Source organism: Triturus cristatus, chromosome 10 (assembly GCF_964204655.1).
Source record: "Triturus cristatus chromosome 10, aTriCri1.1, whole genome shotgun sequence".
Classification (NCBI taxonomy): domain Eukaryota; kingdom Metazoa; phylum Chordata; class Amphibia; order Caudata; family Salamandridae; genus Triturus; species Triturus cristatus.
In genome coordinates this window covers 537,263,560-538,099,575 of record NC_140593.1, presented here as the reverse complement: position 1 = coordinate 538,099,575, position 836,016 = coordinate 537,263,560, and the positions used below count along the sequence as shown (strand labels likewise).

At 45.1% G+C, this 836,016-nt stretch overlaps 1 protein-coding gene across 1 annotated transcript; it reads right to left on the bottom strand.

Annotated features, from left to right (window-relative positions):
• Positions 1–739: 739 nt before the first annotated feature.
• LOC146789691 (5'-AMP-activated protein kinase subunit gamma-2-like) lies at positions 740–695,582 on the bottom strand. Its single transcript, XM_085632018.1, has 4 exons — positions 694,306–695,582; positions 168,510–168,581; positions 98,951–99,233; positions 740–896 (listed from the first exon to the last, which is right to left on the bottom strand). Exons 1-4 carry the CDS (start codon positions 694,396–694,398, stop codon positions 874–876), a joined length of 471 nt encoding a protein of 156 aa, XP_085488144.1. The 5' UTR covers positions 694,399–695,582; the 3' UTR covers positions 740–873.
• Positions 695,583–836,016: the final 140,434 nt, after the last annotated feature.

Genomic DNA, 836,016 nt, shown 5'->3' with positions numbered 1-836,016 from the left:
TACAATATACATTTAAAATTACTAATACCTGCCTCCCCAGCTATTCCTTTAGCTTTGGGGACCTGGAATAATCTGGACGGTCGTACTTGCAGGCGAGAGAGATGGTCAGTAGTTGCTTTGGCAGCGATGACAGCGGCGAAGGGTGATACATGCGGCAGTAACCTCTGGCACTTATTATTTTACACATTAAGCACTGCGCCAAGTAAATACCAAAATCTAGCTAAAAAGAGTTGTGCTTCATAATGCACAATCTCAAAATGTAAGTGTAATATGGGGGTACACAAACCAGACAAAATTACACCTCCCCTCAAAGAAAAACACAATACTATCTTGCTTTGCTTCTGCCCAAACTTTGCCAGACTGGGACCCTTTCCTTTGTCCTCTAGCCAAACCATGTCTAGGGTTCTTGGAAAGAACCAGTGGCGTAGCTAGGCACTTTGCCGCCCATGGCGATCCGTACCTTGGCCACACTGAAAAGCGGGGGGTGGGTGGGTGTGTGCTGGCGATTACTCCTGCGTTTGTTTGCCGCCCCTGCGTCAAACTCATGTAAGAGTGGGGGGCCGCTGCCACCAATACTCGTGCCGCCCGGGGGACCACCTCCCCCACCCTCCTCTTGCTACGCCACTGGAAATAATCTGGAGTCATTAGCTGGCCACAAGTTGCAGTCGGTGTTTCCTCATTCTGCCAAATGCCAGCATTGTGAAATACCAAGGCTTCCTAGTTTTTTTTTGTATTGCACCTCATACCTGTTTCTTCCACCACCCTATGCTTCCTGTCTCTTTATTTCACAATTGCAGGTTATTTTTCCCCCATGTTTTCCAGATTGTTCTTCTATTATTTTATTCCTCTTTCGTTCACTGTTTACTGCCTTCCTCACTCTTGCACTGGTTGAAAGTCTGAGGATAAAACATAAGTCATCATCATCATATCTCCTTTATTTCAGTTGAATAAAACCATAAAAGGTACAGTATAAACATTTAAACAAGAAGTGTAATAAAACGGGTAAATTCATTGTGAGAACATATTTCTAAGTAAAACTATGTTGTGTGGGAAATTTCGGTCCAACAATACAGATTTCATCATAGATTTTTTAAGATCCATAATATTATAGTACAATATATGATAAAAGAAGCTCAGATAAAACATCCCAAAGCCAAAATGATTTACAAAGAGGATTTGCATAGAGGACAAGTGAACTCCTAAATAAAAGGGTATGGATTAAAAAACAGTCAGAACAAATCTATAGCATTATTGCAATTTCTTGTAATCATTCCTTTGCACCACTTCAGGATTTGGAGGATTGTGGTCCTATAATTAAGCTAATCCTTGTGCACCAGAGGTTGCAAAGAGACATACATTTACTATTTCCTTTAATAATCTTAAACGCAAACTCAGTTCCCGTAAAGTGTGGGAGTTGTGGATCTAGTACACAAACCCTCAAGTAAGATTGATCTGTTCGAGGGAAATCGTAAGCATATTTTAGGAGCAGTTATGGGGTTTCTTCTGTTACAAACATTATGATGTCAAGTAATAATAGGGTCCCTATTCGTACACTGATGAAAAGCACCAGAATTGAAAGCAAAATCTGCCCTTGGATAAATGCTCAAACAAGCCCTATCATGCAGAATGCAGCAGCTAGTATGACACCGGGTGTGCTTTCATTCTTCTACCATGGCAGCCCATCCATTTCTGAAATCAGCAGTGATTATCTAGTAAAACAAAATAGATGCCAGGGCCCTCCTCAGGAGGCCAATGAGGCTTGCACCACCCATTGCCACGGCCAGCGCTGCCAGTAACAGTGAAAACACACCTAGTAACCATCAGACTCCTACAAGTGTGACAATTCAGACTATTCCAGGGCCCAAAGCTATTAGAAGGGTTTGGGTGTCATGTATTAGTCATTTTGAATGTATATTGAATTAATAAACAACTGAATGTCTAAAGAAAATAAACAGCACCGCCATGTGGCAGACTAATATAAGAGCCGGTGTTGGCAATTAAGAGCCGGTGCCAAGCACCGGAAACCAAAAGCTCAAATTAAGCACGGGAAATCAGCCTCATATCTTTCAGCATATTGTGGAACAAAGCCGTAGAGGTACAATGGCCAGTCCTGCCCTACTGATAAATATTCCAGAGAAAGACCCGAGCCTTTCTACTTGAGCGAATTTGCAAAGACTAAGGAGGTTACTGATCCGTTTCCCAAAACTTGCTTTCACCCTATTGTCCTTTAGAGAAATATATCATGTTTAAATGCACCTCACAAGGCGTCATTTCTTTTGTTGACTCGTGCAGCTTTTCGAGCTCCAGTTGCTCAGGTACTGAATATCCTCTTCCAACAGGTCTTTTAATCCACAGGACATTTTCTCCTCTGGAGGCTGGAGCCCTTGGTGGTGGGTTTTGAGAGTCCAGGGCCACCCCTAATGCTCTGTCACTTTCCCCAGCTTCCCAGGGTCAATTGCAGAAGGCACAGGGAGACCACAAGAGAAGAAAGAATGGGAGGGAGAAGGGAAGGTAGAGAGAAAGTGATCAGAGAAGGAAAAGAAACAGAGGAGTGGAGAGAAGAGAAGAGAAGGAAAGAGAGGGAATGGATGGATCAAAAGAGAGAGATTATGCGGGGAGACCAAGAGAGGGGGGCAGGTTTGAGGATTTTTACCAGGACAGCTTTGGTTCCCCAGCATGGCCCTGCCTTCCAAGACATAGTTTCCCCATTCTAGACAATGATCTAAAGAAAGGGAGATTTTGGTGTATATAATTGAAGTTCCTTAACCACTTCAGACACATTTTAATATAAGGAGTCCCTCATCAATATATTATTTTTGCATGAGGAACACGAGCCATTGTTTTGCCAAAATACAATCTGATCTAAGAGGTGCTATAAGGATTTCCTCCAGTTTTCATGGTCTTAGAGCTATTTGTGGTGCGATTTAATACTAACAGCATGGCAGTTCAAATGAGCTGCCAAACAAAAATAAGGGGTGTCAATTAGCTCTTCCTTTTCTAATTTAGAAACAAATGACTGACAACCTAGCCTGGTCCCAGTGCAATTTACTGTGGTAACTGAGACTGTTGCGTTTAGTGATATTTCACCCGTGATTACTAATAACCTGCTTCCTCACTTTGTTGTTTTATCCTGAAATTTTGCAGGTCTTGGACAGAAGATGTAGGACCCTGGTAGAACCTTTGTATTACTAAGACTGCTATTTGTACGTTCTAAGAGACTTGGGCATTTTTCCAGAGGGCTGCTAACTTACAACTTATAATTTCTGCAATCAATTACTCTTGAAACTGAAGAATACATCTTCCTCTTATTTAATCATCTATGCTGTCTACCCTCATTCCTACAATTTTACACTTTGCTAAAGCTTTTACTTTGCCAATTGTAGAAAATCACCTTTTAAAATATTTACTCCTACTGTCTTTTGGTAACCGTGCTATCTAAGTGGTGTTAAGTATTTATATCACCTGGTTCAAATTAGACCTTTAGTCTTTTGGATAGATTATGAACTACTAATGAATTGATATTTTATTTGAATGTGTTGAAAGAAGTGCTTTCCATGACAAATTTTCTTGATCTGCCATGGTGAAAACATGTGAGTCTGTTGGTAGAATATTTAGTAAGGGAGATTGTTCGCATTCCCTGCATTCTATGAGCAAAGGCTCAATTGATCTTAATAAAGATGATTTTTAGAAGTATGTAGTAATGAAGACCTGGAGTCATTCTAGACATTGTAAAATAACTGGTTCTTATTTGAGTGTAAAATGCTATGGTTCATTAGAAATGTATTTGGATAGGGTTATATCAAATTATCAAGAATATGTCACTTTATATTGCCTGGGACACACTCATAAGATTACTATTTTGCACAAAGACAGAAGAAAATGAAATAATGTTCTATTCTTTTGCCATGTCTACCAGATCTAGAGGAAAAGATGGTTGATTCCCATGTTAAAAACCTCTTGGCACTTCAGAGTATCTTGTAGCTTATCACAGTTATAAATGTAATACCTCGTTTCCCATGCTGTACTTTTTTTGGCACATACATGAAAGACAGCTTAATTTAGTTTCCATGAGAAAAAAGTTAATTTAATTTCTCCTTAATGTGATTGCTGAAGAACTATGAGTGGATGATGGTTTATTTTTTATATATTTGTGGGCCATGTCTTTGGAATTTGATTCTGTTAATGAACAAATGATCATTTGAAAAAGTGTTATGGTACTTCTAAATGGTAGGAGAAAATATTATTTCATTTGAGTGTAAATTATTTACATGATTTTATTTTATTTATTTATATTGATGTGTTTGGATTGCATTTGTATTTTTGAATCTGTATTTGTATTGGTATGATGTACTGTTTTTATATGTACATTATCCAAAATAAACCTATTTACTACTCCCACATTGTGTTTGAGAGATTCCTTCTTCAATAAAATAAGGTTCTTTGGAATGTCCTCTGGTCTTCCTTGGAGGCAAGTGCCAGCTATATACAATGCCATAAATAAAAAAAAAATAGATGCTGCAACCCCGTGCTTGGATGCCGTAATCAGCTAAATGTCAGCGGTAGCACAAGTAAGCTCACACCTCCTTTGAACCCTGCTATCACGTGGTTGACTGCTTATACAGCCCTTAATCCTTGAGCAGGCTTCCATTTGCAGCTGAGAGGTTAAGGGAGGGAGAAAAGTGCAAATTAATTACATATGGCTCTTATAACCATATTTACTTTCTTTTTTTGTTGTTGTTTTCATAGACCCTGAGACCAGGGATAGCTCAAAGTGCAAGCCAGAGCAGCTTCAAATCCTGGATACCACTACTTGACATCTATATGAACACAACTAACTGTACTGCTGATCAGTCTTCAACTGTAGATAATAGAATTCCCATAATGTTCTGAGCTATATTATTGGTAGGCTCTACAGAAAATTCCATTCCTTTATATTGGGTATTCAACAATAGAAATAAGACACAAGCACAATCCTTCTTCAACACTTCTTAACTAATAAAACAAATGGTATCTTAATTAATGCCAACCTTTCCAATACACTTCTTCCTAAATCAATAAGTAGGTCTTCATAGACAATTATTTCAGAGCAACAACTGAACGAAGTTTACAAGAAACAATTGGGCGATAGGCGGGCTTTTGTGTCTAGTGTACAGGTGCTCTTCAAGGTGGTAGTTGCCTCCCTATCACCTGGCAGATTATAAAATATTAAACATAATTGTAAGAGGCACCCAAATTTACACTCCAAAATAAAATGCTAATTCTTATTTTCTGATTACATGTATTTATTTTTCATAATATCTTGTACTAATATGTATGGTGTACATTTAGACAGTTAGGTGCCGATCACGATCCGGTAAAAAATTCCCCCGTGCGACTCGTATCGGGTCTTTTTACCGTACGAATCGTCCAAGTGCCGTACGAACTGGCAATCACGATTCGCATGGTAAAAAGTCCATACGACCCGCACCGGGAATCAATCCCCACACGTCCTCGGGACGGAAAATGTGTCCGACACGTCCTCGGACGATTTACCTTACAAACGTAAAAATCCAAGTCCGACCGAGGAATCACGATCCATCCCGTGCGTCCGAGCCTACAACCGTATGGAAAAAACACCGTCCGCACCGAATACCAATAGCAACCATGGAGACATGTGCCCGCATACGCGCCCAACACTCCCCCCAGCCCCCGTACGTCCGACACGTACCCCCCGTATATGTATACCCCCACCCGTCCATGTACACCCCAGTACGTTCCAGTCGTACCCCCACCCCAGTACGTGTCGTACCACCGTCTAGGTACACCCCCCCACCCCTGTACGTGTCGTACCACCGTCTATGTACACCCCCCCACCCCTGTACGTGTCGTACCACCGTCTATGAACACCCCAGTACGTTCCAGTCGTACCCCCACCCCAGTACGTGTCGTACCACCGTCAATGTACACCCCCCACCCCTGTACGTGTCGTACCACCGTCTATGTACACCCCCCCACCTCTGTACGTGTCGTACCACCGCCCATGTACACCCCAGTACGTTCCAGTCGTACCCCCACCCCAGTACGTGTCGTACCACCGTCAATGTACACCCCCCACCCCTGTACGTGTCGTACCACCGTCTATGTACACCCCCCCACCCCTGTACGTGTCGAACCACCGCCCATGTACACCCCAGTACGTTCCAGTCGTACCCCCACCCCAGTACGTGTCGTACCACCGTCTATGTACACCCCCCACCCCTGTACGTGTCGTACCACCGTCTATGTACACCCCCCCACCCCTGTACGTGTCGTACCACCGCCCATGTACACCCCAGTACGTTCCAGTCGTACCCCCACCCCAGTACGTGTCGTACCACCGTCTATGTACACCCCCCACCCCTGTACGTGTCGTACCACCGTCTATGAACACCCCAGTACGTTCCAGTCGTACCCCCACCCCAGTACGTGTCGTACCACCGTCTATGTACACCCCCCCACCCCTGTACGTGTCGTACCACCGTCTATGTACACCCCCCCACCCCTGTACATGTCGTACCACCGCCCATGTACACCCCCCCACCCCTGTACGTGTCGTACCACCGCCCATGTACACCCCAGTACGTTCCAGTCGTACCCCCACCCCAGTACGTGTCGTACCACCGTCTATGTACACCCCCCCACCCCTGTACGTGTCGTACCACCGTCTATGTACACCCCCCCACCCCTGTACGTGTCGTACCACCGTCTATGAACACCCCAGTACGTTCCAGTCGTACCCCCACCCCAGTACGTGTCGTACCACCGTCAATGTACACCCCCCACCCCTGTACGTGTCGTACCACCGTCTATGTACACCCCCCCACCCCTGTACGTGTCGTACCACCGCCCATGTACACCCCCCCACCCCTGTACGTGTCGTACCACCGCCCATGTACACCCCAGTACGTTCCAGTCGTACCCCCACCCCAGTACGTGTCGTACCACCGTCTATGTACACCCCCCCACCCCTGTACGTGTCGTACCACCGTCTATGTACACCCCCCCACCCCTGTACGTGTCGTACCACCGTCTATGTACACCCCCCCACCCCTGTACGTGTCGTACCACCGTCTATGAACACCCCAGTACGTTCCAGTCGTACCCCCACCCCAGTACGTGTCGTACCACCGTCAATGTACACCCCCCACCCCTGTACGTGTCGTACCACCGTCTATGTACACCCCCCCACCCCTGTACGTGTCGTACCACCGTCTATGAACACCCCAGTACGTTCCAGTCGTACCCCCACCCCAGTACGTGTCGTACCACCGTCTATGAACACCCCAGTACGTTCCAGTCGTACCCCCACCCCAGTACGTTCCTGGCGCACCCCCAACACAACCTTCTAAGTACGGAGCGCACCCCATGCCCCAACATCACAACCGCATGTACGAGTCGTACAAAGCCACACACAAGGACCAAATCGTACAACCAAATGGCCCATGTACACACCGTACACACGCTCAAAACGCACGTACACAACAAGGACAAAACAAAACAACTCAACAATACACCATTCGCAAGGCACACAGCCACTAAACATGGCCAACAACCACTAAAATAACACAATCACTGACCTGCAACTGTCAAAAACAAACAGAGGCCCAATACACCACCACTCCTTATAACACACCCACCCAAAATTCAAACACTGCCACACCCACCCATGGACCAATAAAAAGGGCCCACACACACAAACCATGAGCCTTTGCAACAGACCCACTGCTGCCAGACACCACAGAACCAGACTACAAGCGACACCACATCTTACACTTGCACACCTTCACACGACCACCCTCACAAACACCCTCTCATCACATTCACACACACACACAACCATCCACACCCCCCCCCAACATCCACACACCCCCCACACCCACACCATCCCCACCCACACCCCTCACCATGCCCACTACCAAGAATCCAAAGTTCAGTCACCGAGAGTTGGAGGTCCTTGTTGATCAAATCCTCAGAGTCGAGCCACAGATCTTTGGAACATTGGTCAGAAGCACCAGCCAGGCAGCCAAAACAGCCATGTGGCAGACCATCGTCGATGCTGTGAATGCTGTTGCGGACACCAGGAGGACCAAGCAGGATTGCCAGAACAGGTGGTACGATCTGCGGAGGAGGGTCAGAGCCAAGAGACAGGAGGAACACGACCAGGCCAACGCCACCGGAGGAGGGCCCTCCCGCAGACCCGTACAGTACCATCCCTGGGAGGAGAGGGTGATGGCCATACTGCCGGTGGAGGCAGTTGAAGGAGTAGAAGGACTCCGAGACCCGGGTGAGTACACAAACAACGCACCTCACATGGGGGGAACTGCAACCACAACCAAAATTAATAACAGGCACGCAAACACCACAAGCCATCGCATTACTCAACCACACTCCATGAGCAGGCACATGCCACTGCTGCCACCATGCCCCATGCACCCAGCTGGACAATGTCAAGTCACAGGCCACAGAAGACAACAACACATGACACGGTAACCCGGATGGCGGGAGGCTGGGCACCAAGAATCACATAGTGCGACTCCAAAGCAGACAACAATGCCCTCTGCCCATATGGCCTAGGTCACAGCCAGACAAACACTGTGTCCCAACACAGGAATGACTTGCCAGCAAATGGCGGATGCCTTGCATCAACACATGGGGGTGAAGGCACTGTTTTGCACATGCCAGCAGCTAATGAACAGCCAACAGTGTGAAAGAGTGGCAGCACACACCACCACAGCAGCAGCGCACAGACACACAGCAGACAAAATGGGTGCCTGGAGATCAGAAACAAACTCACATCAACAGGCCAAGGGCCACTCAAAGATCTGCTAACAGTGTGTGCCCAGGAAGCTGGGCCAAGGTGACAGAGGGTGACACACGGAGGGAGGGAGAGGGGGACACAGAGGGAGGGAGAGGGGGACAGAGAGGGAGGGAGACACAGGAAGATGGACAGAGGGAGGAGGCTGACACACAGAGGGAGGGAGAGGGGGACAGAGAGGGAGGGAGAGGGGGACACAGAGGGAGGGAGAGGGGGACACAGAGGGAGGGAGAGGGGGACAGAGAGGGAGGGAGAGGGGGACAGAGAAGGAGGGAGACACAGGGAGAGCAAATCAGTCCTTTGGTGTGTGGGAATGTCTGCTCGTCAGCAGGTGGACTGCGTGCATGTAGACAAGGGTGCCCAGTGCCAGAACCCCCCCTCTTCATCATGGCAAAACGCAGGGCCATGTCACAACCTGTACACGAGCACAAGGACAGCCACCTGCATCATATGAGTGTGTGGATCCACTCCATGTGCACATGTACAGTGCTACAAGGAAGGCGCAAACGCATAGCTCGGCACACATGCACACTCCACTGCTGACTGCAGTCACACTTGACGCAGCAAGTAAGACTGTGCCACACATAGTTAAAGGGGCCAAATTGGTGCCCAAGGGACACACACATGCACAAGTGCACTGTGAGTGGAATGCAAGACAGATCCTAATTCCAAGAGGAAATGTGCCAACTTTGTAACGGATGCAACATGGATGTTGCATGGATCCAAAGTAACATTGTCTCTCTCACACACAGGTCAACGTCGTGCTGCACCCCCCAACACTGGGGGGGAACACTCACAGGACCCGGATCTGCAGGAGACCGATCCCACCGGCAGCGACCACTCTCACCACTCTGCGGACGACCCCGACCGACCTGGCCCCTCTGGTGTCCAACCACCTGCAGCACCTGCGTCAGGTACAACCGTGCCAACCACCACCCCCACTCCTGCCACATCCCAGGAGACACCCAGGATCCCTGCCCCAACACCACAATGCAGCCAGGCTCGCCAGGAGGGACACGGTGTCCCGGGCACCCAGGAGGAGGCAGGCGACAACGCCAATGCCACCCCTCAGGGGTCCCGGAGACCCCATGTGCCCACAAGTGCAGGCCAGACGCAAGTGGGCAGGGGTGGTGGGAGTGGAGAGCGGCGGAGGCGCGAGCCTGACCAGTTGGCTGGGGATCCGGTATTTTCACATGTCCGTAACATCCTGGACTCATACCGGCAGGACACCACGGGCATGGCCCAGGTTGTGTCCGTCCTCGAGGGGATCAAGGTCCAGCAGGCCCAGCAACATGCGGAGCTAATAGCCTGTCTACAGCTACACCAACGGAGGATGGAGGACAGACAGGCTGAGCAAGTGACGGCGTCCCAGGGGATTCACGCTGAACTCCGTCGGATGGCCGACACCATGGCCGACCCTCCCTGTGCCAGAAGGCGGAGAACATCACCACCCACAGGGAGGGATCATGAGGAGGAGGAGGAAACATCCGACGGAGCATCCCAGACGTCGTCACGGCCTGCTGCTGAGGTTCCCCGCAGGAAGCCGGGTCGTCCACGGAAAGGACCGTGAGGGTGGCTGCTACATCACCATCTCCCAGGACACCTGGCCTGGCACCTGGCCCACTGGAGCAACAGCATCACAGCATCAAGAGACATTCTCTGCCACATGGCCCTGCTGGTCACTGGCTGACCAATGTTGACAAAGACTGTGGCATGGACTCTGAGGATTTCCAATGGCAAGGACACCAACTCCCCTACTGAACTTTGGATTCCCTAATCCCGGAAAGGCCCTCACTTGGCCCCCCCCCCAATAATAAATCACACTATTATGAGTTGATGCCTGCTGGTAGCATTATTACCTAACATGTGTCTTGTACAGTCTAAACATGCCTGAGTCATCTGTTCACTTCAACCATCCACACCCTGGGGCCTGAGTCTGGCACAGGACACATGGGTCACAGTTTTCTAGGCAAGACAGACATGGAGCACCATACACACCCGTGATGGTCAGAACCAGCTGAGGGGGTGGCCGAACAACCGTGCTGACAGACACATTGAGTACAGCAACAGTCATGCGCAGAGGTCAGGGATCCTGGCCCGTGTCCTGGGGGGCACCCAGGTACGTGTAGACAGGTGGCAGAACCATGTCCTGCAAGCTTGAGTCCGGTGGATGCAGAGAATGGGGTCATGGACAACGTTGGATGCATGGGGATGGCACATGTCACAATACCCACACAGTCATGGACATCATGCCCATTACACAGTCTCAGCACACACACACAGCTTGCATCTTGCCACTCGACACATTGACACATAGCCACAATCAGGGAATACCATGCCAGACATGCAGGATGCACCGTGCCAACACACCAGCATTGACTGAGAAGAGGCACCTTGGAGGCATAGGGACATCTTTAATAGTCATGTGTTTGGGATTGCAGAGGCAACTTGAAGTACACATGAACACATCATGTGGAGTAACATGTGGCTCCAACACTGGCACCCCACTCTGCAGCACAAATGCGTGATAGCCATGGAACTGGCACACAAGTGTCGGATAATAGCTAAATACCCACAGCTGCTCACGGAGAGCCTGCCATACACCATACATCCGCTGATGTGGAAGTCCCACGCCATGTCAAGACAATGTTAACCGTATGTGTCCGAGGGCAGTGTCACACACATTGATGCCTTCATCACAATCCACCATCCCATCACTGATGACTGACAACCAGGCAGCCCATCTATTCAGGTGTACCCAGCTGCATGTCGTGTCCCATGGGGATGCCACATGTCTGCAGAGGACCCAAACCCCGACCGGGGCAGTGTGCACACATCGTGAACAACTGCCACACCCAATACACCCCAGATGCATCCCTTACCCCATGGAGACTTCCAAACGTGTCCGTGCCTGTAACGCTGAGTCAGCCCACGATGCCATGTCCATGAGGAATAGCAGTGCCACAACAATGCAACCAGCAAACGGCATGCGCAGGTACCTGGGGAAGAGAGACACACAAGAAGTCAGCCACAAGAAGCACAGCCACTTGCATGTGCATGTACTCGACACATGTATGTATGACAACATGCTAGGTCACAATTATGTCTGGGGAAATACTACCATCACTGCCACCATCACTCCAGTGACACACCCACACACACCTCTGACCCACGTGCCATACATGCAGGTGGAGACACACATCACAACGCATGCCACACGTGGACCAATGCGTGCACACTCAGACCCTGGTACTCACCACTAAGCAAAGAAGTCGCGTATGAGCCGAGTCCGGATGTCCTCTTGAGGCTCCACATCCTCCACATCACTAGCCCCATTGCCAAGCCCTTCGTCCTCCACGGGTGGATGGTCCTCGTCATCTTGATCCAGGATGAGGGGCACAGCTCTTTCAACTGCCATGTTGTGCAGCATGCAGCAGACCATGAAGATCTTGCAGACCTTCGCCGGGGCATATGGGAGTGCGCCGCCGGTCTTGTGGAGGCACCGGAATCGGCTCTTCAGCATGCCAAACGTCCTCTCTATCACTCGCCTTGTCCGGCCATGGGCGGTGTTGTAGCGGAGCTGGGCCGGCGTGATGGGGTTGCGGAGAGGTGTCAGCAGCCAAGGCATGTTGGGATAGCCAGCGTCCCCTAAATGGAAAGCACATGGATATCGTTAGAACTGGCGAAGCGGTAGTGCTGCTCGGCCAAACAGAATACAGGACAGACAGACTGTACCCACCAACAACACATGCACGTTCGTTGCGCAGCTGCATCATCATATCAGGCATCCCGCTACGCCTCATGATGTAGGCATCGTGTGCTGATCCTGGAAAACGAGCACAGACATGTGAAATCACCATGTTGGACAGACACACCACAAGGGCATTGATGGAGTGGTAGTGCTTCCGATTGCGGTACGCCACCTCCCGTGCGTGTGGTGGTACCAAACCTACATGTGTCCCATCTATGGACCCAATGACATGGGGCATCCCTCCCAGGGCATAGAAACCACGTTTGACCTCAGTCATCTGTTCAGGGGTTGGGAACTTGATGAAGTCATCCAGGTGAATCAACATGGCCTCCAAGAAATCATGCAGCACACCGCTGAACATGCTCTGGGACATGCCACCAACATGGGCTATGGTATATTGGAAGGTACCCGTGGCAAGGAAATGTAGGGCAGCCATTACCTTCAGCTGGGGTGTCAGTGCCGTAGGATACCTGTGCTGCGGTTGCAGGTGTGGTGCCAGTCTCGCCGTCAGCTCCAGAATCAACGGTTGGGTGAAGCGGTAGAGCCGGATCCTGTCATTCTCCTGCATGGTGGCCAAGTCTGGAATTCTTCGGGCAACAGGAGGCGCTCTGCAGTAATTTGGAAGTGACAAGGAAGAGTGAGTGCACTACGAGAACAACTCATGTCTACTGAGCACATGTAAATCTGCCAATACACACATGCCACATAGGGAGTCAGGCATGTGCTACATGCCCAGGACACGTATGGATGCAAGGTGACACTCCTTCCAAGACCCAGCTACACACGGTGATTGAGAACCTCCCCATGCCACGCCATGGGAATAGCTGTGTCCCAGTGCAAGTGAACAGCCCGACGCAAGACAGAAGTGACATACACACACACATCAGCAGAAGTAGGATGCCGATTGTAGAGACTGGTAGCGGAACACCGGAGCCACAGGTCACATGACATTACACTAGGCCTGCCCACACACCTTGCCATGAAGGTGCACATGTCATGACTCACCACACATTCCTTGTGAGGATGCTGACATGGCCTTGTCACGCTACTCCGTGTCCCATGCATACATGTGCAGCTCACATCAGATACCACATGTGGCATGGTGTGCGGAACAGTGTGCAATGACAATCTACACACAGACACATGTTGGTTGCTGCAACGGCTGCACCTTTTGAGGGTGCTACAACATCAACCTGATGTAAATCCCGGACACATAAATGACATAGTCACATTGTGCACTGTGGGTAGTGACAAGTCAGGTGTCATGACCCCTGTACCGGGCATCATGGGACACTTCCGTGTGTTGGTGTCCGTGCCATGCCAGTGACGCTCACCCCAAGTGCGCAGTACGACATGCACACATGTCAAAGGAGTCAAGGGCATGCCTGGCACACATTGCACCCTCACACAGTACACCTGTACACATCTCATCATACATCTGGTGCCTCCTCCACTCAGGAGGCATGTTCCACATCACAGCCTGTCACACCTGTGCCCCACACATGTAGTAATGCACAGACGATGCCTTGATGTCCATTCCTGGACAAGTATGTCCATCCATGGACAAGTATGTCCGCCCTATTCCTACCTGTGTGTCGACTATCACCACAGTGATGTGTACAAACCGGCGTACTGCTGCTAAGAGGGCCTGTGTATGTTCCCCAATCACTGTGGGAGTGCTGCCGTATGTGTACCCATCGTGATGGCGAGCGTACAGGCATTTGTACGGTCCGTACCACAACGAGTACGCATACGCGTGCAGACCCATAGTGATAGTGAGCGTACAGGCATTTGTACGGTCCGTACCACTACGTGTACGCATACGCGTGCAGACCCATAGTGATAGTGAGCGTACAGGCATTTGTACGGTCCGTACCACTACGTGTACGCATACGCGTGCAGACCCATAGTGATAGTGAGCGTAGATGCGAGTGTACGGTCCGTACCACAACGAGTACGCATACGCGTGCAGACCCATAGTGATAGTGAGCGTACATGCGAGTGTACGGCCCTCTCACTATGGGTCTGCACGCGTATGCGTACTCGTTGTGGTACGGACCGTACAAATGCCTGTACGCTCACTATCACTATGGTTCTGCACGCGTATGCGTACTCGTTGTGGTACGGACCGTACACTCGCATCTACGCTCACTATCACTATGGGTCTGCACGCGTATGCGTACACGTAGTGGTACGGACCGTACAAATGCCTGTACGCTCACTATCACTATGGTTCTGCACGCGTATGCGTACACGTAGTGGTACGGACCGTACACTCGCATCTACGCTCACTATCACTATGGTTCTGCACGCGTATGCGTACTCGTTGTGGTACGGACCGTACACTCGCATCTACGCTCACTATCACTATGGGTCTGCACGCGTATGCGTACACGTAGTGGTACGGACCGTACAAATGCCTGTGCGCTCACTATCACTATGGGTCTGCACGCGTATGCGTACTCGTTGTGGTACGGACCGTACACTCGCATGTACGCTCACTATCACTACGGGTACACAGACCCATAGTGATAGTGAGCGTACAGGCATTTGTACGGTCCGTACCACGACGAGTACGCATACGCGTGCAGAACCATAGTGATAGTGAGCGTACAGGCATTTGTACGGTCCGTACCACTACGTGTACGCATACGCGTGCAGACCCATAGTGATAGTGAGCGTACATGCGTGTGTACGGTCCGTACCACTACGTGTACGCATACGCGTGCAGACCCATAGTGATTTTGAACGTCGGCATGCATGTACGGGCCGTTGCCATGCATTTGGGGTGCCCTAGGGCCCGGAAACGCACCGTACCTGTGTGTGATTCTCCTAATTACATAGGGGACAAGTATTAAGGCCTACATGCATGCTGGTTGTCATGGCGACCAGGTTCAAATTTCGATTTTGTTCTGGAAGGTGCACAGCAGAAGTCAGTTGGAATTTTTCTACTTTGTTGCAATGTGTTTGTGGGGCTGACATCATGCAGGAGAATGAAACCGATAGAGAACCCACAGACTGCTAGGTTTGAAGGGATTGGTGGAAACATAGGATGCAAATGTGAGTGACCAATCACTCTGTACTCCTGTGCATGAGACTGGGCAGAAGGCCACATATAAGGCAGCCAGGTCCCATGAGGGATTACTTGCCTGCACATCTTTGCATTTGTCGACCAAGCTGCTGCTACTGATTCCCTGGAACCATGTCAAGGGCTGTGGAGAGGACACAGCCATTCACCCTGGAGGAGAACATGGCTCTGCTGGATGTGATCCTCCCACAGTACCCCATGCTGTATGGGCGACCAGGGTATCAGGTGAGTGCATAGGCCACTGCCACAGACTGTCCCTATGTTGTGACTGTGTCTTCAGGCATTGTGACCCGGTGTGACACACATGCCATGTACTGTCGGGGGGGTACCAGGGGGGGGGTGCCTGATGTCTCCCAGCAGTGCCCTGAGACAGGAGGGGTGTGTGCAGAGTCCTCCCAGCAGTGCCCTGAGACAGGAGGGGTGGGTGTGGAGTCCTCCCAGCAGTGCCCTGAGACAGGAGGGGTGGGGACCTATCACTAACAGCAGTGCCCTGAGACAGGAGGGGTGGGTGTGGAGTCCTCCCAGCAGTGCCCTGAGACAGGAGGGGTGGGTGTGGAGTCCTCCCAGCAGTGCCCTGAGACAGGAGGGGTGGGGACCTATCACTAACAGCAGTGCCCTGAGACAGGAGGGGTGGGTGTGGAGTCCTCCCAGCAGTGCCCTGAGACAGGAGGGGTGGGGACCTATCACTAACAGCAGTGCCCTGAGACAGGAGGGGTGGGTGTGGAGTCCTCCCAGCAGTGCCCTGAGACAGGAGGGGTGGGGACCTATCACTAACAGCAGTGCCCTGAGACAGGAGGGGTGGGTGTGGAGTCCTCCCAGCAGTGCCCTGAGACAGGAGGGGTGGGTGTGATGCACAGTGTGAGCCTTGATCATTGATTGTGACATTGCCATCATTCCACCTGAGTACCCACTATGGCACGTACTGCCTTTTCCCTCACCAGAGGATGATGTCCCTATGACAGAGGTGCAATGCGTTGTCTGCATTACATGCCATGTAGTAACCAGCTATTATGTTCACATATGTCTCTCTGTGACATGTGGCTGGTGTATTGATGTGGTGTCACTTGTACTTCCTCACAGGTAGGCGCCTCTGCCAAGGAGCAGATCTGGCTGACCGCCGTCAGTGCCGTGAGGCGTGTGGATGGTCGGAGGCGGAGCCTGTCCCAGGTGAGGAAACGCTGGCAGGATATCCGGTGCTGGACGCGGAGGATTGCACGGCTCCTGCTGGGGGACTCACCTGAGAGCCACAAGAACCGCGGCCGCCGCCGTCTGACCCACCTCCACAGGCGTGTGCTGCCGGTGGTCTTTCCAGACCTGGAGAGGCGCTTACAGGCGATGCAGCAGGCGGAAGGGGGTAGGTACATGTGCGTTTGTTGTGTGTCACCGGCATTTGTAAGGGCACAGTGGCATTAATTCACTGGCAGGGTTTAAAGGTGCTGTGCCCATCCAGTTTGCCCAAGTGTAGCGCTGCGCCCCTGCCACCCTTCCCCTCCTTGCAATGTGTTCCCTGGTCTGTGTGTAGTCACTCCTTCACAAGGTAATGTAGGCTGGCGCTTTGTCCACGAGAACAATGACTGTAGCATCATGGGTGGTGGTGGTGGGTAACAGGTTGTGGGACCTTGCCTGTGAACTGTCAAGTTCACTGCATGTGGGTTCCATGTCAGTTGGCACTGATGCTGGCTCCAGACATGGGAGTTGGTCTCTCATGTGTCATGCCTTACAGCGCGCATGTCCTATGTAGTGGCCTGTGACATGATGTGCATGAGTGTGCGCTACGCATAGTGCAGGGATGGTGACGTGTGTAGCAGTCATTCCCATTCAGCCATTCAGTAGCATGTAGTTGCGTGCCCAATACTGTCCCCTGGGGCACCTTATCCTCAGTGTTGTTTGTGTCATCATCAACGTGGACACTCTCACTGTCTACAGCGTAGGTTGTGCTCTGTGCCATTGTCCCCTGTCACCATGTATATAGACGTGCTATTATGTACAGGTGTCCACTGTGCAGCCTGACCTGATTGTCCCTCTTCATACTCACAGTTGCCAGTGCCTGTGTGTCTTGTTATACTCATCTGAGGATGGGCACTGGTACCTCATTATTTGTACAGGCGCACCTTTGCTGTTTTGCGTCCAATCTAGCCTTTTGCCTGCCACTGTGTTTATCACCCAGACTATGAGATGTTGGTGCCACCTGTGTCTCAGCAATTAGCATCGTGTGGGGGTTGCTTGGGGCGGGCAATGCCTATGTGTCAAATCCTGATTCCTAATTGCTGGGTCTGGACAGTGTGTGATGTTACTGGACACACACGCAAGGTGCAGTGACCGAGTTATGTTGGGCATGTTTGCAGCATTACCTATGCAGCATGTGTCTCAAGTTCATGGATATTGTCCCTGGTCATAGGTATTTTCACAAACGCTGTGTGGTGCAGAGGCAGTGCAGGATTGTCCCCAGGGCCTGGGTGCTATGTCAGACTCCGTTTCCTGTCATCAGCTATTGTCTCATGCTCTCCATGGTATTTCAGTGGCATGGTGGCTCAACCAACTGTGTTTCATGCCCTACATCGGTACCTTGTTTTGCAGATGTTAGGGATCTGCCTCTTCAGGCTATGCAATGTTGACTATGTAGATTGGACTCATGTGACAGATGTGTACAGGTGTCTGATTAATTTCTGTCTCTCCACCCTGCCCACAGCATCGTCGGGGGACACAGAGGGAGACATGGACACGGACCAGGCGGAGGGACCGAGCACCAGTGGCAGCCGTGACATCGGGGCTGGCACATCGAGTGGGACAGAGGCGGAGGATAGTGTGGCCGAGGACCTGTCGACTGGCACATCAGACTACGAAGCTGACAGGTCCGAGGAGGATGTCTCAGGGTTGGCGGAGGCTGCACCAGCAGCTGACAGTGGAACAACACCTGCCACCGCCCCCTCAGTTCCCACCAACCGCCTCCCACTTGCTCGTGTCCCTTCCCAGCGTGCCCGGTCACCGCATGTCTCCTTCCTGCCAGGCACCGCACCCCCTGCCCCTGTCTCCACTGCTGCCGCCAATGCTGAGTCTATGGACATCCAGCGGCAAATGCAGGTTGGTCAGGCTGCGATCCTGAATGTCCTCCATTCCCACGGGAAAACCCTCACCAACATCGAGGCATTCTTGGAGGGCATTCATTCTTTGCAGGCTGACCAACGCAACTTGCTGAGGTCCCTAGACTCCACACTGACTGCAGCAGTGGGTCTCCTGCAGCGCGACCTCCCCCCACCTACCCCTGCCCCATCCACACTTCCCACTTCCATGCCTGTCCCACGTACACCCAGACGTCGGCATGCACCCACCACAACAGACACAGGCACCACACCAGCAGGGAAGGTCCACCGCACTCCTCCTGACACGCACACACAGGGTGAGATAGGCACACCCACTGGGTCGGGGGGCAAACGTGTGACACGCAGCCAGAGTGGGAGTCCGCATTCCACACAATCCACTCCCTCCAAATCCCCTCCCCTCAGCTCTCCTGGCCACATCTCCCCCAAGGACTCCTTCATGGCCGCTCTGTCCCTGAGCCCCACAGTGACGCCACCACGCAAGCGGTCAAGGAAGTCCTCGGTCAGGGTGGTTGAGTCTCCCCCCCTGTCTCCACCCTCCCCCGGTGGCGCTGCAACCCATCCCTCTGAACCCCCCCCCTCCTTGGGGCCTGAGGTCACTTCGGGTGCAGGGGACTCCCTGGAGGACCTTGCTAAGGTGTGTAGTGCCATCCTGGCCTCCGCCTTTGGCCATGACACACCCCCTGTGGTTGAGTCCTCCATCCCTGCACCCACAACGCCGCCCCTTTGCCCTGATGTCCCTGCGGTGCCTGTTGCTTCCCCCCCCCCCTGATGCCCTCACCAGTATGGAAGACGATGGCATTTGACTGTGCAGGCAAGGTAGGGGACACACATCCCACTGTGTCCCCCATGCAGCTGGGAATAATTGACTGCCCTTTGGCCTTTGTTGACTTTGAACTGCCGTTGATCCACGGACATTGTGCTCATGCTGATTAAAGCTTATTTTTTTTTTCATTATCACACTCCTGCTATGGTGGTATTGGTGTTGGTGGGGCTGCTACATTGTTTTGGGTGGTGTTTAAGGCTTTGGGTGTGTGGGATTTGTAGTAGTGTTCTGCTCTTTGGGGCCACCCTAGGATCTGTGTGCCATCACAAGGTGTTGGCTAACTTTCTTTGTTCATGTAAGCAGTTACTGCATGGTGCACTTGTCCCAGGGTGTATTCCTTCCTCTGTGTACCCAGCTTTCTTCCCTGCAGGGTGATCCCAATGTTTAGCGCGGAGCTGTGTCTACATGAGCTGTGTGTGTGACGGAGCCCTTCTACTTTGGCCATGCATGCATGGCCATGTCTCCACCTGCAACAATCGTGGCATCCTTGGTGATCACTGTACTTGTGTGTGGAGTCAGTTGACATGAGTTCATGGGGACATGTTCCCTTGTAGGCAGTATGGATGTGGGTAATTGTGGCATCACACACATGTGTTACACCCCTCCTGGGTGTGGACACTGCTGGGAGGACTCTGCACCCACCCCTCCTGGGTCTGGACACTGCTGGGAGGACTCTGCACACACCCCTCCTGTCTCTGGGCACTGCTGGGAGGTGTCTGCACCCACCCCTCCTGGGTCTGGACACTGCTGGGAGGACTCTGCACCCACCCCTCCTGTCTCTGGGCACTGCTGGGAGGACTCACCACCCACCCCTCCTGGGTCTGGACACTGCTGGGAGGACTCTGCACACACCCCTCCTGTCTCAGGGCACTGCTGGGAGGTCTCTGCACCCACCCCTCCTGTCTCTGGGCACTGCTGGGAGGACTCACCACCCACCCCTCCTGGGTCTGGACACTGCTGGGAGGACTCTGCACCCACCCCTCCTGTCTCAGGGCACTGCTGGGTGGACTCTGCACACACACCTCCGATTTCTGGATATGTGCGCTTGGCACATACACGGTGGGGTTACACACACTGCATTAGAGGTGAGGGTACGTGTCTACTGACACTGGTGTGGTGGGGGTACGCTCCGTACGTCCGCGGGTGTGGGTACGGGTCGTACTTACACTGTTGGGCAGGGGGGTACGCTCCTTGCATTCGTGGGTGGGGGTTCGAGTCGTACTTACACTGTTGGCATGGGGGGTACGCTCCGTACGTCCGCGGGTGGGGGTACGGGTCGTACTTACACTGTTGGGCAGGGGGGTACGCTCCTTGCATTCGTGGGTGGGGGTTCGAGTCGTACTTACACTGTTGGCATGGGGGGTACGCTCCGTACGTCCGCGGGTGGGGGTACGGGTCGTACTTACACTGTTGGGCTGGGGGTACGCTCCGTACGTCCGCGGGTGTGGGTACGGGTCGTACTTACACTGTTGGGCAGGGGGGTACGCTCCTTGCATTCGTGGGTGGGGGTTCGAGTCGTACTTACACTGTTGGCATGGGGGGTACGCTCCATGCATACGCGGGTGGGGGTACGGGTCGTACTTACACTGTTGGGCAGGGGGGTACGCTCCTTGCATTCGCGGGTGGGGGTACGGGTCGTACTTACACTGTTGGGCAGGGGGGTCCGCTCCTTGCATTCGCGGGTGGGGGTACGGGTCGTACTTACACTGTTGGGCTGGGGGTACGGTCCGTACGTCCGCGGGTGGGGGTACGGGTCGTACTTACACTGTTGGGCTGGGGGTACGCTCCGTACGTCCGCGGGTGGGGGTACGGGTCGTACTTACACTGTTGGGCTGGGGGTACGCTCCGTACGTCCGCGGGTGGGGGTACGGGTCGTACTTACACTGTTGGGCTGGGGGTACGCTCCGTACGTCCGCGGGTGGGGGTACGGGTCGTACTTACACTGTTGGGCTGGGGGTACGCTCCGTACGTCCGCGGGTGGGGGTACGGGTCGTACTTACACTGTTGGGCTGGGGGTACGCTCCGTACGTCCGCGGGTGGGGGTACGGGTCGTACTTACACTGTTGGGCTGGGGGTACGCTCCGTACGTCCGCTCGTGGGGGTACGGGTCGTACTTACACTGTTGGGCTGGGGGTACGCTCCGTACGTCCGCGGGTGGGGGTACGGGTCGTACTTACACTGTTGGGCTGGGGGTACGCTCCGTACGTCCGCGGGTGGGGGTACGGGTCGTACTTACACTGTTGGGCTGGGGGTACGCTCCGTACGTCCGCGGGTGGGGGTACGGGTCGTACTTACACTGTTGGGCTGGGGGTACGCTCCGTACGTCCGCGGGTGTGGGTACGGGTCGTACTTACACTGTTGGGCAGGGGGGTACGCTCCTTGCATTCGTGGGTGGGGGTTCGAGTCGTACTTACACTGTTGGCATGGGGGGTACGCTCCATGCATACGCGGGTGGGGGTACGGGTCGTACTTACACTGTTGGGCAGGGGGGTCCGCTCCTTGCATTCGCGGGTGGGGGTACGGGTCGTACTTACACTGTTGGGCTGGGGGTACGCTCCGTACGTCCGCGGGTGGGGGTACGGGTCGTACTTACACTGTTGGGCTGGGGGTACGCTCCGTACGTCCGCGGGTGGGGGTACGGGTCGTACTTACACTGTTGGGCTGGGGGTACGCTCCGTACGTCCGCGGGTGTGGGTACGGGTCGTACTTACACTGTTGGGCAGGGGGGTACGCTCCTTGCATTCGTGGGTGGGGGTTCGAGTCGTACTTACACTGTTGGCATGGGGGGTACGCTCCATGCATACGCGGGTGGGGGTACGGGTCGTACTTACACTGTTGGGCAGGGGGGTCCGCTCCTTGCATTCGCGGGTGGGGGTACGGGTCGTACTTACACTGTTGGGCTGGGGGTACGCTCCGTACGTCCGCGGGTGGGGGTACGGGTCGTACTTACACTGTTGGGCTGGGGGTACGCTCCGTACGTCCGCGGGTGGGGGTACGGGTCGTACTTACACTGTTGGGCTGGGGGTACGCTCCGTACGTCCGCGGGTGGGGGTACGGGTCGTACTTACACTGTTGGGCTGGGGGTACGCTCCGTACGTCCGCGGGTGGGGGTACGGGTCGTACTTACACTGTTGGGCAGGGGGGTACGCTCCTTGCATTCGTGGGTGGGGGTTCGAGTCGTACTTACACTGTTTGCATGGGGGGTACGCTCCATGCATACGCGGGTGGGGGTACGGGTCGTACTTACACTGTTGGGCAGGGGGGTCCGCTCCTTGCATTCGCGGGTGGGGGTACGGGTCGTACTTACACTGTTGGGCTGGGGGTACGGTCCGTACGTCCGCGGGTGGGGGTACGGGTCGTACTTACACTGTTGGGCTGGGGGTACGCTCCGTACGTCCGCGGGTGGGGGTACGGGTCGTACTTACACTGTTGGGCAGGGGGGTACGCTCCTTGCATTCGTGGGTGGGGGTTCGAGTCGTACTTACACTGTTGGCATGGGGGTACGCTCCATGCATACGCGGGTGGGGGTACGGGTCGTACTTACACTGTTGGGCAGGGGGGTACGCTCCTTGCATTCGCGGGTGGGGGTACGGGTCGTACTTACACTGTTGGGCAGGGGGGTCCGCTCCTTGCATTCGCGGGTGGGGGTACGGGTCGTACTTACACTGTTGGGCTGGGGGTACGGTCCGTACGTCCGCGGGTGGGGGTACGGGTCGTACTTACACTGTTGGGCTGGGGGTACGCTCCGTACGTCCGCGGGTGGGGGTACGGGTCGTACTTACACTGTTGGGCTGGGGGTACGCTCCGTACGTCCGCGGGTGGGGGTACGGGTCGTACTTACACTGTTGGGCTGGGGGTACGCTCCGTACGTCCGCGGGTGGGGGTACGGGTCGTACTTACACTGTTGGGCTGGGGGTACGCTCCGTACGTCCGCGGGTGGGGGTACGGGTCGTACTTACACTGTTGGGCTGGGGGTACGCTCCGTACGTCCGCGGGTGGGGGTACGGGTCGTACTTACACTGTTGGGCTGGGGGTACGCTCCGTACGTCCGCGGGTGGGGGTACGGGTCGTACTTACACTGTTGGGCTGGGGGTACGCTCCGTACGTCCGCGGGTGGGGGTACGGGTCGTACTTACACTGTTGGGCTGGGGGTACGCTCCGTACGTCCGCGGGTGGGGGTACGGGTCGTACTTACACTGTTGGGCTGGGGGTACGCTCCGTACGTCCGCGGGTGTGGGTACGGGTCGTACTTACACTGTTGGGCAGGGGGGTACGCTCCTTGCATTCGTGGGTGGGGGTTCGAGTCGTACTTACACTGTTGGCATGGGGGGTACGCTCCATGCATACGCGGGTGGGGGTACGGGTCGTACTTACACTGTTGGGCAGGGGGGTCCGCTCCTTGCATTCGCGGGTGGGGGTACGGGTCGTACTTACACTGTTGGGCTGGGGGTACGCTCCGTACGTCCGCGGGTGGGGGTACGGGTCGTACTTACACTGTTGGGCTGGGGGTACGCTCCGTACGTCCGCGGGTGGGGGTACGGGTCGTACTTACACTGTTGGGCTGGGGGTACGCTCCGTACGTCCGCGGGTGTGGGTACGGGTCGTACTTACACTGTTGGGCAGGGGGGTACGCTCCTTGCATTCGTGGGTGGGGGTTCGAGTCGTACTTACACTGTTGGCATGGGGGGTACGCTCCATGCATACGCGGGTGGGGGTACGGGTCGTACTTACACTGTTGGGCAGGGGGGTACGCTCCTTGCATACGGGGTGGGGGTAGGGTCCGTACATATCCGTCCCCACGCTATGTGATGTTTGTGCGGCCCGTACCCAGGCCTTTGCCACGTGGGTGCGATCCGTCCCGCCATTGTTGGGGTGACGTGTGTGGGCGTGGTCCGACTCGTACCCACGCTCTTCAGGCGTGGGTACGGGACGTACCTGTCTGGTTGTGTTGCCGGTTCGCGTGGTGACGGACTTCCGTTGTGGCGGTCGCTGGATTATCAGGTCACGCCCCCACCCCCTCGTGGTGACCAGGGCATGGGAGTCAGGTATGTCCAGGCCATGTGTAGTGTGTCACTCATGTGGTTGTTTTGTGGCCTGCCCTGGTAGTGCCACCCCCACCCCACCCCACTTTCCCCCCTCCCTTAGTTATTCTGACCTTCTGCGGCGTCTGCGTCGTAACCTGTAGAGGAGGTGTACTGCTATGAGGGCAGGGATGACTCGTAGGTTCGGGTCCATGTCTGTCCGTCGCGTACTGGTACTCCTTGCTCGCGTCGTCCTGTCGCGTACGGGTCCTCCTTGATCGCGTCGTCCTGTCGCGTACGGGTCCTCCTTGGTGGCGTCGTCCTGTGTGTCCGTCACGTACTGGTCCTCCTTGTTCGCGTCGCCGTCTGTCCGTCGCGTACTGGTGGTCCTTGTTCGCGTCGTCCTGATTTCCCGGCAGTTTTTGGGTGCCGCAAAATATTCACCGTGCGGGGTGACGTCGGTGCGAATCGTGATTCCTGGGTCGTGAATGGCTGGCTGCGTGCGTCCCGACGTCAGGTCGGCGCTTTCCCGGATCGCATTGGTAGGTGTTTTTTGTTCGGTCGGTCTTTTTTACGATTCGTACGGTAATGGTGTACCCGTACGAATCGTAATTCCATGTTTGTATATTTTGACGACCGGGTACGCGTCGGACGGAGAATATGCTCCGTCCGACGGTTCGTACCCGGTTTTTACCGGATTGTGATCGGCACCCAAGTCTGTTGCAGGTAGAAGGAGGCTGTAACAACCCACCCGTCCCTAGTTTCTATGAGGATGGCTTGGCCTGTGCACATATCGGACACTGTTTAACATAGCCATCAATGTCTTTTCCTAGAGAAGCCTTTCAAAAATGATGAGTTATCAAGTCTTAAATCTTTCTCATCCCCAAATGCCCTGTACAGAGGAAACATGACCACTCTTAATAATTGTTTGTTGAAAATCTTGGTCAGGGATGAAAATTCTCTAATCATTCCCCAATAGATCGTCCTGTTCTCTTGTGAGGGGATGCTCGGAAATCAATTTATTTTTTAAAACAGTTTCTGAAAACTTTATAAACCTTTTTGAAAAAATCCTTGACCAGTTTGCATACATTGTTATGAGAGACTAAAATATCTGGAGGGCTGCTGATAGACTAAAGTCCTTCCTCTTGTCTGGATGGAGCCTCTGCTTTCCCATGCCGATTTTCTAGTCTGTAACTGACCTCATAGTCAAACCTAGAAAAGAATAGGGAAAACCTGGCTTGTCTAGGATAGCTTTTCAGAACTGTGTGGTACTACGAACGGTGCTACTAAGACGCTATAACCTTATCATGGGTGTTTAAGGACTGTTTATAATATTATCATCATGCAAGGGAAGCAAATACAAGTTTTTCTTGGGAACCGCAAACTACCTCATCAGTCTGCCGATCTGTGTCATGATCTGTTGATTAAAATCAGGCAATCTGTAATTGTGAAAGTAGATTAAGGTAACTACCTAATCGCACGTGAATTCTCTGGAAAGTAATATAATCGGGCAAATAGTACAAACTAATATAACATTATAAGACAGTCTCCTACAAGAACAAAACTCTAATTTAGGCCTTGAAAAAGAGACAGATGTCATAAAACACGTGTGGGTTCTTCTGGCATTCAAAATATCAGTAGTGAATAAAATATGGAATTATGTTAATGTTATTTTCTTGAAATTACATTTTAACTGTCTTAAACCATATATGATAATAACATGCTGATAATTAAACTTATGGAACTTATTTAGTTCAATATTGTAAAAGTCTAAGGTGCCGATCACAATCCGGTAAAAACCGGGTACGAACCGTCGGACGGAGCATATTCTCCGTCCGACGCGTACCCGGTCGTCAAAATATACAAACATGGAATTACGATTCGCACGGGTACACCATTACCGTACGAATCGTAAAAAAGACCGACCGAACAAAAAACACCTACCAATGCGATCCGGGAAAGCGCCGACCTGACGTCGGGACGCACGCAGCCAGCCATTCACGACCCAGGAATCACGATTCGCACCGACGTCACCCCGCACGGTGAATATTTTGCGGCACCCAAAAACTGCCGGGAAATCAGGACGACGCGAACAAGGACCACCAGTACGCGACGGACAGACGGCGACGCGAACAAGGAGGACCAGTACGTGACGGACACACAGGACGACGCCACCAAGGAGGACCCGTACGCGACAGGACGACGCGATCAAGGAGGACCCATACGCGACAGGACGACGCGAGCAAGGAGTACCAGTACGCGACGGACAGACATGGACCCGAACCTACGAGTCATCCCTGCCCTCATAGCAGTACACCTCCTCTACAGGTTACGACGCAGACGCCGCAGAAGGTCAGAATAACTAAGGGAGGGGGGAAAGTGGGGTGGGGTGGGGGTGGCACTACCAGGGCAGGCCACAAAACAACCACATGAGTGACACACTACACATGGCCTGGACATACCTGACTCCCATGCCCTGGTCACCACGAGGGGGTGGGGGCGTGACCTGATAATCCAGCGACCGCCACAACGGAAGTCCGTCACCACGCGAACCGGCAACACAACCAGACAGGTACGTCCCGTACCCACGCCTGAAGAGCGTGGGTACGAGTCGGACCACGCCCACACACGTCACCCCAACAATGGCGGGACGGATCGCACCCACGTGGCAAAGGCCTGGGTACGGGCCGCACAAACATCACATAGCGTGGGGACGGATATGTACGGACCCTACCCCCACCCCGTATGCAAGGAGCGTACCCCCCTGCCCAACAGTGTAAGTACGACCCGTACCCCCACCCGCGTATGCATGGAGCGTACCCCCCATGCCAACAGTGTAAGTACGACTCGAACCCCCACCCACGAATGCAAGGAGCGTACCCCCCTGCCCAACAGTGTAAGTACGACCCGTACCCACACCCGCGGACGTACGGAGCGTACCCCCAGCCCAACAGTGTAAGTACGACCCGTACCCCCACCCGCGGACGTACGGAGCGTACCCCCAGCCCAACAGTGTAAGTACGACCCGTACCCCCACCCGCGGACGTACGGAGCGTACCCCCAGCCCAACAGTGTAAGTACGACCCGTACCCCCACCCGCGAATGCAAGGAGCGGACCCCCCTGCCCAACAGTGTAAGTACGACCCGTACCCCCACCCGCGTATGCATGGAGCGTACCCCCCATGCCAACAGTGTAAGTACGACTCGAACCCCCACCCACGAATGCAAGGAGCGTACCCCCCTGCCCAACAGTGTAAGTACGACCCGTACCCACACCCGCGGACGTACGGAGCGTACCCCCAGCCCAACAGTGTAAGTACGACCCGTACCCCCACCCGCGGACGTACGGAGCGTACCCCCAGCCCAACAGTGTAAGTACGACCCGTACCCCCACCCGCGGACGTACGGAGCGTACCCCCAGCCCAACAGTGTAAGTACGACCCGTACCCCCACCCGCGGACGTACGGAGCGTACCCCCAGCCCAACAGTGTAAGTACGACCCGTACCCCCACCCGCGGACGTACGGAGCGTACCCCCAGCCCAACAGTGTAAGTACGACCCGTACCCCCACCCGCGGACGTACGGAGCGTACCCCCAGCCCAACAGTGTAAGTACGACCCGTACCCCCACCCGCGGACGTACGGAGCGTACCCCCAGCCCAACAGTGTAAGTACGACCCGTACCCCCACCCGCGGACGTACGGAGCGTACCCCCAGCCCAACAGTGTAAGTACGACCCGTACCCCCACCCGCGGACGTACGGAGCGTACCCCCAGCCCAACAGTGTAAGTACGACCCGTACCCCCACCCGCGGACGTACGGAGCGTACCCCCAGCCCAACAGTGTAAGTACGACCCGTACCCCCACCCGCGGACGTACGGACCGTACCCCCAGCCCAACAGTGTAAGTACGACCCGTACCCCCACCCGCTAATGCAATGAGCGGACCCCCCTGCCCAACAGTGTAAGTACGACCCGTACCCCCACCCGCGAATGCAAGGAGCGTACCCCCCTGCCCAACAGTGTAAGTACGACCCGTACCCCCACCCGCGTATGCATGGAGCGTACCCCCCATGCCAACAGTGTAAGTACGACTCGAACCCTCACCCACGAATGCAAGGAGCGTACCCCCCTGCCCAACAGTGTAAGTACGACCCGTACCCACACCCGCGGACGTACGGAGCGTACCCCCAGCCCAACAGTGTAAGTACGACCCGTACCCCCACCCGCGGACGTACGGAGCGTACCCCCCATGCCAACAGTGTAAGTACGACTCGAACCCCCACCCACGAATGCAAGGAGCGTACCCCCCTGCCCAACAGTGTAAGTACGACCCGTACCCCCACCCGCGGACGTACGGAGCGTACCCCCCATGCCAACAGTGTAAGTACGACTCGAACCCCCACCCACGAATGCAAGGAGCGTACCCCCCTGCCCAACAGTGTAAGTACGACCCGTACCCACACCCGCGGACGTACGGAGCGTACCCCCACCACACCAGTGTCAGTAGACACGTACCCTCACCTCTAATGCAGTGTGCGTAACCCCACCGTGTATGTGCCAAGCGCACATATCCAGAAATCGGAGGTGTGTGTGCAGAGTCCACCCAGCAGTGCCCTGAGACAGGAGGGGTGGGTGCAGAGTCCTCCCAGCAGTGTCCAGACCCAGGAGGGGTGGGTGGTGAGTCCTCCCAGCAGTGCCCAGAGACAGGAGGGGTGGGTGCAGAGACCTCCCAGCAGTGCCCTGAGACAGGAGGGGTGTGTGCAGAGTCCTCCCAGCAGTGTCCAGACCCAGGAGGGGTGGGTGGTGAGTCCTCCCAGCAGTGCCCAGAGACAGGAGGGGTGGGTGCAGAGTCCTCCCAGCAGTGTCCAGACCCAGGAGGGGTGGGTGCAGACACCTCCCAGCAGTGCCCAGAGACAGGAGGGGTGTGTGCAGAGTCCTCCCAGCAGTGTCCAGACCCAGGAGGGGTGGGTGCAGAGTCCTCCCAGCAGTGTCCACACCCAGGAGGGGTGTAACACATGTGTGTGATGCCACAATTACCCACATCCATACTGCCTACAAGGGAACATGTCCCCATGAACTCATGTCAACTGACTCCACACACAAGTACAGTGATCACCAAGGATGCCACGATTGTTGCAGGTGGAGACATGGCCATGCATGCATGGCCAAAGTAGAAGGGCTCCGTCACACACACAGCTCATGTAGACACGGCTCTGCGCTAAACATTGGGATCACCCTGCAGGGAAGAAAGCTGGGTACACAGAGGAAGGAATACACCCTGGGACAAGTGCACCATGCAGTAACTGCTTACATGAACAAAGAAAGTTAGCCAACACCTTGTGATGGCACACAGATCCTAGGGTGGCCCCAAAGAGCAGAACACTACTACAAATCCCACACACCCAAAGCCTTAAACACCACCCAAAACAATGTAGCAGCCCCACCAACACCAATACCACCATAGCAGGAGTGTGATAATGAAAAAAAAAATAAGCTTTAATCAGCATGAGCACAATGTCCGTGGATCAACGGCAGTTCAAAGTCAACAAAGGCCATAGGGCAGTCAATTATTCCCAGCTGCATGGGGGACACAGTGGGATGTGTGTCCCCTACCTTGCCTGCACAGTCAAATGCCATCGTCTTCCATACTGGTGAGGGCATCAGGGGGGGGGGAAGCAACAGGCACCGCAGGGACATCAGGGCAAAGGGGCGGCGTTGTGGGTGCAGGGATGGAGGACTCAACCACAGGGGGTGTGTCATGGCCAAAGGCGGAGGCCAGGATGGCACTACACACCTTAGCAAGGTCCTCCAGGGAGTCCCCTGCACCCGAAGTGACCTCAGGCCCCAAGGAGGGGGGGGGGTTCAGAGGGATGGGTTGCAGCGCCACCGGGGGAGGGTGGAGACAGGGGGGGAGACTCAACCACCCTGACCGAGGACTTCCTTGACCGCTTGCGTGGTGGCGTCACTGTGGGGCTCAGGGACAGAGCGGCCATGAAGGAGTCCTTGGGGGAGATGTGGCCAGGAGAGCTGAGGGGAGGGGATTTGGAGGGAGTGGATTGTGTGGAATGCGGACTCCCACTCTGGCTGCGTGTCACACGTTTGCCCCCCGACCCAGTGGGTGTGCCTATCTCACCCTGTGTGTGCGTGTCAGGAGGAGTGCGGTGGACCTTCCCTGCTGGTGTGGTGCCTGTGTCTGTTGTGGTGGGTGCATGCCGACGTCTGGGTGTACGTGGGACAGGCATGGAAGTGGGAAGTGTGGATGGGGCAGGGGTAGGTGGGGGGAGGTCGCGCTGCAGGAGACCCACTGCTGCAGTCAGTGTGGAGTCTAGGGACCTCAGCAAGTTGCGTTGGTCAGCCTGCAAAGAATGAATGCCCTCCAAGAATGCCTCGATGTTGGTGAGGGTTTTCCCGTGGGAATGGAGGACATTCAGGATCGCAGCCTGACCAACCTGCATTTGCCGCTGGATGTCCATAGACTCAGCATTGGCGGCAGCAGTGGAGACAGGGGCAGGGGGTGCGGTGCCTGGCAGGAAGGAGACATGCGGTGACCGGGCACGCTGGGAAGGGACACGAGCAAGTGGGAGGCGGTTGGTGGGAACTGAGGGGGCGGTGGCAGGTGTTGTTCCACTGTCAGCTGCTGGTGCAGCCTCCGCCAACCCTGAGACATCCTCCTCGGACCTGTCAGCTTCGTAGTCTGATGTGCCAGTCGACAGGTCCTCGGCCACACTATCCTCCGCCTCTGTCCCACTCGATGTGCCAGCCCCGATGTCACGGCTGCCACTGGTGCTCGGTCCCTCCGCCTGGTCCGTGTCCATGTCTCCCTCTGTGTCCCCCGACGATGCTGTGGGCAGGGTGGAGAGACAGAAATTAATCAGACACCTGTACACATCTGTCACATGAGTCCAATCTACATAGTCAACATTGCATAGCCTGAAGAGGCAGATCCCTAACATCTGCAAAACAAGGTACCGATGTAGGGCATGAAACACAGTTGGTTGAGCCACCATGCCACTGAAATACCATGGAGAGCATGAGACAATAGCTGATGACAGGAAACGGAGTCTGACATAGCACCCAGGCCCTGGGGACAATCCTGCACTGCCTCTGCACCACACAGCGTTTGTGAAAATACCTATGACCAGGGACAATATCCATGAACTTGAGACACATGCTGCATAGGTAATGCTGCAAACATGCCCAACATAACTCGGTCACTGCACCTTGCGTGTGTGTCCAGTAACATCACACACTGTCCAGACCCAGCAATTAGGAATCAGGATTTGACACATAGGCATTGCCCGCCCCAAGCAACCCCCACACGATGCTAATTGCTGAGACACAGGTGGCACCAACATCTCATAGTCTGGGTGATAAACACAGTGGCAGGCAAAAGGCTAGATTGGACGCAAAACAGCAAAGGTGCGCCTGTACAAATAATGAGGTACCAGTGCCCATCCTCAGATGAGTATAACAAGACACACAGGCACTGGCAACTGTGAGTATGAAGAGGGACAATCAGGTCAGGCTGCACAGTGGACACCTGTACATAATAGCACGTCTATATACATGGTGACAGGGGACAATGGCACAGAGCACAACCTACGCTGTAGACAGTGAGAGTGTCCACGTTGATGATGACACAAACAACACTGAGGATAAGGTGCCCCAGGGGACAGTATTGGGCACGCAACTACATGCTACTGAATGGCTGAATGGGAATGACTGCTACACACGTCACCATCCCTGCACTATGCGTAGCGCACACTCATGCACATCATGTCACAGGCCACTACATAGGACATGCGCGCTGTAAGGCATGACACATGAGAGACCAACTCCCATGTCTGGAGCCAGCATCAGTGCCAACTGACATGGAACCCACATGCAGTGAACTTGACAGTTCACAGGCAAGGTCCCACAACCTGTTACCCACCACCACCACCCATGATGCTACAGTCATTGTTCTCGTGGACAAAGCGCCAGCCTACATTACCTTGTGAAGGAGTGACTACACACAGACCAGGGAACACATTGCAAGGAGGGGAAGGGTGGCAGGGGCGCAGCGCTACACTTGGGCAAACTGGATGGGCACAGCACCTTTAAACCCTGCCAGTGAATTAATGCCACTGTGCCCTTACAAATGCCGGTGACACACAACAAACGCACATGTACCTACCCCCTTCCGCCTGCTGCATCGCCTGTAAGCGCCTCTCCAGGTCTGGAAAGACCACCGGCAGCACACGCCTGTGGAGGTGGGTCAGACGGCGGCGGCCGCGGTTCTTGTGGCTCTCAGGTGAGTCCCCCAGCAGGAGCCGTGCAATCCTCCGCGTCCAGCACCGGATATCCTGCCAGCGTTTCCTCACCTGGGACAGGCTCCGCCTCCGACCATCCACACGCCTCACGGCACTGACGGCGGTCAGCCAGATCTGCTCCTTGGCAGAGGCGCCTACCTGTGAGGAAGTACAAGTGACACCACATCAATACACCAGCCACATGTCACAGAGAGACATATGTGAACATAATAGCTGGTTACTACATGGCATGTAATGCAGACAACGCATTGCACCTCTGTCATAGGGACATCATCCTCTGGTGAGGGAAAAGGCAGTACGTGCCATAGTGGGTACTCAGGTGGAATGATGGCAATGTCACAATCAATGATCAAGGCTCACACTGTGCATCACACCCACCCCTCCTGTCTCAGGGCACTGCTGGGAGGACTCCACACCCACCCCTCCTGTCTCAGGGCACTGCTGTTAGTGATAGGTCCCCACCCCTCCTGTCTCAGGGCACTGCTGGGAGGACTCCACACCCACCCCTCCTGTCTCAGGGCACTGCTGTTAGTGATAGGTCCCCACCCCTCCTGTCTCAGGGCACTGCTGGGAGGACTCCACACCCACCCCTCCTGTCTCAGGGCACTGCTGTTAGTGATAGGTCCCCACCCCTCCTGTCTCAGGGCACTGCTGGGAGGACTCCACACCCACCCCTCCTGTCTCAGGGCACTGCTGGGAGGACTCCACACCCACCCCTCCTGTCTCAGGGCACTGCTGTTAGTGATAGGTCCCCACCCCTCCTGTCTCAGGGCACTGCTGGGAGGACTCCACACCCACCCCTCCTGTCTCAGGGCACTGCTGGGAGGACTCTGCACACACCCCTCCTGTCTCAGGGCACTGCTGGGAGACATCAGGCACCCCCCCCTGGTACCCCCCCGACAGTACATGGCATGTGTGTCACACCGGGTCACAATGCCTGAAGACACAGTCACAACATAGGGACAGTCTGTGGCAGTGGCCTATGCACTCACCTGATACCCTGGTCGCCCATACAGCATGGGGTACTGTGGGAGGATCACATCCAGCAGAGCCATGTTCTCCTCCAGGGTGAATGGCTGTGTCCTCTCCACAGCCCTTGACATGGTTCCAGGGAATCAGTAGCAGCAGCTTGGTCGACAAATGCAAAGATGTGCAGGCAAGTAATCCCTCATGGGACCTGGCTGCCTTATATGTGGCCTTCTGCCCAGTCTCATGCACAGGAGTACAGAGTGATTGGTCACTCACATTTGCATCCTATGTTTCCACCAATCCCTTCAAACCTAGCAGTCTGTGGGTTCTCTATCGGTTTCATTCTCCTGCATGATGTCAGCCCCACAAACACATTGCAACAAAGTAGAAGAATTCCAACTGACTTCTGCTGTGCACCTTCCAGAACAAAATCGAAATTTGAACCTGGTCGCCATGACAACCAGCATGCATGTAGGCCTTAATACTTGTCCCCTATGTAATTAGGAGAATCACACACAGGTACGGTGCGTTTCCGGGCCCTAGGGCACCCCAAATGCATGGCAACGGCCCGTACATGCATGCCGACGTTCAAAATCACTATGGGTCTGCACGCGTATGCGTACACGTAGTGGTACGGACCGTACACACGCATGTACGCTCACTATCACTATGGGTCTGCACGCGTATGCGTACACGTAGTGGTACGGACCGTACAAATGCCTGTACGCTCACTATCACTATGGTTCTGCACGCGTATGCGTACTCGTCGTGGTACGGACCGTACAAATGCCTGTACGCTCACTAACACTATGGGTCTGTGTACCCGTAGTGATAGTGAGCGTACATGCGAGTGTACGGTCCGTACCACAACGAGTACGCATACGCGTGCAGACCCATAGTGATAGTGAGCGCACAGGCATTTGTACGGTCCGTACCACTACGTGTACGCATACGCGTGCAGACCCATAGTGATAGTGAGCGTAGATGCGAGTGTACGGTCCGTACCACAACGAGTACGCATACGCGTGCAGAACCATAGTGATAGTGAGCGTAGATGCGAGTGTACGGTCCGTACCACTACGTGTACGCATACGCGTGCAGAACCATAGTGATAGTGAGCGTACAGGCATTTGTACGGTCCGTACCACTACGTGTACGCATACGCGTGCAGACCCATAGTGATAGTGAGCGTAGATGCGAGTGTACGGTCCGTACCACAACGAGTACGCATACGCGTGCAGAACCATAGTGATAGTGAGCGTACAGGCATTTGTACGGTCCGTACTACAACGAGTACGCATACGCGTGCAGACCCATAGTGAGAGGGCCGTACACTCGCATGTACGCTCACTATCACTATGGGTCTGCACGCGTATGCGTACTCGTTGTGGTACGGACCGTACACTCGCATCTACGCTCACTATCACTATGGGTCTGCACGCGTATGCGTACACGTAGTGGTACGGACCGTACAAATGCCTGTACGCTCACTATCACTATGGGTCTGCACGCGTATGCGTACACGTAGTGGTACGGACCGTACAAATGCCTGTACGCTCACTATCACTATGGGTCTGCACGCGTATGCGTACTCGTTGTGGTACGGACCGTACAAATGCCTGTACGCTCGCCATCACGATGGGTACACATACGGCAGCACTCCCACAGTGATTGGGGAACATACACAGGCCCTCTTAGCAGCAGTACGCCGGTTTGTACACATCACTGTGGTGATAGTCGACACACAGGTAGGAATAGGGCGGACATACTTGTCCATGGATGGACATACTTGTCCAGGAATGGACATCAAGGCATCGTCTGTGCATTACTACATGTGTGGGGCACAGGTGTGACAGGCTGTGATGTGGAACATGCCTCCTGAGTGGAGGAGGCACCAGATGTATGATGAGATGTGTACAGGTGTACTGTGTGAGGGTGCAATGTGTGCCAGGCATGCCCTTGACTCCTTTGACATGTGTGCATGTCGTACTGCGCACTTGGGGTGAGCGTCACTGGCATGGCACGGACACCAACACACGGAAGTGTCCCATGATGCCCGGTACAGGGGTCATGACACCTGACTTGTCACTACCCACAGTGCACAATGTGACTATGTCATTTATGTGTCCGGGATTTACATCAGGTTGATGTTGTAGCACCCTCAAAAGCTGCAGCCGTTGCAGCAACCAACATGTGTCTGTGTGTAGATTGTCATTGCACACTGTTCCGCACACCATGCCACATGTGGTATCTGATGTGAGCTGCACATGTATGCATGGGACACGGAGTAGCGTGACAAGGCCATGTCAGCATCCTCACAAGGAATGTGTGGTGAGTCATGACATGTGCACCTTCATGGCAAGGTGTGTGGGCAGGCCTAGTGTAATGTCATGTGACCTGTGGCTCCGGTGTTCCGCTACCAGTCTCTACAATCGGCATCCTACTTCTGCTGATGTGTGTGTGTATGTCACTTCTGTCTTGCGTCGGGCTGTTCACTTGCACTGGGACACAGCTATTCCCATGGCGTGGCATGGGGAGGTTCTCAATCACCGTGTGTAGCTGGGTCTTGGAAGGAGTGTCACCTTGCATCCATACGTGTCCTGGGCATGTAGCACATGCCTGACTCCCTATGTGGCATGTGTGTATTGGCAGATTTACATGTGCTCAGTAGACATGAGTTGTTCTCGTAGTGCACTCACTCTTCCTTGTCACTTCCAAATTACTGCAGAGCGCCTCCTGTTGCCCGAAGAATTCCAGACTTGGCCACCATGCAGGAGAATGACAGGATCCGGCTCTACCGCTTCACCCAACCGTTGATTCTGGAGCTGACGGCGAGACTGGCACCACACCTGCAACCGCAGCACAGGTATCCTACGGCACTGACACCCCAGCTGAAGGTAATGGCTGCCCTACATTTCCTTGCCACGGGTACCTTCCAATATACCATAGCCCATGTTGGTGGCATGTCCCAGAGCATGTTCAGCGGTGTGCTGCATGATTTCTTGGAGGCCATGTTGATTCACCTGGATGACTTCATCAAGTTCCCAACCCCTGAACAGATGACTGAGGTCAAACGTGGTTTCTATGCCCTGGGAGGGATGCCCCATGTCATTGGGTCCATAGATGGGACACATGTAGGTTTGGTACCACCACACGCACGGGAGGTGGCGTACCGCAATCGGAAGCACTACCACTCCATCAATGCCCTTGTGGTGTGTCTGTCCAACATGGTGATTTCACATGTCTGTGCTCGTTTTCCAGGATCAGCACACGATGCCTACATCATGAGGCGTAGCGGGATGCCTGATATGATGATGCAGCTGCGCAACGAACGTGCATGTGTTGTTGGTGGGTACAGTCTGTCTGTCCTGTATTCTGTTTGGCCGAGCAGCACTACCGCTTCGCCAGTTCTAACGATATCCATGTGCTTTCCATTTAGGGGACGCTGGCTATCCCAACATGCCTTGGCTGCTGACACCTCTCCGCAACCCCATCACGCCGGCCCAGCTCCGCTACAACACCGCCCATGGCCGGACAAGGCGAGTGATAGAGAGGACGTTTGGCATGCTGAAGAGCCGATTCCGGTGCCTCCACAAGACCGGCGGCGCACTCCCATATGCCCCGGCGAAGGTCTGCAAGATCTTCATGGTCTGCTGCATGCTGCACAACATGGCAGTTGAAAGAGCTGTGCCCCTCATCCTGGATCAAGATGACGAGGACCATCCACCCGTGGAGGACGAAGGGCTTGGCAATGGGGCTAGTGATGTGGAGGATGTGGAGCCTCAAGAGGACATCCGGACTCGGCTCATACGCGACTTCTTTGCTTAGTGGTGAGTACCAGGGTCTGAGTGTGCACGCATTGGTCCACGTGTGGCATGCGTTGTGATGTGTGTCTCCACCTGCATGTATGGCACGTGGGTCAGAGGTGTGTGTGGGTGTGTCACTGGAGTGATGGTGGCAGTGATGGTAGTATTTCCCCAGACATAATTGTGACCTAGCATGTTGTCATACATACATGTGTCGAGTACATGCACATGCAAGTGGCTGTGCTTCTTGTGGCTGACTTCTTGTGTGTCTCTCTTCCCCAGGTACCTGCGCATGCCGTTTGCTGGTTGCATTGTTGTGGCACTGCTATTCCTCATGGACATGGCATCGTGGGCTGACTCAGCGTTACAGGCACGGACACGTTTGGAAGTCTCCATGGGGTAAGGGATGCATCTGGGGTGTATTGGGTGTGGCAGTTGTTCACGATGTGTGCACACTGCCCCGGTCGGGGTTTGGGTCCTCTGCAGACATGTGGCATCCCCATGGGACACGACATGCAGCTGGGTACACCTGAATAGATGGGCTGCCTGGTTGTCAGTCATCAGTGATGGGATGGTGGATTGTGATGAAGGCATCAATGTGTGTGACACTGCCCTCGGACACATACGGTTAACATTGTCTTGACATGGCGTGGGACTTCCACATCAGCGGATGTATGGTGTATGGCAGGCTCTCCGTGAGCAGCTGTGGGTATTTAGCTATTATCCGACACTTGTGTGCCAGTTCCATGGCTATCACGCATTTGTGCTGCAGAGTGGGGTGCCAGTGTTGGAGCCACATGTTACTCCACATGATGTGTTCATGTGTACTTCAAGTTGCCTCTGCAATCCCAAACACATGACTATTAAAGATGTCCCTATGCCTCCAAGGTGCCTCTTCTCAGTCAATGCTGGTGTGTTGGCACGGTGCATCCTGCATGTCTGGCATGGTATTCCCTGATTGTGGCTATGTGTCAATGTGTCGAGTGGCAAGATGCAAGCTGTGTGTGTGTGCTGAGACTGTGTAATGGGCATGATGTCCATGACTGTGTGGGTATTGTGACATGTGCCATCCCCATGCATCCAACGTTGTCCATGACCCCATTCTCTGCATCCACCGGACTCAAGCTTGCAGGACATGGTTCTGCCACCTGTCTACACGTACCTGGGTGCCCCCCAGGACACGGGCCAGGATCCCTGACCTCTGCGCATGACTGTTGCTGTACTCAATGTGTCTGTCAGCACGGTTGTTCGGCCACCCCCTCAGCTGGTTCTGACCATCACGGGTGTGTATGGTGCTCCATGTCTGTCTTGCCTAGAAAACTGTGACCCATGTGTCCTGTGCCAGACTCAGGCCCCAGGGTGTGGATGGTTGAAGTGAACAGATGACTCAGGCATGTTTAGACTGTACAAGACACATGTTAGGTAATAATTCTACCAGCAGGCATCAACTCATAATAGTGTGATTTATTATTGGGGGGGGGGCCAAGTGAGGGCCTTTCCGGGATTAGGGAATCCAAAGTTCAGTAGGGGAGTTGGTGTCCTTGCCATTGGAAATCCTCAGAGTCCATGCCACAGTCTTTGTCAACATTGGTCAGCCAGTGACCAGCAGGGCCATGTGGCAGAGAATGTCTCTTGATGCTGTGATGCTGTTGCTCCAGTGGGCCAGGTGCCAGGCCAGGTGTCCTGGGAGATGGTGATGTAGCAGCCACCCTCACGGTCCTTTCCGTGGACGACCCGGCTTCCTGCGGGGAACCTCAGCAGCAGGCCGTGACGACGTCTGGGATGCTCCGTCGGATGTTTCCTCCTCCTCCTCATGATCCCTCCCTGTGGGTGGTGATGTTCTCCGCCTTCTGGCACAGGGAGGGTCGGCCATGGTGTCGGCCATCCGACGGAGTTCAGCGTGAATCCCCTGGGACGCCGTCACTTGCTCAGCCTGTCTGTCCTCCATCCTCCGTTGGTGTAGCTGTAGACAGGCTATTAGCTCCGCATGTTGCTGGGCCTGCTGGACCTTGATCCCCTCGAGGACGGACACAACCTGGGCCATGCCCGTGGTGTCCTGCCGGTATGAGTCCAGGATGTTACGGACATGTGAAAATACCGGATCCCCAGCCAACTGGTCAGGCTCGCGCCTCCGCCGCTCTCCACTCCCACCACCCCTGCCCACTTGCGTCTGGCCTGCACTTGTGGGCACATGGGGTCTCCGGGACCCCTGAGGGGTGGCATTGGCGTTGTCGCCTGCCTCCTCCTGGGTGCCCGGGACACCGTGTCCCTCCTGGCGAGCCTGGCTGCATTGTGGTGTTGGGGCAGGGATCCTGGGTGTCTCCTGGGATGTGGCAGGAGTGGGGGTGGTGGTTGGCACGGTTGTACCTGACGCAGGTGCTGCAGGTGGTTGGACACCAGAGGGGCCAGGTCGGTCGGGGTCGTCCGCAGAGTGGTGAGAGTGGTCGCTGCCGGTGGGATCGGTCTCCTGCAGATCCGGGTCCTGTGAGTGTTCCCCCCCAGTGTTGGGGGGTGCAGCACGACGTTGACCTGTGTGTGAGAGAGACAATGTTACTTTGGATCCATGCAACATCCATGTTGCATCCGTTACAAAGTTGGCACATTTCCTCTTGGAATTAGGATCTGTCTTGCATTCCACTCACAGTGCACTTGTGCATGTGTGTGTCCCTTGGGCACCAATTTGGCCCCTTTAACTATGTGTGGCACAGTCTTACTTGCTGCGTCAAGTGTGACTGCAGTCAGCAGTGGAGTGTGCATGTGTGCCGAGCTATGCGTTTGCGCCTTCCTTGTAGCACTGTACATGTGCACATGGAGTGGATCCACACACTCATATGATGCAGGTGGCTGTCCTTGTGCTCGTGTACAGGTTGTGACATGGCCCTGCGTTTTGCCATGATGAAGAGGGGGGGTTCTGGCACTGGGCACCCTTGTCTACATGCACGCAGTCCACCTGCTGACGAGCAGACATTCCCACACACCAAAGGACTGATTTGCTCTCCCTGTGTCTCCCTCCTTCTCTGTCCCCCTCTCCCTCCCTCTCTGTCCCCCTCTCCCTCCCTCTGTGTCCCCCTCTCCCTCCCTCTGTGTCCCCCTCTCCCTCCCTCTCTGTCCCCCTCTCCCTCCCTCTGTGTGTCAGCCTCCTCCCTCTGTCCATCTTCCTGTGTCTCCCTCCCTCTCTGTCCCCCTCTCCCTCCCTCTGTGTCCCCCTCTCCCTCCCTCCGTGTGTCACCCTCTGTCACCTTGGCCCAGCTTCCTGGGCACACACTGTTAGCAGATCTTTGAGTGGCCCTTGGCCTGTTGATGTGAGTTTGTTTCTGATCTCCAGGCACCCATTTTGTCTGCTGTGTGTCTGTGCGCTGCTGCTGTGGTGGTGTGTGCTGCCACTCTTTCACACTGTTGGCTGTTCATTAGCTGCTGGCATGTGCAAAACAGTGCCTTCACCCCCATGTGTTGATGCAAGGCATCCGCCATTTGCTGGCAAGTCATTCCTGTGTTGGGACACAGTGTTTGTCTGGCTGTGACCTAGGCCATATGGGCAGAGGGCATTGTTGTCTGCTTTGGAGTCGCACTATGTGATTCTTGGTGCCCAGCCTCCCGCCATCCGGGTTACCGTGTCATGTGTTGTTGTCTTCTGTGGCCTGTGACTTGACATTGTCCAGCTGGGTGCATGGGGCATGGTGGCAGCAGTGGCATGTGCCTGCTCATGGAGTGTGGTTGAGTAATGCGATGGCTTGTGGTGTTTGCGTGCCTGTTATTAATTTTGGTTGTGGTTGCAGTTCCCCCCATGTGAGGTGCGTTGTTTGTGTACTCACCCGGGTCTCGGAGTCCTTCTACTCCTTCAACTGCCTCCACCGGCAGTATGGCCATCACCCTCTCCTCCCAGGGATGGTACTGTACGGGTCTGCGGGAGGGCCCTCCTCCGGTGGCGTTGGCCTGGTCGTGTTCCTCCTGTCTCTTGGCTCTGACCCTCCTCCGCAGATCGTACCACCTGTTCTGGCAATCCTGCTTGGTCCTCCTGGTGTCCGCAACAGCATTCACAGCATCGACGATGGTCTGCCACATGGCTGTTTTGGCTGCCTGGCTGGTGCTTCTGACCAATGTTCCAAAGATCTGTGGCTCGACTCTGAGGATTTGATCAACAAGGACCTCCAACTCTCGGTGACTGAACTTTGGATTCTTGGTAGTGGGCATGGTGAGGGGTGTGGGTGGGGATGGTGTGGGTGTGGGGGGTGTGTGGATGTTGGGGGGGGTGTGGATGGTTGTGTGTGTGTGTGAATGTGATGAGAGGGTGTTTGTGAGGGTGGTCGTGTGAAGGTGTGCAAGTGTAAGATGTGGTGTCGCTTGTAGTCTGGTTCTGTGGTGTCTGGCAGCAGTGGGTCTGTTGCAAAGGCTCATGGTTTGTGTGTGTGGGCCCTTTTTATTGGTCCATGGGTGGGTGTGGCAGTGTTTGAATTTTGGGTGGGTGTGTTATAAGGAGTGGTGGTGTATTGGGCCTCTGTTTGTTTTTGACAGTTGCAGGTCAGTGATTGTGTTATTTTAGTGGTTGTTGGCCATGTTTAGTGGCTGTGTGCCTTGCGAATGGTGTATTGTTGAGTTGTTTTGTTTTGTCCTTGTTGTGTACGTGCGTTTTGAGCGTGTGTACGGTGTGTACATGGGCCATTTGGTTGTACGATTTGGTCCTTGTGTGTGGCTTTGTACGACTCGTACATGCGGTTGTGATGTTGGGGCATGGGGTGCGCTCCGTACTTAGAAGGTTGTGTTGGGGGTGCGCCAGGAACGTACTGGGGTGGGGGTACGACTGGAACGTACTGGGGTGTTCATAGACGGTGGTACGACACGTACTGGGGTGGGGGTACGACTGGAACGTACTGGGGTGTTCATAGACGGTGGTACGACACGTACAGGGGTGGGGGGGTGTACATAGACGGTGGTACGACACGTACAGGGGTGGGGGGTGTACATTGACGGTGGTACGACACGTACTGGGGTGGGGGTACGACTGGAACGTACTGGGGTGTTCATAGACGGTGGTACGACACGTACAGGGGTGGGGGGGTGTACATAGACGGTGGTACGACACGTACAGGGGTGGGGGGGTGTACATAGACGGTGGTACGACACGTACAGGGGTGGGGGGGTGTACATAGACGGTGGTACGACACGTACTGGGGTGGGGGTACGACTGGAACGTACTGGGGTGTACATGGGCGGTGGTACGACACGTACAGGGGTGGGGGGGTGTACATGGGCGGTGGTACGACACGTACAGGGGTGGGGGGGTGTACATAGACGGTGGTACGACACGTACAGGGGTGGGGGGTGTACATTGACGGTGGTACGACACGTACTGGGGTGGGGGTACGACTGGAACGTACTGGGGTGTACATGGGCGGTGGTACGACACGTACAGGGGTGGGGGGGTGTACATAGACGGTGGTACGACACGTACAGGGGTGGGGGGTGTACATAGACGGTGGTACGACACGTACTGGGGTGGGGGTACGACTGGAACGTACTGGGGTGTACATGGGCGGTGGTTCGACACGTACAGGGGTGGGGGGGTGTACATAGACGGTGGTACGACACGTACAGGGGTGGGGGGTGTACATTGACGGTGGTACGACACGTACTGGGGTGGGGGTACGACTGGAACGTACTGGGGTGTACATGGGCGGTGGTACGACACGTACAGGGGTGGGGGGGTGTACATAGACGGTGGTACGACACGTACAGGGGTGGGGGGTGTACATTGACGGTGGTACGACACGTACTGGGGTGGGGGTACGACTGGAACGTACTGGGGTGTTCATAGACGGTGGTACGACACGTACAGGGGTGGGGGGGTGTACATAGACGGTGGTACGACACGTACAGGGGTGGGGGGGTGTACATAGACGGTGGTACGACACGTACTGGGGTGGGGGTACGACTGGAACGTACTGGGGTGTACATGGACGGGTGGGGGTATACATATACGGGGGGTACGTGTCGGACGTACGGGGGCTGGGGGGAGTGTTGGGCGCGTATGCGGGCACATGTCTCCATGGTTGCTATTGGTGTTCGGTGCGGACGGTGTTTTTTCCATACGGTTGTAGGCTCGGACGCACGGGATGGATCGTGATTCCTCGGTCGGACTTGGATTTTTACGTTTGTAAGGTAAATCGTCCGAGGACGTGTCGGACACATTTTCCGTCCCGAGGACGTGTGGGGATTGATTCCCGGTGCGGGTCGTATGGACTTTTTACCATGCGAATCGTGATTGCCAGTTCGTACGGCACTTGGACGATTCGTACGGTAAAAAGACCCGATACGAGTCGCACGGGGGAATTTTTTACCGGATCGTGATCGGCACCTTTGTCTCTAATTTCCATGGAATTTCTTACAAATTCCCTTCCTTTAGAAGGGAAAATTGTGCTTCTAGTTGTGGCAGACTATTTTATTAAACATGGCCATTTCTTTCTCCTTAATAGGATGCTCACTGCCCCTGTTTTGGCCATATTATTTCTGAGAGAAATATATATGCTGGTGGAATAATGACTGCTTTTATAACAGATGAGGTGTCGTTTATTGCCGAATTCTGGAAGGCTTAATTGAAACATTTAGGGGTAATTCATTACATGTTAACAAGCATTCATCCTCAGACTGATGGGCAGGTTGAGAGGCTGAATCATCATAGGAGCAACAGTTAAAATGCTTCCTAATGAATAATGCAGAACAATGGGCACATTGGATACCAATAGCTGATTTCCCATACAGTAGCGCACTGCATACATCAATAGGATATTTTTCTTTTTTTTGTTCCACTGGGGTTCGCTCTTACATTTGGCCACCTAGGTTGCCCACGTCTACAGTTCCGTAAGTACATGCTTTCCTACAGGTGATATGTAAGGTACAAATCTAAGACTGGGCAAACCAAGATATAGAAAGTTTGCTGATAGACATATATGAATGAATGAATGAATGAACGAACGAATGAATGAATGAATGGGGTATTTCTAAAGCTCACTGCCACTCGGACATGAGCACCCTCGCACTGTACAAGGCAGCAGTGTGAACCATGTCCAAGGCCTGAATGGAACAATTTAGATGAGGGTATGACAAAGTGTGTCAGAGGCTTGGAAAAACCACGTCTTCAGAGATATTGCACCCCTCGTGCCAACTAAACATTTATTGAAAAGGTTTGGCTATCCATAGATTACCTTTACTTCCTGGGGATACATTCTTAGTTTGTTTGCAAGTTTGTTGGTCCGTTTCCTGGTCACTGGAAGATTCACACAGCTTTTCATGTGTCTCGGGTCAAGAAAGCCCTTCAGCTACTTTGCAACTTCTCTCCCCACTTTGATTGACGGAACACCTGAATATAAGGTAACCTGAATATGAGGTAGAGGCCATTTTGGACTCTCTTTGGGGCAGAGGTCCATTGCACTACTTGGTATTTTTAAAGGATATGAATTGTCTGATAATACACAAAGCAAAAGATATTTTGAAAAAAGCTTTTCTAAGGTTCAGAAATCCACTCATACCAATTAGTAACCTTCTTTCACCAGATATTTGAATCCCTCTGTTTCCTATGTCACTCTGGTTTTAAAAGGTCAATCTATTATTAGTAGTAAAGTGATGTTCTCATCCAACTATGTTTAAGAATATAATACACCAGCAATAATATTTTTCTGAGTCAATAATCTATTTTAACATCAATCAATTCAATATATATATACACAAGTATAATTATCCATACTTCACTGAAAATACAAAGGATAAGATGAACTTATGGTTATCTTTGGTTATTACACATTAGCATATGTTTAAAAAAACCTTATAAATTCACTGAAAAACACAATTAAAGTGGAGTTATGATTGTAAATTAAAAACCAAAAACCACTGATATTCGCAAGTTACGGTTAGGATACATAATCCATAACTTTCTTAACAAACATGCAAGCCATAACTTGCATACCAGATGTAACCCTCTTGACCCCACTTTGAGGAGACAGACGCTAATACAAATGTCATAAACAATCTTACAGATGAGATCACATTTCATTTTACCCGTAACACTATGGAACACACAACAATGAAAGTAGTTTGTATATTTAGGGGTTTGTCTGACGAACAAGCTGAATTGGTCTGTGTATATTAGCAAGAAACACCCTGGAACTTAAACGTGATTAATGCCACTTTAGTGCAAATATGCTTTGTTTACTGTATTTTTTAAATCTTGTTTACTATTTCAGTCAGCTTAGCTAATGTTTGGATTGCTTTATTGTGGTTTTATGGACTTTATATCTGAAATGAACTAATTAACTAAAACAAAAAAAACTACAAGAATGTAGTAGTATTTATTGATTGGAGTAGCATTGTGTTTTTAGGTGTTTTTGCTTATTGTAATAAATATTGGGAGGTTATAACCATTGTATTTGGTGTGCAAGTTATGGTTTGACTATTTGTTGTGCAAATCCCTCCTAACTCCAAATCCACATAATGGGGGCATTTTCCCTGGTGTGCGGCCATCGTGTTAAAGTAGAACACCAAACAAGCAAGTTCTAACAGCACCCCTGTGAGTTGTTGAAATTTACAGCTATTTAATGCTTATTTAATAATTATTTGACCGGAAATCAAGATTTTTTAAAAACTTTTTATTATGCGTTTACTTAACTTACAGAGTTCACACGTAATGTAATATGTAATCATACATGCTTCACACCTCGAGTCGCTCCATCTGGAGGATTATATACTCGTTTGTTGTACATTAGAATCAATAAATAACATAGATCCGTCTCTTATTATTCACTTGTATCTGGCACTGATTCAATATGGGGTGGATCACAAATGTTCCCTCTAAAGTTGTTCCACCTTCCCCACACCCTCTTCCACTATTTGGGGCATTCTCTGTGTACGTAGACTGCCTTCTCTGCCACCATAGCTCCATCCATATCCCTACACCACTCTCGATAAGTTGGTGTGTCTTGTGCTCCCCAGTGTTTGGCAATGTTGCGTTTAGCTAGTATCATACCCAGCGTTGCCCAGTCTTGACCTGTCTGATTGAGATCCGTGGGTTCCCAGATGTTAAGGAGGCATCTCTTGGGTTCAGGCGACACAGTGACTCTGCTAACCTGCGTAATTGTGCACATAATTGTTTCCCAATATGATGCTATTGATGGGCAGGCCCGGTATGTGTGATAAAATGTACCATGTGCCCCGCAGCCCCTTTCCTATGGTATGCAGGGTTGTCCTCGTGTAGTATATGCGATAGAGTATTTTTAATTGTATTAATCTCAATTTAGAGGGTATCCCTACCTCTCGTGGTGATGCGAGAGCCTCCTGCCAGTCCGCCTCGTCTAGCTCTCACACCTCGGCCTGCCATTTTTCTGTGTGTGGGGTCTAATTGGTTGTTGATAATCTTGCGGTAGGTTAGGGAGATGGCTTTCTTGTCCAGATAGTCTGTTAGAAGTCTATCTTCCAATGGAGAGGCCTCTGGCAGCACGGTGCCTGCTGGAATGACCGTCTTGAGCGCATGTTTGATCTTATTGTATGAGACTTTTGGAGTTGATCAAAGGTGATGACCTCCCCTTTACTCCACATATCCCCAACTCTTGAGATACCGATTAAATCCCACTGTTTGAAGCCTTTACTTCCACAGAGCCTACCCAGCCTTTGGGTCTCACACAATGGGGTCATTTGAGTTATTATATTGTCCCAGCGAGCTTCTTGAGAGCAATATACCATATATGTACCGTATGTGCTGTGGGTCCTGTAAGGGCGCTCCGCCGGGATTTGTTGTAGAGCACCCTCATGATCCCTCCCTCACCCAAGACATGTCTATCCATGCGGAAAGCTGGGTAATCCTGTGAAGCATGGAGCCATCGATTGAGCACAATCAGTTGCGAGGCCAAGTAATACACCTGGACGTTTAGAGGGGCGATACCGCCTTCATACTATCCCCTAACCAATTTGGGCATGGTTATGCGGGCAGGCTTACCTTCCCAGAGGAGGCTGCTAACCTCCTCCTCAATTGCTTTGACATATTTAGGGGGGACTAGAAATGGGGTATTCTGCAGTGCGTAAAGAAACCTAGGTTGCGCCATTATCTTGAAGAGCGCTGCTCTACCCAGCAGTGTCAATAGTAGGGATTGTCAATGTTTGGTATCACGGCGTAGCCGCTTCAGGGGCTCCATACGTTTTTTTCCCCATTAATTCTGTCTGGTGCGGCGTGATATATATTCCAAGATATTTGAAGCAACCCTCCACTATTTGTACTGCACAGCCCGCCGGCAGTCGCGGTGGGGGACCGCTTCGGACATACAGATTAGATTTAGACCAATTAATAGTGTAACTGGAGAACCTGCTGTATGATTCGCATATGTCCAACAACCTGCTGATCGAGCACCCGGGAGATGCCATATATAGGAGGACATCATCTGCATATAGGGAAATGCGGTCCTCCCGCCCTTTTGTCCAGCGCAGCCTGCGAATGATCGGGTCCCTCCTTGTCCAGGCTGCCAGTGGCTCCAGCACTAGGGTGAACAACTGCGGCAGGGGACAGCCCTGTCGTGTCCCGTGTCCCAAGGGAAAGTCAGCCGAGATGCGGCCGTTTGCCACTACCTGCTCCAAGGGTTTTGTGTATAACAACTGGACCCAGGCACAGAATCTGGGTCCGAACCCCATGTGTTGGAGGACCGCAAATAGGAAAGGCCATTATACCATGTCAAACGCCATACGTGCGTCTAAGGATAAGATGACCGCATCCTCTTGGATGGTGGGTATACGGGCCATCACACTATGTGGGCGTCTCAGATTTAATGCCATATTTCTACCTGGCATAAAGCCGGATTGGTCGGAATGTACCAGTTTTGTGAGATGGGGTTGCAATCTAGTGGCTAATATTTTGGCCAGTATCTTGGCCTCCGGTATGACGCGCAGTCCTGTGGTGGCTTACCTGGTTTAATAATAGAGACGATTGTTGCTAGTAGCTGGTCTCCAGGGAGTTCTCCAGCCTCCTGGCTGGCCTCATACATATTGAGCAGGTGTGGTGTTAGTGTACTCGCTACTCTTTTATAGAGTTCAATGAGTATACCATTAGGTCCGAGAGCTTTCCCTGCCTGTACAGAACCTATGGCTGTTTCAATTTCATCGGGCGTTAGAACTGCTTTGAGCTGCTGAATCTCTTCTGGTGCTAGCAAGGGCATATGGATGTCTTTAAGGGAGGCCTGTGCTTCCTCAAGCGTTGTCGTTGCTGTTGGAGTATATACTTTTTCATAGTGCAGTGCCAATGTGTTTACTATTTGTTGCGGGTCTGTTGTGGTGTACCCATTGTCTAGTTGAAGCTGTGTTACCCACCGACTTGCTAGTTCTCGTTCATCCAACCAGGCCAACAGCTTGCCTGACTTATCCCCGACCTCATAGACCTTATACTGAGTAGCTGTGAGCTTGGCTTTTGCTGCTTCCCACATATAATCCTTATATTCCTGTTTTTCAAGGTTAACTTGTGTGCGTTAGTGTCAGTGGGATTTTGGGAGTGCATAGCTTCGGCCTGTCCCACCTCGTGTTCCAATGTCTTTACTTCTTTCTGTTGTTCTTTTTTATAGCCCACTATTAATGAGATTGCCTGTCCTCGCAAAACTGACTTGTACGCTTCCCACAAAGTTATAGGGGAGGTCACTGAGTGCTCATTCTCGGTAAAGGACTGTTTTGTTGTTTTTGCTAACCCTTTCCAGATTTTGGTTTTTTTAATATATCCTGGGAAATCAAGATTTTAGTGTGTAAAACTGCTGGAATTGCATAGGATGAAGATTAAGTTCTGGTTACAATGGATGTTTGGAACCTATATATGATTATAAATCATGAACTGCGTCTGCAAAAGGAGGAGATTTTTGGAAACAGGAGCAGCCTCTTTTTTTAAACCATACTAACATGATTATTGGAATGATTAAAGTTATTTTGTACCCTTTTCTTTCTATTTCAGAAATAGATATAGCAATATAAAGGCACTGAATTTGGGCCACAGTTTGTGCCATCATATGGAAATATTTTTATTGATGCCTCTGAGCAAGAGATACTAACTTATACAAAAAAGTGATGGATAAAATGCTTGAATTATTCTCAACCACTGGAAATTACTCAGGTCGCTTCCCATCACACTGTTATTTTTCACACCATGCCACCTCAGTTTGGATCCAACCATATGCAAATTAGCTTTGACTCTGCTCCAATGGGAACAGTCCAGCCCAAATGGCCAGTTACAACCTAACCTGCTACACAAGAAACCCAGGGCAAGTTTCATCCTAATTGGGGCTCATCAGCCAGGTAGAGCTTGGTTCCTGTGACACAATGTGCATGGGAACCACATCAATGCATACACATCTCAATTAGAGCAACACACTAAAGTGTACAAAAAGTGATCAATGGAATGCTTGAATTAGTCTCAGCCACTGGTAATTAATCGAAGCTGCATCCAATTCCATTGTTATTTTGCACACCATGCCACCTCAGTTTATAGTCGCCCTATGCTGGATATGAGGAAACTCATGCCTATGGCTCAGTTACTGTCAAAGTGGTGTGTGGTGATGCAGAGAATGAGCACACATTCACTCAGATTTAAACATGCATAACTAACTTAATTCACTGAAATGGTTGAGAATTAAACAGCTATAAGTCATTTTGCTAGACCCAAAGATTTGTGGGACCCTCTTTGTGCATATCTGATGGAGCGGGGAGACATATCAGAGGTTTATGTGTAATAATCAAATGTTAGGAATTGTGAACAAAAAATAACTGAAGTTTCATGCTCAAGTTTGCTAATATACTAATACATATCTGTATTTTTAGACAAGTTTACTACAAAATGTCAAGATGCATTGAATTTCAAATGTGAATTTTGCATTAATATAGTAATCTGTATCTGTGGTATATTGTTTATTGGATCTTCCATAAAATCACTGAAAACAGGTGGGGAGGCAAATATTAGGGCAATTAAGAATAAATGCAAAAAATATCCTATAAAAGCCCCCTTCAATGAGTAGCATATGATGGAGATATACCAATCTAAGATTTTTAGGTATTGATCATATACCACCATAGAGAAAAGGAGGTAACAGAGAAAATATGCTACAAAATAGGGACGCTGTTTGGATAAACAGATTCCAAGGTGCTGCAAGAGGTTTGAAACTTGATAACGAATACCATAATTTTCTGTAAGAGAGAATATACCAGTTGAAATACATCACTGATAGAGCTATCGTAATGAAGATTGAATAGCTGAAGGGTTACTACGATGAAAGCCTGCTAGAACATCTTTCATTTGGGGTCAATTACCCACTCATACCTCTAGTTAGAAGTAAATAGCTACACATTTTGGCACATTGCAACGTTCAATTCCTCAGTTTACCTGTGTATATATTAATAATTAATACCATAAGTTAATTGAAATTCTGTATGCTTTTGGGTGATATTATTTCTCACCCTTCTCTTTGAAATTTAGAATTTGGAAACATATGGGGATTTTCTTTATGTTATTTAAAATATTTGAATTAATAACTAATTAACAATATATAAGGTTGATAATATTCAGCCTTAATCATTAATCCCAATCTCAAATGATGTCTAACTTTGTTTTGCCTAGGAGTTTTACTCAAGAAACAATTTGGTGTTGCTATTATGCAAAGTTTTTTTCTTGGCAAGCACTCAAAGATGGTTTTAATAATGTTCTTTTGAGCTGCTTTAATGGATAAGTCTGTTATGTAAATCTGAGCGTGCATTGAGTTGGTACAAAAGTGTAAGTAAGAAACAATAAGTGTATAATTCCAACATGGTGTCAGGTCTGAATTATGAGAAAAGGACAAGCGGTCCAACATGTGAAAACAAGCAGGAATCCAAAACATGAATTATTATGTTCTAATGTTGGAGACATTCACTGAGTCAATGTTCGGAAATTCAGAGTCTCTAGGGAGGAATATTCATTGCTCTTAGGTTTGTACAATAAATCAGTAAATACTAAGGAAATGCCAAGAAAACAATTTCTCTATTTATTTGCTTTAGATTAAATCATGAATTTGAATCTACTAGCACTTATATGTTTAATTATAGGTGTTTTATCATGAACCAATGAAACATTATATACATGTCTGCCTAAATGTTTTCGAGACTCTGATTGAGGTAAACATCCCGATATGAATGAGAAAAATTAAGTGATAACTGTCTCACCCAAAGAGAGGAGGAATTTTCAGACATTTTAGTGTGAATTAAGAAAATCAAATTAAGGAATCTTTGATTAAATGGTGTATACAATATGTGATAGATTGATTATGTTAGAAACTACTAAGAATGGTACAGATTCTTGATTAATTCCCATCTTGAAATTAAAATTTGCACAGTATAATACTTTCTTAGCCCTCTTGCAAAGCAGATCTAGTCATAGTCATTTTTGAAGCTTGATTTGCTCTGCAGTTAAACTAAAATAAAAAGGTAGATTTTGCTCGTTTTGTTTCCTGAATTTTTTTCCGACCAATCCCGGATATGTGTTTTAACTTTATCAGGTTACTTTTTGCATGTCAAAATACTTTCATTTCTAATTTATGCTCATGCAGAGCTAGGAAGGGTAGCAAAAGCAGCTCTGGTAAAAATGTTCAAACCAGCCCGCTTTATTCTCGTTTCTCTTTTCACTTTTCTCTCTCTTTCACATTTATTTTTCTCTTTGTCAGTTAACAACCCCACTGTGTCTCTTTCAATAAGCCCTGGGAGCTAGAGAGTGTGACAAAGGTGGCTGTGGGCCTTCAAAGACTGGCCTCCAATAGCTCCAACCATCTGGAGCAAATGGGTTGCCCTGTCCTGGCTCAAGCCCTTAGGGATCCCAGAATTCACCTGGAAACACATTTCCAGACAGAACTATTGCACTTCCCCCAATGTATTCAGCATAATTGTGAAGCATTTACCAGTTGTCTCATCCTCCTCCTCCCTATTATCAGCATACTTCTCACAGATATTCTAATTCCTTTATGCTCCTCTCTTATACTGCCTAACAGGGCTCTTCACAAAACATTCCCCATCAATTCAGCCTCTCTGTATCACCAAGGGGCCCTACACAAATTATCATCCTACATCCTGACTGGTTGTGTGCATGCCTGGGCCGTCTTAACAACATTATAGGCCCACTGGTAAAGTAGTGCACTGGGCCATGCCTACACAACCACTCACAGGAAAAAAATGTTTAATGGAAAATTGGTGTTAAATTCTGGTCTGCATGGGGCCCCTATGCTCGTAGGGCCCCTGGGCAAATACCCAGCGTACCCATGCTTTAAGACAGCACTGGTGGTGTGCCTCTGCTATAGTAATAAGGGCTGAACCGGCTTGTCCCTTACCACCCAAGGGACTCGTACCAAATCCACCAGTAACGAGTTCAGTTTTGTACTGTTACCAGAACAGCCATAACTCTCATTGAAGTGTGTAACAACTTCCTTTACCCCTTCTCCCTCTTCTATGCCAATTTTATCCCTGCAGAACTTCATATAAGCATGGGCCCATGGGATACATGCAGACCAGCTTCACACAATCAACATTCTCACAGTAGGCATTCATCTATTGGGATAATGCCTATTGAGGGAATATTGGTTGGGTTAACTTGGTCTGAATAAGTACCATGGGACCATTGGTACATGAACCTCTGTTTAATGCCCCTGTTCCCAAGTGTCCATATTGGATTGTCCTTGATTTCTATCCAATTCCCTATTAAGCACTCAAAATGATATATCCAGTAAGACTGATGGTCTGTTCAATTGTGTCGTATTATCTTAGAGGTTGTTCTGTGTTTGTAGACGTCTTCTTCCTTGTGATAGAATGTTTTTGTAGTTATTTGAACAGGCTTGTGAGTAGCTTGGAGAACTTGTTAGACATTTGTGTATTTGTCATTAAACAAACCTCTTATACTGAAATCTACTACATTTTGGAAGTGGGGATGGGCCTTTAGCACTATCACCTCCTTTTACTGTGCCAGTGTTCCTGATATCCTTCTTATGGGTATTCTAATGGAAGTTTGTTTCATTTTTAATTTTATAAAGAAAAGCATCTTTAATATAGTTAGTGAGACGCCAAATTCAACAAAAAGTGAATTTCTGCTGTTTTGCTTTTGTCTTTTTTCAGTTCTTTTCTTGACATAATTATAGATATATTGTTGAAAGAGCATCTTCTCAATTGACAGCATCATTCAGGTGTCTGGGGACTCATGTTTAAGTCACATGATTGATGAGCCAGAAGATGGTGGTGTGCAGCAACAGATCACTGCCATCTTCTAAGGTAAGTCTCTCGTCCTTGAGGCAACCAAAATTCTAAAAAACAGGTTCAGACGAGGTCATACGTTAGCGAATAACTTTAAAAAATATATTCAATGTGAGTTCCCCTTTAACTGTAATGCAACATAGTTCAAAGGGAAAAACCTGAATAATGGTGTGTACATTGTCACTGTCTGGAACCCTATCATGTTAATGCTTGCATGCACTTCAAATTTCAAAGATTACTTCCTAAGATCTGATAGATCCCATGAACTGAAGCATACATTATTTTTATGGTCAAGGTAAACCAAAGTGTTCAAAACTGGTTAAACAGAATATTGTGCAATCATTACGATTTATGGTTTGCTTGATAAAGGGAACAGACCGTCCAGATTAAGACTGAAAAGTCAGTTGTGACCAACAAATTCTTATTTATCTTTATGTATTAAGGTCATTGCTATATTTATAATAGGAAAGACAACCTTCCCGGTTCCACCAGGGTCACTGTCAAATGGAGGACACTCTCAAGAACATCTATGACAGAACCTTGGATTCTTAACAGTGACACTGCAATAATGAGCAGAGATTTCAAAGTGGAAGGTTGCTTCGACCAATTCCATGAATATTGTCACATGACTCAATTCACTTAATCAAACAACAGCAGATATATTCTGACTGCCTTCAGATGCATCGCCGAAGTTTGGCAGCCATCTTGGCTGGTCCCATGAGTCTGTTTTCAATAGCAACATTAATATGAAGGAGAGAGCTTTGATGGCAATCTAAAATTGGAGGAATATATTCTATGGCTAATTAGTTCATTATGGTACAAGGAGACCATAGAATGAATGAATGAAATAAAATTTATATTGTGCGACTAAAACCCGAAGGCATCAAGGCGCCTACAAAACAGATCAAAAACAGAAGGCAGAACACAACTACAGGTATGACCTCGCAAAAAGACGGGTTTTCAAAGCATTTCTAAATAGCTGTAGAGTGGGCAGGGACCTAAGTTCCAGTGGAAGAGCATTCCACCACTTAGGTGCCAGAATGGAAAAGGCTTTGCCCCCCCATTTAGTTCTCCGGATACGAGGGACTAATAAAAGAAGTCTATTGGAAGAGCGCAAATTCCTGGAGGGGCTGTAGAAAGATAGAATAGATCCGATTCCCATAGAGCTACCATTAGCTAGGGCCCTATAGGTCATGCACATGGTCTTAAAAAGTATCCGGTCCTCTATAGGAAGCCAGTGTAACAGTTTTCTGGCAGAGGTAGCTGAGGCACGCCTGGGCAAATCCAGGACAAACCTAGCTGCTGCGTTCTGGATCATTTGCAGGCGCTGCAGCAGACTTTTATTCAGTCCCGCATATAGCGCATTGCAGTAGTCCAGCCGGGAGCCAATGAGAGCAACAGCAACTTGTTTCCTTGCCTGCTGCGAGAGATAGTGCCTGATCTTCCTCAGTATGTGTATAATGCCCCAGCAAGTAGAGACAGTTCTATTGACTTGTTGACACATGCTGAGGGTGGGGTCGATCAAAACTCCTAGGTTCTTGGCCGAAGAGGCGGGGACAGGACCCGCTCCCAATGAGTCCGGCCACCAGTCAGTTGACCATACCTCTTCCTTTCCTCCGAACACCATCACCTCCGTCTTCTCCCCATTCAGTTTCAATGAATTATGAATCATCCATTGGCCGACTGCCTCCATACATGATCTAAAATTGGAGGCATTCGAGCTAACTGACTGGGAGAGAGAGACGAGGATCTGCATGTCATCTGCATAGGAAACTACCTCCATCCCAAAAGATCTAATCAGTCTGGCAAGATGGGTCACGTATATGTTAAAAAGGGTCGGACTTAATGCCGACCCCTGAGGGACCCCACATTGCACAGACATGGATGGAGATAGGAACTCCCCCAGCTTCACTCTTTGCTCTCTTTGATCGAGGAAAGAGGTCAATAGACACAGGGCTGCTCCCTCAACCCCGATTTCCCTCAGGCGAGATGTTAAAACTGAGGGAGAAAGGGTGTCAAAGGCTGCCGTGAGATCTAGCAGGATCAGGAGGGTGGTCTGACCCCCATCCGCACGTGTACGGATATTATCCAGCACTATGGTGAGGGCCGACTCGGTGCTATGTTCCCTCCTGAAACCATGGTGGGAATAATCAAGGCAACCCGAACTTTCCACGAAAGCTGCAAGATGTTTATTCAGATGAGTTTCTAACATCTTCGCAGGGGCAGGGAGCAGTGAAATGGGGCAAAAGTTCTTTAGAACCCCAGGATCAAGAGATGGTTTCTTGAGTAAAGGTTTCACTACCGCCCTTTTCCATTGAGGGGGAAAAATGCCATCCCTCATGGCCCTATTCATGATGTCAACGAGAGGGGGCAGGAGGGATTCCCTGCACTGCTTGAGGATCTTAAGCGGGCAGGTATCCAATGGCGAGCCTGACTTGGTATGATTCAGGAGGTTCTCTAAATCCTGCAAAGAGAGGGGAGGGAAAGATTCCAAACGTCCCTGAGAGGGTTTCTCAGTAAGAGCAGTGAGAACAGGAGCCGCATCTGCAGATACAAGGGGCTCAATGGTTAAAGTCCTCTGCAGCTCTAAAGCGGAATAAATGTCAGAGATCTTCATCTGGAAAAAGACAGCTATGCTGTTACAGAGCTGCTGCGAGGAAATAACAGGGTCCGAGTTTGAAGGGACATAAGAGAGTCGACTATCCTGAAAAGCTCCTTCGGGGAGGAGAGTGAGGTGGTAAGGGCCGTAAAATGTTCCTGTTTAGCCCTTATCACTTCCATCTTGTATTTCCTCATCAGGGTTTTGTGGGCCTCCTTGTCACCCCGATCCCAGCTAGTATGCCATAACCGCTCCCGTCTCCTGACTTCTTGTCTAAGAAATCTTAAATGCTCCGAAAACCAAGGGGCAGATGGCTTTTTTCTCGCTGAGTAACGCGCCCGGATAGGAGCCAACTCATCCAGTGCCTCAGTGACAGCCTTTTCGAATTGCGCGACCGCCACCTGGACATTATCCTCCTGGAAGATGGACAGGCTAGAAGTCCAGGGAGCAAAGGAACTATGAGTGATATTCTTAAAATCCCTACGTAGTTCCATTTTGCTCAGAACTTTTCATGCCTGTTGACGGTCGAGCAGGACACCTCAAACGGTACGGCCAGGTGATCAGACCATGAGAGGAAGAAGGGGTCCTTTACCACCAACCTCCCATCATTGGAAAATATCCCGTCAAGCGTATGACCCGCTCGATGGGTAGCACCTCTGACCCGTTGAGTCAGTCCACAGGCTGACGTAACATCCAGCAGGGAAAGAGTATCATTGGCCTCCAACAACTCCAGGTGATAATTTAAGTCTCCCAGAACAGTTAAATTTTCGCGACCAAAATAAGGTTCTAAAATATGGAGCAGCTGTTGTCCAAAGTCCACTCTAGAACCGGGAGACGATAAATCAAGATCCCATTAAAAGGGGTCTCATGAACACTTTTTAGAGAGAAGTACAAGGCTTGGAAGTTGTCCTTGGGGTCTGATAGAGGTAGGGTATGGCAATAAAAGCTATCTTCATACAGAATCGCTAGCCCTCCTCCCACACGGCCCATTCTATCCTGCCGGGACAGGCAGTAGCCCACAGGGACCGCTTCAACAAGATCTGGACCAGAGGAGTCCTTCGCCCACGTTTCCGTGACAAAGACCCACGAGGGTTTCCTATCCAGTACGAGCTCCTTAAAAGCAATATTATTCTTTATCAGCGATGCCGCCCATGTTGTGAAAATCCCCCCGGGAGGAATTCTAAAGCCTGAAAATCACGCAAGGGGACGCAAATTCTCACTTGCCAACTCAACATTGGTCAGCCATGTGCGAGACAAAACTTCGCCATGTGGCGCTTGGAGTTTTGCCGTAACTCCACAATACTCGGGTAGCACTGAGTGGGCAAAACTCTGTAAACTCCGCCGGCAAAGCGGAATTTTCTGCCCACCGCTACCCAGGATGCTGATGTAAACTCACCTCTAGGTGATATTTTTGGCTTCCCCACTACACCCATAGGCCCGCTGGATACAATCAACTGTGGAAATGGGTGGAGAATACCACTATATTTCATAGGTGAGAAAAAACAAAGTAGTTTTGCCACAATAAAGAAACTAAAAGGTATATGTGCTAATAAAGAAATGTACATCGTTTAGTTTTGAAAAATTTGTAACCTGGTGACAATTTCATGCCTTATTTCTGCCTGTTGAAATACCCGAGGTAACTTTCAAGTGGACGGTTGATGGGATGTTAATGCGCTACTCGTGTGATCCTTTGCCAATTCCTAAACAGATGGAAATCTTTTCCAACACTGGAGCTACCCTGCAGGAGCAGATTTCTGACTTGTCTCCTTAGGATCCTGCTACTTGCAGCTACAGAGATGACATTATGCTGTGCAGCAGGAGGAAAAACAACAGGAATCAGGGACCAGATGTACTAAGGCTTTTTGCAGTTGCAAAGGGTCTAATTTGCAAAATTAGATAATTTACAACTACAAAATATCCTTTTTGATTGCAACAAACCCAAATTGTGATTCAGTAACAACTACAATTTGGTTTTACGATTAAATCCCGATTCAGAATTTGGAAGAGGCATTTTTAGGGTGTCCCTTCCAAATAGCGATTCAGAATTGGATGTTTTAATGTTTTTGCAACCAAAATCTGGTGGCCAAACATTAATATTTTACCGGCTACTGAAATATATTGGTAAAGCATTAGCAAACAGGATACCTTGGCCTTTGTGAATGTTGACAAAAACATGTTTTAACAGTATGCAGTCGTTCCATGGACCAGCGCCTTGTCTTAAAAAATGTTTGTTAACCATTGAATTTTTTAAAAATACATCCTGTTTTCCTGTAAGGAGAATGGGATGCTAATAAAAAAAAAGACTGCGTTGTTTAAATGCAATCACAAACATGGCAGTCTTCTCGCCCCAACAGGTCACCATCCCTGTGAAGGCAACGAATCATAGTGGGTTGCAATTTGCAAACTCATTAAGATCTATGAGGTAGGTCATATTGTGAACCACTACGATTCGGTATTTTGCAAACTGACCTACTAGTACATTGGTCGGTCCCCAAAATACCAAACTGGTTGCAAAAATACTGGCTACAAATAGTGAACAATATTTTGCAAGATGTTTTACATACAAATAGCCCCAGACCATTGAAATGCAGGATCGAAAGTTAAGCAATGTTTGTGAGCGATATTCTGTTACAACTGTGACCAGGAAAACAAAATGCTTTAAAGGAACAAGGGCCCATATACCACACATGCGTATGTTTTTCTGGGGGAAACAACTATGCCCACACGGATTATCCATTAAACAAATTAAAATCACATTTTTTTAACAAATAAATCAAATCGGTGGGTGGAGACATACTTTTTTTGTATTTTTGAAAATTCGTGGAGAGCATTATATCCAAAGGTGTCAAAGCGCTAGCAGAGCATAAGAGGGACTACAAGAGAGGTGACCAGAACTATCCATCATGGAAGGGAGAAAAGCAAGGTTTTTAAATGTTTACGAAAAGCAACATGGGAAGAAAGACTTGCAATGTGAGTGGGTAGGGTGTTCCACAGTTTGGCAGCAGTGACCCGAAAGGACCACCCCCCACCTGGCCTTTCAAAATCTCAGTACCTCCACCTTCTTAAGAGAGACAGACCTCAGCTGTTAATTGGGAGTATACCAGTGGAAGTCAGCAGCCCCTGGTAATGGAGAGCAGTGTGAGCTAGACAGAGGGCTTCAAAAGTCACGCGCTTCCTGACCGGCGGCCATTGCAGGGAGCAGATGACCTATCAGACTAACAGATGTTTTGGAACGTCCAAGATAAGATGGGCAGCTGCTTTCTGGATAATCTGTAGTCTATTTAGGGTTGTTTTATTGATATTTAAGTAAAGGGCATTGCAGCAGTCAAGACGCGATGTAATGAGCGTGATGACCACTGCAACTCTGAGCTCAGCTGGAATGAGAGGTACTTTATTAGAGGTTTGATAATGTAAAAGCAGGAGCACAGTACTCTTCGCCTTGGTATCAAAGGAGAGGGAGGTGCTGAAAAACACCAAATACCTTTTAGCCCCAGTGACTGATAGAGGTAGGGGAATATAAAACTCTGGCCACTACAGTTCAGACCATACCGACTTTTGCTCTCCAAAAATCAGGATCTCTGGGTTGTCGGCATTCATTTTCAGCCGATTCTCTTTCATCCAGTTGTTTATACCAGTCAAACAGCATTTGAAACTTTCAGCCATCGGATAGTGATACAATGATTTGCACATCATAAGCATAAGAGAGTACTTGGAAGTCAAAGGACCTAATCAGCTTGGCCACAGGGGAAATATATATATTAAACAGAGTTGGGCTGACAGAGGAGCCATGTGGCACCCCATAGGGTAACTGGAAGGAACTTGCCCTAAAGTGACCACAACTCACAGTGTGGGATCTGTTGGTAAGAAAGGACTCCATCAGGGCCAGGGCAGTGTCCCTCAGTCCTGCCTGGCACAATCTGTGAACCAGGCGGGAGGGAGACACCGTATCAAACGCCGCTATAAGGTTCAGCAGTACCAAGATGGCAGACCCTCCTAGGTCAGCCTGATGACGTTTGGCATCAGTAGCAACCACCAGAATGGATTCCATGCTGTGGCCACTCTGAACCTCATTCTGTGAAGGCTCCAAAAGTTCCTGGGAGGCCATGAATGCTACCAGTTCCTGATTCTGTTATTTTTCCACTATCTTAGCTGGCGCAGGTAAGAGAGATATAGAGCACAGCTCCCTTAAATCTTCAGGGTCACCATTAGGCTTTTTTTATTTAGTGCGACCATTATAGCCTTCTTCCAGAATTGGGGAAAGATTGGGGAAAGATACCTGTTGAAAGGATTTTATCGTAGACTTTTTCGAGAAAAATGGTGCTCTGATCCAGCACTAACTGCAAGATTCTGTCAGGACATGGATCGTCCGGAGAGTTGGATCTCAAGTTTAGAAGAAACTGCTTAACTTTCATAGGTGAAACAGAGGGAAAGGCAGATAGTGTAGCAGAGGGGGGCAGTGCTCATTCAAATTAAAACAGGTCTATTCTAGTTAGGAATGCTGGATCACACAATCATTGGACAAGCTGGCCCCTAAAACGACTACTAAACCAAAAACTACGTTTAAAAGGGCACCATGGTTCAACGTACAACTAGCATCCCCAAGAAAAAACTGCAAAAAGATTGGAAGGGAATGGAGGAAGAACTATGATATACGACCTAAAGCCAGGTATAAGGCAGCCATCGGATTTTACCACAACAATATAAAAGACGCTCAGGCAAAAATGTTTGAACAAGATTAGCCAGGCTCAGAATTCACTTAAGGAACTATTTAAAGTGGTCAAATCTTTAACCTCCCTAACTCCTGATAACTACATCGTTCAGGCTACGGAGGAAAGATGTAAGGATCTAGCCACCTACTCCCTAAAAAATGTTATGGATATCTATACCTCCTTTCAGATGGGGAGTGAAATAGTCATAAGCCAGGAAAGTGACCAGTTGTGGATCCGCCCACGCCTGTACTGACTCGCTTCCCACCAACTAATTTAAATGATGTGAGATCTCTGATAGATAAGGTCAAATCAGGTTCACCACCAGATCCTGCTGAGCCCAATGTCCTTAGTAAGGTCACTGAGGTTCTGCTTCTGGCACTTTTCAAACTTACTAATTTTTCATTAGAGATTGGTGAAGTTCCAGGAGCCTGGAAACATGCTATTATCAGACCATTATTAAATAAATCCAATCTAGACCATGGTCCTGTAACGCCCTGAACGTCTCAGGATCGTTTAACAGACACGATAATGAGAACGCAACCACTTGTGAAGGTTTAGTTATTTTAATGAAGGCAAAAATAATACAAGGAATAAACAAAGGTTATAGTCACTGGAATCCTCCAGGCTAAGTACGTTACCAGCCCACAGCACGGATGGTCCTAACCGTCCTCTGCATATACGCCGATCCCGGCGTATGCCAACAGAGGGCAGAAATGAAATGGCCGCCAATGCCAATCGGTAGGCTGCGAGGGGCACGAAGAGTGTTGGGGAGAATCGAGGAGTCAGGGAAACACCCAGCCGGGGTCTCTACCTGAAGGGAGCAGCCGCTCAACCTCTTCCTCAGACTGCACCGGGACGCGGAGTCACCTCCTGGTGATGCGTCACCGATACCCCAATCACAAGCAAAGAAGAATGAACCGAGAGCAGCCGCTCGATCGATCCTGTGGACTTCCGAGTCTGTAACGCGGCAAACACCTCCTGGTGTGCGTTACAGCTGGCAGTCCCTGTATCTCTGGTCGGGCTGGGAGTTACGACTCCAACCAGCAAAAGCGCCACTGCGCTTTGACTCAGCCGAGTCAAAAGGCGAAGCTCAATGGTTATCCGGTAGAGCTTCCGGGTCCTTCACAGGTGACGATGGGGCAAGACACGGCCCAGGGAGTAACGACTCGACCTACCTCCGTTCTTGCCTTACTGGAGCACCACTCCGGAACACTGCTCTTCACTAAGCAGGTACGTCGGTGTAAACACAATATCCGACAGCGTTGTACCTCCCGGTTCCTCCCTTTATAGGGCGTGTTTTCCTTGAGTTATGTAACAGCTCTCCTGTTTACATAAGGGCGTGTTTTCCTTGAGTTATGTAACAGCTCTCCTGTTTACATAAGGGCGTGTTTTCCTTGAGTTATGTAACAGCTCTCCTGTTTACATAAGGGCGTGTTTTCCTTGAGTTATGTAACAGCTCTCCTGTTTACATAACCTCTCAACCGCTAAGCATCCTGGGAGATGTAGTCCGTTTTCGCTGGTTACCGTTTTCCTCCCCTCGCATGACAGGAATTCTTGACAGTACATCCTCCCTCTCAGCGGCTCCCCACGGGTCCAGCGCTGGCAGGAAAACGCCGATGGAACAAGGAGACCAAGCGCGGAGCATGAACCCCTTCAGCCGGTTCCCATGACTGCTCCTCCGGGCCATAGCCTTTCCACGCAACCAGGTACCACAGCTTCCCCCTGCGCCATTTGGACGCCCGTATGCCCGACACTTCATACTCCACCTCCGACTCCACGCATACCGGCCTAGGTGTCCCAGACGGCTTGGAGGGTGCTGGTTTGAGCAATGATACATGAAAGACAGGGTGTATCCGCAATGACTGGGGCAAGCACACCTTCACGTTCACGGGACCCATACACTTGGTAATTCGATAGGGGCCCATGTACTTGGGATGGAACACACTGTTCTTTCGAAACCTCATGTTTCTTGTGGATATCCAGACGTAGTCTCCAGTGCGGTACAGTAGCCCGGGCCTTCTCTTCCTGTCTGCCGCAGCCTTGTATCTTCTCTTGGCCTCTATTAGGACAGCCCTTGAGCGCATCAACGTGTCTTTTATGTGTGCCACCCTGTCCGCTGTGGCGGGAATCCTGTCCTCTCTGAACGGATGTAGAAATGGCAAGAACCTGGGATGTTGGCCATAGTTGCTATAGAACAGAGATGACGGTGTGGAGCTGTGAGTGGCGTTGTTATAGGCTATCTCTGCAACCCATAGCAAGTCGACCCATTCTTCCCTGCCCTGGTCCACAAAACATCGCAGATACTGTTTGAGCGTTTGGTTCAGGCGCTCGGTTTGGCCGTTCATTTGAGGGTGGTAGCTGGTGGACAGGGCGGTCTTAACATGCAGCGCAGTGCACCAAGTCTTCCAGAATTGCGCAGTAAACTGCGACCCCCGGTCCGACACGATCACCCCAGGTAATCCATGCAGTCGTACCACATTCTTTAGGAGTAGTGACGCCAATTCCCCGGCCGTAGGGACTCTCTTGCAGGGGATGAAGTGCCCCATTTTCGTCAAGTAATCCACCACCACCAGTATTGCCGTCATCCCCTGGTCTACCGGTAGGCCCACCACGAAGTCCAGTGATATGCTATCCCATGGTCTATCCGGGGTCGGAAGTGGATGTAAGAGCCCTTGGGTTCGGCCATGGTCGGCCTTCATGGTAGCACACGTAGGACACTCCTGTCCCCACCTCCTGACATCCACTCTCATGGTTGGCCACCAGAAATGCCGTCCCATGCTAGCCACCGTTTTTTCAAAGCCCAAATGACCTGCGCATGGAGAGTCATGGCACCAGACGAATGCTTGTTTCCTTAGCCTAGGCGTGGGTATCAATAGGCACCTGCCCTTCAGGGGTATCCCGTCCTTCAGCTGCCATTCTCTGTGACTGAGGAGCCACCTCCGCCATGCGAATGACCTGATCCCTCTCTTTATTCCCCTCAGGAAAGTATCCGGTTGGATAACCCCCAATACCATCCTCGGGGAAATGATGGAATGCTCGGTCGCAGGCAATGGTTCCTTAACTGCAGATTGACGGGACAGGGCGTCCGCCTTCCGGTTTTCCGTCCCCGGCCGATATGTGATGCGGAAGTTGAACCCCGCAAAGAAGATCATCCACCGCAGCTGTCTGGGAGAAAGGTGTCTTGTGGCCATCATGAACTGTAGGTTCCGATGGTCCGTGTACACCGATACCACATGTCTTGCCCCCATCAACCAATGCTTCCATTCGGTGAAGGCGTCCTTGATTGCGAGAAGCTCCTTCTGCGCAATATGGTAGTTGCGTTCGGCGTCGTTGAGTTTGCGGGACATGTACGCAACGGGATGAAGCACCCCTGTGTCGTGGTTGCGTTGGGACAAGATAGCCCCCAGCGCCACATCCGATGCGTCCGCTTCCACCACGTAGGGGAGATCCGGATCGGGGTGAGCCAACACCGGCGCCTTACCAAAGGCGCTTTTCAGGGCCTCAAAGGCTTTGTTCGCTTCAGGGGACCAGACAAACTCCTTGGACTTCCTCAGTAGCTGTGTGATTGGGGCCACCAATCCTAAAAATCCATCTATAAACCGCCTGTAAAAGTTGGCGAAGCCAATGAAACTTTGGACGTCCTTCACGCTTTGGGGCACCGGCCATTCTTTCACCGCCTTGATCTTTCGTTCTGCCATCTCCTGTCCCTCTGGACTCAGCATCACTCCGAGGAATTCCACGGATGTGACGTGGAAGTCACACTTGCTGAGTTTACAAAACAGCATGTTTTCCCTCAGCTTTTGGAGCACAGCTTTGACGTGGTGTACGTGCTCCTCCACACTGGACGAATAGCTGAGGATGTCGTCGATATATACGACCACGTAGATATCCAACTCCTCTCTGAATACCTCATTCAAAAAGTACTGAAAGGCTGCCGGGGCGTTGCACAGACCGAACGGCATGACGAGGTACTCAAAAAGGCCGAACCTGGTCTTAAAGGCGGTCTTCCACTCGTCTCCGTCCCTCATGCGCACCAGATGTTATGCCCCTTTCAAATCCAACTTGGTGTAGATACGAGCTTTCTTGACCTGTTCCAGAAGTACACTGATGAGAGGCAAGGGGTACCGATTCTTTACGGTTATCGCATTCAATGCCCTAAAGTCCACACAGGCTCTCAGCTCCCCATTAGCCTTCGGGATGAAGAAGAGTGGCGAGGCGGCCGGAGACTTGGACGGGCGGATGAATCCTAGCTTGAGGAGTTTATCCAGGTACCCCCGGAGATGCACGTTTTCAGGCTCCGTCAGGGCATACAGCCTGCCGCTGGGAACGCTGGCCCCTGGCACCAGGTCGATCTGGCAGTCAAACTGTCTATGTGGTGGTAGCACTTCCGCCTTCACCTCATCAAATACATCCTCAAAACTGTGATAAGCCTGGGGGAGAGCCACATCTTTTTCTGCCGCTGTAGCCACCGTCTGACTCCCGCTCTCATCTGCGTCAAGGGATTCCGTTCTTATTCCACAATGCAGGATGCAATACGGTGACGTCAGTTCGATGTGATGTGTTGGCCAATCCACAGAGGGGTTGTGTTTCTGTAGTCACGGCAATCCCAATATGACGCCATATTGGGGTGCTCGGATGATGTTAAAATCGATTTGTTCCAAATGGTTCCTCCCACATCTCATCGGAAGGACCCCCGTGTGCTGCCCGATGGGCCCCGTCACCAATCGCCTTCCGTCTACAGCATAGACGTCTTCGGGTACAGCTTTGGGAAGAAGCACTAGCCCTAGCCTGCATGCCTCGTTGTGGTCCATAAACATGCCAGTGGTCCCTGAATCCACCATGGCCACAACGGGTATCCACTGGTCATGCACTCCCACGTGCACCGTGAGAAACAGGTGTCGTTGTCCCTTAGAGACCGAGTTGGAAAGTGAAGGGATGGATGAGTGACTCCGAGATGCCCCTTCTTTGGTCTGGGAGTCCTCTAGTTTTCCGCCGGTACGTCCACCACGGCTGTTACCGACCGGTTGGCCCGATAACGTGACGTCTTCGGTTTGGCAGGGCATTCACGTACGTAGTGGCCTTTTTTGCCACAATATAGGCACAATCCTTGTTTACGGCGTGACTCTTTCTCCGTGGCTGTGAGGTTCGCTTGTATTGCGCCGATGTCCATGGGTTCTCCCTTGGATGCGGTGGAAGTTTCAGGACTTCCCACTGTCACATAGGATGGAAGGGAGTTTCCTTTTCTCCCATGATCCCCCTTTCTTTCACTTAGCCTATGTTCCAGCCGTAATACCAGGTTGATAAGGCCCTCACATGTCTTGGGTTGTGGGTCAATATGAGCCACGGCGTCCTTGAGCTCATCGCACAGCCCGTGATGGAAGAGCGCCGTCTGTTTAGCAACAGGCCACTTGGTTTCCGCAACCAGCCTTCGGAACGCGTTGAGATACTGCACCAGGTCGTTGGATCCCTGTCTCAACTCAAGCATTTCACGGTCCGCCGTGTACGAGTCAGCCCGTCTGTCGAAGACTTTCAGGAATTCCTCGCGAAAAGCACCCCAATCACATAAGATGGGGTCGTCCCTGCTCACCAGAGGTACGGCCCATTGTGCCGCGTTTCCAGCCAAATAGGATATAAGGAAAGCCACACGAGCCTGACTTGTGGGGAACGCCCTTGGTTTGCACGATAAATGTAGCGCCACTTGTGTGAGGAATACCTGCACTGTGTTAGGATCCCCACTGTACCTCTCTGGTGTTGCCAAGGGGACGGCTACCGGCATTTCCACTACTACCGCAGGGGTCTGGTTCGTGAGGGAGGTGCTGGGCGTGAGCGGGTCCAATTGGATAGCATCCAGTCTGGCTTTTACATCGGCTGTTTCTTGCCTGGAGGCAGCCAATTCCATTTGCACGGTCGCTAAAGCAGCCAGCACATCATCAAGTGTTGCCATGTCTGTTATCGACCGGGAGACAGTTAGTGTTATTAAGGTCGGATATTTTGTAACGCCCTGAACGTCTCAGGATCGTTTAACAGACACGATAATGAGAACGCAACCACTTGTGAAGGTTTAGTTATTTTAATGAAGGCAAAAATAATACAAGGAATAAACAAAGGTTATAGTCACTGGAATCCTCCAGGCTAAGTACGTTACCAGCCCACAGCACGGATGGTCCTAACCGTCCTCTGCATATACGCCGATCCCGGCGTATGCCAACAGAGGGCAGAAATGAAATGGCCGCCAATGCCAATCGGTAGGCTGCGAGGGGCACGAAGAGTGTTGGGGAGAATCGAGGAGTCAGGGAAACACCCAGCCGGGGTCTCTACCTGAAGGGAGCAGCCGCTCAACCTCTTCCTCAGACTGCACCGGGACGCGGAGTCACCTCCTGGTGATGCGTCACCGATACCCCAATCACAAGCAAAGAAGAGTGAACCGAGAGCAGCCGCTCGATCGATCCTGTGGACTTCCGAGTCTGTAACGCGGCAAACACCTCCTGGTGTGCGTTACAGCTGGCAGTCCCTGTATCTCTGGTCGGGCTGGGAGTTACGACTCCAACCAGCAAAAGCGCCACTGCGCTTTGACTCAGCCGAGTCAAAAGGCGAAGCTCAATGGTTATCCGGTAGAGCTTCCGGGTCCTTCACAGGTGACGATGGGGCAAGACACGGCCCAGGGAGTAACGACTCGACCTACCTCCGTTCTTGCCTTACTGGAGCACCACTCCGGAACACTGCTCTTCACTAAGCAGGTACGTTGGTGTAAACACAATATCCAACAGCGTTGTACCTCCCGGTTCCTCCCTTTATAGGGCGTGTTTTCCTTGAGTTATGTAACAGCTCTCCTGTTTACATAAGGGCGTGTTTTCCTTGAGTTATGTAACAGCTCTCCTGTTTACATAAGGGCGTGTTTTCCTTGAGTTATGTAACAGCTCTCCTGTTTACATAAGGGCGTGTTTTCCTTGAGTTATGTAACAGCTCTCCTGTTTACATAAGGGCGTGTTTTCCTTGAGTTATGTAACAGCTCTCCTGTTTACATAACCTCTCAACCGCTAAGCATCCTGGGAGATGTAGTCCGTTTTCGCTGGTTACCGTTTTCCTCCCCTCGCATGACAGGAATTCTTGACAGGTCCACTCAGGAACTATTGTCCGATATCACTTCTGCCATTTATTGGTTAAGTGATAGAGAAACATGTAAATGGAGCACTTACAGAGTTTCTGGAAACTAACCAATGCCTCTATCCCACTCAGAGGGGCTTTCGTGCACAGCAAGGATTCAGCACTCTTAACAGTGACTGAAGAATTAAAAATGAGTCTGGACCAAGGCAGTTTAGCCGCTATACTACATCTTGACCTCAGCATTCGATACTGTGGATCATTCTATTCTACAAAACAGATTGCTGGATATCGGTATCCAAGATAAAGCCTTGAAATGGCTTTTATCTTTCCTGAAGGACAGAACTTTTCAAGTCATGCAAGCTAACCTATTCTCGACTATCAGGCCACTGACTTGCAGGGTGCCACAGGGCTCATCGCTTAGCCCCATACTGTTTAACATATACCTGGTACCACTCGTTTGGATAGTCCAAGAGTATGGTATCTCTATGATATTATATGCAGATGACACTCAGCAGGTGGTATTTCTGGACCCCAGAACCAAGGGCTAATCAGATAGGTTAGCACCCTGCCTGGATAGAGTTGTGGAATGGATGGCAAGCAGTTGTCTGAAGCTGAACGGGGACAAGACAGAGCTGATGATCCTCGGAAACAATACGGTCCCCAGGCCTCTGCTCAGCTGGCCTAATTGTCTGGGTAGTCCACCTGTCCTGAGCATAACCATTAGAAATCTGGGCTTCTGGCTCAACAGAGAATTAACTATGGAAACCCAAGCTAAGAAACTCGCAGGCACCTGTTTTGGGTTACTTAAAATGCTACGAAAAATCTTGGACCGTATCCCCAGTCAGCTCAGACAGACAGTAATCCATTCTCTGGTTATGTCACGTCTGGACTATGGAAACTCCCTCTTTTTGGGAGCACCAAAATATGTCATCAAAAGACTTCAGGTTGTCCAGAATGCTGCAGTAAGACTGCTGTGTAAGATCCCAAACAGTAATCCACTGGGAAACATATAAAAGCTCTACACTGGCTCCCGGCAAGAGTTAAATTCAAAGCACTTTGTGTGACACACAGAGCCATACACAACAGGGGCCCCAGTAAAATTAGTAGCTTGGTGAGCCTTTATGTCCCTAACAGAAGCCTCAGAGCCTGCTCTGATTGCTTATTAAAAACAACCAAAATCAAGGAAGCTAGATGGGGTGGCAGATCCCTTGCGTATCTGGCACCCAAGCTGTGGAATTCCCTTCCACATGAATTTAGGCTACTGGAATCCAAATCAATTTTCCGAAAAAAGAGTAAAACCTGGCTCTTCCAGCAGCACCACTAATCCCCTCCAACTTTTGTGTTTTATCTGATGCTCAGCACTGGGAATCCCTTGGGCAGCTATGCGCTCCATAAATCCTGTAAATATAAACATTAACAATCTTCAGAATATTGTACTCAAAGTAAGCTGTAATGCTATTTCAGAAGACTTGGGAACTTTTGGTTGGCTTGCTGAGCTGGCGGAATGGAAATATTCTTAATCACATTAAAAAGTTATTTAGCAGTATTAGTGGCCAACCTTATTTTCATAGTGAAGTAGGAGGATTTACCACGTTTGTAACTATGCATGTTTTTTGTGCTTTTCTTTTTCTTCAATAGAGGAAGTAAGGTATTAACTTTATGAGCAGCCTTGACGACAAATTTTTCCAAGTCTCACGTTATGAAATTTGACCCTCCTAACACTAAAATGATGAAATACGTAGTTGAAGGCCAACACATTAGTCAGGTAATGTGTCAGTAATTAGTCAGAGCTGAAGTGGCACTCACTTATATCCCAGAATGCTTTGTCCTTTAACATAGTGACATTCAGTATTAAAGATTTTTCCCGTAGGTTCGGACGCACCCACATCCAAACGGTCCTGGAAATTTCACAGGTTCAAGTGCATCCCCTTAGTGAGCTACAGCAGTGGAATATGGGGATATGGACCGGTTTGCCCTCTCCAAGTAGCTGAATTTTTTAAACAGGTCTTTTAGGGGTTCCCCAAAGTGTACCCTCTGAAATTGGCCATGAGGAGATAGGCATAGACTTCCTTATTGACCAGCTACGCCTTGGTCCCTTAAAGCTCTGGAATTCGATCTGGTCAAAGGAGGAACTCAGTGTTAATAGATTAATTCTGCAGGATTGTTTATTCCTGGAAAAATCCTCCCTGATACCATGGCTGGCGTATGTGGCAAGTAACCTGCGGGCCCTAGGGTGGTCAGATTTGTTTGAAAATCCTTCTGTTTTTACTCGATCTGTGGGCAAAAAAGTCGAAACAGCAATCAGGGACAAGTTGGCATTAGAGCGCGAGGACCTTGCACTAACGAAACAATCTATGCGACATGCAATTTCAGTGTAAACGGTCCGTAATATAGAACCATATCTAACCTGGAAAATGACACGCCATCAACGTAGTCTGTTGACCCATTGCAGGTTGAATTTATTTCCCCGCCTCATGCCCTCTAATTACGTTATTACTCAAACTCGGACCTGTCCCTCTGTGAATGTGACAATACAACGATTAACAATACTTTACATATCACTATGCTTTGCCAAAAATACAATAACAATGAATTTTACCCATGTGAGGCCTGCTCTACTGTTTTTACAATTCTTAAACTCTCCTTCTGTTTGCTTTTTCCTTGTACGCTTTGAGATTGGGGTTTTAAAACATGAATGAGTTCGACTATGATAACCTGTATGTTCATCTTAATGATATCTTATGTCTGTTATGGTTTTATCTGTAAAATTGAATAAAGAAATAAATAAATTTGACTGACTGACTGACAATAGTGGAAGTAAGCCCCCACCCCTCCGTTCTTGCCTCCTGCATAGACGTCTGAGCTCTTTAAGGGCCTTTGAGAACCAAGGAGCAGATGCTCTGGTTCTAGTCCCTGTCTTAGAGGTAGGAGGAGCAATTTGATCAATGGTGGTCTCCACCCACAAGTGAAAATCATCTGCAGTATGTTCCAGTTGACTATCATGCTGTTCTAAGGAATCCCACAGTGCCACTTCTAAGTTTTCAGCAGAGATTTTATTCCACCTCCTAAACATGATGACTTTGCTCAGCAGCTGACCTCTGGCCTCCTGTATAGTTGTTATTTTAAAACGTACTGCATGATGGTGACTCCAGCAGAGAGGCAGGATCTCCCATTCCCAAAGCCCAATGATTGACAAAAATACGATCTAAGTTATGCCCTGCCATGTGAGTGGGTGAGTCCACCAATTGCCTTTTGCAATTTGCAATTTGCAATTTGTGTCTTTCAAGTAAAAAATGAAAATCCCCCAAATGGTAAAATTGGGGCCGGCAATATGGGGTTCCAGTGCTAGGCTCCAAGCCTTGATGAACTTAGTGTGAGAGCCCGGGGGGGGTGATGGACCAAAAGCCCTGAGAACGTGGAATTATTATTAACTTTTTTTTTTTTTTGTTAAATAATTTTTATTGAAGATAGAGAAACACAGAAATACAGTATAATATATCGTTCAAATGAAACTAAAAGTATACACTTATACAATAATAACATTTGTAATCAAATAAGCTAAAGACATATGAGCATTAAAAGGCCAACAAAATTGGTAACACTTTTGTTAAAAATCATTGAAAAATAGTAGAAATACAATATAAAACTGAGCCCTGAGTGAAAAGAATACTGCATATCTGTGAAACCACGAGATAAGAAATTATGCTTCAGAAATTTTATATAGAGACGAAAAGGGGAAGGGAAGAGAGAGGAATAAAAGAGGGAAGAACTAGGAAGAAAAGTAAGAAAGAAAGAAAAGAAAAAAGAAAAAAAGGGAAAGAGCAAATTTTAAGAAAAAATCAAAGAGAAGAAGAAGTCGAAGACAGATAAGTGGTGAATGGTAACCATAATAGATCAGATTTAATCTGTAAGTGAATTGAAGCATGAGAATTATTATTAACTTTAATTCTGAAGCATGCCATCTCATAAATATTAGATGGAGACGAGCATGCAGGCTCAAGAGTCATGGCCATCATCTCCTCCTCTGCACAGGAGTTGTTCTAGCCTAGTAATAGCATAACCTAGGGGTACGGCTGCTACAAGCTTAGGACCAGAATCATCTCTCGCCCAGGTCTCTGTAATAAACAGGCAGTCCAAGCCCCGGGACAGAATCAACTCATTGATTTCAATGCTGTGCTTAACCATGTGACCGAGCATTAATCAAGGCCCAGGGATCACCTGTGAACCGCCGATTTCATGGGCCATGCCACATTTTTTAAAGTTAAGTGTGGGGATCCAACATCCAACGTTAACACAGAGTGCCAGTTGCAGTGCGAGCAATACCCCATGGGAGTGTAGACACACTTCCCACGTCATTTTAGAACTCCAGCCCATGAGCTTGGTGCATGAAGATTAATAGTTCTTACCTTTCAGATTACGTTGGACATCATTCCTAGCCCCTTGCGGCATCCAGGGGCAGACGGGCTTGCCTTTGGTGCGCCCACTGTGCGTCCGTGCACCTTTTATCCCACAACGCACATAGAAAAAGGAAGCTAGAGTGGTCCCTCCCTCCTCGCCACGGCACGAGAAATATGGCCTAAATTAAGAGCCTTCTTGTTTTTGATCACTTCTTTTTACTCCATGCAAGGTTTCAGTCCACAGGTAATGGCTAAAGATAAATAGTTACTTTGAACCTAAAAGAAGCTCAACCTTCTGTTGATATTTAGGACAGAAAGCATTACAGTAGAGGTCTACCAAATTAAAATTAGATGCAATCTTATTTACATACAAGTGACCAAGTGAGGGTTTTCAGGCATGATGACTTTCAAAAGAGACTATAAAGGTATTCCTAAAGGGGGATAAAGATCTTAAACACGTTTTTAAACCAATTATTCCCCACACAACTAACCATTTGGTAAACGTATTTCAAATCTAACGATAAACTTTCAAGCCTTTCAGAAGAAATCCACACAATGGCAGTATTCATTCGAGAACCATCCTTTAGAATGAAGAAAGAGTCACGCTGTGCCTTTACTGCGCTGGCAATAAAACAAATGCGCCATTACCATGCATTCCTTCAGCACGCAAGTCGTTACAAAGACTTGCTTTAGGGGGGCGCATTGGTGGAACGGTGTTGGATTTTAAAGTCCAACACCTTCCCTACTGTTGCGCAGACTGGAGTTGGAATAGCAAATGATATTATTCCAAAGTCCAGCGCCCCCCTATGACAAGTCGTTATAATGACTTGCGTGCTAAAAGAACGCGTCATAACAACACGCTCATTCTAATGACGGCATTGTAAAGGCATTCGTGTTAAATGCACGCGGGATTCTGTCATACATTTTATTCATTGCTGTGCACTACACCAAAACACGCCATTTAAAAATTAAATCACAAAAGCATTCACTGTTGCTCTGGAAAATGTTTCTCACGTGCTGGAGTGACACATATTAACAATAGCTGTGTTTTGCACATTGATGGCTGAAAGGAAATTTCGAGCCTTAAAAAGGGTGTATAATTGAACATAGAATGATAGATAGGTAGTGAGTGGAGACAATTATGCTGTAACTCGTTTTATAATTGCATTTCTTCTTCAAAATCCCCAAACCAAGTCTCTGTTTTCTCATTTAAAATACATTCCTAATCGAAAGCCCTGGCCTTATTAGGTTCCATTTGGGAAAATACCATGTGAGAGAAATTGTACTGACATGTCTGATTCATGTGGAGTAGCTGGTATTTTTCAAGCTGTGCTTGATGAGCAAATACATATATTTGCATACTTTAAATAGTGTAAGTCACGTTTCCAATCAACTTGAATGCTTCATAGAAAACAGCAGTGCTCAAAAATATTCTAGCCTCTGGGTCCTAAATGCTTCTGTTGAAAGCTGCAGTCCTTTTCTATTAAAATTCAAGGGGGGTGAAGTGAAGGAGGACTCTATCACATCACCGATCTGTCCCTTTAAGCAGCAAGCTAGGTGAGCAAATGTGTAACTACAAATGTGCAGCTTGAATTAATGTATTTGTATTGGAAGAGTGTAAATGTAGGACATCTGAGAAATATTTAGGAAAACATCCCCTATAAACTATTGAAATCATCATAAGAATCCAGTATAGGCCTAGGATTCAAGTTCTGATTCAAGTTTATTGTAACCCATGCAAAGTCAATGAAGACCGCTACATGTATTTAAAAGACAGATAAAAGAAAGTAAGATAACAAAATAAATATGAATCTATTTCAATAATTAGCTCAAGATAAGAATTCGACAAGGATAAAAATGGAACAGGATTAAAATGGCAGTGGAAGCTGACCCTTTTAGTTTTCATAATATTTGATTGCCACTGTTCCTTTTATTATCTCATTACTCTGTATATTTCATTCTCAGCAATGGTGGACGGTAAGTTTTGGGGGGAGGGGGCGGATGGGACACACACATGCACACGCACACATTACACTCACAGCCATGCATTCAGACGTGCACGCACACACGCAAACACATCCATTCACAACACTCTTTACTAAACATTCATACATGCACGCATGCACCAAACATTAATATAAAACAAAACAAAACACACACTTACCTGCAGCTAGCTCTGCCTCGGAGGTTCCAGGAGGCTTGGGACTGCTGCCTTCCCTCATTGGCTGAGTTAAGATCAGCCAATGAGGGAAGGCAGCAGTCCCAACGTCATCACAGAGTGAGATTGGGTCAGTGAGTCTGCTGATCCCACCCTACTCTGTGATGAAGTGTCACAAATTGACACTCAACCCTGGGAGCTTCAGGGCTTAAAACTGAAGCGCCCAGGTGCGAGGCAATCAGTGACGCTACCCCTCGTCACTGAGGGGAATGCCTCAGGGACCTTGGCTGAGCTGAGGACGTCACGCCCACTGGAGGTGTGACTTCCTCAGCCCAGCAAAGTTCAGCTCAGGCAGCCAGGAGCCGGCGCATTTTGCGCATCTCTGGCTCCTGACTGCCTGAACTGAAAGTGAACAGTGTCTGTCAGGCCGACCTTTGTGCAGCCTGACAAACACTGTCCCTGAGGGGCAAAAGGTGGAGGGGCGTGGTCCCTCAGCCCCAATGGACCGGCCACACCTGGTTTTCAGTTCAGATATTGTAGTGCACCGTGACATGTTTAGATCGCAAGATATTAGTATGTGCCCTCCTGAGAGGGTTGACATATGAAAAGTATATAGTTATGTACATTTCCCAATTGAAATATAACATTATTGGGCATTGCAAACTCTAGAAATCTTTTCAAAATGCTAATTTCTGGTGAATGTGACAGAGAATAGGAGGAAGCCCCTATAAACATCACTTTAAACAAGTCAAACTCCATTTTTTCAAAAGGATTGGAGTTCAGGGGCGGCTCGTCCTAATGGCGGAGGAGCATTGCATCACCTGCTGTGAGCGCAGCAGGCACACACTTTAATAAAATGGTAATAATTACCATTTTATTATGTGTCGCAGGCTCGCGCTGTTACAGCGCAGGGGCGGGCATGATTAATGCAATTGCACTATTACTTCAGCCCATGCCAGTGCGCAGGTCAGATTGGCCGGCTGTCTACAACCGGACAATCTGACGTGCGCACTTCAGAGCCTGCATTCCCAGGGCTGAGAAGCAGCCGAGGGATTGCAGCCGCAGGCCCCAAGCCTCAAGATGAGCGCTGGGTTAGCCTGCTCCAGCCAATCCTGGAGCTTGTTGGTTTCGGGTTGTACAAGGGAGGGAGTCCTACCCTTTCCGCCCAAGTCAGCGCCGAGAAGAGAGAGACAGTCACCAGACCCTCCAGAAAACGCAACATTTAAATGGTGAGGTTTTTGGGCACTGCGCCCCACCATATTTAAATGTTACCTGCCACAACTGGTGGAGTTACAAAATCAGTTCATATTCATGTTAATGCTTTAGCATCTCATATGGGAACCTACACATATTTCAAGGCTGAGCCAAGCTTGCTTGCAGTTTAATTAATCCCAGGGCTGAACCCTAAGCAAAAGAAGTATTGAACACATAAATACATGGGAGAGAAAGGATGTAGTCTCTCTTTCTGAAACTCGCAAACAAAAAAGACCTTTCTGGTTCACAACAGGAACTTTTCCATGCAATTGAACTTCTGCCCACTACAGAACCGTTTCACACCTGACTCCGGAACAGGATGGAGGGACAAACAACAGAACTCTCTCTGAAAAACTCCAAACTATTAAGCGGGAGGTTCCTGATTTAAAAACTGCATTTCGAGCACAAGCCTGAGCAGGAATAACTAGCAGTTCCAATTTGTACTGTGAAAACACCAATCTACACTTCAGTTTTCTGTGCTTCTGTTCTCTTTCTGATGTCTTAATTGGAAAACCATGAGTTTAGTGGCGGCTGGTAGGGAACGGTGGGGGGTGAAACTAGAAAAAAAGTAATAATAAAAAAGAATACTTAACTGCTGGTCACCAGCTGCCGCCTCTCTTCTGTCCCACACAGGAAACAGGAAGCACCTAGGCTCCCAGACTCCCCTAGCCAATCAGGACGCTGCTGTCACCAGCATGACAGCGGCGCCGTAATTGTTCTGAGCACCATGGATCGGCACTCAGACAGGGAGTTGGAGGCTGTGCATGGTCTCCAACCAGGATGTGCAATGCAGCTGGTGAAGTGCGCATGACGGTTTAGCCGGCCCAAGATGGCTGGCCAAACCGTAATGCGCACTCGAGGTGCAGCAACCACTCCTCAACCCTCTAGCATCATGGGAGCCCAGCCTCGCCCTACCCCGCCCTACCCTGGCTGCCACCTCAATACTAAAAATAAAATGATAATAATGTTCTGTTTTTATCATTTTATTTTTCCTTTCCACTGATCTTGAAGCAGTAGGGCAAAGCTCCCCTGCCTTAGCAGATGAGCGGCCGCAGCTTTGGTCCATTTTGGATATTATCAACTTCTGGCATCTGTGAGTACTATTAGCCGAGACTCGTTCACTGCAGAAAGCAGGCGGAATTTATCACTTTGGTTCACCCCTGCAGGAGGCCAGCACCCCTATCCTGGGAGAGAACAGAGAATACTGCTCACAGTAATTCACAGTAAGATGCACTGACACAGAGATCACAGCCTTAACTAATCAATCTAATGTCTCCCTGTCAACAATTGTTTTTATCAAAGTTTGAATTTTATTTCTGACAGCTAAATTAGACTACAGATAGCCCACTTACATTTTAGGTGAGGCCTACATACATAACTGAAAGTAATTTGAGAAGTAAAAATTCTGAATTTGCTGTTTAAAATTCAACACAGACTGTAGCCCTTTGTCAATGTGCCCTATTGCTACTTCAGCTTCAATTATCTTACCATTTTACCATCATTTCATCCCAAAGTAAGCATTTTTACCATCACCCTTTCATTTGATAAATACTGCATGTGTGTGTGTTTCCGCAAAGAGCATAGTGAAGTTATTTCATTTTACCTGCTTATCTCTGTTCTGCTGAACTAAAACAACTTTTGCCTGTTGTTATATGCTGGTGGGATTATCTGAAAATTGATTTGAAACTCTGTGCGGGACTATAAATTATTCTCGCTGACATTTTGCATGGATAGTGATTGAAATGGTCAAATAAAATACATTGCATGTCATTATAACCATACTTTAGGACTAGGCCCTACTAAGGAATGGATTTGTATTGCTCACGCGCTTTTGTTAATCACAATACAGTAATCATTGTGAAATTATAGCATTTTACACCTGACAAAATAGTTTAGGTGAATAATTGGTTGTTTGTAGTACAAATAAACATGGATTTTCATAATTCTTTAGTTGTTTTTTATCGGTGCTGGCTGTGGCAGTTTCTGAATATTGTGAGGGGTCTGTGTTCTGCTAAGGGAAATGTTTGGACCATAATGTACACTAGACCTAATTACATTTCTGTGCACAGGACTGGATAGGATTTTTTTTTTAAAACAGCAACACGGCTTTGTTCACCCAAACATGTCTCCAAAGTGAATCATCATATCGTGCAAACATTTTTTAGAGGTTTTAGGTAGCGGTCCCAAGTTTCAACACCATAAATCAATGTTGAACTATTTTTTCTATGTAGCACTTTATCAGGAGATGCAAATAAAGATCACATATCAAATGAAATTGCTTCATACCTGTCAGTAAAATTAAGTTGGTTCAAACCTATCAGTCTTTATTTTACTAATTCATGATTTTAAATTTGCTTACAAGATGCACTGTGTGAAAAAATGAGTCCTGCATGTTTAAAGTATATAATCTTCAATGATCCTAGCGACCTGTCAAATTTCCTAGACGGCGCGGTCACACAGGACATGGAGCAAGTTTACTCCTTCACTAACAAAAGAAAATCATAATATCCTTTTTTCCTTCTGCACAACCTCTGAGTTTTGTCTACTGGATGAAAATTTCCATTCCATAGCTCTGAGCCTATGCGATCTGTTTTCACAGCTCATATTTACTCAGATTTATGTTTGCCTACTTAATATGCATAGTTTGGCTTATTGTTATCTCGCTCTAGGGGGTTCAGTTGCACTATCTGGATATAATAGTTATTGTCAGATCTTTAACATAAGACCAGAAGCTTACAAAGGCTGGTTCCCCCCGCTAAGCATGGTCACTGTAAATTCTCACACAGAAATGTTTTTAGCTTTCATTTTACAATATCAAGTTTTTGGTTAGGCCTTCGAACACATACTTGTCATTTACATTTTAGAAGGTTATCTAATGTTTAATCAATGTCTTTCTCCAAGTTGACGGATTGCCGCTCCTGCCGTCGCACCTCCGACACTTGATGTCCTCAGGGATAGGGTGGAGCGGGGGGGAGGGGGTCTCGGGGGTTCTGGTGTTTTTGTTTATGTTATCTGTTTTTTCATTTTTTTCATTTTATTTCCACTCTCTTTTCTATTGTCATTTTTGGCCTGCTCTTCTGCTCACTTTCCCGCACAAGTGATATCTTCAGTTCTCCGCCTAAACACACGAAGAGATACCTGCTTTTTCACATTCCCCATTAAGAACTTTCTCACGCTTGTCACTAATCCGGAGACACTTCTCCAATCGAGCATTGGTATCATCGTAATCTCATGTCAAATCACCAATTCATGCATATACAATGACACATAACATTACTGACAACCTCAATATCGTTTCACTGAATGTGAAGGACCTTAACCACCCGATTAAATATTGGAAAATTATAGAATATATAGCAAAGACTAAAAGTGACATCATATTGTTACAGGAGACAAAATTATCTAGCAAAGATTCAGAATTCATCAAACATAACTGGATATCGCATGTTTCATGCTCACCAGCAGAACATAAAAAGAAAGGTGTAATCACCCTAATAGCAAAAAAATACAACATAACCCTTGAAACATACTCTCATGATGAGGACGGCAGACACCTAATTATCCACCTGCGCAGAGGTGATGATCTCATACATGTCGTAAACATATATGGACCAAACACTGACGAGCCTGTTTTTTGGGAAAACGTATCCAAAAAAATAGAGTGCATCCCCCAAGACGCCCTAATCACAGTAGGCGGCGACTTTAATCTCCCACTAGACCTTATAATTGATCGCCAATCCACTTGCAAGTACCACCATACAAAATCTCATGACGTTGTACAGAAAATCTGCTCTAAATTTAACCTCAAGGACTCTTGGTGCCTTCAACATCCCGACTCCAGGGACTACACATTTTATTCAGCACCTAACTCGTACACGAGAATTGACTATATACTTATATTGGGCTCATTCACATACCTAATTGACCAGACTAACATTTCACCTAAACTTGTGTCTGATCACTCATGCATTAACACCATGTTAACTGGCAGACACTCTAAACCTCCACTTAAAAGATGGTGTTTTAACAATGATATTGTAACAGATCCCAATGACAAAAATAAAATCGAAGACGTGATCACAGATTATCGCAAAAATAATGATCTCCCGGAGACAAATGTGAACACTCTCTGGGATGCATTGAAAGCGACACTGAGGGGGGGTTCTCATTGAAATCAAAACAAAAATCAATAAAGGTTATAATGCAAGACTAATTAAGTTAGAACAGGAGATTAAACAACTGGAATGATTGCATACCAACTCTCTAAACAATAGTATTCTCAACCAATTTACACAAAAGAAGTATGAATACAACAAAATTCTAAGTGAACGTGCGGGGGTATGGATAAACAAATTTAAGGCTCTCAAACTCTGCGAAGCTAACAAAGTGGGTAAGGTGCTTGCTTCATATCTCAAGCTCAAACAAAACCAACATAAAATCACATCAATCAAAGATACAAGCAACCAAACACACACTAAACCTAAGGATATTTTAAACTGTTTTAAAAAAAATTATGAAGCCCTATATCATAACGATCAGGATATTAATCTGCATAAGTGTTCACAATACCTGGAAAGGTTGAATCTCCACAAACTAACCAAGTCTGATAGACTCGCACTTGGAAAACCAATAAGTGATTCGGAAGTGTCCAAGTTCATTAAATCCCTGAAGGATAACAAGGCACCGGGGACAGACAGCTTCACAGCCAAATTCTACAAAACATTCACAGATCTACTACAACAAACCATGTTAACAGATTTAATGGCAGAGGCCAACATTATAGTTATCCCCAAAGAAGGGAAAGACCCCTTACTTCTAAAAAATTATAGACTGATATCCCTCATTAATCAACTAATAAGCAACTCCCAAGTAGGCTTTATTAAACACCATATGTCAAACGATAACACCTGTCTTCTATGCCATTTCCTCGAAAACGCGCTCTACAACCCCACTCCATCTATAGCTATAACTCTAGACGCAGAGAAAGCGTTTGATAGAGTATCTTGGTCATTTTTAAACCAATGCATGCACTTGTTTGATCTAAGTGATTTCTTTCTAAAAATGGTCATGGCACTATACGCGAAACCTGCCGCACGGATTGCGATCAATGGTTCCATCTCCGAGTCTCTAACCCTTCAACAAGGCACAAGGCAAAGTTGCCCACTTTCACCTTCCCTCTTTCTGTTAGCACTAGAACCCCTTCTGCAGGACATTAAACAAAACACAGGAACCGCTGGGAAAGGTTTTAATAACATTCAGGTTAAACTAGCTGCATATGCAGACGACATCCTGATAGTCACAGAAAATCCTGACTCCTCAATTAAGGCCCTGATGCACACAATTGAAAATTACTTGATACACTCTGGCTATAAACTGGACAGAGATAAGTCTGAAGTAAAACTCTTGAATATTCACTGCACAAAAGAGATTTTAGGTAATTCAGGTCTAGCATGGCAACCCGGTTATATAAAATACTTGGGTATCGAGTTTGGAAGCAATATCATAGACGCACTACAACACAATGAAAACACTACCCTAGACAAAATGAAAAAAACTACTAGATATGTCGTCCCCCCAAGTCATTACTTGGTGGGGCATAATCGAAATGTTAAAGATGATGATCACCCACTAGTCAATTATCTCATCGACATGTTACCCCTCGTATTAAAAGAAGACTTCCATCACAAACTAGATAACCTCATCTCAAAATTCATTTGGCCAGGTAAGAAGCCTAGAATAGCACTCAAAAAACTCAGGCTAGATAAATCTCTGGGGGGTGTTAACCTGGCCGATTTTAAAAAATACCAAACTACCTTCCTAGCAAAACAGGGCTCCTATTGGCTTTCTCCTCCTAACAACTACATCCCAGTATGGTTGGAAATAGAAAAGGCTGTTTTAAATAATCTAAACCCTCTTGCCTTGCTAACCACCAACTCCACAAAACTAGATCTAAATATATATTCAAAAACACAAAATCGTCAATCCTAAAACTAGACAAGAAACTTAATTCAAGCCTAAGATTCTCAAACATGGAATCTCTATGGCATAACCGTAACATTAAGTACAAAGGTAAACCCTTACACTTTGAGACTTGGATAAGTGGGGGTATCTTCTTCCCCCAACAACTGGAACGTGCATCATATCCTTTAACTTTTACGGAAATCCAAAGTACTTGCGGTTTAGATAATATGCAATTTTATAACTTTCTTAAAATCAAAGCAGCCTTATCGAAATCTAAGACACTTAAAACTACCCTATCTCTCCCTAGCTTCATCTCTCAAATTAACAAGTTGAGATATCAAGTCTCCCAAATTTACAAACTCCTACGTCCTAAATCCTCAAACTTAAATAAAAATCTAATTACGTTCTGGGAACAACACTCCTCTAGCCCCTTGTCTGAAGAGCAGTGGAACCAAATAGGGAAATCGATAACCTATAATAAAATCTCCCCTGTTTTATCCCAAACAAAACTATGGCTTATCCACAAAGCTTACTGGACTCCAGCACGATTGCATACACAACATCTCCGGCCAGACGCCATCTGCTGGAATTGCAAAGAAGAAGTAGGCGACTTAGCTCATCTCATTCTTCATTGCAAAGCACTAACAGTTTTCTGGGACAAGGTATTCACGTTTTTATCCAACTCATTTGATTGCTAATTTAAAAAAAGAAATGGCCTCCCTAATTGCTGGCTTTCTTAACACTGACATGGTGAACCAAGCAGACAAAGCATTATTGAATCTCTTATTCACGTCCGCAATAAAAATTGTCCTGAACAATTGGAAAGACTCACACAATCATACATATTAGAGGCGCAGGTAATATCGCTCTCTCCCTGAAAAACGTTAGTCAGACATATCTGGGACAGTTTAGAAAACTACTTCGCCACAAACAGACCACCCCGACATATTCATAGATACACTCTTTCTTAGTGAGTCCCCCTCACAATACTTCCATTACACTTACTTACACAAGTAGGTGGTTTCATCTCCTATTTCTTATTACGTGTCATTGATGAACTAATGCTTAACTTAAAACTTAAAACTTAAAGCACTGAGTACATGCTCTAAATTAGATCTACCCCTCTTTACTTCCGAATATATCATCGAATCTCAACCAGCATACATAACCTCAGGCCACCTATCGTTTCGTTTTGTATTGCTTTGTATTATGATCAACCTGTAGATGTATCATATGTACACTGATTTACATCGGCGATACCTTTCTGTACTTCACTATCGTTGTGTAATATCTCCAATTATAAGCAAATCTGTAACTTATATGTTCTTCTCTTTTTGTACAATGCTTATTTTCTGAAAATTAATCAAATCTTTTGAAATAAACTATATAATCTGCCCAAGTTTTAGATTCTTAAAATATCAATGACAAAATCTCTTCTTTTTAGCCTTTACTTAAAGCAAATCATTTTAAGTTGTAATACTGCATACGTGCAAGCTATTCCTGTTAGTATATACTTCCAGAGCCCGCAAATGATGCTGCTAGCCCATATATGTCAAAAAGAATGACAACTTTATTTTCATACTAAAGTTAATGAATATATAAATTATATATTTATATGATTGTGTTGTGGCCAAAAGGTCAGGCAGGCAAGTTTAGCAATAATCCTATTTTCAATTTGATCTTGTTGGACAGTGGGCTGCGGGTGGAGGGTATCAGACTAGCAGCACTTTGAGCTGATGGCTGCTCGGAGTTGGGAACCATGACGTGGGATAATTTGGGAGCCCTGAATCAGAACCATTTACTGGTTTGTTGATGGCTAAGATTGCTTTGCCTCTGTTGGTCATCCAGGGCTCTCTTTTACCATCAGTGTCTCCATTGTTCACTCCCTGATCTTGACTTTTATATATTGTTCCTGTAATCCTTGGGGAAGGACTAAGACAACTTGTGCCTTTGATTTCTATGGGCATTCGTTTTCTTGTCCTGGGCTGCTTTTTGAGCTGGAGATTTGAGACTGCGTATTTAGGGTTGCAGACAGTAGATAACCGCAAATTTTTATGTTGGCACTGTACAATTACGCCATTTGTCCTTCCCTTCCTTTTTAAGGGTAGATACAAGACTGTATGTTATTATTGTATGCATTTCTTAATACAATACCCAAATTGTTATTTTAGTTTTTCTCTTGGTAAAATGTGTTGCTTTTTCAAACTGTTTTCTCAATTACCTTTTCCTTCTAGACATTTATAATCTTTATGCATGCTGGTCTATTGTAACATTTTGCAAATGGATAGCTGCCACCTCCACGCCAACACTGATCCAGTTGCTCTCTGACTCTGCATTGTACTAATCCACTAAAGTCCACCACCTGACAAGTAGGTCAAGAAGGCGAGACTGCTGCAAAACTCTCGCACAACCTCAAGAATGCATTCAATGTAGCTACCTCAGGACTCATCTACTACCTCATAAATCCAGAGCACTTGTTGACTCCCGAACTCTATGTTTAAGACTCCTCTACTATGTAATTCTTAAGTCTCACTGTTGTAAAGCGCTCCGATATCCTCGGGTCAGGTCAGCGCTATATAAAACTCCTAAAATAAATAAAATAAAATAAATAATGCATGTTGGATTAAAGCTCTTTAATAAATCTTATAAGTACAAATGCAACACAGGATATGTACTTAAGAAGCTAGCGCACACCTCTCTGAAAGAAACCTCTAGAGCTAGAAACATAAAGGGACATTGCTCAGATTGCTACGCCATTATTAACGAACCCAGGGCGACATTTTATATAGAAAATGTGAAGTAGACAGGCTGTACCTAAAACGTATAGTTATTGCTAGGAATAAATGTCCAACTGGTCTTTGCATATTCCAGTGTGTTTATTGTGATCATCGGGATTTGGGTTTCAGCGGCAATGGAGGGGTAGGACTTCAATGCAGAATTACGCTATCTATATTTAAGATAGATTGCACCATTTATTTTGATTATTGCCTTGAGAAAGCCCTAGTCGTGCCAGCAATACAAGCAAAACACATGTTGGCTTTATCATTTACATCAGGCCCAAATCCTGATGATCTGGAGCTACCTGGCTTGCATTTCAAAGGCACATCGCCTTTGAAGTTTCCCGCCTCAGAAGGCCATCCTGTCCTGGAGGAGGTACAAAGCACCTCCACCCAAAGGAGGCTTTATACCTGGCCTCTGAGCATGCTGGCCCTCACCCCATGAGGTCAGAAACATGTCTGGTGGTGGGTGGCAGGCTGCCTAAAACTAGTCAGCGTCCACACCAGTGCTTGGTAGGTTTTCAGGGGACCCTCTAAAGGGTCTCCTGTGTGCATTTATTAATAAATCCAACACTGGCATCAGTGAGGATTTATTAAGATGAGATGTTTGATACCAAACATCTTAGGGTACAATCAAGCCATCATGAAGCTCGGAAACTCGCAATGACAACTATCCAGCCCATGTACTCTCTATGGCTTCCCTTCGCACTTACTATATCTAAGAATGGGTTTGATACTGTAGGGTTACAACTGCTCATGCAGATACGTCCACACATGGGGTATAGTGCACCCTGCCTTAGGGCTATAAGGTCTGTAGTAGGGGTGACCCACCTAAGCCTCATGTAGTGTATAGGGGCATTACACACACACAACTGTATGCAATGTCGACTCTTCGGTTTTCTCTGCACCAAAACAGGCAGCCTGGAATGGCAGTGTACTTGGCCTTGGTGAGGGGTCTCTGAGGTGGCACAATTGGTGCTGCAGCCTCAGTGGACTCTCTTCAGTACCCATGCCCTAGGTACCAGGGTTACCATGTATTAGGGACTTACAGGGGTGGCTGAAGTTGTGCCAATCGTGGTACAGTTTTGGGAAAGAGGTCTGGCACTGGGAACCTGGTTTGCAGGGACCCAGTGCACTTACAGTTCGAAATCACAACAGGCATCAGGCAAAAAGTGGGGGCTATCCATGCCCAACAGAGGCCCTTCCCTACAATGCAGCAGGGTTACTTATTGTATTGTTTTATTCTTATTTTGTTGTGTTCTTATTGTGGTCTAGGCCACATTAGGGCTGACAAACGGAATGGACAATTAGACCAACTGAGGCCATTCCAGACGCTACTTCTCACCACCCACATGACAAGATAATATATACATACAAACAATATCTACAGATGAAGAATACCCGACCATGTACTCTGATCATACCTCGAATACGGATCTACCTACAGGCATTTAAAAAGCCTCAGGCCCGAGCATAGCGGAGGAAACACGTTTTTACTGCTGCTCTTTGAACACTCCACGATGCAAAGCCATTTTACACTTCTTTTTAGTGCCAAATGTATTCTGCAATGAAGCATTGATCACTGCTGTTAATTTGCAACATTGTGCAAAAGCATAGAGAACCTAAAATGATGAAATATATTTCCTTCTTTACAAATTTAGTTTAATTTTAATTCCACCAGGGTCTTGGCAGGCAGCAAAGTACCTACCAATGTTTACATAACAAAGATAACCATGACCCGCAAATAATAAATATATACATCAAAATATAGCAAATTAAAATGTCCTTTAAATATTTTGATGCATAAAGTAATTGCTTAATTTGTGCCAGTGTTTGTCGGTGCTTGACACCGGGACCTCTTTCTAAACACCTGCACCTATTTATTCACCACATGGTAGCGCTGTGTGTCTATTTTTTAGTGGAATTCCTCAGTAGCGATTTAATATCCTTTAAATAAGCAATGGAATTTGGCAGCAGTGGCAGGTGTTGAGTCCGTGCCAGCAGAAGGGGACTACCGAGAAATACTTTGGGCCCTGGCACTTAATTTTTTACAAGTTAAGTACTGCATAAAGTAGCAATTACACAAAACCTTTGTTCAGTTGTAGACAGCTAAGATGGAAAACTTAATTCTAGCCAGGACTTACGATGCTACATATTTCTTGGCATTGAACATTTTACCCTATATTACATGTAGATAGTTCTCAGGCCTCAATGCAGTGGTGCCTTAACTCATGGGCACCCTGGGCAGTTGCCTGGAGGCCCCACGAGCATAGGGTCCACTTGCAGAACAGAATTTAACACTAATGTTCCATCAAACATTTTTATTCCTGTGAATGGTTGTGTAGGCAGGGCCCAGTGCACTGCTTTGTCCGCAGTCTTATAATGTTGTTGAGATGGCCCTGCCTCAATGAGACTCAATTTGCTCAATAATCTAAAAGGCGTCTGGTGGAAATGTACTGTGGTCTCTTCTGGTTTGCTAGTGTGTTTTTCACTTGGTTGCATTCCTTTGTTGACCCCATCTGGGAGCTTGTGCATATACGAGGGGGCAAACAGTCATATGTTCAGTGACGTTAATAACGCTACACGTAGAAGCAGCTTGGTATCAATCATGAAAGAACTTTAGGCTACCGGGCCAAAGCAGGCAGTCAGATACGTTACTTGTGGCTTGCCATAAGTGTGTGCTTAGTTGTATCCAAACCAGTAGTCGAGGTGCATTGAAAACAGTAAGGGAACTGTGATGCTGTGCGCAATGGAGGCGGTGTCAAAAGCATGGCTAAAAAACGAAATATTCTGTACCTTTTTTGAGGCTTTCACCTTCAGGTATGCAAATATAAAATAACACACAGTTTAAATATAAAATACATTACAAGTACCTGTTTGTGCAAACTAAGTTAATCAGTGGGAAATGCACTCTCTTACTTTATGAAAGCTCTATTAGTTAATGCACTGTAAAGGTCTGTGTCTGTAACCAGAGAGCCACGGAATTGAATCCTGCTTGGACCAATGGAGAATAGTAAGGAATGTAACACAGGCCCCTGCAGCCCCTTTTTTCGCAGGGGACTGTGTTACGCCCACTTTAAAAAGCACACACTTCACAGATCAGTTGGTAAAAAGAATAAATCTGGCTCATTAGGAAGTGTTAAGTGATTCCATTAATTAAAGCCAATAAAGGCTTCCGAGCTCCCTTTACATTTGCAGATTGACCCATTGTACACTTTTACACTTCATTCAAGCAAGAAGGCACCCTGGGAAGAAGGAATATTTACCAGTCTGTACATCTTCGATTTCACAACACAGGAGACTCCCTGCCTTCACTTCAGCTGAAGCATTTCAGCTCTCAGAATTAACCTTTCCGGAACGGTTATCTTTTCACAGAAAGTCGTGGAACTGTTCTTTTTCAATTAAAAAAGTATGGACACGTCGTGCCCCTTTGATCCCACCCATTTCGACCACTGGTCCTAACCATAATGTTGTTATCATTTGTACGCATTGTAGCATCCTTGTTTTTAAAAGTGTATCTAGCTGTCCATCAAAGTGCCAGGATTTGAAGCTGCTGAGTGCGGATTTTTAATACTATGAGGTTTGAATCATTCTGAGAATCAAGGTGTTTTTTTTTCTCCAGATGACTGATGAGCAACTATTCATTGCCTGTAGTTGGAGACTTTCTGTGCCGTCCAAATATTGTACCTGGTTGCGAGGGGTGCACGAGGTCTACTTTTTCTAACTTTCCCATTCTCAGAGCAGGGCCGTTTCTAGGTGTTCTGCCGCCCTAGGCGATAATTGAAAAATGCCGCCCCCTCCCTTTTACGACTATCACTCTCTCCCCTTGTCATCCAGGCTAGAAGAATTAATGCATTAGATATTCCCAAACTCATGTTTTTTGCCGCCCTCCCCCTTTTGCCGCCCTAGGCGGCCGCCTAGTCTTACCTAATGGTAGAAAAGGTCCTGTCTCAGAGTATATGGACTTCGCAACATTTCTAAAAACCAAACATGCAGACACACATACACATATAACAGATAAATACTGCTCACCTTCAGGCATGTCAGCAATGTTTTTGGGTTCTGAAGCAAAAACACAATGTCCAGCCCAAATGTCAGTATTTGGCATCATCTATTGGTTTAAGCCATTTTAGCTGCCAGGAATAAGGACTGTCTTGCTTCAAAATCTATGTATGGATTTTGCAGCACAAGCGCACAGCCCTGAAAAAGCACAGATATGAGGAATAAGGCCCTGTGCGACACCCCTTTTTGACAAACCTGCTCACCTTGGTTGATAGCTTTAAACACTTTACTCAGGCTCTCTTGTTTATGAAACAGGATCATAATCCACATTTTAGTTTTAGGATGTATAATTATCAAATTGTCATTTAATTGATCATGTGATGAAATTTACCACGGTCTATTTTGTATACGGTTTAGGCACCTGACCCCCGTTATCTATAAGTGTCCATTGTTTTGTGAGTCACCCTTTATCTATCATCTACTTATGGCTGTATAGTTTGTTAAAGAAGTAAAAGAAAAGAAAGTACTCCAAATGTTGAACTGGAGTTGGACTGTAGGGTCACCTCCAATCTTTTTACCATCACCCCTCCTGTTTTCTGAACCCGTTTTACTGGCTTTCAGCATTCTGTGCACTTTACTACTGCTAACCAGTGTTAAAGTGCCTGTACTCCCCCCTAAAATATGGTACAATTGGCTTATACCTCATTAGTACATTTAAATTACTTGTAAATCCCTCTTATATGGTACCACTGGTACCCAGGGCCAGTTAATTAAATGCTATTAGTGGGCAGCAGCACTCATTGTGCGACCCACTAAAAGTAGCCTTTTATAACATGTCTCAGGCCTGCCATTGCAGCCTGTAGTGCAGTGGCAAACTGCCAATTCGACTTGGCAAAATAAAACCTTTGCTAGGCCTAAACTATGTTTTTTTTAATACATTTTAGCCACCCCTAAAGTAGGCTCCACACAGCTCACAGGGCAGGGTTAATTGTATTTATAAAGTAGGATATACTTTTAAGTTTTACATGTCTTGGTGGTGAAAAACTCCTATATGTATTTTTCACTACTGTAATTCCTACCTCTCCCAATGAATAACATTGGGTTATCTTATTACATTTAATAAGTGCTAACTTTTGATTAGGAGCAGGTAGAAATCTCCTTTTTGAACTCAAATTAATTGTAGTTCAAAATCCTCTTTAATGGTAAAGTCAGATTTTAAATTACAATTTTGAAAACAACACTTTTAGAAAGTTTGCATTTTTCTGCCCTAAATGTTCTGAGGCCTTATAGGAGTTTCCAGCTGTCCAGGCTTGTTAATTACTCCTCCGTCAGGAATGCATATTGGGCCCATACAGTGAACAATTGTGCCTAGATGTGGCTGAGAGAGGGCCATCCTGTCAGAAAGGGAGGGGGCTCTGTACCCTGCTCCACTTACACTTCAAAGGGCTGCCCCCAGAACACTCACTAAGGAACTTGACACCAGCCTTTCACCACCGTAGACCTCTTGAAGCCTGGGCAAGGGAAGCAAAGGTAAGGAAGGAACTTTCCAGAAACAGATGTAGGAGTGGACTAGAAGTTCCCTCCACTTCAAAGGGCAGCACTAGGTATACATATTGAACCTCCTCAGCTACTCATCAGTACACTCCTGGACCTGTGGACATTACAGAAGAAGGACTGCCTTGTTTCCCAGAGGACTGCCCTGCTGCTTGAGGCCTGCCTTGCTATCTGTGAAGGAAGACTGGACCCTGCTCCCTTCTTCCAAGGCTAACCTGAATGAATCCAAGGGTCATTTGGCTTACCTCCTGTTCTGAGCTACAAGGACACAACAAGATCCAGAGGCCTCCCTGCAACTGCCCAGCTGATCTGCTGCAACTGGCCCTGCCTGGACCTGCTGGACTTGCCTGGACCTGTAAATGGATCTGTCTAAACCCTGCTGGCCTCTGCTGAAGTGCGTTACTGATCCCCAAGAGATGCCTCCCCAGGTCGTGGCCCTTGTCTGGCATCACTTGAGCTGCTTCTGTGAAGTCCTTAAGTTTTGAAGTCTGAGTCACACTTTGAGAAGGTAACTTTTTCAACCGGACTAACCTGATATCCATGTATCTGGCCCGCACTCCATTGAGGTAGGCCTGAACTTGTGACTTTGTTCTGGTCTGGATCTGTCTAAACCCTGCTGGCCTCTGCTGAAGTGTGTTACTGATCCCCAAGAGATGCCTCCCCAGGTCGTGGCCCTTGTCTGGCATCACTTGAGCTGCTTCTGTGAAGTTCTTAAGTTTTGAAGTCTGAGTCACACTTTGAGAAGGTAACTTTTTCAACAGGACTAACCTGATATCCATGTATCTGGCCCGCACTCCATCGAGGTAGGCCTGAACTTGTGACTTTGTTCTGGTCTAGAGTGAACAGATACACACAGTTAGAGCTTTCTGCTTCTTGGCGCTGATTTTACTTGCACCTCTAAAATTACATATCTCCGGTTCTACTGTTTGTTGTTTTGGTCTCATTTTATTTATTCCATTTTACTCTATTTTTCTAAATTGGTGCAGGATATCTCTTGTGTTGTGTTATCACTTTATTACTGTTTGTCTGCTACATAATTACTTAACACATTGCCTCTGAGTTAAGCCTATTTTTGGGCCAAGCTACTAGGAGGTTAAGCATAGGTTAATTTAGTGAATTTTGTGGTTCACCCTGCCAAGGACTGTGGTTGTTGCTTAAGAAGGATTTTCACTCTCCTCAATCAAAAATCCAATTTCCTACAACTGGTAAATACATACATTAGCCGTAATGACTGCTTCCTGCAACAGCATCATTGTTGTTTTAACAAAGGCAGTGATGAAAATGTTAAAGCCAGTTGGTCTTAGGTCTGCAACATGGCTGGTAACTTCATCCTCAGAAGTTCTAAGCAATGCTTAACGTCTGTAAATCTTTGAAAGGTTGGCTCTGCCTAGAAACGTTTTAAAAGTTAATAAACCTTTACAAAAAAATCCATCTGAGTAGAGCAACATATGTATTGCAGTAAATGAAAAGATAATTTTCTGAAAAGTTGGCTGTATATTTCAAAAGGTGACATCGTTAGAATCATGAGATTTACCATATCATCTATTAAACATAAGAAGTTATCTTGTGTTGAGCGCCAATATTACAATGTAGAATACAGTAAAGTCCGGCTAATGTATATTTTGCATAAAGCAATGTACCTGTAAAACAACATAAATCCACATCATACACAAGAAAAAAACAAAGCAATTAAAGCAATAAACACATATTTAAATCTATCATGTCTTACTTTTAAAGGAGGTCTATGCTCTGGAAACAGCCTTGCATAATAGAAACTGCAAGTGTAACATGCCCAAAGACTTAGCATAAATGAATAAATATGATTGCTAATATTTAGACAGCAAGAACAGAAACAGGAGCAACAAACCTACCCCACTAGGTCAAATTATTTTTCTGCACCCTTCAAGTCTGTCAATTGAAGTTGGCAGTAGAGAATTCAATGTTATCTTTATTTTGGTATTTTCGAGGCCATCTTTTATTTTCCTAGTTTTATACTCCAGCAGAAAAAGTTACAACCATTTTTTTCAGCAGAGAAATCCAGCTAGCAGTGTTTTACTGATTTAAAAACTTTTATCAAACAAGTATCTTGCACATTATTGTGTCATCCAAGGAGCTGTGACCATCTAAGTCAGCTCACAGCCAGCAGAATTGATAAAATGATTGACTGTATACTAGATTCCCCAAACTTTCAAAAGATAAATAAGGTTCCATTAGAGAAAAGAATCCCCCCTTTCATTTGGTTTCTCATCTAAAAACATGTATTGATGTTTACTAAAAGCCCACTAACATGTTGGGAGGGACATCTCAGCGACCATGCACACTGTGGATGCCACATAAGTGAAATCAGTATCATTTTAACAATGAAAGACGAAGGGCAACAATTTGTGTGTCCAGGCCAAGGCAACTTCCTCTTGAGTTCAAGTAACTTTAAGGAAGAGGTGACCTGATATTGTTATTAGAGAAAAGTCGTTTTCATGAAGCCTTTTATTTGCCATCTTGACTACATAGTACCTCCGGTACGAAATTTGCAGGTGCCACCAATGAACTCCCATGAGTGATTTATACGGTCAATAATGTATTGAAAGGTGGGAGGGCAAAGGGGTAAAATGCATTCACCATTTGTTGGTGACCACAAAAGAAACATGCATGAATCAAAGTAATATTTTCCCCTATAATACCAGCCGTTATTCCAGTGGTTTAACTATAGCTTCCGTGGCCCCAGTGGTGTGCTGGGGCCTGAGCTGAAGGGGGGCCTCTCTGGCACTGAGCACGAGCGATGGGCCCCTGGCCTGAGAGCTCCTGCCTGGGTCCTGAGCATGGGGGGTGCCCTCCATGTACTTTGTAGCCCCCCCCCTCAAGTTTTGCTATGCAGCTGCTTTATTCCCCTAAAAGTGTAACGTCTTGTACATCCTGTTCCTCTGCCACAGAGAAAACGTGCTGAGTTTGCAGTGTTCTTGAGAGAACCGAAACATGTTGAGGATTGGAAAGGGCACAATTCTGGGAGTTTTTCTGGCCTATTGTGAACGTCTGCATTGTTGATGCAACCCTTGGTCTGCCTTACTGTTGTGGGGAGAGGAGTTGGCCTAATGCTAGGGTGGTCGTCCTTGAATCTGGGGAACTGGGTTCGAGTCTCGGCAACGACGCTGAACATCCTGTGATTCTGGGCAAATCACTTAATCTCCCGGTGCCTAACAAATAATGAATGTGTCCTCATGTAATGCAACTGGTGCTATGTAAAGCGTTCTGATACCCGATCCAGGTCAAGTTTGCGCTATATAAAACTCCGTAAAAAAAACAACAAAAAAACTGAGGTGCCTGTAAGCAAAGTAAAGAAGTACCTAATAACTCTAGGGTTTGGTCCCTCAAAAGCAGAATTGACAGACACTTTGGTCACATCAAGCTACAACATCACTTCATATTTCACCAATATAGCAAGTGCTTCAGTAAAGAGAGTCAGAGGAAATTGTACATATGAAAAACTTCACATTTATGTATCACGGACTGATTTTTAAAACCTGGAAAACATTGTTTATAGAAACAGACTAATCAAAGGTATCAGTGTATGACTTCATCTTTGCAAGAACATTTCGGGAGAGACTGCTGCCATGGTTTTGTGAAGGAATACATGTCTTAGCTCCATATAAATGGCCTGGTTGAACATATTTACCACTGACTGAACCATAACAAGCTGAAAAGATCTACATTCAGAGAAATCCACATTTTGGGAACCGATTGGATAAGACCATCCACGTGGCACTGTCGACGAGGTAGCCAGTTTCTACCACTGGAGAAATGTTTCTCTTCCTGGACATTTAGGTTCACACTAACTTGTTTTCACTGACGCCTCCTGCTAGCTGATTAAACACATCAAAACTCCCATGTCACCAGCTCCTGCTAGATGTTTTTTTCTTTGATCCAGACTTTCTTGTAAGACCCAAGGGAGCTTTCCTCACCAGACCCAATGTTCAGCTTGAGTTTGATTTATTCTTCTCACACCACACTTGCCCCTTGATCCCAGTCTCAAAGAAAGAGGTTAATAAGTATTGCCTCATGCTCACTTGCTCTAAGGAACCTTAAAATGGTTATGAAAGAATTCCCACGTGTAAAGGCAAAAGTGGCTGAATGTCGGAAACAGTATAATAGGGTGTTAAAGGAGCGTAAGAGTCAAATTCAGCGTGCGGCCTGGGAAGACTTAACAGAGGCTGCAGAATCACATGATACTACACGCTTCTGGCAGGTGATAAATAGTCCCTGTTTTGCAGATCCAAATAAGCCAGACATCTCAACAGTAATTTTACCGGATGATTGGCAGGTGTACTTTAAAGGGCTTTATAACCACCCCACAGATCAAGGGGCCTTTTTGGCCCCAGTAGTCTCTATGGATTCCACACAGTCACTATTTTTCTCTATGGAGGAAGTCAGTGTAGGTATTGCCGCCCTAAGCCATAATAAGACCCCGGGTCCTAACTGTATTACGCCAGATCTTTATCACAGCAATCTTGAAGTGTGGATCCCACTTCTGACTAGAGTTTTAAACGCTGCTATTACAAGTAAAATGCCAGCCTCATGGTCCTCTGCAATAATTGTCCCGATATATAAAAAGGGGGATAGGGACAGTCCCCACTGTTATCGTCCTATTTCGTTAATAGACGCCACCATGAAGGTTTTGGGTGGGGTGATTTTAAATAGATTGGAGGACTGGGCAGAACTCAAGTGGGTGATTACCGACACCCAGTATGGGTTTCGGAAGGGAAAGTCCACAGTGGATCAATGTCCCAACCTATATTTAATTAGTGCCAAATACACCATAGCCAAAAAGGGATCATTATTCCTGGCCTTTATGGACCTCTCAGCTGCGTTCGATCGTGTGAATCGCAGCAAATTGTGGGCACTGCTTGGCGATATGGGGATTGACCAACCACTTATAGGCATACTGCATACTCTTCACTCCGACACATCAGCCGTAGTTAGGTACTCGCCCGCGGGGCATCTAACCAAAAGTTTTGAATGCTCAAGTGGGGTGCGCCGGGGTTGTTTTCTTGCACCTTTTTTTTGTGTTATATATAAATGGGTTGGACTCCACTCTTAGCAGCATTGCAACAGATGTCCCTAGGATAGGCTCACGTAAAGTTCCAGTCCTATTATACGCAGATGATGCTGTTCTCCTTGCCCGCACTCCCTCTGCACTACAAATTTTAATAGATGGTTTTACAATTTTTATGACAAATCTGGACATGTTACTAATCTCACTAAATCATATGTGATGACGGTAGGGGAGAAACCACGAAGACAACAGAATTTTACAATTGTCACACATGTACTAGGAAACGTACCCATATTCACTCATTTAGGCATAACCTTTGATGTAAAGCTGAATTTTAAAAATTTAATAGATGAAAAATATCTTAATATGTCCAGGATTACAGGGTCCATCAAGGGATATGCCGCACGGCTGGGGTACTGGACGCCCGGTCTAATTTTAAAATTGTATAATTCCATCTGCTGTTCAGCGGTTTTATATGGTAGCGAAGTTTGGGGCTTCATAGAAACGTCTAAACTTCAAACTGTGGAAAATAAATATTTGAAAAGCTTGTTGAGAGTCCCGCCTAGCTCAGCCACTTTTAGCATACACGAGGAGTTGGGGGTCAGCTATCTCTCTGACTTGGTGGCCGTTAGACCTCTTCTTTGCTGGCTTAAAATTTGGCTCAATGAAGATTCTGGACTAACAAAATCTGTTTTATTGGACTGCTTGAACCTGGATCATAGCAGCAGAATCCCGTGGCTGTGATACATCAAAACCACTTTTATGAAGTTGGGACGTGAGGATCTGTACAGTGCACCCGAGATAATTAGGTCCAGCGACAAGGGAAGTATAAAGATCTTGCATTCTAATTTTCTGGTTACCACTCGTGAAAAGGCGGAACTCTTAAAGCGGACTGTGAGAGAACACATCAGGGTCAAAACAACCACTGGTATAGAACCCTATCTGTCTTTTGTACTTAACTCACATGAAGATTTTTAATGACCCGTTTTAGATTTGGTCTTATTTACTTTTTATTAGCAGTGCCAGAGGGTTTTACTGATAAACTTAGTGATAAAGGGCCCTGTGGCTGCGATCGTAGATCTCCACAGGACACCCTTCACTTTATATTTCTATGCTCTTTTTATGCTGGGCCAAGGAGACAGTATCTGAAAGATCTGCTTAAGAAACTTACGTTTAAACATGTAAGGGTGGCATTACTGTTTTTAAAAATGTCTACTGATCACTTTACATTATTCTGTGTTTTAAACTTTTTGAAGGTAGCAATGAGATTACGTAAAACCAGAGGAGTTGTATATTAATCCATTATAATGAACTTGAAGATTGTGTACTGTATTGATTGGTTATGAGGTTTCTCTTTTAAATGTATTGCTTTTATGATTTCATTTTAAATCGAAATAAAGCTTATTGAATTGAAATTGATTTTGAAGTATTGCCTTTAATTGGAACATTTCATACTTTTCAATTGTGTTATTCTTTCAATCCATCTCCAGCTTTCAGTCCGACGTGTTTAGTGAATTTTTGCTAAGAAAAATGTGCTAATTCAATACATGTTCTGTAGGTGAGAGAAGAGTCTGAGGGGAAAGGGGGGTCTCACTGAATGTATCTGCCACAGTGCACACAATGCGGGGCAAATACCCCCCCCCCCCCATTTCCTTGCACAAATGGCATTTGTGTCAATTTGGTCAGTAGTGGATGTCACACCAAAGCAATTACCATATTTGTACTATTCAGTTGCTTTGTTTTACCTGAAAACGATTGAACAAGAAACACAGCTAAATGCCACAGGTTAAGGCTGTGCTGTTCTCGATTCAGAAAATATCTGTGTTACTACACACTCTGACTTAATGTCCACCAAAGAAACGAAACTTCACTGCAGGAAACTTCACAGTGTATAGAGATCACATTGGATTAAAAGCTCATACATTTCAGAAGACAACTGACAATTATAAATGATTAATCCACCACAAAAGCATTTCAGCTTAGTTTGTATTGGGTAACTTTTTAAAAATGTAGACACTTCTAAATAATCCAAAACCATTACCAGCAGAGGCCAACACATGCAGATGTCAAATGCATATTGCAGCTTATTTAGTAATGGACAGCAGTGGAGTCTCCACACAAAAATCAGCACATAAAAAGATAGGATCGCCAGTGGCGGCTCCTCCACAATGACAGTGAAGCGTCGCCCCACTAAGAAGGAAAAATAAAACGATAATATAACAATTTTATTATCGTTTTTTTTTTCCACTGGCAGCTGATGCTGCCGAATCTAGGGCGGGGACAGGCAATCCTCTCGTGACACTAGCCAGGGACTAGGATGAGGAGTGGAGGGCACCTGTAAGTGCACATGTCAGCAGTGGCGTAGCTAGGCCATAGACCGCCCGGGTGGCCGAATCTAAGAGCGGGAGGGGGGTGCTGCCGATTCCAGCGCCCGCCGGCCATCGACCGCCGCAGATAAGAGAGGGGGGGCGCAGACTGCCGCCCCCAAATTCGTCCCGCCCCCCCCTTGCTATGCCACTGCATGTCAGTTTGGCTAGCCATCTTAGGCCGGCCAAGCAGACATATGCACTTAGAATTTCTCCACCCAGCTGTATAGTACAGCTGAGTGGAGAAACGGCACAGGCTCCCAGTCCTTTCTTGAGCCCCTAACCAGGCAACTCAGACCAATCCAGGCGCTGTTCTCACAGAATGAGAGCAGTATATGGATTGGGTGGGGAGTCAAGGAGCCTATGCTGGCCCAGGGACCTCCAGAAGGAAGGAGCACCGAGGTGGCAGGTATACGGAGCAGCAGTGGGAGAAGAAGATAAGTGGGCTTTTTTTATTATTTGCCCCTGTTCTGCCAAATCACTTTATTTTGGCAACAGCTTCTGCTGGGATTGTCCTTTCTTTTTATGTGCTCAGACTTCAAAGTCGTAAAATACCACTAGTAAAACAACTTTGAGAATTGCAAATAATCGTAAACTTATACAAAACAAAAGTGTAAATTTACCTTTCGGTATATTTTTTCAAAGTGAAAACCTTTAAAGCTTATACAACCTCAGTGTACTGAATAGCCTATGACGTCCCACTAAGAGTACAAAGCAGTGACAACAATAAAAGCAATTTGTTTTTAATTGAATTATTGATTATGAGTAATCTGTGCTATTTAATTATCCTCTAAAGAAAGTGATTGATGTGAACAAGTTGTTCTAACAATGACACTGCAAACCTTATTTTCTGCTGTTTGTGTACATTGTTTCCAAAGAATACATATCTCTCATATTTGTATCATTTACTTAGATGAAAGTTCAGGGAAGCCAATGATCTGGCATTTCTAGTACTCATGAGTAGACAGAAAATCCAAAATAAGCGCAAACATACAAGCATAAATTTTATGTTTGAGGACAGTGTAGAACTTGCTTTCGGCTTATGTTGCCTTACCTTTTCTTGATCTCGTGAAGAATTTGATGCCGCTAGGTGAGGTAGATGGGTTGGAGCTGGGGGACGATGACTCTTTGGATGAGGACCTGAAGATCCCACTGAAGCTCATTCTTCTGGGGGTGCGTGGGGGGGACTCTTGGTACGGGAAGGGAAATACTGTTTTTGGGGAGCCCGGGCTTTGCCTCGATCTCACCGGGGCTGACACGGGGCTGGAAGGGCGATTCTGAAGTCCTTTTGAAAAAAAGCCTTTGGAAGGGCTTCCAGCGTGGCATGGCTCATCTGTCTGGAGAGAGACGAAACAAATTTAAGATGCATTTTCATTTTTTTGTAGGCTTCCAACACAAAAAAACATGTTTCCCTTAGACAATACAAGGATATGTCAATTAGCAACCATTAGGAATTGGCCTTACATTGATGTTTGCAACCCCTGCTATTTTTAACATTTTTACATTATTTTTACACAAACGCTTTCAACAAAGGATTTTAGCATTTTACCATTTAGATAGTTCTATTTTGGCTTGTAATTCCTGAGGTGGTCTGCCTGTTCTTCCATGTGGGATGCGATTAGGTAGCGGGGCAAGGATGGAGTCTTGACTAGAGCTGATTGGAGGTCACTGACACACACTCAGCTATGGGTCAATCCGATAGGCTGCATGATCTTCATGAGGGCGTCCATTTGCACCCATTTCGTATACGAATAGGGTCAGAATGCAAGCTGTCGAACAAAGTCAACATATAGACCCATTTACATAATATTGGTAATATTTAGGTCTTCTTATGTAGGTGCAAGGAGATCCATGAAAGGGTGGGGTTGAAAGAATGACGAGGAGGGCTGCGTATCATGCAGGTGGATGCAGCCGGTGGCAGGTAGTACTGGACTTTCTGTACATTCTACATAATGCATATCTTCTGCAATATTTGCAGAAGTCAACTAAAAAATATATTTTTAGTTCAAACTGCTCAAAAGTAACTAAAACATTGCACATTGGATGCAACGAAGTGACAGACATTTTGGAAAAGTCAAGAGGTTACATTTCTCCTGTTGATCTCTGTGTTCAGGCAATAAATCTAGTGTTAAAACCTCCCCAGCTGATGTACTATGGGAAGAGTTGTTGTCTGCAGCATAGAACGAAAACCTTCCTTATTTCCATTGAATTGTCAAAGCAGCTGTTATTTCAAGAGGGCATTCAAAGCCAGGAAGAATGCCAAAATATATCATCCTTTTTATGGTCTGGAGTCTTGAATCTTAAAGTGCCTGCAACTGAGACACCTGCAGAATTAATGTGTGACGTGGAGCACTGTTTACAGGGCTGTTTCCTAATGGAAAGACATTACATGGAAATGGAAAGAGAAAACATAAAGGGCTCCATTAGATTCCCTGCAGTAACTGGAGGGGCGGTCCTCTATCACGCGTTGTCGTCTACAATATTGTCGAGAGAATATCGAGTGGTGACAATATCGTAACCAAAATTTCAAAAATTGAAACATCGAGGAGGTACGAGAACATAGCAAGCTATATAATTATTATTTTTAACTCTGCATGTGCGTACCTTGAAGAAAAAAAAAATATATATATATATATCTCTATATATATGTATATTTATCGTCAAGGTATTTAGATGTGGGGTTAGGTATAGAACTATACATACTTACCAGTCGATATTCTGGTGACGATATTGTGACCATTCGATATTCCTTCTACAGTATTCAAGATCCACACCTGTATCACAGATACTGCAGGTACTGTTAATTCTGGGTGGCGTGGTAAAGGGGGATTTGCAGTTATCACCTACAGACCAGTGCAGAAAGGGGAATTACAGGTAGAAATCGGTGCCATAGCACTGATTTCCTCATGTGCTCCAGTTGTTTTCTTTGGTCAAATTCCTTTAGGTTTTACCTGGAGGATATGTCCCAGAAAAACTGTGCAGTAGTAGTGTAAGACTCAAAATCCAAAATTGGACAGAATCTCTTGTTTCCACCCAAATCAGTACTAAGCAGTCACATACAATGTGGGGCAAAGTAAACACCAAGTCTGAGCATGGAAACTCGATTCATAACTAAACTGGGATATTATGAATAAAAAAGTACCGCCTTTTATCATAAGAAGTGTGTATAGGGAGTCTAATTTCCTCTTGTGTGCAGCAGGTATAGGTTTTACGCCAACTATTTTCTCTGAAAGGGAGAAAAGATGGTGCCAATAAAATGGCCTGATGTAGTGAGTATTGATTGCAGTTTTGGGCTGTGAGTGATTTACAAACCAGTTACAGTGTAAGATCACAATTTGCAAGATTTGCAAGAACGTTCAAGAACTCCCGCCTCTTTAACATGTATGAGGCTGGGTTTATGTTGGGACTCATGATTGGTTGCTAATGCAGGGATAGACCCCTGTTTGAGACAGCAGACCACCACCCCCGCATTCACTAACACAGGATGCTGACGATTCTTTGTAAAGTAGTCTCTGGTCCTTTATGGTGGTACAGGGGCTGCTTTCCTCATAAAGGCATAGGGCCTGCTTAAAAAACAAAATTATGTGGCATTGGGGAGAGCAACCAGTTGCCCGGATGACTGTCTGCTCCACCCGATGTCAAAATAAAAGTCCAAATTCACAAGGTGTAAACTGTTCCCCAGAGACAGCTTATACATTGTATATGGATCCCATCACCTTGAGGGAGTTGATATCTGACCAATGGCTTGTAATCACAATTGTATTTGCAAACCATTGATATACTTCATAGGGTGCCTAAAGTCTGGGGGCGCCCCTGTCTTGCAGCCTTTACGATGTGATTTTTTATGGAAAGCCTTTATAATTCGCAATTTAGTACATTACAGTTTGCTTTTTTGGAGCCACAAATCCTGTGATTTTGCAATCTGCATGCTTTGCAATCAGAAAAAAGCTTGATAATGTAGGCCCACATTAATAAATTATTGGTGATTAGTCTTTTAAATAGGATTTGATGTGCATAGCTTTATTTCTTAAACAACCAATGCATTTACTTCAACTTTGGAATCACTTTTGCATTAAGGTATATTAAAATGTCAAAACGGTAAGGGAGGGTGAAGTGATGGGCGGATATATGTAAGGCCTCAGGCACACAGAACTCCCAGCACTGACGTAATATGTCAATGTTTTGCCCCAAGAAACATTGAAGCAAAAATTGAAGCTGCCTGGAGAGCCCTGTGACTGGTGTGGAGGAGGAGGGCTTGAATCAGAGTTTGGGTTTGGGTTCATCTCTGTGTTGGGCGCACACATGCAAAACAGGGAGGAGTACTTGACTTTCACAGTTAGCGATCACTGATTTGTTTGGGGCTGCCCATGACATGCCAGTGTCACGAGAAGGACAGAGGCGGCTCCTCCGCTAAGGCGGCGGAGCGTTGTCCCACTGCTTTGTAGCAGTGTGAATAAAGGAAAAATAAAATGACAATAACTCAATGGTATTATCATTTTCTTTATTCTTGCTGTGGCAGTTTTGTGGACGGGGCGAGCTGTTCTGCTCTCAGAGCAGGGGGATTAGTGATGGCACTGTAAGTGCGCATGAATGTTTGGCCAGCCGTCTTGGGCCTGCCAAACAGTCATGCGCACTTTGCATGTTCTCCACCCAGGTTGCATTACAGCCTGGGTGGAGAACATGCGTAGGCTCCCAGTCCCTGCCTGAGTGCTGAACTATGGCGCTCAGACCAATTACAACGCTGCTTTGCAGTATTGTGATTGGATTTGGGGAGCCTGGGTGATTTCTGGGTGCTCTGTTCCTGTTCCTTTGCCGGGAGAAACGACGTTGGATAGACGCGGCAAGGAGGTACATTGATTTTTTTTTCTTTACCCCCTCTACCGCCCTCCACCCTCCGCCCTGCAGATTCGCAGCAAACCAATTTTGTCAGCACATGGTACCCTGGTTCTGCACCCTGGTCATCATTTGTTCTTCCTTGCCAAAGTGATAAGCAAGAAATGCTGTACACAAGATGAATCGTCAACGATCCGTTTAAGATTACATTCCTACACTTCTCTAAATTCAGCATTTCTTTGCAAACAACCAGAAGATAAGTTCAAGAAGCAAAGTGAATTCTTAAAGAAAAAAATATACCATATGCATTGATCTTACCTGCCCAAAATTCAAAATGACCAGAGATGACTAGGCACTTTTTATCATGAAACCCCATTTTTATACCATCCACATTGCCCTATCCCGCTAACACCAAAGAGTGACAAGGGTTATGATGACGTACCTGATACAGTCAGCTCACAGATTTGTTCTGGCATTGCAGAAATTCCTACCCACTCTGATGCAACGTTTCCATGAGCAAAATACATAAAGTGTGATAGTATGACTCGCAAACACACAAGAATTAACTAATAACTTGGGGATCAATAGCCTGTCTGAGATATGGCACTGGCTGTGCAAGGCTGGTGCTCTTAATCACATGACCAGCTCCATCTCATAGCTGTATGTCCTTGTAGGTACTCCTTCTTGGGAATAAAGGGACAATACTGTGCTTTGTGGCCTTACACAAGTGTGTGTGTTTAAGGACAGGTAACGTTTATTTATAGTGGTGTGATTGATCATGAGAGAACAATACGGGCTCAGGAGATGAAGAAGTGGAAATTAAGAAGTTAGAGGTTCTAGGCATCCCCAAAAGGTTCTTGAAATGGTTTCGTGAGTTTTTGAATATCATATTATTCATATATATGATTCGTAGAGTACCATATGGAAAATAGAAGCCCCAATACTATCAAGAGATTTCAAGGTCTTGGCTTGGTTCTGATGGCGCGTTGGCATGCGGTTACCATTGACAGACCTTTGTGGTTGACTGAGAGGTAAAGGAGTTAGCATTCAATAAAATAATTTACAAATCGTGTTAACCATGTGACCACACAATCAGGACCAGGAATCAGTAATTAAAGCGAAGGGGGTTTATTACAAATTATTAATACGTTCAAATCAATGCAAATTAAGTGCAACCACATAGCTACAAATGGTAAAAATCATGAAGTCATGTAAACAGGGCTTCAAGTTGGATTGGGGATGGTTCAGAATAGGAAATCTTGAACTCAAGGAGAGGGGGCTCTTAAATCCAAAGGGATGGAGCACCCAATAACTGTGAGGTTAAAAGAAATTTTCCCTTTGAATAAACCTCATGGTCAAAACTTTGCACTCATACAGCCGCCATACTTATAGTCTCCACATCCCACACTTATTAATGATTAAAGCACTTATAAGTCGATTACAACTTTTTATCAAAATAATAATATATTTTAATCAGTATAAAAATGTACAAATATATATTGCATACAAAGATTTGATCACATCAAGAAAACACATAAATTCATATACATAATGAGCACAATGATTTAAAATACACAATTTAAAAAAGGAGAATTAAAAAGACAATTCACTATGTCTTCTAGATGTTAATTTGGGTATCTGCATAGACAGCATAAAGCATGGGTCTAAATTCCCTGTCTGTAATTTGTTGCTGACTTATCCAAATTTAACATAGCATATACTCTGGGCGTAGACGCGTTTCGGTGGTATATTCACAATAGGGCCACCTTCTTCAGGACAGAATTTTTTTTCTCCTCTTAGTTAAAAAACCGGGTCCTATATTGACCAATGCAACTGCACTCAGTTTCTGATAAATAATTTCATTCAAATCACTACAATTGGAAGGGCGAAGTGGGTAACAGATTTCATGATATCTTATTCAATGCAAATTCAATTATTCGATGCAGAGAATTTGATGTGGTTTTAGGCACTTCCCCTCTGTTTTGGCCCAGATCGTTAAAAATCATTATATAGTTTGTACAAACTTGTACAAACTTGGACTATGGTCGTAGAAAGCACATAGGCGAAGCGGTTACGTTCTATTAAAAGCCACGAACAAGCGAGCCTATTGTAAAAGTGACAGGTAAACATTGAGACCCGTCACATGTATATGAAGCACGATCGGATGACGAGCTGTCTATATAATAATTTTTAACGATCTGGATTGAAGTTTTGATCTGAAGGGGCCAAAACAGAGGGGAAGTGCCTAAAACTACATTAAATTCTCTGCATCGCAGAATTGAATTTGCATTGAATAAGATATCATGAAATCTGTTACCCAGTATGGCGGCTGTATGAATGCAAAGTTTGGACCATAAGGTTTATTCAAAGAGGAAATTTCTTTTAACCTCTCAGAATAGGAAATCTCAGTGAAAATTAAGAAACTGGAAGGTGAAGCAGGAAGGTGTAAGCATTGTGAGGATCAAGTGTTTAGCATATGGCTTTAGACTCTCAAGAATAGGGCAAGCAAAGAGTTCTGCACCTCTCAGGGTCCAAAAGAGATCGGCTCTAACCTCTAACAGTGTATACATTATTTAAAACACACAGACACATTCTCATGATTAGATTCTCACACCACCCATCCAGGAGCCTATAGAATTGCACTTCACATGCACAGTTGCAACAGCTCCATATTTTCTCATCCCACGAAACCTGGACATTCACACAACCTTGGGTAGTACACTGTTACTGATACGCCATGAATCAAAACCTCAACCTTATTTGTTCTTCGCGTTTCTGTCAAGATTTTCTTCTCAGGCCTCACTATCTCTAACACATAGTACTCCTTTCTCTAGTTAATGAAGCCTTGAAACTGCATCTGCACCGGAAAGAACATGCAAGGGAACCAAATGCATTTATCAAATTCAGGCCTACTTAAATTAGCTGTGTTAAACACTAAAATTTGCAATTTGAGTACATGATTATAGGTGCACGTAAAACTTCAAAATAAATGCAGCAATATAAATGCAACTTAGGTAAATGATGCAATGCACTTTCAAATAAACGTAACATAACTTGAGACGTGTAAATATGTATGCGAACTACATTTCATTCATGGTTAAGCTAAACATTAATGTGCACACCTTTATGAATCTCTAGTTTCTACAGTGCATGCAGTACAGTAATACATTTGAATATTTCACTTCTCTTTAATAAAGTTAAGGCACACAGAGTATATGGTGAAAAGTGCACATATATATTGGATTTCTGTGTAGCTAGACCTTTAGCTGCCAGCGGTGGTTCCTGCGTTTGCCACCCACATGGAAGAGCGGGGGCAGGTGGTGCTGGCGATTCCTGCCTTTGCCACCCTGTGACGGCCACAAGTAAGAGCGCAGGGGGAAGGCCGCTGCACCAAAAACTTGTGCCGCTACGCTATTGCCCTACAGGGAGGTCATGCTCTGCTGTAAGAACCAGATACAAATATACATATACAAGTTACCTTTTATATACCTGTTAATATTACAGATGTTATCGAATTTGGTTCTAATTGGTTTGAATGTGAATTGGGATCAATTGGAGCTATTTTATCTGAACCTAGTTGTGTCCATTTGACAAACAACTACAAAAAGCAGGCCAGTGTCTATGCTTTTCTCTGAAAGGCCATTTTTCCTATAACAGTGTTTTTGTGTCCTAGTGTCACGCTCCAGGTCTCCCTTCCCATGTGGATGTGTTTCGGTGACCCAAAGTCTGTCTTTCTTTCCAGTGTCCATGCCTTCCTCTATAACAGTGTTTTTGTGTCCTAGTGTCACGTTCCAGGTCTCCCTTCCCATGTGGATGTGGTTCGGTGACCCAAAGTCTATGTCTTTCCAGTGTCCGTGCCTTCCTCTATAACAGTGTTTTTGTGTCCTAGTGTCATGCTCCAGGTCTCCCTTCCCATGTGGATGTGGTTCGGTGACCCAAAGTCTGTGTCTTTCCAGCGTCCGTGCCTTCCTCTATAACAGTGTTTTTGTGTCCTAGTGTCACGCTCCAGGTCTCCCTTCCCATGTGGATGTGTTTCGGTGACCCAAAGTCTATGTCTTTCTTTCCAGTGTCCGTGCCTTCCTCTATAACAGTGTTTTTGTGTCCTAGTGTCACGCTCCAGGTCTCCCTTCCCATGTGGATGTGGTTCGGTGACCCAAAGTCTGTGTCTTTCCAGTGTCCGTGCCTTCCTCTATAACAGTGTTTTTGTGTCCTAGTGTCACGCTCCAGGTCTCCCTTCCCATGTGGATGTGTTTCGATGACCCAAAGTCTATGTCTTTCTTTCCAGTGTCCTTGCCTTCCTCTATAACAGTGTTTTTGTGTCCTAGTGTCATGCTCCAGGTCTCCCTTCCCATGTGGATGTGGTTCGGTGACCCAAAGTCTATGTCTTTCCAGTGTCCGTGCCTTCCTCTATAACAGTGTTTTTGTGTCCTAGTGTCACGCTCCAGGTCTCCCTTCCCATGTGGATGTGTTTCGGTGACCCAAAGTCTGTCTTTCTTTCCAGTGTCCGTGCCTTCCTCTATAACAGTGTTTTTGTGTCCTAGTGTCACGCTCCAGGTCTCCCTTCCCATGTGGATGTGGTTCGGTGACCCAAAGTCTGTGTCTTTCCAGTGTCCGTACCTTCCTCTATAACAGTGTTTTTGTGTCCTAGTGTCACGCTCCAGGTCTCCCTTCCCATGTGGATGTGTTTCGGTGACCCAAAGTCTATGTCTTTCTTTCCAGTGTCCGTGCCTTCCTCTATAACAGTGTTTTTGTGTCCTAGTGTCACGCTCCAGGTCTCCCTTCCCATGTGGATGTGTTTCAGTGACCCAAAGTCTATGTCTTTCCAGTGTCCGTGCCTTCCTCTATAACAGTGTTTTTGTGTCCTAGTGTCACGCTCCAGGTCTCCCTTCCCATGTGGATGTGTTTCGGTGACCCAAAGTCTGTCTTTCTTTCCAGTGTCCGTGCCTTCCTCTATAACAGTGTTTTTGTGTCCTAGTGTCACGCTCCAGGTCTCCCTTCCCATGTGGATGTGGTTCGGTGACCCAAAGTCTATGTCTTTCCAGTGTCCGTGCCTTCCTCTATAACAGTGTTTTTGTGTCCTAGTGTCACGCTCCAGGTCTCCCTTCCCATGTGGATGTGGTTCGGTGACCCAAAGTCTGTGTCTTTCCAGTGTCCGTGCCTTCCTCTATAACAGTGTTTTTGTGTCCTAGTGTCACGCTCCAGGTCTCCCTTCCCATGTGGATGTGTTTCGGTGACCCAAAGACTATGTTTTTCTTTCCAGTGTCCGTGCCTTCCTCTATAACAGTGTTTTTGTGTCCTAGTGTCACGCTCCAGGTCTCCCTTCCCATGTGGATGTGGTTCGGTGACCCAAAGTCTGTGTCTTTCCAGTGTCCGTGCCTTCCTCTATAACAGTGTTTTTGTGTCCTAGTGTCACGCTCCAGGTGTCCCTTCCCATGTGGATGTGTTTCGGTGACCCAAAGTCTATGTCTTTCTTTCCAGTGTCCGTGCCTTCCTCTATAACAGTGTTTTTGTGTCCTAGTGTCACGCTCCAGGTCTCCCTTCCCATGTGGATGTGTTTCGGTGACCCAAAGTCTATGTCTTTCTTTCCAGTGTCCGTGCCTTCCTCTTTAACAGTGTTTTTGTGTCCTAGTGTCACGCTCCAGATCTCCCTTCCCATGTGGATGTGTTTCGGTGACCCAAAGTCTGTGTCTTTCCAGTGTCCGTGCCTTCCTCTATAACAGTGTTTTTGTGTCCTAGTGTCACGCTCCAGGTCTCCCTTCCCATGTGGATGTGTTTCGGTGACCCAAAGTCTATGTCTTTCTTTCCAGTGTCCGTGCCTTCCTCTATAACAGTGTTTTTGTGTCCTAGTGTCACGCTCCAGGTCTCCCTTCCCATGTGGATGTGTTTCGGTGACCCAAAGTCTGTGTCTTTCCAGTGTCCGTGCCTTCCTCTATAACAGTGTTTTTGTGTCCTAGTGTCACGCTCCAGGTCTCACTTCCCATGTGGATGTGTTTCGGTGACCCAAAGTCTATGTCTTTCTTTCTAGTGTCCGTGCCTTCCTCTATAACAGTGTTTTTGTGTCCTAGTGTCACGCTCCAGGTCTCCCTTCCCATGTGGATGTGTTTCGGTGACCCAAAGTCTATGTCTTTCTTTCCAGTGTCCGTGCCTTCCTCTATAACAGTGTTTTTGTGTCCTAGTGTCACGCTCCAGGTCTCCCTTCCCATGTGGATGTGTTTCGGTGACCCAAAGTCTATGTCTTTCTTTCCAGTGTCCGTGCCTTCCAGTATCTGTGTCTCAGTCTCACTGCAACAGTATTTACTAAGTAGTGCCTATAGTAGGACAATTGTTAACAACTAATTTCTGATTGACAAAATGTAGGTTTTGGAATTGCAACAAAAGCACTGAAGCACTGCTACTCTTATCTCTTCAGGGGCCTCACAGACCAGGGCCAAAGTGTAGCAGACTCAAGATTAGAAGAATATTTGACACTGAGGAGAAGGCCAGTTACAAGGCAAGTTAAATGCGCATGTATATCTAAGTGCGCAAATGTCCTTGTGACCCGAACACTGGGAACAGGCAGCTAATAACGAGCATCTCTCTTCTCTCAAAAATCCTGGGGTAAAACAGCCAAGATCTGTACCTTGAACCCTCTGTCACATGTTGCTGTCATTCCAATGCAGGCTCAGCCCTGGTTGGGTAAAAATCTGGTTTGGCCTAGACAACTGATGGCTCACTGACAATGCTTAATTTGTAAAGTTTTGGGGCTAAATGTTTTGAAAAGAACCCTGTGGCTGGTGCTATCAAAGGTCGGGTCCCGAATACCAAGGCTGGGTAGTCTTAATTCCACTTTATGCCTCTGAAATCCAGAAACAGGCACTCTCTGCAAATTTGTCTCCCTTTGTCACTGTTTTTCGTCTTTCTCTTCTCCCTTTATTCTTCCTTTTGTGTTTTTCTCTCTCTCCTGCTCTGGATCAAAGTCTGTTGAGAAAAAATAAGTGCAGGTCCCCAGAAACGAATGTCAGTGAGCCCCAGCTGTACCCACCAGCTCGAATTTAGTAAGCCCTGATCACTGGCGAACTTTTATTCAAAGTAGCATGACTGCAGGTGCACCGCTGTGTCAGACTTTTACATATAAACTATTTCTTTGTCCAATTTATTTAATCATGTCACAGCCCATCAGACTTTTGATGTAAAATATTTTTTGTTGTTCAAAATGTTAATTATCATTATTTTTGTGGACATTTTGGCTATGATATGATTACCAGACACATCAAATAAATAGTTTACACTTAGTGGTATGGTGAAGCCAAAATGGTTCACCAGGGGTCATGCTGCGCTTAGAAGCAGAGCTTCATGCAAAACTCATTGTAGAATAGAATCGGACATAGACCTGTGACAGTCTAAGTCTTTGTGCCCTGGAATTGCAGAGTGCCAAGAACTTTTCTTTAACAACCCGATGATAGACTATGGGGCATATTAACAAGCCCCTATTGGCACTGGAGCGTCACTTTTTCGGACACTCTGGTGTCATAGCGGCATTCCCCAAATTTACAAGGTGGCGCTAACTCACTTAACATGGCTTAACGCCACCATTTAAATATGCCCCTTTCCGCTGCAGTCCTCTGCTGCACCTGAAACTGCTGGAAGAGGAACCCAGCTTTAGGAAAAATCTCAAGGCAGGGCTATTCCCCGAGTAGCCTCTGAGCCGATCCATTCATCCCTGCGGGCAGCACTCTCAATCTGCGCTGGGAAGCCCTAGGACAGCCATGCGCTTTACAAAAACCTAAACATAAATGGGTGTTGCAGTGGGCAATCCACCGCAACACCTGTCGCTTTTTGACACTGCCCCAGATTTACAAGGCTGGGGCAGCGTCGCTAAGCCTGTGAATATGGCGCATCGCTGTGTTTTGGAAATGATGGAGCGTGGCGCTGCAAAATTTGCCACAACTCCGCGTGCCTTCATTTCCCTGTAGATATACCCCTATGTCTCACTTGTCACAGAACTATTGCTCACTTGCCCTAGATATCATAACTATCCCTCACATTTGTCTTATCTCGCCTGCCTGATAACTTATTATCTCTCCAGGGAGTTTTAGAACTAAGACTCTCAGGGACAAGTACTCTTGTGGGGCAGCAAACAAGGGAAACCGGGGACGCTGGATAGAGAAACCGAAGAAACAACTTGTGGAGGAAGAGAAACTCAAAGATGACTCTGGGATGGGAGGACAAGAAAAACAAGAGCAGCAAAGATAGACAAGAGTATTGTGCACCCAGTGATTTCTGGTAACTCGCTCAAAGTAAAGAACAGAGGTTTCTCTCACTTGCCATAGGCAGCAGGATTATCCCTCCCTTGTCATAGTCAATCAAGCTATTGCTCACTCGCCACAGACAACAAAGCCATCCCTCACTTTTGGTACATCTTGCTGGCAGTTTATTTTTACTGTTCAATTCACTGGTTTATTCACATAAAATCTCATAAAACCATTATAAAAACGTACATTAATCTGTGAACCAAAAAATTAAAGTTACAAACATTAACAATAACATTACAATGTGAAATGTACTGTCATTGTAACAATGAACGAAATGTTAATACAGATTATTATTTTTTTTTAAACGAAAAAAAAAACATTATACTCTAAAAGACTAGTTACAGAGTGCATAAAATATTTCCAGTTAATTGCCACAGCTTATTACAGTTTCTGTAGTTTCCATCTAGTTTGCCAAAAAGAACGTAAACACTTCAAAAGTATAAAGAACAAAGAGATGATTCAGTGCAAGTGGACAGTGCACACACACCCCTTACCAATCTTATATTACAACCCCTAATCAAAGGAAAAGGCAGGTGCCTTCTGATTTTATCGTAAAGGAAACAAAGTATTTAAAAGTGCAAGCAAGTTGCAATCACATCTTCTCGGCAAACACAAATTCCAGACTGAGATGAGGCAATATTCCATTCCTGTGTCACATTGCCAAGTATCTTGTTATCTTGAAAACCTGCTATCTATGCAGGGAGTTGGGAACTAAGTGTCTCAAGGACGAGGACGCTTGAGGAACAGCAAACAAGGGACCCGGGGGCAGGGCCGGCTTAACAGCACTACAGGCCCCCAGGCAAAGCGGTGCACTTGGCCCTGCCTATACCACCACTCACAGGAATAAAAATGTTTAGCGGAAAATTTGTTCTATTTTGTGGCCTGCATGGGGCCACTCTGCTTGTGGGACCCTCGTGCAACTGCCCAGCATGCCCATGCGTTAAGACGGCACTGCCCGAGGGCGTTCACCGTGCGCTTACATCAGGACTAACCCAAGATGAGAATGGAAGAACCAAAATCACTGCACTAGGAAGGTTTTGATTCTCAACCTCCTAGGTCATTTAGGAGGGCAGAACATCCCTTGCCCCTGCCCGAAAACACTGCGATTGGTGACTCTGGTTGAGAAGGGGACAGCAAGACCCCAACCCCACTTTGGAAAGCAAAGAAGACAACCCATCACTCACAAAACATTTATACGGAGTAGGTTGGCAGGTAGCAAGCCCCACTTCCCCTAATGGAGCTCACACCCTCCAAACCAAATCCAAACACACCAATATATTACAAATGCCCCCTGTGGGCAAGCCTCCATAGAGAATCACAATTCACAGGTTGCTCGGTCTTCACAAAAGATAGAAAGTCAAGGTATTGGCAAATGCTGCACTGTACCAATACTCAGCAGTAGCGGCTGGCATGGATCAGGAGTGGCGAGGCGGGGGGAAAGAGAGGGCAATGGTGGTGTTAGAAATGGGGGTCTCTAGTTGGCAATGACTGGCCACTGTCCAAGTAGGGACCCTTCTTCCTAAGTCAGAGTAAGCGGGCTACACCCTTTGATAACCCCTGCTCAACCCTGTGGTAACGTAGCATGAGCAGTTAGGCTTATCTCAGAGGCAGTGTGTGAAGCATTTATGACCATACACAGTAACACAGTGAGGAACACTACAAAGGGACGCCACACAAGTAGTTATACAAAATAATTATCATTATATATAGACTTAACACAAGACCAATAACAGTAAAAAGCCACAATACTAGAAAAATAGGGTTACTCTTGAAATGCTGCAAAAAATAGTTCAAAGTGTGCAAAAAGGAGTTCAGTTCAAGGCAGGGGTCTCTGCGACCCTTTTACTTACAAAGTACCTGGATTCTGTAGCAAAGCAACCAAAATGTCGCTAAGGAGTTGTAGCGATGATTTTCCTCACGCGTGACCAGCAATGCGTTGAATCCTTGCCGCAAGGGAGGATGATGCGCTGATCTAGGTGCAGGACAAAGCGACAAACTTCTCCACGCTAAGCCGGCGATGCGTTGAAATCCTTGCCGCGAGGGAGGATGATGCGCTGAGCCTGTTGCGTGTGTGATCTTGTTGCGATGAAAAGAAATGGCGCTCCACGAGGGAGCGACGATCCTGGTGCGATGAAAATGGCAGACGCTCGGCGTCCGCGCTGCGATTTCGTGAAGCGATGAACTCGATGCGATGATCTTTGGTTAGCGAGTACTTGGAGGCCCGCAAACATGCGATGCAATAATCTTTGGGTTAGCGAGCCTTTGGCAGCCCGCAAACGTGTGATGCAATGATCTTCGGTAGTGAGCACTCAGCGGCAGCAGCGCAATGATTTTTTGCACGCTCTTCAGCTGCGGCGGCTCGCAAACGGGCGTCAGCGACGATTTTCAGCACTCTCTTCTCTGTAGTAGAACTAGAGGCCCTGGAACTGACAGGAGCCTCACCTGCAGAAAAAAATCCTCGCTGGGAGAAAACAGGAGGCTGGTGGTGAAGTCTGATGTGCCTGAGGCTTCAAGAGGAGGCTAGCTCTCTTCTAGCCCTTGGGTGATTGCTGTAACAAGATAAATCAAAGTTCCTTCAAAGTCCTTTTCCTCTTCTTCCAAGTCCAGTAGTAACCACTGCAGGCCAATCCAAGAAACAGCACACAAGCACAAGGACAGTCACCTCCTGCAGATTCCTTCAGTTACACGGACAGAGGTTCCTCTTGTTGTCCAGGAGCAATACAAATTGTAGGGGTTTCAGCACAGATATTTATACCCCAAAAGTCTTTGTTCTCAGAAGCTACAAGTCACTGAATCCAGCCAGAACCAGTTCTGCCCAGTCCTGGAGCACTTTGTTTACCAGGCTAGATCCTTCCTTTCAGAAAGAGGGGGTCTGCCATCAGACGCACAGTGGGAGGTGGAGCCAGCATTCACCTTGCCAGACACAGCCCTATTCAGGTCAAGGAGCTACCCCTCCCCATACTCCAATGCAGATCTCTCTATGCAACCCAGGTCTGACTCAGCCTGCCCTGTCCCTCCAAAACCAGACAGCCAATACACATAACAGCAGAGCACACTGGAAGGCTTAGGCAAGAAAATACCTACTTTCTAAAAGTGGTATTTTCAAACACAGAATATAAAAATAAACTTTACTAAAAGATGTATTTTAATATTCTGAGCTCAGGCATACTAAATTCGTTTTTCCACCATTTTCTTTGGGTCAGTTAGGACTATAGAATGTAATAGCCAAACCTCCCATTCTGGCCTATGGAGAACAGGTAGCCTTACAGTAGTGAAAAACGAAATTGGGTGTAATTCACTACCAGGACATGCTACACACCTCAGAGCATGTCCTACCTTACACATACAATGCACCCTAAATGTTGTAAATGTTGTAGACTTGTAAAGCGCACAACTGCCCCAGCAACGGGGCGTCCCGGCGCTGTAGACCGCTGGGGAACCCGTCCTGGCTATCCCTGTGAGATGGTCCCTTTCTGGGTATCTCCAAGGTGAAACCAGGCATCCCTGGCGTCTGTGGGGGGCCGTTGTAGAGATGAGGCAAGCTTAATGCCCAGAGTTACCGAGTGTGTTCCTGGTTAGAGTAGGTACCGAGGCGAGAATTATCGAGTCCGTTTTGACCCTGGTCCACGACCCTGCCGCGTCGGGAATTGAACCCTGGTCCCTGGCCAATTCTCTGCTTACGGGTCTGCCGCCTCTAACTAGTGAGCCACACCTCTCCACATAGGGGTGACTCACATAATTATCTTCCCATTTGACCCTTCTGTATACATGTTTGTTAGTGACTCACATGATGTCAAGGGAAGGTTTAGGGGCTGGGAAGTGGGTGCGCTTCACAGCCAAGATGGCAGTTCTGGACTGCACACAGACTCTGCAGTGGCAGGTCTGAGACACACTTTACAAGCTGCTTCTGTGGGTGGCAAACCAGCGCTGCAGGACCACCAGCAGCATTTGGTTTACCAGCCCTGGGCACACACAGGCCACGGTACTAGGGACTAACAGGCAAACCAAATAAGCCAATCATGGATATACCAATTCACAAGTCATATTTACACAGGGAGCATTCGCGCTGTCGCACTGAATGGCAGTGGCACAGCGCCCAGAGCATCTATTACCAGCAAAAACAGAGGAGACAACAGCGAAAAATGGAAGGGAGACCCACGCCAATGGTGCCAGGTCTAACAGGTGGGTAAGGGGATATTTTAAAAAAGAAAAAAAACTTACCTTACTGCCACGTCTCTCCGTCGTCTCTCCTCGTGTCAGAAATGAAACAGGAAGCAGGCAGCTAGGTTCCCCTGACCAACCACAACGCTGCAATGCAGTATTGTGATTGGTCTGAGAGCCATGGTTCGGCGCTCAGCTAGGGACTGAGGGCCTGGGCATGTTCTCAATGCAGGCTGTAATGCAGCCTGCATGTAGAACAGGGAAAGTGTGCATAATTGTTTTGGGCGGCCTGGGAGGACCTGCCAAACAGTCATTGCTCACTTAGGAGGGTGCTACCACTCCTCCCCTGTTCTGCAGCTCCGCCCCATCACGCAAAGCTGCCGCAGCAGGAGGACAATATCAAATGATAATACCATTACGTTATGATCATTTTATTTTTTCCTTTCTTTTACTGATTCAAGGCAGTGGGGCGACACTCCTCCGCATTAGGAGCCGACACTGATACTTAGTAACATAACATAATATAACATAACATAACAACATAACAAAACATAATGTAATGTAACATAATCTAACATAACATAACGTAACATTACCGCACAAATTAGACATTTTATTGCAGTATAAGCACACCCAGCAGTATTTGCCTGTCCTATATGGTCATCTTGCAATAAACTGCCAATGTTCATTTTTGGGAGATAAGTGTTCACCAACTCTTGTTTAGTGTTTTTCAGAAACGTGTAACACGTATTATGAATGTTGACTACTGAGAGGAAAACTTTGGAACAACTGATTTTCCAGAACAACACAGAACTGCCTTCCTTTCCCAAGGGTCTGTTTGGACACATGTCAGAAAAATGAATGTGGTGTTAGCCATCTCTCAACCAGAGTAGGAGAAACCAATGCTTTATTATATGATGATGCCACGAGCCAAAAGGGAATTAAGGGAGAGTGAAGGGGAATGAAGGGAGAGTGATTACTGAGGAACGAGGACATATGGCTGATGTTCTGTATTGTTGTCCATTTTTGTGTTTAAAGCTCAAATGCCAGTGGAATTCAGAGGTGAATGTTGGATTTGGTCCTTTCTGCAGGTGCACCCAAGATTTTTGCCTTCCTATATTGAGCCTGTTTTTGTTGGCTTTTAGGACTCTGCACATTTTCCTTGCTAATCAGTGGTAAAGTCACGGTGGTTTCTTGAAAACATGGTCAAAATGGTCTACACCTGAATGGTACATTTCATTTACTCGTAAGTCCCATGTATATGGTACTACATGCACTCCGGGCCAGTAAATTAAATGCTACTAGCGGGCAGAAGCATTCATTGTGCCACCCAATAAAGTAGCCTTTAAAAACATATCTCAAGCCTGACACTGCAGCCTGAAGCGCAGATTTAAACTGCCATTTAAGTTTAAAACGTTTTTTATTGAGACAAAACAAACCATGGGGGAGGGGGATAGGAGGCAGGATACATGGAATACAGTCAAAGAAGAAGGGATGCATCTCCAGAGGGTTGGCAATAGGTGGCGCGGTGGCTCAGAGGGAAGAACACAGTAACTGAACGCTAGAATTACAAGCTGTGGAGTCCCACGCGCGTATCCGACACCCCAAAGCTGAGCAAGAGCATCCCCCCCCATCAACACCTTAACAGAACACAATCCCCCCCCTCCCATCCCCCCTCCTCTCAGTAACAAAACAACAACACTCCCCCCTCCCCCCCGTCCTATGGTCCCGCATCAAAGTAGCCCTAACCAGGAAGCCCCGCTCCCCCCCCCTCCCCGGGGGTCCCCATCTCACATGTAAGCTAGTCCGCCGGGGTCACCGGCGGCCTCAGCCTGAGAAGCCTAAGGTACCTCGGGCAGGTGAGCTCCCGGAATTCAGTGGACAGCAGCGCTAGAAAGGGTTGCCATAGCTCTTCAAATTGGTCTATCTCCCCCGCAACCGCAAGCGACAGCTTCTCCATCCCCAGCACATGCCAGAGCCTATGCAGCCAACCGGTGATGGAGGGGACGGTGGATGTGCGCCAGTGGATCAGAATGTTCTGAACCGCAGACCCCAGCGCTATTGCAATCTGCCTACCCCTGCGGGACTTCAGTGGGTACATTAGGTCATTGGGGAGGCCCAGCAGGACATACGCCGGGAGTCGCGGCAGCTCTATCCCAAAGTGCTCATCCACCTCGTCCAAGACTTCTTTCCAGTAGGCGGTCAGCACTGGGCAATCCCATAGAATGTGTGTAAGGGTACCTTCCTGCCCGCAGCTCCGCCAGCACCCCTTGTCAGTGTGTTTATGCATTTCATACAGTCTCTCCGGGGTGTAGTACCAGTATGTGGACACCTTAGTGAATGTCTCCGTAAGGCCCGTGTGATATGCAGAGTGCCGAGCCCGATACGCAATTTTGTCCCATTCCCTGTGGCTGAGTGTCCTACCCAATTCCCTGTGCCAGCGCTCCCTCCCCGGGTTGTAGTAGTGAAACGGCGGGGGTTGTAGGTGTTTGTACAGATCAGTGATCAGTTTAGCGTCGGAGGTCCGAGTAGCCAACCACCGCTCGTACGGTGTAATTGGACGGGCAGCGGTGGCACGCACCTGAGGCTGGAGGGCCCAATGCCGAACTTGCATGTAGCGCAATCTGTCCAGCTCCGTCAGGCCGAACTCCTGGCGGAGTTGCTGAAAAGGAACCACGCCTTCCGGGCCATAGATCTGGAAGAGTGCCCTGCAGCCCGCCCGTACCCAGTGGGAGAAAACCCCCGGCTCCATCCCTGGGGAGAAGTCCGGGTTGCCCGTAATGGGCGTGAGCGGCGAAGGGAAGGTGGTGAGGCCCCGGGTCTCGCAGACCGCGTCCCACACACGCAGGGGGACCCGCGTAACAAAGGAAGCGTAAAGATTAGGGGGGCGATGCGTGCGGCGCAAGAATGGAACCTCTTGTAAGGTGCGGCCCGCCACTGCCTGGTCTTGGAAGAGCCAATGTTTGTCGGACTCCCACCTGCTCCACTCCACCAGATAGCGAAGCTGTGCCGCCTGAAAGTACTTACGGAGGTCCGGAATGCCGAGACCCCCCGCTTCCGGAGCAAGCGTGGAGAGGACCCTCTTCATGCGTGGCCTGCGGCCCTGCCAGACAAAGCGGGAGATGTCAGCCTGCATTTGTCGGATCCAGCCCACCGGGGGTTGGAGCGGAAGGGCTCGGAAAAGATATAGTATCTGGGGCAGCACCGTCATTTTGACCGCCGCGATTCGCCCCAGCCAGGACAGCAAGCCTTTGTTCCATCGGCCGAGCTCGTCCTTGATCTTCCTGCTGAGGGAGGCATAATTGGCCGTAACCATCTCCGATAATGTAGGCGCCAGCAGAATCCCCAGATACGGCACCGTGGACGAGGACCACTGCATGGGGAAGAGCCGTTGAAGATCCCTCCTGGTTTCCGCAGCCAGGGATACGTCTAATGCCATCGACTTGCTCATATTCATTTTGAAGCCGGCCACCCCCGCAAAGGCGTCCAACTCTCGGAGGCAAGCAGGCAGCGACCTCCTAGGGTCGTCCAAAGTCAGCAGGACATCATCCGCGTAGAGACTGACGGTGTGGACGTACTGGCCCATCCGGACCCCGACAGCATCCGGATTATTACGGATCCTCTGAGCAAACGGCTCCATGTAGAGGGCAAACAGGAGCGGCGAGAGAGGGCAGCCCTGCCGCGTGCCGCGCTCGATGGCGAAGCCACCAGAGCTACACCCGTTTACCCGCACCGACGCTGAAGGATGCTTATAGCAATTAAATACCATGGTGCGGAACTTATCGCCGATTCCCAGTTTTTTGAGGACCCGCTCAAGATACGGCCAGTGAACTCTGTCGAAGGCCTTCTCCGCATCAACGGACAACAACATCCGCTCCCCCGAGATCCTTGAGGCCTTCTCCAGAACATGCGTCACCCTCTTGGTGTTGTCAACCGTCTGTCTACCGGGCACAAAACCAGCCTGGTCCGCCTCCACCAGGTCGGGGAGGTGTGGACCCAGCCTGGATGCGAGAATCCCCGTGTACAACTTGAGGTCGACATTTAGGAGCGAGATGGGCCGGTACGAGCCGCAGAGGGCCCGGTCCTTCCCAGGCTTCGGGATTACCGCGACCGTCGCCCTCAGGAGATCCGGAGGGATGGCTCCCGGTTCGGAGAAAGAGTTAAACAGCCGCGTAAGAACAGGGGCCACGGTCGTGCAAAAAGTCTTGTAGAATAGCGACGTGTACCCGTCCGGGCCCGGGGCCTTGCCATGTTTCAGCCGCGCGATAGCCGAAACCACTTCCTCCACATGGATGTCCCGCTCCAGGTGGTCAGCCTGAGCCGGGTCCAGCACCGGGAGGGTCACCGACTCCAAATAGCTATCGGCATCCCGTGGCGAGGAGGGCTCCTCAGCATACAGCGCCTCGTAGAAGCCGCGGAAAGTCTCCGCTACCTCCGCGTCCCCGGAGACAACCCCCCCATCCGCACCCACCAGTTCTTTCACCACGCTGCGCTGTTGCGCGACCCGGAGCCGGTGTTCTAGGAGCTTGCCACATCTGTCCCCCCCAGTGTAGTAGGCATGTTTCAAGCGTAAGGCGGCGTACTCCGCCCTATCAAGATCCAGAGCGGAGAGGAGCTTCCTCGCTGCCTTCAACTGCCTCCATACTCTCGGCGCTCCCGTACGGCGGTGGACCTGCTCAAGCTCCCGGACTTGAGCTGTCAACTCATCCCTCTTCAGTTGCCGCTCCTTATTCTCGGCTGCAGAGATAGAGATGAATTCCCCCCGTAGGACGGCCTTCAGTGCCGCCCACTGTGTCGCCTGCGAAGTGTCAGTGTTGCTGTTGTGAGTGAGATAGTCCTGTATGACCTCCCCGACGCGTTGTACCACCGATTTTTTGTGTAGAAGTGTGTCCCGGAGGCGCCACGCCCCCCGAGAGGGGGAGGCCGCCGGCCACCGGAAAACGCCGGTGACTGGAGAGTGGTCAGACAGGGTCAGGACCCCGATGTCCGCCGCCGTGGCAGCGGCACGCATCGGTCCACTCACCAGGAGGTAGTCCAGCCGTGAGTAGGTGCGGTGTGCGTGCGAGAAGAAAGAGTAGTCCCTATCCGTGGGGTGCAGGGAGCGCCAGAGATCGTGCAAGTCCATTTCCGCAATCCGGGCCCTCCCAGCCTGGGACAGTTCCCCCGTCTGCGGAAAGCGTTGCGCCGATCTGTCCATCCCAGAGTCAAAGACAATGTTGAGGTCTCCGCCCAAGATAACGTGTCGGTCTGGGGAAGCAGTGACATCCACCAGCGCGGAATCTAGGAAGCGCTCTTGATGCTCGTTTGGGCTATAAACGGAGCCAACCGTAAATGCTATGCCTCCCAGGCGCATGCGATACGCAAGGAGCCTCCCCTTCTGTTCAGCACACTTATGCAACACCTCCCCCCGAAAGGAGCTCGCTAGGAGAATGGCCACCCCCGCCGTCTTGTTCGCTGCCGAGGAAAAGAACTGGGTGGGGAACTTAGCAGAGCGCATCCTATGGCAGTCTCGGGGCAATAAGTGTGTCTCCTGCAAAAGGCAAATGTCCGCCTGCGTCCCCTCCAGCAACGACAGGATCGCTCTGCGCTTCACCGGGTTATTCAGACCCTGAACATTAAGGGTCACTACCTTTAGGCCCGGCATTCCTCGCAGGGATCGGGAGCGCCATGCAATGGGTAGGGAATCAGCGGGTGGGGCGCGCGGGGCCGCAGCGCGGGACAAGCCAAAACAAAGCGGGCGTAGACAACATCGGACGGGACCTTCCCAACCCCAAAACAACCCCCTCCCCCACCCAAAACCCAACCTCGGCAACTAGCCATCCCCAAACTCAAACACCCCATAGTCTCAGTCAAGCCCCAAAACGGGCAAGTCCGTAGAAAAGAGCAAAGTGGACGTCCAGCCACTCACCTCCCCCCGCTCCCCCCAACCCCCCCGCCCCGTGCCAAGCATGTTAAGAAGCTAAAGACATCTCCCCCCGGAGTGTGTATTAGGCCGTCAAGGCCACGCTAGAGGAGCCGGTCGAGTCCCCGGCCGCCGCCCTCAGGGCGTCAGCCCTGTCCGCCCTAATGGTAGGGGAGTCCGGGCGCCCTGCGCTGGTCGCTGAGCGCCGCCTCGTTGACCTCCGCCGATTCCGTCCCTCCGAGGACCTCCACGACGGCGTAGCTCCCTCCTCCTCCGCTGCCGTGAGCCCCAGGACACCACAAATGTCTTGCAAGGAGCGTAGCTGGTGTAATACTCCGTTCCACCGAAAAATCAGGCGGAAGGGGTGACCCCAAGAGTACGGCGTCTCATGCTCGCGCAAAAAGTCAGTGGCAATCCTAAAGGACCTGCGTTTCTGCAGAGTGATGGCGGAGAGGTCCTGGTAAAGCGCCACCGGCCGATCCCGAAAGGTCAGGGCCTGTTTCCTGCGGGCTTCAGCCATGATACGCTCCTTTAATGGAAAGTCGGGCAGGAAGGCCAGAATGTCCGGTGGGGGTGCCGATGGCTGGCGCTGACGGCCAACCCTATGCGCCCTGTCGATGCTGATGGGAAAGTCCGCGGCCTCCCCCAGGATCTCTCGGAACAGGGCCCGCAGGTAGTCCCCCAGATCGGACCCCTCATCCGCAGTCGGCACGCCGCGCACTCGGATGTTGTTCCTCCGAGATCTGTTCTCAAGGTCCTCAGAGTGGGCCTGGAGCTCCACACACTGTTCCCGGAGGCGAAGAACGTCCTGCTGGAGATGGACTATCTCCTCCGCTCGCTGGTGGCCCTCCGTCTCCGCCGCTTCCACACGCTCACCTAGGCCCTCCACTTCTCTGCGCACTTCTCGGACCTCGCTGGCCACCTCCCGCTTCAGTGTCTGGAAGTCCTCCCTGAGGGAGCTAAACAGTTCCTCCATAAAGGCCCTCGTGACAGGTGGCTCCCCTCCAGTCACATCTGCCGGAGCCCGGGAGGGCCCCGGTGAGGGCTGTGTCCTGTCCCGCAGGTGTTGGGCCCTGCCAAGCATGTCCGGCAGAGTACGGTCCCCTTTCTTCGGGCCTCCTTTTCCAGACATCGCCAGCGCCGCAGTCGGGCACCGATCCAGGCGCCCCAGGGATGCTCAGCCGCCGGCAAGCACTCGGCCCGGGTATCCCCCACAAGTGAGGTCGCTGCGTCACAGGTGACAAAATGGCGGCCTAGTCCGGTCACCGTCAGCCGCAAGAGCTAGCGTGAGACAACCAAGGGGGCCGCAGCGGAGGGGTCCCAACAGCTCATCCCTCCGGTAGTCAATCCAGCAATAGCGGGAGGTCGCCCGCAGCCAGCAGCCAGGACTCCAGCGGAGGCCGCCACCACTGCTCCTTCGGGGACAAAATGGCGGCCGGGCGGAGCAAGCCAAAACGACTAGGCCCGGCGACACCTCCGGGGCCTCCGAGGCACCCCGCAGTAAAATAAGTGCCACCACCGGCCCCCGATTGTCACGCACAGGGGGCCAGATGATCCGACCCCATCAGAGAGTCCGCCGTACCTCGGCTAGGGGTCAGGGCTTCCGCAATGCAAGGTGTCGCCATCACCAGTCCGAGTGCCGGGGCACCCGTCCCAAGCCTTCCACACCGTCGGGCCCCTTCCCGCCAGGCTCCTTCAGTCACCGTCGAGCGGCGGGCCAGGTCCCCTCCAGACCGCAACTTTCAGCACCAGGCCCAACCGAGGCGTCCGGACAGCTCTCCAATACGCTCCGCCCCTCGGGCTCGCCGCCGTCGTCCTGTGATCTCGGGCGAACTTTTGGGGGGGTTCCCCCGGGGCGATCCGAACCAAAACAGCACCGGTGTATGCCCCTGATGTTCCGCCACGCTCCTCTCCCGCGCTGAGCCTCAGCGGGGGGAGAGAAGCATAAGAAAAGGGCTTTAGCTTGGCCGGGCCGGAGGAGCTACGGGAGGAAGCGTCCGCTCACCCCGCCATCTTGGCCACGCCCCCTAAACTGCCATTTAGACCTGACAAAATAAACCTTTTGCCAGGCTTAAACCTTCCTTTGAATAATTATAAGTTACATAACGGCTCATATGCTAGGGCTCACAGTATTTAAAAAGTTGGACACGTGGGTTTAAATTTTACATGTCCTTACAGTGAAAAACTTTAGTTGTTTTCAACTGCTGTAAGGCTATCTCACCCATAGACTAACATTGGGTTGCCTTATTACATTTAATAAGTGCTGACTTCAGTTTGGGACCAGGAACAGAAATGCTGTTTATACCAATGGTGGCTGGTGGAATTTGAAAGGGGTGGGGCGCCTCATGTTTGCATGCTTTTAACTTGTGGGAGCGTTTCACTTTAGCACATCAGTTTATATCACAATATTGAAAGGCATTTATTAAAACTGTTAATAAATGGCTTTTAATATATTGATATAAACTGATGTACTAAAATAAAATCCTCCAGGATGTTGAAAGCACACAAGGGACTACAGCAATTTTAAATATGTGAGTTCAGGATTCACACATCCTGTACTCACAAATTTAACAGTGCTCTCTTGTATGCTTTTAAAATGCGGAAGAGTTTCACTTTAGTACATCAGTTTATATTACTATATCGAGAGGCATTTATTAACAGTTTTAATAAATGCCTCTAAATATAGTGATAAAACCTGATGTACTAAAGCAAAACGTCCCCTCATGATAAAAACACACAAAGGGAACACTATTAAATTAGTGAGCTCTGGGTGTGTGCTCTGCTGTGCCAGCCTGCGGTTTGTTTTCATTGTTTAAAAAACAGTAAAAATGAACCATAGGCTGGCAGGCATGATGGAAGGCCTCTGTCCCCCCTAAGCCCCTCTTACCTGCAAATCCTGCTCTGGAACACACACGGCGGCTCGAACCAGGGTGTGCTGCTGCTGTTCCAGTCCAGGATGGCTGGCTTGAGAGTGGCAAGCGTGCCTTCTCAGCCTCCAATGGCTCAAGGTCACAAAGTCTCATGGCTCTGTTACCTCTAGTCACATGCCTGCAATCCTTCACAAGCTGCAAGCAACATCCTTTCCTAACACGTCACAGGTGACGAGATGGGAAAGGGTGCTGCTTGCAGCCTGTGAAAGTGATTGACATGCAGTTCCGAGAGTACAGGGCTAATGTCCTAGACGCCCGGACTGCTTGTAAACTTGGCGCTGCTGGTGTCGTGAATGGGGGGTCTCTTCAGACCCCCAAACATTGCGGGACAGGGCTGGGGTTAGGTCCGCCCTTAGCCTGCACTGGGATTCATTTTTAAAACGAAAGCGCTGAGGGACACATGCTCACTAAAGCATGTGTCCCACTCGAAAGTGCCTGGCTGCCTGACTCATCAAAACAAGTGCGAAAGGCAGCCAGGCACTTAAGCAGCACCCTGCATGGGCTTAAAGCCCTTATTTAATTGCAAAAAGTAAACTTATGTGGATGGTAATTGTTCTTTGCAATTACCAACCACATAACTTGAAAAACGATGTGGGCAGTGCCCTGTCGCCCTCTAGTGACAGCTGCTGCTGGTTTATACTCAAATTAATTGTAATTTAAAATCCTTTTTAATTATAAAGTAGGATTTAAGGTTACTATTCTGAAAATACCACTTTTAGAAGATCGTAATTTTTCTGCCCTAAACCAAAAGTGCCTTTCTGGCTGTGTCCAGGGTCACATGACTGTGAATGGCTTTCTATGGTGTTTTGTGTATTGATTCCAGACAGAGGGACACAATTGATCTAGGTGTGGAGGGAGAAGGTCTTCCTGACAGGAAGGCTGGGGAGGAGTTATATCCTGCCCTGATTGATCGTCAAAGGATCCTGCCTGCAACACACATAAAGGAACCTGACACCAGACCTGCCCTTGCTTTATCACCCTAGACTGACCAGAACTAGTTTTGAGGGTAGGTCAGAGGATTTACCTCACAAAAGCTGGCATCAGGTATAAAAGTGGCACCTTTAAAACCTCTCATCAGAACACTCTTGGACCTGTGAAACATTCCAAAGAAGGACTGCACTGCTATCTGAAGAAGAAAGACTGGACCTGCTTGCCTTGAACCAAGGCACCCCAGAGGTATCTCCAAGGGTCAGGTGGCTGACCTTCTGTTTGAGCTACAGGGACATAACAAGCTTCCAGAGGCCTGCCCAGCAACTGCCCAGCTGACCAACACCAACTGACCGGCTCACATCTGCCTGAGCCCTGTTTCTGGCCTCTGTTGGAGTCAGTCCTGATCCCCAAGAGGTGCCCCCAGGCCCTGAAACCTTGGCTGGCATCAGAATGTATTTCTCCTGAAGAAAAGGTGAAAATACAGATGTTTTGGGTTCCCCACGACCACAGAGTGACCTCTTCGTGCTGAGAATCAAACTTGTGTGACGACCACTAACGAAAAGCTTCACCAGGATCTGCTATTCGCTCGGACCGGCTGAGATGACAGCCAACGCGAGGATCCGGTAAGACCTGACCTTTCCACTGACAGTAACAGCCCACGTTGAAAAATCAATGAGAACCTTCAGTGACAACCAGCTCTTTGCACTGCAGCAGCAACCGTCTGCTCCCCTAAAAATGTCCTCCTCAAGAACTCTACCAACACAAACGGCACTCTTCAGGTGAATGTGAGAAGGTAAGACTTCAACGGAATGAACATAGTCTTTTATCCAACCTGTGCTCCATTGTGGTTGACCTAAACCTGTGACTTTCCACCGGTCCAGTGCTACCAGATAACTGCAAGTGGCGCTTTGAGCTATTTGGCAGAATTTTCACCTAGAACTTTAAAAAACTCATATCTCCAGTGTGACTGACTGGATTCTTGTTGTTTTGGTGTCATTATATTTATTAAAATGTCATCTATGTTTTTTAAATTGGTTTGGAATTTTTCATGTGTTGTCTTTTCACTTCATTACTATTTGAGTGCTCCATAAATATTTTTCACATTGCCTCTAAGTTAAGCCTGACTACTGATGTGCCAAGCTACCAGAGGGTTATCCACAGGCTTATATAGTGACTTTTGTGGGTCACCGAAACAAGGACTGCGTTTATTATTTAAATGGGGCTTCCACCTCTCCCAGCTAATAACCCAGTTTCTCACACTGAGTAGTAAATGTTGATCAGTAGAAGTCCTACTGATGTTCTCTTCTGGAGTGTACCTTTATGTTTAATCATTTTGAGTACAAATAATGGCCATCTATGTAAAGTGGTTTCATGCTGCCTTAAGGTCGGGCTTGTGACAGGATAATCTATAAGACTAAGGGTCTGATTATGACGGTGCAGCGGCTGGGAGTATACCAAGCCGGCGGCATCCCAACTGCCATATTATGAGAACGCTGCTGGGCTGGTGTCGTTGTGTCCGTGGTTCCACAGCGGTGGCATGCCTCAGCTCATAGAGAGCCTGCAGCATATACTGCCACTGTGGCAGCACCGCTTGCACGTCGTTGCACTGTGTACCAAGCACCATGTCGTGCATGGCACACAATGCACACACAACAGTGCAAGTGGAGGGGTTAAAATATGTGCCCTCATGCACCCCTCCATGGGCTAAAACAACCAGGGCCCTGTTTGAGCCCCCTTTACCTGCCTTTCCACTGACCTTGATTTGGTGGGGTCCGCGCCATGAAAAGCTCCTCAGAAAGGCAGGTAATAATCTGCACAGCGGTGTCAGCATCGGCACCGCCTCCGCAGATCACCGCTTTCCCCACAACTGCCCCATCAGGAGTCAGGATACTGGCGGTGGCGACGGTCTTGTGTCGGGCTGGTAGCGACTGCCAAACTCGTAATTGGGTAGTCAGACGCCTAGGTTGCAGTGGTCGGACTGCTACTGCGGGTACAGCAGTCTTGGGATCGCCAAACTCATAATAAGGCCCTGAGAGTCCAGGGTATATTATGAGACGCTGGCCTCCACCATCCAGGCCACTTCATAGGAACACGGTACGTATTTTCGCTACACAATGTGATTTCTCCTCCATTTCACATGCCCCAAGCGTTTAAAAAAACATTGGGTTGTAGGACATTCCTACAGATTTTAGATTTTGTAAGCCTTCATAAATGTAAAATAAACAACCTGTTTTGTCATGTTACAATTAAGTAAAAATAATCAATGAGATCAACATTTGAGGTGATATATCAGAAAAAGATCTTGGGTTTATAATTTTATTGTGGGCAGCAACTATTGCATTTATTGTTTACTTTTCAAACAGCTATCATTATACTTAGCTAAGAGATACAAAAATAGTTGAAGAAACTCTATTAGAAAAGTTTATAAACAGCTGGAAAACTGTTCCCTTGTTGGAACTGTAAAGAAGAAGCTGTAAATGAGTCATCAGAATAAAGTCTACTTCATTTTATGAGCTCCAGTTTCACCCTGCAGTAATGGCTGCATATTCCAGCTGTAGTATTAGTACATTCAACATTAAAATCAATGACTTTATTTTCTTGCTGTGTGGTTAAGAAATCGAAGAGGTAGAAGACGCTGGCAAACAATATGCTAGTAAAATCAGCTCTTTGTGCTCTAGAAGTGGTTACCATAGAATAGTAAGATAGAAAGATAGTTCAGATCATCTCTTACAAAGAAAGACTCACTGTGTGCCAGGTTATCTATGTAAACGAGGAAATTGTATTCTCTGTTTATACACAAAGGGCCCCATTCGGAGTTCCCCATTATCTGCTTGGTGGACATACCAGGGCCAGAATTACCAAAACCGGTTCGTATCTCTCCGTGAGATAATGGGATTCCAAGTTATTATATCTGGAATAAAGAATAACATGCAAAACTGGTAATACCAGGTTGACTTCTGCATATTTTCTTCCTTCCAGTTGAAACAACAGTTCCAAATCTGCAAACATTTACCACCTACCTGCTTCAGGAGATAAATGTTACAGGGTTTGTTTCTTTCAGGGGCTACCTCTCCAGGCGACTCATAATCTTCTAGGTAAAAATTCTATGGTGTTTTCTTCCTTCAGGGAATACCGCTCTAGGGAATTTATAATCTTCTAGCTAAAAACGCAAACAAGATACAACCAATTTAGGCAAAAGATAACCTCAATTTGTATTTGTCGTATGTAGTGACCATAAAAGTGATTATCTCAGAAGATATGATTGGTAGAGTTTGTCAAATACAAAGGAGGAAAAGAGGTCTCTAAACTCACTTCCTACTCTCTACCTCTGCACATCCTTATTAGTGATGCTAAAGTGCAATCTAGGAATTATGGAATTAAACGGATTGATAGACCAGCGGGAGAGCTGTCAGGCTTGAGAGATACAATTACTCAGAAGCAGCAGCGCTAGGCGTGGTGCCCAGTCACTTAGGGCCTCATGTAGGTAAATAAATTTTACCGTTTCTTAAATACCGAGCCGTACCGAATCGGTAAATTAGAATCGGTAAGTTATATGTAGGTAAAAATTCGGTAACAGTTACCGATTCGGTAACATTCGGTAATCACGAATCGGAATTCACCGAATCGGTAAATACCGAGGTGGTATTTACCGAATCGGAAAATACCGAGGTGGTATTTACCGAATCGGAAAATACCGAATCGGTATGTACGGAATCGGTAAATAAAATCACATGACTTGACAAAACAGCTAATCCCGTGCAACCACAGCCCACCCAACCAGGAAGTGGCCACACCCAGGCAGGTGTACATAATTAGCCGACCCTGGAGAGGCTTGGAGTGCAGAGGAGAGGCAGGGAGCCGGTGCCTGTGCGAGCGGGAAAACGAACATCATGTCCAGCCAGAGAACACAGAGAGACGGAGGGGAAAGGAGGAGGAAGCTGAAATTTAGCCCCAAGGAACTCCAGGTGCTGGTGGAGGAGGTGGTGAAGCAGCACCAGAAGCTGTTTGGAAGGCAATCCCTGCAAGTGCCTGAGGCTGAAAAGCGCAACATATGGCTGGCCATCCAGGCCCATGTGAATGCCGTGGGAGTGACCCACAGGGACATAGAGGTCCTAAAGAATCGCTGGTATGACCTGAGGATTGTAACCAAGAGGAAGATGGGCGACATCCAGAAGGAGGCCAGCCAGACTGGAGGTGGAACCAACAGGGCACCTGCCCTCACCGAACTGGAGGAGCTGGTGGGGGCCACAATCGAGCAAGAGAGCGTCGTGGGTCTTGGGGACGCCGACAGCTCTGCCAGAGCCGCCACACAACAAGGTAAGACGAAAGCACAGCAATGTAGCACCCCCTATCCCTATCCCACATCCCCCAATGTGAAACGAGAATCACACTGCAGTCCACACGTGTCAGTGCAGACAGGCAATGCATTCCGGGAGATGTAGTCAGGGAAACACCAACCATGACGTAAATGTTACAGGGCAACAAGGCATGTCACGCACTCGAGGCACAAGGAGACAGAGGACATTTTGGAATGTGAAATTATTTATTGTGACGCTTTCAATGCAGCCCTTCGGGGACACTGAGCCAATGTTGTATTTCTGTCCACAGATGTGACATCATGCAGGACAGGGCATGCTGCAGGAGAGACGGCACACCGGCCACAAATATCACCTCTAGCCAGCACAAGTTCAGACCAGGGAGCAGGCCCACTGGCAGCCGCACCACCAACACAGGCAGCCTCGCCGCAGCCAGAGCCAGCATCACCTCACCCAGAGCCAGCATCACCTCACCCAGAGCCAGCATCACCTCACCCAGAGCCAGCATCGCCACTCATGTTTGAATCACCGGCCACATCTCCGCATGCAGGTGTGGGAATGAGGAGGCGTCCAGCAGCCAGGCTACGAGCCTTAGACACCTCGTCAGACGACAGCATGGGCCCTGAAGAACTCACCGGGCCCCAGGAAGGGAGCCATGCCACTGTGCCCCACACCTCACAGGCAGCACAGACGGGAGCAAGAGGGCGCCGCAGGTCGCGTGTCCAGAGTCCACCAGCACCCATTGACGGCCATGGTGTCTTCTTGGGTCTCGAGGGCCAAATGTTGAAACAACAGCGCCTGCAAACAAAGGCAGTCATGACAGTCCAGAGGCACATGCGGGTGATGAAAACTACATTACTCAACATGGACAATAACATCAGCGGCATGGCTGCGGGCATTCGGGACATGTCCCAGTCAGTCCAGCAGTTGTGCAGCAAATTGGATGCTGACATCGAGGCACGGCGCCGGGAACGGCAGAGAAGGGACACTACCAACAGGGCACTCAACCGTCTGGCAACTGCGACTTCTCTACTGTGCCGGCGCTCTGTGACGATGCAGGAGGGCCTAACACACTGCTGTAGTGACCTGTCTCGGGGGATGGTGCAGGTGACAAGTGCACTAGGGGTGCTATTGACTAGTCAGGCGTCGACAACTGCTGCAGGGGATGCTGCGGAGAGCATCGACACCAGCAGCAGGAGCAGCATCACACCCCCCATCCCAGAAGCACGCAGGAGCAGCAGGCGGCTTGGGGTTGGCTCTAGTGAGGATGCACAGGCCGTGCCATCCACCACTGCAGCGCGTATGCGCAAACATTGATGTGGCCCTGCTTAGCCACTTCCCAATGGGTGACGTAACCCTGGACATACTCCTTGTATAGATGTTATATTGCCAGATTGGCTTGTTCATGTGTTCATGGCGTGGTGCCACATTAAAACCACGTCATGACTAATCACAACTGGCTGTGTCCCCTTACTTACTCAGAAATAGTTGCATGTGATCTCTGCCCGTCTCTCTCTCCCATCGATTGCAGTTGGCACTCTAGCTGCGTTGCCCTGTGGCTGGCCTGACTCATCCTCGTTGTCCTCAAAATATGTTAGTTCCACATCTGTACCTTTTTTCGTGGCAAGGTTGTGCAGCATTGCACAAGTGGCAATAATCTTGCAGCAGGTGATGGGTGTGTACTGGCGTGCGCCTCCGCTCTTGTGGAGGCAGCGGAACCTGATCTTCAGTAGTCCAAACGTGCGCTCCACCACATTGCGTGTTGTTTTGTGTGCCACGTTGTATCGTCTCTCGCTCTGGGTTGCTGGGTGTAGGTAGGGAGTGAGGATGAATGACCGGCATGCATATGCACTGTCGCCTATATGAGTTGAAGGGAAACATCAGTCACATGCCTCTTTACACTATGATTTGCAGGTTGCAAGGGGCGTCACTGTTACTCACCTAGCAGGTATCCCTCTCCAAATTCTCCGGCACTCGTGTGTAGATCCCACTATTCTGGAAGATGTACGAGTCGTGGGTGCTCCCAGGAAACTTTGCAACAATATCTGTGATGATGTTCCCTGCATCACAGATCACCTGCACATTGATGGAGTGGGTGGACTTCCTGTTCCTGTAGATGTGCTCTGTGTCAGCTGGTGGACAGATTGGGATGTGTGTACCATCAATACAGCCGATGACATGGGGGAACTGTGCCATGTGATAAAAGTCTGTTTTTGTTTTCTGCAGTGCAGCCTGTGTGTTGGGGAAGCTGATGTAGTGGTGCATTCTCTGCATCATGGCATCCAGGAACTTCCTGAAGAAACGTGACAGGCAACTCTGGGATACACCACCCACCGCAGCTATCACCACCTGATAACTGCCGGATGCCAGCAGATGTAGGCTGCAGAGCACCTGCACATGTGGGGGTATGGCGTGCGCCCTTCTTATTGGCTGGTCCAGGAGTGGGTGAAGGTCCCTGATTAAGTCCATGATGGTTTCGGGGTGTAGCCTGTACCTCTCATGTATCTCTGCATCAGTCAGGTGGAATAGTGTGATGCGCTGTCTGTAGATGCGTTCCTCCCGTCGCCAAACCCTCAGTCCTGCTGCCTGTAGACGTAGGCGCCTTGCAATGACATACATAGCGGCCATGTTGTCCACGCTGTTGCATTTTGGGATTGCTAATATGCACTGTTGATGGTTACCACCTGCTTTCAATCCGTGTTAATTACCGACTCTTATTTACCGATTTTCTTGGATTTCTTAATTACCGAGTGCTCCTACATGTCATTATGATTTTTACCACTTCATATTTACCACTTCATATTTACCGATTCGTTAAGTATGTATTCGGTAACTCTGATTCGGTATTTTAGAATTCGGTAAATATGATTCGGTATTTACCGCCTCATATTTACCGAAAAGTCGTTTTTGGACTCCTACATCTCACTTGTCTGAATACCGGTCGGTAACGGCATATTTACCGGAAATCGGCCGTTACCGACCGGTATTTGGCTACCTACATGAGGCCCTTAGAGAGAAAATACTGAATATGAAGAAAGGCAAACTTTCCTGACCATCAATTGTTCTGAGAAGGGAGTTGTTCTTATTCTTCTGCCAACGGCATCAGTTTAAGAGTTTTTCATAACAGTCTTGGAAGCGATTAGTGGAGGAACTGAGACATCAAGAGAGTGCCTAGAAGTCTTGATTGGACATGAGAAACAAGAGAACGTGTGTTTTAGTGACCATTCCTAACATTGAAGAGAAACCTCAGTCTTACAATTTCCTAATGTTGAATGTGTATGGGTTTGCACGGATAGACAATAATTTTAGCTTTCTAAGTTTGATTAATGACCATGAAACATTGATGGTGGATAGCTGTTTTTACCCTGCTGATTACATGCTGATATACAAACAATCGTTAACATCTTACTGGGTATTTATTAAGTTTGATTGTTTCGAAGACTGCTAAATCTCTTACAGATATTGGTATGTCTTATGTATGGGCATGGGCTGTATTGGTAGAAATATGAGCTGGCAATGATGAATGTAGGTTGCTAATTACAGTTAATAATTTTGTTAACTTTAGATCCTTGTCTTGCTTTTTCAGCACCTTAGCCTGGAACAAGATGTGCAATCTTTGCATAAAAAGTATCCAGCATCTTCAATTGTGATCAAAGGCAACTTCAATTTGAAACTCGTTCCAGGTGAATACCACATATTTTCACAACCTTTGTTGAAAGTTTACAATGTCCCCTACGGGGCTATTATAAGAGATTATAGAGAGATGCGCATAAATTCAGCAAAACTCTCACTGTGAAACACCAGGTGAAACGTGGGGATTGCTGTGGAGACACCAATTCCTTCATGTTTCTTCTTAAAAACGTACAAATCACTGTTATTCCCAAACCCTCCAACAAAATCACTGACACCTCTGGTAATGGTAATTCTGGGGGACAGGCGTTACAGGGATTATTCTGGGCAACGAGTAATAAAGTTCTAAATGGTTGTATATGTATCATACTTAGTTACACTATATCTAAATTGTAAAAGCCATTTTTAGACATTTTCTGAAGTTTAAGAGACTTTAACAAGATCTCAAGAGTAAGACAACAGGGAAAGATCAACAGGGAATCTGCTTCATCCATTATTGTGAATGAGACGAACAGTTTAGTGCATGTTACATGCTTATTTTATGGCACAGATTTGTCACTGGATTGGGCTAATCCCCCAATTATAAGCAAATGCTGGCTCTATAAATCCGAAGTGTTCACTCACATATTTCTAACCTATTCAGTTCTGAATATTGAGCATAGGATGTGGATGTGTAATCCCCTCAACCAAGTACATTTTTGCTGATGCAGCAACTGGCAAGTTGTAACTGGATTAAAAAAAATGGAAATTGCTGCTACATTATTAAAAGAGAAAGACAAATAACAGGTGTAGGACTTTTTGCCCCTGGATTTTTATAAAAAATTTACTTTCTGTAATGGCTGGTCTAGAGTGGCTGTTTTTCTCTCACTCCTTTAAAAAAACTGATGTGTGGTTTTCTTAATTTGTAATATCGTTTGTACATTGTCTCTTTACAGGATAAGTCATTATATTGCCAACTTGCATTTGGAAATCTTGTGGTTGCTTGTAGTGACATACTATTTTACCACTCATATATAATAGAATAACACAATATTGTTGTGTGCCACAGATAAGAATCTGTTGTTTTTATCTTGTCCTTGTTTTGTTCTATTTATTGATCTGGTTTTGCAATGGTTATAGTGAACTGTGCAGATAAAGTATACAGCATTTTATTGTTTTATTGCGAACTTTTATTACAAGATTTTACAATGAATGATTCACTCTCCAAGTAGGAGATATGATCTCCTATAATTACTTTATAACCCCTATCTTCCTGCAGGTTATTGTTTTCTTTCTGATTGGGTGATGTTTTTTTGTGGGGAGGAAATGCCAATGAAATACAGTAATGAGTTTTGCTTTTCTTGATGGTCTCTCTTGGTTTCTTCAACAGGAACTGACAGTACTTAAAAAAAACGTTTTTACATAGAAGTGGAACGTTTTGCCTCCCTTGTTGAAGATGGCTTCTAAGTAACAATCAGGGGCGTAACACAGGCCTCCGCATACCCCTGCGGTGCGGGGGGGCCCCCGAGCTGCAAGGGGCCCCCTCGGCACAGTACTTATGCCTGAGCGCTCCAGAATAAATCCGGAGCGGGGGCCCCTCCGTGTATATTGCAGGGGGGGCCCTTGAACTTTCGTTACGCCACTGGTAACAATGTTTGAAGATATTTTAGTTCTGAATATAAACATTATAGAAGCCAGCAGGCAAGATCTGTGGAGTGCACTAAAACAATATTTCAGTTGTAGTTCCTTTTAATTTTAAATAATTCAGTAACATCAATGTATTAAAGAATCAGGGAACTTGTTGGCAAGAGCCTAGTTAGATGTAAGAGGAAAGATTATTGTAATCCCATTAAAAGAATGCTCACTGTACAAATGCTAAAATTATATTAAAATTGCTCAAATGTTTGTTTGTTATGTTAGTATTTATTTATTTATGTGAGAGTTTTTTTATGGCCTCCACCATTTGCTTTTCAGCTGCTCTTCAGCATTTGAAATGATAGGTGGTACAGTTTGATGCGATGATGAATCATGCAGTATAGGCAGATGTATTCAGTTCTCATATTGCTGATGCTAAAATGCACAAGATGAGCCCTCAATCGTTGCCCTTGGTTGTTGATATTGGGCCACAGCCCATTCATAAAATGTCTTAGAAGCCTAAAGTCTCCTTGAATGTCTGTTTTTGTGCCTTACCTGTTTCTTGAAGTCTCTAAGGCTGGATAGGTTTTTTAGGGAGGATTTGAACTTGACATGGGTTTTTCAACCATGCTTATATTGGTTGAAGAGACCTGTCACAATATTCCTGGAGCTGCACTATGTAATGATTTCCTCTAATTAAGGCTTATGCTGACTGCTTGATTTGAGCTCTTCTCTAATTTTGTATTTCTTTTTTAAGGTGTGCCTGCACATATGATATTGTAATAGTACAGCCGGAATAGATCTACGACAATTGAAGGTTCAATTAGCTGCTTTCAAAGAGAGGGAGAACCTTTCTCAGCATCATCAGCTTGAAATTGGTGCTTTAAGTGATAACTAGGGGTCCTAAGTACTGTGATTCCATTCTCAAAAAGTGGTTGCAAATTCACACAGACTTTTGCAAATGGAATAGTATTTTGTAAACCAACCTATGTACTGATAGATCGGTTCACTAAACACCAAACCACAGGTGTCTCAAAACGACCAGCATAAATAATATTTAATAAGCATGTCACAATTTGTGACCCCTGTGATTGGCTTCCATGACAGGAATGGCAGCATGCAAGGAACAGCAGACCACATGATTGCATTCTAAAACTGAAAACTTTAAAGCAGCCATTGTTTCTTAAAGGAACCATTGCTACTTTGTAAACAAAACGTTTTCCTTTTTTGAAAACTTAAGTGGGGCAGGAAGTGGTCCCCTGGACCATTGCCCTCTCCCTCTGAAGCTGTCAACATGATTCCCAAAAGGGAAGCTACCACTCTAATTAGGGATCGGTAAGTCATCAATGGTTTGCAACTGCAATTACTGTAGTAAACTATTGATACACTCTTTCCCGAATCAGAAATGGAAGGTAGAACACCCCTTTCATGCCATCTCCTATTTGTGTGTCCAAAAGCATCACAAAATAACTTTTACGAGTTGAAAATAATCTTCTGACTCTTAAAGAGACTTTTGTATGTAAAGAAATGCCCTTTTGCGTTTGCAAATCCTATGATATTGTTAATTGCAGCATTTGCACTCACAAAAGGTGCAGGAAGGTGTCCCTTTCTGCACATAAACAATCCAGAATGGCGATATGAGGACGCCAGTCTGCACATCGGCACGCCAGCATTCTACACGGGGCTAGGACTTACCGCCCCAGGCTGCACCGTGCCCCCACGCATGCCCAGTGTCATCGGCAACGCCAGGAGGCGTGAGTTTAAAATACGGAAAGGGTCTCCCGCAGCGTGGGCTGCCCGTCTGCACATCGGTACGCCAGCATTCTACACGGGACAAGGGGGCCAGGACTTACTGCCCCAGGCTGCACCGCGCCCCCAGGAGGCGTGAGTTTAAAATCCGAAGCGGGCTCCCGCAGCGTGGGATGCCCGTCTGCACATGGGCATGCCAGCATTCTACACGGGACCAAGGGGCCAGGACTTACCGCCCCAGGCTGCACCGCACCCTCACGCGCACCCAGTGTCATCGGCAGCGCCAGGAGGCGTGAGTTTAAAATCTGAATGGGGCTCCCACAGGGCAGGACTCCCGTCTGCACATCAGCACACCAGCATTCTACACGGGACAAGGGGGCCAGAACTTACTGCCCCAGGCTGCACTGCGCCCCCATGTGCGCCCAGTGTCATCGGCAGCGCCAGGAGGCGTGAGTTTAAAATCCGAAGCGCTGGACGCGCGTGGGCAGTGCCCGGGCCAAGGGTGGGCCCGTCATCGCCAGAAAGAGGCAGGGCAGGGCCACCCCCCTGTCATCCAGTTTCCCTGGTCTAAGCTGCCGCACCTGAAAGGTACTGTTTTCATTGCTCTGGTCATTAACAGCTAAAACTATCCATTTCTACGGTAACTCTATTCATAGTGACTGCCCGGACGCTTATGGACGATATCTGGGTAGCTCGCTAGTCCCTTATAGGTCATTGGTCTCCTTGTTAGTTTGGACCGCTGTACCTTAATTATATTACTTACTTTGTTTTGTCTTGCTGCTTTTGCTATTGCGATCTTGCCCTTCAGTGTGTTCCTAGTGTGTCCTTAGTAGTATTTTATCATAGTAGTATTTTTTGCCTTTTATTATTATACTTGAGGGGGAGTCGCGATATTTCAATTATCCCACATAGCTTTGTTGACTGTGTGCGCACCCTCTTATGTTTGCTGTTCTAATTTGTGAACAAACGGCTTTGGGTTTAGTATAAGGAGCCCGTCTTCCTATTGTATTTGGGAGGCATGGGAACAAAGAAAGCCGTTGATGTCCTGGGAGGAGGAACAGTGGGGAAGAGTAAAAAGGCCAAAAAGATGACTAAACAGTCAACGTATAAAAGCAGCAATTGTGTTATGGGCCGCATTGACAATCTAATTAGTGACAGTGAGGAGATTTTAGCAGCCCCTTTGGGCTCTGATTGTGGCCCTACTGATGTGCAACTCAGCCCCAGCTCCACTACCCCAAGTGGACCTTTATCCATCCCAGAAATGTTTAAAAGACCACCAACTAAGGGGGCCCCTCTGATTAAGTTAACACACCTCACTTAGTGAGAATTCATTCTCCACCCCCAAGTTTCAACTCAGATAATATAAATCAATTCAAATCTGTACTAGAGTGCAAGCATAGATTTGCCCCTTTATTGAAACTGAATGAGGATGTTTTGGACCACCAGTCTATAGATGGGATAGGGAGATACTCCACACGCTCCAGCCTCCCCTTATTTGTGCAAAAAATCGTGTTCGTACCAGCTCTCTAGTCATATTGTGGACCTAAAGGCCCAAACAAGAAAACTCACGGAGGAAGTCAGTACACTTAAGGGTATGATCGGCACATTAACTGAATCACTGAAATTAATAATTCAAAATACATCCTGTGCCGCAGAAAGACCATCTCTGTTATAGCAGCCCAAGACTAGTGAACTAACTATAGCTAGTACAGATAGAACAAATAGTGATTTAAACATCAATTCGGCAGCCTATCACGTACCTAGTAAACATCAAACTACGTCATATAAAGGCTTGGTTAACTGTCTGCCATTAACTCACTATACCCAAGATAGGCAGCGTGGTCTAGGACCACAGAGTATGAGAACTCGAGCCGACCACTGCACATCTTTTAAAACTAATCACTGTTTGGGATCATCGTCAAAAGAGGAATACCGCAGCTATGAGAAGCCATTGACTCGCATTCCAAAATGCCAAATCTTTTTGACTAATGTTCCCAAGCAATCTCCTAGTTTAATAAAAGAAGACAAACAATCTTTGATTAATAAAAGCACCCAATGGCTCAGACATGTGAGAAAGTGTAGATCTGTAATTAGGGAAGATGTACTCTCCGCCAAAAGGTACTCATCTATAGGCTCTAACCCCGATTATGTTTGTCTTACATTGGCTAATGCAGATTTGGTGGATAATTTAGTGCCTTTTGACATTAGGACATCACACTTGATTACAACTAAAATTAGGATGAAGTACAATCCTCCAGTTTCACAAAACAACCGGAATTCCAGTAATCCTGTTCCAGTATATAGTGAGGGATCCACTTTATATAACATAGATTGAAGTTTATGGAACCTCCCTCACTCACCCCGACTGAAGGAAGCTGCACATCCAGGTGGTGTAGCCAAAAGCCGCCTCATAGTATCCACCCATAGTAGTAGTGGTGGCCTGGGAACTGCTGTTAAGCTTACCGGGCTAAAGGAAAGTGCTCAGGCTGGCCTTAATTGTTCCCCTAAACATCAAGACCCCGTTCAATCGGTATATGCCTTGAAGGAAGGTACCCAGGTTGACCCCTACAGTCCATCTAAACGTCAGGACCCCACCCAGTTGGCATATGTCTCCTGGAACATAGCGGGACTGCAATCTAAAACATCATCTATGGATTGGTCAGCATTTATAGAAGCACAGGATATATGTGTCTTTCAAGGAACAAGGTCACTCAATCCAATTTACCACCCAAGTTATTTAATTTGTTATAAACCCGCAGTTGGTGGACAGAAAGGTAGATCCTCAGGCGGGCTTACCATCTGGGTTAGGCAGTGCTCCTGTTATAAGATAAGTACAGATCGATAGTCCTGATATCATGGCAATCCTTTCACGATCAAAATACCTTCCACATTTAATGGTGATCAATGTGTACGCGAGATGTCTTATGGGTGGTAGATCATCTACCACAATATCCTTACTCGATAGCTTCTTAGATAATAATAGCGGCCCAAGTAATCTCGTGATTGTAGGTGATTTTAATTCAACCTTTGAGCCCCTTTACCAAGAGGACAGCAATCTAAGTGTTGAAGAAGATGCTCAATGGAACATCCCCTCATTAGAGTTGCCCCCAATAAGGAAATGGACAGAGGTAGCCCTCCAATTAAAAGCACTATGTTTAGAGAGGGGAATTAGGGCAGTGAATGGGAGAACTCCTTCAAATAGATTAGACTCCCATACATATTGTAATGGCCAGAGAAATAGTCGCATTGACTACATCCTTATTAACCTTGAGCACTGGTCGTTTCTTGTCGACGTGGAGGTACGCGAGAGAAATGAAAGCGATCACAATCCACTCCTGTGAAAGATGCTAGCCCCAGGTTTCGCAATGGCCCAGTCACAGACAATAGAGAGGGTGACAGCAGACCCCCTTATTTGTAATGACATGAGGCGGGTCAAATGGGACAGGATCATAGATAATAAAAGCTCGCTTATACAAATGAGGGCCGCCGCTGCTATTACTCTAGCAGTCCTTCAAAAAGCCACCACATAGGGCGAAATTAACGTCATTATTACCCAAGTTCATGACGATTTGTTTGTCAAAATAAAGTCTTTCTTTGTCAAACCCCAGAAACAAAGTAGTAGGGCTACCACTAAGCATGAAAATTGGTTCAACAAGGCATGCAGAGAAGCCTATAAGCAGCTATCCCTAGCAATCAAAACTAAAGTAATGTGTAATATTAAAATTGCACGAAAGTCATATAAAGCCATTCAATTTGCAGCTAAGAAGGAATGGGATGAGCAAAGATGGCAAGAGCTCCTTCAGGCCAGTAAGGAAAGAAATATGCAGAAATGTTGGCATTTATTTAAATGGGGTAGGGGTGGGCATGGGCAAACTCCCCAAAACCATGTAGCGCCGGACCAGTGGGTCTAATTCTTTGAGGCGCAATTTGCAACTGAAGCTAAGGGAGGCATAGATGATCATTTCTAAACACCCAAGCCCGATTCAGCTCTGTTCTTTGATAGAGGGGAGGTTGAATCGGCTCTGAATGCAGTACCAAGAGGAAGAGTGTCAGGCCCAGACTGCATACCAGCAGACCTGTTCTTACACAATAGAGATAATTGGTTACAGTATATTCAGTAGCTAGCAAATGCAATAGCCAGTGGAGCCCCTACACCTGAATCCTGGCATGGTGCTGAAATCCTACCTATCTACAAAAGGGGGATCAATCCTGCCCTAGCAACTATAGGCCAATCAGTCTAATCGACTCAATTCAAAAAATTTTGGCAAGACTAGTGCTGAGCAGAATCTAGTCTTGTATAATAGCAAATGACATATTAACCCCCCTACAAGCAGGATTTCGAGCACATGTAAGCACCATTGACCAGGTTTTCCATTTTATCTTAATACACTGGCGGGTTTTAACAATTGCAGGAGGCACCATTTATGCCGCCTTCATCGACATCAAGTCGGCATTCGACATGGTCCCACGCAATAAGTTATGGGTAGTCTTGAAAGACTTAGGGATGCCACCAGAGCTATTATCAGTTGTTGTGAGATTGCACGAGGCTAATTATGCACAAGTTCGCTGGGGTGCACAGGGCAATACTACTACTCGGATCCTAGTTTCTAAAGGGGTTCGCCAGGGGTGTGTTATGGCTCCAACCTTATTTTCGCTATTTTTAAATGGGGACGTCAATTACTTTTCCACACACCCTACAGACGCTCCCTCCCTTGCGGGTACAAAGGTACCAATACTTATGTTCGCCGATGATACTCTTACCATCTCGAAAACACAAGTAGGGCTGCAGAGAGCGTAGAGGCATTTTGAGGATTTTTTTAAAGAACATGAACTGGTGATGAATGTGAATAAAACAAAATTCATGGTCCTCCACAAACACTAAGCCCTTAGGGTAGGGTTTCTATGAACATGGAGCAACTTGAGCAAACTGACGTCTTCACTTATCTTGGGATAACACTAGGCAGAAAGCTAAACTGGAAGCCCCAGATTGAACTTATGGCTCTTAAACACAGTCAATTGGCAGGAGTACTACTAAAAGAACACAGGCTCTCGCAAACTTAACCGATAGGCCCAGTATTAAAGATCTATTACACCAAAGTTAGGGCCTCGACTCTATATGGAGCAGAACTCTTGGGCTTTTGATAATTTTTCTCCGGTAGTTATAGCACAGAACAAATTTGTGAAAGGCCTACCGGTCTCCCGTTAAACACTCCACTCAAGCCCCTATATTTTGACCTGGGATGTAGCACCCTGGATGAGGCAGCAAGATTCAAACCAATTGCATTTTGGTGTAGATTATGGTCAACTCCCGAGTAATCGCACTACGTAAATGCGTTAAAGGATGTTAGAGCCGCTGATACATCTTGTAAGATTACATGGCTACAAAAGGTGAAGTGCAAACTGGTGAATATGGGCATGAGCCATCTGTGGGAAGATCCAGACGGCGATTAGTTCCCCTCTAAAAAAGATTACAAGGAGGCTTATTGGACCATGGTTAAAGCAAATAGTATATATACCATTAAGAGCACCTCACTGACCGGTATTTTCTTAGAGCACAAGCCAAACCCTATGTATGAAAACTTTTGGGATATTATAACTAAGCCCAGTGATAGGAGATTTTTCTATCAATTTCGGGTAGGCATACTTTCGGTCAAATCCTTCACCAAAAAATGGCATTTTATCTCTGATAGTAAATGCTTATTTTGTGCCAAGCAGGATGAGACAGTACTACGCATCCTATTTGCATGTCCCGCTTATAAGGCTCCTCGGGACAAATGGTTAAAACCAATTTGTATTAACATGGGTACCAGGTCATGTGCCATAGCTCTACGAATATTGAAGACTAACACTAATGAGTCTATTGTGATAGCTATTGTTAAATTTTTAAGCTGGATGTGGAGAATTTGTACCAATTTTACAAAGCAGCGGGTGTTGACGTCCAATGGCAATATTTAGTATGAGGTATTTGCCACCGGCCCGGCAGCTTAATGTCTATTATGGGTCCTTCCTTTTATCTAATAAACAGATATACCCACATCTAGATCAATTTTAGTATTTGGCTACTATTGTGACCAAGTGAAAGTTAAGTACACCATCCAGTCTTATGTTTTGAAACAGTTTTTAGCAAACTGTTTTAGCAATTTATTAATGACTGGATTTTATTTATTCTTCGATCATGCACTGTAAATATGTTTTATGTTACTGTCTAATGTCAAGCGATGATACAGTTGTACCATTGCTTAGCCTCTTAAAATCATGTCTCTATTTTTAGCTTTTTTACGAAGATACTGTGAATATCATGCTTGTCTTTTATGATCAGTGCGATCGAAATAAAGATTGAATTGATTGAATTGAAAATATGCAACTCCTATGTGTGCTGCATTGTGCAGAACACATAGAAGTTGTAAATCGTCATTTTATAATGATTGTTTATGTGCAGGACGGAACACCTTCCTGCACATAAACAATCATTCATGACAATTTGCTGTGTCTTTGTGTGCTGCCCAATGCAGCACACATAAAAACAGCAAAAACGAGGAGAAATAAAGCATTTCTCCCCGTTTTGCCATGTTAAGACCAGATTTTCCCTTGTAAATAAGGCAAAGCCCAATGGCCACTGGAACCTCGCAAAAAGTGATGTTCCTGTGGCGATAGGGGCTTGTAAATATGCTCCAAAATCTTATTTGTTTATCCAGCCATGTAATGCATGTTAATTTGAAGATCACTGCAAAAGTGACTTCACCCTGAGTCCTGCTTAATTTACTATTCTAACTCCAGTCCGAGCATATATCTAAGCAAATGCTTCATGGTGGGACAAGCCAGTCGTTTTCATGCAGACATTTTGGGAAGGTAATATGAAGCATGAGTCACAAAACAAACTTTTGCTTGGAGATTTACTCTTCTGCTTGAAAGAGAATTTACCTTTTTTAATATTTTACAAAGTAGTCCAAGAAAGGAAATGTCTATCGTAGGTTTCCCGGTATCCTCCTGGGTAAATGATGTGACTTTCTAGTGCTGTAACATTTGTACCATTTCTTCTAAGTGGAATTGAATGCACAGCACAATCCTACATTACAAACAGGTAGCGTTGCTGTGAAATTGCAAATTTTTCTTTGTGGTCTATTTTCCCTCATGGTAAACATTTTCCCCATGAGGAGAAACCTTTTATGCCCTAGAGGTTTATGGGTTTTCTGTTGGCCTCATAACCCTGAAAAAGGATTTGCACCAGGGTGGGAGTGAAGTTTATCAATGCCCCAAACTGATGTGTTTGTTGGCGTTCACAACCTACCAGACATGTATTGAATCACCTTCTCCCTATCCATCACAAAGGATTTACTACTGTAGTGCAATATCACGCGAAGTAAAGACAAAGTAAATGGATTTATGACTGCTAGATACCCTTTTCTTAATACCTACCAGTTATAAATCCAGCTTTTTTCAGTCATTAAATACTTTTACCACCAGCAATTGCTTTGTGAATAAGGCTTCCTAACATCTAGTAGACATGTTTTTGCCGACATATGTGTAGCAAACATATAGTGCAGAAATAATGACTCAATGCCAACAGAACATTCTTTATAAGATGAAGGAGAGGTGTAAGAATATGTGGAATAGGATACAAAAAGAGGGGGGGGGGTAAAGGATTGTTAGATGCTCGGTTCTGGTCTGTCTGGCTCAAACACCCTTCAGAGAACCCTAATAACCCTGACATTCCATGACATCATTGGGTGACGTGACAAGCAGGATACCCCAAGGATCTTACAGCAATCTCTGATAGCTGTCACCCTGGTTCCACTCAGTCCTTTTGATTGCTGCAGAACCAAGCCAATCAAGCCCTGTCCCTCTCAGATAGACTGGAGGGTGAGCTGTGACAGTTCATTAGGGCGGGTTAGCCATCCATGGCGAATTTTGCTGACAAATATTTCGCTATTGATGGGAAAAATAAATTGTTGACTTTATTCATTTTAAGCATAATAGCTGTGCTATGAGTTCTGCTGTACACAGCTGCACCAAAGCACCTCTTTTTAAGATCTCCATGTCAAGCAGAGCACATACTTACAGTTGAAAAATGAGATTAGTAGATCTGGCTTTAGGCAGAGGGGAGGTGACAGGTAACAAAATCAACGAGGTCACAGAAAGCCCCTTTCAGTGGTGGTAAACTTCCTGGGGTCGTATTAAAGGAAGTGCCCCGGGGGGCAACTGGTGTTTGCCCCCGCTTTGCGTGTCCTGGAGCACTTTGGTATTACAGAAGGGACCGCAGGTGCTTGTGCGTCCCCTTCTGTAATACTGATGGCGCTGACGCCCATAAAGCACCAGCGCTATCATCCCAGGGCATTCCCTCATTTGCATGGGGGCGTGGCCCCATGCAACTAAGGGAATCTTTTTGCTTCTGTGCCGTATTATAGACGTGGGTGCAGAGGCAGAGAAGCTGTCAGGTAGCGCACTGACAGTGCACCACCTAAAAGGCGGCGTACTGTCAGTGTGCCCCCTGATGGCAGCCCTCTGGAGGGAGCACATGGGGACCCCAGACATCCCCTTGCAGGTGAGTGCAGTCATTCATGCAAGGAGATCTCTAATCCCCCTCCAAAGTGCAGTCAGGTTCCCACCTGCACTGCGAAAAACAGTGCGGCTTCAAAGCAGCAACTCTGTTTTTCACATGAATGCGCTGTCCCTAGTGACAGCGTGTGTTCCCTCCCGCCTTACCTGGGTGCAGCACATTCATCCCGATACAGCAGATTTTCCTGGTTTGAGTCGGGCGTACCGTTTAAAAGGTGTGCCCGGCGCCAGTAGCGGCTGCTACCAGACGGGAGTGGTGTGGTGAGGAGAAAATGAAAAAAAAACACTTACCTGGGCCACCCGGCTGCCGTCTCTCTTCTGCCCTCTCCTTCCTGTCTCCACAGCAACAGGAAACACCCGGGCTCCCCATAGCCAATCCCAACGCTGCACTGAAGCGTTGTGATTGGTCTGAGCACCGTAGATCAGCGCTCAGACGGGGAATGGGAGGCTTTGCATGTTCCTCACCAGGCTGTGTAAAGCAAGCCTGGTGGGGAAGATGCAAAGTGCATGGGACTGTTTGGCCGGCCCAAGAGGGCCAGCTAAGTAGTCATGCGCACTTAACGAGTGTAAACCACTCCTCTTCCTGCTCTGGCTAGCACAGCCCCATGAGCCACTGACTTCAATAGGAAAAATAAAATGATAATAACCATACCTTATTATCATTTTATTTTTCCTTTTGAGCAGCGGGGCGACGTTCCTCCACCTTAGCGGAGGAGCCACTACTGCCCAGTGGAAACAAGGAAAATGCGTTGTATCTGTGATACGGTCCCTGGTGTTTGCCGGACCTCCATTATTTGCTGAATTGGTGCAGGTGCATCCATTTGGTGGTGGAGGTGCATGCATTTGATGGCCACCTGCATCTGTGTTTTTGTGGACCAGAACTTATTTTTCATTAGACTTTCATCCAGAACAAAAAAAACAATGAAAGGGAGAGAAAAGGAGGAAGAGAAAGATAGGAAAACAGTGAAAAGTGGAGGAAGCAAGGATGAAAAAGAACTTGCAAACTGAAATAATGAGACGGGAAGCGTAGGGTGGTAGACGGAAGAGGAATGGGGTGAAATCAAGGGTAGGTAACCTCTGAATGTAGCATCCCCAGAGCTGGCCTTTGCTTGGATTCTGCCCTGGGTGATGGAGCTGCTCACCCACACCATGGGTTGGCGCTGAGCACTCCCTTACTCTATGGCTGAATTCCTCCGCACCTTTTTTCCTAACTTAGAGACGAAATATGCATTTTACAGCACTTGATGAAACTTGAAAACAACCTTTTCATAACGATGAGAGATTTCATCTGAAGTGTTTTCACTCCTGGCTGTCAGCACGTTCTTTGAATTTCTCTGTAGTTTTTCCAAGCAGGATAAAACATATTCGCTCAATGGTACCAGGTGAGGCGGCTTGCTGAGATATTTCAATGGCAGACAATACCTTTTTTGGAAATGAGCGATGATCTTTTTACGATTTAGCCCTTTGGTTGCAGAAAAAACTTCAGGGCCTTAGTCCTACGCATATCTCTGTTGAATGCTTAACAAGCCGTGTGAATCAGCCGACTACCTTTTTATTTGAAAATGTGCTTTTTACTACACAATGTAGCAGAGCTTCGACAGCAACTCTTTATTTCACACCGTATGTGGTACCCAGAGCAGCGAGGTGAAGGAACGCTCTTTTGCACAGTTGTCATTAAACCATTATTTGTGCCTTGTAGAGTATTGATAACATAACATAACGTGTATTTGTAAAGCGCACGTATCACCCAAGGGTCTCAAGGCGCTGAATAACAGATGTATATTGTTACCCAACTCAATGGCGCTCATTTTATCGACCTCAGATGGATGAAAGGCTGAGTGGACCCACCGGGATTAGAACCTGTGACCATGCGGTCGAACACAGGCCCCTACAGTGGATGCATTAGTCCACTGCGCCTCCAGACCCGGTATCCACGTATCAAGCACACAGTATCGGACACACTTTCTATGTATCTGTGGGCAAGGGACTTGGCGTAACCCCTACTTGAAGCCTTTGTGATGAAGGCCATCTCAGACATTTGAGGAGCGGGGTGAGAGTAGTTTACTCAGTCCAAAGTATTTTTCAGTGACGGATGGTGAGCGACAAAAATTGTGGGGCGATTGGGTGACATAAACACAATAATAAAACATACAATTAAACTAAAACATTTAGAAATGAAAAAAGAAAAAGTTTGCTTCCGTTAGCCCCCATCACGTCACCCATGTTCTTCAGTCCCCAGCTCCAGACTCCTCCGACTGCGAGGTCCCACAGCTGCCACAGGTCCTTATCAAATCCAGATGCTGCTCTCTCTCATGATGTTCAGCAGCATGAGTGAAGCGTCTGGATTGGCTGGACCAGGCTGCCTCATCTTTCCGAAGGGCACTGTTCTCCAGCCCAGATGTCTAAGACAGTGGGTTGGAAAGTTTCAAGTGCGCATGTCGGTTTGGCAGTAGCAAGGTAGCTGGCCAAACCAACATGTGCACTTAAAACTGAAGGGGCCACTCGTCATTGGTGCCAATCAGCAGCAATGATGCACTGGCCCCGCCCTGCCCTCTCGGTTTGGCAGAAAGCAAAAAAAATTACATGATAATAAAATAGAACTGCAATTTCTTTCCTACCCCGTGTATTTCAACAGCTGTGTACCTGCTTCACGCACTTTTGCATAGAATCACATTTGCAGTTGGCACACCTGACCACTGCGGTGAGCACCCTACAAAGTGCCCATGTATCCTTAACACTTTTTTGACCCACTGATGGGCACGGAGAGAAATTTGCTCTATCTTCTGCCTGAACTACAGAGCTCTCAGTCGAGCAACCCACCCAGACCCGGACCTCACACAAATATAGGGCATATCTTTTGACATTATGCCCTATACATGAGGAATATGTTGCATGAAAAAAAACGACACAAGCACAACAGTCTGGAAAAACTAAAACTGTTAGGGAACGCAAGAGTAAGTAAAATGTGAACCATAAACATGAACAATGCGAGTGTAGTGTCTGTTGTTGAGATGATGCAGCTGTCAAGGGCCGGACAGGCCGTAGTGTGCACAGGTAATTTCCCTGGTGGGCAGGAGGGATGGGGCCAGTTTTGTACCCGCGGGGGCTGCTTTTCTTACTGGGGGCCGGTGTTGCAGCAGCGCTGCAATATCGGCCCCCTGTAAGAAAATCTTGTTTTTGCAGTGCTTTTTTTCTGCCAGGGCTGTTTGCTGTTCTCAGTCCAGCCCTGCAGCTGTCGGTCATTGATGGGGCATACGATGGTGGAATCGGGACAATGTTTCATGGGCCACAGGCCCCACCTTGTCCCCTTGCTAACTAATGCCACTATCACTGGGTTGACCCACTGTCCCACCCTAAATCCCTCAACAGCCTCGTAAATGCCAGATGGTGAGGAGTGGAAACTGGAACATTAACAGCCTTCTGAGAGCTCTTTCTATTATGATAAGCTTATCTCCCTATGCATGGAAAGTAACTGTCAGCAATTTTGCAATCTTTTTTATTGAGGCAATCCAACTCCTTAATTGGAATTACCTTGTCCATTTCCGCCTTCTAGTTTTTCTATTATGAGACAGACATCAAGTTCATTTCCATTTGGCTATGAGTATTAATGTAATTATTGCGAAATTTAGGCTCGGACAAATCTGCTTTTGTTGCATGACCATGGCTAATTTAGGAATGTAAAAACATCCATGATAGAGCAATTCAAGCAATTGTGTGGCTCATTAAATCATACAATAAAACACAATGGTCTCTAAGAGCAAAATAATTCAACTAATAACTACATGAAAGAATACATTGTGGAACATGTTCTTTTTTTTTTACATTTTATTTGCTAGCCAACTGGCCTCACCCTTGGGCCAGAGGTTGATTGACACCTGGTGTTCATTGTTTTTCATCACATTGTTCCTTCCCATGCTGCCTTGCCGAAGTGGCCGAAGGGAGTTTGGCACTTGAATTACAGGGAATCTGACTGCTGCCATGGTGTCTTAATGCAATGTGAACAGAATGTCAGGGCAACTGTCAGCTTCCCCAGTCATAGAAAGCAGACTGGCACAAATGTACCCTGGTGTACTTGGGCAAATAATAATGTTTTTGTGATAAGCAAGTCCCATGCATAGAAGTGACACAGCAGACTTAGCCAAGTAGTGTCTTTAAGTTATTTATTATGTTCTTAACATCTAAGATAGCAGCCCCACCAGGAGCAGCCTGCTAGCTGCTCAGCCCATCTTCCAACTGTCTACACTCACACCAGGCACCCAAGCATCCCACTCATGTCCATCACAACTAGGAACCAGATTAAAAGGTAACATTATAAATACAACAGGAAAATACTACATTATCTTCTCCCTATAAAATTGAAAAACAATAACACCATACTAAAATGAAATACAACTATACACACAATGTACAAATGAAGGCAATAGTCTATAACCCAGGGATAAATGGAAAAAACCACACCACGAGAGGGAACACAGACTAAGCAAAGGAGAGAGGAAGAATGAAGAATTACAAACAAATCACCACCATCCTCCTCCTTAAAAACTTTTAAAACAAAGAGAAAATCCAAAGAACGTTGAGCTCACAAACAAATAGTGAGACTAAATGACAAGACAATACACGTCAACCAATGTGCAGAGAAACATGGTAGAAACAGACTCCGAGAACTCTAACACTGTGACGAGACACATGGGAGTAAAACACCCCCAGAACTCAAACACACCCATGTACGTACTACTTAAATCTGAAACAGATACTATGGGTGGACCGCACCCATGTACGTACTCCTTACTATTGTCACAAACACTATGGGTGGACAGCACCCATGTACATACTTACTTACTATGGGTGGACCGCACCCTTGTACGTATGCCTAAGTATGGAACACAACCAAGAAAAATGTGGAGAAGGGACTAAAACCCAACTTGCCACCCCTCATGTAAGGGACCAAACCTGCTAAAATGGGACTCCAAACCATAATGCAGACTGTAAAAGGGACTGACACCCATTACTAATTACATAGATGGGACTAAAACCCCCTATAAAGTGAGTAAATGGGACTAACAGCCATTACTAATACCGTAGGTGGGACTAACACCCCCTAAAAGCTGAGTAGATGGGACTAACACCCACTACGACACACACAAAAATAAAGCACAAAGTGACTAACACACACACTGGAAGACCAATGGCCACACACATAAGACAGCAAAAACTGTGGCATCATAAAACATTACTAAAAATTATACTTAAGTCATGGTAACTCTTATAGAATACCACTTATAATTTATTTTAAAACTAATGACCTTCGCCGGAGAGTGACCTCTCACCCGCGTAATATTACACTGGGCACACACACTTGACAAGATAAAATACCCTCACATGAATTACATGTATCAGACCTTGTCAAATTGCCCTACAATGTGGTAACTTAGCTGTATGACAACGTAAGCAGTCCACTGTCAACATTAGGAGAAAAACAAACAGTGACACCAAAACACTCCAGCTTTACGAAATTGTTACACTGCTATAAGCTGCCGGGATCAAGTTCCACCAAACTGTGTACCCCATGTGGAATACAGCCTCCACTCCAGGATGAAGGAGAAACAAAAACAGGGTTCTCCTGCTCGAATTATGCTTCCAGCAGTCTACAAAACTCGAAGACTGGCATCCAAAGGAGCTGCATCGCTTGTGTTACGGGAATAACCAAGTGGCTGCCCAACGACTGTGCACAGTGTACTGAGATGCACAATGCCAAGAAAAAATAAAGGAGAGAGAGTACCTGTGGCTTTCCAGTGCTCCACAAAACTACCCACCAACAGGAAAGACAAAATGCAGGTGAAGCGGATCTGGACACAGCGACGTTACCCTTCATGTGGAAATGTTCTATTAACTTAATTGAAAAGCACAGAAAGTGTTTGGCATTAAACGTGCAGAAAAGCTGTCAACCACAGGACACTACTTGGCTTCGATGCTTCGTTGGTGCCTCCAAACACAAGATGGCGGCACGTACGTGATGCTGAGCCAGATCGCTCACTGCGTGTCCGTGCATGAAAGCGTCCAGAATCAGCCCTGTATAATGTAGAAGCAACGACAATTCCTGAAGAGATGCAGGTGAGCTTACGCGCGCTGAAGAAGTCAAGCGTATAATTTTCAAATTTAAACGCTGCGGACCAACTGCCAAATGTCATGGGGCTGCCAGAGACAACAAAATTTACAAACATGGTTTCACCCCATGAAAGTCCACACCAACACCAGGAACAGGGCTCCTCTGCAAATAACATCCACATGACAAGTAGATCTCTGGTACCGCGATCAGGTTCCCAAAAGTACCCAAAGCATTCCCCAAACAGTGTAAGCAGGAAGACACAGTGTCCAGAGATTTGCTATAGCACAACACTCACATGGGAAAGCCAAGAGCAATACCATAGGAAGGTTTCCTTTACAAATGACCCAAATGGCTTGCATTTCCAATCACCAGCTACAAAAGTTCACTTTGTAATCCAGATCGCTGTGGCTGGTATTCCCTTGTTTAAAACGTTTATGCTTGTGATCAATACAAAACCAGTAGATTCAAAGAGAAGTAGATCAAAGTCATCTTTTCCATACTGAAGTAGAAAAAGGTCAACACTTTTTTTATATGAGCAATGGAGCTTGGCCAGGCTGGGGCTGTCCGTTGGAAAGGACACTGGTGGGGCTGGCTTGCCTGTCGCTCCATACTTGCTTCTTGTAGCTACTCTTGTTTCCTTTAGTAAAATTAGAATCCTTTTGAACGCTTGAGTTCAAGTCCAATCGTCGCCAAATGTAATAGGCAAGTCCCATGTGTAGAAGTGACACAGCAGACGTTGCTGAGTAGTGTCTTTAAGTTATTTATTAAGTTCTTAACATCTAAGATAGCAGCCCCACCAGGAGCAGCCTGCTAGCTGCTCAGCCCATCTTCAACTGTCAACACTCACACCAGGCACCCAAGCATTCCACTCATGTCCATCACACCAACATTCCATTCAGAACACACACACTGGCTGAGCAGCTAGGAACAAGGTAAAAGGGAACATAAATACAACAGGAAGATGCTACAGTTTTTTACTGGCTGGGGCATTTGTTGTTTATTCATTATGGTGTTTGATACCGGAGATTTTGATGCCCATTCATTTCCTACTGTCACTGAAGCTTTTTAGTGCCTGGACCATTTATACTCCTCAATACTATGGGCATTGAGGCTCATTACAGCTTGGGGTCATTGATGATAAATAATGCCTAAGGCTATTTAGGCTCCTTCCTGCCTGTGGCTACTGATGCTCTTTCTTGCTTATTAACATTGAGGGTCATAGCTGCACATGTCATTGATGATCAGAATTATCTCGGGTCATTCAGCCCTATTTCTGACTGAGGCCAACAATACCATTATCTTAAACCCACGACTGTGTGTGGAGGGGAGGTAGGTTTTATGCATATAATTTTATTTAGGGAAAATCAGGATACTTCCTTCCTCTCTATAAGTCACTATTCCATTCATGTGTCAATAATAGCAGTGGCGGCTCCTCTGCTCGCGGAGCAGTGTAAAAGAAAAAATAAAATTATAACATAAGTTATTATAATTTTATTTTTAGTATCGCCAAGTTAGGGTGGGGTTTGGCTCCTGTCACGTCCAGGAGGAGGAGTGGTTGCTGCACTCTAAAGTGTGCATGATGGTTTGGCCGTCCGTCTCGGCCCGGCTCACCGCCATGAACACTTTGCATGTTCTCCACCCAGGCTGCATTAAAGGCTGGGTGGAGAACATGCCCATGATCCCATTCTCCATCTGAGCCCCGAACCACGGTGCTCAGATCAATCACAAAGCTGCATGGCAGCGCTGTGATTGGCTATGGGGAGCCTGGGTGCATCCTTGTTGAGGAGCGGAGGAGAGACTAAGTGGGAGAGATAGAGGAGAGATGTGGCGTTCAGGTAAGTGAATTTCAATTTGTTTTCCTCTGCCATTGCTGTCTGGGCATGGTCCTCAGACATTTTTTCTGATTCTCACTAATCATTAATTCCTAATGGGAATTTCGATGGAAATTGAACCTTGACCAATCTCAGTTTAAATGTCCAAGACTAAATTTAAATGGACATATTCCACCCTGGTTAAGTTATATGCAGATGTTTTACTAGAGAGACAAAATCATAACCAATCCCCCCAAACATTTATTCTATGGTGGTGGGCAAAGTCAGTATGTAGCAGTACAAGCTATGCATACTAAAATTATTTATTACTCTGGCCATATTCTGAATGTGATTAATACATTTAAGAAACACTCTGAAACTAGGATTTAAAGAATTTGACAGCATTTCCCAATGGATATTATACCCTCTCAAAAGTACTACAACTTACAAGCAAGTTAGTTCCTGAACAAATCCTAAGAACTTCAAGAACTACTAGCATCCATGGCTGCTTCAGCCCACCTCTCAGAAGAAACTCATATGGGACTTGTTCAGAGTGCAGTTCCTCCTTCGACTCATTCACTACTTGCTAATCCAGGCCTTCTGGAGCCTGTATTAACCAGAAGCAAATTCAGGATTGCCACTTAACTTATTGCAATCCAAATTATGAGACAGTAAAAATACCAATGTACAGTTGCCCTATCATTGTTTTTCATTTCTTGCAGAGAGAATAGAGATGCTCTCCTTTGCCTATTATACCTCTCCTACAATGCAAATCCATTCAGGTGCACTGTATGGCTATACAATAGCACACCTCCTCTTAACACCTACACAAGACCATTTTCTAGTGTAATTAGATCATTCAGTCTCCTGTGCTATACATTTAAAAACACAAATTATTTTAAACTAGTAAAACTTACACCGTAACGACATTATTATGGGACTTTGTCTCTTGCCAACTGATATCCACAAGAGCCAAAAAAAAAACTTACAAACAAAGATCCAATTATGTGTGAAATGAACCACACAAGAACTTTTTTACCAGGACTCAGGAATTGAGCTAAACACACAACATTTAGCAATGTCAAATTCTGGGAGTTATACAAATAATCTTTCCTTGGCATAGCAGGTGAAGATAGAAGTCTATTCTTTCTTCCACATGCTGAGACTTCTCTGACGTGCCTCAATTTAGGTGACCATGGCCCTCCTGCTGTTACGTCTGGGCTATACTAACATATTTTACCTTGGAGTATACACAAATTTCAACAATACAAAACTAAGGAACAATTGTAGTCCTCCATTTGTGTTTTCAGATCTATGTATCACCAGCGTAACAAACACTACACCGGCTCCCAATCATCACAAACATATCCTTCAAAGCTCTTTGCAACTACCACAGGACAATATATGGTGAGTCTATGGTTTCAGACCCAAAAAGGGCCTTCAATTCACATTCACAGTGCAAGTTGATAACCCAACCTACATGAAACTACACCCAGTATGCTTGTCATTTTTTATGCAATCGACTAAACATTGGAATTTATTACCATTATTCATTGTGCAACCTTATTGGGTAACCTGGCTCTTTCTCACACTTTAACAACATGACTGGGCTTCACCCATTGTTTGTTAGCCTTTACACCCACAACACCAAATGGATACACTCCACTAATGATACTTGTTGTGTGTGAAGAGTGTTAAGGTGATGTGTATCAAAGAATATTATACAAGTATGTTAAGTTTCTGAAAATCTGAAGGGCTATAATAGACTCTGGTGAAATTTAGGAGTTGTTATCATGCAGTCTACAGATAAGCAGACACTATAAGATTACTCATAATTGACCAACTCTTATAAATAGAGAGAGAGAGAGAGAGAGGGGGAGAGAGAAAGAGATAGAGAAGTTGTAGGGACACCAAATATTGGCACCACTATGGTTTGACAAGGATGTAAGATTGGTTAGGCAGGAACACTTGTGAGTGCTATGCTGGTTTAGGAGGGCAAGCTTGCTAAATAATACATAGAACGTTTATGAGGTAATTTGACTCAAACAGCTGTATCAAGATAAATAGTTTTTAGAAGCTCAAAATGGTGGGTAAGGCCTAGGAAAGGCTACATGTCTCAGCGATGCATCAGAATCCAAACACGTTTAAAAACTAGTTGCTTCTGAATACCCGAATGTAGTTATTGTTTTATGATTTGAGGTGGGCAACTACCAACCTCAAGGAATAATCACAACCCTTGTCCATGTGAATCTTCAAAGTCACTAAATTAACCCAAGCTCCACCCCCTGGTAGCTATGGCACAGAGAAGAGAGGGTCAACTTAGAGCAAGGTATAAAGTATTATATACAATGCCAAATCAAAAACAAAGTCAAAATTCAAAATAATAAAAAATCCCAAACCGAATTTGAAAATTAGAGTAAAGTTTAATAAACAAATTTACACCAAAATTTCAAAAATCGATAAGGGGAACCAGAGATATTAATTTAAAAAAAAATTACGTAGAAATAGCACCAAGAAGCACAAAGTGCCATTGATGGTCAATGGTCATGGTAGACCATCTTTGACTAGGATGAACATGTGGTGTATGTGCCCGCACAGCATCACAGCCAGTCTCAAATTGTGCATATGTCCTATATGCACAATTTGAGACTGGCTGTGATGCTGTGCGGGCACATACACCACATGTTCATCCTAGTCAAAGATTTTACCTTCTGACCTAAGTCTCTTTAGTCCCAGTCGTCCATCACAGGAATACACTTCTAAAGCCTCCCAGGAACATCTAAGTAGGCACTTGGGGACTCACATGGTGTCAGGCAGAGGCCAACAGCAGTGTCTAGTCCAAGTTCAGATTTCACTGGTCAGCTGGGCCATTGTAGAAAAGGACACTTATAGCTTGTTGTTTCCCTACAGCTTGAACAGGAGGTCAGCCTTATGACTCTTTGAGGCCACTCCTCTGTCCTGTATGCAAAAGGGAGCAGGTCCAGTCCTTTAGGGCACTCTCAGGTCACAGATAGCAGGTCTAGTCCTCTCTGTTCTTCCTCAGATCCAGTAGTGTTTTGAAGTGTGTGCCTGAGATGGAACGTTATGCCTGCTATGATGTAGTAGGTGGGAATGACTCCTTGAAATGCTCTAAGCAATGGGGTTAAAGTTTCTGGATAGCAAAAGTCTTTGGCCACACTATTTATTTATTTAATTATTCAGTGTTTTATATAGTGTGAACAAGACCCCATTGGGTATCAGAGCGCTTAACAATATTCACTTAATTCGTTAGTACCTTTCGATAGCAAGCATTACACATACTGGAAAGCATGAAACTAACTTCTCAGAGCTGCAAAGAGGGTTGCAAATTAGCAAGTAATCGAAATTTAACAGATACATTGGGCCAGTGAGTCTGGCTGGTTATGAGGATATACTCACAGAGGTAAGTAGGATACGTTATAAATAAAGTGATTGTTCGCTAATGGTTAAGGTAGGAATTTGCTCATTAGAAAGATTTTGGCTTCCTTCTTGAAACTTAAGGTGGTCAGGATCCTTCGGATGTTTGGACGTGGTGCATTCCAGATTCTAAGCGCAGCTCCCGAGGACGGTCTGTCATGGGTTTTCTTCTCCTGGAAGAACGGTGGTCTCAGCACTCGATCTCTTGCACGCCTAGAATATCTGCTTCCACTGGATAGCTCCATTTTCTGAGCTAGATATGTCAGTGTTTTGAAGTGTATCGCTTTGTGTGTGATACAGGCCATTTTGAGTTGAATTTGGCTTCGAATGGTAGTCAATTCAGCACCTTCAGGTGTTGAGAGATGTGGTTGAATATTTTTAAATCTGTTATGAGTCTAGCGGCAGCGTTGAGGCAGGCTTATGGAGGAGCTGTTGAGATCTTGGGCAGACCTGCTAGTGTTGTGCATCCGTATTCAATCCTCATGATGACTAATGCTTGGACTGGCAATTTGAGGTCTGCTGTTTCAAGGAATGGTTTTTGTTTTCTAACATACCTCAGGTGAACTAGGGCACTTTTAGCCAACTAGTGGATGTGGGTTTGCATGTTCAGGCTCTTATCTTGCATGATCCCTAGTGATTTGGTTGAGTCCACTATATTTGGGGTGCAGTTTAGTGCGGTGATTGTCTTGATCCATTCTTTTTTTTTTCGGACCAGCTTTTCGTGGGGGATATAAGTAGGAATTCAGTTCTTTTTGTGTTTAGTTTAAGCTAATTGCTTTTTAACCATTGAACTGTCGCCTTTAATGCCTTGTTCATTGACTTGCTCTCCTCCAATGATGAAATTTTAATGTAAATCTGAGTGTCATCTGCGTACATGTGGAAGGAGATATTGGCGTGTAGTAGTATTTCCATTAGAGGTTTCAAATATAAGTTAAATAGTGAAGGGCAAAAGAGTTGAGCCTTGTGGTACACCGATCAGATTGGGGGAAAGTGCTGAGAGTTTTTGATTCACCCAGAATCTTGGCTTTCTGTTCTGCAAGAAGGACTTAAACATTTCTAGAATGGTTCCCGAAAAACCCATCCTAATTTCGAGCCGTTCTAGCAATTTCACATGATTTACTGTGTTAAAAGCTGTCGATTGGTCAAGAAGAATTAAAAGACAAGCATTGTCTAGGTCTAGTGCGAGTAGGGCATCGTCCACCATATGAAGTATTGCAGTTTCTGCACTATGATCTGGTCTGAACCCAGATTAGCAGTCGTCTAGTAGTTTAAATTTTGTGATGTGTTGGCTCACTTGTTGATGTACACACTTTTCTAAAACTTTACCTAATAAGGGAATATTGGACACCGGAGAAAATTATTTGGGTCGGCTGGGCTCTCTGTCAACTTTTTTATGATGAGTATGCCTTGACCCAATTTTAGGAGTCTGGTGAGGATACTTGCGACAGAGGAGCGTTGACTATCGCCAAAATGGGGATGAGAAGCTGGTTGATTCTCATCACAAATTCTGAAGGGAGTGGGTCATTGTAACGGTTGCTTGGTTTTATGGACGATAAGGTTTTGTAGATATCGTTGTCATCGTCTAACTTGAAGGTTGACCATTGTGCTTCATTTTTGGGTACTGACAGATTGTGGTGTACTGATTCACCGATTTGTGAAGCCTCCTGGCTAGAGAGGTTAACAGCAGCTGCCTTGAGCTCAATTTTCAAGGAATTGGCTTTTGCTGTAAAGAAGGATGAGAATTCTTCTTAGCTAATTTGAGATTTTGTTGTTTCTAGGTGGATTTGGCCATTTTATTTGACTGTTTTACCATTTCAAAGATTTCACGTGTTCTGTTTTAAGCATTCTCCAGTTCCATTCTGATGAAATTCTTTTTGATTTGAGGATTTTTTTTTAAGGCATTTCTGGTCTTCCTTAGTAATTTTTAGCTGGGAGGATAAAGGCTGTTGTCTCCATTTCCGTTAGTCTCAACGACGCCTTTCTTCATTTAGGGCTCAATTGAACCAAGGATTTTTATCTTTATACGGGATTCTTTTCAGTTTTAACTGAGCTATCGAATCCATTATATCTGACATAGTAGATTTATAGTGGTCCGTAAGTTTGCTAATGTTTGTCATATTGATGGGGGAAGATCCTTTGTTGCCAGTTTCACACTGTCTCAGCCTTTCGTGACCCATATCCATTGTTTGGGTTTTACTGGTTGTGTGGGTCTTTTCTTTATTAAGTCTGGTATTTGAAAGGCAATAATATGATGATCTGACCAGTCACAAGGAACAATCAAAATTATGTTCACAGCCTTTTCTTTGGAGATGATCAAGTCTAGCATAGAGCCTTTTGTTTGAGTTGGAAGAGTGCAGGCTTGAGACAGGGTTTGGTCAGCTACGAAGTCTTTAAAGGTGTTGACTTGACTACCATTAAGATCATCCCAATGAAGAATGAAGTCCCCCAGGAATATATCGTTGGCGTGAGGGGAGAAGTTTGCTTTAATTATTTCCATTAGGTGGTCTATAAAAGGGTCATTCTTACCAGGTGGATGATAAAATGCATGAAATTTTCATATTTGATTCTCTCAATTACTTATGGAGAGTGTGAGATATTTGCATGAGTCAAGTGGGTCTGGATGTATTGTAGTTATGTTATGTTATTAGGGTATATGTAGAGCGTGCAGCTACTCTACAGAGTGGCCCGGCGCTAGTTTAGTGTGGCAGCTGAAGTGAGAGCGAATGCACAAAGGCTACTGCTGGAACAGCCAGGTTCTCAGAGACTTCCTAAAAGGGAGAAGGTCTTGCATCTGTCTTAAATTAGGTGGCATACAGTTCCACAGTTTGGCGACTTGAACCTGATAAGATCGACCTCCTATTCGAGATCGGCGGAACACAGGGGTCTGTGCCAGCGACAGGGAAGCGGATCGTAGGGAACGCAGAGGAAGATAGAATTTAACTCTCTTCCTTAGATAAGGAGCTCGAGTATCATGAAGTGCCTTGAAGGCCAGAACGAGGGCCTTGAAAAAGAACCTCTTGCAGATCGGGAGCCAGTGGAGAGATTTAAGGTAGTAACAAAGAGATCTGAGCGATGAATGCATGCAATAGCTCCTCCTTTTTTTGTCCGTCTAGTCTCACGATATTGTAGTTTGGGGGAACCAGTAGATCCAAACATGGCGAAGATGACTCAGTAAGCCATGATTCAGTTAGGATCGCAACATCTATTTCATGGCTCAAGATGAGGACAGCAATGTCGGATGCATGTTTCACTGCCGAGTGGCAGTTGAGTTGTAGGCCTAAGAGCGGTTTCCGTACTTCCAGGTTTATATCTTGATTAATGGTGGTTAAAGTTACTCTCTTCAAATTATTCAGGCTTGGCTTTCTGTTCTTGGGCAAAGACCGATCATATTATATTTTCATCTCCATTGCTGGGAAGATTGGATAAGTTGTGTGTAGATTCGTAGGATAGTAGTAGGGCTAGTATTTCCTATTCAGATAGATAATTGAGTTGTTAATGTGGCCAATGATGCCTATTTGAATGAGACATCAGTGTGGATTTTATCTTGCTTTGCAGCGTGAGTACTGACTCTTAAATAATCTTGATTTTAGAGAGAGAGTTTCCTGGGAGGAGTAAGATATTCTTCAATTAGAGAATAGAAATAGTAATGATTTGAGATAAGCTGCCAGTTTGCAGTTTAAGTGTATCTAGATCCACTATTGGTGAAGGAGATATTTGAGATGTGCTTGTGAGTCTTGAGCTGGGCATACTTGATATTTCGGCGCCCAAGCACTTAGGACTAACTTTAGTTCCACCTGTAGTATTTTTCCTTTTTGGTGGGAAGATAAGTGACCGGTGATAGGATTATATGATGAGCTCTGACTGTAATGCGAACTGGATGTCGAGAATGAGGTATGTGGAAATTGAATGGTTGAAGAAGAAGACAATGGTTTGTTGTGCAGTTTAGCAGGCTCACTAACCATTCCTCTGTTTGTTTCTCAGTGGTTGTTACTATGTGCTCCGTACATAGAGCCTATCTTGCTTGGGAATATAGGGAGTGGCCGTTCAATGAAGGTTGAAAATAAGGGGAGTTTGGAGAATGGTGACAAGTTGTCTTCTAAGTGTGGAGAGCCCCTGTTCTGAGGTGCTAGGTTTGTTGAGGAAGGATTCGCCTGCTGGGGTTCTTGTCATATCCTAGAGTCAGCCCTAGTTGAGAGTTTGCTGAGTTGTGCATTTGTTTGCGTACTGGGTCGTTGGAGCTGTCTCGAGTGAGAGAGTGTTGTTATAAACGTGATCTTTTAGGGTGTCAAAGTATTAGTCGAATTTATTTAGATCCTTGTCCACTGCTTGAAAAAGTATGGTGCCATTTTTATAGATTGTTATATTTAGATCAGCTCCCAGACTTTGTGAGAGAACGATCAATATCTTAGTGCCATAGGGGATGATTCTTATCTCTTGTGTGTTCAATAACTTTGATATAGTTGAACTCCATTTAGCCGTTTTTCTTGTGAAGGATATTAGGTCGTTTACAATGAAGCTGTTGTTTAAGTTAAAGTACGGGTCTGAAATCAGTGTCTCTGTGTTAATTTTCAGTAAATTGTGTTTAAAGGTTTTGGTTAAATTCCTGGAGATGTTAGGGGGGTAAACTATATGGTAGGAGTTCTTCCTGCAGATATCAAATCTCCTGCCATATTTGAGTATTTTTGTTTTTTATTGCATAGACCGACTCTCCCAACTTCATCTTCTTTACATAATGTAAGGCGGAGACTCAATCACTGGGCTCGCTGGTGAATATGCTTAAGAGATTAAATGGACTTTAAAACTTGGCTAAAATCACTATATTGGGCAACTTTTTGATTATTAAGTCTTTAAAAATTTCAGGCAGGTTAGGGTTGTTATAAATCGGTGTATAATAATTCAAGCGACCCAGCCCTAACATTTTACGGGCCAATTTCATGGTTTTGAACCCAGCAGCCAATGTCTTGAAACGTACCTTCTTATAATGGGAATCATTCAGGAACCTCCAGATCCAACCCCATGCATCTTTGCCCATTATGAGTTCTAGAGGTGTAGGCATATCTTCCAATCGGTTATCTATTGGCTTATCGGAAAAAAGAGTGAGGTTATACAGAAGAGTGGTTGCCCAATAATAAAGTCTTATATTTGGAAGAGCCAGCCCACACCTTTCCTTTGGTAGGGAAATATACTTATGAGCTCTTCTGGGTTTTTCATAAGCCCATATAAATCGAGAGAACAGGTCTTCGATCCATTTCAAACAAATAGTACTAAATTCTACCGGGATAGCTCTTATAAGGTACAAAAATGTAGGGAAAAAAGCATTTTAATTATATTGCGTCTACCAATTATCAAAAGATGCAAATTATGTAATCGAGTTAATTTGTGTTTAATTTTATCGATCAGGGGGTCAATATTACAGTCACCTATCTTTTCGACGCTGGCCAGAACATCTACTCCAAGATACTGAGCCTTTTCTACCTGTCTAGTGTTGTCGCCCATACTGACATTCTTACAAATGATCTGGGTTTTATATCTGTTAAGGGAGTATCCTAATAAAAGTCCAAATCTAGCCGCCTCTGCTTCAACTTCAGCCATAGATGTTCCAGGATTAGCATTTACCAGAGCAATGTCGTCAGCATAGACCAGTACTTTCGTTTCCCAGCCGTAAGAAATAATGGGGCTAATTTTTCGATTAGCTTCCAGAAATCGTAAAAAGGGGTCTATATATAGTGCAAACAAGAGAAGTGAACTCGGGCATCCCTGGCGGGTACCTCTAGTTATTTTAAAAGTGTCAGTTAGTGAGCCATTTAAAAATAATTTTGTGGTGGGCTGAAAATATAGCATCTTAAATGCCTGTATATGTCCCTGGCCTATCCCGATCCTCGACAGTGTCAACCATAAAAAAGGCCAGGAAACCCTGTCAAAGGCCTTCTTGGCGTCAAGCAGAATAAGTGCTATTGGGTCTCTAGAAATATGGGCGGCGTCGAACAGTGAAATAGTTCTCCTAATATGATCTACGGTACCACGTCCAGGGATAAATCCATGTTGCCTAGGTGATATTACTTTATGTATTACCTCTGCTAATCGAACTGCTAATATTTTAGAATAGATTTTGCTGTCCGCATTTATCAGGGTTATAGGGCGGTAAGAGGCAGGGTCTAGTGCAGATTTATGCTTTTTCAAGAAAACAATAATTTTGGCTTGCGACCATGATGCAGGTGGTCCCCCCCCCCCCCTCGAACGCATGTACGAATAGGTGGAACATAACCTCTTTTAATTCAGTGGATTTTTTAAAATAAAATTCAGCTGTAATATTGTTTAACCCGGTGGCTTTACCATTAGGAAGGCTATTATTGCAAAGCAGAGCATCTATCCATTGAGGGGGCTCGTCAAGTTGAGCCTAGTCATCTTGAGATAATTGCACCGCTGGAATTTGGTTAAGATAAGTAGTAATAGCATTTAAATGAGCAGTGGAAGTGTCATGATATAAATCTTCATAATAGGCAAGAAACTCCTTACGAATGCCCGCTGGATCTGAAATAATTTCTTGTGTGGGGTCTTTAATTGCAGTAATGATGTTCCTTGTAGCTTTTTGTCTTGCCCTAATACGAGGTGATGTCCAACCTGCTCGCTACATTCATATGCTTCCTTCCTCCAAATTGCTAATCTATCTGCAGCTCTTTTGGCAATTAGATCCATGCCGGCTGATTTTGCTGACATTATTTTTGCGAGCGCATCCACTGGGTAATCGCCATCCCTGAGAACAGTAATTAAGTTTTCTTCTGCAACAGCCAATCGGGTTTGCAGATTATCTAGCAGTTGACGCTTTTCTCTGTTTAAGGAAAGCGAAAAGCTCCGTGTCTCTCCTCTTATTGCTGCTTTTAGTGCATCCCAAACCACGTCAATCCCTGTGCTGCCCAAATTATCCTTAATAAATTGTGGAATCCAATGCCTCATATGTTTACAATATTCATCATTTAAAAGTAGAGATCGTTCAAAAGTCCAGCTAGCCAAATCTCTATTAACCACTGTTACTCCTCTTGCGCATCTCCCTGTACTTTTAGGGAGGAAACGTCTTTTTCCAGATTCTTGGTGCGCACTTCAACTGACGACATTCTGTCAGCAATTTCAGCACAAGTTCGACCCACTTTCCTTATTGCGCCTTGTAACTTCTGTGTAGCTTGTCGTTTTTTTTGATTATCCAATTTAACCTCTTCTTGAAAGCTCTTGATTGAGTGCAGGACTTCGGCGAGGGTTGGTTCTTCCTTGCTTCTGGAGATTCCGGAGTTTCCACTCCCCAAATCTCCCATAGCTGAAGGGTTGCCGTCTGAGCATACAGTACAAACTGATGGAGTCACAAACTGAGAGGATGAGTAGTCCCATCTGAGCTCGGCGTTACTTCCTTGATCCATGGTCCCCCCACTCTTCTGTCCACTTTGTCTTTTTTTCTTTTTCTTTTTCTTTTCCGGCTTCTTCTTTTGTGCAGCAGTTTTCCATGAGGCCTCTGAGTCCGTACTGCTTCCCTAGACATGTCTCTCTCCATCACTGGATGTGGATATACCAGTCTCATACATCTCTGATTCATCCGTGACAGAATAGAGTTTTTCCATATTGTCAGGGGTTTCTAACTGGTGGTTTACTATGTCTGCTGGATTTGCTGGATTCCTTTGTGGAATGGCTCCAGTATTTGCAATATTTACAATCTCCTTAGCACTGGGCTCAGTCCCGGATACTCTTATATCCAGATTTGGAAGAGCTGCTGGGGGGGAATTCTTTGTTTGCTCACATCCTACGTTTGTACCTGGCTCAGCGGCTACCCCTGAATTTTCTAGCGGTGCAGAGGTTGTTAAGACCGGTATTGCTGGGATCACCGGCGAGGAGGCCACGAGGTCTTGAGGTGTGTCCCCGACGTCTGCAAGGGGTACACCTGGAGCGATTAGGATAGACTGGCCCTCCGGTGCTGCCCCCTCAACTAACTCGTCATGTGTTTTTCCCTCTATTGGGCCAAACATATTGGAAATTAGGGGCTGAGAGTTATGCATTTGGGTGTTATCCATGAGCTTAGCGTTTTTTACTTGCAATCTTTTTGCTTGATTAGCCGTCCGCTCGGTCTTGTCTGCGGAGTTCACCCTTTCAGCTTGCTCCCTGTTTTTCAGCCCCCGTGTTTCCGGGCGCCTCTATGGGATTTTTGAATGGTTTTGCTGTGCAGCTTTGGTTATCGCGGGGGCTGGTAGATGGTTATTTTTAGCTTTTGTATTTTTTCCCCCTCGCCCGTCATCCTTACTTGCTTTCCTTCATTATCCTGGAAATCCTGGAAACAAAGTATCCTCCGCTTTCGGCTTCTAAGCTGGGAGCCGCTGCAGTGATTAACTCCTCTCTCCGTGTCTGACGGAGCCAGCAGGAATTCATGGAGGGCCGAAAGTGGCAAAACAAAGGCCTGTCCAAACTCGGCGATTTTTATTCCCTATCCGATATAGCTTCTTTCGAAAATCTCAAAGAAAGATATGAATTGGATTGGAGAGATTTCTATAAGTACCTGCAAGTACGTGATTTTTTAACGAAAAAATGGGGCGGCCCATCAGGATTTATTAATAACTCTATTCTAGACAACTTGAGAAAGAACCATCCATCTATTGGAACCGTGTATAACTCTTTTAACTCATTAATGCCAGATGATTTGGCAACGCGGGCTAGGAAGTGGAAAGAGGAAATTGATATCTCCGAAGACTTATTCTTCCACTCAACTGAGCTAGCACAAAGTTTGTTAATTCTGGCGCGGCTTCAAGCCCATTATTATAAATCTTGCTTTTCGCTTTATTATACTCCGAAAAAGATTGCGAAATGGGGGACAGGGAGAGGGACTCTATGCCCCCGATGCTCTGTATCAGGCAGATCTCAATCACATGTTTCCCTCTTGTGACACATTAAACAACTTAAAACTAGAGATCGCAAACTTTTTAAAAGAAGTGCTAGGGAGGGATGTTCTTCTTTCTCCTTCCCTGATTTGTCTTTAAAATATATAAAATTGTGCATGAGGAAAAGTTGCTGATTCAATATAAACTTCTGTTTCACAACCGGGTATTTGAGTAGTCGTCATGTGTAACTAGCATTCGCTGATTTAAAATATGTATGTTTTGTACTTGTAAGCTGATTGAAATTCGAAGCGTTATTTGCAACATTGTAATCATGCCCTAAATAAAAACATTTTAAAAAAAATCACTATATTCGGGGACGTTCCAATATGGTCGCTTAATTGCATTATGTAGAAGTCTTAGTCTTGTAGTCCTGTATTTGGTTTCTTGGTTTAGGAGGTGTTGGTCCTATTTCCCTTTCCGATATTTGTGGGGCTTACTCAGGCATCGGCCATTTTTCACAAATGCTGGACGGTAATGGAGGAAATAAAAACAGGAGCTAGGGAAATGAGCCGGGCTATAGGACAAAAACGGCCACCGTGATTGTAGATGAGACCTTAGATGTGTGGGGAGGGGGAGTCCTCCTCTGTCCCACGTGAACTAACTACTGGAGTGCAGCCTCACTCCGACAGTTCTATCCCCCGGTCATCAACACTCCTCGTGGAGAACCAGAGGGAGCACCGCCCATCCTTCTCTCACTGTCGGGTCCCTCCTAATTGCATGCGATGTCTAGCCTGTCACACGCCATGATAATAGTCTATTGTGAGTACTGGGATCAATATTCTTCTAGGGTGTTTCAAGAAATATTGTCATGTAGAATAGTGCTGGAGCCCAGTTAGCATATTGGTGCCACTTTATAACAAGGATTGGCAAAACCTATAGGTCTGATATTGGCTGCCAGCCTTTTGACTTTGTCAATTCTTTTTTTGTTATTTGCAAAACTTTATAGTGCCCTCATCAATTAAAAAAAAACATTGGCAAAGGCAAAAATATATTTTCGTCTCAAAAAAGCAACACTAGCATCATAATCCCTTGGACTGAAGGGAACTACTTTGTGAGTGAATGTGATCCTGGAGAAAAGGGCAACACTCTGAAACCAATACTGAAGTCAGCCAATGTCTGAAGTGGACTGACCCTTTCCCCACGATGCATGCTGGAATGGGTGGAAAAAAAATGTGAATGACACAACAAACTAATGGATCAAGTCTGGCTGAAACCTCCTAAAAATAACTATGTTATGCACATCATTTTAGTACAATCAAAAAGTCTTGGCTAATACGAGGCCTAGAAAAGCCATATAGTCTGGTGTTGGCTGCAAGCGTTTTGCCTTTCCTAATGCTTTTTGTGAATCATTAATACAAATAGACATAGATGGTTGAAAAGATAAATATATAGAGAGGGTTATAAAGAAATATAGGTAAAGAGGGTTGCATAGATAGTTGGATAGATAGATAGATAGATAGATAGATAGATAGATAGATAGATAGATAGATAGATAGATAGATAGATAGATAGATAGATAGATAGATAGATAGATAGATAGATAGATAGATAGATAGATAGATAGATAGATAGATAGATAGATAGACAGATATGGTTGGATGAATAGATAGCTAGATAGAGAGGGCTGCATACATAGAGACAGCTGCATAAAAAGACATAGATAGATAGATAGATAGATAGATAGATAGATAGATAGATAGATAGATAGATAGATAGATAGATAGATAGATAGATAGATAGATAGATAGATAGATAGATAGATAGATAGATAGATAGATAGATAGATAGATAGATAGATAGATAGATAGATAGATAGATAGATGGATAGATAGATAGATAGATAGATAATTGGAATAAATAGCACAGCTTTAATTAGTAATGTAATAGTAATATTTCTGCATAAGCATTGAAAGGAAACTTGTAAGCCATACAAGCAGTATACTGATCAAAGTCCTCAATTAAAACACATACCAGCATGACAAACAGAAGTGAAGTTATAAATGCACTAAATTGCGTGCATACTAAAAAGAGGATAACTTTATAAAGAACATTTTCAAATGGAAACAATCTACAATGCTGTGCAGTAGCAGCAGTCAGATAAACAAAGGCCACTCCAAATGAATTTACAACACCAATAACTGGAGACATGAACTAACAAAGGAGGAATATACCCTGTGCTCACATCATAGTCATCATAAAGGGTGGTAGAAAGTGTCTTGCTATCACACCAGGCTTTATATACAAAGGCAAGACTAAAGTAATATTAAAATAAAACCAAACACACTGGGCTTGTGTGTGAATGTGCTCCTTGTGAAAGAGCAAAATTCAGTAATGCAAAGTGAAGTTAGCCAGTGATTGAAACAGGCTGTCCCACTGCCCTAAGCTCTATGCTATAGTTGGCAGAATCAAAATGTGACTGACACAACAACAGGCAATTGGATAAAGAGAACTGTCTGAAAGCCCCTTTTAATAAGTATATTATACGTATAACTTTAGTCAAATCAGGCAAGCCTATTCATAGCTGTAATTCTGAAGTCATGTTTGGACAATCAGTTTAATAAACTTAATGTCCATCTAACGTGTAAATGCATGAGGCTGAGCTGTGTCAGGACACTTTACTCTGAAAGAACAACCCTCCTTCCCATTGGCCACTGAGTGGAAAATTATTTAAGGACGCAACACACATTTGATGGTCCCCTCCCACGAGTTAGGGATTCCTCATCTGAACAATTCAGTTACTTTCAGTTACACCCTGAGCCCAACAAACACAAATAACTATATGTGAAATAGTAGTGTACTGTAGACAGAATTTAGCAGCAGACATTCCCAAGGCTTGCAATGTTACACATCCTTTTCAGATCATTTTAAGATATTAGGAGCTGTGTGTAAAGTGCACCACTCCGCCCCCCTCAGATCCAAGCCATTGGCAGCCTGTTAAGAGAAGTAGTTTATAGCTGTTGGATCTGAAGACCTTCTTTTTAGTTTTCAAGCCTGATTCTCTATCTTGGGGTTGTTGTTTAGCAGTTTGCGGCTCTGTCCGGGGCCGGGAGACCCTGTTGGGTAGCCACACGCTTTATAAATCCCCAATACAATACAATACAATACAATCTAACCCAACGACACTGGGTTCACAGTCAGAACAAGTGTATTTCCATTTTGATATTCCAAGGAAAGCAACAGTTGCCTCCCTCTCCCCTTGCATGCCCAACCCCCTGACAGCAGCACTACCGGATGACGGTTGGGGCAATATGGTGCCCCCATGCTAGGAGTGCCATGGAAGAAGGCCCAATCTTGCCTTGCCCATAAACACTGACACTCATGAGTAAACATCAGAATATCTGTTACTGAAAACAAAAGGATACAAGGTGTCTCAACAAGGTATTTAGTAGCAACCATTTATATGGAAATTCAAACATAAGGTTTTTGGTTATTCCTACCTTTCGAGAGGCATTTTTATCTGAAGCATCCAAGTCCCCATCGAGGAATGGCATGGCAAAGGAACTGAGATCCTAGAAGGAAGATGAGAAAACCATGAATTATTGCATGAACTGAATTTCAGTCAACCTATCGTGCTGTTGGCACCCCTATTTGTTTGGTCAGACCTATAACTGAAGAATATTTTACTGGATTCAACATGAGGCAGTCAGGAGTGGTTGCAAGCATGTTTCTAAAATAAAGTATTTGCTAGCAGAGAAGAGACTTAAGTATCACCATCTTGGCATTTCCATGCCTCCCCATAACCCAAAAAGCATACACAGTGTCCGTATGTGCTCCTCATTAAAAGTGGACACCATGAGTTCGGTGTTGATAGCAGCAGAGAACTTTCCCAGTAAAGATATATTTTGTCGGCCATTGACTAGCATGATCAGTGAACAACAGGGAATCCTATACTCTAAGGCAAGAGTGCCCAATGTTTTCATTTATTATTATTTTTCTTTATTTATTGAATAACTTATTTAAAGTGGACCTAGCTGCAGGGGCGGCATAGTGCAATAGTATAACTATATAACAATAGGAACAGTTAATATCCGATATCATTAGAGGAAAGATATATAGATGGTACCATGACAGAATAAAGTTAGAAAGGCATAGATAATCTAAGCAGTAGCGACACAAAGGATGAGCGTTTAATTCAATTCTAAATGCCCAGAGGTCTAGTTTCAGGTTAGAATGATAAGGTAGCTTGTTCCAACATCTTGGAGGGAAAGAAGAAAAAGCTTGATTGAAAGGTTTAGTGTCTTAATTGTCTATATCATCAATAGTACGCATATTTCGTACTTCGTTGATCTTAACTTCCAGTAGTATTACATTTTTCTTTTGGATAAGAAGGGGTCTGGCAGAAAAGTCTTTGAATGTGATGTAGGTTTTTTCAGGGGAGCAGGATCCATTCAGGATTTCCACAATAACCACTCAATGGTTGTATGACAGAATAATGAGTTCCACAACCCAGCATACCTAAACAACGTGGTCTCTATAAGGACTGTGTCTTAACCACGCAGTGCTTTACCACGCATGCCTTTACCACCAATTTTCAAGGTGAAGGCATGCATGGTAAAGGGGTATGCGTGGCTAAGGTTACCAACCCCCTCCCCACCGCCCTAAGGTACAAACTCCCCCCACTCTCCTCCCGCTCTGAAGTGCAAATACCCCTACCCCCTCCCAACCTCCATGCTGTGTCCTCCAGGGCCGGACTGGGAACCAAAACCGGCCCTGGCAAAGTGCTCGGCGGCCCCACTCCCCCCTCCCGCAGAGGGGGGGGGGGGGGGGTTAGTGGTGCCACCGAGCTCTTAGCCAGAGCCGGTTTTCGGACAATTTTGTTGCAGGGCCAATTTTGCAGCTATGCTGCAAAAACGGCCCTGTAACAAAAACGGCCCCCAGGGGCCCAAAACCGGCCCTCCCCAATCCCTAAAAAATACTCCATCCCCCTCCCTGAGCCCTAAAACAACCCCTAAAAATGCCTGGAGCCCCCCTGAAAACTACAACCAACCCCCCACCCCTGAAAACAATCACGAACCTCCCACCCCTGAAAACTACCCTAAATCCCTCTCCAAACATGAAAACTACCCTGAATCCTCACCACCCCAGGCAACTACCCCGAACCCTCCTCCACCCCTGAAAACTACCCTGAACCCCCACGCCTGAAAACTACCCCAAACCCCCACCATGCCTGAAAACTCATCCGAACCCCCACCACGCCTGAACACTACCTCTATTCCCCACCATGCCTGAAAACTACCCCGAACTCCCACCACCCCTGAAAACTACACCGAACCCCCACCACCCCTTAAAACTACCCTGAGCCCCCACCACTCCTGAAAACTACCCCGAACCCCCACCACCCCTTAAAACTACCCCGAACCCCCACCACCCCTTAAAACTACCCTGAACCCCCACCACCCCTTAAAACTACCCCAAACCCCCACCATCCCTTAAAACTAGCCCCAAAACTTCACCACCCCATAAAACTATCCCGAACCCACCCCTGAAAATTACCGCAACCCTCCCCCCAGACCCGGCCCCAGCCCCACTTACTTGTCCTTGTCCACTTCCCGACGCTCCTCTTTCCCCACCCATTCCAAACATTAGAGCGCATTTGCCTTAACCACGAATGTGCGTGTTTAAGGCAAATTCGTTGTTCGGGCAACCTTGGTTACGCTTGTGGGTTTCCAGAACTCGTGGCTCTGGCCTCGTAGTTCCGGATGTTTCCCCCACTCAATATGTGAGTTCCATTCCTATTCATTGTGTCATGTTTTCTTCTTCAAAGATCCTGAAATTCTGGAATGGATCCAGCCGCCCTCAATCCATGGTAGATATCCGGGTTGTAAATTGGTACTTCTGGTGTTCAGTAAAATGGCTGCTTCATTGAAGCTTTATACCCCAAGATGATACAAAATGCTTCCTTAATACCAGATTTTATCAAATGAGTAAATATGGTTCTCCTTCCACCCTCCTACGCCTTGCCCTTAGCCTCTTCTTACTAAGTGTATATGCTGTTAAAAATGTTTTATGAGAAGAAGCAATACAGGTAATGGCGAAAATCAAATGTATAGTTGCTGAGTGAAGTACCACACCTTGCTTTTCTGTACGATATTCATTATTCACGTCCAAACTACTTTACAGTAACTGTGTGTAATAAGGTTTACTTCTATGATGTTTTATAGATATCCCCAAACAACACTTGCTTTGGGCGTCTAAATTTAAGCTTGTAACCGCATGTGGCTTTTCTTGTAGGCTTGTCCTGGATGTGTGTTTATTTTCGTGTCCCGTAATAGTCTTGATTGTTTGTTTTGTTTATTTAATGTTCAATTAATTTGAATTGGCCTGGGAAAAGGTTAATTGTACTTTAGTTCTTCTGTGTTCGCCATTTCCTTCTCTTTTTGTCTTTTGTCTCAGTCCACTCAAATCCCTGAAGCCCCACTAAGGTCCAAAACAAAATATTTGCTCACCCATTTATATATTTTCAGGTATAACCTTTCAAAAAGTTCTTCTCATTATCTAGAGCAGAGAAACGGTTTGCAAACCACAAGTAAAGGTGCTCATCAATTATAATGAAATTCTAACAGTAATTGTGTTAGCAACCAGAGGATGGCCAGGATTCATTAAATATTCACTTTGGTATGAGGTGCTTTTAAGGTGCATTCCATCACAATAAGCAGGTTCATGGCTTCCATCTAATGTTACCTCACTGGACAGCCAGCAGCATTATTCTACCTGCCCACCCAGAGCCTCCTATAGGAGCAAGCCACCTGGATCCAACCGATGCCAGGTCATCCAAAACCCTTCCCGCTGCTATTCTGGTGGGAACCAAACCTTTTAGTAGGTGTCGAGAATGTGCTCCCAATTAATTTCCCCCATCAACAGAGTAACACTGCATAAAAGGTAGGAATACATTCAGCACATGAACCGCAGAGAACCTGGAGACCTTTAAGAAGTAGAAGTTAAGACTGGAAACTACACAGAATCTTACTTTTAAAGATAGAAGTCACTTAAAAGCCAACTATTAAGAACGGACACCATGAGTCACCTAGATATTACAGATGGAAACCATGATTCATCCAGATAGTAAGGACCCGGAACATGCAGCACTTGGATGTTAATGATGAAGACCATGTGAGACCCAGATAATAAGGATGGTAAAATTATGTGACCGGAATGAACCCAAATAGGATCCTAATAATTAGGATTAAAACCATGTGAGGTACAGAAAATTAGGATGGAGACCCCGCTCGACTTATGTTTTAAGGATGTAGACCATGAAGGAGTTAAGTAAGTAACAACGATGGAGACCACATAGGACCTACGATTTAAGGGCTGGGACGATATCATACCTAAGTAATGAAGATGGAAACCATGTAGGACGTCAGCATTAAGTGTGGAGACCAAGTACGTCCTCAGTGTCAAGGGTGGAGACTAGGCAGGACCTAGGTTGAGACTATGTAACACCTACGTTTTAAATATGGAAACTATGTAGGGGACAGATTTTAAGGCTAGAAACCCTGCAAGATGGCGGTACAGAGGATGAGATGGTCATGAACTAAATGCATCAGTGGGGGCAGCTTTTGTTTTCACTCTGTGTGTCCCTTATGTAGCCCAAAAGAAGGTAAAACTCGGACTCACAAGTGGGCTAGTCAACGACCTTCCAATGGTGCACTGAAGTTCTTTTGTACTTAGTATAGCTTTCAGCTATCAGGCCCTGTCTTTTTAGGTCTCACCTGAGCCAGCGTATGCGCTGCTCTGGGGAGACATTTAGTTAGTGGGCTTTTAAAAGTCCTACCACAGCTTTTTGTGTGGCATTCTGCGTGCGGTTACGCACACAGCACGAGCAGAGGAGCCATCTGGCTTTCCTCTCGCTCTCCCACGCGCGCACCTCGCTCTGCCTCTCTGTCTTGCTCGCCCCTCCCCACCACAGAGCGCGCGATCGCGATCGCGATCACTTTCACTTTCGTGGCCGCGCGGCCGCGTCACTTTCATGGCCGCGCGGCCAATGCTTGTTTTTGTGAAGCTCTTCTTCTTCAGACCAAATTTATGGACAGTGCCGCTTCGCACACTTGTGCTCAGCTGAAGTTCGAGCGTTGTTCCCAGGCTTTCAAGAGTCTACAGAGCAGGAGGAAATAGGCCAATAGTACCGGGTTGACCGGTACCAGCCCCTGCAGTTGTTCAGGTACCGTGTTTGGCTCTGTAACGCCTACAGAATCTGTTCTTGCCGTATATGTCTAGGGTTTGGCTCAGCATCACGCTAGTAGTCGTGTGAAATATGATATCACGCATGGCCGTAGGACACAAAATATACCCAAGACCTTGATGGAGACCAACACCTATCTCCATGGGAACAGAAGTTGTTGACCAATAGGTGTTGGGCTTTGCGCCTTGATCTCGACAATGTCTAGAACTGCCTTGCACTGCTTCCAGCTGCTTCTGTTCCTGCGCTGTCCCTGCTCTGCTTCTGTTCCTGCCCTGCTTCCAGCTGCTTCTGTTCCTGCGCTTTCCCTGCCCGGCTTCTGTCCCTGCCCTGCTTTCAACTGCTTCTGTTCCTGCGCTGTCCCTGCCCTGCTTCAAGCTGCTTCTGTTCATGCGCTGTCCATGCCCTGCTTCCAGCTACTTCTGTTCCTGCGCTGTCCCTGCCCTGCTTCCAGATGCTTCTGTTACTGCGCTGTCCCTGTCCTGCTTCTGTCCCTGTCCTGCTTCCAGCTGCTTCTGTTCCTGCGCTGTCCTGCCCTGCTTCCAGCTGCTTCTGTTCCTGCGCTGTCCCTGCCCTGCTTCTGTCCCTGCCCTGCTTCCAGCTGCTTCTGTTCCTGCGCAGTCCCTGCCCTGCTTCCGTCCCTGCCCTGCTTCCAGCTGTTCCTGCACTGTCCCTGCCCTACTTCTGTCCCTGCCCTCTTTCCACCTGCTCCTTTTCCTGCCCTGTCACGCTGTCAGTGACAGATGAGGCTCCTGTCACTTGCTCGGCAGACTCCACTGTGTGTACATCTGCCTCTGGTCCTGGGGCTGTGATGATGTCTTCATGGGGCTGCTGTGTCCATAGTTCTGGTAACACACCCTGTGCTTCATTGTGTGAAGCGCTTTTAAAGAAAGGGGTGCTGGTAGCACAGAGCTTCACACAGTTTTCAGACTCTACCCGGGTCATGCAGCCACTGCCATGGCTGCAATAAATCCCTAGTCTCCACGGACCCTGGGTTTATTCGGCTGCTGCGGCCATGTTTGTAAGTGATTTGATACTCGAGTCTCAGAGGTATGTTTTATTTCGTAAACAACAATAATCTGTCCATCACCCACTCTCATTTCTCCTTGCCCAGCAGGCTCTGGGCACACCCTGCACTGTCGACCCTGTCCCCAAGACCTGCAGGGCACGGCCTTTGACCCTGCCAAAGGACTCCAGGATCGGGGATCCCACCCCACATCCAATCCTGTGGCCCAAAAAACATTCTAGGCACAGCCTTCAGCCAGGCCCAACGAGCTCTGGGCCCTGAGCATGCCTTACAGCCATGCAGGGTGCCCAGCCCTCACACTTCCAGAACCTGCTGGCCATGATCCTAGCTATGAACCCAGCCATGCCCAGCAGTGTCTGGGCATAGGGTGTGGCCTACTGAGTCTCCCTCTGCGAAGGACCTGGAGAGCAGGACTGGCTGTTCCTAGTCTGGGCCCTTCCTTGCGGGCACTGTGCAAGGCGCAGGGCTCTTGCCCATATACTGTGACCAGCACAACTGTCTGACCCCTTGTTGCTTACCTAGAGTCTCCCATAAGTGACTCAATGACAGATAAAATGTGTGATCGACCCTCGCTGACCTCCTCCATTGACCAGCCTCCATGCGGCGTGCCAAGAATGAACTTGGGCAGATCTAGGGACAGATCATCCAGTGCTTAATTTGTACAAAGCAAAAGTGCTGGGCCCTGGTCGGGAGGCCACCAAGCTTGCACCGCCCAGTGCCACTGACAAGTGTGAGAATTCAGACTGTTCAAAGCCCCCAAAGCTGGAAGAATAGTTTGGGCAGCTGGTATTAATTATGTATATTGAATTAATGAAGAACTGTGGTTCTGCTCATCTCTAAATTACACAAGCGGTGCCACCATCTGTCAGCTGTCTTAAGTGCCAGTGCTGACGATTAAGTGCTGGCGCCAAGCCCCGGAAACTGACGGCTCAAATTAAGCACTAGATTTATCATTCTTTCACGCAGCACAATTCTGCAAACAACGTTGCCGTGCTGGCGCTATGTGAAAGGGAAAGGACAGGAATGCGCCATATTTACCACTATACGGCGCATTCCTGTAATTTCCTAGTGTTGGGCGCATGTTTGGCTGCCTTTAGCCAACGCAGGCACCCTTATGGTGCAAGGGGCCTGCTTTGTAGGTAGGATATTTTTTGTACAGGAAGGGTCACCTTTGGGGCCTTATAAGTGTTTAACCATGCAACAGTTAATGGTGTTGCACCAAGGATATTGTGCTGCATAACTAAATACTTATAAGGTCCCAAAAGCGAGACCTATTAGCTATGCCAATGCTTGTTTTTAATGGATGTTTTGTTTGTAATATAGAAAAGAACCGGGCAACATGCCAGCGAGATCCCAATCTGAATGTATTTAGTTTCACAATACAAACATCAGCACTGCGGCATTGCCGGAAGTCCCTTTCATCAAGCGAGCTTTGTGATCTGTGGCAGAAAGCCCTTCCTCTATTCAGGCAGTGGCGCTCAGTCCAGCCCAGTCTCATTGTGCGCGCTCACAATGCACAGAGACGAACAATCAATGCTCCGATTGGCGGACACAACCCACTTTAAGTGCCATTAGCCAGCGGATGGAAAATGGAGCCTGGAAATAGAAACCTTTTGCAGAAGGTGGTTCATACATTTGGATCCAAACTTCTTTTTGATTGGCTAATGGAATGGAATTGTGTTCTGCACATTCTCTTATGTGGTTGCTTTGCATTTCGGGACTTTTCATTTTAATTATAGATTTTCCCATCTGCCTCGTCCTCTTACCTACTGCAGCACTTCCATATATTAGTGTAGGGCAGACCTCTCGTCACCCTTAATCGTACTGTAGTATTTCCAGTGGAATTAAAAACTGCCTATGGGTTTTCTCAGGTCAAATGTTACCACTGTGTCAATAGGCAAACAATCACTCTCCTCTAAAGCAGTGGGCACCTGCTAAAAGCCTATCTGCCCTTCACGATAAGAGTCCCCCAATGAGTGAAGTTCCTATGACAAGGAAACCTCCAACGGCGTCTCTGTTATGGATCCAAGCTTGCGTGCACTTTCAAGTGCTCCCCCTTCAACACTGGACATGATGATACATGTGCAGCAGGTGCGTCACGGTGAGTTTGACGGTGTTGCCCCTCCTCAGCGGAACCCCTCTGCTGAAAATATTGGTGGGGCCCAGGGCCGGACTGGCCATAGCGGGCATCGGGCGCTTGCCCAAGAGACTGGAAGGGTGGGGGCCAGTTTTGGAGTGGCGGGGCCGGTTTTGGAGCGATGTTGCAATATCGGCCCCCAGTAACAAAAGCAGCAGTGCTGGGGCCCGGTTTTGTAAAGCAGCAGTGCCTCACGCTTACAAGCCCCTCCTCCTCTCCCCTGTGGGGCTGGTCAGACAAACTTGCCACGGCTGCTTTGGATCCACAGTCCGGCCCTGGTGGGGCCATAGGCTCAGTGCCCCATAAAACTTGGGCCCCGGGTATGTGCACATACACAGGTTCATGGATGTTATAAACATGAACACATTTGAAATTGCTTGTTCATATCCTGTTCTCATGCATTTATCATTTTCTTATCACCTTTCCCTCCTTTTTAGGTCTCGCCTAGCAGCCGCATGTGCTGCTCTGTGAGACTTATAGTAAGGGGGCTTCAAAAAGCTTACCACACGCTCGTGCGTGTGTGGCCTATTGCTTGCGGTTACCCTCACGGGCACCATATGTTTAGAATTATCGGGCCCAGACACGGGCGCGATAATTCAAAACATATGGCCTGGGGCTCGCTCTCGCACGCACGGGCTTGTTCAGTTTCACGCACGGGCTTGTTCAGCTTCGTGCTCAGAAAGGAATTCCATTTTTTTTTTGCTCGCGCTTCTTGTTAATATAAAGTTTGTGTCTTTCTCTAAAACAAGGGACGTGGAGTGCATACATGTTCTGTGTACACGGCGCAGACGCCTCCACCGGTGCCAGCCTGGGCCAGAGTCCCTAATTCCCGGGCCCTCTCCCTTCACCCTCTGATGCCCAGAGCGGCGTCCGCGGCTGTCTCGGAGATAACTGGGTCCCGGCAGCAGACAGGGCGGCCGGAGAGCAGAGCCGGCTCTCCCGGGCTCGCTGCGAGACAAGGCGGCAACATGTGTGCAGTTTGTGTCCCCTGCGCAGACTGTTCGACAGCAGACATAATCTTCAATGGATGACAGCCCAGCTTTCACCTCTCCCCACACACAGGCTGACACACACACATTCCATCTGCAGCACACAGACCAGTACACCGTCAATGAGACACCCAGACGCGCGCGCACACACATGCTCCGGTAGACATACATCACAAGAGTCTCTGACAAGCAGACCAAAAAAAAAAAACACGCCCATGATAACACAAAGATACTATTATTACATGCACACAGACACAAACACGCAGACTCTGTCAGTCAAACTCACTAAGAATGGCACACATGTGCACACACTGAAGCACACAGGAATATAACAACATTCACAAAACCCACAGTCAGTTGTGGAGATACGCACATGCATACAGGAACGCAAATCAAGCACAGACACACACCAGTACTCACAGTCTCACACACATACACAATGTTAGTCATAACTAAGAGAAAACACAGGCACATGCGCCCAATCAGATTCAGAGGTAGTCAAATAGTCGTGCATACATGCGCGCACAGAAACAAGCAAACATGCACACATCCAGTAGGACATCCACATGCACACTCTCACCTCTCGCTCCGCTCACAAACCCACTCACACACAGACACACAGACTCACCAACACACAAATGTGGACCTCAAAGAGGTGGGAAGAGTAATCTTTGTTGGGCAGAGAAAGTATTCCGGCACAAAATATGGACTGGGACTCTTGCAATTTGGTGACAACTTCTTAAACAAAAAACATAGTTGCCACCTGCATCTGCCAGGGTGCTCTAAATGTCCCTGCGCTGCTTTCAGTTCGTCATTAATACGTCACTGCGAAAGCGCGCGGTGCACGCTGCAGCCAAACGCCATACACACCATCGTACAGGCAATGGATCAGAGCGGAGTCCACGCCTCATCTCCAGTCACAGGAGCACAGGCATTGTAATAGGGGCGAGGCAGTCCTTAATAACTTTAGAGATGGGTAGATAGACGGGTAAATGTCTGAGTAGGTAAACAGACCAATGGACAGAGAAGAAGACAGAAAAACTCTGAGGGATGGATGGATACTGGTGTAGACAGAAAAGAAGGTTTGAGAGGCAGATTGACTGACGAATAGACATATGGTCTGTGAAATGGCAGACATTCAAAGGTTTAGTCCACTCTAATGTACCACTCCAGTAATACCTTCTTTGTGCTCTGGCAGATCTTGAAAGAGTCCGAACTTCCTGAGCAACAATGCGCACAGCATAGCGTGGGACATATTTGTGCCTGTGATTGGTTTATATTTTATTTTTTTCCGAATTTTTTCCTGTAGCATGAACCTTGTCCCAGAGGACGTCACAGCGCTTTACAGTCTAAGAGATTGACATTCCATTCAAGATGTACATATAGTGTGGCCAGGGCTTTAAGTGGGATGAAAAAACTGGGGGGGGGGGGGGTCTCTCAATGGGGCGTGGTCGATGTAATTAAGGGCGTGGCTTAAAATCACTTTAACTAAAAATCTGTGCTTAGCATAGTGTGCCGCCCGACTTGTATTTTGCTGTTTCTGTCATTGCATCCAGATATATGATACAACAAGTAACATCATACCTTCAACAAGTCAGGACTATTGGCTTTATCAATGGTTGTTAGATGCATAGGATAAATAAGCAGCAGCTATGGCTTGTATTTAATATTGAAAAAGCTTCCACTTAAAGCCCTGGTGACACCACGGCAATGTTGTTGCTCCAGAGTTTTAAACAGAGAAGGGAAATCCAGAGAGAAAATGACTCTCTTTAAAGGATTCCCTTTACCCTACAACACTCTCTTGGCATGACGTCATGCTGTAACTTCTCCACTAGTGAGCAGTGTGAGCACGCGCACATCGATGTGCCTGCTGTTACTGCATTCCAGTGACAGCAGGCACAAAACAGAGCGCGATAGAGTCCCGTTTCGAGACCCCTTTTAAAACAAGCATTGGCATAGCCAATAGGTCTCACTTTTGGGACCTTATAAGTATTTAGTTATGCAGCACAATATCCTTGGTGCAACAACATCAACTGTTGCATGGCTAAGCGCTTATAAGGTCCCAAAGGCGAGACCTGTTGGCTATGCCAATGCTTTTTATTTTTTCCAAACTCCATTTTTTTTTACCTGCTCTTTTAATCTATTCCAAACGTTATGGGACTCATTTCATTTGTTTACTCTTTGTTTTGTATGCAAAGGTCAACAGGCGGGATGCTTCAATAAATGAAACAAAATCAAGAGCTAATTGACCTGCAAACGTGGAAGATAAAATATGATGGCAACTGATTGTTCAATGTGATTTCTTTACATTTGGCCACCTTCTTTAGGCATTGAAGAGCCAAAGAGTGAGGGTAATGCTGCCTAAGCTATTCCTAATATTTTAGAATTGCTGACCAAAGCATCATGCATCCTGTTTTGTTTCTCTGTGGAGTCTCTGAAAGCAAGCCTTGATGCTCATATTTTGATCCTTGATGTGACGAAAGACTCAAGCAACACTTCAATCACTTGTATGAGGAGTCATGAGGCACAGGGGGTCACAGGTTGTATTATGTAGACTGGATATGGCCTGGAAGGTCAAGCCAGGCTGATCCTTTAGCAACTGTGTTTCTTTGATTTGGCTGCTAGGGCTAGGGCTGTGATTGGTTGTAAGGGCCTGGTCTCCTATTGGTCCTAGGGCTTAGGACTAGTGTTCAGACTGGTTAGGGTTTGGGTTCCCATGGGCCAAAGGGTCCCTGACCTAGGGCTATTTAAGCTTATGGATCCGGCTGTCTTAGCCCGGGCGAAAAGGACAAGGGCAGTTGTCTGTTTTGGACTGTTCAGAATTAGGACCAGAAATGCTGCCATTTTTGCCATTCACCAGCAACCACCTTAACCCATACACATTCACAAACATATTAACACACTCACAGCAAATGCACTCTACTCATTTACTATAAACAAACCCTAACTACAATGCAATGTCTCAACAACCACTACAAAACCCCACAAACCCTTGCACCTAAGCAGGTAGTGACAAATCTTGGAGTGAAGCTAAATCAATCACTATCCATCAAGGAAAAAATTAATGCCACATGTGGCACCTGTTTTGCCACCAAAAAGCTCTCTGTGGCTTCCAAGCTCCTATAATCAGTTGCCTGGATTACAGGATCACTCTGCTAGTATCAGTAAACAACACCTTGTTGTCACTGCTGCAGGTGGTCCAGAATACTGCTGCACGGCTGATTTGCAATCTTCTCAACACAAAACTCTTTCAAGGAAGGAGGGTCCAAGGGATATATTTAAAGACCATAAACAGTATGAAATCCCCAAATCAACATATAATATACATAAATACTGTAGGTCTGCTGTTCAATATGACTCCAAACACTGATGCATCAGAAAAAGTGAAGAAAACCAAAGTAAATGAATGTGACCTCAAGGGAAGATTCTTCCAAAAGAGGTTGAGTTCCCATCACCCACCAAAGGTGGCTTGTTTCATCATCTGGGAACCCTGGACAGTACCATGAGTACCAACCACTTAAGTGATTCTGGTGGTTACACAGTTGTCCCAGACGTGAATGTAAGTGTACTTACAATCTCTGTAATGATAGATACAGGTAAGGTGATGGTTGCAGTGCAAGAAATAATGTAGTGATCAAGTCCACTCAGTTGTGATGGTTTATGTAGATTTATTGGAGATGGTACAAGATCACAGGGAGACCATAAGTAGGCCAGATAAGGAACAAGGTAAGACCAGAGGGAGACCCCACCAGGAGCAGCCAGCAGGCAGCTCAGCCCAGTCAACTGTCATAACTCACTGCAGATTCCCAACATTCTGACAGCATCATAACATGAACATTCCACTGGTGGTAGATTGGCATTGCATCAGCATAAGCAGGAGGTAAGTGTAAAGTGCTGATAAAAATGGCTAACAAGACACTAATAATTTTATTCTGGCGCTGCCTTGGTGCCACTTTAAAAACTAGTGCATAGACAGCTTTCACAAATAACTGTCAGATTGTTAGGTCAACAATCTGACAGTTATTTGTGAAAGCTAACACCTACAACTTCTTGCACTGCAACCATCACCTTACCTGTATCTATCATTACAGAGATTGTAAGTACACTTACATTCACGTCTGGGACAACTGTGTAACCACCACAATCACTTAAGTGGTTGGTACTCATGGTACTGTCCAGGGTTCCCAGATGATGAAACAAGCCACCTTTGGTGGGTGATGGGAACTCAACCTCTTTTGGAAGAATCTTCCCTTGAGGTCACATTCATTTACTTTGGTTTTCTTCACTTTTTCTGATGCATCAATGTTTAAAGTCATACTGATTTGCAATCTTACCTCTCGCTCGCCCTCCTCCCCGAGCCTTACGATTGGGTGCCTAATCGAAAGCGTGTCATTTTATGCTGCCTGACACACAAGGCACTCCACAAGGCCCGCCCAGCCTATCTGTCCACACGACTCTATCTGTACCTGCCTACTAGATGTCTTAGATCCTCGGATAAGGCGCTTCTGGTGACTCCATGCAGCCGTACCCTAAGACATGGGTGCAGATCTTCCTTTTGTGCAGCACCATATCACTGGAACAAACTTCCTCTTCATCTTCATTCCCGCCCAGATTTCACTACCTTTAAGAAGAGTTTAAAGACTGGGGGGCATATTATCAATGCATAGTTTTCATATGTTATTTAATTCGATTCTCATAGTTCTCCATCTATTTATTTATCATAATAGGTAAATATTATCATAACTATTTATTTACAATTGCTTCACTGTTGAAATATTGAAAAAATATTTAATAAAAAAAGTAAAAAAATACACAAATAAATTAGCTTACAGTACAGCAACACTTTAAAGTCTGAGTTTATTAAATACAAATTAAATCTTGATATAGTACCTTACTTATACATGTATACCTTCCATGTACTTATGTATCTATATATTTAGTTCTTTACTCTGGCTATAAAAAAACCCCACAATAAATACATTTAAGTCTCTCCAATACACAACCCTATGTTTCACCCTATACCTCTCTCAATGTATCCTCTACCTCCACTCTCTGACTCATCCCAAACCTCACTCTACTACTATAATCTCCAAAATAACCCAATCTAGATTCTGCCCTCCTCTATCCCTCCTTGAATCACCCAAACCTCATTTTACTACTATGATCTCCCAAACACCCCTTTCTAAATTCTTCCCTCATATATCCCTCCTTGGAATCATCCGAAAACTCATTTTACTACTATGATCTCCATAATCTATTCCTAGAGACTCTTCCCTCCTCTATCTCTCCTATACTTATCCCAAACCTCAACTTACTACTATGATCTCCCAATAAACTCCTTCTAGACTTTTCCCTCTTCTATCCCTCCATTATCCTTTTCAGTCCAACTAACTGACTCACATGTCCACCTTTCAAATTAACCCATATTTCCCTATACTAATTCACCACTAATCCTTTTTGGGTTTTGAGAAGCATGCTACTTGTTAAAAAGCACTTTGACGCCTCGTCAAGGGAAGTAGTTGCTATATAAATACAATTACAATATTTTCAGTAAAGCGAGAAACAAGCTAATAGTGTTGTTAAGATGGTGATCATAATATTATGAAGTTAAGTATGTATAGGCAAGTATAGATTTGCTATACCTAATTTCTCTTATATATGCACACCTTGATGATATATATGTATTCAAGGTATATTGCTGTTGAGGTAAGAATAGTACATCTATACATATCTATATATACTTACCTTCACAATATTATAGTTGTCGATATTATGGTCACAATATTCTGGCTGGACAATATTTTGTCACCCAAAATTGTAATATTCATCTGCCACAAGGCATTCCAAGTGGTTGAGAAACACTAGTTGAAGAAGTTCCAAGACATCTTGCTCTTGAATGGGCACGGATATCAAATGCTACTTTCTATTAGACTGGGGTGTACATGCTTTGACATACTGCTGTTGCTTGTACTAAGCTATAAAGCCCAGCATTGCTATTGCCTCTACAGAGGGCTTGTATGTATAATTCTGAGACAATAACTTTGGGGATTATGTTCAGTTAACTGACGTGGCATTCTGAGACAAACATCGACAAAGCCAATTGGTCTCATCTATGCAAGAGCTTTTGGCTTTGACAATGATTTTAGCCATGTTGTACACCAGCGTGGCTGCTGTGCATCATCGCTAAAAGTATGTGGCATAGAGGAGAGTGGTGTGGAGTGTCGTAGAGTGGAATGGTAAAGAGTGTAGTAGAGTGTTGTAGAGTGGAATGGCATAGAGTGTTGTGTATTGGAGTGTCACAGAGTGAAGTTGCGTACAGTGGCATACGGTGGAGTGATGTAGAGTAGAGTGGACTGGTGTAGAGGGAATTGGGATAGAGTGTTGCAAAATATAGTGGTGTAGAGTACAGAGGCATAGAATTGAGCAGCATAAATGCAGCATCATAGAATACAGTGGCGTAGATTAGAGTGGTGCATAGTACAGTGGAGTGGCGTAGAGTGGGGTGGTATAGAGTAGAATGCCATAGAGTGGTGAAGCATAGGTTGGAATAGAGTAGAGTGGGTTAGAGTGGCGTAGGGTAGAGTGGCATAGAGTAGAGTGATGCAGAGCAGAGTGGAGTGGAGTTCAGGGGTGTAGAATACATTGGCTTAGAATGCAGTGTTGCAGAGTAGAGTGTAATAGAGTGCATTGGCTTAGAGTGCAATGGCGTATGGTAGAGTGATGTTGGGTAGAGTGGTATTGAGTAGAGTGGTTTTGAGTAGGATGGCGTTGAGTACAGTGGTGGAGAATGAAGTGGAACAGAGTGCATTGGTGTAAAGTGCAGTGGCGTGGAGTGGCATAGAGTGGACTGGTTTAGAGGGCATTGGCGTAGTGTGTTACAGAGTATAGTGACACAGAGTGCAGTGATCTAGAGTGCAGTGGCATAGATTTCAGTGTTGTACAATGCAACGTCAAAAAACGCAGTGGCATACATAAGAGTGGTGCATAGCAGAGTGCAGAGACGTGCTGGGTAGAAGCAATGATGCAAAGTGGAGTGGTGTAGAGCAGAGTGGCACAGAGTGGTGCAGAATAGAATATAGTGCCATAGAGTGCAGTGAAGTGGAGTGCTGTAGAGTGGAGTGGTATAGAGTGGAGTGATGCAGTGTAGAGTGGCATAGAGTGCAGTGGCGTAGAGTGTAGTGGTGTGGAATAGAGTGGCATAGAGTGTAGTGGTGTGGAGTGGTGTAGAGTAGAGTGGAATAGAGTAGCAGAGAGTGCAGTTTTGCGGAGTGGAGTGATGCATAGTGCTGTGGCGTAGGGTGCAGCGATGCAGAGTAGAGTGCTGTAGAGTGCAGTGTGGACTTTGAGTGCAGTAGGGCATAGTAGAGTGTCAGAGAGTGCAGTGGTGTTGAGTGCAGTGGTATAGAGTGCAGTGGATTCGAGTGTAGTGGTGTAGATTGCAGTTGTGTAGAGTGCACTGATGTAGAGAGGAGTGCAGTGGCATAGAGTGGAATGTGCAGTGTAGAGTGCAGTGGCATAGAGTAAAGTGGTGTAAAGTGCAGTGGCATAGAGTGCAGTGGTGCAGAGTAGATTAGAGTGGATTGGTGTAGAGTGCAGGGGCATAGAGTTGAGTGTTACAAAGTAAAATGCATTGGCTTAGAGTGTATTGGAATAGAGTGCAGTGGCCTGGAGTGCAGTGTTGCAGAGTGGAGATTTGTAGAGGAGATTAGAGTGGCTTAGACTGAAGTGCTGTAGAGTGCATTGGCATAGAGTACAGTGGTGTAGAGTAGAGTAGAGAGGCGTAGAGTGAAGTGGCATAGAGTGCAGTGGCGTACAGTGTGGTAATGCAGAGTGGAGCAGAGTGCAGTGCTGCAGAGTGCAGTGACGTTGAATGGAGTAAAGTGGTGTGGTACAGAGTAGAGTGCAATGGCATGGAGTGGGGAAAAGTAAAGTGGAGAGGCGTAGAGCAGAGTATTCATGGTATGGTAGCGCACTGCCATTACAGACAACACATTTTAAATTGAAATGACCATTACATTTGCACAGACATAGTTTTACTAACAAAACACACGAAAATGTGTGGAAATGGCATCACCTGATGTATTGATTTGTTTTGATCATATTAACGTATTTGCTTCCAGCACACTTCAGTATTAACAAAAAATGTGCTTCATTTGTGTTCCTAATTCTGAAATACTTGCACAGTTCATTTAAATGTTGTGTGCTAGAAAAAAAAGCTTTCCCTACCCCCAGTATGCAGGAATATTGTCATATGAATCCTCTCACTTTGAAGTTAGAGAAAGAAAAGTAAACCCTAACCTCCCTCAGAAGAAAGAGCCTGACATTTTACCCCTGTCTTTGAATGCTCAGCAAATGTACCGAGATAAGAACAAGATGTGCAGGCCTGTTTACAGAAAGGCGCACTTATGGAAGAAGACATGGGGAGATAGTGTGAAAAAGCTGTGCTCCTTAGGAGGGACGAACTCACCCTGGACAGCCTAAAACAAATAAAGCCAGAAAATAGAAAGCCCGAAGCTGTGAGTTACAAACCACAAAGCCAATGGTAAGCAACGGGCAGAAAGTATTTCCAGGGACGTTTTCGGAAAGTTGCCAAGATGTCTTTAGCAAACCAGATGGCTTCAACCTAAAAAGGACATTTGGGTTCTGACTCTCCTCTTTGTAAACATAATAGAACATTTCTCCCCGGCACCAGAGGTTGTACTATACACCTGACCTTACCCAGGCCAAATTACTGTGTTCTGTTTTATGATATGATGTGCATGGATCAAGCAAATCTATATGATTGTAAGCAAGTGACCAGTTTTATGCCTAACCTTCCCCACTGCTAACAGTCACCAGACCAAATACAATATGTTTAGATGATATTCCTATGGATCTGTGATTTGGTTTCAATTGCTGTACATGGTTAGTAGTGGTTTGGTAAATGTCCAGTGCAATTATTGTTTGTATTGAGAGGTCAATGTTTATAGTAGGGCGCTACATTGGCTCAGGGACTTCCTTGTCAATCGAACGCACCAAGTCTGACTTGGACCTTTTCAAGTCACGACTGAAGCCAATAAACAAGGGAGTGCCCCAGGGATCGTGCCTGAGCCTAACTCTGTTTAAGATCTATGCAGCTCCACTAGACCAAATTGTGAATGCATGCAGGTGGAGACTGTCATACGCCGATGATACTCAACTTCTCCTCTCCTTCGGGCCTGACCCAGACAAGGAGTAAGGCAAATTCGTAAATTGCATGAGGGAAATCACTTTTTGGATGAATAACAACTGTCTCCAATTAAAAAGCAACAAGCCGGAGATCATGCTATATCGCAATATCACAGAGTTATGATCAGCTGACTGGTGGCCCCCAGAACCTGGTCCAGTCCTTGCACCTAAGCAAAGTAAAAATCTTGGACTGAAGCTAGATCAATAACTATGAATGAAGGACTAAATTAATGCCATATGTGGCACCTGTTTTGCCACCAAAAAGCTCTCCTGTGGCTTCCAGACACCGCCAGGAAAACTCTTGTCCAAGCTCTTATAATCATTTGCCTGGACTATGGGATCACTCTGCTATTTATCACTAAACAACACCTTGTTGTCTCTGCTGAAGGTGGTCCAGAATACTGCTGCATGGCTGATTTGCAATCTTACCTCTCGCTCGTCCTCCTCCCCGATCCTTACGAAGCTTCATTGGGTGCCTAATCGAAAGCGTGTCATTTTAAAACTATGCTGCCTGACACACAAGGCACTCCACAAGGCCCGCCCAGCCTATCTGTACCTGCCTACTAGATGTCTTAGATCCTCGGATAAGGCGCTTCTGGTGACTCCATGCAGCCGTACCCTAAGACATGGGTGCAGAGCTTCCTTTTGTGCAGCATCATATCACTTGAACAAACTTCCTCTTCATCTTCATTCCCGCCCAGATTTCACTACCTTTAAGAAGAGTTTAAAGACTGGGGGGCATATTATCAACGGCCAGCGATAATTATCGCTAAGCGCACTTAGCGCGAGTTTATTTATCGCCGGCTATCGCTGGATTACATCGCTGACATAGCGCTTAATTCTCAACGTTTATCTCCACGGCAATAAAAAATCCAGCGATAGCGGCGAAATGGAGGAATATTGCGGAAAATCCAGCGATATTCCTGCAGCGATAGGAAAAACCTTGATGATAGGGAGATGTGGATTCAGCCATAGAATCCACCTCCCATTATATGTATAGCTAAGTCTGGATTTTTGCAGACGTTAGTTTACGGCGATAATCGCGGTTAGCGCGACTTTTTTATCGCAACTCGGGCATTGATAATAGGGAGAACTTGTCTTGGTGACTGTTTCCATTTACTTTTAGTGAGGAACGCCTACTTTGCATGTCATTAGCGAAAAATATCGCTGACATGCAAAGAGGCAAAAACCACGGGCGCTATTGCCAGTAAACTGTCGCTAACAGCTGTTAGCGACAGCTTGCTAATAGGGCGATAAAAATATCGCCGCTTTAGCGGCAAAAAGTGCAGCTAAAGCGGCGATATTGTCCTTGATAATAGGCCCCTTAGTTGTTTTAGAATGCATATCCTTTCCATGAGCAGTGCCCAGAAACTCCTCTGGGAGTGTGTCGTGCGCTATACCAATTGTCCAAAATAAATACATTAAATAATGTTTAAAATTGATCTATATTATACTGCAGTACACAATGCTTATATCATCATACAATACGTGTGTTTATGTACAAAGGAAAGCAGCTAGTCGTTACTACATTATTTCAGTCACAGATGTGAAAGGATCTCTGTATCTCAGTACTGAATATCACACTGACTAAGCAGAAGGGATTTCATTCCATCCGTGCAGGTAATCGGTTATTTCTTGAAGCGTCCACATTATTGTCATCAGGAAAATATCTGCCTACCTACTTCAGTCAACATACGTCAGTGCTTAATTTGTGAGGGAGCTGCAGATGGAGGGCACCGGAACTCACTTTTTCATCAACGCACTTTGACTCAAAGCAAGAGAGAAAGGAATATGGAGAAAGACTGAGTGAGAATAAGATGAAAACTGAAAAAGGAGAGAGCAGGGATGAAAAAAACCCACAAGAGTGAAACAAGAAAACAGTAACAGTAGGGGTGTAGAGACATGAGGTGAAATCAAGACTGGACACCCTTGATATCTGGCAATCAGACTACTTTGCAGTACACACTCCTATGAAATATTTTAGGCTCCTGTGCCTACTTTTATTTTTTCCTAATGAAACTCTGGACCTAATGTATTTATCAGGTCTAGAAAAATTCACACTGCTGTGCAACATATACCACATACACTGTTGCTAGTGACGTCAGTTGTGAACCTTACGAAAGTGAAAGCCCTACTTGACTATTGGTATTGAACTAACAAACCTCTGTGGCATCAATGTACGCGGATGCACTATCTGCTTAAGAAGTTCCTGTTATTGTTATAAAAATACATTACTCATTGCATAGTTCCAATACAATGTGCAATGCATAGGATATGGAGCTTAACTGGTGAATTTAAAAATTGTCGCAAAGAAATGAGGTTTAAAGTTCGACAGTATTTTTTCTGTGAAAGTTACTGTGGGTTCAGAACACCCACACACCCGTCTTATAACAGTTTAGTTCTACTGTTCTTATTGGTCAATCTCAGTAACATAGCAACTGAGCACTGGGCTGCAAGCAAGCATGGGCATAGTGGCTTCCCGCCTCCCCTGGGGAGCAGGAAAGAACAGATTTATTAGGTGATCCATCACTGCTGGTGCTACTGCACCTGCTGCACTAATGAAAGTGACGTATTTGCTCAATTACTTCAATAAATATGCAGGCATAAGCATACCAGTGTAATGCATTTTTATGCCAAATTTATTGAACATCATTGAATCTGCGTGTGTTCTCTCATTCCACAAAAGGGTGCCAGCACTGGCTCTCTCGTTCCGCAACAGAATTCCAATTTAGTTCTGTAATCCCGGAATAGAAACCCTTCATTAGTGTTTTCACTCTATACTGTTTTCCATGGTTGTATGACAGAGGCACGCGCGGCTAAACCATGCGTGCCTCTACTACGCAGCCCCAACAACAAATGTGACTAAACAACGCATTCCTTTACCACCCATGCCTTTACCACGCAATTTCGTGGTAAAGACATGACTGTTAAAGGGATGTGTGGTAAAGATCACACCCTGACCCCCCTGACCCGAATCCTAAAGACTACCCTGACCTCCCCGAGACCTAAATACTACCCCGACCCCCCTGAACCCTAAACATTAACCCGATCCCCCGAGCCCTAAACACTACCCTGATCCCCCCCTCCCAGAGCACTAAAAACTACCCCGACCCCCAGAGCCCTAAAAAATACCCCCACCCCCCCAAAACCTGGCTCCACCCCCCACTTACCAGGCCGTTTCCCATTTTCCATAGTTACGAACTGAATGTGATAGGTTATATAATGAGAGCACTAATGCTGGACAGCAAGTATATTAATCAGAATGGCGTTTTTTGTCCCCAATGAAAGATTTAATTCCATATTAGGAAAGAATGGTACCAAGCTGGACCGCGCAACCAAATGGGTGCAAGACAGACACATAGACAGAAACAGTGAAATACCTGCAAGACGCAGAATTAAAAAAAATTCTAGAGCCATTACCCTTTGTTTACTGCACCTGAAGTGAAGCAGGAATTTAAGGGCCAGTGATTAAAAAACATAAATAAATCTCAAAACGAAAATAGCTGAGATTCTTTCTGTAAAACTATTTTATTTTCTTCAAAGATCCTATGATAACTTACATGAGTCATAATTTCAAAATCCATTCTAACAACCACTTACAAAACTGTAAATATGCTAAACTCAATATGAGACACGCTTGATTTAGTTGTGGACACACTGAAAGACTGGCTTAAAAACACTGCAGGGTCAGTTTTTGCAGTGTGCACAAACAACAGCAAATTACTCTTTCTCATCACTTTGACCTCCATCGGCCCAGAGTGATAATTGGATAAAAACTGTAAGTGAATATATCTGTAGTCCCTAAATGTTAGCCTTGTGTTTATTTACCTTTGAAAAAAATGTAACAAGTTGCTGTGGTAAAGAAACGCCTCGCTTTAAGTAATAGTTATTTAATGCCGCAAGATATCTTGCACTGACCAGTGATTCTCTTCTGAACAAAAACCTTTGTCAAGTCAAACTATGTTGTAGAATCCATTTATCTGCTGTACTTCTTATAGAATGTTCATCTGTGGGTTAAGTGGGAAAATGTGGCGTGACCTTTGGAACTAAAGGTGCAAACAACGCACTACAGTATTGTGATTAAGAGAATAACATGTATGCTTGCGTTTATCTTGAAATATTTGTAGTTTAAATCATGAGTTATCAAATGCAGTTTTAGCCTATACCATGGCTTTAGTCGGCGACGCTGTGTTACTGAGCATGTGCGGCAGCCCTCTTGGCTTTTCTAGACAATGCAAGACCCATCACCCCTTATATGGTACTTGTTAAACTGTTTTTTTTACCTGAAAGAAGCTACTGGTTCTTGGTTTGGGTTCTCCTGCAGTGGAGAAGTCTTTTTTTTCTGGCAGTCCCATAGGAGAGTGCCAGTAACAGTGAGAAGGGACCAATAATGTGACCCTGAACGTCACAAAATCGTGAGGGGTTAATATGAGATATGTCTTTAGCTGACCTGAGGAAGTCAGATAGAAGGTTAGCAATCTCTCTTTACCATATAGCAAATCATGGATTTTGACCAGTGAATGTAAAAAAATAGGATTGCCAGCTTATTAACAGTTACAGAAAGGTTGCCTCATAAATTAAGGACTATTCACTTGATCTAAACAACGAGATCTCTTAAACATACATCACGAGACCTTCAAGTGAATGTGTCTGGAGTGATTAAAAACGTGTAGGATAACCTAGTGGAATAACCCCAAGAGGAAACACATTTATGATAATCTTTACTCCCCAGTGGGTATTGAAAAGGTGAAATAACTATGAACTATTAGAAGCTTCATTTCAGGCAAACGCCATCTTCATTAAACATTACTTTTAAAACCTTTTCGATTTGGAAACTTGCTCGTGATCTAAGCTTTGCTGTTTTCCATTCTCGAAGACCATTTTTTCCCCTCCTTTATTGTACCTATCCAACAGAATTCTCTTTAAGCCTCTGCTCTTCTGCACTGTTTCGACGTCTGAGCTGTATTTTAACGTCACCACAGAGACTGCAGATGACCTGAAGTGCAGCCTCTTTGATGCCTCGTGGGTGACATTCAACCTTGATAGCTGTGACATGCTCAGTGTGCGTTGCACATCAGTCAGTTTTATGTGCCTGTCTGCAGGATCAGCTGAGGTGGCCAGACTACAGCCAGCTGTGAGCTCTCTGAAGGTGGAGGCTGTTTTTCACGTTATCTCTTGCCTGTGACTCTCCCTGTGAAATGTATTTGGATGTGTTAGGATTACATGGCTTGGAAAGGGTGATTTGCTCCTTAATGCAAAACTATTGCAGCTCACGCCAGCATTCGAATCTAGACGTTCCCGAGAATGCAATGGAAAAGTGCTTAAACCTGGGTTGTGTTGCTGGGTTAGCAGAAAGTGTTTTGTTAAATGTTTGTCAATAAAGTTTATTAGGGCAGTAAACAAATATGGAAAACCAGAGATTTTTTTAATGTATTCTTTTTTGTGTGTGTTTGGTGTGTTTTTTATTAAGGCTATCTGAAGGCAGGCAAGCTCAGGATAAGAAACAACAAATAAACTAGGTGTATGAGCACACATCCTCACATGTGCCAGGCACACGGTGCATGGATGTGTGAGGGGCACTACATGTGCCCCCAGGCCACTTAGCAGTGGCCCACGGAGGACGCCCCCCCCCCCAAAGTCTGTTTCAGTCTGTCTTTTCATGGCAGTGGGACCACCATGAAAAGGCAGTCAGAAAGGGACATCCTAATCCCTACGGCGGTGCCTGCGTAGGCACCTCCTCCTTGTAGAGATAGGATTCTGACCGCCGTCCTGATGGATTTTGGATCCTGTCAGAGGCGGCGGTCTTTACCCCCGACCCCTGCCCTCCGACCTCCGGTATTGTAATCCGGCAGTCCGCCCACCATTGTAATGAGGCCCATAGAGTTCTTGGCAAACATTTCTGGGTGCTTTCAGTTGCCTTTGATTTGACTTGTGAAATTGCGATCTTCAGAATATTTCTCCAGCGGTGTCTCCGGTGACTTCAATAATTGTTTCGAGCTTCAGCACCCGTGACATTGCTCTTTCACTTACTAGTCTGACTTGAACTGTTGCCTGAGCCTCTGCCTTCATGTGTCGATGGTGACTTGTTTGTCCACAGGGCTGTCTGTTTCTGCCTGGTACTGGACTCCGAAATGATGCTCTTGAACTGGTACTCCTGCAGCTGGAGGATGCATTTCTCAACCCTCAAGGAGGATGAGGCACTGGGCACCAGGCAGTTCAAATAAGGCACACTGCATACTGGCTTGCCCCTTATTGGGTGATTTAGTCCAATTTACCATTGCAAAACGTGGAGCAAACAGTATTTGTGCCTGGTTTTGCAGTTGTGCCTGTTTGGAGTTGGTACTTGCACGTGCCAAATCATGGTGTAAGCAGTAATAATGAGTGCAACTCGGTGCAATTATTCCCCATTTTTAGACACAATCTGTAAATTAAGAGCAGAAACTCACAGCACCCACCACAAAAACAATGTGCGCCAGATTGTTTGGGAACCCCTGTTTATGAGTTGAGCAGTAGTGGATGCTACCGATCGGGAGTGGTGGGGCGGGGGAGAATGGGAGGTGGGGCTTGGGAAGGAAATGAAAACAAAAATAAGAACACTTACCTTGGCCGGCGGCCGTCACCTCTCCATTGGCAGCAGGAAGCAACGGGAAGCACCCGGCTCCCAGGCTCCCCATAGCCAATCACAACACTGCGATGAGGGGTTGTGATTGGTCTGAGCGCCAAACCACAGCGATCAGAGGGGGACTGGGAGGGTTCTGTAAAGCAAGCCTGGTGGGAAAGATGAAAGTACGCAGGACTGTTTGGCCAGCCCGAGAGGTCCGGCCAAGCAGTCATGCGCACTTAAGGAGTGCAAACCACTCCTCTCCCTGCGCTGCCCAGCTCCGCCCACGAGCCACTGACTCAATAGGAAAAATACAATGATAATAACGATACGTTATTACCATTGTATTTTCCCTTTTGAGTCAGCAGGGCGACGCTCCTCCGCCTTAGCGGAGGAGCTGACACTGGAGCTGAGTTTAAATTACCCTCTTAATTCTTACATAAAGTTGTTTTCATTCAACAGCACTGAGGCACCTTAGCAAGACTGATGGACAAACAATTGTTCCAGGATCCGCAACTGTAAACCAAGATTTAGACAAAGTCCTATGGAGGAGGCACTCAACCCACTGCATTGGGACAATCCCCATTGGGACTTAGCTACTCGCCAATTAGATACCATGATGACTGCCCTGAGGTTTAAACAACTTGTGGAAGTTCCCACTCATATTAAAGGTCACACCCTTGACCTTGTGTGGACCACAGGTACAACTGTCACGCTTAAAGATGTTGTCCCATGTATATGGTCAGATCATCATCTAGTGTCCTGTGAGATACGTATTCATGGCCATATACATAATTTATCGTCGGAAATCAGGAGAACCCGCAAATGGGCAGAGGTTGATTTAATAAATTTGACCGAGGCGCTACCCCCAATTGTCCAGTCCTTTGATCCGGAACGCAGTCTAGATCGGGAATATGCGGATCTAACGCAGAACTTAACTCAGGCCATCGACCAGATAGCGCCAGTAAGATCTCAACTGATAAAGGGACTGGGTAAAGGGGCTCCCTGGTTTACATCAGCACTTAGGGAGCATAAAAGGAAGCTTAGAGCCTTTGAAAGAGGTTGGAGGAAAACTAAGCAGGATACTGCCAGGAATCTTTATAAAGCCTCCCTCCACCTATATAAAAAGGCTATTGCCCTAGCCAAAGCAGATTACTATGAGTCGCGCTTGAGCAGAGCAGTCAACGTTCAGAAAGAGACATTTAAAATTCTGTCCGAACTGAGCAGTAAGCCCGAAAACACCAAGCCCCTTATTGACTGTAATTCCTTTCAAGGTTATTTCTTAGAGAAAGTGAAGAACATCATTAAGGAAATAAGGGGTGGGATGGTTACTGGGACGGCTATAACTCTGGCTCCTTTCGGACCAGTTGACTGCTCGATTACAGTATTTCCAGAGCTGGATACGTTCAGCCTGGAGAAACTGATGGATAAAATTAAATCTGGCTCTCCAGCGGATCCGTGCCCACCCAGTGTCTTTCGGGTAGCCCGTCCGGTACTGGAGGAATGCATCATCTCCCTCCTCAATAGGTCCTTGGAAACAGGGTATTTACCGCTAGAACTCAAGGAGGCTCGTGTAAGGCCTTTGTTGAAGAAACCTGGTCTGGATCCTGCAATACTGAAAAACTACAGGCCCATCTCTCAGCTGCCTTTTTTCTCAAAAATATTGGAACAGCATGTACTAAAGTCCCTGTCTTTGTACCTGGAGTCTCATCAACTACTCCATGAGCGACAGGCAGGGTTCAGAGCTCATCACAGCACCGAGTTGGTGATGCTCTCGGTGCTGGATGAATTAAGAGGCATGGCTGACTGTAAGACACCGAGCGCCCTGATCTTGCTAGATCTATCAGCGGCGTTCGATACGGTCAGTCATGCTCTTCTCCTGGACAGGCTGAGCGATTTTGGGATCAAGGGCTTAGCATTTAAATGGCTGCAATCCTTCCTTTCGGGTAGGACACAAAAGATACAACTAGGGGATGAAACATCTGAGGTGGGGTTTTTAGAATGTGGGGTGCCACAGGGCTCCGCCCTGTCCCCACTCCTCTTCAACCTCTACCTACAACCTCTAATTGCATCATTGGCCTGCATGGGCTGTAGAGTTTTTAATTATGCGGACGACACGCAGCTGTTACTGAGTGTCGACAACACAAGGACTGCACAACTTAATGCCCAGAACATCTTGAGGCATACTGTTCAATGGATGACTGAAAATCTGCTGAAGATTAACCCAGACAAGACTGAGGTATTGGTGATTCCATCTACCGCCTCACCTTGGAATGACCTCTACTGGCCAGCAGAGTTAGGTCTTGCTCCAAAACCAAGTTTGAATGTAAAGAGTCTGGGGATTAAACTGGACTGTGATCTCTCAATGTCCAGTCAAATCTCCTCTGTGGTGGGAAGCTGCATAAATGTGATCCGTCAACTGCGGAAGCTAGCCCCTGTCCTCTCTCAATCAATGATGCGCTCAATCGTAGCAGCAACTGTTATCTCAAGGCTAGATTATGGGAATGCCCTCTATCTGGGACTCCCCAAAACCCTGACAAATAGACTACAGGTCGTGTTGAATGACGCCGCACGACTGATTTTTAGACTCCCACGGAGAACTAAGGCCTCCCCTCTGCTTCATAGCCTGCACTGGCTCCCCATTAAAGAGCGTGTGGAATTTAAGAGCCTATGTACGGCCCATAAGGCAATTTATGGCCAGGCTCCCGCCTATATTGCAGATCGTTTGGTTGTGTACAGCCCAGTGAGAACACTTAGATCTTCAGATTCTCAGCTACTGGTCTGCCCCCGTTACAAATTAGTAACCAAGGGAGGCAGAGCCTTCTCTGTGTTAGTCCCTCAGCTATGGAACACGCTGCCTGAGATGCTGCGCAGGGAAGGGAACCTCCTGCGGTTTAGGAAGATGCTAAAAACACTGATGTTTAGAAGGATTCTGAGTGTCAGCTAGACCAGGGAGTGTTTTCTTGCAATGTCTGCCAAGCTTATTGTTGTAACTAGAGATTTCGAGCGCCTAGAGACCTGCAGGTGATTGGGCGCGATATAAATCCAAAATAACAATAACAATAACAATAACTGCACTATCATAGCAGCTTCCTTACTTGGCCTGCTAACTCATACAGCGCAATGCTTTTCCATTTCATTGCTTCAGCAGATTGATGTAACACAATTTTAAGCACACAGGTTAAACATAAGCACTTCCGCTTCTGGTTTGATCAGAACACTCGGGGCCCGCGTGCCTGCCCTGCGCGAGGCTTGTCTCCTGCTAAAGCTATTAATCCCTCACCCTTCTAAGCCTTTCAACTCTCCGGGTTCATCCAGTTAATAATGCCGCAAATCCCCCTCTTGGTATCGGAGTTGAAAAGCTGGCGCGCATTGTCCTTGGGCAGGGGATGTAACACCGCGTTCTTCATGCTGCATTTACAATTTCAGGTTCAAGTGAAAACAAGGTCATGAGCGGTACAGGAACATACTTGGAATATTTGTTACTCTGGTGTGAACCGAAAAAAAACAAGGATGTTGGTGGGAAAAAGGCTTGAGTCCTATCTGGGGAAACTTCCCACACTCGTAAACAGGTTGAGTTTTTTTTTTTTTTTAAAAAAGCGCTGTCACACAGCAATCCTTTGAGGTTTCATTTTTCTGTCAAAACACTTTAAGTGCATCATATCCGGGGACACTTGTAATAAGGCAGAAGGAGCGACCCTTCTGCCAAACTCTAAGTCACCCCAAGATGCTAAATACATGATTTGAAAATAAATATATAGACACAATCAGCATTTACTTATTCAGTGCTTAATTTGAGCCAGTGGTTGCCGGTGGGGGCCACCAGCATTAATTTTGGGGGGCAGCACTTATTTTTCTGCTTCAGACATTCACTACAGCAAGGGAGGGAAAAACACACAAATTGTAAACACAGAGGAAGAAAACACGAATGATTGTCACAAAAGAAGAAAATAGGAACCTGCCAGAGTGAGATAATGGGTCAGGGGGCGTCGGGTAGAGAAGTAAAGAGGCATGAGCTGGATTTAAGACTAGGCAGCCGTGGTATTACACGCATGCTGGAATGTAATTTTACGGGCCGTGGGCATCTAAGCACAGCTTTGGGAACCGGCACTCATTCATTTACAAATCAAGCACTGCTCATCCCTTGTAGGTAAAAACAATAATATCAATACAAACATTACTTCCACCTCCGTTAGCTTCATCTGAGTTTTTTTATTTATAACCGGCATTAACTCCGTCAGCCCACTGGTGTCCATTGCTGTACATCAGAATATATCCATTGTTGCACTCCAAAGGCTCCCATTACTGCAACGCAGAACACATTTATAATTGTACTACAGACTATACCCAACGTTGTGGTACAGAAGGAACGCCTCTGCGCGCATGATCCTCGACGTCCTTCGCCGCAGCCACATCACACCCCACCTGAGAGACCTGCACTGGCTCCCCATCAACAAGAGGATCACCTTCAAGCTCCTCACCCACGCACACAAGGCACTCCACAACACCGGACCAGCTTACCTCAACAGACGACTCACCTTCTACACCCTCAACCACCAGCTCCGCTCCGCCGCCCTCGCCACCGTCCCCCGCATCCGAAGAGCAACCTCGGCGGCAGATCATTTTCTCGCCTCGCCGCCATGACCTGGAACACCCTCCCCATCCTCCTACAGCAGACCCAGGACCTGCTAACCTTCAGAAGACTTCTCAAGACCTGTCTATTCGAGCAGTAGCAGCATCCCCCCCCCCCAGCGCCATGAGACCCCCACGGGTGAGTAGTGCACTTTACAAATGTTCTGATTGATTGATTGATTAATTACTAAAGAATATACCTGTGGTTGTTACTACTAGCCTTGCAGTGGGCAGTTTAACATCACCTCTGGTAAAGTTGGGCAACTTTGGGAACTTTGCCCTGACTTTTCTGGTGATACTAAACATTCTCCAACCCATTGAGAAGAAACAGCTGTTGATTACCTTAACTAGGAAAGAAATGTCTAAGATGTGACCAACGCAGTGCTTAATTTGAGCTGGTGGTTTCGGGAGCTGGGCACTGGCACTAAATTGTCAACTCTGGTACATTTGACTGCCAGACACATGGTGGCACTGTTTGCCCAATTGAGTGATGAACACAACAACAGTTGTTTAATAATTCTATGTACAATAAAAAATTACTCATACCTGTCACCCAAAGTTATAAAATTTGCTTGGGTGGAAGGTATTAGTCATTTTTAATGTATAAAAAGTCTGAATTGTCATTAGTAACACAATGGGTGTTGCAAGCTGATGTGGTCCCCTGACAAAGGCCCTGGCACTTATTTCTTTACAAATTAAGTGTAGGACCAAAGCCGATCAGATCATTCAGGTCGATGAAGGTTTTCTTTTTTAATGCAGTGACCTGGTCTAGTCTTTTTGATGAAGAAACGTGTTCTTATTTTTAACCCGCCTTGGAGGTGTTTACTGTGTGACCATTTTAGCAAGGGAAGCTAGGACAGGTTTTACTGATCAGCAGGAGGGTTTTAGAACATTAGATTGTGGAGGCCAACTAATTTAATTAGAGTAAACTCCTGTAAGTCAGCACTGTGGTGGCATCACTTTTGTTTGGTATTCATATAACTATAATGCTTGGGCTAATTTGCTTATTTTAAAAAAAAATCTAAAATTATATGTATGATATGCTTACTTATTGGGGCTTTCAATCATCTTTCTTCCACCTTCAGTCTGTTATTGTTAATTTTATCCACTACAGCATAGAGTGGTGAGTCAGCCCACTTCAGCTAATGGCTAACTTCATTGTGAGTGATGGCATTCTCCCATTTCACAAGCAGTACACCTGCACACAAAGTAGTTCCCTCCAACGTGTGCTTTTTAAGATTAAAAAAATATATTTTCGAAGCTTGCCATTTTCATTTTAGTTTCACGAGGGCCCAGCAGCTTCCCCAACAATAAAATGTTGCAAAAAACATGAGAAAACAAAACAAACATTAACAAAGGCAAACGGCTGGGGACCAACGCCAACCTATTGGCTTTGCTATTGCTTGTTATGATAAATTATTCAGTAAAGCCTTTTCATTTCTTTGATGAATTAATGCAAGGAGATAGATACCAGGCCTGGAGAGGCTGTTGTTTTCCACCGGGCATTTCCCAGGTGGGCTGGAGCCTTTAGAGGCTGGGTTTTTAGAACAGGGGACTGCTGCTGGCACCTCACTTTCTCCAGGTAATTACAGCAGGAACTAGGGGGCTTTAGGAGAAAGAGAGAGAAGGGAAGAGAGAGGAGACCAAGAGAATGAGAGAGATAAAAACAGTGTTTAATTTTAGCCGGTGTTTTCATGTGCTCGGCACCTGCACTTCATTGTAAGCACCGGAGCTTGTGACAGCCTGCCACAGGGTGGCACTGCCTAGCTAATTTAGGGATGACCACAACAACAGTTAATTATTAATGCTATATTTATTAAAAATAACTATTACCTGCCGGCAAAGCCATTACTATAGCTTTGGGGGTCTGAAATAGTACGAATTGTTACACTTGCAGGAGTGTGAGGGTTAGCAGCTGAGTTGTTACTATCATTGGCAGTGCTAGCAGGGGCAAAGCGTGGTGGAAGCTGAAGGCCTCCTGACGAGAGCCCAGGCACTTATGTGTTTTTTTTTTACAAATAAAGCACTGGATAAGTGAGCGAATCAGGAGGGGTCAGGACAGGTTTGATAATTGTTGCCAGGGCTGCTCTTGCTTCCCACTCCGGCCCTGATGGAGTCTTTCATAAATTTTAAACAATGTTTACTTCCACTTTTAACTAAGTTGCTCTAGCTTGACTGGTTCCGTTTTTGTTGCCTTTCTACATTCGGTAGAGCTTGTCTAGAATTTCAAGGGGTGGTTCTAGACACCAGCATCTTGCTTGGGATTTTATGTTTTTCTTCCTTCTGTAAGTGTCTTGGAGAGGCAAAAGGGACTATGCTTCTTGTGTCATTTTATCGAGTGAGTAAATGGATATACATTGGGTTACTTTTGCTGAGGTATATTGATTGATGTTGGTTTTTCACTCTTGGCTGTGTTGAGGGCAGAATTTGGTTCAGTTGTTTTCCTGTAGAGAGTTAGCAAAGTTCACCACTGTCACATCTAGCCATATTAACCACACACCTCATTTCCTCCTCTAACAACCTATACCTCCTTTATGAGTGAAAAATCCCTGTTTTCATTTCCTTCAATAATGTTGAAATGGCAAAACACAACACATTATGTTTTATAGTTTAAAAGCAGAGAACACAAGGACATTAAAAAAAAATTGGCGCCAAACTAGATCATTTTCCAGCATATGGCTGTTCTCCTACCACACACAATCTTTTATTGCAAATCTTTCGTGGAAAGCATAATAACAGCAAATAAAAGCTAAAATTAAAAAAACAGCATTACAAATACGGCTCAACTCTACACTATTAAACCTTATAAAACAAGATTGCAACAGAAAATTAAATGTTTTGGTGCGACATGAAATTGCATATCACTGGACACAGACCCCTTCCCAGATCTACAACCAAAGACATTGAAAGGCACATTTACTTTTTATAGCCCATGCCTTGAGACCCTCACAGGTGAGTAGCGCGCTTTACAATACCCCTGATTGACTGATTAGACCAGTGTTACTTGCATCCTTTCTACATCACACTTTCTGCTACCTTGTCTTGTTCTTTTGAACCCAACCCTTTTTCAGCTTCTCTCTCATCACTGTGACGGAAGCTTGTACTGCTTATGCCTGTGCTGTACTTGTTCTGTGTATGACAAAAGCTTGTACGGCTGCTGCTGTACCATACATCTTCTGTGTGTGAGGGAAGTTTGGACTTCAGCTACCTATGTTGTGCCCTCCTTGCTCTATGAGAATTACAGATGTGTTGTAGATTATACAACAGGCATAGTGATAGAATGTTGCTTGGATATTATGAAATTACTTTAATCCCTTGGATTTTGCTTTAAATACAGAAAGGTGACCAGTTTATTTCGAATTGGGTATTCTAAACCCAGAATGCCTTATTAGGAACGTAAAACAAAATTGAAACAAGTCAGATGGAAATGTAAAAACAGATTTACAGGGTCAACACTGTTATAGCCTATTTTCAACACATATGGTAAATAGCACCAATTAAGCAACTCTTTGCTTGAAGCGCCCACGACAAACTAGACAAGAAAATATTAATGAAGCAAAAAACCAACATGATCAGTATGCCTTAATCAGGGAGCATCTATGTGACTCATGGGCGGCAGAAAGTTAGTTGTTAAAAAGGAAATTGCAGGGTATTCATGAAATCTGTGACATTTTAATTCCTTCCAGTTCTTGGAAGAAGAGGCTTCTAGGCAAATGGAAACAGAGGCAAACAATTTCATGAGTTCAAGAAAAGGGGGCGTGGTTTAAAATTGATTCTACCATGCATAATCCGTCCCACTGTAAGTGGGCCAATTAATAGGGCGACCAGATTTCCATTTAGTAAAAACTGGGCATAGACATAGAAGCAGGACTAAATGTCCTATTATGACATCTCAGGGCTCTTCATATATATATATATATATATATATATATATATATATCCTGATGGTGGTCGCCAGTAGGTAGTTATAGTTAGTACCTTGTTTATATTCAAAGAGCGTTTTTTCCTTTGCCAAATTCTTTGGCGCTGGTTGACGAATCTTCGCGAAATTTTCAAAACTAAGCCAGCTCCTGTCTTGGAAGTTTCTGGGTGATTCGTCAAGCAGGGCTGAGAAAAAAAGGGGGCTCCTAAAACACGTTTTCTCCAAGTTAATTTCCTTAGGAAACTTTAGACAAAGCTACAGCTCGAACTGCTGAGCAGAATTACACTAAATTTGGCAAAAAGGTAGGTCTTGGTCTAGAAAGCATGCTTTAAATGGTGTATATCCATTCAGTAGTTGCAGAGAAATTAAAAAAATAAGAGTATCGATATCTGAGCACCGAGGAGGGTTCGCGAACCCTCCCAGGCACGAGCTTCACTCTTATTGGCTGCCAACACTCTAAATCAGAATGTGTTGGCAGGTAAAAAGGTTAAAAAAAACAAAAAAGGGGGCAGGGTAGAAACACCCTGACCACTTACCTAGGCCTGCTCAGGGGGTCCCACAAGGATCCCCAGGCCCAAAGACAACATATTTTTTTTATAATTTCAGCCGAATTTGCGCTGGATGCGTGAATCCGGACGAAATGATATTAAAAAAAAAAGAAGCGCGGTCTCCCGCGCTTCATTTGTTAAAAAGCCCTTGGGTGGACCAGGTCCTGGGGCAATTCGAAATTATGGTGTGAGGGCCCCCACAGCCCCGGGGACCGCCACCTCCCCGGGGCTTTATTAAAATTGTGTGGAGGGGCCGCCACCTCCCAGAGGCTATAACTAATAATTAGTGAGTAGGGGCATCCCCGAGGCTATTTACATGTATGGATGGGGGCCGCGTGACTCTCCTCATGGAGCCCTTTAGGGCCTTGGGGACCGCCACCCCCCCAGGGCCGGTTCTTGCAATGTCCTGGGGTCCCCACCCCGGGACATTGCTGTTTGCTATGACAGGGCGGGAGGACGGCTCCCGCCCTGTCATAGCAAACCCTGCTTTGCTTCGTTGAAGTGAGAGCAGGAAACCTGGTCTCACTTCAATGAAGCAAAGCAGATTGCTTTTGGACAAGGGGAGCTGCATGTCAGCAGCTCCCCTTGTCCAAAAGCAATGCCGGCTCCCGCAGAAGGAGGGGAGCCGGCTGGGATTGTGGGGGCATTGGGGCTCCCCCTGCGGTTCCCAACACTGAGGGCCAGCCCTGGGGGATGGGGTCCCCGGGGCCAGAAGTGGCCCGGGAGAGGGGCCACTCGGCCCCCCTCCCCTTTAATTTTTTTTTTTTAAAGTGTTCATGCCCTGGGGGATGGGGTCCCCAATGCCAATAGTGGCCAAGGGAATAAATTTTTTTTTTAAAAGAGGCCATGCCCCGGTGGATGGGGTTCCAGGGGCCAAAAGTGGCCCAGGGAAGGGCCCCCCTTCCCTATTAATATATTTAAAAAAAGGAGGCCATGCCCCGGGGATGGGGTCCCCGGGGCACACGAAATTGGCCTCGGGAGGGGGGGCGCGCGGCCCCCTTCCCCTATTTTTCTTTTTCTTTTCAAGGGTCAGGCCCTGGGGGATGGGGTCCCCAGGGCCCTAAAAATACTAAAAGAACGTGGGCCACACAGTCCCCTTTCTAAAAATATATATAAAAATAAAGCCGGCATCTCGGCGGAGGCCTAGCCACCTCCCTGCAACACTCTGCAAACGCGCCCCCTGGCGCGTTCTAAGTTGAGGAATTAAGTCCCCTTGAATACCGAGGGTCCCTGGGGGCCAACTAGCACACCAGGTACCTCCAGTAAGCGACACACAGCTGGATTGCAGAGAGGTGGTCTGAAGCCACGCCCCTTTTTACACCACTCTGCAAATGCGCCTCTTGGCGCACTGCTGGTGGGACGATGAGGTCCTCTTGTGTCCTGAGGACTTCAGAACACAAGTGGACTTCATCCCGAGCAGCAGTGCACCAGGAGCAGCGTTTGCAGAGTGATGTGAAAAGGGGGCATGGCCTCGGACCACTCTCAGCAATCCAGCTGTGTGGGGCATACTGGAGGTACCTGGTGGCCCAACCAAGAGTGCGCCGGGAAGCGCGTTTGCAGAGTGGTGGAGAAAGGGGGTGTGGCCTCTGTCCACCTCTCAGCAATCCCACTGTGTGGGGCTTGCTGGAGGTAAGAGTTAAGCTAGTTGGCCCCTAAGGACCCCCAGCAGTGAAGGGGACTTCAATCCCCATCAAAGAGTGCGCCAGAGAGCGCGTTTTCAGAGTGGTGGGCAAAGGGGGCGTGGCCTGTTATGAGAATTCAGCAATCCTGCTGTGTGGTACTTACTGGAGGTAATAGGAGGGGTAGTTGGCATCCAAAGATGTCCTTGGGGGCCAAGTACCCCTCTTGTTACCTCCAGTAAGTCCCACACAGTAGGATTGCTATGACGTCTTTGGAGGCCATGCCCCCTTTCTCCACCACTCTGCAAATGCGCCTCCTGGCAGACTACAGGATGGGGGATAAAGTCCACTTTACTCCTGAGGGACTTTGGGGGCCAAAAAACCCTCCTGGTACCTCCTGTAAGTCCTACGCAGCTTAATTCCTAAGCGATGGTCGGAAGCCGATCACCCTTTCTATTCCACTCTGCAAACACGACTACTAGTTAAAGAAGCATGTTTCTGCACCTCTGACTTAAAAGTAGTTTTAATCCCCCTGCCCTATTATGTACTAGGGCCTTACAGGGGAGGTCATGCCAATCACAGGAGTACCCCAACCCATAGTGTACCCTAGTGTATGTAGGTGTTTTCACTGTATTCTAAGTGTCTTTCAGCATAGCACTGGCTCTAGGCCTGGTTAGGCAGAGTCAGTTACCACCAGTATCCTTCAACAAAAAGTTGGGGGCACAGGATGACTTTGCAACAAGGCCTCTTTCTGCACCTCTGTTGGTTCTTTCTCAATTTCTCTTGCTTCTTTCTGCACATTTCTTCCTCTTTCTGCACATGTCCTACCTCTGTAGGCATAGTTAGAAATTAGCATTTAAAAAACCTTTGAAATTCACTGAAAAAAACATTAGTTTCAGGGACGTTATAGTTAGAAATGATCATTTAAAAAAAACCTTTGAAATTCACTAAAAAAACCATAGGTTTCAGGGACGTTATAGTTAGAAATAAGCATTTGAAAAAACCTTAGAAATTCACTGAAAAAACCACAGGGACGTCATTCATAAAAAAACTGAGAAATTCGTCCGTTATAGTTAGTTGAGCTAACTATAACTCGCACCCCCGCAATGCCCCGCTGATGATGTCACATATTACATCATTCATGACATGGTCAGTGATATCACTGATGACATCATATATATATATGGGTTTGTGTGAGTGTGTGTATATATATGTATATATATATATATATACATCCAAAATCCAAGAACACCCATATGGAAGAGCCGCCAAGTAGAAGGTAAGTGCATAAATCTTTATTGGGAAACTGCAGCGCATCCAAAGAAAAACGTGCTTTAAAATCCATAGCGCCTTCAGCCAGACGCGTTTCGAATATCTTCTTAATCATTGGCCTGTCAGCGCAGCAATGAAACCGGGCAAAGCAAGCATGCTACTAATTATATCCCTGGAACCGCCCTGTTAGGCGTGGCCGTACCTGCGGCATTCTGGTTCCTGTAGTAGCATGTAGTATTCCTCAAGTGAGTGATAAGCCCAGAGTCCTGCAATAACACTTTTAAATCTCCAGTGAGTCAAAGTCAAGTTTTCTTCCGAAATGCCATGCAAAATTCTGTGACCCAATAAGCTCTACCTCCTGCAAAACAGTTACCTCGAACCTCGAAGTTACAGCAGGTCCGCATAGCAGAGTGGCTGCTTCCGCGACCGGGTCAGCCGCAACATATCCAAAATCCAAGAACACCCATATGGAAGAGCCGCCAAGTAGAAGGTAAGTGCATAAATCTTTATTGGGAAACTGCAGCGCATCCAAAGAAAAACGTGCTTTAAAATCCATAGCGCCTTCAGCCAGACGCGTTTCGAATATCTTCTTAATCATTGGCCTGTCAGCGCAGCAATGAAACCGGGCAAAGCAAGCATGCTACTAATTATATCCCTGGAACCGCCCTGTTAGGCGTGGCCGTACCTGCGGCATTCTGGTTCCTGTAGTAGCATGTAGTATTCCTCAAGTGAGTGATAAGCCCAGAGTCCTGCAATAACACTTTTAAATCTCCAGTGAGTCAAAGTCAAGTTTTCTTCCGAAATGCCATGCAAAATTCTGTGACCCAATAAGCTCTACCTCCTGCAAAACAGTTACCTCGAACCTCGAAGTTACAGCAGGTCCGCATAGCAGAGTGGCTGCTTCCGCGACCGGGTCAGCCGCAACATATCCAAAATCCAAGAACACCCATATGGAAGAGCCGCCAAGTAGAAGGTAAGTGCATAAATCTTTATTGGGAAACTGCAGCGCATCCAAAGAAAAACGTGCTTTAAAATCCATAGCGCCTTCAGCCAGACGCGTTTCGAATATCTTCTTAATCATTGGCCTGTCAGCGCAGCAATGAAACCGGGCAAAGCAAGCATGCTACTAATTATATCCCTGGAACCGCCCTGTTAGGCGTGGCCGTACCTGCGGCATTCTGGTTCCTGTAGTAGCATGTAGTATTCCTCAAGTGAGTGATAAGCCCAGAGTCCTGCAATAACACTTTTAAATCTCCAGTGAGTCAAAGTCAAGTTTTCTTCCGAAATGCCATGCAAAATTCTGTGACCCAATAAGCTCTACCTCCTGCAAAACAGTTACCTCGAACCTCGAAGTTACAGCAGGTCCGCATAGCAGAGTGGCTGCTTCCGCGACCGGGTCAGCCGCAACATATCCAAAATCCAAGAACACCCATATGGAAGAGCCGCCAAGTAGAAGGTAAGTGCATAAATCTTTATTGGGAAACTGCAGCGCATCCAAAGAAAAACGTGCTTTAAAATCCATAGCGCCTTCAGCCAGACGCGTTTCGAATATCTTCTTAATCATTGGCCTGTCAGCGCAGCAATGAAACCGGGCAAAGCAAGCATGCTACTAATTATATCCCTGGAACCGCCCTGTTAGGCGTGGCCGTACCTGCGGCATTCTGGTTCCTGTAGTAGCATGTAGTATTCCTCAAGTGAGTGATAAGCCCAGAGTCCTGCAATAACACTTTTAAATCTCCAGTGAGTCAAAGTCAAGTTTTCTTCCGAAATGCCATGCAAAATTCTGTGACCCAATAAGCTCTACCTCCTGCAAAACAGTTACCTCGAACCTCGAAGTTACAGCAGGTCCGCATAGCAGAGTGGCTGCTTCCGCGACCGGGTCAGCCGCAACATATCCAAAATCCAAGAACACCCATATGGAAGAGCCGCCAAGTAGAAGGTAAGTGCATAAATCTTTATTGGGAAACTGCAGCGCATCCAAAGAAAAACGTGCTTTAAAATCCATAGCGCCTTCAGCCAGACGCGTTTCGAATATCTTCTTAATCATTGGCCTGTCAGCGCAGCAATGAAACCGGGCAAAGCAAGCATGCTACTAATTATATCCCTGGAACCGCCCTGTTAGGCGTGGCCGTACCTGCGGCATTCTGGTTCCTGTAGTAGCATGTAGTATTCCTCAAGTGAGTGATAAGCCCAGAGTCCTGCAATAACACTTTTAAATCTCCAGTGAGTCAAAGTCAAGTTTTCTTCCGAAATGCCATGCAAAATTCTGTGACCCAATAAGCTCTACCTCCTGCAAAACAGTTACCTCGAACCTCGAAGTTACAGCAGGTCCGCATAGCAGAGTGGCTGCTTCCGCGACCGGGTCAGCCGCAACATATCCAAAATCCAAGAACACCCATATGGAAGAGCCGCCAAGTAGAAGGTAAGTGCATAAATCTTTATTGGGAAACTGCAGCGCATCCAAAGAAAAACGTGCTTTAAAATCCATAGCGCCTTCAGCCAGACGCGTTTCGAATATCTTCTTAATCATTGGCCTGTCAGCGCAGCAATGAAACCGGGCAAAGCAAGCATGCTACTAATTATATCCCTGGAACCGCCCTGTTAGGCGTGGCCGTACCTGCGGCATTCTGGTTCCTGTAGTAGCATGTAGTATTCCTCAAGTGAGTGATAAGCCCAGAGTCCTGCAATAACACTTTTAAATCTCCAGTGAGTCAAAGTCAAGTTTTCTTCCGAAATGCCATGCAAAATTCTGTGACCCAATAAGCTCTACCTCCTGCAAAACAGTTACCTCGAACCTCGAAGTTACAGCAGGTCCGCATAGCAGAGTGGCTGCTTCCGCGACCGGGTCAGCCGCATATATATATATATATATTCACTGAAAAAAACATAGGTTTCAGGCCTGATATAGTTAGGAATTAGCATTTAAAAAACCTTAGAAATTCACTGAAAAAACAATAGGTTTTAGGGGTGTTATAGCTAGCTGGACATTTCACTCGAACAAAACCATTGAAATTCATCCGATATAGTTAGTTGTACTAACTACATCTCGGGCGCCCGCAATCCACTGCTGATGATGTCACATATTACATCATTCATGACATGGTCAGTGACATCACTGATGTCATCTCAAATGACATCACTGATGGCATCATCCAGTGAATGTGGTTTGGTTCGTTATTTAAATATGTATTATATATATAGCAATTTGCATGAAGAATGAGTGGAGATATAAATATAAATATCTGGATGGAGGATTTAGTAGCAGTGTGATTGACTGTTTACTTGACTAATTTATAGTGTCTCACTAAATATATTGGATGGTGACTAAACTGTGGGAATATCTGTTTCACTTTGTAAGTTGTTGTGTAAACTGCTGCACCAGTTGGTTACTAGCTACGTGAAAGTCTATATTATTGATTGATTAGTTAACTGAGTATTTGTATGGGAGAGTGAATGTGTGTGTGGTTCGGTGGGGGGTGTGTGACTGCCCAAAGATGTGTGAATAGTTGATTCAGTAGGTATATGAAGTTAAAACTACATGTTATAACAGTTATTTGGGTGAGTGAATATCTTTATGGGTGTGGTGATGAGCCAATACATGTCTCAATGGTACATATCCAACAAACTAGGAAAATAAAAGCCAGTGTATGTGTCAGTTGTTGTATATAAATAAGTATATATATGACTCAGTGATTGTATGAGTGACTGTATGGATAACTGTATACTTGTAATAGTGTTTTTATAACACACTAAGTATGATTTATTATCTATATGAATAGATGAAGTGGTGTTTTTATAAGTGTATAGGTAAGTAAAAGTAACGATGATCCATTGTTTGCATAAGTGAGTAGGATGACTTCATAAGTGATTAGGATGTGTGCTGGTGTGTAATGTCGATATAGGTGTATAAGTGATAGTGGTCTATCGGTCATTGACAGCATGTATGAGTGAATCTATAGGTAAGTGATTAGATGTGTGTATAGATCTTGGAATCACTGAGTGGGTGTTTAGAAACTTGTATTGGTGTGTCAATGGTTTTACATCTGGCACTCTGTATTTTACAGTGAGTGATGAAAGGTTATACTAGTGTATGATGAGGTGTATCTGCTTGTCACGTGGATGATGCCATCAGTGATGTCATCAGTGATGTCATTTGAGATGTCATCAGTGATGTCACTGACCATGTCATGAATGATGTAATATGTGACATCATCAGCAGTGGATTGCGGGCGCGCGAGATGTAGTTAGTACAACTAACTATATCGGAGGAATTTCAATGGTTTTGTTCGAGTGAAATGTCCAGCTAGCTATAACACCCCTAAAACCTTTGTTTTTTCAGTGAATTTCTAAGGTTTTTTAAATGCTAATTCCTAACTATATCAGGCCTGAAACCTATGGTTTTTTCAGTGAATTTCAAAGGTTTTTTAAATGCTAATTCCTAACTATATCAGGCCTGAAACCTATGGTTTTTTCAGTGAATTTCAAAGGTTTTTTAAATGCTAATTCCTAACTATATCAGGCCTGAAACCTATGGTTGTTTCAGTGAATTTCAAAGGTTTTGTAAATGACAATTTTTAATGTATTAATTGTTATACTGATTTTTTTGATACTGATTTACTACATTTTTAAAACTATTTATTTTTAGATATATTTTTTTTAATTACATTATAATTACATTATACATTACAATACAAAATATACTTTCTCAGAATGAATTACTTTAGTTTAAATACTTGGCAAACAGGCAACAGACTTTTAAGTACAGTAGTTACAGTTGTTGCAATGAGCAACACAATTTCAAACACAAAGCAACATTAAGCTCAATGTGAATTTCTAGTTAAATGCAATTAGTTACTTTATGGATTACTTTTCTAACCACAGGACTGGATCCTAGATTCAGTCCTTGGACATCTCCTGTAAACAGTTGAGTAAAAGCGCTTTGGTTATAGTAGTAATTTTTAAGGAATATTATTGTATTTTAAAAGTTGACACTTAGAAACTTTTTCCCATAGAATCACCAATGTCATCCTATGGCAGAAAATTCACTTAGCAGGTAAGTAGTGTTATCGTTACTTTTTCATACTCAGTGGTGGATCCTGGATCCAGCACTGGCCAACCTCCTGTAAACAGTTGAAAGAATGTGTTTAAGTCATACAGACGATTTTTTAGGAATATTTTTAGTTTGTGAAAATAGACACTTAGAAACTTTTCTGCTGAAAACCACACAATTGATTCCTATGGAAGGAAATACAAGTTACTGGTAAGTACGCTTAGAATTACTTTTCAGGGTCAGTGCTGGGCTAAAAGATGCAGCCCTGGGTTCTCTCCTGATAACAGGTGAGTAAATCGGAATTCGTAGTTCGGCTGATTTTAGAGGATTATTTGTACAATGGTGAAGGAAGGGGGCGGGGCCTGAGGTGATGTGTGCAAACACGCCCTGTGGTGCGTTATAAGTTGGGGAATTCATTCCTCTTCAATCCTGAGGTCTCCTGGGGGCCAACTAGCCCACCAGGTACCTCCAGTATGCGCCAGGGAGCTGCATTGCAGAGAGGTGTTCAGAGGCCACGCCCCTTTTTACATAACTCTGCAACGCAGATCCGTGGCGCTTACTGGAGGTACCTGGTGGGCTAGTTGGTCCCCAGGGACCCTCAAGATTGAAGAGGAATTAATTCCCCAACTTAAAACGCGCCACATTTCACCTCAGGCCCCATGGGGTGTTTTAAGTTGTGGGATTAAGTCCCTTTGAATCCTGAGGTCCCCTGGCGGCTAACTAGCCCACCAGGTACCTCCAGTATGCGCCAGGGAGCTGCGTTGCAGAGAGGTGTTCAGAGGCCACGCCCCTTTTTACAACACTCTGCAACGCAGCTCCGTGGCGCTTAGTGGAGGTACCTGGTGGGCTAGTTGTCCCGTAGGGGACCTCTGGATTGAAGAGGAATGAATTCCCCAACTTAAAACGCGCCACAGGGCGTGTTTTCACAGTATCACCTCAGGCCCCGCCCCCTACCTTCACCACTGTGCAAACGCGCCCGTGACGTGTTTTAAGTTGGGAGATTGAGGCCCCTTGAATCCTGAGGTCCCCTGGCGGCCAACTAGCCCACCAGGTACCTCCAGTAAGCGCCACGGAGCTGCGTTGCAGAGAGGTGTAATAAAGGGGCGTGGCCTCATTACACCTTTCTGCAACGCAGCCCCCCGGTGCATACTGGAGGTTCCTGGGTGGCTAGTTGGCCCCCAGGGACCCCCAGTATTCAAGGGGAATTAGATCCCCCTCTGCAAACGCGCCAGGGGGCACGTTTGCAGAGTGGTGCAAGGAGGGGGCGTGGCCTCAGGCCTGATCCCTTCTTTTTTTTTTTCTTTTTTTAGAAGGGGGGGGCCGCGTGGCCCCCCTCCCGAGGCCATTACTGGCCCCGGGGACCCCATCCCCCAGGGCCTGGCCACCTTGTTGGGGACCGTGGGGGGGTCCCAATCCCCCCACGGTCCCAGCCGGCTCCCGCTTCCTGCGGGAGCCGGCATTGCTTTTCCACATGGGGAGCAGTTAACATGCTGCTCCCCATATGGAAAAGCAATCTGCTTTGCTTCATTGAAGCGAGAGCAGGTTTCCCTGCTCTCGCTTCAATGAAGCAAAGCAGTTTGCAATGGCAGGGTGGGAGCCGCGAGGCTCCCGCCCTGCCATTGCAAACAGCAGTGTCCCGGGGGTGGGCACCCCGGGACACTGCAGGAGCCTGCCCTGGGGGGTGGCGGTCCCCAGGGCCATCATTGGCTCCAGGAGGGGAGCCGCGTGGCCCCCCTCCCACATAATTTAAAGCCCCGGGGGTGGTGGACCCCGGGGCTTGGGGGTCCGTAACTGACCCCCTATTTTAAATAATTAGTGCTCCGGGGTGGTGGCGGTCCCCGGGGCGTGTGGGGGGGGGGCTCGAGCCCCCCCCCACACAGGGTTTTTTTTTTATTAAAAAAAACAAGCCCTGGGGGGTGGCGGTCCACGGGGCTGCGGGGGGGCCATGAGCCCCCCCGCATACATTGAAATAGAGCCCCGGGGGTGGCGGTCCTTGGGGCTTGGGGGGGCCTTTGAGCCCCCCCACACATATCATATAAAGCTCCGGGGGTGGCGGTCCCCGGGGCTGGGGGGGCTGAGAGCCCCCCCCATAATTCTGATAAGCCCCGGGGGTGGCGGTCCCCGGGGCTGGGGTCCCCTCTGGGCCCCCCATTATGACAAAGATATTGCCCCCGGGACTTGGCCCCCCCGGGGGCTAAATAAAAACGAAGCGCGGGAGTCCGCGCTTAGATTTTTTTTTCGTCAGCGTGATGCGCATCCCGTGATTTAAAAAAAATTATAATAATTTGGGGGCCTTGGGGGTCCTTGTGGGACCCCCTGAGCAGGCCTAGGTGGTCAGGGTGTTTCTACCCTGCCCCCTTGTCGCGTTTTGCGCCTTTTTTCGGTTTTCTTGTGCCTCAGTTCTACCGAGACACAAGATGGCTGCCAACACTTCCTGATTCAGAGTGTTGGCAGCCAATTAGCATTCAGCTCGTGCTTGGGAGGGTTCGGGGAGGGTGCGGGGAGGGTGCGCGGATCCTCTGAGGCCATAGATATATATGTACTTTTAACTCTAATTTTCTCAGGAACTACTGAACGGGTTTACACCATTTAAGCAAAAGGCACGAGTCTGAACTGAGGACTACCTCTTTGCCAAATTTGGTGTAATTCCGTTCAGCAGTTCGGGCTGCAGCTGCGTCAACAGGTCCTATGGGAAAATGCATGGGGAAAATGCGTTTTGGGACCCCCCTTTTTTCTCGGCCCCCGCTTGACGAATCACCGTGAAATTTTCAGGATAGGAGCGGACCGGAGCTGGCCAAAAGTTTGGAAAATTTCGCAAAGATTCGTCAATCGGCGCCAACGTTATTCCAAATAGAATGTTGCGGATTTCCTATGGAAAATAGGTCCTAACTATATCTACCTACTAGCGACCGCCAGTAGGTAATATATATATGTATGAATATCTATAAATAAATATATACATACATATATATATATATATTTATATATATAAATATATACACACATATATATATATCTATCCACCAAACGAAGAGTTACCCTTTCAGAAGAGCCACACACAGGTAGGTACATTTCTTCGTATTTATTTCAGGAAGCTGCAACTTGGAGTTATGGCCATCTTGCATCAATACAAATGCAGACGCGTTTCGTGAACACCTTCACTTCTTCACATGCATGATGATAAAAACGACCGCAAAGCATTCTTTTATCTTCAAGGTACCCGCCTAGTGGCTACGGGCAAAGCCTCATGGTACCTGTAGTGTCAGTATTCCCTCAGTGGGGTGCTGTGCGCTGTCCTCATTACACCAATTAAAAACCCCATTGTGTTTGCAAACAATGTCCATGCACTACCAGGCTGCTGCATAAAACTTCCAATATGACCTCCTGTCCTACTGAATGCTAATTAGCATCAATTCCGGGCCGCTGCTGTGCGACGAGGCTCAATCCACGACTGGGTCAGCCGTACTTAATCCACTAAACGAAGAGTTACCCTTTCAGAAGAGCCACACACAGGCAGGTAAATGTCTTCGTATTTATTTCAGGAAGCTGCAACTTGGAGTTATGGCCATCTTGCATCAATACAAATGCCGAAACGTTTCGTGAACACCTTTACTTCTTCACAGGCATAATGGTAAAAATAACTGCAAAGCATTCTTTTATCTTTAAGGTACCCGCCCAGTGGCGGGTACCTTCTCTTCTAGGAGATGTTAGTTGATCCCAAGAATATTTTAAGATTATGCTTTGCTTACTTTGTTTCAGTCACGAGGGAAGAGGTGTGTTCTATTGCCTTGAGCTGCTGACTTTGGGACGTAGAGAAACAGGTTTGAATCCTGGCTTCGGGCTAAACATCCTATGATTCTGGGGTAATCACTTGGGGACCTTATTTATGAGCCCCTCGCCACACTTTTCCGCCGCCGTTGTGTCACTTTTGGTGACACAGCAGCAGTGTAAATAATGCGCCACTTTGTGCCATATTTACAAAGAGACGCATCTAGGCAGATGCTTCACTTTATAAACCCCTGCGCCACATTACACCTGCGTCAGGTCTAATGTATGCAGGGTGGGCATTCTCCCGCAAGAAAGCCTCATAGAAGTGGCGCAGTGAAATCTATTAGATTTCACTGCACCCCTTCTAGGATGCCACTGCGTCAAAACCTTACGCCTGCCTCATAGCAGAATTAAGGGTGACGCAGTGCAATAGGTATAGTCCTCCCCCATGCATTGCTGGAGTTGCATCATGCTTACAACACAACTCCAGCAATGCGTGAGTTTTGTGCGGACAGGTATATCAGGATTCCTTACGCATCTGTCAATCCTTGCTACAGGGAGCACTGTACAGTAAATACGGTAAATCCATGGTGTCGTAAAGAGGGCGCAGTGAAGTGTTGCATCATTGTTTTATCGTAGAGATGCAACACTTTTCATAAAGGAGGCCCTTAATCTTTCTGTACTTAAAAAGGAAAAAAGAGTATAACATAGTTTGCTGATGTAGTAAAGCCCTCTAATGCCCTTGGGCCCGGCTTGCACTATAAAAAACACAGCAACTAGGAGAACTAGTATTTTCTAACACACTCCAGCATTTGGTGAGATCTTCTTCAGATGCAAGTATCGAAAAACAGCGACAAGAAACGTCTCACATAAATGGTGGTTCTGTAAGGCAACCTCAAACTGGTTTGCTCTTGATGTTTCATAAAAATTGGTTCGTAAATAGTGCTTACTTTTTGCTAGTAGTTGACAGTGGTCAGTGGTTAGCACTGGTACTCAATTTGTGGCCTGGGACTTATTTTTCATGATCAGATTGTCAACCAGAGCAAAAGAGAGAGAATGGCAAATAAAGAGGAAAGGAGGCAGAAGAGAAATATAGGAAAACAGTGACAAAAGAACAGAGCAGGGATGAAACCGAATGTGCAAAAATTACCTAAACAGAGAGGCAAAAAGAGGAATGAGCACTTTGGTAACCCTGGTATTCGGCAGTAGGTTCCCAAGAAAAACTTGGTCCACCGGCACTTATTTCTTCACAAGATAAGCTCTGTTTGTATAGAATTTCACTCCAGGACGTTGTGTTTCTTAAAATGAAACAAGGATCTCTGAGACACTCGAGCCAGGCACAAAAGCCCCCTTTACTTTGCTGAACTCCAGTGTGGTCATTCGGACCCATATGTTAGAACAGTGGCGGCTCCACGCAAAGGCAGAGGAGCGCCACCCCACTGCATTTTTTGCAGTGGAAAAAGGAAAAAGAAAATGATGATAACACTATGTATTATCATTTTATTTTCCAGTTGTCATGCTGCTTTACGAGGGGGGCAGGGCAGGGTGGGACTTGGCTGTCGTCACGGCCAGCAAGAGGAAGAACGGTGGGCAATTAAGTGAGCGTGACAGTTTTGCCGCCCCCTTAGGCCAACCAAACAGTCATGTGCACTTTGCACGTTCCCCACCAGGCTGCATTACACAGCTTGTGAGGAACGTGCACAGGCTCCCTGTCTCCGTCTGAGCGCGGATGCATGGCGCTCAGACCAATCACAATGCTGCATTGCAGCGTTGTGATTGGCTTAGGGGAGCCTGTGCTTCCTGCTTTAGAGGACGATGTGAGGTTGCGGTCCAGTGGTCGGAAGCAAGGTAAGAAACTTTTTAATTCATTTTTATACCCCCCCGCCCTCCCACCCCGCCACACCTGTGTTACTTGGTGGCAGCCGCCACTGAGTTAGAGAACTAAAAATGTGAGCAGACCTAAACTTGGTGCAAACTGCAATTGCGCTTGTTTTAGTACTAGTTAAGATTAATAGTTTAGAGCAATTTACGCACAATATGGCATTCGAATATTGTATTATCACCAGATTGGACCTGGTGGCGTTTATCTATTCGAATAATTGCACAATCGATAAAACCATGAGTAAACTACACTGTTTCCATGCTCTGCTCCACATTGATTTACATAAAGGTGTATATCAAGCCCCAACATTATTTGCTCCAAGGTCCAGTGGTGGTTGTTATTTGCACCTCTGTATTAATAAATGCCAAATGTGGCCTTGGTAAGTATGAACCCCCAAAACCTTCAAGGCAAAATAAAGAATGGAAATCCTGGCATGCATTGTGTATAAATATATTAATTTGTTTATTTATTTCAAGATGGTAATGGCCTTACAAGGAACGACTAGAAAAATCAGCCATGGCAAACCAGTCCCGCTCCACAGGAGGCGGTGACTAGGATGGGGTAATGTAGGCTTGGTTGTGTCATGGAGGCCCATCCTCCTCTGAAAGCAGCCCACTAGCCAGCAGCCTGCTGGGAAAAGGCCAGCATGGCGGAATGTCCAGTCTGGCTCTGAACCTTACCTCCTAATTGAACACACTTTCTTGACTTCTTCTTCCAGTGTGTGTAACACCTCTTCCCCGAAGCAGAGTTATGCCCATAGCACAAGAGAAGCAAGTGGCTGCACTGTATCCATGGAGAAATCCTTCTGCACGATTGCCTTAATTTTATATTTGTCTTTCTGTTGCAGCACTTACGTAATACATTGTCACCTACTATTCACTTAACGTGATTGCTGTCACAAAAAAAAGCTTTTATCTGCCCAGCTGGCAGTGATCAGCTCAGATGGCTGAGATACAGACAAAAAATAAAGGTGATCAATTTCCACATTTTATAATAATTGAAACAAATGAGATAAACGTCGTAACTAGCTGCAGCATATTAAGTGTAAGTTGTAAGGGGAGTGGCTCAGTCACCGTGAAATTCTGCAATGGGACCTGTTTGTGTAGCACTAGATTTAGATCTATCTAAGGTCTTTGAATAGGGACTACAATGGAAGAAAATATGGGACACACCAACATTGTTTGCTCTCCATGCATCCTAAAGAACTTAATGAAGCACAGCAGTCCTTCTGGTGGTGTAACACACCGTAGGACCATAACTCCGGTCAACGATATCTGGAAAGATAGCTTAACTGTAGAAGAGGGTTGGAGTCAATGGGCAACCTGACCACTTTTTATTGTCACTGCTCAAACTCCGATCAATTATATATCCGGTTAATGATATCTGACTCAACAATTTGACCTAGAAAGAAGGTTGGAGTTGCTGGACACCCTGACCACTTTTCTTCGCCTCTAGTTTCTGCCTTTGCCAGATTCTTGCTTCTTTTTCTGTAATGCATCAACATCCAGTTTCCCGAATGTCATTGCTTGTTTCTCTAAGTCTGAATTTCCAGTATTCATTTTTATCATGTGCTAGAGGAAGTGGAGAATTGAGATAGTTTAGTTCTTGTTTTAACTAAGACCTTTTGATTTTACTATAATTACATGTGTAATATAGTTCAAGGGCTTTCAGCCATTGCTGTTCCTCCATTAGTATTTTTTTATTGCGTTATTCACATGTTTCTTCCACCCAGTGGAGCAATGGGTCAGCCACTTCAGTCATTGGATAACTTCACTGAGAGTAATTGCATTCTGCTCTTTCACCAGGAGCTCATCCGTCCACAAAGTAGTTGCCTTCAGAGCCCAGGGCTACTATAACAATGTGTGATATTTTAGGCCAAAAAATCTTTTTCCCTTTTAGCCAAGTTTTTTTTAATACTGACGAGTAATCGGCAGCTTTCCTAACAATAACGTTTTACACAAACCATGACAAAACAAAACAAACATTGTCGAAGCCAAAAGGCTTCTGCCAACGCCAGATCTTTGCCAATACTTGTTTAGCTCTTACCTCTTCGGACCTAGAAAACTGAATACCACATTGTGTCCACTTTCCTGATGCAAAGCAGTTCTAGAAATCTATCTTCATAATAGTTTACTTTACTGCAAGTGCACGGGCAACAGTTCTAGAACTGCAGTCTTTTACCAGAAATGCAATCAAACAGTGCCTCCTTGTTTGTTTTGTCTGGATGGCGCACAGCGTGTCACACTTATGCATTGCTTGAAATGGAAATATAGAATTGCAAGTATTCTTTGTCCCACTTTACCTGTTTGATGCTGAGAAGTGCTGGTATTCTTATATTAAAACTATTAGAGAAGTGCTGAGAAGTGCTGGTAATATCCCTTCCGAATTAAAACATTTGCAGGTACTTAGTGCCAGATTGTACCTGCCTATTTAAAACACTGCACTTATGTGATAAAATGAAGGCACTTTTCAACAGTCAAGGAGTGCTTCTTGAATTGTTCGGCCAGGTTGTTGCATTTTATCAGAATTTTTTCAAACCAGTAGATTCCTTTCAGTCGAGGCTGCGCTGAGTGTAACTCAAAGATAATATTCTACTCACACTGAACTGCACAGTGAAGTGGCAAGGCTGCCAGGGGCCCCGGTGTAAGTAATGAGGTAATGAGAATGCCTTATGCCACATACAGGGCACTTGACGCCACATGTCCCACTACCTCACTTCTCCTCTGACCCTCTCCCCTTTCTCTCCCATTCCTGTCCATGCAACTCTCATTTGCTTCTACAGCAATCCTGCTCTTTTCCCACTCACTCCTCCCACACTTCTCCCCCCTTCCCTGCATCATTCTACCTCTCATCATGTTTACTGCTTGCCTCCTGCCCTACCCTAAGGTATGCTCCGCCCTGATGCTTGTCTTTTCTTTTTTTTTAAACTCTCTCCTTTTTTCCCCCTCAAATTCTCCTGTTTATCTTTGCTGTCACTTTCCCATTTCTTTCTGGCTTTCTTCCCTCTTTCCGCCTGCCTCTATTTCTCCCATCCACACTACCAATCGAGCATTCAGTATGGGATGGTTCGGTTCTAACAAACTGCCTTGAACAATGCATTTGATGCCAGTGTAAGGACACTTGTTAATGTGGTACAAATTCCTGTAGGCTATAATTTTGTAATGGCGTCTTGTTAAATCTTCTTCTCAATAATAATGCGTGATAGATAAGAGGAGTTTCGAAACATTCCATTGTTAGCTCTCAGGACTGGACTGTGTGACAGAAACACGAGATCCCCACAGCTGAGAGCACGCAGGGCGCCGACCATTGCTAATGACGCATCTGCCCGCAGGCGCGCGAGGTCACGCGCGAGGTCAGGAAACGTTAGCAACGGGCCCCTCGCCTTCTCTGACGTGGACCGAAATATGCATTCGCCATCATTATTTTCCTCCCACGGCTTTACCTCCCGTATCTGAGGTTTACAGTGCACCTCGAATCTTGTTTCAAGCTGTATTTGTGGATGTGGAATATCTCATGAAATAACCCGGCGCCGAAAACCTCCGTTTTTACTTTAACTGTTCCAAGCTGAAGTATCAAACAATTCCACGAAGACGCAATTTAAAATCACCTTTGTCAGCCAGGTAAATAGTATTCTCAACAAATTCACCAAAATCACAGCCACTTTTCGTTCATTCTTGGTTTTTTGACTGTGAGATTAATTGTAGAAAAAAGTTAAAGTGAGTAAATTATTATGTCTATTTTAAACAGTGGGCTAATGCTTCATATTTTACGGCGATATGAAGGATTTCTGCTCTCTCTTTGCGCAGGCATAATTTGTACTGCCTACTGCCAACGCAGGCCCCCTTGCACATTAGCGTAAGGGTGCCTCGGTTACAGGTAGGATGTTTATGTGCAGGAAGGGACACCTTCCTGTGCACAACAATCCTTAGATGCATTCTGCAGCAGACACAGAAAAAGGTAACGAGGAGAAATAAAGAAATTTCTCCTTTTACGCCTCAACGGAGAAGGCATAGCATTTTGACGCAGCTTTAGATAATCTAGGAATGAGCCAAAAACCATGGGTTGATGCCTGGGAACACCCATACTCCACCCTTGGAACGCCCTTGAAGATGAAATGTAACATAATGCAGCTCAAGCAGCGGCATTGCATTACATTTCTTCGGAAAGCAACATAAGACCACACAAATTAGGGCTTGGTGGCTTTGCAAATTTTAAATAAGCCTTTGCTTTGCGCTACATTGCCATGCGAGACGCAAGCGAGATGCAAAGACTTAGGGGCTGATTACGAGTTTGGATCGCCATGCCGGCGGTCTGGGTTTCAGACTGCACAACTCATAATAGGGCCGTTGGTAGGGTGCCGGAGCAGCAGGGGCGTGGACGGGGCAGCCATAGTTCTCTGGCAGTTGGACCACCAAACTCGTAATCAGGTTCTTAGCAAATCTAGGCCTCAGTGTGCTACATTCATTGCTTTCTCTCTGCCCTGATCGTAGGGTAGGGCGTGGGAATCTGCCACTGGTAAATGAGGGGTCGATTCATGTCAGACTATCAAAAGATCCACATGGGATATAGGCCCATGAGATCAATCTAAACATGAATAACTTGTATAATTACTGATTATCCTGAAAATCTGTCACAGACTGGCCCTCATTGAACCATATTGACCTTCTTCGCTATAAAGGTCTACGGATCCATGACAGAGCTGCGTGCTAAAACCATGACTACGAGTGGGGTGGTAAAATCCAATATGTTCAGTAACGCCCATTTCCACACATATCGGAAATCTGAAAAATGTAGTAATGTACCTCTCACAATTTTCCCCTGGTAAAAACTGCTGAACTTTACCCAAAAAGTCCAGCAAATACTGATATTTGGGGATTTTGGTGCGGTATGCCAAATGAATGTGAGAATAGGATATATTTACCAGCTCCCGTGGTGTCAGTAGTTACAAGGTGTGGTAATACCGCATGTCCATCTGGGTCACTCTTAATAGGAGCCAATAGGGTTAGCACAGGTATAACAAAAAAGTGTTTTTTAATGTCCCTATCCGTAAACAAAATTTACTAACGAGGAATGGAGAAACAGTCAGAGTCCCATTGGCTCATTTGGGATTCCCTGCTGCTCCAGGAATCGAGAGCCTCTCTTGCAAACTATTCTGAGGTCTTGGAAACCAGAGAATCCTCCCTTTTTCAGAGGTCAAGAGTTCACGACTTGCTGGACACAGCATAAAGGTCAGCGGCCAGCAGGTTCAAAAGCATGTTAGAGCGAACGTCTGCACCGGCCTCTTTAAAAATAAAATTTGACGCCTCATACAGTGAGCAGGCAGCGTAGTTTTTGATTTTTTAATTCGTTCCTATCTTTAAAAAAAAGTTGAACAGGAACTTACATGAAGCCGACATTTATGTGGAGTTGGCTTAAAGAACACAATGTATCATGGTTTATCCACGTGCTCAGAAAGGGAATACATTGCTAGGTTTACCATCACAGTGGTAAAAGCAAACCTGCCACCTCACATGGTGCCTCTGTGTGTCACAAGTTATCTTCATACTTCACATGGGTCTCATTGTGAAGAGAGTCTGTCACACGATAAACACTAAGGTGAGCTGAAACCTTTACAGGGTGTAGGTTTCTAGCTTGTGGCTGCGTAATTTTATTCTATTATGGGGTGTGCACCTCCCAGAACATGGGAGGTGACTTCAAGTGCCTATGTGTTGTTGGGAAGGGTAAATGTGGTTACTCAGCTGTTCTCCAGTGCCAGAACTCTGAACCTCCACCCCATCCAGGCAGAGGAGTGTCACCCCACTACTCTGCAGCAGCAAAAGAAAGGAAAAAATAAAATGATAATAACTAATGTTATTATAATATTATTTTGTCCTCCTGCTGCGGTACCTTGCGTGAGGGGGCGGGCCTGCAGAGCAGGGGGAGTGGTACAACCCTCTTGGGCTGCCCAAAACATTCATGCGCACGTTGCCCGTTCTCCATGCAGGTTGAATTACAACCTACGTGGAGAACATGCCCACCCCCAACCAGCCTCTGGTTGAGCGCCGTGTCTCGGCGCTCAGACCAATCACAGCACTGCATTGCAGCGTTGTGATTGGTCAGGGGAGCCTGTCTGTGCTTCCTGTTCCTGGAGTCGGTCACAGGAGAGCAGGAGCAGATACGCGGGACCCAGCGGCGAGGTAAGTTTAATTAGTTATTTTTTGTTGCGACCTCCCCCGCGCCTGACTGCCCTGCCACCCGCGAGCCGTGTCGCCCGCCACTGACCCCATCTCTAGGGCCCCACCGTCTCTCAGGCCTCTCTTCCTCCCACATTACAGTACATGGTTGAAATTATTCAAAAATTAATAGGTTTGTAATCAGGGGCATAGTTTCAAGGGGGTGTTTGGGGTTGTTACACCCCCCTATAAATGTTTTCTGTTGTAAATAGTTGGGTACATGAGCTTTCAATCGGGTATGGTGAAGTGTCTGTCAGATTTCACCTAGGATTTTCACATGCCCACACTGACAGACAAACACACACACACACACTCTCTCTCTCTCATCTCTGCTTTGAAGGTCTTAAAAAATGTTGATTAGTTTGAAAATAATTGTGTTTTAAGTATCCCTCACAATTCACCCTCCGTCTTTCCACTGCCTCCTAAGCTCCACTTATGTCCTGCTTCATATACAAGATGTTTTAACAGGATATCCCAGCGTGGTTGTTGGGGAATCTGAACTCACACCACACCAATATTATTGACCAAGCCACACCCCTGTCTTTAATGGGTATTGCTGTATTACGACAAGATCTTTGCGCATCTCAGCACAGAACATCTTTGATGCTTTTTCCAAAAGTGCATAGTACTCAGAGGCAAAACCTCTCACAAACACATTTGAAAAATAGGGGCCAACGGATGAATTGGTAACACAGAGTATATCACTAGAGCATTCTTCTTAAGCAAAAGCAAAACCAGCATATATGGTAGCAGACCACTAGGAATCTATTTTTCATGTTGTATTTTTTATCTGTTTTGCTTCCTTACTGTCTTCCTACTATGCAATGCAATTTCCTTCGGTTTTTTCAGTGTGTATGTAAAGCGCTCTGATACCTGCGGGTCTAGCTAGCGCTATATAAAACTTTTAAAATAAATAAATATAACATTAACAACTCGTCCTTAAAAATTCACCTTACCCCCTAACTTTCAAACTGAGTAATACAATACTTAAGCATAAAGATGTAACCTGGAGACTTTATTCTGCCAGTTCTTGCATCTAAGGGGCTAGATACAGATGGACAATAATGTGTCCAGGGTCACACAGTGTGGTATAGTGGGTAAAATAGGATACGTCAACAGGTCTCCTGCTTGCATAGCTTACATCTTCTCCACCAGGCCACTTATTTGGAATAAATCTCACACAACTTCATATTTCCACATAAGCACACAGGCAAAAATGTATTGGTATAAATAATATTGACAAGATTTACACAGTTTTTTTATCTATTAAACACAGTGAAAAGCAAGCTCTAGAGAGCCCTGGGGCTCTTCAACAGCGAATCTTTTGATGTAGCAGTAGTATTTAGAATATGAGGTGCTACATAAGGAGTAGGACAGTTGATGGGGTATAACTGAGACGCGAGTAAGCATGGTAGGGCTGGCAAGTAGGCAACATGTAAGTGGGGCAGTGCTACACAGCACATACTATTTTTTGCATATTTACATTACACATATTTGCAGTTAGAGAAAGCAAATGAAAGGTGCAAAGGCTGGTGACACTTTGTAAATACAGGGTCCTTTGGGGTTGATATCCTATCTGAAAGTTACATTTTTAGGTGTGATCTTAAGACAGCTGCAGTCGTGCAAGCCTAATTTAATAAAAACAAATTTACAAAATACGTAAACGTATGCTTGCATAAAGGGTCAGTCCTCTTCATCTATCCGTTAGTCCAATAATCATTCATATTTTGCTTCCTCCTACGCCAGGATACATGCATCAGCCAACTTCTCTTGCTCTGTGAGTGACTGCATTTTGCCTTAACACATGTGCATATCAGGTTAAAAATAAAAGCGCACTTTCGTGCTGGGGTTGATGCACCAGGACTTTGCTTTGCCAATGCTTTTTCTTTCATTATTTATCCTTTTTATTTTCTAGTCAATCTACTGTGTTTAAACAATCTTTGAGTTTATAGTAGTTCAAAGCTGAAAGCACCTTTTCTTAGCACCCTAAGAAGCATAGTTTCCTATGATGTGCATTGAAACTAAAAAGGGGTTCTCTACCTGTTTGAAGTATGCATACCAATAAGAAGCACCTGGACTGTTCTATGTAAATTAAATACAAAGGGTGTTATTTTTTTATTTAAACTTTTCATCAGAATAATATATTCGCCACATTTAGGTGTTAGCATGTTTTCTTTTTGTCTTTTCTTTTTTGTTGCCATATGCTTGCAATAAGTATGTGTGTTAATTACCTATACTTGAAAGCACTTTTTGCACTTTATGATAGATAACGTATTTTAACTAATGTATTTTATCAAATGTTTTTATCTATTTTTATGAATATGTACGCTTTTGTGATTTTAAACGACTAAAATCGAATAAAGCTTATTTTGAATTGAAGTATGTGTGTATATGTGGTAGTTATATAGCTAGAAGCTAACCAAATGGCAGCGGAGCGCTGCCAAGTGTCACAGGCAAGTTAAATAAAACAACTCCCCCACCAGCTTTCAAAGACCGGACATATTGGCTTTTCCATCGCTTATTTGCTTGATGATGAATTAAAAAGCCGAGATGTTTTGTCCACCATAAACTGATGTAAACAGTCTCAGGGCTATGGTGTTTCGTGTGCGCCACGTCAGATTATTTCGATTTTCAGTTGTATATTCCAAATTTAGAAGTATCTCTTTTAGTAGGAGCAATGAGACTAAAAACATCACCACCCTCCCACATATAGAAAGCTCTGAACAGTGTGGTAAACGAGGACAGATCTCTAGAGTGACTTTTAATTACTGCTGCCTACCTGCGTTGCTAGGGTTTACACCAAAGCACCTATTCTCTCGGCTTGTTTGTGCTCACACAAGGCTACAAGAGGGACACGCCCTGTCTCTGGACACGTGGCAACATTCCCGCTACAGAGAATTCAATATGATAACAGGAAACACAATAAAGCAATGTCATTTTAAAGCCTGTTTTGTACTTTTATTGTTTCTTTCCCCGCGATATTTATTGAGAGATATGCAAATGATACCTTATCTTTGGCCATCTAAAGTGAAAATCTGAACTGTTGTTTGATTTTAAGAATTGTGTTATGTTTCAAAGAATGCATGCTCTATTTTACCATATGGACACTGTTCAGTGCTTTCTCTATTCGCCATTGAAACATTCCCTTGCCTTGTGACAAATCATGTCTGACGTAAATGGGCTCCAATTCCTGCAACTCATAAACTGAAATGTGGGCAGCCGTCATTACTCAGGGCCTGTTGGCTCCGTAGCACATTTAGTAGACAGTGGCACTCAATAAATTCTTAATGCCCTCTTCATCACTGAAACATGGCTCACAACCTCATATTTGATGAGCTGATCACTGATGGGTATTCCCTACTTGATGAACAGATCACAATCTGTTAAATCTTCTCAGGCACAAGATACAGCATTGAAGTATGGAACACACACTGGCGTAACACAGGCCGCTGTAGCCCCCGCGTTGCAGGGTGGGTGTGGGGGGGAGTTCCAGGGGGATCCCTCAGCACAGTACTCTGCCTGGAGAGCTCCTTAATGGGTCCAAATGGGGTCCCTCCACTTACTTTGCAGGAGGCCCCCTCAATTTCATTGCGCCAGTGAGAACACGACCCAGATTAGTTAAAAAAACCTCAAAGCATTGAGGTACTCTTGTGGCCGTAAAAAAACCCCATTAAGAACGCCTAAACGCATCACATGAGGAGGCCACCACATCAAAAAACTGGCACTGTGGTGAGAAGCGAGCCCGATTTAAAGCCTGTCACTTGAGTACGTGAGCGCTCAACATCCTTTTGTCAACAAATTTGAGTACATGTCCCATATTATTTCTTAATAGGTGCAAACATTAGTTGCAATGACAGGACCTCGTGTGCCTCAATTTCTGAGCCTCCCATAGCCTGTGTTGTTTATGTATACATAGGAGGATGCACAGAAGGCGTTAAAGTTAATTCTTCTCATTACTTTCTTTGTTGATTGTATTCTGCCACTGAGGGACTGATTTAGAGTTGGGAGGGTTACTCAGCCACAAACGTGCTGTACAGGATGTCCCATATGCCCCTTAATACAAGTTTCATAGGCTATAATGCACTTGTAATTAGGTGGACAAGATATCTGTCAGTTTCATAGGCTATAATGCACTTGTAATTAGGTGGACAAGATATCTGTCACATTGGCGATGGAGTAAAATTTCACCAAATTCTAAATCAAACCCTTATAAAATAAAAGAAGCCTACCTTGTGATGATCCAACACCAGACCTCGTACAGCACGAAACAGAGTCTTGCTACGTCAAATGCTGCTCCATCAGACACTCATGCGATCCCTTTCTCCCTTTCCCGCATCAAACCAGCACAAATGACCAGTCCAACCACATAGGTAGTAATCACACAACTATTTCAAAAGTCTCATTCATGTGGGTAGCGCTTTGCATCCATTTGATGAACCCACTGATGGACAACAATCATATGTAAATTACTCTGTTTATTAATTAATCTTGGGTCTCAATGAGTGCTTAATTTGAGCCAGTGGTTTCGGTGCTTGGTACAAGCACTTAATTGTCAACACTGGCACTTATATCAATCAGCCAGATGGTGGTGCTGTTTGTCTAATTTAGAAATCAGCACAACAATTGTTGTTTATTATTTCAATATAGATAAAAAATGTCAAATGCATACTACCCAGTCCATTCTTATAGGTTTGGGGCCTGGAATAGTCTAAATTGTCACAGTGCAATGGTTGGTAGTTCTATTAGTACTGTCAATGGCAGCGTTGTCAGGGACAATGGGTGGTGCTAGCTACCCTGGCCTCCTGACGAGGGTCCTTGAAATTATTCTTTTACATATAAAGCATTGGTCTCAACTCTCAGCTCTTCTCAACTCTGTGCCACCACCAAAGTTGGATCGTTCTTTATCTCCCTTGACTTTGATCCTCTGCTGTTCTGTAGAACAGAATTTGCACAGACCTTATCTTAGAATTGAAGAGAAATTTGCCATATGCCTGCAATCCTCCTATTTAGTTTGGACCTTCTAACAGTTGATCACTCATACGACATTCCAGCTTTGCTGTGGAAATTGTGGCTAAGGTAAGGCGATTGCCTGAGTGTTCACAGATCTGACCTGATCCAGTGATACATCCTCATCAAAGAGCCATAATGTTGCTGCACCAAAAAAGTACATATTACACCCTATACTACATCCATTATGAACTTAACGGTTTACAATTTGATTGATTCTTACGACCTATAACCTATATCTGTGATGACTTATCCCTAACTAGATCCTGGCAAAAAGGCTGACTCCTCATCTGTTTATACCTATTAACAGTGTATAGCTATCTCTTTGGAATTCAACATTTTGACCTAGGATTTAGGTTCAAACCCACATGGAAGACTGCTCCACATTATCACACTTACTAATCATTTCACTAGAGATAAGAGTGCAGGCACTTGTGCTACACATACTATATTTGCAGGCCACCTGTTTACAAAAATCAACTGGAGCATTGGTGGAGGCCGCCCATGCAGCACAACACTATGAGGACCGCCCCCCTTATGGAAAAATGCATGCAACCACCATATTCTCTTGCTGCCTGAACCCACGTATGTGTCTGGACTGAAGATTTTTTGCTGAGAAATATGCTGCTGTCCCTGAGGAGACAAAACCCAACTCCACATTGCATGCCTTTAAGTTTAATTCCTCTGAGTTTCCAGTGCTCCAGCCGTGAGATTTCTTCACATTGAGACAGGCAGAGATGGTTTCCATGAGTCAGCGCTCATAGAGCAACAGAGAAATAATACCTCATCTGTGCTAAACCTACCAAAAGGGTTGTATATTTGGGCAACAGCCCTAGAAAACAGCCCAGGCCTATGCTGGTACTTCCATGAAATCAATGTGTTCCTCTCTTTTGCAAGCAAGGAGGAAGGTATAAAATGATGGGAGTGCAGCCCACAGTATATTTGAATAGACAATTATTGGCAAAATTGCAAGAATACCTATTACAGTTTTTGAGATCTGAAAGCTCTAATCTCACTATCAGTTTCTTTGTGGAGCAGAGCATGTGGAACTTTCTACTGGATTTTACATCTGGAACTTGACCTTACTTTTTTTCCTTCCTGCTCTCCAAGAGATGTTTGTTGATTTGTGGTTCTCTTTATTTCTTATCTTCTTCAATCAAGATTCATAAGATTGCCATGGTGTTTTTTCCAAAATGCAAAAACAGTACTGAGCATTGGTGGGTGTAGACGCCTACTGGTAGGATACCTTTGTTACCCACGTGTAAATTTCATCAGAGGCTTGTTCAGAGTTTACTTACTTGTTATGGGTGTAAATTAGCCTCCCAGAATAGAAATAACAAGTGGCTAGTGTCAGGTCAAGTTTACAAGGCTAATCACATCACCACCCTGAGGCTAGGAGAAGCCCAGGAGTAATGACTGATGCTGGAGCATGATAGCTCTGCGGCACAGATAATCACAGCAAAGGCCGCATTGCATGCCTGATCATTTTCTCATGTTCTTCGTTCACATTGGAGAAACGTAAGTTTTGTGGTTGAGAGAGATCAATGACTAGAGGTGAGTCAACTCTTGTAGATCCACATGTGTAGCTAGGACGCCTGAGTGAAGACTAACTAGTCAGTCAGTCAAATCACTTTATTCGATTAATTTAAAATCATAAAAGTACAGTACACAGCTAACATACACAATAAATACAAACATTCAGACAAAATATGTAAACAATCCTTCCTATAAAATTAATTATAGCTAAAATCACAGGCTTTTGGATTTACATAATAACAATTGGATATCTAGGCAATATTCAATGACAAATGTCTATTTTTCTTAAGCCTCATAGCAGCAACCAAGAAACACACAATATTAAAAGTATCCCATGGAGTATTCAATGTCTGGAGATAAAGTAACGCTGGTCTGACCTGCAGGAAACCCCTTCCTCTCAGGATAGGAATTAAATAACTAAGTGTTACCTGTTGCAAGCTCATTATTACACCTTCATCAATAACACGGTACAGGATGTCCCTCAGTTAACCCAGTGAGTGATTACAACCAGTTTCTCTAATGATCAATAGGCAAAGTGGCGCTTTAATCAAATTCACTTTTGTGGCTGGTGGAAAATGTAGGTAAAGGATCTTCCGCTGATGCTGGAAATGGAGTCTGTGTTTGAGGGAGGGGAAAATCTTACAGATCTTTTACAGTGTGTATAGTTATGTTTGCCTACTTTGCTGTGGATAATTTTGGTGCAGGGTATGTTGTTACATTGAGAGTGATGCATCTATTTGTATTTTCTAACATGAAGTTAATAAATCAATGTCAACATTTACAAGTGGCTAATATTACTGTTGAACCACAAATCAGTTTGGTATGTACTGCAAAACAGTAACATGCTCTTGTTTTACAGAATCTTATGCTTTAGAAAGTACCACTGTACAAATATTAGCGTGTCGTAAGGCCAACATGTCCCTGTCTATTCTTATACTTTTTCCATATTCTGATGTAGTCAACATTGTGGCCCGGAGGGGAAATCCTTTTGCACTCAATGATGACAAATAAACAAGATCTGCTTACCACGCTCCCATATTTAGATATTTAATTTGCTTGTTTAGCATTTTTAGATTTATTTTTATATGGGTAGGGAATGCATAATTCACTTTGGTCACATACATTGGTGGTAAACAACTTTCATTACACGGGAACAAGGCGTGTTGCTCCACCATCCTGATCATACTGCTGCCATGTTTGATATATGCAAATTTTAGTATGTTAAAGTTTCTGTACATGTTGCTGTGTCACACATAGTGAACTGCGTCATTTCATGAAAAGTACAAGAGTGGGCTTAAAAATGTGCTGCTAAGATAATGACTGCATTACGTGATTTTATTAGGATTTGCACTGTAACATTAATTTAAGTTTTTAAATAAATGAATAGATGCATTTCTTTACAAAAATGCAGCATTCTCATTGGCTGAAAATCTTTAAAGTAAATAAATTATCTAAAATCCCCAAACTACAGACCATAATTTATAGGTGTAACATAATTACCAGTGGTAACTGGTTTTGAAAACAGTGCTCTTTCTGAAAACCAATAGTTAAACATAGAGGTTCTGGTTACACAATACACCACATAGCTGAAATTCAGGTAGGGGCAATGTCTTAACAGACATTGCCCATTGACTATATATGCCAAAGACTGGGTGTTTGGACAGTTTGTTAAATCTTTTCTAGACCACCCAAAAAATGGTGACTCGTCTCAGTAGCCACTGTGCCATTCTTCACAGAACAGTATACGTGAAAGGTGTCAAGGATCTCCCTAAGACAGTCCCAAATCAGAAGGAAAACTGTAAAGGGGTAAAAACCTTCTTGGTAAAGCACCATCTTTCCCTGAAGAAGTAGATGGAGAAAATAACAAGGCCAAATTCATGAGGTAGAATCCAGTAGAAAAGTTCAGATTTTTTATTTGTTTTTAAAAAAAAATTTATTGAGCAGAGCAGGAGAGCAACAAAACCAGTACACAGCAAACACAGTAAACAAAGTCCATGAGCGGTAGATCAAAATAATTATAAAACAGAAAGTTTTAGACAAAGGTATACATATCCATAATTTCAGTTATGCAGATAGTGCAAAATGTGCAAAAAAGCAAGGTAACCAGAGGCCTATAACAGTTATATTATTCGACCTGGCCTCCCAATACTTAAGACATTAATTACCTATATACATAATCGATATACTTTACAAAAGTCCCTACAACGCTGCAATCTCAGCTTCACATGGCCTCAGGCCTAAAAAAAAAAAAGTGCTTAGTGCTTGCTACAATCGCTAATTCAATAAGGTGCTAACAGATTTTTTAGGTGCTAAAAATACCTGTGTTAGAGATGTATCTAATTAAAAACAATAATAAAAACCAAGTGCTATGTGACATACATAGCTAGATCACTATCCCAAAATTTCCAGGTATTAGTAAACCTTTTTATTGTCCCGACTCTTTTGGCATAGGCCTTTTCATACCTTTTTATCTTTTGCATTTTATTCACCCATTTTGAGTATGATGGTACATCCTCAGATTTCCAATTTTGGGGAATTAAGGAGCGGGCTACTAACGAACAAATCGCCACGTAAGACTCTTTGGCGTTAGACAAATCCGTTCTTTTCTCAACAAGCCAAAAAGAGGCACCTCAGTTTCAGGTTCAAGCTCTTTTCTAATTACTAAGCTCATTGCTGCGAAAATCTCACGCCAAAAAACTTCAAGCTTCGGGCATGTATAAAATATATGAAGCCAATCTCCCCCATTTTGAAGCTGGCAACGAAAATATTTATTATCCACTTCCGAAAAGCGTCTGTTAAGACCCTTCGGAGTGTAGTAAGCCAGCCAGCGAGATAAAAAAGACATCCTTTTAAAATTGTCTGCTCTAAGAGCCTTACTTCCTAACTGAGCGATCAGTTGCAAGGAGCATAAATCAAAGGCAAATATACAATCAAGGGGGCGACGCACCTGATGAAAAATAAGGGAATAACTGTGTTGTGATGCACCATTTACTACAAATTGCCTCCTTATATATGATTCTAACAGGAACTGACAACACAGGAAAAAGTATCTTGCTTGATCTTGGATTGGGACCCTAAAATCACATCTTATGAATAGACCACCATCTTGGAACGGTCAAACTATAAGGGCTGACCAAGCGCTCACCCTGGAAATCATGGCAAGAAGAAGCCTATATTTTACACCTTCTACCCACTGCAGCATTCCGTGATCCCTCTGCTGTGCAAACCTAAGGAGATCCTGGAAGCATTGGCACCGAGTAACGTTATGTGCCTGGGTGGTATCTCAGAATGTGCAACGTGATAATGTGAACAAAGCACCTTCCTCTTGAGCCCGAAACAGGCTTCCATGATGCTTTAAACTCCATTCTCAGCACCGATGTAACAATCACTTATTATCTCACGTCAAAAAAAAACTATACATTCCCTTGTTTTAGTTCAGTGGAAAATCTTTGCCTTAAGTGAATGCCATTTCTCCAGTAAGTTGCATGTTTTGCAAAGATCTGTGATTACTGTTAAGAGGGGTCAGCAAGAAAAGAGGGGAGGAGGAGGTGAAACTAATTGAAACACAAAAAGGAAAACAGAATACAGGAAAATATGGCAAGAATGAATTCAATTCAAAGCAATTTGTAGGGCATACAGCTACCTCCGTAGAGGTGCCCCAGCGCTGGCGGATGGCTCTGACACTAGGAAGAGAAAAACTGCTGGTCTAAATACCACTTAGGCAGGGGTAAAAAAGAAGGTTTTCAGACTGTGCCAAAAAGCAGAATCCGAGGGACTGAACCTCAGGCTGAGTGGCAAAGCATTCCAAAGTTTGGCTGACAGGTACGTAAGGGTTATCCCATCTCTTCTTTATGGTTGAGGGCCCTGAAGCCCTTGGTGAGAGCCTTAAATTGGATCCTCTTAATGACAGGGAGCTAGTGCAGATGGCGAAGGTGATGGGACACAGGCAAACTCAGGGAAATCTTCAGCATAAGGCTGAAGCTTGAAGTCCCTGTTCACCTTCAAGGCCAAGCAACAACGATGCCACGTAAATGATATAGACTAAGCGATTCAATGAAAAAATAAAAAATATATTTGCAGTATTTAAGACAGCATAGGTCCTGCCAACAGCCACATATAGTGCACCAACCCAAACAATGTGATCACTAGAACAACCTTGAAATCCAGCCTACGTTCTGCAGTAGCAAACACGATTGAAACAGCTAAGATATTGGCAAAGAAGGGAGGTCATGGATAATCAAAACCTAATGCAGGAGCGGAATCAAGGAATCATATCAAAATCAATTATTATCTCTGCTTTCTTTAGTAAAAGATTGCACCAACCTGCATCTGAGATGTTTGGCCCTTTTTGGCCCACACTGGCCACTGAAGTATTTTTATCTCTGCATGACTTCAATTCTGAGTAATCACAGCATACAAAACTGTTCTAACTTAAAATTTTATGTGTCAAGTCTATGTTTTTTTTAGGGGGGGTTTAAGATTTATCTAATTCCTTGGATTCTCATCTGTGACCAGAAGTGAAGATCTTCGCAATTCTAAATTAAGATTTATCCATCGTAGGATTACTGCACTTTCACCAGATGTAATGAAAACTCGACTGTGAGGAGGCGAAAGTCCCCTGAAGAGATTCCCCGTTGAAGATTTGCTCATGACATTGTAATTACCCTCTCCTGGGCTTCTTGTGATCTCCAATCACTCATTTTCCTGATGTTAGAAAGTACGGATAAAGTTGTTTCTGCTGGAATGGTACCATCTCTCCAATCCACCCATAGAGGCCACGTGGTGTCAGTTGAAGGGACAAAGGAATGCCCTATGCTTCTCCATGGCTTCTTTTCCTAAGGTCATATACTTGATATCCCAGACAATTTAATGTCCACTGGCCGCCGAACGATGCTGCTTTCTGACTCTGTAGTTGATGACTTTAGATGCCCCATTTTATGTTCAATTGTGCTTGATGTTTTGGAGACAAGCCAATCCCTTTCTTCTCTACAACAAATCTCCTTTAGCCTTCCAGTTCAACACATCTTAGAACCCTTAACACACAGAGGCCCACATTTTCTAAGATTCATGCAATGAGATGTGAAAATCTACAGTGCTGAATTGCAAGATGGATAAAAAATGTGTGGAAGCCCACATCTATGTATAATTGTGCACTGATGATAAGCATGTTTTACACAACATTAAGTGTTGCGTTCTGGTGCAATGGCAAGGAATGTCTAATGTGAGATATGTACTCAAGATACGCTCACCAGTACCAGTTTCAAAGGACAAGCAGTGGCGGCGCCTCCGCTAAGCCGGAGGAGCGCGGCCCCACTATTTTTAAGCAGTGTAACTAAATGAATAAAAAACTGATAATAACTCAACGTTATTATCATTTTATTTTTTCCTGCTGCTTTGCGGCTCAGGCAGGTGGGCCTGCTCTGCTCTCAGAGCAAGACATGGAAGGGAAGAGTGGTTTGCCCTCTCCAAGTGCGCATGACATTTTAGCCGGCCCTTTGGGGCCGGCTAGTCATGCACACTTTGCATGTCCTCCATATAGGCTGCATTACAGCCTGGGTGAAGAACATGTCCAGGCCCCCAGTTTCCGTCTGAGCACCGAACCACGGCGCTCAGACTAATCACAATGCTGCATTGCAGCGTTGTGATTGGTCAGGGGAGCCTGGGTGCTTCCTACTTCCTGCTTCCTGGTCCAGCCTGAGTCTGACATGGAGGAGAGACAGAGAAACACAGCGATAAGGTATGTTTTTTAAAATTTTTTTACATTCCCCCCCTTTGCCTCTGCACCCCACCCGCCACCCCCGATCTGTGCCGGCCGCCACTGAGGACAAGGGCAAGCTATCTATAATGTTTGATTTTCCAGTAATCACATCTGTTCCATGTCATAATATCACACAGTATTCCTCTTCTTTATACCTGGTTTCATCTTGGCGATTTGATGTAAAGCCATGTATTGTTTAGTAGCTCTGTATCTGAGTCAAATCCACGGGTGTTTGAGCAGTTCTGCTCACTTTGCATAATTTGTTGAGGATTCGTAGGCAAAGCAATTTTGGTGTTGCTTTTGTGTCAATTTTCAACACCAAATCTCTTTACCTACTGAAACATGATTGCTACTTTGTATCCTGAAGTGCTGGTAAGTGTTGCTTGAGGGCTCCATGGTAAAAGTTCTGTAATGTTCAAATATGTTTACAAGGGATCCCTGCATACACATTGTTGCAGAAATCTAAACAGGATAGCACCAAAGCTCTTGGGATCTTCATCCGATATATAGTATTTGGGGGTGCAGATCTCTCCCAAGCATTACCAGTTGTAAATTTGCAAGGGAAAATATGGTTGCCAGTTTATTGAATGAGTGAGTGACTGAAATGGGTCAAGTATTTCTGTTATTATTGTGTTGTTATGAATCCATCACAGATGCTAAGTTATCTTAGTGTACGCATGCATGTCCATTAGACCAAGAAACTTATTTACCAGCCCCTTACGCCACCGGTACGTCACTTTTTCCCATATTAAAAGTGAACTACCGGCGGCGCAAGGGGCTTGTATATCAGCCCCTAGAAATGTGGTGATGGAAGACTACAGCTTCAGTCGATAGAGGGCTGACAGATGCAGAAATTGCGCTCCAGAATGACAAGGAGAGGTCAGCGACGTGACGCACAGTCTCGTAGGGATCTAGACATGTGTGCGTGACTCTGCGTGTGCGTATAGATGTCATTCATTCCGCAAATACATTATGGTGCAAAGCATGGAAGTGACGTGGGAGCAGAAAGAAAATTCATGCTGCTGCTTGTTATACAGATCGAAAAGGACTGTGCCTGGAGAGTGAGATTCAAACATTTTGAGCTGTGAAAGGTTATGGTCATGCTGCGATGAAAATATCCAGGTAGAAACAAAATTACTTCCAAATACTTGGGGGTCTGGTTTGAAGAGGACCTGCGGTTCACGGAGCAAATTAAGAAACTCACTGGAGTATGCTTTGGCACCCTTAAGTCTCTTAGAAGGTTTTTCCCTTTGCTTCCGAGGTCGGCTAAGTAAATGGTCGTTCGTGCTCTCATTCTCTCCCGTCTTGACTATGCCAATGCTCTGTATGTGGGGATTCCTGGATACCTACTAAAAAAAACTACAAACTATACAGAATGCCGCGGCTAGACTTCTGTTCAACATCTCTGGAAGATCTAGCGTAAAACAGCACTTACGCGAGTTGCATTGGCTGCCTGTGGCTCAGAGAGTGCAATTTAAAGCTCTTACTCTGGCTCACAGAGCATTGCATGATCTTGGACCTATGTATATCAGGAAGCATTTGGCTTTCTATGTCCCGAACAGATCGTTGCGCTCAGCCACTCACCGACGGATGGTGATCCCACGTTTCTGCAGAACACGGCTGGAGGGGCCTGTCTCTGTCTGTCAAAGCAACTATGGCATGGAACTCCTTGCCCCAGGAACTACGGAACACTCAGGATCTCAGACTTTTTAAAAAGCAACTGAAAACCTTCCTCTTCCAGTAGTCGTGTTAAAGTTTTGTCCCACTGTTATTTTGAGCGCCAGGACACCCTTGAGTATTTGTGCGCGGTATAAGTCCATTATAACATAACATACAATATTTCCAGTTCATCATTCATTCGTTGACAAGAGTGACATTTACGGTAAATATGGTGCAGAATTGTTCAAAACATTTTCGAGGTGTAACCTCTGACCACTTCGAAAGGTTTGCACTAGGAGGACATAGCTGCCCAATGTTGATCCATGCCTTATTTTCTGGCTTACTACGGACTATGTAAATAATTCACAGTTACATTTGTTCTCTTTGTTATCCTGAAAATTTGGTATGGACCAGGCCCCGTGGATCAAGGTTGGAATTCCCTGCAGTAACAGCTGCAAATCCGTAAGCAGCTATGAGCTGCGCTGTTTGAGAAAGCCTTTAAAATACTTAAAGAAGACTTCGATGTTAGGGGCCTATAGCATAATGTTCACCTCTTAGGTCATCTTGACACTATATTACAGCTGTTTAGCAAAATATCATTGGCAAAGCAAATTATCTCGCTTTGGCAATGCTTTTTGGTAGCCTCTATTGGCTTTGCCGATGTTTTCATACTTACACCGGTATTGACAAAGCCAATAGCAATGACTGGCCATCTCAAAAGTATATTTGGTGTGCCAACAAGATAGCCCCAATCCTGGTCATGGCGGATAACATAAAACTATAGAAAATATTTTTATACTTTAACGATGGCTGCCACGTAGTGTGTCTTTTACATTCCATCATGTCATTTTGCTTCATCCAACAGCATGGCCTTCTATAAGTACAAAATGTGATATAAAACTATTATTTGCTATACTTTTGATATGGCCTTCACATTGTGTCATGCCACCTTGTTACAAAGCAGCCAGCATTAAGTGGGAGAGTGGAAGCTGGGAGGAAGAGAAAGCCGGATGTAGGAGAAAACCGAGGGAGTGGAGCGGATGGCAGAGCAGGAGTTCGAGGGAGGTTGACACCGAGCCAAACCAGCCCTTGGAGGCAGGGTGGGCATAGAGAGATGCTTCGGGGAGTACAGAAAAGGATACAAACGTTCTCTAAACACAGAGACAGTGAGAGCACAAGCGCTCCCATAGAGTTCTACATGGAAAAGTAAAAATAATAACAAAATACAAAAATGATTTCATTGAATCAGCAGTGGAAGGAGGTGACTGAGCCAGACTCATGCAAGAGTAAGAAAAAAATTTACTAGAGTAGGACAAACACAAGATGAGGAAATATAACCATCCAAAGATGACTATTGAAGAATGGAAAGCAAAAACACTTCAAACAGTAACACAGTGAAAACACCACAAAAAGACTTCACACCAGTTTAGAAAAATAGCTTATATTTTTATGAGTAAAACAAGACAAAGACGACAAAAATTCAAATAGTAGAGTCAAGATATGATTTTTTTAAGAATAAACTCTATCATATTAGGAACAAATAGAGCCAACGAGGGCTATCTGGTCGCTCTTGACTTAGTCAAATCCAAAAGTTCTGGCCAATCTGGATGGAGTGCGGGTGAGAAAGAGGGACCAGCCTTGACCTGTTGAAACAGTCCCTTGGAATACGTTGACGCCGAAAATTATGGGGGAGTAGCGGAGGCAATGAAAGCCGATGCACCAGTTCTGAGCTGCGCAGCATCGACGATGCATCGAGGGCGAAAAGCACTGAAGTGGTGTGTCGAAGTCGAACCGCTGTGTTGAAAGTGATGCATCAGTGCCGAGCCGCATAACGTCAAAGATGGATTGCAGCCTCAAGGCGATACAAAGTTTGTGGTCCATGCAGTATCAGTGATACGTTGGTATCAAGGGAGTTGTGCAGGTTCCGATCAGCGCAACACTGTCGATGCATGGATTTCACAGTTGCAGCATTTTATACTAATTTAAGGATCCAGGACTAAATTAACACCACTTGGCAGAGCTGGTCTCACAGCAGACAGAGTTCAGGTGCTGTTTGCAGGTTGAAGAGAAGTCCTTGATATCCCCGACCTTCAGAAACCAGGAGGAAAGCCAACATGTCCTTGGAGACACTTAGGATTCAGGTGCAGTCCTTCTCACTCCCAGGCAAGAGAGAGCAGACAGCAGGCCAACACAACAAAGCAGTTCAGTAAAGTGGCAGTCCCTCCAGCAGCACAGCAGTCCTTCGTCCTGGTAGAATGTCCTCAGTTCCAGAAGTGTTCTAAGTTGGTGATGTCAGAGGTCCAGGACTTATGCCCAGTTGGGCCTTTGAAGTGGGAAAGACTGCAAAGAGGTGCCTTTGTAGTGTGCAAGTCTCTTTCCTGCCCAGGCTCCAGACTCACCATAGGGGAGTATGCAAGCCTTTGTGTGGGAACAGGACACAGCTCTTTCAGGTATAAGTGTCAGCTCCTCCCTCCAATCCTGCCCAGGATGGCCCATCAGTCACACCAAAGCTCCCTTTGTGTGTGACTGTTTAGAGGAAATGCACAAAGCCATGCTGTCACCCAACCCAGACATGTATTCAGATACAGGCAGAAGGCACCAAATGGCTAAAGTTAAAAAATGCCAACTTTCTAAAAGTAACATCTAACTTCACCATATGTTGGGGTTTGAAATTGTGATTCCAGAAACACCAAACTTGGGGGTACCATCTCTTCCCAATTGGAAATTACACTTATAAAATTTAGTAAGGTAAATCCCAATGTTATCCTGTAGGAGAGATAGGCCTTGCAGTAGGTAAAAACGAATGTAAAGGTTTTTCACTACCAGGACAGGTAAACATTAAAAGTCCATGTTCTACTTTTTACATACACTGCACTCTGCCCTTGGGCTGTCCAGAGCCTACCTTAGGGGTGACATATATATATTAAAAAGGAAGGTTTGGACCTGGCAATAGGGTTAACTTTCCAAGTTGACATGGCAGTTTAAAATTGCACACACAGGCTCTGCAGTCACAGGCCTTAGACATGTTTAAAGGGCTACTTAAGTGGGTGGCACAATCAGTGCTACAGGCTAACTAGTAGCATTTAATTAACAGGCCCTGGGCACAAGTAGTGCACATTACTAGGGACGCATAAGTAAATTAAATGTGCTAATTGTGGATAAATCAATGTTACCATGTTTTATGGAACCAATCTTTTATTTGTTTTAAACGACAATCCTGCAGTAGTAGTGCTACACAGCTGTACGCCTACAACCACAGGGGCCGGCAGCAAGAGTCTCAGATATAATACATGAACACAGCTTCTTCGCCTACAACCCTGGGGCCATCAGCGTATTTAGATTGTATGTACAAAAAAAAAAAACACCCTCCCCTCCCAAAAAGAGAAAGAAAGAAGGGTACCTGCACCGGCCTGTGTTCACCTCATTGCGGTAGCGAGCCCCGAAGCCAGGGAACCATAGCTCAAAAACTGACCCTTCATTTGTGGGATGTCATTGCGTGTTGCTCGGCAGGAAGCAGATGTAGTATTTGGCGAAATTTTGGGCATATTACCTCCCGGAATTCTTTGGACAGTATCCGTATGAATGGGGCCCATAACTCAGCATATGTTTCCCCCTTGTGTTCCTGAACCAATGAGAGGCGTTCCATGGCGAGGGTAAGCCAAAGCCTGTGTAGCCATGCAGTGTGTCAGACGTGCCGTCAATATTGCCAGCGCCATCTGCCTACCCCTCAGTGATCACAGGGGAAATGTCAGCGTGTTTGGGAGACCCAGTAAAGTGTATGCCGGCAATCGTGGGATCTCCGTATCAAAGGCGGTGTCGATGTCGTTCAGCACCCCCTCCCAGAATCGTTCCAAATGCGGGCAATGCCAAAGCAAGTGTGCTAAAGAACCAGTGAGACCGCAGCCCCTCCAACACTTCTCTGTGTGATTTTTGTCCCAACTAGGGATACGCGCCGGTGTTAGATACCAATAGTATATGACTTTGAAAGCCGATTTGGTGCCGGCAGTATTATGTGCTGTGTGGTGAGCCCTATAATGGATCTTTTCCCATTCTTTGTCAGTCAACGCCCTACCCAGCTCTTCCTCCCAGCGGAGTTGCCCCTTTGACTGCCCTTCTCCCTGCCCAGTGGCCAACATAGAAAATAGGTCGGAGATGAGGTGCTTGTCGTCCGTTTTACCCACCAACCATTTCTCAAAAGGAGTAAGCCGTTGGGAAGCCTGCGCAATGTACGATGGGGAGGTAACCCAGTGTCTGAGTTGGAGGTCGTGGAATTCATCGGCTTTGGGCAAATCATAGTCTTGTCTTAATTGCTCATAAGGAATGATACCATGGGTATCAGACAACGAACCAACCCGCTTACACCCCGCCTCGCCCCACCTCTGGAACACCTCAGATTAACATCCTGGGGGGAAGGCCGGGTTGTCGACTATGGGGGACATTGGGGATGGGAAAGTCGTCAGACCCATTCTAAGCGCCACTGTGTCCCATACCGCCATCGTGGCCGCTGTGACAGGGAACAAGTAAAGGCCCCAGGCCCTCAGCTTGCGTGGCAACTAGGCCTCTCTCCAAATATTTATCTCCACTACTGCCTGGTCCATGAAGGACCAGCGTTTTTCAGAGCGTGGCCGATTCCTCTCCACAATATATTGGAGGTGAGAGGCTTGCACGTATCTCTGTATTACATGGAGGGCCACACCTCCATCAAGCTTAGATTTTGACATTTGAGAAAAGGGCAGACGTGTCTTCTTCCCTCCACAAACAAATTTATGTTACCATGTTTTAAGTAGAGAGCACAGACACTTTAGCACTGGTTAGCAGTGGTAAAGTGCCCAGAGTCTTAAGAGCAACAAAAATGAGTTCAGCAAACAGGGGAGTAGGAAGGCAAAAGGTTTGGAATGACCTGCAGAATGGATGGATCCATTTTGTATCACACAAACAACAATGTATATCTTATATGAACAAAAGACAATCCACCCTTCACTTATGTGCACTACACTGTGTAAACACTGAACTCTGTTTCATGAAAAAATGTATAGTTTATTCAAAATAATCAAACCTTCACTTTAATCAAACTATATACAATATTTCATCAAGATAATTTAATATCACACAAAAAAATTGAATATTTTAAAAACCAATATTCATGCTGAATGCAAAATATCAACACAGGAATATCTCGATATTATATAAAACAAATTTGATATACAAAATAAATGACTGTGGTCTATACAGTCACAGAGCTGACTATGACCATAATATCCCTAAAGAAAAAGATCTAATCAGAAATTGTTGACGCGGTATTTCAGTGGTATTACATTGATTCAATCCACCTTCTTTAGGAAATAATAATTTTAAAACATGTTTATCTTAAAACCAGGGATTTCTCCCCTAACTCTTTCCTTCAATGGTTCTTACACCCGTTATATGGAGAATTCACTGTTTTTGTCTTCCAAGTGAACTTTTATTTATTCTAGTTTAGTTAGGTAACAATCTCAATTGTCATGAGCGTGATGTCCTTCTCACTCTCTTAGCTGCCCACTTGTCGTCGGAACACACCTCTCTCTTTATTAATACTAGGTTACATTGAATACAAAGTCCTCTCTACTGCCTTTACTCTTCTATTGGGGTTAACCTCCCTCTTTTCTTTCAATGTATTTTCCTGTTGATAATGCGCGGGCTCCTCAATCAGAATCTTGTAAAGCGCAAGTACTCACCAGTGAGAGTATCAAAGTGCTACTTTACATTCTCCCTCATGTTATATTGTTAGCTTAATCCTGTCTCCTCAATAGGGTGCCTCAAGCAATACATGGTGGGAATGGTTGAGATACATTCGGGGGGCACATTTTACCCTCTCCACTCAATATCCTTAGATTTCAGCTAACAAAGCTTTGTGGAATAATTTAGACTGGTACCTAGAACTATTCAACCCTCCTTGAAATACTAGCCGTAAAACATTACAACACATACCCCCCTTTCTAACACTCATGCCACAAGTTCCTAACACAAAATCTGTCTAAAGCAGTTGCATCAGCCTACTCTCTCTTGACCAGTCAGGACCATAACTCCCAATCCGTTGGACTAGGATCATCCTCTGTATATAGCCCCTTCCCCTCCTATGACTATCTCGCCTACTCTTATCCACCTCTTTTCTTTCTTCCTTTCTTCTCCACCACACAGTTGTGTTCAGCCGACAGTCATTTTACACTCTAACTGGAAGACTTTATATACCTACTTACTGCCGCAAGAATTGTAATATATCTAATTCACGTACATTTGCCAACCACCTGTTTTGCCCTAAAATCTCTAATTAAAATTTCTGAAATAAAATAATATGATAATGCTTATTTGGTCACACTCATATAACTGAATTCTTAAGCAGGTACAAGGATCAAGTATGCATACACACAGCCATGATGATTTAGTGTTCAACATAGGTACCTGAGGGACAGTTCAATGTCAGATACTTAAGATATCAACGTAACATACAATTAAATACAGTGTGTCTAGTGGTGTATCCGTTACATAGTCTATGGTTATTCCAACAATGTGGCATTGATCAGCCCTTCCCAACCTAAGTTGGTTTCCGGGGTCTTACACCAAGTCTACCTCAAATTTCTGCTGACCTTCATGCCATTGTAGTTGGGACGCTTTTCATGAGTAAATGAAGAAAAGCCGTATTCCCAGAACAATGTGTTCATTGGATGATCATATCCTCCTGTAGCTTGACCCTCTACCTTTAGGCGTCGGGGATAGGCGTTTCTGGTGTGATGCTCAGTGGGCAGGACATTTACCTTGGATATCATGTAAAGCCTATCATTAGTTACTCTTAATACTCCTTCGCCTGATATCATGTTAAAGTATGTACCAAAGGCCACTTTATATTCTAGACTGACAACCCCATATTTAAAAACTTTTAGGGCATACCTTAACACTGATAGCGCTGGGTGGTTGATATGGGTGCTTAGCAGCAGCATCTTTTGTTGTTTATTCATTTTCTCTCTTTATAAAGAGGGAGAACTAGAGCAAAACATATGTTTATAAGAACTAGAGATAATAAGGATTACACATTACCTTCCCAGCACACACCTTCTTCAAGTGTTTTAAGGTATTTTAAAATCTCCCCTTTTTAGTAAATATTTGCTCAGTGCATTTTATCACTTCTACAAATGCGTTTTTTCAGGCAAAACAATGCATGCTGAGACTATCAAGTGTTGTGCTGATCTTGACCTTGTCAATAGTACATTTGATAATGCTTCGTAACAAAATATTCTCCACAAAAATGTCTAATAATAGTGAAGTTATACTTGATAGAGTTAACATGGAGAGGCGTGCTACTTGCAATCATTACATTGGCTTCAAAGATCTTGACAGTGTAAGGCATTTGAAAAACAAGTTTTATTGATTTTGACAGAATAGTAGAAATAAATCAACATATCATAAACAAAAATAAGGTTCCTCATTCTCAGTCCCAGTCCCACTCTCAACACCCTCTGTCCCCCCACCCCCCCCCCCCACCACCATCACCCACCGCATATCCGATGTAAGACATTTGTCCCTACTTTCATTACTGGTTTTCTTGATTTAATCAAAATCTCTTTTCTCACCTACCTACTATGGTCCACTGTTTATGGACAGACTAGATTTGTTTTCTCAAATGCTGTTAGCCGTGTTAGCAAATAAGACTTCATAATGTATGTCCATTAGACGGGCTCGCTATAAGACATTAGAAACAGTGCTTAATTTGTGCTGGTATATCCCGGTTGTAAACATTGGCACCAGAACTCATTTTTGGAGAGAGGAACGTATTTTTCTTCGTCAGATGCTGAACAACAGCAAGAGCTAGAAAGAAAAGGGAGGAGAAAGATAGGAACATAGTGACCAACGGAGCAAGCAGGAATGAAAAAGAAACTACTAGCATGAGATAGAGACAGGATGTGTAGGGTGATGGGAAAAAAAGTGTATGGAGGATCCAGAACTAAGGGGCTGATTACGATGGCAGTGAACTCGCCATCGTGAGGCCTTTTCTCACCCGCCATATTATAATGGCGGGCGGGTCCGTGGCAGGCGTAAAATCCAACCGCCACGCCTCTGACAGGCTCCTTGAGCCCGCCGGTGCGGCAGAGGCCTTCCCATCCCCAAGAGGTAGGCACCGCCGTAGGGATTTTGATGTGCCTCCCTGCCAGCCTTTCCATGGCAGTTCACCCCGGGCCATTTCTTTTGGGGATGGGGGGCACATATGGTGCCCCTCAACATAAGCATATGGTGCCTGCCACGTAGTACAGGGAAATGTGAACAGTGCTTTTTTTACATTGCGGCGGCCAGCAGCACACGCCCCAATTCAAAGTATGGCAAGTGTATCCACCACAGTGGCGGTCGCATCCAAATACCCCTGAGGGACCGCTGCCTTGTAGGCGGGCGGTCCCACTCCCCGAGACAATGGCGGAGGGACTGGAGACCGTCTGCCATTGTAATCAGCCCATAAGCAGCCATGACATTTGGCGACCCAGCAAGAGGCAGTGATGCTGGCGGACTTCTCAAGAAATACTGTGGGACTCTGCAATGATTTCATTTTACAAATTAAGCACAGATTGGAAGTAAATAAATCTGCTGTATTTATAAAATTGCTTTTTATATTTTAGCAACTAGCTGCAGACACGTCTTTTTATTTGGTAGCTGGTAAAAGTGTTGCCTTCTTCAGTGCCTACATTTGTACTTTTTACAATATTTTTTAATAGTTTGAATTACTACTGACTACATGCCCCATCAGCAGAATTATTTGGAAACCTTTTGGAAACCTCCGAAATATTTATATTTTTTGCAATAAAGGATGTCCTCATGATCATGGTCAGTGATAATTAGGCAGTTCCTAAGTAAAAGAGAATACCTCTTTGTTTTAGTTATGGTGATGCCTCACAAGCCATAACATTCTTTAGTCAGCATAGTGTGTTTGCTTTTTAAACAGTATACATGTAAAATTAGCTGTGCAGTGGATTCATCAATGGACTCTGTAGTATACCTAACCGGGACGCAACATAGCTATAATTTATGCAGTACGTGCAGTAGCACCAGGGCCCAGGGTTTCATGGGACCCACTGCACCCCAATTACGCCTGCCCGGAAATACTCTCTCGTTTAGGGGCCAAAGAACCCTTGCTACTCCACTGTGCGTAGGATGGGAAACAATCATTACATCGCGATCAATTCAATGCAGTTATCACAACGCAGATACCATTACAACGCATTACCATTACAACGCAAACTTTTACCACGCATATGCCTTTACAATGCATGCCTTTACAACAAATTTCGCTGTAAAGGCATAAATGATAAAGGCAATTATGTTTTAAATGTAAGTATTAGATAATTATGGGGTTTTAGGGTTAAGTGTGGGTATGGGGTTTTGGGTGGCAAGGGCACTTTTAGGGTTTAGGGTGGGTATTGATTTTTAGGGTTTAGGGTGGGTATGGATTGAGTGGTTGAGGGGTTTAATGGATATTTATATATATTCTTAATAATGTGTGTGAAAATATATATAAAAATATAAATAAATACATTTGTGTGTGTGTGCATATATATATTTATCAATAACTAAGCAGGCGTGGAGCACTCACAGGACACTGGAGGCTTTAATGAGTAAATGCATTTCGGCGCAATGCCTTCTTCCATACTCAACAAGTGTGCACCATAGGTTACATATGTTTAAATTGCATTCTGGGGCAATTTCATTGGATGATAAAAACATAGCCAGCAACAAAGGAATGTCTCTACTTTTTGTCCAAATGCCAATATTACTGGTCGCCAAATTAGCCTTCCCTTTCCCTGCTTGAAATCAAATGGCAGGCATTTCATTCTTCAGCTGCTTAAAAATTCATCTGGTCTCAAATGAAGTTCTTTAGCATTCAGTCTCACATAGACAGAAAAAAGAAATTGTCCAATCTAACTTACATTTACAAAAAATAATGGGGTGACCCGGTGTCCCTCAGAACCTGGGTATACGTATTATATAAATACAATGGTTCTGTCGGGGAAGTTTCAATTGCTTTAGGGTGTTCACAGTATAAATACATTACATGTAACACATATCCATAAGTAAATATAACAAAACACACCCAAGCTGAATTTTTTAATCGGTATTATTTTTAGAAAAAAGGAAATAACAAATAAACAAGGCTACAGTTATACAATTGACAGATTTGTGAAGAAAGAGTGACATGTAGTGGTAAGTGCAGACGATACACTGTAGTATGACAGATAGAGAAATCACAAAAAGGTTATTTTAGGGAAGATACAAATTTTGATTATGTCCATATGATTGTTCACATATGCTTCATCATCATGTGTAAGTTAATTTTTGAGCTGAAGCATTGTGTAGACTCATAGTATGCGTCGACGTTTCGACCCTATGTAAAGCGCAATATTTAATACGCGTCACGGCGGGTCTTCCTCGGGACAGGGGGGGTAGGTGTGTAGCCCTGCGCAGAGGGTCATGAATCACTGCGCATGCGGTGGGTTTCTTAGTCCAGCAAAAAACGATTTAGACTTCAAAAGATATAAGAATCTTGGAGGTCTGGGAATAATTTCCAAGGGTTAATCTTTGTGAGCCAGTCGGATGATTTACACGATCTGGTGGATGCACGTCTCTCCATTTCTCAGTCCGATGCAGTAGAACTGGAGAGACGTGCATCCACCAGATCGTGTAAATCATCCGACTGGCTCACAAAGATTAACCCTTGGAAATTATTCCCAGGCCTCCAAGATTCTTATATCTTTTGAGGTCTAAATCGTTTTTTGCTGGACTAAGAAACCCACCGCATGCACAGTGATTCATGACCCTCTGCGCAGGGCTACACACCTACCCCCCTGTCCCGAGGAAGACCCACCGTGACGCGTATTAAATATTGCGCTTTACATAGGGTCGAAACGTCGACACATACTATGAGTCTACACAATGCTTCAGTTCAAAAATTAACTTACACATGATGATGAAGCATATGTGAACAATCATATGGACATAATCAAAATTTGTATCTTCCCTAAAATAACCTTTTTGTGATTTCTCTATCTGTCATACTACAGTGTATCGTCTGTACTTACCACTACATGTCACTCTTTCTTCACAAATCTGTCAATTGTATAACTGTAGCCTTGTTTATTTGTTATTTCCTTTTTTCTAAAAATAATACCGATTGAAAAATTCAGCTTGGGTGTGTTTTGTTATATTTACTTATGGATATGTGTTACATGTAATGTATTTATACTGTGAACACCCTAAAGCAATTGAAACTTCCCCGACAGAACCATTGTATTTATATAATACAATCTAACTTACAGGCATGCTGATTTAAAATATATATAAAAAGGTGAGTTTACTTACCTGTAATTGTAAAACAAAACATATGCGGTTACCATGCATTCCTTAATCACAAATATGTAAATATTGTACATTCTTCAATCGTATATAGAAACGGCACTCCTTGTAATGTTTATTCAAATTTTATTAGCACAGCAGATCACAAATAGTCCAGCGTCAGGCCCGTTTCGGCTACTTACATTTACAAACGCAACCTTGATCACGCATATGCCTTTACCAATCATGCTATTACAACAAAATTCGTTGTAAAGGCATATGTGTGGTAAAGGTTTGTGTTGTAATGGTATATGCGCTGTGATAACCATGTTGTAATGGCATGCGTTGTAATAGCATGCGATGTAACGTCATACAACCACATAGGATAGCATCTCTGCAAATTAAACACTCAGGGGCACCCATCTCTTTTTATAAAAAAGCCACCAGATTCCGGTATAAAAACAATTGTCTCATTTAAACTGCAGAGCATTGCTGGAGCTCACAGCTAACACCCAGTGGGCGGGCCGGCCTCTTGTGTTGCAGCTGGTTCTTTCATGAGTGAGAAAGGAATGTATTCAGATTATAGGACTTGTAAATATTCAACCGGATGGCCTTCAGGCGAGCATTCAGAGGAGAGCTGCTGACAGAAGCTCACAACGAATGAGGGATTAGCACCGAAGCAAAACAAGCCTTTGCAATGCAATCGGTCTTGCATTGTGTAAGTTAGAGCTATTGCGTTGTAAATGATATTGTTTTTTACTTATGTTTTCTGTTTGTAGTGGAGTGGATGTATGTTGTTTGCAGTGGAATTATGTGGTTTGAATTGGAATTGTTAGTTGTGGAATGTGTGGGACGGAATTATGTGGTGTGTAGTGTATTTGTGTATTGGAAATATGTGGTAGGGTGAATAGATAGGGGTGAGAGCTGTATAAAATAGATAGAAAGTAAGATTGAGAATGATAGGTAGTTTGTGTATGAAGTGGTGAATGAACTGTAGATCGAGTAGAAGAAAGAGTGTGTGAGAGAGAATGAAGGGGAGAAAAGGTTATAGACACATAAAGAGGCTGCGTTTGTGTACGCAGCAGAAAATGAAAGAAGAGGTGCGAGTGTGTTTGTGGTTTGGATGTTTTGAAAAGTTATGGTAAAGAAACTGTGCTAAAAGCCCTGAAGTGGACCAATATGAGAAATGCTGGATCAGTGTGTGTGTGTGTGCAATGGAATTATGTGGATAGTAATTATGTGGTATGAAGTGTAGTGTACTTATGTATAGTGGTATTGCCACTGGAATCAAGCTAGCCTGACTGATGAAGGGTAATACCCAGAAACCGGTCACAGGATGCTTGTTTCCAGTCCAGGGAGGACCTGGCTTGGCAGTTCGGTCTGAACTGTTCCCATGGGGCACAGGGTCAAAACTGATTTGCATATAGCTGGGTCTAAACTGGGGTGACATGGTGAGCATAAGAACAATGGATTTTACCCAGATCTCTTGACTGGGGGTGAATGTATGATTTATTCAGCATTCCGTCCATCATTTGTTTGCGTAGCACTTTTCACCCTAAGTGGGATGGGTATGCCCGGACTTGGGTCCCTTTCTCACTGTGGGCCCGATTCACAGAACTAACTTAAGACAAATTCCTAAACTTACTACCATTTACTCATTTTGGTATTCATAGAAGGCACTTACTCATTTTGGTATTCACAGAAGACACTTACTCATTGATGAGTAAGCAGGGCCGGACTGGCCGTAGCGGGCACCGGGCAATCCCCCGGTGCGCCGCACGGGTGGGGGCCGGTTTTGGGCCCCTGAGGGCCGTTTTTGTTACAGGGCCGTTTTTGCAGCATAGCTGCAAAATCGGCCCTGTAACAAAAACGGCCGAAAACCGGCCCTGGCAAAGAGCTCGGCAGCACCCCCAACCCCCTGGAGGGGCCGGCCGAGCACTTTGCCAGGGCCAGTTTTGGTTCCCAGTCCGGCCCTGTGAGTAAGTGCCTTCTGTGAATACCAAAATGAGTAAATGCCTTCTGTGAACACCAAAATGGTAGTAAGTTTAGGATTTTGTCTTAAGTTAGTTCTGTGAATTGGGCCCTGTGCCACTGAAATCAAGCTAGCTTGGCTGATGAAGGGTAATACCCAGAAACCAGTGCCAGGATGCTTGTTTCCGGTCCATGGAGGACCTGGCTTTGCAGTTCGGTCTGGACTGTTCCCATGAGGCCAGGAGCGTAACACAGGCCCTGCAGCCCCCGTGGTGCGGGGGGGGCCCAAGCTCCAGGGGGCCCCCTCCACACAGCACTCGGTCTGCAGAGCTCCTGAATGAGCCCGGAGGGGGTCCCTCCATGTGCCTTGCAGGGAGGCCCCCTCGAGTTTCGTTACCCCAGTGCATGAGGCACAGGTTCAAGACTGATTTGCATATGGCTGGGTCTAAACTGGGGTGACATGGTGAGCAAAAGAACAATGGATATAATCCAGATCTCTTGACTGAGGGTGAATGTATGATTTATTCAGCATTCCGTCCATCATTTGTTTGTGTCCTGGAATGGCATGCATTGAGTGGAATTCTGGTATTGAATTATGTGGCATGACGTGAAATTCTGTGGCGTGGATTGGATGTATGTGGTGTGTAGTGGAATTGTGTGTTGTGGAGTGGAATTTTGTTTGACACCCTGTCAGTCAGGTGCACACAGCAGCCCTACATTGCAAAGAGTGTGGCTGCTTTGAGTTGATTGTCCATCCTGGGAAACCTTGTTTCGAGTCTCTGGATTTCATTGAATAAATCAGAGCATTTTAGAAGTTGCTTAAATGAGCAAATTCGACTAACTAATACACCTGAAAACAATGACTTGTTGAACGAGGACAGAGGATCGCAAGCGTCTTGATGACATGGGGCGATTTGGTACTTCTGTAGCTGAGCACCACCCTCATGACACTCACTGGTAAGTTGTGTAACAGTTACGGTTCCTGGCTACATATTGAGCTGTTCAATTCATTAACTACACTTCGATTTTAATGTTGTCGCTCCTAGGTAGGTAAAAAAACAAAAACTCTTTTACTTAATAAGACATGCTGCTCTCAGCACTTAAAAACCCAAAGCACAGCCGCGTTAAGTACTAAACAAAAATCAAACTGTTACAAACATAATAAGTACATCAGTCATTTGGGTGCGTCATTTTTTTTCACCTAGCAGAAATAATTGTAGCGACAATCCGACAGCAACACAATAACTCCCAAACCACTAATAAAATAATGTTTGCAGACAGCAAACACGATTATCGCTAAGTGGCCAAGTCACATGTGACATCTTCAGTCAATCCGGTTCTTTTTTAAGGCCGCTGCTTTCGTGGACTTGTAGTGCAATGGTCAATGTTGTAAGTGTGCTAGCGGCGTTTAATATACAATTCAGCCTATTCCTCAGTGTTCTGTGTGCAGAGCCAGCAGACACATACTCACTCCCATGGAAGCTCGTTTTAGTTGCGTTGCAAAAATGCTTCATGTTTGTGTGAAAACTGCACCAATAACTTTAACATGAGTTCAGGCAGGCGTGCATTACATGTCAGCAAATCTGAAAGTTCATAAACCTGAGTGGTCCTTACACCTATTTGTGGCAACACCTCTTCCCGGGAAATTATTGAGTCACTTTTTACAGTGTACAAAGCAAAACTGCATTTCCCAAAATATAACTTTATATTGCCTCAAAGACCAGGACTGAAGCTGTGGCAGGACAGTCCAGGCCTCTTAAATTTCACAGGTCTCTATGGGAGGTGCAGGAAGAGGCACCTTCCTGCACAAAAACAATCCTGAGAGGCATATTCCTCTTTCTATGTATGCTACAGAATGCAAGCATTCATAACTCACATAGAAGGGTTATGTCACGCTTGCACCATGTTGCGTGCTGCAAGAGCGATGCAAACTGTCTCATAAATAGGCCCCTGTGTCCAGTTAGAGTGGACAGCTTTGGCCTACTGTGTCCGGTGCTGGCTTCCCGTCTTGTAGAGGATGCCCCATCTTGAGTGCTGTATTCAGTTCTGGAGATTACAATAGAACAAAGATTCCGAGTGGACTCATTTCCTAAACATAAAGGATCACTCGATAATCAATATCTAACCAGTAATTTTACAGTAAATGTGAAAGGTCAAACAAATTATTTTTCAATGTACAATCAATCACAAAAATATAGTTCAATAAATAAATCTAATTCATTCAATACAGAGAAAAAATCTAAAATATTTTTGTGGTCAAATGGTGCTCAGGTGAAAAAAAATGACAATATGGTCTATATGCAATTAAAAACAGCCGATTCGGGGACTATGAGAAGAATGAATTAGAAAATGGGTCCATCAAGAACGAAAATGATCCCAGTAAAAAAGAAGGTACCACATTTGAAGATCCAAAGACCTGGCTGTGTGACTGCAGATGACGTTACAGCAACAAAACCTTCATCACCACGGAAGAAGGAAGGTGAAAACACATGAGGGGTGGTCAATGGTCCGCGGGTCTGGTGAAAAGCACAAACACTACAAAGAGCAAAATAACAGGGAAGTCCTATTTAAGAGGAGTGGCATGCTTCATCATCTGGGATATCCTCTTGGCTGCAAACCTAGTGCAGCCAAGGAGCTACAACTCCTTCACTATGATGGAGGAGCTCGCAGATGTTTTATTACGATCAAATAGCTAGATCTCCTAGGATCAATGGAACATGACAAAGTATAAGTGAATGTATATAATGCAGTGTACAATGTGATTTAAAATTGCCTACCAGGAGAAAAAAGTTTTATTAAGTATCTCTTGGTGTCAAAAGTTAAAAACAGTGCAAGCGCGGTCTGATAGAATTTGCGAGCGCGCTGGTCAGTATAGAGGGTCTACATGTTTCAGCCAATCATGATCATTATGAGATTGTGGCCTTCCTCAGGACCTAGATGATACTACTACTGCAAAAAATCAAGTGTGAATAAACAAGTGTGAGAAACCAAAACCAGTAAATTTAAAACTGGATAAAGGGAGTGATACAACCTACAATCACCTGAGTAATACTTTTTAGAAGAGATTACAGGGATGTTGTTAATACCTGTGAAAAAAACCCAACAAGAATGACCATGTATCATGATCCAAACAAAATAGTATTTTGTATAGTATTACCTGACAACAGGACTTCCTGCTGCAGACCTCGTTGCGCTGCAGCCCATCCACCAGGAAACTCCCTTGACTAATCAGGGCACTGTGCTCACCTGCATGAGAGCAGCACCCCGATTGGAGGGAGCGGTCTGCCTCGGCATTCCACAGCGCTATGGAGGCCTGCAGTTGCTCTAACCTAGTTCTCTTAAGACAGCTGAGTTAGAAGTTTCAAATCCATGCGCACTTTGAAAAGTGCACATAAAACCCACCCTTCTCTCAGTCCCTGCTGCTGTCATTCAGCAGAGGCCCCGCCCCCTTTCTAACGTTCATTCAGGATGGGAGGATGTCAGGATGAAAAATAAAATAGTAATGATGAATTACCATTTCATTCTTCATCTCTGGGGCATTTAAGTGGGGCATCGCTCCTCCGCTCCAATGGGGGAGCCACCCATGGTGGCATGCACAGGAGTGCAATGTCCCGATAGGATCAAGTTCTTTTAATTGCCATTTACAGAATTAATTAATTCAATTTCTTTATTGCCCTATGATTATGTGACGGATTGATTATTGAAGAATAATTTGCTGAATCTTTTACATTTACTGTATTAATGGTTAGTTACTGGTCATCCGGTTATCATTTATGTTTAGGAAATGAGTACACTCTGAACTGTATTCTGCCCTAATTGCCTCACTTGCCCGTAGTTCAGAAGTGGCACTGCATACTGGGCAGCCCTTGTGCTTTGTAATGTGTCCAGTTGTGGTGCCTCATCTGCAGTGTTCAGTATCATTATTGAGACACCAGATAAAGCACTGATGTTTATATGCAAATAATGTGTGTGGGAAAGTGGATGAAGGGACCAGAATTCCGAACACACGAAATGTTATCAACTTGATTATATATATCATCATACCGTTCTGCAAAAGAGCTGAAACAACAGATATCCTATCCTCAAATTTAATGGCACTTAATTTTCAGACCAAGGAATGATAGGTGACTGAGATGCATTTGCTGGGATTCCTTCTCATGGCTTGCAGATTGCTCTAGATTTCACTGACAAGTGTTTAGTTCACTGAGCCATGTTCCCAGCTAGGGAACTATTGGCACTACAAATAGGGTCGGATCCTCCATTTAAGCAGAGGAACGGCACCCCACAAGCCCCAAAGCTGAAAAACCAAATGGTAATAAAGTTTATTTATTACCATTTTATTTTTAACCAACTCGTCCCGAACTAAGTGTTAGGATGGGGTGAGGCCAGTACTGTCGAATGGCAGCAGCAGGCAGCTGTGCGCTTTATAGTGTACATTTCTTGGGACGGCCAGCCAGACATGGGCATTTTAAAGTTTTCTAACCTAGCTGTCTTAGGCAGCTGGGTTAAAGAAAGCGCTGAGTGAGACTTCTCCCTCCAATCCTGGCGCTACTCTCATGCTGTGAGAGCAGTGCTACTATTGGGTAGTGTAGTTTCCTGGGTCCGGAGCTTCAAGAAGACACCCGAGGGAGGAGAACGTAACGTTGCAAGCCAGGAAGGTAAGTCTATTTTATTTATTATTTATTTTTTTGTGCCCGCTGCCCTCACCACCCTCTGTACATTCCAGCCGCCACTGACTACAAAGCTGATTCAGCCTCGCATGGCAAGCACATGCTTATTTTCAGCCCAGTCTGTGCAAATATACCAGCTGCCTTACTCTTGGTATCCATGGTAAAAGGGACATCTGCTAATTGGCGATCTTGATACATACAGAGACTGTGGAAAATGACTATATCCCTTAGGTGGCTGTTCTGAAGAATGATGAAAAAATCAAAGCATCCATAAATTTAAAACAGGGATTTATCAAGCAAGATAACTCGTGGAAACAATAGAAACACAGAGAAGAGATAGTGGATTCATATTTTATGATCCTCACCTGAATCTGTAAATGTTAATAGCCATGATTATGTTGTGGAAGGGATAGTTAGATTAAGAGAGGGAGGTGAAGAAAAGGTGATACTGGGTGAGGGAGAGAGATAGGAGTCAACCATAGAGATATAAGAAGGGTTGAGGTTAGGCTCAGGTGAGTTTCGGATAGGGTTGAGGTGTGGAAAAGGGTGCGCTATAGGTGGGACATTGTAGTAATGATTATGGCTTCAGATAAATCTTGACTAAGGAATTTTACAAGAGTGGGCTATTTCTCTTAAACTTCCCTGTTTTGTAAGTAGAAGATGAATTTTTATTACCCGAATGTTGGTCCATTTTCAGCAATAACCGCAGGGTTTTGAGCTTTAACCACCTGGGGCCACACCTTGGTTTGAGCTCACACAGTACTCTTGAGACTTGTCATGAGCTTAGGCCTGGGTGCAGGACTGGCAGAGTCTAAGGCAACATATGGAAGTGCTAGAAAAGTCCTCCCTTGAGCTGCAGAAATTAGCTTGAACCGCGTCACAGCAAAGCCTACTTCAGTGATAAGAACACCGTACGGTTACTCTTACTGCAGTTTTTACCATTTCTATCATGCAAATTAAAGTTGTTACTTTTACCCAATGTAATGGTTCTCAATTTATCAACATTAGAAGGATGAACGTTTGAGTTGACCTATCCATGATTTAAACTTGGGATCTAGAGGAGGAGCCTAGCGCGCAACCAAGATGGCCGCGTAGGTGCGAGGCTCCCGAGGACCTCCGCGACCTCCTGAATTAATCCTGGCGATATCCTGTCCTTGTTGAGGGGACTGTGTCGGGGAACCAGAGCTGAGGCGCTACCCGTTTTTTGGGCTCGAATCGGACCCCGAACACCGGTGGGAGCATCGATCGAAGGTTGCGGCCTTCTCCTCGCCGGCCCCCCGGATTGGAGTGGTGGGGCGACCCGGGGACAAAGTGAATAACAGCGGCGAGCGGGGCTGGGCGACTCGCGTACCCCGCACTTTCACTTTCGCTTTTGCGCCCTCCTTGCTTTGAGCGGGGTCGGGCTGCGGAGCGGGGTGCGGTGGTGTGGTCTTGTCCAGGTGCCCGGCTGCCCCGCCGGCGGTGGGTTGACCTGCGGCCCGGTGGTCGCCCCCGCCCCCCCCCCCTGACACCCGTGATTTGGTGTGGCGGCCCGTTTGGAGATCTTGGCACGACGGTGGAAGGGCCAGCATGTCCACCAAACAAGATGGCGACCGGGCGAAGATGAAGACAACTCGCCGTGGCACGGCGCACCAGGCCAATAGTATGGATCGCTACACGCTCCAGAAGGGTTCTCCGGAGACATCGCGGACATCCCCGGTGGGCCCGACGGAGGCACCCGCCCATCCGGTGGATCCGACCCTCCGGGACGTCATGGGCGCCATCGCGGAGATGAAGGCCTCAGTGGACCAGCGTTTCGATACCTTGGCGCAAAAAATTGACTCGGTCCTGGTGGATGTGGGCCTTGTGAGGGCAGACTTGTCAAAAACAAACGACCGAGTCGACTCCCTGGCCCACACCACGACGAGCCTCACGACGGACGTGGTGGCCCTCCAGAAGGAGGTGCGCCGGCTTGGCCAGGTGAGCGCCCTGATGGACCGGCGACTAGAGGATTCCGAGGGTCGGGCCCGGAGGAATAATGTCCGTATTATTGGTGTGCCGGAGGGCCGAGAGGCGGAGGCGGCGGATCTCTTCGTGGAAGAATTGATCCTGACCCATCTCCAGCCCCGGGGGCTGAGTAAGCTTTTTGCGGTGGAGCGTGCCCACCGGGTCCCCGGGGGCCGCCCTAAGACCGGTGCCCCGCCGCGGCCTCTTATTGCCCGGATTTTTAATTTTCGGGACAGAGATGCCATCCTCCAGACCTCCAGGCAACGGGGACCGGTCAGGCTTGACAACATGGATGTACACTTCTACCCAGACTTTACTCCGGCGGTCCAGAAGCAGCGACAGAGTTTCCTTGGTATCAAACGTCGCCTAAGGGACCTAAACCTCAAGTACTCGATGCTCTTTCCGGCTAAGCTGAGGGTGGAGGTGGATGGCCGTACGCACTTCTTCGACCGGCCCGAGGCGGCTGGGGACTGGTTAGACACTTTGCCTGGAGATCGGGGTGGGGGGGGCGCGGCTGGCGAGGAGGGCCCGCCGGATCAGAATTGAGGGGTGACTGTATAGGCCCTGCTCTGGATGTTGTTCCTTTACCATATATTGCTTTCGTATGTTCCCCTCCCAGGGAGGTCGGGTGGGGTCTGCTGGGGGCTTCCCTCCTCCTCTGGGGGACTAGTTAGTATTTAGCTATGGGGCGACAGGCACACTGCACTTTGGGGGGGCTGTCTGGGCTCATGCAGGGGTGCAGGGAGGGGGGAGTTCTGTTGGGACCGGGGGGTGGGGGGGGTGTGTTGTTTGTTAGCACCGCAAGGCAAACCCGCAACTGTTTAGTCGTTTTTAAGATGCTCGGTGGGGGACGACCGATTGTCTCGACGTATGATGGGGGGTAGGGATTTGACTGTGTTGTCATGGAATGTTAACGGCCTGGGGGATAGGATTAAGCGTGGTGTGGTCCTGCAGTATTTAAAACGTATTTCACCAGATGTTGTCTTCCTGCAGGAGACGCACCTTATAGGTAACACCTTTCATGCAATGAATCGGCGGGGATACCGTTTGGCGGCCCACTCCGGCTTCACTTCGGGCTCGCGGGGGGTGGGTGTTATGGTCAAGAACTCGCTCCCGTTGGAGATTGACGAGGTGCGCCATGATGAGAGGGGACGCTACACTGCTCTGGTGGGACGAATGGAGGGTAGAGTGTTTATCTTTATATCAGTGTACGTCCCGCCTGGGTTACAAGCCACTACATTTGCGGACCTGGGGCGCCTCCTTCTGGACCTTCCGAGTGGCCTGTTGGTGGTTGGAGGGGACTTTAATGCGGTTGTCTCTGGGTCTATGGATCGCCATCCCCCTAGGGACCTCCCCCGGGCACAGGCGTGGCTGCCCGGCCTTTTAGACACGCTGGGCCTGGTGGACTGCTGGCGCTTAAAGCATCCTGGATTGCAACAGTACACCTTCCACTCGGGGGCCCATGGTAGCCTCTCGCGGCTTGATTACATCCTTGTCCCGGCGGCCCATGCAGGGAGGGTGGGGGAGGTGCGCCATTTGGCACGGGGCATCTCAGACCACTCCCCATTGTTGTTGCATTTCGCTGTCTTCCCGAGGGGGGATGGCAGGGTGGCTCCGATTAATGCATGGTATTTGCGCGACCCCACCATTCGTGCCGACTTGATCAAATCCTTACAGCGCTATTTCGATGAGAATGTGGGGTCGGTCCCGTCTGCCATCTCCCTGTGGGAGGCTTTCAAGGTGGTTCTCAGAGGGGAGGCTCTCTCCTTTATTTCCAATGCCCGGCGGCGCGAGCGGGAGGAGGTGACCCGGGTTGAGGCCGAGATTGCAGAACTGGAGGGTGACCTGGGGAGCGGGGTAACAGACGCCAAGTTGCATGTTTTGCATTTAAAGCAGGCGGCCTATCGGGCCCTCGTCACGGAGGCGGCCAGGGGCCTCGGTAGAGAGCAGCAGGGGCGATTGTATGATGTGGGTGACAAGGCCGGCAAATTGATTGCGTGGTTGGATAAGAGGGAGAGAGCGAGCCGCGTGGTGCCTTTGATTGAGAGCGTGGATGGTGTGTGTGTCACTGAGCCGGAAGCCATTGTCTCCTGCTTCGCGGACTATTTCCGCGAAGTCTACTCCCCGGTTTCTCCCTGCTCGGAGGAAGATTCTCATGCCTTGCTTCGGGACATCGCACTGCCCTCCCTTACGGTGGAGGACAGGGATTCGCTGGACGCCCCGCCCACCTCGGACGAAATTGCCTCGGCTATTCGCTCGATTGCATCCGGCAAGGCCATGGGCCCCAATGGTATTCCCATTGAGCTATACAAACTACGCCCGGATGTGTTGGCACCCCACCTGCGCGCGATGTTCCTTGCGGCCCACTCGCGGGGCTCCCTCCCGCCGGACCAGCGTCTGGCTACAATTGTGGTGATCCATAAGGAGGGGAAGCCCCGTGAACGGGTCACATCCTATCGGCCGATCTCGCTTTTGAACGCGGAGCCCAAAATCCTCGCCAAGGTGTTGGCCAACCGGTTGGTTGGCGTGGTGGGTGATTTGGTCCACCAAGACCAATCGGGCTTTATACCACACCGCAACACGGCGCTTAATCTGCGGCGCTTACACGGGGTGCTCGCGCGTGTCCCATTTGTGCGGGAGCCGGCCATCTTGGCGTCCTTGGACGCCACCATGGCGTTTGATACGCTCGAATGGCCATATATTTGGGCGATGCTGGCGAAGTTTGGGTTCGGCCCGGGTTTCGTCAGCTGGGTCAAATTGCTATATTCGGGCCCATTGGCGCAGGTGGTGGTGAATGGGCGAGTATCAGCCCCATTCGCGCTGGGGCGGGGCACGCGACAGGGTTGTCCCCTGTCGCCTCTCCTGTTCGCCCTGGCCATGGAGCCCCTGGCGGAGTGGCTGCGGTGGCACCCTTCTATCCGTGGTCTCCGCTGGACCCCCGAGCATGAGGACCGTGTGTCCCTCTATGCTGACGATATCCTTTTGTACCTCGCCTCCCCGCGCAAATCACTGATCGTCCTGGTTGATGTTCTGCGCTCCTTCGGTCGCAACTCAGGCCTGGTCATCAACTGGGCGAAATCCTGTGTCTATGTGCTTTCCGGGGAGGCTCCGGTCCTGCCACGGGACTGTCCGATCCAGATTGCCTCCCAGGGTTTCCGGTACCTGGGTATATATATCACTCTTGACCCGGAGGCCCGCTATGAGCGGAACTTGCTGCCCCCCCTCCAGCGTTTGAAGGAGGACGTGGTGCGCTGGCGGCGGCTGCCGCTCTCGCCGCTCGGCCGAGCGGCCTTATTTAAGATGATGTCCCTGCCGCGCTTCCTCTACGCCCTCCAGAATACCATGGACTTGGTCCCGGCACGCTACTTTCGTGAAGTGGAGGGCCTCCAGCGGCGCCTGTTCTGGGACGGGAGGCCGCGTATTGCTCTGGCTAAATTGACGCTCCCGTGGTACGATGGAGGGGTCGCCCTCCCGGACATTAAACGGTATTACTGGGCCTCCCAACTAGCTGCAATTAACCATGGCCTTTACGGACCCGCCTTGAACCCGGCATTTGAGATGGACAAGATGCTCCTGCCCGGTGGCGACTATAATCGAGCGCTCTACTCTGGCGCGCCCGACTCCCGTCTGACGGGACCGACGCGTGTCATGGTGCGTGTCTGGCACGCGGCTAATGCAGCTATGGGGTGGAAGGACCGTTTGACCCGAGCGTCTCCGCTGTATGCATCTGAGAGGTTGGGCTCCCTGTGGACGTCGAAGGGCTTCGAGAAGTGGGACACGATCGGAATCAGCACGGTGGGAGATCTCTGGACGAGGGGGGGATTCAAAACTTTTGAGACGCTGCAGGCGGAGTTTCAGCTGCAGGGCAGTGAGTACTTTCGGTACCTACAGGTCCGCCATGCGCTGGGCTCCGTCTTCCCGGATGTTGCATCCATTCCGGAGTCTTCCCCCCTGGAGGACAGAGTGCTAGATGGCCATGTTCCGGACAGCACGATCTCCCTCATATACAAAAAATTGATCAACGATAGATCATGCCTGCTGACTAGTCTCCGCGAGGCTTGGGTTGCCGACGGGCTGGAGCTGGACGACGAGGATTGGGTTTCCGCGGTGGCCTCTCCGAAAGAGGTGGCCATCCCGGCTCGCCTTCGTTTCGTCCAGCTCAAGATCCTTCACCGGGTCTACGTGACGGGGCCAAGGCTTCTACGTATGGGTTTTGCCGGTGATGGAATGTGCAAGCGTGGCTGTGGTGCGTTGGCGACTTTCATACATATACTGTGGGAGTGCCCGAAGGTGGAGCGATTCTGGCGTGGTGTGCATGAGGTTCTACGAGTGGTTACGCGTGTCGCGCTGCTGCCTGAAGCGAGGAGATGCTTGCTGAATGTATGGGAACCTAATGATTATTCGGTCCCGCAGACGCGGTGGGTGACTCTGGGATACATGATAGCTAAGCGTGATATTGCTCAATTGTGGGGATCCCAGAGGCCCCCTACGGTGTCGGCCTGGAAAGAGCATATGGATTGGTGTATGTTCCGTGAAAAGGTGGTGTATGTGGCGAGGGGTAAGCCTGGGGCGTGGATGAAACTCTGGGGCCCCTGGAACGCCTATCGCGGGGGTATTTGTGAGCCGCCCCTGCTGCCGGCTGCCTCGCCTGCTCCGTCTCCTTAGATGGCCCCCCTCCCTCGGCCGCGGGCGCGTGGTCCCCCAGTCCCTGACTCACTCCCGTCCCCCTCTTCAGAGTTTTGCCGCTGTTTGGATCCCCCACTTATGGAGCACGTGTTGTCACTTTGGATCGAGGGTTGCCTTGCGGTTGTGGTTTGTTGATGTTGTTTTGTTTTAAGAAAATGGAACCGTACTGTGGGCATGGAGCTATGAGGCCTGCACCATAGATTACCCCTGTTTTCCTACGGTGCACCGCTGAGAGACTTCCTGCTGTATGTATGTACTATGCTTTTGATGCTCTAGCGGCCGGCCGTGTGGTTGTAGGCCCATACCTGTAACTTTTATAAACTGTAATAAACGGTTTCAAAAAAAAAAAAAATAATAAATAAATAAACTTGGGATCTATACACCACACAACATGCCAGCAGTGATGTTTAACTCAATGAGCAGCATGCTTGCTATAGATATTATTGAGTGTGGACTGGCTCCAACATCATGTTCACTGCCACACTGCTCTCCCGCCTTATCCTACTGAGTCATACTTTTAAACTCAACTATGCTGGAAACTAAACGCTCACTGCTGACATCAATGTGATCTGGAAACCATGAGTTAGAAATCCAAAACTATCAGCTCAGCTCGGCCTTCTGCCCTCGTGGGTTTGGCAAATATCAAAAGTGCTGTAAATAACACATCATTTTTAGAAATGGAAGAAGGGCTACATAATGCGTTAGCCCTGGGCAGGAGGGAGAAGGTAAAACGAGCCACAGAAATAATGTAAGTCAAACCTTACCCCAAACATATTTACAGCCTCTGTGCAGTCTTTTCCTAGACATTAATTTGCAATCTGCATTCTTGGACTTGTAGCATTGCAAATGAAAAACTATAAGTAATAGATTTGAAAGAATAAAACCTGGACAAGGAAAGCTCTTTATTTCTGAACGGAACCCCTTTCCCTTTTAATACCTTGCTGTGTTTCAGTTTTTCTCCTTTGACTATGCTTAACATTTAGCCTCTTACAAATGTCTGCATATATTTTATTTTCAGAGAAAGAAACCAACAGGGAGTAGGATGTATGGACATGAACCTCTCTTCACAGGCATTAAATGCTTCATTAATGCCTGACATCTATCCATAAAAGGACCCCTGTTAGGTGTAAGTGGTTTTACTATTGTGTAATTGTTTAAAGTACATAGAATTAGGCATAAATAAACCCCATACAAGGGGTGGTGAGTGGGTGTATTGGTTTCCCTTGTCAGGTTGAGCAAGCCCACAAAATTTAAAAGAAAATACATATGTACCACCACAGAGTTTTGAAACAAAAAATGTAGTTTCCTCATTGCAAGCAGTCGAAGGATTCAACTCCACCAATCAGAAAAACTACTAAATAGCTATGCTTCGGGGGAAGGACAGACAGAAGAGGACAAAAAGCCGTCTAATAAGAAGCAAGCAAATACAATTGACTATAAAGCCAACCAATGGGGAGCAACGGTCTGACCAAAAGCCTGCTCTTTAAATTTGTATGGTTCCTAACAGGTCTTTCGACAACAGTGACCTAAAAATCACATAGCTCACTCAGTACTATACCTGGAAAGCTTTGTGTGTCGTAGCCTTCTATGCACACTACTGCTGAGATTTCTGAATAACTGACAGCCGCGGTCCGTGCAGGTAACAGCGGTGGGGCGTTGGGGCCGTGTGGGAGGGGATTTCAAGCGTCATTGCAGAGGGAAAATTGAATAAATAATTGATTTTCCCTCAGCGTCGTCCCTCGAACCCCCACTCACGCGGCCCCACCGCCCCACCACTGTTACCTGCACGGACCACGGCTGATAACTGAAATGGTTAATCAGCAACAGGGAGGCGAACTACAGCTAAAACCCTCTATATGAATAGGGACCCATCTGTTAGTGTTCTCCACTTTAATCACACTCAATTTACCAGCCTCAGAGGATGGATGGTTGAGTCATACTTGCCAGGAATTAAACTCAGTACCTGCAAATTACTGCTTGTTGCTGCAGCTGCATATCTCTTGGAGCCATCCTGCCCGCAGTATGAGAACTAAATGATGCTCAGGGACAAGCGAGGCTTTCATCATAGCTCCCTTTGCTGTGCGTTCTCTGTGAGCAGGAGAATCATGCACTGTTTCTGCGGTCACTGTAACTGTTCTGTTTATTTGAGGGATGTTTCACTGCTGCGCATGGATGGCGGTGGTTGTGCTTTGTGCTAGGTTGGACCAGTGCTTGATTTGTAAAATAATAAGCGCCAGGGCCCTGACCAGGAGCCCACTGCAGATTGCACTACTCAGTGCCCCTGACATCGCTGGCAATGGCGGTACTAAAAAAACTACCAACCATCTCTCTCACCTGCAAGTGCGACAGTTAAGATTATTCCAGGTCCCCAAAGCTAAAGGAATTGCTGGGTAGGCAGGTATTAGTCATTTTTTGATGTATATTGTATTCATAAACAACCGTTGTCATCGAGAAAGCCATCAACAGCCAACTCGCCACATTCATCGAAGAGCACAACATCCTCGACTCCTCCCAATCCGGCTTCAGAAAAACCACAGTATGAAAACCGCCCTCCTCGCCGCAACAGACGACATCCGTACCTTACTGGACAAAGGAGAAACAGCAGCCCTCATCCTCCCCGACCTCTCAGCGGCAGTCGACACAGTCTCTCACCACACCCTAATACGCAGACTCCATGACGCAGGGATCCAAGACAAGACCCTCAACTGGATCCGCTCCTTCCTCTCCGGCAGAACACAGCGGGTCAGACTCCCCCCTTTTCTCTCGGACCCTACACCTACCACCTGCGGAGTCCCCCAGGGGTCCTCCCTCAGCCCTACGCTATTCAACATCTACATGGCCCCGCCTGCCCCCATCGTCAGAACCTACGGACTCAACATTGTGTCATACGCAGACGACACCCAACTCATCCTCTCCCTATCCAATGAATCCAACACCGCCAGACACAACTTTCGAGAAGGCATGGAAGCTGTCGCCAAATGGATGAAAAACAGCTGCTTACAACTAAACACCAACAAAACAGAAGTACTCATAATGGGCCCAAACCCAGATGCCTGGAATGACACCTGGTGGCCCCCCGCCCTCAGAAGCCCGCGCACCCCCACGGACCATGCACACAACCTGGGAATCATACTGGACTCAGAGCTCAAAATAGACCGCCAGATCAACTCCGTCTCGTCCTCCTGCTTCCACACCCTTCGCCTCCTACGTAAGACCTTCAAATGGATCCCCCTCAAACACAGAAAGACCGTCACTCACGCCCTGGTCACCAGCAGGCTCGACTACGGCAACGCACTCTATGCCGGAATAAACAAAAACCTCACCCGCAAGCTACAGAACATCCAAAACGCCGCTGCAAGACTGGTCCTCAACCTGCCAAGACACTGCCATATCTCCCAGCACCTGCACAAGCTAGAGTCACCTTCAAGATGCTAACACACGCTCACAAGGCCCTCCACGACACCGGACCAGCATACCTGAATGGCCGACTCAAATTCCACGCACCCCAAAGGACCCTACGATCAGCCCAACTCTCCTCCGCCGTGGTCCCCTGCACCAGAAGACCATATTGGGAGGCCGCTCCTTCTCCTTCCATGCGGCCAGAGCCTGAAATGACCTTCCGCTCCACCTCAGACAGATAACATCACTCCCATCTTCGCAAGAAACCTCAAAACCTGGCTCTTCGACAGACCCCCTCCTTGATGTACTGGAACCTGCGAAACCCCCCCCCCCCCCCACACCCCCAGCGCCTTGAGACCCTTACGGGTGAGTAGTCGCACTTAAAAAACACCTGATTTGATTTGTTCTGCTCCTCTCCAAATTAGATGAGCAGCACCACCATGTGGCAGACTGTCATATGTGTGGTGTAGACAATTAAATGCCGGTGCCGAGCACCAGAAATCAATTAAGTGCCTGTGCTGAGCACTGGAAACCACCAGCTCAAATTAAGCACTGGGTTGGACTAGCCATTCTTTCCTTCTGTCACTTAACCAGCAGGCTGGATGCTAGTGGCCTGCTTAGAGAGTAAGATGGACCACCATGACCCAACCATGAAAGTCCCATTTTACTTGCAACCTATTCTAGCGTGACGGTAGCTTGAACATTTTTGCCTGTGTTTCATTTTTTTCTCCTCCTCTGGCTCTGTATGTGTTTGGAAGGAAGTGATCACATCAGCTCCTGCTTCCTGTTCTGTTACTGGTTAGTTCTATGCAACTGCGCCGCTTGAACTGCTATTGCCTGTACATGTGCTGTTTGTATTAGTGAAGCTTATAAAACACTTTAATCACTGTACTTAAGCTAAAATGACTGGCTGTGTTATTGCGTGTTCCACTCGGGGGCAGGTACTGCACACTGTAGCAAACACTGTTTCAGCAGTCTGGTACAAATTTGTATCTGGGGTGGATCAAATAGTGATTTATTGGGTGCAGAACATTCTGATCGCTACATGCAACATTTCCGGCTGAAGTTACTTTTTGCCCACTCTATATCCTTGCTTGGTTATGGAAATTTACGTCAGAACTTTACCGAAAAATTGTGATTTTTTAATTCTCTTCTTGCGCTACTTGAGAGAGAAAGCATTTGACTACTTTTTTCCCACTAATCAGTCCAGTTTATCCTTCAAGGGGTCAGCTCAAAGCTTTCTGATGCCGACATACAATTTGCTGCTGTAGTCAGTGATCTGCACAGTTTAAATCGTTAATGTTTAGGTATGAAGCGTCAAATTAAAGTAACCCTTGTCAGAACCCCTTTCAGAGGGCTACGAGGCACGCAGGGGCTGCTGGGCCCAACTGTGGTGATTGAGGCGTTTTAATATTGATGTCCCGGGGTCCAACCTACCATGGATTCTGAGGGCCAAGTACCCCTTCTGCACGCGACTCTCAGGATAGCGGGGTCCGGGCAGTCCAAGGCTAAAACCCAAAATGAGTGCAGCAGCAGCAGTAAATCATTGTCCAGCCAAATACTCACTTTTATGGAAAAAGAGAAGTATTATATTTCTAATGCCTATCACATTAAGGACAAATATAACATTCAATAACTGTTATCTAGCCCCTCCCTTGAGGTCAAGGCTCTAGTGTTTCTGCAGCGATTCTCTGTCCCACCCCCATCTCGTGTTAACGATAGTGGTTATTCCCCATTCACTATTGGCAACATTTAATGTATAGCAGTCTGAGTCTCAAAGAGTCCACTTTGACTATAAGTTAAATTCAACAGTGTTCCAGCGCCTCAGTGCTACTAGCAGCAAGCTCCCCTAGGGCTGACAGGCCCGAACCCAGTCTTATGTACACTGGCAGGCGTGAAGAGTCTGGAGCTCCTGAGTGAGCCCCGCCCTTGGGCACTCACAGCTGCTGCAGCAGAGTTCAGATGAGCGGGCTGCTCGCGGCCTGGGTGACTGCACTCAGTGGGTGCAGAGCCTCTCAATCGTTGCCCAGAAGGTAAAATGGGTCGGAGACTGCATCGAAATAGATGATGAAGAGTGGCAGGAAGCGGTTTCCTCCCCTAGAACAGTCGCAATCTCAGCACGTCTCTGTTTAATACAACTCAAAATCCTCCATAGAATCTATGTCACAGGTCCTCAATTGCTACACATGGGGATGTCCGGTGAAGGAAACTGTAGAAGGGGGTGTACTCAGCTAGGTACTTTCATCCATATAATCTGGCACTGTGAACCTATTCAACGTTATTGGCAGGAGGTGCATGAAGTGATCAGTGAGGTTCTGGCAGTTGTTCTCCGCCCAGAAGTGCGCAGGTGCCTTTTAAACATCTGGGAACCCACTGACCTCAACACTTACACAACACAATGGGCTACACTTGGACTTATGGTGGCCAAGAGGAATATCGCACAACTCTGGGGAGCTTCGCATACACCCACAATAGCAGATTGGAAGAGAGACCTCGACTGGTGTATGCACAGGGAAAAGACAGTCTACATAGCCCGAGGTTGCCCCCATAAATGGTCTAAGATTTGGGACTCCTGGAACTCGTATCGTGGGAATATTTGTCTCCCACCCCGTAATATCGACTGCGACAATGTCCCTTCTCCATGACACCCAATGTAATATCCTACTGTCCTTGTGATTGTAATTGGTCTCCACTGTGTTTTCAAATGTCTTATCCACTGCACTGTAAGTTTATGTCGATACATGTTAATAAAAAGATATGTAAAAAAAAAATGAAGTATCTCCTTGCAAAGTACCCCTCAGACAGAAGCTGTAGGGTGCCGCGCCTGGGGCAGGGGGCGGGAGGGGGAACGAGCGGTGTCTCCTGTCCAGATTTGTGGGGATTTGTTGGTCATTTGAAAAAACGTAACAAATGGAAAAAATATTATGTAAAAAAAGGGAAATTAAATGAGAGCTTGGCTCACCAGCTGTGCTGAAGTTGACTACTTTTTAGTCGAATGAGTAGATTATCAAGAAAATGCTGTCCCAGCGCCAGAGTGAAAGGGCTCTGACCAGTTGTAGCAAGCGGTATATTGCAATGGTGTAAGCAAAATGTGATTGACAAACCAATTGATGAAAAGGGCTGACCCAAAGCTCCTCAATGTATGCATTTTTGTTGATAAATTTGTTGAGTACATGAGCTGGCAAGCAAGCTAAAACTGTCTCTTTGCCAAATCTAATAAAAAGTAACATTTACAACGACTTTTTAGAAATTTTGAATAGTCATATTCAGTCAAGTTGCTTTTCACTGTCCGTTATGAGCCTTTCTGCTCTGCTGGCAATTTTATTGGATGTGATATGGTTGCTTAGGGCAACTCCACAAGGTGTCTCCAAGTTAAAAGAACAAACCTCAAAACTGAATTCATACTGAGGCTTTCATTCTGAGCAGCCTGTTAACTGCGACATGGGGCAGTAGGCTGAAGCAACTGGCCCCACTAGACATCTATGTTGTGGTGTTTCATATGGAGATCTAAGCTCTGGAAATAAGCTAAAACCCCCATCAGAACTCTGGAATGTTGAGAGCTCCACTGAAGACAATGGAGCAGCAGCGGCCTATATAAACTGGTATAGGCCCCCTGCTCTCAACTTTACAATGTCCTAATAAACAGCCTTTGCCTCTCTTTTTCCCCCGCCTCGACAAAATATATAAATTGGTCATGGGAAAGGAAAATGCAGAGCCCCTGCAGCAGGGCATACAGGAGCCTTGCCCCTCCCTTCTCCCGTTGCTCAGTGTCACTGAAGCTTTAGAAGGAGGGGAGAGTAATTCAACAACAGCTGTAATAGAAATACTTTGGAGCCACAAGGAAGGAGGGTTTCAACCCACCCCGCCCCCCCCCCCCGGGCTTCGAGAGGCCTTTGTGATTTTTAATTAGAACATTCATGCCCTCATAGGGCAAAATAGTCTAATAGCCTTATAGACCGCCATAGCGGGCTATACCTGCCATTAATGGCACGTTCTATTGTTAAAAGCCCTCGTCATTAGCTCGGGCCTTTAACGCTTGAGCAGGCCTTTAATTACTTTTATAGCCCGCTACAGTGGGCTATAACGCTATATTGCAGTGATACTCAAAGTACCGCCCGGTGCCACATGTGGCTCTCCTGACCTTTACATGCGCTCCCCACCCCAGGCAACAGCAGCACTGGGCTGTTGTTAACTCGACTCAGTACTAACATTAAAAATATGTTAAATAACAGGGAAAGCATGTATTTAAAGATTTATTGCAGTTAAAGAAAGGATATAACTAGGTTGTCCTGTACAGCTTAACTTTAGGAACACCTTCATTTATAAAGATATCATGCAGCAAATGCGTAAAAAAAATGATAAATCTCTTCAAAAATATTTTTTTTTTGTTTCTTTAACATGCAGAACTGTTTCAACTTAGTACAACAGATTAGATCAGTGCATTGAAAAGTATTGAGAAAGGGATAGTTTTCTAACATGAATTTCCCCAACTCCCCCAACCCTGATAGTAATACCAAAGGTGAACTAAGAAGCAAATCAGTTATGTGCACTCTTCGGGTGGCCGGGGTTGACATTATACATGTACAGGATTATAGCTCATTATATTAACCACAGGAGACGTTTTTGTGCAGAGCACATCCTAAAGTCATGTATTACGAGGTCCTCTTATACGTGATAATGAAGAAAAAGGAGGGAAAGTGAAATAAAGCAATTGCCACGCATCACAAGTTTGTTCAAATGGGGAAGCAGGGGCTGATTCCAGGTTTTCTGGTGCCACATTGTGCAATTCAATTCAACCACTAGATGTACCTGCTTCACTTCCTCTACACCCACCTTACCCCCTCCCCCATCTTTTGGCATCAGTCCGGCCCTCGGTTACACCACCCACCAAACCATTTAGCCCCTATAGTGAAACATGAGAGACACCATACGAGAATTATCACCATGCCAAATCCTGCATGTTATTCCACAAAATCCCATAAGCAGGAGTATTTTGGCGCTCTGGAGTTGATGATGCCCCCTGGTATCGGTAAATCTATTGCACCGAATTTGAGATGGAGCCCTAGGGTGCGAGCAGGCACCTCAACTGAAACATTTTATTTTGCTTAAATCTTCAAACATCCTTGCACATTTCCTGCTAGAACAGGTTGCTTTCGCCTGCCTCAGATTCACTTGTTTGATAAGTGTTGTATCGGATGAACGAATGTAAAGGCAGGAAAGTCCATAAGCTATTTAAATCCCAAATCGAGCACTGTGCATTTTGCTGAATGAGGTCTTGCAGGTCATTCGTTCCACACTGTATTCTTTCCGTTGCAGCCTATACTTTTTAATACTTCCGATTTACATCTTAAGTCATGACACAGGAAGCAGTTTCAGCCAGAGATCTAAACAGGAAACATTAGACGGAGGTTGAAACAATACATATATAAATCATATCATGTACATGTTGGGATTGTAATCACGATGAAAGGGACTCAATTAGGCAACTGGTGGGACCAGAATTGAGTAGTGATGTCACCAACTGATGCTTCGGGGAGACTTACTGAGACAAGGAAATTAAAGTGGGGGTTAGGAACAGAACATTTTTTTTTTTGTTTAGGAGTTTATTTCAGAGGATGCATAACGTCTACGCATACGCTTTGCATTTTCACTCGGGCAAACTTTTACAGAGCCTGCTGCTTCGATGTCAATGCAAACAAATACCAAGTTTTCATTGTAAAGAAAATCAAAGTTTAGGTTTATTTGTTCTGATAGCGATTGCATGAGGGCATTCTTTGCAGAAGCACAGCAGGCCTGGGTGGAGTCCACGGGGTTCTGTTACGCAGAACTCCGAAAAGTGACCAAAAAACTCCACCGCACTAGGTGGAGTTCTGCAAGTGGTGGAGTGTGTTATGTCGTGCCGTTCGCGCTGATTTTTAGCTCCGGGTGTTTGTCAAGCGCTGTTAAATCAACATGAACGCCCCCAGGCGCAGTGCAAGAGGGCGTTGCATTTTTCTGACGCTCGAGTGCAAACGGAAGGTTTCTCAACGCGAGCCGTAGCAACCATCCGCAACAGCCCGTGTTGAAAAATCTCGCCGGGAGTTGGTCTGGAGTAAGATTTTCCTCACTCATGCTCGCCAATTTAACGTTGGCGAGCAAGGAAAAAACTCTGCCAACTCCTCGAGCACCCAAGCCTATCCACATTTGCACGTCCTAGAAGAAGTACACTGATTTATCTTTGGGTAGCAAGGATGAATGAGGTAATCCAGTGGGCCTAAAGCACAGTCCAGCATGATTGGCAGGGCCAGCAGTACTGTGATTGTAGAGTTCCCACTACTACTGATTAGTTCCTTGGGCACAAGTATCCAAGGCATGTTTGCGGAGCTGTTGAGGTATATTTCCCTATCTTAGAATAAGGTGCTCCCTGAAAACTATCCACTAGTCAGACCTGTATGGCCTTGGTCCTTCCAAGTTCACCATGGATGGTAGGGAGCAGAGATTTCATTTTGGGGAGGATCCCCATCTGGAGAGATGTCCCTTCCTTTCTAAAGCAAGAACCAAACTCCTAAAGGCCTGTGGCTGGACAGTTTGGCACTAGGCCATGTCCACGCCACTGGTGTGCAGATTTTCCAAGGACCATCAACAGTCATGAGGAATGGAAGAGTGGTTGCTGCTAGCAAGAGCAGCTGATGATTGTGTAGGCAGTAAAAGGGTGACGTGCCAGGGCTGCCAACCCAGACGGATGAATTTAGGGCACCAGATAGATCCTGCTTCAAACTGGCAAGGTGTAGGACCTTCTTGCAACACTGTTCCACAATGGTTGCCAGATGCCTCATACTTTCCGTAAGACAATTCAGGCATAGCCCAAAGTTTAAGTGGACTAGTTGGACATTTTTATGTATTTGCTGCTGTCACAAAATGTGTTGTGTTTTTATTGGGACTCGAGCACATTTGGGACATTACCAGCACTTCATATTGATACGTCACTTGTGTGTATGGCCACAAAGGGCTTACTGGTGGTATCACAAATTATTTTGTACCTTACCCAGAGGAATATGTATGCTTTGTGGTTTTCTGGGGAGCCACAGAGAAACAAATACTCACTTGTATAAGCTGTTATGACAGGTGTGCATGTAAGTAACCTTACAGAGTAGGGCACCCAGCCTAAAATGCAGGGTTTCCTGCTCCACAATGATCAAGTCGGAGGCACTAAGATGGTTCGCGTATAAGAATTTTTTGTGTCTCTGCAATGCACATTGCTCAGCCTGATCTTGAATTTGGGTCAAGCCCTTTGCTGGTTAGTACCAAACCCCAGATATGCAGCCTGAGGCAGTAGTTTTCATTGGTATGGCAACTCCAAAACAAACGAACATGGGCAGGTTGAAATGCAATGTGCCGGCATTAGTCTAAACCTGATATTTACCACAACACACACTTTACATGCAAATGCATTAGGTTTTCAGTGGCAGCATAATACCGGTACTATATGATTGGTATGGTTATTGAAATCTGTGATATAACTTGATTTCAGCAGATGTTTTTAAAAAACACTTGCAAAAGAGGAAATATTCAATTTACCATTGTTCTTTGCATCCGGACAGTAAACTCTGAGTGGGTCAAGCATAATGCCAGCAGAAGACCAACAGGCATCACTTAACTGGAAAACCAGACTCCTTGGCAGGCAGAAAATGTTCCTCCCCTACAAAGTAATTCAGTTAATCTGGGTGGATCCAGCCCCTTATTGTGCTTTCTGGTATCTCAGATTGATTACTAGCTTGAATAAAGGCATATTAACTCTCAAGTATGTGTGAATATGTTTGTACTTGAGGAATGGGTTCAAGTCATAAGTTCTATAATTCTCATTAGGAACTAGAAGAAACTGCAACACACTTGTAGGTTGGGACGTTTTGTTGAATTATTTTGGCTATAATTATTTCGGCTACCAACTTCATGAAAAACTCTGATCCATTCCAGTGAGTTTTGATTGGTCAAAGTGACAAGAAAGCATCATCAATCAGAAAGTTATATTTTATTATAAAATGTGTTGGTGTGGGCCTTGAACTGGTAGTAATCTTGGGTTAGCTGCTGCCACCTGCAAAATGACATTGCAATAAACATTGGAAGAGCTGAGAAAAATGCATGAGAAGATTATTTTGTCCTTGGAACTGGCTAACTGAACAACCTCACTTTCCAGTATTAGTGGATAGCTTGTGTCTAGTTGCTGAGAGTGCCAAGAACCAGCACTTTGCTCAGTGAGCCTCAATCACCTGTCTGATCATTGCTTAACAGGGCAAAGTCTGGGCTCTGAGGAGCTTGCAGAAGCAAGGACTTAGATCCACAAGTTCTACAGATCCTAGAAGTAGCTCGGATAAGCAATGCCCAGGAAGCTGAGAGAGGAACCAAAACTATCCGCCACACACCAATAGTAAGGTAAGATACATAGACAGATTACAAATTATATCTTCAAAACAAATGATAGAGGGACTATCTTGCTAGGAGTATTTTATCTTCTTTTTAGCCTAAACATTTTGTGGGCTGTTCTCTTGTCCTTGATTTTTATTGTTCTGATTCGCTTTCACTTTTCCTGAATTTTTGCTACTCTGGGTGTCAAGCTAATTCTATATTTATATAGAGGACAGCATTTTGATCTTCATTATCAACACAATTGTTGCCTATATTATTATTCTGGATTGTTTTATGTGTGGTTTGCAGAAGGTTTCATGGAACTATTGATAAAATATCCATCTTCAAAATTAATCTTTGGATTGCTAGGGATTTTGATGATCCCACAAAAAGGCACAACCATAATACTTTTTCAAACATAATTTAATTCTTCTACAAGACATGGTTACTACAAATATTGAATCCCTAAAACCTAGAATTCAGTGGGTTGGAAAGCTTTTCTTTGATGGAAGTAGGAAAGACATCGAATTTTTTTTCAGAAATCTCTCCCAAATGAATTTTAGATCAAACAAGTATCATATCGAATGATGATGGCCTTGAATGATGATGGTCTGGTTTTGATGAATTCCATTCAACGTTGCACACTGAATATTTATGACCCAGTAAAACATAAACCTACTTTCTGGGATGATGTAAAGATAATTAAATGGAACGAAGAGAGCCCTATTGCGGCTGATGACTGTAACCCGATTGTAAAGAATATCCAAATAGAAACTCATAATTTAAGTATAGCCCGGACAATGGTCAGTTTTTAGTCCTGATATTAGGGAGTTTACTTTCTGTTCTACCCTGCACGTCTATTAATCTAGAATAGTTTATATATTTATCCATAGGTATTTCCTTGAAAACTTGATAAAATATGAGACTGGTTCATGCATCTAGGTTTGTACTCCTGTCATCTTCGTCTTAGACCAATATATTATTAAGAAAGACTTGGAGATAGAAATTCAATAATTCCCTTCTTTTTGATAAAAGATTAAGGGCTAATTTAGGGGTTGTCTAGAGGCCCAGGGGAGGCATTGGCCTTCGCTTGCCTGGTAGAAGACTCCCCAGCACAGTTTGAGAATGCCAGGCAGGGCACTCCGTGCCGTCTTCTCTGCATCTGCTGGTTTAGTAGGGGCACAAAAAACAGAGAACTCTACTGTGCGGGCACGAAGCTTGTTTTGCCTGCATGGCATAAGTTTTATTATTCAATCAAAAACTCTGCCATTTAAAGTTGTTTTTTATGAAACACAAAAACATCAATGGCATGTTGGGTATGTTTCACCAGCACTGGAGAGGAGAGGGGGAAAGGATCATTTGTGTTTTTTCCTCTTTGGGACTACCAGGCCATTTCTGGCAATAGGCAGAAATAGTGATGCAAAGTACAAATGTTGCTGTGTAAAGGTTTCATGCGTATGTTTGCAAAACCAAAGTGAAAAATGAGTCTTGAAATAAACAGAACTAATTATGAAATGGAAGCAGGTGTGAAAGCAGAGATTGCCTTACCAGCCTTGGCACTAAAGTAGGCTATTTTTTAAGTGGATCTATACGTGTGGAGAAGCAAAATGCCATCAATGAGTGCAGAGAGCCAATGGCTTAAGTGACCCCCAATGCTGAAGTGACCCACTGCCCCATGCTGTGTGCTGTCAAGATGGCGGCACAGCATATGAATGGCACTTGAACAGACCAATGGGCGAAAAGTCCTGACTGAAAGCCCTTATATAAATAAAGGGCAGCTATAATTGCAGAACAGAGTATGCAGTGTATGTTCTGACATGCACCTGTGGCTTAACATACGTTGGGGGTACTAAGCTACAGGTGCATGTCAGAATCCTGCAACACTTAAGGGCAATCATAAACAACAATCCCTCTTACCCTGTGGGACGACATTTCAAGAACATGCACAACAACGATGTCAACTGTCTGACATACTATGTGGTTGATGCCATTCCCATCCTCCGAAGAGGAGGGAACAGGGAACGACTTTTAAGGCAGTTGGAAACTCGCATGATTCTAGAATTTGATAGCAAAGCACCAAACGGGCTGAACACCACTGAGGACATGCATAATTTTTGTAAAAGCTCAATTTTCTTTGTAGTAGCCACTTTTTGTAAAAACCTATTTTTTTACACCACCAGCATGAAGAGTAGTATTCTTAACATTGTAGCAGGGCTGTGATTACAACACAAAAACTATCAGTCTTGTACCTGCTGCCACCCAAATGTAAATATGGTTTCAACATCCCAAATGTTATTCTTAGAGTTAAGGTTTTAGTATAGACACTAGCACTGTTTAAATATGTATTTACACAGCACTTGGCACTTTACTTTGACAGCATTTTTTGCACAAAATTGTAGAAGCTGCTAGGCACGGAAGCACTTTTGATGAGTGCGATAACAATATAGATATACAGCAAATATGGATATCATTAAAGTAGAAAAAAGAACTCTCAGAACCATATATCCAAGTATACTATAGAAATGTGGTTATCATACTATTGAGTGTGAGAGGAAAGAAACAGCATTCAGGCTGATATGAGATACCGCAATGATCACAATAACAGCATGGAAATTATAGAAATCGGCATTTATGCTGCAATATTTCCACAAATGTGTGTACATATTCATCTATGTTATAGTATGTATATATTTATCTATTTATGCATATTTATGAATATTTATATTTTATTTTATTCACACACATGCATTATAGTGATACCAATTATTTTTACGATGTTTCAGCAGTTAAAAATATATTTTAAGCAACATTGTAACATGCGTATACATATAAACAACAGACGGTGCTTTGAGTAAAATTGAAACTCATAGTGTTTCCTCTATGTTAACTATCACGTGACTGTAGGGGGTGTGCACAAAACATCTAAAAAAGTATGGCGGAACGTGCTCTGTATGTGATCAAGGGCACTAGTTGCTCAAAACGCGTCATCAGAGGAGTGAGAAAAAATAAATAACAACTTGCCAGTCTATCGCCCCACTCACTGCAAAAAAGGAAAACTAAAATGATAATAACGTGATGTTATTAGCATTTTATTTTTCCATGCTGAGGCAGTTTTATGGAGCGGGCTGGGCTGGGCTAAAAGTGGGGAGAGTAGTGGCACTCTCTAAGTGCGCATGACTGTTTAGCCGGTCGTCTTGGGCCGGCCAAACAGTCATGAGCACTTTGCATGTTCTCTACAGGCTGTATTGTACAGCCTAGGTGGAGAACATTCCCAGGCTACCAGTTCCTGTCTGAGCGCCAAACCATGGCGCTCAGACCAATCACAATGCTGCATTGCAGCGTTGTGATTGGCTTAGATGCAGCCTGGGTGCTTCCTGCTTCTACAGCAGGAAGAGGACAGAGAGGACAGAGGAGAGGCGGCGGCTGGCCAGCCGGCCGCCAGATAACTGTTCTTTTTTTTTTAAACATCCCCACTACTGCTTCCTGGGAGCAGCCGCCACTGTCTATACTTCATTACCTGTGAAATACTTTTTGATGCCTAGTTACTCCTGATGATTTGGCCTTGGCAACACTTCACACTTTTTATACATATATGTCTATCCTGCAAAAGGTATGGGAACATAATTTTGGCTTGTCAATCAGACCACTCCAGAAGACATGGTGGAATGTAAAAGTGAATATGACTACTGTTGGATTGTGTACTCTGCATCACTAGGGGGGAAGGCTATGGAACCAGTATGAATGTGCGTTAATCAAACCACTGAGCATTTCTGCAATTATCATAGTCTTAAATCAGTGAATGTATTATTGAAGCAATTCTGTCACTGATTGCTGCCAGCAAAAGGCTGGTGGTAAAGAACAGGGAAAACATCTTTTGCAAGTCAGAGATGAGCATAGCACTGTGAGGTATCCGTCACCCTTTCTGCCAGAAAGTTTAACCCGCCGGCAGTAAGTGGTAACTTCACTTTCACTGCTGTGAATGGCCACTGGAATTTCCATCACTCACACACTCCTCCAACCAAGTATATAGGCTCCGCCCAACAACTAACTGGAGTTGACAAAGAGTGCAGAAAACTCTGTGACAGTATCCTGGAGACCTGGGTGCTAAACTATTCAAACCCAACAGGTCTGCAAGGCCATACTAATAACAACAGAGTGCTACACAAATTCCTGTTAACATAACATGTATGTTCTAGCCTACAATTAACTCATTGAAGACAATAGGGTAAACCCTGTGTCCCTACAATTAACTCAGGCAAGATATTCAAATTTCTGTCACACAACCACTCGGGTCACTAAAGTTCAGTGAGATCACACCAGTTGCAGATAGATTCACAGTGTATAAATAATAGGTAACAATAACATCTCCCTAAACCTCAGTTTCACTACCTGCTGAACATTGGAGTGTTTAGGAATAGTCTGAAAATTAGTGTTAGGGGTCATATTACAAGGTTCTCTGGATCTCTGCTATGGCAGTGCAGGGAATCCGCCTTTTCTCTGAGGTCGGATCATATTTTTTAACTTTTTTATGAGCCTTCTTTTTTGCTGCTTGTATTATGATTCTGTGCACTGTGACATAGGCATTACGTGCCAGTATATGTGCTCTGTCCCTAAAAATATGTACTGTTACATTAGTTTCAACAATTGGGTTATTTAGCTTTTCAGTACAACCCTGGAGTGTTGTGGCAAAAATTGCAAGCGTGGCATGGAAGTTAAATGTTAGGTAATGGCTGCAGTGGGAAGTTATGCCACTAATGTACAGGACTAAAATGTATAGCTCCAGAGAGCAACTTTGTGTGGTAGCTTGGCTGTAGTTTAAAAATACACATGTACAAGTGCCTTTGCCATATAGAAAAATCTAATTTTATATATCAGCCAAGTCACCCCTGATGTATGTCCTGTAAAGCAAATAGGCTGGGTGTTAACAATAGAAAATGTGGGCATGCTAGATAGTTTGAAATATAGGCTCTCACAATGAACTGTTCCAAAATGTTGTCAGTCACTGTGAAGGTAAAACTAAATTTTTCATGAACAGGCCTAGTTATGATTCAAATGACTTTCCCTGTCTTCATGAGGGTAATCCTAAAGCAACTGTTCAAAGCTAATTTCTCTTTAGTTTTACAAATATAAATCAGTGATCAAAGTAGATGTTTAATATCTTTAGATGAAAAGTACCTTAAGAAACGTGTACTTTGTGCTTCCTGTGAGTAAATTGGTTTAGGGCTGGTTGCCTCGTGGCCTGGTTGCCTCGTGGCCTGGTTGCCTTGTGGCCTGGTTGCCTCGTGGCCTGGTTGCCTCGTGGCCTGGTTGCCTCGTGGCATGGTTGCCTCGTGGCCTGGTTGCCTCGTGGCCTGGTTGCCTCGTGGCCTGGTTGCCTCGTGGCCCTGCTCCACAGACTGTAGACACTGCTCTGTCTAGCTGATAAGGACCCTCCTCCTTGACGACAGTGGTTTGGCTCCTGGCAGTAGGAAGTAAGCAGTGCTGTTTTCAGTGGCCACTTAGCAGGCATTAGTCATCTTGGGCAGCTTTCACAAGTCCTCATTGTGAGGTGGAGATCTAAATGAGGCTGTCGTGAACAACAACAATTTATTGCAGAGGCACTATACACTTTCTGGCTGTGTCCTCCACAGGAGGGGAAGCTAGTTCTGGGACTGTCAGAGGAGTAGGTACCTCATCTCCATAGGGTAGATGGCTAGCGGAAGGATTAGGCTCCTGCAGCTAGCGGACACCTAGCTCCATTTTGGTTAAGGGACTCTGGGAACATTTGCAATGAACAGAGAGAAGTACTGACAAATGAGACGGGAATTCTGCAAGTAGGTTGCCAGGATGGTGTGTAGGGAATCGTACAATCACTGGCTGGTGCACAGGATAAGACTAGCACCTCACCACCACATCCTCAGAACATTTCTGGACCAGTGAAGACATCACCTAATGAGAGAAGATTTTGCCTGAAAGCTGGAAGAAAGAAGGCCCAAGGAGTTCTGAGTTCTGATACCTGCTGGCGCCCAGGCACTGAGGTTGCCCTTCAAGCGTCAAATATTTGGTCTCCTATTTCCTGCTATAGGAACAGAAAAGGCCGAAAGATGTACCTTGACAATATATATATCGTCAAGGTACATAGATATTAAGTTAAGAATAATAAATCTATACTTACCTATTTGCACGTACCTTCTCGATATTTTGGTTCTTGATATTTTTGATACAATTTTCTGTCCACACAATATTTTTGCTTCCAATATTCTGCCAGTGATCCCTGAGCTCCTGAGGACTGCAGGAGTGACCAGGAGGAAAGATTTCAACAATTGAAGAAATGGGCTTAGGCATTTTTCCACCTTTAGAGGATAGGGACAAGGTGCTGAGGCATCCCTAAGGGGTGCCCCATCTGAGGGCAACATAACCAGGCTTCTCCTGTTCGAAGCATTTTGCTAAAAAACAATAAAGGTTTCAGCAAGAACTCCATAACTATGTATCAGATCTCGGGGGTGCCCCATAGACTTTAGCTTCTTGTACTGTCACGCTAAAGCACTCAGAACACCAGAAAATAGTCTAAGTCAGAAGGTAAAAAATGTGACTGGTGTGACCTGTTTGACCGACCTGAATTGCGCTCCCTCGTGATTTGCCTAAAATTATACTTAGGTTCGAGCCAACTGCACACTAGGGCTATGCATTAGTGCTTTTTGGTTTTGTGGGATTTTTGCATCAAAACGTTAAAAATGCATATCCCTGGTATACTTTAGCTAATTTTGGTGCTTTGATGTCTTTTTGCATCTCAATGTTTTTTTGTTTTTTTTTTTTAATTGTTTTAGGAATTTTATTGTGTTGTTTTCTTGACTTTAATATGGTTAGGTACTGTTTCAGCTTAAATCATTTCCCAAGGAAACTGCCTGCTGCTTGTGCAAAACAGACTATATTTATTAAGTTGGTATGGGTACAATCTCCTAAATGAATAATGCAATTTCTAACTGGCAGTAACTGGAGTCCTGAGATTTACAATAAAACTGCAGACCCAGTAACATACCTGCCAACTTGAACAAAATCTTGCTGTGTGAATGGGGGAGGGGGGGCTTGGAAGGGCCAGGGCCTCATGCTGAGAAGTACCTAAGAGGCACTTTTTACCCCACCCTTTCCCCAAGCCCCTCCTCCAAAAACAAAAAGGATTTCTAAGGCAGGTGCTGATGTCCTGGGGTGTTTTCACACTCCTTAATGGACATCGGCAATTCAAAGTCTCAGAAAATGAGCTGTAAATCCACTATTTACAGTGGTTTTCAGCCCGTTTTCCCTGCGACCGTGTGATATCAGCTCCTTGCTGGGTGACAGTGTGAAGGAAGCCGAAATCGTGTGACACACGGTGGGACCGTGTGAGTTGGCAGGTCTGCAGTAATATTCATCTAGGTATTTCTGTCGCTTAAAGCAGATGAAGTCCCAATGGAAATTACAGAGCAGAATTTGAGGAATAGAGAATTCCTCAGTGGAAATCTTGGTACTTCTTTCTGCACTGCTGAAGTTAACTATATCTCTGGTATAGTTCACTCCTGTGATGAAATAATGCCATCCCCAAAACCGGAATGACAAATGCAGAAAGAACAGTTGATGGACGGAATGCTGAACAATGACAAAACACTCACCCCCAGTTAGAGATCTGGGCCTAAATCCATTGTGTTTTTTGCCCACCACTCCATTCCAGTTTGGACTCAGCCATATGCAAATCAGTCATGACCCAGCTCCCCATGGGAACAGTCCAGCCCGAACTGCCAGGTCAGGTTCTCCCCGGACCGGAACGAAGCATCCTGGGACCGGCTGCCACCTAATGGCAGGCTCTTTGCCAAAAATTAAGTGATGTGTCACCTCTCCGTTGCTGAATGTTGTATTTAGGTTATACGCATACACTAAATACATAAACCCCCTGCCTCAGTAGTAACTGGGGGGAAATACAAAAAGTGTTCTTTCTTTGAGCAAGAGTTTCTTACTACTGGAAACTGAAAAGTAGGCAGGGATTTAAGTGGGCCGGGTCTCACCGGTGCTGAGCAGCAGCAGTTTTCTAAAGGGGGGCTCGAAACGGGTCTCTATTGGGCTCTGTTTTGTGCCCTGGCACAGGCGGTCCGTTTTTTTCCGGACTGCAGTGATAGCAGGCACATGGATGGTCACTTCTCACTAGTGGAGAAGTTACGGCATGACGTCATGTCAGGTGAGCGTTGTAGGGGAAGTGAAATCCTTTAAAGAGAGTCATTTTCTCTCTGGATTTCCCTTCTCTTTCTGAAACTCAAGAGCAGCAACTTTGTCGTGGTGTCACCAGTGGAAGGTTTTTTTCAATATTATATGTAACAAGTCTTAGTTGCTGCTGTTTTATCTTATTCAACTAACAACCATTGACAAAGCCAATAGTTCTGACTTCTTGTAGGTATGATGTTTCTTGTTGTGTCATATATCTGGATGCAAAGGCAGAAACAGCAATATACAAGTCAGGCAGCACACTATGCTAACCACTGATTTTTGGCTTACGTGTTTTAAAGCCACGCCCTTAATTACATTTGCCACGCCCCTTTGAGAGACATCCCCCCCCCTAGTTTTTTCATCCCACTTAAAGACCTGAGAGTAGGTTAAACAGACACTTAGAGGAAGCTCTTCCTGAAACAGGCCCGAGGTCCCTCTGTAACTGCAGACACACACCCGGAACCGACGCAGCACATCTTCACAGCAAAATCAAATGATTTGCTATAAAGTAACGATTAAAACAACTGAAACCCGGAGAGAGTGATTTTCGGTGCAATAACAAGCGACGGGCTTTAAAAGGAATTTGTCTCCGGTGCAGAACACGACTCATGTCAGCATTGTTTTTGCCTCAGGATCAAAACAAAGAGATTGCTCAGTCATGTGCGATTACGGGAGAGCAGGAGTCAACAGACTCTGTCATCCTCTGAATACGTGAATAATGCCGAGCAGTCTGCCAGCACAAATAAAGGGAAGCACTCCGGGCACCCCAGGCCTACCTCAATTACCGAGCGCGCGGCGACGTCGCTAACTCCACACTCTGGCAATTACAAGGCCTGTGCGCTCGAGATCTGCCTCGCTGCGATTTTCCAGTGCTCCTACAAACACGTTCCACGCAGTATTTAAACGCCCTCACCTCAGTGCTATTATAAAAATTAAATCCGATGTCTAGAGTCTGACACAACCAGCTCCCCGCTCCGCTAGCAGAAAAGAAATCCATGTGCCTCAGAAAGGCAATCTTTCAGCCAGTGGTTTCAAGATCCAGCATAGACAAAAGCTGCCCCTTTCTCTTTCCCAGGGGCAGCTTCCTCACCTACCTCACTCACCGAATTTTATCTCTGTGTGTGACACTACTTGCACAAACAGATATTTGTCCCTCAGATACTACTGAAGCAGAGAGTATGCCTCTTTAGTATAAATGTAATCATTTCCCAAAGATGCAGGTTTAAACAACTGCCTTGGAGTATTGTAACAGGGTATGCTATAGTCACATACATCGGGGCATATTTATGAGAATGTGGCGCAGGGCAGCAAGTCACCTTGCTGCGCGGTGTCACAAGAAGAGGGTAGGAATGTGCCGTATTTATAAGAATATGCTGCATTCCTGTTGGAAGTGGCTGGGAAGCAAACAGACAATGGAAGGCAGGTGGGATGGGGGAGCAAATGGACAAGGGGCTCGTGGGGAAGCAAGAATGGAAAGAGAAGGTGGTTGTGGGGAAGCAAGAATGTCAACTCAATGGTGTCAAGAAAGAGGAACACGGTGGAGAGGTACATGAGGGAGACACCTGGAAAACACATGCACACTCATGGAGTGCTTAAGAAAAAGAAAGAACAGTAGTGCCTGAAAAATGAGAAGTGGAAAGACAAGTAATGCATCCATGTTCCTGGTTGCATTCCTGACAAACACTAGAAAAGGAAGAAAAGCCTACAGAAGTTGATGTATAAGAAGCTAACAACATGTCTTGCAACAGACAGCGCATGCACAGTCTTAGGCGAGACCGAAAAAGCACTGTGAATTCATATTCAACTAATCCTTTTCATGAAGTAACCACACTCATTCTATGTAACCTTCTACCCAGATGTACTGTAAACCTCAAGCTCTGTAAACACCACGCTCCAGACAGCATTCCTTCAAGTGCTTCGACAGACTTAAATCTCTTTAATTCCACTTCTGTCTAACAATACAGATTTCTACATCCACTGCCATATGCCAGACATGGTGCATAGACAGAATATCGAGCTTTAAATATCGATATACACAAATATTGAGTTGGAAATATCGTGATACAGAAATATCGACAGCAAGAATATCGTGGTCAAGAATATCGACTTTAAGGTAAGAAATACTGTTTTTGAAAATATCAAGTTAGTAATATCATTTGCAAAAATATAGTTGTTTAAAATATCGATTTTTAAATTAGTGTTATGTATTTTAGTACGTATTTTAAAAGTTAGAGATTTATTTTTTGTAGAAGTATTGCTTTTTTTAAATATATGTGTTACATTTTTTGTAGTTATTCATTTTATGTTAATTACATTTTGCGTCTTTTAGCTCTGTAGCGGGTTGTGGGTTTATAGGGGAATAGGGTCGGAAGTAATTAAATTGTAATAAATTAATTAATATTTTGTATTTATTTGTATTTATTTAATTTAGATTTTATAAAGTTTATTGTGGAAATACATTTATTTTTAGTTAATTATTCATTGGTTGTTAATTTTTATTAATTAATTCGTAATTATGTGAATTGTGTTATTTTTTGTAGGAGCAGATTGTGGGTTTATAGGGGAATAGGGTGGGAAGTAATTTAATTATAATAACATTATTAATATTTTTAATTTATGTTTATTCATATTTTATAATGTTCATTGTGGGAATTAATTTATTATTTAATATTCATTAATTGGTTGTAATTATTTGGTAATTATGTTAATTGTGTCAGTTTTGTAGGAGGGGTTGTGGGTTTATAGGGGAATAGGGTGGGAAGAAATGTATTTATAATTAATTAATTGTTAATTTTTTTTTTTTTAATTCTTTTTATTTGCATTTTTAAACAACAGAAAACAATACAATCCACTGCTGTGTACATATAACATGTTATGGACGAGACTGCCGCCCACTACTTCACCGCTAGTAATACTATAGATATGCTCCCTCACAAAGTGTTCGAACCCCATGCGCTTGACCCAACCATACGCCCATCCCCTCCCGCCGTACTGTCTCCCGACCCATCTATGTAGTCCAGCGTGCCCTACATTCCATCCGACCCGCATCCGTCCCCCAGCAATAGCAGGGAATGAACTTGAAAATTACAGTTCTTGAAGCGTTGTCTGCGCCAACCAGTGAGTAAAGGGTTCCCAGATATCCTTTGGCCTGGAACGCATCGGCGTCATCTCCCAATATAGCGCTAGCTGCGACTGGCAATATACTACGCTTCGCACCCAGTCCCTGATATTAGGCGCTGTAGCCACCCCCCAGTGCATCGCAACTTGGCGTTTGGCTAGTAGGATAAGCATCGCTGGCAACTTCCGGTGTTTGGGCTTGACCATAGGCAATATACCTAGCAGTGTAGCCTGCGGGGTGCATGGGATCTGCAGACCAGTGATCGTTCCCACTATGTTTAACACTTTGACCCAGAAAGCCGCCAGCGGGGGACAGTCCCACGCCATATGTATGAAGGTCGCCCCGCCCGCGCGACACCGCCAGCAAGCATCGGAATCTCTCAGTCCCATGCGGTGGAGCCGGTGAGGGGTACGATATATCATATGAATATATTTAAAGTGTATCAGGCGAAGTCGGTAATTAGGGGATAGGACCCCCAGGAGCCTGCAGCATAGATCCCAGTGTTCATCAGAAATGTCGGAACCCAATTCCGCAGACCACAGCTCACGGGCCGCCGGGATCACTACAGGATGGCTAGCTTGCATACGTTGGTACAATCTGGATATAAGCTTGCGTCCTGATTCCACCGCCAGCACGTTCTCCAGGGCTGGTAAATCTGGCGGAGGAGCCGGAAACGTGGGAAACAGTTTTTGACCTGTGTGGCGTAACTGGCAGTAAAGTAGCGTGTCTAACAGCGTCGGAGCCTCCTCGCCACACATCTGCTCCAGCGTGATGAAGGAACCCCCCGGGAACAAGTCACCCACTGTGCGAAGGCCGTGTGCCGCAGCCCGCTCGCCAGTGCGCATATTCTGCAGCGGGGACCACATCGGGTTATGTCGCAGCGGCATCGATCCGGCATACAAGAGGTCCAGTCCAGCCCTGCGTCGCAGCCCATCCCAGGCCCATCTAAGTGCGTGCACCGGGTCTATGTCAGCGCATCTCCGTTTGTGCGGCGCATATAGGGCCACGGCGAGTGGCAACGGTGCCGCTCTATCCGTTTCTATCGCCACATGTGGCTGGAACGGCGTTGGGTGGACCCAGTGGTGTAAAAACTGTGCCTGCGCGCAGTAGGCGTAGAGCGGGAAATCCGGCGCCGCCAGGCCTCCCTGTCGCTGCGGGAGAGTGAGGGTCTCCCACGCCACCCTCGGCTGCCTACCGCCCCACGCCAGCTCCACCATCTGCGAGCGCAATTGGCGCAGAAAACTAGCAGTCAGGGGCAGCGGAATGTTCCCGAAGAGATATAAGAACTTCGGCAGGATGACCATCTTGGCCACCGCAATCCTGCCCGCCAGCGAAAGGGGCAAATGCTTCCAGCGGCCGACCCGCTCCTCGACCCAGCCCAGTGTACGCCCATAATTCTCCGACCATATTTGCTGCATATCAGTGCTGATCCAGACCCCCAAGCATCGCACCGGTCCGTCCGCCCATTTCAGCGGGCAATTCGGGGAAAAGCGAGTCGTCCCGGCCGTCAAAGGTAGAATAACCGACTTCTCCCAATTTATGGTTACACCTGATAGCAAGCCATACTCTATCAATTCTCCTGTCATGGGCGAAAGGTTTTCCCGCGGGTCGGTTACATACAAGGTAATATCATCCGCGTACAGAGACACGGTCAGTGCCCTCGACGAAAAGCCTATGCCCCGGTTTGCGTGGTGCTGTCGGATGCGAGCCGCCAAGGGCTCTGTTGCGATGGCAAATAGCAGGGGCGATAAGGGGCAGCCCTGTCTCGTACCCCTCCCGATGGCAAAGGGCGCAGAGACTAGCCCGTTAACCCGTACCCGGGCAGTGATGTTGGTATACAACAAGCGAATATAGCCAATGAATGCCTCACTCATACCCATTCGCTGCAGCAAGGGAAACAGGAATCCCCACTCCAGGGAGTCGAACGCTTTTGTTGCGTCCAACAGCACCGCTACGGCTTGTACATGCGGGGCTAAGTAGTGTAGCACCCCAAATAAAGTTCGAAGATTGTGAGACGTAGAGCGGCCCGGCACAAAGCCCGATTGGTCAGGCCGTATCATGAGTGGCAGTACCGGTTGCAACCGCAATGCTAGCATTTTCGCGAAAATCTTTGCATCCGTATTGATTAAGGACAGCGGCCTATAGGAATCGCAGTGTTGCGCGTCTTTATCCGGTTTTAAGAGGGCGATAATGATCGCCTCTCTCATCGATTCCGGGAGCACACCCGCTTCAACGGCCTCAGTATATACTGCCAGTAGTTTGGGGGCCAGCAGATCCACATATTCCTTATAGAATTGTGCCGGTAACCCGTCCGGTCCCGGCGCTTTCCCGGCCGCCAATGCGCCTATCGCCTCTTTAACGTCGTCTATCTCAAAGGGGCGATCAAAGTACCCCTTTTGGTGTGCATTGAACCAAATGAGCTGGATCGTATCAAAGTATCCCGACAGCTCCGACAGCGGCGGCGCACCCCGGGATTCGGTACAATTCTTTATAAAAAGTCCGAAACGTATCTAGAATTGTTGGAGGAGTATACGCATGCCCACCCTCCGGTGTCGCCACTGAGGAGATGAAGGGGGATGGCCGCTGCGAGCGCAGCAGCAGAGCTAGCGTCTTGCCCGGTCGGTCCCCCTCGCCATATCTGCAGGCCACCGCCTGTTTAGTCAGAAACTTAAGCTCCCTATCGGCTTCAGCCTGGTATTCCGTGAGCTTGGTGCGTGTTTCCGCCAGAGTTGACGCCGATAGGTCCGAACAGTACTGCACCTCCAGAGCATGCAGGCTGTCTTCCAGCCGCTTCAGCGTTCCCCTGATGGTCTTCAGCACCGCGGCCTGTCCCGCGATGCAGTGACCTCGTATTACCACTTTGAAAGCGTCCCACAGGGTGCCTTCCGACGTAACAGAGCCAGTGTTCTGTTCAAAATATTCCGTAACGCGTTGGTATATATCTTCCCGAAACACCGGATCGGTCAGGGCCTGTGCTGGTAAGCGCCACGCGAAGGGCGTCACATATGGCTGTGGCACGCGTAGCATCAGTTCCACTGGCGAGTGGTCAGAAAGGGTGCGCGCCCTGTGCGCGACGTCCGACACCCATGCATGTACCTGTGGGGTTAAAAGCCAAAAACCCAACCTGGACCAAGCTCCCCTGTGTGGGGTGAAGCAGGTGCCCTCCCGCAGCTCGGGGTGCAGAACGCGCCACGAATCTAATAGCTGATAGTCCGTCATTAGGCCACGGAGGAGGTCAGCCACATGCGGGTGATGCACGCGGGCCGCTCCCTCCCTGTCTAGTTCCTGCGAGATTACCGCATTGAAATCGCCGCCCCACATGCATGCGCCCTCTCCCAGCGACTGTGTCTTGTGCCAGACGTGTCGGAAGAAATCAGGGTCGTCCGAGTTTGGGCCATATATGTTGACTAGTGTCATTGGCATGTGAAAAAGCTTCCCCTGCAATATTATGTAGCGCCCCTCAGTGTCGGCATGCACCCGATATGTTTGCCAGGGTAGGCCTCGCCGTATTAAAATGGCCACTCCCCGGGAGTAGCTGGAGTAGCCGGACGTGTGTATTTCGCCCCATCTAGCATGTCGAAGCCTCACCCCGGCTACTTGGGGCAAATGCGTTTCCTGAAGGAAACAGATGTCAACTTGGTGTCGTGTCAGATATGCATGGGTCAATCTGATCTTGCGATGGTCATTCAGACCACGAATATTCCAAGTAAAACAACGCAGCGCGGTCAGGTATGTGTGCGGTGGTGTTTCCTACGCAGCAATGGGTTCAGTAGCGGCAGCGCGCATGTGGTCCGCAGGAAGAGCTCTCGCTCTGAATTTTGTAACAGCAAGAAGAACATGGCAGCGGTCAGCGGCAGGGCCACATCATCCTGTAGTATTACATTCAAATAGTGCGGTGTAAGAAAACCAAACAACATTAACCAAATCCCCTCACCACCCACACCAACCCCCCAATCAGGTTGAGACACTCGTCCCCCCCCACCCCACCCAACAACTATATTGCATCAGTGAAATTACGGGAATCATCCCTGTGAGGGCGTGGGTCACCGGCATACTCCCCTGTCCAAAAGGCGACAGGGTGGCCGAACATTACCGCCCATTAACATATACACTATCTGCCTGCGGCGGGGTAAGCCCAACACCGATCCCCTCACAAGTTCTCAGTCAATGTTCAAGAGTAGTCCCCGAACCTCGTAGCCCTTGACCTCTCCGTTCCCCACGGCAGCCACGACACTCTATAAGTTCAGAGTCTCCGTAATAGAGCAATAAGTGATACGGTACAACCAAGCTGTCCGGCGTCTTTATACGTTCCAGTTCAACGAGTACATAAAATGTAGGCCTAGTTACTCAACGTCACTAAGCTGGTCGTGCGGCGGTGTCCCCTGCCCGGAACGTTTGTCTCTCAGCGTCCGCTCCGCCTGCCTCGCAAATTTGAGTGCTTCCGTCGCAGCCGTGAAGACCATCGGTTTCCCCCCGTGGTGGACCCTTAACTTAGCAGGATATAACATCGCATATTTTGTCCCCACTTTCTGGAAGATCCGCTTCGCCGGGAGGAATTCACGCCTGGCGGCCTGCACAGCCTGAGTGAAGTCGGGAAACAGTGATATTGCCATGTTTTGGAATGTTAGCTCACCTCTTTCACGTGCCAGCCGTAGGATCGTGTCCCTGTCTCGATAGTTGAGGATCCTGGCAAGGATCGGGCGCGGCGGCGCCCCCGGCACCGGCCGCGGCCCCAGAGTGCGATGTGCCCTCTCAACCAGGAACATGGCCGACAGGGCCTCACGAAACAGGTCGCGGAACATCCCTTCAACGAAGTGCTCCATAGTGCCAATGTTCATGGATTCCGCAATACCAATAATTCTCACGTTATTTCTGCGAGAGCGGGCTTCCAAATCTTCGTTGCGACTCTTTATCACCTCCAGGACCTTGTCCATGCGCAACAGCTGCTCCCGGGTATCACCGCTACTCTCTTCACAGTCGGCAACCCGCGCCTCTACCGCCGCCAGTTGTTCTTCGTGTTGATCCACCTTGTGCGATATTCCGTCCAGTCGCCTGGCCATGGAGTCCAACTTGCCGTCTATCTCCTTTAGGCAGCCCTTCAACTCCCGAAACATGCTCTTGACATCTTCGGCGTCCTGCGTCGGCTCCAGCTGCGTTTCAGGGACCACCGTCTGGGACGCTGGGACAGTTTCAGTGTCCTGAGCCATGTGCTTCCCAAACTGGAGCTTCCTCTGCTTAGCATCCGTCTTCCCCATGGCGCAGCAAAGGGGTCACACCATCAGAGTCTCAGTGGGAGGGTGGGTAGGAAAAATGGGCCCAACAGAGTATGCACAGGCCTTCGAGTCCGGACAAAGTCACGGGCCCACCATGCCCAATCTGCTCCCTCCCAAGGCCGCCCGGCCGTCTGCGCCGCCAGCGGGAATCTACAACGCACAGCCGGGCCCAGCAGGCCTGCAGCTCTCACCACGTGCGGGTCCGAGGCCGGGACAGGCCCTCCAAATGGGCACAACGCTAGTGACCAGCAGTTGGGGCGGCCGTACAGCGGGCACACACTCCGCAGTCCCTGGATCCTCCGTAGTTCGATAGTTATGCACCGGGCGGAGGCTGAAGGAAGGCGCACTCCACCACCCGGGTCATCGTCGAGGGTAGCAGGATTGGCGTCGCTCTCGTAGCCCCAGGGCCGTCCCGTCAGTGCTCACGTAGAGTGTCAGGAGGCGGGGAGATCGCCGCAGATTAGGGCCCCCCGGGCCGTCCGGGGCGCCAGGGACAGCAGGATTCGTCCCCCTTCCGGCAGCCGCGGCCTTTGCACGTCGTGTTCTGGCCCGCGACACGGGACTTGCGTAGCTGGGATCCCCGGCCGGGAGTCAGGAGAGCCACCGCCTGGGCTTCAAGGGAGCACCGCTCCAGATCGCCGCCACCGATTTCGGTCCGGATTGCAGGGATCGATGCCTCTACGTCCGGGCACCCTCCGCCTCAGCTTTGTCGGGACAGGATGTCGGCGTAAAACGGATGAACTGACGGATTTAGGCGTTCGGCCGGCAGAGCCCCGTTACACGGCGGCCATCTTGCAGCTCGGCTCGGCCACGCCCCCCCAATTAATTGTTAATTTATGGTAATTTTTACCCCTCCGCTTTCCAACACTTTCCTTACTGTTGCAGTAATTGGAGTGGGAATAGTAATTTTCACCCCTCCATTATCCAACACTTTCCCTACTGTTGCACTCATGGAGTGGTAATAGTAATTTTTACCCCTCCGCTATCCAACACTTTCCCTACTGTTGCAGTAATTGGAGTGGAAATAGTACTTTTTACCTCTCCGCTATCCAACACTTACCCTACTGTTGCACTCACTGGAGTGGGAATAGTAATTTTTACTCCTCCGCTATCCAACACTTCCCTACTGTTGCACTCAATGGAGTGCAAAATGTAAGTTTAAAAATTATTAAATATTGTAATGTTTTAATTGATAATTTACTGTTTTTATTGGATTTTATGTTATAGTTGGATGTATATATATATATATATTTTTTTTTTATTTGTAAATTGTTATGTATTTATAACATAAAATAAATTAAAATGATAAGTTTATTAATTGTTTTAAAGTAAATATACATATATAAATTGCATTTTATATATGTATGTTTCCGTTTTTTAAATTAAATGTATTTATTATATTTGTTGAAATGTACATTACATCTAAATATTTTATTAAGTTAATTATATTATTTAATTTATTTTACCATTATTTTTTATATATAAATAAACAATATTTTGTACATCGATATTTTTTACATTGATATTATTTTTTCGATATGTTTGTACTTTACATTATAAAGATAGGATGTCGATATTTTTGACATCAATATTTATGTGTCAATATTTGTGTATGGGGATATTTTTGTAATCAATATTATGTCAGTGATCCACCAGACATTCAACTATTAATGCCAATCTACACTTTCCAGAAGGGAGTCCCTAGAACGACCATGGGCTGTACGCTTGTAATAAACTTGATTAAGTTCAAACTCCTCTGCTCTGCAGTGCACTGACAGCCAAGTCTAAGTCTGATGTGACCTACCGACTGGGTTGTTTGTAGAACTGGGGTGGGATTTAGGGCAACGGAGTACCCTCTTTGCAAAACACTTGGTCTGCCCACCCAGTTTTGAGTCTGTGGACCACCACTTTACGCTGACAGCGTAAAATTTACTCCATCAATGTAAACATTCCTCTGAAGGCCTGAGTGAGTAAGGGCCGTAGGAAAACAGACATCTGACTGCTGGTTCTATTTAGAGTGGGCGGTCAGATGATTTATTTTTTGATGGTTAATCATTGCTAAAAATGTCCTGGTGGTGAGGGACAGTAAAAATTAAAAAAATAACCCCCACACCAGAGGAGAAACCTCCCATGGAGTAGGGCCATTAAGTTTTCCTTTTCTGCAAAAGAAAACTACTGCTTTGGGTGTTTGTTTTTGGAAAAGTAAAAATGTGTATAAGCTTGGTGTAAGCGTCCATCACCAATGACGGATGCTCACCAAACTTTTAAATGCCTATGTATGAACTGGTAAGATGACAGGTCATACAAACCCATAAAGATCACAGCGGGCTGGCATAATCATCTAAATTTGTCGAGCAGAGTCTTCTCCCACCCTGACTGTCTTTACTACATCCATCAAACTCTAAATCAGGCCCTAAGTTTGGTCCAATGTAATTTGCCATCAACACCTACTGTCTCCTTTCAGAGCTGTGATGCCTCCAGGTGTAGGCCTGGTTTGTACATTTCCAATGCAAAACAGGACAGTGCTAGGCTGGGTCCCAGTGGCCCTACTATGCTATCCCTTTTGCGTCCTCTTCTTAGTTAGGATTAGGATACACAAACTCATGCTTCCTTTCTTACACACATTCATACCATCCACACGAGCGATACATTCCCTGCTGGCACACTAGGTGAAATGTTTCTCTTTGCAAAAACCGTACCCCTGTCAATGAGAGAGAAGGCAACTCAGGGATCACTGACCCACAGGAGGGACATCATCTCTGTCTTGAGGTCTGTCCAGGAACATTTTCAAGTCTGGTATCCGGTTCCAAGCATGTCCTCTCCTATGGGAAGAAGGCACTATGAGTAGGAAAAAACCTACACAACCACTCAGATGAAGTTCATTTCTATCTTCAAGTGAAACAATTTTGAAGATTTAGCTTAATGATCAACTCTATCACACCTGGAAGAAGAAAATCCCTTTTATATGTTCTGGGAAGCATCCCCAATTATGTGTCCAATGATGCCTTATTAATGTTATACCAATTAAGGATTGTTGCTTGAGGTGCTGCCACATTTCCAGATCCCAAAGCCCTTGCTCAATCTGATGCCTTAAAGTGGGATGGAATTACGTAGGTTGAAGGTTTCTCTCCAGAGCAGATCCTCAATATTAGTCCTGGCCCATTGATATACCCCCGTGAAAAAAATGTTGTCCAGAGATTTTTGGTATCAAAACATAGGGTTTGGGAGTCAAGTAATCTTATAGAGACAGAAAATAACTCCCCAGAGAAACCCTGCAGCTATTTTCCAAAATGGCAGCTCTATAAAGATGTGTTTTGTAGCCATCATATTGATATTTTATTTTAATATTGTTTTTGTTTCAGGTTTTCAGTTGATTCAAATTCGTAAACATGAGCAAAGCAGGTGGTAGCAGAGGATCTTTACCTCCTGACAGTGTTGCTAACTACAAAATCCAAGGACTCCTTCATCAAAGAAAAATGTGTTGTATGCAAAACTAATCCAAAAGAAAAGCTAACATCAACTGCGACTGGACAGAAGAGAGTTTGAGATGCTGCAGAAATACAGCAATACAAAGTTCACAAAAGATTTAAACTGATGGGTGAAGAGGATCAAATATTTTATTATTGTAACAACTAGTGCTAAAAGTCGTATACAGTGGAAAAAAGCCTGGAAAAAAATTGACAAAAAATAGCAGAAACTAGTGAATCACAAGTCTTCTGAGAAAGCAACGACAACAAAAACCAGTGCTGATCCACTTAGATCACCAATGGCTAATCCTTGTCCACCTCCAACAACTGAGCAGAAAGCAGAGGATCTTCAATGTGCGAACTGTGGTTCAGCCAGAACAAGGGCCAAAGGGATTGATGAAAGAACAAAGTACAGAGTATGTGAGTCTCAAAGGGCAAACATGTTTTTATCTGCAGCTAGTTTCTTCCAAGATGACGTTTTAAGCCATGTAGCTGATCTAAACAGTGAGATAAATGAATTTGCAGTGGATCTGTATGCCCACCCAAACTGCATGTGTGCATACATCCCAGCAGCACGTAACTGACAGCCTTCAGTTAAGTTTGCACTCTTTGAAAAAGCAAATTAAGTTTTAAACCCACTCTTGAGTTCTGGCTGCGGGATCACACTCAGTGAGATCAAAGAAATAATGGTCAACATTGATGAAGCTGCATTGATCCATAATAATAAAATTAAGATTTTTCTGGTGAGAATGTACAATGATAGATTTCATTTTTGTCACTCTAACAAAAAGAATGAGCCACTTATGGTGTTCTCAGCTGATTTGACTCCTGAAGTTCTTGCTGCAAAAATAAGATCACAAGATGCAGTAAAATCAGCAGGAACCTTTTTAGGAAACATCCTGAAAGATTTAGATTTTGGACTTAATGGCAAATTTTGTGATGCCCTAGAGCTCTGCAAATCATGGGAGTCAACAAGAATGCCTGATGTTGTCTTAACATTTTTTACATCACTGTTTAATATCAGCAAAGCAATAATGCTACAAACAAAAATTCTTGAGTTCGGAACAGAAGCCAACAACATTGGTTATGGCTTTGAAGATATAAGCGAAGAAAAGGAAGACAATCCCATGAACCAACAGGCTTATGCTGTGCAAATGTACTGTCTTTTCCAAATCATTTCTTATGAATTACATGAAAGCACAAATAAAACTCTGCAACACATAATGACTGCCCACGAAATCTATGACAAGTGCAAAAGTATAGAGCTATTCACTTCAAGGAATAGGATAGGTGTATCAAGTAGTTATAATGCCATAGTACAGAGCAGGAACTTGTTAGCAGCTCATGCAGTAAAATCTTGTGAATCCAACAGCACAACACTTCCAAGTCACTTTACCAGGATAGGATTTACAATTGCTGCTCTTGATAATTTGGATTTTGAAGACAGCTCTTCTTTGTCTGGATCATCAAGCACACATGATACTGCCATGGTGCTTTTTCAAGACTGTACCAATGAAATAGCTGCTGGATAACAAGTGGTGTCAGCTGTAGGCATAAACAAACAAAGCTTCAAATTTATGACCCAACTGCCTTGCTAATTTGTGCAAAATCACTAGAGGCCATGACCACGCCCCAGTTTACCAAAAAGTTTCAAAGTGACTGAGCACATGAATCTTCTTCTACCTGATGCTGCGGTCCACAAAGCTGATCTAACTGAATTTATTATATTGCTTATTCAGTGTGGACTGAAGGATGAAGAAAAGCCAGTTCCTCTGTGGGCTGGAATTCATGCTCTGATCTCTCAGCATACCGTCCCACTGAAGAAGGTTGAGTTTTTGTGAGCAATGCCATATCCAGTCACAAACTACGCAACAATATACACAGCTCTACAAAATTTCCAAAATGTGCGTGCTCAGCTTGAAGACCAGCCTATCCTGCCAATTCTCCATGAGAAAGGGGTTTTCCGTATTGTAGCTGACATTTTTATGTGTAATCCTGTAGCATTTGATGATCTTTATCCAATGATTGTCGTTTTCCATATGACAAAAGTTGCGTTGCGGTGTGCAGGAAGTTATTTCAGTGGATGTGGCATGGACGATGCACTTATTGAGGCTGAAATCTTTGGAAGCAAACTGTCAAGTCAGTATTGAGCGGAACGCATTATGTTCGTTCGTTACAAGGTATGCTCATCATATCTGAGGCTATAGAAACATTGCGTTGGAATGCTTTCTGGAACAAGAATGATAAATTAGGTTTTGCATATCTCAGCTCAGACGTGAACAGGGCACAGGGTGCACTTCATTCAAAAGACATAATGCAAAGCCTGGCAATGTTCAATACACTCAGTTCAAAATCTGAACACCTGAAAACCAAGTTCTTAGAGTTTGTCAAAGAATGTGAAGAAAAATCAGAACTTTGCAAGCACTGAGGAATAGTTTTACACAGGATAGCTCTAGTGAAAAACGTGATAAATGCAGATTAGGAAGGTGATTGGGGGCTGCAAGTGAAGACTGTGGGGTCACTGATTGCTGTGTTTTGCAAATTCGATTGTATAAACTACCTGAGATATGGGTCCTGGTATTTGGAAAGAGTGAAAAAGCTAGAGCTGTAAAAAGCATACCTCTACAGAACATTCATCCAAAGACATTTTGTGGTGAAAGACAGAGAGGGAAGGTTCAATGATGTGGCTCCAGATATGAAACTGGAACAGACGATATAGAGATCACAGAAAAGCTCCAAGGGTATTGTTGGTCAGACACGTAAAAGTGAATATGTTGCTCAATGGCAGCTAGTTTACCATGAAGCCCTTTCTATTTCTAATGACTTCAGAGAGATGCCAAATTCAAACCTAATGGACCATCGTGAAACTGTTCCTCACCATGAACTTGTGGGAAAGAGTGGGGAATGTTTTAATAAATATGTTGACAGCCTTCTTCATTTCCTGCAGCAGAAAGGAAACCCCTTTGAAATGACTGAGCCTCTGCGACTACACAACTTTGTGACCAAACAATATGTGGATAACAATATAAAGGCACATCTACTGGATGTCCTGGGACATGGATTGAACCTATATGCAAAACTGAAGCAGGAGATATTTGTATTGAAAGAGAAAAACTTGTTTGACATAATCACTAAAGCTAAACTTCCATGCTTTAATTGCCATAGTAACAGTTTCGTCCAACCAGCCACTACAAAACAGGTTACAAAAAATCAACCCTCACAAGCACATAGAGAGATGGATGTAGCAAAAGAAAGGGGTGAATGTATTAAGGACACTCTGGGGCATATTTACAAGCCCCTATCGCCACCACAACGTCACTTTTCAAGACGTTGTGATGGCGATAGGGGCTTCGCCTTATTTACAAGGCAGCGTTAAGCCACTTAACGCTGCCTTGTAAATAAGGCACTCTTTCACGCTACACTTAAGAGTGAAAGGGAAGGGCAATGGGTGTTGCATTGGGCGTTCCACTGCAACACCCATTGATTTTGACGCAGCCTCATATTTACAAGGGCAGTGTAAATATGGGGCAGTGCGAAAATTAAGACGAGGTTTTTCCTGGTCTTACCCTGGCGAAACCAGGAGGAATTTTTATTTTCTCCTCGTTTTTGCTGTTTCCATGTTCACTGCGCTGTGCAGCACACATGGAAACAGCAAAAAGACAATGATTGTTTATGCGCAGGAAGGTGTCCCTTCCTGCACATAAACAGTCTTTTTTTTTTTAAAGGGCGTTTTGCATTGCATTGAGCAGTACACATAGAAGTTACAAAACAGCATTTAAAGATTGTTTATGTGCAGGAAGGGACACCTTCCTGCTCATAAACAATCTTCCCCAGCAACGCAGGAACCCTTGCACTATGATTGTCAATGAGGAATTTGTGGGCAGGGGTACAGGGAAAAGCAAATAATCAAATCAAAACAAAAACCCACTGCCTGAATTATTTAGAATATCTGCAACATGTCGGTAATAAAGAGACAAAGCAGACTGTCAATCCAGTCCCCTGGGAGTAGATGAGGAGTTTGTGCCTGCAGAGAAACATTCAAAAGGTATGGGCCATTTTATTAAAAAACTTCACAGCTACCTGGAGGAAACGGTCCTTTGTGTTGTGCCACAATATTGAGTGGTCTGTTTAAAATAGTTCCCATCAAGTCATTGTACTGTCAAATGACTTAGATGTTATTAAAGGAGTCTAAAGTGGTGAATTTGAGACAAGTGACTGATTGGGCGCTCACGGTATATCGTGTCTATATTTACTTTCACAGTGTATTCTTGAGGTGCTCAAAAGGAGGAGGTAATCACCCTTCAACCCCCAAACCGGACCTAAACACAGAGTCCTAATAATATTCACCTTAACCTTGAGCACACATTTTCTGTACAAAAAAACATTAATTAGGCTATTTCAATACAAATGCAATTAGTATTTGATGTTTTCTTTTCTTTTCAATCTTCATTAAATCTTTTAGCCAACACGTGTTTCGTTGTCTAAGGATTAACCCACGACTTCTTCGGGGCTTTCTCCCTTCTTAACAAAAACGAGTCCGCTTCAGATGATAGGAGGCCGGTTGGAACACGCAGAAGTTTAACCGTGCAAGCGCACTCGCCTGCAGACATTATTTTACGGAAACTCTGAGATTACAAAGGGACATAAATAGAATAAAAAACTCGATTTGGAATTGAAATGAACTACAGGGACACGGATACATTTCTAAAAAATATGGAATAGAAAATTAAACAGAGATACCACCGGGACGGTAGTAGAAACTGCAGTAAGGTTTTTCTGTACTTTTCGTTAAGAAGGGAGAAAGCCTTGAAGAAGTCGTGAGTTAATCCTTATACGTCGAAACACGTGTTGGCTAAAGACTTAATGAAGATTGAAAATAAAGAAAAATATCAAATACTAATTGCATTTGTATTGAAATGCCCTAATTAATGTTTTTTTGTAAAGAAAATGTGTGCTCAGGTTAAGGTTGAATAGATGTCATTATTGTGCTGCTTAGATTTGTTGTGATGTTCATAAGCCAAGGATTGTCAGAGTTATGGATATGATATGGAACAGGCGAGAAAAGACACTTATCTCGTTTCACATTCTGTACAAGAAACTTGTTTTAAAATACTTTTTATTAGCATTTTCACAGTTAACAACATCTTGTTACATAGCACTGTAGAATGAGCACAATACAGCTAATTCATACCTCAGAGAGGAGTACAAATTAATGTTGACCTTCACAACTCACACCTTATTAGTTACAGTTTGTACCCAAGTGGTACTGCCGCTGTTGTAAAAACTATATGATACCCATAATTAAAGTATGGGGGTAGCTATGCAGCAATGTCCTGATATAGTGTGGGGGGTTCCTGTCAAGCATCTGGTGAAATCAGCAGTAAGTATGCTTTTAGGGGCTCCCATATATCTAGGGGTCTGGAGCTAATCAGTAATAATTCTGAATATGTGATTAGTTGTTCCTGGCAGTATACCAGATCATGCAGCCTTTCCTTGAATTTGGGGGCCCTTCCATGTCTCCATCGACATGCCACCCTGCGTTTGGCCAGCAGTAGCCCAAGGGCCACAAATCTTCTAACAGATGCTTCTACGTTCTCGGTATATCCTTGTATCGTTATGAGCAGGGTGAGGCGTAGCTGCTTTCCCACCATCTCAGATAATGCCTCCCAATCTCCTCCCAGTATTTAAAAAGTAGCCTGCATGTCCAGGCTAGTTGAAGGAAGTCTGCCCCCTCTGCCCCACACCTTTTCACATCTATCAGTGGACCTTAGCTTATACCTATATAACTATGCTGGCAGGAACTTAAAATGGATAATCCGCAGTCTACTGCTAGCAGTAATCCTTTCAGTCTGTTGGCAGCAGCACATCCACTGTTTGTCCTCCAGTGAGTGGCCTAATTCTGTTTCCATCCCTTCCTCGTCTCATTATTGTTCTCCGCTTAAAGTGTGAGGGTGCTTCGATATATTCTTGACACTACATGTGAAGGGTTGGTAGCTTGAAGCATGTTGTATGGTGGGATTAGGGTAGGTGGTTTCTCTGGTAATGCTGGGGTGGCTACCCTGACCTCTTGCCTTAGCCTTATGTATAAGAAAAGCTCTACGGGTGAAGGGGTGTGCCCGCCAAAGAATTCTTCCCTATTTTGGAACAGCCCTTCGACATACAGCTCCCCCCATGTGCGTATATTATAGTGATGCAGCATACAGCAACATATTCCTTCATGGGTTACTGGGATAGTGTGCTGGTAATCCAGCTGCAGTGCGGGGGAGTACGCTATGGGGGCTTGTAGTCGCTTTGTGATACTTTTCCATGTTGCGTTTGTACACGCGACAGTAGAATCCCCACCTCCAGCCTCCTCTTGGTCAACTCCAAAAAAGCCAGTCAGCGGTATGGGTCTCATGTACCCCTGCTCCACCGCAAGGTGTGGCATGAAGGGCGAGGGGCGAAACCATTATAGCGCATTGTGTGCTTGTGCGTTTAATTAATATAGATTTGGTTCTGGTGCTTCAAATCCCCCCTTGGAGAAGGGTAAAGTGAGGTTATCCCACTTTATTCTAGGCTGTTTGCCCCCCCATGCAAGATGGGTCAGCTGGCTTCTGAGGCTCTTGAAAAAGTGGCGCCCCGGGGAATAGGGTATATTTATGAATAGGTACAGCAAGCGAGGCAGGATCACCATTTTCATTAACGCTATGCGCCCTGCCAGTGACAGAGGCATAGCAATCCAACGGGGAATGGAGTCAGTTAGGGAGTCCAACACACGGCCATAATTGCCTCTTAGTAGTTCCTCCCTATTTCTGGTGATGACTATGCCTAGATATTTAAGTTCTGATCCACACCATTTCAGCGGATATTCGGGCACAAGGAGGGGGGTGTTGGGATTGAGAGGGAAGATATGACTTTTCTCCCAATTGAGTGTTAATCCAGAGGGTTCTCCAAATCTAATGAGTTCCCAGAGTATTTCATTTAGACTGGTCTGGGGGTCTCTGATGTATAGCGTGATGTCATCCGCATAGAGTGACACCAGCACATGTCTCAGTGGGCGTCTCAACGCATTTTCCCGGTGGTGCTGCCTAAGGATGACTGCTAATGGCGCCATCACAAGGGCGAACAGGAGGGGGGAGTGTTCTGTACAAGAAACTTGACCCAGAGATGCTCAGTGTTCTTATCAAGGCACGTATTCTTACGGGTAATGACACTATGAGGAAATTTGGAACAAAGCTTGGAGCTTTAACTGCTGAACCTGGGAACTTTCTAAGAGGTTTTGCTGATACAGAAGAAGGATGAGACTTTAAAGGTGTAGAAAAATACCTTGTGTGTGTGAAAAATGACTTCTGACTGTCACACATTTGACAATCTTCGGTACAGTGATTTCAAGAGATCAGTCCCGCAAAATGACCTTCCACCGATGTCATATTCTGACGCGGACACATTAAAAGAGCATTCTACTTGATCAGAAGATGTGTAAATGTTTTAAATCATGCATATATAGAGAAAGATCTGTGTGAATTTGTTAGGGAAGATATTGATGGGGTGCTAAAACCTACAAAATTTCTTAAGCCTCTACCCACAGAACGTATACGTACATGAACTTGCAAAACCTGTGCTACAAAAAGATGTCCCTGTCGATATACTCTTTTCAAATGTTCAACATTCTGCAAATATACCATGGGCAATTGCCAAAACAAGTAAATTAAGTGAACTATGCAAATGTGTCTAAACAAAGGAGTGATAAACATTAATTCTTTTAATATTCTGATCATAAACATTGTTTGGTGTATACATAAAAGGATTGAAAACCATTACTATTAGTTTCATTTCTATATAAGTCTCGTCTTTCTCTATTATAGCTGCCATTTTGGAAAATGGAAGAAGGGTTGTTCTGGGGAGTTATTTTCTGTCTCTATAAGACTACTTAACCCCAGAAACGTATGTTTTGACACCAAAATGAACTATATAGGTCTTATGGTTCCTGAAATTTTCCATCATCACTGCAACAAATCTGCCATTTTAAAAAATGTCTCCCTGAAAAATTCGGCCTAGGTCAGCAATGTCTACCCAAGCTAAATGACTTTTCTAATGATCCAAAAACAGAAATCAAAAATGAAAATCTCTGGAAAACATTTTTATTTACGGAGGTATATCAGGGGGCCAGGAATTATAACATCCAAGTTGTGGACCTTTTCGTCTCATCAGATTGGGGGCCGAACCATACGAACCATAGCACATGATTGGCATAATTTTTGCCATGTGAGCTTGCTTTAGTGGTATAGTAGATATGCCACCAAATATCGGAATAAAGTAGTTCACGCTCTTTATTTAGCCAACAATCCATTTTCAGACATCAGAGGCTTCCAAAATAATTGATCATAAACTATCAAACTTAAATAACGGTACTCCTGTACTAAGTCTAATTGTTTATCCTACAGCCACCTAGTTTTCCAAGTATATATCCCCGAAAATGACATACATTTCGATTTATCATGATTTTTCACTAAATTATTGGCTTTACAATAGTTTTGTAAGCATATTCGGCTATGCTGCATTCAAACACGAATGGGTGATAAGAGCTCTATGTCTTTCACATAAAATATTTGTACCGAATGTCTGGGGTGATTGCTTAAATCTTTAGATGCTGGACTAAAACAGGCTAAAACACTCAGAGGCTATTCCACACCCCTGCTTTACCCTGCATTGGAATTTTCCTAGTGGGTCTATTAAATGTTTTACCCAGGTAAAGTGATGCAGTATTTTTAGCCATGTCGTTAAAGGTCCTGGTGTATGCAATGCTTCGAGTTTAGACCAAAGTAGGAACCTATCAATAGTATCAGTTGCTGATTTTAAATCTATGGGTGTACAATAAAGGGGCAGTGTTATTTCCCCAGAAAGGCAAGTCTGACCCACACTGTGAGAGCTAGGCAGTTATGCGTAGTTTGATTTTTATGAGCCAAAGGGATAAGATTTTCTTAGCCTCAGCCCTTCCCCACTTTCTTCAAATTTCTTCCTGTGGCGCCCATAAGACAAGGGAGTTCAGAACTCTATGGACTTGACCACTCCTTCAACTAAACATCCCCTAAGTATTTCATCAGGGGCCTCAACTGTAACTGAGATTTTGAAACAAAATTTCTCCTACTTCTTTAGAAAATAGACATACTTATTAAGTTAGAAACAAATACACTCTGAGTAGATGCCATTGAAAATGTTATCAACAAACAATCAAAGATTCTGTCACACGAGGAAGCACGACAAAAAACATATAAGTACACTGTTCTTTCTCCCTCCCACAGTAAAATAGTTTGTTTATAATGTATACAATATGGTACGCAGCATAAAGGAACCCTACATGTACACACTTTTTCTATGATCACCTCTTCATAAAGGGGGGCCTATCGAGCGTTGAGGGGGCCCAGAACAAGGACAAACAAGAGACTTGCAACACTTTTTGAGGTTAGAGATAACATCTCCGTCTGTATTTATCATAAAGTAAAACATCATTTTTACAAAACTTTTCAACAAACAGTAAATAACAACAAATATAAAATATTTAAAGTGGCCACTAGTCATAGAAATTCATAACCATCATACTGCATAATTGGTAGACCCATGGTTGGCCCTCAAGAGGTCTTCCCCGCACCGCAAAATTCAACCCCTTGTATAAACCAAAGGGCCCTGCCAAACTCACTGAGAACACTGAGTTATCCCTATCGAAAAGTAAGGCTTGGTCAGATGCATACCTGAATAACCATAACAGAGGCATCACCATGAGGCCCCGGTGGCACCACTCTGAGATGTATGCCTGGGCAATCGAGTCATAACTCGATCCCCTGCCATAGGCCTCAGTCCACTCCAACCCATGGGCCATAAAATGGAACGTGGAAATAGCAGTGCACGCGTCACCCCAACCCCCATCACAAATGTGAGAAAAAAGGCTTCAGAAGGCATTACCCACCTCAGCAAGATCCACAAGCCATCACTGGCTGTAAATAATATGAGTGGAAGTCACTTGCTATACTATGGGTATGATGAGTGAGAAATAAATACCCAAACCCACAGCCATAACGTGAAGTAGGAGGCTGCTCTTGGTCAAGGTGAAGAAAGAGCTCACCTGCTATTTGTCCAGCCACTTTAAGGGGTGAACAGGGCCTATTCCCAATCTCCTCTGGTCCCATGAGCCCCAGTACCACCTCTTTTGCCGGAAGTCCCTTTTTGCTGGCTCCAAGACCCCCGCCACAAGAAAAGCAAGAACTACCCTAATAGCCATTACTATGCTGCCCACCTACCACCGCCAAGCCCGCTCCTAAACGCAGCACTCCTCAAGTAGGGCAGTGTTTGAGTACAACAGTTCACAAGTGAAACTGATTATTTACCTTTTGTAAAGTCGAGGAGCTAAAACAAATGTCTATCATGTAGAGTTTTACAGATTTTCATTTTCAAAATAATTTTATTGGGATTTTATAAAACATATATATCAAAAAGAATACAAATTAAGTTGCAATGCATCAGAAAATATTTTTCGCATTACATTTTACGAATGGGTAAGTGCACATTTTTTTGAATGAATGAATAAATTCTTTATTGCTTGATTAACAAAAATCATTGCAATTAAAACTTTAAAACAGAACACATAAAAGAAACACTATTCCAGTTTCTTTAGACATTAAGTGCCTGTACAAAAGAATGTATCTATGGTTACATGTCATACTAGAACATTGAAACCACTTGTAAGCTTCTTTTATAACGAACACAATAAAATCTATTAACAAATTATAGTTACACTCAAGAATGTACGATAAAAAACAATGAAGCTTATAGAACATTATGCAAATATGCTATAAGATACATATGAACACAATCTGTATCATTACAGTTCAAAGTGCAAGTGAGCGGTAAGGTGTTTCTGTATATTATAAAAACCTATTATCTAAGGTTTTCCTAGTGCATAAAACTTTATTCGCAATGAGTTCCATTGTGCAAACAAGCTATGAAAGTGCATCAGTGTTATCATAATTTCTATTGGGTCAAATTACCATAGCAGCATAGGTACTAAAGCGTGCAGAATGTACGCTTTGTGCAAATAAGCTGTGAAAGTGCATCAGTGTTTACATAATTTCTATTGTGACTAGTTTCCATGGTGGCTTAGGCACTAAATCGTACAGAATGTCAGTGACCTTAACAAACTCAATGATTCATGATTCATTAAAGAACCCCTTAAATAGCAGAAACCAGTAATTTTCAGCAATAGCAAAAAACTTTGTCCATTGACATAGCAGTGGAATCGACTCACCCGGTAAGTGCACATGTACCTAGGAGAAGACATACGCCAGAGGAAAGGAGCATAGCAAAGAGACTCAAATGAAGAAGGGAGATGGAGATGGGGGAAGAAGGGGTTTGGTGGGCGAGGGAGGAGGTGAGTGAGCATTGGCGAGGAATCAAAGTAAGAACGAATGTTAAATAGAGAAAAGTAAACGGATGTGGTGAGGGTAATGTCAGATTGGAATCTAGAGGTGCATGGTAATGCTGAATTATGTGGCCGGTGAAGCAAACTCATAATTATATGGAAATCACTTTAGCTGTGGTATAACACAATTCCAGTGGGCCTGGGCTTAAGCCAAACCTTGAACTTTGCTCCGGCTAAAACGTGTTAACTGCATCACTCCAGGGAACTCCACCCTGCATGAAATGTGTCTGTGATTGCCGGATTTCTTTGAAGTCTGCCTGCCTGAGTCTAACTTACAAGGTCACATTCAAAGTGGCAAAGCCCACAAATCACAATATTAAGCTGAGCTATTTTCTTGTAATCAGCACAGCAAACACAGATCAAATATTTCCTCTAAAACTTTCCAGGTCCACAGTTTCTCCCCTTGTGATTCTGGGCTGGGAAGTCTCGATCAGGAGCGTAATGCCACAGGTGCAGTGGCACTGGGGCCCAAGGGCTGAGGCCCCCACTGTACCCCAAATACGGCTGCATTGTACTACTCAACCAGTGGAAAGGTGGGGCCTGTATTTCTTGGTTGCACCAAGGCCCAAAAAAAACCTTGCTGCGCCACTGGTCTTGGGGCGTGGGCGATGTAATTAAGGGCGTGGCTTAAAAACATGTGAGCAAAAAATCTGTGCTTAGCATAGTGTGTCGCCCAACTTGTATTTTGCTGTTTCTGTCATTGCATCCAGATATATGATACAACAAGTAACATCATACCTACAAGTCAGGACTATTGGCTTTGTCAATGGTTGTTAGTTGCATAAGATAAATAAGCAGCAACTATGGCTTGTTGTATATAATACTGAAAAACTTCCACGTAAAGCCCTGGTGACACCATGACGATGTTGCTGCTCCTGAGTTTCAAAAAGAGAAGGGAATTCCAGAGGGAAAATGACTATCTTTAAAGGATTTCCCTTCCCCTACAATGTTCACCTGGCATGACCTCATGCCGTAACTTCTCCACTAGTGAGAAGTGAGCAGTGTGAGCTGGCACACATCAATGTACCTGCTGTCACTGCAGTCTGGAAAAAAACAGACCGCCTGTGCCAGGGCACAAAACAGAGCCCGATAGCCGGGCACAAGCCGGGGGAACATGCTGGTGGACAGCATCCACCCACTTTTTTCACAGGTTGAACGTTGTCCACCCTGCCAAGAATTTAGCCCCACTGAATAATGTGCTGAACTCGTCCTTGTGTAATTTCCAAACACCGGGACACTTTCAGCAGCACCTGCATGTTGTTGCTTTCCATCTGCAACGAGCAACAACGTGCAGGCAGGGACGGGGCTTTCTTATTTAAGACTCCTGCTGGGCCCATAACAAAGGCTGAATCTGAGGGGTCATCAGGCCTTCTTTTGTTCGAGTCTCTTGGCTGGGAGCAGTCAGGAGCCTCAAACCTGATGCAAATGAAGCTATGGGGAAACAAAGGCTCACACCTTGTTAGCACTTCACACATACTTAAGAGAGGCGCGTTTTCCCTTTGTTCAGTCCCTATTTAGGAGATATGCATGCACAGGAAGAATATCAGATGTGCTGGTCTTTACCAGTATTTAAACAAAGCAAATTGCATTTATATCGGGCTTACTTCCCCTGACGAGGCACTGAAATAATTTAAGTACTATTATTTTTTCTTGTATAGCCCTACTTATTCCAACGCAGGGTGTCAGAGCGCTTTATATCAACACGTGCATATCACATGTACAATAAATGATAGAAGTCTGTTAATGAATGTACAGGATGTGTTACATAAAACTGGGGGATTGCAAGGTGTAGAAGTCACATATCATCTTTCATAGCTCACTGTGCTATTATTCTCGCAATGCGCTCAAACGTACACATGATAGACCTGCTAAACATATATGTGAGAGCTTTAGATCTGATGTCACTTCTTGTGATGCCACCTCCTGTAAAGTCCTGTGATGACACTTTCTATGATGTCAATTCCTGTGATGCCATGTGTGATGTCATGCGCCGTGATGTCGCGTGCCGTGATGTCGTGCGCCGTGATGTCACTTGAATACTGCCTAACTAGGTTAGTCCCCCCACTTCTTTTTTTAGGACTTGTGCCCTTAGGGTGAGCAATCGTCCGTAAATTTCACGGACTGCCCGTTATTTGGGCCTCTTGTCCGTTGTCCGTGAGGAATTCCTTTACAGACGCCTTTTGTCCGGAATTTGGGACATCAGAGTGATCTGGCTTCCCCCCTGCAAGCAGCCTTAGAGTTCTGTAACTCACTGCAGGGGCCAGCTTGCGCTCCTGCAGTGATCAGTGGCCTGCAGCACCCCCTCGCCAACCTGACACAGATTACTATCGGCCCATTACCATTCTGTATGTCGGCCTAATTATCACATACAGAATAATAATGAGACTCTCTGCAGTGATGCATTTGCTGTGTCTCCTCCTGCCCCAGCCGAGGGCATGGCATTTTTCTTTTGTTTAGTGGCTGGTGTCAATTGAAAATCCATTTGAATTAAAAAAAGCCATACTTTATAAATCCTGTTGAAAATGGGTAAAGAAACATTTTAAAATAAAGTGGATAAGTGAAAAACAATTTAATTAAAAAAAAGGGGAATATTTTAGCAACATTTTATGAAACAGCGCAAGCTGTAGAAGCCTTTTGAAATGATAAAACAGGCACATGTCGGTTGTAAGAGGTGTGTTAGGTATATCACACCGCCTGCTTGTGTTTTGTGCATTAGTATGCCCTTAATACACCTTGGTCCGTGCCGAAGAGGGAAGTTTAAGGAAGAGTTTGTTTAGTGAAAGTAATTTCAAATCGGCTTTTCACAAACCTCCTGGATGTTTCGAGTGACAGGTTGAAAACAGCCCAGTGGGAAAGAGATTTTTTTCTTGGCATGCTGCTGTATAAGCGTAAAAATTCCGAAACCAAACATTGTTAAAGCAATACAGCATGTCAAACAAAGCATAAAAAGGCAATAAATGCAGCAATTAAAATGAGTGTTGGAAGTCCATTTCCTACAATCTTTGGCATCTTCTACATTCAGAGTTCACAGACCTCTTTGCAATGCTGAATTTGAGAATCTCCCACAGTTCGGCACCTGTTCTTCAAAGAAAAATATGCCTTCATGATTGCCCTGATGCTTGTGAAAGGCCATACAGTCATACATGTTGCATGAAAGGACTGCTGCAGGCAGCAGTATTGCTTATTGTGAGTGCTACTTAAGTGTATTTCAAGAATGTCACTATTACTACAGTAAAGGTGCAACAACAATGCCACATGAGCCATCCCCTGGCGCCCCACACTCGCAAGCAGGAAGAGACACTAATTCTCTATTGGCTGATTTCAATCAGGGTGGGCTAGGTCAGCACTCTCCTAGCCGCACACTTTTTGCTGAACCATTCTGACTGACTGGCATTGATTGGTGTGCAGGGTCAAACTGGGGCAATCTGGCAGTGGAGAAGGGCTGGCCTGACAGGTTAGTGTTTATGTCTGCTTTTTGGCCTGTTTTAATGTCTGGTGGGCATGTTGTTCTTCTGATGTGTCTTCAGAAGATCAAAACTGTCCCGCTTTGTAAATATAGACCACTGTTTTTTGGCTATCTGCTTTGCTGATGGGAACCACTTTTATTCTTGATGCCTGGGCCTATTTTCTGTCCCAGTGCAGCCCTGTTGATGTGGCCAGATATAGATTTAGAACTACAGTGAAAACCAAAGGGACTACTCAAGATAAACCAGGGCAGGCAAGTAAACAATCCATTTATACATGTTTTCATTTAAATCTGATATTTGGGATTTATTTTCTATTATGAATGGTGAACTACAGATACCAGGATGTAAAGAAAAACAAGCATTGGCATAGCCAATAGGTCTCACCTTTGGGACCGTATAGGAATTTAGCCATGCAACACTTGATGTTGTTGCACCAAGGATATTGTGCTGGATAACTAAACACGTATAAGGTCCCAAAGGCGAGACATATTGGCTATGCCAATATGTATTGTTGATACATACCACCATCCAGTGTCCAAGAGTAGAGGGTTTTAATAGCATGTCAGCACTTCGAACGAGGGCTGCACCCCAAACGAAAGTACTTTACTTCCCTGGGAGTCAGGGGTACAACTCTGAGAGGGGAAATTTACCACCCAGTAGATCCCCGCAGGGGGCTGTAACACAAACCAAGACGGTCGCAATACACCCCAGAACTGCACTGCCCGCTGCCCCTTTAAACTTATTATAAATAAGGCCGCCGAATGATCTACGAGGCACTTCTTCGCCAATCACAGCCCACTTCATGTGTGCCTAGAGCACGCCGTCAAGGCACTTTGGCAGCCCAGGCAAGGACAAGTTTTTGTACCCCACCCGTGCTTGTGCACACGGATACAACAATGCTGTGCTCCAGGGCAGCTGTGTCTCTGATCCCGCAAGGGGGTGCCATTCACATCCCGTGCGTCCTACATGTAGAAACGGACCAGTGTTGCACACGGTATGACGTGGGCTCACACTTGAGCCTCAAATTGAGAAGCAAACTATTCAGCGATATAGCTCAGTAGATTAGGTGCCTGTCGCGAGGATGTATCGCATTCTGGTGCCTCGGCCTGTCATCCTCCCAAGGTCGAGAACATGACACGGCTTATGTTATAAATTCCCATTTAGTCTCTAGGGGTGTTAAGTAAGGTGGACCCGTGAGCCGAAGGGAGGCGGGGCCTGCACACAGGCGACGCCAACCCAGCTTCAACTTCTGGCATTTTTCGAGAGGATAGTATTGTAATTGCATTTTTTAGCGCTTACTACCTCTGACAAGGTGTTGTAGTGCTTTATGCCAGGAGCGAAGCTCATGAACCCATGTTTAGTGGTGTGTTTTCCCACTGACTTTTATTGGCCCTACATGACTTCATTAGGGGAGCACAGGCTGATTCAGTGGTCGTCGTCTGACGGTATCTGCGTCGGCAACAGAAGGGTTAAAAGAACCGCGAACACGGCTCATGAAATAGCGCGTCTGGCGAATGTTTCAAACGCGGTTCTTTTACAGAAAAAAGCATTGCTCATATTATAATATGCCCATGCAAGTAAAGCACGTCCAGCCAGGGCCCTCTGTTCCTTCTGCCTATCTGTAGGTATTCAAGTTGCTCAAGTCGGACGTTGAAAACAATTCAGAGATTTGCACACGCAGTCTGCTCATTTTAAAACACTGCACTAGTGCTTGTGGCGCACCGCTGCGCGCTCCCGCAAGGTGGATGCCGCCACAAGCATGAGTGCAGTGCTTGAAAATGAGCAGAGCGACGGCTAAAGGCCTTCCTATGCAACGCATGCGCGCTGCGTAGGCGAGACCTAAACAGCAAAGACATTAAGACCCAGGTTTTCAGCTTCTTGCGGAACACAAGAATTGAAGAGGAGGCTCCGATGTGGAAAGGGAGGTTGTTCCATGCTTTGCAGGTTACATGGGAGAAGGCAAGGCCTCCGGCTTGCTAGTGAGAGTCTGGCTGAGTGGAGGTTTCTGGGAGGTGTGTAGAAGTGTATGTTGATATTCAGGTATGCAGAACTGTTTTTGTGAAGTGCTTTGAATATGTGTGTGAGCAGTTTGAATCAGGTTCGTTTGTTGATTGAGAGCCAGTGAAGTTTCCAGAGGTGAAAGTTGGTGTGGGTGTGGCTAGAGAGGTTGATTGTTTTAGAACTTAAAATTATCGTGTCTGTGCTTCTTCAGGCGGACCTCCATGTGCAGCTGGGTGAAGGTGCTGCACAGCATCTGTGCACTACCGTAGACTGCACTCATCAAGTGATGACATAGAGCAGGCGGACACATTTATGTTCAACTGTGGACAAAAAGGGAAGGTAGTTTATAGCTGTTATTGACCTTAAGCCATGACTGTAGTGAAAGAACACAGGTACTGGGAACCTGGACAGCAGGGACCCAGTACACCTGCATCAAAAGCCAGGCAAAATGGGGGGGGGGGGGAGGGGGGGGTTACTGCACCATAAACCCAGTTTCTTTCGGCTTGCCACTTGGAGAACTGCACTCTAGTCCACCACTACCGGTCCCAATTAGCTATATTCTATGCATACTGCTTTACATCTCACAATGGCACTCAGATATGAGATGCTAGTAACTAAGTCCAACCGAGCCGATCTTCCTGACCACTTCTCTCACCAAACATGCCTGCTCAGGACCATGAACTGTAAACAAAATATCAGACTGGACAACCCAGTGCAGTAACCATATAAATGGATCATGATCATATGAAATACCACAAAAAGAGCGGCACAGTTGATCAAAGCTGCATGCCTACCAAAAAAACATGAAATGCACGATTGTCTCCAACCTAATATAAACTATTTTTGACTTTTACTTGTGTTGGTTGTCTATTTACTTATGCAATATTGCGCGACCTCCTCTGATGAGTCTGTAAAACTTACCTTTTGTCTTGAATTTTTGTCCTGAATTTTGACCTTCAGTCCTGAATTTTTGTCCTGAATTTTGACACTTTGTCCTGAATTTTTACATTCACTGTCCTGAATTTGCAACCATGCCAGTTGGTCACCCTATGTACCCTGCCCAATGGGGAACCGTTTCTCGGTCGCCTTTTAAAAACGACTGGTGCTCAGCATCGGCAGGACCCGGCCCACTTAAAGCCCTGTTGATACCCGATTGCAGCACGGAAGTGGTATCAATAACAAAGCATTTTTTTAAAGTAAAACTAAAGACACAGGCAGTCCAGCCTACAGACACACAGGATGTCAGGCATTGACTACTAGGTTGACTATGCGATGACTACTAGAGCGTCTATGAGACCTAACTGTGAACAGCTTTCCAGCGGTCTGAGGCTACACACACCTACGGTACACGGTTTACCACCGGAGTCAGGGTTGCCAGAGCTGCAGCAACTCTGCAGAGCCTCGGTGTGAAATATCAGAAACATTGCGGGTTACCAGGGGATTTGGAGCTAGAATGAACGATTCCCAGGGTAATTCCTTATTTCTATGGGGTCACTGAGGGTCTCAGTTGTCATCCCTGGTAACAGAGGGAGCGTAGTTACCCTTGGGAGATAACTAGGACCTCGTAACGAGGGGCTTGAGTTAGCCATTACTGACACTTGTTATGTAAAGCACTAACTGGAAACTGCTGATGTTACAAGTACTAATTTTTAATAAAAGGACACTGTTATTAATATCGTACAAGTATCAAAAGAGTTCAGTTGAACACCATTTTTATGTTAAGAAAAAACGGGAAAAGTTTTTTGTTGTTGTAATAGTGGCGACCACTGCGGTCCTTGCAAATAAAACGCAGCCGCTGGGATAGCGCTTCCGTGGGCGTCACCGCCTGTGTCAGAACATGTGCTAATGTATTTTACACTGTGTTTCTTATTTCAGTGGTGCGCACAGGGAGTCCAGTGACACTTGTGCCTAATACCTATGTAAAGAGGCGCGACAGTAACTTTCTCGGTGCAGGTTTCCGGCTGTCCGTTGGTCTGGCCGGTGGATTCTCTCGACACAAGGGATCTTCTTTCCCAGTGAGCCTGCGGCTACTCTGAGCGTAGGAGCCTCGTGAAACCCTAACTATATGTTTATATAAGCGCAACACATTACGATCATTAGCGCGTGCCAATATTGCAGGTTTAAGCCCGGGGCAGCAGTCGTCACGCGGGAGGGGGTGGCTTCTGTGAAGAACAAACTCCACACCTGGTGTGCCCGGCTATCGCAGCCCGCGCGCTGACAGATGGCGCGAGGCTCCCGCCGCTGAGGGAGCCGAGGAGGGCTTCCGCTGAATCAGCACCGAGAATAAACAGTGCTCTCACACGGCGAGATCAGCAAGGACATCAGCAAAGGACTGAGAATGTGTGATAAACCGCGAAAGCGCTCACCCGGAGGGCCTCAGCTGCTCTCCCCCAGACACCTCAGCAGGGCCAGCAAGCAGTAGAGAATGGGTATTCAAGCATATATTGATTGACGACACACGGGTTATGTTTTTTGCAGCCTCAAACCCACTTCAAAGTGGAACCTTGGTTAAGTGTCCGATGGATAGACCAGAACTCTACTGCAGCAACTTACTTAACAAGGCAGGGGCAACTGCATGGGGCCTCGGGTTCATTCCAAACAAGCTGTGGCATAGTCAATAGGTCAGATATTTTCTGGCAGACTTTAGGCTTTTTGTATGCTTGTTTTATTTTGTTATGCTTTTGTGAAACATTATCGTTTGGGGACCTGCTGGCACACCACCACTATAAAATAAAACAGCTAAAAGCAAAAATATTGCTCTTGTCTCAAAGAGCACACATGTCACACGCTCCTTTTTGAAAGAATAGGATGCCATCACTCACAGTGAAGTTAGCCAATGGCTGAACTGGGCTGACTCACTGCCCAATGCTGTATGCTCTATGCTGTAGTAGGTGGAAGAAAAATGTGAGTGTCACAATAACAGACCAATGGCTGAAGAGGGTTAGCTGAATGCCTGTGTAAAGTATGTATATCAGAGGTGGGCTCGAAACAGATGCCTGATTGTGGCTAAGCTTGAAGCTCTCGGACCCTCAAGACTAAAACGAGGCGAGCTTTCATTGAGCTACTGAATGCCACCCACACTCTAATGTCTTGCACCCAGAATTAAAGATAAAGCTTTAACCATTGATGTAAAATAAGCATGTTAAAGAGATACCCATCTAGTGGCTGTATTGAACAATGCAAAACCAGAAAACTGAAGTAAATGAAGACGTCAGGGACACGCTGGTCGTCTACAGGTAAGCAGGTGTGGATTTATTCGGTACAACAGCAAACAGCAACCACTCTCAAGCTGACCAGACACATAACTGCCAAGCATGGAATACACCTTGATAGATAAACACTCTAAGAACACACTAAAGCTTCTAGAGCGATAGGAGGGAAAGGACACAAAGGAAGGGCTAACGTAATACAGCCTAGTAAGTATTTACAACACATCTTCTCCCTTACACATGACATTTAAGAAAGATTACAGCACAGAATAGAAACGATAAAATCAAACAAGAATAAACCTCTATAACTATAATAATGTTTCAGCCATTAATAATGTTTCAGCCATTAATATTAACACAAATAGTCATTCAAATACGCAGGAGGTCTGCGAAATCTAGCATTTCTGGGTTCTACCGACGTAGAACATTCTTGATGACTTTCACTTTGAAAAGCATCTCCACCACCTTCCTCCCTCAGAGAAATTGAGGAAGAAGATGGAGTGATGTCGCAGGGAATAGATAGCATATAACCAGAGTTAGACATAGAATCCAAGTCACCCCTAATAGAAGTGTTGTCAGAGATAGACTTTTGATCTAAGAACACACTAAAGCTTCTAGAGCGATAGGAGGGCAAGGACACAAAGGAAGGGCTAACGTAATACAGCCTAGTAAGTATTTACAACAAAAACCTGGTTTCAATCCTGCTTCCCCGCTTGACCAAATTGTGTGGTCCTAGGCAAATATTTTACTTCACCATGCCTCCTTTTTCTTCATTATTTCATGTGGAAGCACCTTGAAATAAGTGAATTCAAGATGTGCGCTTTACAGTACCATCTCTTGTGTTTGATTTAATAGACTATATGTACCTCAATGTCTAATTGGAATCTAGGCACATATAAGATGCAGATGGCAACTGACTTGCCTATTTAGGGCCATATGTAGGTAAAACGGTTTTTGCGATTCACAAATTGCGCTTTTTAGGGAATCACAATTAGAGAATCGCAAAACCCAATGTAGGTAGGATTTGTACAATTTTTTGCGAATCCTACATATTCCTTCTTTGTGAATCACAAATTGAGATTCGCAAATAAGGAATACCTTGCCATTCATTCCTATGGGCTAGAAGGCCCATAGGATGAATGGGAAGACATTCTCAATTTGTGATTCCCAATTAGAGAATCGCAAATTGAGAATGCAATTTCAAGGTTACAAGGGTGTCAATAGGACACCCTGTTACACCCCTGAAATAAGCATGCGTGCACATGTGGCGCACATACATGCGCTAAGGGCATGTATGTGCGCCACATGGCACTTTGAAAAATGAAAAAAAGTGCATTTTTCAAAGAAATCGCAAATTACCACCATCCTGAAGTTGGTGGTAATTTGCGATTCCTTAAGCCAAAATCACACAACTTGGGTGCTTCCTACATTGCATTTAAGGAATCGCAAGTTGGGATTCCTTAAATGCATTCGCAAAATAGGGAATTGCAAATTTTGCGATTCCTTATTTTGCGAGTGGGTTTTTGTCTGCTACATAGCACACTGCCCAAATTGCGATCGCAAATGCTGAAATTCTGCAAATTTCAGCATTTGCGATCTCAATTTGGCTTCCTACATATGGCCCTTAGTTCTTTAATGGCATTGCTATCAGGGCAGTAGTAGGCAAGAAAGTTTCTATCTTCGTGTTTAAAAATTCACATTTAATAAATGCCTCTCAATGCAGCAATATAATTTGATTTACAAAGGGGAAAAGGTTCTGTCTGCTAAAGAAATACACATTTTTTTAATTTGAAGAGATTTTATCATATATTTATGTGATGTTTGTTGCATGATTGATAGGTCAAACATTTCAGTGGCTCAGCTTGGGCATGGGCTTTTAGAGGGCTCTGCTACTCAGTTAATTTGTTGGCTTGCCCACTTCAACATTAAATATATATCATTTTAGCAAAATGAAAAGGTCTTGGCTTAAGCCATACCTAACAAGTGGCCACCAACATTGAAAGCAGCAAAGGCCTGGAACCACAGGACACAGTGCAGACTGTTGCCTTTTGAGGGTTCTACCAGCACCGTCTCATAATATTTTTTATTACATAAAACGCTTACTAGAACAACCTTTTTTGCCATCCATGGCCCTAAACACTGTTGGCTGGACATAGCAGATAAAAGTTTCCCATCAGCCTGCCTGGTGCCACTGAAGCTCAATGACAGTGCAGTACTACCCTGAGGGAGCACAGCTGACAGGGCTGCAGGCCAATGCATCACCTCATGATGTCAAGACATAACCCAGTAGACCCAAATCCTTTGGACCTAAGCCCTTGTTCAAATTGCGGATAGAGGCTAGACTCACCTTGAAATGTCCACCTTTTGACATGGTGAACTCCAAGTCCCTAGTACTCTCTATGATGTCAGAAGGACTGTCATAACACATTACAACTTCTTAGAAGATTATCCAATCAGGGGTGTTTATATGTCAGTATAACAATGACTCACAAGCACCCAAGAAAAGGCTGTAGGTTGTCAGGGAGTAAATATTCAGCTGGTCATTAACTAAAGTTACATAGGGCATGCCCCATAGAAATCTCACAGGTTTCACTCCGTGTTACCACTGCATGAACCTTACCACAGTAGTGTGGCAACACAGGGGAACCACGTTTTTGCCATAATAATGCTGCATATAATATGTGAACTGCAACTAGGCCCCTGTGGTCTAGACAGGCTATGCACTACCTAATTCACTCATGAAAGAGTATATTACATGCTTCAAAACATTCTTAACATAAGTTTGACTAGTTTAAACTCATTATAACCAGTTGATGAACAACAAATTGCAGAAGCGAAATCGTTACAAGAGTTAATCCGAAAATAATACGAAGAGTCCAAAGTAGAAGTGCTTCAATGAATGTTTCTTTAGGATGTGTAATCATTTATTACCACATCTGTAAACGTAAATCCAAAAAGTTTCTTCACAGAAAATCAAATTAATCCCAATGCATTTCGGGTGTAACAATCACCCTTCTTCAGGGGAACTACGAATAACAAAAATACATATTAACAATATAGTACATGCTTGTTTGAATACATTTAGAAAGAATTAGAGTGAAATTTAAGTTAACAGCTTAGTTATATAGAGGAGATGAATGGTGTGACATCTACCAGGAGGAAAATCAATTGTGTTCAGTTGTTTGTTAAATATCCAAAAGTGTTCACGAAATAGCTTGTGACAGTCGATAGTAAAGAACCAGAAGGCCCACAAAGCACCAATATGCCGCGTATCTGATTGTGTGAAAAAACGCTGTGTAAAACAACAAGTTGACTACCTTAAAATGAATCTGTGATGTGAGAAACTACCGGTGATTAAAACGATGAAAAAGTATGCCACACAACCTGAAAATAAACATGGGTGTCAATGTAAACTAATGCTATATTGATGAGATAGCATTCTGAGTTGTGAGGTCTGACCAATAAAACTTCACTAATAAATACCTCATGTGAATTCAAACGAATTCGAAAAGGGATGTGGAGGAAAACCAAAACAGCGTACTGTTTTCTTGGACTGGACTCCTTAGAAGGAGTAGACAGCTTCCGTGGAATGCACTCGTGCTGAGTTTAGTAGCTGTGCCCGATGCGGTCAATTTCACGGATATCACTAGAAGTAAAGTAAAATGCGCAAACTAAGATGTTGAAACCTCGTGGAAAAAACGACAGCGTGAGAGGTTTACGGGACTCGGAACGAAGTTCCTTACCTAAATCCTAGAAGACGATACGGTGTGGACTGGAACTGTGCTCCGGTAAGGAAAGGATCCCAGGTGTGTTAAGCAGTCAGTCAACTCCCGTATATACTAGCGTGAAATATCGTTCACGTGTTGGTTAGTGGAAAGAGGTGATGGACTCGGACACCAAAAGAAAGAAGTGCAATGTCGGCCATATTGGACTGGTGTCTATAACGTAGTTTGTGTGGACTATGAAAGGAAATGATGTATCAAGACGAAAGATTGAGGGTACATTCGCTGAATATACAAACAATAAAAATACATAATAATGTTAGTCATGCGTGCTGGGTACAAACGTCCTCATTTGTATTGACGGTCATCAGTTTTAGAATAAATTGTGACTCGATAAACATCTCGAGTATCTTGCGCTCCTTAATGGTAATCAAAGTTAAAACAAAACATATTTGCATGACGAATATCAATCTTACTGCTTCTTTGATGCATTAAGTGCATCTGATGATTTCAAACAATAAAAATGAACAGTGAAAAATAAACAGACATAAGAACAATAAGACGATCACCTGACCATACATAACACGCTAATGTAATGTTTTGGTTATATAAACAAAATGAACCCCTGCCTTACAGTAATATAACTAGAATGTTTCCGAATACAGTGTACCTTTGCAATCTTAGCCTCAAACTACAAGTCAGTTCAAGTTTAACCTTGATGTGCAGAAATTAAATTGAACCCACGGTAACACGTAAATTGTACATGTAGTCAAACATAAACATTCTGTGTAGAAAACCATCTAACATAGAGACTTGTGTAAGTAAGCCTGTGTGGTAACGGCTGTGCTTATAAACGTGCAGGGGAATTTTATATGTGAAAACATAATGAACGCGGCTGGAGGAAGTTGGAGTGGGCCTAAGCTCTGAGATCATTTGAGACGATGCTAACCCTAGCTGACTCGTGAACTGGTACTCATAAGAAACAAGAGAATTCTATGCGGTCATTAAGACCCTTTGGATGCATGGTGTTCAGGGTCCTGATCCAAAATGTTTCTCGTTGGGTGATGTATTTTGATATGTCCTTGTCTTTGCTGTCATGTACTACTTCCAAAACACAAAATTTCAGTTGTGCTATGGTATGATGTGAATCTACCCAATGGTTAGCCAGAGGTGAGTTGGGATTCTTGGTGCGAATTCTGCTCTTGTGTTCCGTGATGCGTATGCGCAAACTTCTTTCGGTCTTGCCCACATAATATAAGCCACATGGGCATCGTATTATGTAAACCACATTTTGAGTGTTACAATTAGCTGTAAAATTGAGCTTGATGGGTTTACCCGACCATGGGTGTGCAATGTGGGTACCTGAAATTACGTTATTGCAATGTGAACAATTATAGCACCGTGTCATCCCTCTGTTGTGTTGGCCTGAATCACATGTGTCCTGCCTTTTAAGTAATTCTTTTAGATTGCGTGAGCGTTTGTAGGCAAAAATTGGACGATCTCGAAAAAGTTCACCGAAGTCTGGTTCAGTTTGCAATAATTCCCATCTGTTGAGAATTATTTTCTTAATGGCCGTCGAGTGGGTTGAGAAAGTGGAGACAAAAACCTCCTTATGTTTAGAAGATTTGGTTCTCTTCTTCAAAAGTTCTGATCTAGGGAATTCTTGTGTCCTAGCTACTGCATCACACACTGTTTGTTCTGGGTAACCACGTACCAAAAAGTCTCTTTTGGTTTCTTCAAAAGTCCTGGATAACTGAGTGGGATCTGAAGTGATGCGTTTAATTCTCAAAAATTGGGAGAGTGGTAGGTGCCTTTTCAGAGATTCCGGATGGAAACTGGTATATAGTAGGGTGTTGTTACGGTCTGTGGATTTTTTGAAAACTTTGGTTATGATAATGGAATCCTGTAATATACTCTTTCATGAGTGAATTAGGTAGTGCATAGCCTGTCTAGACCACAGGGGCCTAGTTGCAGTTCTCATTCACAGGTGGCAGGGTAGAACCACCTCAGGCATTGCACACACAACCAGAATATTGTGTATACGTTTTGATTAATAGTTTCTCTTCACGAGTGCGCGCTTAGCTGTTTCATCTCGCATATAATATGTGACACAGAGAAACAACCCCAGCTGTAGTGTCTGTTATGTAAAAGCCCTCCACCCCATAATTTCTGCTCCTTTTTTGTTAACATTGTAAAGGAATGGTGGTACGAGTCACCATAGGAGGGATACTCAGTTGGAGGAAAAACAATTGAGTCTCTTATATCATACTGTCTCCTATACACCCTGCCTGGAAATGTATCTCACAGTAAGGGTATTGCCATGTGACTTGCAGTGATTTAACAATTTTAGAGGTCTGTTTACGAAGGTAAACTTAAATATGGGCTATTAACAAAGATAAACTTACGTATGAATACATCTACATTTGTAAGTTTACTCTTACACGTTTGAGTAACGTAACTCCTTTGTTTATCCACCATTTCTGATTGTAAAGTTACTTTAAAGTGAGACATACATGTTTACATCTACTTAAATCTGGCGAGGGGAGAAAGTCAGTAAAAACATCAAATATGACCATAATGTTACTACTATTGAGTATTTGCGACCTTATTTGACGTTCCACACATTTGGCAGAGATCCCTGCAATCCTACTGGACCTTTCTGCAGCCTTTGACATCATCTCCTGCCCAATTCTTATCCAACCATTGCACAACGCTGGCATCCAAAGGCACACACTTTGCCAGATTTGCTCATTTATAATAGGACGCAGCTAGTTGGTCAACCTGGCCCCCTTCAACTCGAACGTCGTCAACGTCACCTGTGGACTTCCACAAGGATCCTCAATGAGCCCCACCGTGTTTAGTGCCTACATGACCCCGCCCACCAGCATCATCCACACCCATGGAATCAACATAGTGTCCAGACCATACAAAACTAAGTGGCCAGGCTCACCCTCAGATTCACACCTCACACTCACAACACCCCACATCTCAAAGAGCTCCACGGGCTCCCAATCCACAAACAAGCACTCTTCAAACTCCTCACACACACATACAAAGCCTTACACAACCTTGGCCCCATGTACCTCAACAACCACATAAACTTCAAGACATCTGCAAATCAATGCTGCTCAGCTGGACCCCTACATCGCCAGGATACCCTGCCAGGTGAGTCATGACATGACATAATATAACCTGGGCAGACACTTCAGTATAGTAAAGTATGGGGAACGGTTTAAAAGGGTAATAAACTTTTAAAAAACATTAGATGCACATTTTTAAATTAAATATTAATGTTAATTAATTGTATATATTAGAATCCTATAATAAGATGTTTAAACATTAATAATTAGATTTTAAATTACAATTGTAATTATTTTGAATATATTAAATTAAAATTCCATTATTTTTCCAAGGTTATGTGAAAATAAACAAATCGAACTTAAAGTGAAAAAAATATTTTTATGTATTTTAAATGATTAACGCTGATGCATATAATTAATTAATAGTATTATAATAATGTTATTAAATATTAATGTTACCCTAATTCATACATTTAAAAAGGTTAATAAAATAGTTTAAAATAAATGAATAATACTGTTTTATGTTTAACATTTGTTAAACATTAAATAACATTTATTTATATTTTAACACATTAACTTAATATACTTTTAGATTAGTTTCTGTGGGTATTCATTTTATATTGATACCTCATTATTTTCTATGAGAAGCTGATGCAGTACCAGTGGTTGGCCATGTGTGGTGCTGAGCTTTGAGATGGAGTACACTTATGACTATTTTGGGTCCCTTTTAGGATAAGCCTACCAAACAGTGCATGTGCTCTCTGTTGCAAGACATATTGTGGATTACCATGAACGTAGAAGAGTTGTAGCTCGCTCATTGTTTACCATTGGTTAACTCTCTTTGTCACTCTCATTTGCCTGCTTCTTACCCCTTGTCAGCCTTGTCCCTCCAGTGAAGCATTGCATTTATTCAGCCTCTTTGATTGGCTGCAATCTATGCTTCTACTGCTTGCCTTTCAAGCACCTCATTTTTCTTTTCTGTTAAGCACCCCACGGAAGTGCATGCATTTTTAACCAGTTTCACTCATGTACATCTCTCCCCATGCACTCCGTGTTGCCTCTCCCCGCCCCTCCCTCTAGTGCTCACCTGTGTGCTTCTCCCCATTGCTTCCCTACACCCATGCCCTCTGTGTTGCTTACCAAAACCCCCGTATTGCATTTGGGTTCCTCAACCACCACTGTGTTGCTTTAGCATCCCTTCCAGCCGTTCCTTGTTGCTTTTGCATCCCCTCTGTGTTGCTTCTGCATTCCACGCCCACCCCACCCTGTGTGCTTCTGCAATTCCCCAATTTCCCCATGTTGTTTCTGGGTTCCCCACCTTAGCTCATGTTGCTTCCACATTCCCTCCAACTTCCCCCATATTGGTTTGCCCACTTGGTTTAAAAAATGCATTTGCACGTATTGTTTTCTTTTTAGTTACAGATTCAACTCGGATAGGTAACTGAGCAGGAAAAAAAAGCACCCGCATCATTTTGTAGGGGCGTGCATGAGTGGAGCGTGTGCCTACAAAATTATGCAGCAGATGCGTCAGTTGCTTTAAAGGTTTTTCAGGCTTTGTTTTTTTTTTTTAACTGAAGCCACCCTGCACAGTATCCTGGATGCTGAGCAGGATTGCTAAATTTCTTTGGTAATGCCAATAGGTCATTAAGGCAAGACATATTGGCTTAGACAGTGCTTGTTGGCTGCAATAACAATAGAATGGCAATTTGTTAGGAGCAATGAGCTTACTCTTTTATGGGCGGGTGAATGGTGCTCCCTTAATCCCTCCCTACCTCTCCATTAACCCCTCCCCTTCAGTAGTATGCATTCCCAATTTTCGAGCCACTTCCCTCTGTCCCTCTCACTCTCACATTTACTACTAAACATAAACTTACACGTGCAGAGATGACTGCGGTCGGGTGGAGGTCTCCACACACAGAAAACAAGAGAGGCGAAGTGTAAACCTCCTCATGTAGGTACGTAAATAGCATTTTGTAGTACATTAAAAGCAGCCTCAGCCCGTGCAGGTAAGAGTGATGGGGCCGGGTGTGGTTGGGGAGGGGGGGGGGGGGGGATTTCGACATATGACCACGAGAGAAAATTATTTACTTAATGTTCCCTCATGGTTGTCTGTCGGAATACCCCCCCCCCCCAAACCCAGCCCCACCGCTATCACCTGCACGGGCCGCGGCTGATTAGAAGTACTATTGTAGTAATACTAAACACAAAAAGCAGTTTGTGAACAGGCCCCTCAGTGTTTACTTGATTCTAAAAAACATAACACCTGTGTCGGTGTCAATCAAAGCATCAGGATGGCATCTGGAGTATGGGTTATTTCAGTGTTGCACTTTGACGGGCATAGGAAGGAACTGCGGTGTTCTCTGCTACTGTCAATACTTGCAGTTAGGAAATATTGCATAGGGTGTATTTATTACCCTATGCAATATTTCCTAACTAAAAGTATTGACAGTTTCTTTTACAGTACAATACAGTATTAAGAAGCCTTCTAAGCACCTTTAGTAACACTGCCTGCTAACAAAACGTCCTCCACAGAGAGGAAGGCTGACCTGCAAGAAATTGGAAAAAACAAGAGAGACAGACACATTTTCCGACAGTGTTGCCCCTAATAGGCTGGTGTGGCTGAGGCAACGTCATCCAGGTGTGCGGCGCGCCTGAGTGGCTGCCTTCAATATATGTGCCTGAAGGGAATTCAGCTGCTCTACCCTTGAGATCAGTTTACAGGCGCCAGTCAGAGCCCTCCTGCGCATTCCCCTCAACACTCCCCTGCTTGTACACATAACATGAACTACACCTCAAACAAAACCTTAAACTCCACTCTGGACTCCTCCTGAGCCTTGGTCACAAGAGTCAAAGGACCAGATGCATCAAAGGGTTTTGCCCATTCTGCGTCTATGGGAAAATGTGTTGATGCATATGGCCCAAAATCCCTTAATTTTAAGTAGGCGTCAGTCTCGCGGTATCACATCTCTCAGGGCTCTGCAGACAGAAGGATCGTAGATTACATGAAAAGCAACACCTAATCTTTCACTGGACTTCTCCCAATAAACAACAACAAGCAACAAACACGCTGGAAGAATTACGCAGGGTGAAAATCGTGTCAAATTTTGGCCAAGGAAGTCACGCCTTCCACAGTCTCAAACATGTGCGCGCGGCCAACACCCCAAACACCACCCTGCCGGGCACACCCGCGGTCAGAATTTGCAGATAGATGCTGGCGGGAAGTACCGCGCCTGCCAAAACCGTCAAGTGACATTTCACAGAGGAGGAAGGACTCACATCTCGGAGACATCCAGCCGGGGGAGTGGGGAGCTCCATGGAGGCAGCATTAAGAGCGGCGCCGGCGCCGAGGCATGCCAGCCCGTCCCCCTGCCGATCGATGCTGCGGTTGTTGTCGCTGCAACAGATGGGGACTCACTGCTGGGTGTGTTCCTGCGCGGCTCGGCGACAGCAAGGCGCAGCGAGCAGCCTGGGGACCCGGGGTGTCACAGGCAGCGGCTTCTTGTCACAGGGCCGCATGCCAAGCCCGGAGCGGATCCGTTTACAAGAATGCGGCAACCTGTCGCGTTAACGCTTGGCGGGCTAAGAATACGGGGCGCTCGGTTTACAGATTCCGAGCGCAAAAGCAGGCACGTGCTTTTATAGTAAGAAAGAATGTCTTTTTAAGAGTTCTAAAATCAATGCCTATCAATCGCCCGTTTTCGAGAATTAAATAAATTAAGCAGGGATGCTACTTAACTCTTTAACTTGGCGAGTCATGCTGCTTGGACGGGGTATCGCTGGTTCCCACCATCTGTTACAGCCAGGGCTTTAAGTGGGATGAAAAAACGGGGGGGGGGGGGGGGGGGGGGCTCTCATAGGGGCGTGGCCAATGTAATTAAGGGCGTCGCTTAAAAACACATAAGCTAAAAATCTGTGTTTAGCATAGTGTTCCACCCGACTTGTATTTTACTGTTTCTGTCATTGCATCCAGATATATGAAACAACAAGTATCATCATACCTACAAGTCAGGACTATTGGCTTTGTCAATGGTTGTTAGTTGCATAAGATAAATAAGCAGCAACTATGGCTTGTATATTATATTGAAAAAGCTTCCACTTAAAGCCCTGGTGACACCACCACAATGTTGCTGCTCCTGCGTTTCAAAAAGAGAAGGGAAATCCAGAGAGAAAATGACTCTCTTTAAAGGATTTCCCTTCCCTTCCCCTACACCGCTCACCTGCATGAAGTCATGACGTAACTTCTCCACTAGTGAGAAGTGAGCAGTGTGAGCACGCGCACAACGATGTTGCTGCTGTTACTACAGTCTGGAAAAAACACGGACCGCCTGTGCCAGGGCCCAAAACAGAGCCCTATAGAGATCAGTTTCAAGGCCCCCTTTAAAAAAACCGGCCCACTTATAGCCCTGGTTACAGCACATTTGAGTAAAATCAAATTATTTATGTAAGGTGTTTTAGCTTAATTCATTCAGTGGAAGCAAAAGAAGACGACAAGACTCCAGATGCATTAAGCTAGCATATAAATGTCCGAGACTGGAAACAATGTCTCTAATGACGTCCAGGGAGGTGTTCAACTTACCCCTTAGTGCCTCATTATATATGTTTTTGATGCTGATGAAGTCCATCAGTGAAGTCATTCTGTGCCGCTCAGTTAATGCAAAATTATAGTTCCATGTTTATGGAATGTCCTGGTTTCTGCTTTTTAAAATCTGGTCACCCTACCCTAAACCTTTAATAGAATTAGAAATTCAAAGTCACCAACAGCACTAATACAAACCATTGTGGCTGGCCTACTACCTGGCAGCACAACTCCAATGGCTGGTCAGGTGGCTTGCAGGTAAAGGGTTGGACACACGCTCATTGTCGGCCAGTACTGTACAGACGGCCCTGTTCCCTAGACTACTTAACCATCGCCACAAGCTTAAACACATGGGGACGTTACTTTCTGTGGTGGTGGCGTGCTGGGATCGATGTGTGGCGCGATCCAAAGATAGATCGTCGTATGCACCCAGTATTCCCCTTACGGGACTCCCGCAGGCAGGGAGGGGGCCCCCTCTTACACAACGACAATTGTCGGGATGGGAGGATGCGGGAGTGTAGAGATGGTGCGTTGCTCCTAATGGCGGATTTCTTGGAATATCATGAATTGCCACAAGGACAATTCTTGAATTACCACAAGATTCGGGGGGCGATGGCTGAACTATAAGGGGGAGTCGTGACAGAACCTACCACTCATGCGGTCCTCCAGGCACTAGTGACGTTGGGAGACCTAGTAAAATGGCTCTATCTGGCAAAAATGGAGACGACTCACAGGCCTTTGCCTCGTGTGCAAGAGAGATGGGAGGGTACCCTGAACAGACGGATAAATGAGAAGGAGTGGAAGAAGGTTCTGGGAAGTCCGAAAAGGGTGTCTCGAAATGCAGCATTTAACTTGCTACAATTTAAGGTTCTTCATAGAACGTACCCTACGCCACATAGGTTAAATGTAGTATATAAAAGAGATGACCAGGTGTGCGCTAGGTGTTCATTGATAGATGCCAATTTTGATCATATGGTGTGGACATGTCCAGGACTTCAAGATTATTGGACCAAGATAGTAGACACCATCATCAAGGTCTTGGGGCGGAACTTAGTGCGCTCACCGGAAGTATGTCTTCTGGGCCTATTCCCGAGACCCAAAACCCCAAAAATGGGACACAGATTTATAGATTTGGCCTTCTCCTATCCAAACGAAGAATAGCCCTTAGATGGAAGACGAAACAAGGTCCCTTGGTGGTAGATTGGGAAACAGATGTTTCTTGTTGGGCAAGAGCGGAGGAGAAAGCACTGCTTCGAGAAGATAAGATTACGAAGCGGAGTAAGCCTTTAGCAGAGCCATGGGCGGCTATATTAAGAGCATGGGATATGCGCAATATGCCTGATCAGGAATCACAGGGGAATGCAACTGACTCTGAGGGATCGGGAGAGCTACAAACCCCTGATCAGTAGAGGACTACTGTACTCTAGATGTGTGAATGAAGGAGTGAACCCAGGGACACGGGTTGGATAACCCCCCTACATTAGGTCGTTCTTGGGGTACCCCCCGGATGAGTTCATTGCTGCTCATTGTTCTGGTTTGTTGAGGGCTCATTGGGTATTCCACATCTATCCCCTGACCCCCCTTCCCCCTAGAGGCCCCCTAGACCTCATAGTAGCACTGCTCACATTGTTCTTAATACCGGTATAGATTGTGGACCCCTGCCAGTTTTATGATTGTTCCTTGTGCATTCAGTTTAAAGATGCACAAAGTTTATTTACTTTTTTTGTTTTTGTTTTTTTAATCTTTTATTTTCCTTTCCTTTTGTCTTTCTCTCTTATTTTGATTTCTTTTGATTGAACTTTATTGGGGTATTAATGTATGCATTCAAATATATGTTTGTATACGATTGATCAGACTATGTATGATCCAGCCACTCCCTCCTACTTATTGTACAGTGACAAGAATATATTACCTCTCGAATATAGAATTGTGTGGTGTACCTAATTGAAAATAAATAACATTCTCTATGATAAGCCGAAAATATACCTTGTCACAGCACTATATATATAATGTGTTGCTGAGAGAACGGGATAGGAAAGCTTTAACAGCTAATATTCTTGCTGTAGATGTGTAACTGTACTGCCAATGATGATGTTTATTTTTCTTTTTTACAAATGCCAATAAAAAAGATATTTAAAAAAAACATTGTGGTAGATGTGAGTGTGAAACTTTTTTGTGTAACTGTGGGTGATTCCTCATTTGCCCATTAGATGTTCCTAGTGCAGATTCAAAATTCCACAACATAACTTTTAAAGGTGCTGTCTCAGATGACCCGCCTTATTATGTTGGATAGAAGGGCAAAGAATGGGAGGGGCTTGTGGTAGCCTGTTGTGCTTGTATGTGTGCGGGGACACACACACACATGCCTGCACATGCACTATATTTATGGGAAAAATGTATCAAACATGTGATCAGTTCACATAATCAATGCTCAGTAAAGAATACACTCTCAGTTGCCTGTCCCTCGATGCTTCAGCAGAGGTGGTGAAAGACTTGCAAACAATGGCACTCACAGGTCATAATGATGGAGCCTTCACTGGTCCTTGGTTCAAGAACCTACCCAGATCCTCTCCCTTGGTGGTATGTCATTTTATTCGTTTTTTTCATTTGGGGGACTGTAAGTTTGTGCTTTTCACTCAAAGGTCATTATTTCAAAGTTATATGTGGTACCTAAAAAATAATTATTTGGATGCTTTTAAAGCAGGTCCCGGAGCCCTAAAATCTTCTCACCATCCTTTCACGCTACCAATCCCTGAATCCTAAACCTCCCACCACCATAAGCTACACTCATCGCTTATTCCTAAAACCCCTCCCAGTCCCTAAACTCCATCCTCTCCTGAACCATTAAACTCCTTCATCAGACATACACTCCAATAAGTCCCAACCTGGAAAAGTCTCACTACCACTACAGTTCATCCATTCCTACTCCCTAAATGCCCCTATTCACCCCTAAACTCCACACACCCCTAACCCCCAAACCCTTTCTTCACCACTAAAACCCACCCAATCCAGAACCCTAAAAATCCCTCACCATCACTAAACTCCACCCATCAGTGAACCCCAAAGATTCTCACCACCACTTAGTTCCACCTATCTCTGAACCCTAAAAACCCTAACACCTCAAAGTCCACCCATCCATCACCTCTAAACCCCCTCTAGAACCCCTCACTGTCTCTTAGCTCCACTAATCCCTAAATCCCCCAAGGAGTATGCATATCAACCTAAACTCCACCATTCCATTTAACATGTCAGGAGTGATGTAATATGTGGGGTCGTAAGCAGTGTATGATGGGGGTGCAGGTTATAGTTAGTTCACTGGACTATAACTGGTGAATTTCAGTGCTTTTGGGGTTTTTAAAGAAAGCTCATGTGACATTCAAACACCTAACTATAACGTCACTTTAATCATTGTGTTTTTTTAGTGAACATCTGTTTTTTTAAACATAATTTAAGGTTTTAGCACATAATCTAACTATAGTGACACTTTAACCTTTGCTTTTTCTGCAGAAAATATACATATATATTGTCTTATGCAGACATCTCTCTCTTTCACTATTTTTAGCCCCTTTAAAAATACATTATGCCTCAAACTGCTAAAAACCAATAACTCCCCTCCCATTTGTAAGCCATTGTTTCATACCTGCATTAACATTTAAATGTTCATTTATTTCAGCTTGCTTCTTGAGAATGGCTTTGAATTAGCTTAATAACACTTTCAAAATAAATAAATAAACAAGTCTTGTTTCAACAAAATACAAATACAAATTCTTAGTGCTTTAGTTGCTCGTTAGAATTCTGTGGTGAAGTTCATCAATAGGGATCTCCAGGGACCTAAATGAGAGACAGCCGCTGGTGCTGGAAGTAAATATATCACTCTGCATATCAGAATGTTTTACTGACATGGATGTGAAAGATAATTGAGAACTCATAAAAAATATATTCTGATTTTAAATTTCTAGAACACTAATCAAAATTTCTGTGACAAAAAGAACCCCCTCTTTTTGTTCATCACTGCAGTATCCTGTCTAGAAATGCTTTCAGTTTTACAGCTTTGATTCCATCAAGATGGCATTCAGGTGGTACACATGTTTGTCACGAATGCACAATTCTACTATGGTAGTTGTTAATTATAACACTGTGGTGAAGCTGAGATAAAACATTGGGGAATCAACTGATAGGTTTCTACAGGTGTTCGAAGTATGTGTTTCACTCAGCTTGCCAGACTTTTTTTTTACTGACATTGATGAGGATGATATTTAGGATTATAAGAAAATGTGACCTCATATCAGCTTTTACCATAATTTCAATGACAAAATGAGCCCCCTCATTCTGTAAATCTCTAAAGAAAATGCTTTACGTTTTACAGCTCTGTTTCCATCAAGATGGAAATCAAGTGTATCACACATTTATCATAAATACAGGACGTCGGCACTCTAGTTGTTTATTAGAACAGTATGGGAAGCTGTATTAGAACACCGGGGGATCAAATGAATCAAATTAAAGTTCCTTTTTTACTCAGAATATCAGATTCTGTTCTCACATTGCAGAGGAAGATAGTTTGAGCTTGTAGAAAATTTACCCTTATTGTAGCTCCTGGACCACCTTCCGTAACCTCCATGAGAAAATCACGAGAGAAAATAATTTTCATTCACACATGGTTCATCAAATCCCAGCATAGGGTCAGCATTTTTTACACAGTAAAATCACATGATATTTCACCAGAGTTCCTAAAATGAATATAACACCACAAACTGTGTTCCTTTTTGAGACCCTAAAAACCTTGTCATCATTAGAATGCATTTCAAGGGGACCATGTCCTCGCGTCTTTTTATGACGGGTACATAACGCTATCAATGTTGTGTCTATTCAAGCAGGAGGGTCATGACACTAGGGGTCAGGGTGTGCTGAATTTAATTTCAGGTTGCAGGGAGCATGACCCTGATCCTGAAATGGCTGCCACAACATAGTGTTCATGTTGTGGAAAGCTAATCAGGATTGACAAGTCCACTTTAAATTAGTCGATCAGAGCATATCTGGACACCAAGAGTCCAAACATTTGACCCGAAATAGCGCTTTTTAAAAAAAATGTAAGACATATTGCCCTTGTGTTGCTTAACCTTCTATCTCCCCCGTGCTGATTTTTCACATATTGCACAGCAGCATATGCTGCTGTGCAACATGTATTAAAAGGAAAAAAACACAAGGAGGTGATGGACGGAGCGCTGAAACTTTTCAGACACTCACCCCCAGTCACAGATCTGGGTTGAATTCACCATCGTTCTTTATCTCACTTCGCCACCTCAGTTCAAATGGACAGAGGAAATGGACAGCATGGGGAAACGGTGTGGGGGCTGTAGGTGGGGAAAACAGACAACAGGGGTAAACATGTGGCGGGAATGAGCTGTGGACCCATAAAGTCTTATAGAGTGCATAGGCAAGATTTTTTTTAAAAAGTACCTTCAGGAGAGTGCGGCTAGTGGAAGAACAGTGGCCGCAAACCAGAAGCTGTGATAGGTCCATGCTCCGTGGCACAAACAGAAGTCTGCAGTAAGTGATAAGCAGCCAACAGGAGGCAAGACCAGTGAGAAGCAAGGAAACATGAGTGAAGTGGAAGCCAACTAATGGTAGGTATTGCTAAGTAATAAGCAGGCTCTAAGCTAATTAAAACATTTTTTTAAATAGCAATAGCTTTCGCTGACAGCGCAAGTGCGCTGTAGGTGAAACCTAATAAGACACATTTTCAGTATAGGTTTAACTTTTTACCAAGTTTAGTGAAATTTGGTTCAGCTATTTTTCTGTATCAGAAAGCAAATATCTATATGTCTAATCTGTTTGTCTATGCGTACCTGTTTTAATTCAATGGACCCAATGGCAACCATCTGAAGTCAATGGATCCGAAGTGAAAGTAAGACAAACAAAAAACTCCAAGAAAATAGTAGCACACACTCTACCTATGGTTGATGACGTTCTCCAACAAGTGCCATGGCAGCCATCAGCATGATCATTCCAGGAGATGAGCACATGGGTTAAGTTGTGGGATTGGAGTTCATGAAGGATCATTACACGAGAAACACCGGGGCACCGGAGAATTTCTGTCCACACCAGGGAGGACAGCAAGGTCATCAATATAAGACACAACAATGCATGCGTGAGATGCACTTATATCAAGTGAGATGAAGAGCCTGTAAAAAACAACCATTCTATGGGCAAGGGGGGCTTTTTGTTGGGATAGGTATGTGCTTGTAAAATGATATTTATACATGGTTTGTCTTCAAGAGAAATACATAAATCATCTATTTTTTTGTAGGAAAATCGGCTTGGGTCAGCCACTCTCTACCTGTGTGCTAAACTAGGAGTTGACGGAACAGCAAGACAATCAAGTGTAAATTATTTTCACCAGGGAGGACAGCTCTCCACCGATGGATAGTGACACAATTAAAAAAGCATTGTCAAAGCCAATAGGTCTCGCCTATGGGAGAGTTTTTGGTTTTGTCAATCGGGTGGGGGTGGGCAACGAGAGGGAACTGGACAGTAAAAAAACAGCCATGTCATAGCCCTTTTTATCCTTAAGGCAGTTGGGGGGAGTGCAAAAATCAACCAGGACAACAAGTGAATGGGAGGGGAATAGGTAAGACAGTAGGGGGCAGCGGCAGGGTAATAAGTAACATCGAGGAGGGTGGTAGAGGAATAGACAACAGGACAGATGGGTGAGAGGGGAATAAGCAACACGGATGGGGTGGGAGGGGAATAAGTAACATGGTTGGGGAGTGGGAGCGGAATAAGAAACAGACGGAGAGGGGAATAAGTAACATGGACAAGAGTGGGAGGGATAAAGTAACACAGGCGGGATGGGAGAGGAACAAACAAGATGGATGGCAGGAGTGGGAGAGGAATAAGTAACAGAGGGAGGTGGGAGAGGAATAGAAAACAGAGACAAGGGTGTGTGGGCGTGGGAAGTAGCAACATGGGTGGTGATGGGAGGGGAAGAAGCAACATGGACAGAAAAGTCAGAGGAAAGTAGCCCGATAGATAAGGTTGGCATGGTAAGATAGAAGAAAAAAAATAGTTTGTCAATCACAGTGCCAGGTGTGGAAGGACCCTAATCCAGATGAAGCAATCAGTACTTGGTCCGTGCTCCAACCGAAAGAAAAGGAAGGGAAGTAGGCTTGCGCTGCCCAATTAGAAAACCTGAAATGAGAGTGATAATGAAACTCACAAATGATATGCAACATGTGGGCTCCAAGTTCCTTGTGGAGCACAAAATCTCTCACAAGCATGAGCACAGAAGCTAGCGCATGCGCTGCCACAGGCGATAACTAAAAAAGAAATGCATGAGACAGATACATGGAGCAATGGTTGTGTGTGAACAAAGTCAGAGATGTAGAATAAGTACCCTGTGTGTTATTATATAAGTAGATAAATGGATTGAACTGTATGGACAGGTCTAGTGGCTAGCACTAAACCCAAACTCGCATGAGTACATTTCGCCTGCATTTGCCTTGCTGCACTGGCTTTCTTTAAATCCGCATATAAGCTTTAAGACTTTTTGTTTTGACAGAGCAGTTTACAATCAAAGTTTTCCCTTTATTGAAGAACATTTTGGCTCTTTCACGTATGCACAATCTTTGTTTGTCTGGACTCAGTGTATGACGTACTCTTGTTTTTTGTGTTTGTATGGCCTGTGTTGTGCAATAGTGTAGGCTTACAATTACAAAGACCAAACATGCAATATACTAACAGTAATTTACGAGTTGCAAATGGATTCGCAACTTGAGTTGAGCAATTGGCAAGGAAGGAGGAGCATGAAAGGAGAATCCCGCATTTCCTTACGAACTGCAAGAATATGCATCTATGCACTGTGCACTGCTCCATCTAATAGGATTGCAAACCCTTTAAAAAATACTGACACCCACCACCAGCCGCGGTCGGTAGTAGGAGTAACTGCAGGGCGGTGACGTGGCGAGGGGGAGGGCCAGGTGGGGGGTAGTAAACTATGGATTACGGAGGTGTACAGGTAAGTTAACATATAAATTAATAAAACGAATTTCGTTGCGTGCACTGCATCGCATTTGGGGATGCAGTGCACGCAGCTAAATTTGTTTTATTAATTTATATGTTAACTTACCTGTAAACCTCCGTAATCCATAGTTTACTACCCCCCACCCTGCCCTTCCCCCTCCCCACGTCACCGCCCTGCAGTTACTCCTACTACCGACCGCGGCTGCCCACCACATAGAGGGTAGATTGAATTCTCAAATTGGAAGCTGCAGGTGAGGGCATATTCCACTTTGTGAATACCACGTACCGGTTATGATGAAAGCAGACACCAGTCCAGCAGATTGCTGCATACTCGCCCAACTCGCAATTTGCCAATTTTGTTTAAACACTGAAGCTCACCTTCTGATACTTTGCTAGAAAGAGGCTGGGCTGTGGGCGTTCAGCCAATGCAAATGCAGCGGGTGAGGTCTTATGTCTCTTGCAGGTCTCCATCCTGCATTTGCAGGTATTTGGATGTTGGTGCAAATGAAATCCTGCCTCATTAAAATCAATGGGACAAGAAGTCTTTTATTCCTTCGAAACTTCATGTTTTCACTGTATCAGATTAGATTATCTGTCGCAGTGCAAAAACACAGCAGATGATGTGCAAAAATTGTGCATGTGGTGATAATACATCATGTCCTAGGCTTTCTCACAGCGGAGGTAGGGGGTAGCTTCATGGGGGGTGTTTGGGGTGTTACACCCCCCCTAATAAATGTAGTTTCTGCTTAATAGTTGGGTACAGGTGCTTTGAGTCGAGTAAGGTGAGGTGTCTGTCAGATTACACCAGCAATTTTTATTCACAGACAAAAAAACACACACTCTCTCTTTCTGTTTTGAGACTTCAAAAATGTTGGTTATTTTACAAAATATTGTGTTTTCTCTCACTTAATGCCCCTATGAATCAGCATTTGTCTCCCGTTTACTGCCCCTATAGTCCCTTTCATGCGGTAAACATAATTTACAACGCATGCTTTTACCACGCATGCCATTACAACGCATTAACCATTACAAGGCACATTTTTACAACGCATGCTATTACACCCTGCTTGTAGTATAATGTATTCTAACATAAAGTACCAGTGTGATTGTCGGAAACTCTGAAGCTCACCACCCCCCCATCTTACTGACCAAACTACGCCCCCTGAGTTGAGGAGCCTCATAAGCTGAGATGCAGATGGTCGTCTGCTGTCCAAGTGGAAATCTGCTGAAATGACCTCTCAACAAAGCTCTGGTTGGAGCCGACCATTCATTTTTCAATACTAAAAGCCAATATTGAAAATGGAAACAAATTATTCTGGGATCCCATAAATTGGGGGTGAAGGCGTGACAGAAGAAAGGGGTGCAAGAGGTGAAAGATGAGGAATGGAGTCCGACAGCTAACTTACCCATTCATTATTAAAAGCTGTGCCCTGAAGAAATTGTCAACAAGGACAACAGTACTAGTAAATCTGTTTTGACATACTTAATTAGTCCACACAGATTGCATTTTAAAATATCTTACAGTTTAAATATCTTCTGGGGAGATCTTTATTTAGCCAGCAATGTGCAGAGTACAAATAAAATAAGTTAAGCCTGGTAGTTAATGCATGTGCTAGAGAAATCTGTGTGCAGACTAGCAACAAGTTTAACCCACCCTAAAATAGCATAGACGGTTAACGTGCCTGCTGCAAAGCACAAAGTGTGACATACAGGTCACAGATTGTATCTTATCTAGACAGGTCAGAGGGCTACTGATGATTTTGTACCTGCAGGTCAAATGTTATGAACCTTGAAATGTAGCTCAGTAAGTTATAAACTGCCATCAAGGAGCTGTGTGTCATCTGCAAAGCATAAGTGCAAAACTTTACAGATTTTTGAAAATCTTTCGTTTTTATAAGGTTGCTAAAAATAGTTATTTTGGGTAGCAGTAAAGACATTATTTAGTGCTATTTAAATGGCATTAGAGTAATTACTTATATAGACAGACAGACCTTGTGGTGCATGCACATTGCTTACACGCCGAACTTGGAAAATCCAAATCATGGTTTAGATCTAGGACTTGTGAAGTGACACTGTGACTCAATCTGTTAAACCTTCACCAAGCCCTCGGACAGGATGAGGCTAGAACAGAGTAATGATGGTCTCTTAAGCGAGGCATTTGTGTTGGGTCCACTTGGAAGTGACAGTAGGACACCATGTAGCCCTTTTCATGCCAATTGTGAAGCCTAAAGCACTTTCTGGGTTGTTGATTCAGCAGCCACTCCTTGTATATAATTCTATAATACACTTCTTGACCCTGCTAGGGTAGCAGGTAGGTTTTTAATGTTTACTACTAGTCAGAAAGTAAAGTGACTACCTCCTTTCAGAGGGCTGGCTTGAGCACTGGTGGCTCCCTGTGCGACAATGTTTGTTGGCGTCCCCCACGGACTCCCTCACTACCACCCTTTCACAGTGGCCCCTCAAGTCTCCATTACCACTCTCTCTATCAGATGTATTTGAATAGTTATATAGCACCACCTATACCAGTGTAGGGTGTGGACTCACTTTAAATCACACACACATTACACAGAAACACTCAATCATATGTGTGTAAATCAGTCAATAGGAAATGTTACATAAGCCAGAAGACTACAAGGTGAGTCACATGTCATCCATACTGATAGGCAGTATAGTTTAAGAGTGCTTGGTCTGGAGAAGCACAAACTCTGAACTTAAAATGTAACCCTATGGTTGGGGGTTAAATATAATAATAAGGATTATTTTTTACCAAAATGAACCCTTTTTGATACATAAGAATAATGAAAGACGGAGGAAAAAAATCATAATGCTCTAATCTATACCTTGCAGTTTTCATGCAGCTCTTTGATGACAGTTATTAGTTCACTGTTCCATGTTAGGATTTTAACATCTATATTGCTAGTAACAAACGGATCTCTGTGACAAAAGCACTGATCTATTTAAACTATATGCACTTCGTGATCTGCATGCATTCTTTGCAGCAGGGATATTAACCCTCTGTGCTACCATAAAATGAGTTAAAACTTCCACTAGACAAAACTCCTCTCTCCAGGAAGAACATTAATCACTGGAGCTAGCTTTACGTTTTTATTGTTGTATGAAAATTGCTGGAGGCCAGCAATGCAGCAGCACGTGCTTTTAAAACCATAAAATACTTTCAAATATGGCGGCCCCTCGAAGAGTCAGCACCCGGTGCGTTGGCACCAGTTGCACCGCCCTAGAGCCGGCCCTGTCCTTTCAGAACTGGTGACAGCGCCTGTGGTGGCCTGGAGGGAGGTGGAGATGACTGATCATGAGGTCAAAGCATAATTCAGTATAGCCCAAGACCTTCTTCTCAATTCGAGTTAAACAAATTAAAGCAAATCACCTTTCTGCCAGAAGTCGGTAATGGTGATATTTACCGTTTGATGTGTTCCTGAATTGTTAAAACCGGTGGGAGTGTTTCTGATGTCAAATCTCGGTTCTCTTGGACTATAGTAAATGCTACAGTATTGCCATTGAGAGCCTTTCAATAACACTTTGTTTCACTTTCATGGGGCTGTGGTTTGGTAAGTCCATGCACAAGATCTTTGTATACGTCATGACTCGTTAAAGATGGTTGATGACTTTGCACCTGTGCATCCAGGAGCTCACGAAAGCTGTAAACCACTGCTTTTATCCAGCCTAGAATGTCTGCACAGTTCTATTGCCTCTGATCGCGTGATATATTTCAACATTTATCTGGTATGTGGTGTAGTTTGAATTTTGTGTCAGTCAACATAACCCAAAAATATGTGAGGCTAATAGATGGATACCGGCAGACTGTTTTATAAATCTACAAGGTACTTCCAACTAACAGGCTCTCTGACTCATCCCAAACCTCTTCTACTACTATGCACTCCCAAATAATCCTTTCTAAACTCTTCCCTCCTCTATCCCGCCTTTATCCTACTCATCCAACTAACAGACTTACATGTCTACCACTTCCACGGCTCCCAATAACAATATATATTTCCCTCTACTAATCCACCCTTGGGCTCCGTAGTAGCGTGCTCCTCGCCAAAAAGCGTGTCAATGCCTCGTCAGGGGTAGTAAGTGCTATATAAATACAATCACAGTTACACATTGGACTGGGACAAAGCACGCTTCGCTGAGGCTGGCCCGGAGCTGCTGGATCTGTGATCCGATTGGTTCCACTTCATTTCCAGTGCTGCTAAAAAAGTTCTTTTTCTTCTTCCACCTGCGGAGCATGCTGATTCCACTGACAGGCTTGCATTGAGTTTAGTGAAGTGATTGGCAGCAAGAGGCCGCCAGTGGGGAATAAGCGGGTAAAAAAATCTAATTATCCCAGCTGTTAACATTAACATATTTGCTGACAATTTCTGTGTTGCTATCTCGTAACACAATTGTTAGCATCACGAGATAATTAAAGCAGTAATGTGCACTTTACAGGGTATCGCTATTATCACTACAAATTAAGGTAGTGCTTCTCATTAAAATAAAGAAGAATGTAATGTGAACAAAGATGCCTGCAGAGGAGTCAGCTAAATATTTTAGAACATCAACATCCGCACTTCCTTACCACATTGACACTCTCGCAAGGGTAACACTCCTTTCAAATTGATGCCGCTTAATTACTTAGAAGCCCACGCCCATCACACTTGTCAGTTGTGGCAGCCATGCCATGGTATGCTATTCATGTCTATTGCACACACCTTCTCATCCTGGTTTCGTGGATACCATAGGAGATTCAGCGGCGGCCGACGCAGGTAAGCGCGGTGAGGCGGGGTGGGAGTGGGGGGAGACAACAGACGACGGAATAGGTAAAAATAAATAAATAGATAAAACCTATTCTGTCGCCTGTTGACTTTCCACCCGCCACGCCCCGCCCCGCACTACTGCCCCAATGCGCTTACCTGCACCGGCTGCAACTGCAGAAATTGCAGTCGTTTGTTGTTTTTTGAGTTGTAGCAAGTACTAGGCAGAGCCATATAATTTATGTTTTGCCTTCGGATAATTAGATGTCTCGTAAGTTTTTTTGGTGTGACTGGAGGTCTAGTCAGGGTACTTACTGCTAACAAGGCTATACGGCCTACATGTTGTCCAGCAGGTACATGTTTGTGTGAGCTAATGGTGTTACTAGAGAGCTGATTCACAGCCTTGAATTCAGGAACATAGTACAGAGCATAGTATTAAAAGTAGTTGGGCATTTCAGCAGCTACGGGGGCTAGGGATTAACATTTTTGCAGGGCCTCTCTTTAATGTGTGATGGAAGGAACAGCTCGAAACTAAAAAGACCAGTTCTCTGGGGCAGTGGCAGCTCCTCCGCTATGGAGGAGGAGCATCGCCCCACTGCTTTTAAGCAGTGCAACGTATAGGAACCATAAAATTATAACTTTAAGTCATCATTTTATGTTTCTGTGCTGCTTAGTTTGCGGGCGGGGCTGCTCTGCTCTCTGAGGAGAAAATGCAAAAAGAATAATTGATGGATAGAATGCAGAACAATGTCATACATTCACCCCAGTACAGAGATCTGGGCCTAAATCCATCGTTTTTTCGCTCCCCATGCCATTCCAGTTTGAACCCAGCCATGTGCAAATCAGTCTAGACCCTGCACCCAATGGGAACAGTCCAGCCCAAACTGCCAGGCCAGGTCCTCCCTGGACTGGAAACAAGCATCCTAGGACCAGTTTCGGGGTTTCACCCCTCAGCAGCCAGGATAGCTTGACTCTAGTGGCATGGAAAGCACAGAGGAGGGCAGGGGAAGAGTGCACATGACTGTTTGGCCAGTCCTCTCGGGCCACCCAAACCAGTCATGCACACTTTCCCCATTCTCCATGCATTACAGTCTGCATGGAGAACATGCCCAGGCCCCCATTCCCTGGCTGAGCGTCAAACCAGGACACTCAGACCAATCACATTGCTGCATTGCAGCTTTGTGATTGGTCAGGGGAGCCTGGCTGTGCTTCCTGTTCCTCAAGTCAAGACGAGGAGAGCAGGAGCAGAGAAGCAGGACCAGGGGGCAAGGTAAGTGTTTATTTATTTTTTTACATTGCCCACGGCCCACCACATGCGAGCCATTCCAGCCGCCAGTGCTCTGGCCACTGCTCTAGGGGGAAAAACAGTATTTGGTGTCATCTAATGGTTATACTGCATTAGGAGCATTAAGGAGGAGCAGGCTGGTCTTTCTGTTTCTTCAGCATTAAAATGTTTTTTGTAACAGGTGCATGGGGCCTCAAAATGCTTGGGCCTGCAGCAGAAACCTCGGCTGCCTGGCCAGTGTGACGAACCTGATGGGAGAGCCCATAGAGCGGGGATGGACTGGCCTATAGAGCAATCAGGCAGTATCTGACGGGTTGCTCTGAAAGGTAAGTCTTTGGGCCGGTTTATGGTTGTTTTTGGGCCCGTTTACTTGTCTGCTGGGCCGGTTTTTACCGTTAATTTCTCTAATATTAAAACAAACATTACTTGCAGTAAACTCAGTTTTCCATACCTTGCAAAACACTCATACAGCATGTCTCTACAAATTCAAAACTGCACCAATTGCAAAAATGGGCCACTCTTCAAGCAATCCAATTCACTATTAGGGGCTGCTTTTATTTTGGTATCAGGGCCCCATTTGCTGTTCCAGTCCAACCCTTTCAATGAGTAGTACTAGAGATTGAACATTTCATTGACTTCTTGAATCTGCTTTTCTCTCTTCAGACCGACAATTATGGATGCACTGCCCTCTGCTGGCAAAAGCCCAGAACCCTTTTTAGACAAAATAATATGCTTGTGGTAGATAAGCCCCTCCTGCCCTCACCATATATGACAAACAGCATGCATTAATTATACCTCTCAAAATTTGCCTGCACATTTAAAGGTGCTTTTATAATTCTGCTTTAAACTGATTTTGTCAGAATAAATTAATTATGTTTAGCTTATTGGACGGAAATAAATTGTAATGGAGGGCCTCAAATCTTTAGATTCAGTGTAACTTACAAGGGTTCACTTCACATGCCAGTGAAATAATTCTTAAATCTAACCATCTGAAAAAGTGAAGTATTAGCACACTGCTACAATTGAATAATGACACAAAGGTAATACTTGACCTTTTAGGGTATAGTTCTGTTGCTAAAACTAATGTTGGTGCAAAATTGTTTGAGAAACAATTCACACATCAAGCAAGTGAGATAGTGCAGGGAGTTTGTCATAAAAATGTTTTGCTTTACGGTTTACGCACATTCAAATTTACACTACAGTGTTCTTTCAACATGCTGTCTCTCTTTTTAGGGTATGATGTCCTGAATTTTAATTGGTTATTAGTAGGATGCTTTTAGGGTAAATAAGTAATGCGCAGTACGGTTCCATGGACAGTGGCAGCGGGTGACATTTAAAAGTGGTGGTAGCGAACGAAGTAAGCAAGCTTAATGGACAAACACGGGGTCCAGGGTGGGTACTCCTCCAGAGAAAACATTGAAAAAAATTGGAAAATGGTGCATTTAAAAGCAAATGAATTTAGAGAGAAAGCAAGGTTTAAAAGGCAATGGAAACGGATAGTCTTGAAATATCAAACACATAAAATACTGCCCCATATTTTACTGCTTTAATATGTTCAACAGTTACTTTAATGTGCAAATTGTACAGTGCAACAACTTCAGGCCCTTTAAAGTGTGTGCTTGTCATTATGGATTGTTTATGTGCAGGAAGGGATTTCTTTTGTAGTACTTAGTTATATTGCTTTAGTGAACTCTTTTGTGCAAGGATTTTTCATTCACTTGCCAATTAATTTCTTTTCAGAACTTTTTGTAACCTAATCATGTATTTATACAATTTGCGATTCTTTATAGATGATAAGAATCCATGACCAAATCATAACAAAAAATATACATAAATATACACAAAGCACAAGGGTGTTTAACCCCTTGTATGCCCATGACGAGCTGGACTCGCGCTGTGGCCATGACGAGTCCAGCTTGTCATGAGGCATTCCCTGGGGAATCCCTCTGGTGCGGGCACCAGAGGGATTCCCTTTTAGTGAAAATAGCCTCGGGAGCTGGGGAAGAGCTTCCCCAGCTCCCGAGCCCCCCCCCCCTTTCACTGTAATGACGATCGGCGCGCACGTCGCGCCGACGTCATTACAGTGAAAGTGAAACTGAAATGAGCCAAGAGGCTCATTTCAGTTTCACTTTCTACGTGCTCAGGGGGCTATCTCAGCCCCCTGAGCACATAGAAAGACGGGAGAGGTATCGTTGGAAAGGGGAGAAACTCCCCAGTGGATCCCTGCTTGGGGATCGCCACAGGAGGGCGATCCCCAATCAGGGATCCACCCACTAGACACCAGGGAGGGGGGAGCGGCCCCTTGGGCAAGGGCCTTTGCTCCCCACAAATAATTTTGGCCAAATTTAGTCTTTTTGCCCCCCCTGGGGGGCAGATGGGGCATTAGCCCCCAATCTGCCCCCCCGGGGGGGTAAAAAGCCCACTAGACACCAGGGAATTTTTTATAAAATAAAAATAGGGGTGGGGGCTGCCCAAAGCGGGCAGGCCCATGCCCCCCCAATTACTACAGTCTTTCTGCCCCCCCGGGGGGCAGATGGGGCATTGGCTCCTAATCTGCCCCTTCGGGGGGCAGAAAGCCCACTAAACACCAGGGATTAGTTTTTAGTTTTTTTTTTAGGGTGGGGGCTTCCCGCAATGGGCCCGCCAATGCCCCCACCCACCCGCCAATATTACAGCCTTTCTGCCCCCCCTGGGGGGCAGATGGGGCATCAGCCCCCAATCTGCCCCCCCCCCCCCGGGGGGCAAAAAGCCCACTAGACACCAGGGAATTGTAAAAAAAATAAAAATAGGGGTGGGGGCTGCCCAAAACGGGCAGGCCCATGCCCCCACCCCCCAATTATCACAGTCATTCTGCCCCCCGGGGGGGCATATGGGGCATTGGCCCCTAATCTGCCCCTTCGGGGGGCAGAAAGCCCACTAAACACCAGGGATTTGCTTTCAGTTTGTTTTAGGGTGGGGGCTGCCCGACACGGGCACGCCAATGCCCCCACCCACCCGCCACCATTACAGCCTTTCTGCCCCCCCGGGGGGGCAAAAAGTCCACTAGACACCAGGGAATTTTACAAAAAATAAAAATAGGGGTGGGGGCTTCCCGAAACGGGCAGGCCCATACCCCCACCCCACCCCCCCCCCCAATTATTACATTATTTCTACCCCCCCTGGGGGGCAGATGGGGCATTGGCCCCTAATCTGCCCCTTCGGGGGGGGGCAGAAAGCCCACTAAACACCAGGGATTTTTTTTGCGCAATTGTTATTAGGGTGTGGGCTGCCTGAAACGGGCACGCCAATGCCCCCACCCTCCCCCCCACAAAAATTAGAGTCTTTCTGCCCCCCAGGAGGCAGATGGGAGCTGTAGCCCCCAATCTGGCCCCCCCTGGGGGCGCAGAATGCCCACTAGGAACCATGGATTTTTTTGTTTTATTAGTGTAGGGGCAGGGGCTCCCCAAAATGGGCATGACAATACCCCACCCCCAGAGAAATTCCAGTCTTTCTGCCCCCCCGGGAGGGCAGATGGTGGCAGTGGCCCCTGATCTGCCCCCTGGGGGGGCAGAAAGCCCACTAGGCGCCAGCGAGTACGCAGGCTTTTTTTATGCGTGGGGGCTGCCCAAAATGGTCATACCAATGCCCACACCCCCACAAAAAATAGCCACAGTCTTTCTGCCCCTTTAGGGGCATATCAGGATGAAACCCCCTTCCCCGATTCCCCCCCAGGGCGGCAGAAAGCCCACTGGGCTCCGAATTGTTTTAGCAATGTGCATACCTGTGGATTTTGGGCCCTAGCGCAGTTGGCACGTAGGCAAACCTAGCAAACCTGTACATTTTTTTAAACTAGACACCAAGGGGAATCATGGATGGGGTTACTTCACTGGCTCTCAACAGGTTCTGTTACCCAGAATCCATTGCAAACCTAAAAATGTGTCCAAAATAACACATTTTCCTCACATTTCTGTGGTGGAAAGTTCTGGAATCTGCGTGGGTCCACAAAATTCCACCCACCCTGCGTTCCCCAAAGTCTTCAGAGAAAAATGGTGCCTCACTCATGTGGGAGGCCCAAGTACCCACGACAGGCAAGGGCCCAAAACGTATTGAGGCGACATGAAAATTGCCTACATCAAAACGACCTGGTTTTGCAAGGGGGGTCACCTGGGTTTTTGGCACAGTGCTCGGCGGCCACCTAGGGGAACCTACCAAACCCACACATTTCTGAAAACTAGACACACGGGGGATTCCAGGGAGGTATGGCTTGCGTGGATCCCCCAACATTTCCTTACCCAGAATGCCCTGCAAACCTCAAATTTAGCTGAAAAAAATCACCCTTTTCACACATTTTTGTGTGGGAAAGTTGTGGCATCACCGGGCTGACACAAATTTCCTACCACCCAGCGTTCCCCCGGGTCTCCCGATAGAAACGGTGCCTCACGTGTGTGGGAGGCCCAAGTACCCGCGACAGGCAAGGGCCCAAAACGTAGTGAGGCGACATGAAAATTGCCTACCTCAAAACGACCTGGTTTTGCAAGGGGGGGTCACCTGGGTTTTTGGCCCGGTGCTCGGCGGCCACCTAGCGGAACCTACCAAACCCACACATTTCTGAAAACTAGACACCCGGGGGATTCCAGGGAGGTATGGCTTGCGTGGATCCCCCAACGTTTCCTTACCCAGAATGCCCTGCAAACCTCAAATTTAGCTGAAAAAATCACCTTTTTCACACATTTTTGTGTGGGAAAGTTGTGGCATCACCGGGCTGACACAAATTTCCTACCACCCAGCGATCCCCCGGGTCTCCCGATAAAAACGGTGCCTCACTCGTGTGGGAGGCCCAAGTACCCACGACAGGCAAGGGCCCAAAACGTATTGAGGCGACATGAAAATTGCCTACATCAAAACGACCTGGTTTCGCAAGGGGGGTCAACTGGGTTTTTGGCCCGGTGCTCGGTGGCCACCTAGGGGAACCTACCAAACCCACACATTTCTGAAAACTAGACAACCGGGGGATTCCAGGGAGGTATGGCTTGCATGTATCCCCCAAAGTTTCCTTACCCAGAATGCCCTGCAAACCTCAAATTTAGCTGAAAAAATCACCTTTTTCACACATTTTTGTGTGGGAAAGTTGTGGCATCACCGGGCTGACACAAATTTCCTACCACCCAGAGTTCCCCCGGGTCTCCCAATAAAAACGGTGCTTCACTCATGTGGGAGGCCTAAGGACCCGCCACGGGCAAGGGCCCAAAACGTAGTGAGGCGCACTACGTTTAGGACCCTTGCCTGTTGAGGCGCACTACGTTTTGGACCCTTGCCTGTCGCGGGTACTTGGGCCTCCCACACGAGTGAGGCACCGATTTATCGGGAGACCCGGGGGAACGCTGGGTGGTAAGAAATTTGTGTCAGCCCGGTGATGCCACAACTTTCCCACACAAAAATGTGTGAAAAAGGTGATTTTTTCAGCTAAATTTGAGGTTTGCAGGGCATTCTGGGTAAGGAAACGTTGGGGGATCCACGCAAGCCATAACTCCCTGGAATCCCCCGGGTGTCTAGTTTTCGGAAATGTGTGGGTTTGGTAGGTCCCCCTAGGTGGCCGCCGAGCACCGGGCCAAAAACCCAGGTGACCCCCCTTGCAAAACCAGGTTGTTTTGAGGTAGGCAATTTTCATGTCGCCTCAATACGTTTTGGGCCCTTGCCTGTCGCGGGTACTTGGGCCTCCCACACGAGTGAGGCACCGTTTTTATCGGGAGACCCGGGGGAACGCTGGGTGGTAGGAAATTTGTGTCAGCCCGGTGATGCCACAGCTTTCGCACACAAAAATGTGTGAAAAAGGTGATTTTTTCAGCTAAATTAGAGGTTTGCAGGGCATTCTGGGTAAGGAAACGTTGGGGGATCCACGCAAGCCATACCTCCCTGGAATCCCCTGGGTGTCTAGTTTTCAGAAATGTGTGGGTTTGGTAGGTTCCGCTAGGTGGCCGCCGAGCACCGGGCCAAAAACCCAGGTGACCCCCCTTGCAAAACCAGGTCGTTTTGAGGTAGGCAATTTTCATGTCGCCTCACTACGTTTTGGGCCCTTGCCTGTCGCGGGAACTTGGGCCTCCCACACGAGTGAGGCACCATTTTTATCGGGAGACCCGGGGGAACGCTGGGTGGTAGGAAATTTGTGTCAGCCCGGTGATGACATAACTTTCCCACACAAAAATGTGTGAAAAAGGTAATTTTTTCAGCTAAATTTGAGGTTTGCAGGGCATTCTGGGTAAGGAAACGTTGGGGGATCCACGCGAGCCATACCTCCATGGAATCCCCCGGGTGTCTAGTTTTCAGAAATGTGTGGGTTTGGTAGGTTTCCCTAGGTTCCGGCAGAGCTAGGGTTAAAAACCTACAGCTAGGCACTTTGCCAAAAAAGGTTCATTTTTGACAGCGAAATTGAGGTGTGTCCACGATGCGTTTTGCGCCGTTTCCTGTCACGGGCACTAGGCCGACCCACACAAGTGAGGTACCATTTTTATCGGAAGACTTTGGGGAATACGGGGTGGGTGGAAATTTGTGGATCCACGCAGATTCCAGAACTTCTACCACAGAAATGTGGGGAAAATGTGGTTTTTTGGGCAATTTTTTAGGTGTGCAAGGGATTCTGGGTAACAGAACCTGGCGGGAGGCAGTCAAGTTACCCCATCCTGGATTCCCCTGGGTGTCTAGTTTTCAAAAATGTATAGGTTTGCTAGGTTTCCCTAGGTGCCGGCAGAGCCATGGTTCAAAAACTACAGCTAGGCACTTTGCCAAAAAGGGTCATTTTTCACAGCGAAATTGAGGTGTGTCCACGTTGCGTTTTGCGCCGTTTCCTGTCGCGGGCACTAGGCCGACCCACACAAGTGAGGTACCATTTTTCCAGGAAGACTTTGGGGAATGCGGGGTGGGTGGAAATTTGTGGATCCACGCAGATTCCAGAACTTTCCACCATAGAAATGTGGGGAAAATGTGTTTTTTTGGGCAATTTTTTAGGTTTGCAAGGGATTCTGGGTAACAGAACCTGGTGGGAGGCAGTCAAGTCACCCCATCCTGGATTTCCCTGGGTGTCTAGTTTTCAAAAATGTATAGGTTTGCTAGGTTTCCCTAGGTGCCGGCAGAGCTATGGTTCAAAAACTACAGCTAGGCACTTTGCCTTAAAAGGGTCATTTTTCGCAACAAAATTGAGGTGTGTTCACGTTACGTTTTGCGCCGTTTCCTGTCGCGGGCACTAGGCTGACCCACACAAGTGAGGTACCATTTTTCTCGGAAGACTTTGGGGAACACGGGGTGGGTGAAAATTTGTGGATACACGCACATTCCAGAACTTCCCACCAGATAAATGTGGGGAAAAAGTGTTTTTTTACTATTTTTTAGGTTTGCAAGGGATTCTGGGTAACAGAACCTGGTGGGAGGCAGTCAAGTCACCCCATCTTAGATTCCCCTGAGTGTCTAGTTTTCAAAATTGTATAGATTTGCTAGGTTTCCCTAGGTGCCCGGCAGAGCTAGGGTTAAAAACTACAGCTAGGCACTTTTCTAAAAAAGGGTAATTTTGCATTGTGAAAATGTGGTGTGTTCACGTTGGGTTTTGAGCCATTTCCTGTCGTGGGCACTATGCCTACCCCTACAAGTGAGGTACCATTTTTATCGGGAGACTTAGGGTAATTCAGATTTGTAAAGGAACTGTTATTACCTATTGACTTTCGATGCATTTCTGCCTTCCAAATGAAAGACATTGTGTAAAAAAAAAGTCATTCTAAAAAATGACTGATAATTCTCATGCTAGTATGAGTATTCCAAATTTCGGAAATGTGCAAATATCTACTGTTTCTAAACTCTATATTTTGTTCCCATTTCAGAAATACATAGGTGTCTTTCATACCAATTTTTCCATGTACACATTTTTACAGAATAATTACTATATACCCGGTACATAATAAAAAACCATTGCAAGTTGCTGCTCAGTTTTTGGACCTGGGTTCGTCGGGTTCTTGGTGAACCTACAAGTCCTATATATCCCCACAACCAGTAATGTCCAGCGGATGTAACGATATATTGCTTTCAAAGAGCTGTCATAATTAGAAGAAGTTACAGGTGAAAACGTTGACACAAGAGTCTTTTTTATTCAACAAACTTTCAATTTATCCTATATTTAACTGTTAGTTTCTATAAAAGAAACCTTGATGGATCTACACAAATGACCCCTTGCTGAATTCAGAATTTTGTCTACTTCTCTAAAATGTATAGCTTTCCAGGATCCATTATTGCTTTTGTACCCATTTCTACCATTAACTGGAAGGAGGTCGAAAGCACAAAAAATAGCAAAAATAGGCTATGTCCCAGAAAAATGCCAAAACTGTGTAAAATATTTTGGGTTTCTGACAAAAGTCTGGTATCCCCTAAAAGCTGGAAAAATGGTGATTTCAGCCCCACAAACCCTTTTTTGATAACACTTGCAGGGGAAAACTCAGAAGCTTTCATTTGCAGCACGTTTTTCCCATTTTCCCAAAAAAAACCTACATTTTGCTGTATTTTGGCTCATTTCTGTGACCCCCCCAGGGGAATCCACAAACCCTGAGTACCTTCAGAATCCCCATGATGTTGGATGAAAAGGACGCAAATTTGGCGTGGATACCTTATGTGGTCAAAACGTTGCAGGGGCCTCAGCGCGCACTACCTCAAATAGCCAAAATAGGCGTGGCACAGGAGGGAAAAAGGCCTGGCAGCGAAGGGGATATAAAGAGGAAGAATTTAACTTTTAAAGTTTATATAGGGCACTTCAACAAAACACAAAATGTCACATGAGGAAAACAGTTACAAATATTGAATCCTGCAATGTCACAGTTTTATACACTTTTTCTATATCTTAGATTGTTATCCAGAAAGAAGTGTAAAAAGTCGACGTTTCGGTCTCTAGGCATACGTCGATGAGACCATCTTCAAGACTACAGTGTATAAAAACAGTTGACTCCTAATAAAACATGGAACAGATAATAATTACTACCATGCATGTAAAAATACATTTTTTATATAAGAATAATAATAACACCTGTGCACATACATTCAAATTTTTTGTTTGTATATAAATTCAAAACATATTTATCACAACCGGCATCTCTAAAGGAGCCTGTATATCAATTGTAATTGGAACATTACTTTCTTTCTCCAAGTGATATTTAAAAAAATACATAGAAAAATAAATTCGTGATTATGTTGAGCAGATAGAGTAATACAGAACCAGCCTGATATTCAAGGGTTGTGGAATCTACTCACTTCTATCTAAATACATAGCAGCAAGTTATTTTTATATCATCAGATAAACTAATCTGATTTTATCTTTAACAAAAAGTCTTATTCATCAACCCAATTATATCATATATTGGAGGGGAAGTTATTTGAATATCAAAGTCATTATCCCAACTCTGCATAACTTGAGTCATGGTTATCGAGAAAAACGGGAAGAAAAGGGGGTTCTCGTTTTCAAAGAGACCACATTTATTGATAAACTTGCCTTTGTTACACAGTTTTAGTTTGACGCACTAGCGTGTTGTTATAGAACTTATTGTCTAAGTCCACTTTTGTCAAATTATTTAACCGATGAAAACATCGACAGAGCACATTTATGCAACCTGCATCAGGCAATCTAATTTAAGGATACATATGGAGACCTCCTTCGTTTTTTATTTAAAAAAATAATAATAACAATCTCAAGTACCTGGTATATATTTCTCCAAAAGTCCTGAAACCCAACACAATTTATGTTGTTAAATTCGGTTATATGGGAAATAGCAATCACTATTCAGTTGCTCTGTTCGCAGAAAAAAGGAAAAATTTAGATTTTATACTTATAGCTACATGGATTTTATAACATTAAGTAAATCACATTCTTAGCTTATTATTTAAAATACCTGTTCGTATTTATAGAGATAGTTTCCAAGGGAAGGATATCTAAATCTTGAGTCCGTCTCTGATGGAACCTCTCAGTTAGCCCTCCTAGAGGAGTACTTTGTTATTTTTATTCAATCGATAAGAGATATAAAATAAATCCTTAAGTCTATATGATTCTTATATGTGATTATGCAGTTATTCAGACCTTCAATTCTATGGTGCATACCTGATATTTCGTCATGTGCGCAGAAAATTGGCAATCATTCGTCGGATCTGCATCAACTTCGTGCAGGGCCGAACACGTACTTATACTCGATTAGAAGCGTGAAAAATAACTAAGATTACGCGCGTCACAAGTGGACCTAAGAGTGGCGGCCATCTTAGAGTGGTGTTGTGATAATTTTCAGCTTTTTTTTTTTAATTTAACTTTATTTAACAATGTGCTATGCTGTTCCCGCATAAAGTAAATATTTGGGCAATTGTAAATATTATTTACGTCTGCGACACGGAAGACCTAGTTTACGTGCATAACCAGCAATAACGCAAGTGATGGCCAACTTGAAACAATAGTCATTATACATTTCAGCGGCCATCTTAAAATGGTGGTTGTGTATATTTACCTCATATATATTATCGTTGACACATACATAATATGTACCTCATATATTATTGATGACACATACATAATTGTACTAATGCAATAATTGTTCAATACATCTTTCCTATACAATATTTGTATTAAAATAGCCACAATAAACAGAGTTTAGTATTTATCGATGATACATTCTTATCGAACAATAAAATACTCATATCAGTAGAACACATCCAACCGAAATTTTACAGTCACATTTCAGACATATATAGACATTTTCATAGTGTTTATCATTGTTGAAAATAATCTCACAGATATCCTAGTGTTTTACATGTAGCATCATGTTACCACCCTCCTAATGGTGTTTGTGAAGATAACAACTTTGAGTATGTAGTTCAGTCATATATAGTACACTGGTCTTGCAAAATATATGATCTGTATAGTATCCTCCCTTTGTATTAGTCCCTGCGTGATCCCACATAGTTTAAAGGTCTCATATATGTCAACTTTTAACGCAGAGATGCTAAAGCCTGCCATTCCGAAGCGGAATTGGGGCCTCTATGTGTGATCCCACACAGTTGAAAGGTCTCATATATGTAAACTTTTAACGCAGACATGCTAAAACCTGCCATTCGGAAGCAGAATTGAGGCCTCTATTAACCAAATCAGTACGGCAAATCCATTTGCCTTCTTTTAGTGATAGTGTTTGCTCAACGTTGTTTTGTCTTTTTGTAGGTTTTATCACTTCAATTACCCACCAACGCATCTCTTTTTCAGTGTGTCCCAATCTACGATAATGTTCCACAAGTGGGGCATTCTCAACCCTACATCTAATGCGTGACTGATGTTGTAGGATCTGTTTCTTAACGGCTTGGACTGTTTTACCAATATAATGTAGTTCACATGGACATTGGATGCAGTAGATTACATTTTGTGTATTGCAATTGGAAAATATTTTGAGAGTGATTGAAATATCATTGATCACACATGCTTTGGTGGTTTGTGTGGTATTACATGCTAGACACATATTACATTTATGGTGTCCTATCAGAGGTACCAGTTGCCTCATACTGTCTACTGTATTATTTTTGTTCTCATTGTAGGCATGGACTAGACAATCCTGCAAATTTGTGCCCCTTTTGAATGAAAACATTGGTTTTTCCTCAAGTCCAGACACACCTTTTAACAGGCTTCAATGTTTATTGACAATCTTTTTTATGGAATTGACATGGGTACCAAAATTAGATACACATACCAATTGTGGTTCTTTAGGGCGATCTTTTACAGATAGAAGTGCCTCACGGTTGTTGTACCATGCACGTTTCATTGATTTTTTTCAATAGTTTAGAGGGATAGCCACGTGCTTTAAGCATATTCTTTCATTTTTTTTATTCTAAAAAGTTGTCGTCTTTGTAGGTGCAGTTCCTGCGAAGACGCAGGAACTGACCAAATGGCAGTCCATCTTTTAGTGCCTGTGGGTGATGACTTTTGTAGTTTAAAAGAGTATTTCTAGATGTTGGCTTGGTGTAACGGTATGAAGCGGAGCCTACAACATCAGTCACGCATTAGATGTAGGGTTGAGAATGCCCCACTTGTGGAACATTATCGTAGATTGGGACACAATGAAAAAGAGATGCGTCGGTGGGTAATTGAAGTGATAAAACCTACTAAAAGACAAAACAATGTTGAGCAAACACTATCACTAAAAGAAGGCAAATGGATCTGCCGTACTGATTTGGTTAATAGAGGCCTCAATTCCGCTTCCGAATGGCAGGATTTAGCATGTCTGCATTAAAAGTTTACATATATGAGACCTTTAAACTGTGTGGGATCACACATAGAGGCCCCAATTCCACTTCGGAATGGCAGGCTTTAGCATCTCTGCGTTAAAAGTTGACATATATGAGACCTTTAAACTATGTGGGATCACGCAGGGACTAATACAAAGGGAGGATACTATACAGATAATATATTTTGCGAGACCAGTGTACTATATATGACTGAACTACATACTCAATGTTGTTATCTTCACAAAAACCATTAGGAGGGTGGTAACATGATGCTACATGTAAAACACTAGGATATCTGTGAGATTATTTTCAACAATGATAAACACTATGAAAATGTCTATATATGTCTGAAATGTGACTGTAAAATTTCGTTTGATTGTGTTCTACTGATATGAGTATTTTATTGTTCGATAAGAATGTATCATCGATAAATACTAAACTCTGTTTATTGCGACTATTTTGATACAAATATTGTATATGAAAGATGTATTGAACAATTATTTCATTAATACAATTATATATGTTTCAACGATAATATATATGAGGTACATATTATGTATGTGTCAACGATAATATATATGAGGTAAATAAACACAAAAACCACCATTTTAAGATGGCCGGTGAAATGTATAATGACTATTGTTTCAAGTTGGCAGTCACATGCGTTTTTGCTGGTTATGCACGTAAACTAGGTCTTCCGTGTCGCAGACGTATATAATATTTATAATTGCCCAAATATTAACTTTATGCGAGAACAGCATAGCAGATTGTTAAATAAAGTTTAATCCCAAAAACAAAAACCTGAAAATTATCACAACACCACTCTAAGATGGCCGCCACTCTTAGGTCCACTTGTGATGTGCGTAATCTTAGTTGTTTTTCGTGTTTCTAATGGAGTATAAATACGTGTTCGACCCTGCACGAAGTTGATGCAGATACGATGAATGATTGCCAATTTTTTGCTCACATGACGAAATATCAGGTATGGACCATAGAACTGAAGGTCTGATTAACTGCATAATCACATATAAAAATCATATAGACTTAAGGATTTATTTTATATCTCTTATAGATTGAATACAAATAACAAAGTACTCCTCTAGGAGAGCTAACTGAGAGGTTCCATCAGAGACGGACTCAAGATTTAGATATCCTTCCCTTGGAAACTATCTCTATAAATACGAACAGGTATTAAATAATAAGCTAAGAATGTGATTTACTTAATGTTATACAATCCATGTAGATATAAGTATAAAATCTATTTTTTTCCTTTTTTCTGCAAACAGAGCAACTGAATAGTGATTGCTATTACCCATATAACCGAATTCAACAACATAAATTGTGTTGGGTTTCAGGACTTTTGGAGAAATATATACCAGGTACTTGAGATTGTTATTATTATTTTTTTAAATAAAAAACAAAGGAGGTCTCCATATGAATCTTTAAATTAGATTGCCTGATGCAGGTTGCATAAATGTGCTCTGTCGATGTTTTCATCGGTTAAATAATTTGACAAAAGTGAACTTAGATAATAAGTTATAAAACAACACGCTAGTGCGTCAAACTAAAACTGTGTAACAAAGGCAAGTTTATCAATAAATGTGGTCTCTTTGAAAACGAGAACCCCCTTTTCTTCCCGTTTTTCTCGATAACGATGACTCAAGTTATGCAGAGTTGCGATAATGACTTTGATATTCAAATAATTTCCCACCCCAATATATGATATGGTTGGGTTAATGAATAAGACTTTTTGGTAAAGATAAAATCAGATTAGTTTATCTGATGATATAAAAATTACTTGCTGCTATGTATTTAGATAGAAGTGAGTAGATTCCACAACCCTTGAATATCAGGCTGGTTCTGTATCACTCTATCTGCTCAACATAATCACAAATTTATTTTTCTATGTATTTTTTTAAATATCACTTGGACAAAGAAAGTAATGTTCCAATTACAATTAATATACAGCCTTCTTTAGAGATGCCGGTTGTGATAGATATGTTTTGAATGTATATACAAACAAAATTTTTTGAATGTATGTGCACGGGTGTTATTATTATTCTTATATAAAAATTGAGGTTTTTTGTATATGCATGGTAATTATTATCTGTTCCATGTTTTATTAGGGGTCAACTGTTTTTATACACTGTAGTCCTGAAGATGGTCTCATCGACGTATTCCTAGAGACTGAAACGTTGACTTTGTACACTTCTTTCTGATAACAACCTAAGATATAGAAAAAGTGTATTCAACTGTGACATTGCAGAATTCAATATTTGTAACTGTTTTCCTCATGAGACATTGTGTGTTTTGTTGAAGTACCCTATATGAACTTTAAAAGATAAAATTCTTCTTTTTTATATACACCTTTGTGCTTTGTATATTTTTTGTATATTTTTTGTTATGATTTGGTCATGGATTCTTATCATCAATAAAGAATCGCAAATTGTATAAATACATGATTAGGTTGCAAAAAGTTCTGAAAAGAAATTAATTGGCAAGTGAATGAAAAATCCTCGCACAAAAGAGTTCACTAAAGCAATATAACTAAGTACTGCAAAAAAAAATCCCTTGAAGGCACTTTTACCCGTTCATTCACGTTTACCCAAGCCCTCAAGGGTAGATTGGGTTTTACATTATCTTCAACTACTACTACTAGCTTTGGAGATAGGCAGCTAATCTTAGACCCAGCACTAGGGAAAACACAGGATCCCTGCGTTTTGGATTGTTGGAGCATGGCGCTGCCAAATTTGGTGCAGCTCCACACTACCTTTTGTAGTAAATATGCCCCTAACTATGGACTATGCAAGAGTAATAAGATGCACGAAAAAAATATAGAAACACAACATGATGAAATAGTTAACTCTTTTGGGGAATGCAAGATTAAGTAAACATGAAATAAGAGAGGAACTAAATCGTTAGCATGTTTCCAACATTCATTATTAGTTAGTCAATCCATGTTTTTGGCATTAATGTTAAGGGCATGAAGACAGGCCCAGTTGTAAAGACATATAGCAGATAACTGTCTTTACTGCAAGGAAATATTTCTTGCTTTGCTCTTGACTCAGATATTTGGTTCAACTTCACAAGGGAACAAGAACCCTGCTCTGCTTTTGGATCAATTTCGTGGGGGAACAAATACCAGAGCTCCAGTTCTAATGGGGCCAGCAACCTGCAGCCAGGGACTGGAATGTCAAGGTGGGGGAAGTTAGTGTGAGAAGGGGTTTCAGCACAATACAGATAACTGAAGATTAGCATTCTAACACTTACAATTACCAAGAACAAGGCAGCAAAACACACGTGCTTGCTTCCACTCTTGCGTGTGATGAATGGAAAATGGTGGGATCTATGCCTGTGAATGTCGGACATCTGGCATTACAAAGGGATGCAGACTCCTATGCCGAAATCGTGACACTAATTGCTTCACTGGCCTACAGTGGATACCACCATTGACCACAATGCCAATGAAGGGCTTTAGAAAGGCAAGCTCTGCGTTGTGCGCCACAGTGCAGAAAGTGAATTTACTGCCTGGCTTCCGTCTCCTGCTTCAGAGCAAGGCAGCGCAAGCAGCCTGGGACGGACAGCCCAAACTTAAATGCATCGATTTGTTTAGAGATGCGATTGTAAATGTGTAGGTCCAGAGCCCTAAAACACCGCTGTCCACAGAGCTCTTTCTCATTCGAAATAAGAGCATAGAGAGGCCATGTGTTGGGAACACACAGTAAATCAGAAAACTTGAACCAAGTTTAAAAACAGCTGGTATCTGCAGAAGCAAGACATCTACACATGTAGGCCTATTTACTTCTGAGAATCCCATTGTTCATCTTTGCATGCTTTTGGAAGAAGGAAAAAGTTCTTTTTTTTAAATACAAACCTGGCCCAAAGACATCAGAACTAGATTAGAGGTTACGTGAGCTTCCCCAGAAGCACATGATGATGAGCCACAGTCAGGATTTGAACCTGGTTCCTCACGTTCCAAGGTGGGCAACTCCTGCCACTGGGGACTAGGTGTATCTCCAGAGGTAAACAAATGATGTTTCTGCGTTTTCAGGCAAAATAAATGCATAATTTTGATTGTTAATAATATTTTGAACAGTATCAGCTGTTTGCTCAGTATCCTTTCTTAACAAACCTATATATTGTGTACAACATTAAGACCCCTTTTGAATTAATATTTGTTCAAATGTGAAAATTGCTACCTAATAAAGCCACAGAATGCGCCACCTAATTTGCCATTTAATGCAAAAAATGCTGCATAAATTACCTTTCCTCGCCGCACAATTTGCCTGCCCTTGCTGCATAATCTAGTCAGCTTTGCCACATAATTTGGTACTCCATTGCGGCATAGTTACAGTGTACTTGATTGGAGCCATTATTATTAACTAAACTCTGAAAGGGACAATCATTCAGAACAGGACTGACTCTAGGGCAGTGTGACCGCTGCCATCGCCCTGGGCACTGACTTCAAGGGTGGCACCAATTTCTCAAGATATTATGGAATTTAAAGCACCTGCTGCAGCGTTCCTTGCCTCTGGCAACATTAAAAATGTCAAGATAACTCTCGTGACTAATGGAGCTGCTGGAGAGAGATGGTGTTTTGTTTATTGGAAGTTTTGACTCATCATAAGGTGGCACAGAGGGTTTAGCTGCAAGGTACGTGTACCATGCAGATTACAACGTGTATATAGCATACATATTTCAGTGGTTTACTGTTTTTGTCAGAGAGATCCTTTTGTTACTTGCAGTTTCTAAGTTACAACCCTAATATAGAGAGGTGAGCTTTACCTGTCAACAAAGAGCTGAATGCAGAAATGCATGTGAGAGGGCGTGGTTATGAAGACTTGAGGGGCACTGTTAAAGAGTACTAGTGAGGGAATCCGTGGAGAAGGAGATCATTTGGGGCGGCAACAAGCATTGTCGCACCCAGTGCCACCAGCACTAAAGCCGGCCTTGATTCAGTAGTGCTTCAGATGACCATGACGCAACAGCTGGAACCAGTCTTTCTGCAGCTGCAGCTCAGCTCACCGTTACATCAATCCGTCTTGCTCAAATAACGTTATTGATCTCAAAGTCTGAAGGCCTGGTATGCCCAAGGGAGGCATGATGGATCAGAAGGATTACTAAACCGGAAACTAAATTGTAGAATTTGAGCAATCTGTGCTTCCAGATTCATGGTTGGCCTGCGTGGTCTCCAAAGGCTTGATGCCTCAGTGCCTACAGACACAGTGCACTGAATCCTCACGGTTTCAAGGTGCAGTTGTTTTGTAGCTGAGCAGGACTTGTGCATGCCAAAAGGTCTAACGCCGTTTGAGTTCTAATGATGGCTCAGCGCTGCTAACATCTGGATTGATGTGGAAGACTGAAGTTTGAATTCCAGTCAGATAGACTGAGCCTTACATCTTTCATAAATTAGTACATTCAGGATCATTAAATTGGACAACAGTAACATAATTTACTCACAGCACAGTGGCAGAAGTGTGGTACGAAGAATTATAAAAAGTATTTGTTGCAAGATGTATTGCAAATTTACAGTGAGCTTAGAGTGCCTATTGCTTGTCATTGATTGGCCTCATTGTCACTCTCATTTGCTTGCTTCTTAATAATTAGCTTTACTTCCTCTTCTTCCTTATGTCCCTCCCCTGGAGCATGGATATGTTACTTGTGTCCTTCCACAGCTCACTTTGCAGGTGCTAATTTTGTCTTTTGTTTAAGAACTCAACAAGAGTGCATGTGTTTTCCTGCTGTCTCCGTCGTATACTTTTCCCCTCTGCCTCAAGCTTGTGTTGCTCTTTCTTTGCCCACCCCAACCGTGATGCACTCGCCCTCGTGTGCGTCTCTACCTGGGTTTCTTTCTGGCTGTGTGCTTCTCCCTTCATACAACGGTATGGGAGGCCCTGTGATGTGGACGTGCCTACCAGGAGGGAGGGGAGATCTTTTTTAGATGAAGGAAAAAAGGGATACGTTCTCCCAGAACATGGCGACAAAACAAATGAGGGTATCCCTCTGCCTAAACAAAACTAGATTGCACCTCATGGATATACACCACCTTTGATAACAAAGAAAAATAAGTATTTTGCTTTGTATGTAACAATGAGGCCATTCCTCAGAAACATGGTCTTGTGGGCTCAAAAAACAACAATGCAGCATTCGCTGCCTGGGACTATTGTTCCTTTACTCACGTCTTCAAGGGTCCCAAAACCGCCTGTATACCTGCTTGGCTCTGCACTTACTCCAGTTTCTGTACAAAGAAAGCAGCTCGGGGAGTTTTAATCCTCCCCGACCGTGGGGTCTGACAATATACAGGTAAGGGTAAGTTACAATGACTACTTATGATGAGTGTATGCCTAACTTGTCAAATATGCCATCGGCGCTACCAAGGCTCACTTTGATTGTTTTTAAATCAAATGGTTTGCATTGACCACTCAGAACACTACCATTACAGAATGACTGTGTGAATGTTCTTCCACAGGTTTTGTTTCATCGCACTAAGTGTCACAAAGCATAGCCCGCACTTAAATAAACGACATGGGCAATCGCTAACATGAATTAAGAAAATGAAGTGAAACACGCATTGGTATTTTTTCGCATGTGCACTACGAGATCTCCACTTATGCACCTTGATAACATATGTATCTATGTGTCTCCATTTACAGGTACCACTTATCAGTCGATCAGGTACCATACATTGATGAGATTAATACTCCCCTCGCATGCTAATTAGAATTGCATGCTGCAGTGAAAGACTTGTCGTCACCGGGGTACTGACAGCATACAGAAACTGTCCTGACAACTGCCCCGGACCATTATTCGCCATACAGTAGGGCAGATACATGTTGAAGCAATTAGGGTCAAAGGACCATTATATCATCCATTGTCCCTCTATAATGATAATATTCAAAGCCCTCCCTTTAACATGGTCGAGCCCATTGTGGCTTTTAGGAGAAGGGATGAACCCGATGGTGAAGCATGTCACTACTAAGTTGGTGAGGGTAAATAAAAAGAGTTATTCCATAAGTGGATGAGGGTTATACATTAAAAGAAAAAGATGGTGTATATCTGTAAGGTGCACTCTAGTTTTGTTTAGGAAAAGGGATACCCTCCTTTGTTTTGTGTGCTTCTACCCCCAACTCTACGTAGCGCTCTCTCACCTGTTTGTTTCTCCTGCTCAATGTTCCCCTTTTCATTCACTTCCCTCTCTGTACTCTCCACGTTTCTTCCCCACCGCACACTCCGTGCTGCTTCCCCTCATCCAAGGTCCTGTGTGCTTTAGCCTGCCCCTGTGTTGCTCCCCCCACCCCAGGTTGCTTTCACACCCCTGTCCTCCATGAATACAACCAACCCTCCATGTTGCTTTCCCTCACCAAATTGTGCTACTTTTTTCTTTCTGTTTACCTATCCAACTCAGATTGGTAAACAAAAAAAACCTTGCATCATTTTGTAGGAGCATGAGTGCACGCTTGGTGCTTGTGCCTACAAAATGATGCTTCTGGCTGTGTCATAGGCTTTATTTTCTAATTTTTGTTTTAGCCATGCTGCACAGCATCAGGGTTTGGTACAGCATGCCTAAACCATTAGCAAAGCCAACCGGTCACAAAGGTGATACGTATTTGCCTTACCAATGCTTGTTCAATTTCCTGTGCCTGGTAGATTTGCTTTAAAGACATGATAATACCGGGACTGCCTCCCCTTCATCGCCTGTCTTGTGGAAGCATTAAAAATGTGAGGTTTTCTGTTCATTTGAAGTCCAAGTACTGACAGCAAATGCAATTTCACCACCAAAGTCGATAAATGTTTCGGGCCCATGCTGATAGAATCTGTCTTCCAATCTCTAAGTACGCAGCTCCACAGGGAACGGGATATCTGACTGGGAAGTAGCCCCCCCACACACACACAAGATATAATGAGCCTCGTTAAAGCCTGACACACGGCAAGACAGTAATGATACACCAAAAAAAAGCTGACATTTATTTAAAGCCAGACAGCATTCACAAGGGCACATAGAGCCCAGCGCCATCCTAGGAACCCAAAGCAGCCCTGGCAAATTTTGTCAGACCAGCCCCCACATGGTACATAGCGAGAAAGTGCAGCGATCGAGCCCAACCACTACAAGGGGGGTTTGAGGAGGTCCTCCAAGCAAGATAATTTGGGAAACAAATGTCAAAAATGGTGCATTCTACAACACATTTTTAGATTGAGCAAAGGCAGCGCATGCGCTCAGGGCCGGCTTTAGGGCGGTGCGACCGGTGCCACCGCACTGGGTGCTGGCTTCCTGGGGGCGCCGTATTTGAAAGTTAATTAGGCTTTTGAAGCACCTGCTGCAGCATTTCTTTCAGCAATTACCAGGCCTCCCATAAATGTCAAGATAACTGGTGTGATTAATTATCTTCCTGGAGAGAGATCAGCATTTTGTATAGTTGAGGTTTTGACTTGGGTGAAGTTAGTGCAGAGGGTTAATATGCCTGCTGCAAAGAATGTGTACCAAGTAGATTACAGAGTGCGTATGATGTAAACAGATCAGCAGGTTACTGCTTTCAAAAGAGACATCCTTTTGTTACTTGCAATTTATAACTTAAAGTCCTAATATAGAATAGTGAGCTATTAACTTTTATCTTTGAACTGCATACACACTGCAAAGTATACATTATTAGAACATTGATTAATGTTGCAAAAAGGGTTAATTTGGCTAGAAATCAATTCTTATTATTAAAGAAAACTCCCAACTATGCTGTTTCTTTTTCGACTCCGAGCACAATTTTGTTTAATAGTTATCGCATGCCTGCTGTTGCACGCAGGACACGCTCTCTGACAACAGCTTTATGTTTTTTTTTAATATAGCACACCACAGCACGCTGATAGTGACGGCCGTGCCTTTGCTTTACTTGCCGCGCCAAAGGTGGTCGCATGTTTTTTTTAAGCTATTTAATTTTTTTTAATTGCCCCATGCCACACTTACACTTTAATGTCTGCTGCACCCCTTTCCTTGAACGAGCAGAGTCTAAGGAATGGGGCGTGGCCGCCATTAAAGTGAAAGTGCGGTATGGGCCACTTTTTCTAAACAAAAGCATTTGGTTGTCAACTTGACTAACAAATGCTTTTTTTGTAAAAGTTCCCCATACCACGCTTTCACTTTAATGGCGACCATGCCCCTTTCTTTAGGCATGGCTCAGCTAAAGAAAGGGGTGCGGCCTATATTAATGTTAAAGCGCCGAATGGGCATTTTTACAAACTAGCATTTATAATGCAATAAGTGTTGCATTTCCGAAACACACGTAAATCCGAGACCTATTGCATTGCAAATGCTTGTTCATTATATATTCAATTATATTAGCTTTTAAAGCATAGTAAATGGTGACTTTACAGTGTACCAGGATGCAACAGTCCTTTTTGGGGCTTTACAAGGGTTTCCTCACTATCACCCTCAAACAGTGCCCCTCATTCACATGTATTGTATTTGTTTTATCACACTTCTCATACCAGTGTATGGTGTCAGAGCACCTTATATCACACACATTTACAGAGATGATGTATCATACGTGTGTAAATCAATGCATAGAGAATGTTACATAAGATAGACAGGACTACAAGGTGTAGGAATTTTATGTCATCCATTTTGATAGCGATATATTAAAAGTGTCTGGCCTGGAGAAGCACAAACTCAGGATTTAGAATGAAACACAGTGGTTATGGTTGACTTTAATAACACAAATTCATTTCAACCCTAAGAAAACCCTGTTTAGCACCATAAGGATAATTAAAGACTAGAAAAAAAATAATTCTAACCTGTATCAGGCTGTCGGATAGCTCTTTGATGGCAGTTCATAGCTCATTGTGCTAGATTATGATTGTAACTTATGAACTGCATAGTAACAAAAGGATCTCTGGGATGGAAGCAATAACCCACAGAGCTATGCACACAAAATACTGTTCCATAATCTGCATGGTACACGTTCTTTGCAGCAGGCATAGTAACCCTCTGAGCTAACTTAGATGACTCAAAGTTGCCACTAAACAAATCTCTGATCTCTCTCCAGCTGGTGCCTTAATCACAAGTCATCTTGACACTTTTAATGCTACCTGAAAACTGATCCATATACAAGGAACTATGCAACAGGTGCTTTTTTTAACACTGCTGCACTGCTACAAAATAGGCCCACAGTAACAAAACAGACCCCCCTACCCTTACTGCCTCCCAGGGAGAAATGCCCGATGCCTTGTACTGCCAGTCCAGCCTTGATAGGGCCAGTCCTGAGTCACGTGAAGTGGTATATGCACAAGATACCATTCTGCAAAATTCCTTTATTATTTAGGTGCGGGAACTAACCCAGTAAAGATATATGCTTTTCTGCACACATTCTCTTCCTCACAAAAGCAGGTGGAAAATGAGAGCAGAAATGGGCCAGGAATCAAACACTGCATGATGTAATAGACCAAGTAATTTTGGATACTGTTGGTTATTTACCATATCAGAAACAGAACATCACACACATGTTTAATGAAACCAGACATCCCATATGGCCAGCACCGGCTAGCACGGTCTTTCTTCTGGGTGCTGTATAGAATCAGATGCAACAAACATTGTCAAAGCCACTAGGTCTCACCTAAGAGACAACAGCTATTGGCTTTGTCAGTGTTTAGCCATGTTGTACAGCAGTGTGGATGACAAGCAGCATAGCTGAAAGTAATTAAAAAAAGCCCCAAGACGTGGCCAGTGGTGGCAGTATCACAGTACTTTCTTAATGCATGTAGGAGAGAAAGCAGGGTGGGAGCCAACACTGAGTGAGGTGGGAGGCAACATTGAGGATGGTGGAGGCAACACAGAAAAAGAGGAGGAAAAGCAAATGGGTAGGGACGTTGGGCAGTTGTGGGCAAGTAACAACACAAGGAGAGATGGAGGGATAGAGGGATGGCAAACAGTAACACAGGGATGGAAGCAGGCGGGCAACTAGAGCCAAATTTCGGGGGGGCTGAAAAAGATTTCGGGGGGGGGGGCTGAAAAAGATTTCGGGGGTGCTAAGTCTTCCAGCCATAGGCAGAGTGGATGTAAGAAGGGCTGACAACACAACAAAAGCCTCATTAACGAGTAAATGGTCTTTTAAAGACCTGTGAAGTACTCGGGTGCGGCTGCAATTAGACGGACGCCAGCCCGCGAGGCTGTCTCAGCCGGGCTGACACACATGACGGGGGGGGGGGCTGAAGCCCGGTAAGCCCAATGGGTGTTGCGCGCCTGGATGGAAGGGTAGGTGGTGGCAAGCAGCAACACGGACGATAGAGGAAGGAAGTGGTACACAAGGGAGCCAGCTGAAAGAGACACACTCTGGTAGAGTGTTTAAACACAATGAAAAAGAAGCACCCAAAAGAATAAACAGTGGAAGGACACAAGTAATGAGTCCCTGCTGCATATGAGGGTCAAGCACACAAATAGGAAAGAAGCCTATGACAGCTGACCAATAAGAAGCAAGCAAAGGGCAGTGAAGCCAACCAATGGTAAGCAATAGGTGGTCTCTAAGCCTACTGATAGAATACAAAAGGTCTTGAAGAGACAGTACATGAACTGTCTAGGCAAGACCTAAAAATGCCAGGAGAAATACAGTTTACAATTGTGTGTGCAAAATGAAACCCCTAAGGTGCACTGAGTGTAAAACTGGGCAACACCACTGTGCCCGATTTAACACCTAGGCTCTTGTTAAAAGTGGCCTGTTACTTCCGAAGGTACTTGTAACTACAGGTACCGAACCCATCAGAATGATAAATTGTGTTGTTGCTGTCGGAGATTTCCCCTGCCTGCATGCTTTTCCCCCAAAAATATAATCTGCCCTATTTCCCAGCCCTGGATTTACTAGGCGCAGTAACGGTAATTCCAGCGGCGGAGATGGGCCAATCCAGATGAGGACCTCAGTGGGCCATTCGGAATGAGGCTGTAAATTTACCTCTAAGCACCATTCGGAGAGATTCTGTCTTTAGCAAATGATGAAGCAAAGACCTCCTTCCATATGTTTCTGACATCAAAATCATCTACTCACACCAAAATGCTTAACAGTCCAATCTTGCAATCGAGACTACAGAGTCATGTGGACTCAGTACCAGAATATATATCTTTACAGATGACTCAGACTGCAGAGCTATGAGCGAACATGTATTCCAGGCTGTCTGCAGCTCCTAAAGGTCTTACTAAAGGTGGGTGTGCGCTATACATATACTGATAAAATAGTAGATTTCCAGGCACCTCCAGACCATAATACTATGATCATTGTATGGTCATTTCTGTAATTTTACGTACAATAATTATTTTTTATTACACTTACAATATCTTTATATGTCCCTAAGTAGTGAAAAATATGAGTACTAAAAACATTTTGGATTTCTCCTTTATTAGAATTGAAATTTTTCCAATCCAAAATGCCTTAATAGAATTCAAGCCAAACGTACTAACCCATTATGCCCCTGCAAATTTCCTAAAATAGGAGTGCGAATCTGTGTCATACTGGATGTGAATTACTCCTGATGATCGGTACAAGCTACATATGACATCTCTATATTCTGATTAAGGATTTCAAAAGTATGCTTTGGGATTGATGTCCATCTAAGACCATAGGAAGGTACTTCATTGACTGTGCCTTACCAAAACGTGGATCCTAAATATCCCTTTGTCCTGATGAAGGTCCAGATCATTCGATGTACCCGGAGGACCAAAACAGTGCAGTATAGCTGATATTGTTTAAATTTCTTGAATGCTTAAAACACTGCAGATGGAATAGATGGCATCCTTCCTTGTGCACTGTTACAAGAAGCTACACCCTTTAAAGTGTTTATGCTTAGTTTTAGATTATTTGCATACCTTCAGTGATAGGCGCTACATTTTATTTGTGTCTTTGTTTATCCTGTTGAAATAATATGCAGAAATTCTACACATTTCTGTTTTCTTTTCAATTGTAAATACATTAATTGCTCTGTGAACGATTCAGAATTACTTTTGATTATAAATCGGAGAATGGAACATGGCAGAAATAGTGCGATTGTATGAAAATGTAGATGCAAATGAAGCAGGAGAGAAGAGAAAAAGTTTGCATTGTGCGTTCTATTATATTTCGCATCACCCTTAGGTCCAGTTCGAGATATTCTGGAGCCATTTGGGTGCTCAATTTGACCCAACAAGAAACTGATTTCATTTGAATTTTATTAACTGTTCGATTAGTTAAAATCATTACAGCAAAAGAAAAGTATCCATTACTCCCTCAACCCGTACAGTTTAAAAATAGGGCAAACCAGTAAGCAGATCAACGGCTCAATCCATATTTGTACAAGCTTTTTAACATACTCTATCCTCCTTGTGGTGGGTGCCCTCCTTGCAGTTATAAGCCAGTGAGGACTGTCTCTTAGGGATCCCTAGGTGTTGTAGTGATGAAACCTCAATATACGCCTACTAAGACCCCCGATGTTAAAAGGGGGTGACAGCCCTTTAGGGTTACCCTACACCAGCTAGTATCAGACCTTACCAAGATTGAATCTGCTCAAAAACGGACCTTAAGTGTTGTGGGTACCCTCAGAAAAGGTTCTGTACCCTTCAATCTCGCTAACTGCGCAGCCCTTTTTGCCTATCAACGCTTTCCTGGCTGGAGGTCCGATCAGGTCATATTATGAAAGATCTCTTATTCCATGTTCCTTTGTTTTCCAGGATCTGTGTCGGTGTGGCTCATGTAGTTTTGTTCGGCTGCCACTGCTCTCATATACCATTTGAAGCGGCTTGAAAGCTGGCTTCATTCACCCTTTAAGCAGCAACTGATGGCACTCCTGCAGGATCGGATATTTACAATGAAAAACATTGGTCGCAGCCAGGGTCTCCTCAATGTGATTATGCTCTCACAAAACACATGCATTAGTGTATTTTCTGATTTGTTACACAATCTGCATTGTTTGTTTGTTTCTCCATTTCATAGTCATTTCATCTTAGTGGCAGACACCCATCTCATGAGGTTACATTTACTCTGCTGGGCAGTGACGAGCACAGATATGTAGGGAAGCAGCCTGAAGAATATAACTATGTCGCCCAACTGGCATGCTTTTTTCCCCCTTAGGTCTTTTAGATCTTCCACCAGGGATAAGCCATTTGTATTCTTCATTGCACATTTGGCAATAGTTTTTTTATCAGGAAACTGGAGTTAACAATGTTCTCTAATTCCAGAACTTGGATGGCCTTCTTTAAGCATGCCCCCCCCCCCCCCCCATTCTGAGTTCGGCGTCTGGATTTTCCTCAATGGTAGCTGCTTTAAAGTGTTGGGTGAGTCTGGTTGAAATATTAAGCAATACGCTACCCATTTCACCTGCAGGACCAAGGTTTGCTTCGAGATGTTGAATTCCAGTCTGATTTGAGATTGGCTGGTGAACTCTGGCAGAGCAAATCATTTTCCGGATTGCATGATTTGCAATTTGTCTAATAGCAAGAATAGATGATCTTTAAAAATTATGGCACCATAAGACAGGGTAGGCATCACTTTGGTAGCAAACGCAATCAGGCTGCCCCATTGCTTGTACTGAATACATGGCTAAGGTGTTTGCTGCCTCCTCTTAAGCCCTTTTGATGTTACAATATTAGCCCAGGGCATTGAGAGGGCTTTGCTGGCCTACTTGAGTGTGGTCTAAAATAATCATATTAGCAGTGTATTATAATATTAAGAATTTCCAGGAAAACTGGGCGCGGGGGCAGCATGATCTGGCGTTAATCAAATTGCTTTACAGATCTGCCATGAAAAGGTTAAATAATAGGTCAGCGAGGATTCATCCTTGTTTGAGGCCTTCATTTGTAGAGATATTTTCAGAGGCCGACCAGTTTGTTGTCAGTTTAATTTTAACCCAAGTCTCGCTATATAGGGAATCCAAGGCTATAAATATGCATTTTGGAATTCCCCAGCCATTCAACTTGGCCCAAAGCCTTGCTCTTGATACATTGTCGAAGCCATTGGTGAAGCCAATAAACGCCGCATAGAAGGGTGGGGCATTTGGTCAGGTTGAGTCCTCTATCAAACATGACAGGGTTAACAAGTTGTCCTCTAAGTGGCAATTTAAAAAAAATCCCATTTGAGACCAGGGGGTTAGTTGTTTTGCACTTGCCCATGCCTAAAGGTCTTCATTTAGGAGTCGGGCATATCCTTTACCCTCTGCATCCAAAAATATCCTTCTGTAGTTTCTTTGCACTTGTCGGCAACTATTCTCATATATTTGGACCAAAATGGCTCCCCTCCCGCTGCTGCAGGTGGCATAGGCAGATGTCAATATGTGGGCCCACAGAGAGACGGCTGATTTTAGGAAGGCTGAAGACAAACCGTTTGGGCCCATGGCAATTGACCCTCTTAGTCTGGTGAATATTTGTTTGACGTTTTTACACTGGGCCATTGGCAGCTGCCATCTGGAAGCTTATTTTCACCAGAGAGGTGTTGCCTCTTCCCCCATTCCCCACTGTGGTATCCCAGGTTTTGCCTGCCATCATGCTTGCATCGTCTTTCGATATAGCTAGCCAGAACATGCTCATTTTCGCCAGAGTCACTTAGGGGCTTCTTTATGAGGGCCCTGAGTCACATTTGCACCACTTAAAGCGGTACATGCCTGATGCAAGCCTCCCATGAAAATTTATGAAGCCACGCAAAGCCAGCCTCATAAATCATGAGTAAAGCGATGCAATGCAAATCCCTGCGCCACCATACTCTGCACCCAAGAGGCGCTGCGGTGGGTTTTCCCATGCATCACCCTTCAGAATTTGAAGCTGCCACAGATTTACAAAAATAGGTAAACATGGGGAAGCACCAAATCAGTACGCGTAACGGCGATTCTCCTAATTTTTTCCTCTTTCCATGTGTGCTGCAGCACACTTAGAAAGAGAAAAACGCCTTCCTGCACAAAAACAATCCTGCCAGTAACAAAGGCACCATTACACCAAGGTGCAAAGTTGCCTACATTGGCGCTAGGTTGCCGAAATGGCAGCAGCGCAAGCAGGAAGTACAGGAATGTACCTTATTGCTTAAATACGGTGCATTCCTGCCCTTTCACTTTGGAGTAGGGCAGCGCAGCAAGCTGCCTTGCTGCGCTGCCCTACACCAAATTGACATAAATTAGGCCCTTGATTTCTTGCCATCGCCTGCTTGCTCTAATTTCCTGACCGTAATGTACTTGAGGTCAGGAGTTGTTGTATAATATATTTGTTGTAAGAATCTCCCCCACTCTTTGGCGTGATATTACAATTTGTTTTGTTTTTTCTCTTTCCCGAGTAAGATACCTAACAAGAAAACTTTCAAAGGCATTTCTTTTGGGGGAGATGAGAAGCAGCTGCCTATAATGATTTTAATGTTGCGGCAGATATTGCTTCTGAGTCTTAAATATATCTAGCTCCTAAATATTTATGGGTCTATGTCAATTAAAAGTGGATTCAAAAAGGGAGGTGTAATCTGCGTATAAACAACAAATAAAACGTTGGACATTTAAATTTGGCATATCAGACCCACGATAATAAACTTATGATCAAAGTGTATTATAAATACAACACATATATATTATGTATATATATAAAATTCACTTAAAAAACCATAGGTTTCACACATGTTATAGTTAGCTGGACATTTCCCTCGGAAAAAAACAATGAAATTCCCCCGTTATAGTTAGTGCAGGCAACTATAACTCACGCGACCGCAATCCTCTGCTGATGACATCAGATATTACATCACTGTATTTAGACACCTATTTACCCATGTCTTCTTCCATTAATCTTTAGCTATACATATATTACAAATATTTATTTTTCAGAAAGACACATATTTAATCAGTGATGTAATATCTGACGTCATCAGCAGAGGATTGCGGTCGCGTGAGTTATAGTTGCCTGCACTAACTATAACGGGGGAATTTCATTGTTTTTTTCCGAGGGAAATGTCCAGCTAACTATAACATGTGTGAAACCTATGGTTTTTTAAGTGAATTTGCAAGGTTTTTTAAATGCTAATTCCTAACTATAACGTGTGTGAAACCTATGGTTTTTTAAGTGAATTTGTACGTTTTTTTAAATGCTAAGTTATGTATTTATTAATATTTTTTTTTCAGGTTCTTCACCATGCGCGCACCGTGCGCGCGCTGTGGGCAAACGGTGCGCTACGCGCACCGAGCCCCCACCATGCGTTGTGCGTGCCGTGCGCGCACCCCGCGCTTTTTCGAAAAAAAAAAATGTTTTTTTCATCCTTGGGGGTCCTTCAGTGACCCCCTGACAAAGGCTAGGGGGTCAGGAACTGTCCACCCTGCCCCCTTTTCACATTCTCCACCTTTGTTTTTCACTGCCTCAGACTGCGAGAGACAAAATGGCGGCCGACACTTCCTGATTTCGATCGACTGGAATGTTTACTGTCATGTAACCACCAATCAGAATTACGCTCGCACACGGCAGCGTGCGCGTACGGTATGCTTACCGTACGCGCACGGTGCGCGCCTATAGATATATATGTACTTTCAACTGAAATTTTCTCAGGAACTACTGAACAGATTGACTCCGGATATTCAAAAGGCACATCCCTGACCTGAGGACTTTCTCTTTGCCAAATTTCAAATAATTCTGTTCAGCCGTTCGGGCTGTACCTTGGACTAAAAGTCCCTATGGAAAAATGCATAGGGAAAACGCATTTTGGGACCCCCCTTTTTTCTCGGCCCCCGCTTGACTAATCACCCCGAGACTTTCAGGGTAGGAGCGGAGCGGAGCGCCCCACCTATTTTGAAAAATTCGCAAGGATTCGTCAACCGGCGCCAAAGTTATTCAAAATAGAATTTTCAGATTTCCTATGGAAACACGGTCCTAACTATAACTATATATATTATACATATATAGAGAGAGAGAGAGTGAGAGGAGAGAGAGAGAGAGATGTAGGAGGGAAGAGATGGAGGAGAGAGAGAAAGAGAGAGAGAGAGATGGAGGAGAGAGAGAGAGAGATGGAGGAGAGAGAGAGAGAGAGAGCACACACATTGTAAATGGTCTTTTTGTCCGTGGCTCTAAGAATCCTTGCACCAAACTTTTCCAGACATGGAAAAAAAAACTGGCTGTTAAAGTGGACCATTGTGAGTCGAATTACACTCCATACCCTATCACCACTTAGTGCAGGGAATTTCCCAGTCTGAACTGTAATAATTGTGTAAATACTATTAGAGATGCTGTCAAAATGGATCCACACACCTGCAAGTATGGTAGGCTAAGAATCTTTGTGACACTTGACTGTAATTGAGTCACATATACAATGTATTGCTCTTGTGGTTACTTTCTATGGCCATAGACCACAGAAAGTAAAAAAGAAACAAATTGCAAGTTATGTGTCATCAAACAGCGAAGCCTTATTAGCAATCAGGAGCCTGTTGAGAGGCTAAGGGTGGAACACGGGTCACGCATCTAATGCAATGGGATTGGTCAGGGAAGGGGTCAAAGGCTGTCAGTCGGGTCATAGGTTGAATGATCTCTAATACCACTCTTTTACCCCTATCATTTTGGTTAATCGAGTTATGTTTAAAGCGAATGTGTGGAAGTCTGAGTGGCTCTTAAATTAGTTGGTATTGCTTTATCTTTTGAACTTTATCAGATGCTGAGGGCCAAAAGACCACTAACAGGCCCAGGCAGATCCATGCTAATTAGACTACAGGTCAGAGGTAATTACCCAGGGATTCTAGTATGCATTTCTGTTTGAAAAGGCTTCTTCCTGTAGAGACACACAAACATACACAGCTACAATGTTGTATCACAACACCACAGTAACTACTCAAATCGTGTTCCATGACCAAGAAAAAAAGTTACCGTCAAGATTTCAGGAAGGTTATGTTTATTTATTTATTTGTAAGTTTTATATAGCGCAAACTTGCCTGAAACGTATCAGAGCGCTTTACCAAATAAGTACAACAACAATAACATGCAATACATAGAGAGTAGATAGAGATATTTAGTAACGGTTAAAATGTTTTATGGTAAACAATGGGATAAGTAAACACAATAGCAGCAAGAACCCTTGTTACAAAAATGACAGTAAAGATACATAGCAAAATTGTCACAAGAAGAATCCAAAAGACAGTAGGATAAATGAATGCAGCAAGTTCTGAAGTAGTTATGGTAGGAAGTCGCCAGGGTGGGAGAGTAGAGACTCAGAATTTTGCCGAGGTAGTGAACGTACATGGCTCACGTTAATGACTGACAGCTTAGCACATTTCAGAGCAAGTACAACATTGATAACACAGGGAACATAGACAGCAAATACAAATATATAATAACAGTAAACAGAAAGAGTAAACAATATACAGTGAGATATGTACACTAAATAGCAGCAGTATCCAAGTTACACAGGCGTAAATATCCATGATTAGCGATAATTAATCAAAGAAGAGTACAATGGATAGTGTATATAAAGATCTGAGGTAGTTGAGGAGGGGAGATGCAAGGGTGAGGAGAGTAGATGCACAGTTTTCCTCGAGGTAGTGATGCATAGATTAACATGGGGGGGGGGGGTGAAGTGTGACTTAGTTCCAAGACTCAGGCATGTTACAGCGAGACAGTAGACAGGGAACAGGGTGTGGCCAGGTCCTCAGTGAGAGAGGAATTTGTTTCATACATTTTTTTTACATTTTTCCTGAAGAAAGATGTGGATGGGTCGCACCTGATCTCAGTGTAGAGAGAGTTTCAGATATTTGGGGCCATGCCAAAGAAGGAACGGTAGTAGGTTTTCTTTTTCTTGAATTTGTGTGGCTTGGGCAGTAGGGAGCTTGTACTCCTGGTGTTTATTTTCCACCCGAAAGGGTCAGTTTCTAGGACAGGTAGGAAGGGGTGTTGTGGTGCAGCCCTTTATGAGTCATGCAAGCAATTTTAAAATGCATCCTGGCCTCAACTGGTAGGCAATTCAGAGCTCGAAGGTCAGGGGTGATGTAATCACTTTTATTATATCCCGCAATGAGCGTAGCTGCTGCATTAAGAGTAGCCTTAAGAGGAGCAAGTACGTTTTTCGGGAGGCCAGCAAGGGTAGTGCTACCATAGTCTAGTTTCGGAAGCACAAGAGAATGAGTCTCAGTTGTGAGGTCAGCAGTGGGTAGGAAACGTTTTAGTTTCCCAAGAATATGCAGCTGATGGTTAGCTCCTCTAGTGATGGCACTGATGTGTTTTTGCATAGAGAGGTCTTTGTCAAGATTAGTACCTAGGGATTTGGCGGAGTCTACAATGTGTGGGGCGCAATTCAAGGCAGAGAGAAGGGGGAGCCATTCTTTGATGTTAGAGGTGAAAGTGGGAGGTGCGATCAGAAGGAATTTAGTTATAAGGGCATTGCGTTTGAGGTGATTGCCAGTCAGCCATTGTTGCATTATTGTTAGGGTGTTGTTGAGGGTGTGGATGTCCTCAAGATAGGTTATTCTCATGTAGAGTTGGATGTCGTCAGCACACATATGGTAGGACATGTGGGAGTATTTGAGGATATCGATTAGGGGCTCCATTTAGAGGTTGAACAATGTTGGGGAGAGGATAGAGCCGTGAGGGATGCCCAGTGAGAGTGGAACCTTCTCAGATAGAGTGTGATTAGTAAGGAAGCATCGTGACCTGTTGTATAGAAAAGAGGAGAACCATGTAAGTACAGTGCTGGAGAGGCCTATTCTCTGTTCTAGAATGACGAGCAAGATAGCATGGTTGATGGTGTCAAAGGCTGCTGACAGATCCAGCAGGATGACAATGTGGACCATGGCTATTTCAGTGCTGTGAACCGATCGGAAGCCAAATTGGCAATGGTCTAAGAGTAGGAATTGTTCAATGTGATTGTCAAATTGTAAATGCGCACATTTTTCTAGGAGTTTGGCCAGAGTAGGGATGTTGGAGATAGGGCGGTAGTTATTGGAGTCAGACTGGTCAGAGTTTTTTTTTTTAGAATAAGGCTAACCTGACCAACTTTGAGACAGTTGAGCAGGGATCTTTGGGAGAGAGATGCATTGATTATCTTAGTCCCTAGTGGAAGTAGGAGATAAATGACTCATTTAGGAGTTTGGAGGGGAGGGGATCAATGAAGTGGTTAGAATATTTCAAGGAGGTCAGAAGATTTTGAGTGCCAATCTCATCAAGGGATAAGAAGCAAGACCAGGTGGCGTCATTTTTGGGCGAGGTGAGACAGTTATACCTAGTGGCATTGGCTCCTAGTTAACAAGTTATAAAAACCTATAAAACTGGCCCTTAATTACTTTAGAATATTAAAGGCAAAAACATGATCGAGGGCAAATAATGACTTACACAGTCCTTTGACTATTGACTATGCAATGAAAGACTACTTTGAAAGTTTTTGGATTCGTCAGTACCATTTAGATGTGTTCCAGTATTTGTAATTTCTGGCATACAGGATATTTTAAAAATCTGTAATTTGCCATTTTTAACATTGTCAATGGTTTCTCTTGGCGAAGCAGGCTGATCAGACTCAAAATGTTTGAAAATGACTTTCAATAATTATAGCTAAATTTTGAGCTCTTGCTGTAAATAAGATAAGAATGCATACTGTGAGCTTCTGCTGAAATCGCAAGTGAAAAGAATAAGCAGTCCCGGTTTAATCAATGAGAGTACTGAGGTCTACAATAAAATATAATGGAATAACTGCATTACATCTAGGTCCCTTGTACTAGTTCAAGTCATCAGTTAGGAGGTGATCCACCTCCCCAAAATATCAACAAAACTTCATGAAAATTCTTAGATATAGGTCCTACCTATCACCTTCTAAATGCTCTAAACGCAACTTACAATCCCATCCTCCTCCTGTTTTTCACTATTTCTAACTAGGAAAGGGGATTATGCTGTGATATGGCACTCAATTCATTTTAAGATATGGGTCTTTGCAGGGCTTGAACTCCTGACATTAGCCTGTCCAGAACTTCCACTGCTGGACTTGGAAAGCTTGGCAGCAGGGTTTAATTACTCAAAAGCTTCAATAAATAAATATATTACGTGGAAGACTTATTGAATATGACTGCTGTCTTATCCTTCCACATGAGTGTTTTTGTCCAACAAGTGCAAGAAACTCAGAATATATTGGTGCACTAATGGCCTTTTCCTAATCCACGAAGACCCAGTGTCTGATTGGTGAGAAGAGCAATCAGGATTTGGCCTTCTGTTTTCACCTGGTAGTGGAGTGATCATCAGGAGAATAACAAAAGCCAAAGTGAGATGTTTTCTAAGACTGTTGGCTGTTTATTGCTGTCATGGTGTCTTTATCCGCATCTAGAACAACCTGTCCCTACAAAAACAGGGCAAAGAGGGAGGAAGAAAAGGAGGAAACAGTAAAAAGGATTTTCAGGGAGGCTGTTGCACCTCAGAGAATGGAGAGACTCAGATATAGTTATACCTCCTTCTATAACAGGGCTTTATCCTATGAAAGACGTAGAGGATAAACTACTGGATTCAGTGCCGGTGGACTCCACGGTGGCCAGCTTAGTGGGCAGAACATCTATGTCTGAAGATTCTATACTGTAAAGATCCAACAGATAAGAAAAATACTCCTCCCTGGAGAAGCTATATGCTGGCTGTCACCTGGATTTAAGGGCAGAAAATATGTTTTCTATACCACTCATCTCTTATTTCAGAGTTAAAATAGCTATTTAAAACTATAGAAAATGTGCACGACTGGAAGAAAGATATGGATTGGTGCATGTTCAGGGAGAAAATAGTATACGTGTCCAGGGGGTGACCGAAAAAATTGATGCAAGTATGGGATAAATGGAACACATACTGGGGGGGATATCTGTGCTCCACTTAGATTACCATTGCACTTTTCCCCCGAGTAATCGGAAGCCTGAAAGCTGGAATCGACCTAACCTATGGGAGTGTTCTTAATAGAAGTTGCCCAAGTGTACTACGTAATTGTTTATTGTGATTTACAATTTGCATTGCTTGTGCAATGTCATTGATGATTGTTCTTGTCAATAAAAATACTTTTTTTTAAACTATAGAAAATGTTTCTGAGTACTAGGCTTTGGTGGAAGGCATGGAACTGCAAGTTGAGTACCTTTCAAATATTTATTTTAATGTAGTAACAGCTACAGCACTTACCAGTGATGCCTCCATTGCAGTTCAGAGAAATCTACTTCTTAACCACTGGCTCAGAAGACAATTTCTCTTCATATAACATTTCAAAGTACTCGTTTCATTGGAATAAAGTTAGAAGAAATGATGAAAAAACGAATTCAAGAACAGGTTACTCTCCTTCATTCAGTCAACAACAGTCTTTGGCTACAAACCCCAGGAAAGGTGTTTCTCAACCATCAACAAGACAACAGTCATCATCAATGGCCACATAATCTTGAGATTTCATGAAAAAAGATAACAGAAAGAAAGTTCATCAAATAAAAATCAGAGATCCTGACTATACTGATGATGGTCAAGAACCTCAAGAGGGAGGATAAATTGATCTTACACGAAGACATAGGAACATTCTACTTCAGACAGATGAGTTCTTAGAGTGGTGAAGAAAGGTTATTCCATGGAGTTTCAATCAGTCCCTCCAGACTCAGGACTCAGACAAACTCCTTGGCCTCAATGTCCACACATGAGACTGTTGTGTGCAGGATCACTGCAATCTCTCCTTCAGACATGAGCCATTATTTCTGTTCCAGACCTGGAGAGCACTCTGGGGGTCTATTCCATCATTTTGCTAGTTCCCAGAATTTCAGGGAGCTTCAGGATGGCGATTAACCTGAAATCACTGAATCAATGTCTGTCTCTTCAAAGATATTCAAAATGGAAACACTACAGAGAATAATTCCCCTCATCTCTTATACGGTGAAAATCTATCTTCAAAGTGACTACTTTAACATGCAAATAGAGGAGAAACATCAATGACAGGTCAGATTTTGCATTCAGAGCAATAAATACCAATGACAACTGTTTCCTTTCAGGCTAAAATCTGCACCTTGTGTATTCACCAAAATGGAATCTCCAACAGTGGTGAAGATTCACTTTTAGGGATGGGCACTTTACCTTTTTCTACACAACTGGCTCCTCATGCCCCAACAACACAAAGAACGATGGAGGGTCTGAGTGTTGTTCAGGATTGTGTAGGCCCTCATGAATATCTACAGAATCTGTCAAAATTGCAGTTTAGTCCAACATGGCCGCTCATTTCAGGCTAGATTTGCAGATTGTCTTTCTTCCAATGGACACAACTCTACGACTGTGACAGTTGTTGTGATTTGTATTGGAAGAAGAGCTCGATCCAGGTAATATATGGTTAAAGACTCATGACCACATGGCTTCTTATGTATTTACCGTACATTGGGCTTGTTTGCATTTATGCCCTCTTTTGAGACAACTGGGATATTGCAATCCATCATCACATGAATTCAGTGCCATGATTCTTGTCACTCAGTCAATAAGGTAATCAATGGAATGTTGGCTTAATCCAGTATTTTTTGCAACGGGTATCCCACTTCAATCTGACCCGGCAGTGACTACCACAACAGATGCCAGTGCAGTATGTGGAGAGCAACATTGAAAGACCTATCAACACAGGCCCAGTGGTCTCCGGAAGACATCAGGAACTTATGGAGGGAACTGATGGAAGTTTACAGAGCGTTAGTGTTTTTTGTTCGTCAGAGCAAAGTAAAAGATGTTAGAGTGATACTGGAGAACATGGTGAAATACTCATCATAAGTCGCTGGGGCAACTTGTTTCAGTTCGGTAAACCAAGTAATGATGCAGATCCTTTTTATTTAAGAGCAGTGCATGTGAAATGGTTAGACAATGTCAGTGCAGATGCACCGAGCAGGAACATTCACCTCCTCCCAGAAGTTATCTCCATCAATTCTGTTTTTTGCAGCAGATACATCAGAAATTTTGTATTTCATTTCTAGATCTGTTTACGTCTTCAATTGTCACTCAGCTTTCTCAGTTTTCGTTTTTCCATTGATGGAGGAAGTATATGGGATGGATGCCTTGACAACTGCATGGCCTCAGAAACTGTTGTGCGCTTTCTTGTTCTTTCTGTTAATCCCAAAGCCACTAAGGTGGTTGATGGATATTTGGTGGAAATGATTGTTGTAGTTCTATTTTAGTTGGGGAGGTTATGGTTTCCTCTTCTTCAAAGGATGTCAGTATCCCAGTGTTAGCCAGACAGACTCTCTCTTTCGATTTGGAAATGAGAGGAGGTGATTTGAGAATAAAGGTCTACCTCACCACCTACCTGAGATGATTCAAAAATCTAGTAGACTTCTTGTTAAAGTCTTATGCTCATCATTGGAATTTATCTGAAAAAGGATGTCAAAAAAATCTATTTCCCCGGTGCATTGTTGATTTTTCTCATTTTTACAATTTATTTTGGGTGGTTTTCCCAAAAATGTGGCAATTGATATCTCAAATATTCAGTGGGAAGTCATATGTCCTTATAGTGAGCCATGGTTTAAGCTAGGGGAAGGGGACGTTTTTACACCTAACATATAAAAAAAGCTTGTTCTTGATTTGTTCCTTATCTCATCCTCTGGCTTTCCCATGGGACCTTCTTCTGGTTTTAAAGGACTCAAGCCTTTAGAGTCAGTAGATGTGAAATTCCTGACTAAGGCCCTCATTACTAGTGTCTGGAAAAAATTTCCGGATTTTCCTCACCCTCAGAATTATAAATACATGGAGCGTTGGTTACTTGGGGGTGTGAGGAAAATTCAGGCCATTACAAGTATGACCTTGAGGGTCTCCTTAGAAAGGAAGAATTATCAGGGAATTGATAATTGTGGGTCTAATTCCCCCAGTAATTAGTCATTTAACCTTCATTTTCACAGAGATTTCAGCTACTCTCAGCAGGTAAAATCTCTGTGCGAAAGGTGACAGATCTATGGAAACATTGCGGAATTCCAATAGGGCCGGTAATTGCTATTACTGGTGCTACCTGAAATAAGAGGCCTCTCGTAATGAAGGCCTATGAAGGTTGTTTTCTTGGTTGCCATTACTTCAGACAGGAGGATTGAAGAGTTGGCTGCTCTCCTCTACAAACTATGATATTTGTCTGTTTTAGAAGAAGTAATTTTAAGAACTGACCCAACCTTTGAACCTAAAGTTTTAACCAATACTTCCCTAGCAGTTGTTTTACTTGCATTTCTGACCTACCCTTTATTCCTTGAGGAAGGGAATCCTAAACCAGTGAGTATGTCAGGGCAATGGTGGATTTAAGATGTTAAACGGAAGAAGACTTTCTTCATTGACCCTGCTGAACCAAAAGTAGTAAACGGATTATCTGAAACCTGAAAACATTGTGATTTATCCAAATAAAGACATCTTTTGTCACTGCTAGCGAGTGCAGTAACTCTTCCTCCAGTTACTGCACTCGCTAGCAGTGACAAAAGATGTCTTTATTTGGATAAATCACAATGTTTTCAGGTTTCAGATAATCCGTTTACTACTTTTGGTTCAGCAGGGTCAATGAAGAAAGTCTTCTTCCGTTTAACATCTTAAATCCACCATTGCCCTGACATACTCACTGGTTTAGGATTCCCTTCCTCAAGGAATAAAGGGTAGGTCAACAAGGAATCTTGCTGCATCTTGGGGGGAGGTTCAAGGGGTTGCTGTTCCAAAAATGTGTAGTACTGCAACATGGGCACCTATGAATACTTCTGCTCATCATTATAGACTACAAGTTTTGGGTTTGGATAGGAAGAACTTTGGTTCTGGGGTTCTCACTTCCGTTTGCTCAGAAGTTAAATGTTTGCTTGTTTTCTTTTAGAAATAAATCCCTTAGTGTTGCAGAAAGGTGACTTAGTACACTTGAATTTTCTTGTTCATTTTTGGATTAATGAAGGTGTGGGGAGCATGGGTATTTCTCATACGCACTGAGTGGTACTACGACAAGAGATGTAGGAGTAATGCCCTGAGTACTTACCGGTAATCTTCATTGCTCCCAGTCCAAGTTAACCTCATCACAGTCATTACGACCCAGCCACCCTTAACTTTACTCGACACAGTCTTCGAAGACAAGGTTGGAAGCTGACATTATAATCCCCATTTATAGCTCCTTTGAGGTGATGGGTGGGAACTGTATCTTAGCACCTTCCTAAAACTTTTCTTGCCTTGGGGAGGTGGCTCACCTTAGAAGAAAGGACTGCAAGATTAACGAGGAATAGGATTAAGATCAGAGGTAAGTGATCGGAACATTATGCAAATATAACTGTTTTCATTACTTTAGGAATGCAAGATTCTAATTTACTGATCTAATGTTGTTGTGTGACTCTCTGCAACAGTGAGCATGAATAAATATTTGTGATATTTATTTAACAAGTTTAAATGTTCACATTGCAGAATATATAGCTAGTGATGTAGTACAAATACAATTTACAAGTAATTATGGCAAATCAGTAATGTATGTTAATTTTATGCAGTACAGGCACTTTACTGAAACATAAATAAAGTCCTAAAAATGACAGATCTGCATAATTAAGTGGGACACTGCAATGGATGTTCATGCTTCCCATAAAGGAACACAATAGGCTGTTCATAAGCACAACATATCTGTGTTCTGCAATAACTCACTCACCAATTAAATATTCCAGCTGTTAGGGCAAATATGACAGTTCTGCGTTTTTTCACTTTATTATATTATAGGTTCTGTATCTCATGTTTATATTTTCCATCCAATTGTAAATGACTGATGGGCGTGTGCATCTCTGGCTCCCTTAACCTCAGAGTTTGGTGTGAATTGAATTCGGGAGCATCACCCGCACGCACACCACAAGGCAACGCAACGCAAGTGAAGGATTATTTAAAGATTATTTAGCGTAAAGTGAGAAAGGGAATAGGGGACGATGAACGTACCTCCTCCCGACTTTTTCTGGTTGTTGGCGTTCTTTATATATTTTTGGACAGTGTTGTGCCACTGAATAGTCATATGTGTGATTCGATTACATTGGATGAAGAACTTTGAACCAGACTGTCTTTTTGAAGCCAATATGTACAAGTGCACAATGAAATAAATTGGACCATCAACTGCAGCATTTGGGACACTATTCAGTTTTATTTACATTTATACTGCGGTTCTGTGACAAACATTATATTTGCAGTGCATTATGGGAATTGAAGGCACATTCAATCAAGTCATGTGACAGCCTGACGCTACAAATGCACGATCACCATGTGTCGGAAATGGACTTACTTGTGACCAAGGCTCTTCTGAGCCAAAATGCTTCAGGAAAAAGGGAAAGCAGAAAGATGGCAAACTGCTTGGATTCATTGAGGAATACAATGCTTGGTTCATCACAGAAACTGGGCTTCGTCGTTTTCTTTGTGTGTGTTTATTGATGGGCTGCTCCGTTCCCCCATTGCCATAGCCGCCCTGCGTGGTCGGGGGCTCCCTTATCCTCGGAGCTTAGTGTGTGTGTGTGTGTGTGTATATATATATATTAATATATAAATAAATAAATATGTATATATGTATATATATATATATATATATATATCTACTGGCGGTCGCCAGTAGATAGTTATAGTTAGGACCGTGTTTCCATAGGAAATCTCAAAATTCTATTTTGAATAACTTTGGCGCCGGTTGACGAATCCTCGCGAAACTTTCAAAACTAATGGGGCGCTCCGCTCAGCTCCTACCCTGAAAGTCTCCGGGTGATTTGTCAAGCGGGGGCCGAGAAAAAAGGGGGTCTCAAAACGCGTTTTCCCCATGCATTTTCCCATAGGACCTTTAGTCGAAGGTACAGCCCGAACGGCTGAACAGAATTACTTGAAATTTGGCAAAGAGGTAGTCCTCAGGTCAGGGATGTGCCTTTTGCATCTATGGTGTCAATATGTTCAGTAGTTCCTGAGAAAATCGCAGTTAAAAGCACATAAATATCTATAGCCGCGCACACCGTCATTTGAGATGTCATCAGTGATGTCATGAGTGATGTCACTGACCATGTCATGAGTGATGTAATATGTGACGTCATCAGCAGTAGATTGCGGGCGCGCGAGTTATAGTTAGCTGAACTAACTATAACGGGGGAATTTCATTGTTTTTTAACGAGTGAAATGTCCAGCTAATTAAAACATGTGTGAAACCTATGGTTTTTTCAGTGAATTTGCAAGGTTTTTTAAATGCTAATTCCTAACTATAACGTGTGTGAAACCTATGTTTTTTCAGTGAATATATATATATATATATATATATATATATATATATATATATATATATATATATATATAAAAAAATATTACTTCCGACCTTCGTTTTATAGCAATCCTGCTTTCTGTAGAAATGACGAAATGCAAACTCCAAGTTTCCTGGTGCAGTTAAGTATTTATTGTCGCCCTTACACCACCGCCATGACGCGTTTCGGCCTGAGCAGGCCTTGACCACAAGACATATACATATATGTGTGCGTCTGTGTTAGAAATGGGGTTTCTGGCTAGCTAACGTAAATACCCAAGCCAGGCAGAATCCACCACTCTAGGGGAAGCTAGATACACAACGAATATAACCTGTGCCCACCCTCTGATGGCTTGGCGCAGGCCAGGCAGGCTTATCAGCAGAGGCAATGTGTAAAGTATTTGTTACACGAGACATGACGACCTCCACAATGAGCGAGAATTTAGGACTCGGCTTCGGCGACGACATCATGGCCAAGATCCTTAGAACCCCCTCACTACTGGACAGCGAGAGCAATATGGCAAGCATAAGCCTACAAGGCGACTGGAACTCACTAGCCTCATTGAAAAAACTATAGGTCAAAATAGCAGTACACGGGTCGATCATAACAGAATACTTGAGAGTTAACGCGGCCCCGAACGGCCTAATAATACGAACGGCACCAAAGATCTTCCTAGACGATCTAGTCTTCAGACGGGAATGGAGCCAGATCATGTGGAAATGCACCTGCGACTGGCTCATTCTGATCATTGGCACAGTCAAACGTCTCTCGGAGGTCTTGATTATTAAAATCAATATTGCGGAGAACGGCCTCAAGATGGGCATTAGCATCTCCGCCTTTAAAACCCGGCTGGCCGAGATTAATGCAGAAATGTCAGACCACCGGGATTACCTTCTGCAACAAAAGGTCACCAAGTTGCAGAAGGACTTAAAGAAGTTTGAGAGGGAGAAGATTTGCCCCTACACAATGGAGGATTTTCGACCATCTGACACCGAGGTCTCATCTGATGATGACTCATCAACCCCAGCCCATTCGGGACGTTCCTCTTACAGCAACTCAAGCAACAGCAGCTGGGGAAGAAACCAAAATAAACAAGGGCTTCTCCCACCTCCCCCTATGCCACCGATGTATGGGTACCCCCACCAACCGTACCACCACCAACCCTACCCTCCACAAGGACCCATGTGGTACCCGGCGTTCCCTGGGGCCCATCAGGGATTCCAGCAACCTTTTTTCCAAAACCCACCACCTCCTTTTCAGAACAGAGGCAGGGGGCGAGGCAGAGGAAAAAGAAGAGGGCACAAACAGGTTCAATGGCAGGATACGGAGGCACAACAGAGAACGACGAGGAGCATGACGCACCCAAGACCCTGATTGTAAACCTATCGGAGAGACAACTGTGCACCGATGAGGTCACAGTCCTGGAGATGGGCAAAGGAGGATAATTTTCGGATGAATGAAGAACTTCACCAACTGTTCCGCAAGATAAGACTGAAGTCTTTCTTCAATAACAACCTGACACCGGAGCGTCAGGACACAGGCCTAAGACCGCCTTCTAGATTCACACCCACAGCAGAAATGGTACCCAGCGAGGTGCTCACGTTCAAAAAAGCAGTACTGAAGGAGGCCGACTGCCTGAGAGGTCAACCCTCATATGAAATATGCCCAAAAAGCTACGCCACGCGGTCAACTCACTCAAAGATGATGAATCTATAATCATCAAACCCTCGGACAACGGGGGTGCCTCCATTATCCTCAACATCGAGGACTTTGAAAAACGGAATGTACTCGGCAACTTAACAGCACCCAGTACTTTCAAAAACTGGAGGTGGACCCAACGGACAGACTACTGTCCTGCATACAGATCATGGTGAATGAGGCAGCAACCGAGGGTTGGATTTCACCCCAGGACACACCAAATTCCTAAATCTGGATAACTTCATATGGGAACAGCGTAGACACGCCAACTGTAACACTAGGAACTATGTCTACCTGATCACCTGCCCTTGTTCACTGAGGTACGTGGGAATGACGACACGACCAGTCAAAATTAGGATGAGCGAACATAAGAGCACTATCAGACGTGGCCGCATGGCCAATAAAATGATTAACCACTACATCGAGAAAGGCCACACCTGTGATGACATACAATGGACGATATTAGAGTCAAATCAGATGTGGAGCTGCGCCTCTCTTTTACGCCGCGAACAACGATGGTTACACCGTCTTCGCACACAAAAACAGGTTCTCAACGATAAGATTCCCTGGGTGGAACTCAAATTTACTCAGCACACTAAGGGTGGAACTATATCGCCCATTGACTTCACCACAACATGAATACCCCCTACCTAGATGCAGGGGACATTCGGACCCACGACGTCTCAGACATGGGGACATAATGTTGGGCCAGGACATAAGCTAACCTCTTTTTCTTCGTTCCCCTTTTCCCCCTCACACTGCCCATCAACACATCAGTGTAAACCTCCCTTACTAGAAGTGGGCCCGCCATGCTTTGACGACATCATGACCCCTAATGGCTATTAGGTGTAAACTACCTCACTCTGGGGCTTAAGGTGTGTATAAGAATAACCTCGCACTTTCATCGGATGACACAAGCAATTTGCCCCCTTTTAGCGGTCTCTTTCCGCCGTATGTGAGAAAGCACTCAGGTATAGACTTGCGCTCCGCACGCCAGGCGTCATCAATCACCATGGCGACCGGGCTCTGCGCGGTACGCTGTGCGCAGTCCATCAGGAGTAGGATCGATCTAATGCACATGCGCATGACCACTACTCCCTCCACACATGCACAGTAGCCATCAACATGACTGGGCATACCGGAAGAGGTACCCTTTCTGTTTACCAATGAGCCACAGTATTTGAAGCAGGCTCCACCGGGGCCACTCATTTCAGGCAGAAGTATGGACGGGGCAGGTGAGACTGAGCCGGCACCCCAGCACATTTGTAAGTAGTAACGATACGATGGGGACCACAGAGACCACACAGTAAGTTCTGTGTATCGCATTGCTGTATTTGAACCATGGGTACTATTTGATGTCTGGGTCTCATGTTTTCTTGTTTTCTTCAGCCCAGTAAGGTGCGGGCATCCTACATATCTAGTCTATGGAGTAACTCTCCTTTGAATTATAGGTAAGGATACAGTATATCGCTAAACTCCTCAACGGGGGCTGTGTTTTATTCCCACATTGGCTCGTTTTACTCAGACAATTGTGATTATGCATGGCAATCATCAACAGTCACATAAGCTTAAAACCTCCCGCTGCCTGCCCACATGTCTCTGAGGTTTTCCACCTTATTTCCCTTATAACGTGAGATGCAACATGCAAGTAATAGCCCATAACACTGGGCCACTTCCTTTGACGTAACGTTCAGCGCAGGTGACTCCTTGGACACCGGCGGGGCCACACACGCAACGGCCATGCTTCCAGGCTCTGTGTGTGCCCGGTCCACCAGGCTGTCGGAGTTGAGACACCGCATGGCGGTTTGTACGTCATTGGCGTTATTCTGAGCCCTGTGTCTCTTGTTTCTCTCTATGTTCTTCTACACGTTTCCTTCATGTTTTACTATGGGGTGTGCACAGTGCGACCATCCAATGTTGGGACACAGCATGATGCCACAGAGGCTGTTCTGACGCATGTCCTGTTTGTTTTTGTTGTTTCTTCTCCTAGGGTTTGTTCAGGAGCGGTCATGACTATTTAGTCTGTAGCCACACTGTAGGGAACACAGTTCTTTGGCCCTTGGGACCAGACAGGCGACCTTCTTACCATTCTAGTTACCTGGGCACATTAAGCCTACGGTGGAAACACACAACTTACGTTTTTTTTTTACTCTATCAAGGGTACCGCCACAATAAACATTTTCTGGTAACCCTTAGACAGTTTTAATTCACGTTGCACACATTACACCACCCTCCAAGAGGACCCACCACACACACCAACATGCATCAAACGGCTGTTCTCTAAAAGATCTCCGCCAAGGTGACCCTTTGGGGGAACCGTAGGGCATTGCAGCACCGGCCCAACGAGGAGCAAACGCCTAATGATGAAGCATGACATTCTTCGGGGTGTGTGAGGGCAACAAGAGGCAACAATAACTCCCCCCTCTCATAAGCGGGTGCTACCACCTAGGAGTCTCTACACTGTTTGTATCTCCCCCTCTTCCTTACTCCCCCTTTTTTCCTTGTGGCGAGTGGGTGACATACTGTACCCCTCTGCCGAAACAGTGCCCCTCTTTTGATTACATAAAGCATTTGTGCAACACACACACACACAGTAACACAATGAATACAACACAGAAAGACTGTAGACAGGGTTTATAAAAGTATCTTTGTATTTTATAAACACATTAAGGCCAAAATGATATAAATGAAATATATGCTTTACAAGATATCACATTTATAGATAGTACTCATTATCCTGAAGAAGGCAAGAGTAAAACGATAAAAATCCACAGAGTATTTCTCGAGTTATGAGCATTTTCACATGCAGGCAAAATACCATGCTTAAGGGGCTGAGTGTTGGAAGAACACTCACGTTCTACAGGTTATTTATGGTCACTTTGACCGGGTTACAGTGCAGGAGACCCTTGTGATACAAAATCCAATAAGTGCTGAGACTTAACCAAGGTCCCCCAGGCACTACACGAGAGCTTGGTACAGGTCCCTCATGACAGTGAAAGCTCTGCACAGCTGAATCGTCCGCGAGTGCGCAGGCCGGTGATCGGAACCTCGGAGGTCCAATTTGTGAGAAAAATACCTTTCTTTCTGCCTGAAACTGCTGGATGACTAAAAGCGGGCACAGCACAAAAGTAGCACGCAGCAGGCCAGGACATCAAAGAAGGTCGCACAGTGGCAGTCCCTCCTGCAGCTCAACAAGCAGCAGGCCAACACAGCAGAGCAGTTAGCAGAGTGGCAGTACCTCCTGGCAGCAAAGCAGTTCCTTCTGGCAATGTGAAGATGTAGAGCCAGCGATGTCTGGTTATAGGTCAAAAAAGTGTTCACTTTGGTGGGGCCAGAGCCCCAACACTTATACCCAAAAGTGCCTTCAATGTAGTGGGTGACTTCAAAAGAACTCTCTGAAGTGCACAAGGATCCCTTTCAGCTCAGTCCTGTCTACCAGGCTAACCTTGGGTGGTAAATCAGTGCTTTTTGTGAGGACAGGACACAGACTATTCAGATGTAAGTGTGAGTCACCTCTCCCCTTCCTGCCCAGAAAGGCTATCAGAATGCTGATGAGTGCTCAGAAGACAGATGGGCCTCCCCTTCCTGTGATTGTGGCTGTCTAGCGGGAATGCACAAAGTGTAGGTGTCACCCAACCCAGACGTGTATTGGAGACAGACTGTCAGGCACAATGAGCAATACGTCTAGCTACGTCTAGCGAAAGGTCCACTTTCCAAAAGTGGCATTTTTAAATCAGTAATGTAAAATCCAACTTCACCATTAAGGAAGATTTAGCATTACCATTCCAAACATATCAAATATGAAAAAGCTACTCCTCTCTGATCAGGAATTACATCTTAAAAGTGTATTAAGGAATTCCCAATGCAGGCCTATGAGAGGGGTAGGCCATACAGTAGTGAAAAACGAAATAGGCTGTTTGTCACAACCAGGACATGAAAAACATAAAGGTACATTTCCTACCTTTTACTTTTATAGCCCACACCCTTAGGGTTACTTAGGGCCTACCTTAGGCCGACTTATATGTAATAAAAGGGGAGTTTAAGGCTGGGCAAGTAGTTTTAAATGCCAAGTGGAAGTGGCAGTAAACTGCACACATAGGCATTGCAGTGTCAGGCCTTAGACAGGTCTGAAAGGCTACTTTTGTGGGTGGCACAATGAGTGCTACAGGCCTACTAGTAGCATTTGAAGTACAGGTCCTGGGTATGTAGTATACCACTTTACCAGGGACTTACCAATCCAACAAATTTACCAATCAGGTATACACCAATGTCAGTATGCTTAGTCGAAAAGCGCATGCACTTTATCACTGGTTAGCAGTGGTAGAGTGCTCAGAGTCTTACGGCCAACAAAAAGAATCAGCAAAAAAATGAGGCAAAAGGCGAAAAGTCTGGGGAAACACCACCCTAAGGATGGCAGGTTTCACAATCGGTAAGATACATTTATGGGTAGTTAAGTACACTTAACTATATCAACCTAACTTCTCTATAATTGTGCAGTCCTTAGTAAGGCCATGATATTTGTGTGTAGCTATATTCTGGCCACAATATTTTGGTAGAAAACCAGTTTAGATGTGAACCAATCTAATTTGGAGATTTTTAAACTAATACAACTAGAAGACAGCATTACAAACATAAGGCACATGAAGCTTACTAGCTCACAAGGGGATTGTTAAACTATTGTACTTTGTCTGGGACATACACCGAGTCTCAAATTAAATCATATATGAAAACATTTGACTGTGGATTCAATAACAAATGCAGCCTTTACTAAAAGGCTAAAACATGTCAAGATGACTGTATGAATGTTTAAGAATGAAACAAAGCATGCTTGCAAGCTTCTCAATGGATGGAGATGGAAGATTTAGCCCATTGAAGATGTAGCGCATGTTATGATATAATTTGTCATGTTAAATAGTATTTGTGGATCACACGCACACCATAAGGTTTCTTGGCCTCTGGGAATAGTAGAAATTGCATGGCCAAATGGAGGCTAATATGCAAGTTATATTAACTGATAGGCTGGCCTAAACAGTCAAGTCTTGAATTATTGCCTGAACCGCAAGTAATCTTTTGAAAGATGTATTGTGGAGGGCAATGAATTCCAGATCAAAGGGGCTTGTATGGAGAACCTAATGCTGCCCATTCTTTTCTAATTACATTTAGGGATGACCAATAGGTTATAAGAAGAAGAGAGAAGTTTCTGGGAAGGGGTATATTTCTCAATTCTAGTTTTAAGGAATTGATGTCCCTCATCCGATAAGGCCTTGAAGGTGATACAGCAGATTTTGAAGATGATCCTTCGTTCCAGCAGAAGCCAGTGAAGAATTCTAAATTATGGGGTGATGTGGGAGTTCGTAGGTTGTTTGAAGATGAATCTGGCTGCTTGGTTTAAAATAGTTTGTAATCTACGCAATTGGTTTTTACGAAGGCCAATGTATGAGGAATTGGCATAATCAAGTAGGGAGGTTACTAATGCCATGACTTCCAAGATTAGGGCCTCACAAGTTAGAAACCTAGAGATCTTTTTAATTCACCTGAGATTCAGGAAGCAAGACAAAATCACAAATAATAAGGGGACTCTACAGAGAGAGTGCTATCTGTGCTATGCAGGGAGTGAACTATGACTACATTTCCAAATTCAATATTTACATAAAAAAACAGATATTATGGCACTTGACAAGAATCCTGGCATGATGTCAGTCAGTGAAACATATATGAAAGATAGTACACTCAGTGGAATTCACAACTTTTATGGTGCTGCTGTACTGTTTGGAAAGAGAATGAAAAGACCATCAAAAGAGGAGGTTAGGGCTCCGTAGAAACCTGATGCAAAGATTCAAAAGATACAAAAATAAAAGTTTCAAGAAACCAGGTAAACTTAAAGTCCTCAACAATACGAGGTGCTAGAGGAGATGGGACCTCCACCAGCTATTAAATTAAGGGTTGATTATATAAGGACCTTGGGTGTTCGTGAATTAAATTAATTATAAAAACACTAAGAATGGAAATAGGGTCAATGAGAGTGAGCCAAATTCAGGAAAACTTGAATTGGTTGACTTTGCCAGGTTGAATTTAATTTCCAAGTAAGAATTGATTCTATTTGTTTATTTATGTATTAGTTTTATTGGCTTCTGACAACTTCCTAACAACAGTCTAAACAAACTAAAAAAATAATAAACCACTTCTTTCAATTATTTAAGTATATGCCCAAAGTGAATTTAACTTTGGAGCAATCTTCATGCCCCAACAATGTGATGAAATCCAGGCAGGTATATATCTCAAATTTAAGTAACCTCAGCCTCAAATATAATCGACGAGGAAATATCCACGTATTAATCCGCACAGTGCTGGAATTTCCAAGTTTAATGTCACCCAGAAAAACTAGGTCTATGTGGTTATTCCACACTCAATGGGAATTAACTCAGAAATGCTATATTTAGGGAGAGGGAGTATTTCCAAGATGGTCGCCGCCAAAATGCCTCAGGGAAAAAATTGGCGGCGTCCCAGCAGTCTGGTAACCAGTGCCTAATTTGTAAAATATTAAGTGCCAGGGCTCTGACCAGGAGGCTACTGCAGCTCACACCACCCTTCGCCCTTGTCATCACTGCCAAAACAACTATTAACCATCTCTCTAGCATGTAAATGCGACAGTTCAAATTATTCCAGGTCCCCAAAGCTAAAGGAATGACTGAGGAGGCATGATATTAATGTATATTGTATCCCTAAACAACCATTGTTCTGCTCATCTCTAAATTAGATGAGCAGCGCCACCATGAGGTGGACTGTTCTAAGTATGGTGTTGACAATTAGGTGCCGAGCAATGGAAACCAATTAAGTGCCAGTGCTGAGCACCGGAAAGCACTGGCTCAAATTAAGCACTGTCGGGAACATGTGATTGCGTCTACCACAGAAATGCTCTGGAGGCGAGGAGCGGGTGCGGAGATAGGAGACGAGAAGCAGAAAGGGGAGAACATCAGGAGAAAGGAGGCGGACGTTTCAGAGGACCGTGTATTAGACGGCCCAACAAAGGATCGGTCCACACTGAATGCCGTCGGAAACCCAGAGGAGAGGAAAGGAGATACTACGCCCTGCGGAGCGGAATCCAGGGAGAAACCGCCTAGAGGCACCTTGAGCCAGTCCAGCCGTCCCTAAAGGAAGGAGGATGGTATGACTCCTCTGCCACGACCCCAGAGGGCCATGGCCCCAGGTAAGTGCCTTTCTTTCAATTCTTTTCAATAGGGAAGTGGTGGGCAGGACAGGAGTGACACCCGTTCACATTACCACAATTTGCACACAAACACCCTGGGTGATTAGGTGACGGCAGGGCCAGACTGGGAACCAAAACCGGCCCTGGCAAAGTGCTCGGCCGTCCCCCGGGTGCTTGGGGGTACCGACGAGCTCTTTGCCAGGGCCGGTTTTCGGCTGATGTTGTTACAGGGCCGATTTTGCAGCTATGCTGCAAAAACGGCCCAGTAACAAAAACAGCCCCCAGGGTTCCAAAACTGGCCGCAACCAGTGCGGCGCACCGGGGGATTGCCCGGTGCCCGCTACGGCCAGTCCGGCCCTGGATGACGGTATGCCTAGAGTATTCATATCTTCCTACCAACCTTACGTTCTTGTTACTGTTGTTCTGTTTTGAGGGACACCCCCTTCTATCAGGTGGGACCTGGGCACGAAGGCAAACCCTGTACAGGGTCAAGTATTCCAGGAAGGAAGAAAACTGACGGAAACCACAGTGAAAAGACTGTCGATATTCCTGTTGCCCGCCCCTGCCCCTGCCCCTTGTCTTTTCTTTTCTTGTCTTTTCTTTTCTTGTCTTTTCTTTTCTTTCCTTCTGGGATCTCACTGAGACAGTGCCTCTTCGCATTAATTAAAGATAAATATATATACCAACCTCCCGGCCTGAGCCTCTTCCATATACTAGTGACCACAGGGATACTGCCCGGAATCTTTACATCCGCCCACACGGTGTCCACCAAACATAAATCCGACTCACTCATAATGGGGGGCTTTCGCAGTTACTCCCTCCCTAACCTCGTGAATGCTAGAAAAGAATTAGGAGGAAGAGAATTCAGCACGAGGATCAATGAGAGTTGTGGGATGCGTAAATGCTGTCTTCCAGGTTTTTTACTAAGTCTCTTATACTGGGGATAGCCAGTTGGAAAATATTTTCTGTTTTTCTACACCAGAGAACCAAGGTAAAGAATGATAACACCATTTTTCCAGGACTGAACAATGCTGTCACGTGGAGAAGCCAGGATTAGAATTCATGTCACCTACAACTGCAGAGAGCGTACGCATTCAAACCCACGGCAGAAGAGTGGAGCTTTTAAGCAAATGACTAGGTGAATAACCAAAATGTTTCATTCATGCAAATGGATCTTCAAAGACAGGTGCAAAGTAATGTTAAGTGTGTGGAGCACTGTCATACATGAGTAGTGATTCAGAGAAACAGGATGGACTGCCACTTTGCTCCCAAATGCAGCATGGAGACAGCTCAGTGGGTTGAGCTTGTACTCAAGAGAATAATGCTGTACCCTGCAGTTCTCAGATATAATTCCAGAGGATGGCTAGTCCAACTTTTCAGCCGAGAGAGCTTGATAACACAGACTTCCTTTAGGTAAGTGCCCAGAGAAAATTCAGTTTTGGGTGTGATCAAGACCAACAAAGTGTTAACAAAAGCACTGACAAAGTATTACCACAATCTGTAAAACATATTAAACATAGCTCTGATGAAAGCTAGACAAACCCAGGGTAAATCACACAGGATATATTAAAATACAGAATTGTGGATGTCAATGTGATACACAGTGAATAATGCCCAGTTGTACCTGCTATTGTACACCCTCCAGCTCTCACGATACTACCAGGGGGCCTAGTGCTCAAGAATGTGTGTGTGTTGTATGAAAAACAGCTCATGATTTGAGCCCTCAGTTCACGATTTTATTTAAAAACAGTCAGCCCTTTTCAGAAGCACTTCCCCAATCAGATTTTACAAACTATGACATAGAGAACAGATGTCGGGATGTGGCAAAGTCCAATAGAGCGTCTTAGAGACACGAAGACGCTTTAGGGCCGCCCAGAGAGCATTACAATGTCCATGTACTTAATAGCCAGGGGCATACACACACAAAGGCCCTCTTGAATTATGTGGTAAAGAAGGAACTAATTGTATGGCAGGATTAACCAAATTAATCAGCAAGAATATGTGGTATACGAGCACATTCTGGGGCAATATTATTTTGTTATTTTACCACACATTGATACTCTCTGGGCAAAACAAGCATTTCGTTATTACTAGTTTATAACCTGAATACTGAAGCCAGCAGCTGAACAAAAAGGTTAACCTTTCCATGAATTCTGCCACTGTGCGGCACCACATGCGGTACTTTTTTAGTGACTCTCGGTCAGCCTGAGCTAGAACAAAAAAATGTTTCTTTGTTGAAATCTTCAAATTATGCCACAGTTGATGAGTCATGCGACGAGTGTGGTAAATTGATAATTACGCTGAGAATTGAACAACCGCGAAATTACATAACTCCAGTGGCCTTGATTATAGCCCATCCTTCGACTATAAGTGCATCAGCAAACATTTGCGCAATCGGCCTGCTGCAACTGTCTACATTTTCTGAATTATCTGTCACCAGCCTGCCCACTAAATCCCCTTTTCACTTTTCATCAACTCCCTGCAGGTACAGAGTCATTTGTTGGCTCCTACTGATCTGCGCACTGCCTTTTGAATGTTGAGAAGAAGTTTGCAGAATGGCTGTGTGTTTTTTAATTGTTTGCTATGCAATTAAAAGGAGCCGCCAAACCTACAGGTTTGCATGTGCCTTATATGAAGAACATACCACCCTTTCTGCCTTTTATTCCCCACACAATTCAAATGCGGTGGTGTTAAACTGCCAACCTACTTATGTGCTTTTTGTATAGCGACTGCATCCAGTTTTGGCAATCCTTAGAGAGTGGTGCAGAAAGGGTACTTTGAGCCCTAGTACAAGGAAAGAAAATAAGACACCATCCGTTGGATTGGTAGTAAACAACAGCTATAGTAGGGGCGTTTAGGGATCCCTCAGGCCGATAGAACCTGGTGCCACTGCAGCTGCTGCACTATTGATAGCTACACTCCTTTTCCGAGACCAAAAACATTTCATGTTCCTATTTTCACCCCATTGCTTCTCATGTCATGTTTTATATCGTTGGAATGGAATTGCTAAATCCTCTTTAATGGTAAAGTTGGATTTAACATGACTATTTTAGAAATGCCACTTTTAGGAAGTAGATATTTCACTGCTCTTACGTTGCAGCCTGTCTCCAATACACGTCTGGGATGGGTGACGGCTACACTTTGTGCATTCCCTCTAGACCGCCACAAACACAGGAAGGGTTGGGTGTGGCAAAGAACTCATCTGCATTCTGATAGCCCTTCCTCTGCATAAAGGGGGGGGTCTGATACTTACACATGAATAGGCAGTGTCCCGTTTCCCACACAAAGGGCTGATTACCCCCTACAGAGACAGGGCTGAGAAGAAACGACGCTCCTTTGAAGTCTACCCACTTCAATGGCATATCAGGGCATAAGTACTGGAGCTCTGACCCGACCAAGACAGTACACTGCTGGACATGTGAAGAGCTCTACCATGAGTAAAGATCGATGTTCTACAAGAATTGCCACTCTGCTTGACTGCTGCTCTGGAAGAACTGCTTTTCTGCTTTGCTGTGCTGCCTTTCTGCCTCCTGATCTCTGCCCTGCTCAGGACAAGGACTGGGACCATCTCAATTGAAACCAGAGTGACTGAAAGAGCTTGCCGGCTTGCCCCCTGTTCTGAAGTCCCAGAGCCATTAAAGACTTCCTTCTACCCTGCAACCGCACCTGGACTCTGCTGTCTGTGCGTGCTACCCTGCCAAGTGGTGGCAATCCAGTCCTGGGCCCTTTAAAGGGGATTTCTGCTGTGCAGAACCATTAGAATCGACTCAGTTACGACTTTGCGCTGATTGGAACGGACACATTGCCCTTCGAGGTCGACGCAGGAGCTGATCGTCGACATCGCTTTGACAGACTGCACGGCTTGACGATGACGAACAACGCAGCTTGACGATGATGCATCGTTTGCATCATCAACGAAGCCTTCATCGCCTGCATGGATCGAAACCGCCACATTGAGTCTTCGACATCAACGCTTCCTCCATCCAAGGTACTTTTTCAGCGGGACCTGCGTGAGTCCTGTAGCCGGCCTGCCCTCTATTGTGCCCAGCCTGAGCTTTGGATTTACCCTGGTTCAGCGCGACGTCAAGCAACCCTTAAGCGCTATTTGCTTCTAAGCACTACTTTTTGAATTATTCTTTAAAAATTCATAACTCCGGTTCTACTTATTGGATGTTTGTTGCTTTGGTCTTATTTTACTCATAAAAATATAATCTACTGTTATAACCCAGAGTGGAGTATTTTTGTAGAGTTAAATTGTGTTACTCTGTGTGAGTGTGTGTGTGTTGCAAAAATACTTTACACATTGCCTCTTTAGATAAGCCCAACTGCTCTTTGCCAAGTCACCAGATGGTGAGCACAGGATATCTTTTAGTGTGTATCTAGTTTACCCTGACTAGAGCGGTGGTTCCTGCTTGTACAGGTTGCTTACTCTGACATCCAGAAACCCCATGTCTAACAATGAGTTTACGATGCTAACTATTTTTAGAACACACCCCACTATCCCCTTCCACAGTTTAGAGGGAGCTGAACTGACCTGGTGATCCTTGAAAACACAGACAGACATCTATGGTAAGCTGGTCCAATTCGGTCTGGTAAAGGACTGGCCTCATCACTGTCCATTTCTATTAGGTGGTATAACACCTGGCAAGACATTGAAAAAGAACCCAAATCCAAGGCCTAGGGCCTGGCCCCTATTCACAAAAATAACTTTGGCAATTTTCACCAGTGGACCTGCTCCTGTACTGAAGTGAACATTTACTAGTTTTAGGACTCGCATATATTCCCTGTAGCACTCCTGGAAAGTGGCATCAGTGGCAGATGTTACCTGAAATTCCCAGTAGGACATTTTCATACCCCAAGGGAGATTCAGCTAGCACAACCAATTTCAAGATATGGCAGACATCAGCGGTGATGGAAAAATACTTTTGTCTGAATCACATGATGATTTTTGACAAAGCCTCTCTTAGATTTTGGTTTCCTAGAAACATTCCCCTGGTTGCTTACATATTTGTATTCTACTTCCAAAGACAAAGCGCAATACAAACGGATAATCCCTTTTAGGTAGAGGAAAAAGGCAACGATTTTCCTTACTTTCTGTTATATTTAACCTGCATGACACAATCAGCGTATGGTTTGCATGTCAAGGATGGCAAAACACATGGAACAGATGGTTCCATAACACTACACCTCATTTGCAACATGGCTAGCCCTGATCTACACCCCTAGTCAATCATTCAATCAATCTGTAGACAGCTACTTGTCACCCGTGGGGGTACCCAGGCGCGGCACTACAACACCTTCAGCATCCCTACGTGCACATCTACTATCATTTCATTGCTTTCAGTGTTCTATGCTCAGGTATATGTAATTTTTGGGTGAATGCATTCTCTACTCTTTAAATAAGGTGCTTTGAGGGAAACACAAAGCCGTTATATGTAAAGGACGCTTTCTATATGATAATACTGTCTTGGCCCTCCTCTCAGACCCAGTAAGATTCGTGGAGTCTCTTCTTGGTGTTACTGATAAGAACAGTGATGTCTTTGGTTACAAGCATAATCCTGCAAAATCTGATGTATGTCAATGAAAAGGCATGCTTTAACGGTTACTTGTTGAATCAAGGCTTAAAAGGTCACACCCATGGGTGAAATACATTGGGATTAATATCGTAAGAGAGATAGCAGGAACCTTGCCGAGGGATGTGAGGAAGTGGACTGTCAGGATAAATGAAGATTGTGAAATGCGCTGTCTGGCCACTTTCTGTAAAAATGTTTCTGACATAGGCTTCAAATGATGCTTTCAGATGCAACACACAGCAAAATGCATATTTTTCCCAAAGTCTTAATTTAAACAGCCACTGTGCCTCCTCTTTCTCGCCAGTATCTCTTCTGTTTTTTCCTCTCCCTATTCCAAGTGCTTGTTATTTGTTCCTTTTCGGGCCAGTTCTAGGCTATTCTCTACAGTGCCTGTGTACTTTAGTAGACTGAGGTGGTTGCGAAACTTCGCGAAGCGACAAAAAAACTCTGCGGAGTTCCGCAAGTGGCAGAGTGCAGTGTGAACTGCCATTCGCACTGATCTTCCTGCAACTCGGTAGAAATTCTACCCGAGCAGCAGCTCGCGCTCGCCAACTAACCGTTCGAGAGCGGGGAAAAAACTCTGCTGCGCCACGCAGAAAACTCCGCGAACGGAACAGAGTTCACTACCCAGGCCTAGTCGTAGGGAGGTGCTTCACAACAGCCTCTAACGCATAAGTAACTGAATAAGATATATAAGAGCTGCATGCACTACAAATTGCTCCAAGTGGCCCTATTTCTGCCTGATTTAGATTTTGGGGGAGGTATTCGAAGAATATAGCCCCAACCCTTCATTTATTTTAAACCTCCTGCAATGCTAATCCATGCACACATAGTTACCACTCTGTCAAAGGGGAAGAAAAAGGGAGTTTTGTTATGTCTCTTGCCTGCAAACAAGCGGCACTAAAACAAACTTAATCTGACCACAGAAGACTGGGTGTTTAACAAGTAACTAATTGTTTATGGAAAAGAATGTGTTTAGGGAAAGCAAAATTGAGAAGTACAGGAGGAAACTGAATGAAATATATGATGCTATATATTACACAGCTGAATAAATGACCGTCTTGTTCAATCTTAACTATTGTAATCCACTTCTGTTTATATGACGCTCTGGTTCCTCCGTTGTGCCACTGAAAAGAGGAACAAATGACAACAAAGATGTGGGTGTTTTGCATTAGAAGCATGTGTTCTAGGATGCTTTCATCAAAGTGGGCTCCAGAGCTGCAAATTCTCAAAGTCACATCATAAACAAACTAGGTACAAATGCCAAATGATGAGGCCCTAAAACGTATTTTTTCCCTTTCTAGCGTTAGATTTGATATTAGAAGTGAAGGCCTGCCGGCACCAATCGACAGGTCATTAGAGATAGAGACAGAGATTGAAAATTAGCAAAGATTAATCAATAGTACCGAAGGCCATTGTCTTGAATCTTGAATTTTGCACTTTCATCTGAAGAGAGAGCAGATACAACATAGAATGAATCATACTTCTTATCACAACTTGTGTATGTTATTCTTACAGATATAAATGGCTTTGAACCATAAGTACAAATTATCTTTTAAACCTATAAATCAATTTATTCACGCATAAAACAACATCATTAATGAGTAATATAATGTAAGTGAAAAATATGCTCTCGGGTGGTTAGTGGAAGATGCAGGGTTAAAATGGCCAGGAACCTTTGTACACACCAACATTCCTTCTTGGGTGTTCAAAATGCTTTTTGTAGGCCTGGGTGGTGAACTCCGCTCCGTTGGCGGAGTTTTCACCACTCCGTGCTCTGCGGAGCATGCAGAGTTCTGCAAAAAACTCAAGTTTTTTCCTCACTCGAGAAAAATCTAACACTAGACCACCTCCCAGCGAGATTTCTCAACGCGGAAAGTCATGGGTGGTCGCTATCCCTCATGTTGAGAAACCTTCCATTCGCGTTGAGGAAGCTGCTGCTCGAGTAGAACTTCTACTCGAGCTGAAGAAAGAAGCAGTGGCCTTCTGCACTGTGCGTGGTGCCCTTGGGGCGGATTTTACAGTATGAGACAAACACCCATCACTAAAAATCAGCACAAATGGTGCGATGTAACGCACTCCGCCGCTTGCGGAACCCCGCGTAGCACATAAGGAGTTTTATGGCACTTTGCGGAGTTCCGCAGAGCAGAACTCCACTAACTCCGCCCAGGCCTAATTTTTTGGCCCATTGCCACTCTAGAAATGTGAAGAAATTTAGTTCACCAAAGAGCTGGTGTATGTTTTTCCTGTTGGGAATGGGCAAATATCACACAAATAGTGTCAGGAGTGTAGAGAATGTTGTTTCTACAAGGAGAAAAGGTTTCTCAAGATAATGCAAAACGAAACAAAAGTTAGAAAGTGCATATGCACCTGCTCAGATTTTTCACAGTGTGGATGGTGGAGCCACGCGCCCTATTATTAATTCAAGTCAGTCTATGCAGTGCTGTTAAATTAATAGATTAACATATATAGGTATGGGGTACTACAGAAAAATTTACATATTTTACTTGATAAAACTAAAATCCGAAATTGACCCAATAACCAATTAGTAGTGTCACTCATTCGCTCTATTTGCTGATTTCGAATACACAATGCAAATAGAGTGTGTAAGAGGGTCAACAGAACATCACCAGCACCTGCAGAAGAGAGGAAAACAGTTGTTGAAACTGTAATCCAAGAAACTAGCAACAGTCGTCCTAGAGAAAAACAAGTGCCGTCGTACCACGTAAGTGATAACACTACGGAAACAAGTACCGCACTAAGGGAAAACTGAAAACAAATCATGGAAATCGCAGGGGAAACTGAAGCAAAATAGGGAAAACATCACTAACTAACCAAATCTCTCCCAAATACCAGAACCACAAATGAAGAAAAACGTTAAAAAGACTAAGGCTGTTAAGCCCTGACGCCAAACAACATCTTCTTCTGCTAAAACAACTCCCTGACTGCTCTATGTACATAATGGACAATACGCCTGCCCAACACGCAATCATATGAGGGCATATTTTAGTCCTAAAACGTTCATCAGATGTGGCAATGCTCCAACATGTGAGCATTGAGACTCCAGGGCATCCCTCAGGGAATCTGGCCTAAATGAAGGCCTGGGATAAGTGTAAACCGATACCAGCCATTTCTCAGGTACCATCCCACGACATCGCCAGAGACTTCCAGAAATAAACCCTTTGCCCTATAGCAACTTGGCCATCCTAATGGAAATTAAGCATCTCATACAGGACCTCAGTACCCAAAGTCATCACGTATTCACATCTTCTAAATTATTATCCTCGTTCAATAGCTACCATCTCAAACCCTAATTCAGGTGCAACATCAAATATATCATTCTTAATCTCATAATTTTTAGCCTCATTCACGAAGCCGCATTTTATAATTACTAGCCTCATTCCGGAGCCAGCATCTCAGAGTTACTGGTCACACTCAAAATCCATCATCTCATAGGTTTTGGCCTTGTTCAACAGCTAGAATCTCACCGTTACTAGCCTTATTCAGGCCCTAGCACCATATCATTATAGGTTCATTCAAGAGCCAGCGTCACATAGTTATAATCTCACTTGAGAGCCAGAATCTCAGAGTAACCAGCATCATTTTAAAATCAGCCTGTTAGCATACTTGCATCATTCGAAAGTTGACTTTTCCGAGTATCTAGTCTCTCTCAAGACCTAATATATAAAATGTATTAGCCACATTCGTAATCTGGAACCTCGTATTTATAGCCCCACACAGGAGCCAGCGTATCAGAGTTACTGGCCACTTTCAAGAGCCAGCATATCATTCAAGAGGTAGCATTTCAGAGTTAGTAGCAACTTTTAGGAGCCAACGCCTCTCAATTATAGTCTCATTCAGGAGACAGCAACTTAAGAGTCAGAATCTGAAAGTAACTAGCCTCATTTGGAAGGTAGCATCTCAAAGTCACTAGTATCAGTGAAGAGTCGTTTGCGTCTTCTGAGACTTTCAGTCTGTGTCTCCATTCTAGTCCATGGAGCTGTGATAGGGTACAAATTGAAAGGTTGGGAGCATAAGTAGTCCCTGTGGCCATCCTCCTAAAGAGTCAGCCCCAACAATGCCTAGCCATTCTTAGTAGCCTCGTCAGATTTCCTGTTGGGCTATTTGATTTAAAAACCAAAAGCATCAGCTCTCCTTTGGGGAAACCTGCACTGACATAATCAGCATAATGGAAGTTGGATCGGATGCCATCTGGCCACCCTTTGCAGTCGCATGGCTCTATAGTAAAGTTCATATTCAAGGACTCCCAACTCACTCTCTGACAGATGTAATGAGTTTGAGTGTGCCCAGGGGTTCCCTTCATCAGTCATACCTTCAAATGAATGCAAGGAGCGTACAATCGCATTCCTATTATTGCTTTGCTGCTCCAGCAGGTTAGCCAAGATATCTAAGAGTTGTACCAGTGCCGCCCTTTTCGCCAATGCTTTTCTATGCATCATTGACAGATTTAGAGTTTTCTAAAAATCCCACAGTACCGCTTAAAGCTATCAGGACTGGCCATACCAATGTTGCCATCAATAATTTCAGAATTAAGATGGTAAACTGGCATTCATGAGTAACAAAAGGTATGCATGTCCCATTTAAGTAAGCAGTGGGTGGCAGAGCTGGTGCTTCCTGGGATTTGTCTAATCAGGTATATTAGTTTAAACCGCAACTTACTCCAAAATATTTATGATATAGCTATTAGGGGTGTTTGTGTAACTCCGGTGTCCTGTGTAACCAATAATAATAATATATCATCTGCGTATAACACTATAGCATGTATCACGCTTGAGATGGATATGCCAAGTTCTCATTCTCCAAGACTTACCTTCTTTGCAAGGGGCTACATGGCCTGAGGGAAATTCAATGGAAATAGATGGCAATAGATGGCATTCCTCTTGTGTACACCCCAACCAATCCAAGCCTGAGATTACAAGAGCTGGTCGGACTCTAGCAGTATATAACAATGTGATCCATTTCAACATGCCTTCCTCAAAAGCAGTTTTTTTCCCCAAATATTTCAAAAACGGACCTCCAGCGCATTCTATCTTTTAAGACCGTCTGACGTCCTGAGCCTGGGGTCATTTCAAGTACAAGGAAAAGTTGTCTTATGTTTGATTAGGTATTGCATCTCTGTCCAAAGCCCCTTTAGGCTGTGTGGGTGACTGTGAGTAATAATCACAGCATTCGGTTTGTAATGGCTCTGAATGTTCACCATTAACAGAGGTCTATAGAAGACCACATTCTGCTCGTCCCTGCCCCGCTTGGAAAGGAAATTACTACCGATTGCATAGTGCAGGAAGGGAGAATTAACTTTTTGAATCTGTGAGTTAGCACAATGCCTCTTGCAGAAGTGGAACTCACTCACAGTGAGCTGTGATGGATTACCCATGATTAGACATTTAACTAATATGTACTTAGCAGTGTACTAGGAAGGCATACTCTCTCCCACATATAGGGATGTCACTATAGTGCTATTATTGAAGGCATTAATGCGACCACCTGGATGTGAGATCATACTTTCCGCTCTGCATACTAAACCTTGATTCTAGAATCCTAGGCAAATTGGTGGTGAATGGAGGTCTTCAAGTTCTCCCACACCTGGTCCACACAGACCAAAGTGGGTTTATACCTGGAAGAAACACTACACCCAATATCAGGTGACTATTTCATGCCCTTACTGATTTCACCGCACAGTTGCCTGGGGTTGTGGTGGTCTCCATAGAGATGGAAAAAGCTTTTGATACACTTGAATGGAAAATATCTCTGTGCAATGCTTGACACATATTCATGAGATAGGTCAGCTTGCAATCGACAACGATTGGAGGCCATTCAGGGATGGTGGCATCCTGGGGTCAGCAGACCACCATGTCTGTGATTACTTAAAAATAAGGTTTTTCTAAAGGAAATCTACCAGTGTTTAAAAACAGTTTTTTATGTGAAAGTTTGTTTAAGAGTTGGCAGTGGCATTATCAATCTGAGCAAAAGCAGAGAAAGTGCTGGACTTTGGAGGGGTTAGACTAAATATTCCAACTCCATTCTGAGCAACAGCAGGGAAAGTTCTGGACTTTGGGGGGGTTAGACTAAATATTCCAACTCCATTCTGAGCAACAGCAGGGAAAGTTCTGGACTTTGAGGGGGGGGAGGGGGTTAGACTAAATATTCCAACTCCACTCTGAGCAGCAGCAGGAAAATTATTGGACTTTGGAGGGGTTAGATATACTATTCCAGCTCCTAAACTTTCAAATACATTTACATGATAAACACAATCAAATTATTTAAACATATTTAAAACAGATCATTAAAGATGAATGAAACTTAATTAAGTTAAAAAAATAGATTCCAATTAAAAAAAAATATATATATAAAAAACAAAAATGTTTCAAATAAATAAGATGTCCTCCCACTACCCAAAAAACACCAACAAAGATGTGAATGTGGTGGTGGACGTGGTGGTGGATGTGGACATGCTGGTGGACGTGGTGGTGGACATGTGGTGGTGGATGTGGTGGTGGATGTGGTGGTGGTGGTTGTGGTGGACATGGTGGTGGACGTGGTGGTGGTGGATGTGGACATGGTGGATGTGGCGGTGGGTGTGGTGGTGGTGGACGTGGTGGTGGTGGATATGGTGGTGGCGGTGGCCTTGTTGGTGGTGGCCTTGGTGGTGGACGTGGTGGATGGGGTGGTGGATGTGGTAGTGGTGGATGGGGTGGTGGTGGATATGGTGGTGGTGGTGGACGTGGTGGTGGATGTGGTGGTGGATGTGGTGGTGGTGGGCGTGGTGGTGGTAGTGGTGAATGTGGTGGACATGTTGGTGGTGGACGTGGTGGTGGTGGTGGATGGGGTGGTGGATGTGGTGGTGGTGGATGTGGTGGACATGGTGGTGGACGTGGTGGTGGACATGGTGGTGGTGGAGGACGTGATGGTGGTGGACGTGGTTGTGGTGGACGTGGTGGTGGTGGATGTGGTGGTGGACATGGTGGATGTGGTGGTGGTGGATGTGGTGGTGGACGTGGTGGTGGTGGATGTGGTGGTGGATGTGGTGGATGTGGTGGTGGACATGGTGGTGGTGGATGTGGTGGTGGTGGACGTGGTGGTGGTGGTGGACATGGTGGTGGACGTTGTGGTGGACATGGTAGTGGTGGACATGGTGGTGGACGTGGTGGTGGACGTGGTGGTGGAGGACATGTTGGTGGATGTGGTAGTGGTGGACGTGGTGGATGTGGTAGTGGTGGACCTGGTGGTGGTGGTGGTGAATGTGGTGGTGGTGGACATGGTGGCGGATTTGGTGGTGGTGGATGTGGTGGTGGTGGACATGGTGGTGGTGGACAGGGTGGTGGTGGATGTGGTGGTGGTGGACGCGGTGGTGTTGGAGGACTTGGTGGTGGTTGACGTGGTGGTGGTGGTGGATGTGGTGGACGTTGAGGTGGTGGATGTGGTGGTGGTGGACATGGTGGTGGTGGACAGGGTGGTGGTGGATGTGGTGGTGATGGACGTGGTGGTGGTGGACACAGTGGTGGTGGAGGATGTGGTGGTGGTGGACTTGGTGGTGGTGGACTTGGTGGTGGTGGTGGTGGTGGTGGATGTGGTGGTGGTGGACGTGGTGGTGGTGGACGTGGTGGTGGTGGACGTGGTGGTGGTGGATGTGGTGGTGGTGGTGGATGTGGTGGTGGACGTGGTGGTGGTGGAGGTGGTGGTGGTGGATGTGGTGGATGTTGTAGTGGTGGACGTGGTGGTGGTGGTGGATGTGCTGGTGGACGTGGTGGTGGATATGAGGGTGGTGGATGTGGTGGTGGAGGAAGTGGTGGTGATGGACATGGTGGTGGTGAGGGACATGGTGGTGGTGGACATGGTGGTGGTGGACGTGGTGGTGGTGGATGTGGTGGACGTGGTGGTGAACATGGTGGATGTGGTGGTGGTGGACGTGGTGGTGGACATGGTGGTGGTAGACGTGGTGGTGGTGGACATGGTGGCGGTGGACATGGTGGTGGTGGACGTGGTGGACGTGGTGGTGGTGGATGTGGTGGATGTGGTGGATGTGGTGGAGGACATGGTGGTGGTGGAGGACGTGGTGGTGGAGGACGTGATGGGGTGGACATGGTGGTGGTGGACATTGTGGTGGTAGTGGATGTGGTGGTGGTGGAAGTGGTGGTGGTGGTGGACGTGGTGGACATGGTGGTGGTGGATGATGTGGTGGTGGACGTGGTGTTGGTGGTGGATGTGGTGTTGGTGGTGGATGTGGTGGTGGACGTGGTGGTGGATGTGGTGGTGGACGTGGTGGATGTTGTGGTGGTGGTGGATGTGGTGGTGGTGGAGGACGTGGGGGTGGTGGACGTGGTGGTGGTGGTGGACTTGGTGGTGGTGGACATGGTAGTGGTGGATGTGGTGGTGGATGTGGTGGACGTTGAGGTGGTGGATGTGGTTGTGGATGTGCTGGTGGTGGACATGGTCGTGGTGGCTGTGGTGGTGGACATGGTGGTGGAGGACGTGGTGGTGGAGGACATGGTGGTGGAGGACGTGGTGGTGGACACAGTGGTGGTGGGGGACATGGTGGTGGTGGACATGGTGGTGGATGTGGTGGTGGATGTGGTGGTGGTGGTGGACATGGTGGTGGACGTGGTGGTGGGTGTGGTGGTGGTGGTGGATGTGGTGGACATGGTGGTGTTGGACGTGTTGGTGGACATGGTGGTGGTGGACATGGTGGGGGTGTATGTGGTGGAGGACATGGTGGTGGTGGTGGATGTGGTGGTGGTGGACATGGTGGTGGTGGACGTGGTGGTGGGTAACATGGTGGTGGACATAGTGGTGGATGTGGTGGTGGACGTGGTGGTGGTGGTCATGGTGGTGGTGGTGGACGTGGTGGTGGACCTGGTGGTGGTAGTGGTGGACATGGTGGTGGTGGTGGATGTGGTGGTGGTGGACGTGGTGGTGGAGGTGGTGGTGGTGGACATGGTGGTGGATGTAGTTGTGGTGGTGGACGTGGTGAATGTGGTGGTGGACGTGCTGGTGGATGTGGTGGTCGTGGTGGATGTGGTGGTGGACGTGGTGGTGGTGGACGTGGTGGTGGACATGGTGGTGGTGGACATGGTGGTGGTGGACATGGTGTTGGTGGTGGGCATGGTGGTGGTGATGGACAGGATGGTGGTGGACGTGGTGGATGAGGTGATGGTGGATGTGGTGGATGACGACGTGGTGGTGGAGGACGTGGTGGTGGTGGACGTGGTGGTGGTGGATGTGGTGGTGGTGGACGTGGTGGATGCAGTGATGGACGTGGTGGTGGATGTTGTAGTGGATGTGGTGGTGGGGAACATGGTGGTGGTGGTGGACATGGTGGTGGTGGTGGACGTGGTGGTGGTGGTGGATGTGGTGGTGGTGGACGTGGTGGTGGTGGGGATGGTGGACGTGGTGGTGGTGTGGGCGTGGCAGTGGTGGACATGGTGGTAGGCGTGGTGGTGGGCATGGTGGTGGTGGATGTGGATGTGGTGGTGGTGGACGTGGTGGTGGACTTTGTGAATGCGGTGATGGACGTGGTGGTGGATGTGGTGGTGGACATGGTGGTGGTGGACATGGTGGTGGTGGTGGATGTGGTCGTGGTGGTGGACGTGGTGGTGGATGTGGTGGTGGTGGGGATGGTGGACGTGGTGGTGGTGTGGGCGTGGCAGTGGTGGACGTGGTGGATGTGGTGGTGGGCGTGGTGGTGGATGTGGACGTGGTGGTGGTGGACGTGGTGTTGGTGGTGGGCATGGGGGTGGATGTGGGGGTGGTGGTGGACGTGGTGGTGGTGGACGTGGTGGCGGTGGATGTGGTGGTGGTGGAAGTGGTGGTGGTGGTGGACGTGGTGGAAGTGGTGGTCGTGGTGGACGTGGTTGTGGTGGTGGTCTTGGTAAAAAGGTAAAAGCAAAACACAGAGTGAATGATAAAAAAATGAAGCAAGATAGAGCACGAGGGAAGAAGTAATGAGAAAACTGTCACAGTAAAAGCAAAACACAAAGTAAATGATAGCTGTGTACGAGTGAATAACTAATGCTGCTATTTTAAAGCACACGCGTGCTTGTCACAGTAAAAGCAAAACACACTGCTGGCACTGCAATTGTGTGTTTGCTGGCCCGGGAGTGGGGCGAGCGTGTGTGCGCAGTTGGCTCTTTTTGGAAGCACATACTCATGCTTGTGGGCACGCCCCTGCTCGCTCCCGCAAGGTGGATGCCGCCACAAGCACAAGTATGTGCTTCCAAAAAGAGCAGAGCGACCGCTAAAGGTCCTCCTATTCAGCGCATGCGCGCTGCGAAGCCGAGACCTAAAAGGGAGACTTAAAAGGAAGGGTACACAAACACAAAATCCAACACAGCACGCAAGGGTGAGGAATGTACAAGAAAAAATTTACAATGATGAGCGAACTTCCGAGAGGGGCCTGAGAATGAAAGTCTTAGTTCTGAAAGCGTCTTTGGAAGAGAAGAGATTTGAGGTCAGCTTTGAAGATCCGGGTAGAGGAGGTGGCACGGAGCAATGGGGGAAGCGAGTTCCAGATTCTCACCGCATTGCCTGAGAAGGATTGCGCCATCGATCTTTCCCTTTTGAAGGAGGGGGGCTCAAGCAGAAGCTTTTCCGCATTGCGAGAGGGTCGAGAGCCTCCGGACAATTTCAATTTAGTTCTACTCGAGTAGGACGCCCCTGAAGAGTAACACAACACACACATGACCGTGCACAAAACACCACAACACTCACATCACTCCTTCCACAGGAAACCGCTAAACACTGAGCAGCCCAACTCTCTTTAAAGAAGACCCTTCGCGTCTCGTGCCCCTCACGTCGTCTGTACACAAAAGGGATTAAGTTCTTTTTTGCCATGCTAAAGCTAAAGACAGGATAAGACGAGCACAATCTCGGTGTTTAAAAGAAAACAAGTGCACTTTTAAAACACTGTCGAGTTTCAAAGTCGTAATTTGAAATGGTGGCAGAGCTGAGTCCCAGAGCACTGGATGGCAGACCACCTGTGCAGTGAAGAGATAGCTTGTGACTTGGCTCAGCCCTTATTTAAATTTACGGCTTTCAATCCAGTTAGCAATCCTCTTGTGTGTGTGTGTGGGGGGGGGGGGTAAGGCCTCACAGAGAACCTGGAAGTTGGAGGCCTGCAAAAACATGAGCTGGGGCAGGAAAACTAAAACAAGGTAGAGAGCAAGGAGGAGTGGCCATCACACACTGTACAGTTTAATGGCCAACCAAAGGGTTCTCTGAGTGAAATCTCCGGAAAGAGAGATAAGCACAAAAAGGAGGGACATTTACAGAAATGCACCAATAACAAGCCAGCATGTCTGAATGCCATATGCAACAACCAATGGCAATTGGTCTGTAAGCCAGAGCCCATAGAAGAGGATACAACAGGTCGATTGAAGCTCGACCTAAAAATGACTAATTACATGTTTTTAAATAAAACTTTATATTAAACATTAAATAAAAGTGCAACTATTATTGCAATACTAGTACCTTATAATAACACAATAACTTATATATTATATATATATACACAGTGCTTTAAATGGGAAAATAGGTGCAGGTACTCATTAAAATGAGCAAGGAGGGGGCAGGGCTAGGGGCGGTGCTAAGGGCAAGACATGATGATACTTAACTTCTATATTAGTTGTAGCACATACCAAAATACATGAGAAATGTGTTTCTATAAACAAAGCAGGTTAACTCATTACACAAAATGAAAGAGAAATGCGATAATATGTTAACATTTCCTTTTTTGCAATAGCTGCACCTTCTTAATGTCATATTGTTAATTGCTGTTTGGCACAATACTATATATTTTTGAGCACATGAGTAGGAAGAAACTAAAACTACCCCCACGTTGAACCAAAGCTCTTATACCACCAAACAAATAAAGCAACTAATCATGACTCTCCCCAGAAGATATCTCTTGTCTCTTCCATCGATCTATCTATTCATCCAACCATTTCCCTGCTGATGTTCACCATTTAACCTTTACATTCTATCGTCTATTCAGTCTTTCATCAATCATTCAGTTTTTCAGCATTCCGTCTATCCACCCTTGATCTCCAAACCTATCCATCCATCCATCCATCTCCAAACCTATCCATTCATCCTTTCACTCATCCATCTCTTTATCTTTTTTCCCTCATCAATCAATCCTTTCGCTCATCCATCCAGCAACCCTTTCACTACTTTATTCCATTCACCCTTTCACTCAATCCCTCCTTTCACTCATCCATCATCCACCCTTTTATCCATCCTCCCTACCTTTCATTCATCCATCCAATCTTTCACATATCTACCCATCATCCGCCCTTTTATACAATCATCCACCCTCTTTCACCCATGCATGCTTTCACTCATTCATCCATCTATTCATCCATCTAAACATCCACCCTTGCTCACTCATCCATCCACTCACTTACCCACCCTCCCTTTTACGTTATTTATGAATCTTTGTCGCCGGGCAGAAATGTACAAACAAAGTGCCCCCGATTTTCTGTAAAATACCTACTGAAAGTGTCTGGCTTCTCTCTCTCTTTCTCTCGCTTTTTTTCTTACAAAAACAGGCCTACACACAAACATAGTAGACACACAAAAGACTAAGGTAGATTAAAGCCATCTTTTCTCTTCACCTACCATGACTTTTTTAATTGCCACCAGGGCCGGACTCGCCGTAGCCTGATTGCCACTGCCAGGGCACTAACAGGATTCCTGTGCTTACAGGAATGCACAGGATAGTGTGAATGTGATTGACAGCACAGGGCCTGAATGGACCCCGCTCTGTCAATCACAGCGTGATGGTGAGCACCGGACATTATTCAAATGAGCCCTGCTGAATAGCTCAGCTGGGGCTCAGAGGGGGGGGGGGGGGCGGGGCGGCTGCAGAAGCGGCGACTTGGCTGCCAGATACACGCTCCACTCCTGGGGGGGGGGGAGAGAGAGAGAGAGAGAGAGAGAGAGAATGAGAATGAGAATAAGAGAGAGAGAGAGAATGAGAATGAGAATGAGAATATATTTTAATTTTGTTCCAACCAAAACGCTCCGGAAGCTCAGGGAAGCACTCAACAGATCGCCAACACTTGGGTGATAAAACATCAATCTGCCACGATCTCCCGGTAAGTCTTTCTCATGCCTGACGCATTTCGAGGTATCAACCCTCTTTTTCAAAGGCTAATAGCAAACACGTGGCGCAGTGGACGCTTTCCTGTTTTTAAAGTGAACAACATGCTTTAATTTGATAATGGCCACTCGTGAGCCTCGCTGAGAGTGTGTATTCCATACTGCATGATGGGACATGTAGTCCTTAAAGCGACATAATTCTTTTCCCTAAGTGGGTTCCTTGCCCCATAATGTTCCATTAAAAGCTTTATGTCTCCTTTAGTAAGATCCAGAAACATCGGGGAAAATATTCTTCAATGGCTTACTGTTGCTGTCGGGCTCGGATCGTTCCAAACCTCAGCCTCTCTTTTCCTGTGAGACGGTGCATTCCCTCATGGAATATATAATTAGATAGATAGATAGATAGATAGATAGATAGATAGATAGATAGATAGATAGATAGATAGATGGATCTTATAAAACAAAGGGTGACAGTCCCTGCTTATAAAACTAGAAAAAATAGATCAAGAAGGCTGAAACATAAGAGCAGAAGAAAAACTTGAATGGGTTAGTCATATTCTTGGCAGGACTATACCCCAGAAATATCATGGAAAAAGTATTGTGATACAAAAATGTTGTGTCAAAACTAAAACAAAAAATTAATTATCACTAAATCTAGTTGTAAGGCGTCTCTGTTATATGAACATGATGGATAATGTAGGGGATAAAGTACTGGAGGAGATAATTCAGAGAAATGCTGGCAAGGCATTTTTGGTAAGAGAGATGAACAGATGAATGAGTGTGGAAGTTGATTCCATTCATGAGCTCTGAGATGAAGAAACAAGAGGAGGAAATGTTTTGATCCGCAGGTGATTCCAATAAGCAGATGAAAAACGTGGACAATCGTGGGAAAAAGGGTGCAGAAAAAGAAGTGACTGACAAAGAGTTGAATTCAGTTTGACGCAGGGAAGGACACAATGTCTCAAAAAGAGACAGGTGCCCAAAAGGGAGCTGGCATGATGAGGGAAGATAATAATAAACAGTGTCATACTGTAGTGTCTTATGACACATCCTCAGGGAGTGGGGATGTTGAACTAACTTGTTCATCAGACTAGGATACTGAATCGTGGATGATGGTCAGAAGGTGTAAGAGATGAGAGGTGGAGTAGAACACTAAGAGCGAGGATGTGAAGGGTTTGTTTGAACCTCTAGGGGATTGTATATTTGAGCAATTAGGAATTCAGCACCTCTTGCCATCACAGTTGTCACTCGCAAGCATGTGGCCCAGAATAAGGATACATGATCAAAAAAGAGATGCATAGGGTGGTGAATGAGATCTGAGTGTTCATGGAAGACTTTTTTGAGGAAAGTTGCTGTGACCCAGAACTGAATTCGAAGATGTTAGTCTTCTTTAATAAATCAGGTCATGATGTAAGGAAGGGCCTGGGTAAAGGCTTTAAAGGATGGCAGGACATGCTATTAGATGTGCTGGGCCCATTAACAAATATATTTGATACGTTGGAGGATGCATACTTAAATGAAAGAGTGGTACCTCCGAAATAATGCAAATGCAGCAATTTTCATGGAAAGGAGGAAAAGTATCCATATGAAAACAGACCCCAAGTTATCGGAATTGGAGTACAAGGAGGTAGGCCCCTTGTGTGCAGCCATGTTATGTGTTGAGGACTTTGAGAAGGATATGTCAAAATATGTTGCCATATTCAATTCTGCACAAAAAGTGCTACAAGATGAGGAAGATATTTGGAGAAAAGGTTTTTGGTGATGCTGGGTAGAATGGGGGGTCGGTTCCATGGTCAAGGACAAGGGTACTCCCGCATATCCTTAAAGCACGCATTTGGATTTCAGCAGGGTCCATCTGAAATTTTTCCTAAAAGGCAGAAGCCACATGCATGAGGCACAAGAGGAAAGCATAAAGCAAGAGAATCATTAGGCATGTTCAAAAAGAGGCAATATTTTTCTCCCTATGAATCTGAGTAGCAAACGGGCCTACTCCAAGGATCAGCAGAAGGAGAGATCACAAGATGTGTGGGTGTTGAAGACAGTGCAGGTGATTCAAACAGAGTTTCCAGACGTACCTCAGCAAATGCAGGAACAAAGGGAGTTGCTTTGTGTCATAGAGGGCACGGAGTTGGTAGATCTGGACATCGGGGTTTATTTCAGAAAGGTCCCATAGAGTTGGTGAGAGATGGTTGAAGCAGTTTTATGAGCAACATTTTTCCGGTGGAAAAGAAGGACAAGGAAATGAAGCAGTAAAGAATGTGAAATTTTTGAAGGTTAGGGTGGTTAATCCACATTTCAAGATAGGAAGATCCATCTATTACCAGAAATACTCAGACACTGCAGCTGGACTCTGGGACTCCAGTGCAGACTCCTTCATCTGAGCCAAAAACAGTTAAGGAGAAGAGTAGGGAATAGTCAAGATGGAACCCATGATGAGGAATTGGCAGTACCCTGATGCTGCACTTGCACTGCTTTTCTATGCTGCCTGAGTCCCAATTACAAGCTATGTTGCTGCATCTCCTATTCTTCATGTCTGATTTGATTTGACACCAGGAGTAACTTAGAGAACTTGAAATACTGAACACCATGGTGGTACCTTCGAGGAGGTTGGATGTTTGGTCAAGGTACATGGATGTGGAGTAAAGAAGAGAAGATCTATACTTAGTAACATATACCTACCTTAACGATATAGTGGTAGTCAGTATTCTGGAATCAATATTTTTGTATGTTGGTACTACTTTATAATTGGTGCTACATCTTTCTGCTGGATGATCAGGACATTTTTGGGATGGGTACTGTTTATTTATTAATAGTTGTTTCTGTAGCCTCGTTGAATTTTACCACTAAGGTATCACTTTTGTTTTGTCAATAGTACTGTGGCTGTGCTAGTCCTCTGGAAGGGGAAATGTTTAGATAAACACATCTGCATGTGCCATGATTTTATGACATACACCCCAGTTTTATGTAAAAACACACTCATTTCAAGATTTGTAATTGTTATTAAAATATGTTGAGTTCATGTTTTTGGTGCCTTGGAAAAAACATTCTCCATGAAGCAAGAACATAACTAACCACAGCAAAAACTACAAATATTATGCTAAATATAGTTACCTAAAAGCAAATGATGGCATAAATGCTGTACTTACTATAAATGTATGATTAAAACAAAAGATATACTAGAATGCTGCCCTGAGCGAGCTCAAATTGTAGAGAATATTTCAAGCATTCCTTCTATCACCTGATTGTTTACAACTACAAAAAAATAAGTCATATTTAAATGTAATAACTGACGTATTTTTTGAGCTAATGCATACCAGAGTTCAGGACACAAGAATTGCATACAGCCTACATGCTTATAGTATGCGGCTCTGTGATTAAGGACCCTAAATTGTGGTCGCAAACGGGTAATCGGCCCATTTGCGACCGCAAGTTAGGGCATGGCCATGTACAAACCGCATTTTGCGAATCGGTATATTTTAACGATTTGCAAAATGAGGTTTGCGACTCGCTTTTAGGAAGGGACGAGCCAAGGACATCCCTTCCCAATAGCAACTCGCATTTGTATGTATGAATGTTTTGCCACCTACTTCAAGTAGGTGGTAATCCATTCGCAAATAGGAAGGGGTCCTCAGGGGACTCCTTCCCCTTTGTGAATGGGTCAACAAATATTTTTTAAGGGCAGGCAGTGGTCCCTGGGACCACTGCCTGCCCTTAAAAAATGAAACTGAAAAGTTTAATTTTTCTTTTTTTTTTTTTAATACATCCCGTTTTTCTTTAAGAAAAACGGGCTGCATTTAAAAAAAACTGCTTTATTTAAAAGCAGTCATAGACATGGTGGTATGCTGACCCCAGCAGGCCACCATCCCTGCGAGTGCTAGCCATTCCTAATGGGGTTGCAAATTGCACCTGCCGCATTAATATTAATGAGGCAAGCAATTTGCAACCCCATTAGGAATCGCAAACAGTATCTGAGACACTGTTGTACATCCCAATTTACGAGTCGCAAATTGTGAGTTGCAAATGCGACGCAATTTGCGAGTCACAAATTGGTGGGTCATACATCTGGCCCTTAGTGTTTATGATATGGTTGCTGGAATTAGCACCATGTTTGGTGTCTACTCCTGCAAATGCTCAGCATGGAAGGTGCAAAGTTTTTACTTTCAGCAGAATGAGTGAGGAATTGACAGACTGACTTTTGTGGTAAGACCGACAAATACAATGGGGGTCAGCCACATAAAGGTGACTTTGACGATAAGTGGTAGGTTTGTTTCTGAGTACATGAGAAAGGGAATCTTAGGAAAGAGTATATGAAAGTTGGGGTCATGTGTTTGAGTTTCAGTTTGAAAGGCAATTGCTGGTTCTCTTTACATTTGCTCCGACAGTCCCTTGAATATAGATGTATTTTTGATTTTGATTCCTATGTTCTGACATGTTTTTTCTGTTCGAGGCACACCTGTATTCTCTGTAAGGCTTCACACGTAACCTCTAATCCATTGGGGGGTGTCTATCTATGTACATATTGATTGTATTTGGATTGAATGTCTGATATTGATAGGCGTGTGAGAATGAGAGTTTATGAAAAGGTATGTCTGAGGTCTGAGTGAATGTGTTGTGGGATGTGTTTTGGATATTTATATATATAAAATGTTATGCATCACAGTATTTAATTACAATAAATGGCTTTTTGATAATTCCCATTTTTCCGTTGTGGTGTCACTATTAGCCTGAGACATGCACTGGTCATGTTTTTATAATTTGTGACTTTTTGCACATATTGAATTAAACAGGTAGAGAACCTCTTGTTTTTGACTAAATTCATGTACTTCCCCTGTTGGTCTCTACCTGTATCGAAATCAGGGTGGTTGTTCTAACGAGCAACATCACCAATCTCCCTTTAGTCTAGGTGTCTTGTGCATGTTCATTATACATGCCAATGGACCTAATATATCTAATAACATGTCCTGACTGTTTTAATGATCCTTGTGATGCTATCCACGGGCCTTTGCACAATCTGAACTAAAAACAGATAAATTATCATCCACATTAGGTGTCATACACACCTTATCTTCAATATTTGGGCTCAGGCACTCTGCCCTCATAATGGCTGTAGCATTCTTGTCTGAAGGTTTATAAATACATTCTTTATTGTAATCCTTAATTGTAATGCATCAATGGCCATCAATGTAAGCTACAGGTGTGCTGCTTAGGACACTTAACCTTTGACTCTAGGGACAGCTTTATTGTTTATGGTGCTTTGACCATCTTCTACCACTTTCTGTAACCAGGATCCTTCTTATTTAAATCACTTACATTTTTATCTTTTTCAAACACTTTCAATCTTTGATATTCTTCACATTTCTCTCCTCTCTCCCATAACGACCAATATTTCTCATCTGAGGCAGTCTCCCTTCTTAATTTACCTAATGCTTCATGAACTTCTTCCTCAATAGTCTATTCACTTCTCTTCTCATTTACTTTATATAATATTTCTCTTTCCTCATCGGATTACTTTGTGCTCTTAAGCGCTTCATGCTTAGCTGATTTTGACAGTCTCTCACTGCCGGCCCATTAATGTATGCAGATTGGGCAGGGGCCTGAGCATTAGTGGCTTGACTTATATTCAGGTGTGGTTCACCATTGTGAGCTAATCCGTGCACAAAGAGTCCTGGCAACATTTGCATGTTTTTTAATTTCAGTTAAAACATTAAGGCAGTGTTTTACAAAAAGGCGCATTCCGCAAATGTCGGGCACTTATTTTTAGGGTGCCCAGACCTATTTTTGATCCAAATCCAACCCTGTACAGCACCCTCTTTAATTGTTCACTTGTTCGGCAGATGTTTTGGGGTTTTGAGGAACCATGCAGTGAGGATGGGGCATCACAAAGGCAGGAGCGGATTGAATGATGCAATGTGATCATGCTCACAATGTTTGATCCGAAGGAATAAAAAATAGAAAGCATTCGGAATCAAAGAAGCAAAGGTGCACGTTAATAGGAAAAAGTGAAATTAAAAGCCCAAAAAGGATTTCAGGCTTCTGATCTTACATGCTTTCCAATTACAATAAACATAAAACCTGCAAGAAGAAAAGGGAGAACAAGTCACAGAAGAGAAAAACCAAATATGGTACACCAATCAGCTCCAACATCACGCTTAGAGAGCGAAGCTATAGAATAACAATTAGCGAACTGGAAAAATAAAAAAACACATTTAGTCAACTAAAGATAAAAATAAACGTGAAGAAAAGGAACAGAGCAGAAGATGGCAAAATACGATTTTTGGTTAATTTGGCATGTGAAGGAAATGGAAGAGAAAATAAGCATTGACAAAGTCAATATGTTTAATAAATATTAAGAATGCTATCGGCTTTGCTAGTGTTGGTTTATGTACTGGGGAGCAGCAACAGACAAAATGATCTGAGAAATGTATACTACAGAAAAAAAGGTTGCTTTCTTTCCTGTAGCATTCGTTATTCAGATACTTTTGTCAGTGCTTGCTGGCCAGTACTTCCAGGGCTCTTTCTGACTTTAAAATAGTCTCCCATGCATCAAAAGAAAGACAAATGGACACACCAGAGTGGAAAGTGGGGAGATCGAAATACTCCTTGGGAGTGATTGAAGTGATTGACTGTGTCTGAAGCCAATGGCTAAGGGAGGTGGAGAAAACAGCCAGTGACTTAAGAAGGTTGACCTAAAGCCCCTTAAAGTAATTATAGAATCCAGCATGTTAGCAAAGAGTAGCACAAACGCCATATTGGGATTGGCAGAGCAGCCTATCACCCACTGACAGCTTTGAAGACACTATAACTGATCTGATATGTTACACAGGACGTCCCACCTCAAGAAAAAATGCTGGTACTTTTGTTAAAATGTAAGCTAGTTTTATAAACAAAACATATCAATTATTGCATTTTAATTTACCACAGTAGCATCTCCAGGATACATCAACATAGTACAGATAGGAACAGGCAAAAACAATTTCACAGTCAAGCAGTGGGTCGAGGAATACATCTTCATATAAGATTAAGCTCCCCTTTTTTGATAAATCTTGATGTCTATGTTTTTCTGTAACTTGCTGAACCAATGCTGATGAGTTAATTGGTAGCAAGTGTTTTTAAAAGGAAAGGTATTCTTGAAAGGTGAAAAAAGCCAAATAAAGGCATGCAAGAATTGAGACCCGTGCAAGTGCAATGAAAAGACACTCAAGCAACAACTGCTGGAGTTCTTCTAGTTGATTTTTCGCAATTTTCAATTTATCAATCCCCACTAGGAAACCAAGGGCCATATGTACCAAGCCTTTTTCCCGTTTGCAAACGGGCTGATTCGCAGATTCGGCCCATTTGCGAATTGGAAAAAGCCTTTTGAGATGTAACATTCCAAAAGGCCATCGCAAAACAAAGAATTGCAAACTTTGCAATTCTCTAATTTGCGTATGAATTTAAGGAATTGCAAACTACGATTCCTTAAATGCAATTCTGAAAGCACCAGAAATTTGCTATTTGGCCCTTAGAAATTGCAAATTACCACCAACTTCAAGTTGGTGGTAATTTGCGATTTTCTTTAAAAAAGCACTTTTTTGATTTTTTTAAAGTGCCATATGTCGCAGGTACATGCCCTTCGGGGATGTATGTGCGCAAAATGTGCACACATGCATTTTTCAGGGGTGCAACAGGGTGTCCTTTTGGCACCCTTGCAACCTTGAAATTGCATCCTCAATTTGCGATTCTCTAATTGGTAATCGCAAATTGAGAATGTCTTCCCATTCAATCCTATGGGCCTCCTAGCTCTAGGACTGGGCTCAGATGCAGACTGGCCAAGGAAGAGGGTTGTTCTACCATGGTCGCTGACAGTGTGAATGAGCCTAAAATTAATATTACATTCAGAGTTGCTCCAAACAAGGAGCCCTGAACTACCTTGGCCCAGGGCCCCCAAAATCCTTAAAATGTCCTTGCAAGGTAGCAGAAAGTGTTATTAGGGTTCACTGGCGGCTCCTCCGCTGAGGTGGAGAAGCGCCGCCCCACTGCCTTGAAGCAGGAAAAAAACTAAAAAATAATTTGATAATAACAAAATGAATTAATGAATGACCATTTTTTATAAATCGCAAACTTTGCCCAAAGGCGTCAAAGCGCTAAGACAGAACCAACTGTCAGAGACTAGGAGGTCTAAGTCCTCTAAGTTAATAAAGGGCAAAATGCCAGGTCTTTAAGGATTTACGGAAGAGAAGGTGTGACTCTAGGCAGGAGATCGATAAGGGAAGAGTGATCTAGAGCTACAAGGCGGCATAGCAAAGGCTCTTCCTCCCCACCTTGCCCTCCTAAACCTGGGCACTACCAGCCAAATTTTGTTGGCAGACCCAGCTGTTTAGTAGGGATGTAGTTTTGGAAGAGAAGTTTGATTTCTTCTGGACCAGAATTGTGAAGTGCCCTATGAACTATACATAGGGCCTTAAACATAATAAGTTTCTCTAATGGCAGCCAATGCAATTTATGAATGGTAGCGGATGAAATTTGGGAAGAACCATAATGAGTCTCGCTGCAGCTTTCTGGACAAGTTGTAATTGATGGATGGATCCTTTGTTGATGTCCAAGAGCGTTGCAATAATCCAGCCTGGACAAAATCAAGGCAACAGCTGCTTGCTTCTGTGAAGAGAGAGAAAGACATGGGAAGATCTTCCTCAAGATCCTAATATCCCAGAAACAGGATGAGACAGCTGTGTTGACCTGGGGAGCAAAAGAAAGTGAGTTGTCAACTATAACACCAATATTCTTTGAAGAGGCAGCAGGACAAGGGCATGGTCCGAGCATTGCTGGCCACCAGGAGTGGGTTCATATAGATTGTTAGCTGCCAAAGACCAGGAACTCTGTTTTTTCCCCATTGAGTCGGAGATAGTTGTTTAGCATCCAGGAGGCCACGGCTTGCATGAAGCTGTTAAAATTTGCTGCAGAGGCCTCTATATTACTTTTGATGGACACAGTTATTTGTGTGTCATCAGCAAAGGATAAGGCCTCTAGCCCAAAAGATCTAATCACCTTAGCCAACGGAGAGACATATATGTTAAACAGAGTGGGGCTCAAAGAGGAACCTTGCGGAACTCCACAGAGGGTGGGGATGGAGTCAGAATAATATCGGTCCATCTTTACTTTCTGTGACCTGTCAGGAATAAGGACAGGAGCTCCACGGCAGAGTTTGACACCCCAATTTCCTGAAGACGGTTGATCAGTCTTGTTGGCGAGATGGTATCAAAGGCTGCAGATAGGACCAGGAGTATTAACAAAGAAGTAAGCCCGGCATCTCCTTGGATCCGTATGTTATTTACTGCGGCTATTAAGGCAGTCTCAGAGCCATGGCCATTCCTGAATCCATATTGGGAGCAGTCAAGCAGGTGATATTGCTCCAAGTAGGAGCTAATTGGGCATTTAGATGTTTCTCCAAGATCTTAGCGGGGACAGGTAACAAAGAGATGGGCCGATAATTGTTAGGTTCTGATGGGTCCAGGTTGGATTTCTTCAGTCGAGGCTTGACAATCACTATTTTCCAGCTAAGAGGATAACGTCCCGAGGAGATGGCCAGATTGAGAATTGAAGTAAGGATGGGCACAATCAGCTCCCTTCCCAGTTTCATATACTTCAGGGGTAGGGTTCCAGTGGGGACCCAGATGTAATTCCCCCTAGGAATTGATCAGTCTGTTCATGAGATAGAGGAAGAAAAGCGGACAGCCCTGCTTCCCTCTTTTCCGTTTTAGGAAGGTTGTAGAAAGAGGAATTAGTCATTTGAGCCATATTGGAAAGTTCAGAGTTAAGGTTGTCTAAGGAGGAATGAATTTCAAGAATTTTAGAGTGGAAATATTTGGCCATCCTGTCACAAAAATCCTGCGAACTGTCCTTGTATAATGGAGCAGGCAAAGAAGAAAGATGATTAATCACATTAAATAGTTCCCTAGGAGACTTAAGCGATTCTGTCTTCTGAGAGTAAAATTACGATTTTTCTTCTTTGATGCCTGCTTTGTATTCCGCTAACTTCCTCTTATGATAATCTCTTTAGAACAGGTCAAAATGTCTCTCCCAGATCGACTCTTGACGGCGACTGGTTTGTCTGAGTTTTCTGAGTTTCTATGAAAACCAGGGGGCTGTGGGCTTTTTTCCTGCCTACATAGTATTCTTTGAGTGGGTGGAGGAAATCAATAGCTGTTGTAAGCCAATTTGAGTAAACTGTGGCAGCCAAATTGGAACCATTATGTTCGGTCCAGTGTTGGTTGCTAATGTTATTATCATTTTATTTTGTCCTCCTGCTGCAGCAGCTTTGCGCGATGTGTGGGGCGGGGCTGTAGAGTGGGGGAGGAGTAGTAGAACCCTCCTAAGAGTGCAATGACTGTTTGGCCGGGCCTTTCTGGCCTCCCAAAATAGTCATGTACACTTTCCCTGTTCTCCATGCAGGCTGCATTACAGCCTGCATGGAGAACATGCCCAGGCCCCCAGTCCCTGGCTGAGCGCCGAACCATGGTGCTCAGACGAATCACATTGCAACGTTGTGACTGGTCAGGGGAGCCTGGCTGTGCTTCCTGGAGTAAGAGGCGGAGGAGAGCAGGAGCGAAGACGGAGGACCCGGTGGCAAGGTAAGTATATTATTTTTCTTTAATTTACATTGTGCCCCGTGTCCCCCTTCTGCCCCCCGCCACCCGCGAGCTATGCCGGCTGCTGCCGTTTGTGTTACTGAAAGACTACTTCCAGTGCAAATAAAGTATTATGTGGTAAAGTAAATACTTTATCAACTCCTTGTTCTTGTTTGCATCACTTTTTGTGACTTTGTACAGGTGTAAGGTGTTGAGAAATCTGCCACTAAACTTCAGTTGGGACAGACAATGTGTGAGAAGCTGGCCTAGTATATGTTGTCTACTAATGTAAGTGGACACCTTGCACCAGTCTAGACAACCTTATGGTGATTTAAGCAGTCTCAGACAACCTTAGAAAGCTATCCAAGTGGTAGCTGTGGAGAGCAGCCTTCAGGCTTAGTCTTGAAGGAGTGTAAAGCAGCTTGTTTGACCAGAATGCAGTCTTATAGTACAGATTAAATGAAAAGAGAACCACGCATAGTATTTATAAAAATACGTATTTATTATATAACACTATCTAGTACATTATAGTGTCTCCCACACAGAGATAGGCACAAAGCACACAATACTTTAGCAAAGAAATCACAGTAAATAGCAGTAATACACAGTGGGCCCCAGGGGGGACCGAACCATATACTAAGAAAGTGGTATAAGAACCACAACTCGAGTCAGGACGATGTCGAGAGGACGTAGAGTTGCTGGGGACCCACAGAACCACCCAAGATAAGTAGATAGGGACCCCACGGAGAGCGTGTGCAGTGTGTGAACACAACCGTGTGCTCCATACGAGTCTATGTGCAAGTCGCGGATGGATTTTTAAAGATTAGGGACCCTTCCCAGTGGACCCTGAAGAAACCCTGTGGAAGACAGAAGGATGGAGAGCCACCCCACCCATGGATACTGTGGTACCCAAGTTACCTATCCCAGGGAAGCCGGGTGCATAGGTGTGAAGTGGCGTCGGAAAAAGCAGTCGAACCCAATGGAGAACTTCAGGTAAGTGCAGTTGTTGGAAGATGAGAAAGTGTCTGGAGGAATCCAAATGTGAATTCTTGAAGAGGAGGCCCTGAAAGCAGAGGGGACAGTGTCTATGTCAATCAGGGGTGACCAGGAGACTTGAAAGACGGATGCCCTCCGATGGCGGGTGCTTCAGGTAAGATGACGGTGACCTTGACCCTGCAGCTGTGAGGACCAGGTGATGCTGAAGATGACCAGGACACAGAAACGAGCTGTCCCACGAAGGATGTCGAGTGCTGTCCGGCTGGAGCACCAACAAACCTTGGCAAATGCAACCCACGCAGGAAGTCAAGAAGGTGCACAGTTGGGACCAGCAAGGTACAGGAGACTCACCTCAAGCAGGGGAGTTAGGGGAGGCCCCGACAATCAGGGGAGCCCAAGGAAAACAAAGGTGACCCTCAAATGGACCCACAGGCCAAAGGTGCAGGAGTCGCAAGAGGACCTCAAGCAGCTCACCAAATGAGGCAGGCCACGATGCACACAATGAGGTGTGGCCGAAGATAATGGTCACAGGAGGTGTTCAAGTGTTTGGGCTACTTGGAGCCCGAAGATCTTCTTGCAAAGATGTCAACAAGTCTTTGCAACTGCAAAGGGGACACAGTACCCAGAGGTTCGGTTATTGCAACCCCCCAAGGACTACTGGCCTCAAACTTGGTAAGAGGGTAGAATAGGCCTCGGGAGCAGAGGAAAACCACCACCTGTGTTGCAGAGCCCACGGAGTCCGGAGAAGCTCAGGATCTGCAGACCGGTTAACTTAGTTGTGGTGCCTGCGAAAGCAGGGGAGTGACTCCTTCACTCCAAGGGAGATTACTTCAGTTGTCCTTGATGCTTCACAGGCCTTGGAAGGTTCCTGTATGATGCACAGGCACAGACGATGCAGCAGACTGGAAGGGAGACGAAGTCAGGCCCATACGAAGTCCACCGATGTCCAGAGTGCCCAGATGGTAGAAGTGCAGTGGTTTCAGTTCTGAATCTTATCCCACGATGAATCTCGGGACCTACACCCAGATAAGCCCTTAAGTACCCTAGGGAAAAGGTTGGGAAGATTAATGGGAGCCTCCCAGGGGAGGGTCTGGACAGGGGGGAGGTTACTCTCATTTCCTATGTCCAGTTTCCTGCCATAGTTGGTTTGAACTGGACTATGCACAGGGATACCAAATGTGCCCCTCATACAGACTTTCAGGTGCTGGCAAACGCATCCACCCAGCCCTAATACACTAAATCCTGTCTTGGAGGTGGTCTCACCTCCCTGTGACGGGATGCCTATTGTTCTGCCTTCCCCTGCTCGATCTTGGCTCAGCAGCAGGTGGGCAGAAATGTGTCTCTGGTCGGCAGCAACCATTTTGTGCTGTCCAGAACAAGAAGGCTGGTACCATGAACACTGAGAGCCTAACGGAGGGCTCTTCCAGTGCTTGGAATCATACCTCCCACACCGTTTACGGTGTGGGGGTATGATTCCAACATGTTTGATACCAAACATGAAAGGATTCGTTGCAGACGTTTTCTAGATAGTCATCGTGTGATTACGCGGTGCCCCTCTATATAGTATATGGCTGCTTCACTGACAACCCGGGAGAATGGACTCCGTAGGCTGCAGGGGTGTCCTGCTCATGCAGGGGTATCCTCTCACTTAGAACCAAGAACCCTGCCTTCAGGATTGTAAGGGCCTGCTATAGGGGTGACTTATAGGTTTTAAGTGCAGTAACCCTTAGATATAGTAAACCTATATCTTTAGTAAGAGGTGCATGCACCAACTTACATAGGCTGCAATGGCAGGCCTGTAGTTCCATTTTGAATGGTCTCTCATGGGTGGCATAATACATGCTGCAGCCCGTGGGAGACCTCTGGGGTACCTATGCCCTGGGTACATGGGTACCATAATCTAGGGGCTGACAAGGGTACCTCAGTATCCAATCTGGGATGTACCTAAGTACTGAACACAACAATTTAGGGAGAAAGCAGATAGAATGGGGTCTTGATTAGCAGGATCCCAGTCAGACTAGCCAAAACACAGCTTAGCATCAGGCAAAAACCATGCAGAAGGATCCTACCTTCCTACGCAATGAATCTGAATTTCTGTGATATAAATGTCAAGTAATCAAAATATATTTGACACATGGCTTATTGTCCAGCTCTTGATTGGTTTCCAGAATAAAAGAGGTTAATGTGGTTGGACAAAAGAGGAGAGAGGAAAACAGATACCCAAAATTAAAAGTCAAGGCGGTCTGAGAAAATGTTTGTTAGCAGAAATCTATTTCTTGCTTACAATCTTTCGAATGCATTCTTGCATAATTTACAGAAACACAAAGAAGGGAGATCTGCAGAAGGTTTGGTTGATTTCACAATTACAATAATGAGTTATGAGATGAGTTTCAAGACCATGAGTCTGCATTCATTATGTGGCATGAATGGCCAAAACACAAGCTAGACACCAGTTAGCGTTGCATCACAGCACAAAGGCAGAGAGAGTGTATACTGGATAAGTTATGTACCTTCAAGCACATGATCACCCAAGGGTAAGTCATGTAACATGGATAATTTTTGCAAAAATTACACATGAAAATATCTTATGATTTTCATCTGACCATTGTTTGTGCCAGTCTCTTTGATGTTACTATTCCACAAAAGGCCAGGTCATGCTACCTTGAGTGACTTGAACAGATATCCCTTTCTGTGGACTCCTAGGGCTGTTTGCGATGTTTCTGTCCCAGAATGTCTACTTTGGATGAATTAACTCATGTTTAGCATGAGACAACGCAATGTGGTTTAGCGCCAGAGGTACTGAGTTTATGGAGGAGGAGCATAAAGGCCCTTGTCCTCCCTGAAAACATCCAAGGGGGGCAGTGCACTGTAGTGTGGTGGAGCCCCCGTCGCTGGCACTGGGTTACTGGCACACACTCAGCTGGGCGGGACCCAGCTCCACCCTTTTCACTACTGTTCCCATGTTCAACGTGGACCTACCCAAAACTGCCCTTAACAGCAGGGCAAACTGGACAGCACCAACATGTGCCATTAATATGCATCAGCGCATGTGCGCACACTACAAGCACCATCTGAGGAAAGGAAACTCAAACAAAAATAAACACTGCACAGTGCACACAGCAAAATCTGCAGAACAAGAACTACAGAAGCATTATTATTATTCCTTCTAACTTATGTAGGCTCACAGGGGCACATCATTAAAAAAAAATTAGGGATGCGCCTTGTTCACAAAAATACCGCTCACCCTTGTGTTTTCCCTAGTGCGGCCGCTATAAAATCTGCCTAGCGCCAATGCAGACACCCTAATGCCATGATGCAAGGGTTCCTGAGGTGCAGGGATGATTGTTTCCTGTGCATAACCAATCATTAAAGGTGATTTGCTCCTTCTGTGTATGCTACTGAATGCAGCACTCATAGAAAGAGCACAAAATGAGGAGAAATTAAAGTATTTCCCCTCGATGCGCCTCTCTAATGCCTGCTTTTCATTGGTGTTAGTTTTTGGCGCTGCCTCAGATTTACACATCCTTGTAAATCTGGAGAAGTGACAAAAAGCAATGGCTGTTACAGCGGAACACCCACAGCAACACTCATTGCACGCCCCTTCACGCACCGTGATACGTAATAAGGGGCCTCATTTACAAGGCATGAAAAGCCACACAGGGAGGCTTTGCGTGGCCTCACGCCCCTTTCACGCAACGTGATGCGTAATAAGGGGCCTCATTTACAAGGCATGAAAAGCCACGCAGGGAGGCTTTGCGTGGCCTTGTAAATATGGGCCAGCAAACAGTGCCACTGGAGCGTCAAATAAAGTGACGCTCCAGTGGCGCTAGGGGCTTGTAAATATGCCCCACAGTGCTACAACACTATGGCAGAGAGCACTGTATAAAATTTGCTGAATTAATATACATAAGGAAAGTCAGGATTTTGGGTGTTTCAAGTGATGCTCGAGATTAAACAGTTTTAGTAGAAATGAGACAGGTTGCTAAACCGCCACTACCAAGAAAAATACCGTATTTTACTTCAGACCGTTGCTTGATGCTTTGTACAGAGATACAAAGCTCTCCTTAAGGGGTGGCTCTTTAATCTTAAAGAATTATAGAAACAAAAAAAAAACGATACGCTAAATAAACAGCTTTCATGCTTAACGAAACACCTCAACTCCGGCGCCTCATCAGCTCCTGCAGTCATGTATTGCTTCACCCACTCCTACGCAACAGACTCTGCAAACCGATTTCTCATAAAAAAAAAAAGATTTACGGTAGCAGAGCGACACAGTGACAGCACCAGACTGCTGACACGGTGACAGAGTGGAAGGCTTTTAATATCACACTTACAAAGTGATAGCAATTGATAGACAACAAGGGGAGGGACCTTTTTGAAACAGGAGTCGCCATTTTGTTCCCAGTGGAGAAAGCCGGGAAATCAACACCAGAAGTAGACATAGATTTGGGTAGTGTAAATCTTGAAATACTAACAAATGTATGCTGCAATTCCATAAAAACAGACCCATCTGAGAGAGTTATGCTTTGGTATGAATTCTTTAATTTTCTTTAGAGATAAATGCACACTTTATAAACATATAGGATTCGGGAGCAGAGAATTGACTATCAGAAGTCCCTGCCCACATAGACACCGCTTCTGGAAGAAGGAAAAGGGTAGGGAAGAGATTGGTTATCGCCTTGAATGGTCATTAGACTACTAGTTCTATTGTCCTTTTGATGCTAGTTTACCTCCTAACCCTGAATTAACATTGCAGTCAAATGGCAAATGACTGTCGGTGGATATTATCTATGTAATCAATGATATTACTTATGTTGATTTCTGTATTATAGTTACGGGGTCGGAGTATTACGTTGCAACCGCTGCTACTGTAGAGGTTTCATCATTAGCAGTGCCCCACTCCCCAGACATGTCATTGAAAGTGGGTACAAATGCACAGGAAAAATGTGCAGTTGTACACACATGCATGACATGTGTGGACATGCCTTGTGCATCATGTACCTAATTGCTGGAGTGTGGCGATATGTGCACAGACCAGTCAATGGGGATACATGCCACATGAGGACTTACCTGGATTCCCCCACCCACAGGACCGTCCACTTGGGGGTGCAGCTGCTGAGGTGAAGGATAGACCTGGAGGAAGGGATTCACACCAGAGTCCGCCGGAATCGGCTAAGTATTCACCCCTTTTCCTTCATTTTCGATGACTCGAGTCAGCCGGTCGGACTGCCACAGTCTGGTCGTCGGAAACCCACATCCGGCGGTCGGAGATCCCTGTACAGCTCTATGGATGCAGTTTGTCTCCGACACCATCTCAGTGGTTGGAGAAAATCTGTCGGAGTCGGCGGTCTTTCAGCAGTCAGTCAGAGTACACAATGCATGCATCGTAATCCGGTGGTCTGACTGACTGCTTCCGAAGAGACCTTCGACAGCCTGACCGCCTCCTACAGGACCGCCGAATGTGGTCCAACCAGCATCGTAATCAGGCCCTATACATCCAAAGAGAGAAAAGTTTTAAAGGTTGTCAAGGCATAGTATTTTGTACTGGAATGGCATCCTCCCAGTAAAAATCTTATGCTAGACTCATGGAGACACCTTTGCACTATTACGTAAAGGTGTGTGTTTGGCGCGCCGCAGCCTACTTGCGTGCCAGAGCAAGGGAGAGAGCAGGATTGTGCCATATCTCTGTAGACGTGACACTTTTTTGCTCTCTCCATGTCAAGCAGGAGAGCAACTTTGGGTGCTGTGCTGCATTGCCTGCCATCTTTGTAAATCTGGCACCCAGTTCTATACTTCTGGGGACTGCTCATTTGCTTGGGGCATTCAGCACTTACTCTTTTAAAAACTAAGCACTGGCCAAAGGGAACAGTTGTGACATTCCACTACAAATGACATTTTTGTCACTGTATTATTCTTGGGTGTGACGCTAGTTATGATGAATGCACCATGGGTACTGAAACATGTAGACTTAAACAAAAAGGCCTGAAATACAGATCTGCTTGTTTTTAACTTTATGGGTAGGATAAAGTTAGACCACTGGTGACCAACAAGTTTAATCATCTATGGTTTCTCTTCACTGCTTGGCACAGGTCATGATGGATCTGTTATCTCGCCCGATCAACAGCCAATAAACTTAAGTGTCCCATAAAACCCCGACGAACTTTGCCAATTTTGTGGAGCGGGACCACAGTTATCAGCATTTCAAACTCCACGAGTCGGGTTTTCATTTTTTACTGGTGTTCACTTCCATTCAAGTAATTAAACACCTGATTAAAGGACTATTTGGAAGAGTATTTTGGCACCCGTATGCGGCGAATTCATTTCTGCATGTAGGTTACCTCATTTATGGAAACCGCTCCCATTGCATCATTATAATTGCTTTAATATATGGACTTGCGCCTCCGGCATATATTGATAAAAGTGTTTCTCAAAGTCCCTATTCATTGTTACATAGAGCCCTTGTTTGCACTTCATGTAAGAAAATCTATTTGGAAGAGTCTGGTTTAAAACTGACCCCTCCTTGAATGATTAAAGGATTTTGCGCCCTGACGAAGGAATCGTGGGTCTCTGATTCCACTTCGAAACGCGCGTCGGCGCTTTAGTTTTTCTTTCATTTTTATTTGTATACATTTATGAAATGTATTAGAATATGTTTTAACATGTTAAACAATGTTGTGGAGTATGAATGCAGTTGAGGTATGTTTGATAGGCTGAATGCTTGGATTGTCAGTATGTATAATCGAGACATTCTTTCATCGTTTTGTCTTTTTTCCTCTTTTGGGATCGCTTCACATAATGTTTTTGACTTTGTACTCTATTTTGTAAAAGTATAAGTATATTGAAATGTATTCAAACATTTATATTTAAAAAGAGAAAACAAAAACAACTTTTTGCATAAATAAAATAATGAATTATTAATTTATCTCTGTAGGACAATGTTGTTGTCTGTGATTGTGGAGGTATTTCCCAAACTATAATTGAATATTAAGAAGAGGTTTGTTTGTTATTATGTAAAACAGGAGGCTTCCCAGTACTAGACAGGGAACCCGAAGGCGAATTATGCCACACTAGATCGGTGAGGGTTCATCATTGTATGGTAACAATTGTCCAGAAAGACCATATTGAAAGCAATTCCGCTATTGACACAGATTGACTGCATAATGTATGTTTAAGATGTGACTAACAAGGACGTTCCACCACCTCTATTTTTGAGAAAATCATCTCTCTCTCTTTTTTTTTGTTATGGCTCTGACCACTGTCGGACTGGCCTATAGGACAATCAGACAATGCCTGATGGCTTGGTCTCACAGATCAGTGTGTGGGCCGGGTTTCTAACAGTTTCAGGGTCTGTTTTATGGTCTGCTGGGCTGTTTTTTCTGTTGTTTTTCCTGATATTACCACAAACATTGCCTTCAGCAAACACAAATGCATGCAGTCACCCCCACCTAGCAGAATACTGAAGCAGGGTGTCTTTACAAGCTCATAATTAGTCTTATTTGCAAATGTGGGCCACTTTTTTTTTTTACTAACTCATTTGCTAACTGGGCATATTTTATTTAGTGCCTGGGCCTATTTTTTTGCCCCAGTCCGACCCTGGCTGTAAACAAAAATCAAAGGGGGGAGTGAAGAGGGGTGAGGGTAGAATCGTCCTCCTCTTGGTACTGTTTTTCAACAAAAAGATTCTACCACTATAGTATATTTTATCCTTCCTTGTTTGAAAGACTATAGTGATGGTGTAAAAAAGTGTTAGACCCCTGCAGATATTTAGAAGGGGACACTTTATGTTTTTTTAAAATACCTCTCACACACTGAAAATTAATTCAGTGTCATGCTTCATCATGGGGGTTTTCCCGTCCCTCTACGGGGCGGGGTGTGCTACGACCAACATGTACGTGGGAGCACTTTAATTCAAGTGAAGAAAGCTATGTGTAGTGCATAAGTGGTAGGGTCGGGAAAGATAGTGGTGCAAAGTTAAAAGTAACCTGGCTAGTGGAAGAAATATAATATATTACCATCCCTAGCTGGAAACATTAAAAATGGGAAAGCGTAGAGTTTATATTGTTATGAGTTGCCTTCTACTGGGTCAACATGTTTCAAAAGCCATCCCCTTGGCTTTCTTCTTCAGGACCATGCACGACCCTGGCTGTAACCATAGAGCAGCATGGAAACGTAAGCAAGTAAACCTTGGGCTACGTATACTAAAGCTATTTCTGTGCGCAAAGCGAACGCTTTGCAAATATACAGACTTTGTGCATTGAAAGCTCCAAATTGCAGTGTACGAAAGTCATTGCACTTACCACCTGTTCTTGCATGATCATAATCACTATAGTTCCCCCTTTTTTAGGCTGTATCAGTGTTTTGCAATAACACATGCATCTAAAAGGATTGAAGAGCCTTCCTTTGCTCCTGGCAGGCAGTAACTATCTGGAAAGTTGAAACAGTGCAGACCGCTTCCCCTGTGTCAGTTACAAGTGCCACCACCAGGGGAGCGAACCATCCCTTACCATTGCGGACAGCTTGCCAGTGTCAGTCAGTCAGTCAAATTACTTTATTCGATACTTATAATATAATAGTACAGATGAATACAATTTAAGACATCAATCAATGAGTGCATAATCGAAAATTATGTATGTCAGTATAAAGATAATAAAAGCAAAGTTATAGCAATCGCAATTAAAAAACAATTAATAAGAACTGTTTGAAATTCATTCGCTAGTATTATACAGCTGCCTGATCTTCCCTGAATGAGTTAAAAAGGATGCCACTGAGAAGAAAACCATAGGATTAGGCAGGGATTGTAAAAAGAACATTGCTACACGGCATTGTTTAAAGTGAAATTTGTGCATCAGGGGCAGAATGAATTTTTTGCGAGGTTCCCTGTAAAATTTGCAGAAGAAAAAAAAAAGGAAAATTTGATTGTGCAGAGGTACAGTCGCAGGGACAAAAGAGTAATTCATTTATAGAATAGATTCCTACAGGGTGTGCCAACATACAAGGGATAAAGTTCAATCAGAATCTGATTAAAAAGAATCTATGGCGCGAGTTTGTCACAGTAAATAAATATGACATTGTCCCTTCATGAGCCTTCGGACCTTCAAGGTATAATTTTATTGATACCTTTGCACAATTTGTTTGCAGTCTGGTATCTGCCCATTGTTTAAAAAAACAGGATTTAATCTCCCGTTTTGAATTGCTCCGTAGGGGTAACAAATAAGCGCTCTAAACCTAAGGAGGAGAGAGTAGATTTGATATAAGAAATCCATGGGATCCTAGGAACATTTTCCATGGACAAACAGTCTTCAATTAGTTTTTGGGTAATGTGAATAGACTCCCTTCTCCAGATAGAGTGCCATAAGATAATTGGTGCCAAAGAGATTGTATCGGTCAAATATGGGACCTCCAATTCTGTGTGGATAACAAGGTTGGAGCAGCTTACGGGGTGGCCCACTACTTTTTTCCAAAAGATGTCCTCTATCACTTGGAGGGCAGACGGGTTGGTATAACCCCATATGCCTGCCTCGTAGGTTTCTACTGAAACTGTTTTAGCTGCATAGACCTTTTTACCATGTCGATAGGTTTTGCCCCGTTTTTTGAAAAATGAGTGGAGAGCAATGATACTTCTCTCAAGTGATAACCCCCTGGTCGCGAGCATATGGGACCATGATAGTTGCCTATCAAATGTTACACCTAGGTAAGAAAAAGTATCAGTATGGGCTATTTTTGTTTCCAGAAATATAAAAGCTCAGGACCTTCCTGTCCTTCCGGCCAGAGATTAGAATGAAAGACTTTACCTCGTTAGTTTTAAGCCCTAATTTTTGCATGTAAGTTACATAAATGTTTAGTAACTTTTGTAGGGCCAGGCCCATGCGGGCAATTGGCACTGTGTCGTCAGCATACAGGAGAATTAGGGTGCAAACGTTGTAAATTTTAGGGACGTCTGGTGTTGAGTCCGACAGGGGCGCCTCTACCCCATTAGTGTAGATAGAGACAAGAAATGCTTGCCAGTGATTGTTACACAATTTGCAACAAATGTGTGCACTTTTACCTCAGACTGTAGTGAAGACAGCGTTTTGCCTGCACACATTGCTATGTTAGCATAAGCGTTTTAGATGTTAGCACCATCTTGCCACTTTGCTGCTTTTGCACACGGCACCACAGGTAGTAGTTATTATAAGTAAAACTGCTTGCTTGCTTTTTCTTCACATGAGAACGGTCTGTTTTTCACATCCCTAGACTTACACCGCGACCTTAGTCTGAACACTGTGTGCAGAAACTGTCACGGTCAAATAACAATGTATGCTGTTGAATTCAGGTTGATCGGCCCACAGTCTAAACACAACAAGCACACAGCTGCAAATATCTGAAACTCGGGTGCCTTTAATATTGCATTGCATGCATGATGCTGGCACTCTTGGAGAAAACCTTTCCAGACACAGAGAGCAGTGCTGATCCTGTGATGTGATTCGCATAAGCTGATCTTGGAGGTATGGGGTTCCCCATTCAAACCTAGAGACCTTCTATTATTATTATAAAACTAGCTTATAGCCGGGGGAGGGTGGTACAGAAGGTATTATAGGACCTGTTTCCACTACCATTATAATATGACTTCTGCATTTGTGTTTTATAGAATTGTAACAATGCTGATGTTTTTATTTCTAATCATTTGTTTGCTTATGTTAAAGTAAACATTTTCAACTTTTCCGTGTCTCTGATTACTCACGTTGTGGACTGATATGAGAATAACAACGAAAAGGTGTTCTTGATTCCCACCATTCCTGAGAGTGACCTTAGTCGCTTGTTCTGGGTTGTCTAATCCTTGGTAGCTTCGCTGTAGTACGGAGAACGAATGAGGCACTGATGCTAGTCGGATAGGGGTTCTGGGTACTAAGGTGAGTTTTTTGGTACACCACAATTCACTGAGGTCTTGGTTTCCTGCACATAGTTCTGTGCATGAGCAGAATCCCCGCAACAAGACCCTTTGTGGAAAATCAACCACATAGTTAAGGAATTATGAAAGTGAATTCAGAAAATGAGGACTTATCAGACAGGTTCTCCCACATATGACGGATCCAGAGGCACTATGCAATTCTGAAGGTCGATTTCTGCGGTGCAGCTCATCAAAATGGCAAATACTTTCATTTTATGGCTTACCTACGTACAACGTTACCTGTCTGATGCTTTAGCCCCAAAGCAAATAATACCAAACATAGGATGAGTTTTGGTTAGATGGTTTTCTTCTCTAGCTCACATCCCTCTTTCTGGTTTAATGGTTTTCCTTTCTATTCTTGTGTTGGTTCTACCCAGGAGAATTTTGAGCTCTCTTTATTTTCATTGGCTGACATGTATCCTTCCACTGCTGATGTCATACTTTGCTTGAAAGTACATATAAAGAGCGAGTTTCTCTCTCTCTTTCTCTGATCACCCTACCCCAACACCCTTTCTTTACTAAGCTTCCCACACATTTACCACCCATATTGTTATCAAAGCCCCTCCGCTGTGGCCACTTTCACCCACAGCCCACCCCCTTTAAATAAATCCCATACAAAGATGGTCCTGTGGATGTCTGCTCGTCAGCAGTATCCATCTTTGAATGGGGTTTCTTTGAATACACCCAAATAGATTTAAAGATGGCTGTTGCACATGTGTGCATTTCCTCAGTGGCCATCTTTGAATGGGTTTACTTAAAATATAAGAAAAATAATTCAAATATGGCCACCATGCGATGGGAAAACTCGCTTCTTCGACCTACCAGAGGTTGCATCTGACTGGCTGGACAGCTGGAGGCCCTCACCGGAAAGGAGCTCCAACGACCATTGAAGCAGGCAATCTGTTTGCGTCGGACAGACTCTTGGTTATTCTCAGCCGCCTGTTTTTCTTTCCCTAAAGTTGCGCATCACTCACGGTCTCTTGATCCTTGACGATGTCGAACTGTAAGCCAGTGTACTGAAGTACTTGCTAGTCTACATTTTGATTCGCTATTATAAAAAGCACCTGTAACTTGTAACGGTAGGGTAGCGGGACATCGGGGCGCTAAGGCCTCCCCCCATTTTCTTTTTTTAGTAACTTGTTGGGCGACAGGCACTCTGCATTTGAGACTCATGGGCAGTTCTGAGTCCAGAGTGCAGGGGAGCAGGGTGGGGGTTGTTGGGAGGGGTTGTTTTTCCTTGTTTATTATTTTTTGCATTATCTCGATGGTACAGTCCCAGTTTGTATAAAAAGCTGCCACGCTCCACGTATTTGTCAATGGGTGTGCAATGGAACAAAGAAGTTAAAATCTTAAGTTGGAATGTTAACGGGTTGGGGGACAAGATTAAAAGATGTGTGGTATTGCAATATATTAAGAGACTGTCACCAGACATTGTATTGCTTCAGGAAACTCACCTTATAGGTAACACATGCAAGGCTATGTATAGATGGGGCTATTCAATGGTAGCACATGCGGGTTTTGCGTCTAACTCTAGAGGGGTGGGTGTCATGCAAAAAAAAATCATTCCCCCTATCACTTGCGTCCACTTATGTAGATGACCGTGGCAGATACGTCGGGGTCACGGGCACCTGGGAGGGCCGAACCATTACCTTCATGTCGATATATGCACCTCCAGGGTTACAAGCCGCAACATTTGCTGACCTCAGTGCTGTGCTGCTAGCACTACCTGATGGGCACCTTGTACTTGGCGGTGACTTCAACTCAATAATATCGGGCTCACTAGATAGACACCCCCCGCACAATCCCTCACACTGCACACTCCTTTTCCAGCTTCTTGGAGGCAATGGGGTTGGTGGACGGATGGAGATCATATAATCCTGATAAGATCCAGCACACTTTTCATTCCGGGGCACACAATAGCCTCTCCCGCCTGGACTATATAATTGTCCAAGCTCCACAGGTAACAGATATCCATGAGATCAGACATCTGGCTAGGGGTATCTCCGACCACTCCCCCTATGGGTTCACATAGTCCTGGACCACACGCAAGTGGGACGAGTTGCCCCTATAAACCCCTGGTATCTCAAAAACCTGAAAATACGCAAAGGCCTGAGTAAGTCCATCGACAATTACTTCTTGGAGAATGAACACACCGTTGACTCCCCGCAAATATTATGGGAAGCTTTTAAAACAGTGGTCCGGGGTCAAGCCCTCTCCCTCATAGCGGGATCGAAAAAAGACAAAACAAAAGACATCTCTGACGTAGAACAAGAAATGTATTGTCTTGAACAAGACGTAAACTTGGATCCTTCACCTGAAGTCCTTCACACACTCCGCCTCCACCAGGACGAATACCGGGCACTGGTCACCGACCGTGCCAAAATAATGGGACAGGATAGGCTGGGCCGACTCTATAACTGGGGGGACAAGGCTGGAAAACTAATCGCCTGGCTAGATAAAAAAGAACACGCTAGTAGGCTCGTTCCAGAACTTAGAGACTTTGAAACGTCCCCCATAACGGACCCCCATGACATAGTCAATCAGTTTGCAACACACTTCCACACAGTCTAGAGCTCAATAGCGCCATACACTGAGGCTGACTCCTCGGACCTCCTACATGATATCTCCCTCCCAACGCTCTCGGACACTGACCGAGCATTCATGGATAGTGCCCTCACCACTGACGAAATAGCGCTCGCAATCTGAGCACTTCACTCTGGTAAGGCTCTCGGCCCAAACGGCATCCCGATCGAACTTTATAAGCTCCGTCCAGATAAACTAGCTCCATATCTGAAATCCATGTTTGAAGATAGCCTTGAGCAGGGATCGCTGCCCCTAGATCAGAGAATCGCACCCATTGTCACAATTCACAAGGAAGGGAAATCCAAAACAGACTGCGCCTCCTACCGCCCTATTTCATTGCTTAATGCAGAACCTAAAATCCTAGCCAAAGTACTCGCCCTTAGGCTGATTAAGGTAATAGGGGACTTGGTACACCCTGATCAATCGGGGTTTATGCCAAAGAGGAATACTGCTTTAAATCTGCGCAGAGTGCATGGGGTCTTGGGCAGGGTACCGACCATGTGGGAAGATGCCATCATAGTCTCCCTAGATGCTACTATGGCATTTGATACGCTTGAATGGCCCTATCTTTTTACCATGCTCACAAAATTGGGGTTTGGGCCGAGTTTCAGCCGATGGGTGTGTTTATTGTATAGCACCCCTATGGCTCAGGTAGTCGTAAATAACAAAAAATCAGAGACCTTCACACTAAGCCGAGGGACCCGTCAGGGATGCCCTCTCTCTCCCTTGCTTTTCGCTTTGGCTCTCAAACCCCTTGCAGCATGGATCCGTAGAGACGTAATGATCCATGGAATACAATGGTCGGCGAACTGGGAAGACCGTATTTCTTTATATGCGGACGACATCCTCCTATACCTCACGTCCCCCAAAAGATCCCTTATTGCTGTATTCAATATCCTGGCCATTTTTGGCAGATATTCCGGGTTTCGTATCAACTGGCAAAAATCTCTCCTATATGTCCTCTGTGGGGGCCCTCCTCCACTACCTCGAAACTGCCCCATACCGATAATCACAGAGGGCTTCAAATACCTGGTCATATTTGTTTCTCTTGATCACTCCCTCAGGCATGCCCATAACCTTGTTCCCCCACTGCAGAGACTTAAACGTGACATCACAAACTGGAAGTCACTCTCGCTCTCTCTATTGGGCAAGGCGGCCCTTTTTAAAATGATGTCCCTACCCCGCTTCCTCTATGTTCTACAGAACTCGGCCGACCCTGTCCTAAATTCATATTTTTAAAGAAAGAGAAGGGCTTCGGCGAGACCTTCTCTGGGGCGGGAGACCGCATATCGCTTTGCAAAAACTCATGCTCAGCTGGTATGACGGCGGAATCGGATTGCCCGACATTATAAAATACTACTTGGCAGCACATCTTATAGCAATAAATCACGGCACTTATGGTCACCCCGACGACCTGGGGTTCAATATGGACAGATGGCTTCTTCCAAACGGGGCCTACACCCGACCACTGTACTCCAAACCGGACAGGTACCTACTTACTGGTCCTACCAACCACCAACAGTTAAAATATGGCACTCAGCAACTAAATCGCTCGGCTGGAGCAATAGGATAACTCTTGCCACACCTTTGTGGGATTCACAGCAACTAGGGGACCTGGGGAACTCCAAAGGCTTTGACAAATGGGATTTAATTGGCATTTCCCACATAAGGGACCTCTAGGACACAGAGGGTGTGAAGCTCTTCGAAGCCCTCCAACATCAATATGCACTGGCAGATTCGGAGCGTTTTCAAGGCCTGCAAGTCCGACACTCATTGCAAACAGTGTTGCCCCGTGACTCCTCGCCACCAGATTTCTCCCCACTGGAGGACAGGCTACTTGATGGCTATATACCTGACAAAGCTAACTCCCTAACTAACTCATTAACAATATGGAAGACCCCCTGCTGTCACTACGAATAAAATGGACTGGAGGTCTCCTCCCACAAAACTGTTGCTATCCCGGCGCGTCTCCGCCTGGTGCAGCTAAAAACTCCTGCATAGAATTTACATAACAGGTCCCCAATTGACACACATGGGTGGGCCGGCGGATGGGTCTTGTAGAAGGGGATGCACCCAAATGGGCACGTTCATGCACATAATATGGCACTGTGAGCTAATCCAGGAATATTGGCGTAAGATACACGACGTAATAAGCAAGACGTTGGAGGTCGAAATTAAACCAGAGGCCCCTAGATGCCTCCTTAACATCTGGGAACCCACTGACCTCAACACACACGCCACACAATGGGTCACACTCGGCTGCATGGTCGCCAAGAGGAATATAGCTCAGCTCTGGGGGGCCTCACATGCGCCCACGATCACTGACTGGAAAAAAGACCTTGATTGGTGTATGCTAAGGGAAAAGACTGTATACATGGCCCGAGGTTGCCCCCGAAAATGGTCCAAGATTTGGGCCCCCTGGAATGAATACCGCGGCAATATATGTAACCCTCCCCGTAATTTTGACATCGATGATCCCCCCTCTGGGTGATTTCCAATGCATTATCCCACTGTACCTGTATGTATATTTGATTTCATTGTAATCCCCACTATTGACTTTGTGGAACTGTACCTTAATGTTTCGAGTCTGTTTAATAAAAAAGATTAATAAAAAAAAAAAAATGGCCACCATGGATGTGTGCACATCCACTGCAGCCATCTTTGAATCGTGTATCTTTAAATATAACAAAATAGATTCAAAGATGGCTGTCTACAATTGCCATCTTTGAAAGGCTTTTCATAAAGTGTAAGAAAATGCATTTAAGGAGGGCCACTGTGGATAGGTGCTACAGATGCATGTGCTTTTGTGGCGAATATCTAGGAGTAAAAAAAAATATTAAGAAAGCCAGTAGATTTCACGGGAGAGACCTATTGGCATTGTCAGTCAGTCAGTCAGAAAACTTTATTTCGGTAAAAATACCATAAAAGTGCAGACATCACATTTAAAAAGGTTCTACATATACACTCAATAATCTTTAAAACCTCTCATAAAACAATAATTTAGTTCGTTAAGTATTCCTAAAAAAATATAAGATGTTTAGCACAAAAATAAGTAGACACGACTTACAATATAAAAAGAAGAAGGCGTTACAGTACTAAATGTTTTCTTGTTACCCACATGGAAAAGAGGAATTTCGCAGTAACTGTGACAAATAGGGGGGAGGTATCAGATTTCATTACCCTATATAGGTCTCTGTAATTGCTTACCCCAATGTTTTTCGCTAATTGAATAATCCATTTTTTACGTGGGTTTGTGTAGGCCTTACAAAAGAATAACACGTGGACCTCTGATTCCTCGTTCGAGCTACAGCCTGGGCAAACACGATTTATTGAGCCTACCCATTTATTCGTCCTACAAAATAAGGGTAGGGAACCATGCCTGAATTGTATATAAAGTTTCTTGGCAAGCAAAGGTTGAATCATGTCAAGTGCGGGCTCAAAGCTGTAGCTTAGTTTCATTTCAAGGAATACAGAGGTCAAATTAGCACCCGGATCAGAACGTAATATTTGGGTCAATTTATAATCCTCAATCATTATCGCCAGCTGTTTTTTTGGAAGGGAGACACAAGCCTCTGGGTTATGCCATAGGTCCTCCCTACCAATTTCACCTAAAAACTTTTTAATATAAGCGAGCCATGAAATGGAACCAGCCCCTGGGAGTGTCATAATTGATTTTAATTCCTCCCTAAAGGTATAGAGTTCTGGTGTGCTCCACAAACGGCGCCAATACATAACCGGTCGGGAAGCAACCAGATCGACTATTGGCTGGATTCCCAGGTCCATCCTCAGAGGTTGTAGGGGGGTGCTTTTAGGTAAAGCTAAAAGTTGTCTCATAAAATGGTTTTCTGACTTAGCTAAGGACTGGACAACACTATGGCCCCAAAGCTCAGCGCCATAGGTCGCCGCTCCTCTTGCCTGTACCCTGTAAACCTCTACAAGCGGGCCAATTAATTTTATCGGGCTATCCCGATACATCTTCAAAATTCCCCCAGAGATTTGGGCCAATTTCAAATTGGCCTTCAGAATCTGGGGTCCCCAGTCCATATTATTACTTAGTGTAAGCCCCAGATAGTCAAAGACCGATACACGCTCCAACGGTAAATCGTCCAGCTTTGGAATGGGACAGTTTGTGGTATCAGCATGCAGAACCATGTATTTGGTTTTGTTGACATTAATAACCAGGTTCCTATTCCTGCAAAATGTTGCAAAGCCCTCCAAAACTCTTTCCATACCCATTGCTGTCTTAGACAAGAGCAGAGTATCGTCTGCAAACATTAATGCTGGTATTTTCCTACCTGATAGCCTAGGTGCATCAATATCTGTTAGGGCAAGCAGTTCTTCCACAAGGCCGTTTAGAAAAAGGGAGAAGAGGGTCGGTGCCAGCACACAGCCCTGCCTCACACCTCTTTCAACAGGGAAAGAAGATGTTAATTCACCATTTTGGCCAAACCTTACCCTAGCATAGGTGTTTTTATGTAGGATTTCCATGATGTGGCATAGGTGTGGGGGAACGCCCATCCCCTTCAGAAGGTCCCATAGCTGGGATCGATCTACCATGTCAAACGCGGACTTTAGGTCAACAAAGGATAGGTAGAGACTACCTCCTTCCAGTTTGATCGTTTTCCAATATATCATCTGGAATCTGAAGAGTTGATCTATGGTTGACATTTTAGCTCTAAAGCCCACTTGTAGAGGAGTCAAAATGTTGGACTCTTCCATCCAAGCTTGGAGCCTCCCCAATAGAACACGTGCAAAAATCTTCTGAGCCACATCTATTAGGCTGATCGGCCTGTAGTTTACCGGGTCTAAGGGCGAGCCCTTTTTGTGTATCGGGATGATCTCAGCCCCAGCCCAGGTATGGGGCGGTGGCATTCCTAATAAAATAGCATTAAAAAGATTCTGTAGGTAGGGAACCCATACAACCTGTTCGCTTTTGTACAGGTCACCCGGTATTCTATCTAGACCGGGTGCCTTATTTGGAAGGACTTTGTTCAGCGCCAATTCAACCTCTCCTAGTGAACATAAATCGTTATCACCCGTGATCAAGGAAAGGGCTTGCCTAGGTGGGTGTTCATGGTTTTCTTGGCCTATAGAGTTACTGGCGTAAAGGGCTTGAAAATGCCGGCGCCATACATCTTCCCCTAGATTGGGTTGGACGGCTACTTGGGGGGCAGAGGAGCCAGATTTAACCAGATTCCAGAAGGCCTTGGAGTCCCTTTTCTTTAGTGAAGTAGAGATTTCCTCCCATCTCTTATACTCCCATTCTTTTTTGGCATCTGTGATCATTTTCTTATAGTGGCCCCTTGCCTCCTTAATCAAGGTCTTATTCCCCCCTTTTAGATTTTCTAGGAGTGACAACTTTGCTGCTCTACAGGGTTTAGTGAACCAGAGGAATCTCTCTCTGGACTTTTGTAGTTGCCTCCTTGTTCCCTGGTGGAAATGTCCCTCTAGAGTTGCACATAGCTCTGCGTGGGTGGAGCCTATAATATCCATGTCAAGGGGATCTATTTCAGCGGAAACAGGATCTAATACTTGCTTTAGAAGCGGATAGATCTCCCTGTACATGTCACCAAGCTCCGTTTGGGATTTGGCTATCTTTTCCCATCTTACTCTCCGTCCTCCACAGGATGTAACCAGAGGTGGGAGAGGAATAATGCCCCTAGGATGATTGGGGAAATTAACGTAGCCGTCAAGAGTGAGTACAAGTGGATTATGGTCGCTTTCACTGCGATTTACCACCTGTAAATCCACCGCCCTAGGCCACATATCCAGTTTGATCAGTATATAGTCTATGAGCGATGTATAGCTGTTCCGCTGGAATGTGGGTTTGCCAGGATTGTCCGCTGGGAGCCTTCCATTACATGCCCTCAGAGAGTGAGTAAGGGTTATTGTAGTGAGCTGCAAAACCAGAGGTGACCAACCTTTCGTGGGATATGTATTACTAGGTGGGATTGCCCATACTTCATCCTCTTCTTGGGTGACAGAGGTAGGGACATCATTCAAAGTGGCAGTTAAAGTCGCCACCTATAAGCAAGTGTTCCTGCCTAGGTAAAGAACACAGGAAATCTTCTAGTTTAGACAGGGTGCTGGATTTTTGACCGTTCTTTACAGGGCGGGAATAAATGTTTATCAGATTAAGCTCGCGATGATCCCGAAATGCTAGGGCTAGACACATGAAATCCAGTGAACCTGTGTCAATTACTCTAATGCCACAGTCCAAATGTGTTTTCACCCACACACACAGTCCACCTGATGGCCTCCCTCTTGTGGCCCTTACGGCCGGGGTCCAGTACGTCGCGAACCCAAGGTGATGGCATGCTTGCATAGCCCAAGTTTCTTGGAGGAGGCATATATCGTAGCCATCTATGAACTCCCCCCAATCCGGGCAATTCAACAAATTGCCAATACCTGCCAAGTTCCAAGATAAGATTTTTAGGGACACTCCATGTTTTGGGTTTTGGGTGATATCATCCCTTGTGGGTGGGCTCATATGAGGCCATGAAAGTTGGCTGGTAGGGACCACCCCGTTTTCTGGTGATTCTATTATTAAGGGAGAGCTGACAGTCGTTAATTGATTTGGAACAGCATTTGTAGTGGACACGTTTGTATTGAGGTCTTGGGTGTGTTCCAAGAGCGAGACTATATGCTGCAGTGGCTCCTGTAACGCGGGGGGTACTGCCCTTGGGGATTCATGGATGTTAAGAGCCTTACGTTGTTCAGGGAAAATTTGCTCACTTCCTACCTGGTTGGAAGTCTGCCCGTGGAATTGGCAGTTATCAGTGGCCTTATCTGCTAGTTGCAGTCAGTCAACGAGGTCAAGAGTGCTAAACCTATTGTGGCATTGGATGGGGGAGCGTGGGTTGTAGTGAGGGGCTGCTCTGCTCCCAAGGTGATCCCTGCATCTTTCCCTGAAGGCCCCAGTTTTGGTCGACAAGTCCTAATTCAGAATAGGGTGTTTTAATAGGGTAAAAATAAGAGAGGGGGAGAGATTGGATTCCATCCGAAGGGCTCACCCAGCCACCGTCCCCCAGAAACTTGGACACCCTTTTGTCCCTAAAGGTTACAAGGATGCAATCACCCCTTATGGTTTTCGTGCTCCGGCCCACCCACTCCACTCTGCGGACCATCATAATTTCCCTGTCAAGGAAAGCTGGCAGGGGTCTATTGACACGTAACCAGTGCATGACTTTATTCTTCAGAGCCGAATATGGTTCATTTTTTTCGTCATGAAGTTCAGGGACGCCAGATAGAACCACTACATACGAGCTACACTCGGGGGGGAGATCAGGTCTTGGGAGTTTTGTTTTAGCACCTAAATGTTGGAGGTTATTACTGTTAGTGATATGAGCTGCTTTATGTGTACGAGAGGAGTTCCCAGCCGACCTGGTATCAGAGGGGACCTGAGTAATTTGGGAAGGATGGATGGGGACGACAGTACTCCCATTGGTTCTCAATTGGGCCCCATCAGATACTATTGTGGAGCTAAGTTGTAGTGGCTCTCTCTCGGGGGGGGCCGACAAAGGGGCGTGTTGTGAGGGTATAGATTGGCAGAGGGCCTTCTTGGGCTGGGGAGCCGTATCGCTGAGGTTAGAGTCTGCAGCAGTAAGAAGCACCCTTAATTTTTCTTCAACAACAGCTAGTCTGTTGGCTAAAGATGATAGACTCCCCGAGATTAGAAGCTCCATCTTTTCCCAATATGCGTCATCAATTACACATTTAGAGCAATAAGGAGTCTCTTTAAAAATAAATTCAGGAGAGATAGGTGCTGTAGGTGCTATAATGTCCAATCCTGATGTAGTAAGTGACCTTCCCTCCGTGGATGCATCGCTGTGGCCAGCGTTCAGACTGGGGAGGTTTTTAGATTTCTTATTGTTATTAGATTTCATCGGACCTCCCTCGCGCTTCTTCCCCTTCGGAGCATTAGATCTTAGGTCTTTACTCCTCACGGACTGCTCCGATTTGGACCTGGTGGTGACAATGTTCGTGAAAATTGGCATTGTCAATGCTTGTTATGTTTTGACGTTTGGTGAATAGCCGTGTAGAACAGTTAAGCCATTATCTTGGTTAAAGATCACACTAACATTTGATTGAGTGAGAGATAAAGGACATTGTTATCATTTAAAAAATAATTTGTGGAGGTGAACAGCTTAGAAGTTATGTATCCATGAGAGTAATAGAAAACTTGTGTTTTAATGAATTTATACTTAAAATTACAAACCTTTAGTCAAATATGAACTTGTATATCCAAGTTGTTTACCAAGCATATTGGAGGGTATGAATGTAGCATGATATGTTATTAAGGTGAGTGGAGAAAGGTCTATGGTCAAACACGTTCTGTTATCACTATTACTGCTCCACCGGAAACTGCGCCAAGCAGTGTCCAAGTATCAAAGTGTCGAAACATGTCATCAGCTCATTAGCTATCGACCAAAGTTCCCCCAAAGAGCAGTGCCTTATGGCGCTTACAGTACCGAACAGTTGCAAGGTGTGCTGGGATGGACTGACTCAGGTAGAAGTTGCTGTGGCAACACATTAATTGATGAAGAAGTATCTCAAATGCAAGGCTCAACATGGTCAACGTCTCTTAAAAGTCTCAACTTGGCACTTCCTTTGCACATAAAACACACCTAGCCTTTGTGGTACGTAGTTGCAAGGCCTTATTTCCATCTAAACAGGAAAGACACACTGGCCCTGGCACGTTAATTTCTGTTATGTGCAGTAACTTCTGTTAATGCGCATACTAGAATTCTGTGTTTTGTGGCTAACACCACAACCTGCAGTTTTACCTGGGTAAATTTCAGCAGGTCAAACCTTCCTAAATTTATTAAAGGAAAAATACTCAGAAATAACAGCACATTGGGGGTTTTTGTGTGGTAAGCATCAAAATCAGCATATTCTACCCCATTTTGCAGGAGTCAACATGGAATAGGTGATAATGATCCCAGCTGTTTAATTCTATTCGCCGGAGAATCGAATTTTAGCAAATACAATGTGTCTAATAGAAGTTTAACCTTTAAATTATTTCAGTATCTTTCTTCTAACACCCTTTTTCGCTGATGCCCACTCCCCAGCTCTTGGAGAAACCAACCCTTATTCCAGTTGTGGTAAATATTTCTCCTTTACCGGGACTGAATTTGATACAGGAACATAGTAAAATAGCTCAATGAAATGAGAGGCAGAATCCGTGGTATTAGAGTTTCAGAATGGGCTTTATTCCAATAAGCGATTATAATCGGATGCTTCAAGTTCCATCACCACGGGAGTTCAGGAAGTGAAGTACATACTTTATTGACAAGCAGTAACTTTTATAATACATACATTATAATGAAGTGAATACAGTAGGCGTAACAATTGATAAGGACATTGACGTCTGGTTCGCGTAACCGAAAATGGGTGTAATAATGAGTTAAAAGGAACATGATTGGCTATGATGTAATACATAGGTGGATCTATAAGATAATACTTGGCATTGATGCGCGCGCAGCAGTCTGACGTGTAATTGACGTGTAACTAGGGGGTGACGGGGACTTGACATTTAGCTCTACGTGTGGAGACAAGAAGTCTGGGGGGTCAAGTCAACCTAATCCCAAATCATATCTAACATCCTATGTTTAAAGAACTATGTTATCCACAAAAGAGGGACTCTCGGACAGAATCTATTCTATACTGACTGTGCGTGCGTGTACAAGCGTCTATGTGTCTACACTGAATGCGAGGGGGTAGGAATATTCCATGGTAACAGGGCTATGAATTACTTGCATGAGGACAGAGAAGATGGGCCTTTTTGCTTGGTAACTGGAAGAATGTTTACTTAAGCTGCTAGGCAGGAATGCATCGGCTGAGGGGGAAGCAGATAATTCGAAGGTGAAATACAGTTCTTGGCAGAGAATAGGCTGATGTCAGGCTTCGTGAGCCGCGCAGAGAATGAGACAAAGTTCATGGTCACAGATGCAGGCTTGAACTGGAGCTTTCAGAGGCAGAAGGCAAGAGGAGTTCGATGACAGAATCAGGGCCTACTTGCCTGGACTGTAAAATGGCATAAGTGAACCATATAAAGCCGGTGGCCTTTCATATTTAGGAATGGAATATCCAGCCCATTTATGGCGGATCTGACAGAGGACATGTTGACGGTGGACGCACATGTGTTTGCGTCATCATTACTGGAACTGGAGGGAGCATACATGTACTTGCGACATGCACATAGAACCGTTGGGGTCCAAGATAGGGGACATAACCGACCAGGAAAATCCATATTTCCACATTCCCTCCTTGTCCCCTTCTTGCCCTTCAAGAGATATCAATCTTCATCAATCCATTGATCTGTTCATATAGCATCATTTGTTCTTCTTTCTTCTTCCGGGATCTTGAATGAAAATCTTGATGTGAAATGCACGATGTGGCACACAGACCACAAATTGCTGGTCCACATTGCAGACATAGACAGCAACTGAATAGTATGAGAAGGCCAATACCTAGGAAGGATAGAACTCTCCATCCCCAGGCTGATACCGTATTCCAAAACCAACTGGACCAAGTCCAAGTGCCTGGGTTCTGGTGTATCTGGCTTACTATCTTATGAAGGCGAGTGATGGCTTTATATACGGATGGCGAATTTTCTGGTATGAATACGCAGCAGCTTGATCCGATGACCCTACAAGCTCCGCCTCTATCAGCCAGGATGACGTCAAGGACAAGACGATTTTGAAGCACAACAATCCGCATAGCAGACTGTTCTTCTGTTAAATTGCCTAAGGCGGAAATAGTTTCATTCACTACTGCTTCAAGGGTTCTAGTTAATCTACGTATTAGCTTACTATTAGTAACAGTACCTATATAGGGAAAGATGCCTTTATTAAAATCTACATACTTGTCCCATGCCGTCTCAGTGTAATCGACAATGGGGAGATCTCTCCGTTCTCTGTTGTGTACTAAATGAATATTTCTGTAATAATCAGGAGGAGCTAGGAAAACAGGTGGCAAAAGGAATGCAATGTAGCAGGTACCATCCCAATCTAGAGGTAGACGCATATATGCAGTCTGACCACATATAAAGTAGGAGTGGCGAGAAGCTCTAAATGAAGATTTGCCTTGATCACTGAATTCTACTGTAGTAGTGCATTTACTATGGCCCATATGTATGGAACCAACCTTTCTTACACATAATTCACCTTTTGCTGGGAATACTGACATGGTGGGTAAGACTAGTTCAATTTCAGATACGACATTTAGAATCATGAGATTAGGTGTAAAATTACCTAATCCATACACTTCATTTTCTAGATCAGTTCCTGTTCTTTTGGGGCGACCCTCCTTGTCAGGGTAGCAGACCTTGAGTAAAACTAGGTTCAGATTTCCCCATACCCAATGATCTTGGTAAACTGCTGTGTCTGAGTCTATGGAATTAATTAAACTAAACCATGCTCCACAGGAGCCATTATGTGTAAATGGATGCGGAAAGAATGGCAGGACTCCTTCATAATTCTGATAGGGAGGGAGTCGGCCACACACCCAACAATTGGTGGCGTTACTAGTCTGATGGGAATGATGTAACATACTAATGAAAGTGTTATTGCGCAGCGCAAGTCTGTAAGACAATTCATGCGGAGGTAAGTCACTAAAAGAATGTTCTGCAGCAACATTATAAACATGTCTAGAAATAGGGTAATATATGTGCAACAACATACTTGTAATAATTATTAAAAGACTCAATGAAAACAAAATTAATAATGTCACTATGCAGTGGCTACGCAGTGATTTACAATACGCCTGTCGTTTCATCATTTTTCGCGATTGTTCATGATTCAGGTCTAAAGGATACATGTCAGAGACAGATTCAACCGCTTCACCTAGGGGAGGACTTAAACAATCAAACCGTCTGACGTCCTAGGCCTTAACTTAACTTTGTAAAGTTCGCTTTCAGTTTTTTCCACCAAAGGAAGTTTTGAATCAGTCTGTGAGGGAGTGCAGGGCACAATGTCTATATCCGAAGGTAGTCCATGAAATTTTTTTATGTGGCTTGAATGAATCCAGCCCTTGCGGCCCTCGATCTTCACGGCTGTTCTTGTGGTCAACAGGACCAACTTGGGTGCTTTCCACCTGGGCTCCAGTTGAGTCTTTCTGTCAAAATTTCTCACAAAGACAAGATTACCCGGAACAACGTCATGGGGTTTCACCTCAGTGTTGTCGGGAAAGGCTGCAGCTACCTGTGAACGAGAAGATTGTAGTGCAGACATCAAGGAAGCCAAGTAATCTGTCAGCATATTACAGTCAATATCAGTTATTTTACGTGGTATAGGCGTCCCCCACATATTAGGTGGTCTACCGAAGATCACCTCATACGGGGATAGCCCTGTTCTAGAGTGTGCTACCATTCTCATGTAAAAGAGTGCAACTGGTAATGCTACTATCCAGTCGACACCTTTCTCTCTGCATATTTTGGACAGTCTGATTTTCAGTATCTGGTTATGTCTTTCTACGAGACCTGCTGCCTCGGGATGTCGAACACAGTGGAATTTCCACTGATATCCTAACAGAAGTGAAACGTGTTTCATTAATTCGGATGAGAACGGCTGGCCGTTATCTGAGTAGACAACACGTGGTAAACCGTATCGTGGGAAGAATTCTCGAACTAACTGTTTGGCAGTAGTCGGGGCAGTGTAATCTGAAACCGGGTACGCCTCTGTCCAACGGGACAGAGCGCAGACAACTACGAGAACATATTTGAATCCTCGACATCGTTCCATCTGGATATAATCCATCTGTAGGACTTCAAAAGGGTGATCAGGAGGCTGAAATCCACCCTGTTCTACGGGAACACTTTTTCCTGGGTTGAACTGGCAACAGATCATACAGGTACGGACCTTTTGTTTGGCTGCTGCTCGTAAATGCTTATTAAACCAAATGTGTTGAATGCTGTCTAGCATAGCTTTTTCTCCTAGATGTGCTGGACTATGTATAGTGTTAATTACGACTTGGACCATTGAATCAGGGAGGAACCATACAGACCTTTCCTTCATCATCCATCCTTGGTCCGTTTGGATCCCTCCTAATTCAGTCCATTTCTTTATTTCGTCTGGTGTAGCATGTGTCTGTATGTCAATTACGTCAAGAGTAGGATCTTTAACTGTCATACAATGTGTCGGTGTCGGGACTATTGTCTTTGTCATATCGGGGGTTTGAGTTTGAGCAGTCAGTTTAGCTGTTCTGTCGGCTAGATCATTGCCTTGGGAAATGATATCAGTAACCTTCGTATGAGCTTTACATTTCATAATCGATATTGCAGTGGGTAGATGTATCGCATCTAATAATGCATGAATGAGGGGTCCGTGCTGAATGTGGGCACCGTGGGAAGTTAAATAACCTCTCTCTCGCCACAGCACGCCGAAGTCATGTACAACTCCGAATGCATAACGTGAATCAGTGTATATGTTGACTTTTTTACTCGTGGCTTGAATACAGGCTTGTGTCAGAGCGATGAGCTCTGCGGCTTGAGCTGACAAAGTATTTATACGATTAGTTTCAATGACTTCAGTATCTGTTGTGACTGCATAAGCGGCTACTAACTCTCCTGTACTTGTTCTCATGCATGAACCATCGACATAAAATGTCAAGTCTGGATCTGACAATGGAACATCGGTCAAGTCTTGTCTGGGTTTTGTCGTTACAGTAATGACTTCAATACAGTCATGAGCTAGTGGGTCTGTTCCGATTACTGGCAAAAGTGTGGCAGGATTCAATGTGTTACAGCGTCTTATTTCTATATGTGGCTGAAACAATGTAAGTTCATACCCTGTAAGTCGTGCTACGGTCAAGTGTTGTGTTTGTGTTCTATTTACAAGAACCTCTACTGCGTGTGGTACTTGAACTGTCAATGGATGTCCTAACACTATGGCATCGCTTTGTCTGATTGCTAAGGCTGTTGCTGCCACTGATTTCAGACATGCAGGCAAAGCCTGAGCTACGGGATCTAATGTACTAGAAAAATAAGCACATGGTTTGTGTGCTCCTGCTTGTTCCTGTGTGAGTACTGACAAAGCAGTACCTTCGCGTTCTGTAACAAAGAGTGTAAACTGTTTTCTGTAACATGGTGTTGCTAAAACAGGTGCTTGACATAAAGCTTTCTTTAGGCTTTCAAAAGCTTGTGTATGTTCTTGAGTCCAAGGGAGAACAGTCGATGTGGCTGCCTCCTGTGTGGTTAACTGAATGAGTGGTTTTGCTAGGAATGCATATTGCGGAATCCACTGTCTACAGTATGAAGTGAGGCCTATGAAAGCCCGCACCTCCTTTTGTGTCTTGGGTATTGGCATGTTAGCTATCAACTGAATGCGGTCGGGTGTAAGCTGCCTTCCCTCCTTGTCCAGCGAGTGTCCAAGATAAACAACTCGCTGGACACAGAATTGCAGCTTAGAAGGGGACACCTTGTGCCCTTTTTCAGCTAGAAATTGTAAAACTGTCAGTGATGCTTTTTCACATTCAGGTTCACTTCTTGCGGTGATCAGCAGATCATCGACGTATTGAAACAGAGCCGTGTTAACTGGCATGTGGATACTGTCAAGTTCTCGTTTCAATGCTTGGCTATAGATGCTGGGGCTTTCTGTAAATCCTTGAGGTGCGCGTGAGAATTTAAAGCTACGTCCATTTAAACTAAATCCGAACAAATATTGGCTTTCCGGATCTATTGGGACGCTGAAAAAGGCATTCTTGAGATCGATTACAGTGAAGAATGTCGCTTCGGAATCAATAGCTGTCAGTAATGACGAGATATCTGGGACCACAGGGAATTGTGGCACAATGCATTTGTTTAACTCGCGCAGATCAATAACCAATCGATATACTGGCGGGGCCTTCGGATCTGTTCGTTTAAGAATCGGTATTATCGGTGAATTACATATATTGGAGTCTGTTTCCACAACTACTCCTTGGGCAATGAGCTCGTCAATGATTTGTAGTAAAGCCACTACAGCATCTGGTGGTAACTTGTATTGTCGCATTCGTGGTAGCACCACTCCTGCCTTTAGCGTGACTCGATATGGTGTGATATTCATGCAACCAACATCAGTAGGGCCTTGTGCCCATAGATGTGTAGGTAAAGTCTGCAGTCGGGGATCCATGTCTCTAGATACATAGTGACCTTTAAAATCACGTAAAAACAATCTTACTCCTTCCGGAGAACAACATATTATAGCTCCTAGAGCTTTTAACGTTTTTATTCCTAATAGATTTTCTGGACATGATTTAGTAAGCAGTAAATCTGTAGTTCGGGTCAGAGGTCCTATCGTAAGTGGCAGAGGTTGTGACACTTCATTAACAATAGGTTTTCCTGAAAAACCAAGGGAAATATTTTGTGAGCCTGAGAGGGGTGCCCCTGGAACTTCACTACGTTTTATAGTTGTTCGACTTGCCCCTGTATCGAGTAAAAATTTTCTATCTTGACCTAATAATTTACTATGTACATAAGGTCCTTCTTGATCTACAGGAATCTCGATAAGGGGTAAGTCAACTTCCCTCTCTAGGCTAGTTCATGCGTAACGCTGATACTCGGGATATTCATACTGTGCGGTCTGATACATTTGTCGTGTTGTTGTCTGTGTGGCAGCAACAGGCAATGGGGGTGCAGCTGGCACAAACTGTATTGGCTGTTGTGCAGCTGGCATTGCCTGGACATGCTGTATAGCTCCTTGTTCATTCTGGTCTTGTCTGAGTGGCCGTGATCTTTCTTGTGTTTTACCTATGGCGATATTATGTTTTAAAACTGGACAATCGTGTACGTAATGGCCTGGCTTTTTACAATAATTGCATGTCCCTTTTACAGGTCCTGCTGAATCGGAATGTGTCATACCCTTTTTATGTCCTTCAGCTGGAACTGTCTGGGAAACTAGCATTTTCATTTTTGTGTCTTTCATGCGTCTGTGTTCATGTTCTTGTTCCTCTTTAATTCTATTGTGGTGGTACTGTAACATTTGTAACATTTGTGTTGGAGTGTTACCTTGCCAGGTACTTTCGAATTTTAATACTCTATTCTTTACTGGAGGCAGAGCACTTTCTACTAATTTTGTTACAAACAGATGTGGGTATGATTCGCTACTTGCTTTTATGCCACTATTTATACCAAAACATTTTTCAAAACGGGCATAGTAATCACTAGTGTCTTCATCTTGCTTTTGCTTACAGGCTGAAATTGTACCCCAATCTTCCTTTTTCGTAGTTAATAAACGTGGCAGTACCTGTACTAGTAGTCCTGGTAATGCCTTAGTTTTGTCCCCAAGCCCCGAACCTGGACCTCGGGCCCTTTCTTCTGCTTCTAATGCTGACCATTCTATCTTTTGGTCACCTACCTCCCACTCTTTTTCTTTGAGTTTCTCATAAATGCCAGCAGGCATCAACACCTTTAATATTGTCATAATGTCGGGGTAGGTATACTCTCCCATAAGTAACATGTCTTTAATTTCTCGGTGAAACCCCGCTGGGTCCTTGTCATGACTGGGTACTACTTTCTTCATTTCTAACAATTCTATTTTCGATATAGGCGTATATACAAATACGCGTTTAAACTCATTGTCCTCACCCTTTATTGGGTGCACTTCTCGTAAGGGATTCTGTCTATCTATGTGATACGTAGTTCTTTCCTTGACGGACAATGGAACATGTTCTGAACATACGAAAAGAATATACTGCTTTCTTGATTCTAGAATTTCTTTAATTAATTCAGTACCTGGACCTCTCCATTTATTCATAAGTAATTCAGTCAGTATGTCAGGCAAGGGACCAGGGTCCGAATGCTGACTCCGATATAGTATAATGAGTTGTTGGATCATATAAATCCCAGCTAACCTTTGTTCATCTGGGGTAAGATTCAAAAATGTGCGTACTACTGTATCATCACTATATTTTCCGGGACTGTCCACCCAATGGACAGCTGCCCTGGCTAAATCTTGTTCATCCATAGAATCGAGGAAATGATAACCCCTTCGTTCTCGGAGTAGTTTGTCGGCGGTTTGGAACGAATGCTCGTTAGACCTTATATTAATTATAGGTATTTGAAAATTCCTGTTATTATCTGGACATGTCGGATGTATTGAGTCAGTATGATATCTAGTCTGATTCCTATTACAAGATCTTCCTCTACCTACATAGGCTATGGTGTCTGACTGTCCTGTGGGCAGTCCTGGCCCTTCTTCCTCGTTTTGTTCGAACTCGTCTGTCTCTAATCTCTCTTCGTGTAGGCGTTCTATTTCTTTACGGATCTTTCGGCACATGGCTATTATACAATTTTGTTTATCATGTCTCCCTTCTGATATATTCTGGCTCCATCTTGTAAGAATTCTCATGGCTTCCGGGTCTACCCCCGGTCGGTCTTGATTTCTGATCACACAGTTTATGAGGAAACGTAACAGTTCCCCCTGTATCTCTACTTTCTGGTATTCCATAGCTCTGTAAATACATTCTGGATCTCGCCCTGTTTGGACAAAATGATATATATTATCTAGATGCGCAGTCATTCCTGGTAACTTCGCTAAATACACTGCGGCTCGTCTGATACGCAATGATGCTAGGGTCATTTCGTCCTCCTTTCCAGGCACCGGGTCATATCTACAATCTATAAGAAGTTCCTTAAGCGTACGGGTACTAAGGAGTTTGGGTGTACGTGAATGCGCTGACTCTTGAAAAGTAAGTTTATTTATTCTGGGTGGCGTAGAAAAGACATTGGTAGCTCCTCCCGCGGCCCCATCTGGGGCGTCGGGTGTAAAAGGATTCGTTGAACGTGACACAGCAACTACAGGTGTGGACACAGCCATAGAAGTAGCTGTAGGAGCGGATACAGAAACAGATGTGCTTGCCGGAACTTGTGACTCGATTTGTTGCTGCAGGGATACGGGTACTGGATCTTGGCGTTGAACCTCCCTGGTATGCGGTCTATGTGGGGCGGAATTGGCATACTCGGGAGCTGCGTCATCTAAATATGAGGAAAGAAAAACATCTTCTGCCGTTCTAGGATGCCCCTTAGGATGTACCTTTATTGGGAGCAATGGGGTTGGCAAGTCTTTCGGTATCTCCGGAGTAGCCTTGGGTAATCCTTCGGCCAGAAGGGGATACATACCATTCATAAGGGCATTTCTTTGTCTGTCTACTTGTTCTGTTTTCACTCGGATACCTTCCTCAATTAATAGATTCTCTCGAACTTTATTGGAACTCTCTTTACTCTTCTCCTCCTGTCTACGTGCTTTTTCTGTTCGTCTATGTGATTCTTTACGCCATAATTCAACGGCGTCTTTCTGTGACTGTCTGACTTTCCTTTTCCATAACTCTTCCTCGACTTTCATGATGCACTCTGCATCCCAGGTCCCTGCTGTGGGCCACCTCTGACTTTCTGGTAATCCCTTGGTATAGTCTACCCATAAATCAAGAAATAATATAGCGTCTAATCCATGTTTGTGATACATAAAGTGCCCTGGGGTGTCCCTAGGAGGAATAGGGACGGCTTCTTCGAGAACCCCTTTTCTGGTAGTGATCTGTCTTAATTTCGAAAAGAGCGGCATATTGAGAACTGACCTTATACTTGATTTTGACCTGATACTTGAATTTGAACAGACTTAATACAATAAACACGATAATGAACAGTCATTCATACCACGATATACTTAAACACTTTAAACATTAAACATTAAACCTTTAACTGAAACAACAATGATGATCGTCTGCATAACTAATCACCAAGCTTATTTTTCGACAATAACTAGACAATAACTAGACACTTCGGAATACTTCGGAATACTTGATATACTGCTAAACAGTACAGATACACTGCTAAAACAGTGCAGACCGGATTTGTGTACCCAAACCCGTCTTGACCGGCACAACCTATGTGCACGTCAGAAATGCCTCCCCAGTAATGGTACTCACCGGGTAGCTTCGGAAACGGAAGGCCTCAGTAACTTGAACTTGACTCGGATTGGACTGGACTCGACTCGACTCGTCGGACACTGGGCTTGACTTCGGACTGGTGGGTCTCTGTATACCTCGGATCTTGCTCTCTCAGCTAGGCTCTGGTCGGGATACTTCGCACTTCTCACCGCCTCGTCTGGGTGTTGATTGCAGTCTCAGTCGCCCCCGCTTGACCGGAGGGAGATACAGGAAATCCTGCTGGTACGCGTTATTGTCCGTCCAGCTGTGGCAGGAGACCGGGCCTGCAACGCACCGCCGGCGCGTGAGATGAGAAAGTGTCCCTGTTCGGGCGCCATCATGTGGTAAATATTTCTCCTTTACCGGGACTGAATTTGATACAGGAACATAGTAAAATAGCTCAATGAAATGAGAGGCAGAATCCGTGGTATTAGAGTTTCAGAATGGGCTTTATTCCAATAAGCGATTATAATCGGATGCTTCAAGTTCCATCACCACGGGAGTTCAGGAAGTGAAGTACATACTTTATTGACAAGCAGTAACTTTTATAATACATACATTATAATGAAGTGAATACAGTAGGCGTAACAATTGATAAGGACATTGACGTCTGGTTCGCGTAACCGAAAATGGGTGTAATAATGAGTAAAAAGGAACATGATTGGCTATGATGTAATACATAGGTGGATCTATAAGATAATACTTGGCATTGATGCGCGCGCAGCAGTCTGACGTGTAATTGACGTGTAACTAGGGGGTGACGGGGACTTGACATTTAGCTCTACGTGTGGAGACAAGAAGTCTGGGGGGTCAAGTCAACCTAATCCCAAATCATATCTAACATCCTATGTTTAAATAACTATGTTATCCACAAAAGAGGGACTCTCGGACAGAATCTATTCTATACTGACTGTGCGTGCGTGTACAAGCGTCTATGTGTCTACACTGAATGCGAGGGGGTAGGAATATTCCATGGTAACAGGGCTATGAATTACTTGCATGAGGACAGAGAAGATGGGCCTTTTTGCTTGGTAACTGGAAGAATGTTTACTTAAGCTGCTAGGCAGGAATGCATCGGCTGAGGGGGAAGCAGATAATTCGAAGGTGAAATACAGTTCTTGGCAGAGAATAGGCTGATGTCAGGCTTCGTGAGCCGCGCAGAGAATGAGACAAAGTTCATGGTCACAGATGCAGGCTTGAACTGGAGCTTTCAGAGGCAGAAGGCAAGAGGAGTTCGATGACAGAATCAGGGCCTACTTGCCTGGACTGTAAAATGGCATAAGTGAACCATATAAAGCCTGTGGCCTTTCATATTTAGGAATGGAATATCCAGCCCATTTATGGCGGATCTGACAGAGGACATGTTGACGGTGGACGCACATGTGTTTGCGTCATCATTACTGGAACTGGAGGGAGCATACATGTACTTGCGACATGCACATAGAACCGTTGGGGTCCAAGATAGGGGACATAACCGACCAGGAAAATCCATATTTCCACACAGTGCACAAATGTTCAAGGCCAAAGTGCCCACATGTCTTTGAGAAGGGTGCCACTCCCTACTCTTAGCCTCACTGAGGTGTGTTCAGTCTTCACCTTCATCTCAAATTTTGAAAACTCAGCTTCAATATGTCTTTCTATGTTTCTCTACTCAATCACCACTAGGCAAAATCATCTGCACTTCCCAAACTTACATGCAAAGGCATCCAAATTCATGGAAATGATCAAATCATCATTGTTTGGTTGATATGCTCATATCTACCTTTAGTTGACCTAATTACAAAAATATGAGCCCAAAGTGTCATCAAATTTGCCTGCTGTCTTTAACTACTGTTTGCTATTATGCAACTATAATGTGTTATTTTTTAATGTATTTAAAAAGTTTAATATAGCGCGAAAATTACCCGTGAGGGGATGAAAGCGCTTTACAGGGGGGAGGAGTAAGAAACAGGTAAAAACACAAGTATAATCGCAAATACGAACATGACCTTGGTATGGTATATTATTTTTATTAATCTATGCATACAATTTGCTCTCAAATGAAGTACAGGCCACATTACACAGTTCCAGCTTCATACAATAACTTTAACAAAGTTGGTCCTAAAACTGTTTGGAAAGTCAGACTTGCCACTTCTACAGTAGATAGTAAAGTCATTGCAAACAATCCCGTGCTTGCTGTACAACGGTTTACAGAAATATACTCAAAAAGTAGTATTTATGAAATCTCTTGCATTTTCCTCTCTTCTGTTCAATTCTTGCATGATGTCCCATAGCTGCCTGTGAAATTTCGTATTAAATGTAAACAGGCCGCACTGTAAAGGTAATACATGAATGCCACGCGCCGGAATGGCAAGTCTGGAACTGCTTTCCACCTACCAGATATGTGCAGAGATTTACCTTATTTTTGCTACATTACAAGGCCTCTTGTTTGACCTATCCCAAGTTAGCATCTGGCGTGCACCTTCCAACCTTCCAGTTTAGGAACCATTTCCACCGTGTGCTTGTATGGAGAGGGGGAGGTGTCTATGGGGGGGGGGGGGGGGCTGGGCCATGGGGAGAGGGCATACCTTTGGATCTCTAGCATTGTCTGACCAGCCACACCTCCCAAAACCTCCAGCACGGCAAAAACGAAGGCCTTTTGAGCTGCGTCCATGTCTTGGGGTGCTTTTAATAGCGCAGAGGCACCACACATAAGGTGGAAACCTACGGCTCACCTTGCTATTCACTGTGTGATCGTGTCCCTATACCGTAATGAGTGTAGAAACTGGGTGTCACACAGTGGCATCCTGTCAGTTCAGAGGCTACTTTATTTTTCAGAGTAATGCTAAAATGGATGCCAATTCCCCATTTAAAATAAAAACAATTATGATGGTGGCAAATACTTCTAGGCAGGGTCAGACTGGTCTATTGGGCAACCGGGCCGTTCCAGATGGGCCTGTCTGACGTTCAGTGTGTTGACTGGTTTTGTGGGTGAGTCTGGGCCGGTTTTGTGGTCTGTGGGCCTGTTCTTTGGTTTGGTGGGACTGGTTTGGGGGTTTTGTGTGGGCTAGCGTTGTGAACATCTTTAAAGACCAGGCAGCAGCAGCAAGTAGCACTGTGCAACCTATGGATGCTGTGATCGTACTGCATGCAGAGTGGATGGACCAATCACACGCTGTCATTAGAAGAGCACGGATGTGTCAATGTTTTTCTATCTTTGATAAGGAAGGCACATTGTGAATTTCACTGCTACATTTGTCTAAATTCACCCCACCTGCCGGAAGCAAGCACAAATACCTGCAGTTCCCTCCTCTCAGGTCCCACCCATACAACATTTCGTAAAATGTCCAGAACTGCACGATTTACAAATGTGGGCCACAGTTTTTACTACTGAGTTCATTAATGTGGCCACTTTTATTTTCATGCCTGGGCCTATTTTTTGCCCCAGTCCAGCTATGTAGCTCAAAGGCACAGAGGAACTGACTATTGAAATGTAGGTCAGCGGACCTTTGTCTACAGAAATGATACACACGCCCCCCCCCCCCCCCCCCCCCCCATGTCTCCCATCAACTGACAAAACCCGAACTACACAGCAAACCCTCCTGCTGGTCCACTTACGAGCGACAGACATTGAACCTGCTCTTTTCTAATTAGGGCTTTTCAAGGTCTATTGATCAGCCGAGCCTTTGATTTGAAAGAACACAGGTTCGGTTTGATCAAGGAAGTTTTCATTTAGTACAAAGTACCGAAGTACTATATTGTTACTTAGGGTTAAGTACATTTTAGTCAAAATGTAAAAGAACTTACATCTTCAAGGTACCTAGAAGTTAAGAATAATAAAACGATATTTACCTGTACATAATTACTTTGCCAATATTGTGTAGTCAATAATCTGGAGTCGATATATTTGTATGTCGATTTAAAAACTTGATAAAGTGGTATAACCCCACCTCCGATGCCACAGTATTTGGAAGCTATTCCATGTACTTTTGAGAACTCCTCTCTTTGTCTGTTTTGTGGTAGCCCGACTCGAAATATGTATTTTCCAGACTCCGCTATGAGACAAAGTGCAGGTCACCATCTTCAGGTGATAGTTTGGTGCCGCTTTTTATGCCCCTCTTCCTATGTTTATGGGAAGCTATTCATGGCCATGGTATACCATGGTTTTTTGACCATGCTTTGAGTTTTACAGGGGTGCCAAGGACTGGCCAACCACCCAGGGCAAGTGATGGAGAAATTTGGTCTCACAAATATCTGTTTCCTAGAACCTCTGAAAATAGCACACATTGAAAAAGGCAATAGGCGATACTTTTTTTAAACCAGTGTGTTTTAGATCTAATGCCTGTAACTTTATGTATGTTATATTTCTATGGACGTACTCACAGACAACACATGTACAGACACCCTGTTTATACACACAAAAATATGAAGACAAACAGTCACAAGTAGTCAACACAAATATAGGCACACAAATACTCAAACGTGGGTGGAAGGATGCAGTAGTATGTTCATAGATGGATCAAAGGGTGTGTGGATACATTCAAGGATGGACTGATGGACGAGGGTTTGAATTGTTGAGTTATCACAGAGTGCTGCAAACCGGGGACCTTGAAGAACACCTCATATATGTGGTGTAGAAAGTTTACTGACATTAAATGGCTCTCCTGAAATGGCAATTTGATTAAGGATATGCCTGGCCGCAGCAAGGATGCCTTGAATTTGTGTGAGTATGAACAAGAGGGTATGGCATATCGAAAACCTGTGGTGGCACTGTTAAGTGAGATGAAGATGAACTGTTGAGACATGGTGTATGAAACTCAACTCCCCCCTCACATGGAGACTGTCACTTTTCTTGGACACATCCTCACCCTCAAAATAAGCAACATGCCTCTAACAGACTCCAATGGGATCACCTGCCCTCCAAAAACCTGTGTCATCTTCAATAATTTGAACGGGATCACCCTCTAAAACAACTCAATCTCACCGTTGTTGGAGGCTCACAAGCTTGAGCAGTATGCGTGTATGACAGACACTGCGAATGCGATAAAAGGTGAGGTGCATCAAGACATGGGGACGACATCAAAAGAAAGTGTGAGGAGTGGTGGGAACAAGAGGGCCACCTTTCTCAATGAAACATATAGGCCATTTAGTCTTGGTTAGAGATTCCAAATGGGACAGGAGCTAGTATGTCAATAATTATTTTTATTTTCTAAGTTGTTCCGTATACTTTTAATTTGTAAATTCTGCCTATGTTTTAACAATCGTTCATGATCAGTTTCAAACACCTTAAAATGTCTCCAGAGAGTTCTTGGCATTTTTGCTGTTTTAAGTTTACATTTCCTATGGGGAAAAACAAGCTTTCGATGATTTTCCTGGTGTTACCTCACAGGCTCTGGGAGAACGCGAAGCTGTTTTGTGTATATATGAGATGAGTGACTATGATTATACTCAGACTCACACTGAGAGACAAACAATTCATATGGTCAAGAGTAGTGTACCCAATGAACAAAGGGTAATAAAGCTTTTTGTACCTTGTTGCTTATTGTAGCAGATCACATAACAGCATGTTATATTGTATTGTATTTAACAGGCTGAGTATTGTGCAGGGATTACTAAAGTAAGCTGAAGATTGCACTAATTGACTCTTAGTTTAGCTGGGTAACATGTCTGAATTTAAGACTGAAGGAAACATTTGCATTCAGATAGTATGATGCCATGGGCCCTGGTGTGAGCAATGAAAATGGCCCCCTTGACTAGAGCTGGGATTGGAATAGACAGCAACTATCAGGGTTTAATGGGTCAAATCTACATGAAGGCTGTCGCAGGCAGCTACTTGACAGCATTATCACAAATGAACAGGAGGGCGTTCCTCCCACTTGGGGCCTCTTGACAGCAAAGTGCAAGGACACTAGGTCAGCAGCATTTGCACAGCGCAGTTATGACCTCATAGCGCTCTATTTGTTTTCAGCTTATTTTCATTTAATGGTTCCTTTTTGTCTAGTTATCAGGGTGTTCCTCTGCCTTCTAGAAAGATTCTCAGCAACGACAGCGTCACTTGGACCTTGAGCGACAGAGGTGACACCAGAATTAAACCTTTTGATGCAACCCATAATTTGTATACCTGCGGTGACTCAGTGACTGCAATCTGAAAGGACCAGCGTGGGGTTACGTTTCCGGATATTAAATTCTAAGTCACTAATATTCCTTTACCTTCTGGTGGTGTTTAATCCTACCCCAGTTTCCGCAACCTTTCACTGTTTCAAATGCGTGAACAGCCCAGGGAACTGTTGCATGTCCTCAGTGGCGGCTCACAGAGGTAACGCTGTGGGGCGGTGAGGTGGGGCGGGGCTGGGTGGAGGGGGGTAGTGGAGTCCGACATACAAAACAGATATTTATTTATTTATGTTTACCTTTGCCGTCTTATATCGGACTCCACTACCCCACCACCCAGCCCCGCCCCTGCCCCGCCCCACTGACTCACAGCGTTACCTCTGCGAGCCACCACTGGATGTCCTGTGTGTTTATGTGTGAAGGAATGTCTGCTTTTCTGGGAGTGTGATCGTCTGTTGAGTAAGAATGTGTGTGTACGAGTGTCGTGCTGTGAGGCAAAACTCAATTCATGAATGCAGTTCGGGAATAAGGAAATTATCCAGGAGAAAAATGTTTAAACTCAACTAGCTTCAGAGGTCTTGCCAGCAGGGTGATGAACTGATGTAAAGGGCACCATCAATGACGCCAAAAGGCACTAGCAAGGAAGGCGAAAGGCAGGGAAGAAGTGACGTTCTTCCTGCAAAGCAGTATATGTTGTCAAGCTTCATTTTTAAGGAAGTATAATTTGTGGGCAATTCCTGCCTCTATGCTGTTGTGTCTCTGATTGGAGGAACATCAGAGTTGACGTTTCCACTCAGTGATTGGCTACTCAGACTGCTGCCTCCAATTAGAGAGAGTCTTGTTTGTAATGGCCATGATTCTGGAGAAGAAACAGAAGTAAACTTACTTCAGATGTTGGAATGAACAATGTAAGGGGAACATCTTTCCGTGGCGCTTGTGCCCAACAGAGGTGTTTCCAAGCCCCCCCCCCCACTCCCTTCCCCCCTGGGGGGCGCGCCCCACAGTTTGAAAACCGATAATCTACATTGAGTGCAAAATAAATGTTAATATAAAGGAGTGGTGCAAACTGTTATGTGTGAAAGGGTCATGTACAAGGAATAGATGAAGAGCAAGAGTGGGGATGGATGTCTGAAGTTTGCACTGGGGTTGAGTACTGAGTATGGGTATGTTAGGTGTCTGCATGGGACTGCTGCATCTTTATTTCAGCAAATACATTTGACAAAAAGAATGATTTATTCCGTATTTGAACAAAAAGGCAGGCGGGTTTAATACATTTAAAATAAAATAGGAAGCCCATTTACACATCACAAAAATGTGAGTTAAACCCACTGTGTGGGTCATCTATACAGTGAATCGCGATTGACAGTTAGCTATTTCATAACAGCCACTGCATTTCTGCATCTCAGTCTACATTTTTCAGTGTCTTCCACAGTGCTAGGTGTAAAACATAGGATGGGAGACTATCAGACAAGGTGAAACATGGTAGGGAATGCTTATTTTTATCACATCTAGGAGCAATTTATATGTTGGCAGGGTAGGAAACTCCATTGCAACATTCAGAGTTCCCTCCCCGCTGACATAATAGTTCACCCACCTGATTTAAATGCGGATGGACCGTAGTATGAGAATGGTGGATGTGAGAAGTTGGCCTGGCATATGCTGTTCCTAGTTATAGGGACACCTTGCACCAGTCCAATTCGACTCCTATTGATGATAGGTTTAAGACAACCTTTAAAGAAAGCTATCCTAGTGGTAGCTGTGGAGAGCAGCCTTCAGGCTAAGTCTTGAAGGAGTGTTAAGCTTATTGTTTTACCATAATAACCTCTTGAATAACCAAATGAAAGAGTAGCCCACACAGGTATATATATAAAATATATGTATTTATTCTAGATAGAATCCCACAGTCACTTTATGTGGCTAGTGGCAAAGTTACAATTCAAACAAGCATTTCTAAACACAATAAATAGCACAGAAATCAATGGGCCCCAGGGGGGGACCAAACCATATACTAAAATAGTGGTATAAGAACCACGACAATTCTACAGGCAATGCCTAGGGCATTCAGGATCGCTTGCCCCTTCAGAATCCACCCACAGTTAAGAGGAAGGGGACCCACGGGAGTCGCGTGCAGTGCAAAGAGCTGCTATCGGGATCGCAATGATAGCCTATGGAGAATGTCGCGGTTGAATATTTAAAGTTAAAGGACACTTCTAGCAACAGTACAAAGTTAAGGCTTGAGACTTAAGGCTTTGGGGAACCCACCACCACGGGAGTACCGAAGTACCACTGTTACCTGCCCCAGGGAAGCCGGGTGCATAGGTCGATTCTGGTGTCGGGTCGCGGGCTGATTTCCTATGGAAAAGTAGTCCAAACTGCTGCTAGCTGCGAGTGTCGATGAAGTCGTGAAGACTGAAGTTGAAGAGAAGATAAAGATGAACCTGAAAGCAGAGGGGACAGAGTCTGGGTCACAGCAAGTGACCAGGGAGCTCACAGCAAGGCGCTCGTGGAAGTCGGGTGCTTAAGGTGTAGGAGGCACAGCTGGGCTCTGCAGTCACGGGCTCCGGGAGGCTTCAAGGAAGGCCAGCTTCTGGAGGGCGACTGTCCCACGTTGGCTGAGGGTCGCTGCGGTGTTAGTGTCCCTATTGGATCCACTAAGCATTGGCAACCGCAACCCACGCAAGATGGACAAAGCAGCTGCTGGTGCAGACCCACGAGGTCTGAGGGTGCTCTCCTTTGCAGGGAGCGTAGAGCAGGCCTGGAGCAACCAGGGGAACTCTTAGAAGCAAAGTTTGTCCTCCGTCAGGGCCCACAAGTCGAGGGACAAGGGACCGCGGAAGGCAGCAAAATGGAGTGCGTAAAAGGGCTCCCACGGGCCACCGGAGCGGGCCAGGGAGCTGAGGGTCGGCACAAATGCTGCTGGATGGTTGGCTCAGAAATGAGCCAAAGCACAACTTCCCCACTGGTCGGGGTCGTGTGCTGGACAAGAGGTGGCCGGTGTCTCGGGGTATGCGGAGATCTCGACACCCACGTGGTCCAGGGTGCTCAGACTTGCTGGGCACACTCACAGGACGCTGGGATGCACTGGAGACCCACCTCGAGGTTGCTGGAAGGCGTCGAAGGTCGGGAGAGCCACGAAGTTCCAACCGGGTATCTTGTAGTCTTTTAGGTGCCTGCCAAGCAGGGGGATAACTCCTTTATCCCAAGGGAGATTTCTTCAGTCAGCTGGGCAGCAGCTCGTCGAAGGTCAGTTCTGTGAAGTTCTGGACGAATCTAAGGCTCTAGGGCAAAGTTATTCCCATATATCCCCAAGATTAGGGGATGGTCCAAAAGCGAGCCTACCAATCAGAGTAGAGGCGGGAAAGGGTGGCTACACCCACTCCCCTTTGTGTGTTTCCCGCCTGGGCGAGGGGCAGGATGCCCCTGAACCGGTTCCAGGCGGTGTATGCAGAATTGGGGCTCTGCAGCTGCCTACGTGCAACTCTGAATGGACATTTGGTGCACCCACCCTGTTCCAATCCACATTATCCTGTCTGGGGAGGTGCTGGCACCTCCCTGCCACAGGAGCCCTATTGTCCAGCTGGCGAGGCTGGGATTTTCCCCAGCAACAGCCAGCCAGAGTCGTGTAGGTGGCGGACAGTAGCCATTTTGTGGTACATGTGCACTTTTAAATTGGTGTCTAAAATCTACCGCTTTTCCCATATCACCCTCCTAGCAAGGGGGAATCGTGCCCCCATGCCCATGGCTGGACTGGGGGTATGATTCCTTCATGTTTGACACCAAACACGATATGGTTCTGTGTAGCCATTCTCAAGTTATCGCGATGACGCGATTCACTTATAATGCGGTTTAGAGTATATGGTATGGCTACACTACAAACAACCCAGTAACGGTTTTACGAAGGTTGCAGGGAGGTCCTACTCACGTAGGGGTCCCCCCTCACACATACCTCAGCACCCAGCCCTGTAGGATTACCAGGGCCTGCCATAGGGGTGTCCTATGAGAGTATATGTGTTGTAATGGTATGGGACATAGGGTACCTTCATCCCTGTAAGGGGTGCTAGCACCACCTTACCCAGGCTACAGTAGTGGCCTGGTGGTGTCAGTTTGGGTGGCTGTCCCAGGGTGGCACAATAAGTGCTGCAGCCCTGGTAGGCCTACTGGGGGACCCATGCCCTGGGTACCTAGGGTACCATCTACAAGGGACTGGAAGGGCATGCCCAGCATCCAATTATGTTTGTACCTAGAGTACTCACAACAGTTTTAGGGAGAAAGCAGATAGGCTGGGGTCCTGGATAGCAGGATCCCAGCCAGACTAGTCAAAAACCACTTAAATACCAGGCAAAAAGTTGGGGGCAACCATTAGTCAGATTCCACTCTCCTACATAACCCCCCCCCAAACGAAAGGAGATAAGGCTAACCTTGTCCAGATAAGCCTTTATTTCCTGAGTGGCCATATAAGGAAGAACCTGTACTAACATGGTTGCTCCCTGTGTCATGGTCCACTTGGGAAATCCGACCCCAAGGGGTTCTAGAGTTTCTCCAAAGTCTAGGGAAATTACCTGTATTGGTTTTTGGGTCAGAGGTGGGCTGGTGGGGTGTCTGAGTCTGGAAGTGAGACCCTACTTGGGTTGGTCTCAACCTCCTCAGATCACTGGCCACTATGGAAGCCTTTCTGCCCGGGACGGTGTCATATCTGGCCCTAAGGGTCAACCTCTGGCTGCCTACAGCTGGGGGTTGGATCCCTTTGGCTGGAATAGTGGAGGGCACTGGAAGGTTTGGGGCAGCTAGGCCCCAGGTTTCCCTGTGCTCAGCAACATCCATTTGAGGGGTGCCTATACCTAGGGGTAAGGGGGATCCCTCAGGTTGTAGAGGAATATTCACCTGGCTGAAACTACTCTGCTGGGTGTCCCTAATCTGTTGATGAGGGTGTTCCTCTGGACAGGGGCCCAGTAAGGGTCCACTGACCTCCCTGACCTCTGCAGCCCTGGGCTGACTGAGGCAGGGTAGAGAGGGGCAGGATACCTGCTCCAGACTGGGTACCACCTTGGAAGGGTCCCCTGCCATCAGAGAGGTGGGCAGGCCAAGCCTGTCCACTTCTGGGGCAGTTACTTCACAAGGGGCAGGGTCAGTTCCCTGAGAAACTGGACCTTTACCTGTAGTCTGGTGGGGGGAAGACTGCTCCTCCTCCCCTATGCTCTCTGTTTGTGTAGAGTGATCCATAGTTTCAGGCTTCACTCTTTCTATTTTCTCCTGGGGTGGAGGTGAGGCCCTCGGGGTCTCATCCACTCTCTCAGGGATTCCTACCATTTTCAAATGGGCCTTGTGGTCAACCTCAGCCCAGGCTGAGATTTCTAGATCATTCCCCAGTAGACAATCCACAGGCAAGTTGGGGGACACTGCCACTCTCTTGGGGCCAGTGACCCCTCCCCAGCTGAGATTGATCACTGCCATGGGATGATCTGTCCTGATTCCATCAATGTTGGTCACCTGATAGCTAAACCCAGGTAAAAGCTGATCTAGGGGCACTAGCCTCTTGGTCACCATGGTGACACTGGCCCCTGTGTCCTTATAGGCCACAGCCTTCTGACCATTGAGTATTGGTTCTTGTCTGTACCTGCCCAGAATACTGGGGCTCATGGTAAAGTTGGCAAACCCCATGCCACCATCACAGACCATAGTTGCTAATGCAGGGGACCTGGCTAGGCCAGAGTCCACTGGTGTCCCCAAAGAGAACCCAACTAAGTTTTTGGGTGCACTCCCACCACCTGGGGGATTACTACTAGTAGTAACAGGAGGTGTTGGAGCAGGTTTTGGAGGAACATTCTCTTTATTGCCATTCTTTGGACAGCTGGAGTCAGTTTTCCAGTGGCCAGGTTTCTTACACACATGGCAATAGGGTTTCTTGTTATTAGAGGAAGTATTTTGGGACCCACCCCCAGCACTGGGTTGTTGGGGCCCTTCAGAGGACTTTTCTTGTTTATCATCCCCACCTTTCTCTTTGGGCTTAGTGGAATCCTTCTTCTGGTCACCAACTTGGTTCTTAGGCCTGATCCTGGTTCTGACCCATTTGTCTGCCTTCTTTCCCAATTCTTGGGGAGAGGTCAGATCAGAGTCCACCAGGTGCTGGTGTAAAAGTTGGTTCTAACAATTATTAAGAATCTGCTCCCTCATAATGAGATTATACAATCCTTGATAATCATTAACTTTACTGCCATTTAACCAACCTTCCAGTGCCTTGGTTGCACAATCCACAAAGTCTACCCAATCTTGATTCTGTGCTTTCTGGGTGTCTCTGAACTTAAGTCTGTATTGATCAGTGGTTAAGCCAAACCCATCTATTAAAGCAGCTTTCAAGATATAATAATCATCAGCATCCTCTTCTCTTACAGAGAGGAGCTTGTCTCTACCTTTATCTGAAAAGGAGAGCCACAGGATTGCTGCCCACTGCTCTACAGGGACCCTCTGTACTCTACAGGCCCTTTCAAGAGCAGATATCCATTTGTGGATATCATCCCCATTCTGATAGGGGGGCACAATCTTGTGGAGGTTCCTATTGTCAGGGACTCTCTCTCTAACTCTAGGGGTTTCATTACTGCCACCAGGGATCTCTAGACCCCACTTTCTTGAAGCTTACTGAAGCTCCAGGGTTTCCCTGTCTAATGCTAACTGTTCTCTTTTAAGCTCAAGCTTAGCCTGCTCAAATTTGATCAGTCTGCATTTCCTCTCATGAGAGGTTTCTCTTCTCTGAGAAGAGGCAGAGGACCCTTTGGATCCCTTAGAATGGTTGGATCCCACTGAGGGGGATCTGTTCCTTCTTGGACCCACCACTCCCCTTTTAAGGGTGGAGGGAGTGCCTCTTGGGCCATCACCTCCATGCTGTGAGTGGTCTGTTTCTTCCAGGTCAGGATTTTCATCCTCTTCCTGTTCCTCTTCAGATTCCACTCTGGGAGTGTCCTCTTCTGAGGGGTGCCCACCCACGTTGTCCGTCCCTCTGGATCCTATGGACTCCATAAAGTCTGCTATGAGCAGGATCTCCTTGAGACGTTTTGTGTTGGCACCTCTTTCTGTCTTCAGTCTTCTAAGGGTGCACATTTCCCTGAGCTTTGCAAAGGTGAAATTATCATACTTATCTATTGGGACCCTCTGGGGTCCTTCCATAGCCTTAGTGCCACTTGAAGACATGTTTAGTGTAGTGATGTATCTACCTACACTAAGTGTGGCCTACTGAACCCTCTCTTGAGTTGTAGTCAAGGTGTGCTAAACCCTCTACACACAACTCTAAGTTCAGTAGAACTTATTGTATTCTAGCTTGAATTTATATGTACCTTTGGTACCAAGTGGCTTTCACTTTAGAAATTCAATTTGTTATCTGGTAAAACAATGGCAAGCTTGAATCTAACCGCTGCACACCAATGTGAGAAGTTGGCCTGGCATATGCTGTTCCTAGTTATAGGGACACCTTGCACCAGTCCAATTCGACTCCTATTGATGATAGGTTTAAGACAACCTTTAAAGAAAGCTATCCTAGTGGTAGCTGTGGAGAGCAGCCTTCAGGCTAAGTCTTGAAGGAGTGTTAAGCTTATTGTTTTACCATAATAACCTCTTGAATAACCAAATGAAAGAGTAGCCCACACAGGTATATATATAAAATATATGTATTTATTCTAGATAGAATCCCACAGTCACTTTATGTGGCTAGTGGCAAAGTTACAATTCAAACAAGCATTTCTAAACACAATAAATAGCACAGAAATCAATGGGCCCCAGGGGGGGACCAAACCATATACTAAAATAGTGGTATAAGAACCACGACAATTCTACAGGCAATGCCTAGGGCATTCAGGATCGCTTGCCCCTTCAGAATCCACCCACAGTTAAGAGGAAGGGGACCCACGGGAGTCGCGTGCAGTGCAAAGAGCTGCTATCGGGATCGCAATGATAGCCTATGGAGAATGTCGCGGTTGAATATTTAAAGTTAAAGGACACTTCTAGCAACAGTACAAAGTTAAGGCTTGAGACTTAAGGCTTTGGGGAGCCCACCACCACGGGAGTACCGAAGTACCACTGTTACCTGCCCCAGGGAAGCCGGGTGCATAGGTCGATTCTGGTGTCGGGTCGCGGGCTGATTTCCTATGGAAAAGTAGTCCAAACTGCTGCTAGCTGCGAGTGTCGATGAAGTCGTGAAGACTGAAGTTGAAGAGAAGATAAAGATGAACCTGAAAGCAGAGGGGACAGAGTCTGGGTCACAGCAAGTGACCAGGGAGCTCACAGCAAGGAGCTCGTGGAAGTCGGGTGCTTCAGGTGTAGGAGGCACAGCTGGGCTCTGCAGTCACGGGCTCCGGGAGGCTTCAAGGAAGGCCAGCTTCTGGAGGGCGACTGTTCCACGTTGGCTGAGGGTCGCTGCGGTGTTAGTGTCCCGATTGGATCCACTAAGCATTGGCAACCGCAACCCACGCAAGATGGACAAAGCAGCTGCTGGTGCAGACCCACGAGGTCTGAGGGTGCTCTCCTTTGCAGGGAGTGTAGAGCAGGCCTGGAGCAATCAGGGGAACTCTTAGAAGCAAAGTTTGTCCTCCGTCAGGGCCCACAAGTCGAGGGACAAGGGACCGCGGAAGGCAGCAAAATGGAGTGCGTAAAAGGGCTCCCACGGGCCACCGGAGCGGGCCAGGGAGCTGAGGGTTGGCACAAATGCTGCTGGATGGTTGGCTCAGAAATGGGCCAAAGCACAACTTCCCCACTGGTCGGGGTCGTGTGCTGGACAAGAGGTGGCCGGTGTCTCGGGGTATGCGGGGATCTCGACACCCACGTGGTCCAGGGTGCTCAGACTTGCTGGGCACACTCACAGGACGCTGGGATGCACTGGAGACCCACCTCGAGGTTGCTGGAAGGCGTCGAAGGTCGGGAGAGCCACGAAGTTCCAACCGGGTATCTTGTAGTCTTTTAGGTGCCTGCCAAGCAGGGGGATAACTCCTTTATCCCAAGGGAGATTTCTTCAGTCAGCTGGGCAGCAGCTCGTCGAAGGTCAGTTCTGTGAAGTTCTGGACGAATCTAAGGCTCTAGGGCAAAGTTATTCCCATATATCCCCAAGATTAGGGGATGGTCCAAAAGCGAGCCTACCAATCAGAGTAGAGGCGGGAAAGGGTGGCTACACCCACTCCCCTTTGTGTGTTTCCCGCCTGGGCGAGGGGCAGGATGCCCCTGAACCGGTTCCAGGCGGTGTATGCAGAATTGGGGCTCTGCAGCTGCCTACGTGCAACTCTGAATGGACATTTGGTGCACCCACCCTGTTCCAATCCACGTTATCCTGTCTGGGGAGGTGCTGGCACCTCCCTGCCACAGGAGCCCTATTGTCCAGCTGGCGAGGCTGGGATTTTCCCCAGCAACAGCCAGCCAGAGTCGTGTAGGTGGCGGACAGTAGCCATTTTGTGGTACATGTGCACTTTTAAATTGGTGTCTAAAATCTACCGCTTTTCCCATATCACCCTCCTAGCAAGGGGGAATCGTGCCCCCATGCCCATGGCTGGACTGGGGGTATGATTCCTTCATGTTTGACACCAAACACGATATGGTTCTGTGTAGCCATTCTCAAGTTATCGCGATGACGCGATTCACTTATAATGCGGTTTAGAGTATATGGTATGGCTACACTACAAACAACCCAGTAACAGTTTTACGAAGGTTGCAGGGAGGTCCTACTCACGTAGGGGTCCCCCCTCACACATACCTCAGCACCCAGCCCTGTAGGATTACCAGGGCCTGCCATAGGGGTGTCCTATGAGAGTATATGTGTTGTAATGGTATGGGACATAGGGTACCTTCATCCCTGTAAGGGGTGCTAGCACCACCTTACCCAGGCTACAGTAGTGGCCTGGTGGTGTCAGTTTGGGTGGCTGTCCCAGGGTGGCACAATAAGTGCTGCAGCCCTGGTAGGCCTACTGGGGGACCCATGCCCTGGGTACCTAGGGTACCATCTACAAGGGACTGAAAGGGCATGCCCAGCATCCAATTATGTTTGTACCTAGAGTACTCACAACAGTTTTAGGGAGAAAGCAGATAGGCTGGGGTCCTGGATAGCAGGATCCCAGCCAGACTAGTCAAAAACCACTTAAATACCAGGCAAAAAGTTGGGGGCAACCATTAGTCAGATTCCACTCTCCTACAGTGGAGACCACTTTGTCTCTGTTATGATCAAACTTCTCTGATGGCCCAATGGAATAGGGCCGTCAGAGGTTTGGCTATATGTCCACCCATCTAATTTAGATGGGTGGACATATAGCGTTTTTTCAATGCCCGTCAGCTCCAGGAAACACCTAGCAGTAAGGGGCATGGAAAAGTGCTCAATGTCCCCCCTCGTCATGGGAGGAAACTTCCTGGCAAGGGGGACATTGTTTTTATCTTTATTTCCTCAAAGAAAATCCCAATTCAGTTGAGATAATCTTTTTGAAAATAATAAAAACATTGGTAAGTTTGTCGTACGGCTCCAATAGCAAATTTACAATGCATTGACAGCAACAGCCGTGACGGCGGTTCCTGTCAGTGGTAGATACATCCAGTGGGCCAGCAGATATTGCTATATCTAATTGTCACAACCTTTGTCAGGGTGACAAAGTAATCTACTCCGTCACCCTGGATGGAATGGGACGGCCACCAGATTAGAAATAAGGCCCTTAAGACTCATTCAGCACAGACTTTATTTTGCTGGGTTGCTATTTTCTCACTTGGATGTCTAAAAAATGTAACTCTCTTGAAAATGGAATAGGAATATTACATTTAGTGCACAAATTGTGCACACAGCAAAAAGCGATAGTTCAGCACATAGTATTACCGCATGGTCAATTTGCACCCCATTCCGAGTTTCATACCTCGGAATAAAGCATAATGTGCTAACTGAATGTGTTCTTCACCCTCTGAAGCCAGGAAACGTCTGAGATGAAGCATGATTGGAGGTTATCAAGAAGGGTGTTGTCAGTGAGTGATGAACGATTTAAGATAAGCCGCCACGCTGCTCCCTGGGATGTTCTCTATGAAGAAAAGACCCAAACTAGGACAAAAAATGTACATCGGGGTCAGCAGAGGCTTCTGTTATTTGTAGTTGAATTTTCCACCAATTTATAGCCATTCTGGAACAGCATCCTGCACTAGCAAGAAGTCCATTAGATTTGTCCAAAAGGGAATAAAGCAATTTCTTAGGTCCTTCATAATGGATCCTAATAGATAATTACAGGTAGGAACCTTTAAAAGCTAGTTCCTTCCTATATTCTATACAGTTCTGCAGTTGCTAATACCCGGAATGAAGCAATGATTTCTGTACTTCTTTTAATAATGCATATACACCAACCTAAGTGCTCAAAACAAATGGAGCAAGAGTCCTTTAGGACTTACATTAATACAGGCCCAAAATGAGAAAGTAGATAAGTATTTCAGGAAATGACACCTACAGAAATAAAAAACACAATTAAATCCCCTAAATTCGGGAAGCCAGGAGGCACAAATGACCTTCAGAATGATTTTAAAAACACTTAAAGTAGGGTTACTGCCTACATTGCAGCATGTTTACAAGGGCCTTACAATTTCAAATAGCCAGAGGGAAAGAAAAACATGACACTGTTATCCCAATTTAGAGGTTCCATCGTGAATCATAAAGACAACTCTCTGCTGAATTGTGGTGGAATGTTTTAGAAGTTTCTATGGATCACTTTCACCGGCCAGCCTTACATGAAAACAATGGGATAGTAATAAATCCACAGAAATAAATGACGGTAGTATTCGGTAAATCCGAATGTTCACTAAAATGGACCTAAAAAGCCTATTGGCTTGAACAAGGTTTCTTGAGTTTGGGGTCCCTAAACATGGTCGGCAAAAAAACGAACTTGCATGTGGGAAAAGGGGTAACATTCTTGGCGCAAAGAGTTTGCTGAAAAAGGTATACGCAGCCGATATGATCTTTTGCAGCACTAAATGTAAATGTAAATGTCATGGTACTTATAGAGCGCACTGTCACCAGACGGCCACCTTGCGGTGTCGCCTTATCGGTTTCCTGGCGCTGATACTCATACCGCTGTGGAACCCCTCCTGGCTTTCCCTGTGAAGTGTCCACTCCTGGGCACCCCCAGGGTGAAGCCAGGCATCCTTAGCGCTGTTGGGGCCGGTGTGGAGGCTAAGCAAGCTATTGCCCAGAGTTGCAGCGTGGGGCCCGTGATTAGAATAGGCACCGAGGCGAGAATAGACAGGTCCGAGGAAATTGAGCCCGAGCCCTGCCGAGGTGGGAATCGAACCCTGGTCCCTGGCCAGAACTCTGCTTCAGGGTCTGCCGCTCTAACCATTGAGCCACACTCCTCCACAACACACTCCAGCACTGTGCTTCATACCTTCTAGGTCTCAGATAGCTTGCTGCTCTTTTTTGGACTAGAGGGTCCAAAATGTTAAAAATACATTCCTGCTGAAGCATTGGTGGTCAAAATAAAGGTCATCCTGGTGCGCCAGGCAACACTTACAAGGGGATTTGCTACAGAAAGATTGTTACAGAAAGATTCAGACAACTCTTGAAAACATAGTTGTTCTCTCAAGCATATCAATGAATCAATGAGCTGCATGCTCTTTCCTGCACAAGCGCCAGGAAACCACATGGTGCATGTGCGCCCTATAAATCATTTTAACATAACAAGATGATATTTTTAAGGATTTGGAAACTCAACCAGGTTCCAAGGGACTTCTGAGTTTGTCAAGATTTTTGAGTATCATATGTTCCTTTGTTTTATATTGATTTATTTACCAGCTACCATGAACCGTAGTCTTTTCCTGGCTACGATTGTAGATTGCTGTTTCCTGTTGGTGTTTTTTATTATGTTTGGCTGCTCATGTGCTCAGACTTTTCCGATTTACATGAAGTCCTATTTCAATAAGGTGAGATGCTTGTATTTTTGAAAATGCTAATAAACAAATTATTTTAAAAAAACAAAGTCTTTTCCTGGTTTCGAACATGTTCAATGGACTATGCGCTAACAACAGGAGTTCCAGCATACTGGGTATCTTTTTTAATAGGCTTCTTGAATGCACTTACAACCCACAGCAGGTATCACGGAACTCTGAAAAACTACAATTGGAAAAAGGGAACCCTAATGTGCTGTTGTTTTGTTTTTCAAAGACCGTCACCCAACCTGTTAGCAGCATGCTTCATCATTGGCTCTCATCCTGTTCCCTAAACTAGGATAGGGTCAACCTTGGTGGACGGCACTTTGAATATTTATTGTGCATCCTATTTGTTGTTTGAAGGAGGAAGTAACCATGACCTGGTCAACAATCCTCTCATCCTCTTTTGAATAGTTTTTTAATTGCACTGACAATGGTAACAAAACATACTCCTGAAAGACATTGTCTACCAAATGGTAGGTTGAGGCACATTCTTTCTTTACAGCATGTCTCACTAAAGCGGTCTGTAATCTTTTTGTCATTGTTTGAATACTAAATCAGTTTCAAGGACTGATATCGGAAAGTCTTTTAATAGTAGTAGTGAATGTTTCCAGAACATTCTTTTGGCGGGAGGAGGGGTGCAGAATGTTTCACAATTGAGGCCACAGATTTAAAGTGAAGGGTTGCATACTCTTGTAATTCGTTTCACCAAACTTTGGGAAATTACCCTAATATAAATGTGAAATTATAAATTTACGTAGAATTACCAGTATGCGGCAGAATATTCAATTCAATTAAATTTTACTGTATAGTTAATCGAAACCACTGCAAAAGTTAACAGATAATATAAAAAAGGTAAAAGGAAATAGCAGTAACTCATGAGCAATGGGATTATAATAAATGTGGTGGCCTCACAACAGAAAGGAAAATCAGAGTCAGTCATACCTGCATGTATTTTATCCCATCATACACTATTCAATTGAGTTGATAAAAGCATATCGATGTGTTTCAAATCCAAATCCATGGATTTCACAGTACAGCTACTTTGTTGATGGTCAGCATTTTCCAAGCAAGTGTTTAATGTCTCTCTATATTTGTGTAAACTGTTGAAAATAGGACTTAACAGTTGCTTATATTCAGGACTGGACAAATACATACAATAAGTTCAAAGGGCTCGGATTTATAGCCAGAAAGCCTACAATGCACATCCTTGCTACTACTATCTTTCCAATGTGTAATAGAAAAGGGGTACTCCTAATAAAGTTTCCTATATCAGGGTCTACATAGCATATATGAAAACAAGCATTTGCAATGCAATAGGTCTCGCATTTATAAGAGTTTGAGCTATTGGCATTGTAAAATTACAATGCCTTTTATTTATGTTTTGGTTTTAAAACAAATAGAAGGCATTGTCATTTACAATGTCAGTAGCATAAACTTGCATAAAAGCAGTGTGCAGCGTGCAGCAGTGTGCGGCGTGCGGTGTGCAGCAGTGTGCGGCATGCAGCAGTGTTTCGTGTAGCAGTGTGAGGCATGCAGCACTGTGACGTGCAGCAGTGTGCGGCGTGCAGCAGTGTTTCGTGTAGCAGTGTGAGGCATGCAGCACTGTGGCGTGCAGCGGCGTGCAGCAGTGTGCGGCGTGCAGCAGTGTGCTGCGTGCAGCAGTTTCGTGCAGCATGCAGCAGTGAGTAATGCAGCAGTGTGCAGCAGTGTGTGGCGTGCAGCAGTGTGCCGGTTGCATCAGTGTGTGCCGTGCAGCAGTGTGTGGCGTGCAGCAATGTTTTGTGTAGCAGTGTGTGGCGTGCAGCAGTGTGCGGCATGCAGCAGTGTGCGGTGTGCAGCAGTGTGCGGCGTGCAGCAGTGTGTGGCAGTGTGTGGCATGCAGCAGTGTGAGGCGTGCAGCAGTGTGTGGCGTGCAGCGGCATGCAGCAGTGTGAGGCGTGCAGCAGTGTGAGACGTGCAGCAGTGTGAGGCGTGCAGCAGTGTGTGGCGTGCAGCAGTGTGCGGCGTGCAGCAGTGTGCGGCGTGCAGCAGTGTTTCGTGTAGCAGTGTGGATGGTCTGATTCCGTTGTAATTGCCAGACCCGACCTGTTGCCAAAGCGCCAAGAAACCCTGTGCGGGTAGCTGAGCGCTATACAAGACTCTTATAATAACTCACTATTAAGTTACTCCCCAGTGGTGCTGGAGCTGCCCACTCTCTTAAGGAACTGTTGTCATAGTGCCTCTCTTTCTCCATCAGGCACTATAGTATGTGGTTTTCAGTAAAGAAATTCGAATGACAATTGTGGATTATTTTGAGTTGAATGTAGGGTCTGTGGAACACTGTGGTACTCCATGGGAGGCTTTTAGGTCGCATATATGGGGTACAGCGAATTTTAAAAACTGCTGATGTTTTAAAATCAATCAGGCAATACCTGTTTAAATTGCAGACTTAATTAACTGAGCCTCAACACAAACGTTTCGAAAAGGATAATGCGGCATTATTGTCTGAGATTAATATCTCAATATTTGCATTCCTGGAGGCAGCTGAGATCGAGATGTAGGCAAGCCACATAGGGGCACTATACAAATGCTGCAGTACAATGCACTACATCCCTTGCCTTCCACAGAATTGCAGAGGCTGCAGCCCACCCCGCCCCACTTTCCTGACTGACCGCTTATGTATACAAGCATTTGCAATGAAATAGGTCTCGCATTTCTTAAAGTTAGAGCTGTTGGCGTTTAAAATGTTTTTGTACTTTTTTATTTGAAGTGGAGTGATCATATTTGCATAGCCTGTTGCCATTGGTATGACCTCTCGGTGCTGAAGAACGAGTCAATGGAAATTAGGTTATGAGGAGGGGAGATACGTGTAATATACTGCTTGGAAAAAAAAGTAACATCCTGGAAGAAGCAAACACTTATAGGGAATGCAAGATCAAGTAAAGCATGTGAATTGTAAGCAGGAACAACATTGTTAATGTGGGGCTCGCAGACTGCTGTGATGTGCCGCTGGTGATGGAAAAGCACAGTGAGATGCAGCTCTGAAGCTGCAACTCGTACATAAAGCGCGGCACACTTATGCCTGGTTGTTTGAAATACTTCAAAGGGCTTTCGTTTTCCTTGAATACCATATTTTACCTAACAAAACTACCACAATGTACACTGGAGCCCGTGTGTAAATCCTATTCTTACAACAGAATTGAAGTTTGCAAGAACCTGATTTTTATAGCCTACTTGCTACCAGTTTTGTGGCCACTTCATAGCACTGTAAATCCAACATCCACGGGGGAGGAGAATGAACGTGAAAGAAGTTGACGCGCTGGAAAAGAAGCAGGGACGCTGGCGAGGAGGCGACGAACATAGGCAGGACGGCACTAGCACCTGGAGCCAGAACGGTGGTGTTTGGCGCTATCAAGCCATGTCCCGGGGCTGTAAGGGCCGACGAGGCTGCAGGCAGCAGGCTTGCAACAGAGGCACCTCGAGTCAACGCGGTGGAACGGAAGAGACCGCCAGGAAGCAAAAGATTGTGTCCCGGTCTCATGGGAGGGTGGCCAGATAACGTGCCGCAGGATGGGTCGGAGCGGTCGACGGTGTCCCCGAGGACGATGGCATTATCACAAGATGAGCACGGGCCGGGATTTCCATAACAGTAATGGACCGGGTGGGGGCGCATTAAAGCCGCGGTTAATCTGCATAATAAGAGTGCAGCCGGGACGGGATGCGAGCGGCCCATAGGGCCAGTAATACTAAGAATATAGAAGGGTATGTGGCGTATAAGTCTTCCCGACGGCATTTGTCAGGGCACATGAAACAAGAAGGGCTGGGCGAGAAGGGAGGGGGGAATGCCAGCAACAGAGGAGCCCGCGAAAGTGAAAGTGATCGTGATTACGATCGCTACGGAGGAAAGACACATGGCCCTGCGCGCGTGCACGTTCACGTGCACTGTAGCTTTAGGCCACGGCAGCACTTTGAAAAGCCCAGATATAAAATGTCTCTTAGAGCCTTTGGCTCACGAGACCTAAAAACATATAGGAAACCACAATAAAAAGTGGACTGATTACTTATACAAACATGTAAACACCCACAAATTTATATCGTTCAAAATTCATTTTTTATTCAGTCTAGTATTTTATATTTAAAAGGAGGGGGAAGTAGGTTATACATTCATTAATAGGATCAAAGATTCTATATCATTCTCTTGTTGGGGCAATTGTCAATTGATACAGTTACCTATATACAGTATAGTCATTGATCTATACAGACATAATCTTTTCAATCAAATGTACATATTCATATTGCACATTACAATGAATGTAAAAAAGAGGGAATGGGGTTTTTTAATTCATATTCATATATCTCTCATGGCTAATAATATATGCTACGTGCATTTCGGCCTTGTGCCTTCATCAGGTAGCCATGTAATTATGAAACCTGAAAGATAAAAACAGGGGAGGGAAATTATTGTGGGGTGATTGGGGCATTTCTAAGGGGGTTACATGTTAGCAGTCCTACTCAATATATACATATGAAATACAATAGACCATAATTATACATATTTACAATTGTTACAATGTCACAGGAAAGAAGTTCAAAAGGAAAATAGAAACAAGAAAGTGAACTAGAGTGATGAAGGAAAAAGATACAAAACTCATCAATCAGAAATACTAATAAAAATAGAGAGAGTCACGAAGTGTTCCAAAAGTGTAATGTGCACCCATGCCTTTATGTGCTCAGACATGCAGCCCCTTTCATGCGGTATCTAACGGGCTGGTGTTCTTAAATGGAGGTCAAATGTTTACCTTATACAAGGATCATACAGTCATTCGTACTAAGATTGCTAGCTGATGATGTCAGCTAAGAGCAGTGGCTTGAGGGCAGGATCTGAATGGAATAAGCCCCCAGAGACCATGGTTACTACTGTGTGATCAATGGTGTATGTCAAACAGGGATTATCAGAGGTAGAGAACATACTTACCCTCGCACGTTTAGTTGATAGGGACTTAAGAAGTGGTCTCTCTTAAAGCAACTGAATTCCTGAAATAATGATGGATGAAGCATTCTTAATTGCAGGCTGATATTTATAGCGCTACTTTGTCTTCAATTATGGCTGGACTACCAAAAGTGGTGATTTACACTCATGAGGCGTCTATGCATATGCTACCATGATGGACATGTTAGGCAAAGTAACCAGATTGTGCGCCTTATGAATAATATGCTGGGTAACAAATAAAGAGCTGACTAGTATAATGTCGAGGACTGTGTGGTGTAAACTTCGGACCAATGCATAATGCATTCCAATCTAACAGCCTTATTTACATAAAGTCAGGAAAACACAAACGGATGATGGACCCTTATCCCACCGTTAGGACCTTATGGCTAATTAATCCTACTAACGTAATATATAGATGGCGCTACACTGGGTCTCTTACCTGAAAGGATAAAAATAAAAACGATGAGCGGATGTCTATATGTTTGTATAAGTAGTCAGTCCACTTTTTATTGTGGTTTCCAATATGTTCACTACTATCTTTCCAACCTCCTCAAAATTCAAGCAATGGGAGTAAATGGAATCTGAGTAGCATAAACTTACAATTTGTCCATAGTGATAGAGGCTACAAAGACACTCCTTTAAAGAGGGCTAAATAAAACAAGCATTGGCATAGCCAATAGGTCTCGCCTTTGGGACCTTATAAGTGTTTAGCCATGCAACAGTTGCATAACTAAATACTTATAATGTCCCAAAAGCGAGACCTATTGGCTATGCAAAGCGGCCGTGCAGCCGCGAAAGTGATCGCGATCACGAACAAGGATCAAGGCGGCTGTGCGGCCGTGAAACCGAAAGTAATGTCGGTAAAGCGCGGCGCGCGCGCCCGCGCACATGCACTGTGTCTCTAGGCTGGCCTGGTAGCACTTTTTGGAGCCCTCTCAATAAGTCTCGCCAGACCAGCGCATGCGCTGGGTCAGGCGAGACCTAAAAACCATCAGGAATGCTTTAACTTGTTGATTGCATTACGCTCTTCCTCAAAGGAGATGAGTCAAGCCTTTATCTTTACACCTTTTCTGAGCTTGTTAATTGGCATCGGTGCATCCCATAGGGATCTAATCTGCATATTGCTCTGAGCTGTTGCCTACTAGTGATTCCGGGGATCAGCTGATAAGGTGTTTTTCCCCATGAAAATTTAGCTCAGGCCATATTAAAGTTTAATGTGATCTTTTGAGCATCCCTAAAATGTACAGCAATTGTTAGGGACACGGAAATTATGCAGAGGTGGGGCACATTCTGCGGCAGAGTTTTCAAAATTATGCAGCAAGGAAAGGCAAATTATGCAGCATAATGTGGCACATTTTGAGAAAGTATTATCATCAATATTTTGACATTTTGAACACATGTTAACGCTATATGGGCAAAGATTTCACCTCATTAGAACCAGGCTGACCCCCAAATACAGAAATAAGGAACAGAAAGAAGACCAGTTAACCTTTGTGATGGATCGTTCACTGCGCTGTAACACAGGTTACCAGATTTTGTTGTACGTTTTATTGCATTTGCTCTAGAAACAAACGTATTGTAGTTAAAATCTGCAGATTATGCATCAGATGATGGATTATGTGGCAAAAGTGGCTAATCTATCATTATGCGGAAAATGACGCAGCCTCAAAATCACATAATTGCATAGCCCCTGACTATTGCTAATAAAACTAGCTGCTAGAGAGCAGTCCTTCTTCTACAACAATAACTCCAGGTTGCTTTGAACTTGAACAGTACTTTCTGGTAACTGCAAAAAAAACTAAAAGAACAGTAATGGACAATACCTGCCCTTTGCATATACTCTGCAGGAAAAGTAAAACACCCGTATGTTAGTGCAGACATATCCCACATCAAACTGGCTACTGGTGGGCCTGTAAGATGTGTATATGCTGCAAAATATGATTTTCCAGCCATGAGAATTTCACACACAGAGATGGATACCACTCTTAAAAAATTATGAACCAGACTCTCCCAGACAAAAAAAATACTAAATAACAAGAGGTGAAATTATAAGAGCAAACATAAAATGTATCCTGGGCTTAATTTTGGCACAAAAGGGCTTCCAAACTTTGCCTCGACCACCATGGCGGTTTGCTGTGAAAAATTATCCCCATGTTTATGCACATATTCTACCATGGATTTAACTATGGCCTCTGACTTCAAATGACAATTGGAGAAGCATAATTAGGCTCCATTCATATACGTCACAATTTTACGATTATGTACTCATAACTGACATTCTATTGACTGTGTGCCTTAACTTAATTGATATGTGTGAAAAATGTAATTGTATTAATGAATTGTAATCATCATAGGGATTAGAGATTTATATGTTAGTGTATTAAAGTACAGCTGAAATCATGTACTTTTATTCACGTTTTACACATATTTTTCAAGTTATACGGGAGTATAATGATGAATTTCAAGTCAGAGAAAGGCTTTTTGTTTTTACTCGACTGTTGATAGTGTGACCCGGAGGGAAGAATTTGGCAGTGAGCGTGGAGAATTAATGGTCGAAAGAGGCCTTCCGTTCATCATGTACCAGGAAGGAAGGATGTTCAAGGTTGTAGATTACAGTCCAAGTTTCGATGCATGGGAAACTTAAAGGATGTTGCAGATGCTCCTCTAGAGCAATGAATTGATTGGTTCCTGATGGTGTGAAAGGAGATAATGATGTTTCTGAATCTTCTATTATTTTAAGTTGGCATTCTAACGGTTAGAAGGCAGAGATTCCCTTTAGACTTAGAGAGAGACAGACCTTTCTGCTTACCTATATTCTTGCAAGTGTGAAGCTTTAGGCTAAAAACGTTTTTCCTTTTTCCGAGACTTATACAGAAGTCTATATCATGCTGACACCTTCTATACTCCTGAAATAGAGACCCTAGAAAAAAATCCCTGTAGCCAATGTATGTTCAGAAGAGAGACGGGGAGTTTTTTTTAAAGAACTCCTGTTTGCTGTAATTTTATTCCTTATTATTGTGGCCGTTACTATTCTGTATCTCATTTTGTTACAACTCAATCTACTGATGTACTGCTGTATTTTTAAACTTATTTTTGGTTTGCTTATATTCCAGATTGATTAATAGCCTAAAGTTAATCCATTTAACCATATTTGGAAATTCCTGGTCCTTTTTGTGGAGCTACATTGGCCTCACAAGCAGTAAATGTATTGTTGATGTCTGCTCCGTTACAGTGCTTCAAGTCAACCAACAAAGGTTAATACAATCAATGGGGAAAAATCTTTGATAACTTTACTAAAAGATTGTGTCGTAATTACCAGCGCGCTGTCACATGCCTCTGATGTAGGGCTTCCATGAAAGATGCTTTGATATAATTACACCAAGCTATGGAATCAAATGTCAAGATATATCTAAGACAGCATATATATTATTGATTTGTCAATCAACCAGAAGAAACATTAGTAGTTATCTATTTAAGGTTACAGATTACAAAAAAATAAATATGTTCAAAGATAAATAATTGCTTTTTAGACAAAAACAAACTCATCTTCAAACATTTAGTATTTTGCATCTGCTTAACATTGGAAGAATCAAGTTATAAACTTCTTAGTTTTATGTTGAAGGTTGTGCTTATTGAAAGGCCACTATCAACCTCCATAACAAAATATTTCATAGAAATGTTACAGCAGGAAGTCAATTATGTGATTAAGAGCTACAAATAAAATTAAAGTTATATGGAAAATGTATCAAAGGCCAAGGGGGAATAGATTATAGCCTTTACTAATCTTTCAAATATAGTATTGGGCATCATTTTCTCTAGGGTCTATAATTTAGGATTCAGCTCATTGAAAACAATATTGTTGAGCCTGTGCATCAACCCACCATGCTACCTATTTAGCAAGGCTCAAGTAGGAAATATCTTTAAGAATGCTGGTGGTAATTATTGTTTTACAGGCAACAAAAAGTAAGAGGCATGAGTTCTGCTTCTCGTTTGCTTAGTCTTCGAATCACTTTGTGAGTTCAAGGACATGAAAAAACAAGGTTAATTCCAAAAAATGAAGAAAAAAAGATTTTCAACAGCTAACACTTGACTAGTCCTTCACTGCTGGCAGGGTATATTTAAACTCCTGCCAACCATGAAAGCTCTACGGTAAATCGGGAATCCATTATGTATATTCTTTTAAGGACACGAATTGAAACAGGCCAACAAAGTGCATTACTTGAGCTGCTGCTCTCTGCAGAGAGCAGTCCACCAGGTGCAACTCTCAATTTTCTTTGCTGTTTCACATCCCTTGGAAGTTTGAAGGTTTTCTCTATATTCACCTAATTCAGTGAGCAAAGTCCGCTTACCTTAGCTGACACAGCTCTGGCTGCTATCGTGTTTTTGGCACAATCATGTTGTTTTAAGATTGCAAAATATAGGTCAATATATGAATATAGCCTTTGCGACACCCCTGGCACGGTGACAAAGACCTTTGAACAGTATCTAAATCTCTGCCAACAAAATGTTTTTGCCTAACAGTTGTATTTGCTTTGAATCCAAAATATATACTATGATATATTCACGATAAAAAATCTTATGGGTGCAGATATAAGAGCAGACTTACATCTGAAGTAGTTTATTTTCTTGTGATCTTTCTAACAAGCCTTACTTGCTTTATATGACAGACCCAGGGCAGCAATGAATGGCACTAATGGCGTCAGCCATCATAGAGCTACCTCAGCGCTAGTCATGCCCATAGTATACTCTATAGTGCACATTAAACGTATACAATTGGTATCTTCCACAAAGGCGATGAAGTCATGGGGCCGATTACCAAAAATTTGGGGCATATGCATAAATTTACATTGACAAAAAAATTATCGTTGAGCAGGAATTACAGATCTTGGTATTGGTTCTGGACGGTGGTGGTCGCTCTCCCAGAAGCAGACTGTTCATATTGATTGACAGTCTTTTCAGTTCTCTTCAGTGACTTCCATTCCCTATTGTGATTAATTAGCAATCCACGAACAGCATTTGTCTTCCTGGCCCCATCATTTATCCTTGGGCACTGGTACAAATAAATTTTAATGACCCCCACTGTTTTATGTCCTGGTGATGACCTCCTAATTAAGCAATTGGTTGAAACATTATTCAAACAGATAACGTTCCTTCTGACCAACTAAGAGATTGTACTCTGGATTCCAAAATCTTGAGCCAGGAACTTTAATTGAACCCTAGTCACCTCTATTATCTTTCAGTGTATGATCACAGGGAGGCACGAAGCACTGCACTCTTAATCACATTTAATAGAATGTTTCTGATTTCAAAATTTAAATTAATGTTATCGGGCAACCTTCTCCTATTGAATTTCTTGTATTGACAAAATAAATTAACAAAAAAACTCTATGTATAAACATCTTAGAATGATTTCTTAATTAACTATTGTCTTTAATATATCCAAGAATGACAGATCAGAGAGATTTATGGGGCACTTCCTACCACAGCCGGAAACCCAAACTCAGACGTGGAATTCTTATTCACACCAGCACCATACTGCAGGCAGCCGTGGTTTAAAAGGGACCACTTGGGCTTTCATTTTCTGGGCATGGTCAACTCTGAAAGCTGCCTCCTAGCCTGTTGTCTACAAGGGAAAGGCAAGAGTGACAGAATGGCCAATACCATCTCAAGATGCAGTGCAGTATTAGAAGCAGCAATGCAAACCTCATTGACATACAATGACTGTTCACACTCAGGGGTGCAGCTTCAAGGGGCTTGTATGGGGTGTTACACTCCCCCCATACATGGATTATGTAGTAAATAGTTGGGTACGGGGGCTCACAGTCGGGTATGGTAAGGTCTCTGTCTGATTTCATTTGGATTTTTAAATATACACACTCTGATGTAAACACACATACAATCTCTTCCTCTCCCTCTCTTGCTCCCTCTCCCTCTCTACCTCCCTCCCTCCCACTCCATCTGTTTGTAAGGTCTTGGAGAATGTTGATTGTTTTGCAAAGTATTGTGCTTCCTGTCACTGCCTTAGTACCCCGAACAATCAACACTCCGCTTCATTGCAACTGCCCAGTAAGTACCCCCTCATGTCACGTTTGTCGTAAAAGTGTTTTTTATATGAATATGGCAGCATCATTCTTGAATAATTTGAAGGTCACCCACCCACCTCCAATATTTCTGACCTAGCTGTGGCGTAGCAAAAGGGAGGTGGGGGGGCGGTCCGCCCCGGGCAGCACAAGTTTTGGGGGTGGCGCCTCCCCCCACACTCACAAACGCAGGAATCATCGCCACCACCCCTACCCCAGGCGGCAAAGTGCCTAGCTACGCCACTGTGACCTAGACTTGCTCCTGTTCACACTGCAGGTAACAAGTGACTTGCCTTAATAACCTATTTCTGCATTGGGCTTAGAGACAGTGTAAAAAGGAAAAATAAAATAATAATAACTTGACGTTACTATCATTTTATTTGTCCTGGCGGCAGCGTCTTGTAGGGGTGAGGCGGATCTTCTCTGCTCTCAGAGCAGGGGGGAGGAGTGGTGGGCACTCTGAGTGTGCAATGACTGATTGGCCAGCACTCTTGGTCGGCCGAACAGTCATTCATACTTTGCATGTTCTCATCTCAGGCTGAATTACAGCCTGTGTGGAGAACATGCTGAGGCTCCATTTCCCTGGCTGAGCGCACTCAGACCAATCACAACACTGCATTGCTATGGGGAGCCATGGAGCCCAGGTGTTTCCTGATTGCACAGAAGAAGCCAGGAAGAGGCTCTGAGGTCGATAAAATAAGTAAACATTTGTTATTTCAGCGCCAAGAAGCCTAGGGCTGAAGGTGAGCTTTACAAATGCATGTGTTGTATTTTGTATTGGATGCTGTGTGTTAGTATCTTTGATTTCTGAGAATTTTTAATGATATTTTACAGAGTCTCAAGACATAGGGACATGCAAGTTAGACATACAGACAAATGCAAAGCAGCTCCAATCAAGAGAATCTTTGAAGGGTTAGGCAAAGCACAAGTTCACATCAAAAGTTCACTACACTGCAATTATTTGACTAACCTTGCAGAAAACTAACTAACTTTGCAGAAAACACCCACGGTTTGGGTAGTCCTACTGAATGCCAACATGTCAGTCAATGAATTTGCCAGTTGGGTCTTGATTTCAGTGAATTCACTGGGCATGTTGAAAAGTAATATAGATATTTTTTGCCTGTTGTCTAATTATTTAGTTGATATTGGAAGATTCCTGTTGCCGCACAGGTAGGTAAACAACTCACAACACTTGCAGGGGGCGACATTTTCGGGACCACCTTAACCTTCAACCTTGTTGCTGTGGTAACAGTAGAGAGCGCCAGGGACCACTTACTGTAGACAGCGCTCCCGACACAAAACATTGTGTCATGGTTACTGCAATTACTTCCTCTGCTTAGAATGAGTAACTTTCAGATGTAAATTGTTACGTCAGGGATCATGCCCTCAGTCCTCGTTAACAAATGTAGCAACATGTGACGCATCCAGAAGCTGGGTTCAGCACATATGCATTTTCCTGAGGATGAGGGAGCGTAAAAAGACAGCTTTTAGTAAAGAAATCAAGTTTCCTAGCAACTGTGCCTGGTGAGGAAGAAGTATTTTCAATTGTGAGATCATGTGGAAAGTTAAGCAGCGAGAAGAATCGGTGGGAAAGGACAAAATGCCAGTATTAGTCATATCCAGTTAGCACAATTGTCTATCATCCTTGAGAGAGGAAACAAATGTGATAAAATGAAGCGCGAGAGGTAGAAACAGGACAGAAGGCCTTTTTTAAAGGACATTTTTAAAGCCCTTTGGGATCTTGGCCCGTTTTTGATTAGGTCTCGTCTGTCACGCTATACTCCTTCTCATGTACTTCGCTCCTCAAACATGAATCTTCTGACGCCTTGCTCTCTCAAGCGCAAGAAACACGGTGGTCTTTGTTTCTCATTTCTGGCGCCTCAATTCTGGAACTCTCTTCCTTTGGATCTTCGTTCATCCTCCTCTTATGCTCAGTTGAGATCCGCTCTTAAGACCTGGCTGTTCATTCAAGCCCATAATTAAAACATTTCTTCTTTTTCTCTACTCCTTCCTTTTTTTTTCAACTGTCTGACTCTGCCTAGCGCCAAGAAACCGTTTGGTGAAAGTGCGCTGAATAAATATTTTTTAACATAACATAACACAAGGTACTTGTCACTAGTGTGTGGATGTGTGATGTTGTGGTGGAGACTGTGTGAGAAGACAGTGTGCGGAATGTGGAGACCCCAACAGGTCCAAGAGAAAGAGAACGGATAATAGCTTTTGCTCTGGTTGCCGCTTCGCTGAGCCTGAGGCAAATAGCTTCCATCAAGTTCCTAATGTAACTTTTTCAGTAATAGAGTGTGACAAAAGTAAAGTCATGTGGCAGTGTTTGAATCCACATTATTACAAGGGTTGACCTAGTACCAAAGTATTTGAAAGGGCAATGCTTACAAACTGTGAACCATACATACAAAAATCAAGAATTGTGAGTTCCTAATTGCGATTCTTACCCGATCACAAATGGGAAATCGCAATTTCTGATGTAGGAAAATGTATATCTTTTAAATATGGATTACATGTGGGTCGCAAATCGTCCCAGCTCATGAATATTAACGAGGTAGGTTGTATGACGCACTTTGCAACCCATTAGCAATCACAGCCATTACAAGTATGGTGGCCTGCTGAGGTCAGCAGACCAGCTTGTCTGTGATTAGTTTTTAATAAAGCGAACTTTGTGGGGATTTTTTATGCATCCCGTTTTCCATAAAGAAAAACGGGATGTGTTTAAAAAGAAAAAATGAAAAATGAAACAGAACCGCCGTCTGCTCTTAGAAGGGGTCCCTTTAAGACTCCTTCCTTTCTGTGAATGGGTTACCACCTCCTTTGAGGTGTCAGTTAAAAATGAATGTTTTGCGACTGGAATTCTGTCTCAAAACATTCATGCATACCACTGCAATTCCATATTTTGAAGGGACACACTAAGCATGCCCCTTCCAAATACAGAATCAGTAAACCAAATTGCGATTCGGTAACAAGTTTCCAAATAGCAATTTGGTATATGTACATTAGAAACTGCTGTTTTGCGATCGTAAAACAGGCCAGTTCTGTGAATCAGCCCATTTCTGACCACAAAAACGTTTGGTACATATCCCCCATGGTGAGGTAGTGGCAATAAACTGTTAGCTGAATAATCATGCGCTCAGGAGGCAATTATAAGCAAACTAACGATTTGTCTTTGTTTTTTCATTTCTTTTTGATAGTTTTCATAATCTGGTTTTCTCTTCATCTTTTTATCCATTTCATTTAAATTCATCGTATTTCCACTGAATTATCTGTGGTTATAATTCATCCTGCTTTTTCTCGATCACAGTCTGCTGCAGCTGACATGTGTTTCGCTCAACTGGGAGTTAATGAATCCTTTAACTTCCATCAAGGCTGATTATAGGTGATATGGAGGTGTATTTGTTATTTTATTTTGTGCATATATAGTTTATAATCAATTCTGTAAAAACATCTTTGGGTGCAACATGGTTTTTGGTCAATATATATGTAGATGTTTTAATTTGTGATCTTAGAAGTTTTATACAATGGTATCGATTTTTCCTTTACACTCTCAGGACTGATCATCATTAGCCTGAAATGTGTGCCGTTAATTGTGTGTACCTCAGAAATTAGCCTGCGTTTTATAGAATGGTGGCGGGTTCTGGAAATACACAAAGCAGCTCTAACCAGGGGGATCTTTGAAGGTTCACAAGTTCACTCGAAAAAAATCACTTCCCTTCAATTATCTCAAATACTTCTTATATAATTATTAGCAAAGGCGCTTAATTAATTAAGCTGGGTATTGGCTCTATCCGAAATTATGGCCAGAAACATAGGCAAGGCTGACTAAGGAAGGTAAGTGACAATAACCAGCTACTATGATTCCATCCAAAGCCACTAATACAATTAGCACATGAATGTGTCAACGCTGGCATCTCTTCCCTCCCTCTTTTCCCTTTTCCTATCATTGATCAGTTGTAAAAGAGCATAGCTGAGGGTCAATAATGGCAGCCAACACTGTTATATCTATTATTATCCTTCTGATTGGTTAAGCAAAGAGAAGCAATTTATAGAGGCTGACAATGGGACTTAGTGTGACAGTTTTACTTTTGCTTAGTATGACTAGATTTTCAAATATTTTATTTTTTTGCTTCATTACCTTAACTGGAACCCAATTCTTGAAAACATCTCCCTTCCAATCCAACCTAAAGGATAAACTACAAAAACTTCAGGGGATTTGGATACCAATCTCAAATTTGTGACTAACTAAAGAAAGTTTACTTTACAAGCAGCATTGAATGTCACAAGTGCCACAGTGGGATTAGAGTGCTGCCTTACTAAACAAATGTGGGATCAGGGCCGATTACACACAAGGCCACTGGAATTCTGCGCTTCTGCGGCATGGCATTTTCCGTAGAAATATAGATTTGCCACATTTGCCACTTAATGCATCATCTGCTGCATAATCGGCAGATTTTAACAAAAAAATTGTTTCTTGCTCAAATGATACTATAAATGTGGCAATACATGTTTCTGCGCAATGGAAGCCCCTTTGCAAAGGTTAACTGGTCATCTTTCAGTTGTTTATTGCTACATTCAGTTGTTAGACTGGTACCAACGAGGTGAAATCTTTGCCCAGACAGTGTTACCATGTGTAAAAATGACAAAATAATGAAGCAATATTAGCAAAATATGTCCAGCATTTCGCCGCATAATTTACCTTGTTTTTGCTGCATAATTTAGTCAAATCTGCCGCATAATTTGGGCATCCCCTGCTGCATAATTCCTGTGTCCCTGGATTGTAATAGAATAAAGTTTCTACAGATTTAGTCCGGTGAACCATTCCGTTGCTAAAAAGGGCAAGAGAGGTGTAGTTTTCAATGCGTCAAATAACCCTAAAATAAAAATGTGGGTCCAAAGAGAGTTCTAACCTCTAAACCTTTTACTGTCCCAACTGCATTACACTGTTGTCATTAATACGGATCTACAAAAACATTGCATTCTCTACATCACCTATCACTATATTGTCATGGTATGTCAGTATATATTTACCATTCTTAACTCCCCATTTGCATACACTATACTCTCTTTGCAATGTAGTGTTATGTACAATATTTTTGCTATGCGGCATACCATATGCTATACATTGAGGAAGTACCACTGTCGCCATACGCGATAGCATAGCCCATTACTGCAAATGGCTGCAGTGCGCTCAGGCTCTTCTCCAGCGGCTCGTTTAGTTTTCCATTCGACCAAACAGATTAAAAAGTAGGTAAATCCCTTCATTAATATGCTGAAAATGGCCGGCTTTATGTGTCCGTCAATCTCGATAAACCTACCTAAGCCGCACGTGGGTGACCAGCAATACATCAGTAACTGCGTCAAACACTAATCTTCTTAAAATGGAAGGCAATAGCTTTTTGCCTGGAAAAGGGAACGCGGTAGGATTTACCTTCTAGCCATACAATTGCCTCCATCTTGAGCGAAGAAGTGAAGATGATCTTATTGCTCCAGAGCACAGCAAGGAAAATGTGTTACCCACTGCCTGTGCCGGTGCAGATCCCTGTGGCCACAAATACAAGGGATTATACACTGTACCACATAAAGCATTTCCTGCAACATCTTTTTCAGCTTGATGCAGGCACTGAAGAACATTAGTCACGTTTTTGCTAAATCCACCTTTCCTAGGTATGGACAACATACGCGTCACAAATGTATGTCTAACTGTGTAGTAGTGGGTACCTGCGCCTCAGATATTTTCTGATGATAGGGCTGCTTGTTTAACCTTTTGGGTGTAAATAGCCCAATTGAGGAGCAACCAATATTGGCAATTCCTTTAATATATGTCTTCCGGTTTGGTAACTTAGAAGCCTACACCCTAAATTAGCCAAGGCGTATAATTTACGAAAAGAAATAATGTGATTTAGCAGTTCTTGTGAGATCTTCTCCTAAAATGTTCTGAAAAGATTCCAAATTGTAATCTCTAACTTCCTGCGATTTTGTGAGTTCATACGGCTTCCCTTCATCCTTTCAATTAGGACCTCGTTTGGCTCATTTCAATCAGTGCCAGGTTTAGCTTTGATCCTTGTAGCAGCCCCCCTGCTATTCTTGCTACCCCTGGTCCCAGGAGTCATAGAAGGTGGTGCGTCAAGTGTAGAGGGCTCTACTAATCCTGTTTACCTATTGCAGTTTCCATTCACTGACCTTCCACTAATCCGCTGACTTCCAACTAACAGAATTCTCAGGGGCTTAAAGTGGTTTCATGGGGTCAATCCTGTGATGGAATTGAAGGTCAAAAGATGTATGATTTCACTTCCTCTACCCTTGGCTTTTTGGTGACTAGACAGTCGTGCCTTCTCGTCTCTCATATCCTTTGCAATTCCTTCAGACCAGCTATAAACAGCTTGTGCTAAGCCAAAACTCTGTGTTTTTCCTATTCATCCCTGTTGTTTTTATGTGCTCTTCATCCCCAGAACCCTGGAGAAATCGGTAGCATAATGCAGAATTATGGGGCTCCCCTGCAGAACGTGATGAGGGTCCCCTAAGACTCCCATGTCTCATGAATAGTCATAGATCTTTAGCTGAATGGGGACCCTTGATTGTGGGGGCTGTATGCAACAGGGGCTGCATGGGCCTGTGTTACGCCCCAGCTGGGGAGTTCAAGAACCATGTGATGTTGTGCCCTGGGCTGCAGCTCCCTCTTTACATTGACCCGATGACCTGGGAGACAACGTAAACTGCGAAGGAAGGGTTTCGAGAGCTGGTAACTAGGAGCACCAGTCTACGTAATTCAGGAGTGGCAGTTGTAGCGGTACTTGAGTGTGTAAATGTAGAGTAGTTCTCTGCTTCCTTAGCCCTGAGTATGCCAAGCACCTATGTGGAGTGGGCCAGGGATGAAAGAGTGAAGTCAGTGGTGTCATAGGAAGTAGGAGGTCTGCTTTGTGCTCTATGTTCTCTCAATTCCTGCCCCTCCTCTTATTCGTTGACCATATAAAGTGTCAGCCAATGAAAGGACGAGATGAGGACCTGGAGACTGGACTTGGGTTACGTCAGGGCTTGGGGAAAGTCAGCTGCTCACCGAAGTCTGGACAATATTGCCACTGGTACCAATCAGAGTTGTCTTAACGCATGGGCACGCTGGGCAGTTGCCCGGGGGCCCACAAGCCTAGGGGCCCCATGCAGACCAGAATTTAACACAAATTTTCTGTTAAACTTTTTTATTCCTGTGAGTGGTTGCGTAGGCAGGGCCCAGTGCACTGCTTAGCCCGGGCACCTATAATGCTATTAAGATGGCCCTGTTAGCACAAACACACCATGGGCATGTGAGATTAGGTCACAATTCTGACTCACAGACATATCCTGGGTATGTAAGATCAGGTCACAATTGAAGGATTTCTCCATGGCATGCAAAGAGTATGTTTGTTTGCTTCTGCGGTGCACTTCTGCTGCCAGACTGGCAGATCAAGAGTAGTATACCAGTCTGTCAATCTCCTCCTCCTCCCGCCTCCTGGACTGGTGGAGCGCCACCCCAAGCATCACTTGGGTCCGCCCCGCCTTAAACGAGGCAGCGTCTAACAGCAACACAGTTTCTATTCTTGGCCTCTACTCTTGACCGCACATTGTGAATCAGGATTAATGATTATATTACCATTAACCATCAAAATAGGAAAATCATTAAAATTATATCCACACACTACTTTAAAAACAAGACATGTTGATCTGTTATGACAGACGACTGAATTAAAATACAGATGTAATGGTAACTAATCAGGAAGTGTGTCCACCCCGCCCGTTGACGCTGTCACCCGGCCAATAGAAACAGGAGCCTTGGTAGCCCTCTTATCACCTGTGGACTTGGCTTATCGCTCTTGCTGTATCTATATTGTTGTTGTCAGAGCTAGGATTCCTGGCTGTGAAAATGTGCACCTGTGAGACAGTGTACACACATAAAGACGAGATTATTTTTATAGCTAGATGCAGTGGTTTGCCCATAATGCATCTTTACTCTGTACACACAGTTTTTAATTGCATGAGCTCAAAATCGGCTAATTAAGGTTCTCAATGGTTTATATTTCAGTTCATGATATTTTTAGATAAGTTTTGTTCTCCAAACCAGGACTCCGTTATTTCCTGTGAAAATAAATGGTGTGCCCCGAAGTTGAGAAAAATTCTCTATTCTACTCCTTTGGGTCCCCCTGGGAATCGTCGAAAGCACACAATATTTAGGGGTGATTTGACGGTGGCAGTTCCCGATCTATCATAGTTGGTGCCCTGCACTGAAAGTCTGGTTTATTAGTTGGCAGAAGAGGCAGAGAGGTCAAAGAGGTCACGGTCCTAAGCACTCTTTTCATCACCACCCCGACGCCCCTCTATTTTCTTACTCTTGCATCAGGGGTATCCAAGTGGTACATCCGTACATGTTCAGACCGTCACCCGCCCCTTCCTGTCCCTGGTTAATCCACCTTTCTCAGCACCACTGCTTATCCCTCACCACCGCCTTTCCCCGGTGTCCCTCATTCCCGGCAGAGAGGTTTTCCACCTTCTAGGCAGAGGCTTTGCAATTTTGAAATTCAGTACGGGTTTCAAACCTTCCAAAGGGCACACACCGCAGGCAACTTGAGTACCCTTGCAGTGGCGACTCACAGAGGTAACGCTGTGGGGCGGGTTTGGGGGGGTAGTGGAGTCCGACATACGAAGGCAGATATTTATTTATTTATTTACGTTCACCTTTGCCGTCGTATGTCGGACTCCATTACCCCCCACCCAGCCCCGCAGCCGCCCCGCCTCACCACCACACAGCGTTACCTCTGCGAGCCCCCACTGTTAACACTTTGGCAAGCAGAAGGAGTAGCCGCCTCATGTCGCTCATGCCAGTTCAAGATGTGACGTCCTAAAAGCCCCTCCTTGATTTACAGGCCCTGCCTCCCTATCCCTCCAGTCCCCTTTCGCATGTTCAACAATGACCCCCAGTTGGCAGGCCTGTAATTGGCCCAGGGTGGTGTTGCTGGATGAGCCAGTGTCTTCAGGTGCACTCAAAGTCATTCCTTATGTCAGAACGCCTTCCAGATCCCAAATCCCATTATCCTCAAAAGTGGTGCTGTTTTTTGGCAAGAACAGTCACAATGCAATTTAATAAAGTCCCTTGAATTGACAGTTTTTATTTTGAGGGTTCCTTCAAGGACCTTCAAGTGCTATTGGACAGATCAAAATAACTTCCAGATTTGTCTCCTCCTAAATTATAATATCATGCGAGCTTCATTAAAATATGTTTTGCACTGTATGTTGTAGTAGGTGGAAATGTAAGTGCATTCCAACAATTTTCCATACCAAGGTCTTTATTTCAATTACAACTAATGCTGTAATACCAGGGCTTTAAGTGGGCCGGGTCTTGCCGGTGCTCAGCACCGGCAGTTCTTAAGAGCAGGTGCCGAGACAGGTCCCTATAGGGCTCTCCATTTTTACCCTCAGGGTGAAGAAAGGGAAAAAAAAACCTTAAGTCTGCAATAGTACCATCCATCACTGTTTTTGATGTAACTTCAGAGACTCGTTTGTCAGTTTTATACAGTGTAAACGTGTAGCGCTTTAACTGGCCACAAGGACATATTCATGTTTTGAATCACAGGATGTTGAGCCGACGTCAGACTCGAACCTACTTTCTTAGCTCGAAAGTCGGCAGCTCTAGAAGAATCCAGAACCTCCCCCACTAGAGGTAAAGCATTTTCAAAATGATATACAACAAAGTCATAGTTGTTGCATATTTATCTTATGCAATTTACAACCATTGACAAAGCCAATAGTCCTGGCTTGTTGTAGGTGTAATGTTACTTGTTGTGTTATATATCTGGATGCAATGACAGAAGCAGCAAAATACCAGTCGGGTGGGACACTATGCTAAGTACAGATTTTTAGCTTACGTTTTTTTAAGCCACACCCTTAATAATATCGCCAACGCACCTATGAGAGACCACCCCTCCCTGTCAGTTTTTTCATCCCACTTAAAGCCCTGTGTAATACCATACTGTTTCACTAGCCAAATTTCAACAGGTAAATGCTGACGAAATTTGTGCGAAGAAAATGCCACACTTTCTGAATTGTGGAGCCCAGAATGGGCAAATCATTCCGTATTATTGCGTTATCCCCTACTCTCAATGGTAATGCAATACCACATTCTGTGTGCGATATTACCACCCCAAATACCCGAGCACACGCAATGACGGCCCTAAACTCACAAGTGCTTATCAGTTCAGTCTGTTTCAGTGGCAGTACTTTTCACGAGTACTCACATCACACAACTCCAGCATACACTAGCACTATACTTGTGTGAGCACCGTTCACTGAGTGACTACTTTAAACAGACGCTCCCACTGTTGCACTTTGACCTTGGCGGCCCTGTATCAGAAGCACCTGCTGACAGGCATTAATTATTCCTAATGAAGTTAAACGGGTGAAAATGTTTGAAGCTCTCGACTCACAAATAATGCTTAGAATAATCCTTTAATCCTTATGACGAAAATAATTCAATTTATTGGCCATAGTTCAAATAAATCATAATGTTTCAGTCTCTACATTTAGTATCTGTTCTCGCTGCAGACTCTCAAAAGAGCCCACAGCCCACTGCTTAATTTGTAAAATAATTAATGCCAGGGCCCTGACCAGGAGGCCACTGCATCTTCCACCACACATTGTCCCTCCCAGTGCTGCCAATGACGGTACCAAAACAACTACTACCCATCTCCCTCGCCTGCAGATGCGACAGTTCCGATTATTCCAGGTCCCCAAAGCTAAAGGCATGGCTGGGGAGGCAGGTATTTGTTATTTTTAATATATATTGTATTCATAAACAACCGTTTTTTTTAATGTATTCCTCACTGTATGGAGCTTCATCAAGTTCTTTTGGGTGGGATTTTGACCACACACACATTCTGTTGCTCTCAGTGTTTTTTTTTTCTTTCGACCAACATTAGGAATATTAACTTCCTAATTGTGATTATCTCTGAATCGCAATTGGGGAATCGGTATTCCTAATGTATGACATATTTTTCCCCCAAATAGCGATTCCTCGTAGGTAGCAAATCAACCTCCCTCATGAATATTAATGAGGTAGGTCACAATTGGCAACCCATTAGGAATCACAGCCATCACAGGGATGGTGGCCTGCTGAGGTCAGCAGACCCCCATGTTTGTGATAGATTTTTAGGTTTCACCTGCACAGCGCTTGTACTGTGCGTGTGAAATCTCTTGTATTTAATATATCTTAAAAAGGGGGCTCTTATCAGTTCCCAAAAATAAAGTTAATATGCAAGAGCTATGCTATACATTTACTACTAAACAGGCAGCCACAAATGCAGTTATCTTGCAGACAACAGGGTCATGATTTGAAAGGTGCAGCAGGTGCAGTGGCACCGGGCTAAAAAATGGTCAGAACTCATCTAAACACCTAATTTTGCTATATTTTACAACTAAACAGGCATTCATAAGTGCAGTTATCTAGAACGCACTAGAGTCATGATTTCAATAGTGCAGCAGGTGCAGTTGCACAGGGACCAAAAGCTCCAGGCACCCCACTAAACACCTAATATTGCTATTTTGTATTCCTAAACAGGCAACCACAAGTGCAGTTACCTTGCAGAAAACAGGGTCATGATTTGAATGGTGCAGCTGGTGCAGTAGCACCGTACGCAAGCGTTGTCAGAACTCCTCTAAACACATAATATTGCTATATTTGACTACTAAATGGGCAGTAACAATTGCAGTTACCTTGCATTTAAAAGGGACTTGATTTGAATGGTGCAGCAGGTACAGTGGCTCTGGGGCCAAATGCTCTAGAGACCCCACTAAACCCAGATTATTGCTAAATTTTACTACTAAACAAGACAGTCACATGTGCATTTATCTTGCGGGCAGTAGGGTCATGAATTGAATAGTGCGGCAGGTGCAGAAGCACCAAGACCAAAAGCTCTATGCACCCCACGAACCAGGCGCAGCCAGCACAGGTAACAGCAGTGGGTTGGTGGGGCGAGGCGGAGGCAGGTGGGGGGGTAAGTGGACAGATGACAGGATAGGGAAAGTTAAATAAAAAAATCAATAACCTTGCGCTCGCCACCGACTCGCTGTGTATTACAGCCTAGAGGGGAACATGCAAAGTGTGCATGACTGTTTGGCAGGCCGAAGACCGGTGGCCAAACCGTTATGTGCACCTAAGTTCCAACCACTCCTCCCCTTGCTAAATCTGCCTGACAGTAGAAAAATAACATGATAATAACAAATGATATTAACATAGTATTGTTATCATTTTATTTTTCCTTTTTCACTGCTCAAAATGCAGTGGGGAGTAGCACATTTTCCTACCCGTTAAAACAGGTGTGGCTGCATTTTTGCATGACACATCTGTTCTCCAAGCAAGGCATTATGGTAGATGAAGTTTTTCCTAACAGTTTCACCTACTTGTACAGTACTGTTTTAATGTCAGGCTGTGCTTGCAGAGTTAATAAATCTCTTCACACAGTGTTACATGACCATTAACCAACTTACCCAGCAACTGGTTCATGTGCTCACGAACACTGCATAATTTCTAATTAATGTCCTGGAATAAATGCCTCTTGATTTTTCTAAACAATACACAAGAATTTCTGGGCACCTTGGTCACACTTGTGTACATGTTTGTATTGAGATATCCTAAAATTAGGATAAACGTCTCCAGAACTGGTTCATGATAACATGAGGCGCCTCTTGGCACCCTTAGCACTGTTAATCGAGCGTGGTCCTTTCTCTCAAATGTACACTCCAGTGATTTGTTGTTTACAGCACCACCTAGAGGCCACTGGATTGCTCTAGTAACGGCTTAGTTATAATCAAGTCAAACATCAATGACAACGTGTGAGGAACCTTGCTGTAAAATAAACAAGTCTGAAAAGCTAGTATATAAAATGGGATGTTTTCCATCAACTCATTTCAGAAAACGTATGGAAAGGTGCCATTCATTATAGCAAAAAAAAAACCCTCTTATGCTTTCTTCTTAAAAGAAGACCATATATTTAAGGGTGGAAAAACCTCTCATGGGTTCCAAAGTATGCTGTAGAAATATAGTTGTACTAGTTTGACTCACACTACCGGTGACTCTGAAGTCGATGAAATAAGAGTATCGAGATGGATAACAACAGCTATTTTTTAAGTGCCTGGAAAATCAGTTTTTGGTGTGCGCCATGGAGATGTTAAATGTTATTCATTCTCATACTTGTTATTATTCAAAAATACCTAGGCCCAGATGTACTAACATTTTACGTCGACTTGCGTGACTTTGTACAAAACAAAAAGGACTGCACGCCACCTTGTGCTACGTTACGTTACGCTGTGTTGGGTAGGTGTTATATGGGTGAAGAGAAAGTGCTTATAAATAATACTTCTAGGCAATACCATGGCAGAGTGGTGTGGAAGGTGGACCAATATGCAAAGCAAAGGAAATAGGGAATGTGTAATGAGGAAATTATGAAAATGGAGTAAAACACTGAAAGAGGTACAAATAGCAAAAGTGACTATGACAGAGAAATATAAGGGTGAGAGACAAAAGGTGGGTAAATAGAAAGTGGGAAGAAGAAACAGGAGCAGAAAGGAAGGGTGGGTGGGTGGAAGGAAACATATAATTAAACAAGCATTGGCACAGCCAATAGGTCTCGCTTTTGGGACCTTCTAAGTATTTAGGTATGCAGCACAATATCCTTGGTGCAACCACATCAACTGTTGCGTGGCTAAACACTTATAAGGTCCCAAAGGCGAGACCTATTGGCTATGCCAATGCTTGGTGTGGTTGTGTGTGTGATTGTGTGGTTGTGTGTGTGTGGTTGTGTGTGGTTGTGTGTGGTTGTGTGTGTGGTTGTGTGTGTGTGTGTGTGTGGTTGCCTGTGTGTGTATGTGGTTGTGTGTGTGGTTGTGTGTGTGTGTGTGTGGATGTGTGTGGTTGTGTTTGTGGTTGTGTGTGGTTATGTGTGTGGCTGTGTGTATGGTTGTGTCTGTGCGGTTGTGTGTGTGCTTGTGTGTGTGGTTGTGTGTGTGGTTGTGGTTGTGTGTGTGTGGTTGTGTGTGTGTGGTTGTGTGTGTGTGGTTGGGTGTGTGGTTGTGTGGTTGTGTGTGTGGGTACTGCCTGGGAAGCTGACTCAGCCTGGTCTGACACACACGACGGGGGGCTGATGCCCTTTGAGCCCTATGGGCATTGCGCGCCAGACTACCCTCGTGTCAGCGCTCAGCAACGAGGCCACATGTGGGCCGCACCAGTGCTTACTTTGTTCAAATGTAAGTGCCAGGGCCCGAGGTCTTCACACCAGCTGGCACTACCCACAGTTCCTGCTACCACTGCTGAGGAATGCTAGTGCCAACTTTACTTATCATCACACCAAAGCAGTGGGAAATTTTGGACAATTTCAGGTCAGCGGGAAGACCTGGAAGTGCTAGTTCTGTAACCCTGTGGTGTAATCTTATAAGTGCTGGTATTGAAAAATAAATGCAGGCGATTGAGCTTGCTAGAGCCAAGACTAAAAGGGAAGGAAAAACAGTAAACTTGGAAAATAAATTCATAAAGCATGTTTCATATGTGAGAAAAGGGGGGACGCTCAGGGGCACATCAGATTTGGAGTGCACCACCTGTGCCTTTTTAAAAATGCAGCACGAATTTGGAAACTAACGCCTCCTGCGCGGGGACCACAGGCAAAAGAAGTGTTTGACTTAGGCTGAAAGAACCTATCGTGGCCTCAGCTGTGGGAAGGTGCCACGTCGTATAAAGAAACTCTTATGGAAATATTCAATACAATGCTTACATCCCAGATACGTCTCTCCCGTTCTGCGCCGTATAGATGACAACTAACTTTAGATCTTCGGATCTTTCCTTGGAGCTTTGACCTTCATGCAGTGAATGAGCAGTGAGCTGGCCCTTGGAAGCCCTTCTACTGACTACTCCTGGCATGGACGGTTTATTAGAGCTCTCAAGTGCTTAGATGCCACTCTTTCTTGAAACACGCGACATCAGGGTAACTTTTGAAAGGGCAGTAGGTGTGTTACTGCTCATGCCTAATGGAAAGCTATTTACTGGCCCATCTAAACATTCACTTCCAATAGTAGTGAAACGTCACTCCTACCCTGCAATATGGTTCAGTTCTGTCACTGATACATAACTTTCATAGTTAGCTTCATTTTATTAAATGTGTTGGGCGCCTTCTCCAGTTTCACATCGAATTATACAATGCATAAAACTGTGAAGCAACAGCATTGACCTTTAAGATGAAAAGAAAGAAGAGAGATTGGTCCTTTAGGAGGGAACAGAGTGAGTAAAGAGGCTGAGGGCTGGTGCCTTCATGAGGAGAAGTAAAGCAGCAGCTTTAGTGCCCCCCCCCCCCCCAGTGCTGGCACCAAGTCACAGGAAATGGACATGAAAATGATTTTACGTTGGTGAATGGGGAGCGCTCCAGCTGGAAAATTCCAATTTGCCTGGAGCTCTGAAATTACTCCTACCATTCCTGCTTGGGGGCAAGCGCAGAAAAAGAAGAAAGTGAGACTTGCCAATAGGTGGACAGCGCGAGACAGGAGAGGCAAGGTGGCGCTGGCACATGGAATGGAGATTACGGCCAAGAGTAAAGGCTGCCAAAACTGAAGACAAGTCAAAGCTCAAGAGCACCGGTGCATTTAAATGTGGTGCAGAGGATCCAACAGAGAAGCAAGAGTGGGCGAGGGGGCCAGCGACAAGGAGAAGGAGAAAGGAGTAGCAGGAGGTAAACAGATAAGAATGTCAACAAAACGATAGAACTAGACCTAAGTGTGGCTAGAGAATGAGCAGTAAGTATAAGAATGACGTGACTGTGATATATATGCATTTAATGTCGATCCACACCCAGACACTGATTGTATCTTCATAACAAGCGGCAACGTAGATGGTTTCATGGAGGAGCCGGGGCTTTAGGTATGTTGGTGGGGGGGTGGAGAAACATACACGAGGGCGACAAAGCAAGATTAAGCAACAATGGGGTGGGTGGGGGATTGAGATAATGCCAGTGCCCGGGTTAAAGTGAAAGCAGGCGTCCATGTGCTGCCTGTAGTAAGAACAAGCATTGGCCGCCCGAGAACAAGCATCTCGGCACCGGCGCTTTACTTTGAACATTAAAAGTAAAGCGCGGGTGCCACGATTATAGCAAAAGTAAAGAAATAGATGTTTTTTTCTATTTCTTTACTTTTGCGAAAGTGAAAGTCATCACGGTTCTAATGACCCGTGAAAGACTGCTGGCGGCCAGCTGCGTGCGTGCACGCTCACGTGAAGGCAAGCGCTAGGCCAGCCAGCAGCACTTTGAAAACTCATCTACAAAATGTCTCTCCGAGCAGCGCATGTGCGCTGACTCAGCGAGACCTAAAAAAGAGGGAAACTGTGAAAAGTAGGATGGAAGGTGAAACACAGTGGTGCAGAGCAGTGGTGTTGTGCAAGGGTGTGGTGTGTAGACAGTGGTGTATTTTGGATCTCTGGTGAGGTAGTGCCATGTCATGTTCTACTGGTAAACCTATATAGCGCAAACAATAATGTGGGGTAGCTGGTTTTCAGCCAATATTTATCATTTGTGCATCACCAAGCAAAGTGCATTGATTTGCTTTGATCCTATAAACAATCGTTGTTTCCATCACACACTACAGAGTTACAAAATAATGTGCTTCATTTGTGCTTTCATAATTGCTGATATATTCTGAAATAGCTCTCACAAAAAGGACCTATAGAGGGAAAAATGATCAGGTCGCCCTCCACTCAAAACAACCAACAATAACAATCAAACCTGATCAACACGGGCACTTGATTCTGTCAACTTTCAGAGTGGGAATGGGAATTCATTTTATACCCCAAAAACAACCCTTCATAGTTCATAGGTATTGTCCCTACTCATTCTGGCCCTATCTTTTTGTTCTTTAAAAAAACGACCTTCAAATTAAGAGTCACTGTGTTATACACAAATACCCTTACTTCTACAGGTGTATGTTTATGTTTATGTGTTTATGTTTGTTGAATTTATATAGCGCTAATCACCCAAGGTCTCTAAGCGCGTATGTAAAACACAAATTTGTGAAAAATGGTGAAAAAACGAGATAGCACCTCACGTGCGCAACACCATAGGAGCTTACTGGTTGGTTCTCACCAGTTGTGCCCACGTTTCTCATCATCGGTAGCTATCTCGCTTGAAGAAGCTGTTTCATTGCCTGTATGACTTAGTGGCAATTTTGGGTATGAGGTCTAAATCCACCTTTCTGGACCCTTGTTTTGTAAACATAGTGACGGGTAGTAGCCAAGACCCCTCGTACCAGCTATACACTTCGTCACACAGGAACTCAATGCTATTGTGAGGCCTGTTTTATTTGTAAGACACTTGTGTTGTCCCAACTCACGTTCACTGACGAAATTGCCACTAAGTCATACAGGCAATAAAACATGTCGGCCCAGCATTAAATGGTCTGCAAGCATGCAGTTTGTTTTTATTTTGAATAGGCCCACGAGTTGTGAATAAAGTTGACACTTGGTGGATGTGTGGCCTGTCTCAATTTTAATCTAACAGGTTTTTTTTGTTGTTAGTGAGATACACACTATTTTTCACTAGTTTTCTGGGCACCACTATAGATATTTTTTCAAGCGAGATAGCTACCGATGATGAGAAACGTGGGCACAACTGGTGAGAACCAACCAGTAAGCTCCTATGGTGTTGTGCGCGTGAAGTGCTATCTCGTTTTTTCACAATTTTTCACAAATTTGTGTTTTACATACACCTGTTGAAGTGAGGGTATTTGTGTATAACACAGTGACTCTTAATTTGAAGGTCATTTTTTTAAAGAATAAAAAGATAGGGCCAGAATGAGTGAGGATAATACCTATGAAATATGAAGGGTTGTTTTTGGGGTATAACATGAATACCCATTCCCACTCTGAAAGTTGACATATTCTGAAATATGTCTATTGTTCATTTATAGGTATCTTAAATGTTGAGTGTTAGAAAAAAACTGACATCCCACAGCCTTCCGTCTCACTTTCTGTACTCCACAAAGATTGTCACCTAGGTCACTTTTACCAAATACTCTCACTTTGCAGCCAGAGAAATAAAAGTAAACACCTGTTTATGAATAAGCAGCAATTTGTCAGAAGACATAGCCTGACATTTGACCTCTGTCTTTGAACACATAGCAAATGTGGTAAGATCAACAGAAAAATTAAAGGCATGCTTATTGCTCATTCACTGTCTGAATTCTAGCATGGTTCATTTTGGGGGTGCTGCAGCATCCTCCGCACCCCTGCTTCCAGCGCATATGGTGAAAGTACGGAACGGTGAAGGGATGGACAGAATGAAAGGTGAAAGGATGGGTTGAGGAGTGAAAGTACTGATAGGTTAAATAGTGAATGAATGGAAGGATGAAGAATAAGCAGCTGGGGAAAAGTGGATGGATGGATGGGTGGCTGGCTGGCTGACTGGATGGATGGGTGGGTGGTTGGGTGGGAGGGAGGATGGATGGATGGGTGGGTGGGTGGGTGGCTGAATGGGTAGATGGATGGATAGGTTGGTTGGGTGGATGCAGGGCCGGACTGGGCATAGCACGCAGCGGGCATTTCCCCGGTGGGCCGCCAGGTTGCGGCCAGTTTTGGGCCCCTGGGTGCCATTTTTGTTACATGGCCACTTTTGCAGCATAGCTGCAATATCATCCCCTGCAACAAAATCGGCCTAAACCAGCCCTGGCAAACAGCTCAGCCCCACCCCAACCCCCTGGGAGGCCGGCAGAGCACTTTGCCAGGGCCGGTTTTGGTTCCCAGTCCAGCTGGATGGGTGGGTGGGAGGGTGGATGGATGGATAGATGGGTGGGTGAATGAATGGATAGATTGATGGATAGGTTGGGTGGGTGGATGGGTGGATGGATGGATGGATAGGTGGATGGATGGATGGATGGATGGATGGATGGATGGATGGATGGATGGATGGATGGATGGATGGATGGATGGATGGATGGATCGATCGATCGATCGATCGATCGATCGATCTCTCCTAAGGAGGGCCAGGTCTGCTGGCCGCTTGTGCGTGGAGCGATTAGAGGCCTGGTTGAAGTGAAGGGTACTTTTCATTTCCTTGATTTCAGCCATGGAAATGTCTGTTGTTGTTTTGGGGTAGATTATGAGACTATTGTTGAGCACACCATATTTCTACTTACAACTCTCAGTATTTCACAATCTGACAGCGAGCAAAGAAACAGAAATACATAGGTTTCTAAAAATGCGAAGAGATTTTACATAATGAAGTATTATAGAAACTACGCTAATAAGGCAAAGCACTGGTGTTCTCTCAAACTGTGGGTCACTGACAAAAAGCACCACAAATAGTACGTTTTATGTGTGCTATGCTGGGGTTTCTTACTGTGTTCTTATAAAAAATGTGTCATCTCAGGACTTTCTTGGTTTCTTTCACTTGTTTAAAGTACCAAACCTTTTGCTTCAGCGGAATTTAAGAGCGCTACGTGACACAGAAAACATTGGCCAAGATGCATGTTATAAGCAAGCAGCTGAGATAGGCAAATGCCGACCGAAACAGACCGGGGGTGAGACACAACCAAATGCAGCAGGGGAGTAGGGGTGATTCCCAAGTACGAGATCTCCACAGGCTGGACCCTTGGTTGCTTGGTAGATATTGATAGCTTGTCTGAACAAGTCGCTTTTCAGGAGTTTTCAAAGTAGCAGGTGGTTGGTCGACGGCCTTGGAGAGGGATCAACCGCATTCCAGAGTCAGGTGGGAGGTGTAATGGGCCAGGCCCTTAATCCCGAAGCACGTGACCGTGGTTGATCCTTGAACTTTGGCAGGTTATCAAGGCAAAGACACCTGATGTTCCTTAAAGGAGCAACACACCTAAATACTTCTGGGGCTGACAAATAAATAAACGTAATTTTAAATAACATTGTATGGGGGTTTAAGTAGTAGCAGGAATCCTACGCCAAAAGGACTCGTGCATTTTGTAAATCATTTTATTTTTTATTTATAACTATTGCTACACTGCTCGCGGGAGAATTCGTTTAGGAGGCTGTTTTGTAATTTGTTTCGATTGGTCTAGGCATGTTATGTATGTCTCATTCCGAAATGATGTGTGGTCTTTAATCATTCTAATGACTTTGGTTGAGGTTTTGTCGAGCAATTTGGTGTGGCGCGTGTTGCCTGCTGTGGTGCTGCATGATGTGTTACGGGTGGTGTGAAGAGGCATATAGTGATGTCAGACGCTGTGACTTATAATGTTTCCTGGTGCTTGTAATATTTTACCTACCTTCATGTGTTGTCTAAAGGTGTGGACTAATCTCATGCGATTGGGTTGCATGGTGTTCTTTTGAAGAGCCTGTTTTTAAATTGTGTGAGAAACATTGTAGAGCTGGTGTGATTCTGGATGAAATTATGATGTAATTAAGTGATGTGTTGTGTTCAGTGTGATGTGATGTTCCCATGCAACCACCCATGAGGTTTTAGGCAAATCCCAAACTACAAAAAATTGTAGACAGCAATTTGTGCCAAAATGAGGCACCTCCTCGAGGCAGGCGTAATCACGAGAAATGTTTTCATTTCGATTTGTTTTTTAGGTCTCGCCTAGCTATTGCGTAGCAATTGCTATGCAAGCCTCTAGTAAGGGGCTCCCAAAAGTACTCCCAAAAGTGGATTGCATGGCGAGCACGCGCACAATCACGTCACGTGCATCATGCCACCATGCAATCCACTTTTGGGGAAGCGCTTCAGCCCACTGGCACGTGCACTGGCGACGGGCGTGCGGTTACGCGCACAATGACGAGCAGAGGCGCCATATGGCTTTCCTCTCTCTTCATGGTGCGCGCACATCGCACATCACTCGCCAGCCAGCCTGCTTTCACTTTTGCGGGTTTGTGTTTCTAAGTAGTTTCGTGTGATTTCCGCACCACTCGCGGGCTTACCTCCTGCTCCCCCTCTCTCTTCACGTGGCCACTCCCCTTCCTGTATGCGAGGCTCGCCGGGGCCGCGCTTGTTATTAAACCCGCCTCTACTGCTGGCTGCTTTTACAACACACCCATGTTTAAATACAACCACGAATTCCATACAGTGATTGCACCACATATCTGGATCCAAAAAGTGTTTCACAAACACAATTGCATCGTTTGCTAGCCGGAAAAGGACGTTCAACAAACGCTGGCGCCGTGCACGTAGTTTGCAGTTTATAGGGTTTCATATTATCCCTGCTTGCCTGACTCCGTCAAATACTCACTGCCTGACATATCCTTCCGCCTTTAGGCAAGCTCTTCCCAACACGCCTCATCAATCAAGCAAGCAGCCCCGTAATAAAAGTGCACGAGGGACAAAACCAGAACTGCTTTCCGTTACCAGACGCTGTTCTCGGGACAACCATAACTTTTCCTGGCTGCTAACAAAACTGAGTGAAGAACAACTTGACTTCAACAACAAAGGCGGGGCCTAATTATGACCCCACCCCACTGGATGCCGAACAGGACCCGCCTTTTCAGCCCCTCTCCTAGCGCTGCAACTTTCGCTCCTTGCAGCCGCCTTTCAACTTCGTTATATCGCGTGAGATAACTTAACAGCGAGCTTTAGAGGCATGACGGCAGGGCTTTAAGTGGGATGAAAAAATGAGGGGGGTCTCTCTCAAAGGGGCGTGGCCAATGTAATTAAGGGCGTGGCTTAAAAACACAAACTAAAAGTCTGTGCTTATAATAGTATGCCGCCGAAATGGTGGTAAAACATTAAGTGTGGTGTGGGGTGTTGTGAATGTGTGTGATAGGAAATGGTCCCATGTTTTGCAGTAAAGTGTTATGTTGTGGGTGTTAGAGTGTAGTGTACTGTGGAATACTCTGGAAGTGTGTAGTAGATTGGTATTGAGAGGTTGGAGTGGTGTAGTGCGGTAGCGTCTAAGATGATGCATAATTTTCTAGTATCAAAAGGGGCGATGTCTGGTTGTGCTAGGTTGACTGTGTGGCATAGTGTGATGTAGTAGGGTGCGAAGTGGTGTTACATGGATGGTGCATGGAGATGGTCGGAGGTGTTCTGTGGTTTCACCCTGTCACTGCATCTTTAGAGATGTTACTCAATACTAAGGCTACAAGGTGATTGTACCAAACACAATGTTAAAGAGAAAAGCAGGCACCAGTAGATAGGGATACGTTTTCGTGATTTTTCTAAACAACCCTGGTAACCAGTGATATTTCCTGTTCTGGAGTCTCAAGTGGCTCTTACCTTGGTTCCCAGAGCAAGTGCTGAGATTATTCTTTTACATCTGCCCGCTCTCAATATATGCTCCTCACAAAGTCTGTGTTAAAGTTCTTCATTCTGCGGCATAGTTGGTGTTTGTAAACTGTGTTTGAGCCATAGTAATTTTCATAATACATTTCCTCAGGTCAGGCTTTAAGTCTAGCTTACTTTCATTTTGCTAGCATTGACCTAACCTGTGGCTTCAAGGAGTGAATGGTCAGGTGAGACACTGTTTTTTCAGCAACAATGGGCATTAAGGGTGTGTTTAACTGTGCAATGGTTTGCGTTCTTCAATGTTCTGGGTGATGTTGAATACGGTTTTGTTTTGCAGTGTGGTGTGGTGCAGAGCGGATAGCCTGGTGTGGTGCTGTTGACTTTCTTCTCCGTTGTGGACTCAAATTTCCACGTTTATTTACAAAATAATGAAACCATGCCTTAAGTTTCATTTTAATTACAACGCATGCATTATACAATTTCCTTTGCCTACAATTATAAACTTAAAATACCTTTACAAAGGGGCTATTGTAGCCTTCTCATTTATTGCAAGTTTTCCATGTAATTAAAAACCTTGGGTTGCCAGGCTTCCAGAAGGCCAATTTGCTTCCACAGTGACCTTCTAAAGCTTTATTTTGGAAGGATTTTCTGATGTTCTAATTTGCAATTTTAAGTTAGTAGGAGGAAAATGGATAACACTTCTTAGTATGAAATGTAGAACTTCCGGATGGAAATTTTATTAAACCTAATACCAGTGGAAACAAAACAGGCATCAAAAGGCAATCCATTCTTCTAGGAGCCAATTATCAAGAAATAGGGTGTGTCATTCTAACCAGCATTAGTTCGGTTTCTTGCCCACTGAGAACATTTTTAACAATACTACTGAAAACACATTTTTAAAAATAACAGATATGCATAGTACCATTCCTGTTCAGTGGTATTCTGTGTTTTTAATGTTTCAGAGTATTGATTTCACATTGATAAATGCTACAATCTAGGATATAAAACGTCTGAGTGACAAGTACATTATGCACTTCGAATAGTAAAGTTAATGAATCCAGCGGCGGTTCCTCTGCTATGGCGGAGGCGCGTCCTCCCCCTGCCAGCAGCCTCAAAACCTTGAAAAATAAAACGATAATAAAACGGGTTTATTATCATTTTGTTTTTCTTTTCCAGGCTGAGTTTTGGGGGCGGGGCCTAATCTGTGATAGGCTGCAGGAGGAGTGGTGCAACTGCTGTAAGTGCACACGTCGGATTGGCCGGCAGTCTTAGAACAGCCAAACCGACATGCGCACTGAGATGCCTCCAACCTGAGGTACGTTGTCGAGTTGGAGACAGCAGGAATACGCTTGCAGAGTCTCTGGGAGCACAAATCCAGGGTGCTCAGGCCAATCCTGAAGCTGCTCTCATGCTGCCAGCAACATGAGAGCAGCATCTGGATTGGCCGCAGGGGAGTCTGGGAGCCTGTGCTGCATTGGACTGGAGCCAGAGAGGGGCAGTAGAGCGGCGATGCAGCGGGTGACAGGTGAGTTCTTTTTTGGGGGGTTTTGTTTGTATTTTTATCACTGTCCCTTTCACCCCACCACTCTGCCTTGACACAAGCTGCTACTGAATGAATAACTGAAGTATTCTGCTTGCAGCACAATTTCAGAGTTTCCGCCGTTCCATAAACACACATCTTTTAAGTAGAACATACACCGCACAGACCAGAAAGCTTCTTCTCATTGCCTAACTTACAATTATGTCTTCTGGGTTGTATAATTTGACAATTTCCTAATCAACTTAACTTGTTGATTAACTTTGCCTTGTCATTACCAACAACACACCTGAAATAAATAAAGCTTAGTAACAGCAAGGGATAATTTAGAGCAGGGGTAAGAGTTAGGCTTATGGTACGATTATGTGATATGTGTACAGATAGATTTTGGGTAAATAATAGGTTTAGGGATTACAAAAGGAAAAGGGGAAAGGAAAGGTTGAGAGATAGAGTTATGGTAAGCCGGTTTAGGTGTATGGTTAGTCTTAGGGTAAATGATAGGGTTGGAGGTTTAAGGGTAGGAGAAATAGTGAAGGTAAAGGAAAAGTGAATGGTAATGTAATGGGTAGGTTTGTGGTTAGGTAAAGAAAAGAGTATGGGAAAGGTTCAGTGTAAGGTGAATGGTAAGGGTTTGGCAAGGTTTTAGACTGAGGGTTAAAGTTAGGTTTAGTGTTAGGGAAACTGGGCTAGGTAAAGCCCAAAACAAGATAATAACCATTATATTCTCTCTAATTTTCCCCATTATATTAATTTCTAAATGAAGCATTTTGCCTTCGGACAACTGTATAAAGTCCCTGGCTTCAGTTTTCCACAGATTGTTCGGTCCCTGATGACGCTCTTCTGTATCCCCTTCTGGACAGAAGAAAACACACCCATGGCCAGACGGGAAACCAAAATCAGCCTTTGGGACGATTATCAATCCGGTCCCACAATGCAGGAGGCTGCATCTAGACGGATTCCATTTCGCTTTCATGGATCGTCTCAGACCATCCAACCCTGAAAGCTGTCACCTAGTCTGCAGCTTAGTGGGAAAATGCTGGAGTGGCTGTATGAATAGTCCCTCTGTGCGCATATCAGGGCACATCCTGTCACATAGCAAGGACATGTTTAATTCCATCACTCATTCTGCCTTTCAACAAGGGGCCAATTTGGGGAACAAGACCACAATTGAAACTAACTTTCACTGCCCTACCTCCTAACTGCCCACATGCTGAACGCTTTTGGGAATGCATGATTTCTGTGGAAAAATTATACGACTGAAAAAAGTGTCCATCTCAAACTACAGAAACTCACTAGGCCAATGCAGAATACTAGACATGTCTGCCAATGCTACTCTGATGGTACTGAGACATGACGTCATGTTGATCAATTGCTACATCAACTTCAGCCTGCCTTTCGCCTCCATGACACCTTGACTGACCAGTGATAGACCTGTCAGCCTTAGGGTGGTCTTCCCCTAAAACCTTTTGCCTTACTTCACCATATTTTTCTGATCTCGTTTTTGTTGGCCTTAAGACTGGTGCACTTTACCACTGCTAACCAGTGCTAAAGCAAATTTGCCTACTCCTTAAAATATGGTAACATTGACTTATCCCCAATTGGCACATTTCATTTACTTATAGGTCCCTACTAAAGTGGTACCACCTGTGCCCAGGGCATTAAATGCTACTAGGGGGCCTGCAGCACTTATTGTGCCATTCACTTAAGAAGCTTTTGAAACATGTCTCAGGCCTGCCATTGCATCCTGTGTGTGCAGTTTTAAACTGCCATTTCGACCTGGCAAAATAAACCTTTTGCCAGGCCCAAACTATCATTTTCAATACATATAAGTCACCCGTACGGTAAGTCACAAACAGCCCACATGGCAGGGTGCAATGCATTTAAGAAGTAGGACATGTCCGTTTATGTTTTACATGTTCTTATAGTGAAAATCTCTAAAATTAGTTTTTCACTATTGCAAGGCCTACCTCTCCCGTAGGATAACATTGGAGTTACCTTATCACATTTAATAAATATATCATCCAAATGGGAGCAGGTCAACAGATCATGTTTGGTGTCTTTAGAAATGTAGTAAGAAATCCTCTTTTATGGTAAAGGCGGATTTTGAATAGCAATTTTGGAAATGCCACTCTTAGAAAGTTTATATAACAAGAAATGGGTGACCCAAATGACCCTTGTGGGTTTGGAAAATAATGTAAAAAAGGTCAAAGGTGCCTACAAGGAATGCATTTACAAAATATACTTCACAACAACTTTATCTTAGAAAGTTGGCATTTCTCTGTCTTAGCCATTTTGTGCTTGCATCCTGCCTCTGGGTCACATGACTAGGTGTAGTTGGCAGTTGGTGTTTTGGTATCCTTCTTAGACATCCACACGCAATACAGAGCTTAGGTTTGCCTGGATGGGCCATCATTGGCAGGATAGGGGGTGGAGCTGGGCACAGCACCACATAAACCTGAAGAGGCTGTGTCCTGCCTTCACACAAAGGATTGTATACCCCCTGTAGTCAGTCTGGATCCAGGGTGGGGAAGGAAGGAAACCTGAGTACTTCAAAGGGAATCAGGTAGAAGCTTCTCTCACTTCAAAGAAGGCCCCAGGTTTAAATATTGGACCAGACACCAACCCTTCAGTAGACGTCTGGACCTGCCAGGAAGAAGGACTGCTGTGCTGCATAAAGGACTGCCTTTCTGCTGGGCTGCTGATCTGCTGCCCTCTTGCCTGGGTGAGAAGGACTGGACCTGAAACCTATGCCCAGGACCACCAGAGTGCCTTCAAGGCTATTCTCTTGTAACCAGCACCTGGACTCTGCAACTGTAAGTCCTACCCTGCTAAGTAGTGCCACCCCAGCCCTGGACCCTTGGAAATGGGCCTGAACGTCCTCTGTAGCCCATCTTTGGACCCTGCTGAATAGACAAATTTCATCAGCTGCAATGCACAACCTCGAGTAGAACCGACGCATCGCCTCTGCTGTATGGACTTTCATGTTGAAAGGGCTTTGCATCACACTTGCAGCCTGCAGCCTCATTGGAACCGCCACTGTGCAACACATCCTCAAAGCAGGCCCTCGAACCACAAGTCTCTCATCGATGGCAGCCTCAATGAAGACACAGGACTTCACATCGCAAGACCTGCAACTTCCTCAGAAGCAGTTGGTGTGTAAAACATCCTCAACATGGGACTTCGCATCGCAAGCCCCCTCGTTGATGGCCTTCACAATGATGATGCAGTACCTCGCATTGCAGCCTCGTAGCTCTCTAGAACCGATGCTGTGCAACGCATCTCTGACCCGGACCTGGCATCGCATTAGCTGCACGACGCATCTTCCTAGCTAGACCTCGCAAGGCTTCACACCCAGCATTTAAGGTACTCTTGTTCAGCGGGCCTAAGTGGGTCCTTGTAGCCGATCCGCACTCCATCACAGTTGGCCTGAACTTGGGAGTTTGTCCCGGTCTGGCACAATCAGATAGCCACAGTTGGCGCGTTGTGCTTTTTGGCACTATAGTCACTGAATCTTTAAAATTGCATAGTTCTGGTTCTACTGATTGGAGTTTTGTCATTTTGGTCTTGTTTTATTTATTAATATTTACTCTGTTGTTCTAATGTGGTGTGGGATTCTCCTTGTGTTGTGTTTTCACTTTATTACTGATTAAAGTGCTGCATAAATACTTTCCACATTGCCTCTAAGTTAAGCCTGACTGCTTTTGTGCCAAGTTACCAGAGGGTTGAGCATAGTTTAATTTGAGGTTGCTTGCGACTTTACCGTGACAAGGTTTGTGATTGCTGCTTGAGTAGAGTTTGACACCTCTCAACCCGTAACCCGATTTCTTACAAGCAGCCACACCAGGGAAGGACAAAATATCTAAAACACCAGACAGCGGGCCTACAGCACCAACCCAGCTCCCACTCACTAACCCCTATGTGCACTGAAGGGCAATTTCTGCTCAGAAGCTCATAAAAGCAAATCGGATGCAGCATCTGACCTAGAGCCAGTACATCACTGAGGTCATTTGAAATAATTAGGTGGCGTTCCGAAATCAATAGCTTATGGCAAACTACATTTGATGTCAAATCTGGCCTACAGTAACGGATACGTGTATTGTAGAACTAAATAAATTGTGTGGTTTAGTTCACATTGTCAATGGCTATACAGCTAGTAACTGACAGGTATAGTGTTATTCCCTTTAATGACAGGTTGCTCGAAACGTGATTAGATAAGTGCAACCACAAATTACAGATTGAGCAACACAGAGAAGCCCAATACTACATCATTGTCTACAAACACGCACAAACAGCAGTTTGAATCAAATAACTGATGCCTCTGGAGTCTGGACTCAAGGACATGATTATCAAAAAGCGGTACATTTGCAACCACAGAGTAGGCATCTGTTTGGGTGCATGTATGTAACTTTCCTCAGTTCGCAAAGCTTTCTTGGAATACGCCTGGGAAGCTGGGCCACACACTGGTTTACAGATGTAAACAAAATGTTTAATTTTCTGTTTCAGTCTGTGTGTTGTTATTTCTGCTGGTATGATTGTATACATGCTCAATTACACCAACAAAAAGCTTATGCCATACTGCAATGTCCCATTTTTATTTTTTCATTTTGTTTTTTGTCCCTGCGTTTTGGACCTGTCCTGTTTTACAAGGTTATATCCAAAAGTTTTGCCTTTTGCCTCAGATTGTTCTGACCCTGTTGTTGTTGGCATTAGGACTCTGGGCACTTAACCACTGCTAATCAGTGCTAAAGTGCATATGCTCTATGTGTAAATTGTGATTCTGATTGGTTATCGATGATTGGAATATTTGATTTACTGGTAAGTCCCTAGTCAAGTGCACTATGTGTGCCCAGGGCCTGTAAATCGATTGCTACTAGGGGGCCTGCAGCACTGGCTGTGCCATCCACATGAGTAGCCCTGTAACTTGTCTCAGGCCTACCACTGCAGTGTCTGTGAGTGCAGTTTTAAACTGCCATGTTGACCTGGCAAGTGCATCTACTTACCAGACCCTAACCTGCCCTTTTTCTTCATGTAAGGCACCCCTAAGGTAGGGCCAAGGTGCTGCGTATGTGAAAGGTAGGACATGTACTGGTGTGTTTTACATGTCCTAATAGTAAAATACTGCCACTTTCGTTTTTCATTAGTGCAAGGTCTGTCTCCCTCATAGGTTATCATTGGAGCTTCCTTGTAAAATTTTACAAGTATAACTTTCAATTGGGAAGAGATAGAGAGTTGGAGTATGGGCTCCCTGAGCTCAGAATTTAAAAGTACATCTTGTAGTGAAGTTGATTTTTAAATTTTGCGTTTGAAAATGCCACTTTAGAAAGTGGCATTGTCTCATTTAACCATCCTGTGCCTCTGCCTGCCGGTGGAATCAACATCTGGTTTAGACTAACAGGGGCCTGTTTGTGCATTCACTCTAAACAGTCACACAAAGAGAGCTAGGGTGTGCCTTGCATATCCTGATGACCCATCACCAGGCTTTAAGGGCTAGAGTGGTGGGGGAGTTGTCACTGACACCTGAATAAGAGCTGTGCCTGTACTCTCACAATGTGGTCTCCACCCCCCTGGAGTGTGTCTGAAACCAACGCTGGGCAAGGCAGGAACTTGTACACTACAAAGACCTTCTTCTGAAGTACGCCTTCATCAAAGGCCAAAAGGGGTATAAGCATTGGACCTAAATCCCCATACTTTTAGAACACTTATGGATCAAGAGGAACCTCTGCCAAGGAGAAGAGCTGAAGAGCTGTGAGGAGGAGTACTGCCCCTTCGCTGAGTGTTGCTTTACTGTGTTGGAATGTAGTTGCTACTTCTGCTTTGGAGAGGACAAAAGGCTGGACTTTGCTGTGTATCCTGCTTGTGAAGTTTCTCCAAAGGCTTTTGTGTGTTTCCCTCCTGTTAAGAAGTCTCAGGGCCATCAAAGACTTCATCTGCAGCATCCCTGAACTCCACTGCTGGGAGTTCTTACCTGCCTTGTGGTGCTAATTCAAGTTCTGGGTCCATGGAGATTGTTTCTGGTGCAAAAAACCTTAAAAATAACCATCAGAATCAATGCATCGCCCTTCCAGCGCCTGTTTTTCCGACGCAGCAGTGCCATGCAAGAGAAATTTCCACGCATTGCTACCATGCGGTTGAAGAAAGCGACACAGCGACTGCCCGCAGCCGAAGAAACCGCTGTGCCTGAGTTCAGCGCACCCTGTATCTGAAGTCGGAGACCACCGCACTGACTCTGATGCAGGCCCTAAAAGAATCAACGCATTGTTGGACGGTGGCTGAAGACATCGACTCAGCACCTGTTTGCCGCCGCTGCATCGACCTCCAGCAAGTCCAGCTTTCCATGCCTCGCATCTGTGCGGCAAGTTTTTCTGATGCATCACCTGCAGTCCGGAAGCTTCTCAGATTTTGATGCCTCGCTTTTCTCTACAGTCCGAATTCAATGCAACAGTTCTGAGTGCAGCAGAACTCATGCATTGTCTCTCCAAGGACTCAGGAATCGACGCATCCCTGTGTTTTCCGATGCTTCCCTCCTCTGCAGCTGTTTTGCCTTGTGGATTTTGACGCATCTATGGTACTTTGTGTAAAATCACAGCATCCATAGAGTTTCATGGACAGAATTGCTAAAACCCTTATAAAGTGATATTATGAGTTGTGTATGTTGTAATTTTGTTATTTTCATCTTGTTTGGCTTAAATAAAGATTCTTTATTTTCTAAACCTGTATGGTGTCCCTTTGTAGTGTTTTCACTGTGTTATTGTATGTGTTATGTACCAATGCTTTACACATTGCCTCTGAGATAGGCCTGACTTCTCGTGCCAAGCTACCAAGTGGGTGAGCAGGGGTTATCTTGGGTGTGTAATCCCTTATCCTGACTAGAAAGAAGGGTAGCTACTTGGACAGTGTGGATACCACTGCCAACTAGAGCCCCCATTTCCAACATTGGGGAAACTCTTCCCTTATGACCCCATTAAGTGTGGAAGTGTTCCGTTCACCTTCCACTTTGGAAAGGCATTTATTTACTTGTGTCCATGACAGGAACAAACCTCTGGCCATTTCCAGGGTGGGAATGGGTTAGAGGCTAGTTTGTGATTAGCCACAAACTTTCTTGTGTGTGGGTCTGTTTACAACTTTCAAAACTTAACGGCCCATGAACATCCACTCCATACCCCATACCTGTGATTTACTCTCCATACAATGTCATTTATATCATGGGGTATGATCACATGGGAGTAACAAGATTTACAGCTGCAAGGTCACTTCTTGTGAATTCAATCTCAAATACAAGCCAAAATGCTTCATTTCAGGTCTCAGACCCGGTTGTAATTAAATGCCATCATTTGAACGAATCCTTATCGAGCCCTACATTCATGTGCTTAACACACAGAACTTATGAGCGAGGTCTGAACAATGAATGCAAAACATGTTAGGGTTTCTGTCTATACTTTACATGTTTTATTTAATCTTCAATTCCCTATAAAGTGTTTGTTATTTCTTGGTTGTTGTGCTCCTGTGTTTTTGGGTGAAACATATTACTCTTATATAGTGCATACTTTGGGTTGAGTTGCGTCCATATATTTAGAATGGACTACGACTGACACTTCGGGAGTTGAGGTTGAAGGCAGTGGGAGTTTCTCACAGTTGCTGCCAAGGAGTCAAAAAGGTGTTTAGAAAACATGGTCACAGGCCTCTCTGCAGAACACACAGAGCAATGCTCAAGTATGCCGGTTGCAACTGTGGTTCTATGCAGATATGTGTGAAGGAGATAACGGTGCTCAAAATTTTAAAGAATATGGCACTGCTTTCAGGTGTGCGGGTGTGTTCAGTATTTGGGGCTGCTGAAGTGAAGGAGATGAGTTGAAGTGTATTCAGGGGAGAGTGGAAATACGGGGGCATATTTATAAGCCCCAATTGCCACAGGGACATCACTTTTAGTGACGTTCCTGTGGTGATATGTGCTTCGCCTTATTTACAAGGCAACGATAGGCCAATTAACGTGGCTTAGTGCTGCCTTGTCAATAAGGTCCCCTTTCACGCTACATTTAGCGTGTAAGGGGAGGGCAATGGGTGTTTCGGTGGGCGTTTCACCGCAACACTCATTGATTTTGATGCTGCCCCATATTTACAAGGGCTGCCTACATATGAGGCAGCGCCAAAATTAAGACCGGGGGGAGAACCTGGTGTTAAACAAGCGTAATGAGGAGAAATGTTTAATTTCTACCGTTTTTGCTGTTCCCATGTGTGCTGCGTTGTGCAGCACACATAGAAACAGCAAAAGGCCTTGGATTGTTTATGTGAAGGAAGGTGTCCCTTCCTGCACATAAACAATTACAAAATTTTAAAACATGACGTTTTGCAACTTCTATGTGTGCTGCATCAAGCAGCCCACGTAGAAGTAACAAAACGCCATTTAGAGATTGTTTATGTGCAGGTAGAGACACCTTCCTGCAAATAAACAATCATCCCCTCAACGTAGACACTCTTGCACTATGGTGCAAGGGTGCCTGCGTTGGCGCTAGGCTGCTAAATATGGCACAGGGGGAAACGCAGGGCTGCACCATATTGTTGTAAATATGGTGCAGTCCTGCATTTCTGAAGTGGCGGAGGCTAACGCCGCGCTCCGCCACTTCTCTAGTAAATATGCCCCACGGTTCCTAAGAAAAGAGATGAGGTGTGAGATATGCAGAGGAAGGATTTCAGAAAGAAGTGAAGAGAAAAAGGGCACAAGTCCCTTACAGAGACTGCAGAATAATATGGTGTGAAGGGAAAGAAGAAGGTATTGCGACACTCTAAAGACCTTTACCCCTTCAACAGACCTCAGTAATGGTTTATTCACAGTCTCATAATTTCAGAATTGAAACACATTCAGTATTTTTTACACCAATAACATTGTTGTAAGTTACCCATTTATCTTACATAGCTAACAACCATTGACAAATTCAACAGTTCTGGCTTGTTTTAGATGTATGTCGGTTGTTGTATTATGTATCTGTATGCAATACAGAAAGCCCAGAGAAGAGGTAAAGTACCAGTCGGGGTCACACTATGGCGGTGCAGATTTTTACTTTACATGTTTAAGCCACGCTCCTAATTACATTGGCCACACCATTTTTGGAGGACCTCCGCCCCTGGTATTTCTCCCACTTGGCGCCCCGGCCACCTGTAATGACCCAATCATGCTCTCCGGCTTTGTGTACAGTTGCCGGGAGACTATGGATCAAATGCGAACCAATGACCTCCAAATATGGCCTTGCTGTAAGGGCTGACCAGGACATCTCCTGCTCTGAGGAGCTTTATTCTTCACATACAGGTAAGGGAGGTCACAGTAATACTGCAGTCACCCGTGTAATTAATCAGGCCATGTTATGTGCTGCCATTCCTGTGCAACGAGCATTCTTGTGCAAATGCCAAGTTGCAGTACACATTTACCAAAGAGGCTGTGAAGCAAATTGTAATCGAATAAGCCCTGTTTGCTGTAAACATTCCAAGAAGGGAATAACCAACATTAGTTTGATTATTTGCCATTTGGTGGCAAGAGTGCGACCCATTGTAAGAAGCGGGAAAAAGGACTAGCACCCAGATTCACAAAGGTTTAGCGTAAGGTTAGCATTACTTTTGTATCGCTAACCCGACGCTAAACCTGTTTGGGGATTTACAAACCAACACTATTATGTATTAGCGTTGGTTTGTATAGAAAAGTAACGCAAAGCAGTGCGTTACTTTTCTAAGATGCTCTTCGGTGACTTTCACATGTGTTCATTGTTAGCATAAACAATACAATTCAAATCCTTCTGCATTATATGCTGGTGCTCCCACCTGGTCATCGAGATCCAGAAACCTCACATCCTGTGTTAATATTATTATCAGTATTATTTTTGAGTTTTATATAGCGCTAGCTAGACTCGAAGTGTGCTTTCTCCGTTTCTGTGCCCCGTTGTTTTTGCCTTCTGTGCCACTGTTTTCCCCCTTTGTTGTGCCCCGATTTTGCCTTCTGTGCCACTGTTTCCCCCCCTTTGTTGTGCCCCGATTTTGCCTTCTGTGCCACTGTTTTCCCCCTTTTTGTGCCCTGATTCTTGCCTTCTGTGTCACTGTTTACCACCCTTTTTGTGCCCCGATTTTGTATTCTGTGCCACTGTTTTCCCCCCTTTTTGTGCCCCGATTTTGCCTTCTGTGCCACTGTTTTCCCCCCTTTGGTGCCCCATTTTGCTTTCTGTACCCTCGTCTCCCTCGCCGCTGTGTACCCAGCGGCCCCGCCCCGCTGACTGCCCACTGCCCATTTGCTGATCCCGCCTCTCGCCTCCCAGGTGCTCCTCCCTCCCACCTCCCTATATATGCCGGACGCTGCGCGGTGAGGAGAGCGACCCCTGACCATCCTGGTAGGTCGCTCCCCCTCCGCACAGCTCCGCCTGTGTGTCCCTGCCCCAACTGCCGCTGCTAAGATCTCGCCCGTAAATGTGCTTTCTCCGTTTCTGTGCCCCGTTGTTTTTGCCTTCTGTGCCACTGTTTTCCCCCCTTTGTTGTGCCCCGATTTTGCCTTCTGTGCCACTTTTTTCCCCCCTTTTTGTGCCCCGATTTTGCCTTCTGTGACACTGTTTTCCTCCCTTTTTGTGCCCCGATTTTGCCTTCTGTGCCACTGTTTTCCCCCCTTTGGTGCCTCATTTTGCTTTCTGTACCCTCGTCTCCCCCGCCGCTGTGTACCCAGCGGCCCCGCCCCCCTGACTGCCCACTGCCCATTCGCTGATCCCGCCTCTCGCCTCCCAGCTGCTCCTCCCTCCCACCTCCCTATATATGCCGGACGCTGTGCGGTGAGGAGAGCGACCCCTGACCCCCCTGGTAGGTCGCTCCCCCTCCGCACAGCTCCGCCTGTGTGCCCCTGCCCCAGCTGCCGCTGCTAAGATCTCGCCCGTAAGTGTGCTTCCTCTGTTTCTGTGCCCCGTGGTTTTTGCCTTCTGTGCCACTGTTTTCCCCCCTTTGGTGCCCTGATTCTTGCCTTCTGTGCCTCTGTTTTCCCCCATTTTTGTGCCCCAATTTTGCCTTCTGTGCCACTGTTATCCCCCCTTTTTGTGCCCTGATTCTTGCCTTCTGTGCCACCGGTTTCCTCCCTTTTTGTGCCCCGATTTTGCCTTCTGTGCCACTGTTTTCCTCCCTTTTTGTGCTCCGATTTTGCCTTCTGTGTCACTGTTTTCCCCCCTTTTTGTGCCCCGATTTTGCCTTCTGTGCCACTGTTTTCCCCCCTTTTTGTGCCCTGATTCTTGCCTTCTGTGCCACTGTTTTCCCCCCTTTTTGTGCCCCGATTTTGCCTTCTGTGCCACTGTTTTCCCCCCTTTTTGTGCTCCGATTTTGCCTTCTGTGCCACTGTTTTCCCCCCTTTGGTACCCCACTTTGCTTTCTGTACCCTCGTCACCCCCACCGCTGTGCACCCTGCGGCCCCACCCCCCTGACTGCCCACTCCCCATTCGCTGATCCCGCCTCCCAGCTGCTCTTCCCTCCCACCTCCCCATATATGCGGGATGCTGCGCGGTGAGGAGAGCAACCCCTGACCCTCCTGGTAGGTCGCTCCCCCTCCGCACAGCTCCGCCTGTGTGCCCCTGCCCCAGCTGCCGCTGCTAAGATCGCGCCCGTAAGTGTGCTTCCTCCGTTTCTGTGACCCTTGGTTTTGCCTTCTGTGCCACTGTTTTCCCCCCTTTGGTGCCCTGATTCTTGCTTTCTGTGCCACTGTTTTCCCCCCTTTTTGTGCCCCGATTTTGCCTTCTGTGCCACTGTTATCCCCCCTTTTTGTGCCCTGATTCTTGCCTTCTGTGCCACTGTTTTCCCCCCTTTTTGTGCCCCGATTTTGCCTTCTGTGCCACTGTTTTCCCCCCTTTTTGTGCTCCGATTGTTCCTTTTGTGCCACTGTTTTCCCCCCTTTTTGTGCCCTGATTCTTGCCTTCTGTGCCACTGTTTCCCCCCCTTTTTGTGCCCCGATTTTGCCTTCTGTGCCACTGTTATCCCCCCTTTTTGTGCCCTGATTCTTGCCTTCTGTGCCACTGTTTTCCCCTCTTTTTGTGCCCCGATTTTGCCTTCTGTGCCACTGTTTTCCCCCCTTTTTGTGCTCCGATTTTGCCTTCTGTGCCACTGTTTTCCCACCTTTCTGTGCCCTGATTCTTGCCTTCTGTGCCACTGTTTTCCCCCCTTTTTGTGCCCCGATTTTGCCTTCTGTGCCACTGTTTCCCCCCCTTTTTGTGCCCTCATTCTTGCCTTCTGTGCCACTGTTTTCCCCCCTTTTTGTGCCCCAATTTTGCCTTCTGTGCCACTGTTATCCCCCCTTTTTGTGCCCCGATTTTGCCTTCGGTGCCACTGTTTTACCCCCTTTTTGTGCCCTGTTTCTTGCCTTCTGTGCCACTGTTTTCCCCCCTTTTTGTGCCCCGATTTTGCCTTCTATGCCACTGTTTTCCCCCCTTTTTGTGCCCTGATTCTTGCCTTCTGTGCCACTGTTTTCCCCCCTTTTTGTGCCCTGATTTTGCCTTCTGTGCCACTGTTTTCCCCCCTTTTTGTGCCCTGATTCTTGCCTTCTGTGCCACTGTTTTCCCCCCTTTTTGTGCCCCAATTTTGCCTTCTGTGCCACTGTTTTCCCCCCTTTTTGTGCCCCGATTTTGCCTTCTGTGCCACTGTTTTCCCCCCTTTGGTGCCCCATTTTGCATTCTGAACCCTCGTCTCCCCCGCCGCTGTGCACCCTGCGGCCCCGCCCCGCTGACTGCCCACTGCCCATTCGCTGATCCCACCTCACAGCTGCTCCTCCCTCCCACCTCCCCATATATGCCGGACGCTGCGCGGTGAGGAGAGCGACCCCTGACCCTCCTGGTAGGTCGCTCCTCCTCCGCACAACTCCGCACAACTCCGCCTGTGTGCCCCTGCCCCAACTGCCGCTGCTAAGATCTTGCCCGTAAGTGTGCTTCCTCCGTTTCTGTGCCCCGTGGTTTTTGCCTTCTGTGCCACTGTTTTCCCCCCTTTGGTGCCCTGATTCTTGCCTTCTGTGCCACTGTTTTCCCCCCTTTTTGTGCCCCGATTTTGCCTTCTGTGCCTCTGTTAGCCCCCCTTTTTGTGCCCTGATTCTTGCCTTCTGTGCCACTGTTTTCCCCCCTTTTTGTGCCCCGATTTTGCCTTCTGTGCCACTGTTTTCCCCCCTTTTTGTGCCGATTCTTGCCTTCTGTGCCACTGTTTTCCCCCCTTTTTGTGCCCCAATTTTGCCTTCTGTGCCACTGTTTTCTCCCCTTTTTGTGCCCTGATTCTTGCCTTCTGTGCACCTGTTTTCCCCCCTTTTTGTGCCCCGATTTTGCCTTCTGTGCGACTGTTTTCCCCCCTTTTGGTGCCCTGATTCTTGCCTTTTGTGCCACTGTTTTCCCCCCTTTTTGTGCCCCGATTTTGCCTTCTGTGCCACTGTTTTCCCCCCTTTTTGTACCCTGATTTTGCCTTCTGTGCCACTGTTTTCCCCCCTTTGGTGCCCCGTTTTGCTTTCTGTACCCTTGTCTCCCCCGCCGCTGTGCACCCTGCGGCCCTGCCCCCCTGACTGCCCACTGCCCATTCGCTGATCCCACCTCCCAGCTGCTCCTCCCTCCCACCTCCCCATAAATGCCGGACGCTGCGCTGCCACAGCGGATGACCATCTGCACCCGTCCGCGCCTGGACTGCGCCCAGCGCCAGGAACCCTGGCCCCGCACACACCACGACGCCCGCCTCCGCTACGACTCCAGCACCCTCCACGCACTCAACGGCGGGCGATCACGCACCTGCTGCCTGGCCATCCCGAAGCGCACCCAAGGACCCTTCTCCTGCCAGAACTGCAGCTTCACCAGCATCCAGCCAGCCAACCCGCCCAACATGGAAACCAACTTCCTCAGATGTATCCTGCTCAACACCCGCTCCGCCCGCAAACATGCCATCAAACTAAGGGACCTATTCGACTCCACCTCCCCAGGCGTCACCTTCCTGACGGAGACCTGGCTGACTCCCTCCTCAGCACCCGACATTGCCATAACCATCCCGGAACGCTACAAGATCACCCGCAAGGACCGCACCAACGGAACAGGAGGAGGAATCGCCATCGTCCACAGGAACACTCTCAAAATCTCGACACACGCCAACAACACCCTCAGCACCGCCGAACACCTGCACTTCCAGATCCACACCGACCCCAACACCACCCTCAGAGGCACCCTCATCTACAGACCACCCGGACCCCGACCGCAGTTCAGCGACTCCATCACCGACCTCGTCAGCACACACGCCCTCGCCTCCACAGACTACATCCTCCTCGGAGACCTGAACTTCCACCTCGAGAACAACAACGACCCCAACTCCTCCACCCTGATCGACAACCTCGGCAACCTCGGACTCAGACAACTCGTCACAGCACCCACACACTCCGCCGGCCACATGCTTGACCCCATCTTCTCAGCGAGCACCCACGTCTTCTTCGACCGCACCACCGAACTCCACTAGACCGACCACCGCTGCATCCACTTCACCTTACGGAAACCCACCACACACCACCACACCCAGCAGATGCCTCGCCGCAGCTGGGGCAAGATCACCGAGGACGAGCTAAATGCCGCCCTCGCCCAGAGCCCACCCACAGACCCAACCGACCCCGACGCCGCAGCCCGCAACCTCAAACAATGGATCAATGACTGCGCCAACACCCTCGCCCTGCTCAAGAAACCCCCCAACACCCATACCAGCAAGAGAGCCAGCTTGTTCACCGAAGACCTCTAGGCCTCCAAGTGAACCTGCCGAAAACTAGAAAAAAACTGGACCCGCAAAAGATCACCGGAAAGCTACACAGCCCACAGGAACGCCACCCGCCGACATCACCAACTCATCAGATCAGCCAAAAGGTCTGCCTTCAGAGACCGCCTCAACAACAACGCACACAACAGCAAAGAGCTCTTCAGCATCGTGAAGGAAATCTCCAACCCCAGCTCCAACACCAACGACATCCCACCATCAGAAGAACTGTGCGACTCGCTGGCCACCTTCTTCCACCGCAAGATCGCAGACATCCACGACAGCTGCGACGCCGTCACCACCCCGACAACAGCTGACACCCCCACTCCCATGACCACCACCTGCTCGCCTGGACCAACACCAACGACGACGACACCATCAAGATCATGAACACCGTCCACTCCGGATCACCGGAAGACCCCTGCCCTCACCACATTTTCAACAAAGCCAGTAGGGCCATCACCCCCACACCTTTGGAAAACCATCAACATCTCCTTCGAGACAGCGACCTTCCCGGAGAGCTGGAAGCACGCAGAGATCAACGCCTTACTAAAGAAACCCAAGGTGGACCCCAAGGACCTCAAGAACTTCCGACCCATCTCCCTGCTCCTGTTCCCGGCGAAGGTCATCGAAAAGGCCGTCAACAAACAACTGACCAGCTTCCTCGAAGAGAACAACATCTTTGACCCATCCCAGTCAAAGTTCCGCAGCAACCACAGCACCGAAACTGCCCCCATCGCCGCCACCGACGACATCAGGATCATGCTCGACAACGGCGAAACCGCAGCCCTGATCCTCCTGGACCTGTCAGCTGCCTTCAACACAGTCTGCCACTGCACACTAAGAGCAAGAATCCAAGAGAAGGCCCTGAAATGGACCACCTCCTTCCTCTCCGGAAGAACCCAGAGCGTCCGCCTGCCCCCTTCTGCTCCAAAGCCACCAAGATCATCTGCGGCGTACCCCAAGGCTCATCCCTCAGCCCAACGTTATTCAACGTCTACATGGCACCACTCACCCACGTCACCCGACTGCACAACCTAAACATCATCTCCTACGCCGACGACACCCAGCTGATCCTCTCGCTCACCAAGGACCCCCACACCGCCAAAACCAACCTCCACGAAGGAATGAAGGCCGTTGCCGACTGGATGAGGAACAGCCGACTGAAGCTGAACTCGGACAAGACGGAGGTCCTCATCCTCGGCTCCACCGCCTTGGCCTGGGACAACTCCTGGTGGCCGACGGCACTAAGAGCACCCCCTACACCCACCAACCACGCATAAAACCTAGGGGTCATCCTCAACTCCACACTCTCCATGACAAAACAGGTCAACGCCGTCTCCCTCTCCTGCTTCACACCCTCCGCATGCTTCGCAGGATCTTCAAGTGGATCCCCACCGAAACTAGAAGGACGGTCACCCAGGCTCTCGTCAGTAGCAGACTGGACTACAGCAAGGCACTCTACGCAGGAGCCCCGGCCAAACTCCTGAAACGACTCCAACGCGTCCAGAACGCTTCCGCTCGCCTGATCCTGGACATCCCCGCCACAGCCACATCACACCCCACCTGAAAGACCTACACTGGCTCCCATCAACAAAAGGATAACCTTCAAGCTCCTCACTCACGCACACAAGGCACTCCACGACACTGGACCAGCGTACCTCAACAGACGACTCAGCCGCTACACCCCCGCCCGCCAGCTCCGCTCCGCAGACCATGCCCTCGCCAACATCCCCCGCATCCAAAGAGTGACCGCCGGTGGCAGATAATTCTACCACCTCACTGCCAAGACATGGAACACCCTCCCCATCCACCTACAGCAGACCGAAGACCTTGTATCCTTCAGGAGACTCCTCAAGACCTGGCTCTTCGAACAGTAGCAGCATATCCCCCCCCCCCCCCCCACCCCCCCCAGCGCCTTGAGACCCTCACGGGTATGTAGTGCGCTTTACAAATGCTATGATTGATTGATTGATTGACACCGGTCAGCAACAAAAAAGACACACAGCTGGCTGGGGTGCTGCACTGTGGACTTTACTCTCATTTAACATAAAAGGGTTCCTTCATACAGAATGAATTCATATGCTACATACACACCACCTCGGCCAATCCAGATAGCCAGTTCACATGTAGGATACTCAATTTAGTAATTTGGGAAAACATTGTTTGGACAAACTCATTCTTCCCCTTGTGTATCTTTTTTACACTTAGGTGTCTTACTGATGACTCTGGACTCAGAAGTGTATCCCGCTTTCCTTGGGGGAGGTGTAAACAACATCCAGTGAGGCGAATTGAACATAAGTGAATCGGTGAGAGGATCTATTCCCTCTGCGTCCCTTAAGAGTTCACCAAACGTCCTGCATGGCTAGAATCCATTGCTTGGAATCTTGCGGCTGGAACTCATCATCTTCGGGCCAAGTCTTGGGCATGGCCCACCCACTGGAAAAAGTAGAGGGGTTGCAACTTTTCCCTATTTCACCAACATTGGTTGTTTGCCCTAACAAATGGTGACCATTGGTGCATCTTCCAGTTAGTGCCACTGAGGAGTCCTGTCCCTTGGCGACCAGGATGCTACCAATTTCTCTTTGTCTGTACTTTCAGACATTTAAAGATTGCCTGGGGACAGAGGGGCATATTTGCAACTAAATGGTGCAGCGCTGCAGGCAATTCAGCAGCACCGCGCTGAATCATTTCCAAAATGCAGGGTAGAGCCGTATTGACAAGAATACGGCGTACCCCTGAGTTTTCCATTGCGCCAGCACTAAAAAAGCTGCTTTGCAGGGATGATTGTGTTTGTGCAGGAAGGGACACCTTCCTGCACAAAAACAATCATTGATGGCATTTTGCTACTTCTATAGCACACATAGAAAGAGCAAAAAACAAAGAGAAATACAAGAAATCTCTGCCGTGAGCGGCTCTCATGTCTCCTTTCCGGAGGCGTTAGTTTTTGGCACTGCCTCAGATTTAAAGATCGTTGTAAATCTGAAGCACTCTCAAAAAGCAATGGGTGCAGCGTGGGCACGCCCACAGCAACACCCATTGCCGCAGAAAACGGCGGCCAGGAGGCCCATATTTACAAGGCGGTGTTAAGCCATGCAAAGTAGCTTAGCACCGTCATGTAAATATGAAGCAGCGCATTGCGCCACTGGACCGTGGCACAATGCCCTTGTTAATATGCCCCCAAGTGTCCATGGGGAATCTGCCCACTGATAACTCAGACCTGGCCTAGGGATTATGCAACTCCTGTGTGCTGAGTGTGTTGCCTGGTCTCGAACAGAGATATGTCCATGCTTTGTCCCTCTTAGAGAAGATATTCCCTTACTTCCCCTCCATGCTTGGGGTGCAGAGATGGAGTCCTGCAGAGCTGTACTGCCGGCAGCAGGCCTGCAGGCTGTCCCTCGCAGGGTTTAAATCAACTGAGCTGAAATTCCAGAGCATTCGCACCTCTTGCACCATTTACTTCCCAGCAACCACAAGCTTCATCACTCATTCAGACCCATTACAGGCATAACAGGTGTCCTCTTCTTTCCGTCCTGAAAAAGGATACAATCAATTTCCTTGCTATCTGGCCATCATTAGTCTTGGCAGCATGCTGGTGGACGTTCTCACAGGAGCACAGCGTCCCCCTGTGAAAACATCCGGCAATGAGAAATACAGGCCATTTAAAGATGGCGGGGTGACAGCAGCACTATTGTAAATTGGCAGCACTCTAGCCTGACCAAATTCGTGGATGTGCCCTTTACGTGGAGGTGGGAGAGCTGTGTTTGCACCGTGTTTACACTAGCAGAGCCTATGCTGGCTCAGTCGGTGTAGACCTTTGACCTTATGACGTATTTGTCACACTGCAGTCACTCATTTTCCCTCGCCGGGAATAGGTATTCTGGTTAGGACCAAGGTCATTGTGTTTTTGTTTTCAATAAACACACATGGTTTGGATCTGAAAAACAAAAAGGCGGGTGCATCAAACAGGATAGTAAGACAGCGCCATTGGTGCCTCCTTCCTGAAGAGGCGCTTCCTTAAGAAGAATTGTGTTGCCTGGTGTCTCTTGAAGAGCTCAACGGCATACATCTCCAATAGGAGAAGCTAAAATACATAATCTAACTTTACTCAATTTTCCCAATTTAATGAAGTTTAAAAAAAAAACATCTCGAAACCAGTGACATTAAAAAACGTTGTCTTGCTGGAGAAATAGCAGTCACTAGCTAATTCTATTTTGCAGAGCTCTCACACACAAAATCTTTCGTGTGTTAAATTTTACTTTTAGCTAAAGTTTTACAAAAGTGACAATCTCTACAACTTCACGAAGATGCCCCTTTTGCTCCTTTGCAGTACTCTGCTGACAGAATTATAATTTGCTCGCGCCCCTAACGTCGGATGCAAGTCACACTGGTCACTCTAGAACAGATTGGATTTTGCCTCCAAATACAGACCATGCATCTGTCCCAGATGTGAGCAGGATGGAACTAATTGGGCTTTTTAAAATACTTCATTCACATCTGTTGAGTATAGGTTTATTTAGAAACTGCCTGGTCCATATAACCATTAAACATTCCTTATAGATACGTTTTAAGCAAAAACGATTGAGGTTAACTTTGAATGTGGAGTGGTTAACCAAGTAGATCCGCGAACTGCAAAATAGCTCTGCCACCACGGACTAAACAATCACTGCTGGGGCCAAATTCTAGGCCACAAAGGTAATTGCAGCAAAGAGCCACTCACTTCAGATCACAATTTTTGGAGGTTTAAAAACGTGAAGAACTTTCACAACACTCCTTTGTGATTAGGGTGCCATATATTTGTGGTTGCAGGGTATTTGTGTTGTTCAGGTCAATTCCTCTCAAAGTATTTTAACTACAGTTCAGAGATGCACCACTGAGCAGAGTGAAATGTGTCTGTGATTGTTATGTGGTAAATAAAATAAATATTACCGGACTGAATTTCATGCGGAATCTTAAATTAAAGTAAAATAGCTCAAAATAACGAGAGGCAGAATCCGTGGTATAAGAGGTTTCTAATGGGCTTTATTCCATTCAAAATGGCCGACTCGAGTCGCGGCCCTCAGGTTCCGTCACCACGAAGGTTCAGGAAGTGAAGTACAATAATTTATTAACAGACATGTATTTTTATAATAAGTACATTACAATGAAACGAATGTAGAAGGCGTAACATTTGATAAGAAAAATGACGTGACAGTGACATAATCGAAACTAGGCGTAATAAGGAATAAAAGAAACATGATTGGTTAGAATTATCAGACATAGGTGGATCTATAAGATAATACTTGGCATAGATGCGCGCGCGGCAGCATGACGTGTAATTGACGTGCAACTAGGGGGTGAAGGGGACTTGACATTTAGCTCTACATGTGGAGACGAGAAGTCTGGGGTCAAGTCATCCTAATCCCAAATCATATCTAACATCCTATGTTTAAAGAACTATGTTATCCACAAGGAAGAGACTCTCGGACAGAATCTATTCTATACTGACTGTGTGCGTGTACAAGCGTCTAAGTGTCTATATGAGATGCGAGGGGCAGAAAACTTTCCATGGCAACAGGGCTATGAATCACTTGCAGGAGGACGGAAAGGCTGAGTCCTTTGCTTGTGAGCTAAAGGAAATGTTTACCTAAATCACTGGACAGGAATGCATCGGCTGAAGAGCAAAATAGATAATTCGAAGGTGAAATACAACTTCTTGGCAGACAGGCGAAAACTAGCCGAGGCAGGCACCGTTAGCTGCACAGGGAGTAGGACAAAGTTCATGGATACAGATGCGAGCTCAAGCTGAAGCTGTCAGAGACAGAGAGCAGGGAAAGGCTTTGAGGACAGAATCGGGCCTACTCGCCTGAACTGTAAAGATGAAGTAACTTAGCCATATAAAGTCGGTGGCCTTTTATACTTAGGAATCGAATATCCAGCCCATTGATGGCGGATCTGACAGAGAACATGTTGACGGTAGACACACATATGTTTGCGTCTTAGAAACTAGAACTGGAGGGAACATACATGTACTTGTAACATGCATATAGAACCGTTGGGGTCCAAGATAGGGGACATAACTGATCAGGAAAATCCACATTTCCACATTCCCTCCTTGTCCCCTTCTTGCCCTTCACGAGACATCAATCTTCATCATTCCATTGATTTGCTCATGGAGCATCATTTCTTCTTCTTTCTTCTTCCGGGATCTTGAGCGAAAACCTTGATGTGGGATACACGATGTGGCACACAGACCACAAATCGCTGGTCCACATTGCAGGCATAGACAACAACTGAAGAGCATAAGAAGGCCAATACCTAGGAAGGATAGAACTCTCCATCCCCAGGCTGATATCACACTCCAAAACCACCCGGACCACGTCCAAGTGCCTGGATTCTCGTGTATCTGGCTTACAATCTTATGAAGGCGTGTTATAGCTTTATATACAGATGGCGAATTTTCTGGTATGAATATGCAGCAGCTGGATCCGATGACCCTGCAAGCTCCGCCCCTATCGGCCAGGATGACGTCAAGGACAAGACGATTCTGGAGAACAACAATTCTCATCACTGATTGTTCCTCTGTCAGATTGCCTAGGGCGGCTATAGTCTCGTTTACTACAGCTTCAAGAGTCTTGGTGAGTCTGCGTATCAGCTTACTATTTGATATAGTACCTATATAGGGAAAGATACCTTTATTGAAATCTACATACTTGTCCCATGATGTCTCAGTATAATCGACAACTGGGAGATCTCTTTGCTCTCTATTGTGTACTAAATGAACATTTCGATAATAATCAGGGGGAGCTAGGAAAACAGGTGGCAAAAGGAATGCTATGTAACAGGTACCATCCCAATCTAGAGGCAGACGCATATATGCAGTCTGACCACATATGAAGTAGGAATGGCGAGAAGCTCTAAATGAAGATTTACCTTGATCACTATATTCTACTGTAGTAACGCATTGGCTATGGCCCATGTGTTTGGAACCAACTTTTCTAACACATAATTCACCCTTAACTGGAAATACTGACATAGTGGGCAGAATTAGTTCAACTTCGGATTTGACATTCAAAATCATAAGATTAGGTGTAAAATTACCTAATTTATACACTTCATTTTCTAGATCAGTTCCTGTTCTACTGAGGTGACCCTCCTTATTAGGGTGACAGACTTTGAATAAAACTAGATTCAGATTTCCCCATATCCAATGTTGTTGATAAACTGCTGTGTCTGGGTCTATGGAATTTAATAAACTAAACCATGCTCCACAGGAGCCATTGTGTGTGAACGGATGTGGAAAGAAAGGCAGAACTCCTTTGTTATTCTGATAGGGAGGGAGTCGGCCACACACCCAACAATTGGTCGCATTACTAGTCTGATGGGAATGATGTAACATACTAATGAATGTGTTATTGCGCAGCGCAAGTCTATAGGATAATTCATGTGGCGGTAGGTCACTAAAAGAATGTTCATCAGTTATATTGAAAACACGTTTAGAAACAGGATAATACATATGCAACAATATACTTGCAGTAACTATTAAAAAACTCAATAAAAACAAAATTAATAATGTCACAATACAGTGGTTACGCAGTAATTTACAATAAGCATGTCGTTTCATTATGATTCTGGACTCTACATGATTCAGACCTAAGGGGTACATGTCGGGACAGATTCAACCGCTTCACCTTGGAGAGGACTTAAACAATCAAATCGTCCGACAGTTTAGATCTGGACCTGAGTTTCTGTTTATAGAGTTCGGTGCTACTGGCCTCAGCCAAAGGTAGCTTTGAGTCTATGGGGGAAGACACACGGGCAGTACTGTCTGTGTCAGGAGGAAGTCCATGAAATTTTTTTACGTGACTGGAATGAATCCACCCTTTTCGTCCCTCGATCTTCACGGCTGTTCTTGTGGTCAACAGGACCAACTTGGGTGCTTTCCACCTGGGCTCCAATTGACTCTTCCTGTCGAAATTTCTCACAAAGACAAGATTACCCGGAACAACGTCATGGGGTTTCGCCTCAGTGTTGTCGGGAAAGGCTGCAGCTACCTGTGAACGAGAAGATTGTAGTGCAGACATCAAGGAAGCCAGGTAATCTGTCAGCATATTACAGTCAACATCAGTTATTTTACGTGGTATAGGCGTCCCCCACATATTCGGCGGTCTACCAAAGATCACCTCATACGGGGATAGCCCTGTTCTAGAGTGTGCTACCATTCTCATGTAAAAGAGTGCAACTGGTAATGCTACTATCCAGTCGACACCTTTCTCTCTACATATTTTGGACAGTCTGATTTTCAGTGTCTGGTTATGTCTTTCTACGAGACCTGCTGCTTCGGGGTGTCGGACACAGTGGAATTTCCACTGATATCCCAACAGGAGTGAGACATGTTTCATTAATTCGGATGAAAAAGGCTGACCGTTATCTGAATATACAACACGTGGTAAACCGTACCGTGGGAAGAATTCTCGAACTAGCTGCTTGGCAGTAGTCGAGGCAGTGTAATCTGATACGGGATACGCCTCTGTCCAACGGGAGAGAGCGCAGACAACTACGAGGACATATTTGAATCCTCGACAACGTTCCATCTGAATATAATCCATCTGGAGGACTTCAAAAGGATGGTCAGGAGGCTGAAATCCACCCTGCTCTACGGGAACACTCTTTCCTGGATTAAACTGACAACATATCATACAGGTACGAACTTTTTGTTTAGCTGCTGCTCGTAAATGTTTGTTGAACCAAATGTGCTGAATGCTGTCTAGCATAGCCTTCTCTCCTAAATGTGCTGGACTGTGAACTGTAGCTATAATGGCTTGAACCATGGAATCGGGGAGAAACCATACAGATTTCTCCTTCGTCATCCATCCTTGATCTGTCTGGATCCCTCCTAGTTCAGTCCATTTCTTTATTTCTTCTGCTGTGGCATGTGTCTGTATGTCAATTACGTCAAGTGTGGGATCCTTAATTGTCATACACTGTGTTGGTGTCTGAACTATTGGCTTTGTCATGTCTAATGTGCGATTCTGAGCAGTCTGTTTAGCTGTTCTGTCAGCTAAATCATTGCCTTGAGAAATGGTATCAGTAACCTTCGTGTGTGCTTTACATTTCATAATCGATATAGCAGTGGGTAGATGTATTGCGTCTAACAAGGCATGAATGAGGGGTCCGTGCTGAATGTGGGCACCATGGGACGTTAGATAACCTCTCTCTCGCCACAGCACACCGAAGTCGTGTACAACTCCGAATGCATAACGTGAGTCAGTGTATACATTAACTTTCTTATTTGTGGCTTGAATACAGGCTTGCGTTAGAGCAATAAGTTCTGCTGCTTGGGCTGACAGAATATCTATACAATGTGTCTCAATAACTTCAGTGTCTGTTGTGACTGCATACGCGGCCACTAAATCTCCTGTACTTGCTCTCATGCATGATCCGTCTACATACAACGTCAGGTCTGGATCTAACAATGGAACGTCTGTCAAGTCTTGTCTAGGTTTCGTCTTTATTTCAATGATTTCAACACAATCATGAGCTAGTGGGTCTGTTCCAATTACAGGTAATAGTGTAGCAGGATTCAATGTATTACACCGTCGGATCTCTATGTGTGGTTGAAACAATGTCAGTTCATAACCGGTAAGTCTTGCTATGGTCAAGTGTTGCGTTTGTGTTCGGTTCACAAGAACCTCTACTGCATGTGGTACTTGAACTGTCAATGGGTGTCCTAATACTATGGCATCGCTTTGTCTGATTGCTAAAGCTGTCGCTGCCACTGATTTCAGGCATGCAGGCAAAGCCTGAGCTACGGGATCTAATGTACTGGAAAAATAAGCACATGGCTTGCGTGATCCTGCTTGATCCTGAGTGAGTACTGACAAGGCAGTACCTTCGCGTTCTGTAACAAAGAGTGTAAAAGGTTTGCTATAACATGGTGTTGCTAAAACAGGTGCTTGACATAAAGCTTCCTTTAGGCTTTCAAAAGCTTGTGTATGTTCCTGAGTCCAAGGGAGAACAGTCGATGTGGCTGCCTCCTGTGTGGTTAACTGAATGAGTGGTTTTGCTAGAAATGCGTACTGAGGGATCCACTGCCTACAATATGAAGTGAGGCCTATGAAAGCCCGCACCTCCTTCTGTGTCTGGGGTATTGACATGTTAGCAATTAACTGGATACGATCTGGTGTAAGCTGCCTTCCCTCCTTGGACAGCGAGTGACCAAGATAAATAACTCGCTGAACACAGAATTGCAGCTTAGAAGGGGACACCTTGTGCCCCTTGTCGGCTAGGAAATGTAAAACTGTCAGAGAAGCTTTTTCACATTCTGGCTCGCTTCTCGCGGTGATCAGCAGATCATCGACATATTGAAGCAGTGCAGTATTGACTGGCATGTGTATACTGTCAAGTTCTCGTTTCAGTGCTTGGCTGTAGATGCTGGGGCTTTCTGTAAATCCTTGGGGAGCGCGTGAGAATTTAAAGCTGCGCCCATTTAAACTGAATCCGAACAAGTATTGGCTTTCCGGATCTATTGGGACGCTGAAAAAGGCATTCTTGAGATCAATTACAGTAAAGAATGTTGCTTCGGAATCAATTGCTGTCAACAATGATGATATATCAGGGACCACAGGGAATTGTGGTACAATACACTTGTTTAGTTCACGCAAATCAATAACCAATCGGTATACTGGCGGAGCAGTAGGATCAGTTCGTTTAAGAATCGGAATTATCGGTGAATTACATACATTGGAGTCTGTTTCTACAACTACTCCCTGGGCAATTAGTTCATCAATGATTTTCAACAAAGCCACTACAGCATCATGCGGTAACTTGTATTGTCGCATTCGTGGTAGTACCACTCCTGCTTTCAATGTAACTCGATAGGGTGTAATGTTCATGCAGCCAACATCCGTAGGGCCTTGTGCCCATAGATGTACTGGTAAAATCTGTAGTCGGGGATCCATGTCTCTAGACACATAGTGACCTTTAAAATCACGCAAAAACAACCTTACTCCTTCCGGAGAACAACATATTATGGCTCCTAGTGCTTTCAGAGTTTTAATTCCTAACAAATTTTCTGGGCATGATTTAGTAAGCAATAAATCTGTAATTCGTGTCAAAGGTCCTATCGTAAGTGGTAGAGGCTGTGATACTTCATTAACAATAGGTTTTCCTGAAAAACCAAGGGAAACATTTTGAGAGCCTGAGAGGGGTGCCCCTGGAACTTCACTACGTTTTATGGTTGTTCGACTTGCCCCTGTATCGAGTAAGAATTTTCTATCTTGACCTAATAATTCACTATGTACATAAGGTCCTTCTTGATCTACCGGAATCTCGATAAGCGGTAAGTCAACTTCCCTCTCTAGGCTGGTTCATGTGTAACGCTGATACTCAGGGTATTCATACTGTGCAGTCTGATACATTTGTTGTGTTGTGGTTTGTGTGGCAGTAGCAGGCAACGGTGGTGCAGCTGGCACAAACTGTATGGGTTGCTGTGAGGCTGGCATAGACTGTTGCTGAACTGGCACGGACTGTCCATGCTGCATAGCTCCTTTTTCATTCTGATCTTGTCTAACTAATCGTGGTCTCTCTTTTGCAATACCTGTAGCTATATTTCGTTTCAGGACTTGACAATCATGTACATAATGGCCTAGTTGTTTACAGTAATTGCAGGTTCCTTTTACAGGAACTGCAGAATCACCAGAATGTGTCACACCCTTTTTGTGACCATCTGCTGGTACTGTCTGAGAAACTAGCATTTTCATTTTTGTATCCTTCATGCGTCTATGCTCGTGTTCTTGTTCATCCCTAATTCTATTGTGATGATACTGTAACATTTGTAGCATTTGCGACGGAGTGTTACTTTGCCAGGTACTCTCGAATTTCAATATTCTATTCTTCACTGGAGGCAATGCATTTTCCACTAATTTTGTCACAAATAAATGTGGATATGAGTCACTACTTGCTTTTATACCACTATTTATACCAAAACATTTTTCAAATCGAGCATAATAATCGCTTGTGTCTTCATCTTGCTTTTGTTTACAGGCTGTGATTGCACCCCAATCTTCCTTTTTTGTAGTTAATAAACGTGGCAGTACCTGTACTAGTAAACCTGGTAATAGTTTAACTTTATCCCCGAGCCCTGAACCTGCGGCTCGGCCCCTTTCTTCCTCTGCTAATGCTGTCCAGTCTATCTTTTGGTCTCCCACTTCCCACTCTTTTTCTTTCAGTTTTTCATATATGCCAGCAGGCAAAAGCACTTTTAAAATCGTCATAATATCAGGAAAGGTGTACTCTCCCATCAGTAACATGTCTTTAATTTCTCGGTGGAAACCCGCTGGGTCTTTGTCATGACTAGGTACTACTTTCTTCATTTCTAATAATTCCATTTTTGATATGGGTGTGTAAACAAATACACGGTGAAACTCATTGTCTTCGCCTTTTATTGGGTGCACTTCCCGTAAAGGATTTTGTCTATCCATGTAGTACGGTGCTCTTTCTCTGGGGGGCAGGGAGAGAGAATCTGGATTTACAAAAAGGACGTACTGCTTACGTGACACTAATATCTCTTTAATTAGCTTGTTACTAGAACCTCTCCATCTGTACGTAAGTAGTTCCGTTAATATATCAGGTAAAGGACCAGGGTCAGCATGTTGGCTCTTATATAATATGAGGAGTTGCTGAATCATATAGATTCCAGCTAAACGTTGTTCATCTGTACTGAGGTTGAGAAACGTGTGTGCTACGGTCTCATCACCGTATTTTTCAGGACTAACAATCCAGTGAACGGCTGATCTGGCTAATTCTTGCTCATCCATGGAATCGAGGAGGTGATAACCCCTTCGTTCTCGTAGTATTTTATCTGCGGCTTGAAACGAATGTTCAGGAGATTTCAGATTTATTACAGGCGTCGGATACGTTCTGCTATTATTTGGACATACAGAGTGTATTGGATCAGAAAAACATCTAGTATTTTCACAAGATCTTCCTCTGCCTACATAGGCTATGGTCTCTGACTATCTTGCAGAGTCCCCTGATTCGGACACTTCATCTTGCTCAAACTCGTCTGTTCCCAATCTCTCTTCATGAATACGCTCTATTTCTTTACGTATTTTTCGGCACATGGCTATTATACAATTTTGCTTATCGTGTCTCCCTTCTGATATATTCTGACTCCATCTTGTAAGAATAAGCATTGCATTCCGGTCTACCCCCGGACGATCTTGATTTCTGATCACACAGTTTATGAGGAAGCGTAACAGTTCCCCTTGTATCTCTACTTTCTGGAATTCCATAGCTCTGTTAATACATCCTGGATCTCGTCCTGTTTGAACAAAATGATATATGTTATCTAGATGCGTAGCCATCCCTGGTAACCTTGCTAAATACTCTGCGGCTCGTCTGATACGTAATGATGCCAGGACCATTTCGTCCTCTTTACCAACCACCGGGTCATATCTACAATTTACAAGAAGTTCCTTAAGCGTACGTTCATTTACGAACTTAGGTGTACGTGAATGTGCTGACTCTTGAAAAACAAGTTTATTTATTCTAGGTGGTGTAAAAATACTGCTAGCACCTCCCGTGGCCCCATCTGGGGCGTCGGGTGTGAAAGGGTTCGTCGAACGTGATACAGCAACTATGGGCGTCGATACCCCTGTAGAGTCGACTGCGGAGACAGATGCGGAAACAGATGTGCTTGCCGAAGCTTGCGTCGGGACTTGCTGTTGCACGGGGACAGATACCTGATCCTGACGTTGAACCCCTCCGCCAGACGGTCTATGTGGTGTGGCGTTAGCATACTCGGGGGCTGCATCGTCTAGATATGAGGAAAGAAAAACATCTTCTGCGGTTCGGGGATGCCCCTTTGGATGTACCTTAATTGGAAATAATGGGGGTGGCAAGTCTTTTGGCACCTCCGTAACAGCCTTAGGTAGTCCTTCGGCTAGAAGGGGATACATACCATTCATAAGAGCATTTCTTTGTCTATTTACTTGTTCTGATTTCACTCGGATACCTTCCTCAATTAATAGATTTTCTTGAACTTTATTTGAACTTTCTTTACTCCTCTCTTCTTGTCTACGTGCTTTTTCTGTTCGTCTATGAGATTCTTTACGCCATAACTCAACAGCGTCTTTCTGTGACTGTCTGACCTTTCTTTTCCATAACTCTTCCTCCACTTTCATGATGCACTCTGCATCCCAGGTTCCCGCTATGGGCCACCTTTGACTTTCCGGTAATCCTTTGGTATAATCTGCCCATAGATCAAGAAACAATATGGCATCTAAGCCATGTTTATGGTACATGAAATGTCCTGGAGTGTCTCTAGGAGGAATAGGAACTGCTTCTTCAAGCACCCCTTTTCTGGTAGTAATCTGTCTTAACTTCGAGAAGAGCGGCATATTGACAACTGACCTGATACTTACTCTTGAACTTGCTTAATACGAGAAACACAATAATGAACAGTGAACAATGAACAGTCATTCATACCACAATATGCAAGACATTTTCTGAATACTTTAAACATTAAACATTAAACATTATAACAATGATCGACAATGATGACAGTCTGCCTAACTAATCACCACGCTGAATTCTTGACAATAACTGAATACTTCGGAATACTTGATATACTGCTAAACAGTACATATACACTGCTAAACAGTGCAGACCGGATTTGTGTACCCAAATCCGTCTTGACCGGCACAACCTATGTGCGCGTCAACACGCCTCCCCGGCGATGGTACTCACCGAGTAGCTCCTTGAAACGGAAGGCCTCAGAGAATGGACAGGACTCGATAACTGCGGACATCGGACCCTCTGGACGTCGGAATTTCGGAAAACCTGGTGGGCCTCTGTATACCTCGGATCTTGCTCTCTCAGCTAGGCTCTGGTCGGGATACTTCGCACTTCTCACCGCCTCGTCTGGGTTGATCGCAGCCTCAGTCGCCCCCGCTTGACCGGAGGGAGCTTACAGGAAATCCTGCTGGTACGCGTTTATGGTCCGTCCAGCTGTGGCAGGAGACCGGGCCTGCAACGCACCGCCGGCGCGTGAGATGAGAAAGTGTCCCTGTTCGGGCGCCATTATGTGGTAAATAAAATAAATATTACCGGACTGAATTTCATGCGGAATCTTAAATTAAAGTAAAATAGCTCAAAATAACGAGAGGCAGAATCCGTGGTATAAGAGGTTTCTAATGGGCTTTATTCCATTCAAAATGGCCGACTCGAGTCGCGGCCCTCAGGTTCCGTCACCACGAAGGTTCAGGAAGTGAAGTACAATAATTTATTAACAGACATGTATTTTTATAATAAGTACATTACAATGAAACGAATGTAGAAGGCGTAACATTTGATAAGAAAAATGACGTGACAGTGACATAATCGAAACTAGGCGTAATAAGGAATAAAAGAAACATGATTGGTTAGAATTATCAGACATAGGTGGATCTATAAGATAATACTTGGCATAGATGCGCGCGCGGCAGCATGACGTGTAATTGACGTGCAACTAGGGGGTGAAGGGGACTTGACATTTAGCTCTACATGTGGAGACGAGAAGTCTGGGGTCAAGTCATCCTAATCCCAAATCATATCTAACATCCTATGTTTAAAGAACTATGTTATCCACAAGGAAGAGACTCTCGGACAGAATCTATTCTATACTGACTGTGTGCGTGTACAAGCGTCTAAGTGTCTATATGAGATGCGAGGGGCAGAAAACTTTCCATGGCAACAGGGCTATGAATCACTTGCAGGAGGACGGAAAGGCTGAGTCCTTTGCTTGTGAGCTAAAGGAAATGTTTACCTAAATCACTGGACAGGAATGCATCGGCTGAAGAGCAAAATAGATAATTCGAAGGTGAAATACAACTTCTTGGCAGACAGGCGAAAACTAGCCGAGGCAGGCACCGTTAGCTGCACAGGGAGTAGGACAAAGTTCATGGATACAGATGCGAGCTCAAGCTGAAGCTGTCAGAGACAGAGAGCAGGGAAAGGCTTTGAGGACAGAATCGGGCCTACTCGCCTGAACTGTAAAGATGAAGTAACTTAGCCATATAAAGTCGGTGGCCTTTTATACTTAGGAATCGAATATCCAGCCCATTGATGGCGGATCTGACAGAGAACATGTTGACGGTAGACACACATATGTTTGCGTCTTAGAAACTAGAACTGGAGGGAACATACATGTACTTGTAACATGCATATAGAACCGTTGGGGTCCAAGATAGGGGACATAACTGATCAGGAAAATCCACATTTCCACAGTTAAACATATGTGCATGAGCTTTTTCTTTGGTTTAGACCAGAGTATCAAGTTTCTAAGTACATACTTGCAGATTAAGATAAGGGTTCCCTAGTTTAAATTTGCTTATCTAATAATTGTAGATTAAGATAGTAAGGGTTCCCTGGTTTAAATTTGCTTATCCAATACTTGTAGATTAAGATAATAAGTGTTCTCTGGTTTAAATTTGTTTATCCAATACTTATAGATTAAGATAGTAAGTGTTCCCTGGTTTAAATGTGCTTATCCAATACTTGTAGATTAAGATAGTAAGTGTTCACTGGTTTAAATGTGCTTATCCAATACTTGTAGATTAAGATAGTAAGTGTTCCCTGGTTTAAATTTGCTTATCCAATACTTATAGATTAAGATAGTAAGTGTTCCCTGGTTTAAATTTGCTTATCCAATACTTATAGATTAAGATAATAAGTGTTCCCTGGTTTAAATTTGCTTATCCAATACTTGTAGATTAAGATAGTAAGGGTTCCCTGGTTTAAATTTGCTTATCCAATACTTGTAGATTCTGATAGTAAGTGTTCCCTGGTTTAAATCTGCTTATCCAATACTTGTGGATTAAGATAGTAAGTGTTCCCTGATTAAAATTTGCTTATCCATAGTTATTGCCTGGAATTGTGTTCTGGGATAAGATTTCTACCTAAAGAGCTCCAGAAGGGATGTGATCTGTGCCTATATTTGATAGCGAAGAAACCATTGTAATAGTGAATAAACGTGTAACAATTCTGCTTATTCTTCATTTGTGTTCAGTTGTTCTGAAGGTTGTTTTCGCTTTCTTGAGCCATTGAGGCAAAGTGTGCAATGCTTCTTTAAATACAACAGCAGGGCCCTAAGTATGGGTTGTTTGGCACTTATGGGGTGCAAACTACACACACTTAATTACCATTACCCTCCGACAACACCCCACCAGTACCATGTAATTGGGATTTAAAGCTCTGGGAATGTAGAATAACTGTGCAGACAAGGAATTACTTTACTGTCTTCTGTATAGTATTTCTTTTTTTTTTAGGGATTTAAAGCACACATTCACCACTCATCCTGAGCACATGGTAATTGTGTGTGGTATTTTTGTGTAGGGCAGAGGTAATGGGGTGGGCAAATTTACAGCTTGGGAGGGAAGGGGAAGAACTGAATTTTCCCTCCTTGCCACAGAAAAAGGTCAGGGTGCACCAGGGGACAAGGCTTGGCTGCTGTTGCTGCCAAAGCCTCATATGATTTTACCGGCCAGAATTTCCACTTGGTAAAATCTGGTCTGGAGTTCCCAGACCTGAAAAAACTGGGTGCCAAGGCAGGACTGGAAGTACCGGGCATCGGCCATTTTTTCCGGGAGGCTAGAAGGGTGGGGGACAGTTTTACAGCGGTGGGGGGCAATTTTGCCACTCAGGGTCGGCTTTGCAGCGGTGCTACAATATCGGCCCCACTAGCAAAAGCAGCAAGCAAGCGTTTCCAGCCTCCCGGGTCCAGGCAGTGCTTCCCCACGGGCTAGTCAGAGAAAATTGTCAAGCCGGCTTTGGGTTCCTGATCCGGCCCTGCTGGGTGCAGAAGCATCAGGCCAGTCGTGAACAGGCGGAGTGGTCACACCTAGAGATATTGCTCAACATGACTCATAATCTGGCCCTAAAAGAATACAAACTATGGAAATGTATTCAATAACTTTTTATAAATGCTTTGTGCACCCCTCCCGAATTCAGCCTTCACTACCCCAGCAACAAGCGACAAAGAAATATTAGCTTCAACTTGTCAACATGTTACTTTAAAAGCATGAAGTGAAAGATGCCCTAATGACTTTGTTGGCAGAGAGGAAAGTTTTGGCCTTAAGTTACAAACAATGTTGATACATGAAACGACCAGAGGCATTCATCATGGAACCATCTTCCATAATTGCTCATTCACAGTAGAGCACAGTGCTGTATTCATAAGAGTGACAAAGGCCCTCAAGCCTTAAAGACAAGTGAGCATCTCAAAGTCAAAGGAAGAAGACACACTAATGCTTTGCTGGCACTGTCCTTATGCACAAAATGATCTTACAGCACAGATGAAAGCAGTAAGGACTACTGCCTAATGCTTATGAATTTAGAATTCACAATCAGAGCGATGTACTGGCAAGGCAACCATCATTCTTGTCAATAAGGGTTTTTAAAGATACAGTATATTACAGTAAAATCAAAACTCAAGTGGTTAATCATAAGCTTTCAATAGCTACTGATTCCATCAGAGGAAAAACATTGAAGGAATTTATGGAACAGAAAAGACACTACAGAAAAATAACAAGATATTTTTTTATATTACCTCTGAACTAACAATTAATTGAAGGCCTATGTCTGTTTTGCTGAATTTATTATTGTACTATGTATATAATTCCGTATACATATAATAACATGTCTACTGCACTTATTGATTTTTAATAATTAATTATGTATGTATTGTGCTGGTTTTATCTTGTACTTTTATGGATATGTTTGTATCCGAATAAAGAATTAATTGATTGATTGATAACAAGATATTTAAAATTAGCTTAGGTGCAAATCGTGTCTCTTCATACTTAACTTATGCCCTGATTTAGAGTTTGGTGAATGGGTTACTCTGTCACAAACGTGATAGCAATCCTGTACGCCGTATTCTATGTGCATTATATTCAGTGGCATTTGTAATATGGCGGACGGTATATCCATCAAGTTTGCGGCAAAGTAACTGGTACGTCAAACTCTAAATCAGGCCCTATGTCTATTCATACTTACTTATAGTCTTCTGCCTTTTATCCCGCATTTTGCACATATGTAAAAATAACATAACGGTTTGAACCACTGACTAATTCCTGGCCTTCTATACATTTAAAATATGCTTTCTTCCAATCAACATTACTCAGTAAACATAAATGTCAAAGAAAATCATGGTGTGATTATTGGACATGTAATTCAAGGTGCAACTTGGGTAGAGATAAAAACACGTCCTATTATTAGGCTCACTCCATTCAAAACCTAGTTTCCTAAAGGATTCCACTTTAACACAACTCCAAAACATGTGATCCGCAGAACCTAGGAATTTATCTTAGCCCCAGTCCACATCCAAGTCACTCAGTGGCAATATTCTCAGTTTTACCATAACATAATATGCAAAAAAAGACACTGTTGTGATACCTACGATACATATCAATTTACTTTTCTAAGATGAATATAGAATTGCTCCCATTTCTCAGTACTAACACACTCAAATGCCTTGCCATTGTTCTCCAATCTTAAGCATTCCTTCGTTCACTTCCAGTACTTTGCTCATGAATATCTACTAATGACTGAGGCCATAGTAAAGTGCTATGAATCAAAAAATGTTATAATGGAAATTCCCCAACTCCTTCAAGCACTTTGCTGGACAATAAAGGAGAACAAATGAACAATTTTAGATATCTCATATTTTCACTGTTTCTAAGTTGATATTTGTATTTCACTTTGGAGAGCTCAGTGTTCCCACTTAAGCTTCTTGTTTTCCAACTTAGTGGCATGATCCCTTCCCAACAACGTTTTAATGTGTACAAGATAATTCTATATCAGATCCTATAAGCTATCCTGACAAACCTTAGGACTCTGCTAAAACATCTTTCAACCTCCAATTTATGTTTCACTGACAAAATCAAAGTAAATCACTCTAGGAAGAACTTTCCATATTAAACCACAGAGAAACATCTATTTTTGTTAAACAAAATATGTAATGCCCATTGTGTAAATACTCTGGATCACCCTCTGCCCCAGAATCTGCACTAAAAACTTGCAAATATTAAACAACTTATATTCCCCCTTGGTATCCCTTCTCAGCATACATAGCGGGATGGGAGAAGCCTAGAAATATACAAACTCTTTGGTGAGATGCACGTTTTAAGCATATTCACTCCTCCACATAGGGACAGCTTACCCCTTTCCATGTCAATTATACACTTTTGTAATTTCTAGATCAAAACAGAAAAACAGTAGTTGGTGAACTTACTTAAAATGTAATCCATAAAATGTATATTTCCCTATTGGCTAATTTTCATTTCCAAGGAGTAAAATATGCTATATGACAGAAGTGATAACAAAAAATCCCCAGTCTTTTCCAAATGAAATGATAACCTGAGAAATTTACATAGCTTAGATTGAGAACAAGCATCAACAAGTCATCAGGATAAAGTTGAGTTTTCAATTTTACTCCTCTCAATCACATCCCAGAGCATGAGGAGTTTATCTATTTGACTAAGCAAGGGTCTGAAATACTGAATAAAAGAATTTGGTGATAATGGATACCTTGTTCGGTCCAATAATCCAATTCAGAACATTCTGATCCCATGCCACTTGCCAGGATAGCAGCATTCACATTGTCAGGTGATGGATGGATGAATTATATAATATGTCACCAAAAACATATTTCATTATTGAATATTCTACATATGACCAATTAACATGAGCAGATGTTTTTCTGTGCTGTCCATTGCCGTAGACTCTTTTATACCGGTACCATCTTTTAAACACATCGATCTTCTGATAAATATTGTTGTGGCTGGACTATGATGAGATGAATCCACCAGCTGTTTCAGTACACCTTGCAGATGCTCTTTAAGATCATGTTAGTAATATATAATATGAACATTTCGTGAAATCTTTAACTTCAATGTGAATTTGTGTTATCAATGCAGTCTGTATGTGCCTGACAATACCATGGATGGAATCATTAAGAACTTCACATAACAGTGACAAACCTTAAGATAATATTAGGCAGCAAATCTATCGAAACTTGGATACGTTCATGCCTTCATACATTTTCTATAACCCTCCTGATCTATTCAACCTGCACTGAAGCATCATGACTCCTTGCCTCATCATCAGTTAACAGGAAATATATTTTTTGCCAATACGTGCACCATATTACCACAATACAACTTTTTGTAATATGTGAGCAGAAGCAGCCAGGTCAACCATAATGAAAGTAAACTCCTTCCATAAGTGTTAAATCCGAGTACAGCACAGTGCTGTGTTTATGAAGCCAACAACAACGTAGAAGCCAATAAAGCTAAATTACAGATGTCCATATCAAAGATATAAAAATAAATAGATGCTATAATGCCATGGTGTCTTTACCCAAAAAGATGCTCATCATTTCTACATTTGGCAGGTAATAATACAATCTAGGAAAGATTAGTCCAGGCATTAGCATTAAAAATATGTCTAGGTCATACTGGAGGGAGCCAAATCAAATATTTACAAACACAACTACTGTCCAATGACCTTTAGTAAAGTAATTTTGACAGACAATCCTTCATTTCATTTTTGAAGAGGAACTACAGCATTGTGAAAATATTTCTTCTGGAACAAAGTCTAGTTGTGCCACAACCGATAAAAGTCTTTCGAAGAGGACAAGGATGTAATGTACTCAACCTCTCAACAGTGAGAATGACTTAACATTCTAAACATGCTTGTATTGTTTTGTTTTGCAATGTAGAATCTATATTGTATATTATATACCTTGATGAGGTCACAAAGTATTCTGATTGACTTTGGGTTCACGGGTGCCCTGTTCATTGCACGTGGTTGCGGTACCTGTTGTAGTTAGACCTAAATGAGAAATGTTGGATGAGGAGCTTCAAAAGGTTGGAATAGATTTAGTCGTGTATGTCCATACTTACATCTTTTTGGGGATTGCATGAGTTGACAATTACACTGAAGGGAAGAGAATTAGCCAAAGAGTTGTCTTAAACTGCTAAGCAATTGTTAGTGTAAAGATCCACTTGGAAGGGTGCCTTCTCATTAAGGTCATGGTACAAAAAGCAAAGTCCTCTTGCAGAAGTTTTCAGCAGGCTTCAGTCTGATCTTCCATCAACGTGTACAAGAGAAAAACGTAGTTCCGCTTCAGAAGAGTTATCAACAGCGTTTTGTAGACGACAGTGCTAAGCTGTAGTGGCACTGATCTTTGGCCCTCCTATGGATGGTGTCTTTGATTGTCTTATCCTCGAGCCATTGTATTTTGGGAAGCTGTTGATCATATCTAGATTACTAATTCATCATGGCTGCCACCTATTGGTTTATGATGGAAATATGGTGTTAATTATTTTAAAGGGGTGACATTTTGATACCTAGTGAATTCATTACAACGCTACACTGCACATTAGAGACAAATACACTGTTAGATTCTAAACTTTGGATAGTCTGCACTTGTTGACATCTGATCATGCAGATATCCGCATCCCTACTTCAGCGATCTGCCCGCCTCCATGCTGATTGATATCAAAGGAGATCCACGTGCCTTCTTTTCAAGACTTCATTACCAGGACAATGTAGCATTCTCCCATTTGTACCCTTGCTTCAGCGATGAGCATGCTTACTTGCAAATTTTCTTCTACAGAGATCTGCACGCTTAAGCATCAGGATACCATCATGGTGATTTGGGGGCTTTTTTAGAGTTTAGTTGACTGGGCACTCCACCAAAAATGTGGCGGAGTACCCTGTCCACCAAACTTACTGTGTATCCACTTTACTTAACGTCTGTGAGATTAGATGTTTCAAACTGCAGAGCCTACACTGGCTCTACCACTGTAAGCCTTTGACTGAATGCCCAACTGACTTGGTCATCAGTCAGTGCACTTCAAACCGTAAGCCTTATTGAAGGCAGATGTTCTGAAATCTTCTTTTCCTGGTTGGAAATGCCAGAGAAAGCCTGGAGCAGTGGTGGTGCGTCCATTGGGGGCGATGGGTCGTTCTACTTCTGACGCTAATTGCAGCAATCAGGACTCCTGATTGGAATTAGCGTCAGAAGTAGATCAGCGTCGCTGAAGGGGGTGAGGCTGCGGCAGCACTCTCTGGGTTGACTTGAGTGACAACGGACAGCGCAATAGTGCGCATATTCGTTGTTGGGCTGATCATTTTTACAATCAGCCCGAACATGCGCACTAGCCTTCCCCTTAAGAAATCGAGGGTAGCTTCATGTGCAGCCCCCGGTCTCCTTACGAAGAGTTAAGAACAATGGTTCAAGGATGGCCCAAAAGGGTCCAATAGAAAAGGTGACCCAGGCAGGGTCACTTGTTTTTTAAGATAAGTGAAATCAATTCCGTAGGGAGCAGGAGACAAAGTACGTAAAGGGTCATGTAGGTCAAAAGATAGCAGGTATTTATTTAAACAAAGTCAATTTTAGAATGCTCACAAAATAAGAAAAGCGTGGTGTGAAATAGTGATAGTAGTTTTAAAAAGACATCGCATTGACAACAATATAGTAGTTGAATTCCATAATTGATCTTTACAAGTTATAAGGAATTCATGTTGTGGGGTGGTCGACGGCGTTTCGAACCCAATTATTGGGGTTCATCTTCAGGACAGTGGTGAGCATGCTGAAATTAAAGAGGGGGAAGGGGGATGGGAACACATTTGTTTAAGACCCTGTGTATATGTAAACAAACACATTACTGCATACATTCTAGTAAATACAACAATAGCTCCCTAGAAGGAAAAAAAGGAAAATAATTCTTACATTTGGTAGGCATTATAATCATGCATTTGAAACAAATTATCAAGAATTAGAGCTTGGAGTCCATAAAAAATGACAAAAAATTGAGTCAAAAGGCTCGTAGTGAGCTATGTTGGCTAGTTGACGATAGATTTCTTTGTCTCACTTATCCCTGTAACACTGACAGCTTTTTCGAATAGAATTAAGCAAGTCACCCCTGTGCCTTCATTTTTTATAGTGTGCTTGCTTCGGATTCACTGCCAGTAGTAAACCAAGTTTATTTAATTAGCTGCTTTCTGTGACTGCTCCCAGCACCGGACTTCATCTAATTAGCACCACCTGTTACTCTTTTTGAAATGCCATGTCTTAGCTGGTAAAATCTAGCGCCATACGTTGTCATCCCTTAATTTAATTTAAACAAATACCTACTTTTGCAATTTTGCCCTCTCGCCTTTTGACTCAATTTTTTGTCATTTTTTATGGACTCCAAGCTCTAATTCTTGATAATTTGTTTCAAATGCATGATTATAATGCCTACCAAATGTAAGAATTATTTTCCTTTTTTTCCTTCTAGGGAGCTATTGTTGTATTTACTAGAATGTATGCAGTAATGTGTTTGTTTACATATACACAGGGTCTTAAACAAATGTGTTCCCATCCCCCTTCCCCCTCTTTAATTTCAGCATGCTCACCACTGTCCTGAAGATGAACCCCAATAATTGGGTTCGAAACGCCGTCGACCACCCCACAACATGAATTCCTTATAACTTGTAAAGATCAATTATGGAATTCAACTACTATATTGTTGTCAATGCGATGTCTTTTTAAAACTACTATCACTATTTCACACCACGCTTTTCTTATTTTGTGAGCATTCTAAAATTGACTTTGTTTAAATAAATACCTGCTATCTTTTGACCTACATGACCCTTTACGTACTTTGTCTCCTGCTCCCTACGGAATTGATTTCACTTATCTTAAAAAACAAGTGACCCTGCCTGGGTCACCTTTTCTATTGGACCCTTTTGGGCCATCCTTGAACCATTGTTCTTAACTCTTCATTATCACCCCAGGTTCACATATCGGGGTACCCTTGTCTCCTAAAACCCGGTCTCCTTACGGGCAGGGAGTATCCCTGCCCTCAGCCAATCCTGGCGCTGCTGGAGCAGCGTCTGGATTGGCTGAGAGCCAGGGGTTGCCAGCCACTCACGCAAGACGTAGAGAAAGTGCCATTCCAATGCACCGGACTCCAGCCCAGGAGCAGACAGCAGAGGCTGCGCGGACCTGCCCGGTCAGGTAAGTTTAACTTTGTTTTTTTAAACTTTACTTTTAAACCCCCACCCCCGCTCGACCCCCCCCCCTTCCTGCGACCATTGCGATCCACGAATGGTAAACCCACCGTAAATTTTCATTCCTTTTGTGTATATAATAATGCATGCAACGGGACAAACCGTTTGGCGGTTTGGACCGTCCGTTTGGTGTAATTTACATATCATATGTGCGGTGTTATATGGTTTTAGGCGGTGCCGGAGGCTCTCCTTCGCCTGCGCGGCCTCGATATCTAGTAGTATGCTATTACTAATACTATAGTAATATGGACCGTCTGTTTCCGTTTGGTGTAATTTACATATCATACGTGCAGTGTTATATGATATAACACCGCACGTATATGGTTTTAGGCGGCGCCGGCGGCTCTCGTTCGCCTGCGTGGCCTCGATATCTAGTATACTTACTATAGTAAACATAGGAAACAGATTACACTTTTAAGTCTGTTTTCAAGTGCTGTAGTAGTATTAAAATCAAATTACTCTATAACTCTCTATCCCTGACAGTCAGAAAATTATTTTATTCTAGACCGGGGGAAAATCGCCAATTTAGGGATAATCTTCTTTTCCTATCAACTTCAAGAAGTGAGTAAAGAGGAAAACTGCTGCTTCTAGAGTGAACGCATTTCTGTCAGATTCGTGGTGGGTGGAAGTTGTTGGCGGTGGAAAGTAAGAGTGGGTGGTGGTGGTGGGGGGGTGAGGGGTGAGTCTTACTGTAGAGTTTGCTGAACGTAAACCCCACCCTTCGGAGCCTAGCAAATCAGCGACTGATGGAATAGGAGTGAAGAGACGCATAAGAGTCAAGCATGGGAGACCCGATTTTCTGCCCGACGCCTCTCTTTTATAAGCAGTGTCATCCTGGGCAACTGTGCTGAGCTCAGTTCTCTTCTCAGGCAAGCGCTGGTGACATCCAGAAGTTGCTGTGCAAATGTTGAGCGCTCATTAGCGCGAGGATGTCACTACGTGCCTTCTGTTTTTTGCCGCACAGAGTGAGACACAGTCTAGGCACCAAAGGTTTCACCCACACACCGGAATACAGCAATCAGCAAGGAAAAAGTGACTGATGAAACCTTTACAAATTATCTGGCACTGCACTGCGCCACGTGTTGCACTTTTCTGGTAATTGTTTTCTTCAGTAACAGATGTTTTGGTATATACAATTTGTCAAAAGGTGAATTATGTGCATAGTGCGCAAAAACTCTGCTTCAGTGTTCTTGCCCATATGAACTTCACCAGTCACCACTCACTGGTCAAGTAAGGTTCAAACTATGAAAAATAAATAAAAAACGAAATAAAGCAAGTCAGAGTGTTCGCAAAGTGGCTACATTGATTTTATTCACACCCAAAAATATTAGCACTACTTTACAGAGTTTGCCAGTGAAGCAGTACTTTTGTTTTCTTGTCTGTTTTTTAACAACATTGTTTTCCCTGGTGGGGAAGTGCACCAATCGTGGGGTACTGCAATGACTGATTGATAGGTGGATTGGTAACCATAAACCATGTTCTTACTACTTACATTTCACATGCTTTACATTGCTCTCTCCAGGATGCTGGTACTTTTTATTTAGGCAGCATATTGCTCTCTTGTCTGGTGTGTAATTTGAAGGGTGTTGCAAGTATATTATGGTTCTAAAAGCACTTGCTACCACCTTCCTGGCCTCTAGCAATTTTCAGAAACAATACACAAATGTCATGATAATGCTGATGGTTAATGTTTTTCCTGGAGAGAGATCAGAGTTTTGTCTAGTGGAAGTTTTGACTCATGGAAAGGTAGCGCAGAAGCTTAATGTGCCTGCTGCAAAGAACATGTACCTGATGCGGATTTGCCTGAAAATGCACCATTTGGCCACTCTTTTTTCAAAATTTCCCCCCCGAACCCTCCTTTGGTTGTTCGGGCTCGCTCGCTACGCTCGCTCGCTACAGTGCAGTATGACTATTAGTTTACGCCTCACCTTTTTGAAATGCCACCAGCCGCCACTGGCCTGGAGGTCCCAAACAGGAATAAAGCTCACAGTGTCAGGGCTGTTAGTTTTTTTGTTTTTCCAATAACAAACTCCCACTTTGATGTTAATCATCTGCTGAGCCTTGGAGTTGGCACCAAAACATCAAATCTTCAGTGCCTTTAGTGGAGCCGTCATGATGGCGGCTCTCATAACAGCAGAGAGATCTCTGCCTATATGCCAGAAATCTGTAAATATGGTGAACTGTATTCAGATAGTGCAGCAGAATACATCCCTCTGCTGACCGAAACAAAGTGCAGCCCACCAAACAATAAAAAGGACCCTTAATGATTCTTTTCTGCAAATAGTTCCCTGTTAATTCTTAGTAGTTTCTGTACTACTAATTGTCAAAGATTGTCCCAAGAATTTTTCACACAGCATTTCCACTGTTTTGGGTCAATTATCATCATGCAGCTTGTAACGCCACCTTCTTCGGTTCTTCAAGACCCAGGAGAGCCACCTATGAAGTGGAACTCCTGGAATAGATCCTTTAATGCCTATTCAAGTGCTATACACAGTCATGAATACAGACTTGACAGAAAAATGAATTTGTTATATTATTATCTTACGAAGGAGTGTCAAAATGCATTTAAACACTTCCCTAATCTTACTCCAGCTGATGTGGAAGACTTGAATGAATAGCTGTGAAGAAGCCTAGCAGTGTTTAATGAAGTCCAGCAAAACATTTGTGGCGTATGCACATAATTCTTTTCGCCATGGTAAAGGTCCTAATAAATCTGTGAACACTATTTCGATGGCATCAACATTTTTGGTGACCTACTATGAATTTGAAGGATTAATATCTTGATGATACTTGACCAGTCGGATGTTATATGCAATATAAAAAAGAGCCCAGGAACACCAATTATCCTGCAAAAACCCTTCCCTCGATTAAACTCTGGATATTGCTAGGAGCACTGGGAATTCGGAGGAGAAGGTGAAATAATTGGAAACTCCTGTTAACATGATGTCTCTGGTCAAGGTATATTCCATTTCAATTTTCAATCTGAAAACATCAGGCAATTAGCTGGACAAGTATATAGAAATATTTGTCATGGGTGAGGTTCATCAACACACATATTCAATGCTAAGATGTGCCTTGCATTAGGGTAGGATCATAGGAGTGTAGAATATGTGAGCATTTTGGTAAAGTATGTGTAGGGGAGGTGAAGAAGATTTGCCAGGAGTGTTGCTAATGAGAGCGACTGTGAGGAGACGAAGGAGAAACTTAGTAAGTGAAGTGGTGGTAACGGCCAAGTGTGAAGTTAGCAGCGTTCAGGAGTTTTTTAAAACTTGTGTGACAAACCAGGTTTTACAGTTATCATACATAGAATTTAAATTGAGCTATTAGTGGATTCACTGACTAGATTCACTATCATATGTGGGCACAAATATATTGTGGAAAGATACGCTTTTTGTTAACAGACGTTATTACATCTGCTTTTAATTGAAGCAGTATATGCCTTATCAGGTATTTATTGCCTGATATCATTTTCAAGGACAGAATACATTAAGGAAAATTGTACAAGATGAAAAAAGGGATCAATGTTTTAAGGCTGTGACATCAAGCTGAGCTTGGGATGATTATTAGAGCTGGAAGGAATTTCTGTGTCATTAGTTGAAGGCAGTTGTGAGAATGTGTGGGTTCAGATATTCAAACGTGTATTCAAAGGCCAATTGAGAAATACTTTGCTCACATCATTAGGATATAACAACATTGTGTACCTATCAAACACAGGTTGCATATTGTTCCTCTTAGTGTATCTGGAGGTTTATAAAAAAACAATTGCAAGGCATGTGTTCTATAGGCATTTTCAAGTGGATGACACATTGTGAAAATAGTCTATTGTTTTAGCTCCTAAAACGGTAAACAACGTTTACCCCGAAACTTTTTAAACGCAGGGAATCACAATGCGGTCGTTACAACGACTGCGTTGTGATTCCGCATACCATTACTCCGCAAGTCGGAACCATGACATGCGGAGGGGGGGGAGGTGTTGGATTGAAAATCCAACACCTTCCCTAGTGTCCACACAGACTGGAGTTGGAATAGTAAATTATACTATTCCAACATCCAGCGCCCCCCCCTCCGCAAGTCGTTGTTCTGAGTTGCGGAGTAATGGTATGCGGAATCACAACGCGGTCGTTGTAACGACCGCGTTGTGATTCTCTGCGGGATAAAAGGCTACGGAATAACGTCATACATTCCCTAAAACGTCTGGTGAATTGCTCCTTTGCATCAACCGCGGCTCCTGCATGAGGGTGTAGGGGGCGGAGCCCCACCAGTCTCCAGAGGAGGGAGAAGGAGATCTGAGGCTGCGGCACTCACACTGTCCATTCTGGTGGCAGTGCAGCACAGCCCTGTACATACTACACACGCTGCGCATGCGAGGTGGACGACTTCAATACCGCCCAAATCCCGCATGTGCAGTGTGTGTCTGTGAGGCAGTGGTGAGGGCAAGCAGGTGCTACTTAGTGCAGCAGATTTGCCAGTACTTTGGTCGAAAACGCGGCTCTACCGGATCTATGACGTTACGACGTAACTCATAACATCCTTCGAGGATCCCGCCTCCTCCTGTGACTGGCTGACCCTTGTTGCTGTCAGCCTATGAGAATAGGAGGCGGGATTTCCAACACTGTTTCCTTCGGTCTGTGCTGGGTTCCTATTTCCCTCCTTCCTTCAACGAGCTGCATCTGGGCCCCTGAGACACCTCTGGGAGAAACACCGTGTCCCTGACCAAGTTGAAACGGTGAGTACAAATGCGCCTTGCCTTGTTTTTCAAGGGCCGCCACTGATTTTGACTGCCTCCGTGCTATACAGAAATGCAAATGAATTAGAGAAAAAATGTAAAAGTAAAGCTTCGACAACCGTGTACACTTGAATACTTGCGTACTTTCTTATTTTGAAGCATACAATTTAACCATATTAATCGTTAAGGATGACAATTCTGGACGAACTCTCAAACGTGACCCCTCAAACAGCCCTCTCCAGGTGGTACCTTGCCTGGCACTGCCCTCTGATACAGGCATTCTGCCCCGATCTAGTGCCGGTTCTTAAAGAACATAATTCATACCTCGCCTGCACCCCACTTACATTATTGTTGGGCCTGTTGCAGCTAATAGTGATCCTATGGAAGTCTGCGGGACGCTAAGTAGTCAGAGCCTGGCTTCAAGGTCCCATACCAAAGATAGGCGGCTAGGTGCGGGTTACTGTTTTTTGCAAGGATTGTAGACTTATGCTGCCTTGCAGGTCCCCGACTGCGTCTGAACATCTAGCTTTACAACTAGCAACCTGAATTACTTTAAACTGAAATTGATTATGCACTGTTTCTAACTCGCAAAACCTTAATTGTACTTTTCGAGGAGCTAAACGTTCTTGTACATAACTAAATGGCACGTTCACAAAGAGCCCGCCTGACTGCAGCCATTTATTTTAAAAACCTTAAGCACGCCTCAGTCAGAGTCACTTCTTAAATGCAAATCCGCTCAAGAAAAGCTTCTCCGCAACGGCTTGAAATGAACCAGTCACGGCATTGTAGCATTGTTTATTAAGGTTTGCTTGATTCCTCCAGACAACCGTTTAAACAATGACTACTACTGTTGGGAAATGTCCCCCAAAGAATCGAATCAGGACTTTTATATTTCGCTAATACTGGTTACAAGAAGAAGGCATATTTCTTCCTGAAGCGATTAATGGCCGATTTATAAGACAGCTGCAGGTGAAACAATTGGAAGTGACCAGAGCTCCCGCAATGCTTTGGCCTGGGTTTTAAAAAAGCACTGGGAGCCTGGCGACATCTGTAAAGGGCAAGGCAGCGACTCTTAGAATGCATGTGCTTAGAGCATGTTCGTGCGCAGTCAAGGCGGCTACAGTGCATTTGTTTTTGTCTGAAAGCAACTCACGTTTACTGGCCTTGTGCCTAAGGGCCGAGGAAAATCCAGGAGTGGACTCGGAACAAGACGCCATGGTGCCCAGGTGTAATTTGCAAATTGGTTGTATGAGAACATCACGTTCGACCTTCCCACTTGCATCTCTCGAGTTTCAGGTGTGTTCGCCTTGCAGTACTTTCATTGTCCAGAAACGAAATGCTTTATAACATTTACAAAGAGTGTTTTTAGATTGAAGGCCGACCTTGATTGGGTTAATCACAAGCATGTAAATAATAGGTGATTGGATTGGGCAATCTTTTATCGAGGCAGTTTTATTGGTTCATGTGTAAGGATACTGTGAAAGATGAAAGCACTGTAGTGTACAGTAGGTTTAAAAGTACTTTATGTGATGGTATCACTAACTTGCGTCTGTCAGAGGCAGAAATCCAGGCAGATTGTCAGATGCAGTTTGAAAGTGCTTATATGGCGCCCATGGTTGCAGGTGTTGGGCATTACTTGTGTCCTTCCACTGCTCACTATTAAGGCACTACTTTTTTCTTTTGTTTTTTAGCTAAGCACACCACGAGAGTGCATGTGTTTTCGCTCGACGCAGTGAAGTACAATTGTTTTACGCCTCGCCACTTTCAAATGTCACCAGCCGCCACTGCTTTGCATTGGCTTAAATAACACTGCTCTGGGTTGTAAGTCTTCCCTTACAAAGAACTGAAGCTCTTATCATACCTGTAGGTCAGATCAAGCGGTTCACAGAACTGTACCTTTGTGTTGCTTAAGTTAGGTTGAATTTTATGCCGATTTTCAAAACCTGACAGCTTTCTTCACACCTTAAACACACCAGCTTTGATTGATGCCATTTAGTTTGGCATCTACACCTTCATCATTTCATAAGGTTATGGAAAGTTTGTTCAAGAACGTAGATTTAGTTATCGCATTTCAAGATGATATCGTGATTTTTATTAAGTTTGGTTCCAAGCATGATGCTGCGGCAGAGAGTGCCATGGACGCCTAGAAAGAAAAGAGGATCAACCTAAAGAACGACATGTTCATTGTTAAAACAACTGAAGAGGAGTATCTGACATGTTTTGTGGAGCATGGGGGTAATGCCTAAACCTGGTATGGTTGATACCTATTGCACATCCTCTATCATCTAAAACCAGGACTAACTACCTTCATTTGTATGTGAATTCTATGCATAATTTCGGAAAGGATTTACTACTTAACTTTATACTTAAGGGTATAACAAAAGAAAGGAAATGATGTTCCCTGGATAGAGAAATATCAAGGCAATTGGGATCACTGCTTGAAGAACATAACACCTGCTTCCTATTTACAAGCTTATGTTGAGGGTCATGTCACTTGTATAACTACAGGTGAATGATATATGGATTAGGCACTATTCTTTACCAAAAATAATGCATGGATGAAGTCATAACGTCATGGATGTTTTGATTCAAGAGCTTTGAAGGAGGACAGGAGAAGGTAGTGCAAAAATATTGCAAGGATGATGCTTGAGAGTGTAAGGGGAATTGAGAAAATCAAGCCATGTCTGTAGGGCAGTGCCTTTGCCTTAAGGACCGATCATTGTTCGTTGATTGCCATCTTGATGGGAAGTAAGATCAAGAAACCATTCACAAGACTGGCAACATCTACAAAACTGTTTAATTACAATATTTTACACATTTGAAGAGGGGAAATGTTAGAGACAAATTTCTGTTGAGGTTACCATTTTGGAGTTACAGGGCCCTAATAGTTGAGAAGCCGGGTAACTTCCTCATGCATATGTGACACAAGGCTCTACCAGCCTGTAAGAACTCATGGGTCATAGTAGAAGCCCTTATTAAAAAAAACTGCCATAACTTGGATCTCCCACGCAACCAGAATCTGGTATTATAAGTGTGTGCATGACATGAGTATGGTTGAAAGAAAGTGGTGAACCTAACAAAAATAAGTAGGGATCCAGTAGCTCCTAATGAAAGTTGGATGACACAGACGTACTTCAAATTTTGCTCCTCCCAAATCTGGAATTGAGCCCACCCATTTTATTTCACTATACTGGCCGAGGACTCAATGATGAAGCAGGCTACATTGAAATATGTGGGTAAGACTCTCATGGGAAAAAAATACAGGATTACACTCTTCATCAGAGAGACAAGATGCACAATATGGGCAGCCACCGCCCATTTTGGTGCATTGTAGTTGAATCCCTGAGGGAACTGAGGTACCCCTCTTAAAAATAAAAAAACGTTCCTCACTCCCTCGTCTTGATGGAGACAGTCCCAGATAGCTGACAGCAAGCAATATCTAAGTTGCGTTAGATGTATGTAGAATGTTTCTTAACAAACAAAACCCTCAACAACAAGAAGTGCGTATTCCTTAGGTTGAAGCATTAACCCCTTCTGTGCCACGCCCTTTCCCCTCCTGTGCCGGGCGTTTTATCAGTGGGTGGGGTTCATGACGAGATAGTCTCGTCATGGGCACAGCGCGACATGGGCACTGAAGAGGTTAATCCTCAAAATTGAATTGTTGCTACACATAATAAATGTCCAATCTGCCCTTGTGGACTGGGAGAAACGCACAGCACTCCATTATCCCAAAAGTGCACACTGATTGGTATTATGTATAATGTGTCACTGATTAACATCAATGGATTGTTAATGGCTTACAACGTGGGTCTATCAGTCCTATACAAGGGCAGCAGTTTTTTATTGGAGAACCAAGGTCGCTGCGGCGTATCTGGATTCTCTGGATGTGGAGGCATGTCTGAAGAAGGAGCTTACAGGAAGTGCAGGAATATTGGAGTATTATATTTCTTTCCTCTGAAGCAAGCAAGTCTATACATCAAATACACAATCAGAAAAATGTATATTTTTCCAAATGAAAATCAAATAAAGCATCCATCCTTGGAAGCAGTGAAGATCCCTTTCCTGTGACTATTGAACATGATGCCACTAAGCGTAAGCTTTTGTTTATTATAAACAATGTTGTATTAATTCAGTGCTTAACTTGCAGTGGTGTTAGCAGGTGGCGGGTACTGGCATGTGTGTTTTTGGGTATCGGGACTTACTTTTCATGATCAGACTTTGATCACAGTAAGACGAAGAAAGACAGCAGAGGGAGACAGAAAATGAGGAAGAGAAAGGCAGGAAAAAAGCGTCAAGGGGAGAAAGCGGAGAGGAAAAAGAACTTGCAAGAGTGAGATAAAGGGACGAAAAATGAAGAGTAGTAGAAGAAAGTACCATTATGCTTGGTATTCTGAAACGTTGGTGTTTGTCAAAACTTTAGAAATATTTGGACATATAGATGATATATATATATATATATATATATATATATATATTACCTACTGGCGGTCGCCAGTAGGTAGTTATAGTTAGGACCACGTATCCATAGGAAATCCGCAACATTCTATTTTGAATAACTTTGGCGCCGGTCGACGAATCCTCGCGAATTTTTCAAAATAGGTGGGGCGCTACGCTCCGCTCCTTCCCTGAAAGTCTCGGGGGGATTCGTCAAGCGGGGGCTGAGATAAAAGGGGGGTCCCAAAACGCGTTTTTCCCATGCATTTTTCCATAGGACCTTTAGACAGGGCTACAGCCCGAACAGAATTACTAGAAATTTGGCAGAGAGGTAGTCCTCAGGTCAAGGAAGTGCCTTTTGTAGGTTTGGTGTAAATCTGTTCAGTAGATTCTGAGAAAATAGCCTTTAAATCAATATATATATCTGAGCCAGCTTACGGTGCGCTTACGGTACGCTTACGGTACACTTACCGTACGCGTACGGTGGCGTGCGCGATTCTGATTGGCTCTTAGATCTTAGTAAACATTCGAATCGGTCGAAACCAGGAAGCGGCGGCCGCCATTTCGTGTGTTTCACTCAGAAAAAAAAGAGTGATAACAAGAAAAGGGGGCAAGGAGGAGAGTTACAGACCCCCTAACATTTGTAAGGGGGTCAAAGAAGGACAGAAAAGTACAAAGAAAACATTTATTGATTTTTAAAAAAATCACGGGGTACGCGTACGGTAAGCGTACGGTAAAAAAAAAAAAAAAAAAAGAAATGAAAATCAGATTTAAGTGTTTAGATATTAGGGGGCTCTAAAAAGAGCCGTTGTGTTTATGAAGTGATTTTTTTGTGGTACCTACAAGTAAGTACCGATGCAGAGTCTAAAGTTCAAGAGGAAGACTCTGTTCCCTTCATCATTGAAGTGTACACCATCTCCTCTATAAATGTCTTGCATGTCATAACGCAAGTTGTTGTGGTAAATGGAACCCATACCATAGTCACGGAGGAAAGCAGAAACAGATTTGTTGACGTGCTTTCTTGCTTTGTCAATCTGCGGACAGAAATGATTGGACCAGTTCCATTTTTGCCTTTGGCATATGTTAGAAAACACAAAGGCAGTTTTAGGGAAAAGTGAAAACAGTTGTGCAAAGGTCTCCTTCATAAGCATTTCCAGACCTGCCCCAGTCAAAGTGCCTAGGTCATTGCCACCACAGTGCACTATTATGAGGTCAGGATGTGCATGAAGGATTTCACCAATGGCATCAATTGGTGCCACTTTAACCCTCTCTGACCAATCCATTTAATGTCTACATTTGGCAAAGCAAGGTCTCTCACCATATCTGTTTTCTCTGCATACTTTTCACTCCAGAAGACATAGCTGTGCCCTACAATCCACACTGTGAACATCTTCAAAGGAGAACTGGATGCACTCAGGAGGTGTCTTTCAGTAGAATGGCAATATGAAAAGAAAGACAGTTTGGAAATGAAGGCATACATATTTTTTTCAACAAAAAAAAGAACTGATTGGCTGTTTCATACCATTCTAGAATAAAAACTAGGCTGTATGTGTAAATTAATAGAAGCATGTTTTGTATTGGTACAGAAAAATGTGTTACCAAAGAACAGTACTATGGATTTGCTGTTAGGTTTGAAAAGTCAAGCACTCTTGCTCTGTGGAATTGAAACATTGTTTGGCGAACTTCTGACCTGACTCCACACAGCAGTGTTCCATGAGCTGTTGCTATGGTAGCAGGCAGAAGTCAAGTTGGGGGAAGGGTACTAGGCAGAAGTCAAGTTGGGGGAAGGGTACTTTTGGAAAAGGGTTGGTTTTCAACCAATAGAAATGTGTGATTACATTTGAAAAAAAGGGGCAAGCACTGAGATTTGAAACTAACATGTATATGTGTGGAAAAAGAGAGGGAAAGTTTGCCATTATCTGGTTCTGCTGAGAGGAGAGAGGTGTAGAGAACAGAGATCCTGGCTCTGATAATCTGCTGTTTGAGTGCCACATTTCTTTCACAACTAACTAATTTTAAAGGTGAGTTTAGAGTTTGAGAGGGGATGTATATGGTAAATTAAGAAATGAATAATAGAAATGCAATTCTTTTTGTTGAAGTTGTGTTTATTATTTTCTGAATTGGGAGAAATTTAAATGTGAGGAACATGTAAAATAATATGGACTATGTTTTCACAATAAATTAAGGTGTACTGGTATAATAAAAGAATAGTTTAAGGGTTTGAGGTTGGACTCAGTAATGCAAATACATTCAGCATCACTAAGGCTGGTTGCCCTTGCTGGAGTGTAGGCAGACACCCAGGTTACAAATGATGCTGGTCTGAAAAAGCAGTTTGGACATGTGCTTTTTAAAAAATCTGAAAAGTGGATTCATAATGTGTCAGTCTGTAAAAGTGTTTATCACTTGCCAAAAAAAAGAGCAGTAAGTGTGCTTTCAAATTGGCAAAGAAATTTCGTTTTGTGACTAATGTGAAAACATGACTCTGTGTGCAAATAGGAATTACAGGCAGAGATTTATTGCGTATTGCTCTGGTGATTTCACAGTTGCATTAGATGGAAAGGGGGAGCCATTTTTTGGTGCAGAAGCAGACTCTTAGCACACAGGTAGCTGCTTACCATGTGGAATCATGCACAGTATTCACAAGCGAGTGGGGTTTGAGGTTTCAGTCAGTAATGCAAATACATTCAGCATCACTAAGGCTGGTTGCCCTTGCTGGAGTGTAGGCAGACACCCAGGTTACAAATGGTGCTGGTCTGAAAAAGCAGTTTGGACATGTGCTTTGTAAAAAATCTGAAAAGTGGATTCATAATGTGTCAGTCTGTAAAAGTGTTTACTACTTGCCAAAAAAAAGAGCAGTAAGTGTGCTTTCAAATTGGCAAAGAAATTTCGTTTTGTGACTAATGTGAAAACATGACTCTGTGTGCAAATAGGAATTACAGGCAGAGATTTATTGCGTATTGCTCTGGTGATTTCACAGTTGCATTAGATGGAAAGGGGGAGCCTTTTTTTGGTGCAGAAGCTGACTCTTAGCACACAGGTAGCTGCTTACCATGTGGAATCATGCACAGTATTCACAAGCGAGTGGGGTTTGAGGTTTCAGTCAGTAATGCAAATACATTCAGCATCACTAAGGCTGGTTGCCCTTGCTGGAGTGTAGGCAGACACCCAGGTTACAAATGATGCTGGTCTGAAAAAGCAGTTTGGACATGTGCTTTGTAAAAAATCTGAAAAGTGGATTCATAATGTGTCAGTCTGTAAAAGTGTTTATCACTTGCCAAAAAAAAGAGCAGTAAGTGTGCTTTCAAATTGGCAAAGAAATTTCGTTTTGTGACTAATGTGAAAACATGACTCTGTGTCCAAATAGGAATTACAGGCAGAGATTTATTGCGTATTGCTCTGGTGATTTCACAGTTGCATTAGATGGAAAGGGGGAGCCATTTTTTGGTGCAGAAGCAGACTCTTAGCACACAGGTAGCTGCTTACCATATGGAATCATGCACAGTATTCACAAGCGAGTGGGGTTTGAGGTTTCAGTCAGTAATGCAAATACATTCAGCATCACTAAGGCTGGTTGCCCTTGCTGGAGTGTAGGCAGACACCCGGGTTACAAATGATGCTGGTCTGAAAATGCAGTTTGGACATGTGCTTTGTAAAAAATCTGAAAAGTGGATTCATAATGTGTCAGTCTGTAAAAGTGTTTATTACTTGCCAAAAAAAAGAGCAGTAAGTGTGCTTTCAAATTGGCAAAGAAATTTCGTTTTGTGACTAATGTGAAAACATGACTCTGTGTCCAAATAGGAATTACAGGCAGAGATGTATTGCGTATTGCTCTGGTGATTTCACAGTTGCATTAGATGGAAAGGGGGAGCCTTTTTTTGGTGCAGAAGCTGACTCTTAGCACACAGGTAGCTGCTTACCATGTGGAATCATGCACAGTATTCACAAGCGAGTGGGGTTTGAGGTTTCAGTCAGTAATGCAAATACATTCAGCATCACTAAGGCTGGTTGCCCTTGCTGGAGTGTAGGCAGACACCCAGGTTACAAATGATGCTGGTCTGAAAAAGCAGTTTGGACATGTGCTTTGTAAAAAATCTAAAAAGTGGATTCATAATGTGTCAGTCTGTAAAAGTGTTTATTACTTGCCAAAAAAAAGAGCAGTAAGTGTGCTTTCAAATTGGCAAAGAAATTTCGTTTTGTGACTAATGTGAAAACATGACTCTGTGTGCAAATAGGAATTACAGGCAGAGGTTTATTGCGTATTGCTCTGGTGATTTCACAGTTGCATTAGAAGGAAAGGGGGAGCCTTTTTTTGGTGCAGAAGCTGACTCTTAGCACACAGGTAGCTGCTTACCATGTGGAATCATGCACAGTATTCACAAGCGAGTGGGGTTTGAGGTTTCAGTCAGTAATGCAAATACATTCAGCATCACTAAGGCTGGTTGCCCTTGCTGGAGTGTAGGCAGACACCCAGGTTTACAAATGATGCTGGTCTGAAAAAGCAGTTTGGACATGTGCTTTGTAAAAAATCTGAAAAGTGGATTCATAATGTGTCAGTCTGTAAAAGTGTTTATTACTTGCCAAAAAAAAGAGCAGTAAGTGTGCTTTCAAATTGGCAAAGAAATTTCGTTTTGTGACTAATGTGAAAACATGACTCTGTGTCCAAATAGGAATTACAGGCAGAGATTTATTGCGTATTGCTCTGGTGATTTCACAGTTGCATTAGATGGAAAGGGGGAGCCATTTTTTGGTGCAGAAGCAGACTCTTAGCACACAGCCAGCTACTTACCATGTGGAATCATGCACAGTATTCACAAGCGAGTGGGGTTTGAGGTTTCAGTCAGTAATGCAAATACATTCAGCATCACTAAGGCTGGTTGCCCTTGCTGGAGTGTAGGCAGACACCCAGGTTACAAATGATGCTGGTCTGAAAAAGCAGTTTGGACATGTGCTTTGTAAAAAATCTGAAAAGTGGATTCATAATGTGTCAGTCTGTAAAAGTGTTTATTACTTGCCAAAAAAAAGAGCAGTAAGTGTGCTTTCAAATTGGCAAAGAAATTTCGTTTTGTGACTAATGTGAAAACATGACTCTGTGTGCAAATAGGAATTACAGGCAGAGATTTATTGTGTATTGCTCTGGTGATTTCACAGTTGCATTAGAAGGAAAGGGGGAGCCTTTTTTTGGTGCAGAAGCTGACTCTTAGCACACAGGTAGCTGCTTACCATGTGGAATCATGCACAGTATTCACAAGCGAGTGGGGTTTGAGGTTTCAGTCAGTAATGCAAATACATTCAGCATCACTAAGGCTGGTTGCCCTTGCTGGAGTGTAGGCAGACACCCAGGTTACAAATGATGCTGGTCTGAAAAAGCAGTTTGGACATGTGCTTTGTAAAAAATCTGAAAAGTGGATTCATAATGTGTCAGTCTGTAAAAGTGTTTATTACTTGCCAAAAAAAAGAGCAGTAAGTGTGCTTTCAAATTGGCAAAGAAATTTCGTTTTGTGACGAATGTGAAAACATGACTCTGTGTCCAAATAGGAATTACAGGCAGAGATTTATTGCGTATTGCTCTGGTGATTTCACAGTTGCATTAGATGGAAAGGGGGAGCCATTTTTTGGTGCAGAAGCAGACTCTTAGCACACAGCCAGCTACTTACCATGTGGAATCATGCACAGTATTCACAAGCGAGTGGGGTTTGAGGTTTCAGTCAGTAATGCAAACACATTCAGCATCACTAAGGCTGGTTGCCCTTGCTGGAGTGTAGGCAGACACCCAGGTTACAAATGGTGCTGGTCTGAAAAAGCAGTTTGGACATGTGCTTTTGAAAAAATCTGAAAAGTGGATTCATAATGTGTCAGTCTGTAAAAGTGTTTATCACTTGCCAAAAAAAAGAGCAGTAAGTGTGCTTTCAAATTGGCAAAGAAATTTCGTTTTGTGACTAATGTGAAAACATGACTCTGTGTGCAAATAGGAATTACAGGCAGAGATTTATTGCGTATTGCTCTGGTGATTTCACAGTTGCATTAGATGGAAAGGGGGAGCCATTTTTTGGTGCAGAAGCAGACTCTTAGCACACAGCCAGCTACTTACCATGTGGAATCATGCACAGTATTCACAAGCGAGTGGGGTTTGAGGTTTCAGTCAGTAATGCAAATACATTCAGCATCACTAAGGCTGGTTGCCCTTGCTGGAGTGTAGGCAGTCACCCAGGTTACAAATGGTGATGGTCTGAAAAAGCAGTTTGGACATGTGCTTTTTAAAAAATCTGAAAAGTGGATTCATAATGTGTCAGTCTGTAAAAGTGTTTATCACTTGCCAAAAAAAAGAGCAGTAAGTGTGCTTTCAAATTGGCAAAGAAATTTCGTTTTGTGACTAATGTGAAAACAAATGTAGTAATATATTTAAATAAAATAAAGGAATTTTTTTTTAGTTTTTTTCAGGTATTGCTGAAGAGCAGTGAACAAAATTTAAGATGCCTACAAAATCCAGAGTAAAAAAAGAGCAAAAAAAAAACCTATATTTGAAGACAACTGGAGGACCTAAGTTAGTTGAAGATGCTCATGTTGGGAAGAAGAAAAAAGCTTCTGGTAAGCAAACAAAAGATTTTCTAAGGAACATATTCAAAAAAAGGAAAAATGTACAAAATGTCTGTACTGGAAAGAATGATTTCAATCGAAAAGGACAGGAAAAAATTGAGAATTTAGTTAATGCAAATATACCTTCTGCAACTAAAAAGATAAACTTAAACAGAAAAACAGCGTTTAAAGAGATACGTAGAAAATGTTTCAGAGGAGAGTTATGTCCAATTTGATAAAGGATGTGAAGAAATATAAGCAAAAGGCAAAGTTTTATAAGAGAAAAAAAGAAATTGAAGCCATTGCAGCAAAGGCATTAGAATTAAAAAGGAAACTATTCATTTTAATTTTGAATAGGATGCGTACATTAGACAAAATGGTTAATGTACTGAAATCACATAGCAAAAGGAAAAGAGTAGTGAACAGAACAAACTTTTGTAAAGTGTTTTTAGGAAAATGGATGCATAGTTCAAGTAGTGAACCTTTTTTTAATGAAGAGAGTTATTTTCAAAGTAATAGTTTGCTGCATGCAGTTGACACCAGAGGTCGTGCTTATGAAGTCAAAAATGGTTGCATAATGGAGAAGGAGATAATGGTTCCAAGAGATGAGGTACAAGTGATGGCGGATGAGGCTATGGGGAGACGTCCTAAAGCCCCAGTGTACACTTGGAATTGTAGTAGTATTTGCACTGTGCGTCAGGAATCTATTGATAAATTTCGTGAGTTTCTAAGAGAATATAGCAAAAAAAGTGTGAAACAGAAGATTAAGGTGCTTCAAAGTCTAGATCCATGCAGAGTGAGAGAGAATACTGGTTTGCAGGGTCATTCTCTGGCTTGTCTATCTAGAAAAGTGTGTAATAGTGTTTTCCATCATTTTAGGATGCTGGCTGTTCATCATACTGAAATGAGAAAGTTTGTGAGACGGTTGTATTTTGCTAAAAGTCCAGCATAAAGTTAGATGAATTGAATAGGGCTCTGTTCCGTGGAACGGTATCAGATGTAGAGAAGGTTGTTGATGAAATTCAGTTTTGTTACTTTGGTCCTGAACAAAACAGTGCAGAGAAGGACACAGTAAATGAGGAAGAAGTGGAAGAAAATGTAGAACCCTCTGTAAGTAAGACATTTAATGATCACATAACAAAATTTGCAATAATCTCTAATGAAAGACCAAATATTACTTGTATTTGTTGCCGCAGAACTCATTATAGAAAACAAACCAGGTATGTTGATCTCTACAGAAAGAGTGAAAATGAAGATAATTATAAGTGGAAGGATTTTGCCACCTATATATTTCTTGAAAATTGTTTTGAATTGGGTGAAGTTCAGCGTATTTGTAAATACTGTCACAACAAATTAGAGGAAAATAGAATGCCGACCAGAGCTGTACATAATAATTTAGAATTGGATGCTATTCCTGCCGAACTTTCTGAATTAAATACATATGAGTCTATACTCATTCAATGTGTTCATCCGTTCCAGACCATAGTACGTATGGAGCCCAAAACTGGTAAATTACCTCCTTCAGATTTACTGAGAGGTTTAAAAGGTAGAGTGGTGTATTTGCCCTTGGATTTGAAAAAAAATATGGAAACTATTGATGCGGATACTTTGGAAACTGAACCATTAATTATTCTGGTTAATGGTGTACCTACAAAGAATAAGAAGATTTGGCAGGAGCTGGTAGATGTACGGAAAGTACAAAGAGCAAATTTGTATTTGAAAAGGAATAACAAATGGTATGAATCAATTTATATAGAAGAAGAAGAAGAAGAAGATTTACAAGAAGACACAGAAACACCAACTGGACAAATTGAAAAAGTGGACAAGTCAAAGGAAGAAGAAATTTATGAACATTTTAGCATACATCCTCTTCATTCAAAAGAAGTTATGGGAGACAATATTGATCTATTTCAGATGAAGAAAGCAAAAGGAACTCCCGTGAGTGTATGGGAGGAGAGCTTGGAAGCTCGATGTTTTCCCCAGCTGTTTCCTAAAGGAAAAGGAGGACGATACGATGAACGTCCGGAACAGATTCCAGCTTCTGAGTATCGGACTACAAGACTATATGCTGAAGATCCCAGATTTCGACAAAGTATTCCTTATTTGTTCCATCTTTTATTTGAAAGCGACTTGTCTGCACTGTCTTATGCAGTAAATCACATTTTAAAAAGTGGAGTACATTTACAAAATGTGTCTGCTAAGGATTTTATGGAGAAAGTGCAGCACCGAGATGATCATTTGGAAACACAACTGATCAATCTGATGGCTTGTCAGCGTGGGACAAATGAATATTGGTACCGATGCCATGGTGAATTAAAATGCATGTTACGGAATTTAGGAACTCCAACATGGTTCCTTACCCTAAGCTGTGCCGAGTACGCTTGGGATGATTTACTGGATTTTCTACGAGAGGCAAATTCAAACATTAAAAACATTGAATACAAGACAGCAGGAGAACTGTGCTCATTGGATCCGGTTAATGTTTGCAGATATTTCAATCATAGATTTGAGGCTATGATGTCCTTCATCTGCAATAAAAAAAATCCACCTCTAGGAGAAGTAGTGGATTTCTTTTGGAGAAAAGAGTACCAGGCAAGAGGTGCTCCTCATATTCATATGCTGTTGTGGATCAAGGATGCCCCAAAGTTTGGAACAGATACTGATGAAGCAGTGTTATCTTACATTGAAGAATATGCAACATGTGCTATACCAAAAAGCACAGAAGAGAAAAAGTTAAAGGAGCAAGTTTTACGTTTCCAAAGTCATCGGTGTGGAAAATACTGTCGACGGAAATACAAGAGCAAAGATAAATACTACACTAAATGTCGATTTGGATTTCCTAGACCTGTTCTTTCAAATGGAAGAGTTAACAGTTTTATGTCATCTGTGAGACATACTATCACAAGAAAATCACCTAAGAATACCTACAACCTTAAAAGAAAAGAAGAATCAAAAAATATAAATGACTACAACCCAGTGATTTTATCCATGTGGAACGCTAACATGGATATACAGTATGTAGCTGACAATTCCATTGCTGTTGCTCGATATGTAACGTCTTACATTACGAAATCAGAAAAAACAGAATTGAAGGAAATGTGGGAAGAGATTTCTCACGAGAAAACTGTCAGTAAGAAGCTGTACAGTTTCAGTTTGAAGATGTTATCGCATCGAGAAATTGGATCCTACGAATGTTCAGATAGGTTATCTTCTGCAAGTCTCTACTCGAAATCAAGAAGAATAATTTGGGCAAGTTTAGGTCTTGCAGCAATGAGAAATCGGGTACTGAAATCTGTTGGAGAAATTGAATATTTGGCCGAGAATGACCCAGAAAGTACAGATATTTTGAAATCAAACATGTTGGATACATATTACCCAAAGAGAAGTCATCATCTGGAGAACATGTGTCTCTATGAAGTGCTGCAGAACTACATTTATTCACGGAAAGCCGCAGAAGACATCAACAATGGAAAATATAAAGTCATTGGTGAGGAAGGATGTTTGGTGAAGCAAACAAAAGGAAGTTTGATAAATCACCGGAAGCTGAGTTGCGACACTACTGACAAAAAGGAATTTTACTACTTGGCTCTTTTACAGCTGTTTAAACCATGGCGTACAGAGGATGAACTACTGGGAGAATTTCAAAGCTATGAAGATTCTTTTAATGCTTGCAAAGACAGCATACAATGCAGTACATTCTCAACTTATCTGCAAATGTTAAATGAAAAAATTGAACAGGAAACTACAATTGCAGCAGAAATAGCTAGAGACAGTTCTCAGGACAGCCAAAGTTCAGGAACACTCAGTCAAGATCCCCTAGGACAACCAATCGTTGAAAATGAAGCATCAATAGCCATGAATGAAGTGGAAACGGCTATGAATCAAGCTCAAGGAGAATTTATAGACTTACAAAATTTGGAAAGACAACTGAACGAAGAGCAGCAACAAATTTATGAAGAGATCAGAAACAAAATTGATCACGGATTTCTACATGAAAAAAAAGAGTGCTCATGCACATCATTTCATCCAATCAGGATGTATGTAAGCGGACAAGCTGGAACTGGAAAAAGTTTCCTTATAAAAGTCATCAGAAGCTACCTACAGCAAAAAACGGATTCTACTTTGTCTTGTGTGGTTACTGCTCCAACTGGGTTAGCAGCATATAACATAAAAGGAATCACTTTACATCGTTTGCTAATGTTACCAGTGGAGCATGAGAACAAAATACAATACAACAAGCTAACTGGAGAAGCATGCTTGGAAGTTTCAAGAGTATTGAAGAAGATGCAAGTTCTCATTATTGATGAGGTGAGCATGGTATCGAACTTAATGCTTGCCTTTGTGCATTTAAGAATGCAGCAAATTCTGAAGTCAGACTATGACGTGTTATTTGGAGGAAAACACGTCATAGTTTTTGGAGATCTTTTGCAACTTACTCCAGTTAAAGGACAACCAGTGTTTAATACTGTGACACATGAAGACACGAAGAAGTCATTGGGAAGCATCGGTAATACAAATATTTGGTCCTTCTTTGAGTACAAGGAACTTACAACTAATATGAGGCAAGCAAACGATGAAGAATATGGAAGTATTCTGAAAGATATCAGGATTGGACTACTCACAGAAGCTGGCAAAAAAGCATTACAGACTCGGCTGCTACATAATTTATTTCCAAAGGAAGAAATAGTTGCAGAGAAGATATACAAGAACATTGCAGAAAACAAAAGTGTCATCTGCTTAATGCCAACTCTACGTGAATGCTCAATATTCAATGAGGAGCTTTTGAAATTGGAAAAGGAAGATATCAGGAAATTGAAAGCAGTGGACAAAATTGAGGATGGAAGAATTACTGTCACATTAACAGGCACACTGAAAAATAAATTGGATTCACTAGAGAAGAAGATTTCCAAAACAGCTGGATTAGAAAAAAATCTATATGTTTGCATGAACTGTAGAGTATTTTTAAGGAGAAATTTGGATGTTGAAAAAGGTTTAGTTAATGGAGCTATGGGAAGAGTTGTGGGTTTTATTAATTATCAGAAAAAAGATGGAATTGAATGTTTAAAAATAAAATTTGATCAGATAGAAGAAGTTAAAGATATTTGTCGTTGTACAGTTCGTTTCATGCTTGTGAAAGACTTATATGTACGTAGGAAGCAGTTTCCGTTTTCTCTAGCATATGCTGTAACTATTCACAAGTCTCAAGGATTGACTGTAGATTGTGCATTTGTGAACATTGGTTCAACTGTGTTCAAAGAAGGTATGGCATATGTTGCTTTGTCACGAGTGAAAACATTATCAGGTTTATTCATGATAGACTTTGATGATTCAAAAGTTAGTGCTGATACAAATTGTGTAAAGGAGTATAATAGATTAAGAAGAAGCTATGCTCCTCATTTAGGTCAGTATCCTGTGTTGGAGAAACGTGTAGTTTCTCGTAAAAGGAGAAATGAGAATATCTGTAATGAAGATGTAGAGAGGAGGAAAAAAAAGAGGAGTGATGTAATTGCAAGCAAAAAGAATAAGGAAAATGAAGAACAGGTTGTAGGATGTTATTTTGAAAATAGCTCTGGTGTCAACTGCTACGCTAATGTAGTGCTGAATGTTGCATTTTATCTGGAAAGTTTGCAAGAGCAGATAATAGTAAATCAGGGAAAAAGATTCTGTACTGTGCTGAGTCTCCTTTTTGAAAAGCTGAGTAATGATAAAACTCAAATAGAAAGTGCTACTGAAATTAGAAAAGTTTTAGATGTATGTTCAGGACGAACACAGTTTTCTCAAAATGTACAGCAAGACGCACAGGAATTCTTGATTTATTTTCTTCAGGTACTGGAAGAAGAAGGGGTTAACATTGAAAATGTATTTGGTCTCTCTTATAAATGGGAACATAGTTGTGAAAACTGTTATAATATATGTGGCTCTAATGTTGATTCTGAAAGGTATATTTATTTAACATTGCCAGAGAGTAAAACAGTCACTTTTGCTAAATTAGTTAAAGATGCTAATCATAGCATGCAATGCAGTGAGTGTAAATCTGACATGTTTTCAACATTAATTTCAAAGGAATACAGACAGTATGTAATTTTAATGATGCAACGATGTAGAGCTGATGGTTCAAAATTGGATACTTTAATAAAGAAGTTTACAGGACAGCAATTATCAATTTCAGGAAAAACTTTTGTAACAGTTGCAATAATTTTCCATGATGGACCTACTGTAACTTCTGGTCATTACACAGTTTATCTTAAATGTGAAAAAGGCTGGACACTGTGTAATGATTCCCAATTGATTTTTAAGCAACGTTTGCCTTTTGATTTAGCAAATTCCTATCTAATCTTCCTGAAACCTAAATTTTAGAGAGATTTGACAACATCTAGAGAAAACAATTTCACCATTTTATTGGATTACCATTTGGAATTTACAAATAAAAAGATTTAACAAATTATCATTTGGCCTAATGGAAAGGTAACCAATTGTAATGTGGAATTTTTCCATTTTTTAAGGAAACTTTGGAAAACCAAAAATTTAGAAAAAATCGGTAACATCTGCACAATTTAAATTTTGGAATGTTATTGGATTGCCATTGGAAATTTTTTCAAAAAAGATTTTTAAAATTACTATTTGGCCATGCGGAAAAGTAAACAATTCTATTGTGGACTTATTTAATTATTAATTAATCTTTCGGAAACCAAAATGTTACAGAGAAACGGTGACATCTGTACAATTTAAACTTTTGTTTTTTATTGGATTACCATTGGAAATTAAACAAAAAAAGAATTTTAAAATTACTATTTGGCCTAAAGGAAATGGAACCAGATGTATTGTGGAGTTATTTGACATATATTATTGTGATTATACTTCTGAAACAAAAATATCAGACGGTATTTTAAAGAAATAAGTATAGATATTAGATGATATTTTTTTAGAATATTATGCATTTCTTTAAAGTTATGTTTATGAAAAAAGAGATTCTGGGCTTTTTTAAAAACAATCTTTGAGATTGTTAATTTTTTTTTGCCTGCTGTTAAATGATGAATGCAATTGCTTTCACAATTTATAGTGAAATGCAATATTTTCTGAAAACAGCAAAAAAAAGGCAAAAATATTTTTTGAAAAATATGTAAATATGTGTACTGTATTATTAAATGTTTTATTAAATATTAATACTTTTTTCTTTTTTTTCAGATTGAGATAGAAAATTTTCGAAAACTATAACCATTTTAAAAGCAATTAAAAATAAATTAAATGAATAAATCTTTTTTTGAGTGGGTATGGTAAGTCAATAATGTCATGGTCCCTTTTTTCCACTTCTCTACAATCACATTTGCAGTTTTTAATTGTAGTCTCTCAAGGACCTTGTAATGTGATAATTGATTTTTAGTGATTTAAAAAAAAAAAAAAAAAATTACGCGTACCGTACGCGTACGCTAAAAAAAAAAAAAAAGTTTTAAAAAAAATATATAAAAAATAGATGAAAGGTAAGGTTGGCTCTTAAAAGAGCCGTTGTGTTCATGCAGGGACAGAGGAAAGAAAGATTGGGAATATTAGACGGTACGACAAGTGTGCTGATCTATTTTAATGTTCACTAGGGAAATACTGGTCTCCCTATAAGTAATTAGATCGTGACAATTGGCGCACCGTACTTCAACCCTCGCAAACCGAGGGTTAATTTCCAGAGGACCAGAAAAAGGAGATGCTCCCCCCACAAATGAAGGGCTCACCTGACCTGCAGAAGAAGGACTCGGCTCTGCAGATGATGGTCCAGGCTGAGCTGCTGTGGATGTGCTTGGTTGATTTACTGAAGGGTTACCTTCAGTAAGTCGAGCATGTGTCCTTCTGTGTACATCCTTAAGGTGTCTCATCATGGTGTGATTCCCAAAGGAATACTTCCTGTCAGGATTACCTCTTGAAAGTACACGCTTACACAGCTTGCAAGTCACTAAGGGTGCATTTACCTTTTGCTGGCCTTCTGCAAAAGTAAAATACTCCCATACGTAAGAGGTCTTTTGTTTCCTCGCTCTCTGCCTCAAGGTAGTGCTGCTAGCCTCACTCTCAGAAGAGCTCTGCTGTTCTGCCATCGTATCACAAAGACAACCCAGCTCCTTCTCCTAAGGGATCACAAGCAGAAATGAGGGGAATGGGTGTTGTGTAGGAGAGTTCTAGAACTGAAAGTAGTTTCAACCAATCAAAAGTTGTGTTTCATGATCACATGACCTACCGTACGCTTACGGTACGCTTACGGCAAAAGTACGCATGCGCGTAAAAAAGACACGCGCTTGCGCGCATGCGCATAACAGTCACTCCCCGACACTTCCGCGTAACGTGCGCGTGTAGCGTACACGCGTACGCGCCCCACGCAGAGTATGCGCGGCTACGCAAATTGCGTAACTATACGCAAACAGCGTAGATAAATTACGGACATTGCGTAAACCGTACGCTTACCGTAAGCTTACGGTACGCGTACTAAAAAAAAAATAAAAAAAAAAGGAAAAAATGTATTGCTAATAAATTTTACCTGTTTATTTTATAAAATATATTAAAAAAAACATATTGTAGAATTTTAAAAATTTAACCATAGTCTTTAAAAAAGGATAGAAAATTAAAATAAAAATATGTAAAAAAAAAATAGAAGAAAAAAAAAAAATTAGCATTTAAAAAACCTTGCAAATTCACTGAAAAAACCAATAGGTTTTACACACGTTATAGTTAGGAATTAGCATTTAAAAAACCTTTCAAATTCACTGAAAAAACCATGGGTTTCACACACGTTATAGTTAGGAATTAGCATTTAAAAAACCTTAGAAATTCAATGAAAAAACCAAAGGTTTCACACATGTTATAGTTAGCTGGACATTTCACTCGTAAAAAACCAATGAAATTCCCCCGTTATAGTTAGTTCAGCTAACTATAACTCGCGCGCCCGCAATGCACTACTGATGACGTCACATATTACATCACTCATGACATGGTCAGTGACATCACTCATGACATCACTGATGACATCTCAAATGACATCACTGATGACATTATCCTTGTGACAGAGTGGTAGACCTCCTCTCACCCTAATATAACCTTTGATACAAACATTCAAAAATAGAGACTAAAATTTTCAAAACAATGGACATACCAATAACAGTTACAACAACCTATTCAGTAATTCTAAGATCCACATACACATCCACTCATCCACCAACAGTTCTATACAGTCACTCATACATGTACTCACACATCATATGTACTCATACACCTAAACATCCTGTAACACAATCCCACTCATCCATAGAGTTACTCACACACATAGTCACTCATGCTAATAAAGAATCAAACATCCATTTACTTGCATATACAGTTATACACACACCAGCACACTTACTTTTACAGAAACTTACACATACTTAGTCTTTTTAACAATCACTTATAGAAACACATACTTATTCATACAGGAACTCTTCCAATCTCTCACTCTCACATATACTCACTTATAAACACCAATAGTCACATATACTAGTTTAAAACATATGTAGTTACTTATGAAGACACTATTGAGACAGTCATTCACTCACTAACACACCCATGCACACACTCATCCACCCATACAGTCCTGCACACATGCTGTCTAAAACACATACAAACAGTGAGTCACTCATTCATGCATCTATGCACTACGTAATACCCCCCACCGCAACATGAAGACACTCAGACACTCATACTGATACTCAAAAAACCAACTATTAACCTATATAGACACTCATGTAGCTACTCACCAACCCATGCAGCCACTTATATACAAAGTGAGAGACTGATACAGGTATTTACACATTTAAACATTACTCACTAAGCCATGTATTCAAAAAGATACACTTAATCAGTCAGTTGTACAATCAATTTTTCAGAAACAAATCATCAATTTAGACACTTATATACTCATTTATTCTTCCATCGACCTTGAGATATACATATATAAAACATATTTAATTTTCAGAAAAACACACATTCACTGGATGATGTCATCAGTGATGTCATTTGAGATGTCATCAGTGATGTCATGAGTGATGTCACTGACCATGTCATGAGTGATGTAATATGTGACGTCATCAGTAGTGCATTGCGGGCGCGCGAGTTATAGTTAGCTGAACTAACTATAACGGGGGAATTTCATTGGTTTTTTACGAGTGAAATGTCCAGCTAACTATAACATGTGTGAAACCTTTGGTTTTTTCATTGAATATATATATATATATATATATATATATATATATATATATATATATATTCTTTTTTTAAAGAAATTAACAGTGCTTAATTTGAGCTGGTTGTTGCTTGTTGGGACCTGCACTTATTTTCCCTGTGAGGAAGAGAGGAAAAGCCACACAAAGGGGAAAGAAGGGGGAAGAGAAAGACTAAAAAAGTCACAGATGGAGCTAGGACCTGCAGGAACGAGATAAAAGAGGGAGTGAATTGAAGAGGCCTGAGGTGAATTCCTGACTACGCAGCCTTGCTCTTGGCTGCACTGACATTTAATAGCGCTGGCCGGGGGCTACTAATCACAGCTTTGGGCACCAGCTTCATTCTTTTACAAATTAAGCACTGTAAATTAAGCACGGCTAATGATGTTTGTCTCAACTGGCTTGTGGTCCTTACCACGTGGACGTGGCACCTCGCATTCCTGGTGGGCTGTCATGGTCAGAAGTTAAGCCCTCTCAGGGCTGGCAGCCAATCCCAAAGCCATGAGGTGACAAGAACAGCGGACAAGTTCAGACAAGCTGGTTGGTCGGTTCCTGCCAGAGCACACGATGTTCTCTTTCCGCAATGCTCTAATTCACGCAATAAACTAATAACAACAGCCTTATCGTTAATTGAGTTAAATATAATCTCGTTTAATTATATAATTTTTTCATATAAATGTTACCTCGTATTTTCTGGTCTAGGTGCCGAAAGGAGGTAAACCTACAAAGAGCTACAAACTGTGTATGTCTTCCTGAGACCCAACCACTTCCTGTCAGTTTCAGGTGTTCAATCAAACTTTTGATACATAATTTGAAAGACACTAGCAACTTTTGTAAAGTAAAATGATCGTCCACATGTGTGATTCCTTCCTAAATAAACAAGGAGTTTGCTGTTTGTTTTATTTATGAAGGTGGAAAGAGCACTTATGTCTCCATACAAGGGGAAAGCGGGCATTGGCGTCACAAGAGATAAACAGAAACCAGTTCTTAATTTGCAAAAAAGTGCCAGGTCCCTCGTCAGGAGGCCTCTGCGTCTTGCACCACCCACTGTACTGCCAGCATTATCATTGACAGTACCAACACAACTACTAACCATCACACTCCTGCAAATGGGACCAATCAGACTACTCCAGGCCCCAAAAGCTATAACAATGGCTTGGGCAGCAGGTAATAGTCATTTTTATGTATATTAAATTAAGAAACTATTGTTGTTGCACTTATTTGTAATTAGACAAACAGAGCCACCATTTGGCAGACTGTCCTAAGTGCTGGTGTTCACAATTAAATGCAGGTGATGAGCACGGGAAACCACTGGCTCAAATTAAGCACTGGCAGAAACTAGGCAATGATCTCGCAAGAAGCAGCACACCAGTAATTGACGTCACAAGACGCAAGTGTAGTCTATGTATTGATGTCACAAGAGGCATGTAGTAAACAGTCCTGATCTTACAAAGGACAAGTGCAGACTAGGCATTGATGTCACAAGAGGTGATTTGGAAAATAATTAACAAGAGATAAGTGGGAAGTAGGAACAGATGCCATAGGTGACCACTAGGAAGAGGGTGTTGCCATCACAAGAGCAAGCATTAACTAGGCGTTGTCCGCAAAGACACAAGCGGGAAGTCGGCATCAACGTCATAAAAGACAGATGTTTAGTAGTCGATAATGCCACAAGAGACAAGAATGGAGGAGGAACTGGTATCACATGATGTAAGAGGGGAATGTTCAGGGTTTCTTCAATGGCATGCAGAAGAAGAAATGAATGTCACAAGGGACATACATGGAGCAGGTATCAGCATCAAAAGGAACAAGTGAGGAATACTCCCTACTATCTGAAGATACAAGTAATGAGTATTCAGACACTCTCACATGGGACAAGTGGCAAGCAGTGCTTAATTTGAACTAGTGGTTACCGGTGCTCAGCGTCGGCACTTAATCATCAACACCAGCACTTTTCACAAGCACCAGTAAGGACACATTCATTTACGGGGATGTTAAGTGATTTGTCCAGAATCACAGGATGTTGAGTTAACGCCGAACCTGCATCTCCAGCTCCGAAGTCGGCAGCTCTGGCCATTACGCCACACCCTATTTCCACTTTCATGGTTAGTAGTGGGCTCTGTTCTAGGCGGCACTAACAGGAGAAATGGCCTGGTGCAAACTACCTCCTGACGAGAGCCCCGACACTTATTGTTTTACAAAGTAAACACTGCTGACTAGGAAGAACTTCTGTCACAGACACAAATGGAACAGGCACTGCTGCGAGAAGAAGCACATGAGAAGTGTTCACGATTGTCACATGAGGCAAGTGGGAAGGCGACAGTAATATCAGAGGAGGCCATCGGGGAGAAGACGCGGTTGGAACCAGTGACACGTGAGGAGTAAATACTGATGACTCTAAAACCAATTAGAAATTAGACACCAATGTCACAAGAAGCAATCATGGAGTAGGGATTAATATCAGAAAAGATGGCCTGAATAGACGTTGATGACATACGAGACATGTGGGAAGTAGGACCTGAAGTGACAAAAGACCGGAAGTAGAAACTAATTTCACAAGAGACAATCAGGGAGTAGATACAAATGCCATGAGAGACAAGTGAGGGAGTTGGCACTAATGTCACAATAGATAAGTATGAACTAGACCCTAATGCTACAAAAGACAGGTAGGAAATAGGCATACGTGCCACAAGAGACAATCAGGGGTTAGGCATGGGTGCCACAAGAAACACCCAGCAGCTATTCACAGATGCCACAAGAAAGCTGTGAGCAGATGGTACCTACTACGTATCAAAATTGGATTACTGCAACAGCCTCTATGTTAATACGCAGGAAAAAACGTTAACAATTTGCAGATGTCGCAGAATGCTGCCGCTAGGCTCTTTTCAGAGACTACTAAATTCAATCTGGTCCTAAGGAAATTCAGCCAATGCAGTGGCTTCCAGTAAGAAGCTGTAAAAAATGTAAGGCCCTCTTTACCGTCTACACAGCCTTACATAAGATTGGCCCTGAGTACTTGAAGTACTCTTTCAAATGGCACGTCCCTAGCAGACAGCTGTTTTCCTTGGGGGCCAATCTACTGATGGTTCCCAGATTCCGCAAAGTCAACTGGGGCGGTAGAAGCTTTGTTACTGGAACCACTAAGCTTTGGAACAACTTGCCCCCTCACATCAGAGCTATGCCCACGCTGATCTCTTTTAGGCAGGAGCTCAAAACTTGGCTCTTTAACAGTTAGGCTCCATTCCTTGCTCTCTAGAAGTTAGAGACAAGACACCTCAGGGCAGATGTGCACTTAAAAACCTAGCATAACTGAAGCCACAAGAAACAAGTAATACGCAAACAAATGATGGACGGCATGCTGAATAAATCATACATTCACCCCCAGTCAAAAGATCTGGGTTAAATCCATCGTTCTTTTGTTCACTATGCCACCCCAGTTTGGAACCAGCTCTATGCAAATCAGTCTTGACCCTGTGCCTCATGGGAACAGTCCAGCCCAAACTACCAAGCCAGGTCCTCCCTGGACCAGAAACAAGCATTCTGGGACCGGTTTCAGAGTATTATCCTTCATCAGCCTGGCTAGCTTGAATCCAGTGGCAAAGTGAGCAAGGGACCCACATCTGGGCATACCCATCCCACCTACGGCGAAGAGTGATACGTAAACAAATGATGGACGGAATGCTGAATAAATCACACATTCACCCCCAGTCAAAAGATCTGGGTTAAATCCATCTTGGCTGAAGATGGGTGAAACCCCGAAACCGGTCCTAGGATGCTTGTTTCCGGTCCAGGGAGGACCTGGTTTGGCAGTTCGGAATGGACTGTTCCCGTGAGGCACAGGGTCAAGACTGATTTGCATATGGCCAGGTCTAAACTAGGGTGGCATGGTGAGCAAAAGAATGATGGATTTAACCCAGATCTCTTGACTGGGGGTGAATGTTTTGATTTGTTCTGCATCCCGTCCATCAATTGTGTGTCTTTTACAAGAAACAAGTAGGCACATGCACTGCAGTTCCGAATGTGCTGGTGGGTGAAAATCAGGAAAGTGGATCTATCAGAATGGTGGCCCATGGCAAACGCACACGTCACACCCAGGTAGAGGTTGGCAGCCACAAGCCATCATGTTGGAGACCTGAGGAGGCTAAGATGAAGGTGAATGTTTAGGGAATCCACTTGGGCACTGAAACTGAACTTTGTTTTTACATACAGACCAATTTTATGATACACTTATTTAGAAATTTGACAGCATTGTGATGAATTAATTTTAAATTGCAAGGCCTACCAATCGAACAAGGATAGATTTAATTTTATTGCTATTTTACCGAGAACCCCAGTAAAAGCAAACGTTAGAACAAGGTTGGCATTTCCTATTAAGCCAGTGATAAACTGTATTCTCATCTGGTTACTGCTTCATAAATTCTGACATTGGATTCATGAAAGTCATTCAGAGCACAGGCTGTGTTTGGACTCGGATGTGGCAAGGAGAGAGCGGGGGCGGGAAGAGGTAGATAGAAAGGGAGAGAGAGAGAGAGAGAAATAAAAAGAGTGTGAGAAGGAGAGCTACAGCTTTTATTGTGAAATATCACAGAGCCGCAGGTGGGGACAAAAACACTGATCGTTACATAAAAATCAAGCACAACAAACCTGTCATTCTTGTAAAGTATCCCACATGAAATGCGTTTAATTAATCTGTCCTAATTAGTTTGCCGTCTGGAGTCTGCAGGCTAGGACACAAGTGGCGGGTTTACAGAGAAGGCACAGGCAATGAACTTCATAAGAAAGGTGAATCCGGCCGTGTTCATCTGACGTCACTTCCCATGAATGTATACAACTTTCAGCATGGAAGCTCATTGGTGATCTTACTCAACCGGGGCCGGGAGGCACGTGCTGTACCCTAATGTTACACCAAGCTAAGAACTGATCAAACATGACAGAATGACATTTGCACTGACCGTCCATGCATAAGCAAATGGCATTTTGCAATAGTCGTTGGTGCAAATGCTGAAGCAAAATTGTTCGGTCTCCAGTGCAAAACTGCTAAATCACCGGCTCAATGTATGTAACCTGGCCACTGAAGCCCAGCATATTCCCTCTCTCAATTGGCTGACTGAATCTGAAATGTAACCCCTCTTGCTGCGTGTTATTCCTAACTTGAAAGAACGGCAACAGAGATCCGAACATGGGCTGGGCGTGGGGAGCACATTTTCTCATTTTTTAAAACAAATTGATTGCCAGTTATGAAACATGCTAAATCAAGTCGGCATGCATTACCCACAATGCCCTGATCGGACCGGTCAATACTACCGACCTTCCTAATTCATGCCTTGGTAGCCCGGACAACTCCCATGATCAGCTGATGCTCAATGGTTTGTGGTACCCAGTTTAAGGTGGGGAGCTCGGAGTCGTACAACTCTTGGTGACGCGGGAGTTAAACGCTCCAATGCTTTGCCACAGGACTGAACCTATAACCAGTTTGTCTTACATTCAGAAAGGCATGGTTTAAACTAGTGACCTATTTGTTTATGATGTTGCGTTCAGCAACCAATTTGCTGGCATTTCGCAAATATAACATATTGGATTTAATACCTCTATATATAGTATATGGATGCTGCAGGTCAGAAGACATATAGAGGACTGAGGACCAATACTGAGATCCTTCTGAAGGCCACAGAACTCTGAAGTGAGTTTCAGTCCATTTAAAATACAGTCGGGGTTATTTTTATACCCAATTACATACAGAATCACATACCCGTAACCGTCTTGTAAATTTGATGTCTATTGCTCCTTCTTCAGAAAGTCATCCTCTGGTTGCAGGCATGTGGAAGAAATGTGGAGTCTACATGTCAGATCTGCCCTGGTGGTATGTGTGTTTTCTAAGACCTTGGTAAGATTAGAACCTTTGTTGTATTCTAGATGTAGAATGCTCTGTGGGATAATTCCAGTTGGCGGCAGTTGACGCCTAGCCCCCTGGGAAGAAACCATGCTCATGTTGTGCTCTTGAATAAATGACTTTCTGCTTCACAAGCTGTTGGTCAGCGTGATCTTTACAACACCTGGCTTTTCAAGTAACCAACCTACCATAGGCAGGGTTAGGCACACACACCTGCTCATCACTAGGATGCCCTCGCGAGTGACAGTGCACTTTACAAATACACATAACATGATGTCAATTTTGTGGGACGCCTCCAGTGGCTTGTAGTTGTGAGCTACACAACCACGTTCCTTCTTCTCGCCATTAGGCCTGATCACTGCATTAACTTTAGCCACATCAATATCATACAGATTCTTTACGGCCTGATTGGGATGGTGCGTATTGGCATTAATGTCAACAATTAATCCAACATCTGTTTTTGAGCTTTTATACAATCTGTGGTACGTTGTGTGATGTGAGGTGCACCAGAATGTTTTTACCTACTTGAACATTCTCACTTGGTATTGCCACAAATACATAGACATGCCAAAAAAGATCAGTTTAGTAACTATTGGCCTGATTACGATGGTGGTTTGGCGAGCATCCGACCGCCATCATTGCGGGATCGGGACCAGCCGTCAGGTAGTCGGCAGTCTCCGCAGCCGAATTACAATCCGACCGCCGTGTAGGCAGTCGGAAACATGTCTTCTGCCATTGAGGTTTGTTCTGCAGCCTGAAAAAAGGCCGCAGCACAGGCCCCAATGGCAAAAGGCATGTTTACAAACATCCCTGCACCGTGTGCCACAGGGCATGAATGTTTGGGGGCACTATAGGTGCCCCCCGGACCTCAAAGCGGAGGCCCAGTGGGGACGGAGGCCCTGCTAGGGCCCCCCAAAGTCCCATTCCGACAGCCTTTCTATAGCAGTCGGACCAACACGGAAAGGCTGTCGGAAAGGGACTTCGTAATCCTTACGGTGGTGCCTGAGCAGGCACTGCTCTTATTGTAGGGACTACGATCCGATGATGGTCTGATGGGCTACCTGAGCCCGTCGGAAGTGTGAGCCGGTCCCTTCGATCAATGCGGTCTGACTGACTGCATCATAATGCTGCGGTTGAACCGCTCAGCTGGATGTCGGTGGGACCGCCACTTGACAGCCTGTCGGTGGCCACCAAAATCCTAATCATGCCCTATATCACAATCAAGTTTACAAACAGAGATAAGAATATTGAAAAACATTTGCCTATAAAGGGAAGAATAAAACAAAATAATTGACGATCACGTTGGCCAAATGTTATTGCGATGTTTTCAGGAGCTATCACGTTTTGTATGTAATAAAAAGATTCTATCTACAAGTGAGCCCAATACAAGTGCCCGATGTTTTACAACCCCTGTGTAAACCTCTTTTTTCACAGAGGTCTGAATTACATCTTGTAGAAACGTTATCATACCCGGTAATTACAGAGTGTAATAAAGTTTGCAAACCTTTTGAATTCCTGCATGTCAAACCTCCCTGTATTTAACAGGGGAAAATGCCCAGTAGGTACTGGAAAATGGAGAATTTGTTGTGATAAGCACCAAATGCGCGTCCTTCCCCTTTATTGGGAAGACATTTGTAATGGGTGCTGTTTATCCTGCCCGCCTCTAGGAATGAGGTCCATGATGCAGTATCGCTATATCATGGATGAAAAATACACCTACAGATATAGTGTGAATGTGATATTGACTCCCAAAAAAGGTCACCTGGAGTGAATAGTAGTAGGCCTACACTTGCATTGATGACATGTTGTGAGCCAATATTATGGTAAAAATATATATGTAGGTCGATATCCCAACTGCAATATTATATTTATATAATACTTATATGGAAAAAAACAACTCGTGAGTGGATTTAAAAGAGTAACAGGCAGCAAATGCCATTTATTACACATAACGACATCCATCCAACTCAGTTTAAAGTGTCTTTTACCTAAACATTTCCATTTGCCTTAATGCACTCATACATATTTCAAGTCTGCACTTCCCTCTCTCAGACACACAGCACATGTCCACACAATTAGATGGAACTAATCAGGCTGGCTGTCCACACACATTTCTCTCCCCTGGTGTGCTCAGAAGAGTGTGTATTATTTTCTATGACAGGACCTGGGAACCAGTAACAATAACAGTTGCATGCTGGTGGCTGGACGGAACAGATTTGTATTGGAGGCTTGAACAGAAGCCGGCTTCTCTCCCAGTGCCCCTGATCTGGTGAGGCACTGTACCACCAGAATGGAATGTTGCTTTCCTAGATGCGTGCCAGGATAGTGTCTGAGTTCCAGATGAAACAACTCTCCGCCAGCATGCGATATTGTAAGACGATTGGCTAAGGTGACCAGGCGTCCCGGGTTTGCTTGGGCAGTCCTGGGTTTTCATCATCAATCCCGGCAAATGTCACTGATTTCAACTCATGCCATAGGTTTTAAGGAGTGTCAAGTGAACAAAGAGGTAGGCATGTTTGTATGTGTTCCAATGCACACTTGGTGTCAAGCCTTTTCAGGAATCCGTTTAATTAACACATATGATTAATTCTCTGTGTAAAAATTGCATTTATAATCCTTGTAACTCTTTGTCTGTGCTTTCTAAGTCAGAGAGCTCTATGTTAAGTCATTCTGTGGCCCTTGGCCAGTTCAAACATTGTAATCCTACTTATATGTTTATTAAATGTCCCATTTTTTTAGGTCTCAACTAGGCAGCGCCTGCGCTATCTCTTTGAGACATGCTGTATTCAGGATATGGGCATAAAGCTCCGCCCAATTTCCGCCCATCTTTTTAATTTGCTGCTGTCCCTGTCCTTTGTAAATGGTGGCTTTTCATTGGCCAATAGGCTTAGTAGTCCCTCCTCAGTACCGGCTTTATCTCTTCTTGTAACCTCCCATGAGGACATTCCCTGTTACATGTGTTTTTACTCCCTAGGTTTAAATTACAGCTTCAGAGCACTATTTTCTTAATGGGCCTCAGGCAGGACACACGCTTGGTCCTAAGCAAGGCTCGCAGTGGCTACTTTACGCACTAGCACATCTCACATTTATACCAGACCTTCTATAAATTTCCCTTCATCAGCTCCACACAGAGTACAACCTAATCCGGAATTAATGTAATAATTATTTTGTCACATTTCAAAGCTGCTAATTGTATACACGGACATAGCTATTTGAATGTACTCATGGTACTGTCTTGCATGCAATGCATTATGGGTAGGGTGTATTTACCATATCTTCTGCAGGGTGTAGTACCATATGAGACCAAAAAAGGTCCCATGGATGGGACCTCTTTTGGCCACATATGGTACTGTACCCTGCAACATGGCTAGGTAAAAAACATTGCCATTTATAATGCCAATAACTCCAACTCCAACAAGTGCAAGACAGATTGCATTTCCAATGCAATCGGTCTCACATTTGTTAAAGTTAGTACTGTTGTCATTGAAAATGACAATGTTGGGAGGAGCCTAGCGCGCAACCAAGATGGCCGCGTAGGTGCGAGGCTCCCGAGGACCTCCGCGACCTCCTACATATATCCTGACAATATCCTGTCCTAGATGAGGGGACTGTGTTGGTGAGCCCGAGCTGAGGTGGCACCCGCTTTCCGCTTCCAAATTGGACCTCGGACTCCGGCGGTAGCACCGATTGAGATTTCCGGCCTTCTCCACGCCGGACCCCGGATTGGAGTTGTGGGGTGATCCGGAGGCAAAGTCAACAACAGCGGCGGGCTGGGCGCGGCGGCTCGCGTACCCCGCACTTTCACTTTCGCTTTTGCACCCTCCTTGCTGTATCGGCGAGGTTGGGTCGCGGGGCACTGTGAGGTGGTGTGGCCCCGTTGGGGTGCCCTGCCGGCCCGCCGGCTGTGACTTGCCCCGCGGCCCTGTGGTGACCCCCCCCCGGATCCCGTGAACCGGCTTGCCCGCCCTCTACGACGTGCCTGGCACGGCCGTGGGACTGGAACCATGTCCACAAAGCAAGATGGAGATCGGGCAAAGGTGAAATCGACCCAACGTGGCGCAGTCCACCAGTCTAACAGCATGGACCGCTATACCCTCCAGAAGGGATCTCCCAAGGTGCCGCGTAGGTCCCCTGAGGGCCCGACTGATGCTCCTGCTCTGCCCGCGGACCTGACCCTGCGAGACGTGATGGGCGCCATCGCTGAGATGAAGGCCTCGGTGGACCAGCGTTTTGATACACTGGCGCAGAAAATTGACTCGGTCCTTGTGGATGTTGGCCTGGTAAGGGCCGATTTATCCAAGACTAATGACCGGGTCGATTCGTTGGCCCACACCACATCGGGCCTCATGACGGATGTGGCAGCCCTCCAAAAGGAGGTGCGCCGGCTTGGCCAGGCGAGCGCGCTGATGGATCGTCGCCTGGAGGATTCTGAGGGTCGGGCCCGGAGGAACAATGTCCGTATTCTCGGGGTGCCTGAGGGACGGGAGGAGGCGGCGGCGGATCTATTCGTGGAGGACTTGATTCTCACCCACCTCCAGTCCCGGGGACTGAGTAAATTCTTCGCGGTGGAGCGGGCCCACAGGGTTCCCGGGGGAAGGCCCAAGGCCGGAGCCCCCCCGAGGCCTCTCATCGCCCGGATTTTCAACTTTCGGGACAGAGACGCTATCCTGCAATCCTCCAGACTACAGGGGCCGGTCAGACTCGACAATATGGATATAAATTTTTATCCTGACTTCACCCCAGCGGTCCAAAAGCAGAGACTAAGCTTTCTCGGAGTCAAACGTCGTCTACGGGACCTAAATCTCAAGTACGCTATGCTTTTCCCGGCTAAGCTGCGGGTGGAGTTGGATGGTCGTACGCACTTCTTTGATCGTCCCGAAGCAGCCGGGGACTGGCTAGATACCTTGCCTGGGGATCGGGATCGGGGGGGTGGGGGGGAGCGGTGGGGGGAGAGGGCCCGCCGGATCAGGACTGAGGGACTAATATTATGCCTCGCTCTGGACAAAATTGATGTCACTTTTGACTGTTCGCCTGTTTGAGTAAGTCTCCTCCTGTGGAGGTCGTGTGGGGTCTCTTGGGGGTTCTCCCTCCTCCTCTGGGGGTTTAGTTAGTTTCTCCATCTATGGGGCGACAGGCACACTGCACTTTGGGGGGGCTGTTTGGGCTCATGCAGGGGTGCAGGGAGGGGGGAGTTCTGTTGGGGTGGGGGAGTTGGGGTGGGGTGTTGTTGTTCGTTTTTACCACAAGGCAAACCCTTTTCTGTATTGTTTTTAAGGTGCTCTCCGGGGGACGATTGATGGCTCCTGTGTGTGATGGGGGGTAGGGAGTTGACTTTGTTGTCTTGGAACGTTAATGGACTGGGGGATAGGATCAAACGAGGTGTGGTCCTACAGTATTTGAAACGAATCTCACCCGATGTAGTCTTCCTGCAGGAGACGCACCTTATTGGAAACTCTTTTTGTGCCATGAATCGGCGTGGCTATCGTTTGGTGGCCCACTCGGGCTTCACGTCGGGCTCACGGGGTGTGGGCATTATGGTGAAGAACTCGCTCCCGTTGGAAATTGATGAGGTGCGCCATGATGATAGGGGACGCTATGCTGTTTTAGTGGGGAGAATGGAAGGCAAAGTAGTGGTTTTTGTATCGGTATACGTCCCACCGGGGTTACAGGCGACCACTTTTGCAGACCTGGGGCGCCTCCTCCTGGGCCTTCCGGGGGGACTCCTAGTGGTTGGGGGGGACTTCAATGCGGTGGTTTCTGGGACTCTGGATCGTCACCCCCCTAGGGACCTCCCCCGGGCCCAGGCGTGGCTATCTGGCCTCTTGGATACACTGGGATTGGTGGACTGCTGGCGCTTAAAACATCCCACGCAGCAGCAATACACTTTCCACTCGGGGGCACATGGTAGCCTCTCACGGCTTGATCATGTCCTTGTCCCGGCGGCCTATGCTGGGAGTGTGGGGGAGGTGCGCCATCTGGCGCGGGGTATCTCAGATCATTCCCCGCTCCTGTTCCATTTTGATGTCCTTCCGAGGGGTGAGGGCAGGGTAGTTCCCATCAATGCCTGGTACCTGCGCGACCCCACCATTCGCGCTGCTGTGATTAAATCCCTGCAGCGATACTTTGATGAGAATGTGGGGTCCGTCCCTTCGGCTATCTCCTTGTGGGAAGCCTTCAAGACAGTTCTCAGAGGAGAGGCCCTGTCCCTCATTTCCCATGCCCGGAGGCGCGAGCGGGAGGAGGTTACCCGGGTGGAGGCCGAAATTGCTGAATTGGAGGGTGATTTAGAGGGCGGAGTGACGGATGCTGCACTGCATGTCCTACAACTTAAGCAGGCGGCCTACAGGGCCCTCGTTACGGAGGCGGCCAGGGGCCTCAGTAGGGAGCAGCAGGGGCGACTGTATGATGTGGGTGATAAGGCGGGCAAACTGATAGCGTGGTTGGATAAAAAGGAGAGAGTGAATCGTGTGGTCCCGCTGATTGAGAGGACGGATGGTGTGAGTGTCACCGAGCCAGAAGAAATTGTCTCCTGTTTCGCGGATTATTTCCGCGAGGTGTATTCTCCGGTCTCTCCTTGCTCGGAGGAGGACTCCCATTCCCTGCTTAGGGATATCGCGCTGCCCTCCCTCTCGGAGGAGGACAGGGTGTCGCTGGATGCCGCTCCTACATCCGACGAAATTGCCCTCGCCATACGTTCGGTTGCCTCTGGCAAGGCCATGGGCCCGAATGGCATCCCTATCGAGTTATATAAGTTGCGACCAGATGTACTGGCGCCCCACCTCCGCGCGATGTTCCTGGCGGCCCACTCGCTGGGCTCCCTCCCGCCGGACCAGCGTCTGGCTACTATCGTGGTGATCCACAAGGAGGGGAGGCCTCGGGACCGGGTCACATCCTATCGGCCTATCTCGCTTTTGAATGCGGAGCCCAAAATTCTCGCCAAGGTGCTGGCCAATCGGCTGGTCGGCGTGGTGGGCGACCTGGTCCACCAAGACCAGTCCGGCTTTATCCCCCATCGCAACACAGCCCTTAATCTGCGGCGCTTGCACGGGGTGCTCGCACGTGTCCCATTCGTGCGGGAGCCGGCCATTTTGGCGTCCTTAGACGCCACTATGGCGTTTGACACGCTTGAGTGGCCATACATTTGGGCGATGCTGGCGAAGTTTGGATTCGGCCCGGGCTTCATCAGTTGGGTCAAATTGTTGTATTCGGGCCCATTGGCGCAGGTGGTGGTGAATGGAAGAGTTTCGGCCCCATTCGAGCTGGGCCGGGGCACGCGACAGGGCTGCCCCTTGTCGCCGCTCCTGTTTGCGCTGGCCTTGGAGCCCCTGGCGGAGTGGCTGCGGTGGCACCCCTCCATCCGTGGTCTCCGTTGGACCCCCGAGTATGAGGACCGTGTGTCCCTATACGCTGACGACATCCTTTTGTACCTAGCCTCCCCACGTAAGTCACTCATAGTCCTGGTTGATGTTTTACGTTCATTCGGCCGGAACTCAGGCCTTGTCATCAACTGGGCTAAATCATGCGTGTATGTGCTCTCTGGGGAGGTTCCTGTCCTTCCGCGGGGTTGTCCGATTCAGATTGCCTCTCAGGGGTTTCGATACCTGGGTGTCTACATTACTCTGGACCCAGAGGCTCGCTACGAGCGGAACTTGCTTCCCCCTCTCCAGCGCTTGAAGGAGGACGTCGTGCGCTGGCGGCGCCTGCCGCTTTCGCCGCTCGGCCGGGCGGCGTTGTTTAAGATGATGTCGTTGCCACGTTTCTTATACGCTCTCCAGAACACTATGGACCCAGTCCCGGCACGCTACTTCCGTGAGGTGGAGAGTTTACAGCGCCGCCTGTTCTGGGACGGGAGGCCGCGCATTGCCCTGGCGAAGTTGACGCTCCCATGGTATGACGGGGGGATTGCCCTCCCGGACATTAAACGGTATTACTGGGCCTCCCAGCTAGCTGCAATTAACCATGGCCTCTATGGGCCCGCCTTGAACCCGGCATTTGAGATGGACAAGATGCTACTGCCCGGTGGTGACTACAATCGAGCGCTCTACTCTGGCGCGCCCGACGCTCGCTTGACGGGACCTACGCGTGTCATGGTCAGAGTATGGCATGCGGCTAATGCAGCTATGGGGTGGAAGGACCGTTTGACCCGGGCGTCACCGCTGTATGCGTCTGAGAAGTTGGGCTCTCTCTGGACCTCGAAGGGCTTCGCGAAATGGGACATGATAGGCATCAGTAAAGTGGGGGATCTCTGGTCGAGGGGAGGATTTAAAACATTCGAGATGCTGCAGACGGAGTTTCAGTTGCAGGGCAGTGAATACTTTCGATACCTGCAGATCCGTCATGCACTGGGCTCCGTCTTCCCAGACGTCGCCTCCATCCCGGAGTCTTCCCCCCTGAAGGATAGAGTGCTAGATGGCCACGTCCCAGACAGTACGATCTCCCTTATTTATAAAAAACTGATTAATGATCGATCGGGCTTGCTGATTGGCCTTCGCGAGGCTTGGGTTGCCGACGGTCTGGAATTGGACGATGAGGACTGGATCTCCGCGGTGGCCTCTCCGAAGGAGGTGGCTATACCGGCTCGCCTTCGCTTCGTCCAGCTCAAGATACTCCACCGGGTCTACATGACGGGGCCAAGGCTTCAGCGTATGGGCTATACTGAGGATGGATTGTGTAAGCGTGGTTGTGGTGCCGTGGCGACCTTCCTGCATATTTTATGGGAATGCCCGAAGGTGGAGCGATTCTGGCGCGGTGTGCACGAGGTCCTGCGAGTGGTTACGCGTGTTGCGCTGCTGCCGGAAGCGAGGAGATGCCTGTTGAATGTGTGGGAACCAACTGACTACTCGGCTCCGCAAACGTGGTGGGTGACTCTGGGATATATGATTGCTAAGCGTGACATTGCGCAACTGTGGGGATCCCAGAACCCCCCGACGGTGTCGGCCTGGAAAGAGCACATGGACTGGTGCATGTTTCGAGAAAAGGTGGTGTATGTGGCGAGGGGTAAGCCTGGGACATGGGTGAAAGTGTGGGGCCCCTGGAACGCCTACCGTGGGAGTATTTGCGCGCCACCATTGCTGCCTGCTGCCTCACCAGCCCCGTCCCCTTAGCTGACCCCTTCCCCTAGCCCCGGGCACAGGGTTCCCCCAGTCCTCGCTCTGTTCCCCTTCCCCTCCTTGGACTCCTCTGATAGTTGGGGTTCCCCATTGGGGAGCACGTGCTGCTACTTTCGACTGTAGGGTAGCCTTGTGGGTGTTGTTTTCTTGTTGTTTGTATAAAATGAAACCGTACTGTGGCGTATTATGGCTGTGGCCCATGATGTTGATAACTCCTGCTTATGCTCCTTTGTAACGCCAAGTGTTCTATGAACGTATGCCATACGTTTCTGCCATTCCTAGCGGCCGGCCGGAAGGTTGTGGGCCCATATTTGTATATTCTTGAGATTTGTAATAAACGGTTTAAAAAAAAAAAAAAAAAAAAAAAAAGAAAATGACAATGTTTTTTACTTTTGCTTTTTTATACCATTGGCAATAGTGCTATACAAATATAATAACTCCACTGCAAATTAAAAACAAAAGTTAAAAACATTATTTTCAACGCCAACAGCCCTAGCTTTCACAAATGCGAGACCTATTGCATTGTAAATGCTTGTTGGTTTTTTAAATCTGGTCACCCTAGTTAGCACACCTGCAGATTAGAATGAACCAGTTAATTCGGTATGGTGACATTGGCATGGGCTCTTGTTTTAAACCCCTTGGATGCCCACGCCAGACCAGCATTACCTCCCAAATCTCAATCTTCCAAAACTAATGGAAGCCAAGGCAAATGATGTGCAAGGGTCTCGGTTGAGAGATCATAAATGCCCTTTGCCACGAGTGATAGAGGTCACCACAGCTGCATACCGTCACATCTTGCCTACAGACTCAGCAGGCCATCAGTGGAAACCAAGATACACTCTACGGGCCCACAAGGTGGCTACGAGTTAATCCAACATAGAGTGGATTTTTGTTTGTCAAGGTTTGTGCGCAATGTATTGGATGATACTAAAAGAACAAGGAGAAAATCTAGGATTTACATGCTGCCATATATATTGCATCCTTGTTGGTACAAGCAGAGCAAATAACAAGCCCACTCCTCAAGAGCTGCATGTAATCTACCAAACGCAAGCATTTGTGTTTAACTGTACTAATAAGGATCATTTACATGGCATACAGTACAAAGTTAAATATTCATGTGCATAATAATATGAGCTAGTTAATACCTAACTTAATGGTACCTGTTTTGTTGACTGTGAAAAAATGAAAGGTTGACTTCCATTACATGCAAAGGCTTGCAGCAGGTGGGAAACCCTCTGAATTACTTAATCAGCATAGCAAGCTGGTGCCTTGAAGCAATGCAAAGGGGTTTGCAAAGATTACTGGAGAACAATGAGCTATCTTATTAGGAGTCAAACATGGTGACTATGAACGTAGGTATGAGCAAAAAACAAGACGACACATCGGATCCATACATAAGATTGGCAAAAGAACAACACAGTGAACAATGCAAGGAACATGTGTAAATCAAAAGTGCCATCCAATAAACATGAATTGTGCTTTCCAAAAGAAGAAGAAAAAAATAGGGCAGATTAGCAACATATGCACATGATTTAGATACTTTTTTAAGCCACAGTGAGATTCATGCCTCCATGGCTACCATGCTGGTCTGTACTCTCAGAAGTCCGCTTTGGAGCTCTTAGAAACATTACTTCCAGAGATGGGTGTACATAATGCCCATGTTGCCCGCAATATGCCAAGGACATGCAAAATTATGCCATCATGCCCCATTACGTGAGGAATGAAAACAATATGCTATGAATTGCCAACAGTATGCCAAGGGTAAAATGATACCAGGACTGGGTACCAATATTCTAGAATGCCTAAAATATGCCAGAATAGTCACCACTATGGCCATTGTGAATCCCATCTGGTCACTGATACCCATGATACGCCATGAATTGATACCATTATGCCAGTGCCATCATAGTGCCAGGGATGAATGCCATCATGCCAAGGATTGCCACAGTATGCTAAGAATGACTAATGTTGTGCCAGGGGTGGGAACTAGCCAGCATGCCAGAGATAACTACCGTTATATTAAGGCCTGCATTTTGCCAGAGGTGGTCACTGTGTTCACAAGTATTCTAACACTAACAATACATACTATACAGGTCTAAACCCCATCTTGTCAAAGATGCCTAGAAAATGGAATGTTCACCATTATGCCAGGGCAGAGCCTCACTATGTCAAGGATGTTGACAATATTCAAGATAAACACATCACAGGTGTGATGGCCAATGATATAAGGCTACTCAAGCCTGTATCAAGTCATTCCTATGATGACGTTGAGAGACTATCCTTTAGGGTCACAGAGACATCTATGTCTATCCAGGAGTACCAATTAGAATGGTGAGGAGGTGTCACCCACTAGTTGGGGCAAGCTTCATCATCGGCGACCTCATCCCACACTGGTAAGATGATACTACCAGGGCAGGCTCAACCTCATTATAAGGGAGTTCTTAATAAAATCTAACTGGACAAAGAATGAATACAGAAAAACTAAAAAATGCCTTAAGGTACTATTCACCTTTCTGCCAGGTAATAACCAAGTCATGCTAAAGATGCCCACAAGTGCAGAAAATTTCCCGCTTTAACACAGAAGTGAACCCAGACATATCAGAAAAGCTCACCGAAAGCCAGGGGACCGCCAGATGCCAATGGCCTGCACAGGAATACCACCTGGTTCCCACCTCATCCTACCCAGTCTCCAGTTTCCCTACTTAAAACAGTGTCTAACGTTCTGACAAACAGTGTTCTGCTACTTCAATACACTTCAACAGTGGAAAGGGGCGCTGTACTAGGTGCACCCACACACTCTCTAACACATACCCACACACACATGCAACTACAATCACATACATCAGGGCAAATATGCATCAATAGAGCGGCACACCCTGTGCCGCTGATACCCCTTCTCACGGAAATCAAGAGGATACAAGGGATAAAGTACCTCCTGCAATATAGTATAATGATATTGCAAGTCACCGAAAAGTTATATAACCATATAGAGGAATGAGGCTGAAGGCCAAGTTTCTTTATAGGGTTATGGAACTCTGAGGTGATGTTGCAATACCCTTATTATGTATATTGGTCACACCATCACCTTTACCCACAAACCACTTAAAACCTTGGTGCAATACTCTTTCATATGAAAGAGGAAGCATGTTTGCAAACACGAAGAATAAAAATATACCTCTAGTGCACAATTAAACAAAAAATCTGTTAGATATTTGTTGCAATCAGATATTAGAAATAGTTCAATAAAAGTCATTTACAAAACAAAATTCAGTAGCTCAGAATGTGTAGCAACATGCAGAACGATTCTAGCTTCTGCCTAACTATGTAAGGCAGTGGTCTTCAAACTTTTTAATACCGCACCCCCAGTGGGAAAAAAAATCATCAGGCCTGTGTGGGCAAATTAATGAGTGGGCGGAGTCGTGACGGACCCACGCCGTCATGAGCACTGCTCGCCCGTGACTCATGGCGGCGTGGTTCCGTCACGAGCATGGCGGCGCCGAGCTCACCCCTCACTTTCCCAGCGACACGTCGGAATTAGCACCGTGGCCAAGGAGTTAAACAGCTGCTCTGTCACCTGATCTGACTTTCATCTTGGCTGCTGGCTCTGGCATTGTGATGTCAGAATTTGACTGTAATAACTTACAATAGTTAAGTTCTGACATCTTTTTTTATAATAAGTGACTGGGAGCGTCAGGCATCACCGATTATAAAGAAATTAGAGACTGACGTTCATACAGGGATTACGTAGTCTCATGTATTATATTTTCATTAACTTGTCTACTTTGCGTCTGCATTTACTAGTTCTGGACCCACTACTGCGTTTCTCAGGTCTCGCTCCCCCTACCCGAATGGCAGCAGCCATTCACTAAGCTGTAGTTGCCGCATGGTGACTGATATTGTTGCAGGACCTGTGCTATCAATCACACTGGGGCCGAGGTTCTGAAAGGTGTCACACAACGCAGTGCAGCACCCAAAGAGGCATGACAGGGAGTGAGCACGAGAGTGCCATATTCACAAAGATATGGCACTTTACCCCCCCTCCCCGTCACCCCCCCCCCCCCCCCCCCCCAGCTCTGGCGCTGATTTCAGCTGCCCTGTGCCAGGCACACACTTTAGCACCACAGTGCTACTCTAGGAATGATATCCTTCCTGTACAAAATAATATGCCTAGACAAGTTTAAAACAATTTTCTACTTTGTATGTTGTGCAACACTGTGCAGCACGCATGCAAATAATGAAAAGAAGGGAGAAATGGAAACATTTCTACTTTTAACGCCTGCTCTCCAGCGGCATTAATTTTTTTATGCTAAACCCTGTCTACTAATGTTAGTCGATCGAGTGTAGCGTCAAAAAGTATGGGTGGTTGCATGGGAACGCCCATGTACCACCCATGTAACGCCCCTTAACGCAAAGTAAACCAAAGCAGCGTTTCGCTCTGCTTTGAGTTACTTTTCTATACAAACCAACGCTGATACCAATTAGCGTTGGTTTGTTAATCCCCAAATAGGTCTAGCATCATGCCGTTACAAAAGTAACGCTGATCCGACGCAAAACCTTTGTGAATCTGGGCCTAGGAGTGTTAGTGCTGGGCCCTGGCATTGGCTGCCTGATCTTTCTGCGTAGACATAAGTGCTCCTTTCATAAGTTGAGGGTCGCGTTTCAAGCCCCCATCGCACATGCGCATTTTAAGCTTTGATATTTCTGTCACTGGACGGCACCACCGTTTACCACACAACTCCAGACTCCCACTGGGATGTCTAGTAGAGCTGCGGCCTACAGCTTTCCTCAACAGACGCGGCTGGCCTGATTTCAAAACGACACTGACAGTTTCCGGTGCCCATAACTGACAGCCTATGGCTTGTACGCGCCTGCACCAGCACCACACGCCTACGCTCTCACCTCTTACGCCATCATTTCAAATATTCACCCACTTTTCCCCTTTTATCAAACCTGTCTTATCTATTTTACCTTTAATTGTTATGGTGTCGGGAGGGCTTAGGTTAACAGCCCCAAGCCTCTTCTGTACTGTACCTCAAAAATAATTAGATTATACATTGTAGAATCGATCCCAAAAGAGGGGCCAACATGCCTTCCGCTGCTCGTGTCTGCAGAGCTCCTTTTGAAGCTTCTCAGCACGACTTTTTATCTAGGAGTTTCCAAGAAGAGCAGTGGAGACAGCCGAAGATGAAAAGGGATGCTGTTCCTTGTACCTGATGTTTTGAAATCCTTCACTTGCGCTCTTCTTTCCCAAGCTGCAATATTTTTCCCCGACTTGTACTCTTATCAAAATAAGAAGTATTCATCCATAGATAACAATAACACAAACCTAGGTCACATAAATGGAGCTAAAAATGTAAATACATGCAATACAGAATTACATGTGTACGACACCAAAATTGTCATAATACAGAAAAAAGCAGATTCACAAGTGTATAGATAGATAGATAGATAGATAGATAGATAGATAGATAGATAGATAGATAGATAGATAGATAGATAGATAGATAGATGTGTGTGTGTGTGTATACATACTTGCGAAAAAGGTCGCCTATGTCATCTATTTTTCTTGGCACATTCAGTATTAGAACATTGGAATTTGGAGAACTCCATTGAATACAATGGAGTGCTCCGTGCTTCTACGGGCCGGTAAAGGCCCGCAGAGCAACATTCCAATGTTGCTTTTGTTCACATCTATTGCTGTGAACAAAAGCCGCTCGGGAGGATTTAAACCCCCTCGGGCCCGAGACGCCTTTGTTATATTTGTTAGAACATTCTGCCCTCTAGCGGCAGAATGTTCTAATAGCCTTATAGCCCTTCATAGCTGTGCTATACCGGCTATTAAAGTCCCGCTCCCTTGTTAAAGGCCCTCGCCTTTAACACTGGGGCGGGCCTTTAATAGCAGGTATAGCCCGCCACGGCGGGCTATAAGGCTATATTATTTCCTTTTCTGATCTAATTGCTTATGCACATATATGATATTTCAATAGCGCAAAACAAGCAAAAGCAGAGGAGGGTTGTATAAGGTCAGAGACAAGTAACAAGTGATAGAAGAGGTAGCTGGGTGGTGGATGGTTAATACATTGTGAGACTGTGTTCTTTAAGGAGGTGAGCCTTCAACTCTTTCCTAAATTGAAACAGGGTTGGGAGTGGTCTTAATGAGTATGGAGATGTTGTTCCAGATCCTGAATGCATGGATGGAATAGGCCTGCTGTCTTGCTTTTTTTATCTTTTTTACACTTCTTAGTCTGATGGTGTCCTGGCTGCAGATGTGTTGGATCCACCAGAGACGGTGACCTGGTCTGAAAGATAAGCGAGGGTGCTGGTCATGATAGCTTTATAAATGATACAGCTGGTTTTGAAGATGGTGCGGCCAGCAAAGGGGGTCAATAGAGTTCCATCAGGGTGGGGATGATGGGATCATATTTCTTCAGGCCCTGGGTGAGACGTGCTGCAGCCTGTGGGATGTCGCTAAGGAGTGCCAGTATGGATTCTGGGAGGCCATGGAATAGGGCATTACCACCATGGAGATGTGAGAGTACGAGAGCTTAAACAGCAGTTCTGAAGTCGCTTTCGGGAAGAAATGGTTTGACTTTTTTCACAGAGAGAGCTGGTACCAGTACATCCTTGTGTGTTTTTTGGCAATGTGGTCCTTGCAGATGTGGGTAATGTCCAGGACGAATCCAACTGAATTGGCAATAGGTGAACGTTGATGTAATCATGGTTTGTGTTATTGAGACAGATTTGTACTGTATCTAGTATATTGTTCTTGAAAAATAACAGGAATTCTGTCTTAATTGGGATGAGTTTCAGGCAGGCACTCACAGCAGTGCCTTTATGAAGTTTTTTAATGCAAGTGTAGGCAATAATTCCTGTCAGAAGAAACTGCAGTGCATTTGCAACTGCAACTACTTCTACTTCCAGGAAGATTTGGAATAGACATATTTTCCAGAGTTTAGGCAAAACGCGGCATAAAGAGATAAAAACCTTGACAATAATTCCAGGGATAAGGTAGCAGAGCTTTCTTTGTTTGTACCATACTATCAAACATGAATCCCATGTCTCAATGTGTTCTCTACCTCTGTAGGGGCCCCTGGGCCCTTGCTTTTGACCAGTTTCAGTGCATCGTGTCAAGTGGTGAAGATTCTCCTACTTCTTCCCCTGTTAATTGCTTGGTCTGTTTTTCTGATTTCCTGTCTAAATGACCCCATTTGTTGGGCTTTTTATCATGGGAGAAGGCAGGTTTCTGCACAGGTAAGTGACTAGGAGTGTTTGTGTGCGGGGGTCACATATTTCGATGCAGGCAGGCGGCGCAAAGTTGACTTGAAGTATCATCCTGTGACCTGAAGACAAATATAACTGGTGACAGTGAGCCTTTGGGGGCAGTGGAGAGCTTTCACTGGTGGTCCACCTCTACTTATTATACAAAGAAGGGCAGTGAGTAGGGAGAGTGCTGTAAGGAAGAATCAATGCCGGCATCTGGAGCAAGGTATTTATTCGACTAAGTACAAAACAAAGTAAACAGATCGAAGAGAGTCGGCGTCTATCTAGTAATTGTCCAACAGTCGCCTAGAACCTCTGGGAAACAATCTTCTAAGTGAGCATGATGGTGGTCACAGGAGCCCTCACTACTTTGGGCACCAAAGGGAGCAGAGCAAAAGAAGGACAGAAGACAGTTGCAAAGAAAGGAAAAGAGAGAGGATAGAAGAGAAAAGGTGTCAAAGATGTTGAATTATATAACACAACTCCCGCTTAAAATAAAAAGGGAAAAACCAAACCATACTGCTTACAAACATAGGTAAGTACAATTGATAGAAAAAACATTGAGAATAAACATGTTTTCACTTGTGTGAATGTAAAAGAATGTTTCCATAGACTCGCAAAGTACTAGACTCTGTCATCTATCTTACCAATGCAGGAATCCCGTCCAATATGGTTCTTTATGGAAATTTGTTCACCCAACTTACTCCCAGCATTTAGTGCTAGTTTCTTAGCACAAAATGCACCCTTGTGTCCAAAATGGATGAGAGGATGGGTTTTGTGCAAAGAAAATAGTGCTAAATACAAGAACGCAGCTGCTAGCATCCGCTAAATGTGCTTTTGTAGTAGGATTTTTTTCCTCTAAACTAAACTTTTAATGATGCAAGATGGGTATTTGTGTTATTATCAGTAATTCCACATCAAAGAGTAAAACGGAATTAATAAAATTGCTCCAATTAGTTTAACGTAATTAAAATTACTTGAAGGCCTAATTTTAATCCATGTGGACCTTCCTTTGAAACCAGCTATAATGGAAACATATCCAAAGACTGCTTCGTCTCTCCAATAGAGACAGCCACCACACCGTGTCAATTAATTTGCTAACATTTTCACTAAAAACATAATTATATTTGGTACTGAATTAGCCATGACTTGGAGTCCTATACCATTAAATTTGAGAAAACCCATAGCGTAGCTGATATAATCTTTGCTAATGATCTTATTTACATGCCTGATAACTAGTAACACATTTTTTACTTTATTTGAAACCTAATTTCCTTCTTCATCTATGACCATTGCCACACTCTAACCAGCAGACTTTTCCCCACTTTTGCAAAATGCCATCTGCTATTGACCACTTTGCATTCTTTACTAAAGGTAGATGAAAAGCACAACTAAATTGATATTAATTGCACTTTGCTGGAAGAACTGCAGAATGTTCAGAATGCAGGTTTTTTTTTCCTCGCTGATACTACTTACTTGCCATATAATCTTCTCGCTTCTGTCCTCATTTGCTTCCGTAAACCAATGTGACAGATTACTTGGGTTCCATCTCAGAATAGCATTGTCAGACTACCTTCTGACATAAATATCATGTTCTAGATATCATTTACTTAAATAATATTAAACTAAGTTTAGATTTTCTATGATTAATTTTAATGGGTTTGTATTTTTGTAAACAATATTTGGGACACAATATTTATTTCATACTATATTCTGATTATTATATGCTAGTACCATATCCAGACTGCTAAATAGCTTTAGCAGAAGAGATGACCCCATCCCATGTAGGGACACCGAGAACCCACAAATGTTCCTGATTTATTTTTGCTGTCCCTGCCATACGGATGCCTTGGATGTCGACCTATACAGCTACATTACAGAACACAAGATACGTGACACCATCAAAAACATGTCCACCGGCAAATCTCCTTGGGAGGATGGTCTCCCTATAAAATAAAATGAACAGATTGTAATCCCTCTGCTGGTTAAAGTCTACACAGAAATGTGAGACTTAGATTCCATACATCCAGAATTCCAAAGAGCAAATATTGTCATCCTGCCTAAGCCTAATAAAGACAGTCTCCAGTGTGGATACTACTGCCCCATCTCTAGTATAAACACAGACTTGAAATTCCTAGCTGAAGTACTCGACACCCAACTGAGGAAATGTATTCCATCCTTATTACACAGGTATCAGTTGGGCTCCAATGCGAAGTGCTGGTCTTTCAATCTCACTCACATGTAATATGGCAGGCCACCAAAGACCAAGAAAAGAAAGTGACTACATCCTTAGACGCTGAAAAGGCGTTCGACTGGGTCGAATGGCTTTATTTGTTTCGGACCTTATGGAGGGCAGGACTCAAAAAAAGGTTTCTCCTAAAGGTCAACCTTCTGTACCATTTCCACATGACAGCAATCACTTGTAAGGGTTTTCAATCATGACCATTCACAATCGTATGAGGTACCTGACAGGGCTGCCCCTAGTCGCTTTTCCTTTTTCTAATGGCGCTTGAACCTCTGGCAGCAAAACCCTGTTCATCCCCTCCCATTTCCAGTATAACCACAGATGTCGGGGAAATCAAGCTTCTCTTGAACGCTGTTGCTAACTAACCCAGAACCCACCAATACCCATTTGCTAACCACAAACACTATGTTTGATCATATCTCTTGCTATAAAATGAATTGGGACAAAATGGAGGCCTTGCCCATCAACCAAGCTACTCCAAAGACGGTACAGAAGGGTCTGCCATGTAAGAGGTCCACAAATACCATCAAGTACCTAGTTGTCATGACTGGCAACGACTTATCGCAGGCAGAACTAAAACTGCAGTTGACTTCAACAAATTGTCAGCATTGCGACTCTCTCTATAGGGATGTATACAGACAGTGAAAATGGTGCCTGTGCCCCGCTTTAATGATCTATTTGGAATGATCCTGACCAATATCCTGAAATACCAGATATGTAAGCTTTGCAAACTCATCAAAGACTATGTGTGGGATGGTCAGAAGACGAGCTTCACTATCAGCAAGTTACAAGCAGATACTGAAGTGGGAGATCTTCGCTTACCAGATATGTCACTCTACTACAAAGCACACCATTTAGCCATTTTGCCCTATTTCTATTTCAAAGACTTAGAGGGCCCCGATTGGGGGGGGGGGGTTGATAGAATGTCACCTTCTCAAAAGATGGTTAAGGGTGTTTAAACCAGAGAAGGGGAAGGAATGAAGAGGAAGGGAGGTTCGGGTAATCGGGCACGGAAGATTTTAAGTTGATGAAGGATTGTTTTTGACAGGCAGTTGATTTATGGGGTGGGGGTTATAAAACACTTGGTTGTCGAGGTCATGATTATGGAGAGAATCTGGGGATTCATTTAGTAGGTCACACGCAATGTATTACACCTTTTCAGTTGAAGTTGAAAAATTTAGTTGGGTGATTATGAAGGTGATTTAATCAGAATGTTTTGTAATTTATTTGTTAAGGCGGAGACCATCTAAACAAATATTTTTTATGGGTTTCATGTTATGTGATCGTAACATATACCTCTTTATAATTCATAGATACTCCTGAGGAAGGTTTTGCTAAAACTGAAATGCATTGAGTAATGAAAATGTACAGAATCTGGTGGATATTCGGAAATTCAACATATATTCATGTATAGGCCTGGATGGGCAATACACTGAATTTAACAACCAAAAAACGTTACGGATTTCATCTTTTGACGTGATGTCTTCACCAAATGGATAAAACATGTTTAAAAGGAAAGAAATAAACTTGATAAAAATTGGATTACAATGGTTGATGAGTATTAATTTGGAAATACCAAAGTGCATACGCTATGCAACCCGCGCGTGACCTGCTAACAAAACGGGCCACCACTTCTTAGAACCTACTCAAAAGAACAAGGTTATATGCGATGCACTTCACAATGCCCCTGCAACAAAAGCTAAGAAGGAAAACACCATTATCAGTGAATCAGTCCCCACTGGGGGGGGGCTGCATCGGCTCTTGAAGGTTCATGCCTACCTTCACGATAAACCCCCTCTCTGGTACAACAAATCCATTCAAATCAAGGGCCAAACGATAATGTGAAAGGACTGGACGGACAGTGGTAGTCAACAGTGGGGCAACTTTGGCATGTAGACAGCCTTAAACACTTAGCAGACCTGTGAGAGGAATTCTACCTGAAGGGGAGACACCCTTGGAAATATCTCCAATTGAAACACTGTTTGCAAAGTGCCAAATTACTACTAGATGCGCCACTCCCTGAGCCAGCAGTCTAGAAATACCTACGAAAATGGAGCTCTCACTTAGGAGTCCTCTCTAGGTTGTATTCAGCATTGCTCTAAGATCTACAATTGCTGACTTTCCAAAAATCCCTAGGAGACAAATGGCAAAGGCAGCACGGAAAAGAATATTATTTATGACGCACAACATTTTGAGATTTTTGCCTCCACGAAGTTTAGTTTCTTCAAATTACTTTACGACTGGCACTGGTCCCCACACAGAATGCAGGTGGCTAACCAGGCTCCTTCGGCAGCCTGCTGGACATGTGACCATTCTACACTATATACAGTCTTGTCCCTCCTCACAAACACTTTGGTGACAAGTCAAAGACACCATGATCTCCAACTGCGACCATGATCTACAGCCGTTGACGGCATTGATTTTTCTTCACGATACGCTGGAAGTGGCAGAACTTGACAATCATACCACGTGGTGGGTAGAAACTGCGCTGTCATGGCAACAATGGCTATTCTTCATCAGTAGAAGCATAGGGCACCCCTTCTCATATTGATTGGATGCAAGACATGATAGTGGCAGCCTCGCACAAACAAATCACCTATCGTCTTCTGGACCAAACCCCAGCATTTGAGTGGAGTTGGACCCCTTTCATTCGAAGGAGGCTCCACCTCCCCTTTAACCTTAGCAAAAGGATGGGCTCTTACTAATCTTTCTCTAATTCTTCCTCCCCCCGTCTTTTTCTTCCTTTTTTGAAGTTTCCAACTTAGTATGTTACTTTTCAGTAATAGAGCTGATTTGTCGCTCTCTATGGCAGTGGTAGGTGGTTACCTGCGAGTGAACTGATCATATAATTTGTTTGATGATGTCTAAATACACAAAAATCCAATAAAGAAATGTTTACAAAGAAAGCAACTGTTAGGCCACTGTACTTACGTTAGGTCACAATGAGATAAAAGATATGTGAAATGCAGCAGCAGCCCGTGCAGGTGAGAGTGGTGGGGTGGTGGGGCCGGGCGGGGGAGGAATTCCAACAGACGATGACGAGGGAAAATTAATTATTTGTTTAATTTTCTCTCGTGGTCGTCTGTCGAATGCCCCCCAATAGGGCCCTACCGCTCTTACATGCACTGCAGCTCCTGGTGAAATGATGAGAAAATGCAGAACAGCATGCAACCAAGGAGCACTTTCAACAACAATACACAAGGCCTGTCGGTCTGCCATGTCATCCAGACACAGGGGCGTCATGAACCCCCCACTTTACCAGCTGCAGCCGGGTAGGGTTCTTAGTGGGCTTTTATCTGCAACTCAGAAGACAAAGACTCATAATCATCGCAGTAAGGAAGATAGAAATATGGGTTGATAGAAAAGGGAAAGAAGGATGGAAGGTTCAGAGGAAGAAAAAGTGAAAGTAAGGAAGGGTGAAAAAAAGTGGGAGGGGCGATTGGAAGGATGTATGGATGAGTGGGTGGGTGGGTAGATGAATGAATGATTGGATGCATCAATGAGTGAAAGGTTGAGTGAATGGTTAGGTGGATGGATGGGTGAAAGGGTGGCAGATTAAGGGGAAATCTGAGAGCATCGATGTGGGCATGGATGGCTGTAGTAATGGATAAATGCATAGATGCTGAATGTGTGAATGGATGCATGGAACCGCCAATGGATGGTGAGAATGGTGAAGAATTGAATGATGGATGAAAGCATGAATGGATAGCGGAATGTTAGGGTGGAATGGTGGATATCAGTGGGTGGAAGGATGAAAGCATGAATAGATAGATCCTTGCATGGAAGAGACAAGGAAACTCTTCTGGGGAGAGTCGAGCTCACTTACTTCGTGTCATCAGAGCTTTGGTTCTACGTGGCGGCGATTTAAATTTTCTGGCTTCCCGTGTTGAGATGTGATGAATAGGCTGCCAATCTTTTTCATTTTCCAAAGACACATCCAACAGTCAGGTTAGTTCTTTTGGAAGATGTGAAACAAATTTCCTTGACACGCTGGAAGTGTTGTCCAGTGCCTGTGGGAAAATGATTGCTCTCCTGCCTGGATGGGCTATTCTAGTAAATAAGTAAATCTTTATTGCTTGATTAATAACAACTTTTACAATTTAATACACAATATGACCCCTATTCAAAACACATAAAATCGAACCACCATCATAAATTCATAACAGTAAAATAAGTTAAAACCTGTTTAAGATTGTGGATACTTATGTTAAGTCAAAATAAAATGAAAATCTAAGGTGCAGTGAGACCGTTAAGCGCAAATACTCATTTGGGCACTCTAAGACAGTGCAATGAGAAACTTTAAAATGCAGGGGTCAATTTATAAAATGTGGTGTTGTAAAACCTAATGAGCAAATACTTATAATAATGTTAAGGGCGAGCACTGAGCTTAGGAACAGCAAGCTCCATGGAAAAGAAAGTCCAGAGTGTTCGTTAAGAAGTCTGAGGTTCGATTAGAGATTACGGTGCAAGTGACTTCTCCTTTGAAAATTGGGATTGAGACATGATCGCGGGCAATTAGGGATTCTGGGGAAGATTTATAGATGTGAATGCACATTTGAGAAAGAGAAGCAGTAATACCTTCTCAAACAGTTCCCGCCTTGCATTTTTATCAAATCTCTGTAAGGACCTAACCATTACGCAGTTCAGACCAATGTCCATAGGGTCATAACAGGCCAGCAGTGCCTCCTTACATGACCTTACACCTGATCCCTCCACTTCCTGCATGAGAGCTCACGACACACCTCCATGCCAGAATGGCAGAAGCATAAGATGTGAACAATGTTCTCCGACTCTTGCATGCATAACCGACAGACGTCTTGCCCCGGCCTCCTTCCCCATGGGGCAAGATGTCTTAATAGGAATAATAGTCCCAGCCTGTATTTAAGGAAGTACACCTTGGCCCAGATGATATAAGATTGGCTTAAATAGGAATGTAGTTTTAGCCTGGTGTAATTTTGAAGTGTCATCGACCATGTCTGCGCTTAGACAGTCTGTCTTTGTCCTCAAGCATTGGTAACATCTGTGCACTGGATGTGGCTCATTTTTTTTAAAACTCCAGCTGGCCTAAAAATAAGCCCCAGGCATTCGTAAGGCTGAACGAGTGCAAGGCCTGGTTTAAATAAACCCGTGCCAGGGAGCTCGGCCGGTGTTCCAGTTCATGCGAAAGGTGACAGCCCAAGGAGCTCCCCGGAGCCATCCTTAGCCTATGACAACAGGACCAAAGGCCGTCTTCTGAGCCAGTGTTTGGCGTTGCTAAACTCCAGCCTAATCTGTGCAGGTGATGTGTTAGGGGGTAGGTGGAAGATTGACTTGTATATCTTAAGTACCAGTCTATCAAGGATGACACAATCCCTAGCCCTCAGTGCCTCGCTCCCATAGGCCATAGTGGGGAGGTACTTGGCTTGTGCCACCTGCAAGATTGGTATACATGTGGGGCCATTTAGTTTGTTATACAGAGGCCTCAAGCTGAAAGCCAGCACATTGCCCTTCTTCCTTATTTCCTCCCAATTGGTCACTATAGTCTCCATTCCCACTAAAGGGAACTCCAAGGTACTTGAAGCTTTTTACTGATTCAGTTCTTTCATCTCCAAGAAACCAGGTATGCTTCAGTACCCTTTTACCTTGCACTATCAAACTTTTAGTTTTTTTCCTTTTAATGGTCAGCCCATTTTTTGCGGATTAAACAGACGATGTAAGCCGCCCTTGGTTCTGCTTACGAGGACTAGGTCATCCACGTACAATAAATTTGATAGCTGTAAGCCCCCCAGTTTGGGCAAATGAGAATTTAATTCATTTAGTAAAGGAGTAAGATCAGAGAGAAACAGGGTTAATAAGGACGGAGCCAAGAAGCATCCTTGCTTCAGCCCTTGTGGTGTTTTAATTTCCCTTGATAAATGAGAGCCGTCCCCTACCTTGATTATGGCCCAGGTGTCAGCTGTGTATTAGTTCCAAGGCCTTTAACAGACTGTTTAAGATGTTTAGGTTGGCTAGTTTCCTCTAAAGCTTTTCCCGGTCCATCCTGTCAAATCCTGATTTATAGTCAATAAAACTCAAATAAACCGGGTACTTATTTATTTTAGCAGCATCAACCAGCAGCCAGAGTGTCATGATGTTTACCATAGTCCCTGTTTGTTTTGTAAAACCGGTTAGGTTCGGAGAAATAATGGAGTGCGCCTCAGCCCGATGCTACAATTCTTCGAAAATAACTATTGTATAGTATTTTGCATCATTGTCAATGAGGGCTACTAGACAATAATTTCCAGGGTCGTCCTTATCCCCTCCCTTGTGTATTGAGGAGAGAATCAGCCCTTCCATGAGGGTGGGATGCTATGGTGATAGTAATGGTATTAAAGAATGGGGCTAATTATCTGCCCAGAATGATGGATCCTCTTTGTAGCTGGCTAGAGCAATACCATTTGGCCCTGGCGCCTCTTCCCTGCATCCCCTTGCCTTTTGCCTCTGGACAGAGCATGAGCTGATAGTACAACAAGATGGTGTTTGGACCCTCCCTCTCACCATGTGGGATTTGGGGTATACTTGCTGGATGCGAGTCTTCTGAGTGACACCTAAGTTGCTCCTCCTGTGCCCCTAAGTTATAGTGAATGCACAAAAAATGACACAAGGAGGCCTCAGAAATAATGGAAGCGGTCACCCTTGGCTGGGCTCTTCTGGTCCTATTTACAGATTTCCAAAAGGAGATGGAGTTGTTTTTCCTTATGTCATACAGCAGTCTGGCCCAGAGGGAGTGCTGTCACTCCCTTTGAAGCTGCCATTTTGCCCTTTTTAGTTGTTTCCTCGAAGCCCTGAGGTCGTTCAGGATAATAGAATCTGAGGGTGACCTTTTCAATGTCCGCCAGAGACAATTTACTTTCATTTTGGCCATTCTAATTGTGGGGGTACACCACCTCCTCTTCAGGGATTTGGCCTTACTCTCTTGCCATTGCCTGTTATTTACAACTGGCTTAACTGGTTTTGTGGTCTGGTCTGCAAATTTTATGGTGACTCTTTCCCAGATGATCAATGAGTTTTCGCCAATTGTTTTTGAATTTGCCGCCAATAGTTTAACAGTTTTTGCCAATGCTGGTATAGAGGCGACTGCACACTTTATGAGTTTGAAGTTGATCATGTAACCTGGAATCCCCCTATCCGTTGCGGGTGCATGAGCTTCTAAGCCTATGTCTGGAGTTATTTCTTGAGGCGGATGGTCACATTCCAGTTTCTTACCGAATCCATAAGCTGTGACAACCTGCAATAGTGTGAGGCTCAAAAATGTGTAGTTGATGAAAGATGCTCCAGAACAGGTTGAATATAAATGTCCAGGTGGTTTGGCAGGGTTGTACTGGCCATTTAGAGCTCTAAGGCCTATATGTTCTAGGTTTCCTTGCAATCTTTGACCCCTCCTGTCTTCTTTTTGCCACTGGGGAGGCTCCTGAGTTGGAGTCATCCAAAGGGCATCTTGGACCTATGTGACCTCATTCTTGGACAGTTTGTTCATTAGCCACATATTGAAATCACCTGTGACTATTAGTTTTTTATTCTGTCCTTTTAGTCTTTACGCCAAGATCATCTCAATTAGCATATCGGTCAGCTTAGCCCTGGATGTGGATTGAATGCAAACATTTGCCTTAGTAATTTTCTTAGGTAGGCCATTTGTGGTCTTTAGAGTCAGTTCCACAGATTGTAAGCCAGCCTCATCACTTCCTTGCTCTTGGCATTCTATCTTGCTAGCAGTGGAAACATATATAGCCAGACCACCCTTGCTACATCCACATTTATGTGCTTTAGTTGCCGGAATGTACACATTTGTAGAGCCCTCCCAGCGAAAGTGACCAGTGACCAGGTTTCTTGAAGGACTACTTGAAAGGTGCGCAGGTATTGAAAAGTTTCTGGATCTTTTAGCTTGTGGGCCAGACCATTTCTATTCCAGGAACAAACCCTAAGTGTGTTGTCCATAATAGTTGGACAGGTATCATGTCACTGTAAGAGTCTGGTTGTGTTTAGGGTACCTAACAGCCAACCCTACTCTGCAGCCACGTCTGATTCTATGGCTGGCATGCCGCAAAGCCATCCTGCTCATTCCAGTTGGGGGCCTTGGGATTTACTTTGTGCATTCCTTAGGACAGAGTAGACCATTCTCGGTCGAGTCAGTGTTGAACCACCCTTTTTTGGTGACTCCAGGAAATGAGGATATCCTGTACGCTAGAAAGGTGTGATGGTGATCTCCCAGCCTTTCAAGGTCTGAGCCTCAATCAGAATCTTCTCAGCCATCTCAGTGGAGCCCCACACTAATATAGTTGATTCACTTCTCTGGCCAGGACCTGGATCAATGAATTCAATTGACACTATATCTTGTGAGGCACCCTCCGTCATCCCATCCATTGTCCAAGCGAGCATTGAGGATGTTGCCTCTATTTAGGATGTCAAAAGGCTCCCTAGAGATGTATTCTGGGTGAAATAATGTACAAGGCAATTTTTGTGAATATCTTAAATATTCGTTGGGGGTATCTTGTGGCACTGTTGTTAATTGCAATCTTCTCTCCCAGCCTGTGGAGGCTGCAGTTTCTCTTGTAAGATGGAGATCCCTAACCGGAAGAGTATAAGGCCTATGTGAAGTTCATCCCTAATATTTAGAGGAGACTAGATCTTGTGTTAAAGATTGGGTAGGCCACCAACCTAGCTGACATTGGGAGCTTTTTATTACGTCCCTTTCTCTTTTTTGCTCTCTGATTTTGGTGGCCCATCCATATTTTGTTGAGTCCTGTCAATTCTGATGAGCCTGCCAATAACACTGGTGCCACCCCAGGGTCGGATTCTAGTCTGTCTCTGACGAAACTAGGGCCGGTGCCACTTTCCTCCTGTGACTGCGAATCATCCCTTATCAATTTGCTAGCCTTATTCGCTACCCACTAGGAGAGACCTGAGCACACCAGTGCCCAACTTAAATTGCAACTCAGATCCCCTTATGCTATCTTTGTGGTTTCTTGAGGGTCCAGGACACACTCAACGGTTATGAATTAGCAATTATAGGCTCTTGAGGACTCTCTGCAGCCTTTTACAGCCCTGTAGTCTTTGTACAAAATGGTTTGCACTGTGAGTCATGGCAGTGAGTTACAACATAAGCTGGGTTCATAGGCCAAATTCAGGGGCAGGGGAAGTAATTGCGTTGTAGTAGTAAGAGGAGCAGAGCTGGTCTGTGGCACTAACCCGGAAATGCACAAGCCACACGGGCCTAATGCCGGCCGCCTCCACACCTTCCAGTTAGGTGCCACAGCCCTACAGCTTTACCTTTGCTCACGCTCCACACAGTCCACCAAAGCTCACAGCCGTCCCACTTTTTCCTTTTCCCGTTGCATCTGAGCTGCTCACAGGCTGCACACGGGCTCTCCACTATTCACACTGTGGGGTCTCTACCTCTTTCCCCGCTCACTACTCACTGCTCACTGGGGATACAGGCTCCGGTGTCCCCAAGGCAATCATGGGCTTTGTGGCCAATCTTGGCCAATCCTGGGCTTCACCCTCTCCCTCTGGATGATAGGGAGGAGCCGCAGCCCGCTCGATCAGTGTCACTGCCGTGAGGAGGAACGGGGCGGTCTGTTGTCTCACCACAAGGGGAACCAACACTATGGCAATGGTGTCTGCAGCATCAGGGAGGTGGGCGGCCCGGCACAAGTAGCAAAGCCGAGGCAGCCAGGTGCAGTTGATCGGGCAGGCCAAGTTTGAAGCCACTGTAGGTGGGCGGGCAATGAACAGCAGAGCCCTCTACGGCCCTCTGCCGCCCTCGTGGACGCAGAAACACAGCGTGTGACGTGTGATCACTGGCGTAATAAAAATTGAGGGGGCCTCCCTGCAAGGTACGTGGAGGGGCCACCTCCGGGCTCAATCAGGAGCTCTCCGGCCAGAATGCTGTGCTGAGGGGCCTCCTGGAGCTTGGGGGACCCCCGCACCGCGGGGGCTGCGGGGGCTTGTGTTACGCCCCTGCGTGCGATGTCAGCACCAGAACGAATCCACTCCACTGCACTGTACTCCGAAAATCCAAATTCTACAGACTAATGCAGGCAAGGATTGGCTATGCAGATATGGCAGTTCCTGATAAGAAAGAACATGGTGCACATTGTTTCAGAAACTCCACCCTAAAAAAGTGAAGGCCTTCTGACCCCATGACAGACAGCGCTTCTGCAGAATTTTCCTAGCGCACAGGCTTTTTCTGATGGCAGAGGCAGCTCTGGTTACAGAGTTGAAAATACCCCAGATCCCCTTCTCTAAATATGGTAATGGAAATGTGAGCTAGACATACTAGACATCTCTCAATTATTGGCCGATATCTCATTAGAGTGCACCTCTTAAAGATCCCCTGAGACAGCTTTTTAAAGAGCTACAGTAGTTAATATGTGATGAAAACTATGGAATGGGAGTTTCATTCTTGAAGAGAGTAAAAATAGCTTTGAATCCTGTTGGAAAAGGAAAACTAAAGCAGAAGAGAACCTTAGTTTTGCTAACTCCAAAGGTCAAGTGCTTTATAGTGGAATCACTGGCAAGTAGGGGAGCAATGTATTGTAAATACTTATTATGGAGAATTCCTTGAGGGGCATGGGGTTTAGTGACTAATCTGCTGATCTAGGGTCCTGGAGACCCTAGTTCCAAATCCAGTCATATTATTTCACCAGCTGCACAGTGCTTAATTTGTAAAAAAAAAAAAAAAAAAAGTGCCAGGGCTGTCGTCTGGAGCGCACTGTAGCTTGTACCACTCATTGCCCTTACTATGTTACAACACAACTGTTAATCATCACACTCCTACAAGTGAGACATTTCGGACTATTTCAGGCACCCCAAAGCTATAAGGATGGCTTGGGCGGAAGGTTATAGTCACTTTTAATGTCTATTGAATTAATAATTAACTGTTGTTGTGATAATCTCTAAGTTAGCCAGACAGCACCGCCTTGTGTCTCAAGCGCTGATGTAGAAAATTTTAGTGCTGGTGTCAAACAGCGCAAACCACAGGCTCAAATTAAGCACTGCTCCAGCAGTGTGTGACTCTGATCAGATCAATTCATCTGCCTGTGATTGAGATTGTAAAAGTATTTTACAATGTGTTTGTGGTTTATAGTGATTATATTACTTATTTTATAAACTACCACTTCCACCACTGATGTCTTTACTATGGGTATTTGGAAGAATTAGGAGTTTCTGTCGGAATCACCCAAATTAGTATTGCATGTTGTGCAGGAAACTGACTCTCCTAATTTCTTTCCACATGCAGCTCCCGCTGGGGGGAAATCTAGCAAAATCTATGCAGGGAAAAGGGTGTGGAAAAGCACGCGAGAATCAGTGCACAGATCTCAATTTCCACAGTAATTGCCCATTTCTCAGGGAAAACTTTGTGATCCAACAGTAATCCTGCTTCGCGGAATTACATTACCCATAGTAACTGTGATTCCAGGTCAGGGTATTGATAAGATTTCTATACACAATTTGAAAAGAGGGAATGTGATTTATGTAACAATCCTGCTGCCTATAATCCTAAGTACTGCATTATTACCATGTATGGCTATTCTTTACAGAAGGGTTCTGTATATAAATATAAATTATATACAGGGTCAGCCTGGCCTGTATGGGACTCTGGCAATGCCAGATGGACTGGTGTGAAAGGCAGTGTGTGTTGATTTGGTCGGCTGGATTTGTGACTGCGCATGTGCTGGATTTCTAGACATTTTTAAATCAAGACTAGGCAGCAGTCTGTGTGACGGGGAGACTGTATAGCAGAAATATCTTAAAGTTTGGCTGATGTTCGTGGCCACGGTTGCAAAAAGAAATATAGCAAGGGCCTGGGGGGGGGCGGAACAACCCCCATGGGTAATAGACTGGAAAACTGATCTGGGCTGGTGTTGTGCGGCGACAAAAGTGGTATTCCAAAGCAGGGGTTGCCCGAGAAAATGGGACAAGATGATGGGACAATGGGTGACATACAGGGGAATTTAGAGCTTAGATGTTAGGAAGTAGGTGGAGGGGTTGAGGGTAGTGGGGATCGCCTATAGTATGATAGGGTCAAACCCCCTCCAGGCGGCGAGTCGTCCCGCCCGCTCCTTCCCACTGTTACTATCCACTGCGCGCTTTCCCTTAAATCACCACTGACAACTTTCTTTGGTGCCTGAAAAGGTCGCAGTTTATTCATCAACATAAAATGTTAAACATAATTTTGTTTCCATATCAAACGTTCATGGTCATAACTTCATTTAATGTCCATGTTCTATCTTTTCATCTATTGCTTCTTGCAATTCTTTCTCTTGTATTGTTGACCCAGCCTCCACAATCTCCTGGGATGGGAGGGGCCCCTTTCTCTGGGCTTTCGATTCATGGGTCTAGGTTTCAGCTTGCTACCGATTTGGAGGGTGTCTGTCTGAACCTGCCCGGGCTGCAAGTGCCGTCCCACTCGCCCTGTAACCCTTTTGGGGGCCCTCCCTTCTCCCAGGGGTTGGTCCCTGCCGTTGTGGCATCCCAAGGACCTTACTTGAGCATCTACTCAACCTTTCTTGAGGCGGAGTCCTTGCCATCTTCTCCCTTGGTACCCCTGCCATGAGGTATACCAAGGGTCCTGCGGGAGCATCACATCTACTCCTTCTGTGGCAGCACGCCGCCCCTTGGCTCCCCCAGTGCCCCTGCCATGAGGCATCCCAAGGACAATGTGAGAGCCTTCCATCTACCTTCTAGTGATTCTTCTCTTTTCACTAGCTTCTTTGTGTTTATTACGCCACTATTCTTCTCCCCACGGCTGCGACGCCCGTGTTTTAGGTGTGGGTGGGTGGGATTACTTTCTTTCGTCGTGCGAGGGGGGGAATGTGCTTTACTTGGGCCGTTGGCCCCTTTTTTAACCTCCCCCTCGCACTTCCCCCCTCGCCCCCTGTTTGGGGGGGGGGCGTGCTTTGTTTGAAGGTGGCCAATCCTGGCCCCCGCCGGTCCGGCCGGCATGCTGTGGGCCGGAGGTAGGGCTCCCGCCTCCGAGGGGCGTTCTAACCCGGGCCCCTATTGGTCTGGCTTTGCCTTCCTGGCCCGGGTCCATAGTCGATGTCCATAATATGAAAATTTGATATCCATACTTGTGTTGTGGGCATTACTGTCGAGGTGGGATCTCCTGTATTTTATGCTTTACAATGCTAAGGTGTGTTCACCTTTCAGATGTTTGGTACATGTTCAATAAAAAGAATTAAAAAAAAAAAAGACTTGGCAGCAGCACTCAGCAACACTGTGCAGGGGGTGGATGCTGCTACGTCATCGCATGCAGCGTGGATGGACCAATCACACTTTGAGGAGCAGGGATGTTTCTAAATTTTTATTATTTTGATTGAGAAGACACAGAGAAACTTGTACCACAGCATTTCTCTCATATTACCAGACACACTGCCCACAACAAGCACAGATACATGCTACTCTCCCACTTCACCGATACCACCAAAACAAAATGTCTTAAAAAGTCCAGTGTTGTGAGATTTACAAATGTGGGCTTCTTTTTTGTTTACTTCCAGATCATAATGGTGGGCCACTTTTATTTTGGGGCCCGGAATTTTTTTCTGCCCCTGTTCGACCCTTATGCAAAAAAGAGTCTTGATAAAATGCATGTAAAATAAAAACTGTGCTAAGATCCACGTTCTCGGAGTGATCACACTGGCATTTTTCCCGCTCGGATCAGTATCACTTTTCCCATAAGGCGGTGCATTTTCAGTATCGATTTGTCTAAGGGTATAGCATGAGTCATAGCTGTCAAATTGTTCCAGCCTCTTTCTCAGATGCTGTTCGCAGATCACCGTACATGGAGCGCACGGTATTTAATTTATTTATTGCTTAATTGTGCAGATTTATGCCATGAAGTTAATTACACTGCTCATCAAGCTTCCTCCTCACTCTCCTGGTTTACTAACACAAAGCAGCCAGAGTGCAATGCAGAACGGAGCGCGCTCTCCCTCTCTTCTTCAGCTCCACCTTCCCACAGCAGGGCAAACCCTTCGAAGGCCGACATGCGACGTCACTTCCTTTGCGACCAGTTTGAGAAGAAGGCTACAACTGGAACTGGAAGGAAGGGATTGAAATACTGTTGATTACCCGCTGCATTTGTCATTTAATATGAACATGTGTCCCTTGTGCCGGAACTTCATAGGTAATGGCACCCGAAGCAGCAAGCATTAAAATACTTCGCCTACGTCTAGTGCCAGCGGTACCCAAGTCCATTAGAAGTTACTGCCTTACTGTGCCAGCACTAACGGCCACTAAAGGGAGCCAAATTGCAACAAGGGGGCCTATTTTCAAGGGGATTGCTCCACCTGAATGTCACATTCCTCGACTTTCCGGTGGTGCAATGCCCCGCACCATATTTACAAAGCGGTGCTCGGCCACTTTGCATGGCTTAACGCTGCTTTGTAAAAATGGTACCCTTTCACTCCGTTTTCTGCGTGAAGGGGGCATACAATGGGTGTTGATGTGGGCGTTCCACCGCAAAACCCATAGATTTTTTAGGCTGCCCCAGATTTACAAGAATATGTAAATCTGAGGCAGCGCCAAAAATGAACAGCAAGCAAAAGCAGGTGTTAGATTGGTGCAACAAGGAGAGAGACTTTTATTTCTCCTTCTTTTGCTCTTTGTACTTGTGCTACATTCTGCAGGAGACAGAAAGAACAAATCGCCTTTAAAGATTGTTTATATGCAGGAAGGTTTTCCTTCCTGCACATAAACAATCAATCCCTGCAACGCAGTCATCCTTGCACTATGGAGCAAGGGTGTCTATTTTACCGCTAGGCAGCTATTTTTAGTGCCAGTGCAAGGGAAAACACAGGGGTGCACCGTATTGTTCTGAATATGGTGCATCCCTGCGTTTTTTAAATGACCCAGCACGGTGCTGCAAAATGTGCTGCAACGCCACACTGTGCCATTTCCTTGTGAATATAGCCCTGGGTTTCATGGCGAAAGGAAGCACCCATAAGGTAAAATATAATTTTCCCTGTGGGACTGAAAATGGGAGGTACCTGAACTGAGTTAAAAACACACAAGCACAAATTATAATTTAAGGCCACTGTTTTTTGCCACCATTGGAAAAATGATCAGCTTGTCATGTGACTCAAACGTGGCTTATAAACCTTCTTCTGTATGAGAAGACCTTTGCATTTATAACCGAGTAGCCGCGTTGTTTGTGCCACTACAGTAAAAGTGAGGCAAGCAACAGATCACGAGCCATCACATGTTCTCATCTAAAAAGGCTAATGGAACAGCACAAACAAACATCATTGACATTTTACCCTGCGTCTCGTGACAGTGGTTCGAGGAGGTAATGCAAAATATCCTTGTAAAAGTCAAGAAAGACTGAATTGCACAAGTGTTTTGAGCTATGCTGTAACCCTCCAAAGTAGTTTACTTAATCTGTAACAGTAGCAAATCAAGGACTGGCCAGGCTATTTCTTTAACTACAGCAGATAATGAATCATACTATCATTTTTATTTTTAAGTTGATAACCAATGTATTTTTGTTTCTGGAAATACTCAAATTCATATTTTTTGACATCCTGATTCACACTGTGCAGTGTATGGCCATTTCCCTTTTATTTATTACTGTATCAAGGCTCTTGGCTTCAGCACACAAAGCCAGTGCTAGCAGTAATGTGTGAGCTAGGTGGCTATGAAGTGAGTGTGAATCATGATGGGGGTCCAAGTGCTGCAGGCTGCTGTGTGAGGCAGGTACAGTACTTGGCCATAAGGCAGGCCTAGAAATGGGAAGAGCAATCTAGAATTCAGAGGCAAAATTTGCAAAAAGCTGTAAATTGGGGATGGCTATAAACAGCTTTCAGGAATGACCACATTGGGAAGGCAAAGAACTCTATGTACCAAGTCACACTGAATTTCCATGACCCCATGGAGGAACGAGGCTGGAGGCCTGAACAAATTGTGTATGTGTGTTTCTTGGTGGTTGTGCATGTTTTCTGCAATATATGTACATCGCTTTTTCATAATTCACATGAGATATTGATATTTACTCCAGGTTGAAAATTGAGAAGATGCACCTTGGGCCATCTGTTGGACAATTGTTTTGTTCTTTGGGGTTACCTGCCGATACAGTAGGTTTGTCATAGGGCATGTTTCTTGAAAACATGTTTTCATATGTGCTTTCTGTCTTGGTCTTTATTTCCCTACCTTTCTCTTCTTCTTTCTCCCATTTCTGTCTTTCTCTCTCTTACTCTAAATCAAAGACCGGTGATACAAAATAAATTCTGGACCCCAAAATTTGTGTTTGCGCTCATCACCTGCAACCGCCAGCACAAACTGAACCAAGAGCTCATAGAACCTGCGTGTGCACGTGGAGTGTGTAGTTGATGGTAATTAAGCAATGGATGTGCCTCTTGCTCTGTAATTGTGTTCTTTTGGCCATCCTTGCCCATTTGAGAGGTCCAAAGACACGCTCAAGCGTGAATGCAACCTCTGACTGCAGCAGCCATTGTAGGAATCCCTATGACACCTCTAGGTAGAGGGTACTCATCCTTCCCAGCACGGGCAGCTCCTTCATTTGAGTGGAGGAGCGTCGACCCACAAGTCCCAGAGCGGAAAAATAAAATGGTAAAAAAGTTTATTAATTACCATTTTATTTTTCAGGAACTCGTCCTGAACTAAGTGTCAGGACGGGGCAGGGTCAGTGCTGCCAAGTGGCAGCAGCAGGGAGCTGTGTGCTTTAAAATGTGCATGTCTCTTTGGCCAGCCGTCTTGGGGCAGCCAGCCAGACAGGCACATTTTAAAGTTCTCTAACCTCACTGCTTAGACAGCTGGGTTAGCGAAAGTGCAGGCGTCCTGTACACTTAGGAGTGCTGAGAGAGTCTGCTCTATCCAATCCTGGCACTGCTCTCATGCTGTGAGAGCAGCGCCAGGTTTGGGTAGTGCTGTTTCCTGGTCTGAAGCTTCCAGGAGGAGAGATGAAACCTGAGGAAGGAGGACGTCGCGCGGCAAGTTAGCAAGGTAAGTCAATTTATTTAGTTATTTATTTAGTGCCCCACCACACTCGATACAAGCCAGCTGACACTACTTGCTAGCAGGGCTCAGATATGAGCGATGGGCTGTCCCCTACTGGAGGAGGTTCATGGACCACCCACGTCAGGGTGCAGTCCATTCATGCCTCTCCCAATGGGGAGATGACTCAGTGACCCCCACCCTTCCAAATGTGCACATTTAGTGCCTGTCATCTACTGGGTGTAAGTCTTTCAGTGAGTCTCGCTTCTACCTGCATGCACATACTCGTGTACTGAAAGCACTGAAAAAGTTGATTCTGGTATTTGCATGCAGGCGCACACCATGCAAATAGAGAAACTCCAATTCTTGAATATGCATCAGCTCAACCTTCATAATCTATATCCATATGCTGGTAACTGGCCACACATCACAAGGGTTTCAATGTTTCCCCGCCCTCCAGTCTCTAAATTTTGGCTTGCGGGGGGTCTTAATAGTTTAAAGATTTTTTCTTTTCCTTTAGTTTGATTGAGACAGGTACACAGGGTTAAGTTGGACTCTATAGCTTGGAGCAGGTGCATAATGCGAGCATGCACAGTTTGCCAGGGGTTGGCAGAAGTATGGTTGGCATTGACAGTGACCGGTGTGCAGGGAAAGGGTAGGCAGATAGTTCAAGGTTCAGTTGAGGACATTTGGTTATTTTCAGTTTCATACTTTCAGGCATAGGATGTAGGGTTAATAGAACGTGATCATATTGAAATGCAATACATTGTAATGTTTGTAATGTGTTAGTTGGAGGGTGGGAATGTTGGGGGGATCATAGGGGCAAGGCTGGGGTCAGGTGGTATTCTAACAGATGTATAGAGAGGTTTTATTTGTGTAAGGCAGCTGCCAGGTCATTCTGTTGTGATGTGCACCTGTTTCCATAAAGCGGCCTTTTTCACTCATAGTAAGTGGTCTGTGTCATGGCTGCACCCTCTCTCCCAACTTTGAGTTTGGGAAAGTGTTTCTGAATGTGCCTTGTTAGTTTTAAATCATAATATCGAGATAAATCCCTGAACTCTTTTGTTAAATGACCTCTCTCCATTTTCTCATCTGACATGGTTCTAGAAGAAATGGCTTGAAAAGCCCTTCAGGTGTCAAAGCCTTTACTAGTCCACCGTTGCAAGTCTTCCGCGGCCATCTTATTTGATGTTTGGTTGGTGAAAATGTCATATCTATTTTCAAGAAACTCCATTAACACATTTCGAAATTAGAACAAATTAGATATGGGATCCATATGTGAGGCCCGGTGCATACTGCATGGGTAATTTGGATACTGTTATAACATTTTAACTAAACAATTTTTTTTGTTTCACTATTGAATGCCTAACGAGCTTCTATTGCTAGGTGCTACTCTTTTAATTATATTAAGATAATTGTAAACGTTTCGGCCTGATATACAAGTGATGCACTGGCAGCGCAAGGGGCTTGTAAATAGGCCTCTTCGTGTTTTACTTACAAAATAAAAACAATTATGTGAGCCAATTGCAATAGTGGGTGCATTTTCAGAATTACATAAAGGGCCTTATGGGTATTTAACACCAAAATATCACCCCTTCACAGCAAATAGTACTGGGGTCACAATTCTCTTAGGGCCATATGCATGAACACATTTTCCCATAGACACAGAATGGGCAAAACCCTTTGATGCATATGGCCCTTAATGACGCCACTTTTAGGAACTTTGCATGGCACCATTCGCTCTTCCACAAACTAAATTTACACCAAAAGTTACACATTAAATAATATGGGAATTTGTAAAAGCACTTCTAACTAGCTTTGCACATGTAGAGTGGTTGTAACTATGAATCATTACCAAAAGCTAAGATCTATTTCCTAACAAAACAACAGGAAGTGAAATCCCCACCAGCAGGAAGAATACATTGTTGCAGGTAGTGGTGCTCATCTTGAGCGCAGTAAACAACCCTGCCACAATCGACAGCAAACCACAAATGAGTTAGAAAATAGTAGCAGTGGCAAGGCTTCATTGAGGAACCTTTCAAAAGGTATAAATGCTTATTTCTCATCGTTTTTGCAATGCAACCCTGCCAATGCTTTTTTTATTAATGTGGCTGTGTCTAACTATATATATATATCTATATTTTTTTTTCTTTTTTTTTGGGTGGGGGGGGGGGGTTAGATAGTGCGAACTAGACCTGAAGGTATCAGAGCACTTTACATGAGCACCAGTTGCATTACAGATGCACACATTCATTTTTGTTAGGCGCGGGGAGATTATGTGATTTGCGCAGAATCACAGGATGTTGAGCGTCCCTGCCAAGACTCAAACCTGGTTCCCCAGCTCTCAGGGTGACCGTTCCAGCTGTTAGGCCACATCCTCTTGTTGTTGAGACAAATGTGTTTTGTAACAGCAGAAATTTTGATAATCGCCCTCTTATCTTATTTGTTGTGAAAAAATGCAGTGTGTACTTCAATTTATCATGATTCAGCACACAGCTGATACACAACTATCAACTGCACTATTAATGGAAAATTCCACAAAAACATTGGCATGGTTTCAAGTGTCTATTAATGTTTTACTGCTGTACAAGCAGACTTTGCGATCCTCTGCCCTTTAGCACGTGCTCTTGGCTAGTTACACAGAGAGGGAGAATACTCTACCGAACTACAAATCCAACTCAGCGAGAACAGCTTATAGTCAGTGCTTAACTTGTAAAAAACTAAGTGCCAGGGTCCTTCTCAGAAGGCCACGGCAGCCTGCACCATGCATTGGCCCTGCCAGCGCTGTCAATGACAGTGCAAACATAACACCTAACCATCGCACTCCTACAAGTGTGACAATTCAGATTATCTCAGGCAACACAAAGTTATAAGAATAGTGTGAGAGGCTGATAATTTTCATTTTCTATGCTATTTGACTTAATAAACACGGTTGTTGTGCATATCTCATTTAGCGGACTGTCACTGGAGCCAGTGACAATTAAGTGCTGGTGTCGAGCACCGGAAACCACTGGCTCAAATTAAGCACTGCTTATAGGGAGCTGCCAGTTGATGAATGCAAAAGTTGTACACATGAAAAGGGACTCTATTGCAGTTTCAGTACTAGAAGGGGAACACCAGTGCTTATTTTTTGCTGGCGGTTGCAGGTAGTGTGAACTTGGAATTCATTTTTGGGGACATTACATTTTTTTCATCATCAGACTTTTGGCCCAGAGGAAGAGAGAGAAAGGAAGAAAAGGGAGAAGAAACAAGAAGGAAAATATAGTAAAATAGAGACACTGAGTAAAAAAGGAATGAAAAAGAACTTGCAGGCGTGAGACAAACAGAAGATAGACGTGGTGCAGGAAAGACTTTGTAGCCTTGGTATTAAATTATCTCACAATTTACTAGCACTGATATCAGGCTTTAAAGAAAACCTTTAGGGCCGTGCACTAATTTATTGTTTTTTTAGTGTTTTTTTTTTTACAAATTAAGCACTGGCTAACACAGTTGTAAATTTAACGCTCCGGATAGGATGAGCTAAGAAAGTGTACAGGGGTTCGCTTCCTTTTGTTTCCTCTCTTTTTTGGCACTATTTGTGTTGGGGTAACACGTGCTTTAAAAAAGCCGTGAACATTCTAAAAACATCCTTAGAGTAAAGTCTTCCACAAATTGAGTGATTCATTAATTACTGACTCTCATAACAGGCAATGTAACATATTTTGCCTACAGTCCCTGGTCCTAACGACCATGACTACTGTCCTAAAATAAGAAACCCATCGAAAACATATTGGAAAATCTTGATAAAGTCAATCTAGGAAGAGATGTACCTTAAATTAAAAGAAGCTGACCCAGTGTTCAGCACCTAAAGACATCAGCCTATATTTCCCTCTCATGGAAGATAGCGTAATGGGAAGTTATGTTAACAAATGTTGCTTACGTGACATAAGCCTTCTTCAGGCCAGATATATTTATTAATTATTTATTTGAGAATTTTATATAGCACTAGCTAGACCCTATGGTATCAGAGCGCTTTACAACAATAAATGTTCACAACAAAGATAACAAGCCTATACAGAGCATCTGAGTCGGAGTGCTTTATAACAGCAAATGTTCACAACATAGAAAATAAGTAGAGCAGACATTCATTATAGCGCTAGCCAGACCGGAAGGCACCAGATCGCCACATATATGCTAATGGCTTCCTGCAGGCATGTAGGGCTGTGCCTGGCTGACATTTAAAAATGCTATACAAGGGTGTTGTGTATTCTGGCCCTCACTCAAGCCACTACGAGTGAAGGCTGAAAATCAGATGAAGGCTCATATTAAGTGCTCACTGAAGCTGGCACAATTTTATGTTACATTGGCTAGATATAGAGCATTCCTGTGGTCGATGTGAGTGCGAAGCACCCAATCTGCCTATTTATTATTTTATTTTGAAGGATTTATATAGCGCGAACAAGACCCTTGCAGGTATCAGAGCGCTTTACAACAAATATAGGAAATATAGGGAATAGATATATACACACAAAATACTACTAGAAATATTAGTCCGACAATGTTGACTATTACAGCATAATAAATATTAACATGACTGCATCCAATAATTCAAGTGAATTTGGCCAAGAAAATCGATTTCACTTCTTTTTTGAAGAGTGCTGTGTTAGGGTTCTGTCTTGTATTTGGGGGCAAAGCATTCCAAATACTAGGGGACATTCCTGAGAAGGTGCGGTAATACGTTTATAAGAACTCCTGGTGGGTCTGTTGCCACCTGATAGTACTAAATTTTCCGCAAGGTTTCATGGGGTTCTGTGATGCAGTGCCTTGTGTGTCATACAGGCAATTTTCAAGTGGATTCTGGCATCAAAGGGTAGCCAGTTAAGGGCACGCAGGTCTGGGGAGATGTGACAGTTTCTTTTGGAGCCTGTGAATAATCTGGCGGCTGCTAGGTGGTGTCTAATCGCATCAGCGGCTTTCTTCATTCAGAGGTGGAAAACAACGGCCTACACCATTAGATTAACTTGTGTATTCATTGATAAGGTGTTATCAATTACAAAGTTCACTTTTTTTACCGTTTCATGTAATGCTTTGATCTGGAAGATGTATTGATCTGGAAAGCAAGGAGCACTTTTCTAACTTTTGATTTTAGGTCCAATCAAGATGAATCAAAATGAAATTTTATTCTAATACCAACAAAGCTTAGAAGGAAGCTAATGGTAGGTTTGCAATCCAATTTCTACACTGTGGAACTCTACCCCTACCCAGTCTGAAAAAAATGAGCAGTTTCTTTAATAGGATACTCAAATGTTTTCTATTGCAATTTGACCTATTATTGTTATTTTTCGATGCATTGTCATGTGCATTCTAGTACCTACCTTACAATACTTCAGGAAGAATGTGCCATTTAAAAGTGCTAATAAATTAAGAAAAATAGGTCATCAAGTAATCCCAGAAAGATGAGGTACGAGCCCCAACCAACATGATATAATATGATCAGAATATATAAAGTGCACTAAAATGTGCATGCCAACGCGCCGTAGCAAGAAGGAAAGTTCAACAGGAGCAGAGCAGCCAAGCATTCCAGGACTTTGAGATGAACAAAGCCACGTTTTCAGGTGTTTTTTAAAAGACAGAAAGGAGTCTGCTCCAGAAATGTAGGTAAGCAGAGTGTTCCATAATTTGGCGGCTGCAACTGAAAAGGACTGCCCTCCCCATCTGGTTTTCCGTAATCAGGGGATCATGCCTCTTTTTTGCCACATGAAGATCTTTGGGCCCCATGTACGACAGCCAGATTTTGCGAGTTCCTATTTGCAACTTTTTGCAATTTGCAAATGGAAAGGAAGTTGCAAAGTACGGGTTGTACGATGGTACATCGCATGCAATTACTTCACATGCCTTTTACACAATTTTTTTAGCGTGCATGTTTTTCCCGCGAAAATGCATTTAAAACGCATGCCAATACCACGCATTGTTTTTATATTAAAAAACAATGTATTTGTGGGGGGAGACCTCCCATCCCCTCAACTTACCTTAAATGCATTGTATTGTATTGGCATGCTTTTTAAATGCATATTCGCTGTAAAAATATCCGTGCTAAAAAATGCATTGTAAAGGCTTAACTAGGTGAAAACCTCGTTGTAAAGGCTGTTTCCCCACAATGCGATGTACCAACGTGTCTCAGACACATTCACATTCCTTATGGGGTCGCAGTTGAGATACCTCATTTTTTGCAACCCTTTGGGAATCACTAAAAACTCAGGGATGGTGACCTGCTGGGGGCATCAGACCACCATGTCTGTGTTTGCATCTTTTTTTTATTTTTGAAATGCAGCATGTTTTCCATGAAGGAAAATGGGATGCGTTTCAAAAAGAAAAATTAAACGTTTCAGTTTCAATTTCATTTTTTGAGATTAGGCAGTGGTCCATGGGACCACTGCCTGCTCTTAAAAAACATTTTCGTATGCATTCACAAAGGGGAAGGAGTCCCCTAGGGACCCCTTTATATTTGCTAATGGGTTACCACCAAATTGAATTTGGTGGTAAAAAGCAAATTTTTTGCGACCGCATTTCGGTCGCAAAACATTTGTACATGGCACAGCGAGTTGCTCTTAGGAAGGGATGCGCACAACATGCCCCTTTCCTAATACCAAATCGCAAAATCAAAATGCAATTGAAGTTACCGAATTGCTATTTGTGCTTTGTACATGCCAAAAAGACTTTTTGGCATCCTGAGCAGGCAGATTCTGTGAATCGGCCCGTTTGTGACCAGCAGAGAGGTTTCTACATGTGGCCCTTAGTGGCCTACCAGGAATGTACCAATGAATAAGAGAATTCAATTGACTGGGGCCCATCTGGTGCATGGCCACAAAGACTGCACAGAGCCTAGAAAGAAATTCACTTCCTGACTGGGAGCCAATGAAGGGAACGAATTCCATTTCTTACCGAAAGCCATTTGGGGTTGTTAAGGATGAGGAGGCCTGCCGCATTCTGCACAACCAGAATCTTATTCAGGGAAGACCTTTAGATGTTAAGGTATAGTGCAATACAGTGGTACAACCCTTATGTGACCAGGGCAATAACAACTTGGTTGGTGCAGTTCCGCTGGGATGTAAGGAAAGATCTTTTTCATGGTCCTTATAATATTAAAACAAGTGCTAGTGGTGTGACTGACCTGTGCATCAAAACTCATAGTATTATCAAAGATCACACAGAGGTTTTTAGCTGACTTAACAGGAGTGGGGAGAGGTCCACAGGCTTGCGGTTACCAGATGGTAGACATGATGGAATCTCGAGAGCCGAACATTAGCACCTCAGTCTTGTCTGCATTAAGCTTCAAAGAGTTGTCTTTCCTCCAGCAGTTAATGCTAGATATATACTGGTTGAACTTCTCCGCCACTAAGGATATGTCGTTGGAAATAGATACAATAATTTGAGTATCATGTGCGTACGAAAGCACTTGAAAACCAAATGAATGCAGCAATTCAGCCAAAGGGGCCACATAGATATTAAAAACAGTCGGGCTCAAAGGAAGGCGGAATGGCTTCACCTTGAAACAACCACAGCTGACAATTTGCACCCTATCAGATAGAAAAAGAGTGGAGAAGCTGCAGGGTGGTCCCACTAATTCCAGCTTGCTACAGACGTTGAGCCATCCATGCAGGCGAGAAGGTATCAAATGTTGCATATAGATCCAACATTTCCAAGACAGCCACCCTGCATTGCTCAACCTGGCAATGGATACTGTCTGCTGCCACAATAAGGGCAGTCTCAGTGGTGTGGCCGGCATGAAAACCATTTTGAGATGGGTCCAGGATACTATGGGTATCAATACATTTAACCAGTTCCTGAGTGCTGAATCTTTCCAGGATCTTGGCAGGGGCTGGCAACAGAGAGATGGGGCAGAGATTTTTCATATAAGGGAAGAGGTGTGGCGCAGTGGCCAGGGCAACTGACTCCGGAACCCGAGGGCTCATGGTTCAGTCCCTGGCGCCGGTGGCAGATCAGTCCAGCACCATGTGACTCTCGGCAATAGCTCGCTTAATCTTCCTGATGGCCCCCAGCGTTTGACACCCTCGGGTAATTGTTCGCGCTTTACAAATACTGGACATTTACATATCGCCAGGATCTGAGTTAGCTTTCTTAAGGAGCGGTGTGATTACATCTTCCTTCCTGGTTGTGGGAAAAATGCTAAATTGAAGTGGGCAATTAAACCCCTTCTGCAGAAATTTTGCAATGGGATGCGGAGCAAGTTGAAATATTTTGGGCATACAAGGGTTAGACTGGGATCCTGATTTTAAACTCAGCAATAAGTCCTTAGTTTGCTGGAGAGAAATTGGAGGGAAGGCTGAAAGGAGATTATCAGGAGGGCAAATGCTGGAATTGTAAGAGAAGCAATCCTTTCACAATAGGCAGATTAAAGTTCAAGAAAATATTAAGAACTTTATCCTGAAAGTATAATGCTACTTTGTTACAGAATTCTTGAGAAGAAGTAAGCGATCACAGAGTAGGAGGAACGGAAAGTTCCTTCACTACCGTAAACATCTGCTAAGAGGAATTATTAGCCGACCTAGTTTTCTCTGTAAAAAAGATGCTTTAGCCTGCACAATAGCATGTTTATAGCCCAAAAGAAGTGCTTTGTGTTTCTCTTTTTCCCTGAGGCAAGGATTGGCCTTCAATTTCCACTCTTGTCTGCGACATTCCTGCCTTAGGGCCTTGAGTGCCACAGAAAACCAAGGTGCTGAGGGCTTACATCTGGTTGCAGTCTTGGCTTTTAGGAGGTCTACCACGTTCAAGGCTGTATTAACCCACGCTTGGAAACCTCCTGCAGACTAGGCAAAAGAGCTATCCAGGCAGGAGATTTCAAGGGTCTGTTCCAGGCCAACAGAAGTGGTCTTCTGCTTTATTTGATTGCATCTCATGTTCAAAGTGCTAATCAAAATCAAAACAACCCAATATCAACCGTGGCTTCAAAGATTGACCAACTGTTGTCATTCAGGACAAATCACCTGCCCTCCTTATGCGTCAGTTTAATTTGGGGCTACCCAGAAACACGCCAATCTCTTTTGAGAAATATTTAAAAGAAACAGTATAAGTGGGACATACAGCACACTTTTTATAGTGCCAGCTCTTTAAATTAGAAGTGCATTCTTCTCGTGCAGTTCTTACTCCAGACTTCAGACAGAGAGCTCACAATTCTATATAATTTCATGTCAAACTCTGGTTGGCAGTAGTTGTGAAGTGGGATTCAAGGTGCTTTACTAAAAATCATGATAATTATGTATTTCCACATGATTAATAGAAACATTTTGTCATCCAAAGGGTGGCCACCCAGAAAAATCACCCAAACAGGAAGAGTGGTAAACATTTAGGGCCTGATTACGAGTCTGGCGGTCCGAGGACCATCAGACTTGTGAGGGCGCGAAGTTGGCAGTCCAGCCTCCACTGCACTGGCAGTCAGACAACCCTATTAGGACATTGGTGGTCGAACCACCATTGCACCACTGCAACCACCAGGGAACCATGTTCCCTGTCGGTCCCGCAGCTGTCTGAGGGCAGCAATATGCTTAGCGGTGCCCTGAGGTACCGCCAAGCATATTAGGACTTTCCTCACCACCAGTGGAGTCTTGGAGGTTCTTCCTCCATGTAACTGCTGACTGTAAGGAAATAAAGGGGGGCTCACAGGGCCCCCTTTTTCCCCTGTGCACAGGGGTGCATGCAGGGGGGCATATATTGTGCCCCACCATAGTTTTGAACCCCAGGTTCCTGCGCGGGAAGGTCATGGTGCGTTCCTCTCCTTGCAGGAATGTGCACTGGCGGTCCTGCGGCGGTGCTGTATAAGGCTCAGAATGAGTCTTTAAACAGCAGGGCCACAGGACCACCACTCCACCCACCTACCTGACCACAAAATTACATGTGATCTGGTGGGGAGGCGGCAGCGACTCTTGGCAATGTGGGGACACGGCAGTGGCATGCTGCCTGCTACTTCACTGCCAAAAGTCGTAATCATGAAAACAAGTGATTATAGCCTTATAGCTTGCTGTAACAAGGGAGCGGGACTTTAATAGCTGGTATAGCGCAGCTACGAAGGGCTATAAGGCTATTAGAACATTCTGCCACTAGAGGGCAGAATGTTCTAACAAATACAAGAAAGGCTTCAGGGAGCGCCAGGGGATTGAAATCCCCTCAGGCTCCCTAAAGCCTTTGTTCACAGCCCCAGCTGTGAACAAAGAAACACTGGAATGTTGGAGCTCCGGGCTTTTACCAGCCATTATAAGCCCGGAGCTACTCCATTGTTTTCAATGGAGCTCCCAACATTCCAATGTTCTAATATAGCCTTATAGCCCGCAATAGCGGGGTATACCAGCTATTAAAGGCCCATTCCAGCGTTAAATTAAAGGCCCGAGCCGAAGGCGAGGGACTTTAACAAGGGAGCGGGACTTTAATAGCTGTGTAGCCTAGCTACGAAGGGCTATAAGGTTATTAGAACATTCTGCCACTAGAGAGCAGAATGTTCCGACAAATAAAAAAAAGGCCTCTCGGAGTTCGAGGGGTTTAAATTCCCTCGTGCTCCGAGAGGCATTTGAAAACAACTTTGGAATGTTGCTTTGCGGGCCTTTACCGGCCCGTAAAAGCATGGAGCACTCCACTGTCTTCAATGGAGCTCCCAACATTCCAATGTTCTAGGTGCACCAAGATCCCATCAATATTGCATTCACTTAATAATAAACTCTTTTTTTTAATCACAGGTTTTCCAAACTACCAAACAATCACCCTTGCCATGCCTTGTAAAACTAGTGGATGGACTTCCCTTGCAAACAATAGTATTTATTGCTACTTCTTCGCTGTAATACAGCATATCCGCCCCCATTTACAATGATTCATGGCACAATGGAGCATGATTTCTCGAATCACACTGCACCACTTAAACTCACCATGAACCTCTGGTGAGCCAACACATGAACAAACAACTAAATGATGTCCAGGTGGCATCATAAAATGTAGCTAACTCTAAAAAACTGTTTTGCCTTTGGCAACATTAATACACGTGAACATTTAACCATTTTTGAGACATCAAAAGTTGGCTTTTTAGCCACATGGTGCAAAGACATGGACACTGCTATGGAGGCCGAGAGAACAGTATTCATCAATCGTGGTTGTCCCCGGAAATGGAGCAAGATCTAGGGGGCATGGAACAAATTTAGGGGAGACATCTGTGACCCACCGCATGAACAGGCGGAAGAGGACTCGGATTAGGAACGCTAGGGAGGGAGGCGGCAACAGCATGTGGGGTAGCGTTAATGACTATGATGTAATGAATGCCAATGTAATAAGGTTGCGGAACTGTGTATTGTTGATGTACAATGTGTATATATACCAGTATATATACCACCTGGAAGAGCTATGCCTCGACGATGTTAATTATAATAAAAAGAATAAAAAAATAAAAAAAATTGCCTTTTGGTAGCCCTGGGCACCAAAGTAAAAGTGGCCCCCATTAGCGAATTAGATACCTAAAATGTGGTCCATGTTTACAAATTGTGGCCATTTTGGACATGTAAAGGCATGTTATGTTTTCTCACACAAAGACCATCCTGACAGATAAGTGTGGTTTGCGTATTTATTTAGCACCAAAGATTCACCAACTGTCCCAGGGCAGCTCCAAGTCTCAACTGTTCAACTTGGAGCCTTCCATGAACCATCATTTCAGAACTTTGAGAGCACTCACAGAAATCTGAAGCACACTAACATTTATAAATAAATACATAACCATAGCACATCTCCTCCCTCCAACAAGTTAACACAAGATCAAAACAAAAATTATGCCAAGAACAATAATAACCATAAACCAACAATGTAGAGAACTAAAATAAAGAAATAACACCACTAAATCAAAATTAAACTTCTTTTTTTTTAAATCTCTTTTATTTAATTTGTACATTTATATCGGCAGTTGCATACATACACAATGTCTCATTTATGATAGATGCAGGTGATATAACGTCGACAGCTTAACAGAGCATTCGTGTAGTACTAGAGTTACTATTATCAGCTTAGTCTCTGTAACTGTTGTCTGGTTTGCCGTAACAACAGCTACGAACTTAAGATCATTTGTATTGCGTAGCTTTTAGTCGTCATTTCACATTATGCAATGTACAGAACTAGGTGCCTTTAGGCACAAATACAGTCGACATAAACTTATGTCATAGTATGTTTAGTTTTAACAAGTGGAACAAAAGGTAAAAGAAAACCACAAAGAACATTGACCCCTCCCGCAGCCCCCCTCCGCTTCCCTCTATTCATTCGTGTATTGGTGCCCTGCTAATGCGTTTCCCGTTTCCTCCCAGTTGTGTCGCATTGGCCTGTGTAGTCTCATGATTGACACATATTTGCTATTATGGTAGCATGGAATATACGCGAGTGACACGCCTGGGTATGTCGGTCACCCATGTGCCAATGGGGCCCCCCCAAGTCCCTGTTATCAAAATGAAACTTCTTGACACAGTTTCCATATTACATGACATAATTCTTCCACCACACTGGCCGTCCACAATGACGCTGACCAACCGTGCACTCCTCTTGATCAGTGTTGGGAACTTCTAAGTTAGAATTTACTGGTCTTCCATAATGATGCTGACCAAACATGCATTCTTCTTAGTCCATGTTGGGAGCTCCAGAGTTTGAACTTCCTAGAGCGTTCCCACCAATCCACCTCACAACCATTGACATGTTCTACACATCCCCAGTGTCCAACCTGACAACATTTCTCATAAATGCTTGGATCGATTAGGTACCCATAAATGCAGAACTACCCTCCTTGGCAAATGTGTCTTTTTTCACCTGCACAACAACATCTCACACTCTCCATTTCACCTGTTTCATACAATTCTTATGATCATACCTCTGTTTATATTTAGACTGACATTTCTTCCACAATTTTGGCAAGTTTCTCTTCTCTACATCAAATCTTTTTTGAAGCAATCGTCTATCAAGCTGGATAAGTTTGGTTTTGCCAACCCATCCCCTCAAGCTAAAAAATGGGGACCAACTGGTCACATATTGGGAGTGGTGCGATGAGCCTACCACATCTCGCGAATCACTTCCGCTAAAGGTAATCTAACTTTAAGCACCCATTGAACACATGATTTAACCATTCTGTTCAACGGCTCGGCTAGGCCATTGCCTCTGGTGAATAGAGTGCTGTTCTGAGATGCACAATGGAGAGACCACTCAAAAACTCTTGCAGCTCCTTGGAGGTAAATTGAACATCACTGTTTGTGATGAAATGATTGGTTGGGAATAGCTTCTCAAGAGAATTCCTGTTTGAGGAAATCAATAAAAAATCTGGTGTCTAATGACCGTACACATTTAGTTACTACCGATTTTGAGATGTAATCAACCAACAGTTGGACACTGCTAAAGCGTGTGCTGGCCCGCGATACTTCCTCCGCGAGCAGCCTATTCAAAAGCGTGGAGCCCTTTGAACGTATGCCAGACATCGAGATCGACACTCAGAGGATTCTCGACGTGAGACATCACTGGAGCGTAGAAGCTGCGGGGTGTCACAAAGTACGTTATGTAATGCGTCATACATACACAACTCCCTACACGCAGCCACCATTTTAGATTGTGACCTTTATAACACTGTGGTGAATACACAAAAATTAAAGTGGCCCCCATTAGTGAATTGAATACCTAAAATGTGATCCATGTTTATAAATTGTAAAGACACACTGTAGAAGTGTTTTGCAAGATATGGAAAGGCTTCATTGAGTCATGGATTTGTGCTTGCTGCAGGCAATGTTTGTTTTAATATCAGGGAAATCAACAGTACAAAACGGCCTAGAAGATTATAAACAGTTCCACACACAGCCAAAAAACTGGTTCACACACTGACCTGTCAGACCAGCCCATTGGGCACTGCTTGATTGCCCTGTAGGCCAATCCGACTCTGGTCATACATACAAATGCTGGCATATTTCAAGGTGCAATGTCTGTTGACTTGGAAGTTCTAGGTTATACTCAATCAATACAATTTGCCTGCGCATAGAAACATAACGAGGACATCCCATTAGCCATAACGACGACGTATGAGCCTTGATGGTAAAATATTCTTATTAAAAGACAGGCACTGCTTAAAAAAAATTGATCTTGACGGTACGAAAGGCACAGTTATAAAACACAGCATGTGGTTGCCCAACTGAGATTCTTCATCATGTGGAATAGAAAGTCATAGAAGACCTTGGCCAGTCAGCCCATATAAAAAGTGATAATTTGACATGCCACATAGGAAATCCCAAACAAGGCATAACAATGAACTATGTGCCTTACAATGAGAGGGTGCATGATCTAACAACAGGGGATCAGATCTAAACTCCAAGAAGATCGCAGAGCCTGCTGGATCCATAGCCATAGCTGTAAGCGAGTGTTAACTTATGGTGAAGAAGTCCCACTTCCATACACAGGAGATTAACCCTGAAAACTCCTTAAAAGACTTTTCAGGACGACAAGGAACTTATCGTCACAAATTAATCATCTCTCTTGGTTCCATGTTTTCAAAAACTGAAACTTGTTATCATCACCTCTCATCAAAAAAGGGTTAACTCTATCTACAGAACAATCCCTAGTAAATGCATTAATAGGGCTCCAGATGTCATTTTCATCAAAGAAGAACGTACACACCTTGGAAACAATGCATCAACTAAAGACTTCAAACTGGGTTCTGCCCTTATTGTGGTACTGAAACCACCCTCTTTAGCGTGAGAGAGGAACTTCTCAGTGTAGATGCAAAGGTCATTCCTGTACTGTAGTACTGCTGGACTTGTCACCAGCTTTTGATACCATGGATCACAAAATACAAACTGATCAAGTGACTGATTATGCAGGAAGAAGTCAAAATGCACTTTTCTGAATAAATTCATTGCTTAACGCAACCAGACTCACCAAGTGAAACTGGGCACATTTTTTACCATTATCTCCTGCATCTCTTTAAGTCCCTTTATGATTTGACCAAGCATCTTCTATCTATGTGGTGTCAGGGGGTAATGCAGGCTCCTGCAGTGCAGTGGGTCGGCCCATAAAGCCCAAGACCAATGAATATATGAGAGATATTGGAGACTCAGGGGCACTTCATCATATTCTGCAGGGGGGGTCCCGTCAATTTGGGTTACATCACTGTGTGGTGTTCCAACTCAAATGATTGACACTCATAAGACTTGTTACTGTCTTGTCCAATCTAGGTCACTGCAACAGCCTGCACAATGGCCTCTGTAAAAAGTTTAGAGTTAAACTACAAAAAGTCCAAAACCAAGCAACTCGACTCATACTTGGGTAAGATATAATGACAATATTACACCTGCTTTCGTGGATCCTGGTCCAGGAGAAATTACAATTCACAACCCTATATTCAAACCACAAATCGTTCTGCCTAAAGAGAGGCTTTCACCCATGTCAGCTGGCCAGGTATTTGAGAATGGCCTGCATGAATCCACTATTGTCGCGTGTATTCAATTGTAAATAATTTGGTGGAAAATCCTTTAATTTACATGGTCATCACTTTGAAAATCCTTACCAATGTATGGTTAAGATTCCTGAGACTAGTTTATTTCCAACTGGGCTACTTTTTAGGCTTTTCCATCTGACCTGTTATGACAACCTAGGACTCCATTACTTGGGCTCATCAGTGAGGGATACCTCATGTCCCCAAACAATAGACTTCTTTCATTGATTACCTGTGGGCATTCAGAGTATTTTCAATTGCTTTCGTGGCTTGCATCTTGCTACTCTTTTCTCCCTGGTGCTCTGAGCGGGCACTTACGCAGTACGTAGACACTTAAAAACTCTTAACATATAAAATAAATAAAGAAACATGCAATGTTGATGGTAAGGTAACTTCATTACACGACAAGCACAGTTAAGGAACTTATGTAATTATGAAGTGCAAAGAACTTTATGAACAGGCGCTATTAACTAACACAACAAGTGACCTTAATGGTATGGAAACTTTATTAGACCAACTGATGTTTGTGGATCCTAGCTTTCATGGCCACCTAGCTCCTAACATTGCTCAATCTTTGTCTCACTCCCATGACTTTGTTGATTAGATCTTTTGGCCTCCAGCGTGTGACCTATGCACACGACACATACATTTTTGTGTCCATCAGTGACCAGGCCTCTAACGTTTTTGAAATCTTCAAGGCTTGTATGGTTCCAGGTGCTTCATGGATGGAATTAAACGGTTTGCAATTAAACAGTGATATTTGGTGGTCCCTCTTTTGTGTGATCCCAGAATCGGTGTTCCCAAGAATTACGGATTCTGACTAAAGCCACTTTTGTTTCTTCACTTACTGTTTTTTTTTAAAGAAATTGATGAGGTTTTGGCTGCTTGTTTTTTCATAATTTTTTTGTTCTGCACAAATCACTGAAGCACTGTTAGGTCTTCACTAATTTAAGAAAGGCTCATACACATGCTATTTGTATTTATGAGAGTATCTGTGGATGTTACATTATTTATGTTGTCTAATGTGCAATAAACAACAAACAAGAGAGCAATCTTTTCAGTAGGGGTGCACCATACAAATCAGTGCTTGAAACCAGAATGACCCACTACTAAAAACAGAGAAAAGACTTCTCAACACAGAAGAAAAGGCCCTATACCCATGAATTAATCATCCTGCATATGGTTACATGTGGAAGCAGACATTTTATGAACATATTTCATGAGAGCGATATTGCTTACATTACTGTTGCAGAAAATATATATTCTACAAATCTGGTAGCACAATAAATGTTATGCATTCTTAATTCTATAAGTGGAATTGACCATAGCATACCCAGCGCAGAAAAAAACACTAGACTGTCTGAAGAATGTCTGGTTTGCTGAATGGTGCATTTGCATATTTAATTTTGGGTTCTAGAACAAAATGAGTGTGCGCCTCCCTTAATCCTCTTTCACAAACAGCCTCGCCTCTCTTCAGACTGATGTGGACAATGGGTGGCTTCCCATAGGTTAATTTGTCCCTAAATTGATTTTGATTGGATCGCAGCAGATGACTCGATCAAGCACAAGCTCTATAACAGAAAAGTTTCAAATAATGTCATTTGAGATTTCCTCACCAAATGAAAAATTCAGCCAATCCATTGTATGTCCAACAGGCAATAGAATAACAAGCTATTGAAAGTGAAGATCTCTCTAAGAACAGTGGACACAGGCTGGCAGGAGTGGTGGAAACGCCGAGGAGGCAGAAGTTTCCAGTAAAAGTCTACAAAACGACCAATCCCAGATAACAGAGGTAGCTTAAATAATAGGTATGTATTTTCAACGCAGTAGGCAATTACATATATTACCATTTACAAACACAGACGAAGTTTTCTTTTTTTGTAAAAATGCTAATGACAATTTTTTTCCCGCTATTAAAGGGATATGAACAAATAATATAATGGCACAATTGATTACATAAATACCCATGTTTCAGTCAGAATTAAAATAATGTAAAGGGATTTCTAAGATATATGACAGTATAGAAATAGCTGTGGCACAGTGAGGGAATCGGAAAATAAACTTAACAAGCAGCCAGGCTGACAGCTATTAAAATACTCATCCTGCCTGAAATTCTGGATTAATTGAAAGGTTGGCTGCTTGCAGCCTGTTATTATGTATAGGTACATGGTAATTAACTTATTATTGGAGTGGCTTGAAAACAACTATTGGCTGCAGGTGGACGAGGAGGATAGCTGTGTGTCTAGGTTCCTGTGGGATGATACAAAGAGGCAAAGATAATATCACAACATGGACGAGGTGGGGGCCGATGGTGCTCAGAAATAGACCTCTGGCACTAACCGGGATAGGGAAGTGCTAGGGTCTCCAGCCACAATACTTGAGCGAAAATAACAGAATATTTCTTCGTAACAGGGGTTCTTAGCAGGCACTTTGTTATTTTTACTTTTCATAGAAGGACTAAAAGTAGTCTAGAGAATACCTTCAATGAACTGCGCTTAAATATAATACGCAAGCAACGAAAATGAGCACCCAACCATTCCTTTAGCGTGCTCCAATTTTATATTTCACCGTGGATCAGCTGAGACCTCCATTTAATCCCTTGAAGATATGCCTAATTCCTTTTTAAAACCTAAAAAAGTCTGTAGCTATTGACGAATACAGTACAATTATACTTGTATAACAAGGTGCGCAGATTTTATGCCTTCTTCTTCCTGTTGTTCCTCTTCTTTGTCATGCCAGGTAGCTGTGGTTGCGCATTTCGGGATATTTTTCAGGGGACGCCTCATACTGACAGAGCCCGTGCCTGCAAGCATGCTTGGCAACACCAAGGGGTCTATTCACAAACTGCAGTCTGTAGTGCGAGAAGTAATACTACAGTAGCACTGCTCTTGTACTACTAATATGAACCACTGATCTACAGTTGAAGAGATCTGCTTCTCCTTTCCATTTATTAGGAGATCCCCACCAAAGTGTTGGAGACCTCTAACCCCTTAAGTTTATGTTTCTGTTGTAAATGTAGGAGGGAAACAAGGGACCATTTACCACAAACTAGCAGGGGTTTAGGAAGGAGTAAGGAGGGGTTAAATGAGGTGTACGAATGGTTTGGGAAAGGATACAAAAATACAAACAGCCCCACTCAAAAGAGTAAACCCATTTCAAGTCACAAAGTACACTTCTAAAGCTACTGCGGATCAAAATGCCACAAAATATTTGTAAATGTACTCCAGTCCAGACTTGGAGTAAGTCTACCTCCACATATGGCCCCCTCATAGGTTATTCATCACACTCCCATAGAAAATAATGGAGGCCGAGAGTTAAAATAAAACCCTATAGAAAATGTTAAATAAAATTAACTATTTTGACTTCAATAATCATGTGCACATTTTTTGTTAATGATAAAATGGTATATTCAAAATTATCTAATTGTTTAAAAAATTTATAAATATTTTTTTAAAATATTCAATTAAACTTCTAAAACTTTATTAGAAATGTAAGATAAACTGTAATTAATTTAAATCAATAAATTAAATTACTTTTAAATAAATTCAGCAACTAATAGGTATATATTAATATCCTAGTGTAAGTAAGATTGTTACATCATTTCATTTAATTGTTTTAATTAATTAATAAAGTTTAATTATTTAACTATGTAATAAAGATTTAATTTGATGAGTTAATGTGCTGCAAGATTTTACTTTACTAGTTCTAGGTTATCAATAACTATTTTACATTAATTTGCAATTGAATTTTATATTAAAATGTTTATTTTAATAAATAAGGAAACTTTATACTTTTTCCATATGCTTTACCTTAGGGTACTCTCCAGTCCGGTGGCGGAGCCCTTCTTTTACACTCATACATGTATTCATCAATGTCTCCAACCTGGTTTCAGGGGGTGGAAACGTACATATAGCATAAAAGTGTAGATTAACACAAAAGTACAAGAATTAATTTAAATGTGAGTAAACCTACACTATAATTTTACCTTTGTGATGGTCATTTGAACCTAAGAAATGCTTATCTGTATGTCCTGACCTTTCCTCCCTACAGATATTGTCTTCAGCTCTATTGGGTAAACACTTTTTCAATTTGTGGATCTTCCATTTGGGCTTTCATCAGCACATTGGTGCTTTATTAAACTCCCCAGGAGAATTCCACCAGTAGAAGCCCACTTCAAATATACTTAGGCATCATCCTTCTACTAGCACAGGGCAAACAGACTGTTTTGTGTTATCTTCAATACTCTATATTCTGTTAGAGAAACTGAACTTGGCATTTAATCAGAAGAAATGTCTTCTTTCTCCAGTTCAATCTCTGAAGTTCCTGAAATTTGGAATACATTCTCTTTCATCTTCTCTTCATCTTTCTCACTTCAAAATTACACAAATGAAAAAGGAGCTGGCCCAATGAGTAAACCTCTCCCACCCACCTCTAACACATCTAGCAAGAAGTGTACGTCTTTCCGTCTCCTTGATACAAGCAACTTTCCCAGGACCTCACCAATACCGGGCCCTTCCAGCACTGCATATTGGCCACTTAAACTAAGTTCTTACCTATTCAGGTCTAATTCCTTCAGAACTAGAAATGAAGGATGAGGCAATGTGGTGGTAGATCACATCCAGGCCTGGAATGGAAGACCTATCCTCAATTCCGATATAGATCTACTATTAGAGTCAGAAGTTACTTTGTACGAACTGAGGGGCTCGAAGCAGTCACTTTCTTGACAGGCAGGCCATGGCTACAGAAGGAGACTTTCATGCATGTCAGTTGTTTAGAGCTGCTTGTCAGCACCTTTGCAGTTCAGACGTTCACAAAGGATTTAGACAGTTGTTCTGTTCTGTTAAGAATCAACAGTCTAAATGCATCATCTTGTATTATCTAGTCATCTCTAACTGACTGCTTGGAGAGTTTCAGAACAGCCTTCTCAGACCCAGGCTTTTGGTCTCAATCTGTATCATTCATCAACAATGCATGGGCTCTTGGTACCAGGAAGATGTATAAATCAGCTTGGAAGAATGTGACCCTTGAATATCAAAGACAGAACATATCAAGGACAAATAGCAAAACTGAAATATCGAAAGGTAAGTAAGCATAGGTATCTATAGCTATGTACCTTGGCAATAAATATGTATGGCAGAACATCGATTAATTAAATTGGAATTACACTATAACTTTGGTGTGTCAGTGGCCTTTACTAAATTGGAGAAGTGGAGGATTATATGGAGTGAGTTGACTCCGCTACATGCCGACGACACCTCGGATTAGGGGCATGGCAGCATTCAGCTACATTGGCGAGTTTGGAATATATCTATATATAAATATATATAAGTAGATGAAAATAAGTGGATATAGAGTTAGTATTGATTTACTATTCTTAACACCATATTTACTAAGTTATATAGATCTATAAATACATTTAAATATGTATATATAGCTATAAATATTTATAACCGAGGTAGAAATGGCATTCAGAATAATACATCTATACTTTCTCTATATGCACTTATTTTTCAATATTTTGGTCCTCAATATTTTGTCCAGGATATTCTTATATCACAATATTTCTATGTGCAATATTCAGTAGTACAATCACTTAGAACACTTACTCACAGTTTAATGTTGATTCAATTTTGGCAGATGTTGCACAACTGTCGAATTGCTTTCACTAACAAGTGTTATAGAGCTGTAAATACGTCTCAATCGGCAATCTTACTCTAATATTGCATTGTGGATGGGAAAATAGTAGGTAAATAATCAATAATCCAAAAACGTTTTAAAGGAATTTAAATGAGTATTCCTACTTCTTTTGAATATTATTCTCTTTGCGGTGTGAATTGGGTGCTTCAATTATTTGAATCTTGTTACAGCAATTCTGTTCTTATTTTAAAAGTCACGTCAACTAACTTCTGTTTAATTTACTATAAAAATGTCAGATGCCAGAGCGTTGGACATATGGATCAAACAGCTTACTCCCTCCAGAGCCTTACTTTTTCTTACCAGAAGACCTAAAAACTCTTTCCTCTAGTGTGGAGTATACCAGTTTTCAATGTTTTCTAAAACTCTATGTTGTATGATAATGAAAAGAATATGAACTCACGACTAGTGCAGTACAGTCAAATGATTACCAACATTTGATTTCCTTCAGAAAATCCAATCTTCCCGTTTCTCTCTCATCTCTGTCTAGTTGGGTCAATGGATTATGAATCTAACTTGTCATTTCCTAATTTAGGGCTCATTCTTTCAGGAGTGCCATAGTTTATAAAGCCATTTGTCCAGGCCTAATCTTGAAGATGTTTTGAAAGCTGCTGACTGGTCCTCAGTTTCCACTTGTAATACATTATTTCATAAACCAATTCTGCTTGCTTCTTTGTCTCTTACTAATAAGCTTGGAACATGCATACCAGGAGCCACTGATCTTATCATAAAATGTGAATTTTCAAAATTAGTAATGATAGAAAGTCTCAATTTTAAAGGCATGAAGGTGAGTATTTATGCCATCCTGATATTCTGATATTCAAAATGGTTTCTTTATCCCACCTTGTGACGTGTTAATTTTACTACTGGATATTTCATTTAGAACACTGGCCTCATAATATCTGTTATTTCTTAAAAGCCTGGCTTTCCAAAACATATAGTTTAGCTTTATTTAATTTCACCTAAACTTTAAATGAAAACATCCTGTTCCACTAAGACCATTGTACATTAGGTGCTGTAAACCAGAACTCAGAGTTCCATTATAGCTCTATTTCTGTGCCTGTTTTGGCGGTAACTGCTGATGGCTTGGCTATGCACGGGACACTACAGAAATATTTTCTCAGAGATCATTTTGTACAGCCACATTGAACTTGCTACAAGAGCAAGATTTGAGAAGAGATTTTAGGGAAATAACCCTCCCTCTATGTTAATGGAAAAAACGCATGTTATTGAAAGGAGGAAGGTGGCTCAAAGGTCAGTCTAACCACAGCAAAAGCAGCATTCAGACAGACACAGTACCTAATGTGACCCGGTGGTTGCAGGTAGGACCCACAGGCACTCTTTTTTTTGTAGGGACAAGGACTCATTTTTAGTCATCAGACTTTGACCCAGAACAAGAGGGAGAAAAGAAGCAAAAGATGAAGAAACAGTGGCATAGGGGGAACACAGAGATGAAAAGGAACCTATGAGAGTAGAATACAGGGGAAGGAAAAGAATATTGGTGGATAAAAGATGCATGAGGTGAAATGAAGACTAGACTGACTTAGAATTCGGCACGCTGACATTCAGCAGCAGCGCCGGAAGGCTTCTTAAAGACTCTGGCCCCCTAGCACTTATTCATCTCCAAATGAAGTACTGAACAGATCCACTATTCTTCTTCCAAAGCTTTGTCCCTACTGTGCTTTACTAGTAAAACCTATTCAAGTAAACAAGTCCTATCATGAAGTGTTACATCAGTAACATATGTAAAACTGTGGAAATAATAGCAAAATTACTTAAAACAAGATGGGCATGTTAGTAAAAGATATAAAAAAGAAATTAATACATGATGTAAACGCTGTGCTTTGGGTTGCAACAGTCTTCCATATTTGAATTGTTTCATCTGCGTCACAGCATAGTTGACTTGTGGCTATGTGTTATGTGTGGCAAAGTTAGTCCTAACGTCTTAGCCAAGCACACTTCTTACACCGTGGATGGGAGGATTTAGTTTCTCCTAATAGACAATGGTGATATATTTAACAAAATTTGTGAAAAATATTCTAACAGCTATAAGTGAGCGTGCTATCTAGGTTGTAGTTAGTTGTTACAGTTTAGTGTTCTTCCTGTCTGATTTACTGGTCCGCTAATCTTAATTATCTTTTGGTGTAGACTTCAGCATTTTTTACCTTGGAAATAATCAGTATTGTTGTTTGTCAAACCTTTGAAGCTTTAAGTTAGAATATGATTATTAATGTTATATTTAAGGTAAATGTTCCTATTTTTAAATCGTATGCGTATGTGGAAATATGCACATAACTGCACTTATCTTTCAATAAATTATTTAGAAAAATAGAGTCTAGGTCTCTACATGTGGCAGCAGCTAGATTGGTTGTCGGTGTTCTGTTATTTTAGAAATCAATGAAAATGTGGCTGTTGAGTGAGACATTTAGATTTTATTGCACATTCTTTTAGATTTTTGTCTTTTATTAATTATAGACTTATGTAGTTGCTTGGTTCATTTGGGTGTTTTGCCTTTGTACAGCACTCTGACACTTTTCATGTGCCTAGACGGCACTGAGGAAAAGCAACAAATACATACATATTTTCATTAATGAAAAAAGAGTAGTAGTTTCAGATATTCCCAATTATCCATCTGGAATGGAGTATCCTTGCAAGTGCTGTTGGTTAAAAAGATCAGGATTGGATGACGATGCCATTAATAAAATTGGGCAATCTAACAACTGTATTATTGACTTTCGGAAAATAAACTGTGTTTAATTTACAAACCTTTTTAGGTTTGGCTTGTGAATTTCTATTACCTTCTCTTTTCGAAAATCCAAGTGTTGGTAGGTAGACTGATCGTATGAATTCCTTGAAAATGTGTATTCTCCAAATTCGTAATATTGTAAAGTCATAGTTTTATTAAAGCTATGGAGGCGAGTATTATGCATTCTCTTTTTTTTACTTTACCAGAGCAGCCAAGGTGAATAATACATTGGGATCAAAAGAGAAGACAATAACTACTTTTCACAACAGCCATAGAGACTAACTAAAAAGTGCGGTTCATTACAGGTGTTGCATGTTAGCTAGGTAGAGCATAACATATGTAGACACGATTCTCCAGTCCTCTTTTGTAGATGTGAGAACAAATCTTAACTTCTGGCACACCACATAAACAAAATATCAGCAGTGGCTGCCAGCTATGGGGACTGAGGGGTCAATAGGGATGGAAGTACAGGGCAGGAGGAAAATAAAAATAAAAATAAATCACTTATCTGGCTTGCGAGTCCTCTCTCCTCTAGATCTTCTTCTCCACTCCAGCATGGGCCCAGCCAACTCTCTTAACCAATCCTGGTGCTGCTCTCATGCTGTGAAAGCAGTGCCAGGATTGGATGGAGCGGGCTGGCTGGATGCTTCTGCAGGCCCTGCAGGCCTGTGCTTGGGCTCCGCCCAGCTGTCTAAAACAGCTAGATGGAGAGCTTCAAAGTAAGTATATCACTTTGGCTGGTGCATGACAGCCGGCCAAAGTGACATGCGCATTTTGGAGCATACAGCCAGCTACTACTCCTGTCTTCTGCTGCCAATCGGCAGCAGAGGACACGCACAGCATGTCTCTGGGCTCGGGGAAGGCTGGCTGCTGCAGTGCGGTGAATGCACACGTCGGAAAAATAAAATGGTAATGTAATCTTTTCATTACCATTTTATTTTTCCTGCGAGGCTTGCAGCAGTAAGGGGGGTGACGCTCCCCCGCCCAAGTGAAGAAACCACTGCTGCAAAATATAGCAGCAATCCCACAGTAGAAATGTAGCTGAAAATCATTTTCTGTGTTCCAGCTCTTCTTCATGATGACTGCAGAGCTGTAGCAGAAGAAACTGAAGAGAACATTTTGGAGTGTAATTTCTTACAAATCTTTTACTTTACATTACATTTTGGCAAAACCTGATGTGGCTGACTTTTTCTTTAAAAACTCAAGTGGAATTTCGTAAGTTAGCCACTTTGATAACATTTATTAGGGAGCTGACTCTTTAACCCACTTTTTATTTTAAAACCAGATATTCTAACGAAACCCGTCATAACGGTCTCTGCAGATTTCTGTCTTGTCATACTACTTAGTAGTATAGTATAGCAGCACATCAATAATCTGGAGTGATAATTGTTCCTGTCTAGTGTGTCTTTCGTGTTAAGTTCAGTTGCATGACCCAACTCCAAAATGGCTGTTGCATCTTGTCAAAGTGTTCCCCACCATAACATGCCCAGTGCACTGACCAGTGGCTTCTGCTATTGGGCGGAGGCATGCACAAGGCAACATCACATCAAACAGAACGCCATAAAGCAATGGACCAATAAAAAGCCATATATGCTTCAAAGAGAAGGATAGTCCTTTTGCTTTAGCTAGATGGGAGCTCTGCCTAGCAAGACCTAAAATAATGACAAACACTGATACAATTGTTAAGGCAAGTGAGGAGCCCAACACTAAACAGAATACAGCAGAAAGACAGATGGGCAAACTAGATGGGTCTGTAAATATTTGTCCATCAATATCTATGAATTCATTCATCATCCTACTAGATTTACTTGGTTGAAGGTGCATAATGTTGTTACTGCAGTAGGTGTGTAGCACATGTGCAGTAATAGGACTCTGTGTGTATGTCTTTGGTTACTGAAGCAAGTGGTATCCATTTTGTAAGCCCATTATTTATGATGATGTAAACCTTACACTCCATTGTGCCCATGTTGTGGGTGCTCCACTGTAGAGCCAGCCCCAGTGATAACTGCTGTGAAAACCATCACTTTAGGCAAAAGGTTCCAGTTCCAAGTTCTTCAAGACCAAGGAAGGGCGTGCTCTGCAAAGTACTTGATGAATTGGTGTGTGACCAGGGCTGTGTCTGTTGAATAGCCACTCTCCCATGGGTATCAGGGCATTATTTGAAGTCTGCGCTTTCTGCAGGAGGGTCTGAGGGCGTGTCTCGCACCTAGAAGCATGCCTGGATGCTGCGAGCGGGAAGGAGTCTGCCTGGCCCTGCAGGAAGAGAGACTGTTGAGGAGGAGAATCCCAGCATGTTGCTCATTGGAAGTGCATCCGGAAAAGGCAGAATGCCTGAGAGCAAAGAGGCGCAACCCACACTGTACAGGGTCTCCCAAACTCTTGATGGTTCCAGCGACAAGTTTACATGCCCCCGAACATCAGTCTAGTGTGAGCTGCAACTGCCTGATGGTGTTCACATCAGCCCAGACATGGCTGCAACCTCATTAGTGTTCGTATTGGCACTGTTGGGACTGCAACTGCTGTGGTGTGTCAGTGATAATGCTCTGGAGGCAACAGTGCCCCTAGAGCCACACATTGGAGAGAGAAACACCCACATACTGTAAAGTGTGAACAGCAGAATGTAAGCAAGAGGTTTCTATGGACAATAATCATGTAACTTAGCTGATACTTCAGACAAGGAGCAGGTTTCTGAGATGAGAAGGGGCCTGGATGTATGGGGAGGTCAAAGGAGAGGAGAGAGAGGTTTGTAGGGTGGGTTGACCTGATCAGCAGGAGCCTGCGTGTTTCCCAGTATCACCCTGGCAGTGTTTGGTTTGCGTCAGTGGTTGAAACAGCGCCGGATTAAACCCTGTGGAGGCCCCTGGCCGTCGAAATTTGCCACCCCCTCGCAAATTATCTCCTAATACATTTTTTATTTTACCAACCAACAATTTTGATAAACCAATTTGATTACACAAAACTAAACATGAACAATTATTATTGTTATTAAACAAACATTTTTTTTTTAATAACCCATAAAAACTTAAAATATTCAATGGGTACATTACATTAATACAGTATTCTCTCTGTAGATTCTTTCATGTAAAGTTTCTGTTTCTTTGAGTTGATTCATTTGTTTCTATCTTTTGGAAACAATTTAAGAAAGCTTGATAGTAATTTCCTTGCAAGATTAAATCAATATTATTTTGATCCATTGTTGCAAGGCCCCAAAAAGGAGGGGGGCCATAGGCCAGTGCCTACACTGCCTATTTAATAATCCGGAACCGGGTTGAAAGTGGTGGACACTGGCATGCGTTATTGGGGACTGGGACATAGTTTTATGTATGTATGCATGGATATATGTTGTACGTATGCAAGTATATATGTATGCATGTATGTATGTATGTATGTATGTGTTTGTCTGTGTGTATGTATGCATGTGTGTATGCATGTATGTGTGTATGCATGTATGAATGTATGTATGTTTGCATATATGTATGTGTTCATGTATGTATGTAGACATGCATGTACGTATGTATGGATGTATGTTTTTATCATAAGGCAGTGGAACTCTGTACAAAGTTCAAATCAGCAGAATTTGACCCAGAGCAAGAGAGAGAAAGAAGCAGAAAGGCTGAAAATGGGGAATGAAGGAGGAAGAAGAAGATAGGAACACAGTGACTAGGGGAGAAAGCAAGGAAGAAAGTGACAAGGGGAAAACGGAAGGATGAAAGAGAACCTGCAAGAGTGAGATAAATAGAAGTGTAAGGTGGTAGAAGAAAGAGGCATAAAGTGTAATCAAAATGAGTCAGCCTTCGTATTCGGGACCTCGGAAATAGGCGGTGCCAACAGCGTGCTTCTACGAAAAAGCTTTGGACATCTGATGGGCAGTCCTGCCAAATACCACGCATCAGGGGTTAGACTCATGCATTTTAGCGTGGTGGTCCGCATCTCCGCACAAAAATACAAAGTCACGCATTATAGGGCTGCCGCCTTGTCATTGTGAGTACCAGACTTATAGTAAGTTAATTAAGTGCTAGAGCAGTGAGCAAACAGCAGAGCACAGACCGTGCGCTAGCCGGGTTGGCACTGTTGTGACAGAGACAAACTGTTTGACTAACACCATACTAACTCAAGTAACATTATTATGCTGGAACGCGCCGCTGGCCATTACGGCGCCTGGGGCACTACCCTACTCTCATTAGCTGGCTGTTGTGTTCTCTGTGGCTGCATTCACGTGATAAGGCATCACTTCCGCAACAAACAGTGCAGATTTGCCGAAAGGGGAGACAGGAAGGTACTTTACTCATGAGGTGGACCGCAGTGCAAGCGGGCGGCAGTTATGAATTTGTTTCTTTCTTTTTTCAGCTGCAGCCACTGCTCGCACCGCTGCCTGTGCCGAATTGGTGCCTCATAATGCCGCTGCCCCTGCATCTCCAAGGGGTAGGCTCCTGTCCCGCTGCCATAGAAACAAGTAAAAACAGTCCGCATCTCCACTCGGTGACAATCAAAGTTGATTTGTCCATCCATGGGCAGGCATCATACTGTCCCAATGTCTGTCTTCTCGCTCCGCCGTTGTTAGTCGCCCAATCTCATGGCTGTTCATCATGATATCCTATCGTTTTCACAGCACGATGCGGCCAGGGTGTGCAGCCATGGAAAAATATAAAGGGATCATCTGGTGAACTTAGCATGGGATACTGACTAACATCATAGAGAAGGCCCAGGGCCAGAGGTGCCAGCTTGTGTCCAGCACACCACTGAAGTCTGGAACCAGACTACAGATCCAGCAGAGAAAGATGGCAAGGAGGGAGAGTGGCTCTAAGTAGGCATGCTTGCCTCGGTGGGTGTGCGAGGTTCTGGGTTTGAGGACGAGGCGCCCTGCCTGCGAAATTTCTAGAACAACTGCAATTATTGCCTTGCCATTAGATTGACATCCTGCACCCTTGCGTGCTTCTTTAAATCAAGTCTCTAGAGCATTGAGCACCGTCTCCCATGTCACCTGACTGATGAAGTTTGGTCACATCCTTGTTTTTATGTACATTACACTACTATATGAACGCAGCGCGTGGCAGAGTTCTATGACGCCCATAAGGCCTGGTTCTCGTAACAAAAAGGCGACTAAACATGTGTGCGCCGCTCCGTGTGTGGTTCTTGGAAGGAGAACTGCTTGCCTCAGGCTTTCACTGAGTTACCTACAGCGTAAAAGAACTATGGTCATATTTATGACGTTGCTTACTGCCTATTCGGCATTATTTGTCTACAAGTTCTGTCGTGGGGCCCTTCTTCCTATTTAAAGAAATCCTGCCCACTTACATGAATTTCTACATTGAGATGTTCACAGTGCCATGGTCCTTGTGACATCCCGTCCGCCTCATCACTTTTCTTCCTACCAGATGGACATGGGTTTATATTTGTTATCATGCGCGCCCATTTGTCTTAACTAGGTGTGTTTGAACACGATTCTAAAGAGCATCTTGTTGCTCAAATGGGTGTAATTTCTGATATTTGTGTTTTCCTCGTCTGCACTGCTTGATTTTGCTCGCGAGGAAGTGTCACTCATAGTTGTTGAAATGTCACTCATAATTACACTGAAATTATGAAAATGTCACACATAGCAATCTGAATTTGGCAGCTATGGATGGTTAATGATAGAACTCGAGCATGGCACCTTCCTAAGGCTCACCCGACTGCAGAATCACCCTTACTTGGAAGAGTAAGGGGAGTCTGCATTGAAAACTGGCCTTTAAACAGTGGCGTAGCAAGGTCAGGTGGTACCCGGTGCGGAAAATTTCTTGTCACCCCTGGCTTGAAAAAATGGCAAAAATATGTGTTTCAAACACATATTTTTGCCATTTTGTCACCCTCCTCAGTGATGACACCCGGGGCGGCCCGCACCCACCGCACCACCTTCCTACGCCACTGCCTCTAAACATCTGCATAGATGTTGCCTACTTGACTACTGTATGCGTTGCTATTTCACACTTTCTCTGTGAATGTGCCGCGCTCTAGTTCCCTTCTGGCTAGCTTTAGGCTATGTAAATATTTGTAGTAAATAAACCATGGTTATATTTGAAACATTCTAGGGGTCAACTCGGTAGAACAGTTGTGAATTGCAACAGGCAGGCACAGCTTATGCCTAAGCACGTGCATGCTTTAATACTGTTTAGGAATTCACAGATATTTCCTTTAAAAGCAGAGGTGCATTATGTATGTCTTATTCTGCATGAATGACTCCGTGTAATCACAAACAAGGGCAACTTAGAACTGGTTGTAGATGTGCATAAAACCCGTATTTTCATGCATTACACGGTTACTGGGTTAGGAACATTAACATTCACAAGTTTTATTTGTTCACATTTTTATCAACTAAATCTTTCTCATCTATGCCACCCTTACCAACACATGGCTTGGGACGATGACAACCACTGGTACGTTTTACTGCACTTGCTGCACCACTTACCACTGGATAACTTGGGAGTAAGAAATATGCTTAGATTACTGTGTTAAACATACATCTTAAATTGTGTTAACACCTTCAAAATGACAACTGTATGAATGTCAGTCTGTTTGCACTGAGTGTCTCTGGTCACTCTTCGCACTGTCCCTTGTGGACGTCAATTTTCCCTAAATCCTTGTTGACCGTAGAAGTGTGCCGATTATACAGATCTGTTACCAATATATTTTTATTGATTTTCAGTTAGGAGCACAAGAACAACACAAAGTCTGGCATCTCGATCAAAGTCTAACTCACAACATATTTTTACTGGCACACCTGCAGTATTACATCTTTCATCATAGGGTCTGGAGTAATCGAAAGTCTTAATCGAACAGCACACAAACCATACAACATGTTATTCCATGGTCGATAAGTAGCGGGGGGCTATTAAATTTCCCACTGAATTATATCCAGTCCTTGAGCTCACCAAATAACTTAGGATGAGTCCTATACATTTTTATCTTTTATCCACTCTTCTACCTTTGGAGCTTTATTGGACGTCCAATATATGGCCAGTCTACGCTTAGCTAACAATAGCACCAGTACCTTTTAGCGAGGGTGGTGGGGCACCCCAAAATATATATATATAAATAAATTCACTTATCTTCGCAGTGCGACGTCCTCCTTCCTCGGGTGTCTTCCACAAAGCTCCCGATGCAGGAATCTGAATTATCCAATCCTGGCACTGCTCCCACAGCATGAAAGAGCACTGGAGGCCCGCGCGATCTCTAACCCAGCTAGTTAGAGAACTTTAAAATACGCATGTCTGGCTGGCCGGCACAAGACGGCCGGCAAAGAGGCATGCGCCTTTTAAGGCACACAGCTCTCTGCTGCCGCCACTCGGCAGTGCTGCCCGCCCCGTCCTGACACTTAGTTCGGGACCGGTTGCTAAAAATAAAATGGTAATAAATAAACTTTTTTAGCATTAAGGTGCCGATTACGATCCGGCAAAAAAATTCCCCGTACGACTCGTATCCGGTCTTTTTACCGTACGAATCGTGCAAGTGCCGTACAAACTGCCAATCACGATTCGCATGGTAAAAAGTCCATACGAACCGCATTGGGAATTATTCCCCACACGTCCTCGGGTCGGAAAATGTGTCCGACACGTCCTCGGACGATTTACCGTACAAATGTGAAAAGTGAAGTCCGACCGCGGAATCACGATCCATCCCGTGCGTCCGATGTGACAACCGTATGGAAAAAACACCGTCTGCACCGAACACCCATAGCAACCATGGAGACATGTGCCCGCATACGCGCCGACCCCCCCCCCAGCCCCCGTATGTACGCGCCGACCCCCCCCAGCCCCCGTATGTACGTGCCGACCCCCCCAGCCCCCGTATGTACGCGCCGACCCCCCCAGCCCCCGTACATACGTGTCGAACCCCCTGTGTGTGTACACCCGTGTACGTGTCGTACCCCCCGTGTATGTACACCCGTGTACGTTTGAGTCGTACCCCAACCCGTGTATGTACACCCGTGTACGTGTCGTACCCCCCGTGTATGTACACCCGTGTACGTGTCGTACCCCCCGTGTATGTACACCCGTGTACGTTTGAGTCGTACCCCAACCCGTGTATGTACACCCGTGTACGTGTCGTACCCCCCCGTGTATGTACACCCGTGTACGTGTTGTACCCCCCGTGTATGTACACCCGTGTACATGTCGTACCCCCCATGTATGTACACCCGTGTACGTTCGAGTCGTACCCCAACCCGTGTATGTACGGTGCGTACCCCCAGCACCGTACATACACAGGTTGGGGTACGACTCGAACGTACACGGGTGTACATACACGGGGGGGTACGACTCAAACGTACACGGGTGTACATACATGGGGGGTACGACACGTACACAGGTGTACATACATGGGGGGGTATGACTCGAACGTACACGGGTGTACATACATGGGGGTTCGACACGTACACGGGTGTACATACACGGGGGGGTACGACTCAAACGTACACGGGTGTACATACACGGGGGGTACGACACGTACACGGGTGTACATACACGGGGGGTACGACATGTACACGGGTGTACATACACGGGGGTACGACTCGAACGTACACGGGTGTACATACACGGGGGGTACGACACGTACACGGGTGTACATACACGGGGGGGTACGACTCGAACGTACACGGGTGTACATACATGGGGGTTCGACACGTACACGGGTGTACATACACGGGGGGTACGACTCGAACGTACATGGGTGTACATACACGGGGGGTACGACACGTACACGGGTGTACATACACGGGGGTACGACACGTACATGGGTGTACATAAACGGGGGGGTACGACTCGAACGTACACGGGTGTACATACACGGGGGTACGACACGTACACGGGTGTACATACATGGGGTTTCGACACGTACGTACGGGGGCTGGGGGGGGTCGGCGCGTACATACGGGGGCTGGGGGGGTCGGCGCGTACATACGGGGGCTGGGGGGGTCGGCGCGTACATATGGGGGCTGGGGGGGGGTCGGCGCGTACATACGGGGGCTGGTGGGGTACGGCGCGTACCGGGCCACCTACTCTGGTCGTTTCGTGCCGTACTTCGCTTTTCCGGGTGCCGTGAAAATATCGCCGTCCGGACTGCTGTCGGTTCGAATCGTACTTCCTGGGTCGTGAAACGCTGCCTGAAAGCGTCCCGACGTCACGTCGCAGCATTCCCGGATCACATTCGTACGTATATTTTCGTCGGTCGGTGTTTTTTACGATTCGTACGGAAATGGTGTTTCCGTGCGAATCGTAATTCCATGTTTGTAAAGTTTTCCGACCGGGTACGAGTCGGATGGAGAAAACTCTCCGACCGACGGTTCGTACCCGGTTTTTACCGGATCGTAATCGGCACCTAAATTTTTCAGCTCTGTGGTTTGTCGGGCAATGCTCCTCCGATCAATTGGAGCAACTGCCCCGAATACCACAAATTCTGCAGCTCTCATTCGAACACACTCTACATGCGAAATTGAGACACACCTAGCAAATAGGCCTCAGGCTCGATAGCTAGTGCCCTGTTAACACCATTTTCAAACCTATCTGCAATTAAACTCCAGTGGGCAGTCACAGCTGGCAAAATCCACGTCAAATGCAAAAAGGTAGTCTCTGAATGTGTCCACTTAGGACAACTTGTCCTAACTTCAGTCTGTGCAACACAGCAGGTGTCCCGAAAGTTCTATGCAAGATCATAAAGTGAACCAGTCTAAACTGAGTGTTATTTATCACTTTTTTGTGATGTTGCACTACCACTTCCCATTCCTTATCCGAAAATGAAGCACCACAATCTCTCTCTCAATTTTATGACCTGGCTTGACAGCATACATATAGGCAGATAATTATGTGAATGTCAGCAAGAGAGGACTTTTGGCTCCACCCACATGTTGGGAGCTCGATGTGCATGTTTTGATTGGGCAGACGTTGTGTGCTTCCACAAAAAAGTGTTTGCTCTTCACACAGCAATGATAATTTTTTTGCATTTATCCAGCTTGCTGAGCTTGAAGGTTTAGGGGCACACACATATCATTGCAATGCTATTAAAGTGTCTTTGATAACTGGATTTATGGTGTTTCTCTCAGGCAGCAGCACAGATGGGAGGAGGCCAGTCAACACACATGGATTTTTAGGTCTGGCTTGACAGTGCATTCATAATTCAGACCTATTAGCATTGTCAAGTCTTTCTTTTGTCTTCTGCATGAAAGGCATCACAACCAGGCAGCCTGGTACAGTCTAGTGACCAGATCTCTCCCTTAACCGGGTACCACCAGTACTGACAACGTCTGTGCATTTCTGGAGTTTATTCCCCGGTAGACCAGGTCTCTAATGCTTCCCTACGCAATGTGTAGCATTGTATATATTTACCGCATCTTACTTTGGATTTCTCTTTGCTTTTTCCTAAATGGAATAAAGGAGTCAGCTGCATGCAAATCTGCCCATCTTCACACCTTTACCACGTCAGATGTTTTTGCAAATTCTGGGAGTGCCCATGGCAGGGCTCGTGTCCTAAATGGCACAACTCCACTTTTACACAGATGCAGATGCCCTTATTCATCACGTGTCGGCATATGGTCTTTTTATGTAGTTTTTGAATCATTAGAGACAACATTTTCATTGAGATCTAAAAGTCTCTTAACATCTACAGGTTTGTATACTCTTTCTGCTCAAACCACCCCTCAATAGTGAAGTTGGACCCCAATATAGTACCCCTCCGAATTTCATACTTGGAGTCTTCCCGTCTCATATTGTAATTGCAATGTGTCCTTCTTCACTGTACGTCCACCCCACCCCATACTGGAGTCATTTGTAATGAGTGTAACGACTGTGCGATATATAGGATGGACGCAGCAAAGACAATGGAAAACTTACAAAAAGAGTGATCAATGGATATTCACCTTCTCATTGGTCAGCTTATGCAAGTCTATGCCAGCATGAATGAAGCATATCCCTAAATACCAGAATGGAACAGAGTCCCGGGGTTACTCCAACATTGATAGAATAGCCCCCACGGTAGGTCTCAAAGACGCTACTGGAAACAGCGAAGGCTTACCTTTCATTATCTGTAACCCCGGCATTGCCATACATTTCCAGGGTATTCAAATAGACACATTGTCTGCTTTGTTAGGGAAATAAACCAGCATGTCATCTGCGTATAAAGACACCAAATGCTGCCAGGGGCATCGTTTTCACTGGTGCAGCAGGTGCAGTGGCACCGGGGCCCAAAGGGAAGAGAGGGCCACAGAATCCTCATTATTGGTGCATTTCACACTTCAAACAGCTGCCAGGAGAAGCATTTCCTTCCCTGGACTAGGGCCTGTGACACACTGGTCACCCCACTGCATGCTGCGTGTCATGCACCTCCATCCCTTTGCCAAGCAGCTTTGCTTAAGGTCACTTACTAACAGCTATATTACCATCCTGAACAAAAATGGGGGTCGGGGTCACCCAAGGCTTGTGACTCTTTCTAATTCTCATGCTTCAGAGATGAAACTCTCAGTTCTGACTCTTGCCAGAGGCTTCACGTTCAACACTGGCATACTGCTGCATTTGTGAACTATAAAAACTTTACAATTGTATTAATTTCCAACTTTTATGGGCATAAGCCGCACCTAAAAAAGGATAAAAGCTGGTGAAATTATTCTTGTGTGCAAAAACTCTGGGTAGCAAGGAAACAATGTTTATAGTATGGCCTCCAACTTAGATTGCCAGACACTCTGTTTGCTGTTTCTCCCTGTACATCATGAATTCCCATATTGCTTTGTTGCATTTCACAAAGGCAGTGCTTCCATGAGGCGAGGGCAAGCAGCATTAGAGGGCACAAAATGTGATGCAAAGGTTAGCAAGCATCGGCAAAGCCAAAAGGTCTGGCCTTCCCTGGCGCACTTATTCTTTCTATTTCTTTTTTTATGCTCGTCGTGAAAATTTCAAAACTAACAAAACATTCACTGATGTGGCAGTTCACTAGTGATGTTATTTTAATAACAAACCCACACTTTATTATTTTTATTTGTAAAGGAGACTAGAATAAATCACCATCAAACCACGTACTCAAATTGCAGGCAGCTACAATGTTACAAGTCACTTACACAATTACAGCAACTTTAAAGAGGTGACAGCAAATAAATCAGTATCTAACGGGACACCCAAAGTGCAGGCAAAATAAATAAAGGCAATACATAAGATAAAACACACTTTGAACCAGCTTTGGCACTGGTGATAAACAAACTAGTTTAGGAAGATGTGAGAGGGGGATGCTTGACGCCGAGGAAGGTAGCCACTAGTTAGTGCATCTCCGTGGCAGGCGGGGGGTTTTGCCGGCCACCAGGCAAACTGCCTTATCCATACACAATAAGGAGCATAAGAAGGAATTATCAATCAGGTCGCCCTCCACTCATTACATCACAATATATAAAAGACCTGACTGTGCTTGAACACCAACCCTTTTCAAGGATCCCAGGGGCAGTATAATAATATTTCAGCCAGATGCTGACTTCAAAACAATGCCAGTCACATCTGGATCCAGGTGTCAAGTTCTCACTGTTTGTCAACCTACCATAATGCAAATCCTCTTGTTAGTGTAATCAAGAAGGAAAAAATAGGTGAAAGGTCCGAAAGTACCTTACGTAAGCATCACAAAGGGAGCTGCTGGTTGGTACTCACCAGTTTGCTCCTGTTTTCATCATTGGTGACTTTCATGATCGTCAAGAAAGGAAATTGGTGTAAAAATTATGTTTTAGAGGTGAAGAAAGAGACAGAAGTGATATGTGAAAGAATGCACAAAGAGTGCGTGTGTCATTCTATGCTAACTGGACCCCGTAGTGAGAAAAAGATAATCTTGCTTCTCCAAGCTAAAATGCGTTGGGACTCGCTCGCAAATGTACATACTTTATTAGATCCCGTGAGCACACTCAGATTAAAAAGAACGGTATGTTTTAGACCATTTCAATTAGGAAAGGCCAACATGTTTCATTGCCAATACCTTGCGTCAATTTCATCAGGGCTCGGGGACCAGCCTTCACCTCACTGGTCCTTCAAGCTTAGCCTATGGGGATTGGCACACGATAAAAGAAAGATGGTGCCAACAAGTAAACACATCTTAAAACATTAGCCGGCAACTTTGCCTAAATGTTAACACATGCAGCTCAGTAGTGGTAGTATATTTACCAGGTGGTTGCTATCAGAATTCATACCAGCAACACACCTCCTGTTGATGCTTACGTGAGGTACTTTCTGACCTTTCACCTATTTTTTCCTTTCTTGATTACACTAACAAGAGGACTTGCATTGTGGTAGATTGATAAACAGTGAGAACTTGACACCTGGATCCGGATGTGACTGGCATTTTTTAGAAGCTAGCATCTGGGCTGAGATATTATTATACTGCCCCTGGGATCCTTCAAAAGGGTTGGTGTTCAAGCACAGTCAGGTCTTTTATATATTGAGACTGCCTTATCCCACAACATTTTTCTGCAGCTTATTTAAAGAAGGAACTGACCCTCCCTCAGGGGATATGCCTGCATTGTCAGGTGATACAGAAGAAGAGTGTCCAAGCCGTCACGTTTAAAGGCTGTTAAAGTAGTTTAACAGACTACAGACCATAAACTCAATTAGTCTGGACTTCATGCTTTTATTTGCCATGTCATTCACTTTTTTTTAGAAACCTAGATCCACATTATTACTTGAGTTAGGCACAAGTGAATACGTATGAATTAGTGCACGTTATAGCACTACATGTGACAAAAAGTAAATAAACAAAGAAACATAAATCAACATTGTGGTTTAACAAGGCAACAAAAAAATTGGAAACAACAGTGGTTGTATACACTAAAAACCAGTCTACATTTACAATACTAGAGCAGCAACTGGACAATCTTTAACAGTCAGGTTGTCTAAAATATTCGCGGTGCTGCTACACACGGGCAAAAGTGATTGCGCCTAGTAGTTAAAGATTTTTGCAACATTTCTACTGAGGCAAACTTAATTAAATGCAAGAGTCTCCGCATTTTATGGTGCCGACAGGTTTCGAATTCCAAATTAATTTAGGGGATTCTCTTCAGGGCATGGACTGGATTATCTAGTGAGGAAGGATTGTGGATTGTTAGAAAGAAATTGATCTCTATATCTCCTGAACGATAGGCGTTCGAGATTGTTTCTCATGTAAATGCCTGGTAATGAGATGCATAAATCCCTAGGGTACGGTCCCAGTGGGCCAAGCGAACGTCTTCATATTTTTACTCAGAACTCTTGGCTTCCTCTACTAAATTTTCATATGTTTCTCATAAATTAGATGTTTATCTGACAAAGCAGGAGTCAGTCTGTACTTTATTTTGAGCACGGACCTTAGTGAACAACTATTTTCTAAGTACCTTCTATTTATCATCTCAGTTTCGAGGTCCCTCTTTTATAGGGAAAACAATAAATGTACAATTTAATACATCCTATGTGGCGGCGCACCCCAAACCATCGAATTTTGAGGATTCCAATCCTTTTTCTATATTATTAGATCTCATGGAGGACTCAGACCCAGTACCTCATACAGAGCAATTGCCATCCACTTTGTCAACCATATCAAAGTTTGTCACTGGTGATCCAAAATCGCTATCAAAGAACAGTAGCACCTTCATTCTTGGTTCACATAAATAGGTGAAAAAAGACCCACATTCACATATCAAATCTCCTCCTCCCATTTCTATGGAGCTCCTTCTTCAAGAAATAAGAGCTCTCAAGTCATACGTGGAGGAAACAAATAGGCGCATTAAACACCTGGATAACAAATGGTCTTTTATTGAAAAAGCAGTTACTCTGGTAGAGGAAAAAGTTGATTCAATGCAGGGTGATACTCATCAAACTGCCCGTTTACAAGATGAGTTGTGTCACCGCAAGAAACAAGTCGAAGATCTCAAAAATCGAAGTCGGCAGAATAAACTTCATATTTATGGTTTGGTGGAAGGTCTGGAAGGTTCCAATCGTGTGACCTTTTTTCAAGCCTTCTTATCTAAAGTACTTGGGTTACTGGAAACACTGTCCCTAAATATCAAAGTGCTCATAGGCTTGGTCACAGTCCTCGTGTTTCTTCAACTTTTCAAAAACCTAGAGGTGTTGTCCCTTTTTGGGGGGGAATATACTGTTTTTCTAAAGTGTCTTAATTCAGCTAAAAGTAAGGGACTAATTTCTTGGTCAGGTTCTAATTTGTTCTTCTCTTGTGATTTGGCTAAAATAACAGCTGAGAGAAGAAAGATATTTCTGGACATGTGACTGGCTCTTTGAAACCTTAATGCCCTTCTTGTCTGTTCAAAGTTACCTACAACAATAAAACTACAACTTATGAGGACCCAACTCAGTTACGGCAGTTCCTGAATAAGTGCTACAAAGGCACAATGGTTTTGACCAATCTTTCTAATACTTGATTGCTCTATTATACAGTGAATCTGCTGACTTCTTAACTTCTCTTGGAATGTATGCAATTTCTCAGTTGCTTTTTAATGATTTTTTTGTCTTTTGCTTCTATACTCATGGTAAGTGTTGTACCTCAGTTTTCTGAACCGTTCTCATGTCCATCTGGAAGGTTTGGTTCCCTCCCTCGCCATGTCCTGGAGTACAATTATGTTGTCTTCCTCATGTGACATAACCATCCTCAAATGTATGTTTTTCTTTTAGGTATGTCATCTTTGTTATTTTCTTCATGTAGTTTGTTTCTATACTTTTTCAATTTCCTCTCTTTTGCTTCTTCTTCTTTCATCCCTTCCTTTCTTGCAGATGTCATTTTTCTGCACGTTCTTAGAATAGTATGTTCCTTGTAGTTATATCTTCATAATGTTCTTCATATGTATCTACGTTCTAATGTATTTACTCATTTTTAAATGACTATACAAATTATTTCTTGGAATGTTAAAGGTTTAGGTTACCCTATCAAAAGACAGCAGATTTTTGCACATTTATCTAAATTACAAGCCAATATTATAGTTTTACAAGAAACTTATGTTATTGCTTCGGAAGTTCAAAAAGTTAAACTTCAATGAGTGAGTAATGTTTTTTTCTTTACCAGGTTCAGGGAAAAATAATGGAATAATTATATTTTGGCATAAAGCTATGGATGTTAAATTATTTACACAGTATTCTGATACAGAGGGTAGATGGGTGGAGATCAAATTAATTGTTAATAAAGTTCCTATTGTGTTATTTAATATTTATGCTTCTGCAAAACCCGATAACAAATTTTGTCTTACTCTTTCTGATAAATTGATGTCTATAGCCAATGATTACATGGTTCATAATTCTAAAGTTCTCTTTATCCCTTCTACCATGCACCGACAATTCACTTCAACCATAAAACAAAGATCTCTGGTTGATACATAAAGACTCTGTAACCCTTAATTGACAGAATACACCTTTTGCTGTCCAACGCACCTTTCTCAATCTAGAATTGACTACATCTTTGTTTCTAAACCCCTATTACTGCAAGACTCATATTCCAAATCCCTGCTCAACACGCAAATCACACCACACCTCAGGAAGCTTCATAGGCACCCCATTCACAAGCTCGGCCAATTTAAACTTCTCACACACACGTACAAAGCCCTACGCAATACAGGACCAGAATACCTGAACAGCCGTTTACACTTTCACTAACCCACCATACAACTACACTCTGCCTCATTCTCACTCGCACACAATCCCCACATCCGCAAAAGAAAAACAGGAGGTTGCCCATCCTCCTACATCTCACCCAAGACATGGAACAACCTCCCTCAACACATCAGAGCCTCCGTCATACTTCTTGAGTTCCACAAGAAGCTGAAGACCTGGCTCTTCGTATAAGCACCTTGTGCACAACACACCTACTTACCCACCCAGGAGCCTGGATACCCTCTTGTTTATTAGTGCACTATACAAATCAATATAACATAACATAATGGAACATTGCAACATATTTTACACATTAACATTAGCTCTATATTGATATCAGATCGTGTTCCACTCACTTTGGACTTAGATTTACTCCCAGTTACTAGTGGTGATAAACAATGGCATTGACAGCGTTATTTTTCATTCATTTATAAATAATTTGACACTCAGATTGATCTCACCTCATTAGAAAAGGACATATTGTTGAAAGATATTTTTTGGGCAATAAAATTGCTTAAAACTGGGAAGACCCCTGGTCCAGATGGTTTTCCCATTTAATTTTATCTTCATTACTTAAAATCGTTGGGTCCCAATCTTCATGACTGATTCTCACAGTTCATCACAAATAAATCAGCTAGTGGTACATTTCAGGACAATATGGTTTGTTTCATCCTTAAAGAAGGTCGGGATCCTAAATTTTGTAAAAATTATAGACCGAGTTAATACTGACTATAACATTTTTGCTAAAATTCTAGCTCTGTCGTCTTGAAACCTTCCTCCCACTTCTGATCCGCAAAGAATAATTCAGGCTTTATAAAAGGTAAACAGCTTTCAGACAATACTAGATTGTTCTTAAATATTCTCAATAATTTAAAAAAATATAAACACTCATTGGCTGCTGTAACCCTCCATGCTGAAAAAGCATTAGGATCACATGGATTAGAATTTTCTTCTTCGTTCCCTTTCTTGGTTTGGCTTTGAATCCACATTTTTAAATTTTGGTTTCACTCTTCTACAATACTCATAAGGATTCCATTTATGTAAATGGTTTAATTTAATCTTCTTTTTTACTACATAGGGATGTTTGACAAGGTTGTTCTTTTAATCCTTTACTTTTCATTCTTGCATTGTAACATTTTCTTGTGAGAGTAAGAGAAACTCCTGCCATACAGGGTTTCCACTATAGTGATAAACAAGGAAAACTTTCTGAGTAGGCGGATGTATCCTTTTAACTCTCTCTAAACCTGATTCATCCCTTACAGTCTTCTTGAGTGAAGTATCCTCCTTTGCTGCCCTTTCTGTATACACATTTAATCCTGATAAATGTGAAATATTTCCTTTAATCTCTTAAGCTTTAAACAAGATTTTGCTCAATCTAATTTTTCCTGGAAACCCTCTAAAATTAAGTATTTAGGCCTCTAGTTTACACCAATTGTTAAAGACTCAATCTCCTTAAATCTAAATGCCGTTATTACTAAATCAATGACTTTAACTGCTACTTGGCATCTTTTATATCTGTCATGGTGGTGTAGACTTGACTGTATCAAAATGGTGCTTACTTCTATTGTTTTAATTTTTCTATATGCAGTTTCTTTCCCAATTTCAACCTATTTGTTTTTTAAAAAGACTACTTCAATTCAATTCTCTCTTCTTTCCTCCACAATAAGAAAACTCCCCATATGTCCCTTCACAAACTCAAGAGACATACACAGCAAGGTGGTGTAAATTTCCCTGACTTTCAAACTTAGCATACTGCTTTTTTCCTAAAGCAAACTTTCCTTTGTTTATTGGATGCTTCCACCAATTGTTTTCCCCCTATGGAAAGATACTGAAATATATTCTATATCACCTTTCTCACTCAAGGAATTTTTGTCCTTTACTCAGAAACCCCTGTCCATGACTTCCCTGATTCACAACCATATTTACAAGTTAATACAACCATTATTTCATTCTAAAGTCTCTGAAAAGGAACAATGTCTTCATTCATCGCTATTGCATAATAAACGTCTTAGAATTAATAACAAACCTATTTCTTGGAGAGCTTGGAAAGACAATGGTTTGGTCTCGGTATATCAGCTTATCCGCAATGACTTTTATATTTCTTTCAATGAGGCCCGTACCCACCCTTTTCAAACAGATTACTGACACAATATTGAATCAACAATATCATGCAACAAAAATATTGTGTCAAAAATATTATTTACAAGAATATTGTTTCCCTATCCTTATAATGGGAAGAACAAACATTTTTTTTTTAATTATTTCATGCTAATATTGTTAAAAACATACAAAAATATTGTTTCACAAATTTGGGCCCACAATCTGAAGTAGTCTTAACATTATCAAACAATAGAAAAGCTACTAAGTGGGCTAAACAGAGCCTTAATTCAGACACAATACCACAAATATATGCTGCTTTTAATAGCATCTTAGGACCATTTGAAACTTTTCCAACCAATGAGATTCCTCTAGGTAAATTGCATAATGTTTTTTTTAAGGTCTTTACTCCTTTTGTACTAAAAAAATGAATAACAGCAAACAAAGAGTATATCAGTGATCACCTTGGTACTCCAGTGCCGTAAGCAAAACAGCATTTAATTAGGGAAATTAAACAGGGGGACTGCAATCTAATTCGAAAAAATCATGTAAATTATAAAACGCCCATAGCCTTTTTTAGCAGAAATAGGTCGATTCCAATTGGTTAGCCCTAACTGAGGCTTCCAGGCCTCATCTTACTACTATGATTTCTCAAATAACACTTTCTAGACTCTTCCCTTTATTATCCTATTCAATCCAACTAACAGACTCACCTGTCTACCGCTCAAATGGACTACTTTTTCCCTATACCAATGCACAACTAATCCTTTAGGGTTACATAGAAGCGTGTTACTCTCCAAAAAGCACTTCGAGACCTCGGCAGGGGTAGTAAGTGTAATGTAAATACAATTACAATTGCAATTAATTCAGGCAACAGTACTTTCATCCCACGGTTCTCTCATATTAAATTCCAACTGAGCATTCTAGGTTTGGCCATGTTTGAACTAATCCTTCCTTAAAAAATAACAACACTAAAGCAGTTGTCAAAGAGAAATTCTGGGAAAATACGATTGACTCTTACCATCTTAACGCTAAATCAGGAGGGTTGGTCAATGTGTTTTTGTCGTTCAAACCTACACCATCACTTTAATTGTATATGGGTGCCTATGTAACACCATTAGCCTGCACTTTAGTTATAAAACGTAGGGTAGGCACACTGCAAATGTTTCAGCTGACTTAGCCTTTATCATGACCTCACGATGGTCATGAGAAAGGCTATGTCAGCCGAAACGCGTCTAACACATTTTTAGTGTGAATCCGCCAAGTGAATAAATCATAATTAAGACTACGAGGAGTACCTGTATTGGGTGCACTTGTCACGTGATCAAGCCTCCTGGGAAGGCGAAACACGTTGTGATTAAACAACAGCTAACCCTATGAACACGGAGTCTTGCCTTTACTGAGAGCACGCTTACTAGAGTAATTTGGAACTAATATATATATATATATATATATACACACACACATATACATACTGTAACACATTAAAAATATATTTTACATTATATTAATTTTGTTTGTTTAATTCTTTAAATTTACTACTACAAAAAGCACATTATATATCTAAATTTTTTAAATATGAAATAAATCACTAAGCAAATAAAATGAAAACATACAAACATATAAAAGACATTTACAAATAAATATTATAAAACTTTTGAAACAAATAAAATATAAACAAATAATATAAAATTAAAATGATAGACGTTATATTAAAAAAAAAAATATTTAACCAATATTAGAAAGTGTATACGAGTCTAGGAATATTACATACAATATTACAACTCCAGTTTATGCAACAGTAGAGAAAGTGTAGAACTTCAGAAGGGTTAAATATATTAGCCCCACCCCCAAACAGTGCAACAGTAGGGAAAGTATTGGACTTCAGAGGGGTTACATTTACTATTCCCACTCTAATCTGTGCAACAATGAGGAAGGCATTGGACTTCCGAGGGGTAAGATTTACTAGTCCCACTCCAATCTGTGCAACAGTAGGGAAACCATTGGACTTTGGAGGGTTAAAAGTCACTATTCCCACTCCAGTCTAAGTAACAGTAGGGAAAGCATCGGATTTTGGAGGGGTTAAATTGACTCTTCCCACTCCAGTCTAAGCAACAGTGGGTACACTACTTCACTTCAAACACATTACATGTGTGAATGACCATATTAATTTAGAAACAATAAAATACTCTTAATATAAACATTATCACTTAACATAAAATATATATTAGGAAAAATACAAAACAATAAGCCTATTTACAAAATTCATAAACAATGTATTAATTAAGTTTCAGGTAAAAAATAATGGCTATTTCATTATTACTAAGTTAACTTAACATCCCATACCCCTACAAACCTAGCAACCCACACCTAACATATAACTAAAATAAATAAATCTAACTTAATTTACATAATTAATAATGAATTATATAGCTCATTAACAATAAATAATTAATTGTTAAACAATAATGACTTAATTAACTTCCCACCCAACAACCCTACTGATTTAACAGTCACACCTAACATTTAACTAAAATGTATAATAAGTCTACAATTTACATCTTAAATCAATTAAATATTTATTATACATTAATTATTATTTTAAAAATATTTTTAATTAACTTCCCACCCTATACCCCTACAAACCTAGTAAACTAAAATTAAAATATAACTAAAACAAGTCAGTATTACATAATGTAAATAGTTAACAATCACTCCAATAATGAATAATACATTAATAATGGATTATTATTTAACTAATACTTAATTATCTTCCCTTTCTATACCCCTACAACCCTAGCAGCCTGCACCTAAAATGTAACTAAAATATATAATTATTACACAATTTAAATAATTAATAATCATTTGAATAATTAATAATAAATTACAAAATGAATTGTAAATAATTATTACCTAATTAATGTTCCACCCTATACCCCTACAAACGTAGCAACCCGCACCTAAAATATAAGTAAATGAAATGAGTATTACATAATATACATAACTAAAATCAATCACAAACGTACTTAAAAATTATGAATTCATTAATAATTAAATATAACTTCAATAACTTTCCACCCTATCTCCCTACAAACCCAACAACCCAATACGGCACTATAAATTACTATTAGCAATTAAATAAAAAATTCTAAAATCACTTAAAATTACAATCTATACTTAAAAAAATCATAACAATTATACTAACAATAACACATATAATTAATATATGAATTAAACATAATGGCAAAACAATATTCTTTACAACTATAATATTGAAAACATTATTAACAACAACGCTATTCTTAAAAACAATATTACTCTCACGAAAAAAATATATTCTTCACAATTATATTTCTGCATCACGATATTTTTGTATCACAATATTTTTTTCTAAAATTTCTTTCTCCAGATATTTAAAACTCACTATTTTGGGCAAATACCTTTCAAACTTGTTTAAAGTTATATTTATTGCTTTAACTCATGTTTAAAGTTATATTTATTGCTTTAACTCATGCAATTATACATACTTTATTCACGTTGCCTTCCCATACTCCACTTCCTCAATATACTTCTCAACTACATTCTCTACTATTCTTTTCCCCTTCTGCCTCTAGTATTTACAAGTTACATACTGTCTTTCCAGTTAATAGAGATGAATCAGAAACTCATCTACAATGGGAAAGCGAATTCCAAATCTCCTGGCTGACTACACTTTGGAATAAAATATGGTTAACACCTCATGGTTAGCCAAACCCTCTTTTTCATTTATATTAGACTTGAGTTTACCCCAGTTTTGTATACTGAAACTTTACCAACTTGTTGGTCTGTCCTTATACACAAGGATTTTGGGTCAAACTTTGGAACCAAATGAATTCTATTTTTCATACTAATGTTCTTTTTGAGTCACAAAGTTTTTTTAGGTAATCTTTCCAACAATTGCCACCAATTCGTGTTTAATGTAAATATAGTTGAGATGTTAATTATGATTAATTTTCAACAAATAACATAGGCTAAAGTCTTCAAATCTCTCTTTCCAAGCCTGGTGGTATGGTGTTTGTTTCAATCACTGACTTGATAGAGCATACGTTAACCCTATTTCACTTGCTATTAAAGGAGATATTATTTGGTCACTGTTGCAGTGGGTTCTACCCCTTCAGTACGCCCGGATTTTTAGCTTCTCTGATCACTCATTTTAGGACTTTTTACTGTGGGTGAGTCTCAGTACCGGTACCTCATCCATGATAATCGCATGGAAAATGGACTGCGCATGTTTACTACCAGTGTCCGCCTTTTAAAATAAGGCCACTGCTACGCAGCAAGGATAAGAGGCACTTGGCTGGTTACACGTGAACACGTGTGTACATGAGTGGGCGTACGTATGAGGGCTGCATATTGGAGACTACTGTTGTGCACAGTCTGGTAACAGCGCACAGGTAGCCTGATGCAATGGGGACTGCAGGATAAGGCATTCACCTGTGATAGGCCTTATAAAGGTAGTGTAAACTAATAGAGATAGTCAGTGTGCTTTACTGTTTTGACTGTAGTGGCACCCCATTATAGTCATAGAGAGACAACTGTCTTCTAGTGTTGTTTCACTTCCCATTGGCCTACAGAGACCATTGACGTCTTGAATTTGAGTGTTAACTGTGCAAGAAAACCATATATCTAACTCCCAAAATAATATCTGTTCACTTAATGGGTCATCCAGAGTTTTCATATTCCCCTGGCTCAACTCCGGATCAGAGCCCAGGCCTTGTGTCATTTTCTCCAGCAGCAGGAACAAAGGCCACCACACACAAAAGGAGCAATTAACAGTACTTCTGCCAGCTCCCGAGAAGGAAAGGGGTGGGGTGGAATGATCTCCATCAATCCATCAGCTGTCACACTGTACAGGCGATGGGTCTGCCCAAACCCACTGAACAAAGGAGATTGCCTAGATAACTGGAGCTGACCCAGAGGGGGTCTCTCTTTGAAATTTCAGTGTGCATGTCCCTGGCAATGATGTCAGCCAGGGGTGGAGCTGAGACTCCAGGAGCTGATGGGACCAGTGGCTCCTGGATGATGCCATCTTGAACTGTCCCAGCATGCTGTGCAGGAGGGTTGGCATAGGGGGGTAGAGGTGATGTGGCACCCTAGGATTGGCCTCCCTCTCCACTTTAAAAACTCTTGCACAAGGGGAAGACTCTCTTCTTGTCTCCAGATTTCTACACCCTTCGCTGCTGGATCCTGGGACTGCCATGGAGAACTGGAAGAAGGAACCCCTAGTCATCCACTCAGGACCAATGACTCTGCCCAGTTGACCCCAGGACCAGAGGGACTCCCCAAGGGCCAGTGAGCCTGGCTCCCTTGCACCCCCCTGAGGACCAGTTGGGGAAAAGCCATGAACTACGCCCAGAAACAAGGATCAAGAGGAAAGCTGGTGCAAGGCGCCTTTTTGAAGATTGCACCGCTATGGAGGTGAGGAGGATTGCTGCAGCTGCCCTGGTGAATAGAGCTCATCGCCAGGAGTAAAATGAGCCCATGATCGTCCACATGGGCCTAACAGGGCCTGAATTGTCGCATTTTAAATTTTGGCAACCTATGATCTTTTCCTGCCTCGGAACGCTTGAGGCTCTGCTGCCCGGCTGGTAAATTGCCCCAAGGGTGAGCTAGGGATTGGGGGTCAGTGCGTAGAAGCTGTCTGATCTGTCACTGGTGATAGGGCGTGAGTGGGGTCCCTTCCTGTTCCTTCGTCTTACCCAGGGACCCCATCCCTCTGGCATACTCCTGTTTAAGGGGGCCAGGACCCCAGACCCTATCGCCGCAGAAACATAGGCGGCAAGCGCCGCTGCATTCCCCACAAGTAGCAGGACGGGGCGCAGGACGTCATCCCTGGGCCCCAGTGTGGTGGAAGAGAAGGGGAAGTGCTGCTGCACTCCCCTGAGTGGCCTGCCACCCCGCTCCCCGTGTCTGGGGGGAGCGTAGAGGCCAGCCACCAAGGACACGCCTGCCCGCAGGACCGGGCAGGCCAGAACACTGCTGCCGGCTCCCGCAGTAGCACACTGGAGTGGCCGGGGGTGGGCTCCCCAAGCTGACTCCCAATTTGGGGTGCTATGCACGTGTGGTGCGCACTCGAGACAACAGTTCCGGCACAAGGCCGCTTAGTAAAACCAAAGGGAAACCTGATGCAGCTCTCCCCGGCACAGTGGGAGAACCTCTGCTAAGAAATTGACTGCACTCCCAGAGAATCGCCCCATAATGCCTTTCATGCCAGATCGTTTGGGATATATTTTTGCCCATATCTCTCCTTGTGATCGTCCCAGGATGACAAAACCACCACCAATCAATACAGCTGGAACTAACCTACAGAGTCCTTAGCATAGCTATGGAGCTATTTGCTTGTGATGGTCACACAACTAATGGCCTGATTACCAACAGTCGCCTGTTACTACCTTTTTAGACATCTCACCTCGGAACGCCGCTTTACATCATGCTTTATTAGAAGAAGTTTCGAAACCTGCATGAATTGGTTTTTGTTACATTTTAATTGCCTGTTTGTAATATTCATCTGTTGCTATCTACTCACTGAATATATATTTTATACACATTGTTTTATTTCTTATAATACCCTCTTTACCTCCTCTCATCTTACACTCCCTCTCACTTCTCCTCTTTCCGTTATCTTTCTCCCTCTTTTCCCATTCTTTTTAATTATCAGTATTATTGGCTTATAACTTACTTTACTTTTGTATTATATGATATGTGCTTACATTGTTCCATTTATTGTATTTCAGCTCTCATTTTCTTTTTTAATATTTGTTGTAACTCCGCTAATAAACGTTATTGAAACTTAAAAAGGAAGATGTGAGCAATGTGCACAGGCTTTATGCAGTCAAAGTGAAGGAAACGAATGGCTAACATAGACTGACGCACTGCCTTATGCTGTACACTACGATGAGCTGAACCAAAAGGGGATTGACAATTTAACAGACGAATGGATGAAACCCACTGACCAAAAGCATCTCTATGTATGTACATTAGGTATGTTGTTTTGAAAAAACAATAGTCTGGTGAGGCAGCTATAGTTGTCTTGAAGGCCAGACCTAAAAAAGTACCTTTTTATTCTGGGTCAGGGAGCGACCCGGTGGCAAAATGCTATTTTGCTTGAAGCAGCAAAACTCCTTGTACTATTTCTGACACGTCCATAGGATTACATGACTCACAGTACCTTGCAAAAGACACACAGATGATGGACGAAATGCAGAGCAAATCAAACATTCACCCTCAGTCAATAGATCTAGGTTAAATCCATTGTTCTTTTGCTCACCTTGCAGCATCTGGAAAGGTACATGTTGGCACTGAATACATTGTTTGAATAACAAAAAAATACAATACCATAATAGTGATGCAAGAGCAATATAAGGAAGTAGCTTTATGAAAAAGTTAGTGGTTTCATCATAGAAGGAATTGCCTGTAAGAAGAAACGGAAACTGATTCAAGAAAGTCGTCTGACATTGAGGGACAAGTGCTTCCTCTGAAAAGCACCTGTGGAAGTGAAACACACATTGTCGTGCTTCACTGATAGCAGAACATGTGTGTGCTTGTTTGTTACCTCAAGAAGAATGCCACGTGCCCTGAGCTATGTTTCCTAAGTAAGGCGCTGTTGCTTGCCTAGCTCCTGACACACTGTGGGAAACAGCAGGCAGGGTTACACATTCAATGAAACCAAAACAGGTTTGTCTGGATTGTCTTGAGAAACGAAAACAGAAAATTCAAGATGGCTCCTGGCTCAAAGTATGACACGGAGAGCGCAGTGGCAACGAGAAAGTGGACCATTCCGCCAGGAGCTTGCACCCACACATAGATGTGTGGGTGCAAGGCAGCATCCACAGCCCCCCAGCAGTGTCATTTTCAGGATTTTGGGGGCCCCTGACAGGACATCCTTTGGGGGCCCCTGTTTGGAAAAACGTTTAGTTTTATTACCAATGTCCTGCTAATTCAAGCCCACAAGATGCCAACAGTACTAAATTATAAGCAGTAAAAAACGGGGGTAGTAGTGGTTTAGTTATTTGCACTTCATGTAGAAAGATCTGTGTCTGTTGTGGGTAGAGTAAAGCAAGAAATTACTTACAGTATAAAGAGATGGTGCTATCAGGTTATAAACACCCTACTACCCAAGGTGGAATTTACACACTGGATCTTAAAGAAACCGAATGTACATAAATATCATTCTAAAATAACCCAAGCACTCCAAACAACCCAAGCCAAGCAATCAAAAGTTTATGCATTTCTTTTCTTCAAAAACAACCAGGCTGTTTTTTGGGAAAAGAAATGTGGGAACTTTGATTGTACTGAAGCCTACAAGTTTCCATACAAATAATAAACTATGTTTTGTTTTGGAAGTACAAGTCCTTAAAGTCTTGACCTCACATTAATCTACAACACTGTTGGAGTGCTTGGGTTATTTTGGAAAAATAGCTCTAAATTATATGTCACATTTTAATGAAATATGTCTTGCCTAGGACTCCAAATGTTCCTTAAAATGACACTGGGTACAGAGTAGGTGCAAGGTGGGCAGACAAATGAAAGTAACGAAAAATAACAGATAGAGGTCAAATAGAGATAAAGTTCACTTTCCCAGGGGGCCCTTTGGAAGGTGGGGGCCCTGGGAAATTGCACACGCCTTAAAAAGTCTCTGTCCCAAAAGTCCAATGATTACGCAAAACAGCAGTACGAGAAAGTGGGAACAGCGATTGCGCAGGTATATCACCCCACAGTGGAAGAGTGGAAAGAAGTGTGGAAGGAAGGCCAAGAGGCCGATAGGATACCCCCTTACACTAAAAACATCCCATTCGAAGGTGTATGCCCTGGGGAAGGGCCAGCTTGGAACAGACCGGGAGACATGGCTTCCCATCCACAAGAACCCGATATCTCATCTCAACCTGTTTATTACACAATGAGGACAAAAAAAAAGTCTCTGTCCTACAGACACAAAGTATATTGGGCTGTTATTGCTTGGTCTCATGGACGGACTGGGAATGCCGCTGCCCGCGTCCAGTGGGACATCAGCAGGGCAGCCTTCTAGTGGCCGCCCGTCGCAGCTTCCCCCCCCCCCCTGTTCCGCCTCGCTAGCGAGGCCGCGCCCAGGGAGGGGAGCTCCCAATGAGTGTGCCTTTAGGAGGCGGGCCGATAGGGGGGGGCGTTGCTAGACCCCCCTACTTATGCGTCTCTCTCTCCCAGTTCCTCCTCTGCTTCCTGCGCGCCGCTCCTACCTGGCCACGCGTATTGCCTGCCGTCTGCACCACGCTACTACGATCGGGGCCCCCCCTCAGCGTCGTCGTGCTCTTCGGGATACCAACATACTTTCGGTGAGTCTTGCTAACCTCTCCCACCCCGGCCCTGTCCCTGGGCATGACCAGGTGGACGGGGCCCTGTGGCCCGGATGGCCATGGGTGTGGGGGGCGCAAGCAGTGCCCCGCGTCCCTGCGGGGCGATGCGGGCAGTGCTGGGGGGGCATCTTCGTGGTGCGAGTGCGGTGTGGCAGGCTATGGGGGAGGTCCAGTATCGGATCGGGCGGCAGGTTGCGAGTGGGTCGTTCGGCCACGTGCATTTCCCGTGCCGTTGTCCGGGTGTTTGGAACCACCCCCATCCCGCGCGGCCATCTTGCCTTGGGTTCCCCGGTATCAAGGCTCTCACGGGAAAGGGTTTTCGCCGACGCTCAATATTTAGCGCTGGTCACTCGGGGGGGTTCCTAATTATCGCATCGCGTTTGAATGTTCCATCTGGGCCTGGAAAGGAGATGGGTGACACGGCGCGAGTCGGGACACTCCCGGGCTGCAGGGAGGCCTTGAGGGAAGGGTGGGGGCTCCTCCGCCACAGGGCGGGCCGCGGGGGGGTTGTGTTTTTATCTGTTTGGACGTCGCGTCCACATCCTGTGATTCTGGGCAAATAACTTAATCCCCCCGTACCTGAATGTGTAATGTAAATACGGTGATCGTGTAAAGCGCGCCAATACCTGTGGATCGAGTTCGCGCTATATATAAATACGCAACAAAATAAGAATGCTCTCTTTTCCTGCTAAATCTACACGCGCCATCAAGCGATGTGGCGCGTTAACTGACCTGCAGGTCACGGGTTCGTATCCCGGCTAACCGAATCTTTACAGACCAGCGCGGGTGACGCTCTATCTCTTCGGCAAGCAGCGGCAATTGATATGCGATGCGCGGCTAGCCGTACAGTCTCATGGCCTCCGCGCGGACAGAGCAGCAATTGGCGCTCCCGGTCTTTTTTGCTCGCCCAGACCGACCTGCATCCCAACTGTTGGTGCCTTCTCAGACCGTGTATGGTTGGTACCCTGTGGGGTAATCGAAATCGTAATCGGTTCCGCCAGCTCCGAATCCCCCCCCCCACCCACGCCGCAAACTTCGAGCGAGTGCAGGCAGCCCACACGGTAGAAGTGCAGCGGGGGGCGGGCTTTCACGCAGTAAAACACGCGCGATCCGGACTCGGCGCTCCAGCATGTCTGATTAGTTAAAGAATGCTTGAGCCTGCCAGCGCACCAGGGCAATTTTTAGTTTTATCCATGGGCGGCAAAGGGCTGTGTTTGCATGCGCTGGTTTCTGCATCCTTTAGGCATCTCGCGCACAAGGTTTTCCTGCCTATTCCAGGGCTGGGGGCTGGGGGCTGGGCCGCTGGGTAGGTCATTTATTTTCTCCGTTCCAGGAGTGCGGTGAATAGACTCGGTGCATCAAATATTTGTTTCTGTCACCAGGAGCTATAGCTCAATGGTAAGTCTGGAGCCCCGGGTTATCCAGGCTTTCACAAGACAAGGGGGCGGGTCCCCCCCCCTAGATGCTGATTAAGTGTCATAAGATGGCAAAATTTCAAAATCTTTTCTGGTGTGCCTCTCGTGGGCCACAGGTTCTAACCGCACGCTTTACAGTGGTACAAAATTAATTTACATGCGGTACCATGGGATACATCCAAGTACAAATGTTAGATTTTAAACGGGCGCGAGCGTGACGCAGCCTCATGGGTTGGACAAAGGCCAGGCTGCGCATAAGTGTGTTTGGGTTCGCGTCTATGTGGTTGATGGTGTATTTAGTCGCACTGTTTCTCCCATCGTTCTAACTCCGTTCCTTTCCCCACCTACAGATCCGCTGAGGGACAGCCCGCAAACGTAGGGGCAGGGACCGAGGGAAGGGCGCAAGGGGGACGTGCGCTAGCAGTGACCGCAGAGTAGACCACCACGCCATGGAGGATATCGGGACACCGGGTCCACTGTTCTCCCAGGTGACGTCGATCGAGGAGACGCAGGCGAGCGCACCGCAAGACGGGGTGTGGGCGGACTTTATGGCGTTCGCCCGTGAGAAGGGCACGGCGTGGGCCCAGGGTTTCCTTGAGGCTCGCAGGCTGGAAGATTCGGGCGTTGTCGTAACTCCCCCCCCAGCCGAGGGCGTCCAAGGCCCTTCGGGGTCAGAGCCCTGGAGGTCCACCCGGGTGCGTAAGCCCACATCAAAAGACATGCCCGAGGCCCCGCCGGCCAAGAAACGACAAGCGACCGCACCACGTACCGTCCTACTGGCCGTTGCAACACCGCCGGTGCACGACTCTGCCACAGGAATCACGGACATGGCCCAAATGGGCAAAGCCATGTACCACATGCTCAGCCTCATGTCCGTCTTTCAGAGCCGCTTGGACGCTTTATCTGCACCGCCACAGGTGCCCCCAGCGGCGGTGCCCGCGCTAGCCCAGGCACCCGTGCTCCAAGTTTGGGCTGGTCAGAGCGCAGCCGTGGAACAGCGTAATGGTGAGCCTGGGGGAGCCCCGGGGCTATCACTCTCTGGGAATGCTGGTCCCCCCGCAAGTATTGCAGCGGGTGCATCCACGTCTGGCGCGTTGGTCTCCCCACCACCCCCACCTGCGAATGGTACGCCCACCACCGCCGTTGCTCCTGAGCCTACGCCCACCGCGGCACCAGGGTGTGCTGTGTCAGTAGGGGAGGGCATGGGCCAGGTTCCCAGACCCCTTGTCATCCAGGCGCCATTGGCATCAGGCCGCTGTTCCCTGGCATGGTTGGTACCGCAGGCCGCTAAGGAAGGGATATGGAGGCGAGAGTACATAGACATACTAACACTACTGATGCACGGGTCGGCAGGGGTGGACACAAGAAAGATGGGGCGTAAGGAAGAGGAAAGGGTCAGATATCAGCGATGGCCTGACAAGACAATTGAGAACTGGACGTCAGCATTTAACATATTGGCGGCGGTAGTAGTGCAGAAATTTCCTGAACAGAGCGAGGCCCTAATGCAATATGCCAGCACGATCCAAGAAGAGGCGAGGCTCTCTGGGGGGTTGGGCTGGTTCTATTACGACCAGGACTTCCGGAAAAGAATGGCCATATGCCCGGACCTGGGGTGGGATCAGAAAGAGATTCAACTTTGGGTAGAACACATGTGCCGACCCACACGGGATAGGAAGGATCAGGCATATAAGGGGCAAGGGGAGTCAGACGACAGGAAAAAGGATCAGTTTCCCAGGCGCCCCTTCAAGCAGTCTTTTCGTGGGGGCAGGGGTCGGGGGCAGAGGCAGGGCTCCAAGCGCTTCAATTCAGGCACATGCCGGCTTTATAACGGGGGCAACTGCACTTGGGGAAGGTCATGCAAATTCTCACACAGCTGCAGCAAGTGCGGCGCACAACACCCTGCTACTGCTTGCACCCCCAGCCAGGGCGCGCCACAGCCTCCCACACCCAACAGGACAGACACACAACGCCAATGAAACCACAAGTGTACCACCCCCCTCGCCAGGCCCCCCCACCACTACCACCACCCCCTGCGCTCCTGGGCATACTGCACAGCGCCCCAGCCCCGCGAAGGGCCCTTCCCCCATCATCCTGGAAAATTTCATCCCGCTCATTAGGCGCTATCCATTGGTGCAGGACAGGGCCCTACTGGCGGGTGGGTTCCTTGATGGCTTTAGGATTCCCTACAAGGGACCGTTGGAGTCCAGGGACGCACGGAACCTGTGAACCACTGGCTGGACGAGGGGATTTGTTCTGTGGCATACTGCTCCCTGGACATGGCCATTGACATGGTCCGGAGAGTAGGGAAGGGGGCGTGGCTGGCGAAGGCGGACATTGAGTCCGCATTCCGCCTGCTGCCGGTGCATCCAGCTAGCCAGCATCTGCTAGGTTTCAAGTGGGCGGGGCAGTTCTTCTATGATTGCTGCATGCCAATGGGTTGCGCAGTCTCCTGCGCCTACTTCGAAGCCTTCAGCTCGTTCCTTCAGTGGGCCTTGGGGGACCTTCACGGGATCACGCAGGTGACCCACTACCTGGATGACTTCTTGTTCTTTGGCCCGGCTGGGACAGACGAGTGTGCGGTAGGGCTGAGTCGCTTTGAGGAGCTGGCAGAGTTTCTAGGAGTTCCCCTTGCCCCAGGTAAGACCGAGGGGCCGGCACAGGTCTTGACCTTTTTAGGTGTGGAGCTAGACACGGTGAAAGGCGAATCGAGGCTTCCCGCTGAGAAGGTTCAGGGCTTGTTGCAGGACATCCAGGCGCTGCTGGGCAAGGACAAAGCGACCCTGGGGGCTGTCCAGAGCCTGGTGGGCAAGTTGAACTTTGCAGCCAGGGTGATTCCAGCGGGCAGGGTATTCTCAAGGAGGCTGGCAGGGGCCACGGCAAATGTAATACAGAAGCACCATTTTGTACGATTGACCGCCGGCTTGAAGGCGGATCTAGCAATGTGGGCAGAATTCCTTATTGGTTTCAATGGGACTGTGATTTGGAGGGCCCCGTGGATAGCCAGCCAGGAGCTTTGCTTATTCTCTGATGCGTCTGGTAGGGAAGGTTTTGGCGTGATCCTGGGCGAAGAGTGGTGCGCTATGAGGTGGCCTAATGCATGGCGTAAAAAGAAGGTGACAAAGAACATTGCAGTGTTGGAACTCTTTCCTATTCTTGTAACGCTGCACCTATGGCGGGCCACCCTAAGCAACATGAATGTAGTCTTCTGGTCAGACAATATGGCGGTGGTGCACGCCATCAACGGCCTTACTGCCTCGTGCCCGCTAGTCCTAAGTCTGCTGAGGGAGTTAGTGAAAGAGGGTCTGCGCAGCAACATTGAGTTTAGGGCGCGGCACATCGCGGGTGTACGGAATGTGGCAGCTGACGCTCTTTCTCGCTTTCAGTGGCACCGGTTTCGAGAGGCCTGGCCGCGGGCAAGGGCGGAGATGACACCATTCCCAGACCACCTTTGGCGCCTTCTTCATTGGGGGAAAGACTGAGGAAGATGGGGGAGAGGTCCCTGGCGCCGGCGACGCGGAGGAAGTACGGCTCCCAGTTAGCGACGTTCAGAGCAGTAGTGGAGGCGCAGGGTGGTCTAGCCTTGGGGAGCGAGGATCAGGTAGAGACCTTTGTGGTGTGGGCCAAGGAGAACGGCAAATCACACTCATGGACATGTGGTCATCTGTCGGCCGTGCGCCATGACGCCAAGCTAGATGGGGGTGTCGACCCAACGGGGTCTTCCAAGATTAGGGCGGCCCTGAAGGGCTGGGCCAGGGAGGAGGTTAGACAACCGGACACCAGGGCACCCATTGAATTCATGGACCTACAGCTCATCCTGGACACTGTACCCCTGATTACTTTCTCCCCGTTCGAAGCAAGGCTCTTTTCAACGGCATTCTGCCTGGCATTTTTCGGCGCCTTTAGGGTTAGCGAGCTGGTGGCGAAATCGAAGGTTGACCTGTCTGGCACAGCGCTGGGTATCGCAGATGTGGCCCTTAATGTATCCCTGGAGCTCCGCATTCGCAAATCCAAGACAGACCAGGCGGGGAGGGGGAAGACAGTTGTTCTACAAGCCTTGGGGGACAACAGGTACTGCCCGGTCCACACGGTCAGGGAATACCTGGCCTTACGCCCAGCGGCCCCTGGCCCCTTCCTGATTCATGCGGATGGGTCCCCCCTCACCAGGTTTCAGTTTGATCGCATTCTGGGTGCCACCCTTGACAAGGGGGGCTTATCAGGGAGTGGGCGCAGATTCTCCTCGCACTCCTTCCGGATTGGCGCTGCCACTTCAGCGGCCAAAGCCGGCCTGGGCCCAGAGGGTGTGAAGGGGGTGGGGCGCTGGGAGTCCGATTGTTTTAAGAGATATATTCGACCTTGATGCTGCATGTGCAGTTCTGAGTTTTCCCACTCTAGTTTTCCTTTTCGGATGAACATATCTAAGTGTCTTTAAACTGTGTTCTACAACGGGTATCCCCCCCGCGTAATTTGGTGTGCAATAAAAGATACAACTACCTAAAAGCTGCTTCATCGTTTCATTGACAGGTCACCAGGTTTGGTTGATGGGACCCTCCTACATCACGAGGTTGGAACGCTGGGCAGCACACAGGAACTGGTCGCAGAGTTTTGTTAACACACAGTTCGTGTGGTTGGGCTCCCCGGGGATGAAATGGAGTGAAGCACGGGGCTCAATTGAACAGCATTTGGCTGCTGGGGGGGTACAGCCCTCGATCATCATCTTACACCTTGGGGGAAATGACCTTGTTTCCAGGGGAAGGAGGGCCCTGCTCATGTCCATACAAACTGACCTGCCAGCCATTAGCCAGGTTGGGGGGTCATGCGAAGTGTGGTGGTCGGAGATTGTCCCCCGCAGGATTTGGAGGGGGGCCAGGTCCCCGGCAGCAGTAGAGCGGTCACGCAGAAGGGTCAATAGGTCCATGCAAAAATTCATGGAGCGCAGGGGCATGGGCTTCATCAGACATGCATTGATCCAAGAGAAGGTGGAGGGGTACTACGAGACGGATGGGGTCCACCTGTCCAGGGTAGGGATGGACATGTTCCTGCTGGACGTGCAAGAGGCGCTAGCAAGGGCAGGGCATCAGTAGCAGCTATGGAGGGAGGGGGGCTCTGGCAGCGACGGTAGCCTCCCCAGAGCTGTGGCGGAGTTACAGGGCGATCTGGAGGCAGAAGGGTACAGTAAGGGTACCTCTGCGACAGGCGGTACAGTAAGGGTACCCCTGTCCGGCACAGTAAGGGTGCCCGAGCCAAGGTCCAGGAGCCGAAGGGGGTTCTGGGAAGACCGCGACGGCGCCCCGTTAGTCCTTCGGGCGGTTGGGGGGCCTGACCAACCGGGGGTGTGCCACAACACGCTCCGCCCCTGTCAAAAGGGGCGGGAGTAGGAGACAGATCACGTGACCCAGTGGATGATCTGAAAATAAATATGTGCCGCACTGCCGGGCATCGACCCACCGTGCGTGCTGGCTCACCAGGCGGGCGGAGCAGCGAGGGGCTGCTTGCCCTGGATCGCCCGTAAGATAACCCATTTATCATCATACTTATGTTGTATGAAATAAACCTGCAGCAGTTCTTCACCCACAATGAAAGTGTCAGTGTAATCCTTGGGTGACATCTGTGCATGCGTGTTGAGTGGAGCGGATGACGGTGTGGTCACTATGCCGCTGCCCGCGTCCCACGCAGTGGGACATCAGCAGGGCAGCCTTCTAGTGGCCACCCGTCGCAGCCTTCCCCCCCCCCCCCTATTCCGCCTCGCTAGCGAGGCCGCGCCCAGGGAGGGGAGCTCCCAATGAGTGTGCCTTTAGGAGGCGGGCCGATGGGGGGGGCGAGGCTAGACCCCCCTACTTAGGCGTCTCTCTCTCCCAGTTCCTCCTCTGCTTCCTGCGCGCCGCTCCTACCTGGCCACGCGTATTCCCACCCTTTCCGCTTACCCTGCGCGGCGGAGACAGCGCGTTATTGGAATGTTTTAATGTTTCTCTTTGCGTTGCAGGCGGAGTTACAGGGCGATCTGGAGGCAGAAGGGTACAGTAAGGGTACCTCTGCGACAGGCGGTACAGTAAGGGCACCCCTGTCCGGCACAGTAAGGGTGCCCGAGCCAATGTCCAGGAGCCGAAGGGGGTTCTGGGAAGACCGCGACGGCGCCCCGTTAATCCTTCGGGCGGTTGGGGGGCCTGACCAACCGGGGGTGTGCCACAACACGCTCCGCCCCTGTCAAAAGGGGCGGGAGTAGGAGACAGATCACGTGACCCAGTGGATGATCTGAAAATAAATATGTGCCGCCCTGCCGGGCATCGACCCACCGTGCGTGCTGGCTCACCAGGCAGGCGGAGCAGCGAGGGGCTGCTTGCCCTGGATCGCCCGTAAGATAACCCATTTATCGTCATACTTATGTTGTATGAAATAAACCTGCAGCAGTTCTTCACCCACAATGAAAGTGTCAGTGTAATCCTTGGGTGACGTCTGTGCATGCGTGTTGAGTGGAGCGGATGACGGTGTGGTCACTATGGAAACCGGCCCTGGCAAACAGCTCAGACAGATACAGGGAGGAGAGGGGGGGGGACTAGTGCAAAGCGCCACTCCCGTCTCACCGCTGTCACTTTTGTTACAGGGGGCCGATGTTGCACAGCCACGGCCCATATAGGGCATGTTAGCGGGACGGTGATGTGGGGCGGGGGGTTGTAAAATATGGCATACGGCCGATTTCAGGTAAGTTACGAAAACAATAAATAAAACGAATGTTGTTGCGCGTGCTGCATCGCATTTGGCGATGCAGCGCGTGCAACAAAATTTGTTTTTGTTTTTTTTCGTAACTTACCTGAAATCGGCCGTATGCCGCATTTTACAACCCCCCACCCTGTCCCTCCCCCACCCCACGTCACCGCCCCGCTAACACGCCCTATACGGACCGTGGCTGATATTGCAGCTATGCTACAAAACCGGTCGCCACCCTGGCGGCCTACCAGGGAACCGCCCGAGATACACGCTTCGGCCAGTCCAGCCCTGGTCACAGTTTGCAGTTTACTAAATGATTTTGGTGCCGCACCAAGGAAACGACATCGGTGCCACGGACCATGCGCAGTATGAAATGTAAACAACTTATTCAACAAATACCTTCATAAATGAAAAACCAGACATAAAAATAAAAGAGGGCCTAATACATTTGTTTTTTTCGTGCAGTGCATGAACTTAGAGCCACAAACATGTGGGTGCACGTGCATACGCAGAGTACTGATACAAGCTGAATGAGCAACAGGCCTACAGTTTTCCACAAACACTTTAAGTAACAGGCAGACGAACACAGACAAGGCATAAAGACAAACATGCATTCCCGGACAATGTACATACAAACTCGCATGTTTACAGACCACTCACAAAGGCATACAAATCAACATATATAAAGTCACAGACAACACACACGTAGATAGAGTTACAGTCACAAACAACACAAATATAGGCATGAGTCATTTATCACATTCATGGGAGTAAATATGACCAGATGGATGAAAGGATAAGTGGATCAGTGGATCAGTGCATAGAAGACGTGATGGACAAACGAATGGATGGGTGGATCTGTGGTTGAAGGAATGGATACGAGGGCACATGCATGCATGGATGAATACACTGGTGGTGGTAATGTTAAGTATTAGACTTGATTTTATTTTGATGGGTTCAATGGTTAATATGTTTCCTACGATGAGACTTTGTAACCGTTTGTGTTGCAACAGTACGGTTGAAAGTAGCAAAATTGTCAAAGAATGTTATGGCCTACGGGGAAATTGTTCTCTGGGGTGTCTGTCAACTTGATTTTGCAGGAAAATGTGTGCCTGGAAAAAAACACAAAAGCACCCACAGAAAAGAGCCGCTTTGGCCGGTCAGTTAAAGAAAGTCACATTTTTAATCCAAAATGGTAAATCTTGTAGCCTGCTTGACTCTCGACTTTTTTATTCTCCTGCGAGAAGTGAACATATTATTTACATGTCGTTGCGGGTGTGACCGTTTCCATAGAAACATCAAATTATTATGAACGTGGAGCGAGATGGACGCTGGTAGAACAGTGTGAAATTAATAACTTGATTGAGAACACAAAAGGAGCCGCGGACAAGAAAAGTGTGAAATACTTTAACAAGGTTCTTCTAGCGATCAGGTGCGGCTGTGATTTGCACATTCCAATTACAGCAAAAGTCTGACTTCATCACAGACCAAGTGACGACAGGGAGTCTTGTAACATCCCTGTAGTAAATGCCATGGTGTACCTCCATATGTTTCGTGTGTATTCCAGGTCTCGAGGCCAGGTGAGCTCGTCTCAAACCATATTCATTCGGAAATGCCTTTCAGTTCCCCTCTTGAGCAATGTAAACGACCTCACGGCCTTGCTCTTAGCCCACAACTAGATAGTCACGGTGCAGTGTGAATTATTAATAAATAGTGCGTGGTGCGTTAACTAACTAAGTATTAGAAGCTAAGGGGCATATCAGCAACACCCGGCGATAATTATCGCTCAGCGCTCTTAGCGCGAGGATAATTATCGCCGGGTAACGTGGATTTTTATCGCTGAGATAGCGTGCTATTAGCAACGCTTATCTCCTCAGCGATAAAAATCCTCACGCTAACTGCCTAACGTGAGATTATCGCTGGAAACCTACCGATAATCTCACGCAATGTGGCGTTAGCTTGCTGATAGCGCCTCACAAACTTAGCCATATTATCCACCTTCCATAGGATATCATGGCTAAGTCAGTCCTGAAGCAGGCGTAAGGAAAGTAGCGATAACAGGTGTTATCGCTACTTTTCCTGACGCTATGCTTCATAGCGTGGGGCTTGATGATAGGAGAAATGTCGCTTAGCGATATTTCTCCTGACATGTTAGGTCACGAACGCCCACTTTGCATCTCATTAGAGATGCAAAGCTGGGCGTTAGGAATCCCCACACTAAAGCAAGGTTTCACGCGTTGGCGTGGCCTTGCTAATTAGGCGATAAAATTATCGCCGCTTTTCGGCCGCAAAAGCAGCGATAATTTTTTATCGCCCGCTTGTAAATATGCCCCTAATTTCTTCCAAAGCCTACCTTTGTCTCTAATGCGGCTTGTATCAAAACATAAAGCTGAGAGGTCTACCTATGGACGGTGGGGCTAAAGTGAGTAGCTTGTACAAGGGATACTGCCTAAAATGTCTAACTTTGTAAGATGGCAGCTAAAAAACATAAAGTCTGATTTAGACTTTAGTGGTCAGGTTTCTCCGTCACAAACGACCGACATATCGCAAGTGCTGTATCATACAATGCTCTTGTAATAAGGCAGACAGGAAATCCACCAAAGTCTAAATGAAGCCCTTCATTTTTTAAACCTTTGCATAATTGGAATAAAAATCCCAGCTGGAAAATCAGAATTAAAATATCTCAGTTGGAGTATATTTTATACTTTATCCAGTTACTGGCTAAACGTACAAATGCGAAAACAGAATTCAGTGGAGAATCCTAATTATAGCATGCAGATGCACTGCTGCTAGAGGCCTTGGTCTTCCATCTTAAAGGGAGAGAGTGTGGTGTAACGGACTGAGCTGTCGGCATTGGAGCTGGGGGAACCAGGTTCCAGTCCTGGTGTTGGCATGGGCTCAACGTCCTGGGATTTTTGGCAAATCACTAAGGGTCTTATTAAAACCGCCACCGTGCTGTGCGCAGTAGGACAGCAAAAGCTGTGGTACACCCACACGCATGATTAGGAATTTAATTCTGGTCAGGCGGGCGGGCTGTGGCTGTCTCACGGTGGTGGGCTGTTAGGCTCATAGGAGAGTCTAACATGTAGCCTACTGCTATAACAGCGCCTGCAGTATATTCCTGCACAGTGTGGCATGCATGCCACACTGTGCAGATACAGGGGTGCAATTCTAGGGGGAACATGTGCCCCCCTGCATGAACCCCCAGGAGTGGCACGGGTGTCTTGTTAGGGCCCCCTTTGTTGCCTCTCCATCGCCCTTTTCATGGCAGGCTCACCACTGTGAAAAGGGTGGTGAGAGGGCAACTCAGAATATGCTTGGCATCGCCACACCGGCAATGCCAGCATATTCCTGCTCCTGACCACTGCGCAACCCCCGCAGGATCCTGGATCCCAGTGGATGCAGCAGTCATGTGGTGGTCCGACCGCTCCAATTGTAATACCGAGGAGGGACCCGCAATGTGGCCGTGGTCAGACTGAGTATGGCAGTCCCCTGCACCGCCATTCTCATAATAAGGACCTTAATGTCCACAGGCCTACAATTCAGAGCCATGAGACCCTCACGGGTGATATGCCGCGATTTAAAAATCCTGTATTATTATTATAAAGAATTCTCACCACAGAGATTAGGGGTTTGGGAGTGGTTTTAGGCCGCCCACTTCTTGGCTAGCTGGCAGAACATCTCAAGGAGGTGTGAAGTGCTAGGCAGCATCACGCTTTCTGGACTACCTTGCCATGATGCCCATATATGATACCTGCCTCTTATTCTTGTGAGAGTTGAGAAAATAGTGTCATGGGGAGAGGTGTGGTGCAGCGGCCAGGGCGGCTGAATCCGGAGAGCAGGGCTCACGGTTTCATCGCCAGCGGCAGCTCAGCTCAGCACCATGTGACTCTGGGCAATAGCTCACTTAATCTCCCCGACGCCTCCCAGCGCCTTGAAACCCTTAGGGGTGCGTAGTTTGCGCTTCACAAATACCAGATTTAGATGTATATGAGGTGGGATAACTGACCAAGAGAAAGCCTTGGCGCTCAGAGACACTTGTGTGCCACAGGGTTGGACGAAGTGGTCGGTCAAAGTTCACTGCTCCACAGTTTTCTCTAACAGGCATTTGCTGATATCATGAAGAACTGAAAATCATAAGGACTTCATCAAGACAACTGGATATTCATTCAGGTGTAGTTGCCATTGATATCCGAGCTTAACCGTTTAAAATAAATTCTATGCTGCATAACTCACTGTGCAAGCCTTGAAAGTAGGGAGGGCTTGAAATGGAAATTTAGAGGAGGTGTTACTCCCAATCCAAGAGTAACTGTTTGCTCTTGAGAAGTGTCAGTACTCTTCCATTGAAAGAATTGCACTCTTGCTGAGAAGTACAGGTACGCTCCCTTTCAAAATGAAGAAGTGCTGGTCCCGAGAGTACCTGCTTAGTTAAAACACTGAAAGTAGGACAAAATACTGAGCCCTTATTAGAGAACACTAGAAGGCATTTCCTTACTTCTGCTTAATCCCTGTAGGACTAAGACTTGATTTACAGGTCAGACACTCCAGCCTTGGTAATTGATTCCTAGGTCCAATGCAGACATTTGAATGTTGAAGTGTCGGCAGCCAACTATTGGGAGCAGTGGCCTCCCAAGCATGCATGCCATCGTATAACACTGGCACTGGAGTGTGATGGATACACAACTTCTCCTATCTTATTTACAATTGTATTTTTTATTATGGGTTAGACATACCTGAGATGCCTTAAGTGGAATATATAATTGAGCGATGAGATTATATATTGATAAGCAATTTAAAAAATAACTTCATAATTAGGAAGGTATTTGAGAAGCACTTTTTCTTATCTTGGCATGACCTCTAGCAATAATGGCTCCTGGAAAGCACATATAGCAAATAGTGTACGCACACTCTCCAGAGCCATAGGTTAGCTACTTAGCTTACCCCATCCTAGGAAGGGGAGAGCCCTAGCCCCCTTACTTCAGATTTACAAGTCACATTGCCTTCCCATTGCCACCTATGGGGCTGAAGTTTGGGGAACTGAGAACTGCCACCAAATCCAACTTGAGGAGCACAGATTCTGTAGGAAGATCCTGGGGGCGCCGATTTCTAGCTCTAGCTTCGTATGTTACAGTGAGTTGGGCTTCCCCTATGTTGAGGGTTATATTAATGCCAGCCCTTTGCTTCTTTGATTTGCAATTTGGAAAAACGTGGAGGGAGCCCTCACGAAAGATGTCATAATAGATTGCCTCTAATGTGACAAAGGTAGAAAAATCCCATGGTTGATGTATATTGAATCTCGCATGCACAAGATAGGCTGTAAACAATTGTTTGAGAATCCAGGGGGGCCCTCGCACTATTAGTAAAAAAACAACTGTAGAACTTTTGGTTTAAATTTGCACATGCAGAGAGGTTGAAGAGGGAGTCTGGCAAATCCAGAGTGACAGCCTATCTGGGCAGAATCCCCGAAAGGGCATGAACCACCCCAAAGTTACTTGATCAGCCCCATTGGTCGCTGGGAGCGTAGTCTGTTGTTCCATTTCAGGGAAGGCACAATCAAGTACGTGCTAAGCTTCCCACTATTTTTTCAAGCAAATCTAGATATTCGCCCCTACCATGTACTGGGAGGTCTGGCCAATCAACATTAAAAAAAAAATGTTATGTGATTTGTATTTACTGTATACCAAAAGTATTTTATTACCATTAATTAAGTGGCTACACAATCTTGATTTTAGAGAAGCTTATAATGTATTGCTCCAGCTGAATAACAAGGACATTTTGTATTGTGCTGGGCTGTTCTTGAACCTCACGAACCTGTCCGGAACAGAAAGGGACCGATCCCACCTCATACGAGCCCGGGAGGAGCTCACAAGGCCCTTCATTATTTCAAAGCCAATGAATGCAACAGAATTACTTAACAATAGCACACGTTATTCAAGCGCCTGGATGCACCACTTTCAGGTGTGTGCTACATTTCCATTATTACGGCTGTATGACTAGCGGACTCATTTTTTGACACACCCTTATGTTCACCACCGACAGTGTGTCATGCAACGAGAGCCGGGTTAATATACAGGAAAGTACCTGCGGCTGGCTGCAAGGAGAAGAGGTGGGATTCATTCACGAAAGAACAATTTCATTCCACTTTCTAAACTGAAAATTGATAGGAACGTAGAATTAAAATATTACTATCCCCCGCTCCTTACCTCACATATTCTACAAGGCTTCCAGCTTAGCACTTGTTCACACAGGCTACTGCCAATATATATTTCACAAAGACCCCCTTAATATTAACGCTGTGTTACGTTGGATGAAACTAGTAAATCAGGCCCCCGGCCTTAGTTCTGGCCTGTCGAGTTGCATCAGGATTTACAGGGACATCTAGTAACAATACTTGGTACTGCCCCTGGTGCTGCACGTCCCTCAGTTCTAGTAACGTGGAGGATCCTCAGGGCCACTGGAGTTATGCAGTAGGGGAGGAAGAAATTACGCGGCATTAGGGTTTGAGCAAATTATGTGGCAAGAATAGGCAAATTGCAAGTTCATAGTCCTGCTTTAGTTCCTCAATATTCCAATTTGGCCCAAGGTCACGCCCTCCTAGTGACTTAAAATCACACAGGGGCATCTGTAATGTCACCCTGCCTCCCCATCCCATTTTCAAATTGTCTTTCTTTCAATTTTCAGTTCTCTCTGGGTTTCTTGTGAGGCTGTTTGTCTCCTTGTAAACTGTTGGTCATTATTAAGCCTTTTTCTGCATTTCCTCAGTTCACTCATAAACACCTCTTCAGTCTGAGTGCAATATTCCCTTAGCTTAATCATTATTACCACAATTAATTATTATCAATGCCAATACAGAAACAAGCATTTGCAAGGCAATAGGTCTCGCATGTATGTAAGTTTAAGCTATTGGCATTGTAAATGACAATGCCTTTTATTTATGTTTTAAAAACGAAAACAAAAATAAAAGGCATTGTCATTTACCATGTCAATAGCTTAAACTTGCATAAATGCGAGATCTATTGCATTGCAAATGCTTGTTACTTATGCAGTCCGCCCATTGGGTCTTCCCCTTCTTTCTGTCTCTGCGGTTTCTCCTCGTCTGACACTGTCAAACGGTTAATGTTGAATCCATGGGATCCGTGGATGGCACCCTATTTGCTCCCTTCCAGTAACTTTTAGCTACCCTGAGGCCTGAAGTATGCCCAAGCAACCAGTCATCTTCATGCTAGACATTTTTGCGTGGTCCTGTGTTGCTTAGTAAATCTGGAGAAACACAAGGCAGCGCAAGTCAATGCCTTGCATACCTCTGCCCTAGCGAGGAGTTTCAAGAGTTGATCGTGGGTTTTACCCATGGATTTTGGCACATTCCCAGATTTACCGTTAGTGGTAGACCCGGGAATGCACAAAAATGCTATGCCTTCTCAGTGGGGAGGGTGTAACAAGGAGAAATCTATTTATTTCCCCTCATTTTTTCCATCCTGCACAAAAACAATCCTGTCTACAAAGCAGGCATCCTTGCACAATGCCTGTGTTGGCGCTAGGCAGCAGTTTGTGTGCCAGTGCAGGCAGAGAGCATTAGTGCACCATATAAAGTTAAATACGACGCATTCCTCCACTCTCCCTTTCATGCAGCACAGCAAGGTGGATTGCTGCTTTGCATGACAGTTTGATAAATATGCCCATCATTAAGCACGCTGACAAAAAATTTGTGATGCAATCTGTTACTCAAGACTATCTCATACACTCTCTTGTGCAGTCTGCCAAATCCTATTATGCAATCTGTTTTCACTATATATCATGATGATGGTATGCAATCTTTCACATCAGTATTCATTCAGCTGATCATGCATGCAAAAGGGAATGGCTGTGTCACCAGACAGGTCTGATGCCAAGTTGGAACTCATCATGCAATCAGTCATGCAAGGCAGGAGCTGTCAAGTAATATGACATGAAATGCTTTATGCAAAATGTTCTGAAGCGTCTATGCACTCTGTCACACTGGTGATCATTCAGGTGATTGTGTGGCTGTTGAATATAAGTCACTCCCACAATCGTGTTAGATGGCATGCCTGCAGTCAATTCTGCACGCATGTCTGAAATCATGTAAGTAGTCATGTAAGAGCACGGTGCCTGGAACTATGCAGCGGTGTGGGCCAAATTATGTGGCAGGGCTGAGTAAATTATGCGGCAAGAAAAGGCAAATTCTGCAACTTGATGTGGCACTTTTTTCATGAAAGCATTATTTCACTATTTTGTCATTCTTAAACTTGTTCACACTGTCTGGGCATTGGATGCACCTCATTAGTACCTGAGTAACAACCAAATATAGCAATAAGTAACAGAAAGGTGACCAATTAAACTTTGCTAACGGCCTTTCACTGAGCAGCAACACATGTTGCTACATTTTTTAGTAACATTTGAACTCTTTGAGCAAGAAACACATTTTTTGTTAAAAAATGCAGATTTGCAGATTATGCAGCAGATGATGGATTGTGGCAAATGCAGCAAACCTTTTATTATGTGAAAAAAAGCTGCGGCCACACAATGACATAATTCCAGAAGCCATGTGTAAGGGCCTGATAGCAATGTATGAATGGTAATAGTTCACAGGTTACAAAGTCTTCTACAAAACATTTTATTGCATTTGAGAGTAGTAATATAGCCTTATAGCCCGCCGTACCGAGCTGTACCGTCCATTAAAGGCCCACTACAGCGTTTCGGCTTGTGCCTTTAACAAGGGAGCAGGCCTTTAATGGCCGGTATGGCCCAGCTCCGAAGGGCTATAAGGCTATTAGAACATTCCGTCACTAGAGGGCAGAATGTTCTAACAAATAAAACAAAGTCCCCTTGGGCTCCGCAATGTCTCTGTTCACAGTAACAGCCTTGTTGTAGCTCTGGGCTTTTACCAGCCATTAGAAGCCCAGAGCACTCCATTGTCTTTAAAGGAGCTCCCAACATTTCAATGTTCTGATATACATTATCCTTCTTCTATCAGCTTAATGCCTGAAACAGTTGGGGTTTTGCTTTGTTCGCCCTAAGTTGGCAGGGTATGACCAGATGTGGGTCCCTTGCTCACTTTGCCACTGGATTCAAGTTAGCCTGGCTGATGACGGCTGATTAGCCAGAAACCGGTTCCAGGATGCTTGTTTCCGGTCCAGGGAAGATATGGCTTGGCAGTTCGGGCTGGACTGTTCCCATCAGGCACAGGGTCGGACTGATTTGCATATGGCCATGTCTGAACTGGGGTGGAGGAGTGAGCTAAAGAATGATGATGGATTAAACCCAGATCAGTTGACTGGGGGTGAGTGCTTGCGATGCTCAACACTCTGTCCATCATCCCCTTTGGTTTTGCTTTAAAACAGTTGGGGAACATTTTGTCTGGGTAACTGCAGAACATTCAAATTCAGACTAATTCTCTGTAATCTCGGAAGCTGCTCCTGAGGGATCTTTGTGTGTGGCTATACCTGCTTTTGTTCTACAGCCCTACAGTTTCCCCTCTCTTTGATGCTTTTAGTGCAGTCGTAGTATGAATGTTGCATATTGTAGCCAGTGCATAACACTGAATTATCATCCCTTAGACCTTCATCCATTTTCCAGGCACTAGTTTAGCTCCTGGCTTTCCCTTGGACACATCAGCCGGTGCCATAAGTGCTTACATTGCCGACAGACACCCCACCCCATTAAGTGAGGATTGGCATACCACAGTCACCCATTTGAAAAGATACAGGTACACAGCATGGAACTGTTAGGCAAACCAGAGGCAGCTTTATATAATGGCTACTTATGTAATGGCTACAGTGGGGTGGTTTATGGTTTAAAAGGAATGATACTTGCATCAACTGAGATAATTTCATCTCCTATAGAAACAATGCCACGGCTTAAATTGTGCCAGTATCATAGTTATATTGTGATGGTGAGTTCAGGGTTCATATAGGGGAAATGTTAGAGCCTGTGTTGGGAAAATGTCATGGCCTGTGGTGCCAATTTAACAATTCTTGGAATTGGCAATGCTATTCCTTGTTTGTGCCAATGTCTTCGAACATGAACAATGGCATGTGTTCTAAGGAGTAGTTTCTCCTCTTCAGTAGTTATTTTTGTGCCACATAGAAGCCAATTCACTGATTTGTGTGAGAGCAGGTGCAAGTTTTTTTTTGTGGGAGTGTTTCTATTCATCTATTGTAGACCACCGTGTCCTGCCTCATGGGGCTTTTTATGTTTCATGTTGAGAAAATGTGTGGCCAAAATGATGACGAAGAACATCAATTTCATTGCAGATATAGAATATGTTTTATTGTTCATGGGGAATGTCTCCTGTACCAGCTCACTCAGTAAGAAATCTAGGGGTCTATTTTGATTCTAACACCTGAGTTGAAATCGATCGACAAAAAAAATGCCCATTTTCACCGATCAAAATTTAGCAAAATGGTGCATTCCTGCTCAAGTAGCCCTTATCTTTATGATTCATGCAGTGGTCTTTTTAAGCAGCGGTGGCTCCTCTGCAATGGCGAAGGAGCATCACCACACTGGCTCAGAGCCAGCAGCTGAAAAATAAAACTATATTTTACTATGGTTTTATTTGTCAGCTGCTGGTTCGGAGTCAGCGTTGTACAGGGAGGGACGAGGCTGGACCATGAGGGGGGGGCCGTAGATGTGCATTTTTAAGTGCGCATGTCAGTTTGGCCGGCCGTCTCAGACCGGCAAAATTGACATGCATACTTAGATTTCTCCAACATGGCTGTATTGCACAGCCGGGTTGAAGACACAACACAGACTCACTGTGCCTGAGCGAGCGTTAGTCCAGCCCACTCAGGCCAATCCCCACGCTGCTCTTAGGCTTGAAAGCAGCTTGGGGATTGGATGGGGAGTCCGTTGGTGTCACAGGGACTGCTGGGAACAGGAACAGAGGAGCGTGAGGTGGCTGGCAGCACCAGGTAAGTCCTGTTTTGTTTTTTATTGTTCAGCTCCCCGCCACACTCTCCCCCCTTACGCTTCCTGACAAAATGTTGTTGTTTTTTAGAGTTTCATACAGCGCAAACTAGACTTGAAGATATCGGGTATCAGAGCGCTTTACATAGCACCAGTTTCGTTACACAAGGAAACATTCATTTTTGCTAGGCACGGGGAGATTAAGTGATTTTCCCAGAATTACAGGATGTTGAGCGTTGTTGCCGAGACTCAAACCCAGTTCCCCAGCTTCTACGTCGACCGCTTTAGCCGTAAGGCCACATCATGAGAATTTATCCTGTTTTCTGGATTGATCCTTCAGAAGACCAGAGTTTACAATGAACAAAGTTGCACATACATAACTGCCAAGTGGCCACATGTCAGGTGTAACTCCATAAGGTAGTCCGAGCTTTCTCACCAACAACTTTGTACATGCTGAAAATCTTTAGCCCATAATTCTAATGTTAAAGCCAAATGAATCCCCTGAAAGCAACAGACGCTTAGCTAATAAGCCGGGAAATGCAGAAGGTGTCACAAATTACATAGATTCACTGGCCAGCTGTGCACACATTTGAACTTGTATGTCGTTTAGTTCATTGTTACAAAGAGCTGCGGCAGGCTGTGATTCTCAAAAAGTTATCAAATGCATATATATACCATGTGTCCCAAACGACACACCCGATATGCCCCTGAGTAGGTTATAAGGTATTTAGAGCTCTAATGGGAAACTTCACTTTTTTGTATTTAGAAATCTAAATGCATTTACAGTGTCAATAATATATTTAATTTTCACAAAAGGTGCATTCTATCTTTTTGAAATTCCGGGGAATCATAAATGTAAAAATGTTTGGAGAAAATATTTCTCATATTCATCTTTTTGTAAATCTTGCCCAATGTTGTATGCTCCTGTTTTCGGCGATTTAAGCCATTGTGCTTAGTTAGTTCAATAACCTCATGTATATTGGGCATGTTCTATACCCCTGTGGGGCAGCTGGCATAGCATGGGTAAGCACCCTGGGTTCAATAGCACCAGGCCCTGCAGGTGAACAGTTTAGTAGCAGAGTTAGATTTCCCACTAGGACCCCGATTCCAAGCACTTCAGAAAAGGTTAAGGTATTTAATGCATCTTGTAAATACCATTACCCTGGTTGGGGTATTCAATTAGTGCTGTAAATAACTCCTCTTCCATACTTTTCATTTAGAAACGAGGCATAACCTGCTGAACCTGTATTTAACGCACAAAATTCCACAAATTGTGCTTTTTTTCTGGGCTTTTCCCCCACAATAGATGTTGGCAGATTTGACCTGCTGAAATCCATGAGATGGCAAACAGTGGGGTGCAATAATTATTTCACAACTCAGAATTACAATCACAATTCAACCCCTAGTTTATAATCAGGGATAAAGTGTTGAAGGCTTGGCCTTTGTGTACCAATACCATTTGGCTCTTCCACAAAATGACTGGAAAGAGTTGTGACATGTCTGCTTGGCAAGAATGGCAAGCAGACGGGGTCCGCGTGCCACCTTGTGCAGGCTGGGGCTCTCAGTCGAGTACATGGAAAGGTGTGTGTGAAAAGTATGCGAGCAGCTGGTTTGGTAGTATAAAATAGGTCTCATAGTTTAGCAGAATTGACCTACAGCTGGGCGCTGCCACAAGACTAAGCTAATAAGTATCAACAACGCCAATAGGACAGTACTAATGCATATTGCAAAAGCACAGTAAATGTGGACACATTTAAGAAATCAAGGTTGGTCTATATTAAAAGCAGCTTTGCCTTCCATAAGTCCTACTTTCGTTTCTATGCCAAATAAATGCTGATGACAAAGGAGCCTTCATTATACTCCTTCCTTGGTTTCTGTAACATAGAAAGAATAGACGGGCTATAATGAAGGCTCCCTTACCACTCGATTATCATTTTATATAGAAACAAAAAGAGGACTATATTGAAGTTCAGTATAGACAACCTTTCACAGCAGTATGCCAGCATGGAAGGGGGTGCAGAGGAAATGAGAAAGAATCATAGGTGAAAGAGAGAGGGACTAGAAGGAATGACGGAGGCTGGTAGTTGAAGGAGATGTGGAGCACAGAGGGCAAAGGAGGGGCAGAAGGGAGTAATGAGGAGGTATGGTGGGTAGAAGAACTAGAAAAGTGAGACAAATATGCTGGTGAGCAGCAGAGCATTATCAAGAGCAGACAGTGGAAGGGGTGGGAATGAACATCAAGGATCCAATGTATTGAGCAAATATCCCCTCCTGCAGTTCGATGGATGGACCGCATTGGAGGCAAAAGGATGCAATCATATAGCAAATAGCATCAAATACTCCTCTGGGTTGAACCAAGATGGTATCAGCAAAGTCTCACTCAAATGGATGTAAGAAACTAGTAAAAAAAAGCCAATGATTGAAAGGGTTGTAACCAAATCCTACTCGGAGTATGTTACAGACATTAGATCTGTTGTCAAACTGTGCCATCAAAATCCACACCTGAAAAATGCGAATTGAGAGCAGCTAAGGGGAAAGAAAATGAGCCACGTGCTCTGAACTGCTGGCCACGGTTCAGATGGACATTGAAACTAGAGGACTTTCGCAAAACTTTTTAATGCATTACTCAAGATAATTGACACGATATTTAATTGAACTATCTCTTCTTCTATTAAACCTTCCTTTGTTTGATGAGCTCGGTTGTTGATCTTTTTCGAGACTGTTGGCAAAATGTGTCCATGATCTCCAACAATGACTTTTCTGCAACCAGAGCGGTGTGGAAACTGGCATCTGTGTTCTCTATGTCTGGTGACCATAGAACCAGGAGGCTATGGTTTTATCACTAAGGGCCTGATTCAATTATTGATCGATGGCCCGTTTCTCTGCCAAGATGATGGAGTAAATTACTCTGTTGCCTTCACAGAGGTGCCACCCACCAAATTTAGAAATGTCTGCTGTGGGACATTTCTAGCATCGGCAGGAACTGTGGTCAACGTGGTTCCTTTCAACGCATTGTAGGTTTGATGGACGGCTCCGTCAACATGATGGAGCCATATGGCAAACTTAAAATGTTCTTTTTATTTTCAGAATGGAAATTCCAAAGTGGGATTTTCTTTTTGAAAATATATATATATTTTTTTAAACCCACACCATGGGAGTTTTCTCCCATGGTGAGGGGGACATTGAGTACTTTTCATTGCCCCTTACCTTCAGTTTTGCACTGGCGGTGGCAGGCATCGAAACTCAGCTGTATGTCAGCCTATCTAAATTAGGTGGGCAGACATACAACCAAACCTCCGACAGCCTTTACTCCGCCGGGCCACCTCAGGGGTTTGACCACGGTGGAAATGGAGTAATCTCCACTGTCGTCACACCTATGGTCTACTGATTCTAAATCGGGCTGGCGGACTATATGTTGGAGGGGAGGTAACTCCATCGCCGTTGCGATGGAGTTCCCTCTCTCCCAACATTTAAATAAGACTCTAACTTCCCTCTTGATCAAATCATGTGATGCTGGCCACATGACCTTATCTACTCATAATAACGATATTTGTACTTGACACCTTGCCGGGGATGTATATTCTGCACAAAAGTGTAATAGAACTGTCATTACACAACACACTGGATACTTATCGTATCAACATCAAGACCAAGTCATTTCATAGAACAAGGCCTAAGGTCCCGATTCACAAAAGTAATCTGAGACAAAATCCTAACTTTACAACTTTAGGTATTCACAAAAGGCATTCAGGAGTAGTAAAGTTAGGATTCCTAACTTTATTTAGGAGTAGTAAAGTTAGGAATCCTAACTTTACTACTCCTAAATGCCTTTTGTCAATACCGAAAGTCGTAAAGTTAGGATTTTTTCTCAGATTACTTTTGTGAATCGTGCCCTAAGGTCTTGGTGTTCAGATCCATTAATTCACTGTCTTGGCTATCCTACTAGCAATCCTACCCCTGTAATAGTTCTGCAATCTGACAAAATAATGCCAGTGTTTAAAACAAGCTAACCCCTAGTATTATGCTTTATATGAAAACTGAAATATAAATGTACTGTAATCTGCTGATTCTCCTGTTAAGTGTTTGCAGTGGATTTATTCTCCACGTCATATGTACTTTCACTTTGACCCTCTAAGAGATACACTTATATACCTCATTAACTGCTAGCGTGATGATGCTGTGATGGTAAACGCTACCGGAGGACTCACTTTTGTAAGACTGAGGCACTTGTTACAAGTAGTCTAGATCATTCCACATTTGAGTCCCTCCTGGAGTACTAATAACTCTGAGGGAGGAGTTACCGGGTATCACCAGTGGAACCCAGAGGGGCTGCTGAGAAATGAGGATTTAATGGGTGAATCAGTAATTCTGGGTTGGACACCCACAATAATTCCTTATTTCCCCCATTGCGTCACCCAGAGACGTCAGCTTCTGAAATCTCTGGGTGAATGTATACGGATCAGTGCTGTCCCTGCAGATCCCCTAATGCTGTTGGAGCCAGTAACTGGTATTCCCGGCCCGTCAGATTTAAGAGGCCGCTCATTGTGAGGCACTGTAAGGATAGGCAACTTAAGTTGTTACCTATTTGGGACAGAATAAGTGAACAAATGTGGCATGAATGACAGCGGTACCTAACTGTTTCCTTCAGAATGAACAACCAGCTTCCCTTACAGTTCCTCTGTTCTCTAGTGCTTCCACGTTATCTCCATGATACATCCAAGAGACATGATAAAAATAATTACCTCTTCAAAATGGCATGGCCCAAAGTAAAAATACTACCACTCAGTGCTTTTGACTGTTAAATAATCCATTTATTTAAACTAAAATAGTACACAGAACTCTTTAGCTCTTGAGATGGAACCAGGCGAGAACAGATGCATGATTTTATCATCATCTGGACCACAATACATCAATTCCCTAAGCTATGGTTATGAAGGTCTCTTCTCGGGAATCTGTAGGCATTCCAAAACTATCTCCTCTTGGATATGCTCTGATTCTGCCATTTATATAAAAACCAGTATACAGTAATTCATTTTATCTGTTGGATCACTTGGAGGTATGTTATGGTTTACTGATCTTGGGTAATTGTCACCTATCAGCATTCAGCACATTGTGAAACTCTGCTGCATCATATAGTGGAGTCAAGGATTCCAGTGGTGACGGTTGTCACCTGGGAGCCGCTGCTAATGGTTGTTGTATGGTCCTATGATTATATACTTGAAACAATAAAGGCAATTTATGGGCATCTGCATTTTGCTTTCCTTCATATGCAGCTTAACATTGGCGTTGAGCGTGCCTATGTGCAGGAATGGACCACCAACCTTAGAGCCCAGATTAATACCTATGAACAATTTTGCCACCTTGTGAACATCAATTGAAGGATCCTTTGGTGTAACTATTTGGTTAAATCTTTGTCATCTGGTGTCTTTAGGGGCATCAACTGGCACAAATGTTGAGATGAAGTTATATGGAAGTCCAACTACTGCTTTTGGGAAACCTTACAACCGAGAGGTATAGTGAGGGAACAAACCTGTTTTCCTAGCAGTGACGGGGAGCTCATCACAGGGATTTCCAGCAAGTATGCCATTCAACGCCACTTTACTACACTCTGTGCAACTCCAATCCACGGAAATGTACTCCACTCTACACCACTCCACAACTCTCTATGCAGCTCTACTCTATGAACCTCTACTGCACTCTATGCAAGTCCACTCTATGACAATCTTCTCCACTCTACGCCCCTCCACTCTGCTCCACTCTACAACATTCTCCTCCCTCCACAATATTCCATGACACTCCACTCAACTCTATACCACTTCACTCTACTCTACTCCCCTCCACTCTAGGGCACTATACTCCATTCTAGGCCACTCTAGTCTATACTATTCTATTCCACTGTACAGACCTCCCTCTATGCCACTTTACGCCATGCCACTTTACTCCACTCTAAGCCACTCCACTCTATGACATTCTAATCTTCTCCACTCTATGCCACTTCACTCTACGACACTCTATGCCACACCACAGCACTCTACTCCACTCCAGGGAGGACCATGCCTGGTAATTCAGGCTGGACTAATCCCATTGGAGCACGGTCAAGACTGATTAGCATAAAGCTATGTTTAAGCTGAGGTGGGTTGGTGTGCAGGGCGGCTCCTCCATTTGAGAGGAGGAACGTCGCCCCACGAGACCCAGAGGTGAAAAATAAAACGATAATAATGTTTCATTATTACCATTTTATTTTTCAGCAACCTGTCCCGAACTAAGTGTCAGGATAGGGCGGGGCCAGCACTGCCATGTGCAGCAGCAGGGAGCTTTGCGCTTTAAAATGTGCAGGTCTCTTTGGCTGGCCGTCTTGCAATGGCTGGACAGACATGCGCATTTTAATGTTCTATAACCTAGCTGTCTTAAATAGCTGGGTTAGAGAAAGCCCAGGCCTCCAGTGCTCTTAGGAGCGCTGGGAAAGACTGCTCTACCCAATCTTGGTGCTGCTTTCATGTTGTAAAAGAAGTGCCAGGATCGGGTAGTGCAGTTTCCTACATCGGGAGCTTCTTGGAAGACACCTGAGGGAGGAGGACGTCGCAGTGTGAAGGTGACTGAGTTTATTTATTCATTTATTTATTTGTGTCAACCCCTCCTCACCACCCTAAGTACAAGCCAGCCACCACTGTTGGTGTGCAAAATAACGATGGACTGGGATGCCACCCGAGTAATGGCCAGTGACTGAGAATAAATCAAGCATTTCTCCATCACTTTTTTGTATACTTCACTGCGGTGTATTAAGTTGACTGGTATGCCTAGATGTGGGTCCTGTGCACACTGCGCCACTGGAACCAAGCTATACCCACTGAAGCGCCCACAGCAAGGCAGAAACCAATTTGGGGGTTTTGCTTGTGATCTAGGTCAGGAAAGACCTGGCCTGGCAGTTTGGGATGGACTGTTCTAATTGGAGAAAGGTCAAGACTGATTTGTACATGGCTAGGTCCGAACTGAAGTGGCATGATATGAAAAATAACGATGCACTGGGATGTCGCCTGAGTAATTACCAGTGGTTGAGATTAATTCAAGCACTCCATCCATCACTTTTTTGTACATTTTCTTATCTTGATAAAGTATCGTCCCCTTACATTAATGACGTGCTCACAGGTCTTAGGACCCCTGTTAGTGCAGTTGTTCAGTGGACATACTGGTAGTTCTTTGAAAGGATGCCAAAGACAAAGCTAGCTGTGCCCAGCCACATACTGTGGAAACCCCAGTCTTCTCCACAACCATGGCCCATACCCCTCCAGGATTACTCATTCCAGGATATATTGGTCATTCCTGAGTGACCAATATTCTGTGAAGGTAAGTGACCCTGCCTCAGTTTCCAGGTCAACCTCGTCATGCTCAGGAATCCCTCTTGCTGATTAACACTCAATTCTCACCAAAACATAGAGCTGATGTTATGGACTTAATTTCAGCTAACAGGCTAGAACTCTTTTCTGCTACAGAAACATGACTCATGAACACTCTAGGCCAGATACAGATGAGTAAGTACCCGTATCTACAAATGTTCCAGAGTGACTGCCCAAACAAGGAATCAAGCTATCCTGGCTGAAGAGGGGTGAAACCCTGAAACCGGTCCTAGGATGCTTGTTTCCAGTCCAGGGAGGACCTGGCTTGGCAGTCCGGGCTGGACTGTTCCCATGAGGCACAGGGTCAAGACTGATTTGCATATGGCTGGTTTCAAACTGGAATGGCATGGTAAGCAAAGAAACAATGGATTTAGGCCCAGATCTCTGTACTGGGGTGAATGTATGACATTGTTCTGCATTCTGTCCATCAACAGTTGTTTTTGCATTTGTCGCCCTGAGTGGGACAGGTATGCCCAGACGTGGGTCCCGTGCTCTCCATGTCACTGGAATCAAGCTATCCTGGCTGAAGAGGGGTGAAACCCTGAAACCGGTCCTAGGATGCTTGTTTCCAGTCCAGGGAGGACCTGGCTTGGCAGTCCGGGCTGGACTGTTCCCATGAGGCACAGGGTCAAGACTGATTTGCATATGGCTGGTTTCAAACTGGAATGGCAGGGTGAGCAAAAAAACGATGGATTTAGGCCCAGATCTCTGTACTGGGGTGAATGTATGACATTGTTCTGCATTCTGTCCATCAACTGTTGTTTATGCAAACAAGGAAGCAGTAAGACCTGGGGTGCAGCTTCAGGAGGGGTGTTTGGGGTGTTACCTCCCCCAATAAATGTATTCTGTAGTAAATAGTTGGGTATAGGTGTTGTAGGTTGCGTATGGTGAGCTGTTTGTCGCATTTCACTTGGGATTTTTAGATGCATATGCATACAAAAACACACACACACATCTCTGTTTTAAAGGGCTTAAAAAATGGTTGTTTTACAAAATATTGAATTTTAAGTACCCCTCACACTCTCACTCCTCTTCCTTCCTACTGCCCCTTAAGTCCCCCTCCTGCCCTGTTTCTCATATAATGTATTTTAAACAGCGTGATTGTAGGGCAATCTGAAGCTCCCCCAAAATAATTACGGCCCAAACTACGCCCCTGAATAAAACTTGTCCTTTTGAGCAAGGAAGGGTGTCAGTCACATTGGAAAATCCATCTCAGAATGCCTGCCAGAGATTTAAGAAGCATGTAAAAAGAACCATTAACAGTCCCAAAAGCAACAGCAAACCAAGGCTGGGAAAAACATGTTCATAACAATGTGTGAAGTCGTGACATGCTCTGCTAATTGGAATCCTTACATGCACAGAAAACTAAAATGACACGCATTCAAATGTATAGAGAGCTCAAGAGGGCATCCCCACAACCAGTGCTTAATTTGAGCCGGTGCTTTCCGGTGCTCGGCACCGGCACTTCATTGTCTGCACCGGTGCTTCTGACAGATGGAGCTGCCTGGCCATACTAGAGATGCGCACAACAACAGTTAAGTATTAATTAAATATATTTAATAAATTACTATTACCTGCCGCCCAAGTCATTCTTATAGCTTTGGGGGCCTAAAATAGTCCGAATTGTCACACTTGTAGAAGTGTGATGGTTAATAGTTGAGTTGTTACCATCACTGGCAGTGCTGGCAGGGGCAATCTGTGGTGCAAGCTGCAGTTGACTCCTGACGAGAGCCCTGGCACTTAATTTTTTACAAATTAAGCACTGCCCACAACTTCAACCAACAACTCTGATTACCATTACTTCGACCTCACCATCACTCCGATGTATTACCTCAACATGGCCATTGCTTGGACATAGCACGTGCGTGCCAGTTGGGAACTACTGGAGTTAAAATACTAAATGGGCACTGTCAAAGAAATGGTAAATTGAAATAATGGTCACTGGAAGAAGAGGAGTGTTGAAGTAGGGACATATATACATCTCAAGTTGTCCCATACTGGTAGTCAGCAGCAAGGTCGGACTGGCACAGAAAATAGGCCTGGACACCAACATAAAAACGGTCATCATCAACGGATCAATGGCTAAACAAATTGGTCCACATTTGCAAATCAAGGTAGTTTTGAACCGGTAAAGACATGCTTATAGGTGGTTTGAAAGGTATGGGCAGGGCTTTAAGTGGGCCAGGTCCTGCAGGTGCTCAGCACCGGCAGTTCTTAAAAGCAGGTGTTGAGACGAGTCCCTATCGGGCTCTCCATTTTAGCCTCACTCTCAGAATGGAAAAAAAATCATAACTCTGCAGCAGTTTGATGCAACTTTTATTGTTTTTCAGTTCTCTATTGCAAAACTCGAAAAGCTTTACATGAGCACCAGCAAGGACATATTCATTTATTTTTTGGTAGGCACGGGCGATTAAGTGATTTGCCCACAAACACAGGATGTTGATCCGACCTGAGACTCAAACCTGCTTCCTCAGCTCTATAGTTGGTAGCTCTAGCCATTACGCCACAACCTCTCATGCAAGAGCTAAATCATTTTCAATATTATATACAACTAAGCCATAGTTGTATGTATGCATGTAGTATATTTATCTTATCCAACTAAAAACTTTGACAAAGTCAAAAGTCCTGGCTTGTTGTAGGAGTAATGTTAGTTACTTATGTGGAGGCAATAACAGAAGCAGCGAAATACCAGTCTGGCGGCACATTATTTGGAGCACATAATTTTAGCATAAATGTTTTAAGCCACGCCCTTAATTATATCAGCCACGCCCCTTTTAGAGACCCCCGAGTTTTTTCATCACACTTAAAGGGGCACTACACTCATTTCTGCTGGCTGCAGGTAAAGTTTGTGGTAATATCAGGGAAATCAACAGGCAAAAACGGTCCACCTGAACATAAAGTACGCCCACAAACAGCCACACAACAAGCCCACACACTAACCTGTCGGATCAGCCATTCTGGCACTGCTAACTTGACCTCCTGGTCAGGCCGACCCTGGTTAGCTACTTCATTCGGGTAGGACTTTTCTTTTGCTTTGCATTCTGGTACTTGCAGTCAACCACACCACAAACTGAAACGAGGCCAGCTTCATGCTCAAAATAAATGTAAGGGTCATTAGCAACCTTCCTGCGTTTCACAATTGGACATTCTAATCTGACAACCCTCGAACGGGCTTTATTTCCCTCTCCTCGCTGTGACATGCATCTCCAGATGCGTTACTGCTCATCACAACCTCGAACGCAAAGTGCTGAATAATGTTTCATTTAAATTATACAAAGCTTCAGCTTATGACTCATAGGAAAGCAGCAGCCAGCTACAGGCAGAGCAGAAATACGTGCTCGGGCACCCCGCCCCCTCGCCAGGCCGCTTCAGCGCGCATGCGCAGGTCTCCACCCAGTCTGCTTGTAAATAGTGTGTGCCTTCGTCTCTACGCAAGCTCCTCTGTACTGCTCCTTCTACCACTGCCAACTATGTGGGTGCCGCTTAAATCTGTTCGGATTTCCTTGGGGCTAGCTTTTAAACAGCCTGTCAATTTTCCTCCATTTTCTTATCCACGCTTCCACCCAATCAGAGACGGAGCCCACCTCGTGGCCAGAGTGTCACTGCGTGACAACATGTGCGAGGAAACGAAAACAGAAGTACTCACGGGGATGTAAACACGCAGCATCCTCTTCTTCTGGCCCGGGGTCCTTTTGGTGGCTTCTTTTTTCTTCTTGGTGTCCATGGCCGTGCTGCCCATGCTTTAGAAATAATTCCTGCGCTCCCGGCCGCTTATGAACCTGCGGGTCTGGGGAGGGGAGAGGGATTTTACTCTCCGCTGGCTCCTTGCCCTTGAAGGGAAGAGGGAAGGAGGGGGCGCGCGATAAACTTTCCCCGCGCTCCGGCCAGCTCCTGTTGCAGCTCCGCGCAGTTAATAAAGGCTGTGGTAGGAGGAGGTCAACAATTCTAGCTCCATTCTTGCGGCGTGCACGGGTCGCTCGCTACGGCAGTCCCTGCAGCATCGCGACACGCAGTATCCGAAACAATCTGGCACTGGGTGCAGGAGACAGTCCTTCAGCCGCGGGGCATGCTCAGGTGGGGGCGAGGTGGGGGCTCAGGATACCACAGCAGCCCTTGCTCTGTCCAGGAAAAGGCTTCAAACCACAGCAGCTCGCGCGGTGTCCAGGCAAGCTGTGAAATGCCACAACAGACTGTGGCACAGAGTAATGTCAAAGCAGATGCACCCTGTCACAGCCGTCCCTGCAGCTCTGGCGCATGCAGGGGCCAGGCGGGGGTGTGGGGGGCACAGTGTCAAAGTGGTTCCTGCGCTGTCGCTCAGGGGGTCACAGTGCAGCGTCGGGTACCAGCCCTGCAGCCTCGGCGCGTGTGTTGCGCAGTTAAGACACGGGGGACTCGGTACTAAAATAGTTACTGCAGAGTCTAAGCTGGGTGGGGGCGAGGGGGTCACAGTGCAGTGCCCAGGTAGAGGGCACGGCGGTGCACCAGTACCTGCAGGCGGCGCGCGGCTGTCACTCCGCCCTGCTCTCCCACACTCTGGCGACTTGTTGTTTTTAAAGCTCTCCAGGAGGAACTCAGCCCGCGAGTCGTTCCCTTCCCCTCCGAAAAGGGGTGGTGCTGCCGCCGCCGCCTGCGTTTTCCTCCCTTCATAACACGGCAGTGGCTGATAACAGGAGGGATCAAAACATCGCCCTCATCACACCCAGACAGACTGACTGCCACCTCATTGCAACTTTTGTGTGCCCTCGCTGTTGTGAACACAGGGGACCCCTCACACGCAAAGGGGCGCCCCTCTTATGATCCTGTATTTTATTACGGGGCAGCATTTTCTCAGCAGTGCCAAGCATTCTACGAGGCTTCTGGAAAATCAACGAAGAGCTTTTACGGAGGGCACTGCGGGCATGCGTGAACCTCACTACGCATGTCGCTTCCGGATAGGACATAGCGCCCCTTCGCTATTTATCCGGCTGTCGATTAGATGCGTGCTACTGGGCGGAATTCCTTTAGGCTGCCCCGTGGATTTGCAGAAAACAGAATCCCCCCTTACCCACCCACGCCCCAGTGGCCCGAGGACCTGCCCCTCTTCCAGGTTTGCATTCCGCAACCTCAACAGTTGCGCAATCTGCCCTCCGAGTTGTTCGCCCCTCCTCTGAGAAATGCAGATGTGAGTTGGCACAGCCTAGGGTGGCAGCGGCGTTGGCACGTCCCTTGGTAGCACATGCACTGCTGGGGCACGGCGCCCCCTCCACCCCACCAGCTGTCAATCATACTCGGTGATATGCTCGAGCCGAGCCTCGCCTGGCACAGAAACTCGAGGGTGGCATACACCCACTCCCATCTAACGGCAAACTATCTGCGTTGTATTAGTTTCGTTATTGTCATGTGTTGTGTCACCTGCGACTTTAGCGGAAGCTGACGCGAAGGGGGTCGCACCTGCGCGAGTCAAGGATGCTCTCAAGTTCAAGGGGCTGACGTTTTGCTTTTCACTCCTCAATGTCAAAAGGATGTGATAAAAAAAAAAGAGCGCAACCGGTGGTAGAACAAAAGGGAAAGAGCTATCTACAGATTGTGCCCAGCTAAAAAACGAGAAGTCGTATGTCAGGATGTTGGACCATAGACGGGACAGATCCAGGCGCGTGACGGAGGACGCCGCAGCCCGGCGGCGCGGTAGCTGCGTGGCGGGGAGTGTCTTCACTAGCCGTCGGGTGCCCCAGACACTTCAAGCCCCCACCCCACTAGCACCAGGGAAACTAATATCTTTGAGATATGCTGGGCACTATTTTACCTTACCCCACTGGTTGAACCCAAGAAACCACGGGTGTAACATTTGCCTGTTAGCTCCTGCAGTGCCCACTTAATACTTTATTTCGGTCAATTGGCCATAAAAGCAGCATAAAATGAGAAACACATTGTGTTAATATATAAATAAATACATCTTAAAACCTGGAGTTCCCGAAGAGAAGGTTTTTTTTTGTTTTTAAATTTGAGTGAAATCTGTATAAAAAAAAAGTCAGTTTCCCACTTTAGGACACCATTTTTGAGGCAAAGCTGTATAAAATCAATATTTTGTTAAATATAAATGCTTTCTTGGCAGGTTGTGTTTGCTAGTTCGCCAACTAGAAGTCTGCAGCTGTAGCTAAGCTATCAGAATTGCAGTCGATTTATATGCTCAATGGTTGGATTCTGGAGTTTACATGAGTATCCTAGTACAAACAGGCCAGACTGATTCTAAAAATGTAGCTGTGGGGGAAACCTCACAAGACCCAGTGTTTGACCTACACATACGCAAAGCTTGCTTATGAAGCCATATTCCAAGGCAGGCGGGCAACTAGAGCCAAATTTCTGAAAAAGATTTCGGGGGGGGGGGGGGGGGACTGAGTCTTCCAGCCATAGGCAGAGTGGCTGTAAGAAGCGGTGAAAACACAACAAAAGCCTCATTAACGAGCAAATGGTCTTTTAAAGACCCGTAGTACTCTGGTGCGGCTGCAATTAGACGGACGCCAGCCCGCGAGGCTGTCACACACAAGGGGGGGGGGGCTGAAGCCCAGTAAGCCCAATGGGTGTTGCGAAGGGCACAATCCAGCGTCTTCGTTGTCTGGAGTAGGTGGGCATCCTGCGCTACTCCACATACCGAGCAGACTGCACTGCCCTCTGAATGGGATCTCCATTTACTGGTGAAGGATGCAAGTGGCAAAGTACCCAACCTTAATTTTATATACAGAGAACTAGTAAATGGCGGGTCAATTTCGTCCAAGAAAGTTTCTAACCTTGGCTCAGTTTTTAGATGCAGCAGAAAATCAGCAACACGACCACTGCTGGTGGTTTAGATACCTTCCTCCATTCGTTTGTCCGCAAGGCCTCTTTGATCCCCTTTACAGGGGAAGCAGAGATGCCCTCCCGACATTGCCATGGATCAGAGGCCCCCAATGCGGAAAGGGATTGCTTGATATAGTTTAGCCACGGCAGAGTCTCTACACACCTTGGGATTAGAAGTATGTCCTTCAATCCATTCCTGAAACATTCCAGCTCGGGAACACGCCATACTCTCAGCCAGTATAAGATTGGTTTTAATCTCACTATGAAATTGATTAGGCAGATATTTAGATCCCCTCTGAAAAAGACCCGGATAGCCGCAGCCACTACTTGGGCTCTCCAGATTTCCAGTAGTGGGGACATTGGATGGAAAGATGTATTCTTGGCAAAATGCAGCGTGGCAGCTGCCCTATGATTAAGAAGTAATCCACTCTTGATAACCTGGCTATTCCATGAGGTGGTGTTGGACAGATGTATGCCTAGATAGTCAAAGTCTGAGTCTCTTTCCAGATAACTCCCCCTAATCTAACTGTTCCTCGGAATTGTTTGTGGGTGGATAGCCATACATTTAGTTCTGATGGTCACAATGACATTTTAGACCTTCACCAAATTTTATTGGGGTGGGAGCCCCCATTTTAACACACAACAAAGTTCTCCAGCCTCCGTCACAATGCTTAATGTTTTCATGTGGTAGTCACCTGAACTCATTTTTGGTGACAGGATTTACGTGTTTTCATCAGACCGTGTTTCCATAGGAAATGTATTTTTTGGTTACGTAATAACTCTGGCACCATTTGACAAATGTTCACAAAACTTTCCAAAAAAGGTTAATCCACTTCTACTCCTGCCTGGAAAGTTTCGGGGTGATCTGTTAAGTGGGGACAGAGAAAAGGGGAGGGGTCCCAAAATGTGTTTCCCTGTGCAATTTCGAAAGAGATTCTTTAACAGTGCTACAGCCAAAACGGCAGAATGGACTGACACTACATTTATCAGAAAGCTAGATCTATCCCCATAAAGTGTGCTTTTTGTGGTTTGGTGTGTCTGTTCATGAAGGCGGAATTTTTTTTTAAAATAGAGCGGGCTGCCCTTTATCCTACATTCCCTCTCGGATCAGCGTGAGCCTGGGAGTTGGCACATTTTGTTTTAATTTTAAAGTGGGAACGGGGGCGTGTGTATGGCCTTCCTCCAGGAGCAATGTAATGACCCAGGGACCAATCCCCCCACGGCTCCATGCAGCTATGGTTTCCCGGTGACCCCATCCCCTTAAAAAACAGGTGGATTTACTTGGATTGCTCCTGCATCCGAAAGGCAAAAACAAAAAGTTGCTTCCACCTGGTGGGAGCACATTGGAATCCACGGATTGCTGCTGGATGGGTAGTCACTGGGCCTGCAGCGCCTTGGCTCCCCTCCTGCAGCGTGCAACTGGCTGGGTAGCGGCTGGGGTCAAGTGGACCTTGCCCCCCGTGGCACACAGGATGTGTGCTGGCTGGGGAGACGGTGGGCCGCACAGACCATGGGGCTCACCGTACGGCCCTCAACAATATGGAAGCTGTGGGAGCCCTAGGTGAGATAGGACACCCACAAAAAAGAAAAAAGAATGCTAAAAGTAATAAAAAGTCAGCAGCTGAAGCCCTCTGCCCCAATCTGGACAGGGGCATCACCAATATGCTACAACAAGCATAGGCAAAGCCAATAGGTCTTGCCTATACAAGAAATATTGGTTTTAGCAATGTATTTTATCCATATTGTACATCAGTGTGGCTTCTGTTCAGCATTGCTTAAACGTAGTGTCATGGAGTGGGGTGTCATAGAGTGTTGTAGAGTAGAGTGGTGTAGTGTCATATAGTAGAATGGCATAACACGGGATAAAGTGAAGTAGCAGCCCTGCCAAGTGTCACACATCTTGCCTTACACTAATGCCTTTTAAGTCACTGTACCGAACTACCGCAAGTAAAAAGATTGTCACTCAAATCAGCTTATTTAAAAATCTGAGTGTATTACCTCTTTTCATTGAAGAATCCATTGTTTTTCGTGAAGCTAAAGTGACGCACTCAAGGCAGGCAGTTCACAGTAGCCAATCGATGTTCCTTTATAGTTTGATGGGACGGGCTGGTTCACCATTACTGTCAAGAATTCCTGTCATACAAGGGAAACACGCCCTTATGTAAACAGGAGAGCTGTTACATAACTCAAGGAAAACACGCCCTTATGTAAACAGGAGAGCTGTTACATAACTCAAGGGAAACACGCCCTTATGTAAACAGGAGAGCTGTTACATAACACAAGGGAAACACGCCCTTATGTAAACAGGAGAGCTGTTACATAACTCAAGGAAACACGCCCTTATGTAAACAGGAGAGCTGTTACATAACTCAAGGAAAACACGCCCTATAAAGGGAGGAACCGGGAGGTACAACGCTGTCGGATATTGTGTTCACACCGACGTACCTGCTTCGTGAAGAGCAGTGTTCCGGAGTGGTGCTCCAGTAAGGCAAGAACGGAGGTAGGTCGAGTCGTTACTCCCTGGGCCGTGTCTTGCCCCATCGTCACCTGTGAAGGACCCGGAAGCTCTACCGGTCAACCATTGAGCTTCGCTTTTTGACTCGGCTGAGTCCAAGCGCAGTGGCGCTTTTGCTGGTTGGAGTCGTAACTCCCAGCCCGACCAGAGACACAGGGACTGCCAGCTGTAACGCACACCAGGAGGTGTTTGCCGCGTTACAGACTCGGAAGTCCACAGGATCGATCGAGCGGCTGCTCTCGGTTCAGTCTTCTTGCTTGTGATTGGGGTATCGGTGACGCATCACCAGGAGGTGACTCCGCGTCCCGGTGCAGTCTGAGGAAGAGGTTGAGCGGCTGCTCCCTTCAGGTAGAGACCCCGGCTGGGTGTTTCCCTGACTCCTCGATTCTCCCCAACACTCTTCGTGCCCCTCACAGCCTACCGATTGGCATTGTCGGCCATTTCATTTCTGCCCTCTGTTGGCATACGCCGGGACCGGCGTATATGCAGAGGACGGTTAGGACCATCCGTGCTGTGGGCTGGTAACGTACTTAGCCTGGAGGATTCCAGTGACTATAACTTGTTTATTCTTTGTATTATATTTGCCTTCATTAAAACAACTAACCCTTCACTAGTGGTTGCGTCCTCATTGTCGTGTCTGTTAAACGATCCTGAGACGTTCAGGGCGTTACAAAATATCCGACCTTAATAACACTAACTGTCTCCCGGTCGATAACAGACATGGCAACACTTGATGATGTGCTGGCTGCTTTAGCGGCCATGCAAGTTGAAGTGGCTGCCTCTAGGCAAGAAACAGCTGATGTAAAAGCCAGACTGGATGCTATCCAATTGGACCCGCTCACGCCCAGCACCTCCCTCACGAATCAGACCCCTGCGGTAGTAGTGGAAATGCCGGTAGCCATCCCCTTGGCGACACCAGAGAGGTACAGTGGGGATCCTAACACAGTGCAGGTATTCCTCACACAAGTGGCGCTACATTTATCGTGCAAACCAAAGGCGTTCCCCACGAGTCAGGCTCGTGTGGCTTTCCTTATATCCTATTTGGCTGGAAACGCGGCACAATGGGCCGTACCTCTGGTGAGCAGGGACGACCCCCTCTTATGTGATTGGGGTGCTTTTCGCGAGGAATTCCTGAAGGTATTCGACAGAAGGGCTGACTCGTTCACGGCGGACCGTGAAATGCTTGAGTTGAGACAGGGATCCAACGACCTGGTGCAGTATCTCAACGCGTTCCGAAGGCTGGTTGCGGAAACCAAGTGGCCTGTTGCTAAACAGACGGCGCTCTTCCATCAAGGGCTGTGCGATAAGCTCAAGGACGCCGTGGCTCATATTGACCCTCAACCCAAGACATGTGAGGGCCTTATCAACCTGGTATTACGGCTGGAACATAGGCTAAGTGAAAGAAAGGGGGATCATGGGAGAAAAGGAAAATCCCTTCCATCCTATGTGACGGTGGGAAGTCCTGAAACTTCCACCGCATCCAAGGGAGAACCCATGGACATCGGCGCAATACGAGCGAGCCTCACAGCCACGGAGAAAGAGTCACGCCGTAAACAAGGATTGTGCCTATATTGTGGCAAAAAAGGCCTCTACGTACGTGAATGCCCTGCCAAACCGAAGACGTCACGTTATCGGGCCAACCGGTCGGTAACAGCCGTGGTGGACATACCGGCGGAAAACTAGAGGACTCCAAGACCAGAGAAGGGGCATCTCGGAGTCACTCATCCATCCCTTCACTTTCCAACTCGGTCACTAAGGGACAACGACACCTGTTTATCACGGTGCACGTGGGAGTGCATGACCAGTGGATACCCGTTGTGGCCATGGTGGATTCAGGGGCCACTGGCATGTTTATGGACCACAACGAGGCATGCAGGCTAGGGCTAGTGCTTCTTCCCAAAGCTGTACCCGAAGACGTCTATGCTGTAGACGGAAGGCGATTGGTGACGGGGCCCATCGGGCAGCACACGGGGGTCCTTCCGATGAGATATGGGTGGAACCATTTGGAACAAATCGATTTTAACATCATCCGAGCGCCCCAATATGGCGTCATATTGGGATTGCCGTGGCTACAGAAACACAACCCCTTTGTGGATGGGCCAACACATCGCATCGAAATGACGTCACCGTATTGCATCCTGCATTGTGGAATAAGAACGGAATCCCTTGACGCAGATGAGAGCGGGAGTCAGACGGTGGCTACAGCGGCAGAAAAAGATGTGGCTCTCCCCCAGGCTTATCACAGTTTTGAGGATGTATTTGATGAGGTGAAGGCGGAAGTGCTACCACCACATAGACAGTTTGACTGCCAGATCGACCTGGTGCCAGGGGCCAGCGTTCCCAGCGGCAGGCTGTATGCCCTGACGGAGCCTGAAAACGTGCATCTCCGGGGGTACCTGGATAAACTCCTCAAGCTAGGATTCATCCGCCCGTCCAAGTCTCCGGCCGCCTCGCCACTCTTCTTCATCCCGAAGGCTAATGGGGAGCTGAGAGCCTGTGTGGACTTTAGGGCATTGAATGCGATAACCATAAAAAATCGGTACCCTGTCAGGTCTGCAGATCCTCGGAGACGTACGATGCTCAATGGGGTCCACCTCCTGATACCTCAAAAGGCCTGATTGAACACACAGACGCTATCGAGTGATCAGGCGAGGGAAGGAAAGGAAGGGAACAGCAGGGAGGGAGATCTGTAAAGACAAAATAACATAGAACGGCTCCTTGAAGCGAGGGAGTAACCTGGGGGAAGCCACTGTCTCTGCCTTGTCCTGTATAGGGGAGAGCACAATTACTACAGGGTCTAACCACGGGAGTTAAGGAGTGGATACAGAGGACAGACACAAACAGAACATACCTAGAAGAAACAGCAACAGGTAAGGAGCTATCTTCCACGGAGCTCTATCAGACCCGGAGCTCAATGTCCCAAGGTATCAGAAATGGCAACCCTCTAGTGTCACTGTGCCCAGCACTCCCCAGACGGTATTAATGTCATACAGCCAGAAACTCCTAGGCCCCTCTCTCGCTTTTCAACCAAATAATATGCCGCCACGGCGGTTGGGACCATGCAGGTCCGATTAAAGAAGAAGCGTAACACAAGCCTGCAAGAGCCGGCACCGGCTCGTCCAACAGGCCTGCGGCTCGCTTGCAGTAACCAACAAAGTACCTGGATTCCCCTTGAGTCACAGGGGAAGGGTTCACAAAATAGGAGGGAGTAGAGAATCCCTTTGACGATGAATACGTAGTGCAATAGTCAGGCCTCGTGACTTACGAGCCGTCGAAATACTGAAACTACCAGAAACGTTCAAGCATGTAACAGAAAGACCACAAGTTCTCTTTTGGTGCTGCAACCGCACCCCTACCGGTTCTTGTTGTCTTCTTCCAGCCGTCCTCGAACTCTGAATTAGCAGCGCCGCTCCTCGGGAACCCGGAAGCTTTTCAGGATTTCCTTGCCGAGCGTCATGACGTCGGCGCTGGCTTCCGGTACCCGGGAAACCTGGGAAATGAAGTTTGTAGTTTCAAGAACGTCGCGCTGCGACAGCGCGGGTCGTCAGTGTTCTATGGAGGCCACGGTGGTTCGTGACAGTACATCCCTCCCCCGAAGAACACTGACAGAGGCAAGGTTTCGTAGGGTACTTCTTATGAAAAAGTTTCGTATACCTAGGTGCGTGCACTCCAGACGCTGGTTCCCAGGAGTCTTCTTCTGAGCCGTACCCCTTCCATGCTATTAAATACCACAGCTTACCCCTGTGTATTTTAGAGTCCAGAATGCCCCGTACCTCATGTTCGGGTTCATTATCGACCAATACTGGAACCGCCCCTTTCTTAGCGGGTGTGTGAGAAGGCTTCAGTAAGGACACATGAAAAGCTGGATGGATACGGAGAGAAGAGGGCAGGGCTAACTTAACCACAACCGGGTTGATCAATTGAATCACTTTATAGGGCCCAATATATTTGGGGTTAAACACACTGTAGCGTTTGAATCTGATATGTCTTGTAGACAACCAGACGTAATCCCCCTTTTTGTACACCGGACCGGGTCGTCTATGTTTGTCCGCATATGCCTTGTATTTCATTTTCGCTGCCCCTAGCTCTTTTTGGACTGCCCTCAGCGTTTTCTGTATATTGCAGATCCTATCCTGTACTTCAGGAACGGGTGTATCCCCTACAGGCAACACCAGGGGATTGAATCTGGGATGGAAACCATAGGTGCAAAAAAACGGGGATTTTTTTGTGGAACTGTGTACTGCACTATTGTATGCTGCTTCTGCCACCCATAGTTTGTCCACCCACTCTTCTGTTGTGACGTTGACATAGCAGCGGAGGTACTGTTTTAGGGACTGGTTGACCCTCTCTGTTTGCCCATCTGTCTGGGGGTGGAAGCTGGTTGAGATATTAGGAACTATACCCAGTGCCGAACACCATGTTCTCCAAAAGTTTGCGGTGAACTGGGACCCCCTATCTGAAACTATACGAGTTGGCAGTCCATGTATCCTTACTACGTGTATCAAGAGCAAGTGAGCTAGCGTACTAGCCGAGGGTATCGTTTTGCAGGCGACGAAATGTGCCATTTTAGTCAAATAGTCCACCACCACCATAATCACTGTATGTCCTTTATCGGCTGGCATTCCGACGATAAAATCTATGGAAATGCTTTCCCATGGAAGCGCAGGAGTAGGGAGCGGACGTAGCATTCCGGCTTTCTTCATGTGGCTGGTTTTCATTTGGTTACAGATCTCGCATTCCTTTATCCACTTTGTGATGTCAGTTCGCATGGAAGGCCACCAGAATTGCCTGGAGATTCTGTCAATGGTTTTGGACACCCCATTATGCCCTGCACTTGGAAGGGAGTGACACCACTCAAACACACGTTTGCGAAGCGCTACAATGGGTAGCAGTAACTGTCTACCCCGAAAAGGTAGTCCTCCTTTTATTTTCCAATCCGAGTTCTCTTTTAGCCAGTCTAGCCATTTTCTAGTCCGGACGTTCTTGGCCACACTCCGCAGAAATGCATCTGTATAGGTAACCCCTACCACATTACTTGGTGGTATAATGGCTCTTTTGGGATCGATTGTAGGGGAATTTGCAGTGGTTTGCCTAGTCAATGCATCAGCCTTCTTGTTGTCCTTCCCCGGTCTGTAGGTCACCACAAAATTGAAGCCTGCGAAAAACAGAGTGCATCGCAGTTGACGTGGTGTGAGGTGTCGAGCAGCCGTCATGAATTGGAGATTCCGGTGATCTGTGTACACAGTCACGATGTGTCGGGCCCCTTGTAGATGGTGTCTCCAATCCGTGAAGGCTTCCTTGATGGCAAGTAGCTCTTTTTCTGCAATTGTGTAATTGCTCTCCGCACTGTTTAGCTTCCGTGACATGAAGGCAACCGGATGCAGTTGTCCTGTTTCTTTACGTCTTTGGGAAAGTACTGCTCCCACAGCAGTGTCAGAAGCGTCTGCTTCCACGATATACGGTTTCTCAGGATCGGCATGCATAAGGACTGGTGCTGACGCGAATGCACGTTTTAGGGCGTTAAACCCTTCTTGGGCTGAGTCGGTCCACTGGAAGGTTGTCTTCTTTCGTAATAGGTGTGTCAATGGGGCCGCCAAGTCTGAAAAGTGTTCAATGAAGCGACGGTAAAAGTTGGCGAACCCGAGAAAGCATTGGACATCCCGGATGGTCAATGGTCGGGGCCATTCAAGGACAGCCTTCACCTTTCTGTCCGACATTTCCTGTCCTTCTGGCGTCAACATCACTCCCAAGAATTCAACAGATGTTACATTGAACTCACACTTGCTGATTTTGCAGTATAAGCTGTGCTTCTGGAGGGTTTTCAAAATGGTCTCCACATGTTGTGTATGTTTTTCTTGGTTCGAGGAATAGATCAAAATGTCATCTATATAAACGACAACGAATTTGTCCAGATATTCCCTCAAGACATCGTTTAAGAAGTATTGAAATGCGGCGGGAGCGTTACACAACCCAAAGGGCATGACCAGATATTCATAGAGGCCGAATCTCGTCTTGAAGGCCGTCTTCCACTCATCTCCACTTCGCATGCGGACCAAATGATACGCCCCCTTTAAGTCCAAACGTGTGTAGATCACTGCCTCCTTAACTTGTTCCAGTAGCACATTAATAAGGGGCAACGGGTATCTGTTCTTTATAGTTACTGCGTTCAATGAGCGATAGTCTACACACGCACGGAGCTCGCCGTTGGCCTTCGGAATGAAGAATAGGGGAGAGGCCGCGGGCGACTTCGAATCGCGGATGAATCCCAGCTTTAAATACTTATCCAGGTATTCCCGAAGATGCTGTGTCTCTGGTTCGGTAAGAGCATACACTCGACCGGAGGGGACTACGGCACCGGGTTCCAGGTCAATCTGGCAGTCGTATGATCGATGCGGGGGGAGGACCTCAGCCTCTTTCTCGTCGAATACTCCCGCATATTCCTGGTATTCCTCCGGGAGATTCACCTCATGTTCTTCGGCTGTGGCTATGTGATGGCAGCGGGCCAAAGACGTCGCTGGATTTTCTTGGAGAGGATTGCAATGCTTTTCGCAAAAATCAGACGTGAACCGAAGGGTTCTTGTCACCCAATTTACCATAGGATTGTGCGTTCTTAGCCAGGGTAGGCCGAGTATCACCCCGTATTGGGGGGCTTGAATGATGTTAAAATCCAAGCGTTCTTCATGAGCAGTTCCTGTCCTCATCCTGAGGTGTCCGGTATGGTGATTGATGGGTCCTGCAGTCAACGGTCTCCCATCAACGGCAAACACTGCTTCGGGTGATTTCTTTTCCTGTAAGGTGATCCCCATCTTAGCGGCTTGCTGTTGATCCATGAAGCAGCCGGTCGCTCCTGAATCTACCATGGCCTGTGCCACGTGCCATTTGTCATGTATTTCCAAGTGAATGTCAATATAGAGATGATTGTGGCTGTTAGCAGAAATGTAGTCCAGAGAAGGGATGACGGCATAGCTTGAAGGTGTCCCTTCCTTCTTCTTCAAGCTTGGTAGTTTTCCGACGATGGTCCGGCTACGGCAGCCGCCGATTTTCGATAATCTTCTCTCTGCGATCTGGACCGAAGAGTACATTCTTTGAGGAAGTGTCCTTTCTTTCCGCAGTAGAGGCACAGTCCGTTCTTTCGCCTATAATCACGCTCCTCCGAGGTTAAGGGAGCACGTACCGCTCCTATTTCCATGGGTTCAGGCTTAGATCCGAGGGTACTATATGAAGGGCGGCCCGTTTCTGCCCGATAGGCAGGTCTGTCTCTTTTCTTGTAGTCTCCTTTACGTTCGCTCAATCTATGATCTAGTCGTAAGACTAACTGAATAAGGTCTTCACAGGAGTGAGGTTGGGGGTCGATTTGGGCCACCACATCCTTCATGTCTTCCTTCAGCCCTTGGTGAAAGATGGCCGATTGTTTGTCTTCAGGCCAATCGGTCTCCGCAACTAGGCGTCGGAAATCATTAAGATAGGCAATCAGATCCCGATTGCCTTGCCGTAGGCTCAACAGTTCCCTATCCGCGGAGAGGGTAGCGGCTCGTCGATTGAAAGTTTGTTCAAAAGCTACTAGAAACGCATCCCAGTCGTACATCATTGGATCGTCCCGTCTAACTAGTGGCACTGCCCATTGTGCTGCATCTCCTACGAGGTAAGATATTAAAAAGGCCACCCGGGACTGATTGGTACCAAATGCCTTTGGCCTGCACGAGAAGTGCAGCATTACTTGCGTCAGAAATATCTGTACCTTAACTGGGTCCCCATTGTATCTCTCTGGGGAGGCTAATGAAATCGGGGTAGGAACTTCCACGACCACTGAAGGAAGGGCTGGACCAGAAGGAGTTCCTATGCTAAAAGGATTGTGCTGCATCCGATCTACCTGAGCCTGTAGCGCCGCGGTTTCTGCCCTAGACGCGCTTAACTCGGTCTGCATAACGGCCAAAGCGGCCATCACATCTTCTAAGGTGGTCATGGCACCGTACGTCCGGGAGGATGTGTTAATCTTGGGCTGCTAATTCTGTCAGGTCTGCAGATCCTCGGAGACGTACGATGCTCAATGGGGTCCACCTCCTGATACCTCAAAAGGCCTGATTGAACACACAGACGCTATCGAGTGATCAGGCGAGGGAAGGAAAGGAAGGGAACAGCAGGGAGGGAGATCTGTAAAGACAAAATAACATAGAACGGCTCCTTGAAGCGAGGGAGTAACCTGGGGGAAGCCACTGTCTCTGCCTTGTCCTGTATAGGGGAGAGCACAATTACTACAGGGTCTAACCACGGGAGTTAAGGAGTGGATACAGAGGACAGACACAAACAGAACATACCTAGAAGAAACAGCAACAGGTAAGGAGCTATCTTCCACGGAGCTCTATCAGACCCGGAGCTCAATGTCCCAAGGTATCAGAAATGGCAACCCTCTAGTGTCACTGTGCCCAGCACTCCCCAGACGGTATTAATGTCATACAGCCAGAAACTCCTAGGCCCCTCTCTCGCTTTTCAACCAAATAATATGCCGCCACGGCGGTTGGGACCATGCAGGTCCGATTAAAGAAGAAGCGTAACACAAGCCTGCAAGAGCCGGCACCGGCTCGTCCAACAGGCCTGCGGCTCGCTTCCAGTAACCAACAAAGTACCTGGAATCCCCTTGAGTCACAGGGGAAGGGTTCACAAAATAGGAGGGAGTAGAGAATCCCTTTGACGATGAATACGTAGTGCAATAGTCAGGCCTCGTGACTTACGAGCCGTCGAAATACTGAAACTACCAGAAACGTTCAAGCATGTAACAGAAAGACCACAAGTTCTCTTTTGGTGCTGCAACCGCACCCCTACCGGTTCTTGTTGTCTTCTTCCAGCCGTCCTCGAACTCTGAATTAGCAGCGCCGCTCCTCGGGAACCCGGAAGCTTTTCAGGATTTCCTTGCCGAGCGTCATGACGTCGGCGCTGGCTTCCGGTACCCGGGAAACCTGGGAAATGAAGTTTGTAGTTTCAAGAACGTCGCGCTGCGACAGCGCGGGTCGTCAGTGTTCTATGGAGGCCACGGTGGTTCGTGACATACCCCTTGCCTCTCATCAGTGTACTTCTGGAACAGGTCAAGAAAGCTCGTATCTACACCAAGTTGGATTTGAAAGGGGCATACCATCTGGTGCGCATGAGGGACGGAGACGAGTGGAAGACCGCCTTTAAGACCAGGTTCGGCCTTTTTGAGTACCTCGTCATGCCGTTCGGTCTGTGCAACGCCCCGGCAGCCTTTCAGTACTTTTTGAATGAGGTATTCAGAGAGGAGTTGGATATCTACGTGGTCGTATATATCGACGACATCCTCATCTATTCGTCCAGTGTGGAGGAGCACGTACACCACGTCAAAGCTGTGCTCCAAAAGCTGAGGGAAAACATGCTGTTTTGTAAACTCAGCAAGTGTGACTTCCACGTCACATCCGTGGAATTCCTCGGAGTGATGCTGAGTCCAGAGGGACAAGAGATGGCAGAACGAAAGATCAAGGCGGTGAAAGAATGGCCGGTGCCCCAAAGCGTGAAGGACGTCCAAAGTTTCATTGGCTTCGCCAACTTTTACAGGCGGTTCATAGATGGATTTTCAGGAGTGGTGGCCCCAATCACACAGCTACTGAGGAAGTCCAAGGAGTTTGTCTGGTCCCCTGAAGCGAACAAAGCCTTTGAGGCCCTGAAAAGCGCCTTTGGTAAGGCGCCGGTGTTGGCTCACCCCGATCCGGATCTCCCCTACGTGGTGGAAGCGGACGCGTCGGATGTGGCGCTGGGGGCTATCTTGTCCCAACGCAACCACGACACAGGGGTGCTTCATCCCGTTGCGTACATGTCCCGCAAACTCAACGACGCCGAACGCAACTACCATATTGCGGAGAAGGAGCTTCTCGCAATCAAGGACGCCTTCACCGAATGGAGGCATTGGTTGATGGGGGCAAGACATGTGGTATCGGTGTACACGGACCATCGGAACCTACAGTTCATGACTGCCACTAGACACCTTTCTCCCAGGCAGCTGCGGTGGATGATCTTCTTTGCGGGGTTCAACTTCCGCATCACATATCGGCCGGGGACGGAAAACCGAAAGGCGGACGCCCTGTCCCGTCAATCTGCAGTTAAGGAACCATTGCCTGCGACCGAGCGTTCCATCATTTCCCCGAGGATGGTATTGGGGGTTATCCAACCGGATACTTTCCTGAGGGGAATAAAGAGAGGGATCAGGTCATTCGCATGGCGGAGGTGGCTCCTCAGTCACAGAGAATGGCAGCTGAAGGACGGGATACCCCTGAAGGGCAGGTGCCTATTGATACCCACGCCTAGGCTAAGGAAACAAGCATTCATCTGGTGCCATGACTCTCCATGCGCAGGTCATTTGGGCTTTGAAAAAACGGTGGCTAGCATGGGACGGCATTTCTGGTGGCCAACCATGAGAGTGGATGTCAGGAGGTGGGGACAGGAGTGCCTACGTGTGCTACCATGAAGGCCGACCATGGCCGAACCCAAGGGCTCTTACATCCACTTCCAACCCCGGATAGACCATGGGATAGCATATCACTGGACTTCGTGGTGGGCCTACCGGTAGACCAGGGGATGACGGCAATACTGGTGGTGGTGGATTACTTGACGAAAATGGGGCACTTCATCCCCTGCAAGAGAGTCCCTACGGCCGGGGAATTGGCGTCACTACTCCTAAAGAATGTGGTACGACTGCATGGATTACCTGGGGTGATCGTGTCGGACCGGGGGTCGCAGTTTACTGCGCAATTCTGGAAGACTTGGTGCACTGCGCTGCATGTTAAGACCGCCCTGTCCACCAGCTACCACCCTCAAACGGACGGCCAAACCGAGCGCCTGAACCAAACGCTCAAACAGTATCTGCGATGTTTTGTGGACCAGGGCAGGGAAGAATGGGTCGACTTGCTATGGGTTGCAGAGATAGCCTATAACAACGCCACTCACAGCTCCACACAGTCATCTCCGTTCTATAGCAACTATGGCCAACATCCCAGGTTCTTGCCATTTCTACATCCGTTCAGAGAGGACAGGATTCCCGCCACAGCGGACAGGGTGGCACACATAAAAGACACATTGATGCGCTCAAGGGCTGTCCTAATAGAGGCCAAGAGAAGATACAAGGCTGCGGCAGATAGGAAGAGAAGGCCCGGGCCACTGTACCGCACTGGAGACTACGTCTGGATATCCACAAGAAACATGAGGTTTCGAAAGAACAGTGTGTTCCATCCCAAGTACATGGGCCCCTATCGAATTTCCAAGTGTATGGGTCCCGTGAACGTGAAGGTGTGCTTGCCCCAGTCATTGCGGATACACCCTGTCTTTCATGTATCATTGCTCAAACCAGCACCCTCCAAGCCGTCTGGGACACCTCGGCCGGTATGCGTGGAGTCGGAGGTGGAGTATGAAGTGTCGGGCATACGGGCGTCCAAATGGCGCAGGGGGAAGCTGTGGTACCTGGTTGCGTGGAAAGGCTATGGCCCGGAGGAGCATTCATGGGAACCGGCTGAAGGGGTTCATGCTCCGCGCTTGGTCTCCTTGTTCCATCGGCGTTTTCCTGCCAGCGCTGGACCCGTGGGGAGCCGCTGAGAGGGAGGATGTACTGTCAAGAATTCCTGTCATACAAGGGAAACACGCCCTTATGTAAACAGGAGAGCTGTTACATAACTCAAGGAAAACACGCCCTTATGTAAACAGGAGAGCTGTTACATAACTCAAGGGAAACACGCCCTTATGTAAACAGGAGAGCTGTTACATAACACAAGGGAAACACGCCCTTATGTAAACAGGAGAGCTGTTACATAACTCAAGGAAACACGCCCTTATGTAAACAGGAGAGCTGTTACATAACTCAAGGAAAACACGCCCTATAAAGGGAGGAACCGGGAGGTACAACGCTGTCGGATATTGTGTTCACACCGACGTACCTGCTTCGTGAAGAGCAGTGTTCCGGAGTGGTGCTCCAGTAAGGCAAGAACGGAGGTAGGTCGAGTCGTTACTCCCTGGGCCGTGTCTTGCCCCATCGTCACCTGTGAAGGACCCGGAAGCTCTACCGGTCAACCATTGAGCTTCGCTTTTTGACTCGACTGAGTCCAAGCGCAGTGGCGCTTTTGCTGGTTGGAGTCGTAACTCCCAGCCCGACCAGAGACACAGGGACTGCCAGCTGTAACGCACACCAGGAGGTGTTTGCCGCGTTACAGACTCGGAAGTCCACAGGATCGATCGAGCGGCTGCTCTCGGTTCAGTCTTCTTGCTTGTGATTGGGGTATCGGTGACGCATCACCAGGAGGTGACTCCGCATCCCGGTGCAGTCTGAGGAAGAGGTTGAGCGGCTGCTCCCTTCAGGTAGAGACCCCGGCTGGGTGTTTCCCTGACTCCTCGATTCTCCCCAACACTCTTCGTGCCCCTCACAGCCTACCGATTGGCATTGTCGGCCATTTCATTTCTGCCCTCTGTTGGCATACGCCGGGACCGGCGTATATGCAGAGGACGGTTAGGACCATCCGTGCTGTGGGCTGGTAACGTACTTAGCCTGGAGGATTCCAGTGACTATAACTTGTTTATTCTTTGTATTATATTTGCCTTCATTAAAACAACTAACCCTTCACTAGTGGTTGCGTCCTCATTGTCGTGTCTGTTAAACGATCCTGAGACGTTCAGGGCGTTACAATTACTGGACTGTGTTTTGGTTGCGAAACACAGCGCAGGTTGACCTGCTTACCTTCCCTTGTCTCTAATTGGTCAGCATTAGAATTCCGCACCTGCGTGCAGTCTTAAGGCCTGCTGCTCACCACAATGAGGTTTACTGCAATGTTAGTGCTGACGTTGACGCCCAAGCGACAGCGACTAAAAGGCCCTGAGCGGGGCAGGCATCATATTTTTTATTTAAAATTCCTACCACAGCCAGCCCGGGCCACTAAATGAAAGGACAAGGAGTGTCATCCATGACCTCCTTGACACATGCTGCCTTGCCCAGTTTGTGGGTGGATGTTGGGGGCTGCGTCGAGTGTCTAAAGGCGCAGGGCAGCGTGCTCTTTGCCATTCCCCCTTCAACGTGACTTTAATCTACAGCTCAGCTGCAGATTAGATGCAACATAGAATTTTATTGTCTGCAGAAAGAAGCCTCAGAATCATGATGTCACTGTGCCAGTCTGCCCTCTTCGGACTGGTAGCTGTCTCCAGCACATCACAGCACTATCTGAGCAACTTGCTGCAGTGAAAGTGTCTCCAGAGACTGCAGCTACAGCAACCAGGCCGAGCAGCAGGAGGTACTATTTTCCCAGCACTGTCCAGTGACGCCATTGGTTAGTCAACGAGAATGTGTTATTTAATGTTGCTGCTGGAGAGAGATTGGAGTTTTGTCTAGTGCAAGTTTTGACTCGCCAATAGAGCAGAGGGTAAATGTGTCTTCTGCAAAGATTCAGTATCATGCATATCACAGAATCCAGTATTGCTAAAAGGAGTTAGTGTGGGTACAAATGCATTCTTATTAGTAAAGCCAACCCCAACCACTGTGGTACATTTTAAATCCTGAGTTTGTGCTTCTCCAGACCAAATGCTCTTAAAATATACTGCCTACTTGTATCTGTGACATGACTCCTACACCTTGTAATCCTCATTGTTTTATGTAACATTTCCTAGACTGATTTACACACGTATGATTCATTGTCTCTGTGTAATGTGTCTTTGATGTAAAGTGCACTGACTCCCTGTGCTAGTATGAGTAGTGCTATAAAACAAATTAAATGTTTGTGACAGAGGGACTATGGAGAGATGAGCGGCACTGTTGTATGTCACTCATAAGTGCACTGAAACCATGGAAATGCCACACATGCAGTCTGAAAACTTGACAGTTATGCACCTTGCTGTTGTTATTTTCCATTAAACCGCTTGCCCCGGTATCCTGCAGTATCTTATGGCCCTTCCATTTCTGGTGCTTTACAGCAGGTTTAAGATCAAATGGGTTTAATTTCTGATATTTATATGTTTCCCTCATCTTCGTTGCTTGATTTTGTTCGCAACCAATTGTCACTCATATTTGTTGAATGTCTCTCATAATTACACAGACATTATGACAATGTCTCACATAAGCAAATTTAGACCTGTCAGCCCTAGGGTGGTCTTCCCCCTACATTTTTTTCCCTTTCTGCCTCCTTATTGACCGCCCTTTTTGTTGGACATAGGACTCTGGGCGCCTTACCGCTGCTGAACAGTGCTGAGGTGCAGGTGCTCTCTCCTACCAATATGGTTGCCATAGGCCCCTGCTACTGCGGAGTGGCCACTGTCATATCTGCGCGCTAGTAGTAGGGATCAGGCTGGGATATAATGCTACTGTAACCCTGAGCGTCCCGCCTCTTGTCACAAGAGAAGCCACCACAGAGTCCCCAGAGCCTTCTAGAATTTTCCCACCCCCCAGGCTGGCGCCAGAACTTGCCGCCTTTTTGAGGGTCACCTGACCTAGGGGTATAAAGGTAAGGGAGGGAAAACCTGACGGGCAGTTGGAGCACTACTGGACCTGGGGACCCTCTGCTGGAGTATAGGCTGCTGGGCCAGGGGGAAGCTACACTACTGAGGCCCTGCTGTCCCCAAGATAGCTGAGTGATCCTGCTGACCTTGCCCAGTGTGAGGGGGAACCCGGGGTGCCAACTCCTGTGTGCCGGCTCAAGCCTTCCATCAGCCCAACCCCTGCTGCTGACTTCTGCCACTAATGTTTGTCACCTACTGCCAGCGCTGAGAGAAGCCGCGCTGGCTACCTAACACCTGGATCACCCCAACTAGCGCTGAGGAACATGGGGGCACCACTGCTGCTGGGAAACACCAGGTAAAGCTCTGAGTCCCCCAAGCACTGTATGACCAAAATCTGTCACCTTCTGCTAGCGCTGTGCCCAGTAAGCGCGGTCCCACAAGAATCCTGCTATTGCCCATGAGGGCTGTGTCTGCTAAGCGCTATGCCACAAGAATCCGCTATCGTCCATGAGCGCGGTGTCTGCTAAGCACTATGCCACAAGAATCCGCTATCGTTCATGGGCGCTGTGCCTGCTGAGCGCTGACCAGCCCAACTTGCAGTGAAGGCTAAACGCCTCTGCCCAAGATCACCACAGCAGCCCTGCGTGGCGAAGAGAGGAAGCGCTGCTGTGCCTAAACTTACCGCCACCACCCGGGGCCTGTATCGGGCCGGGAGCCCTGCTGAGCATGACGCTGGGGCTGAAAATCACCGTCGCAGCCCGGGTGCTGACCAGGAGGAAGATTGCAGGGCCCTGAACACCGCAGCGGCCCCCGAAGCGAAGGGAGGGCCGCCGCGGTTACCGCAAAGGCCACGCTAGGCTGGGAGAGCGCGAGAAGAGCATTACTGGGCAACCGGGGCGCCATCAGCGTCATTGCCTGCGCCCGCAGGAAGCTGCGCTCCCATTGGCTCTTGGGCGCCGAGCAGGGAGCTCGCAGCCCGCACCAGAAGCAGAGAGAGAGGGGCTCCGGGGAGTACGGGAGCCCCGGGAACCCACTGGCCACCTTTCCCAAGGCGGGGAAGCAAACCGCCCCCCCCAGCTAAAAACCCGGAGAGAGAGGAGCATCGGACTGTCTGGGGGTAGGGGCGGCCAGCGCCTACCGGAACCGGCGTGGAGGCCGTAATTGAGTCCTGTCCCCTTCCAGGACTAACGTGGTGAGTGGGGGAGATCGGGGGACCTACACTTACGCAGAGGCCCTTCCCCGGTCAGCAGGGAATGCCCCAGGAGATCCAGGGGCCCGGAACCCCTAGTGAAAGACTCCCAAGCACACTGCAGGACTGTTAGGGGACTGCCTTTGCCTAATAAACACTGCCTTCAGGGAATCTCTACCCTGGGAATGTACCTGGTCTGAATGTATATCTGCATTAGACCTGCTATCTGAAGGTTATGCGTGACTGGGCCTTAGTACCTGTTGTACCTACCTAAGTGAGCCTTATTGCCTGCACTGAATAGAGTCTTGGGAATGTTCACTCATAGGGCCCAGTGGTATGAGGAGTTTACCTGCATTGAATATATGTATAGGAATGGTTACCTGCATTGAATACCCACATAAGAAATGTTTCCTGTATTGAATATGTGCATCAGAAATGTTGCCTTTATTGAATATCTGCATAGGAATTGTGGCCTGCATTGATCTAATGTTACAGAAACCGTTTACCCTGCACACAGTGCGAACCTTGCATTTCTAATCTTGACAAGAAATAGATAAAGATACTTGTTTTGTCAATGCACTTGAAGTGGTGTCTATTTATTGCGTGTGCTTTACTGGATCAGTGTGAGTGTGTGCTGCACAACTACTTTACACATAGCTTCCGGTGTGCCTTCCCGCCTCCCGCCAAGCTACCGCGTCGGAGTCGGTGGTCCCTGGGACCTTCCGGGTCTAAAACTGGCGTTCAGCGGTGGGATTAGGACTTGTGCTTGTGCAGCACTCTACAGTGACTCAGTTTGCACTGCAATTTGACACCTGTTTTACTGCAAGCTGAAAATTCTCCGTAATTGCCTAATTGTGAATGCTCTTGAGTTAAGCCTGTTACCTATGTCCTAGTGGTATTCCCTGGTATTGTCGGAGGCCCCACCTAGCAAGATGGAGTTATGCTGGCCAACCTAGAAACGTACACGGTGGCTCAGCTTCAGGAGTTCTGCCAGGGGAAGGGGGTGTTCTTCAAGCAAGGTGCCAAGAGGGAGGAGCTTCAGAAGAGCTTGAGAGCATGGGCATTGGCCCACCTGGGAGGGAGAGAGGACGAGGGGCAGGGAGAGCAGGGCGCTCCAGGAGAGCTGGACCTACTGCACATAGATGTTAGTGAGAATGTGTTGCCAGGAAGACGTTCCAGGGCAGGCAGTAGTGTGTCAGTGAGGAGCTTGTCTGCGGAGGAGCTCGAGGACAGGAGGGAGAAGAGACAACTTAAACTAGAGCTTGCTAGGCTGGAGAAGGAGAGGGAAGAGAAAAGGCTGGCTATGGAAGAAAGAAAGCTTCTCCATGAGCTTAGCCTAAAAGAGCTGGAAATTAAAGCCCTACAGATGGGAACTAACAGCAACGGTAATGGTGGCAGCGTTCTTATCGAAGCTCCACGGGAATCTAGATTCTACATGCCTAAGGATGTGGTGGCCAGTTTCAGTGTGGAGGATGACATTGATAAGTGGCTAGCGGCCTATGAGGTGTCCTTAGTAGCCTATGGGGTCCCCGAGAGTTATTGGGGGGTGGCCTGTATAGGTACATGCCTCCGGTGGGGAGGGACACGCTCTTGACCTTGGATAAGGCGGACGAGACCAATTATTCGGTGATGAAGAAAGCGTTACTTAAGAAATTTGGCCTGACCCCTGAGAAATACCGACAGCAATTCAGGAATAGCCACAAGCTTCCCACCCAGAACTGGGTAGATTTTCTAGATTATGCCCGCAAAGCATTAGAAGGTTGGGTACGGGGCAGTGAGGTGACCGACTACGAAGGGCTGTACAATCTGGTTTTAAGAGAGCACCTTCTTGATAAGTCTTTTCCAGAGCTGCGCCAACACCTGGTGGACCACAAGTTGACCGACCGAGGGAGCTTCCAGAGGAGGCGGATACCTGGGTCAGTACCCGGGTGTCCCACAAGGGATCCGGGGGGACCCCCAGAAGGGTGGATAGGGTTTTCTACAGAAGAGAGAGGGGGGAGATAAAAAGGAGTTCTCCAAAGGACCCCAAAATAGACTGCAAGGGAGGGGGGTAGGATCCCAGCCCCAATCTGGTTCTCCCAAGCCTACTTATCCTGACTGAAGTCAGCAGCCCAAGACTGTCCAGTGCTACGAGTGCGGGGAAGTGGGACACTATAAGGAGGATCCCCAGTGTCGGAAGAGGTCCCCAGCCCCACTGGAGGTAAGAGCCCCGGGGTGGCTAGTGTAGCGCTGGGGGAGGAGTTGTCACTAGATAAGGGGGGTGAGTGGGCAGGCTTGACCCTAGTATCCCTGGCGGACAGGGAGATGGTCCCATAAACTCGGGTACCCTCAAATACTGCCAAGTACCGGCAGAGGGTCCGTGTTAACGGACAGGAGGTGGAGGCTCTGAGGGACACGGGTGCCAGCATGACGATGGTAAGGAGACAGCAGGTGGTTCCTGACGTATTCCACCGGTTGTGATGGCTGACAACAGTGTGGGTCACTACCCTGTGGCCCAGGTTCCCTTTGAGTGGGGAGGGGTCTCGGGCCTGTTGAGAGTCGCGGTGAGCCCTGAAATGCAAGTGGACTGTTTGTTAGGAAACAATCTTGAGCATACTGCCTGGAAGGAGGTGGAGTTTAAAGCCCATGCTGAGATGCTGGGACTACCGAAATGGACCTGTGCGATCACACGAACCATGGCTGCCTGGCGAGGGAGTCAACAAGAGCTGGAGCCTGGGACAATGGCCCAGCCCACTGCTGATCGGGAAAACTCCTTGGAGGATGCACCCTGTGAGATGGATGGGGCACCCGCTGCGGTGGCCCCGGAGTCCACGGAGGATGACGTTGGTCCCATGGGGGACTTGCCAACCCCTGCAGAGTGGCCGGTGGAAGGAGGGCCTACCCGCCAGGAATTCTGTTGGGCGCAGACGGAGTGCCCCACCCTTGAGGGCATGCGGCGACAGGCCGAAGCCCAAGCAGCTGGAAATGCTGCTGGAAACTATCACATCTACTGGGAGGACGGCCTTCTTTACAGTGAGCCCAGGGCTCCGGGGCATGGGTCCTCGAGGGCCTTAGTGGTTCCTCAATGCTACCAAGCCTTTCTAATGGAGTTGGCGCATGAGATCCCCTTGGCGGGACACCTGGGCCAGGATAATACGTTTGCTCGTTTGGTCCCACACTTTTATTGGCCCAGGATGAGAATCGCCTCTGACACCTTCTGCAAGTCGTGCGTGACTTGCCAGGCGAGTGGGAAGACCGGGACCAAGTTGAAGGTCCCCCTGGTACCACTACTGGTCGTCGGAACCCCATTTGAGCGGGTAGGTAACAACATTCTCGGGCCTCTGGATCCGCCGACCACCTCTGGACATCGGTTCATCCTAGTCCTGGTAGACCACGCCACCCGGTACCCGGAGGCCATCCCTCTGAAGACCATTACTGCACCTGCGGTGGTGCGGGCCCTGATGGGGATTTTTACCCGGGTGGGTTTCCCCAAGGTCATGGTGTCGGACAGGGGCACCAACTTCATGTCTGCCTACATGCAGGCCATGTGGAAGGAGTGTGGGGTGACTTATAAGTTCTCCACTCCGTACCACCCCCAGACCAACAGGCTCGTGGAGTGTTTCAATAAGACGCTAAAAGGAATGATCTGGAGTTTGACTGATGGGTGCGAGGAGGAAGAGAGCGAGCCTTTGCCGGACCTTCTGGCGCCCCAAGAGAAAGATGGATCGGCTGAGGGAGTGGTCCTCTCCCCGTCCCTGACGCCGGAGCAACAGAAGGACTGACGCCAGGTATTGGAGCAGTTCGCCTCCTTGTTTTCCCTTACTCCTGGGATCACCCACCTGTGTACCCATGACGTGGACACAGGAGACAGCCCCCCTGTCAAGACCAAGTCGCACCGGCTGTCTGACAAAGTGAAGACCAGCATCCAGCGTGAACTCACCAAGATGCTGGAGCTGGGTGTGATCTAGCTGTCCAGCAGCCCCTGGGTGTCATGCCCCGAGGACGAATGCGAACGAAGGTCCAGTATATAAGGACTCGAAACTCTAACGAACGCGGTTAGCGTTCTAGCTCCGAGCCTTGTTTCCGTCCCTGACACACATTGCCTGACTTCCGATTTTGTTCTTTCCTGTTTCCGGTCCCGGAGGCTCCGTAGTCCTGGTATGGTGTTCTAGTGAGCATCCTAGGAGTTTCTTAGCGGCCGTATTGTTGGCGTTTGAGACGCCGCTGACGATAGTTAGCTTGCACCGTGTGTTGTACGGTTCCTGGTGTCCCAAGAGTCCCGCAGCTCGTTTCGCCTCTCGTGACACGGCGTTACGAGTTTCCTTGTTCACAGCGGTTCCGCTCACTTCCCCCGCATCCAAGTGAGTGTTATTTGCTCCGTTTATTCGTTACCATTCATACCATTGACTACTCCTTGTTGGTATACATAGTCCTTCCTCATTGTTATCCGCTCCTCGGCGGTGCCCCTATCTTACCCAGCCTTGGTTTCTGTTGGCATTTTAGTTTCCTCCTCCTTACCTGTAGTTGAGGGTCCTGTCAGTGGTTCGTCGCTCAGCTGAAGCTGTTTCCGGTACCCTGGGGCAGCACTTCTGTAAGTCTGGCTCCACTCATCCAAAGTGCTGCATCCTGACAGTCTGCATATAGCGTGGATCATAGCGTGAACCACTGTGCCGTATTCTTCAATTCGACAGAGACACGTTTTCCGTATTACCATAGAAGCGCAATACTAGGCAAACCACGCATCAACTCCTCAAAGGAGATCCCTTCCACTGAACCTGTGAGTCTAGCATAGATGGGAAGGGAGAGTTGTGCAGAATTTCAGGAAGAGTTGTTTCTAACCCTCTGTTGTTTGTGGTATAGGATGCTCCAGAAGTGACGCCACCAATTTAACCCTGTTCCAAATCCGGAGTTAACAGACCTGTGGTAGGCGACATTACAGAATACACTTTATTAAGACATAGGGGGACATCGTGATATCTGAAGTTAACCCATTCTTTATATTGCAGCGGAGTATTGTCTCATCCTGAAGTCCTCTTCAACCAACCATAAACTGGACCCCACTCTTCCCTTGTTTTGTTTCCCTGTTTTCCCCTGGCGTGTCATCGAAGGCTCTAGGGTTTGATAGAGTCGGAGGACCGCAGGGGAAGATTGAGGCATACTCTACTGGTTCCTGACGCTCCTGCAGAAAGCTCCAAGATTCCTTACAGAACGCTAAGCCCTAAGAGGTGTGTTCTGCCCGAGCGTCATGGAATTAGGAGCTGTCACATTAGCAGATGTTGCTGGTATGATAGGCAACCTACAGGCTGAAACTCAGGCCTTGGCATCTCGAGTAGACGCCCTTCAGAGTCGACAGGGGGCGACATCCATGGGAGGGAGAAGCGAAGTTCAGCCACCAGTAATACAGGTCACGACACCCCCGTCCATTCCTCTAGCCTCGCCAGAGCGATTCGCTGGAGACGCGGCTAGGAGTGCAGCGTTCCTTAGTCAATGCCAGTTGCACTTTTCTTGTAAGGCCAACTGTTTTCCTTCTGAGCAGTCTCGGGTGGCCTTCGTCATCTCATATCTAAGTGGTTCTGCAGCGGATTGGGCCATACCCTTGGTGGATAGAGATGACCCTTTGTTATATAGTTATGATGCCTTTAAGAGAGAATTTCGTAAATTGTTCGACAGGCACGTATACACACATGCGGCTGATACAGAGTTGTTATCCTTAAAACAAGGCAATCACGATTTGGTACAGTACATTACCTCCTTTCGGAGGCTAGTGGTAGAGGCCAACTGGCCGGAAGAAAAACGCAGCACACTATTTTACAGGGGATTACGGGACGACTTGAAAGATGCCTTATCCCACATAGTAGACCTCCCTGAGTCATGCACAGACCTCATTGATCTGGTAATCCAAATCGAACACCGGCTCCGAGAGCGGAAACATGAAAGAGGGCGAATAGAACCTCGATATGTGTACCCAAAGGAAAAGAAGAGCGACCCTCCTAAGGGAGTAGATGAAAGTGAACCTATGCAGATAGGAGTAGTGAGAGGGCCACTGACCCCAGAAGAAAGACAAAGGAGAAGGACCGATAAACTATGCATGTATTGTGGTAAAGCCGGCCATTTCTTGAGGTCTTGTCCCGTCAAACCTGTTCAGGGCAATCGACAGGGAAACTAGAAAGCTCGAGGTCTTTCGAGACCGGACTTTCGGGCTGTTCAGGATGCACGGTCTCTTCTGCTGAACAAGAAAAATCTCCTACCACACATCTATATGTCACTGCTTATATTACTCTGGCCCACCACGGTCTTTATGTTAACATCATGATCGATTCCGGGGCGTCTGGGAATTTCATGGACTCCGAGTGGGCTAGAGCTAATCTGATACCGGTCAAAGAAAAAGAGTTAACTAACAAGGTTACCACTATTGACGGACGTCCTCTTGTTTCGGGGCCAGTCACCCATCAAACCATGCTACTCCACTTGAAAATAGAACCCCATCATCAGGAAGAATTGTCTTTTGATTTAATACATTCTCCTCAGATTCCAGTCCTGTTAGGGATCCCATGGTTGAAGCTTCATAATCCTATAATAGATTGGGAGAAGTCCACCCTGGAATTCCGGCCTGTGATTAAGCAAGAAACCATGATAGCAAGCACACAGGGGAGACCTATGTCTGACAACGAAGAACTCGAACCGGAACTGCCATCCTGTTATTTGGATCTAAAGGCGGTTTTTGATCCCAGAGAAGCAGAAACCCTACCACCACATAGAGCATACAACTGCCGTATAGATCTCGAGGCAGGAGCCAAAATCCCTTGTAGTCGAGTTTATTCACTCACTGAAAAAGAAAATGCTTACCTTAGGGAATATCTTGATGACATGCTGGACAAGGGATTCATCAGACCCTCTCGTTCTCCTGCCTCCTCTTCGTTATTTTTTATACCTAAGCGTGAAGGGGGGCTACGCTGCTGCATAGATTATAGGAAGCTAAATCAAGTAACTATCAAGAACAGGTACCCGTTACCACTCATTACCTCCCTCCTTGACAGAGTACGCGGGGCGCAATTCTTCACAAAGCTAAACCTGCGGGGCGCATACCATCTGGTCCGGGTCAAGGAGGGAGACGAGTGGAAAACGGCGTTTTGTACCAAATATGGGTTATACGAGTATCTCGTTATGCCCTTCGGTCTTTGTAATGCCCCTGCAGCATTTCAATTTTTTATTAATGAGGTACTGAGGGACATGCTTGATGAATATGTTATAGCCTACATTGACGATCTTTTGATATTCTCTACGTCCATGACTGAACATACCCTCCATGTGCGCAAGGTGTTAGAACGCCTTCAAGCAAATAGACTGAACCACAAGTTGGAAAAATGCACATTCCACACGCAAGAAGTACCCTTTCTGGGCTTTGTTGTGTCACCATGGGGTCTGGCTAGGGATCCCGGTTGTAAGGATCGCGGATGTTCTGCAGGAGCGTCTGGAGTCGTGAAGAGAAGTCCACAATCGTCCCCCGTGTTCCTCCGACTCTATCAGACTCTAGAGTGCGGAGAAACCACCGGGGAAAACAGGGAAACAAAACAAGGATAGGTGGGGGGATCCGGTAGGTCTTGATGGGTGATTCTGGCAGGAGGAACAGCAGGAGCGAGATGGATCGTGACAGGACAAACAAGAGGGTCTCCCAGCTGTAACATAAAGAGGGTTAGTGAAAATCTCTGCACCGCCACCTATGCTCCTTCAATTCTGTACTTCCCCAACACCTACTGGGAATATCGTCAGCTGCTTATGTATGAGTCTGTGGGAACAAGCAGGTGTATTCTAAGTAGAGGTTCCTTTGCGAGCAGCTGCGGGGAGTAGGTATAGAGAGATGGTAAACTCAGGGGGTAGAGTATGCCTCTATTTCATAGGAGAGGAGTGGGAAGATCAAATACCTTGCTTTCTGTGAAGAAGAGCGGGAAACCTAACCCCCTACTCAATGGTCCTTGCAGTTATCACCTCCGGATACCTGATAGAAACTCAGGATGACGTAGGGAATGGATATATACCGGGTGAAGGTGAAGGGGAGTAAATGATACTGGGGGCGAAAGGAAAATACTCCACAAATGCACAACCTTGGAGTTACCTTAACCACAGGTAATAATACAACTATATACAACTATACACACGCCTGATAAGGCTTCGAATAGGACTCTTGTAAGAAGCGAGGTGTTGGTCTGAAGACACCCAGACAAGAAGCGCAGGCAAGGAAGAACACGCTCCGCCAATCTCCTTCTAATACTCAGGTAAGGAGCGACGCGAGACAGGAAACCCCTGTACCTCAAAACACCCAGCAGACCTTACTTGAATGTTGATACTACAATCGGAGGAAGCGGGTGTAACCCTCGCCGAATATCCTGGCGAGAGAGAGGACTCCGTCAGCACCACGCGTCACCAGGATCCACAACACAACAACCACCGGAGCCGGGACTCGTCCGCGACTCACAACCGGAAACCGGAACTACAGCTACAGGAAGTCAGGCAACAATACACAGGACGGAAATGGGGCTCAAAGCTAGAACGCGAAGCGGCGTTTACACGCTCTTCTTCCTTTATATACTCACTGCCTGTAGAGGCTTAACCGCGGGGCATGACAGCACTCTCCCCTCACAACACCCCTCCCCCGGCTTAGGTTTCTGGGGGTACCTCTGATGAAACAACCTCACCAACCGGGGAGCATGTACGTCACCCGCAGACACCCAAGAACGTTCCTCCACCCCATAGCCTTTCCAATGAAGTAGATACTGAAGTGTGTTACCAACGAAGCGGGAATTTACAATGGTTTCCACCTCGTATTCTTCGGCGTCTTGTATGGTAACTGGCGCGGGTCTTTTAGGGAGTTGTGTACCAGGTGCAACAGGTTTGAGCAATGATATATGGAATACTGGATGGATTTTAAGAGATGCAGGCAGTTCGATCTTCACTGCCACCGGATTGATCAGTCTCACCACCTTATAAGGACCAATGTACTTGGGAATGAACTTGCGAGGACCACTGAGTCTGATGTGTTGAGTGGAAAGCCACACCTCATCCCCAGGAGCATATATGGGTTCCAACCTCCGGTGTAAATCTGCCCCCTCCTTGTATCTCACTTTAGCCAAATCAAGGTTTACTAACGTCTGTTTATTTATGTCGTGTAACTTTTGCACTAGATCATTGGCGGCAGGAGTTGGGCTGCTAATGGGAATCCCTATAGGCAACAGCTTGGGGTGAAAACCTTGTGAACAAAAGAAAGGAGTATGGAGGGTGGAAGAATGTGGGCTGTTGTTATATGATATCTCTGCCACCCACACCCACTCATCCCACTCTGCTGCTGAGTGCAGAGCTTGGTTCCGTACATATTGTTCAAAGCACTGATTGACTCTCTCGGTTTGGCCGTCAGACTGGGGGTGATGACTGGAAGAGAGTCTAACGTCAATCTGCAGCATGGCACAGAGGCATTTCCAAAACCGAGACACAAACTGGGCCCCCCTATCAGAAATCAAGACCGAGGGAAGGCCATGTAGTCGTACAACATGTTGCAAAAATATAGAGGCTAATGCTGCTGCTGTGGGTAACCCCGTTAAAGGAACGAAATGGGCTGTCTTCGTAAAATGGTCCACCACCACAAGCAAGGTGTTATTCAATCGTTTGGTGACTGGTAGTTCCACTATGAAGTCAAGTGATACTGTGTGCCACGGGCCGGGAGGTGAAGCAAGAGGGAGCAGAAGGCCCACCGGGTTTTGATGGGAACTCTTAGTTTGCGCACAGACATGACATGACTTCACAAACTGTTCTATGTCTCTCAACATAGTGGGCCACCAGAACCGTTCTCTTATAATCCGGGTGGTTTTCTTAATCCCGGGGTGTCCCGACAAAGGGTGCGAGTGATACCACTCCAAGACCCGCGTTTGTAAAGCAGGAGTGGGCAACACCACCCCCCCTCGGACACACACCAAACCGTCTGTACTGACCCACTCCTCCGCCCCCACAAAGTCAGGCATGGCCATCGAAAGTTGACTCTGCCGAATCTGAGCCCTGAAGTCCTCTTCCCCGAACACTCCCCCTAAGACGCGCCCTTCAGGGATGACAGGGGGCGCAACCTCAGGCACATCGGGAAGCTGAAATCCCAACCGGGACAGAGCATCGGCCTTGCCATTTCTCCTCCCAGGGCGGAACCTAATAGTGAAGTCATATTCACAGAAGAACTGAGTCCATCTGAGTTGTCTCATGGACAGTGCTTTGGTGGACTTCAGGTACTGGAGATTGCGATGATCGGTGTAAACCACCACTGGAAAACGTGCACCTAAAAGGTATTGCCGCCACTCCTCAAAGGCCTTCTTGATCGCTAGGAGTTCCTTGTCCCCCACCGCATAGTTGTATTCCGCGGGAGAGAACTTGTGGGAAAAATAAGCTATGGGATGGCACACCCCGGTGTCAGGATCGGCTTGACTCAGCACCCCTCCCACTGCCACCTGAGAGGCGTCCACCTCAACCACATAGGGCAAGGCCGGATCCGGATGAGGCAAAACCGGGGCGCGCGTAAATGCCTCCTTCAAACTCCGAAAAGACTCGTCAGCAGCTGCCGACCAGGCATACGGGACCCCTTTCCGCAATAGGATTGTGAGGGGATGTGCCAACTCCGAGTACCCGTGAATGAAACGCCGATAAAAATTGGCGAACCCCAAGAATTTCTGCAGGTCCTTCACGGTATTTGGGGATGGCCAGGCGAGGACTGCCTCGACCTTAACAGGATCCATCGGAAGTCCAAGCGGGGAAACAATAAAGCCCAAAAAAGGCACTTCTCGTGTATGGAAAGTGCATTTTTCCAGCTTGCAGTACAAATCATGAGCACGTAAGCGTTCCAACACTCGTCGGACGTGGCCCACATGTTCGGCCATGGATGAGGAGAATATTAGCAAATCATCAATGTAGGCGATGACATGATGGTCCAGCATGTCCCAGAGGACTTCATTAATGAAGAACTGGAACGCTGCTGGAGCGTTACAAAGCCCGAAGGGCATTACTAAATATTCGAACAATCCGTATTTCGTACAGAAAGCAGTTTTCCATTCATCTCCCTCCTTGACACGCACTAGATGGTAGGCGCCTCGCAAGTCTAATTTGGTGAAATAGTTGGCATTGCGTACTCTGTCAAGGAGGGAGGAGATTAAAGGCAAGGGATACCTGTTTTTAACGGTGACCTCATTCAATCTCCGATAATCGATGCAACATCGAAGACCCCCCTCACGCTTAGGAATAAAAAACAGCGATGATGAGGCAGGGGATCTGGAAGGCCTGATAAATCCTTTCTCCAACATAGCGTCCAGGTATTCTCGTAGGTATGTATTCTCCTTCTCGGTAAGGGCGTACACCCTACTGCAGGGGATTCGAGCACCCGCCTCTAAATCTATGCGGCAGTCGTATACCCTATGCGGGGGAAGGACGTCTGCCTCCTTGGGATCGAATACTGCGCTCAAATCACTGTAACAATCGGGCAGCTCGGGTCTGGGATCGGTCTGGTCTACCATAGAGGTTGCAAGGGCTACTGGTACCTTAGTATCAAGAGGAGCAACAGGACGAAATTGGAGTGTGGCTGCCTTCCAGTCAATGATTGGGTTGTGTGATTCCAACCAAGGGATGCCTAAGAGTACCGGTATTTGAGGTGAGCGGATCAAGTCAAATTCAATAGTTTCATGATGGTCCGGGTCTATGTGCATGTGGAGACTGCATGTCCTGTGGGTTACGGGGCCTGAAATGAGAGAACGGCCATCAATAGTAATGACCGCGTTGGGCACCTCCTTTTTGACGCAGGGAATTACATTGTCGGTTGCCCACTTCTCATCCATAAAATTACCAGAGGCCCCAGAATCGATCATGATGGCCACATGCAAACCTAGTTGTTCTACTGAGAGGTAAGCTGACACATAGAGATGAGTGACTGATCTAGATTCAGGGTCAGAGGAGGAGACTGTAAGATCGGAATTGCCCAGGAGTCCTGTCTCCACACCTCCCAGGCTTTCTAGTTTCCCGAACTCTTTGGAGGTAGTGGTTTAACGGGGCATGACCGCAGGAAGTGACCGGCCTTCCCGCAGTAGAGGCACAGTCTGTTGGTTCGTCGCCTTTGTCGTTCTTCAGGAGTTAGGGGCCCTCTCACTATTCCTATTTGCATAGGTTCACTATCATCGGGACCTTTAACCACCTCAACTCCCTTGGCCTTGGCGGGAACATATTGCGGTTCTCCTTTCCCTTTTTCTTGCTTCCTTTCCTGGATACGGTGTTCAATTTTCACCACAAGGTCTATCAACTCAGGACAGGCTGCAGGAAGGTCCATTATATGCGAAAGGGCATCTTTTAAATCATCGCGTAGCCCTCTGTAAAACAGTGTACCACGCTTTTCTTCGGGCCAATTAGATTCAACTACCAGTCTCTGAAATGTAGTGATGTAAGCAACCAGGTCTTGATTGCCTTGTTTCAAGGCCAATAACTCAGAGTCTGCAGAGTGTGTATATGTGTGTCTATCAAAAAGCTTGCGAAACTCTCTCTTAAACTCGATGTAATTGTACAATAAAGGGTCATCCCGGTCCACTAGAGGTATAGCCCAGTCCGCGGCCGCCCCACTAAGGTATGAAATCATGAATGCAACCCGGGCCTGATCTGTGGGGAAGCAGGTGGCTTTACAAGAAAAATGCAGTTGGCAGTGGCTAAGAAAGGCGGCACACCTTGAAGCATCTCCTGAAAACCGTTCCGGAGGAGCTAACGGGATGGATGTAGGAGTGGTGACCTGTATTACTGGGTTGGTTGGATCAATTCTCCCTCCCGCAGCCCCCGTCTCCTGTCGATGCTGAAGGGAATCTATTCTGGCGGATAATGCCTGGGTTTCAGCTTGCAGGTTGCCGAGCATGCCGGCGACGTCCGCAAGTGTAACCACACCTAGCTCCATGACGCTCGGGCAGAATATTCTATGTAAGGCTTCGCGTTCTGTAAGGATCGTGGATGTTCTGCAGGAGCGTCTGGAGTCGTGAAGAGAAGTCCACAGTCGTCCCCCGTGTTCCTCCGACTCTATCAGACTCTAGAGTGCGGAGAAACCACCGGGGAAAACAGGGAAACAAAACAAGGATAGGTGGGGGGATCCGGTAGGTCTTGATGGGTGATTCTGGCAGGAGGAACAGCAGGAGCGAGATGGATCGTGACAGGACAAACAAGAGGGTCTCCCAGCTGTAACATAAAGAGGGTTAGTGAAAATCTCTGCACCGCCACCTATGCTCCTTCAATTCTGTACTTCCCCAACACCTACCGGGAATATCGTCAGCTGCTTATGTATGAGTCTGTGGGAACAAGCAGGTGTATTCTAAGTAGAGGTTCCTTTGCGAGCAGCTGCGGGGAGTAGGTATAGAGAGATGGTAAACTCAGGGGGTAGAGTATGCCTCTATTTCATAGGAGAGGAGTGGGAAGATCAAATACCTTGCTTTCTGTGAAGAAGAGCGGGAAACCTAACCCCCTACTCAATGGTCCTTGCAGTTATCACCTCCGGATACCTGATAGAAACTCAGGATGACGTAGGGAATGGATATATACCGGGTGAAGGTGAAGGGGAGTAAATGATACTGGGGGCGAGGTGCAAACACAAAGGAAAATACTCCACAAATGCACAACCTTGGAGTTACCTTAACCACAGGTAATAATACAACTATATACAACTATACACACGCCTGATAAGGCTTCGAATAGGACTCTTGTAAGAAGCGAGGTGTTGGTCTGAAGACACCCAGACAAGAAGCGCAGGCAAGGAAGAACACGCTCCGCCAATCTCCTTCTAATACTCAGGTAAGGAGCGACGCGAGACAGGAAACCCCTGTACCTCGAAACACCCAGCAGACCTTACTTGAATGTTGATACTACAATCGGAGGAAGCGGGTGTAACCCTCGCCGAATATCCTGGCGAGAGAGAGGACTCCGTCAGCACCACGCGTCACCAGGATCCACAACACAACAACCACCGGAGCCGGGACTCGTCCGCGACTCACAACCGGAAACCGGAACTACAGCTACAGGAAGTCAGGCAACAATACACAGGACGGAAATGGGGCTCAAAGCTAGAACGCGAAGCGGCGTTTACACGCTCTTCTTCCTTTATATACTCACTGCCTGTAGAGGCTTAACCGCGGGGCATGACACCGGTAAGGTGGCAGCGGTTCTTTCCTGGCCAGCACCCAGCACCGTTAAAGAATTACAGAGTTTTTTGGGCTTTGCCAATTTTTATAGGCGGTTCATAAGGAATTTTTCAGATTTGGTAACTCCCCTCACGGCCCTTTTGAAGAAGGGAGTCTTGTATACCTGGTCTCAAGAGGCGGAGAATGCATTCCAGCAACTACGTCTTGCCTTCACTCGAGCTCCTGTTCTGAGCCATCCGGATCCAGCTTTGCCCTTTGTTGTAGAGGTGGATGCCTCTCAGGTGGCGGTGGGAGGTGTTCTCAGCCAATCAGATCCTATCAGCGGGTTGAGTCATCCTGTAGCTTATTTTTCCCACAAATTCCCTCCGGCGGAATATAATTACGCCGAGGGGGAAAAAGAACTTCTTGCCATAAAGAAGGCATTTGAGGAATGGCGGCAGTATTTATTGGGTGCTCGGCATCAAACAACGGTCTATACTGATCACCGCAATCTTCAATATTTGAAATCTGCCAAAGCCTTGTCCATGCGACAACTGCGATTGGTCACAATTCTTCTGTGAGTATGATTTTACTATCCAATACAGACCAGGAAGACGGAATGGTAAGGCAGATACCCTCTCTCGCCTAGGGTTTCATCTACCTGAAGCACCCATGGAATCCCCGAACATTGTATCCCGAGAGGCCATCATAGGTGGGGTGCTTACAGAAGAGGAGTTCCACAACCGGGTCAGACAGAGTCAGTCATCGGCGGAGATGCAGGAGGTGGTGGGTTCCCATGGGACTACTGTCAGAGAGGGGTATGTCTGTGTGCAGGGAGGAGTGGTATTGCCCACCAGGGAATTACGGAACCAAGTGTTAGAGTGGTACCATTCCCACGCTGTGGCTGGACATCCCGGGATAAAGAAAACCATACGAATGATAAGAGACAAGTTCTGGTGGCCCAGTATGCTTCAGGACATAACATCATATGTAAAAACTTGTCATGTGTGTGCTCAGACCAAAGTTCCCCGTCACGATCCAGTGGGCCTGCTTCTACCTCTTCCCTCACCACCTGGTCCTTGGCATACTGTGTCCCTTGATTTTATTGTAGACTTACCTGTCACTGGGGTCAAGAATGACACCGTGCTGGTGGTGGTGGATTTATTCACAAAAACCGCCCACTTTATCCCTTTGAGGGGTTTACCTACAGCAGTTGAACTAGCTTCAGTGTTTTTACGTGAGGCAGTTAGTTTCCATGGGTTTCCTTCTGTTTTAATTTCGGATAGGGGGACCCAGTTTGTGTCTCGTTTTTGGAGGTGTTTATGCTCCTTACTTGGGATAGACGTTAGATTATCCTCCAGTCATCACCCTCAGTCTGATGGGCAGACTGAGAGAGTCAATCAATGTTTCGAGCAGTACATCCGAACCCAGGTGTTACACTCTACTGGGGATTGGGATAAGTGGGTGTGGTTAGCGGAGATCGCATATAACAACAGTCCACACACATCCATAGGCCATTCGCCCTTCTTTTGTTCTAGTGGATTTCATCCCAAGTTGTTTCCCGTGGGGGTTTCTCAGGAGAGCCCTACTCCTGCAGCTAATGAACTGGTACAGAAGTTACTAGAGATTCATAAGGGTACCTGAGTAAACTTGGAAGCTGCAAAAGTAAAGTACAAAGAAGGGGCAGATCTGCACCGAAGATTAGAACCCATCTATGAACCAGGGGATAAGGTGTGGCTTTCCACTAGATATCTGGCACTGAGTGGTTCACGCAAGTTCAACCCCAAATACATTGGCCCTTATAGGGTGCTAAGTGTGATTAACCCTGTGGCACTGAAACTTGAATTGCCTGCCTCCTTCAAGATTCACCCAGTGTTCCACGTCTCGCTGGTCAAACCTGTAGAACCTGGTACTCGAATCCCGAAGCGACCAGCTCCGATTCTTCTTCAGAATACCGAAGAGTACGAAGTCAAAGCAATAGTGGACTCTCGCATAGTACGGAACGTGCTTCAATACCTACTGCATTGGAAAGGGTATGGTGTAGAGGAGCGTACCTGGGAACCTGCTAGAGATGTGCATGCTCCTAAATTGATTCGTCTCTTCCATTTGAAACATCCGAATAAACCCAAACGGGTGGGGGGCCGTTGTGGGGGGAGTGTGCTGTCATGCCCCGAGGACGAATGCGAACGAAGGTCCAGTATATAAGGACTCGAAACGCTAACGAACGCGCTTAGCGTTCTAGCTCCGAGCCCTGTTTCCGTCCCTGACACACATTGCCTGACTTCCGATTTTGTTCTTTCCTGTTTCTGGTCCCGGAGGCTCCGTAGTCCTGGTATGGTGTTCTAGTGAGCATCCTGGGAGTTTCTCAGTGGCCGTATTGTTGGCGTTTGAGACGCCGCTGACGATAGTTAGCTTGCAACGTGTGTTGTACGGTTCCTGGTGTCCCAAGAGTCCCGCAGCTCGTTTCGCCTCTCGTGACACGGCGTTACGAGTTTCCTTGTTCACAGCGGTTCCGCTCACTTCCCCCGCATCCAAGTGAGTGTTATTTGCTCCGTTCATTCGTTACCATTCATACCCTTGCCTACTCCTTGTTGGTATACATAGTCCTTCCTCATTGTTATCCACTCCTCGGCGGTGCCCCTATCTTACCCAGCCTTGGTTTCTGTTGGCATTTTAGTTTCCTCCTCCTTACCTGTAGTTGAGGGTCCTGTCAGTGGTTCGTCGCTCAGCTGAAGCGGTTTCCGGTACCACTCATCCAAAGTGCTGCATCCTGACAGTCTGCATATAGCGTGGATCATTCGCCCCCTAGGCAGAAGGAGTATCTAGCGTGAACCACTGTGCCGTATTCTTCAATTCGACAGAGACACGTTTTCCGTATTACCATAGAAGCGCAGTACTAGGCCAACCATGCATCAACTCCTCAAAGGAGATCCCTTCCACTGAACCTGTGAGTCTAGCATAGATGGGAAGGGAGAGTTGTGCAGAATTTCAGGAAGAGTTGTTTCTAACCCTCTGTTGTTTGTGGTATAGGATGCTCCAGAAGTGACGCAACCAATTTAACCCTGTTCCAAATCCGGAGTTAACAGACCTGTGGTAGGCGACATTACAGAATACACTTTATTAAGACATAGGGGGACATCGTGATATCTGAAGTTAACCCATTCTTTATATTGCAGCGGAGTATTGTCTCATCCTGAAGTCCTCTTCAACCAACCATAAACTGGACCTCACTCTTCCCTTGTTTTGTTTCCCTGTTTTCCCCTGGCGTGTCATCCGAGGCTCTAGGGTTTGATAGAGTCGGAGGACTGCAGGGGAAGATTGAGGCATACTCTACTGGTTCCTGACGCTCCTGCAGAAAGCTCCAAGATTCCTTACACTGGGCTAGTCCGGTGGTGTTGGTGCCGAAAGCGGCCCCACCGGACACCACACCTGAACTTCGGTTCTGTGTCGACTATTGAGGTCTCAACTCCGTGACTAAGACGGACGCTCACCCGATCCCTAGGGCGGATGAGCTCATTGACTGGCTAGGGGCAGCTCGGTACTTAAGCACTTTCGATCTTACGTCAGGGTACTGGCAGATCGCTATGGTGGACGGAGCCAAGGAGAAGACTGTGTTTTCCACCCCAGAGGGCCACTTCCAATTTCGAGTGATGCCCTTTGGGCTGAAAAATGCTCCTGCCACTTTCCAGCGGTTGGTAAACCAGGTACTTTCTGGCTTGGAGGCCTTCTCGGCTGCCTACCTGGATGACATGGCTGTCGTCAGCAGCAGCTGGGAGGACCATCTGGAGCATCTCCAGGAGGTGCTGCAGGCCTTGCAGCGGGCTGGCCTAACCATCAAGGCCAGCAAATGCCAGATCGGACAGGGATCTGTCATCTACCTGGGGCACCTGGTGGGCGGGGGTAAGGTGCAGCCCCTCCAGGCCAAAATCGAGACGATCCTGGCCTGGGAGCCCCCCAAAACCCAGACGGATGTCAGGGCTTTCCTGGGCCTCACGGGTTATTACCGCCAGTTTGTCAAGGGCAATGGTACCATCCTGGCCCCCCTGACCGAACTCACGTCAAAGAAGCAACCCCGGAAAGTAATTTGGACAGACGCTGGCCAAAAAGACTTTGACACCCTCAAGCAGGCTGTGTGCACTGCTCCGGTGCTTAGGGCTTCGGATTACACCAAGGAATTTATTGTTCAAACGGACGCCTCTGAGCATGGCATTGGGGCAGTACTCTCACAACTTAACGAGCAGGGCCTAGACCAACCTGTGGCCTTCATATCAAGGAGGCTACTCTCCCGGGAACAACGGTGGAGTACGATCGAACGGGAAGCATTTGCTGTGGTTTGGGCCTTGAAGAAGCTGAGGCCATATCTTTTTGGCTCTCACTTCCTGATTCAGACCGACCGCTGGCTCATGCAGATGAGGGGCGAAAACCCGAAATTGTTGTGGTGGTCCATTTCCCTCCAGGGTATGGACTTCAGGGTGGAACACCGACCCGGAGTAGACAACGCCAATGCTGACGGTCCCTCTAGGTTCTTCCGCCTTAGTGATGAGAACTCGCTAGAGGTTGGGTAGCTCTCCCCACTTTCGGCTGGGTGGGACGCGTGTTAGACCTGTCAGCCCTAGGGTGGTCTTCCCCTACATTTTGTTTTCCCTTTCTGCCTCGTTACTGACCGCCATTTTTGTGTTGGACATAGGACTCTGGGCGCCTTACCGCTGCTGAACAGTGCTGAGGTACAGGTGCTCTCCCCTACCAATATGGTTGCCATAGGCCCCTGCTACTGCGGAGTGGCCACTGTCATATCTGCGCGCTAGTAGTTGGGATCAGGCTGGGACATAATGCTACTGTAACCCTGAGCGTCCCGCCTCTTGTCACCAGAGAAGCCACCACAGAGTCCCCAGAGCCTTCTAGAATCTTCCCACCCCCCAGGCTGGTGCCAGAACTTGCCGGCTTTTTGAGGGTCACCTGACCTAGGGGTATAAAGGTAAGGGAGGGCAGTTGGAGCACTACAGGACCTGGGGACCCTCCGCTGGAGTATAGGCTGCTGGGCCAGGGGGAAGCTACACTACTGAGGCTCTGCTGTCCCCAAGATAGCTGAGTGATCCTGCTGACCTTGCCCAGTGTGAGGGGGAACCCGGGGTGCCAACTCCTGTGTGTCGGCTCAAGCTTTCCATCCGCCCAACCCCTGCTGCTGACTTCTGCCACTAATGTTTGTCACCTACTGCCAGCGCTGAGAGAAGCTGCGCTGGCTATCTAACATCTGGATCACCCCAACTAGCGCTGAGGAGCCTGGGGGCGCCGCTGCTGCTGGAAAACACCAGGTAAAGCGCTGAGTCCCCCAAGCACTGGATGGCCAAAATCTGTCACCTTCTGCTAGCGCTGTGCCCAGTAAGCGCGGTCCCACAAGAATCCTGCTATTGTCCATGAGCGCTGTGTCTGCTAAGCGCTATGCCACAAGAATCCGCTATCGTCCATGAGCGCGGTGTCTGCTAAGCGCTATGCCTCAAGAATCCGCTATCGTCCATGAGCGCTGTACCGGCTGAGCGCTGACCAGCCCAACTCGCAGTGAAGGCTAAACGCCTCTGCCCAAGATCACCCCCCCCCCCCAGCTAAAAACCCGGAGAGAGAGTAGCATCGGACTGGCTGGAGGGAGGGGCGGCCCGCGCATACAGGAACCGGCGTGGAGGCCATAATGGAGTCCTGTCCCCTTCCAGGACTAACGTGGGGAGTGGGGAGAGATCTGAGGGCCTACGCTTACACAGAGGCCCTTCCCCGGTCAGCAGGGAAAGCACCAGGGCATCCAGGGGCCCGGAACCCCTAGTGAAAGACTCCCAAGCACACTGCAGGACTGTTGGGGGACTGCCTTTGCCTAATAAACACTGCCTGCAGGGAATCTCTGCCCTGGGAATGTACCCGTTCTGAATGTATATCTGCATTAGACCTGCTATCTGAAGGTTATGCATTACTGGACCGTAGTACCTGTTGTACCTACCTAAGTGAGCCTTATTGCCCACACTGAGTAGAGTCTCGGGAGTGTTCACATATAGTGCCCAGTGGTTTGCGGAGTTTTCCTGCATGGAATATATGCATAGGAATGGTTACCTGCATTGAATACCCACATAAGAAATGTTGCCTGTATTCAATATGTGCATAAGAAATGTTGCCGTTATTGAATATCTGCATAGGAATTGTGGCCTGCATTGATCTAATGTTACAGAAACTGTTTACCCTGCACACTGTGCGAACCTTGCATTTCTAATCTTGACAAGAAACAAAGATACTTGTTTTGCCAATGCACTTGAAGTGGTGTCTATTTATTGTGTGTGCTTTACTGGGTCAGTGTGAGTGTGTGCTGCACAACTACTTTACACGTAGCTTCCAAAGGGCCTTCCCGCCTCGCGCCAAGCTACCGCGTCGGAGTCGGTGGTCCCTGGGACCTTCCGGGTCTAACAAGCAATCTGAAAACTTGGCAGCTATGGAGTAGAGTGTCGTAGGGTAGAGTGTTGTGAAGTGGGGGAGTTGGGTAGAGTGGAGTGACAAGTGGATTAACGTGAAGTGGACTCAAGTGGAGCAGAGTGGATTAGAGTGGAATAACATGGAGTGGAATGGAGTGGATTATAGTGGAGTGGATTACAGTGGATTGGAGTCGAGTGGATTGGAGTGGATTACAGTGGAGTGGCTTAGACGGGTTTAGAGTTGAGTGGATTGAAGTAGATTGGAGTGTATTAGAGTAGAGTGGATTCGAGTGGATTAGGGTGAAGTGCATAAGAATGAAGTGGAGTAAATAAAAGCTGTGGTTTGCAATTATTTTGTATTCTTATGAAAGCAGTCATATCCTACATCAAAACATGGTAGTCTTCACCAGGTTAGCACACACCCGCGTATAGGCCAGTTTGGCATTCCTTGTGCAAGCACCAGAAATTAATGCAGTCACAGCATTTTGGACCAATGCAATGATGTACTCTGTGGGTGTCAAGAACCGTCACCAATTTTGATGACAAATCTGCTTTATAGCATGCAAAGGGAAGAGAAGTGTCTGAGAATAAAGCAGTGTTGTTAATATCACCCCTGTATCATTTGTGAACCCGGGGACAAAGCGAGGGGACATGGCCTTCCCAGGCAGATCCAAGCCTCTCAAATGATTGCCATAATATCGTGATGTATGGTCAGCAAAAGTGACACATGGCACTGAGTAGTGCAGCAAAAAAGTCAAAATCAAAAAGACAGTGTTAGAAAAGGAGCATCTGGAGAGCGGAAGAAAGAGTACATCAATCAAGTATGGAGCAGACTACAGGCACTGATTAAGTTGAATCAATCTGTGCTTGGTGCATGGTCCACAGTAAGCATTGGTTGGGATGTGTCACTTGGACTAACCAATTAAGGAGGCTACAAAGAAGAGCGACCTTCAAGTTAACAAATAGTAAGGAATGGGCAGGCCCCAAGCCCTTTATGTAAAAATAAAAGTGTCTCTCAAGCAAGACATGTTACTAGTGCATGCTCCTGAGGGCTCGACCCTAAAAAAGTGACCTGACGTTTGCTTAACCTGGCTCAGCCTTCTGGATGTCCTAATGGAAATATTTGTAAATTCTTTTAAGCCATACATGCATCTCAGTGTGTAAGGATATGGCTACAGGTGTAAATGTATTTTGTGAGTCAGCCACTATGAGTCTACCAAATTATGCTTGTCACTTATTATTATTTGGCACTTATGTAACACTGTTAGACCTGTTATCATTAGGATGGTCTTCCTCAAACTTTTTGCCTGCTTTCCTCCTCTTTTTGCTGATTATTTTTGTTGGCATTAAGACTCTGAGTACTTTACCACTGCTGACCAGTGCTAAAGTGCATGTGCTTCTCCCCTCAACATGGTAATAGTGTATACACAACTGGTATATTTAGTTTACTTGTAAGTCCCTTGTAATGTGGTATGCCATACACCCAGGGCATGTAATCTAAATGCTATTAGTGGGCCTGCAACACTGATTGTGCCACCACACAAGCAGCCTTTCAAACCTGTCTCAAGCCTGCCATTGCAGGGCCTATATTTGCAGTTTACTACCACTTTGAAATGGCCTTTCAAACTACTTGCCAAGCCTTAAACGTTCCTTTTATTACACATAAGTCACCCCTAAGGTAGGCCCTAAGTGGCCCATAGAGCAGGGTGCTGTGTAAGTAAAAGATAGGACATGTATTGTCAAAGTTTTACATGTCCTGGTAGTGACAAACAGCCAAAGTCATGTTTCACTATTGTGTGACCTACACCTCTCATAGGTTAACATTGGGAATTCCTTAATACACTTTTAATCTGAAATTCCTGATTAGAAAGGAGTAGATGCATCATGGTTTATATCTTTGGAATGGTAATGATAAAACTTCTTTACTGGTAACATTGGATGTAACATTGCTGTTTTAGAAATGCCACTTTTAGAAACTGGACAGTTCTCTGCTCTCGCTGCTCTGTGTGCCTGCAGCCTGTCTCCAGTAGTTGTCTAAACACATGAAGGCTAGGTGTGTCTGAGCACTGATCTGCATTCTAATGGCTCTTCCTGAGCAGGAAAGGATGGACAGTTGACAGTTACACCTGAGTAGGCAGTGTCCTGTTTCCCACACAAAGGGCTGATTACCCCCTAATGATAACCTGGAGCTGGTGCTAGGAAGAAAGGACCTGTTTGCACTTCAAAGACCCTTCTTTGAATTCACCCCTACTGTGTATAAGTACTGGGTCTCTGACCTACAAAGACAGTACACTACAGGACCTGTGAAGAACCCTGTCAGGAAGAAGGACTGCTGTGCTGCAACAAGGACTCCCACTCTGCTGGACTGCTGCTCTGGTAGAGCTGCTTTTTTGCTCTGATGTGTTGCCTGTTGCTAGCTGCTTGCTACCCTGTGCCCTGCTGAGGAAATGGTTTCCACCTATCTCACTTGAACCCAGGGTGACTCCAAGGGCTTGCTGGCTTGCCGCCTGTTCTGAAGTCTCAGGGCCATCACAGACCTCCTCCTCCTGTGCAACAGTATCTGGACTCTGCCATCTGTGAGTCCTGCCTTGCCAAGTGGTGACAATCCTGTCCTAGGACTTTGGAAGTGCTTATTATGTGCTGACCTAGTAGAATCCACGCATTGCCAACTTATTATTATTATTATTATTATTATTATTATTATTAATCATAATCATATAAAGTGCAACAGGTACCTGCATAGTGTTTACTGGTGCTAATAAAGAAGGTAAGGTGACATAGCTACTGTTTAAAATAACCAAGTCTTCAGCTTTTTCCGGAATCCAAGAGGTGAAGTACACTTTCTCAGAGACGCAGGAAGAGCGTTCCACAGTTTGGGGCCCAAAACAGTGAAAGAGCAACCACCCATACGGGCCAGTCTGAAACTAGGCACAGTGCACAGGTCCTGGTTCATTGATCTAAGGCACAACCAGCTCCTGGATATAACACAGACCCAAACCAGCCTTAGCCCTGTACATATGGCACAGAGCATTAAATTGGATGTGCTTCGTGATCAAGAGCAAGTGAAGCTCATGGAAAAGATGAGAAAGAGAAGCCTGTTTTGGCAGCTGAAACTGAAGTCTGGCTGCTGAGTTCTGGACAATCTGTAGTCATCAAATTAAAGCCATATCCATACATAAATACAACACATTGCCGTAATCTAGCCTTGATAGAATAAGGGCTTGAATCAAAGTCCATTGAGCTAGCAAAGGGAGCATCCAGATAATCTTTCTCATCCACTTGAGCACTCTGAAGCAGGAAGAGGTGACCTTGGCACCTGAGGATTCATAGATTGACTATTGTCCTGCAAAAAGCCCAGGATTTTAATTTTAGATGAAGGTCTTGGGAGAGCCCCTAAAGAAGCCAGCCAATGCTGTGGATCCCAAAGAGAAGGATTCTCACCCAGGACAATGACCTTCGTCTTATCCCCATTGAGCTTGAGTAGGTTGTTAGTCATCCATAAGGAGATTTGGCTCAAGCCCTGGTTAAGAGTGAAGGGTTCAGGGTCCCATACAGATGACAAAGGAAAGACAACCTGGGTATCTTTGCGCTGATCGGATCTAAAGCAGCGTGATTTTGGTTCCACCATTACACGTCACAAATAAGCAAAATATATGTGCACTTAGCACCACATACTTTGTGTGTCCTAACGTTATTAATGTAAAGTGTTGCACTGAAATTCAGTACTGAAGTGCATTCACTGTAGAACTAGAAATTCATATACACTATGTGCCTTAACCTTATTAAAATGACATGTAATCTTTAGAGACTGGATAAAACCATCCTCACATTATTAAAATGTATTTGCTTCAGAAACAAGAAAGATTTATGTAAACATGTGCAGTAATGTTTTTCGTACTCAAATTTATAATGTAGTTCTCTGACACATTTATCCTCATATTCACAGTTACATTACATTTACTTAAACTCCAACATGAATCTAATTCTGAATTTATGTGCTGACATTTTCATTTATTTGTAGTCGGATGTGCACATATGAACTCTTATTAAATGTGCATCTGTGAATAATACGTTTAAGGTTGACATAAGAAGGCCTGTATTCCTTTCTGCATAAAATACTGCTTTTTTCTGCTTATGTGTCTTTTTCTTTGCAGGCACGTTCACATGGTTTGTTAGTTTGAGGATAGATGTAACAATGCACTAGTGATAGAGAGCCTGAGAAGAGGACCTTGACAAAAAACATTGAGAGCCAGAGTGTTAACTGACAGTCCCTATTCAGTAGTTTATTGAGGAGTTGCAGGTACCCGAGATCGATATCATTCACAGGACTGGTCTGGAAGAACTTGCCAATGTTGCAACTCACAACGTGAGAATGGAAAAGACAATGGAGCCCTTTATGGTGTGGACAAGGGGTGTTACTCAGTAGATTTGTGTGGTAGTAACTGGTGTTCTCACAGGTTGATGTTTGCGACTATTCCTTTGGACTTTGAGAGGTACAGACCTCTATGCTTTCCCATTGGAGTCTTTGCTGAGTGCGGCTTAGGCTAACACTTATTTCCCTATGCCTAGAAGACTTTTGACTGAGCTTCTGCAAGGCTGATACCTTCCTGCAATTTTTTTCTTTTTCTGCATTTTCCCAATTTTTTTAGACCCTTTTAGACTTAATCACCCTTGATGGTTAAGACTCTAATTTAGATTACTTTAAACATTAACCTGACTGTTAACTTGTAATAAAACTTCTTAACTTTATTCTCTGATTCCTAGTCCTCATTGTGAAGCCAAATGTGTTACACTATTAATTAGATTTGTTTGGCTAATGCAAACTCCCTTTACATCTCAGTCGACAAGAAAGATCCACCAGATAATTAATGGTAGGAGGTCGGCCCACCGCTTGATCACAACTGGGGCTTCACCCTTCGATGCAGATACAGCTCCTGCCCCACGGCATCATTACATCAGGCTGCGAGGCTCAACGAAGACAGACTGAGTGGCTCAATGACCACACATCTTCTGCATCGCACAAGGCTTCACTGACTGCTCCGATCAGGAACCAATACATCGCCTGCATCCATGAAATCGACAACGACGCATCGCCTCCTCTGCTCGGCACATCAGGTCCTCAAAGTCAACACTTCCTCCATCCAAGGTACTTTTTCAGCTGGACCTGTGTGAGTCCTCTAGCTGGTCTGCCCTCCGTCGCGGTTTGCCGGAACTTTGGATTTACCCCGGTCTAGCGTGACCAGATGTCCCTGGTTGGTGCTTTATCACTCAAAGCACTATAGTTTGATTTAATCTTTAAAAATTCTTAACTCTGGTTCTACTTTTTGGATGTTTATCGTTTTGGTCTTGTTTTACTCATAAAATTCTTATCTGTTTTTCTAACCCTGTGTGAAGTATTTTTGTGGTGTTTTCATTGTGTTACTCTGTGAGTGTGTTGCACAAATACTTTACATATTGCTTCTTTAGATAAGCCTGCCTACTCCGTGCCAAGCTACCAGAGTGTGAGCACAGGTTTCTTTTAGAGTGTATTTAGCTAACCCTGACTAGAGTGATGATTCCTGCTTGGACAGAGTGCATGCCTTTGCCAACCAGAGACCCCATTTCTGACAAGCACACAATGGGGTCTATAACGATCTTGGTCGTAAAGCCTCCGACCTTAGGTGGGAGGCTTTATGGCCGAGATCATCGGTTTCATTTCTGACCAGCTGATTACAATACAGCTGGTCTGAATTGAAACCCGCCAGTCATTCCAGCTGGCTTCCGATGGGCTCCAGGAGCCCATCGGCCAGTTAGAGACCGGCCCGTAATTACATAGAAAGCCGTTTCAGCCTTCGGATTACGATGCTCGGTTTCCGACAGGCTTTTTATGTTGGGCTTTCCAGCATGTAAAGCCTGTCAGAAAGTGAGTTTGAGGGCCCCCTAGCAGGGCCCCCTTTTCCTTTCGGACTCCGGTTGGGGGCAGAGGTTAATCCCTGCACCTTGTGGCAGGTACCTTGAGGTGCCTGCTATGGGGTTCAGGGATTAACACAACCCCCCATTTCCCTATGGGAGCTTGTGTTCCGGCCGGTTTATGGCCGTAACACATGCTCCCATAGGGAAATTTGAATATGAGACTGCATCATGTGCGGTCACATCGTTACTAGGCTGTCGGGACTGCCGACAGGAGGTCAGTCGGTTCTGTTCCTGCCACGCTGTCTGTCAGACTGACATTGTAATAAGCCCCAATGTCTACTTTCACCTTCGTGTTATACTTTAATATAATAAATGTTCTCAACTATTGTTTTCCATTTGTTCATTATAAAATATAAATAAACATTTTCCGAATCTACTACTTTTTATTAGCTCCAGTCCCTGTTTCATATCCTTGTGCACGAACAAGATGTACAAGCAGCGTGACCTACACTTTGAAACGGAATTAGCATGTATTGCTTCTACTCCACACTCTACATACAAATCTCTCAAAAATATTGCAGATGTCCTCACTGAGGCAAGAAACATAATGTCTGCTTGCTGGATCGTACCCACCTACTACCTCTGTCACCGGTGTCCGCTTCAGGAACGTACCAAAACAAACCCGACCGTTACTCTGTGAGGGGTTTCTCGATCCACCCCCTCTCTCCCAGGGAAACACATTCCTAGGTGGACCCTGTAAGGAATATAAATACTTTTGCACCCTCCCAGGAGGAATGAAAGAAACGCACACAATACTGATATATCTAAGCATGATATCTTTGTAGTGCATACATAAAAATATATATGGATGGGGCGTGGCTAGGACGCCGAGGAAGATGGCCGCCTAATACGGGAGCTCCGCTGTGCCGGGACGATTTCTCACGGCGTCCTGCGCTCTCGGAAATGCAATGTGAGCGTTTGCATCGAATTTCGTAACCGGAACCTGCCGCCCATCTCCTGAGGTCTGCAACATAGTTTTTTGTCCCCACATGTGTCATTAATGCCGCTTTTTCAGTCCCCCTCAGCGCGGCCGCCATTTTGAATTCCTTGGAGCGCTTGTATGCGTTATACGCTCAGCGCGTTCACACGCTTAAAGCGAATGCCGCCTGTTTGACCTCTTAATGTTTTTTTTTTCTCTCTTTTCTTTTTGAGGAGCTCCTGGAGAGGTTTTTACTCAGGAATACCATGGGCAGTTGATCTTTAATGGTTTTTTTAACCGCTCCTTCACTGTGTTTATCATCTGTGGTCTCCTACTGAGGTGATATCTTGTGCCCCTTTTGCGCTTTGTGTGGAAATGGCCATTATGTGACACCAACCTATTTTTGGACACTGCATTTTACCCTCTGTCTTGCCTTTATTCCTTTTGAGGAGGTACTTCAGGATTACGTCTTGAATTAAGTGAAGTGGCACTGGACTTTCCTTTGTTTGGACTACCTCCGTCCTGCACTGTGGTTTTAGGAGATTGGGCGATATACCTGTGGTGGCCACACGTACACATACCTGGCAGCTCTCATGGTTTTTGTCTGAAGTCCATTATTTCCCTAGCGCTTATTATCGCATCGTACCTTTTCCTGTCTCATCTTTTTTTGGCAGGAATCCGAGTATCTTGAGAGACCGTGCTGAGCTCAGTCTTGACCGTTGCTGCTGTTGTCCACCTCACATCTGGGCTGCCTGTCTGCCCCCTACGTACATTGTGTTACCCGGCCTTCTTGATACCTATGGGCAAGTTGCGTAACCCGAAGTTTGTTTTTGTACCCTCAAACAAAAACGCCTCTACGACGTTGCCTCCCTCCTCCTCAGCTACTGATTTTTCATCCAATCTCATCCAAATGGCTGCTTCAGCTCCTAATCATGCCTCCTCCTCGCAGCCCTCTTCAAGTAAGATCTCTCCTCCTTCTACTTCCTCTAAACGTTCGAAGCAGGATTCTCCTCCGCCGGACAATCCTTCTCCTATTTCTCTGGAGTTGCTCCTGGAGGAAATCCGTGCTTTGCGCCCATTTGTTGAGGAGACTAATAACAAAATGCAGAACTTTGAACTCAAGTGGTCAACTATGGACAACAGGGTTTCATCAGTGGAGCAACAGGTTTCAGAGATCCAAGTCAACTCTCATCGTATAGCCTCGTTAGAGAAGTCCGTTCTGGCCCTCCAGCAGCATACTGAGGAGTTAGAAAATAGAAATAGAAGGAATAACCTGCGCGTTTATGGCCTTCCAGAATCCTTGGAGGGTGATGATCCTGTCTCGTTCTTCTCCTCCTTCCTCCTGAAACTTTTGGATTTGCCTGCCACTACCTCTCTGAGTATCCAAAGAGCTCATAGACTTGGCCCTCGCTCCTCCACTTCATCCAAGCCACGTGGAGTTATCATTCTTTTCCTAAAATTTACAGATCTACTTCTGGTCCTCTCTGCGGCTAGAGCCAAGCGTCAAGTCTCATGGTTGGGCCAGAGGGTTTTTCTTTCCCAGGATGTTTCGAATGCAACTGCTGCAAGACGGAAGGAATTTTTGAGTCTTCGTGCCCCTCTACGCTCTCTTGGAGCCAGATACGGCTTATTTCATCCTTGCATCTTTAAAGTTACTCATCAGAACCAAACTTGGACTTTTCAAGATCCTGCGGAACTTAAAAACTTCATTCACACTCAGTCTAATACTGGCATGGACACTTCTACTGCTTGTGGTTGATTGCTTAACTCTCTTTTTTCTTCTTGCAGGTTTTATCTAAAATGTTTTTGCATTGCTTGTGTCTTATTGTTGGCCTGCCCTGGTTTAAGTCTATTCTCATCTAGCGTTTTGTTGTTTCTTTCCTTCTATGCATTTTGTCTTGTTGTTGTTTCCTTCACCATAATTGTTTACATCCTCTTTTTCTTCATCTAGGTCGGCCGATGTGTTCCTCTTCATTCCATATGGTTTGCCTTTTTCGTCTTTGTCCTGACTCAGTGTGTCCTCCTGGTTTTGGGCGGTCAGTCTTCTCGAATCCTTCCACTTCCCCATCATCCTTTTTATGTCCCCTTCAGGTATGTTATCTTCAGTCATCCTTTTTGGATATGTACTGTCTCTTTTTGCATTGTTCTTCTCTTGTCCTTTACCTTTTTTCCTCTCCATTTTTCTTACCCCATTGTCCTCTTTTGTCTCTTCTTTATTTGTATCACGTTTTTGTCCTGCTATTTATATTCTTCCATTTGTTCCTATTTCCCTCTATCTGTTGCGATTTTCTTTTCTCTTAGCATTTTTTGTCTTTGATATGTTATCCTCTCGCTTTTTCATTGTTGCTGTAGGTATTGTTTCTATTAATGTTTTATTACATTTAAATTCAAAGTAATCTCCTGGAATGTAAAGGGTTTTATTAGTCCTATTAAACGTCAGAGGATTCTTTCCCACCTTGCTTCTTATAACCCTGACATTGTTCTGTTACAGGAGACTCACCTCTCGGAGGCTGAGTCTCTCAAGCTAAGGCGAGGTTGGGTGGGTACGGTGTTATTTTCTCCCTCTACCAATAAGAAGAATGGTGTTGCTGTTTTGTGTCATAAAAGGTTAACATGTAAAGTTCTATTACAAGAGACTGATTCTGATGGTAGGTGGATATTAGCTAAACTGTTGATTAATGATGTTCCTTTGACTGTCTTTAATGTTTATGGCCCTACACAGCCCGATTTATTTTTCTGGCCCTCGATTACGAGCAAATGTATACAGCATAAAGATGACCTCTTTATTCTAGGTGGTGACTGTAACCAGATTGTGGACCCTTTTCTTGACCGTAAGTCAACTGTTCGGTTTGTTCCCCATAAGCCTCATAAACAATTTCTAGATACCATTTCCCAATCACATCTTACTGATTCCTGGAGACTTTCACACCCTGACGCTCTTGACTATTCCTTTTTCTCTCCTCCTCACTCGTCTTTCTCTCGTCTTGACTATATTTTTCTTTCTCCCTCCCTACTACAAAATCTAATCTGCTCCTCTATTGAACCTATACTTATCTCGGACCATGCCCCTATTGTGACGGATCTCGACCTCCTTCCTCCGCGTCCCAGGTCTTCTCGTTGGCGATTTAATAATTCTCTTCTTACTGATCCTCTTTTTTCTTCCTCTTTTCGTTCCTTTGCTACTGAATTTTTTTAATTAAATGATGTTTCTAATATCTCCCTCCATTCTCTTTGGGACTCCTTCAAGGCCACAGCTCGTGGGTTTGTCATTGACTTTGTCTCTAAGAAGAAAAAGCGTTTTCTTCAGAAGCAGAAAAGTACTTTGGCTCATATCAAATCTTTGGAACACAAGTTTTACTCTTCTTCCAATAGTCCCGTCCCTCCCGATCTTATTCGTGCTAAGCTCGAGTATAATAAATTTACTACTGATAACGCTTCGTCTGTGCTTCTTCGCAGTAGTGCGCGTTATTATGGTGGACGCAATAAGGCAGGTAAACTTCTTGCCAATTATCTTAAGTCCCGCAAGGAACGTTCCTTTATTGAATCCATCTACTCACCTGAGAACACTTTACTACATAAACCTCAGGATATTCTTGACCAATTTCAATCCTTTTATTCTACGCTTTATACTCCGGAAACTTTCCCGCCTCCCTCTTTGGTCCAGGCTTATTTTGACAAACTTCCTAAACCGTCACATTCCCACCTCAATCTCCCAGACTTGGATGCGGATCTTTCTTTACAAGAGCTTTCGGCGGCTTTGAATATTCTTACCAAAGGCAAAACCCCAGGTCCTGACGGTTTTTCGGTTGAGTTTTATCTACATTTCTCTGATCTTTTACTACCCAAACTTCTTTCTCTTTTCCAATCGTTTTGTCTGTTGGGTAAGGCTGAGGGTACATTCCAGGAAGCCACCATTTGTCTTATCCCTAAGGATGGTCGTGATCCCAAATTCTGCAAAAATTATCGTCCGATCTCTCTAGTTAATGTGGATTACAAATTGTTTGCTAAAACTCTTGCGTTACGGCTTGATCCCCTTATGCCCCATCTTATTGGGAAGGAACAATGCGGTTTTGTAAAAGGCAGACTTACCTCCGATAACTCTCGTCTCTTTCTTAATGTTTTAAATAAAGTCCCATCTCTTTCCATCCCCTTGGCAGCTATTTCTGTTGATGCTGAGAAGGCCTTCGATAGAGTTGATTGGTCTTTCCTTTTTGCTTCATTGCGTTGGTATGGTTTTGGTCCCCGTTTCATCTCTCTCATTTCTCTTTTGTACTCCTCCCCCAAAGCTGCTGTCCTGGTTAATGGTCAAGTCTCTTCGTACTTCACTTTACAACGGGGTGTTCGTCAAGGTTGTCCCTTATCTCCTTTACTTTTCGTCCTGGCCCTTGAACCCTTTTTGTCTTCCATTCGTAATAACGACTCTATTTTGGGTTTTCCATATGGAACTAGTCAATTGAAGCTGTCTGCTTATGCGGATGATATCCTTCTTTTCATTTCTGCTCCGGAGACTTCTATCCCTCCTTTACTGTCTGAGTTTGACTCCTTTTCCCAGGTTTCGGGGTATAAAATTAATTCGGATAAGACTGAGATTCTCCCCCTTACCAAATTTTGTACCCCCTCTATGTTCTCTTCTACTGGATTTGCTTGGAATGGTTCCAAAATTAAGTATCTAGGAGTGTGGTTCGCCAACTCTATTTCCTCCTCAATTTCTTTAAACATGTCTGCGGTTTTGTCTCGTATTGATCATTTATTTTCCACCTGGAATCCCCTCTTTCTTTCTTGGTGGGGACGAATGGATTCAATCAAGATGATGATAGCTCCTATTTTAATTTATATTTTGTCTATGTTGCCTGTCCATATTCCCGCAATTTACTTTAAACGCATCGATTCTTGTTTGTCAAGATCTCTTTGGAGCAAGAGGAAGGCTAGAATCTCATTACTGTTTCTCCGCAAGCCCAAATCCAATGGTGGGATTAACTTCCCAGATTTTCGTCTTTACCATAAGTCTTTTTTTTCTCCGTCAGGCATCCAGGTGGCTGGCTTCTATTCCCTCCCCTCTTGCTCCTCTGTGGCTACATATTGAACAAACATTGTTGTTGCCTTTTTCTTTTAAAGAGGCTATTCGTTTCTCTGCCAAGGCTCCTCACTCTTCACTTCCCTTATTTAAGCACACCTCTTCCCTTTTAAAGCCTCTCTTTTATCTTTCACCTACTACTCGGGAATCTTTTTTGGATTCCACCGTTTGGTATAATTCACTCATTCTTATAAGAAATAGGCCCATCTTCTGGGGGACTTGGAGGTCTAAGGGCATCATATGGGTGAATCAATTTTTTGATGGTTTTTCTCCTTGTTCTTTTCCTCAATTTCAGAAGTCTTTTCACTGTCCTCGCTCTTTTTTGCAAAAGTTTGTAACCCTTATGACACTTATTCTTGACGTTTTTTACTCTCTCCCTTCTTCCCCTTCTTCTGCTCCCTCCGCTCCTCTTCTTAAAGTACTTTCTATCTTCCCCAAAGCTTCCCTCATCTATAAAAAAAATTCCGCCCCTAACCCTGATCGCCCTAAATCTAAATTGGAGCTTTCCTGGGAGGCGGATTTGGGTTGTGTTAGGTCCGTTGCCATGTGGGATAAACTCTGGTCCAGATCTCTAAAAATTTCTCGCTCTGCTTCCCTGACTCAATCTCTCTTTTATCTGTATCATAGGCTATACTTATCTCCCCTTTCTCTAGCTCGTTTTTCCTCCTCTGCTGACTCTCTCTGTTGGACATGTTCTTCCCCCAATGCCAACCTTTTTCATCTCTTATTCTTATGTCCCTCTGTTTCTCACTTTTGGGACTCTGTTTGGCTATACATTTCACGCATTTTTGCTATCTCCTCTCAATACTCTATACCTATCCTCTTTCTTGGCAGTCTATCAGATTCGTTAGTTCTTCCTCTTCACTCTCGAGGTCTCTTTGACCTTATGCTTGCCTTGGCCTTTCAGCATATTTCTTCCAACTGGAAGTCCCTTACTAAGGTCTCCATACGCTGCTGGTGGAACTCTCTATGTCACTTCCACAGACTTGATACCGCTTTTGCTTCCTCCTGCAATCCCACTCACAATAGGGATCTCTTTTGGTTACCACTTACCTCTTATTTAGACCGGATGGTTCGCAAGAAACTATCATGCACCATGGCTGAAAATTTTGACCCGCCTTGAGGAATTTACATCTTCTCTGCTTACAATAACACAGCAGGATTTATTTCTTGTTATATTTGTTCTTCGTACTTGCTATTTGAATACTGTTTTCGCCTACAGCGCTTACTTCTAAAGCATGTTATAGTATTTTTATATTGCATTGTATTATTTCCTTTTTTTCCTTCTTTTTCCTCTTTTATTTCTTTTCCCCCCTCCCCTTTCCCCCTTTCTCCTGTTTTTCTCTTAAAATCCTTATAAAATGCTTTTGCTCGTTTCTTATGATATTGGCCTTTTCATGGTATTTCATTGTACTTATGCTGTTGCTGATATCTTTGTATTATTATTTTCCTGAAATAAAGCTTTTCAAACTGAAAAAAAAATATATATATATATGGATATATATTTATTTTTCTCCACAATACTCTCTTTAGGATAGTGCTATACTTCATTAGTGTAAAACCCCAAAAAACAGCATATATATATCTATATATCTCTGAAAGAAACATAGTTACAGTACGTGTTTAACCGTTGATGTGTACCGTTCTAATACATGAATAAAATACATTTAAAATATTACGTTTGACAATAAAACTAATAAAAATGGTGCAAATGATTAACTGTCAAAGCCTTCAATTAGTTCTAATCCCTGTTCAAGGCGATGACTTAGAGTTTTTTCATTAAAGTGCTAATTTTCACTCCTCTATATGGGACCAAGAAAGAATTTGTGGCGACTGTGCAGGTACATGTTCGATACTTTAACCACGGAGGTTTCAATAAAGTGCGATGTGTGAGGCGTTGCCTAAGAGTTCATTCACCTTGTGTGCAAATTTGGCAAATCTTGCCAGTTCCATTGGGATGTCCAAATTGAAAAGAAGTTTCATCGCATCTTGGCATGTGCGTGTTCCGTATTTTAAAAACAATGGTTTTAGTAAAGTCCAACATGCCTGTGCCAAGCAATGGCATATGCAAACCAAGTGAGCCATGGATTCCTCTTACTGTTGGCAGAGTCGGCAAATACTGACCACCTCTAAAGATTTCCAGCGCATGTTAATTAATGTCTTTAATCGGCAGCACCATGTGTCTCACTGCTAAGATTCACTTTAAAATTGACTTATTTAAAGCAGCATCAAGATACGGCTGCCTCAGGCGGTCTTCGTAGGAGGTAGCAAGTATCCTGATGTTGCTGCTGGAGAGCATCAGTTCCTTCATGTCCTCTTCCTTAGAGAGTAGTCTAACTTTTTTTTTTAAGATCGATTTTAGGGTACCGGGCTGATGAATAAAATCCTGCCAGTTGGACATGTCAAGGTGCAATTCAGTGCAGGCGGTCTGCAGGCTTTTGGACCACAAGTTATTTCCTTTCTCAAAAATTGTTTTTAAAATTGCTTTCATTGAGTGCGGGGGGGCCGCACATACCCCTCGATAGAACCGTGCATCGAGGCCCAATGCTCGTAACTCTGTTTGTTTAGCCTGAATTATAATCAGACCAGTGCATTCCGGGCATTTGTTGGTATTTGGAAAATTCGCTTAAACGCTCGACAGTTGGCTTGTTCCACGGTGTTACTAAAAGCCGCCGGGAATGCTAGATGACCGTATGTAAGTGAGGGTAGCAGCTTGGCACATATGACCTTTCTGATGGGTTTAGTGGATGGGCCGCTTAGTTTAGGATTTAGTTTGCATAGGGCATATGTCACTGCCTTAGCTTTTGTTTCCATGGAAGCGATGTGTGCCGTGGGTTTCTCATTGCTCATGAGCCAAACCCCCAGGTAGTTGTATTTGGTCGTTGTTGCTATTTTCAAGATGCCCAGTCTCCAATGTTGTCTGAGTTTGTTGGTATACTTCCCAAATATTACTACCTTCGTCTTTCCCGCATTTGCCCGTAAGTCGTTAATGTTGTTGCACTTGTTTAGTGCTTCCAGTAATTGTTGCATGCCTGTTTTGGTGTGGTCCAATAGCACCATATCATCCGTGTACTGCATTAAAGATAATCTAGTCGAGCCGAGTTTAGAAGATAGAAGGTTAGCCTTGGATAATGTGTTGCCGAGGTCCGCCGTGTATTCAATAGTGCATTCAATAGTGTCAGTTAGTGTCACTGTCCCTGTGACACTTTATGATGGGCCCACTGCATGGCTCTTAGGAATGGTCTAGTCTGTCCTCTCCTTGTCAGGTGTACTGCACAGCTTCTATGGTGACAGAAGTTGATCAATTTCTGGTACCTTTGTTTCAGGCATTAATGGTGCAGCCCTGCACCATTTTCCATTACTCCGTTGAGGTCATCCTTTTACCTTCTGTGGTCCAGTCCACCTACAAGTAAGAGAAACATCTTTTATTTTTCTCACCATGACTATGTCTCCAGAGTTGCTTTAGATGGCTTCGCCCTTATGGTATGTAGTACTAAAGGCAGAGCATCAGGCCATTTCAGGCCTGTTGCATCAGTTGTCTATACTAAGCACATTTTTGGGGGGGAGAGTTCATCCTCTACCCCGTCCTGAACTTTGGAGGGTGGAATGGGACATGCAGGTATCACTTTATTCTCGAACATGCCATACTTTGCATAACTGCAGCCAGAAAGTCACCACCTTTATCGTTATTTATGCCCTGGTGGACCCCTAACCTGGAAGGAATGGCATTAATGAAGAATTGTGCAAATGTTGCTGAATCAATTCTCGTTGGAAACACCTCCATTCATTTTGAAAATGTACCCACCCACACCAGCAAATATTTCAATCCATTCACTGGGAAGCAAAATGCATCTGCACATTCATCCCCCCTTGAGCAATATCAGAGGGTCCATGCTCAAGGCTTGAACTGAAAAGAAATATACTGCTTGGGGCCACAGGTCTCTCATCCCGGTAGACCCACAATCCCTTCATCAATCTGCTCACATCCAGCATCAATCTATGCTCTCGCTTCATCTGGTGTTGCAGACCTTTGTGCTTCCTTCACATTAGCTTGCAACAATTGTCTCTGAAGGAGCTGAATTTTTGGAATGCTTTTATTCATTAAAGGCAATGTGTGTACTTGCTGGAACATGCTCTCTTTTGCTGCTGTGTCAGCCATGGCCATACCTCTGGCTATCTTAGTATTAACTCCTGTGTGGGCTTCACATTTTATTATATTTATTCTGTTCTGTAATCACGATACTGCCACAGCTGGCCAAGATTATGGATAACTCCAAAGTCATAATGTGAGTCAGTGTAAATGTTAACAGTTTTCCCCTCAACTGGGATGCATACTCTTTTTACAGTGCACAGCTCAGCTTACTGGGCAGATGTTCCAGGTGGCAGAGCTGCACTTTCAACTATGGTGTCTACTATTGTTATAGCATACCCTGCTCTGTAATTAGTGTCTTATCAGTCTGCTGGAGGAACCATCAGTGTACTACTCATAGAGTCTGCCTTTTCTAATGGTGTCTGATGTTATGTTAAACTAATTTGTAAAGCGCAACGTATACCCGGAGGTGTCATGGCGCTGATCCTGTAAGCAACTATGGGTGGAAATAATAAAGACCTACTGATTGAAGAGCCAAGTCTTCAGAAGGTTTCTTAACTGGGACAGGGAAGGAGCTGTCATATACACAACAAAGGACCTGCCTCGTGTACCAATCTTAATTGTTAAGCCTAGAGAACAATCAATATTTTTGACTCGACGTATGGGCTATTGTACAGTTTGTTACCTATTAGCCGTTTTTACTAAAAGTCAGATACTACAGGGTTCTATTGTCTCAGGCTATACAAATGCCTGTGAACTAGGTAAATTTGACAGAAAGTTCCCCTAGAAACCTATGTATCCCCCCACCACCATGTGTGGAGAGAAAAGAGTGAAGGCGGAAAAAGAAAGAAACAGCAGTCTCGCAATCCACCGCCCCATCAGAGATTGATGTCCGTTTCAACGCCACAAAGGAAAAGTGCAGAAAAAATGAGGGCGGCAATACCTCACGGACGTAACCCCCACGAGGTGTAAGCGGACAGGTACTCGTCCGTTACCTCACCTTCTCATCATCGGTAACTGCCGTCCCCAGTGAAAACTGAAAAGTGACACAACAGGTCTAGCGTCTTCTCTAGTACCTACTGTGAAAATAAACTAATAATATAAACTGTGTCTATGTGCAAAAAAAGAGGGGGAAAGGAATGGGTGTCGACCCTAAGACTAGGGAGAATGAGTCTGATCAGGACCCAGAATACTCCCAGTTAAAACCAGGCAGCACCACACTAGCTAAATGAGACTTTTATTCAGTGCTGTGTGGCTGTCCCCTTAAAAACCGACGTGTTTCGTTGCCTGTATGGATTGGCGGCAACTTCTTCAGGGCTAGGGTCGACTAGCCTCTCTGCTTTGCTTCTGCTGACCAGTGTGATATCTGTCAGCACCTGGGGGAAACATAAAATAGACACATACAGATTCAGCTAAACACCACGCATGTTCACTTACAGGGTAGACACACATTCAATCAGGCAGTGGACCTAGTGCCTGCTTCACTTCCAACAGGCATATTTACCGTAAGGGTTGCTCACTTACAGCATACCTAACCCCACGGGACTCAAGGGTCTATGCTACCTCAGATACTTCTGGATTGCTTGACCGCAACCTGCGGATTCATATATCTAAAATGCATAAGAAAGCAGAAAGTTAGCACATCACGTGTCAATATTACACAAAATATACACGTATGTTTGATACCATCTGTATTGTAATGGCCGGCTACTCAAGCTCCTCCCTGTACCCCGTCTAGCTGCCTTGCTTTAGTCATTTATTGCCTGGTGCCTAACCTCATATGTGGCTGACCCCTTACAGACTACATTTCGCTACATTTCTACATTTCGCTTCCCAACATGTTCTCAATCATCCCTCAATGTCCACCCGAACGTTGTATCTGGGTATGTATGGTATATACTCCGGACGGGCTTTCCTGTTGCCCCTCCTCACTATCGAACTGTGGGGACCTTAAGTATATTACATGGCCTCTCTCAAAGACTCAGAATGTCTGTCTTAACCTCTCTTAGTGTATCAGTTCACCGCCTTAAACCCTCTCGGGATCTCACCTCATCAGTGTCGCGTTATGAGTTCTGTTAAGCCTCCATCACGGGTTCTGTGTCCCGTCCCTGTTTAAATACTCCGCGCACAATGCTAGTGTCCATGCGCGGCCCTGGTTGGAAAACTGTTGCGGCCATGTTGTGTAAACCGGACTAGACTTCCCTATTGGAGGACGTGTGCGTGATGTCACGGGCATGCGTAGACGCGCAATGAAGGCCGTGGCGGCCCTCTTGTGTGTACCGGGACAAATATACCCGTATTGTAGGATACACGTGAGGCATAATATTCCTACTGTTAGCTGCCCTTACATTACACTACTCAATTTCCTTCTTGAGTAGACGGTATACTGACCCTAATATTTTCACCTTGCTAGTTCGTCTACTGTATACATCATGGCCTCACACCACATGGATGATCCTGTGAGATATACTCAGATTACTACATCGAGAGTACGAAAGTGACCCTCTCCGACCTAATACTATGTGTATACTGCATTATTTGGACCCTGGGATTAATGAGTGCCGTTACAGTGTGATTAGAATGTCAGATTGTGACCTGATTCCATTCTATATAGTCATTCAGGCCCTCTCGGTCTACTCTCTCCTGGTAGATCCATCGTGCTTCCTTCATGGTTAGTCTGGCGTTAATGTTATAACTGTCACCCCAGACACGTTCCAGTACCACCCATTGTAATTCACGAGGACCATGTCTGGCCGTCATGAAATGCTGGACCAGCTTTGTGGTTAATTTGCCCATTCGGATCGTACTGAGGTGCTCTTGTACACGGACCTTCACTTTTCGCGTGGTTAATCCAATGTAGTGAAGGCCGCACGGGCATGTCAGTCTGTATATTACGTTGTTGGTATTACAGTTACTGAACGCATTTAGATACCAGCACTTGCCATTTGTCAACGTGACGCTCTTAGTCGGAGTAGTCAGTTCGCAAACATTGCAACTGCCACATTGATGATGTCCCGGTGGGATGCCTGTGGACTTGACCTCACATTTGGGTCGTGAATGCACCAAGCGATCGCGTAAGCTAGTGGAACGCTTAAAGGCAAATCGAGGTTGGGGCATGGTCATGGTCGGAGTGTGGAGTAAGGGCCAGTGTTTCCTGATTACTTGTCTAATTTGGGTTGATAGAGGACCAAATGTGGTGACTACAGGAATGCATTCTCCTGGGGTTTTAGGTGTTCTCTCCAAGAGGGCCGCTCGTGGGGTATTGAGTGCTCGTTTCTTGGCCTGCTTGATAACCCTGATAGGATAAGCTCGGGCCTCCAGTTTGCATGATAGTGTTTCCGCTTGTTGTACATAGTCCTCGATGTTAGAACAATTCCTGCGGGAAGGAGCTGACCTGAGATTCAGAAGAAGGAGATTCCAGGGTGTGGCTGCTCGCACCGTAAAGCTGATACGCTGCCGAGTTCTGAAGTGTTTGCAATTTGTTCAGGTGTTGAGCTTGTAAGCAGATTTAGAGGCCATTGTAGTTGTCGATCTTGGACAATACCAAGGTGGAAATAACTGATTTCCGGACTGACAAGGGCAGGAAAACTAATATTTTTTTGAGTATTCTCAAGTTATTGTAAGAGGAGGTGATCACTGCGTTGATTTGATTGCCTAGAAGTAGGAGGTCTTTGAGCCAGATAACTAGACTCTTGGCTTTACTGGTGGGAACAAGAATGGGACCTAACTCGGCTGGCCAGCAAGGAGCAGTCCAGAGAAGGGGGTTATTGCTGAATAAAATCACCTTTGTTTTTACGGCATTAAGCCTAAGGCGGTGTTTGTTCATCCACCCATAAATGGATTTCATGCAGTCCTGGATACGAAGACGTGTGTGGTAGACATCATTGGAGGCTGCTAGTACAATTAGCCTATCATCCGCATAGAAGGTGAGGGAGAACCCAAAAGATTCAACCACTGGAGCCAGATCAGTGAAGTATGTATTAAAAAGTGTGGGGCTGAGAGCAGAACCCTGCAGAACCCCGCAGGTCAAGCGGAAAGAGCTAGAGGAGAAGGCATCAATGTTAATTGTGTTTTCTCTGTCCGATAGGAAGAATGAGATTAGTTTCAAGGCCAGATTTTTTATGCCTTTTGCTTCCAAACGGAGGGTCAGCATAGGGTGATCCACCGTATTGATTGCCAAGGACAGATCCAACAGGATAAGAGCGGCTGACCCCCCTCGTCCAGGATGAATTTAAGCTTATCAGTGGCCTTGATCAGGGTAGTCTCAGTACAGTGTTCAGGTCTAAATCTGAATTGAGTGTGAGCCAGGCAGTTAGAGTCCTTAATATACTGATTTGGTTGGATATTCATCACCCTCTCAACTATTGTTGCAGGGAAGGGAAGTCTGGAGATGGGTCAATAGTTAGCCGGGTCTTCAGGGTCCAGATTAGTTTTTTTCTAAAGAGGCAGTATAGAGGCTCTTTTCCATTGGGACGAAAAGATGCATGTTCTGAACATTTTGTTGAACAGGTTTGAGAGATGGTCTACCATTATGTCAAGAACCATCTTTATAACTGAGGGTGGGCAGGGATCATCCAGGGAGTCGGATTTGGTAGTCAGGATAAGTTCCTATATTTGTGACGTAGTGACAGGGGAAAAAGTCTCTATGCCAAACTTGGCCTCTTCATCATCGGAATTGATTTCCATCTTATCTTGACTGGCGGGCAATAGAAGATTACCACAGTGTCTGAATGAGTAAAAAAGTTTGTCAAATTTACCCCTGAAATGCGAAGCAATCTCATCGCAAAAGGACTGGCTAACCCACTCCCTTTTATACTCCAGTTGTTTTGTAAGTTTATTGATGACTTGATAGAGTTCTTTGGCTGAAATTTTAGCCGATTCAATTTGCGGAGAAAAGTAGGCTGCCTTTTCTGTGACCAACAGGGCTTTATATTTAGTTAACAAGCTTTTATAGATATCTCTCTTGTGAGAGTCATAGTGGACTCTCCATTTCCTCTCGTGGCGTCTGCAACCCTGTTTTTCGAGTCTAAGGGCCTCTGAGAACCAAGGAGCAGACGGACGGGTCCTACTTAGGCCACGTTTTTTTGTTGGAACTAGTTGAGAGAAGGCAGAATTAAGCCAGGTGGAATAGGTCTCAGCTGCGAGTTCGGGATTGTCCACCACCGGAGGACGTGAGATAGTTAGTTGTTGCTCCAGCTGATTTTGATAAACTTTTGCCCAAGATCTATACTTGGTTGATATGGACCTCGTATTTAGGGCAGTATAAGTAGAAGGCCAGTTTATCTTAAAAAAGATAGCTGAGTGATCTGACCAGATCAGAGGAAGTACTTTCAGACTAGAGATGTTGTTATTGTTCGAGAACAGCGCATCAAGCGTGTGAACCCCATTATGAGTTGGATCAGTATTAAGGAGTTTGAGATCTGATTTCTATTAATGAGACTGTATCCTTGTCTTTCGTATGTTCTAGGTGGAAATTAAAATCCCCAAGGATCGTAAAATTGGCATAGCAGATATCTGCCTCGAGTAAGGAGCTGATGGAGTTAAGAAAACCGGCTTTAGCACCGGGAGGGCGATAGATAAGGGAACCCTGAAATGTGTAGATATTTGTGAGCCCAAGTTTGAAAGATAGTGCTTCACAGTGCTCAGCCTGTATAGTAATACATTTGGCACTAAATTTCTCCCTGTAAATGACTGCCAATCCCCCTCCTCTTCTGATTGGATGATCTTGCCAATGTAGCTGGTACCCGGAAGGTGTGGCTGCAAGCAGTTCAGGCATTGAAGTGTTAGAGGCCCAGGTTTCTGAGATAAATAAAATGTCAGATTTATGGGAATCGATAACATCTGCTAACTCAAGTACATGTTTTACCAGTGAGCGTGCATTAATTAAGGTGCAGATTATACCCGTAGAGATCTGTTCTCCAGATGATCTCCGGCTGGAACCAAGTGAGCTAACCAAAGTGAACAGTCCGGACAGCCAGAAACCACAGGAGGGGCAGATTCCCTCCGACCCCTGACAGAGAGCTAATGTATTAAAAAAAATGGCAATTATGACCATGCCTCCTTAAATCCTGCAGTTCCCTACTAGAAAACGAGATTCTAGTCCTGGAGTCTGATGCAAAACAGGCAGGGGTTCTGGTGCTAGGCGCGGTCCAGGCATGGACGGGCGCGTACGGGCACAGACAAGCTTGCCTTTGGTGCCCCTTTGGTGCATCTGGGGCATGCCCGCTGTGCATCCGCACACACATGCTCCTAAATGGTGAGCAGTAGTGTCCCTGCCGGAAATTAGAAAGCCAGGGGGAGGAGCTCTGTCCCTCCGCTCAATCGGCAGGAAGTGCCGCGGTGGACTGGGGACTCGGGAGCGATAGGGATGCGAGGGGTAAAGTGCAACGTACAAAGAATAAGGTAGCCTTTTTTTAAAAATGAGTACACAATTGTTTACCAGTCATAATTTGAAACAATGCTCTGAATGAAAAGAAAATCAGCAATAGTTCAAACAAATTCATAGCTACAAAGCCCTTATGGCGCACTACTTACTGGATGCAGCGGGTCCGCACACACATGCTCCTAAATATTGAGCAGTAGTGTCCGTGCCGGAAATTGGAAAGCCAGGGGGAGGAGCTCCATCCCTCTGCTCAATCGACAGGAAGTACTGGGGCAAACCGGGGACCCGGGAGCGATCGGGATGCGAGGGGTAAAGTGCAACGTGCAAAGAATAAGGTAGCCTTTTTTTTTTAAATGAATACACAATTGTTTACCAGTTATAATTTTAAAAATTGCTCTGAGCGAAAAGCAAATCAGCAACAGTTAAAATGAATTCATAGCTGCAAAGCCCTTTTGGCGCGCTACTTACTAGATGCAGCGTGTCCGCACACACAGGTTCCTAAATAGAGAGCAGTAGTATCCCTGCAGAAATTGGAAAGCCAGGGGGAGGAGTTCCGTCCCTTCGCTCAATCAGCAGGAAGTGCCGTGGTGGACCAGGGACTCGGGAGCGATCGGTATGCGAGGGGTAAAAGGCAACATGCAAAGAATAAGGTAGCCTTTTTTTTTTAAATGAATACACAATTGTTTACCAGTTATAATTTTAAACAATGCACTGAGCGAAAAGCAAATGAGCAATATTTAAAACGAATTCATAGCTGCAATGCCCTTTTGGCGCGCTACTTACCAGATGACCATGGTGTGGTGCCAGTTTGTACAATCTCAACACCAAAATGCTTAGGGGTCTCATCAGAAGAACCTATTGCAGTTAATACCATTGCCAAATTAACAGGTGGGCATCTTATGATATTACAGTTAGACAACAAGGTTCCATCATAACCTGTGTGCCTGCCAGCAGAAAAATGTTGTGTCACTCCAGATGACAACAACTGTACCTAGAGATGGAAGGGCAGTTTGTAGTCAGGCATTCCCCATGCTAGCTCAGTACACAATGTCTCTTACAATTTCTTGAAACAGTTTGCAAGTTCATTAGTCCATAGAATATTGCTTGGTGTATCTTTTAGTGTACAGTGTCTCAAGAAGGCATCATCTGCATTCAGGTAACCACTCGCAGCAATAGTTCATCATCTCCAGTAAGGACATCATTCCTTTCATGGTGGACAGGGACAGCATGCCCTGAATCAATTTTATTCTATCAGGTGACAGGCAGCGTGTACCTAGGGATATCACCTAACCCTGGTAAGTCACCTCTTTTTGGCAGGGCACAAATTTTGACAATGAGTGTGAGACCGGCCTCGTGGCATGGGCCCTCCCGACCAGCAAGCTACCCTGCAACCGCACCGATCCTCGATGTCACAGACTTCCGGCCCCCATGGCCCAACATCCCGAGGGCCGGCTAGATCCCCTACACGCATGCCCAGCCGAGGGAGAGCGAAACCCCCCAAATCAGACGAGAGGCGCCGACCCTGTCACACCTCTGGTCTCTTCCCCGAGGGAGGTTTCGATCGACCACCAGGCCCCCGGTGAGCGGCCGCCTCGCCTGCTGGGTGTCTGGAGTCCCTCCCAGACCCACCTGAACAGATCAAAGGGCCGAGCGACAGGAAGTCCCGACACACCGCCCCCAGGCACCAGACCCCTCTCCGCGAGGACTCCGGACTTCAGAGAGGAGGGGAAGTATAACAAGGGGTGCTGAAGGGACGGGAGACAGAGAAGACCTGGACTGACGAGAGCCTGCTGACCTGGTCGCGGCTCGATCGCTCCCCGAACGGAAGAACTCTGAACCATCTGAGCCCTGCTGACGCTGTCGCGGCTCCCCGAACTCTGAACCATCTGAGCCCTGCTGACGCTGTCGCGGCTCCCCGAACTCTGAACCATCTGAGCCCTGCCGACGCCGTCGCGGCTCCCCGAACTACGAACCTCCGGTGCCTGCTGAGTGACTCGCGGCCCGCTCCTCCAAGAGAATCGGCAGAGATCGCCGAAAGAAGTAACATCCCCTCAGCTCGAGGATTGAGAGCTGTGCGCCGGATACTCCTCAGAGACACTGATTCAAAGACTGTCCCGCTACCCCTTACCCCTCATCACGAGATCGCTGCCGCTTGTGGCACTAATTCTGCACCTGCCTTCCGGACCATAAAGATCCCTGACAACCAACAATAAAGTCTATTATCTTGTAAAGAACTCCTGTGTGGTGTCCCTCTATCCGAAGAAAGTGAGTGCAGCGTGTGCGATCCTAGGTACGAGACCCTTCCAGGAAGGGCCTCCCCGCTCTTGCTCGGCCCAACTCTGGGAAAGGTGGGCCTCCGGGTGGTCGGGAACGTATTCCGCAACCTCCCCGGGAACCGCCTTCCAAAAATGAGGCTTTGTGTTCTTGCTCCTGGAGGTAGTTCAGCAGAGCTGCAGTGTCTTTTTCACAGGGCTCAAGTGATGGAGATGCCACAAGGAGGTCCTCAGTGTACTGCAAGACGACACTTTCATCTTCCAGGCATAGGTGGTCTCTCATTAGTGCCTGCTCATTGACCTAGGGACTCTCAGTGAAGGGAGTGTACTGGGTATCTTTTAGGGCGACGGCAAAGAGGCTCTCACTCTATGGATGGACTTTAATGCTAAAAACCGCTGAGGAGAGAAAAATACTCTGTCTCTACAAATATAAATGACAATATAGTATTGGTGTCAGGCAAAACATGCTCTAAGCGAACCACAAGTTCTTAAGGTAATCACTTATCAGGACAGCATGTTTTCACCAATCCTCGCTTTTTTTCAAACATTACTTTATGGGTAGGGCATTTTTTTGTTTTGACACAAACCTCTCAGTTCACTAGTTCTAAAACCATGCTTTTTTAGTCATCTGTAAAGCCATATTCCCTTCACACTTATCAAACTGCAGTCTAACACCATCATTCATCATCTCTCAACACACACACACGTCTTAATGGAAATGTAATATCGTCAGTTCTTTGTTAGTCCTGAAGGCGTTTGACAATGAGGTCCAAATGTTTAGGGTAAAACCAATTTCTTCAGCTATAGATAGGTGTTGTTCTGAAGCTGGCACAAAAGTGAACTCTCTTTTCGTGGGCCTACTTTAATGCTCATGGCACACTCTTCTTTTAATATATACAATGTGCCCTCGAGCAACTCCATTGTCCAATACAAATATTTCTCTGCCATGTAGGCATACCCTTGAGGCACTTGCCCTGTGAAAAATGTTGCAGTGCAGTGGACAGGCTCGGATACTAATGTCAACTGCACTAAACGAGTCACCAAGTCACTCTCAATGTCAGGGCTGTATTTAAACAGTTCCTCAAACGTCATTATAGAAAACTCCCTGTCACGGATTCCATTGGTAATATGTTGGAGAGAGAGAGACAAGACAGGGGGTGCACAAAACACTAAATCCTCATTTAGGTTGCAAGCAGTAAGTGCTCTATTCGAACCTGTCCTCGGGTGTGTGTAAGGAAATCTCATTTATTGTACAGTACAGCACTGCAAAAATGTTGCATAGTCGGCATATTCCAGGCAAATTGGTGGGGCGCTTCCATATTAAAATTGCGGAATCCATCACTTTATCTCCTACCTTAGCTGAAAACATCACATTCTCTTTGGGCATGTCTGATACCTTCATCTTGAAACAGTGGGTTGGGTGTTCCGCAATGCTGATCCTTTGGGTTCCCTGGAAAGCGTTCCTCATGTAGCGCTGGTTCTCCTGTAAGTCTCTTGGCATTAGCAACAATAACACTGATCCCTACTCTTGTCTCCTCTCTGGTATCTACGCTGTGCCCTTTAGTAATGTTATTCAGTATGGTAAGCCTCACCTTGTATATCTTCCACAAAGGTACAATTCTTTAAATAAACAGTGATGTCCCCTCTGCTCCTAACAGAATTTGCAATGCTTCCCTTAGTCAATCTTGGTAATTGCATTGTGACTGTCCCTGAAACAAGTTACAATCTAGTGAAACACGGTCTCCGTTAACTTGTGTTAATTGACACAACAAGATGCATCATAAAGGTGGCAATCATTTTTTTGTTCTTGGACCTTAAAACAGACCTCTGGTGTCCAGTCTAGTTCCAGGAGGGCCGAATCAAGAATATAATTTAATTGCAACCATTATGTATATTCTTCCATTTATTTAATGTATTTAAATGACTAATGACGATATCCTGAATATTCGAAACATATATTGAGCATTAATTTGACCCTAATTTTCCTAGGCACATGAAAGCCTCAGATATCATCAGCCTCTGAGCTCCTGAGGCCTCTGCCCCACAGTTGATAGCATGTGACTAGAGGTCTGCCGGTGTTGTGACCCTCACAGTCCGTCCTGACGGACGTTCTCTCAGACCTGCCAGAGCGCACACTGGGCTACACATCCCACAATCTGAACGGACAATCTCTTCAAAGGCTTACGTAACATGCCTTGCTTTGTGACATCATCACTCGACTTTTGGCTCATCACCCACACTGCCTCAAGACCCAGTGCTAACTTCTCGTTCAGAAACCAGCCATGACGCATTTCCTATTGTTGCCTCCTTCTATTGCAAATGTAGTCATTCTGCTGTGAAGACCATACCCATCACTGGTGCAAACCCCAGCTGCCCCTCTGTTTTCAATACAACTGAAGGTGTTGCTGGCATCGCCCTGCCAAGCCTTTCACAAAACAAATTAGAGCAGGCGTTGCACCTCAAATTGAAATTCGGCCAGCGCTGATGACTAGAACATCATTGTTAAGATCCTACGCAAGAACCATGACTTTCCAAACACATTTCTTCACGTACTTGTACATCAGCGTCCTCTACACATTTTGAAAAAGTGTATACATTTGTATTGATTGCAGTCTCTGGTGGAATTGTATGTTTCTAGAAGCATTCTCTGATTTTGAAGCAGAAATATGAATTATAAAGTCACATGAAGTTAGGCATAAAAACTGCAAAGGGAACAGTAGGACAATGTTTAAAGATAGGAGCTCAAGTCTGGTGATGCACATGTATGGTGATGTATTTTACACTGCGGTTGAAGTGCATTAAAAAAAAACTAAGGGAACTGTGAAGCTGTGTACTGTGGGGTAAGGCAAGTAAGCGTGGGGCGGGGTCAAGACGTGGCTGAAAAAAAAAACATTCTGCATCTTTTTTCTGTCTTTCATCTTCGGGTATGTACATATAAATTAACACACAGCTTACATGTAAAATAAGTGCAAGTTAAGTTAATGAGTGGGAAATGCATACTTTATGAAACCTCTATTAGAGGTCTGTGTCTGTAACCAGAAAGCCACAGAACTGAGTCCTGGTTGGAGCAGTGGAGAATAGTTAGGGGCATAACACAGGCCCCTGCAACACCTGCAGTGCAGGGGACTGTGCTACCCCCTTTAAAAAGCACACACTTCATTGCTCAGCTGGTAACTCCTTTCCAAAACCACTCAAAAATAATAAATCTGTGTCATCAGGGAGTGTCAAGTGATTCCGTTAATTATAGCCAATACCGGCATTTGAGCTCTCTTTACGTTTACAAATCAACACGTTGCGCAGATGTACATTTCTTTCAGGTAAGCAGGCACCCTGGCAAGAAGGCTTGTTTAGCTGTCTGCCCTCCTTCATTTTCACAGCACAGAAGAATCCCTGCCTTACACTGCAGCTGAAGCATTTCAGCTCTCAGAATTAACAGTCCTGGGACAGCTATCTTTTCACAGAAAGTAGTGGAACTGTTTTCGTTAAATTAAACAAGTATGGACATGTCATAGCCCTCCGATTCCGCTCACTGTGACCAATGATTTTATAGCACTTACGACACCCCTGATGAGGCATGTGATTGACGGACAGCAAAAATGACTCATCAAAACGTGTTTTTGAGCTTGGGGACTGCAAGTCCCAGCCACCAGTGTGCCTGAGGAGGAGAAGGGGCAGAAGAGCAAGCAGCAACGCTATAAAAGAGCACATTGACCCCTGCAGGCACAGGACGTGTTTTTGAACTTGGGAAATGCAAGCCCCAGCCACCAATGCACCCGAGGAGGAGGAGGGGCAGGAGAGCAACAGCAGCGCTATTAAAGCGCACCTTGACCCCCACAGCACACCCCCATTCCTAATAATCACACTGTGGATACATTTATATGTTAAGCCTGCCCGACCAGAATAATATGTTTGGCAATCATGTATTTGATTACATATTTAAAACGGTAACAGAACTTAACTGCACAGTTTAAATAAGTCTAGATATATTTAAACATTGGCAATTTAATAGACTAATTGTGAGGGGTGTCCAGATGATTTTTGTTTTTTACTTGGGGGCACAGCATTAAAAGGTTTGAAGGCCACTGCCCTAGTATATGGTACCAAGGGTACCCAGGGCATATAAGGCAGAGTGTTGTCCCAGGGCTGCAGCACCAATTGTGCCACCCTGTGTTTGACAAAGTACAAAATGACTTCCAGGCTGCCACTGCAGCCTGGAAGAGCAGTTTTAAACTGCTAGTTTGACTTTGCTATTTAAACCAATGGCAAATCCCCTACTTCCCTTTGCAATATATGTACGTCTCCCCTAAGGAAGGCTCATAGAGCTCTAAGGCAGGTAATATATATTATTAAGTAGGACATGTACTATTAATTAGTCCTAGCAGCAAAACTTCCAAATTGTCATTTTTTCTGTGGAAAAGTTAGTAGTGAGAAGAGGGATGTAGTGCGCGCACTGCCTAAGTTGAACCTGTTTCTATGGTTGTTTCGTGCTCTAGGGTATCACTCACCGAACGAGAGTGTGAGAAATATTGATACAGGTGCATCCCCATTTAGTCCCATTGGCTAATGCAGAGTTGCTGGCTGACCTCACCGTCTGGCTAACTTCTTAATGGGACTACTAAATTGGGTACTTCAATGTATCAAATTAATCACAAATTCAACCCGACTTGATGCCCAAGTTGAATTTAATGTCACTTTTAAGGAAATGCCACTTTTAGAAAGTTGCGACCACTTATCTCAGTTTGTCCAGTGGTCTCACATGATTGCTGGCCACCAGACAGCCTTCTGCTCTCTTAGGTAATTGTGTTAATGATGCCCAGGTTCAGGAATAATAGTAGCCTGCTACAAAGGAAGGTGCTACCTGCACCTTGCAGGAAGCCATTCAGGGTGTTGGCCCAAAAGGTGAGCTTCAAAGGCGAAGCCACCCTTAGCGGGCAAATGGCACTCACACTCCTGAGGGGCTGCACTATGTTCAGGTAGACAAGCTGGCAGCGATAACAGTGAGGGGGGACAAATGCCCAAACCAGTTTTCCTGTTGCCCACTGGTTGCCACACCACTAGGGTGGGCAACCAAGCTCCTCACATCCAAAGAAGCGTTTAGACACCTTGAGAGTGGGCAGAATAGTGCACTCTGGATAACTGGATGCCACACATAGCAGAAAAGTCACCACATGGCTGGAGAGATCCTGGTAGCCCATTGCCTTGTGACTGCACCATCCCCCCCAGGGCACATTCTATGCATAAATAGAGCAGCCCTGGCACCCTGAACCTGAGAACGTTCTGCAATTGGAGGAAGGGCCAAAGTAAAATTGCCCTGGTGACCCCTGGACCTGCCAAGAAAGGCTGCACAGTCTGCTGGACTGCACCTGCCACACCTTGAACGTGCAAAGAAAGGACTGTACCTGTGGCTCCTGGGTCATAGAAAAGTCGCTCCCAAGCCCCAGACCAAAGCAATGACTCCAAGGTTCATTCGGCCGACCCCCCTGGAACCAGCACCAGGGCCATCAAAGCTGAAGAAGCCCCCTCTGGCAAGTCAGTAGCCACATTGTTCGAATCACCGCTGACCACCGCTGGGCAATCCAAGAGACCATTCTTGAAAATTAAAATTAAAAGTTGCCTTAATGCTTAACTCTTCATTTTAATTTTCTCCCATTTCAAAGTGTCACATTTACAAGCAGTAGGCCTTTTGCTCCCAGTGACCAGTGGATGCTGTGCCATATTTATAACTGAAAAATAGTCATATTTTTCAAATGGGAGAAATTTTAGGTGGAGAAAACTTTTTCTATGAAACATTAAGTATTAATGTCTTTCTCCACTTTCAATTAGGACAAATTTCTCTTAATGTCTTACGAAGCATGTTTATTTGCTTAAAATTCCTCCCATTTAAACAAATGTATTTGGCTGCTATAAATATGGTACCATATCTACAGGCCACTGGGAGCAAGATGCTTGGTGTTTGTAAATGTGACACTTGGAAATGGGAGAAAATGTAAATAATGAGTTTTATTGAATCTACGTAAACAAAGTTAACTCTTCAGTTCAATTATCTCTGTACAGTGCCATATTTATAAGTGAAAAATACAGCCATTATTTTAAGTTGAAGAAATTTAAAGTGCAGAAAAATGTTTCATACTCTGAATTTTTTTGCAGAACAATTTTCTGCACTTTAAATTTTTCCCATTTGTGTTATACATGTAACTGTGCCACATATGGTGAAAGATATGTCCTGTGCCACAAGTACATACGATACAGTCTTTCAAACACCCGTACACATATATCCCGTTCATACGTACACACGTTCATACATCCCCAAAGACCACTCTCTCACTCACACACATGGCACGCCTGTCATAGTGCCACTCATCAAAGGATTTTGTTCAAACCATAGCGCCTGGCTCTATGGACATTAGGCTTAAAGCCAATTAAGCTGGGTGTGGGGATGTCTGGTAACAATGTGCAAGTTGCTTCGCCTTCAGTAGCTTACTGATGATTTTCACTGATCAGAAGTAGCTCTCACTGCAGAAAAAGTTGGAGACCTCTGACCAAGAATAAACTCCACCAATTTGTTAACACGCTCTTTATTGGATATCTGCATCTATGTAGAGATGTGTGTATATACATTTATATATGTTATGTTATGTTATTGAGAATTTGTAGAGCACACGTTCACCAACAGGTTTCTTGGCGCTTATATATTTTCTTATTCCATCCTTGGAGACACCGCTAAGAGAAGGCCAAGTCTAACTGTAAGCTTGCAAGAAAAGCCAGGTCTTCAGCTTTTTCCTGAAACGCAGATAGTCAGTTTCTATTCTCAATGACGTGGGCAGGGCATTTCAGAACTTGGGTCCCTGAATTGAGAAGCGCGATCCTCCCGTGCGTTTGCGTCTGAAGCCCGGTACCACCAGTAGATTCATGTGCATGGAGCTTAAAGTGCGCGTTGGGGAGTACCTGTGAATTTTTGAGGACATGTACTTTGGGCCATTACCATGAATGGCTTTAAACAGTATGCATCCTGTTTTAAACATGGAACGCTGCTCTACTGGAAGCCAGCGCAGCTCCTTCAGCAGTGGTTTAACGTGACAGCCTCTGCCTTGTTGATAGATAATTCTTGCTGCCTGATTTTGTATCAGCTGCAGATGGTGTATCTGGTTACGCTGGAGGCTTAGGTAGATTGCATTGGCATAGTCAATTTTAGATAGGATCAAGGCAATGATGATTTGAATGCTGGCCTCCCTGCTGAAAAACATTCTGATTTTGTGCAGTTTCCTAAGTTGGAAGAAACATGCTGAAGTAACTGCCCTAATCTGCGAGTTCATGGTGAGCTCAGAGTCAATATGAATGCCTAGGCTCTTAATCGAGTTCTTGTGGGCAGGTGCCGGTCCTAGTTATGCAGGCCAATGAGTAGGGGTCCAATGCGGAATTTTTATTGTTAGGGATAAGGATTTTAGATTTATCTGAATTAAATTTTAGCTCCTTTTTTTATTCATCCAGTTCCTGATAAACAGCATAGTATTCCTAAAGAACTCCTTGGAATTTATGGAATCATCTATGGAGAAAATCAACTGCATGTCATCAACAAAGTTAAAAATCTGTGCCCCCATCTGACGGAGCGTGAATATGAGGGCTCGGATATATAAGTTGAAAAGGTGCGGAAACAATGATGAACCCTGAGCTTGCTTGTGCCGTATTTGTAAGGCGAGAGCCACACCGATTGTCTGCTACCTAGAAGGTTTGAAACTACTAGAAAACAACAATTTATCAAGAATCATAAATGTAAAATATGAGGACGACATTATTATTAGGAGTGGCCGTAACTCACATAATTACGCTATAAACGCTATAGCAAATTATGTGAGTTACGCCCACCCCCATATTACAGCAAAATTAGGAAGAATTTCGCCAGGAGTGTAACTCAGCATTTAGTGCTATTTTCTTAGTGCAAAATGCACCCTCCTATCCGAAATGGATTTATGGATGCATTTTGTAACCCAAAGATAGCAATAAATGCAAAAGAACATTAACAGCAGCAGCCACTCACACTCACTTAGTTCATTGTTTGAAGGCTCCTGTGGTAGGATTTTTGTGCCCCTTTACTTGTTATTATGCTATGAGTCATAATTCTTGGATATGGTTGCCTGATGATTAAAATATAACTAACTAAGTTCTTGACATTTAATTCATGTCAACATTAATAGCAGAACTGTTACTTCTCACTCTGCTTAAAGTTTACATTAATGCTTACAACAGTTCTCCTTTTGGTCACTAGATGGGAATGTTGATCCTTGATTAAACACAATAGAATCTGCTTGTTTCGGAAATACTTTCTGAGTTCCAGTATCTTTAAATCATGCAAGATAAACACAAAGGAAATTGGTTTCTACAAAGCTGGAGCAATCCTTAAAGTAATTAGTGGAAAAACAAAACTTGTTTTCTTCTAGAGGTACAAACAAGAATCCTTGAAATTGGTTATCAGAAAATGCAGAGATTACTGTATCCTCCTTCAGCAACTAGCACAGCAATAACAGTTGGGAAGCACAGATCTCTGCTCCAACTCTGTTTAAATAGTCACTACAGTGGTGCATGTGAGTGCAGTCTGAACAACTAGACAACAGATCCAAAGGTACACAAACGTGTCTGTCAAGTATGCGCAGAAGTTCAGTTATAGAGTCCTTTCTTGTTTCCTGAATGTATACTGCAGTAGTTGGCAGAACCAAAAGCTGCAAAACTTGCGTTAAGGCAACAACCATCTATGATTCCACCCTTCCTTGTCATGTCTCTGGTTGTAAGTAACAGTGCATTTCACATACAGCCACACATTCAGTGCCTCTGAACGGGGGTGGAGGAGCGGGGGCGGGATGAAAAACATAATAATAAACTTACCTGCTTTGCCGCCGCCTCCGCTGCACGCCTCTCCTCTATCTTCATTATTTTCTTCCCGGTTGCTGGCTGCAGCCTGCACCGGACGCACCCAGGCTTCCAACTCTGCTAGCTAATCACCGCGCTGCAGGAGCAGTGTTGTGATTGGTCTGAGCGTCCTGTTTGGCCGTTCATGCAGTGCCTGGGAGGCTGGGCATGTTCTCCACGGGGTTGTGCAACACAGCACATGGAGAACATGCCAATTACGCATGACTGTTTTGACCACGTGGTTCCCATGCTCACTACGCCACTGGAGTCAAGCTATCCTGGCTGAAGAGGGGTGAAACCCCAAAACCGGTCCTAGGATACTTGATTCAGGTCCAGGGAAGACATGGCTTGGAAGTTCGGGCTGGACTGTTCCCATGAGGCACAGGGTCAAGACTGATTTGCATATGGCCATGTCTGAACTGGGGTGGCGTGGTGAGCAAAATAACAATGGATTAAACCCAGATCTGAGACTGGGGGTGAATGTTTTGCCAATGTGCAACATTCCGTCCATCATCTTGTGTGTTTTGATGTTCGCCCTATGTGGGAAGGGTATGCCCAGACGTGGGTCCCGTGCTCACTACGCCACTGGAGTCAAGCTATCCTGGGTGAAGAGGGGTGAAACCCCAAAACCGGTCCTAGGATGCTTGATTCAGGTCCAGGGAAGACATGGCTTGGAAGTTCGGGCTGGACTGTTCCCATGAGGCACAGGGTCAAGACTGATATGCATATGTCTGAACTGGGGTGGCGTGGTGAGCAAAATAACAATGGATTAAACCCAGATCTGAGACTGGGGGTGAATGTTTTGCCAATGTGCAACATTCCGTCCATCATCTTGTGTGTTTCACAACATACTATTAACACAACATCTCTCTGCATAAGCATCCCTCCTCACAATTATACAAATTATTTTTTGTATTTGTTTTAGTACTGCAGTACTCCACAGTACCAGATCAGAAAAATAACTTTTTTTACGAGTGTATACCAATCCAAAATGTTTTCAAAAACTCATAACACCCCATATTCCCCACGTGCAAGGATAAGCTAGAAAGTATCAGGGTAACCAACAGATGCATACTGCCACCATGAAAGCAATGACAGCATAACATACCAGGGAGGGAGTTGGCTATCTGAAAAGGGGTTGTGCATAGGCAAAGACCATATCCAGCAGCACGGCCTTCATCTCCTGTGTGGGGGGGTGTTCTTAGCCCCCAAATAACTCTAGGTTTCCCTAGTTTGGGAGCATGTTGAAGACCATATGTAGTGAATGGTTGTCCACACAAGGTTTTTTGAGTGTCTGCAGTAGGTTCACTATCTACAAGGTGTTGGGAGCATAGAAAAGAAATGCAGGTTTTGCTGCCCACAGGGTGTTGAGCGTAGAGTAAAGGCTGCATACAGTGGAGGTTTTACCGCTTATGAGTGGATGGGTGTCTGAGAACATTTAGGCACAGGGCAAATGCTACGCTCAGTTGAGTTTGCCACCCACAGATGGTTCAGTCCACAGGGGTTTGGGCACAAGGAAAAGTCATGTGCAATCCACAAATAGTAACCAGTGGGGGGGTTCAGTGTCTGAAGGGATTCGCTATTTGCAAATGGCTGTGCACAGCGCAAAGACCATGCATTGTGTGGAGTTGGCTCTTTGCAAAGAGTTGGTCACAAGGCAAAGACCGTCCCCAGAGTGGAATTTGACCACGGGAGCGGGGTTCCTTGTCTATAGGGTGTTGGCTGTCCATGTGGAGTTGTGAACAGGTCAAAGGCTGCACAGCAGGGGGATTGGCTGCCAGTGTGAAGCTGGCCACCCAAAGAGGGTTAACTGTCTACCTGGAGTTTGTCACAAACCAAAGGCTGTGCTCAGCACGGGATTTGCTACCGTATGGAGTTTTCCACCCACAGGGGATTGGCTATCTGAAGGGACTTGGTACAGAGTAGGTCTAGGTTGCCAGAGAACGGTGTGGTGTCCGGAAATGGTTAGCTGTGTGTGAGGAATTTTGCACAGAAAGAAGACCATGCGGAGCAGGGTGTAGCCTGCCATTGTGGAGTTGGCTGCCCACAGAGGCTTAGCTGTATGCATGGAGTTTGGCACAAGGTGAAGGCTGTGCCTCGCAGGTAGAGAGTGGAAGTGAGCTGTCCATGAGGGGTTGTGCACAGGGCAAAGACCGTGTGCAGCAGGGGCTTGCCCAACTGTGTGCGGTTGGTGGACCATGGGAGGTTGACTGTCGAAAAAGGGTTAGGCACAGGGTGACGATTGCGTGCACTGGTGGTTTGGCCACCTAAGGGGGCTTCGGAGTCTCAAGGAGGTTGGCTGTCACTAAGTGGTTATGTGCATGGCGAAGACCGTGCTGGTTGATGTCTATGTGTGACAAGGGGCATATTTATGACATTAGTGGCCTAGGGCAGTGGCTGCACTGTCCTGTGTCACAGGGCAACGGCGGAATGTGCCGTATTTATACAATATGGCGTATTCTTGTCCTTTCCCTTTTGCGCTGGCGCCATTTTGGCAGGCAAGCGCCAACGCAGGCACACTTGCACCATGGTACAAGGGTAACTGATTTGCAGGCAGAATAGTTTTTGTGCAGGGAGGGGTACCTTCTTGCACAAAAACAATCCTGAGAGGCTTATCCTCTTTCTATGTGTGCTGCAGCACACACAGAACCATATCACTCTGGGCTGAAAAAAATATGGGATGAAAAAACACGTGTAAAACAAAATGTTTCAGTAACGGTGTTATATCTCTCCAAAAAGAAAAATTCATGGGATTTCTGGAAACTAGTTAAGGTGTTGAACTGAGCACCTGCCCCAGTTACCAGCTCTAATCAAACAGATGCCAGCTGCGTTAAGATCTTGACAGAGCATTTTTTTTTAAATCCTATAGTAACTGCATTTCATCCTCATAAGCAGTTTTAAGTTACAAGGTCGTCACCACACTCCCAGGATGAACAAACATACAATGTTATCCAAATGTGCAGGCTGGATGTGGCCCCTGGACCAAATGGTCTGCTGCAAGCACTTGTTAAATCAAACCCAATGTTCTGAGCTGCTATTTTACCAGCAGTATTTAACTGTGCATTGCAACAACAGATTATGCCACATTTGGGGAGGGGATCAATAATTAACCACATTTTTAAGAACAGCAATCTGCACCAACCCGACAATTATTGCTACCCTCCAAGATGTCAAAGCTAAATATTTTGCCAGCCTTTTACTCACAGATCTGCTGAGGTGGCAGAAGACAGAACAATGGTACCCTATAATCAAATAGGGTTTACCCAAGGAGCAAGTACAGCAACCAACATATTGGCATTATCATTAATAATTAACAAACTTAAGCAAAAAAAGCAACCACTCTATCTCTCTTACCTCGATCATAAGGCTGCATTTGACTGCGTGCAACATAACATTCTTTGGCAACAGTTATCATCCAAGGGTATCCCGGCACGTCTTTTAAAAGCCATACAGCTGTTGTACACGGACACATGGGCAAGGGTGCGAATCCAAGAGGGTTCCATCTTATCCAGAAAAATACAAGTGGTCCAGGGCTTAGGGCAAGGTTGTGTTTTAGCACCAAATGTATTTAATCTGTTTTTAGCCGATCTATTGACCAATTTGGATGAGGTAAACTCGCATGCCCCTAAAATGGCGGAGGAGCGTCGCCCCACGGCTTGCAGCACTGCAAAAAAAGGAAAAATAAAATGATAATAATACAATGTTATAATTTTATTTTTCTGTGCTCAGGCAGCTTTGTGGGTGGGACAGGGCTGCCCTGCTCACAGATCAGGGCAGGGGAGGAGTGGATTGCCCACTCCAATGGAGCATGAATGTTTGGCCGGTCCTCTAGTGCCGGCCAAACACTTATGGGCACTTTCATGTTTTCCATCCAGGGTGCATTACAGCCCGGGTAAAGAACATGCCCCAGGCTCCAATTCCCTGGCTGAGGCCAAAATACGGCGCTCAGACCAATCACAACGCTGCAAGGGAGCCTGTGTGGGTGCTTCCTGATCCTGCCTCCTGTTAAGCAGAAGGAAGGACTAGGACGCAGAGGACCGAGGAGAGGCAGCGGACGGCCAGCAGGCCGGCCTGCAGGTAAGTGGATGTTTTTCTTTTTTTAAACCCCCAATCAACTCCATTTCCGACCCACTAATGCCATTGGGAAGCAGCCGCCACTAGTTCCATGTACATTTCAAATGTATTATATGCAAATGATATGATCTTGCTCAGCCAGACAAAAATTTGGACGGCGATGACTTACAGATAAACTAGTCTTATTCTCTTCAACCAATGGCAGGACATTGAATTTAAAGAAAACAAAGACTATGAAAGTTAGTTGCAGGACAAAGAAAAGTTACAAATGGTTCCTAAATGGTGAGCACCTGGAGCTGACAACAACCTATTGATATCTATGAGAACTTTTTGATGACAGAGGCACTTTTAAACAGCACAGAAAAGATTTGATGAAGAAAGGTAAGGCTTTGATACTGGCTGTACCCTACAAAGAGCTCTGGATGGACCAAGTTTTTTTTACCTCTACTGAAAGTAATAGCGGCAAAACGTATTCCGAATGTCACATACAGAAGCGAAGTCCTCCGGGGCAGAGATGCAGCACTTATAAACTTAATCTCATTTAAAGAATTTAGATTGCTGTTCTGCCTCCCTTAAAGCGCCCTCCAGCACAGATAAGACTGGAGTTTGGTCTATTAAATCAGTTAATAGCGAGGAAACGGGATTACGTAAAAACTTGGAAAAGAATCAGGTTCTCCTCAGAAAGTCAACCATGCCAAGCTCTTTGGCAGGAACTGCAAACAAATTAAACTGAACCTGCCTGCTCTTATCTCGACCTGGCCATTAAAGATCTAGGGATTCACACAATATAGGAGAACTTCCCCTCTCCAGGCACCTTTAAAAAACTAGCCAAGGTCACTGTGAAGAAAACATCAGTGCTCAAAGACAAAGATACACTATCTGGTAGATCACATGTCTGGTCACTTCTTAATGAATATGACACTTAAGTGCCAATCTTACTTAGAGGCCTGGTGATCAATGCACTTAAAAATTGATTTCATGCATTGTCGCTTTGTCCTTCACCCAGGAGAAATCAATAGAAAATCGTGGAAAAATGTGACTGAAAAGGAGTGTTGCAGATTGTGCAACTCTGGGATAAAAAATATCATACACATTACTTATGCCCAGCCTTATTACAAGAAAGAAGACTGTTGTGTAAAGTGCCCTTTATGCATCTCTGGATACCGACCTGCGGGCCGGCAGTAATTGCAAGATTAAAATCTATGGACCCCATGATGAACTGTCGGTGCACCAAATTTCTAATAATCAATGCCTTGAAGTCTTAAAAAACATTTGCTTCCCTGCCTAGTTTTATATAAAATATATGAAATTGATATTTTATTGCTGCTGTATGGTTTTAATGCTCCGCATTTGCACTTTCATATGATATAGTCTCCTGATGCCTAAATGCTTTAATGACGTATTACGCACGTTGGTTAGATGCAGCTCTCCTTAACTTAGAGGGCTATAAAAAAGTATGCAGCACCAGATAGTGTAATAGGCTTGGATAATCATCTGGCTTTTATATAAATTTGTTTCGTTTATAATTTTTACGAATTGCTCTAAAATTATCTATATTGAAGGATTTTCAAAGGAAATGTTTTAAAAAGTTTTTCTTTAAAAAATTAATTGTAAAGGTTTTTAATTACCTGTACAATAAATAATTTGCCTTGACTTGATTCCCGATTTGTCTTGACTTGATAGGATCGAAACACCAGCTACTCTTTGTGCAGAACTCTGGTACTTGTCAACGGAAGTGATAGGCCCTACAACAAAACTAGTAAGTTTCAGTACATTGTCACAAACCCTCCATGCTTTATATGGAATGTCACGTTTCTACTTTTCTGTATGGGTTTATGATTCCAAAACGGTTTTGGAGCGCCACCTACTGTTTACTTAGAAATATACAGCGATGTACCCATTTTACAAAGTGAGCATTAATTATGAAAAACAGCAATGGAGTATTTAGTGAGACTTTATAAATATAAAAGCAATGAAAGAGTTGAAAAGGGTGACTGCTGTTTCAATGCCATATTCGTTACTTGTTGGGTGCCAATCCAGATAAATACTAACTTTAAAACATTTCTAGCTGTTTGGTCGCTGAGATGGAATGAGGCCGTTTGTTACTGGAAAACGTGACGCAAAACCTTCTGCTTTACGGCCAGCAGCTGTGCTTTCCGAGAAAAATGACAGTATGCTGACAAAGATCAGAGTGAGGATATAATCACTGCGTAAATCAGAAAAGCCTAATTGATTCTTTTAGAAATCTTAGGTAAGTATGAACGACCTGGCAGTCGACTCCATATGGCTAAAAAGTGGGCGCGGGTAACTGCTTCCAAGGAATGGATACAGGCCTCCCACTTCCATGAAAGCCAGTAAGTGTACATTGGGTCAGTGAGAGCACCCACACGCCTCTTGTCATGCAGAGAGCAGGGCGACTCTTACGCTAAGGCGGAGGAGCTTCGTCCCACTGCCTTTCAGCACTGCAAAAATGGAGAAATGAAAGGATAATACAGCGAGGATATTATCATTTTATTTTCCCATGCTGAGGCAGGTTTGTGGGGCGGGGCTATGCTGGGCAGTACAGGGGGAACAGTGGTGGCACTCTCTAAGTGCCCATGACTACAGCCGGCCAAACAGTCATGCGCACTTTGCATGTTCTCCACCCAGACTGCGTTACAGCCCATGTGGAGAACACGCCCAGGCTCCCATTCTCTGTATGAGCGCCGAGCCACATCACTCAGACCAATCACAACACTGCAGTGCAGCGCTGTGATTGGCTTAGGGATCCTGGATGCTTCCTGCTTCCTGTTAGCAGAGAAGCCAAGAAGAGGACAGAGAGGACGGAGGCGACAGGTTAGTGATAATATTTTTTTACACAGTTTTTACACAGCCCCCCCACTCCTGCACATCCCGGCCCACTACCGATTCACGGGAGCAGCCGCCACTCGTGGAATACACTCCACTGTTGAAATACACTTGTGGAAACTGTCTTGGGCCCAGTCAGGCACGTTTGAACAACCTTAAGCTAAAATCCTGGGTAGCTATGACTCAGAGCAGCAAGGCTTAAACAAAGGAACTTAGCATAAAGCATTTGACAGTACCAAACACCAAAAAAAGAAAGATACACAACAAGAAAGATACTCAACACCAATTTACAAAAATAGATTATATTTTTAGGAATTTTTAGAATCCTTGTTGAGCAAAATCCACCAGATGGTTACAGAGATACAGATTTGTAAATGTTTTTGTTGCTTTTTGTTCAACTGCAAACAAAAATTGGTCAATCAAAAGTGTACAAACTTTTTAAAAGTTTGTGAAAGTTAGTTCTGTCACTCTGGTCCGGCTTGCGTGATCAAATCTGACAAGGAGAAGGCCTGGGAGCCAGTGGGGTACTTCTGGACAGTTACCTGTCCACCAGAGCCTTTTCCAGTCCATTTCCAAACTTTATGGCACGACAGCCATAGACATTAATGGAGAGATCCTGATGCTGAGAATACAGAATGAAAAGAGTCTCAAGGATGCTCTGGTTGTGGTGCGGTCAACGGCAGTGGCCTTGAGGTAATTCCTCGGTCCACAGGTCATGTGGGGCAACTTTGACCACAGAGATCAGGGTCTCTCCAAGTCCTCTTTGAGACTGTGGAAGGCCAGCTGCAGTGGGCTACCGCTCTCTCTACACAGCGGTCCTTGTAAAATCCTTTAGTGGGGGCTAGTGACCCTCTTCGATAACCAATCCATACTTTGATGGCACTCCTGCATCCAGCGGACTCTGAGGCAACTTTTGGCCATTGAGGATCGGTCTCTTGGGGCGCCAATGGCAGCTAGCAGCAAATCTTCTGTGACGACTAGCAACATGTCAGTGTGGACTTCCTGAGCTGTCCTGACCCTGGTGCTGGTTTCAGGGGTCAGTCCACGGTTACCTTGAGTTACTCCTTTGACCCGGGGTACGACATTTCCCAGAGCCAAGAGCCACACACACAGTCCTCTCTTTGCTACCCCATGGGGCAGCAGGTGCAGTCCAGCATATGGTGCAGCCTCTCCTTGTGCTGTCCAAGAAACAGCAGGGCAATCCTTCTTTGGCCTCAACTATGAGTCCCATACTCTCTCCCAAAGTGATATCCTTGCTGAGCTGAGCCTAACAGAGACTCCAATAACCAGAGACAGCCCGACATCATTCCTCTCCTGCTTTACCCTCCATACACATGAACAGACCGAGCGCTATCTTCTCAGCATGAAATCAGGTTCTCCTTTTAAACCTTGTCCACCCCAAATTCTGCAGTTGGGAGCCAATACCACTGCCTCATATCTCACAGCACCTGGAATAAGGCCCCCACTGCAGAATGTTACCCACAGCTACGGAAACAAGCGGCTATTAAGCCACTTCTTAAAATACATAATCTGGACCCTAAGGATTTCATAAACTACCAGCCTATTTCCCTGCTGCCTACCCCAGCCAAAATCGTGAAAAAAAACACCTGAACTCCCAGTTGGTGGCCTATCTGGAACAATATGAAATACTGGATGCCTCACAGTTTAGGTTCAGGAGTAACCATCGTACCGAAACTGCACTAGTATCAACAGTCAATAACATCCAAACCATGGTTGATTAAGGGCAGGCTTCTGCACTGATCCTTCTGGATCTGTGCCGCAGCCTTCAACACCATCTCTCCTACCGTGCTTGTGGGTCAGCTGCAGGAACTGGGGGTCTCAGTTTCAGCACTGAAGCTCTTAACATCCTTTCTCAGTGACAGGTCACACAGTAAAGGTGGATCAATTCTGCTCCAAGTCCATCACTCTGCCATGTGGGGTTCCTCAGGGCTCTCCCCTGAGCCCTACATTATTTAATCTACGTCTCCCCACTGGCTAAGCTTGTAAGGTCTTTTGGGCTACAGTCTCTTTCATATGTCGATGAAACGCAAATAATCATGTCAATTAGCAAAGATACGGAGGTTATCTCCACCAGTTTAAAAACATTTATGCAGTCGGTAGCCTTTCATGGGGGGGGAAACTACCTCAGAGACAATAGAGACAAGACGGAGGTCTTGATCTTTGGCAGTCAACCATCCCTTTGAACCGATTCATGTTGGCCAGAAATGCTAAATACATTACCCACTCCTGCAGGCTCCACAAAAACGGTGGAGTACTTGCAAACAAAAACCTGTCATTTGACCTTTGGGTGATCAGGACTCTCAGGAAGGTGTTTCCTTACATCCCTCTTCTGAGGTGCAAGCAAGTGGCTCTGGCACTGATCTCATCAAGGCTGGAATTTTGAAATGCACTCTATTTGGACATCAACAACACTTCAATAGCCAAGTTGCAGCTGGTTCAAAATGCGGCAGCAAGACTGGTCCCTAAAATTCCTAAATATGTCACTGTCAGTGGGGATATCTAAGCTCAACTGGTTACTTGTGAACAGACACCTTATCTTTAAATCTTTAAACACTTTAAACACTGGGCCGGTAGGAATTAAAGCCTTGTTTAAATGGTATGTTCCTTCCAGACAGCCTCGATCATCTAGCCATAACCAAGTAACTGTTCCTAAATTCTGAAAGTCAAGATGGGGAGGAAGATCCATCTCAGTGGCCGCATCCAAGCACTGGAACCCCTTCCCACGTTCCATCTTCAGCCTCCAGGTCCATACCTCATTCCGTAAGGCTTTAAAAACCTGGCTCTTCACTCTTTAATGGAGGCTCAGGGTCTGAAAGATTATTGATCTCCACTTCAGCTTTCCTTCCCATTTTCAGGAGTAACCTCTGGGCATTTGTGTGCACTCTATTTCATTTCACTTGGTCTGGTTCTGACAAGATCTGGGGTTCAGGGTGCCAGGAGTGCCTATGTATTCCCAGAAAGTGCCATAGGGTTATGATGCGGTCACTAGCCAATGGGCTACCAGGTCACCGCCCGCTTAGTGAGGACTTCTGGCTATGTGTGACATCTTGCAATCCCAGAGTGCACTATTCTGTCCCCTCTCAAGATGTCCTGACCCTTACTTGGCAGAAACATTTTAAGGCATAGGCAAAGTGGGCTCTGGCCCAGGGCCACCATCTTTCTGGGGGCAGAATCATTGAGCTTTCAAGACAGTCCCAAACTGTGGCATAATGCAAAAATTATGGAGTCCCCAGCCCAATATGAAAAGGGGCTCCCAGGTCTCCAATATCTCATAAATATTCAAAGGATTTGCACTGAATGGGAGGCCCCAGAAGGACTGGAACTCCCTTAAAGTTTTAGGGGCCAACGAAGAGGGTTGTCAATGATCCGACCAGAGTAGCTGGGGGCTTGAATAAGATGAAAAAGTATAATAAATGTAGAGTTGTTCTGAGCAGGGGCCCCAAATTATATTTGGTATGGGGCCCCCAAACTCCTTAAGATGTCCCTGTTCCTTGGTAGCCCACCCTAGAGGTGTAGCTACCTGAGGGCTACACACCCATAGTGAAACTGGTTTGGGTACTGGGTTTACCCCTCTGTTCCTATATCCAGCCTGTCTACCTGATCAAAGGGCAGCCCCTCAGGAGTGTGAACGCCATCTGCCCACCAAAGGCAGCTTCACTTTTGAAGCTTGCCATTTGGGCTAACACCCTGAGAGGCTTCCTGCAAAGGGGAGGTAACACCGCACCCTGTAGCAGGCTACTATTGTTCCAAAGCCTGGGAGTTGTTCTTACAACTCTCCAGGCAGGCAGAATGCTGTCTGTCGGCCAGTGCCCCTGTGAGGCTACTGGACATCTGGTGCACAGAGTGGCAACTTTCTAAAAGTTGCATTTCTTTAATAGTGGTATTAATTTTGTCCTAGCCATCTAGTGGGGTTTAATGCCATGATTAATTTGATACCTTACAGTACCATGCTAGGTAGTCCCATTCATAAGTTAGCCAGGCTGAGGTGTCTACCGGTAACCCTGTGTTAGCAGATGGGGGTTCTAGCCTTTCCACAGCAAAATGACAATTTAGAAGCGTTGCTGTTAAAACATATAGAAAAATACATGTCTTACTTAAGAATATACAACTCCCTGCCTTTGGGCTCTATAGGCCTTGCTTAGGGAAGGCTTACATATATTGTTAAGGGAAGTGGGGGCTTTGCCATTAGTTTGAATGGCAAAGTCGAATTATCAGTGTTACGACTGTTCTTCCAGTCTGCAGTGGCAGGCTGCGAGTCGTTTTATACTTTGTCATACACAGGGTGGCACATACAGTGCTGCTACCCTGAATGAACCCTCTGCGTTACATGTCCTAGGTACCCTGGGTACCATATACTAGGGACTTACAAGTAAGTTAGTCCCTGACAATTGGGGATAGCCAATTCGACATATACTTTGTAATGAGTTAGAACACTGGCACTGAGGACTGGTTAGCAGGTATCAGTGCACTCTCGGAGTCTATAAACCTGCAGCCTTTGTAAGGAATTTCCTTACAGAGAGATTATTGTGTTTGGCCTCTTGAGTGCCAGAAGTGACACTAGATGCAGTTATATTAATTCCCATAATGATGATCCACTTGCTATATCCATAAATAAATGCATTTTTTGCTTCTCTAGGGCTTTTGCAAGGTCCAATATAATCAATTTTCATCGACTTCAAATTGTTCTTTATTCCGCATCCCACAGTGAATGAACTAATAAGGACTATAAGTTACCATATAAGCCATTATCACAGACTTCACGCCATAAAGAGATCATGGTGTTTTTGCCAATTCAGGGTAAAAAATTACTTTAAATTACATTATTTTATTTACCACAGTTAATATCCACTTGCTAAAGCCATAAATAGTTCAAGGATGCAAGATTTTAATACAAGTCCTTTTGGCCCTTTTTGAGGCATATTAGAAGCCAGTATCAGCAATTTCCGTGATACTGGAAATTGCTGAGGCATATCAAATAAACCTAGAATTAGCAATTTCCGTGAAAATGTGGGCAATTTCCCTAGAAATAATGTGACTGCATATGCTGATTGCTTGTTTGAACAAGCACTCCTTGATGCCTCTTCAAGAATAATAAGCCATTTCCACAGATTTCTCGCCATATAGAGGATACTATGGGCCTTCTTTACAAGGCCCCTGCATCACCGGAGCGTCACTTTTTGCGACACTCCAGTGGCGCTGTATCCTGCTCCCTATTTACAAGGCAATGCTAAGCCACTTGCGTGGCCTTGTACATATCGTTCCCTTTGACTTAGTTTTCTGCATTAAAGGGGTATGCAATGAGTGTTGATGTGGGTGTTCCCAGCAACACCCATGGTTTTTTGACACTGCCCCAGATTTACAAGGAATTGTAAATCTGAGGCAGCACCATCAACTTACATCCCAGGGTAGGAGTAAGGGTGGCGCACCAAGGAGAAATACTTTTATTTCTCCTCGTTTTTTCTTTTTCTATCTCTTATGCATTGTGCAGCACACATAGAAGAAGCAAAACACCATTAGTGATTGTTAGGAAGGTGCCCCTTCCTGCACAAGCACAATCATTCCTGCAATGCAGGCACCCTTGCACCTGGGTCCAAGGGTGTCTGCGTTAATGCATGGGTGCTGTTTGTGTGCCGGCACAAGGGTGCGTACAAGAATGCGCCATATTCTTGTAAATGTGGCGCATTCCTGCACTTAGACAATGGCGTTGCTTGCGGAGCTGCGCTGCGCCATTGTCTTGTAAATATGCCACCAATACAGTTATTTTTTCTCACAGAATGAAGGTCCACTGGCTGAAACCATAAACAGTGAATAGAGATGTAATTTGAAAAAGGTCATTGTTTTGGACTGTTGAAGTGTTTCAAAAAGTTTGGTATCATCGCTTTTCATCAAATCTTGGGTGATAGCGCAGAGATTGAAAATTATTCCAATAGATGTTTGTTTCACAATCCACAGTTAATTGCCAGTTCTTTAGACCTCCAAGTGATTCAATACACCATTCCATACACTTTGCTTGATATACATATTATTGTGTTTTTGCCTATTGAGTACCAGAAATGACTCCAAATGCAGTTATTTTATCACCTACGCTGATGATTCACGTGCTACAGCCCTAAATAGATATTTGAAAATGCACCACTTTTGTACATTTTGATGCATTTCACTTGCTAAAACTATATGTAGTTGGAAGATTCAAGAGTTGGAAAAAAAATATATTGCCCATTTTGATGTATTTCATAATGTACATTGTTATGCATGTTAATCAAATTTTGGGCTTTGCCACTTAAAATGAAAATGACCCCAATATTTTCAAGCCCCGGAGCGAATGAGCACTTGTTAATGTCTCTACGTGACTGAACACACAATTTTCACTGGTTTCACTTTGTAAGAAATTGGGTCGAGGAGGGTGAAACGCTACTCAAACAACAACCACAATTCTTGTCAGACTAAAGCATAAGCAAACCTCAAATTAAACTGTGCTCAACTCTCTGGCAGCTTGGCACAGAGCAGTTAGGCTTAACTTAGAGGCAATGAGCAAAATACTTGTGTAACATTTCAAACAGTAATAAAGCGAAAATATCACACAAAGGATCACAAATCAAGTTAGAAACTAGAGTAACTTTTAATAACTAAAACTAGAACATAATGACAGAAATCCAATTAGTAGGAACTGGGTATATGCAATTGTAAAGATTTAAGTGAAAACTGCACCAAAAAGCACAAAGCGCCAACTGTAGTTATCTGACCGTGCCAGATCAGGACAAAGTCACAAGTTCAGGCCAACCGTGATGGAGCATGGGCTGGCTTCAGGGACCTAGGAAGGCCCGCTGAACAAAATACCATAAATGCTGGTTTGCAGAGTGTTGCGATGATCTGTGTCGAAAATGCGTCACACAACCGATGTGCTGCCCTGGGTCTGAGGTGCAGCGAGACTGCGATGCGAGGTCCTGCATCATCGTTAAGGATCCCGTCAACCCAAGACCCGAGGTGCTGCGGGGTTGTGATGTGGGTCTTTGTAACGGAGAAGAACTACAAAGCAGCAACGATGTGTCGGTTCTGCTCGGGGTTGCGCCGCACAGCAGAGGAGACGTGTCAGTTCTGCTGGGGTCACAGAGGATGGAAGAGTACCTTAGACCCACTTCCAAGGGTCCAGGACTGGGGAGGCACCACTTAGTAGGGTAGACTCACAGCTGGCAGAGTCCCTGTACTGGGGCTGAGGTTGTTGGAGACTTCGGTCCCTAAGGCTCAAGTCAGGAGGCCCTTGGAGTCACTCTGGTCATCCTGGGTTGAACAGATGTATGTCCAGTCCTTCTTACTCAGGCAGGAGAGCAGCAGGTTAGCACAGCAGGGCAGAGCAGAAGTCAAGCAGAGTGGCAGTCCTTTCAGCAACATAGCAGTCTCTCTTCCTAGCAGAGTATCCACAGGCCCAGACGTGTAATGAAGAGTTGATGTCTGGGGTCTAATATTTCTACCTGGGCCTTCTTTTGAAGTGGGAGAAGTTTCTAGAGGTTTCCCTTTTGAAGTTCCCAAGCATTCTGCTTTCCCTGTCCCTGCTTTAGACTAATAACAGGGGATATGCAGCCCTTTGTGTGAAGGGAGGGTGTGTATGTAGGGCTGTGCCCAGCTCCACCCTCCAATTCTGCCAGTGAAGGCCCATCTAGCCACACCGAAGCTCTCTAAATGTGTGTGGCTGCCTAGGAAAAATACACAAAGCCCAACTGTCAGATACATCTAGTCATGTGACCCCAGACATAGGTTGCAGGCACTAAATGGTTAAGGTAGTTAAATGCCAACTTTCTAAAAGTGGCATCTTCAAAATTGCAATTTAAAATAAATCTGACTTTACCATAAGTTAGAGTTTTTCACTACAATTCCAAGGACACCAAACATGAATGAGTTTCCTGCTCCCATTTGGAAGTTGCTGGTTATTAAATGTAATACGGTAACTCCAATGTTATCCTATAGGAGAGGTAGTCCTGGCAGTAGGGGTGACATATATGTATCAAATAGAAAAGTTTGGGCCTGGCAAAAGGCTTATTTTGCCAGGTCGAAATAGCAGTTAAAAACTGCAGAGACAGGCTCCATTGGCAAACCTGAGACATGTTTAAAGTGCTACTTAAGGGGGTGGCACAATCAGTGCTGCAGGCCCACTAGTAGCATTTAATTTACAGGCCAGGAGAACAGGTAGTGCCAATTCATAGGGATTTACATGTAAATTAAATATGCCAATCAGGTATAAGCCAATTCCACTATGTTTTAACGAGAGAGCATACGCATTTTAGCCCTGGTTAGCAGTGGTAAGGTGCGCAGAGTCCTAAAGCCATCAAAAGCGAAGTCAGCAAAACAGGATGTCTGAAGGCAAAAAGTATGGGGGAAAGCCACGCCAAGGATGCCATGTCTAACACATGCCCTCCCCCCAAGCAGAAAGTGGGAAGATTTACCCAACCCTTTGAGAGTTCTCTTCACTAAGGTGGAAAAACCTGTAGATACCATCAGCATTGGCGTGGTCTGTCCCAGGATTGTGTTCCACCATAAAGTTCATTCTCTATAGATGGACCACCTCAACAGTTTAGGTTTCTCACCTTTCATCTGCATGAGCCATCTTTGGGGTCTGTGGTCTGTCTGGACCCGGAAGTAACCACCATGCAGGTATGGTCTCAGCTTCTTCAGAGCCCAGACTGCTGCAAAGGCTTCCCTTTCTTTTGCACTCCACCTCTGTTCCCTGGGAAGTAGCATTCTATTGATTAAGGCTACAGGTTAATCCAGACCATCTTCATTTAGCTGTGAGAGCACGGCCCTTATGGCATGCTTTGAGGTGTCTCTCTTAACAACAAATTCTTTGGAGAAATCAGGGGCCTTGAGCACAGGTGCCGTGCACATTACCTTCTTCAGTGTGTCAAAAGCCTTCTGCATGCGTCTGTCCAGATCACCTGTCTCGGCTGCCTCTTAGAAGTTAGTTCTGTCAAGGGAGCAACAATGGTGCCATACCCCTTGACGAATCTCATGTAGTAGCCAGTGAGGCCTGGGAAAGCTTTCACTTCTGTCTGGGTCTTGGGGAGTTCCCAAGCCAGGATGGTTTCAATCTTGGCCTGGAGGGGCTGTACTTTGCCTTCTCCTACTTGGTGTCCCAAGTAGACCACTGAACCCTGCCCTATGTGGCACATACGGGGAACAACCTTTACAACGCAACTTTTACAATGCACTACACTTACAACGCATTTTTTACAACGCAAAATCCATTACAACGCATTCCATTACAACGCATGACACTACAACGCATTTTTAAAAACTACCTTTACAACGCATTCCATTACAACGCATACTACCTTTACAACGCATACCATTACAACGCATAATATTACACTACACTATCCAACACTTACCCTACTGTTGCACCCCCTGGAGTTAGAATAGTAATTTTTACCCCTACACTATCCAACACTTACCCTACTGTTGCACCCCCTGGAGTTAGAATAGTAATTTTTACCCCTATACTATCCAACACTTACCCTACTGTTGCACCCCCTGGAGTTAGAATAGTAATTTTTACCCCTATACTATTCAACACTTACCCTACTGTTGCACCCCCTGGAGTTAGAATAGTAATTTTTACCCCTATACTATCCAACACTTTCCCTACTGTTGCACCCCCTGGAGTTAGAATAGTAATTTTTACCCCTATACTATCCAACACTTACCCTACTGTTGCACCCCCTGGAGTTAGAATAGTAATTTTTACCCCTATAATATCCAACACTTACCCTACTGTTGCACCCCCTGGAGTTAGAATAGTAATTTTTACCCCTATACTATCCAACACTTACCCTACTGTTGCACCCCCTGGAGTTAGAATAGTAATTTTTACCCCTATACTATCCAACACTTACCCTACTGTTGCACCCCCTGGAGTTAGAATAGTAATTTTTACCCCTATACTATCCAACACTTACCCTACTGTTGCACCCCCTGGAGTTAGAATAGTAATTTTTACCCCTATACTATCCAACACTTTCCCTACTGTTGCACCCCCTGGAGTTAGAATAGTAATTTTACCCCTATACTATCCAACACTTACCCTACTGTTGCACCCCCTGGAGTTAGAAAAGTAATTTTTACCCCTATACTATCTAATACTTACCTTAAATGCAATTTAATATTATGCGTTGTAATGGTATGCGTTGTAAAGGTAGTATGCGTTGTAATGGAATGCGTTGTAAAGGTAGTTTTTAAAAATGCGTTGTAGTGTCATGCGTTGTAATGCAATGCGTTGTAATGGATTTTGCGTTGTAAAAAATGCGTTGTAAGTGCATGCGTTGTAAAAGTGTGCGTTGTAACGACATACATCCGGCACATACTGGCCTTGATGGTCAGACCTGCCCTCTGCAGAACCTAAAGCAATTCCCTGAGGTGCAAATGGTCCTCCCAGCTGGAAATGAAGACCGCAATGTCATCTAGGTCGGTGGCACTGAAGTTCTCCAACCCAGCCAGGACCTGGTTGATTAACCTCCGGAAGGTGGCAAGGTTGTTCTTCAACCTGAAGAACATTACCCAGAACTGAAAGCATCCTTCTGGGGCATCCTTCTTTGGCCCCATTGGTCAAGGCAATCTGTCAGTATCCAGACGTATAGACAATTGTGCTGAGGAACTTGGCAGTTCCCAACCTAATAGATAGCTCGGGGATGGGGTGTGTGTCAGTCTTGGTGACTGCATTGAGCCCCCAGTATTCCATGCAGAACTGAAGTTATGGGGTGGTAACTAGAGGAGCAGCCTTGGGTCTGACACCACTGGGCTGGACCAAGACTGTTTGAGGGCTCAATACCCTCTAACTCCATCATCTTGGAGACTTCCTCCTTTATGCTGGCTCTCACCTTGTCAGACAGCCTGTAGATTTTACTCTTCACAGGCATGCTGTCCCCAGTATCAATATAATTAATGCTCCATGTAGTGAGTCCTGGGTAAAGGTGGGTGCAACTTGTGGAATTTCATTCAATGGAATTCTGCAGGGTTACAAAAAAACTCAGTGAGTTTCATGGAGTTCCATGAATGGGTGGAAAATGCACCTTGTGCTGAAAAATCAGCGCGAACGGCAGCATGCGGTGTGCAAACGCGTGCCCATTTTGTTTTAACTGCTCCTATCCTGCCTGCATTCTCCCTGCTGTTTCCAAATTCCATCCCACTCCAATCCAATCCAATCCACCGCATCTGGACATCCACCTTCCAATCTCACCTTTTCCTTATTACTGTCTGACTTTTCCTGTGCTGTGTGTATTAACATTTCTGTTAGTGTTTTTGTGACATTTTGTGCTTTGTTTTTCTTTTCCTTTCCTTTCCTGGCCTGTTCTTTCAGTCTGTCCTCCTGTTTCTTTCCCATTCTCAGTCCACTCACTCCCAATGGCAGAGCAAGCAGGCAGTACCAACTGCACCTCCTTTGGGTGACGCAGGCAGGGGTGCAGCCCTACCCCATTTTGTACCGCTTTGTTCGCCATAAGTTGGCAGGGTATGCTCAGACGTGAGTCCCTTGCTCACTTTGCCACTGGATTCAAGCAAGCCTGGCTGAAGACGGCTGAAATGCCAGAAACCGGTCCTAGGAAGCTTGTTTCCGGTCCAGGGAAGGCATGGCTTGGCAGTTCGGGCTGGACTGTTCCCATGAGGCACAGGGTCAGACTGATTTGCATATGGCCATGTCTGAACTGGGGTGGCAGAGTGGGCTAAAGAACGGTGATGGATCAAACCCAGATCTGTTGACTGGGTGTGAGTGTTTGATTGGTTCTGATGCTCCATCCATCACCACCCCCTTTTGTACCGCTTTGTTCGCCATTAGTTGGCAGGGTATGCTCAGACGTGAGTCCCTTGCTCACTTTGCCACTGGATTCAAGCAAGCCTGGCTGAAGACGGCTGAAATGCCAGAAACCGGTCCTAGGAAGCTTGTTTCCGGTCCAGGGAAGGCATGGCTTGGCAGTTCGGGCTGGACTGTTCCCATGAGGCACAGGGTCAGACTGATTTGCATATGGCCATGTCTGAACTGGGGTGGCAGAGTGGGCTAAAGAACGGTGATGGATCAAACCCAGATCTTTTGACTGGGTGTGAGTGTTTGATTGGTTCTGATGCTCCGTCCATCACCACCCCCGTTTGTACCGCTTTGTTCGCCATAAGTTGGCAGGGTATGCTCAGACGTGAGTCCCTTGCTCACTTTGCCACTGGATTCAAGCAAGCCTGGCTGAAGACGGCTGAAATGCCAGAAACCGGTCCTAGGAAGCTTGTTTCCGGTCCAGGGAAGGCATGGCTTGGCAGTTCGGGCTGGACTGTTCCCATGAGGCACAGGGTCAGACTGATTTGCATATGGCCATGTCTGAACTGGGGTGGCAGAGTGGGCTAAAGAACGGTGATGGATCAAACCCAGATCTGTTGACTGGGTGTGAGTGTTTGATTGGTTCTGATGCTCCGTCCATCACCACCACCTTTTGTACCGCTTTGTTTGCCATAAGTTGGCAGGGTATGCTCAGACGTGAGTCCCTTGCTCACTTTGCCACTGGATTCAAGCAAGCCTGGCTGAAGAAGGCTGAAATGCCAGAAACCCGTCCTAGGAAGCTTGTTTCCGGTCCAGGGAAGGCATGGCTTGGCAGTTCGGGCTGGACTGTTCCCATGAGGCACAGGGTCAGACTGATTTGCATATGGCCATGTCTGAACTGGGGTGGCAGAGAGGGCTAAAGAACGGTGATGGATCAAACCCAGATCTGTTGACTGGGTGTGAGTGTTTGATTGGTTCTGATGCTCCGTCCATCACCACCCCCTTTTGTACCGCTTTGTTCACCATAAGTTGGCAGGGTATGCTCAGACGTGAGTCCCTTGCTCACTTTGCCACTGGATTCAAGCAAGCCTGGCTGAAGACGGCTGAAATGCCAGAAACCGGTCCTAGGAAGCTTGTTTCCGGTCCAGGGAAGGCATTGCTTGGCAGTTCGGGCTGGACTGTTCCCATGAGGCACAAGGTCAGACTGATTTGCATATGGCCATGTCTGAACTCGGGTGGCAGAGTGGGCTAAAGAATGGTGATGTATCAAACCCAGATCTGTTGACTGGGTGTGAGTGTTTGATTGGTTCTGATGCTCCGTCCATCACCACCCCCTTTTGTACCGCTTTGTTCGCCATAAGTTGGCAGGGTATGCTCAGACATGAGTCCCTTGCTCACTTTGCCACTGGATTCAAGCAAGCCTGGCTGAAGACGGCTGAAATGCCAGAAACCGGTCCTAGGAAGCTTGTTTCCGGTCCAGGGAAGGCATGGCTTGGCAGTTCGGGCTGGACTGTTCCCATGAGGCACAGGGTCAGACTGATTTGCATATGGCCATGTCTGAACTGGGGTGGCAGAGTGGGCTAAAGAACGGTGAGGGATCAAACCCAGATCTGTTGACTGGGTGTGAGTGTTTGATTGGTTCTGATGCTCCGTCCATCACCACCCCCTTTTGTACCGCTTTGTTCGCCATAAGTTGGCAGGGTATGCTCAGACGTGAGTCCCTTGCTCACTTTGCCACTGGATTCAAGCAAGCCTGGCTGAAGACGGCTGAAATGCCAGAAACCGGTCCAAGGAAGCTTGTTTTCGGTCCAGGGAAGGCATGGTTTGGCAGTTCGGGCTGGACTGTTCCCATGAGGCACAGGGTCAGACTGATTTGCATATGGCCATGTCTGAACTGGGGTGGCAGAGTGGGCTAAAGAACGGTGATGGATCAAACCCAGATCTGTTGACTGGGTGTGAGTGTTTGATTGGTTCTGATGCTCCGTCCATCACCACCCCCTTTTGTACCGCTTTGTTCGCCATAAGTTGGCAGGGTAGGCTCAGACGTGAGTCCCTTGCTCACTTTGCCACTGGATTCAAGCAAGCCTGGCTGAAGACGGCTGAAATGCCAGAAACCGGTCCTAGGAAGCTTGTTTCCGGTCCAGGGAAGGCATGGCTTGGCAGTTCGGGCTGGACTGTTCCCATGAGGCACAGGGTCAGACTGATTTGCATATGGCCATGTCTGAACTGGGGTGGCAGAGTGGGCTAAAGAACGGTGATGGATCAAACCCAGATCTGTTGACTGGGTGTGAGTGTTTGATTGGTTCTGATGCTCCATCCATCACCACCCCCTTTTGTACCGCTTTGTTCACCATAAGTTGGCAGGGTATGCTCAGACGTGAGTCCCTTGCTCACTTTGCCACTGGATTCAAGCAAGCCTGGCTGAAGACGGCTGAAATGCCAGAAACCAGTCCTAGGAAGCTTGGTTCCGGTCCAGGAAAGGCATGGCTTGGCAGTTCGGGCTGGACTGTTCCCATGAGGCACAGGGTCAGACTGATTTGCATATGGCCATGTCTGAACTGGGGTGGCAGAGTGGGCTAAAGAACGGTGATGGATCAAACCCAGATCTGTTGACTGGGTGTGAGTGTTTGATTGGTTCTGATGCTCCGTCCATCACCACCCCCTTTTCTACCCCATTTTCAGCAAGTCGAAGGTGGTCAAACTCATTTTCTGGGTCCAGCACCACCTTCCACGCATGCTGGCAGCAGGCCCGATAGGGGTTATGCCCTGTAGGCATGTTAAAAGCTCTGGGAGCGAGTGCGGGGGTGTGTGCGCAGCAGTGCAGGCATCAAGAGCACCCAGCAGCAGCTGACGCACCGCTGGGCAGACATCCTGGACAGGGATCTGCTTGACCTGCTAGGCGTCGAGGTTGCAGAGCTCAGTGAGTAATATATATATATATTTTTTAAATTATAATATTTTGTATTAATCAGCATGATCACAGGTAACTTAGGTGCACGTGATGATTATATATATATTTATATATACATATATGTAAACAACAATGTAGACGGACCCAATGGGAGATCCAAATAAAAGAAAGTACTGTCATAACCAGGAATGGAAAAAAACAGTAGGATTTTTAGAAGAACCCTCACCCACCAACCTAGTTGGTGGCATGATTCATCATTGGGTTCCCAGCTGGACACAGAGTGGGTTTGTTTTTGAGATTTTGAGTGAAAAAGGGGGTGCTGGAAGTGTAGTTTAAATGTACATCTAGAGTACACAATAACTACATTTATTCTTGAGTTTCTTGGGCACGGTTAAAAACAGATCGAGGATACTGTGAAGATAAAATTGGTCTTCTTTATCCCACTTTAAGTGGTCGACATGTTTCAGCCTTGTCAAGGGTGCAAAGGCTTTCTTCAGGATCGAATCGTGTGACAAAGTGTGGAAACCAGCACACACACTAAGGTGTGCTGTGGTGCAGTGAAGTTGCCATACTTACGGTTTCCATCGTCAGGAAAATTATCTGGAACAACAAAGCACAACATGAAAAAGACAAACCATACACATAGTTAAAAATTGAATTAAAACGGGTGTAATGGCGGAGGTGCAAGCACCCGCTATGGATTGTGATGTTTTGCTGGTGGTCATGATTGGAGTGCAGCCATCCATATCAAGGTAGAGATCCAAATTACACACCTTCACACACGGGCATGCAAAAAATACACTTTGAGTATGCAGAGTCACGCAAAGTGAGTGGCGCAGTTGAGCATGCCACATAGTGAAGAGCTACACACGTGATGGCAGCTTGACCTAAGTGTGGGCCGGGCCAACAAATACATGTAACAACCTATTGTTACATGTGTCAAAGTGCAGTAGGTAAAAATGAGCCGTGCCTACTAAACACTAAACTGGAGGTAGAGGCAATTGTTTAGAAAAATTGAATTAAATAAGGCGCATTTAGGTACTCCGGTATGAAAAGCAATAAATGGCAAGAGAAAATATGGCTTACAAAGGCTACAAAGGTTTTGCAGCTCAAAGTGATCCCGGAGGGGGCGGACTCCTGTAGACACACATTTGTCAAGGATGTCCACCCGCCTTCGATACCTACTGCGGTCCTGCTCGAGATCCTGATGATATCGAAGTGCGATGTCATCCCGGTGTTAAGAGCTGCATCGCCGGAGGTAGGGTGGCGTGGCCAAGCCCCGCACGTTTCGACACGTTATGTTATGTTATGTTAAAAGCATTTATTAAGCGCACGTACACCAACGGTTTCTTGGCGCTCAAGTGAGGATCACGGCAGTGGCAGGAGGATTGCTTAATCAGAATATGCTTGAGTGAACAACCAAGTCTTTAACTGTTTCCTAAATTGGGCAAGGGAAGTCAAAGACCTAATCTCCGCTGGGAGGGAATTCCAAAATTGCGGAGCAAGGACAGAAAACCTTAGTCTTAGGTATTCCCAGGGTAAAACACCTTCACCATCCAGCAGATCTGACCAGACAGAGATACCAGCACACTTTATTGGGATGGCTAGGGCATCCTTAAGCTGGTCAGATCTGCTGGATGGTGAAGGTGTTTTACCCTGGGAATACCTAAGAATCAAGATAGGTCCGGGTTTGTCTAGATTCAAATATCTCCAGATAACTTCTTGGTTTGGGGTGGAAAAGTAGAAGGACGAGATTAAAGGAAATGGGGAAATTGAGAGATTGTGTCAGCAAGGGCCCCTAAAGAAGGAGATTTCGGTCTGGTACAATTTACTTCTAGCGGCAGATGACATCAAAATACCCAAGGCGATTGAGGTATGGTTTTCCTCCAACTTGGCCCCCCAAGTCGATGCCCTCTTTGAGCCTTCCTTAAAAACTCTTTATAAATTTATAAAGCCAGCCTGCTTAAAGAAAAATCACTTTTTCGTTATAAATCGACTCTACTACACGCCCTATAAGATCGCTAAGTTTGCCCCCCTCCCCCCTCCGAAATGTCCAAGGTGTCATACCCCGTTAGCCAAAGATGAGCATATTTTTTTCCAATGTCACAATCTGGAGGCTTTTTGGAATGAAGTGGGGTTATCCCTCCGGGACATTTTTAAATTCAAGGTGGAAGTAAATCTCTCTTTGGTGTTTTTTGGAGCCGATGGGCATTTCACTAGCTCTGCCACCGAGCAGGATAAAGGGTTATTAATGTACATGATATTATTGGCACGGAGAGAGATCTGCAAGAGATGGAAGGATCCACTCCCCCCAAAAAGAGAAGATTGGCTGAATGCGGCATTCAGTATGGCTAGGCTGGAGTATGAGCGCTCTGTGGACAAGGTCTTAAATATCTGGTACCCGTTAATGAGTTGGGGTCGCTCGTTGAGCCTGTTACCATCAGTCCTATGATTACACCATATCCCTGAGAAACATCAGAAGGGATGGGTCTGGTGACCCCAAGCAGCGCGGTAAGCCACTGGGCCTCCCCCCGCTCCATCCTTATTTGTTGGCTATTAAACCCGCTGCCGCTTGATCAGGTGAGATGAGGACAAAAAAAAAAACAAAAAAAAAGAAAACCTTAGTCTGCCATACTTCTTCTGTTTGGCTGAAGGAATTACCAACAAATTCAAGTGGGAGGATCTAAAGTTTTGAGAGGGAATGTAGCGTTGTAAGTGCGCCAAGATAAAAGCAGAGCCATTGCAGTGTAGTGCTTTGAAGATGATGCAACCCATCTTAAAGTCGCAGCGCTTACTCACAGGGAGCCAACGTAGGCTTTTCATTAATGGGCTGACATGATGCTATTTAGGCTGATGAAAAATCAGCCTGGCCACCTGGTTCTGAACTAGTTGGAGGCGCCTCAGTTGGTATGCCGGAATGCCAACATACAATGAATTGGCATAATCCAGGCGAGAGATCACTAGGGCTAAAGTGACCAAGATCATAGCTTCCCTGCTCAAGAATCTGCTGATCTTCTTTATTCTACGCAGCTGAAAGAAACCAGCAGAGACTACTGAGCTGATCTGAGCCTTCATGGACAAATCATTACTGATAATGATCCCCAGACTCTTAGAAGAGGCAGCTGGCACAGGGGGCTTACCAAGTTTAGGAGGCCAGAAGTTGGAGTGCCATGGGTTTGCCAACCCACCTGTGAGAATCAGCTCCGTTTTCTCCGGGTTCAACTTCAACAACTGCATGTAAAGACATGCATCATTGTGGAGCACTAGAGAGAGTCTCTTTTTGCTACCGGGCAAACGGAAGTAAGGCTCGCGCTTGAGTGCACGTTGACTATTAGAAAAAGTGCGTTTATCTAAGGCAGGTGCAGTCGTCGCCTGGCTAAAGGTTGTAAAAGGCTTCTTAAATTTTTTTCAAATATGCTCACGTATTGGACATGAAAAATAAAGAGACAAACACGGGGGTCACTCTAGCATGGTTGATAGGGGTACTGGGCCTACTTAGATAGTACACATGTCTGATGTTGCTCTCTGGAAATTGGTACGCCCGGCCTGGGTGTTATATATTAATGTGTATATATATTAAGAGGGCAGAGCAATGTAAAACGAGGTGTAAAGGAAGCGCCGTAGATGGAAAGTGACACTAGGTGAATTAAATGAAATAAACCATCTGTGGCTGCAGTAACCTGGGGAATCATTGGCAGTATATGATAAAAAAGAGAAAAGTATAAGGCTCAGAATTCAGTCTAGTTAACTTCCCATAGCTATCGTGGGAGTAAACGCGTTAAAGGGATACATTGGGATGAGTGTAAACACACATAAGTCATGCATGTGTGTATGGTGTTGCCACATTCTTTTAAAGGTTATTAAGTGCATTCCATGGTATGTTGTCATTAAAGCCCTTCCTGTTGGTGGACAGGCGGTAGACCTAGCGTTGCTCCTTTTCAAAGAGACGGTTATGGAGATTAGGGATGTTGGTATCCAGCTGTTCAATGACCACCCAACTTAGATCATTGGTGATGTGTGTCCTGTTTCTAAGTAGGGGTCTGTCATCCTGGCTGTGCTCCGTTTGCATCTGATGTTACTCCGGTGCTCACAAATGCGGACTTTTATTTTTCGAGTAGTCATGCCGACATATATGAGACCGCAGGGACAAGTGATCAAATAAATCACGTTTCAGGAATTGCAATTAGTGTGTTTGGTTATCTGCCAAGTTTTTCCAGGTTCTAAATTTAGAGGTTTCACTGATTGTGTAAGGTGATATACACTGCAGTTACCACAGGGAACATGACCAGTCGCGTTGGGTAAGCCCCATGCATTTAGGACCGTACGTGTGGGATGTTGCTGCAGTTGTGGACTAGTAGATACCAGGCTGTCCTTGAGGCTCCGTGCTCTTTTGTAGGAAAGCAATTGTTTGGAGCCCAAGTCCAAAATATATCCCATCACAGAAAAGGCAAAAATGAAGCAGAATAGCTGACTGGGTGAATGTTGTAGCTAACAACCTGCGCACACAGGAGGAAATTAGGAGGAGGTGGAACAACCTGTGGGGGATGGGTGCATTCTCTGGCCTCCTCACGTCACATGGAGGCCTACAGGACTGGTGGGATTCTTTCAGGCCCCCAATACCATTCATGCCCTGGCAGGAGAAAGTCTTTCAGATCCTACATAATGAAGGCTTGACAGGAATACCTGGTGGAGTGGAGTCTGGTAAGTTACACTTTGCAAAGTCACAATAACCCTCAATGTCCTGTTTGTTCTCATTTCAGCTGTTGCAATTTGTCCTGCATGGGTTTTCAATACATACAAACCTCAAAGTATCAAATAATCATTATTGCTTCTGTGAATGTATTGTGTTCCATCTAGGATTTCAGATATCAGTTTCCATTACATGTCACATGATGGTATGGTGCCTGTAAGTGTTATAACAACAAATAACCCATTACCCATATGTTTGAAAATATGTAAGTGTCTGGACCTTTTCCACTGCATATTTTCCACAGGTATGTTCCACTAACCATTTTGCAAGTGTTCGGAATTTGTCTTAGAAGTACTGAAAATTGTCTGTGTTGTTTGCTGAATGTTGTCCTGTTCCACTCAATCAATTGTATTGAAGTCATGACTTTCACTAATAAAACGGTGTTGCCACAATATTTGTCAAGTATGAAAATGACTATGCTTAATTTAAGTGGCACTTGCAAATATTGACACTGCACTGTTCACATGATGACTAATGCCAAACATCCATCCAAGGTGTCGATTCCGATCCGTGAAAAATATTCCCCGGACGAAACGTATCCGGATTTTTTTACGCACGAATCGTACAAGTCCCGTACAAACTGGCAAGTACGATTCGTATGTTAAAAAATCCATACGAATCGCATTGGGAAAATTCCCCGACACGTCCTCGGGTCGGAAAAAGTGTCCGACACGTCCCCGGATAGTTTTACGTAGGAATCGGTAAACTGAAGTCCGAGCGCGCAAGTACGATCTGTCCCGTCCGTCCGAATGCATAACCGTATGGAAAAAACACCGTACGGAGCGAACTCCCATGGCAACCATGGAGACATCCAAACATGTGCCCGCATTCACGCCGAAAAACCCCCCAGCACACTGCCCCAAGTACGTGCCGTACCCCCAGCCCCCCCAAGTACGCGCCTTACCCCGAGCGCCCCCATATACCCGCCGTACCCCCACCCAACCCCCGTAGGTACGGAGCGTACCCACACCCCCGTAGGTATGGAGCATACCCCCACCCCCGTAGGTACGGAGCGTACCCACACCCCCATAGGTACGCGCTGGGGTTCCGCACCTTACCTACGGGGGTGGGGTTAGGCTCCGTACCTACGGGGGTGTGGGTACGCTCCGTACCTACGGGGGTGTGGGTACGCTCCGTACCTACGGGGGTGGGGGTACGCTCCGTACCTACAGGGGTGTGGGTACGCTCCGTACCTACGGGGGTGTGGGTACGCTCCATACCTACGGGGGTGGGGGTACGCTCCGTACCTACGGGGGTGTGGGTACACTCCATACCTACGGGGGTGGGGGTACGCTCCGTACCTACGGGGGTGTGGGTACGCTCCGTACCTACGGGGGTGGGGTGGGGGTACAGTGCGTACATGGGGGGCTGTGGGCACGGCACGGACAGGGGGGGTGCTGGGGTACAGCGCGGACATGGGGGGTGCTGGGATACAGCGCAGACATGGGCGGGGCTGGGGGTACGGTGCGGACGTGTAGGGATGGGGGTACGGTGCGTACCGGGCCCCCTTTTCGCCATGCATCGTGGCGTACTTAGCTTTTCCGGCACTTTTTGGGTCCCGTAAAAATATTGCAGTGCGAAGTGCTGTGGGTACGAATCGTACTTGCTGGTCCGTAAAACGCTGCCTGACTCCGTGCGAATGTCGCGTACGCGGTGTCCCGGATCGGAATTGTGGGTATATTTTAGCCGGTCGGTGTTTTTTACGATTCGTACGGAAATGGTGTTTCTGTACGAATCGTACTTGCGGGTTTGTAAGGTGTTTTTCCCGGGTACAAATCGGATGGAGAAAACGCTCCGTCCGACGGTTCGTACCCGGGTTTTACAGGATCGGAATCGGCACCCAAGTAGGGAAAATGTCTGTTTTGCAGTCCGCTAGGCCTTGGAATTGTCACTTAAACATTTCACCTCTCCACTGTGTTGGGCTGAATAGTTGGGAGATGCCAGGTATAATCCCCAATCCCTTCATGAACATTTCAGGACTTATGATTACCTGCTGATTTGACGTGCTGCTGTTTGAAATAGAAAAAGGTTTGGCTAATATGTTCAATACCATTGGAAGCTATCATCACAATAATCTCTACCTATTTTGTCTTCTAGGTATCTGCATTGTTTGTCTCAAAAGATTTGGATGTACAATACACACTTTTTCTAAAAGGAATGTTCTCCATTTCTCAATAGGTCAAACTAGCTCACCACGTGGGCAAGTTCCAGCCACCGAAGGAACCTCGTCTCCAGCCCAGGTTCAAACCTTCAGTGAGGACAGCACTCCTGGTGATATGGAGGAGCTTCAGCAGCCTGGTACATCTGGTCAGTCTGGGATGACGGCTCCAGTGACACTCCATGCTCCCACACTGACATTTCCACCCCAGCTGTGACACCTTAGCAACATTAGACTCCACTTCCTGCGTCCCTCCTACTGTGACACCGATCATGTGCCCCCCCCAGTTCCCGACGATGTTGATACCACACCATGCTCAGCTCTCCCAGGACCCAGTCCGATGGGGCACACTAGGCCAAGGGCACAGAGTAGTGGGGTCATGGGTCATGGGAGGGTGTTTGTGGGATAGTGCACAGAGTCCACTTATAAAAGTTATCAATGACAACTAGACGTAAGTCAGCTCCTTCCTCTTCACCACTATCATCTTCATTTGGCATATCAAGGTCCTCACCCAGAGCCTCCTCAAGGTCTCCATCCTCTGTGATGCAAGGGATGTTCCATCGCAGGGCAATGTTGTGGAGCATGCAGCAGGCCACGGTGATTTGGCATACCTTAACAGTTGAGTAGAGGAGGGCTCCACCAGTTTTGTCCAGACATTGAAATCTGGCCTTTAGTAGTTCGAAGGCTCACTGGCCATTGTGTTCTTCCATGGGTCTCACTGAAGCAGACTTCCCCTGGTGTTGTTGAATTCCTCAGCAGCGTTAACAACCATGTTCACTTTGGATAAGCTGAGTCTCCTAGACGGAAGACAAGAAAGCCCCAAAATTATGTAACACGACTCTAGATCATGCAACTAGCAATACCCCAAACAATGTTTTGAATTATTGCACTGACCAACAAGCCAGGCTCTCTTAGGTCCAAGTTAAGACATTTGCAGGGGTATGGGGCTGTACCGTAGTACAAAGGAATCATGGGCAGAGCTGGGAAATGGGCAAAGACACTTGTGATGTACAAATCTGGTAAGCAGTCAATATGCACATTGATTGAATGGAAGTTCTTTTGATTCTGGTACACCTGTTCTCTGGCGTGTGATGGCACTAAGGCAAAATGTGTGCATTCAATTGCTCCAACCACATGTGGTAGGCAACCCCCACCATAGAGGTCACCCTTCACATTTGCTAAATCCTGCTGGTGTGGAAATTGGATGAAGCTGTTGATGTGTCTCCTCATTGAAGATAGAATTTCTTGTAGCACACCACTGAAAGTTGATTGTGACATACCACCAGGTACTGCTACAGTGTATTGGAAGGATCCTGTGGCCACAAAATGAAGTACTAACATTATTTTGACAGTTGATGTAATATATGTGAGATGTTCCGTATTGAGGCGGAAGATCTGGCTCCAGCTAATGACTTAAATCCAGTATAGTTTTCTTATTCAATCTGAACTTCTTGATGATATCCCCTTCCTCCAGGGTGGCAAGGTCTGGAATTGGGGGGTACACCTGAGAATGTCATCTACACACTCTCCCAGGGTTCATATGTCTGCACTGGAAAAAAAGTTACAATATTGTTCATTATTTCCACAGCAACATATGTGAAAATTTGACAGTAAAGTCTTGTGTTACCACAAATATGTTTGGTATCACTACATAGGTTATTCATACATTTGTTTTCTGATCATCATTCTTCGCAAAAAAATGTTTTGTGCCTAAAATGGAAATCATTTAAAAAGGTCATGTGTAAATTACACATGTGACAAGTATATTTTACACATTTCATTTTTTTTAAATACATTTCTGTTAAAATACCATCAATGGAAGTCTTCGCAACACTGCAGTAATATTGCATTTCTGCGCAGTAACGCACTACATAGAAATGTGTATTTCATATAAAATGTTGACTGCAAATTGAAGTTTGCATGTGTATAGTAAGTAGCCAACATTTTGAGAGGTGGTGACGCACTTAACAGTCACAAACACACTATTTTGGATGTCTAAAATGGCAGATTCCTGACCTCACCAATCAAACATTTAGATGCATACTGGCATGGCGGAGGTTGACCATGGAATGGGCGGTAAACTACACGACGGACCCAGCTAACGTTGGAGAAAGCAATGCACGAAGACCAATGGCTGTGTCCATCTACACTTAAGTACACGCACGTTGTGTACATGTACAGAGCAATTTGAAAAAGCTCACTTGTCTCCTAACTGCTGCCAACCAGAACTCCACCACTTTTGCTGCAGTTACTGACCTCTGGGAGCAACGGTGGCAGGCTGGCAAAGTGTGAGGGCCCCTGCCTTCTCATCATAGGAGCTGGACTTGCTGGCACAGGAGGTCCTCACACTGTACAGGCAGCTCTATGGGTCACCAGAGGAACAGGTACATGTTACAAATGTATATGTGAATCTTTCTAACTTGTTTTTGCCAATCACACAGGCTACAATGTCCCTATAGTTCCTGAATGATGTGTAGCATTTAACATACATAGGTCAATGATGTTTGGGATTTGTAAGCCCTTGATAATGTGAAAATACAACTACATTAGTATTTTTGTGTGTTTAAAGGCATAGAGACTAATTAGTGTGCATGTAGAAGTATATGTATGCATATGTGTGGTTTACATGTGATACATAGAAGTGTCACATCATGGACAATATGAAACAGAGTATGCACCCATTACAACTGTACATCAAAATGGTTTCTGTAAAAACTAAATGCCAATGAGGGTAGCTATCTGCATTGTCCCACTAGCCACTCAGCCTACATCAGGGCACCCCAAACAGTGGTATGGGAGCAATAACTATCTACCAAACACCTTGAGTAGCACACAACCCTGGGCTCATTTATGAGTTGGTCACAAGGTAATTTCTTAATTTCAAAGTTAATAGGAAGCTGTGTGCATGTGACAATCATAAGGCTACCCATGACAAGGCCTGACAATGAGCACGTTGAAAGGGAGCATTGCCTAACATTTTGAGCTAACACTTCTGGTCGTTTCACTCCAATTTCAAAGTGATTCATTACCATCCTGCAGATCATTTACACACACAGTGGCCAAGATTCACTGTGGCATAAGTACTGATGTTTACTCTTCAGTAGTTCACAATCTTTAGCACTGAACAGAAGTAGGTCACATCACAGATTATGTGTAAGCCCCCTGGCCTAGCTGATGTCTGAGACCGGGATTAGTGAGTGTAGGCCATGACATGGGATGAGGGCAGTGCACAGTTCACTAAAGTGTGTCTTGAACTATATGTTATGCTCAGCATGAGTAAAGACACATGTTGCCTGGTAACTTATGAGTCATGCTAATGATAGATGTACAAAAGATTTGTTAAATCAATACAAACAAAAAGTCACTAAACCTTTTTTTTGTTCTCATGTCCTGTATCCATATAGGTCAATGCCCATCAGAAGTGTGATCTCTGGAAGGCCATTGCCCGGAAGGTGCGGTCCCTTGGGGTCCACAAGCAGTGCCGCATTCATTGACGTAGAAGGTGGGAGGACCTACGATGCTGGACCCAGAAGTCAGCTGAATTCCAGCTCAATCAGTCCTCTCAACATGGGACGCACGTGTGACGCACACTGACCCAACCTCCCCCACAATAGCCTGCATTTTAGAGGAGGCCTATCCTGAGCTTGATCGGCAATTGAGGGCCCATCAGCAGCAACAAGGAGGTGAGTTATTGTCAGTTTCACATGTTACGTCTCGTTTTTTGTTACAGCCAGGATTTTTACCATCAACATTATGGGTGACCCATGTCCAACGCACAATAAAAGTTCCTGAAGGTGTAAGTTTTGCACAATGTCTATGATGAAGTGCATCGTCCAGTAATTGTTTTGGAAAGGATCCCTCCTTATTCCTGTTTGCAAACAATGAACTGTTCTGAGCAGACACATGGCTGCCTAAACCCTATATTTACATCATGTAGAATGAGGAAATGAGGGACATTTGTACCAATTAGGCCAATATTGTTTATTGTGTCAGATGTGATGCTCCATCACTGTTGTGGATGATGCAATGTAAGGCCTCTTGCAAGTGACATAGCATACTGTGCCCTTATGATACAGTGGATGTACCAAACATCACATTGGTAAGTAGGGATTCTCCACAAACAACAGTTATCATGTGATCCTAAATTACTAGTGACCTCAACATTTGGTGGCTACATATCCAAATTGTGTTCAGCAGGAGACATACTGTGTCATATATGATAAACAGTGACAGATTGACATGATGTGTTACTGCTTCACCAATGTGTGTTTAAGGCAGTCTGCATTGGCACAAATGATTGGGCTAGCCATAAAAATTATGGATCTAACACAGACAGGAATGTGTACACATTGCTGACAGAGTAACAAATACCCCAGCCATTCCTCAATGTACTTTGTCATGTTCAAATGAGAAATCTAAGATGGAGTAAAAAGGGAAACTTGAAGGGATTTTGAAAGATTGAAAGTTCCACAACATATATGTATGATTTTTCCATCAGGAAAACTGTGAATCAGACCAAAACCATGACTCAGTATGCAAACGTTGAAAAACATCAAACTGTAATATGTTGCCTGTTGTAATTTACAATTCCATCTTCTACTTATGTATCATATATGAATGATTGCATGTAAAGATTAGAGTGATGGTAGTCAACGTACTGACTACAGTGAAAGCTAGTATATGTAGTGCAACATGAAGATGCTTTAGCGCTGTTCTGAAGTGTCTTTAGACATGTTTCAAAGGCTATGTATTTACTTATGCTGCAGAAGTCATTTGTACATCCACACAAATATTCGTTTCAGACTGTCTTTAACAGCAAAGGTATGCACATAGTATGTGATACATTGCTAAGATACTTCAGTACATGATGCACTACACTTGATATATACTTTTGTGATTTGACATGTGTTAGCATTGCCACATGTCCAAACAAAGGTTACGTGCTTGTAGATTATGCTAATATTGGTACAACATTGCTGTATATGTTGGCAAATATTGATTCATATTTCACTTCTTGATTATGAGGAGTATGCATATTTTAGGATTTAATTCAGATCTAATATAAAGGTATTTGTGGTGTCTATCTACTTTACCTGACATCAGTGCATTATTCACAACAACAAAGGGCAATCATTCTGAAATGTGAAACTCTACCTGGAGAGACATGTTAGTGGATAAGAGACAACATCATACATGATGTGAGAACTACAGTGGGGAATGACATAACTGTGTCCAAGTTTTGGGGGGGAAAGTTACCTACATGCATGAGGTTATGCTAATGTTGAAGCAAAGTTTGAGAGCCTCTGAATACTTGAAAACTGTTTTGCGATCAAAGCTCATGATCAGTTCTGTTTACACAGATTAAATAAAACTATTGTATGTCATTTCAGCATCATCCGGGTAAGCGGGTAAGGCGAAGGAGAATGTGCCAACATTAGCGTGGAAGCAGCTGGCCACAGTGGTTCCAGTAAAGACACCAAGGGAGCCATTGGCCTGAAGAGTGAAGGAAGTGCAATGGAGGCCACCAGTGACTCCACATCATCTTTAGAGTCCTCCTCCAGCAAGCCCTCCCTAGTGGTGGTGGACTGTCCTGCTCCTGTGAGACCTGCATCCCTGTCCGCCACCCCAATATCAATATCTACACTCCTCTCTGTTCCCCCCCAGATGGCCTACCCAGGCCCGCTAAAAGGCCTGTGGTTTCCTTTGCCCCAGGCACCTCACCCCCTGCCCCTATCGCCCCCGCTGCGCTAAATGAGGAGGCATGGAAGCTGGATGGCATTCAGCATCGCTGTAGGCCAGACTGCTCTGCTGCATGCCATCCAGTTGCCATATACAACAAATGGTAGCTTACCTGGGAGGTATTCACAGTGGTATGTCTGTCCCACAACAGTCATGTCAAGCTCTGGCCTCTGTCAGGACCCCACAAGTCTTACCTTCTGCTTGTGAAGTGATCTAGCAGAGATGACATGAACAACCACCACCATCTCCCACCTCGCCCTAGTAAATGTGTGTGTACTGACCAGGATGAAGATGGAATTGGGGGAGGTAGCTAATGGTACTAATATCTCCTCCTGAAGACAAGAATGATGACCTTACTGTGTCCCCGGGATCCCTCGAAAGCACCGTCTGGAAGGAGAAATGCAGGGGAAACACTATTACCACTCATACATGCAAATGTGTCCATACGTCATACACATCAATGCTCAGTGTACTGGGTAGTCACCTTATACGTGGCACCGTGAAAGGAGAAAGTGAAGTCTTCAGTAGGGACTGTTAAAGGAAGATGCGCTCCTGCGCGTGGTGTAAAGGAAATGACAAGCGCTCCTGTGCGTTGTGCAAGACAAAGGCAAGCGCTCCTGCGCGTGAGGTAAAACAAATGGCAAGCGCACCTGCGTGTACTGCAAGACAAAGGCAAGCGCTCCTGCGCGTTAGGTAAAACAAATGGCAAGTGCACCTGCACGTGGGGTGAAGAAATCGGCAAGAGCTCCTGCGCGTGGTGCAAGACAAAGGCAAGCGCTCCTGCGCGTGAGGTCAAACAAATGGCTAGCGCTCCTGCGCGTGGTGCAAAGTAAATGTTAGGCGCTCCTGCGCAAAGAACAAAGTAATAGCAAGCGATCAAATGCTTGAAGTGAAAAGAGGAAGTGACAAGCGCACCTGCGCTTGTTGTAAGGAAGAAGGCAAAAGAACAGAGCACACCAACTCAATGGGTATGCTAGAGAGGATATAGTGAGCGCTCCTGCGCTTGTCCTGAACAGCAAGGAAGTACTAAGAACATGCACTCCTGCGCGTGTTCCAAACTGCCGTGCTTACGAAAGGCTTACCTTTAGAAGAAGAAAGGCTGGAAAGTAACAAGCGCTCCTGCGCTTGTCGAAAGCTGGAAGGGCGAGTCCGCTGTAACGGGGAGAACGGACTCCGAAGACCAGGACGTCAATCCAAAGCGCTTTTCCGGCGGGCTCTGCAGGCTATTATGCGGTTTCCCCAGGAAGCGCTGTAGTTTGCACTGGCGTCAGTTTCTGATGAATGGAAGCAAGACCGCCAACATCACCATGCGTCCTGATGTAACAAAGTGCAAATGAGCACACGCAGCACGCATCCGCATACACTTATCGGACACGCAGCCCGTCAGAACCATGACAGTCTCCTCATTCACCGCAGCCTCCAAGGCACCCCAACCTTCTTCCACACCTCCTGCTTCTTCCCTACCCCATCCCAATTTCCTGTTTCCAAACCTGTCCAAAGCACGCTCACACCTTTTCGCGCACACACTGTAAACAGACAAATGCAGCATACCCACACAGACACACAAACGCCCCAAAAAATGTAGGGACATATACAAACTTACAGACATTGCATCCACCACCACAACCACATTCACCACCCGCATGTACACACGCAGACATCACACTCACCCACACACACACATGTACCACCCCCAACACCAGCACACCCACAGACATTGCACCCACCACCCCATCCACATGTACCATTCCAGCACACACACAGACACCACACCCATCCCCACACACACACATGCACCACCCCAACACTAGCACAAGATCAAGCACACAACATACACCTGTGAAACAAGACACACCCACACATTCACAACATACACCAGACCCACACACACCTGCACCCTAAACAGATACATCAGCCACTGCCACTCCCTCTACCTCCCAAACCTCACTCTCACAAACTGTCTACTATCTTTCCCTTGGAAGATCCCAGTTTTGGCCTTGCCGTGACCCCTCGCACATCACAACCCAAGTTTTCCCCATCCCTTTCTACCCCTGCCAAATGACAAATCCCTACCTTCAACGTCCCAACCCACCACTAAAAAACCCAAGAGCACCACTCTCAAGACCACTGCCCCCCCAAAACCAAGAGCACCACTCCCAAAACCACCATCTCCCTCCAAATCCCAAAAGCGTCACTCCCAAAACCACATCCCCCTCCCAACCCCAAGACCACCACTCTCAAAACCGCTGCTACCCTCCCAAACCCAAAGCACCACTCCCAAAACCACTGCCCTACTTCCCAAACCCAAGGACACCCCTCCCAAACCCTAACCATCCCCTCCTATGTAATATGTTTGAGGTGCATGCTCTGCCCACTAGATGCACCTTCCTGAGGAGGTTCCCCTGGTAGTGTAATTGGAAGCAAGATGATGAACACCTGTGCACAAGACACCTTTGGACTTACATTTCCCTTGGTTTATACTTGTTGAGAGAGTTATCTCATTGTGAATAAATTATAGGTCTATATATAGGGTGCCCTCATCAATGAAAAGGTTTCAGTACAGGAAATGTATTGAATGGTTGTTATATTCAATGGTGAACTGTAATTTACTACCCTGAATGGTGAGCCACTCCATCAGTTGAGCTATAGAGCCATGCCAGATCATCAGACCATCATCAATATATCTAAGCCATTTCTTCACGTTTTTATTGGCAGATGGATAAAAAGTAGAACGGCAATGTTAACTTTAGATTCAAGACCAAGGCATCATAAGGTGGCAACTAATTTTATTGTGGACTCTGCAAGGATTACTCTGTAACATACTTACTTTATTCGGAGAGTTCTGTGCCTAGATAAAAGGAGTTGTGATGGGGGAAATTTTTGCCCCAGACCTCGCAAATCTTTTTCTTTGCTTCATTTGAAGAAAAAGTCATCTATAATAATACCAATCCCTTTGATAGAAAATGTGAAGAAATGGCTTAGATATATAGATGATGTTCTGTTGATCTGGCATGGCTCTATAGCTCAACCGATGGAATTCCATGAGTGGCTCAACATTCAGGAAAGTAACTTACAGTTCACCACTCAATATAACAAGCATTCGATACATTTCTTGGATTTAAAACATTCCAATGATGAGGACACCCTATTTATAGGCCTATATACTAAGCCTACGGCTACAAACACACTTTTGAAATGCACTAGCCACCATCTGAGAAATTTGAGGGATAATCTCCCATTTTAGCAGTTTTTAAGACTCAAACGCAACTGTACCAGAAGGGAGGATTATTTAGCTGAAACTAAAATCTTAATGCCATAGCTGGGGATGAGGGGGAGGAGGCGTGTCTTGGGGAGCCATCATGGCGGATGCCATCTAAACGAGCTCTATCCCACCAAGCCCGAAATCCAACATCATCCAGTATCACCTATTACACAGGCAGACCGGGTGAAAATCCGGAGCCGGTGGAGCGAGACGTCGGAGGCACAGAAAGCCAGCCCCAAGGAGAAGCCTCCCCAGCCCAGCCATTGCAGACTGTGGTGTCCCACTGTTTGCCCCGACTGCACCAGGGCGGAGACCGTGGTGGGTGAAGTTTGATCATACGGTGGGCCTACCCGGACTCCCCGGGTGGTGTATAGAGGTGGCCTCAGCTGCAGAGCGGTGTGGGCGGATCTGGGGGCTCATCCTGCATTGGCGTGGGCGGTGACGGGAAGAGGCCGCCCGCGCTCAGCGGCACCGCCTCAGCGAGACAGAGATGAGCGAGCTGGCTCCTCCCCGGGAGAGTCGGCTCCGTGACAGAGCACGGAGGACTCCGGCAGATGATACGGGGATACCCCTGCCGACTACCTCACTCAAGTGGCACGTTTGGCCCACCGGGCCTTGTGAAGTGCCCTGCATCCCGGGGACGTGGGCTGTGGCCTGATACCGTTGGATACACTGGGCACTTGGCTTAAACAAGGTAGGCCTACAGTGTGGAACTAATCATTGCGGGCCTGGGGTGGGGGGTGGCTCTGTGCCTTGACCCCTCTGCAACACAACAGCAGCCCGTAGCCGAGGCCTCCTGCAGGAACCACTGCTGTTTGGACGCTCGGCGTGGGCGTGAATTGGGTCCCCCTCCTATTAAGTGACCATATTGAGAGACATAGAGATGTGGGTGGAGGGCTGGTGGCTGGGGGTCCGGCAGGCAAGATCCACCTTAGGGGGGTCCGCTTTGCAGTCTGTCCCCGGGCTGCAGAGGCGGCCGGGATAGGCCCGGTAAGGCTTTCGGCCTGGGGTTGACTATTTCCGCGTGGCCTGGCCCACAATGATCCACCCTGATACCCACCAATGGGGCATCTGGAGAGGTCGACGGTGCTGTGGGGCAGTTGATGCCTTTGTGGAGTGGCATGTGAGGTGGTGCTCGGCCTGTAGGTCCTTTCTCCTGCCATCATGACAAAAGGTACGTCTTCTGGCCTTACCACAAAACAAAGTATGCTGGATCAGTACACCACTGCCCTATGGGAACTAGTGGTGCGGATGGAGGGGGGCTCACCCCAGACAACGCCGTCCTGCTCACCGCATTAACGCAGTCCCGCGACATGCTGGACGTCCAGATCAGTGCAGTCGCCTCAGAAGTCGAATTTCTCAGACAGGACCTTAGGAAAGCTGTTGACCGCATTACTGAGGACGAAACCAGAGTCTTATCAGTGGAGGATACGGTCATATCCTTACAGCAAAACGTTTATAAGCTCACAGTGGTGACACAAGAACTAGCCTCACAAGTGGAAGATGTGGAAGGGCGGGCAAGACGGAACAATGTACGTCTTATTGGATTCCAGGAGGGATGTGAGGGTGCCTCAATGGAGGGCTTCCTGACGAAGTGGTTGAGATCTCTCCTGCCCGATGGCTTCCTCTCCTCCTGCTTTGTGGTGGAGTAAGCCCATCGAGCACTCATACGGAAGACCTCCCAGGGGAACGGCCCAACCTGTCATAGCCAAACTGTTGCACTATATGGATCGGGACACTATCCTTCAATTCGCCAGGCGCCATAGAGACAAACTTGTATATGAATCACACAACATCATGATTTTTCCCCACTATACCCAGCTCATGCTGCAGCAGCACCAGTCATTTGTGGGGGCCAAACGCAGACTTTGAGAACATAACATTCAATATATGTTGCTATATCCAGTACGGATGTGAATAATCTATACAGCAAAATACCTATTCTTTGACACCCCAGAGGCGATCTTTGCGTGGGCCGATGAGACTGTCCACCTCAGGCCGCATAATCCGCCTCCATTGGAATCAGACTCCTCACAGGGCAACAGAAGGAATCGCCAGAAGAAATCCACCTCCAAACGACGGCATAGGTCCAGGTCAAACTGGCGCTCCCAGGCACAGGGTGATGTCTCATGACTGTAATAATGAGCCGCTGGGTGCCTAGCCTCAAGCTCCCTGTTTGGCTATTCATAGGCTTGGTCCGTCCCCTGGAAGATCACCAGGCTTGGGGGACCTCAGCAAGAATTGGGTCTGAGATACAGTGTGGGGGAATCTACACGGCTTGGTCTCTGCTCTGGGATGGTCAGATGCATGGCAGGCCTACCATCCAGCTTCACTTACCTCTCGGCGGTGCATGGGTCACTGTCTAGACTAGACTACCTATTCTTCCCACAGGTAAACATTCATAAAGTCACAGGGGTCTCCATCCTGTCCAGTGGATTATCAGACCATTCCCCAGTATCACTAAGGCTACACATAGGACCCCGTAAATCTCCCTTTAGATGGCGAATGTCAACCTAGCATTTGCGCGAACCAGGCCTATCAAACCATCCTCCGACAAGCAATCATAGACTACCTGGAGTCTAATGCTGACACTGCCCCTTCCTATACGACACTATGGGAAGCCCTAAAATCCACGATACAAGGTGTAGATATCAATCATTGTGCAGTAGAGAAACGCCACCACCTCAAGCAGGTGGTGGACCTTGAGACACAGCAGCATGCTCTTGAAATCGAAGTGAGGGAGGGCAAGGGAGCCAATTCCAAGCGCTGCCTCCTTCTTGCACAACAGCAACTACACCAGTTGCTTCCAAACGAAGCGCAATGCGTATGGCAAGCATCCCAATCCAGAATATATCACTGGGGGAACAAATCAAGCAAGATGCTACATCGCCTCTGTCGAGCTGCGCTGTTGCCCACCCCGGTGCCCGCACTACGAAACACAGAAGGGTCCTTATGCACTACTCCTAACTCGGTTGCTGAGGCATTTGCAACGTATTACTCGGCACTGTACACAAGACAAGAAATGATATCCCAAGATCATATTGGCGAATTCCTGAGAGATATACCACCTAAATCATTGGCCGATCATATCCATTAGCAACTCTAAGAGCCAATCACAGTAAAAGAACTCGGCAATGCCCTGTCGGGCTTGTGCCCCGGCCGGGCACCGAGCCCAAATGGATTCCCAAGTGAATTATTACAATTCCACATGGCCATTCTAAGCCCACACCTCCTAAGTGCGCTCCACGAAGACCTGGAACGGCGAATCCTCCCCTTGACCGGCGGCACGCCGAAATTGTGGTGTTCCTCAAGCCGGGGCACCCACCTGAGGAACCTTTTTCATAACGCCCTATCTCCCTTCTGAATAGTGAATCTAAACTCCTGGGCAAGTTCCTCACCAACCGTCTTCATACACGTAGCCATGAACTCATCCATCCGGTTCAGGCAAGCTTCATGCCACATAGGTACACACAACATATTATTAGGCAAGTTCATAATGCCATTGCGAAGGCTCCAGAACTTGACCACCCTGCTGCCCTCCTACTAGCCGATATTGATAAGGCATTTGAATCACTTAGTTGGGACTATCTCTTCCTTCTCCTACGAGCACTCAATTTCGGACCACGGTTTCTTTCATAGGTGACCCTCCTCTACACAGATCTCTCTGCCTCAGTACGGGTGGCCGGAGCAAATTCAGATTGATTCCCAATCCATCGGGGTGCAAGACAGGGATGCCCACTTTCCCGCTACTATTTGCTCTGGCTATTAAGCCCCTTGTGACGTGGGTGAGGTGGGACCCCTTGGTACGGGGATACGAATGGTCCATGGAGACGTCTGACAGAATTACATTGTATGCAGATGATGTCTTGTTTTTCCTTACAGACCCCGGGTTTTGTGGTCCGCAAATCTTACAGATACTACAGGTTTTTGGGGAAACCACTGGACACAGAACCTACCCGGCAAAGTCAGTGCTATTCCCGGTCTGTGGAAACCAGGGGAGGGGTTCCTGGGTGACCCAACTTACCCATACTATGGGAGGATTCTGCTACTTGGGGGTATTCATTTCGCCATGTCCAATTATCCACCCAATCTTATCACATCTCTGAGAAGAGACAAAGGTGTGGTCACCTCTACCCCTTTGTCTGTACAGGTGGTCTGCCATTTTCAAAATGGCTCCCTACCACGGATACTGTACCAACTTCAAAACTTTCCCAATGCTACTCCACAATTGTGGTTCCAACAAGTCAATGCACTTGTTAATCAATTCCTAGGGGGGAGGTGCCACTAGGGTGGCCCTGCGGACCTGCACGCAGTCCATTTATTGTGGGGGGATAGCTGCGGCTGACGTATATGCTTACTACTCTGCCTCTCACTTACTAAACATTAAATAGTGCACAGACGGATCCGGCGTTTGCAGTCAAGAGACAAGCGATAAACCCCCAGGCTCTGCTAGACCTTCTTTATTGTCAGACAAACCTGAATCACTTACCACCAGCGCGTTAATTGGTAATACAACTATGAGGTTACACAGTTAAGAAGATGGTCTGGGGAGGGCGACTGACACAGACAACCCACTCTGGCACGGAACCTACCTCCGTCAGGTTGTCACACTACCAGGATTTTGTGCGTGGGATCTTATTGGGATCTCAACATAGGGCGACATAATGCAGGGGACGGTGCTTAAGACCTTTCAACAATTACAAACAGAATACTATCTTCACTGCAGCCAATTTTATAGATATCTTCAGCTTAGGCATGCGCTGACACTGCATGTTCCATCCCTATCAATCAATCAATCAGTACATTTATAGAGCGCGCTACTCACCCGTGAGGGTCTCAAGACGCTGGAGGGAGGGGGGGGGGTCGCTACTGCTCAAATAGCCAGGTCTTGAGGTGTCTACTGAAGGTGAGATGGTCCTGGGTCAGTCGTAGGTGCGCGGGGAGGGAGTTCCATGTTTTGGCTGCCAGGTAGGAGAATGATCTTCCTCCGGTGGTGGTTCTGCGGATCCGTGGGACGGTGGAGAGGGCGAGGCTGGCGGAGCAGAGCTGGCGGGTGGGGGTGTAGAACGAGAGGCGGCTGTTGAGGTATTCAGGGCCCTTGTCGTGCAGCGCTTTGTGTGCGTGGGTGAGGAGCCTGAACGTGATCCTCTTGCTGACGGGGAGCCAGTGTAGGTTTCTCAGGTGGGCGGTTATGTGGCTGTGGCGGGGATGTCGAGGATGGGTCATGCGGAGGCGTTCTGTATGCGCTGAAGTCGTTTCTGAAGTTTGGCTGTGGTTCCTGCGTATAGGGCGTTTCCGTAGTCCAGTCGGCTGGTGACGAGGGCCTGGGTGATGTTTTTTCTGGTTTCGGTGGGGATCCACCGGAAGATTTTTTGGAGTATGCGCAGGGTGTTGAAGCAAAAAGATGAGACGGCGTTGACTTGCTTGGTCATCGTGAGGGAGGAGTCCAGGATGAATCCTAGGTTATGTGCGTGGTCCGTGGGTGTAGGTACGGAGCCCAGCGCCGTGGGCCACCAGGAGTCGTCCCAGGCTGATGGGAATTGTCCGAGGATGAGGACCTCCGTCTTGTCTGAGTTCAACTTCAGGCGACTGAGCTTCAACCATTCTGCGACGTCTTTCATTCCTTCCTGGAGGTTGGTTTTGGCTGTGGCTGGGTCTTTGGTGAGGGAGACTATCAGTTGAGTGTCATCGGCGTAGGAGATGATGCTGATGTTGTGTTTGTGTGCGATGGCGGCGAGGGGCCTCATGTAGATATTGAAGAGGGTTGGGCTGAGTGAGGAGCCTTGGGGTACGCCGCAGATGATCTCGGTGGCCGCTGAGCGGAAGGGTGGGAGGCGGACTCTCTGGGTTCTGTCGGAGAGGAACGAGGTGATCCAGTCCAGAGCGTTTCCTTGGATGCCGGTGTGGAAGAGATGTGTTATCAGGGTGCGATGGCAAACGGTGTCAAAGGCTGCCGAGAGGTCTAGGAGGATGAGAGCGGTTGTTTCTCCGTTGTCCATCAGGGTCCTGATGTCATCGGTGGCTGCGATGAGGGCGGTCTCGGTGCTGTGGTTGGCTCGAAATCCGGACTGGGATGGGTCGAGCGAGTTGTTTACCTCGAGGAAAGCGGTCAGCTGTTTATTGACGGTCTTCTCGATGACTTTAGCCGGGAAGGGAAGAAGCGAGATGGGGCAGAAGTTCTTGAGGTCTTTGGGGTCCGCTGTGGGTTTCTTCAGAAGGGGGTTGATTTCTGCGTGCTTCCAGCTCTCTGGGAAGGTGGCTGACGTGAGGGAGTTGTTTATGACGTTCCGGAGATGGGGTGCGATGTTGGTGTTGGCTTTGTTGAAGAGATGATGGGGGCATGGGTCAGAGAGGGAGCCGGAGTGGATGGAGTTCATGACGTTGGTGGTGTCTTCAGTGCTGATGGGGGTCCAGGTGCTGAGGGTGGTGGTGGGGGTCGTTGGTTCAGTGACTGGAGGTGGAGTCTGGGGTCCGAAGCTGTTGTGTATATCTGCGATCTTTCGGTGGAAGAACGTGGCGAGGGAGTTGCAGAGGTCTTGTGACGGTGTGATGTCGTTGTTGCTGGCGCTGGGGTTGGAGAGCTCTTTGACGATGTTGAAGAGTTCCTTGCCATTGTGGGTGTTGTTGTCTAGCCGCTCTTTGAATGATGTCCTTTTGGTGGTGCGGATCAGCTGGTGGTGTTCGCGAGTGGCGTTCTTGAGGGCTGTCATGTTTTCTGTTGTCCGTTCTTGGCGCCAGGTTTTTTCGAGGGTGCGGCAGGATTTCTTTGAGTCTTTGAGGGCGTCTGTGAACCACAGGGTTTTCCTGTTGCCAGTCTTGCCTGGGTGGTTCTTCAGTGGAGCGAGGTCGTTGGCGCAGTTGGTGATCCACTGTGCGAGGTTGTGGGCTGCGTCGTTGGTGTCGGCGGTGTTGGTTGGCGGGTTCTGGCTCAGTGATGAGAGGAGCTGGTCTGTGGTGATTTTGCTCCAGCATCTGCGGCGGATTTGTTGCGTGCGGTGGTGGGATGTAGTCTTTTTGAAGGTGAAGTGGATGCATCTGTGGTCAGTCCAGTGTAGTCCGGTGGAGTGGCTGAAGGAGACGTGGTTGCTGGCGGAGAAGATGGGGTCGAGCGTGTGGCCGGCGAGGTGGGTGGGGGTGTCCAACAGTTGTTTGAGTCCGAGGTTGGCAAGGTTGTCGAGCAGGGTGGTGGTGTTATTGTCGTTGTTTTTCTCCAGGTGGAAGTTCAGGTCCCCTAGGAGGATGTATTCTGGTGAGGCTAGGGCGTGTGGGCTGACAAAATCGGCGATTGTTTCGCTGAATTGTGTGCGCGGGCCCGGGGGTCTGTAGATGAGTGTTCCTCTGTGGGTGGTCTTGGGGTCGGTGTGAATCTGGAAGTGTAGGTGTTCGGCGGCGGAGAGTGTGTCTTCGGCGTTGGTCGAGATGTTGATGGTGTTCTTGTAGATGATGGCGATTCCTCCTCCTGTTTGGTTGATGTGGTCCTTCCGGGTGATTTTGTAGCCGTCTGGGATGGCTATGGCGATGTCGGGGGCCGAGGAGGCGTTCATCCAGGTTTCCGTGAGGAAGGCGACGTCTGGTGCTGTTGTGTCGAGGAGGTCCCAGAGTTCGATGACGTGCTTGTGGACAGAGCGTGTGTTGAGGAGGATGCACTTGAGGTGGTTGTTGTTGTTCCTTGGTTTGGCGGGCGGGGGGCAGGTTCAGAGGCAGGTGAATTTGCAGGCTAGGCAGGTGAAGGGTCCGTGGGTGCGCTTCGGGGTGGCTCGGTAGCAGGCGGATGGTCGTCTGGTGTTGAGTGTGTTCAGGGCTGCGGTGTCGTATCACAGTCGGGTAGGCTGGTTCCAGCGGGGGCCAGGGGTTCTGGCGCTGGGCACGGTCCAGGCGCGGACGGGCGCAGACGGGCTTGCCTTTGGCGTGTCCGCTGCGCGTGTCCGCTGCGCGGCCTCCATATGAGGGCCTGTGGGAGGGAGGAGCAGCTGGGAGGCGGGAGCGGGGAGGCGAATGGGAACAGCGGGGGCGGGACCGCAGGGACGCAGCGGCGGGAAAAGTGGCACAGAACGAAAACGGGGAAAAAGGACACAGAAGGCAAATTCGGGGGAGAGGGGCACAAAGGGCACAACAGTTGCAAATAGTGTACTTGCATTGTTTCACCCACTGGAGGGGCGCCTGCTGATGGGAGACCTGAGTGCCCACAAAATCAGACGAATAATTTCACATAACCAAACCACATTAGGTGCACTACGCATGACATGGGAAGTGGAAATCCCGGATCTCACAGATGATGACTGGACTGAGGCCCTGGTAAACCCCCATGGTACCGCTATCGCCACAAGATACCGCCTAATCCAGTTTAATATGTACATAGAGAATACTACATGAGGTCCCTTTTCTGGTGTATGGGCGCTATTTTGTTCCCTACCTGCCTCAGATGTAGAGACATGGAAGGGACATTTTTAGATACAGTGGGGAGTTGTGAAGCACTTCAACCTTTCTGGCGGAGGGTGACCTCTTGCCTGGAACAGGTATTATCCTGGCGACTTGCTCAGGATCCCAAATTGTTCCTATTACACAGCACAGATGGGATTGGGGGAACAGGTATAACACACACCTTCTAGTTCTTGGGCTCACATTGGTCAAGCGAGACATAGTCCACCACTGGAAGGAGACTTCTCCACCATCGGTGGGTGGGTGGAAACCTGCCATGGATAAATGCATGGGGATGGAAATAGCAGTGTTCAAGGCACAGGACTGCCCACAAAAACATAATAAGATCTAGTCCCGTTGGGCAGAATACAGAGGTATAGACCTACCCGCTGACAATCCCTAGTATCTTCAATCGAGCAAGAAACACACAAATATAGAAACAGACCTTCCCATGCTTGGCAGACCCAGCCACCCAAGTGAACTAGATAGGTATACTTTACGGAGCGGGATGAGGAGCACTACCTGTACCAGAGTTGTTTTAGTAGTTTTCTTTTACACATTTGTTGATGTTTTGAAATATCGGTAAGCACTCTGTAATGTTTCCTAACTATAAGAACTCATCTGGGTTTACTGCAGGGACGGCATGGATGAACACGAGGCTAGACCTCAAATTCCCTTATCTGCCTCCTTTGCCCAGCTTGGTCAAAGCAAAAGTGGGAAGGTGGGGAAGAAGGGAAACAAAACAAGGGAAGGAAGAAGGGGTAGAAGTCCGCTGGATCTTCCGATAGAGTCTTCCAGAACCGTAAAGGAGAAAGCACAAGGTGAATACTAAATATAAACACAAGCAAGCTAGCTATATACCCCACATTATTCCTAAGGGATACCTTGCATGGAAGAAGCTGATATCAACGAAGAAACAGCTCCCAGGGATGATAGAACACCCCCACTATATAGAAGGACAGACAGGGGTCAACAAGTAATAGGACTGCAGTAGTTAGCATATGAAACAAGAGAGAAAGTAGGGTATAGGTTAGAATCACCATAAGTGTGGAGGACCCCTTAAGTAAAACAAAGAATATACCCGTACTCCTATACGCAGGGAAAAACCAAACAACTAATTTGCCTAAGCAGGAGGAGGTACGGGGCAAAAAAAAAGGGAAAAAACCAAGGGTCTAAACTTAAGCAACTAGTACTGACGAAGAACTGGACTCTTTTATAATGCCAATATGTCTTCTTTCATTATAGTGACTGGAAAACAAAAGAATCACCAGAAACGCACAAAGGAACACAGGATCATCAGATAAGTACTGTTCCTCTATACTAAAATAAAGCTGGTATAATCCAAAAAGAAATGAAGATACTGCGATTCTTTAAAACCCTCTGCCTAATTCTAAATCTTGCAGACCAGGTTGCCAAGGGTTAACTTTGACTGGAACTCTCTAGCAACAAAGTAACCTGACCGGAGAAGAGCAGCAAAGCAACCAGCCCCGGAAGAACACCTGAGGACCCAGGAAGTGGAAGAGCACTCAGTAAGCCAACAGCAACACGAGCAACCACCAACGAGATCCAGAGATCAAAGACTGAGACAGGTAAGCTGGGAAAATTTTGCGCACGGTGGGTGGGCAGGCGGTATCCGGACTGGAACGCAAAGCGCGTTACCAGCGTGGATCCCGTCCTTATGTATCCCTCAAGCGTCGCACCCGGCTGCTGACAGGGAACGGGGGGCGGGGCTCTCTGCTCCATGTGCAAGCGCTGGTGCCGTTAAAGGTGGCACGCGCCACAGAGCCTGACACTAACTTGATGCATGCAATGGGCCTATTTGACCATGGTGTACCGTCAAAAATACCAATAAAATTTGTTATAGAAAAATAGTTGGGTATGAGAAGCTATCCGTATCGCCTATTGAAGTGTTCATTGAAACGAGCGTGGTACTATGAACGAGATTTGCTGTTACAGGTCAGAGAACGACAAAATGAGACAATACTGACTTGTGTAACTACCTTTGTTACAACGTTTAACAGTACTAAAAAGGTTTTATTGAAGAGCTGCCATTTACTGGATACTGCCTCTACCCCTTGGAAAATACCGTTGTTTGCCTTTAAGAGAGGTAGAAACTTGAGAGATCTTTTGGTTAGAGTCTATAATGACCCAAAACCTATGTCATTGAATCAGCTTTGGGGCCTGAATCCAGTAGTTGAACATTTTCCATGCGAAAATTGAGCAGTATGTGCTGCGACGACCGTAGTGAAAACGTTTACTAAATGAAACATCTTGGGTTTGGAAACACCATTCAAACTGTTGTTCAAAAAATGGCATATACTGTATTGAATGTCCTTGTGCATTGTTCTATATTGGTAAAACCACCCAAGAAGTCAAGAAATGTATTATTCAGCATTAATCACGAATACGCTGCAGAGTGGTGAATGCCTCATTAGTTGACCACTATGTAAGCATGCAGCCTGTCTTGAGTCTCATGACTGGGTGTAGCTGACAGTTTGTGAATTCCTCCCTGACAGCCACAAAATAGAGGGATTAGGTGTGCCTCAATGGGCCAACTGCTGGCAGCATGGAAGCAGAGCTGAACACAGCCCCACTTACACAATCTGCCTAACAACCCTGCATTGTCACTGCATCCATCTTGGAGCCAGACAGGGGAGTCTGGAAATTCCATGAACTTCAAAGACTCTTTCCAGAAGCTTTTCCCACCTTCCAAAATAAGGGCACTAAGGAAGAAAAATAGGACCTTCAGACACACTCTTTAGTTCACTACTGGACCTGCGGAAGGACTCTCAGAGGACTGCCTGCTGCTGAGACCTGCTGTGCACTCTGACAGACTGCTGCTGTACCTGGAAGGACTGCTTTGCTGCCTGGAGCCTGCCTTGAACCCTCAGAGGCCAACCTTGCTATTGAGCTCTGCATCTTCATCTGCACCCAGGACTACCAGAAGTGACCCCAAAGGCTAGTTTGGTGGCCTTCTTTTCAGAGCTATGGGGACATATATGTCTCCCACCATCTTGAACTTGCACCTGGACCTGGCCTGCGTGAGTCCTGAACCCCCAAGAGGTGTCCGACTACTCCTGGGCCCTTAGTTGTGAGGCAAAAGGAGCTCAGATGGCCACATCTCAAAACTGAGGACTAAAAATGTTTTTGTTTTTTTTAAAACAGATTTTATGGGGATTTTTATAGTACCACTTGGCAATTGCTATACATATGCCATTATAAGACAATACACTGACAGATTATCAAGTATGGCAATATCATTAGGTACATTTTGTATATAACTAAATGAAAGTGAAAAACGAAACTTTACGCAGACATTCCCACCCCACCCCCACTGGCAAAAACGTGTGAATACAGATGAACGACTTAAAAAGAAGAGCCCAATTCCAAACATCATGGCCCCCAACCTCTCACGGAAGCTGCTGATCAGGGAGTTTGTGAAGGAAGAGAAGGAAGGTCTATGCCCCGGTATGTAGCCCATCTCGACCACATTTTCCTATGTTTTTGAGGGCATCCACGTGCCTGAAAGACCGCCATCCCCTCACCCATGCAGTTGTCTAGTGCCTTCCGCCATTTCCCAATTGTCGGTGGGGAAGTTCCTTTCCATAGCTGGGCGATATCACACTTGCAAGGAAGAGTAAGTGTTGTTCCCTCTGACATCATCTGTACTGTGAAGTAAGAACAATCTAGGGTCGAGTGGGAGGTCTCAAGACAACACCTCTTTAAGGCAGATTGAGACCTTGCGCCAAAAGGGCTGTATTGCAGCGCAGCGCCATACTGTGTCGAAGAACGACCCTTCCTCCCTGGCACACCTACAGCACTGTAGAGATGCTATGGCCCCCATCCTCCAAAGATGTCGGCTTGTGTAATATATGCGGTGAACATATTTGAATTGGATAAGACGGTACCTGAAGGACACCGTGGCAACCCGGGGACTAGCTATTGTCTCCGACCAATCTCATCAGTAAACTCTGGAATATCATCTTCCCATGCCTTCCTAGTCTTGTTGAGAGTCGTAGTGAAGTGTGTAGTTAATGTTTGATAGATCTGCCAGATTTTGTGTGCGCCCAAATCGCCCATAAGAAGGCGACCCTCCAAAGGGTGAAACTCCGTGAGGTCATCTAAATTCGCAAGCGCTGGGGTAAAAGCATGGCGTAGTTGGAGATACTTGTAAAACTGGGATTTATTAATCCAATGGTGTTGCTGAGATCTCTAGGTTTAAAACTGAATTTTGCACTGATCCTTCAATAGCTTTGTTTGCTATAACAGGAGACTGTCCATTCTCTTTTCCTGCTCCTCTTGCTCTCCTATTAATGGACACCAAGCTACAGTGCTCAATATTTGTCCCTGCATACTCCCCCTCCACTTGTGGACCTCTGTTATCAAGGGGGGAGAAGAACCGGGTGATGACAACTTTGATTCCAGAAATAATTTGTTCTGATTTATAGCGTCTTGATGACTTAAAGAGGGTAAGCCTATATTCAATGATAGCTGGCTGACATTCTCACCATATATTGGTTGCCCTTCTCCAGTCAGCAAGAGTCAGCAAGGATTCAGAAAGGAGTTGTTTTCTTTTGAAATGTTTGTCCACAAAGTCCTTAATCGATTTAGTAACTGACACTCCCCTATCTCACTTTACAGGGGACTTTTAAATAGGGGTTGCTTCCTTAGGTCTCCACGTATTATCCTTGTGGTTTCTTCTGTTGGATTTCCCTCACTCTTGTCCTGGTTCCTATTTCCCATTATAGCGGTATTATCCAACTTTAAATGGCTATTCTTCCCTTTACGTGATTTACCTTTCCCCAACGCCATCTTTTAGTACAGCGTAAACATGTAAAATGATTGTGAGGCCCCTAAATTATTTCCTCTTCTTTTTGTCCATGGCTTGGCCACTTGATGTCCTCCCAGGATCCTGCCAGAGACTACTCAGCTCTGTTCAACTCAATTCAGCCAAAATAACTTGCTCATTATTACTGATTGCCTTGCTACTACCAGACATCACCAGGCACCATCAAGCACTTACCTCTGCTTTCCTGCTGCAGCCAGGTGTTGTGCTACGAGCCTGCAGCCGCCTCTACCCAACAAATGCTCCTATTCCACTTTCACAGTCTTCAAAGCTGCTTGGGGAATATATCCACCCTGATCATTCTCTACAATGTAGTTCAGGCGTAATTAGCGGGCTCCACGTGGCCCCCCACGGGGGCCAACACAGGTGCCCTGCTCTGGCTCGGCCCCTAGCTTTCAGCACTCCATGCTCCAAAAAAAAAGTCTGAAAATGTTGATCACTTAGGTTCTATTGAGGTTGAATTTCAAATTACGCTCCGCTGTTCACTTGCAGCTCATGGAGCGCGGAGGACATGAAGCGTGGACGACACGAAGCTCCTTCAATGCGATGCGACAAGGTTCCAGTGATTGGGCTGGCACAAGCATTGCAGTACACATATGCTTACTCGTCTGCAACACGGGCACAGCAGCACAATGGCGTCAGGAAGCAGAGAGCTAACTATTTAGTGGATCCTGAACCAAAATTATAAAGAAACTGTGACAAATTATGGTGGAAACTGGGGAGATGCCACCCTCAATGCGGGAAGCCTTGCTCATTGTAGTATGCAGGTATTGTGTATTGCACCTTTCCTGATTCCCTACCTTGCTGCTCAGCCAGTGTGGATGTTCTTGGAATGTTGGTATGCGTGGTGAGATCATAGAATGCTGGTATGACTGTGTGTGGAGTGGCAGTTGAGAGGATGGGCTGAGCAGCAAGGGAGCTGCTCCTGGTGGGGCTCTGAATTGGAGATCTATCTTATATCAATTGTTATCCTGTGATTCCTGATTTACCAACTCTTCAATAAACATACATGTAAATCAAACTGGTCATATCTCCATACTTCAATTATTACAATGGCGACGATTGGAACGAACCTGCACCTCAAGAAACCCCATGATACTTCAAGATGAAGAACATTAAGCAAGAGAAAAGAGATTTTTAAAAGGAACTCAAGTTTACTGGCACCCCGACCTGAGCCCCACCAGTGACCAACATCTGTCGCCTACTCAAATGTGTCAGGACTCGTGATTCTTCCTGCAACCATCCCTCACCTGCAGTGTGCCAGTTTGCCAGTTCCTGGGGAGTCATTCACTCCTCCGTCAAGCCAAGGTCAAGTGAGAGCTGTCTGAGGAGAATTCAGCACATTTCGAAAAACGGAGCTCTAGGAGAGTTCAAATGATACAGAGAGAACTGGCAGGCATGAAAACGATCTCAGCGTTTAGACAGGTCTGAGTTCTTTGTATTTGATTTGTTACCGGCAGGAGTGAATAGATGGATGCTGCCACCTACTGGATTTAAAAAGAACTTTAATTCGCCTGAAAGTGTGTCTCCGTACTTCTTTTTACAAGTACTGTTTGATGGATCCAAGGAGTGAAACTGACTAATTTAAGTGGCTGTGGTTAACGACCCGGGTGAGCAGTTCGACTATGTATGCTGTTTGGGCATTTTTGGAGTCATTGTTCGTGAGTACTTTGGTCAGCTGTGTTATTTTTATTCATCGCTGTGGAGCACCCTAGGGCTGTTAAACCGCCACCTCTGTTTGAATTTACCACGAGCTATGCTCCGTGCGCTCGAGCTCACCTGTGTCTCCTCGCGGGGCGTTTCTTCTTCCTTGATGGTCAGAGCTGCTCCTGGACGCCTGTGTGCACTGGCACACCGTGAGCCATCCGGGGCAGCGTCAAGAAGCGTGCCGCCATATTGTTTTTTCACCGGAGCTCTGCATATCTGCTATGCTTTCTTTCAATGTTCATCCTGTAGTGCTGCTGTTGCCAACCACGATTGTTTTCCGTTTTGGGGGACAATAAAGTTTGATTTCAGTGTAGCAATAGGACATTGTACTCGGGTTTGTCAAAGACCTACCAACCAATGCTCTGGTGATTTTCGTTTTTTTTTTTTATGCCAAGACCTATTTGAGTCACAGCATGGAGGTGAAGCGTGTTATATATCACATAGGATATCCAATGACAATTTCAGGATGCGGACAGTCTGGCTTATTTTCTGCAACCAACTACATACATCTGTAGCAACGTTACGCACTCTCAGAAGAACACCTAATTCGTACTTCTGTGGTGAATTAATCTTCATGATTACATTGATGTATTGGTCATCGGCTAATCTCTAAAGGAAAATGATATTCTTTCTAGTACTGGGGTTGTTATAATCGGTAGTTCTCAGGCCGATCTAAAAAGTTAATTCAACCATTCATTCATTTGTGGGACATATTTATTTTATTTAAAAAGAAAAAGGAATAGCAGTTATTTATTTTAAATTTACTGCAATATGTTCTATTTGATTATTAGTTTAGGTATACGAGTGAATAACCTGCAGTAAGTAACAAAAATGCTATGTCAGTATGTTATTTCATGCTTAACTAGTGAATTTGCTCACGTTGTTATTTATTTGTGGAGGTGTTTGATCTAGATATTTTTAGGGTTCTAGGCTTGGGTTGGTTTTGTGAGGGTATTTCTTGTGTTGAAGCTGGTCTTCACACATTCTATTTTAATCTACAGTGTGGGTAGTGCACACCCTTTACACTGATTCTACCCTATATGGTTTTCTTTGTGCCTAGCATGAGTGTTACAATCTCGCTACCTTTTATATTGTTATTTAGCTGTGTGGATTGGTAGTTACCTCTATTTGTTGCATAAGTTTGAAGTGGGCAATGGACAGCATTCATATTTTATTATGTTATGCACAATAGCCAGTGTACCTGTATTTTGGGTAGTGTTCCCATATTTGTTTAGGCGCAATGGGCAGTGGACCCATATGTAGTTTATGCGCAATGGGCAGTGGACCCATCTTTAGTTTATGTGCAATGGGCAGTTGACCCATATTTGTTTATGCGCAATGGGCAGTGGGCCCATCTTTGGTTTATGTGCAATGGGCAGTGGACCCATCTTTGGTTTATGTGCAGTGGGCAGTGGACCCATATTTGGTTTATGCACAATGGGCGGTGGACCCATCTTTGGTTTAGGCGCAATGGGCAGTTGATCCATTTTTGGTTTATGCGCAGTGGGCTGTGGACCCATATTTGGTTTATGCGCAATGGGCACTGGACCCATATTTAATTTCAATGCGCAATGGGCAGTGTGTCCATACATTATTATTTTTTTTTTTTTTAAGTCCATAATGGGCAGTGTTCCCATGTTTTTGGTTTGTTATGCGGAATGGGCATTACGTCCTTTCTTAGTTTGCTTGTAAAGGAGGAAGAGGTGGAGTAGTTAATTGATTTAATGCGTTCACTATTGGGATTGATCGCATATTTTTCCTTTTTGGAGGGATTGCATATTCTAGTTTTGTTTTGTTCGTTAATGTAATGTTTTACTACTATATTTGGATATGCTTTTACTATGCTTACTGTTTTTATAATTCTTTTGTTTTTCTTTATTAAAGGGGGAAGGTGTGTAGTATGCAGGTATTGTGTATTGCACCTTTCCTGATTCCCTACCTTGCTGCTCAGCCAGTGTGGATGTTCTTGAAATGTTGGTATGCGTGGTGAGATCATAGAATGCTGGTATGACTGTGTGTGGAGTGGCAGTTGAGAGGATGGGCTGAGCAGCAAGGGAGCTGCTCCTGGTGGGGCTCTGAATTGGAGATCTATCTTATATCAATTGTTATCCTGTGATTCCTGATTTACCAATCTTCAATAAACATACATGTAAATCAAACTGGTCATATCTCCATACTTCAATTATTACACTCATATCTCTCTTAAGGGCAGGGAAACCGCCTAATGTTTGCTTGTCATACAGGCCCTTGTCGCTCCTAAATGATGACACCAAGATTTTCAACAAAGTCCTTGTGAATAGGCTGGCTCCAATTGTCCCGGTCGTGTTCCGTCCAGGGCAGGCGGGATTCAAATTACGTTATAGCCTATCATATAACCTGAGAATGCTGTTTGATGTCATCCAACAAGTTGACCCAGCAGTGAAGGCTGCAGCGGTTTTCTTGGACACTGAAAAGGAGTTTGACTCCATAGAATGGACGCTTATGAGGACTGTTTTGTGGCGGATAGGAATGGGCGACGTGTTTCTTCATCTGATTGCAGTCCTCTATGCCTCTCCTATAGCCAGGTTTCGCGTTGGTATTTTAGTCACTGCCCCCTTCTCAATCACAAGGCAAGGCTGTCCCCTATCACCTTTGTTATATGCCCTGATTGCTGAGCCGCTCGGATGCGCTCTTAAGGAGTATACCGTGATCACAGGGGATTGCGCTTTCTGGGCTTTCGCCTCATAATTTTGACCATTGCTGATGATACTTTGCTGTATGTATGCAATCCGGAGAGAAATCTCTCTCCTATACTTAGGGAATGGTTCAGTTTGGAGGTCTATCAGGCCTCTGCGTGAACTGGGGCAAGTCCATTATTTTTCCATTGACTCCTGCCATGACCTCCTCTGCTGTTTAGTTCACTATACAATGGAAAGCTGACTGTTCGCTACCTCGGCATACAAATTCATACTTATCCAGCGATTGTCGTGTTGGACAATTAATGGAGAGCAGTACAGAGCCTTGAAGGAGACGTTGACCGTTGGATCAAATTGCCCCTTTCTTTGATGGGACAAGTGGCATTGATGAAAATAGTGGTCCTCCCATGATTTCTGTTCTTATTCCAGCACATTCCAATACTTCTGCACTGATCTTTCTTCATTACGCTGTGGTCTTAGATGCTTAAGTGAGCCTGGGCCAGCAAGCAGCCTAGGGTTAGATGGGAGCTCCTTACCCTTCCTGTTAACATGGGTGTATTGAATGTGCCGGAGGATGAACTGTATTACAAAGTGGCACAGAGCTCCCATGCACATTATTGGCTTTGTGGCCCCCATGACCTTCCACACCAATAAATAGAAAGGGATGCTGCTGACCCACACACCCTACCTCAGACTCTATTTCGTGACCTGGTGAGATGCCACAGTACTTTTGACTCCTCAAAGTCTTCAGTGCATGCTTGGGGTAACAATCTGGTTCTTTCCTATACTCCCCCCATATGTTATTAGAGTGATGTTCCTGGTTCCCAATGGAGAGGGAGAGAAGTGTAATATGAGTCCTATGCACATTAGGGATAACCAAGATTGGAGATTTCTTCCAAGATGGTGTTGGGGCTGATTGGCAGTCAGTACTCGACAGGGGACACCTGTGCTTACCTATTTTCAGGGCTGGTAACGGGCATCGGGCGTTTCCCCGGTAGGCTGGAAGGGTGGGGGCCGGTTCTGCAGTGGTGGGGGACGGTTGTATTACTGGAGGCCGGTTTTGCAGCGTCGCTGCAATATCGGCCCCCAGAAACAAAAGCAGCAGTGCTTCACACTTGCACCCTCTGTCCCCCTTCCTCCTTCAGGGAACTGGTCCTACAAAATTGCCAGGGCTGCTTTAGGCTTCCAGTCCGGCCCTGCCTATTTTCAATATTATAGAGTTCCACATGCACTGCGAGGACTATTAGAGGACGACATGCAGGAGCCTCCGGACGTGCCAGTGCTCTCCTCTCTAATTCAAATGGAAGTCCCTGCAAAGTTGGTGTCCAGAATATATGCACATGTGCAGGAATCTAGGAGGCCGGCCATGCTGAAGATGTACTTAGACTGGCAGAGAGACCTTGATAGGGTCATTGATGACAAATGTTGGTAATATTGTAATGCCCTGACTAAGGGAATATCCCTCAATGGTAGATATTGACTGATTCACTTTAAATATATTAACTGTGCGTACTATACACCTGAGAGACTGCATCTCTATGGGTTACGCGACTCTGCTGACTGTCAGCGTTGCCATGCACCGGAAGCTGGTTTTCTGCATGCGGCTTGGCTCAGTTCACTGATAGAATATCAAGGTAAAAAATATAGATGTAAAAAATATTGATGAAAAAATATACAATGGAAAAATATCGACTCCCTATACTTAAAGAGGTAAGTACAAAAATATAAAGAGAAAAAATATCGATGTTAAAAATATAGTTGTACAAAATATAGATTTTAAATATATATAAAATAAAATAATAAATATTACATATATTAAATAATAAAATTAATTACAAAAATAAATAAAGTAGATCTAATATACGATTTTAACAAATAAACGTAATTAAAAAAAGTTAAACACACATACATAATAATCAATATATATATATATATATGCTTGCAGAATAACATCTTTACTTTTAACAGGAAACATTACCAACAAATGAAAGGTACAGCCATGGGCTTTTCATTTTCACCGAATTTTGCGAATCTAGTAATGGGTTGGTTCGAACAAAAAATTGCATGGAATAGTGACAACGACCATCATGTGCAGAAAATCATAGCATGGTGGCGCTTCATCGATGATCTATTCATCATATGGGATGGAACTACGGAAGAATTTGCCACATATTTCCAAATCTTGAACAATAATGAAACCAAACTACAATTCACCTATGAAATCAGTTCAACCAAAATCTCATTTTTAGACAACGAAATCTATGTACAAAACAATACAATACAAACAACCCTGTTCAGAAAACAAACAGCAACCAACTCATTACTACATGCGGACAGCTTCCACCCCATCAATCAAAAATGGAACATACCCTATGGGGAATTCTTACGCTTACGTAGAAACTGCTCCGCCAACAATGATTTTGAACATCAGAGCAAAGCAATGGCAACAAGATTCCAAAAAAGAAAATATCCAGACAGGATAATTCAAACAAGTCTCAAAAAAGCAAAAGAAAGAAATCGCACGGAGATTTTGAAAAGCAAACCAATGGTGACTCAGAATGATTTCACTAAAATACGCTTCATCACAACTTTCTCAACTGAAACTAGTGATCTTGTCAATATTTTAAAAAAACATTGGGGCATCCTAAAACTAGACACCACCATTGCCAACCTGATTGGAGATCACCCGGATGTCACCTATAGGAGAGCACCAAATCTAGGTGACAGACTCACACGTAGCCATTTTAAAATTAGGCAACAGAAACCATGGACCAACATTGAGGGCTTCTGGCCATGCAAAAACTGCAAAGCTTGCAAAATTGGCATACCTAAAAAAGTTGTGGAAGGTAGAAGTGGAGGAAAGTGGAAAATTCAGCAACACATTTCTTGTAAAACCAAATATGTGGTGTATGTTGTCGAATGCCCCTGCAAGTTAAAATACATAGGAAGCACTATTTGTGAAATCAAGAAACGCATCCTAGAGCACATCAGAGCCACGGTCAACATAGATCGTTCAAATGCCATTGCTAAGCATATGGAAAGCTCACATGACAGTAAATGGGAACTGCTACGCTACTATGCCATTGAACATGTGCCACCTTTGGATCGTGGAGGAAACAGAGAAAAACTCCTCCGCCAAAAAGAATCCAAGCATATTGTGTCATTCAGAACTCTGACCCCGTACGGACTCAACCAGGATGAGGAACTCTTTGTACATTTGTGAACTCTGTGGGTATAATTTTACAACATACCCCAGCCTTGCAGTCAAACAATAATACTGACCAATTGTAAAAAAACTTTTTCTTTGTTTATTTCAATGCAGGAGTTTTATCGGACTAATTAGGCACATTAACCTGAATATAAGCCAAACCCCTACTAGAAGGCGGACTTTGGCCTTTTTGTTTATTCACTTGTATCAGTTGAATTTGGTGTCAACATGTGCCTCCCCACCAGAGGGGTGTATTTTCTTCTTTTTGTGATTTGTAGTTTCACATGTGACTTGTACATAGTGCTATTAATACCACTAGAGGGTTAATATGATATACACATATATCAAAATAACTTTCTTCTACTTGTCACACAAACATTTGCATTGAACACTATGCCTTATGTTTATCTGATTATTGTCAGTATCATTTGACTATCTACTGCGTTGCCTGTAGCGTTCCACTTATGGATTGTTAATAAGTTTAACCTTTAAATTAGCATTCTCTCCGCCAGTTACTGGAGTTTAATTTTGTTTAATTTTGACAAATTTTGTTTTGTGTATTTACCAGCACAATTCGCAAACACACGCACTACAATGACCAGCATGCCTTGCAGGTGCTTACACAGGAAGTAGTAGCATTAACTGACATAAATAATGTCTGACCACTGTGTTTGGTAACCCGTGATCAAGGTTCGAGTGAGAACCGAAACGCGTTGGGCCAGTGTTGTTGTTGACTGGCAGTGCTGTGCTGAAGAACTTTTCTTTTTGGAATAAAAAACGAACTGAAAATTCACCTTGGATTCCGAGTGAGTGCGTGTACTATCGACCTCTGGGCTCAGAGGTCTCCTGCTTTTTATATATATATATATATATATATATATATATATATATATATATATATATATATTACCTACTGGCGATAGCCAGTAGGTAGTTATAGTTAGGACCACGTTTCCATAGGAAAACCTCAACATTCTATTTTGAATAACTTTGGCGCCGGTCGACGAATCCTCGCGAATTTCTCAAAATAGGTGGGGCGCTACGCTCCGCTCCTACCCTGAAAGTCTCGGGGGGATTCGTCAAGCGGGGGCTGAGATAAAAGGGGGGTCCCAAAACGCGTTTTTCCCATGCATTTTTCCATAGGACCTTTAGAACGAGCTACAGCCCGAATGGCTGAACAGAATTACTCAAAATTTGGCAGAGAGGTAGTCCCTAGGTCAAGGAAGTGCCTTTTGTAGGTTTGGTGTAAATCTGTTCAGTAGATTCTGAGAAAATAGCCTTTAAATCAATATATATATCTGAGCCAGCTTACGGTACGCTTACCGTACGCTTACGGTAAGCGTACGGTGGCGTGCGCGAGCGCGATTCTGATTGGCTCTTAGATCTTAGTAAACATTCGAATCGGCCGAAACCAGGAAGCGGCGGCCGCCATTTTGTCTCTCGCACTGAGAGAGATTTTTAAAATCGGAAGCCCAAAAACATGTAAAGGGGCTGTTTTGACAACTCCCTCCCACATAGTCATGTGGAGGGAGTCCCCAAACATCCCTCAAGTGCAAAAACGGTTTTATTTTTTTTTCGGCAATTTCGCGGGGTACGCTTACCGTACGCTTACGGTAAGCGTACGGTAAAAAAATAAAAATAAAAAAAACACTATCCACACTTACCCCACCCCCTGTGCTTTTGGTGGCCGAAGGCCACCAAATGTGCTGGGCTTATTACAATGGAAAAAAACACTATCCACACTTACCCCACCCCCTGTGCTTTTGGTGGCCGTAGGCCACCAAATGTACAGGGCTTATTATAAGGGAAAAAAACTTAGCATTTAAAAAACCGTACTAATTCACTGAAAAAACCATAGGTTTCACACACGTTATAGTTAGGAATTAGCATTTAAAAAACCTTGCAAATTCACTGAAAAAACCATAGGTTTCACACATGTTATAGTTAGTGGAAATTTTACTGATAAAAAACCAATGAAATTGCCCCGTTATAGTTAGCGCAGGCAACTATAACTCACGCGACCGCAATCCTCTGCTGATGACATATGTGTCTTTAGGAAAAAAAAATATTTGTAATATATGTATAGCTAAAAATGTATGGAAGAAGACATGGGCAAATAAGTGTCTAAATACAGTATTAGCATCAGCAGAGGATTGTGGTCGCGTGAGTTATAGTTGCCTGCGCTAACTATAACGGGGCAATTTCATTGGTTTTTTATCAGTAAAATTTCCACTAACTATAACATGTGTGAAACCTATGGTTTTTTCAGTGAATATATATATATATATATCCATATGAAGCTTTGACGAATTGGAAGCCCTTCCTAGCGGGTCGGGGCTTGCTGGCGACGTCACCGCCTAAATATTCCACACGAAGATTCACGCTACCATCCAGCATGAAATACAAGCCCATCCAGTCGAGAGGTCAGTTAAATAAATTTTATTCAGCAGACAGCGTGAAAGTAAAAGCATAACGCGTTTCAACACAATGGTGTCTTAATCATATGCAGCTGTGGGGAACAAGTGACTTGGAGTTTAAATACACTCTGTTGGTAAACAGTGAAGAGGGATTCTAGTATGCACAATTCAAAGCGCTGGTCACAGTTTGTTTTTCGTTTTTTCTTCTTTTTCACTTTGAAAAATTTATTTAACTGACCTCTCGACTGGATGGGCTTGTATTTCATGCTGGATGGTAGCGTGAATCTTCGTGTGGAATATATATATATATATATATATATAAATATATATATATATATGTATATATATATCTCTCCATTTTGGAGTCGGTGACTCTTTGGCTGATACTTAGAATTTGTAATTTTAATTACCAGCACTTTCCACACTTTTTTTACACTTCTGCACTGAGCACCTGCATAATGACGGCATACTATGCATGTCACTCATGGACATATCTTTCCCACACGTGAATTGCATTACCAGTATGAACTATGCGCAACATATCAATTTTGCTGACTATTCCAAATGTACTATACTTTGTTTATATAGCAGTTTTTTTGTGTAGAGGCACACTAATTGCAGGTTAATTGGGTATTTGTACCCAGTATTTTAGACTTCCAGTCATTGTCAACATGATAATAATTTTTTCTTTCTTTTTTGTTGTCTTTACACCAAGCATAGAAGCTTCTTGGTGACTTACACCCATGGACAGATTTAATCCATTTATACTACGTATATTCTTCGTCAATTAGATGACCATTGAGCATATCATTTTTGTGCAATGTTGTATCTGGTAATTTTAGTTCAAATATGAGATGTTATAACATTGTTTTCCATGATTTTGTTGGGACTATGATATTTAAATGTATATACTATAAGTTAGCACGCAATAGTATTTTTTCCATTTTCTTTGCAATGCCATCTAATTGTTTACAGGTGCTGGGTGGTGTTTTTTATTTAAATGCACTGTTATGCACGTAACGCAGTCATGTGAGCAAGGGCCGAGTGGCTCGAAACGCGTCATGGACTAGGCACGAAATTTACCATTAATAAATACTATTTTCCAGCATTGGCGACTGAAGTTGTCCGTTCCTGTTGTTGTGCGTGACGGCACAATTTGGGAAGTTTCTTTGATATATATATATATATATATACTTTAAACAATAAACTATTAATTTTAATTCATTTTATAATTTTAAAATGATATAAAAATGTACATATATATTCACTGAAAAAAAACATAGGTTTCAGGCACGTTATAGTTAGAAATTAGCATTTAATAAAACATTGAAATTCACTGAAAAAACCATAGGTTTCAGGCACCTTATAGTTAGAAATTACCAATTAAAAACCTTAGAAATTCACTGAAAAAAACCATAGGTTTCAGGGACGTTATAGTTAGTTGGACATTTCACTCATACAAAACCATAGAAATTCCCCCGTTATAGTTAGTTAAGCTAACTATAACTCCCACCCCCTCAATGCACTGCTGATGACGTCACATATTACATCATTCATCACATGGTCAGTGACATCACTGATGACATCACTGATGACATCTCACATGACGTCCCTGAAACCTATGGTTTTTTCAGTGAATTTCTAAGGTTTTTTAAATGCTAATTTCTAACTATAACGTGCCTGAAACCTATGGTTTTTTCAGTGAATTTCAATGTATTCCATAGATGTTTCATTTCTTGTTTGAGTCGGGATTGCAGATGACGCAGTCCAGTACGCAAAAGACATTGTTCCCAGTGTGGCCAGCCCGGACCACATATCATCGCTGGCTCTGCACACGCTCATTGCTTCTGATGCCCCTACCTCAGTGCACCACAACTCATGGACCCTTTATGATAGAATGTTTTGTGTATGATTTCAGATCTGCCGTCCCTACCATGTGTATTATTTCACATGTAGTAGCCCTACCTTACTGCTGCACAAGTCATAGACCCTTTATGATTGAATCTCTGTGTATGATCCAATAATTACTTTTGTACTTGTTACCACCACCAACCATTCCCGTAGCACTGGCTTACACTCACCCCATATGCACCCAGCACACACGTCACTGGACATGTGACCATGGTAATAAAAAGCAGTCGAGCTCACGTGCCAGTACCCAGTTCAACTATCTCTCTGTGTCTGTGTGTTTATTATGTATGCACGATACTGCCCATGGACCCTACCACATTACATTGTGCTGTAGACAGCGTATGCAACCATGTTACCTCTAGCAGTGGGGAAAACTTTGCTTATGTAACTTTGTCTCGTTCATTGTACAAGTACGTACGTAGAGACTGGATCATTAGTGTACTGCAAGGAGAGTGTATAGTCAATTTATAAGTGCGTGGGGATTGGCAGAGTTTTTTTCTTTTTTTGTTGCATATTTATATAGCGCGAACTCCACCCGAAGGTATTGGAGCGCTTTACATGAGCACCGTATTTACATTACACATTGAAGCACGCAGAGAATACGTGATTTGCCCAGAATCACAGGATGTGTACGTGACCCCGAGGCTCGGACGCTGGTTTCCACCACCAAGGTCAGCAGTCTAGCCGACGGACCACATAAGTACATATGTTGGCGCAGCCTAACTCTGAACACGAGCTTCGCTCTAATTGGCTGCCCTCCATGTCCTAAAAACTGCAACCTGAACTTTCCATGGCCCTGTATTGCTACAACACTGCAGTGAATGTGCCATAAACATTCATATCCACAGAGATGCGTCATGTACACCATCTTTCGTGTGTGGAACTATGGATGAATGTAGGTTCAGTGATTTCTCGCACCTTCCATGTTGGCCATGTTGTGAGACTTCACTCACAGAATGATACATTTGCGCTTACGACCCAGGTGACTGCAGCACTACAACAGGGTCAGTTAATTCCTCATATACCTCACGACGGAGCCACGCCCATAGCTCTGCAGTCATTCTTCACAGTTTCATGCAGCACTGGCATACGCCACGCCACGCCAGCCCACTCCGCTTACGCTTACAAAAAAGGAAAACAACACTACATGGCCCACATTTTCATTATACTGATCTGGTGGTCACAGGTCTAGTTCTCAGCACGCCATAGCCACTCCCTCATGGCTGCTATACACCCATACCACACCCATCCAGTACAGGCATCTCAGGACACGTGACCCTGCCAATAAAAAAGACCGGACGCACGTGCTCGACGCCATTTTAGAGTTGCTCGCAGCGGATGCACTGTGGCCGGCACATGCACACAGCCACAAAACTGTGAATTTCGGTCCCCTGAGGTAAGGGCATTGTAAGTGCTGAGCGGGTGTGGAGCCTGCGGTGATGGCCCGTCCCGGTGGTCCGTACACCTCATCTATTGTGTGCCCTGCTCGACCGCAGTGTAGGCCTGAGTCATGCACCAGGGGGACGTAACCCCATGTGCGTGACCTAACTAGTCACTGAGTTAGTGACACCTCAAGCACTGAGCGGGTGAGCAACCTGCGATGATGATGGGTGCACGAGTATGTCCTCTGCCATGCCGATATCAAGACTCAGCACCAATTGTGAGACTTCTGGCTTGCAGAGCGGGGCTGCATCATGTGGAGGGCGCCCTGTCCGTGAAAAGGTGAGCAGTGAGGCCTGGGTGCGCAGCGGCGGGCAGATACCTCTAGGCAGCGGGAGTGGATGGGGTGCAGCAGCTTGGATACAAAAAACGCGTCACATCGATTTAGGCGTACACAGTCGTATATACCCTGGCTTATCCTGTCTTATTGCATTTTGATTAAAAAAAATCAATAGCAGGACAGTTTTTAGAGTCGGTCAACTATCCGTCGCTACCATATCTGTAGCAATCTAGTTGACTATATATTTTTTCATACTTTGTACCCTTAAATTTACCATCAAATTTTGACAACCTTTCCTTTCTCTCTTTTTTTATAAGGAGGTAAGATGTGTTATGAGCATCGAAGCATGCAGACACAAGGGTGACATTCCTCTCACAGCTCGTGGCTGCCTCGCGTCGCTTTGGGAATTTATGTTTTAAATGTGATAAGGTTGGGACGTAGAAGTTAAAGGGGATTCACTCATTCTTCCTTTATACTTGCTGCTTAAAAGACGTGTTCTGTCTTTTCATTCCTGCATACTGGACTTTCCTACAATTACTAATTCTCTACTATCTTTCAGATGTGGACCTTAAGGGTGCACTATGTCCCTTCACGTGCTTGGAGACACACCGGAGACAGAAATGTGAGCTGCGAAGATTTTTTCCAGTGTCACTCTCACTCTTTCTCTATCTCTCTTCCTCTAGCCTTTGATGGCCGCATGATGCACAATCTTATCTTCCTTTTTATCTAACAGGCTGTGTTTCACGAATTGGCTCCCCCCTCAACACCACCAGAGCTGAACTCCTGTTGAACCTGTGATGATGTGTGACCATCCTCAATACCTGAGAAGGTTGCTTTGGCACGTGGTGGACCTTCTTATGCACACGCGGGTGGCGGAAGGTGAGCAAAGAGGCTTCTTTCCGCAGCAGCGAGCAGTCACCTCTAGGCGCTGGGAGTGGATACTGTGCAACAGCCTGGCTGCACAAGAGTGGGCAAACACCTCTGGGCAGTGGGAGTAGATGGAGTACAACAGTCTGGGTGCGCAGGAATGGGAAGTCACCTCTGGGCAGTGGGAGTGGATGGGGTACAGCACTCTGAGCGCAAAAAAGCGCACAGACACCTTCTTGCAGTGGGAGTGGATGGGGTGCAGCAGCCTGCGTGCGCACACGCGACACAGAGAATTACGCGTGTGCAATTGTATGTACTCTCCAATTACTAATTCTATACTATCTCTCAAATCCCTAAACTTGAGGGTACACTATAACTCGGCACCTCGTTGGACACACACCAATGGCACAAAGGTGAGCTGCGACGATTTTCTCCAGTTTCAACACTCACTCTCCATCTCTTCCTTTCTCTCTCTCACACTTTCTCTCTATCTCTCTGGGACATATTATCAAGCCCCTTATCAGCACTTTTCTGCCGATAACGCTGCAATATGTGCATCGCTCTATTATTACGTTAATTGCCTTAGCGCTGCCTTGGTAATAGGGCCCCTTTCACGATAAACCTATCCTGAAAGGGGCGTGCAGTGGGTGTTGCGGCGTACACCGCAACTCCCATTCTCTTCGACGCTGCCACCTATTATCAAGCTTGGGGATAATAGGTGGCAGCAACGAACTAAAGACCAGAAAAATCCTGGTCTTATGGTGGAGAAATGCTTCATTTCTCCTCGTTTTTGCTTTTTCCATGTGTGCTGCCTTATGCAGCACACATGGAAAAAGTAAAATCCCAAGGTGTCTTTATGTACGGGAAAGTGTCCCTTCCA

Excerpts from the sequence above, each read along its gene's own strand:
- LOC146789691 (XM_085632018.1), bottom strand. The coding sequence starts at position 694,398 with ATGGGCAGCACGGCCATGGACACCAAGAAGAAAAAAGAAGCCACCAAA. Across the intron at positions 168,582-694,305 it reads TGCTGCGTGTTTACATCCCC|GATCTCAGTTCCTTTGCCAT; the intron begins GTGAGTACTTCT and ends TCTTCCTTCTAG. Across the intron at positions 897-98,950 it reads CTTCACGAGATCAAGAAAAG|ACTTTCAACCAGTGCAAGAG; the intron begins GTAAGGCAACAT and ends TTTTATCCTCAG.